This window comes from Bos indicus x Bos taurus, chromosome 22, assembly GCF_003369695.1.
Source record: "Bos indicus x Bos taurus breed Angus x Brahman F1 hybrid chromosome 22, Bos_hybrid_MaternalHap_v2.0, whole genome shotgun sequence".
NCBI lineage: Eukaryota > Metazoa > Chordata > Mammalia > Artiodactyla > Bovidae > Bos > Bos indicus x Bos taurus.
In genome coordinates, this window is record NC_040097.1 from 27,134,258 (window position 1) to 28,273,256 (window position 1,138,999).

The window sequence follows — 1,138,999 nt, forward strand, 5'->3', positions numbered from 1 at the left end:
ATAAAACTGTTTCTAAAATTTAAATGGTGAGGCAGAGGATTCATAATCGATACCTCAGTATTAAAAGAGAAGAACAAATTTAGGGGACTGACACCACCAGACTTTCAAGGCTTCTGTAAAGCTGTAGTAATCATGAGAGTGGTATTAGCGAAAGGACAGACAAAGAGATGAATGGAACAAAATGTGGAGGCAGAAATAGACCTATATACATACAGGCAACTGATCTTTGATGAAGGAACTAAGGTAATACAATGGAGCAAAGACAGTCTTTACAAGTGTTGCTGGAACAACCAGACATCTGTATGCAAAAAAATGAACCCTTGACAAAATGAAGTGAATTGCATCAGAGACCTAAGTGCAAAATGTAAAACTGTTGAACTCCTTGAAGACAACACAGGAGAAAATCTAGGTGATCCTGGGTATACTGTAGGCTTTTGAGATACACACCTCCAAAGAGGCACAGTGCAGTGAAGAAAGAATAAGCTGGCTTTCACTAAAATCAAAAACTTCTGTCCAGCTAAATATAGTGTCAAGAGAATGAGACCATAAGCCACGGCCTGTGAGAAATTATTTGCAGAAGATACATCTTTTAAAGGACTGTTATTCAAAATATACAAAGAAATTTTAAAACTCAACAAAAAAAAAGATACTCTGGTTAAAAAATATATCATAGCCCTTAACAAATACCTCACCAGAATATACAGATGGTAAATAAACACTTGAAAAGATGTTTCACATCCTATGACATCAAGGAAATGAAAACTAAAAATAAATTAAAAAAACATGAGATGCCACTCACTTCACATCAGTTAGAATGGTCAAAACCCAAAGCAATGACCACATCAAATGGTGGTGAGGATGTGAGGCATGAAGAACTCTCATTCATTGCTCATGGGAGTGCAAAATTGTGCAGCCACTTTGGAAGACAGCTGGCAGTTTCCTACAAGCCTAAGCATTCTCTTAACATATGATCCAGCAAGCATGCGCCTTGATATGTACACAGATGAATTTAAAATTTATGCCCTCCAAAACCCTGCACTGGGAACTTTATTCATAATTGTTAAAACTTAGAAACAACAGAGATTCCCTTCAATAGGTGAATGGATAAACTGAGATATATTTGTTTAGTAACTAAGTTGTGGCCAACTCTGTGCAACCTCATTGACTGTAGCCTGCCAGGCTTCTTTTTCCATGGGATTTCCCAGGCAAGAACACTGGAGTAGGTTGCCATTTTCTTCCTCAAGGGATGTTCTTGATCCAGGGATTAAACCCCCATCTGCTGCTTGACTGGCAGATTATTTACCACTGAGCTGTCTGGGAAACCCACTGGGAATACTTAGTGCTAAAAATAAATGATCCATCAGGCCACAGAAAGACATGGAAGAAACATAAATGCACATTACTAAGTGAATAAAGCCAATCTGAAAAGGTTACATAGTGTATGATTTCTGGAAAAGGCAAATTAATACTTACAAATGGTAAAAAGACTAGTAGTTGCCAGGGAGTAGGGGAAGGGGGAGATGCATAGGTAGAGCACAAGGGACTTTTAGGACAGTGAAACAATTCTGTGTGATACTACAATGGTGGATACATGGCATTTTACATTTATCAAACTCATAAAATATATAGCAACAAGAGTAAACTGTAATGTATATTATGTACTTTGGGTTAGGATTTATCAGCATAGATTTATCAATTGTAACAAGTGTAGGATTCTCATGAGGGATGCACATAGCAGAGGAAGTTGTATGTCTATGGAACTCTCTATACATCCTGCTCAATTTCGTGAATCTGAAACAGCTCTAAAAATTAAAGTTTATTAATAACAAAAAGTACAGTATGATTTTTATACCAAATAAATGACTGCTGCTGCTGCTGCCAAGTCGCTTCAGTCGTGTCCGACTCTGTGCGACCCCATAGGCGGCAGCCCACCAGGCTCCCCATCCCTGGGATTCTCCAGGCAAGAACACTGGAGTGGGTTGCCATTTCCTTCTCCAGTGTATGAAAGTGAAAAGTGAAAGTGAAGTCGCTCAGTCATGTCGCTCAGTCATGTCTGACTCTTAGCGACCCCATGGACCGCAGTCTACCAGGCTCCTCTGTCCTTGGGATTTTCCAGGCAAGAGTACTGGAGTGGGGTGCCATTGCCTTCTCCGAAATAAATAACAGTAATTCCCAAATACCATCAAACATCCACTCAATATTTACATGTCCCTGGTTGCTTTATGAATTTATTTTTGATTTTCAGTTTACTTCAATCAGATTCTAAATAAGGTCCATATGTTGCCATTAACTGATTCATGTCATCTCTTTTAATCCATAGATTATCCCCTCTTTCCTTTACTTTTTCCTTGGTATCTAGGTTGAATTAACATAGAGTTTCTGAAGTCTTGATTTTGCTGATTGTATCTTCATGGTATCATTTAACCAGTTTCTCTGTTGCTTGTATTTTTGAGTGGGTAGTGAGATTGTTTTGATAAGACAGTTTTGATTTTTTTGGTGAGAATACTTTAGGCGGTATTGTGTGCATTTATCAGGAGTGTGGAGTGTGCATAATCATCTGGTCTTGGCTTATTTTGTGGACTTAGCCATCACTGATGCTTATCAAGGGATTCCCTGGTGACTCAGACAGTAAAGAATCCATGTGCAATGCAGGAGACCTGGGTTCGATGCCTGGGTTGGGAAGATCCCCTGGAGAAGGGAATGGCTACCCACTCCAGTACTCTTGCCTGGACAATCCCATGGACAGAGGAACCTGTCGGTCTATAGTCCATGGGGTCACAAAGAATAGGACATGACTGAGTGACTAAGCATGCATGGTGGTTATCAAAGTCCTTATTTCATTGGGTGTTACAAAACAATGAAATCCTAATTCTAGCATTCCTTCTGCAATTTTTAGTTTAAATACTTCTCTGTAAAGGGAAATTTTCCCTTATCAACAATTGATATCTGGAAATAGAGTTCATTTGAGAAAGATAGGGTATATTTTTGATTTCTTCCCTCTCATTTTTTTTATTTGTTGTTGTTCAGTTGCTAAGTCATGTCCAATTCTTTGCAACCCCATGGACTGCAGCATGCCAGGCTTCCCTGTCCTTCACTATCTCCCAGAGTTTGCTCAAATTCATGTCCGTTGAGTTGGTGATGCTATCTAACCATCTCATCATCTGCCACCCCTCTTCTCCTTTCAATTTCAATCTTTCCCAGCATCGGGGTCTTTTCCAGAATCCCCCTCATTTATTGGTTCTAAAAATAATGTGGCTATTCCTCTGGTAAAAGTGACCAACAATATAATAGGTGACATAGTCAAAATCTTGCTGGCAAAATTGTATCATTGAATTGGCCCTTGAGTCAATTATCAGTTGCATTATACCAATGTGCTCTTGGTTTTAACTTTTATTTTCCATTTTAGTGAAAGTAAATGGCAATCTTTAAGCTATCATAGAGCCCTTGGGCTTGAAGCTCAACATTCAGAAAATGAAGATCATGGCATCCAGTCCCATCACTTCATGGGAAATAGATGGGGAAACAGTGTCAGACTTTATTTTTTTGGGCTCCAAGATCACTGCAGATGGTGATTGCAGCCATGAAGTTAAAAGACGCTTACTCCTTGGAAGGAAAGTTATGACCAACATAGATAGCATATTCAAAAGCAGAGACATTATTTTGCCAACAAAGGTTCGACTAGTCAAGGCTATGGTTTTTCCTGTGGTCATGTATGGATGTGAGAGTTGGACTGTGAAGAAGGCTGAGCGCTGAAGAATTGATGCTTTTGAACTGTGGTGTTGGAGAAGACTCTTGAGAGTCCCTTGGACTGCAAGGAGATCCAACCGGTCCATTTTGAAGGAGATCAGCCCTGGGATTTCTTTGGAAGGAATAATGCTAACGCTGAAACTCCAGTACTTTGGCCACCTCATGCAAAGAGTTGACTCATTGGAAAACACTCTAATGCTGGGAGGGATTAGGGGCAGGAGGAAAAGGGGACAACAGAGGATGAGACGGCTGGATGGCATCACTGACTCGATGGACGTGAGTCTGGGTGAACTACGGGAGTTGGTGATGGACAGGGAGGCCTGGTGTGCTGCGATTCATGGGGTTGCAAAGAGTCGGACACGACTGAGCGACTAAACTGAACTGAACCTCTCTTCATTTTTTTGGTGCCAGGCACCCAATGTGTCCAGCCACCTGGCATGAAACATATATGAATGAAGTGGTTCAGGTGAAGGTTGTGGCCAACAGGAAGGTGCAGGTCCTCCCCGAGGTTGGCAGAGGTTACTCAGCTCTGGCCAACATTACCCTATAGGAAGTTGTGTGATGGTGGTGGGGGTGGGGGTGGGATAGTATGCCAGACCTTCAAAGTAAGCTGGTATTCTGAATTTTTATATGATGTCTCCTGATTTTTAAAACTTGTCTAATAGTGTGAAATTTTAAAACACCACCATACAAGGTCAAAGAAAATACATCTGCGCACAGATCTAGTTTATGGCCTGCCAATACATCATTTATCATCTAGGTAATTTAACTATTTTCATTTCCATTGCCTTAGTTATTTTCCTTTTGGAAGTTAAGGGGACATGTGCTCCACTCCTTATTCCCTAGTCTCCCTCTCAATTCTAGATTGTGACCACACCTTGGGAAGAGCTAATCTAGCCCAAAGGCTTCACTTTCCTGATGGGACACTGGGGCTCAGAGAAGAGGACTTTTTACATGAAGTCGACTGACTGTGTGGATGATCTGAACCTTGAATCCAGACCTAATGTTGGTACAGTGCACTTTCCACTGGGTACCATGGCCTTTTGCTGGCAAAGCAATTGTCCAGCACCATCATCACATCTCCCCAGCAGAAGATCTGCTTTCCTAGGCCTTGGCCTCCCATCACTTGTCCTGTTGTTGTGAAACAGCAAAGGAAGAAAGAAACTAACAATGACCTAGAACCTGCAATGTTCTGAATCCCATCCTAGATGCGTTATATTTGTTACCATAATAATTGTCACACAAAATCCTCAAGAAGTGGGTACTATTATGTTTTACATAGATGAAAAAAAACAAGGCTCAGAGATTTAAGTAACTTTCTTTGGGCTACAAAAGTACTAACAGAATCAGGTCTGTGTGACCCTCAAGCCTGTTTTTTTTAAAATATAACCTCATACTGCCTCCCAAACTCCCAATGACACCCAATGTCATTTTCTTAATTTCGGCAGCACCATAACCTAAGCCAGATGGCTACAGTAGTAGTGCTGCTTTCCTAGAGGACAGCCAAGGACCACAAACAGCATGTCGTCCTGGAGGTTTCTCTCCCATCAAACGTACTATTTTTTTTCCCTTCTCTTCAAATTGCCTTTCTAGAACTCATTGCCAGAACAAATCTAATGCCCAAGTTAGGGTCCTGCAGGAAATAGATAAAACATTCAAATGGGGTATTTGAGTTGAGTATTATGAGGGGATTGTTATAAAAAGTATGGGCAGTGTTAAGAGAAACCAAGAAAGGTGGTGAAGCACCCCATGGCTAGCAGCAGCAGGGAGCAGTTACTATTGCCCAATCCCAGCAGTAGTCTTGGAAGAACACAGCCCCTGTGTCCTCACAGCCTAGCAGGGAAGGAGCTGGGGAATAAATGTGATTAAGTTGCCTCCTTCCATCAACAATAATAATAGAAATACGACTACTACTAATAATAGAGAAGGGAGAGAGTGGAACTGGAGGGCCAAAAAATGATATAGGATATCTCCCCTGCTTTTCTATAAGCTGCTGCCACCAAAGTAGACAGGAATCCTATTCTGAAGGGCATTTCTGTTAGAAAAGATCAGAATGCCTCCTCCTCATTCCCAGCTTCACTTCTGCCTCCCTGGCTGGAGGCCCAGCCAGCTCGCATGCAGACACACCTTCAGTTCTGCACTGGCAGAGGAGAGAATCTCCACCATCTGGGTCAGGCAACTGGGGTTTTCAAGTTCATATGATCATATCTTGAGTAGAAAAGCTGCAGTCTTTCCCTAGCATATCTACACCATTAACATCTGTATGTTCCTGCCCTTTCCAAAGCCCTGTCCTGTATTCTCATTTCACTCTCTTGCTTTCTCTGGCCCTACTTCTTTTTCTTCAACCCCTGGGATTATTTCTTCCCCAAACCCTACTGCTTCCAGGCTCAGAATGCCAACGAATCAAGTTATTTTCATTTTATGAATATGCATATATAAAACCCAAGATATTTTCTGAGAGAAATTGCAAATTTGATCTGCAGGAAATATGTTGCTATTTCTGCCAATGGGTAGAAGCATTGCTAAATTACACCAAGGGCAAGCTAGTTGTGTGCTCTCAGAAAGTGTTCTGCCCTTTTGGGGAGCAGAACTACTTTTTCAGGCTGCTGATGTTTTTTGGAAAATGGCTTTTCATTTTGCAAACAACCATTAAAAGTTGGATTTTTACCCTCTTTCAAAATACTTAGAAAAGGTGATGTATGCTCTTCTTTGCACAGATGCATAAGTTAAGTGCTTTGCTTTAGAAATCCTAGGTTTTTTTTTTTTCCTAAACCACATCAGGATTTCCTTCCTCATGGTTAAGTCCTCTTCCAGGTAGTCAGCAAGAATATTACAATTTGATTCTCTTTGGGTTCCTCTCTTGTAACGTAAGGAGAAAATTCCCCCCTTCTCCTCACATTTGCTTGATGTATAACAACATGTGTAAAAAGAGTATGAATTATTTTTTTCACCATCTGCATCATGGTACAGAGAGCAGCAAATGAAAAAGAATGAACAGTGGGAATCTTAGTCATGAAAACACCTCAAAAATTAAAAGCTTATGCCAGCTGAACTTTGTTGCAATTGACAAAGATGGCCCAATATTAAGTTATTTGTGTGCCTGCTATATATGCCTTAATTCCTCTCCTAAGCAGGGGGGTGTCCTTAATATTAACTTTCCTTTGCTCTTTTTATTTATTGATGCTGCAGCAGCATAGCTAGGCTTAGAGCATAGGCTCTGGAGTCTGACAGACAGATCTGGGTCTTTGTATTGGTTGACTTGAGGTAATCCCTTAAATTCACTGAGTCTCAGATTCCTCACCTATAAAATTAGGAAAATAATAGTACCACTACAGAAGAATTCCATGATTATCAAATGAACCAAATGTATGTAAATCATTTGGCACCAGGCCTGACATAAAGTAAGCGCTATTAGGGTCAGTCTTATTTGGTCATTTCTATTTAGCTCCAAAAGCATTGCCACCTGTGGACTTAATCTTACTCCTTCATAAGAACTTTTTTTACAGACTTTTTCATTAAGTTTCTGTTTTTAGTATCCTCTGTCCCAGTGATTTGGTTTTGCATCATTCACAGAATTCTGTAGGTGCTTACTTCATTGAGTGCTGTATTCTGAAATGCCCATCCTTTTCCTTAAATCTGTTCATATACTGAAGTGCTAGTACATCTGATTGATGGACAGAGCTCCTGGGTCCTCTCCATCCAAAATAGTAAAGCCCTCATCTGCTTTTGAGCTTCAACAAGTTTTCACTTTGCCCATTGTTCTAAGACCTAGCCCAACATCATTATATGATATGAATTTAGAAAGTGATCATCTCATTTTTAACCTCAAATTATGACTTCCCTTCGGAGAAGGCAATGGCACCCCACTCCAGTACTTTTGCCTGGAAAATCCCATGGACGGAGGAGCCTGGAAAGCTGCGGTCCATGGAGTCGCTGAGGGTCAGACACTACTGAGCGACTTTGCTTTCACTTTTTACTTTCACGCATCGGAGAAGGAAATGGCAACCCACTCCAGTGTTCTTGCCTGGAGAATCCCAGGGACGGGGGAGTCTGGTGGGCTGCCGTCTATGGGGTCGCAGAGTCGGACGAGACATGAAGTGAAGTAGGATGAGTTCCCTTGGGAATTCCCTTGGGTGTTAAGTGGTTTAGACTTGGTACTTTCACTGCTGAGCACTGAGTTGGATCCCTGATTGGGGAACTAACATCCCACAAGCTGTGTAGCATGGCCAAAAAATAATAAAAATAAATAAAAGAATAATGTGTTTCCCCTTTATCTGTCATCTCAGATTTCACTGTTACTTTGGCTCTAACTATCATCTAATCATTTTCTGTTATCTGACACAATTTATTCAGAAACAGAATATAAATTTTAATCTTAATTGTTAAATGCACCACTTTTTATTGAAGTATTTAGCCCATATCACTGAGCAGTGTGGACTGTTCAATTTCTAGTTTATTGCTACAGTTAAGATATCCTTTAAAACAGAATAAAATACATTTTTTTCCCTTACTTTGAAAGGAACGTTAATATGTAAATTATTTTTAAATTTTTAAAATATTTGTAAAGAATAAAGAACAATGATATAATGAATGCCTGTGTATCCATTACTCAATTTGTGGGGAAAAATATTACCTTTGAAATCCCCTTAAGTACCCCTGAAATCATCTCTTTCTCTCCCCTTCAGAAGTAACACCATTTATTGAATTTATCATCTTTGCTTAGGCTTGGTTTCTTAAATGAGTAAATGAATATATCACAATTTATTTCTGCATTTTATGTTGATGAATATTTGAGTTTTTTCCAGTGTTTTTAAAATTAAACTTTTGGTTTGCAATAATTGTAAACTCATATGAAGTTGTAACAATACAAAGATGTCCCACATAACCTTTATTCAGTTTCCCCAATTGTAATGTCTTGTAAAACTCTAGTACATAATGACATTGATGTAGTAAAGAAAGATAACATTTCCATGAACATCAGTTCAGTTCAGTTCAGTCGCTCAGTTGTGGCCGACTCTTTGCGACCCCATGAATTGCAGCACACCAGGCCTCCCTGTCCATCACAAACTCCCGGAGTTCACCCAAACTCATGTGCATCGCATCGGTGATGCCATCCAGCCATCTCATCCTCTGTTGTCTCCTTCTCCTCGTGCCCCCAATCCCTCCCAGCATCAGAGTCTTTTCCAGTGAGTCAACTCTTCGCATGAGATGGCCAAAGTAGTGGAGTTTCAGCTTCAGCATCAGTCCTTCCAGTGAACACCCAGGACTGTTCTCCTTCAAAATGGATGGGTTGGATCTCCTTGCAGTCCAAGGGACTCTCAAGAGTCTTCTCCAGCACCACAGTTCAAAAGCATCAATTCTTCGGTGCTCAGCTTTCTTCACAGTCCAACTTTCACATCCATACATGACTATTGGAAAAACCATAGCCTTGACTAGATGGACCTTTGTTGGCAAAGTAATGTCTCTGATTTTTTTTTTAAATTTTATTTTATTTTTAAACTTTACATAATTGTATTAGTTTTGCCAAATATCAAAATGAATCCGCCACAGGTATACGTGTGTTCCCCATCCTGAACCCTCCTCCCTCCTCCCTCCCCATACCATCCCTCTGGGTCATCCCAGTGCACTAGCCCCAAGCATCCAGTAACGTGCATCGAACCTGGAATATACTATCTAGGTTGGTCATAACTTTCCTTCCAAGGAGTAAGCGTCTTTTAATTTCATGGCTGCAGTCACCATCTGCAGTGATTTTGGAGCCTCCCCAAAATAAAGTCTGACACTGTTTCCACTGTTTCCCCATCTATTTCCCATGAAGTGATGGGATCAGATGCCATGATCTTCATTTTCTGAATGTTGAGTTTAAGCCAACTTTTTCACTCTCCTCTTTCACTTTCATCAAGAGGCTTTTTAGTTCCTCTTCACTTTCTGCCATAAGGGTGGTGTCATTTGCATATGTGAGGTTATTGATATTTCTCCCAGCAATCTTGATTCCCGCTTGTGCTTCTTCCAGCCCAGCGTTTCTCATGATGTACTCTGCATATAAGTTAAATAAGCAGGGTGACAATATACAGCCTTGATGTACTCCTTTTCCTATCTGAAACCAGTCTGTTGTTCCATGTCCAGTTGTAACTGTTGCTTCCTGACCTGCATATAGGTTTCTCAAGAGGCAGATCAGGTGGTCTGGTATTCCCATCTCTTTCATAATTTTCCACAGTTTATTGTGATCCACATAGTCAAAGGCTTTGGCATAGCATAGAGGTAGCCATATTCACTTTCTGAAAATCTTCCCTCTGTCTTTAACTCAAAGCAACCCATAATATAGTTTCCATTTCTATAATTTTCTGTTTTCAAGAATGTTTTGTAAATGGATTTCTTTTTATTGCTAAGGCCTATTCCATGGTATGGATGTACCATAGTTTGTTTAAACACTTACCTGTTCAACAACATCTGGTGTTTTCAGTTTTTGGTTATTATGAATAAAGCTACTATGAGCGTTTGGGTCCAGGTTTTGGTATAAATCCAATGCTTCATTTCTCTATGTTAAATGCCCAGGAAAGCAATTGCTGGTTCATTTGATAATTACATATTTAGTTGTCTAAGAAACTGCTGAATGGTTTTCCAGAGTGATTGTTCCATTTTACATACCCACTAGCATGCTTCAATAATTCAATTTCTTCTCATCCTAGCCAGGTTCCAGTATTGTCATTGTGCTTTATTTTACCCATTCTGATAGGAGTACAGTGGAATCAGATGATGGTTTCTATTTTCATTTCCATAATGGCAAATGTTGTTGAACATCTTTTCATCTGCTTATTTACCATCTATATACCTTCTCTGGTGAAATGTCTTTTCAGCTCAGTTCAGTTTAGTTGCTCTGCTGCTGCTGCTAAGTCGCTTCAGTCGTGTCTGACTCTGTGCGACCCCATAGACAGCAGCCCAACAGGCTCCCCCGTCCCTGGGATTCTCCAGGCAAGAATACTGGAGTGGGTTGCCATTTCCTCCTCCAATGCCTGAAAGTGAAAGTGAAGTCACTCAGTCGTGTCTGACTCCTAGCGACCCCATGGACTGCAGCCCACCAGGCTCTTCCATCCATGGGATTTTTCCAGGCAAGAGTACTGGTTTGGGATGCCATTGCCTTCTCCATTTAGTTGCTCAGTCATGTCCAACTCTTTGTGACCCCATGGACTGCAGCATGCCAGGCTTCCCTGTCCATCACCAACTCCTGGAGTTTACTCAAACTCATGTCCATTGAGTCAGTGATGCCATCCAACCACCTCATCCTCTCTCGTCCCCTTCTCTGCCCTCCTTCAATCTTTCCCAGCATCAGAGTCTTTTCCCATGAGTCAGTTCTTCACATCAGGCAGCTAAGGTATTGGAATTTCAGCTTCAGCGTCAGTCCTTTCAATGAATATTCAGGACTAATCTCCTTTAGGATGGACTGGTTGGATCTCCTCGCTATCCAAGGGACTCTCAAAAGTCTCCAACACCACAGTTCAAAAGCAGCAATTCTCCGGCACTCAGCTTTCTTTGTAGTACAACTCTCACATCCATACAGGACTACTGGAAAAACCATAGCCTTGAATAGATGGACATTTGTTGGCAAAGTAATGTCTCTGCTTTTTAATATGCTGTCTAGGTTAGTCATAACTTTTCTTCCAAGGAGTAAGCATCTTTTAATTTCATGGTTGCAGTCACCATCTGCAGTGATTTTGGAGCCCAGGAAAATAAAGTCTGTCACTGTTTCCATTGTTCCCCCATCTATTTGCCATGAAGTGAAGGGACTGGATGCCATGATCTTAGTTCTCTGAATGTTGAGCTTTAAGCCAACTTTTTCACTCTCCTCTTCCACTTTCATCAAGAGGAAATGTCTTTTGCCTGTGTTCTATGTAGATTGTTTGCTTTTTTAATGTTGTTCTTAAAGAGTTCTTTAAGCATTCTGATTAGTTGAACTTTGTTGGATGTATGGTTTGCAAATATTTTCTCCCTATCTTTAGTTTTTCTTTTGATCTTCTCAATAAGATCCCTAGATCCCAGCCAGTTTGGCTTCTCTTTACTTTGTAGTTCAGTTCAGTCACTCAGTCGTGTCCAACTCTTTATGACCCCATGAACCGCAGCACGCCAGGCCTCCCTGTCCATCACCAACTCCCGGAGTTTACCCAAACTCATGTCCATTGAGCCAGTGATGCCATCCAACCATCTCATCCTCTGTTGTCGCCTTTCCTGCCCTCAATCTTTCCCAGCATCAAGGTCTTTTCAAATGAGTCAGGTCTTCACATCAGGTGGCCAAAGTACTGGAGTTTCAGCTTCAGCATCAGTCCTTCCAGTGAACACCCAGGACTGTTCTCCTTCAAAATGGATGGGTTGGATCTCCTTGCAGTCCAAGGGGCTCTCAAGAGTCTTCTCCAACACCACAGTTCAAAAGCATCAGTTCTTCTGTGCTCAGCTTCCTTTATAGTACGACTCGAATATCCATACATGACTAATGGAAAAACCATAGCCTTGACTAGACAGACCTTTGTTGGCAAAGTAATGTCTCTGTTTTTTAATATGCTATCTAGGTTGGTCATAACTTCCCTTCCAAGGAGTAAGCGTCTTTTAATTTCATAGCTGCAGTCACCATCTGCAGTGATTTTGGAGCCCCCCCCAAAAAGTCAGCCACTGTTTTCACTGTTTCTCCACCTATTGCCGTGAAGTGATGGGGCCGAATGCCATGATCTTAGTTTTCTGAATGTTGAGCTTTAAGCCAACTTTTTCAGTTTCCTCTTTGACTTTCATCAAGAGGCTCTTTAGTTCTTCTTCACTTTCTGCCATAAGGGTGGTGTCGTCTGTATATCTGAGGTTATTGATATAACTTTGTAGAGTTATATATATATATATATATATATATATATATCTTCCCCTAACCCCAGCAGGACTTTAGTTACACTTAGTGGGAAGAATAAGAAAAACTGCCTCTACTCTTTATTCCCAGAAATGTAAATGGCCCACTACTTTCTTTCTTTTCTTTTTCCTTTGCCTACGCCTGTGCTGTTCAATACATTAGCACAAGTGAGTGTTCTAATTAAAATTGAAAATGAATTAAAATAAAACATCCAGTTCTGCTGTCTCAGTAGGCACATTTTAAGTGCTCAGTTAGCCACATGGGGCATGTGGCTACTATATTGGACAGCAAGATTATAGAATATTTCCAGCATCATCAAAGTTCTATTGAGCAGCACTGGCTTGGAGTACATACCCAAGAGCAGAACTACTGGGTAGAAGAGTATGAGCTTCTTAACCTTTATTATGTAACACTAAGATGTTTTCCAAAGTAGTTGTATTGATTTTTACTTCCATTAGCAGTGAATAAGAATTCCTATTATTCCCTATTCGTGTTAACACTGGGTAGGATCAGACTTCAAAAAAATTTTGTACTACTGATGGGAATAAAAATTGTGAGGTACTATTTTCTCATTTACTAAAGAGAATGGCTATCTTGTTATGTGGTTATTGACATTATGAAGGAGGCTGTTCAAATCTTTTGCCCATTTTTCCATTGATATGTTTCCTTACTATTTCATAGAACTTTAATAATATATTGGATGGTCATATTTTGTCAAGTAGATGTACTGAAAATGGTTTCTCCATTTTGTAGTTGTCATTTCTCTATGGTGTTTATTCATGAGTGTAGGATACACGAAACTAAGGTAACTGACTTTGAATGTCAGTGAATAACAAAGGCTGATGTTAGTAGATGATCCTCAATATAGAAGCTATGCTTTAGAAAACACACAGTAAAAGAAGGAAAGTTGGGGATTCTGTAGGTTATTTCTAAGTAAGAGACCTGAAAGTGGTTTCTGTCACTCCTGTCCAAATTGCATCTCATCATGCAGCCCCAAAGGAGGTTGGGAAGTGTAGAATACTCCCACACTGATATTTGGGAGTACTCACGGTTTCTACCACATGGTGCTTTATATGAACAGATGCTCTTAATTTTAATGTAATTGAACCTAACTCTCTTTGCATTTTCTACTTCTACTATATTTAAGAAATCTATCTCTGCTGCTGCCAAGTCACTTCAGTCTTGTCCGACTCTGTGCGACCCCATAGACGGCAGCCCAGGGGCTCCTCTGTCCCTGGGATTCTCCAGGCAAGAACGCTGGAGTGGGTTGCCATTTCCCTCTCCAATGCATGAAAGTGAAAAGTGAAAGTGAAGTCGCTCAGTCATGTCTGACTCCTAGCGACCCCATGGACTGTAGCCTACCAGGCTTCTCCGTCCATGGGATTTTCCAGGCAAGAGTACAGAAATCTATCTCTACTACAGATCAACTCCAGAAAAAATGGAGAATTCCGAGGAGGGAATGGTAAAGTCATTTTTTATGTTGCCTTCTAAAATTTTTATACTTTTGCTGTTCATGTTTAGATCTTTAATGCCTATGGAATTGTTTCAGTTAGGAGTTAATTTTGTTTCAGAACTATTTGTAGAAAAATTCCTGCTTCCCACTAATCTGTCAGTTGAACTTCCATAGTTGTATGGATATATTTCTGAGTTCTCCATTCAGTTCCTCAAGTATATTCCGGGATCTATCCCTGGACCACTATAACCATATCTTAAATACTAGATTTTATAACTCTTGATATCTGGTAAGGCAATTATTCCCTGTATATATTTCCTGTTAAGGGCTCTTTAGACTATTTTTGGCCTTTGTCCTCTAAATTTCACAACCTTTTTTGTCATGTTTCAAAGTAAAAACTATTCAGATGGAAAATATGGATCATTTTGGGGAGAAGTGACATTTTTACAGTACTGAATCTTCCAATCTATGAACCATGGTACATCTTTACTTAGCTCTTATTTAAGTGGTTTCAACAGAGTTTCACAGGTTTTTGATGTCATTAAGGTTTTGTGCATCTTTGGTTAAATTCATTTGTTGGTGCTGTTGCAAATGGTATCGTTTAAATATTTACATATTTCAACTGTTTATCCTATATGGAAACTTTTTCTTTTTTTGTATATGTGTACTCTGTTCTTTTTAATTTATAAATATTTCCTCCTGGCTGCCATCCAGACACAAGTTTAAGGTGGCTAATTTTATTTTCTACTCCTGAGAGGTACAGTTTTATTTCTAGTTTGCCTGCTGAAGGTATAATTTTCTAGTTCAGGTTAATGTGTGGAAGCTCCTAGCAGGTTTCCCACTCTGAAAGATTTTCTTAAGCCTTCACTCTCTGTGAGGCCATGCAAAGTAAAGTTCAGAGTTGTCTGGGCTCAGAAGATGCCCTTAGGATAAAGGTGAACTCTGGTCCTCGGCTTATCATGTTGTGCTCCCGTTTTCCTTTAACTTTAGGTCTCTGAAGCATTCTTACCTTCTCATCAATTTGTCAAAGCAATAACATAGATAGATATTCATACTTTAACTTACTTTAATTGAGAGCTGGTTAGATTATTTAGTCTGCCATGCTGCCAGAAACTGAAATTGAGATACAGGTACAGATATAAAAAGCAATGCCAAAGAATGCTCAAACTACCGCACAATTGCACTCATCTCACATGCTAGTAAAGTAATGCTCAAAATTCTCCAAGCCAGGCTTCAGCAATATGTGAACCGTGAACTTCCTGATGTTCAAGCTGGTTTTAGAAAAGGCAGAGGAACCAGAGATCAAATTGCCAACATCCGCTGGATCATAGAAAAAGCAAGAGAGTTCCAGAAAAACATCTATTTCTGCTTTCTTGACTATGCCAAAGCCTTTGACTGTGTGGATCACAATAAACTGTGGAAAATTCTGAAAGAGATGGGAATACCAGAACACCTGATCTTGCTCTTGAGAAATTTGTATGCAGGTCAGGAAGCAACAGTTAGAACCAGACATGGAACAACAGACTGGTTCCAAATAGGAAAAGGAGTTCGTCAAGGCTGTATATTGTCACCCTGTTTATTTAACTTATATGCAGAGTACATCATGAGAAATGCTGGACTGGAAGAAACACAAACTGGAATCAAGATAGCTGGGAGAAATATCAATAACCTCAGATACGCAGATGACACCACCCTTATGGCAGAAAGTGAAGAGGAACTAAAAAGCCTCTTGATGAAAGTGAAAGAGGAGAGTGAAAAAGTTGGCTTAAAGCTCAACATTCAGAAAACGAAGATCATGGCATCCTGTCCCACCACTTCATGGAAAATAGATGGGGAAACAGTGTCAGACTTTATTTTTCTGGGCTCCAAAATCACTGCAGATGGTGACTGCAGCCATGAAATTAAAAGACGCTTACTCCTTGGAAGGAAAGTTATGACCAACCTAGATAGCATATTCAAAAGCAGAGACATTACTTTGCCAACAAAGGTTCGTCTAGTCAAGGCCATGGTTTTTCCTGTGGTCATGTATGGATGTGAGAGTTGGACTGTGAAGAAGGCTGAGTGCCGAAGAATTGATGCTTTTGAACTGTGGTGTTGGATTGACTCTTGAGAGTCCCTTGGACTGCAAGGAGATCCAGCCAGTCCATTCTGAAGGAGATCAGCCCTGGGATTTCTTTGGAAGGAATAATGCTAAAGCTGAAACTCCAGTACTTTGGCCACCTGATGTGAAGAGTTGACTCATTGGAAAAGACTCTGATGCTGGGAGGGATTGGGGGCAGGAGGAGAAGGGGACGACAGAGGATGAGACGGCTGGATGGCATCACTGACTCGATGGAAGTGAGTCTCAGTGAACTCCGGGAGTTGGTGATGGACAGGGAGGCCTGGTGTGCTGCGATTCATGGGGTCTCAAAGAGTCGGACACGACTGAGCGACTGATCTGATCTGATATATATATAAAAACACCTATACTAATTCTTAAAATATACCTCTATAATAATTTTTAAAGGTTTTCCATAAATAAATTATTTAAATTGAATTACAAAACTTGATAGCAAAATATTATCAATCTATCTTCTTAAATAGTTCCTCCCCCCCCCCCTTTTTTCTTTCTTACTTGGCTGTTAAGTCAATAAAGTGCTCTAAGGCTTGTGGGCAACAAAGTTATCTTATTCTTCTTGTTAGAGGGATTGACATTAAAAACAATCCCGCTCAGTTTCCTAACACCATGGTCAACACTTTATATTCTGAGTAGGTGAGAGTTGGTGGTAACCTTGCTAGATTTTGCAAAGTCAAGTTGTCTGTAATATAAGCTTTCTTCCCTTTCTTCACAATGAATCAACAAGTGGCCATTGAGTTTCCACCACAAATCTGTTATATGATAATGGCAAACTTGTTCTGATAACAGTGGGATGTTAAACCAGATTTTCCATGGGGTGAGAATCTGATTAAATAGACCTTCTATGATTACTCTAACCCTGCACCTTCCTCCACAGGTTCTTTATAGTGATTTCTCAGGGAGACTAGAGTTTATTGCTTTTGGAGATTTCTCCTTTGTGGTGGTAAAGCCAGTACATAAAACACAGAAATAATTTAAGTCCTAAAAATATCCAAATCATTATAGTTAACATTAAAATACTTCAAGCGATATCCATATATATTAACTTTCTTTTACTTGAGAAGTGAACGTTGGCCCATAAAGTATTGCATGTGGGTATATAATCTCTTTGTTAGAAATCTGTTGTAAATCTTGTTCTATAACTTCAAAAAATCTGATAAATATGTCTCATGAAGTTAGTATTTGCTCAGATCATTAAAACACTATCCTTTTGAGTGGTTGATAAAGTTAATTGATATGTCTTCCTGAATACTTTAAATGTCATTAAAATACTTATGTTTAAAAAAAAACTAATCTCTGCTGTTGAAAAAGAAAATAGGATAAGGAGATAGAAAAAACACCAATTCTTTAATTACTCAGAAAAATACACTACAACATTTTCAAAAATGCTTTGTTACAAAATAATTTCAAATTTACAGAAAGGTTGTAAAAATAATACAGAGTACTTCCATGTACCCCTTACCTAGATTGTATATATATATAAATATATATATTCTACATTCTGCATATATAAAATCTATTATTTCCCATATATGTAATCTATTTTATATATATATATACACACACACACACACACAGGTGTATATATATTTATGTTTATTTTTTTTCTGAATCATTTGATTGAAAGTTGTAATTATCATACCCTAAGTGTATCATATGCCTAAGTGATATCATATGTATCATATGCCTAAGTGTATCAGGATATATTTCCTGAGACCAAGGACCTTCCATTACATATCTATATTTCTATGATCAAATTGGGGAAATTTAGTATTGATACAATATCCTAATTTAAAATGAAATCTGTATTCAGATTTTGTCATTTTTTTTTTTTCCAGTAATGTCCCTTATAACAATTTTCCCCCAATCCAGGTTTCAATCAAGAATCAAGTATAGAATTTAGTGGACATGACTCTTTGGTTTCTTTTAATCTGGAACATTTCTTCAGCCTTTCTTTATCTTTTATGACACTGACATTTTTGTGGAGAAGAGGCTAGTTGATTTCTAGAATGAGTCTCAATTCATCTGATATTTCTTAATTTTGAAAGGACTTTGAAAGAATTGTATAAACTCACTGTCAGCCCTGCCTCCCATTCTCTCTTGAGATCCTAATTTACTGACTTCTGTCCCTATCATTCTCCCAAGATTGCTTTTATTCAGGTCACCAGTGATCTTCATGTCACAAAATTCAATGGTCATTTCTCAGTCCGGCTCTTATTCAACCTTTCAGGAGAATTTGATAGAATTTATCTTATCCTCCTCTTGAGGGTATCATACTTTCATCACCAGGCTTCGTTCATACAGCTCTTTATCTCTTTGCTCAGTGGTCCCTCCTAAGTTTTGCTGGACTCAAGCTTCTATTCTGTAAAAAACAAAAGAATACATTCCTCAGTCCTCAGACTTCTTTGACTTCCACACTTCTTTTCAAGGTAGTTTTACTTGATTAGAAAATTGATTTAAATACCAGTTCAAATCTATAAAACCAGTCTGGAATTCACTCTTGAACTCTAGATCATGTACCCAACTCTCTATCACCCACTTGGAACTCCTGGTCTATTACCAACTCTTCTGCCAGCCTTTGCACTCTATTCAGAAAAGAGTACTTACAGGGGCACTACATAACATGGTTTCACACTGATGTGTTTATCTAACCTCCTACCTCCTCTCCTCTTACTTACTCTATCCCACACACCAAGTACACTTGTACTTTGGACCTTACACTTGCTGTGCCCTCTTCCTGGAATCCTGGTCCCTTAGATACCTACATGACTTATTGTCTTACTTCAGGCTTTTAGGGAAATAACTTTTCATCAGAGAAGTGTTTCTTAACTACTTTATATAATGTTGAAATATTCCCTGCACCAGCCCTATCACTCTTTATTCAATATTCTTGTTTTATTTCTCTTTGTTGCACTTATTACTATCTTAAATACAGTCTCTCCACTCTGCCTCCTCCCCTACTAGAATGCTAACTCCAGGTGCATAGAAATTTTGCTTTGTTTATTCTCATATATGCAGATCTTAGAGTAGTCTTTGACTCATAGGAGGCTTTCAGTAAACATCTGTAAGGTGAATGAATGAATATCCTTTCAGATCTATTTGGTACATACAAGAGTCTATATAAAACTTTTTAGATAATGTGCTGTATGGTTCTGTCAATTGATTTCTTACTTAGTAGTATGTCCTGAACATCTTTTACATCACCAAATACAGATCTAAATCATTTTTAATAGCCTCAGAATATCCTGAGGTAGTATAACTGCTTTATTCAACCGTAACTGATAGACAACTGGATTGTTTTCAATTTTTTGCTATATCAAACAATGTTGTAATGAATAACCTTATATTGAAGTATTTTGTAATCTAATTCATCAAACAAATATTGAGTATCTGCTTTATGCAATTCACTGGTCTGAGGAATGGGTTGGGAAAGCAGAGACAAATGTGACATGGTTTCTGCACTCTGGGAGCTTATGATCTATTCAGAGAGAGAGATGATGATAAATTAGGATGATATATTTTAGAGAATTGTGAGTATTATATGACCAGTAGAGAAGTACAATGAGCAAGCAGAAGTGAGAGATGGGGACAACCAGAGATAAAGAAAGAGACAGAAAGGCTAACTGGAACTATGTATTTAAATTGGGCTTTAGTAAAAGTTTCAATTGACAGAAGGTCGGGGAGGAGAAAGTGCCATATAATCAGAGGATGGTGGAAATATCCTTGGATAAGTTAGGTTTCTAACTCTTCTGTCTAGAACAGAAGATGAGTGAGGGATAAGGCCAGAAATGTAGGTTGAGGCAGGAACATATGGCAGATAAGAAATCATTGTCAAGTCAAAGGACCCAGAGATAGAAAATACTTGCAAATGGACCCATTCGACATATCAGATTTTTCATTTTTGGGAAAACAGTTTGCCTGGACTCTCCTGGGCTGGGGGAATGCCGATTGATTATTTCTGGATACTCTGTTATTTGAAGAGAAACTAAAAAATCTGTCTTTTTAAAAAACTTCCTGACTTTAAAATGCTGGCTGTCAACTCATATTTTTTTCACAACTTCTTTTTTTGAACCATAGAACTAAATAATAATAACAATAAAGCCCCCAGTTCACTCACTCCTGATGGACCATATGTATCCTGTGAATCCCCAATTTATAAACACTGCCCTGAACAGACACTGTCCATTAATATGGTGAATTTCATTCTTCTGGACCTTAAACCACAGCAAAAATTCCATTCTACATTGCAATCTAATATACACATGCATAAACACAGATAAATGAAGCAAAACTTTCTAGAAAACAATGCTCAATACTAACAATAGACTTAACTGAAACGAAAGCACTTTGATCTATTCTACTTCGAACTAATCTATTCTATTATAAAGATAAATGTTTGACTTGACCTACTAAATTAACTTCAGGACTCACAATGGTTTAAAATTTATTAAAAACACTTTACTGACTATGATGATTCTTTTATCCTCTGAATCTATGTTATGTGTGTGTGTGCTCAGTCATGTCCTACTCTTTGCAGCCCTATGAGCTATAGCCTGCCAGGCTCCTCTGTCCATGGGATTTTTGAGGCAAGAATACTGGAGTGGGTTGCTATTTCCTACTCCAGGGGATCTTCCTGACTCAGGGATCGAACCCCTGTCTCTTGAGGCTCCTGCATCAGCAGGTGGATTCTTTACTACTAGCGCCACCTGGGAAACCCCTATCAGGTTGGCCAAAAAGTTCATCTGGGTCTTCCATCACATCTTAAGGATATTGTTAAGATCTAACATCTTGTTATATTGCTTAAGAGTTGCCTTCTCAGGTATTTAGAATTTAGGAAGCCAACCAGAACATAAATAGCTCTGGGTAGGATCTGCTCTTTTCTCTTAGACCCATGGTCTCAGGAATATAACAAGTTATTTGACTCTTGGATACTGGAACTGGGGCCTCTGAGGGTCTCCATCAATCACCTTTCATATTCTGAGTCCCAAGAGCCTTGAGTCTGTAAGCCTATTATTGAGCTGGAGGAGATGGTCAGTGGGTGTCAGTGAAGAAACTATCTGTGACTAACAGCTACCTCCCCTCCAACAATGTGTCTGTGAACCTCAGCTTGAGATTGAGATCCTCTAGACCTCAAGGTCAAATTGAGTCAACTGACCTCTTCTCCAGCTTCTACCTCAACTCCAGTCTAGGTCCTCATCAGTAGATTTACTGTGAAGGATGATTCATAAAGGACCCTCATATTTTAAGCTTCGTGTGATCGTGTGATCAGAATCCTTCTCAGTTACTAAGAAACACAAATGATTTTAGTTACCTTGGAATTAAATGTAGCCTAGAACACATCAATATTTGTCAGGCTATATTGCAAATGAGCTACTGTATTCATAATGGATGTGTCACCATCATAAATACAACAAAAGGACATTTTCAAAAAGATGACTATCCACTCTGATGGGAGAGAAATACAAGCTTAAGAAATTAACATTCTCACCAGTGCCTTGTCTCTCTTTGCTTTGCATTATTTAGGGATCTCTGGTGACTTGACTGAAGGCCTCCCTGCCCCCCGAAACCCACAGAGTGCTGAGCTTTTGGAATATACACCGCCCTCATATCAAAGGAAGGACCCCTGTTGGAAGAGTTGACATTTCCCCTCTCATCTCCAGGTTAATGGGAAGACCTGTATTCAGAGGTACATTTGTCTCAGTGGGAGCACGGTAAGACATCTTTGGTATTGATTTATATTGGTTGCAGGTACATGCTGGATCAAAGCACACGAGAGTGGGAGAAAGAAGTCAAATGCAGAGTTGATCCAGGGGAAAAATTGAAATATAGGGCATTTTACTTCCTTGTGTAGCTAGGCTGTGTAATAATAACTGGCCAACATTTATTATTTATTATTATATTATTTATATTTAAATTTTATTTTTTATTATAGCATTTATTATTTATTCTTATTATTTATTATTGAACACTCATCATGCACAAGACCAGTGGTTCACAATCCTCCTGTCTATTCAAATATCTTTGGGGGCTTTTTAAAACTACAGTTGTCCTGGCCTTACCCCCAAAGACTCTGGTTTAATTGGTCATGGCTGGGACCCAGGAAATGCTACTTCTGAACAGCTTTTGGATGATTCTAATATGCAGCCAGGGTTGAGAACCACTGTATTAGATGCTATTTAAAAGCTTTTAAATTAATAGCTCTTTCAGTCCTCATAATAAGTCTGCAAACTTGCTATTATTATTGCTATCCTCAATTTTCACATGAGAAAAGAGAGATGAAGAGAGTTAAGCATCATACCTGTGAACATACAGGCCAGCAAGGGGTGGAATTCAAGTCTGAAACCAGGCATTTGGATTCCAAAATGCAAAGCACGTTTAATGCCAAGATCAAGGGCGAGAGGAACACTTTCTGCCAGGTGTTTGGGGCAAGAGTCACGAAAAGATGACTGCAAAGGAAGACTAAAAAGAGAAGTAGAAAGTCTAAAGCATCTGCAGACCTGGCTTTATGGTTGTGCAACCGTACATGGGCTCAAAGGGGCCCCATATATGCTTTAATGCTGTGTTGCTGTCTTTAAATTCTTAATACATTTTGAACAGGGAGCCCCACATTTTCATTTTGCACTGGGCTCCACACATTGTGTAGTCAGTCCCAAGTGTCAGACTCATGGAAGTGGAATACTGGCCATTTTCCTTGGTTTGAATCACATGTTTGGTGAGGGAGGTGATTGCTTCCCTGGAGTGATTTCAGTGATTTCCATACTTTAAGAGCACTTTTCCTGCAACTGGAAAAACAAACATCAAAGGCCTTGACAAGGGAGCAACAGAACCATGAGTTGCATGCACTCAGATGCAAAGGGCCAGAGTTAGGGGCGGATGAATAAAAAAGAGCAAATATTCTAAAAGATAGGTTTTTGCAGCTTTCTATGTAATGATTGCTAACATTTACTGAACGCTTTCTATGTTCTAAGCAGTTCAGTGTACATGCATTGTTTCCTTTAATCATTATCAGTCTATGAGATAAAAACTATCATTTATCCCCTTTTTATGGCTGAGGGAAATGAGATACAGAAAGGTTAAACAACATTCAAATTCACATAAGAGGAGGAACTGAGCTTTTAACCTGACCTGTGCACTGCCCCACTACACTATGCTGACCCTTAGAACATAATGGACCAATTCCTATGTGTTCACCTGAACTCCTGATCACTGCACTCCCAGAGATGCTCCTTCCAATCTCCTCTCTCCTAATTCCTTTATGTGGAGAGAGTGAAGTGTCATAGGAAACATTTAAAAAAAATCTGAAACTAGGAAGCACCAGTTCTTGTCCAGTTTCATCCCTGCTGTTTACTGGCTAGATAACTCTAAGCAAGTCAGTTTATTAACACATTTATTTGTACCCCATCATCGCCATTCAATAATTATTCATGAGAAGTGAAGTGAAGTGAAAGTCGCTCAGCCGTGTCCGACTCTTTGCGTCCCCATGGATTGTACAGTCCACGGAATTCTCCAAGCCAGAATATTGGAGTGGGTAGGAAATGGCAACCCACTCCAGTGTTCTTGCCTGGAGAATCCCAGGGACAGTGGAGCCTGGTGGGCTGCTGTCTATGGGGTCCCACAGAGTCGGACACGACTGAAGTGACTTAGCAGCAGCAGCAGTCGTTCCCTTCTCCAGAGGATCTTCCCAACCCAGGGATGTAACCCAGGTCTCCCGCAATGCAGGCGGATTCTTTACTAGCTGAGCCACCAGGGAAGCCCAGAAGCAATCACAAGGAGCCGGGCGTGCCCGGTGCAGGGCGCGAGGCGCAGGGCGACTCGTGGAGGCTGAAACCCGAGAAGCGAGGAAGCGGGAAAGCGATCACCGGTGGCCCGACCCACCCGCCCAGCCAGCGGCGAGGACGGCCGACTGCCCACGCTCGATCCATTAGGGGCGCAGCACGCCGCTTTGACGGCGTGGAGGAAGTAGGGGGCGCCCCTCGTCTTGGGCCCGCCGCCCCGGCAGCCCGGGAGCGGGAGTGTTAGGCACTGTGGTCCTTTCTTAAATTTCAATAGCTAATACGAATAGGTCTCTTCCCTCTTGGGACATACGTCATTCTGAAAAGGGATTTGAAGTACTTAATTACTGGTCTCAGTTTCCATGTTTGTTAAAAAGATGTGAATTGAACTGAGTTGTGAATGAGAGCATGGGAGATAATAGCTATTTAAATGTAAAAATAGAAGGATTGTGAGATGACGTTGTACGAATACAATCTGTTGTTACTTGGGTTTCCACCTCCTAGACAGTTCGGGCTATTTACCAAATTCCCAAGTGTGACTTGTGATTGCATGGCCAGCTATCTCATCTCCTATTTGAATCCTACACTTCCTTCAAGACTAAGAGCAAATCCTATCTATTTCAACTGATTTCTTTTTCCAGAATTCTATAAAACCTAATCTTAGCAAAGATGGTGGTTCTAAGAGTAACTATCTTTTATGGAGCACTCACCATGTGTCAGATGCAGTGACATCACTCATTTGGATCAACTCTTTTAATTCAACCCTTGCAACAACCCAATGAGATAGGTACATTTTACAGGTGAGCGGACTAAAGCTAGGGAAGGAATACTGATCCCAGATACTAATACAAGAGTTAGGATCCAAACATTATTTTGCATGGGTCTAGTTAGTGTCCAGGCTCTTAAACACTGCTGTGGTCAATCACTAATTTAGTACTTCTGTTATTACATAAATATATGATATGTACAACTTTATATTCATTCAAATATTAGTATTTAACATATATTATTTTTGCATGTTGATATAACTCAACTTATTTAGTACTTAAAATATTATTGTACATTGACTTAGAACATATGTCATGTGTTAGCTTCCAAGCTCCTAGAGAAAACTATATTTTAGGCTTCATGTCATATGCAGCATTTTAAATCATGTCTTTCACAGTGTAGATATTAAAGCATATTGATTGACCAAAGTCCAAATGGAAAATATATAATAATAACTAATCTCAGGTCAAGTGAAAAAATCTACAAAATACTTTATATCTGTTTTCTCTTTATATGTATAATTTCTCTTGGTTTGACATCACTTCTTTGTTGTTGAAATTTTTAGAATTTTATTTAGAAAGATTTGCTTTTCTCCCAAAGAGTGGTTAATATTCCTGAGCATTTTTCCATATCCCAGGTATTGTCCAAGTGCTCTTCTACCTGCTCTCAGTCACTTAGTTTTCGTACACTGGATGAAATCAGGTACTGATGAAATCAGGCAGGTACTTTCCTGCCTGATTTACCCTTAGGCATTTATAATTACATTACATAAAGAATCTGCCTGCCAAGCAGGAGTTGAGGATTCAAACCCCAGGTCGAAAAGATTCCTTAGAGAAGGAAATGGCAACTCACTCCTGTATTCTTGCTTGGGAAATCCCAGGGACAGAGGAGCCTGGCAGACTATAGTCCATGGGGTTGTGAAAAAATCAGATACGACTTCGTGACTAAACAACAACAACAACAATTTACATTAACTCCTTGTAACACCAGTGATGAAGAGGAAGCAAACCTGTTTTCAACTCCAGAATGAGTCTGATTTGTCTCCTATGTCTTTGATTGTAATTGGTGTAGGGACTCAGGCATAAGATAGCCAACCATTTCTGGACAGAAGAATGGGTTCAGAAAATGGCATGTAACTCCTTATAAGCAAAGGAGACAGGAAGGGATGTTTGCTGAGGGCATTTGGAAAAGAGAAAGTCATGGAAAAAGATGACTTCCCTTGGCTGTGAACAATGTCATGACAGATTATGGTAGCCTTTTCACTGCCAGCTCAAAGACGAGGTCAACAGAGAAAAACGAAAGAATAAGACAATCCCAAAGAAACAGATTCTGGCTTGGTTAGTCTGCCCTATTTGTAGGATTTTTCATACATTGAGCCAATAAATTCTCTTTATCATTTAAGCAGAGTTGAAATGGACCTTCTGTTCCTTGTCTCTAAAACTGTTCTATTACATAAATACTCTGTATGTTAAGCATGCGTGCGTGTTAAGTTGCTTCAGTTGTGTCCGACTCTTTGTGACCCTATGGACTGTAGCCTGCCAGGCTCCTCTTCCATGGGATTCTCCAGGCAAGAATACTGGAGTGGGTTGCTATGCCTCCTCCAGAGGGTCTTTCCAACCCAAAGATTGAACCCGTGTCTCATATCTTCTGCAATGACAGGTGGGTTCTGTACCACTAGTGCCAGCCTGGGAGCCCCTGTTATGTAATATACCAGTATTAACATAAAAGGATATACCGAAAATCAAAATACAATAATAATGAAATACATATAACGTCTGCAGAGTGCATAATATTTTAAAATTTGTCTACTACGCATTTTTTCATATAAATTTATTTATTTTAATTGGAGGCTAATTACTTTACAATATTGTATTGGTTTTGCCATACATCAACATGAATTCTCCATGGGTGTACACGTGTTCCCCATCTTGAACCCCTCTCCCGCCTTCCTCCCCATACCATCCCTCTGGGTCATTCCAGTGCACCAGCCCCGAGCATCCTGTATCATGCATCAAACCTGGACTGGCGATTCGTTTCACATATGATATTATACATGTTTCAATGCCATTCTCCCAAATCATCCCACCCTCGCCCTCTTTCACAGAGTCCAAAAGACTGTTCTATACATCTGTGTCTCTTTTGCTGTCTCGCATACAGGGTTATCGTTACCATCTTTCTAAATTCCATATATATGCATTAGTATACTGTATTGGTATTTTTCTTTCTGGCTTACTTCACTCTGTATAATAGGCTCCAGTTTCATCCACCTCATTAGAACTGATTCAAATGTATTCTTTAATGGATGAGTAATACTCCATTGTTTATATGTACCACAGCTTTCTATCCATTTGTCTGCTGATGGGGATCTAGGTTGCTTCCATGTCCTGGGTATTATAAACAGTGCTGCGATGAACATTGGGGTACTACGCTGCGCATTTTAATCTCATTGAGATTCTATGAGAGTAATAGGTTACACAGAAAAGATTGCAGTAGAATTATATCTCGGAGAAGGCAATGGCACCCCACTCCAGTACTCTTGCCTGGAAAATCCCATGGATGGAGGAGCCTGGTGAGCTGCAGTCCATGGGGTCACGAAGAGTCAGACATGACTGAGCGACTTCACTTTCACTTTTCACTTTCCTGCATTGGAGAAGGAAATGGCAACCCACTCTAGTATTCTTGCCTGGAGAATCCCAAGGACAGGGGAGCCTGGTGGGCTGCCGTCTATAGGGGTCACACAGAGTCAGACATGACTGAAGTGACTTAGCAGCAGCAGAATTATATCTAATTTACGAGATAGGTTCTATAATTATATATAGTTACAGTTACCTTTGAGAATCCCAGCCTTCAACATGTACGACTTAGCCAGCTTCCCGTTTCTGTCTCTTACACTGTTCATTCTATTCGTCAAAAATATTTATTGAGCACATTCTATGTGTCATATACTAGCATGGAGACATGACAAGTTCTCTGATCAGATGAAAGTTACTTCCTAGTGTATAAGAAAAGTATTAAATAGGTAAACAACATAATTATAAACTGGGATAGTTTCTGGAAAGATTGGGATTACTGAGATGAACAAGGAGAAGCAGACTTTTAGTGAAGGTTGTCAGCGAAAACTTTTCTGAGGAGGTGACTGAGCCCTGAGGGATGAGGGTTGACAAATGCCCAGGGGATGATTGCAGACAAAAGAAAGAACAATAATGGCAAAGACCTTGGCTGGGAAAATTTTTGATGTGTGTGAGGAACGGAATAGTCTACCTGGACAGTAGTGAAAGATGGGGAGAGACTAGGAGATGAACTCACAGAGGAAGATGATGGTTATATGCAAAATCTTCCTGTAGAACACGGTATGGGAATTTGAGTTTTATACTAATGAAGATGAAAGGCAAAGTCAATGCAAGACTTTGAGCAATGTAGCGGCCTGTTCTGATTTGAGGTTTAAAAAAATCATCATGACAAAAGGTAAGAGAGGAACATAAACCAAGTTAGGGAGCTACTGAAGTTCAAAAATGTTTTACTGACGTGTGGTTGAAAATATTTCCAAAAATATTTTTGATGAAAAACCTGCAGACCTTGGTCATGTTTGGATGTTAGGAGTGATAACACTTAGGCATCAGTGATGATGCTTAAGGTTTTGTCTTAATCATCTGGGGGCAGAGGGATGCCATATTCAAGAACAGGACTATAATATGAGCATTAGAATGAGAACAGAAGAGCTCTTATTAGTACCTCTCAAGTTTGAGATACATAGGGACATGATATTGTGCAATTTGAAAGAAAAAACAAAGAGGGGTCTAAATGATCTGTTCAAGTCATATGATAAATAAGTGGAGAACCTGAGCTTGAACTTAGGTGTGTCTGAAAACACAGGTGGCTCCCTTCATCACAAGCCCGCAAGATTTTAGCAGTGACTGACCAACTGAGTTGTCATTAGATTATCAAACACCTCACAAATAGTAATGAATACATGCTTACAAGCTTCACAATGGTAGCAACAGCTTTGAAGTGTTTGTGAGCATCTCCATTGACAAGCCCCACAGAGCCAAGATGGAAATGTCAATAGTGCTACAAGGCTGAGCTGGTTGATGGAATGAACAGCAGTTATTTTCTTCCTTGGCTAATTTTCCTGGCCTTTGGGGTAGTAACAGCTCCAGTATTTCAACTGTAGAAATTTCTTTTGCCAGGTAACTACAGAAGCTATATACAGCAGTTGTGTTATATAACAGAGTTCCATACAACAGCATATACTAGTAGGTGAAATCAGATAATGACACAAATTATTATGACTTTATTCTTGCCCACTACACCATTATTATCCATAATACCATTCTATATTTTAATCTTATTGTGTCCTTATATGAGCCCGATAATTTAGGTTTTGCATGCATTTTTATGATTATTATTGTAGTAGAGTTGCATCTTATTTGGTTCAGTTCAGTTCAGCTCAGTTGCTCAGTCATGTCTGACTCTTTGCTACCCCATGGACTGCAGCAGGCCAGGCTTCCCTGTCCATCACCAATTCCTGGAGCTTGCTCAGACTCATGTTTATCGAGTCTGTGATGCCATCTAACTATCTCGTCCTCTGTCATCCCTTTCTCCTGCCTTCAATCTTTCTCACCATCAGGGTCTTTCCAGTGAGTCAACTCTTCACATGAGGTGGCCAAAGTGCTGGAGTTTCAGCTTTAGCATCATTCCTTCCAAAGAAATCCCAGGGCTGATCTCCTTCAGAATGGACTGGTTGGATCTCCTTGAAGTCCAAGGGACTCTCAAGAGTCTTCTCCAACACCACAGTTCAAAAGCATCAATTTTTTGGCACTCAGCTTTCTTTATAGTACAACCCTCACATCCATACATAACTACTGGAAAAACCATAGCTTTGACTAGCTGGACCTTTGTTGGCAAAGTAATGTCTCTGCTTTTTAATATGGTGTCTAGGTTGGTCATAGCTATTCGTCCAAGGAGCAAGCATATTTTAATTTCATGGCTGCAGTCACCATCTGCAGTGATTTTGGAGCCTAAGAAAATGAAGTCTGTCACTGTTTCCATTGTTTCTCCATCTATTTCCCATGAAGTGATGGGACCAGATGCCATGATCTTAGTTTTTTGAATGTTGAGTTTTAAGCCAGTTTCTTCATTCTCCTCTTTCAGTTTCATCAAGAGGCTTTTGAGTTCCTCTTCACTTTCTGCCATAAGGGTGGTGTCATCTGCATATCTGAGGTTATTGATATTTTTTCCCAGCAATCTTGATTCCAGCTTGTGCTTCTTCCAGCCAGGGATTTTGCATGATGTACTCTGCAATAAATTAATAAGCAGGGTGACAGCATACAGCTTTGACGTACTCCTTTCCCAATTTGGAACCAGTCTGTTGTTCCATGTCTGGTTCTAACTGTTGCTTCTTGATCTGCATACATATTTCTCAGGAGGCAGGTCAGGTTGTCTGGTATTCCCATGTCTTTAAGAATTTTCCACAGTTTGTTATGATCCACCCAGTCAAAGGCTTTGGCAAAGTCAATAAAGCAGAAATAGATGTTTTTCTGGAACTCTCTTGCTTTTTTCTATGATTCAACGGATGTTGGCAATTTGATCTAAAGAACGGAAGCAGAATCTTGTGTATAGTCATAGATACCCCTGAGAATTCTATCTTTCAAAAAGTCCAACACAGCTAGTTTTCCCATAAATATAATTCATTTGTATCTATTCTACTCACAATTTGTAAAATGGATGATTTCTCTTTTGGATCATGCCATACCAAAAAACAGAGGCACAATACAGCAAGATGCTCACTATTTCTTCATTCCTTTTTCTTTTCTTTCATATTTCCCTCCATCCATTCCTTCCCTAAATTTTATGGCCTCCTGCTGCTGCTGCTGCTGCTGCTAAGTTCCTTCAGTCGTGTCTGACTCTGTGCGACCCCATAGACGGCAGCCCACCAGGCTCCACCATCCCAGGGATTCTCCAGGCAAGAACACTGGAGTGGGTTGCCATTTCCTTCTCCAATGCATGAAAGTGAAAAGTGAAAGTGAAGTCTCCCAGTCATGTCCGACTCTAGCGACCTCATGGACTGCAGTCTACCAGGCTCCTCTGTCCATGGGATTTTCCAGGCAAGAGTACTGGAGTGGGGTGCCATTGCCTTCTCCAATGGCCTCCTACAGGGCACATATTATTTTAGACACTGGGAATACAGTGATGAACCAGAGTGGCAAGCAGAATGCAGCAACAATGGTCTAGGTCCCCCTGACACATGGTCATTGCCATTAATGATAGCAAAACTCTTGTATGAGAGATATTGTTTCCCTCTCTGGGCACTTACATTTGAGCTTGCATAAGCTAAACTCCAATAACACACAATTCTGTATTCCAATAATATATATGAAGAAATAGGCTTTGTAAATACAGTAAAGTTGTTTTGAATCTAAGTTTTCAAAGTTAAAGTCCTAAGTTCTGTCCGCATGAGTATCTCTCTCACTCCTTTACATAGTCTCTTGGACCTAAAGTCTGTTGGTCTCCATGTCCCTCCTAAAATCTGACCACTTGTGTCCTTAGTCTTGCCTTTAGCTTACTGACTTTACCCTGTGTAGATATGAATTTTCAAGTATTTATCCTAGTCTTGTGTGTTTGTGCTCCATCTCTTCAGTTGTGTCCAACTCTTTGCAACTCTGTGGACTGTAATCTGCCAGGCTCCTCTGTTCACGGGGTTTTCCAGGCAAGAATACTTGAGTGGGGTTGTTATCCCCTCTTCCAAGGGATCTTCCTGACCCAGGGATCAAACATGTGTCTCCTGCATTGCAGGTGGATTCTTTACCCAGTGAGCCACCTGGGAAGCCCTATCCTAATCTTAGCTTTACCTTAATAAAGGAAGTAAGAAAAGGATTCTTAATGTCTTCATGGCTTGGTCTTCTTGAAATCCTTGACTCTTGGTCAAGATTAGTCTAGGCATGGCTATTGAATAGGAAGGGCCTGACTTCACTTTACTGACATATTTCCCTTCCAGCTTCCCCAGAGATTCCATTATATTCCTACAGCCCAGGTAGGAGACTGTCATTGTTACTGACGATAAAGCTATTTAGGTGAATGTCCCTCTGCAGAATCATTTATCTTCCATTCCAAGTTATACGATACACAAGGCTCTGATCAAAAAAAAAAAAAAAAAAAAAAAGAACACAACAAAAAACAAAAACCCCTGTGATTTATTAGGGTTTCTATTTAGGACTATGTTTAAAGACACGATGCCCTACATTGTGGGATTGTTAAAGCAAGAAATATCCAAATAATTAAATTTAGAGTAGAAAAATTGGTGTGAGGGAGGAAAGAGCATTATCTAAAGTACATAAAATTCTTACTGTTAAGACTTCAGAACCCTTTGACTGTGTCATGTCAGTTTGTCCTCTCTCATTACTGGGTAAAAGTAGAAAATCTAAGTGATGTCTCTTCATTTATCTGAGCGTACTGTGTTACAGAGCTGGTTTAAATGTTTTGGAGTAGTTGCCACTGCAATTTTATGATATAATGACTTGGTTTAATGTCATGTTGGTACAGTGAAGTTTTTACATTTACCTGAGATAAGGTATGAAAGGAAACAAATGATTACTTACAAACAGGAAACTTTTACAAGTTAGTTTTTAATAATAAGAGAGATTAAAAAATGAAGTCTTCTGTAAATAGAGCAGTATCATTGGGTAGAAAGAATTGCTATGAACTGGGTACTGAATTGCTATGCCCTTATTTCACTGTGGAACTTTGAACATGTTGCCACATGTCTGGACCTTGGTTTCTGTCAAGGTAAGTAATGTTAGCTGCAATGCCAGACAACCTCAACATTTCAGTGATTTAATCAAATGAAAGTTTCTTTCTCATTCACCTCAGCCTAAGGAGTGTGTGTGGGGAGGTGGACTCTGACTTTTCCGCTTCATCATCTTTAACACATGGTTTCAACATTACTACTATTTTAAAGTTTTCTAATGGTTAACACCATTGCCCTCATGAGGAAGCCATCTTTAACACTAAAGTTATTTTTTTCTTGTAGGATGTTTTTCCTCTTATCCTTTTCTTACCGTACTAAATGACTACAGCATTAATTTGGATAATAATGGAAGAAACATAACTCTTTGATACTAAACTATTGTATTCCAAGAAAATATTTAGGCTGTAGCTCATAATATTTTAGATTTCTTAATTAAGGTTTTAAAATAACAAATCTAGTAACATTTCAGTTTAATCATTCCAGAAGTGTTCTTCACAAAACCTCAGCCATAAAACCAAAAATGTCTAGTTTATTCAGAAGAAAGTTATTTTTTTCCAAAAAACATTTCCCCAAATTCTTTTATGGAATTACAGGTTTTTTTTTTAAATCCAGATTCTTCTCTCTTTTCTTTCTCCTCCAAGAAGAGCACTGAAATGCTAAGTATTACCAAGTAGTCTTTTTTTTTTTCCTTTTATTTAAGTAGACTATCTACCAACATCTTGAGGAACACATTTTGATTAATACCATTGGAGGAAGTATGAAGAATTAGAAGACTGTAATAAAATATTGAAAAGAAATTAAAAACTTGTATTTGGAGTGGATTAATTTGATAAATATGTGGGACAAATTGGTGAAGGATTGGACCAGAGAGGCATGCAAATACATTTGAGGTCTTTAATTAAAACAAATAACCCAAGTTATTATTAAAACAGTAACCCGAGCCAAATAAGCAAGTTTAAAAAAAGTAAATGAAAAACAAAGGACTGTTGAATCTGCTATTTCAAAAGAAAAAAATTTTAAAAAAAGAGTGAACAATATCTCAGAGTGGTAAAAAGGGGGAAAGCAGTATATAGACTATAGAAGACAGAAAAGCAGGGTAATTAAAACAGTAGTGTTGAGAGAGACATCTTGGAATTTATTTCTTGGCTTTGCCTTACTACCTATGGGACTCAGGGAAAGTGGCTTCACCTCTCGGACCCTAAATGTATTCTCTTGAATACACAGACATAATTAGAATATCTACTACATGCTTTTGTTGAGAGGATTTAAAAGCATATTGCAAGCACTCATAAAGGAGCTTTTATTATCATTTTTCTTTTTTTACTGAAGTATAGTTGGTTTACAATGTTGTATTAGTTTCAGGTATACAGCACAGTGATTCAGTTTATATGTATATAAACTGGATATACATAATATATGTATATATAATATATATGTATAATATTTTTCAGATCCTTATTCTCTTAGAGGTTATCATAAACTATTGAGTATACTTCCCTATATTATCATTTTTCCTATTGATTTTTATTACTTTTGAGAAATTTGGAATGAAAACTGGATTTTTATTATAAATAGGGGATTCAGTTATTTTAAAATGTTTTTTTGGAAAAATTATGGAGCCTCATTCTTCAAACTACTATAAGGGGTTAATACAGCATGACTAGTAAAAGGTAACTGTGGTTGAAGGGAGAAGTCCATCTACTTGCTTCCATTCCTTTTCCACACTGAGGTGTTATTCAAAGAAGCAGTGTAGCAAATCAGGAAATCTATTGTTTATTCTTTTTAAACCATGGCTAAAACTAAACCATCAGTGGCAACATTTAAGATGAACTGTGAGAAGCTCGGAGAAGGCAATGGCACCCCACTCCAGTACTCTTGCCTGGAAAATCCCATGGATGGAGAAGCCTAGTAGGCTGCAGTCCATGGGGTCGCTAAGAGTCAGACATGACTGAGCGACTTCATTTTCACTTTTCACTTTCATGCGTTGGAGAAGGAAATGGCAACCCACTCCAGTGTTCTTGCCTGGAGAATCCCAGGGACGGGGGAGCCTGGTGGGCTGCCGTCTATGGGGTCACACAGAGTCGGACACAACTGAAGTGACTTAGCAGTTAGCAGCAGTGAGAAGCTCATGGTACAAGTAGAAGATCTGTTTCCTCATAGTAGAGACAAATAAATATATCCTATCCAGTGTGAAGCATATGGGGTCCCCCAAAAGCTGAATTCAAGTGCTGTAGAGGAGAGTGAATTGCTTTCATTATTCCAAATGAAAATTTAGGTTACCTGATAGTTATTATAACTTTGTGGGGAAGGTGCTGGGACTTATTCACTCTCAGATCCCCAGTGTCTCTTTCAATATATGCCACTTAATGATATGCTCAGTAAATAGCAGAGGAATAAATGAATGATGAAACAAGTGGATAAAGGAATAAATCTTTGCATGAAAGGGGCTAGTATACATGGAAGTGTATAAATAGATAAAAAGAAACAGAAAGAAGAATAAATCCAACTTGGCTACAACTAGATGCACTGAATGAAGCAGCAAAACTTCGTGATTTGTAAGAAACAAAATTGCTGAACTACATGATCCTCTTTGAGGTTTAAAGCCCACAATTCTATGTTTTGTGAGTTCTGCTACTGCTAATTTGCTTCAGTCGTGTCCGACTCTGTGTGACCCCATAGACGACGGCCCACCAGGCTCCCCCGTCCCTGGGATTCTCCAGGCAAGAACACTGGAGTGGGTTGCCATTATGAGTTCTAACATTCTCTAACTCTTTAAGCTTAACTCCAGGTTGTATTAGTAGTAGTACGTTTGATAGAAATTTGGGATGCAGGAGGGAAAGCCCATTTGGAAAAGACAATAAAAGAATATACTTTGAGATCTATTGTATTAGAATATTGACATTGAAGCAGAACTACCTAGTAGACAATGGAGATATGGAAGAAACTAGAATGCATAAAGATTAAACGTTGTGGTTCTCAAGTTCCTTCCCTCCAGGAGAATAGTTTTGTAGTGAGGAGCAGTCTGCTAACTGAGCATTTTCCATGTGCCCTGTGCATTAGTCATTATGTAATACCGAAGGCGTGGAGAGCACCCAATTGGGTGAATTGGTTACATGGAGGTCCGTGAATAGGGAGACTAAAGCAATGATAACGATAATACCTTGCATTTACTAAGCATATACAGTGTGTCAAGTACATTAGTATTTGCATGTATCTTTATAGTCTTTCCAGCAATTCTGTGATATAGAGCAGGGATCTGTAAACTTTTTCTGTTATTATTATATTATATATTATTTTTCTGTTATCATTATCACACGGTAAATATTTTAGACTTTGTTGACTATACAATCTCTGCTATAGCTACTCAACTTTGCCCTTGTAGAGGAAAACAGTCATAGATGACATGTAAATGAGTAAGAGTAGATTTGTCCCAATAAAAATTTATTTGCAACCCGTGGATGTAGGTCATCACCCCCATTAGTGTCTTTTAATCTACAAAACCAGCTCACATCCGTCTATACCAGAGCCTGTTCTGTTAATCACACCACTACATTGCTCAAAATAGGCTTCAGAAAAAACTGGATTGGAAAGAAAAAACTGGTAATAGACAGGGAGATCAGATGGCAAAAGTCCAAATGTGATCCAATAATACTAAAATGAGGGAGATAAAGGTAGCAATGGCTGGGAGAGAATGAGTATTGGTCCATTGTAGGGATAGAATCTGCATGGATTGCCAACTGACGGGATATATGATGATGCACCAGGATCTGAAAACAGATCCTGACATTGTGCTTGTAAGCCGTGACTGTTAAAAAAGAGAAAACACCACTTCATCAAGATGAACCAGCTCTACCTTTATGCATCAAAGTACTGCCTTATCCCAAGCATGAAGACAATACATGGGGTATGACCATCGGTGCAAATCTCCTGAACAAACTCTCTGTCTGACCAGAGCCTCAACACTATCCGGTACAAGCCCATCTTCCCTTCTTGACCTGGCCCTGACTTTGCCCTTAATCACAGAAATACTTGGAACAGCACTTGGCACAGTTGTCCAGGGGAAGTCCCTGTAAATCTGTGACAAACTATGTCACTCATATAAATGTTCTTGCAGCTACAGATGGTTCACAGGGCCCCAAAAATGCCCTTTCATGTTTCAGATGAGTTCTTATGCTTTTGCTGGCCACATTGCCCATCTCTGAGAGATGCCACAGAGTCTGTGCATGGCTCAGTACCCAAGCTTTCTCTACTCCTTTCACTGGAGACAAATACTTTTTTCCTGTTTCCTGCTTTTTGTAGCTATGTGTGAGCCTAAGCTAGGGTCTGCCTTCAATTGGAGCTATTTATTCCCAAGATTGTCTCCTTAACTTGACTGGGGGTAAGTTGAGGGCTGATGTTCTTCTAGTCTTTGGATTAGAACACAGCGAGTCTGCTAGTTTAATACAACATCAGATAATAAAGGCCCCAGAAATCTCAGGTGGATACAGGAAGGGGATGAGGGACTATGAGGGCTCATGAACAAATTTTTAGAAGCACAGAAGTAGAGATAAAAACAATGTTAAAGTTTTCACAACATCTTTACATGCCAGAGAAATATGAAGTGAGGTGTACTTCCTTCTGGTGATAAAAGAAACATTTGGTAGCAGACATTTTTTTAACTTTTTAGTACACATACCTAAATAGATTTCAGGTGCTCAGAAAATTTAGAAAATAAGAATGCTATGGAGGTAGAACTGATGTTATTATTCTTACTATAGAAGCTGATACTGTCAGGAACTCAAGTTTCCAGTCTGCCTTACAAGTTCAAGCATGGGCTAAGACAAACTTGGTCTATCAGGCTGCCCACTCCAGGCTTTGAGTGGTTTCTTGGTTTTGGATCTTCCAAGAGCTCACCCTGAGGCATGGTTTTTGGTTAGTTTGTTTATTTGGGGAGTAATCCCTAGTAGCTCAAGGGGAGGATAGAAAAGTGAGGGGGAGGGTGGAGAAAGCTCACTAAAAGGAATGTTGATGAGCAGATTACAGCTATAAACAGATGAGTTGCAATCTTCCTGACTATAGTTTAAGAAAGCTTCTAGAAAGCAGGCAAGAAGAGCCTCAGTTGGGCTATTTAGCCACCAACTTCTATACATCACTGGTTGAGGTTTTTCCCAGTACATGGGCCAAGTGAGCTCTTGACCACCAAAGAAAGTCCCAGGAGGCAAAGTAAAAAGACACAAGAGAGATGGGAGATTTCCAGAGTGACAAGAATTGCTTGCTGTAGTCACATCAGTGCTGGGCCTAGCGGATATGGGGCAGGGTGGGGGGGGGGGGGGGCACCAACAGCAGCTGCTCCATGTTGGGGACCTAGGTGCTAAAAGAACAAAACAGCAGGGGAATCTTCTGTAGTGAGGAAGTCCTGGCTGAAGCACTCAGAATCATGGATCATCATCCATCAGGGGAGAGTGCCACAGTAGTTAGGGATTTATTCTGAGGTCTTTTCATTCAGCCTTCATGACCACTTCTTCACATCAGGTGGGGAGGAAACAAAGCCTTGGGGAGGAAAATATAACTTGTCCATGATTATACAATTACTATTACAAGATAAGATGTTCCTGTTCAAAAAGTGCATAATCAATAGTCCACAAACGGTGGCTGTTCTTAAAATTTAGGGGAAATCAGAATGTCATAATAATACTAGTAGTGACAATTTCAGCTCTATGTACAGCGCATTTATCATACATCTTGTTGACTTTGTTTCTTTCATATCGAGGTAGTTCTAGTCTCTTTTTACAGATGGGAAAACTGAGGCTCCGATATGTAATAATTTGCCCAAGAAGCTATGGAGTCGATTGCAGTCTCAGTGCAAGTTGTCTGAATCTCTCTACCCAGCCTGCGTCCACCTTCCCTGCACCTCCCAGTAGGCAGCAGCTGACAAATGTGCTATGCAAACAGTGCAGTTCATTTCCCTTGTATGTGTACGCCTCTCTGTATTCAATTCCCATGAAACCTTTCATGAGGTTAAAGTATCTGTTTGCAGAAGTTTTGAAAAATCCCACTGTTGCAAAGGAAAACACAAAATCTTTATACATATTTCAGTTTCCCTAGTTGCAGAATGGAGTTAGCAAACAGTTGATGTAACCACCTGGTTCTCCGGAGAGATGAAAGATTTAGAGGGCATGTGAAATCTGGAGAAATGGTTCCATAGAGAATTAAGACCCTTTTAAAGGAAGTCTCTGGTTGTTACAACTGGATACATACAAGTATTTCCTCAGGGTTTAAAAAAGAATGAAATTAGATTTTACAAAATATTTTCCTACTATTTCCTACTAGTGACAGTTTGCTGATCTAAACATCTGGATTTTGTGTGCTTTCTCTCATTTTGGAAAGACTAGGTATGAAAGTGAATGGCATTCCAGATGAAATGTTAGAAATTTTGGCTGTACACAGTTGTTCCCATAACCTACAGAAATGTGTAGCTCTGCCAAGGCAGGTGATGTAAGGCTGAAGGATGGAATGGGTCACATTAGAGTCAGTTCTTTTTATCATCACCCCCAAATGCACTGAGGTGCTTGGAGTTTTCAACACATTGAAATCTGTGTGTTAATTAAGTCATGACCTTTGCATATTTGACCATTCAGTTTTTTTTTTTTTCTGATGCTCCCAGAGTAATAATGAATACAAAAGTAATTAATCCCAGGCCTCGATTCTTGGACTATTAGAATCAGATAACAAAATAATTCCTCTTGGGTTTCTTCCTGATACAAATGTCAAACCCAAAGGGGTGAGAATAGACTAGAAAAAGAAGAACATTATTAGAAACTGGGATCAACTAATGTATGCATAATCACTCATTTGGAATCAATATGTTGTACAAACCAGCAGAAAGAGATGCTATGGGCTGGGAATGCTGTATCAAGGTAAATTTTTATACAGAACATATATGCTGAGCGGTTTCCCTGATAGCTCAGTTGGTAAAGAATCCACCTGCAATACAGAACACCCCAGTTCAATTCATGGGTTGGAAAGATCCACTGGAGGAGGGATAGGCTACCCACTCCAGCATTCTTGGGCTTCCCTTGTGGCTTAGCTGGTAAAGAATCTGCCTGCAATGAGGGAGACCTGGGTTCGATCCCTGGGTTAGGAAGATCCCCTGGAGAAAGGAATGGCTACCGACTCCAGTAGTCGGACATGACTGAGTAACTTTCACTCACTATGTGCTGAGCAGGACTGGGCCATTCTTCAAGTTAGCACTTTGGGTTTATCTGTTACTGCTTAATGAAATACATCATATTCAGTGGCTTAAACAAAACCCATTTTATTTATTTGCTCCCAACTCATAGCTGGACTGCTCCACTGGGGCTGGAAGCTCCACTTCTAAGATGGCCTCAGTCACATGGCTGGCAAGGTGCTGCTGGCTGTTGACTGGGAGCTTGACTGGAGCTCCTGGCTGGGGCCTCAGTTCTCTTTGATGCGTGTCACTCCACATGACTAGGCTGGACTTCTCCCAGCAAGGCAGCTTTAGGATAGTCAGACCTAACCCGACAGGGGCTTCCCCCAGAGTGCAGAAGCCGAAGCCATAGGCTTTCTTAAGACAAACACATCATTTCTGTTACACTCTGTTGGTCACAGAGAGGGTCCAGGTTTAAGGGGAGGGAGCTACTAATGGGTATGAACACCTGGAGTATCCTTCATTAGGGGTCATTACAGTCTACTATGTCAGCTCTGTATATAATAACTTAGAACCAATTTATGCACTTTGCTTTGAGAATTTGTGTGCAAAGATGTGCAATTTTTCATGGTGCCCTGAGATGGAGTGTGCAGCCATTCTTGTTGGCTGGAGAAGAATGTGAGTGCGAGAGAGGTGTGGAACTGGACATTTATGAGATGTTGAAGTAGCACTGTCCGACAAACTGTTTTCAAAAATACACAGTATTACCTGTTTGTACTTGTAAAATGTCAGGAACAATGTGAAACCTATCAACTACTTGAGATACATGTTTAGCATAAATTATTTGAATAATTTCCCCATTATGCTTTCAAGCAATGAAGATTTTAAGCAATTTGATTTAAATATTAATACATAGTACTAAATCTCCGTTACTCTGGAAAAATTGTGGAGACTTGGGTAAAAATTTCAGCATACAGTGATCATTCAGCAGGCACACAATCCTTTCTTCTAGGTGAGGAAAAACTGTAACCTAGCAATGGAGGAAAATCCCTTCTGGTAAAATTCAGACTTAAGTATTACTGAACATACCTCCATCAAACATGGTTATCCTTGCCAGCATCATTAAAATTTGATAATTCATTACTTAACTTTCTGGAAATGTATCAAAATGAGGGTCTCTACCCTTGCTAATGGGACTTTTAAAACACATCTTGGAAGTTTATATCCTAAAGCAATGTACCCGTTGATCAAAGTTTTTGAACCTACAAGTTTCATGATCATTTTCATAATGATTTCTGCCTGATCTTAATTTCCCTAAAGACTGCCCAGCTTCTTAGAAGGGATATTTCCTAATTTATATACCTTGTTATGAGGTAGCATCAAAGAAGATGGCTAAGCACTTGTAGCCTGAGTCATGACAAAATGAAGCTAGTCAACAATTACTGAAAATGCTCTCTCTCTGTCACACTGCTGCTGCTGCTGCTAAGTCACGTCAGTCGTGTCTGACTCTGTGTGACCCCATAGACGGCAGCCCACCAGGCTCCCCCATCCCTGGGATTCTCCAGGCAAGAACACTGGAGTGGGTTGCCATTTCCTTCTCCAACCCATGAAAGTGAAAAGTGAAAGGGAAGTCGCAGCTGCTGCTGCTGCTAAGTCACGTCAGTCGTGTCTGACCCCTAGCGACCCCATGGGCTGCAGCGCACCAGGCTCCTCCGTCCATGGGATTTTCCAGGCAAGAGTACTGGAGTGGGCTGCATTGCCTTCTCCCTCTGCCACCCAGTGTTAAATTATTATTATCACCATCTCCATGTCACTTTTTTTTTTTTTCCCAAAAGAAAAAACCTGAAATACAAAAGAAATAATTATGCAAATTAGCAGAGCCAGGATTCAAACCTTCACAGGTTTGGATCTAGGTCTAAATGATGAATTCTTGTGGGGCTAAGGCACACCTTTCTAGACTGGTGGTTCTCAAATGTGTTCCATGTACTGGGATTTGTGGGAGGGCAGAATTGTGATCCCACTCTAAATCTACTGAATCAGAAGCTCTGGGGGCAGAGGCCCAGTGATGTGTGTTTTCTCCCTCCTAGTGATTCCAATACATGCTTAAGGTTGAGAATCACTTATTTTGACATCTACTTCAAGAAAAATGCTATAAATTACAGGTTTCACTGATTAGTGCTATGACTCCAAGGGCTTCTCAGGACATTTACTACTCAACAAAGATCAACATACCTCACAGAGTGATCCACATCTGGCAAACATCCCAGATAAAATTTGACAAAATGGTCTTGTCTTTCACATTTGGCTTAGAATCTGAATTTGTTCCATGTCCCTACTCTCCAGTTGAGTCTATGCTTCAGTTTCCTTGTATTAAAATATAGATAATGATGCTTGCTTTCTTCTCTCACAGAAATAGTCTAAAAATTAATGAACTGTATTAAACTCTTTCAGTTCCTGGAAGAAAGGCAGTATATAAACACTGTATTAATATTTGAAACAGGTTAACTTTTTCTATGTGAATAAAAGTCTTTTTTTCTTTTGGTAATCAAACATGCTGCCTTTTCCCCAGAGAGTTTTTTGATTTTTTTCAAAAATTTCTTCTTTAAAGGCACAAGACATTTCTTTCTCAACACCAGGAGGAAGGATATCAAGATGAGAAAGCACTTTTTCTGAGAAATCCTAAAGTTTTAAAAATTCCTGATTTCACTAGTGATAAGAGAGAATGTCGGAGAAGGCAATGGCAACCCACTCCAGTGTTCTTGCCTGGAGAATCCCAGGGACGGGCATCCTGGTGGGCTGCCGTCTATGGGGTCGCACAGAGATGGACACGACTGAAGTGACTTAGCAGCTGCAGCAGCAGCAGCAGCAAGAGAGAATGTGGCGATATACCAGGAACACTAGGTTAGAGATCCAGTAATGCCAAGTTTAAGCTATTTTACTTTTTAGTTTTATAAATTAGGGTGGCCTCTTCCTCTTTCTTGGCTTCAGTTTACCAAGCTGTAAAAAGTGACAACATCGCACAGAATTATAAAGTACAGGCCCTGGCTTCAAAGAACTGGGTGTGATCCTGACTTGGCTATTCATCACCTGTGTGACTTTATGGGTTAGTTATGTACCCTCTCTGATCTTTCATCTACTCATATGTAAATTGAGAATGTGTGTGTGTGTGCGTGTGTTAGTCACTCAGTCATGTCTGACTCTTTGTGACCCCATGGACTGTAGCCTGCCAGGCTCCTCTATCCAGGGAATTCTCCAGACAAGAATACTGGAGTGGGCAGCCATTCTTATCTATAAGGAATCTTCCCAATCCAGAGATCAAACCTGGGTTTCCTGCACTGCAGGCAGATTCTTTACCATCTGAGCCACCAGGGAAGCCCACAATGAGAATAGTGAAAGGATTAAATAAGGCAGTACATTTAAAGTGCTTAGCTCAGTGACTGGCACTCAACAAGGAGTGCTGGCTATTGTGATCATTAAAAAAAATTCATTTGTATACTAGATAATCCCAAAGAGGTCTTGCTGCTTTGGAATTTTAGGATACCTTTTGAAGTTTCTCTCAGACTCTCCGGTTACTTTCTTCCCTAGGACTCAACATTCAACATGTAGTAATTGAGTACTTACAATGGGCCTGGACCGTTCAAAGCATTAGGGGTACATTGAGCACAGATAAACATCCTCATCCTTCAGAAACCTTCATGCAAGGATGAGCTGGCCTTTCTTGAACTCTTCAGAGTGTGTGGGAGTACTCAATACATCTTAGTTCCATTGAATGGAATTCCTTTTTTGGACTGAAAAATCTTCAACACAAATAGAAAAGTATTTTTCTTAGCCTTCACCTATTCAAGGTGATAGATACTCCCTTTGATGAGTGTTTTGCTTGTTTATTTTTATGAAAAACTAGGTTACCTCTCAGCAAATGTGTAAAGAATTGTGGGAAGAAGGTGAATGTCTTTACTTCTTCTTGCCTGGATTGAGAGATGACTTCATAAATTGGGGTGGGTTGGGGAAGGAAGGCATAGAAGCTTAATTAACAGAGCAAAAGACATTTCGGAGAAGGCAATGGCAACCCATTCCAGTACTCTTGCCTAGAAAATCCCATGGACGGAGGAGCCTGGTAGGCTGCAGTCCATGGGGTCTCAAAGAGTCAGACATGACTGAATGACTTCACTTTCACTTTTCACTTTCATGCATTGGAGAAGGAAATGGCAATCCACTCCAGCGTTCTTGCCTGGAGAATCCCAGGGATGGAGGAGCCTGGTAGGCTGCCGCCTATGGGGTTGCACAGAGTCGGACACGACTGAAGCGACTTAGCAGCAGTAGCAGCAGCATTTTAAAATCTGTGTCACTGCCAATCCCTGTTTGCAGGTTAAGACAAAAGGGGTTTTAAAATTTAGCTACCTGTCTGTGTAGGGGAGTATTCATTTATCTAGAGGTTTAGGGAAATCTGAGATGCTGCTGCTCAAACCTGTTGGGAGGAACATGTTAAACCTTTCTGGATTCAGACAGAAAGTCTTCCTCCTGACGTTCTCTCTTCATAGCACAGGAAGAGCAGTGCCAGGTCTCTGCTGATCTAAACATTTTAAGCAGGAAGGAGTGCACTTTTATTTCTTATGATATAAATTAAACATCATCTCAGACATCAGGCTGGAAAAAGTTACAGGAACTTAGGGTACTTCCAGCACTTGACTAATGCAGTCTGGCCAATGGGGTCTGAGAGGTAGTGAGATCACCAGCAGGTATGGAGCCTGGGGTGATTCCTCGCCAGCCCCACAGACAGGCTGGGGCTCAGGAGGGCAATTATTCTGGCTCCGGATGCTGTGTCTCACCCACTCTGCTTAGGTCTGGAGACAGGAATACAGGCAGAGAGATGGGACGAAAGAGCCTAATCAGTATCTCGCTGCAGCACAGAATCATGGTCAGGGCCAGCTAAGAAGGATCCAAACCAGAGGCCAGGCTGGGCTGGTGAGGGAAAGTGCGAAGCATTGCCCATGCTAGAGCAAAAGCCGTACTTGTCCACATGGAAAGGGTGTGTAGTTAATGATAAGGCTTACTGGCAAAATAAGGCCAAGTCCAGATTGCTAGGCCAGACTGCACACCAGTTTAGCATCCAGGGAGACAGGTTATAGTGGGTGTACTATTTTCCTATTACAGGTTATAGTGGGTGTACTATTTTCCTAATGCACCCATAGGAAATCATCACAAACTTGATGACTTACAGTATATATTTAATCTTTCTCGGTTCTGGAGGCTACAAGTCCAAGGTCAAGGTGTTCATAGGGTTGGTTCCTCTTGGAGGCTCTGAGAAACATTTCATCCCGTACCTTTCCTCCTGGCTTCTGGAGACTGCTTCGCAACCATGTGGGTCCTTGACTTGTGGAGGCACCACTCTAGTATATGCCACCCTCTTCATATCATCCTCCCCTCTTCTGATAAGGACTCCTGATCTCATATTGAGATTCTTACCTACTTCTACAAAGATTCTTTTACCACGTAAGGTTGCTTTTTCATGTCTGGGGTTTAGGACTTGGCCATATTTGTTTTGGGAGCCACCATTCAACCTACTACAGTAGATAGAGAGTGGTCAGAAAACTCGAGCTTTCAACCTCAATTAATAGTATGATAATAGATACACTTTATTTTTATTTGTTTTTATTTGGCTGTGCCAGGTCTCAGTTGCAGCAGGAAAGATCTTCATAAACAGGAGCGAGACCTTCATTGTGGCATGTGGAATTTTTAGTGGTGGCTTGTGAACTGTCAGTTGTGGCATCTGGGATCTAGTGTCCTGACCAGGGATCTAACCCAAGCCCCCTGCATTGGGAATGCAGAGTCTTAGCCACCAGACCACCAGGGAATTCCCAATAACTACACTCTAAGCTTTTACCATTTTTCAGGCACTCATTCATGAATGAAAAATATTTAGTGAGCATCCAGTATATGCCACATACCATTCTTGAATCTGGGACATTAGGAATAAACAAAATTGGCAGAAATCTGTCTTCATGAAGGCTATACTTTAGTGGGGGTGGGAGGAGATAGACAAACAAATGACAGACTGAATTATATGGAACATCTAAGAGATGAACACCATAGAGAGAGTAAATTATAGGAGGTGAACAGGAAGTGCTGGGAAACAAGAATGGTGCAAATTTCATAGGATAGGCCAGGAACGCCTCAGTTAAGGCTACTATCTGAGCAAAGACTTTAAGGTTGAGCAGGCATGAGCCTGAGAGAAGACTGGAGGAAAAGTATTGCAGGTTGAGGAAACAGCAAGTGTTGGGGGGTGGAGGATAGAAGATGAGTAGATGGGTCAGCTAGGCAGAAGGTGAGTGAGCAAGAGAGAAGAATCGAAGTAGCTGAGTAGAATTGGGAGAGGTAACAGAGGCCAGATCATGCACATACAGCTGGATGTCTACTGTAAGGACTTCAGCATGGACTCAGAGTGGAGTGAGGAGCCACTGGGGATTTTGAGAAGATGTGTATGACACGATGTGGTTGTATGATTGTAGAGTCACTTCTGCAGATGTATGGAAAGTAGCCTTATGTGCTAGTGAGTGCAGAGTTGGGGAGGATTTTAGGACTATTGCTCTAATTCCAGAGAGTGATGACTGGGGCTTGGACCAGAAGAGACTGGGAGAAGTGATGGAGTGCTGCACGTGTTCTGAGGCTGGAACTACTAGAACATGCTGATGGCTGAACATAAGGAATCAGTGATACTTTCTCTTAAGGTTGCTTGAATTTCTCACATAACTGCAGTCAGATAGTGCTGTGACTGGAGTCACCTCAGAGACTTCCTCACTCACATGTGCTGGCTCTTGGTTAAGATTTTAGCTGGAATTGTCAACTAGAACATCAGCACATGGCCTCATGTGACCCAGGCTTCCTCACAGCATGATTGACTAGGTTTCAGATGCAAGTGTCCTAAGATAAAGAATCAGGTGGAAGCTGTATTATCTTTCACGGATTGAGTCTGTGAAGTCACGTAGAATCAGTTTTATCATATTTATGATCGAAACAGGGATCCCTTTAACAGAAGGGGTATAGACACCACTCTTGCTGGGGAAGGAGCAAAGTCACATATAAGTCACTTAGGTAAGAAAAGCATATAGGTTGAGAGAGGTTATTCAAGCCATTTTTGGAAAATATGATTCACAACTAAGTGGAAAGTATTACTATAAGGGAAATTCATCAAGGCAAGAAGGCTTGATAAAAATAGATTGGGCTCTGGGTTTAAGCCAGGCACAAGTAAATAGAGGGAGAAATTTAGAGCAGGTAACTGGAAACAGCCTCCTGGAGTTGCAGCAGAATAAGCAGACAGCATCATCCAGCCAGATGATGATGAATGTCTGGACCCAGATCAGGAAAATTCTGCTCATTGTTGCATTTTTTCCTATCTCTTTTATGATTTGTTCCTAAACTTATAAAAGGAGCCAGGTAATAATGTTATAGGGAAAATGGCACCCCACTCCAGTACTCTTGCCTGGAAAATCCCATGGACGGAGGAGCCTGGTAGGCTGCAGTCCATGGGGTCACTAAGAGTCGGACATGACTGAGCGACTTCACTTTCACTTTTCACTTTCATGCATTGGAGAAGGAAATGGCAACCCACTCCAGTGTTCTTGCCTAGAGAATCCCAGGGACCGGGGAGCCTGGTGGGCTGCCGTCTATGGGGTCGCACAGAGTCAGACACGACTGAAGTGACTTAGCAGCAGCAGCAGCGTAGGGAAACATAACAGGAAAACAGTTACTCATCATCCCACCATAGGTCCAGAGTCCATGTACATGTGCTGGTGTTGACTAGGTCCTGTTGTCTGCCTGGGTGAGCCCCAGAGCAGAGCATAAAAAATCCAGGTTTGGAAATCCCACACACCAGATTTAAATTTTCTTTTAACTGGATGATCTTGAGCAGTTCTCTGTGCTTCAATGTCCCAATCTGGAAAATGCTGATAATTGTGAAATAATTCTGTAATGCAGTCCATGGACTGGAAAAAGTAAGTTCTCAATGCACATTAGCTTGTAACTTCATTATTATTATTATTATTTTCAACTTCAGCTTCTTCAGCATTACTGGTAGGGGCATAGACTTGGATTACTGTGATATTGAATGGTTTGCCTTGGAAAGGAACAGAGATCATTCTGTCGCTTTTGAGACTGCATCCAGGTACTGCATTTTGAACTCTTTTGTTGTCTATAATGGCTATACCATTTCTTCTAAGAGATTCTTGCCCACAGTAGTAGATATAATGGTCATCTGTGTTAAATTCACCCATTCCAGTCCATTTTAGTTCACTGATTCCTAAAATGTCAATGTTCACTCTTGCCATCTCCTGTTTGACCACTTCCAATTTGCCTTGATTCATGGACCTGACATTCCAGGTTCCTATGCAATATTGCTCTTTACAGCATCGGACTTTACTTCCATCACCAGTCACATCCACAACTTGGGTGTTCTTTTGCTTTGGCTCCATCTCTTCCTTCTCTCTTGAGTTATTTCTCCATTGATTTCCAATAATTATTTCCAAAATTATTTCCAATAATTTTCATTATTAAATAAATACATCATTCTTTTTATAAAAATGGTCTCATTTACAGATACAACATGTATGCTGTTTTGTAACTACTTTTTTTTTCACATAATTTTACCCTGAACATATTTCCATATGACTGTGGATACAGACACTTTTATCATTGTATTTATGAGATGCACACCTCTGCATTATGCACATGAACTACAGATTGTTTAATAGATTCTAAATGTTGAATAGTTGGCTTTTAAAAAATTAATTTTTACCTATTACATGTAATACTGCAATAAACTTAAATACTTATCTAACTGTTTTCTTAATATTTGGCACATTTGTTCAATGAACAAATGAATATTTACAAATTTCTAGAAGTAGATTTGTCAGGCCCAAACTTTGCCATTCAAGAGTATTTTTTAATTTACATTATACTATGAAGAATTTCAAACCAAATAAAATCAGGAAGGATTGTATAATGCACACAAATATATGGCTAGCATTTGTAATTATCCTGTTAGAATTTGCTTTATTTGATTGATCTGTGTTTTTCTTGAGTGTTTAAAAATAAAACACATCAATCATGATATTTTATTCTGATACTAGTGTGTCTCATAAAAACATTTTCCAGCGTGACTGTTATACCATTATTATATATTTGAAAATTAAATATAATACCCTAATATCACCTAACACATTTATTTTAAAATTTCTGAATTTTCCAAATTGCTTTTCACATCTTTTACAGTATTTTTTTTTTTTAATCAGGACCCAATCATGAACCCGAATTACCTTTGGGTGTTATTGTCTCTTAAGTATTTTCCATCTAAAGCAGCCCCTCCTTACTTTTGTTTCCCATTTTTAATACTGATTTGTTGAAGAACCAGAGCTGGTTGATCTTTTCACCTTCTCACCATTAAAACAAAAAACAAAAAACAAAAACCTACCACATTTTAAAGAAAATGCTCAGAAGTGACATTATTGGGCCCAAAGGCCATCCTGACTGTAGACAGCCCTCCTGGAGAGAGTATGGACTGCTCCAGAGTGATGCTCTCCTTGGTAGACAGGTATTTTGAAATAGAAAGGTTAACTTTGGCTGGCTGCTGGGGAGGTCTCACCCTTCCAGCAGAGATTCGGGGGTGTGCTTATTTTATTTGTATTGCAATATAGTTGCTTCACAATGTTGTGTTAGTTTCTGCTGTACAATGCCCTTCCCCTTGGACCTCCCTCTCACGCTTCCTCCCCATTCCTCCCCTCTAGGTCATCACAGAGCTTGGAACAACCTGTGCTATAGAGCAGCCTCCCACTAGCTAGCTATTGACAGAAGTTTGTGTGTGTGCTTGTGCGGTCAGTCGCTCAGTTGTGTCCTATTCTTTGTGACCCCATGGACTGTAGCCTGCCAGGCTTCTCTGTCCATGGGATTCTCCAGGCTAGAATGCTGGAGTGGGTTGCCATTTCCTACTCCAGGGATCTTCCTGAGCCAGGTATCCTCCAGACCCAGGGATCAAACCTGAGTTTCCTGCATCTCCTGCATTGGCAGGTGGATTCTTTACTACTGAGGCATTGGGAAGCCCTGACAGAGGTTTACTCTTCACCAAACCTTCCTCAGAGTAAGACAGACCACTCTAAATTAGCTCCAGAAATGACACTCTGGATTATTGGACAAGGTGGCCTGAAGTCTGACACAAAACAAGATATTCTGAGAGATTTCATTTGACTCCAACTTCAGAGGCAGGTAAGTCCTGGGTACATTTCTGTTCGTGCTGGTAGGGTGGCTGAGAGCAGACCTAAACAGTCACAAATGTACATCAAAATTCTGGTTCTGCTTGTTACTAGGGTAACACATTTCCTTGGAAAAACCACTTAAAATTCCATTCTCTTTGGCACTTTGATATGTGCAAGGGATTGAGCCCTTTCTAATGGACCTGTCTGCCTTACATACTGTCAAGCGGCAAAGACAGCCTTCTTATCCTCCAAGATAGAATTTCTCAAACATTTACATACATAAGAATCACCTGGAGGACAAAGAGGGCTCATGATAACCAGCTGACATTTTGATACAGTTAGATAAGCCCAGGAATCTGCTTTTCTTCACGGGAAACCCAAAGGGATTTTGACTCAGGTAGTCCAGGACCATGCTTGAAGAAATTCTTATCTGGGAACCTCAATTTGGCTTGTCTGAAATAGGCAACACTTAATAGCAATTACTGTGTGTCAGATATCCTTCCTCCTACTTTAGACACATTGACTAACTCAATCCCTCCAGTCACCCTATGAGCTAGATATTCTTTGTACCCATGTTTTATTGATGAGGAAATTGAGGCTCAGAGAAGTTAAGTAAATTGCCCAAGATTCACACTGTTAGTAGGCAGTAGAGCCAAGCTATGATAGTACGTGTGGAATATCGTGGTGTAAAACTTAAATAAAAAAGTACCTCTTACTGAATTGTAAATTCAGAAGTTCTTAAAGTAAGAGGTTGTTACTACTGTTGTTGATGTGCAGGGAATATTTCCCATTGGGTCAAAGAAGTATGTCTGAAGTATGCTTTTATTGAACCTGAGGTCGACTAGTAGAGAGTAGATGAATGCTTGCTGAATAGAGAGCATTCAATGTGAGCTTATTGAATGACTAAATATGTTCCAGTATGGATGCTCCAATACTTTTCAAAAGTTAGTTCTTGAACCCAGGCACTGATGACATACTTCTCTGTGTCCTCTTGTGATTTTTCTTCCTGGTCCGGTTCTGCTTTTTCCACACAATACCACCAACTAGAGATCCAGTTGATCAGTCATGGCAACTGTGGATTGCCAGGTGACCTTGCTGTGTTTGTTTTCTCCTGTCCGTCTGCCATATTGATATGGTGGGGAAATTTTTGAACTGAAGCTTTTCAGGGAAGATTCCTAGCACTGCTCGTTGAAACACCCCATACTCTGATTCTTCAGCCACTTAAGGCTTCCAGTTTGTTTACATAAAAATGGTATTTAAAAGTACAGGCATGGGTTCAATGTTCAGTTCTGACATCAGGGAAATGGATTCAATTCTTGAATGGTGAGATGCTTCCTGTGTCAGATGATCTGATGTCAGTAATTTGCAGTGAGAGCTTTGGAGATATTTTGCCTGTGTTTGAATCTCAGCTGTTTATCAGGTCTCTGAATGTTGGGAAAATAACTTGCCTTATCTGCACAATGGGGCAAATAATATCTATGTTAGAGGATAGACAGTGTAATATAGTAAATCACTTTGGCACAGTGCCCAGCATATAGTTAATAATCACTAATGTTAGCTGTGTTATTGCTATGAAAATGAGGTCATATCTACTCTTTTGGGAGTTTGAAAAAATGTTTGTAAAGTTCTCCGTTTTGTAACTGCTCTATAAATACTAATTGTTAGAATTATTATCACTGTACCTAGAGGTTAAGCTTATAAATTTATTTAAATAAATTTTTAAGCTCACAACTTTATAAGAAAATTTCCAGCACTAACATTTTGTAATTTAAAAACAAAACAAAATAAATGAACTTCCTTGAAAGATATGGCATCCCCACAAAATACAATCATGTGGTGTTTTGGAGGCCGCTTGGGTCATGAGGAGCTCTGAACTCAGGGATGCCTTCAGCTGTCGGCTTTAAGGGCGAAGATTGATATAGATGTTTCCAGTGAGAAATTTCAGTATCTTAAGATTAGACAAGATCACTGAGATTTGCTTTTATAACTAATGGAAATGTCAGTCCTTTTTAGTGTTATTGTATTATTTAATTTCGGGATAAGAAGCATACAGTCCTAAAGTCTGCTTTCAGAAACCAAAATTGAGTCTTTGGATACCTTTTCTTGAAATTCTGATAAATGTTATCTGGTTTCCTTCTGGAAATATAAGATACCCAGATAAACTTGAATTTCCAGTAAAAATAATTAATTTTTTAGTATAAATATGACTACCTATATATGTATGGGTGAGTATATCCCAACTATTGCAAATAATTATTTGCTAGATTCGGTAATCATAGGTGTGGTACACGGCAGTGTTTACTGGGGCTGTAAATCACCTGGGCATTTTGTTATACTATGAAATTTGATTCAGTGGACGCAGTGTCGAGACTGCTGTTTTGAGGACCACATCTGAGTGGAAAGTGTGAAAGATAGAGTTTCCCAAGCTTGCTGGTTAGAAGAAATATCTGTGGTGGTGATTGAAAGTACAGTTACTTTGCTGTAACAAAATACCACAGACTGACTGGTTTAAACAACAGAAATTTTATTTCTCACTGTTCTTGAGGCTGGGAGTCCAAGATGAAGGTTGGCAGGGTTAGGCTTCTTCTGAGGCTTCTCTCTTTGTCTTGCAGATGGCTGCCTTCCTGTTGCCTTTTCACAAGTTCTTTTTTCTGTGCCCGTTTGTCTCTGGTGTCCCTCTGTTTGTCCTATTCCCAATCAAGTTGAACCAGGACGCACCCTAACAGCCTCATTCACTTAAGTAACTATTGCTTCTTTAAAGTCACATATCCAAATAAAGTCATTCTGAGGATGCGCCAGTTAGGGCTTCAACATATAAGTTTTGGAACAGGGAAATAATTCAGTTGGTAACAAGATCTGAGACTCAGTGAGACAGAATTTCTTTTGGAGGGGTTTTCAGAGGCTGGTTCACTTCACCAGCTTATCAGGCAAATCTAAGACACCTGGTGTAGAGCAACGGTTATGCTCGGACTTGAGCCTAAATCAGAATCACCTGAAAAACCTATTAAAACCCCCAAGTTTTTGATTCAGGAGGTTGAAGTGAAGCTCCAGTTCCTGCTTTTCTAACAAGCAGCCATCATTAGAATTACCAACTCAGAAGAACGCCTACACCTCCTGGAAGAGCAGGGTAGTGATAACATGGCCTTTCTGTTGCTTTTGTGTGAATTTCCTGAGATTGGGAGGCAAGAGCTCTTGGGGACTCTAGAGCCCTGTGTTAGATGAAAATGGGTCTTTGTGATACATTTTCTACAAACTCTAAAATATAGGAAACAAAGTCAGTGTATTTTCATAAACAGGAAAACACTGATTTTTAAAAATATTCCTCTTATTCTATTCTTGAGAGTCAATGAACTGCCTTTTATTCTTGCCACCATTGTGGTCTTTTTGTTAAATAGTACATTATTAGATCCCATGAGGTCATTTTCCAAGATGTGATGGGGGGTTGAAGATCAAATCATCTACCAACTGTTGTGAAGGAAGAGTTGGAAGGACCTAAAATCATGTAATTATACCTTCAGTCTCCTGAGAAACTGCTTGCTACGACTACAGCTAAAGTTCCTGAGACATGAGTCACTTTGATGTTGATCCTGTTAATAAACATGTAAACAAACTCGTGCAGGAACAGAAATCAATAGTTTTTTTGTTTGTTTATTCATTTTTTAGAACAAGTCTCTAAATTACTTACAAGATTGACTCTTTCTGACGTATTAAAATTCTAGAATTTAGCCCATCCAGGTAAATACAGAGGTCTTCAGAAAATGTACCTTTGTCAATATTATAGTCTCAAAAGAGTCTCTCATTAAAAACCAATACTCATTTCCTTTTGTTTTTCTGAAGATGTAAATGATTGATTGGCAAGCAATTTTAAATATCTTGTTTATAATTATGGGACTGTACATTGATGGTTTTATTATTATAGGTAGCAGTTCAGAGTATCTCTTGGGAGTCCAGGAAGTTGTTGGACTGCTATTTGGTGCTCTTACATATGTTGTTTTCAGAGCTTAATTTCCCCTTTGGTGCAGTGGATTTAAGAATACTACCTACCAGGACTTGGGTGAAAATTATATGTTTGCAATACTACTGCCATGTGCTTGGTGACATAATAGCTTCATACATGGGAGGTGTCATTATTTATATGATTATAAATTAGAATGTGTTATCACTATTTTTTTCTGCTCATTTTATCTTTCTTGTTTTCTTCTTTGCTTTGTTCTTCCTCACTGATTAAAAACGAGGTCTGTTTTGAATAACGGTACTTTGACCAGAAACATTATGAGTAGGAGTTTTGTTTGTTTGTGATTTTTAAGTAACAGGGAAGCTGAGACCTAGAGTTTAAACAACTTGACCAAGATCAACCAGCTGATTGTGACAGAGAAGAATATGAACACAGGATTCTGGTCGCTAATGCCATTTTCTTAGGTTTATGCTCCTCTGATTATTCTTGGACTCAAGATAAAGAGTTATTGGATTTTGAAGTTGAAAACTGATATAGGGGGGAAAATGTATAATTCACTGCTGTTGATTTGGTGGCAAACCATCCAGCTGATTGATTGGTGGAGCCCTATGTCTCTTTGTTAATAGTGTTTGGCTTTTGGGTTCAGATTCATTAATATTTCTGCTAGATGCAAAATATTATATATAGAATGGACAAACAGCAAGATTCTATTGTATAGCACAGGGAACTATATTCAATATCCTGTAATGGCACCATAATAAAAAGAATAAAAAGAATATGAAGAAGCATATATATACATATTTATATAACTGAATCACTTTGCTGTATACCAGAAACTAACACAAAATTGTAAATCAACTATTCTTCAATATAAAACGAGCCATGTACTCTGATTTGAACTGAATAAAAATTTTTAAAATTCTCAAAAAAAAAAGAAAAACATTCTGCTACAGATTTATCAAATTTGAAAATTTAGAATTCCTGAATAAAAGGGAAAGTTGGTTGAAGAGTAGAACAAATCTGTTGAAAACTGAAATATGATATTCAAAATATCTAGTCATGCTAGATGCTGGGGTATTAGTCCATTGAAGTGTTAATGCTTTGGTTGCTGGATTGAGGAAGTTCTGGGCAGCTCGGGTAGAGGTTGGATTCTTGGGAGCTGAGAATACTGGCTATTTACCAACAAACAAGCATTTAACCATGGGCACAACAATATCAGTGTGAACAGGATGGATTTATGTACCCAAGTTAAAAGACTAGGTTCCTTAATATCCCCTTCTCTTTGGATAATCAATAAATTGATGTTAGTTATACAAAGCCAAATTTGCAACTCCAAGATTTTTAATTTTTCTGGAATAATAAGAATTATAAAATAAAAGTTAATATCAGGGTTTTAAATGAAAAATGCACAATCTTAATGACAGGTGTGCATCACAATAGCCTATACAATTTGCCCCAGATTCATCTGCCTATTAATTTTGCTATGATTTGATTCAGGGAGAGTGGAGTTTCTGGAATCTGTGCTTTTGTGAGTCCTCCCTAGGTGCCTCTGGTCCCTGCTATATTGAATATCTTCTGTTTTACCCTCCAGATGTACACTCAACTTCTCAATTTTTTTTTTTAACATTCTCTGTTCTGTTTTCAAGAGGCCTAGGTCTGTGGACAGTCTTGGTGAACTCCTTTACTTTCTGCCTTCCTGTTGGGAGCAGCAAGTGGGAAGTCCTGCCAGGATATGGGAACAGGGAAGAAGGGAGAGGCTGGGACATTGTATTCCCTTGGCTCTCTCTTTAAGGGATAACTTTGGACTGGCTGTCGCTTTGACCAAAGATCACAGGTCTTTGGGAGGTGGTCCTCTCCATATGTCTCTTTCTGTCCAAGTTCCATAACTGCACCCTCTCTCAGCTCCTTTCAGCTAAGCAGAGGGAACAGCTCTATTGGCACTAACATCAGAGCACTAGTATAGCCTTTAATGGTTTTCTTATACCGTTTGTAAATAGTCCCTTTATTTAACTCTCTTCATTTTTCTATTTGTGCCATTTATTTCCTGCTGGGACCCTACCTAAGGGACGCTGCCTTATACACTTCCCTAATGTTTCTTTAGACTTAGAGGATATTTAAGGAATATGGTTCCTTAAATATGATATTTAAGGTAATGTTTCCCATTACCAACACTCTGACTCTATCCATAGCTCAGATAATTCAGGTAGGATTCTGCCATGGTTGGTCTCCCCCAGGTTCAAGGAGAGATATGGAAAACAGGCAGGAGTTCTAACATTTACCTTCTAACATCCTACTGGCTTTGTGTGAACTGTTTGAAGAAAGGCTAATCCCAAATGGCAAAGGACAAATAAATTAAGGATCATCCTAGGGACAGAAAACTTAAGTGGACTTTGTTTCATTCAAATGATACAATATGATTAAAATATAAAGGCGTTCGCTCCCAAGGAGGAACACTTAAAGAGGCCTTAACTAGGTCTCTGTTTGGCAGCAGAATTTTATGCCTCTCAGTATTTGCATGGTCAATTAATCCCTTAAAGTGATGACTAGTAGGCAATTTATTTGGATGGTACAAGAGGCTAATTGGTAATATTGTTATACAAAATCTTGTAGGCAAAAATTATGCCTTTTAAAAAACGTGCCTTTGGTATTTGAAGAGAGAGCTTTAGTGCCTTGGGCCTCAGAGGAATTCAGCCTGCTGATGTCAGAATTAATGAAGAATATGGAAACTTAAGTGTGGGATGGATGGAGTGAAACATGCATTAAAGATTAATGACAGTAGACTAGTGGGGGAGCCACATTTTCTGGTGATCAAAGACTCTGAGGCTTTCATCTCCCAGTGCCTGGGAGAATGTTGAACATCTTGGAATTTGTCATATCGCCTATTGGTTATGTTTTTATCAGCCTGCTCTCCAGCAAGGTGCTCCAAGGAAAACCCCTACCCTCCAGCTCTGATCTGTTCATTCATTTAGCAAATGTGTTTTGAGTACCTACTCTGTGGCAGCGCTGTTAAAAAAAGTGGTGACAAGTCAAAACACATATATTTGCCTTCTCTCAGGGAGATTATAGCATAGTGAAATGGATGAGTTTTCTTAAATAAGAAAGTAAATGAAACAGATCAGGGCACTATGGTCCTTCCCTCCCCTGCCCTCTGTCCCTTCAACCTGTATTTTGTCTGTAGAAAAACTTTAGCTACAGAATAAGTTTAATCAGAGTAGAGAGGAGAAAAGCAAAGAAAAAGAGTCAAATGACCAAATAATAACAGTTTAGTCATTAAGTAGAGTCAAGGACCTTTAGTTCCTCCTCAACAGCTATTGGTAATATTCTGAGCTTTATTCTTTGAGCTGTTCTGTAAGATACTGAAACCCCCACCAAGTGGAAGAAGTTAACTACGTGATGACCAGATTGTAGCCATGACATAAGCTGTCATAATTCCAGGAACTTATTTCAAAGAATTGAGAAACTGATCCTGGAATTGAAGACTTAATTTAATTGAAAGTTGCTCAGTTGTGTCTGACTCTTTGCGACCCCATGGATTATACAGTCCATGGAATTCTCCAGGCCAGAATACTTGAGTGGGTAGCCTTTCCCTTCTCCAGGGGATCTTCCCAATTCAGGGATCGAACCCAGGTCTCCCGTGTTGCAGGCAGATTCTTTACCAACTTAGCCACAAGGGAAGCTCAATGCTACTTAAAGCAATCAAGATGATGCTGATAAGACCAATTTCAAGATGACTGTCAGAGCTGACTGTGCAGTTTCTAAGTGTAGCCCCTCCCTCCACCTATATACCCTTGAAACTCCCATTTTTAAAGCTCTTGCCCACTGATTATCAGTAGGGGCAGTCCCCTGCCCCAGGTTGCCAGCCTCCACAATAAAGGAAGGTTTCCTTTCCAACCAATCTTGCCTCTTTATTGGCCTTCAAGTGGCCAATAGCCTGACCCCACTTTCAATAACATAAGAGCATATTTACATTCTTAGTTGGAGAAACTACATTTCCTGTAATAGTGTTTAACAGGATAACAAGAATTCCTCCAGTTTCAAAATATCCCAAACATTGGATGAAATATGGTAAGAAACATTTCATTGGCAGGATTGAACATCTCCAAAAGTCAATGAAACTCTCAGAGGCCAGAAAAAAACAAGATGAAACAAAAGAGAGGAGTGTAAATTAAAGATCTGGTAGCTTTGTTTGTGGAGCAAGAGGGGACGATTCTCACAGATAGTTCATAAAGGAAACAGTTCGCCATGAATGAGAATCAGCAGATACAATGGGCAAGAGAATTTAAGCCCTCCTGACTAAGTGATGTTCTGAAAGAATCAAGATTGCACCCAGAGCACTGAACCACATCATCTGATCTAAGGTGGGCCAGGCATCTGTTGTGGAAGCTTCCCTGAAGACACCATGTGTGGAGAGGGCTCTGTGGGATAAGTGGGACTGGGGGAGTCAAGGCCATGGCTGGGCAGTCCTAGCAGAAAGTTGACCATGTGATACATGTCTGGGCCAGATGGGCAGTAGTACATTGAAAGGACAGAAAAGCTACTGGGGCCAGTGAGAGAGAATGAAAGGGAAAGCTCTTTAGTACAAGACTGAGCAGCTAAGTTAAAAAAAAATTTTTTTTTCAGTCTTTATAGGTAGGATTTTCACCTGCACCTGAAAGTCAGTGGGCAACTCTTAAAGATTTTAAGTGGTGGGAGTTGCTCTTTTTAAATATTCTTTTTGCCACTTTGTAGATTAGGACTACAGTTGGGTAAGAGTGGAAGATGGTCCAGGCAAGAGGACAAGTGCTTTAAACCCCGGTGGGGATCAGAACCCCTACTCTTCTGTTCTTCTCCCAATCTGGAACCATGAAGCAAAGGAAGGGAAAAAAAAAAAAAAAAAAACAAGAGGGAGAGATGAGAAGTAGCAGGCATATGGAGTTTTCTTTTTAAAATGTTCAGGAATGCAGAAAACATAAAACGATAGAAATTGTATAGCCCTAGGATTTTCACATCAATAAAGGTTTTGTTTTGTCAGTCTTATTTCATGTTTTTTTAATGTAAAAGAAACAAAGCATAACAGATAATGTTCATCCCCTTTATCCCACTCTGCTCCCATTTGCTCTCCTACCCTCTCCTGAGTTAGAGAGGTGAACTTCAGGTCATGTTTCTCTACTTCTGGGAAATAATTTTCTATTTTCTAGATAATTTTTATATACATATGTATAATATTGAATATTTAAAATATTCAGAAATTATACTGTGCTCTGTGTAATAATGTACAGGGTACCTTTTTCACTCAGCATTATGTTTTTGACCTCTGTCCATGTGGAATCACATACATATGGCTTTTCACTTAAAATTCTACTGCATCCCATCTTAATTATCTCTTCTTCTACTGATGGGTGTTTGGGTTGTTTATAATATAATGTCACAAATGCTGGTGTAAGCATTCTCGAACAGTCTTCTGGGACACAACAATAGTTTCTATAGGTTCAGATCAGATCAGATCAGTCGCTCAGTCATGTCCGACTCTTTGTGACCCCATGAATCACAGCACGCCAGGCCTCCCTGTCCATTACCAACTCCCGGAGTGCACTAAGACTCACGTCCATAGAGTCAGTGATGCCATCCAGCCGTCTCATCCTCTGTCGTCCCCTTCTCCTCCTGCCCCCAATCCCTCCCAGCATCAGAGTCTTTTCCAGTGAGTCAACTCTTCGCATGAGGTGGCCACAGTACTGGGGTTTCAGCTTTAGCATCATTCCTTCCAAAGAAATCCCAGGGCTGATCTCCTTCAAAATGGACAGGTTGGATCTCCTTGCAGTCCAAGGGACTCTCAGGAGTCTTCTCCAACACCACAGTTCAAAAGCATCAATTCTTCGGTGCTCAGCCTTCTTCACAGTCCAACTCTCACATCCATACATGACCACAGGAAAAACCATAGCCTTGACTAGACGGACCTTTGTTGGCAAAGTAATGTCTCTGCTTTTGAATATGCTATCTAGGTTGGTCATAACTTTCCTTCCAAGGAGTAAGCATCTTTTAATTTCATGGCTGCAGTCACCATCTGTAGTGATTTTGGAGCCCAGAAAAATAAAGTCTGACACTGTTTCCACTGTTTCCCAATCTATTTCCCATGAAGTGGTGGGACCAGATGCCATGATCTTTGTTTTCTGAATGTTGAGCTTTAAGCCAACTTTTTCACTCTCCACTTTCACTTTCATCAAGAGGCTTTTGAGTTCCTCTTCACATACTTAAAAATGGTATTGTTGAGTAGTAGATTATGTCCCTTTAAAAAATTACTGATCTGTTGCCAAATTGTTCTTAGAAGTGGTTGTAGCAACTCAGTTGCTTCCAGAAGTTTACACTGTCATCACTTCATGAGGTCAGCCCTTTTCCCACCAACTTGAGAAGTATGAAATAGTATTCTGTTGTTACTTTAGTAGGTGATGCTTTTGGTTGCTACTTGAAGTTGAGCTCTTTTTTTTTTTGCCCTATTGGAACAAAAAATGTTTTCTACATTTTTGTTTGTCCACATGTTTGGCTCATATTTTCTAACTCACATGTGGGCTTTTTGTTTCTTTGCCCATGTCTTGCATCTTGTAGGATCTTAGTTTCTGGATCAGGGATTGAACCTAGATCACAGCAGTGAAAGCACCAAATCCTAATGACTGGACCACCAGGGAACTCCCATTAATGGACATTTTAATCTGTTCTGAACACTGTTTCCTAACTGTGTATGCATTACAAATAACTATTTGCATTCTGTTACTTGTTCATATTATTTTACATTATCCTTAAGTTGATACTTTTCATTCAGTGAATTTTGTTCTTTCTTTTGTGAATTGTACTTTCTCTTTATTAAGGGTTTTTTGATACAGCATAGCAGAATGGTTATAATATTTGTCTCTGAAACCAGACTGCTGAAATGGAAGCTGGGTTGCTACTTTCCTATCATATCCTGTCCTGTCCACCTTATCTTATCACATTGCATTCATGAAGACCTTGAGTACAAGGCTGAATAGTAGACATGTTTGAAAGAGGCGGATCAGTGGAGATCCTTGTAAAGTGGCAGCCTGGTCTTGACTGGGAAATATGAAATTCTTTCTTTAGTTTGCCTTGTGTAGCAGTCACTGAAGATGGCTTTTGTTGCTGATGCCACATCCTCTCAGGGGCTTTGGTCAAGTGATCATTTGCTCAGAGTTGTGTTATTATACATCAAGATAGAAAGGCTGAAAACTATTTTAGGTTCACCACTAATTTGATGTTTTGACGTCATTTACTCTTAAGTTTTCATTTTATTTATTGATGTCCCTTACTAGACTCATGACGATAATGCAGGTCAATATTACTGATCCAAAACCTGAAATATTGGGCTGGCCAAAAAGTTCATTTGGGCTTTCCTGTAACATCTTACAAGAAAACTTGAGCAAACTTTTTGGCCAGCCCAATAATATCTGGCATATTATAGAGGAGACTGGAAAAGTTGACTTAAAGCTCAACATTCAGAAAACTAAGATCATGGCATCTGGTCCTATCACTTCATGGCAAATAGATGGGGAAACAATGGAAACAGTGTCAGACTTTATTTTTTTGGGTGCCAAAATCACTACAGATGGTGATTGCAGCCATGAAATTAAAAGACACTTACTGCTTGGAAGGAAAGTTATGACCAACCTAGATAGCATATTCAAAAGCAGAGACATTACTTTGCCAACAAAGGTCCATCTAGTCAAGGCTATGGTTTTTCCAGTGGTCATGTATGGATGTGAGAGTTGGACTATGAAGAAAGCTGAGTGCCGAAGTATTGGTGCTTTTGAACTGTGGTGTTGGAGAAGACTCTTGAGAGTCCCTTGGACTGCAAGGAGATCCAACCAGTCCATCCTAAAGGAGATCAGTCCTGGGTGTTCATTGGAAGGACTGATACTAAAGCTGAAATTCCAATACTTTGGCCACCTGATGGGAAGAGTTGACTTATTGGAAAAGACTCTGATGCTGGGAGGGATTGGGGGCAGGAGGAGAAGGGGATGACAGAGGATGAGATGGCTGGATGGCATCACGGACTTGATGGACATGAGTTTGAGTGAACTCCAGGAGTTGGTGATGGACAGGGAGGCCTGGCGTGCTGCGATTCATGGGGTCCCAAAGAGTCAGGCACGACTGAATGACTGAACTGAACTGAATAGATGCTTATTAATGATTAAATTAGTGATCTTGTTTTATCTCTCTGTTAAATGATATCTATAAAATAGGGTCCTTGAAATTACCTCTATCTCCCACAGTGAGTTAGGAAGATACAATCTGATGTGCTTTGAAAGGTATCCAGAGTTTTTGATGACCATAGGTCTTGGTGGATAATAGCAGACAAGGAAGCACAAGTAGGTGATAACATTTTTCCCACCCTAGAGTATGCATTCTATGAGAATAGGAATCTTGTTTACCTTGTTTATGGTTGTCACCCAAGTACCTAAAATAGTATCTAGAGTTCAGGTATTTATTGAATGAGTGGAATAGAGTAAAATTTAATCAAGATCTTTAGTTTACTCACAGAAAATAAAAGAAAACATAAAGTTGAATCCAGGGGTTTGATATGAAAACATACATATAAATGAAGGTGAATTGGAGAAGAACGAAAAAGAAAAAAAAAAAAAGCAGAATAAAAAATGGATAAGAAAACCATAAAAGAGAATAAAGAAGACCTTGTCTAGGACTTAAAAAATTCTAGACTGAAAAGGTCAATTTGATATTTGACTTATCTTTCTGAGTGGGATCAATAGAATGACAAATCTGATTGCTTAAAACTGGTCTTAGAGAACCGCAATTTAACTGTAAATTCTTGCTCTAGTATTTTTAAGTCTATGAAGAAAGATGAGAGACAAGAGTCTGGAAATCTCTGACCTTTCTTCATTCTTTGGAAGTGCCTTAAGAATTGGACAGTTGCCTGTGGTCTGAAAACAATAATAATGTATCCTAAAGAACTCTGAATTTAAACTTGAGTTTTGTCTTTTGTAACTTTCTCTGTATCCTCATAAAAGTAGTTTGAGGGGGCATCTGCTGGTTTTGCTTGCCCTGCATCTATTGACTTTTTATTTTTCTCCTAATAGCATCCAAATTTGTTCTGGGGAGTAACTTCCTAGCTTCATTCATTTGATTTGTGTTAGGATGGGCTACTCTTCCATTGCCAGGATTGGCCATGTAACAATCAGAACAGACCGTTTTCTTCTGGTGACAATGCTTGACTCAAGAGATGGAGCACAGAGACCAAGATAGGTGAGGACACTCACTCTTGGAACCTTGGTCTAATTGTTGGGAGAGAGAAGTTATTCTTTAACTAGGGCTTCTGCATTGACTAACACCCAAAGAAGACTAATGAAAACTAATGAAACTGAGGTCTTATGATTATGTATGAGCATCTGAATCCTTTCTTCCTTGAAGCTCCATTTCACTTAGGTCAGCCAGCACATTCTCGACTTCATTTAAGTTTGAGTGGGAGTTACCTTGCAATTCAGAAGAGTCTTGATTAATACATTTTGATTAAAAAAAACTTTTTAATGGAACTTATTCTTTAGAAAGCAAAGCCCTCAGACCTAGATTGGTGAAAGTCAGGAGTATATGTCATTTAGCCTATCTAGGTAATTAGTTATTGAAAACATATCTTTAGAAACTTAACCTCTCAACAATGTTTGTGCTTCTATAGCTATAGGTGGTTGAATTAGATGATCTCAAGGTTATTTTGAGGTCAAAGTGTAAAAGTCTGTAACAGCCTCTTTCAATGACCTTATCTCTCATATTTGCTGACCACTCCTGATGACCAAGACTAATTCTTACCATTTTCCAGAGTATGCCCTGCCATTAACCTCCCTTTCTTATGTCTGCCTTTGTTTCCTAATGCCTCATAACATAGGAAGACCCTGCAGCTGCAGTAATGATGATGTAAATAGCTACCCTTTGAAATCCTCACAATACCAAGAACTTCACATCATTTCACTTAATCTTGCCAAGAACTGTAATGAAATAGGAATTAATATGAAATGTGTAATCACTGATCTACTGTAAGAATCTTGGATTTATTCAGTTTAACTTTATCTCACCTACACACCAAGTGCAGACAGGTATAATTATTTTTCCATCATCACCTGAATTAATGTTCAGAGACTCATTATCATATGAGGGACTTATAGGTTCCTTAAGAGATAAGAGGTGTATTCATGGGGTGTCAAGGGCCCGTCAGGTGAAATCTACCAATTCTTCTTCCATAAGTAAGCATTTTACTCCTGCTGGGTTTATAGGTGATCTTCTGTTCTTTTGGCTTTCAGGAAAGGTCAGCTGACATGTTCCTTGTTTAACAATGGCTGCATAATTAGTGATGAGAGTGCTAACTCAATCTCTCACTGATCCTCTAGTCTATATGAGCTGTGCCATGCCCAGTGATCCTTCTGTGAGTTTGCATATCTGGATCTTTCTGGGGAGATGGTCTTCAATCTTTTATGGAAGTTGTTCCAATGTAACAACTAACCTTCCAGAGCTTTTTGAAAAATTTACCAAATTCTACTTATCTTTGATTCTTCTGCTGTCTCTTCCATTTTCTCCTTCTTCTTACTATTTTTTGGTAAACATTCATTTTTCTTGTTTTTTAACAATTGACAGGAATGTGTCAAACCCACATGCAAATTTTTGGCAATCCCCCCTAAAGTTGCTTTTTCTTCAAAATCATGAACTTAAATGAAACTGTCTCAGGAAGTGAAAGGAAAATCTTAGAATTGATCTTTGAATTTCATAAAGAAAAAAGAAAAGAACTAACTTTCTCTATTAAAACATTATGAAGAATCTAAAATGACTTCAGTCCTCATTTTACAGATGAGGAACCAGAGGCTCATAGAATTTGAGTCAGATCAAGAGTTATAAAGCTGTAGAGTTCTGGGTCAAAACTTGATAGGATTAAAAACAAAGCCCTGTTATTCTCCACTGAGCTTAGAGGAAGTGGGAAGGATTGGCCCATGATATATTCTTTGGAAAATGATTCTAGAAAAATGTCACAAATAATAGTTTTTAGCAAAAATCTGTAAGTCACAAGTTTTGTCAGATACTCTTTTCTACAAATTGTTAGGGGGAGTGAGCCAATGAAACATTTAAAAGCCCATGTAATTTTCTGGAAGAGTTTGAGTAAGATAGGAGTTAGCTCTTCTCTAACTTTTTGGTAGAATTCAGCTGTGAAGCCATCTGGTCCTGGGCTTTTGTTTGATGGAAGAGTTCTGATTACAGTTTCAATTTCCATGCTTGCGATGGGTCTGTTAAGATCTTCTATTTCTTCCTGGTTCAGTTTTGGAAAGTTATACTTTTCTAAGAATTTGTCCATTTCTTCCAAGTTGTCCATTTTATTGGCATATAGTTGCTGATAGTAGTCTCTCATGATCCTTTGTACTTCTGTGTTGTCTGTTGTGATCTCTCCATTTTCATTTCTAATTTTGTTGATTTGATTCTTCTGCCTTTGTTTCTTGATGAATCTGGCTAATGGTTTGTCAATTTTATTTATCTTCTCAAAGAACCAGCTTTTGGCTTTGTTGATTTTTGCTATGGTCTCTTTCGTTTCTTTTGCATTTATTTCTGCCCTAATTTTTAAGATTTCTTTCCTTCTACTAACTGTGGGGTTCTTCATTTCTTCCTTTTCTAGTTGCTTTAGGTGTAGAGTTAGGTTATTTATTTGACTTTTTTCTTGTTTCTTGAGATAAGCCTGTATTGCTATGAACCTTCCCCTTAGCACTGCTTTTACAGTGTCCCATAGGTCTTGGGTTGTTGTGTTTTCATTCTCTTTCCTTTCCATGCATATTTTGATTTCTTTTTTGATTTCTTCTGTAATTTGTTGGTTATTCAGCAGCGTGTTGTTTAGCCTCCATATGCTGGAATTTTTAACAGTTTTTTCCCTGTAATTGAGATCCAATCTTATTGCATTGTGGTCAGAAAAGATGATTGGAATGATTTCAATTTTTTTGAATTTACCAAGGCTAGATTTATGGCCCAGGATGTGATCTATCCTGGAGAAGATTCCGTGTGCACTTGAGAAAAAGGTGAAATTGACTGTTTTGGGGTGAAATGTCCTATAGTTATCAATTAGGTCTAACTGGTCCATTGTGTCATTTAAAGTTTGTGTTTCCTTGTTAATTTTCTGTTTAGTTGATCTACCCATAGGTGCGAGTGGGGTATTAAAGTCTCCCACTATTATTGTGTTATTGTTAATTTTCCTTTTCATACTTGTTAGCATTTGCCTTACATATTGCAGTGCCCCTATGTTGGGTGCATATATATTTATAATTGTTATATCTTCTTCTTGGATTGATCCTTTGATCATTATGTAGTGTCCTTCTTTGCCTCTTTTCACAGCCTTTATTTTAAAGTCTATTTTATCTGATATGAGTGTTGATACTCTTGCTTTTTTTTGGTCTCCATTTGCGTGAAATATCTTTTTCCAGCCCTTCACTTTCAGTCTGTATGTGTCCCTTGTTTTGAGGTGGGTCTCTTGTAGACAGCATATATAGGGGTCTTATTTATGTACCCATTCAGCCAGTCTTTGTCTTTTGGTTGGGACATTCAAGCCATTTACATTTAAGGTAATTATTGATAAGTATGGTCCTGTTGCCATTTACTTTGTTGTTTTGGGTTTGAGTTTATACACCCTTTCTATGTTTCCTATGTAGAGAAGATCCTTTAGCATTTGTTGAAGAGCTGGTTTGGTGGTGCTGAATTCTCTGAGCTTTTGCTTGTCTGTAAAGCTTTTGAATTCTCCTTCATATCTGAATGAGATCCTTGCTGGGTACAGTAATCTGGGTTGTAGGTTTTTCTCTTTCATTACTTTAAGTATGTCCTGCCATTCTCTTCTGGTCTGAAGAGTTTCTTTTGAAAGGTCAGCTGTTATCCTTATGGGAATCCCCTAGGGTGTTATTTGTTGTTTTTCCCTTGCTGCTTTTAATATTTGTTCTTTGTGTTTCATCTTTGTTAATTGATCAATATGTGTCTTGGGGTGTTTTGCCTTGGGTTTATCCTATTGGGACTCTCTGGGTTTCTTGGAATCGGGTAACTATTTCCTTCCCTATTTTAGGGAAGTTTTCAACTATTATCTCAAGTATTTTCTCATGGTCTTTCTTTTTGTCTTCTTCTTCTGAGACTCCTATGATTCGAATATTGGGGTGTTTCACATTGTCCCAGAGGTCCCTGAGGTTGTCCTCATTTCTTTTGATTCTTTTTTCTTTTTTCTTCTCTGCTTCATTTATTTCCACTATTCTATCTTCTACCTCACTTATCCTATCTTCTGCCTCTGTAATTCTACTGTTGATTCCCTCCCAAGTGTTTTTGATCTCATTTACCCTAATAGCAAAACCAGACAAAGATGCCACAAAAAAGAAAAGTACAGACCAATATCACTGATTAACATAGATGCAAAAATCCTTAACAGAATTCTAGCAAGCAGAATCCAACAACATATTAAAAGATCATACATCATGACCAAGTGGGCTTTATCCCAGGAATGCAAGGATTCTTTAATATCCACAAATCAATCAATGTACGTTAACAAACTGAAAGATAAAAACCATATTATTATCTCAATAGATGCAGAAAAAGCCTTTGACAAAATTCAACATCCATTTATGATAAAAACTCTCCAGAAAGCAGGAATAGAAGGAACATACCTCAACATAATAAAAGCTGTATATGACAAACCCACAGCAAACATTATCCTCAATGGTGAAAAATTGAAAGCATTTCCCCTAAAGCCAGGAACAAGGCAAGGGTGCCCACTCTCACCACTACTATTCAACATAGTTTTGGAAGTTTTGGCCACAGCAATCAGAGCAGAGAAAGAAATAAAAGGAATCCAGATCGGAAAAGAATCCATTTGTAAAAGAATGAAACTAGAACACTTTGTAACACCATACACAAAAATAACCTCAAAATGGATTAAATATCTAAACATAAGACCAGAAACTATAAAAGTCCTAGAGGAAAACATAGGGAAAACACTCTCCAACATAAATCACTCCCAGAATATTGGAAATAAAAGCAAAAATAAACAAACTAATTAAACTTAAAAGCTTCTGCACAACAAAGGAAACTATAAGCAAGGTGAAAAGACAGCCTTTAGAATGGGAGAAAATAATAGCAAATGAAGCAACTGACAAAGAATTAATCTCAAAAATATACAAGCAACTCCTGCAGCTCAATTCTGGAAAAATAAATGACCCAATCAAAAAATGGGCCAAAGATCTAAACAGACATTTCTCCAAAGAAGACATACTGATGGCTAACAAACACATGAAAAGATGCTCAACATCACTCATTATCAGAGAAATGCAAATCAAAACCTCAATGAGGTACCATTTCACGCCAGTCAGAATGTCTGCTATCCAAAAGTCTACAAGCAATAAATGCTGGAGAGGGTGTGGAGAAAAGGGAACCCTCTTACACTGTTGGTGGGAATGCAAACTAGTATAGCCACTATGGAGAACAGTGTGGAGATTCCTTAAAAAAACTGGAAATAGAACTGCCATATGACCCAGCAATCCCATTGCTGGGCATACACACTGAGGAAACCAGAAGTGAAAGAAACACATGTACCCCAATGTTCATCGCAGCACTGTTTATAATAGCCAGGACATGGAAGCAACCTAGCTGCCCATCAGCAGATGAATGGATAAGAAAGCAGTGGTACATATACACAATGGAGTATTACTCAGCCATTAAAAAGAATACATTTGAATCAGTTCTAATGAGGTGGATGAAACTGGAGCCTATTATACAGAGTGAAGTAAGCCAGAAAGAAAAACACTAATACAGTATACTAACGCATGTATATGGAATTTAGAAAGATGGTAACGTTAACCCTGTATGCAAGATAGCAAAAGTTACACAAATGTATGAACAGTCTTTTGGACTCTGTGGGAGAAAGGGAGGGTGGGATGATCTGAGAGAATAACATTAAAACATGTATATTATCATATGTGAAACAGATCACCGGTTCAAGTTCGATGCATGAGACAGGTGCTCAGGGCTGGTGCACTGGGATGACCCAGAGGGATGGTATGAGGAGGGAGGTGGGAAGGGGCTTCAGAATGGGGAACACATGTACACCCATGGCTGAGTCATATAAATGTATGGCAAAAGCCACTACAACCTTGTAAAGTAATTAGCCTCCAACTAAAATAAATAAATTAAAAAGATTAAAAAAAAAATCCCATGTAAATTTCCAAACACTATATCCCATAATAGTCCTTGACAGTGAACACTCTGAAATTCATAGCTTGAGGCACACTCCTAGGTGTTTGTTTTTGTTCTGTGTTAAAAACAAAACAAAACTTTGGTATGTTCTCTATATAATTTACTGATCAAATTTTGCAAACAATATCTGTTTTTAATTCTTTCATACCTTTGTTTCTCACTATCTAATGAGGTACGGGGCGAACTATTTTAAATAATGTTTGTCCTTATAGTAGCTATGAACATAGGACTTTGCCATCCTACAGAAAATGGAAAGTACTTTTCTGCATGAAAACCTTGGCTTTTCACAGTTCACATGAAAATTTTTGATGAATAAGTTTCTTCTCACCTATTCTTGACGTACCTTCCTGCTTTATTTCTGTGTCAGGATATGGAAAACAAAGAGTTGTGCATTTAATATCCTAAGAGAATCTGGCCATATTCAAAGTGGAATAGTTTTACAAGGCTAAACTTGCACAGGAAAGACTTATGAGCCTAATAGTGAAATATGCTTTCCATTAGCAATTTACAACTGCAGAAACTAAATAGCACTTTGTATACACAAAGTTAGACTTTCAAATGAGGGAGTACCTGATGCCAACTTGTTGCTTTATAACTACTTGTCTTTGCTGACTAGAGGCCATTGAAACTTATAAATTTCTGATATTTTTTATTTTGTACATTTTCTTTCATGGCCCAAGTATTAATCCTTGGATAGACAGAAGTACAAAGGTTTTATCCTGTTGTCTGATGTAGACAATACATCTGTTGCTCTACACAGGATCATGTTAGAAAATTGTGTGGACATATTAAGTCAGTTGCTGTGACATCCCAGGTAATGTTAGAAATGCTTCTCCATTTCTTTTCATCAAGAACTAAGAGGTTTGTGTTGAGGGAGGTGGGAAGTGGGGGTAGGGCTTAAAGTTCATCATGAAGGGTTCCTTATAATATCAAAGTTGGGAGGGAGAGCTACTGTGAAAAATGCCAAAATGAAAATAAAAATCTAAAGTGACAAGCTAAAAGGGGAGTAATTCCCTTAAGATTACTTCTAATTACAGTGAAGCTTCAGAGGCATCAAAAAATCCAAGAGTTGTATCAGGATGATCTGGTTTAAAATCTACATATGAGGGGGAAAGTAGAGATCTTAGCTGACAAGCACTGCTTTTATAATGCAGTTGCTTATTAGATGATACAATCTTAGGTTAAGCCTTGAGTCACTGCATATACAGTATTGTCAGGGTATATCTAGAATGTAGGCTCCTTTCATAAGGCAGTTGAGAAGTTGAGGCAAGTCCACAATTCTAAGCTGGCTTTAAGGAAGACCAGGAAATGTTGCTCAAAGACACGAAGACCAAGTTAAAGCACATTTTTTTCTCTCTGGCCTATTAATAGTTCAAACTTTACATATCATAAATGGAACTGGTAATTTTCCCCTTAAATTTGCTTTTTATTTAGTGTTCTCTATCAAGTGGTAAAGGGTATACCAAATAAGATTAAAAAAGAAAATGTGCCACTTAGCTGTAACTTTGGCACATAGCAAACTCTCAGTGAAGTAAGGATTACTGTTACCTGCAATCTCAGATGAAAAAACTGAGTGTCACTGAAGTTAGGTGGTTAAGTCAAGACAACACGGGCTTCAGAGCAGGAGGTAAACTAAGGCCTCTCTGAACTTGAAGAAAGCTCATAGTGTTAACCAGTAATTGCTTCTGCCTCTCAAGAATGTCTAATATGATTGGATAACAGTGATCAAGTGGAACTAGGTTATGATGTCCACATTTTTTGACTTGTTCTGAAAGAGTTGCTACTTTCCTTTGGGTTTTTAAAGCTTCCTGCACCACTCTTTTGTACTTTGAATGTTCTTCTCAACTAGACAGAGAGGGAACTGCATTAGCTATTAAATTGGATACTTGACCGTATACTAATTTCCGACTGAACTTTTTAGGACTTCAAAGACTTGAAGTAGAGTTTAATGGTGTTTTGGCTGTCACTGGAATTAAAAGTTGAGTGCTATTGTAAGCTGGGTTTTGTCCCTCCTTTGGCTGATATTTGGAGAAGTAATTATCCTCCTTGAGGCTTGCAAAGAAGTGTGTACTGTGAAACAAACAATAAAGACAGACCTATTGAGGTGTGCCACGGATTATTTATTTCCCCTTAATGTTGCTCTCTGAGAACAACTCACTGCCTATATTTTTGACCCGCTGTAACTTTTTCCTTAATAGAAAGGTAAAGAGACCTTAGATCTAACTCTACCAAATCTATATCATCACTAAATCACACAGTATTCAACCCCCCAAATCATCTAGTCCTTAAGGTTGCCAACACAGGGGAGCAAAGGCAGAGTTAGCCATTGCCAGACACTGATTAAACACACCCAAAGTGGTCTTTCTCCTGAGAGGCTCCTGAGGTGGACAGAACAGACTACTAATTGTCCTGTGAGGAGTTTATCCTTCTACCTTCCCTCCTTTCACTACACCAGGAATAGACCTCTTCCCCTGGTTAAAATTTGCAAGTATTTATTGCTTGTATTTTGATTTGCTGGTTGTTGGCCTGATATCCCAGTTAAAGCAGCATATCTCCTGCTTTCTCCTCTATTATCACACTCTGAGTCATCTTTATGTGCTAGGTTAATACAGGGGAGCTCCTTCTCATCTTTGAGGAATAGACAGACCAGTTTTCTCCTGTATTATTCAATACAATCTCTGGTTTGAGGTGTTCAGGAAATGCTTGATCAGTACCTGTTAACCTGGTATGCTTAAGAATGAGGCAAGAAGATGATGAAGCCCTGATTCCGTCCCAGTAATAACCACAAGATGCTTTCTGTATCAGCTCTACATGTGGCATATACGACATGAACAGCAGCAGTTATAAGCCTTTTGACATTAGCAATATTTTTTGTATTATGGGAACCATTGACCAGATAGGAAAGAAATGGGTGACAGGAAGTGATCTATAAGACAAGAAGGCATTGTGGGGTTTGTGGGAACTACAGAGGGTTTGTTACATCTAAAAGTACCCAAATTCAATCTCTGTAAAAAAACATAAAACAAAAAAGCATCCACAGACCTTTTAGACTGTTAGTTGTTGGGTTCTGATTAAAAAGAAACTGGGCCAACTTCAGAGAAAAGCATCATAAGTATCAGGGGTTCAATCATGTCTTAGGAGGAATAGTTGGAGCCAAATACTTTATCCTACATGAAGAGAACTCAAAAGAAAGATAAAATTTTCCTTAGCTATCTGAAGGACTGACCAGAGTGAAACAGGACTTAGTGTCTGAGGCCAGTATTTGGAATCAAGAGGAAGAAAGAGATTTTGCTTGGATATATTTGCTTGAGATTTTGATTGAATTCTGATGAGTAATGAGCTCCCATCACTGAAAGAGTTCAGGTTTATCTTGAAAAACTTATAGCTGACATGCTGAAGAGGCATTTAATTTGAGAATATTTATTTTTATTTATTTATCAATTTTGCTACTTTATGATTTCTTAAAGGTCAAGGTGCTTGGATAGGATGAGCATCTTTTCACACACAGTGCCTTGCAGAAGGAGTAGGTGGGCTATTTGTTCACTATGCCAAAGCACCCTGTAACTAGATATATACCAAGTAGAAGAACAGATAGACCTCTTCAGCCTTAGGCAAATCCTAACCTTGAGGTGCATAGATCATTGAAAGAATATTATGCACTTCATTTCTTAACAGTAATCAGCATTAAAAGATACATAGTAAAATTTTCACTCAATTGTCAAACAATAGCTTTACAGTCTAGAGAATAAAGAAATTAATTGCCTAGTAAATTGGGCTTCCCAGGTGGTGCTAGTGGTAAAGAACCTAGCTGCCAATGCAAGGAGATGTAAGAGACCAGGGTTCAATCCCTGAGTTGGGAAGATCCCCTGTATACTCCAGTATTCTTGCCTGGAGAATCCCATGGACAGAGGATCCTGGCAGACTACAGTCCATAGGGTTGTGAAGAGTTGGACACAACCGAAGCAACTTAGCATGCGCAAGCATGCCTAGTAAATTAGTTATACGTCATAGCAAAACAAATCATCCCAGACAATTTGGCTGGAAACAACAATAATCATTCCTGACTGCATGCCTTCTGTGGATCTGGATTCTGTGAGTGGCTTAAGCTGGGCATTTCTGGCTTGCAGTGTGTCATGATGTTGTAATCAAGATATCCACCAGGGCTACAGCTGTCCAGGCTTAACTGAGTCTAGAGGATCTGTTTCTGTGGTTTACTCACATGGCTGGCAAGTTACTACTAGCTATTGGTGAGAAGCTTGTTTCTTCCCACTTAAGATTCTCCAGAGGGCTACTTGAGTGTCCTCGTAGTATGGCAGTTGGACTTTCCCAGAGTGACTGGTTCAAGAGCAAGCAAGGCAAAAGCCATAGTGTCTTTATTTGAAATCACACTTCCGTTTTGCGGTATTCTATTGGTTTCACAGGCCAGTCCTATTCATTGTGGGAAGAGACTACACAATGGCATTAACACCAGGAGGAAAGAAACACTGGGGACTGTCCCAGAGGCTGGCTATCACATGTCTTCTGGCTACCCTTGTGGATTCATGTCTCAAATACTCCTCCAAATTTGAAGTATCTTAGTCAAGGAGAATTTCATCATAATTCTATATTTCAGGGTTGTTTTTTTTTTTTCAGTTTTATTTTTTCCTTCACTCTTTATAAGGGTGTTTTGAAGCACAGCTTGACAGCATTCAACCCTGAATCTCTTAGGGAGTAATTCCTCACAAAATCTTTTGTAGTTAACCACAAAGAGCAAATAAATTGGAAAAAATCTGTAAGAGCAGATATTGAACAATCTAATATTATTGTTTGAAGTATTTACTTGTTTGAAAATTTTAACTAAGTGTTTTACTAAGTTTAACATTTTAAGTTCTTATAATTTCTGGTATATAAATAAAAATTATATATAGGCTTGGAAATTTATATTGTCCTTCATTGGTTACTAACATTTAATCTACTGCTCAAATCCTGATCAAACTCTATTTTTTTAAAGTGAGGAATTCATAAAAGGAAGGTTTTACTGAGTCCATTCCATCAGATTTTGGATGGATTTACCAAACCTATCAAAGAATTGCTGTGTCAGAATGTATCACTTTTTAAAAATGGGCACTTGCATAAGATATTTTTGTTTTCCTGGTTATAATATTACAGCACTGTCAGCTGCTGATTTCCACCCCCCTTATACCACAGATTGTTATAGTATTTAACGTTTATGTGTTCTCTCTCAGTACCAACTGGGGCTATGGCCAAAATTCTGATTGGGAGTGGGTGGTGGGGTTGGAAACTATATATGTGATGGCTGAACAGCTGTGATAATCTATGTTTTAGAGGCAATAATCATGAATAATGCAAATTTAGCTATTAAAAGAGAATGAGGGGATAACGTCTTACTGGGTAGGAATTTTAAGGAAAAGTGATAGTTTTAGAGTTATAATGATAATACCTATGGCTAGGTGTCAGTATTATTACTCACTATACACTCAGTTTGAGAATGAAAATGTAACATCTTTAAATTAACCCCTGAAGAACAGATGATGGGAAATCCATATGATGATGTCCCCTCTGAAAAGTCTTTCTCTGCCTGATCCCCCTAAATTGGGTCAGTGCTCTTGCTGAGAGCTCCCATATCTCCCTGTATTTATCCTCTGTTAGCAGTTGTTATGACTCATTGATTCATTGATACCTCTCACAAGAATGTTGATTCAGTGAAGTGGGATTACTATTTTATTCCCAGCACTGAGAAAGCTATAGGCAATACTGTTAGTCAGTAGACCTTTAACAGTAAGTGAGGGAAATGTAACTCAGGTAAGCATGACCATGAACAGTAACTTATTACTCAATATAATGCAAAAGTCTTTTAGTATAAGGCTTCAGGCATGATTGGACCCAAGTACTCAAAAGTATATGTATCTCCACCTTGAAACTTTTTTCCTCAGTACTGACATTGATTTCAGACAACTTCTTCCTTTGGGGTAACAAGATGGCAACCAGAATGTCCTGTGCTTACCGAGAGGGGATTTTCTCTTCCTCAGTTATCCCAGCCTAAGTGGCTGGGAATCCCAGGGACAGGGGAGCCTGGTGGGCTGCCACCTATGGGGTTGCAGAGTCGGACACGACTGAAGTGACTTAGCAGCAGCAGCAAGTGGCAGGTGCCAAAACACTTTGCTTTGGTGAAGCCATCTGTGGTCAAGTGTTCTGAGCAATTCAATGGGAGGGACAGAAATCTAGTAATTGATACAAGCTGTTTACAGATTAAAGGACCTGCCAAGAAGGTGGAACTTGAAGGTTTTGACTGGATCACTTGGTTTGAGGGAAAAGGGAAGACTTTCTGACCAGGCAAACTAAGGAGCAAAGACAAAGAAAGGATCATGGATGTTGAGAAACCAAAGAGGCAAGTAATTGATGGAAGTAGGATTTGAACCCCCAGATATTTGAACATGTATAGCACTTAGCCACAGTTATGCCACATTGCTCGCTTATGAATGCTATCCTGTAAATGCCTTTTTTTTTTTTTTTGCTATTTTTATATCTTTATATACTAATGCCATTTCAAGCACTGAGTAGGGTAGGGTATCTCCAAACCATCTGGAGAAGACAGAAGGAGTTGATGTTTTAGCACTCCATATATTGGTTGAACAGATTTTACCCACCTGAGTGATAAAGTTAGGTATAATTCTAAAACTGCTAAAGTAACAAAAGAATGATAACAGTTGACTCAAGTGTGATTTCTAAAATAGAAAGCAGATATATTAATCTATAAAGGCAATGATTTTCCTGAAATGAATATCAAAGCAGAAGTTAACTTAGTGTTCTTACACAGAGGATATTGAGACAAAGTAGTATGTCATTGTTTAATCCATAAAGATCCAAATGCTATTGGTTGGTTCATTGGCTGTACCATATCCACATAGGAGATAAGTAGAAGGCACCTCCTATTTCAGTTTCATTAAGTGATCATATGCCTTCAACACCTCATTTTCTTAGTTGCTAGTATTCTTTTTTATACTAGCAACTTTTTTATTCTTTTATTCTTTTTTGAGTGTCCCCAAACAGACACTCACTTAATGTTCATACACATGCAAAAGCAGAACACCCAACTCCTCAGACATGTGAAATATGCAATAATGTCTGATGTATTTACAAAGAGTACTTTGTGTTGGTGTCTTTGCACTGAGGTCATTTTCTCTGTTAGAATTTTAAATGCATGCAAAATATAAGTAGTTTTGAATATGATTTATTATTAATTGCCATTAAGATTTACTGGAAACCTTAGTATGTATCAGGCCCAGGTTCCAAGCACTTTATAAATGCAATCTAATTTAACTGACTAGTATTTGTATAGATTAATAGTGGTGTGGATAGAGTAGAGGCAAAATTTATTTAGCTCCTTCCTTGGAATTCACTTTAGGAGAAAGGTTATTACTTCCTTATCTCCCTTTCGAATTAAAATAAGCGGCCAAGACAATGGTGTCTGTTTCCTCCCCAGACCCATATCATTCAGAACCTGTCTGCAGCCATGAGTAACGTGGCTGTGAGTTTCTGCGCCATCCAGATGTTTCAGACCAGACTTGAAGGCAGACAAATACATCCAGTGGAGCAGTCACTAGTTGTACTGGTGACCTTGTCTTTGGCACATCAAAATAGCCTCACTGAACAGTTAGGAAATACCTGGGCTCTTCTATGATTGGGATAGGGAATCAGGCCCTTCTTTTAAAACAACAGTTTAAAAGCCAATGAATAAATTTTGCTCACAATTAAGTCCAAAGATAAAAAAACCAAATACTAACAGTTTCTAAATCATAAACATTTAAGTAATAAGGGGTAAGTGAATTCCCCAATGCAACCAGAAGCTATGGACAAATTTGTAACATCGAGTTTCCACTTGGTGAGTACTTGTTATACTAAAACACAAGTTTCCATTTCCCAGCTGCCAGTGAGACCTCAGGACTATAACTGTCCTTATTTTGTGTATATTTTTGTGGGTTAATTGTAGTAAGATATTATGGTACAGGTTTTGCCTTAATGTTGACCCTCTAGCCTCAACTGATATAGTTTTCATTATCCTATTTGGTCAGAGATATTTCTGGTTAGGTTACATAAATGCTAGAGATTTTTGAGTGTAACGAAATGGCATACTAAATGTTCATCAAACAAAAGGAGTTAAAAAAAGACCAAAGAACTACCAATCTGGGATTTTCACCTAGAAACATAATGATCCACTTCTATGGCTTGGCTTGCTCCACAGGAAGGGAGAATCGCTTCTGGCCAGCTGTTGGTTCTGCAGTGTCTTGGCTGTCGCTGGCAGGAGGAAATGCTTTTCCTTCCCTCAGGCAGAAAAGAATTTGGAATTTAGGGAAGCATTGAGGAAAAGGTCAAGATTGATGGGAAAGGGCATTTGTAACAGCTGGTGAATACTACTTTTGTTCTTATGAATCATTGGCTATTTCATATGCTAGAAAGCATTTTTATTTTTATAAAAAGCTCTGAAGTTTGTATAGAAGTATTGGTCTCTGTTTTTCAAAAATTCAGATTTTAAGATAAGCCTTGGTGACCTCAATGTTTCATTACAGGTAATCATTTTCAGCTTTCTTAGCTAAGGTAAAAGAATGTGTCACTTAGCTAGTGATGAACTCAGCTAACTGCCCAGCATCAAAATCTCAATGAGACTTTGATATTGTTGATGTTTCCTATGTTTAGTAATAGTTATCCATTTATTAAAATTGAAACTAATAGCAACTTAGATTCTTTGGGAAAATGGCTACCAAATGAAGGTGAAGATGAGGAAAGTTGGAAAGTGGACTATTGGTGGGGTAAAGCCATGCAGAGGAAGCATGTGTTTCTTGATGTGATTGGAAAGGAAGCCGCCAACCTATATTTATCAGTTTGAGCATTTGCAGTGGTCTCATTTTACATTTACTTCTGAAGATGACCGTCAATTAACATATGTGCTTTAATAGGCAGTTTTTTTTTAGTGTAATAACAATGTAGTTAGAAGGATGATCACTATTTAGGATGGTGTGAAATGAATAAACAAATGGCTTAGTCTTCAATGCTCCTCATCTTCTAAACAATTACCAAATCTGATACTGGCATCTTTCCCAATCTTGACACTTCATTTTTTTTCCAGAAGTGAAATAAGGGAGAAACTTAAAAGGAGGAAAGATGGGAAAACCAGCATAGTGCAGGCTATAAGTCAGCCCTGCATTTGTAGATGAAGAAAGAAGCACAGAGGTGACATCATTGAAAATGATGGAGTAAGACTTCCAAAAGTTTCCTCCTTCATAAGAGCAATGACAAAACAGGATGCATTGTCTGAATAAACTTTTTCAGAACTTTGGAAATGAGTAAAGACTTGTAGTAACCTGGAAAGTGTTCATTCAAGAAAAACTGGAGAATTTTCATCAGAGGAGAGAGCTTTGTTGCGCTTTAACTTGCTTGGTTTCCATCTCCCTCCTAATAGCTCCACAGTAGCACTGAAAACTAACAGATCACAATTATTGTGAAAGAATGGGAAGAAAGAATGTGATTGGAGCTTCTTCAAAGTCACATTCCCAGAGAATTGTCATTATTTGCCTTTTATGATGGTTCCTGGGTCTTCTCAGGTAGCACAGTGATAAAAAATCCACCTGCCAATGTAGGAGATGTGGGTTCAATCCCTGGGTTGGGATGATCCCCTGGAGTAGGAAATGGCAACCCACTCCAGTATTCTTGCCTGGAAAATTCCATGGATAGAGGAGCTGGGTGGGCTATAGTCCATATAGTCACAATGAGTTGGACATGACTGAGCGACTCATCACAATGGTTCCTGAGAAAACCCCACCTGCAAAGCCATCCTTATTTGACCTGACTTACAGCTCATTGAACAAAGAGAGCCTTAGTGAAGAAAGTCTTTTCCATGGGGGCTTTTGTCAAAAATATGTAGAGACAAATGTTTAACTTTATGTCTGTCTGAGGCAATGGGTAACAGGTGGGGCAAACATAGGCAAACCAAAAAACTTAAAAAGCTAGGGAATGAGATGCCCTTTCTAAAGGCTCTGAAAAACTCTTGTTTCTCAGGATTTAGAAAGTCATACACATGTGTAGGGCTATGTGCATGCTCAGGGCTGTGTGAGTGCTGACAAAGACCTGAGATAAATGTCCTAGGCTCTCACCTCTGGCTCATTGAACTAAAGACTAAGGTAAAGTTGTGAGCTGGCTGGCTGGCTGTTTAAGATGTGCCCCAACATGCACACCAAGATTCTAAACAAAGACCGAGACACCTACTTGTTTCAAGAGTTTAAAGAAATTTCTATTTAATAATTAGCAACTACTAAGCTAACTGTAAAGCATCTGTCTACAATGCAGGAGACCCGGGTTTGATCCCTGGGTCAGGAAGTTCCCCTGGAGAAGGAAATGGCAACCCACTCCAATATTCTTGCCTGGAAAATCCCATGGATGGAGGAGCCCGGTAGGCTGAAGTCCATGGGGTTGCAAAGAGTCGGACATAACTGAGCGACTTCACTTCACTTCAAGCTAACTGAGCAGACATTTCATTTACCAAATAAAACAGAGAATACAGATTTTATAAAAATAGTTCAGAAAAGTCACTAAACAAATAACAATCAGCAATAATAACAAACTCTGCAAAAGAGGGAGAATATAATTTTCAGAGTTTCCACATATGTTCCATTTTCAACAAAAATTATGAGACATGAAAAGAAACAGGAATGGATAGCCCAAACAGAGGAAATAAGCACATGATAGAAACTGTCCCTTAGAAGCAAAGATGGTGGACTAAGTAGATAAAGATTTTAAATCAACTATTTAAAATATATTCAAAATAACTTAAGAATATCATATTTATGAAATCAAAGAAAATATGAGAACAATGTTTCACCAAATAAAGACTACCAATAAATATATAAAAGTTATTAAAAAAAAACAAAATAGAAATTCTGGAGCAAGAAAACACAGTAAGTGAAATTAAAAAAAAAACACAACGTACTAGAAGGGCTCAAAAGCAGGCTTGATAAGGTGGAAGAAAGAATCATTGAACTTAAAGATAGATCACTTGAGGAACAGAAAGAAAAAGGAAAGAAGAAAAATAATAAAGAGAGCCTTAGAGGCCTGTAGTGTATTCAAATGTATGAACACACAAATAATGGGAATCCCAGGAGAGAATAGAGCAAGAGAAGTAGAAAGAATATGTGAAGAAATAATGGATGAAATATCCCAAATTTTATAAAATAAAACAAACATTTATCCACATATTTAAGAAGCTCAGTGAGCTCCAAGTAGGATAACCTCAAAGAGAGTAACACCAAGACAAAACATAATCAAATTGTTGAAATGCAGAGAAAGTCTTGAAAGCAGCAATAGAGAAGTAACTCATCATTTACAAGATTAACCTTATTTCTCATCAGAAACCATGGACAGCAGAGGCAGTGGGGTGATATATTCAATGTGTTCAGAGTCACTCATTATCAGAGAAATGCATATCAAAACCACAGTGAGGTACCATTTCACGCCAGTCAGAATGGCTGCTATCCAAAAGTCTACAAGCAATAAATGCTGGAGAGGGTGTGGAGAAAAGGGAACCCTCTTACACTGTTGGTGGGAATGCAAACTAGTACAGCCACTATGGAGAACAGTGTGGAGATTCCTTAAAAAAACTGGAAATAGAACTGCCATATGACCCAGCAATCCCACTGCTGGGCATACACACTGAGGAAACCAGAAGGGAAAGAGACATGTGTACTCCAATGTTCATCGCAGCACTGTTTATAATAGCCAGGACATGGAAGCAACCTAGCTGCCCATCAGCAGATGAATGGATAAGAAAGCTGTGGTACATATACACAATGGAGTATTACTCAGCCATTAAAAAGAATACATTTGAATCAGTTCTAATGAGGTGGATGAAACTGGAGCCTATTATACAGAGTGAAGTAAGCCAGAAAGAAAAATACCAATACAGTATACTAACACATATATATGGAATTTAGACAGATGGTAATGATAACCCAGTATGTGAGACAGCAAAAGAGACACAGATGTATAGAACAGTCTTTTGGACTCTGTGAGAGAGGGAGAGGGTGGAATGATTTGGGAAAATGGCATTGAAACATGTATAATTTCAAATATGAAATGAATCACCAGTCCAGGTTCGATGCATGATACAGGATGCTTGGGGCTGGTGCATGGGGATGACCCAGAGGGATGGTATGGGGAGGGAGGTGGGAGGGGGGTTCAGGATGGAGAACATGTGTACACCTGTGGCAGATTCATGTTGATGTATGGCAAAACCAATACAATATTGTAAAGTAATTAGCCTCCAATTAAAATAAATAAATTTATATATAAAAACAAAACAGAACCAAAAAAAAGAATGTCAACCAATAAATCCATTAAATCTATCCTTCAAAAATAAAGGAGAAATTAAATCATCATGACACAAACAAATTTGAAAGAATGTTGTATACAAAAATTTACTCCAAAATGGATCAAAGACCTAAATGTAACAGCTAAACTATAAAACAGAAGAAAACACAGATGTAAAGCTTCATGACCTTGTCTTAGGCAATGGTTTCTTAGCAATGCCACCTAAAGTGCAAGGAACCAAAGAAAAACAGATCAATGAATAGCATCAAGAAAGTAGAAAGATAGCCCCCAGGATGGAAGAAAATATTTGCATAAACGCACACATTGGATAATATACCCTTTTTGATATATGATATAATAAAATATTTGTATATGATATGAGATGTTATCCACCTTCATTCTCTTGTATGTGGATAATCCAGTTGTCTTTATACCATTTGTTGAAAAGACTCTTCTTTGTCAGTTGACCCTTGTTTAAAATCAATTGATCAGACATTTATGGGTTTATTTCTGGACTCTTAATTCTTTCTCCTTGATCTATCTATCTATATATATATCTTTATGCTGTCACCACACAGCCTTGCTTTCTGTAGCTTTATGCTAAGTTTTGAAATTGAACTTCAGAAGCATTCAAGGTATGGACTTGAGAGAAGGGATCATCAGTTTAACAGACAGCTGAAACAAAGACACATTATAATTTTTATGTTCACTGCCTCAACTGGGGAATTTCCCAAACTGCATTTTGCCACTTGAGTCCATGTCAAGACATACAGCCAGAATCCTAGTTTGTATGACAGACTGAACAAACATCACGTGGGAGTGTGGCATTTCTGAAATTTGAGTCACCAAGCACTGTTGTATTTTTTGCTATAGCCACTTACCTACTTCTTTCTCATTTTTTCTGTGAATTGATTCACGTTAAATGTCTAATTGTTTTACATGACAAATCTATGTTAAGTACATCATAAAAAGTGTTATCTGTGAAAGCATGGGTTTTAATTGTTGGTAATATTTCTTCTAACATACATTAAAATAAATACAGAATTATTAAAAATAAAGTTTGCACAGTTAACAGCTACAATTTTTTAGAAGCCATAAGACATACGAATAATCTATTTTGTGAGACACTGCTATTTGGAAAGAGCCTTCCTCTTTGGGATTTATTTGACCAGGTTTCTGGTTTCCATTATACTTTGTCATTCTTGATGAACCAGACAAATTCAGCGACCTTATCTGAAAAATGTGAGTGAAATATTTTATCTCATATTAGCCATTATTTATTGAAGACCTCCTGGAAGTCATGATCTTGGGATCATGGTCAGTGATCTGACCATGAAATTACGTGGTCAGTTTGTCTATTACATTCTGTCATGAGTTGATGTGTATTTGTCTCCCCAAAAGAAAAGTTATTTTCCTAACCCCTAATACTTGTCAATGTGACCTTACTCAGAAATAGGATCTCTTCAGATATAATTAGATAAGGTCACAATGGATTAGGGTGAGCCCTAAATCCAATGATTGGTGTTCTTATATGATGAGAGAAATTTGGACATATGGGCACATTTTGAAAATGCCATGTGACAATGAAAGTACAGATTTGAGTGATGGGTCAATAAACTGAGTAACACTGAGGATTTTTGTTAACCACTAGAAGCCAGGAGAGTCAAGGAAGGGCCCTTTTCCAAGAGCCTTAGAGGGAGCATGGGCCTAGCGACACCTGGGTTTCAGTCTTCTAGCCCCCAGACAATAAGAGGATATATTTCTTTAAGTCATCCAGTTCATAGTAATTTGTTACAGAGCCCTAGGGAAATAATACACCTATCTTTTCTTTTCTGTGTGAACTAGATGAGGGCAAAGGTCTCTCATTTTTTCACTACTAATCCTCAGGTGCTGAAACAGTTTCTCACATTTACCAAATACTCAATTTCTTTTTCTTTTTTTTGACTGAATGAATCAGTGAGGCTTGTTAACAATCCTGAGAGTTATACATTTATTGTATTATTGAATAAACCAAGCTTAGGAGAGTTTGAGAAATATGTCGAAGTTTATATGACTAGCAAATAGTGAAGATTCAAACTTAAATAATCTAATTCCAAAATCTCTGTCCTTTTCCCCATACTCTTGTTCAGTCGCTCAGTTGTGTCCGACTCTTTTCAGCCACATGGACTACAGCACACCAGGCTTTCCTATCCTTTACTATCTGAAAAATATAGAGCTGCTGGAACCAAATGATCTCAAGGGGTCTATGATAGCATGCAAACATTTTAGAAATCATCACGTGCATGCATGTGTGCTCAGTCGTGTCCAACTTTTTTCGACTCCATGGACTAGAGCCCACCAGACTCCTCTGTCCAAGGAATTTTCCAGGCAAGAATACTGGAGTGGATTGCCATGCCTTCCTCTAGGAGATCTTCCTGATCTAGGGATTGAACCCGTATCTCTTGTGTCTCCTGCATTGACAGGTAGATTCTTTACCACTGCACCACCCGGGAAGCGAAAGATCATTGCTAAATATCAAGTCATTGTTTATAAAGATACTTATTGAGGTTGTAGTAAAATTGGGACTCCTAGAGAGAAAAGTAATAAGAATTAGTTTCCGTTTTTATTAATTCAGTAAGTAGAGAGTCGGACACGACTAAAGTGACTTAGCAGCAGAAGCAGTGGCAGTGAGAGCTTACTATGCACTAGAACCCATACATATTTGACTCAACAGATTATTTAATTTGCTTTTCACAGGTGCATGTTGAAATGATTATCATTTCCATTTTACACATGAGGAAAGTGAAACAAAGTCATGCAACTTGATGAATGTCACAGCTTGGAAGTGGCCAAACCTAGATTCAATCCAGACTTTGAAACTACAAATCTTAATTGCCTGAAATGCTTGTACCCTCCCCTTTCGTGTTCTACCTGTTCTACAAATCCTAGTTCAGCATCTTGCAGCCCAGGAAACCTTCCTTTCATGTTTTACATCTTATGGTATATTCCTCCTTTATACCACTCTTCTGGCCCTTCCCTCTACTTTGGCTGCCTCCCACACTTAAATATAACGCATGCATAATCCCCGTAGCTTGAGCTGGTGATATAAATGGTGTCAAGGAAGGAGCTGTGTGGATACCTGAGACACATTGTCCAAATTTTCCTGGATGACCACATTCTGAATTGGTTCAGACTACCATGTTGCCTCTGACCTTCTCAAGGTTTTTAATCTTTTGCATTAAAATCTGTTGGGTGTGTTTGTTAAAAATTTATTTTCCAGGGCTTCTCTTCAGACTTATTGAATCAGAATGTTGCACGGTGGGATCTTCCCAAACTCAGCATATGTTCTTGCAGTGCCTACAGTGTTTTCTGCCCCAGTTCAGTGACTTCACTAAAAAAATTCTCTTTGTGTTACAGGTGTTAGTTTAAATGTCCCAGTCTCTAAGAATGTTTCTTTTCATCCCAGGCTAAAGATGAGACTCTCCTGCCCTGTTTTCCCATTGAGCAGCTTGGTATTTAGCATTCTGCGTGCTCTAAAGGAGAAGGCAATGGCACCCCACTCCACTACTCTTGCCTGGAAAATCCCATGGATGGAGGAGCCTGGTGGGCTGCAGTCCATGGGGTCGCTAAGAGTCAGACACAACTGAGCGACTTCACTTTCACTTTTCACTTTCATGTATTGGAGAAGGAAATGGCAACCCACTCCAGTGTTCTTGCCTGGAGAATCCCAGGGATGGGGAGCCTGGTGGGATGCAGTCTATGGGGTCACACAGAGTCAGACACGACTGAAGCGACTTAGCATGCTCTAATATGCCTGCATCTTTACTTGTAAGTCTCCCTTTGACTTCTCTGTGAGCTACTTGGGGCCGAGGTCTTTCACTGTATAGCCCATGTTTTTATCGCAGTCCTTGGCATTTACAGGTGGTGAGTAATAATATAGACAAATGCACCAATAAAAAAGAGATAATAGAATTAATGTGCAATTAGGAATACTTAATTTCTACTCAAATTTCTGCCAGGAGTATATAGGGACAGAATATGTCTTCTACACTTAGTGTTAGCGTTAGTGTTGCCCCTCACACTCAGCCATTTTCTCTGTTGCAAGATTGAGTCAGAATTAATTGTCATAGAGAAACAGAAGGAAACCACAAAAGTTGATGGTATTGTTTGTCTTACCTAGTTTGAGAAAGACATAAATGCAGTCAATTTAGATGTCAGTGGAACAACAGCCTTAGCCTCCTAAATAGTTCTGGGCAGATCTGGCTTCTGTGGAAATGAAGGAAGAAACCAGTAATGACAGACACATAATTTTGCAAATCATAGTATTTCAAACAAAACACACCTTTTTGGAAATCCAGACTAACTATAAATCAGAGGAGCTAACATCCTGTTCTCCTAAAATCTAGGAGATTGTTACTTGCTGATATCATATGGCAGGTGCTTTATTGGCATTTAATAAATGCTTATAGATTGGATTTAAGTAGCTAGTAGCCTTCACACTCCTGTATATGGGAATAAAAATATGCTGTTGAGAAAAAATTTCTTTGTGGACCACATGTTTATACAAATCTGCCTTGCAGAGGAGAAAAAATCTACTCTGTTCATCCAGTCAATGAGGTTGTGGTTTGTAGAAAAATCTTGAATCATGATAGCAAATATTCTTAGGCTTGGTCTTGACTTTGTCTCTAACCAGGTGGCCTTTGATACATTCAACTTTTCTTAAGTTTTTGTGTCCTTACTTCCCAAAGGAGGAAAGCGTCAGCCTCTTTATTAGCTCATGTGTTTATTCAGAGGATTTAATAAGACAATGTGCTAATGAATGTTTCTCTTGTATATAAGAAGTAGTCACTTAGTAAATATCAGGAATAAATAAATAAGTAAACAAGCCAGAGTGTATGAAAGAGCTTTAGAGTTATAGAATTACTAAAGATTATGAAGCCTGCTAAGAGATCAGAAATTTCCAAAGAAAATTATTTCTGAAGGACTCAGGTTTCTTCTTACTTAGGAAGAAATTTGAGCACTGTATTATGTCAGAGTAGGACCTGAAGGAGACGGGCCATAGATTGGATAAGTTTGACAGAAGGATAAAGCTAAGGGCTTATACAGGGAAGAAATGATTGGAGACCAGGTGAAATGTTTCAGAGTGGGGCCATGCATTGCCACACCTTGGGATCTGAGGCAAAAAAAAAAAAAAGCAACAAAAACAAGCTGGTGGCAGTGGGGAGGGAGAGCAGAGAAGAACCTAAGGTGAAAAGCCAGCTTCTTGTACTACTGTTGATAGAGTTTCCAGCATACATAAAGAGTTCACTGGGATCATAAGCAGTGACATACTGGTTAATGTTCAACAATTAATTCTTCAGAAACAAAAAGACTTGACTGTAGCATTAGCTTATTTCCATATACCCACTATGGCTGAATTCAAGCCACCATTGGTTTAAAAACAGGCTTGCAAAAAGTTTAATGGTCAATTCTCAGGACTATTGTGAGCCAACTCTAGCAATATGAAAATTTATTACGGAGTGTTTCAAGGAGCAGAGAGAATTGGCTGATAAACTCCCATGTTCCATAACTAGCTTCAGTAATGATACAACCAGGCAAATTCGTGTTTCATCTGTACTCCACCTGCTCCTTCCATCCCCAAATTAATCATTTTGAAACCGGTACTACAATGTCTCTAAAAAGGAAGGACTCTTTAAAAATAAAACCATCTGGGACGACCCAGAGGGATGGTATGGGGAGGGAGGAGGGAGGAGGGTTCAGGATGGGGAACACATGTATACCTGTGGCAGATTCATTTTGATATATGGCAAAACCGATACAATATTGTGAAGTTAAATAAAATAAAATAAAAAAAAACCATAATACAAAAAATACTGATAGCAATTTCTTAAAATTATCAACTATCTAGCCTGTATTCCAATTTACCAGATTATGTATATACATTTTGGTGATTATATATATACATTGGAGGGGATACAGAATTGTTTTATTCAAATCAAGATCCAAACAAGAGCTACTCATTGCATTTACTTGATGTATCTCTTAAGACTCTTTTAATCCATAGGTTCCCTCTTTCTTTCCCCACCTCCTTTATTTTCTTTGCAGTTTGTTTGCTAGGGAAACCAGGTCACTTGCAGTTTTCCATAGTTTGGATTTTGCTGGTTGCGCTTGCATGGTATTACCGATGTGTTCTCCTGTCCCCAGTTTGTTGGTTTTTTTTTTTCTATACAGTGATAATCAGATCCAAAGCCTTGATCTGATTTTAGGTTCTCTGTGTGTGCAGGTGTGTATGAATGTGCATACACATGGGTCTTTTATGATGAAACATATTCTGTCTGGTTCTTGATCAGTGAGTTCAGCCTGAAATGGACGACATTCAATGTTGCCCAAAAAACACCCCAAATCTGAAATAAATATTTTCTTTCTCTGTCTTGAAGATGCCTTTTTACCACAAACACATAAATCAATATACAAGTATAAACAGTTACTAAATCAACCCATCTATTTTATTCATGATCACTTCACATTTGAAAGCTCTTGCTGTGTTTATTTTCTTTGAGCTGAATTTGGGGCTTTGACTAGAAAGCCATAAATCCATTTTTTAATGAAATACGACTCATCGTGCTACTAATGCCAGATTGGAAAACATTCCTTGCTAATTTTTTTTTTCCTTAACATTGGTTTGGTAAGTAGTAAGCATTCAATTTCATTCTGTTCAGGGTAACACACCACAAAATCAGTGTCAACATTAGAGAAACTTATTTTCTTTACTGTTTAATTTTTGATGGACACAGCATTACCAGGGCCATTCAAATCTGCCAGGTTGTACAGGCAGGATTTGAAGGGTGCCTAAAGTGTGGGCAGGTGAACAAATTCTATCACCTGGAGTTTAGCTGCTGCTTCTAACTTTCTCTAGCCACTAGTTAGGCCTTAATACACTTAGAAGGTTGCTCTTCTAATTTGAACTGTGTGAGACTTTGGCTGGAGGGTAGTTCTGTGTCCCAGTGATAAAAGAACACATAAAACAACCCAGTGCCTGATCATTCTCCCTGGCTGTCAGTGAATCATGTCTAATAGCATCTCCATGCAGTTTGTGCCAATTTGCTTGCAATGGCATCCTTTTCCGTGGGCTTGCTGCTCGGCAGGCCCTGAAGCAATCTATGAATAACTTCCCAACAGATGCTGTTTATGAATTGAAGCAAATGGCTTCCCTGTTTCTCTTTTTTCTCACTTCAATAATTTTCAGTTACATTATGATGAATATTTATAGTCCTGTAGCAGTGCATAAAAATGGAGAACAAGCGGACCTGGGCATTGTTTTATACGTGAGTGCTGTCCTAATGGGTTTTGGCTGACTGGTTTTAATAATGTTCTGTTGATGGACTGAAAAGAGGATGCAAATTGTAGATCAGTCATTTTCATTCACTGTTTTTAGCAGGATGAGCCTTGATGGAGCACTGGCTGCATCCGTCGCGTGCACACGACACCTTAACTCACCAAACAGCCCGTCCTGTTGCATGTCTGTCTCCTCTTGATATGTCTTTTGAGTAATTTCAAATATGTGACTTCAACAGGGCCTCTGACACTCACATAAGGGCTCATTAGGTTGATTTTACCACTTTCCACAGGTATGATCATTTGTGATTCAAGTGACTAGCTGCATTAGAAACCATAGCCCAACTAACATCCTATTCCTAGGAATTAAAATGTGAAATCACAAGGAATGTGTTGGATTTGCTGGTTTCTTTTATAGAAAGGTACTGGGCCATGTTTTACTCTAAAATGTCTTTTTCAAAATGTTTCATAGTTCCCTGTTCTCTTAAATATTACAAAAATGAGACACTTATCTCTAAACATAGCTCTTGAATTTGATTCTCAGGAAATTACTCTGTCTTCAGTGGCTTATGTTTCAAATGAGCTGATATACCTTACTTGCGTTTTCTACTCACAATAATGAGTCAGTTAACTAGCCTATATTTTCCAAACCATTGACTGTGTCATATTGGCCCACATACAAATAATTGCCTCTTTGGCTATTTGCTTATAAATAGAGTGCTGAAATTGTATGTAAATATGTATATGCACGCACAATGAATATATATTGAAGCCTCCCCAAATATTCAAATTGTCCCATTTTCTACTCTTGCTTTATGAAATGTTCACCAACTACTGAAATGAAACTGTATTTATTATGCATGCATTTCCGCAATATCTTCACCACCTATCATTTGTATGCTATACACAGAAGGTTGTGCTGTAACACAACAATAAAAAATAAAAAAGGCAATTTGAAGAGGAGTGTGTTTCCTGCTCTAACTGCAAAATGTGCAAAGAGTGATTTTCCTTTGAAAAGGGGCAGTATAGCCCCCAATTCTGAAATGTTCTAAAAATTAACAAAAAGCTGAAGAATTTAATATTTGATAGAGAAAGGTTATTTTTAAAGAAACTAATATACAGCATAATGCCTCAAAGGGATTATCCTACCACAAAAGTGCAGAAATACAAAACTCTGGAAAGATTTCTAGGCCTGGAGCAAAAGGGCTAAGAATAGAGTGAGGTCCCTACTCTTACAGAACAATTCTCCATAGCACTTTTCATTTGTTTTAAATAATGGTAATCAAGGAATTGGCAACCCACTCCAGTATCCTTGCCTGGAAAATCCCACAGACAGTGGAACCTGGTAGGCTACAGTCCATGGGGTTGCAAAGAGTTGGACATGACTGAGCAACTTCCGGAGAAGGCAGTGGCACCCCACTCCAGTAGTCTTGCCTGGAAAATCCCATGGATGGAGGATCCTGGTAGGCTGCAGTCCATGGGGTCGTGAAGAGTCGGACAGGACTGAGCGACTTCACTTTCACTTTTCACTCTCATGCATTGGAGAAGGAAATGGCAACCCACTCCAGTGTTCTTGCCTGGAGAATCCCAGGGACAGAGGAGCCTGGTGGGCTGCTGTCTATGGGGTCGCACAGAGTCAGACACGACTGAAGCGACTTAGCAGCAGCAGCAGCAGCAGAGCAACTTCATTTTCACTTTCACTCATTGTCAAAGTAACAAATGTAAATGCTATGTGAAGCTAATGTGAAAATTGTTCCCCTCACTAGGATAACTATAGTTAGCAGTGATTTCTGTATAGTCTTACGTGGTTATATTGAGTTTGTAACATTCATACTAGAATGCTTTTTTTCATGTATAAGATTTTCTCTTTCCCTATTGGAAATTTCTAGATCTTTATTTCCTGTTTGCCTCTAGTTCTGTGGTCAACAACTACTCTGATTTCTAAGAAGGCAAGCCTTTTATTCAATTTATTTTCTTCCATATTATCCCTTTGTTGTTGTTGTTTAGTTGCTAAGTCATGTCCGACTCTTTTGCAACCCCAAGGACAGTAGCCCACCAGGCTCCTCTGTCTGTGGGATTTCCAAGGCAAGAACAGTGGAGTTGGTTGCCATTTCATCCTCCAGGGGATCTTCCTGACCCAGGGATCAAACTCTCATCTCCTGCATTGGCAAGTGATTCTTTACTCCTGAGCCACCAGGAAGCTGATATTGTCCATTCACTCTAGAGTAACTTATAATTTCATTTTAAGGATGACTTTTGAAAATCAGGAGGAGACTTTGGGGAAAATCATCTTGTTTATGGTCCTTTTTATAGTGGTCATGTCAGGGCCACTTCCCAGTGAATGGGTGTTGCAAAAATATATGAGTGTGGAGGACTATGTGTGAGAACTGACACTTAGAATATTTTAAAGTCACACTAACCCTGCTGGGCTTTGAACCTAAATCTGTGTGAGACTGAAGACATTCTCTTGAATAGTGTGCTTCCCTCAACCTCTCACAAGAACTCCCTAGAGAAAGAAGTAGGACAAGCTCATAGATAGAAAAGGCCATCCCACAGGTAGCATGCTCCAGATAAAGAAAACATTCTGGATCAACCTCTGCCTACCAACTGATTCTCCCCTTTCCCTGACTAAAAGAGCTAAAATTGCTCCCACATCAGGCAGAAATTGGAGCAATAACGATTGTGAAAATCATTTGCAAAATGCTTGTGTCTATGGGTGCCCCTAAAATCTAGAAATAATGGGGTTTATCACTATTGTTATATAATATCATTAAAGAAATCTTTGAACTAAAGGAAATAAAGCATTAATTGTGTTTCTAGACTTTATGGACACGCTATTAGAGAAACAAGAAGATACAGATCATTTTTTTTTCCTCCTTAAACAGTGCTTTCTTACACTGTGGTCTTTAATGTATTACTGCTTGATTCTGGTATCTGAGGTGACTAAATTGCACTGTTACATTTGTCACGTCTCCGCTTTCTCATCTGTCCTGTCATATTCCTCCATATAGTTCATTTATCCATCCATATCTTCATTTATTTGACAAATAATATCTGTTGAGCAATTACTAGCAGTCATTGTAGCCTGCACTAGGAATTCCCCAGTCAATAAGACAGAGCTTGAACCCACCCTGAGGGAACAGTACCTCTAATGGGATTTTTGGAAAATCACAAAGCTCATTATGACATAAATGTTAGAACAAATGAGAGGAATGATATGCAATGTGCCTAGACAGGTGGATTTGGGGTACAGGCGGATTGTGTATAAGCAGAGATATGAAGAGATCTGAAGGCTAGATAAGAGTTAGCAGTGAAATATGTAGAGATGATATAAAAGGGGTCCACGCTGAGGGACCAGGGTATGGAAAGGCCAAGGGGGAAAAAAGATCATGACTTTGAGAAGAAATGAAAGAAGGTCTGCTTGTCTGGTGTCAGAGTGGGATGGGTGAGTGGGAGCCTGGGTGGAGATGGAATCAGTGTAAAGGCATCATTAGAGGTGCAGACCAGAGAGGTGAGGTGTGGATGGGGTCTGATTTTAAAAGGCTGGGGAAGACTTGGTAAACACCCTGTGTTCCATTATTCTGAGGGTCATGGGAGTTCAAGATTAGTTTTAAACAGAGTAAGGATATGAAATTTTCGTTTTGGAAAGACCATACTATGAACACAGCATGACAGGTATGTTGGGAAAGCAAGACTGAGGGCAGTGAGCCTGCTGAGAATGCTGCTGTGGTCCAGCTGATAGGTGACGGTGGTCTTAAGTGAGGGTGTCCAGAGAAGTAGACTGACTAGCATCCTTAATCAGAAACCACTATATTGCTTATTGGCCTTTCCTCAACCTGACATTCTAGATGTTTTCCAATATGGAGCTTGCTGCCTGAGTTAACCCTTGAAACCCAACAGGAAACTACAGTTGGGGTCAGTAAGAATTCTTTATAGTGTCTTGAAAAAACTTCCTTTTCTGTTTTCCCAGCCTTTCAATGTTTTTATTATCTCCTTTGTTTGCCTTACCCATGTTCTCTGTGAATGTTTCATTTAAATCTGTATACATTTAGAAATTTTATTTAAATTTGGTTTATCTTGAAAATCTGTTGGCAAACATATAGGCTTTGGTGTTGGACATACATGGGTTTAAGTTTTGCTACTCAGTATCAAAGTGAGTTAGGACATGTTTCTTAACTTCCCCAAACTCTGTTTCCTTACTTTTAAAATTGGTGGCACTGTCTTCATCATCATCATCATCATCATTAATCTTTAAAGCCAAACACTAATTCATCACAATAATATTTATAGCATCTACTTCATTAGCCCTGGAAAGGGGCCCATGATTTATAACAAGCATCTCCCTGAAATTCCAAATTGTATGTGCAAAAATGTTGTGTTAGTTCATGTTTCTTTTTCACTGGGTAGATGCAAATTCAAACATTTTAAGATAATGTAAACTAAAAGTTCCGCTGTTGGGAAAATCAGACCTTCTAAACATTAACACCAACTGGCAAGTATAAGTTCTAAATTATTTTAGAAATTACATATGAAACATATTATTTTACTCACATAAGCTAATAACTAGAGGTTAGATACACTTAAAAATGATGGTTGCTCAGTTACCATAAAAGCATGCATTTTTAAAAAGCATGTTTTAAACAGCACAGCACAGAAAGTATCTAATAGCAATTTGTCATTGAAATTACTTTTTTTTTTTGTCCCTGGACAAAGCATTCAGAGTCAATCAAAAACCAATCAATATAAACACTAATGTAAACTATAATTAAAGATGACAAATAGGTTCTTATGTGATGTTAAATAATGTATCTATAAAAATCCAAAGTAATACTTAATACCAAACCATCAATGTCTAGAGGGTGCATGCTGGTGATATTCCTGCCAATTTCTGTTCAAATTTTTATAGATACCAGTAACTGACTATAAATCCCTTATAGGGCTGCACGTACTAGATGTATGAGTCCTGTGATATTTTAAAGGTTGTTTAGGTTTTCATGTAGGGATGACTCATTTTCAGTCAACTCTTGATATTCAGTTGATGTATTGATAGGGTTGCATAATTCTGATTTTTTTTTTTTTTTTTTTGGTGGAAAGAGCAGGGATATCTCTGATGTATTTGGAACTTGAAGGGCCAGATATCTCTCATGTGTTAGCTGAAATCAACACCTATAAGAACTTATACGAAGCAAAAAGAAAGATGTTGTCCATTTCAAAGCAAGGGCTTACAGGAAAAAAAAGACATATGTAAAAGGAAGCCAGCATCTGGGAAACATACAGGGCTATCATGCTGCACACCTCCAGGGGGTGCCAGTTCCATTGTGCTCCAATAAATATCATTCACACTGGGAAGTAATTATTCCCCACACAGAAAATGAAGGTAGAATACCAGTGCATTCAGACTTTACAGAAATATCATGATAACTAACTTATTGGTAAAGGGTCTGAGTATTTTGAAGAATGGAGTAGTTTATATTTAAATATGAGGGTTGCATTCTAAGCCTTCAGTATATCTAATGAATTGTTTTATTAATGTTTTATATGTCTGATGTGCTATCTGATCAATAAAGTATAGATAAAAGGTACTATACGAACTTATAGCTTATATTATTAAAGAACACAAATTTAAATTGATGACTTGAGTTTGTGCTACTTACAAGCAAATTTCTGTTTCATCAGCTATTTATTTTGTATTTCCCTGTTTGAAGATAATTTTCTAAAGGATTCATATATCTAATGGAGGAACACACTGATCATTTTCTTTAAAGTTCGGTTCACATTCTGTCTGCATGTCTGACTTTGAATTTGCCTGTGTGAAGGATTCTTGGGCTCTAGGCTCTTTGTTTTCATAGGCATTAAGGAAGGCCGAGGACTTCTGTGAATCAGATGTGAGTATCAGGCATGGCTACCGCAAAACCAACTGGTAAGATTTACTTTGTCAGGAATAAGGATAAAAATATCTCTTCCTCCCTACTGGTTAGATAAGTTAAGCAACAGGATCACCTGATCAATCTAGTCAGTTCTTTCAACTCAGTCAGTCCTCAGGTTGTTTGCTTTGTCCTTTTTATCACTTGAGTTGAAAAAAGTCTTGCTAAATAACTTGTGATTTCTGTCTTAGGTGTACTGGTAGTGTGCTTCTCATGGACTTGGTAAATCTATCCAGAAAAACTGATGAATTGTTCCAAGATCTAGATTTCTTCTTCTTTCTTCCTTCCTTCCTTCCTCTCTTTTCTTTCTTCCTTCCTTCTTCTCTCTTTCTTTCTCTTTCTCTGTCTCTCTCTTTTTACTATATGTGCAGAAGTAACTTGATATAGTAAACTGACTATATGGATTGTACTTTTTTCCAGCTCTCTTCAAGGTGAAAATAACTATTTATTGAGTATTGACTGTAAGAAGAGTGCTGTACCTTAGCAGTTTAAATGTAGTATCTAATTTATTCTATGCAAGAATCCTACAAAAGAAGAATCTGTAATGTTTCCCCCTTTTATAAATGAATAAACTGAAGATCGGAATGATTATGGAATTTGTTCAAGGCCAAAAATTCAGTGTTTATATCTAGGCATGTTAGACTCAAAGTTTTTCTGTAACTTTTCAATAACTTATCTGACAATTATATAGACCTGGCAGGAGATTTCATTTCTGTAGATACAGTTTTATCAACTGTATAATGAAAGGTCCTCAGTAAGTTACTTCTAAGGCTTCCTGAAATAATACAAAATCTTGATTCCATTAATTCATTGCTTTTCTATAGGATATAATTCAGTGTAATGAGTGTCTTTCTTGGTCTCATCCCTGTTCAAGGGGGTTAGTGAATAAATTAGCACCTTATTAGGACTTGTTATGGAGGGGGTTTTGCCTATTAATTAAGAATCTGAGAAACAGTATTATCAAATATGTCTAACATACTATTCTCCTCTCCAGAGGTCAAAAAGAGAAGTCCTTCCAAAAACTAAAAACCTACAGGTAGATTCATTAATTATAAGACTTTGCACGTTCACATTTTATTCCAGGAATTGTCAGGGCAGATATATATATATATATATATATATTTTTTTTTTTTTTTTTAAGTAGGTCGCAATGCCTGTTTTGCAGACAAATAAAGCAATCAGCTAAAAATTTATGTTTAAATGATACTTGTTGCATCTCTAGGGTCCACCCTGGCAAGAATGAAAAAAGAGCCCTTTCTTCACTCAATTAAGAACACCACAATGATATCTCCATTTCTCTGTGTTTTCTCTCAGCATGAGATGACTCAGCCAGAAATAGCACGATAATATCGCAGATGTTCCTTTGCTCAGGTAGCTGGTTATTGCTTATCTCAAAGATATTTTAATACAAACACACAACTGTTCACCCTGTTTTATGGCTGTCAGAATTTTGCCTCATATTTAACAAATGGAAGTTTGTGAGCATTGACTCAGGTTTACTTTTTCCCTCATTGTGTTACATGGATAAACTAATTCCTGGAGAGGGTATGAGTCACATCTGTGCTAAGTCACTTCAGTTGTGTCTGACTCTGTGCGACCCCGTAGACGGCAGCCCACCAGGCTCCCCCGTCCCTGGGATTCTCCAGGCAAGAACACTGGAGTGGGTTGCCATTTCCTTCTCCAATGCATGAAAATGAAAAGTGAAAGTGAAATTGCTCAGTCGTGTCTGACTCTCAGCGACCCCATGGACTACAGCCTACCAGGCTCCTCCATCCATGGGATTTTCCAGGCAAGAGTACTGGAGTGGGGTGCCATTGCCTTGTTAGGCTATTGGATTCAGGTTTCTCATCTGATCCGTCAGCTTCCATCAGCTCTATATCCCCAAGTTTCACTCTCTATTGTTAAGACTAAAAGATCAAAATTTGATTCTAGAATCTTAAGCAAAGTTTTCCCTGTTCTTAACAATGAACTATATTTAATAGCACCATGTCCTCCCTTTGCTCCAGGTACAACTTTGTAGAAATATTGAGACAGTTTGCTCATCCATCATCATTTTCAAATGATTTTTTTTTTCCTGATCTGACTCAGTACACTGAACAAGGCTTTGGAACCAGGCACATTTGGCTATGAGTTTTGACTCCCTCTTGATTTAACTGTATGACATTGGTCGATTCATTTACACTTTGATCTGGTCCCTTACTATCTTCCAGCTTCATCTGGAGCTTCCATTTAATTTTACTTCAGTCATAACTGGTCTTTTTTGCTTTATTGCAACAAGTTGCAGGATTTGCCTCTAGAGGATCTGAAGCCCCAGACTACTAGGGGGCTGGTATACCGGGGGAATTCATCGTGCACGATACCGAGCTAGGTGCAAGGTTCTTACGACTTCCACATGCTCAAAAGTCAGTCTCCAAAATCACTGAGATGAGCCAGAGGCCTATTGAAATACACAAATAAAAATGAGGCTGATAAGCAGACCCTTCCAGCTGACCTGGTGCAATTCTTACTCCAGTCATGGTATGATAAGCAGCTGGAAAAATTTAAGTCGAAAAAATTTATAGCTCTGAATGAATATTAAGAAGTCTGGTTCCAGGCCAAATTCAATGCACGATTTCTCAGACCAATAACAAGACTTTTTCCCAGCAGGTTGTTGCTCTCTCCACACCAGACTTGGCACACAAATCCCTCTCTCTTGTCTCCCTTCCCTTACCCCATCATCCAGAAAGATTCAGGAGCCTTTGTTTGGGGCTCCAGGATGAAATGATTCCCCCTACTATGTGCATTGTGTCCACGTGACCTTCAACTACTACAATTCCTTGAGGAGCAGGAGAACTATGGGGGCCTGACACCCTTCTTTTGCATCTCAGTTGCACTATCATAGTGAGTGACTGAAGCCATGATAGTTGTTCTCATTTGGGCTCATTGTCCTATCTGGCCACTTTGACACCTGATTGCTTAACCAATATGCCACCGTGTTTCCCTTTCTGTGTGCTTCAATAGCAACAAGATGGAAACTTAAGATTTATTGAGGAAATGGCAACCCACTCTGGTATTCTTGCCCAGAGGAATCCCATGGACAGCAAGCCAGGTAGGCTACAGTCCAGAGGGTCACAAAGAGTTGGACTCCACTGAAGTGACTTAGCGATTGTGTGCTTGGCACAGTTTCAAGTACCTTACAAAAATGAGCTCATTTGACAAAATTCAAAACAGGTATTGCTTCTGTCCCCATTTTGTAATTGAGATAAGTGGTTAAATAAATTGCCTAAATCTTGTAGAGGTGGTAAGTGGGAAAATGAAGATTTGGAGTCAGGTAATGTGGGTCAAAACCTCCTGACCTCCATGGCACATGACTCTCCTTTCTGTTTCTTGAAAGAACTTTTATCCTCTGCCTGTGACTTCTGATATGTTTTCATCAATCAATCATGTGAAAGCTGCTGGGACATCAGGTCTGTGTCATTTTCCTCCTCAGGCCTTATGCACAAGAAGTCCACTTGTACATTCATCCTACAGCCTTGTATTCATCAGCTCAAAGATTCTTTTCTCAGAGAAACTTTCCTTGATTCATTTCTGCATTTATTCTCACATCCTCCTGTACCTCTACTTTGAGTACTTACCACAATTGCAATCAAACAATTATTTGTTAACTCATCTCCACTGCTACTGTCAGGTTCCTGGAAAGTAAAGGTCTTGACTCTTCTGGTCATCAATGCACATCCACAGTGAGGTGTAATGCAAAGTGCATTACAGAGCTTAATGCAAGACTTGTGCTTGAATAAATAAAACTTTATTGTGTGCAAGTTTCCTCATTTATAGAGAAGGAACAAGTACAATGATCTTACTTGGATTTTGTGGAGGTGAGATATAATGTATCTAATAGCATATAGAGTCATTCTTGGCATATTGTAGATGCTTAATAAACACTACTCATTATTAGGTATGATAGCAATAGTATTCTTCAAAAATTTTTTTTCCTCTTTTTTGTGGGCTGATTTTACAATCCTGGTTCTTTTAGGTTAGGTTAGGCCTTGTGACTTACTTTGGTAAGTGAAATACATGTGGAAGTGATATATATTGTTTTCAAGTTGAAATTATAAAAGTCATTGATCCTCCAGTGCTCCCTCTTCTCCTCCATGAAACTGGCCAAGTCCCAGACATGAGCTCCTCCTTCAAAGATGAAGCATACTTGAGATTCTGTTCAGCCCAGCCTTACTTCTACCAACATCAGTGTGAAGTGCAACCCAGAACTTAAACTCTGCTGCTGCTGCTGCTGCTAAGTCACTATTGCAAACCAATGAGATTTTGGCATTGTTTTGCATGATAGTAAAAATTAGCTTGAGCTAACTGATGTCTGAGTCAAACGTCAATGCCAATACATTATTATGTATTATACTGAATCTTTTTGGAAGTCATTTTATGATTGTGCTTTTCCCAGTATCAAATGCTCTCTTACAAGTTGATACATACGTGAATGTATGGACAAAATAAAAGTAATAGCTAACATTTATTAATTATAGTAATTTAATAGCTTATATAAAAGTTATTAGGTGCAGAACAGTTAAATGCTCTGAGGATATACAACTCATAAGCGACAAAGCCAGAATTGCAGTCCAAGTGTTCAGAGTTCAGAGTCCATGGAATACACTGATTAGTGTATTCCATCATGTCACGTTTATAAATACACAAATATATGGACATTAGTAGAAACAAAAGCATCTACAAATTGCTACAATGGAAACAGTGAGAGACTTTTTTGGGCTCCAAATCACTGCAAATGGTAACTGCAGCCATGAAATTACAAGACGCTTGCTCCTTGGAAGAAAAGCTATGACCAATCTAGACAGCGTATTAAAAAGCAGAGACATTACTTTGCCAAAAAAGGTCTGTCTAGTCAAAGCTATGGTTTTCCCAGTAGTCATATATGGATGTAAGAGTGGACTATAAAGAAAACTGAGCACTGAAGAATTGATGCTTTTGAACTGTGGTGTTGGAGAAGACTCTTGAGAGTCCCTTGGACTGTAAGGATATCCAACCAGTTAATCCTAAAGGAAATCAGTCCTGAATATTCATTGGAAGGTCTGATGCTGAAGCTGAAACTCCAATACTTTGGCTACCTGATGTGAAGAACTGACTCATTTAAAAAGACCCTGATGCTGGAAAAGATTGAAGGTGAGAGGAGAAGGGGACAACAGAGGATGAGATGGTTGTATGGCATCACCAGCTCGATGCACATGAGTTTGAGTCAGCTCTGGGAGTTGGTGATGGACAGGGAGGCCTGGTGTACCACAGTCCATGGGGTTGCAAAGAGTCAGACACGACTTAGCGACTGAACTGAACTGAACAAATTGCTAAGAAGGTATATCATTGATTGAATATGATTTAGTTTCATCATATGGAAAATGAAAGGATGGACTGTGTTGAGCATCTTCTCAGATCTCAAGTTCTATCATTTAACTTTCTTTTCTTCTATGAATATGATTCAGTCAAGAAAAAGATCAATCTTATTCATTGGAATCTCCCACCTGTTGCCCTACAGGAGACAGTGGGTGGAGCAATGGTTCAAATTCACAGATGCTTGGAAAACATACTTTCATGAGAGTTGTTCCCAAAGCGATTATTCAACACTACCCCTTCATTTACTGATTTAATAAAAACTTAAGAGTGTCCACCATAAATGTATAACCAACCACTCTGAAATTGGCTGGATGGCCCACAGTACTGAGAGAGTCAACACCCAGCTGAGATTTTTGGATTCTCTGTGCTAACTCATAGAAAAATGTGTGCTTTCATTTTGTTGAAAGTGTAAAATATGAATATACACACATTTTGAATCATTTAGGAGGTAAATGGAAAGTTGAGGAGGAGCCAAAATGCTCGAGTTGTTGGAAGCAATGAGTTTTGAGTCATGCAGATTTGGTTTCAAATCCTAGTTTTATCTCTGTGTGATGCTGAAGCATTGCCTACAGTCCCTAAGTTTCACGTCCCTTATCTGTAAATTCAGCATGATGAATTCCTAAATCATATGATTACTATGAAAAATAAATTAAATTTTTATCATTATGTAGTATTTAATAAATGTTCCAAAATTAATAAAGTAGCTATTATTTATAATTACCATTAATTATGAAACAAATCTCTTAAAAGGAAAATTCTACATTGTAATATGCTGGCTAGGTACTTATTATCCAAGATGTCTCCCAAAGGACTTCTCCATGGACTGATAATGTCATGAATGCTACCACAGAAAAATTGGCTTCCTTTTAAAGATGTTAGCACTATTTGGCAAACAGGAAAAGCCCTGCATGCCACAACTATGATTCAATACAGTGTCTAAGCAGCACCTAGATAAATAGATATCCCAAGGAAGAAACTGTTTTAGCATAAAAACAAAATCAGGTAAAGACAATAAAATACAGCAAAACAAATAGATTTTATAAATATAAGGTGAAAACCAAACCACCCTGGCAATTATAGCTTTCATATGATTTATGTCTTTAATTTTTCTAAATCAGTGACCCAAGAAGTATTGGCGTAAAAATTTCAAATTCAGCAAAAACCTAAATCCCTATAAAGAAACGCTGAGTTTTTATTAGTTATTTTCTTTTACCAACTTCTCCCAAACAAAATGAATTCTTCCCTGAGTGTGGCAAAATGAAGGATTGTACTTTACTAAGATATTAATGTCATCGATCTGTGATTCTTAGTATCCAATATGTCACAGAAACACAGAAACACAACTTGACTGTGAAATCAACTCTGTTGAATTACCATTCAAAACTTCCCCCCACCCCGCCTTTGCTTCTGTTAAATATTAACACTTGATATCACATATATTTGATAGAAATCAATAGAAATGGACTCTGACTAACTTGGGTTAAAAAAACACTTTTTAGAAAGATAAGGTATAATTCAAAAAGTCAAGAGAATAGGTCCTGTCCAAGCCTCAGAAAAGGACGGAAATCAATGTCAGCTTCTTAGGAGGCATGGACAAATGACCAATCATTTCAGGTCCCCTCAGATGTGATGAAAGAGCTGCACTGAGTTCCGGTTTTGAATTGCTTCACTTAAAATTCATATACTTGGGAAAAACTGTCGATTCTTCAGAGGCCAGAGGAGGGCAAGGCACCTTGATTTTCACTGTTCACAGTGAGGAGATGTTCCTCACATTGGGGATCCTCACCTCCTGAAATGTTTGAAGTCTTATCAACTAAAATTTTGATTTTAGTCCATAATCTGAAGTGTGAGCTAGATTACCAAAGCCAGACTTGCTGAGACTTGGCTGTTCGGTGTTCTCTTAGATTGTATATTTGTCTGTTTGGAATCCATTTGTTGCAGGGCCAATTGAAGTAACTTTATTTTCTTATGTTTTGTATTCTTGATGCTCTGGCATCTGGGAGCCTTATAGATCCAGGGAGATATACACTTCTCTGCTGCTGCTGCTAAGTTGCTTCAGTCGTGTCCGACTCTGTGCGACCCCAGAGACGGCAGCCCACCAGGCTCCCCCGTCCCTAGGATTCTCCAGGCAAGAACCCTGGAGTAGGTTGCCATTTCCTTCTCCAACGCATGAAAGTGAAAAGTGAAAGTGAAGTCGCTCAGTCGTGTCCGACTCTTAGGGCTGATCAATTCTTAGAGACAGCGGGGGCTCGACCAGGAGCACATTTCTCATTGGTGCAAACCCACCAATCCCAAGTCTATTGCCCCAACCACCTCATTTATCTAGTTCTTGAAACCATGCCAAGATTCCCCCTGCTCTAAACCATCCCAGAGCCAAGGACCATCCCTATGCCCCACAGTCCCCTGGAATGATTCAAACTTTGCCAACCCTAAGCTGTTGACTGTGTACTACCTTGCCTTTCCTGTAGAAAATGCAAATACAGGCTCTGGCCAAGACTTTCCCCTTGGCCCTGTCTGTCTTCTGCCTCCTGACCACCTCAGTGCTCTTTTGGCCTTTTGTAGTGTGGTATGTCCTCTTCTCACGTGAAATGTGAGTCCTAAATTCTTCCTTTCCTGGCATTGGCCTCTCTGTGTTGTCACTCTGTCAGACCACTCTTAATTAAATCCTGGGTACAACTTTAGAACAATGGCAAACCTGATTTTCCGAATTTTAAGAATAACCACCTCTGGCAGTTAAGGTTGAAGGGAAGAATGAAGAAAAGTGCGGGTGTGCTGCACCCTTTTGTTTTCACACCATCGCCCCACCAGGGACAGGAAGGATGTGTGCCCTTTCATCTAAACCCAAGGTGGGAGAAAACGGGAATGCCAAAAGTGTGGTATCCATCTTTTCTTTTAATTAGACCTGTGGGCTTCCCTTGTAGCTCAGTCAGTCAAGACTCTGCCTGCAGTGCAGGAGACCCGGGTTCGATCCCTGGGTTGGGAAGATCCCCTGGAGAAGGAAATGGCAACCCACTCCAGTATCCTTACCTGGAAAATCTCACGGACAGAGGAGCCTGGTGGGCTGCAGTCCATGGGGTTGCAAAGAGTCGGGCACAACTGAGCGACTAACACTTACTTCAAAGAGGGAAGAATAAAACACAGTGTATGGTTTTACAGAGGCACTGAGAAAGAGACACCACCCAGGAGAACTTTAAGGAAGGGACCCCAGACAGAGGTGAATGGTAGGAAGTCCTGGGCTAGAATGGAAGTTGAAAGTGGCCGGCCAGCTGGACAACAGGCAGAGCTAGTGTCATGGGAACTCTAGTCAGAAGCTCTCAACTGGAGAATGCCCCAGGCTCAGCTGCTAAACCACGGCATGCTTCTTGGATTAGATTCTCCAGGCTTCAGAGAGCAGTTTGCAGAAGAAGCTCTGGAAGGGTGAGCACGGGAACAAGAGAAGCCAACCCCTCTCTCTGTGTTCCCTAATTATAATGGTTTTAAAGTACCTTGGACTGGACTTTACTTACTGAAATGAGATCGCTCTATGAATTGAAAAAGCTAGGAGAAACTAAGGGACTTTTCCAGCAGCTCAGGTAAGAAGCAGAAAGGATCGGCATGCAGTCCAGGTCAGGAGAGACAGTGGGAGCATGTAGACCAACTTTTTTCATGGTTGTAACTGGTTGAGTCCAGCGTTTTTCATATGTTGTTGTTTATATAAACAGAAAAGTACTTGGCAGACCCAAGGAAAGAAATCTACTAAAACAGAGTCATTACAGAACAGATACAGTAATTAGAAATACTAAGGGAGAGATCAACACTGAAAATCAAATTATTGACATAGAGGAAAGACTAGACATAATCATAATGGATTCTGATGACAGCAAAACAATAAGAATGCTAGCAGATGAATAAGACTAAAATAGCTGACATGAGAAGAGCTGATCTCTCTGAAGTGGCTATTCCTCCAAAAGGGGGGGAAAAAAGCCTAAAATGAAGAAAGAACTACACCTGCAGATCAACAAGCACACATTGACACACTGATCCATGAACACATTCACTGTGTTCTATGGTTTCTGGTTTCTATGTATAAACATTAAAAAAATGTACTAGGGTAAGAAATCAGGCTGGCCTCAACCGTTCCATTGGAATACAGTAATGTCCAATGCCTGAACATAAAGAAATGTCTACAGTGTTTTGATACAGAGAGAGTACCACCCAAGGAAATATTACCTGGCAAAGTTGCTTTTATTTCTAATGGTTACAGAGTTCAGTTTAGTTCAGTTCAGTTCAGTCGTGTCCGACTCTTTGCGACCCCATGAATCGCAGCACGCCAGGTCTCCCTGTCCATCACCAACTCCTGGAGTCCACCCAAACCCATGTCCATTGAGTTGGTGATGCCATCCAACCATCTCATCCTCTTTCATCCCCTTCTCCTCCTGTTCTCAATCTTTCCCAGCATCAGGGTCTTTTCCAATGAGTCAGCTCTTTGAATCAGGTGGCCAAAGTATTGGAGTTTCAGCTTCAGTATCAGTCCTACCAATGAACACCCAGGACTTATCTCCTTTAGGATGGACTGGTTGGATCTCCTTGCAGTCCAAGGGACTCTCAAGAGTCTTTTCCAACATCACAGTTCAAAAGCATCAATTCTTCAGCGCTCAGATTTCTTTATAATCCAAATCTCACATCCATACATAACCACTGGAAAAACCACAGCCTTGACTAGATGGACCTTTGTTGACAAAGTAATGGCTCAGCTTTTTAATATGCTGTCTAGGTTGGTCATAACTTTTCTTCCAAGGAGTAAGTGTCTTTTAATTTCATGGCTGCAATCACCATCTGCTGTGATTTTGGAGCACCAAAAAATAAAGTCAGCCACTGTTTCCACTGTTTCCCCATCTATTTGCCATGAAGTGATAGGACCAGATGCCATGATCTTAGTTTTCTGAATGTTGAGCTTTAAGCCAACTTTTTCATTCTCCTCTTTCACTTTCATCAAGAGGCTCTTTAGTTCCTCTTCACTTTCTGCCATAAGGGTGGTGTCATCTGCATATCTGAGGATATTGATATTTCTCCAGGCAATCGTGATTCCATCTTGTGCTTTCTCCAGCCTAGTGTTTCTCATGATGTACTCTGCATAGAAGTTAAATAAGCAGGGTGACAGTATACAGCCTTGACATACTCCTTTTCCTATTTGGAACCAGTCTGTTGTTCCATGTCTAGTTCTAAATGTTGCTTCTTGAACTGCACACAGGTTTCTCAAGAGGCAGGTCAAGTGGTTTGGTATTCCCAACTCTTGAAGAATTTTCCACAGTTTATTGTGATCCACACAGTCAAAGGCTTTGGTATAGTCAATAAAGCAGAAATAGTTATTTTTCTGGAACTCTCTTGCTTTTTCAATGATCCAGCAGACGATGGCAATTTGATCTCTGATTCCTCTGCCTTTTCTAAAACCAGCTTGAATATCTGGAAGCTCACGGTTCACGTATTGCTGAAGCCTGGCTTGGAGAATTTTGAGCATCACTTTACTAGTGTGTGAGATGAGGGCAATTGTGTGGTAGTTTGAGCACTCTTTGGCATTGCCTTTCTTTGGGATTGGAATGAAAATGGACGTTTTCCAGTCCTGTGGCCACTGCTGAGTTTTCCAAATTTGCTGACATATTGAGTGCAGCACATTCACAGCATCATCTTTTAGGATTTGAAGTAGCTCAACTGGAATTCCATCACTTTCACTAGCTTTGTTTGTAGTGATGCTTCCTAAGGCTCACTAGACTTCACATTCCAACATGTCTGGCTCTAGGTGAGTGATCACACCATTGTGATTATCTGGGTCATGAAGATCTTTTTTGTATAGTTCTTCGGTGTATTCTTGCCACCTCTTCTGAATATCTTCTGCTTCTGTTAGGTCCCTACCATTTCTGTCCTTTATTGAGCCCATCTTTACATGAAATGTTCCCTTGGCATCTCTAATTTTCTTGTAGAGATCTCTAGGGTTTCCCATTCTATTGTTTTCCTCTGTTTCTTTGCATTGATCACTGAGGAAGGCTTTCTTATCTCTCCTTGCTATTCTTTGGAACTCTGCAGTCAAATGGGTATATCTTTCCTTTTCTCCTTTGCTTTTCACTCCCTTCTTTTCACAGCTATTTGTAAGGCCTCCTCAGACAGCCATTTTGCCTTTTTGCATTTCTTTTTCTTGGGGATGGTCTTGATCCCTGCCTCCTGTACAATGTCATGAACCTCTGTCCATAGTTCCTCAGGCATTGTATCAGATCTAGTCCCTTAAATCTATTTCTCACTTCCACTGTATAATCATAAGGGATTTGATTTAGATCATACCTGAATGGTCTAGTGGTTTTCTCCACTTTCTTTTTATTTCAGTCTGAATTTGGCAATAAGAAGTTCATGATCTGATCCACAGTCAGCTTCCGGTCTTGTTTTTGCTGACTGTATAGAGCTTCTCCATCTTTGGCGGCAAAGAGTATAATCAATCTGATTTTGGTGTCGACCATCTGGTGATGTCCATGTATAGAGTCTTCTCTTGTGTTCTTGGAAGAGGCTGTTTGCTATGACCAGTGCATTTTCTTGGCAAAACTCTATTAGCCTTTGCCCTGCTTCATTGTGTACTCCAAGGTCAAGTTTGACTGTTACTCCAAGTGTTTCTTGACTTCCTACTTTGCATTCCAGTCCCCTATAATGAAAAGGACATCTTTTTTGGGGTGTTAATTCTAGAAGGTCTTGTAGGTCTTCATAGAACTCTTCAACTTCAGCTTCTTTAGCATTACTGGTCATGGCATAGACTTGGATTACCATGATATTGAATGATTTGCCTTGGAAATGAACAGAGATCATTCTTTTTTTTGAGATTGCATTCAAGTACTGCATTTCAGACTCTTTTGTTGACTATGATGGCTACTCCACTTCTAAGGGATTCCTGCCCACAGTAGTAGATATAATGGTCATCTGAGGTGAAGTCACCCATTCCAGTCCATCTTAGTTCGCTGATTCCTAGAACGTCGATGTTCACTCTTGTCATCTCCTGTTTGACCACTTCCAATTTGCCTTGATTCATGGACCTAACATTCCAGGTTCCTATGTAATATTGCTCTTTACAGCATCGGACCTTGCTTCTATCACTAGTCGCATCCACAGCTGGGTGTGGTTTCTGCTTTGGCTCTATCCCTTCATTGTTTTTGGAGTTATTTCTCCAGTGATCTCCAATAGCATATTGGGCACCTAACGACCTGGGAAGTTCATCATTCAGTGTCCTATCTTTTTGCCTTTTCATACTGTTCATGGAGTTCTCAAGGCAAGAATACTGAAGAAAGGAATGGTTACAGAGAGACATTATCAAATATGAAAGAAATCAAGAAATATAATTCTATGAGCTCTTGTTGGAAGAAAAATATCTTGAAAACTGAAGTCAGCCAATTGAGTGATCAGTCAGAATGACAAAGCCAGGAATGATAAAAGATCCTCTGAGAACACTGATGGCATTTGAATATAAATATAATATCTTTTAGTTATAGGACAGTAACTCATTCGTCTCCATTCTATCGTCCTTTGATGGTGCAAAGTTGTAACAGTAGGGCCTTCCTTCCCCAGCAGCTATTGATTTAGGTTGGGCTAAAGTTCCTAAGTTCTGTTCTCTCTGCCTTCAGGCCCCCGCAGAAAAGTCTTGAGTTTTCTGTAGAGATGCTGCAATGAGTAATCACGAGCTTGTGATTTCAGGTTAGAGTGAAGGACATCCCATTTGTCTTCTCACCATTCTGGATCCAGGAAGCATGGTATGGCCCTGAGAGCGGTAGTTGTGATGGCAGTAGTGTCTGGTGTCTATGTAGTATTATGTTTTAAATCAAGTAATTCTGTCCCGGGAGCTGTCCTGTACACTGTAGGATGTTGAGCCTCTATGCATGAAATGCCCATAGCACCTGTCCTCCTCCCCAGATTTAACAACCAAAAATGTCCCCTGGGGTTAAAATCAACTTCTGTGGAGAACTACCCATATAAAGTCAGGTAGCCTATTCTACAGTCCTTCTCATCCTCTTGTTTGGTTTGTGCTCTGTGTTAAGATTTGAAAAAAAGGAGAAGGTTTCAAATATTTACACAAAGCAAGAATTTTAGGACAAGGATCACAGCATGGCTTTGTATCACTGGAACAGCAGGACTGTGTTTAGGTAGGCTGAATTACTTTCTACCTGGGGGTGTATCATGAGCAGTGACTGAGCATCCTGTACTATTCTCCACAATACTCATTCTGGGAGTCTTTGAGGACTCTCTTCTATCCTCAGTAATCTTGTGATACAGGCCTTGGGATGTTAGAAAACCATATAGCAGAAGCATATTTGAGGCAAAGAATTTACTCTGCCTCACCCTAGGGTCCAGTGCATTATTTTGTCATATTTGTTATGCTATTGATTTGTGGTACTCTAAGAGGTACAGTTTTTATATTTTGATAAATTATAAAATATCTATTTCTTATTCTACTTCCCTATCCTTTATTTTCTGTTGAATTTGGGACAGACTTTTTATAGCATCACTTTTAAGATTATAAATTATAATTAATACATATTCGATGGCACCCCACTCCAGTACTCTTGCCTGGAAAATCCCATAGATGGAGGAGCCTGGTGGGCTGCAGTCCATGGGGTCGCCAAGAGTCGGACACAACTGAGCGACTTCACTTCATTTTTCACTTTCATGCACTGGAGAAGGAAATGGCAACCCACTCCAGTGTTCTTACCTGGAGAATCCCAGGCACGGGGGAGCCCGGTGGGCTGCTGTCTATGGGGTCACACAGAGTCAGACACGACTGAAGTGACTTAGCAGCATTTTAGAAAATCTGAAAAATATGAAGAATACAATAAAAATTACCTGTAATCCAACTGGCCTCAGATACTTATTGTTTATATTTGGATACTTTTTTTTTTTAATGTCTTGTCTTACCTATCACTATATGTATGCATGTATTTATTTGTGATTACTTGCTCCTTAAACCAAATTTCCATGTTAATGTGTAGTTTTCAAGGTACTTACTCACATAGTCACATGCTGTATTTTATGTAATATTCCACATAACATTACAATGAAAATGTGAATTTTCTTCCCACTCTTCTAAGTTCGTGCTTTTAAAGGCTACTCTTCTCCATCTTGTCTGTGCCATTCATGTATTCAACAAGTATTGAGTAGTTCCAATATGGTAGGTTCTGGCTTCAGCACTGAGTGAGAAAGCACAGCTGAGCAAGAAAGCATTCCTGCCACCAAGGAGCTTTTTAAGCCAAGACACATAAAGAAGCAAACACTTTCAGTGCCATTTCCATTGCCATCACCGACACTGAAGCTACTTTTCTGCCATTATTTAAAATTAGGTATTAAGTTCCTAAATGCACAAAGAATTGATTTTGGCAGAAAGCTAGGGAAAACATGCTGATAAGACACAACAGTGAGCTGCTGACATCAACCAGAGGTTAAGGGCAAGTGCATTTTTGCCGAAGAAGGCAGGGGTCAGTACCTAACTGGTAGGAGAGCTGGAGAAGTGATCAGGGGTGCACAACACAACTGGTTGTTGGCCCAGCCAAACCTGGGAGAGGCTTTGAAGCAAAAAAAAATTGTAAGAGAGAAGGACCAATTCATGATATCAGCTGGTGGAACACTTTATGCTGAGTGTTACCTGCTGCTTTAGGGTTCAACGTCTGCACCATTTATTAAATAGTACTGTAGCAGAAGTCACTTGCCTCCATCCCTTGCTTCCAAGCAGCCATACCCCACAGCCATCAGAAACAGACTTGGCTTGGATTCACTAGATGAGTGGAAGAAGTTCTGGATGTCAAAAATTCTAAAGTCAAGAAGACTGTTGACATCTTACTGCAGTTCTCCATATTTTAGGATTTTAATTGGCTAAACAGTAGGGTAGTTAGCTCTGGTTACAATTAATCACGATGATATTTTGCTGCTCAAAGATACCTTGAAAGGTATTTTTGACCAAACTTTTCTATCTGTGAGAAAGCACCCTGTATTCTTTCTATGGATCTGTGGGTGACAGTATGAAATCCAGGGTATATGTTTCCTCTTACATGCTCAGCGTACCTACACCTTTTTCTGTGGGTGTCAGTTGGTTACCTTGTGTTCTATTAGTGGAAAGCCCTCAGTGGAGGCTCCTGATCTTATGGTTTTAGGGTTCTGGTCTTCCTTCCTCTGGGGAAAAAAGCTGGACTATTTACTGTGTGAACTGCATTGTGCTTGCTGTGGTGGAAACCACAGCAGTTCCAGCCTCAGGTCTGGACCCACAGAGCTCTGGCTTTCCCAGTAGCTTCCAGGAAGGGCTTTGTACTGTAACCCAAATATGCAGGAAGATAATAGCGCATGGGGAGAACTTTGGCCAGTAAGTGACAGGAGAGGGAAATGAACCAGCAGATGAAGTGTTGCTACTGTTGCCCTTGATGGGCTGTTCTTATTGATAGCCATCCACTATGGCTTATGAGGGACTGGGTGACTGCTCTGTGTTCTTCTGGGAAGCCAAGGCCATCTTAATGATTCACCATCTGGTCTTGGTTGCCTTTCCTTTTTGCTTGAATTCACTCTTTCTCTCAGTCTTGCTTCCCTAAGATTAAATACCCCTCCATAGTGAGGGAATGCATTTTTAAAAATTATGTCCTACCAACCATGGGCTTCCCTGGTGGCTCAGACAGTAAAGAGGTGGGAGACCTGGGTTCAATCCCTGGGTTGCAAAGATCCCCTGGAGGAGAGCATGGCAACCCACTCCAGTATTCTTGCCTGGAGAATTCCCATGGGGAGAGCAGTTTGGCGGGCTATAGTCCATGGAGTTGCAAAGAGTCTGACATGATTGAGCAACTAAGCACAGCACACCAACCGTGATTGGAAACAGATAATTCTTAATTTTGACTTTTAACTTAAAAAACATAAATGAGGAGTTTATAGGCCATCTGAACATTATTGCAAAAGTGACAGATTTCATCTTAACAGGGCAGTCACTGGCAGCAAGCCTATAAGGTCACTGTGCCTGTGGGGTGAAAGTGAAGGAATGAGCTTAAAGACTATCCATCTGTGTTTGGAGTGTCTTAGAGAAGTGTGTAACAGGATGCAAGCATTAGGTCAGTGGGCATCCCTGCTGAGGATAAATGGGAATGTTTATAGGCAGAGTTCAGTACACTGGAAGTGAGCTTGCACAAATCCCCAACCTTTTGACTCTGTCCCTGCAAAATGTGTCGCTGAAAAAGATGAAAAGACCAATGCATCCTACTCGTACCTACTATATTCTAATCAGCCAGCTGGGTATTTCTCCTAAAGTATGACATGTACCTGTTCAACCATATTTTCCTAAATGGAGATGGCATCAAGAGGAAAAAGTTCTCAGGCATAAAATCATCATACATGCTTAATACCAAAGGAGATGTTTTCAAATGAAAATAAGGTCCCTAATGCAGAAACTAACAGTTTTACTAGATGAAGTAAATTGAGACTATTGGCTGCTGAGAAATTTTTGAAGAACTGTTTGAGGTATCTAATATCAGTATAACTTTATTGCCAATTTTCACTCCTGTCGACAAATAACTTAGAATGTTTTCTAGAAGCAGCAAGTTAAATGCTTGACATCCCCCAGGAACTGAGGAAGCAAGCCAGAGCTCCCACATTCTGGCCACTGCTCTATCTGTTGCGGGCAAACTTTTTAGTACTAATAAATGTTTTTCTTGTTCCTGATTTAGTCCCAGCTCCATGATTACTTTACTGTAACTTTTCTTTGACAGCTTATTTCCTTTGCATAGTCATTTGTTATTAAAAAAAAAAGAGAGAAATGAATAATATATACATTTTAAAAACTACCCCTTCTCAACTCTCTCATTATGGCCCTCTGAGTTTTTAGTAGTTTTTGTGTTGGAGGAGTGTTTGCAGTATTCATGACTTGAACTTCTAATTTATGGGCTCTTAAAGCTACACTAATCATCAGCACAGTATTAATATTGTACTCTAAGGATTTTCCTCCAACTTCTATTCCAGACAAAAAGAACAATCTTAAAAGTAATATTCAACGATTTCAATAAGCAGGCAGGTCAGGTTAGAACATGAGCCACTGGCATTGATGTGTGGATGGTAGCATTATAAGAAGTTATTTACTACAGGAAATGCCAACCTTGCCAATTTTTAAATGTTAATGGCCTTATGGTGAAGATGAAAGGTTTATGCATTCTACCTAGGGATTTCAGATTTTTGCAATCTGGGCATAGGAATGGCTTGATTATCTAATAAATCATTTTTACTTCTCTTTAATTATAGGTGTTTATAAATTTTTATAAATTTAAAAGCAGAACTTTCTGGTATGTTGTGTATAATAATTGAGCCTAAAAGACTGAATTTAATATGCAGGATTTACTGATTTGGGGGGAAGACAAATTTTTTTGTTAGTCCTGGGGGGGAAATGAACCAAAATAGATTTTAAATGGATTATGCAGATTTGTCTAAGCAGATCCAGAATGTTCACTGCATTTACAGGAAATTCTAATTGACTTACTGTAACTTGAGTGTATCATCTTTAGCAAATTAGAAAGAGTTGCCCAGGGCCCAGCTTATTCTAAGAGACTTTGCCTAAATGTTCACAGAATCACAGTTCATTACTTAATTTTTATTTATCATTATGAAGCTACTTTAAAAAATGTTCAACTCAAAAAATATCTTACATTTGGATAATATTCCTTAGATGTGTTTCACCTTAATTGATTTCATACTAGTTGCAATATTTTAGAAAGCTATTCTTAAAGTCTTTATTTTAAAAAATGATAAAAATTGCACAAATTATTCATGAGATGCTACTATAGTTAATAATAGGTGATGTGCATATTATTTGTATGAATGATACTATGAAATATATCAGGAAGCATTATCCAAACACTTACTTAATAATAGAAAAGCTATATGTTCTCCAATCTGAAATTACTTATCGTTTTGAGAGGTTTAGAGAAATGCACTACCTTTTCTCTGTTTGTTTTCAAGGCAAACTATTCAATATCATGGTAATCCAAGTCTATGCCCTGAGCAGTAATGCTGAACAAGCTGAAGTTGAACGGTTCTATGAAGACCTACAAGACCTTCTAGAACTAACACCCAAAAAAGATGTCCTTTTCATTATAGAATGCAACAGTAGGAAGCCAAGAAACACCTGGAGTAACAGGCAAATTTGGTCTTGGAGTACAGAATGAAGCAGTTCAGTTCAGTTCAGTTCAGTCACTCAGTCGTGTCCGACTCTTTGCGACCCCATGAATCGCAGCACGCCAGGCCTCCCTGTCCATCACCAACTCCCGGAGTTCACTAGACTCACGTCCATCGAGTCAGTGATGCTATCCAGCCATCTCATCCTCTGTCGTCCCTTCTCCTCCTGCCCCCAATCCCTCCCAGCATCAGAGTCTTTTCCAATGAGTCAACCCTTCTCATGAGGTGGCCAAAGTGCTGGAGTTTCAGCTTTAGCATCATTCCTTCCAAAGAAATCCCAGGCTGATCTCCTTCAGAATGGACTGGCTGGATCTCCTTGCAGTCCAAGGGACTCTCAAGAGTCTTCTCCAACACCACAGTTCAAAAGCATCAATTCTTCAGTGCTCAGCTTTCTTCACAGTCCAACTCTCACATCCATACATGACCACTGGAAAAACCATAGCCTGGACTAGACGGACCTTTGTTGGCAAAGTAATGTCTTTTCAATATGCTATCTAGGTTGGTCATAACTTTCCTTCCAAGCAGTAAGTGTCTTTTAATTTCATGGCTGCAGTCGCCATCTGCAGTGATTTTGGAGCCCCCAAAAATAAAGTCTGACACTATTTCCACTGTTTCCCCATCTATTTGCCATGAAGTGATGGGACGGATGCCATGATCTTTGTTTTCTGAATGTTGAGCTTTAAGCCAACTTTTTCACTCTCCACTTTCACTTTCATCAAGAGGCTTTTGCCATAAGGATGGTGTCATCTGCATATCTGAGGTCATTGATATTTCTCCCGGCAATCTTGATTCCAGCTTGTGCTTCTTCCAGCCCAGCGTTTCTCATGATGTACTCTGCGTATAAATTAAATAAGCAGGGTGACAGTATACAGCAGGGCAAAGGCTAATAGAGTTTTGCCAAGAGAATGCACTGGTCATAGTAAACAGCCTCTTCACAACACAAGAGAACACTTTACACATGGACATCACCAAATGGTCAACACTGAAATCAGATTGATTATATTCTTTGCAACTAAAGAGGGAGAAGCACTATACAGTCAGCAAAACCAAAACTGGGAGCTAACTGTGGCTCAGATCATGAACTCCTTATTGCCAAATTCAGACTTATATTGAAAAAAGTAGGAAAAACCACTAGACCATTCAGGTATGACCTAAATAAAATCCCTAACGATTATACAGTGGAGGTGAGAAATAAATTTATGGGATTAGATCTGATAGACAGAGTGCCTGATGAACTATGGACAGAGGTTTGTGACACTATACAGGAGACAGGGATCAAAACCATCCCCAAGAAAAAGAAATGCAAAAAGGCAAAATGGCTATCTGAGGAGGCCTTACAAATAGCTGTGAAAAGAAGGGAAGGAAAAAGCAAAGGAGAAAGGGAAAGATACACCCATTTGAAGGCAGAGTTCCAAAGAATAGCAAGAAGAGATAAGAAAGCCTCCTCAGCGATCAATGCAAAGAAATAGAGGAAAACAATAGAATGGGAAAGACTAGCGATCTCTTCAAGAAAATTAGAGATGCCAAGGCAACATTTCATGCAAAGATGGGCTCAATAAAGGATAGAAATGGTAGGGACCTAACAGAAGCAGAAGATATTAAGAAGAGGTGGCAAGAATACACCGAAGAACTATACAAAAAACATTTTCATGATCCAGATAATCACGATGGTGTGATCACTTACCTAGAGACAGACATATTGGAATGTGAAGTCAAGTGGGCCTTAGGAAGCGTCACTACAAACAAAGCTAGTGGAAGTGATGGAATTCCAGTTGAGCTATTTCAAATCCTAAAAGATGATGCTGTGAATGTGCTGCATTCAATATGCCAGCAAATTTGGAAAACTCAGCAGTGGCCACAGGACTGGAAAAGATCTGTTTTCATTCCATTTCCAAAGAAAGTCAATGCCAAAGAATACTCGAACTACTGCACAATTGCGCTCATCTCACATGCTAGTAAAGTGATGCTCAAAATTCTCCAAGCCAGGATTCAACAATATGTGAACCGTGAGCTTCCAGATGTTCAAGCTGGTTTTAGAAAAGGCAGAGGAACCAGAGATCAAATTGCCAACATCCACTGGATCATTGAAAATGCTGGAGAGTTCCAGAAAAACATCTATTTCTGCTTTCTTGACTATGCCAAAGCCTTTGACTGTGTGGATTACAATAAACTGTGGAAAATTCTTCAAGAGTTGGGAATACCAGACCACCTGACCTGCCTCTTGAGAAATCTGTATGCAGTCATGAAGCAAGTTAGAACTGGACATGGAACAACAGACTGGTTCCAATAGGAAAAGGAGTATGTCAAGGCTGCTGTTACCCTGCTTATTTATTGTCACCCTGCTTATTTAACTTCTATGCAGATTGCATCATGAGAAACGCTGGGCTGGATGAAGCACAAGCTGGAATCAAGATATCCGGGAGAAATACCAATAACCTCAGCTATGCAGATGACACCAACCTTATGGCAGAAAGTGAAAACTAAAGAGCCTCTTGATGAAAGTGAAAGAAGAGAGTGAAAAAGTTGGGTTAAAGCTCAACATTCAGAAAACGAAGATCATGGCATCTGTCCCATCACTTCATGGCAAATAGATGGGGAAACAGTGGAAACAGTCACAGAGTTTATTTTGGGGGGCTCCAGAATCACTGCAGATGGTGATTACAACCATGAAATTAAAAGACACTTATTCCTTGGAAGAAAAGTTATGACCAACCTAGACAGCATATTAAAAAGTAGAGACATTACTTTGCCATCTGTCTAATCAAGGCTATGGTTTTTCCAGTGGTCATGTATGGATGTGAGAGTTGGACTATAAAGAAAGCTGAGTGCCAAAAAATTGATGTTTTTGAACTATAATGTTGGAGAAGACTCTTAAGAGTCCCTTGGACTGCAAGGAGATCCAACCAGTCCATCCTAATGAAAATCAGTCCTGAATGTTCATTGGAAGGACTGATGTTGAAGCTGAAACTCCAATACTTTGTCCACCTAATGTGAGGAGCTGACTCATTGGAAAAAAAGCTGATGCTGGGAAAGATTGAAGGCAGGAGAAGGGGATGACAGAGGATTAGATGGTTGAATGGCATCACCACCTCAATGCAGATGAGTTTCAGTAGACTCCGTGAGTTGGTGATGGACAGGGAGGCCTGGCATGCTGCAGTCCATGGGGTTGCAGAATCGGACATGACTGAGCAACTAAACTGAACTGAACTGAACTACCTTTTCAAAGTTGAGTTCAGGAATAGGAAGAAATTTCTGTGACCATATTCAAGTTGGAATTTCTATTAACCTTTTTGAGAAACATTTTGATCAAGACCACATTGTAAGCTAATAAAAATGTGAAATAATTTAGTAACTATAGAGGATAACTTTCTAACCACCCACTAGTGAAATGTAGTCAAAAAGTACTCAAGTTTTGTATCATCAAAGATAATCATCATATCTTTTGATACGTTTTAGTCTTTTATATACACAGAGCCTGTTTTTGTTTCATACAGTGCTATGTTCAAATATGAAATGAAATTCTGTATTATACTTTTGCTATACATGTTTTTCTATGTAATTGCAATACAGTGGTGGTGATATCAAAGTGTGAGAGTGAAACTCTCAGTTGCTCAGTCATGTCTGACTCTTTGTGACTACATGGACTGTAGCTCTCCAGATTCCTCTGTCCATGGAATTCTCCTAGGCAAGAATACTGGTTGTTGTTGTTATTCAGTGGCTCAGTCATGTCTGACTCTTTAAGACTCCATGGACTGCAGCATGCCAGGCTTCCCGGTCCTTCACTATCTCCTAGAGTTTGGTCACACTCATGTCTATAGAGTCAATGATGTCATCCAACCATGTCATCCTCTGTTGCCCCATTCTCCTCCTGCTCTCCACTCCTCTTGGAGTGGGTAGCCATTCCCTTCTCCACGGGATCTTCCCAACCCAGGGATTGAATCTATGTCTCCTGCATTGCAGATCAATTTTTTTTTTTTTAAACCGTTTGAGCCACCAGGGGGACATGAAGGTGTCAGGTAATTCCTCTTGAAGAAAATAGTTTTAAAAGATTCATGTCTAGAATTTGCCATCTGTATATCCTCTTTTGTGATTTGTCTTTTCATATCTTTTCTGGTTTTCTAATTCATTGTTAAGGTTGTCTATATACCCTAGGTATAAGTCTAGAGCAAAATACACTTTAAAAGCACAATGGGATATCACTGTATACTTATTAGAATGGCTAAAATAAGAGTGTTGATGAGGGGATGGATAAACTTGATCACTCATGCTGAAGGGAATGAGAAATGGTACAGTAACCCTGGAAAAGAGCTTGCAGTTGTTTTTTTTTAAACTAAACCTGCAGTTGCCAAATGATACAGTGATTATTCTCTTAGGCATTTGTCCCAGAGAAATGAAAACCTGTGTTCACATCCACAAAAATAGCAAACTATATACAAATGTTTATAGTAGCTTGATCCAAAACTGGAAATATGTCAGATATCCCTCAAACAGGTAAAGACTAAAGAAAATGTGTATATATTCATTCTATGGAATACTACTCAACAATAAAAAGAAAGTAGCTGTTGATATAGCCCACAGCTTTGATGAATCTCTGGGGAATTATGCTGAGTGAAAAAAAGTAAATCCAAGAGAATTACATAATGTTTGATTCCCTTCAGATAATATTTTGAAATGACAATATTCTAGAAATGGAATACAGACAAGTTGTTTCCAGGTGTTAAGGAAGGATGAGGTGGAAGGGAGGTAGATGTAGTCTTTAAAGGGCAGTTCATGGGATCCTTGTGATGATGAAACTGTCGAGTATCTTGACTGTGGTGGTGGGTGCACAAGTGATAAAATTTAATAGAATAAGACACATTCACACACAAACACAAGTGAAACTGGGCAATGTGGAGAAGATAGATGTATTATATCAATGTCAATACGATGGCTGTGATACTGCATTGCAATTTTCCAAAATGTTCTTATTGGAAAAATTGAGTAAAGTATACCTGGAATTTCTCTTAATTATTCCTTACAACTTCATAATTATCTCAATAAAAACTGCCCCAACTTCCTTATTGGATGATAGATCAGAGCACAGAAATGTCTGAGCTTCAAAGAAGAACTTTCAAAAGTGTAAAGCGTCAAAGGTGCTTAAGTCCAAAATCTAAGTATAAACTCTACTCAAATTCCTAATTGATCACAAAACTACACATGCTTGGAATTAAGAGACCCCAGGGGGTAAAAAAGTGAAGTAGAAACTAGAGAATCAGCTGCCACTAAAATTCAAAACTATCTGGTGTTAAGGTTTTTGAGTTTGCTGTGTTTTTGACTGAGTGTGTTCTCCAAATCACACACAACTTAAGCAGCAGAAAGGAGAATGCTTCTTTATCTTAAATATCAGAAGCATGAAGTTCGGACTGGAAAAACATCTGGAAATTTAGAGAACCCCCCCAGAAACAAAATAACCATTGAGAGTGAACCCTAAAATCTAAATGTAAAATAGACCCAAATTTTTGCTGACAGCCAAACTATGCAGGCACAGAGAGACCCCGAGGGGTCGAGCCAAATAAGCAGCAGCTGGAAGCCAAAGAAAATTGATCAAACACCAGCTGCTGCACATTGCAGGGAGGACTGTTTCACAGTTTGATTTTGGGCAAGAAAATTGCCTTTAGAACAAATAATAAAACAAACAACCCAATCATCCTCAGACTATCCCAGAATCACTACAAAGTATAATCTACAGGATACAGTTTCAAAGCAAGAATTACTAGATATGCAAAGCAGGAAAGTGCTTCTTTGCCAAACTACCAGTGACAGTCAATAGAAAGTGAAATTGAGTGGGCCCTGACAATGTATTGAGCAAAGGTTTCAAATAGTCAATTTAATATACAGTTAAATAATTAAAGGAAAATATAATATTAATGAGTAAACAGATAGGAAATTTTAACAGATGTAAGCTAAAAGAAAAAAGCAAAAGAAAATTTTAGAACTATAAAGTATTAACTGGGTATAAACACCTCACTCTATGAACTCAAAAGAAAATTTGAAATAGCAAAAGAAAAAAAAGTCAGTGAAATTAAAGTATCAGTAGAATTGCCCACTCTGGACAACAGGGGGAAAAATATTTAGCAAAAGTGAAAAAACTGTAGAGGACTGTGGAGTAATATTTAACAGTCTACTATATGTGCAGATGGAGTCAGACATGACAAAATGAGAGAGAAAAGGGGGAAAAAAACTGAAGACAGATTGGTCAAATCTTCTTAAATGTGCAAAAGAAAGTCCATTAACTTAGAAATCCAAGAAGTTCAGTGAAGTTCACTTAAACAGACACACACATACCCCCCATAGTTCAATCTCAATATACCATAGTAGAACATCTGAAAACAAAAGATAGAAAATGTTGAAAGACTCATAACATGCAGAGAACTAACAATATGATCAACAACTGACTTATCACCAGAATTGATGTGGGCAAGAAAACACTGGACTTACATATTCAAAAAAAAGAATAAGTAAACAAACAAAACCAACCAAACAACAATGACAACAAAAAAACCCTGGCTGTCAAGAAATCTAGAGTTCCTACAGGTATTCTATAAATATGAAAATAAGATAGAAGTTTCTGATGAAAATTTACAAAACACAATGCTAGCAGACTAGCATATCAAGAAATATTAAAGAAATACCTTTGGGTTCAAGGGAACTGACACCAAACAGTAGCGGTGATGTTCAGAAAGAAATGAGAAGCACTGGAAAATGTACATATATGGTGAAATATAAAAGATTATACAAATAATTTGTCACTTAAATTTTTTAAAAAAGGCAGTGTAGAATGCTTAAGGTATATTAGTATATATGACAATAAAAGAACAAATGAGAATGGGTAAATGGAATTATAATGTTTCAAGATTTTGGTATTTTAAACAAAGTCATAATTCAGTGTCAGGCAAAAGTAGATTGTCATGAATTAACAATGTATCTTGTTATTCTTAAGCACCTAATAAAAATAATGTAATAAATATAGTCAAAAGTTAATAGGGATTAAAATGACTTACAAAAATATTTTCAGAAAACCAAAGGAGAGATGAACAAAAAGGAGAAGAGACAACCAGGAAATACATACTGCAATGGCAGATTAAAATATTGCTGTACAAAAATCACATTGCTATAAATAGATGACCTATTCTAATTAAAAGGCAAAACTTGGATTAAAGAAAAAAGATTCAACTGTTTTCTTTCAATAAGAGATATATAGGGTATACAAATAAATTAAAGGAAAATGATGGTAAATAGTGCAGTATTTGAAAAATAAGCATAAGAAAAAGGGGATGGATATATTAATATCATATAAATCAGACTTTAAGACAAGGATTAATAGAGACAAGGAGAGATATTTGATTCAAAAAAGATCAATGCAACAGGAAGATAAAGCAATTATAGATTATGTTTTTGTTGCTTAGCCGTTAAGTTGTGTCTGACTCTTTGTGACCACATGGAGTGTAGTCCACCAGGTTCCTCTGTCCATGGGATTTTCCAGGCAAGAATATTAGAGTGGGTTGCCATTTCCACCTCCAGGGGATCTTCCCAATCCAAGGACTGAACAAGTGTCTCCTTCTTAGCAAGGCAGATTCTTTACCACTGAGTCACCAGGGAAGACCATGGTAAAACATTCATATACATTTAGTTCTCAAAATAACTTTATAAGCTATATATTATTATTACACTTATTTTTTGTAAGTTAATTAATTTATTTTAATTGGAGGCTAATTACTTTACAATATTATAGTAGTTTTTGCCATACATTGACATGAATAAACCATGGGTGTAAATGTGTCCCCCATACTGAACCCCCCTCTCACCTCCCTCCCCATCCCATCCCTCAGGGTGGTCCCAGAGCACTGGCCTGGAGTACCCTGTCTCATTCATTGGACCTGGACTGGTGATATATTTCACATATGGTAATATACTTGTTTCAATGCTCTTCTCTCAAATCACCGCACCCTCGCCTTCTCCCACAGAGTCCAAAAGTTTGTTCTTTACATCTGTGTTTCTTTTGCTGTCTTGCATGTAGGGTCATCGTTACTATCTTTCTAAATTCCATATATATGTGTTAATATACTATACTGGTGTTTTTCTTTCAGACTTACTTCACTCTGTATAATGGGCTCCAGTTTCATCCACCTACTTAGAACTGATTCAAATGCATTCTTTTTAATACCTGAATAATATTCCATTGTGTATATGTACCACAGCTTTCTTATGCATTCATCTGCCGATGGACATCTAAGTTGCTTCCATGTCCTAACTATTGTAAACAGTGCAGCAAAGAACATGGGGGTACACAAGTCTCTTTCAATTCTGGTTTCCTCAGTGTGCATGCCCAGCAGTGGGATTGCTGGGCTGTATGGCAGTTCTATTTCCAGTTTTTTAAGGAATCTCCACACTGTTCTCCATAGTGGCTGTACTGGTCAACCACTTGTAAAAGAATGAAACTAGAACACTTTGTAACACCATACACAAAAATAAACGCAAAATGGATTAAAGATCTAAATGTAAGACCAGAAACTATAAAACTCCTAGAAGAAAATACAGGTAAAACACTCTCTGACATAAATCACAGCAGGATCCTCTATGACCCACCTCCCAGAGTAATGGAAAAAAAGCAAAAATAAACAAATGGGACCTAATTAAATTTAAAAGCTTTTGCAAAATGAAGAAAACTATAAGCAAGGTGAAAAGACAGCCTTCAGAATGGGAGAAAATAATAGCAAATGAAGCAACTGGCAAAGAATTAATCTCAAAAATATACAAGCAGCTCATGCACTCAATTCCAACCAAAAAATGTGCCAAAGAACTAAACAGACATTTCTCCAATGAAGACATACAGATGGCTCACAAACACATGAAAAGATGCTCAACATCATTCATTATCAGAGAAATGCAAAGCAAAACCACAATGAAGTACCATCTCACACTGGACAGAATGGCTGCTATCAAAAAGTCTGCTGCTGCTGCTGCTAAGTCGCTTCAGTCATGTCGGACTCTGTGCGACACCATAGATGGCAGCCTACTAGGCTCCCCCCGTCTCTGAGATTCTCCAGGCAAGAACACTGGAGTGGGTTGCCATTTCCTTCTCCAATTCATGAAAGTGAAAAGTGAAGTCGCTTAGTCATGTCCGACTCTTAGCGACCCCATGAACTGCAGCCTACCAGGCTCCTCTGTCCATGGGATTTTCCAGGCAAGAGTACTGGAGTGGGTGCCATTGCCTTCTCCAATCAAAAAGTCTACAAACAATAAATGCTGGAGAGGATGCAGAGAAAAGGGAACCCTCTTACACTGTTGGTAGGAATGCAAACTAGTACACTTATTTTAAAGGCAAGGAAAATTGGGTTTCATAAAGCCAAGTAACTTATTCAAGATTACATAAATTTCGTTCTGGAATTTGATTTTGAACTAACAAAATCATGTTCCAGAGCTTGTGATCTTAACACTACATATTATATCCAATGAATAGATGGATAGATGGGTGGAAGGATAGATGGAATAGTAGCAAGTATAGTTGAAAGTTTCAGTAGTCCCCTTCGTAATTGATAGAATAAATAGCATTCACCAAGACACACCAAATGCAGGGCCATAAAGCAATCTCAGTGATGCCATGTATATGTGTATGTGTGTGTACATATTCTCTTTCCTTGTGGGTTATTACAAAATATTGAATATAATTCACTGTGCTATACAGTAGATACTTGGTTGTCTATTTTATATATAGTAATGTGTATATGCTAACTTCTAAACTCCTAATTTATTCCTTCCCCCACCTTCCTCCTTTGGTAGCCATAAGTTTGTTTTCTGTCTGTGAGTCTGTTTCTGTTTTGTAAATAAGTTCATTTGTATCATTTTTTTTTTAAGATTACACATATAAGTAATATCATATGATATTTGTCTTTATCTGTCTGGCTTACTTAGGGTGATAATCTCTGGGTCATTCCGTGTTGCTGTAGATGGCATTATTTCCTTCTTTTTATGGTTTTATGACTGAGTAATATGCCATGATATACTGCTTAGCTGCTTCAGTCATATCTAACTCTGTGCAACCCTATGCGCTGGAGCCTGCCAGGTTCCTCTGTCCATGGGATTCTCTAGGCAAGAGTACTAGAGTGGGTTGCCATACCCTCCTTCAGGTCATCTTCCTGACCCAGGGGTCAAACACAGGTCTCCTGCATTGCAGGCAAATTCTTTACCATTGAACCACCAGGGAAGCATATATATCTCTTTATCCCCTCATTGTGGATGAACATTTAGGTTGCTTTCATATCTTGGCTATTGTAAATGGTGCCACTATGAACACTGGAGTGCATATATCTTTTCAAATTATGGCTTTCTCTGATATATGCCCAGGAGTAGAATTTCAGGATCATATGGTAGCTCCATATTTAGTTTCTTAAGGAACCTCTATACTGTTCTTCATAGTGGCTGTACCAGTTTACATTCCCACCAGCAATATAGGACGGTTCTTTTTTCTCCACACCCTCTCCAACATTTATTATTTGTTTTCATTTCTTATGGTTTGTAGTTTTCATTGTATTTGAAACTTTAATTATCATTATCCATTATTGTTGGTTAAATCTGAATACTGCATGATAAATCAAATTAAACAGAAAATATTCTTGGACCATTGCGTATAAGGATATCTGATATTTGTGACATTCAGGCCCATTGAGGCAGTTTGCATTTGAACTGGTTCTAGGCAATGCAAATCCTTTGGAACAAACTATGACAAATTTGGGGGCATTATACCATTTGATAGTTCCATATCAGGGATAATTGGCACTATGATACTTAAAATAGTTCATTAATTCTCTTTAAAAATCCTTCTTCATGGATATAGGGATTATCTCCTTCCTGTAAGAAACTTTGGCATTTAAAATCTGATTCTGCTACTTATTGTCTATGAGATCCTGATAAAATTTCCTAATCTTTCCATTTCCTCATCTTTAGATTAAGAGTGATAATTGCCCCCATTTTTTCAAGAAGGACTATAAGGACTGAATGAAGTAATATGTAGAGGGCACCAATCAGAGCCTGTAACTTACCTAGTGCTAGATAAGTATTTATCATCATCGTAATCCATTTTCCTTGTTAATGCTGTATTTTGATAGAATAGGTTTAAAAGTTTTATAACAGCCATTGTGATTAGTGACTGGATTAATGAATTAAGCTGAATGGAAGAGAAATTTTAACCAGTATTTTTAATAATGTCATTCTTTCCCAACTCATCTTCCACAGCAGTTATCTTGCCTGGGGATAGGGGCTCAATATGGGTTGAATGAAATAGATTCCTGATAGTTCATGATCCGAGCAAACACAATAACCTTGTTGACCCTATTATATTAGAAGTCCGAGTCCTCATAGGTGACTTGCTTGCTGATTATAGTTCTCTCTTCTATGAGTAAAACCCTAGTAACAATAACCAAACAATAACAAATAACAAAAAAACTTAGCCATAAAATGAAGCCTTTCTACAATGAATTATAGCTGTCTCTGCCAATTTCAACAGTATTTTGAACAGAATATTGTGTTTTATGTAAGATACCTTAGGGTTATCTGTTTGCTCTTATTGAACTCTGTGGACAGCAGTGTTGTCATGAGATGTCCTTCCTGGTCCATGAGAGCTAGACTTTTGAACACTTATATCAGATGCTGTATTATTTTCTCTTCTTTCCCTAAGTGTTAGACACCACTTCTTGCTCAATGTGTGTCTTACCAGCTCCCCTTCCCTTTCTCATTTGTTTTTTACAATAGCTATTATACAGGGAAATGAAAAAACTAAAACTGTTCAAAGTATGTATAAAATAAGAGTAAGTCATTAGTGAGTATGCTTTCTTAGGAGTAAAATACATCAGTTGAGATCAGTTCAGTTGCTCAGTCATGTCCGACTCTTTGCAACCCCATGGACTGTAGCATGCCAGGCTTCCCTGTCCATCACCAACTCCTGGAGCTCACTCAAACTCATGTGCATCAAGTCAGTGATGCCATCCAACCATCTGATCCTCTGTCTTCCCCTTCTCCTTCTGCTTTCAATCTTTCCTAGCATCAGGGTCTTTCCCAACGAGTTAATTCTTCGTGTGAGGTGGCCAAAGTATTGGAGCTTCAGCTTCAGCATCAGTCCTTCCAATGAATATTCAGGACTGATTTCTTTTAGGATTGACTGGTTTGATCTCTTTCCATTCCAAGGGACTCTCAAGAGTCTTCTCCAACACCACAGTTCAAAAGTGTCAATTCTTCGGCACTCAGCTTTCCTTATGGTCCAACTCTCACATGACTACTGGAAAAACTGTAGCAGCTGACTTATTTTACACATCTTAGTGCCTCTGAATTCTGTTTTGGGTCTTATTTACCCCAATCCTCCATCCTCAGTTGAATTTCGTATATGAATTGAGTTAAAAAGTTTCTCCATCTGTATGAACTATTCTTGTAAGATGTCTGACATATCCATGAGCTCAATTGGTAGGTATTAGTTAGTGTTATTTTTAAAACAAATGATATGGATAAGACTTGTCTTCAATTATTTAAGAGATGAACAGGAAAATATGAAGATTTAAAGGTAACAGTTCCTAAGTACTAGCAACAATATACCACTTGGGTATGCAGTGTATTTTTCAATATTATAAAAACTTAGTTTTTGATCAGAACTAAGTGTTATAGTCTTCATTAAGCATCTGATTGATGGCCAAATTTGCATTTTTATGTTGCTAAATGTATAAAATACTTCAAATTTATAGTGACTTAAACTAGGATTTGGGGTAAATGCTTCACCAGGTCCCTCTATAAATAGCTGTCAGTTCAGTTCAGTTCAGTAGTTTAGTCGTGTCCGACTCTTTGCAACCCCATGAACCACAGCACGCCAGGCCTCCCTGTCCATCACCAACTCCTGGAGTCCACCCAAACCCATGTCCATTGAGTCAGTGATACCATCCAACCATCTCATCCTCTGTCATTCCCTTCTCCTCCTGCCTTCGATCTTTCCCAGCATCAGGGTCTTTTCAAATGAGGCAGCTCTTTGCATCAGGTGGCCAAAGTATTGGAGTTTCAGCTTCAACATCAGTCCTTGCAATGAACACCCAGGACTGATCTCCTTTAGGATGGACTGGTTGGATCTCCTTGCAGTCCAAGGGACTCTCAAGAGTCTTCTCCAACACCACAGTTCAAAAGCATCAGTTCTTCGGCACTCAGCTTTCTTTATAGTCCAACTCTCACATCCATACATGACCACAGGAAAAACCATAGCCTTGACTAGCTGGACCTTTGTTAACAAAGTAATGTCTTTGCTTTTTAATATGCTATCTAGGTTGGTCATAATTTTCCTTCCAAGGAGTAAGAGTCTTTTAATTTAATGGCTGCAATCACCATCTGCAGTAACCTTGGAGCCCAGAAAAAGAAAGCCAGCCACTGTTTTCCCATCTATTTGCCATGAGACAATTATTCTAAAAATGAATCTATCACTTGTGGTCAGCTGTATAATAGCAAAGTGAATCTCCCTTACTAGGAAATACAGCAAGCCATTGTCTAAAATAAAGAATGAGGTGATTCTCAGTGATTCTCATATACACTTGATATAGAGCTGCTTTTAATATTTTTTCTCATTGTTTGGGCTCTAGGCAATGCTACGGAGGTAATAATGGCATGTTCATAGATGCTGGCATGCTTTCAGAGAAGACTTTCACCATACGGAGAAAGCACAACCTTTACCATTACTTTAAAGTAAGGGATCTGATCTTGCCTGCTCTAAGTCACATAATTCTCATTTTATGTTAATAGAAGTTATGCCTAATTATCAAGGGGAGAGTAGATTTCTAAATTATAGTCTCTTTCAGAAGAGTTATGAGTATAACCTCCATTAACACTGGGGAATATTAAGAAGGCAACTCTTTGAATGTTGAGATAAAAATATGTCCCTCTAGTGGAGGGTTATATTTTATCCATAACTGAGTAATTTTGACTCAAGTGACCTATATTGAGAAATAGATTTAATAGTGGAAAGACTGTGGATTGATGGATCCCTGCCAGGCAGAAACAGAAAGTTCAGAGCATTAACAGTAAGTGGAGGAATGTAGGACATGATGTTATTCCCAAAATTATCAGGAAGAGAAAATAATAGAGGAGAAAAAATAGTGTGAACTCTTGCCCACCCCCACCTCCCTGGATGTTCAAGTTAATGTCTCCTCAGATGGAGTTTTGTATCAGATTTCTCTTTTGAAATGGTGAGTGTTTTATAGGCTCTTATCTAATCAGAAATAAACCAAAAGCATTTGTTTATTTTTGTAGCAGTCACTGTGCCTTCAGTATGCAATTCTCTGAAGCCCATTTGCTGATGTTCTAAGAAAATTTGCTGCCTCATCTGTGATAAAACCAGCATACACAATCATCTTCCAATTTAAAGTTCAGATAGGAATGTTTTCTAGTCTTCAGAGCAGTCTAAAAGTCTCTCTCTAAAATAAGAATTGCTTGTTCATGGAAGGAAGTCTGGGGAATAAGTTACGTTGGTTCTTTCTGTTCCTTCCTTCCTCTCTCCTCTTCCACTCCTACCCTCATCCTGCTCCCTTCTGCCTTCCTCCATCCTTTCTTCTTTCTTTCTTCTCTCCTCTTCCTCCTTCCCCTCCCTTTTTTCACCTTCCCTGCTCTTCCTCCCACATTAGTTCTTGTAACACTGCTGAAAAAAATCTGTCCCAGATTTTAACTTTGAGATTTTTATACACCCAGAATTTAATCTGATTATTTAGGAAAGACTTGCAGATTCAATTTACTGTAGTAACTTTTTACTGCTTTATTGACCTGATGTCTTTAGGACTTAGCTAGCATCATCTGAAGTGGGTGGCAAAAGGAAAACCAACAAATAAAAACCCCAAATAACCTGTATTTCTTCATGATGTAATGTGTGTGCTTAGTTGCTCAGCTGTGTCTCACTCTTTGCAACTCTTTGGACTTAGCCCACTAGGCTCTTATGTTCATGAAGTTTTTTAGACAAGAATATTGGAGTGGGTTGCCATTTCCTCTTGCAGGGGATCTTCCTGACCCAGGTATCGAACCCGAGTCCCCTGCATTCCAGGTGGATTCTTTACCACTGAGCCTCTGGGGAAGCCCTTCAATATATAATACAGACTCAAAACTGTTTCAAAAGTTTTGGAATTGTATCACTGTTTTGTTTTTGTTTTTTCTTTCTGTCCTAGGTGCTTAAGGGAATTTAGATGTGCCTGTGATGCATTAAACTATTTTTAAAGCTAATTTCAAGAAGAGCAATCATTAAGCCCACAAACATCACTCTGAAAGATGCAGATTCCTTAGCTGTATAACTTAGCTTCTGAGTGGGCATGGTTTTTGATCTTTGAACTGAGAGTTTGTATCGGCACAATCACTTCCTGAACGATCTAATTATTTCCAGGCTTCGGTCTATAAATCAGCCATTTTGACATTCAGTAGCACAGCTGCCTTCCTTAAAAATCTAAGGATATAGATTGATTTCTCACATAAGCATTCTGAGAAAACATAAGACTTGCTAGTATCATTAAAGCAATAAAATATTTTTCAAGAATTATATGCTTAAAAGAACTTGATCCAAGTTGAAACTCAATCTGTTTTGCCTTTGAGGCTGATTTTATTGAATATTTATTTATTAAAATCAGTGCCGGGCTCAACACATAATATAAGTTCATTAAATGTTCATTTATAGGGAAGGGGAGGAATGATCTCTAGGAACACCAGTTTTCCATGTGTAAAACCAAGGACTGGCCTAGTTCAGGTCCCTTTCAGATCCACAGCCCCATGACTGAATCTTAAGCACATACTTCATGAACCATGAACTGGTGATGAACTAGTCAAGCCTTGGCTTCTGGTTATAGACATAATTCGCTCGGTTATGTCTGACTCTTTGTGACCCCATGGACTGGAGTCCACTAGGCTCCTTTGTCCATGAAATTCTCCAGGCAAGAATACTGGAGTGGGTTGTCATTCCCTTCTTCAGGGATCTTCCTGATCCAGGGATGGCCAGCTTTCTGGCAATCATACCCTGTCTTTTTCTTCAGTGAAAGGAATAAAAAATGTGAAAGTTGAGTAAAAAATCTGAAGTATTTAGCAGTCTTCCAGATGCTGGCAGATTCGTCATGACAGTCACCCCAGAGCATTAACATCTGTATCTCTTGACTTGTCTTGTTGAAGGTTCTGCCTTAAAATCTGTCTATACTGATATGATGTGATTTCTAAGATAAACTAAAATGCAAAGAAGCAAGAAGGGGAGCAAGTCTACATGTATACACATAAATATATATGCATGTAAAGTATATATACACATATATGTAATGCATATATACACATTAAAATGTATCTATGTTGCCTAGATTAATACATTATGTATACAAACATTCAGTATCTCTGAAAAGATGCATAGGAATTGGCATGAGATTGCCTTTAGAATGAGACACAGGGAAGAAGACAAATTTAATTTTCACTTTATGTACCTATTTAAATTTAAAAACAAGATTAAAAGTAACTTCTCCTTTGTAACTATTCTGGGGCTAAGCTGATGTTAAAGCTGATCTCTTCAATTAGATGTCTCCTAATTATACATCAATAGTAAGGTGCTTAGCCCAATACCTTGACAAAAATCTCTTGTACATATGCTGATTAAATAGCTTTTTTATAATGTGATAGATGGAAAATGACCAGATCACTGTTAGAGTCTAAGCATTGGCTTTATCACTGTAAATCTACAGGAGTTCCATTGAAAAAGAAATGTAGAAGGTTCCAATGCAAGTTGAGGCACTTTTGTAAACCACCTCTAGGTCTGTGTGTATGAATGTGTCATTGAAATCTTGCGGGCTGTCTGAACATACTATATAATGGATAGGAATACTAAGTTGTAGTTGAAAAAGAAAATTTTAAAGAATTGATGAAAAAAATTCATAGTCTGTGTCAGTTAGGTATAGTTGAATAAAGAATCACCTAAAATGTGATAACTTAAAGTAGCAAGCATTTATTTGGTTCATGACTCTGCTGGACTGTCCTGGTTGTGGATTGGTCCCCCTCATGTGTGTGTAGCCATTTGGGAATGATAATGAAAGCTGCAGATTGACTCTGCTTATTAGTTTGGGCTCTCACGCCTGTCTGGGATCAGCTGGGCTGACTGGCCCACGGCTCACATTGTCTTTCCAACTCCTGCAGGCTAGTCTGAGGTTGCTCCATGACCAAGGCAAAGTACAACGTGATGCTCACGTGACCTCTTGAGGCCCAGGTCTGGAATGGAATGGACCTTATGCCTCCTTTACTGCATTGTCTTGGCCAAGCACTCCACAAGCCAGCCTAGATCCAAGGGGCTGAGAAGTAGACTCTGTCTCATGATGGAGGGCCTTCAAAGCCATTTTCTAAGAGAAGGGGTCCTGGAAAGGAAATCCCTTTTGCCACATGGTCTTGAAGCTTTATGGCAAGGACCCTAAGTTGGGTAAAAGGAATATATTTAAATTTAAAAATTTAATTTTCCAAGTAGTTTAAAAAAAGAGTAATTTTAATGTTTTGGGAGGAATATGTCATAGTAATTCCATCTGTTTTATTTGTTTTCATATTTTTCTACCACAATAATAATAGTTATAATTTACTGAGAACTCCTAACACGCTGCTGCTGCCACTGCTGCTAAGTCACTTCAGTTGTGTCCGACATAGACAGCAGCCCACCAGGCTCCGCTGTCCCTGGGATTCTCCAGGCAAGAACACTGGAGTGGGTTTCCATTTCCTTCTCCAGTGCATGAAAGCTGGATGCTATCAACTCACGAGTTAATTTATATACATTTATCTCTCAGGTTTACTGCTATAATGTAAGATCTCATTCCACTTTCTTTATTATAAACTAAGTTTCATCAGTTGACTGACAGTAGCAGACCAGACCATTGATCTAGATCTGTGTGGCTATAAAATTCAGGCCTTTTCTTTGCCCAGTGGAGTTTCATATCTGGAATTAATTTTTGTGACTTCAACTGTGGATGTGCCATTGAAGGTCCAGATATGGGGATTGGGAGAGAATGAAAGAGAAAGTGATTTAAATATTATGGATAAACCAGCCAGCCATTTTACCCAATAAATATGTGTCCTACTGGAATCCTGATTTGTGAGCTATAAACCTACTGTTGGTTTCCCTGATAGCTCAGTTGGTAAAGAATCCACCTGCAATACAGGAGACCTGGGTTCGTTCCCTGGGTTAGAAGATCCCCTGGGGAAGGGAAAGGCTACCTATTCTAGTATTCTGGCTTGGAGAATTCCATGGACTGTATAGTCCATGGGTCACAAAGAGTCGGGCACAACTGAGAGACTTTCACTTTCACTTTCAAACCTACTTTAGCACAGGTTATTACAGCTCCAGGTGCCTCTTAGGTGGATGTGGTTTTGATATTTTTATTTCCTTTTAGGAATATGGCTCTAAATGTAAGATAGCTCCTTTATCTTACAGTCAATCAGAGGGAAAAATGATCAAATTAGGGTTAGAGGGAAAAAAATCATCTTGCAGGGTTGTGAGTTGTAATGCAATCTTTGGTCTGTCACATTGTTGGAGAATTTTCAAGGGTAATTTCGAACCTGTGTCTCCTGCATTGCAGGCAGATTCTTTACTGTCTGAACCTCCAGGGAAGCCCTAATTTCAACTCTACATACTCTTAATTTTAAGAGCAAAGTTCTGATCTTAATCCACAGTAATATGTAAATTCAGTTAACTATGCTATATAGTATTTTCTGGAGAAATAAATTTTAATGTTTGTATAAAATGCTTTTTGAAGTGGGGTACAAAATATTTATTCTGCATTCTTCAGGTATGTTAATATAGTTAAGCCTATCAGAAAAATAAGTGGCATAACTACAACAATACTACTGTAATGCTACAAAAACACTAGTCCATCCATTTTGTAGAAGAACTAGATTTTGCATCATGTTTTACGAATGTATCATTAGTTCATTTGTAAAGAATATTCTGTAAGTAAGAAGATAGTCTTGTTATTAAGTACACTTAGCTGTTTAAAATTAACATAAACAGTGTATAAATTGAAGTAAGCAAATGAAATTATTTTGTCACAAGCATTTATAAAGAGACACGCACATAGAAGTGTACAGTTAAATATATCTTCACAAGTTGTATACACCTGTGTGAGCAGCACTCAAAAAGAAGCCCACTAAAGCCCCCTCATGCTTTTGTCCACATATGATTCCCCCAACCTCCAGAATAACCACTATTCTGACTTTTGACAGGATAGATTAATTTTGCCTACATTGTGCTTATACAATGGAATCAATGGTCTATATCTTTTTGTTTTTCTGACATTTATTCAACACTGAATTGGCAAGTTGATCTGTGAGACTGCATGATATTCAGATGATTCATCCTCATTTTTGATGAGTGAATATACCATTCCAGAGACATGAACATTTGAGTAGTTTCCAGTTTGGGGCTATTAAAAAATGCTGGTCTGAATATTAAAATTTTCAAATACATACCTTTTATGGACATGCACACATTTCTGTTGTGAATGTACCCAGGAGTAGAAATTTTCAGTCATGGACCATTCATGTTTTCATCTTTTTTCACTAACTTTTTTTTAGCCAGTATAGTTACCTTACCTAAAATACTGTAAGGTTGAAGTTTCATATATATATTATTAGAGAGAAGATATTATTTTTCAGAATTATATTGAAACTCACCTTCATAAAAATAGAACACAGAAAAATTATAAATTTAAGTTAAAAGTGATGGTAGATGGTTTGTGTTATTTTTTTTATCTCCCTAATCAAACTGTTAGGAATGACTAACCCACACTGTATATTCATTTAAAAAGCAAAATTTTAATATAACAATCATCTTTTTCCATTGGAGTTTTCTTTCCAAGTATGATCAAGGCCTAATTAAAGTTAGAAAATAGTCTTTTCAAAGCAGTTTTTTGCATTACAATCCTAAGACAATTCTATGTAGAAGAAATACCTGTGGCTTCATTTTCTCAGCACATGCTTAAGTTAAAGAAGAAGCCTATGGATACATGCAAGTTCCCCTTTTGCATCTCAAAAAATAAGCTATTTATCAAAATAGTAAATCTCTAGAGAGCATATGATTTTTGGCAAATTACATTTTCATTAGTTTTGATTAGGGAATTATGACTCCAGCACTCTTGCCTGGAAAATCCCATGGACGGAGGAGCCTTGTGGGCTGCAGTCCATGGGGTCGCGAAGAGTGGGACACGACTGAGCGACTTCCTTTTCACTTTTCACTTTCCTGCATTGGAGAAGGAAATGGCAACCCACTCCAGGGTTCTTGCCTGGAGAATCCCAGGGACGGTGGAGCCTGGTGGGGCTGCCATCTATGGGGTCGCACAGAGTCGGACACGACTGAAGTGACTTAGCAGCAGCAGCAGCATTTTTGTGAATTGCTCAGTAAATTATAAATAGATAAGAAAAAGTTAAAATAATATAAATTATTGGAAGACAGTATTACTCTACAAATACAATGGTGGCAGGATTTTAAAAGTTGGAGTTTCTTAGTTTAAATATTGTGCTGCAAGAGGCTTTATAAATCAAAGATATAGTCATTTTTAAATGATATTATTTTGATTAGATTATAGGCATTGGTTCATTTATAGTAACCCTAGTGGAAATGTCACAAGAAACATTGATTCATGTACAGTTAACCACTAATTATTTATTCTTTAAAATAAGACATATGAAAAGAGGCTGTTCATATTCATTTACAGGTCATGACTTTTCTGAATGATATTCTCATCTTATGGGTAAATAGCAATTGGTGTGGGCCAAGTATCTTTTAAACATGTAAGCCACATTTGGGGGACTGTAAAAAAAAAATCCTATAAAAATGAGTGAAATACTACTATTTGCAGCAATGTGTATGGTCTTAGAAAATGGTATATTTAGTGAAATCAGACAAATATTATATAACATCACTTTTACATGGAAACTTAAAAAAAAAAAACAACAACTGTACAAAATAGAAACAGACTCACATACATAGAGAACAAACTATGCTTACTGAAGGAGAAAGCAAGGGCAGAAGAATAAATTGGAAACTTGGAACTAACAGATACAAGCTACTATATATAAAGTAGATAAGCAGTAAGGATTTACTGTATAGCACAAGGAACTATATTCCATATCTTATAATAACCTATAATAGAGAATCATCTGAAGAAAATACATAACTGAATATCTTTGTTGTATACCTAAAACTAACACAATATTATAAATAAAATATACTTCAATTAAGAAATATACATTCACCAAATAACATGGAAAACACTAACATCTATAAAGAAAAGGAAATATTAAATGTAACATTTCCTAATCATTACCATATTAACACTTTTAGCATCCTACCTGGTGTATGAATGCCTAATGAGTGATAGTAAAAAAAAAAGAAATGAAACAAAAACAATGGTAAGTGCTGTTATTAGCTCCAGCTATCAAGGAACTCTATTTTACAAATAAAGACATTAAAACTCAAAAAAAAGTTAAAATAAGTAAATTGTCAAGCCAGATAGCTAATAGTGTTCAGATGTAGAATTCAAATGATCCTACATGGATCATTGGACATATCATCTTTTAAGCTATCTAGATGTACAGTCAAAGGAACTTAGTGAAGGCAAACTTATCAACATAAACAGGGAAAGGGATTGTGATGAAAATATGAAGGTGTCCTAGAAGAAGTGACATCAGAAAAAGTATTCACATTAGAAGAGCTCTTGGAGATATTTCATGACATTGAAACTCAAGGATAAAATGTTGGAAGGTGATTTGTACTTAGAAAGGGCTATGACAATTTTCCAAGGCAAGAAAAGATGCTGACTGGGTATCATAAGTCCTGTGATGTAAAAGAAGAAGACAAGCAGAGTTTAAACTACCCTTGATATGATTTTTCTTTTTTAACAAAGAAGTAAAACACCTTGTCTTACTCAGCTTGGAATGGCATAATAAAATACCACAGACCGGGTGATTTTTTTTAAAAAGCAGAGATTTATTTTTCACAGGTCTGGAGGCTGAGAAGTCTAAGAACAAGGTGCTGGCAGGGTAGATTTCATTCTGACGCATCTCTTCTTGCTTGGGTGGTGGCCGTGATCTCGTTGTATGCTTCCATGCTTGTCTGTGTGCTGGCACACAGGAGAGAGAGAGAGAGATCTTCCTCTTTCTCTTCTTATAAGGCCATTAATCTTAATAATCTTAATAGATTAGGGACCTACCTGAGTTATCCTTCTTAAGGATGAGGACACATTTATCCATCCACTCCCAGTCCCCAAGCTCAGAAGTCCCCCTTGGACATGAAGTTCCTCACAGGCTCAGGAATTAACCATCTTCTTGTAGGTACCCTATGCCATGACTTAGATAAATTCTGGAGAAAGAAGAAAGAGATACGTGAAGACTGGCAAAAATTTCACATTGAAAAAAATCTTGATGCTATTTCATGACATTGAAAGTACAAAGAATAAAATATTGAAAGCTGATGCAACTTTCAAAAGGAGTGAGTTACTGTGAGGTTGCACCAGCACCAGGTTGATCAAAACTTGGAAGAAAGCATCTTGACATCAGTAGCTAGAGTGAATGATGGGACAGGAGGATGTAAAGTGCTGTAGTATGAACTATTTAAAGAAATAAAAGGTGGAATAAAAATGAGCATTCAACTTTTAAAAGCTGTCAAATATAAGCAGATATTTGACAAGTGAAGATTTATTTTTATATCCAGTATAGCCAGCTCTTTGATATTAGAACTGTGATAGAAAATAAACATTTGTGATTCATGAATGGAAATATATACATAAAAAAATTAATTCAGAGATTATTAGGTATAAAAAGTCATTAAATAAAAAATAAAATCTCAACTCACTAGGAAAAGGGAATAATTCTCAACATGTATCCACTTTACAAAAGAGCTTCAAAAAATATAAAGCCAAAGTTGTTAGAAACACAGAGACAGTCTAATATCACATTAGGATATTTCTATAGCAAAGGGCTGGCACATGTTCATCATATTAGATATTATTTACTTTATTAATCTTTTCAATTTTACTAGTTCCTTGAAGACAGTTGAGTCTGACTCTTTGGCATATAACATGAAACTATGTTAAAAAATTTCCATGTTCACTAAGAAGAATGTGTCCCATTTACTTGTTGGGCATAATGTTTAGTGTGTATTTTCTAGAGAGCCAGACTTATTAATTGTCTCCCTCAAATCTTTTATAAATTTATAAATTCACTCATTCAAAGAAAGCACCAGACCAAGATGACTTTCTAGGAAAATTCTACAGCACATTCAAAGAACAAATCATTCCAATTTCATGCAGATTCTTTCACAGAGTAAAAAAGGAGAGATTACTCAACAATTCCATTGTATGAGCCAAAGTGGAAACAAGAAATGGTTTCTTTCATAAGTATAAATGCAAAGATATTAATCAAAATAACAGCAAAATAAAATTTGGCAATATATACAAAAGGTAATGCCTCAAAACTGAGTTTATTCCAGGGATTCAGAGGTAAGTTAACCTTAAGTGTTTCTTCAATGATTTCTTGCCAAAAGCACAGGCAACCAAAGCAAAAGTAGACAAGAGGGATTATATCAAACTAAGAAGCTTCTGCATTGCAAAGAAAACAATAAAATAAAAAGGCAACCTGTAGAATGGAATGCAATCAAATTGCAACCTATGCATTTGTTAAAGGGTTAATATTCCAAAAATTGTAAGAGATTCTTACAATTCAATAGCAAAAGCAAATAACCTGATTTGAAAATGAATGGACAAAAGAACAGAACAGACATTTCTGCAAACAAGGCAGACAGAGGCAATAGGTATATAAATGGATGCTCAACATGGCCAATCGTCAGAAACAATGGAAATCAAAACCACAATGAGATATCACCTCATGCCTCTTAGAATGGGTATTGTTTAAAAGACAAGAGATAACAAGTGTTGGCAAGGGTGTGGAGAAAAGGTAACCCCCTGCATTGTTAGTGGGAATGTAAATTGGTACAGCTACTTTGGAAAAGAATATGGAGGTTCCTCAAAAAATTAAAAATAGAACTACCATATGATCCAGCAGTAAAACTTGTGGGTGTGTATTGAAACAAAGTGAAATCACTAATGAAAAGACATGCAACCTCATTACAGCATTATTTGTAATAGCTAAGACACAGAAACAACCTAAATGTCTATAAACAGATGAAAAGATAAAGAAAATGTGGTATATACCTACACTGGAATACTACCTAGCTTTATAAAATAAGGAAATCCTTCCATTCGTGAAAATATGGATAAACCTGGAAGACATTATACTAAGTGAAATAAGCTAGACACAGAAGACCAAATACTGCAGAATACCACTTACATGAGAAGTTTAAAGTAGTCAAACTAATAGAAACAGTAGAAAAGTGGTTGCCAGAGGACTGAAGAAGGACAAAACAGAAAAGTATTAGTCACAGGACACAAAGTTTTAGTTATGCTAGATGAATAAATCCTGGAGATCTTGGGAACCACATAGTATCTATAGTTAACCAATTCATTTTGATATTTGGCAAAACTAATACAATTTGTAAAGTTTAAAAATAAAATAAAATTTAAAAAATAAATAAATAAAGTGAGGTTGATACATTGATGACAAAAAAAAAACACAATATTGTATTATATATTTAAAATTTTGCTAAGAATATGGTAAAATGTGTAGTGTCTGGGGGGCTTCCCAGGAGGCGCTAGTGGTAGAGAACCCACCTGTCAAAGCAGGAGATATAAGAGACACTGTTTCTATCCCTGGAAGGGGAAGATCCCCTGGAGGAGGACATGGAAACCCACTCCAGTGACCTTCCCTGGAGAATGCCATGGACACAGGAGCCTGGTGGGATATGGTCCCTATAGTCGCACAGGGTTGAACATGACTAAAGTGACTTGGCATGCACACACGCACATAGTGTTCTTCAGTTCAGCTCAGTCACTCAGTCATGTCTGACTCTTTGCGACCCATGGACTGTAGCACACCAGGCCTCTCTGTCCATCAACAACTCACGGAGTTTACTCAAACTCATGTCCATTGAGTAGGTGATGCCATCCAACCAATTCATCCTCTGTCGTCCCCTTCTCCTCCTACGTTCAATCCCTCCCAGCATCAGGGTCTTTTCAAATGAGCCAGTTCTTCGCATCAGGTGGCCAAAGTATTGGAGTTTCAGCTTCAGCATCAGTCCTTCCAATAAATATTCAGGACTGATTTCCCTTCAGAAGGACTGGTAGGATCTCCTTGCAATCCAAGGGACTCTCAAGGATTTTCTCCAACACTGCAGTTCAAAAGCACCAATTCTTTGGCATTCAGCTTTCTTTATAATCCAACTCTCACATCCATACATGACTACTGGAAAAACCATATCTTTGACTAGATGGATCTTTGTTGGCAAAGTAATGTCTCTGCTTTTTAATATGCTGTCTAGGTTGGTCATAACTTATCTCCCAAGGAGCAAGTGTCTTTTAATTTCATGGCTGCTTTCACCATCTGCAGTGATTTTGGAGCCTCCCAAAATAGTCTGTCACTGTTTCCACTGTTTCTCCATCTATTTGCCATGAAGTGATGGGACCAGATGCTGTGATCTTAGTTTTCAGAATGTTGAGTTTTAAGCCAACTTTTTCATTCTCCTCTTTCACTTTCACCAAGAGGCTCTTTAGTTCTTCTTCACTTTAGCCATAAGGGTGGTGCCATCTGCATATCTGAGGTTATTGATATTTCTCCAGGCAATCTTGATTCCAGCTTGTGCTTCATCCAGCCCACCGTTCCTCATGATGTACTGCATATAAGTTAAATAAGCAGGGTGACAATATACACCTTTTCCTATACTTGATGCACTCCTTTTCCTATTTGGAACCAGTCCGTTGTTCCATGTCCAGTTCTAACTGTTGCTTCCTGACCTGAATACAGATTTCTCAAAAAGCAGGTCAGGTGGTCTGGTATTCCCAACTCTTAAGAATTTTCCACAGTTTAAAAATTTAAGATGTTCTAAAAAAAAAAAAAAAGAATTTTCCACAGTTTGTTATGGTCCACACAGTCAAAGGCTTTGGCATAGTCAGTAAAGCAGAAATAGATGTTTTTCCGGAACTCTCTTGCTTTTTTGATAATCCAACAGATGTTGACAACTTGATCTCTGGTTTCTCTGTCTTTTCTAAAATCAACTTGAACATCTGGAAGTTCATGGTCATGTACTGTTGAGGACTGGCTTGGAGAATTGTGAGCGTTACTTTACTATTGTGTGAGACAAGTGCAATTGTACAGTAGTTTAAGCATTTTTTGGCATTGGCTTTCTTTGGGATTGGAATGAAAACGGACCTTTTCCAGTGCTGTGGCCACTGCTGAGTTTTCCAAATTTGCTGGCATGTTGAGTGCAGCACTTTCACAGCATCATCTTTTAGGATTTGAAATAGCTCAACTAGAATTCCATATCCTCCACTAGCTTTGTTTATGGTGATGCTTCTTAAGGTCCACTTGACTTCGCATTCCAGGATGTCTGCCTCTAGCTGAGTGATGACACCATCATGATCATCTGGGTCATGAAGATTTTTTTGGTATAGTTCTTCTGTGTATTCTTGCCACCTCTTCTTAATAGCTTCTGCTTCTGTTAGGTCCATACCATTTCTGTCCTTTATTGTGCCCATCTTTGCATGAAACATTTCCCTTGGTATCTCTAATTATTTTGAAGAGATCTATAGTCTTTCCCATTCTATTGTTATCCTCTATTCTTTGCACTGATCCCTGAGGAAGGCTTTCTTATCTCTCCTTGCTATTCTTTGAAACTCTGCATTCAAATGGGTATATCTTTCCTTTTCTCCTTTGCTTTTTGCTTCTCTTCTTTTTACAGCTATTTGTAAGGCCTCCTCAGACAGCCATTTTTCTTTTTTGCATTTCTTTCTTGGGGGTGGTCTTGCTCCCTGCCTCCTGTACAATGTCAGGAACCTCCATCCATATTTCTTCAGGTACTTTGTCTATCAGATCTAATCTCTTGAATCTATTTTTCACTTCCACTGTATAATCGTAAAGGATTTGATTTAGGTCATACCTGAATGGTCTAGTGATTTTCCCTACTTTCTTCAATTTAAGTCCTATTTTGGCAATAAGGAGTTCATGATCTGAGCTGCAGTGAGCTCCTGGTCTTGTTTCTGCTGACTGTATAGAGCTTCTCCATCTTTGGCTGCAAAGAATATAATCAATCTGATTTTGGTATTGACCATCTGGTGATGTCCATGTGTTGAATCTTCTCTTGCATTGTTAGAAGAGGCTGTTTGCTATGACAAGTGTGTTGTCTTGGCAAAACTCTCTTAGCCTTTGCCCTACTTCATTCTGTACTCCAAGGCCAAATTTGCCTGTTATTCCAGGTGTTTCTTGACCTTACTTTTCCATTCCAGTTCCCTATAATGAAAAGGACATCTTTTGGGGCTGTTAGTTCTAGAAGGTCTTGTGGGTCATCATAGAACCGTTCAACTTCAGCTTCTTCAGCATTACTGATCAGGGCATACACTTGGATTACCATGATATTGAATGGTTTGCCTTGGAAACGAACAGAGATCATCCTGTCGTTTTTGAGATTACATCCAAGTACTGCATTTTGGACTCTCTTGTTGACTAGAAGGGCTACTGCATTTCTTCCAAGGTATTCTTGCCTACAGTAGTAGATATAATGGTCATCTAAGGTGAAGTCACCCATTCTAGTCCATTTTAGTTCGCTGATTCCTAAAATGTCGAATTCCTAAAATATTCACTCTTGCCATCTCCTGTTGACAGCTTCTGATTTGCCTTGATTCATGGACTTAACATTCCAGGTTCCTATGCAATATTGCTCTTTACACCATCAGACTTTGCTTCTACCACCAATCTCATTCACAACTGGGTGTTGATTTTGCTTTGGCTCTGTCTCTTCATTCTTTCTGGAGTTTTTTTCTCCACTGATCTCCAATAGCATATTGGGCACCTACTGACCTGGGGAGTTCATCTTTCAGTGTCCTATCTTTTTGCCTTTCATACTGTTCATGGAGTTCTCAAGGTGAGAATACTGAAGTGGTTTGCCATTCCCTTCTCCCGTGGACCACATTTTGGTCCACATGACCAAAATGTCCACATGACCACAGTTCTGTAAGAGACCACAGAACTCTCCACCATGACCCATCTGTTTTGTGTGGCCCTACATGGCATGACTCACAGTTTCATTGAATTAGACAAGGCTGTGGTCCATGTGGTCAGATTGGTTAGTTTTCTGTGATTGTGGTTTTCAGCCTGTCTGCCCTCTGATGGAGAAGGATAAGAGGTTTATGGAAGCTTCCTGATGGGAGAGACTGAGGAGGAAACTGGGTCTTGTTCTGATGGTGGGGCCATGCCCAGTAAATCTTTAATCCAATTTTCTGTTGATGGGTGAGGCTGTGTTCCCTCCCTGTTACTTACTTGGGGCGAAACTATGGTGGAGGTAATGAATATAATGACAACCTCCTTCAAAAGGTCCCATGTTTGTACTGCTACACTCAATGCCCCCAACCCTGCAGCAAGCCACCACCGACCCATGCCTCCACTGGAGACTCCTGGACACTCCCGGGCAAGTCTGGGTCAGTCTCTTGTGGGGTCACTGCTTCTTTCTCCTGGGTCCTGGTGTCCACAAGATTCTGCTTGTGCCCTCCAAGAGTCTATTTCCCAGTCCTGTGTTAGTTCTGGCAGCTCTTTGGTGGGATTAATGGTGACCTCCTCCAAGAGGGCTTATGCCATACCCACGTCTGCTGCACCCAGAGCCCCTGCCCCTGCAGCAGTCCACTGTTGACCCGTACCTCCAGAGGAGATGCTCAAACACAGTTCTGGCTCAGTCTCTGTGGGGTCTCTGGGTCCTGGTGCACAAGGTTTGTTTGAGCCCTCTGAGCATCTCTGGCAGGAATGTTTGATTCTAAATGTGAATTTGCTCCCCCTACTATCTTGCTGGGGCTTCTCCTTTGCCCTTGGATGTGGGGTATCTCCTCAAAGTTACACCAACGTCATGCAGCTGCCGCTCCAGCACCTACCATCTTGTGGGGCTTCTCTGACCTTGGACGTATCTCCTCATGGCCACTCCAGCACCATGCAGCTGCTACTCTAGTGCTGTCCGGCCATAGTGTTTTTACAACACTCAAAATTAATGATAAATAAAAAGGGTGGGGGAAACTTTTGGAAGTGATGGATTTGTTTATGGCAAAGATTGTCATAGTGGTTTCATGGATGTAATGTTGTTGTTTAGTTGCTAAGTTGTGTCCAACTCTATGTGACTCCATGGACTGTAGCCCACTGGCCTCCTCTGTCCATGGCATTTCCCAGGCAAGAATACTGGAGTGGGTTGCCATTTCCATCTCCAGGAGATATTCTCAACCAAGGGACCACACCTGCACCTCCTGCATTGGCAGGCGGATTCTTTACCCCTGAGCCACCAGTATACTTAATGCCAAAGACATTTAGATATATGCTGCTGCTGCTGCTGCTAAGTTGCTTCAGTTGTGTCCAACTCTGTGTGACCCCATAGACGGCAGTGTACCAGGCTCCCCTGTCCCTGGGATTCTCCAGGCAAGAACACGAGTGGGTTGCCATTTCCTTCTCCAATGCATGAAAGTGAAAAGTGAAAGGGAAGTCGCTCAGTCATATCCCACTCTTCATGACCCCATGGACTGTAGCCCACCAGGCTCCTCCATCCATGGGATTTTCCAGGCAAGAGTACTGGAGTGGGGTGCCATTGCCTTCATATGTACAACTTTTTGTGTATCAGCCATACCTCTCTTAAGTGGCTCTTAAATAAGTTTACTTATATATTTTCCACATTAATGCATTGAAGAATAAAACCCACAAATTTGCAATAGATGTCAAATAAGCTCTTGATATATCTCATACTCATTTGTGATAAAACTTGAGCAAACTGTGAATAGAAAAGAATTTCTTTAGTCTGATAAACAGTATGAAAACCTACAGCAAACATAATTCTTAACACTAAAACAGTGAAAGCATTACATTTCAGACTAGGAACAAGACAAAGATGCCAACTTTTACTGCTACTGTACAACACTGTACTGGAGACCCAGCAAGTACAGTAAGGAAAGAAGGAGATGCAAAGACTTAAGAACTGGAAAGGAAGAAACCAAGCTCCCACTTTTTTTCTTTTTTTGGCATGTGATTATATATAAATAAATATATAAATAAGTGTATATAAATTAGTTAATAGAATATAGCAAGGTGGATATAGTACTGTCAATCAAAATTTGCAGTTATATATAAGCAAAGAATTTTTAAAACACAGTTTTGGAAAGATAATGAACAACACTGAACAACAAAGAATGTACAGTATTTAGGAATAAATTCAACAGGAAGTGTGCAATTATAACACATTATTACTTTATCTGGGGATTCCCACATGGCACTAGTGGCAAAGAACCCAGCTGTCAATGCAGGAGACATAAGAGATGAGGGTTTGATCCCTGGGTCAGGAAGATCCCCTGCAGGAGGGCATGGCAACCCACTTCAGTACTCTTGCCTGGAGAATCCCATGGACAGAGGAGCTTGCTGAGCTCCACAGGATTGCAAAGCAATGGACATGACTGAAGCAACTTAGCATGCATGCATGCATTACTTGCATTACTTTATTGTAAAATATAAATAAATAATAATATGTAATCACTTTTATGATAGGAAGGCTTAATATTATAAATGTTATTCTTTCAAGTTGATGTATAGATTATATAAAAGTCTCAGCAGAGTTTTATAAAAGAGCTTTACAAGCTGATTTTCAATTTAAATGGAAGATCAAATGCCTGAGAACAACCAAGAAACTTCTGAAAAAAAAAAAAAGAGAAAGAATGTGATAGTATTAGCTCTATTAGATAAGAAGAACTATGATAAATTTATAATAATCAATAAAGAATAGCATGATAGGCAATTTGACCAGTGGAACATACCCAAAAGCCCAAAAGGAAACCCACACTTATGTGGCATTCTCGTATATAATGAAACTTTTGCAAAGTTATGGAGAAAAATGAACCTTTCAATAAATGGTACTGGAACAATTCATTATTCAAATAAACAAACAAAACAATAAAATGAGATTCCTATCTCATGCCCACAAATAAAATTAATACATGATGAATTTAAAGCTTAAATGTGAAGGCAAGTATTTACAATTTTAGATAAAAATATAGAGGTTTTTTTATAGCTTTAGAATTAAAGAAGTTATAATACAAAAATGGTTGACAATTGTATTAGTTTCTTGTGCTTGCTGTAATAAATTACTACAAAGCTGGTGGTTTACAATATAGAAATATATCCCCTCATGGTTTTGGAGACTACAGGTGCCTCTGCATTCTGAATGCTTTAGGAAAGAATTACTCCCTGACTCTTCCAGCTTCTGGTCCTTACTGGAAGCCTTGGTCCAGTGACCCTATTTCAATGTCTGCCTCTGTTGTCACGCGGTCTGCCTCTGTTGTCACGCGATCTCCCCTGTGGCTGTTCTCTCTCTGTGTCCTCATTTCCCTTTTATAAGACATCAGTGATTGGATTTAGGGCTCACCCTAATCAAGTGTGACTTCAACTTAATGTGATTTTATTTGTAGATAAAGTCTACAAATTTCCAGATAAAGTCTCACTCACAGGTGCTGAGTGGACATGAATTTTGAGCGGGACACTATTCAAGTCAGTACAACTGTGCAGGAGAAGGTTGATAAATCTTTTAACTGTTTCCTATAAAGAGAATGAAAAGACACAGAAGCTATCAGTAATATATTTAATGGGTACTTTTATATGAATGTAATAACTATATAAACAGTTGATATGAATCAATAAGCAAGACAAATAACCCAGTAGGAAAATTGGCCAGAGTCATGGATAAGCAGTTTTCAGGTAGGAAAACATATGTGGTAGATTACCTAAGAAAAATGTGCCAAAAGTGCTTAGTAAGCAGGGAAACACAAATTAATATCACAATAAAATATTATTTTACTTTCCCTAAATTATGAGTCTGACAATACCAGGTATTGGTAAGGATGGTGGAATAGCAAAAACCCATACATTAATATTGAAATTGTTCATAGAAGCATTATTTTTAATAGTGTACACATTAGAAGAAACCCAGTATTCACAGATAGGATAATTGAAAGATTGTGATATATTCACTAAATGTACTATTATACAATAATAAAAAATAGATTAACTGTAGTTACATATGACAGCACAGTTGATGTTTCAATTAAGCAAAATTATTTGACACAGACATATATGATCAATCTCTTTAAAAAAGCAAGAGATTAATAAATATAAAATTCAAGAGAGTGGTTACCTTCAGGGAGGAGGCATAAAGAGCACACAAAGATGTTGGCAATATTCTAGATTTTGGGTGGTAGATTTCTGTATTGATTTTATTAGACATCACAGGGTAGATGCATGTTATCAACAACATAAACAAAACAAAATTCATGTTTAAGGGTCATGGCATGGGAACACAGGTATACCCAACACTTTGAAACTAGTCTCATTTTAATTGCAGTATTGATAGATTAAGGATTTAAGCAGACAATAGAATATACTGGCAAATCCCTGGAGTCCACTGCCGACACAGGAATCCTGACCCTGCCATTGACTAGCAGCAAGATATTGGGAAAGTTTCTTAATTTCTCTTTACTTCCATTTCATTCTCTTTTAAATGAGGAGAAAAATAGGCCTGGCTTTATAGTGTTGATGTGAAAAATATTTGAAAGAAAAAGGGTAAAGCATTCAGTTACTTGAACACATAGTAAGTGCCTAGTGAATATGACTTAAACAGATTTGGTCAGAGTTCTGAAATGAGCTCTCACACAGGTTCCCTGGCACCTGTGACATTGCTCTGAAAAGCCTTTGCCCTACGTAGCTGCTGTCCCCCTTGCCTGGGCTCCAGAATGAACACACAGGAGCCCAACCCAGGATGAGAAGCCAAGCCCCAGTGGGCCTCATTCTAAGTCAGGGCTGCCTGACTTCAACCAACATGCAGTTAGAGAAACTAAGAATAAACAATTGTTCTTAAGCCTATAAGTCTTAGAGCATTTTGTTTGCAAAAGTAATTAACTGATACATGAACTGCTATTATTGGTATTATTAATATTAAAGATTTCATAGCTAGTTGCTACAGAGTCTGCAAAGGTTGTCTCATTCGTATTAGTTGTGCCTAGTCAGGTTGGATTTAATGCCTTGAAAGACTAAGAATTTTCCGTTTATATCTCAGGAAGCTGCCAGCAGCATGCATATCTTATTCCTGTTGACTTCGTCTTTCCTGTAGCCCCAGAATACATAGGTTTGAGTCAGCTTGGCTGCAGCACTCTGGCATCATCAAAAGGACCTGAGGACAAATGAGACGTGCTCTGTTTAGTTCAGTTAAAATTATCTCTATTATGAACATGGTCCTTTACTGTTAGAGCATCATTATACAGCCCATAAACTACCCAACACACTGTTTTATTGATCTACACTGCAACCTGCCTTGTAGCCAGGGTCAAGATCATGTTGCCTCCTGCAGAATGAAGAGCCCAAATCTCAGAACCATTGTAGTGACTTGCCCAAGGCCACAAAACTTGTAAAGGGTAACCCTGGACTGAAATCTGCCACTTCTGATGCCACGTACTGCCTCTCTTCTAATGTTTCACAGATACCTTTTAATACCTCCAATTTTCTTGCTTGAGAATATACACTTTTCTACAGAATGGGTCACCAACAGACTGGGTCAGTCTCTTATGTCACAATGATGCCATAGGAAGTGTGCTAACACACAGGTAGCAACAGTCTGTCATTCTGATGTCAGGCAAATACATGGATTGTAAAACTAGCTTCTGCAACGCTAGGTCTTTGTTGATTTCTCAAACTGTGTTTGGTTAGAAGATCTGGAGATGCGAGTGCAGATGAGACAGGAACAGATCTTTACCTGAAGTAATGTGGACATACCTGAGCTCATTAACTGGCCTGTGCATTAAATGGGACTGTAGAATCAATGCCCAAAGCCTTCTTTTCCTATGCTTATTTAGATGTTAAGGTATCATGTGACATGAATTAAATAATGAATTTATCATATTTTCTTTAGGACTTTTGTACAAACAGAAACACAGTAATTGAGGCTTTCCAAGGATTGCCCCTGCTTAGAACATTATCAGACATCTTTGTGAATTCTTTTAAATAAGGTTGCAATATTTAAAATCATATGTCTTATTTTTAAGAAATAAGACTATATAAGAGTTTCTAAAAGTTTCTTGTTTTCTGAAAAGAACTGGGTTCTATGATATTTAGTGTAGTGATGAAGACCTGGGCATTTGACTGTCTAAATTGCAATCTCAATTCTACCACTTGCTGTTTGTGTGACTTTGGTGGTGGTGGTGGTGGTGGTTTTAGTCGCTAAGTCGTGTCTGACTCTTGCAACTCCGTGGACTATAGCCCACCAGAGTCCTCTGTCCATGGGATTTCCCATGTAAGAATACTGGAGTGGTTGTTATTTTCTTCTCCAGGGGATCTTCACAACCCAGGGATTGAACCTGTGGACCCGTGTCTCCTGCACTGCAGTCGAACTCTTTACCTCTGAGCTACCAGGGAAACCCATGTGACTTTGGACAAGTTATTTAAGATCTCTTGCCCTCCGATTTCTCATCTATAATTTGAGGCAGCTAATAAGACCTTTATTGTAGATTTTGTGAAGATGATTCAACATAATGTGTATACATTGCCTAGAAAAATAACTAGCATTAGTGGGTCTTCAGTTCAGTTCAGTTCAGTTGCTTAGTCGTGTCCAACTCTTAGTGACCTCATGGACTGCAGCACTCCAGGCTTCCCTGTCCATCACCAACTCCCAGACTGAGTAGGTCTTCACGTGTTAGCAATTCATTACAAATTGCTCCTCAACCAGATATTAGCTGGGTATGGCCTTTGGCAAGAGATTTCACCTTTGTCAGTCCCTTCATCTGAGCAGTATATGGTATGGATTGGTTTATTTGAGTATTATGTGTTGGCTCAGAAATTGGACTTGAGTCAGAACTACTTAAGTTTCAGATTCCATGGGCAAGTAACAGGGTATCTCAAGGCTCTAGTGCCTTATGTTTTTAATGCTGGAAATAAGAGAATCTACCTCACAGAACTGTTCAGAAGATTAAATGAGAAAATCACTTAGACAAATGTTTCACACATGCCAATATTTTTTAAAATGGTAGCTATGCTACAACTACGAGGGAGTTGGAATAAAGAGCTAATGTCCATTATTTTTGTCTTTACTGGTCTGAGAGTGTTGCCCCTAAAAACCTCTAAGAAGAATGTATTGGGTTGGCCAAAAAGTTAGTTTGGGTTTTTCCATAATAGCATGGGGAAAAACCAGAATGAACTTTTTGGCCAATCCAATATTAGAATCAAGCCATTGGCAGCTTTGTACTGTTAGTTGCCTGTCCCTGGATTGTTGGTTTCTGGCTCCTCTTAGGCATTAGCTTGGCTTGTACTTGGCTTTGGGCCCTCCCTCCCTAAAGAGGCGTGTTCAGGATTGAGCCAGAATTCATGCTCTTGCATTGGGTCCCACAGCTCACAGCAGCTGTCAGTATGTTGCCTAGAATACCCTCTCCTTGAGAGCGTTCTTCTGAGTTGCATCCACTGGTGGTTGAAATAGAAGATTCCCCTCAAAAGTCCCTTCCTCCTGAGTTAGATTCTACTTTACTGACAATTCTGCAATTCCATTTCTGTGCATCTTTTACTCTACTCCAGGCAGGTTCTATCCTCTCTGATCTTTTATCAGTACCTCAAATACTTCTGTCTTTCACTTTAGCCTGTAAAAATCCAGATCTTTCCACCTTTAAATGTCTGACTAGAAATCTTTCTTCCTTCACAGTTAATCTGAAATTCTCTTTTTTTATCTAAATTTATTACATTAAAAAAAATCTAAACTTTCTACCATGGCCTCCTGTAAAGCTCTATCTGTTCTTGTCTGCCTCTCTGATGCCATATCCTGCTTCTCTTCAGTCAAATAAGCCTCTGTCTGTTCCTTTAGGACTTCAAGTTCGTTATCACCTTATCACTTTAGCACTTAACTGTTCAACTCTGCCTAGAAAGCTTTCTTCCAAAATATTTCCTGGTTGGATTTTTTTTTTTTTTTTTTGGTCTCAAAGAGGTCTTTCCTGACCATCCAAGAAAAACAAAAGCAAAAAACTCATCCTTATTCCCATCACTCTTGTACAGTGGTTTTCAGCTGGGGAGGAATTTGCCACCCCACGCCCACCCCAGGGGATATGTGGCAATGTCTGGAGATTTTGTTGGTTGTTTTAACTGAGAAGGTGCTATTGGTATCTAGTGAATAGAAGCCAGAGATGCTACTAAACATCCTACAATGTTTACAATGTTTACATCACTCCCATAGTAAAAAATTATTTGACCCAATATGTCAGTAGGGCTGAAGTTGTAAAATTGCATCTAGGATGTTTATTTCCTTCAAGGAAGTTGACATTCTTTGAAACTATCTCATTCATTCATTCTTTTCTTAATTTGGTCTGTCTCCTGAATTAGGATGCAGGCTCCATGTGAGCAGGAATCTTGCCTGTCTTGGTCAGTGTTTCATCTCCTGTGTCTACCGTGGTGCCCAACACTTGGTAAAAGCTTTAAGTTTTAGTTGAATTACTAAATCAATCAGTCAAGAAGTTTCGGCAGAAACTTTTACTGTGCGTAGTACTTAACCACATTGAGTCATACACGGTGTGCGTTTGTATGTGTGTCTGTGTGATGGTTATTTGTGCACGTCCTTGGATTATATTGGGCTTCCCAGGTGGTACTAGTGGTAAAAAACCTGCCGCCAATGCAGGAGATATAAGAGATGCAGGTTCGAACCCTGGGTGGGGAATATCCCCTGGAGGAGGAAATGACAACCCACTCCAGTATTCTTGCCTGGAGAATCCCATGGACAGAGGAGCCTGATGAGCTACAGTCCATTGGGTCACACAGAGTCGGACACGACTGAAGTGACTTAGCACAAACACACTTGGATTATATACTTGCTGGCAGGGATATGACCCCACAATAACTAGCATGATGAATAAACATATGATGGCTGAAATGAACTCCTTAGTAGGAAATACCCAATACCCATATTTTGCTTTTCCTTTGTGTTTAAAGATCTGTGTAGCAATCATCTATATTATAGGCTCGTGATTTTCTTAACTGTGCTCTGCTGAGGGTCCTCTACACAGTGGTTCTTAGTACTTTTAATTCTGATTTTATCTTTAACTACCTAAAATATTAATAAAACCCAATATACACTTTCATAGTAACTGTGAATCAGTTTTAAACACTTTGAAATTCCAGGTTCACAAACCCTTTTTTTGTGCAGACTTTGAAATATCATCCCCATTCTCTGAAACATACACCCTTTTTCTATATGTAGGTGGTGCTTGAAAATCTTGAGAACATGTTATGATTAGGGATTGTTTAACTCTGCAAAGACGTGCACTTGTCTGCTCATTTAACACCAGGCAGGTAAGAACAGGCTCAATGAAAGGCTGGTTAGTTCTGGCTTAGTTCTCCTCAAGGTAGAGCAGCACACAGTGAGGTGACAAGCATGTGTGTGGTGTGCACCGGCACTGTCCTGGTCTGGAAAGTGTCAGCAGTTTTTTAAGACTGATGGAATGTAGAACTGAACTTTACTTGTTATCATGGAATTAGGGTACTGTATAATCCCTTTGTTCAAAAGAGAACCGGTGTATCCATGTGATGCTTATTGAAAACTGTGTCTCCATCGTTCCCACACTTCTGCAGTCTGTGTACACAGGAGATTAAACACATTCAAGATCATAGGGACCTGTGGACTTTTCCCTTCCCTCTGGAAAGGAGGTCAAGGAATTCAAGAAGATCATGTAGATATTATGAATTTCTGATCAAGCTAGCTAATTGTGTTGATTAAAATTTTATATCTCTAGTAAGTCTTCTGCTTGTACAAAATGCACACCGTTCTTCCATTCTGATGGTGTAATTGCCTATTTTTTCATCTTGTACTCAACATTTTCTATTCTATGTATTTGGAAGTTGTGTTTATAGGTTTATACTAGTTTAGAATTTTGTATCTTCTTAGTGAATTAAATTGCTATTGTGCTTAGTACCAAAATATTGCTATTTATATGAGTTATTTTTGTCTTAAAGTCTATTTTGTCTAATATTATTATTTCTATACTCATTTTCTTTTAGTTAATATTTACCTGATAAATGGAGCTTCCCTGGTGGCTCAGTGGTAAAGAATCTACCTGCTGATGCAGGAGATGTGGGTTCAATCTCTGGGTCAGGAAGATCCCCTGGAGAAGGAAATGGCAACCCACTCCAGTATTCTTATCTGGAAAACCCCTTGGACAGAGGAGGGTCTGGCTATCATCCACAGGATTGCAAAGAATCATCTTTCAATTCCCCTAAGTCTTAAAATTTAGATCTATATCCTGGAAACAGCAGACAGCTGCTGGATTTTTTACAACCTGTATGACAATTCTGTATGTTGTCATCATGTTGATTTACTGCAGTCTTTTTTTCTTTTTTCTTTCTTCTCTTTATATTGATAATGGATTTTCCCTTAGTTCTCCTTTATGACTTTTTTTGTTTAAAAGGTCGATATTGTATGTCATTTAGTATTACCCAAGCCAAATTCACTATAGATGGTGATTGCAGCCATGAAATTAAAAGATGCTTACTCCTTGGAAGATAAGTTATGACCAACCTAGATAGCATATTCAAAAGCAGAGACATTACTTTGCCAACAAAGGTCCGTCTAGTCAAGGCTATGGTTTTTCCTGTGGTTATGTATGGATGTGAGAGTTGGACTGTGAAGAAAGCTGAGTGCCGAAGAATTGATGCTTTTGAACTGTGGTGTTGGATTGACTCTTGAGAGTCCCTTGGACTGCAAGGAGATCCAACCAGTCCATCCTAAAGGAGATCAGTCCTGGGTGTTCATTGGAAGGACTGATGCTAAAGCTGAAACTCCAGTACTTTGGCCACCTGATGCAAAGAGCTGACTCAGTGGAAAAGACTCTGATGCTGGGAGGGATTGAGGGCAGGAGGAGAAGGGGACAACAGAGGATGAGATGGCTGGATGGCATCACCGACTCAATGGACATGAGTCTGAGTGAACTCCGGGAGTTGGTGATGGACAGGGAGGCCTGGTGTGCTGCAATTCATGGGGTCGCAAAGAGTTGGACACGACTGAGCGACTGAACTGAACTGAAGCTGCCTATCTTAAAGACATCTGAAGTTAATATTTTTATCATACTACAGAATAATATAAGACCTTACAGTTGTTTATTCTAATTATCCCCTCCCAACTTAAATATTACCATTATCTAGTTTCAGTTTTAATTATTCCCAAATTAGACAATATTATTGTATTGTATAATGTTAGTTATTTTTAAATTTACTCACATATGTACCAGTATATTTTATCACATTTCTTCTTGCAACTTAGCCTTTCCATGTGACATAATTTTTCTTCTGCTTGATATACATCCTTTGAGAACATCCCCTAGAGAAGAAAATGGCAACCCACTCCAATATTCTTGCCTAGAAAATCTCATGGACAGAGGAACTTAGTGGGCTCCAGTCCATGAGATCTCAAAAGAGTTGGACATGACTGAGTGACTAAACAAGAACAACAATAATAATACATCCTTTAGCATATATAAAAGATTCTTCTAAAACATACTAAACTGTAGTTGTGTAACTTTTACTCAGTGGACACGAACTTGGACAAACTCTGGGAGTGAGGGACAGGGAAGCCTGGCATGCTGTAGTCCACGTGCTCGCAGAGAGTCGGACACAACTTGGTGACTGAACAACAGCTCTTACTCTTATGGTACTGTGTGTGAGCAAATTCTTGATATCATTAGTGATTAAACTTTAAAACAAAGTTCACCATATTTCCAGTTCTGGGTGGTCTAAATTAAAGAGAATGGAAATATCACAGGTGGAAATACTTAAGAAACCAAACACAATGACTACTGTTACCTCGAACTACGTGATGTTTTCATATTTGTTGGTTACAATTAATCGATAGCAGAAATTTCACATTGCTTCTCCTCATATTTATAGTTATATATAAAGGCATAAACACAGATAATGAGAACCAAAGCTTGATAATAATCTTAAACTAATTCTAAATATTTTAATGGATCACAATCGCTTTTTTATTGATGGACACTAAGAAGAAAATACAAATTTGAACATACAAATAATTTATTTTAATAAGACATCACTTTAGTTTGTTTTACATATTGGGTTTCTGCAAAATATTCCATTTGAGAACACAATTTCTCTAACTAAACCAAACCAAAGTATGAAGCATGTATCTTGTCCTTAGATATCTAATTCTTAACCTGTTTATTACTCTTTGATATAGAACCTTAAGATTTACTGTTGTCATTAATATTATTTCAAATCAGGATATTCCCTCCTTCACTTTGATTAACATACGCAAAACTTTTGAAGAAACTTCTACAAATATGTGAGTTAATCCAAATTTTTCTCTCATATGCTGTCCCTGACATTTCTCTCACCAAAAGTAAAGGGTAATTACAATTTATATCTTTAACTGCAAGCTTTTCCTAAAATTCTTTAACTACTTTTTAGTGTGCAATCCTGTACTCTTACTTAGAAGAGCATTTGATGTTTGTGATAAACCAGTCAAGAATACATGAACTGTTAAAAATCCAGCTAATCATAGTGCTTAATTGAACAATTTCTTATTAAAATTTTGTGTGTTCTGGTAAAATATAAAATCCTTTTAGCTGACTTGTTTCGTTGACACAGAATGTTGATGTAGAGTTTTATTATGATAATACAATTAAAATGACTTTTCCCTGGCCTAATATACTTCCAGTTAATATAGCTCATGGAAATAAACATCATCATTCCCATTATGCTCTTGTACCTTCATGTCCCATGATGACCTTCTTTATCTCTTGACATATTTTTGGAACTAAAGATCTAATTTTGGTGAATAAATAAAATAAGAACAACAGTTAAACAAATTTAATAATTATGTAACTGGTTCACATTTCTACTATCAAGAATTTTATATGTTAATGATTTAGGTAGAGATCTATTTTTAGAACAACTTTCCTGTGGAAAGATTATCTAATATAGATTTTAGGTTAAAAACAACAATGCTGATATCATCTTCCTCCTCACCAAACATTAATCATCACTATTATCTTAAAAACAACCATTGTTACCATTCTTCACATCATATTCTCTACAATTTAAGTTAGTTCATTGTATCCTCAGAATGATGCAGAGAAGTAAAAAAAACAATGAGCTCTGTGCATTTTAAGTGACTTAATCAAGCCAAGACTCAATTCGAGACCCTCTTTTTCTCCCTAGTGTTCATTTTCCTCCCTCTTGCAGGTCCAGTACCTGCAAAGCTGACACCTATCACCTGTAACTAGCAGTGATTTTTATATAAACTAGAGTTAATACCTTCTTAAAATAATTTTTGAATCTCAAAATTGAATACATGATTTTAGATTAACCTATTGTAATGCCTTAGACATTAGCCACAGTCTGTACAGACTTAAATCTGTATTGTCCAACTTGATAGTCACTCAGTCAGTTCAGTTCAGTCACTCAGTCGTGTCCAACTCTTTGCCACCCCATGAAATGCAGCACGCCAGGCCTCCCTGTCCATCACCAACTCCCGGAGTTCACTCAGACTCAGGTCCATCGAGTCAGTGATGCCAACCAGCCATCTCATCATCTGTCGTCCCCTTCTCCTCCTGCCCCCAATCCCTCCCAGCATCAAAGTCATTTCCAATGAGTCAACTCTTCACATCAGGTGGCCAAAGTACTGGAGTTTCAGTTTTAGCATCATTCCTTCCAAAGAAATCTCAGGGCTGATCTCCTTCAGAATGGACTGGTTGGATCTCCTTGCAGTCCAAGGGACTCTCAAGAGTCTTCTCCAACACCACAGTTCAAAAGCATCAATTCTTCGGCACTCAGCTTTCTTCACAGTCCAACTCTCACATCCATACATGACCACTGGAAAAACCATAGCCTTGACTAGACGGACCTTTGTTGGCAAAGTAATGTCTCTGCTTTTGAATATGCTATCTAGGTTGGTCTTACCTTTTCTTCCAAGGAGTAAGCGTCTTTTAATTTCATGGCTGCAGTCACCATCTGCAGTGATTTTGGAGCCTCCCCAAAATAAAGTCTGACACTGTTTCCACTGTTTCCCCATCTATTTCCCGTGAAGTGATGGGACCAGATGCCATGATCTTCGTTTTCTGAATGTTGAGCTTTAAGCCAACTTTTTCACTCTCCTCTTTCATCAAAAGGCTCTTTAGTTCCTCTTCACTTTCTGCCATAAAGGTGGCATCATCTGCATATCTGAGGTTATTGATATTTCTCTCAGCAATCTTGATTCCAGCTTGTGCTTCTTCCAGCCCAGCATTTCTCATGATGTACTCTGCATAGAAGTTAAATAAGCAGGGTGACAATATACAGCCTTCGCATGTTCCTTTCCCTACTTGGAACCAGTCTGTTGTTCCATGTCCAGTTCTAACTGTTGCTTCCTGACCTGCATATAGGTTTCTCAAGAGGCAGGTCAGGTGGTCTGGTATTCCCATATCTTTCAGAACTTTCCACAGTTTATTGTGATCCACACAATTAAAGGCTTTGACATAGTCAATAAAGCAGAAATAGATATTTTTTCTGGAGCTCTCTTGCTTTTTCGATGATCCAGCAGATGCTGGCAATTTGATCTCTGGTTCCTCTGCCTTTTCTAAAACCAGCTTGAACATCTGGAAGTTCACAGTTCACGTATTGCTGATAGTCACTATTTCTATAGCACTTGCAAGTAAATAGTCTGAACTGAGATGTTCTGTAAGTATCAAATCCACACTGGATTTCAAAGTACCAAGCCAGGCTTCAGCAATACATGAATATTAAAAGTCTAGTTTGTTCTAAAGGATGTATAAAGTAGAGAGAGGGTTAGATCACAAAGCAGTTTTGTCCTGCAAGGTTAGAGCTTGATAAATGGTAATGATAATGATAAAAATTTAATGATACAGTAAAATTTTACTGAATAAATACACTGAGAAAGTTCTGCCTGAGTTTCCTCATCAACTATATATATATGTCTCTCTCTATATATATATATAATATATAACTTCCCTTTTATATATGTATAAATATATATCGGTTAGAATTTTATATCAATTAGAACTATATAATATATATCATATATAATAATGAACATAATATGTATTAAGGTATTAGTTTAAGGATATATATATCCTTAAATATATATATTATATATATACACTTTATAAGTATAAATATATTATATATACATATACATAAATTTATATGTATATTTATACATATACATAAATATAAATTATATTTATATTTATAAATATGCACACATCCAACTTTCCCAATGTGTGTGAGTGTGTATTTATGAGTTTTTCAAGGATCAAGTGAGTTTGTTCACATATAGCACAGCACAGTGCCAGTCATAAACAATAAATATTAGATTTTATTATATTATAAATGTTTATTGAAGAAACCTCAAAGATCATAATATTTTCCAAATGATCTATGGCACAGTAGAACTTCATAGCTAATATGGGAGTGTTTGTTGAAAAAAGACAGTTGTAGAAACATATATAAATAACATTATTGTCTTTTGACATCTTTTATACATTTTTGCAACTGTGTTCTTTATGTTTATATTCTTAGAATCTCACTACTAAAAGGAGAATGATAGGTTATTATCTCGTCAAACTTCATTAATGAACAGATGAAGAAGATGCCACTCAAAAAAGTTAAAAGTCATGTCTTGCACTCAAATTCTTATTTAAGAGAAGCAAGACAATAGTGGCATTTTATTAAGTAGTTGCCACAGGCTGGAGGTGTGTAAAAACTTTGGAGATTGTATCTCATGGAAGCAATTAAACAAGCAACTAAAATAAATGCTGTAACTTCTCCCTAACATATGTGAGAAAATGAGAGCTGGAAGACATTGTCTTAGCTGTCTGAGGTCCCCTCGCAGGTAGACTGAGAACCAATCTATAAACTCTAGTTTGACGTCAAAACTTGTGGACTTTATCTTGTATTTTGTTTTCCTTGTTAGTTTTATTGTTGTTTTTAAAGTAAAGTGTCAACATACAAACTCTCTACTTTTGGTTAGTCTATAATGAAGGTGAATTGGAAGCATCTTGTCGAATCTAAACTCTAATTGGCAGCAAATGCCAGCACAGAAAGGAGGTAGTTCAAGATTAATGGTTATGGGGCCCTGGGTAACACCTCAGAGAGGCCCTTGATCTATTCATCTCATTGGGAATAAACATACAGGATGAGGAATTAGCTGGGTTATGATGGACAAGATATATAGACACACTTCCTTGAGGGACATATAAAGTGATTGAAGGAGCAAATGGACTGTGAAAAATGACTTTTTGCTTCTTCTCAGTTTAGAGACATCAGAGCTTAACTTTTATCTCCCAACAAAAGCATTAAGTGATCAAACAAATTTCAGGATCTTTAATTTAACAGACCTAGTATTAATGGATTAAATAACTGTAAAATTAGGTAAAAGAAAATTGAATTAATTTAATTGCTTGCTAATGAAGGAAAAAAATCAACTTCTTCCTTTATTATTAAACTGGTTAAAAAATTATCTTAAGTAATGTATTTGAACTAATATAAGGTCTACTGGCCGTATTGATTTGAACAGCCAAATTTGATATGGAGATGACAAGAATTCTTTGGATCCTTCTAGCTTGAAAAATAATCCTCCAAAAATGAAAAAATCATTCATTCCTAACTTAAGGTGATGGCAGGAAGAAAGGAAGATGAATATATTTTATTTAAATCAAAAATATTGTTTCTAGTTTACTGGATCCAGTGAGTACAATAAAAGATAGTTTGATAAAATTCACATGGAAACTGGCTAATTCTGGTGAGAATGTGTGTGTGTGTGTGTGTTAGTCACTCAGTCGTGTCCAACTCTTTGCGACCCCATAAACTGTAGCCTGCCAGGCTCCTCTCTACATGGATTTCTCCATGCGAGAATACTGGAGCGAGTAGCCATTCCCTCCTCCAAGGGATCTTCCCCACCCAATGATCAAACACAGGTCTGAATTGCAGGCAGGTTGTGGCTTAGATGGTAAAGTGTCTGCCCGCTATGTGGGAGACCCGTGTTTGATGCCTGGGTTAGGAAGCTCCCCTGGAAAAGGAAATGGCAACCCACTCCAGTACTCTTGCCTGGAAAATTCTATGGATGGAGGAGCCTGGTAGGCTGCAGTCCATGGGGCTGCAAAGAGTTGGACACGACTGAGCGACTTCACTTTCTTTACCATCTGAGCCACAAGGAAAGCCCAAGAATGGGTGTAGTGGTTTGCTATTACTGTTATAACAAATTAACACAAACTTGGTGGCTTAAAACAATAAAGATGTGTTATTTGTTTTGTAGACCAGAAATCTCACTGGGGTAAAAATCAATGGGTCAGCAGGGCTGGGGTGCTTCTGGAGGCTTTAGCAGAGAATCTCTTTGCTTGCCTTTGCCAACTTCTAGGTCCTGCCTGCATGTCTTTGCTTTTGGCCCCATTCTTCCGTCTTGAAGGCCAACAGAATAGCATGTTCAAATCTCTCTCTCTGACTTTCACATGTGCTCTATCTTTCTCATCTCTTTTTCCCACTCATCAGGACCCTGATGCAACCAGCCTTCCTTTCAGAGACAAAATTCCTTTATGCTGTCCCTGTCTTCCCTGTGATCAGCTTTACACACCCCTCTCTTCCCATCTCTTCAGTGATCAAGTTTTGGTAGTCACAGGTCCTAATTTAAATTACTGTTGTTTCACTTAGATAGCTTATTTGATTCTATTCCACTATTATCCTAGAGGCTGTATCAACCAGATTTATCTGAGATCAAGTTCACTCAGTCACCTGTCCTCTTGGGACTTTTGACTAACCCATAGACCTGAAACTATACAAACTTGAAAGCACCAAGTTGGATGCTTTTTCTGCATGATTACTACGTGTCACAACTGGCATTGCTCATTCCATAATTCTTTCTATGCCCTTCTACTATTCCTAGAGTTCACTATATCCATTTTGCCATGTGTTCAGTTGTTCACAATGTCTGTGTGTATACAGACACACACAATATCTGGATGTATACAGATGCTCATGATATCCGGCTGTGTGGACAGGTGTACATAATATCTGAATGTGGATACAGACACACACCTATAATTATATGTAATTTATGGGCATAAGTATTTGACAGAACACACCCATTTAAGAACAGCATCCTGTGCTTGTGCTAGGTATTTGAAAAGTTTGGAAGAGGAATGATACAGAACCAGTTATGATGAAATTACGTAGATAGTTTTCTCAGAAGACATTGTTTGACAGGAATATTCTCTCTGTGTGAAAACCAAACCTTAGTCTCTGGGACTCAGACAAGCCTCACTATTGAGGCGAATCTTCTCACAAGACCATGTGCTGTGCTTAGTCGCTCAGTCGTGTCCAACTCTTTACGACCCCATGGACTGTAGCCCACCAGGCTTTTCTGTCCATGGGGATACTCCAGGCAAGAACACTGGAGTGGGTTGCCTTGCCCTTCTCCAGGACCTTCCCAACCCAGGGATCAAACCCAGGTCTCTCACATTGCAGGTGGATTCTTTGCTGTCTGAGCCACCAGATCACTATGGAGTCAGCTTACTGAAGAACTATAGTCCTGTATTAAAATGGATTACTACTGGTGGATTAATGTTAGACACTAAATGTATTTTACCATGTATTTTACCCCTTAATATAAACCATGGTATGAAACAAGGACACCTATAAGTGCTATATTCAGATTTAATAAATAGTAATTTTTTTCCGTTGAAGTTTAATAAATAATTTAATAAGTCTCCCACCAGAATCCTATGGAATTCCAAATAAATCAGTAGATTTTCAGTTTAGCTGTTTAGCGGTTGTAATGAATCCTTAATGTCTAACAGCGTCTACTGTTTACATTTGCCTGGGGTCTCTAAAACATTATGAGATGAAATGATTTTTCTGGTCCTTGGTGTATGGCTGTCATAGAATGAAAGTGTTTCATGAATTTCATATTTGAGCGAATGACTTCCATTCTTCAGTCTCTTGTGGGAAAGGAGAAATAGGTGGGGCTGAATTGAATGACACGCTGTCTTGTCTAGATTGAATTTGTTATGAATTGCATGGTTCTCAATTGTACTCTCATGCATCCTTAAAACAAACCACGAATTCTATGGGACATATTTTGTTCTTTGGTGAACACTAGAAATATATAAATGATGATTTAAAGGCCATGAAACTGAAGCTGGTATAAGGCTGCAAACAGCATGCTAATTTTCTTTAGAAACATAAAGAGAGTTTGTTTTGAATATCATTAAAAGTTTAATAAGAGTTCCTTTCAAGGCACTATACAAAAGCAACTCCACAGAAAAATAAATATGTACCCATTAGCCTTTGCTAAAATGTACCCAGATTTTCAATTATGCAAGGCTTGTAAAGCCAATGATTTCCTCCTTTTAGAATCACTTAAAACAAGTGCTAAGAATTATATTGTTATTTAAATAGGGAACATTCATGTATAAAGAATGGATTTCTGTCTAAACATAAGAGATTGCAGAACTAAAACATGATTCTGTTTTAACACTTTGGACAGTTCATTAGGAGGAATCAAAACAACACAGAGAAGCGAATCAGCTGGCTGGTCTCTGAGGAATATTTGGTCTCTATAACCTTTTCTATGAGCTCAGATAACCGAATTCATTCAGCAAATCTCCACCAAGGTCCTGTTATGGCTACACTTTGTTCTAGGAATTGGGGTATAATGCTGAACATGTTAGCCAATATCCTGCCAAAGCCTGATGGCACTTACTTTTTACTGGGGTGACAGACACAACTCTAAAACAAAGTAACATATAATGTAAAGTCAGCTGGTTAACTGTAAGCGCTACTAGGGAAAATAAAGGATGATCAGGGCCAAAATGACAGGAGTGTGATGTAATTACCCAGGTTTAACTTTTCTCACAAGGGTATTTACCTTATGATTACTATCTGCGCGAGAATTTAAAGCAGGTTATATAAATGGACATGAGTTTGAGCAAGCTCCGGGAGATGGTGAAGGACAGGGAGGAGTGGCGTACTGCGTGCGGTCCACGGGGTTGCAAAGAGTCAGACGCGACTGAGCAACTGAACAACAATACAAGTAAACAAGGCACAGAATAATTATATAAATATTGGTAGGAGTTGGGTATAATTATATTCTAAAGTTAAATTCAATCACAGAAATACAGACCTTACAGCCTGGTTTAGGTGCTGCATATGAGCCATGAATTTGGCACAGAGGACTATTCAAGGAATCCTTAAGACTGTCTAACTTCAAAACCTGAGTACTGCCAAGGGGTTCAGGAGAAGAACATTTTGCTGAAATACAGACACAGAAAGTTTTTTTTCTGGCATGGATCAGAACTATGCAACAGAGTAGATGATTCTTTGACATCCTTTAATGTCAAGAAAAGCAATTAAAGGTCTAATTATCTCAGCATTGTAATTCATTTTCTCCTCATCTTGCTTTGTATTTTTGTTTGTTTGGTGTGTGTGTGTGTGTGTGTGTGTGCTGTGCAGAAATGTCTCAAGCCCCTCTGTGACTTTAAGGAAATCTATGGACCCTGTCCCCAGATTATGTCATTGTTGTTTAGTCGCTAAGTCATGTCTGACTCTTTTGCAATTCCATGGACTGGAGCCTACCAGGCTCCTCTGTCCATGGGATTTCCCAAGCAAGAATACTGGAGTGGAGTGGGCTGCCATTTCCTTCTCCAGAGGATCTTCTCAACCCAGGGATCAAACCTGCATCTCCTGCATCACAGGTGGATTCTTTACCACCAAGCCGCCAGGGAAGCCCCTGTCCCCAAATTATATCCACCCCTAATTGGGCACACAGTGTCAAGGAATGTCAAGGAGGTCTGAAGCCCAAGCAAAAATCCAATGATGTCCATTTTCCCTTTATTATAATAGCATGAAGAAGAGAGAAACATTCTGTTGTAGGCTCTGATTTTTTTTTTTAAATCACATGCCGATATTCTTTGGCCAGTTATTAACAGAACCATATGTTTTGAAAATTAAGACCTTCTGAGAAAAATTAAGGAACCAAGAAAGACACTGGTATCTCTGACCATATGTTAAACAGGTTGTACAAGCCAGCTTTCATATTGCATCCAAGTCATCACCATTTATGTCTACATTGCTAAAGTGTCTACTTTTTTCTTTCTATTTTATTCACTGTTATATTTTTAAGCAACATGGAAAGAAATTATGTGGCAGTGTGTATATCTGCTTGTCAGTATCATTTCATTTCCGAGGAAATTGAATTAACTAGGTAACTAATAGAAAAGAATTGAATACAGTTTAAAAAAAAAATCCCTCTATTTGAGCCAAAATTGAAACTCAAATCACAAAAAGGTATATATCATAAACAGCAAAAAAAATAATAATAATAATAATAATTCCAATCTGGGTGGATAAATGTCTTAATTGCCAAGAATCACATTGTAACAGTTCAGTTTGACATCATTAAGAGTATTTCAAATTACTATATCACCTACTGGGACTCATTTAATCATGCCCACATTTGCCCACCTGATCTGCTTAAAAAAAGTTAAGTGAATCAGAATAAAAATGCTCATTGTGATATGATATAACTTATTTTTCAGAAGCGCCTTTTCCATTGTCTCTTTTTTTTTTTTCCATTTTCTTCCCCATAGTATTCAAAACCTGTATTGGAAGCCAAGAAAGCAGAGGGTGGGGAAGTCATTAGTTACCATGAAAGGGAAATAAGGTCTCTGCATGGGGTACACAAGTCTTTGGCACGCCAGTGGTGGCACTGAGTTAACGAATTGTAAAAACCTGATTCTGTTCTGAAGACACACAATGGTAATACCCAGCAGGAGGAAAAAAAGTACTTTTTTTTTTTAAAAGAACATAATTCCTTTTTAGCGTAAATTTCTTTTCAGGTACACTTGCATAAGCACTTGTTTCATATGAGAGGATCTTTTGATATACAGTGGGTGTGTTTCTTGATATTTCAATACCCCTGAGACATTTCTAACTTGAGTCGTATTTTCCCAGAGAAGTTGACTAGATGTTGAGAAAACTTTTTATTTGTGACTTGCTAGTGTGCTGATCATTGCTTAAGATCAGAAACCGTAATTAAATAAATATATCCTTACAACTGCTGGCTTGAGAATATTCTCTAGGGTTATCACATATGAGGCAGCAAATCAATGCCTGAGATTCAAGATATCTTCCCTGATGACTTTTGATTTGGGCCTCTTTTGGGGGAAAAAGGCATCTTTTTGAACCATGGTTAGTTTTTCGTTCATGTGGTATATTAAAACACTATGACTTAATTTCTCTAATCATTAATTTGCTTATCATTGAAAAATGGAATAAAAGTAGTGCCTATGGCATAAAGTTGTGGTCAGGGTTACATACATTGATACACGTGAAACAGATAGAACTCACATAGGCACACAGGCAGCACCCAATGGAACTGGCAGTCATGATACGAGGGTACCAGGTTTTCTCTCTTGTTTGGCATATTCATGGATTTCTCTTTATATCCCACTTCATTTCTAGCTGCTCTAAAGGGTGACAGCCTATCTTTTTTGGTGTGGTCCAATTTTGTATACTTAATTTAAAAGTGTGAAAGTGTTAGTCCCTCAGTCCTGTCTGACTCTGCAACAACGCCATGGACTGTAGCCCACCATGCTCCTATCTTCATGGAATTCTCCAGGCAAGAATACTGGAATGGGTAGCCATTCCCTTCTCCAAGGGATTCTCCTGACCCAGGGAGCATCTATACACATCTTAGTGTACCTGTAATTTGATGGTTGATTCCTACCTCAAGTGCCCCCAAGTATCTCTCTGCTGTTCTGCTTCAAGACTCTTCCTAAAGCCATGAACAGTTATTATATACAAGGAAGATAAAACCCACAGTAAATCTCAACTATTAGAGACTAAGAATCTATAAATGGATCAGACACTTTGGTTTTTGGTGGGAGCATTCTGAGACATATTCTACCTTGTTCTCAGAGGCCCCCAGTAGGAATGAACCTAGTTGCTTAAAACCATCACCAATTCAATATTCCAGCTTAATTGGATTTTTCTCCTTTCATGCTTCCTGCTCCTGGGACCATCTCTCAAATAAATTCCCAAGACTTTGACTCAGACTCTTTTGTGGAGGAATCCAACTTCCAGTAGAGAACATAGCCTATATTTTCACTTGGACCTCACAACAATATTAGTGGAAATTTTCAGATTATTTCTTTTTGTATAGTGTAACAACAAGGAGACAAACTGAAAGAAAACTAATTTTATTTATATAGAAAATCCATAAACCTATGTACCTTTCCTTGAAATTTTTATGGACCTCCATGTATTAAATGAATTATCAGTAGATAAAAACTTAGAAATCCTAAAGATGCCAACTTCTTTATCTTATCAATAGTTCTCTAAAACAAACAGTCCTATTTATAGTTTTCTGTCTTCACTTGTCTATTTTCTAGGTGTGGTTTTTGGGTAGTTCTTGTGATTTATTACCAATGATTAAACTCACTTTGAAGCTGGAAATGAATGGAGTCTATGGGGAGATATATCAATACATTTGAGGGAAGAAAAACAAAGCAAATTTTCATGCTGTGGCCATTTTGATTGACTAGTCAGCCCAGCCATAACTTGTGCTGTTCACCAATTGGCCAATGGAGCTGTAGCTCAGATCTCGGTCGGTAAGCCACCTCTGCAAAACCAGTTTGTCTTGCCCTGTAGGCATTTTTACAGTATCCCGTGTCTATCTTTCTGACTGTCAGTTTCATCTCTGGTTATTATGATGCTTTACTTAGCCTTTTCCTTGTAGGGGAAAATGTTAGTAGTTTGTTTTTTTTTTAAAGAGAGAAAATTAATATGGACTCAGGCTACTGGATCCTTCCCCTGTGGAAACTTAGCTTGCAACAATAACCCCCTGGAGGGGTAAATCTTATCCAGTATGGCTTTCATCATGAAACCAGTAGCTTTTAGATAGGATTGAGATGCCAGCGTTTGGCCTGCACAGTGATGATGTTTTAATTTGAATTGGTTGTCAATTTAAAGATCAAGGTGGTATCAACAAATATGAATATTTTGAGCTTCTGAAATACTGGAAACATTTATAAACTCACATCTCTATCTCTTTAATGCTCACAGAGGCTAGAGCATAGTATCAATGTTCTTCAGTCACAGATCACCACGGTCCCCACATCGATGTCCATGGTCTCCTCACAGATGCCAGTTCTTGATCCTTGACTCTATTTTCTTGCTTGTCATCTGAGTCACTCACTTATACTACAGTCTGGCCCCCAGAAGATTTGAATTTCAGTTTCAGTATTAGAAAGGACACAAAATAACATGACTTCCCTTTTTTAAAGTCAAAATAAATCTAGGATACAATAGTACAATTTAAATCAGCTAATTCTAGAGCTTGCCAGGGACTTTGGAGTTTGATCCAAACTCCCTTAAATTACTGATATGGAAACTAGGAACAGAGAAGTTAATTTCTGCATTAGCTAATGATACAGTGTATCAGCGCTGCTGCTGCTGCTGCTGCCGCCAAGTCGCTTCAGTCGTGTCCGACTCTGTGCAACCCCGTAGACGGCAGCCCACCAGGCTCCCCCGTCCCTGGGATTCTCCAGGCAAGAACACTGGAGTGGGTTGCCACTGAAGTGGTCTAAACAACACTTTGAAGATGCTTCACTTTTTCCTTTGGAATACAAAGGACATAGGCTATGTCTTTATCCAGGATTTTGATTGTTTCAAAATTCTCCTTTAAAAAAAAAATGTTAAGATATTTATGAAATACAAATTGCAAAACTGAGAACCTTACCAACAGCCAAGAAATAAAACCATTATGTTTTGAAGCCATCTCAGTAGCTATTGTGAGCTTTACCTTCAAGATGATAAACCCATAAGAATGTGAGAGCACACAGGAAGTGGAAAAAGAAAGTGTTAATAGAAAGAGGCTTTAAAGAGGTTGGATGTATGATTCTAAGTATTACTTTTTTTGGTCATTATTAACCCTAGTAGTGTGTTTCATTCTTCACATTGGAAATTTCTTCCACGGCAAGATTTCGGCTTTATATAAAAAGATAATAGGTATTCTAACCTATTTTAGGACCTTTGTAAAGGTCACTCTGGGAGTGATCTGAGAGCTTTAACAGACATGCTCACTGGAGTCCTCATTATCTACTGAAACAAAAACTCTTAAAATTCCAAGAATTCTGAGTTGCTATTAGGATGGAGTAAAGGGACACTTTTTTCTTTCAAAGGCAGTAAAAAAAAACCCTCAAGTGATGACCTGCAGGGTGTATTAAGAATTTCCAGACTTAACAGGTGCTTGGTCTCTGAACTGGCTGTGCATGGACATGAGTGGAGGGGAAGCTGGTGACATACAGAGGTCATATAGTTCTTATTAAGTAAGTGCTGTTCTCCAAGAATGCCAGGCTTTCAAGGAATCATGGTAACTCAGATCTCTTATTTATGTATTTGTTTTCTATGAATTAACCCAAATGCTCCTTCCCTCCCATCCAAATAACACCCAAACAACACATGCTGCTCCTTGCTGCTGCTGCTTAGTCGCTTCAGTCGTGTCCGACTCTGTGCGACCCATAGACAGCAGCCCACCAGGCTCCCCTGTCCCTGGGATTCTCCAGGCAAGAACACTGGAGTGGGTTGCCATTTCCTTCTCCAACGCACGAAAGTGAAAAGTGAAAGTGAAGTCACTCAGTCGTATCCAACTCGTAGCGACCCCATGGACAGCAGCCTACCAGGCTCCTCCATCCATGGCATTTTCCAGGCAGGAGTACTGGAGTGGGGTGCCATTGCCTTCTCCGACACTGGTCCCTAGGTACTTTTAAACAGTTGCTTCACATTATATACTTTTTATTCTAATAATCGTACAATTGGTTTCTCTGCTTCGACCAGTCACCCTTTGGTGACCCTGTTCCCCACCCAGCAGGCACAGCATCCTGTTAAAACAGAAGTCCTCCTGTGTCACCCCTCTAATCTAACCCTAGAATAGCTTTTGGCTCTCACAGAGCAAAGAGCTAAGCAGTTACAATGCCTGATGTGTCCTACAACAAGGATTCTCAAAACATGGCCCCTGGACCAACAATATCAGCATCGGGAACTTGTTAGACACGCATATTCTCAGAGCCTACCCCAGATCTACTGAAGCACTGAGGGGTGTGCCCAGCTCTCTGTGTTTTAACAGGTCAGCCAAGATTCCCTGGTATTTAGATTCTATTACACTTGGACCTGAGTGCTCTCCCTTTCCTAACCTGACCACAGCCACTCTGGCCCCCTTGCAGCCACAGGAATCTGCTGCGTCCACTCCTACTTCTGAGCCTGTGTACTTGCTGTTCCCTCTTCCTCAGGGTAGCTGTGTGCGTGCTCCCTCACCAGCTTCAGGTCTTTCCTCAGATGTCATCCCCACAGTTGAGGTTTCCTTGCCCACTATATTAATTTCCTATGGCTACTATTATAAAATACCAAACTATTGAAAAGGCTTGAAAAAAAAACCAGATATTTATTTATTCTCCTAGGGTTCTGGAGGCTACAAGTCCAAGTTAAAGGGTCAGCAGGGCCACATTCCCTCTCAGACGTTGGGTACAATCCCTCCTTGCCTTTTCTTAGTTCTGGTGATGGTCAGAAGTCCTTGGTGTTCCTTGGCTTATAATTGCAATGCTCCAGTCTCTGCTTCTGTAGACACGTAATGCTCTCCTTGTGTGTCTAAACATTATCTTCTAATGAAAAGACAATAGTCATATTGGACTAAGAGTCCACTCCCCTCAAGTATGACTTCCTCTTAACTCATTGTATCTGCATAGATTGTTTATAAATAAGGTCACATTCTGAGGTCCTAGTGATTAGGACTTGAATTCCTCTTTGGAGGAATACAATTAAACCCTTAATACCCACCCTATTTAACACTGCATTCCACTGTCAGCACTTCCTATCCCACTTCTTTTTCTTTTTGCTGTTTATCACTTCCTCAAACTTGCTGTGTTTTACTTATCTATTTGGTTTACTCTCTGGCTCCCTTCTCTGAAATTTAAGTTTCATGATGACAAAAATTCTTGTCCTTTTTGTTTTCATTCTCACAATATCCTTAGCTCTTACAACATACCTGGCACACAGTACCACTCAGTAAACCTATTCTGAATGAATGAAAAGGAAATAGCTTAACAAGACCATTTCACTGTTAAGAAGTCTGATTACCGCAAAAATAATCTGTTTTTTTTTTTTCACTCCCTGGAGGCTAGGCATGCAGAGGATAGTATGAAATACCCTCTGCCCCCCACCTCCTTACAGTCCATGAAATTCTCCAGGCCAGAATACTGGAGTGGGTAGCCTTTCCCTTCTCCAGGGGATCTTCCCAACCCAGGGATTGAACTCAGATCTTCCGCATTGCAGGTAGATTCTTTACCGGCTGAGCCACATGAGAAGCCCAAGAAACGTTAAGTTCATTCTAAAACTAATGATAAACCCGTAGGTGGACTGGCTTTCTCTCACGCGAGAGACTCAAGGGAAGCGCTAGAACTGGGGATCTTATTGGGTTAATAACGCAGGATCCAGGAAATGGGCTGCTATTAGCAATATAGTTGGTGAAAGCAGGTCAGGGAGTAAAAAGCTCCTACACTGGTGTCTCTTGTGCCTGGATCTTGACATTGTTGTTCACTCACTCACTCACTCATTCCTTCAGTCATTCAAGAGATTCTTGGATACCCAAGTGCTACCTTCTGGGCTCCAAGTTTGGGATATGAGACTAGGTTTGTGAACTTATGGAACTTGCACTGTGTCAGTTCGGTCACTCAGTCATGTCTGACTCTTTGCAAGCCCATGGACTGCAGCACGCCAGGCCTCCCTGTCTATCACCAACTCCCAGAGCTTGATCAAACTCATGTCCATTGAGTTGGTGATGCCATCCAACCATCTCATCCTCTGTTGTCCCCTTCTCCTCCTGCCTTCAATCTTTCCCAGCATCAGGGTTTTTTCCAGTGAGTCAGTTCTTCACATCAGCTGGCCAAAGTACCGGAGTTTCAGCTTCAGCATCAGTCCTTCCAATGAATACGCAGGACTGATTTCCTTTAGGATGGACTGGTTTGATCTTCTTGCAGTCCAGGGGACTCTCAAGAGTCTTCTCTAACACCACAGTTCAGAATCATCAGTGTGCAAAATGCACTGTGCGCATGAAAAATGCACTGTATGAGGGGATACGATGTAAGTGAGTGCATGGTTGTGCCACAGACACTTTTTTCATGGGACAAGACCTGCTTGAGGTGTTGTCTTGTTATTCACCCCAAAGAAAATCAATTTCCTTTAATCTAATAGGTATAAAATAATACAGGTGTTTAATAGCCAGGTGGGAATTCACCAGAACAGACCCCTGATTGGACTGTCAGAGGTAAGGCTGCTGTTGAGCAGGTCTTGTTTTTAGAGTCAGTGCTTAAGCACACCCCTGCATAATGGAATTGAAAAGAAAGAGCTGATTAGTGAGGTGGATTAGCAGGTGAGGCCATAAACTTATACCGAAGTTAACATTTCTTCTCAGCCATAAATGAGCCATGTAACTTTGGAAAAAGTTGCCTAACCTACCCAAGGCTTCATTTTCTTATCTATAAAATGGCATTAATCTTTCTGTGTCATGAGATGGACATAGCTAAAGAACATAAGCATGTAGCCCAGCGGCTGGTCCATAGTCAGCACTCACTAATCCTATTCAAGGGAAGACATAAATCCAGATGTGAAAGATTTTGAATTTGGCAGATCTTTGCTTATCTTTAGTGATTTTATGGGATAAAAGAGATGGAGCTATGAAAACAATATGAGCCAGAGCTCTGAAATGTGAAACACCTGCCCATATCAAAAGGTGGACCATTATGTCAAGAATGGCCAAGAAAATTACAACCTTCTCTTTTAGGACAGTTTTTACTTTTGACTAGGTATGAATTTGGGGGTGACAAATATAAAGGGAGTTTCACAAAACACTACAGGGAAGTGACCCATAGTATAACACAAGTTTTCATCTGGGTATTGCTAAAATTATGCAATATCTCTCTTTAGCTGCTGTCTTACAAAATACAGCAGTGAATTAAAACTGAACAGTGAACTGCACTCTCACCATCTGTCTTGAGAGAGGTATAACATGGGCCTGGCTGTCATTCAGATTATTTGGGAAGGAAAACCATTATGTGTTTTACCAGCCTCAGATTGAGCACCCTGTACAGAGTTTGAACCAAACTATTAAAAATACCTCCTCAAGTTATTTCCAGGGCTTCCATTGTCAATAAAAATGCTTTGACAGTGAAGTTTAGTAAAAGTGTTAGTTGCTCAGCCATGTCCGACTCTTTGTGACCCCATGGGCTGTAGCCTGCCAGTCTCCTCTGTCCGTGGAATTCTCCAGGCAAGAATACTGGAGTGGGTAGCCATTCCCTTCTCCAGGGAATCTTCCCAACCCAGGGATCAAACCTGAGTCTCCTTCATCACAGACAGATTCATTACTGTCTGAGCCACCGGTAAAATATAAGTCACTGATAATTCAAATGACTTTATAGGCTCTGCTAACTAAAACACTGAAGGTAAGAAACTCTCTTTCATCTTCTCCTGTCCTATTCTTTCCCTCAGATTTTCCTCAAGTGATCACTGAAGTACGGCTAGGATGTCAGGTTGATGTAAAAGGGTCATTAATTAACAACCATGGTCTTTGCTAGCCATTTGGTGCCTTTGGAAAACTATATCTGTAGCTGCAATCCTGTTTAAAGCTGTGAGAATAATGTGTGTGTGTACTCAGTTGCTCAGACATGTCCAACTCCCCTGTCCATGAAATTTTCCAGGTAAGAATACTGAAGTGGGTTGCCATCTCCTCCGCCAGGGGTTTTTCCTGACCCTGGGAGTGAACCTACGTCTCTTACATCCCCTGCAATGGCCACCTGTGAGAATAATAGCATGTTTTTAAAAATTCTGGACCTAGACAAACAAAATGTCCTTTTTAGAGCAAGGATGTCATCAGTGTTTTAGAGAGGCAGAGAAAAAGAAAAACGCAAGTAGCCGCCATTCTCCTTTGCTAGAATCTCCAATGAGCTGTCAAGATATCAGTTTGCTGGCCCACTTCTGACTAAACATAAAGATCTTTTTTTAAAGGTAAGGTATTTGATATACATTTTTCTATTCTGGAAACACGAGCTGTGGCCTTTTTAGGTCAGGTATATAGGTCTCATTATGGATGGGACCCAGCGCCTGCTTTTATAAACTGATTGCTGTTCTGTCCTTGCTTATCCTAGTGCAGAGAAGATGTGCAACCCAAACAGGCATCTTTATGCTAAATGACCTTCCCTCAGCCTTCTTCTCGGTGTAACTTCACAACATGTCAGCAGCTTGGATTAAACTAGGTTTAGTGTCTATTCAGTAATTCCTTGAGCAGTGGGTTTTCTTATTTAAAGCTATACAGGAGAACTCTGCTTTGTTGCCAATACTAGGGGGATGGTTTTATGTGGAGACATAATTTGACTTAGAATATTCCCACTTCTTGTAGCAGTGTGCTGTATTTTAAAAGAGTTCCCATATATTATGCAAACGAAATGTTTTACAGACTTGTCACAGATGGCAGTTGGAAGTGACTATTGGACGATCACTCCATACCATCTTCTTCTGAAAAACGATGAGCTTGATTTGTCTCCCTGTGATCCCTAATTTGAGGAGCATAAGCCTTAGAATTAACAAAAACTTCTGAAGAGTTATGCAGGGGTGGGAAAATACAGAGTTCTTTGAAGAGAGACTAGGAGAAAATATCTTCCTGTGTGGTTCCTAAAAGACAGAATTTTATGCCTTTACTAATAAGTATTATTTTTTTTTCTTTTTACTACATATTATGCATTGTGCTGGGAGGAAGGTGAATGGAGAGAAAGAAAAACATATCTGAAAGCTTTGGGGGCTGTTTATTTCTTACAGAGTTAAGCACTGCTCATTAGCAAAATTGTAGGTCAAATGTTTCCATCTTACTCATCTCCTTTCAGTCCTTCCAGACCAATTTTGGAACATCCCCTAAACAGCATATTTTCTGGAATCTGCTTTCTGCTTCAGGTGCCACTCACCTCTCGCTGGGCCAGCAACTCATAACCATCTAACCTCTATTTCATAAAAAAAGAGCCTTTCCCCCATTTTCATTTATTACTCTTGTTTCTAAATCTGGTTCGGCGGGAGCAATTGTTAGTGGGTGTCGCTGTCATGTCTGGTCGTGGCAAGCAAGGCGGCAAGGCCCGTGCCAAGGCCAAGATTTTTTAAAAAAAATAAAAAATAAAAAATAAAATAAATCTGGTCACCATTAACATCCCCAAGGAGTTTAGCTTATTTATTGAATGAGCCACATTTTGTTTTAGTGAATGCAATTTGGCTGAAAGACATCCAGTGAAGAAATTTAGTAGAGATGGGGATTGTTGATAGAAGACTGAGAAATTTCATAGAAATAGAGTATGGAAAACACTAATGCCAGGGCCTTTTGGAGATGGGAGGATCTGGGGGCCTCAACAGCAACAGAAGCCACCAACTTCCTTTGAATGCTTTGGCGCCTTTCACATGTCCTTAATTTTTTGCCCTGCCACCAACCCATAAATGTTTTACAGTCCTAAATCCAGCTTCCTTGAAGTGGATTGGTTAGCCTGACCTCACTTTTCCCATTGATTTTCCTGGTCAGTGGTCAGCCTATAGTTGATTCTTCCTCAATTTGGGTATCCACTTCTGGTCCAATCAGATGATGTTGGACTGGGTGGTACTAAGGGGAGAGTATGGAGGAAGAGTCATACACACATGGAGTATCAGAGACTATGGTCAGAGACTGATAGTTTGAGAAAGGGGTGTGAAGTGAAAATCACTCAGTCAGGTCCGACTCTTTGTGACCCCATGGACTGTATAGTCCATGGAATTCTCCAGGACTGAATACTGAAGTGGGTAACCTTTCCCTTCTCCAGGGAATCTTCCCAACCCAAGGATTGAACCTAGGTCTCTTGTATTGCAGGCAGATTCTTTACCAACTGAGCTATCAGGGAAGCTAAAGGGGTGTGGCTATATCCAAATACGGTCCTACTTATCCTCAGAGACCTTTATGGAAAGGTTGAATTTTGGGAAGATGCTAAAAGGAGGCATGGTGGTTTTTACTTATACTGAGATTATGTTGTGTAAGCATTTCTTATTTTGCTCAGCTTATTCCAGACAACAATTAGAAAATATTAATAGAAGACTTACATCTGTGGTGTGTGTGCAAGTGCTCTATGCACACAAATGCAGTAGGGACAAGAAAGGAATACTTTTACTGCTGAAAAGGACCTCAGAGATCCTCCAGCCCAACCCACACATTTCACAGATGAAGAAAGCCATACTTTTAAAGGTTACGTGACTGGCTTAAGGGCATACAGCTATTAAGTGGCAGAAAATAGACTCAGTTCTCTTAAGTCTTTATCCAATGAGCTTTATAACTCAGCTCTATTATATTTTTCTCTAGAAAAAAGTCTTAATTAATTGAAACAGGATCAAACATATACTATGCTTTGTCATCACATGGTTTGCTTATTACCTTTCAAACCCTAGCTCAAAGCTCCCCACTCGAAAGGGCCACCTGGGCCCTGCCTGATGTTGGTCCCACTCTTTATCCCTAGGATTTCTATTATATCATTATTTTCATAGCTTTTTATTACTAGTCCTAGTCCAATCTTTAATCACCTCGTTCATTTTTTCTCATTTTCTTCCTTTGTGAAAATAGGAGATTCTAGGAAGGTAAAGGTTGCTTCTCTCTGTCATGTTTGTATCCTCAGCTCCTGTGATCATGCTCAGCACATAGTAAGCACATATCCATAATTAGTCCAACCTTTGCAAAGTTAATAAATATAAATGTTAAAATAATAAACTTTTGGAGGGAGCACACAGACTCTTTTCTGGTCATTCATACTTCTTAATTATTGAGATCATGCACATTTTTATATCCCTATGATATTAAATTCTCTAAAGGATTCTACCTATTTTTCTGTATCATGTCACAATTTCAGGCTAAAACAAAACCAGGAACTTATAGCAAAGGGAGCCAGCAACATCTGATTCAGATGTGGCTTTACCTGTGTGGGTATGTTCTATGTAAACTGTGAGTGTGTTCGTGACAGGAGTAACTTGGCTTACAGATGCTGCTCCCCAAATATCCTTTTTGTTTGTGAGTATTCCTGTGACTCTCTGACGGTAAGAACTGTTCATTCTTATTTCTGGCTCTTGGCAGCCTACAGATGCTTCCTGTTAGTGCTCCTGGCAGGTTCCTGGTAGGGCCTGTTGTTTACTGCCCTATCTATCAAGTCCTATTTATTTTTAAAATAAACTTTAAGTATACTGTAAACTCCTTTCACAAACAGATTTTTCCTCCTCTTGTACACTTGACAAGCCTCTAAAAGAAATAGCAACTCTGTCTCATAAATATCTGAATCTGAACCTTTTAGGAAAGAATTATACTTAAAGTACCTCAAGAACAGAGATGATCTCAGTCCAAAATCTCCTCTGCAACTACTAATTCTCTCTCTCTCTCAACCTCTCCTTCCCTGCTACTCTTTCTCTCGCTCTTTGAATCCCTTCTTTTTTTGTATTATCTCATTCCTGTTTCCATACTGCTCTCTCCTCTTGCTAATCATCCCATTCCAGGTTAAATTCACTAGTTGAAACTGTCATTCATATCTTTCTTAAATACAGCTTATATAATGTGAATGTCTTTAGCAAAATGATTAAAGGGTTTCCTTTTTTGCAAGCTCACCAAATCTAAATATTTTACATCTCTTTCTTGGTCCTTAAAAACCTACTATTCCTTTAATTTGTAAACTCTACTATTTTCCAGCACAAAGGGAAAGTATACTGGCACAATACAACATAAAAGAACTTAGAATTTAGAGTCATACTGACTCTGCTGCTGCTAAGTCGCTTCAGTCATGTCCGACTCTGTGCGACCCCATAGACGGCAGCCCACCAGGCTCCCCCGTCCCTAGTATTCTCCAGGCAAGAACACTGGAGTGGGTTGCCATTTCCTTCTCCAGTGCATAAAAGTGAAAGTGAAGTCGCTCAGTCGTGTCCAACTCCTAGTGACCCCATGGACTGCAGCCTACCAGGCTCCTCCGTCCATGGGATTTTCCAGGCAAGAGTACTGGAGTGGGGTGCCATTGCTTTCTCTGATACTGACTCTAGGTTCAATTAAAACACTGCTACTTTATTAATGTTAACTTTGACAAAGTCTGCTAACTTCTCTTACTGAATTTCCTCATTGGAAAGGTGTTTACCCAATATTTCTTTGGGTAAACATTACTGGTATTTTCTAAATATTTCCAGCTCTTCTTCTGATCACATTTCACCAGAATTTTTCAATATAGGCATGGCTTTATGGCTTGTTTTTGCTAATGCAATCTGAGCGAAGGTGCTGTATTTCACTTGTAGATGGAAGTTTTTCTAGAGGCAGTGTGAGATTTGCTATGGTCCCTACCCTCAGTTTGAGCATTCTGTAGCATTGCCTTTCTTTGGGATTGGAATGAAAACTGACCTTTTCCAGTCCTGAGGCCACTGCTGAGTTTTCCAAATTTGCTGGCATATTGAGTGCAGCACTTTCACAGCGTCATCTTTCAGGATTTGAAATAGCTCAACTGGAATTTCATCACCTCCACTAGCTTTGTTCCTAGTGACGCTTTCTAAGGCCCACTTGACTTCACATTCCAGGATGTCTGGCTCTAGATGAGTGATCACACTATCGTGATTATCTTGGTCATGAAGATCTTTATTGTACAGTTCTTCTGTGTATTCTTGCCACCTCTTCTTAATATCTTCTGCTTCTGTTAGATCCATACCATTTCTGTCCTTTATCGAGCCCATCTTTGCATGAAATGTTCCCTTGGTATCTCTAATTTTCTTGAAGAGATCTCTAGTCTTTCCCATTCTGTTGTTTTCCTCTATTTCTTTGCACTGATCACTGAGGAAGGCTTTCTTTCCTCTTCTTGCTATTCTTTGGAACTCTGCATTCAGATGCTTATATCTTTCCTTTTCTCCTTTGCTTTTCGCTTCTCTTCTTTTCAGAGGAACCAGAAACCAAATTGCCAGCATCCGCTGGATCATCGAAAAAGCAAGAGAGTTCCAGAAAAACATCTATTTCTGCTTTATTGACTATGCCAAAGCCTTTGACTGTGTGGATCACAATAAACTGTGGAAAATTCTGAAAGAGATGGGAATACCAGACCACCTGACCTGACTTTTGAGAAATTTGTATGCAGGTCAGGAAGCAACAGTTAGAACTGGACATGGAACAACAGACTGATTTCCAGATAGGAAAAGGAGTTCGTCAAGGCTGTATATTGTCACCCTGCTTATTTAAGTTATATTCAAAGTACATCATGAGAAACGCTGGGCTGGAAGAAGCACAAGCTGGAATCAAGATTGCCAGGAGAAATACCAATAACCTCAGATATGCAGATGACACCACCCTTATGGCAGAAAGTGAAGAGGAACTAAAAAGCCTCTTGATGAAGGTGAAAGAGGAGAGTGAAAAAGTTGGCTTAAAACTCAACATTCAGAAAACGAAAATCATGGCATCTGGTCCCATCACTTCGTGGGAAATATGGGGAAACAGTGGAAACAGTGTCAGACTTTATTTTTTGGGGGCTCCAAAATCACTGCAGATGGTGATTGCAGCCATGAAATTAAAAGACGCTTACTACTTGGAAGAAAAGTTATGACCAACCTAGATAGCATATTGAAAAGCAGAGACATTACTTTGCCAACAAAGGTCCGTCTAGTCAAGGCTATGGTTTTTCCAGTGGTCATGTATGGATGTGAGAGTTGGACTGTGAAGAAAGCTGAGTGCCGAAGAATTGATGCTTTTGAACTGTGGTGATGGAGAAGACTCTTGAGAGTCCCTTGGACTACAAGGAGATCCAACCAGTCCATTCTGAAGGAGATCAGCCCTGGGATTTTTGGAAGGAATGATGCTAAAGCTGAAACTCCAATACTTTGGCCACCTCATGCAAAGAGTTGACTCATTGGAAAAGACTCTGATGCTGGGAGGGATTGGGGGCAGGAGGAGAAGGGGACGACAGAGGATGAGATGGCTGGATGGCATCACTGACTCGATGGACGTGAGTCTGGGTGAACACCAGGAGTTGGTGATGGACAGGGAGGCCTGGCTTGCTGCAATTCACGGGATCACAAAGAGTCGGACACAACTGAGCGACTGAACTAAACTACCCTCAGTGAGGCAAATATGAAAACATGTGTTGAAAAGGAACCTCCATCATCTTGAGATCTTGGCTGTTAAGACTAAGCACATTCTGCTACTGATCCACCATGGATGTGCAGCAAGAGATACCAGGTTGATTTGTTATTCCAGCAAGACTTGTTCTATCCTTACTGATATGTTTACTGTACAAGATTGAAGGATGAGTGAAAATATATGTAAAGCATCCACATAATATGCAGTCAATAATTGGAAGATGTCATCATCAGTAGTGTAAGTATCATCTGTGACCATTGCTACTTTGCTAGTTTTTGGGTGTATTATTCTGTATTGTATTTTTTCCGCATTATATACTATACATATATATTTACTTTTCTATTTACCCTTCAATAAACTATGAGCTCTTTGAAAAGGACAAAATACTTCATATGTCCTCATTTAGCCATTGTTAGTTAGGTTTGGTATCTATTTCAACTAAACACTGCCATGGCAGAATAGAAGCATTTATAGATAATACAGTATAAATGGGTGTATTGTGTTCCCATAAGCAGGAGGCAGACCCTAGTTTGCCAACCCCTGATTTAGACTCCCTTCTTATCCCCCGTCTCTTTCTCCTTTTCTATCTTTCCATATTAGTTTGTCTCTTTCCCTTATGGGTGTGGTTGTGCTTCTGCTGCCACAGGTACAGTTTTTCCTTGTAGCAAATAGAAATGGCCACCAGTAGCCCCAAGTCTATGCTATAAAGGAAGCAAATCTCTTTCTCCCTGATATTCCTCTTGAATAATGTGCCACAATTGCACCAACCTCTGCTGAGAGGACTTGGGAATTCCTGATTGGTCAGGCCTGAGTCATGTGACTACCCCTGCCATCAGAGAATGGTTGAGACATGGTGATTGATAAACCCTTCAGGACCACCTGGGGTAGGGATGGGAGAAAAAGGAGTACTTGGTAGAAACAATAGGCTGCACTTTATAAGCCTCATTTCTCCTACACATGCAGAGAAGCAGGAAAGAACCATTTCTACCAATTCTTCACTGTGTAGTAGCCTTGATACTTTATAGCCAACCTCACTGGGCATTCCTCAAAGACCTCCTGTGGGATCTGGAAACAAAAGCACTGCTAGAGATTTTGCATGGATTGTAGGTGAGAAGCAAGAAAGAGAGCAACCAAGGAAGGCACTTAAACCTCTGTCTTAAGCACTTGGTTAAGTAGATGGACAGGGAAGCCTGGTGTACTGCAGTCCATGGGGTCGCAAAGAGTTGGATACAACTGAGCAACTGAACTGAACTGAGAAGAGGTGCCCTGTATTCAGATGGCTAAAAATCATTTCCCAAACTGTGAAAGAGGAAGCAGCAACATGGATAATTCCCAACTGGCTTCTAAGTACTTTTTAAATGATCTGAGAAAACTCACAAAACTTTACAAAAGGTGATCAACAAAGCAATAAGATGGTATATGAGTCAGGACTTGCTGGAAGCTATCCAAATCCCTCTCTGTAATATGGGGAACACTTGCAAAGTTCTAATGTGAAATGCCATACTAAGGGAAAAGACTTATTCATGTTATTCCCAGGCTCATGAGCTCTGCCTAAAGGTCATCACTGGCTACCATGGATATCTGTTGGACAACTCAAAATCTGAGTCAGTTTGAGGTACCAGTACTTCCTCTATTTTTACTTGGCTCAGAAAATTTAATGAAATTATACAAATCCATGAAATCTAATATTTTTATGTGATAAGATTGTGTAAGAGGAGGAGGTGGAAGAGAAGTTTGGAAAATGTGGTGACAGATGGCAAGTGGGCTCAGGCACATAGCGTTCCTATATATAGGGGAGGGGACAATCTGGTTAATCAAGGGGTGGGGGAGTATTTTTAAATTTAGATTCAAGTATTTTATATATTCAGAAACATCATTTACTGAAGCAGCCTAGCTGGATAGAACTTTAAATTTTTTTTTGGTTGGGGGTGGCTTGTGTGATATATATTTTCAACAGTTTTGCATATTCTTTCATGACGTCTGCATTTGAAAATCAAATGGTCTCTACAGGCTTTGAGTATGTCTTTTGAGAAAAGGCTGAGAATATCTATTTCTAGAGAGAGTTCCTTCCAAGGAAATTTAATGACATTTAAAAAATTAGGGTCATCACAGCTAATTTAGCAACATTTGAAAATTAAAGTGAATGTATACAATAAAGACTTTATTCTTTAGTAGAATGAACAATGCACTGGAATGAGGACACTTGAAATCCAGGCCCAATTCTAAGTAACATAAGACCAGTAGACCGCATTGTCCTCCATGAGTTATTTTGGCTGTTTGGGTCTTAATCTTCTCATTTTTTATTTTTTTGGCTGAACCTCACAGCATGTGGAACTTCCCCTGCTGGGGACTGAACCCATGCTGCCTGCAGTGGAAGCACAGAGTCTTAACCACTGGACCACAAGGGAAGTCCTCAATCTTCTCATTTTTAAAATGAAAGTTTGGGTTAAATAATCTTTGGGATATTTTTAGTTTTATAGTTCCACTGTTGTAGGCTGTCTCTTATGTGTGCTCAGTCAGGTCTAACTCTGTCCACCAGACCCCTCTGTCTGTGAACTTTTCCAGGCAAGAATACTGTACTGGGTTGCCATTTCCTACTCCGGGGCATCTTCCCCAACCAGGGATAGAACCCACGTCTCTGACATTTCCTGCATTAGTGGGTGGATTCTTTACCACTAACACCACCTGGGAAACCCAGGCTGTCTCTTAATGCTCCATTAATTAGGATGCTTTTGGTTGAAAGTAACAGAAAGCCACACTCAAACTGCCTTAAACTATTACAGGGCAAGTCTAACACTGAGTGGACTTAAGAGTCTGGTTCAGCAAAGGACATTTTTTCCACACTTGTTTCCTCTGCTTTTCATGGTATCAGTCTCATGCTAAGATTAGCACTGCTTCATAATGACACTGAGTCTATGACCTGCTCCCTTTCTCCGGTCTGGAGAAGAGAAAAAAAATTACTTCCTAAAACTGTCTTGGATGAATGAAAAAAAGTATCTTTCCAGGAGATCTCTGCAAACCTATCCTCGCATAATTATTGGCACAGATTGACTTTTGTGCTCATCCCTGGTTATGGCAGGGAATGGGGCTACCCTGAGCCACAGAATAGACTCCTAGAACCAGCAGTTAGCTCAGCACAGGAGATTGTGACTAAATGATAAAAAGTTAAGGTGGGGGGGAATGTATGTAAGCGGAGCAATCATGATGTGTACTAACCATCTCTTGGAACACCCAAAGTTCACATAATCTATGCACTTAAATATGAGGTAGGAAAAAGAATCACAAAGTAATGAAATAGAGGTCTTATATGGTAAATATTATCATATCAAGCACATAGTAAGCTTTCCATAAAGATGTACTGGAAACACTGGCCTAACCTTAAATCTATTAAACAGGGGGAATGTGCCTCTTAGTTGGCAATTAATTAACAAAATATCACAGGTATTTATGGGGTTGCCATAGTGACCAAACACTGCAGTAAGGTTTTGTTTTACTGCAGTGGCTTTCAAACTTGGCTGCATGTTGGAACCACACAGAGAGGTTTGAAAATACTGCTGCCCAAGTCGCACTTTCACAGATCCTGATTTGATTGATCTGGGGTAGGGTCCGAGGCCATTTAGAGTTTCACAAACTCCCCAGGTTATTGTAACTCACAGTCAAGACTGAGGACCTCTGGTTTAGGGAATCCAAGTGTGGGTGTGCTCAACTACTCTATCCTACCCGCTTTAGTCATGTTCGATGACTCCCTTGAACTCCTTTTTATAATTCTCTCCTCCTCTACTCTAAACTAGCAACTGCTAGATCTCCTAGTTGGGACTCCCAGAGATACCACATGTTCTTCACTACAGTATGAACGTGAAGGTGGAAACTAAGAGTGGGAAAGGCCTACTTTCAATATGGTGTGGTAGGAGAAAAGGACAAAAGGGTGGATGAGAAAAAACAAGAAGCAATTCAAAAAGCCTTTCTGGCACTGGGCTGTGGTTGGAGATGCACATTTAGGCATTCTCAGACTCAGATTCCCACACAAACACCCATACACATACAGACACATCATCTGAAATTCTTCCCAGCCTCCTCCCTGCTCAGCCCACCACCAACCACTTGCTTAGAATATTGCTGCAAATTCATAAGACACCTAAAACATGAGAATGAGAAATGGCTGTGTTTATTCATTCACTGACACATTCCTTTATTCATCTAGTCTATAAATAATGATTGATCACCTACTATGTGCCAGGTACATTGTCAGAGGGTGAGTGAACAGTGATGAATAAAACAGGAGTTTAGAGCAGGTACAAAGGCTAGAAAGCTTTTGGAGTGCATGAGCAATTTCTATCTTATACACCAGTTCTTGAGTTCTGTTCTCTGTACTTGGCTTATTGCATGAATGCTTCTTAAAGGAAAGAATACCGAAGTGTATTACTGAGAGAAGTTAAGAGTGACTAGAGCATAGTGAATGTGGGAGCAGGTAGAGAGGAATGGGATGATATTTAGATTGAAAACATCGGCACACTTTGGTTGTGTTGAGTCTTGTGGTCTGTGGTTTTTAAACCACATTTAAGTCATCATGTGTTTTCAAAAAGGGAATGATAAGGTCAGGGAAAATCTCTGTGAGACCAGAGGGATAAAAAAAGAGCCATCTGGGAAAAGAACAGATGAAGGAATATTCCAGAAGGAGGGAATAAATTGTGCAAAATCTTGGACTGAAGAAGGCATTTTGTTTGAAGGACTGAAAGGCACCGTGCTTTATCTTGGGATGTGGAAGTGAGAGATAGACTAGATAGTGATAGTGATCTTGTGATCACTAGATAGTTATTTTCACTTCACTAGTCTATCTCTCACTTCCACATCCCTAGATAAAGCATGGTGCCTTTCAGTCCTTCAAACAAAATGCCTTCTTCAGTCCAAGATTTTGCACAATTTATTCCCTCCTTCTGGGACATTCTTCCATCTATGCTACCACACTGAGCAGTAGATGCTTTAGCAAATGTGGTTGGCACTGAATCTTAGAGAGACTGAGGCATGTCTTATAGGACACAACTATATAGAGGGGTGTCCAGTCTAGACTTGGGAGGCCAACAAAAAGTCCGTGGACAATAAAGCACTAGAACTAACTCTAAAAAGTGATCTGATTTAGAGGAAAGAAGGGGAATAGGAAAGGTAAGTGGAGGTAAAAGAGGGGAGCAAGAATGTTTCAAATTTTAAAAGCTGAGGTTTCAAAGACATGTGAAAGCATCTTAAAATATAGAACTAAATCTTAGAGCCTAGATACCAAATTTAATTTTAAAAGTTTACAGAGACTTATAATATACCAGATATTCTAATATGCATCTTAACAATAATCCCTTGAGTTTGATATCAGTATTTGGCAACTCAAGAAAAGGTACTGAAATAGGATTGGACAGTTAGTAAGAGATGCTGCTGAAAGAAGGACCCAAGCTGTCTGAGTCCACAGTCCATTCTCTTAGCCCTTCTATTTCACTGCCTCTCTGACCAAGTCGAAAAGCAAAGAAATAAAAGGAGGGACGGCCAAGGAGATATGGATTAAAAGATATACATATCTATTTTTCTATATTTTTTCCATTTCGGGAAATTATTTCTTTCTCATAATTAAAATTCAAACCAGATAAAAGAGAATAGATAATCAGCCATATTAAAAATAAAACAAAGACCAGAAGAGAAATTTACCTGAAGGCAGATCAGATACAAACCGACAGCGTCAAATAAAGTTCACCAGATTTAAGCCCACACCAATCAGCGGGGATGTATGCTTTTCTGTTGCAGTTAACCATTGGTATCATATAGGGTCCTGCAGAGAAAAGAAAAATATTTTCATTGTTAATTCTCTGTCTTGCATAGGAGGCAGTTTGCTGCCATAAAAGTGAGAAGATTAACCACAGTTTACAAGCAATAAAGGGATGTGGAATGCTTAGAAAGAGAAAAGTATTTTAGGTTGATTATCTAGATTAAGTTCACCATTAGAGGAATTGTTATTGACATTGGAAAATGTGATATTTTCAGAGAAAAAAATAGATCATAAAACATATTCTATAAATTGTATATAAAACATATTATATATCAGTCAGTGAGTCAGTTGAGTTGCTCAATCATGTCCGACTCTTTGCGACCCTATGAATTGCAGCACGCCAGGCCTCCCTGTCCATCACCAGCTCTCGGAGTTCACCCAAATTCATGTCCATCGAGTTGGTGATGCCATCCAGCCATCTCATCCTCTGTTGTCCCCTTTTCCTCCTGCCCCCAATCCCTCCCAGCATCAGAGTCTTTTCCAATGAGTCAACACTTCGCATGAGGTGGCCAAAGTACTGGAGTTTCAGCTTTAGCATCAGTCCTTCCAATGAACACCCAGGACTGATCTTTAGAATGGACTGGTTGAATCTCCTTGCAGTCCAAGGGACTCTCAAGAGTCTTCTCCAACACCACAGTTCAAAAGCATCAATTCTTCGGCACTCAGCTTTCTTCACAGTCCAACTCTCACATCCATACATGACCACTGGAAAAACCATAGCCTTGACTAGATGGACCTTTGTTGGCAAAGTAACGCCTCTGCTTTTGAATATGCTATCTAGGTTGGTCATAACTTTCCTTCCAAGGAGTAAGCGTCTTTTAATTTCATGGTTGCAGTCACCATCTGCGGTGATTCTGGAGCCCCCAAAAAATAAAGTCTGACACTGTTTACACCGAGTGTAGCACTTTCACAGCATCATCTTTCAGGATTTGAAATAGCTCAACTGGAATTCCATCACCTCCACTAGCTTTGTTCATAGTGATGCTTTCTAAGGCCCACTTGACTTCACATTCCAGGATGTCTGGCTATAGGTGAGTGATCATCTTGGTCATGAAGCTCTTTTTTGTGCAGTTCTTCTGTGTATTCTTGCCGTCTCTTCTTAATATCTTCTGCTTCTGTTGCTGCTGCTGCTAAGTCACTTCAGTCGTGTCCAACTCTGTGGACCCCGTAGCCCACCAGGCTCCCCCGTCCCTGGGATTCTCCAGGCAAGAACCCTGGGAGTGGGTTGTCATTTCCTTCTCCAATGCATGAAAGTGAAAAGTGAAAGTGAAGTCACTCAGTTGTGTCCAACTCTTAGCGACCCCATGGACTGCAGCCTACCACGCTCCTCCATCCATGGGATTTTCCAGGCAAGAGTACTGGAGTGGGGTACCATTGCCTTCTCTGTCTGCTTCTATTAGGTCCATACGATTTCTGTCCTTTATCAAGCCCATCTTTGCATGAAATTTTCCTTGGTATCTCTAATTTCTTGAAGAGATCTCTAGTCTTTCCCATTCTGTTGTTTTCCTCTATTTTTTTGCATTGATCTCTGAGGAAGGCTTTCTTATCTCTCCTTGCTATTCTTTTAATTTCATGGCTGCAATCACCATCTGCAGTCATTCTGGAGCCCCCCAAAAATAAAGTCTGACACTGTTTCCACCGTTTCCCCATCTATTTCCCATGAAGTGATGGGACCAGATGCCATGATCTTGGTTTTCTGAATGTTGAGCTTTAAGCCAACTTTTTCACTCTCCTCTTTCACTTTCATCAAGAGGCTTTTTAGTTCCTCTTCACTTTCTGCCGTAAGGTGGTCATCTGCATATCTGAGGTTATTGGTATTTCTCCCGGCAATCTTGATTCCATCTTGTGCTTCTTCCAGCCCAGCGTTTCTCATGATGTACTCTGCATATAAGTTAAATAAACAGGGTGACAATATACAGCCTTGACGAACTCCTTTTCCTATTTGGAACCAGTCTGTTGTTCCATGTCCAGTTCTAACTGTTGCTTCCTGACCTGCATATAGGTTTCTTAAGAGGCAGGTCAGGTGGTCTGGTATTCCCATCTCTTTCAGAATTTTCCACAGTTTATTGTGATCCACACAGTCAAAGACTTTGGCATAGTCATAACAGTCTCTTATATTCCTTTGAATTTCTGCATTGTGTGTTGTAACCTCTCCTTTTTCATTTCGAATTTTGTTGATTTGATTCTTCTCTCTTTTTTTCTTGATGAGTCTGGCTAAAAGTTTGTCATTTTGTTTATCTTCTCAAAGAAGCAGCTTCTAGTTTTATTAATCTTTACTATTGTTTCATTTCTTTTTCATTTGTTTCTGCTCAGATCTTTATGATTTCTTTTCTTCTACTAATTTTTTTTTATTTGTTGTTTTTGGTTACAGCTGTTTTAGGTGTAAAGTTAGGTTGTCTAGTCAATGTTTTTCTTCTTTCTTGGGTAGGATTATATTGCTATAAACTTCCATCTTAGAACTGCTTTTGCTGCATCTCATAGGTTTTGAGTTGTGTTTTCATTGTCATTTGTTTCTAGAAATTTTTTGATTTCCCTTTTGATTTCTTCAGTAATCTGGTGGTTATTTAGAAATGTGTTGTTTAATTTCCATGTATTTGTGTTTCTTACAGTTTTTTCTTATAATTGATATCTAATCTCATAGCGTTGTGGTCAGTGTAGATGGTTGATATGATTTCAATTTTCTTAAATTTACTGAGGTTTGATTTGTGACCCAAGATGTGGTTTATCCTGGAGAATGTTTCATGTGCACTTGAGAATAAGGTGTATTCTTCTGCATTTGGATGGAATGTCCTGAGGATATCAATGAAATGCATCTTATTTGGTGTATCATTTAAGACTTGTGTTTCCTTATTAATTTTCTGTTTTGATGATCTATCCATTGATGTGAGTGGGGTGTGAAAGTCTCCTACTATTATTGTGTTACTGTCATTTTCTCCTTTTACGTCTGTTAGTGTTTGTCTTATGCATTGAGGTGCTCCTATGTTGGGTGCATAGATATTTACAGTTGTTATGTCTTCCTCTTGGATTGATCCCTTTATCATTATGTAGTGTCCTTCCTTATCTCTTGCAATAGTCTTTAATTCTAAGGTCTATTTTGTCTGATATGAAGATTGCTACTCCAGCTTTCTTTTGCTTCCCTTTTGCATGGAATATATTTTTCCATCCTCTCACTTTCAGTCTGTATGTGTCTTTAGGTCTGAAGTGCGTTTGTTGTAGACAGCATATATATGGGTCTTGTTTTTGTATCCATTCAGCCAGTCTGTGTCTTTGGTTGGAGCATTTAATCCATTTACATTTAAAGTAATTACTGATACATACGTTCTTACTGCCATTTTCTTAATTGTTTGGGGTTGATTTTGTAGATCTTTTTTCTTCTGTTGTATTTCTTGACTATATAAGTCTGTTTAACATTTGTTGTAAAGCTGGTTTGGTGGTATTGAATTCTCTTAACTTTTGCTTGTCTGGAAAGCTCTTTATTTCTCCATCAGTTTTGAACGAGATCCTTGCCAGGTACAGTAATCTTGGTTGTAATTTTTCCCTTTCAGTACTTAAATATATCCTGCCAGTCCCTTCTGGCCTGCAGAGTTTCTGCTGAAAGATCAGCTGTTAAGCATATGGGGTTTCCCTTGTATGTTACTTGTTGCTTCTCCCTTGCTGCTTTCAATATACTTTCTTTGTGTTTAGTTTTTGTTAGTTTCATTAGTATGCGTCTTGGCATGTTTCTCCTTGGGTTTATCCTGTATGGGATTCTTTGTGCCCCTTGGATTTGATTGTCTATTTCCTTTCCCATGCTGGGGAAATTTTCAACTATAATCTCTTCAAAAATTTTCTCATACCCTTTCTTTTTCTCTTCTTTTTCTGGGATCCCTATAATTCGAATGTTGGTGCATTTGATATTGTCCCAGAGGTCTCTGAGACTATCCTCAGTTCTTTTCACTCTTTTTACTTTATTCTGCTCTTCAGAATTTACTTCCACCATTTTATCTTCCAGTTCACTGATTTGTTCTTCTGCTTCAGATAATCTGCTCTTGATTCCTTCTAGAGTAGTTTTTAATTTCAGTAATTGTGTCATTTGTCTCTGCATGTTTATTCTTTAATTCTTCTGAAGTGAAGTGAAGTCACTCCTTCGTGTCTGACTCTTTGCAACCCCATGGACTGTAGCCTACCAGGCTCCTCTGTCCATGGGATTTTCCAGGCAATAGTTTTGGAGTGGATTGCCATTTCCTTCTCCCGGGGATGTTCCCAACCCAGGGATTGAACCCGGGTCTCCTGTATTGTAGACAGACGCTTTACCGTCTGAGCCACCAGGGAAGTCCAAGAATACTGGAGTGGGTTGCAATTTCCTTCTCCAGGGGATCTTCCCAACCCAGGGATCAAACCCAGGTCTCCTGCATTGCAGGCAGACGCTTTACCCTCTTAGCCACCAGGGAAGCCCATGAAGTAAAGTGAAGTGAAGTCGCTCAGTCGTGTCCAACTCTTTGCAACCCCATGAACTGGAGCCTACCAGGCTCCTCTGTCCATGGGATTTTCCAGGCAATAGTCCTGGAGTGGATTGCCATTTCCTTCTCCAGGGGATCTTCCCAACCCAAGGATCGAACCTGGGTCTCCCGCATTGTAGACAGGTGCTTTACTGTCTGATTTTTCTAGGTCTTTGTTAATTGATTCTTGCATTTTCTCCATTTTGTTTTCAAGGTTTTTGATCATCTTTACTATCATTATTCTGAATTATTTTTCAGGTAGTTTGCCTATTTCCTCTTCATTGATTTGGACTTCTGTGTTTCCAGTTTATTTCCTTCACTTGTGTAGCATTTCTCTGCCTTTTCATTATTTGTTTTAAACTTATTGTGCTTGAGGTCTCCTTTTCCCAGGCTTCAAGGTTGAATTCTTTCTTCCTTTTGGTTTCTGCCTTCCTAAGGTTGATCCAATAGTTTGTGTGAGCTTCTTATAGAGGGAGATTTGTGCTGAGTTTTTGTTTGTTTGTTTTTCTTCTAATGGGCTAGGCTGAATGAGATGGTAATCCTGTCTGCTGATGATTGGGTTTATATTTTCATTTTGTTGGTTGTTTAGATGAGGCATCCTGCACAGGGTGCTAGTGCTGGTGGGGTGATGCTGGGTCTTGTATTCAAGTGGTTTTCTTTGTGTGAGTTCTCACTATTTGATACTCCCTAGGGTTAGTTCTCTGGTAGCCTAGGGTCTTGGAGTCAGTGCTCCCACTCCAAAGGCTCAGGACTTGATCTCTGGATCTGATTCCACAGCTCTCAGCTTCCTGCTTCAGTTGCTCCAGATCACTCATCCTTGAATTTCCTCATGGAAGAAACTACCAAATGAAAGTCCAGAAATAATTCTGTTCAAGGCCTCAGCATCCTAGTTCTCCTGCAATGTCACCTCTTCTTTTTCTCCTCGACTCCTTGAGAAGCACCACTGCCTCCTCACTGACTCCAGAGGTGGAAGTTCACTGGGAGAGGACATACACTACTCCTACCCCATCTTCACTCTTACTTACAGACCAGGACTCTCTGATAGATGTGGAGGAGGGAAAGAGATTCAAAGAGGGAGGGGAAGTTTACTACCTTTCAAAAACCATACTACTTTTAAGTAGAAAAAAATTATAAAAATGACAAAGTACTTTAGTCCTAAAATATATATGAAAACACCACCAGCTTTTGTCCACACTGTGGTTGTTTTCAATATTCATCCTTTCTTCCAAGTTATTGTCCTGATTTTCATTTAAGTGACTTCCCTGGTGGTTCAGACAGTAAAGCGTCTGCCCACAATGCTGGAGACCAGGGTCAGGAAGATCCCCTGGAGAAGGAAATGGCAACTCACTTGCCTGGAAAATCCCATGGATGGAGGAGCCTGATAGGCTACAGTCCACAGGGTGGCAAAGAGTCAGACATGACTGAGTGACTTCACTTTCACTTCATTTAAGTATCAGACCTCCCACATTCCATTCATTTCTTTTGGAGGAAGTTAATTTCTCTCCTGACTTGGGTTTGGGACTAATGCTCTAGCCCTCAGTCTAACCATGTGATCTTTCCCCCCTGATCAAGGTAGCTGGCTCAGGGAGGGGCAAGTGATCCAAGACAAGCTAAGGAGCTCTGAGAAGTGGTTTGCTAGGGGAAGCTAATGAAGATTCTTCCTTGCTTATCTGAGGAGAGCTTCTTGAAACAATCCTTTTTGTTCCCATATGTGGATGAATAAGATCATATCTCAGACAGCTTTTGGCAGCTGTGTTTCATCCATGGTGGGAAGCCTACTTTAGAATGACACCTTGCACAGCAGAGAAAAAGTTGAAACTGAGCTACATCCTTGATAACTGAGTGGAGTTACTGAGTCAAATCCACCAGGAGGTGAGCCCCACCTGTGAACAATACACCTTTAAGAAAACTTACATCCTCTGTATTATTTACTCCGGTTTGCATTGTTTCTGATTTCTTTTCCTATTACTTGTAACCAAGCCCATTTTACCTTCTTCGATGTTATCCAAATTCTGGAAGGTTACTGTGAGGTAATTCAGATTTTTCTGCTAGCTTACTAAAAATTATTTGATGTCATTGCATATATTTTCCTTAATCTAGCTAACATATTTTAGAGCTATGCTGTTCAGTACAATTTCCACTAACCATATGAAGCTATTTAAGTTTAAATTAATTAAAATGAAAAATTTCATTTCCTCAGTTGCACTAGCCACATTTCAAGTACTTGATAGCCACATGAGGATAGTGGCTACCATCTAAGTCAGCACAGATACAGAACATTTCCAGTCTCAGAGAAAGTTTTACTGGATAGTGTTATGAAAAAGAGAGTGTGAGAGAGAGAGGAAGAAGAGAAAAGAATAGAAGAGATCATATAAGATGAGGAGACTTGTATTCTAACATGACACACACCAGTGAACTCATTGTATTCCCTTAGGAAAGCCTCTTCCCTTTCTTAGGTCTTTTTATTTCCTGTACAACAGAGAGGCTGAACAAGGATGTTTGGGGGAGGTTTCTTCTAGGTTCAGAGTAATGAAATTCTAAGTGTTTTTTTTTTTTTCAATTTTTAACATTTGTAGATTTTTGTTATTCTTCAGGGGTCACCTGTGAATTCTACCATCAGATCATATTTAGACACTAAGTATCAGGGCTGAAAATTCAGGACAGTTTTATTTTTTTCTTCTAGCAAAAAAAAATAATAACGTATCAAAAATAGATTTAGTGGCAGGTAGGTAAGTATTTAAACAATACATGGGCACTTTCTTTCACTTAGTGTCAAAACAATAGACTCAAACAGAACAAGGCAGTTATCCTTAATATGTATTGCTGCTTCATACATGTGTACTACCAAAAAGAACAAATAAAGCCTTGGAGGAGGGCACAAAATATACTTATTTCTGAAAACCAGTTCATCGTATATGCCATCTTGATAGTGGCCTCATATTTTATTTCTGATTCATTGATTATTGTTTATTTACACATACAAACACTTGAGTCTCTACTATATGGTACGTAGTGTGTATATATATATATATATATATATATACTCGATTCTGACAATAGAGTAGCAAACAAGGTGCTAGTTCTCCTCTTATAGTGTTTATGGTAAAGAGATAAAGCAGATATCATAAATAATTCCAGAAACAGTTATTTACAATGGTAATTAAGGCTATAGAGATGATACACTGTGAGAGCATATATCAGGGTGACGATTTGGTTTGGAGCATTCCAGAAGACAACTGAGAGAAACTGTATCCCACTCAAGGACCCAACAGTCTAGTAAGAGCTGAGTGAGAATGTAAAGATGAGCCTAGAGAAGTAGACAGGGGCCGACTCATGCAGAGCCCTGTCAACCATGGCCAAGAATTTGGGCTTTATTTTAAGCACAATGGGAAAATAATTGAAAGGTTTTCAAGGTTTACTTGAGTGGCATGATCAACATGAATCTCAAATCCATTCCCTCTGGTGGCAGAGTGGGAAAGAGATGCATGGAAGGTTCACATTTGAAGGCAAGTGGACTAGTTAAGGAAGTATTGTTATAATTCAAATGAAAGATGTTGGTATTTGGGGTGTATATGTTTGAATGGACAGGGAGAGAGTGGAGGGATTTAAGACACAGAGTCTGTGAAGGGCCATTTCTTAGGTCAGAGTGGGTATGGGAGATAGTGACTATGAATCTGGCTATGGATCTGAGCATTTTATAAACCAAAGAAATCATGTTATTGTTTTTATTATTATCATCAAAGCAGTCATTTTCACAGCCTTTATGTGCTCATAATATATATTCATATTCTCATAATAAAGAGACCACTTGTTCTTTAAAAGTTCAGTTTATTTATCACTTTCATTAGTGCAATGGAAGTGAAGCTGTTTGTGGTTTCAACTTTCTTTCTGTTCTAAAAAGAGAATAAGGAGATGAGATGTGGAAGAACAAAAGAAATGACCTTATTCTTTCTTTTCCTGCTGCCTGGAAGACAGACAAGATAAGCAGTGAGGAATTATAATTGATAAAGTAATTGAAGAGATAGGCTGCTGGAGGTGAAAAATGAGACTCCTACATGAAGGTTATCTTTTCTTCTAGCCTAAGAGAAATCTTGCCTTCCATTTCCCTTTTCTTACAGTTACTGAAAATTCTGGCTTGTGTATCCACATCCAAATTACCAAACTGAGAGTCACCAGTTTTACAGCAAATGATTCAGCCTCTGCTCATTAAGTCTTATTTCTGGAGCAGTTTTTTGGCTTTTTTGGTGGGTGTGCTTTTGCTTGGTTTTTTACCTTATGGACGCTGTACATTTTTATGAAATAAGTTGTCTCTTCTTCACTTCTACTGTTAGGAAGCTTTGAGTGACTTCCTCTGTCACTTGATGGTTTGGAGTTCACTTTCAAAGTTCTCATTAGGCTTATCTTACTTAGCCTACATGGCTTTTATCTTTATTTTGTAATTTTTTTTTCATTTCTTGGCAATATCACTTGCCTAGAATTTGGTTGCTTAGAGCTTTGGTTCTGAAAATCAAATATGAGTTTGCATCAAAGTTGTTCAACCTTATGAGAGGTGTGACATTAGTTCAATCACTTCTCTGAAATTTGTGTTTTCACTGATAAAATAGAGATGACTATAATACAGACCTATTAGCATATTTGTGAGTATTAAATGAGACACTGCATGTGAACGCTAAGCCAGTGGCTTGGCACATAAAAAGATTCCTCTCTCTAGATAAAGGGTATTAATACAATAGCATCATCATCATTACTAATACATGTTCATCAATCATCATAGATATTATATATTATATAACTCATATTCTCTTGTATTTCATTTGCTTTCTCTTCATTTTTTCCTCATCTTAGCTTAAATGTATTTTAAAACAATACAAGGTACAGAATAAAGAAATAAGACAAGTATATACATTTTATTTAGGTCCCAAAGTAAGACTTACAAGCTAGGAATGTTGTTGTGTATCTGCTGCTGCTGCTGCTGCTAAGTCACTTCAGTCGTGTCCGACTCTGTGCGACCCCATAGACGGCAGCCCACCAGGCTTCCCTGTCCCTGGGATTCTCCAGGCAAGAACACTGGAGTGGGTTGTCATTTCCTTCTCCAATGCATGAAAGTGAAAAGTGAAAGTGAAGTCTCTCAGTCATGTCCGACTCTTTCCGACCCCATGGACTGCAGCCCACCAGGCTCCTCTGTCCATGGGATTTTCTAGGCAGGAGTACTGGAGTGGGGTGCCATTGCCTTCTCCATGTATCTGATATGGGGCACATATTAGGACACCAGGGTAGACAGAAAAATTTTAAGTGAGTTCCAGACAAAACATGATGTAACACAAATAATTTATGCAGTTGTGTTACAGGAGAAAGATAGGGTAGCATTATTACTTAGCCAAGGGAAGAGGTATATTGTCTTCTCATAATCAGGGACTGAAAACAGACATTGTCAGCCAATTGATGGATAGCCCCAGTGACTACAGAAAAGAGAAACTGAGTTTCAGTGGTATAGAAAGCATCTAGATTAGAGATAATGACAATGATCCTCTCATCCATAACTTCATTTCCATTAGCCAATTGAAATGGAACAAGAAAAAAACAATAGAGTTGTGAAATCACAACCAAAATTGTTTTATTTCAGGAAATGCTTAGAACTCCTTTAAATGGCATACATCTAAACCACTTTCATTTGCATTGGACTGAAACTTGGCATCTTTCTCAGTCCAGATGTAATTTATTTAAATTCCTTTAGTTGTTTTTTAATTTAGAAATATGCATAGACATAAAATTTTGCATGTCTCAAATGTGTTTTTCCTGCACATTTGTGAATTCAAATTAGCCAAATTATTAAGTGGATTGTTCCTAAACTAAAGTGAAGATGGATTTTATTTCTAATGCCAAGAAATGAAAAGTGTGGTAATCAGGGAACTGAGGGATTTTCTGGTGGTACTTCGGGCCTGGATCCAGGATTTTACCCCTTCAATGCGTTTCCCAATTAACTTACTAAAACAAAGTATATATGAATTTTTTGTATTTTAAAACTGTTTTTAATCATTTGAAGAGACAAAAGGTGAAGTCACACTCCACAGGATGCAGTTTTCCACCAGGAAATTCCCTTTGGACATTTCTGTTGCCCCCAGTTCTTCTCTTCCTGAGCTTCTAGAGAACCTCTGCATCTCTTTCTCTCTCTCTCTTTTTCTGCCCACCCCCACCATTTTTCCCCTTTCCAGGTTTCTGCCCTACTGGTTTCTCTATCCTCCATTCCTCTATCCCCATGCCTTTCATTATGCAGGGCAATATGCTAAACATTCTTGGCTATGTAAACATTTTGAGTTTTATCTTTTACCCTCAATTATTTTCATTGAGTCTTCTGAGTAAATGTGGCTTTTTCCATGGGGACATGTTCTAGTGAATATGATTTTCTCTCTTTTTTACATAAACAGATGTACATACACATAGATACTATATTTGAAATTATATTTTTAGGAGTTTGGCCCCACTGAGTAAGTATCTTAAAGTCCTGTAACTGGAAGGGCTGTAACAGTGGTGCAGTAGACCTTTGCTTTTTGCAATATCATACTTGTATAACTGAACCAGCCTCGCCATGGGCATGTGAATGTTCAGTTTATAACTCCTGGCTTATGAGAATCTGAAGGGATACTGGCTGCAATAATCAATGCTTTGGATTTACACTGCTCTGATCAAAAATCTCCAGTGGGTGTCTATACCATGGAGCTCTGTGAAGACATGAACTGGGCCTGATATATAATTCTGCTATAGCTTAGGGAAGTAAATGGAACATAATTCAAGTAATACATGATTGATATAGGTTAAATATCAGTCAGGACAGACTAGGTTATATTGCAGTAACAAATAGCCCCCAAATCTCAATTGCTTAAAGAACAGAATATTTCTTATTTACTATCTACATCTGTTGTGAGTGGCAAGGTGAAGATGAGGACCTCTGCTCTTTTCAGTCTCTCAAGGATCCAGGAAGATAGTCCCTGTTCCAGAGGCAAAGAGTGATCTGAAAAGTGTTGCTTCAACAGTCCTTCAGCCTCAAAGAGATACCATTAGTCTGGTTGACACCTCATTGGCCAAAACATTATGGCCCACCCAACAAGAAAGTGATCAGGTGATGAAGTCCTGTGATGGCCAAAGGTGGAAAGGCTCAACTTCTTTGAAAGGCATGAGAATAACTTTGCTTTGTGTTGGGAGAATGGACTAAATTGCCTTAAGTGTCAATATCTGTTGATGCTTATATTATTAGGGAAAATGATCATTGGCAGCAATACAATGGACAGGGTATTTAGAAAAGAAAATGGAGCTAGTCTGACATTCTTGTTCCATCATATGCAAATATAGAAGCCACTTAAGACTGAAAGAGAAAGTCATTATTCCAGTCTTTTTAAAAAATTCTAACAATGCCTATCTGAGTGCCTTGAACATAATCCATTAGTATGTAAGTTTATTAAACTAAATCATAGAAAAGAAATGATGTTGAACCTTAGTTTAATCCCTAGAAATGAAAAATATAATGTGCAGCCTTCAAAATGGTAGCCTTTATTAGCAAATGTGAAAAGTAAAAGTTGCTGAGTCATGTCCAACTCTTTGTGACTCCCTTGGAATTCTCCAGGCCAGAATACTGGAGTGGGTAGTCTTTCCCTTCTCCAGGGGATCGTCCCAACCTAGGAATTGAACCCAGGTCTCTGGCATTGCAGGCAGATTCTTTACCAGCGGAGCCACAAGGGAAGCCCTTTCCTTCTAATTTTAATGCATTATCATAGCAAGGGCTTCCCAGGCGGCGCTAGTGGTGAAGAACATGCCTGCCAAGGGAGGAGACATAAGAGATGTGGGTTTGATCCCTGGGTTGAGAAGAGTCCATGGAGGAGGGTATGGGAACCCATTCTAGCATTCTTGCCTAGAGAATCCCAAGAACAGAGGAGCCTCATGGGCCACAGTCCATAAGGCTGCAAAGAGTCAGACAGGCATACACTAGCATAGCAAAAACAAAATAAAAAACCATGAGGTAAAGACTGTCTTTCATATGTCTATACTTCAAATGCCTGGAATATATAATAATTTTTAAAGACTGTATTAATTGTAAAGAAATAAGAAAATATAATGGCTAATTTTGGAGGGTAGGTTTTTTGTTTTTTTTTTCTATGAAATATTTAATCCTAGTGTTTAGAAGATGGGCTCTTGACCCAGATCATTGGGGTCTGCTCTATCACTTAGCAGCTATAATACCTTGAGTAAGTTTCTTAATCTCCCTATTCACCCTCTGGTTCCCCATTCATGAAATGAGACAATAGTAATGATACTTATCTTATGGGGTTGGTAAAAAGGATTAAATTACACCTTATAAGCAACATACTTTGGAGTAGCATCAGCACATAGTGAGAGTTTAAATACACCTTACCTACTGCTACTGTGGGCTTCCCTGGTGATTCAGCAATAAAGAATCTGCCTGCCAAGGCAGGAGATGCAGGTCTGATCCCTGAGTCAGGAAGATCCTCCAGAGAAGAAAATGTCAACCCATTCTTATATTCTTACCTGGAAAACTTCATGAACAGAGGAACTTGGTGAGCTGCAATCCAAGGAGTCGCAGAAGAGTCAGACATGATTTAGAGACCAAACAACAACTGCTACTGTAGTTTTAATCACTTTTGTCTTGAGATTGAATGGTGTGAGCTTACTATATATATTCACCAACTCAACAATAATGAAGCATAGAAATGAAATACACAATCGCACCTAGAACTTTGGCACTCAACTTATTTTCACTCTAAGGTTTGTATTTACTGTTATCTTGAAATTTGTTTAATGATGAGCTTTAATAAACAGTTGTTAGGGTCCAAAGAGCTATTCTGTGCAGGACCAGGGATGAGGATTGATGTGTTTGAAGGGTGTCTCAGTGTCTCACTCTGTGTAAACGGAGAGAGAGAAGGATAGCTTCTGAAGATGCACTGCAACATCAAACTTTCTTTATAATGACTGTGAAAGCCCAGAGAGTACTCGGAGGCACTTGAAGAGGTTGTTGAAGCCAGAATATTATAAGAACTACCTTAATTTTGAAAATAAAAAAGAAAGCAAGAAAGACTAGACAGTATGATGTATGACAGTGGCAGTCACATCAGTGTTACTTTCCCACTTGTCCCCAAGCACCTAACACATAGTAGGTGCTTTATAAGTGGATAACTGATTGACTTATTTGAGTGAATCATTGTCAATGTAATCTTTAAGTGAAAACTAGGTCACTTCATAGGTACCATCATATTTATATTTCCAAAGAAGAAAGTGTCTAAACCCTAGCACTGGAAACAAAATGCTGAACTTCTGAGTGTTTCCTCTTCCCACCCCAGCATATTATTTGAAGGAAATTTTTATAAAATGTCCTGAGCATATTTCTTTGTCAAAACCCACTCTTCGATGCTGAAAATGATATATTTCTATGTATTCAACATGTTAAAAAAAAAAACTCAGAAGGTTTGTTTTAGGCTTACTCCTATAAACATCTATACTGTAGTCTAGCTAGATCACGTTCCCACATTTAGCTGCTGAAATAATTGACAGACTTAAATTTGTATAAACTCAACAATATTTCAGGTTAACTTACTGGTTAAAAGAACCTTAAGAGGTAAGAAATGGCTTACATTTTTCACTTTCCCATTTGCCGTTAGAAATCTAACACCCATTAACACTATCAGTATTTTGCAGAATGCTTTTTTCTTTTGTTTATCCTTCCCTCTTTCTTCTTTTGGTAAATGAACAGTATCAGTAAAATCTCTAAGAGAAAGTACTGGGCAATACAGTGTTAAAGTGCTGCTTGAGTTGTTCAATAGTTAGTGGGCAGGTATTACAATTCACTGTAGCTGTAATAGAGGGTAATGTCACTTTAAGACATGTGATACTTTACAGAGGAGGGATGTATTGAAAGAGACTTGCTACTTACAGCGCCGTATAGCAGCCCTGCTCCTACATTTTGCTGCCTTACTCTGCCCTGAATGCTCTGGAGTGGGGATGGTCCGTCATTAACTTAAACTGATTCTCATCAGGAAACTGCACATTATCTCACCATCATTTCAAAGGTCTCGTCTGGCAGAGGTGACGCCAGGAGATGATTTAAAGGTGAAAATGACAAGGTTTCCAGCCCTCAAACCTTGGTTCCTTTTCTGACAATACAGTCTGAATGAACCCAATGTCTTCTTTACTGTGGAAGTAGCATCGGAAGAGAAAAACATATATACATTTTTAATCCTGATAAAGAAGATTATTGGGAAGCTCTTTTTAAAAAAATCTTCAATTGTGGCACAGATGGATTTTAGAAAGTGTTAGAGCTTTCCAATGAACACTAATAGAGTACTCTGCTCTTGGCTGGATTTTTCAGGTAAGAAGCCTCTTTAAGGATTTAAGATTCAGAAAGCAGATTTGAAATCTATTTAGTCAGGTCTAGAGACCTATGTAAAGCTGAATGCATTATTTTTGGGGGAAACACTTATTAACATAGAGATCACCTCTTGCTAAGAGAGTTAGCAAAGAGAGCTATTTGCAGGAGCCTTGGAAGTAATGTTAAGAATTAAAGAAAGTTAAATGAAAAAAATAAAATAAAAAGAAGGAAAATATTGCAAACGTCAAACCACAGCAATTTTGAGTACTAAGATTTATATGGGTGAAGAAGAGAAAGCAGTCATTGAAAAACTGTTAAGTTTTTATCCTGGTAGGGTTTTTTTCAAGTTTAGATGAATTCCTAGTACATTTTAACTGAAATTCACAGTCATTGCATGCCACCATCCGCTCTATTTTGTCTTTCTATAATTTGCAGGCACCCAGATGCATTCATTTCAGAATTCATAGGAGGGGTGTTGCTCTTATCTGAAGAGAATGCATCTATGGTACACTGATAGTTCTGAAGACAATGAGGCTAAATCTGTTGTACACAAAAGTAAACAGTGGGCTGTGAAACTAATTATAAAGTGAATGGTCCATGTGAATCACAGACCAGGGCATGAAAGGCATCACGCTGTTGAACCTAATGTTTTCCTACTTTGCACTTAATTATGGTTGTCACCATTTGTCTATTATAATTTAAAAACCCTTCTTAAAGGCTAAGTCTCTCTCTCCTAAAACCCACAAATTATCTTGTATTATGTCTGTATACACACACACACACACACACAGGTATAATGTATATAGTTTGCTTGCTGAACATCACAGCTTTTGAAAGAGGGCCAATTTTCATGAATAAAGAAGCCACACTGGGAGGTCACTAGGAGGTTTTAAATGTAGAGTTTAAATACTTGAAGTATATGATTTGACAATGGAAAGATGAAAAACAGAAAGAAACAATCTTGGGTCCAAAGCTCTAAGAGAAAAGCATACACTTAACTGGATTCTTATATAGAAAATGCTTCCGTATCACTGGCTGAATAAGGACGATGCTTCAAGTTTGATTAATTTGGCAAATATGAAACGCAGCATAAGGTGTTGTTTGAGAAATTGGACAATATGTAGCGCGGTTGAGCTTTTGTACCTCCTAAGATTCTCATAGGTGCTGAGAAGACTGTCAAAGTTTCAGCGCCTGAGAAAAGGTGGATGTTCGTCCATAAATACATACACCACCTGTATATGCATATTCATCAACACTCAACAAATGCCACAATAAGATCTTAGGAGGCAAAGCAATATTGTAAATTATGGTTTGCTTTAGGAGAGATGCATAGATCTTAGATCTTGTATCTGAAACTCATTTGGCTGAAGACAAATCCTTCTGATTTTAAGTCCAGCCCCAAACACCAGTTCTTTCAGGAGATTACAACATGCCTCTGAGAAATGATTTCTTAGTTTAGAAGACAGCACTGGAATTAAAAATTCATGACTGTAGAATTAAAAAAAAAAAAGAATCCACTCTTTCCTTCCAGGCTTATGTCAGACTTGCAATGAAGTTAGAATGAACAGGAGCATGCAGCCTTTCAATGCCTGGAATAACTATAGCTTAAAGATAATTGTGTAAAACAGGATATTTAGTCAGGGTATAGTGTTTCAAACTGCCTAACAGTCAAAAACTTTATTTCTGTATTTCAGCTATCCTAAGAGTTTGGTTTTGCAGAATTTCAAAAATGGATTCATGATCTCGTGGAGAGTGATTTCTCTCAATCCCACTTCATGCCATGACCTCTGCCAGGTCATTAATTATAGCCAGCAAAGTAGCAAAGGGACATGACGTCTGAGACCCCCCTTCTTTCATCAGTGGGACTGACAGAGCTGGGGGCTCAAAGCCGGGGGTAATTCTTCCTTTCTAATGTTCTCTTTAGAGAATGGCAATGGTCTCTGCGATGTCCTGGGTCCTGTATTTGTGGATAAGTGCTTGCGCGGTGCTGCTCTGCCATGGATCCCTTCAGCACACTTTCCAGCAGCATCACCTGCACCGACCAGGTAAGTCGGAGGCTGGCTCCACAGTAGCCTCCAGTCTCCAGCCTCACTGTGGTCTTCTAACAGATGGTTGAAGGCAAGTGACAGAAAGTGCTACAGTGTGGGCAGCTTGCCTCGGAATTCCAAGACTTACTGTTGGCTGGATGCTACGGGGAGTGTGGGGGATACTAAAATGCCATGGATGTATTTCCAATAAATGTTTAGAAAATGTGATTCTGTCTAGGAGTCCCACCATCCCTTGGTGCATAAAGTAGAAGTCTTTTGTTTGTGGATACCTTGGCCAATAGTGAAATATTCTGCAAAAAGTGGGATAACTTTCAAGACTTGAAAAATTTTTAAAGAGCCAAAATACAATATTTGCAATCGAGAAAGTGTGTCCATGGTCCTGGGCTGCATTTGTCTGAAGCATAGATACCATAATTTTGGTGTGTATGTGGCTAAGGATTTTGTGCGCATGTTAGTGCCAAAATTAACTTTGGAAGTAGTTTGTCAACGAAAAAGAAATTAAACAGCAACTTACTATTTCTTGTCTGGTTTGTCTCCTCTCTTTTCTCCCCTCCTTCACTTTCTGTTCTTCCGGTATGCTTGGTGCCTTTTTTTTTTTTTTTTCCTATCTCTTTTGGCAGTATCGGGGACAAGTTCTCTCTAGCGTGACTCCCCACCCCCCCCCACTGCCCCGCCCCATCGAATTTTAAGTTGCAGATGCATTTTACTTTCTTCGTTTTTCTTTGCAGAGTATATTTCTCACCCTTCCATGGTCTCACTCTTCAATCTGTATTTTTCTCTCCTTTGCCGCTCCAGCTTTCTCATTACTATTCCCTCAGCTCGACTGTCCTCACCCATCCTGGTTCTCGGAAAGGTTGCCTTCCATTTTCTGCTTAGCTTCAGCCCTTGCACTTATTCCTCCACCTTCAGCGCACCCCTTCCCCTCCCCCACCCCCCATCCGATAGCCAGGTCCGGGCTCTGGGGACCAGTTGCGCGCTCAAGCTCCGGATCCTTAGTTCTCTAGCGCTGCCAGCTTTCCACACACACTCCTTTCCTTCCAAATCCCCTCTCTGGCTTTCTCCCATCCGCCCGGCTTCCTGCAGCTGCGTGGTCCAGCGTCTATGCCTTTGCCTTTCCCTGCCTCGCAGCCGGCCTGGGCACCCATCCTGGGCTCTTCGACACTCTCTTCCAGCAACGCCTCCCAGGGCGCTGCTTGCTGCTTTCCTGGGCTCTGCTTCCTGGCTGGGGGCGGGATCGAAAGAGCGCTGCTGCCGCCCAGGTTCTCCCGTGCCGGCTGCGGGCGAGCGCACCAGCCAGCTGAATGCTGCAACTTGGGCCGCCCCGAGAGCAGGGGTTTGGCGGGGCCTTAGCTTGGGGCAGAGGCCCAGGGTTGCCTCTGGGCTCCAGTTGCCCTTTCTCCACTCCCTGGGTCTGGGAGGAATGGCGAGGGGGCGTTGGTGCCCCTGCAGGTGGGTATGGAAACGGCTTTGCGGATGCTGCGCGCTGGTATTTCTGCTCCGCGTGTATTCTGAGACTGGATCTATCACTGCCAGAGTCCGAGGCATCAGTGCGGAGTTGGAGCAAAAACAAACGTGGGTCTTGGAATCCCCAGTTTACCTCCAATCAGTAGATGGCCAATCTGTTCTGGCAAAAAAACGTCTTTGAGTTGTTACATAGTCATACAAATAACGTGAGAAATTTCTAGTCATGATAATACTTAACGATAAGCATGCATAACAGAAACAGTTAATGTGAGTGTTTTAGACAGGATCTGAAGGTTAATTCACGTTGCTTGGCTTAATTCTTATTCAGGTAGGTGTGATTCCCCACCGTGTTGCTCAGGCGACTGAAGTTCTGAGGGTCTGGGTGACTTAAGTTCATACAGCTAATATCTGTCATTGGAGACTTCAGTCTGATTTCATCTCCAGAGCCTGTTTCCCAAAGAGGAAATAATGCCTCAAAGTGCAGAGAACAATCTTGCCATGTAGCCTTTTTGAAGCTTTATGAGAACCTTCATATAATTCAAGAAAACTTTCCAGTTATGTCAATAAACGGACTCATTTGAAGTGCATTCTGAAAGGTGTCTATGGCAGAACTGGTGAGGGGTGGCTTGTGGGGATGACAGAACTCAGGCCAGACCATCAGTACGCGTGCATGTGCGTGTGTGTGCACGCGTGTGTGTAAGTGCTCACAGTGCTCTCAGTCATGTCTGAGTCTTTGCATCTGTCACTGAACATTAGTGATATGACCCTGGGCAAGTCACTTTTCTTCTCTGGGCCCAATTTCTCATTTAGGGGTATTGTGGGGAGTGTAAATAAACTAATCTTCAGAAAAGTAGTTTATAAACTGTAAAACTCTTCAGAAATATCAGGGATTACTGACATCCTGGGGTTTCCCTGGTGGCTCAGATGGTAAAGAATCCACCTGCAATGTAGGAGACCAGGGTTGGACTCATGAGTGGGGAAGATACCCTGGAGAAGAGAATGGGTACCCATTCCAGTATTCTCGCCTGGAGAATTTCATGGGCAGAGGGCCTGGCGGGCTGCGGTCAGTGAGGTCACAAAGAGTCAGACAAGACTGAGCAACTAACACATTTTCACCACTTCATACACTACAAATGTGCATGTCATAGATGTTGAATTAGTGACATCTTGCTGTTCACACAGCTCATTATCCTTACTGGTAACAATATTGCTTTTACTCTTGCTGTTAGTTTTAACTATGTGATACCTGGCTAGAATATACTTCCAAATTCCACCTGTCTTATTTTGTGCCCTATGCATACAGTCAAGAAATATGGCACAGTTTGCAATGAGTTTTCACATAGACTGTCTCTCAATTAATTGATTAATATATTAGATTTTTTGGGAGTGAAGGGTTGTGGCTATGTAACAAGTAATGTTATGTCTTTGTGGAGCTTGTTATCAAAATACAATAATTTTAAACCTGGAAACACATCATAGGTTCTCTCTGCAATTAAACTCAGTATTTTTTTTTCATTGTTTACTCTTAGTAATTGCTTATTATCATCAGTTCATGGTTCATCTGTACCTCGAATACTCCAAGAAACTGCAGCACTGAAGCCAATTTCAATCCCAAGTACTTATACATTTGAGACCTATTTCAGATTCATTGATGAAATGAAGAAACTATAAATACTCTCTTCTAGATGCAGAAAGATGAAAATAATATTAAACTAAAGTCCAATGTTTCTATGTATTAGGTTTATTCAACTTTCTTGGGTTTTCAACAATAGCTGCAAAGATTAAAGTCATAGATCTTGGACACAGCAATATTCTACATTATTTCAGTGAGAAATACAATCTCCTTTAATGCAATCTTCGGTCTTGATTTTAAGGGAAAATGTATGCTTCCTGTGATGAGAGTTGTGATGTTTCCCTTCATGGGTCTTAAATCTTCAGGGACACTAATGAAATGTGTATGAAAACAAGAGAGAAATCAGGGCCAGTTATCTGTGACAATTCCCTCCTTCAATGAGCAAATAAATAAATAAATAGCTGGATAAATGAGCAAAAAGGAAAAACATAATCTCATTTTCTCAAATCGGTTAAAACAAGTGACATGATGAGAAAAAATGAGACACCAGCAGACCCTGAGCTTTGCCACATTTGCCTAAGCTTGAAAAATCGCCTCTTTCATAAAGTAGGAGCTGGCAGACACCATGTGCATATCAAGTGTCTGGGAAATGTGAAAAATGACACATCTTTCACTCACAGCCCTGGATGGAGTGAAGGCTTTACAGTTGCCTCCTCACCTGTTTAAGAATGTCTGGGCCCCCTCTCTCCAGGCTCTTATAGGCAGCTTCACCATCATCCCCTACACTGTAAGATGGATAGTGCTCTGATCCCAAGCAGCCAATCTCAGCCTCTCAAGAAATAATCCACTCCACTGACAGATGAGTGAAACTGGATGTTCCCCTCATTCAAACTATGCCGTACCTGGATGGCACCAGCCAGCTGGAGTCCTTTAGGGAAATGGTTAGAGATTTGGGCCAATTTCTGCTGTCAGCACATAGTATTAGGACCTTGTTTCTGTGAGGTTGTGAATTTGTGATCTGTCTTTTCAATGCTGTTTCTACACAAACAGAATGAGAATATGTTAACTAGAAAACGGACTGAGTTTAATGTATTCCCCTGCATTCCCAAAGTGCTTCCTATTTTTCATATTTATAGTATTAGGAATGCACCATTTGTTTTCAGTGACTCACTAGTTAAGGAAGATTAAAACAGTCAATCAAATGAAAGTGAATTTTAAAATTACACAAATAAGTAAAATGTGCTATAGATTAACAGATTGGTAATATCAATAATTTAATATTTGGCTAAATCAAGTTTTTTTATTTTGGGAATGATGTAGGAAATTAGTGTAATAACTTGAAGAATACTCATGCCTTTTTAAAAAATATGTACAGTAAAGCTAGAAGAAGGACATTTAATTTAAAAAAGGCAGACTGAACAATGAAAACTCAGAGTGGTATTCCATTGTTCCCAGAAGTTAAAATAGACAGCTTCAACTCTTTATAATCACCAGTTATTATGTGACAGGTAAAAAAAGATGAGTGGTTTGCTAAACGTAACTTTCTTATACAGGATTATTTTTTCCCCTTATGGGTATAAGATTATGACAGCAATTTTAATGGTTACTTAATTTCAAGGGTGAGAGTACATGTGTATGGGTGTGAGGGGTTGTCCTTGAAACTTAATAAAATATGGATGATTTCACAATACTTTAGTGAGAAAAGATCTTTGGGATTCTTTAGCAATTTAAAATTATAAAGATAAATTACATGAGACAAGAAGTTGTAAATGCCTTATGAATCATTTATTCTCTCGTCACTGCTATTTTATTGACAAGGGTGTATGGAAGTATAAAAAGATGACACTGAATAGAATTGTCTGTGTAACTTATACTTGGTTTGATTTAAAGCTTTATAAAGCAAACTGTACTTAGAGGTATTTGTGACTTAATTATTACATAGTGAACATCACCATCCATTTTAAAGTGAGTGTTTTTGTGAAGATTGGAAAGCATCCTTGTATACCTTATACTTATTTTTCCCTTACTGTTATATATTACTTTATTGAAAGCTGCTCAGGGAATATGTATTAGAATACCAAGTTTCCTTACAATAAAGGGTTGTTTTACAATTGTAGTATAAAAGAAATAGTGAAAACAAGAGTGGTTGTATATTGAATTTTTAGAATGTGTACCAATTCTAGATTGCTAAGTGTAGTGAATTGGCCTAAGGATTGGAGCAGACAGGTTGTTATTTGGTGTAACTGGTGCTGGTGATAATCCGTCGATCATGTGATTGATGATATTGACCTCATCCTAGAGTCAAAGTGCAGGCATGAGCATTTGATGGTGGCTCAGATGATAAAGAATCCACCTGCAATGCAGGAGACCCGGGTTCAATCCCTGGGTCAGGAAGATTCCCTGGAGGAGGGAATGGCTTCCTACTCCAGTATTCTTGCTTGGAGAATTCCATGGACAGAGGAGCCTAACAGGTAATATATAGTCCATGGGGTCGCAAAGAGTCGGACATGACTGAGTGACTAAAACTTTCACTTTCACACTTTCTTTTCAAAATCAAAATCAGGTAAAGATGCAAATAAAAATTTTCTGACATCCCTGTGAATTTATAAAAGAATTACTACAATGCAGTCTAAGTACTGTTACTTATGACCGCCTATGGCCTCAGTTTTATACAACAGTGCAAACAGATATTTAGAACTGGCATTAATGAATAGTAGTCTTAGTTGTTCATCTCTTTAAAGTTCATTTAAAATGAAAATTGCTTTTTCAAATCTTCTAATTTTGAACTCTGTGTAAAAATTCAAAGCTTGGGTATAAAAATTGGTACATCATTAAAACAACAACAACAATCTGCAGTGTTTTCCAAAATGTAAAATGTGAAAGTCCTGACACAATTCCATTTCTAGATGCTTATACTAAGAAAATGATTGGACACGTTTAAAAAGATGTATGTTTAAGGTTTAGTCACTGAAACAGTAATTTTGATGGCAAAAAATTAAAGGAAGTTTCCATCTCTATCAAAAAGGATGTGCGTGCATGCTTAGTCACCTCAGTCATGTCTGACTCTTTGTAACCCCATGGACCATAGCCTGCCAGGCTCCTCTGTCCATAGGAGCAAAATAGTTTGGAGAAAATATTTATTTGTACATGCATAAAAAATATCAGAAAAGATAAAAACATTCCTTATACACTGTTAGTTAAACCTGATGGGAGGATTGGATTGACGTGGCTTTTTATTTCCTTTAATTTTGAAAAATTTTCAAATTCATTTCTAGGATGGGTATGTAATGATCTTTAATGAAAAGCTTAAAATCTTAGCTATAGAGAATTCAATGATTAATTTAAAAATGCATCCATGTTCCTTCCCAGTTTAAGGAAAAAGAAGCAAATGTAGGTTGCAAAAGTATCATTAGGCCCTTTTCCTTCTAAGAGCCTTAATCCAATAAAATATTCAGATTAGCATTTCCCAATTCAAAAACACTGTCCCCTCAAGATGCTCTTTGGAGAAAAACTATTAACTGCTGAGGAAACACTCACTGTACGATGTGTCTTTCTCTTGGAGATTTGCAGTGTGTGTGAGTGTATGAAAGTTCTGAAAAGGTTTGCAGATGGGAGTCCTGATTGTGTTTAAAATTTTCCAAAATTTTTTTTTTTTTTAATTTGGAAAACACCTACAGTGCCTAGTCATATCACATGCATTGAGACGCATAGGCCTAGATAATCCCGGAATCATGTAACATTCATCTTTTTATCTTTCATTTCTAGTAAGGAACCTGGCATATAGTAGGTACTCAGAAAATATATGTTAGATTATTAAAGAAGAAGGAATGACTGTTCTGGTGGAATCAAACACTCCTTCATTTTTTCCTACTTATGTGTGAGTGTTTGTGTGTATGTGGCTGGGTACATCTGTGTCTATATGTGTGTTTGTAATGGAGAGTGGTATAAACACTAAATTGTCACTGTAACATATGCATGTGTGTGTGCGTATATCTGTGCAGTATCTTTGGGTAGATATTTGACTCTATTCAATATTTGACATTAATCAAAAGCCATGGCTCAGATGGTAAAGAATCTGCCTGCAATGCAGGACCAAGGTTCGATTCCTGGGTCTATCCCTTGAGAAGGGAATGGCTACCCACTCCAGTATTCTTGCCTGGAGAATTCCATGAACAGAGGGGCCTGATGTGCTACCAGTCCATGGAGTCACAAAGAGTCAGACACGATTGAGTGACTAACACTGATATTATAGTACGTTAATCAAAATGGTCCAAAGAACATACTTAAAGATGTAGTGAAAAGTCAAATCCTTAAGGTTTTCAGTCACAGCATGAGTTTTTATTTTTTCCTATAGATTAGAAAATATTATAGGTGTGCTCTTGAGGGTCTGAAAAGGAAACTTCACTTAGTAAATAGGAAAATGACTTTTGCTTTCAAATCTTCTGATATCAAGAAAAAAATATTCACTTTATCTTTGCAGAAGGAAAAAAATAGCACCAGACCAGCAGTTTATCATTTATTTGGGATAAATAGAAGAAGAAGAGTTATTTTGCTAACAATTTATATAAACTAATTGGATTCCCAAAGATAATATCCTCAAAGTATTTAGGGAATCTTCTTGGCCCGCTATTTCTTTCTCTTTCCCCGAATTTATATAATAAATGTCCAGAGAAAGAAAAGAAAAATGATATATCACAGCACCTTTCTCTCAGAAGATAGATAGACATCAGAGTGATCTGCCTACTCGTTAAGCATACCCTTTCTCCTTGCAGGGCAGGAATCCAATCAAGCTTTCCCTCAGTCTAAAAGGGAGGAAGACTTTCTACATCCTCAGCAAAGGCCATCTTCTGTTGATGGAGTTACTTGTGTTTACCATTACCCTGCGCTTAGTAGGCCTTCACTTGTAGATGTACCTCCTTTATACCTAAGACTAAATACAAGCTGAGTCTGTGTATATCTAAAGGGGTTTTCTGATTTCCCACTTGTGTGGGTGAAGAATGGACCTCCTGAGTCACATGCTTTGAAGTGAATAAATGTCAGCTTCCAGATTTAGATGAATTACCGCACAATGCAGGGTGGGGGGGGGGTGGTGGAGTGGGGGTGGTGGCGATGGTGGTGGTTGGGGGGGGAAGGATTTCAATGCTCCTGAAATTGACAGCAGGCCAGCAGTTCATCCTATCCCTGGATTAAATACTATGTAGGTATTTGATCAATATTTGCTGAGCAACTAGGCAAGAGTTTTATATCCTTTAAAAAAGTGCACATATTGGTGGGAAAGCACCACTTTACACCTTCTCTTATACCTAATGGTGTTGAAGAAAGAGCCAGAGTAGGAGTAGGACACTGGAGCTTTCAGCATCTCACTTCTGTTATCAATTGCAAGGCTCCAGATTAGAAGGTTGGAAGGAATCAACCGTTTTAATATTGCTCCTAGCAACTCCGAGGAGACGATCCATGCATTCCACAAATAGTAAAGTATATCCTGCCAAATAAGGAAGCTTTAAGCGGCCCAAGGAACTGATTCATTGCCTTTATCCATTTGATAGAGCAAGAAGCAGTACAAAATCACCTTTGTATATTAAAAAAACCTTCTGCTAAAGCTATTTGAAAACTTTCTGGATGATTTCATAGATGGAGAAGGCAAATAGCTTCACAGACCAGGTAGTTAACAAAAATAATTGGATCAGCCTGGAGGCCAGATATTACAGAATGCTGAGAACTGTGGCAGCTTAAGAGCATATGCACATCTAGAGGGCATAGCACAGACTTCGCCACACCTGAGATGGGCTCAATGTGACCCGATCATCCGGTATTTCAAGGCAAGTCAGAAACCTAGAATTTTATGTGTTAAGTTCTTTATCTTTTAAATGTCAAGTGGGCCAAACAAAACTTAACTCAGGGCTATATCCCACTAGCAAGCTGTCAGTGGGTGACCTCAGACAAGATTATCTCCGGCTCCAACATTTTATGATTCCTAATGAATTTATGCGAGCACAGTGGAGCGAGGCGAAGGCAGTAGGGCCAAAAGGGGAATCTCAATGCAGATCTGTTTTGTTTCGGCCTGCTTTAAAATTATGCCCGTGGATGAGTCCTATTTTGAGTTAAATTCAACATGTTAAAATGCTGTGTGTCTCTGAGCCTTTTATATGCAGTGAACTACTATCACTAGGGGGTCTGATGAACAGAGAGCATTTGCATTATGAGGCTAGTGGCCTAAGCAGAGGTCTCATTTGAATCTTAGCTAAAAGTCAATTAACTTAACTTCAGATTAAGGCTAAGCAGAAAGAGTAATCTGTAAATGTAATAAAACAAAGGGAAGCATCGGACAGCATAATGATGCCTATGTAAAACCCTTTATTTATTAAAGTTCTCAAAATCTAGTCTGCAGTCCACTAGCGGATTATAAATTTATCTTGAAACCCAAGGTGTTTTTTTTGTTGTTGTTGTTCTTTTGAGCAAATGATTTAAGATTTTATGTACATTCATTTTGTATATGAACACAGGCTACTTATTAATATACTGGCTGAGTTATCATTCTACACAAATGACATGTAACTAAGGTTTACTGAGCTTCCTTAATTCAGTATTCTGCTAAGAAAACTGGCTGCTGCCTCTGGGAAACATTGCAAAGTACCTGCATGCAAATAATTAGAACTCATGCAATTTGGGGAAGGATAATTTGTTATCACTGGATCTTGAGCGTTGTTTGAGTTGTTAGTGATTTTCCATTGCTGTGGTCCTTGCTTTTTAATTATAAATTAGTGTTGCTTCAGTTTCATCATTATCAATTAAGTTTGCTGTGGGTTGTTTCATTAACCCTATAGTCTATAATAATGCATATTTGCATACTTGGGGTTTTAAATTTGCTAAGGATTAGACTTTGAAACATTCTTTGGTTGTGGTTAGAAATGATTCATTGATATGCTTATTGTAAAACATGTGTTTATATCACTCTCAAAACTTATTTGTATGGTGACACTAGTCTAGTGACATTTTGTATATTGCCTGTGAACCTACGCGACATAAATTCTCAAGAGAAGAAACATTTTTTGAGTTATTTTTATGTCTGTAAGGCATTGTTTCATAATATACTAGCATATTAATAGGTTCATCTTATTTTACCAAAATAATGAGTGATTCATAAATGCATCTTTCCAAGTATTTATTACCCAAGTATTTTCCCACTGGAAGTGGAAACAGGTAGAAACTGGATATTGCACCTCCTCAGGGTGTTGGGATTAGGAAAATTTGAACACCACTGTTCTTTGAAGAAACTGTATCTAGAGGTCAGACCTACTGGAACTCTGAATTAAAAACTATATGACAAAGCAAAAAATAAAATAATAAAACCATTTTTTTTCTGAGATAAAATGATAAGATATAAGACAGGAGAAGAGAGTACTTGGAAGCTTCCCAGATGAGGTCTTATTAAGTTGAATTGTTTTTGTAGCTTCTTACACTTTTTATCTGATGAAAATGCAAGATGCCATGTACTGGACATGTGTTTGAGAAAGTAGGTCACTGGGTGAACATTTATAGGGCAGCATTTTTGACAGTTACTCCCAGGATTGTTTAGAAGAAAAAGCAGATTTATGGCATACACGCTGCCAATCTCCAACCCTCTATCTATCACAGACCAAAGGAATCAATCACAGTGATTGTTCCCACAGAGCCTAGATGTGATTTCAGAATCTTTTTCAATCCTTCTCTGGACCACATACTAATTGATTGACACAAGCAAGTTGAGAGTCTTTGACCGTCCCTGCTGGTTCATTGACCATCTTTAGAATCCCTCTCCTATCCAAAAATACATGCCATGAAACAATTCATAAAAAATAAAAAGATCCAAAGTGTGATTAAAGCAAATATAAATAGCCACACATGTCTAGTAATGATGGTTTAAGATAATGGATCTTCAGTCATTCTGTCAGCTTCTAATATTTGCAGAACTTTCTTTTTATTTAATCCAGAAATTTTTGATTACTTTCCCCATTCTCTTATTCTATGTCAGGGATACAAGCTGCTTGTCATAGGAGCTCTAGTCAATCAGGTGCTTGATCATAAAGCATGAAGCACTTCATTCTGAACAGAGAGGATTTGAGAAGCCCTCATAGAAAGCTGGATTTTGTGTTGGCTTTGAATGTTGGGTAGGAAGTCAGCTAGTGGGAAAGATCAAGGGTACCATACTGAACCAGAGGAAACAGAACAAGTAAAGTCTTAGTGGAAGGTAAGGGGGATAAGGTAGGACTGCGACCTAAGTGTCTATAGGCCCTAAACTAGTTGGAGAACTTCATATTATTGCAGATAAAGGGAAAGCAAGATTTTGTTGTTGTTGCTGCTGCTGCTGCTAAGTCGCTTCAGTCGTGTCCAACTCTGTGCGACCCATAGACAGCAGCCCACCAGGCTCCCCTGTCCCTGGGATTCTCCAGGCAAGAACACTGGAGTGGGTTGCCATTTCCTTCTCCAATGCATGAAAGTGAAAAGTGAAAGTGAAGTCGCTCAGTCGTGTCCAACTCCTAGCGACCCCATGGACTGCAGCCTACCAGGCTCCTCTGTCCATGGGATTTTCGAGGCAAGAGTACTGGAGTGGGGTGCCATTGCATACTGTTTTGTAATCTAAAGGTTGCCTTAGCAATGTCCACTGATGATCACAGATGAACAGCTAGTTAAAATGGAAGAAAGAATCCCCAGCATCCACAGTTTGAGTCTCTGTGGAAAGCAGGTCATTTAATAATACAAGCCAAAATATGCTACTTCTGCTGATTTTTAAAGTCTGGTTGTTACTTTAGAGTAAACTACATATCTCTTACATCAAAACCTAAGGATAATAATTTTATTTTTAATGGACAACAAATTTAATGTGTTATTCAACAAATGTTTATGAACTGCCTACTAGGTTCAGAAAACTACACTTCCTCAGTAGCTATAGCAATGCCTCTTTACTATAATCACTGGTTCAATGCTGCCTTTCCTGACTGGATCACCAGTTCTGTGTAGGTAGGGAACTGAGCAGCCTGGGGATCCCTGACTGGGTGTCTGGCCCATGTGCTGTGCTTAATCGCTCAGTCGTTTCCAGCTCTTTGCGACCCCATAGACTGTAGCCTGCCAGGCTCCTCTGTCCATGGGGATTCTCCAGGAAAGAATACTGGAATGGGTTGCCATGCCCTCTTCCAGGGGATCTTCCCAACCCAGGAAAGCCCCATCTGGCCCGTTGTTCTGTGCTGTGCTTAATCGCTCAGTCATGTCCAACTCTTTGCAACCCCATAGACTGTAGCCTGCCAGGCTCCTCTGTCCACTAGGATTCTCCAGGCAAGAATACTGGAATGGGTTACCATGCCCTCCTACAGGGGATCTTCCCAACCCAGGGATCGAACCCAGGCCTCCTGCATTGCAGACAGATTCTTTACCAGTTGAGCCACCAGGGAAGCCCCAACGTATGGATAATAATTAAAAGCTGAGAGGGAAACTTAGGTTGTATCTTGTCTTTCACTCAGGTGCTCTTTCCATCACAACCAAGTACTACTTTTAGGAATATCAGCAAGTTGGTCTTGGTTTAATATAATTACAAAATAAATTTCTATGTTGTGGGGCATTGTGCTGTATTAATAGGCTCTGTGTCTTAGGCTTGGCTACATCATGCTATAATTTTAATTTCCTGTGCTCAATAGAACTTTAGTGTTTATATTTCTTTGCATACAGGCCTGACTGAAAGCATGCTTTCTTTGCTTGTTGCATTAACAGGACCTCATTTTCAAGTATTTTTTTATAGGGCTATGGTCTTATAATGTTTTGTTTTGATTTTTAGACTCTGGAGGCCCTTTTCTTGTGCTCCAGGGGAGGAAGAAGAAGCATAAGATGAATCTACATTTATTAGACTCAGTCTTAGTGTAGATTTTCTGTTTTACTTAAAATGAAGTTATAAATCATTCACAGTGGAGAAGAATTCCACCTAACTGCAGTTTAACTTTTTGATAAGATTTTTTGGCATTTATCATGTTGAGACTTTATAAATTATCTAGAATATTGTAAAGTGGGCTGACCTTTCTGGTAAGTGGTTTGATCATTTGCAGCAGTATCTTTTTGCTAAAATATAGAATTTGCTATCTTTCAAATAAAACTTGCCAGATTCATAACTCAATAACATATTTGGTAGAAATCGCTTACATAATCAGACCTGAAGTTTCCTTTCAAATTCCTCTCACCATCAAAACAAATCCTTTTGTTTGTTTGAAAATATCCCCATGGCCAGTGGTGGCAAATTCTTGAAACATAGTCAACTCTTCCTATAACTATACATTGCATATATGATTGCTAATCAATTATGACACTCTTTGTATTTTCACCCAGATTCAATCTCTGAATCCTTCCAAGCACTGTGATCCAATCATGAGTTGTTAAAAGAGGTAGGGATGCTTTCAAAAACAACCACAACAGCCACCCCCACAACCATCATCATTCAGCACCTACAATGTCAAATACTGTGCAGTTTCCTACCTGGACTTACTTGTTTAATTTTGAGGTGAGACAGTTGTCCATTCTTGAGCTATGCTGTTCTTATATGTAATTGAAGTCCCCATCAAGGTGGGCTATATTATTCATTTAAAATAATGATATAAATAAGCATTGACATGTAAAATATTTAGGATGGTACCTGCAGCAAGACAGTTACACCCCATTTGTGTAGCAGCTGTGTACATCTTTGGGAATGAGGTAAAGAGCTGACTTGCTTGCAGGCTTTTTACCTGATCTTACCCTTTTTGCCACCTGTGATCCTTGGCCAAAGAAGCGGTAGGAATTGGAGTAGCTTGGTATCCTAATCAAACCAGGAGTTCTCATCCTAAGTCTATCACTACTAGCTCCAAGTGTGGACTAGACATTATAATTCTCCCTGCCTCACTCATGAAATGGGGATTCCTGTTTATAAAATTTCCACCTTGCTGACTTACGTAAGGAATAGAGAAGGTATCCTTTCTATATCTGCCATATAGTACTTGTCCAGCACAAAGCGTCTCACTATATTGTTATGTAAATATATGAATGTCACAGCAAAGATGGTATAGAAGGACTGCTTTATACTGACATGTATACCCATAATATTTTATTCTATAAGATGATGCATATAGAAATTTTATAAGTCAGACTTATTTGACTCACTTTATGAATACATCTGAGAATTCTGATAATAAAATTCATGTATTCAGAACAGTTAAAAGGTAGGGATTTTAGAGCTAGTCTCTACTCTGGAATACATAATGGTTAGCCATTAGTTCTAAGTCAATATGACCAGGTTAATACTCACAGTATACTTCCTTTCAATAGCAGGTTGTATAGGTAATTACTGAAGAAGGTGCTCTAATCCATAAGTTTGGTAGAGTCTGTATGATGTCAAATAATAGGGAAGTTTGGTTAATTAATTAAAACATCTGGCCAATATTTCATTAACAAGAAATGGTCTAAAAGCCAGCATTGGCTCTTTGTGATTCTCAGAATGGGTTATAATTGTATTAAAACCCTATTAAAAGAGCCACTAGTCAAGTGAAATCTTATACCATTTATCCATATTTCCTCAGTTATTTCTTTTTCCATTTATAGTGTTGTCCTTCCAATAATCCATCACCTCTTTATCATAAGACCCAACTGCTAAAGGAAGTAACCCAGGTGTATACTGATTTGCACATTAGTACCTAAACATCCACAGTTTTCATCCCAGGGTACCATTTTTGTGTATTATTATGTGCACCCCATATTTTCTACTTTGAATGCAAAATGATTTCTTTATGTACTAAGGATTGCTTAAGTAGCATGGTGTCTAACATTTTGAGCCTTAGTAAAAGCAGCAACACAAAATAAAGTGCCAGTGGTCAATTTCTTATGTTTTAAGACTCCAGGGAATTCGAATTAACATAAAATAATAGCCTATGCAGTTAGAAGCATGGATTAAATATATTATAAGATGATGATAAATTTGCAATTACTGTTTAAGAGTCTCTTAAGAACCATATCCAACATATCCAAGAGCTCTCTACTGAAGAGGTCAAAGCCTTATAGAAGTCTTGATGAGTTACTTGATAAAACTTTATCTCTTTTTTACTGTCTCATTAACATACTTCAAAAATGCTGTTAAGTATTTCTGGCAAGCTGAGCATCAGAGTAATTTTACAGTAGTGTAAAGGATTTATTATACTCTTTTCATGAGCCTATTTATATTCAATAGTGACATTAATAGGTTGCCAAAACAAACTAGAGTTAATTGTATTTAATTAAATTGTTGAAAACAACTAAGGGTAGTTTATTATTATTGTAAGAAGAAAGCTCTATTGATGTACTTATTTGTGTGAATAAGATCTGGGGTAAAGTTCTTTCTCATGGGTATGGTATTATTCATCAACAGAAAGCAATATAAAAATGCTAATTTGAGAAAGTTGTTATTATAATAGAACATTTGGAAGTGGAAGCTTCACATAACATTTATAATTTTATATCCAGTATTAGACAGATAAAGTGGGGTTTCTGCCAAAACATTCATCCTGTTCTACTATGCATCCTGAGGAGCTCCAAGACCATCTATTCATCTCTTCTTCCTTCTGTTGAAGGAATATTTGGTGGGGGAAAGGTCTAAGATCTGGGTCAAGTCTTCTGCGAAAAAAAAATGCTTTAAATGAAACCTAGAGAAGTAGAAAAGGTGAGATCAAGAGTTAGGGATGTAGTTTGGACAGCAAAGAATTCCAGGCAGGTAAAGATAATAGCATTATGAACATCTGGAGTCAGAAAAGAAGATGCATTAGAAAACTCTAAAGAAGATCAGAAGATCATGGAAAGGGCACTTCTTTGTCATGTTTTAAAACATCTAAATGTTTTGAACATAATAGGAGACAAAGAGTATATGCTGACTTTGGAAGGGAAAAGCTAATTTAGCACTCCTCCTTGTCTGATATATATATATATATATATATATATATATATATATATATATATAGTTTTACTAAGTACCTTGTGCCTGTCAGTGTGCTAAGAATTCCATATTATTTCATTAACCCTTATACTTACCACTGAAGGCAGCTACTCTTTTTCTCTTCTTTCTACCAATGAAGGAAATAGGGTTCAAAGAGTTTGAATAACTTGCTCAAAGTACACAGCCAATAGGTGGTGAAGCTATGATTTAAACTGGGATAATCTAGTTCCAGATCCCATGCTCTTCATGTCTATAACACTAAAATTATTTGCCTCTACCAGCATCATTACTTTTAGTTGTGATGGACAGAATTAAGAAGGAAATGAATGTGTTTCAGAAGAGGCTACAAGATGCTATGATGACCAATCAGCTCCAAATTTCAATGGCTTAATGCACAGAAGTTATTTCTTGCTTATGGTACTGTCCTCTGGGGTTGGCTGGAGACTGTGGTCTGTGCTATGGTCAATCCAGAATTAGGAGCAGCATCTGTCATTCATCATGGCAGAAAAGAGGAGAGAATTTGAGGTAACATTAGCAAATAAATGCTTCAGTTTGGAAGTGACACATGTCACCACTCACGGGCCAGATCTGGTCATATGGCTCAACCCAATGGCAAAAAGCCAGAGAGTACAATCCTATCATGTTCCCAGAAGGCAGATAACAGGAAATCTAGTGAAGAGCCTTCATGGTAACTGTGAAATGCCTTAATGACTAGGAAGTATTTTCTTTGTTACAGTGCCCTTTCATTCTTAGATATCCAAGTTTAGATATCTCTGCTTATTTTAGTATTTGGATAAGGCTCTAGACGTTTCAGTTACTCAGTCTATAAAGAAGAGGATAATCCAGTTAGTGAATCTAAAAAAGCGAAACAAAACCAGATGCACTGTGACACCAAGCATACAGTTTTGTTTTGTTCTGTTTTCACACAGCTGACTTTTGAACAAATGGGTGTCACAGGGCCCAGCTCCCCATGTAAGTGAATGTGGAGCAAACCTCTGGGGCCATCAGAAACCGTGCACTCTTCTCCACTGAGTCCTTTCCCATAGCAAACACCTAAAGCGCTCGCTTGCTCACTCTTTCTCCTTCCCTCCTTCTACCCTCTCATTTGTGTGAGCCTAATAGTTGCTTTTGAACTGTGGTGTTGGAGAAGACTCTTGAGAGTCCCTTGGACTGCAAGGAGATTCAACCAGTCCATTCTAAAGGAGATCAGTCCTGGGTGTTCACTGGAAGGACTGATGTTGAGGCTGAAACTCCAATACTTTGGCCACCTGATGCGAAGAGCTGACTCATTGGAAAAGACCCTGATGCTGGGAAAGGAGGAGGGCAGGAGGAGAAGGGGACGATAGAGGATGAGACGATTGGATGGCATCACTGACTTGATGGACATGGGTTTGGGTGGACTCCGGGAGTTGGTGATGGTCAGGGAGGCCTGGTGTGTTGTGGTTCATGGGGTTGCAAAGAGTTGGACACAACTTAGCGACTGAACTGAATCTGTGAAGTGTCCTCCTCAGAGGAGCCTGGCAGGCTACAGTCTATAGGGTTGCAAAGAGTCAAACACGACTGACGCGACTTAGCACACGCAAGCACACACAATGTGTGAACTGATCTGTTTTAAGAATTGTTGCCAGTGACCAAAAAGTCAAAGCATTCATTACTCTACCATCTGGGAGGCTGCTGTTTGCTTTAGATAAAGCATTTATAAAGCATATTTAGAAAGAAAATATTATTTTTATATTATCCTAGTTATTTTTTAGTCTTATTGTTTCCATTTTCAAAACTATATCTGCTCCTAGTTGGCAGGCAGAGAAATCAGTTATGGATCAAATGTACCCATTTGTCATGGATTAATGCATATAAATGCTCTGATGACAGCAGGAGAGAAAGGCTGTAAGGATAGATGCTGACTTTGGAAGACAAAAAATTAATGAAGCTAGGGAAAACAGTGATAGCATAGCGCATTGCAATTGTAGGTGCTAAATGACTTATTTTCATACCCTAGGAGTATGGTAACATTATTCCTCTCTTCCCTCCTTTAATTAGGTGCTCTTATAATCCATAGTGGCCTCAGCTGACAAAAAAGTTGTTTTAGGAAGAGTCAGGCTTCCTGGGAGCTGTTATTTACCAGACAGGGTTTTTTTCTTATTAGCTACAAAACTGTGTGTTGATGAGCAGACAAAGCTGTAATTCACCAACATGTGTCTAAAGGAAGAGAAGAAAAAATTAGGAAGACTAGACTGATCCATCAACACTTCTGTCACAAATGTCATTACCAAGCGGCATTTCCCATGGCTGGTTCAGGAAGACGACACATATCAGGTTTAGTCCTGTTAAACATGGCTTCAGTCTCTAACTTCCTACCTCTTAGTGGTGGAATAAGGCTGAGGTAATTATTTTGTCAGGATTTTAAAGGACTTTCAAGACTGTCTCCTTGGTACACACAGACACACTTGATTAAACATTGTTAAATTACTTAAAAATAATAATTAGATAAGTTAAGAATGAGGAATTACTTTAACAGTTATCTAGATTAAGCTTTCCCTGGACACTTCATTTGCCTCAAAGCAACCCCTGCCAAGTGGTTATGGATTCCCTGGTTGGGTCCTTCGATTTGTTGGAGAATTTTGAAATCAGGACTCATTTTTTGACCTACATAAAATTCTTTCAATGATTTGCCCCCATTCTCAAGCCTCTTCCATCCATAGTTTTATTCATCTCAGTTAATGGCAGTTTCAGCCTCCCCATCCTTTTCATCAAAACCCTGGAATCACCCTGCACTCCCTCCCTCAAATTTCATGTTCAATCCATCAGCAAGACTATACTTCCTGAATGAGTGTATGTCTACGTCTAATTGAATCACTATGCTGTACATCTGAAACTAACACAACAGTATAACTCAGCTTACTCAAAACAAAAAACAAAAAACAAAACCAGACTGTTAATTCCCTAACTTTAGATATATCCAGACTCCAGCCACTTCTCACCTTTCCCCTGTTATCTCTGTGGTGGATTCTCTTAGATCTCCACTGGCCTCCTTGCTTTCCCTTCAAAAATAGACACAACTTCTGTGTTTGTTGGCTCTTGCTCTGCCTGGAATATTCTTCCCTAGATATCTACATGGAGTACATCCTCACCCCCTTCAAATTTCTGCTCGAATATTGCCTCCTGTGTGAGGTCTCACACAACAACTTTATATTAATTCTTATTTCACCCTCCTCCCAGCACTTCAGATCCTGTACCCTGCTCTCCTTTTGCAGTAGCATTTGTTGCCTTTTAACTTGATAAATCATTCACTTATTTGTTAACTTTATTACTTGTCTTCCCCCATTAGAATCTAAGTTCCACAAGGACATAGATTTTCTTTAACCAACCTTAGTCCCTGATGTATCATAGGGCACAAAGAAGGCTCTTAAGACACGCTGATTAACTAAATGAATGAAAAAATGAAAGAGAAACTTTAGGACCTCATGAGATAGAGCTCATTCTTTCTACTCCACATTAAATATTGTAAAATAAGTATTCATAAATTACCTGCTAGAGCCTTCAGTCCACTGCTGAAAAGGAAATTCTGTCCTAGATCCATTGGTCCTGATCCTCTGAATTGGCATGACTCTATTGGCCACAGGAGTGAGCACCAGGGTTGGTCTGAAGCCCACAGTCCACGGCCAAACCCTGTGACAATAACGTGAAGAAGAAGGAACTTTTATAATCTCAATTTTCCAGGTGAAGAAATACAAGCTCAGAGAGGTTAGGTAATTTGCTCAATGTCACACAGCTAGCAAATGACTGAGCTAGGGTTCAGACCCAGACAGCAGTTTATGTTCCTAATGACTACCATAACTCTAACTTGTATGACCTTATTTCAGGAAAGGGGTGCACAGTTTTCTTAGGATGTCACTTTTATGGAAAATGAACAATAGTTTCAGACTTTTTCTGAGTCTCTTGTAAGACCTGGGATGTTTATTACCTTTTGTGGGAGCCTGTTTCAATATTGGATAGCTGAAATGATTAGATTTCTATACCCCCATGATACTTAGCAAAGTCCTAGGGAAGAACATCTGGATGGTTTTTAGTTCTGTGGCAGGCTTTAGAACAAGCTCAATATGTTTTCCATAAAAGAACCATTTAGATGTAAAGACAGTATATTTCTCCTAGGACATCCTTTTCCAGGCTAATTGATTGTCGTATGAAATAGTGTGGCTGTGAGCTAACACAGGACGATTGCCTTTGGAACCCCAATTTTTATTTAAACAGCCCAAGGTCACGATAGCTGTTTTGGCAGCTCTACCAACCTGCCAACTCAGATTGAATTTATCATCAGTGAAAACCCCCAGGTCTCTTTCACACGCCATAGTGAAGTCATATCTCCTCACGTCTCTGTTTTCACAGTTGGCTATTTGGACCCAAGTGTGGATTTTAAATGTGTCCCTGTTACTTTCTATCTTGTTAGATTTAAACTTTCATTTCATCTAATTGGAAACTTTCAAAATTACAATTCTCTCATCTAATATTTTAACTAGACTGCCCGAACTTAATGGTTTTGAATGAATAGAAATATCTGCAAATTTTAAAAAAATTATTTCCTAAACATGAATAAAATAATCCTACATTCTAGGATGCTAACATTTTTGTGAATTTAAGAAGATGATATCATTTTGTGAATTTAAGATTTTTAAGCTGCTTCTTACATATGTGACCTAAGAGATGGAAATTCCACACAAAATGTTATTTGGAAAAATAGATAATCTCTGAGAGCTTATTCTGTAGCAGTGTAGTACAGGAAAAATACAGTGAGAGCCAAATAGGTAATTTAAAATGTTCTAGTAGGCACATTTCTAAAGCTTAAAAAAAGAGAAATTAATTTTAATAATTTTTAACCCAATGTATCTAAACTATGACTGTGTAACAAGTTTCCAGAGATTGGGACGCCCTAGAGAGCAATCCCTTCTTCATGTCTTCTTCTCATGGATATTAGTGCTCCTTGACATGTGGCCTCCTCTCTCCAATCCATCTTGTCCCCTCCTTTGCTGTCTGTCAAATATCTCTTGGCCTTACTCTTAGAAGGACTCTTGTGTTTCGAATGAGACCTCACCTGGATAATCTGGCATAAGAGCCTCCTCTCAAGGTTCTTAATTACGTGTCTTTTGCTGTGTAAGGTAGCATTCCCTCATTTACATGTGAGATGACACTCACCAATTCTGGAGATTAGGCTGTTGATGTAACTTTTGGAAGAATACCATTCAGTCCACTCCAGATATCATGCCCGTGCATGCCAAGTTGCTTCAGTCGTGTCCAGCTCTCTGAGACCCCATGGACTGTAGTCCTCCAGGCTCCTCTGTCTGTGGGATTCTCCAGGCAAGAGTACTGGAGTGAGTTCTCTGAGCCACTAGGGAAGCCCTGTAATCAATATAGAGACTTGTTAATGCAATGTTTGGGCTTCCCAGATGGTGTTAGTGGTAAAGAACCTGCCTGCCAATGCAAGAGGCATAACAGACATAGGTTCAATCCCTGGGTTGGGAAGATCCCCTGGAAGAGGGCATGGCAATCCACTCCAGTATTCATACCTGGAGAATCCCATGGACTGAGGCGCCTGGCAAGCTACAGTCCTTAGTGTCTTAAAAACTTGGATATTATTTTTACTGTACTAAGTCTTTGGACTCTGGTGTGTTCCATACGTACAGCACATCTCAATTTAGACTCCAAATTTTCATTAGAAAGACTTGATTTCTATTTAGATATTATAAAATTTCAAGTTGAAAAGATGGATTCACATACTTGAGTTTTTCGACACTATTGGAAGTTTCCTAGTAAGAAATCACACATCAGTTTTAAATTTTAAACTAAATAAATAAAGTTTGCAACTCTTTATTTTTGGTCTTACTAACCACATTTCACATGCTCAGTAGTCAAATGTGGCTGGTGTATTGCAGCACTAGAGCTTACTTCAATTATTAAATATTAATTGTAAGGCATAATAGCCAGTGCATTGGAAAAGACTCTGATGCTGGGAGGGATTGGGGGCAGGAGGAGAAGGGAACAACACCAACTCGATCGACATGAGTTTGGGTAAATTCTGGGAGTTGGTGATGGACAGGGAGGCCTGGCGAGCTGCAGTTCACGGGGTGGCAAAGAATTGGACACGACTGAGTGACTGAACTGAACTGAGCTGAACTGAATAGCCAGTGTGCTCAGACTTTTATAGTGCTGACAGCTTTAAGCGGCACTAAGGTTTTCATTTGCAATACACGTATCTCTGAGCATCTATAGTGTGTCAGGACTTGGAAATACGATAATAAACAAGAGAGACAGTATCTCTCTCTCATGGGATTTTCTGTCCGAATTCACGTTTGTTTTCTTACCCTATCTATGTCCCACTTGACAGGAATTGGTTTGGGATAATAGGGATGTAAACTAATGGAAATACATCTGAAAATGTTTGCCTAAGAAGCCAATTTAATCTGCAGCAATACTGTGCTCAGAACTTTGGCAGAACTTTGTTTTGGGCTTTCCATCAAGCATGATCTAAATGCCCTTCTAAGTTCGTCTAATTAACTTCTTTTCAGGACATTAACTCGATGTCTTGTAAGATGAAGAAATAAGAGAATATAGTTAAAATGTCAAGAGAATGAATGTAACTGGAAATAAAATGGATAGCATTATTAATAATAGCAAACAGTAATGTCACATCAGTAAAACAAGTTATAAAGATAAAACAAGTTTATGCTTTTTCTTGACCAGCACACATCTTAATGGTGTTTTAAGCCATCGGTCTTTTATATAGTACATTTTGCCTTGGAGTTTTCCCAAATAAAATGCTGATTATTTGTTTGTAGTAACAATCCTAGGCTGAAATGTACCCTTCTTCGGAAGAGAAAGGATGTCCCTTTTTTAGTGGTTTTGAAAACACCACAAGTCAGCTTATATATCATATTACAAGAGCTTAGATTCAATACCAGAAAGCATTGCACCAAAAAAACTACTGTGGCTTTTGAGATGGTCAGGCAACTAAAACATGTTGTTACTACTGGGCTGGCATGCATCAATTTTCAACTTTGGAATTGTTTCTTAACTCAGAATTTCCTATTCAGAATCAATTCCCAGCAAATTTTAGGGGAGAGAAAAAGCTTATTTAAGAGCAGAAACCTGCAGTCAGTTGGAAATATTTTAATGCAATCATTATTAGAAAAGGATAAATATTCAGTAGGTATTGGGGCCTGGAATTATCCATATGGAGAGACTGATGTTCAAGTAATTTTCTAGTGGGATATTTGGTGACTAATTTTATGTCCTACCTGGATTCCAATTTCATCCTTCCAACATTTATGTGATGCTGTAGTAACACTGTTAGGTGCCAAAAGAGAAGAGAAATAAAAGTAGATCTCATCATCAAAGCTCTTAAAATGCAGTGAGGAATGCCTAAAGAAGGAACGATTATATAAGGCAAAGAGGAGGAAGTACTGGAGAGAGGTTTGAGGAGGAGAAACCAGTAATGATTCTAACCTGGACTTAGACCAAGGTTAGAGAGAGGATCTCGTTCGTAAACGGCAGATAAGTAGGCTGGACAGATAGATGAGAATAATCGTTTCCATTTGTCTAGTCGTCCTAGTTTGAGGGACTTGTCATAAATCTCAAAACCTGGCATCACAGCTGCTGCTGCTGCTAAGTCGCTTCAGTCGTGTCCGACTCTGTGCGACCCCAGAAACGGCAGCCCACCAGGGTGGCCAATAATTTTAAACAAGTCATGAATAAATGAAACCAGGATTTTAAAGTTTGATTTTAAAAAACTCCCAGACTTCCCTGGTGGCTGAGTGGTAAGAATCCACCTGCCAATGTAGAAGACATGGGTTAGACCCTGATCTGGGAAGATCTCACATGCCATGGAGTAACTAAGTCTGTGCACCACAGCTATTGAATCTGTGCTCTAGAGCCTGGGAGCCACAACTATTGAGCCCACGTGCCACACTTACTAAAGCCTGCACACCTACAGCCTGTGCTCCACAACAACAGAAGCTGCAATGAGAAGCTCCCACTCTGCAACTAGAAAGTAGGCCCCTCACCTTAACTAGAGAATAGCCCTTAAAGCAATGAAGACCCAGCACAGCCGTAAAATAAAATAAAATGATATATAATAATTTATATATAATAAAATAAAATGATATACAAAAAGTTGAAAACAAAACAAAACTTCAGCCTCCTTTGTATAAACATCCATTCCAAACAAAGTAGAGCTATACTGTTGTTTTTTTTCAGAGAGTTGTTTCAATGACTTGTGTCTTCTGTTACATTTCCTGTGGTCTCTGTTTTTAGTCTTACTGTACATAATGCGAGTCATATCCCATTGTGATAAGTCGAGCCAGAATTGAGGAGACACAGTTTACCTACTTAATCTCTAAATTATACCTATTTGAATCTTCATACAGATTTTCCTTCTCTAATCTGCAGGGTTTATTTATTTATTGGACGCATGGAAAATTGAGTGTTGATAGTTTTCTTTTCTATGAGATTTCATCATGTTTTTAATCTTAAGCCTCAGCCAGGTACCCTCATGTCTTTTCAGACTGTTCGGGGGTTTGACCAGCCTCCTCTTGGCAGAATGAACCAAGGGCTTATGTGGTCTGTGTCTAAGCTTCACAAGTTGGATCTCTCAAAATATTTTTGTATTTTTATAGAGTTCTAGAAGGTAGAAAAATCTCTCTGGTGAGCAAGTACACACAAGAAAAGGAAACATGCAAGAAGATAAGTCTGCTAAAATGGTCAAACAAGGGCAAGTTTAGTCAAGCTGTTGTTTTTATCTCTTATCCCTATTTCCTCCCTCCTTCTGTCCCTCACCCCATACAAGTTGTGGACACCTCGGAGAAGGCAATGGAAACCCACTCCAGTATTCTTGCCTGGAAAATCCCATGGATGGAGGGGCCTGGTAGGCTGCAGTCCATGGGGTCACTAGGAGTCGGTTACGACTGAGCGACTTCACTTTCACTTTTCACTTTCATGCATTGGAGAAGGAAATGGCAACCCACTCCAATGTTCTTGCCTGGAGAATCCCAGGGACGGGGGAGCCTGGTGGGCTGCCGTCTATGGGGTCGCACAGAGTCGGATACGACTGAAGCGACTTAGCAGCAGTTCCCACCCAAAAGCCAGTCTCATCCCAGTAACACACTTAAAAAAGCAAAAGTTTTAGAAGGTAATGCACACCTTGGCTGACGCACAACCACTTGCAGAGGTAATACAAAGGGACTTGTAGCTTTTAACATGGAGTGAGACTGTTCTAATCCTCCTTTTCAGCCCAGTCTCCTTTTAGCCGCTGCCTGGGTCCTTGTCCATGTTTTTCCAAACTCCAAACCACTCCTTTCCTATCACTTGGCTTGGCTTCCCTCCTCACCCTCCCTCTCCTCTCTTGCCTCTGCTTCTAGCCTCCCAGACTCCTCTGTTTCCTTCAGGGGAATCCCAAGCCATTTCTCAAGTACAGAAATCCGTTTCTCTGAAGACGAGCCTTCATACCATCCTGCCCAGCAAAGCAAAAGGATCTTCTTTTCGTTATCTTTGTTCACATGCGTAACACTTCTTAACACTTGTAAATTCATCATTTACTCTTTTGCTTGCCTTCTTCACCTCTCACCTTTATGTTTTCTTTCCTGCTCCCAATTCTTCATTCTATTCCTTTTTTCTCCTGTGTGTAATGCATGCATGCAGGTGTGTTAGTCATGTCTGACTCTCTGCGACCCCATGGACGGTAGCCGTCCAGGCTCCCCTGTCCATGGAATTTTCCAGGCAAGAATACTGGAGTGGGTTGCCATTTGATATTCCAGGGGATCTTCCCAATCCTGGGATCAAACCCGAGTCTCCTGCATCTCCTACATTGGCAGGTGGATTCTCTACCATTGTGCCACCTGGGAAGCCCTGTGGGTAATATCCTTTTATTTCTTCCAAAATTAAATCAGAGGAAAGAACATTTGATATATATAGTTGATGAAAATATATATACTTAACGACCATCTAGGAGAGCAATGCCTAGTTGTGAAACACTTTTACAATCATGAAAAAGTGGCTAAATTGTCTTCAATTTCAACAGGAATAGATAGCATCTCTTGTAATTTTTCCACATTTTCCGTTGACCTAGTTACTGTTTGATCATATGGAAGTGGGGACCCAGACATTTTTCTGCGTCTGAGCTTTTATACTCACTTCCTTTTCTGCCAAGTTGCTCAGCTGTTCCAGTCTTCACCTTCTTTCTGTCCTCACAGTTGGGGACTGCACTTTTACTTTCAACACCTGAAATATCTGGAACAATCTGACTCAAAGACATTCAGCTTTACATCTTTCTTTTATGAACATTGCATTACTATGGGTTTATTTTTTAGTTGTATAGATTTTTTGGCATGTGTGTTTTTAAAACCATTCATCATGCAAGTATTTAGCATCTGACATTGATCTTAACATCACATTATATGTTAGATGTTTCTTTCTTAGACAAGAATATTCTCCATCGAATTTTTATGCACCTCTGATAGCACAGTGCTTTTGTATATTTATAAGCTAATATAATATGACAAATACCAGTTTATGACTTGTGGATTAAACGTATGCTGGACACTTTCTTACTAAGGCAATAGATAGAATAGAAAAATTAGCATTTAAAGAATTTTTTTTGAAAGCAGGCAGTATTTATTCTTTACTATAACTGGAATATGTCTCCCTGTCAAAAAACGTTTACCAAAGGACAAGTTTATCAGTGTGTAAATACTAGAAATATACAATAATGTCTCTGCTGGGTTAGACAAGATGAACAAATAGATGCTCTGCTTGGGTTTCTGAAGGAACCTTTTGGTTTGGAGTTTGATGTAATCTTCAGATCAGTCATTTTAATAGCAGGATGGACAGGTGACAATATCACTGTAAAACAAATGACAACACCATTAGACTAAAGAGGAGCAAAATAAGATAGTCAAAAGCAAGATAGTCAATGTGAATTGATCCCTCAGCTTTGAACTATAAACTAGGTATAGCAGTATCTTTTGTAGTATGGCCCTGCCTCTTTGCTAACCCATGGGCTTCCCTGGTGACTCAGATCATAAAGAATCTGCTGGCAATGTTTGAGGCCTGGGTTTGATTCCTGGCTTGGGAAGATGCCCTGGAGAAAGGAATGTCTACCCGCTTCACTATTTTTGCTTGGAGAACCGTATGGATAGAGGAGCCTGGCGGGCTACAGTCCATGGGGTCACAAGGAGTCGGACACAACTGAGCAACTGATACTTTCATTTTTGCCTATCTTTAATGCAGGAATGAACTCATTTATAGATTGAGCCAAATAGTACCTTTGTACTATTTGTAGTCTATAAAGTCGTGTATTTATTTATTTATTGAAGGTAATTGCTTAACAGAATTTTGTTAGTTTCTGCCAAACAAGCTGTGTAGTTTTAGCATAAAGGGGGACTTAGATCCCCTAGAAGACTTCCTTCACTTGATATATGTTAATATTCATTACGACAATAAGAAACGTAATAGCAATAAGAACTAACATGCAACAATTATGATGTTCTAAGCACTATTCTAACCTCCTTACTTGTGTTAATGAATGGAATCCTTATCATAAACCTGTAAAGTACTACTATTATTAACCCCATTTTGCTTGAGGGGAACCTGCAACACAGTTCTTCATTGTCTTGCTGGATGACATCACATGTTCAGTATGTGGAGGGCAGGGGGTAAGAATTTGAGCCCAAGCAGTCTGATTCCAGACGCCAGGCTCTTCAAACGATCTTAAATGGGCTACTCTAGCCTGGCCTATCATAGGAAACTTCGGAGAATTCCTTTATGAAGTGGTGCTTTCAGCCTCTAGTTCCCGTCTTTCTTGGGGTGGAGCACGAGGAAGTCACTATTATCCTTTCATGTCCTTGCTTGGTGAGTGAGAACACTTTCTGTTTTAAGATGTAAGCCCCAAGGATCCTCTGTCCCTGTCCGTATGAGCATTTGGAGGAAAGAGAGACTGGGCACGTTGTTGGGTGGTGAGGATAGGAATGCTGGGAGGAAAGTTTGGCTGATTGTGTGGGTTGGCAAATATATGTCACTGTCTTAGAAAGGAGAAATAAAAAATTCTATATACCAAGGCAGACATCTTATCTACTCATCACCATTTACACATCTATCCTCAAACTGGTTCCCAGGTTGGAGGCATATTAGGGCTGATTCACAGACTCTTTATTTCTACCTGAAGATTATGCTTCTGAGTCACTCACCCAACATTTACCTAAGGCTGCTAACAGTGAATTTGGACCTTCTCTGCATTCCATCAGGACCCTAGCTTGGTTTGTTTTTCAAAGCCCTTAATTCTAATTCCTTTCCTAGATCTTTCCTTATTTCAGACAGATTTTAAAGAAACAAAGCACCTCTCTGATTTATCACATGAATTCAGACCTTTCTTTCAGATGATTGTGATTCATTCCAGCCTGTGGTCTCATAAGTCCATTGACTACTATTTCATCAGCACAAAACTTCTACTTCATCTGTAAGCATATGCTGTCTTAAACCCCAGACTCTCTTTGTATACATTTCCTCATATTTTCTCTATGATGTTAAATATTTAATATATTTGGTAAAAAGAAAACTATTGATTGTTACTATGTCAATGCTCCATTAACTTATTTTGTCATATTACGAATACTTTTTGATTCCCTGTTTAGAATATCACCTTCTGTTTCCAAGTAACCCAGCTCCAAGATCCTGTGACTAGAATGCCCAAAAATGCAGGGCAGGGAGGGACAAAATAAGGGTATGGAATTAACAGATACAAACTACTACAGTTTTTAGGAAAAAAAAGAAAGAAAGAAAGAAAAACCTCATCTGTGGCCATTCTGGGATCAACAGAAGTTTGAATACCTTCTTTTCACATTAGATTTCCTTTGTTTTCTCATTCGTTTATTGAACACTTGTTGAGCTCCACAAAGAGCCAACACCTGGGCCAGGAACTTAGGAAGTGAAACTGAGTCCTGACCTCAGAAGTTCATAGTCAGGTGGGACAGACATACAATGGATAGATGTAGCATGGTAACTGCAGAATTGCAAAGAACTAGGAGGCAGTGGAGAAGGCGATGGCACCCCACTCCAGTACTCTTGCCTGGAAAATCCCGTGGATGGAGGAGCCTGGTGGGCTGCAGTCCATGGGGTTGCGAAGAGTCAGACACGACTGAGCGTTTTCACTTTCACTTTTCACTTTCATGCATTGGAGAAGGAAATGGCAACCCACTCCAGTGTTCTTGCCTGGAGAATCCCAGAGTCAGGGGAGCCTGGTGGGCTGCCGTCAGTGGGGTCACACAGAGTCGGACACGACTGAAGCGACTTAGCAGCAGCAGCAGCAGCAGGAAGCAGTGATTAGTTTTCTTCACCTCCCCCGCTACTGCCCCCAATCCTTGGGGAGGTTGGGGAAGAATTAGCCAAAGTGGTGGTAGCTTTAGTAAGTCTTTAAGCATGAGTACATTTTTTCCAGGCATAAAAAGGTGAAAAGAGGGCACTCCAGAGAGGGAAGAACTCGTAGAGAAGCCCCAGAGCATGAACAAGTGCAGTGTGCTTCTGAAAATGCTATACTGCAGAATTGCTGGGAAGTGACATTTACAGCGGCCTGTCTGGAGATGATGCCAAAGAGGAGAAGGCCAGATTTTCAGGGCCTGGTGTATCATGCCAAGATATACAAGAAATTTGTACTTTTATCTTGCAAGTCTGTGATGAGTATCCCATAAGGCACAAGTTCTATCTGATTCTACCTAACCCAGCGATTCAGTTTGAGGTTGAAAGATGAAAAAGCTACCCTTCAAAAATATCCAGGTATTAGCTTTCTATGGATAAACTCCAGCTTCCATCTTTCCCAGTGACAGTCTTCTGTTCAGTAAAGTAGGTAATTCACTTTTGGAAGAATATACAGTGCATACATGGGCTTTGGTAAAACTAGTTTCAGTTATAGTGGAAAAAAATTCAGATACATATTTTTATCTTTTCTGCATTAAGTGAAAGGGGTCCTTTTAAATGGTTTTCAGCAGGGAAGAGACACACTGAGATTTGGATTTTAGAAAGATCATTCCAGAGGCAGTATGGAGAAGGAAGGTCTCTGGCAAGATATATTTTACTGCTCTGGAGGTTTAATTTAAGCAAATCCTTTCTAAGCATCTTATGGCCAGATAGGATGAAAGAGAAAGAAAACAAATTCTCACTCTGCCGGTGGGAATGCTATATGAACAAAATTGTGTGGTCTCTCTCTTGCTCCTTCTCTCTGAAACACAGAAGCAAGGAAAGGAAAGACAAAGAAAACCACAAAGAACCTTTCCATATAATTGCATAAAACCCTGATGTCATTTGAATTATTATATTCTACATGATTCTCAACTGATTGTACCATTAACAGACCACAGAAGAAGCATTAGGAAATTCCACAGTGATACTGAATTTTGCCTACATATATTTAGCTTAATGCACTTGTGTTTTGCCTTGTAGAATACTTTATCATATTTTATCATAATTTTAAAGACTGTCATTGTCACATTTAAGAACAATAGATCACTGAGTCTTCTGAGATCTGAGAAGTCTTCCTTGTACTTTTTTTCATGAGTCACTTTGGGAAGGTGATGGGAAAGAAAGAATTTGAAAGAAATGGAGACAAGTAATTAAATGCTTTTGATAACCAAGGTTCTGTGTCATAGGAATCTTTAGTCAACATTTTTGGAAATGTCTAATTTCAACAGAATTACATTGGAACCAAAGTAGAATTTTCTATTGAGATTATTATAGTAATTTATCCAAATGCTTTGCATAAATCAGTCTTCTTTCCTGGACTGTAAGCTCTATGAAGCTAGGATTCACATCTCTCTCTGCTTATAGCTGAATGCATGGCATGTGCCATGGAACATGGACTCTAGCAGAAACTCAATAAACGTCAATTGTGTGAATAAATAATGCCTGGATGGATGCAGTATTGATCTAACCACTGAAAGGTTGAAAACAATGATGAGATTAAAAAAAGGAAAAGCTAAAATCTGATGTGGAGTTAAGTGTAGCTTTCCAGGTTTCCAATACAGTTTCTTGAAGAAAATGTCTTGTCTTTGTATTCTTGCCTTCTTTGTCATAGATTAATTGACCATGTAAAAATGGGCTTATTTCTAGGCTCCATATTCTGTTCTGTTCATCTGTGTGTCAGCTTTTGTGCCAGTATCATACAGTTTTAAATACTGTAGCTTTGTCATATAGTTGAAATCATGGTATATGATAGATACAGCTTCCTCAGATAATGTCTCTTCTTATTCAGGATTGCTTTGACTATTTGGATCTTTTGTATTATTTCTTCTAGTTCTGTGAAAAATGATATGGTTATTTTGATAGGGATGGCATTGAATTCAAAGATTGCTTTGGGCACTATCAGTTCAGTTCAGTTCAGTTCAGTTCATTTCAGTCGCTCAGTCGTGCCCAACTCTTTGCAACACCATGAACCGCAGCATGCCAGGCCTCCCTGTCAATGACCAGTTCCTTGAGTCCACCCAAACCCATGTCCATTGAATTGGTGATGCCATCCAGCCATCTCATCCTCTGTCATCCCCTTCTCCTCCTGCCCCCAATCTCTCCCAGCATCAGAGTCTTTTCCAATGAGTCAGCTCTTTGAATCAGGTGGCCAAAGTACTGGAGTTTCAGCTTCAACATCAGTCCTTCCAATGAACACCCAGGACTAATCTCCTTTAGGATGGACTGGTTGGGTCTCCTTGCAGTCCAAGGGACTTTCAAGAGTTATCCAACACCACAGTTCAAAAGCATCAGTTCTTCGGCACTCAGCTTTCTTTATAGTCCTACTCTCACATCCATACATGACCACTGGAAAAACCATAGCCTTGACTAGATGGACCTTTGTTGACAAAGTAATGTCTCTGCTTTTTAATATGCTGTCTAGGTTGGTCATGGACAGGGAGGCCTGGCATGCTGAGATTCATGGGGTTGCAAAGGGTCGGACACAACTGAGTGACAGAACTGAACTGACTGAGGTTGGTCATAACTTTCCTTCCAAAGAGTAAGCGTCTTTTAATTTCATGGCTGCAGTCACCATCTGCAGTGATTTTGGAGCCCAGAAAAATAAAGTCAGCCACTGTTTCCATTGTTTCCCCATCTATTTGCCATGAAGTGATGGTACTGTATGCCATGATCTTAGTTTTCTGAATGTTGAGCTTTAAGCCAACTTTTTCACTCTCCTTTTTCACTTTCATCAGAGGCTCTTTAGTTCTTCTTCACTTTCTACCATAAGGGTGATGTCATCTGCATATCTGAAGTTATTGATATTTCTCCCGGCAATCTTGATTCCAGCTTGTGCTTCTTCCAGCCCAGCATTTCTCATGATGTACTCTGCATATAAGTTAAATAAGCAGAGTGACAATATACAGCCTTGACATACTCCTTTTCCTATTTGGAACCAGTCTGTTGTTCCATGTCCACTTCTAACTGTTGCTTCCTGATCTGCATACAGGTTTCTCAAGAGCCAGGTCAGGTGGTCTGGTATTCCCATCTCTTTCAGAATTTTCCACAGTTTGTAGTGATCCACACAGTCAAAGGCGTTGGCGTAGTCAATAAAGCAGAAATAGATGTTTTTCTGGAACTCTCTTCCTTTTTCCATGATCCAGCAGATGTTGGCAATTTGATCTCTGGTTCCTCTGCCTTTTCTAAAACCAGCTTGAACATCTGGAATTCATGGTTCATGTATTGCTGAAGCCTGGCTTGGAGAATTTCAAGCATCAGTTTACTAGCATGTGAGATGAGTGCAATTGTGCGGTAGTTTGAGCATTCTTTGGCATTGCCTTTCTTTGGGATTGGAATGAAAACTGACCTTTTCCAGTGCTGTGGCCACTGCTGAGTTTTCCAGATTTGCTGGCATATTGAGTGCAGCACTTTCACAGCATCATCTCTTAGGCCTTGAAATAGCTCAACTGGAATTCCATCACCTCCACTAGCTTTGTTCGTAGTGATGCTTCCTAAGGTCCACTTGACTTCACATTCCAGGATGTCTGGCTCTAGGTGAGTGATCACACCATCATGATTATCTGGGTCGTGAAGATCTTTTTTGGGCACTATGGTACTATTTAAATAATTTTAATTTAATTTAATTTTAATAATTAAAATTCTTACAATCTATAAGCATGTTTATTTCCATTTTTTTGGTTCTTCAGTTTCTCTCATCAGTGTCTTATACTTTTCAAAGTACAGATCTTTCACCTCTTTGGTCAAATTTATGCATAAGTATTTTTTGGATGCATTTGTACATGGGATTGTTTCCTAAATTTCTCTTTCTCGTAGTTCATTATTAGTGTATAGAAATGTAACCAGTTTATGCACACTGATTTGTATCCTGCTACTTCCCTGAATTCATTCATTAGTTCTAATATTTTTTTTGGTGCAGTTTATAGTGTTTTCTGTATACAATATTATGTAATCTGAAAATACCATCAGCTTTCCTTCTTCCTTTCCAATTTGGATGTCTTTTATTTCTTTTCCTTATCTGAATGCTATTGTGGAAACTTCCAATACTGTGTTGAATAAAAGTGGCAAGAGTGGGCATTCCTGTCTTGTTCCTGATCTTAGAGGAAAACTTTTAGCTTTTCACCATTGAATATGATGTTAGCTGTGAGACTGTCATTTATGACCTTTATTATACTGAAGGGCTTCATTGGTGGCTCAGAAGGTAAAGAATCTGCCTGCTATGTGTCAACCCCTGGGTCAGGAAGATCCCTTGGATAAGGGAATGGCAACCCACTCCAGTATTCTTGCCTTGAGAATTCCACGGACAGAGGCTGCAGTCCGTGGGGTTGCAAAGAGTTGGACATGACTGAGAGACTAATACTTTCATGTTCCCTCTATGCCACTTGGTTTAGAGTTTTTATCCTACGTGAATGTTAAATTTTGTCAGATTTTTTTTTCCTGTATCTATTGAGATGACCATATGATATTTATCCCTTGTTTCTTAACATGGTGTATCACATTGATTTTTTTTGCAAATACTGAACCATTCTTGCATGTCTGGGATAAAACCCACTAGATCATGATGTATAATCCTTCTAATGTCTTGTTGAATTCAGTTTGCTAAAATTTTGTTGAGATTTTTGCATCTATGTTCATCAAGGATATTGATCTGTAATTTTTGTTTTATTTTTGTAGTGTCTTTGTCTGGTTTTGGTATTAGGGAAATGCCAACCTTGTAAAACGAGTCTGGAGTTGTTTCATTATCTTCAGTTTTTTGAAGTAATTTGAGAAGGATAGATATTGACTTTTCATTGAATGTTTAGTAAATTTCACCCATGAAGCCATCAGGAAAAGGACATTTGCTTAATGTGATTTTTTTAAAAATTTTGATTCAGAGTTCATCACTAGTAACTAATTTGTTTAGATTTTCTATTTCTTGCTGACTTATTCTCGGAACATTGTATATTTCTAGGAATATATGTATTTCTTTCACATGAGCAGTTGAGTTCAGAGTCTCCCTAGGCTGCCATCTTGGTCCTCTCTTTAATTTGAAACTTTGCAGATCACTTCTTGACTTTTACTTAATAAACAGACATTCCTAAAATTATATACTATCATTTCATGTGTATGTTTTTTGTATATTTGAAATTTTGTGTATTTTAAATAATATCATTATTCTTATTTGACAAGTTTTGGCCCCCTCAGTGATTATGCTGGAATTTATTTCATGATTACATCATAATGGACAATTCAATTTCTTTCTTACCATTTAAAACAATGTTTCAGTGAACAAGTAGGATCTGTCAAATGCAAATCTTGAAGCATATATTGGAGTGCAGATAGTTTCCTTGAAGGTGATTGTTTCTCAGGAAGGGGGAGGAAGTCTATATGTGTTGCTTCCATAGCAGATCATTGCTCCAGACAATTCTAATTCGATTTCACTACAACCTTCTGGGGAATGGTGCACAATATGTCTCTGAGAAGTCCTATTTAAGGATTAATAAACAGGTATGAATCCATCAACTTGAGCTTGTCATTGGCTGTGGGCTGCTCCCAGGGGTATTAACTCCACAGTACTTCTGACCTGTCCTGTGAATGGGCTGAACATGTCCCTTCATTCATGTCTCTAGAAAGTTCCCCATCAGGGGCTCACAGGAGGAAGCTGTCAGCATGAAGGCGTGCTGGTTGCTGAAAGAATATGGGCAGGGCATTGAGAACACCTGCTACAATGTTCCTGTGGGTGCTTTCTTGTAAGTTTGTGTCTGTGTCTTAGTAAGTATTTTAGGGGAAATTTTTGAAATTATTCTTTTAATACTTTTAACTGGACCTTGCGTTTTGACTGGATGTGTTTGCTTGCAAACTCTTTTGCAAGGCAATCTTCTTACTCACCTGCTGCCTTGTTCAGTTCTATGCAGAACTGTTTCTATTCCTTGTGAGCTTTCTCCCCTGCTGAGTCAGCCATTTAATTTAATTGTCTTGAAACACTCTGGACCATCTGATAAACAATCCAACTCTGAACCCTTCTCCCAGGGGAGGTTTATTGCTCCTATAGTTGGGTTTCAAGTGAATAGAGTCAAAGAAGGCAGTCACTGCTTAAGTGACTCTGGAGCTGAATGTAACCTGTGTGTCCAAGAAAATGTCTTTTTTAGTACGACTAAAGCAGATTGTAATTTTTTCTGGTGCTCCAATGGTGAATTAATGATTTATCCATAGCCACTACTGCTTCGTTTTGAAAAGGGTATTAGATTTCCTCTAGTCCAGGGGCTCATAAAAGAAGTTTTTGGCTAGCTCAAAATCATGGCTAGTAGTTATAGAGGCATGTGCCTCACTGTATAGTCGCAGTATCACCTGGGAGTTTATTTGAGGTTCACATCCTAAGGCTCTTCCTCCTCCACACCTACCAATTCAGAATCTCTTGGATTGGGACTCAGCAGTCTGTTTTAAAAAGCCCTTCAGGAGATTTTGATAACAAAATTTTAAAACAACAGTTGTAGCTGTTTATAATTCACATTAGTCCAAGCATTTATGGCCAATTAAATTTTATAAAATAAAATTTCTTTTTTTTGAGTAAAATAGCAAATTTCTTCCCTTTTTAACAACTTCTTTTTTTCTTTAATAACATATCACTAACGAAAATTCTAGTGCCTTTAATCTGTGCATGTTTATGGACTATGCAACTGTGAGGGCAATGCTATTTTGAAAATCACATCAAGACAATTCTTCTGTTTTGCCCAGCACATCAAGGATTATTGTAACCATAAAAATTAATTATCTTATGGTTATATCTTTTCAATTATTTTAATCAAATGACATGATTATATTTTTCAAATATCATGACTAGTAATTATAGGGGCATGTGCCTCACTGTAAAGGAATCTGTAATCCAAAACCCCAAAACTTTGATACCAGTCCCTTTCCCCAGCCTTGTATGTGATTGTTGACATTCACAATAGTCTCTCCGTTGAGGTTCTTCTACATAAAAACATATTTATTGCTTGTCAAATGATTTGCTTAAAAAATAATAAAAATTAACTTATTTGGTTTACCAGAATTCAATTATGTGCATTCCAAGAGTTTATACACAGATTAAAGTGAGAGAGCACAGCATATATGCCTTTGAGCTTGTCTGGAGACATTCTTATGATGATGATATCATGAATTTTTGTTCTGTCTTCGTGAAAGATATATATGTATATATTTTTTTGGTCTTTCATTTTCCTAATATGAATAGATAGGAATAACTCGAATGTAGAAAGGCTCAGGAAATTAACCTAGGTTGAAAAGGTTTGAAATCAAACACTGCTTATTACGTAATTTAGTCATTGAAAAAAAAATATTTATTGAGTGTCTACTATATTAGGCATTGTGCTGGCTGCTGGGGCTGTGCGAGGAAAGAGGACAGAGTGAGCTTCCAGTCCAAGATGGGCAAAATCCATGCTCTTTAGTGCATTCCCCGCTACACACCAATGTTTTTCCAAGTTTTTACAATGGTGGAACCCACTGATTCAAACTGTATCTTATCTAGAAGTTCAATATCTAGAAAAATAACGTTTGAATTATTCTGGAGAAAGGGAATATAGAGCACCCCATGAATCCTAATCTCCCAAGGTAGCTCTTGATATTCCATGGAATATGGTTTGAACACTGTTGACCTAGCATGGAGGTGGCAAACATTTCAGAGAGAGATTTTGCTGGACATGGTCATCATATTAAAAAAAAAAATCTAAAATTATTTCCCAATATTTACAAAATGAAGAAAGATCTAGGGTTCTGGATTTTCTGAAAAAATTGGCAGGTTGGGCCACAATGAACTTTCATTTTCCCACATGTGGCTACAATTCACCATAGACTCCATCACTCCCTGTTTAATGACTACTGTTTTCTTGCCCTAATTCATACCAGCTGCCTTGAGCTTGTAGAGTATTCTATGTATAGCCTCAACTTCCGATCTGAGAACTTAATCAATGTAAAATAGTTGCAATTGCTTAAGATCATACATTTATCTAACTCATAGGATTATATTCCTATGCATAGCAAATATTGTTTTCAATTTTGATTAATGGAAGCAGAATTTTATATTTAATTAAATGCAGCAATGTCTATAGTGTACATTATATGTGTGTGCATACTCATTTAATCCTCACTTCACATCTCTTGTAAGAGATAATTTTTCTCCTGCTCTACAGATAAGAAGTATAGAAAACTGTACTGTGATTTTAGTTCCTAAAACTTCACATGTACATTGATTTCCACTTCAATCACAATTTAATTGTGCTGTTCTGAGTTTATATGTTAACGAAAGGAGAGTGGAGTATTTTGTGTGAAAACAGTATCTTTTGTTTCACTGTTTGCTAGGTGACTCTGCCTCTGCTTGCTTAAACAGAGGAAGGTGGTAGTCTTGGAGGGAAAGAAAAACTGTTAAAATTGTCTTCTCTGTAATTTCTCATTTCCGTCCCTTTTAAATTCACCTAGTTCCTCTGAATCTCTTACAGTTTTTCTATTTGGGATGAAAGAAGAATTGTTTTAAAGAATTGATTGGTTTTGCCATACATCAACATGAATCCGCCATGGGTATACACGTGTTCCCCATTCTGAACCCCCCTTCCACCTCCCTCCCCGTACCATCCCTCTGGGTCATCCCAGTATTGTAAAGTAATTAGCCTCCAATTAAAATAAATTTATATTAAAAAATACTAAAAAATAATAATAAATAAAAAAATAAAATAAAGAATTGATTGGAAAATTAACTTGCTAAAAGAATTTCCTTCCAAAGTACAGACTATCCAGATAGAATAGGCAATATTATTCATTTTCTAGGAAATTACTCACAAAATTTTTATATTTGGTGATGTATGTATTTTATGAAATACTTATTTTAATGCATGTTAAAAGATTAGCCCACCTAAAACATATAAGCATTTATTATATTTTAGAAACTAAACACATTTCCCTTAATATGTATCAGACTTTTTCAAAGTAGATTGATTTTACTTTTGCTTCTGAGGAAGAAGCCAAATTCTTCACATGAAAAATAAAAATACAAGTTCATTATTCATAGAATTTTCTATGAGATCTTTTTCTCTGGAATCTAAAAGTAATGCTGGAGTTTTGATTTTTTTTTTTTTTCCTCCCTGAATCCTAAAAGAGGCTGGTGCTACTTGTAGGATTCAAACTTTTTTTTCTCTTCTTGTTTTCTTTCTTCTTGGGCCATTCTATACAGGATGCTGCTTGCCAGAATCAAAACCTGCCTAGGTTGCTGCTAATGGCATTCATTTCGAAGTAAAGTATTTCTAAGGGATTCATATGGACATTTTTCAAGGAAAACTCATTTCTGTTTTCTGACCTGAATCCCTTTCCCATCATTCCAGCCACTCCTTCCACTGAAGTAAAAAGGTGAGAAAATTCATAGCCCTCAGCATTAGGATTCTACTCTTTGAAGATCCACATTTGGTACTGTGGATGACAAACATGTCATATCCTTTGTTTGGATGGGAATTGTTTCTATCAGTTTGTTCATTTATTCATTCCTTTAGCTACTGTCTACTCCAGGCTCTCAAAGAATTATGTACTTCTTCCTCCTAGCATTTGTGATAATTCTGTTTTTTACCTTTATTTTTGGTTCTTTAACTAGTATCTTGCTCTTATTCCCTGAATTGTAAACTTAATGACACTAGAGACTTTGTACTTTTATTGCTGACTATTGGAAACCTAAAGTCTATCAAGGTGCCTGTTGAATATCTACTGAGTGAATACACGGGCTTTCCAGGAGGCACAGTGGTAAAGAGTGCCTGCCGACGAAGGAAGACATAGGAGACACGAGTTTGAGATCCCCTGGAGAAGGGGATGACAACCCACTCCAGTATTCTTGCTTGAGGAGTCCCACGGGCAGAGGAATCTGGCAGTCTACAATCCGTGGGGTTGCAGAGTTGTACACGACGGAGTGACTGAGCGTGGGCACGTGAGTGACTATATAGATGAGCACATTCTTTGTCCCCCATTTTTTGGACCTCTGTTTTGCTCTGAACTTTCTACAATGACCTGGGAGGCCCTGTATAACTCAGCCCTGGTCATTTCCCTGACTTCTAGTCTTACTACCTATTTTCACCTTTGCACACTTCAGCATTGAGCTATGCTTTATTATGGTTAAATAACATATATATTTTCTTCTGGGAAGTTGTATGGTTTCATATTGGTATATTCATACTCATATTGATAGCTAAATAAAAAGAGAGGGAGAATAAGTCTGGTGTTTAAGAAAGGTCATGAGTTTTGGGAATTGCATCAGAATTCAAACCATAGACCAGCCAGTTAGTAGTTGTTGGAACTTGGGCCCATAACAGCTTTCTGAATCTCATTTCCCAATCTCTAAAATGTGGCTACTGTTGTTGCAGAAATGTTAGGAGGATTAGACATAAAATGACAAAATGCCTGGCATATAGAAGTTATTTGAGACAGTAATGATGATCATCATATGCAGCACAATTATACTAATCAACTGCTGTTGTGTAACAAATATCCACCTAATCTCAGGGCATAAAATATTAGCTTTTTTTTTTCCTTCAAGTCTCTGTGGAGTAACTGGGGGTACCTTTGATTTATCTTAGCTAATCCACTGATACAACTGGGAGTCAGCTGATGTTGGCTGGGAGGCTCAGAGCTGTGAAACCAATCTGCTCCTATAAATTACGTTTTGAAGGGCACAAGAGAGGGGAGTGACAGCATAGGTGATTTGTATGTATTATTATGATTTATTTATCACATAGCTACTAGATTATCTCTTAAATCCTTTGTACCTATCTAATCATTCATTTTATTATTTTCTCAAGTTTTATTCCATTTTGAAAATATGCCAAAATTCTCAAAGGGCAACAGTCTTATGGTGAGACACCGTGTATTCTAGAGAAAATTTCATTCATAAATGACTATGAGCTATAAATAATCTGAAGTGTTCTAGTGATATTGTCATAAATTACTTAGTCAAGTTTGGGGAATTAGCTTAGTTACATGTTTTAATTAACTTGCCCATTGGCAGCATATTTTCCCTAATAGGTTTACAGTTCCTCTTAGACTTACAGTAAATCCTTCATTTTTCCCTTATCTCCATTATTTGTGTAAGCCATATTCCCATCGAGGATATTTGCTTTTGCAACCACAAATGTTGGATGGGATACAGTTATTTTGGCAGTAGTTTTCAGTATTTGAAACAAATCCGTATCTTTATTTAATTTCTCTACTACTTGAAAAATTGAAATGTGGGTCTAGATAAAATTTTTTATATTGTTTCCTATAATGATAAGGTTATGTTTAGTGACTAATTGCAGAGTATAAAATAATTCATCTTGGAAGACATGGCTAAGTAGACTTTTGGAAGTTGTAGCTTCCTTAATCTCAGAATTTACTTAATTCAACTTTTTTAAAAACATTTTTTTCATGATTAGGAACAGTTATTGAGTTTGCAATCATACATTTTCAACTTTTTAAGCAATTTATTAGTTATAAGTAAGACTTCTAGAAATAAATCAACAAAATTGATCAATTTAGGGTCTAATTATCTTATTGTTAGGATCAATGTTGAATAGATTGATTTTTTGATAATAGTAAATATTGACTAAGTGCTTGCTATGTTCAAGCATCATGATGAATGTAGTCTGTGGCTTATCTCATTTAATTCACACAATACTGTATATGGTAGATACACCAGGTGAATTTATAAATAAACCAAAATCCAAGGAGATTGTGTAACTTAGCTGGTTAGACAGACAACAAGTAGCAGAACTAGGAACTACTGTAGGTAGACTGATTCCGAATCCTGGGTTGTGAAACATGATAAGGTAAACCTGCTGATATGAATTTATCCTTAGTAAGTAATATCATAGACAGCATATTGATTTTTAAAAGAAAAGTACAAGTAAATGTGCACCAGATGTATCATAATTTGTTAGACATAAAATGTAAGTGCTGTACTTAAAAATTAGGGGATAGCTTTTGTTTCATTAGTCATTCTAGTGTAATATCTATGAAAAACTTTTAATATTTAGAAGAGTTTTATCTCCTTAATATATCCATCTTCATGATGGTAAGCAAGCTGTGGGTTTGCCCACATTACTTTCATAATGTACTTAGAACAGTTTTCCTCTCCTTCAGATAATTCTAGGGTGTGATATGAGGTACTGTCACATTTTTCAACATAGGAAACTCCTATAAAGATTCAAAGTGATCCTTTTCAGATAGCAGCATAAATTCATCTGAGTCCCTGAACTCAGGTATGAAACAATTCAGAAACAATCTTCCAATTGAAATAAAACATACAGACAACATGAGAAAAATAAATAAATTCAAGACGAAGCTCATCACAAAGGATTAAACTTTACCCCAAAGAGAAGTTTATATGAGTAGCAGTTTCTTTTAATGACAACGGAAAGCCCTCATCTCTGGAATAAACTAGGAATTCATAGATTCTGTTCTTTCTTTTGGAATGCCATGTAACTTCATTGGATTCAAACTGCAGTAAGAGAAACGTTCCTTTCTGCCTGGAACAGGCAGCTGAGTTGTTACAGCAATATGGTTACAAAGAGTAGAAGCTCACTTAAGTTAAGTAATGGAGGATAGGAATATATTAGAAAAATTTATAGATGAGGAACCAAGGAGCAAAGCAACCAGGCTTTGGGAAGATACCACCTCTTGACTTCTTGGAGTCTAGATATGTGATAGAAATCTAAGCTTCTAACTCTATCACTCTACTACAAGAGAAAGTGAAAATGTTAGTTGCTCAGTTGTGTCCGACTCTGCAGCTCTATGGACTGTAGCCTGCCAGGCTCCTCTGCCCATGGAGTTCTCCAGGCAAGGATACTGGAGTGGGTAGCCATTTCCTTCTCCAGGGGATCTTCCCAGCCCAGGAACAGGTACACAATTACTGTAAGAGCCTGAGAAGTTTAAACTGAGATGTTTAAGTAAATGAATCAAGTTGGCCAAGTATTTTGACAGATGATTCTGAGAGCTGTGGTAGCTATTTTATGGCCAAAAGGCAGAAGCGAAGGTAAATGCAGAGGAATCAACCTGGTATCATGGAATCATTAAGGTAACAGACTCTACAAGGCCCTGTTTCCGTTCTTCCTGCTTCATGAAATATAACTGCTGTTAGTTGAGTACTCTGTTGCTGCCAAGTGAAAGCATTCTGAGACTCTGAAAATCGTTAATACTAAATAATACAACAGTTATGATTATATGAATGTATTGGGCAGGACAAATACAATCAGAGTTCATGGACCTTGGAAATAGGTTTAAGGCAGGCCTGTCATGTATAGTTGGCCAGATTTTTCACTGTATAAGTGTAAGGAGCACCAGTCACACAGTCTAAAATGTACAACACTATGTATTGGTCCTGTCTGGATTCCTTATTTTCTCTGAGACCATTCATTTTCTTAGAAATCTGCTTTTAATAGCACATGGGCTATTAAAAGAAAATAATCCCCAAATCTTTGCCTATAATGCCTGAGGTAAGGGCAAGTCAGAGGTGTCAATAAAGAAGGACTTTTCCCCTTGGGGAGCAGCTCTTAGCCACCAGGCAGGATGTACGCATGACAGACAGCATGATTTCAATCATTCTTATTATATGAGGATTGTGAGCTGTGTATAAAGAATTATGGTTGTGGTGTATCCTTCAAATGTGTGATCTTTAATCCCTAATAAAAAAGAGAATGATAGTCTGTTTGTTTTCCACACTGAAGAGAAATAGACATGTGATTTCTGTATGTGGGCACACATGGATTCTGAATCTCTACAGAGTTTCATAGCTACTCTAAGGCCTAGTAACTCTCGATTATTTACTTGGAGCTTAAGGGAATATTCTGGGTCATGGCCAATAATGAAGCACAAGCAAAGGAGTGTATAGATGTTACTTTCTAAGGCTCGGGAGAGGAAAATTTGCCTCTGTCCCTCTCTCTTGGGTGCTGGCAGGGAAATTGACTATCCCTCCTAGATAGGGAGGGGAAGAAGCAGAAAGAAGGCATCGTGTGTGTGTGTGTGTGTGTGTGTGTGTGTGTTAGGTAAGTGTGTTTCTCTCTGAAAGAACTTTTATCCCTCCCCAAACAAACTCTGAGACAGTGTTGATAGCTATCTGTTTTTCCTGCATAGTAGAGAAAGGAGAATAGGAATATCCAGAATGCCCCTATAAGTGACTATTACTTGGGAATGGTTTGGTTAAGAGTGGACTCTGGAACCAGATGGCCAGGTTCAAATCCTCACACCACCAGTTACCAGCTGTGTGACTTTGGGCTAGATATATAACCTCTCTGGGCTTTAGTTTTCTACCTATAAAAATGGCAGAAGTTGAAATACCCTCAGACATAGAATTTGAGATAAGAATTCAAGTACAGGTAGTTTATTTGGGAAATGTTTCTAGGAAACATAGGTTGGGAAATGGGCAAGTGAAAGAGGGAAGGGAGAAAGCCAACAGAAGACATGTTTTCAAAACCAGTTACCACAGTGGGAAACAGGGAACTCGGGGAATGAGCATAGAAGAGACCTCAATATATTCCACAACAGGGGTAAAGACTCTGAAGAATTTATCGCTAAGCTGTTGAAGGTTGCTTCTGTGTTATTTATTGTCTGGTGCATCCCACTTGTCCCGTGCTTGAGCCAAATATATTCCCAAGGCAAGGGAAGAAAAGCCCTCACTGTGTAGATGTGACTGCTGGGGAAATACGAGCAAGACACCAACAGCATCTGCTGTCACACGTCATGATGCCTCATTGGTTATGCAGAGGATTAAATGAGTTTCCACAGATGGATGCTGAGAGGAGTGCCTGGATCATAGTAAGCCCCAGCCCTGTGCTGCTGCCATTCCTGTTGTGATCAATAGAGCCCTGTGGGTTAGAGCCTGGCTGTCACTGGGCTAGGTTCAAGTTCTCTTTATACTACTTAGCATTGGAGGGACTAGCTTCTTAGCCTCTAAAGCAGGGATAGGCATCAACAGATCTTTTGTGCAAAAGGCCAGGAGAGAATGGATACACGATTATGTATGGTTGAGTCCCTTCACTGTTCACCTGAAACTATCATGTGTTTGCATGCTAAGTCGCTAAGAGTGGTGTCTGACTCTGTGCGATGCTATGGACTGTAGCCCATCAAGCTCCTCCATCCACGGGATTCTCCAGGTAAGAATACTGGAGTAGGTTGCCATGCTCTCTTCCAGAGGATCTTCCTGACCCAGGGATCAAAACCTCCTCTCTTAGGTCTCTTGTATTGGCAGGTGAATTCTTTACCACTAGCGCCACCTGGGAAGCCCCCAGACTATCACAATATTGTTAATTGGCTATACCCCAATACAAAATCGGAGAAGGCGATGGCACCCCACTCCAGTACTCTTGCCTGGAAAATCCCATGGATGGAGGAGCCTGGTAGGCTGCAGTCCATGGGGTCGCTAAGAGTTGGACACAACTGGGCGACTTTCACTTTTCACTTTCATGCATCGAAGGAGGAAATGGCAACCCACTCCAGTGTTCTTGCCTGGAGAATCCCAGGGATGGTGGGGCCTGGTGGGCTGCCATCTATGGGGTCACACAGAGTCGGACACGACTGAAGCGACTTAGCAGCAGCAGTAGCAGCAATACAAAATAAAAAGCTAAAAAATAAAAAATATTTTTAAAAAGGCCAAATGGTAATACTTTTCATCTTTGTGAGCCCTACAGTCTCTATCTTGACTATTCAACTTGCTTTTCCAGAGTAAAAGTAGCCTCAGACAAAATGTAAATGAATGGGTGTGGCTGTGTTCCAATAAAAATTTGCTTGCTAAACCAGGTGATGGGCTAGATTTGACTCTTGGACCATTGTTTGGCCCATAAGCCAATTTATCTTTTCCACAACTATCTAATATGAAATAAAAAATAGTGTTTACTTTGCAGGAGACAGTAGAGCATGGACTGTGAAATTAGAATCTGTGTCAGCCTGCCAAGTTTTGGATCCCAGTGGTTATACTTTGTACTTTGATAATTTTGCACAAAACATTTATTCTCTGTAAATCTCAGTGTTCTCATCTATAAAATGGGAAAAGTAAGAGTACTGCCCCATAGGGTTGCTGTGAGGATTAAATGGGATTATTCTATGTCCCATACTTAGCATAGTGACACATAATCAGAACTCAGTGTTTCCAACACACTTATTTTGTTTTCTATCACTCCTCTGCTTTTTCATTGAAAGAATCTACTGAAACTCTACTTGGGTGAAAAGATAACAAGATAGTTATTGGTATCCTTGCTGAGATTCAGATCTGGCACAAAGATTTACCCGTTAAATTTGAGCAACCTATTAAACTGCATGGACTTAGGTCAGTGGTTCTTAACTAGGGGTGATTTTACAATGTCTTGATGGTAAAGAATCTGCTGCAATGCAGGAGACCTGGGTTTGATCCCTGGGTCAGGAAGATCCCCTGGAGAAAGGAATGGCTACCCACTCCAGTATTCTTGCATGGAGAATCCCATGGACAGAGGAGCCTGGAGGGTTATAGTCCATAGGGTCGCAGAGTCAGACACAACTGAGCGACTAACTTCCTTCCTTCTTAATTGGGGTGAGGAAACTACTGGTGTTTGTAGAGGCCACCATGCTGCTAAACATCTCTCAATGTACAGGATGATTCTGTACAGCAAAAGCTGATGTGGCCCAAAATACCACTCGTGCTGAGGTCAAGAAACCCTGGTTTAGATAGACTATGTCCCTTCTCAACTTTTACCCTCTAACATTTGGCAATATGTCTATCACAACTTTTCACACGAGTTTTAAATTGTCATCATGATTTGTTGGTTCACAGGCTTCCAAAAGATGCATGGAAATATTTTGTCAAGATAAATAGACTAAGGTGTGAAGTATTATATTTTTGAATGACATTATCATTTAAAAAATACTCTAGATGCCTGGTTGACAAAACTACATACTTTATTTTCTGCTAAAACAATTTTAACTGTTGAGGAATCTTTTTGACGATACGAATGATGTTCTTTACATTCCATATCTTTCTATCAATTGGGGACAGTTTGAGATGATAGAAGACAGCCTCTCAAATCTGTCATCTTTGTTGTGATGTAAAGAAACCTTTCTCTATAAATTACCAAGGTATCTGGCAATGGGAAGTGTGCAAGGCTATTATTTATACCTGTTTAACTCTCAATATTATGACAGTATGATTTTTGAAACGGACTATCTCAATTCAAAATGCTTTCTGTTCTGAATTTCACCACATTGGAGTGATTGTTAATAGCTCTTCACTGTCAAGAAATCACCATGACCTCTTCTTTCTCTTATTTTTAAGTGTTGATATATTCTCAACTTGACAGATGAATTTGCTAGAGAATTTTTATTAAAAAAAAAAACAACAACTCTAAATAGGCTATCTCCAACCAAACATCCCTTCTGAGTGACAGTCTCTTTGCTTTTCGTGCTCAATTTTCATTTAAATCTCTGCAGATTTCCGTGACTACTCTGGGTCTTCAAATGGCCTCACAGTGTTCTTGTATCCTCCCCTAATCCATGTGGAACCTTTGGGCTACTTGAAGAAAGGCATCCTACTCTGAGAAAATACCCCATGAATGAAGTGAAGCGGAGTGAAGTGAAGTGAAGTCGCTCAGTTGTGTCTGACTCTTTGCGACCCCGTGGACTGTAGCCTACCAGGCTCCTCTGTCCACGGGATTCTCCAGGCAAGAATACTGGAGTGGGTTGCCACTTCCTTCTCCAGAGGATCTTCCAGACACAGGTATCGAACCCAGGTCTCCTGCATTGGAGGTACACACTTTAACTTCTGAGCTACTCAGAGAAAATACCCCATGAATACACCCCATGAAAATGCCCCATGAAAATTCCCCATGAATCAATACACAGAGCCTTGACTGGGAACTCTTGAACACTGCACAACGTGTATACTTTTACAGGACACTCCTGAAAGTTGTATTGTAGCTATGCTTGTATCCTGACTTTCTCTCTTGTTGGGACATCACCATTTATTTGTTCATTTATTTATTTTGCCAATAAATATTCACTAAGTTCCTTCCCTGTGCCTGGCATAACAGTAACACAAAGTCCCTCATCTGGTTGACTTTTAAATCTCAGAGCTGGTGCACTGGGATGACCCAGAGGGATGGGATGGGGAGGGAGGTGGGAGGAAGGTTCAGGATGGGGAACACATGTACACCCATGGTGGATTCATGTCAATGTATGGCAAAACCAATACAATATTGTAAAGTAATGAACCTCCAATTAAAATAAATAAATTTATATTAAAAAAGGATAATTTATAAAAAAATAAAACTGTAAAGACTTACAAAAATAAATAAAAAAGGATAAAACCATCACTCACACACAAATGCAAAATGAACACATGCCAAAGATTTTTACTGTTAATGGGGGAACCAATAATATGGTTCAAATAAGAATTAGATTTATAGAGATTTATCATTTCTGTTGGACAATATGCATTTGCCTTGCCACCAGCAAGAGAGAAAAGATTTATTTCAGCAGCATCATCTAAAATTTAACTTTTTCTTCTCACAATTGCAAAACAGATGAGTAAAAAACAATCAAAGACGTGCACTCCATGTTAATCAGCTTATTTCCGAGGGATCCGTTGACATCCTTCAGTATTCTGCCGCAGTCTTTCTTGATTCATTTTAAAGTCTTCACAACTTCCCTTAACACTAGCACAGTGTTCAAATAAGGAGCCATTTCCGGTAACGGTGAGCATGCTGAGAAACAAAGCAGAGTGCTGTGGGAGCAGGTGGGTGGGTGAGGGGGGGACAGTTTTTAGATGGAAGAACCAAGAGGAGGTAGCAGAATTGGTTCATTGGTTAAAGTAATACTCCCAACATTACCTATTTAAATTTTAACAGCTGTGATAAAGAACTTATTCTACAAGTGGAAAATGTTGATATTTATGGCATCAGTGTTGGCTACTAGCGGAGTCCATTTGTAGTTTTTTCACTAGAAATGAAAACAAAATTGGATGTATTGACAAGTCTTCTCCATGTCTTTTTATTTCCCCTTCTGAAACCTGATGTCCATATTTTTTTTTTTACAACTTTTAACACAGTTTTATTTTATGTATTTTTAGTACATTAGTAACTATGTAGCCACTCCAGTGTTCTTGCCTGGAGAATCCCAGAGACGGGGTAGCCTGGTGGGCTGCCGTCTATGGGGTCGCACAGAGTTGGACACGACTGAAGCGCCTTAGCAGCAGCAGCAGTACTTTAGAATTGTCTTACATTTTATTAATGATTGCTTATAATTTTGAGTATGTTTTTCATAGGATAATTTATAATTTCATGTATAAAATTAAAATATGTTTATTATTTTAATAGTAAAATTAGAAAGCTATTAAATTTTTATTGTTTTATTAATGCAATTTTAATTATCTTATCTCTAGCAGAGATAGAGGTATTAAACAAGTTGCTAAGTAAAAAAGGAGCAGGTTTAATTTATAGTTGCTTGAGAAGTTTTATTTTTATAAATTTTTTAAAGATTTATTTTATTAATTTTTTTTTGATATATAGTTGATTTACAATATTACATAAATTTCAGGTGTATTTATTTTATTTTTATGCAGTGGAATATGTCTGCTCTTTTTTCATAAAATTTATTTTACAGTAGTTTGTGTAGTATGCTGCTACTGCTAAGTAGCTTCAGTCGTGTCCGACTCTGTGTGACCCCATAGACGGAAGCCCACCAGGCTATCCCGTCCCTGGGCTTCTCCAAGCAAGAACACTAGAGTGGGTTGCCATTTCCTTCTCCAATGCATGAAAGTGAAAAGTGAAAGTGAAGTCGTTCAGTCATGTCCGACTCTTCGAGACCCCATGGATTGCAGCCTACCAGGCTCCTCCATCCATGGGATTTTCCAGGCAAGAGTACTGGAGTGGGGTGCCATTGCCTAATTACCCAATGGCTTTCAGAAAAGTAGGGCCACCCAAAATGAGAAAATCCATTAAAAAAATAATTTTATATTTTAAAAAGTATCAAAATAACCATCAGATAAGTCAGAATTTCTTCTAAACTTCACTTATTTGAAGTTTTGATATGATTTTAATTTTGATTTGCATCAAGATTTGGCAAACTATAGCCTATGAGCCAAATTGGCCCGCATTTATTTATTAATTTTTTTTGTAAATTAAATTTTTTTGGAATGCAGTTACACTCATTTATTTACATATTATCTATGACTGCTTTCGCATTGCAACAATAGAGAAGGTGGAGACTATGGGACTTGCAAAGCCTAAAGTTTTTACCATCTAGCCCTTTAAGGGCAGTTTTGCCAACTCCTGGGCTACATAATTGGTGGGAGCTCTGATGCTGGGAGGGATTGGGGGCAGGAGGAGAAGGGGATGACAGAGGATGAGATGGCTGGATGGCATCACAGACTCGATGGATGTGAGTTTGAGTGAACTCCGGGAGCTGGTGATGGACAGGGAGGCCTGGCGTGTTGCAATTCATGGGGTCACAAAGAGTTGGACATGACTGAGTGACCGAACTGAACTGAACTGAATCTTTTCATTTATTCATTTGTTTTTCATATCATATATTGAACACATATTTGATAAGTAGGCACTGTGTGCCAGACCCTGCTCTATAAGATCAAGGGTTACAACACAGTGGGAGAAACAGTTTTATGATCTTCAGGTTCTTAATCTGGTACTAAATATGTTTCCCTTTTTTCTTTTAATTTTTGGGGCGATAGATTAAAGAATGTTCTCTAAAGTTTTAGTAATGAGATCTTTGCCTCCATACTTTGTCTTAGTATCTCCCTGAAGCAGACTCTCAGGCAAGGATTTGGGTGCAAATATTTTTCTGTTGTTTTTGTTAAAGAAAACACCCCCTAGAGTGGGGAAATAAGAAAAGGAAGTGAAGGCAGGCGGTAGAAGGTGTATTATTAAGCCACCTGCCTTGGTATAATATTTACAGCAAAAAAGCCTTTCAGGCCCCAAAATGCAGAGATTGGCATCTAGAATTTGCCTGGAGATACTGAAAGATCTGGAGGATATGAGTGAGGCAGCGCAATATTTGTTAAAACTTTTCATTCCTGGAAGTACTCAGATCCACTTATGACCCATGATAAGTTGCCTTTGTTGTATAGTGAGGGGTTGGCTGGACACAACTTACACAGGAAATTTGATGGGAAAAAGCTTCAGTCCTGGCTTTTAGACTTGAGCTGCAATTGAAATCCATAATCTCTGTCCTCTCCTGCCTATTTTAGATTTCTTTCCCTCCTGGCCAGCAATTATGTTGGTCCCAGGTGTTCCTCCAAAGAGGCCAGAGCATCCTTTCCTGTGTCAGGGTCAGTGTATAGTTCACAACCCTGAATCGGGAGCCAAACATAGAAATAAATCATGTACAGATTTGCCCCTGTGATAACTCAAGTAGTGTCTACTTGGCTTGGAGCTAGAGATGTTAGTTATACCATCTGGCCAAGTGCCTTTACTTAAAATGGAGCCCACCAAGCCTGCCTCCTCTCATTAGTGCTGGGGAGGTGACACAATGTATTTTCCTCACTCCTCTGTAGCTGACCACATAAATGATTGTATTTTTCTGAAACCACTTCAATTTCACTGCCTCATTTAAACATGGATCTTTGTCACAGAAAAGACATAGGATGGACACAATTCACTTCCTTTCCATTTTTAGATGCTAGAGACAGATGGTGCTGGTGGAAAAGAACCCTCCTGCCAATGCAGGAGACCCAGGAGATGCAGGTTCGATCCCTGGGTCAGGAAGATCCCCTGGAGAAGGGAATGGCAACCCACTCCAATATTCTTGCCTGGATAGTCCCATGGACAGAGGAGCTGGTGGGCCACAGTCCATGGGGTTGCAAAAAGTTGGATACGACTGAAGCATCTAAGCACAACAACTATTCAGATAGTTAACCTGACAATGGAAGAGTATGGTAGGCAAAAAAAATAAAAAATAGCTCCCTCAAAGATGATCATATCCTAATCCACAGAAGGTGCAAATATATTACCTTATATGGCAAAAAAGGACATGGCAGATGTGATTGAATTACAGATCTTGCTATGGGGAGATGATCCTGGATTATCTGGGTAGACCTAATGTAATCATAAGTGTCCTAAGAGGGGGGCTCTAATCAGAGTCAAGAAGATGTGATGATAGAAGAGTGGTCAGAGTAATGTGACCAGATGACTTTGAATACAAGAAAGGAGTCATGAGCCAGGCAGTGGAAGCAGCCTCTAGAAGTTGGAGAAGGCAAAGAATGAATTCTCCCCTAGGACCTTCAGAAAAAAATACAGCCCTGCTAACACTGTGATTTTAGACCTGTAAGACTCATTTCAGATTTCTGACCTCCAGAACTGTAAGATAATTTATTTATGGTATTTTAGACTATTAGGTTTGTGGTAGCTTGTTCCAGCAGCAAGAGGAAACTGATATACAGGGTAAAACAGATTATAGTCATCTTTGGAGCTAGAGCAGAGGCAGAGATGTTTGTATTTCTGGTGAAAATATAGTGTAGATACTGAGAATCTAAGGACTGAATTAAAGTCCCATGGCTCTATAGTTTATTTGCAATGTGACCTTTAGAAAGTTATATTATATATAATATATATATATTATATATTATATACATACTGAGAATCTAAGGACTGAATTAAAGTCCCATGGCTCTATAGTTTATTTGCAATGTGACCTTTAGAAAGTTATATTATATATAATATATATATATTATATATTATATACATACTGAGAATCTAAGGACTGAATTAAAGTCCCATGGCTCTATAGTTTATTTGCAATGTGACCTTTAGAAAGTTATATTATATACAATATATATATTATATATATAATATATATATATCTAAATATATTATATATATTTAGAAAGTTATATTATATATAACTTTTGAGTCTTGGTTTCCTCACCTGTAAAATAGGAATGCTAATAATATATGTCTTATAGTGTTGTGAGTGTTGAATAAGATAATCTATATAGTGCACTCAAAAGTATTCCTAGAGAATATTGAAAAATCAAAAAATTGACTATTATTGTTGTGATCTAAAAATAACGATCTTTGTGCTTGTGATGATCTCACAGTTTACAGTGTTCTCATAAAATTAAATCAATCCTTTGAGATTGTTTTGCTTTTTCTCTCCCTCACCCTTCTCCCGAGGGACACATAGAATCATGGAGGGGATAATGGAAATTCCCAAGGTCTGAGACTGGCTCCTAACTCAGTGCTCTTTTTCAGTACTGAGTCAATGTTGAAAATATGATGCAATAAGTACAAAGTTCCAGAGATAAAGAAAACACAAATGTGCTTCACAATGGCACATGCAAAGCTCCACATGTTTCATAAGGTCTCAGAATGCAGTTGGCTTCCTTTTATTGGGTAGAGTTATACACTGATATCTAAGTCTCCCAACTTTTAAAACTTGTTAGTTTGGTTACTTTTAATGAATAGCCCATAGAAAAAGGCTCATATAATTTTCCAAAAGACTGCTCTATATTTGAGTTCAGTCACTGACTACCGAGAGAGATGAGCTCTGGTGACAGAAAAAAAAAATGTCATAAATTGAGAAGTTTCAGGATCAGAAGCTACCAGTGATTGCTGAAGATGGGACCAAATTGTGGAGAAGTTTGCTATTTTATATAAAATCCCCACATGCTGAGTAATAAGTAATCTTTCCTATCACTTTCAGGTTATGAATGATGTCAAAATGCCTGCTTTCTTGACAACTCATATTTCCTACAGGAGGCTGAGAAAAAGCATTGAAGAAAATTCATGATAATGGCTTGAAAAATAAACCATATGATCAAGAGGAATCTTGTATTGATACTTGATGCCATTTATAATGATAGTAGGGCTTCCCTGATGGCTAAGATGATAAAGAAATCTGCCTGCAGTGGAGGAGACCCAGGTTTGATCCCTGGACTGGGAAGATTCCCTGGAGGAGGGCATGGCAAACTACTCTAGTATTCTTTCCTGGAGAATCCCATAGACTGAGGAGCCTGGCGGGCTCCAGTCCATGGGGTTCACTTCAGACAAGACCGAAGTGACTTAGCATGTTCACACTCATAATAATAGCAATAGCTAATGCTTACTGAGTGTTTTGAAAGTGCCAGGCACTGCTCTGATCATGTTTTAAAAATAAAAATACATTTATTCCTCACAATGACCCTATAAAGTGGAAACGATTAGTTGTCCAACTTTGCAGATGAAGAAACTGAAGCAGAAAGGCTAAATAACTTAGAGGACACAGAGTTATTACGTGTCAGAAGTGGGGTTTCAACTCAAGTGACCTGGCCCCAGAGCCTAAAAGAGCCTACATTCCTACTCACTAATAAGTTATCTCGAAAGGTAGAGAACAAATTTCTGAGAGAACAGAATACAGGAGAAGTGAGTTTTCAGAGGAAAAGAAGGGGATGCTAGGTAGAGAATGCACAGTCAGGTAGGACATCATCACAGGGTCCCTGAACTCTGTGGTTAGCAAGGGCCACTCGGCATATATTTGTGCAGTGACAGATGGGATCTGGGAGGCAGGGAAACAAATTGAGAGAAGAGGCCTCATGAATAATGTTTACCTATTCCATGATTTAGCCAAGGGATGGCACTAACTAAATACATGAAAGATTCAGAGGAAATAAGGTCTTGGTAAAAATGTGTTTGTTTGATTTACAGACTCAGTTGGGAATTGTTAACCCAAGTGCCATGACAGAGAGAAGGTAATTGTTTTTACTTAGAAGAGCACTTGAACCTAAATTATTGGATGCACATAAATCTATTTCTGTGAGTCAGTGGTGGTAGGGGTGGGGCTCCGTAGACTTTTTCTGGCTTCTTCAAGTTGGGGCTGGATGCCCTAGCTATTCACATCCCGTTTGGAAGGCTAAAGTGAGAGAATTTGTTCTGAATGTTTAAGAAGGCTTTCTCCTTTGATAATCAAGGCTTGCCCAAGCAGAACTGGGAAGGAAGAGAAGTTTATCTTTGATGTCTTCATGTTATCCTTTAACCTGCGTGCTCCTCTGCTTTGGAAAATCCCCCATCGCAACCATATGTATGTGTGTTTACATACACACATAGCATCCCACATTCCCTTGTTCTCCCTTTATCATTGCTTTTATACCAGCTGGTTGGCATTCACACGTGCCAACCATACAGATGTTGGCTGTATGATGACTAATGCAACTTCAAGTTGTTACCACCAGGAAGGGTATATTTATTTCAAAAGGTATTGTTGGAGGCCATGATACCTTACCTTGTAAGAGGGAAGCTAGAATGGGGGAATCTCAGAGAAGCTAATGGGTAGAACAACTAGTGAAATTCCGGGCCTTTCCCGGGAAATCTGTGCATTGTATTTTTATAGTGGATTTCCATTTTGATTATGAATCACATTGCCCTGGCCTCCATGAATGTAGAGAAACTGGCTTCGACTGAGACCACGTCCTGGCCTGTTCTCCGTTAAGCCATGGGTCTTTGTCATGGATGTCAGACACATAAGCCTCAGAGGCAAGATAAAAGAGTTGGAGGGGCAGTCTGGAGAGAGGCTGTATAATTTTATTGAGCAATATTTCTTCTTTAAATGGGCTCATGGATAATTCAATTAGCTGGGTTTTGATTGCTCTTCTTAGCGGGTAGACTCTATATAATGAAAATGTGGATTCTTCATGACCCACTGTCACAAACCATCTTGTCAAGATGGATGATTCAACATCATCCCATAGTGTGTTTTGACACTGGTTCAGATTTGACATAGGTTCAAATTCCTCTTTAGCAGTATGTGTGTGTGTGTGCTCTCTCTCTGGATATTTCTCTCACCTTTTCTTGGAGATAGAGCTAAGAGTTGTAGACAGTAAATATGTACTTAAACTGAGTGGACAATGGCCATGGCAGAGACCATGAACTTTTCCCAGTGGAGAGCTCTGGGACATGGCATGTATGAGTTTGTCATTCTCATCAATGCTGGGTGCAAATGGCTTATGTCTGGTGGCAGAATTTGAGGACATTTATTAAGCCTCAGGCTAAGAGTTTTCATATCTTGATTATGAAAATGACATAAACCAATTAAAAAATAAAGTATTTGATAAGTTTCTCTATTTATATGGACCTTACATATCAATAATTCTACATTCAGTCTGGTATGCCTCAAGGAGAATGGGGAAAGCAGGAGCAGTGCTGAGAAAAGAGACTGAATAAGTTCCCTGTGATGAGATGGTTTCTCTATGAGAATGGACTAACAAGCACAGTGGGAGTCAGCATAGGGATAGTAGATCTAAGGAGGGATGGTACACACATCCACAGAATTAGAAAGGGGTCAGGCACGATTATGTGCCTTTGTTTATCACATCCCTAAAAACCAAAGGTTTTGTTCAAAGCCTGAAAGTGATGATTTAAGATGTAGAATAACGGATGCAGTTGGCACAGGTCATAAGCACTATTGATCATGTACAGTGGCTTGAAAGAGAAATAGATTCCAAAGAAGAGCAGTCTAAAAAGTGAAGAATAAAACTATAGTTGACGATTAAAGGTGCATTAAGAACATTCAGGAAATATCTCTATTTTTGAGGATGAGGTCATTTTTCTCCACAAAATACCTTTCTGGGAAAGAGGGGGAAGTTGGACCACTTGTCAAGCAGGGTTTCTCTCTTTTTATGTTTCCTGAATATATGACATTTATCACTGATCAAAACATGATTTTCCTCTTTCCTGGCAAATGTAGAAATGACACCTCAAAAAATGTGGTCTCTGTTCTCAAATTCATATTAGAGACTCTAATGTTTTCAGTATATATATATATATATATATACACACTAGGCATAAAAAAGTAGTATTTTATTGTGGAAGCTGTCAATTTATCTTCTGCTACTATATCTCTAATCATCAAAGCCTCTTGGTAGATTATCACTTATGCTTTTTAAAAAGGTAATTTTATCTTTGTTTAGACTAGGTGGTTTCAAATCAAGATGCTTCAGAGCAGGTGAGTAGGCAAATAATATGGACTATTGAGATGGGCCAAGGTGTTTGTTGCTCCGTTGTGCCTGACTCTTTGCAACCCCATGAACTGTGTAGCCCATCAGGCTTTCCATGGAATTCTCCAGGCAAGAGTACTGGAGTGGGTTGCCATTTCCTTCTCCAGGGGATCTTCCTAACTCAGGGATTGAACCCGGGTCTCCTGCATTACAGGCAGATTCCTTATCATTTGAGCCACCAGGGAAGCCCTGAAATGGGTCAAGTGCACTTCAGCAGGGAATGGTGAGGACTGTGGCAAACTGGAGGTCATAGTCCTTTGGTGAGGGAGGCTTCTGTTGCTCACTTTCAGCCAATAGCTGCCAAGTGGGGCTCTAGGCCCAAAATTGTGATTCTGTACAAATATTTTATAGAGATGCCAGAAATACGCTCAAAGAAATGAAGAGTTCTGTCATTTGAAATGATGTACAGGCCCCCAAAACCTTAGTTTGTGACTTCTGGAGAATAATCTGATAAAGGGGAAAGTTCAGCAAATAGCGACAACAAAGCATCAACAAAACAAAAAAACAGGTTCTTGACCTAACCAATTAATATAAAATAAACAACTAATTCAAATTACTTTCTATGTACGTACAGGACCCTAGGTTTTGTCCACTGGAAAATCTAAACCGTAAATCAAATTATGTATTATGTTAGCTGCACATTGAGAGTTGGGGCACATATTTCTGTTTGGAGCAGGATAGGGGAGGGTGGGTAATATGTGAATTACGATTTGAAATATAGATATGACCTGATGATGAGCAAAAACACAATGAAGAAGCAGTCCTACTAGTTGAATTAAGTGAAGATAAGTCCATGGTAGGAAAAGACGGCTATTCCTTTCCTGGAACAATGGTGACACTAATTTGATCAGTAAATGTAATTCATTGAAAGCGCCAGGTATTGAGGGTCTTAAATGACAGGCTGAGGAGTAAGAGATTTATCCTCTAGCAGGGGGTTGCCAATTCAAATGTTTTTAAAGGCCAGACAGGAAACAAAAAAGAAAACTTCATTTGGATAGGAGTCCGCCGTATCTAGATGAAAAAACAGGCTCAGTTCCAGTGGACGGTTGCCATGTAGAAAAGCAGCACCAGCATTGCCCACGAGAAGTTGGAAATCTAAGTTTTTAGTTTTTATTTGAAAGTTACGGTTTTTAAATGTTGGCAGCACATGCACATGAAAAAAGAAAAGTGTGAATCAAAGCTTATTTGGAAGCCCACATGGAGAATCAACTTAGATCTGCAGGGCACGGGGGGAAGGTTATCATGAGCCTGTATTCTCTCTATTCTTGAGCCAACTGGGGGTCTCTCATCAAAGAGTGGACTTTAAATACTCCTGCTACTGATAATAGGAAAAGATAAAAGACATAAATTTTGTATGCATTGTAAAGATGCATGCACAAAGACAAGAAGTATTAAATGCAGATATTTTTGTGTGTAAAAAGATTTTTTTTCATGTATTATGCTTCATATTATAGCATACAATTTTAAATTAGAGACACATTAATTAAAATATTTTTAGAAGTTTAGAAAAAAATTTTCTTCCAAATCAGTAGTTTAAAGCAGAGAAAATTCAGGCTTGTGAACTTGAGCAAAAACATAATCACATCTTTATCTCCATTATCCTCTAACTTAAGTGTAACACTTCATTCAATTATGAAATATTTAACAAACCGTAGAAGCTCAAGTGGTACCCTTGTGACTTTGTCACCAATGGAAATCCAAGGAAATTTTCATACTGTTGAAATGCAAATGGCTGGAAGTCATAGTTAGGCTTATTACTATAGATACTTAAAAAACCATAGCAGTTAGCAGACTCAGATCATGTTCTTCCATGCATTAATAAAGAAGTACATATACTACTCTGTCACATATTTAAAAAATACTATTTTACAATAAGCTTTCATTTCTAATCCATATTTTAAATGTTTACATGATTACATTGAGCGGAGTCCATTGGCTTTACCAGATCGCCAAAGGGGTTTGTGACAGGAGAAAAGTTAAGAAGCCTGGCTCTGAATCAGTAAATAAAAAGATTTTCCATTGTGGAGGTTCTGAGATTGCTCTTTTTTTTTTTTTTTTTACTGCAAGATTTCCTATCTGGGGTACTAAGGTAAGAACAACCTTTCCAACTGGAGTTCTTACTGCTTATAAAGATTCAGGAGTAACTGGGATAATTCATTGTTGTGAAACAGAACAAAAAAAGAATTTAAAAAATTTGAAAACAGTTGAGTTCAAAAGTAAAAAAACAGAATAAAGGAGGGAACTGACAGAATGTTGCCATATGTTTGTACCTGCGGCAAACCAAAATGAGGAAATAAAAACGCGATCAAGTGGGACCTCAAGTTGGTCAAGCTGGCTCACATAGAAACCATCCAAGTGCGCAATTCTTCAAAACAAAAGTAGGGCATCAATATTCTGGACAGTGGCTGGGAAGCAGGGAACACTCTCTTAGCTATTTAGAAAAAGCATCTTCTGAAGCTTTTTTTTTTTTTTTTTACCTGAGTGGTGATTAAAGGACAGAGTTTCCATCTCCTGGGGAAATGTACTGACTGTGACCAAATTAGCTCTGGATTTGCTATTATTTAAATGCAGGTTCTTGTATTTATTAAAATGAAGTGACTGTCATATTAAAATTGAAAACGAGCAGTTGCACATGCAAATTATTTCTAAAGTTCAACTGCTGCTAAATGAGACGCAGTGCTCCTAAACTTAGAAATGCTTAACATAAATTATGACCTAATTAACATTTGCATGGTAATCCGGACTTCCTACAGCTTATTCTGCTAATTAACACATGATAAATGAGCACACATTAATATTTTATTGTAACATAACTTGTCCAGGAAAGCTTCTTAACTCCTTGGAAAATATTTTGTGTATGTGTGTGTATATTTTTATATTTCCTGCCTGAGAAGTACCCTATTTTGGCTTCTGCCGTTATATAATTTTGATGATAAAACTGTTTCATGTTGTAAATTTAATAAGACAATGAGGCAAGCTCTAGGAGTGCTTTTCTCCCCTTCATTTAAATTCTTTTTTCCATACTCTTTCTGGGAAATATCTGCATTTTTGAGAGAGAAAAATGATGGCCTTGGTATGTACATTTCAGCTAATTATCACTTGTCATGGTTAGTTTTTTTAATACCTGCATCGTGGTTATCCTGCACTAAAGGAGTCACGAGTGACTCTAGATGTGTTGAGTAGAGCAAAAATGTGTATAAAGGTATGGATTTTGTACTTAGCAAATGATTTCCTATTGGTCATATATTCAGCTAGTTTGTGTCTTTTAACCAAATCATGACAGCCGTCACGTAAGTTAGGGAGACAAGAAAGCTTCTGTATCTATCAGGGACAGGAAGTATCTTTCAGTATCCATCACTTTCATTGTTGTTGGGTTACAATTTTTGAGTTTTGACTTACCTACCTGGTATACTGTAGGGGACCAGATGCCATGATCTTCGTTTTCTGAAAGTTGAGCTTTAAGCCAACTTTTTCACTCTCCTCTTTCACTTTCATCAAGAGGCTTTTTAGTTCCACTTCACTTTCTGCCATAAGGGTGGTGTCATCTGCATATCTGAGGTTATTGATATTTCTCCTGGCAATCTTGATTCCAGCTTGTGCTTCTTCCAGCCCAGCGTTTCTCATGATGTACTCTGCATAGAAGTTAAACAAGCAGGGTGACAATATACAGCCTTGACGTACTCCTTTTCCTATTTGGAACCAGTCTGCTGTTCTATGTCCAGTTCTAACTGTTGCTTCCTGACCTGCATATAGGTTTCTCAAGAGGCAGGTCAGGTGGTGTGGTATTCCCATCTCTTTCAGAATTCTCCACAGTTTATTGTGATCCACACAATCAAAGGCTTTGGCATAGTCAATAAAGCAGAAATAGATGTTTTTCTAGAACTCTCTTGCCTTTTCCATGATCCAGTAGATGTTGGCAATTTGATCTCTGGTTCCTCTGCCTTTTCTAAACCAGCGTGAGCATCTGGAAGTTCATGGTTCATGTATTGCTGAAGCCTGGCTTGGAGAATTTTGAGCATTACTTTACTAGCGTGTGAGATAAGTGCAATTGTGCGGTAGTTTGAGCATTATTTGGCATTGCCTTTCTTTGAGATTGGAATGAAAACTGATCTTTTCCAGTCCTGTGGCCACTGCTGAGTTTTATGGGGAAACAGTGGAAACAATGTCATACTTTATAATATTTTTGGGCTCCTAAATCACTGCAGATGGTGATTGCAGCCATGAAATTAAAAGACACTTACTCCTTGGAAGGAAAGTTATGACCAACCTAGACAGCATATTCAAAAGCAGAGACATTACTTTGCCAACAACGGTCTGTCTAGTCAAGGGTATGGTTTTTCCAGTGGTCATGTATGGATGTGAGAGTTGGACTGTGAAGAAAGCTGAACACCAAAGAACTGATGCTTTTGAACTGTGGTGTTGGAGAAGACTGTTGAGAGTCCCTTTGACTGCAAGGAGCTCCAACCAGTCCATTCTAAAGGATATCAGCCCTGGGTGTTCTTTGGAAGGAATGATGCTAAAGCTGAAACTCCAGTACTTTGGCCACCTCATGTGAAGAGTTGACTCATTGGAAAAGACTCTGATGCTGGGAGGGATCGGGGGCAGGAGGAGAAGGGGACAACAGAGGATGAGATGGCTGGATGGCATCACTGACTCGATGGACATGAGTTTGAGTGAACTCTGGGAGTTGGCGATGGACAGGGAGTCCTGGCATGCTGCGATTCATGGGGTCACAAAGAGTCGGACATGACTGAGTGACTGACCTGAACTGAACTTATCCTGTAGGGGATTTTGTTTGTTTTAGTTTGTTTTACTTGGGTCTACCAAGGATGATTGCCAATTGGCGTCTTACTTAATTACATAAGTCTGAACATGGGGTCTTTGGAAGAAGATTTTCTAAAACAGAGTGAGAGCAGTTGACTATGGTGAGCAGTGCATTGAGTGTTCTGGAAGTCCATTAGAGGGGCATCTAATGAGTGATTGAGAGGGTCTATAGTGTGTTGCTCTGTTTTTAAAGTCACCATTGGGATCACTGAGCAACTTTTCTTGCCTAATGCCTGAATCTTACTCGTGGTCTTTCAAACTCATTCCTTTTGAAAGTGTTTTCAGCCACACTTCTTACACCAACTGCGTGAGATATTCTTCTCCACCATCACTGGTTCTCCAACTCTCTGGTCACCTACTGGACATCCTACAACCCAGTTCCATTCTGACACTGTCTACTTGGATAGAGGTTAAAGGCTCAGTCCCACAGAACTGCTCCTCACCCCTAGCAAATGTTGATCAAAGTCCCAAGCCTCCCATAGTTCTGAACAACTGGGTATACACTGAGGGTTCCTACAACCCCTTCCTCAGACTGGCAGATTTCCTGGAATAGGTTATGGAAGTCAGGAAACACTTTACTTACCATTGACAATGTATTTTAAAGGATATTAGAAAGCATACAAATGAACAGCCAGATGAAGAAGTACACAGAGTGAGGTCCAGAAGGGTCCCCAGCACAACTCTATCCCCTCCATGGTGGAGTATACTAACTTTCCAACACCTGCATGTGTTCACCAACTTGGAAGTTCTTCAAACCCTACTGTTTAAAGGTTTTTGTGGAGGTTTCATTTTGTAGGCATAATTGATTAAATTATTGGCTGCTGGCTCTGGGCACTGGTAACTAGAGACTAAGAACTAATCCATACCGGACAAACACTCCTGACAAAAAAAAAAAAAAAGAAGTTTTGAACTGACTATTAGGTAATAGATAAGTTAAATAACTGATGCATTCAAAATAAGAAATACAAAGTGGAGCGAGATTTTCAACTTATGGATAACTGTAGTTGAGATGTCATTCTGTCCATCAAGGATCTTCATGCCCTCATGGGCATAACTTTCTTGTAAGTCTGCTCTTTCAGAACTAGACATCTATTTTTAGCTCAGAGTCCTCTTGTTTATATTAGCTGGCTCTTTCTGCCTTTCTGAGGCTTCAGATATCATTGTATGACAATGCTGATGGTTCTCAGCTTTTAAAGCTTTAATCATGCCAATTCCTGTACTTGGGGTCATGTTACTTAAGTAGGCGCCACTGTTCTCGGGAACAGAGCTACTAAAATAAAAGTGTAACTGTGTCTTCTCATCCCCTGTGGTTTCCCTGTAACAGACCCCAAAGAACATGGCACTGGAAACCACAAACTTATTTCCTTTCAAAATTTTCTCTGTCTGATCAAGGGAGACCCGCGTGTTATAGTTAGTTACATGGCTTGCTTTCTTTTTCTGTCCGACGTTTTTTCTTGGTGAATAGAAAAGTTGTTCTTGTTTCTTCTCCTTGGGTCAAATAGTAGTGAAAAACAACCATAATAACAATAAGACTAACATTTTAAGTACTTTGCTATGCCTTAGCTGATTTAATCCCCCACATTGTTACACGTAAGACTCTACTACCTAGATTATTTGTGATGCATGTAACCAGTCTCTTTCCTTTGAATTTCAAATCAGTAGGTCTGGAGTGAGATGTGGAAATCTGCATGTTAGGGATGATTTTCAGAAAAAAGAGAAACATTAATTCTTTATCTTGGAACACATATGCTGGATCATTCTGATGAAGGTGTTGCTAGGATTGCACTTTGGGAAACAATGGACTAGATGCATTATCATCCACTAGGATGGAAAACAAGAGCCTGAGACTGCCGGCTACTATGTCATACCAGTAAGATGGGTGGAGTGATATTGGTAAATCAAGGAAGACGCTGGAGGACGTGAGGTGTAGTGGTTAAGAACAGAACTCTGGAGCCAGGCAACCTGAAATCACATTCCAGCTCTGCCATTTGCTACATATGTGACCCTGAGCGAGTCATTTAACCTTTTTGTGCTTCAGTTTTCCCACATTAAAATGAGAATAAGAATGTTAATTAAAAGAGCCCTTGGTGAATATGGTCATTGGAAAAATGGAATGAGTTCATACTTGTAATTTGGTTAGCCTAGCACATTATACTGCTGCTGCTGCTGCTAAGTCGCCTCAGTCGTGTCTGACTCTGTGCGACCCCATAGACGGCAGCCCACCAGGCTCCCCCATCCCTGGGATTCTCCAGGCAAGAACACTGGAGTGGCTTGCCATTTCCTTCTCCAATGCATGAAAGTGAAAAGTGAAAGTAAGTCGCTCAGTCATGTCTGACTCTTAGCCTCTTAGCGACCCCATGGACTGCAGCCTACCAGGCTCCTCCATCCATGGGATTTTCCAGGCAAGAGTACTGGAGTGGGGTGCCATTGCCTTCTCCAAGCACATTATAAGTGCTACTTAATTAGTTGCTTTTATTATGTTTTTATTTGAGGGTAGCTGAAATTTAAATAATGAGGAGGAGTCTTCCAGGTCACTTATCAGATGTGGTAGTAGCAGGTGGCCATCTCAGCAGAGCAGACATCATGTGTAAAAGCAGAAGAGACTCAGACTGCTGGACCAGAAAGCAGGGGATGTGAGGCCATAGAAGTAGATGAGGGTCCAGTCACTAAAGCACTTGGCTTTTATATTGTGGATTCCTTCACGGGGCTATCAGGGGGTGATATATTTTAGTACTATTCTGGTGGATCTATGGAGCATTGGTTTGAAGGAAATAAGATGACAGTCCAGGTGACAGATGAAGAGGTGGAATATGAACGCTAGTGAAAGGATGGAGAGAGGATATTTTAAATGCTTAGGAGTTTGGGATTAACACATACACACTACTATATGTGCAATAGGTAAGTAACAAGGACCTACTGTATAGCACAGGAAACTATACTCAATATCTTGTAATAACCTATAATGGAAGAAAAAAATCTGAAAAAAATATAATTGAGTCACTTCACTGTATACTTGAAACTGATATAACATTATAAAGTAACTATACTTTATACTCAATATACTATTGAGTATACTATACTCAATAAAAATAAAAAAAGAAATGCTTAGGAAATTCAGTAGGCAGGTCTTGATTGTCTGAGGGTAAGTTTAGAAGAACAGAAGAATCAGATCTCTGTCTTGAGAACTGTATGAACAGCAATGCCATTAACTGAAATAAAGCATAAAGGAGTGCTTACAGAGTCAATGAGTTCAGTTTTGGACTGTGGAGTTTGTGGTACCGAGTAGGATGTCTGCATAGAGATGTGTACAGCCAGTTGGACATTATGGGTTTAAAGTTTGCATCACTGGTTTGATCTGAAGTTTGGAACACATGGCGTAATAAATGCAAAAGCTTGGGAAACTGAAAAGGATGCTACAAATATAAAGCATTCAGAGCAGTATTATCCTATTCTTGCAGTGTTCAGCAATAATTATTTATTTTAGGGTACAAAGAACTGCAGTGAAATTTTTCTGAAAAGGAATAATATGCTCTTCCCCCAGCTCATTAGAAGGATTTCTGAAGAGAAAACAGTGTGTGCAGTGACACGCATCTAAATTCTAGACTTTCAAAGGAAATTTTCAGACAGGCCATCCTTGTTCTTGGTTAATTAGAAAATAAGAAAAACCAACAGAGGAGACCTCCTTTTGGCAGATTTTTCCATTTGTTGTGGGCTTCTATGAGGATGACTTAGACCTATGGCTTTATTATAAGAAAAATAGCATTTTTATGGATTTACAGACTATTAGACTTAGAAGCACCCTGATAGTATATTATCTGTGATTTAAAAAAAAATAAAAAATGAGAGAGACTCACTGAGGCTGGCTGATTTACTTTAGATTTCATAGCATGTATATGACAGGACCAGGCTCTAAGAGCAAAGCCCGCTGGATTGGGACAGTGAGTTTCTCTGGGGTTCCATACTGGCTCTCATTTTTCAGTACTGAAATAGCTATCTCTATCTATCTAATCTTTGCACCCCTTGATTCTTTTTCCCCTTTCTATTATTTACCTTATATCTAAGGAGAACATAAAAGTACGAATACATATAGCACTACCAGGTTAGACATGTCGGCTTGGAAATTCTGCTCAGTGAAACATGGCATATTTGTTTCAAACTGTCCAGTAAGATTCGGTTATAAAATTCTGTTGGATTAAAATGTTTCCATATATTAAAAGGACAAGTGTCACAATCTTTTGCATAATCTTTCTTTTTCCCTAAGTACGTATTAGTAATGGTAGTGGTAGTAGAAATAGTAGTGAGTAGTAGCAGGAGTCATGGTAGGAACTATAGAAGAATGATGGTAGCAGAAGTAGTAACGATGATGGTGAGGGTGGGGATGGTGATATATATATTTCCTAAGTGCTTTCTATAGGCCAGACACTCTATACATAAGAGACTGTACAGAATATAACTCAAAACTTTAATGCTCAGGTTCAGATTCCTGGGCTTGTATCCCAGTGCAAACATTTCCTGGCTATTTGACTTTGAGCAAATACTTAAATTCTTGAAGGCTCAATTTCCACAGGAGTAAAAACAGAGAAAATGAAAGTGCCTGCCTGAAATGGATAAAGGGAGACTAAAATGAACAGAAAAGTACATAAAACATCTGGCAAAGCTTATAACCCACACTCTGTGACTAAGGCTTCGTTTTTATCCCCATTATACATATGAGAACACTGAGGCTCAAGGAGCTGAAATAACTCCCAAGGCTTTTTTTCATGGTAGTACTGGGATTCAAATCCAAGTCTATATGACTCCTCACCTGCTTCAAAACCACACTGTGTGTATTCTTTGGGAGAAAGTTACTTCAATCTTGGCTTTTGAATATTGCTTCTTAAATCTTGAAAAACCTCTTTGCATTTGTTATCCGAGGGCTTTTTTTTTTTTTCCAACATATGGGATGTTCCATTTCTGAATCTTCTGAAATTGTTGCAGCAAGATGCCTCTGTTGTCAACATTAGTCTTTTGGGTCATAAATGGTTGGCCTTTCCCAGGAACCTGACAGTTGACAAAAGGTACACATTTAAATTGCAAGACTGAAGACTGAACAAAGTAGTCACTGAAGATAGATTCGAGGTCAATAAATGCTGTTGTTAGAATATTATTTAAAACTATAAATCTGACTGCTTCTTTTGTATACAATATTGTGTTGGGACTGGCCAGCATTGGATTCTTCTTTATAGGGATTGCAGAGTTACTGCTTTCCCTATTAATTGGCACTGGGGATAAAATTAGCTAGTGTTTGACTTTCCACTGAAGTCTGGGACCCCTGTGACTCTGATTCTTACTCCTAGGCTAATAGACTATTAGTCACCTTCAGTGAGTTTTCTTCCTCTCTGTTTCTTTTCTGTAAGCTGGTTCAGAAACCAACTTGTAGTTTGTGGTAAGAATATTGAAAACCTAACTAGGATGTTACATTCAACTCCACAAAGAAAAGATCACTTCAGTAGAATTATAATGAATTTCTTTCCTTTTACACCATTTTAAGTCCCAAGGATTTTAACAAGGGGGTTGTTGAAAGTAAATGCTGTTTTATTACACATTATGAAGGAGCAGCAATTAAGATGTTGTCTAAGTAAGTTAACCTTTTAACCCTTAGACATATTCCAGTTCTTGCAGGTGGATAGAAAAGTAGTAGGTGTCAACATTAGAGCTGAAGGACCAGGTACCATTTTCTTTCAGAGGGAAAAAAAAGCCCTCCCAATCATTTAAGAAAAACTGCCATCAGCAGAATTAAATAAGCATCATTGAAATGTTGTGAGATATTTTTGCTCTGTTGCCCTTGAGAATTTTGTTCTGTTGTCCTTTGAGCAATTTTAGTGAAAGCTGAATGGAAGAGCTGGGACCTGAGACCAGGTCTTTTGACTCTTAATTGTCATTGGGCATCAGAGGTTGATAAAAGAGAGTGAAATACCAAAATGCTCTCACAAAAACCAATAAGCCATTGGTTTTTGTGAGAGCAAAAACTCCATCAGGAGTCTTTGCGTTATTTCTATTTCCTAATTAAAAGTGTCCCTCATTTTTATTCCTGGAGCAATTTATATAAACCTTAAACATAGGAGCTGCTGCTAAGTCATTTCAGCTGTGTCCGACTCTGTGCGACCCCATAGACGGCAGCCCATCAGGCTCCCCCAGCCCTAGGATTCTCCAGGAAAGAACACTGGAGTGGGTTGCCATTTCCTTCTCTAATGCATGAAAGTGAAAAGTGAAAGTGAAGTCGCTCAGTTGTATCCGACTCTTAGCGACCCCATGGACTGCAGCCTACCAGGCTCCTCCGTCCAAGGGATTTTCCAGGGAAGAGTACTGGAGTGGGGTGCCATTGCCTTCTCTGTAAATATAGGAGACACATCAATATAAGTGATTATAAGCCTGAACTTTGCTGGCTGATAAACCTGCATTTAAGCTTTAAGCATGACGTGCTCTAACTTTGTGACATCAAATAGTTATTAATCCCTCAAAGTCTTTTTTCCATGTCTGTAAACTGGAGCCATTGGTAGTGCCTAAATTCTTTTGGTTGTCTGAGGATGGAAACATAGAATTCAAGTGAAGAAAACAGGACAGTGCTAAAGTATACCTAAGTGTTGATGAGGATAGTGACGATGACAGAGATGATGATGATTTCCTTTGTAAAATGTGTTATAATAATTTGTTTCGGCCAACCTCCCCACTAAACAGTGAAAGCCTTTAAAGTAGGAGTGAATTGTATTTATGTTGTGTCCCCAGGGACTTATACAGTGTTGACTGTCTTGTTGTTTAGTCACTCAGTAGTGTCCAACTCTCTGCGACCCCCTAGACGGAGCCCCCCAGGCTCCTCTGTCCATGGAGTTTTCCAGGCAAGACTACTGCAGTGGGTTGCCATTTCCTGCTCCAGGGGGGTCTTCCTCACACAGGAATCAAACCTGTGTCTCTTGCGTCTTCTGCATTGGTAGGTATATTCTTTACCACTGCACCACCTGGGAAGCCTTGACTAATTTGGAAGCGTCTAATAAATATAGGACTGAATTGAATAAATTAAAGTTTAACAGAAATTGAGGCCGGGCTTACATTACTGATTATGCTGCTGTTTGACATTGAAGAAGTCATCTCCTCCCTTGGTTTATCCAGTTTTCCATATATAAGGAGGAGGTATCCTACTTGCCCTTTAGATGTGCTGTAAGAATGATTTTAACATTCAGTGGAAAATTGTACCTTAATTTGTGAGGGATTAATATTTAATGTTAATGAAGTTCATAGCCATCCATTTCCCTCCATTCATTTTTTTTTTTGTAGTTGCAATATGCTTACGAGCTTAAAGGAGCCTGAATGAAAGAGTGTGAAGGCCATGCCTTATGTCACACACATAGCAAATGACTGAGTGCCTCTCAAATCAGAGGAGATATCTGTCCAGGCAAAAAGAGCATTGCAAGCAGTAAGAAAATTAATTGAGGCACTTAACTGCACCAAGCCCCAACCCTCACCTATTCATTTCCAAGCAGTTAAGTATTTTAGGTGATCGTCAATTTTGTCTTTGCTTCAATTACTTGAATTTTAATTGCTTGTTTTCTATAGATCTTATATGAACATCATTTAAAATAAAATTATACATCAAAAACACCATGGATGAATACCCCCTAATGATCATTATGTGTGAGCAGTGAGATTATAAGTGATTTCTGTGTTCTTTCTTATTGTAAACTTGCTTTAATTTAGCCTCTTTTAGTGGCATGAACAGACTTATTAAGGCTGGAACAACTGAGTGAATGCTTATGGCCATGAGGCTAATGGGGAGCTCCTGAGAATCTGAACATGCATTGTTACACTGTTGAGGTTCTCCAGAAATTGAGATGAATGCAGAGCATCACTGCAAACCTCTGTCATCATTCCCTCTTCCCTGTGGTAGTTACAGGCTTCAACCGCTTTATTGGTCTTGGCTCCTTTTGGTGTGTTTTCTTACTTCTGGTCCATTATCAACTAGCCTTCATTCAATCTTTATTTGGTATTTTTCTCTCTCCACTTCTGTTTCCTCATGGCCTCTGCTTTTTCATCAATTCAGTTCACTCACCACAAAAGATTCAGTATGAATCTTGCAGGTTATCACCACTCCTGGCTCTTACAAGAGACCGAAGATGGAGATAGTGCCTTCTGCAGAGCTTAAAAGTGAATTTTATTTATTTTTTAACTTTTATCCATTTCAAAGATTATACCTGCCTATGTCAATAAATACAAGTTTCTGTCACATATTCAGAATTCACTAGAACTCCCTAGTCATTCAGAGACTAGGAAAAATGTTTGTTACAACTTTAGATTGTCTGTAGTTTGAGCGGGTTTTCAACAAATGCCCCCAGTGGGAGGACTTTGATAATTATTCTTTGGAAGTGTCTTTATGGGGGCTGGGCTTTTCCCCCAATTTTTTAAACACTGATGTACCAGTTGATGGACAACTACAGCACCCAGACATCCCTTCTGGAGCAGAAGTGCCCAGTGCGGATAATTCTAGCCACAGGTCTTGATCTACATTACAGAGCTGAGTGCTAATTCTGGTATTCGAGAAAACCAATACCAAATACTTGAAATTCACATTATCTCCTGCCCTGAAGGGATTTTTCTTTGTTCTTAAGAGGCACAGCCCATTTATAAATACTAAAATGGCCAGTCCTCAATCAAGACATCTGGAAGTGGAGGATAACCTGATGTTCTGATCTGATTGGTAGTTCAGAATCAAGACTTTTTGAAGAGGAAGCGAAGGTCACTTTCTCTCTTTTCCCAAAGTGTTCTGTGACCACTTTTCATGACCACAGACATTTCCAGAACATAGTCCTGGTTATTGAGGATACTGATTATCGCCTCCATCCGGGAGAGAGACCCCACCAGTGTCAGATGTAAGGAACTGTCTAGGGTCCTATGTTTGGAGCTTCTTGGAGATGCAGGTTGTTTCCTGGGTGGTCCATACAATTTGCAGATTTCTCACCTTTCTCTCTGCCTTTTCATTTCATGAGTGTGAGCCATGAATTTTATATGTCTCTATTGCCTGATTGCTGTCTCTCAGTTGTATGTTAAAACAGCAGTCTTGCCTCTCATATTCATTTATTCTTAAGTCAAAAGACTGACCAACTGCATAAAAAAACATTCTCACTAGAATTTCCCTTCTGATTTCAAAATTGGTTTCTGAATTGTTGGCTTATTACTATTTTTTTAAATCTTTATTCTGTAATGTGCATGTGAGAAAAGGAGCATGAAATAGTCATTTACTTTTAATTTAGCCTAAAGAGTGATGTGGTCCCATCACTTCATGGGAAATAGATGGGGAAACAGTGGAAACAGTGTCAGACTTTATTTTGGGGGACTCCAAAATCATTGCAGATGGTGATTGCAGCCATGAAATTAAAAGACGCTTACTCCTTGGAAGGAAAGTTATGACCAACCTAGATAGCATATTCAAAAGCAGAGACATTACTTTGCCAACAAAGGTTCGTCTAGTCAAGGGTATGTTTTTTCCAGTGGTCATGTATGGATGTGAGAGTTGGACTGTGAAGAAAGCTGAGCGCCGAAGAATTGATACTTTTGAACTGTGGTGTTGGAGAAGACTTTTGAGAGTCCCTTGGACTGCAAGGAGCTCCAACCAGTCCATTCTAAAGTAGATCAGCCCTGGGTGCTCTTTGGAAGGAATGATGCTAAAGCTGAAACTCCAGTACTTTGGCTACCTCATGCAAAGAGTTGACTCACTGGAAAAGACTCTGATGCTGGGAGGGATCGGGGGCAGGAGGAGAAGGGGACAACAGAGGATGAGATGGCTGGATGGCATCACCAAGTCAATGGACGTGAGTTTGAGTGAATTCTGGGAGTTGGTGATGGACAGGGAGGCCTGGCGTGCTGCGATTCAGGGGGTCGCAAACAGTCAGACACGATTGAGTGACTGAACTGAACTGAACTGAAAGAGTGATGGCAGCTCGTTGCCAATAATACGTGATTTTGAAGCTGTCAGTCTATTGTGATATAAACCCATTTTCCCAGACAGTGAGGGGCCCATTGGAGAGGAATTCTTTGATTTTATTGGATAACAAAAAGCTTTAGGTAGTGTTCTCTTAAATGATTTACAAAAGAAATCTTTCTCCTTGATCAGGATCTTTGAGGTTAACATGAGAGTTAGAGTATCATTTTTCTTGCAAGATCATCATTTTATCAAAATAAAAAGAGTCTTCAACAAGACACCCCACAAATCCCAAGAGAGTAATTACACTCTTGGAACTGGAAATCTTGCATGTTTGCAGACATTTTGGAGTTCGGCATTTGTGGCTCTTCGCACACTATGAAATATTTATGCATTGTTCAAATAACCCTGCTTAGTTACCACTGGATACCTACTGTTGTACAGGAATTGCATTTAGAAAGGAACTGAATCTAATTTGCAAAATCCATAAAGCTCTCATACACATATACTTCAGTGGAAATTTTTCTGAGACAGTAGTTGAACATACTAGTAAATAGATGCTTATTTGGTTTGGAGGATTTTTTGTTATTTGCAGCAATGAAAAAAATTACTTACTCTCAACATATTGCAACTAATTTATAAAACAAAGTTGCCAATAAAATTTGACTTTCTATACCAGACATTTTAAAAAAATGATTACTGCGCATGCAGTAATCCATTTTACTAATGCAAAAGCATAAAAATAAACAAGAGATTATGTATAACTATTACCTAGAGAAAGCATTTTAGAAAATACCCTTCTGACTACTGTTTTGTTTTTCTTCCTTTAATTATCTCCTTTCCTTCCTTCCCTTCCCTTTCCTTTCTTCCTTCCTTCCTGGTCTTCTTCCATCCTTCCTTTCTGTCTATCCATTCATCTGTCCTTGTATTTAAAACATGGTGTTATATTAGATATAAACTTTTTACAGTTTGCTTTGGTAATGAAGCAGCATACTTTGAGTGTCTTCCAAGCCAGTAGATATACTTCTACTTAACAGGGATTTTATTTCATTGTATTAATGTTCCATAAATTATATGTCCAATCTCTTATTACTGGGCATTTATATTGTTTCTAATTTTTGACTAATATAAACATTTCTAAACAGATAAAGAGAATTAAAATTCATTTATTCAATAAATAGTTATTGAACTGACACTATGTGCCACATACTGGGGTTATAGCAATGTTAGAAACAGCTCATGTTTCTGTCTTTCTATAAGTCCATGATAAATAGATAAAACAAGACCTTTGAAATTTAGATTAGGGTAACATTTGTTTTTCCTGAGACAGTCTTTATCATCTGTTAGAGAAGGTTAATACTTCTGGTTATTATTTTCCCAGGCCATTAAAAGGCTTTATTCCTGATGTCACACTGACCAACTGTAACTCCAGTTACAGTTGACAAGGTGAGAGATGGCTGTGTTATCACTAGAGATGGTGAAAAATGGTCACATTCTGGATCTATGTGGAAGGTAGAGACGACTGGATATGCTGATGGTTAGGATGTCAGGTGAGAGGGAAAGAGATGTTCAGGTGGACTCTACAGTTTTTAGCCTGAGAGACTAGGTTGTCAGTCACTAGCTGTCAATCACTGACTGGTGGATAGGAGGGAGCAAAGGTTTCATGGAGGCAGAGATGAGGGTGATCAACATTTTGGTTGTGAGGTGTTTATTAAGTGGAGATGTTCAAGTGTGAAATTGGATGCATGAATCTAAAGCTCAAGAGAGAGAAGTCAGAGTGGGAAATTTAAATTTGGCAATTATCAACACTGGCCAAGTGATCTTAATCAAGGCAATTAATCTTTCTGTACCTCAATTCAATCATCTATAAGATGGGTATAATGCTTTTTTGTAAAAGTTAAATGAAATAATACGAATTTTATAAAAATTTAGCACACTGCCTGACACATGGTGAGTAGATAATAAACATTACCTCCTACTCCTCCTTCCCATGATGATGATGGATGCATGGGTAGGTGGATGATTGCAGTGTTGATAAATTAATTAATGTGAACATTTTTAAAACCCAGGTCAGAAGTTCAACTCATTTTGGAGAAATGGAGAAAACATGGGTTCATCTGCTTTCAGTGTAGGATATAGAGGTATAGGAGAAAAAGCAGATCCTAAAATACATTTAGATTAGAGGTTTAGTAACTATGGGTTATTAATTACATTTTCCAGGGAAACCAAGCCATGAATCCCAGGGCTCATATTATCATGGCTGACTATGCCAAGTCTAATCTTTGTGGTTGAAGTGTGGTCCTGACCTTCCTTGCCTAGATGGAAATGTTAACTAAAAAAGCATTTTGTAGTCCTTGAGGTGCTCAGAGAGAATCCTTTTAATAATTCAGTCAACTGTATTTACATGGTCCCTCGATGTCTGGGCCAGGCCTTGTTAGGAATAAAGGATAAAATATTAAAGAGAGAAATATAAACAATCCTGACTTGAATTACAATTTCTAGTTAAAAAAAGAGTTCATGACTCACAGAAGCTATTATGTGTGTAATCTCTGAAAATGGAATTGGCTGGCTGACCTCCTAAGAGCCCCTCTTAAACACTAAGTGAATATTTCACTATAATGACCAAGACTTTGCAGTTGATGTTAGCAGACTGCCTACTCACTAAGAATTTGCAGTCATTCATTCAATCACCAAAGTTGTGAAGAGCAATTAATATGAGCCAGACATCCTACTAGCTGAGAATTGCAGTTTTTGAAGTTACGATGGCCGAGTTGTCTGCTAACTCAAAGTCTTTTCTCCAACACATGAAACACATTTCTGCAAAATGTATTTCATTTTTTTAGAAAGCAAACATTGATTCTGAGATACTTGTAGATTTGCACACAAAAGATCCTGTGTACCCTTTACCCACTCCCCTCAATCGTAATATCTTGTAAAACTATAGTTAATGTCACTGTAGGGATATTGACAATTCATTTTTATATTAAGAAATGAAACCTTAAGACTATATTAAGATTTGGAATCACAAATGTAAGATTTAAATATACAAGTCTAAAGACATGCGAAGATAGCTAATGCTATTTTCCCTGTTTTGTACGCTATGCTCCTTCCCTCTGTCTGTGACCCTGAGTCTGGATACACCTTCTGTATATTGCTCTAGGGATTTTTGTATACGCCTCCTTTTGTAACACTCAGCTCACAGGAAATTCCTTGTTTAAAAAATGTTTTCTTTTGTGACTCAAATCTCAAACGGCAAAAATTACATCAACTATTCACTACTGTTTCTATGGCATCTGACAAAGTATCTGATGCAGGGGGTCTTATTTGGATGAGAGAATCAATTAGTCACCCCTGTGACAGGTCATCGAAAACTAGGATGTTAGTGGTGATGCTTCTTCAGAAGTCAGTAAGACCTTTGCTTCTCTAATTACACATCTGCCCTCAGAAAGCTTTCCATCCGCCAAAACAACCAAAATATGTATGTGGTCTAACACATGTGAGAAAGTTATTATTCTTCAAAACAATCTAATCTGAGTTAAATAACAATCCGCCAATTACTGAAATGTCTTGAAATCAGGTGTGAAAAGCAATCTATTCTAGAATACTTTTCTTGATGAAGGATTTTTTGGGTTCTCCAATGTTCTAATAACTAGACCATCGTAGCTGAATGATTTCCCCTCTAAATGACAGTATAAGTTAATGCTTCTTAAACCTTGCTTGTGAACACCCAGGGCACCTACAAGCTGGCTTCTCTCTGGGGGATAATGGAACTCTGATAATTTGGTGTTTTAAATAGCTTGGCAGATTATCTGAAACAAATAGTGTAATAAAGAAGTATACCCTAATGGTTAGCTTCTGAGAACATACCTTAAAAGCTTTTCATTGGAAAGTTTTGTTTTTTGAAGTTGGGAATAACTGGCTGACTTTCGAACCACTCTCATTTCTTCAGAACTCTGAGCCATAAGATGTTTAAATGAATATCTGTGTCTGATCTGAGACATTCCAAGATTGCTCAGTCTGTTGGGTGCTTTGTTCAGTGGCACTGAGAAGTCACTTGGGATAAAATTAAGAGCCAGTTAGTCATGATATCTATCTTAATAGAGCTTATTTTCTAGAATAAAGAACAGAAAAAAATATTAAGTGAGCAAAACAACAAATTAAATAATTATAATTTTTGAAAAGCCACTTCTAGTGAGTGAATGAATGAACATAAAGAGAGAAAAGCAGCCCTGAAAGGCAAAAACTAGCCTCAAACACACATAGGTGGGCTGTGGTTTGCTCCTGTTGAACATAAAAAATTTCACAAAACATCAACATCATCCTTTCTGAGACTGTAACTGATCAAAACAATGACGCTGTAATCATTTTTGAATACAGATAAAAACATGAACATTGTCCAAACCAGAAAAATGACCAAACATTTCTCCGTAATAGTTAATATGTGTGACAGCTGCTTTTTTTTTCTTTTTGTTTTTTTTCACAAATCACCGGGTGCTTACATTCTAGGTGAGAATTATTAAGATACCCAATCACAGAATTATCCCAGCTTCCTAGCAGCGTCCCATGCAGAGCAAAGTCTCACTTCCTTGAATCATCTCCCAGATGACCTAATTTCAAATCCTACAATGAACCCTTTTCAATACTTCCCCCACCCGCCTCAGCCATGGTGTTCCCCAAGGTGGAGCTCTTTCTCCTTGCCATAAGGCAATAAACACAACATTACTCAATTAAAATGTGTTCCTGCTGCTCTTTGGCTTGAAAAATGAATGCTGCTGCTGCAGCTGCTAAGTCACTTCAATCGTGTCCAACTCTGTGTAACCCCACAGACGTCAGCCCACCAGGCTCCCCTGTCCCTGGGATTTTCCAGGCAAGAACACTGGAGTGGGTTGCCATTTCCTTCTCCAATGCATGAAAGTGAAAAGTGAAAGTGAAGTTGCTCAGTCATGTCCGACTCGTAGCGACCCCATACCAGGCTCCTCCATCCATGGGATTTCCAGGAAAGAGTACTGGAGTGGGGTGCCATTGCCTTCTCTGGAAAAGTGAATGAAAGAATTTTTTTCAGATGTCTAAAGCTTTCTTCACTCAGATTTAATTGCTGAGTCAGATTTAGAATAAAACTTACGAAAATTTGGAAACACACATGAAGAAGAAAATGGTTTATCAACAGTAACTTGTTACAGAGAAAAAAATTAGAAAGACTTGAAAACTTGAGTGATTCTCAGAGAAGAAGGCTCTGAGCAGATGGAGGTCAGCGTATGATTTGGGAAGAGGTCTATATGTGTCTAGGTAGACAATGGAAAGAATAGATACCAGCATGGGAAAGATTTCAGCTTATTCGAAGAAGAATTCTAGACCAATGAGAGAGCTCTTGCGACAAATGGGCAAGAAAAGAAGGAAATTGAGCCATGTTCTGCCCGTAAGTTCTTCCTTCTCTCTCAAGTAGATCTTAAATGTAGCTTATTAAGCAATTTTTATCAAAGAGTTTGTAAGTACTTCAACAGGCAAAAGAACTCTTCTTCCTTCCAAAATACATCTCTCAGAAATCATAAACAGTTCTTAATATCTGGACACCTACCAGAATAGCAATTGCACTCCCCAAGTGTGCCAAAGTAAAATCAGTTGGCTCTATGTGCATACAGAATAAGGCAAGATAAATCCTAATAGCTGAGTCAGGAGCTAAATCTTTATCCAGGGATCAAGATTTATATACTACAACTCAGCTTTATTGTCTCTAGCTGCATAATGTTGGCTGGGAATAGCTTAATTTTAGGCATTTCTTTCACTGCTAATTTTAAACAGTCTCAGATTATCTCAGTTTCTTTTAGATACATATTCATAAATTAATATTTGAAAGTAACTTTCGTATATGTTTATTTCCTCCCAAAAGTTTTCCCTGTCCTCCCTCAAAATCCAAGATGGCATTAGGTATAGATGAAGAGCTTTTGTGTACTCATGATGATGCAGAAAGGAAAGCTGGAGTGAATGAGGATGGGTGGCTTGACTATCCCCTGGGTTCTTTTGGGCTCCATTGAGATCATTCTTGTCCAGCATGGTGACTGAACATTGTTCTCTGTATGTTTCTCAAGTTTACGGCTGGTGAAACTGTTCTTTCCACACAGTGGGGCCTAGCGCTTCTCCTTTCCACCTCCTATTTCACACTCTAGAACTTGGTCTCATTTGGCTCTTTCTGGCCCAGGTGATTCTCCTTGTTATCAGCTATGATAATAAATGGATGCTCATTGTCCTCATTTCAACTGTAAAAGAGAACCTAAAAATTACTCTAGCCTATCAGTGGCAGGTTCTGGGTTCTTAATTATCAGCTACCATTTGTAATATCCAAGAGACACTTTAAAATCTTTCCCATATCATAGACAATCCATTATATACCATGCTGGGTTCTGGGAAGGTGAATCAGCCTGAAGGAGTTACCTTTTGACTATGTCATGTGGCCAATTATATCCTGTGGAGCATCTCAAAAGGGTGCATTTTGGTTGTTGTTCAGTCACTCAGTTGCATCTGACTCTTTGCAACCCCATGGAATGCAGCATGCCAGGCCTCCCTGTCCATCACCAACTCCTAGAGCTTGCTCAAACACATGTCCATTGAGTCGATGGTGCCATCCAACCATTCTCTTCTTCTGTTATCCCCTTCCCCTCCTGCCTTCAATCTTTCCCAGCATCAGGGTCTTTTCCAGTGACTCAGCTCTTCGCATCAGGTGGCCAAAGTATTGAAGATTCAGCCTCAGCATTAGTCTTTTTAATGAATATTCAAGATTGATTTCTTTTAGGATTGACAAGTTTGATCTCCTTGTAGTCCAGGGGACTCTCAAGACTTCTCCAACACTACAGTTCAAAAGCATCAATTCTTTGATGCTCAGTCTTCTTTATGGTTCAACTCTCAACACCTTGGCAGTTGCAATTTTTTTTTTCAAGTTAAAAGTAGAAACCTGCTTATGACATTCCATGTCAATATATCTTGTGTTTTTATTATTCCCTTTCAGGATTGGTCCTCAAAAGTGGATAGGGATTGATGAGAAATAAGAACTCTAACTGCTGGTGCCCTTGGATGCATTCTTTATTTCTCCTTTGATGGAAATTTACATCATGTTCTACCTGAATTTTCTCTACCAAAGTCATAGAAAAGTCCATGTATGCGATCACCAGATTTGTCTGTTGATATGGAGAAGGAGTTTTGAGAATTTCTTTTTTCTTTTTTGACAAGGCCCAACTATCAGAACTATTATCTTGTTATAGACTCAAAATAAATCTAATTTGACAGTCAACATGAAGCATAGGTTTTGTTATTCTAGATGATTCCTTTTCTCTGAGGCACTGAAACCCATTAGGGTAGGAGAGCCCTAGGGTATTATGATTTAAGATGAATGAAAAGTACATCAATTTAATATTTTAAAAAATATTGTACCTATCAAAACTCTAATTCCATGCAGTCATGATTCCCAACTTTGATGGGTTCATGGATGTTTAAATCATTCATCTGCTCTGAGTCAATGAATCTTTCTCTGACATCTTTAATAATTTGTTTATTTATTCAATGTACTACTTATTGTATCACTTCTTCCTTTACAATAAGATCCACAAGGACAGGAATATTTGTTTTTATTTACTCACTTATGTTACTGGTGCCTGGAACTAAGTAGGGCCTCATAACTATTTGCTGAATGAATAAATAATGAATGGATACAAGAAACAGATTCTCTTATGCTCATTTAGCAACAAATATTAAAAAGATAGTCAGGTCTTACATACAGCTGAGAAAGTAAGATGTAATAATATGCACTGAAGAATGCTTAGGAAGTGTCCATTAGGTACTGAGGTTACAACAAGGAACAAAGAGATATGTGTCAGTTCTCATGGAAGAAGAGAGGGAGAGATATTAATTGTAATCCTGGCTTTGCATTTATTAACTATGTGATACAAGTAAAGTTATCCAATCCCTATGAACCTCAGTATTTGAATCTGGAAATTGGAAATAGGGAAATTTATCTATTTCCTATTTGAAATAGAAAATTTATCTTATAGTGTGTTCTCTTGGCAAAACTGTATTAACCTTTGCCTTGCTTCATTCTGTACTCCAAGGCCAAATTTGTCTGTTATTCCAGGTATTTCTTGACTTCTTACTTTTGTATTCCAGTCCCCTATGATGAAAAGGACATCTTATTTGGGTGTTCGTTCTAGAAGGTCTTGTAGGTCATCACAGAACCATTCTACTTCTGAATCTTCAGCATTACTGGTCGGGGCATAGACTTGGATTACTGTGATAATGAATGGTTTACCTTGGAAATGAACAGAGATCATTCTGTCATTTTTGAGATTGCATCCAACTACTGCATTTTGGACTCTTTTGTTGACTGTGTTGGCTACTGCATTTCTTCTAAGAGATTCTTGCCTACAGTAGTATATATAATGGGCATCTGAGTTAAATTCACCCATTCCAGTCCATTTTAGTTCACTGATTCCTAAAATGTCGATTTTCACTCTTGCCATCTCCTGTTTGACCACTTCCAATTTGCCTTGATTCATAGACCTAACTTTTCAGGTTCCTATGCAATATTGTTGTTTATAGCATCAGACTTTATTTCTATCATCAGTCACATCCACAAATGGGTGTTTTTGCTTTGGCTCTGTCTCTTCATTCTTTCTGGAGTTAGTTCTCCATTGATCTCCAGTAGCTTATTGGGCACCTACCGACCTGGGGAGTTCATCTTTCAGTGTCCTATCTTTTAGCCTTTTCATACTGTTCATGTGATTCTCAAGTCAAGAATACTGAAGTGGTTTGCCATTCCCTTTTCCAGTGGGCCACATTTTGTCAGAACTATCCACCATGACCCATCCATCTTGGGTGGCCCTACACAGCATGGCTCATAGTTTCACTATGAGTTACACAAACACCCTCTTCCAAAAACACAAGAGAAGACTCTACACATGTACACTGCCAGATGGTAAATACTGAAATAAGATTGGTTACATTTTTTGCAGCCAAAGATGGAGAAGCCCTATACAGTCAGCAAAAATAAGACTGGGAGCTGACTGTGGCTCAAATCATGAACACCTTATTGCCAAATTCAGACTAAAATTGAAGAAAGTAGGGAAAACCACTAGACCATTCAGGTGTGACCTAAATCAAATCCCTTATGATTATACAGTGGAAGTGACAAATAGATTCAAGGGACTAGATCTGATAGAGTGCCTGATGAACTATAAACAGAGCTTCATGACATTTTACAGGAGGCAGGGAACAAGACCATCCCCAAAAAATAAATGCAAAAAGGCAAACCATTGTCTGAGGAGGCCTTACAAATAGCTGTGAAAAGAAGAGAAGCTAAAGGCAAAGGAGAAAAGAAAAGATATACCCATTTGAATGCAGAGTTCCAAAGAATAGCAAGGAGAGATAAGAAAGCCTTTCTCAGTGATCAATGCAAAGAAATAGAGGAAAACAATAGAATGGGAAAGACTAAATATCTCTTCTAGAAAATGACAGATACCAAGGGAACATTTCATGCAAGTTCAGTTCAATTGATCAGTCTTGTCTGACTCTTTGTGACCCCATGAATCGCAGCACACCAGGCCTCCCTGTCCATCACCATCTCCCGGAGTTTACTCAAACTCACGTCCATCGAGTTGGTGATATCATCCAGCCATCTCATCCTCTGTCGTCTCCTTTTCCTCCTGGCCCCAATCCCTCCCAGCATCAGAGTCTTTTCCAATGAGTCAACTCTTCTCATGAGGTGGCCAAAGTACTGGAGTTTCAGCTTTAGCATCATTCCTTCCAAAGAACACCCAGGGCTGATCTACTTTAGAGTAGACTGGTTGGACCTCCTTGCAGTCCAAGGGACTCTCAAGAGTCTTCTCCAACACCACAGTTCAAAAGCATCAATTCTTCAGCACTCAGCTTTCTTCATAGTCCAACTCTCACATCCATACATGACCACTGGAAAAACCATAGCCTTGACTAGATGGACCTTTGCTGGCAAAGCAATTGTCTCTGCTTTTCAATATGCTATCTAGGTTGGTCATAACTTTCCTTCCAAGGAGTAAGTGTCTTTTAATTTCATGGCTGAAATCAATATCTGCAGTGATTTTAGAGCCAAAAAAAAAAAAGTTTGACACTGTTTCCCCATCTATTTCCCATGAAGTGATGGGACAAGATGCCATGATCTTAGTTTTCTGAATGTTGAGCTTTAAGCCAAATTTTTCACTCTCCACTTTCACTTTCATCAAGAGGCTTTTGAGTTCCTCTTCACTTTCGCCATAAGGGTGGTGTCATATGCATATCTGAGGTTATTGATGTTTCTCCCCGCAATCTTGATTCCAGCTTGTGTTTCTTCCAGCCCAGCGTTTCTCATGATGTACTCTGCATAGAAGTTAAGTATGCAGGGTGACAATATACAGCCTTGATGTACTCCTTTTCCTATTTGGAACCAGTCTGTTGTTCCATGTCCAGTTCTAACTGTTGCTTCCTGATCTGCATACAAATTTCTCAAGAGGCAGGTCAGGTGGTCTGGTATTCCCATATCTTTCAGAATTCTCCACAGTTTATTGTGATCCACACAATCAAAGGCTTTGGCATAGTCAATAAAGCAGAAATAGATGTTTTTCTGGAACTCTCTTGCTTTTTCAATGATCCAGAGGATGTTGGCAATTTGATCTCTGGTTCCTCTGCCTTTTCTAAAACCAGCTTGGACATCTGGAAGTTCATGGTTCATGTATTGCTGAAGCCTGGCTTGGAGAATTTTGAGCATTACTTTACTAGCATGTGAGATGAGTGCAATTGTGCGGTAGTTTGAGCATTCTTTGGCATTGCCTTTCTTTGGGATTGGAATGAAAACTGACCTTTTCCAGTCTTGTGGCCACTGCTGAGTTTTCCAAATTTGCTGGCATATTGAGTGTAGCACTTTCACAGCATCATCTTTCAGGATTTGAAATAGCTCATCTGGAATTCCATCACCTCCACTAGCTTTGTTCGTAGTGATGCTTCCTAAGACCCACCTGACTTCACATTCCAGGATGTCTGGCTCTAGGTCAGTGATCACACCATCATGATTATCTTGGTCGTGAAGATCTTTACAGTTCTTCTGTGTATTCTTCCCACCTCTTCTTAATATCTTCTGTTTCTGTTAGGTCCATACCATTTCTGTCCTTTATTGAGCCCATCTTTGCATGAAATGTTCCCTTGGTATCTCTAATTTTCTTGAAGAGATTTCTGGTCTTTGCCATTCTGTTGTTTTCCTCTATTTGTTTGTATTGATCTCTGAGGAAGGCTTTCTTATCTCCTCTTGCTATTCTTTGGAACTCTGCATTCAGATGCTTAAATGTTACCTTTTCTCCTTTGTTTTTCACTACTCTTCTTTTCACAGCTATTTGTAAGGGCTCCCCAGACAGCCATTTTTCTTTTTTGCATTTCTTTTCCATGGGGATGGTCTTGATTCCTATCTCCTGTACAATGTCACGAACCTCAGTCCCTAGTTCATCAGGCACTCTATCTATCAGATCTAGTTCCTTAAATCTATTTCTCACTTCCACTGTATAATCATAAGAGATTTGATTTAGGTCACACCTGAATGGTCTAGTGGTTTTCCCTATTTTCTTCAATTTCAGTCTGGATTTGGCAATAAGGAGCTCATAATCTGAGCCACAGTCAGCTCCTGGTCTTGTTTTTGCTGACTGTATAGAGCTTCTCCATCTTTGGCTGCAAAGAATATAATCAATCTGATTTCAGTGTTGACCATCTGGTGATGTCCGTGTGTAGTGTCTTCTCTTGTTTTGTTGGAAGAGGGTGTTTGCTATGACCAGTGCATTCTCTTGGCAAAACTCTATTAGCCTTTGCCCTGCTTCATTCCGTATTCCAAGGCCAAATTTGCCTGTTACTCCAGGTGTTTCTTGACTTCTTACTTTTGCATTCAGTCCCCTATAATGAAAAGGATATCTTTTTTGGGTGTTAGTTCTAAAAGGTCTTGTAGGTCTTCATAGAACTGTTCAACTTCAGCTTCATCAGCATTACTGGTTGGGGCATAGACTTGGATTACTGTACTATTGAATGGTTTGCCTTGGAAACAAACAGAGATCATTCTGTCGTTTTTGAGATTGCATCCAAGTACTGCATTTTGGTCTCTTTTGTTGACCATGATGGCTACTCCATTTCTTCTAAGGGATTCCTGCCCACAGAAGTAGATGTAATGGTCATCTGAGTTAAATTCACCCATTCCAGTCCATTTTAGTTTGCTGATTCCTAGAATGTCGACGTTCACTCTTGCCATCTCCTGTTTGACCACTTTCAATTTGCCTTGATTCATGGACCTGACATTCCAGGTTCCTATGCAATATTGCTCTTTACTGCATTGGGCCTTGCTTCTATCACCAGTCACATCCACAACTGGGTATTGTTTTTGCTTTGGCTCCATCCCTTCATTATTTCTGGAATTATTTCTCCACTGATCTCCAGTAGCATATTGGGTACCTACTGACCTGGGGAGTTCATCTTTCAGTATCCTATCATTTTGCCTTTTCATACTGTTCATGGGGTTCCCAAGGCAAGAATACTGAAGTGGTTTGCCATTCCCTTCTCCAGAGGGCCACATTTGTCATTTCATGCAAAGATGGGCTCGATAAAGAACAGAAACGGTATGGACCTAACAGAAGCAGAAGATATTAAGAAGAGGTGGCAAGAATACACAGAATAACTGTACAAAAAAGATCATGAGTCATATAATCATGATGGTGTGATCGCTCATGTAGAGTTGGACATCCTGGAATGTGAAGTCCAGTGGGACTTAGGATGCCTCACTACTAAAAAAGCTAGTGGAGGTGATGGAATTCCAGTTGAGCTATTTCAAATCCTAAAAGATGATGCTGTGAAAATGCTGCACTCAATACACCAGCAAATTTGGAAAGATCAGCAGAGACCACAGGACTGGAAAAGGTCATTTTTTATTCCAATCCCAAAGAATGACAATGCCAAAGAATGCTCACACTACTTACTGCACAACCACACTCATCTCACACACTAGCAAAGTAATGCTGAAAATTCTCCAAGCCAGGCTTCAACAGTACATGAACCATGAAATTCCAGAAGTTCAAGCTAATTCAGAAAAGGCAGAGGAACCAGAGATCAAATTGCTAACATCCATTAGATCATGGAAAAATAGAGAGAGTTCCAGAAAAACATCTACTTCTGCTTTATTGACTATGTCAAAGCCTTTGACTGTGTGGATCACAGTAGACTGTGGAAAATTCTTCAAGAGATGGGAATACCAGACCACCTGACCTGTCTCCTGAGAAATCTGTATGAAAGTCAAGAAGCCACAGTTAGAACTGGACATGGAACAACAGACTGGTTCCAAATTGGGAAAGGAGTACATCAAGGCTGTATATTGTCACCCTGCTTATTTAACTTATATACAGAGTACATCATGAGAAACGCTAGGTTGGAGGAAGCACAGTTTGGAATCAAAATTGCCAGAGAAATATCAATAACCTCAGATATGCAGATGACACCACCCTTATGGCAGAAAGCAAAGAAGAACTAAAGAGCCTCTTGATGAAAGTGAAAGAGGAGAGTGAAAAAGTTGGCTTAAACTCAGTATTCAGAAAACTAAGATCATGACATCTGGTCCCATCACTTCATGGCAAACAGATGGGAAACAATGGAAACAGTTAGAGATTTTATTTTTTGGCTCCAAAATCAGTGCGGATGGTGACTACAGCCATGAAATTAAAAGACGCTTACTCCTTGGAAGAAAAGTTATGACCAACTTAGAGAGCATATTAAAAAGCAGAGACATTACTTTACCAACAGAGATCTGTCCAGTCAAAGCTATGGTTTTTCCAGTAGTCATGTATGGATATGAGAGTTGGACTATAAAGAAAACTGTGTGTCAAAGAATTGATGCTTTTGAACTGTGGTGTTGGAGAAGACTTTTGAGAGTCCTTTGGACAGCAAGGAGATCCAACCAGTCCATCCTAAAGCAAATCAGTCCTGAATATTCGTTGGAAGGACTGATGCTGAAGATGAAACTCCAGTACTTTGGCACCTGATGTGAAGAACTGACTCATTAGAAAAGACCCTGATGCTGGGAAAGATTGAAGGCAGGCAGAGAAGGGGATAACAGAGGATGGGATAGTTGGATGGTATCACCAACTCAATGGACTTTGAGTTTGAGGAAGCTTTGGGAGTTGGTGATGGACAGGGAAACCTGGCGTGCTGCAGTCCATGAGGTCACAAAGAATTGAACACGACTAAGCGATTGTACTATGCTGATCCTATATTGTGTAAATTGCACATCACAGGTACTCAGTGAATGTTAATTTCCTATTTCACATCACCAGGTATCAACTTATAAAGTGATGTGAAAAATAGAGGAAAAAATGGAGAAAAGGAAAAGTAGAACATGGATTTTGATTCTCAACCATAAGTGGAATTTGCTTTAGCTCTATACTTTCTTGACGTATACATGCATGAATGCTAAGTTTCCTCAGTCGTGTCTGACTCTGTGTGACCCTATGGACCTCAGTCCACCAGGCTCCTCTATCTATGGGATTCTCCAGGCAAGAATACTGGAGTGGGTCTCCATTCCCTCCTCCAAGGGATCATTGAAGCTGTATCTCTTACGTCTCCTGCCTTGGCAGGCAGGTTCTTTACCACTAGCACCACCTGGGAAATCCCTATTGAAGTATAGTTGATTTACAGAGTTGTGTTAGTTTCAGATGTTAAGCAAAGTGATTCAGTTTTATGTGTATATGTTTATAAATATATATATATATATTTAAGATTATTTCCCTTACGGGTAATTTTAAAATACTGACCAAAGTTCACTGTGCTATATGTTTCTTCCTTGTTGATTGTCTATTTTATATATAGTAGTGTGTATATGTTACTCTTAAATTCCTAATTTATCCCTCCCCCTCTTTCATTTTGGCAAGCATAAATTTGTTTTCTATGTCCAGGGTCTATTTCTGTTTTATATATAAGTTTATTTGTATCATTTTTTTAGATTCCACATATAAGTGATAGCATATGATATTTGTCTTTCTCTGCCTGGCTTACTTCACTCAGTGTGGTAATCTCTAGGTCCATCCACGTTGTTACAAATGGTATTATTTCATTCTTTCTATGGCTGAGTAATATTCATTTTATATATATATATATATATATATATATATACATATATATATGCCACATCTTCTTCATCTGTCCTTCTATTGATGGACATTTAGATTGCTCCATTGTAAATAGTGCTTCAGTGAATATTCAATAAACTCAAAATGGATTAAAGACCTAAATCTAAGACCAGAAATTATAAAACTCCTAGGGGGAAAAAAGACAGAACACTCTTTGACATACATTGCAGCAATATTTTTTTGGTTCTTAACCATAGCTGAAATTTGCTTTAGTTCTTGATAATCATTTTTCTCTGTCTAACAAGGAGTCAACCTGTAGCATAACTGTTGGGGGTCCCATGGAATTACTCCTACAGCAGTGTACAAAGCCACCCATCACGGAGAATGGACTGTGACCCTCTCAGAGGCCCTTCAGTGACTTGGCCTCAAGCAAGTGACATTCTGGTCCCTCGTCTTCAAGCAAGCGAGATCTGATTGGCTGTTTTCCAAAGTGTGTTTGCAGCTCCCTGGACACTCTTGTTCTGCTCATGTTTGATAGAGCTCTTAGGTTCTTAACTCTGCTGAGTACAGTCTCTCATTTCTCACTTCCCATGAGAGGGAATTTCTGGTTCTTGATATCAGATCAAGTGAAAACCTGCCCAAGTTTCTTTTAAGTGGTATTGCCAGTAAAGGGGATTTTATTAATTCAAAGAGTAGGATTCAAAGATATTTCTGCAATGATACACCTTTGCCTGGTGCTGTTCAAGCCTGTGGACACTCAGTCTTGAAACACTTTTTACAATTAGTCCTGGAACGCATTGGTTTTTCATATTGTCAGTTGAATACCTTACTATTTAGTGTCAGAGCCTTTCTTCCCTGGTGGCATGTCCTTACTCTGTAGGTATTTCACCTCCAAGTCCCATGATAAGCAAACAAAATTACTAAGGTATATTTAGCTACCCAAGATCTGTCTTGAAGAAACATTTGTAAGCCATGGTTCCTGCCCTCCAACAGATTAAAGATGATGGTGGTGGTGATGATAATAATAATATTGACAGTAAGTGACATTTGAGCACTTATTGTGTCTCAGAAAATATGTTAAATACTTTGCATGCATTAATTAATTTATTCCTGGCAAAATGGTCAATGGATTAGGTACTCTTAGTGTCCCCATTTTGCAGATGAAGAAACAGGGCTCAAAGAGGCTAAATGACTTGCCATAATAGCAGACTTCAGAGAATTTCCTGCCTCTCACTGTACCACAGTGCTTTGGATACATTGTCTTATTCTGTTATTCCAGTAACTCTGTGAGATTGGAATATTAGTTACATTTTCCCCCTATGGAAACTAATGCTCAGAAAGGTTAGGTAACTTCTCCAAGATCACACAGCTTGTAAATGGAAGACCTGGGATTTAAAACAACAAAGCCTATAATCCTAAACTTTAAATTAAACTATTATAGCAACTTGATAGTCAATAGAACACTCTATTACTATGGACCAAGTCTAAATAATACATATACACATATATTCCCTACACCTTCAGAGAGTTATAATCACAAAGCACTTTCATATAGATTAAAAGTGAGAGTTTTGGAAAGTTATTCTCAGAGATAATGATGAAGAGCCAGGGTGAAGACTGGAGGGTTTTGTAAACACCTAACTGCCATCCAGCAGGTGTCTGCCCCCAGGCTCACACAACAGGTAAAGTGGTGTCTTGGGATAAGAGTGAACAGTTCTTTCCCTAGATGTGCTTTTCTCTCTATACCATGTTTTTGAGAGCTGACGGATTTAATAACAGATGCTCTGGGATCATTCTTACTAAAGCAAAAGAATTGTCTCCATAGATTCATTTCTTGCCCAATGTTCACCATGAGCACATCCTAAAAGAAATGATCATCTGACAGAAAAACACAGTAGAGATCACAATGGGATTGGGTTTCTCATGATGATAATGACAGAATTGCCACTTCATTAACATAGAGTTTTACACAGGACACTTCTTTCCTATCATATCCCTTAAATGAAAGAAACACCTTTCAGCCTCAAGGCCATAATACTTATGTTCAGGTTGAAGAAGAATTTGTTTCTATATAAGTTTGAGTAAGCAAACAAATTATCTCTTCTGTTTGTTTTTCATCACGATCTACGTTTGATCCTGTGTTCACTTCATGGCAAACCAATATGAAACATTTCCCATTTGTCCTGAAATGAGCATCAAATGAAATATCTTTTCATGTACAGCTTGGGCTTGTATTCTGTTGTCTCAGAACAGTTATTTGGTGCTTTGAATACAGTTAGATTGAATTATCTCATCCTTCAATAACGATAGGAGAGTGAAGAAGGGCAATGTGTCTTTTTCCTTTATGTAGCTTACAGTCTGGCAGAAAGATGGATCAGGGTATTTCATTGGTCTTGTGCCTGCTGTACCCAGTTCCTGGCACTTCATAAGTGCTCCATAAATGCTTGTTGAATGAGTATATTCACAGTGAAGTTTAGTAAGGACTATGATAGAGAGATTACCAGACAACCATGGAAATGTCTAGCACTGGACGTATTTCCCCAACAGAGATTTGGGGCAGAAGCTCTTTCTACCATACTTGACAGCCTCACTGGAAGAGAACCCTCACAGCATGGTGATCCAGATGACACCCCCAGTGTCAGAAAAATATGGATCCCAATTCTGCTTCCTCACAAGCTCTGCATGAAAGTGTCCACAGGCTGTCCCTCCTGTTTTCTTATATGTAAAACGGTAAATGACTCATGTAATGCTCCTAGTGACCAGCACATGCTAAGCAGTCAATATGAGTAACTGCCATTGTCTTCAAAGGATTGGTTTGGGTTCTCATTATGTAGAACTATGTTATTCCTTCCAGGCAAAACTTTGCAGTGGATTTAGTGTCCTAAAAGACTCATGATAGAACTCAATAACTGAATGCCTCAAATAGTAAAAACATTCACAACCTCCTAACTGAAGACATTTTGAAGTGTGGTTATTTTTTAAAGGTTTATATTCAGTTCAGTTCAGTTCAGTCTCTCAGTCGTGTCCGACTCTTTGTGACCCCATGAATCACAGCATGAAAGACCTCCCTGTCCATCAACAACTCCTGGAGTTTACCCAAACTCATGTCCATTGAATCGGTGATGCTATCCAGCCATCTCATTCTTTGTTGTCCCTTCTCCTCCTGCCCCCAATTCCCCCCAGCATCAGAGTCTTTTCCAATGAGTCAATTCTTTGCATGAGGTGGCCAAAGTATTGGAGTTTCAGCTTTAGCATCAGTCCTTCCAAAGACATCCAGGACTGATCTCCTTTAGAATGGACTGGTTGGATCTCCTTGCAGTCCAAGGGACTCTCAAGAGTCTTCTCCAACACCACAGTTCAAAAGCATCAATTCTTCGGCACTCAGCTTTCTTCACAGTCCAACTCTCATATCCATACATGACCACTGGAAAAACCATAGCCTTGACTAGATGGACCTTTGTTGGCAAAGCAATTGTCTCTGCTTTTCAATATGCTATCTAGGTTGATCATAACTTTCCTTACAAGGAGTAAGCGTCTTTTAATTTCATGGCTGCAGTCACCGTCTGCAGTGATTTTGGAGCCCCAAAAAATAAAGTCTGACACTGTTTCCATTGTTTCCCCATCTATTTGCCATGAAGTGATGGGACCAGATGCCATGATCTTCGTTTTCTGAATGTTGAGCTTTAAGCCAACTTTTTCACTCTCCTCTTTCACTTTCATCAAGTGGCTTTTTAGTTCCTCTTCACTTTCTGCCATAAGGGTGGTGTCATCTGCATATCCGAGGATATTGATATTTCTCCGGGCAATCTTGATTCCAGCTTGTGCTTCTTCCAGCCCAACATTTCTCATGATGTACTCTGCATGTAAGTTAAATAAGCAGGGTGACAATATACAGCCTTGATGTACTCCTTTTCCTACTAGGAACCAGTCTGTTGTTCCATGTCCAGTTCTAACTGTTGCTTCCTGACCTGCATATAGATTTCTCAAGAGGCAGGTCAGGTGGTCTGGTATTCCCATCTCTTTCAGAGTTTTCCATAGTTTATTGTGATCCACACAGTCAAAGGCTTTGGCATAGTCTATAAAGCAGAAATAGATGTTTTTCTGGAACTCTCTTGCTTTTCCGATGATCCAGCATATGTTGGCAATTTGATCTCTGGTTGCTCTGCCTTTTCTAAAACCAGTTTGAACATCTGGAAGTTCACGGTTCACGTATTGCTGAAGCCTGGCTTGGAGAATTTTGAGCATTACTTTACTAGCGTGTGAGATGAGTGCAATTGTGTGGTAGTCTGAGCATTCTTTGGCATTGCCTTTCTTTGGGATTGGAATGAAAACTGACCTTTTCCAGTGTTGTGGCCACCCCTGAGTTTTCCAAATTTGCTGGCATATTGAGTGCAGCACTTTCACAGCATCATCTTTCAGGATTTGAAATAGCTCAACTGGGATTCCATCACCTCCACTAGCTTTGTTTGTAGTGATGCTTTCTAAGGTCCACTTGACTTCACATTCCAGGATGTTTGGCTCTAGGTCAGTGATCACACCATCGTGATTATCTGGGTCGTGAAGATCTTTTTTGTACAGTTCTTCTGTGTATTCTTGCCACCTCTTCTTAATATCTTCTGCTTCTGTTAGGTCCATACCATTTCTGTCCTTTATGGAGCCCATCTTTGCATGAAATGTTCCCTTGGTATCTCTAATTTTCTTGAAGAGATCTCTAGTCTTTCCCATTCTGTTGTTTTCCTCTATTTCTTTGCATTGTACATCCAAATGAATGACTAGTGTTTTCTTAAGAAGAGCAGAATGTTGTACTCTGCTGTGCTACTCCCCTACCCCAACTGCCTTGTGATTTGAGAGTAGCCCTTGGATCTTTTAAGCCTCAGTTCCCAAAGCTCTGAAATGCAAAGAATTAAAATTAATGTATTTAGGCATTTACTTTTCTATCTCAGAGAATTTTTAGGAACCCAAGTCTTCCTAGGTTCTACTTCTTTGATTCATTGAGTCATCAAATACTTATTGGTCACTACTCATTTGCAATGCATCATGCCAGTCATCAGTTCAGTTCAGTTGCTCAGTTGTATCAGACTCTTTGCAACCTGATGGACTGCAGCACGCCAGGCTTCCCTGTCCATCACCAACTCCTGGAGCTTACTCAAACTCCAATCCATTGTGTCAGTGATCCCATAGAACCATCTCATCCTCTGTCCTTCCCGCCTTCAATCATTCCCAGCATCAGGGTCTTTTCTAATGAGTCAGCTCTTCACATCAGGTGGCCAAATTATTGGAGTTTCAGCTTCAACATCAGTCCTCCCAATGAATATTCAGGACTAATTTCCTCTAGGATGGACTGGTTGGATCTCCTTGCTGTCCAAGGGACTCTTAAGAGTCTTCTCCAACTCCACAGTTCAAAAGCATCAATTCTTCAGTTCTCAGCCTTCTTTACAGTCCAACGCTCATATCCATACATGACCCCATAGCCTTGACTAGACAGAACTTTGTTGGCAAAGTAATGTCTCTGCTTTTTAATATGCTGTCTAGGTTGGTCATAACTTTTCTTCCAAAGAGTAAGCATCTTTTAAATTCATGGCTGCAGTCACCACCTTCAGTGATTTTAGAGCCCAGAAAAATAAAGTCTGTCAATGTTTCCCCGTCTGTTTGCCATTAAGTGATGAGACCAGATGCCATGATCTTAGTTTTCTGAAGGTTGAGTTTTAAGTTAACTTTTTGACTCTCCTCTTTCACTTTCATCAAGAGGCTCTTTAGTTCTTATTTGCTTTCTGCCATAACGGTGGTGTCATCTGCATATCTGAAGTTATTGATATTTCTCCTGGCAATCTTGATTCCAGCTTGTACTTCATCCAGCCCAGCATTTCTCATGATGTATTCTAAATATAAGTCAAATAAGCAGGGTGACAATATACAGCCTTGATGTACTCCTTTCCCGATTTGGAACCAGTCTGTTGTTCCAAGTCCAGTTCTAACTGTTGCTTCTTGACCTGCATACAGTCATAAGATGGGATACATGCCTCAAGGAAGTGTGTGGTAGGGAAGTGGGTAACAACAAACATATGTATACATTATTATAAGGGAAGATAGTTACGGTAGAGAGAGGTGCTAAGATTGCCAGTCATATATAAAGAGGCTTTTGGCTCAGTCTAGGACTCTTAGTGGAGAAGGCAATGGCACCCCACTCCAGTACTCTTGCCTGGAAAATCCCATGGATGGAGGAGCCTGGTAGGCTGCAATCCATGGGGTTGCTAAGAGTCAGACATGACTGAGCGACTTCACTTTCACTTTTCACTTTCCTGCATTGGAGAAGGAAATGGCAAGCCACTCCAGTGTTCTTGCCTGGAGAATCCCAGGGATGGGGGAGCCTGGTGGCTGCCATCTATGGGGTCACACAGAGTCGGACACAACTGAAGTGACTTAGCAGCAGCAGCAGCAGCAGCAGGACTCTTAGGTCCAGTAGATGGATACTGTGATTTCATAATCCTAGCCCCAAATTCAGTGTTTAAAACTGCTTGTCAGTAGGTCTGCTGTGAACCTTTAGACTGCATTCAGCTCAATGCAAATCTAAGCATTCTTTTCCTGATCATCATTTATTATTCCAGCTATCTGTTTATCCAACATCAATCCATTAATTAATAAAGGGATATTTCCTGATATTCCTTGCAATGAATTGATAAAGAAATACTTCCTGAGCACATATTGTGTTTCCAGTACTACGCTCTGAAATCAGGGATAAGTGAAATTCCATTCCTCTCCTTAAGAAGCTCCTAGTTTGAGAAAATGCAGGGGGAAATGCAGATTGCTGTAGCCAGGAGCAGAAACAGAAGGCTGAGAAACAGTGGAAGTTGGTGTTTTCACACTTGGCCAGCACCATATGCTTAGGGATGTGGACAACCACTCCAGGTTCTGGAAGGTGTAGACCCTGTCCTGACTGTGGGAAAGGCACAAGATGAATCTCTGTAGAGAAGGGAGGTCTCAAATGTCCCATACATCAAAATAGAGAGGTTATGCAATAGAAAGAGCCTCCCTCGGTTTTGAAGCAGAGAAAAGGGGAGCAGCAGTAGAACTAGAAAGCTGTCCAGCTCTTATGAGAAGGCTGAGGCTGGGAGGATTTTGCCCAAGGAGTATTAAATGAGCTTAGCTTTTTCTTCAGAGAAGGGGTAGGGTGAGACTTTATTTAACAATCAAATGCCTTGTCAAAGACAAAAAGGCATCCCAGACTGTGTTTCACTTTTTACAAGAATAAAGATAAAGGTGTTACAGTAACTTTTTGTCATTTCTACTCGAAATTATAGCTTTAGATTCTGGTGGAAATGATTTCTTTCTTTCCTTCCGTGCTAATTCATTTCAGCAAGACACATCAAGAGTGGCTTGCGCTGTGAGGCTGATGGGATTTCTTAAAGTTTAGAGGAGACAATTCTCCTAAAATTCTCCCCCAACAAAAAATTCTGAAATCACTTTCCAGTTCTTTAAATACCCTGAGCTTAGGATTTAAAAGCCTGTTGCTTTACTACCATTCAATTATCTACCTCTCAGGTAACGGTGATATTATAATTTTGTGACATCCTATAGTGCTATCCAAGCATTCAATTATATGTATAGCAGGGTTTTATACTAACCTAATTAATAAGGGAGGGGACTGGGTAGAGGCATTAATGTCAGTTAACTCATCACATGCACAGGAAGCTTTTATTTCCCATAATGAATTGCTATCTATACACACAAAATTTTAGCTGGCACTGAGTCTCAGAACCATGGTTATATAATAAAATCTGTAATTTGCTATTCTGTATTATGATTATTAGAACTTCACTGATCAATTTCTGGGATGATAGGAAAAAGATGCCTGGCCTTGCAGGCTATCTCAATTAGGAATCTATTTCCACCACTTGCCAGGAAGAAAACCACATAATTGTCTGGTTCTTAGATTTTTCATCACTTATAGCAATACCATCCTCACACCCAGGCCAACTAGCCCTGTTCTCGGCTTTGGTCCTTAGGGTCCAGCTCTGCTCTCTGCCAGTTGTGTCCCTTCCCATGGGAATCTTCAGGCCCAGAACTGTGTCCATCCAGAACCCATGCCCTCTCTACCTCCCAGGCTGTGAATATTTGAAACCCCAGGATTCTCAGTACACCCTGAACCTGTTTTCAGACTCTCTTTGCCTGAGTTTATTCTATCAAGGTAAGGAAAGGATGTTTAGGGTGTATAGACATGGCGTGACCAAAGGGTAGATATTTCTGTATTGGGGATAAAGGACATGGGTATCTGAAATCATGTGCTTAACTCTTAAGACCAGAGACTGGTATCAGGCATAAGAGAAGGGAGGCAGGCTGGAGAGAGGATCTCCATTTGTACTCTTGCTTCCTGCCCCTCCAGTGTTGGTCAGGCGTGCTCAGACCCTTGAGCACCTGCTCTTTAGGAGGAGATGCAGAGGGATAAGCTGCTAGAAGGATAGCCTTATGCTTTTAGGTTGGAAGTGTCATGGGCTAAGTGTGTTTAAAGATTTTCTTGTTCGTAAATATGCTTATTAACTACTGTCACAGTGATGTCAGCATTAGCAATTCATTCCTTGAGTTTTAACACTGAATATTTGTTGAAATATAGAAAGTTCTTCAGGGGTGCAAATACATCTATATTTTTCATGAGCAGCAATTAACATTTTTGCATGTGTTTATCCCATTAGCCAGTTACTTACCAAGGCTCAGGGGAAACACACAGGTTTTAGTAACTTTCACTGGTGGTGAATTACTGTCTGGAAGATTATTAGAATTCCTAGTTTACAAGGAATTTCTAAGTTACTGGTTTCAGTACTATAATAATAAGTAATAATATAATAGTGAGTAACTAACCAGCACTGTAAAAATAAGTAATGAATAAGTAGTTAATATTCATTGAAGGTTTGCTATGTACCTGGTTCTGTTCTAAGCACCTTGTATTGTTCTGTGCTGTGCTTAGTTGCTCAGTCCTCTCTGACTCTTTACAACCCCATGGACAGTAGCCCATCAGGCTCCTCTGTTCATGGGGATTCTCCAGGCAAAAATGCTGGAGTGGGTTGCCATGCCTTCCATGGCATGGATCTTCCCAACCCAGTGATTGAACCCAGGTCTCTTATATTGCAGGCAGATTCTTTACTGACTGAGCCACTAGGGAAGCCCAAGAATACTGGAGTGGGTAGCCTACCCCTTCTCCAGGGGCTCTTCCCGACCCAGGAATTGAACCTGGGTCTCCTCATTGCAGGCAGATTCTTTACCAGCTGAGCTACCAAGGAAGCCCTCTAAGCACTTAAAACGATCATATCATTCAATCCTCGTAGAACATAGGAAGTGGGTTCTTTTCTTACCCATATTGTAAAGATGAGAAAACCTGAGGTTCAGAGAGTGTAAATGATTTTCCCAAATCCTAAAGTTAATAAGTAGCAGAGTCAAGCTTTGAACGCAAGTTTTTGATTACTCCTTCCCATTGGCTTAAGACTCCTTCTTTATTTGCATATGTCTTTTGTCAACCTAACTTACTGACTTATCATTCGTGTGTCTCCAGTGCACTATAGGAATTTGAAGTCTAATGTTAAGCCATCTTGCCTATAATAATTGATCTTTATTGCTTTTATTATTATAATTGTCCCATTCTAAACTCAGTAGCCACTTTATACCAGTCTCTTACCCTGATCATTAAGAGGCTTGGGAGACTGCCAACATTCATACTAATATGGGTCTACTGTGTTTATTTAACTAACCACCAAAGTGATAAACTGGCATTGAACAATTCCAAGGACAATTCCCTAAGAATCATTACATCATTCAATTAAGAAGATGTATGGCAGATATAAAAATTTTAAATGAGAAAAATATATGTAAATATTGTGAAATACATTAACAGAAAAACATCATTAATTTTTTATTGGAATTAAAAATATCACAAACCTAGAATATATTGTCACCTTTCAAGGAAATTAATTACCTTTATATTTCATTTATTGTACACTATTACTTTGGAATGAACTTCCTGTCTTTTAACAAAATGGGAGTGAAGATCTTTAACTCTAAACCAGGGTCCAGGTCAGGCCCACAGCCTCTATTTTTTTAGGTAAAGTTTTATTGAAAAAAAACTGAACTAATTTGTTTACATATTGTCTGTAACTGTTTTTGTGCTGCAACAGCAGAGTCAAGTACTTGTGACAGAGATCACTGGCATGCAAAGAATAAGATAGTTACTCTTTAGTCCCTTATATAAAAGTTTAAAGATCTAAGCAATTTTCCAAACAGAAATGTTGGTTGATATATATTGCAATAATAATTTAAGAGTCCCATCTAACTGGAGACATTTCAAATGACTAAAACACAGTTGTGTCAAACATTGTTTCAGTTCAGTTCTGTTCAGTTGCTCAGTCGTATCAAACTCTTTGCAACCCCATGAACTGCAGCATGCCAGGCCTCCCTGTCCATCACCAACTCCAAGAGCTTACCCAAACCCGTGCCCATTGAGTCAGTGATGCCATCCAACATCTCATCCTCTGTTGTCCCCTTCTCCTCCTGCCCTGAATCTTTCCCAGCATCAGAGTCTTTTCAAATGAGTCAGCTCTTCGCATCAGGTGGCCAAAGTATTGGAGTTTCAGCTTCAACATCAGTCCTTCCTAGGAATACCCAGGACTGATCACCTTTAGGATGAACTGGTTGGATCTCCTTGCAGTCCAAGGGACTCTCAAGAGTCTTCTCCAACACCTCAGTTCAAAAGTATCAATTCTTCAGTGTTCAGCCTTTATAGTCCAACTCTCACATCCATACATGACCACTGGAAAAACCATAGTCTTGACTAGATGGAACTTTGCTGGCAAAGTAATGTCTCTGCTTTTGAATATGCTATCTAGGTTGGCCGTAACTTTCCTTCCAAGAAGTAAGTGTGTTTTAATTTCATGGCTGCAATCACCATCTGCAGTGATTTTGGAGCCAAAAAATAAAATAAAATAAAATGAGCCACTGTTTCCACTGTTTCCCCATCTATTTGCCATGAAGTGATGGGACCGGATGCCATGATCTTCGTTTTCTGAATGTTGAGCTTTAAGCCAACTTTTTCACTCTTCTTTCACTTTCATCAAGAGGCTCTTTAGTTCCTCTTCACTTTCTGCCATAAGGGTGGTGTCATCTGCATATCTGAGGTTATTGATATTTCTTCCGGCAATCTTGATTCCAGCTTGTGCTACCTCCAGCCCAGCATTTCTCATGATATACTCTGCATAGAAGTTAAATAAGCAGGGTGACAATATACAGCCTTCGCATGCTCCTTTCCCTATTTGGAACCAGTCTGTTGTTCCACGTCCAGTTCTAACTGTTGCTTCCTGATCTGCATACAGGTTTCTCAAGAGGCAGGTCAGGTGGAATTTCTTTCAGAATTTTCCACAGTTTATTGTGATTGACACAGTCAAAGGCTTTGGTATAGTCAATAAAACAGAAATAGATGTTTTTCTGGAACTCTCTTGCTTTTTCAATGATCCAGTAGATGTTGGCAATTTGATCTCTGGTTCCTCTGCCTTTTCTAAAACCAGCTTGAACATCTGGAAGTTAACGGTTCACATATTGCTGAAGCTTGCCTTGAGGATTTTGAGCATTACTTTACTAGCGTGTGAGATGAGTGCAATTGTGCAGTAGTTTGAGCATTCTTTGGCATTGCCTTTCTTTGGGATTGGAATGAAAACTGACCTTTTCCAGTGCTGTGGCCACTGCTGAGTTTTCCAAATTTGCTGACATATTGAGTGCAGCACTTTCACAGCATCATCTTTTAGGATTTGAAATAGCTCACCTGGGATTCCATCACCTCCACTAGCTTTGTTCATAGTGATGCTTCCTAAGGCCCACTTGACTTCACATTCCAGGATGTCTGGCTCTAGGTGAGTGATCACACCATTGTGATTAACTAGGTTGTGAAGATCTTTTTTGTACAGTTCTTCTGTGTATTCTTGCCACCTCTTCTTAATATTTTCTACTTCGTCAGGTCCACACAGTTTGGGGTCTCTAAAATGTTCAGCCAGTTAAAAACAGCATGTTTTATTTTACTGCCATAGTTATTTGAGAAAACTTGCAAAATCAAGGTGAGGTTCCCTCAATCCTATGGTTGTTCTTAAAGCAAAACTATGTTTATCAAATTTACTTACTAAGTGGAAATGAAAAGGCACAGAACCTAACGGAAGGTTTTGTGATAAAACCCAGAATCTGATATTTACTTTTTTCTTTAAAGCAGAATTATAATGGGAAAATAAAAATACCAAAGTTCATGTGAGAAATATATTTTTTCTACTAAATAAAGTAAAAAGAAAACATACTCACACTTGTTTCCCACTATAGAGGTCTCTTTTCAGAGACCCATTTCTATATAATAATACAAATTAGTATTTTCATATTTTGGATCATTCAATTAGTTTCTTTGTAAGAGGCAGAATTTCCCTTGCAATTGAGCTGCCTCCCTGTGCAAACCAGGCTTAATCTACCTGGTACTCACAGATTAATCACCTAAAGCCTAACAGACAGGAAGGATGTCAGAAACAGATGTTGGTTCAGAAGACAAAAGGTGGTAGAGAATACAGTTTTCTCCAAGTGAATTTGATGACCCTAACTCAACCACCCTGGTGGCTCAGACAGTAAAGAATTCACCTACAATGCAGGAGACCTGGGTTTTATCCCTGGGTTGGGAAGATCCTCTGGAGAATGGAATGACTACCCACTGAGTATTCTTGGCTGGAGAAGCCCATGGGCAGTGGGTCTTGACAGGCTACCATTCATAGGGTCGCAAAGGGTCAGTCAAGACTGAGTGATGAGTAACAACTTTTTTTTTTTTTAACTCAACCACGGTTTTTGATCTCTAACATTTTATCCTCAGGTATGCCCTTTTTTTGAAAGAAATCATAAAAATGCCAAAGGTAAAGTCTTGTGTCTACTTTGACATACAAAAATTGTTATGGTAGTAAAAAGGAAAGTAGATTTCAAAAATGTTGCTGGAACAATTTGAAATTCATATGCAAAAACAAAGACTCTACCCATGTATCACACCATATGCAAAAATTGACTTGAAATATATTAGAGACTAAATGTAAAACCTAAAGCTATCGAACTTTTAGGTGAGTGATGTACAAAAGGAACGGTACACCAAAATCTAAGCGTTCAGTAGCTACTCTGTCGGATAGGATAGCCACTAGCTAGTCAGGTTACTGAGCACTTGAAATGTGATTAGTGCAACTTAGGAACTGAAGTTTTAACTTTATTTAATTTTAATGAATTTGAAGTTAAAATATCTATGTGTAACTGGTGGCTGTTGTACTGGACATTTGAGTTTCAGAAGAAATTACAGGAATATGTATTTGTAACTGGGATTTGGCAAATATTTTTTAGGATAAAAAAGCAGATATCATAAATGAAAAAAAAATGACAAGTTGAACTTTCAGTTTAGTTCAGTTCAGTTGCTCAGTCATGTCCGACTCTTTGCAACCCCATGAATCGCAGCACGCCAGGCCTCCCTGTCCATCACCAACTCCAGGAGTTCACTCAGACTCACGTCCATCGAGTCAGTGATGCCATCCAGCCATCTCATCCTCTGTTGTCCCCTTCTCCTCCTGCCCCCAATCCCTCCCAGCATCAGAATCTTTTCCAGTGAGTCAACTCTTCGCATGAGGTGGCCAAAGTACTGAAGTTTCAGCTTTAGCATCATTCCTTCCAAAGAAATCCCAGGGCTGATCTCCTTCAGAATGGACTGGTTGGATCTCTTGCAGTCCAAGGGACTCTCAAGAGTCTTCTCCAGCATCACAGTTCAAAGGCATCAATTCTTTGGCGCTTAGCCTTCTTCACAATCCAACTCTCACATCCATACATGACCACATGAAAAACCATAGCCTTGACTAGATGGACCTTTGTTGGCAAGGTAAAGGCTCTTTTTTTGAATATGCTATCTTTATAAACACTAAAAACATGTGCTTTTTTAAAAGATAGTAGCAAAAAATGAAATGACAATTTACTGCGAGAAAATATTTACAACCAAATACCCAATAAAGGACTTGTACTGAGAGTGTACAAAAAATTCTCAAAATGCAATAATTAGAAAATAAAATAGGCAAATTATTTGAACAGACACTTCAACAGAAAGATGCAAAAGGCAAATAAGCATAAGAAAAGATGTTCAACATCACCAGGCATTAAAGAAAGTCACATTAAAACCACAATGTTACATACCTGATAGAGTGGTTAAAATAAATTGCTTTAAAACTTGAATAATAAAAAATGCCAGCTAGAACGTAGAGCAACTGGAACTCTCATACATTGCTGATGCAAATGTGACATTTCAAAGCCCCTTTAGAATAGTTGGGCAGTTTCTTATAAAGTAAAATTATGACCATTGTTGTGTTGGAATCAGTCCTTAACTCACTCATGCAAATCATTCATCCAACTCCACTTTTAGTGGTGCCATATGGGAAGCTTGAAACAGGCTAAGTGGGAGTCTATACTCAGACACTGGCAAATGCTACAAATAAAAGTTTTCTTCAGGGGAAACAATTATTAAATATCTACCATAATGCAGTGCATATAGCCTAGAAATTGTAGTCCTAGAGAAATTAAAAAGTATGTCCATCCAAGTACTTTGCATTACTGTTTATAGTAGCTCTGTTCATGCTTACCCCAAACTGAAAATGAACAAAATGTTCATCAGTTGGTGAATGGATAAACAAATTGTGGTACATCAACAAATGAAATGCTGCTGCTGCTGCTGCTAAGTTGCTTCAGTCGTGTCCGACTCTGTGTGACCCCATAGACGGCAGCCCACCAGGCTCCCCCATCCCTGGGATTCTCCAGGCGAGAATACTGGAATGGGTTGCCATTTCCTTCTCCAATGCATGAAAGTGAAAAGTGAAAATGAAGTCGCTCAGTCATGTCCGACTCTTAGCGACCCCTTGGACTGTAGCCCACCAGGCTCCTCCATCCATGGGATTTTCCAGGCGGGAGTACTGGAGTGGGGTGCCATTGCCTTCTCCAATGAAATACTACTACTCAACAGCAAAAAGGAATAAGCTGCAGTTAAATGCAATAACATGATTGCTTTTTAAAAAAACATTAGACTTAAGTGAGAGAAGCCACAAAAGATGACATTTTATAAGAATGGAACGGGAAAAATTATAGGGACACAGCTAAAATTAGTATTTGCCTAAGTAGACTAAGAGTGAGGGAAGAGGGATTAACTACAAAGGACCACAAAGAAATTTTAGGGTGATGAGAATATACTATGTATACCTCTGTTGAAATGTATAGAACGTTACACTTCAAGCTGTTGCAGTTTTTATTGTATCTAAATTATATCTCACCAAGTCTCACTTTGAGGGAAAAAACAGATTTCCTCTGGAAAAATACCTGTCTTGTACTTTTTGGTTCTCTTGCAAAGAAACTTTTCTGAAAACGTATATGAAAGCAGTCACAATGTATAAGAGAAGTTGAGAGTTTGGTGAGGGAATCTCTTTCTGTCTCTATCTCTGTCTGTCTCTTTATCGCTCTCTCATTTAAAAATAAAACTGCAAACGTGAATTAGTCTAGATGTTTCACTGCACCTGAATATGCAGTATTTTCTTTCAATACGTTCCACATTGCCCCAATTATTTGAGTATAAAAGGTATTCTTGAATTACCAGGCAGCTGTAGTTGGTATTAAATCATCAAATGAGTTTTTAGAGACATGTCACATCTTCAGTTTAGTTCAGTTCAGTCGCTCAGTCATGTCCGACTCTTTGCGACCCCGTGAATTGCAGCACGCCAGGCCTCCCTGTCCATCACCAACTCCCGGAGTTCACTCAGACTCACATCCACCGAGTCAGTGATGCCATCCAGCCACCTCATCCTCTGTCGTCCCCTTCTCCTCCTGCCTCCAATCCCTGATTCAACTAGCATAGAATCAGGCCTATGATAGAAAAGCGTTTGATTTATATGCAGAGGTCTAAGAAGTCAAGAAAACATAAATGATCATAAAAATCAGGTCCAGCATCTTGGGCAAGCTGTCTACGTAGCTCTGATGTCATCACTTTCTCATCCTGGTGTAGTGTAGTTTCTCCTGCTTGAGCATCATTTTAAGGTGAGATCAGGTCAGCTGTCTTCTCTATAGACCAATCCACTGTAGGGGCCAGTCAGGGCACTCTGGCCTGTTGTCCGCATCAGGAGGAGATCAGGGACAAAAGGGTCCCAGGTGCGGCCACTGGGTCTGGTCCATTGGCAGGCAAGCTGGCCCCTGAGTACCCTGAGTGGTCAGGATGTCAGTCTCAGCGAAGAAGAGTCCCTGCCAGAGTCGCCATTTGTTGCAGGAAGGCGGACCCCTTCCAGGGCCCGAAACTGTGCTCTTGTCTAACACTCGGAAATGAATTGTCCGAGGAGACACCCGTGCTGACAAAGCAAGAGACTTTATAGGGAAAGGGCACCAGGTGGAGAGCAGTAGGGTAAGGGAACCCAGAACTGCTCTATGCCACATCTTACATCAAATTAAAGAGCTCAGAATTCTTCATGTTTATCAAGTTTCAAGGAGTGGTTTGATTTCATATGATTTCTGATACTCACAAAATAGCATCGAATAACAAAGTCTAGTTTCAAATCCAAATTCAAAGGGCTAAAGTCTTTAATCATATAATTTAGCACCTGTTTCAATTTACTCCTTGTATTTTCTTGATTTTACAGGGGCCCTTGGATAATTCTGTTTTAGTCATTAGGATACTAATTCTGTTGAACATTTGGTGGTTTTAGTCACTAAGTTGTATCCGACTATTGCAGCCCATTTATTATGAACCAAATTATCTATTCATGCCCAGCCCTGGTGATTCAATGCTAAAGTGTAAGGGTCAGGGAATACAGAGATTAACAGGCTGATTGGATTTGTTTTCCAATCATATTGTGTTTCAATATTCCCGGCCACTTTTCCAAGAATTTTGGGTTAGTAAAAGCAAAATCACCTTTAGCAAATAATTAGATAACTCTATGGGATGAATGTGACAGTGTATGACAGTTTATTGTTTTTCTTCTTAAAGTGTTTATTTTGTATAACAAAATGTAGACACTTGCTCAGACAAGGGCAATGGGAGCTGTTTTTTTAAGTGAGGTTTACCAGTTGAACTGACTTGTAAAAAGTATTATTGTAATAAGTATTATCTAATGCATCAGAAGATTCAGAACCCCTCAAAGTAAACTAAAGTATGTTCAAATTAGATAACTTCTCTCTGGAATGTCCAGTGTAATAAAGCCAAGGTAAGGTAGTGGGAGAGATAACTGATTTGAAATATTTTACAGAGTTAAGCATTACAACATGCACTGACTGTCATTCATCCTTACCTATTTGTGCTTGGGATATCACAACATTGATTGGTGAGTGGCAAGTTTCCTGAAGGAGCTTACCAGACTAGACATGAAGTGGGAAGAACAAATTAATCCAGACAGCATAAACCTTACAAATGTATTAGTAATTTTTAACACCTTGAGAATAGTGTCATTGCTGATTAGATGAAGATGCAAAAATACAGCTAAATGAGATGTTCAAAATTAAAAGAGATGTGATATTTTAAATTTCTGAGTAGCTTCTTTGGTCTTTCATTATTATAAAAAAATAATATGTAGAATGAAATATTAAAGCAGAGATATAGAAATAGTAAATAATTTTTCCCAGTGGCAGTTTCACTTAGTAATATGTTACATATTTTAATATATGCATATATAGAGACATGTATTTTAAAAATAAAAGCTTTATCATTTTATACATCTACTTCTACAGTTTTTCTCAGTGAAAAACTTATCATTAACTTCTTCCATGAAAATATCTTAAAGTCTTCCTCAAGGCAGCATATAATTAAGCTCTAAGATACATTTTGATGTACTTAGCTCTAAGAGAATATTTAGTTTTTCTTTTTTTTCCCCCTATCAAAGTGTACTTTTTGTGTCAGTTATTTGCTTACTAATGTGACTGTTTCTTTGGATATATTACTAGTAGTTAATTCTTGTGGGGAGGGGTTGAAAAAAATTCTGTTTTATTGGGGAGGAAATTGAGTGGTATTGAATGAGAGATTTGGAATGAAGTATAAAAGGGAAGGATGAATTCATAAGACCATGACTGGATGAATGATTTATGTATGATGTACAGGGCTCTATATTCTGACTTTCAGCAAATGTATTTAGATATCTTCTATATGCCAACATTCTGTCACATGCTTTTATGTGTTCCTTCTTTTTGTTGACTTAGTTTTATAAACAATTATGACATTTTCAACAGTGTCTCCCCTATATAAAAAGAGGTATTTTCACATTATTGTTGACTGGAATTTGTTGCATGGAATAAAAAGCATAATTTCAGGGATTGGTAAATGCTATTAATGAAGTTAAATGAGGCAAAGCACAAGAGTCCAGAGAGAGAAGGACTTAAATGGGATGGTGAGTGAGGGCCTCTTGGGTTTCTCTTCTTGTTTGTTTTTACTGAAGTCCTCTTGTAAGACGCAACATTCAAGGAGAAACTGAGGGTCCAAGAGGAGATATAATGAGGAAACTGCTCTTTCAGAAAAAGGAAACAGCAAGTACAAAGCAACTAAAGCAGGAACTAATTTGGATTATTCATTAAAAAAAAAATTTTTTAGTATGCCTAGAGAGAAAGGCAGGGTCCAGACCATGGAATGCCTTGAAGGTCAAAGTAAAAAAATTGCATGTTAGAGAAACAAGGCACTCCAAATTCAATGGGAAGCTCTTAGAGATGTTTAACTGGGGCATCATAATCTGGTTTATGTGAATTGTGTGGCTGATTTTAAATGTTTGGTGAATGGATCACAGGAGACAAGGGTAGAAACAAGGTAGGATGATACTGAGGTCGCTTAGAGAAGAGGTGATGAGGGCTTTGCAGATTGGGAGCAGATACAGATTAATGATACATTTTTCCCAGTTTTTTTTTTTTTTTTCACTAAAGAGTAATTGCTTTACGGAATGTTGTGGTTTTCTGCCATACACCAACATGAATCAGCTATTGGTACACCCATGTCCCCTGCCTTCTGGACCTACCTCCCATCTCCCACCCCATCCCACCCTTCAGCCTGTCACAGCACCCCTGTTTGAGTTCCCAGAGTCATACAGCAAATTCCCATTGACTATCTATTTTACATATGGTATTGTAAATTTCCAGGTTACTCTTTCCATACATCCCGGCTTCTCCCTTCTCTCCTCCTGCCATGTCCATAGGTCTGTTCTCTGTTTCTCCAGTGAAACAAAACATATGACTTGCTGATGAACTCACTGTGAAGTGTGATGGAAAGAGATAAATTGCCATCATCAGAAAGTTCTCTGACAGAGAAGTACTTCTAATAGAGATTGAAAAATTTGGATTCCAGAACCCACTAGGGATGGAGTCCATACAAAGCCTTTCTACTTTGGACTGGGATCCTGAAGGGTGGCATCCTGGGAGTGAAGATGAGCCACAAGTAAACTTGATGTCACAGGGACTGTATCATAGTATGAGTTGCTTGAGTCAGCCTCAAAAATCTCTGTCCTTAACACTAGCATTAACATGATCCTAAATTGCTAGGTTCAAGACATAAGGCTGAAAAAAAAATTATTATCTTTCCTAGAAAAATATAGGGTATTTATAAAGCTGAAATTATTTCTACAAATTACACTTGCAATAAAATTTCCATAGCACGATCAAAGATAACAAGGTACACAAGATTTAATATGCTGCTGTTTCCTGGGCCACATTCTAGGCAGGAAATATCTACCAGTAGACACTTACTCCTCCTAGGAAAGTTATGACCAACCTAGATAGCACATTAAAAAGCAGAGATATTACTTTACCAACAAAGGTCTATCTAGTCAAGGCTATGGTTTTTCCAGTGGTCACATATGGATGTGAGAGTTGGACTGTAAAGAAAGCTGAGTGCAGAAGAATTGATGCTTTTGAACTGTGGTGTTGGAGAAGGCTCTTGAGAGTCCCTTGGACTACAAGGAGATGCAACCAGTCCATCCTAAAGGAGATCAGTCCTGGGTGTTCATTGGAAGGACTGATACTGAGGATGAAACTCCAATACTTTGGCTACCTCACACAAAGAGTAAGCTCATTGGAAAAGACCCTGATGCTGGGAGCGATTGGGGGCAGGAGGAGAAGGGGATGACAGAGGATGAGATGGCTGGATGGCATCACCGACTCGATGCACATGAGTTTGGGTGAACTCTGGGAGTTGATGATGGACAGGGAGGCCTGGCGTGTTGCGGTTCATGGGGTCACAAAGAGTCAGACACGACTGAGCGACTGAATTGAATTGAACTGAGACTTCTTAACAAAAATAATGGGAGCCAGAGAACAATGAAATAATGTCCTCAATGAACCAAAAGAAAAAAAAAAGCTGCTAATCATTAATTCTATGGCCTATAAAAATAGACTTCAAAAGGAAAACAGAATAGACATATTAATAGAAAAGAGTGAGTGATTTGTACATAATACCCAAACTAAAAGCTAAAGGAAGTTCTACAGACAGAAGAAAACTGTTCCCAGAGAGAATGTTGGAGAAATAAGAAAAAATAAAGGATGAGAGAAGTAATAAATAAATTATGAATATAAACTGCATATATAGAATTAAAATATATAGCAATTATAGCATATGGGTTATGTGGGGATCAATTGGGCTAATGTGTTCTAAAATTCTTGAATTCCTTGGGAAGAGATTGTAATTTAAATTACCAATTAACAGTAGATTTAATATGCTAAAATACATGTATCCATTATAATAACTCTGGTAGCCATTATAATAACTGCAAAAATTACAATGTTTAAAAAGCTTAGTAAAATAAACATAGAAGAAAAGAGAAAGCGAAAACATAGAACAGGACACATTTAAAACATTAATAAGACAATAGATTATTTAAGCAGAAATATACCAATAATTGCAGTAAGTGCTCCAATTAAAAGCCAGTCATTTTCAGATGGTTATTTTACTAAAACAACAGGAAAGATACTCTATAAAATACTATCTAAATAGAGCTGGTGTATCTATAGTAATATCATAAATATAAAACCAACTATAAAACAACATTACTAGAGGCAAAATGGGGAACAGTATTATAATAAAACACTCAATTCACCAGGAAGATATAATAGTTCTAAAGTTGTGTGCAGCTAGAAACATCACTGAAATAATACATACAGAAAGATGGTTATAGTTATAAGCAGAAATCACAGTGGAAAATTAAAATCTTGTCTCAAATATATTCTATTTTGAACCATTCTTGCCCTTTTTGTTGGTTTTCCAAGCCATTGTTCAAATGCATCCTTCATCCTATGGGACACCCATATTCTGTATTTGACTAATTGCTTCTTCATAATCTTGTTTACCTTTGCTTTTCTACCTTTCATTTCCCAGTAAGTTGGTAGATAGTCCTGGAGAGTTGATTTGATGCAGGCTCAATTTATTTTAGAGTAGGTTTCTTCCTGGACGGTGTTATATACTTTTTATTGCAACTCTTCATGAGGCATATGATTAATCAGTGGGTTTTGGTGAATAGGGGAAATTTTTGATACCTCTTGCTTAGTAGCTAATATAACAAGCAGACAAAATATCAGTAAAACTAAACAAGATTTAAAAAACTCAGTGGATTCTTTAACACTGTACCAAATAACTGCAGGAAACACCTTTTTTTCCCCAGCACATGTAATACAGTTATAATATTTACATTATTTTAGAATAAGTTTCAGCAAATTAAAAAAAAAAGCTATGTTATAGGGTATATGTCTTCTGACTAGAGTTTAATTAATGTAGAAACTGAGTACAAAAAGGTAACAAACTTAACGGGGACGTTTTCAGCATCTAACCATTCAGTTCAGTTCAGTTCAGTTGCTCAGTCGTGTCCGACTCTTTGCGACCCCATGAACCGCAGAACGCCAGGCCTCCCTGTCCATCACCAACTCCCGGAGTTTACCCAAACTCACGTCCATTGAGTCAGTGATGCCATCTAACCATTTCATCCTCTGTCGTCCCCTTCTCCTCTTGCCCTCAATCTTTCCCAATGTCAGGGTGTTTTCAAATGACTCAGCTCTTCACATCAGGTGGCCAAAATACTGGAGTTTCAGCTTCAACATCAGTCCTTCCAATGAACATCCAGGAACGATAACCCTTAGGATGGACTGGTTGGATCTCCTTGCAGTCCAAGGGACTCTCAAGAGTCTTCTCCAACACCACAGTTCAAAAGCATCAATTCTTCTGCACTCAGCCTTCTTTATAATCCAACTCTCACATCCATACATGGCCCCTGGAAAAACCATAGCCTTGACTTGACAGACCTTTGTTGGCAAAGTAATGTCTCTGCTTTTGAATATGCTGTCTAGGTTGGTCATAACTTTCCTTCCAAGGAGTAAGCATCTTCTAATTTCATGGCTGCAATCACCATCTGCAGTGATTTTGGAGCCCCCAAAAATAGTCAGCCACTGTTTCCATTGTTTTCCCATTTATTTGTCATGAAGTGATGGGACTCGATGCCATGATCTTAGTTTTCTGAATGTTGAGTTTTAAGCCAACTTTTTCCCTCTTCTTTTTCACTTTCATCAAGATGCTCTTTAGATCTTCTTTACTTTCTGCCATAAGGGTGGTGTCATTTGCATATCTGAGGTTATTGATATTTCTCCGGGCAATCTTGATTCCAGCTTGTGCTTCATCCAGCCCAGCGTTTCTCATGATGTATTCTGCATGTAAGTTAAATATGCAGGGTGACAATATACAGCCTTGACATACTCCTTTCCCGATTTGGAACCAGTCTGTTGTTCATCTCCAGTTCTAACTTGCTTCCTGTTAAGTAAGTAAATTATCTACTTGTGTTTTAGGTGAATGCTGTATGAAATTAAAGAAATTCCCTTTTTGTTATTTCCTAGGAGTTTTTTAAACTATGAAATAACATTTGTTTGTCACTTTTCTGCCTTAATTGAAATGACTTCCCTCTTTTATTCTGTTAATGTGGTATGTTACACTTAAAAATCAATCAACGTAAGGAATTTTGAATTTCTTAACAAACCCTGCATGGCATTATATATGGCTGGAATCAGTTTACTAATATTTGTTTACAATTTCTGAATCTATATTGTAACTTACCTATAATTTACCTTTTCTGTAATTCCCTTTTTGGGAGTTTTGGCAGGCTTAACAGGCCTCCTTAAGGAAATGAGTATTGCAATCTTTAATACTTTGTGAAAGAATTTAAGATTGTTGTTACTTCTTTCCTGAATGTTTGATTGAAATACATGATGAAAGAATCCAGGCATCAAGGAAACTAAACAAAATTAAATGTAATTTCATAGTTTAAAAAATTCTTAAGACATAAAAGAGAACTTTAATACATTCTATTAACAGAAACACAAGTAGATATTATACTTCATGGTTAAATGCTGAAAATTCCTTCTTTGAGTTTGTTTTAAGTCACTAAGTTGTGGAATAGTTTTTCTGTCAGCAACAGTTAACTGAAAAAAAAGGCAATAGACTTAAATGGGTACTGCACACAAGAGCAAAATGAATGACCAATTAAGTGTAGGAAGATGCCCAATCTCATTACTAAGGGAAATACAAGACCACAATGAAAGCCCTACCAGGAGAGCTAATATTAAAGACTAACAATGCCAGTGCTGATAAAGATACAGAACAACTTCAGTTTTCATGTGATGCTGGTTGGAATGTAAATTGACACAAAACACTTTGACCAACACATTGGCATTAGCTAACAAAATTGAAAATAAAAATATCTTGTGAATCAGCAATTTCTTTTCTAGATAAGAAAAACATGTTATGTGTATACTGAGACATATAAAAGAATGTTCAATTCAACATAATGTATAATAGTCTTAAAGTGAGAACAATGCAAATATCCATGAATTTATAAAAATATAGTGATACATTTTTACAATGGAATAGAATACAACTATGAAAAAAAATAGGTAAAAGCAACTACAGTTAAAAGCAGAAACTTGATGAATTGAATAGCAGAAATCAGATATATACCATATATTATATTACATAATTAGAAGAATATATACAAATATGTGTGTGTGTTAGTCACTCAGTAATGTCTGACTCTTTGCAACCCCATGGACTGTATAGCCTGCTAGGCTCCACTGTCCATGGAATTCTCCGAGTAAGAATACTGGAGTGGGTTGCCATTCCCTGCTCCAGGGGATTTGGGCCTCCTGCACTGCAGGCAGATTCTTTATCAAATGAGCCACCAGGGAAGCCCCATAGTTTATATATATTCATCCAATTATATAAACCTCAAAAATAAGCAAAACCAAACTAGTATAATTTATAGTTCATAGATGATCAAAGTATTAAGAAAAGCAAAGTAATGGTAAGTATAAAAATCAAAACAGTGGTTACAATTATCATGGAGGGAGGGGCTGTAATTGGGAAGGTGTACCCAGGAGTTTTCTTAGATGTTGGCAAAGTTTTATTTCTTATCTTAAGTGATACTTACATGAAGCCATGCTATATGGTAACTTATTAATGTTTTAGGCACTTGCTGTGAATGTGTTCTATTTCACAATTGAAATGTGAGAGACGGAGTTCAAGAGTGGCAGGTGTGAGTGTGTTGCTGAAATCCAACCACCCTACTGTCCTCCCTGCTGTTATGACAACTATTTTGTCTATGAAGCAAAAATTTGGTTGACCGGGTGGATTTAAGTCCTCCTTTAGAATTTTGGGACTTTAAGTGCTAAAGGAGAAGCTAGTACAATTGGCACCTCACAGTCAAGGATTCAATTAACCCGCAGATACAGAACCTGTAAATAGGGAATATGGACCCCTTTATGTGTTTTTACATAAGGAACTTCAGCATTTACGGATTTTGGTATTGTAGGAAGTCCAATGTTGACACACAATCCCGATAATGAGCCCCCAAATTAGTGAGAAATGACATCCAATGGACCAGGTTGAGGTTTTGATGTAATCTGAGCAACAACATACATTATCTGAGGTGCGCTTCGAGTGCTTTGCTCCATGCTTTCTGAGTGACTTGAGTCAGGCTTCATGTGTGTTCATCCCTGCCTGTCAGTCTCAGACTTGTCGGCAGCAAACGTAGGAGGATGCAGATCAGAAGGTTCTTGCGCCCGTGCTCATGCTCAGTCGCTCCATTGTGTTGAACCCCATAGACTGTAGCCCCTCAGACTCCTCTCTCCATGGGATTTTCCAGGCAAGAATACTGTAGTGAGTTGCCATTTCCTCCTCCAGGGGATCTTTTTGATCCAGGGATCAAACCTGTGTCTCTTGCATCTCCTGCATTGGCAGGTGGATTTATTTCTACCGTGCCACCTGGGAAGTCCAAATCAGAAGGTACCTATGTCTTATCAGTTCATTCCACATGTACTGCTCCTCTATCTTATCTTTTTGTGGCAAAAACATTGTTTATCTCTGTAATTCAAAGCCTGCTCAGTATATCTAGGGTGATTGAAAATTGTTAGTAATACTGATACTTGTGTAGCACATGTCCTATTGTTCATAAAACACTCCTGTAAAAATAAAATATGGGAATGAATTACCCTCTATAATTGATGTGTAAAATTATCCTCCAATAAAAATGTCTATATCTGAGAAATTCTTAAATACTAACATGGAATTTATGTCATACATGTAATGCACATGTAGTTAGTTTTCTTGTATGAGTGAAGTGTACGTATTTCTATCAGCCAAACTGTTTGCAGTGCACATATTTTGTCCTTTGTGTGTTGAGGAAGCTAATTCATTAATAGGTCATTGATTCAATTTTGCTATTTCTTATTTCTCCATCACTGAAATTAATACTAATAATTTTTCTCAACCATACCTATAGAAACAAAGGTTGTTTGACCAGATATCTTACCTGCAGAACTTTCTGAAAAGTATTGCTCCTCAAGCTCTACCCTATACCCATTGAATGAATTTTTTTTTTTCCAGATGAACTTCTGTAATGTGGATTTTTGACAATCTATTAAGTAGCCAGGTCGAAACCTTTAGTTTGGAAGATGTTGGAGCTAACTATTTTTGAAAGGAAATAACTCCATATTATTTAACATTATTTGAAGCCTCTTTGTTTCTTTGTGTCTCTCTCACACTTTGTCTCTTCCTCCCTTCCTTTTTTCCTTTCTCTTCTGCATTCCTGCTTCCTTTCCCTCCCCCCTCACCCTCTCTCCCTGCTTTTCCCTTGTCTCTCTGGTGGAATATAAGCTTCATGAAAACAAGTCCTCTGGACTGTTTCCTAAAATGTAGAACAGAAGTTAGCATCTATGGCCCATGAGCCTAATTCGGCCCACCTGCCTATCCTTACGAATAAAGTTGTGTTGGAACACAGCATTGCTCATTTATCTAAGTATTATCCATAGCTGCCTTTATGCTACACAGGCAGAACTGAATAGTTTGGAGACAGGGACCATTTGGTCTGCTAAACCTGCGATATTTACTATTTGCTCCTTTACAGAAGCAGTATGCTGATCCCTGATCTAGAATGTGTGTAGTTGCTAAGTCGTGTCCAACTCTTTGGGACCGCATGGACTGTAGCCTGCCAGGCTCCCCTGTCCATGGGATTCTCCAGGCAAGAATACTGGAGTGGGTTGCCATTTCCTCCTCCAAGAAGAATAGTTATAGTATAGTGAGTCTACATAACTGTTGAACATTGAATAAATGAAAAAATCATTTATCAGTGTCTCCAAGCAACTTTCTTTTGCCCAAATAAGTTTATTTTTGCAAGCTACCCTTAGTGAATCATTTTTATTATACTGTGGTCTCTCTTAGAAAACTTACTCCCCTCATTGTATTATTAAACGCCCTTCATTTCCCTTGGAGTTAGTGTGGGGTTTTTGTTATGCTAAAGTACAATGAGATATGGGAGTATATGAATCAGTTTAAGCATAACTACTCAGGAATACATTAATTAGACACCATAAGATTTGTTTCAGCTCTCTTTCATTCTCAGGAGAGTGGCAATAGTGTATCAGATTACAGGTTAAATGCAGAGCCAAGAATGCAATGTGGTGTGTTACAGCAGCAAGTATCCCAGCTGGATTTAATGACAGGTTATCAGTACCCAGGAATGAAGTGCATTATCTTTTAACAGGTGGCTAACAGAAAATATCATGGACTGATTTTTAGGTTTGTCATTCCATTAACTGTTGATAAACTTGCACAGTAGACCATTTCCCCGTATTCCTTGGTTCTTCCTTATTAACTAAAAAAAGAAATCTAGGTTAGTTGATGTTTGTTTATAGTTGCTTATTATTTTATTGATTTATAAATAGGAAACTAGATAATAGCCAGAAAATAGGGTAGAATCAAAGCTTAATTTAAAGGTTAGGTTTTAGAGGTTTTCAATACTGCATTATAGAAATTTTCATACGGTTTAAATGACCTTTGATTTTTCCATGAGTGACACATATATTTTTGTTAAATTGTGGTAAAATACACATCACATAAAATTTACCATCAAACCATTTTTAAGTATGCAATTCAGCAATGTTAAGTACATTCACACTGTTGTGCAACCAACCTCCAAAACGTTTTTGTCCTTTAAAGACGAAATGACAAGTGTCATTTCAATGACAATGCTGCTTTCCCCACTCTCCCCAGCCTACTGCCCTCTCACCATTCTGCTTTGTGTCTCTATGAATTTCACTATTTTAGGAACCTCTCATAAGAGGAATCATGCTATCTTTGTCCTTTGTTGAGAGACTTATTTCACTTAGCACTATGTCCTCAAGGTTCATTCATGTTGCATTTATAGCATGTGTCAGAATTCCCTTCTTTTTCAAGCTGAATAATATTCATGTGTGTATGGGCTCCCCAGGTGGCACAACGGTAAAGAATCCTCCTGCCAGTGCAGGAGATGCAGGAGATATAGGTTCAATGCATGAGTCAGGAGAATCCCCTGGAGAAAGGAGTGGCAAACTATTCCTGTATTCTTGCCTGGAAAATTCCATGGCAGGCTGTCCAGGGGGTCACAAAGAGTAGATATGACTGAGTGATTGAGCACATATGTGTATACCACATTTTGTTTATCCACTCATCCTTCAATGGACATTTGGGTTGCTTCCACCTTTTTGATAATGTGAATAACACTGCTATGCACATGGGGGTAGAAATCTATCTCTTTGAGATTGTGCTTTCAATTCTTTTGGGTAGAGAATCAGAAGTGTAATTGCCAGATCATATGATAATCCTATTTTTAATTTTTTAAAGAATTTCTATACCATTTTCCATGATAGATATACCATTTTCCCTTCCCACCAACAGTATGCAAACAAGCATTCCAGAGTCTATCACTAATACTTGTTCAGTTCAGTTCAGTCGCTCAGTTGTGTCTGACTCTTTGCGACCCCATGAATTGCAGCATGCCAGGCCTCCCTGTCCATCACCAACTCCCGGAGTTCACTCAGATTCACGTCCATTGAGTCAGTGATGCCATCCAGCCATCTCATCCTCTGTCGTCCCCTTCTCTTCCTGTCCCCAATCCCTCCCAGCATCAGAGTCTTTTCCAATGAGTCATCTTTGCATGAGGTGGCCAAAGTACTGGAGTTTCAGCTTTAGCATCATTCCTTCCAAAGAAATCCCAGGGCTGATATTCTTCAGAATGGACTGGTTGGATCTCCTTACAGTCCAAGGGACTCTCAAGAGTCTTCTCCAACACCACAGTTCAAAAGCATCAGTGCTCAGTCTTCTTCACGGTCCAACTCTCACATCCATACATGACCACAGGAAAAACCATAGCCTTGCCTAGACGGACCTTTGTTGGCAAAGTAATGTCTCTGCTTTTCAATATGCTATCTAGGTTGATCATAACTTTCCTTCCAAGGAGTAAGCGTCTTTTAATTTCATGGCTGCAGTCATCATCTGCAGTGATTTTGGAGCCCCAAAAATAAAGTCTGACACTGTTTCCACTATTTCCCCATCTATTTCCCATGAAGGGATGCGACCAGATGCCATGATCTTCGTTTTCTGAATGTTGAGCTTTAAGCCAACTTTTTCCCTCTCCTCTTTCACTTTCATCAAGAGGCTTTTTAGTTCCTCTTCACTTTCTGCCATAAGGGTGGTGTCATCTGCATATCTGAGGTTATTGATATTTCTCCCGGCAATCTTGATTCCAGCTTCTTGATTCCAGTTGATTCCAGTTTCTTCCAGTCCACTAATTCTTGTTACTTTCTGTCTTTTAAAAAGTTGGTAGCCATCTTAATGTATGTGAGGCAGTATCTCATTGTGGTTTTTGTTTGTATTTCCCTAATAATTAGTAATATTGAGTATCTTTTCAGATGCGTATTGGCCATTGTACAACCTTTTAGAAAATATCTAACTGACACCTTTGCACATTTTAAAATTGAGTTGTTTTGTTGTTGTTTTAGTAGGGGTCCTTTATACATTCCTTGTATAAAGCCCTTATCAGGGGTTGTAAATATTTTTGTGATTTTTAAATATTTTCTCCCATTCTACTGATTGCTTTTTCACTCTGTGGATTGTGTCTTTGATGCACAACTTATAATTTTTATGCACTCATATTTATCTGTTTTTACTTTCGTTTCATGTGCTTTTGGTGTCATATCCAGAAAATCATGGCCAAATCCAATGTCAAGAAGAATTTCCCCCATGTTTTCTTCTAAGAGCTTTATTATTTTTTTAGCTCATATTTTTAGGTCTGATCCATTTTGAGTTAATTTCTGTATATGGTATAAGGTTAGGACCAAATGTTATTTTTTGCATGTGGATATTCCGTTTTCTCCACATTACCTATTAAAAAGACTGTCCTTTTTGCATTGAATAATATTGGCACCCTAGTCAAAAATCATTTGACTATATACACAAGAGTTTATTTTGGGGTTTCTATTCTATTCTTTTGGTCTGTATGACTGCTTTTATGCCAACACCACAATGTTTGGGTCACCATAGCTTTGTAATAACTTTTGAAATTGGGAGACCTCCAATATTTTTCTTTTCAGTATTATTTTGGCTACTCAGGATCATCCTTGCAATTTAGTATGCATAGTTTCTTGCAAGTCTACAAGGTATGTTTAGGTTTATAGAACTACTGACATGTTAAAAAATACAATGAGGGGAGGAGATCCATATGCAAATATCTGGTAGGAGTTTTTGGTTGATCCATTCTTCCTTTAGGAGAACTGTGAAATCCTCAACACCTGGGACTGGGTAAAGACTAGTCAAGTAGCCCTTTTTGCAGCCACAATTTTGCCAGTCAGTGTTCAAAGTAAGTCTCCAAAACTTAACTTTTTTGTCTAGATCTGTTAAATCTAGTGAGGGTTACAGAAATGATACAGCTTCACCATACCTGGGGTAAGGTTGATAACCTTGGGGTAAAAGGCCATTTGAAGACACCACTGTCCACCTTCATGTCTCCATGCCATATATACTTATTACGGGTCTGCTCTTTTATGAAACTCATGGAAGAAATGTGTTTTTCTGTGTGCCTTTGAGGATCATTACTCTAGAATCCATGGTAATAGATATTTTCAGGAGATGTAATTATCCTAAAAGAATGAAAATGACTATATGAAGTACTGAAAGGGTAATACACTTTTCCCAGGGACCTGTCACCTTTGAGAATGTGAGGGTCTGCCTCAATCTTTTATTGACAAATGCCCGAAAAGCTACTTAAAGACTATTTAAGAACTTTATATGTAACTTGGATTGAGAGCTGAATTGAAATTCAAATCCTATATGGAGTCAATAGTCTCTTCTTTCTTCCAGTAGCTTTGTTTTGTCTCAGCTAATTTCCATTACTGAGTCAGCAGAGTTGCAATAACAAGCCAGCATGTAAATTCTCCAAGTCTTAATAAAGAGAAGTATATTTTAGTTCCCTTGCTAATAATGTTTCTATAGGCTGTAGGCTAAAAATGCTTTCTATAATGTATTTCATCCTAATTATTCAAAGGATACAATTTATCAATAGAATTTTCAAATGTTGCTCATGAGTGGGTATGTGTGAGTCTGTGTGTGTGTGTGTGTGTGTGTGTATATATATATATATATAAAAGAGTCAGACACTGAGCGACTGAACTGAGCTGAACTGAATATATATATATATATATATATAGAGAGAGAGAGAGAGAGAGAGAGAGAGGCCCTCTTTAGAACTGGGGCCTCATATAAGTGAACTCAGGATATTCTGGCTTGATAATTATTAAATGATGGAGAAAAAATAAGAATGCTTCCCTCTGTTTTTAAAAACCCCAGCAGAACTCATTATTCCGTGTCAGTGGCTCTTTCACATATGCAAGCTTATTTTTGGTGTTCCAAGAAATCTGAAGTTCACTAACAAGGTTTTTGAAGAACGCTCTTGAACTGAATGTACGAGCTGTAATTGAATAAGAACAGTATGTGTTTGGAGTGCGAATGAACCAGCTGGGCTACAAAGTTCTCCATGGTGCCCCTAATTCAATAATCACATGTTTTCTTTTTCTGTCAAAATGAGGCACTGTTCAGGGTTGAACATAAAAATATTATCACAAATGGACATAATTTACTATTTTGTGCAACATTATAACTCTGTCATCTAGATCAATTAAAATACAGCATACACTGTGATTTCTAACAACAAATGACAGTGAAGTGTAAATGGAGTGTCCTTTACTTGAGAAGCTTAATTCTTTAAATAGGCCTGAATTTTGCAAGCAATCATTTGGAACTATAGCGGGAAAATTAATTGCAAGATGTTTATATGTTGGTTCTTTGTATCTGTAAAAATACCAACTAATGTTTCTAGAGCATGCAATATATGCCAAGCATTCCTTTCTTCCTATTAGACAACATCCCTCTCAGGTAGCCTGGGGAATAGTCAAACTATGTGGAGCCTTTGGCACACCTTTAAACAGTATCCTAAAGGCATACACTAAGACTATATACTTAGGTATGTAGTCCCTTTATATTCACATCTATCTCAAGAAGTGGGCTTCCCTTGTGGCTCAGCTGGTAAGAATCTGCCTGCAATGCAGGAGACCTGGGTTCGATCCCTGGGTTAGGAAGATCCCCTGGAGAAGGGAACAGCTACCCACTCCAGTATTCTGGCCTGGAGAATTCCATGGACTGTATAGTCTATGGGGTCTCATGAAGTAGGTGTTCTTTTTATCTCCATCTTGTAAAGAAGAAAGCTGAAGTGTGCTAATAAGTTGTGAGTCTGGAATTCAAGAGTCATTTTATCTAACTCCAAAATTGAATTTTCGATGCTCCTACTGTATCAGTACTCTGATACAACTCTTCTTTATATTATTTTTATATTATTTATTTTCTAGGCTCTCTCTATATTTTACCTCACCTAATAATTTTGAATATTTCCCACTTAACAATACATTCAGGTTTTCATCTCCTCCATGGCAATGACACCTGTACTGAAAGAAATTATCCATGTCATGTGTAGATTTCATCCTATTTATAGATGCATTGGCCCAGAAGGAGTTTTGTCTTCTATGCAGTGTAAGTTAGAAAAGATTAAATAATCATGTATGTCCCAGGAGAAGCACAGACTGGAAAAGAATTGTAAATGAGATGAAGATAATAGAATGAGAAGATTCCGAGCTAAACATAATATGCAGTTTAAGGAATCCACATGGCAGGAACACTTACTCTTGTGTGAGGAGAGAAAATGAGTTAAATGTGAATTTAGGACCATGTTCTAATGAAAACCAATGTCAAGATAAACCTAATAGTTTGCCATTGGCATAGTTTATGTGTTTATCGTAAAAATGCAAAGCCTGGAAAAAAACAAGTTGCTTAAAATTCTATGAGCAGAACATGAAATAAATGAGAAATTTATTTATTTTTATATTAGGATTTCAGCTGCTCTTATTCACTATAACTTACTTCATGACATTTATAATGTGGTGTGTGTGTGTGTATGTGTCTCATTGAAGTTTCATGACTCATTGAATAGTGGGTACTGACCTACTGGAAATAGCAGTGAAGAAACTAGCAAGGTTTAGAACCTTCTCTTTCAAAAATATTTCTGTAGATTTATTCCTTTTTTCCTCCCTTCCTTCCTCCCCTCCCTACCCCAGACAGCTCTTGCCCATGAGTTTCTTCTTGCTATAGGAAGGTGTGTTATTCTTCTCCCTTTTCAACCTTCCATAAAGCTCATTTTCTGATTCACCTCCTCAGGTGCTAAAGATGTGTTTTGAGTGCAGAGAAGTTAAGATGGTTAGAGGAGCAGGGTTGACCAGAAGCATGGGAAGAGTGGGCTGCTGCCTTTAGGATACTGTTTAAAGGTGTGCCAAAAGCTCCACATAATTTGATTATTTCCCAGACTACCTGAGAGGGATGTTGTCTAACAGGAAGAAATAAATGAAGGACTCTGAAGAGAACAATGGGAAGAATGGAAAACAGTCATTTCCTGTTGCACAGCTTGCCCAGACCTAGAGGAATCCTGCCTGAGATGATTCAGAACTTAGTATTGTATGCCCAAAACATCAGGGTGGACAGTCATGTTTGTGGTCAGCTTCAGATCTGGTGAAGACATCTTTATTTGTCTGAAATGGCAGATGGTCTGTTCTTGATGATAGAATAGACCAACGATTAAATCTATTACATTCAGCATGTGTTCATCTCTTCTCAATTAATGCAATGGCTTGGTCTGTTGTTGATTTAATAATCAGCTAGTTCAGTGGTGTATCCACTGGAAATATTTCTAAATCCATACAGTTGTCCATCTGATATTTGATTGTAGATTTTATAATAGTGATTGTACTGATGTTTCAGGCAACCTTTGCTTTCTTAACCAGCTGTGCTATAAGAACATTTACACTACTTTTGTACTCTGATAAAGAACAACATTTTAAAATGTGTTTCACTCACTAGAAACTTTAGGAATCACTGTCCTTGAGATCTCTTGGTTTTGTCATGATTTCCTTAAGTCAAACTATTGGACAAGTGTGAGGATTGTTGTCCTTTTAGTTTTGAAACCCTTGCAATATTTGCTGATTTGCTGACCTATGTTAATCACTATGTATAAAGGGTTTTTTAAGTATAAGTTAATGTTGCCTTCGGCTTAATTAATTAAAATTTTAATTGTGCTGGCTGTAAGCTTCACCACTCACTGGTAATAAGGATTTTATAATTAGTAGAGGCTAAAAAATGAGAGAAGATTCTTCTCTTTTTTTCCCTTTTGTGTTCCCACGGCTCTTCGCAGTTGCAGACTCTGGTCCCCCTATATTTTCTCCAACACCTCTTTGGGTAAAATTTCCTTTGGAAATGTCTTCACAGGCTCCACCTAGAGATGTCCCTGTGTGGACCATGGGGATGCTTAGTGAGTTGTGATGTCTCTGAGACTGGATGAAATCGTGTGTATATGTGTACTTGTGAGGGAAGGGTGTCCACAGCATCACAAAATCTTAAATGGAGACATGAGCCACTAAGTTAAGAGTAAGGGCTCCTTTCACAAAGAATGTGTGGCAGTGGAGCAAATAATGACAATATCCAATGGTTCCCATGTTGGAGACACTGTGCTATAGAATTTTGAAATATTTTCTAGACTTTAGGCACTGTTACAATGTCCATATTGCAGGTGAGGAGACCAGTGCTTGGCAGAACTTACATGAATCAAGATTTGAACCCAGGAAATGTGAGTCCAGATCCTGAGCTCCCAGCCCTGCTATTGAACAAGGGGCTGTGGAACCTGGTCTGTCACCGCCCAGCGATGATGTGTCACTACCCCAAAGAGCAGAATTTGTGCTACCTGGTAGCATCTGTTAATATGGGTATGAGGGTAAGAATAAGGGGTGAAAGGTTGGGATCAGGGTCTCAGTTGATGAGCTCTCCATTTCCTCTCAGTTCTGGAATAAATACAAACTGATTCTTCCTCCACCAAGCATTGACTGAGGCTTTTGTGATATCTGAGAACTCTTGGTTGCATGCTGGACACAGACAGGGAAGAGATGCAGATGACTGGAATAGGAGTGATGCCTGATCTTTGCATTAGGCTGAGACAGACTGCAAGATGTGGTGAGTAAGAATTCTGAAATCTGACTGGTAGGCGTGAGTCTTTGTCCTCCATCTCACTAGCTGTTTCACCCTGGGCGTATCTTAAAATTTTGTTGTGCCTTGGTTGCCTAATCTGTAAAATGGGGGTGATAACAATGGTATCTTTGACACTGAATTATTGGAAAGATTAAGAGAGATGAACTAGGTTTACCACTTAGATCAGAGCCTCGTGCATCTGAGGGAGTAAATTGTGCTACTATTGTTATTCTTGCTATTGTTTTTAACACCATTTTGTTGTTGTTTTGAAAAATTAGCACTTAATGTGCTTTGAAAAGTGAATCTGATCACCACACCTGTTTATTTGATCTTTGGCTATAAGCTGAAGGATGTTCTAAATGGGCAAGAGAAACATGGTCCCTGTCTGTGGACATGTGGGATCTAAATGCTGAAGCCCTTTGTGTTTTTCAGCTCACATGCAGGATCCTGGCACAGGGCCTGTCAGAGAGGCAGGCCCTTATTAAAATCTCTGTAAAAGGGTGACTGTCACTCTGCCTTTGGCATCTCATGTCTCATTCCCTCAGCTTACCTCTCATCTGAGCCACAGCTGTGGTGGGCATTGCCTTGAGGTCCCAAATTCACTTCGTGCCAGCAGCACCTGCCTCAGATGCCCTCAGATTGTCTGCTACGAGGTCTTTTCCAACACTGAGAGAGCCTATGTGTGAAAGTGGCCTCAAAGAAACCCTTAACCAAAAAGGATACTTCCCACCCTCCAGATGGGCAGTCCTAGAAGGTGCCTTCAGAGTACCTTCTCCTACAACAAAGGCATTCAGAACACTCCCTCATCTTGGGTTTTACCCTTCGCTGTATCACTCTCCCTGTTCTCTCCCTCCTGTCTATAGAATTGCCCTCTAAGTAAACAACTTGCACATAAGTGCTTGTCTCAGCCACTGATTTCTGGGACCCACACTAAGACATGCCCTCTTCTAAAACCCTAATTCCAAAACCAATATCATTGTGCAAATCCCCTGTATACTCCATTCCCTTCTTTGCTGTGGTTTCCAGTGCCTAGCGTGGAGTCTGATACAGCCTAGACACTCAGTAAATGCTAGTTGAGTGACTGAGTCAATGAACAAATAAATCAACATGCTTCTTAGTACTTGATAGTGAGCATATAGGTTGGGTACCACGCAATCTTATTTACTAAATGCTGTACCATAAGCATGGCAACTGACTGTCAAAATCTTCCTTGGAGGGTTCTTACTCGTTCTTTCATCTTCATGGAAAACATCGTTTTTCTCTGCAATCCTGAAGGGAAAAAGTGATCAGTTCAGTGATTCTCTAGCTTTACAAAAAATGTATATTTTCAAAGATAAAAATGTTTTACATGTCAGCAAATATTCATTGGTCTTTTATAGACCCTGTTCCAGGCTGGGATAACAGATAATGGTGAACTGTTTGATGCCAACCTTATAAGAAGGGGCTTATAGACCATATGTACAGTCAATACTACACCACGGGGCAATGTCTGGATGCCAGGAGGTTATAGTGCAAGGAGCATCATGTTATATGGGAGCTTGTTTGACCATACACCTCACTTGCTAACAATAAGAACACAGAGCTCTCCCAGGCTGACTTGAGAAAGTAGAATATTCTTCAGTGTGTCATATTCCTACTTCATTACATGAACTCATTTTCATGAACTCCTCAATGCAGTAAGTTCACAACCACAGCCTTTCTAAAGGGAGATTTGAATTTTAGAACATTTAATCTGCAGAATTTGATGAACTCAGTGTTTTTGCATATTGATTTCAAACCATGATATAACTACCACACCTGAAAATACAAAATGTGTACAACAGGACTTCACTGCAAAAACAATTAGTACAAACTGAAAAACTCATGAATGAGCTTTATTAACTGACTTCTGACTTGATCAGACCACAAGCAACTTTCACTGATTAGAAGTCTAGAGTTAGTGCTCATGCCTGTGACTCTTTGGATCACTAAAGAGAAGGAAGAAGTCTTTATAAATAGATTTTTTAAAAAGAATGAGTTTTACTTAGTGGTTCATAATGAAATATTAAGGCCATTGACAATGTCAGACAGACAGAAAAATGGTTTAAGGGCAGGACATTTGAATTAAGCTACCTAAAAGAGACAAAAATGGGAAGTATTAAAGACCTCAGCTAGTTGCCCCAGTGGCTTTTGCTTAATGTCTTGTTAGTTTTGAAAGCTGCTTTTAGTTGTAAGATGGAAAACTTGAGCGATGGATATGAGAGAAAAGGAAAATATCTGGACTCAAGTAGAAAAGAAAGAGACATTAAGTGGGTCTTAAAAACCTGGACTAATGGGTTTGGGTGTACATGACATTTTTGTTGCTGCTGATAATGGTGAAGTAGAGACAGTAAGTGGATCTTAAAGAACTCCGCTTATGGGCTTGGGTGGACCATGGTGTTTTTGTTGCTGCTACTGCCTTTGCTAATGACGAGGGTGGTGATGATAAAGGTAGTGGTGATGATGGTGCTACTGACTGTGGTGATAATGATGCTGAGGGAACGACGGCGGTGCTGAAGGTGGAGGTAACGGTGGTGGTGATGGTGATGCGATAGTGGTGACAGTAGTCATAGCTAATATTTATAATCCAGGAACCATGTTTCTCTTAATTTTTATAAGTACTCACTGAAGGATTCATTTTTATAATAATTATCATTATATTATTATAATTAGTTTTCAAGCTGAACAAACAGACTTAGAGAGGTCACACAGTTAACAGTGGAGCCAAGACTCAAACCCAGGTAGGCTGACTCCAGAGGCCAGACACTTAATTTCACGTAGTCTTTATCCAAATCCGCATCTTGTGCTTCAGTTTAAATTCATCAAGATCCGAGACCTTCCAAATTCAGTTTTAAGCAAGACCCTACATCCTGCTGCTAAGAGACTTAAGTGTAATGAATAGAAAGCTGTGCTCAGATCTTAAAGTTAATGACTAACAGGCAGGACTTCAACCACAACTTTGTTAGCCAGGCAGCAATTTCATTAAGTAGACAAGCTACTTACAGAAGGATTGTGAGCAAGGTGATATTGTGTTTTAAAGGTCAAAACTGGTTTCATGTAGATCTAACAAAGCCAAGAATAAAGTGTGATTTGAAATCAGCAGCTTTCTTCATAGTCAGAGCAGACCCCCCTCCCCACACATGCACAGATATCATTCCTAATTGTCTAGCAAGTCTCATTATCTGTCCTCCCTGTTCTTATCCCCACCTGATATGATGTAGATCCATTCCATGGAGAAGAGATGTGTGATACTTAGACCAGTACCTCAGGAATCATTTAGCCATTCAGTAGCTATGTCCTTAACTCAGTTTTCTTCATATAACTCAGGCTCAGTGAATTAACCCTAAACCAAGTGTTCCCAGCTTTGAAAAAAGAAAAGAAAAATAAAGGCTTTACTTAAAGTTTACTTCTAGAAAAAAGTAGTTTCCCAAGATTAAGTGATTATGTGTAGCTTTTGTCTTTTGTCATTTAAGCCTGCACTTTGACATCAGAATGCCTGCCTGCCTGCTAAGTTGCTTCAGTCATGTCTAACTCTTTGCCATCCTATGGACTGTAGGCTGCCAGGTTCCTCTGTCCATGGGATTTTCCAGGCAAGAATACTGGAGTGGGTTGCAATGCCCTCCTCCAAGGGATCTTCCCGACCCAAGAATCAAACCCCTGTCTCCTATGTGACAGGCAGATTTTTTTTTTAACCACTGAGCCACTGGGGAAGCCCTTGACAGAATACAGCAAGCTAATCAAAACTCTGAAGGGAGCACGACTTATCCTCATCTTTTGATAACCAGTATTCCGTTAGGAGCATCTTCTCCTCAAAAATATCATACTATACAAATGATATTGTACAAAATAATAAGATCACACATTTAAGAGGTGTTCCTATTTTTCCAGGCGCTGGGCTAAGTATTTGACTTGTACTGTTCCATTTCATCCTGATGACAAACCTTAGGGTGGGTGGGATCTTTGCTGTCATCTGTCAGGTACAGATAAGTTAGCCAGGGATCAGAGAGGTTAGGTAACTCACTTAACATCACACAGTTACTAAGTGGTAAAGCCAGGATTTAAACGCTTTGACTGCTTTGCTCTGCTCTTGCCTCTACTTGTGTTTAGGATTAGGACAGAGGTCATACTAGCCTAACCACTGCTATACCTCATCCCAGCATTTAAAAAGAGCCATTGGGTATAATGCTTAGAAGCACACATGATGGTTACCCATCAGTTGGATGAACTTATGCATGTAACTCAACCGCTTCCAGGTTCAGTTTTTTCATCTGTTATTTGGGGATCATAATGGCTACTCCATAGGCTTCTTGTTAGAGTCAGGAATACTGTGTTCCCAAGGTGTCTTACCTAAGCCCCACTTTTCATTTTGTTCTGCAATGGGTATTTTATGTTTTTGGTGCCTAAGCAAGATATTGACCCCCTAGCCTGGTAATTATTATCCAAAGGACTGATAATTATAATGTAAGTGCAACATATTTTCTCTGTTGGAAGATTTTTAATTTTAGAAGTTCTCCTGCTGTCTCAATAACATCTTTTACATCTCTATAATATTAATACAATGCTTGCCAAACTGTGTTCTACAAAATCCCTAATCAGGTGGTTTGAAAGAAAAGAGTTCGTTCTTTAAGTAAGTAGGAAATACAGTATTCTATTGGTGATTCATTAATTCACTAAAAAGCCATACGCATTAATGCATTAAAGGCCCTGATAAATCCTGCAATATAGAAGTCTAGAAGGGTATTTGAATATCAAATGCTTATTTTCATATCTTTTGAGCACATATTCTCCAGTTTGGGAAATACTGGGATAGGGGCGTAACGACTTTTACTTTATTATTCATTAATTAAATTTTCACAACAACCCTGCCAGGTAGCCAGAACTGTAGATATAGAGCCCGATGAGCTTCAGTGAGGTTAAAAAGTTGGCCTACAACAAAGCAGCCATTCATGTGGGAAGCTGAGGCTGGAAGAGAAACTACTTAATATCTTTATCTTGAATTAGTTTTGAACAAAACTCGTTATCTTTTTAATTATTTAATTCCCCAAATTTTAGGCATTAGAGAAGTTTGCTGCTGACATTTGGAGCAGTGAAGCCTTTGGGCAAAAGGTACAAGTTATTCCTTCTCCGAGACACAACTCAAACTTTTTCATTTATTTCCATTTTTGCTGCTGCCACATTCGCCCAAACCACCTGGGCCTCCACCTCAGCCTCCTAACGAGCCTCCTTGTTTCTCTTCTTCCTTTTTTACCCAGAAACTGAACTGCAATCCACTGCATGTCATGATGTTCTCCCACTGTTGTTGTTTTGTCACTAACTCGTGTCTGACTCTTTGTGACCCCATGGACCTCAGCTCACCAGGCCCCTCTGTCCATGGGATTTTCCTGGCAAGCATACTGGAGTGGGTTGCTGTCTCCTCTAGCTCATCTGGTTCTCCCATACGACCCTCTAAAACTCCCTTTTCTTAAATATAACCCCAAGGTTAACCCCTGGACTACAAATTCATCCTGTCTGGCTCCTGTCCATCTCCAACTCTTTCCTGTCAATTTCCTGGCCCTACTATCTTTCTTTTCACTCACATTTCTCTTCCTCAGGTGCATCAGAACTCTTTTCTGCCTTGGATCCCTCTGCTTCCAAGGTTCTCTCCATACCAGCTCTTTGCAGAGATGATTCCATCTCATCCTGGATGTTTCAGCTTCAATGTTACCTTCCCCACAAACCCTCCCTGCAACATACCCACGCCCACTCTAGCCCATTACACTGTCCCTTTCCTTCGTAACACAGTCCATGTCTTCATCCATTAGTTATCTCGTTGGTTATCAACCTCTCCCAAATAAAAGGCAAGCTGCATGAAGGCAGAGACCTTTTCCGACTCTTCACCATTTCATCCTTAGTACTGTGTAACACATGGCACATAGTTCTCTTAATAAATACTTTAGGGAAAAATCCATGTAGAATGAATGAATTGCTGAATTATGCTCTCCCAAGATCATTGCTTGCACTGTATATGACTGGTCACACATGTGATCTTTGAAACCATCTTTAAGTGGTGGTTTTTTCCTTACTCATCAGTGGCTCTATTATAGCTCCTCCTAGGGGATCCCACATTCTCCTCCACTCTCAGTAATGTGTAAAGTCTCTCTCAACAATCACCCTTAAAATCACACACTCATCCCCAAAAGGAGAATATGACTTTAAGGTGGCGGTCAGAACTGGCTAGCCATTTAGTTGACCTCTGTTCTCCCCAGCAGAAGAGCTTAAATTAATTACCTTTGAGTCTCACCCTTCCTGCATCCTTATTTTTATTTTTAGACTTCTCACCATCATGCTACTGCCCTTTGTCAGTAGCTTAGTTATCTGCTCCTTACTTTTTAGTGCTTCTCTGGGGTAGATTAAGGAAACTTTTTAGCTGCTGCTGTAAGCTATTGGGTTTTCCAGTGGTACTAGTAGTAAAGAACCTGCCTGCCAATGCAGGAGACTTAAGAGATGTGGGTTCGATCTCTGGGTCGGGAAGATCCCCTGGAGAAGGAAATGACAACCCACTCCAGTATTCTTGCCAGGTAAATCCCATGGACAGAGGAGCCTGGAGGGCTGTGGTCCATGGGGTCACAAAGAGTCGGACATGACTTACTGACTGAGCGCACACATGTGTGTGTGTGTGTGTGTGTGTGCATGTTAGTCACTCAGTAGTGTCCAACTCTTTGCGACCCCATGGACTGTAGCCTGCCAGGCTACATTCACACAAGAGAGCTGTTAAATCCACAAAAATCAAGCACAGGCATGACTACTGACCAAGCTGTGTTGGATGGGTCATGAGTCCCACTGCAGGGGGCTGGGCTGCACAGAACCTTCAGCAAGTTCGCATCTTAGAGTCACTGTAATTTTGTGGTTAGAGTTCAGTTCTTACAGCCCAAGGGCCTGCTTGAGAGTTCTGGCTCTGCCACTACCAGATGTGGACTGGGGTATGTTACTTAGTTTCTTTGCCTCAGTATCTTCATCTGTGAAATAGAAATACTTACAGAACCTCCATATCTGCTGAGAAGCAACATATGAAAGAAAACATTTAACCTAGTATCTGGACTGTACTAAGCAGTCAACATATGATTTAGGAAGCAGTTAACACTGACTTTCTTCGGACCCTGTGTGTTTTTTCTTCCTTATCACAGTAGCTACCTAGTTCCCAACTTCCAAGAAACTAAGATCCAAGAGCAAACAGTCAAGATAACAAAAGTTTATTAGGGGGATCAGACACCATGCCAACAAGCAGGAATCAAAGACAGGGAAGACACAGTCCTTGCTCTTAAAGATCTTAGAAACTAGATGATGGAAAATGATTTTCACATGGTAAATGACAGTTCTAAGTAAAAATACAATTGATTGGACAAAGAATTAGGAACAGAAGGAATGGAGACTTTTCTGAGGTTGTAGTGGTTAGGACTGGCCTCTTGTAGTGTGTCAGATTCAGGCTTGACCTCAGAACAGAGGTGAAAATTAGTTGAAATGGCCAATTCATGATGATAACTAGCAGGAAACTCTATGATTGGTTAATCAATAGACATAAAGGGAGCTAAAATGGAACTGACTTTTGATTGATTCATGTAATCAAGGCCACCAATATTTACTGGTTGAAAACATCTCATGTAGCAGATACAATGCCAAGCAAGTTCATCTCTGACCTCTAATCCTCCCATCAACTGCATGAGGTCATCTTCTTGGTGTTTCCATTACCACTGGCGAGGCTGGCTCTAGAGAAGATTCTATAGCTGTAGAGGAAAGCCTTCTAGAATGACATGTACAGAAGGAAAGGGGGAGAATGCAAACTAGGACAGGGATTTGGAGATTTCAACAGCAAATAGATCTGCTGTTCTGAAGTGGAACAAGGACTTAGTTCTATAGAGGAACAAGAGGGGAAATCAGATCACACTCAAGTGGCATTCAAATTCTTAATAGGATGAGTTTCTGAAAACACCTCTGATGTGTGTACAAAAAGATGCTGCTTTGCAAGTATAATCTAAAGACCCGCAGACCTCCTTTGTGAGCCACTGTCACTTGGAGGGGCAAATTTGATTTTGGGTTTCCTGATAGCACAGTTGGTAAAGAATCTGCCTGCAATACAGGAGACCCTGGTTCAATTCCTGGGTTGGGAAGATCCACGGGAGAAGGGATAGGCTACCCACTCCAGTATTCTTGGGCTTCCCTTGTGGCTCAGCTGGTAAAGAATCTGCCTGCAATGTGGGAGACCTGGGTTCGATCCCTGGATTGGGAAGATCTCCTGGAGAAGGGAAAGGCTACCCACTCTGGTATTCTGGCTTGAAGAATTCCATGGACTATATAGTCTCAAAGAGGTAGACGCAACTTTCACTTTCACTTTCTTTTGTTTTCTTCAGGTTGAAGAACAGTTGGTTCTTGCTGTCAGTCAGTCTAAGTGGCCTGCTGGCATCTCTCCAGAATAAATTTTTTTATAGTTCATTTAAACTGGATTTAGCTTTAAAAATGACATTAAGAAAGATGGACCTTCCTTGGTGCCTCTTTTAAGATATCTACTTAGTTTAAGCAAATAAGTAACCATAGACCTCATGTTGTTTACATGGAAAGTCCAAATGATGAGGAGAAGATATAAAAGTAAATGTAAGAGCAGGGTCTCCAACCTTAAGGTAATTATCATGGGAAGACAGGGACATAAATCCTGCCTTTTTTCTCTCCTAGCAGGATATGTTTTAGTTGGGACTGGTTTTGAGTTTGTATAACAGAAACCCCAAATAATAGTGTCTTAGAATAAGATATAGGTAATTTTCTTTTGTGTAACTTGAAGCCTGTACTTGTCTCCAGGTTTTGTGTGGCCTCTGGCTTCTGAGTTGCCATATAATTATGACTGTGGCTCAGCTTTCAGTCATCGGATGAGTATTCAAGACAGTAAGAACAAGGCAGGAAGTAAAGCTAAAAGGGCACATGTCCGTCAAATAGAACCCTGTTAAAAACCTTTGCTGAAAAGCTTACCCAAATCTTCTAATTACATTTCCCTAAGCACATAGATGGGGAAACAGTGGAAACAGTGTCTGACTTTATTTTGGGGGGCTCCAAAATCACTGCAGATGGTGATTGCAGCCATGAAATTAAAAGATGCTTACTGCTTGGAAGAAAGTTATGACCAACCTAGATAGCATATTGAAAAGCAGAGACATTACTTTGCCAACAAAGGTCCATCTAGTCAAGGCTATGGTTTTTCCTGTGGTCATGTATGGATGTGAGAGTTGGACTGTGAAGAAAGCTGAGTGCCGAAGAATTGATGCTTTTGAACTGTGGTGTTGGAGAAGACTCTTGAGAGTCCTTTGGACTGCAAGGAGATCCAACCAGTCCATCCTAAAGGAGATCAGCCCTGGGTGTTCATTGGAAGGACTGATGCTGAAGCTGAAACTCCAATACTTTGGCCACCTGATGCAAAGAGTTGACTCACTGGAAAAGACTCTGATGCTGGGAGGGATTGGGGGCAGGAGGAGAAGGGAATGACAGAGGATGAGATGGCTGGATGGCATCACCAACTTGATGGACATAAGTTTGGGTAAACTCCAGGAGTTGGTGATGGACAGGGAGGCCTGGCATGCTGCGATTCATGGGGTCGCAAAGAGTCGGACACGACTGAGCGACTGAACTGAACTGAGGCACATATATTTGTAAGATAGCCTGGCTAATACAGTTGTTTATCTGGGCACATTGCCACCTCTTATTTAAGAGGAGGGTGGATGGATTTCAGTGGTCATCTATCAATATCAACCAAAACATATCTCCTGGATACCTAGCTCTGGCCAAAAAAAAAAAGTATAATTTCTTTTCTGACATTGTTCCAGGATTCAGTGACCATGTACTTTACATGACTGAGGTTATGCATTTGAATTTTGGCATTTCCTGATTTCCAGGCAGCATGGAAGAAGAAGCACAGACTCTGGATTTTCAAGACCCTGGTTTAAACCCTCTGTGGCTACGGTATGAAAGAAAGAACCTGGGCAAATTGCTTACCCACTCTAAGTCTCTATTTTCTTATTTTTGATGAGCAAATTCAGTTATGAATATATAGTATCTAGCCTGGTTCTTAGAATGTAGTAGATGTTTAAGAAATTTCAGTGATATCTGTTGAATGCTCAGAGTTGGAAGCTGACTCATAGGGCTGAAACCATTTGAGCTTGCTGGATAGCAGTTTATTTACATGGTTTGTACTCCAGTACTCTTGCCTGGAAAATCCCATGGATTGAGGAGCCTGGAAGGCTGCAGTCCATGGGGTCGCTGAGGGTCAGACATGACTGAGCGACTTCACTTTCACTTTTCACTTTCATGCATTGGAGAAGGAAATGGCAACCCACTCCAGTGTTCTTGCCTGGAGAATCCCAGGGACAGGGGAGCCTGGTGGGCTGCCATCTATGGGGTCACACAGAGTCGGACATGACTGAAGTGACTTAGCAGTAGCAGTATATGGTTTGTGTTAAAATACAATGATGGTTTCCTCTTTCCTTTCAATCTATCAGGATTTTTCTTTTCATTTTTTATTTAGGCAACTGTAGGCATGACTGCTACTGCTAAGTTGCTTCAGTAGGCATGACTACAGCCTACAGTCATGTAGGCATGACTACAGGTGGATATTTCACACATATTTGGGGGGAGGGTAAGTGTGTATCTCATGTGTACATAAATATATTTCCTTTCACTAAAACTCAGGCAGTTATGCTGAAATGTAATAAAGAAACTGAAGTTTGCTTACATATTCTTTCAATAAGTCTCAACCAGCAGAGAGATTGGATTTCAGAAAGGTGAGCTTGTATATATTGCTCCGGTTTAGGCTAATGCCCCTCAAGAGTGAGAGACAAATGTGGTTACAGTGGGAGAGGGAAGGGGAGAGAGGCAGCACAGGCGCAGGAGGTTAAGAAGTATGAATTATTAGGTGTGAAATAAGCTGTAAGGATATATTGTACAACATGGGGAATATAGCAAATATTTTATAATAACTATAAACAGGATATAACTTTTAGAAATTGTGAATCAATGTATTGTATATCTGTAACATATATAATAATATTGTGTATCAACTCTACTTCAATTAAAAAATGAGAGAAAGTATAGCTAAGGCAGCACATGATGGATCTATGTTTTCCTCACACTAGGGAAGATCAGGAGACAGAGTTCAACAGTTTACCCCACTGTAAGAAAACCCAATACCTTGAAACCCTATTTAGGAGGGGAAAAATCTTTAAACAAAGGATTGCCATTAGGGTTCTATTAAATATGACACCGTGTATATGCTTTTGAAATGTACTTTGATTTAAATCCACGGAGTCAGGACACAGTTCTTCTGTAAAGCAAGGCATCCTCACAAAAGGACAGGGTGTATTCTAGATACCCACAGAATCATGTTGTATTTAAATTAGTGGGGGCAGAACTTACGATCTCTCGGGGGTTGCTGCAGCATTTCCGCTGACAAGTTACATGCCACTTTTCTGTAGTTGGAGTGTCTATTCTTTACCTGGAACAGCTTCTCCATGGCAACCCCATTCACAGAGCGCCTTCATTACATCTCTCTTTGTAACTGAACACATTGGAAAGGAAGTCGAATATATATATTTTGTGTGCATAAAGGAGAAAGGGAGGGACGACAGGCTCTGAGGAAAGAAAAGAGGATTTTTTTTTTTTTTTCTCAATTTGCCTCCTTCCTGGATGGATATGTCAAAAAGAAATGAAAATCACCAGTACTTTGGATTCTTTGATTCGTTAGTGAGCATCCCGATGAGATATGGTCTGGACCAAAATTCGTATGTATCTCAGTTGATACTAAGCTTTGACCCAGTGGTTTTCTGAAATTTTAGTCGCCTTTTCACCTGTTCATTGAGGACTGTCTTTAGCCACCCAGGCCTGGAGCATTTGGTTGAGGGGAAAATCCCAGAATAGTGTTTTCAAGGACATAAGTTGTCAGGAGAGAAAAGTGAAAACACTAGAATGAATGATTTTTCCATTATTTCAGGAAAATACTGTTTTCTAGGCTTTTTTTTCCAAGGTCTAAATAAGAGTACTGTGTAGGAAAATCTCTCTCTTCACATGGTATAATTTAAGAGGCTCCTCTAAACAAAAAAACAACACAAAAAAAACTGTCAAGAATTCACTTTACTCCATACAAATGCCCTGATTATTTTTATCTAAGTCTTCTATTTTTCATTATTCTTTCAATTTTATGATTAATTGGAGGAGTAAGCACTGACTAGGTATTGACCTTCCTTCAATGTTGTGTCTTTCTTAAATAATTTATCCCATCAGATTATATTCAGCCAATGAGAGCTGGATTTTAAATCAAGAAAGTATAGTGCACATCACAGAATGCCTGTAAGTAACAACAGCAGTAGGGGATACAATATTGCATGAAAGAAGGTTCTAGAAAATAGGAAGCCCTGGAGTACACAAAAAGCAAAAAAACCCAGATCAGTAAATTGATGGGTGCAGAGGTTTTCTTGCTCTGAAATTTTGCTGTAGTGTGAATTCAGTTCAGTTCAGTTCAGTCATTCAGTCGTGTCTGACTCTTTGCAACCCCATGGACTGCAGCATGCCAGGTCTCCCTGTTCATCACCAACTCCCAGAGTTTACTCAAACTCATGTCCATTGAGTTGGTGATGCCATCCAACCATCTCATCCTCTGTTGTCCCCTTCTCCTCCTGCCTTCAATCTTTCCCAGCATCAGGGTCTTTTCAAATGAGTCAGCTCTTCGCATCAGGTGGCCAAAGTATTGGAGTGTCAGCATCAGTCCTTCCAATGAATATTCAGGACTAATTTCCTTTAGGATAGACTGGTTGGATCTCCTTGCAGTCCAAGGGACTCTCTAGAGCTTTCTCCAATACCACAGTTCAAAAGCATCAATTCTTTGGTGCTCTGCTTTCTTTATAATCCAACTCTCACATCCATACATGAACAACTGGAAAAACCATAGCTTTGACTAGACAGACCTAGAGTGAAATAGAGAACGATAAATGGAAAGGTTGCCTATCACACAAGTCGTCTCCCCTGATATGCATTCTCTTTGGACCTGTAGTTGTGCTGGTCAGCGTGTTTGGTTAGAAAGTTAGGGTGTAACAATAAATCATGAGAGAGATGTATAGAAAGGCCCGAATGAGCCATCTTGTCATCTGGCTAACACTAAAGCTTGATATTTTCCCATAAAGACTGGTGAGTGAAAATTGGATCTGTGATATTTGGCAAGAAATGGCAATGTTGTTGTGTTGGTAATAGGGTAATAAAGATGTCCAAATCCATCTCTTGACAACCCACAGATACATTTATTAAAGGTATTTTCTTGTCACCAAATATCCTGTTAACACACATGATTTAAAAAAAAAAAAACACACATGATTAACCTTAGCTACCATTTAGAGTGAAAAAAATGTGGATCCAACAAACAGATGATTACCTCCAAAATATTAGGGCAAAGAACTTGAAAATGTGTAATGAAGTATGTTTTTGCAGGTGCCCCATGTATAAGCCTCCTCCTACCTAGGAATCATGAGAAGTGTTATATGGCAGCGGCATCTGTTGTTCATTGAATATCCATGTGCCCTGCCCCAACATTTTCCCATCTTTTGGCATTTGGGAAATGGACTGTGGACTTAGCACTGTGGACTAAGGCCAATGGACTAAGAGCAGCATTGGTGTGTTCTTTGTGGGCTGAAGCATTTGAGCCAATGCAAGATCCCCCAGGTTTTACATCGCTTGCCATGGGTATCCTGCAACATGATGGAGCCACAGGGCAGAAGGATAGGATACATACTGAAAACACATGCATAAATGTAAGGAATTTGGAAATGCAGGAATGGTGCCCATCCTGCATCAGATTCTGTGGCATAAGTCAGAGCTTCTAGCACTTTCTCTATCCTGACTAATAAACCTGAATGTTTGTTACTTAGTCTGAATTTCTGCAGCCACTTGTTTAGTATGAAGGAAGCTTATGGAGCAGGTGTTATGGTTGTAGGCTTTGTGGTTAAACTGAGCGGGATCAGAATCCTAACTCTACCACTTACAAGGTGATAGACGATGGGAAAGTGATTTGCTATCTCAGGGCCTCAGTTTCTTCATGTGTAACATGCAAACTCCTTACACAGGGGCACTTAGCCTTTAGTGCTCAGCACAAGATGTGTATTCAGCAGTACTGGCAGTTGTCTTTGTTGTTACCAATAGTTGGTTTCTGTGATAGTGAGGCTGCATTTAGTAGGGAACTGAATCATTGCAAATCTTTTCCAGGTAGAATTAGGATATGTTTGACATTGCTGGAAGTTGCTAGAACTGGTGGAATTGGGGCTCTGAATGCCATGATCAAAGGGAGAAAATCTGAATGACTCAGGATGTGACAGTTCCTCTGCTCTTTGAATTACTGTTCCTGAGTGTGGCCGTATAGAATCAGATTGTTTTTGTCTTCTATTTTAGATTTGCATGGATGTACCTTTAGAATTCTGGAAACTATTAACTTATTTCAATTGTTAAGGAGGTCCAATGGGAAATGAATTTCTACTGTGTTGTTACATCCATTATTATATATAATATTTATTTATGTTAACACATGCAAACATTGACATACCAAATACCAGGTCAATTAACCATAGAAATTAATTGTATATGTAAATAGCAGTAAATGGAGAAATATGCACCGCTGGAAATTAGAGTTGGGAATAGGTTCTATAAAGTGAGCACTGTTTCAATAATATGTGGGTATGAATAATTCCCCTTGAAATACCAAAGTAATAATGTACTGTAAGCATTGCTTTCCTCTGCAGAATTTGCCAGGAATTCAGTGGGAGACAAGTAACATTATGGGAAAATATTGATTCACTGCAGGCACAGTGAGTCTAGTTATGATAAAGAAAGTCTGTGGCCATTTCTTTTCTCACTGTATTCTTATTTGGAAACTAACTGTGTGGAATTGCTTACAGTAATTGGGATATTTATGTTGCTTCATTTGATGAAGGAACTAGAAAATTCCTTGATGAAGGAATTGATGAAGGATGAACTAGAAAATTCCTTGGGCCTCAACAATTTTTTCATGCCCTACATACCTTAAGGTCATGAAAAAGTTGAGCTCACACAGTTATGTCAGATCTGGCTTTTGCATTTTGATTATGCATGGAGTCTGGTGTAGGAATATCTTCCAATCAGTAGCAAAACTTATCTTACTTATTTGCACTCATCTTCTGTTCCATCTCAGTCCGTGTCAACATGGGACACTGAGCATTTAGTGGTTAAGAGATAAGCTCTTCCACAATGGCTGATTCCTCTGCCTTTTAGCTCTGTGTGACTTGTGAGCCTCATTTTTTTTATCTGCAAAATGGGGATGATAATGAAACTAAACTGATTGTGAATTGTCAGGACTAAATGACATAATGCACGTGAAATTCAAATAAGTCCTCCTTAAACACCAGGTATCACCTAACTCTCCTTTCCTGTGTACCCTGGGCTCAGTTTCACAGTTGAATCTCCAATTGCAGTGAATAACACATACTATATTAGTGAAATCAGTCTCAAGTTCCAGCCTGTCACACCATCTGTCTCTTCAAAACTTAGTTGGGAGGGTTATTTGGTGACAGTAGCACTTGACATGAATCATCAGAATTGATTCAGAAAATGAGGCAGCTTGGGGGCCAGTGCCCCTCTTTATTCATTGCACACAAAGGTGATCTGTTTCTGAAACTTTGAAGGACGAGAACCAGGCCTTTTACAGAGGTAGCTGAGTATGATGCAGTCTGACTAGAATAGCAAAATAAATCTCCTCTTCCACAAAGCCCTTCCAGATTAAACTACTGCATATCCCAATCAATAATCACACCTTTTGGTACTGAAATGACAGTCATCCGAAATGATATATACTACTTTGGAATTACACATTTCTTAATGGAAGTGCATCTGTCACCAGCTCTTCCCATCTGTGAACTTTTTTTTGATTGGCCACTATTTACAAGGCTCTGTGCTAAATACTTTCCTGCCATTTCTAGAGGTGCATCCTTGGTCAAGTTCCTGAACCCACTGTGTCACCATGTGTAAAATGGAGATAATAAGAGAACCTACCTCACAGAATTTGGTATGAGGATTCAATGCATGAAAGCACATTTTTAGAGTAGGCATGGGGCAAACTGAAAATGTTCAGTGGGCAATAGTCACGGTGACCACTTTACAGATGAGGAAATGGTCTCAGGAGAGTTAGACAGTTTGCTTAGGGATTTAGAGCTCACTCTGTCTACCTTTAAAGTCTCAGAATTTAGGTCTTTTGTTGTTGTTCAGTTGCTAAGCCATGTCCGACTCTTTGCAACCACATGGATGGCAGCTCATCAGGCTTCACTGTCCTTCACTATGTATCACACATGCCCAAACCCATGTCCATTGAGTTGGTGATGCCATCCAACCATCTCATCCTCGGTCTTTTACTACCCTGCTTCATAGCATCCACTGTGAATAACTACAAGTCCAGGGACTGCCATCCTTAAAAGCTCCTTACTGTCAGTTGAAGTGAGCCCAGCGAGCTTAAGAAGAAATGTACCAAATCTTTGTTGGAAATAGACAACAGCAGAAGTGCCCTAGAATAAATCCAGATTTCTGCTGTCTGCAATTCTGAGACCATGGAGTTATGGAACCTTGTACCTAAGCTAAGTCTCCTCTTCTTCCTTTGACAGTCTGAACTCTTTGGAGCATGAGAATAACTAGAGGGGAGCCACAGGTCAGATGCTGGCAGGAACTTGTGAGAGTCTACTTTTCTCATGCAGCCAAGCAGCTCCATGAGAGACAGCCGACGTGGCACATGGCACCTATTTCCAAGGAGGATAATTTCAAACAAGACTAAAATAGCACACAAGAAAAAAAAACTCCTTTCAGCCCAGCTGTGCATAATCTATTCTCATTTCAACCCCTGCTCAACTCATTCCATAACCACCCATGTAATATACACGGAAGAAAGAAAGGAGGTAAGTCCTTTATCAAGAAAGAGAACATGGGTGGTCAGCAAGTGTAGTGGGTGCTCCTGATTTTGCCTGATTGGCATCTATTCTGCCATTTCCTGGTTACTCCTCTGCCCCCTCAGTCTACCTGGTTCAGGTGTGGTGCCAATTGCAGGAGTAAGCACATGATCCAAGCCTGAGCAAGGCGAACTAAATACTGAGACTTTCACCAGAGTGACTGGGAAACACACGTTATGTCTGCTGGGCTTGACAGTGAAAGAATGTATGTTTGAACCTCCTGGGGGTCACCACTGCAGAGGGCCTTGATGAGAGGGAAGCCAAGAGCAAGGAAAGAAAAGTCAAGAGATGGAAAGGCAGATTCCCAATGATCTCTTGAGCAGCAGGAGTCTGCCGAACCTAAAGCTTTCCACTGGGCTTCTCATCTATGATAAAAGTCGACAGATGTCTTCCTATTTATTCCTTCCAGCAGTTTTGACTTTCAATCACCTGCCACTGAAAGAGACCAGATTAGCAAATTTGAGATATCTTCCCTCCCAGGTCACTTTTGATCACACTTCTTGTGATCACTTGGAATTATTTGAGACCATGTAAGTTGTCTTTGAAGAATCTGAGGTCACTGAGCTTCTTGACTCTTGGATTTAACTCAAAATTTTGAAGATTATGCAAGTTTTATTGGGAAAAGTGAAGAGTCTATGTCAAGGAGAATAGAGATCATCTATCTACAGGACACTTTTATTTCATACATGAGAAAAGAATAATAATTAATAGAAAAAAATTTTTATGACTCATTCAAGTTCCTCAAAGTCTCAAAAGAGAGGTATTAATATCAATCTCTATTGCATATGGGAAAAAGCAGAACCTGGACAAATTAAATAAGCTGCCCAAGATGACATAGTTAATAGCTGGTGTGCCTGGGATTCAGAAGCATATAATCTTATTTGCACATGGCAGAAAGGCAAGCTGGAGACCTGTAACCTTCTTCATGCCAGGGCATCTTTAATCCAGATCTGATGCTTTGGTGTGGAGCCCACAGCTCTTCCCTTACTTTGGTTTCCATGGTGCGCCTTGCATCTACATTCCTTGAACATTCTTGCATTTGCTGGGGGTGGGAAGCCTTTCTCCAGCCCTCAGCTTCAGATGCTGCCCACCCAACCATCTGTGGCAACAGATTTGTGTGTTATCAATTAAAGTCTAAAGGAAGTTGGCAAAACCTCCTACTCTAACAGGATGGGCTAAAGCAGTTCCTGTTAAAACAGAAATGGGTTGTGTCTGTGATATTGGTAATTGGTAGCTTTCCAAGAGCACTTTAAATACACCCCGTGCCATGAATTGCTCAGCTTTGATTCTCTTTAAGACATTCCCCTCAGACAGAGGTGGCTCATTTCCAAGGAGTGGACCATGCAGAACTACATAGGGTTCTCCTTGTGGAACTCAAAGCAACATCCACAATTAACAGAATCTGGCTGGCCTGAGGTTTTTCACTTTGGGACTCACTTTGGAAACCACAATTTTTTTTTTTTTTTTAATCTACAACATCTTCATACATATGGTGTGTTGTGCCCCATTTATAGTCACCAAGACTCCTTAGTTTCAGCTGCTCTGGAAGACTATCTATGTCTGTGAGAGGCCTTACTCAGGGACTCCAAAATATCATGTATATGAAATAGCCTGTAATTTTAAGACAGACCATCTCTAGCACATGCCCCTAATTCTGTGACAATCTGTCTCGCTGTTTTTACATAACTAGATGATTTGAATTTTCACATAGAGATTTGCAAAATAAATCTGAGTGCTAAGTGCTTAGTCAGTCGTGTCTGACTCTTTGCAACCCCATGAATAGTAGCCTGCCAGGCTCCTCTGTCCCTGGCATTATCCAGGCAAGAATACTGGAATGGGTTGCCATTTCCTTCTCCAGGGGATCTTTCCAACCCAAGGATTGAACCAGAGTCTCCTGTGTCTCTTGCATTGCAGGTGGATTATCTACCCACTGCACCATTGAGGAAGCCCCCCGCAAAATGTCTACTATATGCAATTCTCTGTGATGGGCCCTAGGGGAATAGAAATTAACCATGTATGGTTCCTGCCTTCATGAAAAAATGTACTGTCCAATATATGACTGGCTAGTCAATAGAGAATTAGGTCGTTCTGACTACCAAAAAAAAAAAAAAAAAGAGTTCCACATCATCTTATGAAGAAATGTGTTTCTGAACTTCTGAACCATGGAACTTCAGTCCCACTATAGGTAGGTCCTTGTGCTGTATAGCACAATGCAAGGAAAGATGCTCTAGCCTGCTCATTGCTCTGTTTCTCAATCTCGGTGTGTTTACTTGGGGGCCTGATAATTCTTTCTTATTGGGCTACCCTGGAATTTTATGGTGTTTAGGGGTATCCCTGGCCTCCACCTACTAGGTACCCTTGTGGTTCAGCTGGTAAAGAATCCGCCTGCAATGCAGGAGACCTGGGTTTGATCCCTGGGTTGGGAAGATCCCCTGGAGAAGGGAAAGGCTACCCACTCCAGTATTCTAGCCTGGAGAATTCCATGGACTGTATAGCCTATGGGGTCACAGAGAGTTGGACACGACTGAGTGACTTTCACTTTCACTAGCCTCCACCCACTAGATGCCAGTAGCAACCTCCTGTCCAGTTGTGACAATCAAAAGAGTGATCCAGACATTGTCAAATGTCCCCTGGGTGGTTGGCTGGCTGCGGAGGAGGAAGGGCAAAGTCACTCCCAGTTGAGAACTAAGACCAAAGGTAAATGCATAAGAGTGGAGAAGTTTTCATGTGTTGATCCACAGAAAAATCTGCTTCCCAGTATTTTCTAAAAGAGAATGAATTTGTCCTATGGTGGTCCAATTTAATGGGGAAAGGTGAGTCCTTCCTAGAGACAGAGGAATGGACTAAGTGACCTCCCAAGATCCCTATGGACCCTCGAACTCTTGGACACTGTTTATTCATGACCTGGCCTGATTCCTCTCTCTTTCTGTCCCTGTGGGCCTGTACTAATGGTAATGCTCGTCAGCAGCCTTACCATCCAGCACACCTTTATGTCCGCAGGAAGCCTGGAGGGGTCTTTTTTTTGAGAAAACTTGGCAGAAACATTTTTTTTTTTTGAAACAGAGAGAAGAAAAATTAAATCTCAGGGTTGTGGAAAAATAACTTTCTGTGCTCTTAGGTACCAAAATCGACCATTTGTTAGAACCGAGCTTCTGCTAAAGTGTGAAAAATTCTTGGAAGGCATTTCCTCAATTTTGTCATTGTTGTTTTATCAGTTCATTTCCATGAGCCCTCTAGCTTGCTGTCTGTCAGCTGTCTAGGCTAGGCTAGCCAGCTAGAAGTATACCTCTCATCTTTTATTCTTAAGGTCCTAACATTTATCCCACGGTTGGTAAGCGGGTTGTGCTGCTGCAAAGAAGCTCAGGATTTCAAAGTTTTAAGACCTGGTTTTGAACCTTATCACCATTACTTCTGGACTTTGAGATTTTAGGAAATATTCTTAAAATTTTCTGCCTTCTTCTGTCCCTAAAACTGGAGATGGTAAAATTTTCCACTAGACCACAGTGAGGATAAAATAGAGAGTAGCTGTTTGTAGACTTCACAATGACTATGCAAAGTATTTGTCAATATGATTAGACATTGTAATCATGTAACAAATATTTGTTCAATTATTGTCCACTTATGCAGGGTTCTTAATTTCAAATTAGGGCAAATCAAGACCATGTCCCCTAGAAACATATTCTAGCCACAGTTTTAAAAAAAATTTTATGTATTTATTTTTATTTATATTTGGCTGTGCTGCATCTTCATTGCTGTGCCGGCTTTCCTGTAGTTGCAGCAAGTACAGGCTACTCTCTAATTGCGGTGCTCAAGCTTCTCATTGCGGTGGCTTCTCTTGCCGTTCCTGGGCTCATGGGCACAGGCTTAACTGTCATGGTGCACGGGCTTTGTTGTTCAGCGGCATATGGGATCTTCCCAGACCAGGGGTCAAATCCATGTCTCCTGCACTCGCAGGTTGATTCTTTAGCACTGAGCCACCAGGGAAGCCATACCACACTTTCTATAGCTAATCTGTTGTCAAACATAATTCCTAAACTCTCCTGTAATTTCCCACCTCAATATTCTATCCTATTCTATAGATTTTTAAAAGTCAGCTTTTCTGTAGTAAGAACATACTCTCTGGAGTTAGATTTACAGTCAAATCCCAACTCTACTATTTGATGTTGAGTATATAGCATCATTTATAAATCCTTAAAAATCCCCTTGTCTTTATCAGTAAATGGGGATGATAATAGATGTTGATAATATAATGACTGTAAAGTGACTTGAAGATTCCTAGACTCTATTAAGTGCTCAAAAAGTGTTACTGATAAACTTGACTAATAAGAGTTCTTTGACAAAACTGAGAATACAAAGGCTCTGTCTTCCACACAGTAGAGTGTCAATTTTGAAAAGACTTCTTGGGTCTGTATAACTCTGGGGACACCGTGCACTCTATGTCGTATGTGACTGGCGCCCCCTGGAGTTGTAGAGCCACAGCCCAGGGTTTTCCTGCCTTTCGGAGGAATGATGAAGATACACTGCAGAAGAAATTACTGTTGATGCATGAAGGTTTCCTCAAAGCCAGAATGAAGAAACCCAGGAAGGGGTTTAAAAAGTGATGGATGAGAGTAGGGCTTCTTAAATTTTAATGCATCTAGTCTTTCTTGAGGATCTTGTCAAAATGCAATCTATGGTTTAGTGGGTCTAGAACAAGACCTGAGATTCTATGTTTGTAACAATTTTTCCGAGCTGCCTCTGAGGCTGTTACAGGAACCACACAGTATAGCAAGGTTCTAGACTAGAAAGATTATCTTCATCACATCTTTTTTCTTTAGGTGCTGTCCTTCTTTTTAGGAGGTGCCTTAGGGTGTTACTGAATTCAGACTCCATCAAAATATCCCTTCTCCTGTCCCAGAACTCATTAAGTCACTGTGGAACAAGTCCTTGAAGGTGTTCAACCTCAATGCTGCTGCTGCTGCTGCTAAGTCGCTTCAGTCGTGAGTAACTCTGTGCGACACCATAGACGGCAGCCCACTAGGCTCCTCTGTCCCTGCGATTCTCCAGGCAAGAATACTGAAGTGGGTTGCCATTTCCTTCTCCAATGCATGGAAGTGAAAAGTGAAAGTGAAGTCTCTCAGTTGTGCCCAACTCTTAGCGACCCCATGGACTGGAGCCTACCAGGCTCCTCCGTCCATGGGATTTTCCAGGCAAGAGAACTGGAGTGGGGTGCCATTGCCTTCTCCTCAAAGGACTCTAGAGTGAAATAAATATGCCCAACACTATAAACTTCCCATCTTGGAGACCCACAGGATACAAGAGTGTATTAAAAACTCAGAAATCCTACTGTCAAGAAACTAGCTAAAAAAACATTATACATGGTTAAATATAGAATGGTGGTGGTGGTTTAGTCTCTAAGTTGTGTCCATCTCTTATGACCCCATGGATTGTAGCCCACCAGCTTTTTCTGCCCACGGTGTTTCCCCAGAAAGAATACTGGAATGGTTGCTGTTTACTTCTCTAAAATATAGAATATCTCTTACATATTCTGCAAGTGTCTTCCAACTAGGTTGGTTACAATATCTGAGTCTTAGGGACAGGCCCCAGATATCAGATATTGCCTCCCCAGGTGATTCCAATGTGTAATGGGGACAATGGTAAAGAGGACATTCTACAATACATAGAGCTCGAGCTCGTTTGGGGGAATTCCTGGTGGTCCCGGGGTTAGGTCTCCAGAGTTTCACTGCTGAGGGCCCAAGTTCAATCGCTGGTCAGGGAACTAAGATCTCACAAGCCACACAGCCAAAAAATAGGAAAAACTAGATCCCCCTTAGGGAGTCAAAACACTTCATATAAAAACACATTGCTGAATCTAATGCTAAAGATGACAACTCCTGAATTGTTAGGCCTACATTTATACAATAGGTGCCTTGTTTGAACAGATTTAAATGGCTTAAATCAGGCTGGGAATATGGGGACAGTGGAGCTGACAGATTGGGTTAGGAAAGACCGCAAGAACTTTGAAACACTCTCAAACCCTCTGGACTATTGACTACATATCTCTGTCTGCTATAGGCTCTGACCTGATAATTTTCTTACCATCCTTAAAATATTTGAAAGAGAGATATTTTTCATAGCTATACTGGACTCAAGCTCTACTCTTGGCTCTTTTATCCAGTTAATGATAGACCTTTAGCAAAGACATTTAGTTCTTCTTGCCATGTTCCATAGGTATCAAGTGGGACTCACAACTGCCCTGTCTGCATCTCAGACCTGTTGTGCAAAGTAAGTGGGACCTCCAATGCAGAGAAAACACTTGGTAAACTATTGAACCAAACACATATAAAATGTTATGAAATATTCTCATCGTGCAAGGCAAATGTCATGTACGTTTCTGAGGATTTGCTATGTTGTTTGATGTCTTCATTTGCTGCAGAAATTTGTTTAGTAAAAAAGCAGGACTCTGTGCTTCTGCCAGTATTCTTATATATTTTACTTCTACCCAATACCTGGGTACGTATCGATTCTAATGGAAAAAGGCAGGAGAAATTTTATCTGGTATTTCTAACGAATAGCCACAGATAGATTTATCATTTGCTTCTCTTAAAGGTGATTGGTTTCTGACCAACGGATCATGTCCCCAAATAGTTCCATAATGTGTCACAAATTCACCCTACCACAGACAGAAATATGACCTTTTAATGACCATTTGAAGTAATACAGCAGTCTCTACCTCACTAGAAGCCTTATGTATTTAACATCTCTCTCCTGTGCATTTTGAACCAGTGTTTTCTACTTGCTAGGTCCCTCATAATGAGCAATAAACTTTGACACATGTTCAGAGTAGTTTGTTTAAGAAATTCTGTGTTGCAGCATATTTGCATTGTCCTTTCCTCCTACATTTAAGGAATAGGAACCAAAATACCTAACATGAGGGCAGACCCTTGACCTCTCATCTATGAAATGATGGGCAGTTGAGAAAGTCATTTCTAAAGCATGTTACAGAGGTTTCAGCAAAACATTTGGCCTGGATCCCTGTAACTTCTCAGCTTTGTCTCCATCACGTCCTCTGCTATTTTCAGCTTTCCTCCCAACTCTGGTAGCTTTTCTAAAGTGGCCTCCAAATTCATCCTCATCAAGTACTCGAGAATTCCAAGTGCAGCTCTGGTCAGCTTTCTCCAGGGAGGTAAAGCTACAGGGCCTCCCAGCAATGTACAGGGCATCTCTCATGCAAGGGATTTTTATCAAAATTATGTTTATTCAAGTCCAGGGTAGTTTGTAAAACTTCAGTCCCACAAGAGTATCTGTTTCAAAATACCCAAATGAAAGAAAATTCTTCTAAGTAAACGATAAGCCCAAGAGTTGGGATTTTTACACACACACACACACACACACACACACACACACGCTTTAAAAATTAGCAGTGTTTATTTTTTGTCCAGCCCTTTAATACTTATTTATTTCATCTATTTGGGTATAATGCTGTCAGTACTGTATCTACTGCTGACTAGAATATGGAGTGTTTTACGTGTGCCTGGACATAATGCACTTCCCATGCATTGTCTCATTTCATCATCTTGACAATCGTATGTGATGGATGATGTTCTTACCCCAGTTTATGGTTAAGGAAACCAAGGCTTGGAGTTGTTAATAGTTAAAAATTCACTCACTGCTTTCTCAGTGCCAGTCATTATTTGAAGCACTTTACATGCATTAACTCAATCTTTTCAACCTCGCGAGGTAGGCATATTATTATCCTATTTAATGGATGAAGACATTGAGATATAGATATAGAAACCTTACCTCAGTTTTCTAGCTAGCAATGTCAAAAGTGGGCCCAGTGTGTACATTTCTAAAGCTTATGTGTAAGCTCACTTCTCTCTTGATGGGAAACTAGAAGTTGTAGACATGGGAGACAGAACTGGGTTCTGGGTTGTCTGCCATATTCCGTCCTTTACCCTGACATATAACTCCACCCATAAAACTGTCATTTATTTCAGTGGATATGCTGCAAAGGAAATGAAGCAAAATCTCTAGTGCTGAGAGGCAAATACTGTAATCATCTGCACGACTTGATTCTTTATTCCAGTAATATGAAAATTGTCAATTATGGATGAATTATGGATGCTACAGATACCTGTAATTTGTGGCTGCAGTTTTGTAAACACATGCAGCTGCCTTTAATTTTATTTTACCAGTCATGTAATTCATTAGCACACACCTGCAGTTACCAAAGATAAGGAGGCTAATGAAGCTAGTTTTCAGTTTCCACTATTTATGTTTTATGCACCTCTCTGTTTAATTACCGCTCTCAGAGGTTGAGAAATTGGTTAAAAACAGATGCATTTCAAGAAGGAGCCTGGTGATTATCCTTTAAGAACATACTCAAATTTCCACCTCAGCCATTGACTTAAATCATTGCTTTATCAGCCAAAGCCCAGGCATTTTGGAAAAGGAGAGGACTGTGAAATTGATTTTTTTTTTTTTCTTCTTGCAACTGTTATGGCAGCAAAGGCTAAAAATGTATTTGGGAGATAGCCCTTGAAGGTCCATTAACATCAGAGCCATTGTTAATGCTCATGGGTTCTTGCTGCTCCACCATGTGTACCTGCAAAGCCAGTGAAGGGAATGAAGGCATGCAGCACTGGACCGGCAGGAAGTACTTTCTTAAGCCTGCCTCTTCTTTATTTCTTTCGCCACTTGTTGAAATTAATTGAAATTAATGCCTTGGGTTCTTTCTGATTGTTTCTTCTCCCTACTCTCATGTCTATAGAAATATGAAATATTTTGTATGTTTTTTCCTATCCTCATCTTGCTAATTATTTTTAAAAGTAGTATCTCCATGGTGAAACCACAGTAATAAGAATAATAGTGCACTCATCCTATGTTAACCATTCTATTAAATATTTTACATCAGATATTTCATTGAGTCCTGAACACAACCTAATGAGATTGGCTTCATTTTCCTCTGGAAACCAGAAGCTAAGTGACTCATCAATGTCGTGGCTCTTCTAGTAAATGGGACCTTGGTAATTTAAACTTGGAACAACCAGTCCTTCTTCAAAGCCTGTCCTCCATGTCAGGATGACTTGGAGGTATGCTTATTTCAGGTATATACAGATATATACAGGTATGCTCGTTTCCTCCACAACTTTCACCATGAACCTCCTCCCTTGTGTAGCTATGCCTATCATACAAGCTGCTAAACCAGTTCCATTGGCCTACTCACTTCCGTGTTTAGGGCATTGTTATTCTTTTTTCAACAGGGAAAGTTTAGGGCATTGCTATTTAATGTACAAGACTTTTCAGTGTGAGGCCTAAAACTGTACTGGTAAGCCATTAAACTTAAGGACATTAGTCCTAAGTGGCTTTAGGCAAGATAATAGGTGAGGTAGGATTTTTTTTTTTTTTTTGTATTTTCCCATCCTTTGTACACCAGAACTTTTATCAGGCTGAGTCTGTGTCCTCTTTTCCACACCAAAATTTATATATTCTGTGTTTCATTGCTTCAAGGTCTTGTATATTTCTAATTAGTAATAATTGGTTTATCTGAGAAGCTAATCCATGTAAATGAATTACCGATAGATACCATTGTTGGAGTCTTACGGTATGACAGGGTTTGTGCTAAATACTTTACAAGCTTTATCTTGCAAAGCCCTCTATGATGGCTTTATTATCTTCATTTGTAAATTAGGAAGCTGAAGCATAAAAAGATTAAAAGATTACCCTTTGTCCCAGGTATTGCCTGTAGGCAGTAGAAACAGGATTTGAAATTCATTTGTATATTATTTTAGTCCCTGAGTTCTCATCCACTTGTCACAGTACTATTTCATAAGGTTTGGCTACCTGTATCAAAATCATCTAGGCTGCTTGATGAGAATGGTGATTTGTGGAGTGCTCAAAGGTCTCCTAAATCAGAATCTATCAATAAAGAGCTTCAGTTCAGTTCAGTTCAGTTCAGTCGCTCAGTCGTGTCCGACTCTTTGTGACCCCATGAATCACAGCACACCAGGCCTCCCTGTCCATCACCATCTCCTGGAGTTCACTCAGACTCACGTCCATCAAGTCGGTGATGCCATCCAGCCATCTCATCCTCTGGCGTCCCCTTCTCCTCCTGCCCCCAATCCCTTCCAGCATCAGAGTCTTTCCCAATAAGTCAACTCTTCTCATGAGGTGGCCAAAGTACTGGAGTTTCAGCTTTAGCATCATTCCTTCCAAAGAACACCCAGGGCTGATCTCCTTTAGAATGGACTGGCTGGATCTCCTTGCAGTCCAAGGGACTCTCAAGAGTCTTCTCCAACACCACAGTTCAAAAGCATCAATTCTTTGGTGCTCAGCCTTCTTCACAGTCCAACTCTCACATCCATACATGACCACTGGGAAAACCATAGCCCTGACTAAACGGACCTTTGTTGGCAAAGTAATGTCTCTGCTTTTCAGTATGCTATCTAGGTTGGTCATAACTTTTCTCCCAAGGAGTAAACGTCTTTTAGTTTCACGGCTGCAGTCACCATCTGCAGTGATTTTGGAGCCCCAAAAGATAAAGAGCTTAGGAATCTGCAATTTTTACCATTTTCCAAACTGTCCCTGGAATCCATATAAGTTTTACTTGGGTTAAAAAGCTCATGACTTTTTGGTAAGTCCCTCAAAAAGTAACCACTAGTATGGTGACACTGGTATAAATCAGTGAGTGAAACAATTTTGGACAGCTTATAATAAATGATACCTGAATACACCACTGCCAGGAAATCTGACCCTGTTGCTATCAGCTTAATTCATCCCCATGATATTAGACTTGTTACTTTTAGAGAAACCTAATGGTGACTGGAAGAAGCATAAAAGGTAATTGATTTGCTTATGTACAATACATTTTGATCAAGGTGCTTACACACAGAATGAACTGTGCTTTGGGTCACCTCTTCTATGTTTGGGCTTCATTCTTAGGTAGCAACTTCCAAGGAGGGATGGGGTTGCCTCCACCATCTCCAGGTTTATCTACTGCCAGGTTAGAATTTCCAATGGGAAGAGTACATCTTTCAACAAAATTCCTTCAAGAGCCAGATTACTACCATAACCTCCCTGAACTAAAGAAAAGAAGGGGATGGCATGCCCCCCCACCAAGTTTGGCTAGACTTGGATCCTGTCCACAAGATTCTGAAACTGCAGGGAAGAGGGAGTGAAAGGTGGAATCTAGCCATTGATGAACCATAAGAACTGATGGCAAGAGAGGCTTGGTTCCCAAGGGAAACTTGAGTCTTAATACTCCTAGTAAAGGGAATGATGGACAGGCAAATCAGTAATTATCCTTTCACCATGAATAAGTAAAACAAGCCACACTCTGCTCATGGCTCTGCTATTGTTTTTCTCCTTGGTGTTTGAATGTAGTATAATTTTCTTAGCAAATATTTTTAAATGTTATAAAATCTAATGTAATCTGGTGCTCTGTGAGGTACATCTCCCTACAGATCAATATTCACATCAGACTCAATTAGTGTTCTAATAGAATTTATTTCCCAGATGCTTCAAATCAGTTAAATGGAAAAAGTGGCCACGATAGTTCATAGGACACATTAAAGGACCAGCTAAAAACTGCTGCAGGTTGAGGGCAACAGGATCGTCCTAACTGGAAGCTGACAAAGAGGCCAGATGAGGGGCTGGAGAGAACAGGGCCTTTGTATGAAAGTTGAACGATATGGATCAAAATGAGGGTGTTTCTTACATGTAATTTGAAAAGCTCTCCTATAGCTTTGAAGAATTTTGGAATTGAGTTCTTAAAGTAAGTTTATTTCATTTGTTCATATTTTATGTATTTTAAACCTCCAGGTGTTAGCATCATGCATATTTTCAGAGAGCACTTCATGGGTGGTTAAGATTCTTATACTGGTCTGATCAATCTCTGGTGTTCTCCTGGTAGAATGGCTGAGATGGCAACTCTAACCTTGACCCTTTTCTGGAGCGAGAGAACCATGTCATATGATTCCAATTAATTTGTTATTAAAACAACCTGTGATGTAAAATACTTGCTTTTTATGATGCTTTTTGCTGGTATGTTACTTAGACTGTTACATGGAAAATCCAATTTTTGTAATATTAAAGCTGTGCACAAACTTAAGTGTGAATCATATATTCTACATGTTCTTTAAATTAATTTGTTTTCTTTCCTTCACATTTTAGGGCTGATGACAAATTCTGTGTCAGGTGTTTTATTAATCAGTAATTAATGTTAGCCATTGTATTAATAATAAACAGCATCCAATTATTTGTGGCTTAATATCATATGCATTTATATGTCTCAGTCTTGTCATACATAGTCTGATTGCATACTCGGCAAATGACTTTTCATATGGTGGTTCAGTGGATCCTTCCATCCATTTTCTAAATGTCCTCATATTCTCTACTGCATCAGTCAGCTAGTGAGCAAAGAGCAAGTGTATAGGACATCACCTGCTGAGTTTCAGGTTGAACGTTGCATGCGTTACTTCTGCCCATATTCCAGGGGCCAGATCTGGTAAAGTTAATTTCTCTGTTCACCCAAGAGAAAGAAATGGGTTTAATGAATATTCGGCCACTTTCTGCTACCATTATTCCTGGGACTTTCTTTTGCTTCTGGGCTGCAGTAAGATCTAGGGCGGAGAAGGTAATGGCACCCCACTCCAGTACTCTTGCCTGGATAATCCCATGGACGGAGGAGCCTGGTAGGCCGCAGTCCATGGGTCGTGAAGAATCGGACATGACCGTGCGACTTCACTTTCCCTTTTCACTTTCATGCACTGGAGAAGGAAATGGCAACCCAGTCCAGTGTTCTTGCCTGGAGAATCCCAGGGACAACAGAGCCTGGTGGGCTGCCATCTATGGGGTCGCACAGAGTCAGACAAGACTGAAGCGACTTAGTAGCAGCAGCAGCAAGATCTAGGGAATTTAAATGCCTGGTATGATCACAGTTAGCAAAGTTCTTATCCTCTTACCTAAGCCCATGACATTTCACTGAGGCTTCTGTTCCTCTTCTCCCTTACCTATGGTAAATAGGACAAGTTGGGCATGCACAGGATATATGAGGATTAAGTTAGATCCAAACCTGAAGAAAATACAGAAACTATTTATCCACAGCTATTTTCCTTTATTTGCTGCGATCCTCTACTACATTGCAGTTTCACGAAGTAATTTCAGGGTTATTAAATGTGAACAGCTTAAAGTTATGTAATTAATTGCACTCAGGTTTGGTTACAATTCCTGATTGATCCAAGCCTGCCAGCTTGGCACCTGGCAGCAGTCAGGAACACGATAGTGATGGCAGGCAGGTGGTTGCAATAATTAGGTTGTTACTTTTTTTTTTTTTCTCCCCTCCTGCCTCGAATACCAGGTGGTCTAAACCCCGGGGTCAGGTAGACTGCGTTTGGCCCACGGGTGCCATTTCTGATTCTGGAGTTCTTTGCTGTGGCAGGACATGCTAGTCGATGAGAATAGGGTAAATAAAACACAAGAACCCTGCTGGCTTTCCTGAGGCAGAACTGGGGACCAGGATCCTGACAGAAGGTCCGGAGGAAGAAAAAGACTGCTTGACCTGCAGTCGTTGTATCTGAGCTTTTGACCTGCAAGCTTGCCTCTTCTAACCAGAGTCTTGGAAGCAAGGAGGGATGAAGACCTAAAGGTAGGCATGTAATCTGAATGTGTGGGCAACGTTACGTGGTGCACATAAGCGTGGGATTTAAAATGAGGCAGTATTTTGCCTGCTTGTCTGTTTGCTAGCTCACTTGTTTGGGGCCTTTTTTTCCCTCCTGGATTTGCTTCATATTAAATGTGAGACTTTAGGCAAATTGCTTGACTTTTTCAGGCCTCAGTTTTTTTCATCTGCAAAATGGAAATGGAAAATATGGTGTAGTCTCTACTAAATGAGAAAATGAGTAAACGTTGCTTAGCACAATGTCTGCTGTGCAGTAAATGGATCCACTGGTGTTAACCTGTTTCAACTATATTGTCTCCAAAAGAGGAGACCTGCACTTTGAGCTAGGATAATTGACAATAAATTTAAAGTTTGAAATGCGAAATATTATCATCTTTATTTTTATAATAATAGCCACACTTTATTGAGTATAAATTTTGTACCAGGGGAAAAAATTGTCTTACATTATCTTTAACTCATGTTATCTTTAAACTTGAAACAGATATTAACATGTCCAATTTACAGATGAAAAACCGAGGCATGGAGAGATTGTTACTTCTCTCAGGTTTATACCTATTTTTAGCTGCTAAATGAGGGGCATGAGTTAGAACTCAATTTTTTAAATTCTATCACCATTAACTAGTGTGCTTTTCTGACTTCATAAACCCTGGAAGTAGTGTTCTCAGGTTCTTTATTGCAATATGAACAAACTCACTTTTATGTTGGAGTGCCAGGTAATACTAGCTCAATGTGTGTTACAATTCAGATTACCCTCAGAAGCAATCAGTATGACTTTGAAACCATGCATTCAAAGCATACTCAGAAAGGATCCAGGGAAATTATTTTTTTTATTACATTTATTTTTTTTATTTAGTAGCTTTTCTCTGTTTTTGTTTGCTGTTTTTGTGCTTTAAAACATGCTCTGGATCATCCTATTGAAATCTGAGCTGAAGTCAATATTCAGTGGTGGGCAGGAAACTTTTGATAGGTCTGTGATCTTAAATCTGAAATTCATTGCCACAAGATATTAAAAGTAACTACAAAAATGGTGATTACTATTCTGTCAAGAACATCTGATAAATAAACATTTTCTTTACTGGAAGTAGAAGTCTCCCAAATGCTGTAGAGAGGAAAGAAAAAAAAAAAAAGCCTTGCTTGGAAGACACACAGGAAAAATGATTGTTTGTTTTCTAAACAGTTTGGAGTCCTTTTGGAGCTGTCTTCCAATCAATAGAAATGACTAAAAAGTCCTTTGGTTTCATCTCCTAGGTTTTATGTTTCCCATTTATTTAACCAAGATAATAAAAACTCGCATGTGGTCTCTTCAGTCATTTCCAAATAGGGCTGGCATCTTTAGTTTATCTCCAAATAGCTTTGGCTGCAAATTTCATTTTAGATCTGTCGTTATCATAATCACCTGCTAGTAGGATAGCCAGACATCACCTTGGTTTTCTTATTAACAGAAATAACACTCTTTGGTTTAAAAGCCTTGGGTTATGATCATGAAAAATTATATCTTGTTTTTTGGCCCTTGGAGAGGCCCGTGAAACCTGGGCAGCTTTCACATTTTGAGCCTTTCCCTCTCAGGTGTATCCTCTCAGCCTTAAATTTAACAAGTTCCAGAGATCAATACCTTCAGTAAGAATCAGCTGAAATTAAAATCTGTGTTGAGGCTTCACTCAGCCCCCTTACAAAACCTGCCCTGAGGAACAGCCCAAATATTCAGGCCCCAGTGAAATGGTTTTTGCTGCTGCTTTATTCTCCTGACAGCTGAGATTGATAGGAAATAGGCTTCAGATATTAGTGTATCTTTTTCACTGATGTTCATCCTACTGAAGTTTGCTCTGTGCTGTAGCCAATTCAGGAGTGCCATGGTTATCATGTGGTCCAAACAGCTCCACGTCCCAGCATTCCACGGGAGTCCCTACTTCTCCATGAGTCTGCCAGCCTTGAACATGTGATGTGTGCAGTCCTGTGGAATGGTTTCTGTTCCCGGTGTTGATTTCAAGTTCAACTTGCAGTGTGTAAAATGTATAGATTACTTATAAAGGTGATGACAGTTTCTCTTTGACTCTCGATGGCACTGATACTAGATACAGTCTGGCTATATTTATGCCAGGTTGGAGATGGATATGAGGACACATCGATTGAAAAGTCTACCAAGATGAATTATCAGGATTAGTCAAGTTTACTCTTTCTTCCATTAAATATATGATGATAATTGGCTTGCATAGAGAGTCATGTAGGGTGAAAAATACTCTTAAACCCTAGAATCATTGAGATGAGAGAGTCTCAATTTGAGAGGTCAGGAATTTGCAACCATTATTGTTCTCTTTTCTTCCATTTGCACATTACTTTTTTTCTTTTACAAAGTAAGTGCATTTGATTTCATGTAATTTGAATAATGTATGCTATAACTTTATAATATGTATTTTGTATCAGGAGAGGGCATTTTGCACGCATAGAGGTTTAAGAGAGAATCTTACAGTGTCTGTGGGAAATATCTGCATCTTTAAATAGCCAAGCCAATGCTGACTGAATGAAGGAATTCCAAACACTGAGAAAGGGCCTGACTTTTTGTTCAATCTCCTGCTCAGTCAACTACTGATTATTGAGCACCTCCCATACTGTAAGCTTTGCTTAATTTGCTGGGGATACAGATGGGAAGGGTACCAACCCTGGTCTCAAAGAGCTCACAGCCTGGCCTGAAGAAAGAAAGAGTTCGTACATAGCAAGGAAGCAAGGGTGGTAGAGGAGCCCCACTGAGAACCATGATTTTCAGTCCTCTGGAGCAGGAGTCAGCCCATGACAGCTTGTCGGAGCTATGCTGGCCCATCACTTGTTTTTGTGAATATAGATTTATTGGAACACAGTAACACTCATTTGTATAACTATTATCTATGAACAGCTGTTATGGCACTGCAACAGCAGTACTGAATAGTTGAAACAGAGGTTACATGCCCCCAGAGCAAGAATCCTTTAGTATTTGACATTTTCCAGAAAATTTTTGCCCATCACTGGTCTGGAGGTAGCTGGTGTCTCACATCACTTTTGGTGAGTGAGCTAGCGGAATAGAGAGTTGCTAAATTCAGTGTCCTAACTGTGACTTCAGTTAGGCTCCTCGACTCTTTTCTACGTGTTTCTCAGCGTGCTGGCTGACTGTTCGTGTGAGAACTATCATTCTCCCTACCAGCATCAGTAAACTGCTTTCCCTTTCCCCTATGGTTCAATGGTGTGGACTCTGTCAGCATTCTGACCATCAAGTTACCACAATTATGCATTTCCTAGTTATTCTCAGCAAGTGGTGTTAACTATGTGCACACCAGTGTGACATGGTGACATTCTGAAAGCATTCCAAGAGGAATGGTTCGAGCACAGGCAAGAATCAAAACAAGAAATATACTCTTGCCTCAGTGATTATGTTATCTGAAAAACCTGAAGTGTTTTATAGTGAGCTCTGTGTCCAGACTCAGAATGAGGAATGACAAAATTTTTAGATAAATTGGTTTGTGAAATATTTATGTGCATTTTAGTGGCACAGACAGGAGGTAATCTGTTTTGTATTGAATCAGCTTGGGACAGAAAAAAGAAGCACAATGTTAATGAGATTTTTTAAAGCCACTTTTAAATTCATGTTGGCAAAAGACAAATAGTCAAGACATTTAATTTCTATAAACTTAACGACTAGAGAACAAATAAAGCTTTATTAACATAAATAAAAGTAGCTTTCCTTTCAAGGGCATAGCCATTTTTCTTTCGGTGTAATGTTCTGAAGGACTGTTTTTGTCTATATATTGATCAGCCTTTTCTAGTGTGTTTAGTTAGATTTTAACAAAGTACTGTTGATTTTGAGAGAAAAAAAAAGGAAAGAAAAACATAGGATGATTACAGCTTGGTGCAATGGGAAAGCTTTTGATTTGGGTGTTAGCCAACAAGTATCCTCATACTATTTCTGCTGTGCTCTTGCTAAAGAGCCTTGATAAGACTGCATTTCAATGTGGCAGTCACTTTATTAATTAAGGTAAAATATAAACAAAATTAGTGGCAAGTAACATTAAGCAGTTGGAACACCATTTCCATTCCTTTCAGCAGGGCAGACATGACAGGTCAATGCTTGTACACGCCTTCTTTCTCCACAGAGCCAATCTCAACATTTTTCTCCAGTGAGTGTTCTGAGCATCTAATGTTAAGAGATAGGAACTGCTATGTAAATTAAAACCATTTACCAGTAAACAAGTACATGCCCTCTGGGTTCTTTGATGATGTGCAGTGTCATAGTACTGTTTTCTCCTCAGGTATTCTGTAGTCTCACCTTCTGCTAATAAACCCACATTTTAAAGACTGCATGTGTTAAGGTATGGATCGAACTCAGAAGAATGAATACCCCTTGGTTATTTGAGGGAGAAGAAAACTACAATGAAAGTTTTAACTTTGCCTTGCCTTAAAAAAGTTCCTGGGAGATATGGGAGATGAAGAAATTAAAATTGTTAAAAAATACATTTACCACTTATTACTGTTGAAGCGTGATCTCTAGACACAGCTCTAATTTACTACTATACACTGTTTGAAATCCAATGGTTAGTACATTAAATAGAAAACTTTGTCTAATATTCAAAAGATTGTGGGAAATTAAAAACATAAACCCCTGATATGTTAATGCTTTGGTAAATTTATTATTATTATTATATAGACCATATTTGGTTGCTCAGACTCTCAGTCATGTCTAACCCTTTGCAACCCTATGGGCTGTAGCCTGCCAGGCTCCTCCATCCACAGGATTCTCCAGGAAAGAATACTGGAGTGGGCTGCCATTTCCTCCTCCAGGGAATCTTCCAGACCCAGGGATCAAACCAGCATCTCTTATGTCTGCTGCATTGACAAGCAGATTCTTTACCACTAGAACCACCTGGGAAGCCCTTATTTATGAGATAAAAAATTTATATATTTCTTAAAAAAATACTTTCTGCCTGAAATCTGTTTTATAGATATTTCTCCTCTGTCTCCAGTTCTCTGTATTGGTTTGTGGTGTGTGTGAGTGCTTCTGTGCGCAGAGGAATCCCTTACTATATAGTGGAAAACTACCAACAGATGTTGACATGTCAGACCCTAGAGTTTCCTGAATTCATTAATGTAATCCAGAGGTGAAAGACACAGCCTACATGTTTAAAAAATCAACAGAATGTGTCATTTCCACACAGAAAGGTGAATGGAGCTATAATTGTTGGCACTTAACATGAGCACTGCATATATCTCTTCACTAGTACATGCTTCTGATTTGGAGACCTAAACTAAGGTGAACTAAAAGGAGAACATTTTCTTCATGTGAAGTGATTCCTACCCATGGCTATTTGGGTGTATGCTTGGTAATTTTTTCTTGTTCCCATCATTGTTCAATGCCTCAGTTCAGTTTAGTCACTCAGTTATGTCCGACTCATTGTGACCCCATGAATCGCAGCACGCCAGGCCTCCCTGTCCATCACCAACTCCTGGAGTTCACTCAGACTCACATCCATCGAGTCGGTGATGCCATCCAGACATCTCATCCTCTGTCGTCCCCTTCTCCTCCTGCCCCCAATCCCTCCCAGCATCAGTCTTTTCCAATGAGTCAACTCTTCGCATGAGGTGGCCAAAGTACTGGAGTTGCAGCTTTAGCATCATTCCCTCCAAAGAAATCCCAGGGCTGATCTCCTTCAGAATGGACTGGCTGGATCTCCTTGCAGTCCAAGGGACTCTCAAGAGTCTTCTCCAACACCACAGTTCAAAAGCATCAATTCTTTGGTGCTCAGCCTTCTTCACAGTCCAGCTCTCACATCCATACATGACCACAGGAAAAACCATAGCCTTGACTAGACGGACCTTTGTTGGCAAAGTAATGTCTCTGCTTTTGAATATGCTATCTAGGTTGGTCATAACTTTCCTTCCAAGGAGTAAGCGTCTTTTAATTTCATGGCTGCAGTCACCATCTGCAGTGATTTTGGAGCCCCAAAAAATAAAGTCTGACACTGTTTCCACTGTTTCCCCATCTGTTTCCCATGAAGTGATGGGACCGGATGCCATGATCTTTGTTTTCTGAAGGTTGAGCTTTAAGCCAACTTTTTCACTCTCCACTTTCACTTTCATCAAGAGGCTTTTTAGTTCCTCTTCACTTTTTGCCATAAGGGTGGTGTCATCCGCATATCTAAGGTTATTGATATTTCTCCCAGCAATCTTGATTCCAGCTTGTGTTTCTTCCAGTTCAGCGTTTCTCATGATGTAGTCTGCATATAAGTTAAATAAGCAGGGTGATAATAAACAGCCTTGATGTACTTCAATGCCTATTGGCAACTTATTAGGAGAAAACTCTGACTGATAAGTGTAAAATCCCACCAGAGGGCTTGGCAGTAGTAAGTGCTCAATAAATGATAGCTAGCTATTATTTCGGAGAAGGCAATGGCACCCCACTCCAGTACTCTTGCCTAGAAAATCCCATGGACGGAGGAGCCTGGAAGGCTACAGTCCATGGGCTCACTGAGGGTCGGACACGACTGAGTGACTTCACTTTCACTTTTCACTTTCATGCATTGGAGAAGGAAATGGCAACCCACTCCAGTGTTTTTGCCTGGAGAATCCCAGGGACAGCGGAGCCTGGTGGGCTGCCATCTATGGGGTCGCACAGAGTCAGACACGACTGAAGTGACTTAGCAGTAGCAGCTATTATTTTGTTGCTTTTGTGCTTTCCATCTTTTGTGTCTCCTAAATATCTGTTCTGCAACAAATATTTGACCAGTATTTCAGTTCAGCTCATGTACTCTTGCCTGGAAAATCCCATGGACAAAGGAGCCTGGTAGGCTGCAGTCCATGGGGTCGCTAAGAGTCGGACATGACTGAGCGACTTCACTTTCACTTTTCACTTTCATGCATTGGAGCAGGAAATGGCAACTCACTCTAGTGTTCTTGCCTGGAGAATCCCAGGGATAGGGGAGCCTGGTGGGCTGCTGTCTATGGGGTGGCACAGAGTCGGACACAACTGAAATGACTTAGCAGCAGCAGTAGCAGCATTGAAGATTGAATGGCTTCCTTTGAATCCTGGATCAATTGCTTCCCCTGGCTGACTCTGATACTATTTTATGGTCAAGCTCTGTGATCTTAAGAGTTACTGAACTCGGTTCCTCAGATGTGAAATCAAAGATGATAGTAGTATCTCTTCTTAGGGTCATTGAGGAAATTAAGATGGTAAAGGTGAAGTATCTCAGTAGAAAGTAAATGATCAACTAATATTTACTGTATTACTATCTAATTTATTTAGATGAGACAATAAAGGCTTTTTTAGTATTATTGCATTTGTCTCTAAATTCACATTCTAACTACACTCACTCCTGTCCTTTTAGTTTGTGTTCTCATGCTTACCTCCTTTAGATGGTTTTCCTGATGAATCCACAGAAGAGAGATGACCCACCTCCATAATCCTTAACTAGATTACAAAATACCAAAACTTCCTTTAAAACAGAATAGCCTCCAAGGAAATATATCTCTTTTAATTTATAACCTCAGGGTCCATCTGTGAACACATAATTTATGAAATCAAACTGACAGCAGTGATTCTCAATATCTGCATGTGTAAGAATCTTCTAGTGTGTGTTCTAAAAATGCAGATCCTCAGGGTTCTTCCCGATTAGGTCTATGGTAGGATCTGGGTATCTTTATGTTTAACAATCACCATAGAGCTGCACCATCCAGTTTGGCAGCCAATGGCTACACATTTGTCTTAGTCCATTCAGGCTACTATATCAAGATACCTATGGACAAAGTGGCTGATAACCACTAGACATTATTTCTCTCAGTTCTGGAGTCTCGAAATGTGAGATCAGAGTGCTAACATGGTACAGTAAGGGCCCCTTCTGGGTTACAGACTTCTTGATGGATGATCAAATAGCAGAAGAGGGGGCTAGGAATCTCTCGAGAGCCTCTTATATCAGGCATAACCCACTCACAAGAACTTCATCCTCCTGAAGGCCCCACCTCCTGTTACAGTCATTTTTGGGAATTAGGATTTCAACATGAATTTCACAGGGACACAAACATTCAGAACATATAGTTAATTAATATGTAAATCAAGATGAACTAAAAATAAAAATTCAAATCCTCATTCACACTGGTCACACTTAAGCATTGAGTAGCCACATGTGATTAGTAAATGTTTTCATCATAGAAGAAAATTTACTAGAAAGCACTGCCTTGTTCTATTTTGATAAATAGTCTCCTTCAATCACACATTAAGAAATGTAGGAATAGAGCCATACTTATGAAAACTCTCTTGTATCTGGTGACTTCAAACTGAAAAACCATAATTATTTAAATTGCTCATGTCTAATAATATTAGTAAGCAGAGTAACTGCAACAGCAGATACAATACTGCAGGTATCATTTTATTGAGTATATTGTTGATGCTTTCTGTCAGATGTACCACCTACATTAATTTCTTCAAATCTCTAAGTGTTCATATAATTGGTATGTTATTCCTATCTTACAGGAGCTCAAGGCTAAGAAACTTGCTCAAGTGCTCAACATCATTCAGCTGGTAAATAGTGAGCCAACTTGCAGTCTTGTTTTAAGGCCAACACTTACTCTCTTCACTTCATCAGCTGATTCTACCCATAAATAAGGCATTAAACTGGTTTTAATGTCTGAAGTTGATGCTTCACTTTGGACCTGAAAAATACTCTAGTGAAGTGTACAAAAAGGGAAGTCAACCCTAAGATCCTTAAGTCAAAGCTTAAACCTTTCATTTCATTTACCTCCTTCAACCCAGGTCAAGGATCTCATCTCTGCATTTCCATAGTTCTCTCTACTTACTCATCTCTATTAGTGTATAATTCATTCCAGACTGAAATTAGGCTGTATTTCCCTTGTAAACTATGACATTTCTTGAGAGTAAAGACTGACCTTAATTTTCAGAGTATCCCAAGTACCTGGTATATGGTAGACGCTAAATCAGTTTCAAGCATGTGAATTCATTAGACAATTTTTGCTAATCAGCTGGAAGATCGACTATAAGGATGGGAATGACGGTGTAAACTGTCAAAATCTGCCAGGGACCACGCTAAAGAACACCCTTCTGGAACTTGTTAGGCAAAAAGAGACTGGATTCAATTTGGAGTTCCACAGATCGTTTAGGTCACTATATAATTCCTTTAAATTTTTCTGACCCTATCTCCTAATCTTGTTATTTATGCAGATATCCCTTTTCTGCTGACCAGTGGCAGAATGCTTATGCATGGCTGAATGTTCTTTTTTTTTTTTTTTTTAATTTTTTAACAAGTATGCTAATCTTAGGGATGATGCTTTCAAGCTCTGGCATCATTAAAATACTATCCCATTGCCATTCTGCAAGTCACTGCTGAGTCAGCACCTTCACTACAATCTTTCTTTTCCAGGCTTTCTAATTTGGCCATAAAAATTCACTCAGGTTAGAAACTTAATCACAGGAGGTCTTACTTCTGAAAGGTGTTTTTTCCAAACAGAATCACAAACTACATTGTTGAATATGAACAGTATTGTGGGGTTCACAAGTATTCCAATGGAATTCTGAAAAGGGCCTTTAAGGCATTATAACTTATGGCATTACCTGAAACGTTGACACTTCATCATGGAGGTGTCATCAGGCAAGTTTTGAATAGATCTTTTTCTTCCCTCTTGGGTAAATGCCCAGGGTATATTATGTAGACTATTCCCAGTTTTTGTGAAATCAACACATTTCTCATTTTTGCAGAATCTCTTCTTTTTCATTATATTCTGTATACCATTTCCATTTGCCTTTGCTCTTATTCAGCTTTTTCCTCATGGTCTCATCTACCATGTTCATTGTCATTGCAAAATGTGTGTGTAAGAGGTGTCTACATGGAGATTAAATTATTATCTAGTGCCTATGGTCAGCTCTCAGAATTTCCCGTATGATTACCCCCTGGTGAATTGCCTATGATATATTTTTTCCTACAATTTGACTTTTCCCTACTTATCTGGATTATAACCAAATTACCTCTTTCTCCCATTTGAAAACCTCTAGTGACTTAAAAACCCTTTGTAGATTCTATGAGATATGTCACTTGAGGAATGTATTTTGTCTTCCAAACCTCATAAAATAGGTTGAGTTTCAGTTGTTTAAAGGCTCCTATGAATACACCACTAACTTGTAGTATCCGGAACTCCTTTGCATATTAGCAATAAACAAAGGATGACTGTTCTTGAACTTGTACTCTGAGCACAAGTGTTCATAATGGATAGCAAGGAAGATCAGGGGGTGAAGTTCAGGCCATGGTGCAGCAGCCTGAGAGCTTGAAAACAGGTGGACAGCTGTGAAATCTGCATTCATGCATAGAACTCTTGGAATTTTAGAATCTTCAACATAATGAGTGACTTCCCAAATAAACCAACCCTCCTAACACTGAAAAATATTGTTGAGTTTGCTACAGGCTCTGTGGCAAATGGTGGGTATTCCAAAACCCTTTCTCCCACCAGCCAAACCGCCTCATCGGCAGCAGGGAGACCTCCCCACACACAGATTCTGCTTCTTCCCACATCTGTCTGAGCGCCTAAAGTAAGAGAAAGATTTCTTAGGGTAACACTTTGATCTTAAGCTATCCCAGGATGAATAATTATCTAAGTTGATCGGCTAGCTTCTAAACGTAAGGTGCATGGATGTAGCTACAACATTAAGCTTAGAGAGTTTTATTTATCCATGAGCATCTGGTCCCTGCCAGGTACATGGCTCTGCTCTGCAGATGCAAGAGGTGAATGTATAACCTCTACCCTCAAATCGCCTGCAGTCTGTGATGCAAAACAGATACCTAGCCAGCCTTCTTTAGTCCAATGTAGTGTTAAAGTAAAGCTTTAAAGTGTTAAAGTGAAACATTCCTTAGATGTTTTCTGTGTGCAGGCAGGGTTCTAGGCTGTGGAAGTGCAATAATGCACTAAACAGACAAGACCTTGCTCTCCTGCTCCCAGGAAAAACAGACAACACGCAAGTCCTTAAGCTTGGGAGGCAAGGGGCTTTGTCTTGCTCACTGCTATATCCCCAGCATCTAGAGCAGTTCCCGGCACACTGTATGTACTCGACAAATATTTGCAAACTTGAATGGACATAATTATGAGTAAAATGGGCTTCCCAGGTGGCTCAGTGATTTTAAAAATATCCACCTGCAATTTAGGAGATAATGCGGGAGACACGGGTTCAATCCCTGGGTGGGGAAGATAACACCTGAAAGAGAATATGGCAACTCACTCCAGTATTCTTGCCTGGAGAATCCCACGGACAGAGGAGCCTGGTGGGCTACAGTCCATAGGCTTGCACAGAGTCAAACATGACTGAAGTGACTTAGTACCCACGTGTATGTGTGCACACACACACACATACACACACACGAATAAAACAAGGGCTACAGTTGCTTTGGAAGAGGAACTATTTGCCTGGTGAAGGTGATCAGGGAGGGAGGAAGGTGAAGAGGTGAGAGCTCATTCTGTATGTGGGGGCTGGAGAAAGAAAAGCAAGAGGTGAAGCAGCAGTGGCAGATGGAGGAGGGCAAAGTCCAAGCAGAGGCAGGTGTGAAAGACTATAGTTCATTCCAGACACTGAAATTCACTGTGACCAGAGCTCAGAGACCAGACAGGCGAGTTGGAACTTGATCACAAAGTTCTTATTTGCCAAGGAAAAGGTTTTGCTATCTCAGGGAGTCTGGGGACACCTAAAGGTTTTTAAGCAAGATGGGTCTTGATCCCATCTCCCTTTCTGGGTTCTTCCTTTCCTGAGCCACTTTCTCTATCACACTTGGTTTCTGTTTCCCCTTAGTGCGTTTTGTCCCTCAACTGTCAGCCAATCACACAACCTCTTCTTCCTTTGAGGTTTTCTTGGATCATTTCTTAAAATGAGCAGAGTTCATTGTGTGCCCCCTTGTTTGGATAGTAACTAAATAGCTTACCATCTCAAGATCTCTAGCAACAAAAAGACAGCTTTCTGGAGCAGCTAAAGTGGTGCATTGCATAGTAAGAGAGAGACCTACTACTGGCAGTCTGGCTTCACACATTAAAAATTAACAGTGTGCGATATACAGCAAAGCCTGCCATGCTCCTCCCTCGTGGAGCTCATAATGGGAGAAAACAGCCTTCCCTGGAGGATGGGAAGGGAGCACTTTCATACAGAGGTGCCAACTGAATCATCAAAGGGAAATTCTGCATATCAAATAGAGGGCAGAACTCTCAGGAAGAGGCTGTAGGTTTAATTGCCCATTTGTGAGTCCTGAAATGCTCTTACAGGGTTGTATAAAGGCCAAGGGAAGTACATCTGCCATGAAGCCCTATGCAGAGTAGAATTGCAGTAAATATCTTCTAAATGATAAATAAGATTGATGATGTAACCTGGTCACTTCTGGCAGAGGCCTCAGCAGTAAGGATATTCTGAATATCATTTATGGCGTCTTTATGATTTACAAAGCCTTTCTTTCATGTTGTCTCTTTTGTCTTCAGCACTAACCAGAACGAGACAGAAATTTGCACCATGATCAGGAGGAGTCCTAGGAAGGTCAAGGGAACCACGGAGGGTCACATGACTAGTTAGTGCTGTGACTGGGACATGAACTCAGGTCTGCTGAGTCAGAATTTTGGCTCTGACAGTGTAACTCGCATACCGTAATAATCTAATTCCCAAACTATAGTCTTAGATGATTGCTTCAAAGTCACCTGGTAGGAGGTAAATTGCAACTTTGAGGTCCTCCATCAATCAACATCTCTGGAAATAGGGCCCCAGGAATCTGCATTTTTAATAACAGCACTCAAGAGAATCCTTACTGCAGAAAATTCTGAGAACCAGTGCACCAAAAAACCACCTAACATAGGCTGAGACACTTAGTAAAAGTTCTAAAAGTCTAAATTATTCCTAGATAAATCTTAGAAACAAAGGAGAATGTGTGTGCAAACTGCAGAGTCACACTTGGAGTAGATCTAAAGATCAATTTCAGTGTCATTTGTCAAGAATGCAGTCCTGTTTTATTCAGGTTTTGACTGCAAATATTTTGATTTGGGGTCAATTGATTACAATTATGGATGTAGAAAACCTTGTCTGGTGGTGGTAATAAACTTCTTAGATACAAAAGGAAATGATAACAATGGCTTTTGGTAACAATGTTACCAAATGGTAACAATGGCTACACCTTATTTTGAATTCTTTTCTTCTTAGCTGGGTAGTATTTGCAGTAACCACGGGCACTTCAATTTCAATGATGAATAAGTGCGTGACTGTGAACCAACGTAGCATTTTTGGAGGAAATAATTTATGTCTCCTAATGTTCAAGCAGATGATGTAGTAATCACATATTCATTCTCCATTTTTCATTTATATATTTGCCAGAGTTTGAAACAAGTAGTTTAAAACTGCACAGCTTTATGTTTCTGGAAAGAGTCATAATTTGGATGTTGATTGGTGTAAACAGCATCCAGGTAATCTCAATCCAGCCTAGAAAAGTGGAAATTCAGAAGACACTGGTTTTTCTTTAGATACTGGTGGCAGATTATAATTGTGGTCAATACCTTCTGGTTTCAGTGGTTTAGCTAAATATGGTAGTTTGAAGTTGCTTTGCCCACCATGAGGTTGAAAGTCTTTAGACAAAACATTAGTTTAAAGAGTCTAAATCTACTTCTAACTTAAGAAACTAAAATAAGCACCTGTTCCTTTCTATCTGCAAAGGAATTTATTGGAACTAATAAATAGGCGATCGTTTCCTGATTTCTCAGTCATAGCCAAGAGTCCCTCTCAGTAGAACACCCATGTTAAAGAAGTTGGGTGCCATCTCTACCTTTTTTTTTGAATTCTTAAAGTATATAATCTTTCATTTTCAGCACATAATTTATCTTAGTAGTATTGTTATTGGAACATGTGCCTCTTTATCCACAGGGTCTCAAGCTAAATGGGTAGTGTAGCAATAAGCTGGTATCATGTCCTCAAATAATTCATGTCTCCATGTACTTGTGCCCTTCCCACATTGAATCAAAGCTGGCATTGCATGACCAACAGAATGTACCAAATGTGGTGATGTGTGACTTCCAAAGCTAGGTCATAAAAGGCACTGGAGCCTCTTCCTTGTTCTCTTGGAACATTAGCTCTGGAGAACACCAGCTGTCATGTCATGATGACACTCAGACAGCCCTTTGAGTTGAACTGAAACCCCTGAATAAAAGCCAACACTAAGCTGCCAGCCTTAAAATTGAATTGCCTAAAAAGTAGATCTTCCAGAGCCAGTCAATATCTGAATATGACAAAGTAGAGCCCAAGCTGGAACCATTCAACAAAGCAACTTTAATATTCTTTTCCACAGAAACCAAGCAGCAATAGCTGCTTGATTATATAGACCTGAACATCTATTTAATAGATAGGAATTTCTGGCTAATACATGATGATCATTGCTTTAAGCCAATACGTTTTAGGGTAATTTGTTTCTCAACAATAGATAACACAGAATTTCATGGCCAAAGACAAGAGCATGATGTGAAAGTTTCAAATTACTGGATGTATGCCAGACTCTGTGATGATCATGAATCTATATTTCATTCTATTCATTTCGTGGAGAGAGAAGTTAGTTTTTAACTAGGTTTTAACAATCCATTATGGTGGTAAGATAGAAAAAAGCATATTTAATTTGTGGTAAATTCTTAAAAGATTGAAGGCAGGTTGCCTTCAGTGGTTTGTCTGAAGGTTTGCTCTCCTGGTAATGACAAAGAATGTTAGTTGCAAAAAGGACACAATTTGAAAGTTAAGATGTTTTAAGAATCCCTTCCAGGAGTAAGGACCTCAAAAAATCTTCCTTTCCACAAAAGAAATACTTAAGAAAGGAAGCAGAATATCAGTTTTGATGCAGAATATCAGTTTTAAAAAAAATATCAAGCTTTATGATAAACTAGGGATAGAAAGCAAGTTTTTAAACCTAATAAAGTATGTCTACAAACCACCGCCCCCCCACCCCCCACCCGCCAACAATTAACATCACACTTAATAAAGACTAAATACTTTCTCCTCTAAGATTAGGGACAAGAGAGAGATGTCTGTCTTCACCACTTCTATATTGTTTTGGAGGTTCTATGCATGGAATTTAGGCAAGAAAATGAAATAACAGACATACAGATTGGAAAGGAAAAAGCAAAACTATTTCCATTTGAAGATAGTATGATTTTATTTAATTTTTTCAATTGAGCACTTTTTAAATTTTTTAATTTAAATTTATCTATTTTAATTGGAGGCTAATTACTTTACAATATTGTATTGGTTTTGCCATACATCAACATGAATTTTTAAAATAAATTTATTCATTTTAATTGAAGGCTAATTACTTTACAATATTACAGTGGTTTTGTCATACTTTGCCATGAATCAGCCACAGGTGTACATGTGTTCCCCATCCTGAACCCCCCTCCCAGGTCCCTATAGTATGATTTTAATATAGAAAATTCTAAGGAATCCACTAAAACCCATTAGAACTAATAAATGAGTTTGACAAAGTTCCAGGATACAAGATCAATACCAAAAAAAAATTGTATTTCTATGTTGTAGTAATGAAGAATCCCAAGATGAAGTTAAGAAAGACATTCTATTTATACTACAAACAACAAGAATAAAGTACTTAGGAATAAATGTAACAAAAGAAGTACAAGACTCACACATTGAAAATTACAAAACATCCTAGAAAGAAATTACATACCTAAGTTAATTTGAAGCATTACATGTTCATCATTGAAAGTTAATCTTGTTAAGAGGAAAAAACTGTCCAAATTTTTCTACAGGTTTAATGTAATTTCTGTCAAAATTCCAAGCTACTTTTTTTTTTTTTCTTTTTGCGTTTTGACAAGTTGATACTAAAATTCATATGGAAATAAAAGTGACCTGGAATAGCAAAAATAGGACAGTGTATTTCTGGAATTACTATATAATTTCAATCCTTATGCCATATATATTACATATTCTCTTATGGTATATGAAAATCGCTGTCATGTCTGACTCTTTGCGACCCCATGGACTATACAGTCTATGGAATTCTCCAGGCCAGAATACTGGAGTGGGTAGCCTTTTCCTTCTCCAGGGCTCTTATGGTATTGATTACTTACATTTTTGGACGGTTGATTTTAACAAGGGTGCCAATTCAGCTCAATGGCTAATAGCTTGTCTATTCAACAATTAGATAGTTTCATACAAAAAAAAAAAAAACTAATTTGAGCTGTATCTCACATTGTATAAAAAATAATTCATAATGGATCATAGAACTAAATTTAAGAGCTAAAACTACAAAACTTTATAAGAAAATGAGAGTAAACCTTAGTGACTCTGTATTGGCAATAGTTTCTTAGGTATGACATGAAAAACAGAAGCGACAAAGGAAAAAAAATGAATTGAACTTCATTGATTGTTATTTATTATTATCACTGATCTTTTATGTTTAAGGGACACTATCAAGAAGTCAAAATACAACTCCAGAATGGAGTTGAAAATAATAATTTAAGATTTATTTGGAAATAATTTCAAATCACACAACTGATAAGTATCTAGAATATATAAAGAACTCATAACTAAACAATGAAAACAATAAGACAATTCAGTTAAAAATGGGCAACATATTTGGATAGACATTTCCCCAAAGAAGATTTGCAAATGGCCAATAAGCCCTTGAAAAGATGCTCAGAATCATTAGTCACTCAGGAAATAGAAATACAAATTAGAATGAAATACCACTTCACACCCACCAAGATGGCCAATATAAAAAGAAAGACAATAAAAAGCATTGGAAAGGATGTAGAGAAACTGGAACCCTTATACACTCACGTATTGCCACTTAGATTGTAAAATGGTGCGGACACTCTAGGAAATAGGTGATGAATTCCTTGAAATGATAAAAAGTAGAATTACCATATGATTCAGCAATTCCACTCCTAGGGGTATACCCCAAAGAACTGAAAACATCCAACCACCCAAAATCTTGTATGCAAATATTTATAGCACTGTTATTCATAATAACCCAAAGCTGAAGACAACCCAAATGTCCATCAGCTACTGAATGGATAAATGAAATGTGGTTTATCCTAGAAGGGACTATTATTTGACCATATGAAGGTATAAAGTGCTGCTACAGGCTATAACATGCATAAACCTTGAAAACATTATGTTAAATGAACACAGCTGGTCATAACTGCTATATAATGTATGAAACTATTTATATGAGATGTCTGGAGTAGGCAAGCCCGTAGAGATATAGAGTAGATTAGTGGTTACAAGGGCTGAAGGTAGGGAGAAACAGCGAGTGACTGGCTGGCTTTTATGCGGTCTTTTGGGGGGTGACAAACTGTTCCATACTTGATAGCAGTGATGACTGCAAAACTGAATATATTAAAAAGCTCTGAATTTTATACTTTAAGGTGAATTTTAGGGTCTCTAAATTATATCTCAATAAAGCTGTAATTTGGGTTAAATGTAGCCATTTGAATTAAGAAAGCTATTAAATCATTGCCAGGATGTGTGCATTGAGCAGAAGGCTTTACTGAACATTACTGGTAGAGATTTATTACTGTCCTGTCAACAAGGCAACACAGTATCAGAGTGAACGACTGCCGTGGGCCAAGAATAAGGGAGAACCTAGCTAGAATCCTAGTTCAAATTCTGACAGCATGCACATACGTGCTATCTGCAAGTCGTTTCTTGATTCTGAAGTAAAATGTGGGGGTTGTATCGGACCAGCAGTAGAAAAGTCTGCTCCAGGTTGTCATCTTGAGGAGCTGAAGAATGTGACACACTTTCTTGTGACAAGAGAGCAGAGCAGATCTGACTTGATCTGTTTTATGTATTATACAGTGTTTTGCTTTCTTGGCTAAAAAGAAAGCTTCAAACTTCCCAGATTAAATAATTTCTGAAGGACTTTTCAGCTATATTACTCTAAGATCTGTATGTAAAGACTTTCCTTTTAAATACATATCTCTGTGTATTTTAAATATACATGTTTTCTGACAAGTGGGAGCTATAATCCCTCCAATAAACACAACAGAACATGTATTCATTTCTGCAGTGCGCTTGATAGCTTCTTCATATTCCTCTCTAGGTTGATTTTTTAATCTCCGAGTATATTTGGATCATGTTATACATTTTGAGCAAATTTTCCAAGCTTAATAGCAGTGTTCTGTGTTCATAGCTTGTTTTATTTGTTTTTTTCATAGTAAAAGTTAGAATCTGTAGTCGTAGACTGTGGCCTATTATCAATGTGATATTTTTTCATACTGAGCTTAGGGTTTTTGAGCCAATCCAACTTCTAAGATTTTCCTTAAAGGTAATGGAATAGCCTTATGTTGTAAACAGCATTTAATCATTTTGAGACATCAGGCATGAAAGAAACAGAGGGAATCAGAGAAATAGTATAATAAAAGGTTCCTTGTTTATCCTATTTCAGATTTTAAATGTATGAGAGTTCACATAGTTATGCACAGAGTGTATTTTGAAAACCTCAAACAATAAACTTTCAGGATTCAAGATTTATTTTCCTATAAGTACATTTAAAGGATGGGGAATGTGAATCTTCAAATAATTGCTTTCATGCTGCTTTTTGTCTTTTTTTTCTTTGTCTTCTCAGCATTAATTTTTTTTCTAAAGATTTTTTTCCCACTAAATTAGCAGCGTGGTATGTCATTCTGGTTATTTGCCTTTCTTTGTGGTCTTTTTAAGCAATTCCCTTAACTTCCAGAGTCATTGATTTTCAGAAGCTTTAAAAAAAAAAGCAGTACTAGAACCACTATTGAAAGAGTGTTTAGGTAACAAGTTATAGAATTTTATTTTTTTAAACAAATCGTTTTTCCAATTTTTAAGAAAACACACATTCTGGATGTGAGTCTGTCACCTAACTTATTTCCAAAATGATTTTTGAATGTTATAAAAATGACACCAGGGTAACTAAAATCTCTTGTAGAAGTTCCATTCCAAGTAAACAGTAACACGGACCAGCAACTTTGTCAGTCGGTTCAGTCGCTCAGTTGTGTCCGATTCTCTGCCACCCCATGGACTGCAGCACGCCAGGCTTCCCTGTCCATCACCAGCTCCAGAGCTTGCTCAAACTCATGTCCATCAAGTTGGTGATGCTATCCAACCATCTCATCCTCTGTTGTCTCCTTCTCCTCCTGCCTTCAGTCTTTCCCAGCACAGTTCAAGGCCCCATTACAAATATGCAGAATCAAAATATGAATTTTAACCAGATTGCGCTTGGAAAGCACATTACATTTTGGGAAACACTGGTTAGCATGGAACCAAAAACTGGTAGCTAGTATTACAGTTTGAAAGCCAAATTACTGCTGTTGGAGGCAGTAGAGAAAATAATACAAATGAAAATGCAACTTACAGATCATTTAGTATCCTTTTTAATTTTGGTAACTTTTTTTAAATTGAGAAGGTTTATATTATTTCAAGTGTTTTCTATAATGGCAGACAGAACCATTCTGATGTCACTCATTAAAAGCTAAAAGCTCCAAACCCACACTTACCAATACTCTATTCCAAAAATATCCCACTAAGCCCTGACCAGTGTGTTTGTACATTTAGACAATGCTCCTTCTGGGATACCCAGGCCACATAAAATTGCAAAGAGTTCATTAGAACAGTGTCACCAGCATAGCAATAATTAAGGCTGTATCAGCAATTTAAGGGCTTATAACTGTGCTGTAAAGTTGTACTCTGGAATGAAACTCAGCACAAAAGCTCAACCTGGGAGTAGACTATTTGCCAGATCTGGGAGGAATGTGAGGGAAAATTGATTTGGTTGTTTATGATTCGCTATATGTCTCATCTGATTCTTGGTGGCATTTGAATTAAGGTGTTTTATGGACTGGCGATCATCGTGAACCGGTATTTTCATGGATGTCTTCATAGACCTTACTCAAACTGTAAATATTACAGTAACTCAGAGGATGTCACTGTTTATATTACATAATTGGGGACAAGTATGCATAGGAATGTAGTTAAAAAAGAAAAAGGAGTAATTCTAATCAGGCAGAAATGGTAACATATTTCATTGAAGTAGGACACAGTGAATTCCTTAGTTGCCTCTACTTTTCCGCCAAGGAGACCCTAAGGCATGCTCCTATGGACTGTTCTGGGATATTTAATTGGTAAATCAACATTAATGCTTAGGAAAGTTTAGATCCAGCTTATTTAGAAAGCTACTACGCACTTTTGATTTGCTTTAGTTACAGCTACAGAGCTAGTGGCTAAAGGGAAAATTCCTAATCCTGGAATTCTGTGCTCTTTTAGTATCACTTTGCTCGTTTGAAGAGAAACTTGACATCCTGAGACTTTTAGACTTTAGTAGTAATCAAGAATATAATAGGAGTGCACTCTTTTTATAGTCAATTTGTAATTAGATACATCGTCATCTTGGGTACAAGTTTAAATGTGGTTTTAGGCAGTTATCTAAAATGTATCCCACTCTAAAAAGGAACTCTTGATTTTCAACCAGGGATTTACTATTAATATTAATGGTGTGTGTAATAGTTACGAGCTAGAGCTCTTGAATAAGACAGAACTGGGTTCAAACACTGTTCCTGCTCTCTTCACTCTCTGTCTGGACTTTGGGCAAGGAACTCCTGTAAACTTCTGTTTCTGCTTCTATAATGTGATGTTGGTAAGACTAGCTACTTCAGAGGATTGTTATAAAAGTTAACAAAATAACTCAGCCAAACAGACTGCTTATATGTGACAGCTATTATTATGTTACGCAACAGCTGAAACAAAAGGACTTTTTCATGTCATTTATTCACTCACTCTCTCATACTTATCAGTTGTTTTCATTGTGCCAGACACTCTGACTAGATGCTGGTACAATGGTGAATGGGCTTCTCGGATGGCACTAGTGGTAAAGAATCTGTCTGCCAATGCCAATGCAGTTGACATAAGAGATGTGGGTTTGATCTCTGGGTAGGGAAGATACCCTGGAGAAGGGAATGGCACCCCACTCAACTATTCTTGCCTGGGAAATCCCATGGAGAGAGGAGCCTGGCAGGCTACAGTCCATAGCGTCGCAAAGAGTCGGACACGACTGAAGCAACTTAACGTGCACACAAAATGATGAATAGGGTAGGCAGAGTGCCTTTCTCATTTCACTAATAATCTGGTGGAAAGAAGGAATCAGACAAGTAATCATGGATTATGATAGGTGTTAAGAAACAAACAAGCAAGGGGTTAAGATGGAAATAAACAAGGGAAGAGAGGAATGATAATTAATTCAGGATTTAGAGAAGGCCTCTAGGAGGCAGAACTTATAAAGCTGATAATTGAGAGACAAAGAGTAGAAAAACTCAGGGAAAAGCATTGCTGGTGAAGGACCAACATGTGTATATGCCTTGGTATGCCCAGGGATCTGAGGGAAGACCAGTTTGCTTATGGCATAGAAGGTAAGGCAGCATAATATTAGCTTGGAAATGAAACTAGGGCAAGTTAGCTCAGTTTCTTACTCATGTAAGTTTGGAAACACTAATTCAAAAAAGTACATGCACCCTAATGTTCATAGCAGCATTATTTATACTTGCCAAGACATGGAAACAGCCTAAATGTCCACCAACAGATGAATGAATAAAGAAAATGTGATATTTATGTGTGTATACACTTACACAACAAAATACTATTCATCCATCAGTTCAGTTCCATAGCTCAGTCATGTCCAACTCTGCGACCCCATGAATTACAGCATGCCAGGCCTCCCTGTCCATCACCAACTCCTGGAGTTTACCCAAACTCCTATCCATCGAGTTCGTGATGACAACCAGCCATCTCACCCTCTGTCGTCCCCTTCTCCTCCTGCCCCGAATCCCTCCCAGCATCAGAGTCTTTTCCAATGAGTCAACTCTTCGCATGAGGTGGCCAAAGTACTGGAGTTTCAGCTTTAGCATCATTCCTTCCAAAGAACACCCAGGGCTGATCTCTTTCAGAATGGACTGGTTGGATCTCCATGCAGTCCAAGGGACTCTCAAGAGTCTTCTCCAACACCACAGTTCAAAAGCATCAATTCTTCGGCTCTCATCCTTCTTCACAGTCCAACTCTCACATCCATGCATGACCACAGGAAAAACCATAGCCTTGCCTAGACGGACCTTTGTTGGCAAAATAATGTCTCTGCTTTTGAATATGCTATCTAGGTTGGTCATACTTTCCTTCCAAGAAGTAAGTGTCTTTTAATTTCATGGCTGCAGTCATCATCTGCAGTGATTTTGGAGCCCCCAAAATAAAGTCTGACACTGTTTCCACTGTTTCCCCATCTATTTCCCATGAAGTGATGGCACCAGATGCCATGATCTTTGTTTTCTGAATGTTGAGCTTTAAGCCAACTTTTTCACTCTCTTCTTTCACTTTCATCAAGAGGCTTTTTAGTTCCTCTTCACTTTCTGCCATAAGGGTGGTGTCATCTGCATATCTGAGGTTATTGATATTTCTCCCAGCAATCTTGATTCCAGCTTGTGCTTCTTCCAGTCCAGCGTTTCTCATGATGTACTCTGCATATAAGTTAAATAAGCAGGGTGAGTGATGTTGAGCATCTTTTCATGTGTTTGTTAGCCATCTATATGTCTTCTTTGGAGAAATGTCTAGTTCTTTGGCCCATTTTTTGATTGGGTTGTTTATTTTTCTGGAATTGAGCTGTAGGAGTTGCTTGTATATTTTTGATATTGTTTGTCAGTTGCTTCATTTGCTATTATTTTCTCCCATTCTGAAGGCTGTCTTTTCACCTTGCTTATAGTTTCTTTCATTGTGCAGAAGCTTTTAAGTTTAATTAGGTCCCATTTGTTTATTTTTGCTTTTATTTCCAATATTCTGGGAGGTGGGTCATAGAGAATCCTGTTGTGATGTATGTCGGAGAGTGTTTTGCCTATGTTCTCCTCTAGGAGTTTTATAGTTTCTGGTCTTACGTTTAGATCTTTAGAACTGCCTTATGACCCAGCAATCCCACTGCTGGGCATACACACCGAGGAAACCAGAATTGAAAGAGACACGTGTACCCCAATGTTCATCGCAGCACTGTTTATAATAGCCAGGACATGGAAGCAACCTAGATGTCCATCAGCAGATGAATGGATAAGAAAGCTGTGGTACATATACACAATGGAGTATTACTCAGCCATTAAAAAGAATACATTTGAATCAGTTCTAATGAGGTGGATGAAACTGGAGCCTATTATACAGAGTGAAGTAAGCCAGAAAGAAAAACACCAATACAGTATACTAATGCATATATATGGAATTTAGAAAGATGGTAACAATAACCCAGTGTACGAGACAGCAAAAGAGACACTGATGTATAGAACAGTCTTGTGGACTCTGTCGGAGAGGGAGAGGGTGGGATGATTTGGGAGAATGGCATTGAAACATGAATAATATCATATATGAAACAAGTCGCCAGTCCAGGTTCGATGAATGATACTGGATGCTTGGGGCTGGTGCACTGGGATGACTCAGAGGGATGGTATGGGGAGGGAGGAGGGTTCAGGATGGGGAACACGTGTATACCTGTGGTGGATTCATGTTGATATATGGCAAAACCAATACAATATTGTAAAGTTAAAAAATAAAATAAAATTAAAAAAGAAAGCGAAAAAATAAAATAAGCAGGGTGACAATATACAGCCTTGACGTACTCCTTTTCCTATTTGGAACCAGTCTGTTGTTCCATGTCCAGTTCTAACTGTTGCTTCCTGACCTGCATATAGGTTTCTCAAGAGGCAAGAACAATTTTGTTATTTGCAAAAACGTGGATGGTCTTGAAGGGTATTATGCTAAAGTGAAATAGATCAGATAGAGAAAGACAAAGACAATGATATCATTTACACGTGAAATCTAAAAATTACAACAAACCAGTGAATATAACAAAAAAGAGAGACACAGATAAACAGAGAACAAACCAGTGGTTACCAATGGGGAGAGAGAAGACAGGGTAGTGTAGGGTTAGGGGATTAAGAAATATAAGCTATTACATATAAAGTAAGTTCCAATGATATACTACATTAGTATATATTGTATATACTATACATTATACACCAACAGTTTATAGTAACTATAAATAGAGTATGAAGAAGGAAATGGCAACTCACTCCAGTATTCTTCCTGGGAAATTCCTTGGACAGAGGATCCTGGAAGGCTACAGTCCAAGAGGTCACAGAGTTGAATTCAACTTAGTGACTAAACAACATTAAATGGAGTATAACCTGTAAAAACTGTGAATAACTATTATTGTACACCTGTAACTTATATAATATTATACATCAACTATACATAAATTATATGTATGTGTGTGTGTGTATTTAGAGAGGGAGAGGACCTAGTAAATAATCCTAGAAGAGGTAATATAATAAGGTTGACAGTGTAAGAAGATGCTTCAAGCTGCTGCCCTGTGGAGAATGGCCTGAAGAGAATCCAAGGTGTTGCCCTGAGCTTCCTCCTCACTGATTAGAGGGGAAATCCTCAACCTTCCATTGCTGGGGCTATTTTGTATCTGATGAACTATGAGACGTTAGATATTTTCTTCATTCTGCACGTATCAGGGAGTGGAGGAACTGGTGCTCAGAAGGCATTTATTTGCTAAGTAAGAGCAGCTTTTTATAGCATAACCACTTAAGATTGCACTTAACTATTGTTTTGAGACTCACTTCATCATTTAAAATTTCATTAGGTCATAACATATTTCCAGGGAAAACTATATTACATCTCCCCACCTTCCCTGCACAAAACATCACTTTTGGTATTTTTAAAATTTAAAATTCAAGGACATGTACCAGATCAGCATATTTCTCTGATTTTTCTCCTCTCTAGGTCAAAAATATTTTTAGGCATGTTACAACACTATAAGACTAAATGACCTTCAGAATTTAATTTGAGTGCATAAGTAACAAAGAGTGAGACTGGAGTTTATTAGAACACCTGATCTTTTTTGTTTATTTTGTTCATCTTTCCTTTTACTCATTTCACTTTGGTTTATATTTTTAGAGAAATAAAACTTGTAAAAACCAAACAGGATTTTCCTTTTATTGTACTCAGTGTATGTTGCTGAATTATTAAGTAATAATATAATAACAAGCACTTATCTAGAGCTTTACTCAAGGACTTCTTACTTGCAACTTTACCCCTGGAGAACACTGAAAATGTTTTCTTTTTATAGTTTCCAATGGAAACTTCGGAGTGAATCTGTTTCTTCTTGGTGTATCCCTGCAATGAAAAAATTTCCCATTTATTATCAGATAAATAAATTGGATGATACGTTGTTGTTTAGTCACTCAGTTATGTCTGATTCTTCCACCCCATGGATGCAGCATGCCAGGCTTCTGTGTCCTTCACCAGCTCCTGAAGCTTACTCCAACTCATGACTGTTGAGTCAGTGATGCCATTCAACCATCTCGTCCTTTGTCATCGCCTTCTCCTCCTGCCTTCAATCTTTACCAGCATCAGGGTATTTTCTGATGAGTCAGTTCTTTGCATCAGGTGGCCAAAGTATTGGAGCTTCAGCATCAGTCCTTTCCATGAATATTCAGGACCTGATTTCCTTTAGAATGGACTGTTTTGATCTCCTTGCTGTTCAGGGGACTCTCAAGAGTCTTCTCCAACACCACAGTTTAAAAGCATCAGTTCTTTGGCACTAAGCCTGCATGGTCCAACTCTCACATCCATACATGACTGCTGGAAAAACCATAGCTTTGACTATATGGACTTTTGTTGGCAAAGTAATGTCTCTACTTTTAATATGCTGTCTAGGTTTGTCATAACTTTGCTTCCAAGGAACACGTGTCTTTTAATTTCATGGCTGAAGTCACCATCTGCAGTTATTTGGGAGCCCAAGAAAATAAGGTCTGTCACTGTTTCCATTATCTCCATCTATTTGCCATGTAGTGATGGGACCAGATGTCATGATCTTTGTTGTTGAATGTTGAGTTTTAAACTAGATTTTTCACTCTCCTCTTTCACTTTCATCAAGAGGCTCTTTAGTTCCTCTTTGCTTTCTGCCATAAGGGTGGTGTCATCTGCATATCTGAGGTTATTGATATTTCTCTTGGCAATCTTGATTCCAGCTTGTGCTTCCTCCAGCCCAGTGTTTCTCATGATGTACTCTGCATATAAGTTAAATAAGTAGGGTGACAATATACAGCTTTGATGTACTCCCTTTCCTATTTGGAACCAGTCTGTTGTTCCATGTCCAGTTCTAACTATTGCTTCCTGACCTGCATACAGATTTCTCAAGAGGCAGCCCAGATAGCTGACTCACAAAATTCTCTACTGTTTTAAGCTGCTCAATTCCAGAGTAATTTGTTATGCAGTGATAGATTAATAATATTCCATATTACTTCAGAGGAAGATGATGCGTTGATTAGCATGTGCAAAAACCTTGCCTTGAGATGATATAAATTAAGGTAGTAAGTTTCTCTATTCCCATGACTATAGTTTCCTTGTAATGGCTGATGTTAGAGATACTCGGTAACTAGGAAATGAATAAAAGTTGACCAGTGAGGACTTAAATGCTGTGAGAGACTTGCACTAAAATGTTTCTTACAGTGCTACTTTTTCAGTATTGTTTGAGTTTGTTCTTCAGGTCTCTTTAGATGTGCTTCCAAATATTCTGATGATCAAAACTGTGTGTCAGCCATAAAAAGGCTGGAAAGTATTAACCACAGTAAGTTTTCAGAATACCAGACTCCTATAGGAGACTACCGGAGAAGGCAATGGCACCCCACTCCAGTACTCTTACCTGGAATGTCCCATGGACAGAGGAGCCTGGTAGGCTGCAGTCCATGGGGTTGCTAGGAGTTGGACACGACTGAGCGACTTCACTTTCACTTCTCACTTTCATGCATTGGAGAAGCAGATGGCAACCCACTCCAGTGTTCTTGCCTGGAGAATCCCAGGGACGGGGAAGCCTGGTGGGCTGCCGTCTATGGGGTCACACAGAGTCAGACACGACTGAAGCGACTTAGCAGCAGCAGCAGCAGCATAGGAGACTACTCAAAATTATGCAGATATTTGGCATAGATTGAAGATGGAACCTTCTTCAATCTATCAAATAGGGTGAAATCTAAGAAAGAAGCAGAGTAAGGCTAAACACAGTCTACAAAGATTTGGATACGATTCTTTACTGATAAACTGGGTAACCCTTAGTGGATTACTCAGTATTACTTTATCAATTGGAAAATAAGGTACTGTTCACTTTTGTATTTAGCAAGCTTTTTAAAAGCCCCTGTATGTAGCAGTTATTATGCTCAGTTTGGAGATAAAATGAATCAGTTACAGAGTGCTGTGTATGCTGTCTTCAGCTTCTAAGGTTGTGGTATTTGAATAAAGCCTACACACAATGCAGTAGTATTTTATTCAAAATTAATTTGACAGCAAAATGTATTTGAATATGGAGATGGGAGGAATTATTAGTGCTAGGTTGTTGCTTCAGCTTGTGTTTCTGCTAGTACTTCATTCCTCTGCTCCTCTAGCAAGTTGACTTTTTTTAGATTAGCCTAAATTTCCTTTTAAAGTGCAATTATATTTATATACATAGATTTTAATGTGTATTTTAATGTAATGTCTGGTAACCGTCAAACCATGTCTTTGTATAAACCTTGTGTTTCTGTAAACCTTGGGAAAAGCCTATTGCTTTATGCATTATACACACTTCTTAGTAATTTCACCAACTGAATTTCTTGTTTAGTAATAATGTCATGATTTATGAACATTGTTTGTATTTTATGCATTTATGTGGTGGTGATAAACATAGTCAAGGCTATGGTTTTTCCAGTGGTCATGTATGGATGTGAGAGTTGGACTGTGAAGAAAGCTGAGTGCCGAAGAATTGATGCTTTTGAACTGTGGTGTTGGAGAAGACTCTTGAGAGTCCCTTGGACTTCAAGGAGATCCTACCAGTCCATTATAAAGGAGATCAGTCCATTCTAAAGGAGATCAGTCCTGGGTGTTTTGGAAGGAATGATGCTAGTACTTTGGCCACCTTATGCGAAGAATTGACTCATTGGAAAAGACTCTGATGCTGGGAGGGATTGGGGGCAGGAGGAGAAGGGGATGACAGAGGATGAGATGGCTGGATGGCATCACTGACTCGATGAACGTGAGTTTGAGTGAACTCCGGGAGTTGGTGATGGACAGGGAGGCCTGGCGTGCTGCGATTCATGAGGTCGCAAAGAGTCTGACATGACTGAGTGACTGAACTGAACTGAACTGATAAACGTGAGCTGGATTTAGTTGAAAATAAAAAGAAATACTATTTGTATATACGTTCATGCAGTTCATAGACAAAATGTTAAAAACATAAATCATCAAAATCATGCTTCTATTATCAGTTGGTTCTATAAACCCTCCTAAATAATTATACCACCATAATATCCTTGCAGTATTCAACATATTTGACCTGAGGGGTGTGTATGTGGCTTTATCATCTGTCACTGGCCCTTGCTTCTGGCGAAAATGGTGGTCTGAAAGGGATTTTCCTCTTCAAAAAAAAAAAAAATTGTTTGACTAATCATGCCAAGGTCACCTTTTAAAGTTTTCCCAGGACCACTCATTGTCCATTAAGTATGTGGAGCAGATCAAAGGTTAACAAGTCTTAATTGGACTTCATTAAGTGATAATATGAAATCTCGAGCTCCTCATTATGCCCCAGGATTGGACAGCAGTGTCATAACATCATGGAATAATGAACCAGAAGGCATGCATTATCATGCCTTAGAACACTCCAGCAACTTATTATGTTTCAGATGTATTGTCTCAAGTGAGGTATAAAGTGAGGTGCTTATTAACAGCTCAGTCATGTCCCCATTTTGAGAACGAACTATGTCTTCAGTATAATGAAGACTTCCTGATTTGAACTGTTAGGATTTGTAAGATCCTATTGGAGCCCATTTATCTTTCTTTACTGTTTATTTGCTGCCCCCAACCTTGAGAAACAAGGTTACTTGCTCATTCCAGAGCTGGTGCAATTCATTTGAAACATAGCTTTTTGGTCATGCATCACTTTTGAATTTAGCAACTGTCCTTTTCTTCATCTCCTGTGTGTTGATTCCAAATCCACTTTCATAATATAGAGGACTAAGATAGTGTATTTTCTGCTAAGCACATTCTATTTAGATCAGAGTCAGTTCTATGGTTTCCCTTTGCTCTGAGAATGGGAATCTGTGCATAGAAAGCAGTCGTAACTGTAGTTAACTTGTCAGGGAAAATGGATGCAGAAATGTGCAGTGGAGTGCCATGTGCTTCAGAGATAACCACGATGAGGGATAATGAGCTAACCTTGGCCTTTAGTAATGCAAAGCTAATATACTCAGAAAGACACTGCCCTTCATCACAGTTTAGTATAATTGCTCTTAATCTGTAACCTGAACAATAAACACAAACATCTTATCCAAACACTAACATTAAGCTGGTTTTCCCCAGAATGTCAGTATGACATTGTGCATTCGTATGCCTCAGAGAGGAAAAGGACAGCAAAAAGTACATTATGTGCTATGGTTGCTCTGAACTTTTCTATGCATTTCTGTGAATAAAGAATCAAATGACTGAGTTGACACTTACATTTATAACTCAGTTGACTGACAGAGGATAGCTTTGGTGGTGAAATAGATCACCTCCACAGGATACATTCCAGCCATCTCATCCTAAATCCTACATGAAAGCAATTATCAGATTCAATGGGCTTTGCAGGGCTGTAGGCTTAGAAAATTATTACAGTTCATATTTTGGAAACACCATGGCTAGAAGGTATACCAACATATTTTTTTCACATTTAAGATGATAAGCTCTGTGTGTGTATGTGTATAAGAAAAACAGAATGAGAGTTTTATCTTTCATAAGTATAAACATTGAACTTTAGCTCAAGAAAATAATCCAAAATGCTACAGGATGTCTTTTCTTCTATTCCTAAATTAGATCTACTGATGAGCTCCAGTGTATACTGGGAACATAGAAGCTCCCATTTGCTAGCAAAGCAGGTGTTGAATAAATATTAGGTTTGGGCAAATGAGCAAAGATTAACTACTCATTCTTGTGGAACTGCTTCAGAAAAAGAAAGATTTCAAGTCCAAAGTATGGGTGTTGACTGTGATATGTATAGATCTCTCACAGTGGCCTGTGGACCACTATTTTACTTTGAAATATTAATACACTGGTTCCTGAACATAATGTAGTGAAGCAGGTTCACAGGGGCTGAAGCCTTGAAAAGGGTATTCTACACAGACACCCAAGAAATCATTGTATATACTTTACTTGAACAACTTTTGGTATAAATTCTGTTTCTTGCTTGGGATGATGTTTTTCCCTTTCAGTTCAGATTGATAAATATTTAACTCTGCTTTGTGACTGTTACTCTCCCCAGAGAGTTGTCTCAAAGTCCCTGTTCCCATGAAAATCCTAGGCTCTTAGGGAAGACAGACATCTGAACATGCAGTAAACATGCACTTGGACTAATCCCTGTTGGGACAGCAGGAAAGACAGCCCTGAAGATGACATTTCAAAGTCCCTTTAAGAATGAATAAGAGTCAGTCAAGGGAAGGAAAAGAGGGAAAGAGAAAAAGAAGGGACTTTCCCAAATAGAGAAAACCATATTTGTGGACCGGACCAGAGTTGATAAAACAGAGTAGATTTGAAAGATGGAAAGACTTAATAGTTGGAAAAGGGAATGAGTAAAGTTTGGGGCTTGAGAGGGGCTGGGCAGAAGTTAAAATTACAGGATATTATAGACTTCAGTTCACTCGTGTTCGATACTTTCATATCATGTTCATGGTTTTGTCCACCAGAGTTCCATTTGTACATTTCCTTAACACATTGCTGTACATCTATTTAGTTCTTAAACAAATTTATTCTAAAGGAAAGAAAGTGTCACATCACTGTGTGTATATGACACCAGCTTCTTCTCATGTAAACAGGTCACTGTTTAAAATGAAGCTGAAACAACACAGAGTTGTTAAATCATAACTCAGCATTGTTGCCGATGGGAGATGATGAGCACAGAGCCTGCTCTTTGTCAAAAATGGAGCAAGTGTTAGGAAGGAGGTAAAGTTACCCCAGCACCAACATGAGACTTCCTCCCTGGAACGGAAGTGAAGAACCAGACCGCCTTCTTCTTGTGAATTCATAAATACTCAGTGCCTTCAGCATGTGCCACCTCCCACCCTTAGAGGACGGTCTACTGTTAGCTTGAAGGTTTCCATAATACATTTCTCACTATTGGGGAATAATTATAAATGCTGTAGATTTAAAATTTTGTCCTAAAGACAATAAATTCTTCTAGGGAAGTACCCAGAACTGCCTGAAGCCAGAGAAGCAAGTTGAAATGGCTTTGAATTCTGCTCTCTTTTCAGCATTCAAGTGTGATTTCCTGCTCTAAAGTGTAATACAGCCCCTTCTCATTATAATAATAATAGGTCATTGAGTAAAATTCATTTTACTGAGATGTGAGAGTACGCTTTTTCTTTCACTGTTGTTCCCCTTATCACTTACACAGAGACGGGCATATAGTGGTGTTCAATAAATAGATGTTAGTAAGCGGACACATTTATTGTGGCTTTTAGTGGCCTCTAAACACATGCATTTTAAGGTTTCTCATACTGAAAGAAAATATGTTTTTGAATTGTCAGTGCATTGATATTTCTGTATTTAAAATATGCTTCCAAGCAGTCTCTGGCATCAATTACTAAGGAAATTAGTAAATAATGGGCTCTGCCATCTCCTTACCCAGGTTTACCAACACAACTCAGCTTCTGTGTTAACACATTGGACTGCGGGTCAGGTGTCCACTGCAGGAAAGAATCTTTGTTTATCCCCACCTGGAAATGGAAATCGTCGTTGATTCTACTGTAGTTATCTTTGCAGCCTCTTCACCTTCCTCCTGCATCCGGGTGTCTAACCTGCCTGGTCTATTTTCTTTCTTCTTTTCTTGCTCCATCTGCCTGTCTTTTTCCCTTCCTTTTCTCCAGCTTCCCTCTCTGCCTTTCTCCTTGTCTCTAATTCATTCATCAAGGACTATTGTGTGCTAGACTCTTTGCTAAGTGCTCAGGATGTACTGAATTTCTTTTGGCTGTCAAGAAAGCTCAAGCTTTTGGAAATGACACATTGATTTCCTCCTTTTCAAACTTACTAGTAGCCCTCACCCACAAAGTACCCTTCTAAAAATCCTCTGTCCTCTTTCCCTCTATGGGTGATAAGTAGATCTTTGAAAACATGTAAAACTTGTGAAGGCAGTGAGCCAAGCTAGTTCCCTAAATCTGCATCCCATCTTTAAGTCTGCACTCTTTGTTTCAGGCCAAACTTTCATGGAAATTTGGAGTATGTTTGAAAAAATTAAGCCGTAAGTTCTATACTAAGTCAATTTTGCCTATCATTATTTGGTATGGATAAAGAATAAAACATAAGCATTGCCATTTTTTTTCCTGCCCATGTAATCTGACATTATTTTCTCTGTATAAGCAGCCTCTCAAGGTATCTTTAAAATTTTAGTTTATGGAAGTATAAACACACAGGGTATAAATCATAAATGTACTGTTTAATGAGCTATCACAAGGAAAACACATAGATCTAGCAATAAAACATTATCAGCAACTTAGAAACTTTCCTCATGCCCTCCTTGATCACCCCCAGCCAAAGGTATTATAACTTTTAACCCTACAAATCAGTTTTGGCTATTTTTGAACTTCATATGATGGGCTAATATATTGTGGCTCCATTTGTTCAGCAAAAGTTTTGTGAAATTGATTAACTTGAGTGATGTAGTTTATCACTGGGTGGTATGATTACATGACAGTTTCTAGATATCCTCTGTAATATTGAATTTCAGTCTGGGGCTATTACAAATAACGGTCCTGTGAACTTTATCGTGTGTATATTGGAAGCATGTATTTTTATTGGATACATAGGAGTGGAATTTGAGGTCATTATATACAATAAGCATTTGTTTATCTTTCGTAGGAAATGGCAAGCAGTTTTCCAACATGCTCTGCAAGTTTATACTTATGCTAGAAGCGATGTATGATAATTCTTTTCTCTTTAAAACCCATGTCAGCACTTGGTTCTGTCCATCTTTCTAATTTTTGCCTTTTTAGGGAGTATTGAGGTGGTATTTTGGCTTTAATTTGCATTTTATTAATTACTAATGAAGTTGAGTGTTTGTTTATTGACTTATTGGCCATTGGAATATTATGTGAGACCACTGTTTAAATTTCTTGTCCATTTTCTACTGGATTGTCTAGTTTTGTTTTACTGATTTTTAGAAATTCTTTTGTATTCTGAGTGTAAGACCTTTCTTGTCCGTGTTGCATATTCTATTCTGTGGATTATCTTTTCATTGTCTTAAGGGTATTTGCTTGCTTGCTTTGAAAATAAATGGGATTCTTTTTTAACTTTAATACAGTCAAATTTCCCAGTATTTTTTGCATCCTGTACAGGAAATCTTGAGTTAAGATAAACTAAATTCCATGCTCCCTAGCTTTTTTGGACATTGGTAAGAGCAAGTTTACAATGTTGGTTCCTCATATAACTTACTAGATTAATTTTCTAAATGGTTATTTGACTTTAAAAAAGAATATTGAAATAGACTAATTTCCCTTACTCCTATTCTTCCTGTTTTAATTTTTTTGTTTTGTTTTGAAGCAGTCTTTCTAAATATTTTTCCATATAGCCTTTTGAAACTAGTAGCCCTTATATCAGTTAATGTTGATAAAAGAGAATCTGGCTCTTACAAAGTAGTCTTTGTGTTTCCATTAAGCAGTTTAGAAAGAAAGGATAGTAGGTTTTCTTAACTCTGAATTAGATTCCACGTCCTTTTGCCCTGAGGACAAAACCATAGATGGGTAGGGAAAGATGACTTTTTGACATTGACCAACATCTTGCGTGATGCTTCTTCTGGTTAATTTTTATTGTTCAAGGTAATTTTAGTCATTCCTTTTTTTGTGGCCTGCCATTTCTGTTTCATTAATGGATTGAAACCAGGTACATTAGTGACCATGCTTAAGTCTTTATAGATCCTGGCTATAGTTGTTAGCTTTAGACAATCACTCTCATGTTGGATTGCCACTAGTGATTATATATTTAGGGGCTGATTTATACCAAAATCCTTTGTAAAATGATCTAAAATCTTGGAATGTAAAATAATAGAGATTTTTTTCAATTAATTATTTTATTTGGAGGATAAAATTTTAAGAAGATGCAGTGTACATCCTATTCATCTTTATATCATCAATGGCTAGTCACATGGTAAGTACTCAGTAAATGTTAGCTCAGTGAAAGAAAGAATGAATGATATTCTTGCATATCTGTCCCATCCTAGAACTCTTTAACTTCAACATACCCACATGCCAGTTGTCTGATATATGGAATCTAGCCCCAGAGAGCAACATTTGTCTTAAATGTTGCTTCATATTGATCTTTAATAACATTCAACTTTTCCCTTGTTCTTATTATCTGTTTCATAAATTCCTGGCGGTGTATTCCCAATTTAAATATCAGCTCTGGGGTTGGCAACCCAGTTCAGTTCATTTGTCAAACGTAGCTGTTCACTCAAAGCTGGACCCAATACCCTGATTTTATGGCCTAAGTGAAAGTGTCACAGTTCTAGAACTAGCCCTTTAGAAGTTCCCCAAATGGGTCAATGACTGGCACTCTATTAAAGAAGGGAGAACAAATGAAGAATTATACAAGGCATATCCTACATTGAGGAAAAAAATAGCCTGAATCACTGGCTCCACCTAATTAAATGTGACCTTCCTTCAAATTATTTAATCTTTCTGAGCCTCAGTTTCTTCAACTTTATCTTCAGGATAATAATTATACCTCCCTCATAGAAATGCTTTGAATATGAAATAAGATAATGCAGGATCCAGTCCCAGCACAAAGGGAGTTGCCATTAATATTGATTTTGTCTCTTTTGTGATTCTTATTGACACCAATGCCACTCTTAGTCATCTGCACCAGGGAATTTCTCCTGGCAGGTGAGTGAACTTTGGAGACCCAGTTATAGAGAAGATGGCTTTGAAGAGGATGGATTAGAACGAAAGAAGGTAGTGAACTTCACAGATACTTACAACAAGCTACAGTGGCTAAACGAATTGTCTTTCTCCACTTGAAGGAGATTCTGTCAGAAAAGCTACTATTAGTCATGTGGGATCAGCCCACTGTCTGCTATGAATAGTGTCAGAAAGAAATACTAACAAATCCTAACATTTTGTCATTCTCTTTTTTCCCTTCAGTGTTCATTCTCAGTCACCATAAGCTTCTTTTGTGGCTCTATTATCCTGCAGTGAAAGAAATGATTAATTAGATCACAGCTTATCTGGCATTTTCTACATTATAGCCTGGCTGTCTTTCTGATACAAAAAGGCTGGCTACACTTTTGGATAAGCTGTAGGTGATACCAGCATGCCTTTAGGAAAACATTTCCAAATATTTCCTGAAGGTGCTTCCACACATCTGTTTGATTTCTATGAGTTTTGTTTTCTGAAGAGAAAATATTGAGGTAGGAAGAGTGCCCTCTTACAGAGTCTGTGTTTCTCACAGTATGGTCTTCAGACCACCTGCCTCAAGGTCATTTGAGACATGAGTGAAACATGAAAAAACTAGGCTGTGCTCCAGTCTCCCTGTTTTTGTTCTTTGTCAATAGGAGCCTTTGCATTTTTAGTGGATACTTACGTGATTCTGCTGTACATTAAATTTGAGAAGCACAGCCTTACCCGGATGGTAATAAATAAAGGTACGTGTGTTGAGAGGATTTTGTGAGAATAGAATAGCTCACCACATGGGCTCTTAATATTTTTAAGTATATCTGTATGAACCAGAAAAGTATGACTTCTTCATTTATTTCTGATTTAATATATATCTGGTGTTTCCTCCAAGTAATATGAACTTCTAGTGACACCAGAGTATAAATGACATAAAGTATCTATACCAAGACGCAATTTTAACAAATACCTCCATTTCACACTGACATCCTACCAGTTTCAGTTACTAAGTATGTTGTAGGATTGTTATTTTAGAGACCTTAAAAACTCACCTACATAGCTGTTTGAATTCAAAGATTCAAATTCAGCTAGTCTAAGATGGAGACTTCAAACATGCCCTAAAGCAAATCTCAGTGAGTGATCTTCAAACGACCCTTAGAAAAGAGAGTAGTAAATGCTGTTCTATGAAGAGTCTACAGTATGTCTATCTTGTTTTTTTTTTTTTTTAATTTAGTGGCAAATACATTGTAATACATTTTATCTGTATGGTGTACTTTCTCTTCTAATATCCCTCCTATGAAATCCCAAATAACAATGTGAAGAGCTGAGTGTATCATCACACAGCATGGATCATCAATTTAGAGTTTAAAAGTGTTTCCCACAAGACACATAGGGATATCATCATGGAAGCATTTACTAAACCTGCTCAAACAGTACAAAACCATGACTATAGTCAAAGTGAGTCATTTTTACTGGTAAATTGAAGCTGGATCTTGTGGTACACTAAACGTGCTATGTTGAAGTTGAATCCAATTATTTTTGGCTTTTTGGTGTCTTGATTGCTTCCATTTTAGTGTAGTTACTTGTAGAACTGATGGAGTCGAATGTCTAAGGAAGTACTTGTAGATAGGTCAAGTTCAATTCTAGTAAGCTGGACTTTACTCATCAGCTCTGCTTAATTCTGTTGTCATCACGGAATGTTTTATTACAGCAAAGACAGTAGAAATCAAGGAGGGGGAGAGAGGACTCATTACACAGGGCCATTACTTGACTTAAGGTCGCAACATGACAGATAAACTTTATGTCATGTAGATTCGGAGCCAACACTATGGATCCATAAGGTACACCGTAATGGGCACTTGGTTTTCACTATGGGCGATTTAGGAGACCTGGCTGATGTAGTCATTGTACAGCATATGATCTGATGGTGTTTGGTCATCTCCACAGGGTCACAGTAGCTGCTAAAGGAATTTCTCACTTGCTTTGACTCGGTCACTCTTAGGTGAATTCTCATTGTCCCTATATTGCCTCCTTTTGTGTTCCGTCTCTACTTTTGTATTGGTTCCACTTGCCTTCCCAAAACCCTGCCTAAATGTATCCCTAGCTTTAATTCCTAAGTATCTGTCTTCTGAGCTACGAGGTTTATGTTCACTCTGGCACAATAGTTTTATACTGAGTGACTACTTTGTGCCAGACTCAGGAATTATAAGGGAATAAGCAGCATGGCTTCTGTTCTGATAGGGATTACTATAATTAAAATTAAACTAATAACCTTCAGTTATGAGTAATTCTGAGGGTCTAGTATATAGCATAACCCACTCCAGTGTTCTTGCCTGGAGAATGCCAGGGACAGGGGAGCCTTGTGGGCTGCCATCTATGGGGTCGCAGAGTCAGACACGACTGAAGTGACTTAGCAGCAGCAGCAGCAGTATATAGCATGGTGATTATAGCTAATGACTATATTATATATATATAATTTTGTAAAACTAGATCTTAAACTTGTTAAAAAATGTAACAGTGAGGTGATATATTAATTGATTTGATTGTAGAAATCATTTCATGATGTATACATGTAAATCATATTGTACATTCAAATATATTACAGTTTCATTTGTCAACTGTACCTCAATAAATCTGGAAAAAAGTAAACAAATGAGATTAAAATTAGAATGAGGGATTTATTAAGAAGGTAAAGGAGCTTCTGAAAGCTCATAACAAGGGGTCTTGTTTAGGCTAAGCAAGTGAAAGATGTGGTTTTGGAGGGCATGATGGATCACCTGAGACCTGAAACTTGACTATGAGTTAAGTCAGGCGTGGAGGGACCTATGGTTAATAATCCAGCAGAAAGAACAGGGCATGGAAACGTGCACAGTGAGGTCCACGGAGGCTGAAAAGCAAATAGCGTGACATACAGTAGAGTGTCCTGGAATGTGTCTACATGGTGGGCAGCGAACATCATTCAGGGCTTCTTAAACTTACTGCAGATTGTTCTCCGGGGGCAGAGAATGTCAGAATAGCAGGAGATTCGGAAAAGTCTTACTTTTGCACATCATGCTATTAACTCTGGCACTTGGGGAGTGGGATCTGGTGGGAGAGAGATGGGCTTCCCAGGTGGTGCTCGTGGTAAAGAAACCACCAGCCAAGGCAGGAGACAAGAGAGACGTGGGTTCAATCCCTGGGTCAGAAGATCCTCTGGAGGAGGGCATGGCAACCCACTCCAGTATTCTTGCCTGGAGAATCCCACGTCAGAGGAACCTGGTGAGCTACAATCCGTGGGGTCAGACAAAACTGAAGTGACTTTAGCATGCATGCACAGGAGAGAGATACCTCATTTTTATTTTAGGTACTTGTCTATCATCGAATGTTTATTAACCTTTGTATCAAGAATTTCATTTTAATTTGAAGAAATAATGAGACATTGTGCCCTAGCTTCAACATTTTTGCCAAAAGTGTCAAGAAAGAAACCAAGAAGTTAAATAGAGTTTACACAGAGAAAACTTGCCCCCAAAAAGTTTCCTTTGAAACTTGAACAAGAAAACAAAAAGGCTATACTATGTGTTCTTCCAGTGAGCCTTCTTCCCTTGACAAGTTTTGAAACTCACTGTTTCCCCCACCCACCTCCCCCCACTGTCAAGGGCAAGGAGTTAGGCAGAGTTCTGAAGTCTGCTGCATTCTTGAGAGTATAGCTTTCATTGTTATTTCGAAGACATTTTTTCCCCAGGCAAAAACATCTCTGAAATGATTGTGAGTCAATAGGAAAACATGATTTTGTTGACAGAAATTTTGTTTTTTCCCAAGTTTCTCAAGTTACTTAGGCTTTAAAACTAATTTGGGAAAGAAAAAAAGAACAGATCTTCTCTGTATCTATCTTAGACACTTGCTGTTTTAGTCAGGTTTCTGTTGCTCTAATGCTATATAACAAGCAATCCTCTGAATCCTAGTTGCTGACAACTGTAAACATTTCTTTACAGGCTCAAGGGTTTGCTGTTCTGAGACTCAGGGAAGATTAATGTCTATGTGGGGTATGTTCTTCCTTTGACAAAGTGCTGAATCTCAACAGGGTTAGTGGAATCTTGCAATGCATCTTTAAGATTATGGCTTAAACCCATTCCCACTTCTGCCCATTGGTCAATATAAGTGGCCAAGCTCAAAGTTATTAGAACAGAGATGCATACTCTGCTTCCAATAAAGGAACTCATTATTACCATGTCATACAACAAAGTCACTCAGTCATGTCTGAGTCTTTGTAATCCCATGGACTGTAACCTGCCAGTCTCCTCTGTCCATGGAATTCTCCAGGCAAGAGTGCTAGAGTGAATAGCCATGCCCTTCTCCAGGGCATCGTTCCAACCTAGGGACTGAACCCTGGTCTCCTGCGTTACAAGCAGATTCTTTACCATCTGAGCCACCCTTCCCTGGTGACTCAAATTTTGTGTATGTGTGTGTGTCTAGAGAGGCTTCCCAGGTGTTGCTATTGGTGAAGAACCCACCTGCCAGTGCAGGAGACATGAGACATGGGTTTGATCCCTGTGTCAGGAAGTTCCCCTGGAAGAGGGCACGGGGCAACCCACTCCAGTATTCTTGCCTGAAGAATCCCATGGATAGAGGAGCCTAGCAGGCTAGTCCATAGGGCCACAAAGAGTCAGACACAACTGAAGTGACTCAGCACATGTGTGTGTGTGTGTATATATAAGAAAAAATGTTCCTCTAGGTATTGTAGGGTGCATGGCTCTACCAACAGCTTGGTTTTAGACTTCTAGACTCCAGAGCTGTGAGAAAATAAATTTCTGTAGTTATAAGCCACCCAGCTGAAGGTAATTTGAAATGGTAGCTCTAGAACACATACTTCAATGTATGAAAGCTTAGTTTTGTCTCCTTAAAATGGCAGTGGCACCAGTAGCTGTCCCCTTGGGTTGGTGTAAGGTTTTGTTTGTAAAGTGTATATAGCATAGAGACTGGTGTATAGGGAAGTATTCATCACAGGAGAGGCTTTGCTATCATCCTCCTCATCATCATCACCCTCAATCAGTGGTAGTTGTCTTCTCTTAGATTTTCTCTCTGATTGTTGTTATTGTTCAGTTGCTCAGTCGTGTCCAACTCTTTGTGAGCCCATGGACTGCAGTACACCAGGCTTTGCTGTCCATCTCCCAGAGTTTGCTCAAACTCATGTCCACTGAGTCAGTGATGCCATCCAACCATCTCATCCTCTGTCGTCCCCTTCTCTTCCCACCTTCAATTATTCCCAGCATCAGGGTCTTTTCCAATGAGTCAGCCTCTTCCCATCAGGTGGCCATAGTATTGGAATTTCAGTTTCAGTAACAGTCTTTCTGATCAATATTCAGGACTGATCTCCTTTAGGATTGACTGGTGGGATCTCCTTGCAGTCCAAGGGACACTCAAGAGTCTTCTCCAACACCACAGTTCAAAAGCATCAATTCTTCAATGCTCAGCTTTCTTAATAGTCCAACTCTCACATCCATACATGACTACTGGAAAAACCATAGCTTTGATACTCATTCTTTAAGTACAGCCACTTAATTTCCTATAAATCTGTTAAAACTGGGTGTGTCCCCTCTGTGCTCATCTATGTCTGGGTCCTCAATGTGCTTCGCTTGATGGCAGAGGAGGCTAAGTGTGTGTTTGAAGAGGTTGGGGATATAGTCAGAAATAGCCCGTGACATTTAGAAATGTTCTTTCAGACTTTAACTAAATTAGAGTTTATACCATAATATATGTGCATTTACTTAAATATAAATAAGTACACTCTGAATTACTATCTAGCTTAACTTTTAAATCCTCAAATGGAGAGTTCAGGTCCTAGGAAGTTATAATATAAGGCTTCCTGTTCCCATCCACTCCCCCTACCCCCAGTATACTGTTGTAAACTCCTGGGCTTATCAATATCCTAGTCTGATAATGAGAGTTTGAGGATTTCTGTGTAGATATTTCTGCCTAAGTCTTAGCTAGAATTTCTTATTATGGCCTTTCCGTTTCTAAGCATCAGTACCTCTTGGCCAATGGTTCTCAAGTCAGGAGTGCTTGGACTCCCCAGGGGACATATGACAACATCTGGAGGCATTTTTGTCATAGCTAAAAAAGCTACTGGTATCTAGTGTTTAGAGGTTGGGGATGGTGCATAAGATTCTACAGTGCCTAAGATGACCCCATAAAGCAAAAATTATCTGGCCCAAGATGTCAACAGCGCAGAAGTTGAGAAACCCTACTCTAAACTATGCCAAAGATGATAAAGTTGTGTTGGGTCATGTCAGCCATAGAGATTGCTACTTTTCACTAGGATCATCACCATAAAATATTTAATTATTTTCCCTCTGTCTCTCCATGCAACTTCGTGTCTTAGGCGTTAGTGTGTCCCTTTTCGCTCCTAGCACTGACCCTGGACAGTAGGCTTCAGTACTTGTTGATAGATGGAATCTACTGCTATGAAGACGACCTGTGCCTATGTCATTTGGCCACTCACAGATAGAAAACTATTTCTCTCTTTTTATGGTTCAGATAGCATTAGAAATGCATAGAATTTCAGAGGCAACAGGGTTCTTAGAATGTGGGTCATACATCACAGAGCTGAGGTTTTAGGGGGAAAAGTGATCCTTGAACAAGGGTAGGGTGGAAGCTGCTCAGGAATCAGAGACCTGGTTCTTCCCTTCCCGTCTGTGTGTAGGCGCTTCCCACTGGGCCCACACATTACTCTGTGCTACATAACTTGTTACCTCCCCCAAGCCTTCAAAGGAGTTCAGTGGTAATAATTTCTCACATCAATGGATAACTTGTGTTTAATTGGGTGAGCTGTCCTCCAAGAAGCATTCTCAGTCTCCAGGAACAATTTTATCAGACCCCAAATCCTCAAGGTACTCTGCACACTGCAGTTAAAGCTGTCATCACATTATATTAAAACACCTTTCCTGATACACAGTGAACCCCTAATGGCCCTGTGTCTCTCTCATCTTTGTAAGTAAAGATTTTCCCCAGCACCTGGAACATGATGGGTTATCAGGGAATGTTTGAATGGATGAATGAATCTACTGGTCAATCCATAAATCATTCCACCATTTTGGATGATACTTATGTGGGATCTATATCTCTTTTGGCTCACCTGTTTGCCAGTGTACATTCAGCATTCAGCAACTGAGAAAATCAAGTTCCAGTTCAGTTCAGTTGCTCAGTTGTGTCCGACTCTTTGCAACCCCATGAACCTCAGCATGCCAGGCCTCCCTGTCCATCACCAACTCCCGGAGTTCACCCAAACCCATGTCCATTGAGTCAGTGATGCCATCCAACCATCTCATCCTCTGTAATCCCCTTCTCCTCCTGCCCTCAATCCCTCCCAGCATCAGAGTCTTTTCCAATGAGTCAACTCTTCACATGAGGTGGTCAAAGTACTGGAGTTTCAGCTTCAGCATCAGTCCTTCCAATGAACACCCAGGATTGATCTCCTTTAGGATGGACTGGTTGGATCTCCTTGCAGTCCAAGGGACTCTCAAGAGTCTTTTCCAACACCACAGATCAAAAGCATCAATTCTTCAGCACTCAGCTTTCTTTATAGTCCAACTCTCACATCCATACATGACCCCTGGAAAAACCATAGCCTTGGGGAAAATGGAGGATTATTGCTTTGGAAATTTTCAAAGAACCAACATGTAATTGGATATGGGGAACAAAAATGATATTGTGATATTTCTATCTCTCATTTCTCCTCCTCTTTCTGCTTTTCTGTGTTGTATGCTGCATGTCAAACTCTCTGTGGCCCTGTGGACTGTAGTCCACCAGGCTCCTCTGTCCATGGGATTCTTCGGGCAAGAATACTGGAGTGGGTTGTTATTTCCTACTCTAGGGGATCTTCCCAACCCAGGGATTGAACCTGCATCTCTTACATCTCCCGCATTGGCAGGCGGGTTCTTTACCAGTAACACCATTATTTTATTTATAATTGGAACCAGGGTCTTAGACTACTGTTGGCAGTGCTCCATGTCCTTGGTCATCTCATAAACTGAATCTCTCAACCTAGTGGGCAGTGGGGCCCTGGTGAGGACTAATGCCCCATAACATTTTTAGAACAGTTCTAAGAACTTACAGGGCATTCACCAACAACTGAGCCAATCATGTTGGCTACAAGGATGGGATCATTTCATCAGGGCCAACCACAGAACCATCCGTCTGACTGGAGGAGGTAGAGATAATCCCAGCCAACTGTATGGAAAAGATCAGGGAAGGAAAAGGTCTTTCATCCCCAGGAGAAAGGGCAGAAAATAACTGCTGTACAAGAGCATAGGGAATGCTCAGGATGTGAGATAGCCTATCACAGCTTCAACATGTGTCACTCCTCTGTCTTCTGCAAGGCCTAAAATCATGCTTTATATCCCAGCAGTAATTGGTGAATGTATATATAGCCACCAACTGAAGAAAATGTGTCATAATTTACTATGTAAGGTGTTGCCAACACACTGGTTTATTTAGGATGATTTGCCAGCATAGTGCATGAAAGATTTTCTAGCCCATAAATAGAACATTTATGCTCTGCTAAAATATGTCTCCCCCAGAATGCTTACTATCTTGCTTTTCTTAACAATAAAATGGTGAAACTGAATGTGTAAGAGAATTGAAAGTGTAGGGTTTGGAGCATATGCCTTTATCAGATTAGGGGTATCTTTTGGAATTACTTGATTTTTACCTGGTAGGTCTGATAACAGTTTAATCAGAACAAGCTCCTCTGGGGCTCAGGAAATGGAATACTTGTAAGTTGCAATGGGCACCAATTGAAATTTAGGACCACAGTATCTCCACATTAGTGGCAACATCTAATTATTAAGAAGGAAAGGTCAATTTTGTTGTTTTGGCAGGGTAGTTGTATTAAATCTAACTTTGTTGACAGGGAATACTCAAGATTATCCTACAGAAATGTGCAATCAGACAATGAATAGATCTTTGTCAAAACAGCAAGCAGGGACTCTTTGTTTAAAAACATAACAAATATTGAGGCCTTAGGCTCTGGTGGTTAACTGGGTTCCAAATTCACTGGTGAAAGAAAAGCACTTCAGAGCTGAGATCTATAAGTCTTAGAGTGTTATTTTGCATTCTGGATTTAATTGTTCCTGAATACAGATAGATGGATTGGGTGGATCTGAGATGCGTATTGTATATAATTAAATATAACATAACTCTGGTCCTGCTAGAATGTTAGCTCAATAGATGTAGAGCTTGTCTGTTTTGTTCAGCATTGCATCCTCAAGACAGCATGTAAAAGTTGTTCAGTACTCAGTAAATAAGTGAATGAATTGTAGTTAATCTTTTAAAATGAAAATCGTGATGTGTCACTTAATATGTAGATTTAAATATTGGACATATATATATATTTCTTAGAACCACAGAATCATTCATCAGATCAGATCAGATCAGATCAGTCACTCAGTTGTGTCCGACTCTTTGCGACCCCATGAATCACAGCATGCCAGGCCTCCCTGTCCATCACCAACTCCTAGAGTTCACTGAGACTCACGTCCATCGAATCAGTGATGCCATCCAGCCATCTCATCCTCTGTCATCCCCTTCTCCTCTTGCCCCCAATCCCTCCCAGCATCAGAGTCTTTTCCAATGAGTCAACTCTTCGCATGAGGTGGCCAAAGTACTGGAGTTGCAGCTTTAGCATCAGTCCTTCCAAAGAAATCCCAGGGCTGATCTCCTTCAGACTGGTTGGATCTCCTATGTGGTCCACTGGAGAAGGGAATGGCAAACCACTTCAGTATTCTTGCCTTAAGAACCCCATGAACAGTATGAAAAGAATCATTCATAGCATATATTAATTCTTTTAGTGTATCAACTTATATTTGATGGGCAACTATTTCACTGGTGTGTTGAACTCACTTGTACAGAGTAAATAACATCATTTCTGAATGTACTAATTAGAACTCAATCAGGAGCAAGTGAGCAAGCCTCACTTCAAATTATCTTAAGTGAGGAAGAGGAGCTTATGTTTTGGGAAGTCTAGAGGAGGAGAAGTGACCTCAGGTATAGCTGGATCCAGAGATCCTATTGATGTAAACTGGATTCTGACTCTCTCTTCCATTTTTTTTTTAAATTTCTGCTTTCCTCTGGTTTGGGTTTAGTTATTGGACAGAATCTCCTGACTTAGTAGCAAAGATGATGATGGGAAGGTCCATACTTATATTGGCTTTAGAGTTAGTGATACCAGAAAAATTAGTCTAGTCCTTCCTCCCACAGACCTGTAAACTGACCTTCATTTGTGACATCGCCCATCACTGAACCAATAACTGTGGCCAGAGGAAGGGAGGCAGGAATGCTCTGATAGATCAGCCTGAATCATATATCATCACTTGGGCAGGGAAGGTATAACTGGGACTATCAGCCCATGGGACTCCTGTGGAGTGAGAGAGTAGCACTGAGATATGTACATTACAATATGTAAAATAGATACCTAGTGGGAAGTTGCTGTATATAACACAAGGAGCTCAACCCAGTGTGCTGTGACAACCTGGAGGGGAGAACGGGGTTGGGGAGGGAGTTTCAAAAGGGAGGGAACATACGTATACTTAATGCCTGATTCACAGTGTTGTACATCAGAAACCAACACAACCTTGTAAACAATTATCCTCCAATTAAAAAAAATTTTTTTTTAAAGAAAAGAGGCAGATCCCTAAAGTAAGGACACAATAAAAGCAACAACCACAGATGTCCAGATGCCCACCATATTCCCTCTAACAAGCTTCCTGTGTGGAGTTTGAATTGATTTTGATGGTGAACTTCTGCACCTCCCTTATGAGCAAACTGAAATTGTCAAGGCTGAAGTGGTTTGCTCAAGGTCATCCGGTAAGTTAATGACTAATCTATGAGATAACTAAGAGCTCGAGTTTCCTAGTCTCGAGCCTATTCCCATTGCACTATTTGGCCTCCCAGATGCCCTATAAACCTGCTTCCCTTTTTTCCTTTCACTTGAAGCATAACTGTTCCCATTTAGTATATCATATCTTATTACAGAATTATAAAGTAGACTGGCCAAATTGCAGTTCCACATACAGTATAAAACTGACCTTGTGTATAATGAGTTGAAATTCCATAACCTGGGTAAGCCCAAGAAAATGAACCATGACTTAATAGCACTGCAGTGCAAGGATTATGGGTGGGAGGATTTCTTTTAACTTACTCTATAAGGTATGGGTGGTTTTTAGACATCACATTCTTCCTGAGATGATTTAAATCAGTTCAATAGCAAGGGTTTGTGCTTTATGAGCTGAAACTCTTAGTCGATAAACCCAATGGAAATCATTGCAAGGAACGAGGCTCTGGCTGTGTTCATTTCACAGCCCCTCTTAACAGTCTGTGTTGTCCAGCCAGTATCCATGGCAATATTCTAGACTTTGTCCTCAGAGCAAATGACTATGAGGGAGTGTGGGGAATGGAAAAGAAAATAAAGCCGGGATCCCATCAGGACATTGTGACTCTGGGCAAGGCACATCACCTCTGAATGTCACTTTCTTCATCTGTAAACTGTGGATATTTATCACTGCATGGCAAATGGAAGAGGAAAAGTAGAAACAGTGACAGATTTAATTTTCTTGGGCTCCAAAATCACTGTGAACAGTGGCTATAGCCATGAAAAGTAAAGACGCTTACTCCTTGGAAAGCTATGACAAACCTAGACAGTGTATTAAAAAGCAGAGTCATCACTTTTGCCCATATAGTCGAAGCTATGGTTTTTCCAGTAGTCATATATGGATTTGAGAGTTGGACCTTAAAGAAGGCTGAGCGCAGAAGAACTGATGCTTTCAAACTGTGGTGCTGAAGAAGACTTTTGAAAGTCCTTTGAACAGCAAGGAAATCAAACCAGTCAATCCTAAAGGAAATCAACCCTGAATATTCACTGAAAGGACTGATTCTGAAGCTGAAGCTCCAATACTTTGGTCACCTGATACGAAGAGTGGATTCATTGGAAAAGACACTGATGCTGAGAAAGACTGAGTAGAGGAGGAAAAGGGGGCAATAGAGGACAAGATGGTTAGATAGCATCACTGACTCAGTAGGCATGAGCCTGAGCAAGTTCTTGGAGATAGTGAAGGACAGGGAAGACTGGTGTGCTGCAGTCCATGGGGTCACAAAGAGTGGGACACAACTTAGCAAATGAACAACAGCAACAAGTTACTATCATCAGGCAAAGGTGAATTTAAAGATGGGAAATAATCCCTAGGTTATCTTTTCTTCAGACCACTGAATATGTTTATAATTGCTGTGACTTTCCACAGAAATAGATTACAAGTAACACAAGTGATTATAAGCAGTATACCAGAAAGCCAAAATGATTGTTCATATAAGAATGGATGAAGGGAAAAGAGGAATTAGTCATAAAATTGGTCCTCCTCACACTAATAAGAAAATATATTAGGTAGCAAAATACTAACATGGAAAAAGTAAAAAAAAATAGGTAATGCACACATTTTCTCTTCAGCTGAATTGCACTTTCAGGAAATATGCAAAAACATTCTGAAGTTACAACACTCTAGAATCCTTTGCAGTCACTCTGACATAGAAACAATATAATTAAGGACATGGTCCAAAATTTTTTATTATTCCACATGTCACAGGGAAATTGGAATGATTTTAACTATTGTCATTCTTTGTTCTATGAATTATTTTTAAACCACAGATTTACACAGAAATGACCAGTCTTTGAGTAGTAAAGAGATTTGGGGTAGATTTTAAATTAGGTCTATTGTTATGACATGAGATACACTATGTGTTTATTAAGTGAGGCGGATAATTGCTGATTTGAATTTACTTCTCTGTCAATGTAGACAAGATTGTCTAATGTGTCTGATTTTTCTTAAACTGCTATAATATAGTATCAATTATGCACTGTTATTACTCATTTTATAGAAAAAATAACAATTTCTAAATGATATTATTCAGGACTCTTCCAGTGGCAGATAGGAAAATTGACTTAAACTAACTTAAGCAGAAAAATGATTTATTGGCTCACATACATGAAAATAAATGATACCATGGTTTCAGGCATAGCTGGGTCTGGTTGCTCAATGTCAGTATGAATTATGCTTCTTTTGACCTCTGCCATCCTCTCTGTTGGTCTCGTTATCGAATGAGGTCTTCCTGTGTGAACACAAGAGACCATCATCAGCTCCTGATTTACATTCTTATCATCCTAACTACCTTAAACCCATGAGAACTTGTTTTTCAATTCATTCCAGTCAAAGTGCTGGTGTTGTATCTCATTGAGCCAAGTTGGGCCATATGCCTGAACCTGAACCAATTACTGTAGTTTGTAGAGTGAATTACGCTGATTGTCCAGACTCCAGTCACATGACTTCCATAGAACCTGGGGTCAGTCATACACAAATCATACTGACAAAGAGTGGAGATGACTTTCCCCCTGAAAGTGATGGATATGCTTTTTCTAAGAAGGTAGACTGCTCTAACATCAATAAAGTTCAGATGTTGTATGTATGTAGCATGTGGCAAACTAAAAGGTTAATACCAAGCTACCTGGTGAGGATTACACTGAATGTTACCAAACTGTATGATTGATGGATTTTTAAAAAACAGCCATTTGTCAACCACAGATTGCCAAAAATTAAGAGACTGCCTTCTATTGAATAATACAGAGTGAATTCTTGGTAACCAGGATCCCTAAATTTACTATTGTATGAAAATTCCCCATTCTTGAGCAAGGCTTCAAGATTTAATACATTATGCTTTCTCTGTGTTTTCCAAATTAAATTCTATTAAAATGTCACAGCTAATTAAAACTGGTACTGTTTTCTATAGACCATCAGAAAAAGTCATAAAAGTGAAAAATACCACATGTTAAAGGTTTGCCTGTACAGTGGAAAATCATGATTACTGGGATTAACCTTTTCTCCTATTCCCTTGGTGAAGTGACAAGCTTCACAGAATAGACATTGATTATCACCATGTCAGGTCAGTTTTCAGGGCCACACCTCAGATTTACTGAGTCAAAAACTTTGGGAGTGCGTCTCATAGTCTGTGTTTAATTAAGCCTTCCAACTGATTGTAAAGTTTAAGAACTACCAACTGCTCAATGTCAAGTGTGTGTTGTCAACAATTTTATATCAATAAAAATTCCATAAAAATTTTATTCTGATAGTATTAGCAGCAGTAGCAGTTGTAATAATTAATTACTAATCTCTTACTATAAGTCAGACATTGGGCATATCTCATCTATGATCACACCTGCAGATATTAGGTGGTCTTATTATTCCCATTTTACAGAAGAGGAAATTGAGGCGGAAGTGAGGTGATTATAAGGTCACACAGCTACTAAATACCATTAACCTTTATCATCCATCCTATTATGATTCTGTTGCTTAGAAAGCTACTCTCTTCAGGCAGCAGTAGAGCAAGGGAGTAACAATAGACTCAGACTTTTATAGATACAAAGCAGAATGGTGCAAGACCTTTCTATTCACATGAATGTAAACCTTGTCCATTTTTATTTTTAGTTGAATGAGAAAATAGAAGGTAGAGTTATTTTTAAATAGTGCATTTTCCATGGTAAAATGCAATATGCCTATCATAACTATGTAGAATATGCAGGGATTGGGAGCTATCCTTTCCATTTGTGAGTGACCTGTGAACTAGTACCGACAGTGCCATTTTATTTCAGCAGCAACAGCAACCACAGTGCCCACCACACATTTATTGTATTAAAGGTCACTAAGTTGATTGGATCAAAGGGCTAACCAAGTTCCCATCCCTTTTGGCAAGGTGGTTATGACAAGCAGAATTGGTGCAGTGTACCTCAGTGTGGCTTTTCTCTTGGCTCTGAGTCCTCTTGAGGTGCATAGTTTCAGAGAACCCCTTCTGTGCAGGTTGCTGCTGCTGCTGCTAAGTCGCTTCAGTCGTGTCCGACCCTGTGCAACCCCATAGACGGCAGCCCACCAGGCTCCCCCGTCCCTGGGATTCTCCAGGCAAGAACACTGGAGTGGGTTGCCATTTCCTTCTCCAATGCATGAAAGTGAAGGGTGAAAGTGGAGTCGCTCAGTCGTGTCCAACTCAGCGACCCCATGGATTGTAGCCTACCAGGCTCCTCTGTCCATGGGATTTTCCAGGCAAGAGTACTGGAGTGGGTTGCCATTGCCTTCTCCGTCTGTGCAGATTAGGGTCTTGCTAAATTTGAAGAAAGACCCGAATCCTCTGTTCATCACTGCACCTTTTGTCATCAATCAGGAGAATCTATTCAGACAACTTAGATTCTCTCATTCAGGGAATGGCAAGCTCTTGAGGTGATCTGAACCCCCCACATACTTCATCCTGTTTATGAGAAGAAAGCAGTGTTACTCGTCCCCGAAGAATATCTTCACCTCCATCTTTTCAGTGTCCCATGAAGCTCATCTTCCCCAACCTCACTCCCTGATGTGCATGCCCTAAAAGTGGAATCCCCTCCTCTTGAGTGTAGTGGGTTTTAATAATCAGGTGAACCCTTTAGAAGAGGCTCTAAACGGTCACTTAGGCCACCTGATGAAAAAAGCCAACCCAGTGGAACAGATCCTCATGCTGCGAAAGATTGAAGGCAAAAGGAGAGGAGGGTGGCAGAGAGTGAGATGTTTAGATTAGCATCACCGACTAAATGGATATGAGTTTGAGCAAACTCCGGGAGATAGTGAAGGACAGAAGCCTGGCATGCTGCCATCCATGGGGTCACAAAGAGTTGGATGGCTTAGCGACTGAACAACTACTACTGATGGTCAGAGCCAGAAAACTCTGAGAAACTCAAAGATGCAGAGGCATGCATCCCGCTACTTTACTTTTTATTAAAAAAAAAAAAAAGTTCCATTTAATGAATAGGACCACATGAAAAAGACCTGAGCATGACCTCTGGGTGTTGGTTGAGGTCCCCAACCAACAGCTCACCAAAGGAAAAAAAAATCAGGAACCTCAGTTGTATAGCTGCAAGAAGGTGAATTCTGTCAGTAAGCTGAGGGAGCTTAGAAGTACATCTTTGTCCGGTCAAGCTTCCAGATGAGGACACGGCCAGCCAATACCTTGATATCACCTCTGTGAGACCTGGAGCAGAGTATCCAGCAGAAACCTGCCAGATTGCTGACACACAGAACTGTGAGGTGATAAATGTGTGCTGTTTTAAACTGCTAAATTTGAAGTAATTTGCTATGCAGCAATAGAAAGCTAATACAACCTGTAACATGCTTAATCCTCTGTCCGGAATACTATATTATATAGCGGTAATTTCTAAGATTCTTATACCAAAATGAGATAATGTGGTTCTGAAACAAATGGAATACAACACAGAAATGTTGTGATTCTCATGGACAATTAAGTTAAGAGGGTAGCATATTATATTATCTATTGTCCCTTCTTGCTTCTTAACCAGTTTAGTCTCCATTTCCCAGTGCAGTATTACGTTATGTGTCTGTTCTCGGCAGTTTGCAATTTTCTGGCTTCCTATGTGTTTACACAGTGATTCAAAATTGCAGTAGTATGTTTTGATTTTTTAAACTGTTGAAACACTATGATTCTATTAACAAATGCTACAGTATTCCTAAGACTTTTTCCCTTGATATTGCTCATGTCTGCTGTGTTAGAGAACTTATATTTTTGTTTTATAATACAGATATATCCATGATAAAAGGTACAAAAGCCAACACAATTTATATATAATTTAATGTTTCAGATTGAAATTCAAAAATACATAGTCTAAATCAAAATATGTGAACCCTATACAGGCTGAAATTGCAGGCCTAACTTTTAAGCTCATTAATATCAGGTTTTAATTTTTTTCTGAAACATGGTTAAACATGATATGAAAGCACCATACTCTATGACAATTTTTTTTTTCCTTTTTGCTGCCCTGTATTTGTAATGAGCTTGTGTTTTAGAGAAAAAGAAAGGGAGGGAATTGAAACTATCCTTCCTATTACAACCAAGCCTGGTTTCTGAAGATGTTTTTTCTATTATTTAGCATCTTCCATTTGTTTTACCTTACAAGTGTGATTCAGTTATCAGAACCTGAGGAAATTGAAACTGACGTTTATGATTTCACCACGAACATCTCTACTCAAATCAGGAAAACTGAACTTTGTCACAAGACCTATTCCTTCAGGCCTTTTCTCTAAAATGAAAGTCTGCCTAAGTAAATGTCAATTCATGGGACCATCCTTAGAGTCTATATATTACCACCACGATCATCAACGTTAATTCACATTAATTATGCACTTCTGTGATCACAGCTTTGCTAGGTGCTCATCCATTAATGGAATTTGATGGCTACTATCTTGGGATTTGCTCCCTGGGTTATCATGACCTATGAAATTACCTGACTAACAGAGACTGAACCATGTGAAAGTTCTGATTTGTCACCTCTATCCACAATTGACTTGGCATAATGCAAGCCATTTTTGGAAGCCAATTTTTATGTCCACCACACACTGTCTCTGCTTTGCAGGTCTAACTATAAAGACTTAAAAGTTCTCTTTCCTACACTTGTACCCATTCTTCACCAGACTCGTTTGGGTAGCCACCCTGCTGTCACTGCTATTTAATGCAGCAGCTGCTGCTTGCTACTATTTTTTTTTTTTTTTTATAATACTTACTACGTTCCAGATACTGCTTTAATAGTGTATTGGTCAGCTCGTGCTGCATGGGAAATCACCCCAAGACTTACAGACAAAGAAACAACAAGCATTTATTGTCTTATGCAGTTACTCTGGGTCACAGATTCAGGACTGGCTTAGCTGGGTGGTTCCAGTTTAGGGTGTCTGATGAGGTGGCAGTCAAGATAGAGCCTAGGGACTGCAGTTTCTGAAGAGTTGATTGGGGCTGGAGAATCCAACTCTAAATTAACTTACTCATCTGGCTAGCAAGCAGATACTGGTTACTAGGAAAAGCCCTTCCTTCCTTACCACTCAAACCCCTCCATGGAGTGGCTAGGATCTCTTCTCAATGTGGCAGTTAGCTTCCATTAAAGCATGGAAGCATCATAGATCTGTATTTTGTAACCTAGCCTTGGAAATCATATACACCCTTTCTATAATATCTTATTGGGTATGTAGGTTAGCTCTACTCCATGCAGAAAAGAACTACACAAGGGCAAGAATACCAGGTGGCAGGAATTACGGGGGCCATCTTGAAAACTGACTACCAGATGTAGGTATATCATACAATTTTTGCTTACAGAATATATTTTGTGTATGCTCTTCTCAACTATTAGATAAATTTCCTGTCTTGAAAGTGAAGTCACTCAGTCGTGTCTGACTCTTTGCAACCCCGTGGACTATAGCCTACCAGGCTCCTCCATCCATGGGATTCTCCAGGCAAGAATACTGGAGTGGGTTGCCATTTCCTTCTCCAGAGGATTTTCCTGACCCAGGGATGGAACTGACCCAGGTCTCCCGCATTGCAGGTAGATGCTTTAACCTCTGAGCCACCTCTTCTCAACTATTAGATGAATTTCCTGTCTTGAAGGATGTACCTAAGAGAGTAGATTCTGAACATACTAATTTTAGTGCCTTCACTTTCATGATATTAATACCCAAATCTAGATATTTGAAAATAATTACTGAACTATAACAGTCTGTCTCCATTCTAGGCACCAGAGATGCTGTCATGATTGAGGTAGGCAAGACACCAACCCTCACAGAGCTTATAATTGAGGGACAAGAGACTTTGAATGAATAAATAGGGGTAATGCTGAGCATCATAATGAAAACAAATTAGTGCTGAAATAGAAAATAACTGAGAAGTGGAGCTTACCTAAGATAGGGTCCCACCAATAACATTTAATCCTAGATCTCAAGGATGATTGTGGAAACTTATAGGAAAATGGGCAACCCTGGGGAGTAGGGTCAAGTCAGAGAGAAAGAGCACAGTCATGTGCCTTTAGAGGAAGAAGCCTGGCCTGTTGAAGAGCTGAAAAAAAAAAAAAAAAAAACCAGCATGGCTGAGACACACTGAGTAGAGGGAGAGGACTGAACAGAGGGGAGAGGACTGAACAGAGGGGACGGGGATGAGAGGTGAGAATGAAGAGAAGACCAGATGTGGATGACCTGCTTCCAAGCTGGCTGCTGGCAGGAGGCTTCAGTTCCTAGTCATATTCATATGGACCTCTCCCAGGGTGCTGCAGGTCACTTCTAAATGCAATAGGAGTCCTTGAATTTTAGTAGAGAATCAGAAGGATGTTCTTCATATTTTGGGTGCATCAGCCTTGCCACTAAGTAGAAAACAGATGGTCAGTTTCAGCTGCTTTTTTCTTCCCCTTTTTGTCCTCTTATAGGGCCAAGTGTCTTTAGCTTTAGACCTTGCAATGTGCAGTCACTCTTTTCCCCCCTACTATTAGAATATTGTTAAAACCATAAGCACTTTTTGAAAAGTCAATCACTGAATGAGCCTAGCCAAAGTGAGAAGTTGAGACAATGATGGGAACATGGAGCAAGGGGATAGTTGCTATGGAGATATTCATCCATATCTAGTAAGCATCTTTGCTTGGTTCTGTGTGTGTACACTCAGCCCTGTGGTTGCTCAGACTGAGCAGCTAGATGAGATGACAATACACCCTCCAAGCCACAGGGGGAGCTGTCATCTTTCCACAATCTCAGGATATTGAACTCACCCTCAATAACATTCCTCAGGGTGCAGCATCCTCGAGTTGCAAATGGTGGTTTTTATAAAAATATTTTAGGCAGAGGAAAAGTATGACACAAACCTAGTAGTGTTACCAGTTACTCTACACTTCAACAGAAATTGGTACTCGATTCTTTTGAGTGATATAATTAGTCAGTTTTAGTGCTCCAACCAACTCCAGCTAATACAGGTAGAAAATAAATTTATTGGGTGATGGCCAGGAGACTTGGGAAACTGAAGAGAATGTTGGATATAGAACTTTGGTGGGGGGCGGATAAAACATAAACCTAAAATCACAATCTGTCCATGAATTAAGATGTAGCATCTAGTTTAGTATCTTCAGATTGTCAATTCTGGAATGAATGGGTTCTACCATTCATTTTTGTTTATTTTCCTTTTTTGTGTCATTTTTATTCATATTAAAAATCTTAGCAGTATGTAGTTTCAGTTCAGTTCAGTTACTCAGTTGTGTCCGACTCTTTGTGACCCCATGAACCCCAGCATGCCAGGCCTCCCTGTCCATCATCAACTCCCAGAGTCCACCCAAACCCATGTCCATTGAGTCTGTGATGCCATCCAACCATCTCATCCTCTGTCGTCCCCTTCTCCTCCTGCCCTCAATCTTTCCCAGCATGAGGGTCTTTTCAAATGAGTCAGCTCTTCGCATCAGGTGGCCAAAGTATTGGAGTTTCAGCTTCAACATCAGACCTTCCAATTATTTGGGACTGATTTCCTTTAGGATGGACTGGTTGGATCTCCTTGCAGTCTGAGGGAATCTCAAGAGTCTTCCAATACCACAGTTCAAAAACATCAATTCTTCTGTGCTCAGCTTTATAGTCCAACTCTCACATCCATACATGACTACTGGAAAAACCATAGCCTTGACTAGACGGACCTTTGTTGACAAAGCAAAGTCTCTGCTTTTTAATAGGCTGTCTAGGTTGGTCATAACTTTCCTTCCAAGGAGTAAGTGTCTTTTAACTTCATGGCTGCAGTCACCATCTGCAGTGATTTTGGAGCCTAGAAAAATAAAGTCAGCCACTGTGTGGAGAAGTAATATTTAAGAAGAAAATCAGGGTGCTGTTACCAGAAGTGATACTTTCCCTTCTACTCTCAAATCCCTAAAGTTCAGCAGATAGGATATTACATGTATGAAAGATATTAAATCTTAGGGAAAATGTCATTAAGGCTGTGGATTCTACCAATACAGTTAAGAAGACATTCAACTTACATATTCAAGTTAATTTGATCAGTAAACTACAGAAAGTCATATGCCATGTCTTTCTATGTAATAAACCTCCGATTTAGGAATTATACCCATAGTAAATGCTTGAAACCAGAGGGTGTGGCCTGCTTAAATCTTCTTGCCATTTGAGTCCCTGAAAGTTCTACTTTAATCCAGAAGAGGCTTTAGCACATTCTTCCAATGTTGAATCAAATGAACTTTGATTTTAAACGTACTTGACGTTTGTTTGCCTATTTTAGCCTCAGATGGATATTGTTGTTGTTTAGTCATTAAGTCATGTCTGACTCTTTGTGACTCTGTGAACTTTAGCACTCCAGGTTTCGCTGTCCTGCACCATCTCCCGGAGTTTGCTCAAATTCATGTCCTTTGAGTCAGTGATGCCTGATGGATGTTATTATACATAAACCACAACCATGTAAAAATGACTTAACTTCAGAGTTGGTATTATTATTCATGTTATCATCGATCTATCTGTATATCTACTGTGCTATACCATTGAGTTGTATTGAAGATAATTCTCAATTGATTCCGACTATCCCAGTCAAATACATTAGGATTGATTTCTTGGATTAGTTTAGAATGGATTAGTTTCCCATTAGAAAGAATGGATCAGCTAGGCTATTGGTCTTGTCTTTGACATACTTTGACAACCCAGGATTCCACATCAACATCACACTGGGTGCCTTTGTCTGCCTTCTCATTCCTTCCAATTACTTAAAGAATAGTCATTTCCTTAACCTACTGGGCATTGCTGGAATGATAATAACTTATAAATTCAATCAGGAATTAAACTGTATCTATAGAAGCTGTGGTTCTTTGTGGCATAGGTAACACAATTGAGTAGTCTTCCAAAAATTTCCAATTAAATTCCTTAGATGCTGTGAGGTCTTTCCTCTTGTAAAAAACTTGGCATCATAAAGTTCTAGTCTTCTAACCACATGATCTCCACAGGGTAGAAGAACAATGCTTCACAGTATAGGCTCAGAGTTCAGAGAGACCAGAATTCAAATCCTAAAACCATTTTTCTGATCAGGTGACTCTGGGAATTTTACTTTATTTCTTTGGGCCTCTGTTTCCTTGCTTTCAAATAAGTATAATAATAATAAGTGAAGTTAAATAATATTATACATGTTAAGTTCCTGTGTTTTGCACACAGTAAGAGATCAGAAAGTGTTTTAAGTTAGCAGCTGCCACTTCACTTTGCCCTTACAAGATGCCTTGTAAGATGTTCCCAGTCTCCTCTTATACAAACAGTCTTTGGTTATTTATTGTACTCATAAGAGAATCCATTGCCCCAGCCTTTTAAATAATGAATACCAGATGTTTTCTTCTGATGGTGACAAGGAAAGAGACCCCAGGGAGAAAGTGGGGTCTTTGGTACAATCTTAACTCAAGTGTCATAATAAAGAAGAAAGTTAAAGTTTTGTTTAGAGGCTGTATATACTGTTACTGATCTGTGAAATAAAGGGCACTCAGATTTTTGCATTATTTAATCATATCAATATAAAGCTCCATAAAACTACTTTAAATTCAGTGACGCATCATTCATCCAGTGTGCCAAAGAGGTTCATTTTAAATTAGCATTGTTTTAACTGAAATCAAACCTATAAGGTAATGCTTAAGAGGAATAATAATAAAACCAAAACAAAACCAATAATAAATAGATTGTACTCAGTGGGCCCAGAGTACTTTCCATACATTATCTCACTTGCTATCACACTAAGCAACATGGTTTTTAAAAGACATAAAAACATGCTAAGAACATAGAAATTGAGGCTGTGACAGTCCGAGTTGAATTCAGGCTATGTAGCATCAGCTAGGTTATTCATGTTATAGGAAGGGGGGCCCCCTCCAGAGCCCCAAAAGTGGGCTCTTGTCTAACAAGAAAAGAGTTGTCTGAGGAGATATGTGCTGACAAAGCAAGAGACTTTATTGGAAGAGGGCACCCAGGGGGAGAGCAGCAGGGTAAGGGAACCCAGGAGAACTGCTCTGCTGCGTGGCTTGCATTCTTGGGTTTTATGTTGATGGGATTAGTTTCCGGGTTGTCTTTGGCCAATCATTCTGGCTCAGAGTCCTTCCTGGTGGCTCACGCATTGCTCAGCCAAGATGGATGCTAGCAAGAGGGATCCTAGGAGGTGGATGGACACGCAGTGTCTCCTTTTGACCTTTCCTGAACTCTTCCAGTTGGTGGTGGCTTATTAGTTCCATGTTCTTTACCAGGACCTCCTGTTGTAAAACAACTCATGCAAATGATTACTAGAGAGCCTGGCTCGGGTGGGCAGTTTCAGTCAGTGTGCTTCCCCTAACACTGACATTCTACTTTCGCCATCTGGAAAAAAAGAATTATATAATTCCTGAAAAATGGAGGGTTGGAGAAAATCTAGGTGATGGAGTGTTTAAGTTTTTAGATAAAACACCAAAAGCATGATCCATGAAAAAAAAATACGGATAAACCAGGCTTTACTAAAATAAAGCATCTGCTCTGTGAAACACTTTGCTAAGAGAATGGAAAGACAAACTGCAGACTTAGAGAAAATATGTGCAAAACATATATCCAATAAAGCCATTAGAATGGCTGAAATCCTAGAAACTGACAACAGCAACTGCTGCCAAGTATGTGAAGCAACAGGAATTCTCTATTTACTGCTGCTGGAAATAGAAACTGGCCCAGCCACTTTGAGAAATGTTTGGCAGTTTGTTACAAAGCTAAACATTGTCTTACCATATGACCCAGAAATCATGCCCCTAGGATATATACACAGATGATTCTAAAGTTTATGTCCACACTAAAATGTGCACGTAAATATTTATAGCAGCTTTATTCATAATCACTTCAAACTGGAAGATATCCTTATCCTTCAACAGGTGAATGTATAAACAAAATGTGATATGTCCGTAACACAGAAGCCATAGCCGTTAAAAGAAATGAGCTATCACATCACAAAATGATACAGAGAAAAGAAATGCATACTGCTCCATGAAAGAAAAGTTTACAGGCATGATTCCAACTATATGACATTCATAAAAAGTAAAACTTCAGAGATCTTTAGAAACAGAAAATAGTTCAGTGATTGCCAGAGATAGAGAAGTTCAGAGTTGAGTAGATAAAGCACAGGGGATTTTTAAATGTGGTGGAACTATTCTATATGATTCTCCAATTGTGGATACATGACACTGTGCATTTGTCAAAACTCATTGAAACTTACAAAAGAAAGAGAAAATCTTAATGTTTACAAATATACAAAAGTCATTTGAGAGGTCTGGGTAATCCCAAATGAAAGCAAAAGTGATTTTAAAAACTATTTATAATAAAATAGCCTCATTGAAAGGAGTGGGGAAAAAACAACAGTGATAAGTAATTTGGGGAATAAGTAAAGCTTGTAAAACAAAAGGTAAAAGAAGCTGTATGTAAATACTGTACTCTAGCTGCTAATGATGTATCCACAAGAGTTAAATGTGTATAAAAACGTGCACATGGTAAGTGAAAAGTGTTAGTAACTCAGTCGGGTCCAACTCTTTGCAACTCCATAGACTGTAGCCCACCAGGCTCCTCTGTCCATTGGATTCTTCACGCAAGAATACTGGAGTGGGTTGCCATTCCCTTCTCCAAGGAATCTTCCTGACCCAGGGATTGAGCTCAGGTCTCCCGCATTGCAAGCAGATTCTTTACCATCTGAGCCATCTAAACACACATGTGTTTTCTTGCATTAGTGCTGAGTACATCTAATGCTGAGATCTTGGTTCCTAATGCCTAATCTGATAAAAGAATCCAGGAATCTTTGAAGAAATGGCTAAATCAAGGATTGGAGCAGAAAATAAACAAGCTGAGCCTAGGACATCTTGCAGTGCCAGAAAGTGAGGAAGTACACAAGAATCCAGACATCCCACACTGAGTCAAAAAAGATCATAGACACCAATTGAAAGAACTCCCAATGAGCAAAACTGGGGTGGGGGGAAATTTGAGCAAGAAAATAAAGTAGTAGTGAATTGTAACCCAAAGTTTAAAATAAATATCTGTGAGTCCACATCATTTCCTGTTTCTGTGGCATGCATACATGCTAAATTGCTTCAGTTGTGTCTGACCCTTTGTGACCCCATGGACTGTAGCCCCCCAGGCTCCTCTGTTCATGGGATTCTCCAGGCAAGAATATCGGAGTTGGTTGCCATTTCCTCCTCTAGGGGATCTTCCCAACCCAGGGATGCAACCCATGTTTCTTATGTCTCTTGCATTGGCAGGTGGGTTCTTTACCACTAGTGCTGCCTGAGAAGCCACTATAAGCAAATAACGGAATACATAAACACCTGGAAAAGAATAGACAAATCTACTATGTAAAATAATTGCAAATAATTTATGTAGATACCACCCGCCCTCAAGGAGATGGGTGCAAAACTCCCCATACTTTAAGTGTGGGCTGTTTATAGTGAGTTCCTTCTAAAGTGAACAGTGTAGAAAGGGCAACAAGGACCAGTTACTTTACAGTGAAGAAATAGAGCCAATATTACCTCAGCCAGGTGACTGAGACTGACATACACGGTGATGCCATGTTGAGAGTATGTCCCTTTGTTGTAAGAGATGAACATGAAACTTGGTCTCTGTGATTTTCCTCTTCAAAACTGGTAATCTCAGTCTTACCATTAGAAAAACATCTAAATTGAGGGATATTCTACAAATTATATGACTGGTGCTCTTCAAATCTGTCAAGATAATGAGAAAAAAAGGAAAATCTGAGAAACTCTTTCAGTCAAGGGAAACCTAAGAAAACATGATGCTTAAATGATAGGGATCCTGGATGGTGTCCTAGAATAGAAAAAGGACATTGGGCATAAAACTAAGAAAATTTGATTAAGCTCTAATAATAAAGTGTCAGTATTGAATTACTAATTACAACAAATGTACCATACTAATGAAAAATAATTATGTATAATAGCAAAACTGGAATAGAGGATATAGGAACTATTATAGTCACAGTTTTTCTGTTCAAAAAAATGAGGTTAACTTTTTTTAACAGAGTTGGTATAAGTGAGATAGTGTACATTCCAAATATTTTACAGGCATGGATTTATTTCATTCTTGATAAATGCACTTAATATAATCTTATAATAATAATAATAATAATAATATAATATAATCATATAATCTTCATAATAAACCTGTGTATTGCCTAACATGTTTTAGCATGTATTATTATCATTTTTATTTTGAATGGTATTTAGATTGGAAGAAAATGAATACCCTTCACAGTAAACCTCTAAAAATAGGCTAAATGGTTTGTATTTGTATGGCTTTCTGGGGAGGGTCCAAAGCACTCACCATGTCTTCACATCTTTTAACAATATGTTCCCCAGAAGTTGAATCAGCATCCTGCAGGACACGATGGTTCAATGTTCTAGCATTAATTCAGTGTGAAAAATTCCAGCTTTTCAATTCTAAATGTAGAAGCCTAATGCTGCTGCTGCTGCTAAGTCACTTCAGTTGTGTCCAACTCCGTGTGACCCCACAGACGGCAGCCCACCAGGCTCCCCCGTCCCTGGGATTCTCCAGGCAAGAACACTGGAGTGGGTTGCCATTTCCTTCTCCAGTGCATGAAAGTGAAAAGTGAAAGTGAAGTCGCTTCCTAAAATTTCCATTTACATGTATTTAAATAGATGAATAATTCAGGTTATCTTCTCAACATTGAATGACAAGTATCTTTAAGCTATGAATGCTGTTCTGAAGTCTTAGTTCATACCATGTTTTGATGGAATGATGCATTTAGGAGAATCAAATGTAACTTCTTAATATAGAGGTTAATTATTACAGTTTTTTAAAAGGGAAAAATGTACTCCTGATAATCCAGATTCTTGGTTTATTATGGTTAGTTCCCAAATTACCACATGCTTGTTGGGGAATAAGTAGTAGCTGCTCCTTTGAAGAACCTTCCCTGGTGGCTAAGCAGTAAAAGAATTGACCTGCAATGCAGGAGATGTGGGTTCAATCCCTGGTTCGGGAAGATCCCCTGAAGGAGGAGATGCAACCCATTCTATATTCTTACCTGGAAAACCCCATGGACAGAGGAGCCTGGCAGGCTACAGTCCATGAGGTTGTTGGTCTTAGAGTTTATCGTGTGCTCATCAGTCCCATTGTCTTGTAACTTTATATCTGTGTGTAACTTCATGCTTGATCCTATAGGGGTCCAGTTTATGAAAGCAAGTAACTCCTACCTTCAAATATTTAAGTGCATCCAGATAGAAGACAGACAGAACTTATTCTCTGGAGTGTTGGGGAGCAAAGCTTATATAAAGGTTAACACTTACATTGACTTAAGTTTCTGCTTCATTAACCTGAGGCATGTATTGACTTATGAGGTGTAGATCTCTTCTGCCTGCAATAGCTGATGTAAAGGAGTATCTGAATTTGGGGTGGACTGAATGAATGGCCCCTGAATTCCTGTCACACTTTGAAAGTGTACAGTTGTTTCTCTGGTAACGTCAGTTTCTTACCGTCCATGACTATCACAAATATAACTTCATTTCATCTTCTCTAAATGTGAATCCTTTCGAGTGCCCTTGATACTGCTGAAGGATGTCTAAATAGTACTACTTAATTCCTAAGCATTCTTTTTTTTGAAATTATTTTAAACCAAGATGTTCTCTAAAAGGATTTATAACTTACCATTAGAAATCCTCTTCATTGCATTTTAGCACTTTAGGATTTTGTTGGGATTACAAAGGGGATTTCTTTTTATCACTAGGGAAATATGGTTGCAGCTATTATATCTTAAAAGTATAAATCATAGACATAGCTTGACAGTGAGAAATGAATTTATATTCCACACTGAACTAGGCTTCCTTATAACCCAAAGACATTTTTAAAAACAATTTTAATTTCACAAGAAGTATAATAAAAGAAAACCCAGGGGAGTTCAATTCACCTGTGAATGTAGTTTACTAATATATACATTATTGAATATCAAAATATAGTTTAGAAAGCACAGTACTTAGGAAGCAGTGATACTATAGCCCTCTGACTCGTGTTCAGCTCTGTCAATAACAGTTGTACATAAATACAGGTGTCTATATAATCACTCTAGTCCCATTTCTGCATCCAGTCCCTTCAACCTGCTTTCTTATTGACTGTCAGATAAGAGCCACTCTTTGCCCTTGGGAGGTCCCTCTTCTCACACGTGGCTGATTGCTTTCTTCTAGGCCTGCCAGAGAACGCTTCTCTCATATTTCACCTTTTAAATGGGTCGTCTGATTCAGTCAGTTTCATCTCCAGGATGATCTCCCTTTTGATTAACTCAAAGTTAACTGATTCATAATCTGTAATAGTGAATGCTATCCTATCATATTCACTGGTCCTGCTCATGGCCAAGGGAAGAAATTCTACATGTATATACCAGGGAGCAGGAACCTTGGTGACCACCCTCAATGCTTCCTGTCTCAGATAGGTACCAGGTTGGGCTCAACATTGGTTGTGAGTCTGGAGATTGTAGTTTGTTACCAGAATAAATATGATACCTTGCACCTACTGGGCAAACTGAAAACAAGATCTTCAGCAGTTATCAAAGCAGAAGGAAGTCTTGTCCTCTCCAGCTATTTCTGGATTTAATATGATAGTTGATAAGTTTCATATGGCCCCTTAGTTATTAATTGTGTTATTTACCTGTGGCTTAATTACGCAAGTGACAATACAAATTGTAGTAGAGCGTGAATTAGACATTTGAAACCAACCCGTCTTAATTAGAAAAAATGCCATTTAGCTTTTAAATTCAGTTAATTTATTAACTCAGGAGGACAAACTATTGTATGTTCACTGCGACAGGTACCCTCAGAGAGCTTGTAATTTTGTAACATAAACATGCAAATAGTATCTTCACTACAAGGCTGAATGACGTCAGTGCAACATGGGTGAACATACAAATTGTCCTCCTGAGTGAAAACGTCAGACAGAGAAAGACAAATAGCCTACGTCACTTATATGTGGAATCTTAAATTTAAAAAAGGACGGTACAAATGAACTTATCTGTAAAACAGAAGTAGAATTACAGATGTAGAAAACAAACTTATGAATAGTGGGGGGTAAGGAAGGGAGAGATAAATTGGGAGATTGGGATTGACATGTACACACTACTATGTATAAAATAGATAGCTAGTAAGGACCTATGTATTAGTAAGCATGTGAAACTCTGCTCTGTGCTGACCTAAAAGGGAAGAAAAATTTTAAAAGTGGGGATATATGTGTACATACGACTGACTTTGCTGCACAGCAGGAAATAATACTATGTTGTAAATCAACTATACTCCTTTTTTTTTTTTTAAGTAAGTGAGATCTTGTGAATCTCAGATGCACGCAAGCAGTCTCAGTTGTGTCGACCCCATGGACTGTAGCCCACTAGGCTCCTTTGTCCATGGAATTCTCCAGGCAAGAATACTGGAGTGAGTTGCCATTTCCTGACCCAGGGATTGACCCCACATCTCCTGCATTGGCAGGCAGATTCTTTACCACTGCGCCACCTGGGAAGTGGCTCTCAGATGAGGAAGTGCTTAATTCAAACCGAGTTCATTCCCACAGATGTGGGGGCATGTGTACCAAGGCTGGCAGCAGAATAGGGTAGCAAATGTAATACTTCAGCTTGAAAGTGCAGAGAAGATGGAATTTCTTTAATTTGTTTATAATTAATATGGTCTTTTCCCTAAATCCTTTACCCACTCATTAGTGCAGTGAAGAACAACAACTCCTGGGGAATGTCCAATGTCAGGTTTTACAATTTGTCTGATCTGTTCCCACAGTCTCTTTAGGGAGATTTCAGGACCTTGTACAGAAATGACCAGGGGAAAACACACTCAGCTTCTCAGGTTGCCACCATCACCTCCAAGATATTCTCCAGGATGGTGCACATGTGGAAGAGCATGGCTCCCTCAGTCTCTTCATGGAGAAGATGAGTTGAGGCCCTTGGGTCATGGTGTCCTGGGCTCCTCTGTCCACTGAGTGATAGTCCTTCTTCACTTCTTCCTTGTTTGTGCTGTTGGCTTTGGGAGTCTTGACTAGTCTCTCTTGTCTTCACTGGAGTGCATGGAGCTCCTGGCTGACTTAGCCTTACATTGTTCCTCCTGGCACTATGGGTGCCTCTGCAGACCACCTGTGATCTCCATCAAGATCCAGCTTCCAGGGTTTGCATTAGGGCCCGAGTCACAGAACTCTTACTCCTGCTAATGCACTCCTGTCAGAAGCCCCCCAGTCACATCCTCAGCAGCCTCTAGTCCTATCCCTACCACACAAGAATCAAGTGCGGCTCAGGGAGGCTAAGTCTGAGGGCTTCCCTCTACTTGCTCTCGTGTCGAACAATGTCCTCAAACTGGTGTGAGAAGCGGCCCAAAGACCGTCTTGTTCTAGCACCAGATGCCAGTTTTCATTTGCTCATCTGATTACCTCCACTCATTGGGCTCTGGCTGGAGTGAACAATTAACGCCCCGTTTTGCTCCCTTTCTCTTCTCTGCTCTCTTTCCTATCATTTACTAGGGCCCCAAAAGGATAGGTTTGTCCCTGTTCCTCTTTTGTCTGGATATTCTTTATATAAAATCCTAACACAAAGAGACTAGGTTGCCTCTTGATATGTTAAAGGAGAAATAAAATAATTTCAACTGTATTTTCTCAAGAAAATAGCCTGGCTTGAAAGGCAAGTGTTTTGTAACAACATTTATTTTCTTTTTTAATAACAGAAGCAAAAAGCTACCTTTCTGCACCACATCTCTGTCCCTACACTCCTGACACCTCTCCTCTTCTACCTCGAAGCAAATGGATGCATGAACAATTAAGGAAAAGTAAAAAAAAAAAAAAAAAAAGTCAAACTGAAAAGATAGAAAGCACATTAATGTCCTTAAAAGTCATTTCAGAGAAGGTTATGTAGTATTTCAAAAAGCTGAGTATTTAGGTAGAGAGAAGAGAACGAGCGAATACACAGTGGGGACATTTTCAATGACTAGAATACCCAATAAATAGGATGTGACTGTGCTTTCTGATTCTTCCAGCCTCTTAAGATGCACCACTAAAAATCATAATAATTTGCCATATAAGCTGAACACAAAAATCACTCCTGATTTGTGTAGTAGAATGAGAATTCACGGTGTGTTTGTTGAACACAGAAATATAATAGGGAATGACACCTGGAGGTTGCTTTGGGGCCAGTTGTCGAGAGCTCATTCCCTCAAGATGAATAATGGTTCGTCCTGAGCAAGCCAAAAATCCTCCAACTTTTTATTTTCATGATTTTATTGGCGGTGAGAAGAATGCAAAAGAAAGCCTGACTTATTTAAGCTTGTGCTTCTGATTTACAAGAGAAAAGTTCACACATGAAGCACCATGCATTTTCAGAACTGCAGGGAGCCTGAGGATAAAGGCTGACAGGGTTCATCTTGTCCTTTAGGGCAGACTTTATCTGATGTCATTGAGAAAGAAATCTGCTGTTAGATAATTGTTCTTTTCATAAGATAAATTTCATGCCAGAGAGGAAAGCACTATATTGTCCTTCCCATCTCCTCTTCTGATAGATCTTTATTTGCAGAGTTTAAAGTAAGGCAGTTAGAGTTGGTCTTTACCTCATTGTCTCCTCTGATGGCTTCTGAGGTCTTTGATAAGTAGGGCTACTTTTCTCTGTATTTCCTTGCCTTCTCAACCCTGCTGTTTCTAGCCTAGTTTTTCTTTCTTTTTTTTTTCACCTGGAGGGTATTCAGTATCTATTTGATCCATTAATGTCATTGAATTAATTTTCTTGAGTTTATTTGCACAGCATCATTTTCTCTTACAATCTTAATTCCTGACAGATGATTACTCCAATTCATACTTTAAGACTTTTTTTTTGAACAATGAGGAGTATTTTTTTTTTAATATGACTCAGATTCTATTGAGCATCCTTAATGATCACATTCATTTTTATCCTTAAGGTTTGATTTCCCCTTGGGAAGAAATCAAGACTTTCAAACCAAAGTTTGGTGATTACCATAGGTGATCGGGATGCATGGTCCTCTTTCTAGCTAAAATAATCATTGTGATTTCCTTGAAGGCCTATGAGATGATTTTTTAAACGCATTTCCAAAGTACTTATGGGTGAGATAGCTTACTAAGCCTTTCAAAATTTTCACAAACACTTGGAAGGAAATCTCTGCCAAACAGCAAGCTGGGGTTTCCACTCAGTATTTTTTTAAGAAGGGAGCACTTACTATGCCCCAGACACTATGCTAAGCACTTCATACACCTCGTGTTATTCAGTACAGTCATCCAGTATTTACAACCAAGGTAACTGAGCCATAGAGATAAAGCAACTTTAAAATCATTACTTATTTTGCTCAAGGGGTGTGTGTTTGTATACATATATTGGGCTTGCCTACTGGCTTAGATGGTAAAGAATCTGCCATCAGAGCAGGAGACCTAGGTTTGATCCCTGAGTCAGGGTGGTCCCATGGAGAAGGGAATGGCAACCCACTCCAGTATTCTTGCCTGGAGAATTCCATAAACAGAGGAGTCTGGTAAGCTAAAGTCCATGGGGTTTGCAAGGAGTCAGACATGACTGAGTGACTAACACATACACACATATACACATAAGACTCCCATGCTCTATTCATGTCATAGCCATGCCCTTGTAATAAAAGGCTGGCTTTGCAGACTTTCATTTCCAAAGATGTAGAGAGCATGCAAGCTGTCCCCTGATGTCCCAAACATTTAGCCATTCAAGAGTATTTTCCCCATGCCCACTGACAGGATGAGGAAGTTTAAATAATGGCAGGATTGTATCAGTAACGATTATTGATCTGGGGCCATGATAGATGCCAGTCAGGGAAAACAATTCATGACACAACCCAAGTTATTAGCAGCCTTGGGCTGAAATTTATGATGGATCAAAGCTCTCTGGGTTTCAAACTGATTTATTTTAATATCTGTATTTAAAATTGAGTACAAGGCAGTAGGGTCATGTTTCTGTGAATGCCTCAACATTAAATGATTTGATTAAACCTTAATCCATTGTTTTCTTTTTCCAGAATGTAGTTAATGAGAGTAAAATTTATTGAGCACCAATTTTATGGCCATTAACTATGTGAGCCTTGACAAACTGCTAGTATTTTAGAGTGTTTTATATCTCCCTTCTTGACCAATGTTTTCTGGTTGGCTGCTCACATTTGACATAAAGTCTAGAACACTTTAGAGAGATTTAAATGCATGTCTAAATCACATTCAGCAAATAAAGGTAGATGTAGGCAAATTTAAGACAAGCTTACACAAAAGAATTAAGATTAATACTAGCACTGGTTCTTCTTCGAGTGGGTTTCTTCCTTCCCAGTACTCTGACCCCCTGCTTATTAAGTTTAAGTTCAAACACAAGAGATTACACTGACTCTTTAGGGTTCCAGCTCTGACAAAGGAAATCGTGTCATTTAAATAAATTTTAATTCTTATGTTTTTAAAAATTGTGTCATCTAAGCTGAAGGGCTGCTAATTTAATTTTAGTTTCTGTGGCTAATCTTTGGGCAGTTTAGAAATCCAGGCTTAGAGGGGTATCAAATATGAGGTGTGTGTTTCTTGACAAACTTTGTGGCCTGTGGCTTTCACTCCCATGTAGAGCACACACTTGATAACAGAGCATCACGCAGCAGGACTGGCCACCAGTCACCCTTGTGCTGAGGTTCACAAGCTTTCACTTTTAACAATGCCCTTCATTGCTCCGGGCCTCAATCTCCCTGTCTTTGAAATGAGCCTTTTATCCTGAATGATTCCTGAAAGGCCTTTAACTTGTATTCATAGTCAGTAGAAAAGAGGAGACTTTAGATTTGCAATGGGGAGGTGGTGGAAGACAGGGTGAATGGGCCTGTAATCATGTGCCTTGGTGTTTTACATTTCAGAAACCTCTGGGTTCTGACACTTTATTTCTTTTTTGGGTGACAGTTATATTGCTGGGTTCAACTTACATAGTCTTATGTGTGTGAGGGGACCAAGTTGGAGTTTTTATTACAATCTATAATTTCTAATCAGGATCTTATGCTCATGTATTTATAGTGACTATTACAGGATCATCTCTTTAAATTGACCTCCACCAAACAAATCCATGAGAGCAACAGTCAAAATAGATCACCTTATAGTTCCTGCCTGTGGTGGCAATATGGTACCACGGAAGGAGGGCCAGCTGGTGACCTTGAAAAGGTCACATCTCCTCTAAATATGTTTGCCCTCTCTGCCTCAGGGCATGGTTGCCAATAGTGATAAGAAATGCATATTCCCTGAGCACCTGCCAGGGGCCGTTTCAGGCATCCATCATGCACAGTAGATGGCAGTGTGGTGAGAGAGCAGAGCAGGGAGTCAGTCTCTTGGTTTAAGTCTTGGCTCTACTACTGACTGTGAGACCTCAAGCAGGCTATTTCATTTCTCTAAGCTTGACTTTCCACATCTTAAGTTCTTTTTGTCTTTGTTCTTACTGGGCAACCTGTGGAATCTTGAATAAGTTTTCTAATGTTGCTGAGCCTCTGATAACCCATCTCTGAAAGGGAAACAGTAATAATACCTGCATTTCAGGGTGGCCATGAACCAAATCAAATAAACATAACTCATATGAAAATTCTCTGGGAACCATCTGGCAAAATGGAGAGAAAAGATATTGTCATATGTCAGTTGACAGCATAGAGTGGTGATATGACTGAAAAAATAGTTTCACCAAAAGGAGTAGTTATATCAAAACACTCCCTTGGCATGTGGTCATTAAAAAGAAAGAAAATTCAAGTTTTATTTTTAGAGTTCAATTTACTTACATTCAAAGACAGACAGACAGATGGATGGAAACATACTGTGATTTTCTTGGTGTCAAGCAGCCCATCTTTCCGCACTGTTCCTTAGCATTCTTTGATTAGACAATTAAAAGCAAGGAGTCAGGTTATAGCTCAAAATGAAATGATTTCATGCCGTGTACAAATGCTTTCCACTCCTCAGCAGACTGATAAGCTCAGAAGTGTTTGACACTCTGTCATGTTCATTAACAGAGAAATAGGACCAACCATATTATCAGAACGACAGGAATCCTGTCCCCGTGTCAGTTGTTCAGAGGAATGGCTCTTATGCTTCTGAGGGATGAATTTGATATGGGCATATGAATTATCACTTCAAAATATTTCCTCTCCCTCCTCTTTCTCACCTCTTACTCTCATCTCTGTCATTCTTTCTGTGAAGTTCCAACAGAGGAGAGACGCACGTGTTTAGTCACTAAGTCGTGTCCAACTCTTTGCGACCCCACATACTGTAGCCTGTCAGGCTCCTTTGTCCATTGGCATTTCCAGGCAAGAATGCTGTAGTGGGTTGCCATTCCCATCTCCAGAGGATCTTCCCTCCCCAGGGATGGAACCCCACATCTCCTGCATTGAAAGTGGAGTCTTTACCACCAAGCCACGGGCATTAACAAAAATAAAACTTGTGATATATTATCCTTCACCTCAAGAAGCTTGTAATTTAAATGGGAGAGGAGATCTTAATCATTCCTTCCCATCTCCTTTGGCCTTCTTCATTTTAGCTTCCACTGTAGAGCACATTTGACAAGATACTTCAGTGTATACTTATTTCACTTAACACTCTGGACTTCCCTGAAATGAAGACAGAGCATGAATTATTTTCATAGTTTTGAAGTCTGAAAAATCTTGGTTTTTGGCCCAAGTCACAGATCCAGTAGTTCTCAGAGACTGGTCACTTCCAACTCCGCCTCTCCTGATGCCAGAGCTTCCTCATTCTACCACACCCATCATGCCTATTCTTCTAAAACAGTTCTTAGAAGAGACAATGACCACCAGGAAGTGCCATCAGGAAGCCAACTAGGAGTTTGGAGGAGCAAAGTGTACCAATCTGTCCTAGTTGTTGTGGGCACACGATAGAAGCTGATGCATTCTCTGTCATTTAGAGAATTATTGTTGGGATGAAGGAGCCAAGATGCAAGTGAATGGAACACTGAGTTGCTGTGAGTCTGGAGTCAAGTGGTCATTGTTACTGGTGTCATTTAGTCTTTGAATATTTCAATATTTTTTCGGGGGGCTGGGCAAGAGGCAAATATCTAGTAAATCTGACATATTCAAATATTGCATGCCATATAATATATGATCATATATAATGTATCATATAATTTTTAGTATTTGCAAAATTAATATATTTCCTAAGAAAAAACATCTTTTAAAGGTAGATTAGCTTGTATCTGAACTGAACTGAAGTGAGCTTGTATCCTAGCAATATCTGTTTTGGTTTCATACAACAGGAGTAGAACTAAAAATAAATAATATGTCATTAGATAATCTCACAATACATCCATTAATTTCCCTTTCTGCTAAAAAGCAATGAAATTGTGGTTTAAGCTGCTTTAAAAACATTACATGAAAAATGAGGAGCGGGGATGAAGACAGATTAGAACATAATTACAGGGGCTGGAACTCAGCCAGGTCCTTTTATGCCTTGCCAAGTTGGAGACAGCCAACCTCCAGGTGAACTTGGAAGATGAGTACTTCAAACTCAGAATGCCACCTCCCACATAGCAAGACTCCACGCAGCCAACTGGGGGAAATACTGACTCATAAAAGACCATCAAAGGGCAAAACTAAGTGTAAGACTGAATGGAACATGGAAAAAAAAAAAAAAAACAAAACACAATACGGATCACTTCTGTATTATAGCAGAGAGCATTATATTTTTTTCCCCAACTTCGGTCAGAGATGTTAACTTTCTCTCTGCAGATCTGGCTTAAATCCTTGGTGAATTCCCAAACAGGGTGTGAATTTATCACTCAATATTGGGAGCATCTGGGGTATTTCATTTTATTAAAATGATTCTTTTTTTTCCCACCACAGATGCTCCATGGAGCAAGGTCTGTACATTATAAGTGAAAAGTGATTCCCCAGAAGGAAATCTTTTATCTCGAGCTGTAACTTAAAGTTGAGCACGTACTTTATTTTGGAAGCTGCTTTGTGAAGAAAACAGCAAAAGGCTGAATGTAGAGACAGGTTGACAAATGCATTAGTATCTAGTTTGCAAGTGGGTCTCCAGGATGGCAAGACAGACCACAACCTAATTCAGCAGGTGTATTTGAGGTTCACTCATGTGTAAAGCCAGAGAAGGCAATGGCATCCCACTCCAGTACTCTTGCCTGGAAAATCCCATGGACGGGGAAGCCTGGTGGGCTGCAGTCCATGGGGTCGCTAAGAGTGGGGCATGACTGAGCAACTTCACTTTCACTTTTCACTTTCATGCATTGGAGAAGGAAATGGCAACCCACTCCAGTGTTCTTGCCTGGAGAATCCCAGGGACAGAGGAGCCTAGTGGGCTGCCGTCTATGGGGTCGCACAGAGTCGGACAAGACTGAAGTGACTTAGCAGCAGTAGCAGCATGTGTAAAGATGGAAAAATTAAATGTAGTGACCTGATTAGGTAGTTGTGGAAATAAAATGAGATCATGCATGTAAAGAATCATCATGTCATCTGACATGGTGTAAATATTAAATAAAATATTAAATAATAGGATATCAAGGTAGCCTGATAACTAGACTTAAAAATATTTCTATGGAAGATAAATACGTTATCACCATACAGTTTCTGTTCTATACAGTGGTACCATATGGCTCTATACTTCTACTTGTTTCTTTTGCTCTGGTTTAACTGACTGGAATTTGTTTACCCACCCATGTCCCCTATCATTCTATGAATGTTTCAAGAACTAGATTTACTCTTATTGTCTACCACTGGCTCAACATTACTAGTTCTCAGTATATACAAGTTTAATTGACTTGAAAGCAACGGTTCTTTGTTTCTTAGGGAAATATACCAAGACTGGAATAAAACCATCTGATCTGATGTTAAATTTGCAAGGGGAACAGACCAGGATGCACTGGCTCTCAGACCCAGTGCAGGTCTGTGGCTAAGTGAAAGTTGAAGGAAGGAGGAGAATTGGGAGAAATAAGGAAAAAGGGAATACTGTGGGGGACTGTGTGCCAAAGGCTTGCCCCAGGAGAATGCATTTTGCCTGAATCAGTTTCCAACTCGCTTTTCCTTCTCTAACCCCATGGCTGCCTACCCTCTGCCCCCTCCCAATATGGCCTCTGACTCAACTTTGGAAAACCAGGCAGCTTGATATTCGTCAAAGTTGAGAAATCTTGGCTACTGACTTTATATTTTTGAACCAAGTAAGCACAAGAGTCTTAGCAACATTTTGTGTTGCAGTATATTTGGAAGTCATACTGAATGTTTCTTCCCTGATTTTCTTTATTGGCAGTCAAGCACGTAACTAGGATTTTCTATTGCTCTTATTTTTTTCAGTGTTCAAAAAAAAAACACCAAGTTTTACCTCTGTGAAATAAACATGTATAAGATATCCTTATATGCGAGCTAGAAAAATATGTAAATTCTTGGTAGGATGTCTAACTCTAAAACAGAAAATACACCTGTGGCTCTACAGTCTAAAATATCATCTCTTCACCATTCATTTATAATTGAAATAGGGGAAAGTACCCCTACAGTACCCAAAGTAGTAACACTCCAGTGTTGCAAACTGCTTTGCAAATGTGGAAACATACACTGAAATACAGCATGGTCAAACTCATTGTAATACAGTGACAAGATTTTTTTTTTCTTTTCAAATTATCAATCTTACTTTTTGGTGGATGGGGTAAAATGAAAACTAATAAAGTTGACATCATTGTCCTGATTTTAGCAGCTCCTAATAATGTGCATCTATTAGACCAAAGTTGTGCTGTTAATTCTTCAAGTCAGATCTATTTCCGATGATAACTCCTCCACTTATACGTGCATTTAAAACCCCTTAATCCTCAGCTTCTTCATCTGTATCATGGAGATATTTATAATGCCTGCCTCAAACAGCTATTTATGACAACTAAATGTGATAATGTATGTAAAATCCTCAGAACAGCAAATATATGGCAGTTTCTTTGTAAGTATCTTTCAGTCTTTCTCTACTAAGTACCATCTCTAACCTCAAGAATCTTATCATATTAACTGTATTTTTCTCAAAGATAGGATGTTTTTGTCCACATCTTTGTTTATTTAAATATATGCATGTATTTGCATATTTATACAGAGATATAAAAAGTGGAAGGTCTAATCCTTTCCACCAAGTGAACAGACACTAGTTTTTATAATATACTTTCCTGACATTTTATTATAAACATTTCAAATACTCATAAAAATATAAAAATTATACAATAAACACCCATTACCAACACGTAGCTCATGCATTTACCATTTTATTATATTTGCTTTGCCACATTTCAGTCAGTCTATCCATCCCTCAATCATTCTTATTTTTGCTAACAGCTTTATTGAGATATAGTTTATCCACCATCAAATCAACTTGTTTTCAAAGTGCAATTTAATTATTTTTAGCACATTTACAAAGTGCACAGCCATCACCACTCTCCAATTTTAGAACATTCCCATCTTCCCAAAGAGATTCTTCATACCTATTTGTAAATACTACCTCTTCTCACCTCAGCCCCCGGCCATTGTTAAGCTACTTTCTGTCTATATAGATCTGAACAGCCATAAGTTTTAACCAACATCACAAAGATTCATGGGGATGCTCCTGTCCTATGACTCTTGGGATTAAAAGATCTCAAAAGAAACTGTCTATAACCAGAGGGACCTAATATTTTTCACAAAGCAGAGCTTATGTGCAGAAAAATCTCCCTGCAGTTTATGATGACCCTGATTCCTTATTCCCAGAGCATTAAATCACTCCCACTTTACTGACGAGGAAATATAAGGCAGGAAAGAAGGGTCAGAAACACTGAAAGTGTCCAGAAAGCTATGACAGTGGTGGAAACAAGCCAGGGGCTACCGTTTACCACTCTGCTCACTGCTCCGAAGCTGGCTTTGTTGAGTATCACTGTACCTCTATGAAACAAATGGCACTGGATGAAGGAGTGTATACAGATTACCCCGCAGCTGACATTTCTGTGGGTCATCGGCCAAGGCTGGTGATTGTGTGAACAGATTCCCCAGGATGGCATTTGAGAGTGAAATCAAAGAACAGTGATGGCAGATGTTTGGAAACCACATTTGGAATTGGCCTCGGACAGAAAGGAGCTGGATACTGATTTGGTGGGTGGTGAGGGATGTCCATGGTCTTCTCAGAGGGGAGTTGCTTCTCTGGCAGGATTCCAGTCAAACAGATTTCGGTTTCTTTTACATTAAAATCCCCTGAAGACATTTATGGGGATAGGAGGGAGCTAGAGGAATGCCAACATCATGTGCTGAGTATCTATTCTTTCAGAGATAAAATTGTCAGTGCTAACCCAAAGGAGAGTATTTAGCATTTATCAACTCCTTTTGTTGTTGTTTGGTCGCTAAGTTGTATCTGACTATTTAGCGACCACATGGACTGTAGCCCACCAGGCTCCTCTGTCCTTGGGATTTTCTGGGTAGAGTGGATTGCCATTTCCTTCTCCAGGGGAACTTCCCGACCCAGGGATCAAACCCATGTCTCCTGCATTGGCAAGCAGATTCTTTACCAGTGAGCCACCTGGGTGCAATTAAAATATTAAAAAAGTACCAGTTCTTCTGCCTACTGCTGCCACAGTTTCCATTGTCCTATTTACAAAAAGATTGACTTTTAAGTCAAGTGATCCTCCCCTGGGTTCCCTCTCATGACTGTCACCCGGCCCATCAAAGCTCTGCTCATACTTCTTAAGTGGAGTCATCCTTGCCCACATTTGTCACTAGCAGGTTAATTTCTCTTATATTTGATTTTCAGCCTTGCAAAACTAAAAAAAAAAAAACAACTCACAAAACAAAAATTAGCATTCATGGCAGTTGTGATAAATGTACTTAGATTTCCCCAGACTACTCAGTCTCTGAAAATTTCAGGGTGAAAACCCAAGTGGCAGACAGGTCACTTTTAATTCAAGCAATGTGGCTTTAGTGTCTATTTGGAGCAACTTACTTTGAATTTCTGGCATACTAGCCACACTCAGTAAATACCTGTGAAAGGAGTGAATGAGACACAAATGAACACTTAAGGTCTTTATTAAATACTTGAATCATTCATTCCTGGCTCCTTGTCCATATATGTGCACACATATGTGTGCACAACACACACACACACACACACACACACACTCCCTGGAGTTTAAACCATTTAGCTCTTAAAGGCTAATAGGCATTTTCATCTTAGTTCAAGGTGAAGGAGCTATTTACTGCTCCTGTATAGGTCATAAGGACTTGAATGCCTCAAATATGACAACTTTGTAGAGAAACTTTGAGTTCAATTTGGTAGAGTGTTAATTTATTTAAATTAATATAAGTGGTTTACTTTTAGTTAAACACCTTTCCATCCCATTTGGTATCATGCTAGATGCAGAAAGCATTTTGGAGATGAAGCCCTGATGACCTGTTATCTTTGTCTCTGTTATGTTGGTAGCATCTCTAACATGTAACTATGAATTCTGGGTATGGTTTTGAAATGTTTTCGGAGTAACAACAGTTTCATCCTTAAACCACATAAAATAATCCTTAAAAAAGTAGGTAGTATTATGAGGATTAAATGCCACCTTGTAAGTTGGTACCTAGTTAAAATAAACCACAACTGGCAGAAATTTGAGAACTTTATGTCTGTAAAACACCTATTTCCATTTTTCCCGAAGAGTAGATAGACCTTATGATCCGATTGGGGCCAGTCCTACTCAATATCAAGTGTGCTTGGCCAATCAAATCTTCTTGTGGCCCATAGTATGCAGTGAGACTCAGACCTGGGACCTTCCTAGATAGATTGGCAAAAGGAAACTGTCTTTCTGTTAGGCTTGAAAATGGGAGAGCATACACCTGGAGCTTCCTAGAACAACCATATGCATTGAAACTTCTTCAGGGTGAAGACAGAGCATAAAAATAGAGCTGATATATAGCAAAGAGAAGGGGCTTCCCAGGTGGCACTAGTGGTAAAGAACCCACCTGCCAATGCAGAAGACATTAGAGATGCAGGTTCAATCCCTGTGTTGGGAAGATCCCCTGCAGGAGGGCATGGCGACACACTCTAGCATTCTTGTCTGGAGAATCCCATGGACTGAGGATCCTGGTGGGCTACAGTCCATAGGGTCCAAAGAGTCAGAGATGACTGAAGCAAATTAGCATACATGCATGGCAAAGAGAAAGATGGATTCCTTATCATGTGGGTTGAATATCTTATTGTCACCTATGAAACTGGATCTATTCTAGGATTTTTCCATTAGATGACTATAAATTTCCCTTATTTGGTTGAGTTGGTCTTTGTTGGATTTTTGACATCTGCAGCTGGGAGCCTTAATTAATGAACTGCTGTATATGTTAGCAGTGAAACCACCACAGCATCCCATTCCTCTGTCAGTTTACCAGGTTCTGCATGATTGAAGCTTGATAAAATCTGATCATCTGAAAGCTCATAGTTAAGCAGAGTAGAACCAAGGAAAATGATCACTTTATTTCAATAAGTTGGGAATTCTGTAGCCATTTAATTACTTATACCTGTAATTCCTTAGGGCATATTGGATAATACTCTAAACTTTTGGGGGAAAAAAATTGGAAAGATTGTTTTAGTCGTAGGTGATTTCAGTAGTTCATACTTTAAAAATATATATTTCCATAAACTAGCCTATTTAGAATAAAATTATAATTACTATTATTACTAAAATTAGGAAGTATCATTCTTTTTTTTAACCACTCCATGAAACATGCAGGATCTTAGTTCCCTGACCAGGGATCGAACCCATATCCCTTGCCTTGGGAGCACAGAGTCAACAACTGGACCAACAGAGAAACCCCAGAAATGGCATTCTTATATAGCAAAATACAGAGTTGAGGCTAAAGTCACCCCCTTTCATTTTTTTGATACTGTACTCTGTGGCAGAGTTACAGTAACAATAAGATGGGCTGAAAGGAGATATTAATGGAGTAGGTCTCAACCTACTCAGGAGACTGATATTAACTAACGAAGTACATAATGGGAAAAAATGATAGAGCTGTTGAAAGCCTCTGTATTGGACCAAATGTTTTAATTGCGGTTTTTCATATTCAGAGAGAGTTAATATCATTCATGGGAAAATGTACATCTTAAAGTGCATTTTAATTATTCCTCCATTAGACTGTCTCTGTCTGGTTACATAACTGTGGTTTCATGGAAGGACATCAACACTTAAACTGCTTCTTTGAACCTCTGAGCTGAGTAATGTAAGAAGCAGCAGCACCTTCTCATGAGATCATGGTCATGGAATCCTTTATGGAGGATCATTGAGACTGGGTTAATAGGAGCTCATAAAATGTGTGCTGGAATTAATGGGGCCTCAATAGGAATCTCAGTGATGAATTAGATGCTCTAATCAAAATTAGATTGTATTCACTAAACAGTAAGCCAATGAATAACATCTCTAGCATATGTTAGTATTGTAGTACAAGTTAGACAATTAAGACTATTAACTCTAAGCAGTTAAGTAACCAAGTTGGTTTGTTTTAAATGCTACCTGCACATCAGGTACATGTGGATAACTAGGCATGTATGTATGAATTCATGTATTTTTGAATGTGATTCATGAGACACTGGTGAATGACACATCTTAGACATAGGTGATCTCATCATATACATATAATTAAAATCTGTACTTTTCTTACCTTCCCATTTTTTTTTTTTTTTTTTTGCTGTAAAACTTCTTTGTTGGTTTTTGTTCAATTTCAAGTATATCCTCACTCATTATAAAAAAGTAAAAGTATACCCAAAGATATTGAATTAGTAGGGGTCCAATTAGAAAAGAGAAAACCCACATAGTAATTGGAATAGGAAGTTTAATATAGAAATTGTGAATTATAATAGGAGATAGGGATATCAGGGGATTTGTTACTAGAAATTAAAAGAGAACCCTAATTAATGTCAGAATAGCAGATATAAGGAAGAGTCACTACCCTTAGGGCTGAAATGGAACACTCTAGAAGAATTTTCCTCCCCTAGGTGGAGACCTGGACCTTGTTGCGTTTCATGGGCCTTGTTAATTTCAACAGCTAATTTTCCTTATTGGTTACATGTACTGGATAGAGAAGAAATTCAGGATTTTCTCTGTGAGGGATTGGCCACTTGATGCTAAATATCATGACAGGCAGCAAGATTCTCTACACCAATTAATGCATCTCCTGCAGGTGAATTGTCCAGAAATGAAGCTTTTGTGTTGCATGCATAATACATTATACAATCCCTAATTCAGCTAATTTTTGAAAAAAAATTTTTTTTTGATGTTTTGATGATGACAACTGGGTAGGAGTTTAAATGAAATTGTGACAAAATGAGATGCTGGCAGAAACTGACAGAGTACCAAAGGGAAGAGTGGAATTCTTTTGTTAATTCTTTCCTTTGTGCAAAAAGATGGCTGATGATTAAATGTTTGATAATACTTTAATGGGTTTCCCTAGTGGGTCAGCGGTGAAGAATCTGCCTGCCAATACAAGAGATGCAGGTTCAATCCCTGGGCTGGGAAGATCCCCTGGAGAAGGAACTGGCAACCCAGTCCGGTACTCTTACCTGGGAAATCCCATGGACAGAGGAGCCTGGGGGGCTCTAGTCCATGGGGTCGCAAAGAGTCAGACACAGCTTAGTAACTAGACAACACCAACAACAATTTCTTAATAGAAACATGGCCATTTCAAACAAGTGTGCTTTTTTGGCATTTTATTTTAAATATAGCTGTGTGTACAAGTCATTCCCAAACTCCCAACCTATCCCCTGCCCCTGCCTTTGGTAAAGAGCAAGACAGGCAGGGAATAAGGCGAGGAAAAGACTTGCTTCTCATGACTCCAATTTTGTGATACAACTGTGTATTTTCTAGAGGAAAACACATCAAATATTGAGGGACTTTCCCCGTAGATTAGTGTTTTTTTTTTTGTTTTTTTTTACTTTTTTCATTCCACTCTTTGTATTTCTTAACACAAATTGTGCTTATGAGATTGAAAAAATACACAGATGTTTCGTGGAAAAAAAGAAAAACTCGCTTGTATCCTTACATTAGAGTTCAACACATTTTCTGAAGCTGCCATGCATTTTTACAAAGCCTTTTTTTCCCAAAGAACTCATGGACTATCCTTTACTATTTTGTCTGGCCTGGGAAAAAAATAAAGCAGATATGCCTCTAAGTCTAGGCTTTGTGGCACAGAGGCAAATAAAATTAACTGTGGACACATAATTATAAAAAGCATTAAATAATTGTGAGTTTTGGCCTCATTTATCTCTGCCAAAGAAAGCTTTGAAGCTATGAAATGAGCTCTGGTGTGGATATTCTCATATTTGTTCTTTGATTGAGTGGGGAAAAAAGATCTCCTCTGATATAAACCATCATAGAATACTTTTGGCTTGCCTTTTTAAAACTAAAGTATGAAATTTTTACATCTTCACCATGGTTAGGTCAGTTATCAAAGATCTAAGGGAAAAGTTGAAGTTATGAAATAATACTTTTTTTCATAAAATCACAATTTCATATAAAAATGTGCCGCTTGATCCTATTGGAAAGAGCAGGAAATGAATGATGCCTATTCATTACAGATTTAAATAGAAGAAAAAGAATACAGTGGTTGTTTGGTGATCTTCTGTGTTATTTTTTCCATATACCCTGAGATGGCACAAATATCTTCTGAAGATATCCCTGGACAAATAATTTCCAGTGATATTTTATTTTTAAGGCTTTCTGGACTCAATATGTAATGGAAGAAACTATGCTGAGAAGTCCATCTCTTCATGACTTTTAAACAACTTGTTTTCAGCTACGAATGAATTAGTGCCAAGGACAGTGGCACTTTGGGGAAAATAGAGCATGACTCTAACCTGAAAATTAATGTCCTTTTCCAAGGATATAATTAGTCTTTTCCACACATGGCTTTGGTGGCACTTGTTGAGTTGTGGTATCTTAATTCTCTGTGAACTGACCATTATACTTTCATATGACTCCTTTTTAGGAAAATGACCCAACTTTGCTTCTCTTTGGGGGGCAATGGGTAGGTGAATATGTGACTGGACAGAGGAAAGCATGTGGCAGGCACTTGGGCATCCCACTCAATTTAATGCTTGATTCAGAGGTTTTATTTTACTTCTCCAGCAGAACAAAAACTCCCAGAAGTCCAACTAACTTCAGAGCCAAAGCCCAAACACAGAACCAACAGGAAGCATAGCATGTGAGAAACACATTTAAAAATCAGTTTTTTGAATATCTTGCATCTTTGCAAGTTATCTGAGGAGGGCCACATATTAGATACAAATTTGGATCCAGAGATTTTGTGTTGCCATTTTGTTGTGTTAATTTTTTTTTAATTCTATCAACCTTGAGTTTGGCCTGACCTGTTGTGCTGCCTGAAGTTGCAGTAAAAGAGCCTAAGGCACTTTTAAGTGACTGGCAAGCTGGAGATGATTTCAGAGAAAAGGATTCCCTTGGCATGAATGAGTTTAGGGGAATCTCTTATTAAGGTCTGTTCCCTGTCCTTGTACTATCCTATGTCCCCCTATGACATGATAAATAAATAAGAAAGGTTTCTAACAACCTCTCCATTCTTGTACACACAAGAATTTCTAAAGTGTTCATTGAGTCTTTAAAAATTTGCTATTTTTAAATATTCTTCTCAGATACTTCTCTGCACAATTTACTTAGATAGTAAATCGGTCTTTTCTTAAATATTAGAAATAGTGATATGGGTAACACCCACCATAAGCTGTTACAAGTTCTAAATTAGTAGAGTCTACATTAATGAGGTTTTACTGTACATTAAGGATACTACATCTCTAGTACTTGTGCCTAATGAATTTTCACCCCTAGTAATTAGGTGTTGTTTAATTATGGTTAGAATCTTTCATATCACCTAGGTTAATCACCATATTAAAGACTATTTGAGAGTTGAAGTCATTTGCTGATCATCACAGATTTAGTTACAGAACTAAAAATGTGGTTCCTTTTCCCTACTTCAGTGTTACTGATGAGAATTAAGTGCAGGCATATATTTTCCTATAAACTGTAATTTTGATGTAGACTACATACAATCTCACTCTACACATTATATGTAACACTGAGCATATGGTGATTCCTAAGCAATGATGCGAGGTGTGGAGATGTGTGTGAATGTGTGCTGGAAGACGTGATGAAATGAACTCCCTTTTCCATCTCTTATTTCCCAGGAAGCATTTTGATATTTATTCTCCTGGATAGCTCAGGCACCACTGAGCTTTATGAGATTTCATCCTGAAATCGTATGTTTAATCCTTAAATCTTTGAAATCAGCATAATTTTTTAAACTCTTTATGTTGCAATCATAACAGAATCATAGCAATTTGTATCTAAGTGTCCAGAGATGTCACCTGTACCCTTCACCCAGTGTCCCCCAGTGATCACATGCTGCATTTATAGTTTATCAATAATTATGCTAGGAAACTGGCACTGGCATAATCCACGGAGTTTATTCAGATTTCACTATTTCTAGGTGTACTCGTGTGTGTATGTGTGTATGTAGATCAATGCAATTTCATCACATATGCAGCTTCACTAACAACCACTTCCACAATGTGTGTTAGTCTCTCAGTCGTGTCCAACTCTTTGTGACCCCATGGACCAGGCTCCTCTGTCCATGGGATTCTCCAGGCAAGAATACTGGAGTAGGTTGCCATTTCCTTCTCTAGGGGATCTTCCACACCCAGGCATTGAACCCAGGTCTCCTCCATTGCAGGGAGATTCTTTAATGTCTGAGCCACTTCCACAATGAATATGCTTAATTACACCGTCCCCATAAGTTTGCCTTTATATAACACTATAACACTATCCCTTTATAGCCACACCCACCCCTCTTGCCACCCTAGCTTCTCACAGCTGCTGATCTTTTCTCTATTTCTATGACTATGTTATTCCACAAATACTGCATAAGTGAAATCATACCATATGTAACTTGATGAAATTGACTTTTTTCCATTCTTTGAAGTTTATCCAGGGTGTTGTGTGTATCCAAGTTCATTCTTTTTTTAACTATTGGGATAAAGCTGTTTATGATATTGTTTCTGCTATACAATGAAGTGAACCAGCTATATGTATAGACACAAATCCCCTTCCTCTTGAGCCTTCCTTCCACCCTGACCCCTGCCACCTCTCTAGGTCACCACAGAGTACCAAGCTGAGCTCCCTGTACTATACACCAGCTTCCTACTAGCTATTTTACATATGATAGTGTATATACATCACGCGCTTAGTCACTCAGTCGTGTCTGACTTGTTGCGATCCCACAGACTGTAGCCCACCAAGTTCCTCTGTTCATGGGATTCTCCAAGCAAGAATACTGGAATGGGTTGCCCCTCCTCCAGGGGATCTTCCCAACCCAGGGATCAAACCCAGGTCTCCCACATTGCAGGCAGATTCTTTACCAGCTGACCTACCAGGGAAGCCCTATATGTAGATAGATAGATAGATACAGTGTATATACATTATAGTTCATTCTATTTTTATTGCTGAGTAATATTCCAGGTTATGGATGTACCACAATTTGAAGGACATTTGGGTAGCTTCCAGTTATTGTTTATTAGGAATAAAGATGCTATGAACATTCTGAAAAGAATATAGTTTTTCAGTTTTATGTAGAAACCGATTTCTAGATCATATGGTAAGTTCACTTTTAGCTTTTAAAGGAATTGCCAATCTACTTTCCTGAGTGGTTGTGCCATGTGCATCCCCAACAGTAATGTTTGAGTGAGCTAGTTTCTCTGAGTCCTCACCAACATTAGGTTGATCACTAGTTTTTTCATTTCAGCTATGCCAGGGGATGTGTAGTGATACCTCACTGTGGTTTTAGTTTGCATTTTTCTAATGACTGATAATGTTGAACATCTTTTTGTGTGCTTATGTATCATTTTACTGACAAAGCTGTCCTTCTCTTCCGTGAAATAACTGTTCTACCCATTCTCTAATTAGATTGTTCTTTAATGGTGAGTTTTAAACAAGTCCATCGTTATACATGTGAATTGCAAAATAAGTCCTTTTGCTTTCTATTTTGTCTTTTCATTTCCTATTGGGGTATTTTTACAAAGCATAAGCTTTAAATTTTGATGTTTTTCTTTAATTGATCTTTTGCTGTCAAGTCTCAGTATACTTTGCCTCTGTTCAGTTCAGTTCAGCTCAGTTGCTCAGTCGTGTCTGACTTTTTGCGACCCCATGAATCGCAGCATGCCAGACCTCCCTGTCCATCACCAACTCCCGGAGTTCACTCAGACTCACATCCATCAAGTCAGTGATGCCATCCAGCCATCTCATCCTCTGTCACCCCCTTCTCCTCCTGCCCCCAATCCCTCCCAACATTAGTCTTTTCCAATGAGTCTAGTCCTACCTAGATCCTGAAGATTTTCTTTTGCTTTTTTACCTAGAGATTTGAATGATATATGTTTTACATTTAAGCCCATAATCCATTTCAGTCATTTTTAAAGATGCAATAGGAGGTTTATGCTTATTTCTTTTGCTTGTGATGTCTAATTAGTCCAACACCATTTATTGAAAGGTTATTCCTCCTCCATTGAATTGCAGCATATTTTTTTAAGATGTATAGATCTTAAATGAGTTACATGTGCTACATAATAATAAATAGAAATGTTGAAGGACCTACTCAGTGCCAGGCATTTTAACTGTGCAGTCTCTTTACCTGCATTATTAACCGTATCTTATTTGTAGGAAAAAAATGTGGGCAGTATTACTATCTTCACTTCAGAGATATGGAAGCTAAGATTTGAAAATCATTGTGACATGCTCAAGGACACGAATGTGCTACAATATAAACATAGAATTAGAAGTCAGATCTGTGTGATTTGAAAGCACATATCATGCTTAATACTAAAATGTTTTACCATCAAAGGAAACTCAGAGTCGAAGCTTTTCATCTTTCAAGCCATTATTATGTTGTATAGTAAGAACTGATGACTTCTTTGGCAGGCACTTAAAAATATTTCTTTAGCTTGAGAAATCAGCTATGAGTTTGGAGTCTGGTTCTGGAATTTGACTAGGCTTTTGCCACATTAAATATAACCATTTTAGAAAACGAAATTGTCCCTTCATCTAGTATCAGTTTTTAACAATACTCTTTGTTATGCTCACTGGGAGACGGTGAAGGACAGAGGCATGCTGTAGACCATGGGGTCACAAAGAGTCAGATACGACCTAACAACCAAACAGCAACAACATGCCAATAGTAACAGCCAGAGCATCTGACCTGTGTTGGCCTCTTTTCATTCAGTTTGTAATTTAATGGAACTTCTTCCAGAGCCCTTTACTTTTTCCACAAAGGTCATGTAGCTAAGGGTGACTTTCCCTATTTATTGAGCCTCTCATTCTTTTTAAAAGTCTTGAGAGACGATTTTTCCGGACACAAACCCATAATAACAATTTCTATGTGATTTACATGTTACACCCTCAATTTACATACATTTCCGATGTGCTGCTTTTCATTTCATGGAGGCTTGCTTAGATGTTGCATATTAAAGCAAAACGAACAACAGGGGTCATCTAGTGCCATATGTTGCCCGGAAGATGATTAGCAGGTTTTTGTTGTTGTTGATGTTTTAAATCATAGTTCTCCTTTTGTTCCTAAACATTTGGTACTTGGTCACCTATTGCAAATAGGAAAACTTGTGGATAAAACAAAAATCAGAAGATGAGTTGCTTTGATTCCTCTACTGATTACTTATTGTGTGACCTTGAGTATCCTCCCATTCTGAACCTTCCATCTTTCTGGTGGGGATCAAAAAGAAAATAAATGCTTTACCCTTGAGAGTTAGCTTTTATCGTTTCCTTGTTTTGTGATATGTATGAGCTAGCCTTTCAGAAGCAAGAGTATGTAAGTTAGGGGGTATTTTACAGGAGCCATAAGAAGGGCTTATCTAGGGCAGTAAGCTAGACTCAGGCATGGGTAAAAGTTAACTGTGGTACAGAACAGCCTCCAGCAACAGAAGCTCACTGATAATAAATAAATAAATTTTTAAAAAATAAGAAGCTCACTGAGGACAGGAGATCTGTGTGTTTGGCTCTCTGCTCTATCTCCAGAGTTAACAACAATATCAGGCACTCCCCACAGTCAGCTATTTCATTTCCTATTTCCCCATCTGCACGGAGAGCTTGTAAGGTAGTAAAACTAGCCACATATGCCTTGGAACTCCATGTTCCATCCTAAAGCAGTGTTCCAATTCCCTGGATATCTATTGCCTGCACTATGCTCTCCAGAAAAGCTTCCCAAGTAGTCCTGATCTTCCTGGGGGAAAAAAGTAAACCAAGAAAAAGGAGTCCTGGATGATCTCAGTCAGTCAGTTTTCCCTCCCATGGTTTCAGTGTTCTGTCTGTAGAGTGAGGAAATGATTCTGGACTTCACTGTTCTATTGAAAGTACGAAATGTATGTATGAGACTGTACAGTGACTGGATTTCCCAAATGGCAAAGCATCATACCCAACTCTAAAGAGGAGCTGGTATACATCTCCTCTTTATAACAGTTATAACAGTGAAGTAGTACCATGGCTCTGTTACTGTTCAAATCTTAGTTTTAATGCCTGTATTAAAATAAACTGTAAATGGGCACAGTCTCATTTTTCCTGTATGTAAAATGGGGGTAAGGTTGGGTAAATCAGAGTGTTCAGAAGGATGATAAAGATGAGAACATGGGATCGAGCTGCTTGGGTTCAGATGCTGGCCCTGATGCTTCCTGAACTTCTTCTTGCCCCTGTTTCTCCATCAAGAAAGTGCCATACGATAATGATTGTTCATGAGGTTGACATGAGAATGAAATGAAATGACATAAAATGGTTAGCAATAGCCTTGGCACATAATAAATTTCCAAAGCATGAGTTATGATGTTGCCTTGATTAAGACCCCTAGCTACCCTACCAGTTCTCTCTCCTTCCTCCCTTTCCCTATCCTGGACCTGGAAAAATGAGTGTGATTCGAAACACAAAGAATTCTGTCATGTATCATCCTGAAGACAATCCACCTAGAATGTTCCCTCAGAAACTAAATCTCTTTCTTTCGGATGTTTTGTTTGGAAGAGATTCTTTCTCTTATTAGGAAAACTCCTCTAACTTTTTTCTACTTTTAAAGAAAAACCTACAAAGACCAAACAAAGTCACATGCACGGATTTTTTTTTTTTCCCCCCCAAAGCAACAGCAGAGCTCACATCTGTCCTATTTACAGCTCTGGTGTCCTGGAGAGGACTTCCTCAGAGGGGCTGCATTTGGAACTTGGTCAGTTTTACAGTGTGTTTTTGCATGAAGGCAACTGAAATCCTTCTTTCTCTGGATTTTTGCTGAGGGGCCTGGCAGTGATGGGTTGGTCAGGATCCACACACACTGGGACCAGGTTCTGCAGAGCTGTAAGGTTGGGTATGTTTTACTCTCTCCCCACCTCCACCATTTATATATGTACTTTCTGAATTCTTTCCATTTTCACAAGTTCCTTTTAACCAATATCTGAGTGCAGCCCTATGGGAGAAAGGAATATCATAAACATGATTTTTTTTTAAATAGCAACATAGCTGTGACTTTACCACATAATGGGAAGAGGAAAAAAATTCTCTTTCTCTTAATCAGATGATTAAATCAATGTCTGCAGGGCATCTTGGGCTCTGAGCTCTCTGCAATGTCCTGTACTAAACCTACATCAACTAGTCTGATCACTCTTTCTCTTCATTTGTGTGGAAATGAGTTGAAATTCTGTCCTTATTAATAATGTAAGTAACTTTGGAAAGGTGACTTAAATTTTCAGGCTGTGGTTTATAGTCCTTATAAACTGAAGCCAATTTGAGTATCAAACCACTATTAGCTAAAGGGCAGAATTACAGATGAGTAATTCTGGAGTATTGAGTTGCAAAACTGTTGGGAGAACAATCTCATTTTGAGGGGAGGAGGGATAAATTAGAAGATTGGATTTGACATAATCACACCCCTATGTATAGATAAATAAGTTTGTACATAAATAGATAACTAATAAGGAACTCTGCTCAAAACTCTGTAATGGCCTATGTGGGAAAAGAATCTTAAAAAAGTGTAGGTATAGGTATTTGTTTAACAGATTCATTTTGCTGTACACCTGAAGCGAACACAACATTGCAAATTAACTATACCCTAATAAAAAGTTTTTTTAAAAAATCTTTTAATATCACCTTAAGATCTGGACACTGAACATAGGGTGACTGAGTCTTTAGAACATAACTGACGTCTAATGGATGATTGTAAGAAAATGATTCATCATATTAATTTCTAACACTAAAAATATTCATTATATTAATTTCTAACAAAAATTATGCAGTGAAAATATCACATGAAGATTTATTTGTAAAGTCAGAGGGTAGGATTTTTATTTTATAAAACTAAGACATTCCCAGTTCTGTTCATTCAAAACCCTAATAAGAACCATTAAGTGGAAACACTTCATAAAGTTATATAACTTTAGATCATTAGTAGAGAAGACATTTCAATTTGCCTTAGGCTTAATATTTCTAGAAATAAAATGAAATTATTGAGGAAAGATTAAGAATGAGAAAGAAAAAACTTTGAAAGAATAAAATTCATAAAATGACTGAGACATCAAAGTAAACATCTTTTTAAAGTTGGCATGACTAGTCAGACAGTAACCCACACACAAGCCACCTGTCTTCGAAAACCCAATTGAAATTGGCTTAAGCACCAAAAGAAATGTAGTAGCTCAAGTGAGTAAAATAATACAGAAATAAAACCAAACCTAGGAACTAGATGATGTCATCAGGATTTGGTCTCTCCTCGCCCCTAACTCTGTCTTCCGTGTGTGAATTTCATTACCAGGGAGGACCTTCCTTTTAAATCAGGACATTTGAGGAGTTCTCCCAAATGTACACTGATGCTGTTGTTCAGTCACTCAAGCATATCCGACTCTTTGCAATCCCATTGACTGCAGCACGCCAGGCTTCCCTGTCCTTCACCGACTCCCGGAGCTTGCTCAAACTCAAGTCCATTGAGATGCATATTAGATGGTTTTACTAATGTGAAAACATACAAGAAATGCATTCTATAGAAAAAATACTTCAGTGAATAACTGTACATTCTCATCACCTCTAGTCATATTCCCGCCTCACTGTCTGGTGTAATGATTCTACTTTAAACTTCTCCACCCGCTAAATGTATCACCCTTAAGAAATAGTGTGCTGAACTGTCCAGTGCAGGTAATAAGACTATCTTCTGCAGAGGTTGGTTATCATGGTGCCTGACAGAGGGTAATCATAGGTTGGCTGAAATGATTGTTGACGCATTTCAGCTTCACTTGGAAATGATCTCAGAGCTAATCAGATGTACTTGCTTAGAGTATTCCAAGAACATATAAAATACACTGATGCTCAGTATTACGGTACTGGGAACTTCACCAGGAGTCACACTACTCCTAGCTCAGCATGGCCTCTGGTACCTAGTTTATCCAAGGATTGCCCTTACCTTGTCTTTCTAGCCTTGTGAGAAATAACCAGTGATATTTCCTAGTTTCAAGAGACTAGTTTTCTTTGCAAAACATTTACGTACTCAGTCATCTTGCATACTTTGAAGTTCTCACCTATTATTCCTTTTTCAGGCAACCAGCCCCTAAGGCAAAATGAAAATTGCTTGAGTGGGAATTTGGAGGAGAAAGGCAGATTTTTAGTGAAATTGAGCAAGCCTAAGTGACCCTTTTAGTGATTTTTCTAGCAATTTCCTTCTTCTCTGGAGCCTGACCCTATAGGACAAGGAACTAGTTCAAGTCAATTACTATTCATAAAGGGCATAATTACATAAAAATCAGAAAAGGAACCTCATTTCTCTTATTATGGTAATATAATGGTAATTTTTGAAAGAACTACAATGCATATGATAAAAATGACATTTGCTTCCTTTGGATTTCTCATTGCTTTTAGTTTAATATTACCATTTTATTCCCAAATCTCTAATTTATCAGCAAAACAGCAGTAAGTAGCAGTTTGTAGGTTATCTTTAAGCAAGAAAGCAAAACAAAACAAATGATTGGCTAAGAGCACACCATTGTGGCTAATATACTTCTTAATGAACAACATTCAAAAATCTCCCCCAAAATTTCTCAAGGCTAACCCTTGAGAGCTTGGATGATGACAGCAGATGCAGATTTCGCTGCCCAGGAAGCTGTTCAAGGTCTTAGACTCCAAGCTCCAGGGCTTGCATCCAATTCCCTGCCCCCATCTTGTCATTTCCTATTCTTTTCAACTACTTGAAAAAACTCTTTTCTCTGGCAACTTGAGTGCTTTACACATGTTCTTTCATTTAATCTACATACTACTTACTTACTACTCTACATACTGACTCAATGGATATGAGTTTGAGCAAACTCTGGGGGTTGGAGACGGACAGGAAGGACTGGTGTGCTGCAGTCTGTGGGGTCACAAAGAATTGGAAACAACTGAGCGACTCAACTGGCATCTACTTCTCTGTTAGGATTTCTATTAGTCCCTTTTTTGGCATTTTCCTTCCATTCACTCATACACATCAATGAACATTCGTGGAATGTCAGGCCACACCCTAGGCACTATGGATATAGCAATGTGAATGAAAATTTGCATTCTAATTGAAAGAAAGGCAGTAAATGGAAGGTGAAGAAGAAACTGGAGGAGGAGGAGAAAGAGGAGGAGAAACCTCCACAGAGATGATATTTGAGCAGAAACCTAAAGGGAGCCATGATGTGAACTCAGGATGGAAAGTATTCCAGGTAGAGGAACCATCATGTACAAAGGTCCTGTGGCAGAGATAGGGTTTGTAAGAACAGAACAACACCTCTGTGGGTAGGAGGGACATGGGCTGGCAGAAGGGCCCAGGACCTCTTAGGCCAGGTAAACATTCTGGATTTCTTTTTGACGATAAGGAGAAGCCATACATGATTAACAGCAGGGGGATGACATGATTTACCTGCAAGGAAACAGAAGCTAAAGAGATGTTAAATAACTCATTACACATTTGGGAAACCCAGAGCCAGGACAGGGTCTATTCAATTCCTGAGCCCTAATCATTTATAATCACAGTGCTGCTTTTCAGCTATTCAGTAGATAATTCTGTGTATATATGCTCTGTTACTGCCTTATAAATAAGCTTAACCCTTGAAACTAACTACTTTCTTCTATTGATATTCCCTCACTCAAAATCTCAACTGACTTCTTCTTGCTTAACTTTCACCAAATCTGCCCTTCCAATCACAGAATCATTTATTAGTTCCTTATTAAAGTCATAGGATGTATCTTTCCTGTTCCATCGGCTCTAGTACTATTAGAGCTTTAGCTGTGTGTATTCCATCTTCTCAAGATTTCTGAATACTCAACAATTTGGTACCTGTCTACCTTTTCAATCTCAACCCTCCTTATTCCCTTACATTTCTTATTGGTCACCTATCAGCAGGTTATATTTAGACCATATGGTCTTTAAAAAAATGCATACAAAATTAGGTTACTGAATTCTCTTAAAAAAATAAATCACACTGGGGGCATATTCCCACAAGGCTGAAATTCAGCAGCATCCATCAATTTTGTATGGGCCATAAACTCAAGTTCTCGGCAGTGTCCATAGTCAGACACCCACAGGCATCACTTGTAGCCTGTGTGATCCTTAGAAGCATTCTCATATATTTTGGCAATAGTTACAGATGGTGGCTGTAGGTACTTCCTGGAGCTGGACTACCTGGGTTCAAATTCCAGCTTTAACACTTACTAATCTTCCTAACTTGACTGGTGAATTAAGCTTTCTGTGGCAGCCCTATAAAATATAGGTAATACGATACCTACCTCATACCTCTGCTGCTGCTGCTGCTGCTAAGTCGCTTCAGTCGTGCCCGACTCTGTGCGACCCCATAGACAGCAGCCCACTAGGCTCCTCTGTCCCTGGGATTCTCAAGTCAAGAACACTAGAATGGGTTGCCATTTCCTTCTCCAATGCATGAAAGTGAAAAGTGAAAGTGAAGTCGCTCAGTCGTGCCCGACTCTTAGCGACCCCATGGACTGCAGCCTACCAGGCTCCCCCGTCCATGGGATTTTCCAGGCAAGAGTACTGGAGTGGGATGCCATTGCCTTCTCTGGTGTGATTAAATGAATTAATACATACACAAACATTTAGAACAATGGATTGTCATAGAAAGCAGTCAGTAAGTGGCTGTTTATAATTCCTGCTGTTTGTCAGTAAAGTTGGTACACTTAGCAATTGAACATACCTTTTGCAATCCTATCTCTCTACTCTTGTGTGCCTTAATCTTCTTATCTCAAATAGCTTATCCGATCTTCCATGATTACTGAATTCTATCCATCTCTTAAAATCTTCCGTCTTTCCCCTTTATGAAGTCTTTAGCAACTACTCTAGCTGCTTGTTTCCCACTGCTCTCCATTCCTCTAACTTGGACTTTTTGTGCTACCCATTGTGTACTCATCTCTTCCTTTGCATTGGCATTTAACTGTCTGTGTTGATATTTTCTCTCTCTAATCAAACTGGAGCATCCTAATGGAGATGTATGACAGGTGACGACTGGGTCTTGTTTCAACTTGCTGGCAGATAGTTGGCACCAATGTTATAGAGTACAAAATTTATTTTCTGGAATCTCATGAGGGAAATTTTTATTATGACATTTTTCTTGGCTAACAAAACTAAGTTAGAGGGTCAGGTTTCTGTCTAATCAGTGAAATAGTGAAAGAGCCAGTTATGAATAACACAGTTAGAGCTTTGAAATGGCTTTTTCACCCCTTCTAATATAGGTTGATGTGGACTGAAGGTCATCACTGTGTAACACTACTTCCAAATTGAAGGTCATTATCATGTGGCAACTGTGTTATGATTTATTTCCTTCATACCTTATAGAAGCAAGAATCTAATTGGAAAATCTGTAAAAATAACCAGGGGATCAGTTTCTTTGGAGTTTGGCCTTGGTCTTCAACATGGATAAAAGACCAAGGATGAGAATTCAACACATAAAAGGTTATGTAATGGAGATGATGAAATTAGTTACTGGGAAAGTGTGAAAACTAATTATGTATATCAAGATTGAACCTAACAAGATGTTTGTTAGTGGGAATGGGAGGTTCAGAAGTGTTCTTGTTCACTAATGTCAGAGAATGCTTCCTAAAATTCAGTCAAACAGAAGAATTACTTAAACCTGAAAGGAAAATATGTGTCATTTTTTGCTTAAGTCTCTGAAATGAAATACTTTCCCATATGCCATCATGGTGTGGAGTGAGCTATAATTACTGAGACTACTTTATAAATACTACTGCTGGAATTTATCCATATGGGAACCAAAAGATCCTGTGATAGATAGGTATTACCTGTATGGAGGAATATACAGGAATATTACAAACAACCTTGACTTCCCTAATGGCTCAGATGGTAAAGCATCTGCCTACAATGCGGGAGATCTGGGTTCGATCCCTGGATAGGGAAGATCCCCTGGAGAAGGAAATGGCAACCCACTCCAGTACTCTTGCCTGGAAAATCCCATGGATGGTGGAGCCTGGTAGGCTACAGTCCATAGGGTCACAAAGAGTTGGACACGACTGAGCAACTTCACTTCACAAACAGCCTTAGGTTTTAGCACTGGATCTGCCACAATTAAGTCCCAGTTTTCTGAATGTGACCTTCTAGAATGTTCATGTCTGACTGTATCAAAGGTCATGATCCCATGCAGGGAGAAAGGAGTAATGAAATTGATTAACTAGAGAAAACCCAATTAATCCTGCTGGAAGCAAACCAAACCCACAGTGCCAGCTTATATAGCACAATAAATAGATAAGGTAATTTGATACTCTGGTTAAACTAGCTCTGGAAGTGACAGCCACTTGGCCTCATTGAAAAGATAAGGAGAAAATGAACTTTGTAATAAATTACTTGTCACTCAAGAGATCTTTGATTTGCAATAGGAAAAATAACACCTCAAAAGAGAGACGATTTTGTAACAACAACAAAGAAATAAATAAGTGCTACTGAAATGGATGAAGAATATTCATTCATGTTTAGGTCATCTATAACCCCAAGCTATTAAAGTGGAATGATCCAATCCTAGAAGTGTGACTAGGTAAAGAAGGAATAAAGAGAACACTGTAGTTCTCAAATAACTGTCTATTAAATATTATTGTTTTTCATTTATTAGGTTTGTCCTAAAGACCTATATTTTACAAATCTGGTTTGTGTCCAATTTAAGGAAATGTAATCTATTTACATTTATTTATTTGGTTCTGATGCAGGTAATCATGGAATCTAGATAGATAAGAATATTGGCCCACTCTTCAGCGTACCAAAGAATTGTGAATTGAGGACTTCAAGGTCTTGAAGTTTAATCAGCAGTCACCAGTATTATTTCTTAAATATGATACCAGTTGGAAAGAAACCTGTATATCCCACTTTACTTCTGGTATTGTAAGCTAAAACTGTTGTCTATAGGTCCATTTAGAGGTTACTAGAATCAATGACAGCACAGGAAATCACTACAGAAATGGAAAACCCATGCTAGAGATTTTTATAGTTTGTTTTGTGAGGGACAATGATTTCTTTAAGGGTTCCTGGGCTTCGCAGGATTTGTGTTTGTCTAATATGTTTGCAGAGTAAATGGCTGCAGGCAGGCTGATAGAAATTGAAACACTAGTTCATTTTCTCTGGCTGACAATGGCAGTTAAATCTGTTTAAAAAAATGGAGATTTCAGTTTCACCAAATATATTTTTAATTACTTGAGAAGGGTCTAATGAATCACTTTCTAAATGACTTTATTTACTAATATGGCTCTCTTTCAGAACCCTATCTCTGCTACAATACATACTATTTATCGAAGCCCCAAAATGGCATTAAAACATTTTCCAAATATTATAGTTTAAAATCAGACCAGATGGCTACTCCTACTGCTTTTAAGTTGGAATATTACAACAATCCTTCCAGGTGTGGAGTAGAATAAAATAATTTTTAGTCTAGGGACGACTTCCGGCAGGAGGTAATACTGCTGACTGACTAAACAGCTCCCACATTTTCTAAATACACTTTGTCACCTCAAAATGTCTTCCTTTAGCCACAGAGAAATGCCAGGGTCTCTCTTAAACTAAAATTCCATTAGCACTGAGATACATCCTACTGGTTCAGAGCAAATAGACTGGCTGTGAGATCAAGACATTGATTAAGTTCCTTCCCATGATTGAATCTACACTTCTGTAAAGTGGGGATAATAATTGTACCTATCTTTTCACATGGTAGTATAAAGTCACATTTAAAATAGGGCTTGCTCTGTGGTGTTATTTATGTGCTATTACTGTCTTTTGGGGAGAATAATTGCTTTGTTGAGATGATGAGTAGCACTCTTTGCTAAAAGTCTCAAGTGTCTAAGATATAAGGGTGTCATGTAGAGCATCCTATTTATAAAATTATTTTTTAATTGTTTAATGTACATAGTCTTGTGTCCAGTTGAATGGAGACAGCCTTGACTTTGTGCAGAATGTTATTTGGGAACTATGGGACAGGAGGACAGCAAATTCAACTGTAGGGTTTTAAGCCCAGAGGGTTAATTATGACATAAATCAGACTAGGTGATTCGGGAAGAGAAGACTGAAAGAGATTGGTGTCTATTTATGTTTATCAACTGGGACATTCACGCCCCTCTTCCCTCTGCTGCCGCCTTCTCTCCCCTGAGTTCTTGTGGTAACCGAAGAAGTTAATCTCCTCCTCCACCCTGTTAACGTTTCCTACAATGCAGCCTGTGTGATTTCTTACGATTTTCTGCCACGTCACACCATCCCCCTGCTTAGCATCACATGTCAATTGGACTTTGGATAAATAGGAAGCGCCAAGCTTCTGCTTCCCTCTCCAGCTTTGTCTCCCCTCACAGAGTGCTCTCACTCTGCTCTCCTTCTCCCTGGTCCTTGAAGTATTTCCAGCGTCAACACATGAACATGTGCTGTTCTATGTGGACATCTTCCAGTCCCCCTTTCTTTCCTACTCGCCCTTCAGACCACAACTAAACATAACTTTCTTACCAAGCAGTTCTTTGAAACCTAGCCCACCACATCATAATGCTAATTTTCAGAAATAGCATACTGACCCTTTTCTTTGTATAACTTATTCCAATATGTAGTGCTATGTTTTCCTGTGTGTTTGTTTGAAACATCCATCTTCTCCAATAGACAGTTAACTCCATAAACGCAAAGACTGTCTTTTTTAAACTCTGTATACTGACTCCCATGGTAACACCTCAGACATGGTTGGTAGTTAATGAGTAGGTGATGAGTCAATGAATGCATGGATAAGTGAATGCTTCCTGTGTGTCAAACACTAGGTCAATATTCATGATTTTGTTTCATCCACAGAAGAACCTTTTGAGTTAATTACCATGAGAATCCCCATTTTACAAATGAGAATATAGTGGACCTAGAAAGGGCTGTTAGATCTCTCTAAAGATCTGGACTATGGGCTGAGCTTAGTGATTTGCTTCCAAAGAAGAGAGAAAGGAAAGGAAAATAAAAAAATAGTAATAATGGTAGCTTCATACTGGATAAACCTGAAAGACACTGCCTTAACCGAGTGATAAAGTTTAATAAGTGGTTGATATCATGTACCCCCTGATGTTGGTGTGATAAGGAAGGCACTTCACTTGCTTGATATCCTCCCCCCAACTTCATAATCCAGTTGACTCATGAGGAAAATCAGAAAACCCCAGTTAGAGTGACATTCTATCAAATACCTCTTCCAAACTCTCAAAATTATGAAAAAATTGGAAAGACAGGGAAACAGAGATCCAAAGAAAGCAAAGAGACATTGGCACTAAACACTAAATACTTTGAGAGATCCTAGAAAAGGACAAAAGTGAGAAAACTGGTGTAATTCAGATTAAGTCTGTAGGTTAGTTACTATCAAAAGTTAATTTCTTAGTTCTGATAAATTCACTGTCACGTATAAGATGTTAATATTACAGCAAACTGAGTAAAGGGTATACAAGAGCTCTTTGTAGTAGCTTTCTGTAAATCTAAGATTATTCCAGTATAAGAAAATTTATTTAAAATAGCTAAACTGGGTTAGAAACCAGTGGTGACCTCTGGTTAGTATACACTAGTTGTTTACCGCTGCCATGACTTAAGTTGATGTCACATATCGGTTTTGACTAATCAAGGATCGTATGGTGGCATTGACTCTTTTTTTTTTTCTGTTTATTTATTTATTTTACTTTACAATATTGTATTGGTTTTGCCATACATTGACTTGAATCTGCCATGGGTGTACATGTGTTCCCCATCCTGAACCCCCCTCCTACTTCCCTCCCTATCCCATCCCTCCTGGGTCATCCCAGTGCACCAGCCCCGAGCACCCTGTATCATGCATCAAACCTGGACTGGCGATTCGTTTCACATATGATAATTTACATGTTTCAATGCTATTCTCCCATATCATCCCGCCCTTGCCCTCTCCCACGGAGTCCAAAATACTGTTCTATACATCTATGTCTCTTTTGCTGTCTTACATACAGGGTTATCGTTACCATCTTTCTAAATTCTATATATATGCATTAGTATACTGTATTGGTGTTTTTCTTTCTGGTTTACTTCACTCTGTATAATAGGCTCCAGTTTCCTCCACCTCATTAGAACTGATTCACATGTATTCTTTTTAATGGCCGAGTAATACTCCATTGTGTATATGTACCACAGCTTTCTTATCCATTCGTCTGCTGATGGACATCTAGGTTGCTTCCATGCTCCACTTTCTCTGTCTCTTTCAGAAAATGTGTAATCAACTTTCTATTTACTCTGGAGAATTTCCTTTAAAATACTTTTTTCAGAATAATTAGGAACTGTTATATAACTTTAGCCATTTTGTTTAAGAGTGGCTGTTGTGGAGAATCCACATGTTCAAGGAAAATTTTCAAATTAAAATATCATATAAAGTTAATGCCAAGGCACAAGAAAAGCCAGCTGCTGATGATGTGGTTTTGAAATCATATAAAAACTATACAAATCTATGCCTAACATTGGAAGCCTTCACCTTCAGCATCATGTAGGGCATGTTTTGCGGAAGATGTTATCAAAGATACCCTAACATCTGTCCATTCCACATGCGGTACAGAGTCCAATAGCAGCACCTGGGAGCTTTCTGGAATTTAAGAAACTCCAGGCTCAACCCACAGTCATTGAGTTGGAATCTGCAGGTTATCAATAACGTCTGAGGATCTACCATGTAACATGGAGACCATTGTTGATAACACTGTATTGTGTACTTGAAATGTGCTGAAAAAGTAGAACTTAAATATTCTTTCACATGCACAAAAAGAGATAAATATGTACAATGATGGATGTGTTAAATAACTTGATGAGAGAGTCCTTTCACAATTTATACATACATCAAATCATGCTGTACATTTTAAATATCTTACAATTTTATTTGTCAATTATATGTCAATAATACTGGGAAAAAAGATGTAGAGTTTGATAATTATTAAAATCTGCTATAATAGCATATGCCCCTCCATATAAAATTAGCATATTTATATGAAAATGTACACAAAAAATTGGGGCATTTTTTATAGACTATTGAAGTAAGAAATTAACATGCTGTTTAGCTGGCAATGTAAGAATTGTGTTCAATTTAGGATAATTTATGTCATCCCAATTTTGATTTTCATCTCATCGTAGTTCTGTTGAACTTGGAAACTTTTTAAAAGACTCTCATCAAAAACCCTTTCTGAGACTCTGATCACTTAGATCTCCATTTAATTTTCCTCAGTCATTATTAACATGTGTTGATTTCATTTTCTTTGTCTTAATCATTTCTTGCTAGGAATTCTAACCATGGCATTCTCGCTGTGTATTCCAAAGGGGCCCTGGGCCTGCTGCTTTCAACATCAACCTAATTTGAGAGGTCCTTTTATGTGAGAATGACTAGCCATCATCAAGGGCAACCCATCCCTTAATTAAAGATGATTATGCACAGCCACCCAGCATCCTATCAGGACAAGCCAATTGACTTTTTGGCCGCGTCACAGTTTACATCCCCAGTGGGAATTTCCATGAATTCTGAAGTCTCTGAAAGATGTTTTGATCTCTCCCTCTAGGGAGAGGAAGTTTTCTAGGACAGAGATGCTATGTGAAGCTTGAACTAACTGAGTTCATCTCCAGACCCGAGAAAGAGCACATGAACGGAAAAGCATAGCTTTGCAGCCAGTATGAAGGAGAGCTTCTGCAAGGCTTGTTAAGGAACTGACACCTAACACCCAAGTCCCTTCATTCCCATGGCCTGTGAGCACTGCCGAGTGCCAGGGAGGCTAACTCAGCCCTCTAGAAAGGTCTAGTCTGCATGACTGGGACATGGGTAAAGAAAGTGCCAGGCCTGAGTAGTACTGGACTCTTTTTCTCCAAGGCACTTCACAGCTCTCGTGTGTCATGTTAAAGGATTTATACCTGAAGGTAGAAGTTGTGAATATGGAGAAGAAAAAAATGAGACAGTAAGTGGAATGCTAATATCTTGAGTTTCTAAATTGAAAGCATACTTAGATTAAGCTTCCCAGACACAGTCATCACGTGCTTATTCTTTTTACATGGGCCTGGCTGCTGCCCTTAAGGCCATAAAACATTTCCTTCCTAAGGAAAAGAAGTGAAAATGTTAGTCTCTCAGTCCCATGCTACTCTTCATGACCCCATGGACTATAACCCGCCAGGCTCCTCTATCCATGGGATTCTCCAGGCAAGAATATTGGAGTGGGTTGCCATTTCCTTCTCCAAGGGATCTTCCCAACCCAGAGATTGAACCCAAGTCTCCCACGTTGCAGGCAGATTCTTTGGCATCTGAGCCACCAGGGAAAGAAAGCATCTACAATAAGGACAGCATTTTTAAAAAGTGGTCAGCGTTGGGACTGAATTGAGACAAAAGTGGAATGCCATCATTTTCCATAGTGCAGTTAATCTACAGCCAGGTTGATGCTTAAACTTTTATAGTTTGTAACGAAGTTGTAGATGACACCACCCTTATGGCAGAAAGTGAAGAGGAACTAAAAAGCCTCTTGATGAAAGTTAAAGTAGAGAGTGAAAAAGTTGGCTTAAAGCTCAACATTCAGAACACGAAGTTCATGGCATCTGGTCCCATCACTTCATGGGAAATAGATGGGGAAACAGTGGAAACAGTGTCAGACTTTATTTTTTAGGGCTCCAAAATCACTGTAGATGGTGATTGCAGCCATGAAATTAAAAGACGCTTACTCCTTGGAAGGAAAGTTATGACCAACCTAGATAGCATATTCAAAAGCAGAGACATTACTTTGCCAACAAAGGTCCGTCTAGTCAAGGCTATGGTTTTTCCTGTGATCATGTATGGATGTGAGAGTTGGATTGTGAAGAAAGCTGAGTGCCAAAGAATTGATGCTTTTGAACCGTGGTGTTGGAGAAGACTCTTGAGAGTCCCTTGGACTGCAAGGAGATCCAACCTGTCCATTCTGAAGGAGATCAGCCCTGAGATTTCTTTGGAAGGAATGATGCTAAAGCTGCAACTCCAATACTTTGGCCACCTCATGCAAAGAGCTGACTCATTGGAAAAGACCCTGATGCTGAGAGGAATTGGGGGCAGGAGGAGAAGGGGACAACAGAGGATGAGATGGCTGGATGGCATCACTGACTCCATGGACATGAGTCTGAGTGAACTCCGGGAGTTGGTGATGGACAGGGAGGCCTGGCGTGCTGCGATTCATGGGGTCACAAAGAGTTGAACATGACTGAGCAACTGAACTGAACTAAATGAAGTTGTCCCTGCAGTTGGTGGAGATAGAAATTTCATCTTTGATGAAGAAGAATGAGGTTGAGATATTTCAAAACTAAAGTCTTTAATTGAAGAGATATATATCACATGAGTTGCAAAGCTGGGAGTTTAATAAGACATAGAACTACTGTCTTGACCTTAAAGTAAACCTAAGTTACCTTAAGTGTTGATAACTCTGTGTCCCACTTTCATGTCGTCATTAATGATCTGACATTTGGTTTGCTTTTTATGGCTTATAGAGAGATTTCACAGAAACTTGCTTAATTTTTGCCTCTCTGGTGTACACAGTATTGTTATTCTCTCTTTACCAAGATTTGTTTCAGGTTTGCAATTCTCCATTTCTAGAACTGCACTTCTAGTAGGGCTGCAAACTATTTTATGTGGAATGGGAGCCTGGGACATTCCAGGAGACAAAGAGAGGGGTCCCTGGCAAGAGCTGGGTAAAGCACAGTTCCCAGATGCGTGGGGTTGTGCAGAGTGGGGAAAGGAAAGCCAAAGCATCTGGCTGTCCGTGTTTGGTTGTGGTTCTGCCTTCCAGAACCTTCCTCTCCAGGGACTGCTGCCCAGCTCCCAGAAATAAGTGTGATTTTAATTGGCTTGTTACCATAATTTGAAGCTACATGGCCTGCCTGACTGGTATTTAATGAGGCACATCCACTCTCGGGCTCAGTCAAGCAAAAGAGGCTTCCTTGGATTAATGTACTCGAGTTTTTCCTGTGAATCTTGCCGAAGGAGCAGGGGGTTTTGGGTTTCAGGAGAAATAGATTTTCCACTGTTAGACTTCCTGCATGCAAATGGTCCTCATTCCCAGGGGATACTTTAGCAAGACAAAGCTGAGTCTCTGTTCTCAATTATCCAAACTTATTCCCACCCCTTGATGTAAAGTGGTCCATCAGAACATGTAGATGAAGTCTTCTGAACCCATACTGTGAGGAAACCAAGCTTGAAAACCTCAAGTAGCTCATGCAAGTTACACAGAAAATTATGTATGAAGTCAAACCTTGAAGTGCAGCTGTGGAATCTTAATGCCTGTGGACCTGGTGGTCACAGGACTGACCCCACCTAGGGATGGAAAGCTGTCTATCACAGCCTTGACTTAAGCGAGTTTGTTGAGTATATATATGTGTGGACTTTCCTGCCTGAAAAGATAATTGATTCTGTCAAGACTGCTCTTTTGAACGCGATACATCTCTGCTAGACAATGGACAGATATTATTAAGGTTGCTAGAGGACGCTATGGATATGAACTGGCAAAGAGGACTTAGTTTTGGAGTTGTTCATAGTCATGAGCTCGTTAAAAGAGCTGTAGTCCCTTGCCATTGGCAGTCCAGACAATTCATTTTATTTTCTCTCTGTGTTGGAATTTTCAGACTCTGTTGAAAAGGTGTTAAAAGGTGAGGCATATTTTGAGAATCGTTCTGTCCCTCTCTTTTATAACACCAGCTCCAAAAATAAAGTTCTTAGGTATTTGACTGCCATTATGAGTCCTTCTTATTGTGAAAAGATATCTAAAGTTTTGGCTCCAAAAAATAATATTGTAAAAAAAAAAAAAAGGACAAGCCAGGTCAAGATAGAAGAAGATAAGAGAGAGCGCACCATTTCAGTTTCAATGAAGAAAGATATATTTTCACGTGTTGCCTAAAGTTTGACATTTTAAAGGGGTTAGCAGATCCAAACCAGAGACCAAAAAATGCTTGGCCCCCTGACTCAGTGCACTGTGGGTGCTGAGAAGTGGAGGGGGTGGGCAGGCAGTTCAATTGTCAGCTAAATACGAGTCCTTGAGGTATTTTCTTCCTATGATATTTGACCTCTCTTTCATGGGCATTAACATCATTTTTCCCCACTGGGAGAAAATACAGTGAAGGAAATGAAAGGTGAAAGCAATAGAAAAGAAGAGAATGGATGAAGAAGAGGTAGAGGCCAGACACCCTGACCCCAGGAGAGAAGGGTCAAAGGAAGCCCTTTGGTTTTCTTCTAGAAACTTAAAAATATCCACTTCTTGACTGATTGACGTTTCCAATCTGCTTTCCTTACGACATGCTATAGGGCCTAAACTCACTTGTTCCCTGCACTTTTCCTCCGTTTGAAAGAAACCAGTCAGTTGGGTAATCATGATAATTAAAAAAGATGTAAACTTTCAGAGTGGCTGACACTAACTCATTACACTAAGATGCCTTGCTTGACTGAACTAACATTAATTCCAATATCCCGTTACATCTTGCACATCAGAGTTGCCAGCCAGTGGAGATATTTCTGCCTTCTTCCCTTTCTTACCAGGAAATTCCTTCCCTGCTTCCTTCTCTCCCTTCTTTCCTCCCTCCATCCCTCCATCCTTTCCTCCCTTCCTTTCTTCCTCGTTCCTAATGAGGAAGACATTCCTCATGTCTCCCATTTATGTTGATGCCCCTGGTCCAAGGACCACACTTAGACCGCATGTTCCAGACATTTTGAATGAGCCTGTGAATTACCTGGGGGTCTCAGTTCACTTCAGTTCAGTCGCTCCAACTCTTTGAGACGCCATGGACCACAGCAGACCAGTCTTCCCTGTCCATCACTATCTCTTGTGTTGGTTTCAGTTTCAGGAATGATTTCTCCACATAGTGCCAAGGATGGCCATTAGCCAATCAAGATCTGTTTCCCATGAGGTCGTAAAATTTCAATCAATCACAGAACTCCTGCTTCCCAAGAGGAACCATAGAAGTCCAGAGTTCAATTTTGTAAGCCTGGCTTTGTCACAGGCTCATCTCTGAATGAATTATGTGGTTGAGGATATGAAATTATTTCCCTCTAACTGTACAGAGCTTGGTCACATAAAGCACATCACTACAAATGGGACAAAGATTATTTTCCCAGTAAAACTGGGCTATTGTTTCAAAAAAAAAAAAATGAATGAATTGTGGGGTAAGAAACAAAACTGATTTCCAAGATCCAAAAGTGTGTGTCAAGGTGATAAATTCCTTTAAAGAACTTGGTCAAAAAAAAAAAAAAAAAGAACTTGGTCGAGAGAGAGAGATTCCAAAACACACACACACACACACACACACATATTGAAAGGCTTTTCAATAAAGAGAATAAATATCATATTCTGATATCTATCACAAACAAGGTGTTAGCAAATACTTTACAGTTTGCAAAGTGTTAAAGTTCAGGTGCTGAGCATGGGGGAAATACTTGGGTAACAGCTACCTGTATTTCATCTGTCAATTTCTATATCAGGGTTTACTCACACACTTACGTGTGTGTGTATGTGTGTGTATATATATATATATATTTATTTATTTATTTATTTATATTTATGTGTGTGTGTGTGTGTGTGCGTGCTCACGTGCATGCTTAGTTGCTCAGACTCTTTGTGAACACGTGGACTATATGTAGCCCGCCAGGCTCCTCTGTCCATGGTATTCTCCAGGCAAGAATACTGGGGTGGGTTGCCATGCCTTCCTCCAGGGGATCTTCCCAACTCAGGGATCAAAACCAGGTCTCCTGCATTGCAGGCAAATTCTTTACGGTCTGAGCCATCAGGGAAGCTTATATATATATATAGAGAGAGAGAGAGAGAGAGACAGAGACAGAGACAGAAAGTGTATATATAAGTATATATACTTATATACAGTAAGTGTATATGTGTATATACATATATATATAGTAAGTATACAAATATAAGTAACTGTTAGAGTTCAGTCATATCTGCCTTTTTGCAACCCCATGATCTTCCCAACTCAAGGATCAAACCCAGGTCTCCTGCATTGCAGGCAGATTCTTTACCATCTGAGCCAACAGGGAAGCCCCCCCCACCCACCCCCCACACACATGCATACACACACATTTATTTAATGTATACAATAAACTTATTCACCTCAGAAATGGGGATGTGATGCCAGCCAGAGGATTTTACTCAAACGATTGAAATGTGGTTAAGTGATTTTCAAGTATATAGCGATTTGCACTATGTAACTATAAATAGGTGCTCTGGGAAAATACTCTTTCCCCAATCCTATTGACTTATGGAGATGTATGAGGAGATCTGAGCTCTGAGCAGAGTGAAATATGATTTTGTACTAGAGTTTCTTTCTGCCAAAGATAAAAATCACTTTACATAAAAAGAGCCTTATTCTCACCAAGTGACAAGCTGCTCTTTCATAATAAAGCACAGTACTTTGGTAAAGCACATCAGCTCCTGTGTGCCATTGGAATACCATTCAGGGAGGCAGAGAGCAGGGAGCTCAAAACCTTTGGCTTTCGTACCAGTCAGCCTTTCTCGCCTGGGTGACCTGCTCAACTTACTAATAATAGGTTTCCTCATCTCTTTAATGACTGTAACCAAGCTATCCAAAGCAAAGGGAATCATGAGGACAAAAAGGATAAAACCTATTACATGGGACCTGGCGTATTATGCAGTCACAAACAATTGTTAATGGGCGAAGATCCCCTGGAGGAAGAAATGGCAACCCACTCTGGTATTCTTGCCTGGAGAAACCCATAGACAGAGGAGCCTAGCAGGCTATAGTCCATAGGGTCAAAGAGTCAGACTCCACTGAAGTGGCTTAGCATGCATGTGGCAACTCCTCCTCGCCCCCCAGTGGCTCAAGCAGTGAAGAATCCACCTACAATGTAGGAGACTCAGGAGACATGGGTTCAGGCCCTGATCTGGGAATATCCCCTGGAGCAGGAAATGGCAACTCGTTCCAGTATTCTTGCCTGAAAAATCTAGTGAGCAAAGGAGCCTGGTGGGCTACTGTCCATGAGGTCACTAAGAGTTGGACACGACTAAGCATGCACGCATGTCTTGTCTTGCCTCTCATGTGGCACTTAGGTACCTGAGAATGCAGCAAGTGGACTGTAACAGTTCATTGCACATTAAGTAAAAATTGTAATTTTGGTCTATTTTTTCAGAAACTTACTGGATTAAAAAAATCAGTCAGTGTTAGATTAAGAGAGTATTAAGATTTTTTGAACTTATAATTCATCTCTTTGAGCTGTAATTTCCTCATCTAAGAAATGAGAGATTCAAATACAATTTTTTAGGATCCTCTCAGACTTTACAACTCTAAAATTCTCAGTAGAACATTTTGATACCTTTATTTTTTGAGCATTGTAATAACATACTGAATGTTTTCAAAATAGAGCTAACTTTTATGTTAGGCTAAGCAATGATTTAAGCATGACTGAAACTCCTGAAATATCATAAAAACATTTCTTTTAATACATTCACATTCATACAGTAGGACATGGGAGGCCAGAGCTTTGAATTCAACTCACATTCATTCCTTTATTCCATAAAAGTAAACTGAGGGCCTCTGCATCCCTCACTCCATGATAAGCGCAGGACTTATATTTTAACTGGGAGGAGGGGGTAAAAATATGTAACAGAAAATACATTTATAAATCATGTCAAAAGTTAGGAAGAAAAGAAAGTAAACAAGAGAAACAAAAATATTACCAATGTGGGCTGCCTTGTTTTCATTTAGCAAGCTCTCTAAAAGGAGGTGACACTTAAGCTAAGATACAAAATAAAAGGAATCCAAACATGCAAAGGAGAGAAAGAAGAGCATTCCAAGCAAAGGGAAAGCAAGTGCAAAGGCCCTGGGCTAAGAAAGGTAAGTATATAATTGAAGAACAAAAAGCCTGACTGGACCATAATCTGTTGGGGAGAGAAAGTAATATGATATGTGATTGGAGAAAGGAAGGAGCCAGATCAATGAACTCATGTTGTTGCCAAGACCTTGCATTGTTTTATGTGTGCACTGAAATACTGTTGAAAGAGATTAGAATGATTAAAGTAATGATTTAAAACCACTCTTGCTACTGTAGAGAAACACAGGAGGGTATTAAACAATGAAAAGAGGGAGACCAGTTAGAAAGCTATCAGAGAAATCCAGAGAAGAAAGGTTAGTGAGCTATGTCAGATGGTGACAGTACACTGTAGAGGAAGAAATGTTTCCACCTTACCTCTATCTGTGTTAATTTGACATAATTTCTTTTCATCCCTGGGACTCTGTTTCACTATAAGATAAGCACGTAGAATGCAGTCCCTAAGGACTCTTCTAGATCAGCATTTGGTTCCAGCTCACAAATATCCTAAGCCACACCAACCTGTCCATAAAATCCATTTGACTTTAGTAGGACTCAGTGATTTGCTCTGACCAGTTCTCAGCCATCCCCCCAAGACAGAGATGTGAGAATACTGACTAGCCAAAGATGTAAGAAACTAGTCTATGTCTTATTGAGAGCTGTGGCAGTTGGCCAGCCTTAAAATGGTGCTATATTCTGTTACCCTCGGAATGACTTCACAGTGGTTCACTCAGGTCCACAAATGAATTTCCACTTCCAAGTTCAGACTGTTCGTTTCGTATGTCCAGATTATGAATGTTAAATCTCACTCCATGGTGTTTAGGGTGATGCTTTTCATGAAGAAGTGCAAAAGATGAAAAAGAGCTATGATGAATGTTTCATAAAATGAGGGATTCAAAAGAGAAAATTCTCCAAAACTCCTCCAACATTTTTCTTTCCAGTGTTCAGATAAAAACGGTAAATTAATAGACGAGCAAAACAGTATGGGATGCCAATACATTCAAGAAAAAGCCAAAGTTCATTTCTGCCTGCAGATTCAAACGCTTGTCGGCAGATCAATAGGAGCTTCTCAGTGTGCTTTGCAAAAATCGTTCTGCAACTAATACCTCAAGGACAAGACTTGTCCTGCTTTGGCTACTGCAGACGTTTGCCTGGATTGCTGTGGGAAGTGATATCTTCCACTGGGAGGACTTCAAGGGAACGTATAGTTTACTCCATCCATTAATCATCAAACCTCAAAAACGTAGTGAAAGTTTTGGTGTTTGCATGTTTTTTTTTTCTTTTTTCTTTTTTCTAATTTTATTTTATTTTTAAACTTTACATAATTGTATTAGTTTTGCCAAATATCAAAATGAATCCACCACAGGTATACATGTGTTCCCCATCCTGAACCCTCCTCCCTCCTCCCTCCCCATACCATCCCTCTGGGTCGTCCCAGTGTGTTTCTGTATGTATATGGAGGGTGTTTTTGTGCATGTGTTCCTAGTCTTAGAAGCTCAATTATATGCTTCTTCTTCAATTTAACTAGATTATGACTATGTGTATATGCCCTCTTTCTCTCTCTCTTGTTTAGTTATACTCTCTAGAAGATCTTCCATTAGCTAAGGACCTTGTTTGCATTTTGGTTGTTGCTGGAAAATTAATATTTAGTTCACATGCAGTTTGCAGAAGCACAGTAGAGGTGGGTTTATAAAGTTAATATTTCTTGAAAAAACAAAGTAAAAGTTACTTAATGTTTTATTAGCTTTTATATTTAAAAATCAGTTTCAGATCTGCAGGATGGAGTAATTTAAGCAGTATATATTTGTGGAGCATGTATCATAAGGAACGAATCAGGGTGGGCATTGGGGTGGCAGCAGTGGAATGGAAGACAAGAGCTCTGTCTTCATTGGGCTTCTAGCCATAAGAGAAGGCTGGCAAGGCGGGGGGCAACAATGAAAGTGCAGTAAGGAATATTTGGGAGCAATGCAGAGGGCAATCTTTGTGGATAGTGGAAGAAATCATGCTTAAAGACAATTGCTGAAGGATGAATGGTTACTAGTCAGAAAATGAGGAGAGAGTTTTAGTAGCAGCAGAGAGATGTCCAAAGGATCAGAGACTGCATGTTCTGATGAAGAAGCTGATGAAGAATAAGACCAGTGTGGCTGAGAAGGAGAGAGAGTGAGGGCAGGAGAGCTTCAGGTAAGACCACTCACGTCCTCAGACCGTACATCTTCCAGGGCCTTGAAGAATCGGGGCACATTTTTCCAAAAGTCATTGTTGAAGAGACAAACACTAAACAAGGAAGCAAGATGTTTATAGTCAAGAGTGTGAAACAGGGTTGTGGGACAGAGAAAGCTTAGAAGAGACAATAGCTGGGGTGAATAGGAATGTCCTCTCTGAGGGGCAGACATTTGAGTAGAGACCTGAATGGCACAAAAGAGCCAATAGAGGAGATCTGAAGCAAGGCTAATGCAAGCAGACGAGTAAACAGGGCAGACACGAAGGAAGCAGGGCTGGGCTACGTGTTAATAAACAGAAATGAGGAGATGCTTACCTGGAATTTGGACCTGGGCCCTGAGTCCACATCCATTGTTCATGTCACTACCTTCAAATGCCATCCCCTATCTGGGCCCCCTGCCCTCCAGGGTTTATGAGTATTTTCTCTCTCTTGGTCCAGTAAACATGTGGGCATTGGCCATGTCTTCTCACTTACATCTGTCCACTCACTCTCTGGCCACTGGCTAGTCCTTATTAGATATTGAGTAAAAATTTGTTGTGTGAAGGGATCTCTAAGAAAATGTGGTCACATGTCTAGTGTTGGGATTCTAAGACTGGGAAAGAAAACACTTTCAGCGTTGAAAACCAATTAGTAATTTAATAACCCAATAAGAAATCCAAAAGTTAAAGCAGTCAAATTACTCGTATCAGTAGATACAGCCTAAATAACAAGATAGGGAATCTACGTGTGTGTATGTGTGTGTGTGTATTTATTATATTTATTTATGGAGCTTCCCAAGTGGTGCTAGTGGTAAAGAACCCTCCTGCCGCTGCAGGAGATACAAGAGACCTGGGTTCAATCCCTGAGTCAGGAAGATCCCCTACAGAAGTGAGAGAGCAAAAGAGACACTGATGTATAGAACAGTCTTATGGGCTCTGTGGGAGAGGGAGAGGGTGGGAAGATTTTGGAGAGTGACATTGAAACATGTAGAATATCATGTAAGAAACGAGTTGCCAGTCCAGGTTCGATGCGCGATACTGGATGCTTGGGGCTGGTGCACTGGGACGACCCAGAGGGATGGTGTGGGGAGGGAGGAGGGAGGAGGGTTCAGGATGGGGAACACATGTATGCCTGTGGTGGATTCATTTTGATATTTGGCAAAACTAATACAATTATGTAAAGTTTAAAAATAAAATAAAATTTAAAAGAAAAAAAAAAAAGAAGTGCATGGCAACCCACTCCAGTATTCTTGGAGAATCCCATGGGCAGAGGAGAATCCCATGGGCAGAGGAGAATCTCCAGTATTCTTGGAGAATCCCATGGGCAGTATTCCTGAATCCCATGGGCAGAGGAGCCTGATGGGCTATGCTCGATAGATCACAAAGAGTCAGACACAATTGAAACAACTTAGCACCCACACACACATACATATATATAATACAAGCATACACATACACATATATATGTATACACACACACACATGTATGTTCTCAGCCTCAGTACTGTGAGCATTTTGGAGTGAATAACTCTGTGTCATGGAAGTTATCCTGTGTATTGTTTAGCAGCATTACTGCCCCCTGCCCATGAGGTACCAGTATTATCCCCTCAGTGGTAGCAACCCCAAATGTCTCTAGATACTGCCTTATGGTCCAGAGGAGACCGCTATTATAAAAGTATTCATGCCATGATGCTTTAAAAAAATGTTGCAGAAATTGTTGCACCACCCAGAGGGGTTTCAGTTGATTTGTCTGCAGTTTTCCAGAGAGGTATGATAAATGTGCCCCCTGAATTGAGATACTGTACATCATACATGCATTTGTAGCAGCAGAAAACAAAGATGCTTAATTTTTTATTATTTCTTATGGTGAGTGTTCAGACATCCATCAATGTAAAAGAAACCATTTTCAAAATTTTTCTTTATAAATATGTAATATAATTGTAAAGTAAAACTCCTCTATCATCCTGATGGGGGAACAGACAAACACTCATCTTATATATCGAGCTTTATCAGGATCTCATTCTATTTTTTTTCAGTGGAGGGAGGGAGGTGGGGAATGGTTTGATTTGCAATATGTTGATATCTATGGAATAACATAGTTTCACTTTATCATTAAGCCCTACCACACAGCTTTAATAATTTTTAAGAATAGTTTTTTTTAACTGATTTTAAATATTCAGAAAATACAGGCAAGTATACAAAAGGAAATTAAAATCATCCATAATCTCACCATCTAGAGATAACTGTACATTACTCTTTTATAGATTCCCTTACTCTTTCATTAAATTATGTACCCAGCATTTTGCTAAGGCTGAGAACTTCTGGTGGACCAGACGCACATCTTTAGATGAAACTGATCTGCACATATATTGATATTTATGTATCCGATCCCCACTTATGCCAGATGTACCTAGATCCCTGGGTAGTTAAATAATGCTTGGGTAGAAAATTGTTTGTCTGTAAGTGACAGAAGTCTAAAGAATATGAACAAATCAATGGCTTTATCTTATTGATATAATGCAGAGTTTGAAAAAAACCATTCAGGTCTAATTCATTCCACACTTGCTTCAGGAACCCAGGCTCCTTTTAGTTTTCCATTGTACCATCTCTAAAATCATGGATCCATTACCCCAGTGCTTGCAAAATAGCTTCTCTTTTTCAGGTATTCAGCTAGTTTCCAAGCTAGAAGGAAGGGGAAGGGCAAAGAACAAACTGTAGGGACCTCCTGAATTTGGCCCTATCAACCAGCTTTCTCAAAACTTTAAAGAGCTTTCCCTGTGACACTCATTTATATCTCATTGGCAGGAACACTGTCACACGGACCAAGATACAAAAAGGATAATAGTGCAAAATTATACAAAATTGAAAACTATAGACTTCCTCCTCAAAATGGGCATATTTCTCCCCCAAGTAACCATTAACTGTTCAGTATTAGACTTCCAGATACTTGCCTATGTACGTACAGAGACAGCCATACACGTAAACATTAGGAGTTTTTCTTCCCACTGAAAGGCATGATAGACATTTTTATCTTTTCAGTGATATGTTATTGTCTTCTAGAGCAGTACATTTAGATGTATCTTTAGAAATAATAATTGTACAATCGACCTCATTATGAACATGTTTTATCTTTATAGTTATGTAGACTCCAAGTTACTTCTTATTACAAGTAAAGCCACCGTCATCTTCTTTGTATTGTATCCATACACAAATGGCTGAGTTCTTCTGTAGATATGCTTTCTAAAAATAGTTACTGGATCACTATATGTGAAACATTTTTAAACAGTCTAGCATTACTGTCAAATTATCTTCCAAAAGTCATAACTACTTGTACTCCTACCATCAGTGTATGAGTTTGCTTTTCTCATACCTTCATTAGCAATAGATATTATCCATATTTTAATGCTTTTTAACTACATAGGCAATAATGTATCTCAGGATGCGTTTATTTTTCAGCTTTTTATTATGAAGCATTTCATGTATACTCAAAAGTAGAAGAAATAGTACAATACATTCTCATTACTCATCATCCAACTTCAACAATTACTAATAGAATGCTATACTTGTTTTATCTGCATGAGGTTTAATCTTTTTCTTAATTTTCCTGCCATAGTTTTTTTCATTTTTTGTTTGTTCATCTTTCACTCTTCATCCTAGTACTAATTCTGATGTCAAGCATCATACGTGTGAGTCAAGTTTTCCATCTAGAGCAGAAATAATATATGTGTAGCATGAGGGTTATCACTTCCCCCTCTGAACCTGGATAGGTATCATGAACCAATGAATGCATCAGTTTGCGGGAAGCCCAGCCTATCTTTGTAACCCTTTTTAACACAGGGCTTTAGACCAGTGGGTCTCAAACATTACCATACTTGAGCATCACCTGGAGAGCTTGTTAAAACACAGTCTTGGGACTTCCCTGGGGTACAGTAGATAAGAATCTGCCTACCAATGTGAGGGACATGGGTTCAATCCCTGGTCCAGGAAGATCCTACATGCTGCAGAGCAGCTGAGCCCGTGCTCTTAAGCCCCTGTGCCACAGCTACAAGTCTTTGTGCCACAGTTACTAAGCCTGTGTGTTGCAACTGCGGAAGCCTTGGCACCCAAGAGCCTGTGTTCCACAACAAGAGAAACCACTGCAGCGAGCAACCCACACGCTGCAACAAAGAGTGGCCCCCACTCGCAGCAACTAGAGAAAGATCATGCACAGCAATGAAGGCCCAGTGCAACCGAAAAGAAAAATGTATGGGAAAATGAAAGAGTATTAAGAAAAACACAGTCTTGGATCCCTCCCCCATAGATTCTCATTCAGTTAGCTCTGAGATGGAGCCTCAGATTCTGCATTTCAAACAACCTGCCAGGTAACATTGATAGTGCCTGTCTGCGTGTCACATTCTGTTAACATTACTCTAGGCCACGTCTGACTCTTACAACCCCATGGACTGTAGCCTGCCAGGCTTCTCTGTCTGTGAGATTCTCCAGGCAAGAATACTGGAGTGGGTTGCCATTTTCTTCTCTGGGAAATGATTCTTTTTTTTTTTTTTTTATTCAGGGGGTTTGCTGCAGAGCCTGCAGTTCAGCTTTTCTAATACGCTTCCAGGGGACACTGCTGTTCTATAGTCCAACTTTGAGTATCTAGGTCCTCAGTGACCACTGCCAGAAATGGTGTATCAGGTGAATCAATTGCCTATGTCTGACCAAAACAAAAGGGCTTCCTTTATCTCAAAGAGTCTTAAATATGACTCTACAAACCAGAACCAAACTGGCTACAAAATATGCAACTTAGAAACTTATATTGAAATTTACATTCCAGGGCCCTTCAATGAGAAATTCTGATTCAATAAGTTTGAAGTGGGGCCTTGAAGTCTAATTTCCTTTAGTCAATTCTGGGGCACAGCTAAGTGTTTGAGCCACTAGCTTACATGTCATAGATGATGATGCCTAGGTAGGTGTTCTTTCTTGGATGTATCTGGTCCCTCTCCAAACCATTCATCTTATCAAGACACTTGTATTTGCACTGACCATTTGTTATACATGACTATGCTCCAAAATCACTGCAGATGGTGACTGCAGCCAGGAAATTAAAAGACGCTTACTCCTTGGAAGGAAAGTTATGACCAACCTAGACAGCATATTCAAAAGCAGAGACATTACTTTGCCAACAAAGCCGTCTAGTCAAGGCTATGGTTTTTCCAATGGTCATGTATGGATGTGAGAGTTGGACTGTGAAGAAGGCTGAGCGCCGAAGAATTGATGCTTTTGAACTGTGGTGTTGGAGAAGACTCTTGAGAGTCCCTTGGACTGCAAGGAGATCCAACCAGTCCATTCTGAAGGAGATTAGCCCTGGAATTTCTTTGGAAGGAATGATGCTAAAGCTGAAACTCCAGTACTTTGGCCACCTCATGCGAAGAGTTGACTCATTGGAAAAGACTCTGATGCTGGGAGGGATTAGGGGCAGGAGGAGAAGGGGACGACAGAGGATGAGATGGCTGGATGGCATCATTGACTCGATGGACGTGAGTTTGAGTGAACTCCGGGAGTTGGTGATGGACAGGGAGGCCTGGCGTGCTGCGATTCATGGGGTTGCAAAGTGTTGGACATGACTGAGTGACTGAATTGAACTGAACTGATGCTGAATGTTGGGAGCCATGCAAAAATGAAGCAGGAGTTGAATCAGAGGTGTTCCTACTCCTCTAGACCTGACAATCTGGTGAAAGGTAGAGACATAAGAATACATAACCAAACACATATAGGAAACCAGAGAAGGAAAAAAAAAAATTCTTCCTTATTTCCTCCTTTTTGAAAGTTCATTCAGTACACTTAATAGGAATTTTTCCATTTCAGAAGGAAATATCACAAAAGCATAGAAATGCCAGGGTGATTGTTTTTTCCTGTAACATTAAGTCATAATATGGGCTTTGCACACGGGTTGTGTTCCTGACTATTAGCTAGGCTTGAAAGTGTAACACATGTTGTTCATTACTGGTACGTACTGCAATGGGGAAATGAACACCACCTAGAGAACCATAGCTTCCTTCATTCCTTGACTCAGGGAGAATTTTAATCTGTAATCTTAATAATGTACAACTGTAGTTTTTGCATTTTAAATAATGTGCCAGTTGCAGTCTCGCATAGCATTCTGAGTCTCCCAAAAATCTCATTTCACAAAGCTTCCTATGCAGGGTGTAAAAATCACAAAATGCTAATGACATAAATGATATGGTAACCATCTGCTGGATAATGCTATTTGCTGTCAATGAGATACTGATAGAACCACTTGAGAAAACGGAATAATGGAGAGGGAAAAGAATGGTAATCAAATGTCACAGGACTTTTCAAAGGGGGAACTGAGATGTCTTTCAGCAGTGACCTTTATAACACTGCTATTGGATCGGGACTGTAATTGTCCGTCATTCCCTTCAGTGGTCGATACTCCACTTGCCACAACTCATTCTTTCAATACCATTGATCCCTTTAACAACATTGGCTTGCAATCACTCTTTGTAAGTTACAAAGTTAGTGGCATTCCTTCTGCCCTGCTTTTCAGTTCATTGTTAGGCAGTCTCAACGTTCTGTCTTGATGAATGCAGCCTGGTAAGTGAATTAGGAAATTCCTCAAGTGGTAGTATAGAGTGACTTTTAGACAGGTTATCCTTGTGGTTAAAGGGAGGCATGGGTATCAACTGACAGACTCCCATCATCATTAAAAAAATTCTATCTCCATTTTTAAAGGAGTTGATCTAGCTTTGAGCAGGTCCTGATTTAATTGTGTTTTCTTTCCTGCACAGTGGGATGATTAGAAAGATTTTGATCTTGTGTGTACTTATTTCTTAACATTTTGGAATATTCTTATGGAATAAAAACATCCATAAATTTCTAATAAACTATTTTATAAGATGTTACCAATTTAAAGTTTATACACAAGTCAATTTTTATGACAGCCCTATTTAATAGGCATGATAAATGTTTTAATTGGGGGTTTACAGATGAGTAAATTAAGGCTCGGGGAAGTTAAAAGAATGGCTGTGAACTGGCAGCCTTATACACTACAGAACAACTTAAAAGTTGCACACACACAAAAATGATGTTATGTGGCTGCTGCTGTTAAGTCACTTCAATCGTGTCCAACTCTGTGCGACCCCATAGATGGCAGCCCACCAGGCTCCCCTGTCCCTGGAATTCTCCAGGCAAGAACACTGGAGTGGGTTGCCATTTCCTTCTCCAATGCATGAAAGTGAAAAGTGAAGGTGAAGTCGCTCAGTCATATCCAATTCTTAGCGACCCCATGGACTTTGCAGCCTACCAGGCTCCTCCACCCATGGGATTTTCCAGGCAAGAGTACTGGAGTGGGGTGCCATTGCCTTCTCCGGTTATGTGGCTAAAACCCTCATTTTCTGACTCAAAGCTTTTTCCATTTTATCATTTTGCCCTTAGGGTTATCTTTTTAATATATTAAGATTTTATTTTTAGTGTTTTTCAAATCATACATGCTGATTTGTCACGCTGTGACATCAAGCCCTAGAACCAGTTATTTAAGATGTTTTGGTTTTGCTGGGCACTTATTTCCACATTAACCATTCTAAATGAAGCATAAAGCTACTGTGGGAAAGGAAGACCAGGGGAATGCAATTAGGATATTTAGTTTTATTCTATACATAGCACCATAGTGATACAGATGAACCCACTTTGCATTCATATTCACATTTTCCAGTCATCTGGACCATTGATCACAAACATCTATCATTAGCTCTCAAATTCAATTAAAGGCATGAGGACTTTGTGTTTGATGGAATAGCTCTGTTGGCATAGATGAATTTGTATTTTTCTTCCATGGAAAGTTTCTATATTTCTCAGGATACTTACAAGAGTGGATTTGTGGCATCAGTGTTTTACCACTTGGATTTTCATTAATATAAATTATCAGTATTATTTCTGTCCACAGAAGGGAGTGAGATGGCTTTGCTTTTATTATTATCCCTGATTATGACAATCATGAACAACAGGTGATGAGAACTTATCAGGAACTTTCTGAGTTCAGTTCAGTTCAGTCTCTCAGTTGTGTCTGACTCTTTGTGACCCCATGGACTGCAGCATGCCAGGCCTCCGTGTCCATCACCAACTCCCGGAGTTTACCCATCATGTCCATTGAGTTGGTGATGCCATCCAATCATCTCATCCTCTGTCATCCCCTTCTCCTCTCACCTTCAATCTTTACCAGGCTTTTTTCCAATAAGTCAGTTCTTTACATCAGGTGGCCAAAGTATTCAAGTTTCAGCTTTAACATCAGTCCTTCCAGTGAATATTCAGGACTGATTTCCTTTAGGCTGGACTGATTGGATCTCCTTACAGTCCAAGGGACTCTCAAGAGTCTTCTCCAACACCACAGTTCAAAAGTATCAATTCTTCTGTGGTCAGCTTTCTTTATAGTTCAACTCTCACATCCATACATGACTACTGAAAAAACCATAGCTTTGACTAAACAGACTTTGTTGGTAAAGTAATGTCTCTGCTTTTTAATATGCTATCTAGGTTGGTCATAACTTTTCTTCCAAGGAGCAAGCGTCTTTTAATTTCATGGCTGCAGTCACCATCTACAGTCATTTTGGAGCCCAAGAAAATAAAGTATGTCACTGTTTCCATTGTTTCCCCATCTACTTGCCATGAAGTGATGGGACCAGATGCCATGATCTTAGTTTTCTGAATGTTGAGTTTTAAGGAACTTTTTCACTCTCCTCTTTCACTTTCATCAAGAGGCTCTTTAGTTCTTATTCGTTTTCTGCCATAAGGGTGGTGTCATCTGCATATCTGAGGTTATTGATATTTCTCCTGGCAATCTTGATCCCAGTTTGTGCCTCATCCAGTCCAGCATTTCTCATGATGTACTCTGCATATAAGTTAAATAAGCAGGGTACCAATATACAGACTTGACATACTCCTTTTCCTATTTGGAACCAGTCTGTTGTTCCATGTCCAGTTCTAACTGTTGCTTCTTGACCTACATACAGATTTCTCAGGAGGCAGGTAAGGTGGTCTGGTATTCCCATCTTTTTAAGAATTTTCCACAGTTTGTTGTGATCCACACCATCAAAGGTTTGGCATAGTCAATAAAGCAGAAGTAGATGTTTTTCTGGAACTCTCTTGCTTTTTCAATGATCCAGCAGATGTTGGCAATTTGATCTCTGGTTTCTCTGCCTTTTCTAAATCCAGATTGAACATCTGAAAGTTCACAGTTCACCTACTGCTAAAGCCTGGCTTGGAGAATTTTGAGCATTACTTTGCTAGCATGTGAGATGAGTGCAATTGTGCGGTAGTTTGAGCATTCTTTGGCATTGCCTTTCTTTGGGATTGGAATGAAAACTGACCTTTTCCAATCCTGTGGCCATTGCTGAGTTTTCCAAATTTGCTGGCATTTTGAGTGCAGCACTTGCACAGCATCATCTTTTAGGATTTGAAATAGCTCGACTGGAATTCCATCACCTCCACTAGCTTTGTTCATAGTGATGCTTCCTAAGGCCCACTTGACTTTTGCATTCCAGGATGTCTGGCTCTAAGTGAGTGATCACACCTTTGTGGTTATCTGGATCATGAAGATCTTTTTTGTACAGTTCTGTGTATTCTTGCCACCTCTTCTTAATATCTTCTCTTCTGTTAGGTCCATACCATTTCTGTCCTTTATTGTGCCCATCATTGCATGAAATGTTCCCTTGGTATCTCTAATTTTATTAAAGAGATCTCTACTCTTTCCTATTCTATTGTTTTCCTCTATTTCTTTGCATTGATCACTGAGGAAGGCTTTCTTATCTCTCCTTGCTGTTCTTTGGAACTCTGCATTCAAATGGGTTTATCTTTCCTTTTCTCCTTTGTGTTTCATTTCTCTTTTCACAGCTATTTCTTATGCCTCCTCAGACAACCATTTTGCCTTAGTATATTTGTGCCTATGTGTTTATTTGTGCCTAATCCTCCCAACTACTCTCTGGGGGTAGTTATAGTTAGCACCCCCATTTTATAGAGGAGGAAACTGAGACTAAAGGATAGGTAGTGACTTGTCCAAGTTTACACAGCAGGTAAACAGTAGTACTGACATTCATACCCTATTTTCAAAGGCCAGCACCCATTCTCTCTCTCTTTTTTTTTTTCTTGAAACTTTACAAACATTAAAATTTTGCTTTATTTGCTTTGGATCTTTTTTTTTTTAATTTTATTTTATTTTTAAGCTTTACAATATTGTATTGGTTTTGCCTTCCATCTCTCCTGATATAAAACAAAACTGTGGGCCTCTCCTAGTACTAATAGAAGAAATCTCTTCTGACCTTGGTATCCCATGAGCTCCTATAGTCACATATCTGACCTCCCTCTTATCAAAGTCATTTCCTTCGTACATTAGGAAAATGAAAACTATTTTAAGATCCTTTTCAATGTGTAGTCTCTTTCAGGCTGATGGTAGCTATTTCTTTTAAAGGTAAGGTGGCAGGTCCTCTTCTCCACTAATTCTCCAATTGTTTTTGCCCATGCTCCATTTTCTTACTCATCACCTTGAACACTTACTATGTGCTAAGTGTATGTTATATTATTTTATATTATCTAAGCACATTATGTATATTTTCAGTCTTCACCATAGCCTTATGAAGTAGGCATGAGTGTATCCTCATTTTAGAGATGAGGAAACCATGACTCAGAATGTTGAACTGAGTCATCCAATGTCTAACAACAGAACTGAGATTTCACCAAAGAAGTCTGACCTTATTCTCTCTTCCCTAACTTTTCTTCAAAAGATTCGTGTTTGTCCAAATAAAGTCCACATAAGAGTATCATTCTCATAGGAATGGATGCCACATTTTATAAAGCTAGGGATGCTTGTTGTCCTCTAAGTTATGGATATACTAACAAAAAAAAAATCTCTAAGACCATCATTCATGGATGACTCACTTCTTACTACAAAACTGAGAACTTTCAAGGTTCCTTAGATAATTTTTAACTCCTTGCAGTCTGCTATGCTCTCATGAGTATGAGAGAGATAGGTGTAGCTACAGCAGGCTCATGGAGTCTGCAACCCAGGGAGTATGGCCTCTTCCTTGAAGATCACCATCCATTATGAGGCTCATAGCAAAATCAAGGCTAGGAATAACTGCCAAAGCATCTCACCTGTATAAGCAATGATTGGTCATCTTCTCCAGTGAGTCAAGTATTTGCCCAATGTGCTCAATCATTTCTTGGGTAAACTCTCCCACCTGTTTTTCAATGAGACGTTCTGAAGTATATAAAATTCCAAGTTTTGTTCTTGTTCAGTCACCCAGTTGTGTCCAACTCTTTTCAACCATGGACTGCAGCACACCAGGCATCCCTGTCCTTCACCATCTCCCAGAGTTTGCCCAAGTTCATATTCATTGCATCGGTGATGCCGTGCAGCCATCTCATCCTCTAATATCCTCTTCTCCTTCTGCCCTTGATCTTTCCCAGCATCAGGGACTTTTCCAATAAGTTGTCTGTTCACATCAGATGAACAAAATATTAGAGCTTCAGTTTCAGCATCAGTCCTTCCAGTGAAAATTCAGGGTTGATCTCCCTTAAAATTTACAGGTTTAGTCTCCTTGTTGTCTAAGGGACTTTCAGGAGTCTTCTCCAGCACCACAGTTCAAAAGCATCAAATCTTAGGAGTTCTGTCTTCTTTACAGCCCAGCTCTCACAACTGTATGTGACCACAGAGAAGACCATAGCCTTGACTATTTGGATCTTTGTTGGCAGAGTAGTATCTCTGCTTTTCAACACTGTTTAGATTTGTCATCACTTTCCCCCAAGAAGCAATTGTTTTCTGATTTGACGGCTGCAGTCACAGTCCACAATGATTTTGGAGCCCAAGAAGAAATTTCTTACTACTTCCACATTTTCCCCTTCTATTTGCCATGAAGTAATGGGGCCACATGCCATGATCTTAGTTTATTTAATATTTAATCTGAAACTGGCTCTTTCACTCTCCTCTTTCACCCTCATCAAGAGGCTTTCGTTCCTCTTTGCTTTCTGCCATTAGAGTGGTATCATCTGCATATCTGAGGATGTTGATGTTTCTCCCACCTATATACTTGCCATGAGAACCTCATGAATTGTATAAAATTCCAAGTTTTCTGGTAGCTAAATCCTTGGCCTGATTCCTGAAATGGGTCTTCTACTTTCAGCTTAAAACAGATGAACTAGAATCACTTTCTGTCCAGCATATACTAGAGCTCTGGGCACATATCTTAAATCTGTCTAAACTCCAGTTTTCCTCATAGTACAATAGGAATGCTATTGTATCCACATTTTACCTTTTGGTTGATTATGGAATATAACATTTTTCTTTGTAGCTGTAGTTATACTATATTGTAAAATTCTCAGACCAACAGATGTAGTAGATGTAATGTGTTTTATGATTATAAAGGATCAATACTTAAACCAAACAAGTAAGCTATGCACACAAGGAGGAATGCTTGAGACTGTTCTGCCATACCTGTTCACCACTAGAGATTTCATAAGTCCTGTAAAATGCTAAAAAGAAGAGAGCCCTGAATCTGCATATATCATCTTATGTTCTTTCTTTTAGTCTAACTTACTGATTCTCAAGCTTTAGCATGCTTAAGTATTACTCTTTCAGGTTATATATACCAAGCCACTCTGCCCTACTGTGTAGACAATTCAAGGATTTTTAGGAATAGCTTTTGCATAAGTTTCTTATTATCTCTAAATTTAATCTAATTCATCTCTTTGTAAGAGAAAACTCTGTGGCATTACTACTTATATTACTGGGTGTATTCTGCTCCAAGCGCTTACAGTGAAAGCTCCTAAATGTTTCTGAGCCTCAGTTTCCTTCTTAGTAAAATGTAGTAATAAAACCCACCTTAAAGATTTTAGTGAGGACCTAATTCAAGACTAGGTACCAAAAATTCTGTGTGTGATGGGTGGCACATTGTATCTGCTTAGTAAATGTTATTTCCTTTCCCATCGTACATGCCCTACAGCCCATCCCATGCTGAAAATCAGAAATGGGTGGTCATTCCCGGGTTCAAAGCCATGCAGCTGTTTTCTATTGTCCTTAATTTGCTTTCATACATTGTATAACTGCATACACTCCAAAATACTCATTGATGAGTAGAATTCTTTTGGATACATGTTTGTGCAGTTTTGCATGTCTTGTCAAGTTAGGTGAATAAAAGGATGGATACATCAACTTTAACCAGAAGCTAAGACTTGAGATTTCCCTAGAAAACCTGCTGCTCTATATGATCTGACAGAGGTTGACGGGCTTTTGATATTGAATCTGTTTAAATGCCCACTTTGGCCAAAGAATTTTGAAAGAGGGAAGAATTAGATGAGATTTGAGTCTTCCCATGTTTTTCAGTCTCACCAACCTTAATTGCATTTTTACTGATAGCAGACAACACCACGTGAAAGAGCTTGTTCCTATTAAAGTCTCAACACTTGTGAAAGTTGTTGGCTTATTCTTAATTTGGGGTGAATCTGGGAGTTAAACATAAATACTGGCACTGCTCATCCATCGATCAGTGCACACCCTACAAGATGACCAATATTTGAAAGATTGATAATATAAAATTAAGTACTGGTGAGGGTATAGAATAACTGCAAATTTCATACTTTTCTGGTAAGAATGTCAAGTGCTAAACGACTTGAGACTACTATCAATCTGTAACAAAATACTTGCTTCCTCTATAACCAAGCAATCCTACTCCTAACATATGTCCACAAGATATTAAACAGTTATGTCTTCAAAAAGATCATATATGCTTTTAGCAGCTATATTCACAACAGACAATATCTGTCCATAGGAAAATGGCAAATGAATCATGATGTGTTCATAAAATCACACAGCAATAAAAAAGAACCAACTACACATACACTCAACATATGTATGAAACTCAAAAATTTTATGTTGAATGAAATAACCAAGTTATAATACAAAAGAGTTCATAAGGTGTAATTCCATTAATGTGAAGTGAACAAATAGGCAAAAGCCATCTATGCTCTTAGCAGTATAGATATCATAGATAGTATCAGATACTATCATAGTCAGAATAGTATCTGAATTTGCCTGTGGTGGGTAGCTGATGGCTGGAAAGGGTCACATTTACATCTTTCTGTGGGATGAAAATGTTCTAAATATTGATATGGATAATGTCAATATATAAACAGTTATAAAGGTGTGCTTTAAAAATTTGTAGATTTCATTATATTCATATTATACTTGAAATTCCAAATAACCTATATATTGCCATGGAAGAGATTTAGTAGCATAAGATATATCACAATAAATTAGTGACTTTATATGAAAAACTTTCTGAATATCCAGTTTCTTCAGCAAATATGTAGCATTGAAAAAAAGGGATAGAGAACTACTATTAAAGGTTTAAAATGATTTAATAAACAATAAACATCAGTCAAATGCAATTTATGTGAACTTTCTTTGGGTTCTAATTTATTTTTAACTTAGGTTTATTTTTTAGTCAGTTGGGGGAAAATTGAATGTGGACTGGTTGCTAAATTATATTAAGGGTATATTACTAATTTTATTAGATATGATAATGCTATTGTGTCTCAAAGTAAAATAAGAGTGTTTCTGGGATTTTCATTATATCTTTCAACTAATACAGTGAGAGCAGAGGTGAAACAAGAAAGGCTAAGTGTTATTCAGGAGTAAATCCAGTTTTATGACTTGAGTGACTAAAATATAATAAAAATAATAAAGCAATATCAGAATGGCATGAGGGTATGAGTAATGAGTCCAAGTGTTGATGTTTCCAATAAACCATTCAAGAGATTGTTTGCTATGTGGCCAACACTTCTGGACTGGAGAGGAAAATGGAGGGAGTCACCAGTCCTTCAAACTGCAGCTCTGAGTTGTGTGGGGGTATTTTCTGCATTGATTCTTTAAAAAAATTTTTATTTTATATGGAGTATGGTTGATTTACAATGTTGTGTTAGTTTCAGGCCTATGGCAAAGTGATTCTGTTATACATATATCTATTCTTTTTCAGATTTTTTTCCCATTTAGGGTATTATAGAGTATTGAGTAGAGTTTCCTGTGCTATATAGTAGGTCCTTGTTGGTTATCTATTTATATATAGTAGTGTGTATATGTTAATTCCAATTTATCCACCGCACCGCCCCCCCCCCCCCCCCCGCCCCCGCCAACACACACACACATTTCCAGTTTGGTAACCATACGTTGGTTTTCTTTGTGAGTCTTTCTGTTTTGTAAATAAGTTTATTTGGATAAATTTTTAAATTCCACAGATAAGTGGTATCATACAGTATTTGACTGATTTATTTGTTTAGAATGATAATCTCTAGGTTCATCCATGTTGCTGCAAATAGCGTTATTTCATTCTTTTTATGGCTGAGTAATATTCCATCATATGTATGTACTACGTCTTCTTTAACTACTCATCTATAGATGGATATTTTGGTTGCTTCTATGTCTTGGCTGTTGTGAATAATGCTGCTATGAACATTGGGGTGTATGTATCTTTTAGATTTATGACTTTCTCCAAATATATGTCAAGTTGCGGCTCTGAGTTTGAAAGAGAGCAGATGAATAGAACAGAAGTGGGCAGAAGCTGAAGTCCCTCAACCCTCAAAGAGTAGACAATGGAAGTAGAGACCCTCAAGGATGCTAAGAAGGACTAATGAGGGAAAACTGGGAGGAAAATAAAAACCAGTAAGCCCAGGAAAGTTGGGAATAGCAAAAAGTATCTTTTGAATATCACTCAGCAAATATTTTCTGAGCACCTGCTATCCAGGCACTGGGATGGGGCTGTTGACAGATCACTGATGACACCTTCCTGGGGCTGTCCCAGTGGGCTGCCTGGGGACAAGCACGAGGTGGCAGTAATGGAGAGCAATCAAGACATTGAGTGGTTGGTTACTCTTACCAGAATGGTAGGAGAGAAAGAGTAAGCTGGTGATGGAAATTTGAAAATGCTCTCTCCTCCTAGAGCTGATGCAGCAGAGGATCATCTTCCTGCGAGAGCAAAGCCTCTTGACACTGCTCTCATCATAGGCCCATCCTTGGTGTGATATAATTGGAATCGAGAATCATTGCATTTCAAGCAAGGAAGTTCAGCATAGGGCCCTGCAGTCAACCACATTGCAAAAAAAAAAAAAAAAAAAAAGCCAGAAAACAGTAATCTCTCCAGCAGAGAATTAAAGGTGACCTACTTTTAGACTTCTGGGCTTAGCATGCCCGAGTGGAGACCCTATTTGCCAAGTCTCGGCCCACAGTTAATTTACTTTCGTTTTATTTTTCCTATTCCTGGATTGAATTATCATCACCTTCCTGAAAAGCTGTGTGTATAATGGAAAAGCTGACACCAGCCAAAGTGGATTGTAGCAGCCCAAATGAGTCTCCTATTATCGCCCTATTACATGAGGAACAGCCTTCTCTTTGCCCTTCATTCATCACCTGCTAACTATGAAAACCTAATCAAGCCACTGTGTTTTAATGGCAGAAGTTCTGCTCCCTGACTTGTGCTGCTCAACCCACCCCCACCTGGCCCCAATTCCAGGAGCAGACAGATGAGTTCCATTTGGAGCTGAAATTATTGTGTGAGAAAATCACAGTTAGGGGCAAGGAGATTTTTTTCCTTTGCCTCCATGGGACAGAAAGCATTAAAGTCCAAAACAGACTCACACACTCAGACCAGAGGACTTCAGCTTTGCCTTGTGCCTCCTGCTGAAGGCTTTCAAGATCCCTACTGATGTTTTCATAAGCATTTTCAGGGTATTAAAAATATATCCTAGGAAATGATTTTAATCGTGGGTGTTTCCTGGCCTGTGTCACACACAGTATACACTATGACAATTTATCCCGCCCCTCCACCATGCCCTAAAGCAAGGGCCATTTGTGAAATCTAATTATACTTATTTCTTTCTTTAAAAAGAAGGACATTTTTAGATCTTTCACCAGGCACACTTCTCACGCTTGGAAGATTTTTGATATTTTTTTCCCCTTGGCTGGGGATTTTATTTATTTACTTGAGAGCCCCCAAATGATTGGAGGCCTGATATTTATTTATTTTAACACCAATTTCCACAGGACACTGTGTAGGAGACAATGTAAACTCTCTATAGTGAAGAACTTCAGTTCTGAAAGCTTCTTGGCTGTCGCTTCCCATTAATTTTTTTTTTTTTTTTTTTTAAGTCATGGGTGATCTCTCCTCTCCTGGCAGGGCTGAGAGTTCATGAGAGTTCATGGCTGTTTCTAACTCGGAACTTGCAGAAATAGAAAAATATGCTCCTCGAGATCATCATTCTCTCCTATTTGCAGCTGCTCACCCATCACAAGGGCTTCCCTGGTAACTCCGGTGGTAAAGAGTCCACCTGCAAAGCAGGAGACCCCAGTTCTATTCCTGGGTTGGGAAGATCCCCTGGAGAAGGAACAGACTGCCCACTGCATTCCTCTGGAGAAAAGATAGGCTACCCACTCCACTATTCTTGGGCTTCCCTGGTGGCTCAGCCAGCCACCTGCAATGTGGGAGACCTGGGTTCGATCTCTGGGTGGGAAGATCCCCTGGAGAAGGAAACAGCTACCCATTCCAGTATTCTGGCCTGGAGAATTCCACGGACTGTATAGTCCATGAGGTCCCAAAGAGTCGAACACACTTGAGTGATTTTCACTTTCACCAATTATAGGGCAAAACACAACTTGGTTCCAGACCCACGAGTGATCCATGCCATTATCACAGGCACAAAAATATATACATTTTTTAAAAGCAGCTTTGTGAAGATGGATATATCCTTGGGCTAGTGTTTGTGTTGAATCTCAAACACTTGGTGAAAGCAGAAATGAGGAAAACAAAATGCAGATCGAATCCGGAGAATTTCCATTTCCTCAGTTTGGTTTACTAGAGAATCAGTCCATAGAAGATGATGATGCCATTTGCACCAAGTCAGACTGGCTGTTTGTCAAGGGAGTCTAGCATTCTATTTGTATTCTTACCTAGCCCACATGTTTAATGATGTCTCTTCTCCATTTCTCATCCAGACATATTTTTTTTATCTGCTTTCAATGCTAATGCCTCCTTGTCCTGTTTTTCAAATTAAATATTGTACTTAAAATATTAATACTCCTTGCTCTTTGATTCTTTGTTTATTCATCTTATGCAAAACACAACAGTGAACCCTCCATCTATATTAAATGCTACTGTATGGGCAGATTCAATGACTTATTAATGACTTTTCCATGATATGAAGAGCTAGGGCTTTATATAATCATGCAATTCTTATTCAGAAATGCTCTGCTGGTACTACCCTGTAGGGAAAAAAATGAAATACGTCTATCTTTTCAAAGAAAAAATGACTTGTTTTGTGAAGACCATTGTAGAGACAACTAAGCATTGAAAGTGGGCCAAGTTACTTCAGTCTCCAAGGAAGTTAGCTCATGTCTTGAAGTATCTGGGTATATAAATTATTGTAAAATTTTTTGAAGTTAAAACCATGTACCATAAAGGTGTATAGTTCAGTGAATTATCATGAAGTGTACAGTCAAAAATAGTATATGTTTAAGGTGCCTTATTCTTGTCTCTGGCCCATATTGGGTTATTTCTGCTTTGTGTATGATTTATAGGTGGTGTTTGTATACATTTTTAAAAGGCCTAGATATGAATCTTCTGTCTATTGTATATGTTAATAACCCACTATGGAGGCTAAATTTTCACTCTTTTGATGTCTTTTGATGAATTGAAGTTCTTAATTTTATTGCAGTCCAATTTATCAAGCTTTTCCACTATGGTTAGTAGGAAAAAAAGTGTTTTTTCTGTTTTAAATATCTCTGCCTATTCCACCATCATAAAGTCTTCACTATTACTTCCTAGAAGATTTACTGCTTGTCCTTCATAGTTAGATCTACTTTATTCAGAAATTTACTTTAGTATTTGTGTGAGAGTCACAGGATATCATTAGAATGTTTGTGGAAGATGCTTGCCTTGGCTAGTTTATCTCTTATATAGATCCTTCTGGCTGCAATATGAAAGATGGACAAAGTGTGGATCAGGGAGACTATTTTGAATCTTCTGCCTCAGTAGTTTAGGTGAGAAATGATTAGGGTAAGGAATTGGGTGGAAGCAGTGAAAATGGAAAGAAGTGGCTGGATTTGAGATACGTCTCAGAGGTTGAGCCTTCTAATTTTACAGTTGGAGGGAGAGAAGAAGACAACTTAAGGATGCTTCCTTGGTTCTTGACTTGAACAACTGGGTGAGTGATGATATTATGGGAATGAATGAGTGAATGAATGAACCAGTGGACTTGTCCAAGATAAATAGTCAAGTCGTTGGCCAAACTTGAGCTGCCAGGTGTTTAACTTTTTTCCATTATACCAGCATAATTCAGAGAATATGCCACTGAAGTCTAGTTTCAAAGTATTCTAGAAAAACAAAGTAACAATCTCTGGTTATGTAATTTGGGATATTTTATGTATTAACTCCCTTGGTGATTTAATATACACATTACTTAAGTCTCTGAGAACCTCTGCAAGAACAAAAAATATTTCTTTGGCTTTATGTAACCTAGTATTTCTCAATTTTTTTCCATAAAAGCATTTTAAAAGGGAGACTTGTTAATATTTCTATGAAATGAATGTTAATATTCTATGGAATCATCTTTAGGAAAAGTTTTTGTTCAATTTACTACCATGTTAACATATATAAAACACACACACACACACAGTAGACTATGGCCTTACTGTAGTAAACATCATTGTTTTCAAGTTCGTCCATTTCTGCAATCTTACACAAGTGGTAAAATGTCTTTTAACTGCCCTTTCTCAAGGGCAGTTCCCTGTGTTATAATAATTGAAAATTAAGAAGTTACAGAGTCGTAATTAAATTGTCCCCTTTGAACCTTTGTTGACTGAAGCTGCATATTAACCACATCCCATTCAGACAGGAGTAGCAAGAAATATTCAGAACACCAACTGCTACAAGATAACATAACAAGCTTTGACAGCTTCCTAATTACCTGACTATCCAGTAGTTAAGAACTCTTTAACACTGTAGCAATTCTCTTCTTTGCACATAAGTCAAAAGGTATATCTAATTTGCTATTTAATTGATATCTATATTGCTGCTTTAAAAGGAAATTACACTCTCCAGTATGTTTAACTATTAATTTGTAACCTTTGATCTGCATATGAGAAATAATTATAAAAAGAAACTACTTATGTTATGAACTACGATGATGTCAATAATAGATAAATCTAGAAAATGCAACTAAAAATGAGTCCTTTTTTTTTTTAAGCAAGCTTTTTTTCCTCAAGGTCTAACCCACTTTCTGTTTAATGGTTATGTATTCTTGCAAATTTCATTTCACCCTGCTAAACTTTCTTGTTCTCATCTGTAGAAGGGGGAAAATAATCAACTTAGGGTCACCACAGACATCAAATATAAAATGATGCACGTACAAGGGTTAGAATGGAATCTGATCCATTGAGAACAATGATAGGGCTTCAGCATAGAGAGTAATTTTACTTGCCTTGTGCTGTGCTAAGCTCTTAACAGGCATATTCTTGGCTGAAGTCCACAAGAGCCCTGTGAGTTGGGTAGCATCACTGATCCCGTTTTATAACAACAGCAACAAGAAAAAAAAATGTGGCCTAAAGTCTTCAAGTAACGTGGCCAAGGCCAAAGAGCTAGTAAGTGATGGAGGTACACTTTGACCTAAGTCTATCAGTGTGCAGAAAGTCATACTCTTCCTACTGAAAGAGTCTTGTGAAAATAATCATTCTACAAAAGAAGTAGAGGAAGCAGAGAGTATCTATACATTAAAGTAGTGTGGATGGACAGCCGTTATGGAGAATGGTATAGAGATTCCTTCAAAATCTAGGAATAAATCTACCATATGTGTGTGTGCTCAGTTGTGTCCAACTCTTTGAGACCCCGTATAGTGCACCAGGCTCTTCTGTCCATGGGATTTTACAGGTGAGAATACTGGAATGGGTTGCCACTCTCTTTTCCAGGGCATCTTCCCAATCCTGGGATTAAACCCACATCTCTTGCATCTCCTGCTTTGGCAGATGGATTCTTTACCACCAGCACCACCTGGGAAGCCCTAAATCTTCCATATGACCCGGAAATCCCACTACTGGGCATATATCTGGAGAAAGCCACAATTCTAAAAGACACATGTACCCCAGTGTTCGCTGCAGCACTATTTACAGTAGCCAGGACATGGAAGCAATCTAGAAGTCTGTCTGCAGATGAATGGATAAAGAAGATGCGGTACATATATACAATGGAATATTCAGATCAGATCAGATCAGTCGCTCAGTCGTGTCCGACTCTTTGCGACCCCATGAATCGCAGCACGCCAGGCCTCCCTGTCCATCACCAACTCCCGGAGTTCACTCAGACTCACGTCCATCGAGTCAGTGATGCCATCCAGCTATCTCATCCTCTGTCGTCCCCTTCTCCTCTTGCCCCCAATCCCTCCCAGCATCAGAGTCTTTTCCAATGAGTCAACTCTTCGCGTGAGGTGGCCGAAGTACTGGAGTTTCAGCTTTAACATCATTCCTTCCAAAGAAATCCCAGGGCTCATCTCCTTCAGAATGGACTTGTTGGATCTCCTTGCAGTATTAATCAGCCATAAAAGAGAACAAATTTGAATCAGTTGTAGTGAAGTAGATGAACCTAAGCCTGTTATGCAGAGTGAAGTAAGAAAGCAAAAAACAAATATCACATATTAAAGCATTTATATGGAATCTAGAAAATCGGTATGAACCTGTTTGCAGGGAAGGAATGGAGATACAGATGTAGAGAACGGACTTGTGGAAACAGCAGGGGAAGGAGACAGTGAGATGAATGAAGAAAGTAGCATTGACATATATGTACTATTATGTGTGAAATAGGTGAGAAGTTGCTGTATAACACAGGGAGCCCAACTTCATGCTCTGTGATAACCTAAAGGGGTGGGATGGGAGAAGGGGAGGGAGGCATAAGGGAGGGGATATATGTATGCTGCTGCTGCTGCTGCTAAGTCGCTTCATTCGTGTCCAACTCTCTGTGACCCCGTAGATGGCAGCCCACTACGCTCCGCTGTCCCTGGGATTCTCCAGGCAAGAATACTGGAGTGGGTTGCCATTTCCTTATCCAATGCATGAAAGTGAAAAATATGTATAATTATGGCTAGTTATAATTATTGTATGGAGGAAACCAATACAATATTGTAAAGCAATTTTCTTCCAGTTAAAAAAATAAACTAAAAAACAAAGGAAAACAGTAAAGTAGTACAGACTGAAATAACTTGTCCATTCCCCACAGAAAGGATCTAGATCATGTATAAAGATTGTTTATTATAAACCAAAATGATATTTAAAACCTTAAACCCACCAATCTCACTAGACTTAATACTTCCTTTCAGATAAACACATGCTTGTTTAGAGAATTCTGGGTTAACTGCCATACAAGGAATATCAGAAATAAAATGAATTTCCTCCCTTTAAAAAGCTAATAGTCTAGTAGGAAGAGAATACAGTGTCAGGCATATATTATTTCATCCCTAAGTATATGAGAGGTAGCTCCTTGAATATGATGATTTTAGACCAACACAGATAAGATTGTAACCAAACATAAGGCATGACGTCAGTCAGTCGGCTCAGCCACTCAGTCACGTCCGACTCCTTGTGACCCCATGGACTGTAGCATGCCAGTCTTCCCTGTCCATCACCGACTCCTAGAGCCTACTCAAACTGATGTCCATTGAGTCGGTGATGCCATCCAACCATCTCATCCTCTGTCGTCCCCTTCTCCTCCTGACTTCAATTTTTCCCGGCATCAGGGTCTTTTCCAATGAGCCCGTTCTTTACATCGGGTGGCCAAAGTATTGGAGTTTCGGCTTCAGCCTCAGTCATTTCAATGAATATTCAGGATGATTTCCTTTAGGATAGACTGGTTGGATCTCCTTGCAGTCCAAGGGACTCTCAAGAGTCTTCTCCAATACCACAGTTCAAAAGCATCAATTCTTCGGCACTCAGCTTTCTTTATAGTCCAACTCACATCCATACATGACCACTGGAAAAACCATAGCTTTGACTAGATGGACCTTTAATGGGGAAGTAATGTCTCTGCTTTTTAATATGCTATCTAGGTTGGTCATAGCTTTTCTTCCAAGCAGCAAGTGTCTTTTAATTTCATGGCTGCAGTTACCATCTGCAGTGATTTGGGAGCCCCCAAAAATGAAATCTGTCACTATTTCCATTTTTTCCCCACCTATTTCCATGAAGTAATGGGACTGGATGCCATGGTCTTTGTTTTCTGAATGTGAGTTTTAAGCCAACTTTTTCACTCTCCTTTTTCACTTTCATCAAGATATGACATAGAGAAACACTTTTTGAGAGATGTGAACAAGGAGTATTTGGGTAATTGCAAAAGGTTTTTTCAGAAGAAAAAACTCTTCATCTGGATGCAATTAGAATACGTGTGTTGACTGGACAGTTTGATACAGTTGTACACAGAAGGATATGTCTGGTATGTACTTGTCAGTTGTTCCTAGGAAGCCCAAGGTAGTCAGCCTGTTTGGAAGTAAATTCACTAGGAAGTGAGAGAAACAGTGATGTTTCCAGGACAGGAAGTTTATATTTGATGAAAAACAAACTCTTCACAATGTTTTTTAAGTTGCATGATGCCTTTGGTTTGTAACTTCGTAAGAATTTTAAAAATGATTCAGCAAAATTTCTGAGAAATATACCCTTCAAAAATTTTAGAACCTTATTTCTTTATTTCTACAAATACAGTTTTAATTTTCATTCATGTCAAATACACTCTCATTACCTTTTTGTTTCCCAGACCAAACCAACCTAAGCATCAGCTTTTTCCATACAAGTTACATCAAATGTTGTAATTCTAAATATCTAATGAAACATACTTACTCCATGCTAAGTTGACTCTTGTTTGTATCATTGTTAATAGCTATGTGCTGTTCTTTAGTCTTGCCTACCTAGAGGCTCAAAGAAGGACCAGACATTATCTATGTTTCCCATATCATCTTCTCTATGACTTTTCTCATTTACCATACTTCTTCCAAGAAATGTTTCAAACTTTTGAAGTTCTCATATATATATAGTTGTAAGTTTCATGTGTTTGAACCATCTTTTGCTTCTCTCTTCTTTCGCATTTTGTAAGAACCCCTAGGAAAACATAATCACTTCCCCATAGTCATCCACAAGTTAGATTAAGAGGTCTTTTATTGAGTACTTCTCTTCTGCTCCTTCATTCTGAAAAGCCACATATTCAATTTTGTACATTTTTTAAATTGTTAGCATAAAAGGATGCCTCTCTTTTTTCTAAATACCTTAGCTTTGTACTAACAACAGGAACCTGATGGCTAAAACGGTTTCACTGAAAGTTTCACTTCTCTGTAGACTAAAAGTCCTTAACCCTTCCTAGTAGAAAATATATTTAAATAGTTTAATAAAAGTTATAAGTCCTCCTCCTAGGGAAAGAAAATCTTATGTTGTCAAAATATCAGATGAATAAGGACTAAAACCTCTTCCTTGCCTCTTTCTAGGCATGTGATCATGGACATACTACCCACTTCTAGTCTTCTGGCAAAAATTAGCATCTATATATTTGGGTTTTCATAAGGATTAAATGAGATACTCCATATAACAGGGCATAGCTTGTTGCCTGGCTTAATCAGTGTTTGTTATCATGTTCTTCATAAAGCATTTGTATTTAGTGTCTCAGGCTTTGCAGTGGGAATGGAAGTCAGAGCAGGGAAGCTGGTCTTTTGAGACTTTTGTGAAAATCTGAAGAGTAATTTCCAGGTCAAGAACTGTGGTGGGAAAAGCGTTTTTCATTTCATTTCCAGGCCAACCAGGGGTTGCTTCTTGCAGCCCTCTTATAAATGAGGTCAGGGAGAAAAACAAACCTTGTTGAAAAACACAAAGAAACAGAACCTGGTCAAAGCACAGAGAATCTGCCTGCAACACCAAGAATTAAGATTTAGGATTGTTTTGCTCATTTACCATTCAGAGCAGCATTACCAAAATATCCACTTAGCAGTTAAGAAAATTGCATCTGATTTAATTATCGCTTGAGTCTTCCCTTATCTCAAGGAATATATTAGAATATCTGTTGTTGTCTAAATATGCAGTAAACAATGACAAGTCAGATTTTGGTATGCTATACACCATCCTCCCCAGGTCAAGTAATTGATAGGACAAGGTAATTCAGAGTGACATTACTCAAGATAGGTAAAATGCAAGCCAGACATGTAACTTTAGTATCTGGATCACCAACCCTCATAACTTTTTCTTTGAGTTCATCTGACCTCCATGTTTGTTGTTCCTACCTACAGTCTCAAAATATATGATGTGTCTCTCCACGTATATATCTTCTTGAATTTCAGTTTTAGCTTCTCCCCAGCATGGAGATGGCTGTCTTCTCCTTACATGTGGTAGGATGTCCTTACAATCATCCCTCTCATGTCTTTCCTTATTAGGGCACTAATCCCATCAGTGAAGGCTCTGCTCTCACAACTTAATCAACTCCAAAAGACCTCACCTCCAAATATCATCCCACTGAGGATGTAGGCTTCACCATGAATTTTGAGAGGACACATTCAGTCAATAGCATGTAACCATGTGCAGACACTGTACTCAGTACTTGGTTTTCAGGATACATGGGGAACAGACCAAAATGACTGCTGCCCTTAGGGAGCTTGTTATTGGTGGGAGACTAGTTTATCCAGTCTGCACATGTCTGTACTCAGTTCTTGGTTTTCAGGATACATGGGGAACAGACCAAAATGACTGCTGCCTTTAGGGAGCTTGTTATTGGTGGGAGACTAGTTCATCCAGTAACCAAATGTAAAAAATCAACTGTAATAAGTAGCATAAAAAGATAGGGCAAACTGATTTTGAAGATTTGGGGAGGAAATGACTTAATTGAAGAAGTCAGGAAGGCTTCTATGTTTGAGACTCAAAGTATGTAAAAAAATATTAACCAGATCATAGGAGAGAGGAGGAGGATGGACAGAAGCTCAGAGAATGTACAGAATGAAACATAATGGCACATTCAAAGAAGTCAAGGAAAGCCCCTGGAGCTAGGACTTAAACAGCAAGCAGGAGTATGACACAGGATAACACTGAAGCGGCAGACAGGGACAGATTCTGTAGGACTTGGTAGGCTTTGTCTCAAACACTTATCTTTATCAAAATCTAATCTGATCCTCATTCTAATAGGGCATTCCTTTTCAGAGAGCCTGGCATGCTGCAGTCCATGAGGTCACAAACAGTCAGACACAACTGAGCGACTGAACTGAACTTTCATTAACTAAGGTTGTTGAGAGTATTTAAACCATCACTTGTCTATCTTCAATTTTTTAAGCAAACTGTGAATTAATTTAGAATCTTCTTCTTATATATTCAGAATAGTCACTCTAAATTCAGGATCTTTATCCTGGTGAGATTTACAACAAAGTAGATGATGGGACCTACTCTCCCAACTCCTGGAGTTTCTGACTTCACAGATCTAGGATGGGACACAGACATCTTATCATTTAAACCTTCTACTAGTGATTCTGATAGGAAATAAAGTCTGGAAACTATTGCCTTAGAAATTCACTTTTGTATATTACCAATTTATTCACAGATAATATCAACTTCAGTAGAATAGATAATATTACCAGGTACTTTTGGAAATTATCTAATGGGGAAGTAATTTACAGCAAGATCTTCCTCTCCCAATATAACTGGGCTTTGTGATATTTTATTTCTTGGGGATCTTCTCTATTAAGAATATATCTATGTGTTTATAATCCCTTCTTTTGCTTTTCTCCTTGCAGAATTTTGGTCTTTATAAGTTGGCATCTCTATTTTGAAACAATTATTACAACAAGCTATAGTACGATTTTTATCTTATTTCTCACTTAAAAAGAACTTGCTATAATTCAAATACTTTCTTGCAGTCAATATTATTTATTTTTTTCTGAACACTTCAGAAATAAGACAAAGATAATTCCTCTCTGACTACATTAATTCGCTGGACCTGGAGATTTGTTTCTCTGACCTTATCTTTTCATCCATTTTCACCTGTTAGGCAGACTGAGGTGTCTGCGATTGGTGTAACCATGCTGGATGGCCTGTTCCCACAATTCTTGATAAACAAAGAGTGGACCAGTAACATGACTACCTTGGCATCAGTGAGGGGTGGATGCAATTTCTGAAGAGCCATTGAGATGCTTCTGGAAAGAATTTCAAATAGGGATCTAACATATATAATTACTTCATTTGGACTACTTGAAGGGAGAGGCCATATAGAATCGGGGCTTCAAGGGCTATCCAGAGGCCATGGACAGGTGGTTGTGCTTGTCGCATGCTGAGAAGCTGTTGGGAGAGGGCATCATGAAATGGGGAGAAACTTGAAATGAAAATGGCAGGAAGTAGCAGGAAGAAATTGAAGGAGGCTGCAGCAGTGGTACAATATCTTACAGCTGAGGTAATGGAAGGGATAGAAAGAGGGACAGAAACACAGAAAAAGAGGAAACCTGAAAAGAAAAGAGGTGATAAAGAGAATGAAAACAGACAATATAGTGGGGAAGAGATATACAGGTGAGAGAAATAATGATAAGAAGTAGTGGGAAAGAGCAAGGGAGACCTTTAGATACATGGAGATGAAGAGCAGTTTCTTTTCTCTGAAGACTTTATCCCATCATGAATGTATCTGGCTTTCTTTCCTGCCCTTGGATTCTCTGTTGGATTGTTAGTTAAACACCATTTCCTTCCAAATGTTATTTATTTGTCTTTTTTCTTATTTGTCTCATTAGAACTTACCTATGATATTTCTCTTTTCAAAAGTGCCATTTCCTTGATATTCTAATCTAACTCTGTAAATTTTGGTTTTTTAATTCTGTTTTAAAATAATTTTAGACTTAGATAACCACAAAAATAGGACACAGATTCATGACCATCACCAAAATCTGACACTTAAAAGGTGATATATTCACGTAGTTAAAAAAAACAAAGTAAAATAATATTAAAAGATATTCAGTGAAACATTGAAATCCTCATTGTATCCCATGATCATCTTGTTCCCTAACATAATGATCACTTTTACTATTCTTTTGTTTCCCTTTCATTCATCCATTTGAAAATATAAGCAGACTAGTGTGTATTTTTATGCTCTTTATGTAAAAGCTCACTTATATAATCTTCTCCTTTCTGTTTTCATTAATACAAGTTGGGCATCGTTTCTTATTTTCACACAAAGCATTTCTTATTCATTTTATAGGTGTATAGTATCCCACTGTATGTATGCTGCACTTTGAATTTACTTACATGTTCTTGGAGTGGCTTTTTACTCCAGACTAAGATGCCATATATCTCACAAAACAGGAGTCTTGGGGAAGCTTGAGAGAAGCTGTCCAAATGCACCCCAGTAAACTGGGGCAAATCTATCAGATGGAGAGGAGCAAAGTGGCCTGGAAGCAGGAAAAGCAAGGCAGAATTGAAGCAAGAGTACATCTCTGCACTGAAAAGATGAATTTTTTCTAATCAAAGAGAATATCACCTGAACTATTTAACTTAATGGAGTCATAACTGAGTTAAAAATTGACATTGGAGACTCAGTCCGGACTCTGAAAATTATCAAAAATCTATCAGATGATTGACAGTTGATGCTTATGTGGGAAACAAAGAAAGAATATTACTTAACTGTCGAGGCCAAGTTGAAGAAGAGCTTATATTTCAAAAAGATAGGATAAATTAAATGTACATATTTTAGAGACAGACCCTTTTACTACATTTATTCAGGTTGGTATTCTCTGTTCATCTTATCCTAGTTCATTTTATTGTTAATTATTCATCTGAATTTTATCACTTTACCATGTGATAAACAAAAGATATTCAGGATTTATTCTATAATTTCCATTGAGTGTGTATGCATATGGTTAACAGAAAGTCAAATCCATGTAAAATATCTTCTGTGGTCACTACCATAGATCAGATATTTTCCTTTACCCTAACTGAAAGGAAGAGAGAAATTCTCTTAGATAGAGTTTGAAAGACCAAGGTGATGTTACATTAAACCTTAACTCATTAACAAAGACTAGAGTAAGAGAGATGTTTATTCCTAGCCCACGCTGTCATCTTTTACTGCCTTTGAGATTCTGAGAGTTCCTAGAAAGGCAGTTGAATTTAGTGAATCTTTGTGAGCATCTTTTATTTGTCAGGCAGAGTATACATGTCCAGGAAGGAATTTCTTATTCAAAGAGTGCCCTGGTCGCTCCCCCAAAATGTAGCATGATCTCTTCATGCAGAGCTGTTATTTCCAAATAACAGCTAACTACACTGGAAAAATGAATGGAGTTTAGGTGCTGGTAGCTGACAATGGCATTAAGCTTTCCCAGCCACTTGTATATATCACCTTTTAAAAGCTTTCTTCTCAGTCCTATTTTGAATCTCTGTTCTCTTATTCATTTGTTTGCCTATCGTTTACTCCCCCACATGAAAATGAAAGTTCCAGAAGAACCAAGTCCATTCCAGTCTTGTTCACTATAATATCCCTCACATCTACAACAGATTCTGGCACATAAAGATACTCAATAAACCTTTTTGAATGAATGAGACAGAGGCAACAGTCTAACCTACAGTAAAGATCTCCATTCAGGGAGACCTAAATTCCCATTGCCTCTTTGACATTTTCTAACTATGTAAATCAGCAAGGAAAATAATCTCTGGGCCTCAGTTTCTGTATTTATAAAATAGGACTAATGGATTCAGGGCCAAAATACAAGTTCCAGAGCCAAGACACTCAATTCTATCATAGTTCTACTACTTACTAGCTATGTATGATCTAGGGCAAGCTACTTAAAACTCTGTACCCCAGCTGTCTCATTTGTTTAATAGGAGATAATATGAATAATCTTCCACATAAGATTTTTGGAGGACTGCATATTCTCCTGTGGTATGTAGCAAGGTGTCTGGTATATACTAAATGCTCAATAAATACTCATATCACCATCATTTACTGTGAGAATCAAATGAAATGTACTGAAAGTACTTTCACTGTATAAGTAACTACACAGGTTATATACTTCCTTATTACTATATTACCTTCTGAAGGACACACGCTTGTCTTCTAGTACCAGGTTTCTAGAACCACAGTGCTTTTACAAACTCATACATATAATGGAGATCCTTCCAAATACTGGCATACTGATAGTGTGAGATTTTTGGAAAAGGGGTCTTTTGATCAATCCTAATGTAGTACATCATACAAAATCCCAGGCTGGATGAAGCACAAGCTGGAATCAAAATTGCTGGGAGAAATATCAATAGCTCAATAACCTCAAATATATGGATGACACCATCCTTATGACAGAAAGTCAAGAACTAAACAGCCTCTTGATGAAAGTGAAAGAGGAGAGTGAAAAAGTTGGCTTAAAACTCAACATTCAGAAAACTAAGATCATGGCATCTGGTCCCATCACTTCATGGGAAATAGATGGGGAAATAATGGAAACAGTGACAGACTTTATTTTGGGGGGGCTCCAAAATCACTGCAAATGGTGACTGCAGCCATGAAATTAATAGATGCTTGCTGCTTGGAAGAAAAGCTATGACCAACCTAGACAGCATATTAAAAAGCAGAGACACTACTTTGCCAACAAAGGTCCATCTAGTCAAAGCTATGATTTTTCCAATAGTCATGTATGGATGTGAGAGTTGGATTATAAAGAAAGCTGAGTGCCAAAGAATTGATGCTTTTGAATTGTGGTATTGGAAAAGACTCTTGAGATTCCCTTAGACTGCAAAGAGATACAATCAGTCCATCATAAAGGAAATCAGTCCTGAATATTCAGAAGGACTGAGGTTGAAACTGAAACTCCAATATTTTGGCCACCTGATGTGAAGAACTGACTTATAGGAAAAGACCCTGGGAAAGATTGAAGGTGGGAGGAGAAGGGGATGACAGAGGATGAGATGGTTGGATGGCATCACTGACTCAATGGACATGAGTTTGAGTAAGCTCTGGGAGTTGGTGATGGACAGGAAAGTCTGGTGTGCTGCAGTCTATGGGGTCGCAAAGAGTCGGACACAACTGATCTACTGAACTGAATGTAAAACTCAAAAGGTGGTCATTTACTCTGCCTAAAAAGAGTACAGAGAAAATGCCTTTTGACCCAACTCTTACAATTATAGAGACTCTTAAGAATTCAAAATATGTCACAAAAGGCAAAATTCTTATAGAAGTCACTGGTTTGATGACATTAATTGAAAAGCAGTTAAACCACAGACGTTCCCCTTATTATAATTATATTTTTAAAAGTAGAAGCTTTTATACTTGTGTTTTACTTGTGTTACCCTATTTCAAATATTAGAACTGCACCCACAATACGGTGCTTGGTTAACAAGGTAGACGTTACAGTAGTGGAAAACTGAAGTGTCCTGTAATAGCTTTACCCACAAAGAATAAGGCAGGGCTATTTGTAAATGATGCAAATCTGAAATTGGATATTTAAATATGGCAAAATGAATGTGACTAAAAGAATGTGGAAATAGTATAACCATATTTTTACCTGTCTCATATTAAAGTAGAAAATACTCAATAGCTCTGTGATTTAAATGATATATACCTTGATGTGAGCATGTGTAAAGGAGAAGGTTGCATTTAGAATAAGCTATCAAAAATCCAAATGCTGTTAGAATTTTATTTGTAAAAGCCCAAGTCAATACAACCAAATATCTAACCACAGTGAAAAACCTTTTTGAAGTTTTGTTTATACTTGAAATGAGCTAAAAGCCATTCCCAGATGGCTTCATTGGTAAAGAATCTGCCTGCCAATGCAGGAGATACAGGTTCGATCCCTGGGTGGGGAAGATCCCCTGGAGGAGGAAATGGCAACCCACTCCAATATTCTTACCTGGAGAATCCAATGGATAGAGGAGCCTAGCAGGCTACAGTCCATAGGGTTGCAAAGAATCAGATATGACTGAGCTCACACACGAAAGATCTTCCAAGTTATTATTGTATGCATTACTGGTAATTTTTCCAGTATGTAACTCTTTTCTAAATAATATGAATAAGGGGTGGGATTTAGATCTGCAGCACATTCTCTGTTCCCTCTACATATTGGTACATCCATGAAGTTTCAGCATAATACCTTATTTCCCAGATTTGCAGTAATAACAGAGTCACAACCATTCCTGAGGTGCTCAGGAAGTGAGATAAATCTTGAATAAACTGTCACAGTTTATCCTTTTCAAACAGCCACTGAAATATAATACAAAAGTACTTAATTACCTAAAGAAGTTGAAAAAGCCTTGGCAAGATCAGTTTTAAAATAGAGAAACAAACAAAAAATATTCCTGTCGATAGTGATGAATTACTTGGTTAGTTCATAAAAAGAAGTAAAGATGACCTTACTGAAGGAAGAGTTTGCAGAGGAGGGATTGTTTGGTTGTATTTTCATTTGTTTTGTGTGCTTGGCTGGCCAGGCAAAGAGTCATCTGAAATAGACCCCATAGAATAGTAGCTAATCTCTATCAAGATGTCTCCATTTTATTTCTCATGCAAACAAGCAAAAAATAGAATATGGAGCACTCTGTTAGTTCCCTGGAAATGCCAATGCCAAGTACCATAAATTGGGAAGCTTAGCACATCAGAAATTCATTTTCATTCTCCCCCATTTTATCATTGTATTGGCAAAAGCTTGCTCCCTCTTCTGGAGATTCTGGATAGAATTCTTTCTGATTCTTTCTAGCTTTTAGTGGTGACCATCAACTATTGGCATCCAAAGGCTTGCAGCCGCGTAAATCCAATTTCTGCCTATGTCATAATATTGTTGTTTTACCTTATGTCTCTTTCTTCTGGTGTTTTACTCACTTTAGAAGGATACATCATATTGGATTAGAACCCACCCTAATAAGTGCATCCCAACTTGATTATATCTGCAAAGAACCCTTTTAATAAGGAAAGTCATATTCACAGGTGCCAGAGGTTAGAACTGCAACATATTATTTTGGCTGGAGTTGGGTAGGATGAGGGCAGTAGGAGTTGTCACAATTCAACCCATAACAATGGTATATGGAAAAGGGAAATTACTAGATATTTGAAGTTGTTCTTTCAGAAAAAAATATAAACTAGAAAGCTTCAGATTTCAAGAGTAGATTCAACCATTGGGAGATCACTAGAGGTAGTTAAACGGTACCTGATAATTGTCTAGTCAGAGACCCCATGGCATGTTACCTAGCTGGTTGCATTTCTTTAAAGTTGGATTAAATTGTACCTCATTTTTACTGGGTGGGGTTTTTTCAGTGGGTTTAGTGCCTAAAGGGAAATAACAAGTAACTCTCTGAGTCTGACCTTGCAAAAAATGTAATTAAGTGACAGTAATTATCAGGATGCTATTAACTTTGAAACATCTGACACTTGCCTACCATCCAAGTTTGCCTGAGTCTGATTTTCAGACTTGAAGAAACACAGTTTTGAACTCAAATATGCAGCTGTGTGTGTGTTTAAATTTATATGCTGTCAAAAATATTTTTTGACTGAACAATTTAAACTTGGCCTCATACAAATTAATTGATTCTCCCCAATGGATAGATCCAGATCTCACAGGAGATATAGCTAGTCTCTGGAACCACAATGTGTGAAAACTTGTCCCAACAACAGCTATTTGTCTCTACTATTTGAAACACATTGCAGGCTCCTGAGGGTCAGGTTGTCTAAGACAGCCACTGTACCTCCTGAGTATCCTTGGTGCTGAATCTTCACTGTACAAGAAGAAAAGTCAAAGTTGCTCCCTCGTGTCTGACTCTTTGCAACCACATGGACTATCCAGTCCATGGAATTCTCCAGGCCAGAATACTGGAGTGTGTAGCTGTTCCCTTCTGCAGGGGATCTTCCCAAACCAGGGATCGAACCCAGGTCTCCAACATTTCAGGCTATTTCCTTACCAGCTGAGCCACCAGGGAAGGGATCTTTTTCTAGAGTTCCCAAATTCCAACCCCACCCTTACCTCAAGCTTCCGCATGAGACAAATTATGGATGAATTTGCATATTTTCAACCATTTTGTGTTAAACATTTGCACTTTCTTTTCTGTAAATATTTGGTGACATTTCAAGGCAGCATCATGTAGTGATGTAGAAGACAGTCTTGGGAGCCAGCAAGGACTGGTTAAAGGACTCCACCACATGACATTGGAAAGCCATTTAATTTATATCAGCTTCTATTTATTTATTTGTAAAATGCTAATGATAATAGCATAATTGGAATAATGCATGCTAAAAGTTTAATATACATTGCCCAGCACATACCAATGTACCTCATCAACACTGCTAACTTTAGATATTATTTATCATGTCACATTTTCTAAGATGTAAGTCCATTTTATCATGCAATAATGAAAGCAAATTTCTTAAAATATTTATATTTACCTCATTATTCCAAAGTTGGGAATTATTTGGGTTAGCTTGAGGGAAATTTTTTGACAACTCTTGCAGTGCAGCATAGGAAAGAAGATGAACAGTTTAAATAAGCTTTCTAGTATCCCAGTGCAAATCTAGAGTAGTCTTGTATGTAAGTTAATCTCTAGGTCTATAAATAGAGAACAGCTACAAATTCTGCAATTCCAACACTATGATTTTTCTATAAATAACATCTATTAAACAGTAATATCCAATGACATATATGAATAACATGGCATTTTAATTTTCCCAGACTTACTAGATGCATGTCTTCATCATCCGGTTCTCATTTATGGGTTTTATTGGACATGTGCCTCCACTTTGCCTTGAAACAATTTTTGGATTTTATCTGATTGTTGCTTTGCTTATCTTAGCAAGGCAAAACATTTGAAAGGGCTGGAGGTTTGAAGTATACCCCAGACTCCTTTCTTGATTTAACATTAGTTTCATCTGAAGAGTTTAAGCATGCATGAGAGAGTGGCTTCCCCAGGACTGGGAAGACATAGAAAGGGTATGAACTCCATGTGAGGTGAGTCTGAGATCAGGGTTAGAGGTATGGAAAGATGCATAAAAAATGGCTAATCATTGCATCCGAGACTCATAATTGCCCTTGTTAATTCATTGATTTGTAATATGACTATGTTAGCCTTCTTAAATGTCCCAAAATAATTATCTACTTTAAAAAGATAGTGCTGATTTTTAATATTACTGAGCACTAAATAAACATGTGTATAGTCACTCCCCTAAAATACCAAGTATAGTAATAAGTTGGGTGATATGAATGGAAATTTCCTAATTTGAAAATGAGCTTTAAAATAATCAAACATGCAGACACTCAAAACCTAGGATTTACAAACCACTAATATTGTGTGAATTCAGAGCCCCCATGAAGGTTTGCAACTAAAGGTATTCCTTATACCAGACACTCGAAATCCCGCAACAATATTTGATTGATTTCTAGTGCTTATCACTCTTTGAAGTTTTGTTTGCTTTCTTATTCATTTTTACCTATTCTAACATAAGCTCTGTGAAAATAGAAAACATATCTTGTCTAGTCTGTTCACCACCATATCCTCAGTGTAGAATGTACTAAACATAGTGTTAATGCTCAAGAAATATTTGTCAATAGCAGTAGTAATTTTATTCTTGAAGAGTAGCATAACCATAATATGTACGAATACTCTAGTATCTTAAAGAGGAAAGAAAGCTATAGTATTATGACTAAATTATTTCAGTTTTTAAAGTAAACTTTTATTTTATATTAGAGTACAGTTGTTTTACAATATTGTGTTAGTTTCAGGTATACAGCAAAGTGGTTCAGTTGTTCATATATATATGTCCATTCTTTTTCAGATTCTTTTCCCATATAGGTTATTACAGAATATTGAATAGAGTTCTAAGTGCTATATAGTAGGTCCTTCCTTGTTGATTATCTGTTTTATATATAGCAGTGTGTATGTGTTAATCTCAGATGTCTAATTTATCCCTCCCTCCCCCACATTTCCACTTTGGTAACCATAAATTTATTTTCTGTGTCTTTGTGTCTGTTTTGTAAATAAGTTCATTTGTATCATTTTCTTAGGTTCCACATATAAGTGGTATCATGAAATTTGTCTTCTTCTGACTTCTGTCACTTAGTATGATGATCTCTAGGTCTGTCTATGTTACTACAAATGGCATTATTTCATTCTTTTCAACTTTCACAACCTCTCAATGCCACAGCACTCATAAATAGCTTAGATAGATTTGAACTCATGTTTGTCTTACAACAAAACCATGTCATTAAATGTGAAAAAAAAAAAAAAAACATAGTCATACAATGGGAGACTCTAGGACAAATTTACCTAACAGTTTTCCTCTAGCCACCAGAAATCATTGTTTGTGCATAAATACTCTTTATGGAATTTGTATCATACAGATTTTTGTTAGCATTGACAATTTTCCACTTAAATCTGCTTGGTCAAAAGTATAAAGTAAGATAAATAAATGCATCAGCCCAGAAAATTAAACAGATTGGAGGGATGGCTCTAACGGAGGCTTGATCTAGTGCTCAAATTATATCATCCAGACCCAGTTTTTCTCTCCATTTCTACACTCCACTTCCTTGGTGTTAACATGGCAGGTGGGGAGTTCTAGCAGCTCCAGGCATTATGCATCCTCTTTCATGTCAGTGGAAATGAGGAAGTTTACTTCCACAGTAGTCAAGGCTGCTGCCAGCCCATATGGCACATTTGTGCAAGTTAGAAAAAGGTACCCCTTTCTCAAGGAAATTTCTAAAGTTGGTGGATGATTTAACAGTAATAATTATTGGAACATACATAAAACACTGCAAAAATTAAATCATACTGTTGAAAATAGTAAAGCAACATGTGTAATGTTTTAATCATAAAGATTAAGAATCCAAAGAAACTTGAATTGTATTTGGGCTTCCCCGGTGGCTCAGACAGTAAAGAATCTACCTGCAAGGCAGGATACATGAATTCTATCCCTGTGTTAGCGAGATCCCCTGGAGAAGGGAATGGCAACCCACTCTAGTATTCTTGCCTAGAGAATTCCACAGACAGAGGAGCCTGATGGGCTATAGTCCACAGGGTCGCAGAGTCGGACATGACTGAGCGACTCTCCCTACTACACTATACACAATTACAGGTTTTCCTTTCAGAAAAACAAAATAGAGTTGTTTCAAAGGCTATCTGTACCAACAAACCATAGACTTCGCCATCTTTCTAGTGATAGTGGAGACTATAAGTAGTGTTTGCTTTGAGGAATCATTATTGAACAGTGACAAATATTTACCAAGTTAACAATATCCTGTTTTAAAAGTATGTGAAAATTTTTTTCTGGTCAATATTTTCATACTTTTTAACAGGGTACATTATAAATGTTAGAAAACTGTGTGTGTACAGTTAGTGCCTCATATTCTGAGTTCTCCTCATTATTACAGTCCTTACCATGGTCCTCAGGTTCAAGTTTATATTTTACGTTGTCGGAGTAGTTCATGTTCATGTCAAATGTTCACATTACATCTAATCAAACAGTAACATAAGCTACTATAAACTTTCACTTTTAAGGTAATTTATGTTCATGTTAAATATAGTATATGAAAAACGTATTTTAAACTTTAGTTTTGAGTTATAGAAGGTACAATCATGGTATTCATATTTGAAATGAATTTCACATTTTCTATGCTGGAAAATGAATGTTAATGCTAAAATATTTGACATTTATGCGCCTTCAATTGTATATATTTTTAAAACATTACTTCATTTCTCTTCAAATAATTTATTTTTTCCAAGTGCTTTATATATGCTGAATTTTGATTGCTCACCATGTTACTTATAGCATTAGTTTTGTTTAAAATGTCATACTAAATTCATATTACACAAGTATATTAGTAAGTGAATAATTTTGGAAGTATAGTGTGTTTCGTACCTCAGAATCTATCTGCTTTTTAAGCTCCTTGCTTAGAATCACACATTATTTTTGCTGATACTAGGTTGGTAGTCTTTCCCTTCTCCTACTTGCTTCTCCTTCATAAGCCAAAGCATAATGATCTATAACCACACTGTTAGAACAGTAGTCTTACTTTCATCTGTTTGAAACTTGTCCAAATATGCTGATTTTCTTAGAGCAAGACATCCTTGTTCCATCTGCCCTCAAATTGTTAAAATAAATATATAAATCACTTATGCTGAAGTTAACAAAGTTATGATAAAATTTTAGAAAGGTCAAAATAATGAAGATGTATGAATATAAATGGGACCCTCTCAGATATAATGCCCTTCTTCAGGGTACAACCTGGACAAATGTGTATATCCTGAAAAGAACACCAAAAAAGTCCCAAAAGTTAATCTTTTTGACCCTTGATGGCATGACGTGAATCATTTGCGTAAGTCAGTCGCTATGACTGGGGCATGGACTATTCTGATGACCCTTGCCTCTACTCTGAGGGCCTGGGATTAAAGTCAGTTTCAGTAGAAGCCTGTGGACTAGGAGTAGAGAGATGTTTTTCCCTTTAAGAAAAGAATGTAAATATTAGCCTGCAGAAATAACAATTGTGCCTTGCATGTTTGATTATGGAAATAACTAGAAATGTAGGAAGGAATCCATTTCTCAACATTAAGCAAAACCACAGTTTCCACTCCATTATTCTCATGTATTCCTGCAGAGTATGAACATGACTCCAATTTTTGCTTATTTTCCTAGATTTTAGGGTTTTGTTGAATTTGGTGTTTGACCATTGTTTTTTCCTGTGATTGCCTACGAAAGATCTTTAGGAAGAAACAACCCTGTATGCTGAACACATGGTCCAATTAGATAGCAATAGCTGACATGTGGGTGAATAGACAAATGCAGGTTTCTTTATAAAATTCAAATAGGAACACCTGTTCCTCTTCACAGAGGAGTTGGTCATATGTTCAGAGCTGAGTTTTATTTGGATACTTTATTCATAAAGGAAATCAATATCTGCCATTTTACAGTAGAGTTACAGCAAACTCATCCAATCTGCACATAACCGTTCCTGCCACTTCCTCAGTCCCCTGTGCTCTCATTTTCCTGATATTAATGTTCCACACATTAAGTGTCTACAAATAATTCTTACATCAGAATCACATATTATTGGATAAGAAAAGGTTGGCAAATTTTTTCTTTCGACAGGATTGATTTTTGAAAGAGAAAACATTACAGTACACACACGTGGAGGATTGTGCACACACACGCTGTTTAGACTAGCAACTCATCGATGAATGAAAGTCACTTTGCCAATAATATTAGTTACTTCACTTGTAAATATTCCTAGCAAGCACTTTTTTATTCAAAACACTAAAAGTTTTTTTTTTTTAATATATGACCTATGATAAGAGAGTTTAACCTGTCCCCTTTTTCTTAATGAAACAAGAGAAGATTTAGCATAGAAAAGATCACAAATAATATCTAAAGTCATACTTGGGTCCATAGTTTGAAAGAGTTGGCTAAAATTATACTTGGGTCATTCCTGGTTCTCAGGATAATTAGGCATTGACAGTGATAATTATACATATAATATGTATGTATATATCAACAATGAATGGAGAATACAGTATATCAAGAAAATCATCAAATAGACATGAAAAATTGTCTTTCTCTGTTAAAGAGGACTTCAGTAAGTAAGAAACTATGTAATATTCTTCCCTGAAAATCATGAAAACCACACTTACTGTGGTTTATCTAAAAGTCCTGCTGTTTCTAGGGAAGAGTACCAATGCACATGTCTTTTAACAGTTCACCAAGCAATTAGATTCTATGATTTCTGATTGGAAAGTGATGCAATAGAGCTGTAGAATTGCCACATTAAATCAGCTTCACGGGAAATTCTCAGAGACGAGTCTATATGGTTCCCAGGTCGGTAAACACATGCTTGGCTCCTTCATGGTCAGTTCTTGGCCTGGCAAGCTATGATGTCCTCTCACATTGAGTTGGGAATGGTATCCTGGCCATCCAACTCCATGAGATGTGTGTGGAAAATACATGAGCTTTGGTGGGACAGAGAACTTGGTTTGTCCTAAGGCCTTTACATTGAGTTAATGATGAATCCTCAAGCCTTAAAACTCTAATGATTTCTCCTGAAGATACATTACTCAGTTAACTTTATTCTCCTTATGCCAGATGTGAACAGCTCAAAAAAATAAATAAAAAACTTCACTAAACTTCCTTTTAAACAGTTCCACATCAAACTTTCAACTATCCTAGAATCTGACAAATCAAATCATTTTAATGAACCACAGCAAGCAGCTCATGTTGAAACAGCTGTAAGCACAATATGCAAATCGTGTTTACTGGTAGCTTATGCTCCAGAGAAATAATCTTTATATGACTGCTTTATTATTTACAGTAGTTTGGAAATTTAATTTTTGTCAACATTGACAGATGCCATCCATGTTAATACTTGGACTGCTATGTATAGGAAAGGCTAAACATATGCAGAAATCTCATGTTTGTGAGCTGATAATGTGGTTGACAAATGGGTTTAACAATATCTAGTCATTTCTGAGCAGTTGACGAAATTCACCTGAGGTCTGTGGTAACAGTGAGGAGGAAGGTCAGAGGAATATGAATGAAGAAACAAGAAAGCAAAGGCTCTGGAGAGCAGTACATATAATGAAAGCATGACAGAGGATGATTAATTATATTTCAGAGCCAGATAATTCCCAGAGAATATGTGTGTACGATAAAAAGTTTCTAACCTTTCCAGTTGTAATTAAATGAGGGATTCACTAATCTAAGTTGAGTAAAAAGTACTTTGCTCCATCACCATACTAATGCACATATTGAAATAGTTTATTTTAAATAGGTCTTTTACTGCTTGACTTGTAAAGCTGCCAAACTGGACACTACCTGGAGATGAGGAGGAGGTCTGCCCCCTCACCCCACCCCATGCCCCGAAGAGAATGTTCTTCCTTAGAAATGATCAAAATGATTAAATAAAATTACAGTGCCTTGGAAAATTCACCTGCCTTAAAATATCTCATAATTTACTCTCAAGTGAAAAGGAAACAAAACTAATTTTCTACCAACACTGTTTCTTGTTGCTTTGGATTTCAATCTTCCACAAAATAATGTGTTTATAATGTTTGGGTTTCTCATAATGTTCTGCCTTTTAGAGGTTGCTAGCTTGCAGTGTTCTGGACTTTTCTCTCTCCTTTTCTTGGTGTTTGCTTTCAGACAAGGAAAAATAATGGGTCTAGAAAATGTACTGAAAAACCTGGTAGTTTTTATGAGGTGGTTTGAGTTCATACTAAAATTAATTAAATTCCTAGATTTTTCAACAAATATTTAGTGACCGTTTTGTGCATGCCTGATGCTGCATTAGGCACTGGGGGATTGAGTGCCTACAACAGTGCCTGGCACACAGTAGGTCTCAGTAAATACATATGGAATGAATCAGTGAAATAGAACCATGTATCATCATTTTGATTTGATGACTTGAGTCAATTATCAATCTGCTTTCTTAAGACATGAAGAAAAAAGTAGAACATAGTTAATAAACATTTCACAAGTGTTTTGATGAATGGAAAAATAGCCTCATACTGCCATTATTTCCTTCTATTTTTCCATTACAGTAGGATGGTGGCATGAGTGTGACTCACAGCCAAGTTAACATTTGAAATAGATGGTACTATGTAGGACAAAAAATTAATCAAACTAAATACATATTCATTGAAGAGTCAATAATTTGTGGAAGGAGATGGCTGTAAAGTTGATTAATGGAGAGCTGTTTGTAAAAAAGGATTCCAGTGCTCACTATAAAAGACTGTAATAATTTTCTGGATAAAGTAGAGATGTTGTGTGTTTAGAGGTCTCAAATTTCATGCTAAATCTCTGGGGATTGTAGAGAGGTTCCTCTCCCCAAGTGAAGTGCCATAAATTAGTGAGGGTAGATTAGATGATGCTGCATTAACAATCAACCCCTATATCTCAGTTACTTGCTGAAACCAAGGCTTATTTCTCAATTAGGCTGCTTGTCAGCTGCAGCTTTACTCTGTCACTTGGCTCCCAGGACCCAGGTTAAAGAACAAACATCTATGAAGAATATTGCTGGTCCCTACAGCAGAAAGGACAGAAACCTGGAGAACTATATGTTGGCTTTTAAAGCCAGTGGAGCCTGGCGGGCAAGTCTACATAGGGGTGCAAAGAGTAGGACATGACTGAGGACACACAGCACCCCAAAGTGACCCCCAACACATCCATCCGTATTTCACTGGTTACCGCAAGTTGAATGACCCCTCCCGAGCTCACCTCAGGGAAGGATACCCAGGAACAAGAAATAGAATATTTGATAAACTAGTAATGCAACCTACATAGTTGATTTTCCTAATTTCTCTTCAGCATATAGGGAATGTCTTTATCAGGAATCTTGACAAGGAGTGTCAGGGATGGGAGGGTGGGTAATAATGTTGAAGTCATTGCAAACTCCCCAGGGGCTGAGATGTGCTTTCTTTTGTTCACAGTTAGGCCGCCTGTACCTAGCACAGTGCCTGGAAGATGCCAGATGCTCTGTAAATATCTGTTGTTTACATGATCAGCTTTTGTACCTTATTTGTGAAGCCCAGTGTAAAATGAAAATTCAGGGGTTTTGTTCCCCCCAGATAGGGATAAAAGTACTGTTAGAGCTATGAAAATGTATTTTCCTCTCTCTATCTTTGACATGGTGCTTTCATTTGCTATCTAATGTTGAGATTACTCAGGCACAGGGATTCCTGCTGGTGAGATCAGACTTGTACGTGTGCCTGGGAGCTCCACCCCATGGCCCACCAAGTTCCCATGTCTCTACTCTGCAGTCTTTTGACTCTCTTATCTTGCCACTGAGGAACAAAGACCCATGAGGACAGCGACATAACTGTGGTCATGCCATAGTGCTTTGTAAACACAAGGATTCAGTTCTGACCATCTTTCTAACGTTATACTATTTTGATTTACTCTTGTGTTTTTCTTCCTCCCAGAGTATTTTTTTTCCTTTCTGTTTTGAAATTTATTTATTTTTAATTGGAAGATAGTTGCTTTACAATGTTGTGTTGGATTCTGCCATACAAAAACATGAATCAGTCACAGGTAGACACATGAATCATCCTTCTTGAACTTCCCACCTCCCACCCCATCCCACCCCTCTAGGTTGTCACAGAGCATTTGATTTGCTTTTCCAGTTTCCATTAGATTTTATAGGACAGAATAAATATTTTTAAAACTGAGAAATTTTTTTTACCTAGTTCTTTGCACTTCTGAAGAATATATCTTTCCGTATGATTGCTTACAATATTCTAAGGTAGTCTGGTGTAGGTACACTTGTTTACTTGATAATTAATTGAATTTAAGCCTTCTGAATTATGTTGTCTTCAATAAAGATGCACCATGTAATGCATCTAATAATAAAATAATTGAATCCCCAAATTTAAATTCATAGCTAGAAGACAAAGCCCATAACATGGGTAAATGTCCAGTTTTTCAAAGAATTATGTTAATGGAGAATCCTCAGAAGACAGCATTTTATTTGAATATCATTCTTTCTTCTCCTCCTCTTACCCTCCTACAAAAGTGTCCTCAGCAAATAAATCCATTTTACTTGAGGTATCTTGGCTCCCATTAGCCATACTGAAGCCTAATTTTTGGTTCAATTTAAGAACATGTAAGGAATAGCTATAAAAAGATTGAATCCTACAAAGAGATTTGATCCTTGGATGTTACTTCTAGTAGAATCCAGTTCAGTGTGTATGATTTTTAAAGCTCAAAATCAAACTAATTCGAGAGAAGTATAAACAGTCACAACCAGTAATAATACAAGTGAGATAACTATAAATAGCGAGTTGGCCAAAAATGTCCTTCTGGTCATTCTGAAACAGCTTACGGAGAAACCCAAGCAAACGTTTTGGCCAACACAATATCTACAATATAAATTATCCGCTGGGGGTTATTTGCCCCATTCCCCCACCACCACCTCAGAGGACATTTGACGATGTCTGGATTCATTGTTGTCATGACTGAATGGAGAGGATTACTGGAATCCTGTGGGTAGAGACTAGGAATGGTGTGAAGCATCTCATCTTATAAAGGACAGCCCACAGCCAACAAATAACTATGTACCCCAGAATGTCAGTACTATAAGGCTAGGAAACCCTAACCCAGAGGGTCCATCCAAAGCATTAAGGAGTGTGGGCAACTGATTTAAAAAAAAAAAGGTAGTCAGGTTTTATCCAGTATCACCTACACATGCATTAGTGGTATCTGTCATTCTTACCACTAAGGATTTTGACAAAGTTAAATTCACTCTGGGCTTTGTCCCTCGGGTAAAAATCATTTTTCCACATCCCCATTTCAAAATTAATTCATCATCCTCACAACAGAATAAGTATCGTTTTTCTTCTTTAAAGTTCAAAAGAGACATTTCTGTATTAGAAGGATTAAAATCCTTCATTCTGGTTTAGTATTCCAAAGATAGAAGGAACTAGCTAAGCCATGGTTTGGATCCAATTTATCCTACTGAGCTATTTAAAGTCTTCATTATCATAAAAATAATTGGTATTTTTCATAGTAACATTAGAATGGTTGTTAGCTTTGATAAAGCAAGTAATGAGAATACTACTAAGACAGTGTTTCTTCTAAAATGATTTCACTTGAATACTTTATGTCCAATTTGAATATATATGTATATGTGTGCATTTGTGTATGCATATATGTATATTTGTGTGTGTGTGTGTATATGTGTGTGTGAGTGTATATATATGCAAAACAAATCCTTCTGTGCTTACAATTTAACTGCAAATTTGGGGACAGAGGATAATAATTAAGCCCTTTCTCTTATCTCCCAAATTCCAAGTCAATTGAGGTTTAAGTTATATACATGAAGATCATAATACCACTTTAGCTTTATTAATGATACAGCCAAGCTGAGAACAAGGCTTAGATACATGGCCACAATCTGGCTTCTTTGTGTCTTTCCCTTTATGTTGAACATGCCTACGTGTGGGTCCCAGCTCTTTCTGTCCTCAGATCCATGCATTACCCTCCTTTGCCCTGTCTGTGTAGTGAGGCTACATTGTCCTGGCTCCGGTGCTAGCTAGTTTCAAGTAACAGGAGGTCCGGAAGTGTTAGGAAAGAAGAAACAAGAGTTTCTCCCTCCCTGTCTCTACAATATCTTTGGCAGCAGCTGTCTCCCCTCCATAGTCCTAGACCCTGCTGAAAACACCTGCCATGGTAGATTCTGGAACTGAGGCCCCTGTGAAAGCACCTCCTTTCACTCTTCTGACACAGACCCAGAGGGGGCTCCCTGCTGCTGCTGATCTCCATTTTCTTTTAGCTTCTCACCTCTTACTCAGCCTCTGTGACCAGTTTTCCAATGAAAACCATGTTCTAAAGACTCTCTCACACCTATATTCACCAGAACCCAAGGTTGCCCCACAGAGGCAGGATCTCGAGATGACACCCCAAAAACAGGCTCTTCCTCAGTGGGAACCAGAAGGGTTCCTGCTCCTTTTCTTCCTCTGAATTCTCCCATCACATAAGAACCCCCCTTCCCAAGAGAACAAAGAAAGAAGGCCCTAGAGAGGAGCTGAAGAAGGTCTACCTCATCAATCTCCTCCTGGAGCATGACCAGAAGCATCCATGTTTCTTCTACAGTGGAGGCAACATGGACCACACAGTTATGAGACTGAGCTCCAAGACCAGACAGTCTGGGCTCAAACCTCTGACATGCCTCTCACTGGCTGTGCTATGTAGGCAGGTCAATTTGCTTCTCTTTTCTTAGGTGACCTGAGATCTGAGTTCATCTTTTAAAGAAACATGCATTTCTTGAGCACCTACCATGCACTGGGATTTGGGCTAGACCTTAGTCCTTTGGGACAGATATCATTCCCCTCATTTTACAGCCAGGGCTGTGAGTCCAAAGCTCTTCTCATTTCATCATTCATTGAGCTGCCCTGGCACTGACTCACCACCTGGACTTCACGACGGAGCAAACTGGGAGCATCTCGGGTCTAAAAAAAAAAAAAAATAGCTAATGTGGCCTACTTTATAAGGCTATTACAAAGTCTATGTAATCTAATACACAAAATCAACTAGAGCATCACTTGGCATCTACAACAGAGTCTAGGACCATAGAGGGGAGAGAGATGCTTCTACAGATACTGTGGAGGCAGAGAGGGAGAAATTCGTTTCTCCTTTCCTAACAGTTTCCAAATTCCCATCAGTAAAAGATACATCTCTGTCTTAAGATAAGTCCCTTTGCATTTCAGCTATGCCTGCTAAATCACTTCCTTCAAGTCCGACTCTTTGTGACCCCATGGAGTGTAGCCCGCCAGGCTCCTGTCCATGGGATTCTCCAGGCAAGAATACTGGAGTAGGTTGCCATATACTCCTCCAGGGTATCCTCCTGACCCAGGGATTGAACCCGCATCTCATGTCTCTTACCTTGGCAGGCAGGTTCTTTACCACTAGCACCACCTGGAAAGCCCTATTTTAGCTATGTATTGTGCCTGCATGCTCAGTCATGTCCAGCCCTTTGTTACTGTGTGGACTGTAGCCCACAAGTCTCCTCTGTCCGCAGGATTTTCCAGGCAAGAGTACTGGACTGGGTTGCCATTTCCTCCTCCAGGGGATCTTCCTGACCCTGGGATTGAACCCATGACTCCTGTGTCTTCTGCATTGCAGGTGGATTCTCTACTACTGAGCCATTGGGGAAGTCAATATTTTATATTGTAATATAAGTAAATATATTTTAGCTATATCCATTATCAAAAGCAGAGAGATCTTTTTCCATAGCCATGTGTAAAGATTGTTCCAGAACATCACAGAATATCTTATAAATATAGACGAGCATTATGAACAATGCCTAATGGCAGAGAAGGCTACTTTTCTAATTTCATGGGCTTGGAGCCACAAGCCAAATTTTCCTACTAGGTACCTTTATGGAATGCATTTACATTTTTCTTCCAACTCTGTCATTATTGCTTTACTACAAAAGAGAAGTTTAACCTACCTGCTAAGTAAATTACTTACAGCTCAATCTTTTAGTAAGAATAATGCTTCCATAAGATTTGCTGAGTTTGCACCATGTCTTCCTGTTCTTCTCACAACCATAATATTCCTTTAGAAAGATACACACTTCACTCAAGATATCCAGAAAGTCATTCTGTTAGTTAATTCTCACTAAGATATCAGTGCCAGTGCTTCCACTATATTAGCATCTGCAGATCTGGAGAAGTGGTATGACTTGCCCAGTCAAGTTCATATCGTTAGAGTTCGGACAAGAATTAAGTAAATCAAGTGAGTTAAAGAAGCCTCAGTTCCTCCCATTGTATTACAGGGCCTCATTTACCTTGAGGAAAATCAGGGCCAGCTGGGAATCTATAATCAATATTTATAATGCCTTGGAAGGGGTACCAATGCTTATATTAAAAGGTGTTTAGAAAAATTAATTGTACGGAAAATTCTAACACAATTTTGCCAAATTTCATCTCACCTTAAACATTGCTTCACTCTGAACAGACTCTCTGCCCTAGATCCAGATAAAGTAAATGCATCCCTGGCAGAGATGCTATCTCCTCCAGACGAAATGGATCAGGATTTATGCAGCCACCTGTGTAACACATTAGCGACCACCTGCAGACCTACCCAGCTGTGTAAAATTCATTGAAATGAATAGATTCAAGTGGCTAGAACTTGGAAACAGGTTGAAGAGACAGGAAATAGGAGCCAACACAAATGCAAAGAAAAACTGGGGACAGTCAGAAACCAAACCAAACAAAACATTGAATTTTATACACAAAAGAAGTAGGGCCATCTAAGTTAAGAGCAGGTCAGTGATTGACCAAATGTTCTTTGGCCAAAATGTATTAAATTGCCTGTCCTCATATACGGAGCTAGGTAATCTGGGCTGTAAAAATGATTATTTTTCAAGGCTGACATGCCCATAGTTGTCTTAAATTGAAAGGGAGGGGGAAAGAATAACCAAGTATCAGAGATTGACGTTGAACCAAATGGTACAAATATTTGTTTATTCCTTTAGCCTGTGAGATCAGCTGGAATTCATTTCTTGAAAAATAATTCTCAGAAGCAGCATGACATAAGGCAATATTTATCAAATGCCAGCACTTGGTGGATTTACTGTGAAACCAATGAAACCATGCTTTGGAACTCTCCATTTGCACAGACCCCTGCATTGTGTTCCAGGTGGGGAGGGGGTGCCAGATTTCAATCAGGAGTAATTTCTGTCTAAGCATTTCTGATAAAGTGCCTAAAGGAATATCAGAAAAAGGGACACCTCCATCTCTAAGACTCCAGGAATCCTTGCATTTTTTTTTTTCTGATTCTCAATAAACATCACCTTTCCTGCCTAATTTTGTATTTTTCTTAAACAGCTCTCTCCACTCACAAATTGCATAAGCTTTAGGCTTTCCAAACCCAAGTCCCTTCTTGGAAGTGCTGGTCCATGGTGAAGATTTTGCTCTGCCAAAATGAAATGGGGAAAATGAGAAAAATGTAGAGACTTTGTCATCAAGACAAGTTAGTAATATTAACCATAATTTTGTGGGTATTTTTAAAAAGATTTATGGCCATAATTATGACATAGTAAATGCAATTCATTTAAAATGATCTTATACCTAATAAAAAAATATACAGTCAGTCCCCCATATCTGGGGTTTCCACATGTGTGGATTCAAACAACTGAAACCATTTGGTGTCATTTCCAGGTAGGGTGGCTCTAAGGAGCTCCAGTACCATAGTTCTTTATGTCTCAAGGCAGAAAAGAATTCAGCAAGAGGCAAAGTGATAGATAAGAATTGATTTGTTAGAATAGGATGCTTGTTGGAAGAAAAGTTATGACCAATCTAGACAGCATATCGAAAAGCAGACATTACTTTGCCAACAAAGGTCCATCTAGTCAAGGCTATGGTTTTTCCAGTGGTCATGTATGGATGTGAGAGTTGGACTGTGAAGAAAGCTGAGCACAGAAGAAGTGATGCTTTTGAACTGTGGTGTTGGAGAAGACTCTTGAGAGTCCCTTGGACTGCAAGGAGATGCAACCAGTCCACTCTGAAGGAGATCAGCCCTGGGATTTCTTTGGAAGGAATGATGCTAAAGCTGAAACTCTAGTATTTGGCCACCTCATGTGAAGAGTTGACTCATTGGAAAAGACTCTGATGCTGGGAGGGTTTAGGGGCAGGAGGAAAAGGGGACAACAGAGGATGAGATGGCTAGATGGTGTCACCAACTTGATGGACATAAGTTTGAGTGAACTCCAGGAGTTGGTGATGGACAGGGAGGCCTGGCGTGCTGTGATTCATGGGGTCGCAAAAAGTCGGACACGACTGAGTGGCTGAACTGAACTGAACTGAGGTTTACAAGCAGGCAGGTGAAAAATGCTGCAACCCAAGAACTTATGGGGCTACAGTTTTATAATCAAAGGAAAAGTGGGAAAGGGAAGAAGAACATCTTTGTCTTTCCTGAGTAGACATCATGCTTCCACCTTCAGGTTGTCCATACATGGCCAAGCTTCTCCTCCAGGTTGTCCATACATGGCCAAGCTAGGTCCATAAATTACTGTTTTTTTATGAGTGCACAGAGAATATGTCCTAGGGAGCATTAACTTACTGAACTCACTGGGCAGGATGCAGTTCTTATGTCAACATTGATTTACTGTTTGGGGGCATGTCACACGCTTCTGTTGCAAGGTTTTGTGGTAAAGCAAGTCTACTTTCTTGACTATTGACTAATTGTTAATTTTCAGGGGTCTCACAAAGTTGGTTTTTTGTTTTTACTTACAATCCCATAGTGGGATTAACTGTTTAATCACCTACTTTGTCTCTTTATTCTGTCCCTATCACAATCATGAAATTAAAAAACACTTGCTCCTTGGAAGAAAAGTTATGACCTACCTAGACAGCATATTAAAAAGCAGAGACATTACTTTGCCTACAGAGGTCCATCTAGTCAAGGCTATGGTTTTTCCAGTGGTCATGTATGGATGTGAGAGTTGGACTGTGAAGAAAGCTGAGCACCGAAGAATTGATGCTTTTGAACTGTGGTGTTGGAGAAGGCTCTTGGGAGTCCCTTGGACTGCAAGGAGATGCAACCAGTCCACTCTGAAGGAGATCAGCCCTGGGTGTTCTTTGGAAGAAATGATGCTAAACCTGAAACTCCAGTACTTTGGCCACCTCATGCGAAGAGTTGACTCATTGGAAAAGACTCTGATGCAGGGAGGGATTGGGGGCAGGAGGAAAAGGGGACAGGAGGGGATGAGGTGGCTGGATAGCAGCACTGACTCGATGGACGTGAGTCTGAGTGAACGCTGGGAGTTGGTGATGGACAGGGAGGCCTGGCGTGCTGTGATTCATGGGGTCGTAGAGTCGGACACAACTGAGCGACTGAACTGAACTGAAAAAGTTTGAGAATGCAAGAAAATGACAGTTCCAAAGAAAATGTAACTAAAGGGTCTAGCAGAAATTCCTGTCCTTTTAAATCCCAAAGTGCTGTTTTCCCAAAGTTGCTTATTTTCTTATTTGCCTATGACAAACAAGAAATTGCAGTTTCCAAGCTGATAGAGAACATTGGGTTTCCTGTTAGCTTATGCCAGTGGTGAAGGAAACCTACTTGTAAAGTGTGCCTTGTATCACATGTTCACATTTAAAAATATGTCATTGTTTTTAATGAGCTGTAGTTGCTGCAGATTTTGCCTTGTGTCATTGACAATTACATTTGGAAATTAAGCCTAGGAAGGGGAGTCAGTTAAAATAGAACAGGCAGATTAAGAGCTGTTGGGAATTGGTTGGGTTCACAGATCTTTTTTGTGTCACAGAGTTATTTCCCATTCAAATTGTCTACATATTCATATCAGCCTGGGGTGACTTTACCTGAGAGTTTGCATTCAACAAACTCTTTCTCTTGCCCTGCATAGCTGTGCTCAGTCTATGCCATGCATGCATGCTCAGTGCTCAGTCGTGTCTGACTCTTTGCAACCCCATGGACTATAGCCCACCAGGCTCCTCTGTCCATGCGATTCTTCAGTCTATGCCACCCTTTACATGTTCAGCAATTTATCAGGATCTGATGTTTAAAAAACAATGAGCTTCTTTATCATGGAATATAAAAGAATGATCAGACAGAAGGAATAAAATTAAAATTTAAAGTGTTCTTATTACTTGATACACACATTAGCAGATGTATTTATGGATATTCTCTCATTTAATCCTCACAACTCTGGGAAGCAGATATTATCATTTCCTTTGAAAAGATGAAGACATAGGACTGAGAGATGCTGTGTGACAAACCCAAAAACATTAAAACAGAGTTTGCTGCTGCTACTGCTGCTAAGTCGCTTCAGTCGTGTTCAACTCTGTGCGACCCCATAGACAACAGCCCACCAGGCTCCGCTGTCCCTGGGATTCTCCAGGCAAGAATGCTGGAGTGGGTTGCCATTTTCTTCTCCAGAGTTTGGGCATCTTCAAATACAGGATTTCAAGACTATAGACTATGTTGCCCAAACTGCTATATTTGAATATTTTGATATTAACAGAATGTCAATTTTATATTAACAGAATATTTTGGTATTAACAGGGAGACTTTTTTTTTATAAAAGAGTTTTGGGCCTATCACTTGGTTTTAGTGAGAAGGAAACTTTATAAAATCTTTGCTGGTGGCTCAGGCAGTATAGAATCCAGCTGCAGTGCATGAGACCTGGCTTCAGTCCCTGGGTCTTGAAACCAAAATGGATTTTTAACCAAGGAGGGACAATATGAGTTAAGCAGCAGCCCTGATGTTAGACCATCCTGGGTTTGAGTACTGGCTTCACCAGCTATTACCAGCCTGAAATTCTGTTCTAAATACTTAACATTACTAAGTTTTAATTCTCTTATCAGTAAAATGGAGATACCAATACTAACTTCACAGGTTTGTTGAGAAGGTTAAATGTGTGTGCATGTGAAGTTGCTTCATTGTGTCCAATTCTTTGCGACCCCATGGACTGTAGCCTGCCAGGCTCCTTTGTCCATGGGATTCTCCAGGCAAGAATACTGGAATGGGTTGCCGTGCCCTCCTCCAGGGGATCTTCCCAACCCAGGGATCGAACCCATGTCTATTAGGTCTCCTGTATTGGCAGGTGAGTTCTTTACCACTGCTGCCTGGGTTAATTCAAATATATCCATGACATAGAGCTGGGTACCAAATAAGTAGTCAACAAAGGGTATTAGTTGAAGTGTTGTTATTGCCCTGTATAAACCTGGATATTACTTGTTTATAATAACTAAAGTGTTTAAAAACCTCCAGCCTCTCTCTCAGTAATGAAAGGACTTGGGACTTCCCTGGTGGTCCAGTAGTTAAGACTTTGCCTTCCAATGAAGGGGGTGTGGGTTTGATCCCTGATCGGGGAGCTAAGATCTCATAGCCTTCATGGTCCAAAACCAGAATATAGAAAACAGAATCAACATTGTAACACATTCAATGAAGTCTTTCAAAATGGGACACACACAAAAATCTTTAAAAAAGAAATGATGATAGGACTTTTCATTGAAGAGATATTTCCAAGTAGATCATATTACTTAAAGCAGTTCATAGGGCTGCCTTTAGTTCTATCAGTCTCTATCAAGAGAAATAAATGGACCAGGATAACCTACAAACTAGACATCCCCCAAATCCTTGATAACTATCATTTGGGTTGGCCATAAAGTTCAGTCACTCTTTCTATAATATGTTATGGAAAAATCCAAATGAACTTTTTGGCTAACCCAATACTATAGTTTTTTTTGTGTGATAGAGATGAATTTTAAATAGAGGTATCTGAATATTAAAATAGCTGATCATAGTTACTATGGTGTCTTCTAGGGCATATTCGTAGCTTGTCTTTGTTAACATAGATGATCTATTTGTGTAGAAAGATGTTTCTCTTTGCTGCCTAGAATCTCATTTTTCTCATGTGGCTTAACTGGAAAGCTAGCCTCAACTTTTGTATTTTTCCACATGGCTTGTTTTCATGAGTCAGCTAGTTGGTGATCAACAGGATTTTGTGCCACTCACACAAATGCATTCCCCAGTGTCTGGCCTGGGCTGTGTTGAAATTACCAATTTCATAAAATTGCTTTTGATGTTGGCTAAGATGCTATTTTTATTGAATACAGCAATTGGTACCCAGTTTCAGAAGGACAGTCTCTTCTTCTTGATGATCCTATTTAGTTTCAGATTTGTGTTTGGGGAAAGTAGTTATTACACAGCTTTGAAGCCCCTTGAGCTGAAATTGCTGAGAAAAGTGTCCGCTGGGTCAGGAAGCTAGTTGAAGCATTTCAGCTGTTTTCTGAGGTAACAAACTGATGTGATTGCCCTGTGCACATTTCAACTTTGGCAGATTATCACAAATTATTTAGGGCATTTCCCAAGGACTTCTTGTGTAAACCAGCAGGCTAACATGAAGCACAGTTACATTACCCATTTTTTATTGTGCAGGTTGCTTTGAAATTCACTATGCCTGAGAAGCAACTCACAGATAAAACTAATGTCCAGACACTTTTTATTTCTTCATTTCAGAGAATAAGCTCTCTCTATATAATGAATGCATGTATAGCCTTGCAGATCCCAAGACCAGACACAACTGAAACTGAACTAGAAATTAGAACTTAATGGTAAGAAACGATGGCATGAAAGCTAAGGGGAAAAGAGAGCTTGTGGGAAACCAAGAAGAGTGACGGAATATAATGAAATAAAAACCATATAGGATGGCGAAGAGTAAATGGATGTTGGTTCCAAGCTACGTGCAAAATGGAAAAAAATGAAACATTGTGATGCTGCTGCGGACTGTGATGCTGTCCATAGAGGAACAGAGAATTGTCTTAGTTGTGGCCATTTTAATGGCTAATCTACCATTTTCTGTATCTCAGCTTCCAAAGTCTGTCCTTCATGGGTAATCTACACCAGCATAGTCATGCAAATCAAGTTCTGTTACAGGATAAATCTCATTAGGCAGTGATAGCTAATGATGCACTGAGTGAAGACTGGCTTGAAAGATCAGAAACCTTAGTGACTCTTGACTATCAGTCTTTGCTTTATTTAAGCAAAATTCCTGTGTGTTTGCTGCTTTATTTTGGTTTTAATGCCCTCAGTCTCACAGGATGACCGTTGGCTTTCTACAAGCCTCAGGCACACATCTTTAGTCTTAGCTGTCAATAAACCCTATACTTTGGAAGACATTTACATTTGTAGAGCTAAAATCAGGAGTTCCAGAGACAGCCTGTGGCAATGTATGAGTGATCTCTGAACCACCATGTTTATGACGATGCTCTGGGCAGAAAGATGGAGAAATAGCAGGTTTCTCATGCCTCATGAATTGAATATTATGTAAACAGTTTAATTTACCTGCTTGTACATTAAATTTGCATTCAGTTCAGTCGCTCAGTCATGTCGACTCTTTGCGACCCCATGAACCGCAGCACACCAGGCCTCCCTGTCCATCACCAACTCCCGGAATTTACCCAAACCCATGTCCATCAAGTAGGTGATACCATCCAACCATCTCATCCCCTGTCGTCCCCTTCTCCTCCTGCCCTAATCTTTCCCAGCATTAGGGACTCTTCAAATGAGTCAGCTCTTCACATCAGGTGGCCAAACTATAGGAGTTTCAGCTTCAGCATCAGTCCTTCCAATAAACACCAGGACTGATCTCCTTTAGGATGGACTGGTTGGATATCTTTGTAGTCCAAGGGACTCTCAAGAGTCTTCTCCAACACCACAGTTCAAAAGTATCTGTTCTTCGTCACTCAGGTTTCTTTATAGTCCCACTCTCACATCCATACATGACTACTGGAAAAACCATAGCTTTGACTAGATGGACCTTTGTCAGCAAAGTAATGTCTCTGCTTTTTAATATGCTGTCTAGGTTGGTCATCGCTTTTCTTCCATGGAGCAAGCATCTTTTAATTGAAGGCAGGAGAAGGGGATGACAGAGGATGAGATGGTTGGATGGCATCACTGACTCAATGAACATGAATTTGAGCTAACTCCAGGAGATAGTGAAGGACAGGGAAGCCTGGTGCACTGCAGTCGATGGGGTCACAAGGAGATCGACATGACATAGCAACTAAACAACAACAACAAAAATGGGGAAACAATCCAAAATGTTTATCAATGAGGAATGTGTAGACAAAATGTGGTGTATCCATCCAATGATGTGCTTAGTCTCTCAGTCATGTCCATCTCTTTGTGACCCATGGACTGTAACCACCGGGCTTCTATGTCCATGCGGCTTCTCCAGGCAAGAATACTGGAGTAGGTTGCCATGCCCCCCTCCAGGGGAATTTCCCAACCCAGGGATCAGACCTAGGTCTCCCACGTTGCAGGTGGATTGTTTACCATCTGAGCCACCAGGAAAGTCAACCATAAAAAGAAATAAAGTGCTGACATACTACAAGTGTCATACCTGAAAAACATTATGCTAAGTGAAAAAAACTAATCACAAAGGGTCTATACTGTATGATTACGTTTATATACAATATCTAGAAAAGGCAAATCCATACAGACATAAAGTAAAATAGTGGTTGCCAGGGGCTACAGGAGAGAGGAATAGCGAATTACTGCCTAAAAATCGGGGTTTCCTTTTGGAGTGAGGAAAATATTATTGAGCTAGATTGTGGTGATGTTTGTTCAATGCTGTGAATATGTCAAATGCTACTGAATTTTATACATTAAAATGGCCAAACTGGTAAATTTTATGCTATAAGACCTTTATGATACACAACAAAAATAGTCCAAGCACATAATAGATATTTTAAAAATAGTTGTTGAATAAAAAAATGAATGGATACCTGAGATAACAGGCTTTAAAAAAAAAACATTATGGGCTATGTTGTCACTAAGACTATAGTTACCTCTGTTGCAGAGAGAAACATTTCCTTTGTGATAATCTGAAGCCAAACTATTCATCTTATCGGACATTGTTAGCAAATTTTTATGAGTAAGATATTTATATGTGTTTCCCTTTCCCAATTCTTTGAGATAGGAATAGAGAATATTCATACTGTTAGGTATATTTTGAGGCAGTGCTGCCATGATGTATTTCAGTTATTTCTTTGTTGGCTTTGTCGTATTTGTGAGACTGCTTTGAAAACTTGATGAAAAAGATCCTTAAGTAGAGATAGTCATGATAATTAGGGAAAGCTAGATATTTCAAATATATATCTATGGGGCTGGCCAAAAAGTTCATTCAAGGTTTTCCATAAGATGGTACAAACAAACCTTTTGGCCAACCCAATACATTGGACAAAGTTAAGGGTTGTATAAGTCAGAATAGACTCTCAGTGCTTCTCCAACTGTGTGTGCAAATCATCTGCAGCCTATGTCTCAGTAGTTGTGACCTGGGGCCTGAGATTCTATATTTTTAATAATCTCCCAAGTGATAATGATGCTGCTCTACCATACACATCACACACTGATTTTTGCTGTGGGAAGAAATGAACTCTGATATTCTGACATTCATGCTATATATTTTTCTCACGCTGTGGGTCTCACTCGTGCAGTATGTCTTCCTAGACCACTTCCCTGTTGACTCAGACGATAAAGAATCTGCCTGCAGTGCAGGAGACCTGGTCTTCCTATTTAGGTTATGCCAAGTGCAGACTGAATGAGATACTGAGCTCTACAGAGTCTCGTAGGGACCCATATCAGTGGAAGACTTAACATCTCATACTTGAACCACCCAAGGGATGACAAATGAGAGGGTTAGAAAATTGAGCCCCAGCAATTAAGTACTTTGACCTCAAGGTATCCCATGTCACTTACAATCATATTTCATTAACATGATTCACTTCAAGGAAGCAGCAAAATGCAATCCTCTGTATATTCACAAATAGCATAGAACCATATGTTGAAATATTAGTGAATTTTAGGAACTTAAGTTGAGGGCCTGTGCTTGCAGTTCCATCATGTGAACAAAATAGTTCAAAAGTCATTATTCACAAATTTCATAAGAAATACATTTGCCTTAAGGTTTCAGTTATATGCTTTCTATTTACAAGAGATTTGGAGTGATTTTCTTCCTCCTCATAAGATAAGTTAATAATTCTTTTTGACTGATAGAGTTTTGGAACTGAAAAGACTTGCAGAAGTTATTTCCAATCCTGTTACTTACAGAGGCATAAAAAAGAGGTAATCACTTTTCTTTTCAGAATAGGAACATCAAGTCTAGAATTCAGTTATTTTGACTTCTGTAAATTTTTGCATGGCATGACTTCTTGTTTGTTACTCTGATCAGTGGCAGACAATGAGTGGAACAGAAACCAGCTTCTCCATATCCCTGGTTAGTATATGTGATCTTGAAAAGAATTTTGTGGCCCTTTTAGTTTTAAAACAGTTGAATTAGAATGGACTTTAGATGCTGAATTGGAGAAGGAAATGGCAAGACACTCCAGTATTCTTGCCAAGAAAATCTCATGGACAGAGGAGCCTGGCAGCCTATGGTCCATGAGGTCACAAAGAGTTGCGCATGACTAAGCATGCACATACCCAATTTAGATGCTGAATAACTCAAATTTCTAGGCCATTGCAATGGTGTGTCTGTATAATGGGAACTTTTTTTAAAATGGAGGATTCAGTTCAGTTCAGTCACTCAGTCGTGTCCAATTCTTTGCAACCCTATGGGATATCCTACAAAATTTAAGATATATGATTTTACACATACATACAAACAAACATAATGACATCAGGAGACACATAATCATATTCCAAACTTGACAAATAATTGAGTCCACTTATTTTAAGAATTTCCATTAATTCTAGAATTTACAAGATACATAATGGATGATCTCAATAACCAAGATGAACACCAAATTGTCTTTGACTTAGCTCCTTAAACAAAATTTTCTTAAAAAGGAAGTCACATGACATGACAAATTTCAGTTATGGAAAACATTTCTTAGTTGCTTTTTCAAGTTTTGATTCATAAACATTCTTTGTGATTCCTGAATCCCAACCCAATGCTTTTAACATTTATCCTGTGTTCCTCTTCCTCCTTAGTATACCAAATTGGAGAAGCAGTGGGTCATTAAGAATGGGGAGCCAGCACCACCCTTTGCCAGCTGAGAAACCTTAGGTAAAACATTCTGACAATTAAATTTTTAATCTTATAATAAAAATCCAATATCCACTTTGTAGAGTGGTTGAGGATTAGAAACAATATTACTTAAAGTCTCTAGCAGAAGGTCCAGGTCACTGCATGCATTGTTTAAACGTGCTGGTGATTGTTTTAATGCCAGGTGATCTGAGATTTCAGCCTGAGACCCTCAGTCCTAACATCTTGCCCTACCAGGATGGTAGCTTTGGTCTCTTGTTTCCATGCTTTCAGGATCCTCCCAACTGACCACCTTGCAACTTCTCCAGAGTGTTAATTTGTCATCCCGAAACCCAGTTCAGGAATTGCCTATGCCTAGTTGCTCAGTCATGTCTGACTCTTTGCAACCCCATGGACTGTAGCCCACCAGATCCTCTGTCCATGGGATTCTCCAGACAAGAATACTGGAGTAGCTTGCCAATGCCCTCCTCCAAGGGATCTTCCCAACTCAGGGATGGAACCCAGGTCTCCTGCATTACAGCCAGAAGAGCCACCTGGGATCTCCTTAACTCTTTTAAGGAAAGCTAGAAATTTTTTTGTGTGAAATTTCATACATTTTGGCACCCACCAAAGAAAACAAATCTGTGAGGCACAGAAAACACTAGTTTTTGCCCCCACCCCACCCCCGTTCCATTAAGTTTAGGTCAGTGCTCCTCAAAGAACAGTCTTCACACCATCTGTTTGACAATGAGGTGGTCCTCATCTGGTGCATGAGGTAGGGAAGAGAAGTTCCTATCCTCACTCCAGACTGATAAATCAGGAAGTCTGGTGCTGGGCAGGATATATATTTTATTTTATTTTTTAATATAAATTTATTTATTTTAATTGGAGGTTAATTATTTTACAATGTTGTATTGGTTTTGCCAGTTTCTGGATGATTCTATGGCCTCTAATGTGGACATAGACTAGTTGAAGTACTGCCCTTTGAAAATCATCATGAAACAGTATCTGGGAGACATGCAGCCAGGGGGATTGTAGCTTTTAAGGAGAATCATGACTACATTACTAAATAAGGAACACACTCACCTAAATTTTACTTTCTTATTTTGTTTATTTTTCAATTCCAGGAAAAGTGCTTCACAATATTGTGTTGGTTTCCTCTGTACAACAACACGAATAATTATATATTTATCCCCTCCCTCTTCAGCCTCCCTCCCCTCTCCCATCCCTAAATTTTACATTATTTACTATTTACCTGTTTTATCTCCTCCATCCAGAAAAGAGCATTAGGTCAAGGAACTCAGAGACACTGTGTTCTCAACAAATTTCACGAATTCACTGTAGACCACTTGGTTGATTTTTCCAATCATTTGGTGGGTCTCTGTCAAATTAGATTAGTCTGTGTTCAAGTACAAAGCTTAAAGTCCTTTGGCTTGCAATTCATTTGCTTATCTGCGTGTTTGTTCTTATTGTACAAGCTTAGGTTGAAAACTCTCCTCCCTTGTGAGTTCTGGGCTACCTGTTATGGATTTCAGTGCCTGTTGTGAACAACATTTGGATAAGGCCATGCCTTAATTTTTACGTATATAATAGAACTCATCCATCAAATTTTATAGAGACTTTTTGGTATGGTCAGTGCTTAGCAGTGTTCAAAAAATAAATTCCTGTTCCAAACCTGTGTTTAATTCCAAAGCAATTGCCTTTGGCCATGTTCTTCAGTCAATACTAAATATGTTGCCTTGCAGGTGATTCTGTTTTATTAGTGAGTTCAGACTCTACACCAAAAATAGGCTTTTCCCCTCTCTTCTCAATTTCAGTTAGTAGTGATGCTTTTGTAAATAGTAAATGTTTAATAAAAATAATCCTAGTAGCTATTAATTTTGAGTTTTCATTATGTCCCATATTCTTTGTTGAGCCCTTTATAGAAGATCATTTTGTGGAGAGAATTCTCAATTCATCCTCACTAGAACCTTATGTTAGAAATAGTATTGTCCTCTTTTAATTGATAAAGAATAGAGCAGCTCTAAATATTTGAGCCAGTATTCAAAACTTTGCTCCTGAATTCCAAAGCCTGTGCAAGTCTGATTTATATTTGTTATTTAGTTTCCAAGTCATGTACAACTCTTCTGTACCCCCACAGACTGTAGCCTGCCAGGCTCCTCTGTCTGTGGGATTTCCCAGACAAGAATACTGGAGTGGGTTGCCATTCCCTCCTTCAGGAGATCTTCCCAATCCAGAGATCAAATTCACGTCTCCTGCATTGGCAGGCAGATTCTTTACCACTAAGTCACTAAGGAAGCCCCTGATTTATATAAACTGTTATTTTTAAAAAAATGTTTAATTTCTGCCTACTGTCTGATAACTACATTAGTCAGTTATTGCTACAACACTGCTACATAACACATTACCTCAAAACTTGCCTGATGAAAATAAACATTTATTTAAATAAGTATTTATTGTACACTCATCGAGTTGCCTGGAGTTTGCTTAATCTCAGCTAGGCTTGTCTAAGCTTGGATCTGAGCAATCAGCTGGATTCAAGTCTGTGCCCTGTTTCTTTATTCTGGGGCCAGAATAAAGAAAAGCAGCTTCTAAGGGAATTGTCTTCTTGTGGTCAGTGGCAGGGACAGAAGATAAGCACACAGTGGCTATTGAGGACTTGGACTAAGAAGAGACATACTGGAGGCTCCACCCACATTCTGTATGGACAAGACTAACATCAGTGTGATGGGAAGTGTGGACATGAGTGTGACTACCAGGAGAGGGGTGGATGTGGAAGAATCACAGCAATGACTAAATACACAAGAACAACTCTTCCGTATTTTCTCCCTGTCAAAGATGTGATTGGATTATAACCAGCACAGCATTAAAAGAACTGTATTTTGTCTGTAAGGTATAACAGGATTTTATTTTGTGACTCTTATTATTCTTTCATCATTTTATAACATTTTTACCACAGATGACTCAGTTATAAAGATATAGTGAATTGCATTATTAGAATCAGGAACAATGTATATACCCCAATCATTGTTTTCAAGATGATTATGATGCTGAAGCTGAAACTCCAATACTTTGGCCACCTCATGCAGAGTTGACTCATTGGAAAAGACCCTAATGCTGAGAGGGATTGGGGGCAGGAGGAGAAGGGGACGACAGAGGATGAGATGGCTGGATGGCATCACCGACTTGATGGACATGAGTTTGAGTGAACTCCGGGAGTTGGTGATGGACAGGGAGGCCTGGCGTGCTGCGATTCATGCGGTCACAAGGAGTTGGACACAACTGGGCGGCTGAACTGAACTGAATGATGACAGTATGCAGGCTTCCACTTAGTGGTAAAGAACCTGCCTGCCAATGCAGGAGACAGAAGAGACATGGGTTTGATTCCTGGGTTGGGAAGATCATCTGGAGGAGGGCATGGCAACCCACTCCAGTATTCTTGCCTGGAGAATCCCACGGACAAAGGAGCCTGGCAGGCTACCGTCCTTAAGGTCACAAAGAGTCAGACATGACTAAAATGACTTAGGATTCTTGCACGCATGACAATATGCATGGTAATGGCCACCAAATTTGACAGAAAAAGCAAGTTTAAGGGCCAGTTGTTTTTTGAAGACGTTATATATACTACAAGAAACACAGGAAATTTGTGTATTACTGAAAGTATATTATTAAAAGCTCTTTTGACGCTTTATATTTTGGTAGAACTATGACTTAAATCCTCTTGTCCTATATAGAAACATATTTCTACAATGTGCACAATTCTAGTTAAACATTTTCATTGTTTTTTAATATGCAGCCACTGATACTGTTCCTAATGTAGATTTTTGAGGATACAAAAAATCAATAAGAATATCTGTCTACTTCTTTTATCTTCTCTGCCATCTATACTAGCCTCTAATCAGTGGTGTGTTACTAAAGCAGCCCTCAAAAAAATTTACAAAAATAGGCTTTGAGATGTAATATTTGCCAATTTTTATGGTGTAAATATTCCCAATGTAGCTGCCTTCAGTTTACCAATGGCTTAACAGCCACTCACAAAACTCTGCTATAAGCCAGCTCCCACAAACTTCTTCCACTATAAATAATACTATGTCTTCCATTGAGGAGTATTTTTAGTTCCTTTAATCTTTTCTAATTATTCTTTCATATATCCTGAGTTTGTTCCCATCTACCATCAAGACACTGAATCAGGCTTAAGTGATTTTTGAAAACCAGTATGAAAATATTGTTTGAAGCCTGTAAACAAGCCATGGTACTTTTGGTGTGCAATGGAAATTACATACTGTACATCAGAAGGCAGTATAGAATGATAAGATATTGCAGCATGTCATTTGGTAAACATTCTTCATGATATTAGAAATAAGCTAATATTCTCTTTGAACTTGAATAGCCAAAGTTTCCCTGAGTCAAAGAGGACATCTCCTTGTCTACTCGCCAGTTCCATTTGAGATGGGTCACGTGAAATCTTTAACTGATTCTGCTGATTACACTGAGGAATGTTGTTGATATGATATGTATGCCATCTTGCCTTTGTCATGTGAATGGACATGGATTAGAATGGGGGGAAATAGTCTCTCATTTGCCAGGTGATAAGCAAAAGAGCTAAAGCAGGGAGAGTTTATTTTTAAACAGTCCTCCTGTCCTGTTTTCCTTCCACAGCCCGTTCCCTAGAATTGAGTGATGACCTCACATTCTACACAGAATATGTAGAATTTTCTTCCTGTTCTCTTTCAATGAATATTCCCTTGTGCACAAACAGAAAAGCTCGATCATGTATAGCTTAGATACATTAACATCTTTGAAGGATTTCTAGGGGTAACTGCATATCAGTTCTTTTCTCTCATTCATTCACTCCTCATAGGCAGTATGCTACCTGCCCTGTCTTATTTGTTAGGAAGGATGCAAAAAGTGAATTCTACCTTTTGAGAAGTTACAGTCTAATGGAGAAGATAGAAATCTGACTTTTAGCCACATTTCTTTAATATCAGGAGGAGAGTAATGGGCCCATTGAGATTAGTGTTACAGGTTCAAATCAGAGAAAACAGAGTTCATCAATGGAAGTGCTGGAAGTCAGAGAAAACTTCCTGGAAAGATCACATTAATCATGGGTAAGATACTAACATAGAGAAGTTGGGAAAGAGTGAGGTAGTTGTTTTGTTCCTTTGATGATATTTTATTTAACACAGATTCCCTGCAGAAATTATACAGATTTCACGAGCTAATAGTGAAATACAAAATAATGTTACTTAATAAGCCGATAAATAAATAACATACTTTAAAACAGTAGATGAATTATATGACTGTTCCAGGTGAGGAGAGATGAAAGGAATAAAGTCCATATTTAGTTTGCAGTGTATCTTTCTATGAATTGGTTCTCAGGAGAGAGAGTTTCTCCAACCAAGAGTTGGTGTCCAGTTGACAGTGCAAAATCAAAACTCCCTGTAGTTAGAGCATGTTGCTAGGCAACAAAGGTGCTGGTGTGGGCAGGCAAGATGATCTCATTTGTGGGGCCACCGCATGGTTTTCACCACTATTTGGTAGAGTTATCTGTTCTAGACAGGAGCTGTTGCCACAGGGTCTTCAGAGAGCTATTTAGATCAGCGAAGAGTCTCCTTGCTCAGCTTGAACACTGTTGGAAAGACTTAACTAACTTCACTAAAGCCTTCACTAACTCTGGTATTTATCTTGGAAATGTCTCTTCACCATAGTTGTTTGTTTATATGTTCTTATTGATAAGCCACCAGCATGGTCCCTCAGAAGCCAAGCTACTTGGTACCCATTGGCACCGTGCATGTTGGTGACAGCATCCTGACACAACAACTTCACTTTTTTATCCAAATAACTTTACTTAGAAAAACAACTTGATTTTGTCATAAATAAGTGGATTTAAAGTCATATCAAACCATTGCACAATAATTATTTTTCTGAATGGAAGCAGTCACAGAAGTAAAGATTCAGGGATGGGGGACTAGCACATAAAGACCAGGAAATCCTGGTTATTTCCATTTGGCCTGAGCTTGAAAAAACAAAGAGGAGACATGGAATTTTAAAAGTCAGCTTTATTAACAGGGCCTTCAGTACCAAGGTGGTTTGACAGCGAAAAGTATTGAGAGTTGATGCTTTTGGGAAGCATTTTGGGGTTACCTTTGGGAAGTGGATCTTGCTAAAGAATATGCATCATCAAATTGTTACCACTTTCTCCTAAGTCCGGTCACACTTTTAGATGATGGATGGGTGGATGGATAGATGGAATGTCCACCCTTTTGACAAGTTATGAAGGCTGGCTAGCCTTTCTAAGCAATGACAACTGACCTCAGCAAGAATAGGATAAAGGGTATAAACCTACAAAGTAAGGGCTGCCTGTGCCCTCCATGCCTTCAGTAATAATATGTCAGTGGAGTTAAAGGCCCAAGCTAGTTTGTAAGTGAACATTAGAAGATGCTAGAAAATCTGAGTTTTGCCACCTTAATGCAGAACAGCAGAATGGATGGCCTGCTGGCTTTTGTTTTGGTTCTCTTGTCTGATCCTCTTTAGAACCAAGAGCTTCAACTGAGATCTTTAATCAACTCCAAAGGGCTGTGAACTTGTTTATTTCAGTAACACAGCAGTGAGATGAAGCTAGTTAAATTTAGTTAAAACGTTAAGTACCATTCAAATATTATTTTTTTCTTTCTTTAACTGTACAAATCCCGTAGAAAATACGATTTTCATGTCTTAATTGAGATACCGAAAGTGTCTTTTATTCTCAGCATGCTTGAGATAGCAAAGTAATTTTCAAACTGAATGTGATTGTCTCAGACAGTCATGATTCAAATATTTAATCTAAAGGGAAAATTCCCAGAGTGCTTCTCTCATCATTTCTCAGTTCTGCAGAGAATAAAAGCCTCAACTTTATATGATCTGATATTATTTCCATTATTGGTATTATGCTGTAGGCAAATATCCTTCAAGAGGCCAAGTTTCCTTCCTTCATGCTTAGAACTGTAGGCATCACAAAGGCCCGATCTGGCCTTGACAATACGAGCTGCCGCTACCTTGTAATCTGGGAGAATTTAATAACAATAATTTTATTTTATGCAGTGCAGCCTTTAAGATTTAATAGTAGATTCTTTACACATTCAAAGTGTCTTTCCTTTTTCTTCTCAAAGCCTTTTTCAGTTCATGGATCACATTTCCTACAGGTTAGTTGTTTTAACAAAGTGCTATCAGGTGAACTATGTAGGCATGGGTGAGATTCTATAGATTGATACCTGGGGAATTTGATGAAAGAAACTTACTTAGCAAGCCCCTGGAGTCATTTTGAGCTTTTTCATTACCCATTAAGAGGAAAATGTCATCCACTAACTCTCTTCCCTAAATGGCTGGCATTTGCATACATCCCAAACAAAGAAATGTTACCTCTCAAGCAGTTTTCCTCCAAGTGTAGTCTTCTGACCACCTACGTATAAATCTCCCGATGAGAATAAAAAATGGAGACTTCAGGGGGAATAGAGAACCAATAATTCAAAAAAAGAAAAAAGCAATTCTTAGGCTCACTGAAAATTGAGACCCATTGGTTTCTGTGCTTGGCCGTTTCACTATTTAAGTTATCCTTGCAACTTCTATACACACTTTGTTGGTGATGGTTTAGTCATTAACTCATGTCCGACTCCTTGCAACCCTATGGACCGTGGCCCGCCAGGCTCCTCTGTCTGTGGCATTTCCCAGACAAGCATACTGGAATGGGTTGTCATTTCCTTCTCCAGGGGAACTTCCCGACCTAGAAATTGAACTCGTGTCTCCTGGATTGCAGGTAGATTCTTAACCACTGAGTCACCAGGGAAGTCCCATACATACATATAGTAGCCTCCCCTATATTTGTAGGTAAAGGCCAATGAGGCCAACAAAGCTTACATCCATGTTTCTCAAACTGTGCTGAGTCACCCGTGGGCACTGCCTCGTTCTCATAGACACTACAGAATATTTTAAATTTTTCAGGAAGATAGAATGATACTCAACATCTCTTGAACACACTGAAGCTCAAGGTAGTTCAGTCTGAAACTGCGTGTGTTTGTTTGTTTTTTTTATTTTGTCATGTATTTTAAATTAATTTTTAATGAAGCATAGTTACTTTATAATGTTGTATTAGTTTCTACTGTACAGCAAATGAATCAGCCATACATATTCATAACCCATCTCTTTTGGAGTTCCCATTCAGGCTAGATATTTTTGATGATGTCATATCCTTGTATAGCTGAGTTTCAGTAGTTGTTGCAATCACAAGCACATATCACAAGAAAATCAGTGTGGAGCAAGAAGTAAGAGTAATGGTATCTAAGAAGTTGTGCAGAAATACCATTTTGCAATATTTTATATACATTATCTTTATCCATATTATCTTTCAGATTATGTATATTATATTTTCAAATGGTTGTTGTTAGGACATAGATATCTGTTAGGTTTCTTGAACTGACTACTTGTAAATGGAAATGTTAAGTATTCTTTGCGTCTAGATACGTTGAGAAGAAACTGCTGAGATACTGTAGGTGCCACGTGACAGGACAAAGCTCAGAAACCTCTGGCTTGGCCTCCAATTAAAATAAATAAATTTAAATTAAAAAAAGAAAAGAAACCTCTGGCTAAGGCATGAATATGAGGAAATAAAATACTAACCTGAGTCTACCTATTTTTACATGTTCTGTCTATAAACCAGTGCATCTTAGATCATAATCTCAGCAAGGGATTCCAGAGGACAGGTGTGCTCCTGAGCCAGCTCTGATGTGATACACCTTTTTTGTCTAAGTGATCAGCATAAGCATTCTCCCCCTACTCCAACAAATGATCAGTGAACCACATATCAAGTGACCTTGACTCCAGCCCTGACTTTGCTCTGATGTAGCTGTGTGACTTGGGCCAGGTCACTTAGCTTCTCCACATTTCTAGGCTTCGTTAAGTCCGCTATAGCTAATAACAGAGATAAGAGCAAGAATAATAATAAACATCTATGCACCTATAGATGGGCACTCTGTTAAACTTTTTGTGTCATTATTATTTGTGATTAACCTTCAAATATCCTTGAATTAGTTTCTTTTATTATTCCTATGCCACAGATGGGCAAACAGATTAGAAGGAGGTGAAGCTAACTCAGGCTTTTCAACACCTGAACTTGTGCTCTTAATCCTTGTCTATTAGTTGTTCAGTTGCTCAGTCGTGTCCAACTCTTTGCAACCCCATAGAGTGATACATAAATTGATTTTGATTTAGGTTCGTATATGATTTCTTTAAAATTAAAAAGTTAAATCAAGTGTCTCATTCATATTTCGATCTCAGGAGATCAATAGCAAGTGGAGTCTATCAAACATTAGCCTTTGCTAACAGTCTACCATCCAGGGCCTGGGAGGGATCATCATTTTGGACTAGGCCATTCAATGATCTCTCAAGATGCTACGTCCTGACCCAGCCCCACAGATGTGTCATTGAGGAATAGGCTGCAGTGAACTGGAACGAAGTGGGCAAGCAGGGCAGGTATCACCTCTACCTCTTCCAGGCAAAAGAGGCTTAGAAGTGTGAATCTGGGACCAGGCAGGTATGGCTATCCTCTTTCCATTTGCCTGTAGTTCTCATCACGTCAGCTTTTCCTTATATAATGGGACGAATGTAGAAAGAGGGCCTTTTACATAGAAAAATCCTGACTTGAGAAAAAGAGAAAAGGGATTGACATCACTCAGGGTATAAGGAGTCAGAGAAGCTCTTGAGAAGCTAGCAGTACATTGATGTGAGGAGTAGAGTGACACCTGAACTTGACAGGCAGACCCAGGAGATCATGTTCAAGCACTTTGTTAAGGCAGAAACATACCATTCCTTTCAAATTTTTCTTCTGGCCTGGAACATACTCTTATAGCCAGAATTTTCTTTCTTTCTTTCTTTTTTTTTTTTTTTAAAGAAAACCAAGTCTCAGCAAAAAGTGTCATGTTTACCAGATGATTGTGTTAGAATATTTTAAATGAAGATTCTGGAAAACCAGGGGCACCTCATGGGAAATTTATACATTATTTTTAGGTGTGGGGAGGTAGAAGTAGGAAAAAAAAAAGTTAGAAGATGTACTGAAAATTCTTGATAATGAAATACCCTTTCCTTATTAGAGTGAAAGACGCGAAAGATTGGCAAGAGACTGCAGCTTGTTAAGTTACATATCTGGTTTTACCAGCCAACTAAAAATCTTCTTAGAATTGTTCTAGAAGGAATGGCTGGCTACTTATTTGCTGTTCTTTATACATATTTTCTCTAGGAACTACCCACCTGTATGTGGATCAGTTTTGACTATTTGAGAAGCTAAAGTATTTAAAAGTACAAGAGGAGTGGGTAGTTCACCAAAATGGAATTAAGCTTTATATGTCTTTCTTGGCTTAGACAGTAAAGAATCTTCCAGCAATGCAGGAGACCCAGGTTCAGTCCCTGGGTCCAGAGGATCCCCTGAACAAGGGAATGGCTAACCATTCCAGTATTCTTGCCTGGAGAATTCCATGGACAAAAGAGTCTAGTGGGCTATAGTCCATGCGATCACAAAGAATCAGACATGAGTGAGTAACACAATCACTTTTCATTTAGCAGGGGATGCTGTTTTATCTTGGTTTGGCCTTATCTGAGTCCCAGAAAGGAGTTCACAAAGAGGTTCTCGCAGCATAATTATCTCCAAGTGACAGTACCTGGAGAGATAATTTAAGTTTCAGTTTTTCTGAAGACAGCAGAAGCGTTGATTGACAATGATTGCTAACACTTTTTTGAACCCCTTTTTTCTGACTATCACTATACACAGCGTTTGATTTACATTATCTCATGTAAATGCAAAGGCAGCCTTCAGAGGCTCCAAGTCACAAAGTGACTTGCACAGGTTTACGGTTTCTGACTAGAGTTGTTCCATACTCCTCAGTAATGAGCTATATCAGTTTCCCAGCCTCTTGCCCTGACATATGTATCTATTTATATATGTTTATATAGTTTATTTTATTACCCATTTTGGAGTTATAAATATATATTTATATAACTATACATTTTATTATGTATAAATTATTGTATAATTATCATATATAATTATATATTTTATAAATACGTATGTATATATTATATACCATGATGGGGTAAATTCATTCAACTGATAAAGGCAGCTGGAGGGCTGATGAAATCATGAAATAGGATGTGTGATAGAACTTTCCAGGTTCTGTGGTTCAGGCTGGGGTAGGGAGGAGGGTGAAGAAATGGCAGTATCTTACTTTACATGCCCACGTATAAAAATAATTAGACTAAAGAAAGCATGGTGGAAAATTCTGGTAGAAGTCTTCAGATCTTCCTAAGAGCAAACAGCTGCTACCATTCTCAAACTAAGAATGGTCTTTGCTTTGCTCCAGTCTGTTTTCCCCATTGAGTTTCTGGGATCTTACTCTGGGTCAGGAAGATCCCCTGAGAAGGGAATGGCTAACCACTTCATGCCACCCGCACTGAGATGCTCTGTTCTGGAATTACAGCTGTTATTATACATCATATTCAGGTGGAATATTCTTAGTGCTTATATTTTAGCAGAAATTACAATCTTCACTTTCTGGTCCTTTATGAAATGTTTTGCTTTTTCTTAAACATACTCATTAAATATTAGCTGCTATTTACCATTTAGCAGGAATGCCTTGTAAGATACTATAGCTTTATGCAGCCTGCATGCTGTCTCTGCCTCTCAAACTCTTTGCTCTATAGAGACTGCTTGCAAAAAAAACTCACTTCTGGCTTCAAATCCAAGTTAGAAAAAGTTCCCCTGTAGTATATATAGCACTATAACACTCTCCATGTGACATAGCCCTCTAGGACAGGGCTTGATAGTCTTATTTTATAATGGATCAGACAGTAAATAATTTAGGTTGTGCTAATTGTACGGTTTCTGTTGCAACTACATGACTGTCATGGGAGCGTGAAAGCAGCCATAGACAATGTGTAAATGAATGGCTGTAGTTGTGTTCCAATAAAATTATCTTTACAGCAGATATTAGGCTGCATTCGACCCATGGAGATGGATTTGGCCCATGGGACATAGTTTGCTGACCCCCACTCTAAAATCACTGGCTCTGGCTTTATTGTGTGTATGTAAGAGCCTTACTTTTTAATCACATAAAGAATCCGCCTGCAATGCGGGAAACCCGGGTTCCATACCTGGGGAGAAGGGAAAGGCTACCCTCTCCAGTATTCTGGCCTGCAGAATTCCATGGACTGTATAGTCCATGGAGTTGCAAAGAGTCGGACACTACTGAGTAACTTTCACTTTCAGAGTTTAGCCACAGCCAATTGTGAGCTTCTTTTGCAAGGGCATATTTTAGGATTACAACTATTATCATTCTTTGCAATGTGTTCACTGGTAATGTCTCTGAACAGCTACTCTCCTGTGGAGATTCTTTCTCTGAATCTCTATTTGGAATGGGTGACTACAAGTTTTCATGGGGTGACATGATGTCAGAAGATTTGGGTTCTATCCTGGTCCTGTCATTTACCAATTTCACAATGTTGATTTTTCAGAGTTTTTACATGCTTTATCTATAAAACAGACATACTTCACAGGGAAATAATGGTATATAGAGCAGAAGTTTGTTTTGTTTCATTTTCTTTTCTTTTTTTATTATGGTCTTTACCTCTATGTGCATATCTAGAGAAAGTTACTTCACCTTTTTAGTCTCAGTATCATTGCCAGTAACACAAGATAATACCCTTTAATAATTAAATGAGATTCAGACTTTATTTTTCTGGGCTCCAAAATCACTACAGATGGTGACTGAAGCCATGAAATTAAAAAACGCTTACTCCTTGGAAGGAAAGTTATGACCAACCTTGATAGCATATTCAAAAGCAGAGACGTTACTTTGCCAACAAAGGTTCGTCTAGTCAAGGCTATGGTTTTTCCTGTGATCATGTATGGATGTGAGAGTTGGACCGTGAAGAAGGCTGAGCGCCAAAGAATTGACGCTTTTGAACTGTGGTGTTGGAGAAGACTCTTGAGAGTCCCTTGGACTGCAAGGAGATCCAACCAGTCCATTCTGAAGGAGATCGGCCCTGGGATTTCTTTGGAAGGAATGATGCTAAAGCTGAAACTCCAGTACTTTGGCCACCTCATGCGAAGAGTTGACTCATTGGAAAAGACTCTGATGCTGGGAGGGATTGGGGGCAAGAGGAGAAGGGGACGACAGAGGATGAGATGGCTGGATGGCATCACTGACTCAATGGACATGAGTCTGAGTGAACTCAGGGAGTTGGTGATGGACAGGGAGGCCTGGCCTGCTGCGATTCATGGGGTCACAGAGTCGGACATGACTGAGCTACTGATCTGATCTGATCTGAATGTACATAAAGTACTTGCTGTAGACCTTGGTACATAGTAATTCTGTACTAACTTATTATTTTTGTTTATCACTATAATTATAATGGTGGAATGCTTCATAACTTCTAAGCCAGAGTATACATTTGGACACAATATATGTCTCAGTTTTCCTCTGTTTAAAGTTTTTCTAACTGGTGTACTTTCAGTTGCTTATCTTGTCTTATATTGTCAAATGTATTTGACTTTTTGAACAACAATTTATTTCATCTTACAAATATGCTTTTTCTTTTGAGCTAGAAATTTAGGAGAAATAGTACCAATGTCAAGCTACCCAAGACCTTTATTCCTAATTTTAGCCTCAGGTACCTTTGAGAGGGACATTCAAACTATACGAACCAAGTCAGCCCACTTTTTTTTTGCTCTTAGTTAAATTTAAGTTTAGGTCCTGAAACACCAATGAATTATCAAGGACTTCCTTCTTGCTACAATTCTAACATAGTTCAACCCAAGTTTCTTTATGACCCTTGTTTTCTCTCCTTTCTTCTGTATCCTCAAAACCTCTGAAAGCAATTTTTAAAACTCCACATGAAATGTAAGAATGAATTACTGTAACCCCCTACCAGCCACAGGGATCATATTCCTTCCTGAAAAGTAGCATGGTTGGAAAAGCTGCATTAGAAAAGATCAAGGACTCATATAAAATAGAAGGTTGGAGGAAAAGCAATAGGTATTGCTTTTAATAATGAAAAAACATGCTTGATAAAAGCTCTAGAAGGCTTTGCTTCTAAAACAAACTGGGTTTCTGATGTTAAACTTTATTAGTAGTAATCACTTCATAATATATGTAAATCAAACCATCATACTATATGCCTTAAACATATACAGTGATATATATCATTTGTCAATGAAACTGGAAAAAAATTTTTAAACCTTATTAGAAGGCTGATACCAACCTGCTTCTTGTTCCTTTATGGAAGACTGATATGTTTGATTGTTTGTTTGTTTTCTGGAAAGTTCAGAATCATTCTCTGTGTGTTCAGGAAATTTTGCAAATTTTCCTAAGGCATCATAAAATCTGATGTAGATTTTTCCACGGCTCTGTTATTTAGGCTGTAACTTTTCTTTGAGACTTTTCCCCTAAATCAGTCTTTGGTATCTCTAAACTCAAAGTCCTTTGTGCCTGTTTTTTTCTTTGTTTCTACAGCAAAATTCTTTCTAATTGCCAAAGATTTCCTCCACACATCATAGTACTTAAGTGCCTATTTTTCTGGATGTGATATTCTCTTATAAAAAAGTGTTAAAAGGAATAAATGTACTATCTCTCCTCTGCCCTATAGAGTCATATTCCAACCACATGTACAAGAGGAAAAGTGAGGACAGGTGACCCTTGAACAACACGGGTTTGAAATGTACAGATCCACTTATATGTGACTGTTTTTCAATAGCAAATACAACAGTACTATACTGTCCAAGGTTGGCTGAATCCATGGATGCGAAGGAATTGCTCATTTGAAGGGATGACTATAAGGTGTATGCAAATCAACCTCTGAGTTCTTTAAGGGTCAAATGCTAGTTCTTCAGCATATCTATTGTATTTGGACATGCAATGCTTTTAGAATTTGACCTGGCATGCAAAAACTTTACACACAAAAAATCTAGATCAGGATCAGCAAATTTTAACTATAAAGGGCCAGATAATAAACATTTTAAATTCCAAGGGCTGTGGTTCTTAGCTGCAAATACTTAACTCTGCCACTGTAGACAGGAAGCAATTATAGGCAATATGTAGACAAAAGAGCATGACTGTTTTTCAATAAAACTTCACTTGAAAATGCAGATGGCAGATTGGAATTGTCTCTGGCCTGAGTCTGTACATTCTTGATCTAGACTTTCACCTCCTCTTGGGGCTAGAGACTAGAAGTGAAGCACCTCTGTGTCTGTATTCCCATGTCACCATAACAGACCTGAGCCAAATAAGAAATGTTCTTTTAGACACAGCTGAGGAGTACATTTGCCACGGCCCTCACGACTTCCTATGAAACTCCCAAGACTCTTACCTTGATTCATTAGCAATGCTTTTCTGGCCTCTGTAGAATTTGGAGTATTACAACCAGCCTAAGGGATGTAAAATGAATCATGCATATGCAGAAATATTGGTATATAAATAGCAAACAGTATTTTAAAACTCTGGTCAGCCAAAATATGGATGGTGGCAAGACTGTAGTTAAGAAGAAATTTATTTGTACTCAGTGATTAATTGGCTTTGTTTGATAGAGCATTCCTTTAGAAACTGTGGATGTAATCTCTGATCTAGAAGTACGGAGAGTTTAACTTCGTGCACAAATTTGGAAAACCAAAAAGCTGAGCCTTATGTTATTTAGAATGAGAGCTAGATGCTGTTTTTATTTAAATAGTTTACACCAGTGTTTGGAATCAAATGACAGGACAGAGCTTCTCAAAGCCTGGCCCCTGGACTATTGGCTTCAGGATTATAAAGGGTGGGAGGGTTGCTTGCTTATTATTGGATAGGAGCTGAAGATTCCTAGGCCCACCACAGATTTCCTAAATCAACCTTCCAGGCTCTGCATTCCTATAAGTTCCCAAAGTGTTTCCTTGTTTCTTGTGTGTGGCAGAGTGTGCAAAACTGCTCCTATGAAACAAATGTAGGTATTGTACTTCCTGTTTGTTTATTGAATGTAATTAAAACTACTTTTTAACAAAAAAGCAGCAGATGCTTCTCAGAACAGAGTCAATTACACATAAGAACATTTATTCCAGATACAATTAAGGACTGATGAAGAGTTGCTTATCTGTGGCAGGAAGATCTCTGTGCTGGGTCTTCTCATAACTAGCTGTGTGACCTTGGGCCAGCCCCTTAACCTCTCTGGCCTCACTATTCTAACCCGAGGGCAGAAATGAGGGCTTTACTAAATGACCACTGAGACCCTGTGTAGCTGGAACACTAACTTTAAAATTGTATAAAAGAAATGCTGTGCTGGAGCATATGGTGCCTCTCAAATTTTGCTATTGAGTCAGAAGAAAATTACTCCTTAATAGGTGCCTCACCAGGGCTGCTCACCCTTGGCTGCACAATGACATCACACAGGAGATTTTAAATACTGATGTTCAGGCTGTTCTCTGGATCAACTAAATCCAAATCACTGGACAGGGGCCCCAGGCAGCACTGTTTCTTGTTAAATCTCCCCAGGCGGTTTTAAGGTACAGCCGAAGGTCCTAAATATATAGCCAGAAGGTTATTTGATTATAGGAGTCACCTGGGGGTGTTTTTATGGAGCAAACCCCAGTCCTGGGTATTCTAATCCATTGAATGAGGATTGAGTCCTGGAAATCTGTTTTAAATAAGTAATGGACGTGATTGTCATGGTCAAGTGAATGTGGGGAAAAATCACTCAGAGAGTTGCTTAGCATATCAAGCAGAGTTCAGCGTGGGAGAGAAAACTGCTCAGTGTATTAGAGAACAAGGGGTGTGTAATAGGAGTACAGATACACAGCTGTGGAAGGAGCTGGAGAAGTGAGAGTTGGAAAGAGCTGGACGATCTGAGAAAAGTCACTAACCAGCTCCCACCCTAGTGGAGGTGGACAGGAAAGGAGCTTCCGTGGGAATATGGAAAGACAGATGCCTCTACCACTGGCTGAGATGCTCATGGAAGTAAGGGTGTTGTCTCAGAGCCTGATTGTGGACCTGGGGTCACTGATGACCAGCGGAGTCAGCAGAGGTGAGGGAGTTCGCATCTGTCTTTGAATTCCTCTAACTTCAATGGCTTCAGAAGCTCACTTGCACTTCTGTTCCGACCAACTCTGACTCAGAGTCAGAAGGCAAAGGAGAACTTGGAAAACATAATTCCAGGTTAGCCAAATTGGCACTATAGTAAACCACTTGGAAACCCACTTAGGAAATAGCTTCTTTGTCACTCTAAGAGCATTCCTTTTCACAAATGAGGTTACCACCTCGCCACTTCTTAAATTGTGCCTAGTGGAGAATAAAAGCTCACTGCACAGGTCTTTTGCTCTCCTCTGCTGGAATCAAGGCATTTATCTCTGGCTCTGAGTCTTCTCCTGCTTTAGGCAATTCACTGAAGCCCTTGCTCCTTGGACACAGGAGAAGCCTATATTCTAAAGTCTTCTCTGTCCTCTGGGAGTCACACTGGCAAGAAGGACTTGCACACAAGTGTCTCTGTTTCTTAAGACACATCCTATTAACCATGTAGAGCTGATCCTGGCCTTATAGTTTTAAGTGGGTGGTACAACCATGTAATGTGACTGTTGGAGTAAGAGTGCTATGTAGTAATTCTTACTTGGCAGTTTGAAAATTTCTTGATGCTTTAATGGAACGAGTGTTTCTGAATCGGGTTTATGGATAAGTACTTCGTTTTGTATTCATAACCACTATTTGCTACATAATCTGACTTTTCATGCAACAGTGGCTACAGGGAAGGAGAGAACAATAGAAGAAAACTCTAAATATTCAGGAAAGGTAGTAGGGAGAAAAATCAAGCCTCAGGCAGAGAACAGGCGAGGAAGGCCAGTGGGGAAGAAAGAAAAGGGAGCAGCTTCAACTATAACAAAAGCAACAACAGTTCAGTCACATAATGTCTTAGCGTGTGAAGTATAATACTTCATGAGTGCAGTGTATAAAGCTTGCTTTATTCCAAGTGTGGAGTAAAAAAAGAGTAAGTTCTATTACAATTCCAGAATTAATCAAGCTTGGCCTGAGCAGTACAAAATGGAGTTTCTAGACAAAACACTGCAGCTAATTCTTGAGACTTTAAGCGAAGTATTTTTGATCTCTGGGCCTCTGCTTCCTCACCATTAAATGTGACACTTGGACTGGATTAGAGATGGCATATTAGCAGCCTAAGGGCTACGTGTGTGTTAAGTGACCCTCAAGTTTTGGCCACAGGGTCTTGTTTCTTTAACTTATTTAAAAACTAAACTCCAGACTTAATTCAAATTTCATTTGTTTTTCTACCATTGTCCTTTATCCCAAGATCTAGTCTAGGATACTATAACGCATTTAGTACAAGGTGATTTTTTTTTTAATGAAATTGTAAGTATTTTAAAATGATATATTTCACATAAAAGATCTGGATTTCACACTTTCCTTGAAGGCTTAAGTGATCTGATGATGAGAGACCTGTGCGCAAAACTTGATAAGTTTGACCATAGCAATGATAAGCTAAAGCTGAGTCACCACTGCCCCTTCATTTACTTTATTTTTTTTAATATTTATTCTTTTATTTTGGCTCTGCTAGGTCTCTGTAGCATTCAGGGTCTTTAGCTGTGATATGAGAACCCATTGCCTCGACCTGACCGGGAATGGAACCCAGGCCCCCTGCATTGGGAGTGTGGAGTTTTAGCCAGTGGTCTACCAGGGAAATCTCACCACTGCTGCTTGAAACAGGACACGTGCCCTCCAGTTTGCCAGTCTCCTCTATTCTCTATTGCCTGCTGGACAATAGACAGTAGCCATTACCATCACTTGGCACCTCCAATTATAGTACAATCCGGAGGCTATGGACCATTCATTGCACTCATAACTCTGAAAAGTGAGAAATCAAAAGATAGCCTGGCAGTGTATTTCCAGAGAAAGTGGGCAAAAATGAATTTGAGAAAATAAAGATATATTTAAATAACCAACCCACTTCTCTCATTTACATAAGCTTCCTGGCCAATGTAGGCATTTTGCTTTGAAATCCCTGAGTAAGAGCAGCTTCTCTAGTTTCTTTCCTTGTCGCCATTTGAAAAAGTAGCCTTTGCAATTAGGCCAGGGTTCTCAGGAAAACACAGATTCCTTTTAACTGAGACTAAAATGTTTCCTATTTAACCCTCTATTACAGAACATAGGAGTTCAGAACTCAGTCACTGATATGTGATTTCTGTGCTCTTTTAGATCCTTTAACTTGGGTCTTGAGAAGCCAGATTGCAATGTAGTGAAGACAGTGGGCTTTGAATTCAAAATTAACCAGTTTCAAATTATGAAACTTCCTTTGCCTCACTTCCTTTTCTTAAAATTGGACTAATGAATTGTACTTAGCCTTTAAGGTTGTTGTAATAGATCAATGAGCTAAACTATATAAAGGACTCAAAATAATGCAGGGCGTGTATGAAGTGCTTTGGCCAGGGTTAACAGTTATCATCATCATTATGTCATCATCATACCTGGAAGCTGAAACCCCATTAAAAAAAAATCCCGATCCCAGAAGGCTTTGTAATTATGAAGATTTGTATATGGTAAAGAATGTTAGGATATACTAATGTTTTTGTGAAACTGATTGAGCATATTTTATGTAGCTCCAGTAAAAAATCAGGACCAAGTATGTAAAAGTTAGAGGAAACAGATGTTGGTTCAACATGATGAAGGCCTTTCTTATGTTCATAGATAGAAAGCGATTGAATGGGTTGTTTGTCAGGCGACCAACAACCCATCACTTATGTTCAAGCAAAGACTGCAGGACTGTCTGCCAGGAATGTTGTAGATCTCTTGTGTCCAAGTGGTAGCCATGAACTATGTGTGAGTATTTAAATTTGTTATTTAAAGTTGAATACAATTCAAAATTTTTTATTAAATAAAATTAAAAATTCAGCACCTCCATCTTACTAGCTACATTTCAAGTGCTAATAAAAATAGTCACGAGTGGCTAGTGGCTACATTATTGGACAACACAGACATAGAACCTTTCCATTATCACAGAAAGCTCCGTTGAATAGCATATTGTAGAGGCAGGTCCTGGATTTCTGAATTCGATGACTTGGGAAAGGTCAGTCCATGTGGAAGAGGTATAAAGAAGGAACTGAGAGTCTAAGTAGTATGAAGTTTACTTATGCAAGGATTCCTGGTTTTCACACACATGCATGGCCCCAGGCAAAGCACTGTCTGAATCTCAGTTTCCCCAGTTGTGTAATTAAATCTTGCCCCCAAGTGTGGTTATCAGTGCAAATGGAGAGAAGTCAGGCTCAGCGTTTGGCAGAAGCAGGACATGCAGATGCTTGCCTTCTCTCTTCAGCTGAAGGGAAGGAATCATGGAGAGGCTGTGATCTCAAGTACAGGAAAGCAGCCACTTTGGGCCAGCCTCCCAGAAAGCAAGATGTTTTCAAAATTGATAGCTAACATCAGCGCACACTTAACCATGCATCTTGTTCTGAGCTAAACTCCTTGCATACAATATCTTATTTAATTCCCACTACCACCCTGAGAGGCGGCTTCTCACACAGTCCTAGTCCTGAGGAAACTGAAGCTTCAAGCGATTATGTGATCTGCCCAAGGTTATCAGTAGCTGGATACAAAATTTAAATACAGATTTTTAAAAAAAAATTGTATTGAAGTATAGTTGATTTACAATGTTGCGTTGGCTTCAGACATACAGCAAAATGATTCAGTTATACCATATACATATATCCACTCTCTTTCAGGTTTTTTCCTCATTTAAGTTATCACAGAATATTGAGTAGAGTTCCCCGTGCTATACAGTAGGTCCTTGCTGGGTCCTTATCTATCTTATTTATATAAATGTGTGTATATTCATTCCAAGCTCCTGATTTATACCTCCTCCACTAAATGTGGATTCTTTTAACTCAAGATGATTGCAATGTGTAACTGTCAATATATTAATACATAGATTCTTATATATGACAGAATCTGTGTAAGAATATTAATGTATCATCTCATTTAATTCTTCTAGGTTTAATTTTATAGGTAATTGTTTAGTTACCTACAGGTAATTAAACCTTTAATTTTATAGGTAATTGTTTTCTGAAGATGTAAATATCTTGCTTAACAAATCATATATAGGAACTGGTTCAGCTGGTATTTGGACCCAGTTCTCTAGAACCAGATGTTTGACTACTGTGCTCCCAGCGTGGCTTCCTTGTTTATAAATGAGCAAAATCTTTAAGGATGATGTCCCTCTGAACTTTGTCATACAAGAATAAAGAAGCCAAGGATATCTCTCCCCATCCCAATGATGCTGTAAGCTCTAAATAGACTAGTATTATTTCTATAATATTTGTTTCACCTAGGTCTCCCAGAACTGTACAGAACATATAGGAATTGAATAATTCTTCCTAAATAGAATCAGGTAAATCTTCCAAAAGAACAGATTTACCAAGCAACATTTCATATTCAGCAATTTACTTTAGTGAAACCCTGTCCATCTTCATGAAGCAAAACAGCACTCATTGTATATATATTTGTGATCACTTTAATTGCTGATAGATGCCTGTCATCAAGGTAGAAAGGCCCTCCATTCTCAGAGAGGAAACTAGGCTATGGAAGAAAATTAGGAGAAAAACACCTCGCTGATCTGGGTACGTTTTTTGGATTTATTTTATTGTTGTTTAATTCCTTAAAAAACTGTGATGATGTTTGCTTACTTTTAGGCAATCTTTACCCCTTCTATTGTGAAGAGAGATCTCCCTAGGCTAGTCGGTGTAAGTTTCTCTGCTAAACCAGCCATGTAGAAAACTCCAATGAACTAAACAATTGGTTAGTTAAAGCAGTATTACTGAGACTGAACACAGGGGGATAAAATGGCTTTTGGCAATTGCATTCTGTCTAAGCATTCTAATTTTTGTTTGTTGTGCAAAAGGCTACCTGAGGGTGGGATGACCAGGCATTTTTATATCTCTGCTGGGGATGTAAATGGTCCTGGAACTTGTGGATTTCAATTACATTTGTTCTCGGTCTCAGAAAATTATGAGAAAGATGCTCCATTTTATTTTTGATTTTGAATCTTTGAAATTGAAGAGAGGATTTTTCTTTGAAAGATGATAGAATGATATCAGATGATAAGAAACTTCAAATATTACACAAATGCTTAGATATATTTTACATATTGGTCTGTGTGCTTTGTTGCTTTTAAAAATAAAAGTATTATGTATTTGTTAAATAGATTGTCTTGTCAATAGGTTGTTTTGGTGATATTTTCAGGGAGCCAGGCTTGAACAAAGCTGTTTATTCTTACTTTGGTAGTAAAAATATATCTGTATTGAGTTCTACTCTAAGAATTATTACTTTCAGTTCAGTTCAGTTCAGTCGCTCAGTCGTGTCCAACTCTTTGCGACCCCATGAATCGCAGCACGCCAGGCCTCCCTGTCCATCACCAACTCCCGGAGTTCACTCAGACTCAGGTCCATTGAGTCAGTGATGCCATCCAGCCATCTCATCCTCTGTCCTCCCCTTCTCCTCCTGTCCCCAATCCCTCCCAGCATCAGAGTCTTTTCCAATGAGTCAATTCTTCGCATGAGGTGGCCAAAGTACTGGAGTTTCAGCTTTAGCATCATTTCTTCCAAAGAAGGCCCAGGGCTGATCTCCTTCAGAATGGACTGGTTGGATCTCCTTGCAGTCCAAGGGACTCTCAAGAGTCTTCTCCAACACCACAGTTCAAAGGCATCAATTCTTCGGTGCTCAGCATTCTTCACTATCCAACTCTCACATCCATACTTGACCACTGGAAAAACCATAGCCTTGACTAGACGGACCTTTGTTGGCAAAGTAACATCTCTGCTTTTGAATATGCTATCTAGGTTGGTCATAACTTTCCTTCCAAGGAGTAAGCGTCTTTTAATTTCATGGCTGCGGTTAGGTGTGTATATTTTTAAACATTTTTCTATGCTTATTTGAACTCTCTGCATATATAATTTTGAGTTGTCTTTAAAAAAAAGGGATTATTCTAGTTCTTTATCTTAAACTGCATTGCTTTCATATCCTAAATGTCTTTTCATGTCTTCTTTCTGAGCTAGTTATACTATTCACAATTATAATGCCGAAAATAGCCAGTAATTACTGAGGACATACCATATGTCAGATTCTGTACTAAGATATTTAGATCAGTTATCTCATTAACATTTCACTAAATCTGAGGCATTTTCCAAGTTTTATCATTATCTCTGTTTTACAGGCAGGGAAAGTGAAGCTTAGAGGCACAGAGTAAGTAGCTCAAGGAGCCATGAACCAATGGACTTCATCAGCCACAATAGGATACAACTTACTTTTTATAAGGTTGAATATTATCCCATCTTATGGAGGTCTCCTTATTGCCCCCATGACTTGGACTGACCCCATTACTGTCCTGATCACCCTCATGTCCCACCCCCTAAATCTTTAGTCTACTCCATTCCTCAGTCAATGCAGTCAACCACATCCTCAGCTACAGTTACAGTTACTGCTGATGAATGACTGCTCTTCTTTCAGAATAAAACTCATAACCTTCAGCATTATAAGCCATGTGGCATATACCAGTGACAATGTTATGATTCTTAGATATAGACGTAAAAAACTTCCAGTAGCATTATGGAAAAGATAAGAATCCTTACCTTGTTATTTTAATCACTGGTACCCACTGAGTGCTTTGAATTGAATTTCTACTTCCAACCTTCAATCTATGTTTAATCCTGCTTAAGGCAGAAGTTGCTTTTACATATAGAATCCATTGGGTATCCAGTATAACTGGGTCTCACCACCACCAAGTCTATTTCTTGCAGGAATCTGACAGCATAAATTTAGTGCCCAACGCACCATTGCCTACTCCTGGACTAAATATATATCTGTTATGGGACCCTTCTCCATGAAGATATCTCCTTTTTATTATTTAAACATGATGCTTTTATGTGAAATTCTCCCTATACGTTCTGTGGCAAAAGGCAAATATTCTTAAAATCATGTTTATCCGAAATTGCCAAAGAGATTCAGATAATTCTTGGGTTGGCCACTGTGGTAAGTAGAATAATGCACCCCCTCTCCCACCAATTTACACCTCCTAATCCTAAAAACTGTGCATATATTACCTTAAATGACAAAGGGAAACTAAGGTTACAGACAGAATTAAGGTTGCTAACCAACTGACTAGTATAGGGAGATTATCCTGGATATTCTGGGTGGGCTCAAAGTAATCATCAGAGTCCTTAAAAATGGCAAAGAGAAGATGAGAGTAATGTGATGTGAGGAGGATTCAGTCTGTGGTTGCTGGCTTTGATGGTAGAGGCAGGAGGGCATGAGCCAAGGAATAAGGCAGCCTCCAAAAGCTGGGAAAGAGGAGGAAACAGCTTCTCCCCTAGAGGCTTCAATAAGGAACAGTCTTTCCAACCCCTCGACTTTAGCCCAATGAGACCATGTTAGACTTCCGAACTTCACAACTGTGGTGAATTTACATTGTTTTAAACACTTAAATTTGTGGTAATTCGCTACATCAGCAATAGGAAAGTAATATAGCTGCAAATACTCCTTCTTAGATTACCAGGCCATGACTAGACCTAAATTTTATTTCTACTGTCAAAGCAGAGGACTTTTTCCATCATAGGAACCAATTTTCTATTTTTGTAATGAGCCACTTTGTAGATTCCATTACTGAAGACCTTGAAATGAGATGGACTAACAAAACATGGATAACTCAAACAAGAAAATTCATGTCTTTGGTCCCTTATGAAACCTTACAACTAGAGGGTTTGTGGCTGTTCATTCTGATTGGTAGTTGAGTATGGTTTTTAGATCTCAACATATTTATATTTATCAGAATTCAATCCAGGCCCCTATATTATTCACTGCTATGATTGCATATTGATACAGATGCCCCTACTTAAACAATATGAGTAAATAACCGACTCCAGTGGCTCTTCAATTCCATGCCTCTCAACATTAAATGACGTGGAGATTTGGCAGAGAATGTTTATTCAACAGAGCCTCATAGAAGCCTATAATATTCAGAGAATCCTGACTGTAGTACTAAGAACACCACTGTGGAGCAACCACTTTGATAAATGCAAAGTTTCTATGGTTAACAATTCAAATGCTTAGTAGAAATGGATGCTTCTCCTTTCTGTAACGCTGTTTGCCTAGTTACAGTCAAAATACATGACATGATAGACATCATGGGGTCCCTGCGTTACTGTTGGAGTAAATTACTCAAGTTTTCCTCCCAGAAGAGGATGACAACTCCCTTTGTACTACACACACACTAAGAGAGAAAGGGGTTTGCGGTAGAAGGAAAAGGGCAAAATTCACCTGATTTGTTACTCAGCAGCTATACCGTCTCATGTGGATTTTTTTAAATCACAAGTGTTCCCTCAGTAGGTTGAAAATATCACATTGGTATCACTAATATTTTTATAGTTAGTCATTTGAAATACTGTCTGTACACATAAGTATGACATATGCTACTATTTAAATTCACAGCTTGGCCTCATATGAAGATAAAACAATGCTAGAATCACTGACTCATATGGGAATACTTACATTTGATGCTAAAACAGAAATCACTGTACTCGATATACATTAGCATTTTGACAACGTATTGCAACCCTGGAAAAAGTTGTATAGTACTCCAATGAAAGCTAAATGTTATTCATAACAGTTATTATTCCTTGAATATTAGAAAGGCCTGATTAGAGGCTTTTAAATCAATAACTTTAATGTTCAGAAGATATAAGTTTCTGGTCTTCCTTATTGCAATGATGGATTAAAGTGTGGCAAATTTTATGCTAAAAAAATAATAAGCCAAAATACAATTCTGCTGAAACCTTGAATTAGCACTGACACTTGAAGAATGACCTCACAAAATCAAGTATTGAAATAATTATAGGAGAGTACCACTAGTTGCCTCCAATAAGCATTGAGCAAAAATAAACAGCTTTAAATTGTAGCACATCAGGCTTTGGTAAGATACAAGGAAAAGAGCAAAAGAACCAATATTTCCTGAGCAGGAACAATTTGTTACCTTTTATTTTGGATGACTTTGCACAATTACTTCATTTATTTGTGATGCAAAATGTCTGTGAGTTGTGTCTTCTTATTCTCATTTTACATATGAAACTTGGTCTCTGAGAGGATCATGAATTTTTCACAGAGATAGTGAGTTAGGAGTTGTCTCAATCCAAAATCAGTTTGAACTAAATCTTATAAGGTAGATAACATTGTCCCTACTTAATAGAGAAGTAAACCAATCCACAGAGATGCCAAGTGACTTAAAGTCTCATGGAAACACAGCATACTCTTGACCACTAAGTTGTTAATAAATTATCCTAGCTAGAGCAAGGCAAAGAAATCCTTTCCACTTTTAATCATGTCATCAGAAAAGGCAGGTTGAAGGAAAAAAATGTCATGACAATTAATATACATTTCATAGCCTAGATACTGTGTTTGACTCAAGGAGCACGTCTCCAAAATTTCAAAAAATAAGTTACAAAATGACAAGATGAGAAACTTAAAGAATGATTTGGATCAAAGAATTAAAGAGGGTAAGGGTCTTCCTGAGTGACACAGTGGTAAAGAATCTACCTGCAGTGCAGGAGACACAAGAGACATGGGTTCAATCCCTGGGTGGGGAAGATCCCCTGGAGGAGGAAATGGCAACCCACTCAAGCATTCTTGCCTGGAAAATTCCATGGACAGAGGGGCCTGGTGGGCTACAGTCCATGGGGTTGTGAAGAGCCAGACATAAATGAGCACTCACAGCACACAGTACAAGAATAACAAAGATAAGGATATGTTTCAGAGGAGACGTATTTCTAGGGAAATGCTTTCTGCTTATGTTTTGGGCTTCCCTGGTGACTCGGGCATCTGGTAAAGAGTCTGCCTCCAATGCAGGAGTGCTGGGTTTGATCCCTGGGTTGGGAAGATCCCCTGGAGAAGGAAATGGCAACCTGCTCCAGTATTCTTGCCTGGAGAATTCCATTGACAGAGGAGCCTGGTGGGCTACAATCCATGGGGTCAAAAAAGCAACTAACACTCTTTCTACCTATAAATGTAGAGGCATAAAAGTTTATAACCTATAAGCATACATGTTTGCACGGAAACTTGGATAATACTTAAGACTAAGTGTTCTTCAATACTCTATTGCAGTACGAATTTGGGGTGACATTAACTTAAGTAATAATAAAAACAGCTCACACTGACATATTCTTTAATATGTGGTAGGCAATATTCTAAGAACTTCATGCGTGCTGTGTGTTAAGCCACTCCAGTCATGTCTGACTCTTCGCAACCCCAGGGACAGTAGCCCTCCAGGCTTCCTCTGTCCATGGGATTCTCCAGGCAAGAATACTGGAGAACGTTGCCATTTTCTTCTCTAGGGGATCTTCCTGATCCAGAAATTGAATCTGGGTCTCCCGCTTTGTAGGCAGATTCTTTACCACCTGAGCCACTAGGGAAGCCCCAAGAACCTCATATATGTTCATTTTCATATTGACTTTTACATCTTTACAGTAACCCTATGATGTAAATAATTCTATCCTCAGATTATAACTCTTATGCACAGAGAATTTATTTATCAAAAGTAACATAGAAAGGGCCAGGGCAGGGATCTGAACCCAGACATCTAGCTGTGGAGTGTCTACTGCATATAATTTTTATTTTGGATGACAATCAGCCTGTCTAAGAAGGAGCATATGCTCTTAACCTTGATCATAAAGCTGAAAGAGCCCTTTATTGAGAGTGGGGATGGGAGAATAATAATAATTGTAATCATTTCTATTGTAGTATGTAACGTATCCTAAGCAAGTACTATACTTAAAACTTCATATACATTGTTTTATGAATTGATCAGTAAAGTATTCTTAGGTCCATTTTACAGAGGGGTAAAACTGAAATTCTTTTCTAAGATCCTCAGTAACTTTCCTAAAATTGCACTAGTAGTTGGAGAAGGCAATGGCAATCCACTCCAGTACTCTTGCCTGGAAAATCCCATGGATGGAGGAGCCTGGTAGGCTGCAGTCCATGGAGTCCCAAAGAGTCAGACGCGACTGAGCAACTTCACTTTCACTTTTCACTTTCCTGCATTGGAGAAGGAAATGGCAACCCACTCCAGTGTTCTTGCCTGGAGAATCCCAGGGACGGGGGAACCTGGTGGGCTGCCGTCTATGGGGTCGCACAGAGTCGGACACGACTGAAGCGACTTAGCAGCAGCAGCAGCAGCAGCAGTGGTGATAGATCCAGACTCTAATGTAGGTCTGTCTTACTGCAAAGTTCCTTTTCTAGCAGCAACAATTTGCTGCTTCTTATGGAATTAGTATTGGCATTCAGAAGATTTGCGAGCCAACAGTTATACATAATTTCTAATGCAAGGACCATGGCTACCGAGGGCATCTCTATACTGTATCTGAATGTGTTTGTGGAACTGCCACAATTATAGAAGAAGGCAAGACTCGTGGTTTGGATGCTCAAACAATGGCATGTAGGAAAATTTAAGCTGCAGGAGGGAGGGAGGGGATACTGGTCCAAAATATCAAGAATGTAAGTTACCATGCAGAACATTGCAAGTAAAGACAGGTACATGCCCTTCACAGTCTCTCTCTCTCTGTGATCGCTGAGCCTGACAGATATGTCACAGAACCAAGTGGGAAGTGAAATGGCTTGAATCTTCACTTCCAGAAAGGGAAAGAGGCCGTAGGACACTGGTATAAACTCAGAAATTCACAGTCTTCTTTTAACATCTTTACAACATGTCCCTGTTTTCAAACCATTACACAATGTGGTGTTGATTTTTCTCAAGCCAAAGTGTTCAAAATGGAAATAGGGACTGCACTGGATGGAAATGTAAAGTCACAGGAGGTGGTGAAATATACTAGGGACAGATGCATTGAATCTCTTGCCTTATAGCAAGGCAGTCTGTGGCAGAGTTTCACAACATAAGTTTGAAGTCCAGACAGTTCAAACCCAACTTAGCACTTTGGACAAGTATCTAAGCCTAATTTTTCTGTCAATCAAGAAGAATAATAGTACTTACCTAGGATCTGTGGAAGTAAAAAAGAAAAATGAATATGGAGTGCTTAATTTAGTGTCTGATGAATAATATGGGCTCAATAAATAGAGCCCAATATAATTATTAGAAGCAAGCTTTAGGATACAGAATCAGGAATCATACTTGCCTCTCTAAAGCCAGATATTTTCAAAGGTTTTTACATTCTGACCTGTCTTTAAATTATTACACCCTGTATGGTGACCACGACTCAAACCTGTAGAATTTACTGTCCACGTCTTCTGCTGCTTCTAAGTTAGCCTTGGTTTCCTCACCTCTTAAACAGGGATAATGACAGGGATAAACTACCTCCTGAGGTTGTTGTAACTGAGTGAATTATGACACATAAAGCACTTTGGACAGTACCAGCACATGAATGGCCAACTTGTCTATTTTAAAGTCCAGCTAAAGCTTTAAATGGGATGCTTCTGGCATAGAAATCTCTGAGAGTCTAATGTCTTACAGTTCCCCCTTTGGAAATAGGAGGTCTTAGAAAGGACTGGGGCCACTCTTGGGTAATCATAATCCATTTAGCAGCCCCTTGCTTAACCTGGTGCATTTGTCTTAGGATATATGCAGTGGTGGAATTAAAATAGAGCAAAAGGAAACAAGATTAGATCAAATGAACTAATCTAGTAATACTCTGCAGTGTCCATCAAAGGTTACAAGTTATGATTTTTCTCCATCAGAAAGGAAAGGATAAACCTATCAAGGGTTTGCTGCTGAGTAGCTTCAGTCGTGTCCGACTCTGTATGACCCCATAGACGGCAGCCCACCAGGCTCCCCCGTCCCTGGGATTCTCCAGGCAAGAACACTGGAGTGGGTTGCCATTTCCTTCTCCAGTGCATGAAAGTGAAAAGTAAAAGTGAAGTTACTCAGTCGTGTCCAACTCAGCGACCCCATGGACCGCAGCCTACCAGGCTCCTCCGTCCATGGGATTTTCCAGGCAAGAGTACTGGAGTGGGTTGCCATTGCCTTCTCCGATCAAAGGTTTACAAGTCACCTATAAGTGAGGAGACAACAATGGAAGAGGTGTTTCCTGAAGGAGATGCTTCTAAAATCCGATGAAACTCATATTGAGATTTTGTGGTCTACCACCTCAGACCAACATCGGAATCATCTGAGAAGCTTTTTAAAAATTCTCTAGCCTAACCTACCCCAGACAAAATACAAGGTTTTCTGTGATAGGACCTGCGTTATCAGGTTGCTGGTATGTTGGTTTGTTTGTTGTAAAGCTCCCCAGGGCCTTTCAATGGTAAGACAAAGTTACAAAGTGGGGCATATAAAAGTTCTGGTAAGGCAGGTTCTAGGATAGAGACAGAATGACAAAGGGCAAGTGCTTGAATGGGGGGAGTGCTTCTATTGTCTGTAAAACTAATGTTCAACATTAATGGCTCACTTAGCTGCTGTCTATATCTGGTGGTAAAGCAAATTAACTCAAATGCAAACAGCTTATATGTACACATTCCCATACGTTTATTTCAATCCCTAATGATACTCTAAAAGCTAATTACAATGAAAAATAAGTCATCCTGTGTGTAAATATACATGCAATTCTTCCAGTTAATTGCTTGGAGCTTTCATTTTGTCCACAATCCCAAGTGGAATAGGAATTTTTTTTCCCCTTAAGTAACAGACAACCTGGGTAGCCTTTAAAAATGTGTTCAACATCACTATTGTCTGTTGTAATTTCTTAAACCAAATTTATTAGATAAAATAACCCTACGAATAATATTAGGTTAATATAGGTTTTTCTCTGGTCACTCATCTTTCTGTCAAAGGAAGCCCTGAACATTATAGAATTTCGTCCAATAAAAAGAGTGGGTGTATCTCAGTTCCAAGTGAGAGATAATATTTGTGGTCACAAGTACCCGTGACCTCACTCCTAGACCTTGAAATTATTCTCATAGGCCTTAAAGCATTTATATCTGTATCCCCTAGGGATGGTATAGTCCAAGGAAATAAAACCCCTTTCTACAGAGCATCCAAAAAAGTACTTCATAAAGACAGCTGGGATGTTGAGCTGACAAGTAATGTGAGACTATCTTGAGATCTTTAGTGCCCTTTGTAAAGAAAAAATGAAGATTCTAGATTGTCTTCTCTCTTTCTTCCTTAAGTTTATCAAAATCATTTTTAGATTACATGTTTGCATTGGTCAAAAAGGAAAGGAGGATGCAAAATAACACTCTATTTCATCTGTGCCACCAGCATCTTCCCCAACAAACCCCTTTACAAACCTGAGGGAAGTTGGGGGCAACAATCAGTGCTATCAGCTGCAATTTAGAAGCAAGACAACATCTCACATGAATGTATTCTAAATTCTTGGTTTACACCTATTCTTCTCTGATGTGAATATTTTCATACTAGACTCAGAACAAAGGTATGGTGGAGAGTTACAAAATTACTTAAGAAAAGCATCTAATGAAAATTAAATGTATTGCATAGGACATGTCAAAAATATATGTAAATGCCTATTATTTGATATAAACGTCCAATATTATAAGTAATATATATCAAGTGCTTTGTTATAGCAAATACTTGTCTAAAGTAGGTTTTGTAACCCCAACACAGCATGCATAGAGACAGACATTCTGGAACATCAGTCTAGTGTGCACAGAACATACACAGGTCCCCCAACAAAAATAGAACTAAAGTCTAATATATAAATTGCTTAATAATGGATGTTTATTCGATCAACAATGATTTTAATAGTTAGATGAGCTCTGAAAAACCCTTGGATCCAAATTTCCTTTAATAGTGTATGTGAAGAAAGAGGTGATGCATTGCTTCACATTACATGTCAATAGATTAATGTTAAAGTTCAACAAAATTGTACAAAAATAAAGTGAATTATTTATTCTTTGCAGAGAAACTATACCTTCAATTAAGGTGATGTATGTGTTTAAGCATATTATTGAAATAGGCAAAATATTTATGAGACCAATTTTAAAAATCAGTACTGTAAAAAATGTTTTCCCACTGGTTATCGGCCAACAGTAGTCACAGTTCAAAGACTATATTGTCCTATCTGGTTTCTGAGCGATCTTTCTCCCTCTACCGATTCTATTTTTTATAGCTCTTGTTCCATTTAAATCCTCAATTTCTTAGGGATTTGCCATCACTCTCTCACACATTGTTTTCAATCTCAATATAAATTGGCTCTGCCTCTTGCATTGTTTCTCCAAATACTCTTCTTGTTAAACAAGGGCTTCTTTTTCTAGAATTCTTATTAGGAAAAAGTCCGGGTTCCTTCTCAAAATATTTGCAAGTGTCCTGCCTTCAGAAGACAAAAGAAATCTTCCTTAAGATGAGAGGAAGTAAAATAAGACCACCCATATGCTTTTAAAACACTCAAGAGATTTCATGGCTGAATATACATTTGTTTTAAAGTACAGAGCATTCTTTAAAAAAAAAAAAAAAAAACTTTGCAGTGTGAATTTAAGCAAAGTACAAGAAATAGCTGAACTCCGCAAAAATTCTAAAATGAATTGTTGACTACTTAAAGGAAATAGATGTTATAAATCAGATAGTGGAAATCTTTTTTCAAGTGTGAAAGACAAGAGAAGTGCTATCAAAACCTTAGACGAATTTGAAGTTGTCTTCATGAAACCACATGTAAAAGCCACAAAAAATCTCTTAGAAAATTGGAGAGTGGGTACTCTTTTTGTTAAGCCTCCTTCCTTTTCTGTGTATTGCTTTTTATTTATTTTTTAATTGTCTGAATTCCCTGATCACTGAGAAATGGAATAAGTTATGGGACGCTGGGAAGGAGGCTGGGAGCATGTACAACCTGCACAACTCCCTTTTCGTGGTGTAGTCTGAGACACCTGCCAGGCAGTTCCAGTTTCTAGCCATCGAGGGAACAAACAGGGGAGCCTGTTCCACTGGAGAGAGAAAAAGTTTTGATCAACTTAATTGACAGTCATCATGTGATTGCATCTTCTGGTTTGAAGAAGATATTTGGGGTGTAAGCTCCCAGAACACTACTTTTACTCTCACCCTCTTTAGCTATTTTGGTTTAGTTGTTTGTTCCCGTAACTGTAGCTCAGCCGTGTCCTACGGTATGCCAACCCCATGGACTATAGTCCACCGGGCTCCTCTGTCCATGGAATTTTCCGGGCAAGAATACTAGAGTGGGTTATCATTCCGTTCTCCAGCAAATCTTCCTGACCCAGGGATCAAACCTGGGTCTCCCGCATTGCAGGCAAATTCTTTACCATAGGAACCACTAGGGAAGCCCCAACACTAAACTAGTGTAATGATACATAGATATCTGTGAAGAAAAGGCCAACAAAGCTAGAAGCATTTCATTTTTCTTATTTCATCGACTCTTCTTTTAAAAGGAGATTGTGATGTTTTTCCTCTCCCCATTGATACAATATAAATAAGCACAAGTCCACCCTTATTAGAAACAAAACCTCTTTGAGCCTTTGCTTCTCAGAATTTTTATAAAGTTAAAACACTTTAAGTCCCATAATGCAGATGTTGCCACCTCAAATGCATACAGGATGCAAAAAATTAAGAAATAACCAAAGTGACCAAATGCGAGACAGAAGGGAGTGAAGACTGTGATAAACAAGGGAACACATGCTAATTCTCAATAGGGGGGGGCTGCTAGTCAGTTTCATCACCAGCTAGTTATTCCCCTGGGGGCATGATGGCTCAAAGTTGCCAAACATTCTGATAATTTTCAGAGAAATCAAAAAATCTAGATTCTTGGGTGAAATTTTATTCTAATTCAAACTTATGAAAACCTCAATCAAAGTGAGCCAGTATCAAATGAGTCAATTTTTGTAGGCAGTCTGAGATCAGCGGTCAAATACACATAATGTATTTAACGAAAGTACCTCCTTATTAGTCTCACTTTTATTTGACTATGAGTTAAATAAGTAAATTATTAAGGATGTTCCATTAAAAAAAAATCAACGAGACATAGAACTTCAGTGTCATTTGTTTGTTTTGGAAATGCAGTGTTAATAACATTTGTGGTCTGGCCAGCCTAGATGAAGAACATAACTTTGCAGCATTGAGGGATCCTCTGGGTCCTGGTGGCAGTGTGACAGGTCAACAATAGCTGAAAAAGTACATTCAAGTAAAGAGAAAGACTGCTACAGATGCTGTGCTATGCTTAGTCGCTCAGTCGTGTCCGACTCTTTGTGATCCCGTGGACTGTAGCCCGCCAGGCTCCTCTGTCCATGGGATTCTCCAAGCAAGAATACTGGAGTGGAATGACATTCCCTCCTCCAGGGGCTCTTCCCAACCTAGGGACTGAACCCGGGTCTCCAGATTCTTTACCACACACATGCTGATCCAAAGTCTAATGGGAAATAGATAATCCCAGAATCTGACAGCATGGAATCTCAAACTGCGAGTTAATGAGCACTTTGATGAAGGGGGCCAGGTGGATTTGTAGATGAACTACCAATCTTTGGTGCTCCTCTGGGCATCTGCTCAAAATGCCCTTTTTACTAATTGCTAGTCACATGACAAATAGCCTAATGTGGAACCAGCAGGTGATGCAAAATTGCAGGGCAAAGAAATTTCAGGACATAATCCAGCATAGTCTTGTGAATATAGAAGCAAATGAAAACTGAACTAGAAAAGCACAATTTGGGGAATAAAGTGCAAAGACCTGCATACAACAAAGGTTGGATTAATCAGATGAAATAGCACAGCCAATCAGATGGAAAAAAAAAATAAACCCAGCACTGAAGAAATCGGTGATTAGAAACAAGAAGTGAAAGATACAAAGGAATAGCCTCAGTGAGAAGCTGAACCCAGGAATCTGTTGGAAAATACAAAACTTATTTGAAAACCTGTCAATGTTTATAAAGGAAGCCTGTGTGCAAGGCCCCCAATCCGTCAGTGGGCAAATCTCCCACTGGAGAAGGAAATGGATTTATTTGGCTTCCAACTCAGTGGGAAGAAATTGGTCCCTCAATATGTAAAGTTCACAGTTAATATATCTTCCCTGTTTTACCCTGCAAGTTTCCACTACCATTTATTGAGTACCAGGGTGCTGCCTACAAGAAGATACAGATCATTGCCTTGCAACTGTGGCCAAGAAAAAATTGTCCAAATGATTACACCCTCATACAGGGTGGTTCAAAATGAACATGAGGAAAAAATATGTGTGTTTATGCATGCTGCATTTAAAATGATGGCAAACAACACCACTTCCTGTTCAGACAGAGTCTTGTAAGGGTCTCCAAAGACCAAGAAGTTTGAGTCTTCGTTATATTTGTTTCTTTCTCAGTGCCTGCTGTATTGTAAGTACAGTGAGGACATGGGTGTCGCTCTTGTTCACTGATGCCATTCTAGCCCCTCACACGGTGCATGACACATAGCAGGTATATAAAAAAAATGTGGAATGAAAAGTAAATGAAGTAAAAAATGAATTAAACCAAATAGCACAACCTTGCCTAAGTGATGAGTGGGCTTCCCAGGTAGCTCAGCTGGTAAAGAATCTGCCTGCCGTGTGGGAGACCTGGTTCGATGCCTAGGTTGGGAAGATCTCTGGAGAAGGGCATAGCAACCCACTCCAGGATTCTTGCCTGGAGAATCCCCATGGACAGAGGATCCTGGCAGGCTACAATCCATTGGATCTCAGAGAATTGGATACAACTGAGCACAGCACAAACGATGAGTAACTGTTTGTAATCAGTAATCAGGTCCTGCTGCATACCACTTATAAAATCAGTACTCACAAATGTTGATAGGAAGGAAGTTTGCTTTCAATCAGAGTGCCTACAATCTGGGGAAATGGTGGTCTCAGCATCCCCCAAAATCTACCTCCAAAGATTCTATACAGCCATGAAAGCTTTTAAAGGGAAACAGGAAAATTACCTCAGTTTTATCACTGAGATAGGGGGTCTGAGTAGTTGCCATTCCCCACTTTATGCAGGCTTGTTGACTCCTTATGACCTTTCTTTAGGTGCAAACCTGTTCGCACAGTGTGTCTGAGAGATTATTGAAGAAGTTAGGGAAGAAATCCAGTCATCTATTAATTGCTTATTCTTCATTCCTACTTCTTTGAACTATGAAAAGAACAAAAAAGTTAGGCAAAGTATTGTGTGATCAAAAGGTTGGAATGGTGTGCTAGGACCAGAGATGAGTAGGGCTTGGTGTGCTTGATTTAAGGTTACTGTCAAGACAGTGTTGCCTCCTGCAGAGAGCTCTTTGCTGCAAAGAACTTTTTCCTGCCAAAAGTTGCTCCCATAATTACTATGCCTCTAGCTCCTCCAATGTTTCTTATGATGATTTTCAGGTTACAGAGGAGGCATCTGAGGCTAAGAAACTGTGAGGGACTGAATTGAAGTCACATGACTACTAGTAAGTACCAGAAGCGAGATGTGAACCGGTGGCTAGTTAAACTCTAAAAGGGTACTCCTTTCTTTACACCACTCTGTTCAGCTTCGTAAATAATAAACTTCGGGGCAGTGGTTTAAACTAGTCAAAGTAACGTAAGACTTAAATCCAGGTAATTTACTCAAATCCATCTGCCCTTATAACCACAGTAGCCATAGCTGCTTTGTTTTCCTCACTGCAGCCCCAGAAGACGGTACCTTTTTTAGCCTGATCAGCAGCCCCCAGCACACTCTGGCTATGTAATAAATGTTGATGTCAGAGCTACCATAAAAGACAGAAGTCATTTCATTTTATATCAAGACGCGAGCCACCATCTGGAGGACCAGATATGCCAATCTTAATTTGAAACCAGATTTTCAAATCTGACTCCAATGCAAGGGAAATGCTTATCAGCATTCACACTGAAAACTTGGGTCACTCTGCCCAGCAAACATTCATTTTGTCAGGACCCTTTTTCATGAGTGAAAGCGAATGGATTCTGCAAACAGCTAGAGCCCATTTCTGTATTAATTCAGACTCCTGTTTGACAAGAGTAGACACCCATTTGAGCAAGAATGAAACACAAGAAGGAAATGTATCATAAGGGTATAGAATATCTCCTTGAACCTAAAGGAAGGAATGCATCAAAGACTCAGAAATAGACCAAAGATGGGGTTACCTCCTCTCTGTATCCCTCTACTCTATAAACTAGTTTTTGTTTTTGTTAACTTACATAGTAAAACATAGTAAAACCTACAACTTTTGTGATGAAATCCAGTCATTCAAGAGATAAAGCAAATGGGTATAAGAATTCCATGTCCCCTTTGATTTTGGTCAATTACCCACTCCTGGCCAATCAGCTGAGGAGGTAGGGGTCATATTTTATGAAATATGATTGCCTATACTGTAGCCATATAAATAGAGCAAACAGTGAGGGGCTTGTCTTTGTAAGGAGGAAGGGACTGAGGGAGAGTGGATTTTGAGCAGATTAATCACTCTCTGTTGCCCTCTGCACTATTATGTATATGCACTTATAAAAAGAGAAATATCCCTATGGGGTACAATTATATACAGAGTAGAATTAGAAGGGAGAGGTTACTGATTGTAAAGGTTTGCGCAAAGTAATATTTATTAAAATTAACTGGCTCTTTGAACACTCTAGAATTCAGTAAGCCTTAATGCATAAAATGACTATTAAAAATTCCCACAACTGTTCTGTATTATGTAACTCCTCTCCTCCTCATCTATTTCTAGAACTCACCACACTGTGTCAGTATCCTGGTAGGCATGCACCATATGATTCTGTATTGATGAGAGTCACCTACTTCCAGGTCTTCTAGTTGTTACGTTACTTAATGCTTTCACGTGAGGTAAATGTTTCTAAACCTGCTAGGAACTCCAGCTCAGCCTTTTCGAATTTTCTCAGTAATCCCAGGAGCTCTGTCTTTATATGTTCGGTACGGATCTCATTACTTTCAACAGCTCTTATCTCCCTGCCTGTAAAATCATCCTCCAGGTGAAGAGTTTTAAAAAATTCTTATCTACCACCACCCTTTTCTTGTGATGATGAATCATTGTATGTGCGGATAAATTTATGTGGTGTTGAGTTTATCACAACTAAATCTTTGGGGAAGAAGGTCCCCTTTTGATATAACTCTACTAGGGGTATTTTTGTTTGTTTGTTTTTCAGAGCTACCAACTGATCTGTAATCCTCTCAAATATAAAAAGTCTTTTTGCCTTCTGTTCTTCATTTTACTTTTTGATCAGCTAATGTCATCTAAGGCAAGAACTTCCTTTTGTTCAAGAAAGAACTGCTTTCTATTGTGAATTCTACTCTAGATAGTGATGTTCTCATATGGTAATGTCTAACAGAACTTTCTAGTACTTTGGAAATAATTTCTAAGTCAATTTTGATAGATATAGTTAATTAAAATCATGGATTCTGGCTTACCTACATAAAGTAAGTACATGTTTGGAATCAACTCAATGAGTATATACTGTGTGCTTATGCCATGCAAGTAACTGGGCAAAAAAAAAAAAAAAAAAATTAAGATGACTCAAATGTTGTCCTGTGACGTTAAGGCAGTCATGATCTATATAGTCTGTCTATAAATAAGTCCAATCAACTCTCTTGTCTGGAAGAAGTCAATATCAGATTAACTTATAGACGATTTCCAAGGACTACTATGAATCATTTTTCCTGATTTAACTCAATTCATTAAAACAGATATGAGGTCTGCTTCTTCATGGTTCACATTCTCAACTAACAATAATAACTATTATTTTTTGAGTTCCTTCTATGTGTCAGGCTCTGTGCTAAGTACATACATATACATACACAAGTGATTCAAATGTGCGACCAAGTTTGAGGCCCTTGCTGTAGCTCATTTTTATACATACATATATGAATCCACCAAGGGATTCCAAGGCATAGTCAAGGGTGAAACCTTTTAGTTCCACTAGTCCAAAATGAATGAGAATATCTGGACAAGCAGTCCAGGCATCTGTATGTTTTAAACCTACCAGAGACTGCCCAGTGAGTGCCTGAGAACCCCTGTGTTAACATGCTGATGTTTTCCCATCTGTCTTTCACTCCATTTCACACTTTGTCTCCTGGTCTTCAGTGGAACATGAACCTTTGAGTTTCACATTCTCATTCTCTGTCAATTATATGACATTCTTGAGTGGAAAAGGAACAGCTCTGCAGAGTGTAAGTGCTTCAACATTTAACCTTGGAACCCACTATCTTGGGGTTATATCCTACCTAGCACTGTAATTTACTAACTGTGTGAGCTTGGGCAAGTTAACCTCTCTGAACCTCTCGTTCCTCATCTGTGAAATGAAGATAGTAATAGTGCCTGGGATTAAATGAGATAATGCATGCAGCTAGGCTGTTATGAAAAACAGGGAAAGAATGGCCTTCCACATTTTTTTTTTCCCCACAGAAGGGAAAATCTTTTGCCTCTTCTTTTAAAAATGTTTCCAATGACTATTGAAAACTGTGGTGTTTGCCTGGGAAAAATCCTTGTCAGAGTGAAGTCCTTGGTTAGTTACCATGTATGTTCTTGTTTTTAAAATTTTTATTTGCTTATGTATTCAGCTGTGCCAGGTCTTAGTTGCAGAGGTCTGTTAGCTGCAGCAAGCAGGAGCGTTAGCTACGATGTGCTGACTCTTAGTGGTAGCACCCACGTGGGCTCTAATTCCCAGACAGGGATCCATCCTAGACCCCCTGCATTGGGAGTGTGGAGTCTTAGCCACTGGACCACCAGAGAAGTCCCCTATTATGTGTTTTGAAATGAATGGTGAACTATCAAACATTGTTGGGTTTTTTCTTTTTATATATATATTTTTTTCAAGTAACAGTATTCCACAGCAAATCATTCTTTATTTTAAAACTTTTAATTGGTGGATAATTGTTCTACAGGACTGTGTTGGTTTCTGCCGTATATCAATATGAATCAGCCATAGGTATACATATGGCCCCTCCCTCTTGAGCTTCCTCCCACCTCCCAGCCCATCCCCCCTCCCCGCCCCGTCTAGATTGTCACACAACAGCTGATATAAAAATCATTCTTAAAGTTCTCTTTGGCCTAAATAATTTAGAGCAGCCCTCGCCACCCTTGTTGATGTCATTATGAGTTCATTTTCCTTCAAATAATTTCACAGCAAAGAGAGAACATACAGTGAATTATGAGTTACAAATAGAATGCTTTCCCCCAAAGCCGTGTAAGGATGGTAGAAATCAAAGGTAAAGCTAATTGAAGCTCTTTCAAATTTTTCAAGACTGCCTAATCATTATAAATATGAGTGGTCCACTTTCTCAAAATTGAACTACATTAGTGTTTTTTTTTGAACTTCAATTTCAAACTGGCCTTTTTTCCTGGCATTTAATTACATTCTGATAGTGGAGTCACTTCCCAGGTGGCACAGTGGTTAAAAAGAATCTGCCTGCCAGTGAAGGAGATGCGGATTTGATCCCTGGGTCAGGATGATCCCTCGGAGAAGGAAATGGCTACCCACTCCAATATTCTTGCCTGGAAAATTCCACGGACGGAGGAGCCTGGCGGGCTACAGTCCATGGGGTTGCAGAGTTGAACAGGGTGAGCGCACACATACGAGGAGTTAATAGGTAATAGTCAGCGCCGTAGTGAGCGGTTAAGAAAACAAACTCCCAAACCTGAGCACCTAGGCTCGTATCATGACTTTTCAGCTTCTAAGCTGTGTAATTTTTAGCAAGTTACTAACACCTCTGGGCCTGTTTGTGCTGTAAAATTGGAGATATTAATAGTAGAATAGTTCCTATCTTATGACAACTGAATGAATTAATCTAAGTGAAGCACCTAGCACAGTATGTGGCATATTGTAAGTGATTTCAAATATTTGATAGGGATGGTCAGTCCTGGGTGTTCATTGGAAGGACTGATGTTGAAGCTGAAACTCCAATACTTTGGCCCCCTGATGCAAAGAGCTGACTCATTTGAAAAGATCGTGATGCTGGGAAAGATTGAGGGCCGGAGGAGAAGGGGAGACAGAGGATTAGATGGTTGGATGGCATCACTGATTCAATGGACATGAGTTTGGGTGAACTCCGGGAGCTGGTGATAGACAGGGAGGCCTGGCGTGCTGCGATTCATGGGGTCGCAAAGAGTCAGGCACGACTGAGTGACTGAACTGGAACTGGAACTGGATTCATAATATTACTATTAAGCATATCTCTTAAAGCATTACAAATTACAACCTCTGAGCCACATCCAACTCACCTCCTCTTTTTGCAAATAAAATTCTACTGGAACACAGTCCCATCATTTACATGTTGTCTCTGGCTGCTTTTGTGCTTACATGGGCACGTTGAGCAGTTGAGACAGAGACTACTAGGCAACCCAAGCCTAAAATATTTACTATCTGGCCTCTAGCTGTTTACAGAAAAAGTTTGCTGACCTCTGCTATAAGCAAGGGACTGTGCTAAATCTAATCCCCACAACATGAAAATTAATTTCTGTACATAACACTATGTGGTTACTATGTTATCCCTATTTTGCATAAGAAGAAGCAGAGACTCAGAGTTATTATGTAAGATAATACACTCACCAGTCACACAACTAGTAAATAACAAAATTAGAACTTAAAGCACATTTTTATGACTCCAAGTACATGTCTCAGATGAGGTTATGTAGTTCTTTAATGATATGCGCTGACTGTGGTGGTTCCTAGTTACTTTGTCTTACTTTGTCTTTAATCTCATGCGTGGATGACACAGAGTACATATTTTAAAAGTCCATGTTCAAGACAGTCAGTTCCATTTCATCCATGTTGAGAACTCGTGCAGGTTGCTATGTGCTTGATCTAGTCTGTTTTCCCATCTCCATCTTTGTTGACATCCAGCTTCCCCTTCCTGGGAGGGAAATATTTGCCTTCACCAACAGCGTTGCCTGCAGACAGCCAACTGTGCCATTGATGGGGAGGGTTGTAGGCTGTGGCTTTGTTTCCTCTTGGCTGCCCTGTAGGTAGTTAGGTGTAAGCCAATTGAAATGCCAAGTGTCTGAAGCTTTGCCTGCCAGAAGCTTATTTTGCTTAAGAAGGTTTGATTTCCCTTTGATTCATTTTTGAAAGATGTTATATGCATAAGAATCAAGTCCTAGGAACAGTGTCCCATGAGATCAATTTGCAAGACCCTTTAGTTTAGAAAGAAAGATCATTCTGTAGTGTCTATGTTGGTTTGATATGGAAATACATACACTTGCCCTACATCTTCATTGCCAGTGTGCTCAGAATTTGCTTTGTAAAGTCAGGCATTAAATCCATACTCTCTGCACCTTAATGTTCCTTTTTGGCATCTGCATATAGACACTTTCTAAAGGATGAAGCCCTTAGGCCCAAGAAGAATGTGATGGAATAAATCTCAAATCTATGCCTTCATAAAGCCATCTTTGTTGTTGACTGAAAGAAGGACTGAAAAGTCTGGTGACTATAAATCCAGACAGTATACTTCCACTGATAATTAGGTTTCTTACAGATCTGAGATCCTCTGTGCTAGACTCAGAACGACAGTTGGTAGTTCATTTTGCAAAAGGGCTTATTCCAAAACTCTAAGAAAGACATTATTAGATTGTCAAGTGATTTTTGGAGTTTTCCAGTTACATAAAATCATCTCCTCAGGATCTTTTGCTTCATAAAATGTTTATAAAGCCTAATTAGCATTTATTTGTCCTCACTATGCACAGAAGTTGCCTGGATAGTACTATTTAATATAAAAAATGTATATTAAATAGTACTATCCAGGCAATTTTTATAAACAATTATTTATGTTTTTAATCAGAGGTTAATTACTTTACAATATTGTGGTGGTTTTTTCTGTACATCGACATGAATCAGCCACAGGTGCACATGCATCCCTCGATCCTGAACCCCTCTCCCACCTCCCCCTCCACCCCATCCCTCTGGGTTGTCCCAGGGCACCAGCTTTGAGTGCCCTGCTTCATGCATGGAACTTGCACTCCAGGCAACTTTTGTGTATAGTCATTCATGCCACTGTACCATGGAAATCGTATGCCTTAGTGAAGAGTCTTGGTATGATTTTACCCTGCAGTCACCCTTCAGTGGTTACACAGCATGACCAACTCAATGCACATGAATTTGAGCAACAGTCAGGAGATAGTGAGGAATAGGGATGCCTGGTGTGCTACAGTCCATGGGTTTGCAAAGAATTGGACACAACAACTGAATAACAATCCATACCTGGCGTTATGATGGGCGCTGGGGAAGTAAAAGCGTGAGGATATATTAGGTTCATCTATGTGCCCAAACTTCCTATTCATTTCAAAGAGTCTTCTTTCTTCTCTCACTTAGGGTGTCATTTGTGAGGTCCCTGACAGAGTTAAGGATGCCCTGACAGGGTCATCAGTAGTACTTACAGTTTCTAAGAGTAACATGGCAACCTTTGTGTGTGTGTGTGTGTGTGTGAAGGAGCTCATGCTTGTTTTCTGAAACTGTAGCCTTGGAACGTCATTTACACATTATGCATTTCATTCAGCTTTAGTTTTTATACAAAACAATGATTGTATTCCTTAAATAATCTAAACCCTTTTTGACTATTATCATTGAAACTAATACCTGAGATTTAAGGTGACATTTCCTCATTCCATGAAAGAAACTTGTGCTATTTTATGATTAAATATGAATTATTAATCATAAATAAAGCATATACTGTGTAATTTTAAAAAGCATATTCAGTATTTCATTATAGCATTATTTTTAGAAGTCAAATAAAATTCCTAATGTCTTAACTCACATTATGAAAACTTAGGCTTGGAACTTGACTGTGAGAGACATGGAAAAACAGTCTTAGAAGGAGTTTGGAGGGAATATGCCACTGAATGAATGCATATTGAAATCACTAGCTTTCAATTTTACCTTTATAAAAAGTTACTATGAATTTAAAAGAAAAAAGTGGTTGAAATAATTAAACTAGATACTCAACTTGTATTAATGAAGCCCCAAAGCTCATTAGCAGTTTTAGTAGCACGATCATTCACTCAGTCATATTTGACTCTTTTTGACCCCATGGACTATACCCACCACTTTTCTCTGTCCATGGAATTCTCTGGGCAAGAATACTACAGTGGGGTAGCCATTCCTTTCTCCAGGGATCTTCCCCACCCAGGGATTGAACCCAAGTCTCCTGCTGACTACTGCATTGGCAGATGGAGTCTTTAACACTGAGCCCCGTACTACATCACATAGAGGCCTCATTCTGAATTCACTGTCAATTTAAATCTGTCTCCTTTTTTCAGAGCCACTGCTGCTGTTAAACCTCTTTTCCATGTATACTTACACCTTGTTTTCTAATAGGTTGTATCTAATATTTATCTCTATTACTTCTTGCTATCTTCAGCTCATTATCCCATGAATTTCTTTTGAATTCTTTAGCACCAACCTCTTATTTATTAGCTCTCCCTAATAGATCCCCAGCATCTTTAGGTGTAGATAGCAGGCACACTGGGTCTTCATTGTACCAGGTTGCTTTAGACTTCCTGGGTCTCTATTCCAAACTGTGAAGCTAGCAATCAATTCTATAAGACCTTTTTAAAGAGTTTATGGCTATCTGATGTCTTTTGAATATAAACTTAAGTGACCAAAGGGGCCTTTTGAATGGTCTTTCTAAAGCTTAATAATTAGCCAACAATTTTATCACAATGGACTATAGATCTCATGTGATTGACCATCGATGCTTTAGCTTTACTTCAAAAACCTATTTTGTAGAAAATTAGGTTGTAATTTTTTGCATTGTTAAATGATATTTATCTGAGAAACTGACCCAAGAGAGTTATTGTACACTGGTGGTTTAGAAAAGGGTTTTTTATTGTGAAAGTTAATGAACCACAATACAGGTCACTTTAATTGTACTTTATATGTGAACTTTTTCTACAATGAAAATAAGAAGATTATCTTTGCCCATGAGTCAAAGATAATTTTTTAATTAAAATAAAATTGTGTATTCTGCCAGCTACTGTATAGTCCATGTTGATAAAGACAGCCCTATATCTTTAAAGTTTATACTTGTAGATGCTGGAGAACATGCCTGTACAACCTCTACCTTGAATCAAGGGGAACTTGAATATATTTATAAGTCTGCAAGTGTTTTGCCTTGATTTTTCAATTATTCCATCTGTGGCTAATCACAGTAGATATTTGATAGCGCTTCTTAAGCTCATATTCTTTTTTCCCAGAGGAAATACATAAAAAGCTTTCATCAGTCTGGCCTCTTTGTAATTAATTTTTTCATTTATATAATCTTTAATAACTATCTCATTTTTCTAGCTATTATGAATTAGGGTACCCTGAATAACTTTGTACATACAGCTTTGTTAACTGACTGACTACTAAACTACTAAAAGTAGAAGAGACTTTTAGAATTGATATTACTGGGTCACAGAATATATCCATTTAAATATCGATAGATACTGCCAAAAAATGTCTGTTAATAATTCCCCAGTTGTGTCTGTGTTTGCTTTTATGTAAGATCATAAACTCTGGACATTAGCCTTCTTTATCCTTTTTATAAATCTGATTAGGAAAAAATATTTCCAACTTTACATTTCCTAATTATAAATGAGGGTCTGTTTTTCTTCATTTATTTCTTTACTTTAAAGCAAAACTTCTGTTGAGATGGGGGTTCTTATCAGTAGGAAGTCTAAATGGCTGCAGTGTTTGCTTCTTTTTAAGATAATTTTTAATTGAAACATACTATACACTGAGAACTCACTCTAGTATTCTTGCCTGGAGAATCCCGTGGACAGAGGAGCCTGGTGGGCTGCTGTCCATAGGGTCACGAAGAGTTGGACACGACTGAGGCAACTTAGCAGCAGCAGTAGCATACAATGAGAAAGATGGATTTAGAAAAGGCAGAGGAACCATAGATCAAATTGCCAACATCCATTGGATCATTGAAAAAGTGAGAGAGGTCCAGAAAAACATCTACTTTTGCTTTATTGACTACACCAAAGCCTTTGACTGTGTGGATCACAATAAACTGTGGAACATTCTTAAAGAGATGGGAATACCAGACCACCTGACCTGCCTCTTGAGAAACCTGTATGCAGGTCAGGAAGCAACAGTTAGAACTGGATTTGGAAAAACAGACTGGTTCCAAATCAGGAAAGGAGTACGTCAAGGCTGTATATTGTCACCCTGCTTATTTAACTTATATGCAGAGTACATCATGTGCAATGCCAGGCTGGCTGAAGCACAAGCTGGAATCAAGATTGCCAAGAGAAATATCAATAACCTCAGATATGCAGATGACACCACACTTATGACAGAAAGCAAATAAGAACTAAAGAGCCTCTTGATGAAAGTGAAAGAGAAGAGTGAAAAAGTTGGCTTAAAACTCAGCATTCAGAAAACTAAGATCATGGCACCTGGCCCCACTACATCATGGCAAATAGACGGTGAAACAGCAGAAACAGTGAGAGATTATTTGGGGGGCTCCCAAATCACTGCAGATGGTGACTGCAGCCATGAAATTAAAAGACACTTGCTCCTTGGAAGAAAAGTTATGACCAACCTAGACAGCTTATTAAAAAGCAGAGATATTACTTTGCCAACAAAGGTCCGCCTAGTCAAGGCTATGGTTTTTCCAGTAGTCATGTATGGATGTGAGAGTTGGACTATAAAGAAAGCTGCTGCTGCTAAGTCACTTCAGTCGTGTCCAACTCTGTGCGACCCCATAGATGGCAGCCCACCAGACTCCCCCATCCCTGGGATTCTCCAGGCAAGAACACTGGAGTGGGTTGCCATTTCCTTCTCCAATGCATGAAAGTGAAAATTGAAAGTGAAGTCATTCAGTCATGTCTGACTCTTAGCAACCCTATGGACTGCAGCCTACCAGGCTCCTCCATCCATGGGATTTTCCAGGCAAGAGTGCTGGAGTGGGTTGCCATTGCCTGAGTACCAAAGAATTGATGCTTTTGAACTGTGGTGTTGGAGAAGATTCTTGAGAGTCCCTTGGACAGCAAGGAGATCCAACCAGTTTATCCTAAAGGAAATGAGTCCTGAATATTCATTGGAAGGACTGATGCTGAAGCTGAAACTCCAATATTTTGGGAACCTGATGTGAAGAACTAACTCATTGGGAAAGACTCTGAAGCTGGGAAAGATTGAAGGAGGCAGAAGAAGGGGACAACAAAGGATGAGCTGGTTGGAAGGCATCACCGACTCAATGGACATGAATTTGACTAAACTCTGGGAGTTGGTAATGGACAGGGAGGCCTGGCGTGCTGCAGTCTATGGGGTCACCAAGAGTTGGACATGATTGAGCGCCTGAACTGAACTGATACACTGAGAAAAGTATACAAGTCATGAGTGAACAGCTCAATGAATTCTTACTAACTGTATTCATGCATGATACCACAATTCACATAAAGAAATAGAATAATACCAGCAATCCAACAACATCCCTTGTGACCCCTTTCAGTCACAACTCTGTGGGAATTATTTTCCTAAGTTTTAATACCATATAGTTTTGCCTTTAAAAAAGACATTTAAAATCATTAATATCCTATATCCTCTTTGGTATCTGGCCACTTTTTTGCCTTTGTTCCATACAGGAGTAGATGATTCGTTCTCATTTCTGTATACTGGTCTACTACATAAACATACCAGAAATTTCTTCTGCTATTGATGCACATTTAAGTTATTTCAAGTTTGGGGCTGTAATGAATTAAGCTGCTATAAACATTTTTGAAAAGTTCTTGGATGGCTGCTTTCATTATTCTTGGGTATATACTGTTGGAGGAGAAATATTTTTAGGTTCCATGGCTGGTCTAATAACCAAATTGACATAAAACAGATGAACAGGAGAAAAATTAGGTTTAATTACATGTATACCTCCTGTATACGGGAGAGACTCTAGAAAAGTGAATAACTTGCCCAAATGGACAAAGCTGCTACCTTTATACCCTCTTTCAGTTCAGTTCAGTCGCTCAGTCATGTCCGACTCTTTGCGACCCCGTGAATCACAGCACGCCAGGCCTCCGTGTCCATCACCAACTCCCAGAGTTTACCCAAACTCATTGCTGCTGCTGCTAAGTTGCTTTAGTTGTGTCTGACTCTGTGCAACCCCATAGACGGCGGCCCACCAGGCTCCCCCGTCCCTGGGATTCTCCAGGCAAGAACACTGGAGTGGGTTGCCATTTCCTTCTCCAGTGCATGAAAGTGAAAAGTGAAAGTGAAGTCGTTCAGTCGTGTCCGACTCCCATTGACTCCATGGACTGCAGCCTACCAGGCTCCTCCATCCATGGGATTTTCCAGGCAAGAGTACTGGAGTGGGGTGCCATTGCCTTCTCTGCACAAACTCATTAGCTAAAGACAAAAGATACTGGGGTGGGATCAATGAGTTATGGGAGATGACCAAAAAGAGCACAGTACACAAGGGTTGGTTTGCAGATTGAAGTTCCTGGCATCTCCATTAGTAGGAGTTCTTAGAGACTGAGTCATCCTCTTCTTCCTGGTACAACAAGGGAGACACCCCTACAACTGGAGTTTCCCTTAGAAATGTAAATCGTTTTTTAAAAAGAGTAACTTCTAGTTGGCTTTCAGAGCTGTTTTATGCCCCAATTTTCTTTAAAATATCAGCTTAAAATAATTCATATGCCAAAGAGGCATATTTTGGGATGACCAATTCTGCTCCCCTACAATACCTGGAAGAGAGATAAAATTCCCCATAGGAGATTAATCAGTTCTACTAAAAGACCACTTCAATCATGTCATTGCACTCAGTGTCCTTAGAATAAACTAAGAACATTTTAACATGGATTTTAGGGGTTGCACATCCACTCCAGTATTCTTGCCTGGAAAATTCCATGAACAAAAGAGCCTGGCCAGCTACAGTCCAGCTACCATACACGGGGTCACAAAAGAGTCGGACCTGACTGAGCAACAACAACAGCATATTAAGAGATATACCTTTTTATCTAAGCAACTTACCTACAAAGCAGGGCAACTTTTGCTTTCCAAACATCTCCTCTCATTTTCCTATGAATAGCCTTCTTTCCCTTTGTATCTCCAGGCCCCTAGCCCTTTCCTTAGCTCAGGATGCTTTGTAAGCCTCAACTACCTGACTGCCCTTTGAGTCTCACATTTCTATGAGCTCCTGTACCTAAGAAATTAAATTTGTTTTTAATCTACATTATGTCAATTTAATTATTAGACTAGTCAAAGAACCTACAAGGAAAGAAGTTTCCATCCACTTCAAAGGCAAAATAGGAATAGTTCAGGCTTTGTGAGCCAAAAAGGCAAAACTGAGACTATTCGTAGATACTTAAATATCATGGTAAAGGGAAAACAAAACTACACACAATTTTCATTGCTGAAAGTTAAAATATAATAATAGAGTAAAACTGACTATGTCTGTAACCTTCCAACACAAAGAGCAGCAGTGGCCCTCCAAATGTACTGAACTCACTCAATTCAACCACACATACTCAAGGAAAACAGAGCTAGAGCCAATACAAATAATTAAGAATTTTAATAATGCTAATTCTTATGGTTTTTTCTTGGATATTTCCTGGAGTGGGCATGAGATGTATCAACTTAAAAAAATAGTCACAACCTGCAAGTTGAGAGTTCCGTTTTATTTGGTGGGAATTTTTAGGACTTCAAGCCCGGGAGACAGCATCTCAAGTGACCCTGGGAGAATTGTTCAGAGGACCTAGGGGGAAGAGTCAGGTTATACAGAAGCTTGTAGCAAGAGGCCAGTAGTCTGAACATCAAAAGATTATTGTTAATTAAGGAAAACCAGGTGTCTCGGAAGTTAGCACTTCTCTATGCGTGGGAAGATGCAAGAGACGGGGCTTACTGAAGTCATTCCTTTCGTGTGCGTCTCACCCATGTGGGGCCAGCATCCTGGGACTTGACTTTTCACACCTTAGTTCCTTGCTCACCTTGGGGAGTGACTGATGGCTGCCAGTAGCCAGCATTGTTCTTCCTGGGTGCCCCTGTGGCTCAGAGGCTCACATTCGGAGGGCAAGAATCACGAATCGTGCGTGGCTGTGACAGCCTTGTTCACTGATACGGCAGGAAATATCCCATTTCACAGATGGCCCTCTTGAGTCAATTGTTCTCCCCTTTTAATTTGTCTTGTCTCCTACACTGTTAGCATCTCTCCAGTCTAATGAAGGAGTTAGTGACTTTCTGAGGTAATTTTGACCTAACATGTTTTTTGGCCATTCCTCTGTGGGCTTTTTTAAATTAACTCTGTTTAAAAAATAAGGAGGGAGGAGGGTTCAGGATGGGGAACACGTGTATACCTGTGGTGGATTCATTTTGATGTTTGGCAAAACCAATGCAATATTGTAAAGTTTAAAAATGAAATAAAAATAAATAAATAAAATTAAATTAACTCTGTTTAACAGATAAAGGAACTGATGGTTAGAGTCATTTATCAAGGATTCCATAGTTAAATTCATCCCAGAACCAAGGGTAAAATCACGCCCTGAATAATCGAAATCTGTTCTCCTGACTGCCGTTTCAGATTGCTCCTCTCAGCTTCCAAAGACGAGGTGATGAACCAAAGAAAAAGTGAGGTGATGAGTTTAGGGCTGAGAGATTGGAGGGTGTGAAGTGACTGAGTAGGAAAGAAGACATTCTAGGCTAAGACAGAGGTCTAAGTGAATCTGAGGAGGAAAACAGGAGAAAGGCATTCCTTGTGTAAGACTCTTCTCTAAGGACCTTGCATTTTTGCAAACACTTGTCTGGAAACAGCATTCTTCCAAATGGCTTTCATGCATTATTCAGTGTGGTGGAAATTTGGTATATGACGCCTAGGCCTCCTCAATAGCTTCAATTCCCATGTTGACCCCATTAACCTGAATATAATTTGCTGTGAAGAAGAAAACTTTAGCCTTAGGTTGAAATTTATGTACTTTTCAGCCAGCTTTTCCCTAATGTTATTTCATTACAAGCATTCACTTACATAGCTGTTTCTTCAGGGAACTCAAAACTTTAGTAACCATATTCTGCTCTTCAGATTATCACTCATAAAATGTGTGCTGACGAACTGACATCTAACCAAGGAAAAGCAGTCTTTTTTTTTTTTTTTTTTACAGACTTCTCACTGCAAGGTCACTTTATGTCTGACTTATCTAAAGGCATAAGCTGAAACTCTGAAAGATGGCATTTTTTTACATTAGGTGGGAAAATTTCTCTCTCATTTAGTCTAAATAAGTTAAAGTCTAAATTAATCTATTTCTACATGTTGCTTCTACATTGCTCAAATGTCAGTTAATCAATACTGTTTGGTCATAAAAATGTTAAGGTCTAATTTACATCACTTAAGAGTTGAAATTCAGTGTATTTGCGTCAGTCAGTATAATTAAAACATCAAAAGCGATGATTATGAAGTTTTACAGTTTGAGTCAAACTGTACTGAGCTGTTCATATTTATTACTCTATTTATTCTTCACAAATATCTAATGAAGTTATTCTCACAATCCCATTTTACAAAGCTCAGAGACTTTAAGAGATGCATGTTTTACATGACCTAGTTGGGACTGAAACCCGTGTTTGGTTTACTACTGAGCTCGAGAGTCTTCACTATAGTATTTTACCAATTCTTTCATGACTCTACTACTTGGAATTTCTTAACAGAGGCTCAACCATCCAGTTGACTGTGAGTCAGTTCACCTGATTGTTTGACTATCAATTGCTAGGAATCAATATGGTGACTTATTTGGACTTCGTCTGCAGTAGACGTCTCATAAAATCATTATCTAATTGATTCTCTCTCCCAATTGCTCTCAGTAAATTTAAAAGATGATTTTTATTACAGGAACACTAATAGTAACAAAGACAGCTACACAGTTTGTGCATTTACTATGTTTCAGGCACTGTATCAAATACTTTATGTGCATTTTTAAAAAATTAAGTTCTCATAAAGATTTTACGTACAATGTTAGAACCCTAAAACTAAATTCCCAGGGTATCATAGAAAGGTGTCTTATCTTTGTACCCAGTTCCTGGCACACAGCTGGTAAAATCCTTGGACTCTCTAAAGTAATAAGTGTATTTTGTATGCTAATGAGATGACTAGTGGCTGGGGATCCCTAGATAGTTTCAGGACAGAAGTTGATCACCAAGACGACCAAGGTACCAGGAAAACCAAGGTATAAGAGGGTTGGAGAGAAGCAGGCTGGAAGTTGTGTTAATTACGAATGGCCAGCAATTTAAATCAATCATGCCTATGTAAGGTCAATAAAACCTTCATAGAATGACAGGTTTTTGAGAGCATCTGGGTTGGTGAATGCTTTGCGATGTGGGGAGGTGGCAGTACCTGGAGCAGTAATAGAAGCTCTACTTAAACCTCCCTCCTCCCAACCCATGACCATACCTTGTCCTTGGCATCCTATTGTCCTATTTGGCTGTTCCTGAGTTGAATCATTTATAGTAAACTAGGAAGCAAGGAAATGGCAACCCACTCCAGTGTTCTTGCCTGCAGAATCCCATGGATGGAGAAGCCTGGTAGGCTGCAGTCCATGGGGTCGCACAGAGTCGGACACGACTGAAGCGACTTAGCAGCAGCAGCAGCAGCAGGAAGCATAAACTGCCTTCCTGAGTTTTATGAGCCATTCCAGCAAATTATTGAATCAGAGGAGTCATGAGAACCCCTGAAGTTATCACCAAGTCAGGCAAAAGGTAGTTTGGCCATCACATTTGCAACTGTTGTCTGAAGTGAGGTCTGTGTTGGAGAGTCCTTCAACCTATGCGGTCTGCACTAACTGCAGGTAGTTGGGGTCAGAATTGAATTGAATTGGATTATTGGATACCAGTTGCTGTTGGGGACTTGGAGAAGTGACATGAAAAAGAACACCACAGAATTCTTTAAATAACTGAAGCCAATACAGTCAAAAAGAAGAAAATTTATCAGCACATTTAAAGAAAGAGCCCAGAGTAAGAGCCAGCAGTGTTGGATCTACACGAGGGCCAGGTCCATCACTATCTCTTCTGTCCACTGTTCTCCAGATCAGTTCAATTCTTCACTGAATCTCTGAAAAGATCAGCTTGCATCTAGTCCAACAGAAAGTACGTTTTTTCCCAGTATTTCCCCTTAACTTTGATTCAGCCTGATTGAACCAACTTGGATCACAAGCCCATCTTCAGACCAGTTTTCATGACTGTAGAAAGACTATGCGGTGTGGCCAGGTCTAGGTCACAGCCCCACCCCTGAAAGCTTTAGTTCATCTGCTCTTTCCCAGCATCAAGGTCTTTTCCAGTGAATTGGCTTTTTGCATCAGGTAGCCAAAGTATTAGAGCTTCAGCTTCAACAGCAGTCCTTCCAGTGAATATTCGAGCCTCTTTAGTACATATTAACAAGACTTGATAGAGGTGGAGCTACAGATACAGATAAAAGATCATTATGGGAATGACATCACATTATCTTAGCTATACCTATAACCTAATCACAGAAGTGCTATTCTATCACCTTTGCTATACTACATTCCATTCTTTATTCTAAAAGTACCATCCTCACTAAGGGGAGAGCATTAGGCAGAGCATGAAGAGGGGACCACTCTAGAGTCTGTCACAGGCCTCATCCTTAGGTATTTGCTCACCCTATTCTTTGAACCTAAAGTGTGTATCTCCTATCACCATAAGAATAAATAGTCCCTGAAGGACCAAAGACCTGAATCAAATCCTTTTACTTCAGCAAGTCTTACTCAACCCATTAGGATGAAGATAGTATCTTGTAATCCTTCAGACACTCCAGTAATGAAAAGAGCCTACCCTCTCATGGCTCTTATTACTTTATACTTTGAATTATTCATTTTTATTTTCTCTCTGTCTTAGATCTCTGACTAGATCTTAGAAGTTAAGGATACTTCCTTTCATTTTCTCATATATTTTTAAAGCATTTATCAAAAATGGTAACATGTACCAATATATCAGAACTACATTTTGTTGCAAGTAATGGGAATCTCATCTGGGTGGTAGGTTAAGCAAACTGGTAGGCATTTATTTTTTCTCATGAAATAGACAATCTGGAGGCATGTTTGGTGACTTGGGTTTAGTTGCTTAACACTCTCCAGGTTAAAGTCTATGATTTTCTTGACCTCTTCTTTGACCTTCCTTTCTCTCATTGGCACAAAACGGCTGCTATATTTCCAGCCATCTAGCCTTCATTTCAGATAGGAAGAAGCAAAAAATAGTAAACAGGAAGGGGCAAGTATTATGTAAGGAAAGCAAAGTCTTCCTAGATATACTTAGCAAATTTGCATACATAACCCATTGACAAGAACTGTGTCACATGTCCATCATAGTTATAAGGGGAACAGAAAAATAGTTTTGAATGCATGAGTATATGGTCCTCTGATAGAAATTGTTGTTTTAGCTCTATGAAAAAGAAGACAATAAGTGTTGAGTGACCTAGCAGGGGAAGTAAAGGAAGTTTTCCCTCAGGAGGTGGCACTGAGATAGAGGTCAGTTTTGGAAGCTGTCTTAGAGTACTGCATATAACAAATGTATAGAAAAGAAGAAATTAGAATTGCAGAGAATCTTCTTAATATCTTTGGTATAACTCAGCTTCATGACTCTTTGTGATAGAATATATAATTAAAAAAGCATGTTCTACCCGAAGTTAGCGGCCAGCTTCAGGCAGAGCTGTATCAAGTAGCACTAACAATAACGCCAGGAAGCACTCCATTTTTCCCCTTATCTTCCCTCTTTGTTGATTCCATTCATTTGCACTCTTTTATGTCATGATACTAAGATAGTGGCAAACTCCTGATTTATATTTTTTCATTAGAAAGACTTCCAGAAAAAAATATTTTCCCAAGAATGAATAGTTTACAATTGGATCTCATTGTGTACAGCTTGAGCTAGGACTGGTACCAGTCCTTGGAGCTCTAGACTGGTCACTAGAGAATTCATAATCCACTTGGCTAGTTTTGAGTCTTTGCACTTTTCTGGATCAGGGGTAGAACCAACAACTTCAAAACTCCATGAGTTAACATTGGAGAAGAGGCCTTTGGCTCCCTAAGGAAAACAAAGAAGCAAGTACCAGTAGAAGTAGCAGAGTTTGCTGGGAAGATAAAAAGAATAGAGACTTTTCTATTCTGTAGTAGTATTCTATTTTCTGTTCTCTGTAGTACAGAGAAACTTCTCTTTGGAGGAAGTTTCCACAATGGCTCAGTGAGTAAAGAATCTCTCTGCAATGCAGGAGACACAGGAGAAGCATGTTCGATCCTTGGGTCAGGAAGATCCCCCGGAGGAGAAAATGGCAACCCATTCCAGTATTCTTGCTGGAAAATTCCATGGACAGAGGAGCCTGGTGGGCTACTGTCCATGGGGTCTCAAAGAATTGGACACGACTGAGTCAGACACAACTAACAATTCACTTGCACAAAGTAGAAATGACTAATGGCATTAATGACTGCCACAGTTAATAATAGCAATACTAAAAACAAACACTTACTTTGTGTTGTTTTTTTTTTAATTATACTCATCCATTCAAACTCATTCTGCTGCTGCCGCTGCTAAGTCGCTTCAGTCGTGTCCGACTCTGTGCGACCCCATAGACGGCAGCCCCCCAGGCTCGACAGTTCCTGGGATTCTCCAGGCAAGAACACTGGAGTGGGTTGCCATTTCCTTCTCCAATGCAGGAAAGTGAAAAGTGAAAGGGAAGTCACTCAGTTGTGTCTGACCCTCAGCAACCCCGTGGACTCCAGCCTTCCTGGCTCCTCCATCCATGGGATTTTCCAGGTAAGAGTACTGGAGTGGGGTGCCATTGCCTTCTCCATTCTCAGAAATCTGAGAATCCAGCCTGCTTTACGCAAACCAGAAGGCAAAAGTGACTGTATGTTTTTAGATTAGTTGAGTATGAGATTTCCAAAGAGCAGGGTTTAAGTAGGACTAATACCCTTCCCTCAGTCACCAAATCCACACTGAATGCCCTGGTGGTCATCTACTCACATAAACATGCCTCCCTTTGTGCTGAGCTGGTGGAGCAGGTCAATTAAGTGAAGCTCATTTCAAGTGCAGATGGTCCCATGTAGCTTCACGTCTGCCTGGTGGCCAGACTAAGTGATTTCAGATGGCCTCAGACTTCTGATCACATCCATGCAGCCAGGGAGGAAAGGAAACCTTGTTTATCATCTTGATAAACAGTCCCTTTCAATGCCTCTGGACGCTTTATGTAACTCGGTAGAGTCAAATACTATTAAATTGTCATCACTGTCAAAAAGAGAAGTAATAAGTTTTTCTACCTGAGTCATAGTTAATGACTTCTACAATGTGTAACACAAATCAGAGTTTCTGTTTGCCTTCTTTTCCCCTAAATGTGTGTTTTCTGATCTTGCTGACTGTGGAGGAGAGGCACAGTCTCATGATATGAAGAAATATATACTTTTGTGATTACCTCTCAGCTACACCAATAAAACACCAAGATGACAAGGGCCAGATCCTTGGCTTGGATGAGATATGTGCACAGAGGAGGAAGCTGAGCGGCTATATCTCATTCCCGTTCTTCATGGATGGCATCGATTTGAAAGACTGTATTTCATGGGTAAAAGCCTTGGAATGGTTCCACCTTAGTTATCACTAAATATTTACAGAAGCAAGTTAAGCTCTCTTAAGGGGGTAATACACCTTTTTCATTCTCATCACCTTAAAGAATAATACATGAGTCAGATTAGGCTGTATTGAACTGCAATAACAAACCACCTGCAACTCTCATTGGCTTAAAACAATGAAGGTTTATTTCTTGATCAAGCAACATGCCCTTTGTGGTTCCTCACTGTGATTGTGTTTGGAGGTGTCATCCAGGAACTAGAACTGCTGGAGCAGCCAATATCCAAAATAGGGGTGGGCACACTAGTCCATAGACCAAATCTGGCCCACCATTTGGTTTTCTTTTTATAGCTTATGAGCTAAGAATGATTTCTACCTTTTTCAATGGCTAGCAAAAATCAAAAGAATATTTTATGACCCCTAAAAAATTACATGATGTTCAAGTTTCACTTTCCATACACAAAATTTTATTTATGCACAGCCATACCTTTTATTTATGTTTTGTTCATGGTTGTGTTCCAACTGCAGAGTTTGGTAATTGCCACGGAGATCAGATGGCCAACAATACTAAAAACATTTTTAACCTGAGACCTTTATAGAAAAAGTTGGCTGATCCCTGATCTAAAACACTGCTGGTTACTGCACCAACAGGAAGAGAGCTCTAGAGTCTTCCACAAGGAATTAAAAGCTTGGTATGAAAGTGATGGGCTTCCCTGGCGGCTCAGCAGTAAAGAATTTTCCTGCCAGTGCAGGAGACCTGTGTTCAGTCCCTGGCTCGGGAAGATCCCCTGGAGAAGGAAATGGCAACCCTCTCCAGTATTCTTGCCTGGGAAATCCCAAGGACAGAGGAGCCTGGTGGGCTGCAGTCCATGGGGTTGCAAAGATCAGACACAACTTCACAACTAAACAATAATATGAAAATGACAGATCACTTCCTTTAATACGGAAATACTCAGATGGCCCCGCCTCCCACAAGGGGACTGGGAACTACCCTAAACCTAGGGGAAGGAGAGTCAGAGATAGTCATTCAGAAGTCCTAATGGTTACAACAGCTAAAATTAAAAATAGCAAGACTATTAACAGCAAACACTTGTACGGTTCTTCAGGCATAATTCAAGTGCCTCATTTATCCTCACAACTCCCTAATCATCAAAGTATTGTTATTTTCCCCATTTTACAGAGGAGGAAACTAAGAATAGAAAGTGTAAATGATCTTCCTGACATAATACAGATCCCAAAGGGTGGAGGCAGCATTTAAATCCCGTCAATATGGCTCTAAAATACAATCTCAAATGCTATAGTCTTAAATATCCTACTACACGTGGATCCTTTAGGTCTAAGAAAAGTCTCAGCCATTGATAATGTAGAGACCACTTCTTCACAAAACCGTTATAGAGTTCAATGTGTGTGTGTGTGTGTGTGTGTGTGTGTGTGAATCACTCAGTCATATCTGACTCTTTGTAACCCCATGGACTGTAGTCCACCAGGCTCCTCTGTCCGTGGTATTCTCCAGGCAAGAATACTGGAGTGGGTTACCATACCCTTTTCCAGGGGATCTTCCCAACCCAGGCACTGAACCCTGGTCTCCTCCTTTGCAGGCAGATTCTTTACCATTTGAGCAACCAGGGAAGCCCATAGGATTCAATAGACATAAGCAAAATGTTAATTTTAGTATTTGTGTAACAGATTGCCTAAAACTTAGTAATTCACTTAGGAGTTTGAGAGTGATTAGACCACGCTGCTGCTGCTGCTAAGTCGCTTCACCATAGATGGAAGTAAAAGCTAATGCCTATGGATTTTCATGTGGTTCTCCTGTGGGTACCACAGAAAGGACTTAGAATTTAAGATCAGTTTAAGACTCAACAAGAGGACCCAGCAGAGAAAATCAGACCCTAAACTAAAAACGCTTCTTTCAGGGGATGTTATTTTAAAGCCATTTCTCTTTGGATAATCTGAAATTGTACCTTGATCTTCTTGTTTTTGCTTCTAAGCTAACTCAGGAATATTGTTCCATGAGTGTGTATTTTTGTTTATCTGGAAGAAAATATGTCATAAAATAGTTATGATTTAGAGACAATAGATTCTGGGCCATTGCATTGCCTGCTGTCCTTTTATGTTTTGATAACGGAGTTTGTGTATTGTCATTACTCATGTTCCTTTTAATATCCATACACTTACCCATGGAGGCTAATAGAAGAATCCCCTTTTAAGAGAATTATTTTTAAAATTATATTTTTATTTATTTATTGTTGGCTGCTCTAGGTCTTCATTGTTATTGTTATGGTTGGGCTTTCTCTAGTTTTGGTGAGCAGGGACTACTCTTCTTGAGGTGCTGGGGCTTCTCATTGTGGTGGCTTCTCTTTTAGAGCACAGGATCTGGGCTGTGGGCTTCAATAGTCGCAGCATGTGGGCTCAGTGATTGCCGCTCGTGGGCTCTAGAAAGCAGACTCAGTAGTTGCGGAGCAGAGGGTAAGCTGCTCCATGGCAGGTGGGATCCCCCCAAACCAGGGATCAGACTGGTGTCCCTTACATTGCAGAGCAGATTCTTAACCACTAGACCACCAGAGAAGCCCTCCTTAAGAGAATTTTTTAAAGTTTATCATTGTTACTAGGCTTCATTCTCAGAGTGTATTCCTGCTGTTTTGCCATTAAATAAACATCACGAAGAAACAGAATAAAAATGAATAAAGACTTAAGAGCAGATGAAGCAAGGATGCAAAGTAGAAAGCCCGTAGACCACCCGTCATTGCACCAACAGTTCACACATCTGACAGGAGAGTCTTGGAACTTGAAAACTAAATGCTTCCATTTTCCAACCTTTCAGAATTGTGTCCTTCCATCAAAATTCACGTCACATATAACTGCCTCTGGTAGTGTCTTTGAAATTGGGTTTCATTTTTTATGTGAACAGTAAGAAAAATGTCAGTTCTTATTTACGGTGGACATGCTGTGTGCTGGTCAGTGTATTAACAGCTATTTATTATAATCAGTTTGCCTGCACTCACTCAATTCTCATACTCATTTAGTCCTCACACTAACCCTAATAAGTTAATATTATTATTATTCACATTTTACAGAGGAGAACCCTGAGACATAGAATAGAAGACAATAGGAAGCTGATTTAGGACTTGAACTTTGGGGGCCTGACTCTACAATATTTTATTCATTTTGCTCTACTGCCTCAGACATGACTGTTTGGCCCAGAATTTGTTTCTTTTTCCTGCATTTGTCTACACTGTATATACCACAGAACCCTGGGACAGAGGAGATGGTAATTTGTTTAATCTCAAGTTTAAACAAATCAAGCAGCCGTTTTGCCCTCCTTGACCAAGACATGCTTAAAGATCCATTAGTGTCTCTCTTGTCAATGATTTACAAAGACACTTGGAGCTTCCTTCCAGTCCATTGGGTCAATAAAGCATTTTTAACACAGTCTTAAATATGCATTTCTGACATCCGCTACAATAGATTCCAAGAGAGCTATTTATAAGGCCTTGATCGAGAAGTCCTATAAAAGTGAATATCAAAACACCTGTGCTTCTTACATTTAACAGCTTTCAAAGAAAGGAACCATTTGCAATAAAGTTAAAATGCTAGATCCGAATTATCATGTCAGTCTTAGCATTCCTTAATCACATTTTATTCATTTCCTCCAAAAATTGGCTTCTACTATAAGCAGATATATCCTGCCTTTAGCATTAATGAGGACTGAAGTTTCCTTATGGTTACTCTTTATTGCAATTTCATTTTTCAGTCATTTTGCTTAGAGTAAAAATCTTTTCCTTTGTACAATTTGGCTCTCCCCCAAAACCAAAGTTCCAAGCTGATTTTTCTAGAAGGTGTATTAGAAGGTCACTTCTTTGCAAAAGCTACATTTATCATTCAAGTTCATTTTCTGAAAAGACCACATATTGGATACTCAGGAAAAGATCCCCAAAGAGGATTAATATCTAACAACATTTCATTTTTTCCCTTCTCTTCTTCTTTCTTTCTCTTTCTTTCTTCTATCTAACACTTTCCTTCTTCCCTCCTCTGCTTCTTTTCCTTTCTTTCTTCTTTCCCTCATTCAGTTAATTACTCAGTAATCTAGCAAGTACGAGAATGTCTGTACCACGTACTATGGGTTTTCCAGGTGGCGCAGTGGTAAAGAATCTGCCTGCCAATGAAGGAGACACAAGGTTCATTCCCTGGGTCAGGAAGTTCCCCTGAAGAAGGAAATGGCAACCCACTCCAGCATTCTTGCCTGGAAAACTCCATGGACAGAGGAGCCTAGCAGGCTACAGCCCATGGGGCTGCAAAGAGTTGGACATGACTGACCCACTAAGCACACACACACACATGTTCCAGACACTAGCGATAAAGAAGTAAACAAGATGAGCTTCCTACCATTATAGAATGTGTAACCCAACAGGATGGAGATGTGATAAACCAATCATTTCAATTAGGAGACATGGGGGACAAAACCTAGTCTTTGCGGAAGAGGTTCATTCACCAAATAATTACAGGCCAGAAATGGACCCAGTAATAACATAATGAAATATAAAAGTTGCTGCTCTTATGGAGATAAGAAAAGTGAGATATTCTTTAAAAGTGCCAAAATAGTGCATTGTAAATATTATTATGGGGTAATTATATGAGCTTGTAGGGTCATATAGAAGAGAGCTTTAACTTACAATCTGATTCAAGGAGACCACCTAAAGAAGACCTGAATAGTGAGTACAGGAGCCCCCCTCCTTCCAAAATACAGAGTTTAGACTTACATTAACTTCAAAAAAAAAAAAGATTATTTTCCATCTCAACCTTACATTCTCCCCTAGCATCTTCTTTCCCAGAAAACTTGGTGTTGTGATCATTTCGAATTGCTTGGCTACGCTTGGTCATGGACATGAAACCATCAACACCAAAATATACTAGTGTCAAACTCTCTGACAGATGAAAAGGATTAGATATTAGCAATCTCCCACAAGTGACCATTTTTAAATGGTTGACCCAGTTTGTAGCTCAGATCAATCAGTTTTGTCAGTATAAGCTATTTCTACTAGATGTCCATGGTGGGGGAGGGGGGGGACAAACCATTTAAGATCCCAATCATCAGATTTTTAGCCATCCACCTGCCAATCATCCCTAATCTCATCTTCCCTTTCCTTCAAGATGTATAATTGTCATTCACAGGGACTCTCTTTTAAAGAAATATTATCCTTAGCAATTTATCTTCTTTTTGTTTCCTCACCAATACAGGGCAAGACAGCAATGCATTGAATTGGGAAGGAGGGATCATTGCTAGGAACATATTGGGCTTGAAAATTTTTGTAAACTTTTCCATCTCAGAAAGAGTTATTGCTGCCAGAAATAATCTTGAAATGCTGTCTTTTTTTTTTTTTTCCCCCTTTGGGGCTATTAGGAACTTTCTCTTCCTGTTAAAAATAGGTTTTGATAATGCACTCCAAATGCTGACAAATCCAAAAGAAAGAGCAGACAGAAAAAGTGGAGAGCTGCCTTGGAGAGCTTCTCGGCAGGGGACTTGCCCATCGCCTCCTGGGAAACATGGGGTAAAAGAGTGGGAAGCAGGCCACTGTTTTAAAAATGTGTATTGGAGGGAAAACTAGGAAACTGATGTCCATCTAACACATCTAACTTTTTCAGATTGGCCTGCATTCATCATGTAATTACTGTATTTACCTTCTAATCTAGAAGAACAATAGGGCCCCCTTCTAAGATTAGATTTAGGGTAGAAGGCTAATTTCTTATATTTCACCTTCAGAGAAGGCAATGGCACCCTATTCCAGCATTCTTGCCTGGAAAATCCCATGGACAGAGGAGCCTGGTGGGCTGTAGTCCATGGGGTCGCAAAGAGTCGGACACGACTGAGCGACTTCCCTTTCACTTTTCACTTTCCTGCCTTGGAGAAGGAAATGGCAACCCACTCCAGTGTTCTTGCCTGGAGAATCCCAGGGACGGTGGAGCCTGGTGGGCTGCCGTCTATGGGGTCGCACAGAGTCGGACACTACTGAAGCGACTTAGCAGTAGCATTTCACCTTAGGTGTGTTTTCTATAGACAAAGCCATGATACAAACCACAAACTAGAAAATCTGAATAGTACAAACAAATCCCATACTGGCTTGTATTACGACACATTCTCTGCCAGTAGTGAAAAGGTTATTTCACCTGTCTTCTTGGCTGGTTCTACAGATGCTGAGTGAAATCCAGAAAAGAAGCAAGTTTCCAGGTAATCCGTAAGCAAGAAAGGAAAGCTCAGTTTTCTGAGCACTTAAATGACTTTGCTTTGAGAGGCCATAGATCATCTTGAAATCATTTTGACTTGGATTGAGATAAAATTTAGAATGGTCAGGTATTAGTGCCAAAGACTGAAAGGCATTTACATGACAAATATTATCATTATGATTTTGCAATAACCTTGCTAGTTGGGTTTGAAAGGACAGTTCACTAGGTAATTCTTAAAATGCAGATAAAATAGATTTAAAAGAACAATTTTCTAGTTCCCAGAAAGGGTTATGACAAACTTAACTCTTTCCTTTCACAGGAACCAAATCTGGGAATATTTTTATTTTAAGTCTCTTTTTTGAAGTAGCCGGCTAGTGAGGCCAATAGGTAAAGAAAAATTCGGTCAACTCCAGAGGGTCTTGAAAAGTTTTATCCACGTGGTTATTATAGAAATCCAGAATTTTATTTCTTTTCACAGAATTGGATCAGCCTCTCCCTGTGTCTTGGGTGGATCAAAGTAAATGTGGGCTTCTGAGATAGCCAAGAAATAAAAATAATACTAAACATAGAAATTGAAAATGGGGAGTGTATCTTACCAACTTACTATACAATTCTGTACCAAAGACATCTAAACATCTCAGAAACAGTAAGTTCCTTGTTAAATGTGCAGTAATCCACGACAGACTTGTAATTCATGTTTCATCTTGTTCAATCATCCATCCATCAAATACTTGTCACTTGATATTAGCTTTCGAGCTGCTCATCAGCCGAGTACAGTGGTTTTCACTTTTTCCTTAGCAAAGGAATCCCCTTGAAGGATTATACTGAATGTTAAAATAAACATTTAAATAAAACATTGAAGTGCTATACTGAATATTAAAAATAAATTATCAAGAGTTGCTTTCTCCTTTCTTCTAGTGGATATAACTGAACCCCCTCAGATAATCCGTGAAGTCTCATGAGGCAAAACTTGAAAAATTCTAATCAAAGGACTGCATATCTGAGCTTTTTCCAAAAAAACTAACTTTTTTTTGTAATTGCAAGCCTATGGACCAGGGTTTCATAGTTAGTATTCTAAAGAAAGATTAAATTTCTACTGAAAGATTACATTTCTCTGATTGACTGTGGCTAGGTCAGTCACAAGCATAAACCTTGGGAATCAGGTCTGCATATATGGCAGGGCCCATCAGACATTCTGAATGGCAGGGTCCTGTGGTTCTCTGAGACTCGGTTCTGGTCTCCACATTGGTGTACCTGAGCAGTAGGTGTCAACGAAGCCATAGTTCAACTTGTCAAGATCAGATGAGCTCATTATTTAGAGCAACCCAGTTGCTCCAGTTGCCCCAGGCTCCCAGTGTGCAAACCATCATCCATTAGCCTAAGGAAGATGTGGTCTGGGGTCACTGACTTTATGTACAAGATTTTAATGAAAATGGAGCACTTGTCAATTCCCTGTCCCTTTTCAGAGAAAAGGCAGCATATGTGCCAGGGTGGGACTGGGGAAAGGATACATATATGGGGTCAGAGGATCTAAATTCTGGTCCAGATGCTGACAGGTACTTGCTAAGTAAAATGTGGTAAGTGTTAAGCTGCTCTTGATGACACTTGCCTCCTCTGTAAAAATGAGGGTCATCATGACCTCATTGGGCTTTTTGAGTATGTAATAAATTGAAGCTTTATACAGTATCTACCATGATGTCAGTAATGTATTAATAGTAAATAGTCAGTGAATGATTAACACTTGGAATACTATTATCATTGCCGATTCTTTTATGGCTATGTCATTTGGCTGCTTTAAGTCTGCATCCTCACTCAAACAAGTACAGATGACAATAGTCCTATTTCTATCTTTGAACGGTTTTTCAGTTTTAATGAAATATGCATCAAAAGTACTTTTGAAATCCTAACAATAATGTGACAGACAATATTTAATGGGAAACATCAGGAATCCCTGTCCTTGAGAAAATTGCAGTCCACTGAGAAACACACAGTAAGTATAATACATAAATAAATTATATACTGTATTTGGTAAGTTACAAGTACCCTGGTGGCTGGGTGTGGGGCAGTGGCTGGCACAGAGCAAAGTGAAATCATGGGTGCTGACTAAGGGAATTACGATTTCAACGAGTAAAAGTCGCTCAGTTGATTTCAGTAGGGTGGTCAAAAGTGTCTCTGGTAAACTGACATTTGAAAAAGATATGGAAGAGTTGAGAGTGAGCCAGGGATCCACTGGACGGGAGTCCTAGGTGTTACAGAGTTCAACTTGTTCAGGTAGTTTGCTCTCTGAATCAGAGCAACCCTCAAGAGGAATCACTCCTGCCATGTTCAGCCAGTAGTCTGCAAAGAGACCAGTGGCCCTGGAGCAGAGGGAAGGAGAGAAGGGTGGAGTGAGGTCAAGGACACAGTTATGGGAGGGGTAGGTTGAATGCCTAACCCTGATACCCCTTCTAAACAAAGTGTCAAACTTCCTTTTGGAAGTTCTTCATCATCAAAGAAAGTCTTGTGACAAGATGCAGAAAACATGTGAGTTTGGAGTACAACAGACTTGGGGCACACTTGTGTGACTCTGGGCAGGTTATTCAACCTCCCTTTCATCTGTTGAGTGGGAACAATGCCTTGTGTAGTTCCTGGGAGGTTCACAGTTAATGTAGGTAAAGTGCCAAGGACAGCACCCAAATCAGAGCTCACTAAAGTGTAGTGAGCACGGACCTGACAGGGAACAGAATTCAGTCATCTACAACAGTGCTTCCCTGGTGGCTCAGATGGTAAAGAATCTGCCTGCAATGCAGGAGACCCAGGTTTGATCCCTGGGTTGGGACGATCCCCTGGAGAAGGAAATGGCAACCCACTCCAGTACTCTTGCCTGGAGAATACCCATGGACAGAGGAGCTTGGTGGGCTACAGTCCATGGGGTCACAAAGAGTCAGACATGACTTAGTGACTAAGCCATTGCCACAGCAGGGCAGTGAGAACTGGCTCTGGGCCTCCAATGGCCACCTCCTTGTCCATATTATAAAACTCGGTCAGTAATTCAGATGATCTGGCTTGTCTGTCACCCTGCCAGCTTGGCTCTAAATGAAACGAGAGCTTTCATATGCCTTGTGCCATTTTCAATCAAAAATGTTGCTCCAATCTTACATTAAACTAAAGCGGTGACTTTAGAATTAGTGGTATTTTCATGAAGTATAAAACTAGTTATTAGTGACTTAACTGGGGACACTTGTTGCTGACAATTATGAGCTAAAGTAACATGATTGCAAGTGTCGATGTTAAAGAGTGAACTGTGCCTCTAGCCCTGCTCTTTCATTAACTGCCATCCAGTGATGGGCAGGTGGTGAGACGGAAATACTCTTCTCATCATCCAAGTTCAAGCCTGCTTACTTCCTGCTTAGAATTCTGCAGCGGCCTCTTGTTTCTTCTTCTTTGCCCTCTCTGACCCCTCCTGAATGGGGTCAAAGAGTAGACATGGTGTCGCTCAAGAGCAGTATCCAGGTCACATCTTTCCTTAGCTTCATAGTCACGTTGTACCTCATTGCAATGCAGAATCACCCCCAATGCCTCTCCCTGAAGATGAAAGTCCTCTTCTGTTCAGTCCTGTTTCAAGTCCTCAGTTCCATCTGTTCCAATATTTAAAATATTGTCCCAGGTATTTAAAATGCCTTGACTCTCCTTAGAGATATGGCTAATTCTAGGACTAGGGCAGGAAATACATACGATGAGGCAGGATCATAACACAGGGCCAGAAAGAAAGGAAGTGCTTTTAAAAAGAAGAAGAGAAGAAGAAGGCAAATCAACTAGAAAAGTTCATAATGGCCGAATCTGGACCATCTTGATCAACAAAATAAATAGCATAGTATTGGATTATAACCCAAAGGATAAATAAATAACAATCAGCCATGAACCCATACTGATATGATTAATTCATCAATCAATTAATATAAATAATTTGCTGATGTAAATAATAAATAATTAAATAAATGGAAGAGAACAGACTTATATACCTTGTAGAAGGATTTCCAATAATTGTAATGGATACTGCAACCCCACAGAGATGGAGACAGAGCATAAATAACTCTGTATTCTCTAAGGATGGGCTGTAGTCAGTGAAATCTTTCCAAAGAGGATGCCATAGAGAGTGGAGAAGGAGTGTAACTTTATGGTAGAGAAATCTGACAAGTACTGAATCAACCATGTGATCAAGGTCAACATCAAGAGTAATGAGTCATGTTGATGATATGTACTCTTGATTTGATGTCATGAGAATGGTACTGTACCTCCGGGGTCCTCCTCCAAAAACACAGAACAGTTTAATCATGAGAAAACCATAAGAAAAATCTCATTTGAGGGACATTTTATAAAAAACAAAACAAACAAAAAAAAACACTGCTCAAAACTGTCCAGGTTCTCAAAAAGGAAAGAATGTCTGAGAAACTGTCATAACCAAGGAAACCTAAAGAGATAAGATAACTAAAATTAATGTGGGATCCTGGAAGTGTCCTGGCATAGAAAAAACATTAGGCAAAAGGTAAAAAAATCGGAATGAAGCCTAGACTTTAGCTAATAACACTGTATCAGTATTTGTTCATTAATTGTAACAAGTGTAGTATACTAATATGTGATGTTAATATTAAGGGCCTAAAACTAGGAAATATGTAGTAGAGTGTGGGATATATGGGAACTCACTATACTATCTTCATAAATTTTCTGTCCTATGTCGTCCTAAGATTAAACATTTGTTTTAAAATCATATTCCAACCTCTCACATTAGCAAAATGCTTCCCCGTCATTGTCCCCTGCTGAAGCCCTACCTTTCAACTCAACTTCAGTAGCCTTCCTAATTCTTTAAAAAGGAATGGGTGTCCCCTTCCATCTGTGTCCAAAGAACTCGATACTTATCCTGTTGATTTTCATTAATTTACTTATTCTTTCAATAGTTATGGATTAACCACACCAGTTATTGACTATAGTGTTGTGGAGAGACAAGCAACAACCTTGACTCTGACCAGGCTTACAGTTTTGTGGTTACAGTCGTGCAAGCAAATGTGTACAGTTCTAAGAGAATGAAAACTGGTGATTAGGGAATGTCTCTAAGGATCCGACCTTTGTAATCAGTCTATGCATTTGATGTGTGAGTGGTGGATGCAGGAATGGGAAGACAGGAAAGGGTATTCTGGGAGAAAACCTGTTTGAACTTTCCTGAGGCAGAAAGGAGGGGAGCATCCCCAAAGAAATATAACATCAGTGTGATTGGACATTCCCAACATAGGCACCATATATGAACTCAACTCAGTGCTAACGCGTGTTACCTTGGTTAATACTTACATAACTCGTGACGCAAGGTTATTTTTATTTGTACTTTACAGATATTTGTACTTTATAGATAACAAAACTGAGGGACTTCAACAGTGACAGAGCTGAGATTCAGGCTAGAACAGGTTTGTTTGAAAGCCCAAAGTCTTTCATCCTATTGAGGAAGACACAGTTCATCTGCTTAAGTCAGAGATTTTTGTTTGGTTGTTTTTGGCTGTCCGTTACTATGTGGGCTTTTTCTGCTGGTGGTGAGCAGGGACTACTCTTCATTGCAGGGTGTGGGCTTCTCACTGCCACGGCCTCTCTCGTGGGGAGCCCCGGCTCTGGGCACGCGGTGCAGGGGCAGCGGCTGCGGCTTGTGCGCTCTAGAGCGCAGGCTCTGTATTAGTAGTTCTGGTGCTTCACCTGAGTTGCTCCGTGACATGTGGGATCTTCCAGGACCACAGATGGAACCCATGATACCCGCATTGGCAGGCAGATTCTTAATGACTGGACCACCAGGGAAGTCCAGTCAGAGATTCTTGTGATTGTTCCCGTCGTATTATACCAGGGTTTCTTGGCTCTATTGACATTTGGGGCAGATAATTCTTTGTTGTGGGGTCTGTTCTGTGTACTCTGGGATGTTTAGGGGCATCCCTGGTTTCTACCCTCTAGATGCCATTAGCTCTCACCCTCTACCTGTAATGACAATGAAAAATGTCTTCAGACTTTGCCACGTTTGATTGACAGCGAGGGCGACTAGCAAAACAATCCCATCCCCCGCCCCTGCATTGCAAGCCCCTGAGTTACACTGTTTCAGATCAGGATGGAGTTGTGTTTAAATTCTTCCCTTCCTCCTCTCTTCCCTCCCTCTGCTCCTTTGTTTCAGTGTTTCTTTTTTTTAATTTATTTATTTTAATTAGAGACTAATTACTTCACAATATCGGAGAAGAAAATGGCACCCCACTCTTCCCTGGAAAATCCCATGGATGGAGGAGCCTGGTGGGCTGCAGTCCATGGGGTCGCGAAGAGTCGGACACGACTGAGCGACTTCCCTTTCACTTTTCACTTTCCTTCATTGGAGAAGGAAATGACAACCCACTCCAGTGTTCTTGCCTGGAAAATCCCAGGGACGTTGGAACCTGGTGGGCTGCCGTCTATGGGGTCGCACAGAGTCGGACACGACTGAAGCGACTTAGCAGCAGCAGCACTTTACAATATTGTATTGGTTTTGCCATACATCAACATGAACCCGCCACGGGTGTACACGTGTTCCCAATCCTGACCCCCCCTCCCACCTCCCTCCCCATACCATCCCTCTGGGTCATCCCAGTGCACCAGCCCCAAGCATCCTGTATCCTGCATCGAACCTGGACTGGCGATTTGTTTCTTATATGATATTATACATGTTTCAATGCCATTCTCCCAAATCATCCCCCCCTTAACTCTCCTACAGAGTCCAAAAGACTGTTCTATACATCTGTGTCTCTTTTGCTGTCTTGCATACAGGGTTATCGTTACCATCTTTCTAAATTCCATATATATGTGTTAGTATACTGTATTGGTGTTTCTTAAGTGTCCACCATATACAGGCTGGATACACATCCTGTATAGTTTAGAACACAGTAACTTGTAGACAGAGGTTGCTTAACAAATGCTTGAGGAATTAACTGCCAACAGAGTCCTAAATGCCTAGGATTCTAAGTGTTACAGACAAATGGAAAACATTCTTCCTGAATGCAAAACTTGACGTTGGTGAAATAAATCCCAAGTTTCTGATCACTTGGAGTACCTCTTATGTCCCTGGAGAACTGGCTTAGCTGGTATCCTTTGGGCTGAAAAGGTCCACTTGAATGTCACTGGCCTTTAGACAGACCCAGCAGAGCACCTGTTAAGAACCTAACAGAGAGTTGCATACATTAGGTTGCCAGTAAATGCTGAAGAGAGCATGGCTGATCTGTAATAATTAAGTGAAGCCATATGCCTTGGTCTGTAATTTGAGATTCTATTTGAAGCACATACTGATTTTCTTTTTCTATCATTTTTGGGTGAGATCTGGTTTGGGGAAATGACTCTTCAACTAGATTTTCTATTCAACTCCCTTGAGAGTGAGTGGGTACTAGGAGGGAAAGCTCATTTCAGGGCAGTTTTCTTGCCACTGCAGGTTCTATACCACTGGAGTGTCCGTTTCTTGTCATTAGTGGGAGCTCAGAGAATTCTAAACACAGATAATGCAGGGGTGAGCTCTCCAAATCTCCAGGCATTCACTGCTCCACTGCCTCTTCGTACATACAGCCCAGAAGTGTTGCCTCTTGAGGGACTTTGTTGTTGCTCTTTGTTGCATTTAAAATGTTGTGCCCTGATGCCTGTCTTCTCCCAGATGACATGACACATCCCTTGTATGCAATCTTGTATACATGTATAGATACATGTTGTAGGAGAGAATCCCATAGTAACTCTACTTTATGGAAACCCTTCCCTTTACGTTTTTCACTTTCCGAACCCCTCCACTCACACGTGCACATACCTGAATGGCCACTGAATTATCTCTAATCAGCATCCCGCTTCTTTCTCTCTTGCCAGAAGGAGGGACGTGTGAAGTGATTGCTGCGCACAGATGTTGTAATAAAAACCGCATTGAGGAGCGGTCGCAAACAGTCAAGTGTTCCTGTCTACCTGGGAAAGTGGCTGGAACAACAAGAAACCGACCTTCCTGTGTCGATGGTAAGTAGCTGGTTTCACTCCTCTCTCTATGGGTTCACCTGTGTTGTTATGGTGTAAAATATATATATATTTTGTTTCATCTAAATATGGTTCAGGATAATAAAGAAGGTGTCTCTACAATGCTGCAAAGTTAGACAAATGCCAGCCCTTTGCACAGAGTTTGAATTCTTGTTTCTCTGGCTCTAGGTTTTTCAAATAGCTGTATTTGAATGTGTGTTAGAAAAGATAAGGTGAAGGAATTTTTTCAAGTCTATGAGTTTGAGGGTCCAGCTCATTTTGGCATTGATTTTGGATCAAGTTTATGTATAATGATGATGATTAATGTAGTAAAGATAGTAATACCTGACAGGCATTCAGTCTGTATTTAATGAGCATTTACTGTATCCCAGGCACTGCTCTAGGGCTTCATATATATTCAAGAACAGATAGATGTGCCCTGAGAGTTCACCATTTGCTATACCCTGTCCAAAACCCATGCATTATTTTATTTACTCATCCTAACAATACCATCTTTCTTATGTCTTGCTATATAACAATTCACATTCCCCCCGAAGTTAGCAGTTTTAAGCACTAGGCACCATCTCACAATTTCCATAGGTCAGGAATTCAGCTTTGCTGGGTGGTTCTGGCTTGGGGTCCCTTCTGTTGCAGCCAAGATCTGAGGACTCGACTGATGCTGGAGGCTGGTTTTAAGACGGCCCTTCACAGAGCTGTTGGCAGGTGGTCTCTGTTCCCTTCCACATGCACCCTTCCAAAGGAAGCTAGGTGTCTTCACACCGTAGTGGCTGGCTTCCTGCAGAGTGACCCAGGAGAACAATGTAGAGGCCACAGTGTGACCCTTTTCTTTTATGATAGAGCCTCAGAAGTTATCCTTTATTGTTTCCACAATATCCTGTGGGTTATATAAGTCAACCCTATCTGTCCAGCACGGAAGTGGACAAAAAAGGCTTGAAAACCTGAAGGCTAGATACACTTTCCACCAGGGTAGATACACTTTCCCTGCCATTTTAAACATGGAGGGAACTGAGCCTTAGAATGGTTCATTAATGTTCCATGGGTCCCATGATTGGTAAGCTGTAGCTCTGCTAACTCTTGAGATGAAACTAACTGACTCTAATACCTAGTCTTGACCACCATCTGTAAACAATTTTATATGCCTGTCAAACAGAGAGTCGACAGTTCAAAGGGATCACAGATATCTTTCCCCCTCTTTCTCTTTCATCATTTTAGAACCAGATGTGAGTTGACCTTCAAAATCTTAAGTAAGGAAATCAGGACTCAGAGAAGTGACTCACTTGCTCTGGTCATACAGAAGGAATTATAACCTAAACCTCTTGACTTAGGGTCCATGGTCCTACCTCTAGATATAGATGGAGAAAGATACCTTCTAGATTGGCTCATGCTGTGTATTTTCATTATGAACCGTTAGGTGGTTAGAAAGAAAACATTCACACACAAACTAGACCAAGAAAGGTAAAAGTTATTTTTTAAGAAAACAGAGAAATCCTGGGGAACTCAGTGATAGGAAATTCAGCAGATGTCAGGGGATTCATAAGCCATTTAGGCAGCCTCCATCTTGTTTTCTTTGTTTTGATCTTTCTTTCCCTCATTCTTCTCTGTGTAGACTGGTTCCTTCAAGGATTTTATCTTTTGCTCTCCCATAACTTAGGGATTGGCGTAAAGCTTTTAATTTCCATGATACCAACTCTGATCTCACTTAGCATCATGGTATACAACAAGTATATTTGACTCACTTCCTGTATTGACTTCCCTGGTGGCTCAGATGGTAAGGCGTCTACCTATAATGTGGGAGACGCAGGTTCAATCCCTGGGTTGGGGAGATCTCTTAGAGAAGGAAATGGCAACCCACTCCAATACTCTTGCCTGGAAAATCCCATGGATGGAGGATCCTGGTAGGCTACAGTCCATGGGGTCACAAAGAGTTGGACACAACTGAGCGACTTCACTTCACTTCACTTCCTGTATCTTAAATGCCATCTCCAAAAGACTACATATGATCAACCTGGCTTGGGTCTCATGTTATCCTTTGTCCAATCAGCCACAGCCAGAGGGACAAGCCCTTGGGGCATTCTGTACCATGGGAAGGTCAAGCTGTTTTTTTTTTTTTTAAGATGTGAAAAGGTTAGATTTAGGAATGCACTGTGATCTGTAGTTCTCAATTAGGGCAATTCTCAGGAGGCATTTGACAATGTCTGGAGACAATTTTGGTGCAGGTATCTGTTATAACTAGAAGAGTGCTACCGGCATCTGGTGTGTACAAGCCAAGGAAGCTGCTCACCGACTTACCATGGACAGGACAGCTCCCACAGCAAAGGATTATCATGCCACCAGTGTCAGTGGGGCTGTGGCTGAGAGATTTGCACTATGACTGTTCAGTTATTCTAGATCACAGTCAGTACCATAAGGCGCCTCCACCGCAGGGAAAGCAGGCAGCTAGAGCAGAAAAGCCATTGCATCCTCTTAGAGGAGGAAACTCTTGGCCCCTAAAGCCAATATACATTATAAAACCATGATGATTTCTCATCTTCTCTGCCAAAGAAAGCAGTGAGTCTTTTAACTATAAATCTCCATTTTGTTTCCAGTTCCTTTTTTTTTTTTTTTTATCACGGATTACCTAGATATAGAATTGCCTTCAGGATCTGAATGGAGAGCACAGGGAGCAGCACACTGTCTGTGCCGACACAGGGGGAACTGGCATTTGGCTCTAAGTTTCTCTGAGAAGCTAAGCCACATATCGGTAACTTTTGTTTCTCAGAAGAAGTCTGTCTGACTTTGGAAACTCAGAGCCCTTTAGTGTGGTAGGTTTAGGCAGGAGAGCTGAAGACAGTGGCACCCCACTCCAGTATTCTTGCCTGGAAAATCCCATGGACGGAAGAGCCTGGTAGGCTGCAGACCATGGGGTCGCGAAGAGTCGGACACGACTGAGCAACTTCACTTTCACTTTTCCCTTTCATGCATTGGAGAAGGAAATGGCAACCCACTCCAGTGTTCTTGCCTGGAGAATCCCAGGGAGAGGGGAGCCTGGTGGGCCGCTGTCTATGGGGTCGCACAGAGTCGGACACGACTGAAGCAACTTAGCAGCAGCAGCAGCAGCTGTTAGTGTCTATCTTCTGAGCAAAAGTCAATAAAATGCAGCATATTCTATAGCCTCACACTCATTGTTTCTAATTTCCAAAGCATTCTACTCCTCAAAAATCTTGGAATCCATTGGCCTGTGTAGTAAAAAGTGTCTGGTTACTTTGATCAAAACTCTTTTAAGGCCTGGATCACTACATGCAAATTGAATAGGAAGTGGATATATAAAGGAACAGTTCCAGTGTAGTTATTAAGACCATAAACTATGAAATTAGACACAAGTGGAATCCCAGCTGTACCAGTTGCTAATGGAATGATCTTGGGCCAGTCATGTTGCTTCCTAACCTGTTTCCTCATCTGTAAATGGGAATAAGATTGTTTCTGCTTCATGAGGTTGTGATGAGAACTAAGGAAATCATGTGTATAATGTGCTTTGTCTAATGTCTGGTTCTCCTCAAGTGCTCCTTAAATGATGGTGTCAGTTTTTTGTCTTACTGATAAAGTGTGGGTAATGCTTAGAAACAGACATTATTTTCTGAAGTTTTGCTTCACAGTAATTCAGTACAATGGCATTTTGGCCACTATATTTTCTTGGAACTGCTTCTAAGTGTTTATACTGGATATCACTAATAATGGTCTGTCTTCTTCTGAAATGTATATTCATTATAAGAATTTTGAAAACTACAGCACATCCATTAAAATCACCCATAATATTATTGCTTTGTAAGAAAATAAGTATACCTTCTTTGAGGTTGAATCCATTGAAAGAAACTCACAAAGCAGATATTTTATTAAACTAAAATCTTATAGTACTATTTGATAGACAGCTTGTTTCTGTTAATATATCGGGTTGGCCAAAATAGTCGTTTGGGTTTTTCCATAAGAAAATGAACATTTTGGCCAACTCAATATGATGAACATTTTCCAACTTAATGCATACTCTTTAAAAAACATTATTGTTAATAGCTACACAAATTTCAGGGTAGGATGTACCACCATTTATCTTACTATCTTCCACTTTGGCATATTTATGATGTTTCATGCATTTCCCTTCTCATCCTAAAAATGGATAGAAATGAGTTTCTGTCCATGACAACAGTTGGCAATCCAGATACCACATTTGCCCTAAACATATTTTGTTCTACATAGTGCATTTCCCAGGGTAAGTGTTCCAATTGCTGTTATTTGCTTTCCTCTGAAACTGCAGGTCAGTTGCCTTTTTTGCAGTGTTTCCAAAAACAGAGGCACAGCTTGATTTTTCAAAATGCTTATATTGGATTGTTTGAAGATTCACAATCTGAGACCAGATTGTTTTAAACAGGGCCTACATTTAGCAGTATAATCTTAGCAACTCATTGAAAAGTATAATACATGATATTTGGAGAGATATTTAAGGAGTGGACTTTTAGTTTAAAAGTGATATTCTGTTGCCTAATAATACCAAAATACCAAAAATACACACTCAACAACCTAAATTTTGGCATAGTCTTTTGCAGATATTTTAGAAAGCATTATACAATTGGATGTGTGCCTAGCACTATTCTGAGAGAATAGAGTTTGTTACATTAGAATTCACATCATGTTGTGTTTTTATTAATTATTCTATAACTCAATATAAATGGAGTGGCCCCTTGCTCAAGATCTTTGGTTGAGATCAACTGAAAATGTAGTCTTTCCATAATCTCCAATTATTTTCCAGAGACTAAATTTAGAATACAATAAATAAGAAGATGATGGAAGAAGCATAATTATTTATTTAAGGGAAGAATTTTTCCAAGCAGATGATGGAAAACAACAAAAACACCTAATTTCTAGGAGGCCTGTGAAGTTGTATTTTATTATTCTAATTGATCTATAGTGGCATAAAAAGAGTATCAAAGTCTTAAAATAATTGACTATAAATAGTAAGAATAATGATAATAATAATAAAGAAAAGAGTGGCTGACATTTTCTTGAAGGCTTACCATGTCCCACTTTTCCAAGTCCTTAGAATCTGTTTATTCAGTTCTAACCCCAGCCCCATAAGGTGTAACCTTCGATTATTTCAGTTTTACTCACCAGGAAATTGAGGCTCAGAAATTGAGTGACTTGCTCAAAATCTTATAGCCATAGTGGCAGAGCCAGAAGGTCTGCCTGGGCTATCTGACTCCAAGGGCCCCATTTAGCAAGCATAGGCAAACCACAATCTAACACACTCATGTTCTATTCCAAAGGCTTTCTTGCAGAATGCCAAAATATTTGAGGGAGAAGAGACAGACAGTGCAACTATGACGATACTTACAGAAACATTCAGTACTTGGGGCAATACTTTCCCCTTCACTTTCTGTGTCTTCGAAATGGTTGATTGATTACCCTTCCTAAGGTCATTGTCATTGAGCAATTAGAAGCATTTGTGTAAATAATGGCTTCAGTTTTGTAGAATGATTAAAGTGTCATTGTTTTGGGCGGGGGGGGGTCCGGAATAAAGTGACTGCTTGATGGGAAAATTGTCATGCAGTTGTCTCTATTTTGTATTTTATTTTCATGTAATTTATGTTTCTAACTTAGACAAATACGTGGAAAAAAATCATTGTAACTACTGTTTAGTGAGGACTTTTCATTCACTGTGAAGTTTTAGTGTCAAAAAAAGTAAGAAAAATCTCCATGATAAGATGATAGGCCTTTCTTTCTCATTCCTTGTAACTTATGACCATTTCATTGACTGATTGCTAGCAAATTTTACCTGGTATTCTTGTCTTCTTACACTGGGATTACCAGCCAGAGATAGCAGCAAGAGACCGCCTCACATCATAAAACTTTCTAACTTTCTCAGATACAGAAACCCCAGATTATTTTGCTTTTGACCATTAGTGTACAGTTAATACAATGAAAAAGGCGTCATACTGCTGGCTGTTTTCTTAAAGAGAAACTTCCAAAATATATCACTACATTTTGTTCCCGGCTTATCACAACCGAGTTTCCAAGGTAAGAGCAGAAGAGACAAAAGGAAAGATACACAAAAACTCAGACCCAGGAAAAAAAAAAAAACAGAATTATAGGAAAGGAGGCCCACAGTCAGTGAACTGGAGGGATGTACAAAGAACAGAGGGGCCTGGAAAGAGGAACCAAGGAAGAAGGGATAAAAGAGACAGAAGACAATGGATGCCTAGAAGGAATGTTAAAACATCTGTCCATGAAATTACTTCATTCATTTTTCCAAACAACTTATTTGTATTATCTCACAGCATATAACTAATTTTCACAAAATAAAGTGTTATTTGGTAGACTGAAACTTTATTTTTTTTCAAATTGTATTATTTGAGATTCCAGGACCAGGATGTCTCTAAAACTTGCTTCTGAAGATTGCTCCTTTGGAAAATACATAAGAAAATTTTCTTGACCACATGCCATTATATTCCCATCATGAATAGATAGATCAGAGAACTGAAGTAAATTTGAAATTCAGCAACAATTTTCTGTAGAATAGCATGAAATGCATACGAGAAATATTGCATGTTATAGCCCCTTCTTAGCCTTCTAAAACATGATAGCGTATTAAAGGCTGAGAAGCTCTGCAGACCAGGAACCTGTAGAACTTTAGGCCAGTATTCCCTAAACATATTTGACCATAGAACCCTCTCCTGTGTAACACTTGTTTATATCCTGCAGACCCAATGTTCCATGAAATGGACTTGGGACCATGTTGGTGTTAGACTGTTTAGACTGTGTTTTTGTTTTTGTTTCCAGGAGAGTGCTTTAGGTATTCCAAGACCAGCTGATAATTCCTTTGCCCATAACTCAGTGTTTTGCCAAAGACTGGCTTTTCCAAAGACCATGCAGTGCACAACAGGTCTTGGCAGTAATGTGGTTTATCACATTTCAGTGATATGTCAGGCTCAACTTAGGTTTGGAAAGCATCTAGCGAACTTCCAGGGAAATGTACTATGAAAAAGCTTAAGCCCTTATTTTTATTCACACATATTAAATATTTTAGGGGACAGACAAGATGACCTATTTTGGTTCTGCCATTTGTTACTCAACATCCACACATAACAAATAATGAATTGCTATGGTGGACTAAAACACAGTAGCTGTCTATGGTCCCTTCATTACTATCTCTGTTTAAAGTTTTTCTCGCTCTTTCAAAGCAGACTTTGGCTTGTTTAATAGACAGAAGTCTGCGTTCAACTGGTTTCTTCATGAGCTGTTGCTGAAAGGAGATTCTATGGTTCTTGTTAGAAGAAGGTCTTTTATAGCATCATTAGTATAATTGTTGCATTTCCAAGCATAATTTCTGAATTGTGTAAATTTTCTTTTGCTCCCCTCCTTGGCACCTATTCCTGCCCAGGTAGGTAAGGAATTCAAGTCTACATTAGTCAGAGCAATGAGAAGAAGAGTATACAAGAGCTGACAGAGTTTTTAGACCATCTGATAAAAGTGCTTCCCCGGTGGCTCAGAGGTTAAAGCGTCTGCCAGCAATGCGGGAGACCTGGCTTCGATCCCTGGGTTGAGAAGATCCCCTGGAGAAGGAAATGGCAACCCACTCCAGTAGTCTTGCCTGGAGAATCCCATGGACAGAGGAGCCTGGTGGGTTACAGTCCACAGGGTCGCAAAGAGTCGGACACGACTGAGCGGCTTCACTTTCACTCACTTAATAAAAGTGCTGTTTCTCCATTTGCTCCTTGTCAGGATAAAGAGACGGGTATTCAGTTTTCAGATAGTCCCATACCTCCAAGTGTGGGTGTCACTCTTCATTTTTTGGTTTAAAGCCATAGGTTCCAACTCCGAGAGCCCACTGGCAGAAACTACTGTCAGACCTGTTCTTGGGTCCTTGGCTGAGCAGTGGGAAAATTGGCTTTGCTTGCTCTTTGATGGGACACTCCAGTTCCCGCAGGATTCACCACTCCCTCTTACACACCAGGCTCTGACACATTGATATTTTTTACCTGATCCCTGAATACAGTGGAATGTATGGTTCCTGGCTCACAGAGCCATTTTCCTAGTATTCTAAAGCTAATAAGCATATCACTTGTTGGAAGAAATTTGCTCTTTCATACAAAAGTACTAACCTCATGTAAATTCAAGTGCTGTTGTTTAGTTGTTGTGTCCAACTCTGTTGAACCCCATGGACTATAGCCCACCAAGATCCTCTGTCCACGAGATTTCCCAGGCAAGAATACTAGAGTGGATTGCCATTTCCTTCTCCAGGGGATCTTGCCAAGTCAGGGATTGAACCCACATCTCCTGCATTGGCACACAGATTCTTTACCACTGAGCCACCAGGGAAGCATCATAAATGGAAATACATGTATCCAAAAACAGCAAAGAAAGGATCAAAATAAGAATAGTCCTCCTCCTCCCTTTTTCCACTAATCCTCTCACATCTTAATTGCCAGAGGGAATCATCATTACCAGATTTCTGTGCATTCTTACAGATAATATCTGTGCACATGTAGGCTTATGGATATACACATGAAACTCAATAAATCAAAATGATGTCACATTATTATGAAAATGGTCTTAACCTTTTTATTTTTAACATAAAAAATATCTTAAATACTTCACTTTTTCTGTAAAAGAATAGCTAGTAAACATGGAAAAAATGCTTAAACTCACTCAAGAGAAGAAATGTAAATTAAACTCTGCAGAGTTTATATGCAGAGATGAAAGGTTTAGTAATATGCAGTATTAAGGGAAGAGAGAAAAATTACATATAAATTATACTCAATGATAAACAGCTTCCAAACTCAACTAGTTAGCCACTTTCCTTTATTTGGTTCACCGAAAAGAAGTAAGATAAATAGGAAAGTTTCTAATGAGACTGGATGTTTGGGGAACATAATACAAATCGCAGGCATTATAACTCCTTGCCTTAACTTTATTTAGCCACAGTTCTTAGACATATAATTCACCACATTTCCTCAACAGGATTGGGTTCATGAATCTAGATATCACCTAAGAAATCTCAGGATTTTTATGTCCTTTCCAGAGAGAAAACTAAATAAGAAAGTATATTAGTGCATATTTCTTGTTTTTGTTCAGTTGCTAAGTCATGTCCAGTTCTTTGTGACTCCATGGACTGCAACACACAGTCCTCCTTGTCCCTCACTGTCTCCCTGAGTTTGCTCAAAACATTGTGCACTGAGTTGGTGATGCAATCCAACCATCTCATCCTCTGCCAACGTTGTCTGTTTTTGCCTTCAATCTTTCCCAGCATCAGGGTCTTTTCCATGAGTTAGCTCTTCCCATCAGGTGCCGAAATATTGGAGCTTCAGGATCACTCCTTCCAATGAATAGTCGAGGTTGATTTCCTTTAAGATTCACTGGTTTAATCTCCTTGCTGTCCAAGGAACTCTCAAGATTCTTCTCAAGCACCACAATTCAAGAGAATCGGTTCTTTGGCCCTCAACCTTCTTTAAGTCCAACTGTCACATCTGTAGATGACTATTGGAAAAACTGTAGCTTTGACTGTACAGACTTTGGTTGGCAAAGTGATATCTCTGCTTTTTAATACACTAAGCTTGTCATAGCTTTTCCTTCCAAGGAGCAAGTGTCTTTTAATTCCGTGTCTGCAGTCACTGTCCTCACTGCATTTAGAGCCCCCAAAAATAAAACCTGTCCCAGCTTCCACTTTTTCCCTTTCTATTTGCCACACTTGCACCTAGATATAGTAAATCCTATTGTAAAGCCCATCTATGTAGCCACTTGAGAAACACAAAACTCTCTGCACAAACATTTGTCAGAGTGTGTAAGTTGGTGCATGTGCGTGTGTGTGTGTGCAATTATGACGCAACATATCCCAAATCGTTGTCAGTTATCTAGCTGGAATATACTTGGTTACACAGAATTCCAAAATCATCAATAAGAAAATTTCCCTAACATAGCTCCAAAGTCATTGCTTTCCATTTATCTACAATGAGCTCAGGTGTTCTCAAAGACCTGTTCTTGTCTGATATGAGAGCACCTTTAATCAATTTTTTTTTTTTTTTTAAGAAAGGGGAAAAAAATGTTGTTCTAAATCTATGGAGTCAGGTCCTCATCCCTCTAGCTTGGCTCCAGCCTAGATAAGGTAGGATTTCAGGGTCCTATGTTATTAATGTGCTGTCCATATGAATAATGAGTGAGCCTGGTGAATTATTTCACACTTCTAGGAAAATCTATAGCCCTGTCCTTCTCTAACAGCACTGGAAGCTACTGAGATGCTGGTCCCTTTCTAAGTGGAAGATTGTGATAACTTCATCTAGGAAAGTGGTAAAACTCTGTCCCCTTCTGAGGCCCATGTAGAAATTTATGCAGATGAATAGTATTTTGAAAAATCAGTACTGTATTCTATCATGCTCTTTGAAGTTTTGAGGGCCTGCTCCCAGCTTAAACAAGATGTGAGTTACACACCAACCAGAGAAGAGATGCCCAAATGATCTTTATTAAGTTCAAAAGTCATTCAGAAACTCTGGTAGAAAATTGAAAGATGAGAATTGTTTGCCCTCAAACTGATATGGATGCCATGAGCCCAGGGAGGGAGAAAAGAAGGACCACATGAATAGGAAAACTGGAGCACAGACAGACATGCCACTCCTGCCAGGGACATGGGTCACCACCTATGGACCCATCTCTCCAGCTGCCAGCAAAAAAAACTACTATACATAGTAGGTCAACACACTCTTCATATCCTTTTGGTTTCCTTCCAGTGAAGACCACCCATGAATAGAAGCTAGCTATTGCACACAAATAGTCCAACAGGAGTCATCACCACCTGCCTCTCTAGTCTTCCACTCTGAGTAGGTATGCTCCCAGGAAGTGAAAAAAGGAATCAGGGTCCTTAACTGGTGTGGTGGACATAGAAATGAAGTTTCACACACCAAGCACGCAAGACCAGTTGGAGTCAAAATCTCCAACAGAACTAGGATACTGGTAGGACATTCTCACCTTCCCCAAGCCACCAGTTTTACTTATAAGCCCCGATGGTATTTAGTATTCTCATTATTGCTTCATTTAAAAGATTTAAGGGTAAAATTAAGTGGTATGCATGCTCAGTCACTCAATTGTGTCTGACTCTTTGCGACCTCATGGACTATAGCCCACCAGGCTTCTTTGTTCATGGGATTATCCTGGCAAGAACACTAGACTGCATTGCCATTCCTTCTCCAGAGGATCTTCTCTGACTCAGGGATTGAATGCACATCTCCTGCGACTCCTCCATTGGCAGGTGGATTCTTTACCACTGAGTCACCTGGGAAGCCTTAAAATTCAATGGACTCAAATTCAAGGTCAGCAGTATTACTTAGGCTGATATAATGGTTGGGTGCTTAACTAGCCACTCATTCAAGGGAAGGTCACATTCCTTCAGATATAGAATGGCATGCTAGTGCGACTCAGAAATGATCATTCATGTTCCCCTTTGGTGCTTATATAGCAGTGTTGCTCTACGCTGGGTACCCGTTCTCAGCAATCCTCTCAGTAGTGGCTCAAGTGAAAAGGGAAGTTATTGTGACAATATACTGGGATTAGCATAGAGTACTGAGAGCAGAGAGTGCACGAAGGAGGCCTAAAGACAGCTAAAACTGAGGCGAGTCCATATGGGCTCATCATAGTGTTCACAAATGATGGTCACCTTTCCTCCTGGGCTCTTTCTGGATATCTGCTTCATTCTCTTACCTGTAAACAAGGGAGGTTAAGTCCATATCAGCTGGCAATGCTCTTATCACCTATATGGGACACGAGTTATAGTACGAATTTAAAACTGATCATTGTACTAGCTTATAATTATTGAGCTCTTAATAGGTGCTAGACCTGTGTTTTACTTTATGTATTTCTCATAACAGCAGCCTTATAAGACAGGTACTATTATTAACCCATTTTATAGAGGAAGAATCAAGTGCCTTAGAGAAGTTAAATCGTTTCTTCTAAGCATGGTAGCAGGAGATCTGAGACCCCAAATGAAGAACTGCTAGAAATGATGAGTAGGAGCCAGCACTGAAAACCTAGGTAGGAAAGGTTCAGAGTACCTCCCACTTCATGTATTCCCTTCCTTGGGAATGACAGCTTCCTGAAGGCATCTTCAACATACACACTCATCATTCCCATCACATACCTTTCAAATCCATCATTTTCTCATCATCTCCTAATTTTAATACAGTATAAACTTTTCTCTTGACCCTGATTAATCCCTCTGACAAAAATGTGCCCTAAGCTCTTCTCCCTCTACCCCATCCCACTCCAAGTTCATCAACCAAGTTACAGCACCAGCTCCCGAGGCCTTTCCTCAAACCTATGCACCCAAATCGAACAGATACCCTTTTTTGTGTCCCTGGCATATCCTGGATAATATTTGTCAGAATTTACCATAATGTAGTATAATTTTCTATTGACTTATGTCTAAAGACAGTCATCTGTTCACTCAGTAGTTCTTTTCAGAGCATTGACTATGTGCCAGGAATTATGCCAAACACATGTTCACATAATGATGAACAGCGTTAGTCCCTCACTCTCATGGAAACTACAGTCCAGCCGGGAAGACACATCTTACTCTAATCATACATCAGATTGTTGAAGTAGAAACTGCATGTTCTGGAGCAAAGGAATTCAGAGAGGATGTAATAACAAAGAATCTCAAGGAGGCTGGGAAACTGAGACTTCTGGGAAGAAGTAACAAGAGGTCTGAGTTGTGACTTAAGCTTCTTGGGTAAAGAGAACAGCTGGGCAAAAGCCTTGGATTTTGATCAACAACTTGAGGAAATCATTGTGGTTTTCTCAAACAATAATGAGATCATATGCCAGAAGAGGCTGAAAACATAGGCAGGGGTCAGACAATAGTGTTATAATTGAGCTGAGCGTCTCCAGTTCTGAGTATAGTTCTTGGAACTGAGATGTGCTCATCAAATGTTTAGAGAAGGCAGCGGTGCAGGAATCTGCTGGGGGAAATTGAATGATAAGTCAACTTGGAACTTGGTGAGTGAGGAAACAGCACTGAGAGTCCTCTACTTAGACAGAAATCTGCCTATGTAGTGCCTGACAACAGATTTTAAAAACTCCCTACTGACACTTGAGACAATGCCAAATCTAAGCAAATCAAATTGCCTTTTTGATATCCCCATCTTCCACACACACTGTTATCCACATGGTTGCTGTCACCTGAATGTCTCAGTCTCGCTATGCTGAGCCAGTCACACTGCTGCAAAGAATACTCACAACCACCTCCAAATCAAGCAAGCAAAACTTTCTGATAGAAATTGCAAGTCACTGCTTTTCAATTCTACTGTCTGACTTTAGAAAATATTGTAACTACTAGGTTCATTATGGGAGAAGGCAATGGCAACCCATTCCATTACTCTTGCCTGGAAAATCCCATGGGCGGAGGAGCCTGGTAGACTGTAGTCCATGGGGTCGTGAAGAGTTGGACACGACTGAGCGACTTCACTTTCACTTTTCACTCTTATGCATTGGAGAAGGAAATGGCAACCCACTCCAGTGTTCTTGCCTGGTGAATCCCAGGGACGGGGGAGCCTGGTGGGCTGCCGTCTATGGGGTCGCATAGAGTCAGACACGACTGAAGAGACTTAGCAGCAGCAGCTGGTTCATTATATCAGACAGGGCGTCAGGGTAAAGGGCTGATAATATGAGGTATATTTAAACATGGCAGCTAACTACAGGCTCATGTTAGTTTATTTTCTTCCAGATTAACCTATATGTTCTTTGACTTTAGTTCATTTCATTATGAATTTATAATGCCCTGATCTATGTATCAAAAAAGGAAAAGAAAACTTCCCTAACACATATACCCAATGGATGCCTGACAAACCCATTCCTGAAATCTGAGGTAGTGTGTAAAAATTCAGATGGATTCAGATTATATGTCTATTTTGTGAAGAGGGAAATAATGAGAAAATTGTTTCTTACATTACTGAGTCCTGCTCCCTTCAAAATCCTCAAGCACATAGAGTTGAAAAGCAGTATAATAAAGCCACAAGCACACTATAAAAATTCTCCACTGTACTAAGAGCCCTTATAGATAAAGGATAATAATGACTGCAGGAACTGGAAGTTGGGGAGCACCATGTGTCAGGTACCCTGCTGAGAACTTTTCCAGCATTTTCATGTTAGAACTTTACAACAGCACGAGATGGGTACTGTGGTGATTATCCCTGTTAACAGATTCATCCATAGAGCCTCATCTTATCCTGCTCTTCAAATTGCTAAATTAATGGACATTAAGGAGCTTGACTTTACTTATCCTTCTTCTTGTGTTTGTATGCTGAGAATTTTTATTCCATTTTAATGCAAATTAAAAGGAAGACCTCAAGTAGAGGTATGTTCCATCACTGATTATTCCTAGTGTTCCAGGTGGAGACAAAATATATGTAAAGAGAAAATTTACATAGAACTTTTGATCAAAGGCGGAGTTTTTCAGTGCACTCATTATTCAGATGGATAAATGTTACACATGATCTTGCAGCCTGCTGACTGACTGATTTTCGGTATGTCTTTAAGAGTTAATACCATTTGTCTAAAGCCTGTCATTTTTGACAATATCATCCTGCAGAATCTGTAGCATTCAAGAGAAAAATGTCTAATACTACCTTGTAAGTCAAAAATGATAGAGAAAATGGCCCAGGAAAATGCCCACATACCGAAGATTCATTCGACAAACACCATTGATACTGAGCATCAGAGACAGAGTGACCTAATGATTATGAGATCTAGGGGAGACAACAGTAAATGGGTGATTTCAAGACTATATGAGAAGGATTAGCCCAGGGCAGTCTGAGAGCCAAGGTGAGGGTATTAACCCATGGTAGGGAAGGGCTCTGGATGGTTTCCCTGCAGAATTAACATCCAAACTGAGACCTGACTAAGCAGGTAAGATGATACAGTAGTATGTTCAAGGCAGAGGAACAGTATATGTACAAGTGTGGAGTCAACAATGGGCCTTGTGGATCCAGAGAAGTGAAAGATGCTTAGTGTGCCTGGAGAGAGAAGACCGTGAATTAGGTCTGGAAGAGGTGAGACCAGAGATTCCCTAGGATGAACTCATGCAGCATCCTGGTAACCAAGATGAGGCATTGGAACTCTGTCCAAAAGTGGTGGAGTCTGGTGCTAAAGAATTTTGTGCTGATAAATGACATAATTCAATTTCCTGAGGGTTTTTCACTACCTAGTAAAGGAATCAAAAACATTGCTTCTACCATAGCTCCTATTCATTGTACTTAAACTTATCTTTCTAAGCAATAGAAAGATTAAACCCAAGAAATGCCAGAAAAGATGCAAGTCAATTCTGATATTTAAGTCAATGCTTACTCAGCAAAGGTGCATCAAATTTGCTGGCAAAAAAAAAAAAAAAAAAAAACTCAGAGTGAAGATTATGCAAGAGGACATGCATCCCAAAGGAAACCTGAGCATCTAATTAGCTGGCAGACTGGAAAGCCCTGACTTGTGCATATTCAAAAGGTCTAGGACAAGAGTCCAAGGTTCTTCAGGAAAACTTGTGGTAATGCATCAAGATCACGACGGCAAGAGGAGAGTTGATTCCACTTAGAAATAAAAAGTGAGAAAGACTGGGGTGACGATGTCTTAACCATGGAAAGAGGAGATACTTCACACTAGGAGGATCAAAGGGTACTGTGAAATCACCCAGCTGCACATTACAGTCATCAGAGAGGTTCTTAAAAACACCAACATCTTGACCACATCCTTAAGTATTTTTATTTCATTAAGATAGGGTGGGACCTGAGTATTTGTATTCTTGGAAAGCTCCACAAGGACACTAAAATGTAAGCAGATTTGAAAACCAAAGGTGTCACAGCCCAGAGCACAGGCTGAGGAGGAAAGCAGTGTGAGTTGGAATTCCAGCTCTTTCTAGAAATACTTATTTTGCTCTTTATATTTTTTATTTGCAAGCATCCCATGAAACATTAAAGGTGGCTTTATATGGATATATCCAACACAGCAAGGTAAAGATAAAATGTACAGATACGAAGGAAATTTAACTCTTACCGATCTGTCCTTAGTTTCCTCATCTGTAAAAATGGGAAAAATTAATAGCATGTCTCTGATAGGATCAGCAAGGATCACATGAGTTAATGAACAAAGTGATTTACAAATTCCTGGCAGATAGGTGCTCAATAAATGGAAGCTGGTAAAGAATCTGCCTACAATGAAGGAGACCCCAGTTCAATTCCTGGGTTGGGATGATCCCCTGGAGAAGAGATAGGCTACCCACTCAAGTATTCATGGGCTTCCCCCATGGCTCAGATGATAAAGAATCCACCTGCAATGTGGGAGACCTGGGTTCAATCCCTGGGTTGGGAAGATCCCCTGGAGGAGGGCATGGCAACCCACTGTGGTATTTTTGCCTGGAGAATCCCCATGGAAAGAAGAACCTGGAGGGCTACAGTCCATGGGGTCACAAAGAGTCAGACATGACTGAACAATTAAGCACAGCACATTTTTCTTAAACCAGATCTAGGTAATAGGAGAAACAACGACAGGAAATCACAAGGCATATTCCAAGGACACCAGTTAGTTTGGTTAGTGCTTCAGAGAATAATGGGGGCTTCCCTGGTGGCTCAGATCTTAAAACATCTGCCTGCAGTGCAGGAGACCCAGGTTCAATCCTTGGGTCGGGACAATCCCCTGGAGAAGGAAATGGCAACCCACTCCAGCATTCTTGCCTGGAAAATCCCATGGTCGGAGGAGCCTGATAGATTACAGTCCATGGGGTTGCAAAGTCAGACATGACTAAGGGACTTCACTTTCACTTTCTTTCAGAGAATAATAGAAAAAAACATTTAGAAAGCCAAGTTGGGGCCAAATTGCTTTCTTGAGTTCCAAGCTAATGTTGGAATATGAACAAGTGTTCATTAATGGATCATCTAATAACTGTCCCCAAATATGAGGCAAGGAGGTATACACTGTACAAAATAGAATAAATTCAAGGGTTGCTCAGAGTCTACTCCAAAACTTTGACTCTGATTTGAATTTAACACAAATGTGGAACCAACAGATGTCTCTGAAGAGCTGAGATCAAATCAACATAGAGCTTCAAAAATGAATAGCGAGTCACTGGACATTAATAATCCCTGGTGCCCTGATGCTCGTCTTCCTGACATCTTGGCTCTCATTCACATAGGCAACTCCATTTATGTTGTCCAGATACAACCCACTTTATTAAGAACCTCTAAATAGTGCTGGGAATGATTTCTGCTCCTTTCCCTTTTCATTTATAAATATTTCTGAAAACGAGTAAAGGTGACTTAGATGGATGCACCAAACACAGCAGGGAGAGATAAAATGTAATACAAACGTGAAAGAAGTCAGGAGGCAGGGAATATGCGGGTAGGAGACTTCAGAGGAGACCTTAAGGGACATGAAGATGCTGAGAGTAGGCCATAAGGACCTATAAATATGCCAGTAGTGGGGTGCAAATTGGTTTAAAGCCTTCTAACAGACAATGTAAAGAAGGAAACAAGATGGGTTACAAGATTCAGAAGGTCCCCAGCTTAATCCAGGCAACTGCTGAAGAGAGAAATAGCTCTTTCTGGAACACTGCTAGAGAAAACCATCTCCAGATCTAAATAATGAGGCTACTGTGTAAAACTGTAATAACGTCATCCACATCCACGCACCCTAGTAGAGCGTATGACATGTAGTGGCCACCAATACATATTGAGTGAATAAATGATAGAGGAAAGGAAGCAGGGAGGGTACCTGTCCCATACATCACTAAATTCATGGGATGCTCTGCCAACATTCCTCGTGTGGGCTGAGGGACTCCCACCAGTCAATAAAAGTAATTGTGAAGGTTGTGTGTGCAAAATGGCCCAGTGCAGGCATCAGTACTCAGCTAGTCTGGCTGAAACCAGAAATAGATTATAGCGCCTATGGAAGGAATCCACTAGGCACTGTAATCTATAGTGACAGACAGTCTTCCCTAAAGACTTTCCACTGAGCATCTGCCAAGTGTTGAGGGGCGGTAATTTGATCTTGTACTCCTCTATAGCTCCAGCTGCTGGATTTGTGTACTTAATATGATAGCATTCTACTTCTCACCCACAGCCCAACTAATCTGTGTGTACCTGAACCGCAGGGGCTCTCCTCCAGGTGGAGATTCAGAAGTCTCCATCCTTCCATACTGTGGCTCTGTCAAGTAGGGCTGCTGGGGGCATCCACGCCAAGGGCAGACAGGGAAGAAGGCCCACTGATTTCTTAGCCAGCTTGGTCCAGAAATGGTTCATCTCACTTCTACTCACATTGTCTTAGTGAATGGTCCTACCCTGTCGTAAGACAGTTGGAAAACAGAATCCCTAGTAAGGCAGGCTCTTCCCAGTTATATCCCTTGCTCCAGGCCAAAATAAGATGAGAGCTCTGGAAGGTAGCTAGTTGTGTCTCCTCCAATACTTATCTCTAGTCACCCATTATATCCTCATATACACAAAATAAACTTCCTGTCACCCAAAGAGACCGCCTGAAGTTGAGGGTCTCCAGGTTGTGCATAGTTTCTTTAACAGGTCTAAATGCGACTCCTCTTATAGTCTGGCCTCCTGAAACCATTACAGGCATGATCTGTGCCTCACCCAAGCTCACATACTAAATATATAGGTGTAGCATTAGTTTAAACACTCTCTTTCAGAGGAGGAAAGAAGAAGAAAAAACAGCAGTCACGCCATTTTCTAACAATATAAAGTCCTGCTCAGTGGGCATTGTCAGGACTACTACCTAGGGACTGTGCAGGTTTCTGGTCCCTCTCTCCCCATGGCCCTGCTTCTGCCTTCTGGCACTTTGTCCTTGTCCTTCATCCTCCATGGCATCATCTGAAGGGAGTGGCAGGCAATGTGCCCTCCTTGTGGCTCTGTAGCATTTACAGCATACATCTTATTCATACTAATTTGGGAGCCCAAGAGTTGATTTAAGCACAAACAGCTAGTTTTTTTAACCTCTGAGCAGAGTTCCCTCAAACACTCAGAAGGCTCCGATATACATTTTTTTCCCACTAGTGACCACTTCCAATGTTATTTCTTAGAAACAATTCTCAAGTCTGCTTTATTTCTTTGCTCTCTCACCCACCTTGTCACACACAATTTCCACTCATGTGCCATTGGACAAGAGTAGTCACACGACCCTTCCTGAATGAAGTGAGCCTGGGAAATGTAGTTCTCATCTGAGCTTGAACAGTGCAATACAGTGGAAGGGATTACAAATATTAGATGAAGAGCTGACCATTGAAAAAAATCTCTCTGAGAATATTTGCATAAATATAGCTAGTCTTTGATGTACATGTAATATACAATGCTCCCATTGCTCTTCTTTTAATTAAAATGAATCTGAGTTCAAGTCCTACCTTCATCATTTGCACTCCCTAAAAGCTTAAGTAAGCATTGCTCTGTCCCTTCTGAATATCCCATATTTCATAAGATTGTTTTATAGAATAATATACTTAAATGATAAATTATGTAAAATTATGTCCAGTAATTTTAAATGAGGTGACATTATATTGATAATTATAGTCACTGTCTGTATTTAAGATTTGTAGTAACCCAATGATAATGAAACAGGACTCTGACGTGCTCTTATTTACATCTTTAAGGCATTTCATGCTTTATAAACTTTGCATTTTGAGCACTCTATTTCCTTTTCGGCAAAACTAACAGATTTACTAAGACACCTGCTTAGCAGTTTATGTATAATACATGGTCTATCTCTGCTATTTTAATTTTGCATTTTATGAAAGTGTTATCAAACACTCCAGTCCTGTTGGAAGAAAATCTTCTGACTGGACACCAAACAATGTATAATTTGATCCAAATTTGTGTGGCGATAAGATGCACACCTTTGTAGAATTTAGTACTGAAAGGTTATCTGCTTTACAGGATTATTGTTTTAATCAGTCAACAAATAAACAAATGATCTATGCAATGAAGTATGGGCAAACTAATTTTCTCAGAGGAATTCTCTGTGGATAATTTATATTGAACAAATATATAAACATGAGTGCAGTTGCAGACATGAAAATTAGCATTCAGCATGAACAGTTTTTGAAATGAATTCTAGCTGTAAAGTGGGTAAGAGAGAATTCTATTTGGATGAGACATATGGTCCCCTAGGCTAAAGCAGTGGTTCTCATGCATCAGAATCACCTAGCGTGTTGGATCTCATCTTCAGGGTTTCTGATTCTATACATCTACGCTCAGAAATACACATTTCTAAAGTCCTCTAGTGATGTTGCTGCTGCTGCTCTTGAGATCCCTCTGGGAGACTCACTAGTCCAAAGTCTAGGTAGGCAAACAACATCTTGCACCCCAGTCTGACCCACCATTTGTCTTGTAAATAAAGCTTTATTGGAACACAGCCATCCTCATTTGTTTATGCATTGTCTGTGGCTGTTTTCACACTATAATGGCAGAGATGAATAGTCTCAACAGAAACCATATGGCCTGCAAAGCCAAAGATATTGAGTATCTGTTCCTTTGCAGAATGTTGGCAGACCCCTGGCTAAAGAATAGGGAAGTGAGGGTAGAAGATGGCAAGAGACCTGGCCTTTGCCTTTTCATTTCAGTTCCTTTTATTGCCTTGAGTTAGGGATTCACTATGAGCTCTTCAGCAGCGCAGTCAATTATAAGGACAAATCATTTATATATGCCTGTCATTAAGGGATGAAAATTAAAGGGAATTGAATTACACACTTCAGTACCCAGTTGCTACTGGATGGATAGAAGGCTGACATCTAAAAAGAATCACAAAGTCAGCTTTCTTCTCAAACCTTTCACTCCTGGAAAAGACCCAGTTGTTAGCTTTCCCTCCCGAGATGATGGAGAGGCTCCATCAGTGTCACGAATGGTTCGCTATCATGTCCAGTTAATTAGGCACCCATGCCCACCTGCAGTTGAAATACCAGAAGTAAAACAAGGTGTCCATCGGACAGAACCAGGTGATCTGACAATCGCTACTTGATGAGGTCATCTTCAGTGGCATAGACCAGTCAAAAGAGAGAGAGCGGTTTCTTTGTGGTGACCCCCTGGCTTTTGATCTGCCCATTGCATTTTTGAGTCTAACAGTGAATGTTGAAGGATCAGATTCTCTTTGGTGGTAGTAAGTCATTTGCTGTCACCATTTGGGTAAGAAACCTTGAGAGGACTCTTGTGGTGGTGGAATGATGTCCCACACTTTGAAAGTGAGGAGTAGGAAAGGAAACTAGCATTTGTTGAATATCCCTAAATATGTCACGTACTCTTCTTATATCTGCTCAAGTCAGCTCCAATACACATCACGGCAGCCCCATGGAGTTTGCTATAGCATATTATATTTCACAGAAAGAAAAACTGAGCTGTAGATTACTAAACAGACTTCCTCGGCCTCACCCACTACTCAATGCCAGAGCAGGATTGAACTGTGGACTAACAACCACCAAACTAGTGGCTGTTCTACTCTGCCCGCTGCAAATTCCCAACCCTGAATTTTCTGGATGTGATCACAATGTGGCACTCGTTCTACTGGTGTGCCTCTTGTCTACTCTGTAGAAATGCCTGGCCCCAGTCACCTGTGACCATTGTCCCTGAACTCTCTGGTTTATGGTCTGATTATTAACAAGCGAAAAGTTCATGTTAAAGATGTAAACAACAGTTGATGAGTATGGACAGTGGTTGAAAATGATAAAAATATGTTTTCATAGAGTCGTGTCACTGAGAATCATGGAGAAGTATAGCCAGGCCTGTCAACAGAATTAATTTCAATACTCAAAAATAAGTTCCATCTCTTGAGTCACCTCTTATCAATAAACACAATGTATTTAGAAGGATTCTGGAGCTATGCTCTAGCTTGGTAGGAAAGAATATGATAAACAGTAATCAGAAGGATAAAACGTAACACACAACTTGACAGGTATGGGACCAAACATTTTAAACATACTAATTTGGTTATTCTTGAAATAATCCTATAAAATAAGTTCAAATGAGGAAACTAAAGTACCAAGGTTAAAGATTTGTCCGGTCCACAGATTCAGTGATATTAAGTGGCAGAGCTGGGCTGTGAGCCCAGGAATCCACCTACAGAGTTTGTGGAGTGTGTGGTCATTTCTGGAAGGAGGAACAGGAGGGTATGCATCCCTGGGGTACCCTCCTACTGAAGGGGTCCCATATCTGCTTTGTACCATGGAGCCCTTAACCATCTTGTAAGACCCATTAACCCCTTCTTAGAATAATGTTTTAAATGCATAAAACAAAACTAACTAAGAAGTATATATTAATTTAATATATATAAATACATATATAATTTAATATATATTTAATTATATTACTAAACATATATATTTAAATAAATTTATAGCAGCAACAGCCTGGAGAATTCCGTGGACAAAGGAGCCTGACAGGCTATAGTCCATGGAGTCACAAAGACTTGGACACAACTGAGTGACAAACACTTTCACTATATGTTTATTAATTAATATAATATATTAAAATTCATTTGTTAAACTATTTTTAGAAGTAAATTTCTGAGAGAATAACATACATGCTCCTTCATTAATACAGAAAGTTGCAAGAGCCATCAATGAATCTAAAACCAGTTGTAATTTGGAATAATGAAGAGCATAAACTACATTTTAAAGAAGCTCTAACAACTGTTCTGTGATATGAAAACCTTTGTGATTTCCATTTGTGACAGAGTGAGTCACAGCCTGCTGATTCTAGTGTGGTTTGTTGCCTTCTTAGATAATTGAAGAAGATGTTAAATTTCTGTTAAAGGTTAATGAAAGTGAAGATGTCATTTTTTATTCCCACTTAAGGTCACAGACCCTCTAAATTCTATCTACTCTGACTAAACTGCATTAAGAGTAGCTCTGATGTTATAAAAGGAAAACTGAATATGAAAGTTAGAGTAGAATTTAATAACTTCTTTGTAATTGTGTCACCTGAATACATCTCCTGCTGCTACTGCTTCTGCTGCTAAGTCGCTTCAGTCGTGTCCGACTCTGTGCGACCCCATAGACGGCAGCCCACCAGGCTCCCCCGTCCCTGGGATTCTCCAGGCAAGAACACTGGAGTGGGTTACCATTTCCTTCTCCAATGCATGAAGGTGAAAAGTGAAAGTGAAGACACTCAGTCGTGTCCGACTCTTAGCGACCCCATGGACGGCAGCCCACCAGGCTCCTCCATCCATGGGATTTTCCAGGCAAGAGTACTGGAGTAGGGTGCCATTGCCTTCTCCAGAATACATCTCCTAGCCTCTCTGAATTTTCATTTTCTCACTGTAAAATGGGAATAAACCTCTCTTATGGGACCAATGTAAAAGGAAAAAAACAACACAGTTGGAAATGACTCTATGAGGTATAAACCCTTTTTTCTAAGAGATCTTGATTATTACTTGAGAAGCAACTATATGGTGGTATAAAAATGTGAGCTGCCTGTTACTCAGCTTCCATTCTTACTGTTAAAAAAAATTTTTATTGGTTGCCTACTGTGTGTCCACACTGGGATAGGTTTTGCACTGAAGCACAAATGAATGAGATAGGTTACTGCCTTTAATGAGGTTGCATTCTACTGTGGGAAATACAGTCACATCTCCATGAAATGGTGAAGGAAGTGCAGTGGAGGAGGAGATGCACAGAGAAGAGGCTGAGCGGACTTCCTGTAGGAGGTGATGCACCAAGCCTTAGTGTGAATAGAAGTTAAGCAATTAAAGAGATAGGTTACTGTTAGAAGGGACAGTATAATAAGCAGTACAGAAGTAAGATATGAGCTTATGAATGCAGGAAATGAGACTCATTTTTGCCATTGCCAGAGCATAAAGCTCTAGAGAGGAGAGGCATTTTTGAGCAATAAGGAGAGAAAGGTTGAGGGCAGAACATGGTAGTTCTTGCCTTCTGTGCTAAGGGTCTTGGACTGTATTCATAGGGAATGGAACACCCTCATATCTGCATAGATGATTTATCTGGTCAAATCAATGTTTTTGGAAAAGGTTACAAATTAGTGACCTTCTGAAAAAATCTAGTTTACATATGTATTTGGAATGTATTGAATTTTTAAAATTCTTCATGTGTTTAAAAATCAGGAGACTATACTTCCTCCAAAAAATTGAAAGATCCAGCATCCCTGACTTTCTGTTCCATGTGGCTTCTATGGCGGAAGCTAACTGGTGATTGTCGAATTTGGACTGCATGTGGGCTCTCCAGGTGGCCTGATCCCTCTACTCTTTGTATCTTTGCCAACACTGAGCCCAAATAAGTGAGGCCATTTATCATCGGGTTCACTGCACATTTTTCTCATAGCAAAGACATGTTTCTCCATACTTATATCTGTGTCAAAAGTGGGAAAGTGAAAAATAGATCAAGAGGACCGTGCACTTCAAGCAAAATGAGAAAGACAGTATTTCCTTTCTTACACTAGCAAGCTTCACTCATTCACAATGCCTGACTTTGAGCTTGACATTTGAGTTTGCAGCTCCTCTTGCTAAAGTCATCATCATCCTAGAGGATGGATTTTATGAAGCAAAACTAGAGGCAGGAAGAACAATTGGCTGATGGCTAGGATGCAGATAAGGAATAAGAGTGAGAATTAAAACTATGGTGCTGAGGTTGGAAAGGAGAGTGGATTTACATAGTCCACAGGTGATACAATCACAGGGTTCATGGTTCATTGACTCTGAGGTTGAGAGAAGAAAAGGATGGTTTCTCTGGTTCTACTTTGTGCAGTAGAGGCTGCTGGTGGTACAATAAGAGAAAGAGCCAAATTAGGATGAAGAATGTGAAATCCATTTTGGACAGGTTGAATTGGACATAAATTGTGACACAAAGTATCAGTATTGATTAGAAAGTTGCATACATGAGCATGAAATTAGCAGAGAGATCTGGGTTAAAAGTTTGGATTTGACAGTCAGAAGAGGCAATTTGTAAGTGGATCCATAAGAATGAATTCCATCAGTCAGGGAGAGTCTGAGGTTCAAGAATGGCATGTGGGCAGATGCCCAAGAAGCAGTACATTTAAGGAGTATATCCCACAAAATAGACCCAGGGAAAAAAAAAAAAAAAGCAGACAAGAATGAAAATAATCTTGACATAAGGGTGTAATGGAGGCTAGGAAGCAGATTTTAAAGAAGTGTCAAACGAAACAAAAAGTGAAGTTGGTCCATTCATTTGGGAAATTTGGAGTTCATTGTTAATCTTAGCGAAAGTACTTACAGTGACATTTTAAGGACATTGGACGATAACATTAATAATTACATAGCAGTAATTACATGGCTGCAGAGTCCTAAGTGTTCTACATTTTAACTCAATTAAAACAATAACCTTATGAGATACTACGTTTGTCCCTGTGATACAATGAGAAAACTGAGGGACAGAGATATCATATAGTTTTCCCAAGAAAACAGCAAGGAAGTGATAGAAGCAAAGTTTTAAACTCAGGAAATCTACTCAAGAGTCCAGATCTTGACTACTCCTATTGGGCTATCTTTTCCCACCACAGTGGGTAATAAATAGTATGATTTAGTTTATGCCTATTATCTCAACATTCTACCAAAGAATCAGCATTTGCCAGATTAAATGATAAATTCCATCTGATCACTCATGTAATGAATGGACAGACAGGAAATGAGTACAGTGAGCCTCAACAGTTCTTTGAACCACACTGCATCACAGTTCATAAGTTCTCGAGGAATATTTGTTAAATCAATATGTGAGAAATTTTGGCTACAAGAGGAGAAGAGAAATTAGTACAAAATGGTAAAGACTTGAACATATTAATCAAATTCAAAGGAACTTGCCAGAAGGGGAGAAACTTGTGAAAATACACCAGGAAGTAAGTGACTGATTCAGTGATGTCTCAAAGGGAGAAACAGAGGGTGCTAAAGGCATTCCTTCATCACAAAGAAAATAAAGGCTATAATATCTTTATTTCTGAACTCATATTCCTGTGAGAATTGGACCATAAAGAAGATTGTGTGTCGAAGAAGTGATGCTTTCAATCTATGGTGTTGGAGGAGACTCTTGAGAGTCCCTTGAACAGCAAGGAGATCCATCCAGTCAATTCTAAATGGCAACCCACTCCAGTAATCTTGCCTGGAAAATTCCATGGACTGAGAAGCCTGGTAGGCTACAATCCATGGGGTTGCAAAAGAGTTGGACATGACTGAGCAACTTCACTCACTTCACTAATTCATTAGAAGGACTGATGCTGAAGCTGAAGCTCAAATACTTTGGCCACCTGATACGAAGAGCTGACCCATTGGAAAAGACCCTGATGCTGGAAAAGACTGAAGACAGGAGGAGAAGGGGTTGACAGAGGATGAGATGGCATCACTGACTCAATGGACATGACTTTGAGCAAACTCCAGAAAATGGTGAAGGACAGGGAAGCCTAGCATGCTGCAGTTCATGTGGTTGCAAAGAATCAGACATGACTTAGCAACTGAACAACACATTCCTGTCATTTTATCTCTCCGTCTGTACTTTATTGAGTACTTATGTTATAAGCATGGAGGGACTGGCTTTGAAAAAGAATCAGGAGAAAAACCTCTGCCAAAAAACCTCTACAACAGGAAAAACAGAGGTACGTAGGTATAAAGACATGTAGAGACAGAGGATGGAAAGCTGACAAAGACCTTAGGGATGAATTAGACTCTTTCCATAAGAGAGGGGTGAGAGCCATCTTCCAAGAGAGAGTTGTGTGAGCTTGAGGATAGACATGGGAGACTTGGAAGAGTCAATGACCCACTGAAAAATGAGATGAGAGAGTTAGCTGATATATATAAGGGATAAAGAGCAGTTCTGATGGCCTAGTGTTTGAGACTAAATATTTTATGGTAAAAATATGAGTGTAGTTCTGTTTCTGTATCAAGGTTTTTCTGGACACATGTGATGGTAGGTTAGAACTATGAAGGAATCCAGATAGCTTTTGAGGGAGTAGCCCAGATAACCACCCAAGAAAGAAAGAGAAGCCAGGGGTAGGGAAGTTGGGGTTGGAGAATAGGAATTTAACTCCCAAAAGGCAAGTTACTTTCTCTTATACCCAGCTTCAGTGGAATGCATCCACTACCATCCTTACACAGCCATGGAGAGCACATTGAACATGGAACTTTTATTCAGCTCCAAAACATGTATCTTATTCTCCAGATAATGGCCCATGTTGTGTGTTAAGTAGCCATATGAGTGTAAATACTGGACCAAAATGAAGACTTGACATTAGTGTGCCCAGTCAAAGAGGCCATTCTTATCTTCCACCAGGGAGATGTTCCTGGGTGAGTGCAAAATTGATTGTAAATCACTTGTGTTGTTTTCTAGATATTGAACATGCCCATTTAACATAGTTAATGTGTTTCTGACATTCACACAGTGTCTAGCAAGCTTTGGACAATCATTATTTAAAGCATTTTACTGAAAGTACCCCTGAGTAGTTCCTAAACATTGAATTCTTTTTCAATCAATTCTGAACATCCCTGAAGAGGGAATTGTAAATGTTGAATACTGTAGTTGTCAATCATGGGCTCATTCACTCTCCTCTTTGAATGATAATAGAAATCCATTTGAAACCCTACAAGTAGCCAGATACTCATTTTTTCCCTCATTGCTATGGCATTGCTTTATTTCACTAAGATTGAGAAATTGGATTAATCTCTAGGGACATAAGTGCTCGCTAACCTTGAGAGCTACACAACTCAAGATTTTCCAATGGTTTTTTAAGAATAATGGGGTTTGAGTGGATCAGAGGCAGTGCCCCAAACCCTCTGTCTTGACAAGAGAGCCATTGCAGACAGCTCTCACCCTCGTGTAATCTGTGCTGGGAGTGACAGGTTGTACATTAGGACATGAAAATATCTCCAATCAGAAAATCCAGCATGTTTCAAAAATGACAGAAATTGTGCATGTTATAAACACGAGTCTTCCTCAAGGCACTTTTCACTCCCATTCTGATCAACATGCATACTGTAGTCTCATACACAGCGACTGGTGCCCAAAATGAGATGACGGAGTATAAGTGTGCTTGAACCAGCAGGTGAGCAGCAGTGTGGAGTAGCAACAGGCATTGTGAGTGTAGAATACAAATGCAAGCCTCTTCATCCTCAATTATATTTTGATACATTCTCTGCATAAAATATCAGTGCCATCTAATGAGAAAATGTTCAGCTAGGCCATTTGGCAATGAGCAACAGATTTTGTGTAAGCATCTGGCACAAGAATAATTTGACAAACAGCAATATGCCAAAATTGTGTTAGATAACTTCTAAAGAACTATTTGTCAAGCTGAATCCTCATTATTCCTGGGATGTTATTCATCAACCCCATGATTTAAATGACAATTAGCCACACCATTTACATTGTAGTCAGGGCGTGCACATTTCCCATAATCCTCTGCTTGCTAATTTTTTATTGGTAAAAATGCAGTAACTTCTACAGCTTCTCACCTTGGCACTCTGCTGGAAATCTGAACTCAACTTCTGAGTGCACCTGAATAAATGAAGCTTAAGGAGGAGGACTGAAATGAAAAATTATTTCTTTGCACATCCCATGGAAGTTGAAGTAGGTTAACAGATGTTCGTTACCAATGGGGCACCTTTAGCAACTTGGAAATTTACAACCGTGACTGCAATAGTGTTTTTAAATGAGCATTCCACAACTTCAAAATATGAGATCTACCTAGTCAAGCCAGGAATTGCAAAAGGATAGTAGCAGCTTTCCTGGGCTTTTATCATCATTTTTGTAAGGAAAAAGGGTTGCCATATGTATTTTGGCTCTTGGACCTTCTTCTCTATTGCTCCTACTGAACTTGATTTGATCACTCCTGAGTCCCTCTGGATTTCCCCAGTCTGTCAGTTCCCAATTGGTCTTGGGGGTCCTTCCTCCCCGATATTAGATCTCAGTGTCTGCTGCACAGTCTTGCACCACAACTGTGAACTTGGCAACACATATCTCTAGTCTCTCACTTTATCCTGTTTGATACAGGCCCCAGCTCTAGATTGGGGATTCCCAGGTGGATCAGTGGTAAAGAATCCACCTGCCAATGCAGGAGACACTGGTTCAGTCCTTGGGTTGGGAAGATCCCCTGAAGAAGCAAATGGCAACCCATTTCAGTATTCTTGCCCAGGAAATCCTATGGACAGAGGAACCTGGAGGGCTACAGTCCATGGGATTTCAAAGAGTCGTACACAACTGAGTGACTGAACACAGTGCACAGTCTAGATTCATAGAAAAGTCTATTACCTTAAAACTCATTCCCAAGTTTTCAGAAAGTACATCAAGTCTTGGGCTGCTTGGACACAATGTAAGAATGATTTCATCCATTCTCACCTGAGCTCTCAGTGTCAATGCCTTATTATTGTTGTAGCTAATCCACAATAGCTGTTGTTTCAGTCCTTTATTCCCTCCTTGAGCCCCAGTAGCCACCTCTCCTCATAACTTTTCAGATTGCATAAGAGTTATCAAGAATGTTGACTTAAAATGCTCTTTACCTAACACCACTACACAGAGATTCTATTTCAGTAGGCTGGAGGTGGGGAATTCAATGAATGTGCCTTTTAAACAAGTATCCTTGGATTCTGATGAGGTTTTCCTGAGGACTATGCTTTGAAATAGTTTACCCTATCACTTTTAGGTAAGGAGATGAATCCATGAAGCATTTTTAGCCATCTGGTCTTATTCCACTATAACAGCATATTGTATGAATCAGTAGATGTACATTTGATTAGCCAGAATTACAGCTCCCCCCCCCCCACAGGGATCGTTTACTTGTTCACCGTTTTATCATTTCCAAGAAAGCTCAGTAAAGTTCAATGTTTTGTCCAAAAACATTGACTAAATTCAATATTAGGACACAGGATTTTGAGTCTAAGTTGATCATTCACCCCAATCTTCCTAAGAGGCTCTGTAGATTCTCAACCAGAAATAAATAACATAATGGCAACTACTAGTGTGATATTTCCAAATGTTTTATATGCAAATCCTCCATATGTAGTTCACTTAGAGCTCCTTGGGTGAGGATCATATGTGGTTGGAGTAGAGAAATATTTGAATAGTGTTTTTCACTATTTAAAACTGTATCATGACTCCTATAGGAAAATATAAACCATGTTATATTTAGTGATAGCTTAGGCTCCCTGGGAAACAGACCTTAAGACCCATTTGCTTGCAGGAGTTATATTAAGTGAAGTCTTCAGGATCAACCCCTGGAGAAGATGTGAGGCATAGAAGCAGGTCTGGCATAAGGCAGAGTTGAATGGCGATATAGTCATAGCAGGGTTTCCCAGGTGGCTCAGTGATAAAGAATCCACCTGCACTGCAGGAGATGAAGGAGACTTGGGTTCGATCCCTGGGTCTGAAAGATCCCCTGGAGGAGAGCATGGCAACCCACTCCAGGCAGTATTCTTGCCTGGAGAATCCCATGGACAGAGAAGCCTGGCAGGCTATGGTCCATCTGGTCAAAGAGTTGGACACGACCGAAGCAACAAGAGCAGGCATGCACATGGTCACTGCAAAGCCTCACCCAGTCCATAGGGACAGCCCTTCAGAGTTGTTCTTTCTCTAGCAAAGAATTAGTCCCTTCTATCCTCACATTAGGCAGTCACTGAATGTAGGGGGAGAGGATGACTTTGGGCAAGGAAGCTCTCTTCAAATGAGGGCAATTCTAGTGAGCCATAAGCCACCTTATGAGCCAAGAGAATGAACCACTTGGTCCTGAGAGAGGAATCCAAGCCACACCATCCACTGCAAGTAACAAGTTCCTAATCTTTAAGACAATAAGCGATAATAACATTTAAAAAGAAAAATAATAGATGAGTTTTAGAGTACTGAGCACTTGAAATTAGTGAAAAATGTGTACATTGTTATACTTTTGATCTTAAATTCACAATCTACATCTTAGACATAAATAAGTTTTAAGCAGGGACTAATTTCAAAGGATTTGGGGGGGGGGCGGGGTTTCTCTTTATCTTTTAATGCACTAGGAGAAATAAGCAATGATTCAGCTTTGAATGTTCATTTTTGCAAAATACAAGTTCTGAGAATTGAATAAATATATCTAAATCCTGGTTCTGAGGACAAAATAAATGGAACTAATACTAGTTTTATGGGAGCTAAATGAAAGTGTTTGCAGTTGATAGAAAGTATTATCTCATCCTTGAAATGAGTGATAAGATCAATACAAAGAAGTCTCATCCCTGCTTTCCCCCTAATTCCCTATTCGCCCATATAAGACTTTCATTTGAAGACGCCCCAGTCAAATGCTCATGAAGTAATGTCATCCCCAGTGAAATAAAAGAAAATGATAAATAAAGGTGAATTTCTCACATGTAATCAGAAATACCTGAAGCTCTTGAAACATAATGAAGCTATGTTCGACTCATCATGAAATGTGGGCTGTGTTTTCAGTATTTGTGTGCTAAGATTCACACAGTAATTAACCACTGCTTTGTTATTTGGAAAACAAATGCACTTTAGGCCCTTCGTTGGAGTTTGAGAGATGAACAATTGCTCCATCATCTCTGAAAGACCTCAAGGTCGTACCTTCAATCTTGCAATGGATTTAAGAAATAACTTTTTAGGTCTCAGAAGCAAAGGGAAATGAGGGGGTTTTGTTGTTGTTGTTTTGTTTTTGTTTTCATGCCTCTTCTCCCTACAGCAAAACTTAAGGTGTAAATTGTTAGCAGAGCATTAGTGAAATTACAAAAGAAAAGGGACAAAATGTGCATTTTTAAATCTCAGAATTCCAGATTGGGAGGGAACTTTAGAGCCCATCTGATTCATCATGGTTCTCCCAATTACTTCATGAGAGAAATTGATGTATTTTTCCCCTCACCACTCTTCTTTCTGGAGTCTGGTTCCTCCATGAATAAAGGATTTTTATTTTTCAATACTGTCACTCAGGTCCAGGGAAGAGGCAGACTTTTAGCATAATAAGGTGCTAGGAAGGGGCCATGAGGAGGAGAACCATCCCAATAAAAGAAGTTGAACAGTATTTTTAGATACATCATTCAGAGGCAAGATCTCTGTAAGATTGTCTTCCTCTCTTCCATATCCTGGGTTCAAAGCATCCCCTGCTCATTCCCAGGAGTGAGGAAGGAACGTTTCCCAGGAGTAACACAGAGAATGAATATTCATCTATACAGATGCCAGGGATGGGGGAGACAGGCTTTTTTAAAAAAATATTCTGCATAATTTTTTTTTCTTTTTAACTTTCTATAAAAACTTTTTATTTTGTATTGGAGTATAGCTGATTGAAAGTGAAAGTGAAGTCACTCAGTCGTGTCTGACTCTTTGCGACCCCATGGACTGTAGCCTACCAGGCTCCTCAGTCCATGGGATTTTCCAGGCGTGAATACCAGAGTGGGTTGCCATTTCCTTCTCCAATAGCTGATTAACAGTGTTGTAATAGTTCCAGATGAACAGCAAAGGGACTCAGCCATACATATACACATATCCATTCTTCCCCAAACCCTCCTCCCATCCAGGCTGCCACATAACACTAAGCAGAGTTCCATGTGCTATACAGTAGGTCCTTGTTGGTTATCAATTTAAAATATAGCAGTGTGAACATGCCTATCCCAAACTCCCTCACTATCCCTTCTCGCAGTCAACCCCCCACTACCCACCCTCAACCATAAGATTGTCCTCTAAATCCGTGAGTCTCTTTCTGTTTTGTAAGGAACTTCATGTGTATCTTTCTTTTTAGATTCCACATATATAATAGATGCCATACAGTATTCCTCCTCCTTTGTCTGACTCACTTCACTCAGTATGACAATCTCTAGGTTCATCCATGTTGCTGCAAATGGCATTATTTCATTCTTTTTAATTGCTGAGTAATCTTCCGTTCTGTATATATACACCACATCTTCTTTATCCATTCCTCTGTCGATGAACACTTAGGTCGCTTCCGTGTCTTGGCTGTGGTAAACAGTGCTGCGGTCAACATTGGAGTGCATGTGTCCTTCAGATCTTGTTCTTCTCTGGATATATGCCCAGGAGTGGGATTGCAGGGTCATATGGTAGCTCTGTTTTCAGTTTTTTAAGAAACCTCCATACTGTTCTCCGTGATGGCTATACCAATTTATATTCCCCCAACAGTGTAGGAGGGTTACCTGGGGAGACAGGATTCTGAAGGGATTGTTAGCAGAAAAGTTGCTGAAACTTGTCGCCAGAGTTTCTGATCCCCTAAAACTGGATCTCAGTCTGGGAATTTACATTTCCAGCAAGTTTCCAGATTATGCTGGTGCTACCAATGATCTGGGACCACATCTAGAGAATCATTGTACCAGACACACTCAAAAATGTTTAAAGGCATATTTAAAAAAAGAAAGATGTCTTAAAGTGAGATCTTTCTTCTAAACCTCAAATGTAAAACAGATTAAACTCTGCTCTCAGAGTTCAAAGCAGGCTTTTTTATAAAATATTCTGGAAAGAAAAAAGTACAAATAACGTGGCTAGCATACCCACAAGGAGTCTAATTATGCTGCATACATGTACACATCCCATATAAAGATTTTTAGCCAATTGAACATGGGTATGTGACCCAGTTTGTTTTTCTTCCCATCTTTCCTACTGGAATCTATTCATAATCTCAGCTTTCATCGTTGCTCTCACCAAATCGCAAATTTTGGTAGAAGTGAGAGCTTGAAGAGGGATTGAAGCTTGATCCATATACCTCCATCATCCTATTGTTACACCCTCTCCGCAGACAATGGCCTGTTTGGTTTCGTGGAAACTCTGGTGCTAATAGAGCACAAACCTGCCACATTTCCTCCTAATGTCATTAAGAATGAAAACCTACCTCAGTTACCATGTTCAGCTCTTCTCAAGGAGGAGGCAGTTGCTGTTATGGTCCTGTTTGCCTCCTTCCAATGGAATCATGGGTGATTCCAGTGATGATGTCCTGTGACTCAGGGCAGAGCAGTAGGCTCATCCATCTGGTTACTCTTCCTATGATAGCCAGAGTTCTAGGGGCACCTTTATCTGTTAATGCATAATGAGTTAATACTTTAAGGGAAAAGATACAGTTGCTCCCAGAGTCGTTCTCTAGGTTGCAATATAGAAGTTTCGGGTAAGAAAAGGGGGGAAAAGTCACACAGTGCAGCAGTAGGAAAGTTAATGATTGTCAGACACTGATAAGACAGAATACATTTTGGCTCATAAGAAGTAAAGTTTTGAAGACATGGGGGAAAATTCTCAATACAGTGGTAGGTATAAAAGGGAGCTTAGGAAAATAGAAGATTTTTGCTTTTTTCTTTATATTTTAATGTGTTTTTGAGTATTCATTAACATATGCATATATGCACATAAGCCTGATTTTTAATAAACTATAAATAGTTATTTTTAAGTAGAAAATAAGTTAATTATAAGTAGAAAATATGAGGTAAACTTAATAGATAACAGATTCATTTTGTAGAAAGCAAAGTAGTTACTGCTGTTTATTTATATTTCATTATCATTTGTTTTGTATTAAATTGTGTCAGGAGGGAAGTTCATTGTCACAGAAAGAACTGTTAAAACTTTGGGCTTACGTAATACGCTAATATATTTTTGTAAATAGAATAGTCTCCTTTGCCAGTAACCAGACATTTTCAGATTAAATCATGACATATATCCAGTACTTCTTTTTACAGTCTAACAAGCATATTGAAATTTGATGGAACGTATATATTTTACCTCTCATTGGTAGGGAAAATTTGCCTTTTATTGTGTGTGTGGCTTATGTACCATTTCATGAATTCCCAAATTGGCAAGTACTAAGATAAACAAAAGCACTCACAAGGTTTGTTATTTTCAACTGAAGTGGCCTATTTAAAAATATGGATTAAACTATTGTAAGCAGCTCATTCTCTCACTTCTTTGTATGGTACCTACTTCTTAGTTCTTTGATTTCTTATGATTATTATAATTTTAGCTGAAAGGGCATCATAGAATTTTCTAACACATGGAGAGGGGCATAGATTTCTATCCAGGGTAACACATTTATTGAGTCAGCCAGTAAATCAACAGCAGCAGAACACTATTAAATTTTAAACTTAATTGCCTTCTCTTCTTAATTTCTATGGATATAATCAATAGATACCAGAAAAAAGTTAAAGGAGTTAGTAAGCAAGCATCTATTTCCTGCAGCATAATGGAGGGGGGAGTGGAAAAACTGTTTCATCTCAGAGTCAGTGCAAAAAAACTTGTATTTCAAATTCAGTCACTTACAAGGTTTTTATCAAAAGGCTTTATTTTCATTGGTTTTTCCTTAATTAGCTCTTTTTCTTAACAAGCAAATGGAAATTCTAGTTGTATAATCAGTTTAGTTTTCTCTCTGGATCTGCTCCTAGCTATCCTTGCCTGCTGAATTTTATTGTGTATCTTCTCCATCTTTGCCATGTGTCAACTCTCTTTCCATCTCCACATTGAATCTGTGTCCTGTGTTCCAGATTTACACAGAAAATAGCAACTCAATATCAAATGCTGAGCATGTCCACATACCCAAGAATAAGCCCTACCAGTTGGAATTTTTGGTATGGTGTGGGGTGAAGCTAAAATCTGATGACATATTTTGCATCATTTGTGTGATTCGGGTTTCTTTTCCTTGAGCCATTTCTACTGAATTATGGGCTATAGCAATGGCACCCCACTCCAGCACTCTTGCCTGGAAAATCCCATGGACAGAGGAGCCTGGTGGGCTGCCAGTCCACGGGGTCACTAAGAGTTGGACACGACTGAGTGTCTTCACTTTCACTTTTCACTTTCACGCACTGGAGAAGGAAATGGCAACCCACTCCAGTGTTCTTGCCTGGAGAATCCCAGGGACGGGGGAGCCTGGTGGGCTGCCGTCTATGGGGTCGCACAGAGTCGGACACGACTGAAGCGACTTAGCAGCAGTAGCAGCAGCAGCATGGGCTATAGCTTAACAGGGAATTTCACAGCTTCTTGAATCACCCTTATCAATAAGATACATATGGTTACAAAATAAATGACTGAAAGAATGCTGGGTTTAAAATAAATTCAGTGAGCTACATGGGTTGAAAATAGTATTAATCCTTAAGTGAATGAATAGGCTTATGATTTTCACTTTATTTTTTAAAAAGTACCATGCCTCACTTGACCCTTTGTAGATTTGAATTAACACATTCTTGATGAGGTGTCATTTCATTTTTGTAGGCAAACTTGAGTGTATGCCATTTCCTTTAGCCATGTAAGGATGATTCGTGATTACTCTCATTATCACCCAGATTTCTGTTCATTGTTTCATTGTGTTGAGCACCTACCGTGTACGAGGTGCTGGTCTTCTTACTAGAGGTGTGTAGGTGAAGAAAATGGACAATACCCTGGCTTTCATTCATCTTGCAGTCTCGTGGGGTAGAACAAAAATAAGAGTACAAAACAACTTATAAATGCATAAATAAATCCTTTCCAATCAGGAAATTACAAAGAAAACAAAGCCAGATAGAGGTAGAGAGAACTGGAAAGGAGGGATCTGCTTTATACTGAATGGCTGGAGAAGGTCTCCCAGAGAAGGTACCTTTGAAGTGAGACATGAATGGACAAGAAGTCAGATAAAGGTTTCTGGGGAGACATGACAGGAGGTTCATAATCCCCAAGGTTGGAATGAATTCATAACTTTTGGAGAATACTCACAAGTCCCTGCTCACAAGTGCTGGAGAACAATGGGAGGAGAGCGGTAGCATGAGGAGTAGGACTGAGGGAAGCCAGGGTCAGATGGCTAGAGTCTTGTAGGACACAGAAAAGAGGATGTTTTAATCCAGGAAATGGCAAGTTTTAGGTGGGATTTAAGCAAGAGCAATAAGATTATATGATTTGTTTTAAAGAGAATATAGCCCAATGCCTGCTATTTGAGAATAGGTTGAAGGTAGAAGGATGAGTGAAGGCAGTACAGTAATGAAACATCATCTCTCTCTACTCTGTCTTGTTTTAGTTCTATATATTTAGGGGAAAAAATACAAAGAAATATATATTTAGGAAAAAAAAATGTGACTTACTCAATGCTCAAAATGCCCCAAGCCAGACTTCAACAGTATGTGAACCGTGAATTTCCAGATGTTCAAGCTGAATTTAGAAAAAGCAGAGGAACCAGAGATCAAATTGCCAACATCTGTTGGATCATCAAAAAAAGCAAGAGAGTTCCAGAAAAATATCTACTTCTGCTTTATCAACTATGCTAAAGCCTTTGACTGTGTGGATCACAATAAGCTGTGGACAATTCTTCAAGAGATGGGAATACCAGACCACCTGACCTGCCTCTTGAGAAATCTGTCTGCAGATCAACAGGCAACAGTTAGAACTGGACATGGAACAACAGAATGGTTCCAAATAGAAAAAGGAGTACATCAAGGTTGTATATTATCACCCTGCTTATTTAACTTACATGCAGAATACATCATGAGAAATGCTGGGCTGGATGAAGCACAAGCTGGAATCAGGATTGCCGGGAGAAATATCAATAACTTCAGATATGCAGATGACACCACCCTTATGGCAGAAAGCAAAGAACTAAAGAGCCTCATGATCAAAGTGAAAGAAGAGAGTGGAAAAAGTTGGCTTAAAACTCAGCATTCAGAAAACTAAGATCATGGCATCCAGTCCCATCACTTCATGGCAAGCAGATGGGTAACAGGGGAAACAGTTGCTGACTTTACTTTTGGGGGCTCCCAAATCACTGCAGATGGTGATTGCAGCCATGAAATTAAAAGATGCTTACTCCTTGGAAGGAAAGTTATGACCAACCTAGATAGCATATTAAAAAGCAGACATTACTTTGTCAACAAAGGTCTGTCTAGTCAAAGCTATGGTTTTTCCAGTAGTCAGGTATGGATGTGAGAGTTGGAGTATACAGAAAGCTGAGCACCAAAGAATTGATGCTTTTGAACTGTGGTGTTGGAGAAGACTCTTGAGAGTCCCTTGGACTGCAAGGAGATCCAATCAGTCCATCCTAAAGGAAATCAGTCCTAAATATTCATTGGAAGGACTGATGCTGAAGCTGAAACTCCAGTACTTTGGCCGCCTGATGTGGAAAGCTGACTCATTTGAAAAGACCCTGATGCTGCCAAAGATTGAAGTCAGGAGGAGAAGGGGATGACCAAGGATGAGATGGTTGGATGGCATCACTGACTCAATGGACATGAGTTTGAGCAAGCTCCAGAAGTTGGGGATGGAGAGGGAGGCCTGGCATACTGCAGTCCATGGGGTCACAAAGAGTCGGACACGACTGAGCGACTGAACTGAACTGATGGGACTTGCTAAGTGTAAAAGTAAAGGAGAAGTCTAAGAGATTCTGCTGAGGCAGACAGTTTCCCCCTTCTCCCTTAACCTATAGATGCCTTTATTTGGACAGCAGTCCGCTCCTGCAAAATCAGCCTATTCTCCAGCCCTGGGAGATGAGTCATGATGCCCTAACACCAGTTCTTTTTGCTAATGATTGGTTTAGGGGAGGGCACGTGTCTTCATTTTAGATATGGAAGGAAAGATTCCTTGTAGGGTAGGAAGTGGGTAAGAGGGGAGAGGAGCAGAGAGCAGTAATGAACTTCTTAAAGGGTATTGCTTCCTGATGAAAATAGAATAGGAGATCTCCTTCTCTTCATGCCTTGAGCACTGGTAGAAATGACTGGCATTGCAACAATCATCTCATAACCACACAGTGACCAAATCTAACATGATGAGGATCATAAATCAGAAAGAAAAAACTTAAGTCTGTGGAGCATCAAAACTGTGGAACCATCAACATCTAGACAATTCTGTCTTTCTTGTTTAAGCCACTATTGGTTTAGCTGTTCTTTTTTGACATTTTATTTACTTATTTATGGCTGTATTGGATCTTCATTGCTGCACATTGTCTTTCTCTTTTTGCAGTGTGCAGGCTTCTCCTTGCAGTGGCAGAGCACAGTCTCTAGAGCATGTGGGTTGTGGCTCACAGGCTTCGTTGCTCCGTGGCATGTGGGATTTTCCTGGTCCAGGGATCACTGGTGTCCCTTGCATTGCAAGGTGGATCCTTAACCACTGGACCAGCAAGGAAGCCCTGATTTGACTATTCTTTTACTTGCAACCAAATACATTCATTCCTTCATTTTACTGAATAAGTTTGATGTGTAATTTTGTATAAGTTTAAGATGTACAGGCATGTTACTTTGATCTATTCATGTATTATAATATGATTGCCAATGTAGCAAGATTTATCATACTACATATTAATACTTAAAATACAATATTTATTGTCTGTATTCATTATACCATGCATTAGATTTCAATGGCTTATTTACTGCTGGTTATACATTTGTTTCCCTTACATTATCACTGTTATCCTTTCCCCACCCAGACCCCTGGGACCCACCATTTTACTATTTTCTACAGGTTTAACATTTTTAGATTCCACATACAAGTGCTGTCACACCATGCTTGTATTTCTCTGTCTAATCTCACTTGGTGCAATGTACTCAGGGTCCACCCGTGTCACTGAGAATGGAAGGATATCCTCCTTTCTCATGGCTAATAATGTTCTTTTTAAATTACCACTTTTTTTAATCCATTTACCTGTTAATGATCATTTGGGTTATTTCTATTTTTTGGCTATAGCAAATAATGGTAAGATAAATATAGAAGCGCATATATCTCATCAAAGTCATGTTTTTATTTCCTTTGGGTATATCCCCAAAAGTGTAATTGCTGAATCGTAACAGTAGATCTAGTTTTAATATTTTGAGAAAACTCCATATTGTTTTCCACAGTGGTTGGATCAGTGTTCATTCTCATCAACAAAGGGTAAAGGTTCCCGTTCACACGTCCTTGCCAGAACTTGTGTTTTGTCTTATTGATGATTGCCATTCTAATAGTTGTAAGGTGACAGATCATGCAGTTTTGATTTGCATTGCCCAGATGATTAACAATGTTGAGCACGTTTTCATGTGTCTCTAGGCCACTCTGAGGTCTTCATTGGGAAAATGTCTAATTAGTTCTTTTGTCCATTTTTAAAAATTAATTAATTATTTTTTAAAATTTATTTATTTTTACTTTGCAATATTGTATTGGTTTTGCCATACATCATCATGAATCCACCACGGGTGTACACGTGTTCCCCATCCTGAACCCCCTCCCACCTCCCTCCCCGTACCATCCCTCTGGATCATCCCAGTGCGCCAGCCCCAAGCATCCTGTATCCTGCATCGAACCTGGACTGGCGATTCATTTCACATATGATATTATACATGTTTCAATCCCATTCTCCCAAATCATCCCACCCTCTCCCTCTCCTACAGAGTCCAAAAGACTGTTCTATATATATGCGTTTCTTTGTCCATTTTTATTTTATTTTATTTTATTTTTATTTTTTTTAGCTTAAAGAAAATTTATTTTTCTATTTCTGGCCCCTCAATAAATTTATTTATTTTTATTTTTTTTTTCTAATTTAATTTTATTTTTAAACTTTACATAATTGTATTAGTTTTGCCAAATATCAAAATGAATCCGCCACAGGTATACATAAATCACATTGTTTTGTTATTAAGTTGACTGAGTTTTTAAAATACATTTTAGATAGTTTATAAAAGTTTTCTCCCATTCTAGAGGTTGTGTTTTCGTTTTGTTGTTTCTTTTGCTGTACCAAAACCTTTGAGTTTGATGTAGCTCTATTGTTGATTTTTTGCTTCTGTTGTTTGTACTTTTAGCGTTATGTTCAAAAAAATCAATGCCACAGCTAATATCAATGAGTCTCCTTCCTATGTTTTCTTCTAGGAATTTTATGGAATCAGATCTTATGATTAATTTTTTTATTCATTTCAAGTTAATTTGTGTTAATGGCATGAGATAGAGGTCCAGTTTTATTCTGTTCCTCCAATTTTTCCAGCACTATTTTTGAAGAGACTGTGCTTTCCCCTTTGGTCATTCTTGGCTCCCTTTTTGAATATTAATGGATTCTAACCTCCAGTGCCTGTTTGTGCCAAGACAGGAAAAGGGAGATGAAACTCAGATCAGTCCCATTGACTGCTTATACCCATTCCTGTCAAGAGTTTGCCCCAAGAGGGCACTGGAACTATTAGATAAAATGAAGTTTTTAGATTATCACTGGATTTCAATTACAGTATTTGTGCTCTCCTAGACCCCTATTACCATTAATAGTTGAGGGTTGACAATATTTTGGAGATTTATGAGGCTTCCTCACTGGTGAGCTACATCGAGCATGGGGCCCGCATTATCAGCACTTTTCTATTATCCTCAAATCTGGTTTCTATGAAAGACATATGTTTGCTGCCTACCATGACTTTAAAAACTGCCAACTCATCAATATCTGCATCACTTTTAGTAAGAAATGAATTCCACAAAGTGTCAAAGTATTCCTTGTCAAAGTGGTTGGTGCATTGGAAATTTACAGAAGACAAAAAAGAAGAGGAAATAAGTAATATACTATGGTGGCTCAAACTGAAACCCTTTTCCAAGTAGTTGTTAAGCTTAAACCTGGCAAAGGCATGTTTTTATATTTTCTTTGTTTCGGTATTCTAGGATGATGAAAGAAAGAATTTGTTAAGAAACAATCAGGAGACTTAATTTTTCTCCACATAGAAAGGAGGTATGTTAGCCATTGGAAAGCATGAAGCATTATTCATGTATCATTTGCTTCTCACTTTCAAGGCTAGTTATTGTTTTTTTGTTTTTTCACTTTTGCACAGTCAAAGAGATGTTTAAGGAGATATTGGAAGCTTCATTGGCTATCTTACAGGGGCAAGTTCATTCTCCTATGGGGCCAGATATTAAAGGCCTTGGATTCATATTCTGGTTCAAATACTTATTGTTTAACCATATACCTTTGACTTATGGTGTCTAAGCTTAGTTTTCTATCTGAAAAATGAAGATAATAATAGGACCTATAAGGGATTTGATTTAGGTCATACTGAATGGACTACTGGAGAAGGCAATGGCACCCCACTCCAGTACTGTTGCCGGAAAATCCCATGGATGGAGGAGCCTGGTAGGCTGCAGTCCATGGGGTCGCTAAGAGTCAGACACGACTGAGCGACTTCACTTTCACTTTCCACTTTCATGCATTGGAGAAGGAAATGGCAACCCACTCCAGTGTTCTTGCCTGGAGAGTCCCATGGACGGAGAAGCCTGGTAGGCTGAAGTCCATGGGGTCGCACAGAGTCGGACACAACTGAAGCGACTTAACAGCAGCAGCAGCAGAATGGACTAGTGGTTTTTCCTACTTTCTTCAATTTAAGCTTGAATTTTGCAATAAGAAGCTCATGATCTCAGCCACAGTCAGCTCCCAGTGTTGCAAAGAGTTGGACATGACTTAGTGACTAAACAACAATAGTACCTATAGGTACACTGTAAGGATTGAACTTTAAAAGTACATATAAAGCCCTTGTAGTAATGGAACTGATATCTTGACTGTTATATTGGGTGCGTGAGCTTACAACATGTGCTGAAATTGCTTAGAAGTAAATACATGTACACACAAGTCTGAATAAAATCTGTAAAATCTGGTTATGATATTGTACAGTAGTTTGGCAAAATGTTATTATTAGAGGAAACTGGGTAACGGATCCATGAGGTCTCTAGTTTTTGTTTTGTTTTGTTTTGTTTTACAACTGCAAGTGAATATAAAATTATCTCAATTAAAAAGTAACATTTGGCTCAGTGACTGGGACATCTTAAGTCCTCAGTCAGTGATAGCAACTAAGCGCCTGCTTGTCAAATAAACTATTGCCACCTATAAGACTGCTTCTTATATGGGTTACAAGAGCATAAATAATGAGGAATGGTATATCAGTCAACCTTTGAATGGAAAAATAGAAGCCACTATACTCTAGATACTTTGACTAGCTAGACATTTAACATGAGAATGACAGGCTTACTCAAATGATACGAGGGCTCAGTGGAGGGAGTGAGAACGTGGTTAAGAGACCACATTCAAGAAATCTTGATGATCCCATTTGCTTTCAAGACCAAAGTGATTTTCAGAAGAACCCACAGACAGTAAAGCAAATCAGTGTCCATTATCTCAGCTGCCTGAGAAACCTCAGTAGCTCAGGAAAGCTGTGAGCTGAACTGCCTGCCTTTAACTTCCACCAGAGAATGATGGCTTCTATTTCTCTTCCACCTACAAAACCTCCCTCAAATGCCTCTCATTGACTATGAGTGTATTAGTTGCTCAGTCATGTCCAACTCTTGGCTACCCCATGGACTGTAGCCCACGAGGCTCCTCTGTCAATAGATCCTCCAGGGAAAAACAATGGAGTGGGCTGCCATGCCCTTCTCCACTCATTGACTAAATCTAACCAGAAAAAGTATATGCTATGCTGTGCTATGCTAAGTCACTTCAGTCGTGTCCAACTCTGTGTGACCCCATAGACGGTAGCCTACCAGGCTCCCCCGTCCCTAGGATTCTCCAGGCAAGAACACTGGAGTGGGTTGCCATTTCCTTCTTCAATGCATGAAAGTGAAAAGTGAAAGTGAAGTCGCCTAGTCGTGTCCGACTCTTAGCGACCCCATGGACTGCAGCCTACCAGGCTCCTCCATCCATGGGATTTTCCAGGCAAGAGTACTGGAGTGGGACGCCATTGCCTGAAATTCTAGGAAATAGTATTCTAAGCTTCTTCCTGGTAACAAATAGGAAATGTAGGCAGGGATGATGGTGATTGATGATGATGGCAGTAAAGGCAAAGACAGTAATGATGATGATGATGATGATAATGGTGATGACTGTGGTATGAATCAATGACAGAAAATATAGGAGAGATAAAAACCGAAGAATTTTCTATCATATCTCTGATGGCATAAATTGCTAAGTGGACTTTCTTCTTAACCTTCCAATCTAATACTTTCATATTTACCACCAGACACTGAAGGTCAAGTGATCTTATTAGTAGATGGCAATGTTTCTGTAATGAAACTTGCTACCAGATATCAATGGCCTTATCTGTTCCCTTTGCTTCCTCTCAAGTGGAATTGGCCGAAGGTAGAATGGTTATCAGAGATAAGGAACTTGAGGTCTAACAATCTATCTGCCATGGGAAGCTAAGAAAGGAGAGCCTCAGGCAAAAGAAAAAAAAAAAAAAAGTGATGGTTTTCCAAGTCTTAATCACTTGGCTTCCAGTTTGCTACCTGCACAGAAATGACTCTACTTCAGTTTCCCAACCCCAGTTACTCCATCAAATACCTTAGATTTTTATTGTTATTTTTGTTTATTTCCTTCCTTGAGCTTTCACAAACTGTAATCATTTTATTCACCTATATGCTTGTTTATTCTTCATTTCTTCCCTTACATATTATAGTATTTAATCCCTGCAAGGAGTATAACCTTTTCTAAATTGTTCTAATCCAAATCTCCAGTGATTTGACCACCTGACACATAGAATATACCTGGTAAATTCGTTATTTGTTGCATAAAGAAAGACTTAATGAAGCAGGGGTCACCATGGACAAAGTGAATTAGCTTACAGCCTAGTATGAAGTGGTATATTTGCAAGAAAATGTACCAAACCATTTCCTAAATACCTTGCACTGTTGTTCAGTTGCTTTGTCTGACTCTGCGACCCCATGGACTGCAGCATGCCAGGCTTCCCTGACCTTCACCATCTCCCAGAGTTTGCTCAAACTCATGTCCTTTGAGTCAGTGATACCATCCAACCATCTCATCCTCTGTCGTCCCCTTCTCCTCCTGCCCTCAATCTTTCCCAACATTACGATCTTTTCACATGAGTCAGCTCTTTGCATCAGGTGGCCAAAGTATTGGAGTTTCAGCTTTAACATTGGTCCTTCCAATGAACACTCAGGACTGATCTCCTTTAGGATGGACTGGTTGGATCTCCTTGCAGTCCAAGGGACTCTCAAGAGTCTTCTCCAGCATCACAGTTCAAAAGCATCAATTCTTTGGCACTTAGCTTTCTTTATAGTCCAACTTTCTCATCCGTACATGACTACTGGAAAAACCATAGCCTTGACTAGACAGACCTTTGTTGACAAAGTAATGTCTCTGCTTTCTAATATGCTGTCTAAGTTGGTCATAACTTTCCTTCTAAGGAGTAAGAATCTTTTAATTTCATGGCTGCAGTCACCATCTGAAGTGATTTTGGAGCCCCCCAAAAATAAAGTCAGCCACTGTTTCCACTGTTTCCCCATCTATCTGCCATGAAGTGATGGGACTGGATGCCATGATCTTAGTTTTTTGAATGTTGAGTTTTAAGCCAACTTTTTCACTCTCCTCTTTTAGTTTCATCAAGATGCTCTTTAGATCTTCTTCACTTTCTGCCATAAGGGTGGTGTCATCTGCATATCTGAGGTTATTGATATTTCTCCCGGCAATCTTGATTCCAGCTTGTGTTTCATCCAGCCCAGGGTTTCCCATGATGTACTCAGCATATAAGTTAAATAAGTAGGGTGACATACTCCTTTCCCTATTTGGAACCAGTCTGTTGTTCCATGTCCACTTCTAACTGTTGCTTCCTGACCTGCATATAGGTTTCTCAAGAGGCAGGACAGGTGGTCTGGTATTCCAATCTCTTGAAGAATTTTCCACAGTTTATTGTGATTCACACAGTCAAAGGCTTTGGCATAGTCAATAAAGCAGAAATAGATGTTTTTCTGGAACTCTCTTGCTTTTTCTTGTGAACAGATGTTGGCAATTTGATCTTTGGTTCCTCTGCCATTTCTAAATCCAGCTAGAACATCTGGAAGTTCACAGTTCACGTATTGCTGAAGCCTGGCTTGGAGAATTTGAGCATTACTTTGCTAGCATGTGAGATGAGTGCAGTTGTGCGGTAGTTGGAGCATTCTTTGGTTTTTCCTTTCTTTGGGATTGGAATGAAAATTGACCTTTTCCAGTCCTGTGGCCACTGCTGAGTTTTCCAAATTTGCTGGCATATTTAGTGCAGCACTTTCACAGCATCATCTTTTAGGATTTGAAATAGCTCAACTGGAATTCCATCACCTCCACTAGCTTTGTTCGTAGTAATGCTTCCTAAGGCCCACTTATCTTCACATTCCAGGATGTCTGGCTCTAGGTGAGTGATCACACCACAGTGATTATCTGGGTCATGAAGATCTTTTTTTGTACAGTTCTTCTGTGTATTCTTGCCACCTCTTCTTAATATCTTCTGCTTCTTTTAAGTCCATGCCATTTCTGTCCTTTATTGAACCCATCTTTGCATGAAATGTTCCCTTGGTATCTCTAATTTTCTTGAAGAGATCTCTTGTCTTTCCCATTCTATTGTTTTCCCCTATTTCTTTGCACTGATCACTGAGGAAGGCTTTCTTATCTCTCCTTGCTATTCTTTGGAACTCTGCATTGAAATGGGTACGTCTTTCCTTTTCTCTGCTTTTCACTTCTCTTCTTTTCACAGGTATTTGTAAGGCCTCCTCAAACAGCCATTTTGCCTTTTTGCATTTTTTTTCTTGGGGATGGTCTTGATCCCTGTCTCCTGTACAATGTCATGAACCTCCATCCATAGTTCATCAGGCACTCTGTCTATCAGATCTAGTCCCTTAAATCTATTTCTCACTTCCACTGTATAATTGTAAGGGATTTGATTTAGGTCATACCTGAATGGGCTAGTGGTTTTTCCTACTTTCTTCAATTTAAGTCTGAATTTGGCAATAAGGAGTTCGTGATCTGAGCCACAGTCAGCTCCCAGTCTTGTTTTTACTGACTGTATAGAGCTTCTCCATCTTTGGCTGCAAATAATATAATCAGTCTGATTTCGGTGTTGACCATCTGGTGATGTCCATGTGTAGAGTCTTCTCTTGCATTGTTGGAAGAGGGTGTTTGCTATGACCAGTGCATTCTCTTGGCAAAACTCTTTTAGCCTTTGCACTGCTTCATTCTGTACTCCAAGGCCAAATTTGCCTGTTACTCCAGGTGTTTCTTGACTTCCTACTTTTGCATTCCAGTCCCCTATAATGAAAAGTACATCTTTTTTGGGGGTGTTAGTTCTAGAAGGTCTTGTAGGTCTTCGTAGAACCATTCAACTTCAGCTTCTTCAGCGTTACTGGTTGGAGTATAGACTTGGATTACTGTGATATTGAATGGTTTGCCTTGGAAACGAACAGAGATCATTCTGTCATTTTTGAGATTGCATCCAAGTACTGCATTTCAGACTCTTTTGTTGACTGTGAGGGCTACTCATTTCTTCTAAGGGATTCTTGCCTACAGTAGTAGATATAATGATCATTTGAGTTAAATTCACCCATTTCAGTCCCTTTTAGTTCGCTGATTCCTAAAATGCCAGTGTTCACTCTTGCCATCTCCTGTTTGACCACTTCCAATTTGCCTTGATTCATGGACCTGACTTTTCAGGTTCTTATGCAATATTGGTCTTTACAGCATCGGACTTTGTTTCTGTCACCAGTCACATCCACAACTGGGTGTTGTTTTCACTTTGGCTCCTTCTCTTCATTCTTTCTGGAGTTATTTCTTCACTGATCTCCAGTAGCATATTGGGCATCTACCGACCTGGAAAGTTCATCTTTCAGTGTCCTATCTTTTTGCCTTTTCATACTGTTCATGGGATTCTCAAGGCAAGAATACTGAAGTGGTTTGCCATTCCCTTCTCCAGTGGACCACATTTTGACAGAACTCTCCACCAAGTCCCATCCATCTTGGGTAGCCCTACACGGCATGACTCATTGTTTCATGGAGTTAGACAAGGCTATGGTCCATGTGATTAGATTGGTTAGTTTTCTGTGATTGTGGTTTCAGTCTGTCTGCCCTCTGATGCCCTCTCTCAGCACCTACCATCTTACTGGGGTTTCTCTTACCTTGGATGTGGGGTATCTCTTCACGGCTGTTCCAGCACAGTGCAGCCACTGCCCCTTACTTGGACGTAGGGTATCTCCTCTGGGCTGCTCCCCACTGCAGGGCCATGCAGCTGCTGCTCTCTACATAGGAGTTTTCTAATATTGTAGTGCTACTATGTAAGTATTATTGATCCCATACATAGATAACAAAACAGAGGCTAAGGAGATTGAGTAAACCAAGGTTACTAAAATTATTCAGGATGTAAATTCTTATGTTTCCATAGCATGTAGTTTCACCACAATTCCAGGCTGCTTCACTCCTCTGAAGGGGCTAGAGACAGGGGTTACAGTAGGAACGTGGCATTTGTCCACTAGTCCATTTGAAAATCTGAGGCTTTGCCTAAGGGTTGATATCCACAGCTATGTCCCATTACTGAAACAATGTTAAGTTGGCTGTACCATCCAACCAAGTCTATCCAGTCATCAGAAGTTTATCCTCATCTACAAGATTTAGATGTTTTGTTGAAGCCACCAGGGTCACACTCACTAAGATATGGATTCACTGCAAATTTGGTCTTCCAGTTAGTCAGAGATAGTTAAACGCCGCTTCTGAAGAACAGTGATTATCTAGATAACTGAGTTTTACATGGGTGTATTGCAGCTTCAGCATCTTGGTTTCATAAACCTTTGAAGATTATTTTCCTACCTATGTTCCCAACCATTTCTGTTACTTTTCCATGAAAAGTAAACTTAGACAGAGGTCATACATAGAGAGGTGTCCAGAGATTAAGACAAAGGGAGTCAAATAAATAATCTCTAAGATACCAGTCTCTAGCAAAGGGGGAAAAATAGCACAAGAAAGAAACAATTTAAGTGGCAAAGATAACTTTGACTCCCAGGACAAAGATCTTGTTTATCGCAGTAGTGGCTGTGTTTTTTTTTTTCAGTAGGACTGTGTTTTTTTCTGTTGAACATTAGAAATGTGGAGTTTCTCACAGGTAAGATGTGATCTGCTGAACCGATTACCTAAGGTTTTACTTTATTATCAAAGAGGCTCTGTTCCTTTGAGTTACTCTTGATGTTGAAATTGAAAATCCCCTTTACACAGGGTCAGATGTGAAAAGGTTCTGGTACCACCTGCTAGAGCAACTTTTAAATGTTGACTTCTCATTTTGAAGGAGCTAACCTGTAGCTGTTAAGTCTGAGATAGCCACTGTCTTCAGAAACCTACCAGCATTCAACACAGTAAGAAAGTGCTTAGAATCTGTCCTGTTTGGCACACAGGTTATAAAAGGGAAGCATGGAGTTCAACTCGTCTTTTTTTTTTCCCAACTTAACTGAGTGTAATTGACAAGTAAAATTGTAAAATATTTAAAGTGTATATATTGTGATGATTTGATATATGTATATATCTTCCTTTTTATTTTAGTAGTAGCATTTGTTCTACTTTTTTAGTGAATTTTAATTTTAATGGTACTTGATGTTCAGTCACTGACTCATGTCCAACTCTTTGCAACCCCATATTACACAATATTCATGGCATAATACAGTGTTATCAACTAGCCACCATGTTTTACATTGGATCCTCAGAACTTACTCACCTTATAACTGAAAGTTTATACCTTTTGACCCACCCCCCCCACCCCCCCCGTTTCTCCTGTCCTCCATCACCATCCCAGCCCCTGGTAACCACTTTTCTACTCTCTGTTTCTGTGAACTTGACCTCCTCCCCCTCCCACCCCAGATTCCAAATATAAGTGCTACTATATGGTGTATTTGTCTTCATCTTTCTGGCTTATTTCTCTTACCACAATGCCCTCAAGATCCATCCATTGTCTATAGAGAGTAGAAAAGCAAGCCATTGTCTCCTTAAAAATAGAGACCAGGAACCAGAGAATTTAATTTCAGGTTTAACCGTCTTAAAGTTCACACCTATTCCCAATTCACTACATACTTGAAAGTGTGGAGTAAGAATGAATATGTTCACATGATTAAGGAAACCCAATAAACATCATTTTTCTGAATTGGCTTAGGATGTCGTCAGTTGTTAGGTACCTGCTTCTGATTCAACAGTTCCAACTACAATATATGATATGACCTGGGCTAGCAGCAGCAGCAGCAGGGCCTCACTAAATTAACCCAGAGTGGATCATTTCCAAATATCTGTCCTTTAAAATTTGTAGGAAATTTTTGCCAAGATCAAAATTATTTTATATTGAAGTATAGTTGATTTGGGCTTCCTTGGTGGCTCAGTGGTAGAGAATCCACCTGCCAGAAGATGTGGGTTCAATCCCTGAGCTGGAAAGATCCTCTGGAGAAGGAAATGGGAACCCACTGCAGTGTTCTTGCCTGGAGAATTCCATGGACAGAGGATCCTGGCTAGCCACATTCCATGGGGTTCACATTCATGGGGTGAACACAACTTAGTAACTAAACTGCAACAACAATAGTTAATTTACAATGTTGCTTTAATTTCTACTATATAGGAAAATTAATTTTAAAATTTTATATGAATGAGATAAACACAATATACTATTTTTAAGTTTATTTGTTTAATTGAAGGATTATTGCTTTACAGAATTGTGTTGGTTTCTGCCAAACATCAACATGAATCGGCCATAGTATACATGTGTCCCTCTTGAACCTCCCTCCCTCCTTCCTCCCCATCCCACCCCTCTAGGCTGTTACAGAGCCCCGTTTGGGTTCCCTGAGTCATGCAGTGCAAGTGACATAGAGACGTGGGTTTGATCCTGGGTCAGGAAGATACCCTGGAGGAGTGCATGACAACATTCCAATATCGTTGCCTGGAGAATCCCATGGGCAGGACTGCAGAGTCAGACATGACTGAAGCTACTTAGCATGCACCCACATGTACTTCCTTAACACATATGGTCTTTTATGTCTTATTTTTAGCTTCATTTGTTTGTGAGATCATCCATAATTTTGTATAATAATTGTGTTGAGTCTCATTGCTTTGTAATATTATTCCAGAAAATGAACATGCCATGTTTTGTGACTTAGTCTACTTTTGATGGGCACTGAAGTAGCTTCCAGTATGGGACTGTTACAAATATTACATGTATAGATATACATATATGTTAGTGTTTCTATTGAATATATACCTGAGAGTGAAATTTCTGGTTAAAAGAATATGCATTGTTGTCAGCTTTAAAAGATACTGACAGACAGTCTTCTGAAGAGTTTCCAGTTTATACTCCTACCAGCAGTGAATGAGAGTTTGAATTGTTCTACATATTTGACAATACGTGGTGTTTACAAGTTTGGTGACAGGAGGGGTTAATCATACTGATGATGTATAATAATATACCATCGTCGCTTTAATTTGAGTTTTAGAACTGGAGATTTCAAATGAGGTGCACAGACCATCAGTGATATAAAAGCAATTCCACTAAGGGCTTGGGGATCATTCGTCTATCATGAGAGATTTGGATCTTGTGTTTTATTCACTAGAAAAGGGAGGAAGTTTTTCAATCATAAAATGGAATTTTAAAGCTAGAAGGAGCCTCGGAGATTAGGACTGAAGTTGATCCTTAGAGGTGTGATAGACACTCTCCCTGTGATTCTTGGATTCTCACCGGTGACAGCAGGAGCATTTGCTGTCTCATTAGGTACTCCCAACTTGGCTGCTTTCTTTGTTTAACAAATCAGAACACGGTGTGCCAAGTTGACAGTAGAGTTGAGGAGAATTCTCGGCAATGCTTATTATTATTATGTGCTCAGGATACCTGTGCATATTTATTTGGACTGCTCATGTTCCTCAACAACAACAACAAAAAGTCAGCAGGCCCGTCCTAAGTGAGAGGTCTGAAAAACTTCCAGCAAACTGTTCGAGAAAAAACATCCAGAAACTTCTAGGACATGAAGGGGAAGTAAGAGCAAAGACAAGTAAAAATTATTTTCAGTAAGGCTCAGAACCTGCAAAACACGGAACACTTTCTCAATGAATATTTATTCACCTCCCATAAAATGCTAAAAGTTTAAATAATCATCCTTCCCTCAAATTCTGGAATCTTTTCTGTGCATGGTAGTTGATAAGCTATGAGAAATGATGAATAAAAGAAAGTTTGTGTAGATTGAACCTACCAATTTTAAGACATTGTGACAAGTGATCCTCAACATCTGTTCCACGTTGGGACAGCTGGATGCCACATTGAAGCATCCAACAGGTTTTTTTTCCCCATTAATATAAGAACAAGCTGAACTGAAACTTGTAAGTATACAGATGTTGAAAATACTGTTTACATGGGTGGGTAAATTGAAAAATGTATACAAGTGCCATGTATCCAAACACCAAGCTCTGTACTTCTATTTTATCAGAGAGATTCCAGAGAGAAAAGTAACTTTATGGACTATTTAGATATATTTTGAAAAGCAGAAACATTAGTTTGCCAACAAAGGTTCGTCTAGTCAAGGCTATGGTTTTTCCAGTAGTCATGTATGGATGTGAGAGTTGGACTGTAAAGAAAGCTGAGAGCCGAAGAATTGATGCCTTTGAACTGTGATGCTGGAGAAGACTCTTGAGAGTCCCTTGGACTGCAAGGAGATCCAACCAGTCCATTCTGAAGGAGATCAGCCCTGGGATTTCTTTGGAAGGAATGATGCTAAAGCTGAAATTCCAGTACTTTGGCCACCTCATGCGAAGAGTTGATTCATTGAAAAAGACTCTGATGCTGGGAGGGATTGGGGGCAAGAGGAGAAGGGGACGACAGAGGATGAAATGGCTGGATGGCATCACTGACTCGATGGACGTGAGTCTGAGTGAACTCCGGGAGTTGGTGATGGACAGGGAGGCCTGGCGTGCTGCGATTCATGGGGTTGCGAAGAGTCGGACACGACTGAGCAACTGAACTGAACTGAACTGAACTGAACTCATATATGGGCTTCCCTGGTGGCTCAGATGGTAAAGTGTCTGCCTGCAACGCGGGAGACTTGGGTTCAATCCCTGGGTCAGGAAGATCCCCTGGAGAAGGAAATGGCAACCCACTCTAATACTCTTGCCTGGAAAATTCCATGGATGGAGGAGCCTGGTGGGCTACAGTCCATGGGGTCACAAAGAGTCAGACATGACTGAGCTACATCACTTTAACACATATATAGTCATCACATTTATATTATTATGTAGGTATATGTATGTTTATAAATATATATAAGAATATACAGTGCTCTAAGGTATATGCATGTATATGTATGTAAGGTATATGTATGTATATAAATACATATGAGAATATATAGTGCTCTAAGGATATATAATGTATAAATATATATATATAAGAATATATAGTGCTCTACCCTACAACAGTAGCTCCACACACACATACAAACTCACGTGCTATGAGTGTATTTGTGTGAATATATGTATTCCTGTGCCCTGCATAAATGCTAACTCTAAGCACTATGTTGTTCAGTCACGCAGTCATGTCCAACTCTGTGACCCCATGGACTGCAGCATGCCAGGCTTCCCTGTCCTTCACTATCTCCTGGAGTTTGCTCAGACTCGTGGCCATTGAGTCGATGATGCCATCCAACCATATCATCCTCTGTCATCCCCTTCTCCTGCCTTCAATCTTTCCCAACATCAGAATATTTCCCAGTGAGTCAGCTCTTTGCATCAGGTGGCCAAAGTACTGGAGCTTCTGTTTCAGTATCTGTCCTTCCAATGAATATTGAGGATTGATTTCCTTTAGGATTGACTGGTTTGATCTCCTTGAGGTTCAAGGGACTCTCAAGAGTCTTCTCCAGCACCACAGTTCAAAAGCATCAATTCTTCAGCACTCAGCCTTCTTTATGGTCCAAGTCTCATATCTATACATGACTGCTGGAAAAGCCATAGCTCTGACTCTAAAGACCTTTGTCGGCAAAGTGATGTCTCTGCTTTTTCATAAGCTGTCTAGGTTTGTCATAGCTATGTTATAGCTTGTTTTTTTCCTCACTGTCTAGATCTTATAGCTCTTTGAATGTCCTAAATAAGAATTCTTCAAGGGTTTCAGGAATCATTATCAGTACATCTCTCTTATTTTTGAAATGACAGCATAGATTCCATTGCAGGCATCTATCATAAATCAGATGAATGCTCTTTTCTTGATGGATCTTTTGGGGTTTTTTTCCTATTAAAACAATGCTAGTTGATATATTTATAAAACATGAAACTTTATTTTCAGGATAGATTCTGGAAAACATGCATGCTTAATCAGCGATCCCTCTGATAGATAAATTTTGGACTTATTTCCAGGTGTTCTTTATATGTTTATCTCTGCAAGTGGACATGACATCAATTCCACTCAAATCATAGGAACACAGAGGAGTGAAAGCATTCTTATGATCAAAAGAAGGAGTAATGAATGCTTCATAGGCACAAAAAGAAATCTGCATATGTGTACATATATGTATACACACCTTTACTTAGAGAGGAGTCCACAAATTATTTCCCTCATTTTCAACTGTAAAATTAGCTAGTGTAGTTTCAGACAAGTCTTATACTTCCCTGGGCTTGGATTAGCTCATTTACAAAATAAGAAACTTGGCCTAAATCAATGGATCTCAAAGAGTTATCCACATACCAGTAATATCATCATGACTTGGAAACTTGTTAGATATGTACATTCTTAGGGTCTGTTCAGGACCACCTGAGCCAGAAACTTACGGTGGCAGGGTCCAAGACCTGTGTTTCATCAAAGTCCTGAAGGTCATTCTGAAGGATCCTGAAGTTTGAGAACCATTGGCCTAATGACCTGGAATAACCCTTCTAGCTCTTAGGATCTATGAACTTAAATCTTCAAGACTTTATGTGTCTCTTTCCTTCCTTTTAAATTGTAAACTTTTTGAGAGCAAGAAGTGGGCCCGTAATCTAATTAATTGTCAGTACTTTTTGCTTCATGTAGCAAGTAATGAGGGTGTAAGTATTATAAAAATCCTTCATAAGCTTGGCTACCTTAAAAACAGTTATGTTTTTTTTGAATATGCATGATTTATTTCCAGTATGTCTTTACTGTATCTGATACATAATCCCAGATCCTGTGATGACACCCATGAGCTATTCATTCATTTTGTGACCATTATTTGAATTCTGACTTTATCAGGTGCTATCAGAGAAATCTACCGAGGAATTACTATGCCAACAGACATGAACAGTGGGTGTTGTAATCAATTTTTACAAAGAATATTACCACAGGCAAGTTATGTCTTGCTCAAATAGTTAAAAATAATATGGACTCTCAACCCCAGAGTTACTTGGTTGGGACCTAAAAGAGTTTTAGAAGCATCACCTACCTCTTTTGTCATTAAAAACAACACAGTTTTTGGAGGCAGATTTTCATTCAGATCTAGAGTGTACCCTGATTCACTGCATAACTTTGGACAGCTTGCTTAACATTGCTAAAGCTCTTTCCCTATCATCTCTAAAATTAGAATATTGCTTACCTCAAGTGGCATTGAGAGACTTTAATTTTTTAATTTATATAAAACAAATACAAACGTTTAACACTTAGGCAAGTATCAGTGAACAGTAGCTGTACCTTTTTTTACTGGTTGAAGCTTTTGATCAATAATTTATAACCTTGTTTCTGGATGAGTGATATAGAAAGAAAATTTCTAGACATCAGGTTCCTTCATCTCTTTTCCTGTAATCATGGTCTAGCCCCTTTCATTCCTCTTCATCTCATTCTGTAATATAGTATGGCCTTCTAGCTACAGTCTTCCCAAATTTACCCTACCAGTTACTACCAAAGTAACCCTCCTAAAATACAATCTTTGTATAATTATTCCTTACTCAGGAGAAGAATGGTTAAAGTCCACATTTACATATATTTTTCAGCATGTATTGGGCTCTTCCTCTATAGTGGTCTCTGTGTTTGTATGCTGAGGATACAAAGAGCAAAGTCCTGTTTCAAAAAGCTCGAAGCCCCGGCAGAAAAGAAGCAAGGTAACCATTTACTCCCATGTGGTGTGAGCAGTGCTGATGTAGAGGAAAGCCCAGGGTTACAGGAGACCAGATTGTAGAATTCAACTGAAGCAGCAGTAAAGGGATCTGTGGAGACACCCAAAAGAAAGTGATGGTGTGTCCATTAGGACTTCAAGGACAAGGTAGCAAACATCCATGATTTTAGCCACATAGCTCTCATTTCCTGCTTCTCCTAATTTTCCCCAGGAAGATCATACTCTTCCCCTTCTGCTTTATGGTCTGCAGACCTCACTCAGCAGGCTGACAATTGACCTAGCTTTGAGCCAATTAAAATACCACATCCTCTGTCCAGTGTGAGCAAAAGGTTCAGGCATGGGCCTATGGTTTAATTAGAACCAATTCAGAACAGTCTCTCTGGGACTTCCGGAACCTTATAGCTTTGGGAGCTCTTAGAAGCTGTTTTGCACCACAAGAGGAAAACTGCCTGTGATTAGAGCCAACACAGAGGAAGAAGAACATGGTGATGGAGAGAATGAAAGCAGCTCCTGCTGACATAGCTTAAACCTCTGGACCAGGCAGTCCCACACTCGTTTATGGAACCAATGAATTCCACTTCTTTCTTAAACCAGCCAGAGTCATTTCTGCTGTCTCTTGCAACTAACATAGGACTTCACCAGATGTAGGGAAGAGAAACGTTTCCAGCCAAGGAAATGAATAGAAAGGTCTGACCCTGGGAGAAGTCAGTGCCTACAGGCCTCTGCGTGTGGTCTGGCTCAGCTGGAGCCTAGGATGGAAGAGAGGAAATGGCTTGGGAAGACACCAGTGCGACAGACAAGGCCCAGCTCATAAAGGATCCTGCATAACTTCTATCTGTCTATCTATATATCAACAAAGGTTTTCTGTAAAGGGCCAGATAGTGAATATTTTTAACTTTGGCCAGGAGTCCGTATATGGTCTCTCTTAAAAATCATCAGCTCCACCTTTGCAGCAAGGAAGTAGTCATTAAAGAATATGTAATCAGGGACTTCCTGGTGGTCCAGTAGTTAAAAGTCTGCCTTGTAATGCAGGGGATGCGGCTTCAGTCCTTGGTCAGGGAACTAAGATCCCATATGCTGCAGGGCAGCTATGCCTGAGCACCATAACTGCGTAGCCCATGCATTCAAAGGAAAGATCCTATGTGCCATACCTAAGACTCAACATAGCCAAACAAACTTAAAAAAAAAAAAAAAAAAAGATGTAAACAGATGAGCATGGCTGGAGGAAGGGGCCAATGTAAGGTATGGGGAGGGGAGGGAAAGTTGGCCTGTGGGCCATTGTTTGCCAATACCTGATCTATATAATATTTCATGGGGGACAAAGCACATTTACAAATGTTCTGTAAGTATGTGAAAAACATTTAAGAGGAGAATGTCTTTTATACACTTAAAAGAGGCAAAAAGCCAGTGTGACTGGAGCCTAGAGTTTATGAAGACACATAAGAGGAAATCAACAGCCAGATCACTTAGGGCTTTATAGATTGTTATATAATAAAGCTCAGACTTTGGGCTATGGGAAGCTAAAAGAGGATTTTTAAGGAACATGATCTATTTGATTATAGTGCTAGCCAATACAAATATATAATTTTTAATTTTCTGCTAACTGTTGCGAAAAGAAACATGTGAAATTAACTTCACTGATATAGCTTCTTTAATCCAAATGCATTCCAAATATTGTAATTTCAACATATAATCAGTACAAAATTATTAATGAGATTTTTCCTTTTTTTTTTTTTATCTTTTGTGCAACATCTCTGAAATCCAATGTACTTTTACACTTAAAGCTCATCGCAGTGGGAACTGACGGTATTTCTATGGCTTGATAGCCACTTAGTTAGTGGCTACCATGTTGGGAGTTTCAGGGAGATCTCTGACTGTCATGCAGGGAATGGATTCTTGAGAACCAGAGTGGAAGTGAGGGGAACAAGTTAAGAGGCTGCTGAACTGGTCTAGATGAAAGGTGATGGTCCAAGGTAATAGTAGCAGCAAGATAAATTTGAGATATGTTGAGATAAGGTCTGATGAACTAGTTTTGGGGAGTGAGGTGAAGAGAGGATTGAAAGATGATTTCTAGGGATTGGTATAAACAACTCAGTTGTTGGTTCCATTTTGTGGGTGAGCAAAGCCTAGGAGTGAAACACCAGGCAGGAGCAGAATGAGGAATCTGAATTTAGATACATTAAGTTTGGGATGCCTATTAGGCAGCCAGGAAAGCAGTTAAACAGAGTGGTTCTGTCCCAAGGATCCATCATTAATCTTATGGGCAGAGGTAGTTTTTCATATTTCAAAATCTTTGAAAAAGCAAGTTTTAATCTACATACACTTGGCCCACATTCTCCTCTTCTCCCCCTCCTGTTTCTAAAGAGATTGATTTCACTTTGCCTGAGATGCTACAGTATTTTCAATTTAAATAGAAACCTCAAATAAATTGGATTTAAAACCTTCTCAGGGAAAAAGGAAACAATTTGTTTGCTAGAGTTTAATTTCAAAGCAAGAATCATAACCAGGGCTGTTTTAACCCATCTCTTGATTGCCTTCCATGGCAACACGTGCCCTTGCAAAGGTGGAGGGATTATTGAAATTTCAAGGAGGAGGATGCAGCTGTAGCTACACACTTGAGGAAGCCACGAAAGGGCTCATTGGTTACAGTCCCCAGCCTCTAGGGCTTCTAATCCACCCAGAACAAATAAGTGTCTTTTCTCTTCTTAGCGATTTCCACAGCTACAGGCTACAAAATCTCTCTTGATAGTCGACTCCACTACCTTATCACATGCAAGCCAGCTGGGGGAGAAGGGTAAATGCTGTCAACTCATCAGCTGCTTTAACCAGATGTTTACCTGATTCCAGCCAGTTGTTTCCAAAATACCCGCTTGTTTAAATGAAGCCGCACTCTTCCCAGGCACACTACGTAGGTAATAGTGGCTAAATAAATCTGAACATTTTTTTTCTACTTTGCCAAAGGCTTCCTTAGAAAGTTAGGAAAAGTCCTTCAATCCTGTTTTTCCTTCTGAGACACAGGAGAAGTGGGTTCATTCCTTGGGTCGGGAAGATGCCCTGGAAGAAGGCATGGCAACCCACTCCAGTATTCTTGCCTGAGAATCCCATGGACAGAGGAGGCTGGCAGGCTGTACAGTCTATAGGTTCACAAAAGTTGGGCACAACTGAAGTGACTTAGCATGCACACACTGGCAAATGCAGGGTTTAGATACTAAAACTGATGTATCTGATGATAATGTTGATACAATATTGAAACCCAGTCCTTCACTCTCATATTTATTAGGGAACATCTATGATATTTTCATTCTTCTCTAACACTCCAGAAAAGAAAAAAAAAATGTTTCCATTCTTCTCTGACACTCCAAAGGCAAATTAGAATTATTGTAAAAGTCTTTGTGCCTACTGGATAGAGAATTCAATATCAAGACAATTAGATTTGAATGCCCAGTTATTCATTTATTAGCTGATTCAGGGCCCCTCATTGGCCACTTGCCTGAGGGCAGTTCATCACTGATTAGCACCTTGAACTCTAATCTTCAGGAATCTTTGAATACTGAACTGAGCATTTTGCTACAGTAAGAAGCTACTGCAAGGATTTAAGAGGAGAGCTCAGAATTGCTGACTCCACTCTAGGCGTTGCTTTGAAAAGTTTCACGTATACTTCATTTAAATTTGGTAGCAATGAAAATTTTATTCGTTGCTAAATTCTTATTGAAACAGACTTGAGCTGCTTTCTAAACAACTCATTTAGGCTAAAGTGAAAATTGCTAAACAAAAAAAGCAGCCCATATTTACAAGATTGTTTTTACTTAATTTTGTCTGCGTCAGAGCAGCCAGCTGAAGAACTGGGAAGATCACGGGATTCTGTTTTGGTTTGCATGCATCGTGTTTTTTGGAACTTTGGATTTGAAAACTATCAGGCAAGGTATGAAGTCTCCAGTTCCTTAGCATTCTGGCCATTACTTGCAGTCTGAAACTGAACCACATTCAGAAGTTCAGGCCATCTGCCTGGCCCCTGGGAGGTTTTCCATTTGCAGGCCCTGAGTCACACCATGCCTCCATGCCTAAGCACAGCCTGGACTTGGAAATCCCACAGACATGGGTTCAGATCTTCCCTTTGTCATATACTAGTTCAGTTGTTGTTGCTGCTGCTCTTTAGTTGCTCAGTCATTGCTGTTCAGTTGCTCAATTGTGTTCCACTCTTTGCAACCCCATGGACTGCAGCATGCCAGGCTTCCCTGTCCTTCACTATCTCCCAGAGTTTGCTCAGACTCATGTCCATTGAGTTAATGGTTGCCATCCAACCATCTCCTCCTCTATTGCCTCTTTCTCCTCCTACCTTCAATCTTTCCCAGCATCAGGGTGTTTTTCATTGGTTTCTACCCATGTTATTAATCTTTCTAAGCCTCAGTGGTTTCTGCAGAACCTTAATCTTTCTTAGTCTTAGTTTTCTCATCTATCAAAAGAGGATCTTTACTCACTTTTTCAGAGAGCACTTGCAAGGTCGTTGTTCTAAGAGAATGCATTGTACTTATGCAGGCTTCCTTGGTTGCTCAGTTGGTAAAGAATCCACCAGCAATGCAGGAGACTGCCTGCCATGCAGAAGACCCGGGTTCAGTCTCTGGTTTGGGAAGACCCCCTGGAGGAGGAAATGGCAACTCACTCTAGTATTCTTGCCTGGAAAATTCCATGGACAGAGGAGCTCAGTGGGCTACAGTCCATGGGGTCGCAAAGAGGTGGACAAGACTGAGCGACTAACACTATTGTACTTATTCAGCAAGTGGCACAAAGCATAGCACCGTTTAACAATGATGATCTCTCAAGTCTGTGGAATGGACTCATGTTTAAGGCTGTCAACACAGCAGTAATCCTTATAAATGGTTAACATTTAATTACCCAGATATCATGACATCTGGGCATTTGGCAACCGAAGTAAGATAGATAACTGAGTTACCTACTTCTTATCTGGCTTCTTGGCATTTTATCATCATAACTAGTGCTTTCCAAGGCTTCTCAGAGGCATTTTGGCTTCACCCTGTGTCATCGGTACGCTCATTTCTGAAACCATTTAGACTTATGAGTTTATTGTGAAGCTTTATTTCCAGTAAGTTTTGACAATCAGCCAAGGACAAAATGAATTAAAATACCAAAAATTACAACCCTTTGGGATCCAATTAACCCAAGCAAGGTTATTTTTAAACTTATGAAAAGATAGAAATGTTATGACGGGTCGGAGAGTGTTTGAAAACTCCAGAATTTAATTGCAAATAAAAAAGAATGTCAGTTGCCCAGGAATGTGACCTAAATCCAAAATATTCTAATGTCAGCAAAGGTTTTGGGAAATTTGATAGTACTCTCTGCCAAAGTTCAGGTGGTTCTAATTACAGTCACAAACCATGGAGAGCTTTTCTTAAGAACACACTGTGAATTTCCTTCATTATTTATTTGACAAAACCATGTTCTTGGTTTTAATTTTTCACAGCCAGTTAATTATGCTTCATTATATGCTTCACAAATTATGGCATATTTGTGAAGGGGAAAGTGTGTGTTTATTTCTATAAACATTGAAACGTCTGTTAATGTCAACTCTACCAAAAGGTGATGTGATAAATTATAAATCAGTTTTATTGGAACATGTAGTCTTTCAGATGTTTCTGCTTGTTCTTTTCATTGGCGTGTGTTGGAGAATTTCCACAGAAAGAAGCACCTATGTGATATGATGTCCACAGGCCTGCAGGAATTAGCACAGATTTCCTCCTTATAAGCATTGATAATCAGCGACCAGTAAAGATGGATATAGACTAGATAGATGGATGTATTTTCAGTACAAACCAGTGTTGTGTGTGGATTCAGTACTTGAGATTCTTAAAGACCAAAACTTTGTAGCTCTGAGTTCATGTAGCTCTGTCTGAGTAGGCTCTACTTGAGAACCTTCCTTAAATTCCCTGAGCCTTACTTTTCTTATCTGTTTAATGGCAATAAAATATCTCTATCACAGGGTTTTGTAAAGATTAGCTGAGGTGATGGATATGATTAGCATAATACCAGAAGCATGGGAAGCGCTCGATACTCGGTATTTATTGTTGCCTCACTGTTCTTTCAGGTGGTGGTAGAGAGGCTGCTGGTCATTGATTGCCTTTCTGTGCCTCATTTTCCTCATCTCTAAAACGAGACCACATAACTTCTAGGGTCCCTGTGAAGGTTGAATACATGGCTCTGTCACCAGTGGCATCATCAACAGAACTAACTTCTATTATGAACTTAGGGATTTGAGAGACTCAGAGCAAAATTCTTTACTTTTATAATCCCATTTAATCCTCACAACTTTCATAGTATTATCCCCATTCGGAAGATAAGAAAACTGAGACTAAGAAAGATAAGAACACTGAGAGTCACTTCACAAGTCACATAGCTAGTCATAGAAAGATTGAGATTGTATGTCTTACATATATTAACTTCACAGGCTTTGCTTTTCATCATTCTATCATAATACTAGCATTTACAGACTTAGACTGCTTTGTACCTAGGAAAGTAAAGGTAATGAATGAGATAAATTGAGGTGGGAGCAGTTGTGCCAGCTGGAGAGGAGCCTGCCTCATGTAAAGGGTAGCCAGTCCATTATTATGAGGAAGGAAAGAGAGTCCAGTGTTATCATGTCTCTGATCTTTCAAGAAAAGCCCAGGACTCAGATTTTTATATGAAATCTCCTGGCTATTAAATGCTTACAGCTAATTCATATTTTAAAATGCTGTGATGGTCAGAGGAAATAAATCTGCATGCAAAGTTCCATTTGTTGTATTGACTCTGTATTATTCTCTGCTTCTAAGTCACTTCAGTTGTGTCCGACCCTGTGCGACCCCATAGACAGCAGCCCACCAGGCTCCCCCGTCCCTGGGATTCTCCAGGCAAGAACACTGGAGTGGGTTGCCGTTTCCTTCTCCAATGCGTGAAAGTGAAAAGTCAAAGTGAAGTCGCTCAGTCGTGTCCGACTCTTAGCGACCCCATGGACTGCAGCCTACTAGGGTCCTCCATCCATGGGATTTTCCAGGCAAAAGTACTGGAGTGGGGTGCCATTGCCTTCTCCAGTATTATTCTCTAGAATAGTGATTCTCAAATGTGATCTCAAATGTGACCCCACCCCCGAAGGTGGGGTCCCTTAGATTCTTTCAAGGCAGCTGCATGTTCAACACTTCTTTCACAATAGCAATAATTTTTTTTTTCATTGACACTTGCACGAATGATACAAAAGAAACCATGGGTAAAATCGCTGTTGCCTTAGCATAAATTAAGGCAATTTCTCCAAAACATATCAGTAACCATTGTTTTATTCACCAACATATGCTCACAATAAAATGTTTTAAAATGCCCATTTTACTTAAGAATGCCATTAATAAAGCAGTAAAAGCTACTCGTTTATTTAATCTAAACCTTTGAACACATATATTTTAAATAGTCTGTGGGATAAACTGATAAGTTTACATAAAAGTATTTTTTCTAGAAGGACGACTAAGTAATTGATCAGAGAGCAAACTAAACTAGCCACCTTTTTTAATGGAATATCATTTTTATCAAAAAAGTTGACAAACTATGATTATTCAGATTTATTCTTTGGCATACATTTTCTTTATTAAAAAAAAAAAGTAAGCCTGTCACTTCCAAGGGAAACAACTGACAATATTTGTTGCCAATGATAAAGCTCAAGCTTTCAAGTGAAAAATTAAAATTTTGGAGAACTTAAGCTTGACAGATTCCCAGTTCTTACAGACTTCTCTGATATAATTGGTAGTTATATTAACAAATGTGATTTTTAAAATATAATAACATATGTCAATATTTGAAAAATCTGCTTAATTCAGTAAACCAATACATTCCAGTGAATATACTACAGAATCTTGCATGGAGGTAAGATCATTCAAAGTGAAGATGACTGAACTGCCATGTTAATAAGTATGGAAAGTTCATTGATGCAATTTCAGAGCTGTATTGAAAATAAACTTTAAGAAATGACTACTTTTTTAGTTTTGAGTATCAAAGAATATCCACAACTATCTTTAAAGACTCTTATGATAATATAATATCCTTATATAATATCAGGACCCCCCTTTTCCTGCTACACAACAGACTGAGTATGGAAGCAAATATGAAGCTCCAACTTCCTTTTATTAAGCCAGGCGTTAAAAAGATTTACCCACTGTAAAACAAACCACTCTTCTTGCTTATTATTTCATGTTGAAAATGTAATTTCTTTTCATTACAATAAGTAAGTATTAACATGAGATTTATTATTCAGTTCAGTTCAGTCGCTCAGTCGTGTCTGACTCTTTGTGACCCCATGAATCGCAGCACGCCAGGCCTCCTTGTCCATCATCATCACCCGGAGTTCACTCAAACTCACATCCATCGAGTCGATGATGCCATCCAGCCATCTCATCCTCTGTCATCCCCTTTTCTTCCTGCCCCCAATCCCTCCCAGCATCAGAGTCTTTTCCAATGAGTCAACTCTTTGCATGAGGTGGCCAAAGTACTGGAGTTTCAGGTTCAGCATCATTCCTTCCAAAGAACATCCAGGGCTGATCTCCTTTAGAAAGGACTGGTTGGATCTCCTTGCAGTCCAAGGGACTCTCAAGAGTCTTCTCCAACACCACACTTATGTTTCAAAGATTAAACCAATAAATATATGTTTTAATTCCTAATTCAGTATTCATAAATAGTAGCAGATAAAGTTATTTGGGATCCCCAACCATTTTTAAGAGTATAAAGGGATCCTGAGACCAAATCATATGCTCATCACTTCTCTAGAACAGTGCTAGTCTATTATTCTATTATTATTCTATTATTATTCTATTATGGATGAGCAGTGTCAACACCACCTGGGAATTTTTTTAAAATTATTATTATTATTATTTACTTTACAATATTGTATTGGTTTTGCCATATATCAGCATGCATCCGCCACGGGTGTACACACGTTCCCCATCCTGAACCCCCCTCCCACCTCCCTCCCCGTACCATCCCTCAGGGTTGTCCTAGTGCACCAGCCCCAAGCTTCCTGTATCCTGCATCGAACCTGGGCTGGCAATTCGTTTCTTATATGATATTATACATGTTTTAATGCCATTCTCCCAAATCATCCCCCACCTCCCTCTCCCACAGATCCCAAAAGACTGTTCTATACATCTGTGTCTCTTTTGCTGTCTCGCATACAGGGTTATCGTTACCATCTTTCTAAATTCCATATATATGCATTAGTATACTGTATTGGTGTTTTTCTTTCTGGCTTACTTCACTTTGTATAATAGGCTCCAGTTTCATCCACCTCATTAGAACTAATTCAAATGTATTCTTTTTAATGGCTGAGTAATACTCCATTGTGTATATGTACCACAGCTTTCTTATCCATTCATCTGCTGGTGGACATCTAGGTTGCTTCCATGTCCTGGCTATTGTAAACAGTGCTGCGATGAACATTGGGGTACACGTGTCTCTTTCCCTTCTGGTTTCCTCAGTGTGTATGCCCAGCAGTGGGATTGCTGGGTCATATGGCAGTTCTATTTCCAGTTTTTTAAGGAATCTCCACACTGTTCTCCATAGTGGCTGTACTAGTTTGCATTCCCACCAACAGTGTAAGAGGGTTCCCTTTTCTCCACATCCTCTCCAGCATTTATTGCTTGTAAAAATTATAGAATGCTTCACGAATTTGCGTGTCATCCTTGTGCAGGGGCCATGCTAATCTTCTCTGTATCGTTCCAATTTTAGTATATGTGCTGCCGAAGCAAGCACTGGGAAACTGTTAAAAATGTAATTTCATAGACTTGACCACAGACCTACTAAATCAGAATCTCTGGGTATACATCCCAGAAATCTGCATTTTAACATCTTTTAGGTGATTCTGAAGCTCACTAAAGATAAGTTGTTCTACATCGAATTGTATTGATCACATATCTCATCAGTTAAAAAAAAGTTGGAGTACATACCCTCAATTTATGTATACTTGCATATTTATCTATAGATTAGCACTTCTGCACTATTTCATGAATATCAGATAGAAATGGAAACATGTACAAAACTAGAAATTAGAGAATGAGATGTTTTCTCCTCTGTATATTGCACCTCTGTGTGGAGACTGGTCCTTGCGGGTCCCCAGTTATAACTACATTGCTTCATAAATTAGATTTGTAAACAAAACTCCCTTTCCTCCTGTGATTGAGTCGTGATCAATTAAGAAGCAGTGCCTCTTTCTGACTCTAGTCTGTTTCAACCAGTGCACTTTTTCGCATCAAGCCTTTCCCAAAACACTCAAAGAAGACTTCTGTGTCACTGAGATTCTCTTTTATAAAAGTTGAGAAACAAAGCAAAGGGAAGCCAGACTACAAAGAGAATTTCTGAGCAAGCTGCTTTTCTGATGGTCTGCATTCCCTCTTTTTTTCCTGAGTTCATCTGATCTCTCCGTGAATGAAAGAAGAAACCAATGAATGAATCAGAAAGGAGTGTTTGCTCAAGTTCTGTTGTTTCACTGTAGTCTTTCATTCTTCATTTTATTCATGGATGGCTTTTTAGTCCTGAAGTTTCAAGATAAGTGACTTTGGACTCTAAATGATTGTTTGTGATGTTTCCATATTTATTTTGTAGAGAAAGCAAGAGAAAATCAAGAAGAAACATTTTGGTTTTTTTCTTGGTGTTGGAAGGAAAACCTTTTTTTAAAAAAAGAAACTATTGCAGGAAGACATTTTCACCTTCAAGTTCCTGGAAACTTAGCAGTAGAAGTGGAAGCATATGGTTAAACTATGTAAATATATTTCCCACATTAGCCTGATTGTAAGGATGAGCTGGAGCAGGTTTTCAACATGGATTTCTCAGCTCTACTCCATCTACTGAGTATAATCTCCAGGGAAAAAAACTGGGAATTTATTTATTTATTTATTTTGGGGGAATTTATTTTTTGACAAACATTTTAGATGACTTTTTATGATCAAGCAAATTTAGATACTGCGTGATTCAGTTAAGTTCAGTAGCTCAGTTGTGTCCGACTCTTTGTGACCCCATGAACTGCAGCACGCCAGGCCTCCTTGTCCATCACCAACTCCCGGAGTCTACCCAAACCCATGTCCATTGAGTCAGTGATGCCATCCAACCATCTCATCCTCTGTCATCCCCTTCTCCTCCTGCCCTCAATCTTTCCCAGCATCAGGGTCTTTTCAAATGAGTCAGCCCTTTGCATCAGATGGCCAAAGTATTGGAGTTTCATCTTCAACATCAGTCCTTCCAATGAACACCCAGGACTGATCTGCTTTAGGATGGACTGGTTGGATCTCCTTGCAGTCCAAGGGACTCTTAAGAGTCTTCTCCAACACCATAGTTCAAAAGCATCAATTCTTCAGTGTTCAGCTTTCTTTATAGTCCAGCTCTCACATCCATACATGACTACTGGAAAAACCATAGCCTTGACTAGATGGATCTTTGTTGACAAAGCAATGTCTCTGCTTTTTAATATGCTGTCTAGGTTGGTCATAACTTTCCTTCCAAGGAGTAAGTGTCTTTTAATTTCATGGCTGCAATCACCATCTGCAGTGATTTGGGAGCCCCCAAAAATAAAGTCAGCCACTGTTTCCACTATTTCCCCATCTATTTGCCATAATTAGAAAGAATGAAAACAGATTTAAGGATAATGAACCATGCTGCTGCTGCTGCCAAGTCGCTTCAGTCGTGTCCGACTCTGTGAGACCCCACAGACAGCAGCCCACCAGGCTCCCCCGTCCCTGGGATTCTCCAGGCAAGAATTCTGGAGTGGGTTGCCATTTCCTCCTCCAATGCATGAAAGTGAAAAGTGAAAGGGAAGTTGCTCAGTTGTGTCTGACTTGTAGCGACCCCATGGACTGCAGCCCACCATGCTCCTCTGTCTATGGGATTTTCCAGGCAAGAGTACTGGAGTGGGTAATGAATCATATCTAGTTATATATTGTAAATGGGCTTCCCAGGTGGCACTAGTGGCAAAGAACCTGCCTGCCAGTGCAACAAATGTAAGAGATATGGGTTCAGTCCCTAGGCCAGGAAGATCCCCTGGAGGACAGCATGGCAACCCACTCCAATATTCTTGCCTGGAGAATCCCATGGACATAGGAGCCTGGTGGGCTATAGTCCGTGGTGTCACAAAGAGTCAGACACAACTGACGATACCTGGTATTTTCATTCAGTGAGCAACATCCCCTGGGGACTTAGTGTAGAGGGATGAGATGGTGCCAGGAATCTCTGTTGACTCTTTCCTAAAACACGCAATGGTATTAGTGTGGCAGAATAGTTTAGAGATCCCTGTTTGGTATCTGACAAACCAGATTCCACGTATGATCTTATTTGCCATGTATTCATTTGTGAGCTTAACCTCTTTAAGTCTGTTTCCTGAAAATTAGAGCCAATAGTATCAACTACAGGGTTGATGGTAATGATTAAATATAACACCTCGCCTGCTAAAACTTTTAGGCTTTCACTAACTACCTTTGTGATCAAGAATCTAAACCTTGATAAGCCTCAGTTCTTTTCTCTGTACAATAGAGATGGTAAAAAGAACTAGCTGGGTCCTTGTCTAATAATTGAGGGCCAGGATCCATTCTCTTCCTGCTTTGTAGAAGAACCCATATTCAAATTGAGTATCAAATTGCACAGCTAAAAATGTACCCCAGACTCCCATCACAGACAAGCATGGCCTTTGCAGTATAAGTTCTAGATCTTAGATAGTCCTTCTAGAGAACTCTCCTCCCTTCTACCATTTGCTGTCACAAAACAGATGTGAAGACTCTAGTGGTCATCTTGGATCATGCAATAATTCTGAAAATGGAAGTCACACGTGATGAATGAATTCCTAATTCCAAGCCCATGGCTGTTTACCTTTTAAGTTACCTTCCTTAGAAGAAATCAAACTTCTTTTTAAGCCCCCTGGTGGCTCAGAGGTTAAAGTGTCTGCCTCCAATGCGGGAGACCCTGGTTCAATCCCTGGATTGGGAAGATCCCCTGGAGAAGGAAATGGCAACCCACTCTAGTATTCTTGCCTGGAAAATCCATGGGCGGAGGAGCCTGTTAGGCCACGATTCATGGGGTCACAAAGAGTCGGACATGGCTGAGTGACTTCACTTTCACTTTCATTCTTGCACTAATACAACTTAATGCAATTAAGGAACTTAATGCAATTTCTAATTGATGCACGATCTCATAGGGGTTTTGGAAGGATAAAATTAGATAAATCACATGAAACAGCTATACAGGGCCTGGCACATGGATCATGCTATTAAAAGTGATAACATTTATTTAAACAAGGCCTAGATTTCCTAGGACTTGGCAAAGGTCATGCTGATTCTCCTTTGGACTGTGGACAATGTGATTTTCTGTGGGGCTAAGTCACAGCCACAGTGGAAAACAAAGAAACACACCAGACGCTCTCTTAACTGACCTCTAACCCAAACACCAGGTGAATGGAGACTGTCCCTCCCTCTGTAAAAATATCCCAGTGGAGACCAGCAGTGCAGTGAGGCTTCTATTAGGTCACCTTCTAGCTCCCCTGAGTATTCGCTGTTCTCACCTGTTGAATTGTATACTTACCAAGAGTCAGTGTTTTCAAAACTTTTCATGCCTGTTATATTTGCTATTGAAATATGCGATTCAATTTTATATAAAATCCATAATTTAATATTTTGAAAAATTCCATTAGAGAGAAACATTACCCTTTTGTACATGGGAAAAATCATTTAGAAATTTGGAAGTATTTTGTGTTCTCCCTTAAATTCTCATTTTACTTGAAAGAAAACAAAACTGGCATCAAGCATGATGCTTAATAAATGTAGTTTATGCAAGAATGACTACTTGGAACCTCCAAATCTGGACTCTTATTTTGAGAAAAGTCCTCAGCTTTACATTTCTAAGTTGGCAAATAATTGTACAATTAGTAGTTTTAAGTTGCGCCGAAATGTATATGAGGTTTATGTAGCAACTTGCCATTTATTGCTTTCACAGAATTTTCAGCTCACCAGCTGCCATTCTCAATCATTTTGGGTTAGGGGGGCACACTTTCAGTTCCATCCAGAGTCCACACTGCTGCAGGCAGTGCCTGAGGACAGATATCTAAAGCAACTCAGGGTTGATTTTGAGGGTTCAGAGAGACACATGCTCCCTTGGCTCCCATGTGGACCAAAAAAGAAAGGAAACTGAGAAAGGAATTTACATCAAAGCAAGTTAGGAAACGCCAAACTTTCTTCACAGGCTTAAAGGGAAAAGTGATCTCCATGGACAGTGATTTAAGAGGCATCCTTTGAAGGGCTCCTGTTTGTTCTGCAGGGTTTTCCCACTTGCCTCTTGAAATAGAATGATAGTGAAACTTCTTTCCCTCAAGCAAGAGAGAAAAAAAAAGACAAACAGACCTTCTCAAATCAAATACCACTGTGTCTATGGTTTGTGTGAAGAATGCTTGAAGTTGTTATCCTTTGGGACCTGGAAAGAAGGTAGCAAGGCTTACCTTCTTATCCACCATGATCAGCATTAAAGAGTATCAGTGCCAGTGCAAATAAATTATGAAACAACATAGTATCTTAAGGAAGATAGTTTTCAAGATGGTCTTCGTCAATTTCTTCCCTCTGTGTGTACGTGTGTGTACGTGTGCTGCTCTGCATGTCCAGACTTTAAGTGTAACTCCTTTCCCTTCACCCTGGGATTTCCTTAGTGTTTGCTGGACCAATAGAATGTGAGAATAGTCATGTTCTAAACTTCTAACTCTAGCCTCTAAGGAGACTTGCAGTTTCCCCTGATATTGTGAAATTACCCCTGTTGGAATGATCCCTATCAAAACCCAGCTTCATTGCTGTGGGAAGTCCAAGCCATATGGAGAGGTCACGTGTAGGCTCTCCAGTCAGCAGTCTCAAAAGCATTCCCAGCCAACAGCAGCAGCAGCTGCCAGCTCTCCAAGTAAGCCATCTTTGATGCTGAGACTAGTGAATGCTTTAAATGTCTAAAGATCCCAACTGACTACAGCCTCAGGAGAGACACTAAGCAAGAGCCACACAGAAGAGCCTATTAACCCCCAAAATGGAAAGAGCATATTGCTATTTTCAGCTATGAATGTCAAGACTGGGTTCATATGAATCCTGACTATGCCTGTATTATCTATATAAATATAGATAATATATTTACTATATAGACAGTTACTTAACCCTTCTCTATCTAGTTTCTTCATCTTTATGGTGTGGGTAATAATATTACCTGTCTCATTAAGTGGTCCTTAGGACCACATATGATTGTCCTGCATTTAAAGAATATAGCATGTGGTAAGATACTATCAGCAACACTATTATCATCATCATCTTTACTGTTACCAACACTGCCACTACCATTGATATTGGTGTTTCTTACCAGTTTTTAGGAGGAAAATGAGAGACTTCTGATTTGGTCTTCAGGAAAAAGCCTACAAAAATCAAAAACAAAAATGACCAGTTTGTTCACAGTTCTTGGAAAAATGCCTTTTACATAGTAAATACTTGGAATATATTAGCATTTATTATAATATCACTGTTTTTTTTTTTAATTGTCCGTGTTCCTGGGTAAACTATTCCAGTGCTCTACCAACTATTCACATTTTCAAGACATATTTAAGCCTTTTATTGTCTCTAAGGTAATGGTTCCTAGAAGTGACACAATTTAATTATTTAATATATGTCCATTAATTCACTCAACAAGTATGAAGTATCAGCACTATGACAGATATTTGGTACTGGAGATATGGCAAGAAAGGAAGACAGATATTCAATGTGTAATTATAAGAGTATAAGGGGAGTTTAAAAAACAGAGAAGCAAGACTTTGATGGTACGTTTTAGAGGACTCTAGTATGATCTGGGACTGGAATATATCAAGAAAATCCTTTCTGGCCAAGCTGAGACCAAAAGGAAAGATGAGTGGACCTATGACAGCAGGTCACAAACACAGTTGGATGGTTGGAAGCACAGAGTGTTGGTGTGCCCGACTAAAGCAGCAGCCAGAGTAAATATCTTTAGCTAGGAAAGAGCATGTTTCCTCCAGGAAATGAAAGCAGATGGAGTGTGACTGGATTCAGTCAAAAAAGCTTGAGAGGTGTCTGGAAAAGTAAGCAGGACTTTCTACACTCAGGTGAAGATTTTGACTTTTTCCTAAAGATACGTAGAATACAGTGAGGGTTTTGGATAAGGAAAGTGACAGAGAATGGTGGATTTGTTTGTTTAAATGGCTCTGACTGTTTATTATAGAAAGGGCTGGAAGGATACACATGTAGCCCAGGAAGAAGAGTATAATAGCTTGCACTGGGAGGTGGTGGTGTGGGTGAAGAAAAGTACTCTGGAATCACTTGCCATTGGATAATTATCCCCAGTTGGTAGCCAACTAATGGAATTTTCACCAAAGATCCACTTGGATCTGATGCTACTCCAGGGAGCATCGCCTATCAGAGACACTGATTACCAATCCCTTGCTTGGTAGTCAGTAGACTCTTCACTAACAGTGGCTTGGAGTTCAGTCCCTGGTATTATAAAAAAAAGTTGAGAGATTTTGGAGTCAGAATTTGAATCCTGACTCAGCAATATTTGACTGTCATATGACCTTGAAAAAAATCACTTCTCTGTGCCTCTGCTTCCTCTTCTGTGAAATAGACGTAGCCCTAAGTGTCTACCCAGAGAAGGCAATGGCACCCCACTCCAGTACTCTTGCCTGGAAAATCCCATGGACAGAGGAGCCTGGTAGGCGGCAGTCCATGGAGTCGCTAAGAGTCAGGCACGACTGAGCGACTTCACTTTCACTTTTCACTTTCATGCATTGGAGAAGGAAATGGCAGCCCACTCCAGTGTTCTTGCCTGGAGAATCCCAGGGACAGGGGAGCCTAGTAGGCTGCCATCTATGGGGTCACACAGAGTTGGACACGACTGAAGTGACTTAGCATAGCATAAGTGTCTACCTCATGGGATTCCAGTTAGGATTAGAAGTATGAAAAGTATTTGTAATCACACCTGGAATGAAGAGAATCTTAAGTAATAAGTATTACTTTGTAATCATTCATTCTACACATATCTATCAAAGGAGGCACTGGGATGTCCCCATGTTCAAAGATATTTATACTCAATAAGTATTGGGTTAGAAATCACAGAGAGAAATGGGTGCTGGGAGCTGAGTACAGTGCTGGAGCTGTGCAAAACATGAATATCAATTCAGAAAAGCACACTTGGCTAAGTGGGTATGAGAGGCTGTATCTCCCTAAAGCAGAGTCTATTATTTAAAAAAAAATAACAACAGCAACAACAAAAAGGCTAAGGGTATTCGTGACTGAAAACATGGTAATTGCAGAGCCCAAAATGTCACTGGAAGTTCAAGATGGCATGAAGACACAGTTTTCTTTCAAAAGCCAATTTAAAAAGAGGATTTTTTGAAAGTCTATTCTGGATCATAAAAATGCACCCCCCCCCCAAAGTTTTTTGGTGTTTTTTTTTGTTTTTTTTTGAAAGAATACTATTTTAGTGGTGGTGGTGGTGATGGTTTAGTCGCTAAGTTGTGTCTGACTCTTGCAACCCCATGGACTGTAGCCCACCAGGCTCTTCCATCCATGGGATTCTCCAGGCAAGAATACTGGAGTGTGTTACCATTCCCTTCTCCAGGGGATCTTCCCAATCCAGGAATCGAACTCTGGTCTCCTGCATCACAGGCAGATTCTATACCAACTGAGCTACCAGGTGGCTCAGACAGTAAAGCATCTGCCTACAATGCTGGGGACTGGGTTCAATCCCTGGGTCAGGAAGATATCCTAGAAAAGGAAATGGCAACCCACTCCAGTATTCTTGCCTGGAAAATCCCATGGACGGAGGAGGCTGATAGGCTACAGTCCATGGGGTCGCAAAGAGTCAGACAAGACTGATCAACTTCACTAATTTTAGTGGCCTCCATATAGAAGGTAGGAGAAGGCAATGGCACCCTCACTCCAGTAATTTTGCCTAGAAAATTCCATGGACGGAGGAGCCTGGTAGGCTGCAGTCCATGGGGTCGCTAGAGTTGGACACAACTGAGCGACTTCACTTTCACTTTTCACTTTCATACATTGGAGAAGGAAATGGCAACCCACTCCAGTGTTATTGCCTGGAGAATCCCAGGGACAGGAAGCCTGGTGGGCTGCCGTCTATGGGGTCGCACAGAGTCAGACACGACTAAAGCGACAGCAGCAGCAGCAGCATGTAGAAGGAAATATTTGAAGTAGAATGTGTTTCTAGTGGGTCATCTGTTAGGGTGATTAACTTTAAAATGGTCTTGAGGAAGAAGAATGGAACTGAAGGAATCAACCTGCCTGACTTCAGATTATACTACAAAGCTACAGTCATCAAAACAGTATGGTACTATCATAAAGACAGAAATATAGATCAGTGGAACTAAATAGAAGGCTCAGTGATAAATCCACGCACCAATAGACAGCTTATCTTTGGCAAAGGAGGCAAAAATATACAATGGAAAAAAGACAATCTCTTTAACAAGTGGTGCTAAGAAAACTGGCCAACCACCTGTAAAAGAATGAAACTAGAACACTTTCTAACACCACACACAAAAATAAACTCAAAATGGATTAAAGATCTAAATGTAAGACCAGAAACTATAAAACTCCTAGAGGAGAACATAGGCAGAACACTCTGACAAAAATCACAGCAAGATCCTCTATGACCCACCTCCCAGAGTAATGGAAATAAAAGCAAAAATAAACAAATGGGACCTAATTAACTGTAAAAGCTTTAGCACAATGAAGGAAACGATAAGCAAGGTGAAAAGACAGCCTTCAGAGTGGGAGAAAATAAAAGCAAATGAAGCAAGTGAAAGAATTAAACTCAAAAATATACAAACAGCTCATGTAGCTCAATACCAGAAAAATAAATGACCTAATTAAAAAAATGGGCCAAAGAGCTAAACAGACATTTCTCCAAAGAAGACATATAGATGGCTAACAAACACATGAAAAGATGCTCAACATCACTCATTATCAGAGAAATGCAAATCAAAACCACAATGAAGTACCATCTCACACAGGTCAGAATGGCTGCTATTAAAATGTCTACAAACAATAAATGCTGGAGAGGGTGCAGAGAAAAGGGAACCCTCTTACACTGTTGGTGGGAATGCAAACTAGTACAGCCACTATGGAAAACAGTGTGGAGATTCCTTAAAAAACTGAAAATAGAACTGCCATATGACCCAGCAATCCCACTGCTGGGCATACACACCGAGGAAATCAGAATTGAAAGAGACACATGTACCCCAGTGTTCAACTCAGCACTGTTTACAGTAGCCAGGACATGGAAGCAACCTAGATGTCCATTGGCAGACGAATGGATAAGAAAGCTGTGGTACATATACACAATAGAATATTACTCAGCTATTAAAAAGATTTGAATCAGTTCTAATGAGGTGGATGAAACTGGAGCCTATTATACAGAGTGAAGTAAGTCAGAAAGAAAAACACCAATACAGTATATTAACGCATATATATGGAATTTAGAAAGGTGGTAACGATGACCCTATATGTGAGACAGCAGAAGAGACCCACATATAAAGAACAGACTTTTGGACTCTGTGGGAGACGGTATGGGTGGGATGATTTGAGAGAATAGCATTGAAACATGTATATTACCATATGTAAAATAGATGACCAGTCCAAGTTAGATGCATGAAACAGGACACTCAAAGCCAGTGCACTGGGACAACCCTGAGGGATGGGATGGGGAGGGAGGGGGGAGGGGGGTTCAAGATGGGGGACACATGTACACCCATGGCTGATTCACGTCAATGTATGGCAAAAACCACCACAATATTGTAAAGTAATTAGCCTCCAATTTAAATAAATAAAGTAATTTTTTAAATGGTCTTCAGGGACTTTCATGAGTACAGATGTTCTTTAACATTTCCTTAGAACTGGAACCTTGAAAGCCTATCTCCAGCAAAGACATGTATTGGCTGGAGCCTAGAAGGTATTAAATTTTCTCTTTTGCAACATTTCCCCCTTTATCCTGGTAGAAGTCAAAATAGTCAACCTTGTGTGATTAAAATGGAATTGTAGAAATCATTAAAGAGATACCTTTTCTCCCACCTCTCATAAAGCAGCCTGGGTATAAAATATCTTTTGAGATCCATGCAGAATTTTCATGTATACTAAGGAACTTATTTGTCAGGGCAAAACTGAGAGGAATAATGATTATCTGGAGCAGTACTTTCTATGGAAACCCTTTATATGTTAATTTTTAAAGGTATTATTTATTGAAGCAATAATGAGTATTCGAGTCATTTTTAATATGTTTTGGCAATGATATGACTTGAGAACTAAGGTCTTACTTGGTAAAACTTCATTATTTTTATAGCTGGGGAAATAAATATATGAGTAAGGGAGGTGGTTCCCCCAATGTCTCACAGTTAGTTAATGGAAGTGAAAGGTAAGCAAATTTATATTTGTCAGATTCTTTTGGTTACAAGTGGCCAAAAACGCCATGAAAACTGGTTTTTTTTTAAGGAGGAGGAGGGATTTATTGGCTTACATACAAGTAAATTTCAGTGGTAAAACTTACCAGTTGGGGAAACAGACAAAAAGCAAATAAGCAGTACCAAGCTGAAGACTTGATCAAGGTCTCAAGTGATGTCATCACAGTTGATTTCTGTCCACCTCTTGGTTGTGCTTTCCAATATCTTGCCTTCCTTCCTTCCTGGACTCTTTGAGGTGGCCCAATAGCTGCAGGCTCACAATTTCTAGGTTTAAGTGCCAAGGGGGAAAATGGGTCTCTTCCTACAAGTCTTGGATTGGCTTGAATCAGGCTGATGAATTTTCCTTACCCTGTGTTGTATTCTAAGCCACTGCTTCTCAAACTTTCCATCATGAGGACCTTTTTATCATTTTTTTTAAACATCCAGTGTGTAATGGACCAATAATTTTGTAAAATACAATTAAATATGAATTAGCATAAAAATGAAAGGAAAAGAATTATATTTAAAAAATACATAAAATTCCTGTTAAAGTGATATAAAATTTTCTAAACAGTTATTCACACTTTTGGTACTTGTAGACCCATAGCCAGGGGTTGGCAAATGGCAATTCACAGACCGAATCTTGTCCCTCATGAGTTGCTAATACAGTTTTATTACAAGACAGCCATGACCATTTCTTTACATGTTGTCTAGGTTGCTTTCATGATACAAGCACAGAGTTGAGTAGTTGAACAGAAACTGTGCAGCCTGAAAGACCAAAATATTTACCATCTGGCCCTTTATAGGGAAAAAAATTGCCAATTCCTACTTCAAGCAATCCCTGTGACCAGAAGACTGTGAGTTTATGATTATCCAAGAAGTCACAGACCCATATCTAAGCACGTGGATGGGGAGTAGCAATGGGATGATTCTCCAAAAGGAACTTGTAACCCAGCTACCAAGAGAATGGGAAACTTATTCTTTTTATTGTAAGAAACTCACTCTTAGAACATGGCGTAAGGTAAACTCTTCTTATTCAAGAGAAGGGGAAGCTGAATTCCTTCAAATATCTAGTATAGAATTTGGATTTTGATTTTTCCTCTTAATATCCTGTTTTCTTGATACTCTTTAAAAATGAATACTGAAACCCCAAAATGTGCCTTAAATGAATTCCAGCTTGAAAAATTGTCATCTCAAATCCTTTGACTATTGAAAAGTAATAAAATATGCAAAGAAACGAATAAATAATTTTTAAATGTTATTATAATAAAGAAATTAATGAGCCCAACCATGATAAGATATAAAATAATTATAAAATACTTAAGGCTTGCCTAACTCTCATTTCCAGAAATGAAAATAGAAACTATTTGAAGAGTTTATTTATTTAGGAAATATTTAATAAATATATACCATGAATATCTAAACACTGAGCTAGATACTGATTCTTTCAAGAGACTTGAAAGGAGAGAGGAGCAAACTGTAGTCAGTGGGTAATTAAATAAAATCACTGCAGGTTATAATTAGGCTATCGTTTAACTCCAGCAAAAGGGAGAAAAAATAGAGATTAATAATGGAGGATGTCCTTTAGCAAAAGGCCTCTACGACAAAGTGGCGTTGAGACAAAGTTCCACAAGCAGAACCGTGGGTGGTTAGCCGAGAGAAACGTAGACTATAAATATTTCCAGCAGAAGAAAAAGCAGGCGCCAAGTCCCCGAGGCAGGAAAATCTTGATCTGTTCTAGGAAATAAAGCCAACGTGGTTGGAGAGAAGAAGCAAGAAGAAAAATAGTCCAAAAACATTTGGAAAGTTAGAAGCAAAATGATTCAGGTGAGGCCTTAGGACACGCGAATTCTTTCCTGAGTCCATAAACTGGAAAAGCATCGAAGGGTTTTAAGCAAATGGACAATATGGTTTGATTTGCTTTTACAAATACTGCCTTTACTACTGTCTACTGAATGAATAATAGTGATGATAATAATGATTGATTCATTAAGGGCAACACCTTTTAATTTAGAAGCATTAAGTTACTTAAACTTCACAACTAACCTATTATTAACTCCATTTTACAGATAAGTATTATGATTACACTTTTTAGTGTCTGCTAGGAAAAATAAATATAGGTCTTCCTTGCTTAGAACACACAGAAACAAAGACTGTCATCAAACACAAAATAGTTGTTAATGGAACCTTACGTCAAATGTCTTAATTTGTGATTATTAGTCTTAATTATTTCACACAGTTGGTGGATTACTAAACATTGAGTAATTGAATAAAAACAGAATGTATTTATTCCTGGGAACACAGATGAATATAGACAAACTGGTAGTCATAGGCAAGTAGATACAATCCCAAACACTACCGATATAGCAGATTATGAGAAATTCTGTTTCTTCAGAGAGTCCCAGCCCCAAGCTCTTTTTTCTGTACATTTCTTCCTCCCTAACTCGTCCACACATGTTCTCATCTGCTACCTTCAGTCTACTGAGTCAAACAGCTTCTTCTTGATGCTCTTAGAAATAATAACATGCAAAAAAGGATAGTTGCCAAAACTTGTCTTGACCACATTCAAAGACTCAAAACCAACCCTGAAAATTATTCTAAGGCCCCAAAGAATTGAAGATATATATTCAAATCAACTTCTTTACATAAGTGCTCTGAGTAGCATTATTCATAACAGCCAGAAGGACTTCCCTGGTGGCTGACAGTAAAGCGTCTGCCTACAGTGCAGGAGACCCGGGTTCGACCCCTGGGTTGGGAAGATCCTCTGGAGAAGGAAATGGCAACCCACTCCAGTAGTCTTGCCTGGAAAATCCCATGGACGAAGGAGCCTGGTGGGCTACAGTCCACGGGGTCGCAAAGAGTTGGACACAACTGAGCGACTTCACTTCACTTCACTTGGGACATAATGCAAATGTCCCTCAATAGATGAATAGATAAACAAAATGTGATACAGACACAAGGGAAAAAATATTATTCAGCCATAAAAAGAGGTAAGATACTGTATATACTACAACATAGATGAATTTTGAAAGCATGGATGAACTTGAAAAATTTTTTTGAAAGAGCCATATGTAAAAGGCCACATAATGTATAATTCTGTTTATGTAAGTATCCAGGATAGGCAAGTCCTAAGTGCAGGAGAAGCCAATGGTTGTCAGGGGCTGTGATGAGAGGGACATGGGGAATGATGTTTAATGGGTACACAGTTTCCTTCGGGGATCATGAAAATATTCTTGAACTAGATAGTGGTGAGAGTTGTGCATTTTGAATGCATTAAAATCCACTGAATTGAATACTTGAAAATGGCTAAAGTGGTGTGTTTTAGTGATGTGAGTTGTACCTTAATAATTAAAAAAAAAAATCATTACAAGAATCATTCCTGCTAGGGAGGCATTTCAGGCAAAAAGCTATTATGTGTGCATTTCCCCAGAAAGAGGCATCGTTTTCTGATAATACATATTTTGGAAAGGAAGCCAGTGAAACAGCACTGATGGATTTGTTTTTGGATTTGAACTAAGTGCTCAATGCAGAAAGAATGATGAAGTAAATAGTTGATGATGCTGTTCACCACCATGATGGCTATGGTCATCATCATTGTACCATCATTATATAATCTGGATAACTTGATAATCACAGAAAAAATTAATCCAGTGCACAGAAAACTGAATCTTAGTGCATACTTTCTGACTGCTTTCTTTTTGATGGTTCTATTTTTAAAGCATAAATTTGTGGTGAAGGGACAAGGAAAAGACGAATGATCACATTTTAGTCTCATTTACGTACAACCAAATAAAAAGCAAATGATAAGTCCAGCCATGGAGTTTCTCCATCGTCCTTGTCTGCTTTAGGCATTTTTCTGAAAAGATCTTTCTTATGATCTTTACAAACATAAAGATCTTATGAACAGCCAAGCTTCCCTCACCCAGTTCACTAGGTTGACCAAAAAAGAAACTGCCTGCCAGGCCTTTGTTCTGAAAACTAGCAGGGCTCCCCCGTGGCCACCCTAAGCTGAGTTGCTCTAAACACAAACTGTCCACAGAGCAGGCAGTTTTGTGTTTGTCTGCTTCTGTCCTGGGGAGGACCTCCCTGGACTCAGATTGTGTTCCTGAACACCTTAGCTAGGATCGTAACCAGGATCCAGGCATGACAGACACACTGTCCTGCAGTGTCTGCCATTGAGAGTTTCGGCTGACTTGATTAGTTTCACCTGGTCCACATGAGCACAGTCACGAGAGGCCTGTCACTGTCCCCTGTCATGTCACCATATATCAGTGTCCTCACTCTGACTCAGTCTCTTTCAAAGGAAGAGTGAATCCTCTACCATGTCTGAATGGTGGTTACCAATCCTTTTCTTATCGCTTTACTAAAAATTTGCCATCTAACCTCAACATTTTGGCTCATGAGCTTTATATTTTCCCCCAACTTTATCAACCAAAATATCAATGGCCAGTAAAGATCTATCCAAAGGTATTATTAGCAAGGTTGAGAGATAGTGCTTGCAACTTTGTGCTGTGGTGCACAGGTGTACTACAATCCCTTAAAGGATCAAAATATGATGGAAAAATAAAAATTGCTCCTGCTAAAAATGGGGCTATTTACTCAAAACTCAAAACTATTTATTCAAAACTAAAAGTTGCAAGAAAAGGCTGTCAGATGGCGTAATGGATGGATTGTGTGGAATGCTAAGAACAGAGTGCATTTTGCTGCATGTGTTAGAAGGTAAGAAGTGTGACATTCTGAGAAGCAGGTACTTAAGGTCTGAGTATGTTTCCTGAAACATGGGAGAGCCACCTCCTCTGGATATGAGAGCAGAGTCAAGGCAGCAAATGGCTGTACCCAAACTGTGACATGAAGAAGGAAATGGCAACCCACTCCAGTATTCTTGCCTGGAGAATTCCATGGACAGAGGAGCCTAGCATGCTGCAGCCCATGGGGTTGCAGAGTTGGACATGACTGAGCGACTAACACTAAACTATGAGGAGGCTTGGGAGGATACCCAAGTGCAAAATGAGATAACTGCAGAGACAGTCAGTCTAATCCTTTCAGGTTTCCACCCAAATTCCTAGTGTTTAGAAAACATAGAAAGTTAAGAACCTCTGTCAGGGAGATAGTTATACATGATACAAGCTATATTCTTCTGACTTCTGCTTTTTATCTTTTAACAAGTTCTCTCACCTTTCCTGACATAACAAACCCGTTACCTTATAATCACACTAACAACCTTATAATATAATCTTATAATCACATTTTTCAAGTTCAAGAGCCATATTTTAAATTCATCTCCATGATCTTATATTATTTTTATACTTCTGCATAACAAATTACAAATCTAGCAACTTAACAAGTGTTTATTAACCCATAGTTTCTGTATGTCTGGAGTTCGTAGCTACATCTTCTGCTCAGTGTCTTACCAGGCTCAATTGACGTGCCAACTGGGCTGTGAGGTGCCTGGCTTCAGAGGGTTATTATAACTAGTTTATGTCCTTTCTGGACTCCAGTGGAAAACCCACATTGTATGTAACTTTGATTCCCCATCAAGCCAGGATAAAATCTAATGCCATTGTCATGTCTTATAAGATCCTTAATGATCTGTTCCCACCTCCTTGCTTCATGCTTCCTCTCATGTTCAGACATTTATAAAGATGATCCCTCTGCCTCCAGTGCTCCATCCTTTCCTCCTTTGCATCGCTGTTTCCTAACAGACATCTTCCTTGATCACCCTCCAAGGCTGAGTCTGGTGCCCTTCACCTGTGCTTACTCTGCTGTAGAACTTATTACACTTAACTGCAATTGCCCCTCAACCTGACTATCTCCCATTAGACTTGGAGGAACTCAAAGGAAGAAAGCAGACAGTGCCTTGGACATCCCTGTATCCCCAGTGCTTTGCGCTATTCCTGGTGGAGGAGGCTTTCAGGTGATAAAGTGATTGCTTACACACACACACACACACACACACACACAGTCCTTTTTGATAGTTTTCCTCTGCTCAAAAAGTCAAGGATTTTGAAGCGAAAGCAGTTTAATCCTCTGTCTCCTGGAAAGTAGCTTCCTTGTTAACCCAGAGAATCAGCCATGGTTGACCACATGCACCATTGCATGTCCCACTTTTGTGTCTCAGGGCATCTGTGTAATACTACCATGTGATACTACCAGATTTTATGCTGTGTCTAAAGTTCAGAGTTCACTCTTTTCTTAGGATAAAGAAATGAAAACTCAAAAAGTTGAGTAAGTCAAACAAGGTGACATAGTTAATTACCAACAGAATGTAGACTTACGCTGGGGAATTTTGACACCCAATTCAATGTTCTTTCCACTGTATCATTTTACATAGTAAAGAGAAAATATGAATAAAACAAAAATAAAAATGCAGGAAAGTGACAGATTTATCGAGCTCTACGAAAGAGTAAAGGGGAAGAATCGACAAGGTATTATTCTTCTTTGGCTATCAGGTAAATAGAAATTTGCTCCCTGATGTAAATGAGCTCATTGCAATCCTTAGGATTTTACACCTTTTGATTTTAGTGTGTTCTTGCTTATTCCAAAGAACAAGAAAAAGGTCAGGTATCTATCGTATTGATTTTCCAGAGTGTATATTAAGAAGACTCAATTGCAAATGCATCTCTCCACTGTGCCATTTCCTTGCCCCTGAAAGGGGAAAAAACTCATTAGATTTTTTGCAATCGTATTTCACTTGCTTTCCACATTGAAGATTGCACCCATTGCTGTTTCTTAAATAAACATATAGTATAAATATCTGGGTAGCAATAAATATGGAAATAAGGCTCAGCCTCTTGCTATAATAAATTTAAACATGAAGTAATAGTATGGAAACAAATGTGAAAATAATACTATTAGAAAATGCAGTTGTCATAAATGTTATTAACATAATTATCTTCATAGTTTTGCAAGGTTTCTAATCGTATATTTCTACCAACAGTCAAGTTGAAATTACTTATTTCCTCTAGAAGTTGATTAAAAATATGCTAGAAAAGGAACCCATTTTCCTTATATCAAAACAATAAAATTAAAGAAATGGAACAGAGGCAAGAGTGTGGGATCTGGGCAAATATCATGAGTTTTTATCCTATAAAGTGATTCTAAGAACTCTCTTAATTACTCTAAGAAAATAGATATTAAGAATTATATTATAAAAAATCATTATTTCAAAATTTTTCAAGAATATTATTATTTAAATATGGATTAATATTCCCTAGATTCATAATTTTTTTACTTTTTCATGGTGGTATTAGGTACCATAGATAAACTTAATTTACTAAAATAATTTATCTAGCTTTACTATAACTCTCAATATACTTAACTATTCAAATTAAAACCAAATATGTGCCAGGAATGGTTCTGGGTAATATAAGCAATGATAGTAACCATCATCATCATTAACAACATACATTGTGCTTATATGGGACTTAATGCAGGAAACTTGAGACTCGGATTCTATCCCTGGGTTGGAAAGAGCCTCTGTAGGAGGAAATGGCAGCCTACTCCAGTATTGTTGCCAGGAGAATCCCATGGACAGAGAAGACTGGTGGGCTACTGTCCATGGGATCGCAAAAAGTCAGACATGACTGAGTGTCTAAGCACAATGCATGATTGCACTGATATATGGCAGGACTTCTTCTAAACTCCTGTATCAACTGTTTAACATTTAATCACTCACACAACTCTCTGAGGTAGGAACACTATGATTATCCCTATTAGATGAAAGAGGATACCAAGGTTTTCAGAAGTCATATAACTTAAAGCAGGTTATGTAAATCTAGGTTTCCCTGACTCCACAGTTAAAGTTTCAACCATTTCACGTGCTGCCACAGAGCTTGTGACCTATTGATTTGTTTACAAAGTTCACTCTATTTCTTTCATCATGTAGCAGACATAGATATATTTCCCACAGTATAGAAATGAAGGACTTTCAAAAAAAAAAAAAAAAAACCTCCTTAAAAAAACATCTGTCATTGAAATAATGCTATTTGCAGCAACATGGACAGACCTAGAGATTATCAGACTAAGTAAAGCGAGCCAGGCAGAGAAAGACAAATACCATATGGTATCGCTTATACGTAGAATCTAAACTATGACACAAATAGATGTATCTATGAAACAGGCTCACAGACAGAGAATAAATAGGCTCGTGATTGCCAAGAGGGAGGGAGGCAGGGGAGGGATGGGCTGGGACTTTCAAATTAGCAGATGCAAATTATCCGTATAGAGAATGGATAAACAGCAAGATCCTACTCTATAGCATAAGGAACCATACTCATTATCCTCTGAAAAACCATAATGGAAAATTATATATATATAACTGAAGCACTTTGCTGTACAGCAGGAATTAAGACAGCATTGTTAATCAACCATATTTCAATAAATAAAATTAATTTTTTAACAAATCATTCATTAACTTTTAAAAGTAAAGACTATTTTATCAGGATTAAGCACAATGAGCAACTACCTTAAGAAAATACACTTTTAAAAAATTAGTAGGATCATTAGCTCTCTATAATTTTCTTTACCCACCATCAGAAGTCCAGATACACTCCTACAGTCGTTGTATCTATGTAATGACTGAAAGCCTTGCAATGGCCTGGGAGGCATTAGGACAGGAAGGGTCAGCTGATACTTTTTAATCCATTCTGTGTGTCAGTTACAATTCTTAATTCATGTTATCTCACTTAATCAGCACAGCATCAGTATTAAATAGTTAAGTATTAAGTAGGTTCTTGCCTTCAATTTTATGAGAAAGATGGAATTAAAAGTGCTTAAAAACTTGTGCAAGATTATACAACTTGTGAGTGGCTAAAATGGGATTTAAAGCAAATTTAAAATAAATAATTATTTTATCTGATATCAGAGCAAATGATCTTGACTGTGTTGTTATTGATATGTTATAAAATTAGATCTTGAAAAATTTCTCTTGAGGAAAAAAATTAACTTTTTAAGAACTTTGTTAATCTTGATTTTTGTACATTTTCAAAACACATAGGCTCCCTTGTGCAATTTCAACAACTGTGTGAAGTGAGTGCTATACCCACTTTACAGATGGGAATCTGAGATTTAATGACATAACATGATCAGCTGAAGTTGTCACCTACATCGGTATTAGATATTGGACTAGAATTCAGGTCTTCTTAGGACTTCAGTCCACTTTACATGAGTTCACAAGTGCCTCCAGAGTGGCGAGCATAAGACATGAAAAGGATGTGGAGCTCAGAGCAGAAGTGGCAGGGTGCTGCTGGTGACAGTAGATGGATGTACACCATGTGATGGCTGGTAGATGCTGGGCTGATTGAACGTCAGGTATAGTAGGCCAGTGCTATCCAATAGAAGTGTCTATAGTGATGCGAATATTCTATTCCACACTGCCCAGTGCCACTTATTGAAGAGACTTGTCTTTTCTCCATTGTATATTCTTGCCTCCTTTGTCATAGTCATATATAGCCCTTAAGCCCTTGAAATGTGCCTAGTGAAGTTGAGAGGTTAAATTTTAATTGCATTTAATTGTAATTAATGTACATGTAAACAGTCACACATGGCCAGTGGATACTGTATTTGACTGTATTGGCATAGGACATTTTTAGCATTAACTTCGGGAGTCAGCTTGTGGCTCAGCTTGTAAAAAATCCACCTGTAATGCAGGAGACCTGGGTTTGATCCTAGGTTGGGAAGATAACCTGAAGAAGGGGAAGGCTACCCATTCCAGTATTCTGGCCTAGAGAATTCCATGGGCTGTATAGTCCATGGGGTCACAAAGAGTCGGACACGACTGAGCAACTTTCATTTTCAGAAGACAGACCTGTCTTTCCTGCTGACACACGTCTATTTCATAAAGACCAATACAGCCAAATAAGTCCTCCCCTAAACTGTGAGCTCTAAACAACTTTACTTGCCTATTTCCAGTTGCCTCCAAAAGCACTAACTCTGTTTAATTAAACAGAGTTTAATTAAAAATTCTGTGAAGGAAGCAGGACAGTTATTATTCCCATTTTACAGACCAAGAAAATAGACCTCAGGTCATCAAAGTAACTTACCCACTGAGACATAAGCTAATGGTTTTAACCATCATGCTTGTTTATTTTTTCCCCATTTCCTTTTAATCACACTATGCATCTGTACTTTTATATTTAGAAGTACAATTAGAAAGATCAGAATGGCCTCTGAGCTAAAAGCCCTCCTATATAGGCCTGGAAAAATTATTTTTAGATGTGTCCTTAAGTTGCCTTTTTCTTTGTATTCCTCCACTTCTGAAACTGTGACTTGATGTTAATTTCAAGTGGTCCTTCTTTCCCTTGTTTGCATTCTTTCTTTCCATCTCACCTTTATCCCATTAACATAGCTTTCCTTGGTAGAAGCTTCTTCAGTTGGAAGAAACAGATTTCATTTGATTTAAACAAAAAGTTTATTTTGCTGTGAAATAAGAGGCCAAGGCTATGATTATCTTCAGACATCACTCCCTCTCTCTCTCTATCCTTCTCCTGTTGCTTCTCCGTTGGCCTTAGTCTCAAACAAGCTGTGCACCAGTAGTAATAAAAATGCTACCAGTAGTCCCAGTTTTGTCTCTTACCTAATCACCACCAAGCAATGAAAGGAGAGTTCTTTTTCCCAATAGAATTAACAGAACTCCTGGAATGAATGTCATTCATTGACTCAGGTTGCAACCCATCCCCAAACCAATCATTGTGGCCAAAGAGATTGTTCTAGTCTTTAATGTTGCATCATAACCCCACAACTTACTGTCTTAAAACAATAATTTTTTTATTACATCCTATGATTTTATTTGTCAGTAATCTGAATGTGTCAGCAGGTTGATTCTTCAGTTATGACATTGACAGAGGTTACTGCATGGTATTTAGCTGGTGACTAGACTGGACAGATCTGGTCCAAAATGGCTCATTTACCTTGGCTTAAAGTGGGTGGATGGAAGGATGGGTTCATCTGGGATTATCAACATAGTGTCTATGCCCTTTTCCAAAATGGTAGTTTCAGGATAGCTGAACTTCTAACAAGATGATCCAGGACTCCCAGAGAGAGGATTCCAAGAACAGATAGAAGCTACAAGGGTTTTCAGGACCCACCATAAGAAATCCCAGAATGCCGTTTCTGCTGCATTTGTTTGGTCAGGCAAGTTACTAGGGCCATCTAGGTTCAGCAGAAAGGCAACAATACTTTAATTCTCAAAGAGTGAAAGTGCTTGGTCATGTCCGACTCTTTGCAACCCCGTGGGCTATACAGTCTATGGAATTCTCCAGGCCAGAATACTGGGGTGGGTAGCTGTTCTCTTCTCCAGGGGATCTTCCCTACCCAAGGATCAAACCTAGGTCTCCCACATTGCAGCCGATTCTTTACCAGCTAAGCCACCAGGGAAACCCCAATAGATCTCAAAGAGAGGAGTAGCTATTTTTCTAATTTTCTGCAACAGTCTAACCTGCAGAGAGATACAGTGATATGATTGGACAAACCTGGTCATGTGCCATCTCTATTTCCATAGCGTGGGATCAGATTTACCTAAAACATCAGACTAACATTGTAAGGAAAGTAGTTCCACAGAGGAAAATTAGTATCTTGTTGCCAGTAGACAAAGAAACAGATGCTAGGTGTGTGAAAACAACAGCTATGTTACAAATTGACGCTGGTATCACCAAACCTGTGCTTCCAACAGGCATTCTGGAATTTTAAAAATGCATAAGAAGTTAGGACTCAGCCTGAGTTTGTACCCTAACCTGTGCCATCCACAAGTTGGGCTGTTTACTTAAAATCTGAACCTTACCTTCCTATAAAATGTGGATAATAATAGCTTTTCCAGAATTGCTGCAAGCATTAGCTGAAATACTCTATAAAGTACTTAAGATTTGCTCAGCAAATGTCATCCCCCTCACTTTCTTTCCCAATGAAACCTCTTCAGCCGTAGATGTGAGCTTCTTATGAAATTAGCCCTCCCTTTGAGAGTGGCATAGGAGATAGTAGCCTAGGGAGTCTCAATGCTTGGTAGAAACCAAGCATTGTTTACAGGCTACATCAGCCATTACTTCCCAAAATCCAATTCACATTGTTCAGTTTGATCAATAAACGCAGATGCAGGTTGGTCTCTGTTCACTGGAGAGAGAGATTCTATGCATCTTTGCAGTGACATACTATTTCCTGTTTCATCTTCAAAATTCATTTCTCTCAGAATCCTGAGCATCCAAGGCCATCGGTCTCTTAAGGAATATTGGAGGTCACTCAACCCATCGTAATAATGAAATTTTAGGGCTGAATTTAGCTTTTCTTTTTTATTGGTCATCACTAATAAAACTTGATTGATTACTATTTTTTTCCTGGACATTCAGGTGCTGGAAGCTGTCTTCCAAATTCAGCCATTAGATAAATGCATCTTAAAGTACCAGACCGATGGCTTCTCAGCCTGGCACTTTTCATCATGGAGCCAGGGCTGAAAGGGAGCTGTCCTTCAAGAAATGTTAGCCTTAGTTGATACATATTTTAATGTGAATGCCAGCTGAAAAACTTATGCTAGTAATGTTGCAGCTCTTCCATAGCTTACAGTTTCATTTATTCATCTCTAATGTGTCTGGTTCTTGAATGCCATCTAAATAAAAGTGGTCTTGGATTGAAAGCGATCAGGATAGTGTAAGACATCTAAGGATAGCATTAGCTCTTTCTCCCTCCTGCTTCTTGAAGAAGCAATAAAAGAGATTATTTCATTCTGGTCAGTATGCAGGGGTCATACCCCTGGTGGTAAATGAGATCGTTTTAGGTAATAATAGGATACTAAATAATAATGAATGCAGAGTAATTAATACTTTTTTTTCAGTTTCTTTCTGTCAGTCTGATGTCTTGAAGAACTCAATCAGGTACTACTATTGTGTCTTTAATACCTCTCTAAAATCTGCTCATTATCAATTTTCTTTTTTTAAAACAGACCAAAGACATCAGTTTAGGAGGGCAGCAGTATCTAACTAGATATAGTAACCTTGTTTGGGTGAGGGTTATGTTTATATTTTTGATATGAGAACAATGCTACTAGTCTACCACATACAGCAAGGAAATAAAGGTCCCTTTTCATATAAATTCACTTCAGTAAAAGAAACATTTCCTAAAAGTGGTAACCTACGGCTTAAAACTCAGATAGAGAGCTCTCTATTTGGGTCATGGCCTCCTGCTGTTTCTTTTGTCCTGAATTCTTGTCTATAAACCAAGGATCTCTAGTTGGGTTTGCAGCCTGGGTACAGGGAAAGATGCCGAGGCCTGTGGTCACATGACCTCCAATTGGAGGCGTGATAGAGATGCTGAGCAGATATCCTACTGGCTACCCCTGATGGAGATCTGAACTGAAGGAAGTACTCGGTGAGGACAGACCACTTGCTTCTGCCAAATGAATGAATTCATCCCCAGTTCCATCTACTAAAATACACTTTCCAAATGTGGAACCGTGGCCCTGGAGAAGAAATTCATCTGACAGAGAAACAGTACCACTCAAGATCAAAGAAAACTTGCTCCAGATCAAAAACGATTCTTTCCATCATTCTCTTGGAATCTTTGATTTGCCACAGCATTAGCATTTTATAAAGCTGATTTAATTAAGAAGAACTTGATCAAATTCCTCAGTACCTAGAACACACCCAGCTTCTCACCTTCTTGGCTTCCTCACAAACACACACATATATTTTGCTCCAGAAATTCTGAATCACCAATAGTTCCCGAAGTACAGCTTTCTAGACAACAATTCTGGGTTGTGCACAGCTTTACCTCCACTGAAAGTATCCATCTCTACTTTGTTTACATTGCAAATTACTATTCATCCTTCCACATTTACATCAGGCAGCACTTTCCCAAGCCTTCCATTGGCTCTGGAGAAGGTTGCTTCAGCTAATTCACAATTCTTCCCCTTACTAACAGTGTGAACATGGGCAAGTTACCTAACCCTCCTTTGATTCCATTTCCTCCTCTCTAAAATGTCAGTAATACTTCTCAGCTCCCAAATAGTATAAGTTGATGTGTCTATATGTTGCAAGTTGATATGTCTACTTGTGCCTATATGTTTCAAGATGTTAAGCTTCTTGGTCTAAACTGCACAAGACCAAGGAAATGGCCAATTAAAAGATTCCAGATTATTGCCTAGTGGTTTTATATCAACTATGCTCTAGGCTGATGCATTTCAGAAATGAATTGATCTTAGGATGAGTGTGTTTTGTGGATTTACGTACTGGACGTGCTTTAACTCTCTCTCTGCACTGAGGGGAGACATTGTTCAAGAAAGTTTGCAAAATAAGACTTACAATTGAAAGGAGGTAATTTCAGTATATTCCTTCTTATAGAAAGGGGCTCTTATGACCCAACAAAATCGTATAACAGAAAGCTGCTGCTGCTGCTAAGTCACTTCAGTTGTGTCTGACTCTGTGTGACCCCACAGACGGTAGCCCACCAGGCTTCCCTGTCCCTGGGATTCTCCGGATAAGAACACTGGAGTGGGTTGCCATTTCCTTCTCCAATGCATGAAAGTGAAAAGTGAAAGTGAAGTCGCTCAGTCATGTCCAACTCTTAGCAACCCCATGGACTGCAGCCCACCAGGATCCTCCATCCATGGGATTTTCCAGGCAAGAGTATTGGAGTGGGGTGCCATTGCCTTCTCCGATAACAGAAAGCAGTACACCTTTACTCAGAATTTTACATTAAGCCCTGTTGTTACAGTGATAATTTTTTTCTTTGAGAAAAGTTGTCATCTCAGAAATTGAAATGAAAATGGTGTTTGAGCTTGGTACTTGAGACTCAAGCCAACTTATAAACTCAGAGCATTAGAAAAAAATTCCTTAAGCCTGTCTTCTCCCCAAATCACATCAATTCAAATAAATTTTCAAACTCTCTCCTACTGGCTGGGACTCAGGTAGAGATCCATTTCAGCCTGCTACAGGTAGAATGGAAAATGATTTTAAATCAACAATAAATAAATACTAGAAGCCCTTGCTTTTGTTACTCTGTTTCTCTCTTTCTTTTGATGGCTGATTTTCAGTCCTTTCCCAATTTCTTTCTTTGCTCCAGCCAGCCTCAGAAAATACTTCACCATGAGAGCAGTTTCTATATGTGTTCCTTTTCTTGCTCAAATAGTACATCGAAATGAATCTTAATAGTTTAGCAAAATTGAATTTAGCTTCTCTAGACCATAACAGTTAGTATTACTCCATTGTGAGCATATCTGGATTGTAATTAAGAAAATTCAACATTACCACTGACACTGAATTGCTCTGGGAAAATGCCTAATTTACATACAGCTATGCTAGTTTGGTATCTTCCACATCTGGTGAGTTGTGAAGGAAGGTGTGACTATGCATGCAAATTGGAGACACACACAATGAGGACAGAAAACCACTCTCAGGACTGTCTATATGTCAATTGAATTTCTGAATCTGAATGCCAAATAAAAGGTCACTCTTTGACGATCGTGAATATTTAGTAGTTGGTGGATAGAAATGGCAGTATCTGGCCTAGGCACAAGTATCTGCATTCATTCATTCATTCAGGTAGTCCAGATATTTATTAAATACCTTCAGTTTTACTTAGGATTGTATTAGCTGGCAAGTAACAGAATCCCCAACTGTAATATCTGGAGTAATAGGAATTGATTTTTCTCGGATAACAAGAAGTCCAGAGGCTTGGATTGTTGATGTTGATTTAATGACATAAGTGCCAGCCTTGCAGCCATTTTCCTGAACGTTCCTTGGTGAGAGCCACTGAAGTTGCAGCTGTCATTTAAATATTCAAGACAGGAAGTGGCAGATGAGGGGGCAGGTAAGGAGCAGGCTAGCACTGAACTTTGTAGAACTGGGGTCTAGGATGGCCTCAGCCACAGTCTGATGGTCGGCAGGCTAATTACTCCAGGAGGGCATCAGATCGGAGAGCTCTTCTCAGCTCACATGACCTTTCATCATGGTCAGCTCAGCATTCCAGAGGGCAGCAAGCCCCAAGCAAGCAAAAGTATTTTCGATCTTCCTGTAGTGTTTGCTAACTTCTAATTAGGCAAACAAAGCACATGGCCAAACCCAGACAAAAGGAGTGAGGAAATAGACTTCATTCACTTCCTGATGCAAGGAGAGGTGAAGTCACATTTTAAAGGGTGGACACAGAAGAAGAGGAAGACTGTGCAGCCATTTCTACAATCAAAATGAAAAGGTAGTATCACCTGACATAAAGAAATAGTAAATACAAAAAATAAAAATCAATCAGAATTACTAAATTCAAGAAGACTCTACAAACCACCATGGTAACCACAGTCGTCCCCACCTCCTCCGAGGTCTGTAGCCCTCAGATGGAGAAGTACTTTTCTGGCTTCTAGGTATTGCTGTTGAATTTTAGGAACACGTTACCTCCTGCTTCCAATTTAGGTAAACATAGAGGTTTTCACAGAGAAGGCAGTGGCAACCCGCTCCAGTACTCTTGCCTGGAAAATCCCATGGACAGAGGAGCCTGGTAGGCTGCAGTCCATGGGGTCGCTACGAATTGGACACAGCTGAGGGACTTCACTTTCGCTTTTTACTTTCATGCATTGGAGAAGGAAATGGCAACCTACTACAGTGTTCTTGCCTGGAGAATCCCAGGCACGGAGGAGCCTGGTGGGCTGCCATCTATGGAGTCGCACAGAGTCGGACAGGACTGAAGCGACTTAGCAGCAGCAGCAGAGGTTTTCATGGAGAAGGCAATGGCAACCCACTCCAGTACTCTTGCCTAGGAAATCCCATGGACAGAGGACCCTGGTAGGCTGCAGTCCATGGGGTCACTAAGAGTCAAGAACGACTGAGCGACTTCACTTTCACTTTCCACTTTCATGCATTGGAGAAGGAAATGGCAACCCACTCCACTGTTCTTGCCTGGAGAATCCCAGGGACAGAGAAGCCTAGTGGCTGCCGTCTATGGGGTTGCACAGAGTCAGACATGACTGAAGTGACTTAGCAACAGAGGTTTTCAATTTAGCATGAAGAGTAAGGATGTGTGGCTTGAGGCAGTAGAACTATCATTCTGACCTTTTTGCAGCTGGTTGCATCGAAAATATTGCAACATTTATATTGCTGGCTTTCTTTGATTTTCTAGCCTTCCTTTTACTATCATCATGAACATGAAAAGCTGCAAACTGTCAATGTTGTGAATTTACCCATATATGTGGTAATTTCTAAAGGCTAATTCTGGTTGTTTAAATAAATTTGTTTGATATTTAGGCATTAGGAATTTAAAAATAAGGACCTTATATCATTTTTCATTTGCTCATCTACCTTAAACTCATCATAAAGCTTTGACATCACTTTTATGTCACTCAGATTGCCTATATTGAATGATGATAAGCATAGAACATATAGTCTATAGCTATTTTCTGATAAATGAAGCTGAACTTTTCCAAACTATCACAACAATTCCACCAAATTGACCATTCTAGTTGTAGGGCATTGTATAAGAAAACATAAAGAAAGCACCAATTGTTATTTTGCATTTCTCAAGGGATTGGTGAGTGAAGACATATGCCAAAAAGATACTGCACAGTTCTTGCTGAATTATAAAGATAACCAGTTATCAAAATATTTTGCCATTTCAAACACATACACACAAATAAAATTAGATTCAAGAGCACTCTGTGATCAGGGTTTACACATCTCATCCTCACATGAAAGTTGGGTTATGTTTTCTGAAATTAAATTAATTATAATAAATCAGAAGGCATCAAAGTCTTCCCCAGAGACTGTGTGAGCATGGTAGCATCATAGTGTGTTTTTGTCTTATTTTATCAAACATTTATGAGACAGGCGTATAAAGCACTGACTGCCATAGGCTCTTCATCCAAGCTTCAGCTCAGCTCAGCTCAGTTGCTCAGTCGTGTCCAGCTCTTTGCTACCCCATGAGTCACAGCACGCCAGGCCTCCTGTCCATCACCAACTCCTGGACTTCACTCAAACTCATGTCCATCGAGTTGGTGATGCCATCCAGCCATCTCATCCTCTGTCGTCCCCTTCTCCTCCTGCCCTTGACCTTTCCTGGCATCAGGGTCTTTTCCAATGAGTCAGCTCTTCGCATCAGGTGGCCAAAGTATTGGAGCTTCAGCTTCAACATCAGTCCTTCCAATGAACACCCAGGACCTATCTCCTTTAGGATGGACTGGTTGGATCTCCTTGCAGTCCATGGGACTCTCAAGAGTCTTCTCCAACACCACAGTTCAAAAGCATCAATTCTTCGGGGCTCAGCTTCAGTCCTCCCCATATTTCCATGCTCTCAGTTGTACTTTGACCAACCACACATAACATCCTAATGAAATAAGAGAAACAATGTTTCCCATTCAATTCCCCAGGATTTGGCTTCTAAGGCAATAGGTAAAGTCATGTTTGAGACACTTCTCTCCAGCTTACTGTCAATTTGCAAAGATCTGAAGAGGCCTAAGAGGTTCCGGGTGTCCTGTTCTCTCTCCCTTGTTTGAAGTCTCCCTCAGTGCCAAGAACATCTCACTGGGAGTTTGAACTTGCCTTTAATCTAATCCATTTAGAAAATGACTCACAGTTTATGGAATAAAATCGAGAAAATTGATACCTTTTCATTAGGCTGACAAAGTCTTTTCTACTGCTGGCATCTGATATATGTTTTCTGTTTAAATTTTATTTATATCAATCTTCTCTAGTGGGAGCAAAATTAAAATGAAAGACCTTACGATCAGTGTGCAACTTTCCCATTACAGCTCAGATAGCAGGCACTGGTTTTGCAAAGGATCTTGATGCCAAGAATTTTCTGAGAGTAATTTAATATTTGAGATCGCTTACAACCTGGAACCAACCAAAGTGATAGTTTTGTATGTCAATAACTGTAAAAGTGATTACCTTACCTATGAAAAGGAAAAAATGGTACTTAACTAATATTATTTGATTCTATTAAATCTGTAGCCAGTCTAGAAAATAAACTATATTATATAATCTAATAATAACCTTTAAAGTTACCTTTTCAAATTGAGAAATAAAAATATCCCTCCAAGGAGCAGTTTCCTACATTGTAAGAACAGAGAGCTAGCATCCAAAAGTATACAGATGTATAAGTGTCTTGAAAGTTGCTTGTAAATATCATTTTAAAATCTGATTTCCCCTTTGATTTAAAATGCAGAACCATTGTGGAGTTCTTCTTTATACCCACATCAGTGTTAACCCCTTTCCCCATTTATTGCCATGAATGTAAACAGATTGAATTTACAATCCATAGGGACACAGAATTTCAGAAGGACAGCATAAGTGCTTGTTCTTTCAGAAATAGCAAGATTTTCCACACCAGGTTGGCTAAGCCTGAGCGATCCATGTGCAGTAGCCACATACTATCCACTGGAGACCTCCAGGAGATATCAGAGCACACTAAGGACTCCAACGTAGTGGTTTTGGTTTTGTTTGGGGCTTAGTGCCTTCACTATGCCATTCTCTCTTTATTCTGTGACAGCGCTCTCAGTCAGATTTCTTCAAGGAGGAATTATTCACAAATAAATTGAGACCTTATTATTGTATTAGGTCACTCTCTTGATAGTCAAGTTGGACTATGAAAGTTGGCAGTTAACTAGGCTCGCTAGGTAAGCAACATGTTCCTGTAACTTGTTACCCCTCAAAAGACAAACAAAATCCATAATTCACTGAAATCATTAGCAATGCAAACAAGTATTGGTGTAGCTGTGCAGAGAAATGGGTTCTTTGGTTGGGAAATACCAGTTAGTATCAAGTTTCTGAAGGACTCATTGATGATATAAATATCACAAGCACCAAAGTGAAATCACTTGGTCATGTCCACCTCTTTGAGACCCCATGGACTGTAGCCTGCCAGGCTCCTCTGTCCATCAGATTTTCCAGTCAAGAATACTGGAATGAGTTGCCACTTCCTTCTCCAGGGGATCTTCCTGACCTAGGGATCAAACTCGAGTCTCCTGCACTGCAGGCAGACTCTTTACCATCTTAGCCACCAAGGAAGCCCAAGCACCAAACATTTTTTTTTTTTAACCTTTTGACTCAGAAATTCTACTCCTTGGATTTCATGCTAGAGAAATAAATATGTTGCAAAGATGTATGTGCAAGGTCATTCATATAAGCATCCTTTCTAATAGCAACCAACTCCCCCCCCCCCGCAAAAATACGACTTTCCAATAATAGGGGATAGGTTAAATCAGTTATGCAGCCCTCCTATGGGATATTATGCAGGCATTAAGATAATGATGCCTCTTACTTAATAATAGGCATGGGGAATGTTTGTGATTTAGTGTTTAGGTTTTAAAGAAGGGTACAGACAGTACATGTGGTATGATATGGTATGTGTTGGTAAATACATTTATTCAAGCAATTTAAATATATATATTGACCACCTACTATGTGCTAGCACTGTTCTAGCCATTTGGATGTACAAAGTCCAAACCTTCATGGAGCTTACCATCAGGTGGGAGGAAAAGACAAGTATTAGGTCAATAACATATTCTATAAATTCGGGTAGTAGTATGTGCTATTAAGAAAAGCAAAGCAGAATATGAGGGGAAGTGGCGAGTATGAATTAGTTTAGATAAGTTATCAAAAAAAGGCCACTTAGAGAACAAAGAATTGGAATTAGGCCGGGTAATGTCAATTCTTGGAGAAGAAAATGGCAACCCACTCCAGTACTCTTGCCTGGAAACTCCCATGGACGGAGGAACCTGCTAGGCTGCAGTCCATGGGGTTGCTAAGAGTCAGACACAACTTAGTGACTTCACTTTCACCTTTCACTTTCATGCATTGGAGAAGGAAATGGCAACCTACTCCAGTGTTCTTGCCTGGAGAATCCCAGGGACGGGGGAGCCTGGTGAGCTGCCGTTTATATGGTCACACAGAGTCAGACTCAACTGAAGTGACTTACAGCAGCAGCAGCAATGTCGATTCTGGAGAAGGAATGGCAACCCACTCCAGTATTCTTGTCTGGAGAATTCCATGGACAGAGGAGCCTGGTGGGCTGCTGTCCATGGGGTCGCACACAGTCAGACATGACTGAAGCGACTTAGCATGCATGCATGCTTTGGAGAAGGAAATGGCAACCCACTCCAATATTTTTGCCTGGAGAATCCCAGGGACAGAGGAGCCTGGTGGGCTGCCGTCTATGGGGTCTCACAGAGTCGGACACGAATAAAGCGACTTAGCAACAGCAGCAACAAGGATGTCAATTCTGGGAAAACATAGCCCAGACAGGTGGGTAGCCAAATGAAAAAGAGAGAGCTTTACAGGTGTGCAGAAGAGCTAAAGGGGGAGAGAGATGGTAACAAAATGGGGGGAGATGGGTGGAGATAGGGATGGTGGAAAATGTGGGTTGGGAGATAGGAGGGGCCAAGTGATGTGGATCTTTGAAAGCCATTGTAAGGAGTTTAGGATTTATTCTCTATAATGGGGACTCTTGGATTAAAGAGATGAATGATAGGAAATTATTTGCATTTTTAAAGATCATTTTGGATGCTATGTCATGAATACTCAGAGGGAAATTCTAGGAAAAACATACCCAAATGGAGCAATTTATCTCTGCCTAATGCAATTAGGTTTATGTTCCTTTTTCTAATTATCTGTATGCTTTGAATTCTAGAAAAGAATATTTATTACTTTTAAAATTAAGGAGGGGAAAATGTAAAGTTTTCTATGGTTGGAAAAAATAAGAACAACAAAATTTCACTTCCTATTTACTGTAAACTTCAGAGTTAGTCTTTAACATAAAATGTTAAATTTGAGAATATGAGAAATGTACAGGATTTTTTGTCTAATAACTGATACTTTGTGTTCTTTCTTAACCATATATTTTAAATTATGTACTTACATAAATTCAATATATATATATGGATTAAATTCAAAAATAAAAGCATCAGTTTAAGGAAAGCAAGACTAGCATCCAGTGTTTGAATTATACGTGGATGTGTGAAGAGAGTTGTCATGTATTAAAAGCACAAAATAAACCAGAGACTCCAGTCCTGGTGTCCAGACCACAAAGAAGGATATTACTGCTGGCAGGAATTAGGAGTGCTCCCTTAAACTGGCAAAGGGTCTGAGAATTCTCTTACCAAGCAGACAGCCTTTTTTTTTTCCCCCCTAAAGCACTGGAGATGATACCCTGCATCCTGATAAGACAGCCCATGACAAGTACAATACTTTTTTGTGTTTTATCTTATAATTCAGGTAAAGTTAACCTTTTACCTCATAAGAAATGTATTTATTTGCTTCCGAATGAAGATACTTTGGTGATTACTTGGTGGTTAGATTACCTCCTCAGTGAGGACTTCTTTCCTGCCATCATGCTGACACTCTAAATCAGATCAGTTTAGTTTCCCTTAAAGCACATAGTATTTTTCTACATATCACAGTTTGTAAACACATGTTACCCCATCATTACATACAGTGTATATCTCCCACAAGAGATTGTGTGCCACTTTGGGGTAGAAACCATGTCTCTTTTATGTCCAGCACAATACTTAATGAATAGTTTTCAAATGAATAAAAGATAACTTTTTTCTTCAAATACGTTCAAGGAAAACTATTACTCAAGGAGACTGTACCACATTTATCTTGTGGCTTTAAGTATGGCCCATTTCATAATCCACATCCTCACCTCTACCCTCACCAGGATAAAACTGCCTCAGTTTGAAAAGCACTAGAATAGAATTAGTAGAAGAGAAGTAATGCTTATCAATTCTATCATCAGCTATTAATTCTGTATATGTCTCTGAAATATATTATAGGTCCTATAAAGTAGTACAGTCTAATCAGTACAGTAAAAAAGAAAATATATGTCTCACAAAACTGGGATAAACTTCCATTAAAAAAGGCACTCATTCTCTGTAAAGACAATTGCATGAATGCATACATAGCTGGCTAGAACACATGGATAAATAATAGTAATAATTTTCCCTGTGTTGAGCTTTAAGCTTATTAGGTATTATGCTAAGTATCTTATTTCATCTAAAATTCACAATTACAGTGGTGATTTTTATTAACTCCATTTATAACTCAGGAACCTGAGACTTGAACCAAAGAACTTTCAGAAGCCATTCTACCAATAAGTGATGGAGTTAAGGTTCAAACCTGAGTCTCTCTATCACATACCCAAGAGTTTAGAGTCTTAACCATTCCCCAATCCCTCCAAACTGGATCCAGTTCTTAAATGTGAGCTTACAGGAAAGAGGGAGCTCAGAATATCTACAGACAATGGTATTCAGTGCCTTTAATTTTCTGTTTCCTTTGATAAAGACAATCACAAACAGGGAGTCACTGCAGGTCTTTTGAAGAAGAGCCTCGTAACAGCTGTTCCAACAACCTGTGCAAAAATGGAGGCTGGAGAGCTGTCCCATTCTTCTAATGGAGTCCCAGCCATTGCTTTAAATTGTGTGACAGGTTGCACAAAAATGAGCCTGGAAATTTGTCATGATTGATGTACTTATAACCTACTTCTGGGAACATGAATGCAATCATATGTTCAATCATTTAATTTATGCTCAAACTCTCATAGAAGCAAGCTGAGAGTTTAGCATAATATTGAAGAACAATGGTGTAGTTGCTAACTTTGTGAAGAACTGCCTTTTCACTTTGGGAATGATTTTATTCTTTTGAGTACTAAAATGACGCTGATGATAATGATAGCTAATATTTATTAAACATTTGCTGAATGCTAGACAATACTAAGTGCTTGGGATGAATTTCTCATGTGAACCTCACAATCCTTTGAAATAGTCACTATTTTTTCTTTCTCTTTATTGTTTCATTGTTTTATTCATTCACTTATGAGTGAATGAACCTGTCTTAAGCTACTGTATGCCATTCAAAGATGAATGTAATATGATCTGTGCCCTCAAGGAATTCACTACTTAGTGAGTAGAGGGAGTATGCATGCATATGAACTGTTTGCTGTCACTGTTGAGTTACTAAGTCATGCCCTACTCTTTGCGACCCCATGGACTATAGCCTGCCAGGCTCCTCTGTCTATGGGATTTCCCAGGCAAGAAAACTGGAATGGGTTGCCATTTCTTTCCCCAAGCGATCTTCCGAATCCAGGAATCAAACCCAGGTCTCCTGTTTGGCAGGCGAATTCTTTACCCTTGTGCCACCAGGGAAGCCCCTGGCACATGAGCTAATAAGTTAATAATTAGTGTCCAGTGTGGTTAGGATTACAATTAACACGGTTGAGATACTGGCAACTGTGTTTCCCCCACTTGTTCCTAACATCACTTTCCGCTCTACCATACTTCACGATTCTAGAGCAGGCATCCAAAAATCAAGACCTGTCGCTTCTCTGTCTGAATGCAGCGGTGCTTACCTGGCATTTCAGGTGCTTGCTTCTTCCTTCTTGCATCTTGCATATCACTGCCAAATTCATCTTCCCCCAGTCACCCCTATAAATAGGTCCTCCCTTTGCTTGGAAAATCAAGAATATTCAATGATTTACCTTTCCTTAAAAAATAAGTTAATGACAAAACAATTTTTTTTAAGCTCAGGCTCCTTGCTTTAAGAAACTTCTACAACCTTACTAAGAGTTTCTATTTTCCTACTACTCCCAATCGTGAGGCTGCTGTTCTTGTACATTATAATATTTACTACTGGAGGAACACTTTTTGTTCATTTATTTCTCTTTACCATAATTCATGCTAAAATGCTAATAGTGTTCATATTGAAAAACCCTGAGCTAAGCTGTGGGCTCTTAGGGTACGGACAATGTCATGTTCATTATTTTATTACTCTCAGCAAATCAGGGAGCTTTGACTAGGCAAAGTACCCAATAAATATTTGCTGAACCACAACTCAAATATATCTACTGAAATGATTTTTAAAAAGGACAATTCTTAGACAGTATTTTTTAAAATATATATTAAACCCATTGATTATTATATCCCATTCTATTTTCATGGGGAAGTTCCTCACAGTGAACGACAACCCAAAAAATAAAAAAACAGGATTTCTGCTCCATTTACAATTGATCACCAAAAGATGGATTCACTCTCCTTTTATAGTCTCTCTTCTGCTTGATAGCAATAGGACCTGGTATAAGGGCAAAATCAAGACTCATGATTAAAGTGGCCTTAGTGATTTTAAGAATCTCTCAAGGAAAGATGAACATTCTTGAAAAAGTTGAAGATCAGATATTTTCCTGAACATGGCACTTTCATAGAATCTCAGAATCCCAGGGTTAAAAGGGACTTTTAAGGTTCTTTTTCATAATCACCACAGATAAGAGAGAGTTGGGTTTTGCAGCTGATATTTAATTCAGTTCTAAGAGAGAAAAGTTCTTAGAGCAGTTAGGCATCTACCTCATATGTTTCTTATGGATTCACAAAGTGTTCACTAGTGGGAATTTCTCTTAAAATGCTATGGCAAATGAAGCAACATGTAGCTGAGACTAGGAAAAAACAAGTGTGATCAACTGTTCCTTCCCAAATTATTTTTTAAGTTAATTTTGCAAAAAAACTGAATGTTTTTGTTTTCTGCAAGTGTTCAGGTTGATACAGAATTTATTTTCAATAATAATAGAGCAGAAAGAATTCATTCATCCATTCATAAGTCAATACATGTTTTTCTTAGAGAACTATGATTTTTAAACTCACAACTAAAATAAGCTAGCACTATCATGGTGCAAATCATGGGTTTTTGCGGTCAAGCAGGCCTGAATTCTTGTGTAAATTTCTGAACTTCTCTACCTGTGTAAACTCGGGAAAGTTACTTAACCTTTCTGGGCTTTATTTTTTTTAATCTAAAAAAACAAACAGTCTCATGATATCTACTTCATAAGATTGCTTTGAAGACTGAAATAATACATTTAAAAGTATCTAACAGAGAGACACACAAGAAGTATTCAGAAATGTCAGTTATCACTTGTATTATTGAACTGACCATTATAATGCAAGGTATCTTAGAATTATTTATATTTACAGTTTTATTATTATACTTATCTCTGTAATAAAAATTATTAAAAACAACTAACTAGCATTAATATTAGCTCATTTTATTAAATCCAATTGTTCATTCCTTGTCCAATATTCAGAAGGTTTTCAGTAGCTTCCAAATTGGGAGAAGAGAAGGCAATTTTTAAATCCTTTCTTTGTGAATTTTTTAAAAGATATTTCAGGAAATGTGAGTTCAGAAAAAAAGGTGGGGGGACGAGAAACTATATTTTGACCTAGGCCATAAAATAATAGGTATTAAAATGACTGTGTAATGCACAAAGCAGAAACAACACAGGTCTAATAGCATCTTAAGAAAAGCGATCCTGGAAAAATGAACTAGATTGTAAAAAGCCGGAGGGAATACCAAGTCATCAAACTCCATGTAGAAGAAGCAACTGTAATACGAATTTTTCAAGACCATCGGCAGATCTGGGACATTTTTATTCTTAAAAAAGCTTTTTCTCTTTCCCTCCATGCTGGTGGGTCTTTATAAACTTGAATTAAAAGTGATACTCAGGATTTGAGGTGCATTCCTTTTCCTACAGCCTACGTGTTCATTCGGGAGATATTAATGCTTGAGAGAAAGGGGAGAAGCTGCTTTGTTAGCTTGCAACAAAGTAGGTCAGCTGTGAGAGGGCAAAGAGCAGTCTGAAGAAGACAGAATGGGGTCCTTTAGAAAGAGGCAAAGATACTAACGGCTGACCTTACCAGCAGTTGTTCATTATCTGTGAGCCTCTGTGAATGGAGGGGGACAAATGCTAAATCTAAGACCTTTGGGAAAGGCAGTTTCCCCTCCGAGCAAAGATCATAGGGTCTCTGTTCTTGATGGTTGAGATGCAGGGCACAATACTGAAATATTAGGTGGGCTTTAAGGGGACAAGCGTGGCAAGTGTCATTGGCTTGTGTGTGACCAAACTCTAGCCAGAAGGGAGCCTCAACCTGGAAGCTCTCAAGAAGCACTGCCAAACACTGACTTGTATCTTACGTTCCTGAAAGCTTTGCCATGTGGTTTTATTCCCCTTAACACTACATATGCTTTTCTTGCTTCCAAAATATATGCTTCTCTATTTAGTATTGTCAACCTATTTGTTCATACAAATAAGGCCTCTTAATTCATAACAAGATTCTTCTTCTACTCCATATCCTGATGCTGAATCCTACTATTAAAAAGAAAATTATTCAAAGTGTTCATAGTCATTTTGGACACTCTAGAATAGTGATCCCCACCATTTTGGTACCTGGGACTGATTTAGTGGAAGACAGTTTTTCCACAGACTGGGTGTGGGGGGATCTCTCAGGATGATTCAAGAGCATTACATTTGCTGTGCCCTTTGTGTTAGTTGCTCAGTCGTGTCTGACTCTTTGCCACCCTATGGACTGTAGCCCGCCAGGCTCCTCTGTCCATGGAATTCTCTGGGTAAGAATATTGGAGTGGGTTGCCATTCCCTTCTCCAGGGGTGTTCCCAACCAAGGGATTGAACCTGATTCTCCTGCATTGCAGACAGGTACTTTACCATCTGAGCCACCTGGGAAGCCCTTTGTGAACTTTATTTCCAATGTAACGCCACTGCTTATCTGAAGGTGAAGCAGGTCCATGGTCCAGAGGCTGGAGACTCTTGCTGTAGAGGATTTGTGTTTCCTGTTTTTAGTCCAAGTTTTTCAAAAATATCACATTGTTTTGCATATGGATAGAACAATACGCAAGATTTTACTTCCTCTGCTTGCTCTATCCAATAGAGTTGTGTTTTCTGTGATTTGATCTAGTCTACATGTAAAGTGAAGTTGCTCAGTCGTGTCTGACTCTTTGCAACCCCATGGACTGTAGCATACCAGGCTCCTCTGTCCATGGGATTTTCTAGGCAATAGTACTAGAGTGGATTGCCATTTCCTTCTCCAGGGGATCTTCCCAACCCAGGGATTGAACCCGGGTCTCCTGAATTGTAGACAGACACTTTACTATCTGAGCCACCAGGGAAGTCTGTCTACATGTAAGGTGTATATCAAATGTAGGCAAAGTTACCCTTGGAAAAAAAAATCTTTAAATTGACCATAAAATAGAGAAGATATGATTTTGCATATATAATCCTGCAGAATAATTGTTTTTCAAAGGGAAGTTTGAGGAAGACTGAATTCTAAAGGAGAGGAAGTGTGAAATAAGAAAAGTGTGGAAGAGGGAACCTTAAATGCAGATAAATGTCTGGATGTTTAAGCCATTCTGCTTCTGAGGTAGCAGTCTGATCTCTCTCATATATGCTGGATGGATAGAGAATTTTAATATGCTCCTGCTTCCCTATACCATGAACTCCATTTCATTTTAACATTAATGCCCTGTGATATCAAGAGATGTCCTGTGGGTTCTTTGTTGTTTTGAGACAAAACATCATGGTAGAGACAACGTGGGAATGTGAGGGATTGAAAAGTGACTCTATTTTTTTTTTTTTATAAAGACCTAGAGTTCCAGTTCAGTGTAAAGACAGCCATTTGGAAAGTATCACAAAAGAAACACTCACAGATATGTTAAGGATTTTTCATGAAAAAGCCAGGTGAATTTGATAAAAAATAAAAATAAAAAAGCCAATGCCCTGAGGATCCTCAGAAACAACCAATGCTTATGCAGAAATCATTTTCACTCAAGATATTAAAGCTCTGGGGCTGCTTAATTGGTACTGAGTGAATCCAGTCTTTAGTTTTATAAAATCTCATTATCCAAAAAAGTGTGCTATAAATCCAGCCACTAAATTCGTCGCCAGCTTCCTAATGTGGTCATCCTTGGTGTCACCCTAAAAAGTAGAGCTGTTTTATCAGAGGCTCAGGTTTTAAATTTCCACTCATATCCCCTCAAACACATTGAAAGGAAACACAGTGAAAGCTCACATCGAATATACTTTTGACTGTAAACAAATAGTTTCCTTTATTATCACTGTTGGTTTTAATTTCTCAGGCTTTCTTTTGTACTTTACATCAATTTTTTTTTTCTTTTTTCAGTAGGCCTTTGAAATTCTCAAAGACCCTAGGCTGGGAGATAAACCCTAATGCTGGGGGTGAATAAACTGGCCTTTCTGAAAAAGAACAGCTCAGTCAGTCATTCTAAAGAACATTTAGTCCTTTTGTCCCTCACACTGAAAAGAAAGTACCAAATCCTTGATCTACAAAACTAACACAGAAGTTTCTCTAAAAAGTGAGGTCGCCATTCTTCATATTTTCATCATACAAGGAGATTCTGGACAAAATGTAGCTTGATGAAACCAGATGGCATCATTATATTTGCATTTTAAGATGTTTTAAGTTAAAATCTTACTCTTCTTAATAGTGTTCTTACCCAATCATGAAAGGTTCAAAAGGACCTAATGCATCTCATAGAAAATTAACATCTATAGAAGGACACAGTCTCACGCCCAGATTGGATGAATTGCAAACAAACTTGTTTCCTGTCTTTGCACAGCCTCCATTGTGATCGGGAAATGGTGGTGTGAGATGGAGCCTTGTCTAGAAGGAGAAGAGTGTAAGACACTCCCTGATAATTCTGGATGGATGTGTGCTACAGGCAATAAAATCAAGACCACAAGAGTAAGTTGTTTTCTTTTTTTGGAAATGTCTCATGCATGTTACAGACTGTACTGTTTGCCTTTGTGTTGTATAAAGAACACCCAGAGAAGCTTCGAACAAGAGAGAAAGAAGCCTTTTCCCCAGCAGAAACTATTTTTGACGGTTCAGATCAGTGTCCATCCATCAAAGAGAAGTTAGAGATTGAACTTGACTTCTCCATCCTGAGCAGTTTAGTGTTTCTGTTATGGACTCATAAACAAAGCTAGGCTGCCATCGCCAAAGGGAAGAGGGGCAGTGAGGCGGGTATTTGGATAATGCATTGGACATCTTTGGTGCTCAGAATAGATAATAAAATAAGGATCTTGCCTAATTTATCCAGATGGTTTTCTAAAAAGTTCTGCATTTAAGTACTGCCATTTTCTAAAGGTTGTTTAAAGGAATTTTTGATGCTCTTTTAAGGAAATGAAAGGTTTCTCTGATGTGAATAATTGTTCTTTGCTTTGTGTGGTTGAAGCAGGAATTGGCTTCAAAATATGTAATGATGTGTATCAGGCTACCCAGCCCATCAGAACTGGTGTCATGAGGCTGGAACAGGTTAGAGAGGCCAGTCTAGGCCAGTTGTTGACTCTGTAGTTACTGGTTGATAAGAAAGTTTGAAAGTTCTAATGGGGGTACCGAGGGGGGTTCTTTAGGGTATGCAAGACGGTAACTATTCACTATACAAAAGTCTATTAGTACAAAAGTCTATTAGTATTTTAAGTCAGTATGGTAATATGTACATGAACCATGAGAATATCAGCCCTGCTATCTGTGTATATGTTGCAAGTATTGGGTAGTTTTTAAAGCAAGCTCCACTAGTTAAAATTCCAATGTGTTGAACTTGTAAGTTTCCAAAAGAATGATCTGAATTTCAAAGGGCATATCTGATTCCAGCCCCTAAATCATGAGTCTTAACCTGGTCTTTCTTCTCAGAATTTTCCTTTCAAAACATAAAATTGGTTCTTGGATTTTTATGATGCAGAAAACATAACACTTTATGAAACTTTTTATAAGTGAAGACTCTGTTTTTCTAGTTTAGTTGCCTATACTGACCACATTAGCCAGTAAATGGCTCTACGTCCCTGGCTTGCAGCCAGAAGGCTTGTCGAAACCATCCTATCTTGTTAACCTACAAATTGAAGGTGCCAAGAAGTCAATCTGGAATATTGTATTTCATTCCAATGAAACATCTACAGAAGAGAGTGTTTAAAACTGAACCTAGTTTGTGCTACTTACTCCAGAAGTCATCTTAATTAGCTGGTCTGGAGTATGGATTTTTGGTTTCCCTTTGGTTACATTTTTCATGAAGATGATTTTACCAGATAATTTGAAGAAACCCTTGCAAGTTAGTTTTAAGCTACTCTGGATTTTAGCCAGTATGGTTGGAAATCAGTAGCCGTTGTTTTGAACATGTTGTTGACATACTCTCTGCCAAATCTCCATTCCCTATTCCAGTGATAACCAATCACCCTATATTGATGGTAATCCTTGTTCTCATAGTACCTTCAGACTTAAAACTCCTTAAAGAACAATAACACAAGTCAAAATATTTCAGAATTTAGATATGTAAAATTCCAAGAGTACCAATGAGAAGACTCTTTGGCTGACAGAAAATAAAACAAAAGAGAGAAATCGTTAGTGCTGCTTATTTGTGACCCATGTCATTTTCTTTTATTTGGCTTTCATGGAGTATATTTTAAAACCATCATGCTTGCAGTAATACATCCTAGACATTCTTCTGAATCACCAAAGTATGGTGTGGAATCTGATAATGGTAATAGAGTCAAGTACGCACTGTGTTCGCTATGCCACCGGGTGGGTTGAACGCAATCCAAATAGTTGAACAGTATAAGAGAAATAAATCACCCTTACAGGCAGTTTAAAAGCAGAAGATGCACCTGTTTCTGGTGTGTGTATCTATTTCAGGCAAGGAAATAAGAGAGTCCTCTATAGCCATGTGTGTGGCACGTCAGCCAACTAAGAATTCTCAAATCTCTTTAGAGAAGGAAAAAGAAGGCAATAGAAAAAGCTGAATGTTTCAGACCTTACGAAAACCCAAACACTGCAATTGACATATTTTCTTCCCCCTTCTTTACAAAGAAATTCATGATGAAATAAACACTTTTAAACACAAAAGCCACAAGTTAAGTCCAAATGATATACACAGGCACTCCATCCCATATAAATGGATAACACAAGTCCTTAGATCATATGCTCTAAAAAATAGGTTTTATATGAATTTTTCTAGTATGCCTTGTGTGTTTTTCCCCATCAGAGTATAAATATGCCTACACACTTCAAATGTTGACTCTAGCAACTTAACTTTTAAAAGATTAAGTCACAGATGTATTTTAATTAGGAATCATATGTTTTCATTGTTCTTTAAGAAGTAATCTTTAGGGTAAAAAAGACATTATTAAAGTGAAAAGAAGAATAAAAAAATCACCTCTTTTTGTTTTATGGGTAAGATTTGTTCAAAGAGTTCTTTAAGAAAAAAACAAAAGCAGAAAACTGAAGAAACATACTCAGATTGCTAATGGCAACTGTGAATTTCCTGCAAACTTATTTTTTAAAAGGAGCTTCAGTGTAAAGAAATTTGCAGGAAAGATTCCTGGGACTTCAGTCTTTCTCACTACACTTTTTTTTTCCATATAAACTCCCTATTATGTGAGTTACTTCCCAACTAATCATACTAAGCCAAAATTCTCAGCATTTTTTGAAATGTCGATAAACAAAAGATGGTTTAAAGTGTGCTCTAATTTAAATTTTTAGGATGCTCATTTTTCAAGGAAGGTGGAGAGTAGAAATTCAGTGTTTCATTTAACCCACCAGACACCACAGAATATAGACTAGCCAGGGTAACAGGCCACAGTCTGAAGGAAAATCTTGGGGAAATTGGATCTGGGTGACAATAAAACTCAGAAGGAAGGAGAGAAGGTAAGTGGAATCAAGCAGAAGCTTTCCTTTCAGGAGACTTGGCAGAATAAATCATAGGGAAAGAGGAAACTTCCTGAATGCCACACCATGGAGAGAAAGTAATCACACTTGAGAGGTGCTCCAAAAACATGGCATGGGCACAGTAAAATAGATGCCTTCTGAGAAGAAGCTTGGTGCATCTGGGTGAAGTTTCTTGGCTAAACTTTAACACTGTTCCTGCTTGATCATAGCTTCAGTTGTTTTATCAAATTGCTTTGTTAGGAATTTGGAGCTAGACTAAACTACCTAAATATTGACTAGAGATTTTCTTTCTATGATTTTAGATATCCATTAGTTTATCCCTTTTCTTTAAACTGATATATGAAAAACGTAATTTGGCTAAATTTTACCCCTGTTCCTACTTGATCATGGCTTCAATTTTTATTATTACATTGCTTTGTAGGTAGTTTGTAGCAAGACTAACCTGCCCAAATATTGACTAGGGATTTTTTTCCTATGGTTGTGGCTACCCATTGGTTGATCTCTTTTCTTTAAACTGATGGAGGAAAAGCATAAGTGTGAAAGGTGAAGAGGCTATCATCCATATTTTCAGGAATGAATCTACTCCCTTGTGCATTCAGGAAGAATGACTTAATTCAAAAAGCTAGATTTCCCCTTTTGAGGAAATAAGTTGTCTGACAATGCTGTAATAATTTATGTGTAGAAAGTGAACAATGATTGTTTGGGGACAGGAGGAGGAAGGGAATAAAATGAGGACAAATCCAAAATCACTTGGGAAGGAAAATTAGTAGATTAAAATACCAGAACGTAATCTGGTTTTATATCTGGGGAAATATCAAGCAGTTTTTTGGATTTCCTTCATCCAAGTATGTTAATGTCTTTCACATTAGTGAGGAGATCAACAGTTAGTGTACACTGTAAAGTCTCATTCCCTAAGAGTAAATTACAGACCTCAGATTGCAACCTAACCCCTCAGATTACACACCTAACCACAATAGCCATCTTTTCAGATGTGGTATGCCCTGTGACTCACCCAGTGCAATTCACCAGAGTCATTTGTCCACAGCCTCCTGGCCTTATCCTCCTAATGGCTTTGCATATCTCCACCCATTCTAATCACCCCAATGTTTTTTTTTTAATATTACTGAGGAGTAAAATACCAGCTTTGACATATTCCAGCTTCTTCACTCAAAATTCCACCAGGCGTGAAAGATTCTGAGAGTCTTGACAGTCTTGATCTCTAGTCCATTCGTTTTGCAAGAAATGTCTGAGAGAGAGAGAGAAATGATGGGGAAAGAGGGGAGGCTGGAGTGGGAGTGGTATTCAGAGATCGCAGGAAGGAAGAGTAAGCTATCTTCTTAAAGAATAAAATATGCTATCAAAATTGCCACAAATGATCCAACTGTGCTCGTTCATTTCTTTAACTAATAAATAGTATTAAACCTCTATTATCTAAAGTTAAAGTCTTGGGAATGTGATAATGGTCATGACATGGCCCCTGGTCTTCCATGAAGAATAGAGCCGAAAGTCGGGTGGGATGGGGAGAGAGGGAGGGTCATTACAGATTTTTTTTTAAAAGGCAATTCCAGATCAGTTTCAGAAACATCTCTTTCTCCTTCCTTTTGGTGGAAAAGAAGACAGTGAAAACAAATGTCATAAACACCACTGGACTATAAGAAACCAAAGTTTTAAAGTATCTGTTATTTGTATGGAAAGAGTAAAAAAATAAATGTGTGAAGTTTTCTTATACATTCTGCCCCTGACCCAACCAACTTTTGAATGCAAGCATGTATTATCATTCCTACCTAACCCTGAAAGCTTTAAATGGACTTCACTCCTGGACTCAGAATACTCAGTTTCTAAAGCTATAAAGAATTAAGAGATGATGAAGAAAACTGTTTTAAGTCCTAGAACTCTAAAATAGAACCTTCAACTTTATTAGAACCATCATCATGCTCTAAACCGGTGATTCTTCATGCATGCATCCTTCAGAATATGAGTCTTTGGGACCATTATTTGAATGGATTGAATGACATCAGTGGTTATAGAAGTATACCATTGATTGCCCTTGAAAACGATATCATTGTTTGAGTGGAACAGTTTCTCACCTTGCAAAGGTCTCTTAAATTCCTCAACAAATGTGATCCAACCTTGGCAATGACTTCACCTTATGCCACCCCTCTGCATCTTACGAGTGACCAACATGACGAGGCTAATGAATTTCCTTCTCATGAAATTCTCATCAGACAGACATAGGAATAACTACATAATTTACAGAAAGAGTTCAGTGCAAAATGAAAACACAAAACCCCTTTTTAAAAATTACTAAGAATTTCAAGATGGCAGTTGTAGGTCATTAAACCAAGTGTGAAATCCTTTTCGGCACGGGGCTCCCCACAGTTACGTAGGTTGCATGCCTATGACCGCAGTCTTGCTTAACCATTGCTCCAAGAGTCTGTGTCCTCACTTGTGGCAAAAAGTAATGAATTGATTAAATATGATGGCCTGTGCATGTGCTTTGATCATCGTTTGAAAACTGCTGCTCTAGACTTGAACATTTTTTATTTCGGTGCACTTGAAAGAAGCAACATCCTAAAAATTCCTGGTGTCCTTAATTTTCCTCCTAATCATCTTTCTTTGTGCCTTCTTTTCCTTCTTTTCTTCCTGAATTTTCTTTCTTTCTCTCTTTGCTTTCAGATTCACCCAAGAACCTAACGGAAGCATCTGTTATAGTAATAAAGGAAAACCAACTCTGCGAAAATACGTTTTAAAAAGTTAAAACATCTTATACATTAGAAGCCAAATGGATTTCTTATTTGCACTTTGACTGATTACCAGATAAGCACAGTGATTTTACTGTGTATCACAGAGTATCCTAGAGTGAGAAGACCCGAAGTTTTGGCGGTACCATGGAAAGTGGGTTAAGGAAAAAAAATGGGTTTTCTCAATGCAAATTTTTTGGGATTATGAAGAACGATCAACTATCTTCTCATTTGGATCTATAGTTACTTTGTACCACTTGAAATACATGTATATACATAATATTTTGAAATATTATATATTCTCTTCAAGAATTGAACTGTACCACAGTTTGAGACGGCTGGTGTACCTCTTTGAGTTTTGGATGTTTTGTTTTGTTTTCTTGTCATTTCTTTTGCTATTGGCAAGGAAAACATGTGCCCTTTGGAGAGGTGGGCATGGCACTGACACTGGAAGGCCAGCTACAGGTGGACTCCTGGAATCTGAGGCATCAAAACAACACTGAGTCAAGAGCTTCCTTCTGTTTCTACCAGATGGCCCGAGGAAGCTCATCATCCTGATTTATTGTTTTCTATCCTGTGCAATATTAGCATGCAAGCTTGACTTACACAACCATACTTTATATTCAATTGATATAACCGTTCTAACCTCTTCCAGGAAAATATTTTTAGAACTACTAGCTTTTCCACAGATAAGAAAAATGAGGATTCTTGAGGGAGCCACTCCACCATGCTGTTAAGACTCTGGCAGAGTGATGGTCAAATATGGATCCCTGTATTAAGTTCTGTAAATACAGTGTCTTAAGGCTTTGTATAGCTATCTTAAACTGCAGAAATGTCCTCTGATTAAATCCAAAGTCTGACATAATTAATAACATAGTGCTGTAGCATTGAGTCTTATCATGGCACCTCTTTCTACATTTGATTTGATTTTTCCAAGAGTATTCAGAGATCTCTTCTGATGAGATGGAAAGACTGTTAAAGCAGTTAGGTTTCAGAATGATCTGTGTGACCAAATGTTGGACAGCCCTATTAAATTGCTAAATAACTTCTTTCTAAATCACTGTGTCCTCTTCATTTGCCGTTTATTTTTCCTCGATCAGCATTAGCCAAATCCAGAGAACATTCATGTAGCGACACATAGTCCACAAGAATTATTTGCACAAGGTCATTGCTGCTATCATAACCAATATTTCCAATTCTAATATTTGAAAACTAGAAATTCATTACTAGAAGTTCAGTGTTCTCAGCCAGCAAGATGAAATGTCAAATCCTATTATTGGGCTTCCATAGTGGTCACCTGGATGATACATACAGGGCTCAGCCCCCCAAAGATCAATTTGTGTCCATCTTCTTTTTTTAGAGTTACTTAGCTGACACTTTTAAGAAAGACTATCTACTTAAATTCTTGTTTAAATAGATATTATGTTAGCACTCTGGTAGAGCGTAATATTACTGTACATTCCTGTTACTTATCATATCACACTGCAAGTGTGTTTTTTCCCTCCAAAATCTTTTCTCCAGAATATGTGTTATTAGGGCCTATTACTAGATCAGCGGCACAGTGAGTCTCTTAGAGTGGATTTTTCAGTTAACCTTTGGGTAAAATCCAGAGGCTTCTTCATCTTTTCTAATATACCTTGAAATCTGATTGAATATATAAATACTCTAGGTGGATTTGTTCTGCATTTTGAATGTCTATAGAAGCATCCAAAAATGGAAATGGAAACCTTATTGCAAAATCTGAGCTTCCTAAACACTTTAACAAATATTTTCTAGGAGGTAGCATAAAATTCATACCAACAATTCAGAATTGCTTGAATTTTGTGGTCCATATCCATGTACCATGTAATACGTTACAAATTGATTTCATCTATAAATTTCAGAGGTGAAAACTGAAGTCATAAATCCCAAGATTTATCTAGAACAGTACATCCCAAAATGTGGAGCAATAGATTTCTGTAATCAAATATATTAGGGAAATTTTTTCCAACAAAATAAAGTAGAAGTAGTTGAAGGGATTCTCAGAGCCTTTAATACATCAAAAGATACTGTGTGTCCTCAAGAAAGACTAAAACAGGGGGAGTAAAGTAAAAGGCTTCCAGAATCCAAACATGTTGAGTGGTCCTTGACTAATGGAGCACTCGTTTGCTGACTAATAGAAGCTGCAAGAAATTATTTCTGTGTGCGGACAGATATACTGTATTGTCACGTCCTCAGTTTTTCTAGAGAACCAGAAGTCTGGATTTTTACATACAATCTTCTAACATTCTTAAATAAGATGAACCAAAATGAGACTATTTCCATTAAAAAACTCTGCAAGCCTTATTGGAGAAGGAAATGGCAACCCACTCCAGTATTCTTGCCTGGAGAATCCCAGAGATGGCGGAGCCTGGTGGGCTGCCGTCTATGCAGTTGCACAGAGTCGGACACGACTGAAGCGACTTAGCAGCAGTAGCAGCAGCAGCAAGCCTTATTACTGCTCAAAATATCTGACCATGTGGCCTTTTCTATAAGATTAGTATTTTCTGGAATATCCTTTGAAGAGTGTTTGTCCTGAATAAAAAATCCAATGAGAAGCAAATTTTTTGTTTTCTATGGCCTCACACATGTGGACCGTACTCATGATTCTCAGCATGTGGGGTTCACAGCTTTTTCCGTTCTGTAACTAGAGCCTGTAAGTCAATGAAAGATCCAGTCTAGAGGTCCATGTCTGTTGTTAGTTCATCTGTTGTTCATTGAATGCGGTAAATTCCCTGGGAAAGAGTTGGAAGAAAAGAGAAGGGGGGGAGGGGGAAAGAAAAGACCACATCAGAATCAAGCAATCATCCAAGAAAACAGTGAAAATATTTGTAAATGTCATCAAATTCAGTTTCCATTTATCCAAGTCCCTTACCAAAATGTGTGAACCATCAACTTGTGTTTAAATTTAACTTGCAGCAGTTTGGGGAATTTTCAGTAACTACCATCTGCCTATTGAATCTGAATGTATATGGTTTTAAAAAGTATATCACGTATTTCTGGTTAATAAAGAGCTCAGTGTGGTGTGACTAATACTGATATTGAGCTTTTGAATCAAGAATGATGAATAATATTACAACATAATTAGAGCAAATGCCAAGGGTTTCTTCCAAATCCTTTCTCATGGTAAAAGGGAAATATGACTCAGTTCATAAGACAAAGATTTTCAAGGAAGGTAAAGCTTATTTGCTGACTTTTTTGTGTGTGTAATTGCATTTACCATAAATGGACTTGGCAAGCACACTGAGATGTTTAACTACTTCTTTTCCCGTTATAGAACAATGAAGAATGTTTTCACCAACACACAGTTCATATCTTTTTCTGATCAAATCCAATGTAAGTTTCACCAAGCAATATAGTGATTTTATAGTGCAGTATATTGTGCCACTTCGCATTGTCACTGCTAAAATAAGTTATGAAGGGTATAAAAACTGTTTATATGAGACAATTCACACATTCCTCACCTGCATGGGATATGCACTCCTCCTTAGAAGGTCAAATATCGTGTCATGAATGAGTTTCTGTTTTAATTAAGCTTGACAGTCCCATTTCAAAATCTATTTGGTTTTGCTTGACAAAGTGTATCATGTCTCTTTTCACTATCTGTCTGCCTTCCAAATAAAAGATTTAGTGTCTAGCAAATTCTAGGGCTCAAGTCACTTCCACCTAGTTTATAAACATAAGAAAGCAACGTAAAAGGCTTTCTATGGAATGTAGAGAATCGGAGCTCATGCAGCAGTAATAGAATATGATTTTGTAGTGCCCGTGGACATTATACAAAAGTGATAAAATAAAATCATATTCACACTTCAAAGTAAATTTAAGAAGAAGCTACTAATTGCACCAACACACACAAATCTCCTGCTAATAAAGATTTTAAGATTTTAGGTTGGATAGTTCAGGATATTTTTTCCTTATAAAAGATCTCAGGAGCCTCACAGTAGAAGTTACATTATGCTGACATCTTTGGTCAACAGTGGCTCTCATTTATTTATTTCCTTAGGTAGTTTGTTTCATTTTCAAAAAGAAAATGTTCAGCTCTCATATATTGATTTTGGTAGCTAGCTACATTATTTAAAAAAATAATAATAACCAATTACCAAACATGAAAGCCAGGACCCCAAACACAACTGACTATATTTAAAGCCCAGCTCTACTTCCCACCTCCTTAGAGAGACTCTAACCCTGGATTAGATTCCACTCATGCCATGAGGAAAAACCTGAGGCCAGACTTTCCTTATGACAATGGTTCTCAACAACATGGATATGTGGCCATTGTTTACAGAGGGGTTAGAAGTGGCTTATTAATATGATCTGTAAATACATTTTTAATTAATTATTATTGCAATATAGTTTATTAATAATAATGTTAGTTTCTGCTGTACAGCAAAGAGAATCATCTGCTGTGCGTGCACACACACACACACACACACACTCATATCTCCACTCTTTTTTAGATTCTTTTCCCATATAGGTCACTACAGAGTGTTGAATAGAGTTCTCTGTGTTATACAGTAGATCCTTATGGCTTATCTATTTTGTATATAGTAGTGTGAATACGTCAGTTCCAATCTCCCAATTTATCTATCCCTACCCCTCCTTTCCTACTTGGTAATCATAAGTTTGTTTTCTACATCTGTGAGTCAATTACTGTTTTATAAATAAGAAAAGTATAATTATTTCACAAGTAGTTCCCAACCAGGGCCTATAAGATATGTATGCCAACAGGAGCTAGGCAAGTAACACTTGTTAGCTAACCAAAGTCACATGTCACTGCCAAAGCACACATGATTAGGGTTGCGATGTAGCTGGCAGGTTCCGGCAGGCAGCATTTGGTCCCAGCCTGTTACTCCCGCTTAGCATTGGTGCGCTAATATGGCCCAGTTCTTCTGTTTTGGGGGTGTTTTATAAGAAAATCCAGAAATTCCAAGGTTTATATGAAATCTCCAAATTGTGCATATTTATAACTTACTGAACTTTTATTAAAAGATATGACCGAAGATTCTGTTTTGTCTATGAGACATTGGTTTGCAAATCTGGCCTACAATGGCATTCTTCTCAGGATCTGCATTCTTGTGTACTTCCTCTGGTGGTGGAAAAAATGCAGTGGCGTTAGAGCTTGTCTGCAGTCCATTGCATGGAACCTGCAACCTCTCCTGCTTTTGCCACTGGGAACCCTATGTGCACAGCAATGGATATCAGTTATACTCGAATAGGGGCATGCCAGGGTTGCAAAAAGAGGTCAGCCCCTGTGCCAGAATAGAGTAAATGGATTAAACCTCCATAGATTCCACCATTGGGGTCACCAAACCACCGTGGGAGCCAATTTTAGGGGCTGGAAAGAAGCAGTGTCAGGTCAGAATCTCCCACAAGCAGCTGCTAAAACACCTGAGAGGCTTGAACATTTAGTTTAAGGGAAAAATGCTAGGTACTACCTGCCCAATGGAAACGGCCTCCTTCCTCTGCTTTCTCATCCTGCACACACCCTCCCACACTCATATGTGTGAATTCTTAAGTTCTTTGTCCCGTGATCTGGATCCTCCTCTAGAAGGCCAGATGGAGAAGCTCTCAAGGCCTCTCACCCCATCACCCCTTTCATTCAGCTCACCACTGTCATATTTCCTCTTCTCCCTTTTACATTCCAGACTTAAAAAGCACTGTATGTATTAAAAAAAAAAAAAAAAAAAGTTCTAGGATTGGAAGCCAAAAGAACTTCCAATCTCCCTTGAAGATTTGGGTCCTCGCCCTCCACTTATAACCTAGAAAATTTGTAACCTCTTCCTCTTGAGTTTTCCTGTCTGTAAAATGCAGATCATTGTACAAAGTTTAAAGGTTATGGGAAGACTAGGAAACTAGAGAAAATGGAAATGTGTTATACATGGAAAGCAGTAGGCAAACTCTTGTTGTTCTCAGGTTACTAGACAGATCTCTGTTCAACTTTGTAGAATTCCCCATCTGCCACTACTATTGCTAATGTTTTTAAACCACTGGAAAATGCCAATATTATCTACACTTGATCACTGCCGTTAAGACTTGAGCTGGCCAGAGTTCATGGCCAGAGTTGTCTGGTTCGTAGGACAATGTTCAACAACTATGCACAATGTCATCACCAGCCTACTCCCCGCCTCCCCCGCATCTTACCCTCTTGTCATTCAGGCAAAATATTCATACAAATTCACACATAACCCTCATTAGTGCACGGGTCTGACCTTTCATGATGTCTAGTAGAACTTTCTGTAGTGTGAAAATGTTCTGTATCTGAGTTGTCCAATACGGTAGCCACTTGCTCCGTATGGCTATTGAGCACTTTAAATGTGTCAACTGTGACATAAGAGGTTTTTACATTTATTTAATTTTATTAACTTACTAGACAATCACATGTGGCTAGGCGGCTACCTTACTGGACAGCATAGTTCTGTTTTGTCTTTCAGAAGTACTAACACTGAGCCCCAGTTGCCCAAAGCCATGGCATGCTCATAACAATTTTATTGACTTCTTTTCACTTCCTTACTTCATTTTCAGTGCTGCCTGGATTTACCTCTCAAATACATTCCTTGCATTGAAATCTTTGTCTCAAGGTCTTCCTATGGAAAGACCCACCAAAGGCAATATTTTAAGATGACCACTCTATTTCCAAAATGGAGAAAAACGGGAAGGGCACCAACTAGAGCTGAGGAGATCAGTAAGGAGGTTTTTGTAGTATTTAGTAAACATATGTGGAGCATTTCCTTGTCAGAGCCTGAGGACAGAGCAGTGAATCATGCTTTTCCCTTCATGGAGGAGCTGATAGCTTAGATTCAGGTCTCAGCTACATCAGTCAATTGCCATTTTATAGACTCAGTTATCCAAGGCCATCGTGATAAAACAAGAGTAAGGTTATGCTGTATCTCTTAGAGGTAACTCAGACAGAGAAAACTTTAGTCCCTTCTGATTCACCTTGTTCCCAGCTAGCTACCCTCATTGCCAATGAACAAGATTCAAATTGAATTAATAATAAGGAAATTCCAAGTTTGTCTCCAATACTAGTATTTTCTAAAAACCACGTGGTAAAACGTGGATGGCATCCTAGAAAATGCACTGGGTTAGACGAACCCTGATCTCTAGTTATAACCCAGGAAATGACTTAAACTTCTTGCAGTGGTTCTCAGAAATGGCATTCTGTGCAGGCAACCACACATTGTAATTGTAGGGGAAATGGTGAACTAATTAAAGTACCAATTTGAAATTTTAAAGGCCATAGGCATAAGATTTTGCAAGGCAAATAAAGAGTGAAGACTGTATATGACAGTGACAGAGACCTCTAAGAATATGATAGAGTTACACTGACTTATGACTTAAACTGACTTCCAGACACGGTAAGGTCAATGTCAAAACCTTTTTGTAGCTATATGAAAAGGACACAGCGACTGGGTGAGGCCAGTGGTATACAGGTGATGCAGAATCCAGGACTTTCGAGCAGCTATGTTGTTTCTGGTTTTTCTATGTTGATAAAAGTTACCTGCTGGCTAAAATGTCTGGAAGGGATGTTATTAAGAGAAAAATAACTCAAGATAGGGGAAGAAATTTGGAAGAGAACATCTAGTCCTCCTCAAGGATTTAAGTACCCAGGGTGCAGTGATGGCAGAAGGAGGAAAGCTCTAATTTGTACATATTTTTGTTGATCCCAAGCTACCAGTGACAGGTTGGGAAGAGATACACTTGGTTGGCCCTCACAAGCCTGTGAGAGCCAGCTTCAGCATACCACTGTGTAAGGGAAGTGACATTCCTAGTTCAAAAAACAAACAAAAAAAACCTGTCCAAATATTACCATGCCAGTGCTGCGGAAATATGTACCTCTAGGAGGGCTACTAGATGTCTAGTATGGGTTAAGCACAGTTTAAATTGTTTGGGAAAGGAAGTAGATTCTGAAATCTACAGGTCAGAGATCCTGAGGTCAACCCAGGGCAAGATGCTATGTAGATCATTTAAGAAATCTGGGGGGGATAATTAGGGAAACAGTGATTACCAGGAGCCAGCGTGGGTTCACTGAGAAAAAAAAATCATGCCAGACAAGTTTTTCATTGACCTCACTGTTTTCTTTAATTAATCTAAATTATTTTTTAAATGATTGACATATTATGTCTAGATATTAAAAAGATATGAGTCTAAGCTAAGGATTGGTGAACTGTGATCCTTAAACTAAGTCTGGAATGCTGCTTGTTTTTGCAAATAAAGTTTTATTGTAATACAGCTACTAGTTTGAATAATGGCCATAGCTGCTTTTGCAATATTATATCAATTGAATGACTACAACAGAGATATTATGCTCAGAAACTCTAAAGTATTTACTATTTGGCTTTTTACATTTTGCTGCTCCCTGGTATATTCTGGAGAAGGCTAGATGAGAGTAAAAACTGTGTGAGCTCATAACCATAATGAAGCGTGGCATTCAAGTGTTTCTAATTTCCAGAATAATTGTATCCTAGAGAAAGATTTCTAGTAATAGAATCCTGAGTACTGTCCTAGCTGTGTCCTGTGCATTGTTTTATTATCAACTGTGTAAAAGACAGAACTGACATGCTATACAGACCAGTTTTGCAGATGATCCACAGTCAAACTGGTCATCGACTACCTGGCATGTTTCAATCAAGTTCAAGCAAGTAGACAGAGGAAAGTACTTATGATCATCAGAAACAGCTGAAGGAGGTTGATGCTTAGATTCTTGGAAAAAGAAAAGTGGGTCAAGAATGAGAAGCTGTATTTAAATATTCAAAGGTCTCATTTAGAAGGAGGGGTTACACCCGTTTCTAAAGAGTATGTGCAATTTATAACTAAACATTTACCAGTTTAAGAACAACTTACCTGATTGACTTTGTTTAGTAGGTAATGGCTTTGTTGCTATGAATGGTATTCAAGCATAGACGAGGAGAACTCTTAGGGGTGCTGAATCTGAGCAAACTCTGGGAGATGGTGAAGGACAGGAAAGCCTGGTGTGCTGCAGTCCATGGTGTCACAAAGAGACAGATATGACTTAGCGACTGAACAATAACAGAAGGATTCATGCCTAAGGAATCTTGTACTTCTCAGAATTTGTGATTATCTGAGCCTAATTTCTTATTGGTAGAGTGATGATTGGTAGAGGAGAAGGGGACGACAGAGGAAGAGATGGTTGGATGACATCACCAACTGGACAGACATGAGTTTGAGCAAGCTCTGGGAGTTGGTGATGGACAGGGAAGTCCCTGGGGTCACAAAGAGTCAGACATGAATGAGCAACTGAACTGAACTGAGAGTCAAAATAGAATTCAAGATACTCTTTAAAGTCGGATACTTACAACATAACAAATTCTTAGGTTCTGAAGAGCAGCTCTGACTGCTTAGATCGAGATTGCTTGATTTAGACATACAGATGTTCCTTAACAGCCCCAGAAGCCTTGCTTGCGGGTAAAGAAAAAGCTCTTCCTTCCCAACTTCTGTAGCATCTGTTTCTTCAGGCTCCAGCCACACCTGGAGCAAGCCAGCGTAATCACTGATCAGTCAGTGAGAACCATAATGGGGTGATGATTTTGCCATAAGTCAGCAGTCCTTGTTACAGAAACTGGCCAAAAGACTTCAAGGCTATTAAGTCAGGTAGAAACAACTGCAAAGATGAATCAGTTAGACGTCTGAGAACAAGGAAGCAGACCCAAACCAAACCAGTGAGAAACAAAATGGTCGAAGGCAGGAATTGGTTTAAAAATGTAAAACTGAGCGAGTCCTTGAACATTTCAGCCAGATATGTCTCTCTACCTTTTTAGTGGTTTATCAGATTATGGATTTCATCTAATTATTTTTTTTAATTTTTATTGTGATAAAAGTCACATAATATAGAACATACTATTTTAAACATATTTAGCTATACAGTTCGGTGGCATTAAGTACAGACACATTGTTGAACAAATCTCAGCATCATCTATCTCCTGAATTTTTCACTTTCCTAAACTGAAACTCTGTACCATTAAACACTAACTCCCCATTTCCCCTCTTCACCTTCCATCCCCTGCCCCTGGCATCTACCAATGTACTTTCTGACCCTATGAATTTGACTACTCTAGGTACCTAGTATAAGTGAAATCAAACAGTATTTGTCAGCATCTACTATATACTGGAATGAATTTTTCAGTTCAGTTCAGTTCAGTCACTCAGTCGTGTCCGACTCTTTGCGACCCCATGAATCGCAGCATGCCAGGCCTCCCTGTCCATCACCAACTCCCGGAGTTCACTCAGACTCACGTCCATCGAGTCAGTGATGCCATCCAGCCATCTCATCCTCTGTCATCCCCTTCTCCTCCTGCCCAATCCCTCCCAGCATCAGAGTCTTTTCCAATGAGTCAACTCTTCACATGAGGTAGCCAAAGTACTGGAGTTTCAGCTTTAGCATCATTCCTTCCAAGGAAATCCCAGGGCTGATCTCCTTCAGAATGGACTGGTTGGATCTCCTTGCAGTCCAAGGGACTCTCAAGAGTCTTCTCCAACACCACAGTTCAAAAGCATCAATTCTTTGGCGCTCAGCTTTCTTCACAGTCCAACTCTCACATTCATACATGACTACTGGAAAAACCACAGCCTTGACTAGATGGACCTTTGTTGGCAAAGTAACATCTCTGCTTTTGAATATGCTATCTAGGTTGGTCATAGCTTTCCTTCCAAGGAGTAAGCATCTTTTAATTTCATGGCTGCAGTCACCATCTGCCATGATTTTGGAGTCCCCCCAAATAAAGTCTGACACTGTTTCCACTGTTTCCCCATGTATTTCCCATGAAGTGATGGGACCAGAATGAATTTTTAAGGTTAGCTTAATATATGTCCTACACATTATGCCTTATTTCTTCCCCGTGTGCTATGCAGCAGGTTCTCATTAGTTACCTACCTTACCTACCTTATACACAGTAGTGTATATATGTCAGTCCCAATCTCCCAGTTTATCCCCTCCTTATCCCTTGATGTCCATATATTTGTTCTGTATGTCTGTGTCTCTGTTTCTGCTTTGCAAATAGATTCGTCTGTGCCATTTTTCTAGATTCCACATCAGTTCAGTTCAGTCACTCAGTCATGTCTGACTCTTTGTGACCCCATGGATTGCAGCATGCCAGGCCTCTGTGTCCATCACCAACTCCCAGAGTTTACTCAAACTTATGTCCATGGAGTCAGTGATGCCATCCAGCCATCTCATCCTCTGTTGTCCCCTTCTTTTCCCGCCTTGAGTTTTTCCCAGCATCAGGGTCTTTTCTTTTTATTAATTTATTTATTTTAATTGGAGGCTAATTACTTTACAATATTGTAGTGGTTTTGCCATACATTGACAGTATTCTTGCCTGGAAAATTACATGGACAGAGGAGCTCTGGTGGTCACAAACAGCCGGACACAACAGAGCATGCACATAGACACAAAAAGTGTAACTGAACACATATTTGGCTGCTCACCACTCAACAGACAGTAAATTGAGAAGCAAGCTTCAGTAGAGAAGAAACATGCTATGTTCAGAAAAATCCAGCAACTCTGAAGATACTGCCCAACCCTAGTGACGATTTTTAAAGGGAAAAGGGGGAAACAGTTAATTATTAAGCAGGAAGTCAGAGTCTTCATCATTTTTCCATTGCACGCAGGCCTGTTGACTTACCCCAGTCTTACTTGGATGTTGTCTTGCTCACATGGTCCACCTGTAATTGAATGTTCTCTTGCCATCCACCTGTGCCCGCAGAGTCTACCTGCAGATTTACTAAGGGGAACCTAGGGGTAGAGAGTCAGTCATTCTTTAACTACTTAATTCTTCATTCTTATTCCTTTTAATCCAGGCAGGGAATCAACAAATCAGGTAAGGGGTTGTATTTATTTAGAAAAGCAGAAATCGGGAGCAGAGTTAAATGTTGCCTAATGAACTCATCTTTATGTTTAAGGTCTAAGCAAAACAAGGATGAGCAAACAGAAAAAGGGACCAAGGAGCTGCTTACAGAAGTAGATTCATTTCCAGGGGATAGAAGGGGGAATGGGAAAGTGACTGCTAATTGGTTGTTTGAGGCAGATGAAAACAGTCTGAAATTAGATATTGGTGATGGTTGCACAACTAAAAACCATTGACATGTAAACAGTTTTAAAGTGGTGAATTGTATGAAATGCTAATTATGCCTCAATTTTTTAAGGGAAAAAAATACAAAGATATTATTTTTTGTATCTGAGCTCAGTTCTGGGCTCAAAACATCATAAATGGATTTTCTTACGTACATTAATCTTCAGTGTGACATTATTAAGTCAATAAGACAGTAATTCTCCCTTGAGCAGGAGTATCTCATGCACTTCAGGGCGTACAGCCTTTCTCCTCCTTGCCCACCACACAGTAATAGCAGCCCACAACCACTGTAACAGCCAAGAAATCACTGCACAAATGCCCACATGATCCTTGAGGATAAGATACTGCCCTTGTTGAGAGCTGCAGTTGTAACAATAATCAAACCAAAAATAATCAAATGCAAAAATAATCAAACCATATAAATATTTTGCACCATGACTTTCTCGATTTCCAAACTGACAGTTAGTCACCACTTACCATTACTTAGGGCTTCCCAGGTGGCCCTAGTGGTAAAGAACCCGCCTGCCAAGGCAAGAGATGTAAGACACCCAGGTTCAACCCCTGGGTTGGGAAGATCCCCTGGAGGAGGGTATGGCAACCCACTCCAGTATTCTTGCCCGGAGAACCCCGTGGATAGAAGAGCCTGGTGGGCTATAGTTCATAGGGTCACAAAGAATCAAACATGACTGAAGTGACTCTGCACACATCCACCATCACTTAGAGACTACTTCAAGGACTACTGAAGCTGTATTTGTTGGTGATTTCACCTGCGTCTCCTTCCCATTGCATGTGATTTGTAAAACAGCCATGCAGAATATACTCTCGCCCAGTGATCCGTTAAATAAATTGCAGGATTCTGTTTGTTTGTTTGTTTTTCCTAAATTAATACTATTAGGATGTGTGGTATTTCTCAGAATTTGCAACAGCCCTTACAGTTCAATAATGATGTGTTTCTCAACTCATCATCAAGAAGGAACTCAGCAACTTTGTAGTTCAATGGTGGTTTGAGGTAGAGGGTTTAAAAAAAAAAGGCTTCCCAGCTATTTAGGGAGTTTTTCTGTTCCTCAAAGATATTTTTTATTCTTACTTGATTTTGCATTTAAAACAGCAGTTAAGAGACCCTCCAGGCACAGACCGTGGTTTCAAATATGAATCTGAATAGCTGTTGGCAGAGTTGAAGCACCAGAGGCTGCTGGTGTCAAACACACACACACACACACACACACACACACACACACAGAGAGCAAAGAATTTTTTCAGGTTTTCGTTTCATGAATTGGCCCCTACCAAGTGCCGAAGGCTTAAAATCAGGATCTAAGTAATTCCCAAATCACGTGTTGGTACACACAAGGAGATCTTTTAACAGTTTCAAAGAGAGTCTAAAATTCTCAAAATACTTCATTTTTCTTTGCAATCTTTTTCAAAATAAAATACACCCCAGAGTAGGTTAGAAGGGCTGGGCGGTGCAACCCAGACTTTCTCAAAAGTAATATCCCAGACTGCTGGCCATGGACTGAAATCACTGTGAGAATGCTTTCTACAGTCTTCTTTGAACCATTGCCACTCATGGGATGGGATTTTAATGAAATAGTTATCTGGCTTTAAACATTGGCTCTAGTCCCAGAGAGGAGAAAAGAAGGCATTTTACTTTAAAAAAAAAAAAAAAAAAAAAGCCATTCTCTTCCTAAACACAATAGTGGATTTTTCAAGTTCATAGTATAATTAGTGACATGTCTGGTATTTTTCAGCAATTGTTACATTTGGCCTCCTAACATAAGCACTGCAACTTCTACAACTGGAAATAAAAAAACTCTTTTGGTCAAATATTATAATCTGAGCATACAGTTCATTATCTCATTGAATAAACTGGAATCTAGTTTTCAAACTGATCACTCAGCATTTCAAATTTGTTAAAGCTGATTTCTAAAAAGAATAAGAAATCAGCTTGAACAAAGAATAAAGATTTGGGTCAGATCAGAAACACTCTTAGAGAAACTCAAGATAGGCTCAAAGCCTACTGGGGAGATTCTTTTAATTTATAAGAAAATGGTGGTCATTATGTTGGTTTTATAATTTCTGAGACGTTTATCAGATTTCAATGACATCTGAGAGGTATGTGTATGTGAGACATACGGATTTTACAGAGGGGGCTTTGGAGTCCTATAGGTTTTGGATTTGATAGCTGTAAACCTAAATTAAACATTTGATTAAAAAGTGAATCTTTAGAGACCTTGCCCTGCCCTGTGAGCTCTTCAAACTGCCAACTCTAAGGTCAAAGCCCCTGAACATACTTGAGGATTGCTGGCTTCATTTTGTTCCATGCTGGGGCTCTTTTCCTTTTTTAATTTTTTTTTATTACAGAAAGTTTCAAGCATAAGCAAAAGAAGATCAAATAATATAATGAACCTGTTTACCCACCAGGCAGCTTTGATAAATACCAGTACACAGCCCCTCTTGTTTTGTCCACATCATCACCAACTGCCCCCACCTTAGATTATTTTGAAGCATATCATACCATTTCATCTGTAAATATGTCAGACTATATACAACAAGGAATTTTTTTAAAGATAATTTGTTTAAAGTCACAATATGATTATCAAAACTAATCAACAATGATGTCATTAATATCAAAGAACAAGTCAGCGATATTTGTGCTCTTCTGATTGTCTTACAATTTTTCAGTAAAGTCTTGAGTCAAGATTCAAATAAGTCCCATCCATGACAATTGATTATAGATGTGATTTGCTTTAAACTAATCAGAGTGATGGAGTTGGTGTGAACCAACACAGTGGATTGTAGCCTGTTATATTTTCTCTTGATGAGAACCACCGTCCATGAAGTTCATCAAAAAGCCCATTCCCTAGGATGGAGGAAGATTGAGAATGTGTTGCAGAGTAAGCACTTTATAGAGAGCAAATTGTATTTTCACAAACCCTTTTTAGTTGAGCAGAAGTAGGGAGAAGATGGAAATAAAAGAAGACCCTTTAGAGAAAAAAATTGTTTCAGGTCAGACTAGTTTTTCCTGGAAGAGGATTAAGCCCCGTGATAGGTATCTTAACACTATCAAGCGTTTTGCTCTAACCCAATAAACTGGATCTTTTTCCTGCTGACCAGAGACATAAAATAAGCATAATATCTTAACCGTGTTTCAAGCAGATGAGCTGCAATCCTAGTGTTTGAAATGGTCTGATGCTCTTCAACCATTACCTGTTTTCCTCCATCACAGTTCATGTTCCACAGTATGGTTCGATGAGGTTGGGAGTAAGTGGGAATTTGCTGTAAAGTCAAGCGATGATTTTGTTCTCTTGGCAAAGTAACGTTTACATAATAAAATGAAATCAAATGTTTCTCTTAATGATTCTTTAAAAGAAAAATTGGCTGGAAAAAAAATAGCTGTGACAAATTAGTAGGAGGGCAAAGGTATTTCAGGAAAAAAATAACAACAGATGCTAGTAACATCTCTCCACATTCATTGCCTATGATTGAAGCTATCTCTTTTTGAGTTGTTTGGTCTTTTTTGCTCAAAGCAGCATACATTTATTATGTCAACTTCTATGGGTTAGAAGTACAGGTACAACATGGCTGAGCTCTCTGCTTAAAGCCTCATAAGGCCAGTGCTGACATTTTTGTTTGTTTAATTTTTATTAAAGTATGGTTGATTTACAACGTTGTATTAGTTTCAGGCAAGTAGCAAAGTGAATCAGCTAGTAATACATATATATGTATCCACTCTTTTTTAGATTCCTTTCCCATATAGGTCACTACAGAGTACTGAGTAGAGTTCCCTGTGCTATACAGTATATCCTTATTAGTTATCTATTTTACATACAGCAGTTTGTGTATGTCAATCCCAATCTTCCAATTTATCCCTCCCCTCACCTTATGCCCTGCTAACCATAAGTTTTTTACATCTGTAACTCTTATTTCTGTTTTGTAGACATATTCAATTGTACCTTTTTTTTAGATTTCACATGTAAGTTATGCATGATATTTGACTTTTTCTGTCTGACTGCAGTTAGTATGACAATATCTAGATCCGTCCATCTTGCTGCAAATGCCACTATTTCGTTCTTTTTTTATGGCTGAGTCACATTCCATTGTGTGTGTGTATGTATATATGTGTGTGTGTGTGTGTATATAAAGAAATAGATATTTCTTTATTCCTCTGTTGATGAACTTTTAGCTTGCTTCCACGTCCCGGCTATTGTAAATAGTGCCTCAGTGAACACTGGGGTGCATGTATCTTTTCAAATTACAGTTTTCTCGGGATATGTGCCCAAGAGTAGAATTGACGGATCATATCGTAGCTCTAGTTTTAGTTTTTTTAAAGGAACTTCCATACTGTTCTCCACAGTGGCTGTACCAGATTACATTCTGATGAACAGTGTAAGAGGGTTCCCTTTTCTCTACACCCTCTCCAGCATTTATTGTTTGTAGGTTTTTGGATGATGGCCATTCTGACTGATGTGAGATGACACCTCATTGTAGTTTTGATTGGCCTTTCTCTAATAATTAGTGCTGTTGAGCATCTTTTCATGTGCTTTTTAGCTATCTGTCTTCTTTGAAGAAATGCCTATTTAGATCTTCTGCCCATTTTTTGATTGGGTGTTTGTTTTTGTTTTAATATTGAGCTGCATAAGCTGTTTGTATATTTTGGAGCTTAATCCCGTATCATTTGCTTCATTTGCAAATATTTTCTCCCATACAGATGAGAGGATCAAACTATTGTCTCCTACCAGTGACCTCAGAGTTGCTTAATAGGCTGCATAGGAAAAAGCAGGTGCCACAACAAACGTGAAATACCTGAAGGAAAAGCTAAAAATGGAATGAACCAGGTTTTAACAGATAACTAGATATAGGCATTTTTTACATCAAATACCTAGATCATGGGTCAAGAAAATTTTTTCCATAACGAACCATAAAATAATTATGTTAGACTTTGCAGGCAGTTATTGATTTCTGCCATCAGAACATGAAAGGAGGAATAGACAATGCATAAATATCCCTGTATAATTTATTTACAAAATCATTTACAAAAGCAAGCAACAGGCTAGATTTGGTGTACAAGTTATGGTTGGTAGACCTCTGATACAGATGATGACAGAAATCTTGCTTTCATGTGGGTATTTGCCACTTAGTTGCAAATATGAGAAGGAATGTGCAGGTTATAAATTATGTAATTGGCTCAGGTAGGAGGTCACAGCCCAGGTATCTACAGGTTGACACTGTTCAGCTACATGAAGAGATGTAGGTGTGTATTAAAAGGTTGAAAGTGATGAAGACATAGCCAGGTAGAAAGACCTTTCTTTCCCAGTGGAAAGGGACCCTGTTACTCAGCTGTACCTGACTGTCACCATGTGGAAATGTCCAGCAGCTCCATCTCCTCTATTGGTTCAGTGAAATCTCCCTATTTCTGAATATCTGAATATTTAAATATGGAAAATAATTAAACATTTTTAGGACAATGGGAAAGCAAACAAATCTCAGGGCACCCAGAAAAGTGTTGAATAGACACATAGTAGATTCTCAATAAATATGTGTTTAAAGGGCAAGAAGGAAAGAGAGATGGAGGCAGAGAGGCTGAGAGGGAAAACAAGCAAGGGGAAAGGCAGAAAAAATGAAAAGAGACAAGTGGACAAAACCGTTCCTTAAACCACCGGTTTTCAAACTCTGGGCAAGAGGCTACGTCCTAGTCATTCATATATGGAATCTGCACAGGCCTGATGACACCATGTGCATTAGAGGAGAGGTTTTATATTTCTTTAACTTAAATGATGTGTGCTATTTTCAACCTAGTAGGAAGGAAATAAAGTGAAGACCAAGAGGCTGGAGAGAGAAATCTTGATTTTTGTTTCTGCCCTGCACTGTGGGGCACACACCATACTTCATCGTCAATGCCCATGTATTCTCTCCCTCACTGAACACGAGTCATCAGGGAGTTTTGTAGGAGCATCAGTGTGCAGTCAGAGTCCTGAGATTCTGATTTAATGGATCCAGTATGATGCTCCGGCCTCGATATTTTTTTTTTTAATCACCCCATGTCATTCTAAAGCACAAAGTAGAGAATCACTAAACACTAAGGACTTATGTGGTGTTAGGAGAATAGTTGGGCATCCCAGCTGGCTCAGCGTTAAAGAATCTGCCTGTCAATGCAGGAGGCGCAAGAGATACAGGTTTGATCCCTGGGTCAGGAAGATGACCTGTAGTAGGAAATGGCAACCTAGATTTACAAAGAGCAGACAATACAGAACCCCTTCAGCTTGCCATTCTGGGATGTCTCCAATGTTGGTCTACATTGTGGAATTGAGTCATCCAGCAAACTCAGCAATTAACACAATTTCACTCCCCTATCCTTCCCAAAAGTACCATCTGACCTATGTCTTATTTCAAGGATCAGTCAACTACAATCCCTTATGGGCTTTTGTACGGCCTAGAGGAGGAATGGCTTTTTACATATTTAAATTATTGAAAAAAATTCTTAAAGAATAATGTTAGTGACCTACCAAATTAAAAGAAATTCAAATTCCAATCTATAGTGAAAGAAAGTGAAGTCGCTCATTTGTGTCCGACTCTTTGCGAACCCATGGACTATAGCCTGCTAGGCTCCTCCATCCATGGGATTTCCAGGCAAGAGTACTGGAGTGGGTTGTCATTTCCTTCTCCAGGGGAAATTCCAATCTATAAATAAAGTTTTATTGAAGCCCAGTCATGCCCCTTCATTTACATATAGCCTGTGGTTGTCTTTTCACTGCAAGGGCAGAGTTGAATCACTGCAACACTAACTGTGTGGACTGCAAAGTCCAGCATATTTACTCTCTGACCCTTTACAGAAAACCTTTGCCAATCCCTGTCTTGGAGAGTATAGACTCTTTGATGTGAAAAGACTAACAAATATAGCATCTTGAACATCTCGGTGGGTTAACCCAGCAAGTGTTTATCTTCCCCATATGTCATATGCCCCGTGTGGCATCATGATTCTTAATCTTTTTGTGCCTCGGACACTTTGGGAAGTCTGATGAAGTCTATCAACCCTTTTTCAGGATAATAATTTTCAAAAGCATAAAATAAAATATGTAGAACTTAAAGAAAAATACATTAAAATTCAATAATCAAAATATTTTAAAATGTGACATAATATATATGCTTCACTACTAAAGAATTAAATAACAAAATCTGGCGACAGGTTCAACAACTATAATAACTTTAAAACAGTAGTAAGTGTAAAACACTTTTGAAATATCTGCAATAACTAAGTGATATGAAAAATCTGTGATTTATCCAGGTGACAGTCATAGGGAGTACTTAAATCATTGTAGTTATTTGCCTACATTCATAATAGAAGGAGATACTAAATTTAAGTTAGAGTTTCATGAAAATAGGGATGTAATATTTTTCTAGCCAAGGCCGTAAACTCCTCAAATTTTATCCATAGATCAAGCAACCAGGGACTCAATGTTATAAATTCCTGAGAGGCTCTACCATTTCTGAGACAATAGAAACATCTATTTGAAACTCTGCTTTCCACCAGCAGGCAGGGAAGAGAGAGCAAGCATAGGGCAGTCCTAGAAATGGTAGAAAATACAACAGCCCACATTTCATGAAGCAGAACTCCAGTTTATTGGAGATTCCAGCAGAACCTACCTGACTGCAAGAGAGGCTAGGAAATGCATCTCAGGATGTGCCCAGGAAGGAGGGGAGACCCACTTGGTCAACCGTCAGCTGATCTCCACCACAGTCTCTTCTCCAGAGTATAAAACACCACAGACTGGCTTAAGTAACAGATTTATTTTCTCACAGTTCAGGAAGCTATAAGTCCCAGATCATGATGCTGCCTTTTCAGTTCCTGGTTGATAACCCACCTCCTAGTTTGTAGATGGCCCCCTTCTCACTGTGTCCTTACATGGAGAAGGGAGAGCACTTTTTGGTGTCTCTTATTCAGATCAGATTAGATCAGTCGCTCAGTCGTGTCCGACTCTTTGCAACCCCATGAATCGCAGCACTCCAGGCCTCCCTGTCCATCACCAACTCCCAGAGTTCACTGAGACTCACATCCATCGAGTCAGTGATGCCATCCAGCCATCTCATCCTCTGTCGTCCCCTTCTCCTCCTGCCCCCACTCCCTCCCAGCATCAGAGTCTTTTCCAATGAGTCAACACATCAGGTGGCCAAAGTACTGGAGTTTCAGCTTTAGCATCATTCCTTCCAAAGAAATCCCAGGGCTGATCTCCTTCAGAATGGACTGGTTGGATCTCCTTGCAGTCCAAGGGACTCTTAAGAGTCTTCTCCAACACCACAGTTCAAAAGCATCAATTCTTCGGCACTCAGCCTTCTTCACAGTCCAACTCTCACATCCATGCATGACCACAGGAAAAACCATAGCCTTGACTAGATGAACCTTTGTTGGCAAAGTAATGTCTCTGCTTTTGAATATGCTATCTAGGTTGGTCATAACTTTCCTTCCAAGGAGTAAGCGTCTTTTAATTTCATGGCTGCAGTCACCATCTGCAGTGATTTTGGAGCCCATAAAAATAAAGTCTGACACTGTTTCCACTGTTTCCCCATCTATTTCCCATGAAGTGATGGGAAAGAATGTTAATCCTATGGGTTCAGGTCCCCACCTTTAGGACCTCATGTAATTTCATTGCTCCATAAAGGCCCTATCTCCAAATGCAGTCCCACTGAGGGGTTAGTCCTTTGAGGATAAATTTCGGGAGAAATTCACATTTAAGTCCACAGCAGAAAACATGCCAAGTTCTCCTTTAAGACTCAGAGAAAAGAGGCTGTTTTGTTCAGAGTCTTCCTGGTGGCTTGATCTCAATATGGTAAACAGCTCCACGTTTTTCCATTTTCATGTTTTATCCCGAAGCAACAGAGCATTACATTAATTGACTTGTCTTATTAATTCAGTAAGCTGCTTCCAGGATGAAATGCTTAGCTATGCTTGCTTGTTTGGGGTCCTTTTTGGTTGTTGGGAGAAAGCTTCAAGGCTCAAGCCATTCTGCTGTTTTTCACAGTCACTGAAAATTTTTATGCACTGGTGCAGATTCACCACATTTGGAATTACTATGAACTTCTAGTTTCTCATTATATTATAATTTAATTCACACTTTTTAGTATGATAAGAAAGTATTGGGTAGTTCACATATTGTAGTGGGATATTTGCTCATAGACAGTTAATATTGTGCTTTAGCATTAAAGGGAATTTAAAGCAGCAAATTTGACAGCTTCAATTAAAGCTGATGGAAGTGCTCGTGTGACAATGCTAACTGCAGCCTAAAACAGCGGAATAAGGACTTCACTCAAATACTTTTTTGAAAATGAAATTAGGAAATCAACCAAGTATAAAGTGAAAACTTTCTACAAATACAGGGGGAAATCTAGATATTTAATTATCAAATCATTACATTGTACACCTTAAACTTAACACAATGTAACATGGCAATTATATCTCAATAATCTGAGGTTAGGGGGAAAGTATAGATATTTAGGCTTCCCTGATGGCTCAGAGGATAAAGCATCTGCCTGCAATGCAGGAGACCTGGGTTCGATCCCTGGGTTGGGAAGATCCCCTGGAGAAGGAAATGGCAACCCACTCCAGTATTCTTGCCTGGAGAATTCCATGGACAGAGGAGCCTGGCGGGCTACAGTCCACTGGGTCGCAAAGAGTCGGACATGACTGAGTGACTTCACTCACTCACTCACTCATAGATATTTAAGAGGCTAAAATCTTTCAGGAGTTAAAATAAATCTTGATAGGAACTTATTTATTAAAAGACTTCCCAGACTTATATTGTTGAATTTCTTTTTCCCCAAAGTCCTTTGATACAGTACCAGAACAGTACAGATGGGTGCCTGTGTGTTTTTAATGAAATCTCTATTGATGATGATAAATATGTTATTTTGTGAAACACATGGATAGGTACTAAAGCATGGCAAAAGGATGTTTTTAAAACTTGTTAGCAATTTAGACACTAATCTCAAGGACAATTGAAAATTTACATTAGTATTATAAAAGCAGCATTTTAAAGCAAAACTAAAGACAATCTCATCTTAACACAAGGACACAGATGTGCATGTGTTTTTCTTTGCAAAGAGGCAACTGAACAAAAGGTTTTTGCAAAAATCCAAAAACACTTAAAATACTTATTCTACACTATGTTTGATATATAAAGTCTACAAAGCAGCTCACACCTAGACAAGTGGGTTTAATACAAATAAATATTCATGGACCAATGCCCACTTAAGCCTGGAACAAAATGTTGAAGTAACTAAATATTATTTTAAGCTTTCCTCCAGTGTATTGTACCAAACCTTGATGCAAATTAAAGGTTAATGCAATGCATTAGGTAAAAGGATTTTTATTGCATAGAATTGACTTTCAAACAGGTTTTCCAGTACTAATATTAGGAGAACTGATAATGACGAAAAATACAAAGTCAGTAGCTTGGACCTGCAAATCTTATGTGGTCTTCTGTTAGCTGTAGAATTTCACAAACCACTTCCTTGCTTCCACATAATGCATAGCAAAAGAACTGAAAACATGTGAATCTGTGCATTCATTTGTTCATGTGAACATTTATTCACTCATTCAAAATTCATTCATTTATTCAACAAGTATTTCTTGAATAATTACCTTGCAGCAGGTTTTTCCCCATTCATTTATTTAATAGCACTTTTTTAACCCATACATTTCAGGAATACATTCCCTGAGAAAAAATAATTCAAACAATAGAGACCATATAAAGGAAAAAAGTCTAAAATCTCCCTTCACTCTTCCCAGTGCCACAGATTTCACCAGAACTAACCAAACCCAGAGGATTTTATTTTTATATAATTCATGAGCTAAAAATGTTTTTTTTTTTTTGCAGTTTGAAAGAGTTGTTTACAAACAAATGCATGAATAATATCCAACAGAAACTGTTAGATGACCTGCAGAGCCTAGAATAGTTATAGTCTGGCCCTTTACAGAAAAAAATGTTTGCCTACTGGCATAGACTTTCAGACCTTTCTCCTAGCATATATCTGCATGTGTACATATATAAAAACACAAATAGACACACAGAAATCTAGAGTTTTGTTTTTCTATTTATTTATAGAAAAGAAGTTGTATTTATTTGTTCATTGCACTTACTACTATTTTTTTTTTACTGAATAATGTATCTCTGCTGCTGCTGCTGCTAAGTCGCTTCAGTCGTGTCCGATTCTGTGCGACCCCATAGACGGTAGCCCACCAGGCTCCCCCGTCCCTGGGATTCTCCAGGCAAGAACACTGGAGTGGGTTGCCATTTCCTCCTCCAATGCGTGAAAGTGAAAAGTGAAAGTGAAGTCGCTCAGTCGTGTCCGACTCTTCGCGACCCCACGGACTGCAGCCTACCAGGCTCCTCCATCCATGGGATTTTCCAGGCAAGAGTACTGGAGTGGGGTGCCATAGCCTTCTCCGAATGTATCTCTAAGATGACTCTATGTCAGTATATTTATCTCAATTTCTCCTTTTTAAACTCCTAGCAGTATTTCATACCTGTTTCCTGTTCCCTGCATCTATAAAGCCATTGGCCCCTCTTGAGTTTGGAGCAACAACTTCTCTTTAGACTCTCCCATACACGTCCTCAGTTTGTGTCTCAAATATGTGTCCTTGTCTTCCATTTTAATCATCCATCCATTTATTTATTCATTCTACACATTTTTTTTGACACATACTATGTATCAGGTACTCTTCCAGCTGTTGTGGATTCAATAGTGAATCCAAAATTCCTACTTCATAAAATTTAATTTAACTTTCTTGTAGAAGAAACAGAACCTGCTAGTGAAAAATAATATGAAGCAAGGAAGGAAACGTCAAATAGTAGGGCTTGAAATTTAGATCAGGTGGCCATACATGCCCTCCATGCAACAGTGACTTGAGGAAAGACCCTTGGGGAACAAGGGTACTGACCCTGAGGATACATGAAGGAAGACATTCTGGGATTGAGGGAGTGGCAAGTGGAAAGGCCCTGAGATGGAGGAGTGCTTGGTGAGTCCAAGGAAGAACAGAAGTAACAAGAAGAGCAGTGGGCCAGAAGCAAAGAGAAAGCGTTGATGGTTTCATGCAGCATGGTGACCAAGCTCGTGATCGGAAAAGAGGAGTGGAGATGAGGTTAGTAGGTAATAAGAATCTGCATTATGTGGGTTAAATTGTGGATTATTATGAAGACCTGGGGTTTGACTCCAAATGAGGGGGAGCTGTGGAGTGTATTGAACAGAAGAATAATGAGGTCTAATTCTCTTTGAAACAAAGTTACTCTGGTTGCTTTGTTGAAAGTAGATTAAAGAGGCAAAAACATAAGGATAGAAGCAGTTAGACCAGTTAGGAGGCTATGATCATAATCTAGGTGAGATATGCTGGAGGCCAGGAATCAGGGGGCCTTGAAAGGGAGTGTATTATGGAATAAATGTTTGTGTCCCCCACCGTCAAATTCATATGTTGAAATCTTAACCCACCAGTTTTGGTATTTGGAGATAGAGCCTTTGGGAGGTGATTAGGTCCCTCATGATCAGGTCATGAGGGTAGGGGGCCTCATAATAGATTTTAAAAGGAGGAAATACTAGATGAGTATCTCTCTCTGCACATCAGCGTGTGAGATACGCTGCAAAGGCCACCATCTGCAAACCAAGAAGAGGGCCCTCAGCAAGCACCACTTCTGTCAGCATCTTGATCTTAGACTACCAAGACCCCAGAACTGTGAGAAATAAAAGTTTGCTGTTGAAGCCACTGGTCGATGGTAATTTGCTATAGCACCCTGAACAGAAGGAGACAGGGTAGTTAAGAAACAGAGGCTATAAGAAGCCACGGAGGAGAAAAACCAGTTTTGCAACTCCAACATACTGACCCATATGTAACACTCTCATTCCAAAAATAAAATAAAATAAAAAGTATGTTACAAGATGAATTTTCAACTCTCAAAAACAGGCCAAAGGCAGCCTAAAAAGTAAATCTTAATGTCTGAGATCACACCTTATGTGTGTAAATATCCTTAAAGTAGGGCTTTATTACTTATTTTAAGATCAAGGCCATATTCTGGTGAAGCATCATCTTAGAAGTTTATTTGTAAGCCCCATTGTGAAAACAGTGAAACTAGGAGAAGGAAATGTTTTCCTTTGCAACTACTCCAGGAAAGAATCCAGTAATATGTGTGCAACTTTTTTTAACAGAAAAAATGAAGAGTTTGAGCATATGCCAAAGAACAAGGAGATCCCCAGAGCATAGGGCTGTTTGGCAACAGATATGAGTAGATGAGGTCAGAGCCCAAGGAACAGCAGAGCCAGCAGTGGTCATGAAGGCTCTTGGCCAAATCCCAAGGGTCTATTTTCAGCAGGTTGGGATAGCTCTGGTGGTCACTCCAGCATCTTCTCTTCTTGCGGGCTTGACTCCCTCAAGTTGTCAGTGGAGGCCACATTCCAGCATCCTTCCATTTCTCCACCTGAAGGGTGTTCCCTTTTTCTGTCTCCCAACAAATTCAGAAAGTTGAAGAGTTCCACTGAGTTGAATGGCTTCTCAGAGGCACAGTCTCAGGGGCAAATTCTAAGTCAAGAGTCTCAAGAACATTGTGGAGAATCTGAAATTCAGAAGGTTCTGTGCTTTGAGTTGGACTTTATATACCTTTAAACAATACTGATGCTTGTATACAGAAACTGGACTTAGTATATACTAACATGAGTAAGATCATTCTTAAGTGTGAGGCACAATGAGGTTAGAAGATATCCAGACAATTATTATTTAATTTCTGTTTCTAAGGAAAAGAAGTCCAAAATGTATTTCAAACTTTGGGGGGGGGGAAAAAACTAGTAATAATTTTAAATATAGTAACACTCTTCATACCACTGTATATATTGATTGGATTCTTTTAGTTACAAATGATAGAAAAAATGACTCAAACTAACTCAGAAAGAAAGTGTATTGGCTCATCTAGCTGTGAAGTCCAAGAGTGGACACAAACAGAAGAAATTTACATGTTGGGTATGGCAGATTCCAGGGCCTCAGATGATATTCCGCTGCTTTTCTTTCTCCACCTCTAGTTTTATTTCCAGTACGCGTTGGCCTCATTTTCATTCAACTATCATGTAATTTGATAGATCACAGACAAAATCATACAGAAAGTAGGAGGACTAGTCTCCCAAAGAAAGTGGAACTGAGAACACAAAAAGTTTTGTCCACTGTAACTGTATTTCTTTTTTATTGAAGTATAATTGATTTACATTATTATAGTAGTTTCAGATGTACAGCACAGTGACTGGATACTTTTATAGATTATATTCCATTTAAAGTTGTTAAAAATAATGGCTTTATGTCCTTATGCTGTACAATATATCCTTGTAACTTATCTATTTTATACAGAGTCATTTGTATCCCTTAATCCCATATCCCTATTTTGTTCTGCCCACTGATAACAACTAGTTTGTTTTCTATATCTGTGGATTAATTTCTGTTTTGTTATATCCATTTGTTTGTTGATTTTTTTTTTTAAGATTCTGCATGTAAATAATTCAGTCAGTTCAGTTCAATTGCTCAGTCAATTCCCGTAACCTGAGGGTTTTCCATCCATCTCCTGCCTTACCCATTCCACATAACAGCCCAAGTCTCTATCACTGCATCTTCTGCACCCACGAGGGCAGATACTGCCTCTGATGCACTTTTAGAAAGCAAAAGTTGACTATGTTTATGTCCTGTACCGAGACAGACAGCAGTCTCTGTCACCACCAGTAGTTATGATAGGGTTCATTTCTAGCCAGTGAATTTAATTGGCTATATTTCTAGAGTGCCAGCATCAGCAGAGCTTCGCCAGTTCATCAATGACTGTTATTTCATCCACTGAATGAAATCCACCTGCCGAAAAGGGCATAAATCCACAGCAATAAAGACATTCAGTGGTTAAATAGTCTCTAGCATGTATGACTGCTCGATTGAACAATGAGCTCATAGAGAAACTGTTACACTGAACACTGGCACTTATGTGGATCTCAGAAGAATGGGGTTCAATAGACAGAGTGAGTGTCTTCATGGAGCCTTAATTTACTTTTTAAGGACCCAAGGGCTTCATCAAAAGATAGCTTCACTTATGAGAGTGTTCCACAGAGATAGAAGTGAAATTTTACAGCAGGTAAAGCAATAGCCTTTGGCATTAGAAAAGCTTGGGCTTGAATTCTCTCTCCACTCCTTGCTTCTTGGGTAACCTCAGGCAAGTCACTTAATTTTTCTGAGCAGACATACCTCTTTCTGTATATTGAAGGTAATGATGTACCAAGTCATAGGGTTCTTGGGATCATTAAATTAGATAACCTTCAGAAAGTAATTAGCACAGTGCCTGGCACAAAGGAAGCACTCAAGAAATTTCCCTCCAACAAATTTCTTCCATTCCTGCACTCCTTGGGACCAAACAAGCTGTCTCTCTACATACATACCCAAGTTTATCATGGCCCTCACTCAAAGATCACTCCTGGCTTCCTAGCTACCCGGTAACATTGAAACTCCTTAAGATAACATACAGGCATTCACAGTCTATTCCTCTGCTATCTTTCAGCCTCACATCTAGATTCTTCTTCAGTTCAGTTCAGTTCAGTCGCTCAGTTGTGTCCGACTCTTTGCAACTTCATAAATCGCAGCACGCCAGGCCTCCCTGTCCATCACCAACTCCTGGAGTTCACTCAGACTCACGTCCATCGAGTCAGTGATGCCATCCAGCCATCTCATCCTCTGTTGTCCCCTTCTCCTCTTGCCCCCAATCCTTCCCAGCATCAGAGTCTTTTCCAATGAGTCAACTCTTCGCATGAAGTGACTAAAGTACTAGACTTTCAGCTTTAGCATCATTCCTTCCAAAGAAATCCCAGGGCTGATCTCCTTCAGAATGGACTGGTTGGATCTCCTTGCAGTCCAAGGGACTCTCAAGAGTCTTCTCCAACACCACAGTTCAAAAGCATCAATTCTTCGGCGCTCAGCCTTCTTCACAGTCCAACTCTCACATCCATACATGACCACAGGAAAAACCATAGCCTTGACTAGACGGACCTTTGTTGGCAAAGTAATACCTTGCATGTTTTACTGCACCCATAGCAAACTCTTCACTGTACCCCACTTGCTCATGGTATGATGCCTTCTATATTCTCTCCCCTTTGCCTGGAATGCCTTTATGGAGGACTCAAGGCTTATTTAGTCAAGGATCACCTTATTAGCCTATATTTATTAAGTGCATATTGTATGCCCAACACCATGATTATCAACCACTCTGTGATGTGATACTATTATTAGGAATAAGAAGAAATATGAGACTTGGCAAAGTGGAACTCAGCCAAGTGATCCAGGGATACATGTCCAGGAAGTGGCAGAGTGAGAATTCAAATCAGGACATTCTGACTCCAAAGTAGCTGTATTAGTTTGCTATTACTGTTGTCCCAAGTAACCACAAACTTTGTAGCTTAAAGCAATGCATACTTGTTATTTTCCAGTTCTAGACATTAAAAGTCCAAAATGAGTAGTAATAGGTTCAAATCATGGTGTCCATGGTTTCAGCAGGCTGTATTCCTTCTGAAAGCTCTAGAGGAGAATCTGTTTCCTTGGCATTTCTAGATTATAGGCACTGCCTTTGTTCCTTGGCTCTTGACCTCTGATTCCATCTTCAAAGCCAGCAGTCATGGTAATTATTTCCTTGGTGGCTCAGATGGTAAAGAATCTGTCTGCAAGGCAAGATTCAATCCATGAGTCAGGAAGATGCCCTGGAGAAGGGAATGGCAACCCACTCCAGTATTCTTCCCTGGAGAATTCCTGGATGGAAGAGCCTGGTGAGCTATAGTCCATGGGATCACAAAGAGTTGGACACAACTGAGCAACTAACACACACACACATCAAAATATCAGGTTGTACACCTTAAATATATACAATTATCCTTTGTCAAATATACCTTAATAAAGCTGGAAAAGAAATATTTTTAAAAAACTTTGCAAGCAAACTGTAACTACTACTGCAATAGAGAGGAAAACAAAAACCACATCAGCTTAGATTGTTTTGTTCTGCATTGTATCTGTAGTGAATAATCTGTGTTTACTATTTAGTAAGCTATAATGGCACCCCACTCCAGTACTCTTGCCTGGAAAATCCCATGGATGGAGGAGCCTGGTGGGCTGCAGTCCGTGGGGTCGCTGAGGGTCGGACACGAATGAGCGACTTCACTTTCACTTTTGGCTTTCCTGCATTGGAGAAGGAAATGGCAACCCACTCCAGTGTTCTTGCCTGGAGAATCCCAGGGACGGGGAAGCCTGGTGGGCTGCCGTCTATGGGGTCACACAGAGTCGGACACGACTGAAGTGACTTAGCAATAGCACATATATTTTTATAAATCTGATTGACATTTAGGTATTTTATAAAACACAACAAATGCAGGAGAAAATTAAATTTAAACCTCACACCCCTTGAAAATGGAAAATTTGAGCACACCTATGCTGTAGAGATTTATGAAAATTAGATGAGATTTATGAAGAGCTTAGCTTAAGATCTAGCAAATTCTTTGCATCAAAGAAATGCTAACTAGCTAGCTATAATTATCATTTAGGATAATCCTTGGCTTTTTTTATATTAAAAAACAGCCCATTATGCAATATAACGGAATAACATTTCAAAGTGTTTACCAAAGTCCTACTGACTACTTCCCAGTGCAGATACCAACCATCCATTTTAGGAGTCACATGGAGGAACATCAATTGTAGAAGTTACACGATTTACTACTGAGAGCAAAGGTGACATCCTTAGCTCTCAGGGGTGGAAAGAATGAATAGGAAAAGATGTTTTCTTCCTGCCCCTGGATTCTGTAAAAGATCCTCTAAGCTATAGACAGAAAAAAAGAATTTGGATGAGAAGACAGACAAGACATTCCAGAGGCCATTTACTCTCTCTCCTTGGAATAAGTCCTGGTGAAGAAGAGGGGAGACAAACACACAATTGATTTTAATTTGGGGTCTGGAATAGAGAGGACTGGTACCCTGCCAATTCTCTCTAAAACTCTGGTCATTAATAGTCTCAAAGACTTGAAAGTAAGTGTCAGAGAAGAGTAGCTCCCCATCTCCTGAAGGACAGCAATCAGACCATTAGGAGAGATCCTAGAAGGCTGAGGTTAGACGGAAAGAGCTGAATGAGCCTGGAGTCAAGAGTATGAAAATTGGGAATGACCTGAAGGCATAAGGATGAGAGTTACAGCTGCTGCTGCTGCTGCTGCTAAGTCGCTTCAGTTGTGTCCGACTCTGTGCAATCCCATAGACGGCAGCCCACCAGGCTCTGCCGTCCCTGGGATTCTACAGGCAAGAACACTGGAGTGGGTTGCCATTTCCTTCTCCAATGCATGAAAGTGAAAAGTGAAAATGAAGTCGTTCAGTCATGTCCGACTTTTCTCGACCCCATGGACTGCAACCTACCAGGCTCCTCTGTCCATGGGATTTTCCAGGCAAGAGTACTGGAGTGGGGTGCCATTGCCTTCTCCAAGAGTTACAGCAAACCTTGATTATCTCAGGGACAGAGTTGCTAGAAGCCAGTGACCATAAGCTGTGATAGGTGAAGTGCAAAAACAGACTGGATAGCACACCCCAGACTCAGGCAAAATATGTTTTGCATATTTAAAAGCTCTAACAAAATATCAAGATATAATACGTCTAAGATCTGGCATCTTACATCACCTGTCTTAACCCTGGGACATATACTGAATTGGAGGAAGGAGGGAACGTCAAGATGGTTGTGTGAGATTTTCTCAATGATCTTGAGTTTCAGCCCAGAAGTAACTTAAATAAAAATCTCTGAACTGGACTGACAAAATACTGAAAAGTGTTAAGCTAATTTTTCTCTCTGAGGAAGCCTTAAGTCATAATATCATAAAGTTTCATAGAAATAAAGTTCATTTTTGCACACCCGAGATAATTGCCATAAATCGATAACCCACCAACATCTGCCTTTCAGTACCTCATTTGCTCAAGCTGAATAAGGGAGACTTCACTAAAGTAAACACACTTGTGACAACTGTGTTTAAAAGAGCTTAGGTTGCATTTTATATTGTGTATTCCATTAGCAGTGCCAGGGGCACTGGATTACTGAAAAGACCCAGGGCGGGGTGTGTGATTTAGTGCATAGTCCTTGCTTGGTAAAGTATGACAAGTAGAATCTGCTGAATTAATCACCATTTATTCAGGTGCTGATCCTCAGATGAAGAAACAGAGAAGAGTGAAGGGTTGAGAGGGGTAATTGTCCATGTGCTGCCCTGGAACCTTGGTGACCAGTTCTAGAAATCAAAGTGCTTACTGCATAGCTCAAGGTTTGGCAATTTTTTGCAGAGAGTTATGTCTTAGTCAGTTTGGGTTGCTATAACAGAATATCCTAGACTGGGTGGCTTGTAAACAATAGAAATTCATTTCTCACAGTTGTGGAGGCTGGAAATCCAAGATCAGGTGCCAGTATGGTCAGGTGAGGGCCTTCTTCTGGGCAGCAGACATCTTCTTGTATCATGGCAAAACGGGCTAGGGAGTTCTGTGGAGCCTCTTTTATAAGGAGGTTAGGATTTCCAGACATAAATTCAGGCAGAACACAAACATTCAAACCATAGCAGGCCAGATAGTGAATATTTTAGGCTTTGTGAATCATAACATCTCTTCCGCAACTCCTCAACCTCTCCACTATAGCATGAAAACAACCACAGACAATAAAGGAGTGTGGCTGGGTCTGAATAAAACTTTATTTACCAACAAGAAAAAAAAATTGGATTTGGCTCACAAGTTACACTTTGCCAACCTCTAGTCTGGCTTATCTGCCCCAAAGTACAGCCAGTTGACAACAATGTGGGCATACAAATGACCTTGCCCAATGGATAAATGTAACAGATACAGGAAACGGGTGTATTTTTGTTTTGTTTCATGGCCTCCTTAGGATCTGTTTCCATTAATGTCCTTTGGGAACCACCCTTACCCTACCTTCAGCCCACACGACTTTGTTTAGACTGGACTCTTAGGCTCATGGATACAGAATGGGATCCAAATCTAACCAATAAACACACTTATCCTCCTAGCCTCCTAGGACTGATGCAGAGATTGGAAAGAGATCCCAACTTGTCCAATTAGGATGAGACTTGTGGCGTGTTCAATCAGGAAGAATTCTTCCAAAGCAGACCCAGAGACGAAGATTTCAGCATGAATTTTTTTTTTTTTTTTTTTTTAAGAAGCAGTCCCAGGAGACACTTGGTGTTATCTAGCAAGTTACAACTGAGGGAACTTGGAGCTTCATCCTATTGAGGGATTCTGGGAGTTAGTGTAGAGCAGGAGCCTCAGAGGCAGCCCACACCAGGGTACATCAGTACCCCTCAGTCACTGGTTGAGGGTTACTCTTCAGGGGGTTCATCCCTGCTCCTTCTTCCCTGCCCTGAACACTAGCACGGTGGCTGTTTCAGCCACAAAAGGATGACCTCAGGCAAGAGGTACAGATTCTAGGATGTGGAAGTCAAGGCTTACTGCACTGAAGTAAGCCCTGAGAGGGAATTTCATGGAGGTCCTACATCTTTTGCTACCAGAGAATTTCATTAGAACCCTTTATGAAGAAACTGGGGGATTATTTGACCTAGTTAGAGCCTCTGAATCACACTGCACCAAAGTCATTTCATGGACATTTTAGTTACATGAGCCAACAAATTCCTTAATTGCTTAAATGGTTTGAGTCAGATTTCTTCTGTATGAATCAAGAAGGACTAAAAAAATTACATGGGAACTTGGATCACAAAGTGTTGGACACAACTGAGAGACTAAAGTACCACCACCATGTGCAGTAAGGAGATTACAAAGATGGATGTACTAATACTGATTCACTGCTCATTGTCATGATTTTCAGGGGGCTATAGAATTCCTAACATTATAGCTTGGAGAAGGAAATGGCAACCCACTCCAGTACTCTTGCATGGAAAATCCCATGGACGGAAGAGCCTGGTAGGCTACAGTCCATGGGGTCGTGAAGAGTTCAACATGACTGAACAACTTCACTTTCACTTTTCACTTTCATGCATTGGAGAAGGAAATGGCAACCCACTCCAGTGTTCTTGCCTGGAGAATCCCAGGGACGGGGGAGCCTGGTGGGCTGCCGTCTATGGGGTCGAACAGAGTCGGACACGACTGAAGTGACTTAGCAGCAGCAATATTATAGGTATAGATATATTAGGTATGGATTATATACATCATCTGTATTAGATATACATGTATCATATATATCACCTATGCTGTCATATGCTTAGTCATTTCAGTCATGTCTGACTCTTTGCAACCCTATGGACTATAGCCCGCCAGGCTCCTCTGTCCATGGGGATTCTCCAGTCAAGAATACTGAAGTGGGTTGCTGTGCTCTCCTCCAGGGGATCTTCCCAACCCTGTGATTGAAGCCAGGTCTTCTGCATTCCAGGCAGATTCTTTCCCATCTGGGCCACCAGGGATGCACAAGAAATCTGGAGTGGGTAGCCTATCCCTTCTCCAGGGGATCTTCCTGACACAGGAATCAAACTTGGGTCTCCTGCATTGCAGGTGGACTCTTTACCAGCTGAGCTACTAGGGAGGCCCCTAAATCATCTATATTTATGTCTATATCTGTATCTATATATACAGAGGTGTAGTTCTGTATTCAGGAAAAAGCTATATACATACGTTGAGTTTTAAGAGTTAAGAAAGCCTACATTGTAGGATCTCAGACAAAGGTCACCAAATCACCACAATCATTTCATTTATCCACATGATGAAAACCCATGAGTATCGGCTTCCATGAAAAGACACAGCAGTGCAGAGTTTCCCAGCGGATTCTCAGGAACTGTTTAATGAAAGTGATCAATGTCTGTTCCTCAGGAGAACTTACTTTTGTCCACAATCTCTGTGCTTGAGTTTCTGTCTCTCATTTTCTCTCTTCTATTTGCTCAATGGAATTAAAGGATTAGAGTTGAGATGGTCAGGACAAATAGAAGAGGATCCGAAGATAATAAGACCAGAAAAACCAAATGTAGTCTTTCAGAGAAAGTCAGAATGTCAAGGGAGTAAGCAAAGAATGACATATGCTTATGAGAGTGGGAGAAGAGTCCAGAAAAACAAAATATTAAAAGAAAAAAAATTTTGTAATGCCTGGAGCATATAGCCCCCCCCCCTTTTTTTGTGTGTTCTTGGAAAAAAATGGAATATATTTCTGTTATATTTTTGTTTGAACTGGTATTTCATGTAATGTGATTCTCTGCTGATCTGTGCTTACTTAGGCTAAGGTGGCTTGTGACACCCTTTATAATCTGTGATCTGTGTGGTTCAGTCTTTGCTGTCTACTTATTTAGGAGTCACAGTTCAAAAGCCTACAAGTAGACTAAGATCGATTCCATTCATTCATTCCACATTTCTCTTGAACAACCTCTGTGTCGGCCACTACTCATGGCACTATTGATGCAACAGTAAACAGACTAAATGAAAAGCACTTTCATTAAGTTCACATTGAGTGGGGAAAGGCAGATGATAATCTAAATAAACTGTGTCACATTAGATGAACATCAGTGATGTGTACGAAACACAGCAAGAAAAATGACTGGGAGTTCTGAGAGTGAAGAGTCTCTTTTGAGATGCTGACTTTTAACCAAAACCTGAAGAGGCTGAGGGGTGAGTTACACAGATATGTGAGGAAAGAGCATTGCAGAGGGAAATGCAAGTGCAGACGCCCTGAGGTGGGAAAGCGCTGAATCTTTCTTGGAATTCTAAGGAGGTCAGTATGCAACTAGAACAGGCATCAGCAAACTTTTTCTGTAGAAAAACAGATAATAAAAACGATTACAGTCTCCATAACAAGCACTCAGTCCTACCACTGTGGTCTAAAACCTGCTGTAGACAGCAGGCTTTTGGTTTAAAGGAGTGAGTAGTTGGTAATGAGACCTGAATATGTGGGGCCTTATACATCATCATAATAGCTTTGGATTTTAATGTGTGTATTAGTCAGGGATCACCAGAGAAAATACCCAAAAGAACCAATAGGATAAGTGAGAAAGCGTGTGTGTGTATGTAGAGACAGAGGTTATAAGGAATCTGCTCCCATGATTATTGAAGCCCACAAATGCCCAAATCTACATTTGACAAGCTAACGGTGTAGTTCTAGTCTAAAGACCAGCAGCTCTGAGATGAAGGAAGACTCAGTATTTCAGGTTTAGTCTAAAGGGAGGGAAAAAATCTGATGCCTTGCCCAGTTTGAAGACAATCAGATAGGAGTTACCTCTCATTCAGGAGAAGGTCAGCCCATTCGTTCTATGCAGGCCTTCAACTGATTGAATGAGGCCATCCACATTAGGAACAATGATCTGATCTATACTCAGTCTAACAGTGTAAATGTTAAACCCATCCAAAAAAAAAAAAAACTTTCACAAAAACACCCAGAATTATGTTTGACTAAATATCTAAGCACCCTGTGGAGTAGTCAAATTGACACTTAAAATTAAACATCACATTTTGCATAGGATGAAGAGATATTAAAGGGTTTTCAGCAATGAAATGACATAATCTGTTTGACATATAAACCATGTCACTCTAGTTGGTGCACCAGGTCAGACACAGGGTGACCAGCTATGAGGCTCTTTCAATATTCCAGGTGACAGATAGTGGGAGTTGGACAAAGGTGGTAGCAGTGGAGCCAGGAGAAATAACCAGATTCTGATTACTCTCAGAAACAGTTAGACTGGTTTTTGATAGCAGCACTGATTACACTTAAAAAAAAATCTATTGAAATTCAGTTGCTTTACAATGTTAAGCTAATTTCTGCTGTACAACAAAGTGAATCAGCTGTACATGAAAATATATCCCCTCTTTTTGGGATTTCCTTCCCATTTAGGTCACCACAGAACGTTGAGTAGAGTTCCCTGAGCTATACAGTAGATTCTCATTAGTTACCTATTTTATACATAGCAGGGTATATATGTCAATCCTAATCTCCCAATTCATTCCACCCCTCCTCTCCCTCCAGTGTCCATACATTGGTTCTATATGTCCATGTTTCTATTTCTGCTTTGCAAATAGGTTAATTTGTGCCATTTTCTAGATTTCATATATCTGTTAATGTTGTTGTTGTTCTGTCACTTAGTTTTGTGTGACTCTTTGCAACCCCATGGACTGCATCATGCCAGGCTTCCCTGTCCTTCACCATTTCCCAGAGTTTGCTCAAACTGATGTCCATCGAGTTAGTGATGCCATCCAACCATTTCATCCTCTGTCATCTCCTTCTCCTCCTGCCTTCAATCTTTCCCAGCATCAGGGTCTTTTCCAGTGAGTCAGCTCTTCACATCAGGTGGCCAATGTATTGGAACTTCAGCTTCAGCATCGATCCTTCCAATAAATATTCAGGATTGGTTTCCTTTAGGATTGACTGGTTTGATTTCCTTGCAGTCCAAGGGACTCTCAAGAGTCTTCTCCAACACCACAGTTCAAAGTCATCAGTTCTTCAATGCTCATTATTTTTTTATTGCCCAGCTCTCACATCCTTGCATGACCACTGGAAAAACCATAGCTTTGACTATACAGACCTTTGTAAGCAAAGTAATGTCTCTTTTTAATATGCTGTCAGGTTTGTCATTGCTTTTCTTCCAGGAGTAAGCGTGTTTTAATTTCATGGTTGTAGTCACTGTCCACAGTGATTTTGCAGCCCATGAAAATAAAGGCTGTCACTGTTTCCATTGTTTCCCCATCTGTTTGCCATGAAGTGATGGGACCAGATGCCATGATCTTCATTTTTTGAATGTTGTTTTGAGCCAGTCTTCTCCCTCTCCTCCTTCACCTTAAGACGCTCTTTAATTCCTTTTTGCTTTCTACCGTAAGGGTGGTGTCATATGCATATCTGAGGTTATTGATATTTCTCCCTGAAGTCTTTATTCCAGCTTGTGTTTCATCCAGCTTGGCATTTTGCATGATGTACTCTGCATATAAATAAGCAGGGTGACAAAGTACAGCCTTGATGTACCCCTTGCCCAATTTTGAACTAGTCTGTTTTTCCACGTCCGGTTCTAACTGTTGCTCTTGACCTGCATACAGGTTTTTCAGAAGGCACGTTAGGTGGTCTGGTATTCCTATCTCTTGAAGGATTTCCCACAGTTTGCTGTGATCCACACAAAGGCCTCAGTATAGTCAATGAAGCAGAAGTAGATGTTTTTCTGGAATTCTCTCGCTTTTTCTATGATCCAGCGGATGTTGGCAATCTGATCTCTGGTTCCTCTGCCTTTTCTAAATCCAGCTTATACATTTTTCTCTTTCTGACTTACTTCACTCTGTATGACAGTCTCTAAGTCCATCCATGTCTCTGCAAATGGCACAAAGTTGTGTTCATTTTTATGGCTGAGTAGTATTCCATTGTATATATGTTCCACATCTTCTTCATCCATTCCTCTGTTGATGGACATTTCAGTGTTTCCATGTCCTGGCTATTGTAAATAGTGCTGCAGTGAACACTGTGATGCATGTATCTTTTGGAATTACGGTTTTCTTTGTGTATATGCTTGTGGAGAACAGTATGGAGGCTCCTTAAAAAACTAAAAATAGACTACATTTTCTGATTATATGAGTATGCAAGAAAGATTACAGAAGGCTGGACTCCAAAACTATGTCCTGAGGAACTTAAAGGATTGAGTTTTCCTCATCTGAGATAGGAAACATGTGAGTAAAGCTGATTTGGGAAAAAGCATAGGAGTTTTGGAGAGGTGGTATTAAAATGCTTATTAGAAACCCACGTGTCAGAGTAGATGCTATCGTCTGAATGTCTGTACTCTGTCCCCCCAAATGCCTATATTGAAATTCTAATGCCTAATATGACAGTATTTGGAGGTAGGGCCTTTGGGAAGTACTTAGGTCATGAGGGTGGTACTCCCATGGACGAGATTAGTATTCTTAAAAAAAGAGACCCCACAGAGATTTTTTGCCTCTGCCATTACTGAGGATATAGCCAGAACGTGCTGGTTACGAACCAGGAAGCGGGCCCTGATCAGAATGCTATCTTGCCAGCACCTTGATCTTGGAATTTCAGCCTCCAGAACTGGAAGAACTGAATTTCTGCTGTGTATAAGCTATCCAGTCTGTGATATTTGGTTGTAGCAGCTCAACAGGACTAAGACAGTAGAATAGGCAGTTGTATATTACCATTTGCAGTTCAAAGAGAAAGGACTTTCCCTTACATAAATTCAAAAGACAGTTTGAGAGATTCGATTCAATACTTTCAACATTTCCTCTTTCCTCTTTGCTTCACATGCCTGAAACTCCTTGGCACTCTATGCCTACAGTCCACTCTCTCCCTACCTTGTTAACACCCAACCTTCCCGCTTCCCCATGATCTCCCTGAACCTCTCACCAGGTCTACATCCCCCCATCCACCCCCCAATTCCTGTCTGGATCTTCCCTTCTCTGCCCTTTGCTGGATCTGTATCCCCAGGTCTCCTGGCTTGGGAAAGGCAAGGAGTGGATTACAAAGAGGGGAGGATGAAGAGAAAATTTAGACTGGAAATTATGCATTCTTTGGGGCAGATATAAGGATGGGTGAGATCTATAGACAACTCTATGATAAGCAATAGCAATACTAACCATATATGTATGTTTGTATATGATTTATAAATAGATGATGCTCATTATATCAGTGCATATTTATTAGTATCATAGGATTTTAGTGTAATAACTCTAGAAGTTCACAGATTATCTTCTCTCAGTCTATCTTTTACAAAGGAAGAAACTGAGAACACAGCAGTGAAGTAACTTGTCCGAGTGTCACGTTTTCTCAGGAGTGTACTCATTTATTAATCGCCATAGCAGTGTAATGTGTGTGCAGATGTATGTATCTCTCATCAGTGTAATAAATGGGACATCTACACATGTAGCACTGTGGCAAGTGGTGTATGTTCGGAACTTCTTTGAGTCCTCACAACTCTACGAAGTAGGTAAAATTAGCTCAGTTTCACACACACAAAAAAAATGTCCAGAGGGCTAAACAGGTGAAATGACTGGCCCTGGCTCACGAGCTAGGCAGTGACAGAGCCAAGCTTAGAAAGTTGTCTAAATTCAGTACTTTGCCCGGAGAAGGCAATGGCACCCCACTCCAGTACTCTTGCCTGGAAAATACCATGGATGGAGGAGCCTGGAAGGCTGCAGTCCATGGGGTCGCTGAGGGTCGGACACGACTGAGAGACTTCACTTTCACTTTTCACTTTCATGCATTGGAGAAGGAAATGGAAACCCACTCCAGTGTTCTTGCCTGGAGAATCCAGGGACGGGGAACCTGGTGGGCTGCCATCTATGGGGTCGAACAGAGTCGGACACGACTGAAGTGACTTAGCAGTAGCAGTACTTTGCCTGCACATAGCTCCCTGTCAATCATGAATCATTACATGTGTTTTATAAGAATGAGAAATAGGAATGATCTATATTAGATAGTATTCTATTCTCCCTGAATTTGTTTCAGTCTGGTATGAACATGTTTGGAAGTCCCTGTGATTGAACTTCATAAGCTCTTAACTTTCTCTGAATGACCTGGCTTTGTCTTCCATTCATAGTTTGCTTTTTTCTCCCATTATTTGTAAGAATGCACATGTTCTATAAATGGTAGCAGTGGTGCGAGAGAGAGGAATAGAGTACCATCCTACCTTAAAAAGAAAGCACACACAGAGGAGAGAGCATGCAGGCTCTACCAGTGGAAAAATTACAAGCAGACATTTGACATGAGCAAGTGTTAGGAACTTGTGACAACCAAACATAAGAAAGTGATCGTTGCCCACTCTAAACTAACAGCACTTAACCAAAAGAAGACACAAACAAGCTGTGGGTCTGTTCCTATTTCTGTTAACTGTCGTATTTTTCAGCCATATAATTTTTTCAAGGTAAAACTCCAAAATATTATCCTGTAGAGGAGGATTGGAAAGGAGTCTTATTCTTACTAAAGAGAATTTCGATAGAAGGGAAAGCAGGAAAGGTAATAGAGCTGTCCAGGGACACAGGCTTTTATTTTTAATTTAGTAAATGCTAAAGTCATTGTTTCCATTCATTGCACTCTTTCCATTCACTGTCTTATATGCTCTACTATAGAAATCCTTTCTCCTTTTGTCAAATATATTTGATACATCTCACTCTTCCAGGTAAGCAAAAAGGCAAGGAAATTTTGTGCAAATGCAAAGAATCTTTGAATCAGTCTGATGGTTTCATTTTGCTAGGAACACTGTATGGTGTCCATGGATTGTGTCCATAACTTTCCTGCATTTTCACTCAGAAGGTCTGGACAAAGAGTGGGCAGTAAATGTCAATATGATGCATTTTAATTTCTGGAAATAGACTATGGCTTCTCAATTTGACATAGCTGACATTTTCAGCTAGATAATTCCTTGCTGTGGGGGGATGTCCTGTGTATCACAAGACGTTTAGCAGTATCCCTGGCCTCTCCCACAAAATGCCAATAGCATTCTCCCACTAGTCATGACAAGCAAAAATGCTTGTGGAGAAATGGGTGATTTCATGGCTGGGGAAGGAATAACATGATGAATTGAGTGCATCTCTTAGTATCAAGGATGAAAAAAAGATAGTTATCAAAACACACACACACAAACAAATTCAGTGATGGTATATGTCAGATGAACACAGAAGAGCTTACAGAGGCCAAAGCTGGAACAGTTTAAGCAACAACAAAAAAAAGAGTATTGGGTTCTAATGCAAAGTATAAAATCAATATCCATTAAGCCTATATTAATATAAATAAATAATTAAACAATTAAATGGGGATAACGGACAGTCTCGTCTGCAGAAGACTTTCAAGTAATTTATAATGTTGACACTCATTTATGTGTTGACACTCATATATGTGTGACACACACACACATGTATATCATGAGTTAGGCAGTCCTCAATGAGGTATGGATAACTCCTCCCTCCTTAAGTATGGGCTGTGCATAGTTACTTACTTAAAAAGAGCACAGCATGAAAAGGAGGGATAAAATCAGTAACTTCACAGTAAAGAGACCTGACAGACACTAACCAGCCATGTGCTCAAGGGCAAAATTAGCAGTGGTAAGTCGTGGTGATTGTGTGTACCCTTGATTTGATGTGATGAGAAGGACACTGTCCTTCTGTGGTCTTCCTTCTAAAACCCATAACCCCAACCTAATAATGAGGAAAACATGGACAAATCAAAGTTGAGAAATATTCTAGAAACTGTCTGACCAGTACTCCTCAGAACTGTTCAGGGTCATCACAAACAAGGAAACTGTGGCAAATTGTCATAGCCAAGAGGAACCTAGAGCTTCCCAGGTGGCTCAGTGGTAAAGAATCCACCTGCAATGCAGGAGATGCGGATTTGATCCTTGGGTCTGAAAGATTCTCTGAAGAAAGAATAACTGCAGTATTCTTGCCTGGGAAATCCCGTGGACAGAGAAGCCTCAGGCTACAGTCTGTGGGGTCACAAGAACTGGACATGAGTAAGCAACCAAACAACAACTAGAGGAGCCTAAGCAGACAGATACCTAAACCGATGGTGGGATCCTGGAATAAAAATGGACACAAGATAAAAGCTAAGGAAATCTGAATTAAGTATTGAATTTATTTAATAATAATGTATTGATATTGGTTCATTAATTTTTACAAATTGTGGTTCAATCACTAAGTTGTGTCTGACTCTTTGTAACCCCATGGACTGCAGCACATCAGGCTTCCCTGTCCTTCACTGTCTCCTGGAATTTGCTCAAATTCATGTCCATTGAGTCGGTGATGCTATCTAACCATCTCATCCTCTGCTGCCCTTCTCCTCCTGCCTTCAATCTTTCTGAGCATTAGGGTCTTTTTCCAGTGAGTCGGCTCCTTGCATCAGATGGCCACCATATTGGAACTTCAGCTTCAGCATCAGTCCTTCCAATGAATACTCAGGTCAGGGTTGGTTTCCTTTAGGATTGACTGGTTGAATCTCCTTGCAGTCCAAGGAACTCTCAAGAGTCTTCTCCAGAACCACAGTTCAAAAGCATCAGTTCTTCAGTGCTCAGCTTTCTTTATGGTCCAACTCTCACATTCATACATGACTACTGGAAAAACTATAGCTTTGACTAGACAGACTTTTGTTGGCAAAGTAATGTCTCTGCTTTTTAATATGGTGTCTAGGTTGGTAATAGATTTTCTCCCAATGGTCATCTTTTAATTTCATGGCTGCAGTCACCGTCTGCAGTGATTTTGGAGTGCAAGAAAATAAAATTTGTCATTACTTCCACTGTTTCCCCATCAATTTACCATGAAGTGATGGGACCAGATCCCATGATCTTAGTGTTTTGAATATTGAAGTCAGTTTTCACTCTCCTCTTTCACTCTCATCAAGAGGCTCTTTAGTTTCTCTTCATTTTCTGCCATTAGAGTGGTGTCATTTGCATATCTGAGGTTGTTGATATTTCTCCCAGCAAACTTGATTCCAGCTTGTGATTCATCCACCCTGGCATTTCACATGATGTACTCTGCATATAAGTTAAACAAACAGGGTGACAATATGCAACCTTGCCATAATCCTTTCTCAATTTTGAACCAACCTGTTGTTCCATGTCCAATTCTAACTGTTGCTCCTTGACCCACACACATGTTTCTCAGGAGGTAGGTTAGGTGGTCTGGTATTCCCATCTCTTTAAGAAATTTCCACAGATTGTTGTGATCCACAAAGTCAGAGACTTTCACATAGTCAATGAAGCAGAAGTAGATGTTTTTCTGGAATTCTCTTGCTTTTTCAATGATCCAATGGATGTTAGCAATTTGATATCTGGTTCTTCTGCCTTTTCTAAATCCAGATTGTACATCTGAAAATTCACGTACTGCTGAAGCCTAACTTGAAGGATTTTTAACATTACCTTGCTAGCTGAAATGATTGCAGTTGTGCAATAGTTTGGACATTATTTGGCATTGCCCTTTTTGGGGATTGGAATAAAAGATGACCTTTTCCAGTCCTGTGGCCACTGCTGAGTTTTCCAAATTTGCTGACATAAAATTGAGTGCAGCACTTTAACAACATCATCTTTTAGGATTTTAAAAAGCTCAGCTGGAATTCTATAACCTCCACTAACTTTATTTGTAGTAATGCTTTCTAAGGCCCACTTGACTTCACACTCTGGCTGTGAGTGACCACACCATTGTGGTTATCTGGATCATTGAAACCTTTTTTGTATAATTCTTCTGTGTGTTCTTGCCGCCTCTTCTTAGTCTCTCCTGCCTCTGTTAGGTCCTTACTGTTTCTGTCCTTTATCATACCCATCCTTGCATGAAATGTTCCCTTGCTATCTCCAACTTTCTTGAAGAGATCTCTAGTCTTTCCCTTTCTACTGTTTTCCTCTATTTCTTTGTATTGTTCAGTAAGAAGGCTTTCTCATCTGTCCTTGTTATTCTCTCTAACTCTGCATTCAATTGGGTATATATTTCAATTACTCCCTTGCTTTTCACTTCTCTTCTTGCCTCAGCTATTTGTAAAGCCCCCTCAGACAACCACTTCACCTTTTTGCATTTATTTTTCTTTGGGATGTTTCTGGTCACTGCCTCCCATACAATGTTACAAACTTCTGTACATAATTCTTCAGCACTCTGTCTACCAGATCTAATCCTTTGAATCTATGAGGTCACAAGAGTCAGACACAACTTAGGGACTAAAAACAATGAACAATAACAAGAGGAGCCTAAGGAGACAGGTGCTTAAACCTTATATGGGATCCGGGAACAAAAAGGGACATCAGATAAAAACTAAGAAAATCTGAGTAAAGTACAGAATTAATTTAATAGTAATGTATTATGTTGGCTCATTAATTGTTTCAAATATATCAGACTAATTATTAACATGAACAAATTACCATACTAATTCTTAACATGATGTTATTAATAGAAAGAAGTGGGCATGAGAATATGGGAAATTTGTTACTATTTCTGAAACTCTTCTGTAAATCTAAAACAATTCCAAAATAAAAGCTAATTTAAAAAAAATCACTGGATATTGCCAAATGTCCCCATGAAGGCAAAATAGCCCCAAACTATGGCTTTAACATATCTAGTCCAAGTCTCACATCTTCCACTTTCTAGCTGTATGGCCTTGGGAATATTCCTTAGCATCTCTGAGCCTCTGAAAAATGGGAATAAAAATACCTATCTCAGAAGATCAGTTTGAGGATGAAGTGAGGGAATGTAAAGTGCAGGCTGACACCTAATAAGCACTTGATAAATGTCGCAGTGGTAACACTCATCAGGATCATTATTATTATCAATGCACGTGGTATGACTAATGCACTACTGACATAGTCCTGTTTGTCCCTAGACTATCAGGCTCCAGAAAAAAAAAAAAAAAAACTTAAGGGTGAACTGGGTTTAGACAAATCTCCCTGCTTGCCTTGAAGAACACAATGTGCCTTTTGGAAAATGATAAACTCTCCCCTGAACCTACAGCCTTTCTCAAGAAAAGCCCAAACAGTGATCGACAGTGGCATTTCCTAGCCTAATACCGAGTCAGCCTAGCTGTCCCGCATCAAATTTCTTTCGGTTAAACTCATTTATTGAATCCCAGAGTGAGAAAGGCAAGCAATAACACAAGTGGAAGATGAAGCCATCTGTCTGGCTGGGGAACAAATGGGGAAGTGAGAAGAGTGGGCTCCACTGCATGAAGGGCACAGCCTCTGATGACAGATTCGTTAGGTCAGCCATCCCTGGAAAATGTTTCCCATCTACCCTCTGACTGTTCAGTACTGGAACATCTTAGTCATCTAACCACCCACTCTTCAGCCTCTTGGACTCAAAACTAGTTAGATGTAGTGATAGTGTTAGGAGTTTAGGGCTAAAGGAAAATTCAGAGAGCCGTACGGTTTACGTTTTCACAAAGGACGCAGAGTGAAACAAGATAAAGGCAACCTCTGTTGCAGCCCCTTGTTGCAAGTGAGGCTAAAATGAAGCTCAGCCTCGGGCAGCCTTCCAGGTACCCATTGATGTAGAAAAGCATGATCCCTTGCCTGGAAAATCCCATGGGCAGAGGAGCCTGGTAGGCTGCAGTCCATGGGGTCGTGAAGAGTCGGACACGACTGAGCGACTTCACTTTGACTTTTCACTTTCACGCATTGGAGAAGGCAATGGCAACCCACTCCAGTGCTCTTGCCTGGAGAATCCCAGGGACGGGGGAGCCTGGTGGGCTGCCGTCTATGGGGTCGCACAGAGTCGGACACGACTGAAGTGACTTAGCAGTAGCAGCAGCAATGTCAGATTATCTCGGTTTCAGATTCCTCTGAGTCACTTCCAGCTAGGTGACTGTGAGCCAGGCTCTGCCTCTTCCTTGAAAGGACATTTTATACTCCTTCTATATAAAATGGGGGGTGATTATGAGGAATAAATTAAGGAATTTTTAATAAAAGAAAATCAAAACGACCAAAATGGCCACAATTGTCAGAGACCTGATGATTCTAGACGGACTGATCCTGAAGAGTGTTATCTCTGGAAGTTCAAGGACACAAAAACAACACAGTGTATCTGCAAAGAGGGCCTTGGTTCTCTCCAGCCAGGGCCCAGAGGGATGCCTTCTTCCCTTTGAACTAAGGTCTGAAACTCTTGAGGTCAAAGAGTGGAATCTGTTTTCTCACAGATTGTGTGTTCAGTTACTAAGGGATTATTTGAAAGGCAGTGATGGAAATAGCTTAGTCCAAGCAGTCTTTGTGGGAAGGAGGTGCTGGAGAGCAGGGTAGGTCCAAGAAAGGGTGTGAGATGGAGTGCAGGTGCCCCAGCTCCTAGAGAGTCAGGTGTGGAGGGCGTTGGAGCCATCATTTATCACCTATGTGCCAATGCGTTAATTAATCTTCACATTCTTGAAACTTGACCTTTTTCTTGGATCCTGACCTCTGAAATCCTGATTTGAACCCATTTTCTAGGATTTGGCTTCTTTTATTCAATAAGTAATTATTAAGCACCCACTGAATGCCTAGGCATACAAGATACACTAGTATTGATTTGGCCAAAAATTTTGTTTGGGTTTTTTCAGTAAAGTGTGTAACAGAAAAACCTGAAAGAACTTTTTAGCCAACCTAATAAAAACAAGCAGGCTGCCAGCTGGCCTTCTAAAGATAGGAAACAAACAGTAGCTAAGGAGAGATACACGTGAATGAATAATCAAGACAGCCTTGGTGATGAGCTCTATAAAGAAAATAAATCCAGGTTAGGAGACAAGTGACTAGATTTGAGGTGACCTCCAGACAGAGTCGAAGAAAGTGCCTCTGAGGAGATGGCATTGGAGATGAGTTCTAAAGGGAGAGAAAGAGACAAATGTGCAATGATTTGTAGAATTATCCAGGTGGAATCAACAGCCTGAACTAAGGATATCCTTGATTGCTTCTTACTTTTGAGCACAATTTACTGAAATCTGATTGTCTGATTTCTTCCTGTTTAGGGAAGTGTTTTAGACTCTGCTTATGGAGACCATTTGTTCATTCATTCATTCATCCATGCACCCAATTATTTATTAAGCACTTCCTAGTTGCCAAACACTAGAAATAAATAGTGAGTAGGTCAGACAGGAGTTCCCATTCAAATGGAAACTGAGTTTACGGAGACTATCCTCAAAGTATGTCAGTGGCTAATGCCCCAGATACTAGTTTCTTGGAAGGATGTTTCAGAGCCCCTACCTTAGACATAGCTTATTTTTGAGGAAGTCAGCCATGGCTCATAGATAGAAACCCAAAACTTGATTGCTGATGGATGTTGGGAAAACACTGTACCTTGAGGTCAGAAAGAACTTGGCCTCAAATCCTAGTGCTGTCACTGACCAGCTGTGAGTCCTTGGCAAAGTTACTTCACCTCTCTGAGTCTTAGTTTTCCCAACTGTAGTATCTAGTCCAGGGTTCAGCACTAAGCAGGAGCTTCATAAATGATTAAGGTAACACTTTCACCCAGTTTTGCTGCCTTTTTGAGTAAGTAAATTATACTTTTTGTTCCCTGAGAGAGCAAAACTGTGTAGAAATGGAGGTGTTGTTTTTTTTTAATAAACCTAGTTTAATCTGACTTTTACAAAGAGACTATCAGATCCCCTTAAAATCCAAAGAGGATATTTAGCCTAAAGGTATCTATACCACTTTCTAGATTAAGACATTCTTTCTCAACAGAGTTTATCTAAGTGGTCCCTTTCCGAAAACCTGGATTCTCCAGTTGCCAGTACAATAGCATTAGTTAAATAATTATCTAATATATACATGTATGGGATGTAGTCAAGCTATTACTCCCAAACTTTGGGGACTGTCATGTCAAATTCATGCAAATACCCAGAAAACAAACAAACAAACAAACAAAAAAAATGCTGTGTCTTAGCCTTTGGTGGAAACTGAAAATGAAATTGATCGATGTTGAATTATATCTTACTCTCTATGCCCTACCAAATATGGAATCCAGAAACGACTGCATAATGTTAACCCCCACACAATAAACCACTTCTCAGAACAGTTTAGCTCTCATTATAAAAGGAAACAGATGTTGGCATTCCTATCTGTCACACATCCTACATCTGCCAAGTCCCTCCATGAGTTGGTGCAGGGAGACCCCCAGGGGAAAATTACTTACTGGGTTTCTCAGTCACCTCCTAGAATAAGGATCAGTGGGAGAAACAGAGAGGTATTGTATGAAGGTCAATTTCTAGCTATGTCATGCACCAGCCCATAACTGGCAGCAGGGAGCCACACTGCTGATTTGTACCAAAGGCCCTGGGAGTTACTCAGCTGTATTAAACTATTAGGAGCAAGAATAAAAATCGAAACAGATCGCATCCATTTGAGGTGAGCTGTTCAAAATGTGTTCACTGGGAGTGTTAAATTCAATATAGATGACAAGGTCGGATGAGACCCACTGCCTTATTCCAAGCAGATTAACGTTCAAGTGCTCACCACAGGATATCACTGCACACTTCATTAGATTACACTTCTCACCTGAAACAATAACTGTTAAATTCCAAACTCCATCTGAGTCTTGGAAATTGTGCCTCAGAGATACCTTAACCTTGGGACGGGCAGCTGAATGGGAATTGATCTGTCGTCTTTTAGAACTGGCAAGAGCTAAGAGTTCACAGATTGACACTCACATGACATATTCTGAATTCTGCAGTTATTTCAGCTTAACAAGAGACTTGTACAGTTCTGTCTGGCCCAAATTGCTGCAGCCCTATAAAATATTATATTGGAATCACACTCCCAAATAGGACACTGCCTTCGCTGTGGAAGATTGTTTACATTGAAATTATGTCTGCCTGGTGACCCTCTGGCCAAATTTGTCATCAGCTCACTTTGGCCAAAATTCATTTTTATTTGCACCATTTTGAGGTCATGAAGTTTAACCTGACCGGTGAGAATAGAACCACAAATTTTCGACCCTTTCAGGTCTGTGTTTCAACTTCATCTTTCTATGCCTTGTTCTTACAGGCTGGGGGCTTATGTTCCTTGATCAATCTTGTGCTTTCATAAAGTGACAATGTTTTACCCAGATGTTATTTTTCACCTCCCTAACCCTCCAAGATGTTTTCTATCTTCCATACAAAAGAAATATCTTCATGATTACAGCTGGCATTCAGTCTTTGCTTTAGAGAATGAACTCATTCATTCATTTAATTAATATTTCAGTTGAGTACCTACTATGTGCCAGGCATTGTTTTAGATCCTGCAGTTGCAGTGATAATACTGAGAGAATCTTTGGAACTCACATACCACTCAGAGTGAAAGATGAAAAAGTCTTTCTAAGAGGTGACATTTGGGAGAGATCTGAAAAGATCTGAAGGAAGAATATTCCAGACAGCTAGGACACCAAATGCCAGCCTCTGGGAGTGGGAATAAGCTTGGTTGGTTAGAAAAACAAAAAGTACCTAATGCAAAAAGGATGAGGACCCAGAGGTAGGTGACCTTTCCAGCCCCAAGTAGGCATTTGGGATTTTATTCTCTGAATGATGGGAAGTCATTATAGGGCTTTAGGAGGAGAAGGATGTGATCAGCTTTAATGTTTTTAATTAAATTTTGGCTCATCAGTAGCAAATAGATCTATGGCTTATGCCTAATACATTGTTGTTGTTCTTCAATCGCTAAGTCATGTCCAACTCTTTGCGACCCCATGGACAGGAGCACACCAGTCTCCCCTGTCCTTCACTGTCTCCCGGAGTTTGCTTAAATTCATGTCCGTTGAATCATTGATGCTATCTAACTATCTTATCCTCTGCCTCCCCCTTCTCCTTTTGGCTTCAATTTTTCCCAGTATAAGGGTCTTTTCCAATGAGTTGACTCTTCACATCAGGTGGCCAAAGTATTGGAACTTGAGCATCAGTCCTTCTAATGAATATTCAGGGTTGCTTTCCTTTAGGATTGACTGGTTGATCTTCTTGCAGTCAAAGGGACTCTCAAGAGTCTTCTCCAACACCATGCTGCTGCGAAGTCGCTTCAGTCGTGTCCAACTGTGCAACCCCGTAGACGATGGCAGCCCACCAGACTCCTCCGTCCCTGGGATTCTCCAGGCAAGAACACTGGAGTGGGTTGCCATTTCCTTCTCCAATGCATGAAAGTGAAAAGTCAAAGTGAAGTCGTTCAGTCATGTCCGACTCTTAGCGACCCCATGGACTGCAGCCTACCAGGCTCCTCCGCCCATGGGATTTTCCAACACCATAAAAAGCATCAATTCTTCAGTGCTCAGCCTTCTTTCTGGTCCAACTCACATCCATACATGACTACTGGAAAAACCATAGCTTGGACTACATGAACCTTGATTGACAAAGTGATGTTTCTGCTTTCTTAATATGCTGTCTAGGTTTGTCATAGCTTTCCTTCCAAGGAGCAAGTGTCTTTTAATTTTGTGGCCGCTTTCACCATATGCAGTGATTTTTTGAGCTCAAGAAAATAAAACCTATCACTGCCTAATATATGATAGTTTAATAAAGTGGTCTTTGGTTATTGCATAGTTCTGAGTTCAAATTCCAGTTCTGCCATTTACTAGCTCACCTTAGACAGGTTATTTAATTTCTTGCCTTAAACCCTTCATGGCAGCAGACACATGATAATACCTGCCTTCTTAAGTAAGATCATATACATGTCTAGTACATAGGAAATCACGATATATGGTAAAGGTTATTTATTCATTGACAAATTCATTTGTTTGTCTATTCTTCAATATATATTCAACAATTGATACTCTGCCTCTTCAAAATCATGCATATAGCAACATTTTTATTTAGCTGCATATGTTTTTTTTTTGAGCATTTGACTTCCTGTGATCACTCTCCCAACTTTTTAATACAAAGAAGTTCCACACTTGCCATTCCTCCATACTTTTGTGCTTCCTCAAATCACAAACCCTCCAGTGAATCTGCAGCATTCCACGTATAAGCACATAGATCGTAGATTCCCATTCACCGGGTAAATACTGAGCTGTTCTCCCTATAATATTTGAGGGATAAGGTTTTGTGGTGCTATGTGAGTGATCCTCAACCTTTAAAATACCAGAAATTTTGGCCACATATTAAAGCAGTTAAGAGATTGAAGGCAGCAGTTAATGAATCCATTAAACCTACAGTACAGTTCTTTAAAACAGGGTAACATTTCAGTGTGTGATCATCATTGTTTTTCTCCTCTTTGTTGATTGCTGTCAACCCAATGCAGACTGTTTACTTCCCTGACTAAACTCCCTAATATACCCACAATGTAAAATTGTTGAGTATTCTCAGAAACCTGAGCTCTTTTCCCCATGCTGATGTGATATCATGACTAGACTCTTCTGACTGTCAGCAGGTGTTCTCTACTGATGGAGCTGCCTCAATCTCAGCACAATCTCACATCCGACGAAATCACTGTAATGATTCATATGAACCCTCAGTTGTAGGAGACATTAATACATATTGTTCAAAATGTGAAGGCAAAGACATGAAGGATTCACAGCACCCTAGTAAATGTGTGACACCCCTTTGCTAACCGCGGAAACCAGGACTGTCACTGGACTCCTAATTTTTATTTCAAACAGCAGTAACTGCTCCTGGGATCATACCACATAGACTGTGATATTGGCACACAAATTCCCAGCCTAGCATTTGGTTAAAATTTTCCAAAGTCAGAGAGGGCTCTGGTATTTCCTGAGAACTGTGTCCTAACTCATTGTGTCCAGACAGGTCTGTGACTTATGAAAGATTTCTCAGAATCACACTTCTTACAAATTTAGACTAATGGACACATCCAAAATTCTAATGCTCAGAGCATGTCAAAGTCAAGTCTGAAGTTGAGAGGCCCTATGAAGAGTGTTTCCAGATGCCACATCTGGATCTTAAGATTATTACATGACATCACTCTGATTAAATGCTTATTAAAATTTGAGAAGCCGTAAGGAAGAAACAAAGGTCTCTGTGTAGACATCTGGACATTCAAACCCTCAGCAGTTAGCATAACTAGAAAATCCTTAGCAGTAGATGAGTGTGAGAAACCTCTAAAATGCCTTTCTTTGTTCAGCATTTGAGCCAATTTCCCACTAAAATTATTTGTTTGAGGAGATGATATAGAAGAATCTGAATACGAGGGGAGTGGAGGGCCAAGAAAAAGTTAGATCTAAATTCAGCTTGTAAATTAAATGCATGCAAGCTCCATCTCTACTGTAACTCCTATTTTACCTGCTAAACCCAGAAAAATTTTATAAAAACAAAGTCTATCTATTTAACATTCTCTATTGCCCTTGCATTTCTTTAGTATTCCAGGTGGAATGCCAGAGCCTGGGGATGTACTCACAGTAAAAACATACATTGAGAGTCTTTTTACAATTGATTTATAATTGGCATCCAGTATTATATTAGTTTCAGGTGTACGACATAGTGATTTAGTATTTTTGTACATTACAAACTGATCACCACACTAAATCTAGTTACCATCTATCATTATACAGGTTATTACAATATTGTTGATTCTATATATTGTACCTTACATCTCCATAACATACTTATTTTATAACTGAAAATTTGTATCTTTTAATCCCCTTTGCCTATCTTGCCCAACCCTCTACCACCCTCCCCTCTGACAATGATCAATTTCTTCTCTGTATCTATGTGTCTGTTTCTGTTTTGTGTAGTTTTTTGAGATTCCACATATCACTATGATCATGTATTGTCTTTCTCTGACTTGTTTTATTTACCCCCTGGATCCATCTGTGTTGTCACAAATGGCAAGATTGAATTCTCTTTTGTAGTTAAATAGTATCACATTGCATATATACCAGATCTTCTCTATTTACACTTAAGTTGCTTCCATATCTTAGCTACTGTAAATACTACTGGAGTGAATAGTGGAGTACAACTTTCTTTTTTGAATTAGTGTTTTTGTCTTCTCATAAAACCCAGAAGTGGAATTGCTGGGTTGCTTGGTAGTTCTATTTTTAATTTTTGAGGGAACCTCTCTACTGTTTTATTGGATGGACTGTACCAATTCACATTCCCACCAACAGTAAAAGAGGGTTCCCTTTTCTCCACATCCTCATGGACACTGGTTATTTGTTGTGTTTTAATAGCTATTTGACAATGGCTTGTTGTCTTAATAGCTATTCTGACAGGTGTGAGGTGATACCTAATTGTGCTTTTGATTTGCGTTTCCCTGATAATTAGTGATGTTGAGCAATCAGTATGTCTTCTTTGGAAAAATGTTGACTTGGGTCCTCTGCCCATTTTTTAATCAGATTGTTTGGTTTTTTATATTAAGTTGTATGAATTTGTTTTTTGATATTGAGTTGTATGAATTCTTTATATAGTTTGGATATCAAACCCTTAAGGATAATATCATTTGTCAGTATCTCCTCTCAATCTGTATGTTGCCTTTTCATTTTGTTGATAGTTTCCTTTGCTTCATAAAGCTTTTAGTTCAGTGTAGTCACATTTGTTTATTTTTGCTTTGTTTCCCTTGCCTGAGAAGACAGATTCAAAACAGATATTTCTAGGATTAATGTCAGAGAGCTGACTGCCTATGTTTACTTCTAGGAATGTTATGGTTTCCAGTCTTAAATACATTTAAGTCTTTAATCCATTTTGTTTCTTTTTGTATATGGTGTAAGAAAGTAGTCGAGTTTCATTCTTTTGCTTGTAGCTGTAGCTTTCCCAGTACCATTTATGGAAAAGACTGTTTCCCTCATTGTATATCCATTGTTGTAGATTACTTGATCATGTAAGTGTTGGTTTATTTCTGGCCTCTCCAATTTGCCCATGGATCTGTATGCCTGGGTTTTTTGTTTTGCTTTGGTTTGGGGGGTTTTTTTTGCCAGTACCATCGGGTTTTGATTATTATAGTTTTGCAGTAGCATGGTACCTCCAAATTCTTTTCTTCTTTCTCAGAATTGCTGTGGTTGTTTGTAGTCTTTTGTAGTTTCATACCAATTTTAGGATTATTTGTTTGGGTTCTATTAAAAATGCCATGAATATCTTGATAGGGACTGCATGGACTCTGTAGACTGCTTTGGGTAGTATGTACATTTTAACAGTGTCAGTTCTTCCAGTTCATGAACACAGAATCTCAGTCTATTTTTTTGTATCATCTTCAGTTTCTTTCATCAGTTTCATATAGTTTTCAGAATACTTGGTTAAATTTATTCCTAAGTATTTTACTCTTTTTTGATGCAGTTTTATTTTTTGATGCAATTTTAAATGGGATTTTTTTTGCCTTCTCTTTCTGATAGTTCATTATTAGCATATAGAAATGCAGTAGATTTCTGTAAACTATTTTGTATCCTACAAGTTCACTGAATTTATTTATTGGATCTAAGAGTTTTTTGGTGGAGTCTGAAGGATATTTTATTTATAGGAACATGTCATCTGCAAATAGTGACAGTTTTATAGAAGTGGGTATCTTTATATTTTTCCTGATCTTAGAGGGAAAGCTTTCAGCTTTTCACTGTTGAATTTGATGTTAACTGTGGATTTATCATATACAGCCTTTATTATGTTGATGTACATTCCCTTTATATCTACTTGTTGAGAGTATTTATCATAAATGAATATTGAATTTTGTCATATGCTTTTTCTTTATCGAGATGATCATATGATTTTTATCCTTTGTTTTGTTAATGTAGCATATTGTATTGATTGATTTGCACATGTTAAATCATCTGTCTCTCCAAAAGAATCCCACTTGATCATAGTTCATGACTCTTTTTAATGTACTGTTGAATTTAATTTGCTAAAATTTTGCTGAAGACTTTTGCATCTGTGTTCATCAGGGATATTGGCCTGTAATTTTATCTTTTTGTCATTTCTTTGCCTTAGTTTTATTTGGAACCCTTGAGGCTTCCTTGATGTGGATATCTGTTTCCTTTCCTGGAATAGGGATATTTTCAGCCATTCTTTCTTCAACTAATTTTTCTGGCCCTTTCTGTCTCTTCTTCTGGGAACTTTATAAAGTGAATATTATTCCACTTGATGTTGTCCCAGAGGTCTCTTAAGATACCCTCACTTTTTAGAATTCATTTTCTACTTTGCTGCTTTGTCTGGGTGATTTCCATTGCTTTGTCTTCTAGCTTGCTGATTCATGCTTGTGTTTCTTCCGTTTTGCTAACGAACCCTTCTAGGGTATTTTTCAGTTCAGTTATAACTTTTGTGTGCTGCTTTCCTGTATATTTCTTTGTTGAGGTTGTCTCTGTGGTCATCCGTTCTTCTCCTGAGATTGGTGAGCATCTTTATGACCATTGCTTTGATCTCTTTATCAAGTACATGGCTTATCTCTATTAAGGTCTTTTTGTGGGGATTTGTCTTGTACTTTGGTTTGGAACATATTCCTCTGTCTCCTCTGTGTTAGGTCGAATGGTTTCCTCCCTCAGTCGTAAAGGAATTGTTTTGATAGGAGCTGTTCCATGTGGCCTAGAAGCACAGTTTTACCTGGCCACCAGAGCTATGGTATGGACTGTGCTGTGCCCACTAGCTTGATAGGACTGTAGCTGCTGCACAGGAAGGGTGGGGCTCAGGGTGCTCCCCTGGTCTTGTTGTGGCTCGGCCACTGAAGGGAGAAGGCTGGGTTTTGAGCTGCTTGCCCATCCCAGTTGTGGCTTGTCTGCTGCAGGGGAGAGTGAGGCTTAGGGCATTCAGCCAGGATGGTTGTGAACTGGTTGCTGCCCATGCATGGCAAGTCTCAGAGTGCTTGCCTAACCCTGTGGCAGCTCAGCTGCTGTGTAGAGAGAGTGGATTCAGAGGACTGGGGGCCAACCTTTTTGTTAGCAAAAAAATGCTTACTTTAATAGTAGATGCTCTCTGCCTTTCCTACCACTTCTTCCCTTTGCAGACTTCTGATAATTCAGATTATGAATAGTTTTAGCTTTAAACTAGAAAAGAAGCTCTGCTCTCTTATTCCCTCAGCAAAACTAGGCCATTCTATTAGCTCAAAGTCCACTCCATATTTTCTGACATAAGCCATGGAAGTCAGGGGTGTAAACAAAATAAGGCCACCATGCAAATGTTCTTGAGACCCTTCTCAATACTTCATAGCATGATGAAATGGAAAGACTGTAGGCTATAGACTGAGATGGACTTTGATTTGAAACTTAATTCTGTATTATTACAGTTATGTAATTTTGCACAAATCACTAAACCTCTTTTTACCTCCACTTCCTCATCTGTGAAAATGTCACATGGTTTTTGCAATGAATAAGCAAATCAACATATAGGATCAACCTTGTTATCAAACATGACACGCAGTAGGCAATCAGTTAAATAGTAGTTGCTTTGTCATTATTGGTTTAGCTTCTATTTTTGCTGCTATTCTTACCAATAACATATCTGGCCTGTTCTACCCCCTGAGGAAACATTAGCTCTTATCTATTAAGCCCTTTTTACTCACAGCCGTCTTTGCCTTCTCTCCTTTCCAGCCTACTCCATGAGGCACCCAGCTGGCTTCCTGGTGCAATCCTAGCCTTTGTTCCAGCCTTCCCACTAGCCTGCCTTTCTAGATAGATGAACTGGAGCAGAAATAAGGAGGCAATGTTCTTTCTTTCTGTCATATACCTAAGGGAATTTGTTTTAGTCTTTTGAGAACATTCAACTCTCCCTCCAGCTCAAAGTAACTCTCAATGAGAGAAATCATTCATGGGAAACCTGGGGAGTCTACTGAACATCAAAGCCAGACCAAACTACAGCTTGTCCCCTCCACAACCCTTTCAAGAATAGGAAAACAGCAACTGAAGAACTAGAATGAGGGGATAGACAGTGGGGGGACCCGGTAAAAACCTGCCATGGCATTTACATAACACAGACAGGCTGAACTCAAACCATCATTTCAAAGAAATTCCAACCTAAGACAAATTCTCTGCCACAGAAGCAGCAAATTTTCATACCTTAAACTTCTTGTCATTCTCATATGAAACCTGCAAGTCCATATTAAGAGACCGTTGTCTGGAAATTGGAAGCTTTAGAAATGATGAATAAAGTTACCTTAAGGGAAGTCTCTGAGCCCAAGCTGGCTTTTCTTTTTCTCCTGTTTAGTTTATCTTGTAGGCGTGTTAAGAATGGATTGCTGGCTTTTAAATGTAGGTTATTATTTGGCTGTTTATTCAGAAGTTGGTATTTTGGACTCCCTGTGAGTTTCTGGCTTTCTGATAGGAAATTTAATAGCTCATTAAATCGTTTACCCAGTCATCCCCCCCAACTAGGCTTACTTTTTGCTGTTGTAATGTGTGATGCAAAATTTGGAGATGTACCCTCGTGTTAACAAATAATGCTGGATAAAGAACCATACTCAGCCCACAACATAGGGAAGCTGTTGTTTTTTTGCCTTTTTTTAAAATAGTGTAAATTGAGTTCATAAGAAGTGTATGAACCATTACTGAAACAGTGGTATAACATTTCCAAACTTCTTTTATATGTGTGATCTCGTTTAATTTTCACAGGGTAGAAAAGTATTCTTCCATTGAAAAATAGTTTTTGTAGTTCCTACTAAGTGCCCAACATTGTGTTAAAATGCTGGGTCTGCAATTCTAGGTAGCATCATGTCTCTCTTCATTCTCAAATGAGGAACCTGGTTTCAGGAACATCGAGTGACTTTGCTAAGTTCCCCAGCTAGTGAGAAGTACCAGGTTCTCTGATTTCAAACCCCACGTTGATTTCCACAGAAATTTAGAGCTAAGTGGGGCCTTGCAGATTACATAATTCAATATTTTTATTTTATACATGAGAGAAATAAGTATTCTGCCCAAGTTACATTTAACAAATAGTTGAATGAGGATGGGAACTTACATCCTGCAACACCTAGTGCATTGTTCTTACCCAAAGGATAGCTTTAAATATATTGTATAATTTTAGTGTTAGTCATTCAGTTATACCTGACTCTTGTGACCCTATGAACGGTAGCTTGCCAAGCTCCTCATCCATGGACTTCTCCAGGCAAGAATGCTAGAGTGGGTAGCCATATCCTTCTCCAGGAGATCTTCCTGACCCAGAATTGAACTTGAGTCTCCTGCATTGGAAGCAGGATTCTTCACTGTCTGAGCCACCAGGAGAGTGGTCATATTCAAAAACCTACACTCTTTACTAGAGAACATTCTCTAGAATTCTTTCTCCAACTTACATTTCCTTGGAGGAAATGATCTTACAATATAGCTGAAAATAACGGATATGATGATAATTAATGTGGCTTGGCACATGGCAGTAACTTAATAATAAGCTGTTAGCTGAATACACTAATGGCCTATGAGAGCCTTTCAAAAGTCATGTTATTTATGTGTTAGTTCTGGCCTCCATTTAGATCTCTGGAAAGCAAGCACTTATCTATCTTTGTTACTCCCACAGTACCTCACATGGTCCCTGACACAAACCATATGCTCAGTAGCATTTATGAAAGAACCATCCCTTAAAGAAAGAGAACTCAGTATTATTACTGATACCAAGGAACAGGTATTTGACAGAGGCTGCTGACTTTCTCAGTCCAACCAGAATAGTTTTCTATCTCCCTGCCTCCCTGGTTAAGCCAGCTAACGTGCCTCTATAGCTTTGATGAGTTTCAATTTGTGTTTAAATCTGTGTTTGTGAAAGTTATTTTAACTCCGGTGTCATCAAGTTGGAAAAAGTTCTTACCAGCCCTTGCACAGGAGTCTCCAAAAACATCAGCAACTTAACTGATGATGGCTTCCATGGAAATTAGATGTCTTAAGAAACTTAAACATAAGTCAAGGAAGAAAAGAATAAAAGTGACAATGACACCCCTTTGGCCATTGGCCGTCATCCTCTGGATAGTAGGTACTTCACTACTGCAGTTTTATATCTAGAATTCTTAATGGAAGAGTGGGATACAGGATGAGTGGTTCCATCCTGAAGGTATCATTGTAGTAATTGCAGCAGAAGACCCTACCTCCCTTGAAAAGCATTCTGCCACAAAAAGAGCTTGAGGGAATTGTACACATGGGTGACAGAAGCAGAAGAAAGCCAGGACCAGCTGCCTGCTAGGTGGATTTGGGCAGAGGGCGGCACGCCCTGGCAAGCTGAGTAGAAGCTTTGGGCTGTTCCTGTGTGTGGTCCACAGCCCAGCGGCACCTGTTTAATATGAGAGGGTGGGAGAAATGCAGAATCTCTGTCCTCTCTCCAAAACTATGAAATCAGTATCTGTATGTTAGCAAGGTCCCTCCAGTGATTTCATGCACATTTATCTCCATGTAATGGAGTGAGATACAGAAGAGAGAAAAGCAGAGACAGAGGTACATTCAGTTGTCATGTCTAATGAAAATCCCACTCCACCCACTCCCCTCCAGTCAGTGTCCTTAAGAAAGAGGTCTAAGAAAGACCATAAGGTTGGCAGAACTTGAGATTTGTTCTTCCTGTTGGTGTATCCTGTGTCATGAAAGCCAAGCAGAGTTCCTCTACCAGGATGACTTGGAAATAACGGCTTTCATAAGGATTTCACAGAACTCCGAAGTGAAAGCAAGTAACATATACAGCGTGTGTTAGTCGCTCAGTCATGTCCAACTCTTTGTGACCTCCTGGACTGTAGCCCACCAGCCTCCTCTGTCCATGGAATTCTCCAGGCAAGAATACTGGAGTGGGTAGCTATTTCCTTCTCCAGGGGATGTTCCCAACCCAAGGATCGAACCTAAGTCTCCTGCGTTGCAGGAGTAACCTATTGCTCCATATTAATTCCTTCAGCCAAAGACTGTAAATGCCATCTGTAAGACACAGTGAGAGGAGGAGGCCTGAGAAAGCTTATCACTTCATACTTCAAAGATAAGAGAATAAACTCCTTGGAACCCAATAATAAGACTTCAAAAGTATAAATTCCTGGATAGGAAAACTAACTTTTATTCACCTTTCATACCTGTACCTTTGCTTACAGTGGACTATAACTGACTTGCAGAACTGAATACGTGAATAAAAGAGAAAATCTAATTCAGTTGTCTGGGAGGGAAAGAGAACCCAGAAAATTTATTATGCATTGTCTGACCATTGTAAGGGATCTATTTTTGTACACCTGAGACTGATATTTGGGGAGGAGTTCTAGATTTACAATCTGCTTTAGTTCGTTCAAACTCTATTTTGACATTGAACTTTAAAAGTTTTGAAACTGTTCTTCAGTACCAACAGGTAACCTCTTAATTTACAATGATTCCATCCACTAATAAATTTTTCCATAAAGGAATCTATAATCTGACCAATAAAATGAGCATTCCATTTTCTTGGGAGGAGCAATGGAAAGAGTGATAAAGAAAGTTGATGAGCTCTTACAGCATGCAGGGCTATCCTCATACAAGTAGGCTTAATGGGGAAAATGAGATCCACAGGGCATTGCAGAGGTGTGTGTGTGTGTAGGGAAATTACACAAGAGACTGAGAAATAGACGAGTATCTGTTGGTTCCAGACCCCTAAGAAATCCTTCAGTCTTGGTCACAGCTTTGAATCTTCCCCAAGCAGAGGGGAAAATAATGCCTCCTAAGTGTAGTTTCATAGACTGGTAAGCGTTTATCACTTTCCCAGTGTAATTTTTCCACTCCCAGTTGAGTGAGGAGCTGCCCAAGGAAGCATCTCCCTTCCTCAAAAGGATCCTTAGGCTTAGATGTATAAATTCCCATTATCCTAATTAGCATAATTTCCCCTTCTATTAAAGTTTTTGAGACAAAGTCTTAAATGCTGCTTTGAAACTTTGAGGAGTAGTAATCACCTTAAACATAGAGTTGTTTTTCCTCTCAATTCACCTCTTGAGACATTTAAACCCTACAAAAAGAAAAAAAGAAACTCTTTGAGTTTTAATGTTATAATATGCTAGTAATAGGCAACTTCAGAAATAAGACAGTGCTTATTTAAAAGAAATCTAGTTTGTGATAGCTTTAAATATTCTCTTCCCACCCACACAACCCCAGATGGCTAATGTGCTGGCTGCTCAATTTTGGGGTTCATAGGGTCATGATTGTCTTAACAAGTTATTGTCTTAACAAGTTATTAGTCAAAAAACAAAATTAAACTATGCTTATACAGAATATATCTGACATAATATCTTTTCATATGTTTCCTGAAATCACCCTCCAAAATAGGCAAAAACATATGAATAATTTTGTTTATAAATGAGAAAATTGAGCTCTGTGAAAGATTAAGTGATTGCCCAAAATAGCATATCTGGGATTATAATGCATGACTCATATGCTGGCGTTATTTCCCTACTGAAAAACTGCCTCTTGTGCTTCCAGGAAAAGAACATTTCTCTGAATTCTGTATCATGTGTTGTTGTAAACCATGACAGCCAAAACATCTCTTAATGCATGTGATGTTTTGCTCTGGGTTAAAAAAAAAAAATCCCATCTTTGTAAATTATCTTCACTATTTTACCTGTACCTCCTTAATAACAAGTGAGAGAGTTTTTCAAAGGCCATACACAAATATCAGAAGGGATGAGGCCAGGGGCCCACACAAGGCCAAGTTCTTAGTAGAGCTGGCTCCTCTCCAAGGTGCTGATCTGAGATGTTGTCCACAAAAGCAGCTCTGGTTCATATTTCTTGCAGAGTATAGCATTGTATCTGTTTTCGTAAATTCATTTTATAACCGTGTACTGGGTGTCTGCTATGCATCGTAGCAATACATCAGAAAAAAATAAAATAAAGGCTGGATCCCAGTGAGGTGCATAAAGTGACAAGTATCTCAGTTCCTAAGTAAACATAGGATGGCTTCAAACAACACGCGCATTTTATCTAAGTTTCAGAAAATATGTAGCATTTGGGTTGAAAGTTGAGGCATCCTGTGTGGAAGAATAATATTCGTGCAAAAGCATGGAGATAGGAAATCTTGTGAGGAATAGTATTGAGCTGGAGAGTTAAATAAAATAGGATACAAAGTCAAAGATGTGGGCAAGTGCTAAATTTATACAGAAAATTTGTTGAACCTCTGAGCTTTCCAGTAATGTCATTTTGGGGAAATGAGTTTTACAATGGATTATATTCTGTGTATTATTGAATTTCTTTGAGGTACTATCAAGGCAATCCTCTCATGCTGCCAGTGAGGTGATGGAGTATAGTGACAAGGACTTGGGAGGAAAAGGATCCAGGTTTACATCATGGCTCTGCCATTTCCAACTATTTGGTTTTGGACAAGTTACTGAACTTCACTACAAGTGTCTACTAATTGATAAAAAATAGGATTATAATAATTCAGTCAACTTATATCAACCTTCTAATGCTTATGAATAAATGAAGATATTACCTGCTTAATGAGTTTAGAAAGAGAAATATTCTAGGTAATATCTCTAATGCATCTTGCCCATACATTGCCAATATTCAATATATGTGTTTGCACTTCACTGAATTCCCCTATCTATGCACCAGGATTTTATAGACTGGAATTTTTTTTTTTCATATTCCATCCCTAATGATTTTATACCCTATCATTTGGATTATTTCAAAAATGCTTTAGTTTATTTGAGTGTATTTGAGTTTTCTTTACCTCACAAATCTGCTTTATCAGATGTAAACATTCTCTGATCCAGATATTCAAGAAAGCCTATGCCAGGGATGTATGAATGTGTATGTGATAGAAATAGAAAAAGATAAAGATAAAACTGCTGGAAGATACTCAAGGTAGACAATGCTCTGTGGTCCCTTCCCACTGGATCTGGTTTTACCTGGAGAAGCTACATTAATGGCACTTTCTGAATCATTTACTTGAGCTTCCATCTTTCCCATTCAGGAAGAGCCAGTGAAATAACTTTTGTTCTTAGAGTCTTACTCTAATGGCTGGTTGTAATGGCAAAGATACAGCTGCAGTTTCTTCCAGAGCTCAGAATTTCTAGGATGTCTCTCCCTACTTATTTTCATCAGAAAAGAATCAGCTTTTTAAAAGTCCTTCCCTGCAATGGAAATCCAGACATAGAGAAAAGACTTGTGGACATAGCCAGGGAAAGGAGAGGGTGGGATGAATTGAGAGAGCAGCATTGAAACATACACATTGTTGCTGCTGCTGCTGCTGCTGCTGCCAAGTTGCTTCAGTCATGTCCAACTCTGTGCAACCCTGTAGACGGCAGCCCATCAGGCTCACCCGTCCCTGGGATTCTCCAGGCAAGAACACTGGAGTGGGTTGCCATTTCCTTCTCCAATGCATGAAAGTGAAAAGTGAAAGTGAAGTCACTCAGTCATGTCTGACTCTTAGCAACCCCATGGACTGCAGCCTACCAGGCTTCTCCATCCATGGGATTTTCCAAGCAAGAGTACTGGAGTGGGTTGCCATTGCCTTCTCCGATACGTTACTATATACAAAATTAGATAGCCAGTGGAAATTTACTGTATGACGCAGGGAGCTTGAATCTGATACTCTGTGGTGACAACCTAAAGGGGTGGGATACAGTGGGAGGAGGGAGGGAGGCTCAAGAGGGACGGAACATATGTATACCTATGGCTGACTCATGTTGTTATATGGCAGAAATCAACACAATCTTGTAAAGCAATTATCCTCCAATTTAAAAAAATTCCCTCCTAAAAGAATTCATCAGAATCTAGGAGGGCCTATCTGTCACTGGATTTCTTATTCCTAAAGCTCAAGCAGCAGACAGAGGAAATATTAATGCATCAAATATTTTATCTTAATTAGGGAGACACAGTTAATAAATCACAGCAGTTATCTGGCTGTTCCCCATTGACCAGTACAAAGATGCAGGCTGATTTTGTGATACGGAGCTAAAGCACACTTGCTACCTCCACACTGCACATTAGCACCAACTTGGTTTATTATTCCAGTTGTCAATATTAGATCATCACAAACAACTTGAAGAATTATCTCCTACACACCTTCCACCTCTCTTAAAACAGCATCCCTTTCAAGTGAGTGCTGCGGAGACAGTCCTGGTCCTAAGCAGAGGCAATAGAATCCATTGCCAAGGTGCATCTCTTTGTTCATGGAACCACCCAACATGTGGCATAAACTGCCACTCCATCACTCATTTAACAAAGAGGTATTGTGTGACTGCTCTCTGTCAAGTACTGTTTTAAGATCTAGCAATAAACCAAAAAATAGAAAAATTTCATCATTAGAGGAAGCTTACAGCCTAGCTAGAGAGAGAGATAAATATACCCATATCTATTGTTATACTGGGTGAGAACAAAGAAAAAATCGAATTAACAACCTGTCCATGGAAGCAGGAAGTGCTTGAGAGTGAGGCAGGGAGTTGTAATTTTTCACATTTCCTGTGGCCAGGGAAGGTCAAATGGAACAGGAAATATTTGAATAAAGACCACAGGGAAGCAGGAAAGGGAGCCATGCACATATTCAAAGGAAGAGCAATTCAAGTAGAGGAGGTGAAAAGTACCAAGGTCCTGAGACAGAAATAAACTTAGTGAGTTTGAAAAACAGGAGAACCAGGTGGCTAGGGAAGAATGAAGTTGATGTGGTTAGAATAGGAGTTCAAGGTCAGACCATGTAGGGCTTTGGAAGTCATCACAGGGACTTTTTTGTTCATCTCTGGTGATGTGAAAGCCACAGAAAGATTTTGAATGGAGGAGTGACAGGACAGGTCTTAGATTTTCAGAGGTTCACCCTGGCTCCTATGCATCTATTTTTAAAAGGCTTAGTGAGCATATACTTACTATCAGGCTTGAGGCCATGTACTAGGGACAGAAAGTTGAACAAAATCTGTTTTATTTTTCGATTCCTGGGCCTTGCAGCAGCTATTTATACAAAATGTGGAAATGAGTAAATGTGTTACTTAATTCAGTCTGTAGGCAAAGACCATGGATTATAAGTAAGTGAGGCTATAATTTTAATCCAGTGCTGAGTGCCTCCACCATTCCTATATATTACCTTTTATTTGCTTTCTGGCAAACGCATTTTTCACAGTCTCATCCATTACCTTCCCTAATCTGACAAACATTTCCTTTCTTATGGCTAAACTAGAACTAGTATACATTCAGCTAAAAGCAAGACACGTTTAATCAGATTTCAAAAAGTCAGTTTCTCTCTATAAAAAAAAAAATGTGAATTATTCAAAAGAGTCTTATCATTATTCATCAACTATGGGTAGCTTTATGGAGAAGCAAGCAGTAAGTATCTGCCAACGAAACTGGCAGATACTATATGTGAGTCCTCAGGCAGAATACATATTCTCAGACCAATTTGGGGGTAACCAATATGGCAAAAAAATTATCAGAGCCCCAAACCAGTCTCCCTAATAACTACCATGACACAAAGTCACGTCTTAGTGTTGTTGTGTCTATGACATATTTACAAATTCTGTGTTTGCAGAAGGGAAATAAGTGGATATATTTTTCACATCTAGTGTATTAGTCAGCTTCTGCTGCATAACAAGTTACCACAGTCTCAGTTGCACATAAAAAATAGTAATTATCTCTAGTTTAAGTTTCAGCAGATCTGGTATGATTTGATTCAAAGTGTGGGTTGAGAGACAAAGAGGGAAATCTGGTTCATTCTTTTTTTTTCAATGTTTAACTAGTATTTTATTTTAATATTTATTTTCCAGTTTTACTAAGTTCTAATTGACATAAAATTGTATTAGTTTAAGTATAAACATAATGATTTGATGTATGCATATATTGCAAAATGATTACCACAATGCATATATTAATATATATCACCTCACATAGTTACAATTTTTTCTTATAATGACAGCTTTAAAAATCTATTCTTTTAGCAACTTTCACATACAAAATACAAGAATGTTAAAGTCATCATGATGTATGTTACATCTCCAGAACTTATTTAACTTACAACTAAAACCCAGTTCATTCTATGGCAACTTTTTTTTTAACCAACTCCCAGGGCCTGGGCTTTAAGTCCAAATTCTATTTATCCCTACTATTCATTGAACATCTGTGGTTTTAAGGTTAGGAACTAGATACTTTACTCTGAAACGATAAGAGAGATAGAAAGATAGATACATAGATAGACAAAAGATCTCTCTCCATACCTTAAATAGATATGGAGATACAGCTAGAGAACAGAGAAAATGTTGTGGCTGTGAGCTAATGAGCACTGAAATAATATCTTATTCTTCTCCCATCATTTCCATGGTATCTATCTCCACAGTACCTAGAACAATGGTTAAACTGATTTAAAGTAGAATTCAGACATTGCTTCCAGTCCTAGCCATGTAACTTTTAACATTATCTTTGCCCTTCCTATAAAATGGGAGTAGCAGAGTGCCTCCTCAATGGGTACCAGTGCATAAACAACTAATGGGTTAATTACACTTTGGTCAAGGCATGTTCAGCAGCTAAGAGGTTGGTGATTGTGCTGCAGTTGATGTCGGTCATGGCCGTAGCATCACATTTTCCACATCCTAATGATGGGCAGTTCAAGGTGTTCAGAAAAGTGGATGCTAGGGAATGCTGCCTTGAGAGAATTTAGGGGGTAGGAGTGACTCTCTCAGGGGACATTTATCCTTATAAATGTGAAACGAGTAGTATGAGAATAAGTTTGCCTAGAATTTTATTTGTATATTCACCTTATGTTAAATTTTATGTGAAAACATATTGTATCATTCTCCTTGATAGTAAACCAACTTGGTTTTATTTTGAGAAGAAATATATGCTTATTCCAACTTCTTTACCTTCAAACATTGTGTGCCTAGGAATTTAAATGTGACTGGGGAGAGGGCAATTTTCTTTGCTATCTACTGAGCTGTTGGTTATTTTTGCTATAAAATATCATTCTCTCCACCAAGTTTTCCCTTGTTACAATTTAAAATGGGCAAGTGATCCACACTCAGGGAAAAAAAAAAAAAAATTAAGCCAAGCTCTATTGGAAAGTCTGGCAGACCTTAATAATAGCATTGCTATCAAATGTTAGTTCTGTAGTTTATAAATAATTCATTGATCACATGGCTTTGAATAGTTCTATCAAACTCCACAAGAAGAAGTGGCAAATTATTCTTCAACACAATCATTTGTTTTCACCCATGAAAAATAGTATGCATTAATACCATGGCAAATAAGAACTGAAACTCCAGCCAGGCAATCTTTTAGAAGAGTTTTGTAGGTGAAAATCTGTGGCACACGGTGTAAGATTGCCTCTTGTGCCACCACTGCATGGAGTCACCGTTCTTGTTAATTTTATTTATTTGTAGGTTTGGTAGTCAACCTTCAGAAGCGGTTCTGAAATTCTGCAACATTATCAGTTCTCGAAAGAGCCTAGAAAAAAACATAGGTGAATCAGAGTGTGTAGAAAATCAACTATGAAGTCTGTGAGACAACCAGTTCTTTTATCTCCCATACTTGGCTTGGTGTATGAATCTGGTTTTCTCATCTGGCAATTACAGACAGAAAAATATAATTGCACATAGTTAAACAGATGATAGATAGGTAGATAAATAGATAGATATTGGATGGAACAAATAAGGAAGCTCAGAGGGAGAAAAGGTTCTACATATCCTTGAAAAATCAGCATCCAGATGAAATATCTCTGAAAAAGACCACTATAGTCGGTCTTACTTTCTAAACAAGCATGATGGATGAAGTTAGAGCAAAGTCCTAAAGGATGAGATGATCAAAAGTGATTTTCTCCTGGTCATACCCAAATATCCAAACAGTTAAGACAAAAAATCAATGGCAGCGCTTTATACAGGCATCACCGAAGGGTACCAATTTAGCCTGATGGAAATGAGTTAAAAGAAGCTGAAAAGTAGCTGGAACTACATAATCACTCCTCTCTCTCCTGAATGTCTGCCTATATATAACTCTACTGAAATTGCTATTTTTTTTTTTTAGTCAAAAGCCAGGGTGAGCAATGACTCCCATGTTTCAGAATTCTAATCATGTTGGAGGCAGTATCATATTGTACCTGGACCACTGGACTGAAAACAGGAAAGATCCAGGCTGTGATGTGAGTCAGCTCTTGTGTAACCTCAAATGAGTCACTCTACCTTTCTGGAATTCCGTTTTGTTGTCTTGATCATGAGGCAGCTGGAACAGAGAAACTGCTGAGTGCATTTTAGCTCCGAGCATAGGGCAATATGCAGAGGTCAAGAGCATGGGTTTTGGCAGGTGGGCCAGGCCTTCCACTTAAATAGCCTTGTCTGTGAAGTTTCTTAACTTCTTTAAGTCTCTGTTTTCTTATCTGGAAAATGGGCTTAGCAGTAATATCCACTTCACAAGCAAATAGTTTATACATATCAGTCTGAAACACCATATATAGTTTATAAATAGCTGCTGTTCCTTGGGTTGTTTTATAATAATGATTCGTCTCAATTTTTAAAACCAGAAGATGTTATGGGAGAGAAAGAAAGTGAGAGACAAGCCATTGAAAAGGAGGCTGTGCATTGATGACCCCCAAGCAGGCTGTACAGTGGTCCACATGACTTCAGGCCATCTTAGGAGATCATATGATAAAGTTAAACCACATTACCAATTCCTTTTTTTATGATAATCACTTTGTAAGTTTTTAGTAATAGTAGAGTGAAGTTGGGGTTAGCACAGGAATGAAACTTTGAAAAATTATTTCTTTTGGTAGGAAGTTTAAAAAAAATAGAGAACAGCTTAAAAGTTTTTCATTTGTTGAACTTTCTAAATATAAAACTTATTAATCTGGATCTTGTTCAACTCTACATGTTCATTTCTCAATTCTATATTCATCCACTCCTGATGTCTTGACAAATTGTGAGGTGGCAGAATGAGGTGGCAAAAATACCCTTAACTTCCACTGGAGCACAATAGCAGTCTGTGTGGTCTTCAGAGACCTGTGCTAAAAGCAGGCATACCCCCACGCCCCAGGTGTTCTCATTATTATTTCTTGAGTTCAGAACACAACCCAAATATCAGAGATGAGGAAACCAACTCCAGAAGAAAAGGGGACAGGCCAAGTTTTCTAAAAGCAGGTTATAAAATATGAAATTGGTTTCCTGGGCCCATGTATTGTGGGAATACTAAATCTGTGCCTTGAATTAAGGGTCTGTCACTTGTTCCATGAAATGCTTGTGTTTTCAAGAGGGGCTTTACGTGACAAATGAAATAGAGGTGAAACAGGAATGCAGGATTTTTCTCAAGAAGTGTTGCTTTGAAGAAAAGTGGTTTTGTTGTTTGGACTTGCGAGAAATTGACTTCAGTAAATAGAATAAGGTTTATTTCAACCATTGTGACCGATCGATCTGGTTTTTATATAGTCTTAAATAGCATATGTGCCTGAATATAAGGCAAGGTATTTTCTTCAAAATTCACCATTCAGAAAATAGGGAGTCACCTTCCAGTAGAAGTTCATACAAAGTTACTAAAGTACTTTCTTTTGAACTACCAAGCATCATTTAGGGAAAACCAAGCCTGAAAGACACTCGGTCAGTGTTAGTTTAAGATACTTGTAGAGGTCCCTATGCAGGGTTAATTTTTTACATTTAATTTCTGCTTGTCTTTCAATCTTGAGTATTTCTTTTTAGAGACATGACCCTCACAGTTGCAAAGTGTCAGTGTCATAAGTAGGCCTTTAAAAATCTCTTTAAAATAGGGCACTGAGGAGATCACAAGCGTAGTGAATGCAGAACAAGTGGGGGAAACAGTGTCCAGATGTTATACAAAGCATGCTTGCAGCTTGGGATAAAATAGCCAAAATACCTGGATTCTCCCTTCATGAGTTGCATGTTAAACTAAGCCATGAAGGTGATACGCTCTAGAATGTGTGTGTGTGCGTGCATGCACACTCGCTCAGTCCTTCAGCCCCAGTAAGCCAAAGTGTTTCTAGTCACAACAGAGTTACTGAGTCAGAGACGCACTCCGCCAGCTGTCAGTGTCTTCATGGTTTGCTCAGCTACAGAGAGCTGCCTCAGCCAAGGGGACACTGAGGGCAGCCCACAGCAGTGACTGATGTAGTGGGAGGATAAAGCCCTGGCCCAACCTGGGACAGCTCTAATGGGTCCAGCGCACTGCAGACACCGCCACCCAGTAAGCCAAGACTTTGCTGCGCCCGCCTCACAACCCAACTTCTCTCTTCACTTTCTTCACCCCACTTCTCACTCCCTCTCCACCTTCCCGTCCACAGATGCTGATCCCTAGTCAATGCCCTGCTCACCAGCCTCTTATCTCAGTGTTTGTTTCCACAGAATGCAACCTATACAAGCTGACTAGAGGGCAGAGGGGGAGGAAGATTATGGGTTCTGCTCCAGAGTGGGGATACGTGCAAGGTACCTATTAGGAAGCTGCAGGGAGGGGATGCCAAGGAAGCAATTCTGTATGTAAGCCCAGTGCTCAGGGCAAAGTTCAAGGCTGGAGAGATAAATACAGGAGACAGCAATTTAATAGATGGTATTTAAAGCCAGGCGACCAGATGAGAGCTCTTAGGAACTAAGTATAGAGAGTGAAGAAAAGAGTTTCAAGGATTGAGCCCTACCATTTACAGGTCAGAGGAAGGGAATCAAACAAAGGAGATTGAAAAAGAAGCAACCAATGAAATAGCAGAAAAACCAGTTGTGTTTGGTATCCTGGAAACCTAAGAAAGAAAGAGTTTCAAAGAAGTGATTAGCCATTTCATTGTGCTAGCAAGTTGAGTAAGATTTGGCAAGACAGAGCCATAGCCATCTTGACCAGAATGATTCAGTGCAATGATCTGTATACAAAGTCTGATCTGAGTGTTTTCAGGATAGATAGGATGCAAAGAGCTTCCCAGGTGGTGCTTGTGGTAGACAACACATGCCTCCCTGCTCAATTCCCAAATCCTGCTCACACACACACATATAAGAGTTGATTTCCAATAGGAATATTTGGGTACAAAAATAAACTGTTCAGCTCTTTAAATATGTCTGCACTTCTGGAGCCATTGATAATCACTTGGCTTCACTTAGTTTTCCAGAGATCCTACACTGCTTGATCCCTAAAATACTCTCAGCAGTAGAACATTTATCCAATGACAGATCTGAGTCCACTGATAATTTTATATCAAAAGCCCTGAGATATGTTACAGAGATTAAATCTTGAACTTTTTTCTTGTTAAAACTTTTTGGCCATAAAAACTTTTTTTTTTTTTTTTGCCTAACGCATATTGAAATGTTTTTCCCCAGAATCCACTACTGGTGCACGTGTGTGTTTCTTAGGGCTGTGGTAACAAAGTATCACAAACTCAGTGTCAAAATGACAGAAGGGTACCCTCCACAGTTCTGGGAGCTAGACAAACAGAATCTAGGTGTCAGCAAGGTTCTCTGTCTCTGAAAGCTCTAGAGGAGGAGGAATCAATCTTCCTGACTCTTCCTGTCCTCTAGTGCAAGTCCTGGCATTCCTCCACGTCCAACTGCATAACTTCAGTCTCTGCCTCCACGTGCAGATGGCCGTCCTCCCTTTGTCCCCTCGAATCTTTACATCTCTCCCTTTAAACAGACACGCATCCCTGGGTTTGGCTTCCCTGGTGACTCAGACATAAAGAATCCACCTGCAATGCAGGAGACATAGGCTTGATCCCTGGGTTGGGAAAATCCCCTGGAGAAGGCAATGGCAACCCACTGCAATATTCTTGCCTGGGAAATCCCCTGGACAGAGGAGCCTGGCAGGCTACAGTCCATGGGATTCCAAAGAGTCAAACATGACTGAGCGACTATGCACACAGGAACATTGGAACATCACTGGATTTAGGGCCCACCCCAATCCAGTATAACTCCATCTTAATTTGATTCTAGCTAGAAAGACCCTACTTCCAAATTTGGTCATATTCACAGGTATCAGGGCTTAGGACTTGAGCATGTCTTTTCGGAGGACACAGTTCAACCTATTATACCACAGAGTATAAGACAAGCCAACCAGACTTTCTTTGACCCCAAGTCACCTCCCACCTATTATCTGGGATCCGCCTCAGTATTATCAGTGTCTGGCCCAGTGACTGATGCCTTTTATGAACTGACTGACTAGATCTGGGACACAGTAAGTATAGAGATAAACCTTTAGAAACATGTGTAGCAATGTGACATTGCTGTGACATCCAAGCATGAATTCCAGGGGCTTAATTTATTTCAAAAGCAATAGACTGGTTTGGATGTTGTCAAGCTCATCCGGTGAATTACCTGTGGCACTGGTCATCCCATGGCTTGGAAAGTTGTAAAAACTTTGCTATCTGCTGATGATCTGAGATGGACTGACGTGGCTAACAATCTGTAAATGGTCACAAATGTGGAAAAAAAGCTTGCTATCTCAACTTTTCCCTAGGTATTTACATAAACCAAACCTCAGGTCCTAAACAAAGAATTGCTATTATCTCTGCTAACTAAGTATTCTAGCTCATTCCAAAATCTCCTTTTTCCTTTGAAAGAACACAATCCAAAATAAACTTTCAATAAAATTTTCTAGGGAACAGAGTTTGTTCATTGTTTGCAAACAACTTTGCAAATCTGTGGGCATGCGCTGCTTTGTTTCAAGACACAAGCCACACCAATTAGGTGCATTTTAAATGCTTTTGGCAATTAAAAAAAAAGTTGTTCTTCTAAACATGAAATATGGAGTTCATTATGTCTCACTGTTATTTTTGCATGTTGAACACATTTGCTATTGATGACACTGTTTATTTTCCTGCACTTCCAACTTGAACTTCCAAATATTTGTGCATTATAGCAACGATATTAACTCTGCAAAGAAACTGTTTCTTTAGAAAACTGCTTTTTACATAGAAAATAAAACATACTATTTGATTCAATTGTGACTTATTAGTCTGAGAAAAAAGTAAAAGAAGCAACATCAGATTCAAATACCAGCTTGCTCTCTTAGGGATGACTGTATGGTGGACTCAGTTTGGATAACAATTCGTGTTCACTTTGTCGGCGTTTTATTTTTTTGGTTTGGTTTATTTAAAATGTTTTCACTAAACATAGATCAATCAATTGATCAAACTGTGAAAATGATATATGTTATAGAAGATACTACTTTTCTGCTGCACCCTCCTAGTCCCCTAATCCAGCTGATGCAACTGTTATCAGTTCATTAGGTATCCTTTCAGAAAGAGTCTTTAGGCACTGATGTGTGTATGTATGTATAGGTAAGGGCTTACCAGGTAGCTCAGTGATAAAGAATCTGCCTGCCAGTGCAGGAGACATGATCCCTGGATTGGAAAGATCCCCCAGAGAAGGGAATGGCATCCCACTCCAGCATTCTTGCCCGGGAAATCCCACGGACAGAGAAGCCTGGCAGACTACAGTCCATAGGGTCAGAAAGAGTCAGACGCAACTAAAGTGAATTAGCACATACACAGAGGGTGATTTTAGAGGGTAGATGGTAATTTTAGATAACCAATATATACCATCACACTCCATTTCTGTTTGTTGATGCAAACTCCATTTTTCTTTGTTGTTGCAAATGATAATAACAAAGAAACAACAATCCTAAAATTCAATGACTTAAATAAAATAAGAAGACTGTTTCCCCGCCATAAAATAGGCTGGAGATGTGAGATCCAGCCTGGTGGAGAAACTGTTCTCCATACCGTCTTTCGGATACCCAGGTCCCTGCTGTCTTGTCGCTTTGCTGTTACCTAGGCCCTGTCATCATCTGTAAGATCAAAGCTGTTTGCTACCCTCTCTGTATACCAGCTCAAAGAAAGGAGAAAATAAGGACACCGGAGGTATGCAGTTTTCTTATAAAGAGAGTAAAATGAAAGCTGTACCCATCTCATCTCAGGAGCCTTTAATTCCATGGCCACCCCTACCTGCACAGAAACATAGGAAATTATTGATCTACTGGCCAGCCATATAGCCAATAAAAACTGGAAAACAGATTTCAGGAGGACCATCATTCTTCCCCGACTTTGTAGTATTTCTTTGTTTAGATGTACGTACTTTCCCAGGTGGCTCAGTGGTAAAGAATCTGCCTATGAATGCAGGAGACACAAGAGATGTGGGTCTGATCCCTGGGTAGGGAATATCCCCTGGAGTAGGAAGTGGCAACCACTCCAGTATTCTTGCCTGAAAAATTCCATGGACAGAGGAACCTGGTGGGCTGCAGTCCATGGGGTCGAAAAGAGTCGGACATGACTGAGCGACTGAGCACAATCCCTGAATGACGACTGCCAGACATTGGACTCCCAAGGTCATTGTAGCAAATGACTCAGGAGAAGGAAAGTCATCATCCTACGTGTGGGAAATCTACAAGAAGCACTCAGGTACTGACAGTTCGAATGACCATGGTCTTGTAGGAAAGAGAAAAAATGACCTGCCCTTGTCATAAAAATGGGCTCCTGTGCCAGAAGTGTACAGTGTAAAAGTCAAATGACACGTGCCACAGTTTTTCAATGAACATTCTTTTCACCCCACATTTGTAAAGTCTGTTTATGTAAGAGCATGGTTCTCGAAGTGTGACCCTTAGGAAGCAACAGCAGCACTACCTGTGAACTTAGAAATACAAACTCTTAGGCCCCATCCCAAACGTCTAAGGACAGAGACTCTAGAGGTGGGTCATCTATGTTTTAATGAATGCTCCAGGGGAATTTTGTTGCTTGTTTGAAATCCACCAATCTAAGACTGAAAGAAGCATATGTGAACTTACTAGCTATGTGACTTTAGGCAAGTAACCTCACCTCTTTTCCTGAATTCCTGCATCTGGGAAATATGGATAGAAATAGTGTTTGTTATTGTTACAATGCACATCAAAAGAGCTAAAATGTATAAAGTGCTTTTTAAAATGCTTCACATATAGTGCGTCCTCAAAAAGATACTGAAGATTATTGTAGCTGTTGTTGTCTTTATTCTCCTGACTTGTAATCTCACTAGTCTGTGGTCCAAAATGAGGTCATGGCTTTTAATATACGAGTGAAATGACTCTGAGACACGGTACTTCTTGCAGAGAGAATAATGTCTCTCTTCCTTCTCTGGGCCAATTCCCCCCTCATAATCACTCCAAGCCCCCAAAAATGCTTTTTAAAGTCTGGCAGTCATTGACCCCAGCAGCAGCTAAACAGATTGACTGAACAGTTCATTTATAGAAATGAATGAATGATAAACCTACAAGAGTATCAACCAGAAGCTCAAGTCCAACCAAAATGGCTAATCATTTCCCAGCATTTGTCATTTTGAGCTCTCACTTTCATGGAGCAACGTGAGGTTGTGGGGAATTGGGGACAATGTCAAGAATCCCCAGCATTGGCACAGATCAGTCTAAGAGACCAAGGAAGTGGGTGAGTTAGGGGACAGAAGAGCTCTCACCACCCATAAGAAGCCTTATATATATATATATATATATATATATGCCCTAGCCAGCTTGAGCCGTTCCCACCAGGACCACCTCCCCAGAGCCTGCCCTCAGGTGCAGAGCAGAGAAGGCAGTCTGTAATCTTTTCCTTGACCAAAGCTTTGTCTGCTGCTGCTGCTAAGTTGCTTCAGTCGTGTCCGATTCTGTGGGAGCCCATAAACGGCAGCCCACCAGGCTCCCTCATCCCTGGGATTCTCCAGGCAAGAACACTGGAGTGGGTTGCCATTTCCTTCTCCAATGCGTGAAAGTGAAGTCGCTCAGTCACGTCTGACTCTTTGCGACCCCATGGACTGCAGCCCACCAGGCTCCTCTGTCCATGGGATGCATTTTGGGGAATGCCCTGGAGGTCCAGTGGTTAGGACTCCTTACTTTCACTGTCGAGGGTGTGGGTTTGATCCCTAGTCAGGGAACTAACATCCCACAAGCCATACAATGAGGACAAAAAAGAACAAAATAAAGGGAAGCATTTTTCCTCCCTGCTTTGACAGTGAACTTGAAGTCTGAGGACCCTTCTGAGCTGCACAATAAGGATGCTTGTAGCCTAATTACCTGGAATTGAGAAATGGGTTCTTTTTACATTCAGTCATCCTCAGCACTATGGTTACCGCTTTAAGATTTTGAGGGTTTTCGGATTGGTCACACTACTGGTTTTTACAGTCTCGCTCTCTTTTTTTAAATTGAGATAAAGTATTATATTAGCTTTAGATGTACAACATAATGGTTTGATATATGGATATATTGCAAAATAAGTGTATAATATTGTGTTAGTTTTAGATGTACAATGTAATGGTTTGATATATGTATATATAGCAAAATAACTACACCACAATAAGTGTAGTTAATATCCACCACCACACATAGTTACAATTTGTTTTCTTTTTTCCTATGATGGGAACTTCTAAGACCTAATCTCTCAGCAACTTTCAAATATATTATACAGTATTATTACCTATGGGGCTTCTCAGGTTGCTCAATGGTAAAGAATCTGTGTGCCAATGCAGGGGCCACAGGGGACCATGGGTTCAATCCCTGGGTCGGAAAGATCCCCTGGAGGAGGGCATGGCAATCCATTCCAGTATTCTTGCCTGGAAAATCCTTTGGACAGAGCATCCTGATGGGCTACAGTCTATGGGGTCACAAAGAGTCAGACGCGACTGAGTGGCTGAGTGTGTACACATGCATTATTACCTATAGTCACTGTGTGGTACACTACTCCCCAGAATTTATCTTAGACCTGAAAGTTTGGACCTTTTGACCATAAAGTCTCCTTTGTTTTTTTTAAGTGTGATGGAACCGTGTAGGCAGGAAGAGATAAAATGTATCTTGAACAAGTGATACCCACTAAATAAGTGAGAAAAGTAGAGCTGAACCTCACTCAAGCCATAGTTTAGTAATCTAAGAGGAGTCAGGTGTTTTTTTTCAAGAGATCTCATCATATTACAAAATTTGGGGAATCTGTTCTTTATCTCCCTGCTATCTGCCCCACTCCACCCTACCAGAAGTCGGGTCCCTGGTTTCCCTTTGGGAGCTTCATCCCTTATCCTTTCTCATCACGTGTGTCAGGTGGGGTTCACCTCACGCTTTTATTCCCATAGTCTCTGATAGGCCTAAGTCAAGAGACTGGCTCAAGAATGAACATCTAACCACATCAGAGCCACTAAGATGCAAGAACCATGTTGGAGGGAGAAAGAATGTTTCCAGGAATGAGCAGCTCTGGCTTTCTCAGTCCCTATAAAGGGAGGCGTGAGGAGATGAAACCTAGTTCTGCTGCAGAGATACTGCTGCCATTACAAAGTGCTCAGTCGCGTCCGACTCTTTGTGACCCCGTGAACTGTAGCCCACCAGGCTCCTCTGTCCATGGGATTGTTCAGGCAAGAATACTGGAGCGGGTTGCCATTTCCTTCTCCAGGGAATTTTCCCGACCCAGGAATCGAACCTGCGTCTCCTGTGTCTCCTGCATTGGCAGATGGATTCTATACTACTACGACTCAGCCACCTGGGAAATCCAAGGCAAATGCAGAGCCCAAAGATGAAGGGCATTGATGGCAGGACAGAGGAGAGCCACTCAGGTGCTGGTGACAGTGTTTGTGCCTTTGTTTCTATATTGACATATAGTTGATGTATAATGTTACATTAATTTTTGATGTACAGCAAAGTGATTCAGGTATACATATATATGTACATCCTTTTTCATATTCTTTTCCATTTTGGTTTATCACAGGATATTGTATATAGTTCTTTGAGCTATTTAGTAGGACCTTGTTGTTTACCCATTCATTGCATCTGCTAATCCCAAACTCCCATTCCATCCCTCTCCCCACCCTCCACTTGGCAATCACAAGTCTGTTCTCCATGTCTGTGCTTCTGTTTCATGGATATGTTCATTTGTGTCATATTTCAGATTCCACATATAAGTGATGTGACATGGTATTTGTCTCTTTCTGACTTAGTTCACTTAGTATGATGATCTCTAAATCCACCCATGTCTATACCTTTGAATGAAACCTCATCTGAAATATACTGCAATATACTACTGAAATATACTACTCTCTAGAGTAGTCTTTTCCATTGTGTGGTCCCTGCATCAGCAGAGTTAGCCTTAGCTGAAAACTTGTTAGAAATGCAAACTGTTGGGTACCTACTGCAGACTTTCTGAATCAGAGCTCTGTGTGGAGTTCCACAATCTACATTTTAATGAGCTTTCTGGGTGATCTGAATTCACACTAAAGTTTAAGGAGCACTGCTGTTGACCTATGGAGTAAGCTATTAGAAAATCAGCTAGTCTAACTCAAGTACAATTATTCCAGAGTTCTCAGTGCTACAGGCCAGTCTTTGCATTTCTTATTAAATCTGGTCTGAATTTGTTTTATATTCCTCATCCTTGCTTTAATATTTTTTTGTTGCAATAGTTTGAAAATCAAGTGAACTGCCTAAATTAGAATCCTTGCTTATATTTCCAAAACTCACTGACATATGTTGATTTCTCTTCCTCGGGACAGCTCTCGGAAGGACAGCAAGGATGTTCAGTATGCAAACTCCTCATTGTAGGGAATAGAAAACCAAAGTGCCATCCCGTAAACCTCCTGGCTGGCTAAAATTCTGGTCTGGTTCTTTCTGCCGTACGTGGCTGCCTGTGTGACTCAGTAATTAGACCCAGAGGCAATAGAGTCGCGCCAACCCGGCTTTATGTCCCGACTCTGCTACACGGGAGCATTCTAGCTTTTGTGTCTTGGTTTCTTCATCTGTGAAATGACGAAAACAGTTCTCCTTCCTTGAGGTGCCTAGTGTGAGGGATCTATGAGAATTAGTATGGGACGGGCCAAGCACTGGGCAAATGGTCAATAAACGGTATCCATTCAGAATACTATTATCAAATCCATCATTGCTACCGCACTATAAAATGCAGCGGCTGCACCCACAGCAGACTGCAGCCAGCCAAAGAGTGTTATCTGGGAGAAGCAGCACCTCGACCCTGCATGAAGTTATCCAGCCAGCTGATTTCCAGGAGCCATCTGAATTCTCTCGGCCAATCACCCTAACTCAAGCGCCTGCAATCAGCATCACAATGTAATCTCTCTCTTCAGCTTCCCATCAGAAGCTGTGTTCCTAAACCTCATCTTCCCCTTTCAGGCCTCTGTCTTCTGAAGGGAGCGAGGCTGCTGGTGATTAGGAGTTGTTTAAATTGCCATAAAAACAAGGAAAGATTTCTCATTTTCACTAAAGAAGTCATCTGCTTGAATCAGTGGGTGTCTCTCTCATTTCCATGGATGCTTAATTCAAGTCTGGTCCACACGGAGGATGGTGGTTTATTAAGGATTATGACTTCCTCCCTCCTCTGGGCCGTCTAGACAGTGTGCTGCTCTGGAAGGGGAAGACTCTATATTAGGTGCAGTAATATTTTTATAATCGCATTTCTCTTGCCTGGCTCTCAATAATCGACCTGGCCATTCAGCATGACCACAACTTAAGTCACACACCAGGGACATTTTCCTGAGAGATCTTGTTTGGAGCAGCATCTTGTAGCCCCATGAATAAAATGGATCTCTGTTTAATAACTGCCCGAGTTCAAGTTCCAGCTTTGCCACTTAATACCTGTGTGACTATAAGGAATATATTTAGCCACTTGGGGCCTCAGTTTACCCATCTTTGAAATGGGTATAACAGAACCTATACATAGGACAATGATTACAGAATGTAATGTTTATTAAATCTTTCAGTGAATAAAACTTAATGAATACCCCACTCACACCTATGGATAGATCAACTAAACAGAAAATTAACAAGGAAACACAAACTTTAAACGATACAATAGACCAGTTAGACCTAATTGATAGCTACAGGACATTTCATCCCCCCCCCCAAAAAAAAAACGACTGCTCACTATGGCAATTATTGAAGCTGACTTAGGGTGACATAGAGGCTTATTTCCCTTTACCCTTCTGAGTTCTTAGCTGAGGATCTCTGTAAGAAATGACAGAATAGCAGGACAAAATCAAACAGAAGTTTATTAACATAAAAAAATAAATAAAATAAAATAAAAAGGAAGCAAATTCTAACACAGATTACAACATAGATAGACCTTGAAAAAAATAAAATAAAATAAAAGGTCATAGATATTTTTCTTTAAAAAAAAAAAAAAAACTTAATGAATAATATTTGCCTTTTACTAAGAACCTACTTTGTGCCAGACTTCATATTCAGCACTTTACATTTAACAGATAAATTTATCCCTAACGTAAATCTCTGTAGTAGTATGATAGTAGTAATAAACAATAACAACAATATTAATAATAATGACAGAAATAATAATGATGATAATATGTGCACTTGGCACTATCGTGCTATGTTTCATCTCACAAAACCTTGTTAATGAGATTCTGTTATAATCTCCATTCTATAGATGGGTAAACTGAGACACAGAAAGAGTAAGTGTCTAGCCCAAAGCCTCACAAAACCTTGTTAATGAGATTCTGTTATAATCTCCATTCTATAGATGGGTAAACTGAGACACAGAAAGAGTAAGTGTCTAGCCCAAAGCCACACAGATAGTAAATGGCAGAGTTAGAATTCAAATTCCATCCTCCCTAACTCCAGATCCCAAGCTTTCAATTGCCCACCTATTCAGAGCCACAGAAATATTGCATCATAAAATGAAAATGTCAGTGTTCAAACTTTCTAGACACATGAGATAGATCAAAAATGTCAATATCATTGTTTTTCCTCTAGGTAAATAATTCCAAATGAGACACATAAATGGAATGGAGGATTGTAAAGCTTCCTAATTGGCGGTGATGCCAACCTTGTATGCTCCGTGAAAACGAGGGATTATTTTCCAAGTGAAAAATGACTCCATTAGTAACAGGTTTTTAAAACTATAGAGTCAGCACCTTTCAGAAGATACTCAGGTGGGTAATAAAAAAAAAAAAAAGTAGAGGCTTTTATAGCATCCAATTACATGACAAGTGAATTACATTTAAAGATATTGGAAAAAAATAAGCAATTTCAAATGTGAAATGAGGAGTGTGAGCAACTGTAACTAGTCCTCATATTAAGTTCTTTCCAAGCCCTTGGGGGAGATGAAGAAGTCATAAAGGAGAGCTATGTAACCTGACTTGAACTTGATAAGTCTGCATGTAAGTAAGCGATGTGTCTGATGACCAGAGACAGAGGGAAGTCTAAGGCTGGTGATGAGAGTCATCACTCATCTGCTACCCACTGTGTGCCTGTTGTTCAGTCACTCAGTCATCTCCGACTCTCTGCAAACCAATGGACTATAGTTCGCCAGGCTCCTTTGTCCATGGGATTGTCCAGGCAACAATACTGGAGTGGGTTGCCATTTCCCTCTCCAGGGGAATCTTCCTGACCTAGGGATTTAACCCACATCTCCTGCATTCTGTGTAAAGTCCTTCCCGATATCCTGTTCTGGTCCTTCCTAAAGTACTTCAGGGGGAACCCTTATGAGCTCCATTTTGCAAATGAGGAAACTGGAACTGGGAGACAGTAAGCGACTTTGCCAATAGTCACTACTGCCTGGTAAGGGGGAAACTGGGGTTCATGGCTGGGGTCTGTGTACTTGAGAATCAGCATGCTTCCCACTGCATCATGCTGCCTTTCTCAAAAGAGACCACAGGAAAGAAATTCTAGGATTTGAAGGTGCAAGGTAAATGACTTCTTATCTTGTTTGCCTGCTGTCATATTTAGGTAGAGTTATAATTTTTTGATGGAGACAAATTGAAGCCTTGCTATTAGGATACTTAAGAAAGGATAGTCGAATGAGAAAGATTAGGACAAATCTCTTCTGGGACTAAGTTCAAGAGAAACATTTATGTATTTATCTTTATATCCTAATGTTTTATGCCAAGCTGGTGTAAAGTACATGCTTCATGGATGTTCACTCAGTTGGCTTGAATTCTGTTCTTTTAATTCACAAACCCCTTAGGTAGAGCCAAATATATTTTCTTTAAGTTTCTTGAACCCTGGGAGAATGTCTGGCATTTCTTTGGTACCCACTTCTGCCCTCCAAAATACCATGGTAAGCACGTTGGTGCTCATGTCAACACAATGAATACAGACCCTGTGGGATATTCAGTTATGTTTACTTTGAGTTCAGCATCTGCACTTTGAGGGACCCTGAAGGACTGAAGTGGACCTTGATACCAACCTGCATCAAAATACTAGCTGTGTTCTTGGAAATCCTGATTATGGAGGATTGAGAGACTAAAGATTAAAATTTTTAAAGTAAGACTGTGTACTACAAATCTATATACAGAAAGAAGAAAAGAATGGTTTAACTCTCCCATCTTCTTGGAATCTTGAAATTAAAATCATTGTTGTATTCACCCTTATGTAGTATTATTTTAGTGGCCTGAACAACTGGCCAGAAATTTATTTAAGAGAATTGTCTTTCTTTGGGGTTAGGAATGTTGTTATTTTGGTTTGTCTAGAACTGCTTTTCATTCTTCTGTGGTCACACGATTCTAGTGATGTTGGGGGTGTTGGAGGACAGAGGTGTCTAAAAAATCAGGGGTAGCTTCTAGATTCTTATAGTGGAGGAAGGTAGGCAAATTAATAGTTCCCCAGAGATATCTATGTCCTAATTGCCCAAAACCTGTGGATGTGTTACCTCCATATGGCAAACGAGATTTTGCAGATTTTTAAGGGTTTAAGATGGTTAACTTAGGAGTCTTGAGATGGGAACATTTTCCTGGATTATCCAGGTGGGCTCAAGCACAGTGATCCTTCTATTAATAAGCTGGAGACAGGGTGTTAGAGTCAGAGAAGGAAATGTAATGATGGAGTGGAGGTCAGCATGATGCAGTTGCTCACTTAGAAGACAAAAGAGAGGCACAAGCCAAGAAATGAGGGCAGCCTCTAGAAGCCATGAAAGTCAAGGGACAGTTTCTTCCCCTAGAGCCTCCAGAAGGAATAAATTGAGGCTTCTGACCTCTGGTAGTGTAACATACTACCTTTGTATTGGTTAAGCCACCTAGTTTGTGACAATCGTTACAGGAGCCATAGGAAACTAATACAGAGACTAAGTTCCTCATCTACAGCTTCTACCAGAGACGGGTGTTTCCTGATGGAAGTTTCAGAAAACATTCTACCTGATTGGAAGCCAACATAGTATCTTTGACTACTTATGACTTACCTTAGGGTTTCTAAACCTCTTTAACCTCAGCACTATTAACATTCTGGCTCGGTAACTCCCTGTTGTGGAGCCGTCCTGTGTATTGCAGGATGCTAAGCGCCACCCCTTGCTTCTATCCGTAGATGAGAATAGTACCTCTCCTCCTCAATCATGATGATCGGTAATGTCTCTGGGCATTTCCAAAGACCCCCTGTGGAGAGGAAGAGCAGCAAAACTGCCCTCAGACTGAGAACCACTGCTCTCACTTGATCATATGCTCCTTGATTAAAAACTTGCTGGTGACAGTGAGCAAGCCATCTTTCTCCCATGATTCTAATTCATAAATTAGCCAAAGCCTATGACACACAAACGGAGAAGGCAACGGCACCCCACTCCAGTACTCTTGCCTGGAAAATCCCATGGATGGAGGAGCCTGGTAGGCTGCAGTCCATGGGGTCGCTAAGAGTCGGACACGACTGAGCGACTTCACTTTCACTTTTCACCTTCATGCATTGGAGAAGGAAATGGCAACCCACTCCAGTGTTCTTGCCTGAAGAATCCCAGGGACGGGGGAGCCTGGTGGGCTGCCGTCTATGGGGTCACACAGAGTCGGACACGACTGAAGCGACTTAGCAGCAGCAGCAGCATGACACCAAAAGTCATTTTGCTGCTCAGTTACAAGGCAAAAAAATCCTTGCCTCTAGAATAGATAAAATAATCTCATGGCTTGTGCCAAGAGATCAGACAGGATTTCTTTGTGGATGAAACTCTGCTGATAACCCAGGGCAAGTTATTAATCTACTCAACCCAGCTAGCTAACACCTTAAGCCTGTTACTGTCAGTAAATGCCAGATAAAGTGTTTTATCAAATTGACTGAGGTGGCTTTGTGCCCCTCCTCTCCATTGGTAGAAGTTAATTGGAAATTCAATTCATAACTATTACTGGTTGAAAACTCCCCAAATGTATTGGTTTGAAATGTGGCAAATCTGACTAAAGGAGAAAATGAGGTCTGTGCCTCTTCTGGCTCCAAGACATAGGTGATGTTACACATGGAAGCAAGAGCAGATCCAGAGAGCCAGTTTTCCCTTCTTTGAGTTGACATGTCTGCCAAAGGATGCCTGAATTCAGGGTTAAGGGAATGGAGAGAGAACTGAATCCAGTTTATTTTCCAAAATAAATTCATATCATGCCATGGATACGTTTGGCAGAGATGAGGTGGTCAAAAACAGCAAAAGGATAAGAGAATAAATGGCCATGATAGAGGACCAGCTCAGATGGAAGGATAGGATGATGTTATAGCTGAATGTTTGCATCCTTTCAAAAATGCTTATATTGAAGCCCTAATCCCTGGTGTGATGGAATGTGGAGATGGGGGCCTTTGGGAGGTATTAGGTTTAGATGAGGTCATGAGAGTGGGGCCCTTAGGATGGAGTTAGTGTCCTTATAAGAAGAAAAGGAGACCAAATTTCTTTCTCTCTCCAACACATAAGGACACAGCAAATAGGTGACCATCTGCAAAGCAGGACAATAGCTCAAGAACCCAACCATGCTGGCACCCTGATCTTGAAGTTTGCCAGCCTCCAGAACTGTGGGAAGCAAAGGTCTATTCTTTAAGTCACCCAGTATCTGGTATTATGTTGTCGCAGCTTGAGCAGACTAAAATGAACAATGGAACCACAGAAATTTTATCAGGAGCTAGAAAGATACCAACATGTTTGAGTCTTTTGGAGTGACCCCCACCATCAGCACCAAACATGAGACCTCTGGCTTTTTAATTAGTTTCTTGAATTTTATAAATGTGAAAATAATGTGCTATGTTGAAGACTAGATTCTCACTAGCTATATGAGTGCGGACAGATCTCTTTCTTGTTTCCCTTTTTTGGTTTCAATACTAAAATGGGAAAATAATACCAGCCTTGGAAAAGCATCAGAAGAAGAGAATGAAATCCTAAGTATGAGATTGATAGGTATATGATAGACACTCAGTAAAGATAAATCTCCTCTCCTTCTATCTAACCTCATCCTGATCAATTTAAAATAGGTCAAGCCTAAATTCGGCAGGTTCAGCTAGTATGTGAATGTGAATGAGGGTAAGTGATCATTTATACCCTATCTGGGTAATTACCAACCTACCGTACTCGAGTATGAAAAGTAGTTCTTGTCAGGGTCTCATTGTGGTAAATATCTGAAAGCATTGCTTTTGTAAACATGTCCTCTAGTCCCCCTTCTTCTGTTAATTGTACCTAGTTTCTCCTTTGAGAAGTCTCCTTTTTTTTACTCTTGGTCTATGAGTTTCAGTAGGAGTTGAAAACAGTGTCTCATACACACACACAGACACACACACACACACACACACACACACACACACACAAATATCTTATTCCAGGAAAGAACCCTCCATGGGTCTGGGCAGTGAGTGTATTAATCATTACCCAAACCAGATCAGAATAAATTAACTGCAAGAATACTGTTCAGTTGGTTCAGTTCAGTCACTCAGTCATGTCCAACTCTTTGTGACCCATGGACTGCAGCATGCCAGGCTTCCCTGTCTGTCACCAACTCCCAGAGCTTACTCAAACTCATGTCCATCGAGTCGGTGATGCCATCCAACCATCTCATCCTCTGTCATCCCCTTCTCCCGCCTTCAATCTTTCCCAGCATCAGGGTCTTATCCAGTGAGTCAGTTCTTTGCATCAGGTGGCCAAAATATTGGAGCTTCAGCTTCAGCATCAGTCCTTCCAATGAATATTCAGGACTGATTTCCTTTAGGATGGACTGGTTGGATCTCCTTGCAGTCCAAGGGACTCTCAAGAATCTTCTGCAACACCACAGTTCAAAAGCACCAAGCACGGTTCAACACCACCAAGTTCAATCTTGATTCTAGCTTGTGCTTCATCCAGCCTGGCATTTTGCATAATGCATTCTGCATATAAGTTAAATAAGCAGGGAGTCAATATACATCTTGACATACTCCTTTCCTGATTTGGAACCAGTCTCTTTTTTCATGTCCAGTTCTAATTGTAGCTTCTTGACCTGCATAGAAATTTCTCAGGAGGCAGGTAAAGTAGTCTGTTATTCCCATCTCTTGAAGAAATTTCCACAGTTTGTTGTGATCCACGCAGTGAAAGGCTTTGGCATGGCTTTGGCTTTCCCAGTTGAAGTTGAACGGTTCTATGAAGACCTACAAGACCTTTTAGAAATAACACCCAAAAAAGATGTCCTTTTCATTATAGGGGACTGGAATGCAAATGTAGGAAGTCAAGAGATACCTGGAGTAACAGGCAAATTTGGCCTTGGAATACAGAATGAAGCAGGGCAAAGGCTAACAGAGTTTTGCCAAGAGAACACACTGGTCATAGCAAACACCCTCTTCCAACAACACAGGAGAAGACTCTACACATGGACATCACCAGATGGTCAATAACAAAATTAGATTGATTATATTCTTTGCAACCAAAGATGGAGAAGTTCTATACAGTCAGCAAAAACAATACTAGGAGCTGACTGTGGCTCAGATCATGAACTCCTTCTTGCCAAATTCAGACTTATATTGAAGAAAGTAAGGAAAACCACTAGACCATTCAGGTATAACCTAAATCAAACCACTTAAGATTATACAGAGGAAGTGACAAATAGATTCAAGGGATTAGATCTGATAGACAGAGTACCTGAAGAACTATGGACAGAGGTTCATGACATTGTACAGGAGGTAATGATGATCAAGAACATCCCCAAGAAAAAGAAAAGCAAAAAGGCAAAATGGTTGACTAAGGAGGCCTTACAAATAGAAGGGGAGTGAAAGGCAAAGGAGAAAAGGAAAGATATACCCATTTGAATGCCAGTTCCAAAGAACAGCAAGGAGATATAAGAAAGCCTTCCTCAGTGATGAATCCAAAGAAAGAAAGGAAAACAATAGAATAGGAAAGACTCTTCAAGAAATTTAGAGATACCAAGGGAATACTTCATGCAAAGATGGGCACTATAAAGGACAGAAATGATACGGACCTAACAGAAGCAGAAGATATTAAGAAGAGGTGGCAAGAATACACAGAAGAACTATACAGAAAAGATCATCATGACCCAGATAACCACGACGGTGTGATCACTCACGTAGAGCCAGACATCCTGGAATGAGAAGTCAAGTGGGCCTTAGAAAGCATCACTACAAACAAAGTTAGTGGAGGTGATGGAATTCCAGCTGAGCTATTTCAAATCCTAAAAGATAATGCTATTAAAGTACTGCACTCAATATGACTGCAAATTTGGAAAACTCAGCAGTGGCCACAGGACTGGGAAATGTCAGTTTTCATTTCACTCCCAAAGAAAGGCAATGTCAAAAAATGTTCACACTACTGCACAATTGCACTCATCTCACAAGCTAGCAAAGTAATGCTCAAAATCCTTCAAGCCAGGTTCAACAGTATGTGAACTGTGAACTTCCACACATTCAAGCTTAGAAGAGGCAGATGAACTAGAGATCAAATTGCCAACATCTGCTGGATCATCAAAAAAGCAAGAGAGTTCCAGAAAAATACCTACTTCTGCTTTATTGACTATGCCAAAGTGTGTGGATCACAACAAACTGTGTAAAATTCTTAAAGAGATGGGAATAACAGACCACCTTACCTGCCTCCTGAGAAATCTCTATGCAGGTCAAGAAGCAATAGTTAGAATTGGACATGGAACAACAGACTGCTTCTAAATCAGGAGAGGAGTATGTCAAGGCTGTATATTGTCACCCTGCTTATTTAACTTATATGCAGAGAACATCATGTGAAATGCCAGGCTGGGTGAACCACAAGCTGGAATCAAGTTTGTCAGGAGAATTATCAATAACCTCAGATATGCAGATAACACCATCCTTATGGCAGAAAGCAAAGAAGAACTAAAGAGCCTCTTGATGAAAGTGAAAGAGGAGAGTGAAAAACTTGACTTAAAACTCAACATTCAGAAAACTAAGATCATGGCATCAAGTCCCATTACTTTATAAGGGCAAATAGATGGGGAAACAAAGGAAACAGTGAGAGGCTTTATTTTTTGGGTCTCCAAAATCACTGCAGATGGTGACTGCAGCCATTAAATCAAAAGACACTTGCTCCTTGGAAGAAAAGCTATGAGCAGCCTAGACAACGTATTCAAAAGTCTTTGCCAACAAAGGTCCATCTAGTCAAGGCTATGGTTTTTCCAGTAGTCATGTTTGGATGTGAGAGTTGGACCATAAAGAAAGCTGAGCACTGAAGAACTGATGCTTTTGAACTGTGGTATTGGAGAAGACTCGTGAGAGTCCCTTGGATTGCAAGGAGATCCAACCAGTCCATCCTAATGGAAATCAGTCCTGAATATTCATCAGAAGGACTGATGCTGAAGCTGAAGCTCCAATATTTTGGCCACCTGATGCGAAGAACTGACTCACTGGAAAAGACCCTGATGCTGGGAAAGATTGAAGGCGGGAGGAGAAGGGGATGACAGAGGATGAGATTTTTGGATGGCATCACCAACTCGATGGACATGAGTTTGAGTAAGTTCTGGGAGTTGGTGACGGACAGGGAAGCCTGGCATGCTGCAGTCTATGGGGTCACAAAGAGTCGGACATGACTGAGTGCCTGAAATGACAGGTATTTCAGAACTTCACATTGGGATAAGTTCCCTGTGTTCAGAAATTTGTTTTCCCATCTAAAAGACTCTGCAGCTGCTGTTCAAATGCTATTACAATCATCCCAGGGCTAATTGGTTGGGCATGTGTACTGCTGACCAAACCCCCAGCACCACCTCCATATGCCTGGGAGGCTGACCACAGTCACTGTGTCAGTGCTAGTTGTAAAGAATTTTTACAGTCAGTCAAACAATGCCTCTGTCCCCCTGCAACTATTAAGGCTAAGTCATCCCTTTATAATAAACAACAAGCATTCTCTTTCTGTGTGACACTGAAGAAAGAATACAGAGATAGCCTTCTTTTTTTATTGGGATATACTTGTTTTACAATTTGTGTTAGTTTCTGCTGTACAAGGAAGTGAATCAGCTGTACGTATACATATAACCCCAGCCTCTACGATCTCCCTCCCACCCCCAAACCCACTCCATCCATCTAGGTTACCACAGAGCACCAAGGGGAGCTCCCTGTGCTATAGAGCAGGTTCCCATTGGCTATCTGTTTTACTGGTGGCATGCACATACATCAGTCTCAATCTCAGTCTCCCAATTTATCCCACCCCCATATCCATTCCATTTGTGTGTGCTCTATTCCTGCCCTGGAAATAGTTTCATCGGTACCATTTTTCTACATTCCACAGACATGCATCAAAATATGACATTTGTTTTTCTCTTTCAGACTTACTCCACTCTGTATGACACTCTAGGTCCATCCACATCTCTACAAATGACCTAATTCCACTGCTTTATATGGCTGAGTAATATTCCATTGTGTATAGGTACCACATCTTCTTTATTCATTCATCTGTCAATGGATGTTTTGGTAACCTCATTTTACTTTAGCCAAAAAGGTTCCAACTGTTGCTTGCTGCCTTAATTCTGCAAACATGAAACAATAGAGGCTGCTTTTCTCCCTTCTACCCCAACCATTGTGTTTTCCAGAAGGTCCTACCAGCACATTTCCTATTTTAATAAGCATTTAAGATGCTTTCCTAATCACAGAGGGCAAAGAGACAGATAACAATAGGTCAAAAAAGAAAGGGAAGCAGAAGTATAAGTTCCAAATGATGTGCTGTCATGATTTGTGATAAATAAGGCAACATAGCATTTAGAAAGGAGAGCCACTAAGGAAAGGTTTCATTTTATTCATAAAATTTTCCTGATGTGAAAAAAAGTAACTTTTTCTTGCTGCTTAGCTGCCAAGTAAACTTGGAGAAACATGTCCATAGGAATAGTGAATCCCTGGATACTGCCCCAGCCTGTGACATCACGATGTTGTTCATTGTTCAGTTGCTAAGTCATGTACAGCTTTTTGTGACCCCATAGACTGCAGCAAGCCAGGCTTCCCTGTCCACTATCTCCTGGATTTTGCTCAAACTCATGTCCATTGAGTCAGTGATGCCATCCAACCATCTCATCCTCTGCCACCCTTCTCCTCCTGCCCTCAATCATTCCCAGCATCAGGGTCTTTTCCAGTGAATCAGCTCTTTGCATCATGTGGCCAAAATATAGGAGCTTCAACTTCAGTGTCAGTCCTTCCAGTGAATATTCAGAGTTGATTTCCTATAGCACTGCCTGGTTTGATCTCTTTGCTGTCCGAGATGAGCATAGATATTGCAATATCTGAGTCCGTGATTGACATACCAAGCTAGACTTTCATGTCTACAATCAGTGTCTACCTTTCCATGAGTGGATATCCTTCTCCATGAATTATATAAGATGAAGTCTACTGTGCTATTTTGGCAATATTTCTTAGGTACAATTTTTATTAATTTCTCTATATTAAGTCAAAAAATATTTCCAGAGTGAGTGACTATCCATCAAAAAGGTCTAGACTAGAAGAAGAAAAGAATTTAAAGACAGACATGATTAAGATGCCTCCAGTATTGCCTCCAGTTACACAAATGCTTGTGTAACTCCAGTAGCATTCTAACTTTATTAATTCTATGTCAGCAGGAACATAATGAAAAGAGTATGCTTTTTGAAATGAAAATATAAAGTGGATTTGGTCATTAGACATGTTCTTTTTCCTTAACACTGACTAATCCTGAAATCACTAACCTGGAAAGGAATCTACCTTGTGTCTGGAAACCAGAGACTACAGTTTCTAAGGGCACTGGGTCTCTCTCCCTATAGATCCCTTTCTGGTTTTTCCAGGGCTTCCTCTAAAGGTTTCAAAGCTAATTCAGTTCCTTCCTCGTAGATACATGGGAAAGCAGGACTGAGGCTGCCATCAGCCTATGTCTCTTGAAACACATATGTTCCAAGTTCAAGAAACAACAACCATAAGCAGATTAAGGTGCCTCTGGGTCTCATTTCCACATCCCAAGAGACTCTGATGGCCAAACCTGGGCCAGGTGTTTGCCTTATCCAGAGGGTGGATAAGATCCAGTCACCTTATCCAGAGGGTGACACCAGGAAACACAAACCCTGTCATTAATAACCACAGGGTTATTCTAGAAGTAAGGCCAAATCACAGATGGTAGCTTTTCAAAAGCCCTCTCTGTCATTCCATATTCAAAGTCCCCATTCCTTTCTGTGCTCCTCCGCTCCCTTGCCATCCGTAGCTAATTACACTTGTGGCACCTGCCCTCCAAATCCTAGCCTGGAGAAAGCTTGTTTCCCTTTAAGAAGAGCTTAGCCAAATGGTGCTTTTCCCAATGCAGATTTTATACAAACAGGCCCTGAAATTTAAAAGGAGTCTTTAAACCCCATTAAATAACACAGTTTCTTAGCAGGAATATCTCCTGGGACGGGATGTCTGCTATTCAAATGCCATGTTATGACAAGCATGACAGACTTGATGGGGATCTGTTCTGACTCATGACATCCCTTAAATTAGGTTAGGTAGAATGTGTGCAGGCATTCTAAGAAAATCTCCTCAGGGCCCCAGCCCTATTATTTTTGTTAATAGCTCTGAATTATGACTGCCTTCTCCTAGGGCCAATAAACCCTCTTTCCATACTGGCTACATCATGGAATGTTTTTATTACCTGATACCTTACTAGCAAAGCCAGTTGGGCTACCACACATTAAATATTAATTTACTATCGTATTTCTTCTCCTCTCCCTCTCTTCTTCCAATTGGCCAGAGTCAGCTTGCCCCACCTAAACTTTAACTTCTGCAAGTGTTACAAGGGGCCCTCGAACTTTCACTAAAGAAAAGAGTGCTGGGATGCCTTCTAATCCCCACCTTCTGTCTCAAACTTGAATTGCACTTGCTATTTCTTTGGGGGCAAAGGCTCAACTTGCCAGGGATCATTATTGGTTATATTGGCTCTCGGATCCAATTTAGTGCATCCAGTCCACGTATCACTGTAATGTTAATCTACCTCTTTATATGCTTTTCCAGGAGATTTGAGGCAGGACTTGTTCAGATATAAGTCATCAGGGCTGAGTTTCTGTGTGTCTCTCAGTTCTGCTTTCCTGTCGGGCAGCTTTGTGAAGACACCTGAGAGCTGCAGTGTCACACGCTCCCAGCTTCAAGCCAGCAGCAGGCAAGAGTCAAATTTCCAGTAGAGCCAAAAAAAAAAAAATCCCAGAATTTCTGTTGATTTAGTTGCAGTCACTGTCATCAAGAGAATAAGATGCTCATTGGTCAAGCCCAGTACCTCGGTCTGCTCTTAGACCTTCTACAGCATGCCTCTCCCACTACCCCCACTATGTCAGTTTGGACAACTTAAAATGTCTCCAGACATTGCCAAGTATGTCCTAGGGAGCAAAAGGGACCTAGGTTCAAAATTATTGGCCTAGTCAACCTAGTTGAGTGGCCAACCTCTCCTTGGTTTGCTACAAAATAGCCATTCGGAATCCTGGAACTAACTCTGGCTCCTTAGCCTTCTTGGAAGCATCACTTAGAAGGAATAATTGTGTGTAAGAACCAACCAGATTCTCAGGGCCCACCTCCAGAGACCATAACTTAGTAATCATGTGCAGAGTCATTGAATTTGCAGTTTTTACAGGATCTTTGAGACCCAGTTCCCAGTTCCATAGAGTACTCTTGGTCATTTTGCCACAAGTTCCTTCACTCAAGATCGATTTACTGAGCATGTACTATGCTAAGAATTGCTCTAAAAGTTGGAAATACCACTTCCTTCATTGAGCTTTCATTCTGTTGGGGGAGACAGACAATAAACATAATAAATAAGTAAATTATATAGTATAAAGAAATGTGGTAAATGACATGGGAAAACATCAAACCTAAATGGGGAGGGGGTAGTGGTAGAGTGGGAGTCCCAGGAGTGGACATAGTAGGGTAGACCAGGTGACCTCAGTGAGGGAGTAACATGTGAGCAGGCACTCGGAGGCCTGGAGGAAAAATACTCCAGCACGCATCTAAGGGAAGAGCAGATCAGGACAAGGGCAGCCAGTGCAAAGGCCTTGAGGTGGGTGTGTGCCTGATTTATTGAACAAGTACCAAGGAGATGACATGGTTGAAGCAGAGTGAGCAAGAGACAGAGGATGAGGGGATAAGAGTTAAGAGTAAATGTGAGGGTGAGGTGGGAAGACTATCACACAGAATCTTGAAAAAAACTATATGGGCTCCATACAATGCAAAGTGATAAAAGAAATTTTCACATATTGCAAGGTAAGGAAGTCATTCTGGCTTATATATGAGTTAACTTGAATTTTACGCTAATTAAAAGAGCCTGCTTGTAGCCTATCAAACATACATTGTACATCTACTTTAATTATTAGTGAAAAGGACATACTAACCAAAAGTAAAGAACATCTGTGTTAAAAAGTAAAAATTAAATGCCTCTCTTCCTGGGACACCAGTGCTGTATTCCTTTGATGATAGGAGTCCCTTCCCAGGTGCCATGGCCATACTGACTCGCTGTATACATACAGATCTGTTGTTGTTGTTGTTGTTTTCATTTTAACTTTGAAGAAATGTAACCCTGATTCTTTAATATTTGTTCCGACAAAATATAAAACGATGCTTCTCAGAAGTAGTTTCTCAGAGTCATCTGGAAAGCAGCCTTCCAGCCTAGTCTTCAGTTGCTGTTAAGTGGCTCAGTCATGTCCAACTCTTTGTGACCCCATGGACTGCAGCACGCCAGGCTTCCCTGTCTTTCACCATCTCCTGAAGTTTGCTCAAACTCATGTCCACTGAGTCAGTGATGGCATTGAACCACTCCATCCTCTGTCACCCTCTTCTCCTCCTGCCCTCAGCCTTTGCCAGCATCAGGGAAAGTTGACTGTTTGCATCAGGTGACCAAAGTACTGGAGCTTCAGCATCAGTCCTTTCAGTGAATAGTCAGGGTTGATTTCCTTTAGGATTGACTGGTTTGATCTCCTTGCTGTTGAAGGGCCTCTCAAGAGTCTTCTCCAGCAACACAATTCAGAAGCATCAATCCTTCAGTGCTCAGCCTTCTTTATGGTCTAATTCCCACATGCGTGCATGACTAATGGAAAAACAATAGCGTTGACTATACCGTAGTTTGGCTCAAATAATAGTCTTTTCTTGTCTTATTATTGATTGTGTTAGGTACCTAGAATAGGAAAAAGGAGTCCAGAATGGCAGTGGCTAAAAGACAAAGAAGGGAAAAGCCCACGAAAATAGAACAAAGGAAGGTCTGAGAACCAGAGTGAGAGCCTCATGTGAAACAAACAGCCCTCCTGGCTAGCCCAATTTACATAGGGCAGGCTCACGGGGAGGAGAAAAAACATATAAAAAGAGGAGCCAAATTTGAGCTGCTGGCTTCTCTTAGTATATTTTGGGTTGGCCCACCCTCACTCCTCAAGGATGTATTTTCCTTTGCTTGCCAAATAAAACATCTGTAACACCAAGCCGTAACACTGGTCCATTCATTGCTTCAAATTTTTGCTGCAGTGAGAACCGAGGAAACTACAAACTCCCTGGACAATTGTGTGTTGACTGTTTTCATCGACAGAAACTATGAACATATTTTGAGCAGAGATGTGACATGATTTGACTTACATCACGTTGTAGAGTTTGAAATATTTTATGGGGATCAAAGACGGGAAAAGCCAGACTAGTGAAGACGTTATGAGACAGGAGAACAAGGAATTCATTGGTGACATCAGTGAAAGTGCGTTCAGTGCAGTGGTGTGGGAAAAGCCTGGAAAGACTGGTTGAACTGTTTCGGAGCCAAAGTGCTGCATGTGATGCGTGTTTGCATTTATAATTCTTAGAGGAGTTTTGCTCAAATAGACCCAAAAAGTGATGCTCCAAAGGGAAGGAGCAATGGGATCTAGGAGACTTTTAGGGTGGGAAGGATGTCTGTAGTTTTATGAAGCTGGGAGCAATCTAAGAAGAAACAGACGCTCTGATGACGTAGGACGAGAGACTCGCGAGCTGCTGAGTGCGTTTGTGAGCGTGAGAGCAAACACGTGCTCATGTGCATGAGGGAGTTGTGGCCTTGGGACAAAAGTGTGGTCCGCTTGCCTACCATGATGACAAGAAGACGATGAAGGTGAGTCAGTGTCACAGTGGATGTTTGTGGAAGTCCTCTTGTTAACTCTTTAATCTTCTCAAAGGCGGAAACGCCTTGATCATTAGCTAAGAATGATGAATGGGAAAAGGGAAGAGATGTCAGAAAGCAAATGGGAGACAGAGCCGATGTGGTACTAGTGCCAGGAGTGCAGTTCACACGGGAAGAATGGTCAAGGGGTAGGAAAGTGGGAGAGTCACTTTCTGCCGTGTTGTGTTCACTGGAGGCTGGGAACAGGTAACTTCTTCAGCACTGGGCTTTGGTTTAGGAATGTTTTCAAGACACATTAAGGAATTCACTGAGTTTTAACAAAGTATGGAGGAGAGGACAAACCCTGGCAGGCAGAACTGAAATTGGGAGACACATGAGAAAAATATCTTGCTGGACTGTTATGTCTAAGTTTGATATTGGCATTGTACTCAATGTTCTTAATCCTCAGGTATGTAAAGTGTTTTCTTTCTTGCCCTCTCATCACCAACATTTTTTCAAGGTGGGGCAGGGAGAAACTGAGAAGGTATCTGAAAGCCATTGAACCTCTCCGGAGAACAGCTGCTATAAATCATCGGCTGCTGTTCCAGCATTAAACTGGCAGTGTTGAGAAAACGGGTCGTTTACAGTGAGGATGCTTATAATCTTCTGGTCACTGTGTGTTGAATAATAGATAGGTGACTATCCCTTCAGCAAAGAAAATAAGATGGAAATGCATTTTTCTAGAGTTATGCATTTTTCAGAAAAGGACTGAGCCATTGGCCCCTCAACATCGGCCTTGCATAAAAGAAGGCCCGACAGGATCAATTAAGTTCACTTGTTGACTCATCCTATTAAAATGTCTTCAGGCCTCTAGGAAAAGATGAGCCCAAAATGCACCCTCATCAAAGAGAAAATTGATGGATGAAAATAGATCAGCCAGCCAAATTGGGTCTGAGAGGCAAGACTAGAGATTGGAAGGACTTAATCTGAAAATCACAAAATACTGATGCTAAAAAGGAGCTGACTGTATCTTTCCATTTGTTCCCTTATGTCTTAAAAAAAATACTTTTCTTCCTTAATGCCTTACAATGTATGTATCCAAATAGCTTTGTTTCTTTCAAAGTAGTTGCCTTTGCAGCTTAGCACTTATCCTAGTGCTATTCACATGAGCTGCTTTTGATAACTTATGTGAAATCATTTTGCACCTCCCAGCATCCCAGTACATCTCCTTCCAGAGGGATTTACTTTCTAGAAACTATCAGGTGTTCTGAGTCAAGGGCTAACAAATAACATGGTGGATCAGATAGGAAATTTGAAATTTTAAAGAGGCCTGATTTTCTAGTAGAGTGTAAATTAAATCTACAATTTGCCAAGTTGATATGAGATGTAAAAAGTCACTAGTATGTAATTGTAGCCGCTTGTATCTGAATTTCCCCTTAATTAGAAATAGCTTTATGTCATTTTTTCTGCTTATGTCTTAAAATGTATACAGAAAACATACAGATCAAGTGTAATCTCACTGCCAAGAGGTAACTGTGATTTATGTTTTTGCATCTATCTTTTTAAATTTTTCTTTGTTCATGTAGAGTTCAAAATGAATACTTTTCTTTTGTAAATGGGATTATAATAATTTAGCTTGTCATTTATGTTAAATGAGTGCCATTCTCTGTCAGATATAGAACTAGACGTTTTTAATGGCTGCATGATGTTGTAGAGAGGATTCAAAATGTAACCAGCACCCTCCTGATGGACACGTAAGTGGTATCCAAAATGTTGCTATTATAAACATTACCAGGAAGTTGCTGTCCTTCCCAATTCTGTTATTTACAAACAGGCCTTAACCTGTTCTGCCTATTCACTCATCCTCCCACAGGCTTTCTTCTTGAGGGAACATGTTTTTGAAGAATGTCTGATTTAGGGACTGTCCATAGTCATCATTTTTTAATCTCAAAGTTCAAATTAAAATGGTCCCTCTGTGTCCAGCCTTGGTGTGGATAGTGGCAGTTCTCATCACAATGTTGGCCTCTTGAGGAGAAGAAAAATTGTGTTAAAAAAAAAGTTTGCCCGAGTCACAGTCCTAGCCATCTGTCCCCTTGGGAACCCAGGGGACACATTTGAACATGGCCTTGCTCTCCAGGCTCACATGATAGGGTGTGAGAATTCATCTGAGGAAAAAAAATAGAGGAAATGGCTTACACATCGTCTAATCTATCCTCTGCCTTCTGTAATGAGATGACCAGGTTCCAGGAAGGCGAAGTCCTCCAGTCACTGCATGTAGCAGCACCTCATAGATCTGGAGATCCAGGTTCACGCCTTCATCAGACTCCCTGGATCCCTGGTGACAGCATTTTGTGAGCACAAGTAGTCAAAGGCTAAGACTGCATTTTGGAAAACAGAGTTCCAACATTTAACTCATTGGATTATTTAAAGACCATAGTATATAGTGACTTCTGGATAGTTTTTTGTTTGTTTTTGTTTGTTTTTTTCCGGCAGTAGTGGGAGGTAGCAGCAACTGCAGAGGAGCAGTTATTGTTATCATGGAAACGGTTGCTGTGGTGGCCGTGCCGTAGTGACAGCTCTTGTGGTTGTGTAGTTTCAGCAGTGGTAGAGAGGAAGTGTATGGCGCTAGCAATAGCTCTTGTAAGAGAAATAGGCACTGTTTGTGGCCGTTGTTAACACACGGCTGCTGTTGATGTTATAGGAGTCACTGCCCATTGTGGTATAATGTGGGCAGAACTCAGGCTAGCTTCCCTACTGTTTCTTTCATTTTACCTGTCTTACTGAGGTTTCCAACTCATTATTTTGAACCCGACGTTAAAGGCAGAGTTCTCTCTGAGATCCGTGTCCACCAAGCTTCTGTGGGGATACAAATCCTCATTTAGTTCTCTGATGGAGGAGAGCCAAGTCACACCTGCCTGTAGCTCACATCACATCCTCAGTTGTCAGGTGCCCCCGATCCCAGGGAAACTCATGTGTGTTTGAAGCTGTTGGAGTGGCCGTATGTTTAAAGAATGAAGTGAAAATGATGTTTATGACACTGATTTTTTCTTCTTCACCTTTTCTATTTGCTTTCTTGACAAAGTGGATTCCTTAGGTAAAGTGTGTGTGGCTTTAAATTTTTAAAGGGAAAAGAGGAGAAAAAAGTGTCCATAGGCAGGCAATCAATTATAATTCTCACAAATATAACAAGTGGATCACATCTGAGGATACATTTTCAAGTCTTGTGTATGGATTTATTTATTGACTCCCCACTGATTAAAAGGAAAAACACTGATAAATTACAACACAACTTTTTTGTTTTAATTAAGGGCTAGACATCCACTTGAGATGCTCAAAATCAAATTATATTTTTTCTTAACCGTACTCAGATAACCATTCCAAAGGAGAAAATAATTACCTAACCTTCTAAGAAAGCTTGCAGAACTACCATACAACGATTTTCACTTGAAATATTCACATCCAAGCTTCCTCCAATTCTTCTGCGGTGATTCAGCATCCAAAATGGTTGTAAGCAGTGACGTCAGTGTTTGCTTAATGTTCATTATGTGCCACGCATTGTGCTAGCGATCTTTCCTTATGCTGTGCCTCTGTCCAGAACAGTGGTTTTAATCTGGGCGTGATATGGCCCCCAGGAGATACATGGTGGGATTTTTGGTTGTCACAACTGGAATGAGTACTCTGGCATCTAGTAGAAAGGGGTCAGGGATGCTCCTGAACATTCTATCAACAAGAAATTGCACTAGCTTTTTACCATTTAAAAAAAAATTAAGCTATTGAAAATTCAAAACAAAAATGCAGTGCATTTATTGTGTGCCATATTAACATTCTTAACTATACAATTAAATATAAAAATGATATGGAATATTTGAAAATTAAAAAGAAACTAAATAAACAAAATAAATCTAATTTACTTTCATTCCTTCAAGCTTCCTAGATGTTGTGTTTTAATTTTTGAATGAAGGACATTGCTATACAACGTTTTGTTGGTTTCTGATATACAACAACATGAGTCAGCCACAAGCATACATATATGCCCTCCCTCTTGAACCTCCCCCGCAACCTTTCACCACAACCTACCCCTCTAGGTTGTCAAAGAGCACCAGGTTGAACACCCTGTATTATACAGCACAAAAACTTCTGACTCGCTGTTTTACAGGTGGTAATGTAGGTTTCAGTGATACTTTCTCAGTTCATCCCACCCTCTCATTCCCCCACTGTGTCCATAAATCTGTTCTCTACCTCTGCCTCTCTGTTCTGCCCTGTGAATAGGTTCTTCAGTACCATTTTTCTAGATTCCATATATATGCATTATTATACAATATTTGTTTTCCTCTCTTTGACTTAATTCACTCTGTATAACAGGCTCTAAGTTCACCCACCTCACTAGAACTGACTCAAGTGTGTTCCTTTTATGGCTGAGTAATATTTCATTGTATATATATGCCACAACTTCTTTATCCAGTCATCTACTGATAGACATCTAGGTTGCTTCCATGTCCTAGCTATTGTAAATAGTGCTGCGACAAGCATTGGGATACCTGTGTCTTTTTTAATTATGCTTTTCTCAGGGTATATGCCCAGTAGTGGGATTCCTGGCTCATATGGCAGTTTTGTTCCTAGTTTTTAAAGAAATCTCCATACTGTTCTCCATAGTGGTTATATCAGTTTACATTCCCACCAACTGTGCAAGACGGTTCCTTTTCTTCCACACCCTCTCCAGCATTTATTTGTAGGGTTTTTGATGGTAGCCCTACTGACCCATGTGAGGTGATACCTCATTGTAGTTTTGATTTTCATTTTCTCTGATAATGAGCAAAGTTGCACATATTTTAATGTCTTTGTTGGCTGTCTGTATGTCTTCTTTGGTGAAATGTCTGTGTAGGTCTCCTCTGCTTTTTTTGATTGGGTTGTTTGTTCATCTGATATTGAGCTTCATAAACTGCTTTTATATTTTGAAGATTAATCCTTTGTCAATTGCTTCATTTCCAATTATTTTCTCTCATTCTGAGGGTTGTCTTTTCACTAGATGTTGTTCTTAATCAATTTTTTATTAGAGTGTAGGTGATTTACAATGTTCTGTTTCTTATAGCAAAGTGAGTCAGTTACACATCTACGTGTATCTGTTCTTTTTAGATTCTGTTTCCATAAGTCCTTACAGAATACTGAGTAGAGCTATACAAATGGTTCTTATTAGTTATCTACTTTACAATATGTATAGTAGTGCATACCTATCAGTCCCAGTTTATCCTTTGCCCTCTCCCCCTGGGTAATCATATATTTGTTTTCTACATCTGTGATTAAGTTTATGTTTTGTAAATAGGTTCGTTTGTACCACTATTTAGATTCCAAATAAATATCATATGATATTTGTCATTCTCTGGCTTCACTCAGTATGACAATAATAGATTCATCCATGATGCAAATGGCATTATTTCATTCTTTTTATGGCTTTCTGAGTAACTCTAAGGCTAATAGAGTTTTGCCAGGAGAATACACTAGTCATAGCAAATACCCTTGTCCAACAACACAAGACTCTATACATGGACATCACCAGATGGTCAATGCCAAAATCAGATTGATTATATTATTTGCAGCCAAATATGGAAAAGCTCTATACAGTCAGCAAAACCAAGACTGGGAGCTGACTGTGGCCCAGATCATGCACTCCTTATTGCCAAATTCAGACTTAAATTGAAGAAAGTAGGGGAAACCACTAGACCATTCAGGTATGACCTAAATCAAATCCCTTATGATTATACAGTGAAAGTAAGAAATAGATTTAAGGAACTAGATCTGATAGACAGAGTGCCTGGAGAACTATGGATGGAGGTTCATGACATTGTACAGGAGGCAGTAATCAAGACCATCCCCAAGAAAAAGAAATGCAAAAAGGCAAAATGGTTGTATGAGGAGGCCTTACAAGTAGCTGTGAAAAGAAGAGAAGCAGAAGGCAAAGAAGAGAAGGAACGATATACCCATTTGAATGCAGAGTTCCAAAGAACAGCAAGGAGAGATAAGAAAGCCTTCTTCAGCAATCAATGCAGAGAAATAGAGGAAAACAATAGAATGGGAAAGACTAGAGATCTCTTCAAGAAAATTAGAGTTGCCAAGGGGACATTTCATGCAAAGATGGGCACAATAAAGGACAGAAATGGTATGGACCTAACAGAAGCAGAAGATATTAAGAAGAGGTGGCAAGAATACACAGAAGAACTATACAAAAAAGATCTTCATGACCCAGGTAATCACGATGGTGTGATCACTCACCTAGAGCCAGACATCCTGGAATGCGAGGTCAAGTGGGTCTTAGGACAGATCACTACAAGCAAAGCTAGTGGAGGTGATGGAATTCCAGTTGAGCTATTTCAAATCCTAAAAGATGATGCTGTGGAAGTGCTGCACTCAGTATGTCAGCAAAGTTGGAAAACTCAGCAGTGGCCATGGGTCTGGGAAAGATCAGTCTTCATCCCAATTCCAAAGAAGGGCAGTGCTAAACAATGTTCAGACTATCAGACAATTTTGCTAACTTCCCAGGCATACTTTGGGTTTTGTTGACAAACATTTATTTCAGTTTTCCAAGCACTTCCCAGATGTGTGTGCTGGTATATTGCATAAAATCTGTCTCAAAACCCTCAGTACATGAGTGTGTCTTCTTGAGGCTCCTTCTAGGCCAGTGAGAGCTCAGACTGACGTAACCAAGCCACAGGAGAAGGCCTGAGTCTTTCCATGCGGAAAGGAGAATTGCACTGTTTCTCTTCAGCTTATCAAGAAAAATTCCCTCACTTCATCTTTGACCTCATGATATTTCTCAGTTTTACTGCATTTCCTTATTTGCTGTTTATACTCATGAGATTCCAAGCAATCACTGAGTAGCTGTCAAATGAGAGGATATGAAACCTTCAAAATTACCATCTAGGGGCTAAAATATAAGAATGGTATTTCTGAGCAAAATGTGCAAAACTTGCATACAGATGGAACATTACTTTTTATGTGTGGAGACATCAGGCAAACCAGGATCAAGTGAAAGGAAATGTCTTTGAAATAACAGTATTTGTGATTTATTCTCATCTTCTGTATTTCAAGCTAATTATCTTTGTTTGAGGTGAAAAACTAAAAAGGGCTTAATCTGTTTTTGAAGTTCAGCTCCATCAAATTAGGCAGAATAGATATGAAGCTTCTTACTGATGGAACTAGGATCCAGTAATTATGTAAAAATTAATAGTAACTGCATTTATAATGTTTTACTTCTTGGCAAATTTCATTTATTGATTCCTTAGAGGCAATCCACTCCTGTATTCTTGCCTGGAGAATTCCATGAACAGAGAAGCCTGCCAGGCTACAGTCCATGGGGTTGCAAAGAGTTGGACATGACTGAGCAACTAACACACACACACACACACAGAGGCTTATAATTGTTCTAACTCTCTAAGGAACTAACTGTGCACACCATTGAACTAGCAGTCTCAATTTAAGATCAGGAAAGGGAAATGAAGACTGTGTTTTAATGGTGTAATTTTTAGGTGAAATGTGTAATGTATGCAAAATCTTATATATACGTTTTTTATTAAGACAAGAAATGGTGGTGACTAAAGGCTGAATTCTGGAATAAATTAGACATGGAACAGAATAGAAGCTCTGTGGTTGTATTTACTGTTTGAGTAAGTTTATTATCCCCTCCAGGCTGTTTTGTGATCAGTAAAATTGGAATGATAATCTAAAGGAATTGTTGTAGGTAATAATTAAGTGCCTGACATACAAGTAAGCAAGCTTTATGAGTACTGTTCTCTTATTTCAAGAATATTTTCCTTCTGATAAAGAAGGAGAGACTGAATTTTTGAACACCCAACTTTCAGTCTATGTAATGTGTAATACATGGGCTTCCCTGGTGGCTCAGTGGTAAAGAATCCACCTGCCAATGCAAGAGATGCAAGAGACATGGGTTTGATCCCTGGGTCAGGAAGATCCTTTAGAGAAGTAAATGGTAACCCACTCCAGTATTCTTGCCTGGGAAATCCCATGGACACAAGAGCCTGGTGGACTACAGTCTATGGGGTCGCAAAAAGTCAGACATGAATTAGCGACTGAACTACCAGTGGAATGTGTAATATACATTTACTGATTCCATGTATAATGATAAAATAAGGGTTATGGCCCTCTTTGCAAATGAGATCAATGAAAAGCAAAGATCAATTATATGAGTGCCCTTGGTCTCACAGCTACCTTTTTGGTCAAATCAGAATTTGAACTAAAGTTGTTGGACACCTAACCCCTGGGCTCTTATCCAGTACCATGCACTGATGGCTGCTCAATGGTCCTTTTGGGGGTTTGGGAAAGCAGACAGTGAGAGGGGCTCAATAAACCAAGTAGCCTCAAAGGCTACTTCACTTTCTCAGGGCCACCCAGTGACAATACCAAAACTGATAGCAGCTTTCTGAGTCCTACCTGTGGAGCTTTCATATCTCCCAGGCAGCTTTCATATTTCCTTGAAGCTTGCTAGTCTTATAATAATTAAAAAAAAAAAAGGTCCCTTAAACCAATGCCCTTTCACCCTTTCTCATTTAAATAAGCCTACTCATGCACTTTAAGCCTTAAGGCTTAAAGCTGAAAATTCAGAAAACTAAGATTATGGCATCCAGTCCCATCACTTCATGGCAAATAGATGGGAAAACAATGGAAACAGTGGCAGACTTTATTTTGGGGGGCTCCAAAATCACTGCAGATGGTGACTGCAACCATGAAATGAAGAGGTGCTTACTCCTTGGGAGGAAAGTTATGACCAACCTAGACAGCATATTAAAAAGCAGAGACATTACCTTGCCAACAAAGGTCTGTCTAGTCAAGGCTATGGTTTTTCCAGTAGTCATGTCTGGATGTGAGAGTTGGACTATAAAGAAAGCTGAGTGCTGAAGAATTGATGCTTTTGAACTGTGATGTTGAAGAAGACTTTTGAGAGTCCTTTGGACTGCAAGGAGATCCAACTAGTCCATCCTAAAGAAAATCAGTCCCGAATATTCATTGGAAGGACTCCAATGATGTTGAAGCTGAAACTCCAATACTTTGGCCACCTGATGCAAAGAGCTGACTCATTGGAAAAGACCCTGATGCTGGGCATGATTGATGGCAGGAGAAAAAGGGGATGACAGAGGATGAGATGGTTGGATGCATCACTGAGTCAATGGACATGAGTTTGAGTAAACTCTGGGAGTTGGTGATGGACAGGGAGGCCTGGCTGGTGCAGTCCATGGGGTCACAAAGAGTCGGATACAACTGAGCGACTGAAGTGAACTGAACTGACTCATGCACTTAATTGTCTTTCCTATAATTAGAAATGATCTTTCTTTTTTAAAGTATAAGCCATTCTTATACTTTAAAGAAGATGTTGCTGTCTATGTGAACTCCTCATCATAACAGTTCTCTGTAATTTTTTTAAGTATCTGTTGAAAGTTCACATCTATAGAGATAGAAACTATTTCCCCTGAAACAGCTGTTGCTTTGAAAAGCACTAGAATTTGTGGAGGGCTGTTTGAAAATTCATCCCTGGATTTTTTTTTTTTTAACCTACCCATTTCAGAAACACCTGCTCTTTGGTCTCAAGAGTCTGATATAGTAAGCCTCATCTAAACACTCTCTCTTATTGCTATTTTAATTGTGTGATTCTCTATGTCATTCTCCTGTAGTTTTATACTAGGCACACCTTTTATGTGGGTTGACCTTGAAAGCAAAAGCAGTATTGCATGACCAAATAACCCAATTTTGTCTTCTACTTCTTTATTCCTCTTGGATCTTTCACTGTTAAGGAACCATGATTAAGTATTTAAGATCATTCCTGTCATTTGTGATTGGAGAAAATCCCTGTATCCTCAACTCACTTAATAAATCTGCTGGAAAAACTGTAGTCCACTATACTCTTATTACTAGTGGGAGGAGAAATATAAATACTCATCCATTTGGTTGGATTAAATCTATTATATAGTCACAGGTGTTTAGAAGGCTTCTGGAAAATGATTGACTTTTTGACTGAAATATAATTGACATACAGTATTATGTTAGTTTCACATATATAACATTTAAATACATTATGAAATGATCACTGTGCTGTCTAACAACCATCTGTCCCCATACAAAGTTATTAGTTTTATTGACCATATTCTTTATGCTGTATATTACATCCCCATGACTTATTTATTTTATAAGTGTAAGCTTTACCTCTTACTTCCCTTCATCCATTTCACCCATCCTCACTCTACCCTCCTCTGGCAACCACTCATTTGTTCTCTGTATCTATGTGTTTGTTCTAATTTTGTTTTGTTTGTTTGTTTTGGTTTTTAGATTCCATGTATAAGTGAGATCATATATTATTTTTCTGACTTATTTCACTTAGCATAATACCCTTTATAATGTTGCAAATGACAAGATTTCATTCTTTTATGGCTGAGTAATATTCCATTATATATGTATATACACACTTTATCCGTTCATCCATCATTAGACACTTAGGTTACTTCCAAATCTTGGTTATTGTAAATAATGATGCAGTGAATATTTTATCTTAAGGCCTAATCTGAATTCCTCATTCTTCTGCCCTACCTCCTGACTAATGGTTAATTTTAACATAAGAAAAAAAATTAACCCATTGTTATGAGTTTTTTAATATTGAGAATTAAAAGAAAATCTGGTTCTATGTAGATAAGTCCTTAAGCATACTTTTATATTTTCTCTTGACCTAATGACCACTAGGTTGACTTTTTAAATGTTATAAATACTCTCTTTCAAGATTTATATTTAATTTAACTTTGTTTTGTGACCACATTAATATTATATAGAATTCTTATTTATTTCAGTGTAATTATTCCTATTATACTGTGAGTAATTTATTTCAAGTTTTCACATATGTATCTATATTTTACATATATATAAAAAATGTATATATATAAAATTATATAAATAAAATTTAATATATGCAATTATGTTAAAATATATAAAAGTACATCTATAATTGCATATATTAAATTTATATAATTATATATATATATAATTAAATGTATGTATATGTAATTTATGTTTGAAAGTGAAACTTCCTCAGTCATGTCTGACTCTTTGTGACCCCATGGCTGTAGCCTGCCAGGCTCCTCTGTCCATGGAATTCTCCAGGCAAGAATAATGGAATGGGTAGCCATTCCCTTCTCCAGGAGATATTCCTGACCCAGGGATCAAACCTGGGTTTCTTGCATTGAAGGCAGATTATTTACTGTCTTAGCCACCAGGAAAGCCCAATTTATGTATGTGTGTGTGTATATACACACACACACATAATTGTTTTAAGGAAAGCTATATGTGTTATATGCTTTATAAAATTTCAAAGACCAGCTTGCTGTTGTCCTGGGAAATGAAAAATTATTTAGGCAGAGATAGATTTCTTGAATTAAGTGTTTTTCTCATGTTGGTAATTCACTTATTTTCTAGTTTTGCATTATAGAGTCTTGCACCTTTGCAAGTGACATTTTTCCTAATTTATAAGATGCTTTTTTAAATTCATAAAACTCAAAAGTTGTCATAGGATAAGCTTAGACATTTTGTTCTTCTCATTAATTTTTCTTCAGGCCTTTCTTAAAGACAGAAAAATTGCCTGCTGTTGTTTTCTTTTTTACTTATTCTGCTTCATCAATTCTGCTGTATTTCAGGTTTTCCTCATATGTATTTTTCCATGTTTCTGACCTTTTCTCCCATTAGTTTTATCTATTTTTGCCTGAAATTGAGTGTATTTAACAAGGTTGCTACATTCTGCAGTAACTGATTTCCATGGATATTTTATCATCTTTCACTGCCTTTCTTACTGTTTAACACATTTTTATATATTTTATAATTTTTATGAATGCTACATGTTTATTAAAGAATAATCAGAAAATACAAGAAAAGAAAAAGTAAACACCCAATACAGCATCATAGAGAAAATTGCTGCTGTTGATATTTATTTTTCCCAACTCCAAATATTTCTTACATTTGAAAACTATCCACTTTTTGACTTTGTATATGTATGGAATGTATGTTTCATGAAGGTGTTCATACTACTTGTTAACCTGATTTTTAAAACTTAGGAACAGTTTCCCTGATGATGCATATAGATTTAGTTCAACATTGTTAATAGCCTCATATAAATCTAATTAGATGAATTTTCTATAATTAGTGTACCATTAGCTAAAAGACATCTAGGAGTTTTACAGATTTTTTCTTTCTTATTGAAAAGTTGCTGTACAATATTATGTAAGTTACAGGTGTACAGTATAGTGATTCCCAGTTGTTAAAGGTTATTCAGCGTTATTGTAAAATATTGACTATACTCCCTGTGTCATACAATATATCCTTATAGCTGACTTTGTACTTAGTATCCTACACCTCTTCATCCCCTGCCTCCAAGTTGCCCCTCTCCACATCCTTCTCCCCACTGGTAACTACTGGTTTGTTCTCTGTGAGTCTGCTGCATTTTTGTTATATTCACTAATTAGTTGTATTTTTTAGATTGCATGTATAAATGATATCATTGAGTATTTGTTTTTATCCGTCTGACTTACTTGGCATAATGACCTCCAGGTCCATTCATGTTGCAGAAAATGGCAAAATTTTCTACTCTTTATGGCTCAGTAATACTTCACTGTGTATATATACACCCCATCTTCTTTATCCATTCATTTTTTGATCCCTGATGATTAGTGATGTTGATAACATTAGTTTTCTTTATTGTTTGCTGATTTCATGTATCATTGGTGTCTTTTTTTTTAACTTTAATTACCCTCTTTCTTCGGAGAAGGCAATGGCACCCCACTCCAGTACTTTGCCTGGAAAATCCCATGGATGGAGGAGCCTGGTAGGTTGCAGTCCATGGGGTCGCTAAGAGTTGGACACAACTGAGCGACTTCACTTTCACTTTTCACTTTCATGCATTGAAGAAGGAAATGGCAACCCACTCCAGTGTTCTTGCCTGGAGAATCCCAGGGACGGGGGAGCCTGGTGGCTGCCATCTGTGGGGTCACACAGAGTCGGACACAACTGAAGTGACTTAGCATAGCATAGCATACCCTCTTTCTTCTACATAATTTGGGTATTATTTAATTATCCACTTTATCTTTCCCCTGACTGTGCAGCCCCTTCAGAGGTGTAGAATATTGTGGAAAGAGTCTCCTATTAGAATCACCAATTCCTTGGGCTATGACATCTCCCTGAGAATTTTTCAAAACTAAAGGGCATTGTTTTTGTTATCTGCTTAATTCTCCGCCTTCTTAGTTTTCCTTTCAATTTTGGTCAGAGTAATTTCTTACTCTTCTGTTTCTCTTTGCTGTTTTTAAAAGTTTGTTTTATAATTTATTCTGCACTTTTGTTTGTTTTTCATAGTAGGATTTGTCTGGAAAAGCTAGCCTTCTATTACCAGCAGCTGGATTCCTAGTTGTTTTTTCATGTTGGAGAAACATTGTCTCAAAGGTATCTGTGGCCCTTTCCTTCCCATCTTCTCATATTCCATCAGAACCCTGATGATTGTGTTAGTTTCAGGATACTTAGGTTGAATTTAGTGTTCTGTGCCTCACACATTCATTTTACTTTTGGGGGAAAAAAATTTGTATTTCCTCAGAGACTGTATGTGGAAACTGTATTTTCTTGATCCTAAACATAATAACTCTTGAACAGTTTTTAACAGAATGAAGGGAAAGTGTCTATGTCTCTTTATCCTAAAGGAAATTGCAATGAATATAATACTGCATTCCCTGCAAACAGTTTTTTCCTTTTATGTAGACAGATACACTGGCCAACTAACTGTGTTTAATAGGAATCACTCTATTATCTCTACACTACCCAGTAGTGTAGCCACCAGCCACATGTTGCTGTTCAGCATCTGAAATTCGGATAGTCTTTTTTGAGATGTGCTATAAGTGGGAGACGGAGAAGGCAATGGCACACCACTCCAGTACTCTTGCTTGGAAAATCCCATGGACGGAGGAGCCTGTTAGGCTGCAATCCATGGGGTCGCTAAGAGTCGGACACGACTGAGCGACGTCACTTTTGCTTTTCACTTTCATGCATCGGAGAAGGAAATGGCAACCCAAGAACACTCTAGTGTTCTTGCCTGGAGAATCCCAGGGACGGGGGAGCCTGGTGGGCTGCCGTCTCTGGGGTCGCACAGAGTTGGACGCGACTGAAGTGACTTAGCATAGCATAGCATAGCATAAGTGGGAGATATACTCCAGATTTGGAAAATCTATTATAAAAAAAAAAAAAAGAGTGTAAAATATCTCATCTATAATTTTTATATTGATGATGTGTTGAAATAGTATTTTGGTTGTATGAGTTAAATAAAATTATGAAAATTAAGTTCTCCCATTTTGTTTCTTTACTGTTTTATTAAACATGGTTTCCAGGTTTCGACAATTATTTATGTGAATTTATAGCTGTGTCTCTTCTTATAATTATATTGGAAAGAGATGGTATATACTGTTTTATATTTTTTTCACTCAGCTTTATAGCAAAAGAAGTTTTGCATGCCATACAGAATTCCCCAAAATTATCATTTTTAAATAATTCAGTTTTTATCATTTAGAGATACTATAGCATATTTAAACTTTAAAAAGTATGTTTTTTTATGTTTTTTAATTTAAATTTATTTATTTTAATTGGAGGCTAATTCCTTTACAATATTGTGTTGGTTTTACCATACATCAACATGAATCAGCCACGGGTGTACATGTGCTCCCCATCCTGAACCCCCATCCCCCATCCCTCCCCATACCATCCTTCTGGGTCATCCCAGTGCACCAGCCCCAAGCATCCTGTATCCTGCATCGAACCTGGACTGGTGATTCATTTCTTATATGATATTATACATGTTTCAATGCCATTCTCCCAAATCATCCCACCCTCTTCCTCTCCCAAAGAGTCCAAAAGACTGTTCTATACATCTGTGTCTCTTTTGGTGTCTCGCATACAGGGTTATCGTTACCATCTTTCTAAATTCCATATATATGTGTTTGTATACTGTATTGGTGTTTTTCTTTCCGGCTTACTTCACTCTGTATAATAGGCTCCAGTTTCATCCACCTCATTAGAACTGATTCAAATGTATTCTTTTTAATGGCCATGAAAAGTATTTTTTAATTTATTTTATTAAAGTATAGTTGATTTACAGTGTTGTATTAATTTCTACTGTACAGCAAAGTGATTTTTTTCAGATTCTTTTTCATTATGTTTTACCACAAAATATTGGATATACTTCCCATGCTATACAGTAGGATCTTGTTTATCCATTCTATACGTAATAATTTGCATTTGCTAATCCCAAACTCCCAGTCCCTCTTCCAAAGCCCCTACCTCTTGGCAACCACAAGTCTGTTTTCTATGTTGGTGAGTGTGTTTCTATTTTGTAGATAAATTCATCTGTGTCATATTTTAGATTCTACATGTAATATATGATATTTGTGTTTTTCTTCCTCACTTACTTCACTTAGTATGATAATCTCTAGGTTCATCCGTGTTGCTGCAAATGGTATTATTTCATTGTTCATTATGGCTGAGTAGCAGTCCATTGTACAAAGGAACGATGTCTTCTTTATCCACTCATTTGTTAATGGACTTTTAGGTTGTTTCCATGTCTTGGCTATTGTAAAGAGTGAACATAGGGGTGAACATATCCTTTTCCATTACAGTTTTGTCAAGAAATATGCCCAGGAGTGGGATTACTGGACTTAGCAGCAGCAGCATGACAACTTTATTTTTAGTTTCTTGAGGACCCTCCAAACTGTTTTCCATAGTTCAGTTCAGTCACTCAGTCGTGTCCGACTCTTTGCAACCCCATGGAATGCAGCACACCAGGCTTCCCTGTCCAGCACCAACTCCCGGAGCTTCTCAAACTCATGTCCATTGAGTTGGTGATGCCATTCTACCATCTCATCCTCTGTCGTCCCCTTCTCCTCCTGCCCTCAATCTTTCCCAGCATCAGGGTCTTTCCAGTGAGTCAGTTCTTCATATCAAGTGGCCAAAGTATTGGAGTTTCAGCTTCAGCATCAGTCCTTCCAATGAAATATTCACAATTGATTTCCTTTAGGATGGACTGATTTCCTTTAGGATGACTCCTTGCAGTCAAAGGGACTCTTAAGAGTCTTCTGCAACACCACAGTTCAAAAGCATCAATTCTTCGGTGCTCAGCTTTCATTATACTCCAGCTCTCACATCCATACATGGCTACTGGAAAAACCATAGCTTTGCCTGGACGGACTTTTGTTGGCAAAGTAATGTCTCTGCTTTTTAATATGCTGTATAGGTTGGTCATAACTTTTCTTTGAAGGAGCAAGCGTCTTTTAATTTCATGGCTGCAGTCACCATCTGCATTGATTTTGGAGCCCAAAAAAATAAAGTCTGACACTGTTTCCCCATCTATTTCCATGAAGTGATGGGACCAGATGCCATGATCTTCATTTTCTGAATGTTGAGCCTTTAAGCCAAGTTTTTCACTCTCTTCTTTCATTTTCATCAAGAGGCTTTTTAGTTCCTCTTCACTTACTGCCATAACGGTGGTGTCATCTGCATATCTGAGGTTATTGATATTTCTCCCGGCAATCTTGGTTCCAGCTTGTGCTTCTTCCAGCCCAGCATTTCTCATGACGTACTCTGCATAGAAGTTAAATAAGCAGGGTGACAATATACAGCCTTGACATACTCCTTTTCCTATTTGGAACCAGTCTGTTGTTCCATGTCCAGTTCTCAAGAGGCAGGTGAGGTGGTCTGGTATTCCCATCTCTTTCAGAATTTTCCACAGTTTAGTGTGATCCACACAGTCAAAGGCTTTGGCATAGTCAATAAAACAGAAGTAGATGTTTTTCTGGAACTCTCTTGCTTTTTCAGTGATCCAGTGGATGTTGACAATTTGATCTGGTTCCTTTGCCTTTTCTAAAACCAACTTGAACATCAGGAAGTTCATGGTTCACGTATTGCTGAAGTCTGGTAAGATGAGCTCCCTGACACTAATGGTTTGAAGAGACAGCAGTCTCTGGTCTGAGGATAACTCTCGTCATTTGCTCATGCAGAGAGACTTATGAAAGACATTAACATCAGTCCGCAAAATAAAATGCATTTTCACAAACATGTGAGCAGTTCAGCTGGACTAGCCAGCTGCATTTTTGGAAAGAGAGCAAAGTACATCAGAAGTTTCACACACTGATATCTGAGATGGAGGTATGGGAGATACTTTAGCAAACTTCATAATAAAAACATAAACAAATTACCAATGTGGTACAGGTATTATTCTATTGCAGATACCTGGTTATCAGGCAAAATACCAAATACTGTTATCAGGTAAAGTGGGAAGACTTTCCCTTAAGATTTCAACTGTTGGGAGTTTAAGAAAAAATTTAATGTAGACTAAAAAAATGTCCTTGATTTTAGAATGGGAAAGAACAATGTAATGATTATCATTGACAAAATTGCTTCTTACTTAAACTATCCAACCTCAAAATAATGTCCAAGTGGGTTTGTGTGTTTGTTTTCCTTTTTCTTTTTTTAGTGGTAAGAACTATACTTGAAACAACCCTTGAAACAACAAGCCTTGAATCTGCTAAATTAATAGTCAATTTACTGGTCCAAAACAATTTGGTTAAGTGCTTGTCTTTGTACTAAAGAATATATTTCAGAACTAGAAAGCTTCCTTAAAGTCATTTGTCTCTCTTTGTACTCTTCACATCATGTTTATCTACTAAGTTAATTAATAGTGGCCAACTCATAAACAAATAGAAGGAATGTCTTATAATGAAAGATGTAAAGATTTTGACTGAAAGATAGTGATACAATACAACTTAAATATTGCTTTGTCATTCAATTAATGCTTATGAAGATTTCGTTTATTTTTGTTCACCTTTTCACTGGAAAGTCAAGATGTTTGTAAATCCAGACTAATGACAGCAGCAGTTAGCTACACCTGCTCATAGATCTATTTGTGTTAGTGTATTTTGACAGGTAGAATGCATTGTAATTTAACTCCCACTGTATGCAGTTCTCTTTTCTTTCCAATTTATAACAATCCCAAAAAGAATGCAGTAAGGGGCATACTTATTCTGTAATATGTTTTTGTGTTTTCATTTATTTTGTAAAGTCATTTCCAATTTAGTTACACTGCCAGCTTTGCCATGATTTATGGTTATAACTTCTTTGTTTTGGTTATATATTTCTATCTGCATGAAAATGCTCTGATAAATGTAAGCTGATATGTTTCCAAATTAAAATGCTGTGTTCTGTGTGAGTATTTAATACACTAAAGACATTTTTAACACAATAGCTGCTTGAGACAGAAATTTCTCTTAAAGCACTATTGAGTGATAACATACACAAGATATGTGTATATGATTTATGAAACTATCACCAAGCGATCCTGAGTTGATTTGATGTCTTTCTCACTGACAGGTAACTATTAATAATTAATCAAAGAGGACAGTTGGTTCAGTTGTTCTCAACAGGGACCATTTTTCCCCCAGAAAATATTTGGTAACATCTGGAAACACTTGTGCTTATCACTACTGAGGGATGGGTACTATTGGCATCCAGTGGGTAGAGGCCAGAGACACTGCTCAGCATCCTGCAGTGCATCAGACAGCCCCTCACACTAACAAAGAGTTGCTTGTCCAAGACTGCCAACAGCGCCAAGGATGAGAAACTCTTGTCTGAGCTGAAGAATTTAAATCCCCTTCATATCCTTTAAGTGTGGTCAACCATATTCCTCTAGCTATTAGCCCTTGTCAAAGCAACCCAAACGTACTTGATGGAGCCTACCTCTCTGGCTTGATCTAAATTGGCGAGAGTCTGAGAAATTGAGGTGGTTGAGCTAATCCCATCTGAACCTTCACTGGTTCAAACACACACACACACTCATTCACTCACTCATCACTCTTTCAATCTCAACATAGAGCTTGTCTCTCTCACCTGTATCCAGGCAGCCCAAAAGTTATCCCAATTATTCTGGCTTGCTGACAGCCCACCCCTGCCATGTTGGTTTCCTGTGGCTTTTTAATGAACCCATGAGAGAAGCAGTGGGGAATACGGACAGTTAGGCAGCACCACTGTGAACAGTCCCTTGCTCTCCAAGCTAGCCGTGATGCTTGCCAAGACTCAGCTCTTGTGTGCCTGGCTTTTGAACACCCTTTCAATGTGGTTCCTGTGGAGACAAGTGGCTATGACTTCCCTTTCAATAGGTCTACTGTTTGCAGTCTGCCATTCCAGTGACTTGCAGGACAGAAAAGATAATAGCAGGCTATTCAGAGTCAGTAATTCTGTGTTCCAGAGACTAATTCTACAGCATGTGGCATACACGCCTTTCTTTCCACATACAGGGTGTGTGTGAGTGTCTTTCTTTGAAAAGCACCAAGGGAATTCGTACGGTTTTACACTCTGGATGGGGAGAGAGAAAAAACCCTAAGGGAAAGGAAGATCTGTCATGTGGCTGCCTCTCCTCTCTCAAACACATTTATTTCTGCTCCTGGGTGTCAATCATTCAACACCTAATTACCAAGTATTTACAACATACAAAGCATTCATGTGGAACTGCTAATACAAAGAAGGAAAAAAAACCTATTCTCTGAATTCCTCCAAAAGTTTGGGGAAAAGGTGAAATGATGTTACACAAGAGCGACCTCAAGGCAGGATGGGATTTATAACCAATATAAAGCTTCCGGGGTGGCTCAGTGGAAAAGAATCCACCTGCAGTGCAGGAGGTGCAGGTTCAAGCCCTGATCCAAGAAGATCCCCTGGAGAAGGAAATGGAAACCCACTCCAATATTCTTGCCTGGAAAATGCCATGGAAAGCAGAGCTGGTGGGCTAGAGTCCTTGGTGTCACAGAAGAGTTGGACATGACTTAGCAGCCAAACAACAAGAAGGTGATGATAAGGGATGGCAAAACTCACAAGAGGGACAATAATGCACGACAATCTCAGCTCCGCTCCCCGCCCCCGTGATTGTGGCAGACAGATGAGTCGTATCACTCTTTCCTGCTGTACCCAGACATGGACTCTGAAATCTTTTCATCATATCAATGCAAGTGGACATAACAACTCAATGGAGAAGGTGTCTGAGATGCACACTAGTTGCCAACCTTAAACTATAGACTCAGAAGTCACATAGGTTTGGAGAGAATAGACTGATAGGTGGATGATGTTTTGGTAGCAAGAAGGATATTTCAGGTCTGAGTCTGACACCATAAAATCATAGTGAATGGAAAGTATTTGGAGAGTTCAGAAGCATGTGAGCAGGAAGCTGGTGCTTTATTAAATTAAGTGGAACAGTCAGAGAAGTTGCAAGTTTGGGGAAAATGTCAGCATGGAGCCTTAAAATTATGTACCTCAGCTGCTTCTTTCTTACTCCTCCGTTCTGATGTTTCCTCTCCATGTCACCATTTCACCTTTTCCACACGCCCTCTCTTTCTGACGTCACCCGCCCCTAAGAATAAGACTGTTGAAAATAGGAACATAAGAATAAAATCAGAGGCCTTTCTTTGTCCTGCTGAACTAGTTTCATAATTGATTACCAATTTCAGCATTCTGCCTATGTAATTTTTTATTCTCTTCAGTGATTTCAGGTCTCAGTTTATTGATAATATAATAATGGTAAATACTTACCGCTAACATTTACTGGGTACATCCCCCAATGCTTGATATACATGCATAACTTCATTTCATCTTCAGAACAACTCTTTGAGGGTAATTAGTATTAACATCCCCCTTTTGCAAAAGAGACTTAGTTCAGTAACTTGCCCAAGAGCGTCTAGTCAGGAAACAATGGAGATGCCTGGCTCTGAAATCTATGCTATTAATAACACCGCTGTTCATCCTAGTAGAGAAAGATAATTCAAATAAATGATTTATCATGATGAGAAACACAGATGCATTTAAGGAACAGTGAGACATTAACGTCTTCCGTGTGTGTGTGTTTGAGATGGGTGGAAATATTAAGGAAATGTTTTCCTCTTCATGTTCCTCTCAGAGTTCCGAGGGAAGGAAAACTAAAAATCTGCTGAATGAAGGAAGCACTCAGGTGTCCCCAGATGGATCCATTTGAGAACAACCTTAGTGACAGGAGATGAACCAGAAAGTCAGGGAAGGGGAATGAGCTCATTTAGCCGCAGAATCTAGTATTCATTTGAGTAAACTTATTGTTTCTGAATAATTCTTTGTCCCAGACATGATCCATTTGGCACAGGTACCTGGCCACTCATTCTTTTTCTTCCAAAAACCTGTGAAAAATATATTCATCTGCTCTTGCATCATAGTCGTGGCTCATTCAGTACCTTCTCCTGGAGACATACACACACCTTCATTTCCCTCTGTGCAAGAATGTGCAGATGAATGGAGAAGGAAATGGCAACCCACTCCAGTGTTCTTGCCTGGAGAATCCCAGGGACGGGGGAGCCTGGTGGGCTGCCGTCTATGGGGTCACACAGAGTAGGACACGAGTGAAGTGACTTAGCAGCAGCAGCAGCAACATATGATGATTTGGACCTACACTCTACAAGACAGTGGCTATTAATCAATTGTGGCCACTGAAATTAAAATAGTTATAATTAAATACAAGTAAAATCTTATTTTGTCAGTCACATTAGGCACATTTCAAGTACTCAAGTGCCACCTGTAACTGGTGGGTACCATTTTGGGCAGTACATATACAGATCATTTCCTTTACCACAGAGAGATCTACTGGGACAGAGCTGCTATAGATGCTGGGGACTGCTCCTGAGTGAGGAAGCCATGAAGCAGAGCCACAGGCTGACTCTAATACTCATGTTATAGGAGTATGAAACAATCTGTGTTGTTATCAGCCACTTATATTTTGGGCTTGTTTGTCACTGAAGCAAAATCCAGCTTATCCTAATTGATAAATGTAGTCATTAAATGAATCCATGCTTAATAATTTGACGGTTGTTTTTCTTCTGGGAGTTTTGGATGAAGAGGGAAGAAAGAACTTTTAAGGGAAGTCAACATAAGCAAAAGCTTAGAGCTGGGATATTAACAGGATCTCTGGGAGTGGCAGGGTTTGTGTGAGGAGGCGTCAGTTAAGAGGTAGGACTGGAGAGAAGTAGAGAAGCTAAGGCTAAGAATTGGTGCATAGAAAAGGAACAGGGGGTAGACCCCAAACCTGCATCTAACTCCAAGATGTACTAAACAGTCACAATCTACCGAGCCTACAACTTGAAGCCCTGTCTGCCACTGCTTTGTTTCATTTAACCATTAGAGTGTAGACACTATAGTATGTTACCGCCCAAGCCATGACATGTTTCTAATGAAGGTAGCATGACTAGTTCAGAATATCAGTATTAATTTGCTGAGGATAGTCTACATAAAGAACCTGGATGATGCTTGGTACCCAAGAGGCTACCTTGTCATCCCAGAATCATGGCTAAAGTCCACAGCTGAAGAAGAATCAGAAGTTATACTATGTACTGAAGTCAGAGTGAAGAGGGCAGCCATTCCCCTGCAGCACTTGTTAAAGGACATCACTGCATAAGAACTGGCCATTTTTCTCCACCTCACCTCCACCCTGTTAATAAGACAAGTACAGCAAGAAGAGCTGTTGGTGTGGGAAGGGGGGAATTTGTATATACACAGTACTGTGTATAAAACATAACCAACAAGGACTTACTGTATAGCAGTGAACTATACTCAGCATCTTTTAATCAATATGGGAAAAGAATCTGGAAAAAATAGATTTATATGTATATACAACTGAATCACTTTTCTGTACCCTTGAAACTAACACAACACTAAAAAAACAACTATACTTCAATAAAAAAAGCTAAAAAAAACCCCAAAAAGCAAACGTCAAACTAAACAACAACAACAACAAAACAAAAAAAGAGCTACTGCCTCTACTTCTCACCAGGGTCTGTGGCGCAAGGGACCCTCCCTCCTGGGAGTCAAGAGTCAGTCCTCCAGGAAAGTCACTTTTAAAGCTTGTGAGTGACAGAATTACTTTCTTTGTAGGTTGGGGACAGGTTAGAGACAGAAGATTCAGGACTGGGGCAAAGAAGAGGAAAACTGAGAATGAGGTTTAAAAACAACCTGTGGGTTTTTTATATTGTTGTTTAATAGTCTCAATACAAACTGCAAAGAGACCACTGGGGTAAGTAGAAAAGAGCTCAAACTTGTGGAATTGGGCTTCAATATTGAGGGGGATGTCACTCAGCTGAGAAATACTACAGGAGGTTTTAACATGTTCCTTAGACACTGCTGCTACTAAGTTGCTGCTAAGTCACTTCAGTTGTATCCGACTCTGTGCGACCCCATAGACGGCAGCCCACCAGGCTCCCCCGTCCCTGGGATTCTCCAGGCAAGAACACTGGAGTGGGTTGCCATTTCCTTCTCCAATGCATGAAAGTGAAAATTTAAAGTGAAGTCGCTCAGTCGTGTCCGACTCTTAGCGACCTCATGGACTGCAGCCCACCAGGCTCCTCCATCCATGGGATTTTCCAGTCGAGAGAGTACTGGAGTGGGGTGTCATTGCCTTCTCCGCCTTGGACACTACTGTTAGAAAATTAGTTTTTCCCTGAAAGTTACCCTGACAACATGTGACTCTTCAATAAGCCCCTTTATTCTTGGACGATGCTTGAGATACGGCAAGCACCGATGACCTCCCCACGTGCTGCAGTTGGAAAGATGCTTTAAAAATTGTCTCTCGATGGCTTTTCACTCCCATCCTTTAAGCTCTGAGTTGATGAAACAAAAAGTTATGTGAGGGATACAATTTGATATTCTTAGTGTATTTCTAGCTTTACAATTAATTCATGGATGAGAGAGTCATTATCCGATAGCATCCAGAAAGATGGAGACCATTCGTTTCAGACAAATACCCCAAGTACTGTTATAGGTTTTGATTAAAATGAAAACTTACCAAGTTTTATTCCTCAAAATATGATAAGTTCACGGGCAATTGAAATCAGCTAGTTCCATTGTTGGGTTTCTAATTCCAGGGCTTATAATAATATTTTTTGGAGTCAAATATGACATAATGCTAGGACTCCTGGAGCTAGCAAAGATGATAAAGTGTTTTAGCCCCAGCAGGTGCTCAGCACAATCCTTTATTAAAAAGAGCTGCCACACTCAGGCTCTGAGTGTGATGGATTGTATAGGAATTAGGAGTGACATGCTATGAATTTACAACATTAAATTTTCCCCCTAATTAAAGCGGTGGGAATGGCCTCCAAACACAGTCTGGCTGCAGCTGGACAAGAATGACTGTATTCCCCAAGACTCCAGAAGGAGGATTCTTGACCCAGTGCTTCTGCATAAGAGTGCTTGAATTAAACCACGAGCTGACAGCAAAAGATAACTGACATTACTGAATTAAAAGTTTCTCTTTTCTGTTATACTTTGACTTCTATTCCCAGCTTGATATGTGCACATTTTCCTTTTTTTTTTTATGTGTATAATTAGACTTGGTAAGGTAGCTGTCCTGTTGACAGAATAAACCCACGTAACAATAAGGGTGGCTGACTTCCAAATATCAGAAGGACCCACAGAGTACTGCAAACTGTGCCAGTGTGTGTGTTAGCAGTGACAAAGAAAAGCTCCACAAGCAGCATCTCCCAACAGCTCTGCGATTGCCTGGGATGGTGCTGAAATACCTGACTTCATCTGCACATTCTTTTTTTTTTTTTTTCCTTCATTAATGATGTTTTTATTTTCCAAAGAAGAAAGCCTATCCAGAAACCATACAAGGAAAAGTGTTACAGTCTTAGCCATATATGAAGAAGTCAGTTGACTGCAGATTAGACTTTGTAACTTTGCCACTACCCATCTGTGTGGCCCTGGGCATGTCATTTTAAGTCTCTGGACCACATCTGCACATGGAAGTTTTGGAATGGATAACCTAAAATAAATTTCTTCATGCTCTATGCTTCTTGTGATTCTAGAATGTATAGTAAGATTATTTTAAAGTAGAGATACAGGGTTATAAAGGAGCTTTATTGACATTAAATGCTTAGATATAATGGGACTTATTTTTCGTAGAACTTTTGAATGTGCCTGTAAGATCAGTTCAGTGTTTTTACAAAACCATTATTAAAACCTTGTGATGAAACTTAGAAATTGTATTAGTATATATTTTGGCTGTATGCAGTGGATAATCATATCAGAGCTTGGTGAAAAATAAATCCTCCCAAAACCAATGATGGGAATTAGAAAATTATTAGAATTTGAACTGAATTATATACAATTTTAATCCTTGAAAGAAATTCCTTTATTTGATTCCTATGGATGAAAAGTGCTTTCTATGTTATTTCAGAGGCTGGAAAATTGACCATATTTAGAATCCTGGGCAGCAAAGTAAAACAGATTTCAGGTAAATTATGCTGTACAAATAGTCTATCCCAAGAAAATAAATCACTGCTAAATTTACTGAGAGATCTCTTTCAGTGATTATCATATGGAATAGGTTCCTCAGGAAGCATTTGAGTCTTGATTTCATAGATGCTGCTGCTGCTGCTAAGTCACTTCAGTCATGTCCGACTCTGCGTGACCCCATAGACGGCAGCCCACCAGGCTCCCCCGTCCCTGGGATTCTCCAGGCAAGAACACTGGAGTGGGTTGCCATTTAGGGGAGAGCAAAAACATGGATGCTTACACACCAGTCCTTAAAAGCTTCTACTTGGAAGTAACGATCGCCATACACTCTGCCATTTAATGCACTAAAGTCCCATGTCCACCTAGAGCTTCTGGGGGTGAGATACAGCTATCTCATCTTGTCCTTGGAGGAGAAAAAAAGTATCAATGAGGGACACTGATGAATGTTCTGATTGTTCTGACACCACCACTGATCTGTGTTCTGAAAATTCGGTGTGAAATGAAATAGTTGTGTGCCTGGCCCTCATGGAGCTTAGAGTTTAATATAGGAAGGAGAATGAAGTGATCATTTAAAATACACACCCTCCTTAACCAAGCTTCAAATACCAGTGAGATACTGGGCTCTTGAGGCAGACACACTTAAGTCCAAAGCCTGCTTTGGTCTTATTAAAATGGGAGTGATTACATTCAATGAAATTGTATTATATTTATAAGCTTTCCAACAATTATTTTTGATTCAGACTATATGATTCTGTGTCCATGTTTCTATATAAATATAAATTTATGGATAAGATTTACCTTTATGTAACAAACCAGTTTTTTCCCCTGAGTACAAAACAATTAATAAAAATAAAAATGCACCCACAAAGTACATGATTACACATCTTTGGGACAGAACAAGTAGCTTCTAAATAAAGGCTTATAATTTAGCTAGTGTGGTAGGAAAGTATGAAGTGGTTCACAATGAGATAAAGAGTGTTTCAGACGAAGGGAAGAGCCAGTGTGAAGTCTCTGGATTTGGAGAGTATATGGTGGTGCCTTTTAGGAAGTGAAGGAAGGCCTGACAGGTTGGAGCAGAGGCCCAGGGGGAAGGGCCCTGTAAGGTCCATGTCATACACAATGCTGTAAGCTGTGGTGGGAGTTGAGACTTGACTCTCATCAAGGGGAGGCCATTTAAGAGTTTTAAGTAAGGAGAGATGTGATTTCCTATACAGTTTTGAAAGATTATTCTGGCTGTTGCTTGGACAATGGATTTGAAGAGGGATTAGAGAAGGGAGAAAGCTATTTGTGGTAGTTGATTTTATGTGTCAACATGACGAGGCTAAGAGATGCCCAGCTGGTAAAATATTCTTTCCAGGTGCCCTCTGTGAGGATGTTTCCAGAACAGATTAACACTTGAGCCAGTAGACTGGATAAGGATGACTGTCAGTCATGTGGGTAGGCATTATCCAACCCATATGAGGACATGAACAGAACCAAAAGGTAGAGGAAGAGCAAACTTCCTCTCTGTTCCAGTTGAAACATTTATCTCTTCCTGCCCTAGGACTTCAGCCTTCCTGGTTCTTGAGACCTTAGATCCAGACTGCATTATACCATCAACTTGCCTGGTTATCCAACTTGTATGACACAGATTGTCGGACTTTCTCTGGGGCCTCTTGGTTAATACACCCCTCTACTTGTTATCTGTTGCTGCATAACAAAAAGGATGTAAATATAGTGATTGTAAACAACCCTCATTTATGATTTTACAGTTTGTATGGCTAAGGGCTTCCTGGGTGGCCCAAGTGGTAAAGAATCCACTCACCAATGCAGGATATGGGAGTTCAATCCCAGGGTTGGGAAGATCTCCAGTATTCCTGCCTGGGAAATTCCATGGACAGAGGAGCCAACAGGTTACAGTCCATGGTGTCGCAAAGTCGGACACAACTTGGCCACTAAGCACACACATGGCTCAGGAGTCCCCGTATGTCTTATCTGAGTCTTCTGCTTAGCATCTCACCAAGATGTAATTCAGGTGTTGGCAGAGCTACATTCTTTTCTGGAATTCATGATATTCTTCTGGGTTGATTTGATTGTTACCAAAATTCAGTACCTTGTGATTTTAAGACTGAGGTCCCTACCCTATTCTTTTAATAGATGTCAGCTGGGCTTCGTTCTCAGTCATGCAGTTCCTTGCTGTGTTGGCCTTCTCACAACATGCCAGCATGCTTCTTCAAGTCCAGCTGGAAAATCCATCTTTTCAGAACAGGCCAGCATCTCTTTTAAAGTCTTTCACCTGATTAAGTGAGGCCCACCTAGGATAATCTCCCTTTTGTTTAACTTAAAACCAATGGAATTGGGGCCTTAATTATATCTGTAAAATCTCTTCACTTTGACACATAATCTAATAACAGGAATGATGTCTCATTATTTTCACAGGTCCTGTTCATAGGCAAAGGGAGGAGATTACATAGGGTCTGTGTACCAGAGACAAGAATCTCAGCTGGGACCTGTGGTGCCATCTCAGAATTCTGCTCACCATGACTTTTGTGGTCTTTTGAGCTCACACAGTGTTTAGCCTCTGAGAACCTCCCACAGAAGTTATTATCTGTATTTGAGGGAAAAGAGAACCAAAAGTAGCCAGCTCTTTACCACTAAAAACTAGTTCACTCGTGTGAGTTGTAAGAAGCCACAATCTGCCATTTTTTGGCAGCTTAATTTACTCATCTCTTTAGCTCTAACAACCTAATGTAGGCTACCCAGGCTCATGAGAGACCAATAAATAAGCAAGAAAGACATTACTATCTTTTTTACGTTAATTTTTTAAATTTGTTTATTTGTAATTGAGGATAATTGCTTTACAATGTTGTGTTGGTTTCTGCCATACATCAACATGAATCAGCTATAGGGTATACACAGGACCCCTCCCCCCACCTCCCTCCCCATGCCACCCATCTAGGTTGTCACAGAGCACCAGGCTGAGATCCTTGCACCGTACGCAAATTCCCGTTTGCTATCCGTTTTACATATGGTAGTGTATATGTTTCAAAGCTACTCTCTCAGTTCATCCCACCCTCTCCTTCCCGACTGTGTCCATAAGTCTTTCTCTATGTCTGAGTTTCTATGCTGCTGCTGCTGCTGCTGCTAAGTCGCTTCAGTCGTGTCTGACTCTGTGCGACCCCATAGACGGCAGCCCACCAGGCTCCCCCGTCCCTGGGATTCTCCAGGCAAGAACACTGGAGTGGGTGGCCATTTCCTTCTCCAATGCATGAGAGTGAGTTTCTACTACTGCCCTGCAAATAGGTTCATTAGTACCATTTCTTCTAAACTCCATATATATGCATTAATATACCATATTTGTTTTTCTCTTTCTGACTTAAGTCTGTATAAGTCATAAGTCTGTATAAAGATCCTAGATTCATCCACCTCACTAGAACTGACTCAGATTTGTTCCTTTTACAGCTGAGTAACATGCCATTGTGGGAGAAGGCAATGGCACCCCACTCCAGTACTCTTGCCTGGAAAATCCCATGGATGGAGGAGCCTGGCAGGCTGCAGTCCATGGGGTCGCTAAGAGTCGGACATGACTGAGCGACTTCACTTTCAATTTTTACTTTCATGCATCGGAGAAGGAAATGGCAACCCACTCCAGTGATCTTGCCTGGAGAATCCCAGGGATGGGGGAGCCTGATGGGCTGCCGTCTATGGGGTCGCACAGTCGGACACGACTGAAGTGACTTAGCAGCAGTAGCAGCAGCAACATGCCATTGTATATATGTACCACAAACTTTCTTATCCATTCATCTGCCAGTGGACATCTAGGTTTGCTTCCATGTCCTGGCTACTGTAAATAGTGCTGCAGTGAACACTGAGGTACATGTCTCTTTTTCAGTTCTTGTTTTCTCAGGGTATATGCCCAGTAGTGGAACGGATGGATCATATGGTAGTTTTATTTCTAGATTTTTAAGAAATCGCCACACTGTTCTCCATAGTGGTATCAATTTACATTCCTACCAGTAGTGCAAGAGTGTTCCCTTTTCTCCACATCTTCTCCAGCATTTATTGTTTGTAGATTTTTCTAATGATGGCCATTCTGACTGGTGTGAGGTGGTAGTTTTGATTTGCATTTCTTTAATAATAAGCAATGTTGAGCATTTTTTTCACATGTTTGATATCCATCTGGATGTCTTCTTTGGAGAAATGTCTGTTTAGGTCTTTTGCACAATTTTTGATTGGGTTGTTTGTTTTTCTGATGATGAGCTGCTTTTATATTTTGGAGATGAATCTTTTGTCAGTTGCTTCATTTGCAATTATCCTCTCCCATTCCGAGGGTTGTCTTTTCATCTTGTTTATGGTTTATTTTGCTGTTCAAAGGCTTTCAGTTTTAATTAGGTCCCACTTGTTTATTTTTCCTTTTATTTCCATTACTCTAGGAGATGGGTAGTAAAGGATTTTGCTATGATTTACATCAAAAAGTGTTCTTCCTAAGTTTTCCTCTAAAAGTTGTATACTTTCTGGTCTTTTTTTTTTTTTTTTAAACTTTACAATATTGTATTGGTTTTGCCAAATACGGAAATGAATCTGCCACAGGTATACATGTGTTCCCCATCCTGAACCCTCCTCCTTCCTCCCTCCCCATGCCATCCCTCTGGGTCGTCCAAGTGCACCAGCCCCAAGCATCCAGTATCATGCATTGAACCTGGACTGGCAACTCGTTTCATATATGATATACATATTTCAATGCCATTCTCCCAAATCATCCCACCCTCTCCCCCTCCCACAGAGTCCAAAAGACTGTTCTATACATCAGTGTCTCTTTTGCTGTCTCATATACAGGGTTATTGTTACCATCTTTCTAAATTCCATATATATGCATTAGTATACTGTATTGGTGTTTTTCTTTCTGGCTTACTTCACTCTGTATAATAGGCTCCAGTTTCATCCACCTCATTAGAACTGATTCAAATGTATTCTTTTTAATGGCTGAGTAATACTTCATTGTGTATATGTACCACAGCTTTCTTATCCATTCATCTGCTGATGGGCATCTAGGTTGCTTCCATGTCCTGGCTATTATAAACAGTGCTGCGATGAACATTGGGGTACACGTGTCTCTTTCCCTTCTGGTTTCCTCAGTGTGTATGCCCAGCAGTGGGATTGCTGGATCATAAGGCAGTTCTATTTCCAGTTTTGTAAGGAATCTCCACACTGTTCTCCATAGTCGCTGTACTAGTTTGCATTCCCACCAACAGTGTAAGAGGGTTTCCTTTTCTCCACACCCTCTCCAGCACTTACTGCTTGTACACTTTTGGATCGCAGCCATTCTGACTGGCATGAAATGGTACCTCATAGTGGTTTCGATTTGCATTTCTCTGATAAAGAGTGATGTTGAGCATCTTTTCATGTGTTTGTTAGCCATCTGTATGTCTTCTTTGGAGAAATGTCTATTTAGTTCTTTGGTCCATTTTTTGATTGGGTCATTTATTCTTCTGGACTTGAGCTGTAGGGGTTGCTTGTATATTTTTGAGATTAGTTGTTTGTCAGTTGCTTCATTTGCTATTATTTTCTCCCATTCTGAAGGCTGTCTTTTCACCTTGCTTATAGTTTCCTTTGTTGTGCAGAAGCTTTTAAGTTTAATTAGGTCCCATTTATTTATTTTTGCTTTTATTTCCAATATTCTGGGAGGTGGGTCATAGAGGATCCTGTTGTGATGTATGTCGGAGAGTGTTTTGCCTATGTTCTCCTCTAGGAGTTTTATAGTTTCTGGTCTTACGTTTAGATCTTTAATCGATTTTGAGTTTATTTTTGTGTATGGTGTTAGAAAGTGCTCTAGTTTCATTCTTTTATAAGTGGTTGACCAGATTTCCCAGCACCACTTGTTAAAGAGATTGTTTTTAATCCATTGTATATTCTTGCTTCCTTTGTCAAAGATAAGGTGTCCATATGTGCGTGGATTTATCTCTGGCCTTTCTGTGTTGTTCCATTGATCTATATTTCTGTCTTTGTGCCAGTACCATACTGTCTTGATGACTGTGGCTTTGTAGTAGAGCCTGAAGTCACGTAGGTTGATTCCTCCAGTTCCATTCTTCTTTCTCAAGATAGCTTTGGCTATTCAAGGTTTTTTGTATTTCCATACAAATTGTGAAATTATTTGTTCTAGCTCTGTGAAGAATACCATTGGTAGCTTGATAGGGATTGCATTGAATCTATAAATTGCTTTGGGTAGTATACTCATTTTCACTATATTGATTCTTCCAATCCATGGACATGGTATATTTCTCCATCTATTAGTGTCCTTTTTGATTTCTTTCACCAGTGTTTTATAGTTTTCTATATATAGGTCTTTAGTTTCTTTAGGTAGATATATTCCTAAGTATTTTATTCTTTCCGTTGCAATGGTGAATGGAATTGTTTCCTTAATTTCTCTTTCTGTTTTCTCATTATTAGTGTATAGGAATGCAAGGGATTTCTGTGTGTTGATTTTATATCCTGCAACTTTACTATATTCATTGATTAGTTCTAGTAATTCTCTGGTGGAGTCTTTAGGGTTTTCTATGTAGAGGATCATGTCATCTGCAAACAGTGAGAGTTTTACTTCTTCTTTTCCAATTTGGATTCCCTTTATTTCTTTTTCTGCTCTGATTGCTGTGGCCAAAACTTCCAAAACTGTGTTGAATAGTAATGGTGAAAGTGGGCACCCTTGTCTTGTTCCTGATTAGAGGAAATGCTTTCAATTTTTCACCATTGAGCATAATGTTTGCTGTGGATTTGTCATATATAGCTTTTATTTTGTTGAGGTATGTTCCTTCTATTCCTGCTTTCTGGAGAGTTTTTATCATAAATGGATGTTGAATTTTGTCAAAGGCTTTCTCTGCATCTATTGAGATAATCATATGGTTTTCATTTTTCAATTTGTTAATGTGGTGTATTACATTGATTGATTTGCAGATATTGAAGAAGCCTTGCATCCCTGGGATAAAGCCCACTTGGTCATGGTGTATGATCTTTTTAATGTGTTGTTGGATTCTGATTGCTTGAATTTTGTTAAGGATTTTTGCATCTATGTTCATCAGTGATATTGGCCTGTAGTTTTCATTTTTTGTGGGATCTTTGTCAGGTTTTGGTATTAGGGTGATGGTGGCCTCATAGAATGAGTTTGGAAGTTTACCTTCCTCTGCAATTTTCTGGAAGAGTTTGAGTAGGACAGGTGTTAGCTCTTCTCTAAATTTTTGGTAGAATTCAGCTGTGAAGCTGTCTGGACCTGGGCTTTTGTTTGCTGGAAGATTTTTGATTACAGTTTCAATTTCCGTGCTTGTGATGGGTCTGTTAAGATTTTCTATTTCTTCCTGGTCGAGTTTTGGAAAGTTGTACTTTTCTAAGAATTTGTCCATTTCTTCCACGTTGTCCATTTTATTGGCATGTAATTGTTGATAGTAGTCTCTTATGATCCTTTGTATTTCTGTGTTGTCTGTTGTGATCTCTCCATTTTCATTTCTAATTTTATTGATTTGATTTTTCTCCCTTTGTTTCTTGATGAGTCTGGCTAATGGTTTGTCAATTTTATTTATCCTTTCAAAGAACCAGCTTTTGGCTTTGTTGATTTTTGCTGTGGTCTCTTTTGTTTCTTTTGCATTTATTTCTGCCCTAATTTTTAAGATTTCTTTCCTTCTACTAACCCTGGGGTTCTTCATTTCTTCCTTCTCTAGTTGCTTTAGGTGTAGAGTTAGGTTATTTATTTGACTTTTTTCTTGTTTCTTGAGGTATGCCTGTATTGCTATGAACTTTCCCCTTAGGACTGCTTTTACAGTGTCCCACAGGTTTTGGGTTGTTGTGTTTTCATTTTCATTCATTTCTATGCAAATTTTGATTTCTTTTTTGATTTCTTCTGTGATTTATTGGTTATTCAGCAGCATGTTGTTCAGCCTCCATATGTTGGAATTTTTAATAGTTTTTCTCCTGTAATTGAGATCTACTCTTACTGCATTGTGGTCAGAAAAGATGCTTGGAATGATTTCAATTTTTTTTGAATTTACCAAGGCTAGTTTTATGGCCCAGGATGTGATCTATCCTGGAGAAGGTTCCGTATGAGCTTGAGAAAAAGGTGAAATTCATTGTTTTTGGATGAAATGTCCTATAGATATCAATTAGGTCTAACTGGTCTATTGTATCGTTTAAAGTTTGTGTTTCTTTGTTTTTGTTTAGTTGATCTATCCATAGGTGTGAGTGGGGTATTACAGTCTCCCACTATTATTGTGTTATTGTTAATTTCTCCTTTCATACTCGTTAGCATTTGTCTTACATATGGCGGTGCTCCCGTGTTGGGTGCATATATATTTATAATTGTTATATCTTCTTCTTGGATTGATCCTTTGATCATTATGTAGTGACTGTCTTTGTCTCTTTTCACAGCCTTTGTTTTAAAGTCTATTTTATCTGATATGAGTATTGCTACTCCTGCTTTCTTTTGGTCCCTATTTGCATGGAAAATCTTTTTCCAGCCCTTCACTTTCAGTCTGTATGTGTCCCCTGTTTTGAAGTGGGTCTCTTGTAGACAGCATATGTAGGTGTCTTGTTTTTGTATCCATTCAGCCAGTCTTTGTCTTTTGGTTGGGGCATTCAACCCATTTACATTTAAGGTAATTATTGATAAGTGTGATCCCGTTGCCATTTACTTTATTGTTTTGGGTTCGAATTTATACACCATTTTTGTGTTTCCTGTCTAGAGAATATCCTTTAGTATTTGTTGGAGAGTTGGTTTGGTGGTGCTGAATTCTCTCAGCTTTTGCTTGTCTGTAAAGCTTTTGATTTCTCCTTCATATTTGAATGAGATCCTTGCTGGGTACAATCATCTGGGCTGTAGGTTATTTTCTTTCATCACTTTAAGTATGTCTTGCCATTCCCTCCTGGCTTGAAGAATTTCTATTGAAAGATCAGCTGTTATCCTTATGGGAATTCCCTTGTGTGTTATTTGTTGTTTTTCCCTTGCTGCTTTTAATATTTGTTCTTTGTGTTTGATCTTTGTTAATTTGATTAATATGTGTCTTGGGGTGTTTCTCCTTGGGTTTATCCTGTTTGGGACTCTCTGGGTTTCTTGGACTTGGGTGATTATTTCCTTCCCCATTTTAGGGAAGTTTTCAACTTTATCTCCTCAAGTATTTTCTCATGGTCTTTCTTTTTGTCTTCTTCTTCTGGGACCTCTATGATTCGAATGTTGTAGCGTTTAATATTGTCCTGGAGGTCTCTGAGATTGTCCTCACTTCTTTTAATTCGTTTTTCTTTTTTCCTCTATGATTCATTTATTTCTACCATTCTATCTTCTAATTCACTAATCCTATCTTCTGCCTCTGTTATTCTACTATTTGTTGCCTCCAGAGTGTTTTTTATTTCATTTATTGCATTATTCATTATATATTGACTCTTTTTTATTTCTTCTAGGTCCTTGTTAAACCTTTCTTGCATCTTCTCAATCCTTGTATCCAGGCTATTTATCTGTGATTCCATTTTGATTTCAAGATTTTGGATCAATTTCACTATCATTATTCAGAATTCTTTATCAGGTAGATTCCCTATCTCTTCCTCTTTTGTTTGGTTTGGTGGGCGTTTATCCTGTTCCTTTATCTGCTGGGTATTCCTCTATCTCTTCATCTTGTTTAAATTGCTAAGTTTGGGGTGTCCTTTCTGTATTCTGGCAGTTTGTGGAGTTCTCTTTATTGTGGCATTTCCTCGCTGTGTGTGGGTTTGTACAGGTGGCTTGTCAAGGTTTCTTGGTTAGGGAAGCTTGTGTCAGTGTTCTGGTGGGTGGAGCTGTATTTCTTCTCTCTGGAGTGCAATGAAGTGTCCAGTAATGAGTTATGAGATGTCTATGGTTTTGGGGTGACTTTGGGCAGCCTGTATCTTGGAGCTCAGGGCTGTGTTCTTGTGTTGCTGGAGAATTTGCCTGATATGTCTTGCCCTGGAACTTGTTGGCCCTTGTGTGGTACTTGGTTTCAATGTAGGTATGGAGGCGTTTGATGAGCTCCTGTCAATTAATGTTCCCTGGAGTCAGGAGTTCCCTGGAGTCAGGGTTTGGACTTAAGCCTCCTGCTTCCAGTTATCAGTCTTATTTTTACAGTAGTTTCAAAACTTCTCCTTCGATACAGCACCATTGATAAAACATCTACGTTAAAGATGAAAAGTTTCTCCACCATGAGGGTCACCCAGAGAGGTTCACAGCGTTACATGGAGAAGAGAAGAGGGAGGAGGGAGTTAGAGGTGACCCGAAGGAGATGAGGTGGAATCAATAGCGGAGAGAGTGGGGTAGCCAGTAATCACTTCCTTATGTGCACTCCACAACTGGACCTCTCAGAGATGTTCACAGAGTTATACAGGAAAGGGAAGAAGGAGGAAGGAGACAGAGGTGGCCAGGAGGATAAAAGGGGGGAATGAAATGGAGAGAGACAGATCCAGCCAGTAATCTGTTCCCTAAGTGTTCTCCACCATCTGGAACACACAGAAATTCACAGAATTGGGTAGAGTAGAGAGGGGTTAGGGAGGAGACACAGGCAATCTGGTAGAGAAAAAGGAGAGTCCAAAAGGAGAGAGAGCAATCAAGCCAGTAATCTCGTGCCCTAGTGAAAAATGGGTACTGAAGATTGGGTTCTTAAAGGTACAATATTGGTAACAAATACATAAAAGCAAAAATTAAAAATCTGGAGTAGAGTTTGGATTTTCAAAAATACAATGTTAAAGAAAAGAAGAAGGAAAAGAAAGAGAGAAAAACAAACAAACAAAAACAAAGTAGCAAAAATTATAAAGAAAATATAGGTACAAAATTGATAAAACATACCAAAAAGCAAAAGTTAAAAATCTAGAGTAGAGTTGTGAATTTCAAAAATAAAATGTTAAAAAAAAGAAGAAGAAAAAGAAAGAGAGAAAACAAACAAACAAACAAAAACAAAGTCGCAAAAATTATAAAGAAAATATAGGTACAAAATTGATAACAAATACCAAAAAGCATAAATTAAAAATCTAGGGTAGAGTTTGGAACTTCAGATATACAATGTTATATAAAAGAAGAAGAGAAAGAAAGAGAAAAAAAGTCACAAAAATTATTTTAAAAAAATATATATATAGGCACAAAATTGATAACAAATACCAAAATGCTGAAATTAAACATCTAGAGTAGAGATTGGAATTTCAAAAATACAATGTTAAAGAAAAGAAGAAAAAAAAAAAAAACAAGGTCACAAAAATTATAAAAAATATATATATGAAGTTTGCTTTAAAAAAAATAGGGTCTTTTTTTTTTGCAAAGCAATAGTAGGTTATAAAAGTGAAAATTAAAGGAATAATAGAGGACTTAAATTTTTTTTTTAATTTAAAAAAAAAAAGAATGATCATAAAAATAGTAAAAATATATCTAGGACTTTCTCTGGTTTTGTTGTGGGTATTGTGGGGTCAGTTCATTTTTGGCTAGTTCCTTGGTCCGCCTTATATTTCTCAAGATCTATAGGCCCCTTCCTATGTATTTGGTACTAACCACAGGGTTTTAATCTATTGCCTGTAGCTTCCAAGGCGGTTCCCTCTGTTATAGCTTCTTCTGTTTGCTGGTCTCTTCAGTGTCTGGTTTCTGCCCTGACACAAAGGGGACAGTGGTGGACACTTTTTTTTTTTTTTTTAGGCTCACTTGTTCAGTCGCGCTGTGGGGAGGGAGGGACGCTGCAAACAAATAACACTGGCCTGTGCTTGCAGTGCCTCAGCCACACTGGGTCTGCCCCCGCTCACGGTGCATGTAGCCTCCCTGCCCACACTGCTCAGGCTCTAGGTTGCTCCGCTGGGAAGAATCCGTGGCTGGCCTGGGCTGCTTGCACCTCCCAGGTCTAAGCCGCTCAGGTTCAAGCACTCGGATAGTCCTCAGAGGCGCAGACTCAGTTCGGCCTGCGTTTTGTGCCCTTCCCAGGTCCGAGCAGCTCAGGTGATGAGGTGTTTGTTTATCGCCTCCCTGCCGCTCGGTTATCTAGGTGTACAACCAGCGCACCTTCTCAGGCAGATGTTGACCATCCAGACCCCCAAGAAGTTTTAGTTAGCAAAGAAGCCTGCTTACAGTTTTATAGATAATGTCTCTCTGGGGCTGTGATTGCCCCCTTCCGGCTCTGGCTGCCTGTCACCGGAGGGGGATGGTCTGCAACTGGCTATCTCTGTTCAGTAATTTTTTCCATGCGCGGGTCTGGTGGTGTCTTAGGTTAGGACTGGCTTTTCGTGTGGTAGATATCCCACAGTCTGGTTTGCTAGACCAAATTATTTCGCTCAGATAGCGCTCAGGGTATTCAGGCCAGATCCTTACTCTAAGCGATGCAGCCTGCACCACGCCTCCCTGCCCAGCCCCCGCTTGCCAATGGCATGTGCAGGCGTCTGTGCTGCTTCTCCACTGGGGGAGTTACCGTAGGGCTGGCAATATGTGGGTTTTAATTGTTTATTTATTTTTCCTCCCTGTTATGTTGCCCTCTGTGCTTCCAAGGCTCGGCACAGATTCAGTAGTGAGAAGGTTTCCTGGTGTTTGGAAACTTCTCTCTTTTTAAGACTCCCTTCCCGGGACGGAACTCCATCCCTCCCTCTTTTGTCTCTTTTTTTGTCTTTTATATTTTTTCCTACCTCCTTTCGAAGACTTGGGTTGCTTTTCTGGGTGCCTGATGTCCTCTGCAAGCATTCAGAAGTTGTTTTGTGGAATTTACTTGGCGTTTAAATGTTCTTTTGATGAATTTGTGGGGGAGAAAGTGTTCTCCCCGTCCTACTCCTCCACCATCTTAGCTCCCACTTTCTGGTCTTAAATTTAGGTCTTTTATCCATTTCGAGTTTACCTTTCTGTATGATATTAGAAAGTGTTCTAATTTCATTCTTTTAGTTGTAGCTGTCCAATTTTCCCAGCACCACTTACTGAAGAGACTGTCTTTTCTCCATTATATAGTTTTGCCTCCTTTGTCAAAGATAAGGTGCCCATAGGTGTGTGGGTTTATTTCTGGGCTTTCTGTCTTGTTCCATTGATCTGCATTTCTATTTTTGTGCAGGCACCATACTGTCTTGATGACTGTTGCTTTGTAGTATAGTCTGAAATCAGAAAGGTTGGTTCTTCCAGCTCCATTCTTCTTTCTCAAGATTTCTTTGGCTGTGTGGGGTCTTCTGTGTTTCTGTATGAATCATGAAACTTTTTTTTCTAGTTCTGTGCAAAATGCCTTGGAATCCAGATTGGAAAAGAATGAAAACTGTCACTGCTTACAGATGATATGATACTATATATAGAAAACCCTAAAGGCGAAAGTCATTCAATTGTGTCCAACTCTGCGACCCCATGGACTATACAGTCCATGAAATTATCTAGGCCAGAATACTGGAGTGGGTAGCCTCTCTAGGTACTATCAGAAAATTACTAGAGCTAATCAGTGACCTTAGTGAAGTTGCAGAATACAAAATCAATACATAGAAATCTCTTGCATTCCTATACACTAACAGTGAAAAATAAGAAAGAAAAAGCATTAATCCCATTCACCATTGCAACAAAAAGAATAAAATACCTAGGAATAAACCTATCTAAGGAGACAAGAGAGCTGTGTACAGAAAACAAGGCACTGACGAAAGAAATCAAAGACAACATAAACAGATAGAGAGATATACCATGTTCTTGGATTGGAAGAATCAGTATTGTGAAAATGACTATACTACCCACAGTAACCTACAGGCCTTGCACGCCAGGCCTCCCTGCCAATCACCAACTCCTGGAGTTTACTCAGGCTCATGTCTATTTTGTCAGTGATGCCAGTACCATCTCATCCTCTGTCGTCCCCTTCTCCTCCCACCTTCAGTCTTACCCAGCAGCAGGGTCTTCCCTAAGAAGTCAGTTCTTTGCATCAGGTGGCCAAAATATTGGAGTTTCAGCTCCAACATATCAGTCCTTCCAATGAATATTCAGGACTGATTTCCTTGAGGATGGACTGGTTGGATCTCCTTGCAGTCCAAGGGACTCTCAAGAGTCTTCTCCAACACCACAGTTCAAAAGCACCAATTCTTCGGTGCTCAGCTTCTTTACAGTCCAATTCTCACATTCATAAATGACTACTGGAAAAACCATAGCTTTGAATAGATGGACCTTTATTGACAAAGTAATGTCTCTGCTTTTTAATATGCTGTCTAGGTTGGCCATAACTTTCCTTCCAAGGAGTAAGTGTCTTTTAATTTCATGGCTGCAGTTACTACCTGCAGTGATTTTGGAGCTCCCCCCCCCCCCCCCCCCCGCCAGATAAAGTCTGCCACTGTTTCCCCATCTATTTGCCATGAAGGGATGGGACTGGATGCCATGATCTTAGTTTTCTGAATGTTGAGTTTTAAGCCAACTTTTTAACTCTCCTCTTTCACTTTCATCAAGAGACTTTTTAGTTCTTTGCTTTCTGCCATAAGTGTGATGTCATCTGCATATCTGAGGTTATTGATATTTTTCTTGGCAATCTTAATTCCAGCTTGTGCTTCATCCAGCCCAGCATTTCTCATGATGTACTCTGCATATAAGTTAAATAAGCAGGGTGACAATATACAGCCTTGACATACTCATTTCCCAATTTGGAACCAGTCTGTTGTTCCATGTCCAGTTCTAACTGTTGCTTCTTGACCTGCATACAGATTTCTCAGGAGGCAGGTCAGGTTGTCTGGTATTCCCATCTCTTTAAGAATTTTCCACAGTTTGTTGTGATCCACACAGCCAAAGGCTTTGGCATAGTCAGTAAAGCAGAAGCAGATGTTTTCTGGAACTCTCTTGCTTTTTAGATGATCCAGTGGATTTGGCAATTTGATCTCTGGTCCTTTTCTAAATCCAGCTTGAACATCTGCAACATCTGTGAACTTCATCGTTCATATACTGTTGAAGCCTGATTTGGAGAATTTGGAGCATGACTTTGCTAGCATGTGAGATGAATGCAATTGTGGGGTAGTCTGTTGGAACCCTGCATTCAAATGGGTATATCTTTCTTTTTTCCTTTGCCTTTCACTTCTCTTCTTTTCACAGCTATTTGTAAGGCCTCCTCAGACAACCATTTTGCCTTTTTGCATTTCTTTTTCTTGGAGATGGTCTTGATTACTGCCTCCTGTACAATGTCAGAACCTCCGTCCATAGTTCTTCAGGCACTCTGTCTATCAGATCTAATCCCTTGAAACTATTTGTCACTTCCACTGTTCAATTGTAAAGGATTTGACTTCGTTCATACCTGAATGGTCTAGTGGTTTTCCCTACTTTCTTCAATTTAAGTCTGAATTTGGCAATAAGGAGTTCATGATCTGAGCCACAGTCAGCTCCTGGTCTTGTTTTTGCTGACTGTATAGAGCTTCTCCATCTTTGGCTGCAAAGAGTATAATCAATCTGATTTCAGTATTGACCACCTGGTGATGTCCATGTGTAGAGTCTTCTCTTGTGTTGTTGGAAGAGGTGTTTGCTATGACCAGTGCCTTCTCTTGGCAAAATTCTATATATAGTAGTGTGTATATATCAACCCCAGTCTCCCAGTTTATCCCTCCCCCATCATTTCCCCTCTGGAAACCACAAATTTGTTTTCTACATCTGTGACTCAACCTCTGTCTTGTAAATAGGTTTATTTGTGCCTTTTTTTTTTTGTATTCCACATATAAGCAGTATCATATGATATTTGTCTTTCTCTTCCTGACTTACTTCACTCAGTATGACAATCTCTAGGTCCATCCATGTCACTGCAGATGGCATTATTTCATTCTTTTTATGGCTGAGCAATATTCCATCGCATATATGTACCACATCTTCTTTATACATCCCTCTTTCAGTGGACATTGAGCTTGCTTCCATGTCCTGGCTATTGTAAATAGTGCTGCAGTGAGCATGCTATGCTAAGTCACTTCAGTCGTGTCTGACTCTGTGTGACCCCACAGACGGCAGCCCACCAGGCTCCCCCGTCCCTGAGATTCTCCAGGCAAGAACACTGGAGTGGGTTGCCATTTCCTTCTCCAATGCATGAAAGTGAAAAGTGAAAGGGAAGTCGCTCAGTCGTGTCCAATTCTTAGAGACCCCACGGACTGCAGCCTTCCAGGCTCCTCCATCCATAGCGATGTGTATATTGTTTCAAATGATGGTTTCCTCTGGATATATGCCCAGGAGTGGCTTTGGTGGATTATATGGTAGCTCTGTTTTCAGTTTAAGAAATCGCGATACCTTACACTTCTCTATTTAAAATGGATAACCATCAAGGACCTACTGAATAGCACTTGGAGCCCAGCCTGGGTGGGAGGGCGGTTTAGGGGAGAGTGTACACCTGTATATGCAGGGCCAAGTCCCTTCAATGTTCACCTGAAACCATCACAACATTGTTAATTGGCTATACCCCAATACAAAATAAAAGTTAAAAAAAAAAAGAAATCTCCATATTGTTCTCCATAGTTGCTGTACCAATTTACATTACCACCAACATTGTAGGAGGGCTCCCTTTTGTCCATACCCTCTCCAGCATTTATTTTTTGGAGACTTTTTGATGATGGCCATTACAACTGGTGTGAGGTGATTCCTCAGTGTAGCTTTGATTTGCATTTCTCTAATTATTAGAGATGTTGAGCATCTTTTCATGTGCCTCTTGGCCATCTGTATGTCTTCTTTGGGGAAATGTCTATTTAGATCTTATGCCCATTTTTTGATGGGATTGTTGGGTTTTTGATACTGAGCTGCATGAGCTGTTTGCATACTTCAGAGATTAATCTCTTGTCAGTCACTTCATATGCAAATATTTTCTCCAATTCTGTGGGTTTTCTTTTTATTTTGCTGATGGCTTCCTTTGCTGTGCAAAAGCTTTTAAGTTTAATTAGGTCACATTTGTTTGTTTTTATTTTCATTACTCTCAGAGGTGGATCAAAAAGGAATCTTGCTGCAGTTTATGTCAGAGAGTGTTCTGCTTATATTTTCCTCTAAGGGTTTTATAGTATCCGGTCTTACATTTAGGTCTTTAATCCATTTTGAGTTTATTTTTGTGTACAGTGTTAGAGAATGTTCTAATTTCAAGGAATGACATCACTGTCTTTTGGCACAAAATAACACCACCAGGAAAACTAAGACAACTGTGCCGGCCAGGAAAACCGCAGAAAGTGTTTTCAAAAGTTTTGGAATCAGAGAGAAGATGCAACAGTCTTCAAGTCCTTTTACAGTCCATAGCCTGATTCTTCATCTTTAAAATGGGGGTCATTTTAATCGCAATACAGTATTACCTGTGAGAAAACAATGAGATAATATGCATCAAACCCTTAACCCAGGGCCTAGTACCAGAGGAGCAATAGCTGGCAGCTGCTGTTGTCCTCCTTATCCTTGTCACCAGGCACAGCCAAAGAAAGACAAATACCTGTTGCCATAACACAGGGGAAGGCAGGCAGTCTGGGAAGCTGCCAGGTTTTGTCCCAGGAGGAGCTACAGAACTGAAATGAACAAGCTTACCCGTGTGTCACTGAGCCACTCTGGGCCATCATTTCCAAGTCTGTCAAGCTGAGATAACCTCTCCCTCCTCCTCCTTTGGTTAAGGAGGTATGTGGCAGCTGATCGACGTTTGTAGAAGAAACATGTCATGGGATAATTATATGGTGATAAATACCTTGCTTCCAGGTCTCTTGTTTCCTCCCCAGAGTAGAAAGGTATTCTTGCAGCTCTGACTAACATGGCTGGGTAACAGAACCTTCCTGGGCAATCTATCATCCCATTACTTTATAGCTGGAATTTGATTATTTAGTCATTTGGACTCTGCTACAGACTGCTGCATACTGCTGAACAGCACGTAATCAATTAGCGCTCAGTTTTCTGTTGTCACACCTGTATGTTGGAATGGGCACCTCTGAGACCTCAGGAGTATTCTTGGAGTCTTGAAGACTCAATACTAGCCAGCTCTTTTCTGACACATAGTTTCATGCATTCTCAGCTAAATATGATGCTTCTTAGGATGCTCTTTTGTAATTGATTTGCAGGCATCTGTTGTGAAAGCAGATGCGACTCATTCAAATCCACACATAAGGATGTCTTGGTTCGAAATAAGAATATTATGTTTTCTCAGACTCATTATGTGTCAAATGTCAATATGTGAGTTTCCAGTAATGTAGACATGGCTGGTAACGAAAATGGAAATGTATTTTCACATTCCTGTTTCAGAGCTGGAAACCCTGTACAAAGAAGCGTTGTTCTTGGAAATAAACTCATCACGAATTGGTAGATTAGAATCTCTGTAATTCAGTAAAGTTTACAAAATCAAATTACTTGTTGGAATTATGCAGAGGAAATATTCCCAAAGAACACAGAGAAAGATACTGATAAAAGAACATGGTTAATAAATCACACTGCCAAAAACCATTTATCAGACCAGGAAGTGGTAAATATGGTCCAGCCCTCTGCCTGTGTTTATAAATAAAGTTTTGCTGTAACATAATCACACTTACTTGCTTTCCTGTTATCTACAGCTGTTTTGTCACTGCAACTGTAGAGGAGTTGTGACAGAGGCCATATGGCTGCAGAACCTAAAATATTACTTTGTCCTTTACTGAGAAAGTTTTTGAGGCCCCTGGTCTAGAACACTGGTTATTAAATTCTCTTTGTAAAGACCGTTACATACAAAATTCATTTAGACTATTTCTGTGTCCATTTAACCCACAACAGAGTCCGTTATGATAGCAAGTGTGTCAAGAGAAAACAGTACACCTGACAATGTATTCCCAAAATATGCGAAGCAAAAACTGACAAAGAAGTATGCCATATTTTCAATAATGATAGTTAGAGACTTCAGTATTCTATACCTTCAATGATGGATAGAACAACTACACAAAAGATGAATAAGGAAATAGAAGACTGGAACAACACTTTGAACCAAATAAGCTAAGAGACAGCTATGGAACACTTTCTCCAACACTAGCTTACTTCTCTTTCTGAAGTGCAGATGAAAACTTGCATGGTATAAACCATATGTTTGGCAATAAAGTAAGCCTTAAAATGTTTTTAAAGAATTGAAATCATACAAAGTATATTCTTCAACCACAGTGGAATGAAATTGGGAATCATTAACAGAAGGGAAATCAGAGACTTCATAAATACATGGATATACTTTGAGATGAATGAAAACAAAAGCACAGTGTGCCAGAACTTAGGGGATGTGACTCATACAGTGTTTGGAGGGAAATGTATCGCTGTAAACACCTGTGTTAGAAAAGAAAAATCTCCAGTCAATAGCATAACCTTACATGAGGATATGGAGAAAAAGGGAACTTTTGGCAGGAATATAAATTCATCTAGTCACTGGGGAAAACAGTATGGAGCTCTCTCAAAAACTAAAACTGGACCTGCCATATGACCCAGCAACCTAATCCTGGGTATATATCTAAAAAAAATCCACTAATTTGAAAACTTACTTGCACCCCAGTGTTCATGGCAGCATTATTTACAATTGTCAAGTTATGGAAGCAACCTCAGTGTCCATCAACAGATGAATGGGTAAGAGGTGATGTGTGTATGAGTGTATGTGTTTATATGCATGGACACACACACACACACACACACACACACACACAGTGGAATACTACTCAGCCATGAAAATGAAATTTTGCCATTTGTAACAACATGAATGAACTTGGAGGGTATTACAGTAAGTGAAATAAGTTAGATAAAGATAAAAATGTATGATGTCACTTATATAGAGAATCTAAAAATAGAACAAACTAGTGAACATAACAGCAGAGAAACAGACTCACAGATACAGAACAAACTCTTGGTTACCAATGGGGAGAGGGAAATGGGGGAAGGGGCAAGGAATTAAGAGGCACAAGCTATTATGTATAATATAAAATGAAGTACAGGTATATATTGGAGAACACAGGGGATATAGCCAGTATCTTATAATAACTGTAAATGGAGTATAAACTTTAAAAATTGTGAGTCCCTATACTGTACACCCAGAGAAGGCAATGGCACCCCACTCCAGTACTCTTGCCTGGAAAATCCCATGGATGGAGGAGCCTGGTGGGCTGCAGTCCATGGGGTCGCGAAGAGTTGGACATGACTGAGCAACTTCACTTTCACTTTTCACTTTCATGCATTGGAGAAGGAAATGGCAATCTACTCCAGTGCTCTTGCCTGGAGAATCCCAGGGATGGGGGAGCCTGGTGGGCTGCCGTCTATGAGTTCGCACAGAGTCGGACACGAATGAAGCAACTTAGCAGCAGCAGCAGCAGCATACTGTACACCTATAAGTTATAAAATATTATATAGCAACTGTAGTTCAATTAAAAATTAAAATCTTTTTAAATATGTGAAGTATTTGAGTTGATATTTCTCCAAAAAAAAAAATGTTCTGCATTAGATTGTGGTGGTGGCTATAGAATTCTGGATATACTAAAAATTCACTGAATTACATACTTTAAAATAATGAATTTTATGGTATATGAATTATATGTCAGTAGAAAAAGCAAAAAAAAAAAAAAAAAAACGCAAGGCAGATGGAGTAGGTGGTTTATCACTAGATGCAAAGCCTCACATTCATTTATGTCTAAGACAGAATGGTTCTGTAGAATTTCCCATTATTTTCCCTCTCTCCTAAACAGATTTCTTTGTAGATATCCATCAGGTTAAAATCCTGTGGGAAACTTCCACTTCTGGAAGGAGATCTTTATTTCTCCCAATAAGTACAAATAAAAACTCTGGGAAAATATAACAGTCGTCTAAAAAGTGGAAAGAAGAAGACAGACGATCTAAGGAGTTTGGGATCCAGGGAACATGGCAGTGAGTCCCCTGCTTCCTCTCTCTGCTTCAGGTGTATCTCAGGCTGGCTGCTGAGTGAAACCAGCAACCTCGGAACACCCGGGGAATCTCAAGACCCACATGGTTTCACTAGACAAGTCTACCAAATTTTTGAAGGATTAAACCAACTTTAAAAAGTCTCTGATGGAAAAGAGAAGGGAACACTTGTCAATTTCTTCTATGCAACTAGTATTGTTCTAAATCCAGACCAGCCAAAGGCAATACAAAGAAAATGGGAAACTACACACCAGCATCTCTCATGGACATAGACATAATAATCCTTAACAAAATATTTACAAATAGAATTGAATACTTTATGAAGACAACTATATACTGTGGCCGATTGGGTTTTATTCCGGAGTTGCAAGGTTGTCAAAGTATTCAGATTTTAATTGATATAGTTCAGTTCAGTTCAGTCCCTCAGTCGTGTCTGACTCTTTGCAACCCCATGAATGGCAGCACGCCAGGGTTCCCTGTCCATCACTAGCTCCCAGAGTCCACCCAAACTCATGTCCATCGAGTCCATGATGCCATCCAGCCATCTCATCCTCTGTCGTCCCGTTCTCCTCCTGCCCCCAATCCCTCCCAGCATCAGAGTCTTTACCAATGAGTCAACTCTTCGCATGAGGTGGCCAAAGTACTGGAGTTTCAGGTTTAGCATCATTCCTTCCAATGAGCACCTAGGACTGATCTCCTTTAGGATGGACTGGTTGGATCTCCTTGCAGTCCAAGGGACTCTCAAGAGTCTTCTCCAACACCACAGTTCAAAAGCATCAATTCTTCAGTGCTCAGCTTTCTTCACAGTCCAACTCTCACATCCATACATGACCACTGGAAAAACCATAGCCTTGACTAGATGGACTTTTGTTGGCAAAGTAATGTCTCTGCCTTTCAATATGTGCTATCTAGGTTGGTCATAACTTACCTTCCAAGGAGTTAGCATCTTTTAATTTAATGGCCGCAGTCACCATCTGCAGTGATTTTGGAGCCCAAAAAAATAAAGTCTGACACTGCTTCCACTGTTTCCCCATCTATTTGCCATGAAGTGATGGGACCAGATGCCATGATCTTAGTTTTCTGAATGTTGAGTTTTAAGCCAACTTTTTCACTCTCCTCTTTCACTTTCATCAAGAGGCTCTTTAGTTCCTCTTCACTTTCTGCCATAAGGGTGGTGTCATCTGCATATCTGAGGTTATTGATATTTCTCCCGGCAATCTTGATTCCAGCTTGTGCTTCTTCCAGCCTAGAGTTTCTCATGATGTACTCTGCATAGAAGTTAAATAAGCAGGGTGACAATATACAGCCTTGACGTACTCCTTTTCCTGTTTGGAACCAGTCTGTTGTTCCATGTCCAGTTCTAACTGTTGCTTCCTGACCTGCATACAGGTTTCTCAAGAGGCAGGTCAGGTGGTCTGGTATTCCCATCTCTTTCAGAATTGTCCACCTTTTGTTGTGATCCACACAGTCAAAGGCTTTGGCATAGTCAATAAAGCAGAAATAGATGTTTATCTGGAACTCTCTTCCTTTTTCTATGATCCAGTGGATGTTGGCAATTTAATCTCTGGTTTCTCTGCCTTTTCTAAAACCAGCTTGGACATCTGGAAGTTCACGGTTCACGTATTGCTGAAGCCTGGCTTGGAGAATTTTGAGCATCCCTTTACTAGCGTGTGAGATGAGTGCAATTGTGCAGTAGTTTGAGCATTCTTTGGCATTGCCTTAGCTCACCCCATTAATATACAAAAGAATAAACAGGATAAGATCATGTCAGTCAATGTGAGGGAGGAAGTGGGGGGGGAGCGTTTGACAACATTCTGTACCTATTTGTGATTGTAAAAATCTCTCAGAGAAATAGGAATAGAGTTGAAAGCCCTCACATTGATAAAGAGAATCCACACAAAAAAATAATATGGTTAATATTATACTTTACGGTAAAAGACTGAATGCTTGCCTCCTAAAATTGTAAACCAAGCAAGGATGATTGATTTCACCACTCTTTTTCTCTGTGGTACCACAAGTTTTATCCCAGGTGATAAGGAAAGAAAAGAAAAGTCACCCATACCAAAAGGAAGAAGTAAAACTGCTTTTTTTTTTTTTTGTAGATGGTGTGCTATTTAATAGAAATATTCCAAAGAAAGTACAAAAAAAAAGTCTCCTAGAATAATGAGTTCAGTGAGGTGTCAGGAAACATAATTGATATACAAATATCAATTGTATTTCTATATACTACCAAAGGACACATAGAAAATGAAATTCAAAATACAATATGACTTATAATTGCTCCAAAAATATGAAATGGCTTCTGTATAAATCTATCAAAATCTGTATAGGAGTTGTATGCTGAAAGCTTGACCATGCCACAAAAGAAATCAAAGAGAATCTAAATAAATGAAGAGAGGTTCCATGTTCATGAACTGGAAGGCTCCCATTAGTAAAAACTAGTTCTCCAAAATTAATATACAGATTTTAACACAGTCATTTTTTGTAGATATAGAAAATACTACTCTAAAATTTATATGGAAAGGCAGCAGAACTAGAATAACTGAAAATAATTCTGAAAAATAAGAATAAAATGGAAGGAAGGGCTCCATCACTTTGCAGAGTATGTAGTAATCTTGATTTATGTTTGGAGGGACAGACACACAGATAAATGGAACTGAATAGAAAATCCAGAGGTAGAGTCACTAAGTGTGGCCAACTGATTTTTCCTCTGTTTTATTTAATTTTAGTTTTATATTGGAATATAGCTGATTCACAGTGTTGTATTAGTGTCAGGCATACAGCCAAGTGATTCAGTTTACACATTCAGGTGATTCAAATGCTAAAGAACCTGCCTGCAGTGCAGAAAACCCAGGTTTGATCCCTGGGATTGGAAAGATCCCCTGGAGACAGGAATGGCTACCCACTCCAGTATTCATGCCTGGAAAATTCCATGGACAGAGGAGCCTCAGAGGCTAGAGTCCATGGGTTGCAAAGAGTTGGATATGACTGAATGACTTTCACTGAATCTAGATATCCATTCCTTTTTTAGATTCTTTTCCCATATAGGTTACTACAGAATATTGAGTAGATTTCCCTGTGCTATATAGTAGGTCCTTGTTGATTATCTATTTTATATATACTAGTGTCTCTATATTAATCCCAACTCCCTAATTTATCCTCCCCGTCTTTCCCCTTTGGTAAAAATAAGTTTGTTTTGTAGTCTGTGAGTCTGTATCCGTTTTGTGAATTAGTTCATTTATATCCATTTTTAGATTCCACATATAAGTGATATCATATGATAATTGTCCTCTGTCTGACTTACTTCACTTTGTGTGATCATCACTAGGTCCATCCAGGCTGCTGCAAATGGCTGTATTCAATTCTTTTTTATGGCTGAGTAATACTCCGTTGTGTGTATGTACCATATCCTCTTTATCCATTCCTCTGTTGACAGACATTTTGGTTACTTCTGTGTCTTAGCTATTTAAATAGTGGTATGGTGGGTCACCCAGGTAGTGCTAGCAGTAAAGATCCTGCCTGTCAATGCAAGAGATGTGAGAGACACGAGTTTGATCCCTGGGTCAGGAAGATCCCCTGGAGAAGGGTATGGCAACCCACTCCAGTACTATTGTTTGGAGAATCCCATGGACAGAGGAGCCTGGTGGACTACAGTCCATAGAGTCACACAGAGTCAGACAGGACTAAAGCAACTTAGCACACATGTTGTGAATCACAAGATGCACGTATCTTTTCTAATTATGGTTTTCTGAGAATATACACCCAGGAGTGGGATTGTTGGATCATATGGGGGAGGCAGAGGTTGAAATGGTTAGATAGCATCACTGACTTAATGGACATGATTTTGAGCAAACTCTGGGAGATAGCGGAAATCAGAAGCCTGGCATGCTGCAGTCCATGGGGTTGCAAAGACATGACTGAGCAACTGAACAGTGGTAGCTCTATTTTTCATTTTTAAAGGAATCTCCATACAATTCTGCATAGTAGCTGTGCCAGTTTACATTCCCCTCAAGCATGTAGAAAGGTTCCCTTTTTTCCACGTTCTTTTCAGCATTTATTACTGGTAGACTTTTTGATTATGGCCGTTGTGAGTGGTGTGAGGTGATACCTTGTTGTAGTTTTGATTTGCCTTTCTCTAATAAATAGCCACATTGAGCAGGTTTTTCAATTGTGTGCAAAAAAATGTGCCTGTCTAAATTGACTTCTTGAAGGTCTGCCCTGTTTGGATTTCTTTTTCGATGACATACCCCAGGACATTTCTTGAGGGCAGTTATGTTTTACAGTCCCTCAGATCTTGTGAATATGAAGTGTCTATTCAGCTCAGTTGCTCAGTCGTGTCTGACTCTTTGCGACCACATGGACTGCAGCACACGAGGCCCCCCTGTCCATCACCAACTCCCGGAGTTTACTCAAACTCATGTCCATTGAGTAGGTGATGCCATCCAACCATCTCATATAAGCACTGGTTTTCAAGTTGTAGTTATATGAATGGCCACAAGGTGACAGCATTTCTTCATGCCCCACCAGGGTTACTGGGGCAACCAGCGCCTTATGAAAATAGTGATACTGGGTTGTAACTTAGAGTAGAATGTGCCAGAACAGACACCCAAGGGTTTGTGTCTCATACTTCTTCCCTCTTACCCTGCATCCCCATAGACTAATCTCAGGCCCTGCAATAAAGCAGTGCTGACAGTTCCATTGCACTTGTATGGGTGGGACGATTCTGAGGCATGAGGTTAAAGGTAAGAACTCCAGCACCAGGAGACTGGGAGACCAGGGGGATTTTCAAAGCTCTTCCAGCCTGGAGGGTCCTCCTCCTTTTGCATGCAGTAAGCTTGGTTCATCTGGAAGAGGACCCACCTGGATCTGGAGAATGGAGTCCCATCCACAGGGGACCAGACACTCTGCATCCAAAGGGACTCCTTTGCTGGCCCATCGTCCCCAGCTCCCTCAGCTTGACCCAAGGCTGCTCAGGCTCCAGGGTTGTAACACCAGCCCATGTATATATATACCTATACATATACATACACACACATATATATACATGCACACACACATACACACACATATATATATATACACATACATACACACGTATTTTTTTGAGGTTCCTTTCCCATATAGGACCTGCCAGTGTTGAGTAGCATTCCTGTGCTCTGCAGTAGGTCCTTGTGGATTATCTGTTGTATCTATGTTATGTATACATGTGAATGCCATCCTCCTAATATATCCCTCTCCCCATTTTCCCCTCTGGGAACCATAAGTTTGTTTTCTAAGCCTGTGAGTCTGTTGCTGTTTTGTAAATTAGTTCATGCATATCCATTTTTAGATTCCACATTTAAGTGATAATCATATGACATTTGTTCTCTGACTTCATATTATCGTCATTAGGTCCATCCGTGTTGCTGCAAGTGGCATCATTTCATTCTTTTTTATGGCTGAGTAATATTCCCACTGTGTGTGTGTGTGTGTGTGTGTGTGTGTGTGTGTGTGTGTGTATAAAACATATTCTTTATCTATTCCTCTGTCGATGGACCTTCTGCTTGTTTCGGCGTCTTGGCTACTGTACATAGTGGTACATTGAGCCACAAGATGCTTGTATCTTTTTGAATTAGTTTTCCGAGGACATAGGCCCAGGAGTGGGATTGCTGGATCATATGGTAGCTCTATTTTTTCATTTTCTAAGGAACCTCCAGACTGTTCACCTGGTCTAATGTGTCACTTAAGGCCTGTGTTTCCTTATTGACCTTCTCTCTGGATGATCTGTTCATTGATGAAAGTGGGGTGTGAAAGTCTGCCAGTATTATCGTGTTGGTGTCACATTTATGACTGTCAGCATTCACCTTATATATGAGGTGCCCCGTGTCAGGTTTGTATATATTTACACTTGTTATACTTCTGGGATTGCTCCCTTGATCATTATGTAGTATCCTTCTGTCTCTTGCAACGGTCTCTAAAGTCTATTTTGTTCAATATAAGTATTGCTACTCCAGCTGTGTTTTGATTTCCATTTGCATGGAGTACCTTTTTCGGTCCCCTCCCTTTCTGTCTGTATGGGTCCCTACATCTAAAGTAGGTTTCTTAGACAGCATATATATAGATCTTGTTTTTGTATCCAGTCAGTCTGTCTTTTGGTTGGAGCATTTAATCTATTTCCATTTAAGGTAATTATTGACATGTATGTTCTTATTGCCATTTTGTTCATTATTTTGGATTCAGTTTTGTAGGTTCTTTTTCTTCCCTTCCTCCTTTGTTCTCTTGTGACTTGTTGACTGTTGTTTGTGTTGTAGTTGGATTGCTTCTTCTTTTTGGTGTGTGTATCTGTTGTAGATTTTTGGTTTGGGGTTACCTTGAGGTTTTGACGTAGCAGTTTGTATATACACAAGATTGTTTTAAGTTGCTGGTCACTTAATTTCATACACATGTTCAGTGTCCTGCATTTTTACTCTCCTCTCCTCATGAATGCTGGTTTTGATACCATGTCTGCGTGTGGATGATTTCCTTCCTTTACTGTATGCTTGCCTTCACTGGTGAGCTTTCCCATTTGTAATTTTCTTGTTTCTGTTTGTAACTTTTCCTTTTCCACCTAGAGAATTTCCTTTTGCATTTTTTGTAAAGCTGATTTGGTGGTGCTGAATTTTCTTAGCTTCTGCTTGTTTGTAAAGCTTTTGATTCTCCATTAAATCTGAAAGAGAGCCTCACTGGGTAGAGTATTCTTCCTTATAGGTTTTACCTTTCATCACTTCAGATAAGTTGTACTGCTTCCTTCTTGGCCAGTTGATTTTTGACGGTGGTGCAAAAGCAACTCAATGGAGTAGTTTTGCCTTTTTAGCACATGCTGGAACAATTGAACATCCATAGGCAAAAAATGACTCTTGCCTTAAATTTCATGTATTATAGAAAAATTAGCTCAAACTGGATTATAGATTTAAATATAAAATATAAAACAATAAAACTTTAGAAGACAGCATGGAAGAAAATCTTAAGGACCTACCAGGGTTTGTTAAAATGTTGTTAAACATGACACAAAAAGCATGATCAAAGAGAAAAATTGATAAATTCTACTTCATCAAAATTTTAAAGTTTTACTCTGTAAGACTCAATTAAAAGACAAGCTAAAGAGTAGGAGAAAATATTTTCAAACTACATTCCTGTCAAAGGATTCATACCTATAATGTGTAAAGAACACTTAAAACTCAACATGTAAAATGATGAAAAAAAAATCTGTCATTTGTGAAAAAATCTGTCACTTGTTAAAAAAAAATTACACATACAATTACCCTTTGACCCAGCAATTGCACTCCTGGGCATTTTTCCCAGAGACATGAAAATCTAATGTTCACCCCAAAACTGACACGTAGTTGTCCATAGAAAACGTATTTATAATAGCTAGAAACTGGATACAATCAATATATGCCTTTAGTCTACTGGAGAGTAGACTAAACAAACTGTGGTTTATCCCCACCATGGAGTACTACTCAGCACTTGAAAAAAACTATTGACATAAGGTAAATTTCAAGGGCATCAGGCTGAATTTTTATAGAGATAGAATTCGACAGTAGTAGTTATCAAGGATCAGGAAAGATGGGTCACAGAGGAGTGTAACTAAAAAGGGAGCTGTGAGTGAGATCTAGGGTAATTGAATAGGTTAATATCTAACATCAGACAAGGCAATAGCACCCCACTCCAGTACTCTTGCCTGGAAAATCCCATGGACGGAGGAACCTGGAAGGCTGCAGTCCATGCGGTCGCAAAGAGTTGGATATGACTGAGCAACTTCACTTTCACTTTTCACTTTCATGCATTGTGGAAGGAGATGGCAACCCACTCCAGTGTTCTTGCCTGGAGAATCCCAGGGACAGGGGAGCCTGGTGGGCCGCCGTCTATGGAGTTGCACAGAGTCGGACACGACTGAAGGGAGTTAGCAACAGCAGCAGCATATCTAACACTGAGTGGCACACACACAAACATTGTATCCATGTGAAATTCCTGCTTTTGGCACTGTGCTAGGATTATGTAATATGGAGCTGGTGGATGATCTGGGAGAAAGGTACAAGGGACCCACATCTCTGCTCTCTCTGTAACTTCTGTAATTATTTCAAAATAAAAACTTGACAAACCCGAAGGAAAACCATTCACACTGGAGGGGCAAGACTGTTAACCTGCTATTTTCCTAACAACTGTCTCCATTGTTAAAAGTGTCAAGTTCACTGAGATTAATCTGCCGACCTTTCAAAACCTCTCAGATCCTGATGGGCAAATTGAGTACACGTGTCCTTACAATGTCTTGGTGTCTGGACAACTACATTTCACATACAAGTGGAAGATGATAACTTCAGGAACACTGAAGCTGAAGTACTCTAGGATCTTAACCTCTCCTAGGGAGCACAGACTTATTCTGAATGATTAAATCAATGTACCTGTTGAATGCATGTCAGAGAGAGGAATCTCTAGCAATTGATGTGTACCACAGCACAGATGTTCCAGAGATCAGAAGAAAACAAAAGGAAACTTTTCTTTGTTTATTGACTCTTCCTGCTTTTTAACTGTGAAACCAGGGAATTACTATTGCTTCCCCGTGTCTGTTGAAATACTAAAACAGAGTTCAAACATGACATGTGATCAAATGCCTAAATATATCATTAGGCACTTTTACCTACAAAGGCTTTACTCTGATTCATTAAATCAACCTTCTCTAGGGGTCCTCCCTGGGCATACTGTAAAACAGAGCTTGGTTTTGTAATTTGTCCTTTTGAATACCTGTATTTCTTTTCAAATGCAGTCATTAGAACTGACTTGATATCAGCCATGATAAAAAAGTATCTTTTTGAGAAGATCTTTTCAGATAAAAAGATGAAAGAAATTCTCCTTTTGTTAGGCAAAGATTATGAGAAAGTAGAATGAGGATGTTTATTAAAAAATAATTATGGCTTCATGGGAGAAAAAAAGAAAATACGCCTCTTTTTTTTCATGGTTTTATTTTGTCACTGTTTCTCTGGCTTCCCTGGTGGCTCAGATGGTAAGAACCTGCCTGGCAGTGCAGGAGACCCTGGTTCGATCCCTGAGAAAATCCCCTGGAGAAGGGAGTGGCAACCCACTCCAGTATTCTTGCTGGAAAATTCCATGGACAGAGGAGCCTGGTGGGCTACAGTCCACGGGGTCACAGAGAGTCAGATACGACTGAGCGAACAACACTTTCATTGTAGTGGCCCAGCTAGAAGGGATATCTTTCTCTAACTGAAAGTAATGTTCGACTGACAAAGGAAATCTTGAGTTTGATGTTCAGAGCGCAAAGTAGGTGGTCAGTACTTGCATAGCTGCAAAATCAGAAGAGACTTTTTTTCTCTGGGGCCTGCTTGCTCCTCCTCTGAGCCTTGAAAAACAACCTCCTTCTAGCTAATTACACGCTGTTGGCTCCTATTTTCTGCTGAGACAGGGTCTCAGCAATTGGGATGATGTTCCATTAAACTCATAGGCACGTACTTTCTCATTTCAGCAGTCTTGCTGACAATACTTCACATAATGTCTCTTTACTAAAATCAATTAGTGTCTTATCAAATTTTTAGTTAAGCAGTTCTCATTTAAATTTACTTACTTTCTAAGAGCTCACATTCCCAATTCTGGATAGTCTTTTATGTAATTACAAAATTAATTATAGCATTAGGCTCCAAATCTCTCTCCTTTTGACTTCTATTATCACCACCCTGGTGTGGTTTTGTTTTTACAATGCCTTCTCTGAGGGGAGTTGGATTTGCTGAAGCCTTAAGGCACTGAAAATGACTTGAGGTCCTGATGTTACTATTTACTAACATTTACTGTCAAATTGCAAACTTCTATGAAAGACTAGGGGCTTCAGATGGTAAAGAATCTGCCTACAATGTGGGAGACCTGGGTTAGATTCCTGGGTTGGGAAGATCCCCTGGAGAAGGGCATGGCAACCCACTCCAGTATTCTTGCCTGGAGAATCCCATGAACAGAGGAGCCTGGAGGGCTACAGTCCATGGGGTCTCAAAGAGCTGGACATGACTGAGACACTAACACTTGCACTTTGAAGAAAGACGAGAAAGACCAGGTAGGAAGATGACAGAAGGCGTGCATCTTAGCTCAAACACTTCCTGTGTTCAGGGCGGCTTCTCGTTCTCTTTCAGTCTTTTCATCTGCAAACTACTGGAGAGCTAAGATGTTGCACCTTACATATCCTTGGTGTCTGGTAAAAATCCATTCTCTTTTTCTCTCTAGTGATTTTTGTACACTGGAGCCAAAGATGTTTTAGGCTTGCATCAAAATCTAAAATGTGAGGGATTGGATGGACAGGTGATAGATGAATTCTGATGGCTATACAAATCTCTCTCCAAACATTCTGACACGTGACATCTCTGGATTGGTGAGACTCGCATTTGAGAGATCAAGTTGAAAGAGTGATCTTCTTGGGGAGTTTCAATAGTCAATAGAATGTTATTTCTAGCTATCTGGAAGTTGTCCTCCCTGACATGGAATAATAACTCAGTTTAAGTTAGAATGACTTGGTAAACCCGGAGAATATCTAAAGGGAGATCAATTAGAGATTAAATATATTAGTGAATCTGTCTCAAAAAAAGATTGTGTAAAGAAGGAATCTAAAACCACCCATCCTCCTTCCCCTTAATACTTTATATACGAGATCTCTGCCTGTATTTTAATAAAATGGGATTATACTAGATAGTTCAGTATAAATCAATACTATTTTAACGGTTCTATAATATTTATTGGTTGGAAATACTGTAACATATTTAGCCACCTCTTCTTTATAATAACTTTATTTTGAAACCTTCGTTTGACTCACAGAAAGTTACCAAAAAAAAAATATATAGTAGGATTTATGTGTACCTTCTAACCAGATTCTCCTGATAATAATATCTTACATAACTATAATACCATGTCAAACCAGAAAAATGATGGCAGTATAATCAGTCCTTGTTATTCATGGATCCTGAATAATGAGGTGCTCAAATTTGTGAACTTGTCTACTGGCCAGAATTTATTTGTAAAACCAAAATCAACAACCTCAGTCCTTCCACAGTCATTTGGACACGTGTCTGCACAGAGCGATGAAAAATTTTAGTTGCTCAATGTAAATGTTCACAGCGGAGGCTGAGCGTGGAGACACGCTGCCTTCTTGCTTCAGCTCTCATACTATAAATAAGCGCCTTTTATACAGTCTATTTAGCACCCTGTTTTCGTGCACTTTTATGCTTTCTGTCAGCAAATTCGCTGTTAAGATGGCCTCCTGGCTAGTGCTTCGTACAGGAAGGCTGCCATGTGCCTTATGGAGAAAATGTGTGTATTAAAAAAACTTCATTCCAACAGAAGTTACAGTTCTGTTGGTCATGAGTCCAATGTTAATCACTCAACATTAGTACATTACATATGGTGTCTTTAATCAGAAACATACACTGAAAAAGGTAATGCACTGATATTAATAAGTCGATGAAATGTCCCTGGAAGCCCATAGAAACACAGCCTTGTGTTTCCCATAGGAGCAATGATTCAGGATTCATTCATTCAGTATTCCTAGTGATGCTGTAGACCATACCCACCATGAATAATCAGAATCACCTGTACAAAGCTGGTGAGGCAGTGGAGTAAGTAGATCTGTCTCTTGCACACTGCTGGTGGAAATGTAGGGTGGTACCACAGCTCTGTAAAAGTCTGGAAGCTTATAAAGTTAAACATACATTTACCATGCAGCCTAGTAATTGTACCTCCTGGGTATTGATCCCAGAGAAACAAAACCTTACATTCATACATGCACATTGGAATTTGTAAGCTTATGTCTTTTGTCAAATTTGGGACATGTTCAGCCATTTTTTAAAAACATTTTTTGAACTCCATATTCTTTCTCCTCTCCTTGTGGGTCTCCTAGGACCTGAATGTTAGATCTCTTGTTATCGTATAATGTGCCTCTAAGGCTCATTTTATTTTATTTCAATCAATTTCCTTTCTGTTTTTTAGATTAGATGATTTCTATTAGCCGATCTTCAAATTCACTGAGTCTTTCATTATTTCAGTTCTGCAATGAAACCCACCCAGTGAAATTTTCAAAAAATGTTGTCGTATTTTTCAATTCTAAAAGTTGAATTTGTTTCTTCTTTGTGTCTTCTGTTTTATTGTTGAGATAGGCTGTTTTTAAATTTGCTCAGGAGTGTTCATAATTGCCTGCTGCAGCATTTTTGTGACAGCTGCTTGAAAAACATTGTTAGAAAATTGCAAAATCTGTGTCTTTTCAGTGTTGGAATCTGTTGCTCACATTTTCTCACTTGAGTTGAGATTTTTCCTTTGACTTGATATGATGAGTAATTTTGGACTGCGTCCTAGGCTTTGAATATTACACTATTAGGGTTTGGTTCCTATTTAAATCTTCTAATCAACCTGTTCTAAATACATATCCTAGTTCACTCCTGTGGTTCATGGTTCAAATATCAGTTTAGTTTATAAAGCCTCCACAATGCTGTTTTCTTTTCTTCCCCCAACTTGCGTGTTACTTAGATGATAGGAGTTGACTCTAGAATGTCTTCAGTGGTGGCTGGAGGTGGGAAGGGGAGAGACACCTCATCTCTGCAGGATGGGAAAGAGGGCGGAGTCTTCTGCAGTGACAGACCTAGGGGAGGAGGGGCCACCGTGTTTCTGCAGAGAAGGCTGAATCAACATCTTGCCCACAGGCTCCACAGAGCCAGGGTGTCCCCTCATCATCATGGTGGTGGAGTGGGGGTACATGTCAGAGTTCTGCCCGCAGGAGAGGAAAGTTGCCTTACCATTCAGAATGGAAATCATGGAATTCAGGTTTTTGCAGCAGGATAGTAGGAAAGGAGAGCTATCTGATTACAGGGATGTGGCAGGCAGGGGTCTGACCAAAGCCTGCACAGGAAGGGGACACACCTCCTTGCCCCCGCAAGAACGTGGAGGAAGTCTTAGTTCATCCCCTATCCCTGCAGGGGAGGGACATGCACTTTTGGAGACAGAGATGAAGGACAGAGTTCCTCCTGCAGACCCCCAGCTGCACTGTGCACTGTGGGAGGGGTGGCTACAGAGGGTTTTCAAGGTGGCCAGTGTCCAACTCTTTGCAACCCCATGGACTGCAGCCTGCCAGGCTCCTCTGTCCATGGGGATTCTCCAGGCAAGAATACTGGAATGGGTTGCCAAGCCCTCCTCCAGAGGATCTTACCAACCCAGGGATCGAACTGAGGTCTCCTGCATTACAGTTGGATTCTTTACTGACTGAGCCACCAGGGAATCCCAAGATTATTGAAGTGCATAGCCTATCCCTCCTCCAGGGGATCTTCCCAACCGAGGAATCAAACGAGGGTCTCCTGAATTGCAGGCTGATTCTTTACCAACTGAACTATCAGGGAAGCGCTATCTAATATCAAGAACGGGCAGATATAGCCAAAAGTTTCTATTCTGTTGGACTGCCCTTTTCTCAGTCCTTTGTGTAAAATAAAGTGGGTTTTGGGGGGGGCTATGTTTTGTCTGTACCCTTTGGCATTTCTGGGTTTCAGGCTTCTCCAAACCCAGCTGAATTACACAGAGTACAAGGGGAAAAGAAAATACAAATCAGACATCACTTCTGGATTGTTCTTGCATTGCTGAAAAAAAAAAAATGTGCAATTTGAGTTGTCAGTTACATTTTGGGGGTGCAAAATGAGGACTACAGTCTAAGAACCAGCCTCTCGGATAGCTCTGAAGAACGGCTCTGAAGTGGTGAGGGGAAAGGTAGTATATATGTGATTTTAGTGAAGGGGAACACAGGCAGTCAAGCTCAGATTTTGGCAGAAAGTTACTGCTAATCATAAGAAGTTTGTTGCTAGGCATGAGGACCATTTTGTTGTTCTGTCACTAAGTCATGTCTGACACTTTGTGACCCCATGAACTGCAGCACCCAGGCTTTCCCGTCCATCACCAACTCCCAGAGTTGGCTCAAACTCATGTCCACTGAGTCATCAATGCCACCCAACCATCTCATCCTCTGTCCCTCCCTTCTCTAGCCTTCAGTCTTTCCCGGCATCGGGGTCTTTTCCTATGGGTTGGCTCTTTGCATCAGGTGGCCAAAGTATTGGAGCTTCAGCATCAGTCCTTGCAATTATTCAGGGTTGATTTTCTTTAGGATTGACTGGTTTGATCTCCTTGCTGTCCAAGCAAGACTCTCATGAGTCTTCTCCAACACCACAATACAAGAGCATCAATTCTTCGGTGTTCAGCCTTCCTTATGGTCCAACTCTAACATCCATTCATGACTACTGAGAAAACCATCGCTTTGACTCTACAGACCTTTGTCAGCTAAGTGATTTATCTGGTTTTTTTTAATATGCTCTCTAGGTTTGTCATAGCTTTTCTTCCAAGAAGCAAGTGTCTTCTAACTTCATGGCTGCGGTCACTGTCCACAGTGATTTTGGAGCCCAAGAAAATAAAATCTGCCACTGTTCCCATTTTTTTCCCCATCTGTTTGCCATGAAATGATGGGACTGGGTGCCATAATCTTGGTTTTTTGAGTGTTGAGTTTTAGCCAGCTTTTCCACTCTCCTCTTTCACCCTCACCAAGAAGCTCTTTAGTCCCTCTTCACTTTCTGTCATTATATTTGCATCATCTACATATCTGAGGTTGATGATATTTCTCCCCACAATCTTCATTCCAGCATGTGATTCATCCAGCCCAGCATTTGGCATGATGTACTCTGCATATGAGTTAAATAAGCAGGGTAACAATATACAGCCTTGTCATACTCCTTTCCCAATTTTGAACCAGTCCGTTGTTCCATATCTGGTTCTAACTGTTGCTTCTTGTCCTGCATACAGGTTTCTCAGGAGGCAGATAAGGTGGTCTGGTATTCCCATGTCTTTAAGAATTTTCCACAGTTTGTTGTGATTCACACAGTTAAAGGTTTTAGCGTAGTCAATGAAGCAGAAGTAGATGTTTTTTTCTGAAATTCCTTTGCTTTCTCTGTGATCCAACGGATGTTGACATTTTGATCTCTGGTTCCTCTGCCTTTTCTAAATCCAGCTTGTACATCTGAAAGTTCTTGGTTCATGTACTGTTGAAGCCTAGCTTGAAGAATTTTGAGCATTACCTTGCTGGCATGTGAAATGAGTGCAATTGTGTGGTAGTTAGAACATTCTTCGGCATTGCTGTTCTTTGGGATTGTGATGAAAACTGACCTTTTTCCAGTGCTGTGGCCACTGCTGAGTTTTCCAAATTTGCTGGCATATTGAGTGCAGCACTTTAACAGCATCATCTTTTCGGATTTAAAATAGCTCAGCTGGAATTCCATCACTTCCAGTAGCTTTGTTTGTAGTAATTCTTTCTAAGGTCCACCGGAGTTCACACTCCATGATGTCTGACTCTAGGTGAGTGATCGCTCTATCATGGATATTGGGTCATTAAGAACTTTTTTATACAGTTCTTCTGTGTATTCTTGCCATCTCTTCTTAATCTCTTCTGCTTCTGTTAGGTTCTTACCATTTCTATCCATTATTGAGCCCATTTTTGCATGAAATATTCCCTTGGTATCTCTGGTTTTCTTGAAGAGGTCTCTAGTCTTTCCCATTGTATCATTTTTTTTTAATTTTATTTAATTTTTAAACTTTACATAATTGTATTAGTTTTGCCAAATATCAAAATGAATCCACCACAGGTATACATGTGTTCCCCATCCTGAACCCTCCTCCCTCCTCCCTCCCCATACCATCCCTCTGGGTCGTCCCAGGGCACTAGCCCCAAGCGTCCAGTATCGTGCATCGAACCTGGACATTTTACTGTATTTCTTAGCATTGTTCACTTAAGAAGGCTTTCTTCTCTCTCTTTCCTATTTTTTGGAGCACTGAATTCAGTTGGATATATATTTCTCTTGCTCCTCTGCCTTTCACTTCTTTTCTCAGCTATTTGTAAGGCCTCCTCAGACACCCATTTTGCCTTCTTGCATTTCTTTTTCTTTGAGATGATTTTGGTCACCACTTTCTGTACTGTGTTACAAACTTATGTCCATAGTTCTTCAGGCACTCTGTCTATCAGATCTAATCCCTTGAATCTATTTGTCACTTCCACTGTATAATCATAAGAGATTTGATTTAGGTCATACCTGAATGGCCTAGTGGTTTTTCCCTACTTTCTTCAATTTAAGTCTCAATTTGCAATAAAGAGCTCAAGATCTGAGCCACAGTCAGCTCCAGGTCTTCTTTTTGCTAACTGTATAGAGCTTCTCCATCTTTGGCTGCAAAGAATATAATCAATCTGATTTCTGTGTTGACCATCTGGTGATGTCCATGTGTAGAGCTGCCTCCTGTGTTGTTGGAAGAGGGGGGTTGCTATGATCAGTGTGTTCTCTTGACAAAAACTCTGCTAGCCTTTGCCCAGCTTCATTTTGTACTCCAAGGCCAAACTTGCCTGTTACTGCAGGTATCCCTTGACTTCCTACTTTTGCATTCCAGTCCTCTATGATGAAGAACCAGAGGAACCAGAGATCAAATTGCCAACATCTGTTGGATCATTGAAAAAGCAACAGAGTTCAAGAAAAACGTCTACTTCTGCTTTATTGAATATGCCAAAGCCTTTGACTGTGTGGATCACAGCAAACTGTGGAAATTTCTTCAAGAGATGGGAACAGCAGACCATCTTACCTGCCTCCTGAGAAGTCGATATGCAGGTCAAGAAGCAACAGTTAGAACTGGACATGAAACAACAGACTGGTTCAAAATCAGTAAAGGAGTATGGCAAGGCTGTATACTGTTACCTGGCTTATTTAACTTATATGCAGTATACATTTTGCAAAATGCCAGGCTGGATGAAGCACAAGCTGGAATCAAGATTGCCAGGAGAAATATCAGTAACCGCAGATATGCAGATGACACCACCTTTATGACAGAAAGTGAAGAGGAACTAAAAAGCCTCTTGATGAAAGTGAAAGAGGAGAGTGAAAAAGTTGGCTTAACGCTCAACACTCAGAAAACTAAGATCATGGCATCTGGACCCATCACTTCATAGCAAATATATGGGGAAACAATGGAAACAGTGAGAGACTTTAATTTTGGGCTCCAAAATCACTGCAGATGGTGACTGCAGCCATGAAATTAAAAGACGCTTGCTCCTTGGAAGAAAGGCTATCACCAACCTATACAGCATATTAAAAAGCAGAGACAGTGCTTTGCCTGCAAGGGTCTGTCTAGTTAAAGCCATGGTTATTCCAGTGTCCATGTCTGGATGTGAGAGTTGGACTATAAAGAAAGCTGAGCACTGAAGAATTGATGCTTTTGAATCATGGTGTTGGAGAAGACTCTTGAAAGTCCCTTGGACTGCAAGGAGATCCAACCAATCCATCCTAAAGGAAATCAGTCGTTAATATTCATTGGAAGGACTGATGCTGAAGCGGAAACTTCAATACTTTGGCTATCTGATGTGAAGAACTGACTCATTTGAAAAGACCCTGATGCTGGGAAAGATTGAAGGCGGGAGGATAAGTTGGTTGGATGGCATCACCGACTCAATGGACATGAGTTTGAGTAAGCTCTGGGAGTTGGTGATGGACAGGGAGGCCTGGCGTGCTGCAGTCCATGGGGTCACAAAGAGTCAGACACGACTGAGCAACTGAACTGAACTGATGATGAAGAGGACATCTTTTTTTGTAATCAGTTCTAGAAGGTCTTGCAGGTCTTCATGAGGAGCATATGTATATGTAAATGAATTTTGTGCTTTTCTAGATATGAGAAGATGCAAGAAATTGGGCTCATACCATCTTTTCCTGAAATTTTCTATCTGAAGCCCTCTTCTGCCTTTTTTTCCTATAGTACAGAGTACCTCCTTCCTCATCTGCATCATGGACTCCCATCAGGGTGTGTTGAAGGCTACAGTGGCCAGTGACTTCATGCTTGCATAACCAGATGGCAAGTGACCGTTTTCAGTTGACCCCTGAGTCCCAAAATTCCAACTTGTCTCTGTCATCCATCTTTGACCCTGCCAGGTCTTTAATGGGTTTTGTCCAGGGATTTCTGTTGAGATCAGCAGGAGTAAAACGGAATGCACTGTCCTCAGAACCAGATGGCAATATAGTTCAGTTCAGTTCAGTTCAGTCACTCAGTCGTGTCCGACTCTTTGCAACCCCATGAATCGCAGCACGCCAGGCCTCCCTGTCCATCACCAACTCTCGGAGTTCACTCAGACTCACATCCATCGAGTCAGTGATGCCATCCAGCCATCTCATCCTCTGTCGTCCCCTTCTCCTCCTGCCCCCAATCCCTCCCAGCATCAGAGTCTTTTCCAATGAGTCAACTCTTCGCATGAGGTGGCCAAAGTACTGGACTTTCAGCTTTAGCATCATTCCTTCCAAAGAAATCCCAGGGCTGATCTCCTTCAGAATGGACTGGTTGGATCTCCTTGCAGTCCAAGGGACTCTCAAGAGTCTTCTCCAACACCACAGTTCAAAAGCATCCATTCTTCGGTGCTCAGCCTTCTTCACGGTCCAACTCTCACATGCATACATGACCACAGGAAAAACCATAGCCTTGACTAGACAAACCTTTGTTGGCAAAGTAATGTCTCTGCTTTTGAATATGCTATCTAGGTTGGTCATAACTTTCCTTCCAAGGAGTAAGCGTCTTTTAATTTCATGGCTGCAGTCACCATCTGCAGTGATTTTGGAGCCCCAAAAAATAAAGTCTGACATTGTTTCCACTGTTTCCCCATCTATTGGCCATGAAGTGATGGGACCAGATGCCATGATCTTCGTTTTCTGAATGTTGCGCTTTAAGCCAACTTTTTCACTCTCCTTTTTCACTTTCATCAAGAGGCTCTTTAGTTCCTCTTCACTTTGTGCCATAAGGGTGGTGTCATCTGCATATCTGAGGTTATTGATATTTCTCCCGGCAATCTTGATTTCAGCTTGTGTTTCTTCCAGCCCAGCATTTCTCATGATGTACTCTGCATAGAAGTTAAATAAGCAGGGTGACAATATACAGCCTTGACGTACATAGGATTGATGGTAATATAGGATTTCTGATTGCTAGCGCTTCTGAACAGTTCTGGGATTCATAGTCTTGCCTATGCCACGTGGCCTCTTACTTCCTCACATTTCTATAAGTAGAAACCTTGAGACAAGAAGGTTGACTGCTAAGACTCCTGGTGCCGTATGTACTGGGTAGTGTCACAGCCCTTGCAGCTCCTGTTAAGTATTCTTTCTTTTTAATATCAGCCAAACTGACATGAGAGACTATTCTTCAACATCAACTTCTCGTCAAAGATTGCAAACCATTTGGCCTTCGTGTATTTCTTCTTTTGTGAATTATTACACCTTTTATTTGCTTTTGTATTGAGGTGCTCGTCTTCCGCTTACTGGTTTGTGTAAGTTTTGCATATATGGATATAAATATTCTGTTTGCCTATATAAGCTGCAAATACTTGTCCCAGTGTGACTCTTAGTTGAGTTTCTGTGGTTTGGCCGCCCAAGATTTTGCTTTTTATGGAGTCAGATCTATCACTTTGTATAAATCTTTTCTTGCTGAGGAGATTGGCCTTCCAGGTCCTACTCTGAGCCTGAAGAGATCGCCTTCCCCCTTTTGACCCCTTTTTACATTTGAAATGTCAGGGTAGGGAAGAGAAAGTGATACAGCTCTCTTTAAAGTGCAGGAAGACGAGTGGAGTGACAAATGGGAAGACCTTCTCCAGTAGGTTTCTGTCTAATCAGAAATGAAATAAGAGCTGTTCAGAACCACACTCAAACCCATTTTCTGCTTGACTCCCTCTGACCACAGCCCAGGTGCCTACATCACCACATCAGAGCCATCGGAACTGATTTTCTACAGGAAAGACCCTTTCCCGTGAGAGCATTAGACATGGTGTCTTGTAAAGATTCCCCTCCCCTATCGCCAGTCATCATCTGGGCTCTAGTAGTGAATCAGGAGAGACAATGATTGAAACAGCATATGGCATCATCAGATAGTGGTTTTTCTGACTCTGACAGTTTTAAGAGTTGTCGCTGACTTTTTTCTCCAGCTGAGGTTTAGTGGCTTTCCTTCCCTCTTCACTGTGGCATTAAGGATCTGTTTCAGTCCTCGGTCAGATATGTAGAGCTCATACATATTTAAATGTTTCAAAGTGTTGTCCTGATTCCTGTTTCAACCCATGCCTCCACCTAGCTGACCTCAGCAGTCCACCCTATCGATTTGTGTATGAAGAGAGACTGTATGGATTTTTTTTTATGTTTTCTTTTCAGTTATTGCAGTGCTAAAATAATAAGGGCATGATTAAATTTTCTATGATGTCTGTGAACAGGCGATAAAGCACTGAATGTTGAACTTAATATATGTAACAAAAAGCAAGGGTGACGAGGCAATTCAAAAAGAGGGCAGGCCAGTTCAGAGATGCAAACTGAACTCCTGATAGTAGGATTTGAGATTTGGAATAGAGGACCGAAGTTCATCGGCTTGCTTCCATCCCTTGGTTGTTAATTACAGTTTTCAATTAATAATTCAGTGTCCCGAACTATTTTGATAACTCCTCATTAAGAGAATCAAAGCTGATCATTAAAGGATGGGTCACAGACCCTATCTACAGAGAGCAAAGGCCCAGGTGAGCAATTTGAAAGCTTTACCATTGAACAATATGAAAGCAATACCATTGTGCATTCCTCTCATGGGAACCGACGATGAATATGGATATAGCACCAAAGAGAAGAGGAAAAAACTCAAGCACGAGCTCACAGTGCCCTGCTTTGTTCACAGCCCCAGATCAATAGTACAAAGACTGCCCAACGTGCTTCAGTAACCAGTCATCAATTATTTACCGGGCTCTTTTGTTCAGAGTTTCTGTTTACAAGATTACTTTGTTACTAGAAATGGTTGTTTCCTTTCATGCGGCTGCTGGCTGGGGGCTTGAGTCTTTTACAAGATGAGCCTGAAAGAGTGGTATTTGTGTGTATGTCCTACATCCCCCAACTCAGACTGCAGATTCAAATCAGCATCACTGTGTAGTACATCTTTCCACTGGTGCTCAGGATTCCCCCAGGTAGTTACTACAGACTCAAGACTGACCTCTCCATGTAGAACAGCGTAAGCATTTTTAGTATCTTCCAAAGGACAGTGAAAGTCACGGGGAAGCCATGCCTCTTGAATTATTTGTCAAGGTAGAATTTGTCCTTGCCCAGCTTTCTCAAGAGATTTAACTGACTAAAAAAACCAGGAGAAAATACATTAAGGTCTAGTCTTATTGTTGTTCAGCCGCTAAGTCCTGTCTGACTCTTTGTGACCCCATGGACTGCAGCACGCCAGGCTTCCCTGTCCCTCACTATCTCCCAGAATTTGCTCAAACTCAAGTCCATTGAGTCAGTGATGCCATCCAACCATCTCATCCTCTGTCGTCCCCTTCTCCTCCTGCTCAATCTTCCCCAGCATCAGGGTCTTTGCCAGTGAGTCAACTCTTCACATCAGGTGGCCAAAGTATTGGAGCTTCAGCTTCAGCATCAGTCCTTCCAGTGAGTATTCAGGGTTGATTTCCTTTAGGATTGGCTGATTTGATCTCCTTGAAATCCAGTGGACTCTTAAGAGTCTTCTCCAACACCATAATTTAAAAGCATTGATTCTTTGGCACTCAGTCTTCCTTATGGTCCAACTCTCACATCTGTACATGACTGCTGGAAAAACCATAGTTCTGACTACATGAACCTTCATCAGCAAAGTGATGTCTCTGCTTTTTAATACCCTGTCTAGGTTTGTCAATGCTTTCCTTCCAAGGACCAAGCCTCTTCTAATTTCATGGCTGCAGTCACTGTCCACTGTGATTTTAGAGCCCAAGAAGAGAAAAGCTGCCACTGTTTCCACTTTTCCCCCATCTATTTGCCATGAAGTGATGGGACCAGATGCCATGATCTTAGTTTTTTTTAATATTGAGTTTAAACCAGCTTTTTACTCTACTCTTTCACCCTCATCAAGAGGTTCTCTAGTTCCTCTTCACTTTCTGCCATTCTAGTGGTATCATCTGCATATCTGAGGTTGCTGACATTTCTCCCAGTAATCTTGATTCCAGCTTGTCAGTCATCCAAGCTGGCATTTCACATGATGTACTTTGCATATAAGTTAAATAAACAGGATGACGATATGCAGCCTTGTCATCGTACTCTTTTCCCAATTTTTAACCATCCATTGTTCTGTGTCTGGTTCTAACTGTTGCTTCTTGACCTGCATACAGGTTTCTGAAGAGAGAGGTAAGATGGCTTGTTATCCTCATTTGTTTCAGAATTTTCCACAGTTTGTTGTGATCCATACAGTCAAATGGTTTAGCATAGTCAGTGAAGCAGAAGTAGATGGGTTGTTTTTTTTTTTTTTTTTTGGAATTCCCACGCTATCTCTATAAGTGAACGACTGTTGGAATCTGACCTCTGGTTCTTCTGCCTTTTCTAAATCCAGGTTGTACATCTGGAAGTTCTCGATTCAACTACTGTTGAAACCTAGCTTAAAGGAATTGGGGTATAACCTTACTAGCATGGGAAGTTAGCAAAATTGTCTGATAGTTTGAACATTATTTAGCACTGCCCTTCTTCAGAATTTGGGTGAGGACTGACGTTTTCCAGTCCTGTGGCCACTGCTGAGTTTTCCAAATTCACTGACATACTGAGTGCAGCACTTGAACAGCATCATCTTTTAGGATTTGAAATAGCTCAGCTGGAATTCCACCACCTGCATTAGTTTTATTTGGCGCAACACTTCCTAAGATCCTCTTGACTTCACACTCCAGAATGTCTGGCTCTAGGTGAATGGCCACACCGTCGTGGTTATCCTGGTCAGTAAGACTTTTTTGTACAGTTCTGTGTACTCATGCCAGCTCTTCTTAACCTCTTCTGCCTCTGTTAGGTCTTTAGTTTTTCTGTCATTTATCATCCCCATCCTTGCATGAAATGTTCCTTTGATATCTCCAGTTTTCTTGAAGAGATCTCTAGTCTTTCCCATTCTATTGCTTTCCTGTATTTTTTCCCACTGTTCATTCAAGAAGGCTTTCTTATCTCTCCTTGCTATTCTTTGGAACTCTGCATTCAGTTGGGTACATCTTTCCCTTTCTCCAGTATCCTTCACTTCCCTTCTTTCTTCAGCTACTTCGAAAGCCTCCCGAGACAACCATTTGGCCTTCCTGCATTTCTTTTTCGTGGGGATGGTTTTGGTCACTGCCTCCTGTACAGAATTATGAACCTGAATCCATAGTTTTTCAGGCACTGTGTTTGCTAGATCTAATCCCTTGAATCTGTTCATCACCTCCACTGTATAATCATAAGTGAGTTGATTTAGGTCATACCTGAATGACCAGTGGTTTTCTCCACTTTCTTTAGTTTAAGCCTATAATGTTAGGTTTTTGCTATATGAATTTTGCTATAAGGAGGTGATGATCTGAGCCACAGTCAGCTCCTGGTCTTGTTTTTGCTAACTGTATAGAGCTTCTCCATCTTTGGCTGCAAAGAACGTAACCAGTCTGATTTCGGTATTGACCATCTAGTAATGTCCATGTGTAGGGTCGTCTCGTATGTTGTTGGAAAACTGTGTTTGCTATGACCAGTGTGTTCTCTTGGCAGAATTCTGTTAGCCTTTGCCTGCTTCATTTTGTACTCCAAGGCCAAACTTACCTGTTAAGCCAGGTATCTCTTGACTTCCCACTTTTGCATTCCAGTCCCCTACAATGAATAGCACATCTTTTTTTGTTGTTGTTTTATAGTTTGTTTTTTTAGTTATATAAGGTCTTATAGGTCTTCACAGAACTGATAAACTTCAGCTTCTTCAGCATCGGTGGTTGGGGCACAGACTTGGATTCCTGTGAGTTGAATGGTTTGCCTTAGAAACCATTTTTCTGTCGTTTTTGAGTTTGCACCCAAGTACTGCCTTCTGGACTCTTGTTGACTATGAGGGCGTCTCCATTTCTTCTAAGAGATTCTTGCCCACAGTAGTAGGTAGAAAACAGCCATCTGAATTAAATTTGCCCATTCGATCCAGTTTAGTTCACGGATCCCTAAGACGCTGATGTTCATGCTTGCCGTCTCCTGCTTGACCATGTCTAATTTACCTTAATTTATGGACCTAACATCCCAGGTTCCTACGTGATACTGTTCTTTACAGAATTGGATTTTACTTTCACCACCAGCAGCATCCACAACTGAGCATGGTTTCTGCTTTGGCCCAGCTGCTTCGTTCTTTCTGGACCTACGACTAGCGGTCCTCCGCTCTTCCCCAGCAGCAGACTGGACACCTTCCAGCCTGGGGCTCATATTCCAGTGTCATGGCTTTTTGCCTTTTCATACTGTTCGTGGGTTCCCACGGCAAGAATGCTGGAGTGGTTCGCCATTCCCTCCTCCAGTGGACCACATTTTGCCAGAACTCTTCACCGTGACCCATGCATCTTGGCTGGGCCTGCATGGCATGGCTCATGGCTTCACTGAGTTACACAAGCCCCTTCACCAAACAATGCAGTGACCCATGAAGGGGCGGGTCTAATCTTAGCGGACCCCAATTCCCATCAGTTGTGTCTGCTTGAAAAACTCACACCCCACTTTTGAGCCCAGGGTCTGCTGTTTGCTTTTTTTTTCTTCCCCCTGCACTGGGTCTTCATTACTGTGCAAGTTCTTCTCTAGTCATGGTGAGCAGGGGCTACTCTCTAGTCACGCCGCACAGACTTCTCACTGTGGCAGCTTCTCTTGTTGCAGGGCACAGGCTCTAGGGCAGGTGGGCTCAGTAGTTGTGGCACATGGGCTTCATTGTCCCAGGGCATGTGGGGTCTTCCTAGACCAGGGATTGAACCCATGTCCCCTGCTTTGGCAGGCAGATTCCTATCCACTGGAGCGGCAGGGCAGTCCTTTGCTTTTTTTGTATGAGGTGACTACTGGATTATGGGTTGCTCATAACAGAGGCACAGCTTTTACAAGGGTTTATTATTTGCTCACCACCATGCTAAGAGTTTGTTGATATAAAATTCTTATAAAAAAAACTCCTTCAGGCCATATATATCATCATCCCCTTATCCCCGTTTTATACAGAAACTGCAGTTGATGGAGTAGAAACCTTTGAGAAATGAGTAGCAGAACCTACATTCAAACTTTGAATTTTCTTCAGCTCTCTGCCAGTGTTGCAGTGTTTCAGTGAACTCAAAAAAGAATTTTATGTTCTTCCATTGAATAGAGCATGAATTGGCCAACTCCTCTGCAGATTAAATACTGTAGAGTTTGTGGAACATGAGGGCTCTGTCACCGTCTGCTCTGCTGTCGTGCAAAGCTTGAGGTGCTCCACAAACACTCAGCATGGCTGTGTTCTAATACAGCTTTACTAACAAACCCGGGTTGGGTGAATTTGACCACACTTTGCCAATTTTCCCTAGGCTTCCAAGGGCTTTCCAAGGGCTTCCCTTGTAGCTCAGCTGGTAAAAGAATCCACCTGCAGTGCGAGAGACCTGGGTTCTTCCCTGGATTGGGAAGATCCCCTGGAGGAGGCATGGCTACCCACCCAAGTATTCTTGGAGAATTCTTCCAGGATTCTGGAGAATCCCCATGGACAGAGGAGCCTGGTGAGCCACAGTCCACGGGGTCACAAAGCGTTGGAGACAACTGAGTGACTAAGCACACAGTATAGGAGAGCCCAGGTGGAACTTTAATTTTAGGTACAATTCTTAATAACGCTTTGCTTCATTCAGAGGGCCCAGCTCAGCAGTGGCTTAATCCTTGGTCAGTGAGTCCCTAATTGCCCATCACTAAGAATTTTGTGCAGAAGCATGCTCCAGTCCTGGAGAAATTACCTATTAATATGACACAGGCATGATGGACAGGGAAGCCTGGCATGCTGCAGTCCATAGGGTCACAAAGAGTCGGACACGACTGAGCGACTGAACTGAGCTGAATGATACAGGCATCTCGATGAGGTTGTTTCCACAGACATTGACAGATGTCAACTCCTGATTTTGTGCACTAACCAGTTCTTTCCAAGATACCATACTCTGAGCAGATATTGAATATTCAAGTGAGGGTTGCCGGCCGAGTGGGCAGGGCATTGGGCTGGGATGGGTAGGGGGTGGTATTGTGAATTGAAGGGGCTGCTGTCTCCACTCCAGCTGATGACACTGGCATGGAAGAATATGGGCTCAGTATCACTGCATCTTCAAAAGGCCTTAGAAATCCATGGAATATATACTTGAGATCCATCAGCATTTACACAGCCTCTAACTGAAACTTTCGTAGAGAAGGGCTGGTTTACTGCCAGGGTATACAGTGGGGTAGAGAACTTTAACATGCTCATAGTATATAAGTCATACTAACAGCAGCTCAATTAATTTTTCATATTATACCAGACCAATAGCATTTTTTTAAAAATTATTCTTTGGGGTCGATTTCTTGTTTCTATTTAAAATTTTATTGGAATATAGTGGATTTAAAATACTGTCTTAGTTTTGGGTATGATTTAGTTCTAATGGAAATATATTCATTCTCTTTAGATTTTTCTCTCAAATAGGTTATCACAGAGTATTGAGTAGAATTTCCTGTGCTGTATAATAAGGCCCTTGCTGGACCTTATCTGTCTTATGCATAGTAGTGTATATATGTTCGTCCCAAGCTCTTGGTTTATTCCTTCCCCACATCCTTCCCCTTTGGTAACTATGAGATTGTTTTCGGTAACTGTCAGTCTCTTTCTGTTTTGTAAACAAGTTCATTTGTCTCATTTTTTTAAAAATTTCACATATAAGTGTTAGCATGTGGAATTTCTGAAGTATGTCATTTAGTATGATAATATCTAGGTCCGTCTGTGTTGTTGCAAATGACATCATTTTATTTTCTTTATGCCTGAGTAGTATTCCATTGTGTGTGTGTGTGTGTGTGTATACATATACACATATGACTTCTTTATCCAATCGTCTCTCAATAGACATTTAGGCTACAACTGTGTCTTGGCTATTGTAAACAGTACTGGAGTTAACACTGGGGTACATGTGTCTTTTCGAAGTGTGGTTTCCTCTGGATTTATGCCCAGGAATGGGATTGCTGGATCATATGGAAGCACTATGATTAGTTTTTTGTTTCTTTTTTTTTAAATAATTATCTGTCTGTGCTTGGTCCTAGTTGCTGTATGCACCTTCTTCAGTCATCATGTGGCATGCAGCAATCTTTACTTTCGGAATGTGCGATCCTCTTTATTTATTTCTTTATTTGTAATTAGCAGAGGCACGCAGGAACTTCAGTGATGCGTGTGGGATATTTCATCATGGCCTGAAAACTCGTACTTGTGATATCTGGGATCTCATTCCCTGACTGGGGACTGAAACTTGCCCCTGAATTGGGAGCACCAAGTCTTGAAACTGAACCACCAGTAAAGTACCTATTTTACTTTTCTTTTTTTTAATGAAAATCCATACGGTTCTGTATACTGACTGTACCAACTGACGTTCCCACAAACAGTTCACTTCTCGCCACAAACAGTTCACTTCTCGCCACAACCGCTTCAGCATTTATTGTTTACAGACTTCATGATGATGGCCATTGTGACCTGTGTGACATGATACCTCATTGTGGGTTTTTTTTTTTTCCTTTAAGGTTCATTTATTTATTATTTATATTTGGCTACCCTGGGTCTTTGTTGCTGTGCGGGCTCTCTCTAGTTGTGGCGAGCAGGGGCTGCTCTTCGTTGCAGTGCCCGGGCTTCTCATTGTGGTGGCTTGCCTTACTATAGAGCATAGGCTCTAGGACGCACCGGCTTCAGTAGTTGGCACTGGCGGGCGGTAGGGTGTGGGCTCAGTAGATACAACGCACAGGTTTAACAACTCCGCAGCATGTGGAATCTCCCCAAGGCAGTGATCAAACCCACGTCCCTTGCACTGGCAGGCAGACTCAACCACTGGACCACCAGACAGACCTGATACTTCATTCTCGTTTGGATTTCAGTTCCCTAATAATAAGGCACGTGGAGCATATATTCACGTGCTTCAAAAAAATACAAACCTACGGTATGCTTTAAATATATCCTTGAGATTGGCTTCTTAAAGGTCCACTGTGTTTTCCATTGTTATTCAATTCGCTACACGGGACATCCTTAAGGGCAAGTGGGGTTTTTACACCTCAGGCCTTTTGAGTATGTGGTACCCAGAAGCACCAGGTTTACAGCTGTTGTTCCGGGGAATGGCCACAAGGCGGCAGCATTTTCTGATTTCCACCACCCCCCACTCAGGTGGCTCAGGCAAGGAAAGCTAAAGAGAATTCCTGTTACTGAGTCCTAGATTAGAATGGAATATCCCAGAAGAAGCCATCCAGAGCTCCTGTCTCATTACTTCTTCCAACTTACAGTTCAAGCTCCAGACAAGTCCCAAGCCCTGTCTACACCACTATGCAAAGGGAGCGGCCACAGGGAGGAGAGGTGCCTCCAAGAAGGGGGCTGCCTCTGGGGACCCCACCAACAGGAGACTCGGAGAGCAGGGGTCTTTTCAAAGGTTTTCCAGCTGACAGGGTCCACGTCACTGCAGTGCACTGGGCTTGGCTGAGCCGTAGGAGGGCCCGTGTGGGTCTGGAGATGTGGGATCCTCACAGGGAACCAGGTGCTCGGTTTGCAGTGGGGCTTACGTGCTGGCACCGCCCTGCCCCAGCCCCTCCCCACTGCCTCCGCTCTACCCTGTCCAGCCCTGGGACGCACGGCTGTTCAAGTTCCAGAAATGTGTCACCGGGCCAGGTGCCCCAGACCTGAGGGAAATATCGTTGCCATTTTTCTTTCCTTTCTAAATTAATTTTTATTTTCTATGGGAACATAGATGATTTTCCATGCATTTCCTTTTCGGTGTACACCAACCTGATTCAGTTACACCTATGCATACATCATTTCTTTTTCAATTCTCTAATCATACATGGTGTTACTGTGTGTTGAGTGGAGCTCCCTGTGCTATACAGTGTTTGTTGATTCTTTAGTTTAAATATATTACTGTGTATATGTTAATCCCAACCTCCTAGTTTGTCCCTCCCTTCCTACTTTCTTTTTTGGGAATGACACAGTCGTTTTTGAACTGTGGGTGTCTGTCTTTTGTAAATGAGTTAATTTCTATCTATTTTGAGGTTGCAGGCACGAGTGTTATCAGTGTCATTTTGTCCTCGGTCTGAGCTCCATCACTTAGTGTTATCACGTTAGTCCCACCCATGTTGCTCAAAAAGGCGTTATTTTATTCTTTTGAATGGCTGAGGAACAGTCCATTGTGTTTATGTACCATGACTTCTTTAACCATGTAAGTCTCGATGGTCTTCTTCCTTGCTTCATCTCTTGCCTGTTGTCAGAGGTGCTGCTGAACATTCGGGCGCATGTGTCTGTTCCGATTCTGCTTTTTATTTGTATCTGACCCAAGAGTTTGAGTATGAATCACGTGGTACCTCTTTTGTCCATTTACTAAGGAATGTCCCTACTGTTCTCCACCGTGGCTGTTACCAATTTTCATTCTTCCAAAAAGGGGCATAAAGGGTTCCCTTTTCTCTATACTCTTTCCTGCATTCACTAATTGTAGATTTTTGGTGACAGCCCTTCTGTTGGGTGGGAGATGATACCTCATTGTACTTTTCATTCAGTTCCCTAAAAATGAGCCATGTGGAGCATCTTTTCATGAGTTTAAAAATAAATGAAAAAACCACCCACAGTGTACTTTAAATGTACCCTGAGATTGGCTTCTTCAAGATCCACTGTGTTTTCTTCGTCAATTTCTTCCCTGAGACATTCTTTAAGGGCAAGTGCTTTTTTTAAGCCCCTCAAGCTCTATTAGTATGTGGTGCCCAAAACACCAGGTTTCAAGTTGTTGTTACAGGGAATGTCCACAAGGTGGCAATATTTTTTAATGCCCCACTCGGTTGCTGGGGCAAGGAGAGCTAGAGAGAAAGTTCTGTTCCTGGGTTATAGATTAGAATGGAATGTGCCAAAAGACACAGTCCAGAGTCCTGTCCCATTACTTCATCTGCCTTACATTTCAACCCCCAGACAAATCCCGAGCCAGGCCAACACCACTATGCTGAGGGTGCTGTCATATGTAGGAGAGGCGACTCCAGGAAAGAGGCTGCCCTTGAATTCCCCACCAACAGGAGACTCAGAGAGCAGGGGTCTTTTCAAAGGTTTTCCAGCTGAGAGGGTCCACGCACTGCAGTGCACTGGGCTTGGCTGAGCTGTGGGAGGGCCCGCGTGGGTCTGGAGATGTGGATCCTCCACAGGGAGTTTTGCAGTGGGGTTTACATGCTGACACCACCTCCCCCACTGCCTCCACTTCACCCTGTCCAGCCTTGGCATCAGGGCTGTTCAAGCTCCAGAAAAGTGTCACCAGGCCAGGTGCCCAAGACCTGATGGAAATAACGTTGGCATTTTGTTTTTTCTTTTAAATTTATTTTTTCCTTTCTATGGAATATAGATGATTTTCCATGTGAACTTTTCAGTATAGACCAACCTGATTCCTTTATACATATGCATATATCCATTGCTTTTCAGATGCTTTTCCCATACATGTTATAACAGTATGTTATACATTCTGTGCTTGTTGATTACCTCATTTAAATATGTGACTGTGTATATGTTAACTTCCTAGTTTATCCTTGCTTTCTGACCTTTGTTTTCTGGTAACAGTACATTCCTTTTTGATCTGTGGGTATCTATCTGTCTTATTAATGAATTCATTTCTATTTTGAGGTTGTAAGCATAAGCGATATCAGTGGGAGTCTGTTGTTTTTCTGTCCGACTTCCGTCACTCAGTGTTATATTTAGGTCCACTGGTGTTGCTGGAAAAGGCATTATTTTATTCTTTTTTTATGACTGAGGTGTATTCCATTGTATGTGTATATATATGTGTGTGTGTGCCACATCATCTTAATTGAAACCATGTCTGGATAGACATTTTCTTTTCTTCCATCTCTTGGCTGTGATTTGTCTTTGCATCTGGGTCCAAGAATGAGATGGCTGGATCATGTGGTACCTCTTTTGTTCATCTAGTAAGGAATCTCCATACTGCTTTCCACGATGGCTGTTATCAATTTTCATACCCCACAAAAAGGGCAGAGGAGGGTTCCCTTTTCTCCATGCCTTCCCCTGCATTTACTGTTTATCAGTTTTTGGTGATGGCCATTCTGTTTGGTGGGCCGTGATACATCTTTGTAGTTTTCACTTCCTTTCCCTGAAAATGAGCCATGCTGGAGCATCTTTTAGGCAGTTTAAAAATTTAAAAAACAAAACACCCGTGTTGTGCTTTAAATATACGCTTGAGATTGGCTTCTTCAAGACCTACCCTGTTTTGAATTCTTTTTCAGTTACCGCCCCAAGACATTCCTTAAGGCAAAGTGTTTTTTTTTAATAACCCTGCAGGCCTTGTGAATTGAGAAGGGAACAGCTACCCACTCCAGTAATCTGGCCTGGGAAATTGCATGGACAGAGGAGCCTGGCAGGCTAAGGTCTGCTGCTGCTGCTGCTGCTGCTGTTAGTCGCTTCAGTCGTGTCCGACTCTGTGCGACCCCATAGACGGCAGCCCACCAGGCTCCCCTGTCCCTGGGATTCTCCAGGCAAGAACACTGGAGTGGGTGGCCATTTCCTTCTCCAGGGCTAAGGTCTATGGGGTCGCAAAGAGTTGGACACGACTAAGCAACACACTTGTAGATTAGAATGGAATGTGCAAGAAGTCGGAGAAGGCAATGGCACCCCACTCCAGTACTTTTGCCTGGAAAATCCCATGGATGGAGGAGCCTGGTGGGCTGCAGGCCATGGGGTCGATAGAGTCGGACATGACTGAGTGACTTCACTTTCATTTTTCACTTTCATGCACTGGAGAAGGAAATGGCAACCCACTCCAGTGTTCTTGCCTGGAGAATCCCAGGGACGGGGAAGCCTGGTGGGCTGCCGTCTATGGGGTCTCGCAGAGTCAGACACGACTGAAGCGACTTAGCAGCAGCAGCAGTGCAAGAAGTAAGAGTCCAGATCTCCTGTCTCATTACACCTTGCACCTTACAATTCAAGCTCCAGACAAGTCCCAAGCCCTGCCTACACCACCAAGCAGAGGAAGCAGTCACATGTAGGAGAGGCGACTCCAGGAAGGAGGTTACACCTGGGGACCCCCCCAACAGGAAACTCAAGAGAGCAGGGGTCTTTTCAAAGGTTTTCCAGCCCAAAGGGCCCGCATCACTGCAGTGCACCAGGGTTGGCTGAGCTGTAGGAGGGCCCGTGTGGGTCTGGAGATGTGGGATCCTCACGGGGAACCAGGCGCTCGGTTTGCAGTGGGCTTACGTGCTGGCACCGCCTCCCCCACTGCCTCTGCTCCACCCTGTCCAGCCCTGGGACACAAGGCTGTTCAAGCTCCAGAAATGTGTCACCTCGCCAGGTGCCTGAGACCTGAGGGAAATATCATTGGCATTTTCTCATTTTTTTTATTTTCTATGGGAACACAGAAGACTTTCCGTATGTTTCTTTTTCGGTGTATACCAACCTGATTTGGTTACACATCTGCATATATTTTTTCATGTTCTTTCCCATGCATATTACTATAGTATATAGAATGGGCTTCCCCGTGCTGTGCAGTAGGTCCATTTTGATTATCCAGTTTAAATATATTACTGTATACGGGTTAATCCCAACTTGCTAGTTTATCCATGTCTTCTTACCTTTCTTTTTTAATAAGTTTCTTTTTCAATTCTGCGGGTCTCTCTCTGTTTTGTAAAGAGTTCATTTGTGTCCATTTTGGGATTGCAGGCATCAGTGATATCATTGCCTAACCGTCATTCTTTGTCTTATTACAGTTGTACGATAAGCTGCAGGGCCATTCATTTTTCTGCCCATGGCAGTATTGCATTCATTTTCTTAATTCCTGTGTATATGCACTGTCTTCTGTGCCCCTTCCTCTGAGTTTAGCTTGCTTTTATCTTTCAGCTATTGTCAGTAGCGGTGCAGTGACCACTGGGGTGTATGTATCCATTCAAATTCTTGTATGTTCCGACTACTGCTCAGCAATGGGATTGCTGGATAATATGGTACTTGTAGTTTTAGTTTTTTAAGAAACTTCCAACATGTTTTCCATAATGGCTATACCAACTTATATTCCTACCAACAGGAGGTATTCCTTTCTCTGTACACTCTGTCCAGGAGTTGTTGTGTTTAGTTTTTGGTGATGGCCATTCTGAACTGAGAGCCGATGTTGTGATTTGCATTGCCTCCATTATTAGTGATATTTAGCATCTCTTCATGTGGTTTTGCCCACCTGTATGTGTTCTTATGAGAAACATGCACTTAAATCTTCTGTGCGTTGTCTGATTGGATTTTTCATGTTTGACATATGGCTGCATGAGCTCTTTGAATAATTTGGAGATTAATCCCCTGTTGGTGCCACATATCTAAATTTTTCCTTGCGTTTTGTGGGTTGCTTTGTGTTTTATTTACGGTTTCCTTTGGTGTGCAAAATGTTTTAAGTTTAATTAGGTCCCATTTGTTTATTTTTGTGGGTTTTTTTTTTCATTACTTTCGGAGGCGGTTCAAAAAAGATATTGCTGCAATTTGTTTCAAAGAGTGTTCCACCTATATTTTCCTCTAAGGGTTTTATAGTGTCCCACCTTATGTTTTAGTCTTCAGTCCATTTTGAATTTAGTTTTGTGTGTGGTGTTAGAGAATGCTCTAATGTCATTCATTTACATGTTGCTGTCCAGCTTTTCCAATACAACTAATCAGTGTCTTATAGTTTTCAGAGTACTCTTGTCTTCTTACTGCTGCTAAGTCACTTCAGTCGTGTCCGACTCTGTGCGACCCCAGAGACGGCAGCCCACCAGGCTCCCCCGTCCCTGGGATTCTCCAGGCAAGAACGCTGGAGTGGGTTGCCATTTCCTTCTCCAGTGCATGAAAGGGAAAAGTGAAAGTGAAGTCGCTCAGTCGTATCCAACTCTTATCGACTCCATGGACTGCAGCCCACCAGGCTCCTCCGCCCATGGGATTTTCCAGGCAAGAGTACTGGAGTGGGGTGCCATTGCCTTGTTGGGTAGGTTTATTCCTGGGTATTTTATTTGTCTGGTTGCAGTGGTAAATGGGATCGTTTCCTTTATTTTTCTTTCTGATCTTTTCCTGTTAGCGTATAGGAATGCTGGTGTCATCTGTGTATTAGTTTTGTATCTTCCATCTTTACTGAATTCATTGATGAGCTCTCGTAATTTCCTGGTAGCATTGTTATGATTTTCTATGTGTAGTATCATGTTACCTGCAAACAGGGACAGTTTTACTTCTTTTCCAATTTGGATCCCTTTCATCTCTGACTACCTTGGTTAGGCCTTCTAAAACTGTGTTGAGTAGAAGTGGTGACAGTGGACACTCAGGTCTTTTTCCTGGTACGAGAGGGAATGCTTTCAGCTCTTCACTGTCAAGAACGATGCTAACTGTGAGTTTCCTTTTTTTTTTTTTTTTAATACATAAAGAATACAGTTTTTCTTGTAAACTCATGTTGAAGTTCAATACTGAATATTTTTCCAATTGTTTTTAATGTTGGAAGTGTGACATTTTTCATGTGTGTATCCAGTGGCAAAGAGTGCATTGACAAAGGGTTAGATAGATGTATTTGGGTGTAAAAGGATGAAAACTCTCCCCCAGAACTCCGAGGGGTCTTGGGAAGGCTAAGTGTGAATTTACTGAGTCGGCAGAATTCCACCTCTCCAAGGGCTCAAGCTACAGGGGTCTCTGTAATTCCGAGCAGCACCCTGGAACTTGAGGGAGCACTCTAAAATTGAGGAGGTTGCTGCTGCCTTAGGAAAGGCCCTGTCTGAGTCCACAGGCCTCGCAGGGCAGCCGAAAGTCCTAAGATGTGAGAATCGAATGTCTCTCCGGTGTTGAGACCACTTGCGCCACCATCAGAGAGCCAGGGGTTGATGTGACCGCTACCTCCTTTGGTATCTTTTCTGCGTTTTTACAGAATTTAAAGCAAAGACTCCTATCTACTTCCCTACCGGAGAAAAATAGGAATGATAACACTAAAGTGCCTCTCAAATACCCATTTCAGAGCTAACTTGCGAACTAGGTATAAAGAACACTGTGAAGCAGTAATGGATGAAATGGCAGCTTCCATACCTGCCACTTTCCCAAATGGACTATTTACTCCCTGGAAGTAGTTTATCCTGGAATGAACCTCAAGGTGAAGCGATGTCATTTTTACTTGATCTTGTTTGGGGTAAAATATCAGATGTGTGGCTGAAAAACTAAGACACTGTCTCATGTTCCACACAATTTCATTTTAACTCGCTTTTTTACAATGGAACATCTTATACTAAAGGCAGCAGAATGCATGTAAAATATTATGAATGTGCCTCAACTTAAGTAAATCTTCCTACATTTTAAATTCTCCTTAGTGCAACATAGGTTTGGGAGAAGAAACAAAGTAGTGATCTCTATATAAATTGCCATATAGTAACATTAAAGTTTATGTAAAGTTTTCACACTGATAATAAAAATTTGCAAGCCTAAGAATGTTAACACCAAGTCTTATGGAATAAAACAGTCACAAAAGTGTGTACACCAAACACCATCAGTGAAACTAATTTTTTACTTACTAATATGAGAGTAACAATTCTGGTAAGCATCTAGTCAATCAGATTCAAACAAAATTTAGCAAACAAGTAGCTATCGCCTTTCTCCATTCCTTCTGCAAGAATAAAATCGAAGAGACGTAACTGTTATTGTTACAAACAATACAATAATAATATTTTCTCCCATAATTGTGACAGGACAGGGATAATCAGTGCAGAAAGTATGTTTTTGGCATGTCTTAACATATAAAATTTATTCCATATTATTATAGTGGTATCTATTTAATAACATTATGCATTTCAAATCTGGGTCACTTGTTGTCTGTAATAAATTTCTGCATGACAGCATCTGAGAATATGTGGAGACACAGCTGCTGCAAAGTCATTTAACCAAGAAAAAAATGACTCAGATTTTACTCACATTTAAAAAATAACTAATAAATAAGGAGGGAAGGCGTAGGGCTAGCTCAGTCAGAGTCTAAAAATTCTGCCGTTAATGACTTTTGTCTCAGAGTTAGCAAAACAATTTGATTGACATAAACTGGATCTAAGAAATCACCCTTGATCTAAACAGAAAGTGTTCTATATTTTCAATGATTTACCTCTCTGCCTACACTTAAGCCATAGAAATCCCAGCGGGTCTCCTTTCTGTTGTGTATCTGTCACGAGAGGACTTTGGTTATAAACTATTGGGGTTGATACACTTCCTTAGCACTGGGTGAAATGGCACAGAAGTTACATGGGAGCATTTTATTTCTGCTGACCTGCCAAAGGACCTTACAATGCAGAGACTTTAAAACTGAAACAAATGCACACACAGTAACCCCAACATGAGTCCTTCTATTCCTCAAGGTTTATAAAATAAATTTTCATCACCAGTTAATCAGAGTTCATCAATCTACATCAAAAAAAAAAAAAAATGTTCTGCCAAAATGTTTTGTTATTTGGACCCTTTCAAATGACCAACCCAGGGCTGAAGGAAAAGTTCACAGGAGGAAGAGGATGAGGATCCTCAGAAACCGGTCCGTGCTCCTGTGTAAATGCAGAAAGAAGCTGCAGAAATAGTCTTCTTCATTCAGTGATGATCCACTTTTCCAGCTTCCAGTTTGTTGGTCCAGAGTCTCTTGGAGGTATGTTCCTTAGGAATACAGGTAGGCTGTCCGCTGGGTGTGTGGCAGCCCATGGTTATAACCCACTGTAGTCAAGTCACGAGGCAGTGAGAGCTGGAACAGTTAAGTAAACACCGCCATTCATAGCACAGGTATGCCCACGTGGCGTGGGTAAAATCTAAGACAATTTCCCGCAGAGTCCAGGACCGCAGTCCCGACAGGAGAGCGCTGCCGCCCGTCCCTCCTCCAGCGTGGAGGCACCTCTCTCTCTGCTACCGTGTTACCTGAAATGAATTTTAAAAGTTAGCATTCAGCACCCTAGACCCACCACAGGTATTCCTTCCTCTTAACAGACCCAGAAGTCCCTGTCTGCATCAGATGTGTACAATTTAATAGTCGGGCCTCTTGGTCTGTAACCAACCTCTCCCAATCAGCTGTTGACATCAAATTCTTCTTTATATTTGTCTTCCTTTTAGGTTGCAGAGGAAAACACACCCAGAACATTCCACAACATGGTTATAGGCCCTAGTTCTGTATCTTGTGGGGTTTATAAAAAATCCCAGTAGATTAGGTACATTGATTGCTCATCAAGGTAACTCACGTATGCTAAGACATGCTTTTATTAATGGGACTAAACTTTTGTCAGATGAGTGCTGATTTAAATCAGTGTATGTCAGGATCAGCATACTGCCTTCGTTATATTTTTAAGGAGCCACTAAGCACAAGGTAGTTAACTTTTGTTTTCAAAAATAGATTATTTTATAAAACTACAATATTTTCTGAAAATGTGGTGGTTTAGACGCTAAGTCGTGTCTGACTTTTTGCAGCCCCATGGACTACAGCCTGCCAGGCTCCTCTGTCCATGGGATTCTCCAGGCAAGAGTACTGGAGTGGGTTGCCATGCCCTCCTCCAGGAGATCTTCCCAACCCAGGAATCGAATCCAGGTCTCCCCCATTGCAGGCAGATTCTTTACCATCTGAGCTATGAGGGAAGCCCTTTCTGAAAACCTACATCCATTAAAAAATGTGTGGTTTCTTCCACTTTTAAGCACCCAGGCTAACCATTACTTGGGATCTAAGAAAACAGGTCTGCAGTTTCTATAGTTAGATTTCATCATGTAATAAATTGTACAGGTTAGATAATACACCAACTAGGAATAAATAGAAGCATAATACGTTAACCCATCTACACCATCAGTATACTTTTAAGTAAATTATATTCTCTGATCACATAGTCATCACGACTACTCAGTGATAGTCATCATCCAATCAGGTATGTATTCAAACTTCAGATATGCTTTTAACTGACACAGTCCTTTATGTATGTATTCTACAACTGCTCTTTTGTTTGCTATATAGTATTCTCAGCACATAGTATTAAAACTCTTTCCTCGTGGAACTTAGCTAAAATAGGGGTAGATATAGTTTTTCTGTGAAACACCAAACAGTAGGATATTTTCAGTTTTGCAGGCCAGTCACCGTTGTATCTACTGCACTCTGCCTTTATACCACAAAAGCAGCCGTAGGCAATACATAAACCAGTGGGCATTGCTAGGTCCCAATAATCTTGATTTTGGGATGTTCAAATTGAAATTCACAAAATTTTCGTGTTAAGAAATACATAGTCCTTTTGGTTTTTTCCCCAACCATTAAAAAAAGTACAACTCATTCTTTCTCTGCTGTTTCAATGACCTGTAAGCTAAGGGCCAGATTTGGCTCAAAGGACATAGCTTGCTTCTTGCTAGTCTAGAGGAAAAGGGCTGGACAAACAGGTAAAAGAAAAGTATATCAAAGGTGACATAGTGTGTGGAGCCCAGGACTGGGGCAGGGAGGGGAGACGGCCGCTATTTCACAGAGGCTTGTCGGGGGAGGAGGTGCCTACAGGGAAACTTGACAGAATGGCGCCCTGACTACTTGAGCCAAGAACTGTCCAGGGAGAGGGAAACGCAAGGATTTCGGCCTTTTTCTGAGGGAGGCACAGAGATGAGACAAGCAATGTGGTTCCAGGCTGTCAACAACTCAGAGAGACCACTTGGTAAGAGGGGAGCCACCAGGACTCGTGACAAATACAGGATGTGTGAGAGAGGCGTCAAGGACAACTCTCGGGTCTTAGGCTTGTGCAGCAGGAGGAGGAAGCTGGTCACTTTCTGAGCAGGGAGGACTCTCTCTCAGCCTCAGGTTCCTCGTCTGCTAAATGAAAACCAGTAGCATCTACCCTCCTTAAGTTGTTGCGAGAAGGGAATGAAACTGCACGAAGGGTGTGCTCACTGCCTGTCATAGGGTTAGTGCTCAAGGAACAGTGACTGTTGTCATGGTAGCTCTTCCTGGATCTTTCTTTCATGCATCTGTTTCAAACCCAACCATCTTTATAGTCAGCCAAGTAGCAGTCTACATCTAGGATGTAATTCTCAAAAGCATCTTATCTGAGGAAGCTCATTCTCCACATCCAACCCGTTTGGGACCCTTTCTGCACTGACAATGGGAAGAGGTACTTTCAGATTTGGTTGATTTGAAAATTTTTGTCTCGTTGATTGTAGGCGGAAGGTGCATTGCATTTTGGTGGATAAAAGGCTGTTATTGTGTCACTCTCAGCTCCACTCTCATGTGACACAGTGCCCCAAAAAGTTCAGGCTCTGACTCTAGGGATCAGAGAAGCTAAGACTTCAGGATAAAAGAGTCACCTCGGTGCAACCTTGAAAGACAAGTAGACTTGAGAAGTGGGAGGGTATGAAGAGGAAGGTGTGGACACAGAGGCCCATCCCAAGATGCTTATATCCTACATTTTCTAGCAGTTACCAAGGGGCATCCATCGGATGGTTCCAGGAAGGAACCTGGGCAGGGACCTCACCCTCGTGGCACAGAAAGCCAAGACAAAGGTGGGAACCAAGAGCAGGTAGGGAGCTCGGGGAGCTCAAAAACTGAGGGTATACTGTTTGCTGATCAGAATCTCCCTAAGAACACTTGTTCTTAAAGTATGGATTTCTAAACCCCATCCCAGAACATCCTAGAATGAGGCTCAAAATAGTTGTGTTTTTAACAAGTTCCCATGATGGTTGTTCTACAGCCACTGGTATCATTAAACAGTTATAACATGGTGGTAGAGAGGATGAGGATGACCCATTGCAGTAGACCAAGAGCCAGAGGGAAGGGTATCGATTACGGACCAGTGAGGAAGGAACCAGAGGAATCGGTCACCTTAGATCCTGAGGGAGAGGGAGGTGTGGAAGAGAGTGTCTTACCTCCTCCCTCTAGCTTTTCCAGTAGGAAATACTGCAAACGCTTGGACACTTAATAGAAACTCTGAAGAACAAAAGGAAGCAATGGGATCAGGTAGGATGCTTACACACACAGTTACCGAAAGAACTACCCTATTGGATGAAGTAGTCTTTTTTCCAGCTTTAGCACTACTGCTATGTGGGGCTATGTAACTCTGTCGCGGGGACGGCCCTGTGCATTTCAGGATGTTGAGCCGCATCTCTGGCCTCTAACCACAGAAGCCCACAGCAACCCCCTCCCCAGTGTGTGACAACTAAAAACATCCTCGGACATTGCCAAACATCTCCCTGAGGGCAAAACTGTCCCTCGGTGGGAATAACCACTCACAACGCATACTTCTTTACTCTTAGAGGTCTTGAAATTAGGAACATGTAAAAATCTAAAGCTTCTCAAACTTCAACGTGTGATTTGCTTGTATTTGCAAGCGACAAAAACACCCTTCAAACCATTGCCTGTAGTGCTAAGAAGACACTGCACACTTGTAAGGAGTCTTAATACTGACAACTCAAATAGGGAGAAATGACTTAGCACATTTAGCAACTGCAGAAGACCCTGGTTTGATTCCTGGGTCGGGAAGTTCCACTGGAGAAGGGATAGGCTACCCACTCTAGTATTCTTGGGCTTCCCTTGTGGCTAAAGAATCCACCTGCAATGTGGGAGACCTGGGTTTGATCCCTGGGTTGGCAAGATCCCCTGGAGAATTCCATGGCCTGTATAGTCCAGGGGGTTGCAAAGAGTTGGACACAACTGAGCAACTTACACTTTTCACTTTCAGGTAATAAAACTCAGAATTTAAGTAAGGAAAATCAAGGCAGGATGTCAGAGAAGTTAGATTTCCCCCAACAAAGCAGTACCCGCCTCCTCTCTGGGGATATTGAAAACAATACAAGCAGAATCAACTCAGTGTCTGCCTTGCTGGTTAGGGAGCTGTCCGCGCTCATGTTCCTATCTTCATCTAAGACTATTCATATCTCAGGTTGACTGCTAACTTTGTTACATTCGCATTTCAGTGGAAAAGAAAATTTGGACCTAGATGCCTGACAGTAGCTAATCTTTTTCTTTTCGCCTTTCTGCATTGTGATGCTGCCATGCATGGACTGTTAACGCAAATGGAAACTATTTTGCTATATAGTTAATAATACCCCCTTGAGAGCGGTAAGCGTTCTACCTTTATGTGACTGTGGTCTCACCTAGGGTGTGAGGTCCAGGGTCAATTTTAAGACACAGCTTTTGTGAGCTCGATGCCAGTCACCCTTCCACAAATGAATTTACTCTATGTGCATAAGCTCCATAAAAGACATAAAATGTTTTATATAGTTCAAGTCACACCGACTTGGATTACTAAAGGAAACAAAGTTTTATGACTCCAAGATTATTCTCCAGTGCTGTATCACAAAAAAGAAAAAAGAAAAGTAGCTATGTAGCATGAGGGCTGGGGGAACTGTATCATGCTTCTGCAGCTTTTCACAGCGCTAAATGAAATGTCACTGCCGTTGAGGATTCGCTAGAGCAAACTCCTAATCCCAGCACATAGAGCTACAACACCCCTCCAGGCCCACTTCCTGCAAATACCCTCGTGAACTGTATGGAAACAGCAGGGAGCTGCGCAAGCAAGGGGCTCCTCAGATGCATTCTGTCCCAGAACACAGCTGACTGGTGCTCAGTATCTTATTTTATATTTCTGTGTAAGAGTCAACGTTTTGCAAGATTATGCTTCTATTATTTCTTAGTCTACAAGAAACATGAAAAAAGGAAAGATTTATGGTTGACAGATTTAAGACCCTAGCTCTTTGGCCACTGCCAGATTTGGATTTCGGAAGAGGTAAGGGAAGAGAGGCTGATGGGGGCCCATGGGAAAGGACAGTGGGATTATCTTAAAGCAGGATTTGCTTAACAGGCACACTTGGGTTTACCCAGATCGAAAGATTGTGGGAGCGGGTTAGAAGCGGAGCAGATGAAAATGATGGCAGTGTTGGAAACAGTGCTGCAGTGACCAGTGGGTGCGTGTGTCTTTTAGAATTAGGGTTTCCTTAGGGTATAACATATATTCACTGCTGCTAAGTCGCTTCAGTCGTGTCCAACTCTGTGCGACCCCATAGACAGCAGCCCACCAGGCTCCCCCGTCCCTGGGACTCTCCAGGCAAGAACACTGGAGTGGGGTGCCATTGCCTTCTCCAATATATTCACTTCCATGTGTAAAATAGACAGCTAGTAGAAAGCTGCTGTATGACACAGGGAGCTCAGCTTGGTGCTCTGTGATGACCTACATGGGTGGGGGACGGGAGAGAGGTGACAGATGCATCCATATTTTTTGCTGTTCACAATTAAGTGAATCAGCCATAACACTGAAAAGCAATTATACTCCAATTTTTTAAAATGGTGGCAGTATTAACTTCCTTCCTCTACCAATAACCTCCATGAACTTCTCCTGCCCTGGATAAAGAAGCATAGATCAGGTTATTTAACCTAGTGATCATGATATCACTAACAAGGACAGCTTAGTTGATAATTGTAATTAATGTTAAAATGGTCTTGATTTTGGAATTATTTTACCTACATTATAAAGAATAAATCAGACAACATACTAGACTATTAATCTGAGATGTAATAAATATCAGCTAAAATTTACATGTAAAGTTTATTTTTAAATCTTGTTTTACAATAGTATGTTTTAGACTTAATCTTTTATTAATGACTTGTTTAAATATTTATAAGATCTTGTTTATTATAATACCTCATGTGCATACATAGGAGAACTCACCTGTTCTTGCCCTCAGTGGCTGAAGATGACTGAGAACTTGAGTAATTCAAAACACTCATAAAGAGGGAAATGTAAACAAGGTGAGAAACCATTCAAGGGATATTTTTCCTCCTCGGGGGGCCAAAGCTGACACAGCAACCAGGACTAAGCAGTCATTCCATTCCAGTGTGTGTAGCTCATTAGAATCCTAGACTGACCTGTTTTATTAATTTTTGTACAAGAAACAGTGTGGAGCTATTCAGCCAGCTCTGGGACTATTGGGTGAGCAACCCAGCAAGGGGCCCTAACATCACCGCTCTGCTCCCAGACAGGAAGCTGACAGAATGAAGCAAGTAAGTGGAGCAATGTGTGTAAACTGAGTGCGTTTTACATGATGCACTCAGAGATACAAGGGATGTGCATCCTATCCGTGAAGGATTCCCTGAATAATGATTTCTTTCTAGAGAAGAATGGCAGAAAGCGCATTCCTTTGCAGCTGGCAAAGCACCATAGAAGGAGGACTAACCGAGGCTGAGACGGTTGGAGCAGAAAGAATGAAGGTAGGTGCTCTGCAGAGTTATCTAGTGAGGGCCACACAAGCAGAGGTGAGCTAAGGAGCACAGAGAAGCCACTCAGAGATTTGGGGGTGGACTAGCTTAGCAGATCTGCAACTCACAAAAATGACTCCATTCTATGGAGAACAGGCAGGAAGGGAAGCAAGAGTGGATATGTGGAAGCAACGCTGGTCATCCAGACACAGCGGAGACCGCCCGGGGATGGTAACTATGGTGATGCAGAGAGGGGGCGGGGTGTGGGAGTACCAGTCCCTAAGACAAAACAAGAGTGTGGACAGCAGGAGAGGAGAAAGAAGTTCAGTTTCTGGCTCGAGAACTGGGTGGAAAATGGAGTGTTTCAGAGACGCAACTAGAACGAGGATGAATGGGCAGGAAACACGACTTACAAGGCTTGAATTGGAGTCTTCAGCCAATTCAGCCAGACTAAATCTCCTCCGAGGTGGCAGGTATTCTATTTCAGTGAGTCACCAGGATGTGGGGTCTGGCCACGCTGGTTTGATGCACGGGACTGTCAACTCCGAAACCTTTACTTTAAATCGGCCCGTGAAGGAGCTGAAATGAATTCAGCAGCCCTGCTTCAGATAAGGCATCCCTCCACCAGTCCTAACTCCATAAATCTGAAATGGAGGGTGATGCTGAGAAACGCGCTTTTCACAGGGCCCGAGTGGTAGAGGGGCATTGCCCACGGAACTTTACCAACGTAACATTACCCTCCCTCTTGGCGGCAGGATGAAATGGAGGGGGCAGGTTACAGGAAGCGGAAGCTGCCAAGTACAGCTGTGCTCTGTCTATACTTGCCTTGGTAGTTTTGACTTTGTTGCCACTGCTACAGGACCAACCTGAGTAATCGGGCAGCACTCGGCAGTCCTCTCCTTCCAAACAAGGATCCATGTGACACCACCATTTCTGAATCACAATGGAAGCTGGAAGACAAAGGCACGTAACACTTGTGACACGGTTTCTTCCCTCCAAATCCAGGCAACATAAAGCTCAATGCAGGTTAGGACACTGGCTTCCAAGACTGCGTATAGGTGTCACCATGAGGAAGGAATCCAACCACCCATATACTTAACGGAAAAACACCATTTCTTTTTTATGCAGTTGGCTAACATTATGATGTAGGTAGTAAGACCTCAGACTGTGCGGCCTTCTTTAAAGGAGCTCGGACGCGCTGTTTTACTCTCAGCTTCGGTTTCTTCACCTGTACAATGGGAGGAAAAATAGAGCTCCCCCCCGCCCAAAGGATGGCAAGGGGATACAGCTGATCCACGTAAAAGCCCTGGCTGACTTTGCACCAGTCACTGTGTTGTCAGGAAATACTAGCTGTTACTGTGTCTCTGGCTGCAGGTAACAGTGGTGGATGCTGATACCGCAGGTGTGAGTGCTGCTGACAAGAGTGTCAAGACAGAACAGACAACATTTTCATCCCAGAAGGTGCTCGTCTCTCCATGCCGTCCCAGCTAGGTGAGTAACCGCCTGAGTCAACTGGGCGCCAAGTTAGGAGGGGGAGCACTGGCGCCCCTTCGCAAGCCCTCATTCTCGACCAGTTCGCTGGCTTACCTGCGACTGCCCTTCACCTCACGGTCCCCACAGCCATCTGCCAATACAGTGATTCATGCTGCAAGCCCATGAATCAGAAACGAGCACCCCAGTTCTCTGAGTTTGCAGGTAAAGATGAGAAATTAAGGGAAAAAACCATCAGCATGACTAGTTATTCCCACAGATGTCAAAGGACAAAAAAGACTGTGATAGGTTTTTTAAGGGGACCCCACGCAGTGGGCTGGTAGAGGACCAAGCTCCAAAGCTGCGGGTAGTGTGTGTGGATTAGGGGTGGAAGTAGATTAACCTTTCGTTGTTGTTTAAATAGTAACAGGTTGCTTTTTTTTTAAATACCCCAATGGATTCTAAAACTGCCTCAGAACTCTGAAAGTCAAGTTCAAGAAAAAGTAGGCGTTACACAAGCCTACCTTGGAGGAATCCAGACCACCACCATAAAGTAAGTGACACAACTTCCCAGTGCATATAAAAGTCAGGTTTACACTACCCTATAGTCTATTAAGGGTGCAATGGCACTGTATCTATTTTAAAAAAGCAAACCCTCAATGTATATATACCGTGATTAAAAAAATATTTTACTGCTCAAAATTGCTATCATCTGAGCCTTTAGTGAGTCATATTCTTTTCACTGATAGAGGATTTGAAGTATTGCAAAAATTGCCAAACTGTGACACAAATACACAAAGTGAGCAAAGGCAGTTGGAAAAATCGTGCTGATAGACTCACTCAGTGCGGGGTTGCCTCAAACCTTCAATTTGTCAAAACGCAGTATCTGTGAAGTACAATAAAATGAGGCATGACTAAATTCTAACAGTTACTTTCTCGTGAATGCAGGACACCTTAAAAATGAAGGGAAGACACCTAGTAATTTCAAATTCATTACAACTCTAAGGTTAACAGTGGTTATTTTTTTCCTGTGGTTTATACAGGAGAGAAAACTGAGGTCCGGTGGTATTAAGCAACCTGCCCAAAGTCACAGTTTTTGCAAATAGCCAAACGGCATTTGAACACAGGTGCCCGAGCACAATGCTGAGTACCTACCTCCTCCCCAGCAGAGGCCCCTACTGGAGGCAGCAAACGCGACGCAGCATGACAAGGGGACAGAATGGTTCCATTACCGGCGGAAGTGACGGCTTACGGTACCTTCTCTGAGTGCAGCCACCATTCCAGGTTCTGACCCAACACTGAGGTGTTACCCAGTGAGTCCCCTCCAAACCAAGAGCAGTGCCCGAGTAAGGCAGATCTGTGATCTAGAATAACCAGCTGCTACTGAAATCAGAAGGTGCCAACACTGAGAAAGGCATAGCGCTAAATGGGTTATTTACTGTGTCAGAGACTGCACTCGATGGATGGACGCACTGGGGTCAAGTCTATGCAAGTTGTATTTTTTTCAGCCCCCAATATCACCACAGTTTCACCTTAAAATTGTACAGAGTGGTGTCATTTTGAAAGCACATTTATGTACTGTCCTTCTTGTGAATTGTCCCCAGAACCTCCCCAGAAAAGGAGGCAGATGGTTCCAGACCAAACACCAGAGCTTTCCACACCACGAGCAGTATCTGAATCTAGACTCTGCATCCATCAATCTTTCTGCTTACACCAGAGTTTAAGTAATAGTTTAGATGAGTAAGTGCTACGCAGAGTTGACCATATGCATAGTGCTGACTAGTCATTCCTTATTTTCTGAATGCCTTAGTCTGGTCCCAAGTAGGTACAAAGATGAGGAACCTTCAATTTAAAATACCGTCTCCAGGACAGAAAAGTTACATAAATGTTGACAGACTTCATTGTATTTACACAGAGTTAAACTTGAACATGAAATACTGTCCAGAAAAATCTTTACAAGTGTTCCAAAGACAAACTTCCTTCCACTCAGCAGTGGAGACCTGTGTACTCCTGGCAGGTATCAGAGCTACACGGAGGACTCGAAAGCAGCTCTGACAGGTGCCTAGAGATCCAAGAGAAGGTAAGAGGGACAGCGAAGGGCGAGCAGGAGACATGTGGCTGAAGTGAGGGGTCAGCAAGGAAGCAATGGACATTCAGGGGCAAGTGAACACTTGGTTCTCTCAGCTCTAGGAAGCTTGTGACCAAGGTAGTGCCCTCAGCCAGGAAACCTGTGTCCCCAGAAGATGAGAGAATGTAGAACAAAAAGGAGTCTGAGAGAAAAGACCAGCTGAGGTGGAGTGAGGTGAGAAGTCTGGGAATAAACTCCCTGCCGAGGAAATGGATGAAATCCAATTATCTCACCTTCAGAGCAGAGAAGTGCTGGTATCTCCTCACTGGACCATGGGGACCCAAGACAATGCTGTGAGAAATCTAGAAACGGATCTTGGGGGAAAGATGATGGATTCAGGCATTCATCACAGACAAATAGGCCAATTCCTAACTGAATTGCCTAGTTTTGTTTAAAGATTGAAGTGTATTTTAATAAATAAGCATGTATTGCTGCCTTATGGAATCATTTACCACAATCCTGTCATTTAATTGGAAAACACAGAGCGTATTTCTAAAGACAGATTCACCACTGACTCCTAAAACTAGCAAAGCTGTCCTGGACTGTAAAGCACTGCTACTGGTAAAAAAGAAACTGCTCATAGCTGATAGAACGCAAAGAGGGAGGGGCTTCCATAAGCACATACTGTATCCAGGATAAAGGTTTTTGTGAAACACTTAATCCCCGATGTTCTTTCAGAAGAGAGAGACATAGTAAGAGCCGCCCGGGTAGCCAAAATACAAGTTTCACTTTCCTTTAGGAGTTAAGGATTGAGGAAGGAACGCACAGTGAAGGTGAAAACCAAGCGGGGGATTGACCTAACAGAGAAGAGAGTGATTAACAGCCTGCGAGTGTCAGCCCGGAGCGCACACGGAGCAGGGCTGTAAGCTGAGACAAAGGACTCAGAAATAGGATTCTATTAAAATAACTCTTGAGAACATCTGCCCACTTAACTGAGTCTTGTCTCCGCAGGAAAATAAGTTTGTAGGAGGAATACATTTTTTTTTTTCCTGTTACCAAGTACCATAATATATTTTAAATGAGAACGTTATCTTGTCACTTCTATTTTTAAAATGAAATTCTTTAAAAAGCCCCATGCCTTCCTGACTTAGGAAAACACAAAATATCCCTATCTTCAAGCTGCCGAGCTGTAACAAATTTCTGGTTTTATGCAGGAAAGGAAATTTTAAAAAGACAGTGATGCTCCCGTTTTATGGGAGCGGCTAGTACTTCCTATACGTTCTCTTTGGGGGACAGTGTGGCGAGGCGGCTAAGTAGCTAAGGAAAGCTGATGCACTGTCTTTATCTCTCTGTTGTATAAAATAGATGGATGTTTTTGGTTTCTTGCCCGTGTTCCAAATATTACTCTAAATACATACTCTGTTTTCTTTAATACATAATTATTTAGATAAGCCCACCTTCAAATAAGATTAAGAGGCTCACTTCTCTATAGCTGGTCTCTCCCTTCTTGATTTATTTTGATTGCTTTTACAAACAGTTAAGGCTTTTCTAAAGAAAAGTGTTTCTACACTGACACTACGGACAGAAGATGTTTAAGAAACATCTTCCCCAGGATATGTGTCCTCTGGAAAATGGAAACCGTCACAAGAACATCAAAACAAGAAGAGGTTCTGATGTATTTCATCTTTAGCTCTTTTGCTCTTACCTGCGTTATTTCAAGACACCTGACATGTTCCTTAAATATTAAGCCACTGATTAACTTTTAAGAAAGGTATGTGGAAAACCTTGCCAATAGACATGCTTGGTATTCAAGAAAGGAAGCCATTAGAAGCTGACCCAGGTAACATGCATAAAAGCGGTAGTGGGAGGACTGTGATTTTTTAAGGAATCTTTTACTTGTTCACACATTTCACCTATGACCCAGTATTGTTATTTCCACAGAGTACAAAGTGAGGCTGTGGATGAAGACATACACACTCCTCCTCTGTGATCTAAGATGCTTCTAAATGCCACCTCACACAAGCACATCCACACACAGCAGAAACCTCAAAGGCGGGGCTTCTCAACCTTGACACTCCTGACATTTGGAGCCATCTAATTCTTCACTTCAGGGGTACAGCCTACGCATGTTAAGATATTCAGCAGCACGACCCTCTCCCCCAGCATAAAGACCAAAAGCATCTCCAGGCATTATGACATGTTTCCAAGCTGGAGAAAACCTCCCGCAGTGGAGCAACAATGGTCTCCGGTCACCTACAGTCATGATCCAAATGTCCTCAGCCCAGAATGAGAGGCTTTGCTGGTTCATCAAACCTCATCAAAGCTTTGCTGGGTGAAAATACAACTCACTCTAAGTAAACATGTCAGCTCTAGTCCTTGTCTCCCTTCTTCCCCCCACTGAAGGTAATTCCACAAGTCTAACATCTACATGTTTCTCTGTCCCCTACAGACACACAAATCCTGGGCTCACCATGACACCTATGCTGACAATCCATCTGACCTGTCAAATTCAGGGAGCACATTTTTCCTTCTGAGAAATATTTGATATGAACTTCGCTCACAGCATTTCCTACCTTTCTTATTGGCAGAATCTGCTTCATCCACTCTCCTTGAATACAAATTCCCAGACAGCAGGGAGTAAGTCCAAAAATGTGATTTGCTCTCAGACCTTTACTATCAAGGCCCTGTGTATACCTCCAGATTTGTCTTCTGCCATTTCTGAGCCAGACGAGCTCTTCCACTTCCCAAGGCTGCCCCGCTCATTCTCAGGTGCTCTACACGCCTCTCCCTCCTACATAGTAAAGTCAGACTCATGGCTCCTCATGGGTACCCCTTTCTCTAAGAGTCCTTCATTTACTAGACTTTAATTATCTATCTTGCTTATTATTAGCAAACTCTGGGTTGAAAACAGGACCTCCAGCATCTAGGACTTGCCAGGCACAAAAGAGCTAAATTAAAACTAGATAAATGCACACACATATCCTTCCAACTTTCAAAGTGTTTCAGTAAAGGATACTTCATTGTCACTTAGCTGACCAACACCGAGAAAAACTCAGAAAACTGCTTCATCGCTCAGGTAGCACAGAGAAAACAGCTAGTAACAAAACCTTGTGAACTCACATCTTAAAGACAGACCCCACATCTGACCACACAACCCACAATTCACAAAAGATGTCTTCAGGACACGAAGTAACTCTTATCCTTAGTGAAGTCTGACATCTCAGAAAAGGCATTGGGACATCACTGAAAGAAAGGAGAAAAAAAAAAAACCTTTGAAAAGTAACTGTCTTCTAGTCCTAGGCTTTTGTCTTATTAAGCTTTTATCAACCTGATGTTTAGAGAGCATTCAGTTTGACAAAATAAATTAAGCTTCATTGTACTACACGTTTATCTCATTTTATCATAAACCAATCCAGCATTATCTCTATAGGGCTATATTTTGATAACTGTGTAGAATACAGTTCCTACCACAAAACAGCCTTGTCTATGCCCGAAGAAGATGCAAAAGGAAGAATGCTTAACAGCTAAATAGTTTCTGTTTCAGGATCCAAGTAATCACAGCTTCAATCAAATAATTCTTCATTCCTTCTCCCAAATCCCAAATGTGTATTACAGACACATTTCAATAATTCAGGGGGATTTCATAAGTTAATTATAATTTTTAAAAAAGCTGGATGGGAGGAAAAAAGAGCTATTTTTAACTACTAAAAGCTGTAATTTCCCAGAAAAGCACAAAAAACACTAGATAAGTATCTGTGGTATGGATTAACAAAAACGCATAAAGATAGTCCAATGTCTGTACCAAAATTAATGCCCCTCTTCTTGCCTTTAATTTAAATGTAAATTCAAGTAAATTTTATATTTTAGATCCTATCCTTATTGACAAATAAGATAAAAGGAAGGTATCAGCAGACACTAGGTCTCCCCACATGCCAGTTAGCAGCATGATATTGCATAATTATTATGGGATAAAGATTAAGCAGGTAAAGCTAAAAAGCCCGATTCAAAACATATTCAAATAAGGAACAGAAGATCAGAGACATATGAGAACAGACATACATCCTAACTAGAGTCTAAAGTACAACTTCTAACACCGCCCCCGTGACTTTGAGCCCATGAACGCTGACTATTTGAGCCCAACACCGACTATTTGCCAGGCAGTGCTCGTGCAGGGGACACAGATATGAAGACCCACAATCCTCTCTCTCTCAGGGTTTTGGGATGCCCTGGCCACCAGATGTTACACCAAGCTTACACAATGGCATAAAGCTTATCCTGCAACACAGAAGCTTCAGGTCCCACGTTCCCACTTAAATACACTCGCGCATCTGGAGTGCTCTGGAGGTGCACATGCTTAGCGGCTCCCAATCACACTGGACACACGGACATGATGCCACTCAGAGATGGAGATATACAGAAAGAACACTTGCATCATCACAGAAAGCTCTACTGTGCAGATTCCGCTCTGAGACCAGACACTCGGTCTCCACCACTCACTGATCCTCCCCACCAAGGCACTCAAGTAGCCTGTGAGCATGTTTCCTTTGCCACAGACGGAACCAAAATGCCTTTCAGTAGAAGAACAGCTAAATAATTACAACCTGCCCATATGAAGGAATGCTGTAGAGCAATTAAAAAGGAAACAGGTCAACACGTACTAGGACACAAAGATCTCCACAACATAGTACTAACAGGAATAATGCACACTGAGTTAAGAAATAGCCACTGGGATATCCTATCCGTTTGTGTAATACACATTCATACCAAGATCGACCACATTTTCTGCAGACCTGTTTTAAATACACAAGTATATATATTGACCGAACAGAGAAATGTAGTTACCCAGAGAGTAGAGGCCAAAAAGGATTTTCCCACATATCAAATGTAAAACAAGCTAGTGTATGGTAAGGGATTAGCATTTCCTTTACTAAGAGACAGATGCTAATGGGAACTACTGTACTTTGTAGTTCCCCAATAAAAGTGCTTTCTGAATTGTAACACATGATTTAGACATACAAGATTTTTATATTCAAATTTCCCAAACCAGACAGAGTATGAACACAGTTTATGTAATGATTCATGACTTCCTGTAGACGTGCAAAGTCTACAGAGGTCATGTTTGGTCTGGATAAAATGGCAGAGTAGGAAGAACATGAGTTCATCTCCTACCCTGGAGACACCAAAACCACAAACAGATACAGAGCAACTGTTTCTGAGAATGACCTGAAGGCTGGGAGAACAGGCTTTCTGCAAGTAAGTCTATAAAGAAAACGTCACGTCCAAACAGGTAGGAGGGGCACGGGCGCAGTGCAGTCAGAACCCACACCCCTGGTGCGGGACCCGGGGTGGGGAGGGACGTCACGACCGGGAAGCCCCCAGCCCAGGAGCGGGCGGACGGGCCCCACGTCGGGTGGCCCAGCCCAGGGGTCCTGCACCAGCAAGGTGAGCTCTTAGAACGGCCTTGAAAACCAGCGGGACTCAGGGCGAAGAGAGCTGGGGGAACGCAGACGACTGACACTCCGCTCTTGAAGGATTCACACACAAACTCACTTATTCCAAGTCCCAGAACACAGGCAGCAGCTTGGAAAGTGCCCCTGTCACACGGGAAGGAAATTCAGGGACTACGTTTAGGACGAGTACCAGAGAGGCAAGCCTCTGGTATCACCTCCAGGGACAGAAGTGCTGACAGGGGCTATTTTCTTGAACCCTCTTTTTACCTAGCTGGCCCAGTGCCGCTGTGCGGCATTTCTGCAGCCCCATCTACCGCGCTAACACTGTGCCCCGCCCCGCTGGGGTCAGTCCCTCCCAAGGAGATCCACCCTTCCCTGGTGGGCCACCTCAGCGCCCAGGTGCCCCTGCAAACCAGCTCCCATAAGGGGAACTCCGCACAACCGCACTCTCACAAGAGTCATGATCAAGCCTCACAGCCGGTTGTCCCAGAGACCAGTTTCATACCCAGGACGTGCCATAAACAGTCCTGGCCAAGCCACACAACCAGCCAGCCAGGGCATCAGCCCTGCCCCCATTGTGTCTGCAGCAGCAGAGACTCAGCCCTAAAAGGAAGGTGCACGCGGCCCACGCCGGTGATTCCGGTGTCTGGGGGGTGCAGGGTAAGGCGGAAGACATATGGGACCTGAGCCCTGGCACACTCCTCTCTAATCTGCAAGCCAGGAACACTTCTCCAGGGCTCTGGTTGCCAGAAGAACCGGGGTGGGGCATGGAGAAGTGCTGCCGCCTTGTGGACATTTCCTGTATTAACAACTTTAAACCCAGTGTTTCTGGCACTTCATATTTACAAGGTTTATGGGGCTGTAAAGCACGCCTGCTCTCAAGAAATGTCCTGGGGTAGGTAATCGAAAAAGAATTCAAAACATGGAGGACTTTCACGAAGGCAATTTCAAGAGATAAATTTAACACAGCTTTTTTTTTTTTAAGCACATGAAAAGATGCTCCACATGGCTCATTATTACAGAACTGAAATCAAAACTACAACGAGGTATCATCTGCCACTAGTCAGGATGACCAACATCAAAAATCTACAAATAATAAATGCCAGAGAAAGCATGGAGAAAAGGGAACCCTCCTATGCACTCGTTTTGGGAATGAAAATTGATAACAGCCACGATGGAGAACAGTATGGAGGGTCCTTAATAAACTAAGCAAAGAAGCACCACATGACCACTCCTAGGCCCATATGGAAACAAAACCCACAACTGGAATTGGCACACACACGTAAATGTTCACTGCAGCACCGCTGGCAAAAGCCAAGGGGTGGAAGCAATGAGAATCTCCATCCAGAGATGAACAGATAAAGAAGAGGTGGGACATATATACAGGGGAATATTCCTCAGGAATAAAACTGAATGAAAACGATGCCTATTCCAGCAACATGGGTAGATCTGGGTATAATCATCCTTAGTGAAGGAAGTCAGACCGAGAATGACAAAATGGCCATGGTATCACTGATGCCTGCAACCTCAAAATCGATACACATGCACTCATTTGCAAAACAGAAACAGAACCACAGACATAAAAAACGAACGGTTGCCAAAGGGGCAAGATGGGGTGGCAGGAAAACAAATTAGGAGATTAAAATTAACATATACACAGTAATATATTTCAACTAGAAAATCAACCAGGACCTATTGTATAGCAGACGGAACTCCACTTAACACACTGCAGTAAGATGTATGGGCAAAGAATCTGAAGAAGAATTGATACATGCATATGTGTAACTGAACCAGGTTGATGCAAACTGAAAAGAAACACAACATTGTGTGTCAATGTTACTCCGATATGAAACAAAAATTAAAAAGACAAATGCCAACGACATAGGCCTTGGACCCCTGGCCTGGAGTCACATCCTTGGAGCCTGAGCCACCCTGAGTCCCAAGGCTGGACTGGGTTGGAGCTGGGGAGGATGTGCCAGTAAATAAGCCCCCTTAAACCTGAAGTGCCTGGTCCCTGTGGATGGGACCCTGATCTCCATATCCAGATGCGCCCTCCTACCGCTCAAGCAAACCCAGAGCTTTCAAACGATGCTGACGCTTTGGGCTGGGATCTTAAAGAAGTCTCCTGTCCTCCAACAACCCCAGTGGTGGGCTTCCCACCAGCAGCCTCCTTCCTGGCAGTCCTCCCACCTAAGTACCATAGCACACTCAGCATCACAGTTAGGGGAGGGCTTGGGATTTCTGTGGGGAGTGCAGGTTAAGGGGGAAGAAGTCATGAGACAACTCTGGAACAGATTTTCTCTGGGGCTCTGGTTGCCTGAGGAACCTAAGTGGGGCCAGAGAAAGGGCTGCTGTCTTATGGACTTCTCCTGAAACAACAAATTGAAAACCAGGACTTAGGACACTTCAAATTCACTATTCGCAGATGTAAAGGACACCTGCCCTCAAGTAATGTCCTGAAGTAGATAACTGAAAAAGAATTCACAAGGCAGACCATCAAGAAGCCAATTTCAAGAGGTCAATTTGACATACCTTTTTTTTTTTTAAGCACACAGAAAGATGCTCCATGTGGCTCATCATTAGAGAACTGCAAAGCAAAACCACAATGAGGTATCCCCCTTACCAGTCACAATGGCCATCATCATAAAGTCTACAAACAGTAAATGCCAGAGAGCACATGGAGCAAGGGAGCCTTCCCATTCTGTTTTTTTGGAGTGTGAATTGGTACGAGTCACAATGGAGAACAGTATGGAGGTTCCTTAAAAAAATAAAAACAGAGCTATCACACGATCTAGTCATTCCACCCTTGGGCCTAAAGGCAGAGAAAAACTGGAAAAGATGCTTGCGTGCCAACATTCACTGCAGCACTAGTTACAATAGCCACGACGGGGAAGCAGCCAGTATGTCCATGGACAGATGGATGACAAAGAAGATGCGGTACAGTTACAATGGAATATGACTCAGCCATTAAAAAAAGGAAGAAATAGGGCCACTGCCAGCAACATAGATGGATCTAGAGATGACCGTACTAAGTGAAGGAAGTCAGAGAACGACAAATAGCCTACAAGATCACTTACGGGTAGCATCTAAAAATCAATGCAAATGAACTCATTTGCAAAGGAAAAACAGTGACCCACACCTTAAAAACAAACTTAGTGTTACCAAACAGAAAAGGTGGAGCAGAGGGAGGGATAAATGAGGAGGCTGGGATGAACATATATCCATTAATATGTATAAACAAGTTAATCAACGAGGACCTACTGTGTAGCACAGGCAACTCGACAGAACACTGTAATAACCTAAACAGGAAAACAAAGAAGAATAGATAGACGTCTATGTATCACTGAATCAAGTTGCTGTACACTCAAACACAAGATTATAAATCAACTATATTCCAATAGACATTAAAAAGATTTTTTAAATGCCATCAGTATTCCCCTCAGGCCTCGGGTACCTGGCCTGGTGTCACATCCCTGAAGCCTGAGCTGCCTTGGGTCCCAAGGCTGGACTGGGGTGGAGCTGAGGGGCCTGGGGAGGGATGTGCCAGCAAATGAGCCCCCTTAAACCTGGCATGCCTGGTCCCCTGTGGAAAGTGAAAGTGTTAGGTGCTCAGTCGTGTCTGACTCTTTGCTACCCCATGGACTGTAGCCCACCAGGCTCCTCTGACCATGGGATTTTCCAGGCAAGAATACTGGAGTGGGTTGCCATGCCCTCCTCCAGGGGATCTTCCAAACCCAGGGATCGAACCCGGGTCTCCAGCACTGCAGGCAAATTCTTTACCATCTTAGCCACCAGGGAAGCCCTGTGGATGGGAACCCCTTCTCCAGATCCAGGCAGGCCCTCCTACAGCTCAACCAAACCCAGTATACCCAAAGAACAGTGGACCCTCTGGGCCAGAAGAGCTCTAAAAAGTCACCTGGTCTCCAAGTCTCCCGGAGCTGGGGTTCCCACCAGCTATCTCCTTCCTCAGAGTCCCCCCACCTACAGCACCCTCAGCATCACAGTTCTGACAGGGCTTAGGATCTGTCTGGGTGGTGGAGGGTAGCGGGGGAAGAAGTCGTGAGACAGGAGCCCTGGCACAGCGTACTCTATAACAAGCCAGGAACATGACTTTCTCTAGAGTTCTGTTTGCCCAAGGAACCCGACTGGAGCATCAGGAAGTGCTGCCAAGAATTTCCCTGGGGGTACAGTAGATAGGAATCTGCCCGCCAATATAGGGGACACAAGTCTGATCCCTGGTCTGGGAAGATACCACATGCCGTGGAGCAACTGGGCCCGAGCGCCACGGCTACCAAGCCTGCACTCTAGAGCCTGTGGTCTGCAACAAGAAAAACCACCACAGTGAGAAATCCAAGCACCACAAACGAGAGTAGTCCCCGCTCTCTGCAACTAGAGAAAAGCCAATGCAGTGACAAAGACCGGGCACAGCCAAACTAAATTAATAATAAAAAGTGCTGCCGCCTTGTGGACATTTTCCATAACAACAACTCTAAAATCGCAGCTTATGGGCACTAAGAGTTGGGCACGACTTAGCGACTTCACTTTCACTTTTCACTTTCATGCATTGCAGAAGGAAATGGCAACCCACTCCAGTATTCTTGCCTGGAGAATCCCAGAGACAGAGGAGCCTAGTGGGCTGCCGTCTATGGGGTCGCACAGAGTCGGACACGACTAAAGCGACTTAGCAGCAGCAGCAGCAGCATATACACAAGGCCTCAAGAAATGAGGCCATTTATCTCCTCAAGAAATGTCCTGGAGTAGGTAGGTAATTGAAATCATGAATTCAAAACAGGTCAGACCATAAGGAAGCCAATCTGAAGAGGCCAGTTTAACATACGCTTATTTTAAAGCACAAGATGCTCCACATGGCTCATTATCAACCATCTGAAAATCTACACAAGGTGTCACCTTGCACTGGTCAGAGTGGTCATCATCGAAAAGCCCACAAAGAATAAATGCTGGGGAGGTTGTGGAAGAAAGAGGATCCTCTTCCTACACTCTTAGTGACGATGTAAATTGGTATAGCCACTACGGAGAACAGTATAAAGTTTCCTTAAAAACTAAGAATTGAGCTAGCATATGATCTAGCACTCCCACTCCTGGGCATATATCCACAGAAAACAGTAATTCACAAATATAAATGCACTCCAAGTTTCACTCCAGCACTGTTTACATCAGCCAAGACAGGGAAGCAATCTAAATGGCTATCGATAGATGAATGGATAATGAAGATGCTGTATATATACACAATGGAATATGACTCAGCCATTAAAAAGAAAAACAATGCTATTTACAGCAACATTTACAGAAAAATAATGCTATTTACAGCAACATGGATGGTACTGGCAAAGTAATATCTCTGCTTTTCAATATGCTATCTAGGTTGGTCACAACTTTCCTTCCAAGGAGTAAGTGTCTTTTAATTTCATGGCTGCAATCACCATCTGCAGTGATTTTGGAGCCCAGAAAAATAAAGTCAGCCACTGTTTCCACTATTTCTCCATCTATTTGCCATGAACTGATAGGACCAGATGCCATGATCTTAGTTTTCTGAATGTGGAGCTTTAAGCCAACTTTTTCACTCTCCTCTTTCACTTTCATCAAGAGGCTTTTTAGTTCCTCTTCACTTTCTGCCATAAGGGTGGTGTCATCTGCATATCTGAGGTTATTGATATTTCTCCCAGCAATCTTGATTCCAGCTTGTGCTTCTTCCAGCCCAGCATTTCTCATGATGTACTCTGCATAGAAGTTAAATAAGCAGGGTGGACAATATGGCATATTGAAAAGCAGAGATATTACTTTGCCAACAAAGGTCCATCTAGTCAAGGCTATGGTTTTTCCAGTGGTCATGTATGGATGTGAGAGTTGGACTATAAAGAAAGCTGAGCACTGATGAATTGATGCTTTTGAACTGTGGTGTTGGAGAAGACTCTTGAGAGTCCCTTGGACTGCAAGGCGATACAACCAGTCCATTCTAAAGGAAATCAGTCCTGGGTGTTCATTGGAGGGACTGATGCTGAAGCTGAAACTCCAATACTTTGGCTACCTCATGTGAAGAGTTGACTCACTGGAAAAGACCCTGATGCTGGGAGCGATTGGGGGCAGGAGGAGAAGGGGATGACAGAGGATGAGATGGCTGGATGGCATCACTGACTCGATGGACGTGAGTTTGAGTGAACTCCAGGAGCTGGTGATGGACAGGGAGGCCTGGTGTGCTGCAATTCATGGGGTCGCAAGAGTCGGACATGACTGAGCGATTGAACTGAACTGAACTAGATGGTACTGGAGATTATCAAATAAAGTCAGAAAGAGAAAGACAAGTATCATATAATATCACCTCTATATGGAATCTTTTTTAAAAATGATAATTAATGTATTTATTAACTTATTAGAGAAAGAACTTAATGGTTCCCAGGGGTGAACCTATAGATTGGGAGTCTGGGATTCGCATGTACACACTGCTATATTTTTCTTTTATCTGTAAATGTATTTGTTACAAGCATATGTCCCAAACCATGAGGTCATTTTAAAATGACTAAATATATATACATATGTGTGTCATATTTAATATATAATGACATGTTATATATATAAGTTCAGAACTTTTTTATTGAGGTAAAACTGAAAATTACACACTGCTGTATTAAAATAGATAACCAACAAGGACCTATTATACAGCGGCCTGGAACTCTGCTCAGTATTCTGTAATAATCTAAATAGGAAAAGACTTTGGAAAAGAAAAGATACATGTATATGTGTAACTGAATCACTTTGCTGTACACCTGAAACACAATGCTATTAACTACACTCCAATAAAAATCATTTTAAAAACAACAGAAAAAGCACATACATTTCAAGTGTCATGGAACATTTTCTAGGATAGATCACATTATTGCCATAAAACAAGTCTCAATAAATTTAAGATGACTGAAACCAAGCATCTTTACCAACCACACAAGTATGAAACAAGAAATCAAATCACAAGAAGAAACCTGGAGAAAACAAAGATGAGGCGACTGAATAACATGTTACTAAAAAAAACAAAAACAAAAAAAAGAACACCAATGAGTCAATGAAGAAATCAAAGAGGAAATCAGAAAATATCTCAAAAATAAAAATAAAATACAATTTTCCAAAATCTATAGGATACAGGAAATGTAGTTCTAAGGCGGAAGTCATAGTGATATAGGCCTATCTCAAGAAACAAGAAAAATCTGAAACAACCTAACTTACCATCTAAAGAAATTAGAAGAACAACAAACACAGCCCAAAGTCAGCATAAGAAAGAAATATTAGAGCAGAAACAAATGAAACAGAGACTGAAGAGAAAATAGACAAGATCAATAAAACTAAGAGCTGGTTCTCTGAAAAGATAAACAAAATTGATTAACGTTTAGCCAGACTCATCAAGCAAAAAAAGAGAAAGGGCCCAAATAAATAAAATCAGAAATGAAAGAGATGTTACAACCGACACCACAGAAGCACAAAGAATAGTAAGCAATTAGTACAGATAATTATATCCCAGCAAACTGAACAACCTCAAAGAAATCTAGAAACACGTGCTTCCAAGACAATCAAGAAGAAATAGAAAATGTGGATAAATTGATTACTAGTATTGAAATGGAATCAGTAATCAAAAAACTCACAACAAAGTCCAGGACCAGATGGCTTCACAGATGAATTCTATAAAACACTTAGAAGAGTTAATACCTATTCTATTCATATTATTCCAAAAATTTATAGAGGAAAGAATGTTTCCAAACTCATTATCTTATACTAAAACTACAGACCAAAAGTTAAGACCAAGACTCTACCAAAAAAAAAAAAGAAAATTACTGACCAGTGTACGTAGTTAACATAGATGCAAAAAATCTCAACAAAATATTAGCCAGCCTAATTCAACAATATACATTAAAAGGACCATGGTAGCGGTTCAGTCACTCAGTCATGTCCAACTCCCTGCAACCCTATGGACTGTAGCCTGCTAGGCTCCCCTGTCCATGGGATTCTCCAGAGAATACTGGAGTGGGCTGCCATTTCCTTTTCCAGGAGATCTTCCTGACCTGGGGATCAAACGTGGGTCTCCTGCATTGGCAGGCAGATTCTTTACCAACTGAGCACCAGAGAAACCCTAAAAGGACCACATGCCATGGTTCAGTGGGACTTATTCCAGGAATTTTAGGGTGATTCAATATCTGCAAATCAATCAACGTGATATACCACATTTACAAAATAAAGGAGAAAACTGCACGATCATCTCAACAGATAAAGAAAAAGCACTTGACAAAATTCAACATCCAGTTGCTTAAAGCTCACAACAAAGTGAGTATAGAGGAAGGCACCTCATGTAATAAAAGCCACAGACAAGAGACCACAGGCAGCATCACACTCAAAGGTGAAAAGCTGAGAGCTTCTCCTCCAAGATCAGGAACAAGACAAGGATCCCTATCATCACTTCTATTCAACGCAGTATTGAAGTCTCACTCCTATGAAAAAGAAATAAAAGTTATCCAGATTAGAAAGAAAGAAGCAAAACTGTCACTGTTTGCAGATGTTACAATAGTACATATTTTTAAAAAACCTTAAAGAGGACACCAAAAAACTTAAAACTGATCAAGGGATTCAGTAAAGTTGCAGGATACAAAAATCAATATACATAAGTATATTGTATTTCTATAAACTAGTAATAAACTATCAGAAAGAAAGTTCAGAAAATGATCCCACATGGGATAAGTCAACCTCATATACCACTGGTGGGAATTTAATCTGGTGCAGCCACTGTGGAAAATATTGAGATTCCTCAAAATACTAATATTAGAACTACCATATGATCCAGCTATCCCATTTCTGGCTATTCATCCAAAGAATAAAAAAAACTAATTGGAAAAGAAATATGCACCCCTATGTTCATTGCAGTATTATTTACAATAGCCAATGTATGGATAAAGAAGATGTGAGATATAGATGTGTGTGTGTATGTGTGTGTGTACACATGCACGCACGCTCAGTTGTGTCCAGCTCTTTACAATGCCATGGACTGCAGCCCACCATGCTCCTCTGTCTGTGGGATTATCCTGGCAGGAATACTGGAGTGGACTGCCATGCCCTCCTCCAGGGGATCTTCCTGAGCCGGGGATTGAACCCACGTCTCCTGCATTGGCAGGTGGATTCTTTACCACTGAGCCATGAGGGAAGTCCCTATACACACAACGGAATATTACTCAGCCATAAAAAGAATGAAACTCTGTCATTTGCAACAACATGAATGTATGTAAAGGGTATTATGTGAAGTGAAATAAGTCAGATAAAGAAAAAACAACATACACTTTCACTTGTATGTGGAATCTATAAAACAAAATAAAGAACAAACAAAACAGAAAAAATTTCAAAGATACAGGAAAAAAAAAACAAAAAACTGGTGGTCTCCAGAGGGGAGAAGTATGGGAGGCTGGACAAAACAGGTGAAGAGAATTAGGAGGTACAAACTTCCAGTTATAAATTAAGCCATGGGGATATAATATACAGCATGGGGGGTACAATCAGTAATACTTTAATAATTTTGTATGGCAACAGATAGTTACTAGACTTACCATGGTGATCACTGTGTAATGTATATCAGTGTTGAATCACTATGTTGATCATTTAAAACTATCACAATACTCTCAACTATTATTACTATCATAATAATTCAACAAAAATGATAAAAATCTACATGACTTTTATTAAAAAATTAAAAATCTACAGAGGCAAGCAAACACTGCTGTTACTTTTCCAAATGAATCTGTGATTAGTGAAGATGAAATAATTCTCTGCTATGCTAACACTCACCAAGCATCAGCCAATGCGGAAAGATATAAATAAAAGATCCCGTTCCCATCTTCAAGCAACTTGTAGACTAATGTGAAGACAAACATTCAGCAAGTTTTTACAACAAAATGATATCCATGTCAGGAACTGGAAGTATGGTGAGATACAGAACATATAGATTTGAAAGAACAGGCATCAACTGGACAAATGTGTTTTGAGGAGACAAACGCAAAGATTCAAGTATGGATACAGATGGTGAAGTGCAGAGATGAAAGGGAACAGAGAAGACTGCAGTGTGGCTAGGGTACAGGAGTTGAAAGAAGAAAAAAAGAAAAAAAGACAAAACCAGATTATGCAGGGTTTCATCAGCCACACCAACAGGGTAAGGACTTTAGATTTCATTTTAAAGATGGCAGAAAGTTGCTGAAGTCAGGTTTTATTGATAAATATGAGAGGGACGTGACAAGCCCTATTTCCATAGAAAGATCATTCTGGCTACTGGGTGAATGTTGGAACACTAAGATGGTAAGCTCCGCAAAATATGACAAGGCCCTTAGACTGTGGAGGGGACAGCCGAATACAGAAAAGCAAACTGATCTGAGGACAAGGAGACAGAGTGTGATTTGGGCTCAATAATGGAGAAAATACATATATTAAACTGTTCTTAACACTGTACAGGAGGTGCTGGGCAGAACTGCTGGACTCAATATGCCAGCAAATTTGGAAAACTCAGCAGTGGCCACAGGACTGGAAAAGGTCAGTTTTCATTCCAATCCCAAAGAAAGGTAATGCCAGAGAACGTTCAAACTACCGCACAATTGCACTCATCTCACAAGCTAGCAAAGTAATGCTCAAAATTCTCTAAGCTACGTTTCAACAGCACATGAAATGAGAATTTTCAGATGTTCAAGCCGGATTTAGAAAAGGCAGAGGAACCAGAGATCAAATTGCTAACATCCATTGGATCATAGAAAAACCAAGAGAATTCCAGAAAAACATCTACTTCTACTTCATTGGCTATGCTAAAGCCTTTGACTGTGTGGATCACAACAAACCGTGGAAAATTGTTACAGTGATGGGAATGCCAGACCACCTTACCTGCCTCCTGAGAAGCCTGTATGCAGGTCAAGAAGCAACAGTCAGAACTGGACTGGACATGGAACAACGAACTGGTTCTAAATCAGGAAAGGAGCATGTCAAGGCTGTATACTGTCACCCTGCTTATTTAACTTATATGTAGAATACATCATGTGAAATGCCAGACTGGATGAAGCACAGCTGGAATCAAGATTGCTGGGAGAAATATCAGTAACCTCAGATATGCAGATGACACCACCCTAATGGCAGAAAGTGAAGAACAAAAGAGCCTCTTGAAGGTAAAAGAGGAGACTGAAAAAGCTGGTTTAAAACTCAACATTCAAAAAACAAAGATCATGGGATCCAGTCCCATCACTTCATGGCAAATAGATGAGGAAACAATGGAAACAGTGACAGACTTTATTTTCTTGGGCTCCAAAATCATTGCACATGGCAACTACAACCATGAAATTAAAATATGCTTGCTCCTTGGAAGAAAAGCTTTAACCAACCTAAACAGTGTATTAAAAAGCAGAGATATTACTTTGCTGACAAAGGTCCATATGGTCAAAGCTATGCTTTTTCCAGTAGTCATGTATGGAGGAGAAAGTTGAGCCATAAAGAAGACTGGGCACAGAAGAATTGATGCTTTTCAACTATGGTGTTGGAGAAGTCTCTTGAGAGTTTCTTGGACTGCAAGGCGATCAAACCCGTCAATCCTAAAGGAAATCAGTCCTGAATATTCACTGGAAGGACTGATGCTAAAGCTAAAGTTACAATACTTTGGCCACCTGATGAGAAGGGCTGACTCATTAGAAGATACCCTGATGCTGGGAAAGATTGAAGTCAGGAGGAGAAAGGGATGACAGAGAATGAGATGGTTGGATGGCATCACCAACTCGATGGCCATGAGTTTGAGCAAGCTCCAGGAGATGGCAAAGGACAGGGAAGCCCGGGGTGCTGCAGTCCATGGGGTCGCAAAGAGTCGGACACGACTGAGTGACTGAAGAATAGCAACGACGACAACAACAAACTGTTCCCGCTGGAGAGCCAAAATTAGCCATTTTTTTTAAAATGTTAAAGCTCCTCATTCTTTTTTTTAACTTAGGTCTACAATTCTTTATCTTTAATCCCCAAATCCAAAAAGCTCTGAAAATGGCAAGAATTTCTTTATGATGGTAGCAATACCTGACTTGAATTAACATGAGGCTCTTCATCTTGTCTTATCCCATCCTGCATAAATATTCATATATTTCGCTGCATAAATATTAGTATCTGTGATTATGGGGTACAACTGAAGAGGACTTCAGGACTGTTAGCTGATGGTATATGTACTTTTTTATCTTGAGAAAATCTGATGAAATCTGCATTTGGCGACTCACCTGACATCCAGGGTTTCTGGTGAGGAATTATAGTCAGGAAACATTTCACGTTCACCTTCCAGCTTGAAAGGTGGCTAAGATCGTGCTGACATAGACCACAGGCATGCATACCACACAAGTACGCTATACAACCTATATATCTGTGTCTGCCTTTGGTAGGGGAGTTGGCACATGTAAGTCAGCTATTGTTGTCAACTGTATAATTTCAGAGATAAGAATGGGTGTGTGTGTTTTAACCACTTACCTTTAGAGATGCATCCGGTAAGACGGGAAGTGTTCATTTTCACAGGTTCCACGCCGCTGTAGAGAAACAGCTACAAGACTTACCTCGTGTGTGTGTTCCCCTGGGGACTGACACTTGTGTCTAACAAGGTGTCTGCTGGAAGGAGCCAGGGGCATCAAAAGGAATCAGTCCCAGGCCTCCATCTACAACCATCAATCCTCATTCATTTTTCTAAACTACTGGCACAGTACTCAGCTGGGGGATGTGGAAACAACAAATAAATGATACATGATCCCAGACTATTCTCAGGGAACCTGCTCCAAAGATGTCTCACAAATAGTAAACTAGAAAAAAAAAATAGAGTATTCATCTGTAACATTAAAGAGGAGCTGAGAAAACCAGGTTGCTAAATTTTTTGAGCAGCGTTTGAGAGCAGGAAGAGCATGTCTGGGGAGGTGACTGCTCCATTGGATGATATTTGAAGAGACAGCCAGGCAAGAAGAAATCAAAGCATATCTTCCTAGTTGTCTAGTAAGAGAAGTCCTCATTGGTACCTTTTGAGAGACATCATTAATGCCTTACTCATCAAGAAATTTGTAGGGTTACATTTATGCTCACTTTTATTTAATTTTATTTTTCGCCATACTATATCTTCACTGCTACCCACAGGCCTCCTCTAGTTGCAATGCACACCGGCTTCTTGCTGTGGGGCATGCGCTCTAGAGCACAGGCTCAGTAGCTGGTGGCATATGGGCTTAGTTGGGGGATCCTAGGGAATCCTCCCAGGCCAGGAATCAAACCTGTGACCCCTGCACTGGCAGGCAGATTCTTAACCACTGTACCACCAGGGAAGTCCCTTTATGTTCATTTTTAAAGTGACACGGACATAGTTGACCTACTTTTCTTTGGAGTTGCAAAGACAATAAAGCAAGAAGGTTCTTACAGTGTTAGGTCCTTGGGCAACATTAGGGAAACTGACTGTAACGGTCTTACCTTCAACACAAGAGGGCTGAGCCCGAGTCGTGCCAGCAACCTGTCCTGGGAAGCAAGAACACTTGACCGTCTGGGATCGCTCCTCTATGCGGTTCTTGTTACAGCACCTGTGCACTGCAACCACCTCACAGGTCCCTTGCTTGATTTGGTGGTGACCTGGTGGGTAAGAGGGGAACAAAACAGACCCAGTACTGTTAGGAAGAAACGGAACTACCAAGAGGATCAATGACGCCACGACTACAGCTTTCCAATTCCATGTACTGTATCCATGAATCTATGTAAGTTTTTTGTTTTGATGTAACCTTAAACTTAGATAAAGGTAACAAGAATAGTGGCATGAACTCCTATGAACTTGCAGCAGACAGAAATTTGGCTTCTGGGACCTTTAGTCCCCTGGTATCACACCCATGGCTGCTGCTGCTGCTAAGTCACTTCAGTCGTGTCTGACTCTGTGCGACCCCATAGACAGCAGCCCACCAGGCTCCGCTGTCCCTGGGATTCTCCAGGCAAGAACACTGGAGTGGGTTGCCATTTCCTTCTCCAGTGCATGAAAGTGAAAAGTGAACGTGAAGTCGCTCAGTCATGTCTGATTCCTAGCAACCCCATGGACTGCAGCCCACCAGGCTCCTCCATCCATGGGATTTTCCAGGCAAGAGTACTGGAGTGGGTTGCCATTGCCTTCTCTGACACCCATGGCTATGTTATGTTATTTACATGGCAGCGAGATTTTGCAGCTGTAATTAAGATTATTAATTGGTTGAGTTTCAGAGAGGGAGATTATCCTCGGTTACCTATGTAGAGCTAATGTCATCATGTGAGCCCTTCAAAGCAGAGAGAGAGAATCAGAAGGGGAAGTCAGGTTGAAAATATGAGACGGGCTCCAAAGCACGTCTTGGTGGCTTGAAGGCAGAGGGGCCAAGAGTCAAGGAAATGGAGACCTCAGTCCTACAACTACAAGGAGCTGAATTCTGCCAAAACATGGATGTGCTTGGAAACAGATTCTTCCTTCGGGACCCCATAAAGGAATGCTCTCCTGTCGACACCTTGAATTTAACCCAGAGAAACCAGCCAAACTGTGCTAGTCTTCTCATAGAAAAAAGCCACTAAATTTATGGTCATTTGTCAGAGGAGCAATAGCAAACCGATAGAAGATCTTTCACCAAGATACCCTAATCATTAACATGTGACCCCATTTGCTTCATCATTCACTTTCTTTCATATATTTTTTCTGAGCCATTTAAGAGTAAGTCGAAGACATGACATTCCTTCACCCCTAAATACTGTGTATTTCCCAAGAATAATTAATTAACTCTCTGACATAATTAACAAATTCAGGACAATGAACGTTAACATAAAGCTATTACATAATTGACAATCCTCAGTTCAGTTCAGTTGCTCAGTCGTGTCCAACTCTTTGCGACTCCATGGGCTGCAGCACGCCAGGCCTCCCTGTCCATCACCAACTCCCAGAGCTTACTGAAACTCATGTCCATTGAGTCGGTGATGCCATCCAGCCATCTCATCCTCTGTCGTCACTTCTCCTCCCAGCCTTCAATCATTCCCAGCATCAGGATCTTTTCAAATGAGTCAGCTCTCCACATCAGGTGGCTGAAGTAATTTCCCAAAGACTGTCCTTCAGAGCAGTTTTCCTTCTCCCTCAGGATCTAATGCTGGATCCTGCATTATATTCAGTTCACTTTTCTTTAGTCTTCTTTTGTCAGAACTATTGCTCAGGCTTTATCTTCCACAACTTTGACATTTTTAAAGAATACAGGTCAGTTACTGTGTAGAATGTTCCTCACTTTGGATTTGTCTGGTGTTTCCTCCCGATGAGAGTCAGGCAATGCCCTTTGGCAGATTATCCATTTACTCCACTACTGGTGCGGTGCCTGTTAATTACATGCCTAAGGTGGTGTCCACCATGTTTCTCCATCTCTAAAGGTATTATTTTGCCCTTTGTAATTGATATGCATTTTAAGGGGACATGTATTGAAACGATGGCAACACCCCATTCTTCATCAGATTTTCACCGCCTATTTTTAGCATTCATCAATGGTTTCCGTCTGAACCAGTTATTAACATGATGGTTGCAAAATTGATTCTATGTTAATGTTCAAATTCTCTCAGATCTAGACAGGAGGAGACCCTTCACACTGGCAGCTCTGTCATTTTTGACATATCCCCATTACTCTTTGAGTTCTTTCTAACTTTCTGGCGCAAATGGAGACTCAAAGATGTGCCAGACTCACCCTTTATTTTCCCTGCCGTCATCATTTTTCTCAAAGGAGACCTGATTGTTTTTAGTGGGGCATCAGATTTAGAAACCAAGGTCTTGGCACAAAGGTTTATTCATTGCTACCAGGGAGTGATTTGGGGCTGAGAGGATAGATCGATCTAGGAGTGTGTGTGCGCGTGTGTGTGTACAGCGTAAGTTCACACCAATATCTCCAATTCCAACCTAGCACCACAGGTTCTCACTACTCTGTCCACAATTCTCTATTTGTATCTCCTGACACCAATAATGAGAAACCTGACTTCCATAGTCCTGTAACAAACAAAAGCAGTTTAATTTACTTTGGAGTTCATTTTATCAGTTAGAACTCTTCTGTTTTAACAATGGAAACTGATCTGAGCTCACTTAATTCAAAGAGGATTTACTGGAAGAGTATCAGGAGCGAGGAGAGCAAAGAGAGAACTTGGGTTAATAATGTGTGTGTGCTCAGTCACTCAGTCGTGTCTGACTCTTTGCGATCCCCGTGGACTGTGGCCCACCAGGCTTCTCTGTCCATGGGATTTCCCCCAGGCCAAGAATACTGGAGCAGGTTGCCATGCCCTCCTCCAGGGGATCTTCCCAATCCAGGGATCGAACCCAGGTCTCCTGCATTGCAGGTGGATTCTTTACCATCTGAGCCACCAGGGAAGCCAAGGTTAATAGTAGCTGAACCTATTCTCATGAGTGACCCTGAGGGAATGATTCTACTCAATGACTCTGTCATTCTGTTCAAGGTCATGTCAGCTGTGGCAACCACCATCTAAGGTGATCCCCAGTCAGCCCTGCCTCCTCCCGTCCACACGTTTGTGCAGTCCCTTCCCACATGGTACCAGGGTGGGTCTGCATGACCAATAGCCTGTTGTCATAATATGGCACTTCCACACGCAGGTGGCCACTCTTCCTGTGCCCTTTGGATCACTCACTCTTGGGAAACCATGGCATAAGCGGCTCTTATAAAGAAACTGAAGTCTCTTGCCACGAAACCCTGTAAGTGAGCTTCTAGGTATATTTCCTCTGATGCTGCACCAGCACTGGTCTGGGTGCCAATACCAACAGCAAACACCAGGAGCAGTGGTTTGAGGAAGCCGTGCTGTGTGCAGCTCTGAGCGTCTTGTGGCCAGGAGTTAGAGTCTGCTGCCAGCAGTCACAGGAGTGAGTAAAATAATATACAGTTGACCTGTGAACAACGCAGGAGTTAGAAGCTCCAACTCCCACAGACAATCGAAAATCTGAGTATAACTTACGATTGGCGCTCCTTACCTACAGTTACACATCCACAAATTCAACCAACCACAGGTCATGTGGCACCATAGTGCATATTTATTAAAGAAAATCAGAGGACAGTGGACCTGCACACTTCAAGCCTGTGTTGTTCAAGGGTCAACTGTACGTTGTTTCAAGCATCTAAGATCAGGGCTAATTTGTTACACAGTAATAGATAACTTTATTTTTCTGGGCTCCAAAATCACTGCAGATGGTGACTGCAGCCATGAAATTAAAAGACGCTTACTCCTTGGAAGGAAAGTTATGACCAACCTAGATAGCATATTCAAAAGCAGAGACATTACTTTGCCAACAAAGGTCCGTCTAGTCAAGGCTATGGTTTTTCCTGTGGTCATGTATGGATGTGAGAGTTGGACCATGAAGAAGGCTGAGCACTGAAGAATTGATGCTTTTGAACTGTGGTGTTGGAGAAGACTCTCGAGAGTCCCTTGGACTGCAAGGAGATCCAACCAGTCCATTCTGAAGGAGATCAGCCCTGGGATTTCTTTGGAAGGAATGATGCTAAAGCTGAAACTCCAGTACTTTGGCCACCTCATGCGAAGCGTTGACTCGTTGGAAAAGACTCTGATGCTGGGAGGGATTGGGGGCAAGAGAAGAAGGGGACGACAGAGGATGAAATGGCTGGATGGCATCACTGACTCAATGGGCGTGAGTCTGGGTGAACTCCGGGAGTTGGTGATGAACAGGGAGGCCTGGTGTGCTGCCATTCATGGGGTTGCAAAGAGTCGGACACGACTGAGCGACTGAACTGAACTGAACTGAATAGATAACTAATACACTAACTCTGGTTATAACTAGGATGGAAAGACTCAGCTTCACTCTAATTTTAAAAAAGCAATATAAACAAGATTACAGAGGCAGTGTTCAGAAATTATTAACGAAAGGCAAGCTTTTGAGCACCCTCAGAGCACCCACCTCAAGGTTTTCACAGATTCCATTTACATATAAATTGTTCTGTGAATTATAAGAAATCTCATCTACTCATTAAAACAGGTTTCCCCAAGGAGTCCCACGGGTTAATGTTTTGCTCGGTCCCTGTTGTTTGGTGCATGTGCTTCGAATAACAAAACTCATTCAAAAAATTCCATATTTCAGATTTTCAGTCCATAAAGATAGGCCTTCTACAAAATAATCTCTGCATCATGCTGAATGATGTTCTGGCCCTTCCCTATCATACCATCTTAAACGGGGAAAAACAAAATCCAAATAACGGTGAGAACAAACACTAAGGCAAAGTTTGATTTGTAAAATACGTAAAAGTGGAACCAGTACCCAGAGGGTCAGACCGCCAACATGAGAGACAGCTTTCAATCCACAGCACAAGAACACAGCAATATGAAAGACATAATTAAAATGATAAACCTAATTAAATGTTCACAAGAAGAGTGTTTATTTCCCATAGGTAGTTGTGTGTGACTGTAAGAAAGTACATAAATAAAAAATAAAGAGTAATTACAGTGTCAGTAAAGTAGCATGGAACTTCAGCACGACATGAGCGGAGAAGTGAGGATGGGGAGAGCTAACGGGGAGAGTCTTTCTCTGGTTTCCAATTGCACATAAGCACCTTCGGGTCAAACAATCCCAGACAGGCAACGACTGAGGGCCAGGGGGAGAGGGGTGGCCAGTCCTCTCTCAGTGACCACCCTCCCCGTCAGCTGCCATGACACACTAACCCAGACTGGGTGGCCTCAAAACAGGCTTTGTGTCTCAGAGTTCTGAAAGCTAGACACCCAAGATCAAGGTGCTGGCCAATTCAATTCCTGGTGAGAGTTCTTTCCCTGGCTTTAGACAGCCTGTTTTTTTTTTAAAAAAAAAAAAAAAAACAAAACTAATTTACTTACTTTAGTGTTTTGGCTGCACAGTATGTGGGCAGGCTCTTAGTTCACCTGACCAGGGACGGAACCTGCGCCCCCTGAACTGGAAGGTTAGAGTCATAGCCAATGGACCGCAGGGAAGTCCCCCTCCTTCTTACTGTGTCCTCGCGTGGCAGAGATAGCATGCTCTAGCATTGCTTCCTCTTTTCTCTAAGGACACCAGCCCTATTAAATTAGGGTCCACCCTATGACTTCATTTAACTTTTATCGCCTCCTCACAGACCCTGTCTCCAAACAGTCACATTTGGGGCCCAGGGTTTCAACATATGAATTTGGTGGGGGAAGTCTAGAACAGCCATCATGCCTTATTAAATGGCCATAGAGAGTCTATAATGAAAGCAGCTCTATACCCCATTAAGAAAATAAAAGAAATATGCTTTAGTAACTTCCTAGACTAGCCAAGAAGTGAGGTGAACATTCATTAATATTATAGTTTGCTAAGAGTTTTGTTGCTATTTAGATAACCATCCACAAACGCAGATAGATTTTTTTTCTATTCAGTCTTGTCTCTAAATAATCAGCTTGCCTGGTGTAGGTTTTATTCATTTATATAGCACCAACTCTGGTACTTTATTGATTTTAAGAAACATTTTTTTTTCATCTTTTAACATGTCAGGAGATGTCACAACTGATAGCATCTTACCATTATAATTGGCATTGCTTTCTCTACTTTGAAATACACAAAATAGCAAGGTATTTCACAACTGACAGCATTTCTGACTTGATAAACTATGTCAGGTTGCAAGCACTGTTCTAAACTTCCTATAAATATTGTCCCATGTGGTCTTTAAAAATGCTATGATGTAGGTACTATTTTCATTTCTATTTTACATTTAACAAAATGTCCAGAAATTAATTTGCCCACATTAACACAACTAGAGAATGGAAAGAGGAGAGATCCAAAGCTACATAGTGTCTATGATGTCACAGGATGGTGGAAAATGCAGTAGCTATGGTAGCTAATATTTTACTGTGTGTATGCTCAGCTGCTCAGTCGTGTGTAACTTTTTGTGACCCCATGGACTGTAGCTGGCCAGGCTCCTCTGTCCATGAGATTTTCCAGGCAAGAACCTGCAGCGGGTTGTATATACACAGAAAGAGATTTATCCTAAGGAACTGACTCAAGTGATTATGGAAGCTGGCAATTCCCAAGATCTAAAGAGAGAGTCAGCAAGCTGGAGAAGCGGGAGAGCCACGGTGTCATTCTAGTCCAAAGGTGGACAAACTCAAGACCCAGGAAATGCGTATGTTTCAGTCAGCGTCTAAAAAGAGGAACGGTTGGAAGAAATCTCTCTTACTCAAGAGGAACGTACAGCTTTTTGCTCTATTTAGGCCTTCAACTGATTGGATGGGGCCCACTCATTCTGGGGAGGTCAACTGAGTCTAAAGATTAACCTATAAATTCAAATGATCATCTTATCCAAAACACCCTCCCAGAAACACCCAGAATAATGCTTGGCCAGGCACCCCACCAGTCAAGCTGACATATAAATGTAACCATCATAAACATCATACATCTATCTATGAAGTATAGTGTTGCTAGACAGGAAAACAATGAGAGTAGAAAGCAGACAAGAAACGAGTGGCTTAGCTCTCTATAAAGACATAGAAGAGGGATGCCTTGTTCAATAAGCTTAGTACCAGGAATTGGCCACTTCAGATAAATTCACTTAAAACAAACATGCATCTTCTCTCTTAAACAGCAAGGAACATTTTGGTCGGGGAACTGTCTTGAAAACTACAGCTACATACATATGACAACATAAGGGCTATGCAGTAAGTGAGAAGTTGTGCTGAAATTTCTCATGTGAGGTTTACTTTAGAGCTTCAAGGTGTGGAGTGGAGGATGGACGGATGAGTTATCCAGAAGTGGAGCCAGGTTCACTGGACAGAAACTGGCCAAAGAAGGGGGAAGAAAAGAAAATCACTATCCTTTTAATGCCATTAATCCTTGTCAGTTTCTGAGCCATTGCCCTTCCAAGCTTCTTCTCTGATAGGTGGATGGAAGTGTATTATTTCTATTTATTTAACCAACACTTTCATACAGTGTACTATGTACCAGACACTATTCTCAGTGCGCTTAGAGGCATATATTTAAACTGGGGAAACTTGAAACATTATTTGTTTTTACTTTTTTTTAATTGGAGGATAATTACTGTGCAATATTGTGATAGCTTCTGCCACATACAAACATGAATCAGCCATAGGTATACATATGTCCCCTCCTTCTAAAACCTCCCACCCCCTCCCGCCCCCTAGGTTGTGACAGAGCACGGGCTTTGGGCTCCCTGTGTTATACAGCAAATTCCCATGGGCTATGTATTTTACATATGGTAATATATACATTTCAGTGCTACTCTCTCAAATCATCTCACCTTCTTATTCCTTTCCACACTTCTGAATTTGCAATCAGGTTGTATATGCTCTTTTCCAAAAAGGTGACATAACATACTGGCAGAATTGTAAAATCTAATATGCCTGGCTTCTCACTCACCTGAATAATTTATGTATATACCATTAAAAGAGTTATGACAATCCTTACGAGAAAAATTCATTGCTTTGGGATTGCTACAGAGGATAGATTAACGTTATCTGCTTAAATACGTATCTGTTTTTCTTATTAAATATGTTTTTAAGAAAAGTTGACAGCAGAGTAAATAAATACATATTTGTCCCAGTGCAGGGTCTTCCCAGGATAAAAGGGATAAAATACAAAACCTCATTTGCAATAAAAGTTCTACTTTGATTGGCTGAAGCTAACTGAAAGCTGATGGAGAGACAGAAGGCGTCCGATTAGGGTGAGTTTCTTGATGCTCTTATTTCCCTCGCATCCTTTTGGTTTTGTTTAAATCCTTTCCCCGCTTCCTCCTCCAGCCCAGCACAGGAAAATACACCCTCAGAGGGGAGCATCACACTCCAGTGATCTTAGCAAGTGTTGCTTTGATTTGAGCAGGGTTTTCTCTACAGTATTCTCAGCCTCCCCCTCCATGGGACCAGAACACAGCAAACAGAAGGCCGAAAACAAGACTTCATGAAATGAAAGCAGAGAACGAGGCCGTGGCGCGCCACTTGTCTTTGGGAAACAAGCTCACTACGCCTAGTTGTGCTTCCCATCTAAACTCTCAACTTTCTTCCCCAGTGCTGGCCCCAACATCACTCTCTGTCCAAACGAGATACCTGAGACTATGGACATTAAGCCTATGGTAGCCATGGGACCATCAGCTGGACAAAAGTCATAATTTCGTTGTGCAGACAAGTATCCCCTGGGCTCCTGCTATGCTCCAGGCCTCTGCTGGGGTTGAGCAGACAGTAGTAAAGAAGAGAGATGCTTCTGGCCTCAGCAAGTAGAGATAACGAATGGCAGTATCTGACGATTCTCCCAAGGCGGAAACAGATTTCTTCCCTGAAGGTAACCAAGGAGAGAGCGCTGGACTTGGAGTCAGAATTACTGAACTGGAATGCCAACTTCCAGACTTGGGGAATTCAACTCAGTAATTCAACCTCATTTTTCTGAATACACAGCTAGTCTGTTATCTATCACACAAGATGGTTCTGAAGTTTCAGTTAAAGTGCTTAATGATATCATGAGCTACTTCAAACACCATAGATGTTGAATAAATGACTTTGGGTTTTTGTTTACATATTTATTCAATAACTATTTGTTGAACACTTGCTCTGTGCCAGACACATGGAAACATAACAGTGACCAAGACAGGACAAAGGACCTCTCAGATTCTGGTGATGAAAGAAACACAAAGCAACAGAGATGGAATTTAAAATAGGGAGCACCCAAGAACCTAACATGTCAGTGTGACATTGAAGTAGAGGAGAGACGAACACTTGCAGATTATCTGAGAGCAAGAGGCCCTGACACCTGGTGCTGTGTGAGAGAAGGGTAGATTCATAGGCAGTGATGCCGAAAGATAATGCAGACTGAGTGGGCAGCTTCCCCAGCACCTCGTGGGTCATGGTGGGGGCTTGGGCTTTAGTTACAATATGACTCAGAGCCCCTGGGAAGTGTGAACTTGGAGTGACCTGCTATGACAAACCTCTGTAAAGGATCTACTGTGATGAGCGCAGATGAAGAGGAACAGGCTGGGAGCAGGGACGCAGCTCCTGTCACCACAGTCCAGGGAGAGGTGGCGATGGCTTGGAGCAGGTGGCGGTAGTGGTGACATAAGGAAAGGCGGGGCTCTGGATACAGTTAGAAGGTAGAGGCGATGGGATGTGCTGAGGGGTTACACGTACGGTGTGAGCAGAAGAGAGGACTCAAAGCAGACGCTGAGGCTGCTGCCATGAACGAGAAGGGTAGGGATGATCCTCCAAGAAATGAGGGCAAACCAGGAGCTTACTTGATTTTAGGTGCTGGTTAGATACCTAACTGAGGAACATCAACTAGGTGGTTAGGTGTGAGACTTGAGTCTGAAGATTAAGAGAGAAGGTTGGTTTAAGTCTGTCCATCATTAGAATATGTGGATGGTATTTAAAGCCATCAGACTGGGTCAAACCCCCAAGGAAATAATTGGACCTCAAGAATTTTTTTTAAGGATCACTTTAATGGCACAAATTTGGAAGAAAAGGGGTGACCAGCGGCCTAAAATGAGAACCAAGGATGAATGAGGGGTATTCTGGCAGCCCAGGGGACAAAGATTTCAAGGATAAGGGAGTGATCGTGTTAAATGCAGCTGTGAACTGAAGTAAGATGAGGACCCCTGGACATTACAGGATTAAAGCCACTGGTGGCCTTCACAAGAAAAGTATCAGAAGAACAGTGGCGGCAAATCATGATTGGAACAGGCTTCAAGAAAACACGTAAAGTGAGAAATTGGAAACAATAATTACAGCTAGAAATTGTGCTGTGAAAGGCAGAAGAAAACTAAGAATGTATACGGTATACACTCGTTAGCAATCTTTAGGTAGGAGAGTTTACAACAAAAATGTATCAGTTCAGTTCAGTCGCTCAGTCGTGTCCAACTTCTTGTGACCCCATGGGCTGCAGCACGCCAGGCCTCCCTGTCCATCACCAACTCCCGGAGTTTACTCAAACTTGTTTCCATTGAATCGGTGATGCCAATTCATCCTCTGTCATCCCCTTCTCCCGCCTTCAATCTTTTCCCACATCGGGGTCTTTTCAAATAAATCAGCTCTTCGCATCAGGTGGCCAAAGTATTGGAGTTTCAGCTTCAACATCAGTCCTTCCAATGAATACTCAGGACTGATCTCCTTTAGGATGGACTGGTTGGATCTTCTTGCAGTCCAAGGGACTCTCGAGTTCTCCACCACCACAGTTCAAAAGCATCAATTCTTCAATGCTCAGCTTTCTTTATAGTTCAACTCTCACATCCATACATGACTACTGGAAAAATCACAGCCTTGACTAGATGGACCTTTGCTGGCAACGTAATGTCTCTGTTTTGTAATATGCTGCCTAGGTTCTATTGGAGAAAATTGGATACAGAAAACTGCTATAGAGACGTCTGAGCAGGTAGGAGGTCATGGACACAACCTATGTGAAGAGGTGGGCATTTGATAGAAGCACACACAGCTCACTTATAACCTTCTTTATCCCAGTTTTCTGGGTGTCACCATTGTGCCGGATGTTCTATCTAACTGACATCATCAGTTAAAAAATTATGCCTGGTCACACAAATCTAGTCCCCACTCAACACCAGGAACTGTACCGTCAAGTCTCAGAGCAGCTCCTTGGTGATGGTCCAAAACACCCCATGACGCGAGTATTACAAATGCTGAAGAATTTCATAAAGCCATTGCCAGGGGCACAGTATAGCTGCCTGAATACTACTCAAAGCCACTTTACTGAGAATACGGCAGATTTAGGTCAAGAGGAGAAAGTCACCTGGAAAGACTTCTCAGAAGGGAGTGGCTGGGACTTCCCTGGTGGCCCAGTGGTTAAGACTCTGCTCCCAATGCAGGGGGCCAGGGTTCGATCCTCAGTCCCTCATCAGGGAACTAGATCCCACATGTAAGTTCCCACAGAGAACTAGATCCCACAACTAAGAGTTCGCATGCTGCAACTAAAGATCCGTGTGCCACAGCTAAGACCGGGCACAGACAAACAAATAAATATATTTTTAAAAAAGAGAGAGATTGACTTAAGTGTCAAAGGACCAAAGAGAAGCTCATAGAGAAATGAGGGAAGCTCCTGAATGGTTTCGTAGACATTTATCATTATACAGCAGAAGGCAATAATAAAATAAAAAATTACACATTACACTATGTAACAATTTTTCCCTGTATGAAGTCGTATCTACTCCAGTCAAAGAATTATTTCTCACCTACTTGTTCTTTCCCCCCTCAAGACCTTCTTCCTGTACTCAAAAAATGCAATACCATTTTTGGGGAGAAAACTATTACTATCCTATTATAATAGATATTATAAATATAATTTTTAATAACAGATTAAAAGTCAAAAGAATAATATGTTCGAACTCAACACAACTCAGTTGCTTTCCTTAATTTTTAGAGTATCTACAAACTTCCCATACTCAGCAATTTTAATTCATCTTACCAAAAATTTTCTTCTTTCACTACTCAACAATACACATATTCTAAAGACTTTCCCATTACACTTAATCAAGGCTATTATCTCTTTGTCATTCTTTGTTAAGAATACCATCACCTAGAAGACACATATACAGAGAAGGCGATAAGCAGCACAGAATAAGCGCTCTGAGAGGATCTCAATATTAGATGAATATATATTTCACATGTAGTATTTCTGATTATTTATATATACAAACTAAAAGCTCCCAGATTAATTATTACACAATATAAAAGCTGTCTTTAATTAGTAACATATACTTTCACATGTTACACTGAGATGCACCTTTTCCAGTAGTCATGAATGGACATGAGAGTTGGACTATAAAGAAAGCTGAGCGCCGAGAAATTAATGCTTTTGAACTGTGGTGTTAGAGAAGACTCTTGAGAGTCCCTTGGACAGCAAGGAGATCCAACCAGTCCATCCTAAAGGAGATCAGTCCTGAGTGTTCATTGGAAGGACTGATGGTGAACCTGAAACTCCAATACTTCGGCCACCTGACGTGAAGAGCTGACTCACTGGAAAAGATAGTGGGAAAGATTGAAGGCGGAGAAGAAAGGGATGACAGAGGATGAGATGGTTGGATGGCATCACCGACTCAGTGGACATGGGTTTGGGTGAACTCCAGGAGTTGGTGATGGACAGGGAGGCCTGGCGTGCTGTAGTCCATGGGACTGCAAAGAGTCAGACACAACTGAGCAACTGAACTGAAGTGAACTGAATCTTCCTATATTTCAGAAGCATTCCTTCAAGGCATCTGTCATAGATTGAATTATGCCTTCTTCCCACAAAAATCTGTATGCTGAATCTCTAATCCCCATATGACAGTATTTGGAGATAGAGCCTTTAGGCAGGTATTCAGGTTAAATGAGGTCTTAAGGGCAGAGCTCCAACCCAAGAGGACTGGTGTTCTTATAAGAAAAGGAAGAGACACCAGAGACCTGGCCCCCTCTGCACACGCACACAGAACAGGCCATGTGAGGACACGGTGAGAAGAGGGGAGTCTGCAACCCAGGAAGAGATCACACCGGACGATGAATGTGCTGATACCTTGATCTTGGACTTCTAACTTCAAGAACTATGAGAAAATAAATTTCTGTTGTTTAAACCACCCAGTCTGTGCTAATATGTTATGGCAGCCTGAGATGACTCATACATTGTCACTTACTCATTCTCACTTCATGGACTGCAAGAAGGTGATGAGCTTCACATCAGGAGTATCACAGCACTAACACGACTGGGCAAAATACATCGTTTGGGATCATTTGTGTTTCTGAAAAAGTGTGTGTGTGTGTGTGTCTGTGTGGTAAATTGGATTTTTATGCCCAATTCATTATCTGCTTTAGTTTATAGTGACATAATTTGTTACAGTAGTAAATTCTTTTGGAAAATGGTCTTATTCTCGGAAAATATATGCAGTTTGCCACTTATTTTCAAACAATTAAAAAAAAAAGGAATAGCTACACAGGCATAGGAGTGTATAATTGGCAGTTCTAATATGATAGGGGTCTTCCGTGGTGGCTCAGATGATGAACAATCTGCCTGCAATGCCTCATAAGGGATATTAAGATATACTTTTCATTCAACCTTTCTCTAGATTTGCTGCTGCTAAGTCGCTTCAGTCCTGTCCAACTCTGTGTGACCCCATAGACGGCCTCCTACCAGGCTCCTCTGTCCCTGGGATTCTCCAGGCAAGAACACTGGAGTGGGTTGCCATTTCCTTCTCCAATTCATGAAAGTGAAAAATGAAAGTGAAGTCGCTTAGTCGTGCCCGACTCTTCACGACCCCATGGACTGCAGCCCACCAGGCTCCTCCGTCCATGGGATTTTCCAGGCAAGAGTACTGGAGTGGGGTGCCATTGTCTTCTCCGTCTCTAGATTTGAGAAGTTTCCAAATAATAAGTTGGGGGCGGGAGAAGCTAACATTGAAAGAAAGAACTCAAAGTCATTCCAGTCTTATAAAGACTCCAGGTACCTCTGTTTCAATGGCTAGCTTGCCATCTCTCTACTTCTGGGAGGTTTTCAACAAGTGACTTCATTCCTGTTTGCCTCTGTTTCCATGTCTGCAAAACAATAAACCTTCAGAGGGTGGGTTGAGGACAAACAGTAACACAGGTGAAGTGGTAAGTGCTCAATACATATGGAAGTATGAGATGCAAACTAGTATATCAGGCTGGATATGACAATAAGGTCCTGCTGTATGGCACAGGGAACCATATTCAATATCCTCTGATAAATTACATGGGAAGGAATAGGAAAAAGAATATGTATATGGATAGCTGAGTCGCTTTTCTATACAGCAGAAACTAACGCAACATTGTTCAATGTTCAACTTCAATAAAACTTTTACTGCTAATAACAGGAAGTATGATAGCAACCTTGCCTGGAGAATCCCACAGACAGAGGAGCCTGGCGGGCTACAGTGCGTGGGGTCGCAAAGAGTCAGACACGACCGAGCGACTCACACACCCACACACACACGCGACAGTAACATTACTGCTGTAATTATGATGGACTACTTAAATAACTGTTAAACTGGGAATATCTAGGAAGAAAATGCAAAGAACTGAATTCAAATCATTTTTTTAAAATTATACTTCTCAGAATAAAGAAAAAGTAAATGCCTTCTATTAGCAAAACATCCCCCTAATAACACTCCCCTCACTCAACTGATATTTATTAAAGATTTGAAATAGCAAGCAACCTCTGTTTTAATTTTTTCCCACCTGGTGTGTGGTGGTGGTTTTGCCGCTCAGTCCATGTCTGACTCTTGCGAGTCCACGGACTGTAGCCCGCCAGGCTCCTATGTCCATGGGATTTCCCAAGCAAGAATACTGGAATGGGTCGCCATTTCCTTCTCCAGGGGATCTTCCCAACCCAGGGATAAAACCCAGGCCTCCAGCATTGCAGGCAGATTCTTTATCAGCTGAGCCACAGGGAAGCCCTCACCTGGTACGTTAATTCCTTTATTTCCTAAGAAATATTCCTTCAGTACTTCCTTAAACCCTTAACTCTCCCATTAGAAGCCAGCTGCTGCCAAATTTAGGGCATCTTCAAGTGCGAGAGTCGTGACTCCTATCCCCACTGCACTGGACTATATACTGGGTGCTCCAGTTTCCGTGTCTCCGGTTCCTGGTTTCACCACTGCCTAGTACCTTCAAAGGTTTTAAATTCAGCAGGCCCACTGGAGGACGGGAAATCAAATAAAGTGGCTCCCCATGCTCAGATGATCAGATTGAGCCGTTTTCTTCTGAAAGAGGAACATGATTGCAGAGACATGGAAAAGAGTACAAAACGCCTCTCCCATAGCGGTAACTGATGAAGTAGAGAACTGACATTAGGCTTTACTGGCACCTTCCCTCCCAGCCCCAGACACACTCCTCCCCATTCCTAACACTCCCACAAATCAGCGCTAAGTGCAAGAAAGAAAAAAAAGAAGGATAACTGCTGACTTCAATTTCAAAGAACCTGTTACACAGCTAGTGTGTGTGTGTGTGTGTGTGTGTGTGTGTATGCTAATGTCAGAATAAAGCCAAACAGAGAGTTAAAAGATAAAAATAAACAAAAGGACTTGTTTTAGTCCCTGCAAGTCCCTTCAATATCTATATCTGTGATTTCAACATTTCTTGCACAGTTGGATAGATTTCTTAATCGTTCTTCTACTAAATTTATATGCAGAACCATCTCAGTAGACAAAAATGAATAAATCTATATGCATGTACAAACTGGCGATTAGCTTCCACTTGTACATTTCAAACATAAAAAATATATGATTTTTTCACATTTTCTCGTAGAAAATTTTGTTCCATTTTACTTCTAGCTAAAATAGACTAGAACAGAAATACTGCATAATGATTTTTTTTAAAAAAAACGTAAACAATTTTTAGTTGTTAAACTCTCTTATAAGCATTATTTTTGTTGTCACATTATACATGTCACTAAGTATCTAAGCCCAGAATTAAATAGCATTCTGAACCTGACATGTCACCATGAACCTTTTCTGAACAGCAACTTAGCAGAACCAGTTTTAAGTTTTTAAATTCCAGTTGAAGATGGTAAATTAACCACTTTAGGTCAGTGTTTTCTCCTTCCAGAGATGCACCCCACACTATAGTTGAGGAAGACAAAAGAGTCAAACTCACAAGAACAAAAAATAAAAGTTAACACACCAAACAAGGGAGAAACATTTCATTGTGTTTTGGGAGATGGAAAGCAGGTAGATTAGAAGTAGCTGATTGGGACAAGAGAAGTAAGAGGATGCAACCACCTCACTTGCAAGGATCTCAATAGGTCCTTCAAGGCATGGCGCTCAGAGGAGGAGGCCTGACTGATCGCCCATACACTCAGAACCAAAGTCCACTGATCACCAAGTCCTATATACTCAGAGATTCCACTCTCCTATAAGGAGGCACACACTGCCAGAAAGTCTCCAACAAGAAAATGAGCAAAATAAACAAATAGAAAAATAAAACCAGGGGACAAAGATTTAACACAAGGAACAGACAAAGACTTAGCTCAAGGAACAAAGACTTAGCTCAAGGGACAAAGACCTGAGAGTACTAACAGTAGTAGCATGACTCCAAAGAAAAGAGAGAGGAGGAAGGGGGGGATTTTCGTCCCCTTCTCTCAGCAACTATTACAATAACAAGATGAAATCAACACCGACACAGAAAATCAAAACAGCACTATCAACCAATTTGACAAGATTTAAAGAACACTCTAACTCGATGACAGAAAATACATTATTTTTTACACATATGCTAAGTTAATCAGAAAAGACCATACTATGTGCCATATAATATGTCTCAATTAATTTAGAACTATTCAGTTCAGTTCAGTCACTCTGTTGTGTCCAACTCTTTGTGACCCCATGGACTTCAGCACGCCAGGCCTCCTTGTCCATCACCAACTCCCGGATTACTCAAAGTCATATCCATTGAGTCAGTAATGCCATCCAACCATCTCATCCTCTGTCATCCCCTTCTTCTCCTGCCCTCAACCTTTCCCAGCATCAGGGTCTTTTCAAATGAGTCAGTTCATAGCATCAGGTGGCCAAAGATTTGGAGTTTCAGCTTTAGTATCAATTCTTCCAATGAATATTCAGGACTTACTTCCTTTAGGATGGACTGGTTAAATCTCCTTGCAGTCCAAGGGACTCTCAAGAGTCTTCTCCAATACCACAGTTCAAAAGCATCAATTCTTTGATGCTCAGTTTTCTTTATAATCCAACTCTCACATCCATACATGACTACTGGAAAAACCATAGCCTTGACTAAACAGAACTTTGTTGGCAAAGTAATGGCTCTGCTTTTTAATATGCTGGATGGTCGTAACTTTTCTTCCAAGGAATAAGTATCTTTTAATTTCATGGCCGCAGTCACCATCTGCAGTGATTTTGGAGCCCAAGAAAATAAAGTCAGCCACCGTTTCCACTGTTTCACCTTCTATTGGCCATGAAGTGATGGGGCTGGATGCCATGATCTTAGTTTTCTGAATGTTGAGCTTTAAGCCAACTTTTTCACTCTCCTCTTTCACTTTCATCAAGAGGCTCTTTAGCTCTTCTTTGCTTTCTACCATAAGGGTGGTGTCATCTGCATATCTGAGGTTATTGATATTTCTCCCAGAAATCTTGATTCCAGCTTGTACTTCTTCCAGCCCAGCGTTTCTCATGATGTACTCTGCATAGAAGTTAAATAAGCAGGGTGACAATATACAGCCTTGACGTACTCCTTTCCCAATTTGGAACCAGTCTGTCGTTCCAGTTCTAACTGTTGCTTCCTGACCTGAATATAGGTTTCTCAAGAGGCAGGTCAGGTGGTCTGGTATTCCCATGTCTTGAAGAATTTTCCACAGTTTATTGTGATCCACAGAGTCAAAGGCTTCGGTATAGTCAAAAAGCAGAAATAGATGTTCTTCTGGAACTCTCTTGCTTTTTCAATGATCCAGCGGATGTTGGCAATTTGATCTCTGGTTCTTCTGCCTTTTCTAAAACCAGCTTGAACATCTGGAAGTTCACGGTTCACGTATTGCTGAAGTCTGGCTTGGAGAATTTTGAGCATTACTTTACCAGCATGTGAGATGAGTGCAATTGTGCGGTAGTTTGAGCATTCTTTGGCATTGCCTTTCTTTGGGATAGGAATGAAAACTGACCTTTTCCAGTCCTGTGGCCACTGCTGAGTTTTCCAAATTTGCTGACATATTGAGTGCAGCACTTTCACAGCATTTAAAATCAAATAAATCAAGAGGAGCTAAAACCAAAACTTTTATAAGATAACAGAGGAGTAAACCTTCATAAGCTTGGACTTAGCAGTGGATTCTTAGATACATATTTGACACCAAAATAACAAGCCAGAAATCACAAAAAGATAAAATGAACTTCATGATAATTAAAAACATATTAATTCATCAAAAGACATTTAAGAATTAAATTATAAGACACACACTGGGAAATATAATTTCGAAAACATATCTAATAAATGTCTTTAATCTAGAATATAAAAAGAACTCTTCCAACTCAATAAGAAAATAAACACCTCTCACCAAAAAACAGGCATAGCATTAAATAGATATTTCATCAAAGACAATTTATGAATAGACAATTTATGAATAGACACAACACCAACAGAGAAGCTTTCACAAACTAACACTACAGTAAGATACTGCTAAGTATCTACTAAAATGGTTAAAATCATCAAAGTGACAAAACCAACTCTGGTAAGAATGAGGACCAACTAGAAATCTCATACATTATTGGTGGGAACGCAAAATGGTATAGTCACTATGGGAAGCAAGTTCACAGTTGATCACAAAGGTAAGCATGCAATTACCATACAACTCAGCAATCGAATCGGAGAAGGCGATGGCACCCCACTCCAGTACTCTTGCCTGGAAAATCCCATGGACGGAGGAGCCTGGTAGGCTGCAGTCCATGGGGTCACTAAGAGTCGGACACGACTGAGAGGCTTCACTTTCACTTTTCATTTTCATGCATTGGAGAAGGAAATAGCAACCCACTCCAGTGTTCTTGCCTGGAGAATCCCAGGGATGGGGGAGCCTGGTGGGCTGCCGTCTATGGGGTCGCACAGAGTCGGACACGACTGAAGTGACTCAGCAGCAGCAGCAGCAGCAGCAATCTAATTCCTCAGTAGAGGAATGAAATAATATTTTTATACAAAGACTTATATATGAATGGCAATAGCAGCTTTCTTTCATAATAGTCAACAAGTCTAAATATCCCAAATGTCCATTACCTGGTGAATAGATAAGCAAACTGTGGTATATCCATAGAACTCAATACTATTACTGAACAATAAAAATGAATGAATCACTGACACTCAACAACATGGATGAATCCTAGGTGTGTTATGTGAGTGAAAGAAGCCAACTCAGAAGTCTATATACTGTATGATTCTATCTATGTTGCTAAGTCACGTCAGTTGTGTCCGTGTCAGTCTGCCTTCTCCAATGATTCTATCTATATATCAACCTAAAAATAGGAAAATTATAGAGATAGAAATCAGAGCTGGATGTCAAGGAGAGGGGAGAGTGCATAAGTGTCTGAGGATACTTTTGGGGGTGGTGGAAATTTTCAGTATCTGTGACTATGATGATTAAACTTACTATATATATATATAATATATACACACACACATATATGTCTATCAAACTGTACACTGGAAAGGGTAACTGTGTATATGTAAATTATGTCTTAATAAACCAACCTCCAAAAAAAAAAAAATTCTATTCCCAAAAATTTGCCCATTTGTCTAGGAACAGGCATCTGCTATATAGCCTGCATGGTCCTAAAGAAGTGGAAGCAACCTAGATGTCACCCACAGGGAACTGGTTGAATAAACTCTGCTAAGTCCCCACAATGTCACAGGGCTAGCTGCAGGACCTGTGATCATATATATTCACTTTTCATCCACACAAGGAAATAAAGCAAGTTGCACAACTATGGAGAATATTATCCTCTCTGTGTTTAAAAAAGAAAGCAGACACGACTTTGAACATACATGGAAAACTGGGAAACTACAGGAAGAAACACAAGAAAATGATTAAGTATAGTTATCTCTTGGTAGGGAAACTTCTGTGCATGCTCTGTGCTGTTTCAAATTTTACCGTTATCTGTATTAGCTTTTAAAAGCATTTAACCTTGACCAACGATCTTGGTTTTCTACTTTGTAAACTGGTAATAATACTTGTCTTGTTAACTTTAGATGGTATTTCAAATACCGAAAGAGAAAATGCAGGTACATTGAAAAAGATTTATCATCTTTACATAGTAATGCATAGAAAGTAAAAGTTGCTCAGTCGTGTCCAGCTCTTTGTGACACCATGGACTGTAAAGTCCATGGAATTCTCCAGGCCAGAATGCTGAAGTGGGTAGCCTTTCCCTACTCCGAGGGATCTTCCCAACCCAGGGATCAAACCCAGGTCTCCCGCATTGCCAGCGGATTCTTTATCAGCTGAGCCACCAGGGAAACCCAAGAATACTGGGGTGGGTAGCCTATCCCTTCTCCAGCGGATCTTCCTGACTCAGGAATTGAACCAAGGTCTCCAGCACTGCAGGCGGATTCTTTACTAGCTGAGCCGCTAGGGAAACCTGTAATGCATAGAAGTTAGGTGTTACTGCTAATGATGATTTTTTTAGCTACAGGAAATCATTTTATAACCCAGGATTTACAATGGCTAGGTATGAGGAAAATTTTTAGGGAAAAGGATGAATGAGAAAGGCTAAGAACCCTGCTACAAATTATGAGTGGAAAAAGGCTTTGGTCTTGTTTGCCTTTAAGGTCAGAAAAGAAAAATAAAAAGGGGCAAAAAATATATACAAATGCTCATGTAAACTTTAAAAAATTGTTAAATAAAAACTCAGGCCTATAAAACATTTTCAAGGTCCTTAAAAATGAAGATAAAAACCTTGTGTGAGGTTGCACAGGAGCCTTGTAATTAAAGGAGAGTCAGTGGAGGCCAAGGTGATCGAAAGAGAAATATGTTCCCTCCATGCTGAGTGCATTTTAAACAGGTGTTTGCAGGTATCAATAAAGCTAACGTTAAAGAGAAACAGAAAAACAACGAGACCTCAGAGTATTCTGCGGAGACTGAAACTGCAACAAACTCACCCCCTACACTTCCTATTAAAAGCTCATTAACTCCCAGCTGTTCATCCATTAGGCGGAGAGGAAGGGAAAATGCATGCCCTCACTGCCAATATTTATACCAGAGGTTTTCATCTCATAAAAGGGAGAGAGGGGAAAGATATGGAGAAGATAACAATCATAATTATATCACCAGGCTGTGGAGAAAGCTGTGCTAAGTATAATGAACCTCTCGGGCAATAAAGTCAGATGAATGTCCACAACCTGCCGAGTCAGGAGGACCGAAGGGCAGAGTGGACGCCCAGTAACATCGGGGACTCGTCCTTGCGCCACTTACACATCAGAGCCCCATCAACCACCCCACTGGGTCACGTCTAATCTATGCCACAAGCAGCCTTCCTTCCATTTCCCCGCAAAGAAATAGGTATTTCACCAAGTTAGTCACTGTGGTACACAGTCCCTGGGCTACCCAGGTGGCTCAGTGGGTAAAGAATCAACCTGCCAAAGGAGGAGATGAGTTTGATCCCTAGGTCAGGAAGACCCCCTGGAGGAGGAAATGGCAACCACTCTAGCCTTCTCACCTGGAGAATCCCATGGACAGAGTAGCCTGGCGGGCTACAGTCCATGGGGTCGCAAAGAGTTGGACACAACTGAAGGGACTGAGCACGCGCACACAACAGTAAACAAAAGAGGACATAGGCTGCAAATCAAGCCTCAAAACTAGCTGAGCACAAACCACTGTTTTCCTTAAAGAGGGATGGAAAGGAGCTGCTTGTTGACTGATCAAGCTTCCAGACCAGCACTTATATAAAGCAATTGGCAGCCTCATTCTAACCCATGGGTGTTATGTTGGCTCAAAGCTCCAAAAATTCTCTCATTTTTCAGTTGTCAATACTTAAAAGTTAAGAGAAGTCCCTGAACCGTCTACTGCTAGCTTGTTTGGCAAAACTGGAAGATTGCAATGCTAGACCCACACTTGCCTGTTTCAAGAGGAGATAAGACTAGTCTTAGGTATTTGAGCTTCTTTTACCCTTTTTATGGCCCCAGAAGAGTAAATTATTATAAATAACAGACACTACTCCAGCTGTCTCTCTCCAGAGGAGAAATGGTTTTTAACATCCTCCAACACAGTACTTGGCACGTAATGAGCCATTACTAGCATAAATGTTATTTTTACTAAGGTGATTAACACCAACAGTCTATTTTATGTACAATGCATAACAAGCTGGGGCAGACCGGAGGTGTACTTACACGTGACTGCATAATAGTTTAGTGATAAATGTATTTAAATTAAGTATATGAGCTTTGTTCTAACTTTATGTTGTTGCAAGAATAAACTGAGATTAATAAAGCTTGGACTAAAAAATAAAACAAAAATAACAGTTTTCCATATATCAGTCTCACGTGGTATAGCAGATGGCTGGTCTTCTTACTTGTGTGCAGCACCATCTCTATGACCACATCTTCCCCCATCTTGCCCTACTCCTCTGCCTCATCGCCCTTGCTGGTCACCCTCCATCTCAGGCCATCTCCACTTGCTGTTCCCTCACCTGGAACATTCTTCCCCCAGGTATCATCAGGGCTGGTTCCCTCATGTGAGTCTTTGTGCTCAGATTTCCTTCTCAGAGAGGTTGTCTTTTTGACCACCCTTTTAAAAAGTCCATCTCTGGGGACTTCCCTGGTGGTTCAGTGGCGAAGACGCCGCACTCCCAACGCAGGGGGGTCAGGTTCAACCCCTGGTCAGGAAACTAGGTCCTGCATTCCGCAACTAAAAGTTTGCATGCCACAACTAAAGATCCTGTGAGCTGCAACTAAGACCCAACACAGAAAAAAAAAAGAAAAGAAAATTAAAAGCAAGTAAATAAAATTCCATCTCTGACCCTGGTTTTATTTTTTCCCTAGAACTCATGACATATGATACACGGTCTGTTCTTCCACATTTGTTGTCAATCTCCCTTCACACATGATGTAATAAGCCTCAAGAAAGCAAAGGTATTTCTCTGTTTTGTTCACCTCTCTGTCATCATTTTTCTGATGAATATCAGTGCTGGGTACAGAAGAGGAATGGGGGGAAAAAAATCTCATTGGACAAATAAACTTTGCTTCTCAGCAGAAAACGAAAGAAAATCACACATTCAACAAATACCCACATACATCAGTTAAACAATATTGGTCGCATACTTCTAAAAGAAGAATACCATTTATTAGGGATGATTTTTCCCTAAAACAAACACTAAATAATACTCTTCAGGCTGAAGGGAAATCATTTTAGGGGGAAACTTGGACTTTCATCAATGATGGCAAAGCAACAGGTAAATGGTAAACATATAGGTAAACAGGGTTTATCTTTCCCCTCTTCAATTCTTAAAAATATGGAGGACTATTGAAAGCAAAAATTATAACAATCTGGTAGGGTTTTCAATGTATGATGAATACATAAAGTAAAGAAGATAAATGGATCTATATGCACGTAAGGCTTTTTTACATTTTGCTCAGGGTGTCACAATGTTAACTCTGAAGTGACTGGGCAAGATTAGTATGTACCTTCTAAGCCTGAAAGCAAGCTCTAACAAAAAAAAAAAGAAAGAAAGAAAGAGCTATAGCCAAAAGGCCAATAGACAAAGTAATACAAAACATTAAAAATTATTCAAATGACCCAAAAGAAGGCAAGAAGGGGAACGTGAAACAAAAAACAGAAGTTACAAACAGAAAACAAAGTACAAATGGTAGGCCCATTTCCATTTATTTCAAGTATATTTTGTAACTTCTCTTTTGATTTCTTCTTTGATTCATTGGTTGCTCGGTAGCATGTGGTTTAGTCTCCACATGCTTCTGAATTTTCTAGTTTTCTTTTGAAATTGATTTCCGGTCTTGTATCACTGTGGTTGCCAAAGATCTTGATATGATTTCAATCTTAAATGTATTATGACTTGTTCGGTGGCCTAACGTATGAGCTATCCTGGACAATGTTCCATCTGCCCATTGTTTCTTTTGGAATATTTTGTATATATCTGTTAAGTCTACCTAGTGTAACCAAGATATGCTACTATTTTGTTCACAACTAGAGATTAGGATTTTGATATTCCCACACTGAAACACTGCAGACTGAACATACCTCGTATTTCGGCTGAACATGTCCCACAAGCCACCAGCTGATAATACCTCCTTATAATCACATCCCTGCACCTCAAGGCAGAAATTCACAACATCAGCAGAAAAGTCACTCACCTACAAAATTTCACCATCTACCAATGGATTTTATGAGATGTCTAGAGTTTCCCAAGTATTAAATACTCTTAGATGTTCTTAGGAAAATACCTTCATCATCCATCCCTGCCTGCTTTTTTTTTTTTCATCTTTATTGGGTTTGTTACGATACTGCTTCTATTTTGTGTGTGCATGTGTGTTTTGGCTTGTTGGCTGCGAGGCACATGGCTCCGGGCTCCATGAGCAGGGATGGAACCCACAGCCCCTACATTGGAAGGTGAAGCCCTGAACACTAGACCACCAGAGCGGTCCCAACAAGCTCCTTCTACTTTTTCAGAAAATGAAATGTTGGGCTGATACATTATTAAACAGTACTTACACAGTACTTATTAAAGACAGAGCTTAATGCACAAAAAATAACCCTTAACTCATCATCATTAGTGGAGGGAAAATACAAATATAATCTTATTCCTATGTTTGGTTGGGAACATTAGCTACAACTACACATGTGGACTAATCCATTTACAATAATTGTATTCCTCTACAAGTCAAGGAAATTTTTTGGAAGAGACAGAAATAAAATTTCAAATTCGGGGACACACATCTTCAATTCATGGTCTGGGATATGGCCTAGGTATCAGGATTTTTAAGTTTCCCTGACGATTTTAGCGTGCAGCAAAGTTTGCAAACCTCTACAACAGACAGTAGAATGAAGGGCATTTCTAACACTGAGATAACATTCTCTATTTAAAATTCAAAATATGATAGCACTCATACCCCGAAGATAATCCCTTCAAAGCTTTCAAAGTTTCAGGGAGAAAAAAAAGATTGATTTATGCCATCTCTTGCTCTGATTTTTGGTTAATGAAAATCTTCTAGTTTCTTCAAATTCTCTAAAGTTGCCCATGTCATTTTATCATCATTGTTCTTCATGCAGCAGTAATTTTCATCTAAAATGTTTTCAAATTAACTAGATTAAAAGAAATGCCACTTATTATGAACAAAATGTGTTCTGAAGACAGATACAACTGTGCTTCCATTTCTAATGAAACTCAGACCTTTCATCTTAAATTCAAGCAGAATTTCAAACACTAAAATGAGTTTGATACTTTTATATTTCTATCAAATTGATGGCCATCTACACACCGGTAAAAAGCCTCCTCATTCTCTACATCATCCTTGTACAGCTGTGCTACTGCTTCTGTGAGATCAATGGGTTATATTGTCTCTTAATAGTGGGATTATGTTTTTCCTGTGTTTCTGCTTTCATTATTTTTAACTTCGCAAAGCATCTCAACTTTGGCAAGCAAACACAGACAGTTAATCGCTCTGTGGGGTCAGGGAAGTAGAAGCCGACTTATCCAAATCTCCCTCTGGGACACAGATTTTCAAATGAGGAACTTTGAAAAATTCAGAAAAAAGAAGATGGTCCATGAACACAACCCCAGAATTTACTAAACAGAAAAAGAAACTGGACTTTTGCTGGCACTAGTGGTTAAGAACCCACCTGCCAATGTAGGAAACTTAAGAGATGTGGGTTCGATCCCCAAATCCGGAAGATGCCCTGGAGGAGGAAATGGCAACCCACTCCAGTATTTTTGCCTGGAGAATCCCCATGGACAGAGGAGCCTGGAAGGCTATGGTTCATAGGGTTGCAAAGAGTAGAATGCAACTGAAGTGACTTGGCAGACACAAACAGGTTTCATTACTAAGAGAATATAGGCCCAATAAGTACTTTAAGATGATCAGTGCTCTACTGAAGAACACCCGCTGTTTTAATTGCTTGCTTGTAATTCGTTGCAGGGTTTGGTTTTGCAGCAAACTGTTTCAGATAAGCAATCCTATTTGGCGGTTCAGAGCTAGACAGCCCAGCTTGGAAATCCAACTGCCACTTAGATAATGATTAGTCATAAAGCTAAATGGCAAAAATGGCATTTTAATTTTGAGCTTACATTAGAGCAAGAGAACATTAAAAACACTGAGCATGAAGCAATCTCCTCCTGTAACAGTTAGCTGAACTTCAGAGAGTAACAATTACGATCTTTTGCGCAAAAGCAATGAACAAAACTCGGAGCCAGTTTTTGGTTTTTTTTTGTTTTAAGGGGAGCTGCCATTTTTATTGCTGTGCTCGAGTTATGGATTTTAGAAAGCTGCATCTCGGATGCACGTTTAATTCACTCTGTAATAATGAATCAAATGTAGACACATAACGAGGGATTCCAAATCAGATAAAGTGAAATTCAGAAAATGCCATCTTACCTGCCCATCTATTTAATCACCCAAGATGCGGTCTCTCTGTGTTTAAGGGAAAAGTAATAACAAAAAGTCAAGACACTCGACTAGCAAAGCTGCTCCACTTCCAACCTGTCCCCAGTGACTCAGTCAAAAGCGGGCAGGTTGTCACAACCAGTGAAATATAAACACCTCTCATTCCCTGAGGATCTGCTAGGATCCTGACCGGTGCAACCCCTTATTTATTATTTTCTCACAATCCTCTCTTTGGAATAAAAGGTGTTCTTCAAAATTCAAGATCTTAACGAATCCTGGTAGGAATATGCCAATTTATTTTGCCATTGATGAAAATATAGACTTCACGCTACAAGGAGTGGCTATCTGTGAATACAAGCTAAGGAGATGGCACCAGTTCATTTGTGCTGTTTTTTCCTCCTCCACTTACCCCTTTCTGGAGAACTCATTACTAACACAGGGAGGTCTGTTTTCTACCCTGGCTGTGTTCCTTTCTTTCCTTGTACTTTGAGAAGCTATAATGTCTATAAGGATCTTCCTATTTGACTTGTGTTAAATACATGTTGGACTACCATCAAGTAACACGTGGTAACTTTAAAGACCTCACTCTCAACGAACTAAAAACAACAGGGACAGCTCTGGCCTGCAGATGACTTTTTCCTCTTCCCCTAGTTGGTCACTGGTCTGCTTTTACATCTCCTTACGTTTCCTTATCACTTCTTCCCGTTTTCCATGGTGCCCTCCTTTCTTCACATTTCTTTCAAAATTCCACACCATATACTGATTTTGGTGAACAGCTTAGGCCTCCCTGCAGTTATAAGAGTAACTGAAGGCCAGAAAGATGCCTTTGCTAACCATGAGGAATCAATATGGGGTGTTTATATATCACCCCTTTATTGATTGTGGCCCAACGATTCTGATTCTTTTTACTACTATTTTTAAGGATCACCCACTTAACTCCACTAAGGCAAAGACTAACAGGAATTGACCCCATCAAAAACAAAGAGAAAAAAATATATAGCTACTTGAGCAATGATTTTTACCTCAGCAGAACCAAGTATTGATACAGATGAAAAAACATATGTTACCAAGAGTTATTATAAAGTCTAAACTAAGTGTGTGCTTTTGACTCACATTTATGCTTCAATAGGGATATCACAATGGCACCCCACTCCAGTACTCTTGCCTGGAAAATCCCATGGACGGAGGGGCCTGGTGGGCTGCAGTCCATGGGGTCGCTAGGAGTCGGACACGACTGAGCAACTTCACTTTATTTTTTCACTTTCATGCATTGGAGAAGGAAATGGCAACCCACTCCAGTGTTCTTGCCTGGAGAATTCCAGGGACGGGGGAGCCTGGTGGGCTGCTGTCTATGGGGTAGCACAGAGTCGGACACAACTGAAGCGACTTAGCAGCAGCAGCAGGGATATCACAATTTTGAAAAATTAATTTCAGAGTGCTATAAGTACTTTACTAGCACTTAAAAACATACCTGGATTTTTATTGCGACCTGGATCAGAATAGCATGTTACATAAAGAATGAGCATAAAACACACTTTGGTTGCAGAAGCGATTCTCTGGATGTGGAATTTCCTGAGGAATCAGAGCAAAGAGCAAAGGAAGTAGACTTTTGAGTGGAAGCTGGGTGTCTGATGTGCCTTCACACGTCTTGTTTAGAGAAGGTCAGGTACATGAGTCCGTGAGCTACAAGAAAGATTCCAAAGGCTTCCTCTATCAATTTGCTGTTGTTCAGTTGCTAAGCCATGTCTGGCTCTTTGTGACCCCATGGACTGTATGCAGCCTGCCAGGTTCCTCTGTCCATGGATCCTCCGGGCAAGAATACTGGAGTGGGCGCCCATTTCCTTCTCTAATACTTGCCTGTTTCACACACCATGTGAGCATTAGGGCTGCAGCTCTGAACAGGAAGGATCGCACCCCCATGAAGCATACAAGCTTCTCTGCTTTGCTCACCGGATGAATCTGAGAGTAACAATAGACATTACAACACTGTACCTGTACATACACACACAGAGGACCGAGGCTGAAGAGCCAGGTCTCAATACACATGACTATCAAACACATGACGTCAGGAAGAACCGGAATGTGTAGATGTTATTCTTCAGGGAGGACTTTTTGGAACAGGGAAGTTTGGAGGAAGATTTATCTGTAAGGAAATTAAGAACATGGACTAATAGTCCATGTGTAGCAAAACCGGTGCTGTGACTTGGTCAAATTCAGACAGGTGACAAAATTGAGAGGAAGATGATTCCACTTCACTAGACAACAAATATGTGCCTAGAGGCAGAGATCGCTGCTCAAGGTGTCGGGCAATAGTTCCTTACACGTTTTAATGCTCTCTGTCCTGTATTTAAATTCTGGTTGGCAGCAGATCTCACTCACTCACTCACTCACACAGACACACACACACACACAGACACACACACCACACACACCACACACAGACACACACAGACACACAGACACACACACACACACACACACACACACACACCAGGTTAACCAATGATGCCTCGGTTACTTCTCCCTCACCTCTGCATTCAGTGACCTATGTCCTGATAACACTGTCCTATCTCATAAATCAATCATGGTGAAATGCCAGACTGGCCACAGACTCCTTCCCTCTTTCCTCTATGCGGTGTAATCTGGTACCTTCTCCCGTCAAGAGGTGGAGTCTTCCATTGCAGGGGCAGGGGTTTGGTTCCTGGGTGGGGAAGTAAGATCCCACAAGTCACAAGGCACAGCCAAAAATCAAACAGATAAACAGAAACAAAACGGTCAAGGTCATTAAAAACAAGGAAAGCCTGAGAAACTGTCACAGCCAAGAGGAGCCTATGGAGACATAAAGACTAAATGGAACGTGGCATATTGGATGGGATTTCTGGAACAGAAAAAGAACACTGGGTAGAAACTAAGGAATCTGAATAAAGTATAGCCTTCAGTTTTAAAAAAAACAAACAAACACTTTTTCTACACCTGAACCAGGGTTGGACTTGAGACCTGCTTTGGCCAGTACAACCCCAGCAAACATTTGGAAAGCCCTCGATGTGGAGACTTGCCTCCTTGCTGCTCTTTATAACTGGCTGCCCCGTGAACAAGCCCTTGGTAATTCTGCATGACGAGAGACAGGGTGCCATCACCCCAGCCAGCAGGCAGCCCTGCTCAAACACGTAAGTGGAACCATTCTGACCAGTCAGCCCCCTGCTGACCTGCTAAGTGACCACAGACAAGCAAACCTAGTCAAAGCAACAGCCTGTCACAAACCAAGAGAACTGTCCAGAAGCCCTGTGAGCCGAATAAATGCTATTGTTTTAAGCCTTAAGTTTTGAGGCAAAAGCTCACACATCAACTTCCTCATCTCTGTCCTCTGCTATCATAATTTCTCACCCAGACTATTACATCTTCCCGCCCACTCTCCACAATGCATCCAGATGGATCTTTGAAATTATACCTGTATGTGTGTACATGTATATGTACATAAATATTATGTATATACTATAAATATATGTTGTACATTAAATATATAATGTGCAGATTTATATACATATGAACATACATACATTTGATAACTGTACTCAATGATGTATGATAAATATTTACTGATCCTCACACGGGCAGCAACAGTCATTTGCAGCATCTGCCAATTTCCATGGTGTAAACAGCCCCTCATGGCTACCAATTATTATCAAGCTACCAATTGTTTAACCACTTGCTTGCCCAAATTTTGAAAGAACAACAACCAGCTCTCATGGACCAGTTTGAAACTCACCCTAGTACAAGACACTTCTCTCCTTAAAACTTTCAATGGTTCCCCATTAAACTCAGAATAAAACCCAAACTTTATGCGTCAAATCCTAGGTTTGTAGGACCAGATTCTGCTTCTCTTTCCTTCTCAAACTCTATAATCTGATCCTTTTAAAACAATCTCATGGGAAGAACACTAGTTAAAAATTGGAATAACAAATGGGACTTCCCTGGTTGTCCGGAGGTTAAGATTCCACGGCAGCAATCCAGGGGGTGGGTTTGACCCTTGGTTGGGAAACTAAGATCCCACACGCTGTGCAGCATGGCTAATAATAATACATAAAAGATTGGTTTAAAAAATTGGGATAACAAAGCATCATCCTAGCGATCTCAAATTAGAACTTCTTAGGCAAGGAATCCAGAGATTACATATACATAATGGAGTACTACTCAGCCATTAACAAGAATACATTTGAATCAGTTCTAATGAGGTGGATGAAACTGGAGCCTATTATACAGAGTGAAGTAAGCCAGAAAGAAAAACACCAATACAGCATACTAACGCATATATATGGAATTTAGAGACGGTAATGATAACCCTGTATACGAGAGAACAATTGAGACACAGATATACATCTTTGGGACTCTGTGGGAAAGGGAGAGGGTGGGATGATTTGGGAGAATGGCACTGAAACATGTATAATATCATATAAGAAACAAATCGCCAGTCCAGGTTTGATGCAGGATACAGGATGCTTGGGGCTGGTGCACTGGGATGACCCAGAGGGATGGTACGGGAGGGAGGTGGGAGAGGGGTTCAGGATTGGGAACACATGTACACAGGTGGCGGATTCATGTTGACATATGGCAAAACCAATACAATACTGTAAAGTAATTTGCCTCCAATTAAAATAAATAAATTTAAATTAAAAAAAAAAAGAATCCAGAGACTACAAGTTGTATCTACCTAAACAGATTCAGGATTAGCAGACACTGCAAACCAGACAAAGGATCACTTCAGCCAGCAAAATTTTATTTTTCCCATACAGAGTTTTGAAAATTTTAATCCACTGCCAAAATTTTTGAATTGGCAAAAGCGAAATAAAAATTCTTCAAACATCAGAAGATCTGGCAACCTGGACTAGAGCTGAGAGGACAAAGCTATTTAAAATAGCCCTTTGACTCACAACCCTGCCAACCTCCATTGTCTTAATGACAGTGGACTTCTTTCAATTATTCATCCTCCCCCCAAAGGAGTTTGAAATCCTTGATGTATGACAGTTTCTGGGCCTGTCTACCTCCTTCCATCTACAGCATTCCATTCACCCTAAACCACCCTCATCTGCATCTCAGTGATTTCAGGACTCAAGTTAAACACCACCTCCTTGTGGAAGGGCTCTCTGATCCCACGGACTAACTGTTCCTGTTAAATTCTCTCACCCCCTTTTCCTCTTGTAATTTTCACTGCACCTACAATTACCTGTGAAATGCCCATCACCTCCACTACATACCAAACCCCTCAGGGGAAATAATCAACCTTTCAAATACTTAGAACACAGATGCTGAAAGATGAACATACTTCAGGTATTTATTAAGTAAATGGACAGATTCCATAAATAATCAGGCAAGTTCGAGATCACTTTGCTCTGGGAACCTTACAGGAAGGACTCCAAGAAGAGGTAAAGTTTTAGCTAGATGTTAAAGAAGAGAGGCAGACACTAATAATAATAGGGAGAGCAGAAAGCATTCAGGAGAGGAGAGTTCCAACAGCTGTTAATTTGAGGCCCCTCAGCACCATCCACTTCCTTCAGTGCTAGTAAGAGCCTGATCTGACTTCAGTAAAAGCCTTTCCCATTTTCAATCTCATGATTCTTCCAGCTCCACCTACAGACCTTATGACCCAGACCTAAATTTCAGCACCTCGTATTTCCCGCAAGTCACAATAACTGGTTTAGTAAACAATAAGATCCTACTGTATAGCACAGGAAAGTGTAATATATATCCTACGATAAACCATAGTGGAAAAGACTATGAAAAAGAACACATATATATGCATAACTGAGTTACTGGGTTATATAATAGAAATTAACACAGCACTGTAAATCAGCTATACTTCAACAAATTATTGCTTTAGGGATGAGTTCAAGTCTACCTAGATAAAGCTAGCCTGGTCTTATACACTACTAACAAATATATCACTCTATCCCATGACACTGAAACTCGAAGGGTGGAACTACTGCTCCTATCTTGCTACCACAGGGACCCCAAAAACAAAAATAAAATCTGGACGAAAGCAGAGGCAAAAGACAGAGGAAAACTGCATCTCGGTGCTATTCAAGCTATAATTAGAACAAATTCTGCCCTCACAAGAGCCACCATATTTGCCCTCTGCTTGAGACGAAGTGGATGTGTTTCTGACACTTGGAAAGAGACCTAAGTAGAATAAGGAATTATTCTTATGAAAGATCCAGAAACTTACCAAAGATCCAGGCCCTCAATAAACTACATGTTGGTTGCAGGAGGTCTATAGGTTGGTGACTAGGGGATGGAGCTTATGAAAAATATTTTTTGGTCAATTATAGAGGAGCAAAGGTCTGATTGCAAGGTTCACATACCATACTACTTCAACAAAGAATACAGGGGTACCCCTCAATATTTTTGAAATCTATATACAGAATGGTGATACAGTGATTTATGTTTGATCTTCATTCCTGATTTCTGGCACAGAGCTCCCAAACCTTTGGAATTTCCTAAGTGAAGAGAGTGATAAAGATGTCTTTTGTTATGTTACTGACATCACTTTTGGACAGGACCCAAGATGAGGGCTGGATGCCAGTGGAGCCAACCCTGTGATTAGAGGGTTGGACTTGCCAGTCGCAGCCCCTAACCTCGGGGGAGGGGAGAGGGGCTGGAGATTGAGTTCAAGTATCAGTGGCTGATGATTCACTCTATCTTGCCTGTGGAATGAACCCACCATAAAGACCCAGAATGATGAGGTTCACAGAGCTTCCTGGTTGCTGAACCCTTGGAGGGGCTGGGAGAGAGGCGGCTGAGAGAGGGCAAGGAAGTTCTGGCCCTTAAAGCATACTCAGCTCCACAATCTCGCACTGGGACATTTATGTGTGTCCTCTTTTGTACCTTTTAACAAACTAGTAGAAGTAGGTAAGTGCTTCTGAGTTCCGTGATCTGCTACAGCAAGTGAACTGAACCCGGTGAGAAGGCTTTGGGAACATCCAACCTGCTGCCAGTTAGTCACACGCACAGGTGATAAGCCAGGCTTGCAGCTGATACCTGAGGTTGTGCTGGGGCAGCCAGGGGGTCGTCTTATGTAACTGAGCCCTCAACCTGTGAGGTGTGACCTTATCTCTCTGATTACAGGAATGCCCATCAAAACTACAACAAGAAATCAAATTCCACTGATCAGAATGGCCATCCTCACAAGTCTACAAACAATAAATGCAGGAGAGAGCCTGCAGGAAAGGGAATCCATCTACACTGCTGGTGGAAATGTACATCGGCAACAGCCAAAGGACAATCACCAAATGCCAGAAAAAGCTACCAAGACAGCTAAGCCTCGGCTCTGACATGCCCACACCTGGGTCTATATCCCGAGAAAATCATAATTTAAAAAGACACATGCACCCCAATGTTCACTGCAGCACCACTTATAATAGCCAGGACTGAACCAGCAAAATGTCCACCAACAGATTAAGGCTTAAAAAGATGTAGTACATACATAAAATGGACTATTACTCAGCCATAAAAAAATAAATGAAATTTTGCCTACAAGCCACAGGACTGGACCTTGGAGGATCACACACTAAGTGAAGTCAGGCAGAGAGAGGAAGATAATAGCGTAAAATGTCCCTTCTAGGCAAAATGAAGAAAGAAATACAAAGGAGCTGATTTAGAAAACAAAGAGAGACTCTCAGAATTCAAACACAGGTTACAGAAAAAGGAAAAAAAATATTGAAGGGCTAGGGATCAGTTAGGAGGTTGGAATTAACATATACAAAGAAATCTGCAACTGTACTAAATAAGCCATAAGCAAGGGACTGATGTTCAGCACAGGGACTTTGCTCAACCTTCTGCAATAACCTCTATGGCAAATGAGTCCTAAAAAGAACAGACATATAGGTATGTACATGTCATAACTGAAATAGACAACAAGCTAAACATCGCAAATTGACTATACTCCAACATGGCATCATAATGAAGTTGAAAAAAAAAATGAAATGAAAAGCAATGCATGGTTTCTACTCTCCGACTTCCTTGACTTGGGCTGCTATCACATCCCTAGAGCCTCAGAAGATTTGGGTCCCGTGGCTGGACTGTGCTGTGGTCGAGACAGCCAAGAGGGTGCCCTTTATTGAGCCCCCTCTTAAACCTTAAGTGTCTGATTTGCTCTGGCTGGAACCAGAGTCCCTAGTGCACCCAAATGATGCTGGCCCGACCCTGTGGCCTTGAAGACCTTGGAAAAGTCACCTTGCCCTGGGTTTCTCAGCTCAAGCCTCCTTCCTGAGAGTACAGTCTTCTAGGCACCTAGGAACCCTCAGCAGGGTGCTGTGGCTCAGGTTGGGATGAGCCTGGAGTTGGCGGGGTGGTGAATCTTTAGGGGGAATAAGCAGTGAGACACAAGCCCCTGGGTGTTTTCTCAGGCATATTTCACTCTAATTCACAGCCCAGGAAGCCGGCTTTCCTTAAGGCTCTGGTGGCCTGAGGAACCGGTTGGGCATGAGAAAGTGCTGCCGCCTTGTGGACATTTCCTGTAACTACAGCTTGACCACTGCCGCTTACTGGCACCTCCAATTCACAAGGCCTGGGGGACTGTTAATAACAGCTGCCCTCAGGAAGTTTCCTGGGATGGTTATTTCAGAAATCAGTTCCAAACACAACCAATTTTCAAGAAGCCAATCGCAACAGGTAAATTTTCCTCACATTCTTGAAGAGAAAAAAAAAAGCAAAATACACAAAACCATCACAACACATTGGTTCAGTCGCTCAGTTGTGTTTGACTCTTTGTGATCCCATGAACTGCAGCACACCAGGTCTCCCTGTCCATCACCAACTCCCAGAGCTTGCTCAAACTCATGTCCATTGAGTCGGTGATGCCATCCAACCATCTCATCCTCTGTCAGCATCCCTAACTATTACAGAAATGCCAATCAAAAGTACAACGAGGTGTCACCTCCCACTGGTCACAATGGCCATCATCATAAAGTCCACAAACAAAAAGTGCAGGGGAGAGCGTGGAGCAGAAGGAAACATGCTGTGCCATTTGGGGGAATGTAAGTTGGTAACAGCCACAGGGGAGAACAGTATGAAGGTTCCTTAGAAAACTAAAATTAGAGCAGCCACATGATCTGGAAAGGCCACTTCTGGGCCTATATGCTGAGAAAAACCATAATTCAAAAAGACACACGCGCTCCAACCTTAATGGAAGCAAGCAACATATCCATCGTCAGAAGGATGGATAAAGAAAATGTGGTATACACATACAATGAAATATTCCTCAGCCATTAAGAAGAATGAAATAACGCCTTTTCTAGCAACATGAATGGACCTGGGGATGACATACCAAGTGAAGGAAGTTGGACATAGAAAGACAAATAACCTATGATATCACTTGGAGAATCTAAAAATCGAGGTACATGACCTTATTTACCAAACAAATACAGACTCAACAATTTTGCAAACAAGCTTATGGTTACAAAACACAAGAGGCAGCGCAAAGAATAAATTAGGAGGCTTTGATTAACATAAATTCAGTAACATATGTAAAAAAGTCAATCAACAAGCAACTATTGTAGAGCACAGGGAACGCTAATGAGTCTTCTTTAATAACCTATATGTAAAAACAATCTGAGGAAGAATAAAATATATATATATAATTGAATCAGGTTGCTGTACACCCAAAACAAACACAACCTTTTTTTAAGTCAACTAGACTCCAATATAAAATAAAAATTAAATGCAAAAGAAAAGCAAAGAAATGCCTCGGCTGCTCTCACATCCCTAAAGTCTGACAGCCCTGGATCCCAAGGCTGGACTCTGGTGGAGCTGTGGGAACTGGGGAGGATGCAGCAGCAAATGAGCCCCTCTTGGAACTGGAGTGCCTGGTTCCCTGTGGAGGGACCCTGACCTCCAGATCCAGGCAGGCCCTCATACAGCTCAACCAAGCCTAGCGCAACTGAAAACAATGGACCCTCTGCACTGAAAGAGCTTTGAAATGTTACCAGGTCTCCAAGTCTCCGTGTGGGGTTCCCAGCAGCAGCCTCCTTCCTCAGAGTCCCGCCACCTAACTAGGACAGCAGCTTCAGCCTCAATTTTGGCAGGATCTGGGATTTGTCTGGGGGGCTCAGGGAGAGGGGGAAGAAGTCATGAGACAAGAGCCCTGGCACAGTCCACTCTGATCCACAACCCAGGAACACGCCTTTCTCTAGGGTTCCAGTTGCCGGAGGAACCCGAGAAGGGCATAGGGGAGTGCTGCCACCTTGTGGACATTTCCCATAACAACAACTTCACAGCCAGTGCATGGGGCACTCTGCGACCCCCCAGGTGCCACTACTGGAAAAGAATCCATCTGCCAATGCAGGAGACACAAGAGATGTGGGTTTGATCCGTAGGTCGGGAGAGCCCCTGGAGAAGGAAATGGCAACCCACACCAGTATTCTTACCTGGGAAATCCCGTGGACAGAGGACCCTGGCAGGCTACAGTCCATGGGGTTGCAAAGAGTCAGACATGACTGAGCACAGCACAGCTAGGAACACTTCAAATTCACAAGGCCTGAGGGGCTGTAAAGGACGCCTGTTCTCAACAAATGTTCTGGGGTAGGTAATGGAAAAACAATTCCAAACAGGGCAGACCTTCAAGAAGCCAATCGCAAGAGGTCCATTTAATGCACTGTGTGTGCTGGGGTTTTTTTAAGCACATGAAAAGATGCTCCACATGGGCCACATCAGAGAACTGAAAATCACACCTATAAGGAGGTATCACACTGCAACAGTCAGAATGACCGTTAGCAAAAAAGACCAACAGCAGATGTCGGAGAGGGCATGGAGGAAACAGAAGCCTCCTACAGTATTTGGGAGGATGTAAACTGGTAATAGCCACAATGGAGAACAGTATGGAGGTTTCTTAATAAACTAAAAAACAAACTACCATATGATCTATAAATTGCAGTCCAAGGGGTACACTCAGAGAAAACTACTCAGGTGTACTTTGGTGTACGGCCACAACGAACACAGCATTGTAAATCACCTAAACTCCAGCACAAAATAAAATTTAACAAGAATTCCATTAAATTGTAGGACAGCCAGCTGGTGTCAGAGAATTGCTTGATGTGGTGTAAATACCTCCACACATTAGATGAGCAGCAGTGTCGAAGTGAGGCATTCTCCTGAATGAAAGGAAACACATGGGGAAGAAAGACATAAAACAGGAAAGAGGTGGGTTTCCCCTAGACAGAGAGAGAGAAAAGTGAGTTTTCCATTTACCAAAAAATTAAAAAATCATCAACTGCTTTTCCAGGAAAGCAGAACTAGGAAAACTAACTTATACAAAATAAAATAGAACCCAGGAAAATAGTAAAGTATGTAAATTCATGGAGAAGGAAATGGCAGCCCACTCCACTGCTCTTGCCTGGAGAATCCCATGGACAGGGGAGCCTGGTGGGCTACAGTCCATTGGGTCACAAAGAATCGGACGTGACTGAGCGACTAACACTTTCTCTGTTTCCTTCATGCAAATTCAAATATCCACAGCCCCATGGAAGTCTGGTTTTAGGAGTTCTCACCTCTGGAACTATAATAAATTTATGTTGTTTTAGGAAATCAAGTGTGTGGCAGAAAGCCCATTTTCATACAGATACTCTGTCCTAAAGTCAAACTTTTCAAAACAGATGGAAACATGCAGTGGCTCTTGTTCAACTCCACAATGTGACTTATATGAAAAAAAGTAAACCGTGGTGCCTCCAGGCAACCTGCCAAACTCATAATGCATGAGTTCTTGGACTCCCAGCTCACCTTTATCTCTGAACAGGTTCACTCCACACTTTCTTCAAGCTCTCTGAGCCTGGCACCAGAACACAAAGCCTGTTTTTGAAGAGTGTCATTAAGGTATGTTTGAAAGACTTGCCACCACTTAAAGGGAGAAAGAAAAGCAAGCTCTTCTGCCAGGTGTATATTCCACAAACTTAATGAGAACTGAAGCACGTGAAGAAATAAGTTGGTATCATTACTACCAAGATGTGGAATTGAAAATAAGGCTCAGGATGGGACAAAGTCAGATCAAAGTGATGGGACACCAGCTTTGTTAGCAAAGCCACGGGTGTGTGCCAAGCACTGAGGCAAAGAGAGCAGATGGCACCCCTTGCACAGCCGCAACGCTAATTGGGCTTGCAAGTGTCAAATGGCCACACCTGCCTAGTACAAAAGAGCCCCCTATTAACTTGCAGGACCGACCCCTCAAGGCCCCAAAGTCTAACAGCCAGATCTGTTTTGGATTTACATTCCAAGAAAGGTAACTCCCCCACCCCCCAACCCCTAAGGTCATGAGTTTTATGGAAATAGTAAATTCAATATATACGATATTCAGTTACTGCTATCGGCATGTAGATTTCTAAGTGAAAACTCACACCATACCCTCACCGGCTGAAATACTACGAAGCACTGCCATTTTGCTGATGTATCCCTGGGTTGAATTCTGTCTCTGCCTCATCGACCATCCCCTTACAGCTCTGAATCAGCTCCAGAATCCCATGGATTTTGTGGCAGGCTTCGGGGGGATTATCGGATCCAGGTTAGGAATCACTCTCATCTCTTTTCCACTGATGGCTGTTCAGTGGCCTATGTGAAAAGTTGGGATTAAGAACCTTCTTAGTTTACAAAGGTTCTCCACTCACAGCACCAACTGCACCGCTGCTTTGCTTCTGACAATGCTCTGGTGACCACAACATGAATGCAGCTCAGAAAGGCTTTTTTTTTTTTTAAGTTACTACAGAGGAAAAGGAAATGGCTACCCACTCCAGTATTCTTGCCTGGAGAATTCCATGGACAGAGGAGCCAGGCGGAGTATAGTCCACGGGGTCGAAGAGAGTTGGACATGACTGAGCAACTAACACTTTCTTCTGCTTTCACCTATTTTTTACCTACTATCTACCTATCACAGCAACCAATTAGGCAAAGTCTTATCACCGTAATCTAGACCGGAGGTTGGCAGACTTTTTCTTAAAAGACCAAGTAGTAAATACATTAGGCTTTGAGGGCCAAGAGGCAGAATTAAAGCTATTATACCCATGCCTAAACAATCATTTGAAACATAATCATTTAAAAATGGAAAGAACATTCTTGCTCATAGAGCCTCCACAAAGAGGTAGTGGGCCAGCATTAGCACAAGGGCCGTACTTTGCCAACCTCCCACCTAGCTAAAGGAAGTCAACCGTCAATATTCATTGGAAGGACTGAAGCTGAAGCTCTAATACTTCGGTCACCTGATGCAAAGAGCTGACTCACTGGAAAAGACCTGATGCTGGGAAAGATTGAGGGCAGGAGGAGAAGGGGATGACAGAGGATGAGATGGTTGGATGGCATCACCGACTCAATGGACATGAGTTTGAGCAAACTCCAGGAGGTAGTAAAGCACAGGCAAGCCTGGCATGCTGCAGTCCCACGGGGTCACAAAAAGTTGGACAGGATGTAGCAACCGAACAACAACAACAACAAAAATCTAGATAATTTAGAAAGTCTATTCACAGGTTGAGGGGTGGGAATCCTGGAATTTGAGTTCTGAACTGTTTCCTTTAATCATTCAAATTCTTTACATTAAATCCCTGTAGTTTGTGTGTGCGAGTGTTTTCCTGGAGCCCAGAAATCAATAGGGTGTATTAGATGCAAAGCAGCCAATGGAGCTTCAGGATTTGCTGCAGGTAAATATAATTAAGGGATATTGATGCACACTTACATCCATGATGTTTTTCTCAAAAAAACGGGGTGGGGATTACATTATATTTTTACTCAACTGCAAAACAATGATAGCAGTTTAAGCAACACGGAAAGAAAGCTCTCCTAATTGATATTACCAGTTAGCTAACTTTTATATGCAGTTTAGCCTTCTCTAATTGACATTTTATAAATGGTAGCTGCTTCTAAGTGTTCCATTTTGATTCATACCAATCTGCTGGCATTACACATGAACTGGAAGAAAATGCGGAGCCTTCTGCTTCAAGTATCCTAATTTACATGCTGAATCAGAAGGTCAGAATGAATCTTTGTCATATTTAGAGCCCCATACATAGGCCCAGAAATAGAAGGCAGCATGTTGGTTTTGTTTTTGTTTTTTATTTTTTATTTTTTTGATGGCATGAAAGATAATTCCAAAAAAAAAAGGCTGCAAATCATCACTCAATGTGAACTCAATGGGAGTTTACAACAACAAAATCTACTGTGCTGGAAGATAAATACTATGGAAAGTGCTTTGGCATGAGGAGTATGGCTCTGTTTAAGTTGAAGATTCTTCTTCATTCTGATAGCAGTCGAGCAGCAGATGGCCTGAAGTTATCATAAATATGGAAGCCCCAGAAGTGCTCTGAAGAGCAGCCAAAACACAACTCTTGAACAACACACAGCACAGAGAGAAGCGTCTGACACCTATAGAAGAAGGCGAATCCTGCCCCCAGACAGTACAGTTTCTAAGCAGAGCTTCCGAGATGTCACCTAGCTTTCCCACACAGCAGTAAAGCATAGAGCAGCCCCATTTTTAAAAGCTTCCATGGCAAGGAAGTTAGCCTTTCTTTCAATTAAATTACCACATTTTTGCAACAAAGAACTTGAAATAGAATTTCAAGTGCTTTCTTCTTTGGAAACTTGCTGTCAAAATCGCAGCTTACTAGTAAGATGAAGAGCTGTACGTTGCAAAGGAGAACTCTAATAGGATGGTATGCTTCTGCTTAAGAGTGACTTTCCACCCTTCTCTAGGTACTGTGATTTTTCCCCCTTGTTCCCATCGGCCTAAATGAGTACGTGAGATGCTACCCAAAGAGATCTTTATTGAAAATTCCCTTCACTGATGAATTACGAAAGTAGCTCACTTTATATCTGCAGCAGCTACAGCCAGAGTATTTTGTAGTTACCAGGCTTCAATAAATAAACACATGTGAGATCCATCCATCTATTTGTTAATGCCTATTATGTGCTGTGCGAGATAACAAGAAATACATGGATGAAAAATTTACAGAGAACAATAGTCCTCTCCCTGTGTTCCTACAGAATTGGTTTAGAAACTGTGGCCTTCTCACACTCAGTCCCCCAAATGGGAAAAGGAGGAACTGATTTGATTGGAGAAATAACGAGAATCCCAAATCCCTGGTCCACCGTTCGGTCCTGGGCAAGGCTGACTGATTCACAGTCGCTGTGCTGACGAAGGCCATGATCCACCAAGATGCTGCACTTGGGTTACTGGATGACTGTTCTCCCATATGTGAGTCCCACGGAGGAAACTCAGGGTCAGGAGGGAGGAATCAAGAAGTCCATGTGGGAATTTTCTGGCAATCCAGTGGTTAAGACTCATGCTTCCATTGCAGGGGACGCAGATTCAGTCCCTGGCGGGGAACTAAGATTCCTCATGCTGTGCAGTGCGGCCAAGTAATTAATAGAGAGCTGAAAAAGTCCGCCTGGGTTAGAGGTCTCAGCCTCATTCTTCAACTCTGTTTTACTCTGTTAACATTAGATGTAAAATTGATATTTTGATTTTTCTCTGCCTGTGTCTGCTTTTCAGAAGGTTCATTAAGTCAAAAAAAAAAAAGATGGCTCTGACTCCTTCCAGCTCTCAAACCCCAACAAATAAGATTCCTGCCCTCAAGAAGCTCAGAGCCTTCCAGGATCCTTACTTCTGATTTTTTTTTCATATACACTATATATAATATAATTAAACCATGAGTAGAAAAGAAAATCTAGCTCACTTTTCCAAGAAACATGAATTCAATTCAACCCTTTAAAGGAACTACCAGTCTTTATACCTACAGACATTTAAGAACACAGTCTCCAATTAAGTCAATACACAAACAGCATTAGTTACATATAAAATATTATATAAGAAACTAAAAACAGAAAATTGAGTACCTGGTGTCTTGGATTTAGGTGGCCTTAAGTATTTGGTAACAATCTAAACACTGTAAAAAAAAAAAAAAAAACTCATATGCCAGTGACCTGAGCAGTAGTTATTATAGAGTCTATGAGCTGGTAATCAGAGGGCAGAGAAAAAAAGACTTTCACCAGGAATGTTGTGCTTTCCAAGTAAGGAGAAAAAGTGTTTTGCTCAAATTCGACTAGTCGGTACAAGACACTTTTCTACTGGTTTCCACACATAATTGTCTACTTTAAAAATTATCAAAGATAGAGAAAAGCAAATATTATCACTTACATATGGAATCTAAAATAATTATACAAATGAACATATACAAAACAGAAATAAAGAAAATTAATAAGCCCTTAGCCAGACTCATCAAGAAAAGAAAGGAGAGGATTCAAATCAATAAAATTATAAATGAAAAGGAGAAGTTACAACAGACACCTCAGAAATACAAAGAATCATAAGAGCTTGCTACAAGCAACTATACACCAAGAAAAGCAGACAACCTAGAAAATGGACAAATTCTTAGGAAGATATAACCTTCCAAGACTGAACCAGAAGAAATAGGAAGTATGAACAGACCAATCACAAGTACTGAAATTGAAACTCTGACTAAAAATCTTCCAACAAACAAAAATCCAGGCAGGTGACTTCACAGACAAAATCTATCAAACATTTAGAGAAAAGGTAACACCTACAATTCTAAAACTGTTTCAAAAATTGCAGAGGAAGGAATACTACCAAAGTCATTCTATGAGACCATCATCACCATGATACCAAAACCAAACCAAGATATCACAGACACACACAAAATTACAGGTCTATATCACTGAGGTTAAAGCGTCTGCCTGCAATGCAGGAGACGGGTTCGATCCCTTGGTTGGGAAGAACCCCTGGAGAAGGAAATGGCAATCCACTCCAGTACTCTTGCCTGGAGAATCCCATGGAGAGAGGAGCCTGGTAGGCTGCAGTCCATGGGGTCGCAAAGATTGGACACGACTGAGCGACTTCACTTTCACTTTCACCACTGATGAACACAGATGCAAAAATCCTCAACAAAATACTAGCAAACCAAATACAACAACACATTGAAAGGATGATACACCTAGATCAAGCGGAATTTATCCCAGGGATCCAAGGATTCAATATATGCAAATCAATCTATGTGATATACCACATTAACAAATTGAAGAATAAAAACTGTATGATTGAGGTTTCCCTGGTGGTCCAATGGCTAAGAATCTGCTTTGCAATGCAGGGGACACCAGTTCGAGCCCTGGTCCAGGAAGATCCTGCATGCCGCAAGTACAGAAGCTCATGCACCATACAGCCCATGCCCCATGACGGAAGCCACTGCAACGAGAAGCCCACACAGCACAATAGAGAGCAGCCCCCGCTCTCCTCAACTAGGGAAAGCTCATGCACAGCAATGAAAACCTAACACATCCAAATATATATAATTTTTTTATAAAATCAATAAAAATATAAGCTATAAGGATATATTGTACTACACAGGGAATACAGCCAATATTTTGCAGTAACTATGACTGGAGTATAACCTTTAAAAATTGTGAATCTCTATATTTTACACCTGTAACTTACATAGTATTAGGTATCAACTATACTTCAATATAGAAAAGACAAAGACAAAAAAAAAAAACCAGACCCACAGACACAGGAAACAAACTTGTAGTTACCAAAGGGAAAAGGGGAGGAGGGTTATATTAGGAGCTTTGGATTAACAGATATACACTGCTGTATATGAAACAAACAGCAAAGGACCTATTTTATAGCACAAGGAACTATACGTAACATTCTGTAATAACCTATAAGGGAAACAAATCTGAAAAAGAATATATGTATATATTCTACATAAGATATGCTTGATATCTTATAATAATCTATAATGGAAAATAATGTTTAAAAAAGCATATGCATAATCACATATATGGGCTTTCCACGTGGCACAGTAGTAACAGTGGTAAAGAATCCATATGCCAATGCAGGAGATGCAAGAGACGTGGGTCCAATCCCTGAATTGGGAAGATCTTCTAGAAGAGGAAATGGCAGCCTACTCCAAGATTCTTGCCTGGGAAATCCCATGGACAGGAGACCCTGGCAGGATACAGTCCTTGGGGTCACAAAGAGTCAGACACGACTGAGCACACCCACACACAATCATATACATATGTATATATATTGAATCTGGAGAAGGCAATGGCAACCCACTCCAGTACTCTTGCCTGGGAAGTCCCATGGACGGAGGAGCCTAGTAGGCTACAATCCATGGGGTCTCGAAGAGTCGGACATGACTGAGCGACTTCACTTTCACTTTTCACTTTCACGCACTGGAGAGGGAAATGGCAACCCACTCCAGTATTCTCGCCTGGAGAATCCCAGGGATGGGGGAGCCTGGCGGGCTGCCGTCTATGCTGTCGCACAGAGTCGGACACGACTGATGTGACTTAGCAGCATATATTGAATCACTTTGTTCTACTCTTGAAATTAATACTGCACTGTAAATCAACAATATTTCAATTTTTTAAAAAATTAAAAACTTTAAAAAAGTGTCAAAAGCAACAAATGAGAAAAAACTGTTTTAATTCAAGTGACTTTTCTAAAGAAGAAACAATCCCTCCTGATTTTCTTTGTCATTCCAGGTTACATATCTAAAACCTCACATTATATATTCTGTGGTTAAGTTTTTGTTATTGTTACAAAAAGCTTACCATCCAGGACTTGGCCAAGAGTATATAACACTCTCAGTTCAGTTTAGTTCAGTCGCTCAGTCATTTCCGACTCTTGCGACCCCATGAATTGCAGCACGCCAGGCCTCTCTGTCCATCACCAACTCCCAGAGTTAACCCAAACTCCTGTCCATTGAATCGGTGATGCCATCCAGCTATCTCATCCTCTGTTGTCCCTTTCTCCTCCTGTCCCCAATTCCTCCCAGCATCAGAGTCTTTTCCAATGAGTCAACTCTTCACATGAGATGGCCAAAGTATTGGAGTTTCAGCTTTAGCATCATTCCTTCCAAAGAACACCCAGGACTGATCTCCTTTACAATAGACTGGCTGGATCTCCTTGCAGTCCAAGGGACTCTGAAGAGGCTTCTCCAACACCACACTTTAAAAGCATCAATTCTTTGGTGCTCAGCTTTCTTCACAGTCCAACTCTCACATCCATACATGACCACAGGAAAAACCATAGCCTTGACTAGACGGACCTTTGTTGGCAAAGTAATGTCTCTGCTTTTGAATATGCTATCTAGGCTGGTCATAACTTTCCTTCCAAGGAGTAAGCATCTTTTAATTTCATGGCTGCAGTCACCATCTGTAGTGATTTTGGAGCCCACAAAAATAAAGTCTGACACTGTTTCCACTGTTTCCCCATCATTTCCCATGAAGTGGTGGGACCGGATGCCATGATCTTCGTTTTCTGAATGTGGAGCTTTAAGCCAACTTTTTCACTCTCCTCTTTCACTTTCATCAAGAGGCTTTTTAGTTCCTCTTCACTTTCTGCCATACAACACTCTGAAGATATACAAATGTCACCAATATTCATTCAGTAGTTGCTCACTGAGTGCTAAGGTGTATCAAAAACTGTTCTGGGAGCTGGGGATGAGAAAGGGAACCAGCTTTGATCTGGAAGGTTTCTGCTCATCAAAAAAAGAGAACACGGGAAGCCTCAGTAAATTTTAAGCTTTTGCCCAGAAAGTTCAGAAATCATTTCCACTCAGATTTCACTGGCCAAAGAAAAGCACATGACCAAACATTATGTCAATGAGACAGGAAAAAGAGGGGCAACAAATATTTTCAAATAAAATTAAAATCAATAGTGATTGAATAGACTTGCATAGCTCGTGATCACTTCCAAGGCATACTCTCAAATCTCCAGAGGACTGCACAAGTTCCATGGTCAGCAACAAGCCGTTTCTGTGAGGCAGACCTCACTTTATTGCATTTTGCAGACACTGTGTTTTCTACAGACTGAAGCTTTGTGGCAATTGTGTATCAAGCAGATCTATAGGCACCATTTTTCCAAGAATGTCTGCTGACTTTGTATCTTTGTCGCATTTTGGTAATTTTTGCAATATTTGACACTTTTTCATTATTATTGTTTTTGTTATGGTGATCTGTGGACAGTGATCTTTGCTGTGACCATTGCAAAATGATGATGACTCGATGAGGGCTCAGAGAATGGTTAGCGTTTTTTTTAGCAAGTATGTACTTTTAACTTAAGGTATGTGCATTATTCTTTTTAGACAATGCTATCTACTGTACACTTAACAGACCACAGTACGGTGTAAACAAAACTTTTATATATGTTAGAAAACCAAAAGATTTGTGTGACTCTCGTACTTGCAATCTTTATTGAAGTGGTCTGGAACTAAACCTATATGATCTTTGAGCTTTGCCTGTATTCTGTTCTGGTATGATGATAGTAGTAGATTTGTATATTTTAAAGTATAAACTGAAACCCCCAAAACACAGTTGATCCGTATGAATAACAACCAATAACATCTCTTTTGGATTGCCAGTTTGTGAACTCAGTTAACCAATGCAATGAAATTCTAGTACAACAAAATAGTTTGGACATGAATTTAAAGTTCTATTTTAAATCCATTAAAATCCAACTTTAAATAAAGTTCTATTTTAAAACTATTAACAGCATGGCATTTAGAGTTATTTATCTAGAAATATAATTTGTTGCCAACATAATTTGGTTGCTTCTTTTAGGCAGTTCTGAAATATACAATTTTGATATGGTAAGATATAAAATATTATTAAATCTCACTATATGTACAAAGTTAGAAACAACATAAACCCTTCACAATTAAAGGTAAAGGATTTCATTTCAAAGTTGGTGAGCTATGGAAACTATCAACAGTTTGCACTGCACCATATAAAGTTGCCAATACAGACTTTGTTAACATTATGGAAACCAATTCTGCCAATTATTTTACTGACTATTTTGGCTGTTGTTTTTAACAGTCAATACTTACAGATTAAATTTTTTTTAAATCTATAATAATGTCACCCATACATTCACTGATGCTGAAAAAACACAGCAAAAAATCAATAGCTTTTGAACCACTGCCAACATATACCATACTGTTAATTTAAGAACAAACTCTGAGCCATTAGAAATAATACTAAGGAAATACTCATAGCATCGAAAGTGTAAGACACGATGGCTGTAGATTTATGGTCCATGAAGGCAACCCCATTTGATTTTTTTTTTCCAGAAGAAAATAAGGCTCAGATGCATTGTGCATCGTGAATTATATGATTTCTTTAGGTACCACTCCTCACAAAAAACCCCACTGCCACTCCGAATTTTAAACCTTGTCATAAAGAGTGAATCCATGAAGCCATATTCCCAATAACTATGCTTCATTGGGGTGTTTTGCCCCTATGTAACTTTTTATCTGAAAGACAAATGAGAAAATATTGGCTGTTTAAACCATGCTAAGTACCTAACAGCTCTCTGTCTTCTATTTCAAGACATGGCTGTCAAGTCCATCACTTACAAAGATACTTGCCAGTCCTCCAGTCAATCTGCAGTGGAAACTGCCTGCAGAAAAGCTCTACTGTTATTAACTGTGCAATCCTGTTGAGCCTCTTGCTAACAAAATAAAAATGTATTATGCTCGCTCTTGTTATATGGCAGGTGTGGACAGCTTTGAAAAGCTACATGTTTATACAGCTGTCTTTCTAAATTATCCAGTGAGAATACTGACTTTTCCAAAAGTGTAATCCAAATGGTTTACACTTTGGGGGGTAAACATGTTCTTGAGTCAAGCCAATTTGACAACCATGAGCATGCCTACTATGTGCAAAGCCATGTGCCAGATTTAAGCCTAAAACTCTCACCAAACAAGCTATTGGATGTGCTATCCCATGAGCTCCTCTCTGGATGGAGCTCTCTCCTTCAACTCTGGTTGAAGCTCACCTGTGGATATTGCTCCGTGACAATGGTCAGTATCATTTCCAGACCATCCTGCTCATTCTTGGTCAAGAATAGTTCCCTGACCACTGTTATATACACAGAATTTCCTCTAAGAGGCAACTTTACTGAAATTCTTGCAACACTACTCATTACTTTCATTGTGTCTCATTCTTTGCTAATATGGAATTAATTTCACTCTCATCACCCTATCCTACTGTTTATTGATAGGTCTTCTCTCCTGGTAAGTCAGCTTTACAAAAAAAATGTTTCAAACCGTGAAGCCCAAATAAATTCAGTTGGGTTTACAATAATGGTTTCGGCCTTTCCCAAATGAAACAGAACAGTCATTCCCTCATTCTAACAGACCTATCACCCCTCTATCCTCAAGCATTTACAGAATACACACACTGAGTCTTGCTAGAAGTACTAAGATCTTGAAGTTTCACTATACTGCCCTGTGGTCTTACAACACTGTCCTTCCCACGGATTCTCACCTGAGGACCTCAGGAGGTCCCAAGGAGGGACCCAAGGAGGTCCACAGAGAGAAATGGAGCTTGGGAGACTTGGCGAGTGAACCAGGATGGGGGCAGGGGGAAAGTTACATTTTCACTCCACTAATCTTGAACTGCAATCTAGCAGTTCCTCCAATGATAAGGCAATGAAATGCAATAGTATCAGAGGTACCTGAGGTTTTATCACCAAAAGAAATCACGAATATTTTCATCTCACATTTCAGTTTTTGCAGATATGCTGAAATACCATTTATGCTCATTACTATTTCAAAAGTACAGTAGATTTAAGGCCTTACACAATATCTTTTTTGATGTGTTACTAAGGTTCAAACATTAATTTAATGCAACACTTGAGTTTTATATATATATGTATATTTGATAAGCATGATTCAATATACTGGGTTTTCTGGGTTGCAGTACTGACTTTATGAATTAAAAAAATAATTATGAGAATCGTCCACAGGCTTTACATAATGTGCTGCCAAAGGGGTGCATGGTTCAGAAAAAGAACCAAACGAAGTGCAGTACAGTGACAGTATCTGAGTATGGGTGAGCACCCAAAGCTTGGAGAGGGTAACTTACTTTAGCAACTCTAAGCTTTAAGTTACTGTAAATTACTCCAGAAATAATAGTAACAACAACAGCAACCACAATACAGAGAATGCTTACTGAACTGGTTTCCTATTACTGCTGTACCACAAATCATCTCAAATTCAGTGGCTTAAAACAACACAAGCATTATCTTTCTGCGCTGGGTCTCTCAGAAATCCAAAATGGGTCTAATGGGTCAAAATTGAAATGTCAGCGGCACTTGTGTTTGTTCTGAAAGCTCGAGGGGTGAAGCTGTCTCCCTGCCTTCTCCAGCTTCGAAGAGCTGCCCGTGTGCTCATGTGTCTGTGTGCGCGTGCTGATGTGTGCGCGTGCTGATGTGTGCGTGCATGCTGATGTGTGTGTGTGCGTGCTGATGTGTGCGTGCATGCTGATGTGTGTGTGCGTGCTGATGTGTGTGCGTGCTGATGTGTGCGTGCGTGCTGATGTGTGTGTGTGCGTGCTGATGTGTGCGTGCCTGCTGATGTGTGTGTGTGCGTGCTGATGTGTGCGCACGTGCTGATGTGTGTGTGTGCGTGCTGATGTGTGCGTGCGTGCTGATGTGTGTGTGTGCGTGCTGATGTGTGCGCGCGTGATGTGTGTGTGTGCGTGCTGATGTGTGCGCGCGTGCTGATGTGTGTGTGTGCGTGCTGATGTGTGCGCGCGTGCTGATGTGTGTGTGTGTGTGCTGATGTGTGCATGCGTGATGTGTGTGTGTGCATGCTGATGTGTGCGCGCGTGCTGATGTGTGCGCGCGTGCTGATGTGTGTGTGTGCGTGCTGATGTGTGCGCGCGTGCTGATGTGTGTGTGTGCGTGCTGATGTGTGCATGCGTGCTGATGTGTGTGTGTGCGTGCTGATGTGTGCGTGCGTGCTGATGTGTGTGTGTGTGCGTGCTGATGTGTGCATGCGTGCTGATGTGTGTGTGTGCGTGCTGATGTGTGCTCACGTGCTGATGTGTGTGTGTGCATGCTGATGTGTGTGTGCGTGCTGATATGTGCGTGTGTGCTTAGCTGCTCGGTCATATCTGACTCTGCAACCTCAAGGACTGTATCCTGTCAGGCTCCTCTGTCCACAGGATTTCCCAAGTAAGAATACTGGAGTGGGTAGCCATTCTCTTCTCCAGGGGATCTTCCTGACCCAAGGATCGAACCCTGGTCTCCTGCATTGCAGGCGGTTTCTTTACCTGGGAAGGCAGGGAAGCCCTGCCTTATATCCAGAAGCTTTATATCCAGATTCCCTTGTACTTTACCCTCCAGACTTGCCGTCCCATGCTCTCCAGACCAACTCCCAGTTACACCTGGATGCAAAGTTTAATGCTTCCTTCATGGCTCTCGAATGCCTGGTACTTTCATTGTTATGTCCCTGAATTTTATGTTTATTCATCCATTATTAACTTGTATTACTGTACAAACTTCAGCGTGGGGGGCAAACAAGAGCAGAGACTTAGCAGCTTCTTTATCATTCAATGAATGTGGCCCCCATAATTCATAAGAATGAAAATGCAACCTTTGAAGGCAATGACTTTCAATATCTCAGGCCTTTTACAGGGACTCTCAGGCCGACAATGACCGTCTCCACTCACTGGTGCAAGGCTTTGTCTTGGAATCTACTGGGGACACAGAAAGGCACTTGTCCCTGCTCACACCCTGTTTATAACATAAGGGATGGGAGAGGGAATAAGTAGAAATCAACCAGTGCAAACATGACTATTCAATAGAGGGGGGATTTAGTCAGTGACCCAGGCTTTAGGTCAGCATCACGAAGGGGCTTTTAATAAGCAAACAGATCAAACCAGTAGGACCTTTAGAACAGGCAGGGAGCTCTGCAGAATGAAGAGGGTTTTGCAGTTGAGTGAAGGCTGTGGGACAGAAATGATGGTGTAGTTCAGAGAGAAGTTTTGTTGGGGCTGAAGCAAGGCGGTGAGTTAGAATAGAACACTGGACTTGGAATTGGAAGGCTGACGTTTGAGGATCAGTTCTGCCACTACCTGTGGAACCACAAACACTCCATCATCTCAAGTTCTGTCACCCACAACAAGGGATAAAAGAAAGGCTATTCAGGGAGGTGGTTTGCAAAAATAAAATAACTAAGCCTGTGTAGATGTTGACCTGAATTTGAGGGCAGAACCCCATCAGAAAAGTCTCACTGGGAGGCAAGGAGACTCAGTCTGCTCTGAAGAAGCTCAAGAGTCAGGAAAACCCATGTTTCTTCTGAAGACTCAATACTTTTTACTGCAAACTCTTTCTTACTCAGTAATATGAGAGCAACAAGGTATGAGAAGAAGTAACAGGTCCTTATTACTTCAGAAGATTTCCACTTTAAAGGACTTTATTTCTCAAAAGACCATAGAATAACCACAGATCCAGCCGATGAACGTAGAGATCAGAGTCTAGAATTTTCCACAACTGAGACCTGACTTTGTATGAAATACATCACCCAGACTTACGGCTGCATGTCTCTCTAAGAAGTCCCAATAAAAATGCCAATGTCAAGATGATTTTGAATCTTTGAAGCATTCAGGCACTTGGGAATAAAAGTGAGAGTAAAAAGTTTTCCTAAAAATAAATCCAATGATAATGAACAGTCACAGTCTTTTATGTTTAAATTGCATGTAAATATTCAATGTGGTTTTTTTCTTAATTCTTTTGTGACGTGAACACAAGTTTCTCTTAAATGACATATATTCTGAACACCCCATCAACAATAACAAAAACAAATGTTTTCATGTCTATAGTTTAAAAAATAAAATGATCACCCCTTTGATAGTTCATTTCTTTGGAAGACATAGCAGAGGAATTAGAATAGTGTCAAGTGTACAGAGAGGTCTTCCCATTCCAAGCTACATGATATTAGGTAAAGCAACATCTTTAAGCAAGTGCTGCCTCATCTGTAAAATGGTAATAAAGATGTGAAGATCACATGAAACAGTAAGTGTAAAGAATCTAACATTCAGTTAGATATGTGTTCCCAACTCCTGATACTCTGTTACCTAAGTTAATGCACACCCTGGCTTCTCTCTCCAAACCTCTGGAGCCCCTCTCTGGAGGAAGAAGAATGACTTAGGCAGTTGACTAACTGGCAAGTTCAAGAAGGAAGTGGACATTCAAAAGTCTGTCTGTGGTAAGTGTTCATTTAGAATCAGCTTACCTGAGCACAAGCTAACATTCTGATCTGCTCGGTACCTCCACACAAGAAGGGACCCATCCCTGAACATGTCCATCTTGACCATGCCTGGTGGAAAAGTCCATGTGATTCAAAAGTCAAGTATAGGCAAGTCCACTTTGCCATAGACTCAAAGCCACATTCTCTAATCCTGCCGTTATGAGCAATAAAGTTGAAATTTCAACTCTGTAACTACATAGCTTTTGTTTTCATGTATCACTTGGTTCTGAATGCAGACATGTGTGAAAAAGAAGGTTCTTTACTGTTTTCATATACTCAAATAAAAGGCACTCAATCCTAATGACTCTTACCAGCATCATAGCGTCTTCCAAACCCTCCCTACGATCTTCGCCACCACACACCTGGGTGCCTTTCTGACCTCTTCATCTGAGGTCATCAGCATTTCCACTCAATATGCCCCAAGTCAAACTCCTGATTTCCACATCCACCCCAACCCCTGTTCCTCCCATACACTCCCTCATCTTAGAAGCAGCATTACCTCCCTTCTGGTTGCTCAAGCCCAAAATATTTGCCTCATCCTTGATCCTTCTCTCTCACCATCTACATTCCACCTGTCAGCAAAACTGCGTTGGCTCCACTGCACAACATTTTCAGAGTTTATTAAATCTCTACTACCACCACCCTCATCCAAGCTACCCACATTTCTTGCCGGAATTTATTTCAATAGCCCCCTAAGTGGTCACCCTGTTCTGGTTCTTGCTCTTCTACTTACCAACATAGCACAAGAGTGGTGCTTTTCAAGTGCTAGTCAGACCCTGTCACCCTGCTCAAAACCCTCCAACATTAGAACAGCCTGGAGGTTCCTTAAAAAACGAAAATAGAGCTAGCACATAATCCAGCAATTCCACTCCTGGGCATATAGCCAGAGAAAACCACAATTCAAAAGAGACACGCACTTCAGTGTTCACTGCAGGACTATTTATAATAGCCAGGACATGAAACAACCTGAATGTCCATCAACAGAAGAAAGGATAAAGAAGATATGGTACATTTATACAATGGAATGTTACCCAGCCATAAAAAGGAATCAAATTGTGCCATTTGCAGAGATGTGGATAGATCTACGTCTATGTGATAGACTGTCACAGAGAGCAAAGTCAAGTCAGAAAGAGAAAAACAAATATCATACATTAACACATACATGTGGAATCTAGAAAAATGGTATAGATCTTATTTGCAAAGCAGAAACGAAGACATAGAGAACAAACATGGATACCAAGGTGAGGGGGTGGAAAAGATTGAGAGATTGGGATTGACATATATACATTATTGATACTATGCATAAAACAGATAATAAGAACCTACTGTATAGCACAGGGAGCCCTACCCAATGCTCTGAGGTGACCTAAATGGGAAGGAATTCCAAAAAGGAAAGGGCATACTTAAACACATTGGTTCCCCTGGTGGCTCAGATGGTAAAGAACCTGCCTGCAATGCAGCAGACCTGGGTTTGATCCCTGGGTTGGGAAGATCCCCTGGAGAAGTGAATGGCAACCTATTCCAGTGTTCTGGCCTGCAGAATTACATGAACAGAGGAGCCTGGTGGGCTACAGTCCATAGGGTCTCAAAGAGTGAGATACAACTGAGCGACTAACACTTTCACATAAACAAACAGCTGATTCACTTTGCTGTACAGCAGACACTAACACAACACTGTGAAGGAACTATACTCCAACTAAAAAAAAAAACCTCCAAAATCTTGCATCTCATTCAGGGGAGAAGCCAAAGTCTTCACAATGGCCCATGAGGCCCAAAACTGTCTGCATCTCCATCCAGGGGTGGCAAGTGTCGTACTCACTCCACTGAACCCTCTATTCCTCCACCTCCTCTCTCACAGCCTTCACATTTGCTGTGCGCCCCACCTGGAACACTGGCTCCCATGTATCCTCAGGTCTTTATCTAAGGGGTACCCCCATCAAAGCCTCCCAATGGCCCTATATGAAATAACTACCTACCCTCCACCCACCCTGCTCCCCAGATCCCTTGAATCTGGTGTTTTTCTCCTTAGAACTGGTAACCATCTGATGTTTACTTTTTCTGTCCATTGACTATCTCTCTTAATGCACTAGCATTAAAAACAACTTGAAGGCACACTTTGCCTAGAATGAGAATGCTATCTGACACACAGTCAGTATGCAAATATTTGTGGAATGAACAAATGAAGTCAAGGTATATGATAGGAACAAATATATTTCTTCCTTGCTGGCTGGCTCCCGCAAGGCCTGATGATAATATCATGAATAAATAAATACCAAGATTGTACAGTTTCCATTTCTCCATCCAAGGTAAACTAGTCAAGTCAGTTGTTCAAGTGCAGTACAAAGGCAACACTTTTGTGAGAAATCTCATTGTGAAGCTTAGACGTCAGGGGGCAGTCTTGCATGGGCACAAAGTTAGCTCAGAGGTGACACCATTAGGTCACCTGAAGCAAGAAGGCTTAGAAACGATAAAGAGCTCGATACAACTTCTCAAATCAGTCTCTTTGTAGCTTTAGCAGGTGTACCTTCCCCTCTTGCTGCCTTAGGATCAAAACCCTGACTCCCAGCCTTGCAGCAGCATCTCTAGTAAATTCTACCTCAAGCAGTCATTTAGTCTTCTTCTCATATCCTTCTTCAAAAATTATTTGTGATGCTTTCAACACACCTGCCAACTGCCCTTCCTTGAGTCAGAAGCACCTTGTGCCAATTACAGTGTTTTTTTCTAACAATATGCAATACTATTACCAAGAAACTCATTCTAGCAAGATCTATAGATTTCATTGCAAAAATCTTACTAAGTGTCCTAAAATGAGAAACTCCAAAGAAGAACAAAGAAGAGGGTCCCTCTTGTCAGGCCCCTTTTTCTTCTGATTGGTAACATGACTATTGACATTTTGGAGGAACTCCCTACAACAAGAAGATCCCAGACAAAAGATCCCAAGTGATCTTGGGGCAGATCACTTGCCCCAAAAATAGTCCTTGACTCCTCCATTCACCAGGAGGTTTGTCAAAACACAATTTTATTCACAATGTTGAAAAGGGACTGAAGACTTAAAATTAAGAGGCGGGTAGTATCTGCTGGAAGCTACAAGGTCACAATTTCAGTCCCTGCAAATCGATTTTTATCTAACTTTAGTGCACTGCTCAGAATGAAAGAGCCTGAGTATAGAACAACCTGGTTCCTAGGACTTGCACTCAGGGTCACTAACTGTATAATGGGTTGCGTCACTTTACATAAAAAACCCCTTCCCATAAAACACTATTATTAGAAGTGGGAAATCATGAAATAGCCATTCATTCAATAAATGTTCACTGAACTGTGAACTACTTACTGTGTTCCAAGCCCTCTTCCAGGCAATGAGGATATAGAGAGAAGCAAAGGTATAAATTCCTGCCCTCATGAAGTCTCCATTCTATTTGTCCTTCAAAAGAAGTTATTTTAAAAGCAAGTTTCATTGCTAATGTAGAACCCGCCTTGTACAGTGTAAGAAACACTCACATGGGAGCCCAGAAGTCGGAGGAGCTCAAGTCTCAACTCTCCCATGTGGTAGCTGTGAATGTTCCCTTAATTAACCTTTCAGAACTATTTTTGTGTATGCTACCAGGAAACGAATGAAACCACCCACCAAATGACTTGTCATATGGAAGATGCTCAATAATTCTGAAGAACAGTGATATTAATTGGTATGATTTTCTTAACACAGCATTGGCAAATCATAGCCCTCAGACCAAATCTGACTGGCCACCTGTTTTTGCAAATAAAGTTTTATTGGGACACAGCCAAACCACCATTCATTTATGTATAATCTATGGCTGCTTTGGTGCTACAGGCAGAGTTGAGTAGTTGAGACAGAGGCTTTACGACCCCCAAAGCCTAGTATTTTTATTTCCTCATCCTTTAGGGAAAAAAAAATTTGACAGCACCTGCTCTAATCCCCTGTTATACTGAATGAGGTTCAAGAACAGATACCACCAACCTGGTAGCTTACTTGAAATGCAGAATCTGAGGTTCCACTCCAAAACTGAATCAGAATCTACATTGTAACAAGATCCCCAAGTGGGATTCCATGACATGGAAGCCTGGGAAACACTGCCATGGAGTGTTTCATGATGATAGAAATACCCATGCCCTACACTGATGTAAATTTCACCCTACCCCTTCCTACCAATACCGGAATTCAAAACAATGGCTTTCCACCTTAGTAAAATCAGAATCACATACGGAGCTTGTAAGAAATATAAAGTCCTGGGACCTCCCTCCAGTGATTCTGATTCAGCGCACCTGAGATGGAATCAAAGACTCCAGAATTTTTAAACAAGTACCCCTGAGGAGATTCAGAGACAAGTAAGCCTGGGACATCACTCTGGAAACACTGCTTTAAAAGAGTAGACTTTTGAATCTGTAGCCCGCCAGGCTCCTCTGCCCATGGGATTTCCCATGCAAGAATATTGGAGTGGGTTGCCATTTTCTTCTCCAGGGGATCTTCCTGACCCAGGGATTGAACCCAGGTCTCCTGAATTGGCAGTAATTGATTCTTTACTGACAGAGTCACCAGGAAAGCCCAAGAGACTAAACCACCTCTATCACAGTTGGGGCCAAAATCAAGAAGCATCATTTGTGTCCATCAGTATCAGAGTTTTACTTTTGGACACTTAAAATACCACCAGGAGACCTGAGAGCTACAGTTTATTGTAAAGACTCACGGTACCTCTGTGGCTACCTAGGAGTCAGGTGCTGCAACTCTAAGAGCTATAAAAAAATATTTTACTACAATTACTGTTTTCAATGACAGGAGTCCAGGTTTAAGTCTTCAGGGCCATATTCAAGACACTTTATTCAACACCAGATGTCAGTGAGACATCATTCTAGGAAGATGGAGAGAACAAAATTGGGAGACCCAAATGACATTCTTTCACTCCTCAAATATTTGATGAGGGTTGGCTCAACAGCCAGGCAATGTTCTATGTTAAGGGTCAGCAGATGTTTTCTCCAAAGGGTAGATGGTCAGTATTTTAGGCTTTGTGGCCACATATAGTCTCTGTCTTATATTATTCCTCTGTTTCTTTGTTATCCTTTCTGCAACCCTTTAAAACAAAATCATTTAAGCCCTTTTAAAAAATGCAAAAATCATTCTTGATTCTCAAGCAATCCACAAAAACAAGCAATGAGCCAGATGTAGTCTGTGGGCTGTCATTTTTCAATCCCTAGTCTAGGTGATAGGAATGAATACAGGAGTGAACAAAAGTCCCTGCCCTTATGGAGAGTGTGCTCTAGCAGGACATGCATAATAAACAAAGACAGTAAAATGATGACAGCAATTAAGCTCTATGAAGAAAAAAATACTAAAGGGATTAAAGAATGACAGCAGAAGAGGACGTTCATAGGAGATGGCCAAGGAAGGTGACATTTAAGCACATTAAATTATTATCATGAGGCGCTTTCCCGGTGACTCAGAGGCAAAGAATCCAAATGCTAATTCAGGAGACACAGGTTCGATCCCTGATCTGCGAAGATTCTACAGGTTGCAGGGCAATTGAGCCTGTGTGCCACCACTACTGAGCCTGTGCTCTAGAGCCCAGGGAGCGACAACTTCTGAAGATTGTGCTCCGCAACAGGAGAAGCTGCTGCAGTGAGAAGTCCGTGATCACAACTCAAGGGTAGCCCCTACTTGCTGCAACTAGAGTAAAGTCCTCATAGCAATGAGGACCCAGGACAGAAAAAAATAAATAAATAAAAATAAAAAGCTTTAAAAAAAATTCTCATCGTGGAGAATAACATTAACACCATTTGGGGAATGGTAGAAACAATGTCCAAAAGAAACACACAGAAGTTATGCACTATGAAATAGGCCTCAGGACACAAACACACACCATCAAGGTGGAATGTGAAAGTTTTACCACATGCTGTGAAAGCAAATGCTTCAAATGGGCCCTGGAAAAGTTGGTACCAACCAAGCTTCATTAACGCCCAGATGCAATTCACAACCTTTTCATACTGAGAAATGTTCCCCTGCCTCTTAGAAAACCATTCTAATTCCTCCTTTCCCTGACACATGGCCTGCTGCTCTGCTTTCCAGCCTCACGGTAATCCATTAGAAGTATTAACTTTGAGGTCTGTGGGTCCTCACCAAAGCAGTTTGTTGTAAAGGAGGTGCCTTGGGAAGGTACAGTTAAGGGGGGAAAATCTAGAGAGAGCAACTCCTTAAGCTGGTTGCAAGTTTCAGAGGTCAGACAGACCATCAACCACAGTCACAGAGGCACTGGGCTGAGATGGAAGGAGAAAGTGTAAAAGACCACTGATGGGCCCCCATGAACATGTAGCACTGGCCACAGATTTAATACACAGTCAGAAAGCTTTAGCAATGGCGCCCCACTCCAGTACTCTTGCCTGGAGAATCCCAGGGACGGGGGAGCCTGGTGGGCTGCCGTCTGTGGGGTTGCACAGAGTCGGACAGGACTGAAGTGACTTAGCAGCAGCAGCAGCAAGCTTTCTTAGAGTCTCATCATGTCCTTCTGCTTCCAGGTAGAAGCTGTGATACAATTCTGTCCTTCTTCCAAAAAAGAAGCTTTGTCCCGAGGCTAAAATCTCAAGAAAAGATGCAGACTGTAGGACAAAAGACCCCATGGCAAGCATGGGCTACATCAGTAAACCTTCCCTGACTAGAATCCAGGTCTCGCCACTTAGTAGTTTTATGAATACCATTTGTTTGGTACAAATGAACTTATATACAAAACAGAAACACTCACAGACTTAGAGAACAAACTTATGGTTACCCGGAGGAAAGGGTGGGGGGAAGAATAGATTTGGAGTTTGGAATTGACATGTATATACTATTATATTTAAAACAGATGAACAAGGACCTACTGCACAGCACAGGGAACCTGGCTCAATATTCTATAATAACCTAAATGGGAAAAGAATCTGAAAAAGAATGGATGCTTGTAGGGGTATAAATGAATCACTTTGTGGTACACCTATAACTAAGATATCATTGTGAATCAACTATACTCCAATATAAATTTTTTTTTTAATTTTTTAATAAAATTTTTTTAAAAATTGAACTGCCAAGAATAAGAAAGAGCAATTGCCAGGCTAGGTTAGTAGTCTCTCTAAGAAATGCTGGAGAGATATAATACACATGACTTTTCAAAATCAAAACTTTCTGTTTTCTTCAACACACAAAGACAGAACCTGAGAAGTGGGCAGGTGACTATTACATGTACCCAATACGGTGACAGAGAAGGGAAAATAAGAGCCCCAGCCTTTCCCCACGGGTAAAAAATCATAGTTTCACAGTTGGTTTAGCAGCAAACACTCTGCCTACATGACAAGCCTTTCATAGTCTGTCCCTAGGTGCCACCATGCCTGCCAAACACCACTTGCCCCCACTGTGGTGAGAATGACCCTTGCTTCAGTCACTGTTACTTCCTGAAATACTGAACTAAGTGGAGCATCTTCCTAATGCTGGACTTTCCCTGTCACCCACTCCCCACGTCTATTGTCTAGATAAACACTGCAGTGTGAAACTTTACAACACTCCAAGGCGTTCATCCTTTCTTCACAAGTCTAAATTGAAGGTGATCTTAAAAATACATACGCACATGCAAAAAAAAAAAAAAAACCGTTTACTTTGCATTAAATCTCGGTGGTTCCACAACTGACTGCCAGAGTTCTTGCCTTTCTTCCCTGACAGCACAAGGCCCCCAGGCCCTGAGCTAAATAGCAAGGCGTAACTATGACCCTCCACAATTCATGTGATGTCACCTCCAACTGATTTACTGGAGGGGTTTCAGAGGAACTGAACTTCTCAAAGGTCACAAGTTCCAGACTGGTAGATTTGAGCACAGTAAAGTACGAAAGCACTTGGTCATGAAATGCACATTAATTTCCCAGGTGTACAGCATGTTTTGGAAATATTTACTAACTTTTCCTGTACTTCCTGCTTTGAACATGTCCTCCAAAGGCCAAGTGAAACACATGCAGAATTCACTCACCCTACTTTTTGCCAAGAATTGATGTCAGGAATTGCTCTAGAAAAGATAACCACCACTACTGCTAAGAGCTATCATTTTTATAGCTCTCTGTCCACTTTATATACAGTCATGTATTTTAATTTTCACACTTCTACCAAAAAGGAAATGCTACTGTTAGCCTCACTTCTTGGTGGGGAAACCGAGGAAAGAAAGATTAAATAACAATCTTAGTGTCTACAGCTACTGCACAGCAGCACCATGATCAGATCAAGAAATATGACCACAGGGCTTATGCTACTGAGCGCTTCCCCCACCATATCAGCACTAAGTGCTGCCCCCTATACCAGCTCGTCACATCTGTGGAAATTTGTCTTCTCCGTATTTCAGTGGAAAAGACACAAAATTAACCAGTCCGGGATTTTCTGAGGCTCTATACAACTCTATTTCTAGACGTGAGACTAGAGACAATGAATAGGACACTATCCTCTCCCTACTCTCAGCCATGTATCAGCAAATATAAATAATGGTCTCCACTTGTACTGTTTAGTTGTTTTTTTTTTTTTTTTAGGCTCTACTTTCCTTTTTTTTAATTTTATTTTATTTTTAAACTTTACAATATTGTATTGGTTCTGCCATATATCGAAATGAATCCGCCACAGGCATACATGTGTTCCCCATCCTGAACCCTCCTCCCTCCTCCCTCCCCATACCATCCCTCTGGGTCGTCCCAGTGCACCAGCCCCAAGCATCCAGTATCGTGCATCGAACCTGGACTGGCGATGCGTTTCATATATGATATTATATATATTTCAATGCCATTCTCCCAAATCATCTCACCCTCTCCCTCTCCCACAGAGTCCAAAAGACTATTCTATACATCAGTGTCTCTTTTGCTGTCTTGTATACAGGGTTATTGTTACCATCTTTCTAAATTCCATATATATGCGTTAGTATACTGTATTGGTGTTTTTCTTTCTGGCTTACTTCACTCTGTATAATAGGCTCCAGTTTCATCCACCTCATTAGGACTGTTTAGTTTTGGGCACAAGATGTAACTGCCCTTTCCTATGAACCATATACCTTTTCTCCAGGAAGTACGCAGCCTAAATCAATAAGGTGGAAACTTTCAATAGCCCATTCACCCTACTGTTCAGCCTTTCCACAGACCATGGGAGGCCAATGACTTGGTGGAATAGTACATACCACGAACTTGGATGAAAGGTAAAAATGGACACGCGTACTTAATTGCACTGCTTCTTCCATGCCCTTTGAACATCACCCACACCCAGTGCTGGGGGCTCAGACAATCATTTTCTATGGCCACCTCCAGAGGAAACAAAGTCTACTCTACACCACTCCCAATCCCAACTCCAGCGTTCCTTGCCCCTTTGCCACTTTCTCAGGCATGACTGTTTTAGGATGGAACACACACAGTTCATAGTACATGGAATGTGGTAGACTGCCTCCTTTCCACCTCATTAGCGCACCACATAAACATCATCTCGACTCATTGGAAGGGTTTGCCAAGGAGAATGCCAACTTACAAACAGAAAAATACCTAGGAAGAAAAATAAAAACACTCCTAACTCTCTCTGCAATAGATTTCCCACCTTTAGCATAAGCTGTTGTTGTTCAGTCACTTAGTCGTGTCTGACTCTTTGTGACCCCATGGAGTGCAGCACGCCAGGCCTCCCTGTCCCTCACCATCTCCCGGAGTTTGCCCAAGTTCATGTTCATTGCATCAGTGATACTGTCCAGCCATCTCACCCTCTGACACCCTCTTCTCCTACTGCCCTGAATCTTTCCCAGCATGAGAGTCTTTTCCAAAGATTCAGCTCTTCACATCAAATGGCAAAAGTATTGGAGCTTCAGCTTCAGCACCAGTCCTTCCAGTGAATATTCAGGGTTGATTTCCCTGAAGATTGACTGGTTTGATCTCCTTGCTGTCCAAGGGACTTTCAGAAGTCTTCTCTAGCACCACAATTCGAAAGCATCAATTCTTTGGCATTCTGCCTTCTTTATGGTCCAGCTCTCACAACCGTACATGATCACTGGGACAAGTTATCCTTCCAGAAAAACAGGTGCAATATACAGCTGATGAAAAAATGCATGTATAGTTTTTCTACATGTATCCTTCCTTGACTATTCTAGTAGGATTCTTGCATTCCAACCCCTATTTTCTTCTTCTCATGTCTCTTAACTTTCTTCTGGCCAAGAGATGCATCAGAAAGAGACAGCAAGTCACTGTGACACATGAAAGATGGCTGCAAAGGCTTTGATGTTCCTCTGTGGGAGGGGAGGGGTCTCAGTCCCTTCTTTGAAGATGATGTGCTCTGTGACCACTCTGAATAATAGAATGTGGCAGAAATGACACTGTACTAGTTTCTGGGTCTGGACCTTAAGAGACTGGTAGCTCCCATTCCTTGGTTTTTGGAAAGTTTGTTCTTGAGCCCTGAGCCACTGCTGACAAGTACAATAACCACCACCTCCCAGAAGACAACACGGAGAGGCCCTGAGACTCATGCAAAGAGACCAGTGCCTCCAACCTCCCAACATGACTGAAGGTATCTAAATCCTTCAAACTAGTCCAGATGTCATCTGAATATCACCAAGCAACCCAGTGCCTGTGGAGAACCACCCTTAACCAAGTGTCCAGAAGTCCTAATCTGAAATCACGATCCAAGATAACACATTGCTTTAAGTCACAATTTTGGGAGTCATTTCTTAGGTTGCATTAAACAAGTGGAACACCAGTCCTTCCACAAAACACCAACTTTCATTCATGTTGCCTCACTTGCCTCTTCCTCTGCTACTGAACAGCTCACTCACCAGCCCCCACCAGGTTCCTTCCCTCTCCCACTCCTCTCTGCCTTTCCAGAGGGTGTTGTGAGTGCTGGTTGTCATTTTCCACCATGGTCCAAAGTTGTCTCTTTCACAGGGAAACAACCAGAACTGGGAGGTCCTTTTCAAATCTCATCTGATCTGCTAAGGGCTCTTATACCTTTACATAAATGCAACTCATTACTACCAAACACTGAGCAGGTAGGCTTTAGCAACTGGGTTGTGTGTGTGTGCTAAGTTGCTTCAGTCATGTCCAATTTTTTGTGTGACCCCATGGACTGTAGCCTGCCAGGCTTTTCTGTCCATGGAATTCTCTGGGCAAGAATACTGGAGTGGGTTGCCAGGCCCTCCTCCAGGGGATCTTCCTGACCCAGGGATCAAACCTGTATCTCTTATATCTCCTGTATTGGCAGGTGGGTTCGTTACCACTAGTACCACCAGGGAAGCCCAGAAATTGGGTTATCTGATTTCAAAACTCACTATATAGTCATAGTAGGTGCAGGAAAATCAAAAGAAAGGAGCAAGTCTGGCAAGACGTGAGGGGGAAACAACCTAGGTAGAGATAAATGAGCCTGGATTCTGGGGCGATATTAGCAGAAATGGAAAGAAAGCATTTCAGGAGGCAGTATTAAGGTTGAACCAGGGTGAGCAAACTTCAGCATGCATCAGAAGGAGCAGATGACCACCTTAAAAATTCCAATTCCCAGGCTCAGACCAAGAGAATTTGATTCAGTGCTTCTGAGTGGGATCCTAGGAATATGTGTTTTGACAGCTTTCCTGGTGATTCTGATACAGTGGCCACAGACCACTCTGAAAATCCCTACTTGAGATCTAATCCCCTGATGGGTGACAAAGATGAAAAGAAAAGATGAATCAGTGACTCTTAAGTCTCAAGCTTTAAAACAGCTAAGACAGAAGTAGGGAGATGAGGAGGGGCTGGTTTCGAGGGAGGTGACTGTTTCATGTCAGACACAATTAGGAGGGACCAGGCATCTGAAGAGGAACAACTAACTGAAATACTAAGTTTTGAAGGATAAACTGAACCCAGTTCCTTCCCTTTCCTACTTTGGGACTTGCATTCCTTCAGGACATTTGCATTTGGTCAGTTCTGCATCATCTGAGGGTTATTCCTGTGTCAGGGGCTTGTGCTTGTCCAAGCCTGCCAGCAACAGGGTAGAGAAGTCCATCTAATTACAGGCAGAAGCATCAGCAAGCTGCCCTGGCTACAGACATGAAGGCACATTCTCCAACCAGCCTGAACAGTGCCCAAGGCAATGTGCTCATCTCCACTTGCCTGACTTCGTAGCTCTCTCTCAACCAGTCTAGACCCAAAGTAGGGGGTGCAAGTTCCCAGGCCTCCAAAATCCAATCACAAGTTTCAAAATGATTTGGTCAAGCTCCAGCTTCTACAGAAAAGTCAGTACACAACGGTCATCAATTTTCTTTCAGATTTATTAAGCTTGGATCCTTAGTCACTGAAAGTCATTAACAAAGGTCCCAAACACCATTAGGGCACCCTCAACTTAGCAGTGTCATCATCCAAAAAGAAAGCTAACTAGCAAGACTGAGTTCCTTGGTTCTTGAGGGCCCAGGGTTGTCGGGGGAGGTATAAAACAAGACAAAAAAAATCCCCTCATCTCATATTCATGATCAGATTACATAATCCTTTTGAATCTAACAACCTTACATGTTTCCCAAAAGTGTTCTGAAATAACTCCTCCTTAATAAACTCTTCTCCCTTTAAAGAAAAACTGAGGGGTTTTTTTTCCTTTCTCTGTGATTTTTGTCTGCTTTTTAAAATCTAATTTTTAATTTGATATACAATTTTAAAGGTTACAATCCACTTATGGTTATTACAAAATATTGGCTATATTCCCCATGTTGCACAATATACCTTTGAGCCTATCCAACACCCAATCATTTGTACCTCCCATCCCCTCACTCCTTTACTGCACCCCCACCCCCGCACTGTATATCTGTGATTGTTTTTTGTTATAGTCACTATAGAATTCTGTTGTACTTCTTAGATTCCACAGAAATGCAAAGGTTCAGCTGTGATTCCCCTGAGTCTTTTGCAAGAACATGGTAAGAGCGTATGAAGCAATGTGATTGCTGTATAAGTAAATTATACTTTAATTTACAATGTCAAATAGAAATAACGTTGGAGTGTCACAATGTTTATACATCTAATAGTCTTAATTATTATCATTATCTACCACAGAGTTAAAGGGAAAAAAAATTTTTTCCCTTGCCAGTGTTCTAAAAATAAACCTTGAGTTGTTAATAGATATGACTCAGTTGTGTTTTTAATACGGGAAAGTGTGACTCTGAAACACCCATATTCTTTCTATTACCTTCAAGTCTATTTTAAGTAATGTTTTAAATGCATGATTTACTGTTTCTATTCATTTCCCCTGGAAAACCACCTCACCCCTCTCTGCCTACTTAAAAGAGACTTATTCTTAAAATCCAGATAAGCCCCATCCCTCCTTCGAGGGAGGGGTTGGGCCACAACCCTTCCTTCCCTGATCCTACCCTGGCTAAATCCTACTCTACTAATTTATACAGACAATTACCGCCTCTCTACACACTCCTTTAGTCTCTTGTCATCCATTTCCCATAATATGGCCCTTTACTATTCATTTCAATGCAGTAACTATTTACTGAAGGTCTTCTGGAGGCAAAGACACTGCAGTGAAGTGGTTAAGAGATCACAGAACACCCATGTACAAGGATCCTCCACTTACTACCGGCTTGACTTCAGGCTAACTGGTCAACCTCTGTGCCTTGGCTTCCTCCTCTCTACAAAGAGAGCTAACAGTCTGACCTACCTCAAAGAGTCCTCAAACAAATTAACACTTGCAAAGCACGTGGAACAGGGCTTGGAGTGTAGAAAGCTTCAGTAAACGTTAGCTGTTACTGTTATCACTACTCCTAATCATATCCCTGGGCTTAGGAAGTACACAAATAAATAGGGCAAGGTGTCTGTTTCATATTTTAGAACTCAATCACTGATTTAGCAAAGATTTACTGAGCACCTACTATGTGCCCAACACTATTCAGGGGATGTGAGTGTGAAAATTCTCTTTTTCAATGAGAGAGAAAAACAAGAACCAGGAGAAAAATGAATGAAGACATACCGGGATATCAGATAACAATGCGTTCCATAAAGAATGACAAAGCAGAGAAAGCGGGGAGAGAGATGGAGCAGGAGCGGTAATCCCAGAAGAGATGACATTTAAGCAAGGTTCTCAATGAAATGGGACAGTGAACAGGAAAGAGGGTTCAAGGCAGAGGGAGCTCAAGCCCACGATGAGAATGTTCTGTGAGGAAGGGCAAGGGGCCCAGCATAGTTAGAAAAAGTGAGTAAGAAAGAAAAAGACAGGAGATGATGCCAAGGGTGTAGCCAGGGCCCAAACTGAAGACAGCCTTAGAGGTGACAGGAAGGATGACGGCTTTATTCTAAGAATTGCAGGAAGCTGCTCAAGGGTTACAAGCCGGGGGTGGGGAGGGGGTGGGAGGGATGTGCATCATCTGCTATGTGGAGAACATGCTAGAATCACCTACATTTTCACTGTCAAAACAATTATATATGTTCGCTAGTTGCTCTTGTGAGCTCTGAATTGCTTGTTGGCAGGCATCAAGTCTTAGAATTCTTAGACTCTTATACAGTTCACATGGGGCAGAACAGATTCATGATAAAAGCCTTATTTGATTGAAATAATGATCTTTGCCTCTCAGTTGACACAGTTTAAAAAAAAAAGTCACCAAGCATCTTCGAGTATGTTTTTTCTCTGTTCTGTTTTTGTGTGTATGTGTGGAGCAGGGGGGCCGGCGGGGGTGGTGGGGGAGGCGCGGATTGCCTCCTTTCCTAACCAACTTTCAAAGACAGTTGAACGACGATTTCACCTTCACTGAAGTCCATTTCTCAACAACCTCAAGCTTCTCGAACAGTCTTGAAAAACAAGAAACAGTCTACTGAGCTCTCCAAGAATCAATCATAATTTCCCAACACACTATGTCTGTATTTTACTTGTAACCATCTGGACACACTCCACTCACTCTTGGTTGACACAGAATTCCAATACCTCTGGTCCCAAACTCCCAACAGAATAAAAATCGTAACACGGAACAGTGGAGTCCTTAGGGGCCAGAAAACTGACAATGCTAAGTAAAAGGTGATTCTATAAAACCTAAGTAAAGGCTTTCCCCAGTGGCTCAGTGGTAAGGAATCTATCTGCCAATGCAGGAGACACAGGTTTGATCCCCGATCTGGGAAGATACCACATGCCTCAGAGCAACTAAGCCCGTGCACCACAGCTACTGAGCCTATGCTCTAGAGCCCAGGACCCACAACTACTGGAGCCCACGCTCCCCAGTAAGAGCAACCACCACAATGAGAAGCCCATACACCCCGACTAGAGAGTAACCTCCGCTCACTGCAACTAGAGAAAAGCCCGTGCAGCAACAAAGACCCAGTGCAGTCAAAAATACACAAAATTAAAAGGAAAAAAAGTTCAGTAAGAAAGAAAATCTAAATTACAACAGAACTATGCTGGGTGCTCTCCCCAAACTCCAAACTAGTTATTTCTAAAGTGGCTGACACCAAAGATTTCAATTATGTTTTGTATCTTTTCATTTACAAGAAAGTAAACAGTAAATTATCATCTAGATGGAGTTCTATGCAAAATGGTTAAAATCAGCAAAGTTTTGCTGTATGATAGAAACAGCTTGATTTACTCTTGTATTTTACTCATAATGGGAAGAAAATTTTATTTCTGTAATGAAGCCAAATAAATTACTACCGTAACAAACTAACAAGTAGGGAAAATAAGTTGCAGAACAATATTGAGAGTATACATCAGAATAAAAAAAGAGAGAGGGACTCTACATATACATACTTAAACAGATACATAAATTTGTTGAAAAAAGAATGAATGACTAAGCAGACACTGATAAATACCAACTCAACATCCCTTTATCCCATTTTTCTTACTATGAGAAACATCATTTTTTTCCCCAAGTGGTTTGTGACAACATTCTGACCATTAAATATAAGAAGATGTCCCTGGTCTCCGGAAAAGTTACTGTTTTCCTAGAAAAAGGACCAGAATCAGCTGCCATGTCCCTGTTTCTGTTTGCCCTTTCCTGTTTTTCCTGCCCCAAAGGCACACAGGCTCTCCACAGCTAGAGCAGCCATCCTGCCACCATGAAAACAAAAGTTACAAACTAAGGATGGTGAGGCAGAAAGGGAGGAGTCTGGATCTTTGAACAGTTGTGCCTCTCTGGACTGTGCACCGCTAGATTCCTTGTTAAGAGGGAGCAATAGACTGATTTATTATGTTTAGTTGATTACATGTAGATGACACAATCCTAAATGACTCATACACCACGCTTACAAAAGTGGTTACCCTGAGGAGAAAACAGGTAAGGCTACAATGGGAGAAGAGGACTGGGAGATGTAAGGCAGCTTTATCTTTTTAAAGGTTTTAAAATAACAATCTGTATTATTTATGTCAGGGCTTCCCAGGTGGCTCAGTGGTAAACAATCTGCTTGGCAAGCAGGAGACTAGGGTCTGATCCCTGGGTCGGAAAGATCCCCTGGAGAAAGGCATGGCAACCCACTCCAGTATTCTTCCTGGGAAATGCCATGGACAGAGGAGCCTGGTCGGCTACAGTCCACAGGGTCACAAAGAGTTGGACATGACAGCGACTAAGCAGCAACAGCATCGTTATTTATGTCATACTTAATTCAAAAACAGATGCCAGATGGTGACTAGACTTAGCATAGTGATCACTTCTTAATGTATAAAAATATGGAATCACTGTTGTATATCTGAAACTAATATAGCATTGTAAGCCATCATTTTTCAATAAAAGTAAATAATAATAAAATAGAGGATCATTCTGAGAGCCTATGTGTAAAGAGGCACAGAGGAATAAGGCAGCCTCTTACAGTTGCCTCATACAGCATCCATCTCCAGAGTCTGAGATGGTCCCAAGCACGCCTAACTTGTCTCACTCCTCTCAGAACATTCTCCCAGCGTCTATGCAAACTTCTGTTGACCTGTGGCTTCAACCCATTAGGCAACCTCTTGGGGTACCAGACTTTACTGGCTATGGAGCAGTAAACCTCATGTGATTTTCAAATTAACTCCTAAGAATAGTAGGAAGCTTAAGCTGGAAAACAAGACACGGTTCCGCTCTCACCCTAGCACACATCAGTACTGAGAAAGTCAGCATTGTCAGCATTCCTATGGATGGAATAAATGATAATTCCACCTCACCCTTTCTCAGGGAGATGCAGGTGAGAACCACAACCCAGAAACCAAACCTATCATTGGTGAAGCACTGGGACACGGAGGGAAGGAGGAAAACCAGTACCATTCCAGCCCCAGCTCCACCATCTGTTGGCTGTATGACGTTGGGCCACTCACTGAAGAGGTCTGAGCCTCAGTGCACATGTGAGGAGGTAACAACACAGACCTCCACGATTGAGAGTAAGTCAAGTGGGATGCACACGGGGTAGAGCATTTGGCCTGGTATAATAATTAATTAATAATATTGCAGGTATTAATATTAATTAAACTCATTAGTATGTAATGACATTCTTTCTGAATTAAGCTTAAATTCCTGAGCATTCTTATTATCAGCTTCCATGTACCTGTTGTATGTACTAAGTGTGACAATCAGATTCCCTTTCACCATGGCATTCAATGATACTCCGTTTTATGCAAATTGTCAAAATATAGTAACATAACCAGTTCTGAAAACTCATAGATAAATTGGTGGCACAAGTGTTAAATAACACAGCACAGCTAAAGGACAAAGTCCCTCTTAATAAAGAAATATCATAACCTGTTGATTTGTTAAGCACTGTATGCTTATACAGTGTTAGAAGGACGGAAACACAATACCTGTACTCCACAGTATAAAAGGATCAACAAGAAATAATGGCAGGCATTAGCTAATTAGAACCCACAGATGGAAATCTTTTATCACCCAAATAATGCTCTTAATTATCATCAAATCACTGAAATTAAAAATGACTTTTACAGACTACTGGGGCTTCCCTGGTAGCTCAACTGGTAAAGAATCCGCCTGCAGATGCAGGAGACATGGGTTCAATCCCTGGGTTGGGAAGATCCCCTGGAGAAGGGAAAGGCTACCCACTCCAGTATTCTGGCCTGGAGAATTCCATGGACTCTATAGTCCATGGGGATGCAAAGAGTCAGAAACAACTGAGCAACTTTCATTTCACTTCACCTTACATGCTATGATTGCTTTACTAATTTATCATTACCTAAAATACATTATATAGAAGTGAAATGTAAATTCATATACATATATGTAGTATATAGATACACACACACATACATGTACTATAGTTATGTGTTACTAATTTTCTTGAGTGTTAAGAGTTCCAGAGAGGGGAAAAACACTCAGAAATAGCAGTTAGTTTTAGCACTAAATAGCTTTGGAAGCCAACATCATCTTTTAAAATAAGCGGGTGGAGAAAAACAATAACATCATCTTTTAAAATAAGAAGCGTATGAAGAAAAACAATATATTAAGCTCTGATTCTAGTCAAGAGAGGACATAATGATTAAACCAGGCCAATTTGTCTCCATCTCCTTCCATCACCGAGTAATTTAAATCTGATTTCTGATGCCCCATCTGCGTATCAAACACCATCAGCATGAGACACTGTCTCTGAGACTGATCCTGCTTTTCTGCCCTCTGTGGACTGTCAGATCCTGCTCAATTTATCCACCAGCCTGGAATCATCTCCACCTCCTCAGGTGGATCATGGAAGCTGTCACTTAGAGCCATCTGATTCATGTATAAGGAACAAGGCTCACATACATAACAAAAACGCTTTGTGGAAATGCTTGGCATCCTTTATATAATGCACCATCTTCTCAAGTCTCACTGCTTGGCAGAATATCAAGAGCAGGATAATGTCCATCAGCTTTGACAATTTCTTTTTTGTAGTCAAGTTAGAATGGAGTTAATAATACCATCAACCTAGCATACCTGCATTTTAAGAAAAATCACATGAAGTCTGAAAAATATCACTTTTTGCCTTTTTCAACTGATGAGTAATAGAAATTACCCTTTTATTTATTAATTAAATTTTCTTTTTCAACCAAACTTTACTTAAAAATATAAGATGAGTTAGCATGAACGAGATACTACTCTAAGTAGCGTGTGTGTTTATCTGTGTGGTAGTGTTGAATGGATTCACATCCACACAGACGCAAATGGAATCCGTGCAGCAATCTTAGGAGGCAGAGAAAACTGCGGTCCAATTTAAACAAGAAAACTAGTATTCAGAGAGGTTAAATAACCCTCTTAAGGTCACACAGCTAAACTGGAAGAAACCAGCACATGTTTCCATGCAATTTTGATCCCAAAACCCAACTCTTAACCACTATCCTATAAAATAACAAAGAGGCTTGAAACCTGAAACACAATCTTCTAGTTATTTTTGTCTTCATTTTGAAACATGGGAGTCAAGGCTCTCAAACTCAATTGCTTATACTTCAGAGTCAAGGGGGGTCAACATAAATGAGGGAAGCAGGTGACAAAGAGGATGAAAAATGGCCCATCTGCTGAGAGCAGTCAGCTACAGCAAACTGCTACAAAGCAGAGGGGAAAACCTAGTGTTGCCCAAAATCTGGATTTATGTGTGCAACCCTGTGATTTTCAAACAATACAACTGATTTTACAGATGCTTTTTAAACATCATCTGGGCCAAACAAAACACATCCATGGGCCTAATTTACCTGTGGGCTGTCACTTGGAGACCCTTGTTTCAAGCCCTAACAATTTTGGTAAGAAAAAAAAAATCCATCAAATCACTGGCAATAAATAATGGCAATATTCACATTTCATCGCAGGTGTTTATTTGGCATCCATTTGATCGATTTTTTTCTTGTTCTTTTGTATTCTTCCCAGTCACAGAAAATTCTTTTATGTTTAAATATTTATTTGACTATGCCAGGTATGAGTTGCAGCATTTGGGATCTAGTTCCCTGATCAGGGATCAAACCTTGGCCCTGTGCCTTTGGAGTACAGAGTCTTAGCCACTGGACCACTGGGAAGTCCCCAGCATCTGTTGGATTCTCTTTGATTCTGAAAATCTCGAATCCCTGCCTACCCCACCCCATCCCCCTGAGATGTTTAGCTCGACCTGTTTCTTCATTCATGTCTTCCTGCTGCAAAGTTTACCTTTGGTGAGGTAGAAAGTGACCTTGCTGGTTCTATTTATTATTTAACAGAATTCAGTCTCAAAATCCCTGTCATACTGTATAATAAAACAGAGAGCAAAACTTAATCGGCTGTAAATGTACAGTAGTTAGCATTCACCGCAAATACTAACAATATTTCGAGAATGCCATTTCTCTTCCTGGCCTTTTGAGCAAGTTAGTTAATGGACTGAGACTTGGGAAATAATGGGAACGATTTAGGCAGAGAACTTCCCAACCATGCATCAACCCTGCATCACGCTGCATCCGTACAGTGAAAGCTACATACACCAAGTCAGCCCAGCACATGGCTTTGCCAAGAGCTTAACCAACAGCGAGGACTGTTACGACTCTAACAAAAGGTAGAATGGGAAAGACTAGAGATCTCTTCAAGAAAATTAGAGAAATCAAGGGAACATTTCATGCAAAGATGAGCACAATAAAGGACAGAAATGGTATGGACCTAACAGAAGCAGAAGATATTAAGAAGCAGCAGCAAGATTACACAAAAGAACTATACAAAAAAGATCATGACCAAGATAACCACAATGCTGTGATCACTCATCTAGAGCCAGACATCCTGAAATGTGAAGTCAAGTGGGCCTTAGGAAGTATCACTATGAACAAAGCTAGTGGAGGTGATGGAATTCCAGTTGAGCTATTTTAAATCCTAAAAGATGATGCTGTGAAAGTGCTGCACTCAATATGCCACAGGAGTGGAAAAGGTCAGTTTTCATTCCAACCTCAAAGAAAGGCAATGCCAAAGAATGTTCAAACTACCACACAATTCTACTCATCTCATACGCTAGCAAAGTAATGCTCAAAATTCTCCAAGCCAGGCTTCAACAGTATGTGAACCATGAACTTCCAGATGTTCAAGCTGGGTTTAGAAAAGGCAGAGGAACCAGGGACCAAATTGCCAACATCTGCTGGATCATGGAAAAAGCAAGAGAGTTCCAGAAAAAACATCTATTTCTGCTTTACTGACTACACCAAAGCCTTTGACTGTGTGGATCACAACAGAGTGTGGAAAATTCTTAGAGAGACAGGAATACCAGACCACCTGACCTGCCTCCTGAGAAATCTGTATGCAGGTCAAGAAGGAACAGTTAGAACTGAACTTGGGACAACAGACTGGTTCCAAATTGGGAAAGGAGTAGGTCAAGGCTGTATATTGTCACCCTGCTTATGTAACTTATATGCAGAGTACATCATGAGAAACGCTGGACTTGAAGAAACACAAGCTGGAATCAAGATTGCCAGGAGAAATATCAATAACCTCAGATATACAGATGACACCACCCTATGGCAGAAAATGAAGAAGAACTAACGAGCCTCTTGATGAAAGTGAAAGAGGACAGTGAAAAAGTGGCCTTAAAACTCAACATTCAGAAAACTAAGATCAATGCATCCGGTCCCATCGCTTCAGGGCAAATAGATGGGGAAACAATGCAAGTAGTGACAGACTTTATTTTGGGGAGCTCCAAAATCACTGCAGATGGTGACTGCAGCCATGAAATTAAAAGATGCTTGCTCCTTGGAAGAAAAGTTTTGGCCAATCTAGACAGCATATTAAAAAGCAGAGACATTACTTCGCCGACAAAGGTCTATCTAGTCAAAACTATGGTTATTCCAGTAGTCATGTATAGATGTGAGAATTGGACTATAAAGAAAGCTGAGTGCCCAAGAATTGATGATTTTGAACTGTGGTGTTGGAGAAGACTCTTCAGAGTCCCTTGGACTGCAAGGAGATCCAATCAGTCCATCCTAAGGGAAATCAGTCCTGAATATTCATTGGAAGGACTGATGTTGAAGCTGAAACTCTAATATTTTGGCCACCTGATGCGAAGAACTAACTCATTTGAAAAGACTCTGAGCTGGGAAAGGTTGAAAGTGAGAGGAGAAGGGGACGACAGAGGATGAGATGGTTGGATGGTATCACTGACTCAATGGACATGAGTTTGAGTAAGTTCTGGCAGTTGGTGATGGACAGGGGGCCTGGCATGCTGCAGTCCACGGGGTTACAAGGAGTCGGACACGACTGAGCGACTCAACTATTTCAATCACCAGTGGCCAAAAACTACCTTTCAAGTATTCCTAGCACCAGATTTTCTTACAATACTACATAATTAAAATTGAATGCCTAATATGTATCTGGGCATCCCTGGTGGCTCAGTGGTAAAGAATCCACCAGCGAATGCAGCACACATGGGTTTTAGATCCCTGGGTGGGAAGGATTCCCTGGAAGAGGAAATAGTAATCTGCTCCAGTATTCTTGCCTGGGAAATCCCATGGACAGACAAGACTGGTGGGCTACAGTTCATGGGGTCTCAAAGAGTCACAACTTAGCAACAACAACAAATATTTATGTAGAACACTTGAATCCTATGATTGGAAAGAATACTTTAAGTCCTAGAGTACTTACGTAGCACTTAGGTCCCTGACCCAAAATTTTAATCATATATACTAATCAATGGGCTAAAACCCTGAAACTCATCAAGCGAGGCACAGATATTATTGTCTACAATCTTTGCCTTCAAATTCCTTCCTTTCAAAGAATATATCTCAAACGCAGCTTCAGGGACTGCAAAGGAGAGTGGCTGCTGTGGCCAGCCCATCTGTGAGTATTCTGTCATATTATGTATGCACCCTCTTCCCTGGCTATCCAGTAATTCCTCCCACCCATCTGTATATCCCCAAAATTCTAGAACAGCTCCAGACAGGGACATTCACATGGATTATCACCAGTGCACTGAATTTCATTGTTGTTTGTTTTGTTTCTGTTTGGGGGATGGTGGAGAGCAAGAACAATCTAACTGTCTGACTAAGCTAATGAAGAATTCACCTGTGATGGGCATTCACGATGAAATATCCCACAGCACTTGGAATCTTGGTGTGTTCTTCATTCAGTCTCAGGAACTAACTCATGAAAAATCTCTCCCACTTGAATCCCAGAAAGCTAGGATGATGGGCCTTGCGAAATTTTACTTTCGGATAGAAAGTATCCTGTTGCATTCAATATTCACTCACGCTGTTAAGATTTTAATCAGTGCGTCAGGTACCTTGTGAAACAAAAGTAAGACCCCTGTGTCTACCCTGCTGGAACTCTTGCCTAGAAAGGGAGACACACACAAATCATGCTCATACACAACGATAAAGGCCGCAAAGTCATGTACACCTGTGCAGGGCACATGCTGGAACTCACCAAGGAGGAGAGGGCGCCCACCTCCCCTCAGCCCAGCTCCACTGACTCAGAGGGGACCCCACAGCCCTAGAGATGTTCCAGCACTCACTTCCTCCTCTCTCCACTAAGAGAAAGGGACAGGAAAGGAGTAAAGGGACAAAGGGTTAAATACTTCATCCCATGAGGGCACTATAAATTATAAAAAGGTATGTTATCTTAAATAGTTAAGATGTTAACCATTTAACATCTTAATGGTTAACAATAGTTAATAAGTTAATGATTACTCAAGGAAACACGTTAAAGCGTCTGTCTACGATGCGGGAGACCCGGGTTCGCTCCCTGGGTTGGGAAGATCCCTTGGAGAAGGAAATGGCAATCCACTCCAGTACTATTGCCTGGAAAATCCCATGGACAGAAGAGCCTGGTAGGCTACAGTCCATGGGGTCGCAAAGAGTCGGACACAACTGAGCGACTTCACGTTCACGTTCCCGTAACCACAAAACCAGGCAGGCTTACTTAGCAACAAAATTCATAAGCAAAAGCATGAGACACACCCCTAAATAATAAACCAATGGTAGCATGGGACCCACGTCCTGCCCAGTGAGCTCAGTAAGTTGATTCCTAGGACATGCTTTCTGCACTTGAGAAGGAATGCTTTATGGAAAGGCGACATTTCAAAGTGAAATGCCCTCACTGAACAGAGAGACCTGAATTAATTTTTCCAAAGTGTCATGACAGTCCTGGCTAGACCATATAAACACAGGAAAACTCTCCTGCCCAAACCGGTCAAAGAACTGATGATGGAAGTGTGACGTCCATTCAACAATGAGGAAGAAGGCAGTCTTTCCCTCCTCCCCACTTTTCCTTTGATTGTAAAACTGTAGCCCACTAAGCTCGTGGGGCATGGCACCTTCTCACCTTCCTGGCTTGTAAGCATCCCAAGCATCCTATTCTAATAAATCACTTCTTATCTATCACTTTGTCTCTCGCTAAATTCTTTCTGTGCTGAGACATAAAGGATGGGAGATTTTCAGAGCCCGTTGAAATGCTACCAAATGGTTTGAAAAGGGTCACGAGGACTCATCAGCAAACTAAGCCATCTATGACCTGTCATCTGATCTCCCCCCGCTGCTAGAAATGCAGACCGACATGACAGATGTCAGGAATGGAGATTCAATACTGGATACCTGATGCGGGGATATAGGGAGGGGACTGGTACGATGACAACTTTACTGATGCTCCCCCAGAACTAGTCACACATAAGCTCCATGTCCCAACTCTGCCAGATGGTGCAACTGATTTCACTTCCGCCTGCTGCTGTTTCCTCTCCCCACTGGCCCGAGGGGAAACTCACCTCTCTGGACACCCGACATCATGATAGAGCAGCTTCCCACGTGACCAGCGAGTCACTTCCCTGGTGGGGGGAAGAGTTCTCTGAGGAGGCTGCGAGATGCCTGCGCTCCCTGCCGCCCTCACCCACTTAGCGGGCTTGTGAAGGGCGGGGAGGCTAAGATGCAGTTCCCAATGCTCACAGAAATCCCTCATCTTTTTTGTGTCATGGTGACTCTACAAACTTCCTCTCAGAATATTGTTAATGCGTGAAATAAAACTCACAAGAGGGCAAAGAAATCAGTTATATCAAAATACTCTAAGTTAAGAGCCCACGCGGTTTGCAAATACCAAGTATGATGTGTATGCGTGTACAGACACGTGCTGCTGCTGCTCAGTTGCACCTGACTCTTTGTCTCCCCTTGGACTGTGGCCCGCCAGGCCCCTCTGTCCATGGAATTCTCCAGGCAAGAATACTGCAGTGAGTTGTCATTTCCTTCTCCAAGGGATCTTCCCGACTCAGGGATCAAACCTGTGTCTACTACATTGGCAGGTGAGTTCTTTACCACTGAGCCACCAGGAAAGGCCATAGACATGAAACAATTACTAAAAATAAGCAGAAAGCAACATACAGTTCACACAACAGTCCCTACAAGGATGCTTCATTTCACTCTAACTGACCTGTTTATTAACATGTTCCTGGGGGCTTCCAAGCTGGCACATGTTATAGGATGCCCACAGAGAGAAGTTCTAACTCCACTCTTGAGTCTGAGCTATGAAGATACATATATCACTCTAGCTACCACACAGGCCACTTTCTGAGCCAGCAGTGGTGTGGATGGAGCAGGTGAGGAACACTGTCACGGGCCAGGCAGGAGAGTCGAGACGTTTACCCACCTGGAACCACCAGAACAAACCGGCATCTCAGCTGAAACCCACTAGCCACAAATGATGAACGAGTAGTACCTCACAGTCTCATTACACCTCCAAGTTTGAAAAATCCTTAGCAGAAGATCATTTAGACACAGGTTTCCCAGCTAAAATGAGTAAGACTATTCTGAAAAGTGAAAGTCGCTCAGTCATATCCAAGTCTTTGCAACCCCGTGGACCATACAGTCCATGGTATTCTCCAGGCCAGAATACTGGAGTGGGTAGCCTTTCCCTTCTCCAGGGGATCTGCCCAACCCAGGGATCAAACCCAGCTCTCCCACAATGCAGGAGGATTCTTTACTAGCTGAGCCAGTACATTCTCCTAGTAAGAATAAAGTTTACAATGTATTTCCAATCAGACAGTGGTTGCACTGCTGATAAGTCTTTGATTATGAAAATGTAGACCTGACATAGCATTAATAGGAAGTCAAAGCCCTTTTAAGTCAATTTATATTTTTTTCCATCAGAGGCTATCAATGCATGCTTGAAAAATGAGCTGCACACAGTTGAGGGACATCTATTCAACCTAGTCAGTTACTGGTACTAGGATGAACATAAAGACCCATAAGAATCCGACCCACCTCTAGTAAACAGAGCTACATACTGTGAACAGCAAAGATCATCTAACTTCTGTGTTTAACAGCTGCAGAAGCTGAGGCCAAGAGATTAAACTTGTCACGGTCTATACGACTGGTTACTGCACAAGTCTGGAAGAAGAGCTGTTTAAAATATCCTTATCTGTAGAGCTGTACTGTTTACATTATTGGACATCATTATTTTAACTCACTAATTCAGACTAACTAGTGTGGGACTATCAGTCTGGCTTACTAAAATGCCTAAGTCTTTTGAAAAGAAATCTATGATTATGTTCAAGTACTCTCTCTCAGCAACTTCACCTAGGTAACAGGAGGAGAATTTATAATGAGCAGTATTTTCTTACCTACTCAAAATGCATTCAAGTACATCATCTACAGAAATGAATCACAGACCTAAACATCAAGACTAAAATTAAACTATTTCATAGAAAGCAAGCTTTGTGACCTTGAGTTAGAAGCAAAAGATATCAAAAGCATGGTAGCTAAAAGAACAAACTGGTAAATGGAATCTCATCAAAACAAAAAACTGCTTTTCAAAAGGCACTGTTATGAGAATGAACAGACTCAAGGGAAATATTTGCAATTCACTTATCTGATGAAGGAATTGTATTGAGAATATGTAAAGAGTTCTCAAAATTCAATATTAAGAAAATAACCCAACTTTCTAAAAAATGGGCAAATGATTTGAATATACACTTCACAGATATACAGAAAAGCAAACAAAAAGATGCACAATGTCACTGGTCATAAGGGAAATGCAAATTAAAACCATCATGTGATATCACTACTCACCTAGTAAATGGGCTAAAATTAAAAATACAGACCATGCCAAGTGCTGACAAGAATGTGAAGGAACTAAGACTCTCTTACTCTGCTGGGAGGAGTGTGAGCTGGTACAACCACACCGGAGAACAGTTTGACAGTTTCTTGAAAAGTCAATCATACATCTACCATATGAACCAGCCATTCTGTTCCCTAGGAACTTCCTTAGGAGAAATAAAAGCATATGTTCATGTAAGCACTTGTAAGAAATGTTCCTAACACCCCTACTTGTAATAGTCAAAACTGGGAACACCCTCAAATGTCCACCAACAGGTGAATGGATAAACAGTGTGTGACACAGGATGGGCTACTATTCAGCAATAAGATGAGCTATTCAAGGACAAACGTATGGACACCAACAGGGGAAACAGAGATGCGATGAATTGGGAGATGAGGATTGACGTAAATACACTCCTATGTATGAAATAGATAACTAATGAGAACCTACTGTATAGCTCAGGGAACTCTACTCAGCTCTACAGTGGGCTTCCCTGGTGGCTCAGTGGTAAAGAATCCACCTGCCAATGCAGGAGACACAGGTTTGATCCCCGATCCCAGAAGATCCCACGTGCCATGAAGCAACTAAGCCCATGTGCCATAACTATTGAGCCTCTGCGCTAGAGCCCGGGAGCCCCAACTGCTGAAGCCCATGTGCCCTACAGCCCTTGCTCCCTAACAAGAGAAGCCACCACAGTGAGAAACCCTGCACTGCAACTAGAGAAAAAACCCCACTCACTGCAGCTAGACAAAAGCCTGCAGAGCAAGACCCAGCACAGCCAAAAATAAATAAACAAAATGATTTTTTTAATGCTCTGTAGTGACCTACATGGAAAGGAAATCCAAAATAGAGGGGATATATATATATATATATATATTTATGTATGTATGTATATATGTATGTATGTATGTATGTATGTATGTATGTATAGGTGATTCACTTTGCTGTACAGCAGGAAGAAACACAGTATTGTAAAGCAACTATACTCCAATAAAAATGAAGAAAAGAAATGAGCTACTGATGCATATGACACCCCAGATAAACCACACAGCAACTATGAAGAAGAAATCAAGCAAAAAAAGAATAGATCCTGTATGGTTTTACTTCAACACGATTTCAGGCAATGAAAACTCATCTATAATGGCAAAACAGATCAGTGGTTGCCTGGCAATGGTACAGGTAGGGGCAAGAGGGATTGATTACAAAGGGGCACAAGAAAACTTTCAGGGGTAATGGGTATATTCATTATTTTGATCATCAAGATTGTTTTCATGGGTGTGTGTGTGTGGGTGTGTGTGTGTACATATATATACCTATACATTATGTATGCTACAAGTTACCAAATTGCACACTTATACAAAGTTTACTGCATGTCAATTATATCTCCATAAAGCTGTTTAAAAGTACATTAAGTTCTCAATGTAATACCCAACTCTGCACTATTTAATTTAAACCTCATGAAAAAACATTGAGATAGAGGGTGCAGTCCCATTGCCAGAGAGACTGAATAACTGTTTTTCAATAACTCACACAGCTAGGGCTTCACAGAGCCAAAGCACAAGCATTTTGATTTCCTGTTAAATAAATGCTTTCAAATCACTTGATATTTTTTAAAGGTAACTTCAACAGCTCCCACTGTTTACACTATTTATTTGCTTAGCAAATCTCCTTTCATAGACAGAGCATGGGTAAATGTCAACCCCATCATTTCAGGATCATCACAAATTCTAAAATTAATAGGGTTCAATTGAAGGTTTCCGTGACTTAGAGAAACAATCCAGGTTCTGACGTGTCACACAGCCAAGAGTCACCAAGTCAGGCTCATCGGAAACAAACTCAAGATCAGCACAAGTAGAAGAGACAGGCTCCCACCTGGAGAGATCAAACACTGTAATTTTTCTTCTGGAGCATAAACACACACACACAGGCCTGGCAACTAAAATGCTGAGCTAGCCATTGTGTGGATGTTTCAAATTTCTAGACGTCCACTAACTAGAAAAATATTCAGTGTTACTTGCCACTATCTTGCTTTATATACAGTCAATATTTCCTATTGAATAGGATTGACTAGTAATAGCTCAAACACATAGAATCTCTCCAAATTGAAGTCACTGGTCTCCACTGGTTGGCACTTTGGAAATCGGCTAGATGACTAGAGGACATCTGGGGAAGGTCGGGTAGAGCAAACAGCAATAAATCCATGCCTGTATCTCAAATCCAACCAGGCCTTTCAATGGTTCTCTTGAAAGAAATGACTTCCTGGACCACCATGCCTTGCAAATGCTTTCCCAACAGCAAAGCTTAGAACTACGTTTGGCTTGAGGGCAGAAGGCACACACCTTTAACTTTGTGCCAGGTTCAAACTGTTCACGTTCCCCTGCCATACACATTGCCTGGATTGCTGGTATTTACCCCTAGCCTTTTAGCGAGTAGTTACGCAAGAGTCAGTAACAAACTATAGAAAGATGCCCCACTGGTAGAGCCATTCTTTCACTTTATTTCATGCCCGTATTACTTTTCCCTGAAACAAAGTTATCTCCTCTTTCCCTTTCTGAATCCCTCACTACCTGTTCCACAACACACTGCGAGTGTGCTCAGTCGTGTCCCACTATTTGTGACCTCATGGAGTATAGCTCTCCAGGCTCCTCTGTGGGATTTTCCAGGCCAGAATACTGGAGTGGGGTGCCATTTCCTCCTCCAGGGGATTTTCCTGACGTGGGTTGAACCCACGTCTCCTGCATTGCAGGCAGATTCTTAAGCACTGAGCCACCCGGTCAGGCCCTCCCAGCCCAGTTTAAATTGACTGTAGTTTTTGTCTGATTTCAGACTTTCCCCAAGACATATGCACTGACAGCCCACAGCATAAGGAGTGGGAAAGTTTTTAACTGTTGTACACACTCTCTTCTCAGAGTGAATTAAAGTTTTAATAGGTTTCTGAACATCCTTTTAATAATATGACTATCACCATATAGGCCAAGTTATTTCCAGCATTCAAGTTACACCTAGAAAAACATAAAACCTCATTGTCCTTCCCTTTCCATCTCTACCCTCCTGATTCTTCTTACCACATGATTTTGCTTTCTTTATACAAAAGATTCTGGTTTCCTTGGATAAAGCCAACATTCAGATGAGATCTTGGGCTTTTTAAACCCCAAAGTGTAGGCTTTGTTTAGGTAAGTTCAAAGGTATGGCTTGAAGAAAGAAAAAAGAGCTTTCTTCTCAAGGGTAAAGAGAATCTTTTGCCTAACTACCCAGAGAACTCTTCAAAGGCCTTGGGTTGCCTCTTCTGTCTCAAAGGCACAAAAATGCATCAGGAAAAAAAGCCTGCTCTGCCACCTGCGGGGGCTCACAAGCTTATTTAAGGACCTGAAATTCTTTACTCCCCTCTCTGTGAAACACCCCTTCCTCCCCACAAAAACCAATGTGAAGCATGCTCATTTATCAGATATTTTGCCAAGCTGACCTCGTCTGTGGCACTGGGACTTGAACTTGCAGCTGAGATGAGAAGTCACATATTAACACCTCACATAATTGGTTCCTTTTTCTTATGAACACCGAGATTAAGATGAGCCCATCAAATGGCACTGGACAAAAATAATGAAGGGTCCAAGGGAGGTCAGCGGAATCCCTCACGCTACGAGCTCTTGGCATCCAGGAACAGTCATGCCAGTACAAAATGACCAAATATTCTCACAGTCCTTCCAAAGAAGTGGAGATGGAGGTCATTGCTACAGGGAGCAAACAGACCTCTCTTCAAGCCCGATTGTGTGTAGTGAGCCTGAAATGGAGACTCATCACCACTGGGATCAAACTGTAGCATGACAAGAGCTTGAGTCAAACTTCCGATTTTTTTTCTTCTGAGTGAGTGGTTCTGATACTCACCAGGAAATTATTAACTAATATAGTTGCCTGGGCTCCACCGTCCAAGATTCAGATATAACATAGCTGTGGTGGAGCCTCTCTGTTTTTTTTTTTTTCAAGTAAAAGCTCCCCAGAGAAATCAAGTAAGCATCATCACATGGATACCCTCTTTACTACCAAAACGTGGGCTTTGGGGCCATTGCAGAGTCCTTTTCTGGCTTATAAAATAGAGGATATTCCTGTGGAGTTGTCTACATAGAAATATACCCATACAGTTAAAGAAGTAACCATTCGCTGGGGGCAGGGCAGGAAGATGAAAACAGTTACAGAAGAAACTATATTAAATCTATATTGTTGGACTTCACTCCAGTGGATAAATACCCATTATTGGTCAAAATTAACTTCCAGGGACTAACTTTAAGACTTAATGGCTGAAGCCATCACTCACTCACTCACTCACTCACTCACACTCACACACACTCACACACACACACACACACTCTATCCTGCCATTTTTCTTTTCCTAAAAAAATATACCCTCTTGCAAGGAATGATCATATAGGCAGTTCATCAGGAAATGCAGCCATCTTTTCCACACTTTATGAAGGCTACACACCCCACTTACCTGGTACTTAACCTAAATTTAGAAGCAGTCATTCAAGAAAAAAATAAAGACCTAAAACTAAAAACTTAAAAAGAAGTTAAGTGAACAAAAAGGAGATAAAACACTGTGCCCTAGGATTGACCCATGAAAATACAAATAACTCATAACTCTAATCTTTCAGAAAGTAATGCTAAGACTCAGTTCATTCCCCTGCACTAAGCAGATTACACTGGGTAGCTACTGAGTGCTTAGAATGTGGCTTGGGCCACAGGTTGAAATAATCATATTTGGATGTATTAGGTTAAATAAAATATATTACTGCTTCACGTGTTTCTTTTTACTTTTTAAATGTGGTTATATAGAACATTTAAAATTACATACGTGGCTCTCCTATTTCTGCTAGACAACATCTGCATCAGGCTACAATACTGCTTCTTGCTGTTAGCTCTTCTAAGCCCTGCCTGCCCCCTCGTGTCAGAACTCTGACAATGCAGACTAATTATTTTTCAAAACTATCTGTATTATCTTGGAAAGAAATATCTTACAGTAAATGAGGGCTAAAGTAGTCATTCCAATCAAAATCATCAGCAGGGTTCCTATAAGATTTCAGCTGTTATAGGGGACAGAAACAGGAGCCCAAATTTAGATGTAGTTACTTTTCGAACAATTTAACCAAAGCTGAAAGCAATACAAGGCACCCAAGTCCAACATTCATATTCTGCAATCATCCTGTATCACAGAGAAACCAGAAAATCTAAACTTCCATAAATGTAAACATGACAGAACCTCTATAAAATGGAATGCCCTCATAAGGAGAAGGCAGTTTTCAATAAAGATGACCAACATTTATTGAACATTCAAAACACAAACACAATTCTTAGCACTTTCCAGACGGGAACTGACTCCTCTTTACAACTCCTTAAGGATGACTTTTACTGTTTATTATCTCCACTTTCCAGAAGAGACTGAGTCCCAAAGAGATTCTGTAACCAGCTCAAATATGAAAGGAGAGCAGGAGCTAACCTGAACCCCTGCTACTTGCTGTGCAGTAAGAAGAAACCCCTTGCCTCTGGCCTAGGATCTCTTGTCTTCCACCAGCATCCAGGAAACCGACAGGCTGCCCTGTGACCTCGCAAGGAAGGTTAAGCCTCAGACCCGTCACAATTCTTGACACAGCTCCCCATCAGTGAGGTGCCTCCCTCTACGGAAGACCTGACTGAAGCCTAGAAAGTAAAAGGACTCTCAGCACGCTCTGGGGTTGCTCTGTCCCCAGCATGGTGAAATCCTGCTTGTTAGAAATTTCTTTCCTCTTTCCTTAAGGTTGAGTGAAACACCAGTCTTCATAAAGACATTCTCTTCATTACAGTCAGCTCTTTAGAACAATGAAAAACAAGCATTTTCTCTTGTACATGATAAAGCTTCAAACGTTATGTCACTGATTATATCTCCCACCCATACGGAGCCCCCAATTATTCCTTGAAAGTTTCCAGACTCCTGCTCATTCTAAATGCCTCTAAACATGAAGACAGCTAGCATTTACTGAGTGTTTACTATGTACTAATCCTTTCACCTACTTTTTTATTGAGTAGGTCCAATAATCCCGTAAGGTAGGCAAGTACCTCATTCTATTTTTACAGATAATGAAGCAAGTTCAGAGAGGTTAAGTGACTTGGACAAGGTCACACAGCTGGGAAGTGGCAGAACCAGGATTTAGCTTTCCTGAAGATCTGCTTGTGCTCTGCTGCCTCATTCTTAGTTGTGCTCGTTTCTCGGGGCCTTAACACCTGGGCACAATGTATTAAACAGGAGACTTTACACCAAAACGGAGTATATTAAACAGCAGCTAGGCACCATGGCATCTGCAGGAATTAAATGTGACCAAAGTCATTCATATTTAAAGCTGTCTGGAGAAATGGGACTATTAAAATGAACCTGTAAACCAGCAGCACCCAAGTTTCCAACTCTCTCAGCTATATGGGAAAAGCAGCTATGATTCTGTCTTCAAAGGGGAAATTTAAAGTGTCTAAATATTCATTCTTAGGCTTGTTCGTAAAGGACAGGGAAGCCTAGCATGCTACAGTCCATGGGGTAGCAAAGAGACAGACACGACTGAGCGACTGAACAACAGCAAAATATACCCGGGGATAAATCTCCAGGATGTAGGATGTTTTGTGTCCCAAACTCATCACGTGAACCTTGAATGAAACTGTCACAAACATCCCTAAATGGTTAATTTCAAATGACTCTGAAGTCTGTGAAATCGTCAGCATCTTTCCACAGCATTACACGTGCTGCCCTCTTGTGGGGAAATGATGCTACGTACAGTGGCGGGGAAAGGTCGGGGGACAGGGAACGAAAGGACAAACTGCTCCTTGAAGAAATAAGAGAGTTAACTCTGGCTTCCTTTTAAAAGAATGTAACCTACCAATTGGCCCCAGGCACCTCTTCTGTGGTTCGGGGCTACAGACGCCCACACGGTCTCCTTTGTTGTTGTTCAGTTAAGTCGTGTCTGCCTCTTCGCCACCCCAAGGTCTCCTACTCAATCACTGTGTCAGGTGGAATTTTAAAAAACAACAAAGGTGGCCGTTTGTGTTTTCTAATTCCTTAAAGATACTATCTCTGTACTCTAGTGGAAGATGATCAATGCCTTAAAGAAAGTTTCCCACTCCCTGTTCTGCGAAAATTGGGTGCATTTTTGTTTTCTAACACTTGAACTAAAGTGAACTTCAGCCCACACCTAACACCTGATCTGATCAGCCCAAATCAGGGATGGGGTCCCACCTTTTTCCCCTCTGGCTCTGTCTTAGACGGATGAGTGAAGATGGGATTGGAAAATATCTCCTTGTTTATTTTACAAGTGGTTCTAATCTGAGCCATTAAAAGCATCCAGTAAGCTTCCAACTAGGGTTTCCTAGGGCCACAGTTTCTTTAATTGGCCAGCACAAACCACAAAGCTCTTGGGACGGTGTCAGGAGTCCTTTTGGACACAGTACACTGTCTTCTACAGTTAACTCTCTACAGCTTGCTCCCACTCTCAGGCTGTTTCAGATACACTCAAAGACCTGACCAGAGTTTCTCAAGTCTGACCCTTGACTTTGTCATCAGGTGAGCACAATTCTGGGAAGAAAATCCACGTGGCCACTGTGAGGTCATTAGAGACATTTACAACACCTGCCTCCCTTCGCCATTTCCCTCCTCATCTCTCTCTCTCATACACATAAACACACATAGCCAACTAGAACACACAGCCTCGCGAGAACCATGGGCAAAGAAAAGGCAGAAAGAAACAAGGAAATGATAGTCCAGGTACTTGGTGCCCTCAATTTATAAAGAACTCTCACAAATCGACAAGTAAACAATACAGCCAAGACAAAAACAGATAACGGATAGGATAGCCCAAGGAAAACAAGTAATCCCGCAGCACAGAGTCTGTAGTCAAAGAGCTGCAAGTCAAAACAATCTGACAGTAGTTTTCATTACCATTTTCACACATCAGTAAGACCTGATAGCACCCAGAGCTGATGAGGGTGTGAGGGAAAGGGAGTTATACGACTACTGCTGCTGTAAGTTTAAGTTCAGAAGTTTTGGAGCGTGCTTGGCACTACTAAAATCTTTCTTTCTCTTTGGCTGCGCTGCACAGTATGTGGGATCTTAGTTCCCAGACTAGGGATAGACCCCGTGTCCCCTACAGGGGGACCTGTAGGGGACAATTGCTGGACCACCAGGAAACTCCCTGCACTATTGAAATCTTAATACGGTTGTCAGAGGATGCAGGACACTCACCAAAAACCATCATCTCCTCTCGGACCTGGATCCCCAGCTAGGGTATGTTTCCCAGCAGCCCCTGCAGCAAGGTGTGGCCGTGGGCACTCAGCTGTAGCCAATAGCAAGAGAAGACAGGTCAAGGGATACTGCCAGCTTCTAACCTGGTTCATCATCACCTCCGAGGTGTACCCTCCCCACCCATTCCCCTTCTAGCTGGCTGGAATGAAGATGGCTCCAGGACAGCCTTCGAGGACACAGGCTGAGAACAGTATAGCTTCCATGCCCTGTGGTTCCAAAAAGGCCACAGGAGAGGACAGCCAGTTGACATGTTACCTACACAGCACTCATGAGCAAGAAATACAGCTTCTTTTGTTTAAACCATTATGTATATTTCTTTGGTCTATGTGTAACAGGAATTAACCCACTCTCACTAATACATTTGCTGTGTGTGTGCTCAGAAGTTTAGTTGTGTCCAACTCTTTGCAACCCCATGGAATGTATCCTGACAGGCTCCTCTGTCTGTGGGATTCTCCAGGTAAGAATACTAGAATGGGTTGCCATGCCTTCCTCCAAGGGATCTTCCTGACCCAGCGATCAAACCTGCGTCTTCTGCATCTCCTGCACTGGCAGGTGGATTCTTTTACCAACAACGCCACCTGGGAAGCCCCACTAATACATTTACGTACACTTTAATTCAACAATTCCACTACTAGAGATTCATCTGCAGTCAGGACATGTATTTGGAAAATACGACAGACAACAAGGTAAATGTCCACCAAAACTGGGAGTGATCAAATAAATGAGAGCACATCTGTACAACAGAGTGTGATATAAATCTGCATGCACTCAAACGAAGCCCCCTTAAACTCTATTGTTAAATGGGAAAAAAATCAAGGTACAAAACAAAGTATAGGGTGAGATATCTGTGCATACACATGTACTAGTATACACATTCCTTTTTCTGGAAGGATAGGTGCGTACATACATAAATCTGTAAAATAATATAGAAAATATAGATGACTATATAAAACACTATCTAGAAAGATACATGAAATTGTCAACTTGAGTGGGCCAGGAGACACCTAGATATCTGCCAAAACATGACCCCCGAATATGTCTGTGAAGGTGTTCCTGGAAGAGGTTAGCATTTGAACTGGGGCGCTGAGTGAAGCTGATGGCCGACTGTGGTGGGCCTCATCCAAGCGCTTGAGGAAAAGAAGAAAAAAGCAGAAGGTGGAATTTGTTCTTTCCCTGACTGCTGAGCTGGGACACTGACTATCTCCTGCCCTCTGTGCTCCTGGACCGCAGGCCTTTGGAAGGCTGCAATGTACACCATGCATATGCAGGGTTTCCCTGGTGATTCAGTGCTAAAAGAATCTGGCTGCCAAACAGGAGATGTGGGTTTGATCCCTGAGTGGGGAAGATCCCCTGGAGAATGCAATGGCAACCCACTCCAGAATTCCTGCCTGGGAAATCCCATGGGCAGAGGAGCCTGGCAGGCTACAGTCCATGGGGTCACAAAAGAGTCAGACACAACTGAGCAACTAAACAACAATGTGTGTGTGTATATATATCTTATTGGTTCTGTTTATCTGGAGAACCCTAATAATCAACAAAAAGTTAACAGGATATCTTTTCACACCTGCCTGTTACCGTCTGGAATTTTAGCACCAGCAGAACTGGTGATTCCATGGTGACAAATAGGCAAAACCAGCCTATTAATAAATATTCATTTAGCACCCATTATATTCCAGGCATCAAGGACACAGCTTAAGAAACCCATGAGGGAATAAGACTTCACAGTAGGGTTCAGGAGCCTTCAACTGCAGTTAAACAAAGGGTATGGGCAGATCACAGGGACTTTGCCAGTGTGCTTCCAGACCACCTCAATAAAGTGAATATCGTGATAACTCAAGACACGTGAGTTTTTCGGTTCTGCATATAAAAGTTACGTTACTATAGTCTAGTAAGTGTGCAAAAGCATTATGTCTAAAATAGAATTCACATCCCTTAATTTTAAAAATACTTCATCGCTACAAACGCTAACCATCATCTGAGCCTTCATCAAGTCATAATCTTTTTGCAATGGTCACATCAAAGATCACAGGTCAGACAGACCATAACAAATAAATAATGGAAAAGCTTGAAATAGGGTAAGGATTACCAAACTAGGACACAGACCCACAAAGAGAGCAAACGCAGTTGGGAAGAAACGGAGCCGATAGACCTACTGGATGAAGGGTTGCCACAAACATTTGATTTGTTCAAAAAAAAAAAAAAGGCAGTAAAGTGCAAGCCAGAAGCCAAGAGCAAAAAAACAAAGCACGCCTGTACTTCTGCAAAGATGGTTCTTCATATACAGCCTGCGGCCCCAGGGAGAGAACAGAGCTCCCTGTGGGCAGGAGCCATCCTGACTGCTTTGCGGCTACTGAGATGAGGGGTGAGACGTACATATGGAATCTAGAAAGACGGCACCGATGAACCTAATTGCAGGGCAGCCAAGGCGACACAGACATGGAGACTTGTGGCACGGTGAGGGGAGGAGAAGGTGCATGAATTGAGAGTGTAGCATGGAAAGATACACTACCATATGTAAAGTAGATAGCCAGTGGTCATTTGTTGTACGACACAAGAAGCTCAACTCGATGCTTTGTGACAAGCTAGAGGGGTGGGATGGAGTGGAAGGTAGGAGGGAGGTTCAAGAAGGAAGGGACGTATGTATACCTATGGCTGATTCGTGTTGATGTGTGGTAGAAACCAATACAACACTGCAAAGCAATTATCCTCCAATTAAAAATAAATTAATTAATTTAAAAAGATGAGGGATGATAGGTACTTAAATTCCAAAAACAAAATTAGGAAGAATCCCCCGAAAGTCAAAAAGAAACCAAAAACCAAGAATCCAAATAAAATCACTGAAAGAAATCCATGATGAAAATTTCATTTCTTGAGCAAAACTTTCAAAGGCTTTGCTCAGACTTCTTACCGTCCCTGTTACAGTTGAGTCTTGGCTTATAGGGAAGATACTGCATCTCGTGTGTTCACAATTCTAATCTTAATTTAGATTTAATTCAGATTTTTTTTTCTTTTTGCTCATGTATAACACATTTTATTATCGAACTGCACCTTCACTTTCACACAGACACCCTATGGTCTCACCTTTTCCAAATTTAAAAGGTTATGGTATGGAATGAGGATTGCCAACAAAGATGAAGAATTGAAGGGTTAGTCATGGCCCCTGTTTCCCTCAGGTTTAATCACTATTGATCACAATCTCAAACCCAGTTTTGAGAAGTCTGGAATGTGCTGGTGCTAACCTGCCCCACTGAAATGTTCTGCTTCTGAACTACACTGACTCTCTACCTGCAACCCAAGAAAAGAGATGTGTATTAAACAGGTTAGACTGATGACTTCAAATACCCTATTCCTGAGAGTGAGCTCACCCAAAGATACACAGCACAATAACCAACTAGCCCTGGGCACTTTCACAGCAGTCAAATGGTATCGATTTTACACTGATTTATTAAAATTGCAATCATTATTTTTCTTGTCTTCTCGAAACTGTCGCTTAAGGAAAATTGAATTCTGAGAGAGTTTCAAAACTTCAGCTTAAAGTTAAGTCTTAGTCCTAAATTATCAGAATAACTAACGAGAAACCTTGACCTGCTGTATATCTGAGAATAAGGCTATGTGACCAGCACACTTTCTTAGACACAGACTTTACAATTCTGACACATACACGGTTTAGGGTTCAAGCTTCACTCTTTCACTAAAAACTCAGAGCATACCTGGCACTGCCACACCTCTGATTACTGAAGCATAGACAGTAAATTAATTGTTTAGTAACGAGTTTGCTGACAAATATCAATTATTCAGGAAAACACAATTCACTGGGGAGTTTTCAAATCTGTATCACTTTAAATGTAGATGTAAAAGGGAAAGGTGAAGACAAATACACACAGAGATACTTAACTGATTATTTTGATCTATCTTTAGAAATAAGCGAAGGACAGACATGGGTCTCACTAGAAAGTATCAGAGTGCTTCTCTAAGACTTCAAACACGTTCTATTTTAGGTCCTGGGGCAAAAGCTACCACGACATTTTTTTTCCCTTTCTTTTTTCTTTTTAAATCATTCACCATCTTTTCCCAAAAGAACCCTATTATGTGCAAACTGCCTTCAGTGTTCATTCAAGTTTATCAATAAAGATGTTCTGCCTTCAAAGGAAGCTGGAATATATAAGCACAAAATACTGCTGGGTTTCCAGGATTCTTTGAGAAAAATCACTTCCAAAGAATGGACGTGTACCCAGGAAAAGGAAAAGGAAAACCTGGAGAAATCTTAAAAAGATATCTAGAACAAATCTCTTTAAGCATCAAACCATCAAACTGCTTCACCCTGTTGTATTTCATGCTTCCTCTGGTTATTTACACACCAGTCAAGGTTCCTGTCAATTACCTGTGCCTAAAATGTGGGCTTTGACGTTTGAAAGAGTTTTATTAGTTGATCTCAGTGGCGCATGACGAGTTTAAAGGGCTTACCTGTGTGTCCCCGGAGGTGCTGGCTGGAGGCAGACATGAGCTTACAGCACACCATCAACACATAGGCCAGAAAGAGCCAGTGAGACAGCAAGACGGATCTGGCACAGGCTCTCATCCTGGAGAGAAAGCAGGATGCAGGTCAGCGATGGATGGGTGGTGAGAGACTCTGAGCAAACACCGTCCTTAGAAAGTGGGGAGAGCAGAGGAAGATGCTGGGCGATGCACCTCTACCCCTACCTCACCAAAGAGACCAGAGGCCAAGCGAACCTTACATGCACTGTGCATTCACTCAGTTTCCAATACACACCTTTTATAATTAAAAGTTTCTCAAGTTAGCTACATGCCTCAGTGAGAAGTCTATTTATGAACCCCTAGAGCATAGCCTGAGTGGCCCTGATAGAACATGGGGGTTATATACTATTTTATAGCACAAAATTTAAAAAGCAACATACTTTAAGCAGGATTCAAATAAAAGATATGTGGTTTCTGCATGTGAAAGAAACCACAGAAATTCACACACCAGGCCTGAGAACTTTCCCCTGGTTTCTCTGACTGCATATTAATGCCCTTTGGCCTAGAATACTGGCTGAATAGTGGATTAATCCAATCTCAGAGTCTGATGCGAACATGGGCAACTAGAGATAAATGTATAAACAACGTCATACAGATATCAATAGATACATGGATAAAGATGAAATATTATTCAGCAATGAGAATGAAGGAAATCTTGCCATAAACAAAATTTCATATGGACCTTGAGGGCATTGCTGCTAAGCGAAATAAGTCAGATCAACACAAATACTACATAATCTCACTTTTATGTAGAATCTAAAAAAGACAAATTCTGAGAAACAGATTACGTAGCACAGTGGTCAGCAAGGGTTGAGGGTGAGGGAAATTTAGTCAACGGTCAAATCTCCCAGTGACGTGATTAACAAGTTTGGGGATCTAATGTTCAGCATGGTGATTACAGCTCATCTAATAACACTGTCCCATATACTTGAACGTTCTAAGAGGGTAGATCTTAAATGTTCTCATCACAAGAAAGAAACAGTAACTGCGACAGTAAGAAGGTGGTAGCTGATACTATGGTGGGAATCATTTTGCAGCTGATAAACATATTGGATCAATACAATGCACACCTCAAACATACACAGTGTTATGAATCAATTACATCTCAATAAAAACTGGGAAAATATACCTCACTTCATATGAATGGACAGTATCCAAACAGCTGCTCAAAGACAATTCAGTTTACAAATGCGGCTGTGTGGTCTATTCTAAAACACTTCCCTTTCCAAAAAAAAAAGTAAATAAAAAGAAAATAGCTAATATGCATTCTACTTTCTTCCCTAACTTTCTGCGCCTGGTAGGCTGTAGTCCATGGGGTCGCGAAGAGTCAGACACGACTGAGCGACTTCCCTTTCACTTTTCTCTTTCATGCACTGGAGAAGGAAATGGCAACCCACTCCAATGTTCTTGCCTGGAGAATCCCAGGGATGGGGGAGCCTGGTGGGCTGCTGTCTATGGGGTCGCACAGAGTCGGACACGACTGAAGCGACTTAGCAGCAGCAGCAGCACTAGATTAACTTTAGTTTGCTCTTTTTTTAATTAACTTTTTCAAATGGAAGTCCAAGCTCTGGGCATTTGAAACTCCAGTAACACTGGGTTCTGCCTGGCTTCAGGGATAATAGATCCACCACAGAGGATCAAAGGAACTCCCTTTTCATATACAAGATGTATAAACACCCATGGGCAGACGATAAAGACATGGCCTGTGGATTCCTGTTTGAGTAACACTACAGGCAAAGCTTCTGAGGAAATCCTGAAGAAAGGGCCTAACAAGCCCATGACTGCCAACCCCATGGGGTCTCAACCAGAACCCTGACTCTGTGCTCAACAGGAAGTGCAGCCTTGGGGAGCCGGTGGCCACACCACACTCCCAGGAGCAGGCACTGGCCTCTCACAAAGTAGTCACACAGATCTTGTTGAAAGATCTTGTACTGCCCCTGGTTTGAGATTCAGTATGACTCTGAAACAACCACAGTAATACAAGATTCTAAGATTATCTTTGAAGACCATGGTGGCAAAAGGGACTTGAGACAAGTCTCTTTTGATGTCAAGCTTCAAAGCTTGACATCATTTTGCCCTTGGCCTTGGAAATTCCAAGCACTTGAAACTGACAGGAACACTAGGTGCCTCTGCTTTGAAAGACCTGCGTGCACCTTAATTTTGCAAAGCATGTCCTCCGTCTCCCCCACCTCAGCCTCCATGCACGGTGGGTAGAAACCCTGGAATCAGCTCAAAAGGTGGCAAAGAATATGTGCGAGTCTATGTGAGCTTGAGGTGCTAGTATGTAATTACATTTTCACTTCAGAAAATTGATTATTAATTTATTACTCAACAGGGAAAGCATGGAGGTTCAGAATTCTATATATGCTGAGTTTTTGAATGAGGTCCTCTGTCCCCCCTCCCGTATTTTAAAATTCCAGTTGTTAACTCCAGTATCCATTATTAATCTAACTGTTACAAAGGCTTATCCCTCTTACCCAGGGGTTAAATTTCAAATATCTCCCAATAAAAGTGTAGGCTGGCTGGGCCCAAGGCACTGGAGAGTAGTAAGGAAGGTAGAGTCCTGCCTAGGGGCAGCTGCTCCAAGGCAACGCCAGGAATGACTTTTCAAGAGAAGCTGCTTTCTGATACACCGTCTGCACACTTTGAGTCAGCAAGGGGTTCCACTTGTTTTGTTTTAAAAACAGAGTGCAGATCAAACAAAACACATTTGCAAACTGGATCGGGTACCCTAACTTCTGGTTTGTAGCAATCAGTGGCCCAAAAAAGGAAAATTTTAAGGAATCAGATGAATGGAGTACTAGCTTTCTACTGCCATGTAATAAACACTGCCAAATTGAACAGTTTAAAACAATAGGTCTCCAAAGGCCTCTTCACTCTTCTATCCTCCACTTTTTCCTGCTTCATGCGTTGGCTCCTCTGCCTCTAACCACAGTGTTCCACCTGATTTAGAGTCTCCAAATTCAGATGAAGTCTATCAGATGAGCTATAATCTGTCCCACCTAATTTACCAGTGAAGTTCAGTTTCCATGTGTTTATCAGTCACCGCAAGTCCTAAACCTGTCTGGATGGAGTTAACAAAACTGGGAGAGTATGTCTGAGATGATCTGAGTCCCAAATGCTGGGTACCCTAGGAAGTCAACTCTAAGATAGAAGTCTTAGTAATCTTGGACTTAGTAATAATCAGCGGATGACTTAAGGAGTGCTCTAGGGAGTATCACCTGTGAAAGGGGAGGGACAAGAAGAAGGAAAGACAGAAAGAGGAAAAGGCCTCAGATAACCCTCTGGAAAGTTCCAAAGCTCAGATCAAACCAGTCAATCCTAAAGGAAATCAACCCTGAATATTCAATGGAAGGACTGATGCTGAAGCTCCAGAATACTCTGGTCACCTGATGCGAAGAACTGACTCACTGGAAAAGACCTTGATGCTGGGTGAGACTGAAGGCAGGAGGAGAAGGGGAAGACAGAGGATGAGATGGTTTGATGGCATCACGGACTTAATGAGCATGAGTTTGAGCAAATTCCGGGAAATGGTGAAGGACAGGGAAACCTGGCATGCTGCAGTCCATGAGGTTGCAAAGAGTCAGACACGAGTGACTGAACAAACTACACAGCTGAGATGCCCCTTCTCCATGGTCCCAAACTGTGGTGAGGGGTCAGGCCTTTACACCTGAACATCAGGGAAAATCATCTCAGGCAAGGAGGCTCTTTGGATTGCAGACAATTCAAAGACGCTGTAGGCCATCTTCTACAATTCTTCCAATAGTTGAGGGCATGAATCCTTCATTCCTGAAGGGGATGCTGGGTAGGGCAGCACGCTCATTAAAATGTGATGGGAAGAGACTTCAAATATAAACCCTAGCCCAGCCTGGGCCTGCTCTGCCCTCAGCACCATTCTTTTCACTTCTACTGGGTGACACCTCTGTACTGCATTCCCCAGGCTCCTGAATGATCTGGCTCCTACCTGGCTTTCACCAATAAGAGACATTGGTTAGAGCCTGCAGAGTGGAAGGGAAAGGCCATGGTATTTTTCCACCTTCTCTGTCTTGGCAGGGTCAACGGAGTGGCCATTTCTCCTCCATGGTGTCAATTTCCCCCAGAAGGGCCCACTATGACTCCAGCTCCCACGGAAGGCCCTTCCCCACCAAGGCCACTGGCCAGCAGGACTGCCTTCCTCTGTCCCACCAGCCTCAGGATGGCAGGAGCTGTTGCCTGCTGTTGCTCATCTATGGGCTGCCTTTGTGTCTTCTGCTTGACCTCTCTGACTCTCCCATCACACATGTAATCAGTTTCCTGAATTCAATTTCCTGTCCTTCTGCTCCTGGATGGCTTCTGTTCTCCTGGTTGGATTCCAACAACAAACCCCAAATCAAAAGTCTCATGAGCCCCTATTCCAAATCTTGGGAGATCATCCCTGATCTGACTTCTTCATGGAAAATTCTATGTATCAGGGTCTGGGGTGAGTTTGAGAACAAGTATTGCCTAGAACAAGTATCTACTTTAACAACAGCTATGATTCCCTGGAGAAACGCCTATGGCTAGGCGGGCAGCTATTTAGCAATGATTCTTCATTTCATTCCATAATCCAGAGCCCAAGTAAAAAGATATCTCACCTACTACACTTACTGTGGTGCCTCAGACAGTAAAGAATCTGCCTGCAATGCAGGAGACCCAGGTTTGATCCCTGGGTTGGGAAGATTCCCTTGAGAAGGGTATGGCAACCCATTCCAGCATTTCTTGCCTGGAGAATTCCACAGACAGAGGAGCCTGGTGGGCTACAGTCCATGGGGTCACAAAGAATAGGACACAAATGAGTGACTAACACTTTCACTTTTCACTTTCATACCTACTGTGATACTTCAATTTCTCCTACATTGAACATTTTTGTCCAAATGTAAAACAAAATTAGTTTATCTTAAACATATCACCTTTGGCCCTGTGGAATAGCCAAAGTACTGCTTTATCAACTGAAATAATTTCAAAGATCAGAGCTAATTTTTTAAAAATTCTCCATATTTCCAAAAATTCAACATAAAGCTTTTATAAAGGGTCATCAATTCTAAGATATTCCATCTGCCTAAATTCTTTATGCTTCATAAAGATACCATCTCTAGGTATGTGCTAAAATCATTTTACCTTGGAGACTTCATAAAATTTGGTTCCAGTCAAACACAGTTATTTCAGGATGGATTTCAGAGTGACTCCAAGTTCCCATTGGTAGCAAGGACCAACCATTTCAACAGTTCCAAAAAATTATCTTAACTTCATAGACCTATTTAAAATACAAAAAAGACAGGAAGCCATTAGCATTTTAATGTTGAGATGATACAGGTTTTCAGAAGCAAATTTTTTTTTTTTTTTTTTTACAACAACCGTGTTTTCAGGCAAGTGGTAGACAGTCAAACACATCCACATGTGTAAAGGGTCCTAACAGATGGGGATGGAGGGAGGGCGGGAAATACAGAATTCTGCACTTATTAATTAGCCACACAGTAGTTAACAGAATACAATCTTAAAGCAGAAGTTTCCTCTGCAGCAAAGGCATGACCAGGTTGACAGAGGGTACCAAACCACTCATGATGCAAAATTCCACTCTCTCATCAACCATGGGATGAAAATGAAATTGGAGATACTCCAATCCCAAGAGTTCCACAACCTGCCCAAGTTCACAGAGCAGTGGAAAAGCCAGCATGCAGACCTAAGTTTCAATGTTCTGTGATGATGATAAACTATTTGCAAAACACACCACTGTGTATAAAATAGATAACCAAGAAGAACCTAGTGTATAGTACAGGGAAGTAGACCCAATATTATATAATAATCTATAAGGGGGGACATATGTGCACCCATGGCTGACTCATGTTGATGTATGGCAAAACAACCACAATATTGTAAAGTAATTATCCTCCAATTAAAATAAATAAATTACTTTTTAATGAATGGGCTTTATATATACAGGCTTCCCTAGTAGCTCAGATGGTAAAGAATCCACCTATAATGCAGGAGACCCGGGTTTGATCCCCAGGTTGAGAAGATCCCCTGGAGAAAGGAATGGGTTCCTACCCCAGTATTCTTGCCTGGATAATTCCACACAGATAGAGAAGCCAAGTGGGCTACAGTCCATGGGGTCACAAAGAGTCAGACACAACTAAGCAACTTTCATTCATTCACTAATACAGATATAAAACAATTTGCAAGGATGCTTTTTGAAAAATGGTGATGGGACACAGAAGGCAAAAATTTTTCCAACATAAAACACACGAAAATACAAAAAACACTTTTTAACACCATAACTGAGATTCAACATACTCCTTTAATGCACACACCTAAAAAGACTTTTATTCTTAATGAAAACATTTTTCAAGAAGGATTCAGATAACGCCAAAACAAAAGACATTTCAAAAACAAAGGAACATGAAATTACCCGTTTTTAACGTTACCGAGTTAAGTACATCCCTCCAAGGGATGGAGATCAAAGAGAAATAATGATGGGCAACAATAAATATTTAAGCTGCAAATGTGACATACAAATGATCCTTGCGGGCTTCCCAGGTGTTTCAGTGATAAAGAAAACATCTGCCAATGCAGGAGACACGTGTTCGATCCCAGGTCAGGGAAGATTCCCACGTGCCATGGAGCAACTATGCCCATGTGCCACAACTATTGAGCCTGTGCTCCAGAGTCCAAGCATTAGTGAAGTCTGTGCTTCCTAGAGCCTGTGCTCCCCAACAAGAGAAGCCACTGGAATGAGAAGCCTGTGCATCACCACTAACGTGTAATAGCCCCAACTAGCTGCAACTAGAGAAAAGCCTGCGAAGCAATGAAGACCTAGCATAGCCAAAAATAAATAAAATTATTTTTACAAAAGATCCTTGCTCCACAGTCTAATCATTATCGAATCCTGTTGAACCCACTGCAAATGCACCACAAAATACAACTGATAGTTTTCTCTTCTTTGGATGCCCTGGAGGGAATTACAGATGTTTGTCTAGAGGCCTCTTTAGGTGACAGGCTTGAGATCCATCCTTCTGGGGCCACAGGAGACACAGAGGAGGCCATGAGTGATTAGCTCTACGAGAGAGAAGCAGCTTTGAGTAACTGTATAAATGTACGATACTTGGAAAAGAAATCACTGGATAATGTTCGTCTCCCAGATCCTCCAACTTTATTAAGTATGTTTGTCCTGATATCCACCCAAGGGCACAACATGACCTTCTGTTATCGGAAAGAAATACACAGTATAATTTACCAGAACCCATCCTAATGAACTCCCCACATACTGGAAACCAAAATGACCTTTCCTAGCTAATATTTATCTTGTTTTCTTCGCATAAAGGGAACCACTGGGGATTCTCTTTTCAATTCGTTAAAAAAAAAAAAAAAAAGGATTCATCAGCGAAAACAAATGTGATCCAATAGTTCACATGCTAGACAAAAAGCCAGGAGTTTAATTTTAGGCTGAGCAGTAACTCATTCAGTCAGATTTTCCCCGAGTGTACCCTAGGCACTTGCTTAAAAGGATTAACTTTTTCCTGTCATGTCTGAACTTTAGTACATTCAAGACCATCAGTGCTTTTGTGTACAACGTGAAAAGCATGTGTTTCCAGTCACTCTACTTCCCTCCAGGTTGTTTTCCAATGGTGGCACAGTCTTTTCTATCATTCTACTTTAAAAGTCCTTCCTTTTTCTGCTGCTGCTGCTAAGTCGCTTCAGTCGTGTCCGACTCTGTGCAACCCCATAGATGGCAGCCCACCAGGCTCCTCCATCCCTCGGATTCTCCAGGCAAGAACATTGGAGTGGGCAGTCCATCCCTTCTCCAGGGGATCTTTCCAACCAGGGACTGAACCCGGGTCTCCTGAATTGCAGGCGGATTCTTGACCATCTGAGCCACCAGGGAAGCCCTACTGTACAGCACAGAGAACTATATCCAATATCCTGTGATAAACCATAATGGAAAAGAATCTAAAAAAAGAATATATATTCTGTGTGTGTGTAAATACATACACACACATAATTGAATCACTTTGTTATACAGCAGAAATTAATACAACATTGTAAATCAATAATACTTCAATAAGATATTATTACTTATTAATACAATATTATTATATTATATAATACTAAAATAAAAATATTCAAACTAAAAAAAAAGTCATTCATTTTTAAAGAGTCTGGGTGTTTACAATGATGAATGACATTGCCATATCTAGACTAAGAACAATTTTAAATGTGTCTGGTCCAATTCCAACTGTTGGAATGAGAAAAAAAAAACAGCATTTGCGTGCTGGGTTACATTTTTCATCTTTCACCTTATACACTGGTCTTATGTGGAGACAGTCACTTTTCTTCTCTTTTTTTTTTTTTGACAGTCATTTTTCTACAAAAGAGCAGGATGCCTGTTCATGTTCCCTGGTACCAAGAAACTCTGAGCTTCCCAGGCAGAGGAGACCATTCTTCAGATGTTTAATTTATTTCTGTTGTACCCAAGAAAGAAGTCAGCCTACACCCGATTTCTTATCAAGGAAATAGTGAGGTTCCGCCTTTCTTTTCTCTTGATCTACTTGCCTTCACTATTAGCAGAGTGAATTCCTTGAAGGATTATTTTGGGAAATACAGCTATTGACTTGCTGTAGATAAGCACCCTCAGAGTATCTCTTATATCAGTTTTGCCATACCCACCTCACTCCACAGATGTCAATTTATGCAGCATGACGTTCTTATCTTTTCATTCTAAAACCCTACAGTGATGAAATACCACATTCCTTTTAAAACCACAATTCACAATGACCTTAAACCTGGACCTAATCACGAGGAAAAATGCCAAACGTTTGACTAATTTAAATGTGAGATACTTTCTGCAAAGTAATTGCTCCTTAAAAACTGTCAAGGTTATTAAACACCAAAATAATCTGAGGAATTGTTCCAAATGAAGGAATGATACATGGCAACCAAATGAAATGGTGATCCTATGCTGCATCTTAGATCAGAAATAAAAACACACGCATAGTCATTCTCAAATGAACCGCATGCACAATCACACACACACACACATATATACACACACATTTATCTATAAAGGACACTACTGGGGCAAATAACAATTTCTGAATATAGCCTATTGATTACACTACAGTGTCATATCAAATTAAATTAGTTAAGAGAATGTCCCTGTTATTAAAATATACCCTGAAATATTTAAGGAAAAAAGGGCAACTGTCTTGAATTTACTATCAAATGATTCTGAGAGGAAAAAGGGAAGAGGAAAGGAAGGAAAACCGAATGAATGAATGACCAGAAAAACAAATGAACAAAATGTAAGCAACTGATGAATCTAGGAATTCTTTGTATGATTCCTCCAACTTTTCATTACATCAGAAATTATATCAAAATAAGACAATAGATGTTCACTAAAAAGAACGGTTTTATCACATATACTAAAATGATTCAGAACTTATTACCATTCTTAAACCATAAGAGGAGTTGATAGTTGAAATGTTCTGGCTCATCAGACTTTCTTAATACTCACTGAAGACCCCAGAGGAAGTTCATCTACTTTTATTTAAAAAGCACTTTCATAGGAACACCTTCTGTAAACACATTTGGGTGTTTTTTTGCTATTCCTTTAAAAATGTCATACTGGTTTACCATTTCTCAAGCTGTTAGTTCATACAATATTCTCATGTAATTAAAATATCTTCAAGGACATTTAATAGAATATAACATTCAATAACATTGAAAAACTGTTGCTATTCAATGTGTTCCTTTGGTCAAAAGTCTATCAGTTGTATAAGAAGTATAGGAGATTGATACTATGTGCTCCTAATCTCTCTTACTAATTAAAAATGTATTCGATGAGAAAAAATAGCACTTTCATAGTGTTTACTATGGTTCAGTGATTGTGCAAGTACTTTAAAATAATAACTCACTTAAAAGTAGGATTTATTTCTATCCTGCTATGCAGATGAAGACAGTGAGACACAGATAGGTCAAGGGGTTTGCCCGAGGTCGCTCAGCTAGCAAGTGGCTAAGCCGAGATTCAAATGCAAGCCATCTAGCACCAAGGAATCTACTGTTTCAATTCTTATCAAAATATTTTCAAAGAGTATTAGTCCTTTTCATGCTTTTTTAAATAGACTGAAAATAACTCTTTCTTCAGGAATTCAAGGCAATGGTCATCAAGATAAAAGTAAAAATTTTGTCTGTGGATCCATATGAGTAGACCACTGGACTGAATAAGGACCAGATCCTGGCTTGGAGCCTCTGTTATTTTTTCAGTTCAGTTCAGTTCAGTCACTCAGTCGTGTCCGACTCTTTGTTATTTTTTATTAACCCCTAAATAATTTTTGCCTCATCTCTGAAAAGCTGGTGAATAAAAGTGATTCTGACTTGCTACAGGGTTCTGCCTTACTACAGGTTTATTCAAGGCTTAAGGTCACTTTCCAAATTAAGACCAAACATACAAGAATTCTGAAGACCTTGAGCACTTAAGCTGCCATTTTTCAAACAGATGGAAAAACAACCACACTTTAGATCAGAACGCCTCAAAGACACTTGGATGAAAATACAGCAGAGCCGGAACATAAGCCTATATGACTTCTGTCAATTTCCATGAAGGAATTCAGCACTGACACAAAACAAAGCAGAATTCTGTCGGTGCATCCACGCAGACTCATTTCCTGCCAAGAAATCCAGGAGCAATTCTGTGACGGTATAGCAAGGTAGATTCTCACTTAAAAACCAAATAGACACGCTTGCACCATTGCCATTTCCTGCCTGCCCACTCACCTAGGAGGTTTCCAAGCCCCGTCTTGCTTTACCAGCAGAGTAGCGATGCTTGAATAATGAGCTATTTTCAGATTCACCATTAGTGCAGCTGACCTCCTGGAGTGGGATCTACTGGGATGACCTGGTAACTGTGGTTCTCAGCCCCTCGGGTATCAGGGCACAAGTAGGACTAATTTTTCCAGCTAATGATGTAATAGGTGACATCCTTAAACAAGTTTAAACATCGCGTTAAATCATTTTTTCACACTAATTTCAAATCAGTCAAGGTAGAAGATGATACAGCTGAGAAAGTTCACCTCTATCCTCCAGAGGTGAAACTAGCAACCTGAGATTTGGATGTATAAAACAGAGTTTTATGAGTGGAAAAGGGGTGAAAAGATGGTTCCATTAAGCAAGAATTGTGTCTTATAACCAATGGAAATTTTGAAAGAGAAGTTGTCTCCATGAAATAATTCATCATTTCTTTAGACAGAGAGGAGGAAATAGGTTTCCATTTCATGTTGTGTTTATATAATACAACCACACTGATTTGTCTTCTAGAAATTCTCAAACCGCTTTTCCACAAAAGTATGCAAACCAAGCGCAACCTCTCTCTTGACAAATTTACGCAGGAACAAGACAAGTATTAATGAACATTTTATATTTAAAAGGCTTCTGATGAAAGTAAATGTACTTAATAGGTTATTGACACTTTTATGAATGTATTTCAAGCCCTGATACTCAGCTAAAGCCTCAGCTGAGCTCTCACTTATAACTGTCACATGATGCATAGAATTACTTTGTAATTTAGAGCATGCTTACTGTCACACGTTCAAAAGGACAGGTTTCTCTGCCAAAATGCAGTATACTCATGCCATTAAGTTGCTTTTCTATTGCTGCCTAAAAATATCAATGAGGAACTTACTCATTCATCTTACAACATGCTGTAAATATGTTTAGAACTTAAAAGGTTCTAAGTGAGTCATTAAAGACAATAGCTGTGTCTGGTACAGAATTGTATAAAATTTTACACGTGGCATTTTAATTTTATGTGTTGCCAATACCATCTTACTTAAATTAGGTTGTAGAGTTCTTCAAAAGGGCCCTCTTGGTCAGAGATGATTTAAACAAATTAAACAGACACACTGTGATCTCAAAAGGTTCACATTCTGTCACTGTAAGAACCGAGAAACTCCTTACAACCATGCAGCATCTTTATTTCTATGCAGTGACATGGTCCTTTCTAATGGAAGTATGGCCAGTGCCTTCTGTTAGTGAAGAAAAACTCTAGCCTACAAGTGACTATGAACTGTCCAAAGCACTCATCACTAAGTGACGATGGTTCACTGAGTCAGTCTACACAAAACACAGAAAACAAACCCGTGAGTGACATAAAATACAAAACGCACTCACCAAATTCAGGGACACTCAACACGATTCCACAGCTTGTTGTCCAAGTGAAACTGCCCAGGTCTGGGGCTGAACTAATGTGAGCGGTAATGGCAATTTAGCCATAAATCTCTCAAGGCCCAATTATCCTCACGTCTAAGGGTTTCTTTTAATTGGACCAGTTTTTAATTGGACATTTTCCTCCCATTTCTCATTTTTCAAAGCATCAAAACAGTGTCTAAGGATTTTATTTAGCATAATAAATAACCAACATAATATTTTGAAGGCTACTCACAAGTTGCCAAGTACCTGAACTTTTATTTTAAAAGTTTTTGTGTGATATGATCTAACTTATACGTTATATTATAAAAAATAAAGCAAGCTAAACATAATGAAAGTCAAAGTTGCTCAGTCACGTCCAACTCTTTGCGACCCCATGGACTATACAGTCCACGGAATTCTCCAGGCCAGAATACTGGAGTGGGAGCCTTTCCCTTCTCCAGGGGATCTTCCCAACCCAGGGATTGAACCCATAATAGGCAGATTCTTTACCAGCTGAGCTGTCAGGGAAGCGCTAAGCTGTATATAATAGAATGCAAAAGTAGAATTCTGTGACTATTCAATAGTTACATTGCTCGGGTCGGGGCTGGCCATTTACAAACAGAACATTACCCTCTTGAGGGGAGGGGATGGTATCTTACTTCACTTCTATGCTAACCTCTAACATAATGCTCTGCACACCAAGGGTGTTAAATACAGTTTGTTAAATAAATGAATAAAGTCTCTAGTTTTACTCCCAAATGAATGGTCATTTCACTTCTATGCTTCCCTAATTCCTTACCTGTAAACTAATATAGTTAAACGACACAATTACCAATGTATGTTCAACCACCAGCTATGACAATGACTCACAGAGCATTTTAGGGAAAACACGGGAAGTTTCAGCTATTGATAACATACAGGTCATGGATATATATACACAGTAAATTCAACTGCGACAGGATTGCACAGCAAGACAATGCCCATCACAGGCAATATTGACCATTTTAATCCATTAGTGAGATAAATGCTTCTTAAAAGCTGTATCAGAACCATTATTAAATTTCCAACCTTAAAAATTCATCTTTTGTTTGACAACAGTGCCCTCTTGTGGCAAAAAGGGAAGTCTTCTGAAAGTGCTAACATGTTACTTGATTTATAATGGATATTTTTATTATAAGTGCAGTTTTCATTTTTTTAATAAAGTCATTTTAAAACAGTATGCAAACCATCCTTAAAGAAGCATAAGATATGAAATAAATTAAACAGCAATTTAAATTGTATCACAAAAAAATTCAAATCAAAATATGGTAAAAAGCTTCTAAATGAAATGGTAATTATTTATACAGAAAACTACACATAATAAACACAAGCCTAATGAGATTCAATATTTATTGGTTCTCCCTGTTGCTTTTATAACACAAATCCATGATATCATCTATCAAAGCTCTCCAAGCTACTTAAAGATCCTGTAAACATTCAGCTTATATATACAAAAGCCTACTGAGTTCTGGCTTAATACTAGGACGTGCTTAGGGAAATCAAGAATAAGACTAATTCCTGTCTATCCAAAAATGACAAACCAACTGCAATAGACATACATGGGGCAACCAAGAGAGCAGGTCAATAATATTTGCCATTGTCTTTTGATGGACCTAGAGACTGTCCGTACTGAGTGAAGTAAGAGAGAGAAAGAGAAAACATTGTATGACAACCCTTACATGTGGAATCTAAAAAGAAATTATACAAATGAACTTATTTACAAAACAGAAACAGATACATAGATTTATAGAATGAACTTATGGTTGCCAAGGGAGAAGGATGAGGGAAAAGGACAAGGAGTTTGGGATGGACATGTACACACTGCTATATTTTAAATGGATAACCAACAAGGCCCTACTGTATAGCATAGCAAATTGTGCTCAATGTTATGAGGCAGCCTGGATGGGACGGGAGTTTGGGGGAGAAGGGATACATGTATATGTATGGCTGAGTCCCTTTGCTATTCACCTGAAACTATCACATTGTTAATCAGCTATACTCCATCAAAATTAAAAGTTTAAAAAAATTTACTATTGTCTTTTTGAATAATGAAAATAGAAGAATAAGATCACTGAGGACTGCTGCAATCCAGGAAAACTTCCTGGAAGAGACAACAACACACAGGAGTAAAAAAGGAATGTTTGGGGAAAAGAGTAAAGAGGTGTTCAGGAATTTAAAAAATTTGGTTTGGTTGGTTGGTCATTGATGAGGGGAAAAGATCTGCACATGTGTGTGAGTTTGTTTTGTCTTGTCCTGATTTGATCTGGTGGCGGAGAAGAAAGGGCCACTAAAGGAAACCACACAGAGAAAGGGGGAAGGGAGAGGAGGTAGGTATGGTGGGCTGACCCCATGCGGAAGTCATACAGAACAGGTGAGCAGTCTCCCAGGTCCTATCCACACTCAGTGGGTCACCTCTTCATGACTCCTTAAACAAGTAGTTTTTGATCAGTTCTTGAACCAGGTCTTGTGTTGGGTGCCAGGCATGGATGATGGATAAAGTCCCGGGTACCCTGGGGTTTGCACTATAGTGTGGGAAGACAGACAGACAGGTAAACAAGTGTGAATAACGGAACTGTTGTTGTTGAGTCACTCAGTTGTGTCTGATTCTTTGCAACCCCACGGACTGCAGCACACCAGGCTTCCCTGTCCTTCACCATCTCCCAGAACTTGCTCAAACTCAAGTCCATTGAGTTAAGGATGCCATCCAACCATCTCATCCTCTGTCGTCCCCTTCTCCTTCCTGCCATCAATCTTTTCCAGCATCAGGGTCTTTTCCAATGAGTCTTCTCTTTGCATCAAGTGGCCAAAGTATTGGAGCTTCAGCTTCAGCATCAGTCCTTCCAATGAATCTTCATTGGAAAGTAACTGTGGGTTCAGATTAAGTATGACAGAGAAAACAATAGTCAGTAGTGTAACAGGAACCAGCTGGGTTTGGAGGAAGAGAGGCTCCTGGACTGGGTGCTTAGGGAAGGCCTCTCTGAGAAGGTCATCTTGACATGATGACAAATGATAGAATGTGACTTCTTGGGGAAGAAGAGAAACAGGAAGAGAAACAGCTCTGCCCTGTAGGAGTCTAAAGTCCAAACAAGCTGGATATGGTCAGAAGCAGAGGGGCTGCAGGACAGTGAGCAGGGCAAAGAGCGGTAGGGGGTGACGTCAGGGAGATCCCAAGAGCAGATCACAAGGGAGCTTGCCAGTAACAGCGTGGAGTTGGGATTTGGCTCCAGATGGAATGTGAGAGCTGTAAGCACAAGGGAAACGGGAGATGGTTTAGGTTTGCACAAGAGCTCTAAAGCTGCTGGTGCAGAAGGCCCTCTGGGAGGCAAAAGCAGAAAAATGAGAGACTACTGCAGACTAAGGTCTCAACCTAGAAGTACAAGAGAATGAATCTGACCAGATGTCTGGAGAGCAGAGCAATAATGAAGTCAGGCCTCTTGAGGAACAGTTTTGCTCACATACAATCCTGGATATCTTAGACACTCCATGTGCAGTTAATTCAAACTACTGAATTAACATCCAAGGTTCAGGTCTCAGGTCTCGGTACCAAGAATACTAGTTTTTATCTATGCAATTGTACATCCTATAATCCATTGTTTTTACTCTTCACTTTAGCTACTAGGAAGCTCAGAGTCAAATTTAGAGTCCACCTTTAGTAAGTGAAGAGGACCGCTCACCAAGCATATCATAGGCTAACCTTCTGCTTTGTTGTCCTTACCATCCCTTTATGTCCGATTTCATAAAATATTTTTAAAAGTTTTCTCAAATCTGCTTTGATGGAGACAGATACAAATACATGAATATGTAAACAAGACACCATATGCTTTAACAGGTCCAGCATGTTCTGTCTCTTCCTATAATTCCCTTTTTTCAACCCATTCTACTTGCCAGACCAAAAGTCAAAATGTCCACCATGGCATGGTTACCTCAGGGAAAAGCATTATTTCCAAATAATAAAATGAAAAATATTACCTAGACTTACATAGCATAGAAACTAACAGGAGGTAAATCACTTTGGGATTCACTGATGAATTTCCTGGTAGATTGCAGGGTCTGAGCAAATAGGACAAAGGATACAAGGTTTGGTTTAAGGTGAGTAAGAATGTGAGAAACAAGGTTTAGTGTCTGCAGGTCAGAGAAGTGAATGCAGTCAAGGGACCCAAAAGAAGACAAGGTGAAAAAGGATGGGATGGGAAGGGACTCAAGAACACATGTTTAACAAAGATCAGTCCTAGCCAGCAGTGACTCGTAACCAATCACTCCTTCCCTTATTAAGATCATGGGCTTCCCAGGTAGTTCAAATGGTAAAGAATCTGCCTGCGATGCAGGAGACCTGGATTCGATCCCTGGGTTGGGAAGATCCCCTGGAGAAGGGAACGGCTACCCACTCCAGTATTCTTGCATGGAAAATTCCATGGACAGAGAAGCCTTGGTGGGCTATTTAGTCCATAGGGTCGCAAAGAGTAAGGCACGGCTGAGAGACTAACACATATATAATATATAATCTAAGAATCCAGAAAAGTATTCACAGGAGCTATAAAACACTAGAAAGTCTTATCTATTTTGTATCTTAAGTCTAAAAAAGAGAATCAAGGAATCTGACATAGAGATAATAATTTAGCAGCTGGATACACCAAGCCTAACATTAGAAGAGACACCATCACTTCTCATCTCATAGAACCCTCAGAACAACCCACAGGGCAGTTTTACTTCATTTTGTTTTAAATCTCCAACATGGGACAATATAAGTAATTCTAGTTACCCAAGAGCACAAAGCAAGTAAGTAGTGGACCCAGGGCTCCAAACGAAACTGGGAGAGTCCCCATATGGGAGGAAAAGGGAAGGGAGAATAGAAAAAGGTCTGGGAAAGCTAGAGACAGGGCTGGGAGTGGAAAGTCGTTAGCCAAGGCTGTTTCAAGACTGGAATTCACAGTACAGAAAGTCCAACCCAGAATGTCTCCCATTTCAATACTGGAGCTGTTAAGACAGAGTCCTCCTAACAACTGGCCATATTGGAGGAAGGTCACATAATTTCAGTCACATATCCACTTTTTCTTATGTAAACACTACAGAATACATGGAATGCCTAGCAAACATTTCCAGTGAAAATTTACCATCTGACTTAATGTGCACTTTAAGTACAAAAAAACACCAAGAGTCATAAACATTTGAAACCAAAAAAGAACCCCCTCGTTAGTAAGTTTTAGTATCAATTACTTGTTGAATTGATAGTATTTTAGATATGGTGGGTTAAATAAAATATACCATGAAATTTAAAAGCAAAATTCAGGCTTCTAGGTGTCACCACAAGTTGTTATCTACAGACAATAGATTCTGGATTATTTGTTTTCCTCATTTGGAAAAATCTTTTGGTTTTCACAGCAGCTATCTTCAACTCCTCCTATGGTTTGACATCACTGCCTTAGAAAAGGTCTATGAGGCCATTCCTCTTATTCTGGCTCTAAAAAAAGACACAGCCCACAAGGAGCCAGATGCGATGCACCGTAGTCAGAATCTGCGTTCTAAGACATTTCTATGTTGCATTCACATTTCCATGTAAGAATTCACTAATCATGCTTCCTTTGGGCATCAGGGAAACATTCTGGCAGCAAGGACACCCATATAATGAAATATCAGGTCATGATGCCATAATTCCAATGCACAAGAGACACAACACACACTTTAGGAGACTTTTAAAGCAGAAAAACACGGGAAGTGAGCAAGAATGATTTCTCTTTCCAGGGACGAGTTTAGGCCCTTTAGGTATCAAATGAACTCTTCACCCTCAGAAGGGAGAAATGTGGGTGAAAATAAAGATTACCATCATCTGCTGCTTAACATAAAAATGCACAAAGCTGCAGATCTATCTTTGTGACCTATAGGACCTTCATCCTTTAATTAAAATGACAGAGTTCCCTGAAAACCCATCAATTACAGTCAATGTCGAAGTATTTTTGGTAACTGGGGCCAAGGGAGCAGAAACAATAGAATTCTAACATGAGCCGAGAGAACTTTCCTGTCCTGGAACTTAGAATGGAGGCTGAGAGACAGCTGATCATTCTAGAACAGGCTGCTAAAGGAGGCAGGTACACATTTGGGGGTTGAGGGTGGTCAGGCTGCTCTCATCACGTGCAGTGGGGACAAAGAAAGCCCGTGAGATCGGCACAGATGTGCCAAGAGCAGACATGACCCAGGAGAGCATGATCATGACCCTGAAAGTCATTCTGTTTTTAGCCTTTCCTTAGCTTGCCTTCATCCCTTCTTCTGGGTTTCTCAAGAATGGCTATAACTTTTCAAAAAACAGTAACAGTTTTCATCTTTGTTTGACCTTGCTGGAATGAATTTTTAATTGAATCCAAAGAGAACTGTCCCACTTCATAGACAGGGAAACTGAGCGTCTAGGAATTATCTTCCCCAGGTGGCAAACCTAACCAGTGATAGAGTTGGGCTTCCCACCCAAGCCTTCTAACCAAGAGCCACTCTGTCTGCACTATCCATTTGGTAACTGTTAGTCGTGTGTGGTCACTAAGGTTTAAATGAACTTAAGTGAAGTCAAATTTACAGAACATTCCCACCACAGCAGAAAGTGTCATGGGATGGGGCTGGGTTCCTGAAGGTACAATGTTTTTCTTTTTTTAAGATTTTGATTTTTTAAAGTCTTTATTGAATCTGTTACAATATTGCTTCTGTTTCATGTTTTGTTTTTTTGGCCATCAGACATGTGAGATCTTAGCTCCCCAACCAGGGATGGAACTCACATCCCCTGGGCTGGAAGGCGAACTCTTTAACCACTGGACTGCCAGGGAAGTTCCAGGAACAATGTTCTTCATATGTAAAATCTGAAACTGCAAAAGCTCACTTCAGCCACTCTACTAAAAGCAGTGGGACCCACTGGAAAGTGGACAGATATCTCACCATCCCAAACCTTGGGTTCCCATCTACACCCCTTCATAGCCTTTCAATGGGCAAACCATTCAACCTTTCCTAACCTCAGGTTCTTCATCTTGAATACTGATTTAAAAATAACTTCTCAGGTTACTGGGTGATTCAAGTGAGGCACACCTTTCCAATGTCTAAAACCAGGCATTCACCCCTCCCTCCCTTTTATCCCCACCATCATTTCTTTCGGTCAATACCTATACAGCTCACTTTGTGTATGCACATTCCAGTTATAATCTTGTCTTTGGGGCTTTCTCTTGTAATATTCTTCCCTTTTCTATATATGAGTATGAGAAGCTTGGGCTTCCCTCGTGGTTCAACAGTAAAGAATCCACCTGCAACGCAGGAGACGCAGGTTCAATCCCTAGGTCAGGAATATCCCCTGGAGAAGGAATGACAACCCACTCAAGTACTGTTGCTTGGGAAATCCCATGGACAGAAAAGCCTGGGAGGCTACAGTCCATGGGGTCGCAAGAGTCCGACACAATTTAGCAACTAAACAACAATAAGGAGAGGTTTATTGGATACAAAAACACAACCTCAAAACAAAAGGTAGAGGATTCCCCAGAGGTCCAGTGGTTTGGACTTGGCACTTCCACTGCAGGGATTATGGGTTTGATCCCTGGTTGGGGAACTAGGATCCCACAAATTGTGCAGTGCAGCCATAAAAAGGGTGGGGGGAGGAAAATAAGATGCAGGCTGGCCTCTTTACTCCACGACATTCTGCACAGCAGCAATCAGCAGAGAAAACCTGACAAACCAAGTTAGTAAAAGCCGTTTCTAAAGTATTTTCCATCTAATAAGTAATTTCAGACACCATTGGTTCTCCCAATCAATGGCCATTTCTATAATAGATGAAAGGAACCAAAAAAAAAAAAAAAGAGAGAGAGAGAGAGACCAGAATCCTGAGAGCTAAGAAGCCAGCATCATCACTCTCGTCCTTAACATTCACCTGACCTGTGACAGCAGCAGGCATGGTACTGGGCGATGTTTTCCTTCAGCCAACACATGAGGCAGATGCTGAAGCAAAAGACCACCACTCACCCAGCAAACAAGAGCTTTGGCACAGGCCTTAAAGCACCTACCATCCAGAGAGCAGGGCTGCTGAATCAGGGGTCCTTGGAGAGAATTTGGGATCTATGACCTGGGATGAGGGGGAAAAATGACATCTTCATTTTTACTTACTCCTACCTGAGCCTCATTATTCCCTTCAATTATAAATGTCTGCAACCAACCAGAGGGGTATTTAGCAGTTCCTAGGACTTGATCACAAGCAGAAAGCACAGGTATTTTCAAGTCACATGACAGTCTGTTGCAAATACCTCAAAACATGTCCATCACACCTCATAATTCTAGGGTTAATGGATCTGCCTGGAGATCGTGCTGTTGCATGCATTCTTACAGAAGCATGCCTGCTCTGTGTCATGAACAATTTTAATGTGTCGATTGCTACATTTCTGTAGAACTGACTTCTTCTGTGATCCTTTGAACTTTGTTTTCTGTGTTTTCAGACATTGTTTTGAGACAGGATCCCCTGGCTTAACCTCTTCTTTGCCTCCCAGGGAACCCACGGCAAAGAAGAGTTACAGGCTCTCCATCGCAGGAGCTGGCAAAACTCTTAAGTTCGATGTGCAGTATCAATTTGCCTTGTCGCTTTCCCCCACCGCCACCCTACCTAAACCAAACCTTTCACCCATCAGTTCTTCTGGTACTGCCTCAGAAGTCTGGAAGAAAACTGACAGATGATGCAATGACTTCCATATAGGACATAAACCAGTCACAAAAGCACCAGGTAACAGTTGCAGAATGATCTGGGGAAGGTTAAAAAAAAAAATGATTTGCCCTGTATAGACAGCACCATCGTTTCAAGTACTTCTTGCAACCACTATCTGTAATGTATTCCAACTTGCCAGTGTAGAAATGGCCTCATTATTTCCAGAAGTCCTTCAGAAAGTCTATTTCAAAGCAAGCAACTCAAAAGTTGGCCCACCATCTAAAACCCAGTGCTATAAAGAGGCATGGGAAAGCAACAGTGAGCTGGATCTCATGACTGTGTCTTCAGGAAAGGAACCGGGAGAGTTGAGGGGCCAGCAGAGTGAACAACTATAGGAAAAAGGAAACTGAGGTTCTAGGTTTCTAGGATAACAGGTCTCAGAAGTCCAAGAGACCCCTGTCAGCCTGAAAGAGCTAAAACACATTCCCAGGCAAACATTCATCGAGACTTCCATACAAGGTTGTAAATATCTGTGCAGGCTATGACAGAGGGCAGCGACAAGGAAGCGAAGCCATCAGTGTGAATGGGGTCTTCAGGTGCGTTCTTTCCAAAGCAGAGCCTGAGACAAGGACATCAGGTGAGAGCACGTGACTGAGGTTACTGAAGGAGTAAGGGCAGCTGGATTTCCCAGGGCCTCCCAAGAAGCCAAGGGAATTGTTCCCAGAATCATCCACCCAGATACAGAGGGTGGGGGCACTGACACTTCAGGTTTCCATCAGAGGCATCCATGTCCCAGTTCTCCTGGGCTACTTCTGCTCACACATCATCACATCAGAGAAGGCCCCAAGACAAAGGTGGAAAAGATGCTGAGCGAATGCCAGGACAGAGCATGAGCTCCTCATTCTCGCTGGTACCTCGTGTCCTCATCTCCACACTGAGCCACCTCTGCACCTGCTCAGACGGTCCTTTGCAACTTGGGGAAGCTGAGTGTTAGGACACAAGGTCCCAGAGCTACCTGCTACCCAGAGTGAAGGTGGGATGTCAGCTTTTTTCTCCTGGAGTAGCTTCCCCTGCATTAACTTTTTTTTCTCCAGTTTTATTGAGATAGAATTGACATACGACATCAATGATCTGACTTACAAACATCATGAAATGGTGAGCACAGTTTAGTGAACATACATCATCTCATATAGATACAACATTACAGAAAGAAAAAAACTGATATATTTTCTTGAGATGAGAACTATTAAAACTTTGCTCTCTCAATAACTTTCAGATATAACGTACAGCAGTGAAAAGTCTATGTATCATGTTGTACCTTACGTCTCTGAAAGTGAAAGTGAAGTCTCTCAGTTGTGTCCAACTCTTTGCAACCCCATGGACTGTAGCCTACCAGGCTCCTCTGTTCATGGGATTATACATCCCTAGCACTTATTGGAACCCCACTCCAGTACTCTTGCCTGGAAAATCCCATGGACAGAGGAGCTTGATAGGCTGCAGTCCATGGGGTTGCTAAGAGTCGGACACAACTGAGCGACTTCACTTTCACTTTTCACTTTCATGCATTGGAGAAGGAAATGGCAACCCACTCCAGAGTTCTTGCCTGGAGAATCCCGGGGACGGGGGAGCCTGGTGGGCTGCCATCTATGGGGTCGCACAGAGTCGGACACGACTGAAGCGACTTAGCAGCAGCAGCAACAGTACTTATTTATCTTACAACTGGAAGTCTGTAACTTTTGGCTACCTTCCTCCAATCCCCCCCTCCTCCCTAATCCCTGCCTCTGGTAACCACAAATCTGTCCTCTTTTTCTCTGAGTTTGTATATTTCTGAATTACAACTGACTTACAACACTATGTTAGTTTCTGGTATACAACACGGTACTTTGATAGACCTTGATGCTGGGAAAGACTGAAGGCAGGAGAAGGGAGCGGCAGAGGATGAGATGGTTAGATAGCATCACCAACTCAACAGACATGAATTTGAGCAAACTCCGGGAGATAGTGAAGGACGGGGAAAACTTACATGCTGCAGCCTATGAGGTCACCAAGAGTCAGACACGACTGAGTGACTGAACAATAGCAACACACAATTTTAAATGATCACCACAAGTCTAGTTCCAGTACATCACTGTACAAAAGTATTATGTAGTTATTGACTGTATTCCCCACACTGTACATTTCGTACCTGTGACATTTATTTTGTAACTGAGAGTTTGCACCTTTTAATCTCACTCGCCTATGTCTGCATGAAAATTTAAAATCCATTCACTCACCAACTATTTCTGAGCCCCAACTACGTGCTAGGCACTGTCTCCAGATGTGGACGCCCAGCAATAAACAGGGCACGTGAGGTCTATGCCCTCCTCCACCTTGTATTCAGATCGTAGCCATCTGAAACATGAGTCTCTCAGATACTGACAGAAATGACAGGAGAAAGGACGAGGAGGAGAGGGGAGAGGGCAGAGAGGATAAGTCAGCAAGGGGAGCCAGGAAATGTCATTCTGATTTACAGCCTGAGAGATGAGGAATCTACCTTGGGACAGGCAAAGAAGAGCTTCCAAACAGAGGGCACAGCAGGAGCAAAGGCCCTGAGGTGCAAAGAAGCCAGTCAGAGCTCAAGCCAGTGCATCCTTCCACTGGGTGGGTGGAGGAGAGCATTTATTACAGCCAGGAGATTTCCTCCATCCGAGAGGAAGCCAATTGTTTGCAAAGCAAACCTGTTTTCAGATGGTAATGAACTCGAGACAACACACAGGACCCTCTCTTTAGAAAGACTTCCAACCACACCAAAGTGTTTCTTTTTTTTTTTTTTTTTTAACATTTTATATAACTCATAAAACAGTGCTTGTATAAAAATTCACACAGTTGCTAGAAAGCATACAATTTCCAAAAAATGTCCTGGGTTTTTGTTACATTCAGTTTCCTAAGGGTGCACTCAAATCAATGGTAAAATGCAGACAGTATGCAATGTTTCATTATCTTTGGTAAAACTATTCTCATTATTTTGTCTCCTCACAGTATTAACTCTGATATCCACTTTGCACAGGGTCTGCTATCACTAGGATGTCAGAAAAACATTAAGGCTGGATCTACAAGAGACAAGTATCTCTGAACGACATTAAGAGTCCCTTGGCCCAGGGGCCCCACTTCTTTTTTGGCCCTATAGCATGTGAGATCTTAGTTCCCTGACCAGGGATAGAAACCGTGCCCCCTGCAGTGGAAGCAGGGACTGGTAACCACTGGACCACCAGGGAAGACCCACCACTTCATAGCATCTCTCTCCATGGTGAGGCAGGCTCAATGGCCTCCAATCTGAGGTCTTGAGACCCTCCTCCTCAATCAGGCAAGAAGTAAACATTTGGGGCAAAGGTGGAAAATGAAGCCATGTCTGCAGGAACCCAAGTGGCCATACTATGGTATGGTCAGGCCAGTGACTCTTAGCATTTAAACAGTTAATCCGCTTACCACTAAATAGATCCCATTGGCTGGTTGATGATTGCTGCTGAGGTGGTACCCCCTCCCACCAAACTTAAAAAGCAAGGAAGGGTGGGGTCCAAAACTGAGGGGGAGGGGCACACTAACACCCATGACACTGGGCACAACTTTATTCCCTGTCAAACCTGTGTTGTCATGTAGACACAGCCAAAGTGAACGGAAGCAGGATTAGAACACTTAGTACATTCATGACTATTTTCTCTTTTCCTTTTTTTATTTTCCCTCTCCACCTTTCCATCCACAGATCACTGAACTTGGAGCTTCACAGCATCAACCAGGCTTGAACCCAAGAGAAAGTCCCCAAGGGCCTATGGTCCCTGGGCATTTGGGAAAGAAAAGAACAAAAGTAAACCATAAACAAGTACTTTCCCATCGTAGGAAAAGGGGATAAGGAGCAGCGGGGCTCAGTACCTTGAACTGAAGTAACCTTCTGTGCACACAGTTGGCCAGATAAGGAAACAGGATGCGGGCTCAAAATATCTCAAAGGATAGACTGTCCTTCCTCAAAGTGGCCAAGCCAGCTCTGCATCTCCTTTCCTTTCTCATGTCCTGGCTGATGATACATTGATGGACATAATAAAACACCAGGTACTGATTTCATGTGTCCCTCTCTGGGCATTAGAATTCAAGATCATGCCACCTGACTGCCCTCTAATTTCAATTATTTGGAGACTTTTACTCTTGAAAGATTCAGTATGCAAATCCTAACTGCTGTCATTAGACTTTTCATTTAGCATTAACCATGGGCTTCCCTGGTGGCTCAGTAAAGAATCTGCCTAAAATACAGGGGAGACCTGGGTTCGATCCCTGAGTCAGGAAGACCCCCTGGAGAAGGGAATGACAACCCACTCCAGTATTCTTGCCTGGGAAATCCCATAGACAGAGGAGCCTGACGGGCTACACTCCATGGGCTCAGAGTAGACTTTCACTTTTTTTTCATGTGCCAAATATAGTGCTGAAAACTTGTTCTATACATGAATTCATTTGAGTCTCACAACAGGCTTCTGAGGTAGGGACCTCCTTACAGGGAATTCAAATGCAACAAGGTTAATCATTTGGCCAGGATCATAAAGACTATTAGGGAAGCTGGGATTTGAACAGCCAGGGTCTGACTCTGGAGTCCATCTCCTAATCACAAGTTCTAGGACTTTGTTAACTCCGTAGGCACCTCACAGCTGACTTGCCATGGTGGCAGCATTTCAAAGGCAATCGAAGCCTGCCTATAACGAAAACCTCGTGTCTCATGAGAACTGACAGCCATCTGAAAACCACTCCCCACAGTATATTACACCCACCAGAAAAGGGTCTCAATAAAGTGATTTGAAAGCGAAACTTACTTGCTCAGTCATGTCTGACTCTGTGACCTCAAGGATTGTAGCCCACCAGGTTCCTCTGTCTATAGAATTATCCAGGCAAGAATACTGGTGTGGGTTACCATTTCCTTCTCCAGGGAATCTTCCCCACCCAGGGATCGAACCTTGGTTTCCCGCACTGCAGGCAGATTCTTTTTATTGTCTGAGCCACCAGGCAAGCCCAGTGATTTAACAAGATGGAAAAAAAAGGGAGGGAAGGGAGAGAAAGTTTAGAGAAACTGATCCTCTACTAATACCCAAAGTTGTCCAAGAAATTAATGCCCATTATTCAAATAGAAGATGGAGGCAAAGATATGCACCAACTGCCATTCTCAATATAATAGTTTTCTATCCAGCTGGCTCCTTTCAAGTCATCTGCTCTGGAGAATGCCTCGATCCTCAAATGAAAAATCTTCCAGCCTCTGATATGAGTGTCAGGAAGGCAAAAGGCCGGAATGAGCTGAGCCCAGCAGAAAATGTGCAGCACAACAAAAGGGCTATTTCTGTTACACTCAGGGCAAGGAGAACAACACTAAGACATCGGTCTCCCGCATGGAGGGGGTGCTGCAATGCTCATCGTGACAACAGGCGGAATTACCCAGCCTCCGCTCTGCGTCCGTGTTCTGTCAAGAGGGATGAGATGCTTTCCACAAAGAGTACAGGGACACTGGTCAGAGGGAATTGAGGTCCAAAGCAAGTGCAGCGATTGTCACACTGCCTGCCCCTTCCCCAGATGAGTCCGAGCTTCCTGGCCCTGATGAATTAAACTCCATGCCACTGACGGCATGAGATGGGAGGTGGCAAAAATATCACTGGCAAACTCTGAAGACCATTGGAGAAGAGGAAACATACCAGCGAATGAAAGGGAAGGAAAACAGAGGTTCTGCCAATGATAACTGAGTAAGCATCTGCTAATCTCACGACTGAAATTCTTCAAATGCCATCAGTAACATGGGGTGGGGAGTGGGGAGACAGGGAACAGTGAGGATTACCTGGAATGTGCGTGGATTCACTAGGAATAATTAATACCAGGCAATGCTCATTCCCCTTCGCCATCCTCACAGAAACTGACAATCAAGAGACTGTTACAAAACTTACCAAATGGGAAAGGAGGGGAAAGAGCAATAAATTAGGAGTTGGAGATTAACATACACACACTATAAAAAATAAGTGAACAATAAGGACCTACTACATAGCACAGGGAAGTATATTCATTATCTTGTAATTACCTAAAATGGTAAAGAATTTGAAAAAGAATATATATGTGTAACTGAATCACTTTGCTGTATAGCTGAAACTAATACAACACTGTAAATCAACCATACTTCAATTTTGTTTTTTTTAATTTATAACAAAAAGAGCCTGGTAGGGTCATAAAATTCAGAAATCTGCAAGATACTCTGACCAGGTTTTGCAAAAAATTCCAGTGTAAAAATAAAGAATTATAGGCTAGATATACTGAAAGTAAGTGGGTTGAACAGCTGAGTTTTCCTCTGCTTAATTATATCTATGTCAATTAGACTGCAGCCTCTAATGTTACGCCACTGGGCTCTATCCAAAGTCCCATCCTGTTCATCTTTCTTATCAATAACTTGGATGCCAATGCTGCTGGTATTCCAGTCAAATCTGGGGATGAACTGAAGCTTGGAAGGGTAACAATGATTCTGAAACATTTTAAGCAAAACGGAAAAAAAATTCCAATATATTTGAAATTACAATTCGTTGACTCTGACAAAATTAAATTCTCCAGAGGTAAATGCTTAATATGAAGCTTGGATCTAAAAATAGAAGTAGACAAACTACATTACATGGAAAAAAAAAAAGAAAGAAACACTGCTCTCTCATATCACCCGGACAGAGATTGCTCATAAATGTCTTATGGGTTCTGAATTAAAAATGAGGACTACAAAATGGCTACTAAAATTATTACTTTGATCTTATGTTTCATCAGTAAAAGTATATTACTTACAATCAGAAAAACATATAGTCCAGTTATACTCTTAGTTGTACCAGAACGAGAGACATTATAGTACTCAGTTCAGTGTAAGAATGCCAGGATTCATTCAGCATCTACACTCAGGATGGAGATGGAATTGTAGCCCAGCCCTGACCCAGACCACTTTCTGCCATGAAGAAATGTTCTATTCGAACTTCCCTGGTGGCTCATATGGGAAAGAATCTGCCTGGAATACAGGAGACCCGGGTTCAATCCGTGGACCAGAAAGACCCCCTGGAGAAGGGAATGACTACCCACTCCAGTATTCTTGCCTGGAGAATCCCATGCACAGAGAAGCCTGGTGGGCTTCAGTCCATAGGGTCACAAAGAATCAGACATGACTGAGCAACTAACACTTTGACTTTCTCCAGTTCGGTCATATGTGGCTTACTGAGCTCTTGATGTGTGGCTCATATAGCTTGAGGAACTGAATTTTTTTTAGTTTTACTTAATTCTAATTAATTCAAATTTATGTAGGCACTTATGGCCCCTGGCTACCGTATTAGGCTGCAGAACTTTAAACAGAGCCATATGCCAAATGGTAGAACTGACTGGGAGGTTAGCAACCCTGAAAAAAATACTCAGGGGGCCAAAATGACAACTGTGTTTAATCTCTGAAGTGCAGTCTCATGGAAAAAGGATTAGAAATATTCTTTGGAGTCCACTGGACAAAACTAGGACACAGAGAAATCAGAGTAAGATAAAATTCATGGCTGTATAGAAATAAGTGTTTAATAATGATGACAACATCAGAACCTGTGGCCACTGAACTCACCTCCAGCGCCTAGCACCCTGCCTGGCACCAAGGAAGCGCTCAGGAAATACTTCATTTAAGTAAACCAATCAATCAATCAAAATAGAAAGCAATCCAAATGGAATTCAGATGCCTCAAAAGACAATTAATTCCCGCATTCAGGAGGAGTCCCACAGGAGCTGGCTGACCACCTCCAGGGACACCGTGCAAGAGCCAGACATCCACCAAAAGGCAGCTGGACCATATGAGGTCCTTCCAGATCTGCTACGAGCCTCACGTCTACCATCAGATGGCACTGCGTTAAGTCCTGACACTTGCTATTTGTGGGACTAATCAGATACCTATAGCTGTATAACGGATTTCCACATGTGAGTTTTCTTAGTGACTTCAAACAGCACATACTTTTTATCTCATAGTTTCTTCAAGCCATGAGTCTGGGCACAGGTTCAGATCAGATCAGATCAGTCGCTCAGTCGTGTCTGACTCTCTGCGACCCCATGAATCGCAGCACGCCAGGCCTCCCTGTCCATCACCAACTCCCAGAGTTCACTCAGACTCACGTCCATCGAGTCAGTGATGCCATCCAGCCATCTCATCCTCTGTCGTCCCCTTCTCCTCTTGCCCCCAATCCCTCCCAGCATCAGAGTCTTTTCCAATGAGTCAACTCTTCGCATGAGGTGGCCAAAGTACTGGACTTTCAGCTTTAGCATCATTCCTTCCAAAGAAATCCCAGGGCTGATCTCCTTCAGAATGGACTGGTTGGATCTCCTTGCAGTCCAAGGGACTCTCAAGAGTCTTCTCCAACACCACAGTTCAAAAGCATCAATTTTCTGGTGCTCAGCCTTCTTCACAGTCCAACTCTCACATCCATGCATGACCACAGGAAAAACCATAGCCTTGACTAGACGGACCTTTGTTGGCAAAGTAATGTCTCTGCTTTTGAATATGCTATCTAGGTTGGTCATAACTTTCCTTCCAAGGAGTAAGCATCTTTTAATTTCATGGCTGCAGCCACCATCTGCAGTGATTTTGGAGCCCAGAAAAATAAAGTCTGACACTGTTTCCACTGTTTCCCCATCTATTTCCCATGAAGTGATGGGCACAGGTTAGCTGGGTGCTTTGCTTAGAGTCTCATGAAGCTTAATTAAAATGTCAACCAGGGCTGGGTTCTCCTCTGGAGGTTCAACTGGGGAAGAACCTTCTTCCCACTCACATGACTGTTGGCAGCATTCATTCCTCCGTCCTTGTGGTTACAGGACTGACAGCCTCGGGACTGTCTGCCAGTTCTCAGGCTGAGCGCCTTCAGCTCCTTAAGGTCACGTGTATTTCTCTGCCACGCTGCCTCCCAACATTCCATTTATATATCCAAGGCATCAAAGAGAGTGTGTAGAGTAAGCCTGCTAGCAAACAGTTTACATAATGTAACACAGTCACAATGGGTGACACTCCATCACTTCTGCTGGATTCCACTGGTTAGAATCAAGTCCTGCCCAGTCTCAAGAGGAGGCCACTATAGAACGGTGTGAACACTAGGAGGTGGCGATCCTGTGGGACAACCCTAATGTCTGTGACAGTGACCTTGGCAGGTCACTCAGCACACACCAGCTTGTCCTCTATAAAAATGAGGCCCTACGAGTACAATGGAGTCCTTACAGACACATGTAATACACAAACTCGCTTTAGAATGTAACCAAGGTCAGATTTGCCTCCATGATACTGTTTAAACCTCACAACAACAAATCTAGCAGGATAGATTTAGGTTAAAGAGGCTTAAGATTAAAAGAGAAGCAAGGCAACCCTTTAAGCCAGAGAAATACTTAAGACTTCTCAACCCATCACCCATCTATAGAACTTTGGTAGTTCTAAGCAGAATTCACTCAACATTCATTTATTCAATAAATGTGAATGCCCAGACTTCCCCATGGAGATACTCCTCTTGACACAAAAATATCTTAAGGGATTTTTCAGAGAGCAATTCTATGATTTTTACTTTACACATTTAATTAAGCACCAAATCCCATGTGCAATCAGATTTCATTGTCCAAACCTCATAGGTTTGTCCTAATAAAATGTCATTAAAAGGGTAACTTAATGCTTGGTACTTAATTGTTTGGTGAACATCCTCTTACCTCCCATTAAATTACTAAGCATGCAAAAAAGATTCGATGATAGATTTGGCCTGAAATATTGGCTCAGTTTAATCTCACATTCCCAAAAAGAGGGTCAAACTCCGTATCTCTCTCTCCTACACAATTTACAATTCAATAACGGTAACCTCAAAACCCAGTAAGGGCACTGTTCACATTCCTAGCAGCTTGCTGCCGAGAGCAAAGAGGCAGATGATGTTCGAGAGATGAGCAATTATGCCAAGCCAATCGATACAATGAACTGCAAAGATTAATCCTCTACAATCCTTTTTCTTTTTTCCTACAGAAGCCTGCATTTGGACATTTCTTGCTGCTTTCACCCACACCTCTATCATCTTCTCATAAAATAAAGACAAAACATCAACAACTAAGAGCTTGCTGTCCATTAGAACTAAATGTTCCTCTTCTTTTTTTTTTAGAAGAACATTCCCTGCAGATTTTGGACTGAGACAGTAAAAAGGACAGGGGAGGCATCATGTGTGGGACACAGTGCCAGATGAGGTCCCCATGTGAGGTCATGTGTCCCTCACATTCACCCTAGGTGATGGAAATGATCAACTCTGTTTTACAGTGGGAGAAACAAGCTGTGAGAGAGGTCACACAGGTTGTGCAGACACACACACATACACCGAACAGCAACCGGAAGCCAGACGCTCAGAAGAGGATTCCCTAAAATGGAGACGTCTCCAACAGAGGAGAATCCCCCAAACAAATTATCTGCTCCACAAATATTTGAAAGTCTTCTATATGCTGGACACCACCCGCCACTGCATGACTTGGAAATAAACCAGAGGACCAATAAAGAGGCGAGACCCAGAAATACCGGTAATCTTGGTGGGGTAGCAAGTTGGGGACAGGGAAGGAAGATGGCTTGATGTATACACAGTACATCTAACAAGCTGAAACAGAAAAATAAAATGCCGCAAACCTTCCTGGAGAGGGTGTCTGTATGTTGGGATGTATGTGTCAGCAGACAGGGCTACCTTACCCACACGGAGGGCTCTAGCACCCAACTCATCAGCCCAAGTGCCGTGAAATCATTTTAATTCTCTGCACCTCACCTCGGAGGCCTCAGTCCCCTCCTGTAAGCTCCCCTGGATCAATGTTTCATCCGCTACGTTTGGGTGAATCACTGATCCTTCTCCTTCATTCTTTTGGTCCAGGCTCACAGAATATTTCCTGCACCTTTATTCCATTATCCCATTCTATTATTTTCCCCATCGTCTGTTTTCCACTTCTTGAGACATTAAAGGGAAACCCTCTCCTTAAGGGTTACACAAGCCAATTTCTTTCTCTTCACCTGCCAGGGCCCCTTTAATCATGAAACATCAGGAAAGACCTACAAACCCAAACCACCCCCCCGCTTCTACTTTTACCAGTCCCGTGGAATCAAATCTGGGTCTTTTATTTGCCTGTAGAATAGTACATCAAAAGAAGTGGGGCAGGGGGCCTGTGATTAAAAGACTGTAGCAGCTCAAGGACACAACCAAAATGTTAGATGCCTGACTTAAGGACTGGCCACTAATTAATTGCAAAACAGCAGCACCAGTGCAAAATGGGACATCCAACACTACACTGGGTTTTTCTTTTTTTCTGCCCAGTGAACACCCCTAGTTTTCCCCACCCTCTTCCCACTGCATTTTCAAAGTGTCTGGGACCAGATGAGCGAGCAAGCAGGAAGCCGTTAATCAACCTTCCTCATCTGTGTGTGTGCCGCTGCATTCAGAGAGAATTAATAACTGGCTGAGCTGAAAACAGGAGGACCAAGGTGCTGCTGGCTCCCATTCAAGTGCTCTGGGATTCCTGGCTGTCCCTTTAAGACCCAAGAGCTCAAACTCACCTGTTCTTCTGTTAAAACCCTGAAAATCAGAAAGCCCTACGGAAACCCTCTCTGGGCTTCAGAAAACCACTAGAGATTAACAAAATTGAAAGAAAACAGTACTCAGGTATTTTCCTCTGTGAGGATGTTAAAATGGATGTTAAACCACTTGTGGAGCTCACTTTGCAGGTTCAAGGTATTTATCCAGGTTCTTAACGCAGGCTGGCTGGCTGCTGGCAAAGGTGTGACTGAAGGCAGTGGGGGAGGGAACCATGCCCCCAAATATCTCCCCAGCCAGGCTATCCTACTACAGATCAACTCTTGGGGTTATTAAGGAATTGTCTGTCCTAGAGGAATTAATATGGGGAGGCTTTCAGCTGCCCAGTTATTCCTTGAAACAGCCCTAAAGACACATATGTTGAATAACAACAACCAAAATAAATAGCAATAAAAACAATAGCTGATTCTATCTAATGAAAACTTCCCGTGTGTCAAACACTGTGCTATGAGCTGTATACACATTTCCCACACACTGCTCAGGTGATATTTTCTCCATTTTATGGACAAGGACACCTGAAAGGGTTGCACAAATAGTTATAACTGAAGCCAAGGTTTAAATCCAGGCAAGTGACACCAGAATTCAGTTTTCTGTTCTGCCCCTGTCGCAGGTGGTGGCTAGGTGGGTTTGCAAAACAAAGCTGGCCAACCAGGAAGAGAGCCAGGGGCCTGCAGTACACAGCATGGCCAGTGGGGGCAGCAAAGAGCCCAGAAAGAGAACGAGAGAGGTGCTGGAAGAGACAGGGAAGAACGGACCAAAATGAAGCTTGTTTTACTTAGCAGAATAATTACAGGCAGAGCCCTTGGAGCCACACCTGGGTTCAAATTCCAGCTCAAATCATGAGCTGCTGGAGATCAGCTTGCAATGCTGTTCCTCACTTACCCTGTCTCTGGCACAGGGTCCTACACACGGTAGTTCCTACATTTGGGGGGAAAAATCAGTGTAATTAATCTGATCAATGCTTGAAAGACTTTCTCAATGAGAGATAGACTGAGATGGGAAGACCAAGAGAGACAGAAATAAATTCAAGCTCTCTAAGCTACTAGCTGGTGACCCTGGCCAAATGTTCATCACTCTGTTCCTTAGCTTCCTATAAAACACAGACAACAACCCTACTCATCCCAGCAAGAAGGGCTGATAAATCCAATGGATTCAGAATAGCATTTCACACAGCATAAGTGCTATTTAAGCATTGTGTGTGCTCAGTCACTAAGTCATGTCCAACTCTTTGTGACCCCACGGACTACCAGGCCCTCATGAGTTGCCATTTCCTTCTCCAGGGGATCTTTTCAACCCAGGAATTGAACCCAAGTCTTTTGCATTGGCAGGTAGATTATTTACCAATACAGCCACCTGTGAAGCCTGAAAAAGAAAGCTCGGCTCATCCAAAGTCAGTCAGTCATGGGAATGTGATGTCCGACATGGTGACTAGAGTTAATTATACTGTGTTGCATTTTTGGAAATGCTGAGAGATTCAAACTTCAAAGATCTTATCACAAGAAAGTATCTGTACCTGTGTAGTGAGGGATGCATGGACGGTAAGGAGAATTGTGGGGATCAGTTTACAACATATACAAATACCCATTCATTATGTTGTACAACTAAATCTAATGCAATATTATATATTAACTCTACTTAAAAACTTGGTACAGATTAGTTAAAGAAAATTTCTGTTAATTTAAGTGTTAACTGTGTTTTACTTTTATAACAATTCTGCCAGGAAATAGCCCTGGTTCAAACAACCAGTCTGAAAAAACGAGTATATGCAACAGAAAGAAGTGTGTATGTCAACCAAAAACATGGTGAGAGTTCACAGCAGCCTAAAGCACAGGCTAGAAGAAGCCTGTATGTTCTACATAGAATGGATGAGTAGAGTGATTTGTTCATACAATGAAACACTACACAGCAATAAAGAACTACCATTACATGCAACAGACATGAAGCGCACCAAACAATTCAGATGGGAAGCAACACAGGCTGTACGTTTCCATTCACACAAAGCTATAAAAGAGAGAAAACTAAGCTCTGCTGGCAGAGGTGGAGTAGAGGTCACCTAAGATGGGCTGGGTATGAGTAGAAAGCGATACCAGGGACCCATCTAGGAGCTGGAATTTTGCAGTCTTTCTGAATAGTGGTTTTGTGAGGGTGTATGTAATATGGTCAGGCCATTCAAGATGGCTGTTGTCTTGCTCTCTGTACATTCCCTGCTCAACCAGGCCTTGTTTCATTCACATGACAATCCAACCTTCTGAATTATAGGGCTTAATCAGTAACTGCCTGCATGCTTGTCCCTGCCCCAGCTGCTGGTTTCCCTGGTAACTAGTGAGTTCCCTCTATAAATGGTAGCCCCCTCCTCTCTTCAGTAGACTGCTGCCATGCCCTGCCTGCCGTCTGCTGTCAATGATGGAGTGTCACTCCAGGACCCTTTGCTAAAGATCCCTTGTCCAATAAGCTACTGATGTCTGTCACTGTCTCCGGGCTCTTTCCTCAGGGGCTGGGCAACTATAAGGCTTGCAGGCCTGTGAGGTGCCACGCAGAAGTACATCTGTGCAAATTCACTAAGTTCTAATGGTTCAGCTTTGGGTACTTTATTAGAAGTGATACCTCAATTTTTAAAAATTAAAAAGTACTAAGTCAGTATGGTATGTGACGTGATAGTATGTTCCATTTTAGTAATTAATATTCAAACACGGATGCATTTAGACTGTATTTCATTAATATAATTGTTTAGATGAGAATGGACACGTCTGTTTCAATGAAAATATGGGAAAATATGGTAAAACAAAACAAACCGCTCAAAGGCAGTATACAAAAGACTGAAATTTGGAAATCACTAAACTATGAACAGCACACACCTTAGCTAAAGAGGAAAGTCAAAAGAACCTTTATTGTAGCCCAGAATGAAAAAAACAAAGAAATTACACCCAGGGACCAAATCCAGCCCACTGCCTGTTTTTTAAAACCCCAAAACTAAGAATGGTTTTTTACATTTTTTTAAAATTTTATTTTATTTTTAAACTTTACATAATTGTATTAGTTTTGCCAAATATCAAAATGAATCCGCCACAGGTATACATGTGTTCCCCATCCTGAACCCTCCTCCCTCCTCCCTCCCCATACCATCCCTCTGGGTCGTCCCAGTGCACTAGCCCCAAGCATCCAGTATCGTGCATTGAACCTGGACTGGCATCTCGTTTCATACATGATATTTTACATGTTTCAATGACATTTTTAAATGGTTGAGGGAAATCTAAAGGATAGTATTTCTTGACATGTGAAAATCATATGGAATTCAAATTTCAATGTTCACCAATAGGATGTTATTGGAACATAGCCTTGCTCACTCATTTACATTATGTCTCTGGCTCTGTTCCCGCTGCAACAGCAGAGTTTAAAAGTTGTAACACAGACCACGTGACCCACAAAGCCTAAAATATTTACTATATGGCCATGTACAGAAAAAGTTGGCGGATCCTGGCTCTAGCAGCTAATTTCCATCTTTGCCACTGATGTTGCCCATAAAGTTACCTACTTTCCTAATCTCTCCTCACTCAGACGCTGTCGTCGAACACCCAATATGATAAGATTCTTGGCACCAAATCCTGACTTTATAAAGCCCACAGTGTGTGTCTGAACTCTAAGGTCTGATCCAATGACAACTAAGTCATTGAGTATTATTAGAGGATCCTATTATTATCATCATGCTATTATTATTATAGGATAATAATTATTATTATCCTATTATTATCATTGAGTATTATTAGAAGATCCTAGCCACAAAAGACAATGCAATCTCGACGTATCAGGAGCTAATATTAGAAGTTAGTTTCTTGTGTAAGTGGCCATTTTTTTTCCAGAATGTTTACTCTGCCCTCAGGTTAGTTCTTGCTTAAAAAACAACCAATTCTAGAGTCCTTTTTTGTTTTCAAGCCACTAGTGTATCTTCAAAGTATAAACATTTAAGGGTGTTGTTGGAAAAGCACCAATAGAAAATAACTAAGGTGCTAATTGGCTGATAAGAAAGAGCAACTGTGAAAGGGTGATGGAACATGAATTTTCCCACCTCTGAACTTTCAAAAGGCCTATTTCTTCCACATTGATCTCCACTGCAGCTCAATCTCCCTTACTACACTGAAAGCTCACTGAATATGAAATCCATATTAAAATCAAGAATCACATCCACCACCTTGTGCAAAATAAGCATGTGAGAAATACATGGAGAAAGGAAGAAACTTATAAAGTCCTATCCTCACTCAATAAATATTGAATTGATCAAGATACACTGAATGTATCTGCTCATCTCCTTAGATTTTAAGTGACTATCTCTCCATGTGTGAAAGCAGGAACTATTTTATGACAAACAAGTTAAAAATCTACCAGGGTGAATTTGTCCTTTTGGAAACAGGGTAAATATCTTGCGATTGTGAAAAATTCTTTCTTGTGGAATGCTATTTATGAAAAAGCATGAGGTTTCTACTGCCTCTGTCTAATGTTAATCATTTATGAAATACTGTGGCTCAGCAACTAGACTCGTTTCAGGCAGTAAATACACATTTCCTGTCAAGATGCATCAAAAGGGTAAGGCTTCAATTTATTTGAGAATGAGTTGTAACTAACTTCAATATGGGCAATTTGGAGAAGTCTCTGATGGCCGTTAATAGCCTTGGCTGTTTTCTTCACTTCTTGTCCCCATACCGTAGAGTATCTCTGAGTGACTCTCCCAGAAATGGTTTTCAGGATCAACCTGTGTAGTATTCATTCCTTTGATTCAAAATCTGTTGTACAATGTAGCCTTCCCTCCAGTGGGTTTTTGAGAACCAAAGCTAGGTCTACACATAACTTGAAAGGGTGTTCTGGATTTGCTGTTGTTGTTCAGTCGCTAAGTCATGTCGGATTCTTTGTGACCCCGTGGACTGTAGCCCACCAGGCTCCTCTGTCCGTGGGGTTCTCCAGGCAGGAATAGTGGAATGGGTTGCCATTTCCTCCTCCAGGGGATCTCCCTGGATCTGGGAGCGAACCTGCATCTCCTGCACTGACGGGTGGATTCTTTACCACAGAGCCACCAGGGAAGCCCATATTCTGGACTGTACACTCTTCTACCACATTATGAACTCATTCAGGGACGTTGTAACCTTACTTGTCACTGCATTACACTTGTATCATTTCATCTCACTGCATGTGACAATGACATAAAAAAATACAGGCTTGCTCCTTTACAAAAATTTAGTCATACGGTAGGCAGGCCAGGGCAGGTAGCTCAGTTCCACATAGCAGGGTCTCAGGCTACTTCCATTTTTCTCTTCAGCCATCTGCCTTTCATTCTCAAGGTCACCTCACAGTCCAAGATGGCTGCTGCAGTATCAACCATTACTTCACCTTCTAGGATTTAAGATATCCAAGAAGGGTTCCCATCTTGATTTTAGGAAGACACCCCAGAAACACCACCCAGTGTTTCTACATTCATTTCATACCATGAGAGAGGTTGTTAAAATCTGGTCTTGATTCCACACAGCAGGTGCCTGGCTAGAAATCAGGGTTCCATTATGAAGGGAGGTGGAAAGATATAGGCAAGTAGCATCTCTTCTGTAAGCCTGTATTGTATATGTACACTTTGTATGGATGACCATCAAGGATCAAATAAATGAAAGAAATGACGATTGTCCAACATGCTGTCTTTTGTCACTTCAGGGAACCTCTCTGCATTTCAGCATCCTAGAAGGCAACATTCACTGTTATTTGTATTTCCTCTCAGTTTGACATTTCTTCTCAAACTGGTCAGTATCACATACTTCCTTATCCTGTTAACATAATAAAAGATTGCAGGCATAAATAGTACCTCAATTGCACTTATCATGAGACCAAAGTATTTTACGGTTTAAACTTTTAGGTTTTTGCCTCTGGTGATATTTATAGATAAAACCATATGTGTATATATCTCATTGAACCCAAGAGTAGAATTAAGTCCTCTATTGCTGACACACCCCTGTGTATCAATGTGGAAAAGACTTAAGAGTTCAGAGAAACGATGGCATTTATGTAACATGGAATGAGATGGCAGAAACCTAAACTCTGAATTCAATACCTCTGAGTTTTCACTCCAATGCCCAGCCTTATGGAAGATCACTACAATTTGGCAGAAGGAACGTGGCCTCTGGCAGAACTTCAGGAATAACGACAATGCGTCTTGACACTCTGAGCTGCAGCTTTTCAAGGATTTCCACATCATAACAACTGGAAACTCCCACCACTGCTTTATACGGGGCAGATCACTGTTGGGTCAAGTACGTAAAAGACATAAGTACTCAAGGGAACATGTGAGACTTAAAGGATGAGAAGGAGCCAATCAGGAAAGAAGAGGAAAACTAACAGAGGATGCACATTCCAAGGCAAGTACAGAGCCACTGAAGAAGTGATAAGTTTAGTGCGTTCTAGGGGAAAGATGGATGGCCAGTGTCATCACCAGAAAGCAAGCAAGGGGGCGAGGGCTCAGATGAGATCAGACAGAAAATCAAGACATTGGCAATCACCATGTTTCTCCACTACCTCTAATACAACTTTGGCTTTTCCTGCAAACAAATGCATGTTCAACGTGGGAATCTTACTAATCTGTCTCCATCACCCTCGCTCAATCTACTTCAAAAACTCTTCTAAGAGAAGGAAAAGAAGGTATTGTTTTGATGGCAAAGTATGTCTAATTTAAAAATACATAAAAATTCCAGAAGTATAAAACATCATTTCCTTAAAACAAGGTGTATTTTAAAAAATAAGATGTACATACAAATACACAGTCCTATCTCTCATATTGAGAGTAAGCCTTTAAAATAACCTTCTGCAAGAAAAGAGTTCCCAGCCCCTGTTACAGTATTTACATCTAGTAGGCCCTCAGTTTCACTGGTTCCTTTAGCTGTGACATGCAAGGATCACTGCTTCAACCAGTTAGAGGAAAAGGAAAAAAAAATTTTTTTATATCTTGACATCCATCAACTGACATTTTCAAGGGCAAGAGAGCGGCAGCGCCCAAGGAGCTGTCCGAGGTGCTTAAGGTTAATGGCTGTATTTACATAGACATCAATTCACTTTACAAAGAACTGCCCCAGTAGAACTGCACAGCTCCCACCAGGCAGCCCAACCATGTAGAGCAGACAACAGTCTCTCAACGAGGGGGAAAAGTGCCCAATAAATCTTAACAGCAGCATCTTGCTTTCATTAGATTATTTATCTCTTTATTTTCAGTTAACACATCTTAAGCCTCTTATTGAACAAAACAGACTACATTTCCACCTCTGCATGAGTCACTTTCTAAAACATTCTGGCACTGAAAAGTAAAACAGTAAATGTACTCCCTGGATGGTGAGTACCTCCCACTTATAACTGTCTAAAATGTGAGTCTCTAAACAGGTGTGGCTATTTCAATTTAAAGTTAAATTAATTAAAATGAAGTAAAATTTAAAATTCAGATCCTTGGTCACAATAGCTACATTTCAAGTGCTCAGTGGTCACTTAGTGGCTACGAGAGCTGACAGCATGGATTTTAGAACACTCTTCCTCATCACAGAAAGTTCTATTGGAAATTAAAAGACTGTTCATCTAGAAAGCCCAGGGCCTGACTTCTGGAGTTTGTACATCTTGATTCCAAGAGAACACAATAATGAATGGGGCGTTCTGCATCCCCACATTTTCCAGATGCATTCTTAAGCAACTTGATGCTCTAAAACATATCCTCTGATCCAGCAATTCCACTTCCACTCCAGAAAAACACATACACATGGCTACAAAGAGATGTGTAATTATGAGAGGGCTTTCAACAGTGAACACTGGGTCTCAGTGTCAGGTACAAATTTGCTCAACAATATTCTCATAATACTCACTGTAATAGGAAAAAATGGGGAAATATGAATGCCTGTCTGTACGAGAATGGCTAATTAAAATGTAGTAGATTCATAAGTGAACATTAATGGCAGTTAAATAAGTGGACAAGTGGCTTCCCTGGTAGTCCAGTGACTAAGAATCTACCTTGCAATGCCAAGGAATGCCAACTGGATCCCTGTTCCAGGAAGATCCCACATACCATGGGGCAGCTAAGCCCATGAGCCACAACTACTGAGCCCCTAGAGCCTGTGCTCCACAAGAGAAGCCACTGCAACGAGAAGCCTGTGCGCTGCAACTCTCCAGTGGCTCGCTGCAGCTAGAGCACATGAATGAAGACCTAGAACACCAAAAATAAAAGTTTAAGAAGCAAATTAAGAAATGGACAAGTGCTATTAATGTATCAACATAGGTAGACCTGGAAGACAATACAAATTATTATATGTTACTATTTAAGCAAAATAAAAAATAAAACAGCACACACATATATTTTTTAAAACATACACAATGTAAATAACATAAATATAGCAAATTACTATATTTTGACGTTTCTGCATTTTAAACTTTAAATTAAATGCCAGATAGGCCTCCTACTTCTGTTGATCAGTGAGCATTGACAAATCAACTTAAAATGGTTACAGAGAGTCTTCTGAGATGTGATCAATACATTCTTTCTCTTCACATTTGGATAAAGCATACTAAATATTATAAATATGTGCAGAAAAATATAAGCCAAACTCTATAAAATTTGGGGAGTGAATAACAGAAGTGGGTAGAGAGATAATTAAACATGATCTGCACCTTTCATCCATATTGGGAAAGAAGTACGTCAAGGCTGTATATTGTCAAGGCTGTATATTATACTGCTTATTTAACTTATATGCAGAGTACATCATGCGAAATGCCAGGCTTGTGAAGCACAAGCTGGAATCAAGATTGCTGGGAGAAATATCAATAACCTCAGAAACGCAGATGACACCACCCTTATGGCAGAAAGCAAAAAAGAACTAAAAAGCCTCTTGATCAAAGTGAAAGAGCAAAGTGAAAAAGCTGGCTCAACATTAAAAAAACTAAGATCATGGCATCTGGTCCCATCACTCCATGGCAAATAGACAGAGAAACAATGAAAACAGTGACAGACTTTATTTTCTTGGGCTTCAAAATCACTGCAGATGGTGACTGAAGCCATGAAATTAAAAGACATTTGCTCCTTGAAAGAAATGCTATAACCAACCTAGACAGCATATTAGAAAGCAGAGACATTACTTTGCCAACAAAGGTCGGGCTAGTCAAAACTATGGTTTTTCCAGTAGTCATGTATGGATGTGAGAGTTGGACTATAAAGAAAGCTGAGCACCAAAGAACTGATGCTTCTGAACTGTGATGTCAGACAAAACTCTTGAGAGTCCCTTGGACTGCAAGCAGATCCAACCAATCCATCCTAAAGGAAATCAGTCCTGAATGTTCATTAGAAGGACTGATGCTAAAGCTGAAACTGCAATACTTTGGCCACCTGATGTGAAAAACTGACTCATTTGAAAAGACCCTGATACTGGGAAAGACTGAAGGTGGGAGGAGAAGGGGATGACAGAGGATGAGATGGTTGGATGGCATTACCGACTCAATGGACATGAGTTTGAGCAAGCTCTGGGAGTTGGTGATGGACAGGGAAGCCTGGCGTGCTGCAGACCATGAAGTCACAAAGAGTTAGACATGACTGAGCAACTGAACTGAACTGTACCTTTCATGTTATTCTAATTTTGCTTTTACTGTTTTAGAACTCATGAGTTAACCAGCGGGACTCTCACAAGGTCACTACGATCCTGTATTACAACTGATGTCACCCTGTCCATGAGACTCAACACTAGTAGTTGTAATAACACTGACAGCCATTCTCAGCCAGCAGAGAATACAGTCTACATGCACCAGGCTCTACAGTAAACCAAATGCCATGTTTCTTTCCTAAGTGGATATTTGTTCTTTTAAAAAAAAAAAAAAATCGGGTAATTTTGTTGTTTGGATGCTTCTGCCATTTAGTCTTCCATGTAAGCTATCTTCTGTCGTGCCCTCAGCTGCCTTTCAACTTGGAAGCCTCATCTTCTAACTGTCTGGAGTTGAGTGCTGGAGGGGACAAAGGGCACAGTGGCAGGCAGCCAGGGAAGGAGAGCCACAGCATCTTGACAGTTGGGCAGAGATGACCAAAGTAAAAACCCGTCAAAGGGACAACAGTGACTGATGGGTCCCAAGAAAACGTTAGTACAAACCTAGTCACATGCAATGTGCCACAGCCTCCAGGAAAGTATCACCGCAAACCAGCTATGCAATTAAAACATAGCTCTGGAGACAAAGGAGATTAAATGCCCTTGATCCAGCCCATCCTCTCTTCTTGGTGGTTACCAGTTCTTCCCTTCCTGCCAACAGCCACATGTTTCTGTAAGTTGAGCTATCTCTGAAAAATAATCATAAAACCCCAATTTAAAAAAAGACTGAAGATTTATTAAAAATCAACCTCCTCTCATTTGTCTTTTATTCAGAAGAGGCTTCAGTTTGCAAACCTCACATTTTTTTTTTAACAGTGCAAGACAAAAGTCAAATCCACCAAAAGCTTTTCACTTCAGCAAACACAGGAGATACTTTATTCCTCCAAGTGGTAGGAGAACACAAGAAGCCAGGCATCTGTGCAAAAACTTTCCATATCCCCTCAAGTACCATAACTCCATCTACATCTCCATCTTCTGGTCCTGACTGAACCTTCAATTATCCCCAGAATGGATGAAATCTTAAATCCACATCAGCTTTTAACATCTGCTGAGTCTTAACTATACAGAGACGAAATCATTGTATGTCGCCTGCCGACAGGATTACAATTTAAATTAGACTCAAAAGTATATGGACTTAGAAGCCACATTTTCCCTAGTCAATACAGACATCAGTCCAACGACAGAAAGAGGCAATACGCATGTTACGTGCTCCACACAACAAAATTTCCTCAACATCCATTTAAACAATGGATTCTTGGGAGGGCGGTTCAGGGGTTTAGCATGGGTGGCTGATTCATGTCGATGCATGGCAAAAACCACCACAATATTGTAAAGTAACTATCCTTCAATTAAAGTAAATTAATTTTAAGAAAAGTTCTCAGCCACAGAAAATGTATCTTATGCTCTAAAGGAAACTTATGGACATAATCAACATCGGTTTCTCACCCATAACACCTATCTAACCAACATTTAATTTGTATTTTGGGCCCAGGAATTTAAATTCATCTCCAGAATCATTCTATTTAGAAAAACATCAATGTATTACAAAACATAAAACCTACCACCTAATAACATAGTCCTTTTTCTAAAATTTTTCATTTTAAAAATTTTAAATCAAAAGATGAGCTGTAAAAAGAAGTGTTAAGTCAAGTATGGTCTGAGAGGCTCTATGGGGACTTGTCAGAAGTGAACATTATCAGGCTCCAGCCCAGACTCCCTGAACCAGGAGCCCTGGAGGTAAGACACGGGTATTTTAACAAAATCCTCCAGGTAATTCTATGGCCACCTGATGCAAAGAGCTGACTCACTGGAAAAGACCCTAATGCTCGGAAAGATTGAGGGCAGGAGGAGAAGGGGACGACAGAGGATGAGATGGTTGGATGGCATCACCGACTCAATGGACATGAGTTTGGGTAAACTCCGAGAGTTGGTGATGGACAGGGAGGCCTGGCATGCTGCAGTTCATGGGGTCACAGAGTCGTACCCGACTGAGTGACTGAACTGAACTGAACTATACCAGGTGATTCTTATGCACTGGTCCAAGTAATAATATTAAGAACTGCAGTCATACCAGAATGGGGGGCATCACCAAGCAACAGTGATAATATGAAATAGACTTTTTAAAAATCCAAGATTTGCAGAGGACAAAAAATTTAAAAACTATAATCAGCATGAACCCAATATTCATATTCCCTTGTCACTTACTTCTCAGTAAATGAAGGCAGTGCAACTCATATATGGATGTAGTCAACTGCTTGTAAGTTCATGTCTATTCATGCTATGGTTCAGAAATATTTGAACTACACACATCTGATTTAGGATTCCAGAAGGATCCACCCCCACCCCCACCCCCAGATGGAGGCTTATTTCTAGGTCTTTAGAATCAAATTAGAATATCCCTTCAGATACCTATTTGTGCAGACTTTAATTTCAAGTATATTTAAATGTCTTCGCATCTTGCTTTGGCTCATCACATCAAGCCAGGCCGCTTACGCTGTGTGATCACAATAATGAATAAACATGGGGTGCTTATAAAGGATGCGGGCACCACAAAACTGATCAATTGTTAATTCTCTAAAGTGACTATACGTGCTTTCTTTTGCAGTCACTTCATTAAGCTGTGCTTTTGGTGGGGAAAAAAAAAATGCCCAAGTCCTCTGTCTACTGTCTCTGTAAAGTAAAACTACGGTAATCACTCAGAGCCAGCTTAAGGCTTACCTTGGTCTTGATCATTTCCTTGTACTGTCTCAACCCACTACCACCCCCCACCTCCAGCAAGGAACGAAACTGGCATGGCATTTTAAAAAACATGGGCTGCATGGTCACTAACTGCCAGAGGACTGGAGGCAGCACCATTATTCGCAGCCAAAATAACCACAGTGTGTATTTACTGCCCTCTGGTTATTCTGATCACAGATCAATTTCTCAATGAGCATCTGACCCACATCTCAACCAAACTCCTCCGCGTGGCAGGGCGAGGACTTTCACAGCTTCTCTCTGGAATCAGCGTGTTTGTTACTCAGTTCTTAGCTGCCCCCACCCCCCATCCCTGGGCCCTACGCAGGAGTAGTCCAGTCAATCTTTCCTCAATTGGAAGAATGGATACTCTAGTGAGAGCATTGGCTCTACTGTCCTGCCTGGGTTCAAATCATGGCTCTTTCACAAGCTACCTGTGTGGCTTCCTGCCAACGTGCCTTACTTTTCTCATGCACAGGATGGGGACGATGACTATGGCTATCTTGGAGGGCTTGGTGTGTGTGTATGGTGGGGGGTGGGGAGGCGGGTATGGGAATTGAATGAGACAGTGCATCAAAATTCTCAGTGCAGTAAAAGGATACATTCTCTATGGAAAATAGGACGGCAAGTCTTCAAAAAATTTAAAACAGAATTACTATATGACCTAGGCATTCCACTTCCAAGTATTTACCCGAAAGAAATGAAAGCAAAGATTCCAACGGATATGTGTACATAACACCTTTATTTGCAATAACCAAAAGGTGGACACTACCCGAGCGTCCATGGAGGATGAAAGGGTAAACAAAACATGGTGTATACACACAGGAGAATAGTATCCAAACTTAAAAAGTCAGGAAATTCTGACACACACTACAACACGGATGAGCCTTGAAGACATCATGCTAAGTGAACCGAGCTAGTCGCAAAAGGATAAATATTGTAGGACCCTAGAGCAGCTCTATTTGTAAAGATACAAAACAGAATGGTAACTGCCAGGGGCTGGAGGGAGGGGAAATGCAGAGATGTTGTTTACTGAGTAGAGTTTCAGTTTTCCAACATGAACAGAGTTCTGAGGATGGATGGTGGTGATGACTGCTCAACAATGTGAACGGACTTACAAATTTTAAAGCATACAGTTCAATGGTATTAAGTAGGTAAACTTCTATTATTTGTATTTTAACACAATTTTTGTAAATGCTTGGTGCACTAGCCAGCAATATCCTTATTCAACAAATGATAGTCATTGTTGCTACTATCATTTTTTAAAAGGTCAACAAAATATTTCAAACATCCCTTAATGTAAATATGGCAAATACCAGCAGAAACTAGTGAAAGAGACATTTACTATCAAATGTTCAACTCCATGTAAATGTCTCCTTGCACACCCCTTGCACATCACTCTTATCCCTATGTGCCCTTATTGGGGATGTTTAAATATTAACCTGTTAGTTTCCCAAACTTCCTTAGCTGAGCATCAGCCCCTAGGGTTTGAGGTGGTAGGAATTCAGTACACATGGAGAATGAGAGGTACCAGGGGACAGACTCAGTCATCCTCCAGCTTGGTTAATGGAGCTCTACGCTCCTGAGCTGACCCGACAGTCTGCAAAGAGCAGGACAGAACACAAAGAAGATAGGAGTTTTATCCTGGGAGGACTGAGCTCATGGTAACCAATTTTATGGCTCTTTTGATTTGAGTCTGTGGATGTGTCCATGAGAGAGAGAAAAGGAATTAATCCAGGAATACAGATGAAGAAAGCTGTGGGTCTCTGATGTGAAGCCTGGTTGCATAATCAGTTCTGAAAGCAGAGAAAAGGTAACAGATGTTTACATTACAATCTGGCTGCTTCTGGAAGAGCTGCCAAATGATTTAAATAGTAACGAAGACGGCAAGATCACTGGGCCCCAGTGACTTGTTGCCCCCACTGATACATTCAGAGAATTCACCCCAATAATATTTTCTTCAGATGGCCTCAGTTAAACACCTCAATGGATATATATATTTTTTGGCTTTCAAGGTACTTTCAATCTCAAACTAGACATCAGAAAAAAAAAAGGTAGAACTCAAGGACTTAATATAACATTAATATGATGAAACTTGCTGCCTTTGGCAAAGAGGAAAGCATTTTAAAATGAATTTTTAAATAGAATAAGATACAGCCATGAAAAAGAATGGCATACATACAAAATCAGCTCTTTTCACTGATTCATCATCCTTCTAAGAATGGCTGCAAAGCACAGATTGTGTGTAAAACAGGCACAGTGCACAGGAGGTCTCCCCTATTGGGGAAATTCTGCCCGACCACATGGCTATCAGCCTCCTTTCCCAGCAGTGGATTCACCAAGGGCCCTCCAGGAGACCTTTGCCAAGTAAACAAACCAGCACATAGTTTATATGAGGGATGACCCCATTTATCTAAAGTGATTTGGTCTAAATGTCTGTATGTGGAGAAAAGCAGAAGGAGGGAATTGGAAATACATTTACTGCAATATGAAAAGGAACTATTTCAATGGCAGAATTGGGTTCCTTTTTCTTTCCATTTTATACCCTTCTACAGTACGTAAATTTTCTACCCCAAACGTGTATTATCTTTATAAATGTATTAGAGAGAAACAGAGAGAGAACTGTACAAAACGGAAGCCTAGAGTGATTAAAAGAATCCTGGGTTTGCATTTAGAGATCTAGGTTCCCTGCCAGAAACAGGGAGCTGGGGACACTGGATAAGCCACTTCAAGACGCTGGGCCCAGAAAATTGTACTTCAGCAGGGTTTCTCAACCTCAGCACTCTTGACATGTCAGGCTAGAGTGTTCTCTGCTGTAGAGGCCATGTTGTGCATTATAGGATGTTGAGCAGTATCCGTAGCCTCTACTTACTAGAGACCCACATAACCCACCCCAGGTGGAACCCCAAAGGTGACTCCAGACATAGCCAAATGTCCCTGAGGGGCAAAGCTGCCCCCCAGCTGAGAACCTCTGCCCTAGATGATTTCAGGTTCTTGCTGGAAACCTTCCTTGATTATCTCAGGAGCTGTGTCTACAGTCTGAGGTTTTAGCTGATGGACAAGGAAGTACCTTTGTTACAACAAGGACATGCCAATATTTTAATGATTCCTTAAAGCACAGGATAATGTGAAATTGCATAAAGGAATAAAACCATAAATTTTCAGAGAAAACTTTAGGATACACAACACAGATGTAAACCTAAGAGAATTCAAGCAGACATAATTAATGGTCGTCAAAAAAGTAATCATAAAAGCAATGCTAGTTTTTGACAGTTCCACTTTTAGTTAAGACAACTGAAATGCCGCAGAAATGTTTGACTGGTATCTAGTTGGGAATGAACTTACAGTACTAACAAGGCCAACATAGACTATTTTTTCTGCAATGCATATTTTTATTCTAAAAGAATCCCACTGTTCTCTCTTTATAAGAAATATAAACATATCTTCCTATCTTTCTAAAAGGGATTATGCTACTCTTCTGTACTAACAATACTACGAACAATCTCTTAAAATAAAACTAATTAGCCACATCTTTCCTATCTAAATACACCATATTCCTCTTATTTGGCATTGTATTAACAAGAATCCCCTAATATCTGATGCTACTGTATTTCTGAATGAAAATTATTTATGCTCATGCTAATAACTTGCTACTGTTTGATCCTGACATCTTCTGAATTAAAAAGAATGCCAAAGAAAGAGTCAATGTGGTTTTACACGAATGACCTTTGAAAATCAGTAGTTCATCCATACAGAGAAAGGGATTTATTAACCCTATACCTGGTACACACTAAGTGTTCAACAAAGGTAAGATGCCATTATCAATATTCATGATCATACTTAAAAAAGAGTATTATTCCAAATTATTGGTTTGGCTGCACAGCAACTAGAAAGCACAAAGTATGAAGGAAGAGATTATCACACAATAAATAAATGTCCTGAGTTCTTAGACCTGAAGTGATGCCTCAGCATCGTTTTATCATCCCTGTCTTTCCCTGTGCTCAGGTCCAAATTGAGTCACCTCAGCCACTCCTCCTCCACCATCACCTCTCAGTTAAATGTCTCTTTTACAATTACAATACTAAGCTACCAGGAAGTGACCCAAGCTAACTGCTGCATATAGTTATCAAATCTCTGAGTCGGGTTCAACGAACATAATGTTCTAACTAAGACTCAATAATGGAAGAAGTGGATGTGGTCCTCCTTCCACAGAGAGAGCCAAAATGTGGGTCCTAGCACATTACTAAAGCCATTCCCTGCAGCTTTTCACCAGAAAGCACAGTGGGCTAGGAGTAAGGATTTGGGGGTTCTAAGCCCACAGGGGATCCAAGTCACAACATCTCCTACTTCTGATCTTCTGGAAAAAGGAACTCTGAGATACTTTTCAGATTCAAACTTCTGCTTGCCTTTGACTCTCCCCTTAAACCACACTGCACAGTTAAATTTATGTTAAATACAAAACCCAAGAACCCTCTTAACTGACTTTATGGAGGAAAGTAGATTTAACTTAAATGGCTACTGCAAAACAGAAAGAGTTACTTTTATTTTTTTCAATAGATATTAAAAACATGGGAAGCCAAAGTTAATTTTACGCTGTGAGCAGCGGGTTGCCAGAGTTCACAAAATGAGTTGGCTATTATTGTAAAACCAAACTCCACACACCCATTCAAGCCTATATAAGTAAGGGCTGCCTAGGAAGGATCTGAGCTTTTTCTAATAGTGTTTTCAAAACAAATAATTATGAAGTCATTAAGGTAGCCAAAATTGTTTCACCAACCCCTTCGTAGACATCTTTTTCTATTGCCTGTCCCCCTACCCTCAATCCCGAATCTGTTTGACAAATTAGAATGAAGAACACTATTTGATCTCCCAGTCATTTATGACTGACTTTGAGATTTATAGGTACACTGGTAACCCTAGCAGATTCATACCCAACACCTGATGAAAAGTACACATGTATGCAAACAAGTGAGTCCATCACCTAGATGTTCCACCTATTTCAAAGAAAAAAAAAAATCAAAAGGTTAGTCCATTTACTATGATGTCTCTCCATCAGTAAAGAAACAGAGCCAAATGCAGGGTGAAAATTTTCCAAAGAAGAAAGCAAAAGGGGGAAAATGTACTTATGCAAATTCTAAAGAGATCTATAAAACTGCAATCTGAGAATTTTATTATTAAGCTAAGCTTCTTAGTGTAGAAATCCCCAAAACTCTCCAACTGGGCAGCTAATTGAGAGTTAGGAAGAACCAAAGGACTTCCCTCTTTCTCTGATTCATCACAGGCAATATAGAAACCCTTGCTGAATATGATAATGTGACTTTTGTCAATGCATGTTCAAATCAGATAGAGGATTGGCTGGTGATGATGTCATACCCAAGGGTTAATCTCCATTGACTGCAGTTTTAATACCATATACATACCATATACACCAACACACCATTTACATAACAGTATTATATTAAGTGTACCAACAAATGAACTGTGCAGATAATAAAAGCAGCTATTAGAGAAAGGCTATGTGCCACTGAAAAGTAGGTAAGGGGACAAAGAATCTGTGTCTGTGTGTGACTAAATGGAACTAGGTCATCAAACAAAACACATCTCTAAAAGGAGTCAAAAAACGAATATTGAAATTTAAGTGACTCAGAAAATTCTAGAACCAGATATATGGAAAAGTTCCCTCAAATGAAAAACTATTCAGTAATCAAGTTGAGATATTTGTGTGCAAGTTTGTGGGAGAAGAAAAAACAAATTAGCCATTCAAAAATAAGTGAACTGGCAGCCACTGCTTATCTGGTAAGAGCAATTTTCTTATCTTTTAACAGGGAAAACTGGCCACGTCAAATCATGACTTACAACCTTATAATACATTTCAAAGTGTCAAAGGGGAGTTAAGATGGTACAGAAGGAAGAGAACAAAGTCATCCAAAGCTGAAAAATGAAAAGAACTGAGGAAGAAAATCTTGAAATCCATTTTTTTGGACATGAGAATATTGATCAAGAAATGCCTACACAGATAAAGAAAGCTTTTTGCACAAATGAGCAATGTCCACTCACACGGTCAGTTTGGGAGAACATAAGTCATCATTAGTCGTAATGATTCTGAAAACTGCTCTCACACCGCCTTATTAAGATCTGTATTTCCAATCCAAAGGCAGTGCTGGGCTTACACACTGATTCACAACCTCAAACAGCAGAAATGCTCCTCATTGTAAAACCCACAGTGAGCTGTTGAATTCTGCAAGTCACACATCTGTCCTCAAATGACTGAGTGCAAAACACAGATTATATGAGGAAATGGATGTTCTTAAATTATTTTAGCCTTTTTCTGTTTGCTTTGAAACCCGGGTCCTGCCTGAACAGGACTCAGACACACAAACTCATTGTCCCTCAGCAAGTGGCCTGGAAGGAGGGCAAGTCTGACCAGGAAACTGAACCATCATTGGAGACCAATTTGGGCATATGGGTCTGCAGGTATGGGCTTCAGGTTGTTGAATCCCCAGACCACGGATATTACAGAATCAGACCACGGCTTTGAACGTCTCTGTTCCCACGCTCCAGGGTCACTTGTCACATCACATCAAGCTTGCCCGTCTCGGAGGGACAGCGGTTGAAAGTTAAAGAGGAACCGAGTACACGGATACAGACACTTCCTCAAGGGGGTCCTAAAATCCTGTGTGGGGGATGGGCACAGGGGTAGGTTTCAGCGAGTAACCATGAACTCGTGTATGCACATCTGGCTGAGGAGTTGCTTCATAGCTTAGCTAAGGTTCTCACGGGGGTCTGTGGAGCTCTCAAACGTTAAGTGACGCTGATTCAAGAGAAAAACACACCAGTAGCACCGTGTCTGGCCTGGGTTGTCTCCCTAGGTGCGGGTTATCAGGCTTTCCACATCGTCCCCGAGGAAGAGAACATGGCTTAAGGCTAAAGATGCCCTCCCTTCCAGGGGCTGACTGACAGAGCAAAGGAAGCAACAGCGGACGAAACCGAAAAAGACGGGAAGAAATCTAAGCACGCCGGCTTGGTGGACAAATGCTAGATACCTCATGTGGGAAGGGACGGTACTTCTAGACCCGCTCCACTTCTCCCCTTGCGTGGGAAGCTTCGCGCTCACAGCTGCAAGTTGCACCCCGGATCACGCAACGTCCTCCCAGCAAGAGCCGGGCAAGCAGGAAATCAGCTGTAGGCTAACCAGCTCTCTCCTTCAGGCTCCTATAAAGATACCGGCTCACACTTTTTCAAAACAAGCACTCGAGACCAGTTCGCCCTCTGCCTCTACATATCAATCCATCAAGTGACCTCTCAGACATTCACGGAGCACCCTCGGGATCTCTGAGTGACAGACACAAACCCTGAAGTTGGAAGCGTGCCACACACACCCCGCTTCTTAGCGAGGTTTCCAACTTCGGGGTGCACGGCAGTCTCCACCACAGGAGGTCACTCCCGCAGTCCAGAGCGCAAGGATGAGCGGGAGGAGGCAAGTCGGTATCGCCTGAGAGGCAGATGCTGCCCAGGAGACAGATCGTGAGCAAAGGGTCCCAAGTCACCCCAACCCCATCTTCCTGCCTCCTCCTTGCCCTTTCAACCTTCCTCACTCAAAGTCTGAAACTGCGCTTGCAGAGCGACACACCGATTTCCCTCCGCACCCAAGCCAGAGGACGCTCACCGTGCCGCCTCCCCGCAGACATCCCCACAGAGGTCCATCACCTCAGCAGGCTCGCTCTGAAAGGAAACTCCCAAGTCTCTCTGAAGACAAGTCCGAAACTGCATCTGGAGAACAAACGTCTGCGGAAGCAGCAGCTGCGACTCCACTCCTGGGGTCTGGCAACAGCCTCGGTGCGCCCCGTCCAGGGCGGCGCGCAGCCAGCAGTGCAGCAGAGCCAGGCTAGCAAGCCCACGGGGAGGGCAGGGCCACCGTGGGTCACGGTGATTGGTCAGGCTGGTTGGCTGCCCCCGCCCCCGCCCCGCCTGGTGGTCCACGTGGGTCTGCCCTCTACCCGGCCTGCAGCCTCGCTCTGTCCGGGTGCTCCCAGAATCGGACTCCGCGCGCCTCTCCCTAGCGCCTCGCTGTGGCCATCACTCAGCAGGTGCTAGGGAAAGCTCTTCCTTCTGAAGAGCTGAGCGCCTCGTGGAGCCCTGCATCAGAGAGGAATTTAGGACTCAGCTCCCAGCTGAAACAATCCCCTCACATGGTTTCTCCATCGGAGGACCCAAGGCAGCTTGCAAACAGTTTTCCTTAACTGCCCTGAGCATAGCACATGCCTAATTAATCCACCTTCTTTTGTAACTTGCTTGCAAGGAAAAGGAGGGAAATCTGCACAGTGATCACCTGAACACTTTAAAAATCATGAAAGTACCGCTAAGGCTTCTTTGCCTGGAACCCCTCACCAAATCCTCTTCCTTCTCCCATCCCCAAGTAACAGTCATAATCCGTGACTTAATACTTACATAGTATTCATTTTACAGAGAATACCTCATCTGATCTTCATTTTATACACCAGAAAACAGAGACATTACATAACTTACTGAAGATCACACAGTTAATCAGTGGTCCCTGTGTAATCTGAACCTTGGAAGTCTGGTTGCAGAATCCATGTTCTTTGATATTCAAAGTGCAATCCCGGAGATGCATCCCCTGAGAACTTGTTAAGAACAAAGACTTTCAGACCCCACCCTGAAACAGCATCTTCATTTTAACAAGATCCCCAGGTGACTGGTATCTGCATAAAGTTTGAGGAGCACTGTTGTATATCACTGCGCTGTTCACTGTCATTGGTTTCCTTATCATCCTCTGGTCCTTTCACCCTGCAGTGATCATTATGCATCATTTTGCCCCAGATGTACACCAGGTTATATTTGCCCTTCTCTGAGCTGCTGCTTGTGCCACTACAAGCTTCCTGCCTCTGCTCCCCATTCCTTTGTTCTACGAGACACCCATCATGCCATATTATTTTATGTATCATTTAACCTTTTCAACCCTTTGTCCTTTTACTCTCGAAGTTAGGAGCTCTGTAAGCCAAGATTATTACCAAGTTGTCACCAGTCTAAAAGCAAATTCAAGTATCAGAGACAGGAACTTGATCTCTGAGGAGTTCCTCAGCACTGAGATTCTATGAAGGCCAAGGGCAGATCCAAGGAAAACCTGAAACTACATGCCAAGAGATGCCAGAGTGCTCCTGATGGCATTCATTCAGTCAGCCAGTCAATGAAACTGATGGCATACTCTGGGTCTGGTGCTGGTATATACAAACATAACAGAAGTAAATGAAACAGTAAAAATTTCTGCCCTCATACAGCTTACCTTCTAGTGAGGGGAGACAGCAATAAATGCCATACGTAAGTGAAGTACAGAGTATGGTGTGCAACAGAGAGAAATGAAGTGCAGAAAGGGAAGTGAGCACAGAGAGGTCATGATTTAAAATGTAAGAATCAGGCTAGTTTTCACTGAGACGGTAATATGGGGACAAAGACTTAGAAGAGCTGAGGGTGAAAGTCATTTTGAAGAACTCCACAGCCATTCAATCACAAAATACTGATCTGATCGACTGAGCACTAAGCTAACCAGGTGTGCTAAGCACGGTTCTGGCATGGGTCTGTGTGTTTATTTAAGCCCTCCTGTATTTCATATGTCCAAGTTTCCCTGAACTGAAATTTTCTCATCCTGGTAGAAAAAACATGTAAGCAATTTTATGTGGCTCAACCCACTATCATATTTTTCCATCCTGGATGCTCAGGATTGTTAGGGGTTTCATACACTAATGTCTTAACCCACAGTACCTTGCAAGTACCCAGGTACCCAGGACCTTACTTGGAGAAAGTTCTTTACAAAAGTAATCAAATTAAAATGAAATGATTAGATAATACAATATGACTAGTGTCCTTATAAAATGGGGAAATTTGGAGACAAATACAAAGAGAAAGCACCAGGTGAAGGTGAACAGAGAGATGGGATGATGATTTTACAAGGCAAGCAAGCCAAAGATTGCGGACAAACCTCCAGCAGAAGAGAGAAGCGTGGAACAGATTATTTTGCTTTGAGCCCTCTGAGGGAACTGACTTGACCAACTTCTTGATCTCAAATGACTACCTTCAGAACTGTGAGATAATAAATTTGTGTTGTTTAGGCTACACAATGTAGTACTTTGTTACAGCAGTACTAACAAAAGTATGTTTCTAAGGTACGATGATAAAGTTTAAGTGACTCATAAATTTCTAATGACCGATGATGCCTTTTGTGTAATATAGCAAGAAGCCAAAATGATCTGAGGTGAGATTTACCAACCAAATCACCACAAGAAAAGACAAATTATGTTTTAAAAAAAGCCAAAGGTGTCCCAATTATTCAATCATTTCTCATCTATTTATCAAATGCCTAGTATATGTCAGGCTGTGAGATACAGTAACAGATAAGAGAGATGTGGTCCCTGCTCTCAGGTGACATCATTATGGAGAGAGTCAAATAGTAAACAAATCAACAAACATATAAACAAGCTAATTTCAGACCAGAATGCTTAAAAGAAAAGACAGGAAGGGTAGAGGAATAAAGGGATGAGGGGGTGGGTTTAATTTCCAATGGCTGCCCAGGGAAGGGTCCTATGAGGGGAAGACACTTGAGACAAAGACTTCCATAACAGAAGACCATCGAAGCAAAGATCTGGCAAAAACAGTTCCAGGCGGAGATAACAATTGCTCATCTCTTTTTGAATTTTATTTATTTTTGGCTGCATTGGATCTTCATTACTGGGCTTGGGCTTTCTCTAGTTGCAGCAAGCAGGGCTACTCTCTGGTTGCAGTGCACGGGCTTCTCATTGCATTCATTTCTCTCGTTGTGGAGCACAGGCTCTAGAGCACTGGCTCAGTAGTTGTGACACGAGCTTAGTTGCTCTGGGGCACGTGGGATCTTTCTGGAAAAGAATCAAACCCATGTCCCCTGCACTGGCAGGCAGACTCTTAACCTGTGACCACCAGGGAAGTCCACAACTCCTCTTGTAAGGAAATATCCTTGCCATCCATTTCTTAACACCCTTCCTTTCTCTCTTTGCTACCCATGCTGCATCCTTTGAGGTTGTACAAAATCAATGTCTTTCTCTTAAAAATGGGGCCAAGGTGTTTATTTTCTTCTGTAAAAACCTGGGGAGGTCATGCCAACAGGGTTTTAGATGCTCACACTCTCACAAAACATCCCAGGATGTGGTGACATCACATGACTAGGATGCTGTGTTTATCTTCCTCATTTGTATAACATCCAGAATACAACTGGGGAAGGTCCCAGTGCTTAATCAATACGCTGACGAGTGACTGTGCCTTCAAAATAACATTCCGACTCTCCAAGGCCTATTTATAAAATCCTCTGATTATCAAGGGAAGCTTCAGTTTTCAGCTTTGTAATGCTCATGTACTTTGAAGGCAATTTTTACTTAGGAGACTAATAAGAGTAACAGCTAATATTAATCAGAGGCCTGTGTGTGGCTCACTCTGCTAAGCGCATCTCATGGATTATTATCCCCACCACCCTACAAGGGAAATTCTATGACATCCTCTTCACAAATGAGAAAACTGGCGCTCAAAAAATGAAGTAGTAGGCCCAGGGCTGAAACCACTATTAAATGGCAGACTTAGAGCTCAAGCTGGTCTCTTTCCCTAGAAGGCTTGCACTAGGGTGGGTGAGCAGAAAGCAAAAAGCATTTGTCTATTCTCTTGCTTTTGTCTTTAAGATTTTCATAGCACTGTTTTCTAACTTTTTTTTTTTTTTACACGCCAGCCCTCGAGCTTTCAAGTTCACTTTTCTAACCAGATATTTGCTTTGCTTTCCCTTGCTTCAAACCGGGAACTGCAAGAACTTTGATAAATGAAACGACAGATACACTTTTTGTTTTCAGCCTGTCTGTTTTTCAGCATCCTCTGAGGAAATGGGAGTCAAGCTTCTTAGACATCAGTCTACTTTGACAGACATCCGTATCACACACGCTGACAGATCCTGTGCACAAAGGGAGTCCCTCCCCTCACTCAACTCACAGGGAACATCGTGCCCCCTGCCAGACCCAATGCTGTGTGTGATGCTAGCTCTGAGTCTCTTTGCACAGATACTAACAGATCCTCTTGCCTGAGAGTGAAGACCTAAAAATGGCTTCAGCTGGTCTTTGTGAATCGCCTTCCATTCCCAGTCCTGGTCAGTGAGAAAGCCTGGGGAACTTGCAGAGGTGAAGAGATGAGATGTATGCCTCCCTGCATCCTCAATTCCCCTGCCACACTAAGGAAATGGGCAGCCGTTCTGGCAGTTGCATGACTTCCTGCCTGGGATGGCGCGGTCAGGCTTGCTCTGAACTGCTGGAACTCAGACAAGGTGTCTGGTCTTCACTTTGGAAGGCTCAGGTGGGTCTCCCTATCTTTCCCTTTGCTGAGCACAACTGCTTCAATAATTTATGCCCTGGAAAAGCACAGCACTTCGGAGCAAATCAGCATAAGAAGGATTTATAAAACCACAGTGGGAAGGCATTTTCAGAGATCGCACAAGAGCTGGTGCATGGAGCACTATGAGCTCATTCCAAGTAGGACCAGCCTCAGGGAGAATCACCAGAGAAATAAGGCTCCTTCTGGGACCCTTTCTTCTTGTCCCTTTCATCCAGCATCTCCCAGTAGGGTCATACTCCTCCTTAGTGACGTAGAAGACTGCTGCTGTCATTCCTTAATTCATTCTTTAATTGATTCTTTTATTAATTCATATAAAGCTGCGTTTGTCAAAGATGTATTTGTATCTCCATGTTCACATCAGCATTATGCACAACAGGGAGAAGCAACCCAAGTAAGTGTCCATGAATGAATAAACAAAACGTAGCACAGATATACCATGTAATGTCACTCAGCCTTTAAAGGGAAGGAAATCGCTACACGTGCTACAAGATGAACCTTGAGGACATTATGCTCAGTGACATAAAGTGAAATTGAAGTTGCTTAGTCATGTCCGACTCTTCGCGACCCCATGGACTGCAGCCTACCAGGCTCCTCTGTCCATGGGATTTTCCAGGCAAGAGTACTGGAGTAGGGTGCCATAAACCACTAACAAAAAGGCAAGAGCTGTACCATGTCTTGTACATGAGGTACCTAGAGCAGCCAAATTTATAGAAACAGAAAGTAGGATGGGGTGGAGAGGTGGTGGGGAGAACAGAGAGTTAGTGTTTAATGGGTACAGAGTTTCAGCTCTGCAAGAAGAGAAGTGTGTGGGGACAGATGGTGGAGATGGCTGTGCACCAGTGCGAAGGGAGTTAATGTCACCCAACTATGCCCTTAAAAATGGTGGTGAATAAATTTCACTTTATGTGTATTTAACCACAATTTAAAACATTTTTCAAATCTAATTTGAAAATTTTCCTAAATCAACCAAAAATGGAAACAATGAAAAGCTTAAAATGTGATATGTGATGCTATTTAAGATATGTGATTCTATTTAAGTTCTGTTGTATCACAACTTAACAGACTTAGACTAAACACACCTTCACATAACAACAAAAAAAATTATTTTCATCTTTGCATGTGTGCTAGACATTGTACCAGACGCTCAAGATGCTGTTTAAAAGACACCCATGGGACTAATCTGCTGGTCCCGCTATGAAGACTCCATGCTCCCAATGCAAGGGGCCCAGGACAGATCCCTGGTTGGGGAACTCTATCCCCACATGCTGCCAGCTAAGAGTTGCCATGTCACAAATAGAGATCCTGCATGACACAACTAAATAAATGCTATGCAGCCAAATAAATATATATTTTTTTTAAAAAAGGTGGTGGCTCAGGGTTAAAGAGTCTGCCTGTAAAGCAGGAGACCCGGGTTCAATCCCTGGGTGAGGAAGATCCCCTGGAGAAGGCAATGGCAACCCACTTCAGTATTCTTGCCTGGAAAATCCCATGGACAGAGAAGCCTAGTAGGCTACAGTCCACGGGGGTCCCAAAGAGTCAGACACGACTGAGCGACTTCACTTTCGCTTTTCTTTAAAAAAAAAAAAAAAAAAAAAGGACATTCATAATCCCTGGCTTCAAAAACCTTAACAAAAGAATACCACGCTGACCTGATGGAGTCTGTTATTCAGTTTATACTTTCCCCAACAAATACTTACTAAGTTTCTACTACATGATAGGCTCTCTGCTACCTGCTCAGATACATCAGTGAACAAAATAGACACAGACTCAGTTCTCACAGAGCTGCCAGTCTAGCAGAAGAGAAACATAACAAACAAGAAATTATTGTTCCTCCAACTTCCCTGCTCCATCAGAATTCACTGACTCTCAGCTAGACTCACTAACAAGTGTCTTTATGAAGTCTGCTAATGATATCGAGGTATAAAGCTTATGTCATCCCTTCCATATTTGTAACATATATAGGCAATAACATTAGAAACAATATAGTAATCCAGTTTTCTTCTAAAATGTGGCTTCCATTCCAAAGATGGTGTACACAATAATTTTAGCTAAAATATGGAAGATTTCTTTTAGTATCTGGTAATTTATTTTAATGTATATTATGAAAATGGATAAATGATAGTATCAAATCTGTGATTTTCATGAAAATTGTTATTTATAATGAAGTTAAATTAAAAGGTGATTCCAGTTGAAGAAAAGATTATGATAACAGTAATTTAGGCATTTGGTAAAAATCAAGAAGGTGAGACCCAACAAAACCAGGACGAGAGGTGACGTTTATAAAAATAGGAGTGATTCTATTGGCAGAAATGCTTGATCAATGATAGGCTGATGAAAATGATATTATCAGGAAATACAGGTTTTATAGTCATTGGAAAAGATCCTGATGCTTGGGAAGATTGAAGGCAAGAGGAGAAGGGGACAACAGAGGACAAGATGGTTGGATGACATCATCGACTCAATGGACATGAGTTTGACCAAGTTCCAGGAGATGGTAAAGGGCAGGGAAGCCTGGCATGCTGCAGTCCATGGTTTTGCAAAGAGCTGGACACAACTGAGAGACAGAGCAACAATGAAGTCACCTTTATGTTCCACCACGGGTTCATGTTCTCCCTTTCTAACTCTGAAACTCTTAGAGGCAGCCATCCCACAATACACCGAGCAATGACATGTTCTAAGAATCTCTTCCTTCCCCATTTACCAACTCAGCTTCTTCTGAAAAGACTAAATCTAGAGGAGGATGGTGGTGAAGAATGAAAGGTGGTCAAGTATCTCTGGTGCTTAGGTTGGAAGCATGCTGAGTTTGTATCATGCAAATTGTTACTGTAGCAAACTCAGAGTGGAAACAATGATTACATTTCCAGTCCTTATCTGTCCCTTTTACTCTCCTTGAGCTCTAGTGCAAAGTCTGGGGCAAGGCAGGAAAGTAAGTATTGGGTTTTATTCCAACTTTCTTTGTATCTGCCCTATTTTAATACAGGCAACAAAAACCACATGCCAGTTGACTTTAATTTTGGACAAGATTTTGCCTCTACCTTAAAAGAACGTTATTTAGTAAAATGTCATGAATGTTAAAGCAGGATTTAAAGGGCTTCACTTGGACATCTGACATTTGACTCTTGATCAGGGACTTACCCACCAGGGAAGCCTAATCTATCAGACCTCAAATCCCATGGATTTCCCAAGAAAGTAAAGGACTGGACATTTGCCTGCCTGCCAAACAACCCCTTCAGAGAAACCATACTAGCCAGAACCCTTAATTGTAAGTGACAGAAATTCAACACAAACTGACAATAGGCTGAAAGGGGGAACTGCCTCTTTATATAACTAAGACACTGCAGAAGCGTTACTGGATACTAGCACTCAAGGGAGGGCACAGCGATAACCAATCCCCCTGCCAGTGCAGGAGACACAGGAGACAGGGGTTCAATCTCTGGGCCAGGAAGATTCCCTGGAGGAGGACATGGCTACCTACTCCAGTGTTCTTGCCTATAAAATTCACAGACAGAGGACATGGAGGGCTACAGTCCATGTGGTCACAACAGATGGAACAGGACTGAGCACACAAATGCTCACAGAGTGCATGCATTTGTTCCTATGTCTTCCCCATTTCTTCACTTTGTTCTTTGTTTGTTTTTGCATGAATTGACATCATTTTTTCCAACCAAAAGGAGGCTTCTTTCCAAAGGCAGGGACAAAGTCCTTCAACAGTTCTCACCATATTTTTCCAGCCAAATGACTCCAAACGCAACAAGAATTCTTTTTCGGCTTCTAATTAAAGAAATCTTGTCCCACTCGTTTCATAAGCTTATCTATATGCCCAGTTTGGGCAGAGAAGATAGCACTCCCACCTTAATCATATTATAAATTCCTCCAATAGAGGATAATATAAACTAACGTCCAAGCAGGAATCTGCCCTATCCAATGCCTTGGTGGACTGACCCATATAACAACAGTTAATTATTATAGATTAGTCTGGACTCCTAAACCAAGAACTAGCCATCCATCTGACTTGTGTGGCTTGGCTAGAAAAGGAGCATGGGCCTACAGGCTGTTTCCCTGAAATTTGAAAATGGAAGCCCAACAGACTGAGTCTTTAGCTGGGGCAGTTGAACTAATGACGTGACAGACAATTATAGGCAACGTGCAGTTGAAGTTATAAAGAAGCCAGCCTACAGCAACTGGAGATCAGGGAGAAACACTGACTCTGAGACCACATCACCTCAGAAAGGACATTCAGGGAGCTGCATTTCTCAGTTTACTGTGAATGCCAGTGCCTGAAAATTTTGTGGTATGAAATAAGAACTGGCTAACACACTGAGTGCTTTTAACTCACTCGATCTCATTTCCTCATTATAGCAACTCCATTAGAAAGTCTCTATTCTCTCCATTGTAAAGATGAAAACCCAAAGTTCATAGAAACTATTGGATTTTTTAAAAATGTGATTTGTCAATCTAGAAAGAGTCTGAGTGGAGAATGTTTACCCCTGCTCCAAGCTGCTTCAGAACCTTGAGCAGCAGGGAAAGAGCTGGCCTGGAGACCTGGATTTGGCAGTCATCTACTTGGACTCCAAGTGATACTCATGAAAGCCACAGAAGGGGACTTCCCCAGGGGTCCAGTGGTAAAGAATCCACCTGCCAATGCGAGGACATGGCTTTGATCCCTGGTCCAGGAAGATCCCACATGCCATGAGGCAACTAAGCCCGAGTGTCACAATGATTGAGTCTGTACTCTAGAGCCTGGGAGCTACAACTACTGAGCCCATGTGCCCTAGGATCCATGCTCCACAACGAGAAGCCGCTGCAATGACAAGCCTATGCACCGCAACTAAGACCCAGCACAGCCAAAATGATAATTACAATTTCATAAAAGCCATGGAAGGGATTGAGGCCACCAAGTGAAGGCTCACAGGTAGAGAGTAAGTCATCAGCTCACCTTGTGGGTACTCCCTGTGCTCAACATTCTGCATGTTCTATACTTTATCAGAAAAAGAGAAACTGAGGCAGATTTAGGGGAGATAGCAGTGATCTTGCTTTTAGGCACCATAAGATGAAAGGGACTTCAAATAGTTTGTTTTTAAAGATTTGGTCATTTTTCTGCCATGCTTAAGTGGCTTCATCCTCACATTTTGTCCAGTCTGAAAAATTCAAGACAATCTCGCTTTTACACATGAATTTCTAAAGAAACCTTGCAAATTAGCACAGGCCTAAAGGGCAAGAATGGCAGAGAATGAAGCAGAATATCAAGGACTGGGTGTCAGGTTGCATATGGAGGCATCCAAGGCCATTCTTCCACCCTATCTTGATAAACAAGGTTGCACACCAAGTTGATTTTGCCCCTGGTAAATTTGGGCTATTCTAGCATTTTAATAAGATTTTTTTTAAGAGACACAAAATAAATTATGATTCGTCATGTCAGCGCTTTATTTTGTAAGGTTGTTAGCACACTGTGACATAAATTTTGAGGAATAAATAAATGTGCTGAGATGATTTTTAAAATATTCCCTTTGCTTCCTTTTACTCTATGACTCTCCATCCTCACCCATAACAAATTCAAGCAGCTAGACAATATGCTTACAACCCTAGGGGAAAACATACCAAAGCAAAACTTGGAGAACAAAGAGACAAAACCATAGCTTATGAGTTTCAAAACATGCCACTGAAACCCATGCCAGACATAATAGCTTTGAAAGGGTTTCTGAGCCTCCAAAGCCAGGGTTTTGAATATCAAAAAGCCACAGCATACTCTGAACAATAGACTGGGGAAAAAATAGCCTTCCCTCTGGTTTTCAGATAAGGTACAGATTCCATAGGCTGGATGGAAGAGAAGATAGTTTAAAAAGAAAGTCAGATGAGGGTGAGTGTTACCGAGAGAGACCACTGTGGACAGCTGCCCCTGAGTTGTGTGAGGTTGACCAGACGTCTGACCTAGAACAGAAATTCATGGGGCTCCTCACTCTTGTTGCTGTTGTCATTTTGGCTGGAAAATTCTTTGTTGTGGGGGCTACTCCACTGCAGGATGTTGAGCAGGAATCTTGGCCTCCAGCTACTAGATGCAGGTAGTACCTCCAAGTTTTGACTGCCAAAAATAAGTCCAGACATTGCCAAAACTCTACTAGGGAAGAGGAAAGAAATCGCTCCTGGTTGAGAACCAATGAAAGAGGGAAAGAGACAGAGATTCCACATACACACACATACATATCTTTCTAATTAAAAAAGCCATTTGTTCTTTATACAGAAAATTGTAAGAATACAAAAAATCACCAATCCCTAAAATTATCTATACTCTATGCACTCAGAAATCATTATTGTTCATATTCTGTCTACACACAATGTTTCATACATGTATATGTATATTCACATACCCCAAAGGTAAGGCCATATTACCATATGTTTTGGAATTGGCACTTTTTTTAACATGGATTTTCTTAGAGGTATAGCATCCTTAACATGCTCATAATATAATCTAATTAGCCACCCCCTATTTCTGGACATTTAGATCACCCCTATTTCACCATCACTGGTAACGCTCTGATGGACATCTTCATATATTCCTTTGTTTTCTTAGGATAAATTCCTAAGGAATGTTCTGGACAGGGAAAATGATATTGGAGGGCTACATCTATAATACGTTCTTCTGCACTGGTTGAAGTCATAATTTGCTGATTTCAAATACACCTTATTCCACTGGTGCTGTTACCTTTCTACAGTGCTTTCCACTTTGCCAAGTATGCAAGGCAGCTTCCAACTGTTCCTTTTTACTGACATGAAAACTAATATTCATGGAAGCTAAATGACTTGCCCAAGGCAATACTGAGCAACACTGTATCACCTGAGCCCTGGGATTTTATTACTGTTCACAGTGGCAACACATATACAGCCAAAACTGAAATAATCCAGAGAAGATCAGTATGTCCCGCATTCATGGATGAAGTGCAATTTTGTGAGCATGAGGACGTTAGGATAATTCTTGATCATGCGTTCTGTCTCTGAGTACAGTGGATTCCAGAGGTCCCAAAACATAGTCAAGGCCATGAGACTGCGGATGACTGAATCTACCACTTTCCACGCAAAATCTCACAACCAATCTCATCTCACGGTGTCGACTTAGAGGGATAATATTTAAAGATGCTAATTCTAACATCTGCTTCCTTTTTATCCCTGAAGCCAAATTATGCTGGTACAGTCTGTTTTTACTTTCTGTTATACTCTAACACAGATTTATGACCGATTAATTTCTTATCGAGGAAAAACAACCCCATCATAAGTATCTGAGATAATGACATCTAAGTATTTTATATTGCTATAACTGGAAACAGTTAGAATACAGAGTGCATCCAATGTTCATTACTTCTTAATGCTTGCATTCTTTTTCATGTTTTGATTCACAAAAAAAATGAAAATGCTATCCACAGCTTAGCCATTTTTTAGGTCTAATGAGATTAAACAAATTCTGAGGGGGAAAAGAGTACAGCTTAATAATGTTTTAAGTGGTTTGTAGAAACATTCCTTCTACCATGGGCACAATTTTAAACCAAAGCCAACTTCTGCAGTGCCACTGAAGGCTAATGAATGCCTTAATAATATGCAGAGGAAAAAAGGCGATGAGCTGATTAGATAACAGAAATATCTGAGACCTCTGAAATACGAAACGAAAACAACTCAATTGTACTCAGAGACAGAACTCCTAAGGAAGAATTATCCCACCATCACAGAGATGCATTTCACTACCATGAATATTGGGCTTCCCTAGTAGCTCAGTTGGTAAAGAATCCGCCTGCAATGTAGGAAACCCCAGTTCAATTCCTGGGTTGGGAAGATCCACTGGGGAAGGGATAGGCTACCCACTCCAGTATTCTTGGGCTTCCCTGGTGGCTCAACTGGTAAAGAATCTGCCTGCAATGTGGGAAACGTGGGTTCGACTCCTGGGTTGGGAAGATTCCCTGGAGAAGGGAAAGGCTACCCACTCCAGTATTCTGGCCTGGAGAATTCCATGGACTGTATAGAATGCTATTTCCATTCTATACCGTTAATATTAAGTGATACCAATTGGTGGCATCTGTTGAGGTAATTGACACTCACTGATTTGACAGCTAGACTTTAAAGCTTCAGGTAAACCTTGAACCAATTTCTCTGGTTCTAGTAATACCTAGAAAATGAGCACAATTTAGAACATCATATAACTTTTCTATTTTCTAAAATTTGGTTGATGCCAATCCTTCCTCCAGCTAATTAAACTCTTGCAAGTTAATAATTTTTTTAAAACAAAATTCAACAGATTCATCTATAAATTTTATTTTACATTTCCTGATTGCCTATCTAGTCCTAGGGAACTGTTCTGTATGTGCCAGTCTCTCTCTCTCTCTCTCTCAGACTGCTACCTTCAAACATACTTGCTTTCTAATAGACCAGCTAGCACTGACTAGATTGATATCACTGACTCAATGGCCATGAACTTGAGCAAACTGTAGGAGATAGTGGAGGATAGGGAAGCCTGGTATGCTGCAATCCATGAGGTCACAAAGAGTCAGACAAGACTTAGCAACTCAACAGCAGCAGCAATAGTTAGACATGTAAGTGTGTAAATGTATGTTACATAAACTTGGAATAAACAGACTTTCTTACAGTCTAGCAAACTCTAAGATGGTTGTTACTTGATCCTTAGAGTCTGGAGCAAAGGGATACATTACATGCGACACTGCCTGGGTAAAGAAGGCAAGTATCAAGTAGCAGAGACCATCTATACACATATGGTATACACACACATACCATTAGGGAGAGAGTTCTCAAAGAAAGTGAGCAGTCAGTAGACAGGAAAATGCAAGCAGAGCAAAAAAGGAATGAAATACTGATACCTGCTATAACACAGATGAATCTTTAGAACACTGCTTGAGTTTATTATCAAATGAAACCAGCCAGTTACAAAAGTCTACATACTGTATGATTCTGTTTGTCTGAAGTGTTCAGAACAGGTAAATCATAGAAAGAAAAAGTAGGTCAGTAGCCAGGGGCTGAGGGAATGGGAAATCGCAAGTGACTGCTAAATGGATAGTTTCCTTTTAGGGAATGAAAATGTTCTACAAATAAGTAGTGGTGATGAGCATAACTCTTGTCAATAAGCTGAAAGCACTTTAAATAGTTGAATTTTATGGTATATTAATTCTATCTCAATAAAGTTCTAAAAACAACAACAAAAAAAAAGCAGGCAGACAGAAAGGAGTCAGAAGAAAAGACCCAGGGGGCTGAGATATGCAGAAACCTCAGTTGCTAAAGAAACTTCTTTCCTCATCGGTCTACGTTGACTGATGAGCTTTCCAGGCAACTTTGAGGTGATTAATTGGAAAAAAAATTTTAACAAGATAAAATCAATGCTGGACCTGTGTTCATCTCAACCAGCTAGGTTCAGCAAACATTTCACAGCATCTACTATACACTAGCCACCCCAAATATAAAGAGTCCTCTTAAAGGACACTGTCCTCTTAGTTAACAAGCTTTTAACTAGAAAATAAACAAATTTTTTAATAAAGGAAGAGAGTACCAATGTTAAAATTCATTCTCTTCAGATGATGGAATTAGGAGTATTTTCTTTTTTTAGTGCTCTAGAATAGAGAGGGAAATAATTATTAGGAGAAAATAATACAGAAAAATATAATGAGTGCCCTCTTAAAGTGATGAAGTACAGGAGGAGGAGAAAATATTTGATGCTGAGGAAAATCAGAGCAAGTCTGACAGGCAATCCTTTGTAATCCAAGATTCTCATCTCTTGGGCTTGGAGGAATCTGAGGATGTTTCTCCATTCTTCATTCCTGATTAGCAGGACATGAGAAGGACTGAATCCTTCAGAGGCTGAAGCCTGCCAGAGTGGACTTCAAGATTCATCAGCCCCCCAATCCCTACCCCAGGGCCCCTTCTGGGGGAACCAAGGGGCCACAGGCCTGGGAACTACCGTCCACCACCACCCCCCTGCCACCCACTCATCTCCATCCACCATTAGGACGGGCTTTTTGTTTCAGTAAGAGCAGAAGATTGCTAACAAATAGAAATCATTAGGAAGGAATTAGCTTCTGGATCTGGGCCAGTGAGTATCGCTTCAGACTCTCCTACTGTTGCCAAAACACATAACACAGCAAGATGGTTTGCCGCAGAAATAAACAACGGAGAGCTCTGCTGTTAATGCACACACAGGGTGGGCAACAGGTAGAGGAAAGCCTCTACTGGTCCAGTTATTCTGTAGGAGAGAGAGCTGCCTTTTCAGAGCGGATGCATGGTGTTCATTTATCATTATGAACTCCGTTCTTCACCGCAATTCTCACCCCATCATCCTTTACCCTGTGCTGTGGTTATCCCCGCCTTCTCTGATGCAACAAGAGAAGATGGGCAAAAACCACCCTGGCTCAAACCCATCCCTCCCTGCATGCTGAATGCAAATCGGGGAGGCAGTCTTTTATGAGAAAAGAGCAAGGGCTAGGTTTGAATCCTAGCTCAATCAACCCATCAGCTAATTGACTTTGAGGAAGTTATTTCAGCTCTCTGGTGCTTTGTATTTTCCTCTATAAAATGGGCATGGTTTTAATAATGCCCTCAAAGAGTACCTATGAGAACTATTTCAAATAAGGTACACACCATGGCCCGGCACCATAGGTACTGAATAAGCAGGAGGTCATTTTCATCAGTTATCTTATAGATTATTGAGAGCAACATCTGCCAAAGTTCAGAGACAACGCACATGAACTCTATCATTTCTCTTCCTTGATTTATCCAGCTAACAAATATATATTTATGTATATATAAACACACTATTACATAGATTTGTGTGTGTGTGTGCTTAGTCACTCAGTCATGTTTGACTCTTTGTGACACTTTGGACTCCAGGCTCCTCTGTCCATGGGATTTTCCAGGCAAGAATACTGGAGTGGGTTGCCATTTCCTCCTCCAGGGGATCTTCCCAACTGAGGGATCAAACCCGTGTCTCCCGTGTCTCTTGCAGTGCAGGCATACCCTTTACCTGCTGAGCCATGGGAGAAGCCCCTATGGATACACATACATATGTATACAGTATCTACTTTGTTGGAACTGCTTTGGTTGCAGTTGACAAAAATTTCATTTCAGCGACTTAGAACTCCTCCCCAAATTTAGAGCATATTTGTTGATTCACATACATGAAAAGTCCAGTGGCAGCTGAGTTTCAAGCACAGCTATGTCCTGAAACCCAAAGAATAGCATCACAAATGCCTCTCTTTGTGCTTTAATCTCTGCTTTTCTTTGTGTGGTTGAATGAATTAACATACATAAAGCACTCAGAATCGAGTTTGGCTCATAATACCACTATCACTTCATTTAGTTTTCCCTACCACCCCATGAAGCCTGTATCACTAGTGTTCTATTTTTACAGATAAAGAAACTGAGGCACAGGGAGGTCAGATAGCTCTTCAGTCACCAAACTAGGCCAGGCACAGTCTGATTCAAAAGTCTGTCCTTGACCAAGTCTCCAAACTGCCCCCTTGCTGGACTGGAAAAGGAGATTGAGCCCTGACTGCAAAGGGAGGAGAACCCTAGAGACAGGTGCTTCCAGTTACAGCAAGTGAGCAAGAAAGGTTGGGGTCACTTGATGGGGTAGTAGCCTTTCAAATCTGTTTCTTTCTGCAGCAGAAAATAAGTTCCTTTTTTCTGTAATTCACACATGGATCCTATCAATGTTATACAAAGGCAGAGGTTACACCCACTTAAAAATTCTTGAGACAGAAAGTGGTTGGAATACGAGTCCTAGTATTGGTTCTTCTTTGTTGACAACCCCAGCTCCCCAGCTCTGGTCTATTTTCTGCTCTTCCTGTCCTGCTCTGTGTCCAGTGATGCTGACCTATGTGGAATGACCTCTGGGTTATTTTTTCCTTTGGCTTCTAGCTGGGTTTGGCCAATAGTCACCACCTGCCAATGTGTCAATTCAGGCCCATGGGTGATGATGGTTACTTGTCCTTGATGGTTTTCATGGCTACTACTAACTCAAGGTTACTAGTTCTTGAATGCTCCACTCCCGCTGGCCAGTTTCTTGATCCGAACCACACCTTTGCAAGCAGCCCCCTTCATCTTGTTCTCTTCAGTGAAAAATCTTTGCGAGTCATCAGTTTCCAGGTCCACACGATGACATTTATGGGCCCCTGGCATTTCCACCTTTGTGAATCCTTCCTCCATAAAAAAACTATTACAATTACTATTACAGTTATTTTTTTAGTTTATGACAGCACTGATATAAAGATGAATATAATCTGGCTGGATTATAGCCACTTTTTCCCTCTTGGTTTTAAAAGAAATTAAAGCATTTTCATGGGCTCCATTTTCATAGGCCCCATGCGTGGAGCTTGCCGTATTTCACTGGGAAGTTGGTCACTGTCGTTTTCTGCCAGGGCTCTGAAGGCGGAGTCTCTTCTACCTACAGACCTAGCAGGCAGAAGATGGACAGAAGCTCCCAGGTAGATAGGCTACTATCAAGTTAAAATCACGATTCTAGGGTCAAATTTCCCAAACAGCCTGCTTTTATTACAGTAAACCAGCGTCTTTGTCCCTAAGCAGATCCTATTTCCAAGTCACAGCTATGATGACAAGATAATAACAGAAACAAATGGAGTATCTAGTGTTGAATTAATTCCAAATTCATTTACTACTCACCACATCCCAGCAGCCGATGACAAAACCACCAGAGACTTTATTAACAAACCTCATGTTTCTGTATGTAAATATATCACTCAGTAGCTGTGAAGGAGAGATTTTTTTTCTGTATGTTCTCAGAAAGATCCCATTCTGCTCCTAATACTACAGAGCAAAGTTAGAGCTGGTTTTGTGTTGTCTTTAAATGAGAACTCCAAGTTTGGGGGATGATATGTATTGTCTTTTGTTGATCATCTGTCATTAGTTAGGTATTGATAATGTTGAAAGTTATAGTTAGGATTCTACTTCCTTAGAAGCCTCACAGCCTATGGCCACCTCACAGCCCAGCAGGGAGAGAAGTGGACAATGTAAAATGATGCCAGGTAGGAGACAAAGCTAGACAGCAGAAGGATTTTTAAATCTAAGACCAAGTGATTGATTTTTCTGCTGGAGGTAAATACTTCATACTTTATGGGAATGTGGGACCAATGCCCCCTCAGATTCGCTTTGCCTTTTTTTAATTTTCAGTTCTAGTTTCAAGTGGATGCCAGACTTAAAGCTTAAGCCTCTGGATCTCTCTGTATCCCCTTTGACAGACTGGAGGGGTGAGGAGGTCCCAAAAAGGACAGGGGAAGCTAAGATTCTACCCCTCAGTATCCTAAATATCAACCATAAAACTAATGAACTGTGGCAACCGAACTATCTAAGTTCATTCCAAATTATGTCTTGGTAAAGTTCATCTTTGTTTTCAATTATCATCCTGGAATCATGAATGGCGAATCTGAGGCACAACTTCTCTGCTCTCTGAATCCTGTTTTGCATTCTTCTTACTGTTAAGCCCATAATATGCAATGGGCCACTTTGCTGGATACTCAGAGCCATGAATCCTCTCTTGGGAAAAACAAACAACAACAACAAAACTATTTTTTAAGGAATTAAATCTGAAAAGGTCTCTGAAAACCCTGATTCAATGAATCTCCACTTTGATATGTTGCTAAAGATAGTGTTTTTAAGCATATCCCCCTTAACTATTCATAACCCAGTTATAAGTTCATTTATATATCTCTTTTTCCTCCATCCTCTTATGACTATATAACATTTACCCTGATAAGTTTATAAAGAATATTGAGGCTGATACTTGCTGGTTTTAGTAGAAATTAATCAGAATCCATCTGTTCCCTTCTTAGCCTGGACAATTTCATTACAACTAAACTAGGGATTATAGGATTCGTACAGCTTCTTTTTTTTTTTTTTTTTCCCAACACAGTTCAGTTGATTTAGAAACAATCATTAAAGCTACTTACTTTAAAGAAGATTGTTTCCAATCTTCCCTTCTTGCAAGGCAGAGAGAGATGAAAGCATCTTGATCCTGAAATATTTATATCTAAGGCTGGATATCTGTATCGGAGGCATGATAAATGATTCCACCCAAAGACTTTTTATTTTAAAGTCATATTTCTTATCTTTACACTTCACTTTTCTCACAAGCTTGAGGAAATAAGCACTAAATACACTTACCGCCCTTCATCCCAGGTAGATTTTGTATCTTTATTTAATTGTAAATCCAATGTGGCATAATAAAGAGATTCAAAAATAAAGATTACCTTTCTGACACTGACTATTTATAGGGATAAATATTAGTTATCCTTATGTAGCCTTAGAATGACTACCTTCAAAGGAATGCAGAACACAAATTAGAGGGAATGAATTTAAGCCTCCCACAAGGACATACCTTGATCTGGGATTCAAGAAATCTGAAGAATTAGAAGTGATTACTAAAGAGTAATTCTGGGTTTACCCAGCCTCACACAGGTGCTCTAATTAACTATTCTCACTTTAAAAAAAAAAAAAAAACCTGATTTCCATATTATATTTTCCCTCTAATGCCCTTTTCAAAGTGTTAGTCACTCGGTTGTATCCTACTCTTTGCAACCCCAAGGACTGTGTAGCCCTCTAGGCTCCTCTGCCCATGGAATTCTCCAGGCAAGAATACTGGAGTGGGTTGCCATTTACTACTCCAGATAATCTTTCCCACCCTGGGATCAAACCGGGGTCTCCTGCATTGTAGGCAGGTTCTTTTTACCATCTGAGCCATCAGGGAACCCCTAATGCCCTTTTAGTTGAAGTTAAGATGCTCAGATCTTTAGTATACATTTGGATGAACTTTGATAAATATATTCAGTCACAGAACCATCACTTCAGTCAAGATCTAGAACATCCCCCACTCTTAATTTGTGAGTGTGTGGCTGTATTTTTAAAATGAGAATGATTATAGCCCTCTGCTACTACGAATGAACTCTGCTCTAAAATCTGAAAGGAATAAAATAAAACCAAAGACCCGTGAGCTGGTTCCCTATAGAGCCAAAAGCTGTCTGAAATTGATCCATGTCTAGGGCCTTTTAACAATCTAACAACAACAAAAAAGGAACGGATCTTGACCGGCAAGTAGAGGGGATGGCGTCATGGCCCAAACATCAGATTAGAAACACAATGATGCCCTGGGACTGGAAGCTAAATCCTGGCAGACGATGCAGCCTTTCATCTTTTGAAATGGAGAAATTGAATGAAGCAAGGCCAATTCTGGGCCAGACAGATGAGATTCTTTTTTTTTTTTTTTAAGTTCCTAACTATTCTACATAGATATTTAAACTTCAATTACCGCAGACCTAGAAACCGTCCTTCTGCCCTTGACATTTCCTCCCTCCACAAGAGTTTCTGTGTAACAGAAAATCAGTTACCCACCTAGATTTCCAGACCTCAGGACTCTGCCCCTCAGGGGTGCTTCCTTGTATGGCAGGAATCCTGCTGCATAAAAGGAAATGTACAAACACCCGTTCTTAGAAAGGCTGAAGAGAATATTGTACAAGTACAGCCTAAGGAGTACAAAACGTTCTTCACTTCATTCAGGAATTGCTGCTTGGGGACCTACATACAAAAATCAAGTATGAATGGACTGCAAAGTATAATAAGAAAGAGCTGAATTATGGGAAGTTGTTTCTTCTAGTTTGTTTAAAATGATGAGTTCTGGGTTACCAAAGGGGAAATGTTGGTGGGGGGAGGGATTGGGAATTGGGGATTGACGTATGCACTTTGTGTGTGCCAAGTCGCTTCAGTCAGGTCCAACTCTTTGTGACCCCATGGACTATAGCCCACCAGGCTCTTCTGTCCATGGGGATTCTCCAGGCAAGAATGCTGGAGTGGGTTGCCATGCCCTCCTCCAGGGGGTCTTCCCAACCCAGGGATCGAACCCAGGTTTCCTGTACTGCAGGCAGATTCTTTACTGTCTGAGCCACCAGAGAAGCTCATATACACTCTGTTATATTTAAAATAGATAATCAATAAGGACCAACTGTATAGCACAGGAACTCTGCTCAGTATTCTGTAATATCCTAAATGGGAAAAGAATTTGAAAAAGAATAGATATATGTATACCTGAATCACTTCGCTGTATACCTGAAACTATACAACATTGTAAATCAACTATAGTCCAATATAAAATAAATATTTAAAAAAGAAAGAAAAAAAAAAAAAGAGGAGTTCTGTCCTGGCAAATTTTACTGTCACCACACATGGTACCAGAGTATTTAACTTCAGATTTCTGGCTCTGTCACATTATTGACACATGACTTTAAACAAATGACTTATTTTCTGTACTTTTACCTCCACCTCTATAAAATGAGGGCAGTAAACCATAATTACATCAAGGGTCAGCCAGCTTTATCCATCCAGGGCTGGACACTAAGTCCTTCAGGCTTTGTGGGCGGTGTGGTCTCTGTCACTATTGCTCAGCTCTGTCAAAGCAGCCCCAGACAATATGTAAATGAGTGGGCATGGCTACATCTCAATAAAACTTTATTCATGGACCCTGAAATATGAATTTCATAATTTTAAGGAGTCAAGAAATATTCTTCATCCTTTGATTTTGTTTGTTTCAGTCACTTAAAAAAATAGAAATAATGTTCTTAGTTCTCATTACAAATGTGACCAAGAGGACCATAGTAGATCAACTCCACAATCAACTCGAAGGGTTATTAGAATATTAACACATACACAACTCTTTGATCATTATCACTACTTCTATGTTATCATTTGTGACTATTACCTATTGGAATTCAATTAGTGCAATGGACAGTACATTCTGCAAGGATCTGATATCAGTACTGTTTCCCAGAAAGTTGACCTTATGGGCTTCTCCTTTTGAGAAAAAGATATAGAGGTCCCAAGAGAGAAAGTAATCTTAGTGTCTTCCTCCAATATCTAAGAAAGATACAATGAACACTGTCTCCAGATATGGATTCAACATACAGAGAGCACCACTGTATAGATCCCATCATTTGGGGAATGATTTTTTAAAGCCATTGCTGTCCATTTTTGCACATTAAATCCCACAAAGAGATTTATTTACAACATTAAATCATCTCCTTGCTGCCTGACTACATTTTTAACTATTGAAATATTCATCACACACTCTAAGAAACTAATGCCAAGTGTTTTATGACCTTTTAAAGGATTTCTTTAAAAAAAAAAAAAGCACCTTCAAATGTGGATGTCAGTCTCCAAGTGGGTCTGATGAAGAGCAGTCCACTGTCAAACATCAAGGAGATAAACATGAGATCACTGCCCAGGGAAAGCACCCCTGGAGATGAGCTGATTCAACAAGAAATGTATGTGATGCACAAAGCTGTGGGCTGGGGCTAGGGAGATGGGATGAGTGGTAGAGAAGAGTTTGGGGCAAAATATTTTTGCTTCCTACTAGCAGAAACACACTCTATCCTCTACAGCAATGGCTCTCAAATAAAGGGGTGTAACTGGGCCCCTAGGAGACTTTGGCAATATCTGTATACATTCTTGGTTTTCACGACTGAGTTGAGGGTTGAAATGACCAAATCATCAAAATGGGCAGCGGCCAGGGATGCTGTTGAACATCCTACAAGAAACAGCATAGCTTCCCACCCCCCCCGATCCTGGAAATAATTATCCAGCCCCAGATGGTCAGTAGTGCCAATATTAAGACACTGTAGTCTACAGGAATGACCCAGATGATCCCCACCTCACATCTGACTTTTTTTTGCTTTTACTTTGAATTGGCTATTACAGGCATGTGTCAAAGAACTAAAATAAACCTGGGAAAGCATTCTTCCCTCTGTATCTATTAAGGATCACAATTCAATTAGAACCCTCTGTCCACCCTCTTTCTCAAAGTCATCGTGATGGAAAATTTTCAAGATGGGTGTTAATTTAAATTACACAAACAGTTTCAATTACCCTGAAGAAAACTGGTACCAGATCACCAGATTGCTGAGCAACTGATGATAATTCGGTAATTCAATTTACTGAAGAGGTAACATGACAAAGTTTAAAAGCAAGTTGGCAGTAGCTAGTAGCAAGCCATCCAAGGAAGCCTCTTACTCCTGGGTATCAATTTGGATCCAATCCTATTCCCTGTTCTCCACCAAGATGGATCTGCTCAATTTCCTTAAGTAAATAAGGCCTTTTAGACCAACACTAGATGAAAGAAGAGCTGAAAATCAACTCCCATCCTTTGACAAAGAACCAAAATACTAAACAGACAAAGAGAACTAGATAAAAAGCTTCTAGATCAATTTATGGAAAAGTCAAAGTCATTCTGATGATCCTTATGTAACTTCAAATTATAAGTACAGTCAGTAGCATTGAATATTTAATACTGTTTTTAACATTTGTGATATCAGTTTAAAACTTTCTTTCCATAATAAAAATCAGCTATATTGATAGAGTGCTTTCCAATTCTATTTAAATTCATCTATATTTGTAGAGGGCTTTATAATGTATGAAGTGTATTCAAATATATTATCTTACTTGGGCCATAAAATAATTCTGAAAAGAAGGGATGGCAGGTATTATCATCCTTCATACACAGATGAAAACACAGGTTTTCATCCAGTGTGTAGGTCCCTTTGGCTTAAGAGAACACTCAGTTGAGCATATCATGTTTCAAAGTTGGATTACAAGGGAGTGTGGCACAGACAACTCTTCTAGTTTTCTAATGCCAAATAAACAACCCCAACACACGGTGGCTTAATGCTGCTGCTAATTCGCTTCAGTCGTGTCCGACTGTGTGCAACCCCATAGACGGCAGCCCACCAGGCTCCCCCGTCCCTGGGGTTCTCCAGGCAAGAACACTGGAGTGGGTTGCCATTTCCTTCTCCAATGCATGTAAGTGAAAAGTGAAAGTGAAGTCGCTCAGTCTGACTCTTAGCGACCCCATGGACTGCAGCCTACCGGGCTCCTCCATCCATGGGATTCTCCAGGCAAGAGTACTGGAGTGGGGTGCCATTGCCTTCTCCCAAACATCACATAGCACCTTAAATTTAGTGGGACAGGACTGAGGTGGGGGGAGCGTGGCTAAGTGATTCCACTCCACGTGGCACTCAATGGGCTCCCAGGGCTCACTCTGTAATAATTCAGCTATTGGCTGGGGATGGAGGATCCACAGCTGCTTTACTCACCACCCGGAGGGGGCTGACACAAGCCAGGCTCAGCATCTGTGTATCTATATTCTCTGTGACTGACTGCTGTCCATTTGATCCTATCCATTCCCAAGGCTTCAACCACTATGTCTACCCCAGAGGCATCTGTCCTGCCAGAAACCAAAATCCTAATACCCACAGGGTACCTCCAGCTCACAGGCACCTCAAACTCCACACATCCAAAATGAAACTCACACCTTTACTCCAAAACCTGCCTCTCTCCCTGCCAGAGCTGATGCAGCAAGGGATACACTCATCTACCCTGTTTTCCAAATCTGAGTATCATCCTTGACCTCTTCACCCACATTTTCTTCGTTCAGTTGACAATCAAGGTCTACGGATTCTCACACTTACTAAGAGCCCAGTAGCCTCCACCCTCACTGCCACTCTCCCAGTTCATGCTCGCTTTCCTCCACCCTCACTGCCAGTATAAGCAGTATCCTAGCTATACTTCTCTCCTACTTTCCCTGCCCTCTCCCCACTTCCCCCCTCCCCTGCCCCCCACTGCTTGCTTCTGAACAACCCAGACTGACCTTTCTAAAATCCAACTACTATTATGTCATTTTCCATTTTCATTGGGAGGCATCTGGTTAAGGATAAAATCCAAACTCTTTAACGTGATTTACAAATTTTACTCTTGTGTGATTCAATGTGAAGACACCAAATGTCATCCTGCCCCCAAATATTTCTCTCACTGGCACTGCAACCACAAAGGGTTCCATTATCCCTTCCTTCCAGTCAAGGCATCTGGAGACTGTCAATTGCACATAGTCTCTAAGAGGAGTAGCCCCAGTTAACACCATATCGGCCATTAACTCCTTTATTGGGGTTCATTCATCAATGTATCTCTGTGGCTATTCAGTTCTTTGAGAATGAGAGACAGGATAGGTAAGTTCTGAAAAAAAAGCAAGGGTTGTCAAAGTTTGCCTGGATTCATTTCTAAAGCATAACAATTAAAATAACTTACAAATATACATTTAAAAATTCTATCATCTGGAGATACCGTATTGTGAAATTATCCTGTATGCTATTTTTCAGATGAAGAAATTAGATTGTGATCAGTATTAGTCAAAAAAATAAATGTTCAAGGAATAGAAGAATGGAGACAGTCACCTTTGATCCAAAATTTCAAAATTATCTGGGGAATCATTCCACCATCTTCATTTGATAAGACAGCCATCGCTAGCGAAAATGTGTGTTAGTTGCTTAGTCGTCTCCTACTCTTTGCGACCCTATGGACTGTAGCCAATCAGGCTCCTCTGTGCCTGGAATTCTCCAGGCAAGAATACTGGAGTGAGTTGCCATGCCCTCCTCCAGGGTATCTTCCATTGCTAGAGAGTCAATCAACTCCCCCCAACATAAATTCCATGAGATGATTTGCATGCATTGTTCACTTAGAAATTTGCAATATCAATCATTTCTGGAAAGTAGGGACCCATTATGCAAGGCTTAAAAAAATTATTTCCATATGTATAGCTCAACTTCTACACTGTAATAGTATTTATTATTAATAATATGGTATGACCTTTAATAGAATTTAACATTTTAAAACCCCAAGTTCTCTGTCTCCTCCTCAACTTCCACTGACATTTCACTTTTCCAAGTTTGTATCCTGGTTCCAAGAAACGGAACCTGTAGCCACAGAGGTCAGAAGACCCATACCCTCACTGTCCCACATGCCTGGGCTACTGGCTCCTCCTGCTTATCTCCTTCATATATCTCCTGGTTTCCTTACTTTTTTCTGATATACTTGCCACATTTTCCACCATCTCCTTTCCTAGCAGCCTCTTACATCACTCAGCTTTTCAAAGCTCCCATATGTCACCCACCTATAAAATCTGAATTCCAGTGATGACAATGGCAATCATGATGAGTTAACAGTTTTCCATCACTTTGATGTTATGTTATCTTGAGTATCTTCCATGATCCCCACAATACCACCACCATATCTGAGTATTATTGGTATCCCTTTTACAGAACAGGAATCTGAGGTTCAGAGAAGTCATTTTGTGGAGGCTGTACAATTAATCAGTATTTTAAAAAGATATTCTCATAATGCTAACTCGGAAAACTTAATTGATTAGGACCCATCACCCAGATCACCTTTTTATACGCTGAAATATTTACGACTAAAATGATATGATGTCACAATTTACTTCAAAATAATTCAGTGCCAAAGGAGGTAGGGTGTACATGATACAAGAGTGCCCATGAATTGATGATCACTGTAAGTGGGTCACGAGTATGTGGGCGTTCATCGCTCAACTCTACTTCTGTGTGTATTTGAAACTTATCAAATAAAAAGGGTTTTGTAATTGTCATCTATTTCATACAATTAAACACAACCCAAACCTACTGACCAGGATAGCTATTCAGCATTTGTAGGTCATTTAAAACTGCTCCATTATGCATCCAGGCTTATAAATACCTAATCTGGGGATACAGGGAAAGCACTTGAGCTTTAGGTACAGAGTCTCATCTTTGTCACACAAGTTTAGTTTTTTTCCCCTAGACCTCTGTAATATTCATTACATACTTGTCTCAGTGGAAGAAACAATTACCCAGGTGCTACGTCCAACTGCACAGTGTTATCTTTTAATTAACCTGTGTAGCCTGTTTTTTTAAGTTAACCTAGTTTGAGAAGTGACAGCCTCTTGGGCTGTCTAAATAATGTTCGTCACTGCTCCTTGTTGGGCCTATTCAATCAAAAGAATAGTTCCTGGTGTGTGGTCCAGCTCTCCAGAGCTGGAGAAACTGTCTCTGCAGCCATGATCCTTCTCACAGCCTCAGGACTGCAACTCATCTTCCTAACCACAGTGCCCAGAATTGTCTCAATATATTAAACACAGATTGATACAATATGTTTTCTTCTTTCAGTATTTTCCTGTAAAAGCTCTTCTGCAACTCCACCTACAGACCCTTCTGCCAACTTATAATATCCAGTGTTGGGAATATGTAGGCTAGTGGCATACTCAAATATCTGCTGAGGGGTCTATGAAAAATGCCACATTTCTGGATGAAAATGTATCAGAATGTAATCAAATCTCTGGGGGCTTCCCAGGTGGCTCAGTGGTACAAGAACCTGCCTGCCAATGCAGGAGGCACAGGAAACTCTGGTTCGATTCCTGGGTCAGCAAGATCCCCGGGAGGAGGAAATGGCAGCCTAAATGAAATCTCTAAAAATGTGCATGTCCTGACATTAAGCAGTGCTATATCTTGGAAATTATCCTACGAAAACAGTTGGATATATGTATAAAGATGTATGTGTAAGGATATTCAAGGCACAGCAATTTTTTTCTTTGATAATATTCAGTAGCTAGAAAGCTACTAGAAAGAAACCTCATGCTCAATGACATGAGATTGGCTTAATGAAATTACCTTCAGACATTAAAAATGGTGATGTAAATATTTTTATGGTACTGAGGAGGTGGCCTTTAACTCCTATTGTTAGCAAATAATAAGTTATCCAAAAATATACATACCATGAATATGTATATATTTGTAGCTTAGCACAAATAAAGTTTTATCTGCAAACCTGTGTGTGTACAATTTGTGTCTGTGTCTGAATTGTGTGTGCCCCTTGGTGGTATGTGCACAGCCTAGGTCTGGATTGATAAATACTATGGTTTCCTTTTAGTGACTTTTCCCTATCTGTATATCACAGATTTCTGCAATCAATCTTAGTAACCTTATAAGAAACAAAAAAGAAACAAAAATAGCAGTTAATACATTAAAAAAAAAAATTCTGTCTAAACATCTTTCAAGAGTTCAGATAAAAGAAGATTAAAAAACCTTTGGGAGCACTGTTTCAATAAAGAAAAGCCTTGCAGTATTAATTATTGAATAGAAATGATGGAAAAGGTAATGTGGAAAGGAGCAGAGAGAACAGGGAAGAGGTACCCTGTGACTGGTAACAACATCCCAACTCAAGGCTGGGAGCTGTGGGTGGGAAGTGCCGCCCCATCCAAAAAAAAAACAGTGAATACTGCAGGGCATCTTCCCTCCCTGTGGGGGGTGTCAGAGCTCTTTGGAGCTCCTATAATAAGTAGACAATATCTGCTCATCCTTACAGCCACCTCTCAAGGTAAGCATGCCTCAAGGGTGGTCCCTGGGGTCAAAGTCTTACCCAAGTTCAAAGCTGGGAGCCTTGAGTTAAGGTCATGAACCCAGGTGTGCCCTCTGCCACTCCCCTTCAGGGGCTCACCAGGCCAGAGCAATGAGAGAGCCATGAAAGCTCAGAGAGAGGCACAGCTGCTGTTGTGTCAGTGACCAACGCAGGAGCTTGGAAATGTCTGGGCAGAACTCTGCAGAAGAATGGGGTCAAGCTGGGCTGTGCAGGCAGTAATGAGAGGACCGTTTTTAGGAGCCAGAAGTGAGCCTCTGTGACTGTCAATTATGCAGGCTAGATGTTTACAATGAGCAGTCTAGCTTCAGGCCAATATTAACTTCTGTTCCTATTACTATCAGATTAATTGCATTTTGTTGCTTTTTCTAAATACACTTCAAATCAGAAAACCTATAATTCAGCAGTTAGTCATTAAAGAAGCGGCAGATCTACAACTGCGTTATCTGAAGCTCATCTACAAAATGAAACAAAAATCCAAGGTTGGGATTCCTTTTTTGGTATGATAAACAGAGCATTAATAACAAGTAACAAGGACATGATTTCAAAGTATAGGAATGCCTGAACTGAAAAATTCTTTAGATAACAAGGGAAATCAAGGCAAATAGACGAAAGAGGATTGAAGGAACGTGGGTAAATTTGCATTTTAAACAACTGCTTTCTAGAATACATAGAAAATATGGTTGCAAAAACTTTCATTTCAATATTAGAGAAACCAAGAAACATACAGATCATGTTTATGTTAGGATGCACTTGTACAAAGATAAGATAAGAAAGGTTTAAAGGGAGTTAGTATAATTTCAAATTATATTTCCTATGTACTTAGAGACTATAAATATGCGTATACATATACACATACACATAAATAAAATAGTCTTCATTTTTCATTGTCCCTCATGATCACATGCTTTTTACATGAAGTTGATAACAGCTGATCAATAAAACACGGTTTACATCAAATGACCAGAGAGTTGTCAATTTTTAAAAATCCCAGCCTCTCTTGTGGGTTGCTGACTTCAAAGACATGCATTAAGATTATTAAGCAAGTAATGATTGATTTATTACATAACGTTAAGAAATGTTTTCTTTGAAGCACAAATTAAAAGGTCACAGATGCCCCAATTTTTCTCTGGGTTGAGAGTTAAAAATGCAGAATAGATCATTTTGCTGGCCGTGAAGGACACGTGAAGGGGATTTGAAGTAACTCTCCTTTCCAGGCAATATTTTAATGAAATGCTTAATATTCAGCAGTGGATTAATGAGGCTGTTCTCTATTTTCAAACAATGGTGAACAATTAAGACTCAATCTTGAAAACAAATTGACACTGCTTGTTATTTTGTGACGGTATTAAAATGACCATCACTGGAGCAACTGGCATTATTTAACAGGACGGAAAATAACCATTGACACACCAAGCAATTCAGTGGAGATATCTGAGGGGGGAAAAAAAAGGTCTGTGGCAGCTGCTGCTCCTAGAAATAAAGCTGACATTTTAGGATGAAAGCAATTTGACCAGCTGAAACCTCGACATGCTGTGTGCCACGTTCAGAAGTCACCCAAAATACATGCCAAGGTCCTAAACATTCTCCAAAAAGCCAGCAAGCTGTGCAAGTTCTCAGTCCTGGTTTCAAAATACTCAGAGGACGAGATGGGTGTGGATCTTTGAAGAGCTCAGACTTGCGAATGGGAATGGAATTAATTAGCCCCAGGAGTATAAGAAAAATCATACATCAAGTGTGGGAAAAGAAATCTATGTATGGAGATTAACTGGGAAAAACTGACCTTCCAACGGAACTCAAAATTCAATCCAAGACAGTCACATCGCCTAAATAAGCAGGAACTAAATACACTGCTCAGCAGACATATATCAAGCTGCACACAGAATAATAAATAATCTCAGTTTCTCGGTTCCTTACTATGGAAAACGAGGATAAAATTTCAGCGGTCAATGAGAATGAACTATTTTTTCATGCCCAAGACTCATAGAACCTCAGGGAACTTTTCTTACACGTTTATTAGTAGTAATTGTGTTTACCTATCTTCCCCAAGGAACATTCTTTCTAATTCTACTTCTCAAAACTCCAATCTTTCCTTCCCAGGTTACAAAGTTATTTAGCTTGTTATTTTAGATAACTTCTATAATTCAGTCCTGGCCTCCCCCCTCCCCCGCCAAAAAAGGTAAAGTCTACATGGCCAAATTGATGGCATGAAATGATAGGTTTAAAGAACAATTCATTATACTATCAAGATCTTGGCATGCCAATTGCTGAAAAGACTATTTTGAGCTGTCAGTTCTAAAGCACATATTTTTTCATTGACTGACATGCCAAGTGGTTGATGGAATAATGAATTGTTCCCACTGACATGACCATCACACACAACCCTTGGGCTCCATGTAGCATTTTTCAAGGTGATGAATAACACTGCCACTCTTTCCATGGTGGTTCAAACTAGGAAGGTGAGGTCAGGTGTGGGGACTGGCTGAAGAGGGGGATGAGGGTTTAGGGGTGGAGGGAAGGGTGGGATGAGGACCAAGGACATGGGAAATGTCAGCCTGTCAGTCAGGATGGTGGGGCATGTTTTACATTTCTCAATTAAAAACATACATGAGTCCACATTTTACACGATTGCAGCAAAACAGCCCCTTCTGAATAGTATTTTGCTTTCTTGCTTGGAAAGGGTTTTGTTTTTTCTCTTTTTCTCTTTTTTCTGACCTCATCACTATTTTCTGCTACTGCATGCAACTCAGAAACTCAATTTCTCTAACTCAGAGACAAGCAAGGCCACCAGAAGGCAACCAGATCAAAAGCATGTGGGTGCTGTCCTCAGCACAGGCTCAGTGCATGTTCCCAAGCTACTCTCTGCTCCTGCAGTATCATCACACACCCCTGTATCACTGGGGTGGGCCAAATCTAAACCCTGCTGTGAAGTCCTGCCCCAAGGGCACGGAAGCAGAGCCCACAGCCAAGGTCAGCTCCAGAACTGATGGGGCCCCATTGTAACCATTGCCAAAAGCCCCCCTGATTCATACCAGTCAGCTTCCTAATCCCAAATTAGGCAAAAATGCGCACCCCGTTACTCAACCTACAATGCCCCAATCAATCACCTACCCTTCCAGCAAGAACCTTCTTTGTCTCGAGGCTATAAAAATTGGCTACTAACCCAGGAAAACTGTTGGCTCTCCCAAGGCTGTCAGGGGGTCGGCCCGGTGTGCTTGCAGCTTCCACATTATCTCTGCCCTTTGTTCTTAATAATCTCATTCTTTTTTGCAATTCTGTGTTTGGAAATTCTCTTTTATTTTATTTAACTTTACAATATTGTATTGGTTTTGCCATATATCAAAATGAATCTGCCACAGGTATACATGTGTTCCCCATCCTGAACCCTACTCCCTCCCCATACCATCCCTCTGGGTCGTCCCAGTGCACCAGCCCCAAGCACCCAGTATAGTGCATCGAACCTTTTCCAACCCATGTTCAGACTGCCACTTCCTGGCCAAAGAAGCACCTTCTGAAGGCCTGCAGACCCACTGAGCAGACTTGACGGGAGCTCCTGGTGATGTTAAGGGGCAGGTGGACAAAATGCTGAATATTGACAAAAGTCACCAGCCACATAGGCAGTAATGCACTAGGTACTTCTCATTCACGTCAAGAACTTTTTTCTATGTATAAAGGATAGGCTTGGATCTTCACTGAGACAAATCTCTAGTTTCTCTATCATTTGCAAATGATATGAGTTAGTGGTAAAGAACCTGCCTGCCCATGCAGGAGATGTAAGAGATATGGGTTCAATCCATGGGTCAGGAAGATTCCCTGGAGCAGGGCATGGTAACCCACTCCAGTATTCTTTCTGGGAGAATCCCATGGACAGAGGAGCCTGGCGGGCTACAGCCTATGGGGTCGCCAAGAGTCAGACACAACTGAAGCGACTTAGCACACACACATGCGTCCAAAATTTATCAAGAGCTCATACAACTGGACATCAAAAAAAACAAACAACTCAATTAAAAGATGGGCAGGAGATCTGAACAGTCATTTTCCCAAAGATGACATACAGATGGCCAACAAGCACGTGAGAAAATGTTCCACATCACTCATCATCAGGGAAATGCAAATCAAAACCACAATGAGCTATCATCTCACGAAGACTGTCACTAAAAATAACAAAAATAACAAATGTTGGCAAGAACATGGTGAAAAGGGAACCCTCATCAATTACTGGTGCAAATGCCAACTGATACAGCCACAGTGCAAAACAGTATGGAGATTTTTCCATAAAACTAAAACTTGAACTACCATATGACCCAGCAATTCCACTCCTGAGTATATCTCCAAAGTAAATAAAAGCATTAATTCAAAAAGATCTACACACTGCAATGTTCACAGCAGCATTAGTTAGAAGAGCCAAGACATGGAAGCCACCTAACTGTCCAATGACAGATGAACGTTTAAAGCAGAGGCAGAATACCACTCAACCATAAAAAAGAAAGTTTTCCATGTGCAGCAACATGGATGGACCTGGAGGGTATTACAGTTACTGAAATAAGTCAGACACAGAAAGACAAACACTGTATCATATCCCTTATATGTGAAATCTAGAGAAAAGAACAAGCTAATGTATGTAACAAAAACAAAACAGACGCACAGATATGAGGCACCAAAAGAGCCATTACCAGTGGGGGGAAGGAGGTGGGGAGGGGTAAGCTAGGGGGAGGGATTTCAGAGGCACAAACTACTATGTATAAAATAAACAAGCTGCCAGGATATTCTGTACAACATGGGGAATATAGTCAATATTTTGTAACAACTGTAAACGGAATATAACTCCTTTTTTGGAATATAACTTGTAAACTGTGAATCCCTATGCTGTACACCTGAAAACATTATTATACAGCAACTGTACTTCAATTTAAAAAGCAGTGGGGGGAGGAGCAGGCTTGGGGCATCACTGAGACAAACCCTAGTCCAGGCAGAGCCCTTCTCAACCATGTGCCCCTGAGCGATAACATCATAGATAACACCTGCCTCAAGTTCCCCTCTCCCTCCAACAGACAGCAATTCACTTTAATTCTTTAAAAAAAATAAAATAAACACAGCTTTGGTGTGGGCCCTGTACCAAGGTCAAAGGACAAAAATCTTCAGAACTGAGCGAGCCCCGTAGCAACTGTTGCCATGAGCCTCTGGGTTTAAACCAGTCACTTCACTGAACCCATATTAGGTAAAATATCCACGCTATTACCACCCTCTAGCATCCTAACCAATCACCTAATGCCACCCTTCCAGTAGGAATTTCTTCTGTCTTGAGGCTATAAAAATTGGCTACTGGCCCACAAAAGGGGTCGGCTCTCCCACGAGCTGGCCCACTGCTCTAACACCATCTCCCACTCTAACAAACTCTAGTCTCCTCTCATTCCGCCTCATGTCTGGAAATTCTCTTCCAACCCACCCACAGACCACAACATTTGATTTCCCCTCTCCACCTCCCCAGAAGAACCTCTCTCCTGGCAGAGCGACCCCTTGGCCACCTTACATAATTGATCCTTGGGCTTACATATTAATATGTGCATGTATTTGCATAGATCACATACCTTTTGCCCTTTAATCTCAGACTGAAGGGGCAGAAGCAAAGTTCGGATGTAGGTAGCTGAGAATTCTGAGGCCAGGAGAAGGCAGGCTGGCTGGCAGGCCTTTGCCGTTGGTGAGGTTCTCAGGTGATGCTGACGAAACCACTCAGTGGGAAGCAAAGTTCAAGTCTGATAGCCCTGGAACCTCTGCAACTTCTGTCTGGGGGCCGCTTGGTCTCCAGGAGTTTTTCCACCTCACAGGACTGTCAGTCCATCACTGAATCAAGCAGACCTCAGCGGCCACTGTCCTCAGGGTCTTTCAGGCTCAAGTTGTCAACTCCTGGAGGTTTCTCCAGTGCTCACGGGCCGAGGACCCAGGCTTCCTGTGGGTCTGCGTCTTCTTCCTCCTCGTCATCTGCCTCCTATCCTCCTCCTTCCACCTCCCAGCTCCTCTCCCAGCTTAGGAATCCTCCCTGGGTGCCAGACCCCAGGTGTGCTACCTTATTTTTGCCTGCGAGGAACCTTCCCTCTCACCCCAGGGCAGGGCATCTCTTGGTTACAAGATCCTCCCCTTCCAGGCAGCCCCACTGTTTATCCTTACACACCCTCACCTGCGTGATTACCTGATTGAGATCAGGCTCCTCTATCCTCACAGTTGTTTGTGCCACGAGGTGCCATGCAGATACAAGGACCAAATACAGCCTCACAACCACCTTCAGGTTGGTCCCCTGAGTAGTGTCCATTCACAGATGAGAAAACTGAGGCTCCCTGAGTGTCAGTGGCTTGCCCTAGGTCTCTGGGGTAGTCAATGGTAGGCCAGAGTCCGTCCCTTCCACTGCTCTGCCACCCTGCTCCTCATCATGGCTCTGCAAAGCTACTTTATGTCCTAAGACTTCATGTGTTTGCACTTGCCTGACATCATTTCCCTGCAGAGGATGGGGGTTGGGGGGTGGGGGTGGCAATCTCAGGAAGTCTGAACTGAGTAGGGGAAGTAGATGTTATCCCCGGGTCCTATGCGGCCACTTCCAATGGACAGCCCAGAAGAGTCAGCACTGAGTCTGCTACAATGTCTTAGCACCAAGGGTGACCATGCATATCACCATGCCAGTCACTAGGAACCAACAAGTCCAAACCTTTCTGTAGGGTTCCGGACCGGCGGTCTTTACTTTCACCAAGAGCGCAGACGTTCGTGGGGGAGCAGGGGCTGCACTGGGTCCTTGCACCTACAGGCTCTTCATTGCTGTGTGTGGGCTTTTGCTCTAGTTATGGCGAGCGGGGCTAGTCCTTAGTTGTGGTGCTCGGCCTTCTGGCGTGGCTTCTCCTGCTGGTGGAGCACGGGCTCTAGGGCATGTGTTCTTAAGCAGTTGCACGTGCAGTCTCCGTAGTTGTGGTTTGCGGCTCCAGAGCGCAGGCTCAGCGGTTGTGGGTCCTCGCTCCAGGGCGCAAGCTCAGTAGTTGCAGCGCTAGGGCTATACTGCGCAGGCTCAATAGTTGTGGGGCACGCAGACGTAGTTGCTCTATGACAGGTGGGATCTCAGCTCCCGGAGCAGGGAGCGAACCTGCATCCCCTGCATTGCAAGGCGGATTCTTAACCACTGGACCACCAGGGAAGACCCCCCAAAAGCAGACTTACAAATGCTAATATTTGGGGTGGGGGGGTAGAGGGGGAAAAAGATGAGGAAGAAGAAAAAAGAACTAAAAAAGCAGCAGCAAAATGATAAAAGGAGACTGTAAGATGCTTCCCAGCTATTGGCCCTTCTCACCAGTCTCAAGCATAGCTGGAAAAGAATGGGCGCCTTTCTCTGCCTATTACTTTTATTCCTGGTCCCCCAGATTTATTGCCTGCACCAAGTAGCAGCCATCATAAAACTCTTTTCAACAGACTGCTATTTGAATTGCAAAAGTATGACTATCCAAGAGCATATAATCTAGTACAAAGTCAATATGATAGTATTACCCAGCAATTTCTGAAAAGCAGCTTATTTGCATAGACACCTGCCAGGCAGAATGGAAATCCCATCTGGGCTCCATGTCTCAGTGTGGTGATGGCAGTAAGGACGCGCCACCATCACATCTTACTTTTAATTTCACAGGCAAGAGGATGCATTGACATCCTTGTGAACTGCAGGAGGAAAAACTCCCGGGCCCGTTTCCACCAAGTGAACCATAAACACTTCTAAAAGCATCTTGTGTAAATTCTCTCCCTGAGAATGTTGCTGAATATTCCCTGCGTTTTGAAAAACGATGCGTAGATAAAGATATTTCTCTGGAGGATTTACATTTTTCTATCAGTGCAGAATGGCTTTCACTGTGAATTGGCGCTTTCGTGCTTTTCTCCCTGGAGGGGTTGCTGCAGTAAGAGACATACCGGCTTCCTCAGTGTTTGCATCGTCCTCCTCAGTCTCCCTCTTCCGAAAGCTTTTCAATGTTATCTTGGCCTCTTCCTGCCTTTTCTTTGACCTGTACAACGTGTGTCTAGTAATTCCCTCCTTTCACTCTTGTCCTCGGCTTTATTTACTGCCTATCCACTTTAAGGTTTTCTTCTGAGACTTAGGAACTTCACCTTTAACTTCATCTCTGCTTTGCTGAGTCCTCATCCAGCTGTCTCATGGCAAACTGGCCTGATTTCTCAGGCACCATTATTTAACCCAATGCCCAGCTCCAATTTCTACCTAAGATCATTAAGGACTTCTACATGTGCGTCCTTCACATTTACTTCTCAGATTTTTCTGGAAACTACCATTATTTTTTACCTCTGCTTGTCCTGCTGATCAGTCTCAGCTAGAGAGGCGATGGTGTGACGGGGCCGCAGTGTGGCATTAAACTTGGAATAAGAATGTCTGGGTCCATGTCCTCCCATCACCGTGGTGTTGGGTGGGACAGTCACTCCTGGAGTCAGGCATGGCTGTGTGGGTTAGGTTCTTTCAGGCTGGAAGAGGGCACCCAATGCATGACCTGAATGTACAAGTGGCCTCACGAAGAACTGAAGAGCAGCTCATAATTGTACTTGATACAAAAAAAGCACCAATAGCTCAGATCTGGTGTCTTGGTTCCAGAAACCTTGGCATCCTCCTCACGTCTTCCATCCAAATGGCCCTGCCGAAGGTCGTTTCTTTACCCTTTATCCTACAACCTCCCGACTGGATAGAATCGGCTCAACTACTGACGCCTGGTCCAGTCAGTTGTGATCGGGTAGCACTACTGACAGAACTCACAAACCGGGACCGGCTTCATGCTGAAAGCACTGCCTGTTACCCATTCCCCAGGAGGGGAGAGAGCCGTGGCCAGTACTGAGAGAAGCCTGCCTGGAGGGGGATTCTTGTAACAGCAATCGTCAAGCTCCCTGAGAAAGAGACCCAGTGGTCAAATGAATCTGGAAACAGCGCATATGACCTCTTCCTATTTAGAAACTCACAGTGGGCACTGGTGTGTCAAAGGTGGGGATAAACCCTACAAGAAACAACTCGACTTGAGGCAGTATTTCCCTGGTAAACTGTTTATTATGCAACATCTTAAGGATACCCAGTGGAAGAGACTTCGACAAATACTGGTTTAGACCTCCTGACCTATCTACTGCCAAGAGCTGCCACTCTGTCCTAGACCAGCAGCTCCCAATCCCTGTGCAATGGGACACCTGGGGACATTTGACCAAAGAGAGTCAGCTGATGGTACCCCTGAGAATCTAAATAATTTCGTGTGGGGAGAAGTCTGGAGATTGAAAATTTAACCGCTTTCCAGGTACTAGAGCTTTAAATAATAACAATTCTATGTGTTCCACAGTATAATAGCATTTATTGAACAGATAGTATACACCAAGCCCTAAATGAGTGTGACTTTATTTTTTTTACCCTTGAATCTACCCTGCCTAACAGATATTGCCATCAATTTATGAGAAAATTGAAGCTTCATAAGGCTAAGCAACAAACCCCTGGTCACACAGGTGCAAGGGATGTGCAAGGCTGAGGAGTCAGAGCCCTCTGATTCCTAGAGCTGAATTCCTGAGTCTACAAAACATGCTTCTCCCAGGAACTTTCTCTCTTGGTCTGAAAGTTCTGTTACTGGTGGGCAGTCAACAAACCACAGTGAAATGAACAAAAGCCACAAAGGATCTCAAGGTCCTTTTCAGCAAAGACATCCCCAAATACTGCAATGCACGGTTGTAAAAACAAATAATAGCAAACACCTGGAGAACTGCATGGGTCAGATTCACATCAAGACTCGATATTAATACCCCTTTGTTTGTGCTAAAAATTCCTCTTTAATTAACACGGTACCACTCTTGACATTTAGACCTCAATGAACTCCTTCGTTTACACTGGGCTTCCCCGTTGGCTCAGTGGGTAAAGCAGCTGCCTGCCAATGCAGGAGACATAAGAGACGCTGGGGTGGGAATATCCCCTGGAGAAGGAAATGGCCACCCACTCCAGTATTCTTGCCTGAAAAATCCCATGGAGAGAGGAGCCTGGTGGGTTACAGCCCAAAGGGTCGCCAACAGTCAGACATGACTGGGCAAGGAGACACAAGCAGGAGAACTCTTCCACTTACAGTCTGGTTCTGCTCAATGGTAACAGCACTTACATATGCAGTAACCTATCAAGCCCAACATAACAAAGAATTTAGGTCCTAAAAAGGACTGAGGAACTAATGGGCTATCTAGAGATCCTACAATAGAGCTCTCTACCCAAGAAAATTCCTTCGCGTCAATGAGACTGCATTCCACTGAACAGCTTCTGTCACTAGAAATCATCTTCCCAAGACCAAATGCTCTTTCCACGGGACGATCAGGAGATGGTACAAAGGGTTCAGGAATTGGCTGCAGCTAAGAAATTCCACACTTAAATCTGAAAACTGTCCAGGATAATTTTTCCCACTTTACCTCAAATCAGGGATGGAAAAAATACATCACACACAGAAGCAAGGCCTTACTCCTGGCACTCAGGTGTCTGGAATCTACAATGAGATTATTATACCCAGGGTTTCAGAGTGCAGAGAGGCCATTTGGAAGGGCTTGACTGCCACCTCATGGTTAAAATGTGCATTACCGTCCAAAAAGAGGGCCCACATAATCGCAGCCAAGCTCTAAGCCACTTCTTCCATGATAAGCCTGCTTATGACATCTTATGCCATGCCCCAATAAGCTAACAGAGGAAGACGATATTAAAGTGTCTGGCAATAGCCCTTGGTTGTGAATATAGTATTCTGAAAGACTGGTTTCTCCAAGGCAACCATACCTGATCTGATTATTGCTCTTAGTTTCAAAAAGCAAGTGTTTTTCAAATTCTCTCTCCATTGAGTGTGTATCAGAGAAAACTATATTGTAACTACAAGGAATAGCCTAACACCAGGACTACTTTCTCTATTTTCTTTTCCACCCAACTTCTCTCTTCTCTTTCCTTCTTTCCCTCTCTCCTTCCCTCTTTCCTTTCCTTCCTTTCATCCTTTACTTCCTACATTACCTCTGTTTAAATTCCTTCACAAAGAAGGCCCTATATCCAATCCACCTATTACTTATTAGCTGCGTGGCTTTGGGAAAGTTTCTTAACCTGTTTAAATATCCCAAAGAATGTCTTTTACGTTTGTTAAAAGATTAGAGGTGGGACCAACAAAATATAAAATGGGACAGAGAACTCATATGGCCCACAAAGCCACTCTCACCTTCTACCATATGAAGTACACAGAACTGTCTTCAAGGAGTCTTTAAAACAAATAAAATCTGAATCAAATGAAGCCTTAGCTATAACTTTCTATTGGCAGGCAGTAGAAGAGAGCATGGAACACGCTGAATGGGAACATCGCTCTATGGACGCTGTAAAGGGCCTGGGAGATCCACCCACCACCACTGCAATGGGAATACTGACCACTGATGGATCACACCAAGCTCCTCTCCAGGAACTGCCTTCAGCTGAAGAGAGCTGCCCTGCTGCAGAATACAACCCTCTGGAGAAATGCCGGTATTCAGGGATTCATTGCTATGAGGATCCCCAATGCTTACAATCAGCTCTACAGTGCCCTCCTGTGGCCTCACTTGCAATTGTGTTGCAGCTAGACGGCTCCCTCCACCCCAGTCTGGTCCCTTTACTTCCTTCCAGGTGTCCATCAAGGAGCATCTTCCCCAACAAACCACCTGCATACAAATTTACACCCCATAGTCTGTTCCCCAGGGTACACGACCTGAAACATTTCTCCAGAGTCTCTTTCCAGCATAATAGCTACAGTTCTCCTCTTCAAAGTCAGGCCATTCCTCCTGTTGAGATCCCTTCAATGACTTCCATCTCATCACTTTCAAAGGACAAGAGCCTTGCCATTTACACACCAGGCCCATTACCTCTTTGACCTTATCTCTTACTCCTCTGCCCCCACACTGGCTTCCTGGCTGTTCCTCAAACATACTGGGTACCCTCCTGCCTCAGGACCTTTGCACATGCTATTCCATCATCCTGGAATACTCTTTGCCAGCTATCTACATTGCTTCCTCCTTTAAGTACTCTAAGTCCTGACTCAAAGGTGACCTCAACAAGGACTTCCCTGACCCTCTACCTAAGCGTGCTGGACTCTACCTCCCCCCAGAGCTCCAGAGCCCTCATTCCTGTTTTAGTTTTGTCCATACCATGCTTGTATCAACATCCAACACACAGTATATTTTCCTTATTTATGTTAATATCTGTCTCCTCCATCAGAACACAAGGGCCATGAAGGCAAGGGCTTTTTTCTGTTCATCTCACTTCTGTATCCCCAGAACCTAGAGTAGAAATGTACACAGTAGTTGCACCATCAATATTTACCACATAATCTGGTATATAAATGTAGGACTATAGATGTGGAATCAGAAGCCATGTGATCTTTAGGGAGGTCCCCTAAACAGCATCTGACTTTTGTCACATTAAAAAATGGGAACAACTAAGTTGAGTTTATACAGATTATGCAATATACCATGAAAGCATCACATAATAAACTGCTAAATAATTATAAGGTACAACTTTTCCTTAAATTGAATTGTCAGTGACCTACTCAATTCATATAATCTGGAGTGACCAGATTGCACACACACAAAAAAAGGCAAACATCTAACATTCAGACACAGAAAATCCTGAAAATAGTCTGGTGTTCAAATAAAATATAAAAAGATTTATTCCAAAGCCATATCCCAAATGTACAAACAATGACATGCATCTCTTTCAAAGACTTAATAAAAAGAGCAGTCTTTACATTTAAAATTTTATAACAATTTGAAGACCTTCTTTTGCTTCTATCAAAAAGTCTGATAAAAGTGAATTACATAAAGTACCTAGCGTATTTTCTCATTTCTATAAAACGTACTGTTTCTTTGTGAAATATGCAAATGTAACATTTTATTATGAAATTGTTTTCAATGTCTAAAATTCTTGCTCATCTACAGAATCACATTGCCAAACACTTCTTAAAATGAGGTAAGAAGATAAATGCTGAAACCTTTTTTTTTCAGGCCATTTTTTTTTAGATGTTTCTGCCTCCCTGACTAAACATGCAACATAGCCCTGACAATTCCTTTCACGTGAATGATCTTCTCAGCGGTTACTCAGTATTTTGGACAAAGAACAGCAGCAACACCAATCATTTCAAAAGTCATGTTGTAAGTCTTTTTAAATATTGTAAAGGTCTCAAATCAAAGCTACTGCTACAGTGATTCATTAATTCATTTACAGATATTTTAATAAATATTCCTAAACTCTAGAAGATTGTTGATAATCCTTTAAAGCAGAAGTCAGCAAATGTGTTCTGTAAAGGTCCAGATAATAAACATTTTAGGATTCTCAGGTCACTTGTCTGCTGTATGTTCTTTTTTCTTTTAACTACTCTAAAACATAAAAAAAATTTTAGCTCTGCTGTACTTTGTTAATCCCTTACTTAAAAAAATAGAAGTTGCTAGTCTCTAAATGAGATTACTCAGTGTTAATAAAATGTAAACTTCACATTTTGCAATAAAATAAAACCGTGGTTTCCAACCACTAAATTGAAGGTTCATAAATAGTAAGAAGTGAGTCTCACTGAGGGAGTAGGGGTGGCTGTCAGATACTTTTTAATCTATGACACTCTCTTATGGCTTCTTACTCATTTTGAACTGGCTAATTCACGTGTGTCTTTACCCTTTTTTGCCTTTACTTTTTTTATAGGGGAAAAAAAATCTCTACTTGTGGCTAACTTGAAGTTTGCAAAATCAAACACTGGAATAGTTTCATGCTAAAAGAGGTAGACGGATACACACAGGTATATGCACTTACAAATACGTGCACAATGAAACCACTGTTTCATACATAAATGCTCTCCACAGCTAAGAAAGAGCCGGTGGGAACCAGCTAGAAGATACATAAAACCGTTCTAAAGAATGTTCTCATTTGCTTTTATCATACGTGGTTGTTACACGTGGGGAAAACATGATTTGCATATGAAATATATGAATATGAATTCAGGAAACAGCATGATTTATTCAGGTTCTGGATGAATATAACCTGCCGTTGACTATAAGGATATAACAGAGAACTCGTTTGGACTCTGATAAGAATAAAATAGATCTATTTATAATACTGTTTGATCTATAACACAGTCCTATAGCTTGGTACTGAAAACCACAACTCTGTGTGTGTGTGTGTGTGCGCACGCACGCATGTGTGCATGGGTGTGTTGCATGTTTTCCTTTCCAACTATGAACAGTAGTGTGTGTGTGTGCATTGCATGTTTTCCTGTCCAACTATGAACAGTGCTACGAACAAACTATGGCAAATAAATGAGTTGTGATTTTACTCAAACATATCATTATCAAGTTGGAAGCCTCTAAAATGATGATCTCATGGTATTCTACAAAAACACTTACAAATTCTAAAACTAAGAAAGTTGCAAACTTTGGCATCCCTAAGAAAAAAGCTCAATGATACCAGTGAGCCCAGGCCCAATTTTTGAACTATAAAAAGTAAAGTTTTCAGTGCAAAATAGTATCTTGATAAATAGCAATGACACAAAAATCAAACAAAACACTTAAAAGCTATAAAAGACATAAGTAATATCCTGAAGGCATTGTATTGGTATTTTTTTTTTAAAAAAACAAAAAGATGATTTGGGGCTAGGAGATAACAGGCTGTTTTACCTATTTAACTGTGAGGTGAGTCTGGGTGCAGGACTGCTCAAAAACTCCCTTTTGGCAAAAAGACTGAACAGATTTACAACTCATCATGTTTTTTCTTAAACGGCCACTTTGGGTGTTGCAATACATAATCTGCAGCCTGAAGGACAAGGTACATAAATTCTTCTACATCAAAAGAATAGTTGGTAAACTTTGGATGCTCCCCCAGAGTTGGGTGGTGGCCCTGCAAAAATAGCAAAAGACAAATTTGTAAGCTGTTAAGGATGTGATTTTCTGAACAAGAAGAAAATTATTTCACTTTGGTCAAAGCAACTATTTTAATTTATGCTCTACATCAGAGGCTGGCAATTTTTTTCAGTAATAGGCCAGATAGCATGTACTTTCTTCAGCTCTGTGGACCACACAGTCTCCACCACAATTATTCAACACTGCCACTGGAGTACTCAAGGAGCCATAGAAAACATGTGAACAAAAGAGAAGGACTGTGTCCCAATAAAGCTTTATTTATAAAAACGAGTGGAGGGCCAGATATAGCCCACTGGTCTACAGTTTGCAGATCCCGTCTCTAAATAATTTAACAGATCTCTCTAGTCCCAAATTTCATGAAGGTCACTTTTCCACATAAAGACAGAGAATAATTAATTTCCCCTCTCCCACAAGTTTGCAAATATAAAAAATAACAACTTATGATTCCAGAGAACAGTTTTATCTTTGGATTGAAGTTTAAAGACAATTTGCAATTTAATTAGACACTTTAAGCCAATTAAAAAATAAAACAAGATGAGTTCTGTCATTGAACTTTACCTTATCTTGAGGAAAGACTTTGTTCTGCCTTCGCCAAGTGATGTAGTGGACACCTCTCAGCCTAGCCAGGTCCAGGTAACAACGTTCATCTCCACAGTTGTACCTAAGGACACAAGGACATCTGTACATGGGGCTTTGGCCTGGGATTTTTGACCAATCCACAGTTCTTTGGGGAAAAAAATTCACCTCCCAAATATGTTCTTGCAAAATATTGTATAAACAGTAAACAAGAAAGAGAGAGAGATTCACGTTCATAGCAGCAGCATTCACAATAGCCAAAAGGTGAAAAGAATCTGAATGTCTATCAACTGACAAATGGATAAATAAAACATGGTACATAACCATACAAGGAATTATGCTAATAAAAAGGAATGAGCACTGATCCACGCCCCAAAATGGATGAACCTTGAAAACATGACACTAAGTGAAAGCAGCCAGTAAGAAAAAGCCCACGTACTGCATGATTCCACTTCTGTGCAATGTCCATAATGGTAAATCTACAGAGGCAGAAAGGAGATTAGTGGTTTCCAGGGGCTGGGAGAAAGATGGAATGAGAGTAACTGCTGAAGAGGACTGATTTTCCCTGAGGGGCAATGAAAATATTGTAAAATTGTGGTGGTGGTTGCAGAACTCTGTCAATATATTAAAAGCACTGAATTATATGATTTATATGAGTGAACTGTAGTATGGTAGATAAATAAAACTGGTTTATAGAAACACACACACACAAGAGTGAAACATTATTTTTTAAATATTTTCATAACTAAATCATCTTAACTTTCAAAAACCAGAACAGGATTAAAGAATGGAGGGGATTTTTATCAACAGGCCTGTGAACTTAATATTAACTCCTAATAACCCCAGCTTGTGCATATGAACATGGCCTTGGGGTGGGTGGGTAACACATTCTCCAAAAGAAACTGATCCCAGGACTGTTGACCTCCAAGGACTGAAATGTCTCAGTGACATTTCTTTTCTTCCTTCCTTTTCCTCTTTCCGCCCCTCTCTCTCAGGGAGAAAGGAAGAACTAAAACAGAACCCACAATTATCTAGCTATTTCTCTAACATATATATTTATTTTTAAAGGTTTTTCAGGGTGTTGAAAGTTCATGACAACTTTTTTTCTAAATAGTCTCTCATTTAAATGCCAAGTTATTTTTGAAATACGACCACAAAATCAAGGTATTTAGATGCAAGGGGAAGAATCCGTTAACAGTAATCACGGTTGGTATCCAGAGTAGAATTATTAAAGGAGAGAGGTCCATGTCTCCACAACCACCCACCGAGTTAGAGCAACGCTGTGGGAAAATTACTTTCACCTGAGGCCTCAGTCTCCTGTGTGTGTATATGGAATCAAACAGGCCCATGGAATTGTATGGTGCCTGTGAGCACCAGGCAAAGAGGGTGGCTTATGTTTTGGAGCTGTGTTCTTCACTAGAAGTACAGATACTCAAACCCTCTCTCTTTCATTTTAAGAGAAAACACACGACATAAAATTTGCCATCTTAACCATTTTAAGTGTAGAGTTCAGTAGTACATACAGCTCACTGTTATAACCAATCACCAGAACACTTTCATCATGCAAAAGTGAAACTCTGTCCTCATTAAACACTAAGTCCCCCTTCACCTCTCCCACCAGTTCGTGACACCCGCCCTTCTACTTTTTGTCTCTATGAATCTGACTTCTCTACGTACCTCATGAAAGTGAAATCATACAGTATTTGTGCTTTTCAGAGTAACATTTCACTTAACATAATGTCCTCAAGGTTCATCCCTGTCACTGCACAAGACAGGATTTCTTTCTTTTGTAAGGCTGAATAGTATTCCACTGGGTACGTTTGTGTCTGCATCACATTTCATTTACCCGTTCCATAGTCAATGGACAATTGAGTTTCTTCCACCACTTGCCTAATAAGATAACACTGCCATGAACATGGGTATGCAACACACAGGTTCTCTTTTCACACAGTCACTACACTGATGGCAGGGAGAGGCTTTCAGTTGACAAGCACACAGGAATGCACTCAGAGGAAGGAAACCACAGATTCACATCTCCTGAATCCTGCTGAGATGGGGGAGGAAAGGGTTATTTGCTCGCTAAGGATGCTAATCGCAGTCTTCAAACTTTTAGGTCTTTTTTTCTTTTCTTTCTAGATGTATATATGATGTGACTTCTTTGTAATAATTAAGCCTTTTGAGGCTCTGAATGAAAGTCTCAGCAAGCAGAAAAAGCATTATCAGCTACCTCAATATTAAAGTGTCCCCAAATACTTACAGTTCAAACACCGCAGCCCAGTCTGGAAGGAAAAGCAAATGGGTAAGACCAGCTCCATGCATTCCAATAAATATGTCTGTGTTATGCGTGATTCTCAGCTGATCTAAAAACCCAAGTTCCCTGTGAACATAATGAACAACAAAAGAAAGGGGAGGAGAGGGAAAGTACTGAGTTGAGTAAGCTCACGATTCATGGTAACAACATTTATACAAGTGTCTTTCCCAGTTAAAAGTACATTTCTTCATGATATTTGCCAATTTCAAGCCTACTTCCATAACTAACAGCTTACTTAATAAATAAACATTTTTTCTAAGTTAAGCTTGCCTTCTTTAAAACTTGCATGTTCTTATTTTAGAAGGAAACTTTTATACCTGTCTTAAATGGAAGACTAATAACACATGACATAAAACTGTAAAAATGGGTATAATCAAGCTAAAAAACATTATTCCAAGGTAGGTAGGTAACACTACAAGGCAAAGCTCTGATCCCAAGGCTCACTCTTTTTTAAAAAAGTGGAATTAGCAAGCATTACAGTGATGTTATGATATATTTAGCAACCAACTGAAAACTATTTCCTTAAGATCATACAAGAACTTTTCAAAAATAAAACAAATTCTTGCTTGCATGATTTGAGTTATTCAATTGACATCTGTGCACCGCTAAAATTATCTCAGATACCATGAGGGCATTTTCCTGCCTGTGCAACAGATGAATCCACAATTTTATGCGTGCTGGTCTTTGAATTCAAGACACTGAAAGATGTGCAAACTTTGAAACGAAAGTAAGAGGCAAAAGGTCCACGAATCAAGGTAAATTGCAAGTGGTTAAACAGGAGATGGTAAGAGTAAACATTGACAGTTTAGGAATCAGTGAACTAAAATGGACGGGAGTGGGAGAATTTAATTCAGATGACTATTATATCTACTACTGTGGGCAAGAATCCCTTAGAAGAAATGGAGAAGCCCTCAGAGTCAACAAAAGGGTCCGAAATGCAGTACTTGGGTATAATCTCAAAAACGACAAAGTGATCTCAGTTCATTTCCAAGGCAAACCATTCAGTATCACAGTAATCCAAGTTTATGCCCCAACCACTAATGCCGAAGAAGTTGAAATTGAATGGTTCTATCTAGACCTACAAGACCTTCTAGAACTAACACCCTAAACAGATGTCCTTTTTATCAGAAGGGACTGGAATGCAAAAGTAGGAAGTAAAGAGATACATGGAGTAACAAAATGAAGCAGGGCAAAGGCTAACAGACTTTTGCCAAGAGAAAGCAGTGGTCATAGCGAACACTCTCTTCTAATAACACAAGAGACGACTCCACACATGGACATCACCAGATGGGCAATATTGAAATCAGATTGATTATATTCCTTGCAACTGAAGATGGAGAAGCTCTATAGAGTCAGCAAAAACAAGACTGGGAGCTGACTATGGCTCAGATCATGAACTTCTTATTGCAAAATTCAGACTTAAATTGAAGAAAGTAGGGAAAACCACTAGACCATTCAGGTATGATCTAAATCAAATCCCTTATGATTATATACTGGAAGTGACAAATAGATTCAAGGGATTAGATCTGATAGACAGAGTCCCTGAAGAACTATGGACAGAGGTTCGTGACATTGTACAGGAGGCAGTGATGAAAACCATCCCCAAGAAAAAGAAATGCAAAAAGGCAAAATGGTTGCCTGAGGAGGCCTTACAAATAGTTGAGAAAAGAAGAGAGACAAAAGGCTAAGGAGAAAAGGAAAGAAACACCCATCTGAATGCAGAGTTCTAAAGAACAGCAGGGAGAGATAAGAAAGCCTTCCTAAGTGAACAGTCCAAAGAAATAGAGGAAAACAACAGAATAGGAGAGACTAGAGACCTCTTCAAAACAATGAGAGATACCAAGGGAACATTTCATGCAAAGATGGGCACAATTAAGGACAGAAATGGTATGGATCTAACAGAAGCAGAAGATATTGAGAAGAGGTGGCAAGAATACACAGAAGAACTGTACAAAAAAGATCTTCATGACCCAGATAACCATGATGGTGTGACCACTCACCTAGAGCCAGACATCCGGAATGTGCAGTCAAGTGGGCTTTAGGAAGCATCACTACAAAGCTAGTGGAGGTGATGGAATTCCAGCTGAGCTATTTCAAATCCTAAAAGATGATGCTGTGAAAGTGATGTACTCAATATGCCAGCGAATTTGGAAAACTAAGCAGTGGCCACAGGACTGGAAAAGGTCAGTTTTCATTCCAATCGCAAAGAAGGGCAATGCCAAAGAATGCTCAAACTACCGCACAATTGCACTCATCTCACACACTAGCAAAGTAATGCTCGAAATTCTCTTCAACAGTACATGAACCAAGAACTCCCAGATGTTCAAGCTGGATTTAGAAAGGCAGAAGAACCGGAGAACAAATTGCCAACATCTGTTGGATCATAAAAAAAGCAAGAGAATTCCAGAAAAACATCTACCTCTGCTTTATTGGTTACACTGAAGTCTTTGACTGTGTGGATCACAACAAACTGTGAGAAATTCTTAAAGAGATGGGAATACCAAACCACCTTTTTCCTCCTGCAAAATCTGTATGCAGGTCAAAAGGCAACGAACGGTTAGAACTGGACATGGAACAACAGACTGGCTCAAAACTGGGAAAAGAGTAGGTCAAGGCCATATATTGTCACCTTGCTTATTTAACTTATATGCAGAGTACCTCATGTGAAATGTCAGGTTGGACGAAGCACAAGCTGGAATCAAGATCTCTGGGAGAAATATCAATAATCTCAGATATGTAGACAACACGACCCTTATGGCAGAAAGCAAAGAGGAACTAAATAGCCTCTTGATTTGGCCACCTGATGCAAAGAGTTGCCTCACTGGAAAAAACCCCGCTGCTGGGAAAGACAGAAGGCAGGAGGAAAAGGGACACAGAGGACGAGATGGTTGGAATGCATCACTGACTCAATGGACATGAGTCTGAGCAGGCTCCAGGAGATGGTAAAGGACAGGGAGGTCCGGCGTGCTGCAGTCCATGGGGTCGCAAAGAGTCTGACACCACTGAGTGACTGAACAACAAGAACAACAGCCAAAAAAGTTCACTGAAGTGAGGCTGGGAAGAAATGCTGGACAGAGTCTAATACTCTGATAAATAAAATAGAATCCAATCTCTGAGTCCCACCCACCCAAAGTGAAGAAAAATAAATGAACAAGATCTGTTTGCTCGAAGAAGGGGAAGCAACTTTCCTCTTCATCAGCTTCTCCTCTTTGAAGAGCTTCCTCTCAGGACGGAACAGAAATCCCGCACCTGCACGAGGGAAGGAAGACAAAGGCACCACGTGCGTCTCACACGAGGTACGTGTGCCTCAGTTTCCCCGGGACGCCCACTGACACTGAGGGGAACAAGGGGCACTTGTCCAGGGAACACATCTGTGACTGGTCATTTCTGGGAAATGCCTATAGATCAAAACTCACAAAGCTCAACTATTATGTTTCTATCGCATCCCTCAGGTTGGCAAGGTCTGAATTTACTGTCACTAACCCTGGGCTCTCTTCTTGCCTCTGCACTTCCTCAGGTGGCAGTGAGGATTACCATCGGGTTAGTGTCACCTGTCAGACAGAAATAGCTTCAGAAACTTCACAAGACTCTTGAAAGAGGAAGATGAGCCAGAGCAAGGAAAGCATTAAGAATACGTGTCAGTGCTCGCAGACTTAGATTAACGAACTTATGGCTGTTGGTGAGAAGGGACAGTTGGGAAGATCATGTATGGACGGTTATACTAAAATGGATAACCAACAAGGACCTACCATACAGCACATGGAACTCTGCTCAGTGTTATGTGGCACCATGGATAGGAGGGGAGTTTGGGGGAGAAGGATATATGTATATGTATGGCTGAGTCCCTTTGCTGTCCACCTGAAACTACCACAATATTGTTCATCGGTTCTACCCCAATACAAAATAAAAAGTTTAAACGTTGGGGGGAAAAAAGACTAAGTCTCAACAAACAGCTGCTGTTCTTGCAACTGCTATTTATTTGTACTTAGTGTCTGCTGTTGGGACATGGCCATGCTTCCTCCATAACTGTCTTCCTACTTTTAAGCCTAGTGATCCGTTCATGGCAGGTACCTGACAAAGACTTGTTGTGTAAATGAACAAACGTGTAACGAATGAGGTGCTAAATGCCCAGGCTTACTAATAAGTTTAAACCGAACCATGTCAGGCACTGTATGTTGGTAAATGTGTACTTTTTAACACAGAAAAAAGCTGTTAAATGTGGGAAACAACACTATGACTGTGGGTGGGGGAACAGGAGAGAGAAAAGTTTTCATTTTCCTTTGGAACTTTTCTATACTGCTTGACTTTTTCAATCAAGAACATGTATCACTTTTATAGCCCTATAGTTTCTACATCAACAGGGGTTACGTAGACAGGGGTTACATAACATATAACATATGATATAGTATGTGTATCAACAGGGGCTACATAAATGGTAAATTCTATCTTTCTAACTTTTTACTTGTGTTAGAATTTTAAAGAAAATGTAAAAAAAAAATTTCTCACAGCATGTGAGACCTTGGGTCCCCAGCCAGGGATCTAACCCATACCTCCAGCATTAGAAGGCAGAACCACTGGGGAAGTCCCAAAAATGTAAATATTTTATAAGATTTTTTTTAAACCTCATACTGTTCAATGAACCTCAAATTATTTCCATATGACTAATCTTAGGCCAGAAGATGAAACCCAGCTGCTAACCGGGCAATTCAGATTTATGCCATTTTTTAAAATTTGGAAGTACTTGCTAGTTTTAAGATTTTTTTTTTTTAATGTGGACCATTTTTAAAGTCTTTATTGAATTTGTTGCAATACTGCTTCTGCTTTATGTTTTGATTTTTGCGGGCCACAAGGCATGTAGGATTTAGCTCCCCAACCAGGGATTGAACCAGCAGCCCCTACATTAAAAGGTGAAGTCTTAACCACTGGACCGCCAGGGAAGTCCCCCAGTTGCTGACTTTAGAAATTCAGAAATTTCAAATGAAAATAGGATTCATCACTTCTCTTTAAAAAGGGATAGTGTGGCAACATCAGGCCTGTCATAGCGGAAGAACTTCCGCCCACTAGACTTGGCGTCCTCACCTGCCCACTTCATTCACTGATGGTATCTGCTTGTCCCTTCCAGATCCACAGTGCCAACACCTCCCATTCACAAAGCCCTCCCTCCTCTCCCCGCCAAAGGATGAGGAGGCTCTTCCTTCATCCAAGCCAAAGAGGACAGGATCTGCCCAAGACTGGATTATTACTTACTTATACTTATAATCAACAATCTGGACCTCAAATGTAGATACTGTTTTCAGTGCATTTACAAGCTGGGGGAAAAAAGAAATATATTTAGAATTTCTTTTCCTTCCTTCTCTTCAGTTTTATTTACCTTGAAGTCCTCAAATTTCTTATTTTTCATGTAAAGTTATGTTTCAAGAATTAAATCCCCTTTATATTTTCATACACATATGTTTCAGTTTTAAACCTTAACTGAGTTCAAGTGCAGGCTCCACCTCTGCATTTTAGGGAGGAACACACCACCTTCCTAAAATTGCTCTGCACTGGGCTGCTATGAGGATGAAAGGAGAAAATTCATAAAAGCAAAGGGCTTGTCATAGACACACGTGAAATGCTACCTTTTAGCTACTGTTATTCTAATAGTTAGTCCCTCAACTTTCAATGTATATTCACTGGGCACCGACTTTGTTTCAGAATTTTCTTCCTACCCAATATATCATTTCAGACAAACACCTAGTGCTTTGGAACCTCATCCACCAAAAATACTAAACTTCTGGCAGAAAAAAATTTCAACATCTCTACATAGAAAAACAACTATACTTTTAGCAAAGAGAAAACAACTAAGCTCGATTAATTCATCATCACATCAAAAGCATCGCCATGGTTCTCTAGGTCCCTCACAGATAAGCCATCTTAACCCAATACCTCGGATCACTGCTTTTCAGAAGCATTTTGTATTTGTATCCTGCCTTCTCATGTGTACACTCTGATTGCAACAACAACAGGTACAGAAGCATCACTGACTCTGCACTGAAATCATGCTGGCATTTCCAAGTGCTTTAGGTATATGTCACTTCCTGCTCACAAATACCATACCAAGGAAGTATTATATTATACCCATTTCATAAATGATGTACTGAAGTCTTAGAGAAGGTAAACAACTTTCCCAGGATCTCCCGTATAGCAAGTGGCAGGGCCAAAACTAAATCTAGGTCATCTGACCCCAGAACCTGCATTCTTCGCTAGTGCACTTCCAGTCTATCGCTTATAAAAAGCAACCAGCAGTGGCCCAAATCCAATCCCATCCCCCATCACACACTCACAGAGTTATAAAGTAGAAGTTCCTCTCAGTGGCCAGTCCCTGGACGCCCACAGATACACTGTTTATAGCAAGTAATTGAAGGAGTGAGGAGAGATTAAAATTCCACTTTCCAGGGGAGAATTAATCAGAGGGCATGAGCCCCTGTCTTATAATGAGATGGGTCTACTTAAAAGGAGTCACATGTCTCCAAGGATCCCGAAGGAAGTGTGCTCTCTTCCATGATTTCTAGTCAGACCAGAGACATGGCCATATCCCTTCCGGAATGATTGTTCTAACCTTGAGTCTGGGCAAGACTGCATGAACCATCATTTAAAGAGGGTATCTAGGTTTTGTTATCTATTCACGAGTCAAGGAAAAGGGAAAAGTGCTTTCTTCTCTGCCTGGGAGTTCAGGGACACCAATTCTGGGAGCAAAGCAACCAGTTGGGCACACGATGGCTTGGGGTTGGAGCTAAATGACCAAATCCTGCCTTAGGGCAAGAGCATCCAGGCGACCTGCGGGGCTGGATGTGAGAACGTGGACGGCTGCAGAGCAGCACCCACTGGTGGCACCTTTCCACTGGACTTTGCTCCAGCAGTTGACCGACGGACAGGGAAGGAAAGTGGTTAGCCTCCGCCCCCGTGAAGCTGGGTTACAGCTATGGAGTGTTCTCTGCCTATGAAGTAGGCTCCCTTCCCTCCCCCACCCCGCCCCGTTACTCTGCTCACCAGCTGGGTGAACTTGGGCATGTTTTTTTAACCTCCAAGGTTCAGTGTTCTCGTTTAGAATGGAGAACAATAATAAAATACTGATATTATTGGTCTGCTGGGAGAGTTGAAGGACAGGCAGAGGGAACACATGCTTGGCACATACTTGCATCCAAAACGTGCTACCTTTCCAATAAGTACTACTCATCTGCCTACTAATGACGCATCTCATCTGTCCACCCCTCAGTGCATTACTTGATACACTTTTATTTCCAGGTCTTTAAAACATACATACACACGCTGTTCATTTCTTCCATCCACAGAGCTTACAATCGATGCCTCATCACACCATATGTTCATGTCCTCCATAATCCATATGTGTCTCAAAAAGAGATGCTAATTACACAATTTGGATCAGCCTCTTAGGCATCCAAATTAACTTGTGCCAAACATTTTACCCATCAAAAGCTGCCCCCAAATTCCCTCCCATCTCAAGTCCATTGAAGTGCTTAGGCTAACAGTCCAGGAGTTCATGCCTGATCCTCACTACCTCTCCTGGCCTCACCGAGGCTATAACTTTACACTCCCACATGCAGTGTCATAGGCCCTATCTCCAAGATATATCCCGAAACCATTTATCTTGTCATTCCCTCCTGTCCTCCCCTTCATCTAAGCTCTTATCGGAGCAACAGCTCTTAATCAATCTCCCTGATTCTATTCTTGCAGCCAGAGTGATTTACAAATAAATAAAGAAGTCAGTTTCATGCCTCTCTATTTGCTACTATGACAAATTACTACACACTTATCATCTTAAAACAACACAATTTATCCTCTTACAGTTCTGTAGCACAGAAATTTGACACACAGAGACAGAGGTCTCAGTGGGATGAAATCAGGGTGTACACAGTGCTGCACTCCTTGTGGAATCTCTAGGGGACAATCCTTGTCTTTTCCAGACATCTAGAAACCTTACTATTGCAAGCACATTGCCCTGTGCTGCTGTTGCAGGGAGCCTTCCATTGCAATCTTGTTGAAATTAAGTATAAGTTATGAATTGACATTGTTGAAATGAGTCGGGAAGCATAAAAGGGGAACAATTTCTAAGATACCCATGAAAAGGATAAGGACTTTTCCAACTTCATCTGCTGCTGGAGGCCACAGTCTTGCTACACTCCATCTACCATCTGCCCAAAGATATTCGCTCAGCTGCTAGTTTGTCCAGAGACAAAACGCCTGGCAATCCATGGCAGCAAAGGCAGGACTCGGGCAGTTTTGTCTCTGTTTCCACTCTCAGTTAGTGCAGAGGAACGTCTATAGTAAGGCAGGGCTCATTTAGTAATGTCTGGCTTGATGATTTCCAGTAGAAATCTAATAAATGAACTGGGTGCAGCCATCAAAATATTCTAAAAGCTAATAATTCCAAACCAAAGCATTTAGTAGGATATGAAAAAAAAAGCACATTACTCATAGGAAGTTAAATTCAATATGTCACTATTAAAAATGCCTACCAAAAACTGACCTCATTTTGGTTCAGTATTTTCCGATACTCTGTGCTCCGTGCGAGAATGGTCACTCGAATTTTTCCACCCTGTGAAAAAGGCAAAATATTGCTGTGTATGCCTGGACAGACAAATAAATAAAACTTAAAATGGGATTTTCACCAAGAGATAAAACTCAATAAGGACATCTTTATGGGACTTTTTGTTTTCCTTTTAGCCTGATTTCTTCACAGTTCTCCCAGGGGATAAAAATGTACTCACTTTAGCCACAGAAGGCAAAATGCATTCATTACACTACTTCTGTTTGGGTATATTTGGGGGCAGAGGATATGTGGGCTGGGTGAGAGCTTGGGAGAGGAAGGGAAGAGATAGGGAAAGGAAAAGGAAAAAAAAAGTACATTCTTCCACTATCTCTTAGTTTATCAAAATTTCCTAGGTTATTGACATCTGATTTCAAATTACTCCAGGTCAGAATTTCTGGTTAATCCAGAAAACACTGTCTGCTGATGATCTCCTTTTTCTGTAAAGATGATATTGACTTTTATCAGGGGGTGAAAAGTCAAGCCTACCTCAGAAACCATAACGCAGCCATTACCTTGGGACCCTCTTGTGTGATGTTCAGTCTGTGCAGTACATGCTGGGAAAATGCCCTGAATAACCCGGTATTTTGACACCCAGAGATCTACAATAAAAAACAATATTTCCTATTACAATGAGTAATTTCTGCATTGCTATTTAAGATGTTCTCAAGTTATACATAAGTACTATCTTAATGACCATCATCAAAAGATCTACAAACAATAAATGCTGGAGAGGATATGGAGAAAACGAGGCCCTCCTACACTGTTGGTGAGAATGTAAACTGATACAGTCATTATGGAAAACAGTATGAAGAGTCCTTGAAAAACTAGCAATAAATCTATCATCAGTTCAGTTCAGTTGCTCAGTCCAACTCTTTGCCACCCCATGGACTGCAGCATGCCAGGCTTCCCTGTCCATCAGCAACTCCCAGAGCTTGCTCAAACTCATGTCCATCAAGTCAGTTGCCATCCAACCATCTCATCCTCCATCATCCCCTTCTCCTACTGCCTTCAATCTTTCCCAGCATCGGGTCTTTTCAAATAAATCAGTTCTTTGCATCAAGTAGCCAAAGTATTGGAGCTTCAGCATCAATTCTTTCAAAGAATATTCGCCCATTCCAGTCCATTTTAGTTCACTGATTTCTAAAATGTTAATGTTCACTCTTGCCATCTCCTTTTTGACCACTTCTAATTTACCATCGATTCATGGACCTAACATTCCAGGTTCCTATGCAATATTGCTCTTTACAGCTTCAGAATTTACTTCCATCACCAGTCTGGGTCTAGGTCATCTACCATATGACCTAGCAATCCCACTACTGGGCATATACCCTGAGAAAACCACAATTCTAAAAGACACATATACCCCAATGTTCACAGTGGCAATATTTATAATAGCCAAAGCACGGAAGCAATCTAGATGTCCATCAACAAATGAATGGATAAAGATGTGGTACCTACATACAATGGAATGAAAAGGAATGCATTTGAGTCAGCTGTAGTAAGGTAGATGAATCTAGAGCCTCTTATACAGAATGAAGTCAGTCAGAAAAACAAGTATTATATATTAACGGATATATGGAATCTAGGAAAATGGTACTGATGAACCTAGCAGAGAATGGACTTGCAGACATACCAGGGGAAGGTGAGAGTGGTATGAACTGGGAAAGCAGCAATAACATACATTCACTATCACGTGTAAAACAGACAGTCAGTGGGAAGTTGCTACATAACACAGGGAGCCCAGTCTGGCACTCTGTGATGACCTAGAAGGGTGGGATAAGGGGAGGGCAGGGAGGCTCAAAAGGGAGGGGATGTGTATGTGTGTGTGTGTGTGTGTGTGTATATATATATATATATATATATATATATATATATAACTATGTGTGTATGTGCATATATATATATATATGTAATTATGACTGATTCACATTGTTGTGTGGCAAAAACCAATACAACATTGTAAAGCAAATTTCCACCAATTAAAAAAAATTTAATTTTTTCTTTTAAATGTTATCTTAAAATCCACCAAGAATCAATTCTCTGGATATGACTGTCAACCACAGATGACATGCTTACCAGAGGGGTGTTATAGAATAGCCCGTATCTCATCCGGGGAAGTAAGGAAAAAATAGCTTCTTTAAAACATACCTAAGAATGGAGATATTTTAAAAGGTAAGAGAATTACAATCTGCATCCTTCACACCAAAACAGCAATTTTTTTATAGAAAAAATTAATCTCTATTTTGCATTAAAATATTTTGATTAGCTAATTATTTCAATCAAATGGCATTCGTATTTTCAGAAAAGTTATGGGGAAAAGTTTTTAAAAGCTACGTGGTTAAAATAATCATGACAATTCTAGTTATTACAAAGAAACTAAGGAGTTAGAAATCAATGATAATAGCTCATAGAAACCCAGATTAAATATTCATTTGATAAGTGAGTCATTGATAATGACAGTTATTTACAGGCATTTCAGTAAAGCTTCCAGTACCCTTTTGGCGTCATAAGTTTTCAAATGTATAACATCATAATCAGTAAATGCTTTCCACGTGTCGGAGAACAGGTCACCATATCCATAGGAGCTCTGAAAGTGGAAACAAAGTAAGTTAGGGAATGTGGCTAAACCTGGCTTTTCAAAAACATCAGAAAACACTTGAATTAGCTTGTTAGTGAACCAACAACCTGAAACACAGTTCATAAAATCCATAGAAGAAAAATGAATTTTCATCTTGGGCCTGAGCAAGTCCCTAATTTGATGGAATAGCATCAGAAATAATCATCACAATTATAATCTCAGTCTGCTAAAAATGTTTTGTTTTCCTACCCTAGCCCTTTTTATTCTCATGTCCTTAAAACTGGAATCATTGTGCGGTTTTTTTCCTGTGAATTTTCTATCCAAACCACACAACACATAGACACATTACCTTTTGTCCACACCAGAACATGCACAGGGAGCAAAACTCATCAGAGCAGACAGAATGCACTTTTGGAAAGAAATCTGAGCGCTTATGGAATCTAGAAACATGGTACTGATGATCCTATTTACAGAGAAGAAAAGGAGATGCAGATGTACAGGCAGGACTGGTAGGCACAGAGGGGGAAGGAGAGGGTAGGACAAATTGAAGAAGGAGCACTGACATATATTACGCACTATCATATGTAAAACATTACCTAGTGGGAAGCCGCTATATAACACAGGGAGCCTAGCCTGGCACTCTGTGATGACCGAGATGGGTGGGATGTCAGGGAGACGGAGGCTCAAGAGGGAGAGGACACACACACACACACACACACACACACACACACAGTTATTACTGATTCATGTTAACATATGGCAGAGACCACCACAACATTGTAAAGCAATTATCCTCCAAGGAAAAAAAAATCTGAGAGTAAGAAAATGCTTTGAAAGTTTTAACATTAAAAATATAATGTTAAAAAATATATATAATGTTAGTAACTCTAGGAAATGATCTCCCTATTGATTAATGAGTAATATTTGATAATTCCCTTTGACATTAATCAGAGTAATGGCAATAGTATCTTGCATACTTCCTACATCCCAGGCACTGTTTTAAGAACTTGACATTATTAACACATTAAACCACTGCACTAACTTCATGAGTGAGGGAATACCATTATCCCTATTTTACAGATGAGGAAACTGAGACAAAGTTAAAGTAATCTACCTGAACTGTAGAGCTGCTGGGTTTACAGAGCTGGGATTAAATCCAGTCTATTTGGTTCCAGACTCCATACGTGTAACCTGTATATGGCAGAACTAATTCTTTCTGGACACTTACCAAATGCATTTCATTTTTGAAAAGTAGAAATTAATTACTACTCCATCAGCTGAAGGAAGTAGATCAATTTATATAAAAATGGTAGAATTTAGATGGAAAAACTCAGCCAAAAGAAATAGGAAATACACACTGTAGGGTTACATTCAAGGTCTCCAGCTGGTTACACATGATATTCATTATGTCCATGTCTTTTTATCTTTACAGCATTCTTTTTTTTTCAGATTTTGAAAATTTTATATTGCACATATTAGAGTCATTTCAAAGGTATTGAGAACTGTTAGATGTGAAGATAAAAAATAAAAATTCTTTGCTTCAGTGGGTCTCCAGTGCTGTTCTAATAAAGGCCCTTCTCAACACCATCAAAAATTACATGTTCCTGTTTTGGTTCAATAATAAATAAAGGGAAATTAAAGAAGTGATTCTAGGCAGTTTCCTGAGATAAAATACTTGTGATGAAATAAGTAAAATTTAATAATAAAATACAGTGATCCTGACTGGTCCCTTTTCAGAGATGGCATGTGTTATTCAGTAGTAACCACCTCGAGAAGCTTCTTTTTCCACATCCCTCAAATTCAAATGATTTGCCACAGAGGAAGGAGGGACTTTTCCAGTCTTATGTTGAAGAATATTTGTACAGTCTTAAGATGACATAAAATTTCCTCCTGTGTATATCTCAAATGTAAGACAATCTATGACTTAGAAATTCCCCTTTTAAGAATCTGCCCTTCAGAAATTCTAGGATGACTGTGTAAAGATACATGTATATGAAAAAGATGTTCAGGACGGAATTTCTGTAAAGAGCAAAGAACTGGAAACAAATTAAATGTGTTCAGAGTAGGGGCAGAGGGAAATACATGCACTAAGGCATTTCTGGTGGCTCAGGCAGTAAAGAATCCACCCACAATGCGGGAGATCCAGGTTCGATCCCTGGGTTGGGAAGATCTCCCCTGGAGGAGGGCATGGCAACCCACTTCAGTATTCTTGCCTGGAGAATCCCATGGACAGAGGAGCCTGGTGGGCTACAATCCATGGGGTCGAAGAGTCAAGACTCGACTGAGTGATTTCACATTATATATATATGCTGCTGCTGCTGCTGCTGCTAAGTCACTTCAGTCATGTCCGACTCTGTGTGACCCCATAGACAGCCTCTTAGGAGGCTCCCCTGTCCCTGGGATTCTCCAGGCAAGAACACTGGAATGGGTTGCCATTTCCTTCTCCAATGCATGAAAGTGAAAAGTGGAAGTGAAGTCGCTCAGTCGTGTCCGACTCTTAGCGACCCCGTGGACTGCAGCCTACCAGGCTCCTCCGTCCATGGGATTTTCCAGGCAAGAGGACTGGAGTGGGGTGCCATTGCCTTCTCCATTATATATATATATACATCCTAATGTAAGTCCTTGTATAAGTGTTGTATAAAGATGTGTTTACATTTATTAAAATAAAGTCTTGCAATGGATTCTCACATATGCTAACCACAATTAACCTTCAAAGGAAATGGAATTCGAGGAGATAAGGGAAACTTAAAAAAAAAAAAAAAAACTTTATATATTTCTGGGTTCACTGAACTCATTATAACTTGGTCTTAGTTGTATAATTAAAAATAGTAATAATAAAGCTCTAGTACACTTCTCAGCACAAGGAAAGGCGGAAAGCCTGCAGTAAGCCCCCTGGTGCTCCTTGTGTAAGAGCAATCCTGCCAGAAATGCGTCTGCAGGAGTGACCCGGGTGCGTGGCTCCAGGTCAGCAGTTACACTGCCAAGCTCTGTGCAGGTGAGACAGGCGGCCTCAGACGCTTCCTTGTGGGGAAAGTCTGTAAACTGATCTGAAGTGCAGATCACCACCAGCTCCCAACTCCTCCTCGGGGCACATAGCTCGTCCAGGGCCACAAAGACTGATTCCAGAACAACACCATCCACCGCAGCGGGGTTCAACTCATGTCAGCCTAGGGTGGCAGAGCTGCTTCCCTCAAGGCCTTCCCAGCAAGAGAGAACCAGGTGGCAGCCACAGGATACCTCACCACCACTCCCAACCTCCCTACAGGTCTCTGGGGGCCTCCAGCAAAAGAGAACCAGGTGGCAGCCACGGGACACCTCATCCCACCCACATCCTCCCTACAGGCTTCTGGGGGTCTCGATTCTGACACAACCTCGTACTTGCCTGTCCTGAGACCCTGACTCAGCCACGAGCAAAGCCCTCTCTGACCAAGAAAACAGGTTCTAAATGGATCACAGAGAGGAGCAGAGGAAGGAGGTCACATCAGGGCGGCCAACTTGCTCGACTAAATGCACTCTGTGAGTACAGGGCAGTCGAGGTCAGGCTGCACGAACATCATGTGTCCCATTAACTGAGTAACTGGGGAGCCCCAAGGTGGCCATGCACCTTATTCACTCCACCCCAGCAGGCGTAGAGAAGGGGAGAGGCTGTAGACGCTGGCTCAGTTTAGTTTACTCCACTAGAGGAAGACACAGAAAAGCATGCAACGAGATACAAGGAAGCTTCTGGAAAACTTTCCGTCAACTTAACAAGATCTTCAGGGAAGTACAGGGACATGAGGAAGCACTGTGGTTGCAAGGCACAGGTCTGGGGACGACTGCTTAGATGGGAACCCTGACTCCACCCCTTACTGACTGTGTTGTCTTAGAAATACTACCACCTCAGCTTCCTCATCTCTAAAATAAACAAATAAAAACCCTGGCCCACGAGAGTTGTGAGCATTATGAGAACATCAGATGCAAATGAAAAATAAAAAAACCACAACAACCCTGAGTTAATCATTCAGAGCTACAGGGAGTCTGTGCATGGGACCTAGAAACCACAACCATATACAAAAAGAGGAAACAAAGGGACAGCAGATCCCTTTGCTCAGAAAAACATTTCTAAGAAATAGAACTGTGTGGCAGCAAAACTGAAACACAAGAGGGAAGTGAAAACACATACAAAAAAGGAAAGCAAAAAGTGACCATTAAGTTGCTGAAAATGTTAGAAACAGTTCTCATCAGGCTTGAAATCAAACTATAGGGCTAGGGAGCCATGATGATGAAACCTCTCATCACTGCTCTGCTACCAGCCCCCTATCAGCAAAGAAAGTGTTAGCAAAACAGTTCCCCTTCTGCAAGACAACCTGACCTCAGTTCACAGTGCAGCTCTGCCCTCTGGAACTGGACAGCATGCCTCCACCGTGTGCTAGGGGCCATGGCTTGTGATTCTAAGACACCTGACGGGTACACTGAGTGTGGAGGCGACAGAGCTCAAGGACTCCTGTAACTGGCTTGCCTCTCAGGATCCTGGTGGCGTGGCCAATGCAGTTGTTTCAGAAGATCCTGGCCCTGGGGGACCTGTACCTGTGCCAGGGGGAATCACGTCTCCCTGCACCTGACCTGTGCTGTACAGGCTGCAAGGAGTCCTGAGAAGCAGTGCCTAATGCTGCCCTGCCAGCAAGCTGTATTTCCCCTGAACCATCCTTCTCAACAGACTTGGGGTAAGAGGGGGGCCTGTGAGCGTCCTGAGCATTGGAGCGTCTGGGTGAACCTGAGGTGACTTCTCGGTGGGTGTTCCCACTTCCCAGGTTAGGCAGCCTCTCGCATGCACACTATATACCATGTGTTCTCCAGCCCACTGTCATGGTTACCATTCAGAGCACATGTGCTGTGGATCAGGCGCTAGGACTGTTTGCACATGATATGCTTTATCCTCAAAACGACACTGAGGTAGGTACTGTAATTCTCCCACTTTACAGGTGAGAGTACCAGGCAACTTTGGGATGACCTTGCCCAGTGGAAGGGCCAGCTATAGGAAAAAAAACAAGTGATAGGCAGGCAAAGAAAGAGAAGAGGGAAGAAAAGATGCGCTAAAAACAAGCCCAGAGCAGCTGTGATTCAACACGTGTAGCTACATGCAGGCCTAACACTCAGATACATGTGGCGCAACCTGGCGTGCAGCAGGAAGCAACAGGGAAGGTGCAGTGAAGCAAAACAGATGTCGATCACCAGAGGCCAGCCTGTGAACAGAGGCAGGCTCTCCCCATCCAGGGACCACAATGTAATGAACGATGATCTTTTATGCTCGTCTCAGAGGCACTCTGAGCTCGACCTCCTCAAAGCATGGCAAGCAAGCTTCTACAACCTCATTCTAAACTTCAAAAACATGTGCATCTTCCCATATGTATTGAGATTGTGGTTCACTCACTCAGTCATGTCTGACTCTTTTGTGACCTTAAGGACTGTAGTCCGCCAGGATCCTCTGTCTATGGGATTCTCCAGGCAAGAATACTGGAGTGGGCTGTCATTCCCTCCTCCAGGGGATCTTCCTGACCCAGGGATCAAACCCACATCTGCATTAGAAGGCAGATTCTTTATCACTGACCCACCAGGGACGCCCAGCCATATGTATACCTACAACGTAAATTCATCCACACAGACGCATTCACACCATCTGCACATGCATGAATATGTGTGTGTACATGTGTAAATGTAAGTGTGTGCATCTTAGAAAATTCTATTACATAAGATCAGAGTCAAACTGGTACTGAGCAAGGTAAAGACAGCACTGAAGCAGAAAGCCAGTGCTTACTTACCGTGTCCCACATCACAACATACACGTCTGTGCTAAAGGAATTGTTAACGTGCTGGGTGATGTAAAGATTGATGAAATCACAGAAGTGGTGATACATGTTAACACCTAGTATTGAAAGAAAAAAAGAAATTCATGTCCATTAACCCCAAAAAAAATGATTACACAATTTTTATTCTACCCAATCTACTTACAGTATGGTAGACTTTTAGCTGAAATGAATCAGTGGAAAATTAACAATTTTCTAAACATAAAATGATCATACACAAGTTGTCCTCAGTTGACTGATTATGCTCAAACATTCATTTTCAAATCAATCATGTGAAATTAGGAATGCCTTTTCCTTGCTGCTGCTGCTAAGTCACTTCAGTCGTGTCCGACTCAATGTGACCCCATAGACGGCAGCCCACCAGGCTCCCCCGTCCCTGGGATTCTCCAGGCAAGAACACTGGAGTGGGTTGCCATTTCCTTCTCCAATGCATGAAAGTGAAAAAATAAAGTGAAGTCACTCAGTCGTGTCCGACTCCTAGCGACCCCATGGACTGCAGCCCACCAGGCCCCTCTGTCCATGGGATTTTCCAGGCAAGAGTACTGGAGTGGGGTGCCATTGCCTTCTCCAGCCTTTTCCTTACACACTAAGGAATATATGATGATTAAGTTCCCAGAAAAAGTAACAGAAGCTTATTTAAATCAACATGAGAACTATAGAGCCATTAAGACTAATCACTATTTTTATGGTCTTTTATTTTAAAAAAATTTTTTAGATCAATCGACACCTGCTCATGATGGTACCGGCAATGATGGCAACTATTAACATTTTGGTATTTTTCATTCCTGTCTCTTTTTCTCCTTTTAATCACTACTTATAATATTGCTTCTTGGGAAAACAGTAACCAGTTATCATTTAAAGAGCTGAAATCTCATGTCCTAATTAAAAGTGTAAGAACTCTGGACTCAGAAGAAGAAGCTGAATTATGAGCAACATTCTCAGGTAAGTCTGTAAATTCCAAAGCTTCAGCTTCTCTACTGGAAATAGGAAGTCAATATACCTAGATGCCAGCTTTTAGGTAACATACTTAAAAGAGACAGCCCAGTGCCTGGCACGAGGGAAAACTTCGACCAGCTGGAGCGTGCTGGGTCAAAGAGGAAAGGGGAGGGTGGTGCTGCTCTTTGTAAGTTCCTAATTCTGCCATTCATAAGAAACAAATGTATAAATCTAAATGGGGTGAAATCCCAAGAACTGACACCTTAAAGGAAATGTCAGTTAAAACATAAACAGAGACTTTCAAAAGCAGAAATCATAAAGTATTCTGACTTCCTTCCTAGCAAATAATAACACTGTGTGCCAGAAACTAAGAGGAAAAAGGACTCCATTTATAAAAGTCAGGTCATTACATTGTACACCTTCAACATAAACAATGCTGGATGTCAATTATATCTCAACAAAGGAAAAGGAAAAGAAAAAAAAATTACTCCCTTCTTTTTAGACCAGTATCTTAGACGAATGTTTGGAAGGACTTTTTTATTTTCACCCAGAAAAAGCCTGCCAAAGAGCACACTGTCGAATAAACAAGAAAAATGATGTTTTATGACAAGCCGTCTCCTTTTCCCAGATTAGCACACAGCCTGCATTAGCTTCTCATGAATTGTTCAGCAACTTCATAGCACTTACTGAGGGAGGCCGAATGCACAAAACAGCAATTGGTGCCAGGAGGATTTATAAAAGAGGGAGAAAACATAGGCTCTGTCCTCAAGAAACAGGCCCCACTTGAGTATTATTCTGTGGAATGCTCATTTTCTCAAGGTAAGGGTTAATATGGGGGCATCCCTGGTGGCTCAGTGGTAAAAAGAATCTACCTGCCAATCCAGGAGTCATGGGTTCGATCCCTGATCTGGGAAGATCCCACACGCCGCGGAGCAACTAAGCCTGGGCTCTAGAGACCATAAGCCACAAGTCCTAAAGCATTTCACCCCTCCTCCTCGTTCCCCCTCTCCCCACTGCACTACCCTAGAGTCTGTGCTCCACAACAAAAGAAATCACCACCAATGAGAAGCCTGGGCACGGCCACTACACAGTAGTCCCCACTTGCCACAACTAGAGAAAAGCCCATGCAGTGACAAAGAGCAAGCACAGTCAAAAATAAATAAATAAAATAATATACATTATTTTTTTTAAAAAGAGCAAAAACTGATGTATGTTTATGAGATTTGCTCACCTGTTTTTTTTTAAAAAAAAAGAAGAGTTTATATGAGAAGGAATGTGGGCTGATGGCATTAAGTTGGAAGAAAAAGGCAGACTTATAAACACAGGAAAGAAAGGATGCAGATCTACCCTAGCCTATTATTCCAACTTTATATCCTTTATTGCATAAGTAGCTACATAAATTCAACCATTTGCACATGTTCAACCCTTCCTCAGACAGATCAGTGTTTTCTTTGCTCCATTTTAATCTGCGTATTTTAAAAATGTGTCGGGACCTTGAACACAACATTTTTACCTGCTCGCATTTCTAAAATCTGTCTGATTTCTGAACCTCAGGCTTTGTCATATAAGAATTACGACTTCAGGAGGTGGAGCACATTAAAAATATGATCAATAAATTAGAGGAATTCTGAAATATTCGTGACAGGGGGCTCTCTATCTTTCATCCTAAGCCCAGCCTCTCATGAATTTGAATGTGGTGTGGCACAGAAATCTCCATTTCTTGTAATAAGAAGGATAATCAGATACAATTTGTGTTTCTTCTCTCCAGGGCAGCAAGTTCACAAAGCAAAAGCTGTGCTTGCATGTAGAGAATTAGAAGTTTTAACTGTAAACAGGACAATAATTTTAACTTTTTTTTTTTTTTTTTCAAGAATATATGCCAGGGCTAACTTCCAAAAGAATTTCAGGTTAGCTTCAGTCATGGAGACAGTATCAGAAAGTCCACCTGAAGAGGCCACGGGCCTTCCTTTCCCACCTACACTGCATACAGGGCTCTTAATTTTTAAAAAGTTCTATTGAAGCACCAGCTAAATCAAGGGGTTAGAGAAGCCACATGGGGTAAATTTAGTTGCAAAAGGGGTACCCAGGCTTTCTCCACTCATCTTTCAATTTTCAGAGTTATTTGACAATGATGTGAAAGTTTCTTCTAGCACACCAGAACATAAAACAGTCGGAAGTTCAAATTAGTTCACTTTTTCAAGAGAAGAAAGCAAAAAGTAAATCTACCGTTCAATGTCACATTGCTACCGTTGTTCAGTCGCTAAGTCATGTGTGACACTTGGCAACCCCACGGACTGCAGCATGCCAGGCTTCCTCGTTCTTCACTATCTCCTGGAGTTTGCTCAAACTCATGTCCATTGAGTTGGTGATGCCATCCAACCACCTCATCCTCTGTCATCCCCTTCTTCTCTTGCCCTCAATCTTTCCCAGCCTCAGGGTCTTTTCCAATGAGTCAGTTCTTCACAAAGTATTGGAGCTTCAACTTCAGCATCAGTCCTTCAATGAATGTTCAAGGTTGATTTCCCTTAGGATTGACTGATTTGATTTCTTTACTGTCCAAGGGACTCTCAAGAGTCTTCTCCAGCTACTGCAATTCAAAAGCATCAATTCTTCAGCACTCAGCCTTCTTTATGGCCCAACTCTCACATCCGTAGATGACTACTGGAAAAACCACAGCTTTCACTCTATGGACTTTTGTCAGCAAAGTTATGTCTCTGCTTTTTAAAACACTGTCTAGGTTTGTCATAGCTCGTCTTCCAAGAAGCAAGTGTTTTTTTAATTTCGTGGCTGCAGTCACCATCTGCAGTGATTTTGGAGCCCAAGAAAATAAAATCTACAACTGTTTCCACTTTTCCCATGTATTTGCCATGAAGTGCTTCCCAAAGTTATAGGAACACATATATCAATAAAAAGGAACAAAGTCACATTAACCAATAAATAAAATAGACAAATTAACTTCTTACCTGCATCTAGTTTCATGAAGTAGGTTGGTTTTTCAATAACAATGTCACACTGAGCATCTTCTACAGGTCTGAAGTTGAGCTCAGTGTAGCTCTGTAGCTCCGCAAACCTGGAATTAAGAATCAGGAGACGCTTTCAAAGGGCTCTTCCTGGATCTCTTGTTGCAATACTGTAATTCAGGATCTGTTCATTAGGTGAGTTTTATTTCCAGAAAATACTCATAAACACATGTGAAACTTCTCAAACTTACTAATACTTATGCAGCTTGATATCAATTTTAATGTTGAGACAAGAAACAAAAATGATTTTAAATTTCATTCTAATGTGCAAGAGCAACTAGGAACATTTCTGACAAAGAAGAAGTTTCCACAGAGAGTTGGCAAAAAAAAATCTACCAGTAAAGTGGAAAGATTCAGAAAGGCTGCTTGCAGTCTGGCAAGGCTCAGAAGGAACACTGACCCAGAGAACCTTTTTGGATTCTGAGAAAGACAGCGTTCCAAGACTTACCAAGTACCTTGGGAAAAACTGCAGACAACTACATTTACCAGAATAAAGAAAACTCTATTTCTCGGAAAACCACTTCTGAAGCCACTTGGTACAATTTTCTTCCATACAAAAGAAGACAATCACAAGTTAACCTACAGATCATTTGTAAACTTTTTATCTTTGAGACTATATGTGACGTAAGACAAGTATCAAAGAGATCCTTTTAAAACACACATAACGCTAAAATATTTATTCCAGTGGTTTCAAAAATATGTCCACAAATTCTTTAATACTCCTCCCTTCCAGAGGTGGAGATGAATCCCCTGCCTTGGAGGGTGAGCTGACTTAGTAATTCACTTGTAATGAACAGAATATGGCATAAGTGATGGTGGTCACTTTCGGTGTGACCATTAGGGTATAAATATAAAGACTGAAGTCTCCGTTTTGGGCCATGCTTACATGTGCTCTCTCTCAGACAACGTGATCTGGGGGAAGTCGGCTGCCAGGCTGTCGGCAGCCTCAGGGAGAGGCCCATATGGTAAAGAAATGACACCTCTAGCCAACAAGCAGAGAAGAAAACCTAAAGATAACAGTTACATGAGTGAGTTTAGGAAACAGATTCTACAGGCCCAGCTATGCCTGAACCACACAGCTAAGCTACCCCCAAATCCTGGCTGTCAGAAACTGTGTGTGATAAAAAATGTTCAGTGTTTTAAGCTGCTAAATGTTTGAGTAAGTTATGATACAGCAATAAATAATTAACATAAATATACCCTAGGGAACTATCATGATATCAAAAGATACTAGAAAACAAATATCAAATATTTGATTTTGGATCTTAGATATCAAAGTATACTAGGAATAGAAACGCCCACTAGAAAATAGAAAAGCCTACTCCAAAAGTCTCTTACATGAAGTAAGATCTTGCACTGCAAACTCTAATATGCCACATAAATCTGTGAAAAACAGTTTTCCTGAACAGTTTGCTTTGCATGAACATTTGACATAAAAAATGAACACTCAAAAAAAAAAAAGAACACTCTTTGAGATAAATCTTAACAATTTTTTTTTTGGATCTCTTTTTAAAGCAAAGGAAATAAAAGCAAAAATAAATATATAGGACCTAAGTAAACTCAAATGCTATTGCACAGCAAAGGAAACCCTCAATGACATGGTAAGACAACCTAAAGAACGGGAGAACATATTTACAAATGATATGACTGATAAGAGGTTAATATCTAAAATATATCAACAGTTCATACAACTCAACATCAAAAAACCAAGCAACTCAATTAAAAAATGGGCAGAAGACCTGAATAGAAATTTCTTCTAAAGACAACATACCAATAGCCAACATGAAAAGATGATCAACATCACTAATGAAAACATGATCAACATCACTAATCATCCAGGAAACGCAAATCAAAATCGCATCTGTCAGAATGGTTATCACCAAAAAGAACACAAATAGCAAATACTGGTAAGGATGTGGAGAAAAGGGAAACTTCATTCACTGTTGGTGGGAATGTAAATTGGCGCAGCCACTGTGTAAAACAATATGGAGCTTTCTCAAAAAAATAAAAATAGAGCTACCATATGACCCATGAATTCCACTCCTGGGTATATATCTGAAAAAAATGAAAACACTAATTTGAAAAGATACCTGCACCCCAATGTTCACAGCAATGTTATTCACAATTGCCAGGATATGGAAGCAACCTATGTGTCCATCAAAGGATGAATGGATAATGAAGATCATATACATATGGAATGGAATACTAGATGTGACAGTTGATCCATAAAGAAGGCTGAGCACTGAAAAGTGAAAGTGAAAGTCGCTCAGTCACAGTCACATCCAACTCTTTGTAACCCCATAGACTATACAGTCCATGGGATTCTCCAGGCCAGAATACTGGAGTGGGTAGCCTTTCCCTTCTCCAGGGGATCTTCCCAACCCAGGGATTGAATCCAGGTCTCCCGCATTGCAGGCGGATTCTTTACCAGCTGAGCCACCAGGGAAGCCCAAGAATACTGGAGTGGATAACCTATCCCTTCTCCAGAGGATCTTCCCAGTCTAGGAAATGAACTGGGGTCTCCTGCATTGCAGGAAAATTGTATACCAACTGAGCTATCAGGGAAGCACTGAAGAATAGATGCTTTCAAATTGTGGTGCTGGAGAAGACTCTTGAGACTCCCTTGGACAGCAAGGAGATCCAACCAGTCAATCCTAAAGGAAATCAACACTGACTACTCATTGGAAGGATTGCTGCTGAAGCTGAAACTCCAATATTCTGGCCACCTGACGCAAAGAGTTGACTCATTGAAAAAGACCCTGATGCTGAGAAAGACAAGAGACAAAAGGAAAAGGGAGTGGCAGAGGATAAGATGGTTAGACAGCATCACTGACTCAATGGACATGAATCTGAGCAAACTCTGGGAGATAACAGAGAACAGGGGAGCTGGGCATGCCACAGTCCACAGGGTTGCAAAGAGTCAGACATGACTTAGCAACTGAACAACAGTAACAGCAAATAATGGAATACTACTCAGCCATAAAGAAACATTTAACAACATGGATAGACTTGGAGGGTACTATGATTAGTAAAATAACTCAGAGAAAGACAAATACTGTATGATATCACTTATACGTAGGATCTAAAAAATAAAACAAAGTAGTGAATATAATAAAAAAGACTCACAGATACAAAAAACAAATTAATGGTTACAACTGGGAGAGGGAAGTGGGGAGGCACAAGACAGAAGTAGGGGATGAAGAGGTACAAACAGATACAAAAAAGTTATAAGGAAATATTATTGTACAACCCAGGGAATACAGCCAATATTTTATAATAACTAAGTATTGAGTATAACCTTTAAAAAACGTGAATCCCTATGTTATATATCGGAAACTTATATAATATTGTATATCAACTATATCTCACCAAAAAGAAAGAAAATGAACATTATGAGTGTACTGTATGACTATAAAGGGAAGCATGACAGTTTCTAGGATGAACAGTTTCTTTAGTGACTGTGACAGTGGTTACATTTATCTAAACATATGATATAAATTTTACTGAGCTCTACATCCAAAAAAATAAAGAATGCATGGAAGTACTAATAATATTCAGATGTGTTTATTTAATAACATTGTACCACATATACACAATGCAATATTACTTAACTATTTAAAAAAATGCATTTGAATCAGTTTAATGAGGTGGATGAAACTGGAGCCTATTATACAGAGTGAAGTAAGTCAAAAAGAAAAACACTAATACAGTATATTAACGCATATATATGAACTTTAGAAAGATGGTAACGATGACCCTATATGTGAGACAGCAAAAGAAACGCAGAGATAAAGAACAGACTTTTGGACTCTGTGGGAGAAGGCAAGGGTGGGATGATTTGAGAGAATAGCACTGAAACATGTATATTATCATATGTGAAACAGATCGCCAGTCCAGGTTCAATGCATGAGACAGGGTGCTCGGGGCTGGTGCACTGGGATGACCCTGAGGGATGGGATGGGGAGGGAGGTGGGAGGGGGGGTTCAGGATGGGGGACACATGTACACCCATGGCGGATTCATGTCAATGTATGGCAAAACCACTACAATATTGTAAATTAATTAGCCTCCAATTAAAATAAATTTTACAATTTAGAAAAATAAAAAAATAACATTGTACCAATGTCAATTTCCTGCTTTGGATTACTGTGCTATGCTTATTTAAGATGTTATCATTAGAGGAAGCTGGGGTAAGGGTACAATGGAAATTCCTTGTACTATTTTTAAACTTCTTATGCTACTTTTGAATTATCCTTAAATGTCTATGACTCTAAAGTTATCTTAAACTAAAAAGTTTTTAAAGTGCCCCACCTCTCTAATTTCCAGAGACAGTAAGTGTCTTGATAGACCTAGTTTAATATTCAAAAAATTTGAAATCAAAATGTGTTCTTCAATCTATCTAAAGTTCAAAAAGCTTATGAAAGGTGCTTAAAATCAGGGTAGTGTTTATCTTTGGAAAGGAGGATGGGGTTTGCTTTTGGGAGACAGCCTGGGTAGATGATGGTCTAATTCTGACCCAGGTAAGAGTTACTCAAGTGGGCTTACTTTTTCAAAATCCAAACTGTAAATTTCTCTACATGCTTGGTATCTGCTTTAATAAGTGTGTATTTTTAAAAATGTATTCCTCTAAACACATGCAGCAATTATGAGGAGCTAAAAAAATTCATTTTTGAACTTTTTTGTTAGCTAACAGTAAATACTGTATCACTTCCTAATATTTCATGAACACATACTTAAGTCAAATACAACTGATGATTCACTCTGGAGCCACCACTCCCCAGCAGCTCAGACCAAATTATCCACAAATGGAGTAACATTTTCCATTTAGAGTCCCTACCAAAATTCATAAGCATCAAAAATAAAGACAAATACTTCAGAAACATATTCCCTGCCCCCGCCCCCCCCTCAAAAAAATCTTACCAAGACTGCAGAGGGCTTTTGCGCTGACCTTGAGACATCAACGAACGAATGTCAAGTTTACAGTATCCTCCAATTTCCCCACTCTGAACAAAATCTTCCTTGAATCTAGTGGATAACAAAAAATTGAATTTGGAATTCTTTTTCATGACTCAGGCACACAGGTTATAACTAAAGTGGTCTACCAATTTCTAAAATCAATTTTTCATTAGAAGTTAACTCTTGTAATAGAACATTTCAAATTTCTACAAAAAGTAGCAAAATCGTATCTAATGTAGCCATCACATAGCTTCATAATGATCAACTCATTATGACAGGTGTGGGTCATTCATTTCCCTCTCTCTTTCTTGAACCTCATCACCATATTATTAGGAAGCAAATCCAAGGCATATTCCTGGACCTGCAAATATTTCAAGATTTTCCTTAGATTTTAACATCCACCACTGAAGTACCTGTCATGGTTTCTCTTAATGTTTCTTAAATCAAGGTAGATATTGGTGGCTCTGCAGTACTGAAGGTAACGGGAACACACCAGACTTGAGTCATTCTGAAATAAGGTGGAGAAACAAGAAAAAGATAACTGTGAGCATTAACACTTAAAAGACACACCCAAACTTGCTAGACATCAATCTAACAGCATGTAGCCTTCAGGTTCCAACCACACACTGTGATGAGTACTTCCCAATGACGCTTCTGTTTAACAATTTTCCTCCCTGGGAGGCATTGCCCAAGCATACTTTTGCCAACTTGCACCCTTTTAGGTTACTACAAAGAACTCCCAAATGTTCTATTTCTATAATCTTCAAATTTTAAAGAGCCCAGAGTTGTATTTATGGTTCAATTTATCTTCATGAGAAAAAAAAAAAAAAAAAGGGCACTCACAACCCTCACAGCTGTGGGAAAAAGCATTTTCAAAGACGAGCCAAAGGAAACAAGGAAGAAGGCACATGCCACAGACCTTAAAATGCTAGGCAGGAAGGGTAGTTTGTCAAATATGACTTACTTTCAGCAAGCCTTTCCCCAGTAGTTTAGCAGTAAAGAATCTGCCTGCAATGTAAGAGATGCAGGAGATGTAAGTTCAATCCCTGGGTCAGGAAGGTCCTTTGGAGGAGGGCATGGCAACCCACTCCAGTATTCTTCCCAGGAAAATCCCATGGACAGAGGAGCCTGGCAGGCTACAGTCCATGAGGTTGCAAAGAGTCAGACACAAATGAAGTGACTGAGTATGCATGCAGGCAAAGGAGTTTAAAAGTCAACCATAGAGCCTGTTTCTACTTCTACCAACTGTGTTGACAGAGGGATAGCTTCAAAAATTTTTATCTGCTCTGGGTTGTAGTTCGAGATTTAAACACCACTTTGTTGCTTTTCCCATAACTCCCAATTGACCCTTAATGGCAATTAACCTTGACCGGCATGGTGTTTTAGAATCTAGAGTTGGTAAGGGGTCACACCCTGATAGCAAAAAACCTATCAAAGCAGATCTTCGTGAGGAAAGCATTTTGCAAATCACCTTGGAAAATGTGTGCAACATGGGGTTGAGGCTATTTCCTGCCCTTTTGCGCATGAACAGCTAGACCCGAGCAAAACTATAAAGTACTGACTGTTAAAGACACCTTGTAGCAGTGCAGGTTAATACCTTGCCTGAATCTTCTGGTTCAGGCACCTTGCTAGAATCACTTGAAGTTCTATCATGTGACACCATTCCAAAGCACTACAGAGCATATATTCACTTTTGGAATGCAAGTGATTTAAATATTTTTTGGTTTCTTAGATTGCCTGGAGATAACAGAGACTCCTAAGATGTCAGAGGCTTGGGCAGAGTTCAGGAACATTCAGTTCAGTTCAGTTGCTCAGTCATGTCCGACTCTTTGCGACCCCATGAATCGCACCAAGCCAGGCCTCCCTGTCCATCATCAACTCCCGGAGTTCACCCAAACTCATGTGCATCAAGTCGGTGATGCCATCCAGCCATCTCATCCTCTGTCGTGCCCTCTCCTCCTGCCCCCAATCCCAATCAGGGTCTTTTCCAATGAGACAACTCTTCGCATGAGGTGGCCAGAGTATTGGAGTTTCAGCCTCAGCATCAGTCCTTCCAAAGAACACCCAGGACTGGTCTCCTTTAGGATGGACTGGTTGGATCTCCTTGCAGTCCAAGGGACTCACAAGTCTTCTCCAGCACCACAGTTCAAAAGCATCAATTCTTCGGCGCTCAGCCTTCTTCACAGTCCAACTCTCACATCCATACATGACCACAGGAAAAACCATAGCCTTGACTAGATGGACCTTTGTTGGCAAAGTAATGTCTCTGCTTTTGAATTGCTATCTAGGTTGCTCATAACTTTTCTTCCAAAGAGTGCATCTTTTAATTACATGGCTGCAATCACCATCTGCAGCGATTTTGGAGGCCAAAAAAATGAAGTCTGACACTGTTTCCACTGTTTCCCCATCTATTTGCCATGAAGCGATAGGACCAGATGCCATGATCTTCGTTTTCTGAATGTTGAGCTTTAAGCCAACTTTTTCACTCTCCTCTTTCACTTTCATCAAGAGGCTTTTGAGTTCCTCTTCACTTTCTGCCATAAGGGTGGTGTCATCTGCATATCTGAGGTTATTGATATTTCTCCCAGTAATCTTAATTCCAGCTTGTGCTTCTTCCAGCCCAGCGTTTCTCATGATGTACTCTGCATAGAAGTTAAATAAGCAGGGTGACAATATACAGCCTTGATGTACTTCTCTTCCTATTTGGAACCAATCTGCTATTCCATGTCCAGTTCTAACTGTTGCTTCCTGACCTGTATATAGGTTTCTCAAGAGGCAGGTCAGGTGGTCTGGTATTCCCATCTCGTGAAGAATTTTCCAGTTTATTGTGATCTACACAGTCAAAGGCTTTGGCATAGTCAATAAAGCAGAAATAAAGCAGTTCCAGATGTTTTTCTGGAACTCTCTTGCTTTTTCCATGATCCAGCGGATGTTGGCAATTTGATTTCTGGTTCCTCTGCCTTTCCTAAAACCAGCTTGAACATCTGGAGGTTCGCAGTTCACGTATTGCTGAAGCCTGGCTTGGAGAATTTTGAGCATTACTTTACTAGCGTATGAGATGAGTGCAATTGTGCGGTAGTTTAAGCATTCTTTGGCATTGTCTTTCTTTGGGACTGGAATGAAAACTGACCTTTTCCAGTCCTGTGGCCACTGCTGAGTTTTCCAAATTTGCTGGCATATTGAGTGTAGCACTATCACAGCATCATCTTTCAGGATTTGAAATAGCTCAACTGGAATTCCATCACCTCCACTAGCTTTGTTCATAGTGATGCTTTCTAAGGCCCACTTGACTTCACATCCCAGGATGTCTGGCTCTAGGTGAGGGGTAGACCTTAATCCTAAGTGCTTATGATTCTCTGGGGCTTTAAAAAACTATCACTGAGCCCTTTGCTGTGAGCCTGGCCCTGCATGGAGCATTTTTCAATGTGGAATCTCATTTCAGCTTTACTACAAGCTGTAACACAGGCATGGCTTTAAAGCAGAAGAAGCTGAACACGGAAAAGTGTGGGTGCCCTTTGCACAGATCAAGATTTGAACCCCGTAGTCCATTCTTCTCCTTATTACCCCAAACTGCCTCCTGACAATGTGTTTATCACTGAGTGCAATGGGGTATGAGTGAAAGCACAAGAAAAACATCTGCATTTTAATTCTAGAAAGATTGAAGGCAAAAGGAGAAGGGAGCAGCAGAAAACGATTAAATACCATCACTGACTCAATGGAGATGAACTGATGACATGAACTCTAGGAGATAGTGAAAGATAGGGAAGCCTCATGTGGCCTGGTGCAGTCCTTGGGGTCACAAAGAGTTGCATGCAACTTAACGACTGAACAACAACAGCAGCAGAATTGTAAAAGACCACACTTAGTAGCTGTGTGGTCTTCGACAGGTTGCTTAACATTTCTGAGGACTCAGTTTTCCTCTCTAGTCCAACAGTACCAATAATACCTGCCCTGCCTATCTGTTATACTGTTTGTGAGAATCAAACCATATAACATACTGAAAAGTTTTTTGCAAAATGTAAAGTGCCAAAAAATATAGAACAGCATGGTGGGAGTGTATCACCTGTCCCAAACTACGAGCAAGGAAATTTATAAAGATGTAATTCATCAACTTACCTTCTTTAGTGTATGTTGGGGGGAATAATTAATTCTAAAACTATTTAAATATTTGACCTACCTCAAAATATGACCATCTGATAATATGTGTATGAAAACAAGGACATGGCTTCCAACTAGGTATTGGAAGTCAAATAAAACTTTAAGCCAATAATAGTGAGAGTGAGGGTTTCCTCTCATAATGCCCTCTATCTGGTATTTATATTACAATCTAACCACTACGAGTGCAGGGAATTAAAAGGTACAAAGTATTATGTATAAAACAAGCTAAAAGGATATACTGTATAACACAAAGAATATAACCAATATTTGGCAATAACCATAAATGGAGTATAACCTTTAAAAGTGTGAATCTGAATCACTGTATTGTATATCTGTAACTTACACAATATTATACATCAACTATACCTCAATAAATAAATGAATAAATAGATACCACAGGTATTTTTAAATAAACATCTTCACTTATGAAGGGGTTGAACATCCACCTTTTCCTTCGGTTGGCAGAGCACATGGAGCTCCTCCAGACGCTCTGCGGCATATCCAAAGTCGGCTTGCTTCCAGAATATTTCCTGGGCTGATTCAAGAGTGTCCGTCCTGTTTGCAAACAAAATAATTCTGTGATATTCAACTTTTTACTTTTTTTGGACCTTAAATTTTCTAAATGTTACATTGCTAGAAGTCAGTCATTATTTTCTTAACTATAATAATTTTAAAAATCTACCCCTCACTACATGAGGTTACCAAAATAAGTTATTTATAGACTTACTCCCTGATAATAAACATACACAATGGAAATGGATGTATTCAGGATCATTTGGAACTGAAGACAATGCACTGTTAATTACTGCATTTTCTTTGCCCCATTAACCCTGCCTGTATTGGAAATACTGATTATACTTAACTCTCTTCTCCAAAACCAAAGTCAGCCATCCATCTCTTTTCTTTGCATATAGTGAGGAAAAGTATTTTCTGTGAACCATACTGTTTTATCCCTTTGGCAGAGGAAATGAGAGATATTCCTGTCCCAGGGGGAGACAGTCAAGATAAGTGAAATTACTCATGAATGTGTAAGCAAATTAATATCTAAAGGAATTATGATCTAATACCGAAAGAGTCTAGCTGGGAATTGATGTTTCAGCATACACTGCAGAGAAAGGAGGTAAGTATAGGGCAGGAGGGAGTCCATCCAGTAACTTACCATCCCATATCCACATAGGTGCAAACAGGGTAACCAAATCTGAACTCTGGTCTGCAGGATTTCTCATAACCCCAGCAGTATTTCAAATTTTCTAAGTATTTCTGGAACATAAGAGGTGTGTGTTGAGACTGGTCTACCTTCTGACATTCAGAGAGGACTCGTAGATTTTTTTTTCCATAAAAAAAAAATCTTTCTAGAACTTTCACTTTTACATTTTATAATACATACTCATGAAAGAGAAATAAGTAAATTCTAAGAAAAACAGTCTTGAGATTCTTAACAGCAATTATCTTTAGTCCCCAATCCCTCCCCTACCAGGTCTGTTTTCCAACCAAAAGTCTGGGTTTTAGCTAGACTACCACAGATCATTTGAATTGGGATTTTTTTTTAATTAACATTTTTTATTGAAGTATAGTTGAAATTTACAATGTGTTAATTACTGTTCTGTAGCAAACTGATTCAGTTATATATATATATATATACACACATACACATTCTTTTCTTAAATCTTCTTTTGCATTATGGTTTATCATAGGATACCAAATACAGTTCCCTGTGCTATACAGTAGGACCTCGTTGTGTATCCATTCTGTATAGAAAAGTTTATATCTGCTAACCCCAAGCTCCCACTTCATCCCTCCCCGACCCCCTTGGCTGAACTGAAACTTCCTGAAGTAGCTTAATGAAGTCAAGTGAGTAAACTCATTCTAAAATCAGTCCCAAGAGAGTCATAAAAAATGAAATTTCTATCACCAAAAGGATCACAATTAAACTGAATGGATCAGCAGCTTTATTGATTGATCAAGACCAGCAGAGATCTGGGAATACTCTGGGAATATCTGGGAATAGCTCTGTAGCCCTTGGGGGACACACAACTGCTGTGGGCCAGGAAGCTCAGAAGGTTGCTCTGTGAGGCCCCTGGGGGCAGTGCCAGCTGGCTTCCCAGCCCGGCCTGTCCACGTGCTTCCTGTGCCAGCACCATGGGAAAGGAAACGGCTCACAATGCCCCGCTTTGATCTCTGAGGCCTCGGGAGATGTCTGAATGGCTCCAATTTGAAACCTTTCCAACAACTCTAAAACAGAAGGAAGGCCACAGTAACAGTCTTAATTATGGAGAGACAGAGATGTAGGTGTTATTACCAAAATGAAGTGCTGAGGGATCCTCTTAAGTGCAATTTAAGAAAGAAATGTGAGATTATTCAGTTACTTTTAACTACATATTCTTTTCTGTATCAAATCTAATTTATTTCATTTACAGACTAGACAAACCATACAGACTGCCTATTTCTTTTACTAGTGATTTAGATTTGTAATCTCACCCCTGTGAGTAGGACATACTTCTAAGCAAAGTTGAGTCATTAAGAAGCATGAGATGAAATACAAACATCGACTGACCCACAGTTACAACCAGGAGTCTACCTGCAGATTCAAGTTATGATGGGGGAACTAGTAAACCAGCCTCAATTGCAACCTTTTAAAAATATGCAAGAGGAGAAATAAGATTTACCTTATAAGGACAATGTGAGTCTTTCCTGCAGACTGTGGCAATATGCCTGTTATTGTGCAAAAAGAAGGGAATATGCTCTTCCGGCAGGCGGAGGCTGGCATAGTTGAACAGAGGGGTGGCTGAAATGCCATCGGCCTGGGGAGGAGCCTTGTCTTGGCCACTCAGGGGGACCTCAGGAAGCAATGCTCCAAAGACAAGCAGCATAAACATAGCAACCTCCAAACCTAAAGATCAAATTGATAACATCCTCATTAAGACAGAGCCTTCAAAGTCAAAGGGGTTAAGGGTTAAGTACAATTATAACTAACTTCACTACTTTACTGAATAATGTTCTTTTACTCAATACTGATTGTTGTAGGCCAGGCACTGGGTCAGGAGCTAGGGATAGGGTGGTCAATAAAACAGGAAAGACCCCTGCTTTCATGGAACTTGGAAGCTAGTGCAGTAGATATAAAATAAACAACCAAATAAACAACTTCAGATAATGACAAGGGCTGTGAATCAAATAAACCAAGGGCCAGCCATTTTTTCTGGAAAAAGCCAGGCAGCAAATATTTTTGGCTTTATAGGTCAGATAGTGTCTGCACCCATCAGGAAAGCAGCCATAGTTATGCTAGGAAAGGCGGGCTGTGTTCTAATAAAATTTTATTTACAAAGATGGGAGGAGGACCTTGACAGGACCCTGTTTGCTGATGCCTGAGTAAGTCAGGTAATATGATAGACAACACAGTTCGCTAGTTAAGCATGCAGACTTTGAAGCTAGGCCACCTAGGTTTGAATGTGGCTGCAGCTTTCTAAGAAGACTGACCTTCAGCAAGTTATTTAACCTTGCTGTGCCTAGGTTTTTCCATCTGTTAAATGGAAATCAGAATAACCCTTTCTCATAGGACTCCCGAGAGGTAAATATTGGCAACATGTCTAGATATACCTGGCATGTTAAATGCTATGTTAAGTGTTTCTTAAATAAAAGTTTAAAACTACACGGGATGGGGCGGAGTTGCTAAGTAACATTTAAGCTGAGATCTACATGATGCAGATCCAGGAAAACATACCAGGAAGAAAGAAGAGAGGAAGTACAATGGGTCTGAGCAAGTGTGTACCTGCTGGGTTAAAACTAACAATCACTGAAGTATGTGAGAATACGCTGCGTGCCAGGTTCTCTGCTAAGTACAAGGAGGCAGCAGGGAATGGGCAGCTGAACAGTAAACTCCTAAGCCCTTGTGAAGCTTTTCTTTCACTGGGTGTAAGAACAATGATATTAAGAACTAAGACTAAGAAAACTCTAGGAGTGAAATCCAGACAGTCTGCCTCAGAGCTGTACCCTTAAATTCTCTCCATCCGGCTTTAGCATTGAGAAAAGAGATAATGGTCATGAACCTTCCTGCATTTCTAACTCATCCCAGAAAGATTAAATCTCTTAAATCAGATTTTTTGTGTGTGTATTTCCAGATAATAAACATGCCATTTGGGGTTCATTTTAGTGATTTATTTGCTCTAGTTTTTCAAAGTGGTCTCCCCACCAGATGATAAAGCCCTAGTACATATTAGTTGCTTCCCAGCAGGGTCTGCTGTCACTGAAGCATACTGGAAAAATCCAAAGTTCAAAATCAGCTTTCAATGAATATGGCTGATGGAGATGGGGCCTTTAGAAACAGACCGCTATGTTCAATCACGTCTCAAGTTCCAAGAGTAAGCAATCATAACTGAACAGTTGGAATGCCAAGAAGAAATCCTTTTCCCCTCTGCAGTAAATATAATTGTTCTTTTCAGTTCAGTTCAGTTCAGTCACTCAGTTGTGCTGCTGCTGCTGCTAAGTCGCTTCAGTCATGTCCGACTCTGTGCGACCCCATAGATGGCAGCCCACCAGGCTCCCCTGTCCCTGGGATTCTCCAGGCAAGAACACTGGAGTGGGTATGAATTGCTTTAGGTATCCCTAAAGAGTATCTTGTTATTTGTAATAAAGGTCACCTGAATCAATATTTTTAATTGAGACTTTTACCCAACTGTGAGTTCGTAACAATTTCACAAAATTTAAAATACACATTAATAGTAACAGTGACTCTAATTATAATGAAACATTTACCTCTTTAATCCTCAGAACCACCCAGAAGTTGCTGTGATGTTTCAGGTATCTAAAATCTGTCAGAAATGAAACACATTACCTTAAAAAACATATCAAAGAAGACTTCTGCATCCCCGGTGATACTGTGAATTAAAAGAAATATTAAGAGAGAAGATAATAAGATAACCTGTAAGCAGACGGTCTGGCATTTAGTGAGATAAGCCATAACCAGAAGGCCTGGCTAATAAAACCTTTCTCTGCCTTAACAAATAAAAGCTACTAAAAGTGAGGTATTAGGTACAATCCTCAACACAGTAACTTAACAGAAGAGATTCTAAGAGTGAGCAGGAAGGACATGACCCACTTCATACCGGCACCAACTGGTACAGGCCAACAGGACACTCAACAGATAAAACATTCCCAAGAGCAAGCAATCCAACTGGTTCTCACCACAGTAATCCGACTCACCGAATGAAATTGCTCCCTGCCTTCAGATTCAACAGGCAGAATGGCCAGTCTCTCCCAGAAATAGGTCATTCTTATGACCAAGTCGACCTTTGGTTAGCCAAGTCCATTGTCCTCTACTGAGCTCTAGCCATAACTAAACTCAGGGATTCGTAAACGATTTTTCCGCCAAAGGAAAAATCTAAAGGTTCACATCAGAAACCTGGCTTTTGCTGAGGGCACGTAACCACTTGCATAAACTAGCAGGAGTGGCTGTTGTGCATGAAAGCACAACCCCAGGGCCTGACACAGCCTTTCGGGGGTTGAGTCCTCTTGCAGGAAGAGCCCCTGAGGGACAGGCGGGCACACTTCAGGAGATGGACGCTTTAGCAGCTGAGCTACTTTTTCCTTCTGCGCAAAGCTGCTGGTTCCCCCCACCTCTCTATGGGGATACCATGACTGGATTTCCACTGGCCTAAGAAAGGGGAAGGGAAAGGGAGAAAGCTTGAAAGAGAATGAGAAGTGAAACTCCGACAGTGACAAGGAACACAGTGGGTGAGATGGGTCAACATTCTGACAGAGGTTGGAAAGTTTACAGAAGCCAGTGGACAGGTGAAAAGTTAAACGCATGTGAGACCCACAAGGACTCCTAAAACGGCTCGCCCCAACTAGCACTAGTTTTACGAGGCAGGAGGTTGGAAAGGGCCTGAGATGGCCAGGTGAGGTCCATCAGCGGTCCGCTACAACGTCTGAGCCAAGGCGGCGGGGTCGGTGGCGAGCGCCCTTCCGCAGCCATGATGCCGCGCTGGGGTTCGGGGCGCAGAGATTCCCGGGGACCGCCCGCCCCCCAACGCCGCACACTGCACCCTCCCACCCCAGACCTCAACACGCCCGGGAGGGGCCTGGAAGGAGGCTCCGTCCCGGCCTGGGAAACCCGGCATGCTTCCCCGCGCCCAGCGGTCTCGGGGCCCCGCGCGCCGCGGCAGGCACCGTGAAGGGAGCCGAGCCCTCGGTAAAGGGAGGATCAGGTCGGCTTCCCCACGTCCTCCTTCTCGGCCCTCGGGCGATGGAAGGCGCAGGCGGACCCGTGGAGAAGCGCCAGCCCGCCGGGAACCCGCGCGGGGAGCAGGCAGAAGCGCCCACCGCGCGCCCGGGCGAGGCAGAGGGCGGGGGGCGGGTGAAGATTCCGCGGACCGCGGGGCGAGTCCCACCTGGAGCCTGGGAAGCGGGGGCTGCGGAGGCGGCGGCGGCGGCGGCGGCGGCGGCTCGGACTGAGGGAGTCGTCATAACCGGCGACTGTAGCTCACCGGAAACCTCCGGCGCCGGAGCCGGGCCAGGGGGCGCCCGGGAGCTGCCGGGACACCTAGGCCGGCCTGCGCCGGGAGCCGGTCCCCGCCCCGCATGGGGTCCTTGGGGCCGGAGCCGGGACCAAGCGCGCACGACCTCACGAGGAGTCAAGGGGCGTGGTCCGCGGTTTCCTGCGTTTCCCACCAGGACGAGAACCTCTGTGCTGCGACCCCGGCCATAGCGCCAGGGGAGGGGCAGGACTTTAAGATACTGGACTGTCCTCCTTGAGAGGTAGCGAAAAGGCGCTTAAGGGACACTGCGACCGGTTGCATAGAAAACCGGACTCCTTCCCTTCTTCCTTCCCGTTGCACTGAGGTGGAGGGTTACTGTATCCTTATTTAGGGTACACGTTGTCGCCCTCACGTTCATTCTCCGAGCCTCGTAGTTGGCCGCACTTTCTGGTGGTAAGAATTCTTCGAAGCCTTGTACATTAAATAGTAGTCCTCTTATCTTTCTTAGTGACTATCAGAAAACTCATCAGCTCAAATGTCACTTTGTGGAGTTTGACTTTTATCCTTTTATTGTAGTTATTTAAATTGCAATGGTTTATCTTACCATACTTATTTGAACGCCCATCTCCCCACATTTTTACTCTTGGCACTCTCGGTCCATATAGTATACTGTGTAGTGTAGAGCACAGTCAAGTTGAGCATTGATTACTGCTTCATCTTGAACTGATCAAAGCTGATGTCATCAGAATATATTTATGCTCAGACACAAAGTCACCGGTTTTAAGTACTATAATCATCAGAAAACACAACGGATTGTTTCTAAATCTTTACATACTTTTCAAATAATCGTTTTAGATACTGCTCGGAGAACTGTTACAAGTTCCATTATAACCTGCCAAATGAGCCACATTATCTGGATTTCTTTTTTTCAAGTAATCGCAATGCAGAAACATGGTGTTATTCTAAAGCAATTTACAGTACTAACTCATTTACTCTTCATGTAAGATTTTGCCTCTAAAGGAACTACTGTTCTATTATAATTTCATACTTTGCCCACCCCTTACTAATAAGGACAGTAGACATAAAAAGTGCTTTCTCAGGTTACTTGCCACCAACCTATTTTGTCACATACAGGAAATACAACTTTTCTGTTAGTTGATTCAAAAAGAACATACAAGTAGTTTGCCTCTAAGTGATATGCAATAAAGATATATAGAGAGATATATAGATATATAAGAACACATGAGAACAATATATGAGAAAGGCTTCTAAAAATAGTCTTATTACAAGAGCAGACCGGCCAATCCAACTGTTGCCAGGTGCACATAGTGCTATTTTAAATGGCTAAAAATTAAGTTGTGGTCATTCAGACTCAGAGAAGACAAAATGTAAGGGGGCTTTAAGAACAAGAGGTTGAGTTCTATCATACAGTAACAACCATTCTTAACATAGAAATTTCCCTCCCAAAATATCAATGTTAAAGTTTAGTTTTAAATGATAAACTCAAATGTCTATTAATAGTAGACTGATGAATAAACTATAATACACCTATACAATGCAGAGCTAGGCAGGTGTAAAAAACGACTGAAAAATACCACTGTACACTGCAGGATATATTAAGTGGGAAAAGCACAGTAGAAAAACAATGTGCAATATGCTATCACTGAGGAAAGGCAACATATATGTATTTATGTATATAAATTGTTATTTACAAATAGAATAACATTAAAATGATTACCTATAGGAAGAAGGAATATAGGTATAGGGAACAAAGAAGATAAGTTCTCCAAATATACATTGTATAGATGTGATTTAGAATCAGTAAACATTTTACATTATAAAACAAAAGTAAATTTTAAGAAGTAATCCTTGAAAACTGACAGTAAAATGAAACAAATCCAACTGCCATCCAGTTGTTGCATTTACCACAACAAGGGTACTAAACCAAGTGACGCTGAAATAGAATCTGTACATTTTGGTGAAATGTACCTTCAGGACTAAGAGAACGACAATAAATCACAAACTGCTTGCAGAAGCCAAATTACTGGTGGCAATGTTGGTTGGTTGGTTGGGATAAACTATATAGGAGTAATTAAGATGGTATCTTTGAAGCTAAAATTTTTGACATGCAGTATAGCTATAAGCCTGATGGAAGCTGTAGTTCCAAATTTGAAATGGAGTAAGTGTGAACTAACAATATATTTTATCCTTAAAAACAAATCTCTCCATCATCTGTTGAAAAGGCCTAGAAACAACCAACATGGTATTATAGCAAGAAACACTCCTTATGCCCAGACTGCGATCTTGGCAAACACTTTCCCATTTAAGGAACATGGTATCCAAAGAAAAATGGATAAATTGGTATACCCAAAGAAAAATCATCTTAGATGTGGGGCAGGAAATGTACTAGAAAAATCTGAAAGATCTTACAGGAGGATGCAAGGAAGCATTCAAAGGCTATGAGGGTCACATCATAAGAACTCAGGAACCAATTTGAGAAGACTCCCTCCAGTCAAAATTAGAATAATTTAAAAGCATCCACTGGGTAACTATAATGGATTGAAGCACAAATGTACTCAAATATTAAATTCAGAAAGATCCAACTAGAGATTCTCCTGGTGGTCCAGATGTTAAGAATCCACCCCGCCAATGCAGGGTACATGGGTTCAATCCCTGGCTCAGGAAGATTCCACATGCCTAGGAGCAACTAAAGCACATGTGCCACAACTACTGAAGCCCAGACCCCACAAGCAGCAACAAAGAACAGCCCTGGCTCGATGCAACTAGAGAAAGCCCACACATCAATGAAGATCCAGTGCAGCCTAAATAAATAAATTAATTAAAAAAAAAAATCCAACTAATCGATTAAATACACAAGCCAAAAACCTCATTTTTCATCTTTGATGACAGAAAGGAACCAATTTTAATTGTGAAATCTGGTAAAGGAAAAGAATGGAGCATATTTATCCTTTCTTTCCTATATGAATTATGATGCAAGTATCCAAATAGTTGATGAGGTAAAGTTACTTTTTAGAGAAACATTTCAGATTTAAGTAAGTCATACTTCTGAAACTTGCTTCAAAATAGTATGAATTGATAGGAAGCACAAGCGAAATACAAAAAACAGAATGGATCATAAATTGAATGCTATTAAAAAGCAAATGTTAATAAGTTTATTGGACTCATTTATCTGCTATTTATTTTATGTAACTTTGAAATTTGGATAATCATTACATCACAAGTTTGCTAGATGTGTTCTAAGTTTGCCACTCATACTGATATTTTGGATAGCTCACAGAGTGTTAGTATGAACTATCCGCAGAATACAGCTTATTGGTTCTCTGATATATCCAATTACTTAAACCATAAATCAAAGCTATTGAAATTTTAAGCAAGCAAATTTTGACTAAATTTGATCTTATGCTACAGCTCATCTATATACTTACAGTTTTACAGAAGAGCAGGAAGAGAAGCAGCAGTGGATAGTTAATGGTTCAGAGCTTGGACTCTGCAGCCCAATGGCATAAATTATTTGCCATATGACCTTGAGCAATTGCTTAACCTTTTTTCATTTTAAAAATGAAGATGGTAATGGTATCAGCTTTAAAAGGATCTGAGGATATAGTGCAGGTATACAATCTCTTTTCCAAAATCTTTGGTACCACATATGTTCCTGAATTTTTTTAAATAAAATAGGGTATGCACACCATCCAAACACTATAACACCATGATCTGCAAAATGCATGAATGCTCACACTAAGTGAGATAAAGCCTGTTAAAGCCTTGTGTTAGTGAAGGTCAAGCTTTACTACCAAAAAAGACTTGACAAGCTTATTTTTAAAAAGCAATTGGTTTTCAGAGCTTTCTAGATTTCGCGACAGTGGATAAGTGATTATGATCCCATATAAGTGAATTCCTTAAACAAAAGCAAAGCAAGCACTGTGTTCCCTATTATCACCCATGACCACAGATTTTTGTTTGATAATGTGTATTGGTAAAAATTAAGATTGTCATTTTAAAAAAGACATATAGGCATGGAACACCTCTACCTACCATACTCTGACAATCACTACCTGTAAAAGAGAGTTTAACAGAAAAACCTCCCATTAGCCCTTGCTTAGTATTATTTGAGGACTGAAATGAAATTTAGCTTACTTGGGAGTAGGTCAGTGTGGGGAATAAATTCAGGACAGCACTATGAGTAAATTCTGTATATCACAATTGTGGATTACTGCAGCATTGTAAGGTTTTATTTGTGAAAATTTATTTTTTAAAGTATTAATATATATTTAATTTCCATTCTATCTTGTTAAAGGATCTTGATTTGCTACAAGTTAGCTGAGTATATGTAAAGGCAATAGGGCTTCCCTGGTGGCTCAGACAGTAAAGAATCTGCCTGCAATGCAGGAGACCCAGGTTTAATCCCTGGGTCAGGAAGATCCCCTGGAGAAGGGAATGACAATAGCTTAAAAGTACTTTAAAGGATCAAAGTTGCAGAGTTCAATAGTACCAGCAATATGAAGTCACAATAACTTGTGAATGGAGGATACTTACACAGAAGAACTACAAAAACGATCTTCATGACCCAGATAA

General features: G+C 39.9%; 4 protein-coding genes, 1 long non-coding RNA gene and 1 other non-coding gene across 14 annotated transcripts; 2 read left to right on the forward strand and 4 right to left on the reverse strand.

The window, feature by feature from the left end:
• Positions 1-145,025: 145,025 nt before the first annotated feature.
• Positions 145,026-201,932, reverse strand: LOC113880657. 2 transcript variants are annotated; one of them, XR_003507787.1, is made up of 3 exons: positions 200,877-201,914; positions 183,347-183,467; positions 145,026-146,623 (listed from the first exon to the last, which is right to left on the reverse strand). XR_003507787.1 is itself a non-coding variant. In XM_027523125.1 (3 exons), the coding sequence occupies exon 1, from the start codon at positions 201,905-201,907 to the stop codon at positions 201,254-201,256; it is 654 nt and encodes a 217-aa protein (XP_027378926.1). In that variant the 5' UTR covers positions 201,908-201,932; the 3' UTR covers positions 169,495-169,849; positions 183,347-183,467; positions 200,877-201,253. The 2 variants fall into 2 exon arrangements, 1 of the variants encoding a protein (XP_027378926.1); XM_027523125.1 differs by lacking the exon at positions 145,026-146,623 and adding an exon at positions 169,495-169,849 and having other exon boundaries at positions 200,877-201,932.
• FAM19A1 (family with sequence similarity 19 member A1, C-C motif chemokine like) lies at positions 197,836-703,927 on the forward strand. 2 transcript variants are annotated; one of them, XM_027523127.1, is made up of 5 exons: positions 197,836-198,314; positions 200,239-200,359; positions 589,350-589,487; positions 695,035-695,159; positions 700,812-703,927. In XM_027523127.1, the coding sequence occupies exons 2-5, from the start codon at positions 200,242-200,244 to the stop codon at positions 700,827-700,829; spliced, it is 399 nt and encodes a 132-aa protein (XP_027378928.1). In that variant the 5' UTR covers positions 197,836-198,314; positions 200,239-200,241; the 3' UTR covers positions 700,830-703,927. The 2 variants fall into 2 exon arrangements, with proteins under 2 accessions (XP_027378928.1, XP_027378927.1); XM_027523126.1 differs by having other exon boundaries at positions 197,837-198,314; positions 589,347-589,487.
• Positions 654,863-654,969, reverse strand: LOC113881067. Its single transcript, XR_003507922.1, has one exon. It is a non-coding gene; the product is annotated as a U6 spliceosomal RNA (small nuclear RNA).
• A 173,000-nt stretch (positions 703,928-876,927) lies between the features above and the next one.
• Positions 876,928-1,052,329, reverse strand: FAM19A4 (family with sequence similarity 19 member A4, C-C motif chemokine like). 3 transcript variants are annotated; one of them, XM_027523177.1, is made up of 6 exons: positions 1,052,067-1,052,329; positions 1,004,629-1,004,764; positions 999,421-999,536; positions 907,073-907,228; positions 885,469-885,552; positions 876,928-878,322 (listed from the first exon to the last, which is right to left on the reverse strand). In XM_027523177.1, exons 2-6 carry the CDS (start codon positions 1,004,640-1,004,642, stop codon positions 878,180-878,182), a joined length of 513 nt encoding a protein of 170 aa, XP_027378978.1. In that variant the 5' UTR covers positions 1,004,643-1,004,764; positions 1,052,067-1,052,329; the 3' UTR covers positions 876,928-878,179. The 3 variants fall into 3 exon arrangements, with proteins under 3 accessions (XP_027378978.1, XP_027378977.1, XP_027378979.1); XM_027523176.1 differs by having other exon boundaries at positions 1,052,026-1,052,329; XM_027523178.1 differs by having other exon boundaries at positions 885,428-885,552; positions 1,052,026-1,052,320.
• LOC113880686 lies at positions 883,523-888,644 on the forward strand. Of its 2 annotated transcripts, XR_003507799.1 has the most exons (4): positions 883,523-884,614; positions 885,462-886,093; positions 886,549-886,625; positions 887,116-888,644. It is a non-coding gene; the product is annotated as an uncharacterized LOC113880686 (long non-coding RNA). The 2 variants fall into 2 exon arrangements; XR_003507798.1 differs by having other exon boundaries at positions 883,524-884,614; positions 886,549-888,644.
• Positions 1,052,330-1,092,712: 40,383 nt separating the features above from the next.
• EOGT (EGF domain specific O-linked N-acetylglucosamine transferase) lies at positions 1,092,713-1,134,449 on the reverse strand. Of its 4 annotated transcripts, none has more exons than XM_027522839.1 (17): positions 1,134,320-1,134,449; positions 1,132,765-1,132,807; positions 1,130,603-1,130,826; positions 1,129,096-1,129,196; positions 1,128,383-1,128,491; positions 1,124,192-1,124,286; positions 1,123,743-1,123,847; positions 1,118,767-1,118,873; positions 1,114,823-1,114,926; positions 1,108,941-1,109,033; positions 1,108,523-1,108,594; positions 1,106,959-1,107,045; positions 1,106,384-1,106,452; positions 1,103,104-1,103,165; positions 1,097,803-1,097,922; positions 1,095,528-1,095,630; positions 1,092,713-1,094,946 (listed from the first exon to the last, which is right to left on the reverse strand). In XM_027522839.1, exons 3-17 carry the CDS (start codon positions 1,130,810-1,130,812, stop codon positions 1,094,800-1,094,802), a joined length of 1,584 nt encoding a protein of 527 aa, XP_027378640.1. In that variant the 5' UTR covers positions 1,130,813-1,130,826; positions 1,132,765-1,132,807; positions 1,134,320-1,134,449; the 3' UTR covers positions 1,092,713-1,094,799. The 4 variants fall into 4 exon arrangements, with proteins under 4 accessions (XP_027378640.1, XP_027378637.1, XP_027378639.1 ...); XM_027522836.1 differs by lacking the exon at positions 1,132,765-1,132,807 and adding an exon at positions 1,132,686-1,132,741 and having other exon boundaries at positions 1,134,320-1,134,448; XM_027522838.1 differs by lacking the exons at positions 1,132,765-1,132,807; positions 1,134,320-1,134,449 and adding exons at positions 1,132,686-1,132,741; positions 1,134,099-1,134,228.
• Positions 1,134,450-1,138,999: the final 4,550 nt, after the last annotated feature.

Excerpts from the sequence above, each read along its gene's own strand:
- EOGT (XM_027522839.1), bottom strand. The coding sequence starts at position 1,130,812 with ATGTTTATGCTGCTTGTCTTTGGAGCATTGCTTCCTGAGGTCCCCCTG. Across the intron at positions 1,114,927-1,118,766 it reads CTTCATGAAACTAGATGCAG|GTGTTAACATGTATCACCAC; the intron begins GTAAGAAGTTAA and ends TTTCAATACTAG. Across the intron at positions 1,106,453-1,106,958 it reads TCACACAAGAGGGTCCCAAG|GGTGGAAAAATTCGAGTGAC; the intron begins GTAATGGCTGCG and ends CCTTTTTCACAG.
- FAM19A1 (XM_027523126.1), top strand. The coding sequence starts at position 200,242 with ATGGCAATGGTCTCTGCGATGTCCTGGGTCCTGTATTTGTGGATAAGT. Across the intron at positions 200,360-589,346 it reads GCATCACCTGCACCGACCAG|AAGGAGGGACGTGTGAAGTG; the intron begins GTAAGTCGGAGG and ends CTCTCTTGCCAG. Across the intron at positions 589,488-695,034 it reads CCGACCTTCCTGTGTCGATG|CCTCCATTGTGATCGGGAAA; the intron begins GTAAGTAGCTGG and ends GTCTTTGCACAG.
- LOC113880657 (XM_027523125.1), bottom strand. The coding sequence starts at position 201,907 with ATGCCTCGGACTCTGGCAGTGATAGATCCAGTCTCAGAATACACGCGG.
- FAM19A4 (XM_027523177.1), bottom strand. Across the intron at positions 885,553-907,072 it reads TCAGCCCTCTTGTGTTGAAG|CTTCCATTGTGATTCAGAAA; the intron begins GTAAGACCGTTA and ends TTTGTCTTCCAG. Across the intron at positions 878,323-885,468 it reads AGTGCTGCCCGATTACTCAG|GTAACACGGTAGCAGAGAGA; the intron begins GTTGGTCCTGTA and ends AATTCATTTCAG.